We start from the raw sequence: 1,027,501 nt of genomic DNA, 5'->3' as shown, positions 1-1,027,501 counted from the left end.
CTGGCCACTTCAGTGGCGGACGAATGTGCTTAACTCCTTTCAGGAAGCGAGAAACATCTGGGTGCGTGGCAATGGTCTTGCCATCTCTCCTGGGACCGTAGCAAGACAGCGCAGCCACCTGAACCTTGATGGAGCTGAGGGAGAGACCCTTCTGAAGTCCATCCTGCAGGAAATCCAAAACAATAGGGATTGTGGTCACATGCGGATTGGTGCCGTGAGTGTCGCACCAGTCTTCAAATACTCTCCAGATCCTGACATTGGTGAGGGAGGTGGAAAACTTACGAGCTCGGAGGAGTGTATCTATCACTGGCTCAGAGTAACCTCTTTTCTTCAGTCTAGCCCTCTCAATGGCCAGACCATAAGAGAGAATTGAGCCGGATCCTCGTGAAGGATGGGACCTTGACGTAGCAGGTCCCGGAGTGGAGGCAGGGGAAGTGGCTCCCCTGCCAGTAGTCTTCTCATGTCCGCATACCAGGGTCTTCTTGGCCAGTCTGGTGCCACTAGAAGAACCAGGCCCCAGTACTTCCGAATCTTGTGGATAAGGGTGCCCAGCAAGGGCCACGGAGGAAAGGCGTATAGCAGGGCCCCTGGGGGCCATGGCTGAACCAGGGCGTCGATCCCTTGAGAGAACGGATCTCGCTTGCGGCTGAAGTATCTGGGTACTTGAGCATTGGACCTGTCCGCTAGTAGGTCCATGTCCGGAATCCCCCAGTGATCCACAATCATCTGGAAGGCTGTGGGAGACAGCTGCCATTCCCCCGGATTTAAACTTTCTCTGCTGAGGAAGTCTGCCGTGGTGTTGTCCCTTCCGGCAATGTGGACGGCGGAGATGTCCTGAAGATTCGCCTCTGCCCAAGCCATCAGCGGGGCTATCTCAAGGGACACCTGTTGGCTTCTGGTTCCGCCCTGTCGGTTGATGTATGCCACCGTGGTGGTGTTGTCTGACATCACTCTGACAGCTCTGTTCCTCAGTCTGTGAGCAAAGCGCAGGCAGGCTAACCGGACTGCCCGTGCCTCTAGTCGGTTGATGTTCCACCCTGGTGGAGGACATCTTTGACCCCCTGCTCGTGTGGTTGGACTGCAACCACCACCGTAGCTGAGTCCGCACTCTGGCCGGTAGAGGTAGATGCATGGAGTAATGCCGGAAGCGGGGGCTCCATCGAGGGAGCAGGGAGCGTTGTAGAGGTCTCATATGGGCCCTTGCCCAGGGTACCACTTCCAGGGTGGATGCCATGAGACCGAGAACCTGCAGGTAATCCCAAGCTGTGGGCCGACTGGCTCCCATCAAGGACCGAAGACGCGTCTGAAGTTTTAATCTTCTCTTGGTGGTGAGACTGACTGTGTCTGCCTGGGTGTCGAACTGGACTCCCAGATATTCCAGAGATTGGGAAGGCTGTATGCAACTCTTGTTTAGGTTGACTACCCATCCCAGGCTTTCCAGAAGGGCGATCACTCTGTTGGTTGCCTGATGGCTCTCCTCTCGCGATTTCGCCCTGATTAGCCAATCGTCTAGGTAGGGATGGACAAGGATTCCTTCCCGTCTGAGCGCCGTTGCTACCACTACGATCACCTTGGTGAAGGTCCGCGGCGATGTGGCGAGCCCAAAGGGCAAAGCCCGGAACTGGAAGTGGCGTCCCAGCACCTTGAAGCGTAGGTAGCGCTGATGATCCTGATGAATCGGGATATGCAGGTAGGCTTCTGATAAATCTAAGGCCGTGAGGAATTCTCCTGGCTGTACTGCGTTCTTGACTGAGCGCAGCGTTTCCATGCGAAACCTCGGGACCCGTAAGTATCGATTGACTGACTTGAGGTCCAATACGGGCCGGAAAGTGCCCTCTTTCTTGGGTACCATGAAATAAATGGAATAATGCCCAGAATTCATTTCCCGTGCAGGTACTGGGATTATGGCTTTCAAGGACAGGAGCCTCGCCAAGGTAGCTTCCAATGCTGCCTTCTTGTGGATCGGACACGAAGATTCCACAAACCTGTCCGGAGGTAGATGATGGAAGTCCAGAAAATAACCCTCTCGGATGATGGCGAGGACCCACTGGTCCGACGTAATCTCGACCCATCTGGGGTAGAAGAGGGTTAACCTGCCCCCTATGGCCCCGTCCCCCAGATGGATCAGCTGAATCTCATTGGGAGGCGCGGCCGGGGCCTGAACCCGAGCCGGCTCCCCTCTTCTGCTGCTTGGGCCGAAAGGACTGGTTCCTGGCCTGAGGTCGGGGTGCCTGATAGCGACCCCTATAGGGAATGAAGCGTTGGGAGCTTCTGCCTCTGGAAGGCCTTGGAAAGGCGCGCTGGTTCCTTTTGAACATGTCTTCCGGCAGTCGAGGTATAGGAGAGGCACCCCATGTGCCGACCAGTTTATCAAGGTCGCTGCCGAAGAGGAAAGAACCCCTAAAGGGCATTCTGGTGAGGCGTGTCTTCGAAGGAGCATCCGGGGACCAATTCCGTATCCAGAGCTGCCTCCTGGCAGCCACAGAAGATGAGATCCCCTTGGCTGTTGTACGGACGAGGTCGGATGCAGCATCCGTGAGGAACGAGAGAGCGGACTCCATGTCTGCCGCCGGAGCGTTGTTCCTGACCTGTGACAAACAGGAACGTGTCACCACTGTGCAGCAGGTTGCGATTCGCAAAGACAGAGCTGCCACCTCAAATGTCTGTTTCAGGATGGCGTCCAGTCGCCGGTTGTGAGGTTCCTTGAGGGCCGGCCACACCCCCCCCCCTCAACTGGAATGGTAGTGCGCTTGACCACCGCGCTAACCAAGGCGTCCACCTGAGGGCACGCCAGCATCTCCTTGATTGCCGGATCCAGGGGGTACATGCCTATCAGGCCCCGACCCCCTTTGAATGAGGCCGCTGGTGCAGCCCATTCCAGATCTATCAGTTGCTGTGCGGCTTGCAAGAAGGGAAAATGGCGGGCTGTAGGGCGAAGACCTTCCAGCAGAGGGTTCTATGTAGATGGCACCGTAGTGCTGGGGCCTGTAATAGCCAACTCCGCCAGGCACTGAGATATTAGGTCAGAGAGATCTTCCTTGGGAAAGAACCGCCTCATGGTTCGATATGGCTCCATCCCCGAGGGAAGTTCCCCCTCCTCGGAGGGTTCTGATTCAGTCTCCGAGATATCAGGGACCGCCTGAACCGGACTGCCCGGAGGCGGGTGTGCTTGCCCACGATAAGGGCGCGAAGGTCCAGGGGCAGGATCCGCTGGAGCAGCAACAGGAGCAGCAGCCACAGCAACAGCAGGGCCTGGACGGGAAGCTGATTGCATCTGTACAAAGGCATGGATCCCCTTAAAGAGATCCACCCAGGAAATGGAAGCGGTCTCTAGTCGTCGGGGTACCAGGTCCCCCGGGATCCCAGGTTGTTCGAGACTGCCTGCGAGATCCGGGGTGGCCCCTGGGGAACTGTCAACAAACCTTGGTTGAGACTGGTCCTGGCCCGAGGCTCCCACTGCCTCCTCACATTGGGCACAAAGGGAGTCTGGTTCCTCGCTGTGCGTGGCTCTGAGCTGGCATGCTGAGCAGAGGCCGAGAGCTTTCACGCCGGAATCAGGAGGCACCGCCACCGGGGACACCGGGGCATTCGACTGTTCCATAGCGCGCTGAAGAATATGCGCTGAATAATATGTGGCAGCAATATGCGCTTAATACAATAAGCGCTTAATATAATATGCGCTCAACAATATGCGCTCAATAATAAGCGACAGCTATATACGCTGAATACAATATGCGCTCAATAGTAAGCGACAGCTATATACGCTTAATACAATATGCGCTCAATAGTAAGAGACAGCTATATACGCTTAACATAATATGCGCTCAATAATATGCGGTCAGCAATATACGCTTAATACAATATGCGCTCAATAATATGCGGTCAGCAATATACGCTAAATACAATATGCGCTCAATAATATGCGGTCAGCAATATACGCTCAATACAATATATGCTCAGCAACATGCAATGTACGCTGAATACGATACAGGCGCCTATCATGGGCGCTCAGTACCTGAATAGGGCCAACAAAATGGCGACCTCCACGGCGTGCCGCATACAGGCAATGCCGCCGATCCTCGAACTTCGGAGACCAAAAGTAAAAGTTGTGCGCCTTACCTGATCCTCGGCGCTTCCCGGCTGAAACCCGGGCGGTTTCCGGCTGCGGGGGGAGAGGGGAAATACTGTCACCGCCGCGCTTGAGGAATGCACCCGCTGCCTCCCAAGTCCACGCCGGGACCGAGGCGCCTCTTAGCCCGCCCAAGCCTCGCTCAGGGGCTGGGTCCCTGCCGCGATTCGGCCACCGGACCGAGGCCTAAACCTCCGAGGGACCACGGAAATCACCTCGGGAAACTCAACTGGGGGAGGGACCGAATGGTATCACCGCAGGAGTGCGGGGCTCGATGTTCCTGTAGAAATTTAGTAAGTAGAAAGTAGAAAATAGAAAGTAGATTGGAAACACGCTCAGCAAGCGTGCAGGCTCTCCAAACTGCTTTGGAGACGGAAATTACTGAAGAGCTTCACTTCCTGTGGGGGTATATGTACCCGTGCTGACGTCAGATCCGTCTCCAACTGCTAGCACGAGCACACTATAACCACTTGTTCTGAGTCCATCTGGCTACACGACAGGAAAACAAAGTTATTGTGTTATTCAATTTACCTCTTTAATGAGATGTATGAGCTTGATGGGATGAACACAGCTTTTGAATATTTGGTGTAAAAAGTCCAAAGGGTCTTCTGCGTAATTTTAAAAAGCTGGCCAGTTTCACACTATAAAATTATTTGATAGCCTCATTCAACTAATTCTATATGGCTATGAGAGTGAAGTCTGGAATATATATAGGAAGGGACAGAATGTCAATATAAATCCTGCACCTCCAGTTCTGTAACTCTGTGCATCCACTGAAATTCCCCCATACAATGGAGCTTGGATGTTTCCCTTACAGCTCATCATATTAAAAGATATTTTCAAATTCTGGTGTCACCTCACAGTAACAGCAGCACAAACACCTTCCACTGCCAAGCACATTGTGAACTAACCCAAAACCCCGCAAAAAAGACACTCAAAATCTATACTGCAATCCCATCGTAACATAACAGTAATAACACCAAGGACTCAAACAACAATAACCCTACTTGTGAAAAAGCAAGGGTAAATATTACACTGAGTCCTAAAATACCAATACACCACCTACTGAGGAAACAAACCCGATTGCTATAGATCCCTATGCTAGCAGAATCTCTCATCATGGTCACACACTCAGAGCAGAGACAGACCTTCACCAAACACAGATTACAAAATAAAGGAGCACAAATTAGACAAAAACTGAAATGGAAACCCCAAGAAGCCAGACTCTGTGTATTTACTGTATTAACAATGGAAAAACAGAACCACCATTCCTCATAAAACAAAATCAAGAAACATAAAGCATCAGTTATAATAGTAAAACCATACTAATAAAAGAATATTTTAAAACTATTGATAAATAGAATTTTTATTAATTAAAATCATATACATTTTTTACAATTTCCCAAACACCAATAAAATATTTCGAAACAGCACATATATCAAATAACACCCAATAATTAAAACTAATAAGGATCTTTAAAAGCCCCTGTTATCCATACTTAGGAGCTCTTGATTTCCAGTCACCCTGATATTGTCAAGGATTATTTATTTATTTATTTGCAATTTTTTTTTTTTTGTATACCGACATTCGTTAGGAAAACATCACATCGGTTTCCATGTAACATAAAGTGGCCAACTGGGCTTTACAATGAAAAGGAAGTTATCCTCTCTCTCTCTCACACATACTCACATGTCCATTCTCTCTCACACATACACTGTCACATACATACACATTCATGCTCTTATACCCACCATAACCTCTCGCTCTCACAGACACTGACACACTCTCAGGCTCTAAGACACTCTCTCCCCCTCCACACACACCCACACACACACAAACTCTTACTCCCCTGGAGTTTCTCATACACACTCATGCTCTCACTCTCTCTGGCTCCCTCACATACACACAAACACACACACCCAGGCAAACTCCCAGTCATTCTCACACACTGAAACTAACCCCCAGCCAGGCTCCCATTCATTTTCACACCACTCCCTCACCATCCCCCAGGCATGCACACATTCATTCTCACACACACAAACCCCCAGGCAGGCACCAATTCATTCTCATACACACACATACACCACACACAGGCAGGCACCTATTCTCACACATACACCCCCAGTAAGACACACATTCATTCTCATACACAGACACACCCTCAGGCAGGCACCCATGCATCACATGGGCAGACTCCCATTCATACACATGCACACACTAAAGGCAGACCCCCCTTCTCTTTCTTTTGCCAGCAACCTCGGAGCCTCTCTCATTCCTTTGCTGCCACTGTCACTGATGCCGTATGGCTATTGGGGAGGTGCTGATTGCTGCTACTGGCACTGAAGCCCATTCTGCTGCCTCCTCTGTGCAGGCCTCGTGGGTTTCCACTTCCTCCATGCTGATCTCGTACATTGTGAGATCCACATAGAGAAAGTGCTACTCTTGCACATTACTAAAAATTACATGTGCAATTACATGTGCAAATTACATGTGCAATCGGTAAAAAGTAATTTTTTTTCCCTTTGCTGTCTGATCTTAGTTTTCTAATCAGTTGGTCACAGGCTTTTTTGTTCCACCTTCCCTTTCTTATTTTTTTGCCAATTCCTTTTATATTGTCTTTTTTTCTATTTCTTTTCTCTCCATCTATCTTCTTCCCTCAAACACACAGTCAGGTTCTCATTCTCACGTGCTTTCTCTCATACAATCATTCATACACAGAGTCTCTCACTGGCACATGCTGTCTGACTCACACACACAGGCTCTCTCTCTCATTCCCACATGCTGTCTTGCTCAAGCACAGGCTCAACTGTCACATGCTGTCTCTCTCACACACACAGAGGCTCTCACATGCTGTCTCTGCAAACATTCAGATCCTCACTCCCACACAGTCTCTCAACTCATCTCATACACACACACAATCTCTCAACTCATACATACACACACACAATTTCTCAACTCATCTCATACATACACACACACTCTACAGGCCCTCAGCCTCTCTCTCACCTCTGGACCTCCTCTTCACGGGTCGCCACAGGATGGGCTCTGCAGCGGCCCTGATCTTCTTGGGCCTCCTCCTCTTCTCAGGCTGCTGAGACGAGATTCGCGGCGGCCTGTAAGCGCTGCTCCTCTGCACGTGGCTGATGCTCCTTCTCCTTCCTGCCCGCACAGCTCCGGCAGCGTTTTCTTCCAGGGCCGCGCGGGCAGGAAGGAGGAGGAGCACCTGCATTGGACGCAACCTTTTTCTTCGGGTTGCCGATCTTCCTGCTGTGTGTGTCCAGCACACAGTACAGCACAGCGGTAGCTCAGCTGCCAGTGGGATGAGGTCCACAGGCGGCCACATTGGCCCCCCCTGACCTCCCCTCAGTATAACACTTGCTCCACCCCCTCACTTGCACCGGGCTTGCGCAACACACTGGCACACTGCAGGCGACACACACTTTGGAAAGCTCTGCTCTAGAGGATGGGAAATTTGCCCTGGGTTGAAGCCATATAAGAACAATGTTGCATTTCTTTCATAGAGATGAGTTGCCAGCTCAGCTTGCCCAGGCACTGAAGATGCTGGGGGTGTCGGGTGCTGAAGCCAAACAAGAATTCCATTTAGATTCCTTAAGTAAAGCATTATGGATGCTATTCGAGAACTGATTGATCTTGAATGGGGTTGCCCGGAAGCTAATTTTAAAGGGGGACGAGCCTTGGTAACACTGTACCACTTGGATCCTGCATAGAGAGAGCAGTTACGCTTTCTGAAAGTGGATGTGCTGGTGTGTGCTGTCACCAAGCGGACGACTATCCCTGTGGAAGGGGGAGTGGCTTGAAGAAGGTGCAGGATAGGAGGCTATCCTGAAGCAGGTCTTGAGGCGTTGGCAATGAATTGCAGATGGCTTCTTGCTGCTCCCTGGTGGATTGCTCTTGCTTGCTCTCTCAGAAAATCAATGAGTCTGATTTGAATTTCAGGGCAGTGCCCAGAGGCCTCACCATCCTGGATGCTCCTTATCTCGTCTGATCTCAGAAACCAAGCAGGGTTCAGCATCAGCTATGGCTGATGAATTGGCACTGAAACAATTGCAAAGTCTAATCTTACAAAATGGCCTTTTAAAGAATCACTCTGGTTTGGGAGAGAGATTAAAAAAATAAATGGCCAATAAGTGCGGTAAGTCTCAGGTTCCTCAGTTACCAGATGATTAAAAGCAGGCGCCATGCTCGTTCAGCACAATATAGAGGAGTTTCTTCTCTTAGGGCTCGACCTTTGGGTAGGTCTCAATCCTTCATCCCAGGCAACCCCGACATGGTGTAGGGCTTGAGTGGAGGTGCCCCCCCTGACCCCCTCAATGAGGGTGTGCCAACCCATTCCTGAGAACAGGAGATAGGGGGTCACCTGTCTAGCCCTTTTATCGGAGGTGGATTGAAATCACATCGAACCAGTGGGTTCTAGAGGTGATAAGAGATGGCTACGCTCTGGAGTTTCTCACCATTCCTCAGGATATTTTTTAGGTATCTTCCTGCAGCTCTCTGCAGAAGAGACAGACAGTAAATTGTACGTTGTCAAGACTCCTTAGCCTGTGGGCTGTGATCTCAGTGCCCATGTCACAAGATAATACGGGCCAATATTCCAGTTATTTCATTGTACCCAAGAAGGGGGGTTCCTTTCGCCCCATTCTGGATCTCAAGAGAGTCAACCCGCTTTTGCAAGTGATTTGTTCTCACGTGGAAACCTTACGCCCGCTGATAATAGCAGTATAGTTGTGGGAGTTTTCTTAAGTCTCTGGATTGTCAGAGGTATATCTGCTAAGAACCTCCCTTATTTTACTTTTGTTTTACTATGTTGCGTCTTCTCCCTGTTAATCTTATTCATAGTTACTGTATGAGTTTTTTGTTCAGAATTAATTTTATGTGATTTTATTTTATTTTATCTTTTCCTTTAACAGCTAATTTAATTTCGCATTCTCATTTGTAGTGTTAGCTGTTACCACATTATAAAATATTGTATTTCTATATATGTTTTTTAACTTTGTAAACCATTGTGAAGGTACGTCTGATGTAACGGTATATAAATGACAATAAACTAAACTAAACATATTCCCACCCGGCTGGAGCATCAACAGTTTTCAGCATTTCACTGTTTTGGGGTGACACTATCAGTTTTTGAGCGCTACATTTCGGTTTGGACACCACACTCAGAACTTTCTCTAAGCTCGTGGTGGTGGTAGCAGCAGTGTTGAGAAAGGATGGCATTCTGATCCACCCCTACTTTGACAATTGGCTAGTTCGGGTCAAGAGCCGTGACAGAGTTTTCAGGCCTCACAGAAGGTGATCTCCTTGCTGCAGTAACTAGGTTGGGTGGTAAACTTGGCCAAGAGCAATCTGCAGTCATCCCAGACACTGGAATATCTCTGTGTTCATCTTTGACACGAAGCAAGACAGGGGGTCTTGCATTCAGAACTGATGGCGCAGGTGTGACTATTGACAGAAACAATATGCCCAGCAGCGTGGTCTTATCTACAGGTGCTCGGGTTGATGCAGCCACCCAAGAGATGGTTCTGTGGGCAAGGGTACATATGCATCCTCTTCAGTGCACACTGCTTGCACATTGGAGTCCACAGTCTCAGGACTACTTGAAATGACTTCAATTACCGGTGGAGATCAGCATCCAACTGCAATGGTGTTTGCAAACTGATTATCTAATGAAGGGCATTCCCCTACGAACACCAGACTGGCTACTACGCATGATGGATGCGAGGCTCCAGGGTTGGGGGGCTCACCATCAGGAGTTGATAGAGCAGGGGTGCTGGAGTATAGAGGAGTACCTGTGGAACATCAATTGGCTGAAAGCCCCTGCTGTTCGGTTGGCATGCTTGTGATTTGTCGACCGCTTGCAGGGTCGAGCGGTCCAAATGATGTTGGACAATGTGGTGATGGTGGCTTACATCAATTGTTAGGGAGGAGCCAAGAGCCAGCAAGTGTTGCAGGAAATAGCCCAACTCATGGAATGGGCAGAAGCACATCTTCGGGAGATCTCAATCTCACACATTGTAGGAATAGAAAATGTAAGAGCTGACTTTCTCAGCAGACAGTCTAGATCCAGGAGAAAGGGAATTGTACAATAAAGCATTCAATCCAGCTCATGGCGGGCCACTGGGACCTCCCATTTCTAGGCTTTCTGGCAACATCACACAATGCAAAGATTCCTCAGTTCTTCAGTTTCATGAGATATTTATTTATTTATTTAGCCATTTTATATACCGTCATTCCAAATGAAGATCACATTGATGCCCTCCTGCAGGAGTGGCTGGAAAGCAAGCTTCTATACGCCTTTTTCCTGCAGCCCATGTTGGGCAGAATGATTCAGAGGTTTGAGAGACACACAGGGGTTGGTACTTCTGGTGGTGCCAGATTAAGCCAGGAAGCTGTGATATGCAGATCTGCGGAGGCTTCTGCTGGACTCTCCTCTCAGATTACCGGTCCACAGGGATCTGTTATGTCAGGGGCCTTCTAGTAGATCGGTTTTGATTTTTGTCTTATAGTTTGGTCCTTGAGAGGGCTTGGTTGCTGAAGCGTGGGTGGTCTAATGCTGTGATTTCCACCTTGCTTCAGGAGCGAAAGTTATTCACTTCCTTAGCCTATTTTCACGGTTGGCGAGTGTTTTGAGGCTTGGTGTGAGGAATGAGGGGTTCATCCTCATTCAGTTAAAATCCCGCTCAGTTTCAATTTTTGCAGAATGGGTTGTTTAAGGACTTGGCCCTTAATTCCTTGAAGATACAGGTGGCGACTCTTGCCTGATTCCGAGGTCACATGAATGGTAAACCCTTGTCGGCCCATTCGGTTATGGCCCAGTTCTTGAAAGGGGTGAAGCATTTTTGTCCCCCCCTTGCGGTTGCCGGTGCCCTTATGGAGTCTTATTCTGGATCTGGATTTCTGGCGGATCCCATCTTTCGACCACTGCATAACTTCTTCTTGAAGTTACTTATTAGAGGATGATATTCTACATGTAGAGTTTCTGAACTGCAGGCTCTGTCTTGATGGAAATTGTTTCAGCGAGTGACTCCTGGGGCGGTCCAGATGCAAACTGTTCTATCTTTTTGGCCAAATGTGGGCTCGGATTTTCACTTGAATCAATCAACTACCTGCCAACTCTGGGTAGGGAGAGAAATGTGGATGAATATCACCTGTTACGGACCTTGGGTATCAAGCAGCATATCATGAGGTATTGGAGGTTTCTAAACCTCTCAGGAAGAAGAACCGGCTGTTTATACTCCATGGTAAGAGTAAATAGGTTGAGCTGGCATTGCGGGCTATGATAGCCCCGCTGGATTAAGAAGTTTATCATGGCCACGAATGTAACTGCTGAGCAGCCATTGCCTAGTCAGATTAGCGTTCATTCCATTAGGGCTCAAGCAGTGCCATGGGTAGAGATTCGATGGTTGCCTCCCGTCGAGATTTACCTTGCTGCGACGTGGTCTTTCTTACACAACTTCCAGGCATTATCACCTGGATGTGCAAGCCTGGGAGGATGCAGCCTTTGTGCATGCGGTATTGATCAGCTTCCCACACTGTTCGGGAGTAGCTTTGATACATCCTACTGGTGTGGATTAACCTGTCTGAATGCTAAGAAAGGAGAAATTACTACTTATCTGATCATTTCCTTTTCGTTAGTGAAGACAGGTGAATACACCTTCCCACCCTTGGCTGCCAATGGTGGTGCTATTGTCCTCCTGAGTGACTACGTTTCTGGGAATTACTGGTAAGTGTCAGATCCAATCCCTAGATTAGTAATATTATACTCCCTGTATGACCTCAATGTTTTTTCTGTTAACTAACTGTTTGAATGGTTGTCTTTAATGGTTATGATCATGTATTGTTTAGTTGTCCACAGTTGGCTTTTGCTGGCCGGCTGATATTGGTGCAGGGGTATATATACCATGACGTCAGCTTTGCTCCTTCTCCATCTTCTGGTAGAGGTGCATAATCTACTGCTGTGGATTAAACTATCTTCACTAAAGAAAAGGAAATTATCAGGTAAGTAGTACTTTCTCCATTTGTCTCCTGTCCCTGGTCCAATAAGGGGACTTATGGATAGCCATATCTATTGACTAGATGAAATGCCAGTGAGTGACTTCCATGGCAACTCCACAGTATTGGGGTTCTCCTTGAGTCCTGGCAATAACCAGCTTCCACCTCAACACAGGTTTGCCATTACTGAGAAATCAGTGGCATGCCTGTGTTCGATCTAGCTCCCCTTTGGTAGTACGAGGGAGTTTGCCTCATTGATGAGAGTGTAGGGGTTTGCCTCCTTTAGCAGCAGCATTGGAACCTCTTATAATTCCCTCCAAGACCACTATGGTTCCTTTTCCATCAGTTATTTCCCCTCCATTTGAAGAAAGTGGGGATAACCAAGAACCTACAAATGTGATTCTTGCAAATATTTGGAGGATGATAGCTAAGTTGGACAAAAATTTGACTCTATTTTACAATTGTGCAATTTCATATCAGAAACTAGATCTATGTTTGACGCTCAAGAGAAATGTTTAAATGAGCTTGAAAGTTTTGTCTCCACCTTGAATCCTCAAAGTCCGTCCATAATAATCTTGAATCACTAGAAAATCGTTTGAGACCTAGAAACTTGTGTTTTTATAAATTTTCCCTATACTAGATTAATGTTATTAAAGAAATGTTTAAAATGTATCTTAGAGAGATCTTAAATAGAGAAGAAGAGAAAATGCATGCTTTGTCTAAAATATATTATTTACCAAAACAGAAAGGTGTGACTCCTGTAGAGAATGGGTTAAAAGTCTTTATTAATGATAGTCTGAGTGTAACTGCCTTTCTTGAGTCCTCAATAGATATCTTAGCAAGAGCTACTCTGTTTGTATCCTTTTATGCTGAACAAGACAGAGACCTGTTTTTTTTTTCTGAAATATTAAAAATAGAGCTTGCTTTCTGTAGGTAAAGGATTCAAGTTTTTCCAGATGTTTCCCAGGCCCATAGGAAGCAATTCCTGAAGCTGAAAAATAAGGTGTTGGCTCTTGGAGCCACATCTTTTTTTTTTTTTTTTAATTTCCCTGTAAATATTTAATTACTTTTCAAAATAATAAGTTTGTGTCTTCATCCTTTCCATTTAGAGACTTTTTTATTTTGAAGAAAAGTGAGGGAGTTAATTTGAGCTGTAAAATTTGAGTGGAATAAATGGTTTAAAGATAGGATTTTTCTCTGATAATATTATTTTGCTTTATTTCTTTGGTTTATATTCCTCCCTTATTAAATGTGGGCTGTATAGTGAGCTGTGTTTATTAATGGATACAAATTTGTTTTCTTCTTATTTTTTTTGTTTGTTCATCTGTGGCAAGTCACTTATTCTTGGTTTTTTCATTGTATATACATGAAAAATTTAATAAAGAAATAATTATTTTAAAAAAGCCAATTAAAAATCATAAATAGTTTTCCCTCAGTCAAAACCATGCAAAACAAATAAATAGCATTAAAACCAATTAAAACTTATAAACACACAGCTGTTTATTTCTCTTTGGTTTTTTCTTAGTTTTTACCCTGGAATATCCAGTGCTTGCATTACACTTTCAGATAAGTCTTTTAATTAATACACTTCTATGCGACTCTGACCCCAAACTTCCTTGCCTGTGCTTTGTGGCCATATGGCCTTCAGCCATTGTCTTGCCTTATGGCCATCCACCCTTCAGCCACTGTCTTGCCTTGTGGCCACCCACCCTTCAGCCCCTGTCTTGCTTTGTGGCCTCTGGGCCTTCTAGCATTTTTCTTGCTTGCAGCCTACCTAGGCCATCCCTGACCTCTGGTCTACCCGGGCTTTGCCTAGCCCTAAGGCTTTTCTAGGCCACTCCCTAATTCTAGGCCTTTCTCTGTCTTGCCCTTCAGGGCCTTTCTGCATTGTTGCCTCTGGGCTTTACGTTCCATGTTCCGTGTTGTCCTTGTCCTTAGTCTGACTGTGCTCTAGCCTCTGTTCCAGTTGTTCCAGTTCACTCTTACCTCCCCACAACTCCAGTCTGTTCCTGGTAATCCAGTTCACTCTTACCTCCATGCTGCTACAGTCTGTTTCCTAGCGTGTAGACAGATGGACTCAGGACCAGTGCGTTATGCTCCCCTGCCAGCAAAAGAAGAAGGAGCAAATCCACGTCACAGTATATATACTCCTGCAGTGACCCCAGCCTGCCAGTATTTTCCGTCTCCAGCAGGGGATTGCTTCAGATTTTGGAAGGAAAATTTTAAATTGAATAAGAAAAGCCCCACTTTCCTGCGGTGATACCAAGTGGCCCCTCCCACACAGCTCCAGTCTGTTCCAGGAGTACCAGTTCATTTTTACCTGCACCCAGCTACAGTCTATTCTTGAGTTCCAGCCTTGCCTGCACATTGTTCCTGGGTTCCAGCATTGGCTGCCTTGCTGCAGCCTCATCAGACCACCCAAGTCTAACCCTGGTCCATCTTACCATCCTGCACTACTCTGGAGGTGGTGTCCACCACCCTTCCCCAGCACCAACCCGCAACAAGATGCCGAAGCCAAACATCGCTTCCAGTTGCGGGGGCAGGGCCCTGAGCCATCCTGGTGAGTCTACCTTTAATTCTGTCAAGAACAACATTTCTGCTTTTAAGGAGTATTTTGCCTGCAAAATCTGTCAGACTTTAAATCCTCCACATTATCTAGAATGCATAGCATGTCAATTTTCTCACCACAATTCTTGGGAATGCAGTAGATGTGGGGAGAAAAATGCTTTTGTTTTCCAGGTCTGCTTGAAGTGCCAAACCACTAACCTAAGCTGGTGGAACTGTCCATGTATTCCTAGTCTTTTGCCCCCAGACAAAGCATGTCCCCTCTGCAATGCCACTAAACCAGTTGTTCTTCAGAAATCTGCCATTTGCTGCAGCAAAGACCAATACAGCACAGAACACTAAATTAAACTCTGCTTCTGTAAAAACAATTTTAGTCATCGCAGTGGAAATGAAAAATGCTACTTGCCAAAGCAGTTTAAAAAGCATAGGGGTAGATCTTTAAAAAATATGCGATCGTGTACTTTTGTTCGCGCACCAGGCGCGAACAAAAGTACGCTGGATTTTATAAGATACGCGCATAACCGCGCGTATCTTATAAAATCCGGGGTTGGCGCACTCAAGGGGGTGCACATTTGTGCAACCTGCGCGCGCCGAGCCCAGCGCGCGCTGCCTGTTCCCTCCCCCCACCTTCCCCTCCCTTCCCCTACCTAACCCACCCCCCCCCCCCCCCCGGCCCTATCTAAACCCGCCCCCTACCTTTGTCGGCAAAGTTACGCCTGCTAAAGTCGTTTCGGGAACGCCCCCAGACACGCCCCTCCTGCCCCTTTTCGAAAGCCCTGGGACTTACGCGCATCCTGGGGCTTTACGCGCGCCTGCGCGCGAGGGCCCTGCACGCGTAAATCCTTCCGGATTTACGCGCACAGGCCTTTTAAAATCCGCCCCATAGTTTCTATGAGAACTCATGGGAAGTCTAAATTCTTACCTGGAACTGAGAAACTTGCTTCTATGAAAGCAAGAAATGACGACTACTGTGGAGTCCTTGTCTCAGACCACAGAGGTGTTGCCACACCCGAGGGGAAGAAAGTTTGCCTGTTTGCAGGGTACTAAGGAAAACCCTAGCACAGAAGTTTTAAGAAACACAGATTCCCTAAAACATCTGCTTACCAGCCTAAGTTAAATCACACAATTAATGCTGAACTATTTCTGCAAATAAATTAGAACCTTTACCTGGAAAGACTGAATTTCCTTCTGATTCCACTTCAGGTGATCAGGGCCAAAAAACTGCATTGAATAATTCTGCTTTGGCTCCGCCTGCACAGGATTTAGTTTAGAGAGAGTTAATTAAATCCATCCATGAATCTCACCTCCCACCAGGTGCTCGGGAACAAGCAGATAATTCTAGCCAGTTTACAGCCACAATCTACTCAAAACTGTGTAACCCATCATTGAGAAAACCTGCCCAGGTGTGTAGGAAGATCACTTGTCCCCTTTTCCAAATCTGCTTGCTTTGGATCCTGTCTAAATCACCCAGGTTTTGAGGCCAACTTCAGCCCAGCTGCACTAAATCCAGATCAGATTACCACTGCCTCTCCATCCCTGGGCTTGTCTCCTGTTGAATCCAGACTTCTGATGCAGCCCAAATGCAAGGAAAAGGATTCTGTGATTCCTACTGAACCATTCTTAACGATATAGTCCTGTCCAGATGTCTCATTGCAGGAGGTTCCCTGTTCAGCTGTTCCAGGCAGTCCGTGCCTGAGAGTCTTCAGTTCTCGAACTCAGCACCTACAGCAGGAGGGGGTGGTGAGCCCAGCCACTCAGCACCCAGAGGAAGGCGCTTCTCTCCAGCCTAACCATTCAGCAGTCCTGTTGCAACCAGTCAAGCCTTGCTGCCCCAGGAGAGGTCCAGTCCAGTACTGCTGCCTCAGGAGGGAGCCAGTCCAACCCTGCTGCCCCAAGAGGGGTCCAGCCCAGCCATGCTGCCCCAGGAGGGGCCAGCCCAACTACATTGTCCTAGGAGGGGTCCAGTCGAGTTATGTTACTCTAGAAGGAGCCCCAGTTGGCCATGCACCTCCAGGAGGAGCCCCAGTTGGCCATGCATCCCCAGAAGGAGTAACAGTATAGATTAGACGCCAAAAGATAGTCCAAGTATGAGCTTTATTTGAATGGAGACTTAAATTTTGTATATATGCCCGACTCAGGCCGAGTTTCACCCCACATGGGGCTGCCTCAGGGGATAAAACAACAAATAAACAAAATGAACAATACAGGACATACAAATGAAAGTCAAAAATCAATCATTTAAAATAAAAATTATTTTGAACAAGGTAACACGTAGAAAGAGAAAGTGATCAATAACACTTATACTGGAATCAAAACAACAAGACAGAGTAAAATAGGGGATAAGAGATACAGTAACATATCATGGTTTTACCTGTATGTAGATGGTCTCAATATATATGAGTAAACACTCTTAAAATTAGTGCACAAAATATCTGGTAGTCTGGTGGTCTGCAAGTAATGCATAGAGTGAGAAACAAAGGATAAAAAAATAAAAAAAAAAGTGATTGAACACAAGCCTACTTAAAATGATTATAGATTAAAAGGCAACATAAAATAATAAAAAGTCATCAACTAATAAAAAAAATTAAAAATGGAAATAGAGCAGTCTCCAGGCTGGAGAGTATATCAGTTAGGTTATACCCAGTGCCTCAAGAAGAATAGAAATAGTCTCCTCCTAATGGAGGGCAGCACGGCCCTGAAGGGTCAGCAGGTCAGATAATCAATTCTTAAATGAGTATTTACTATGGATGCTGTGGCTTTGCAAGTTTTAATATGCCCAAATGGCTTGGCACTGGGTTCAAAAGCTCTTAGGAAGCTCAGAAATGGCCCTCCTGGAATCGCCCATGGCTTTATTAGCAGATAATATGTATGATCTGGGGAAGACGTCCTCATGATCCTAGTCACAGGCGTAATAGCCAGAAGGCTCCTATGTCTGCCTACTTGGGCAGCAGCCTCAGCATCAAAGGCATACCTTTGTTAAGATGCCCCTTAAGGGTAATCAGGTTCCGGAGAAGACCTGGAGAGGCAAGGTATAGGTCAACAAGGAGTTTTCTCTCCAGGTAGATGAAGTAAAAGCCATCCCTTTTGGGAAACCAGAGGGACAAAGACAAAGCCCCGGGTGGCAGCAAAGGCCAGTCATTGAGCTCATTGAGATATAGCAAGTTCCTCCATTGGTACTGCTAGTGGGGGACCCCCTACTGAGGTACTACAAGAAGTAGACTCAAATTATGTTGGGCCAATGAGTCTTGGACATTGTTCAGCGAGGACAAGATGACAAGTACGATTGGATTTTGTTGCATGTGCCGGCCACAGCAGGCCCATGGCCAGAACCTCTTACCCTCTCTGCTGCCTAATCCAGCATCTGGCTCCACTTCCCTCGGGGCTGTAGGCTGCTGGCTCCGTCCCCGGTGCCCCTGGTTCTACGACGGACTCCTGTGCTCCGCGGCGGGCCTCTCCGCGTGGTTCGCAGAGAGATGCCACCATCCAGCGCCTCGCCTCTCCCTAGGCACGCGCATCCCTGCTTCCTTTAAAGGCGGGAACTTGGCCGCAGCCCCGGATGATGACATCACTGAGGCTCCGATATATAAAGCCAGGCTCAGCTCCTGTTAGTCGCCTTTGCAACAGGTCTCCACGCTGGTCAGGTACTTCTTTCCTTCCTGGTGATTCCTTCGTGTTCCAGGTTTATGGTCCCTTCGAGTTCCTGTTCCTGGTTTGTCTTCTTCGTTCCTGTGTTCGTGCTACCCAGCTTTCCTTACGGACTGATCTCCTGGACCCGACCACTACGTTGCCTGACTATGCTTCTGATCTTCCCCTGGACGCTGGACCCGACCACTGCTTTGTCTGACTACGCTACTGATCTTCTCCTGGACCCAACCACTGCTTTGCCTGACCACACTACGGATCATCTCCTAGTCCAGACCTCTGCTTCGCCTGACCACGCTACTGATCACCTCCTACTCCAGACCTCTGCTTTGCTTAACCACGCTACTGATCATCTCCTGGACTTGACCTCAGCCTTGCCTTGCCACTACTCCTTGATAGCCGCCTGCCCCGACTTCAGCTTGTTCTATGATGCCTCTTCTGTCTTCATCCTGGATGTGGACTTTCAGGCTTCGATCTGTTCTTGCTCAGGTGCCACCTGTCAGACTTTGGTTCCTTATTGGTGCCAGAGTCTCCGGGACTCTACCTCGTCCAGTACAGACTTTTCAGTGTCGCTGTTGCTGCCTCTGGGCTGACCTCTCCATCTTCTATTTGATGACTACACACGGAGGCCCACCTAACTCCAGCCAGCCCGGTACCCAAAGGCCCAACCCGTGGAGAACGAGGGCTGGTATTGGCGAAGCTCCAGCCGGTCTCCATCAGTCAGCCCACTCCGCCTGCAGACAGTGGGGACCCGTAGGATCCCTCCTACTGGTAGCGTCAACCCCACCTCGGCCCAAGGGTCCACCTCCTGCGCAACAGATTTAGAAAACGTTTTGGGACTGCAAGGGCTGTGGTATGTACATTTTTTTGTGGTTCTCATATGTAACCATCTTTCCTGTTCAGTTACTTGAATGGAACATAACATGCCATACTGGGTCAGACCAAAGGTCCATCAAGCCCAGTATACTGTTTCCAGCAGTGGCCAATCCAGGCCATAAGAATCTGGCAAGTACCCAAAAACTAAGTCTATTCCATGTTTCTGTTGCTAATAATAGCAGTGGTTATTTTCTAAGTCAACTTAATTAATAGCAGGTAATGGACTCCTCCAAGAACTTATTCAATCCTTTTTTAAACACAGCTACACTAACTGCACTAACCACATCCTCTGACAACAAATTCCAGAGTTTAATTGTGCATTGAATGAAAAAGAACTTTCTCCGATTAGTTTTAAATGTGCCACATGCTAACTTCATGGAGTGCCCCCTAGTCTTTCTATTATCTGAAAGAGTAAATAACCGATTCACATCTACCTGTTCTAGACCTCTCATGATTTTAATCAGCTCTATCATATCCCCCCTCAGCCGTCTCTTCTCCAAGCTGAAAAGTCCTAACCTCTTTAGTCTTTCCTCATAGGGGAGCTGTTCCCTCCCCTTTATCATTTTAGTCGCCCTTCTCTGTACCTTCTCCATCGCAACAATATCTTTTTTGAGATGCGGCGACCAGAATTGTACACAGCATTCAAGGTGAGGCCTCACCATGGAGCGAGACAGAAGCATTATGACATTTTCCATTTTATTCACCATTCCCTTTCTAATAACTCTTTTTAATAATTCTAATAATTCTTTTTTCTCATTATGTATGTGGGCCACTGTGACGACATATACTGCAAGTATGTTTTTTCTTGTTGATAATGTTGTTCAGATAAGAAGACATGAAGGAATGTTTTATATACCTAATGTATGGTGTCTGAAGTTTGTTTAATAAAATGTTTCAAAAAAAAAAAATCTTCAAGAACACATCTGGATCTTCCCCACCTTCATCTTAAATAGAACAGGAGGTGGAGGCTGTGCTTGCATCATTGTGGTTTGCATTTGTTGTGCCATCTGGGTCAATACTGTTGGCTGGTCGCTCACCAATGCCAGCTGCTGGGCCACTTGTTCAGACAGGGTGTGGACCACCCACTACGTTTTCTGCTGCCCCTCGGCGAGGGCCTACATGGCTTACTCCGTGCCAGCTCACTGGTTCTGGTCCCACAAAAGTTTGCTGAAGGGCTCTTCCCTATTCTGGAACTCACAAATACAACTCCCTTTCTCCTTATAGAGAAAAAAATGAAACAAAACCTGCCTGTTCGGCACTGTAATGGAATTTACTTAGACTAGTTTGAAGGCCACAGACCAAACTCTCTGTGAACTTATATTTACTGTTTTCCACACTGAAATGTAAAAAAAATACTTACGAACAGGCAAGAATCTGTGAACTGTAGTTATGTCCTTAGTTCTAAGGTGAGAAAATAAACAATTAACTGATACCAAAGTCTGAGAGAGGGAGGATTAACAGAACACTCACACAGCAGTGCTTAAAATTGATAAGAACTAAATGAAGGAGGAGCATTGCTCCTCTCCCAAACATTTGCCAATTTTTTAGTATATAAAGAGTGAGAATAGCTAGAGGGGAGAGAGGTCACTTTCCAGATGTGATAGAGCAGACTGATCCTTTGCAAATGGAAGCTTTGCTGTATATATATATGTACATATTTAGAAATTCCCTTTAGTATTATCTGATTTTGTTTATTCTCTATTCTAACGTCTTATTGCTTAAATAAACTACTTTCTTAAAAGCCTGGAACCATGATGTATTGAGTCAGAGTGTGCATTTGAGGTTTTGTGTGGGTAATCAGTTCTGGGTTTAAGCCCCCAAGATTCATCCCAGAAATTATGTGTATGTTTACATTGGATAAGCCCCTGAGAAAGTCCTGTGTGCTTGCGGATGATAAGCCCCTCAGGTAACTCCCAGTGTCACACCAGTGAGATTAGCTCCCAGGTTAGAGTTCCCAGTAAAGGAGAGGATTTCCTAAACCTCCTAGCTAACTTGCCTCCCTTTTACCTTATTAGCCCCGAGCCTTAAAACCCTAACTAGCCGAGGTTTTTTTGTTACATGACTTGCATGCCGTTCATAGTAGAAGTAAAATTATGCAGTGGGGACCCCAGTGCGCACTTGTGTGCATAAACACTTACACGCAGATGTAATAGTGCAGTTCTGGTCAGGCCATGCCCCTTTTGTGAAAAACATTTTTATGCGCATATCCGCACAGGTTTGAAAATCTACATGGTGCACGCTGGTCTGAGACATGTGCATATCTCCTGATTTTGGTGTACATAAGGCTTTTAAAATTGACTAGTTAGGTAGTTCAGGATTGTGGTTGTTTTTTGGGAATGGATGTTAACTCAGATAGCTTTTTCAAATGTTTTGCTAGATTTATATCTTTAACTTCAAATGTGCAATTGCGAGAGACCCAGTTTAAATTCCTTACTCGATTTTACATCTGCCAAAAGAGAGTACATTTGTTGAAAATACCACAATCCAGGCTGTGCATTAAAAGATGAATTATAAAAGCCCGGCACACACATGAATTAGAGGATACATGCACACATTGGGCTTGCGAGTACCCACCATATTCTAAAAGCTGCCCAATTATGGGGCGGATTTTAAAAGACCTACGTGCATGGCCGGGCCTTGTGCATGCCAAGCGAATTTTTAAAGGGGCCCGGCCACGCGTGTAAACCCTGGAATGCGCACAAGTGCCGGGCCTCTTCAAAGGAGCGGGCCAGGGGTGAGGTCTGAGTGGGGTGGGACGGAAGACGGCCGGGACAGCAGCCATTAGCTGCTGTCCTGGGGAAGCGTGCGCCGGCACCCAGACGGCGCACGTAAATTACTTCTGCCCCCAAGGATCAGCAAGTAATAAAATAAAAAAAAATCAGGCAAGGTAGGTTAGTTTTAGGGAGAGGGGAGGATAGGGGAAGGGGAAGGAAGGTTAGGCAGTGGGTTAGGGAAGTTCCCACCCAGTCTGGTCCTCAATTGGAGCCGACTGAGAAGAACATAAGAAATTGCCTTGCTGGGTCAGACCAAGGGTATATCAAGCCCAGCATCCTGTTTCCTGCAGAGGCCAAACCAAGCCACAGGAACCTGGCAAGTACCTAAACCAGTGGCGTAGCCAGAATTGATTTTTTGGGTGGGCATAAGGTTAACATGGGTGGGCTATAGGCATGCATGTATGAGACCTACTAGTTGTATTCTTATTGATAAAGAATGCCATATTGGCATTCTTTATCAATAAGAATACACAATGGATTTCTAAGTAGTTTGCAACAGCCTTATTTATCAATAAGAATACACAATGGCTTTCTAAGTAGTTTGCAACAGCCATTATGCATCATGCAAGAAACTTTAAAATATTTTACCTCAATTATTTCCAGCACTTACCAGCATTAAAAATTCCTTATTAATCTGTATTAATTAATTTTATATTTTTTGCAGTTTATAAATGCACAAGTATATCATGTAAAAAGCAAAGAAAACAAAAAACAGATCCAATCATGTAATAAATCAAAAATGAATGCATTGTTTCATGAATCCTCTTTGCAGAAAGCCAGAAATCATCATAACTACAATAAAACAGCATTTAACATCAGAACAGGTGCAGAGCAGAGCTAGGACAATTCACATGGAACAGCTCCCCTGTGAGGAAAGACTAAAGAGGTTAGGCCTGTTCAGCTTGGAGAGGAGATGGCTGAGGGGGGATATGATAGAGGTGTTTAAAATCATGAGAGGTCTAGAACGGGTAAAAGTGAATTGGTTATTTACTCTTTCAGATAGTAGAAAGACTAGGGGGCACTCCATGAAGTTAGCATGTGGCAGATATAAAACTAATCGGAGAAAGTTCTTTTTCACTCAATGCACAATTAAACTCTGGAATTTGTTGCCAGGGGATGTGGTTAGTGCAGTTAGTGTAGCTGGGCTTAAAAAAGAATTGGAGAAGTTCTTGGAGAAGTCCATTACCTGCTATTAAGTTGACTTAGAAAATACCCACTGCTATTACTAGCAGCAGTAACATGGGATAGACTTAGTTTTTGGGTACTTGCCAGGTTCTTATGGACTGGATTGGCCACTGTTGGAGACCGGATGCTGAGCTTGATGGACCCTTGGTCTAACCCAGTATGGCATGTTCTTATGTTAACATGTAAAAAAGAATATTCAAATTTTGGTGTCACCTCAGCAAAATAATCCCTCCACTGCTATTTTGTGAAGTAATACAAACTCCTGCAAAGAGACATCTAGAACCTTGACATACCATACAGTCACAGCACTGACTCTCAGAATTCAAATAACAGCAACCTTATGAAAAAGTAGCAATGCAAATACTAAACCAGACCCTAGAACATTAATATATCACTTATCAGAGTTACAGAACAAGCTGGACTACTACAGAGAAACTACACGCTAGCAGAAATACTGCACTTCAGTCACAAACACAGGCCAAACAGAGACCAACCCTTACATAATATAGAAATAAGAGACTATAAATTAGAAACAGAAACACGCAGACAAAACCAAAATAGAAAGCCCGAGAAAATAGACTCTGAACAGTGGAATACTGAAGAAAGAGCCAAATTAAAAATTATAAGAAATGCACATTCCCAAAGATGACATAGTCCAATTGCTAAAATCCCAAAATATATATATTTTTTTTACTTTTGTTGTCTGATGTTTGTACTTTTCTAATCAGTCGGTCCTGGTCTCTTTTTCCCATTTTTACCTTGTCACATTTCCTAATCCTTTTCAGTGTCTCTCTTCTCCTACTGCCTTCTTCCTTTCCTCCCTCAAACACACACACACACACACACACGCTTTCTCTCACAGACTCCCTAACACACAAGCTCTCACTCTCTCACCCCCCTGCCCAGGCTCCCGTTCTTATGCACACAGAGACGCGCACCCAGGCTCCCATTCTCACCCACACCCACACAGGGCTTTTTCATTAGGCACAGCCAAAGTCCTACTTCTGCCACCGTGGGGATGGAATCCTACGGCGACCTGTCTGGCCCCTGCCTGTCCACATTGACTCATTAATGCAGTGGTTCTCAACCTTTTTCCCCATCGTGACACACCTGACAGACCATGCTCACATGTGTGACACACTGCTCATTACATTTCTCGGCGGAAATAAAAAATAAAGGTCCAGTATTCTTTTTATTGTTAAGAATGACACAAGGAAAGATTCATATTCTGTCTGAACAGAAATTGCATAAATAGTAAACATCCCACACCAAAACAGCACCAATTTCCAGCACTTAAACAGTAACCACCTTACCTAAGAAAAGGCAACACTGAAAATATCACACCAGGCCTTAAGACACCAATACATCTCCTATTAGGAAACGGACCAAGTCAGGCTGCTATAGAGCCCTACCCAGAAACTACACACCAGCAGAAAACCTCACCTGAATTACATGTGCTGACCCTCACCTAACAAAGAATAAAGAGACCAAAACGCACAACTAGAAGCATGCAAACAAAACTGAATTGGAAACCGCAACAAGCCAGAGTCTCTGTATGCAGTGTAACAAAGGAAAAAAAGAAACATCACCAGTCCTTATAAAACAAATCAAGAAATATAAAATCAGTAGCAGTAAAACCATATTAACAAAAAGAACAGATTATTTCAAAACAACTGATGAATGGAATATCCAATAATTAAAAAATCATATAAAAAATGTCTAGATACCAATAAAATATTTCAAAATAGCAGACACAAAAACCCAGTAATGAAAAATAATAAGGATACAAAAATTGTTTGCTCTGTATACTTGAGAATGTTTGATATCCAGGTGCCCTGAAATTGTTTTGAATTAGCAGGTGGAGGGATGGTTTGCTTGCAACTTTCTCCTTTCTCTCTCTCACACACTGGATCTCAGTCACTCACATATATTCATGCTTTTTCTCTCTCTCACTTATATAGGCTCTTAATTACACATTTACACACATGCTGTCTATCTTTTCACGCTTACACACACACACACAGGCTTTCAATCACATACATAAATGCTGTCTTTTTCTCTCACACAAAGGCTCTCATTCACATGCTTACAAACATGCTCTCTCTCTTTCTCTCATTTGAACACAGGCTCTCAATCACATACTCACATGCTCCCTCACCTAAACCAGCTTTCAACCACACACAGACACACATGCTCTCTCTTTCTCTTATTTACACACAGGCTGTCAATCACATACTCACATGCTCTCTCACTTAAACCAGCTCTCAATCACACACAGACACATGCTCTCTCACCTAAACCAGCTCTCAAACCATCACACAAAGACACAAATGCTCTCTTTCTCTCATTCAGATACATGCTATCTCACACACACACAGGATCTCAACACACATGCTGCCTCATTCACTCACTCCCCCCCCCCCCCCGAACTAGCGGCAGCAACAGCCTCCTCCACATCCATCCCTAAAGGCAGCAGCAAGCTACTTCACTTTCAGCCCTCGCGGAGGAGGAGTCCCATCGGCAGCGGGGGTTGACGATCTTCTTCATTTTCCTCTGAGCCGTGCTGCACATTCTTCAGGCCGCGCATCTCTTCTGTTCTTCGGGCCGATGCTGACCATACTAGCATGGTCTCTTCTTCCCGCGCACGCACTCACTGCTCACCGCTTCCGGGCCGCAGCAGGGGGGGGGGCGGGAAGAAGAGACCATGCCGGTGCCGCTGACTCCAGCTGTCCTGCCCGGGCTGACAGCATTTTAAGCCCGGGCGGAGGAGGACCGGGGAGCAGCTGGGTCAGCGGGGACCGGATCCTACGACGGCATTGCTCCGAAAGGCCTCTTCTGGTTGGGTGGGCCTGGGTCCAAATTGGGTGGGCAACTGCCCACCCAGGCCCACCCGTGGCTACGCCACTGACCCAAACACCAAGAAGATCCCATTCTACTGATGAAATTAATAGCAGTGACTATTCTCTAAGTAAACTTGATTAATAGCAGTTAATGGACTTCTCCTCCAAGAACTTATCTAAACCTTTTTTGAACCCAGCTACACAACTGCACTAACCACATCCTCTGGCAACAAATTCCAGAGCTTAATTGTGTGTTCAGTGAAAAATAATATTTCTCCGATTAGTCTTAAATGTGCTACTTGCTAACTTCATGGAATGCCCCCCCTAGTCCTTCTATTATCCAAAAGTGTAAATAACCGCTTCACATCTACTCATTCAAGACCTCTCATGATCTTAAAGACCTCTATCATATCCCCCCTCAGCCGTCTCTTTTCCAAGCTAAACAGCCCTAACCTCTTCAGCCTTTCCTCATAGGGGAGCTGTTCCAGCCCCTTTATCATTTTGGTTGCCCTTCTCTGTACCTTCTCCATAACAACTATATCTTTTTTGAGATGCGGTGACCAGAATTGTACACAGTATTCAAGGTGCGGTCTCAACATGGAGCGATACAGAGGCATTATGACATTTTACATTTTACTAACCATTCCCTTCCTAATAATTCCTAACATTCTGTTTGCCTTTTTGACTGCTGCAGCACACTGAGCTGATGATTTCAAAGTATAATCCACTATGATGCCTAGATCTTTTTCCTGGGTGATAGCTCCTAATATGGAACGTAACATCATGTAACTACAACAAGGGTTATTTTTCCCTATATGCAACACCTTGCACTTGTCCACATTAAATTTCATCTGCCATTTGGATGCCCATCTTCCAGTCTTGCAAGGTCCTCCTGTAATGTATCACAATCCGCTTTTATTTATTTCTTTAACAGCTTTTCTATACCGACATTAAAGTACACATCATATCGGTTTACATAGTAACAAAAGGTGGAGAGGACAATTAACAGGGATGGGGGAGGACAACTGAAAGAAGGTTCCATAACAGTGAACCTGACAAACTAAAAGAAAAGAGAGAAACAAGATAGATGTAACATGATTAAGTATGGGAATATACAGATTATATAAGATTACTTGAAGTATAAATTTACAAATGGAACTGATACGATTACTTGGACTACAGGGTTATTTTACACTGATTACATAGAATTTAACAGGGCACAAGATTACTAGACTAAGTTGGGTAGAGATGGGGGGGGGGGGGGGAGAGGACGGTGGTGTCAAAGGAGCTAATCTGGAAAGGCCTGGTGAAAAAGCCCGGTTTTTAAAGATTTCCGGAATTTAAATGGGCATGGCTCCAGACAGAGGTTGGGAGGAAGAGAATTCCATTGAGTGGGGCCCGCACTCTATTTAACTACTCTGAATAATTTTGAATCATCTGCAAATTTGATAACCTCACTCGTCGTATTCCTTTCCAGATCATTTATAAATATATTGAAAAGTACAGGTCCAAGTACAGATCCCTGAGGCACTCCACTGTTTACCATTTTCCACTGAGAAAATTGACCATTTAATCCTACTCTCTATTTCCTGTCTTTTAACCAGTTTGTAATCCACAAAAGGACATCACCTCCTATCCCATGACTTTTTAGTTTTCTTCGAAGCCTCTCATGAGGGACTTTGTCAAACGCCTTCTGAAAATCCAAATACACTACATCTACCAGTTCATCTTTATCCACATGTTTATTAACCCCTTCAAACAAATGAAGATTTGTTAGGCAAGACTTCCCATGAGTAAATTCATGTTGACTGTGTTCCATTAAACCATGTCTTTCTATATGCTCTACAATTTTGATCTTGAGAATAGTTTCCACTATTTTTCCCGGCACTGAAGTCAGGCTCACTGGTCTATAGTTTCCCGGATCGCCCCTGGTGCCCTTTTTAAATATTGGGGTTACATTGGCCACTCTTCAGTCTTCAGATACATTGGATGATTTTAATGATAGGTTACAAATTTTAACTAATAGATCAGAAATTTCATTTTTTTAGTTCCTTCTGTACCCTAGGATGCATACCATCTGGTCCAGGTGATTTGCTACTCTTTAGTTTGTCAATCTGGCCTACTACATCTTCCAGGTTCACAGTGATTTTGTTCAGTTCGTCTGACTCATCACCCTTGAAAACCATCTCCGGAACTGGTATCTCCCCTACAACCTCATTTGTAAACATGGAAGCAAAGAATTCATTTAGTCTTTCTGCAATGGCCTTATCTTCTGTAAGAGCCCCTTTAACCCCTCGGTCAGCTAATGGTCCAAAAGACTCCCTCACAGGTTTCTTGCTTCAGATATATTTAAGAAAGTTTTTATTATGAGTTTTTGCCTCTACTGCCAACTTCATTTCAAATTCTTTCTTCACCTGTCTTATCAATGTTTTACACTTAACTTGACAGTGCTTATGCTTTATCCTATTTTCTTCAGATGGATCCTTCTTCCAATTTTTTAAGGATGATTTTTGTCTAAAATAGCCTCTTTCACCTCACCTTTTAACCATGCTGGTAATCGTTTTGCCTTCCTTCCACCTTTCATAATGTGTGGAATACATCTGGACTGCGTGTCTTGGATTGTATTTTTAAACAATGTCCATGCCTGTTGAACACATTTAACTTTTGCAGCTGCACCTTTAAGTTTTTTCTAACTATTTTCCTCATTTTATCAAAGTTTCCCTTTTGAAAATTTTGTGTCAGAGCTGTAGATTTATTTATTGTCCCCCTTCCAGTTATTAGTTTAAATTTAATCATGTTATGATCACTGTTGCCAAGAAGCCCCCACCACCGTTACCTCTCTCACCAAATCCTGTGTTCCAATAAGAATTAAATCAAAAATAGCTCCCTCTCTTGTTGGTTCCTGAACCAATTACTCCATGAAGCAGTCAGGAAGCAGTTATTTATTTCATCTAGGAGTCAATATTGGGGTAATTGAAATCTAAAAGTCAGCAGAAGCAAACCTTGCACATAAGCAAGTACTCAGATAAACAGGTGCAGGAAAGAAAATAAGGTCCCATTCAAAATTCAAACGTGTATTTATTATATGTCCAAACAATCATAGTTCATTCAATAAGGCAACTCCTTCAAGTGAACAAAGGGTATTGTTTGTAAATGTCCCCCGACACGGTCCGTGTTTCGTGTTAACTGCATCAGGAGGGACCACAGCATATTATAATCTACAATAAAACAACATTTATCAGGAATGGACCAAATAAGGCTGCAAACAGACAAGTGTAGCATGACAAGTACATACCTTTGTAGTTAATCACAGGAGCGCAAGCGCCCTATAGCAGTGACAGCCATTTAAAAGGCAAAAAGGCGCGAAAGGGGGAGACTCTCGCGAGATGCTGAAAATAACAGGAACACACAGCAACACACATGTGGAATTAATGGCCAATTAATAAAATAGGTACCATTCTATCTCCTTGTTGAGGCCATTGGGGAATACCGTATCCAAGGTGAAAATCCAGCGTTGCTCTTTTCGACCTAGTATCCCGGCGAAGTCTCCCCCCCGCCGGGGACATGAGACCACCTCCAGGACCAGGAAGGAAAGAGCACTGATGGGGTGGCCAGCCTGGAGCCAATGCGATACTAGGGGCTCATCGATTCTAGAAGATCTAATGTTACAGCAGTGCTCAATGATCCTTGTCTTAATCATACGCGAAGTTTTGCCCACGTATAACAAAGGGCAAGGACATTTAACCACATAGACCACTCCTCTGGTGGTACAGTCAGTTTTAGAAAAAAGTTTGAACACTCGTCCAGTCTTGGGGTGTGTGAATTCTGTAAACGGTTCCGTATGCCGGCACATGGAACAGTGACCGCAGGGGGAATGCTGACCTCTCATATCCGATCGTGAGTCACTGGAACGGCTCGCTGTGTGAACCAGCCGGTCCCGTAAATTTGTCCCTCTTTTAAAAGTAAACCGGAGTGATCCGTGCATGAGTGTATTAAGGGAAAGGGCTGCCCAATGTCTTTTAATCATATTGGCTATAGTCCTACCAACAACAGAGAACGGAAGAATACAATTAAGGGACGTGTCCTCAGTAATCGTGGGTGATATAAAAAGCCATTCCCGGTGCGCGTATAATGCTCTCTTAAACGCCTTTTTAATAACCCTGGGTGGATAGCCCCTTTCTGCGAACCGAGCGGATAGAATTTGAGCCTGTGAGAGAAAATCAGCCCGATCGGAGCAAAGACGACGGAGTCTTAGAAATTGCCCCGTCGGGATATTGTCTCGAAGAGCCCGGGGATGACAGCTATTGTAGGTAAGTAACGTATTCCGGTCAGTGTCTTTACGATACAATGAAGTCTCAAAATGGTCCCCCATCCAAGAAATGGAAACATCCAAAAAAGAAACGTGTGTGGGATGGATGTTAAAATTAAATTGAATGTGGGGGTTGAGGGAGTTCACCCAGTCAAAAAATACATAAAACTGCATATTAGTGCCCGTCCATATTATAAAGACATCATCTATATAGCGTAGCCATATATGGATGAATGAAGACCATTCCGAGGGGTAAATCTGGGATGTTTCATAATCATCCATATATAGGCACGCGAGACTCGGTGCCATCGTCGCCCCCATCGCAGTCCCCTTGTTTTGTTGATAGATTTGATCCTGAAATTGAAAAAAATTCCTCGTCAATGCTATCTCCGCGAGTTGCACCAAAAAGGCGGTAGTGACCCGATAAGGAGCAGGACGGGTGTTCAAAGCCTTCTCAATAACTGCAAGAGCCTCAGATTGTGGTATGTTGGAATAAAGTGAAACTACATCAAGGGTAATCAGAAATATGGTGGACTGGGTAATCTCTAGCGACACGGTCCGTGTTTCGTGTTAACTGCATCAGGAGGGACTGATGCATCAGGAGGGACTGCATCAGGAGGGACCACAGCATATTATAATCTTTGCGCTCCTGTGATTAACTACAAAGGTATGTACTTGTCATGCTACACTTGTCTGTTTGCAGCCTTATTTGGTCCATTCCTGATAAATGTTGTTTTATTGTAGATTATAATATGCTGTGGTCCCTCCTGATGCAGTTAACACGAAACACGGACCGTGTCGGGGGACATTTACAAACAATACCCTTTGTTCACTTGAAGGAGTTGCCTTATTGAATGAACTATGATTGTTTGGACATATAATAAATACACGTTTGAATTTTGAATGGGACCTTATTTTCTTTCCTGCACCTGTTTATCTGGGTAATTGAAATCTCCCATTATTATTGCACTGCCAAATTGGTTAGCTTCCCTGATTTCTCTTAGCATTTCATCATCTGTCTGACCATTTTGTCCAGGTGGACGGTAGTATACTCCTATCACTATACTCTTACCCAGGACACGTGGGATTTCTACCCATATAGATTCTACTGAGCATTTAATCTCTTGTATGATCTTTATCCTGTTGGATTCTACACCCTCCTGGACATAAAGTGTCACACCCCCACCAAGTTGATCCTTCTTATCATTACGATATAATTTGTACCCTGATAGAGCACTGTCCCATTGGTTATCCTCCTTCTACCAGGTCTCTGTGATGCCAATTATGTCAATCTCATCATTTACTGCTATATATAACTCTCCCAATCTTATTTCTTAGACTTCTGGCATTGGCATACAGACATTTCAAAGTGGTTTTTTTTTGTTTGTATTAACAACCTGCTTTTCAGTTCTTAGGGATAATTTGGAAATCTTTAGCTCAGGTGATTTTTTACATATAGGCACATGGACTAAGTTTGCTTTTATTGGAACCTATCTGTTGGGATACCCTAACTCTCCTGTTTCATTAGTATCCTTCAAGGATACATTTATCCGAACCAAGCACTGCTGAGTGACTGTCAGCTTTTCCCCTTGTTCTAGTTTAAAAGCTGCTCTATCTCCTTTTTAAAAGTTAGTGCCAGCAGCTTGGTTCCACTCTGGTTAAGGTGGAGCCCATCCTTTCGGAAAAGTCTCCCCCTTCCCCAAAAGTTTCCCTAGTTCCTTACAAAATGGTATCCCTCTTCCCTGCACCATTGTCTCACATCCACGCATTGAAACTCTGGAGCTCTGCCTGCTTCTGGGGACCTGCACGTGGAACAGGAAGCATTTCAGAGAATGCCACCCTGGAGGTTCTGGATTTCAGCTTTCTACTTAAAGCCTAAATTTGGCTTCCAGAACCTCTCTCCCACATTTTCTTATGTCGTTGGTGTCCACATGTACCACGACAACTGGCTCCTCCCCAGGACTGTCTATAAATCTATCTAGGTGACGCCTGAGGTCTGCCACCTTCGCACCAGGCAGGCAAGTCACCAGGCGGTCCTCACATCCATCAGCCACTCTGCTATCTACATTTCTAATAATTGAATCACCAACTGTGATGGCCGGCCTAACTCTTCCCTCCTGGGCAGTAGCCCTGGGAGACTTGTCCTCAGTGTGAGAGGACAATACATCACCTGGAGAGCAGGTCCTTGCTACAGGATCACTTCCTGCTACACCAGGGTGATGTTCTCCTATTGGGAGACCTTTCTGATCCAAGGCAGCACTGGGGCTGCCAGACTGGATTTGGGACTTGGCTACTATGTCCCTGAAGGTCTCATCAATGTACCTCTCTGTCTGCCTCAGCTCCTCCAAGTCTGCTACTGTAGCCTCCAGAGATCGGACTCATTCCCTGAGAGCCAGGAGCTCTTTGCATCGAGGGCACACATACAATCTCTCACCGGCGGGTAAAAAATCATACATGTGACACTCAATGCAAAAGAATGGAAAGCCCCCTCCTGCTGCTGGACTGTTGCCTTCATCTTAATTTTATTGAGTTCCTAGTTAAGTTTAGGATACTAAGGGAGTTGGGATTAGAGTACTTTAAATTTAAAGGTGAATTTACTAATTAATTAGCTAGTGTCTTACAATGGGATGATTAAACTTTCAATAAGGGCTGGTACAATTGTATGATTTAGATAAGAGCCTGATTGATTTTTAATAAGAAAGTGTTTCTTGCCTAAAAATCAAAGGTTGAGTGGGTAGGAAAGACAGTCACTAGAATTAACTATCTCTGACTTGCTTAATACCTCAGACACACAAACAAAGAATATATCCCACTATTTCACCTTTCTCCAAACTTTTATAAGTCCAAAGATTTTGCAAAGCTATACTTACCAAATCTTCTTTAACCACCATTAAATTGATCCTCATTCAAATAATTGAAGGGCTTGAAACTCGCACGCTGTTAGGCAAGCACTTCCTGTCCTCTTCTACTGCAAAGGGTGCGGGGTCTCTGGAAGCTGGGGCTGTGGAATTCAGTCCCTGGAATGGTTGCAGTGACCTCTGGATTCCTCTCCCGAGGGATTCTGGAAGCAGTATGCAGATGAGCCTTCCGGTCCTGTTCTCTGGAAGCAGGGGTTGTGGAATTCAATCCCTGGAACGCTTATGGTGAAGCCCGGAGTGCATCGTTGCACGGAAATCGCAAAAGGTCACCCCCCCATGCACGCACGGATTATGAAATCCAGTGCAAATGTGCGCGCAGTCACCCAGTTTTATAACATACGTGCACCGGCACCCACATGTTATAAAATCGGCACATGGATGTGCGCGCGTGCACTTGTTATAAAATCTATCCCTATATGCATATCTCCTATTGCATGCACACCTCACTCAGATTCAAAAAGGGGCATGGACTGGGTGGGGCAAGGTCATTCTGGACCAGGCCCGAGAGATATGCGCGCCAATACTTACGTGCACACGCCCAGCTCTAGTGCCTTGTAACCTTACTTCTGCTATGGAGGAGGTATACATTTAAAAAAAACAAAAAACTAGCCATATCTCAGGGGTTTTAAGGGTCTGGGCTAACTGGGGGAGAGTAAGGCTATTAAATTAGGGGGGTTTGCAGGACCTAACTCTTAACTGGAAAAACTGATGAAACTGGGAATGGTGATGCACGCCCCTTTTAAAATCCCCCCCCCCCCCCGACTTAAACGGGAAAAGCGGGATTTGCAAGCCTACTTAAAATTAGGTGCGCATGGCCAGGCTATTTTTTTTTTAACACCCGTGTATATACATGCACAAGTTATAAAACGGCCACATCCCTGAGCACATGCCGATGCGCATGTGCTAAAGTTACCCGCATGCCGGTTTGAAAGTTATCATCTAATCTAAGTGTAACATTGCGGAGGGTACTTTGGGGCATCAATTTTGGCTTTGCCCTATTGTCCAGCAATTCTGAGTGGAGGTAGATAAATATATTGTTGCAGTCACAGGGGTGCAAAAACCACTGGCCCCTTGCACTTTTCTGTTTGATTTGTAGGACTATTCATTTATAAATAAGTATACTAGACTGTGGAGCAGGAAAGTTCTACTGTTGGCTAAGAAGACTATTCTGCAGAAGTGGTTAACACTGGATGGTCCTAACATGCCATAATTGAAAAAGGCAATCTATCATGTGTACAATGGAGAAATACATTGAAAATACTGACGTGACCAAAAGTGATTTTATGAAAATTTGGGACATGTATATCCGATCAGTACTCCATAAAACTTAAAGCAATTATGAATGATATCTCATCTACATGAGCTAATGGTACTATATTGCAATGGTGAAGGCAGACACCTGTCTCTGCCACCTCCAAATGCTGATGTTATTACTTCAACTCCTAGGTTTGGGGGGGATGGGGGTGGGATTTGGGGTTATATATTTATAAAATTTAATTGTTTATATGTATTTGATTACTTTTTCAGACAACGTATACAAGCAATTCATGGCCTGATATATGTTGGCACTTTGTTATATCTTGGATAATGTGGGTACTCAATAAAAAGATTTAACTAAAACAGCGAAAAATCAAACTTCAGTGAAGTTAATTTAATAAGCACTTCATTTCACATTTATATTCATGGTCCAATAAAATAAAACGGAAGGCAGTCAAATGTAGCGACAGGCAAACAAAAATGGAACAAGACCATTTGCCTTGGAAAGGAAATTCTTTATTAATTACAATTAAGTCCAAATTAAAAGGAAAAATGCCCGAATCTGGCCAAGTTTCTCCTGATCGGCTGCATCAGGGGCTTGGTTGTCCTGATAAAGTATTAAAGGGTGTAAAGTTCACATGTATATCAAGATGGCAGTATTGACTACAAGTGGCATACAAGAATATTGTCTCATTGAGCACTTTTCTCTTTTAACAGTTTCTTTAGAATACCGCAGTTCCTTATCCTTTCATTCAAAGGCGTGAGGATATACTGTCCCTGATGCAGCCGATCAGGCGAAACTTGGCCAGAGTCAGGCATTTTTCCTTTTAAATTGGACTTAGATGTAATTAATAAAGAATTTCCTTTCCAAGGCGAACGGTCTTGTTCCACATTTATATTCACCACATTGCACAATCTCAACCACAGAAGTTGATATCAGAGCAACCGCCCTCAGCCAAGTCTTTAATTAAAAAAATGCTGGAGTATGCATGGTTTAAAGAGAGTGTCTGAGATCAAGCATGATTCTCAAATACAACTGTCAGTCTTAATTATATATATAAATAGGATCAATTTATTCAAAAGGTTTGCTTCAAAGACCCAATTTAATCATTTTAATAAAGTATACTAAATTATTGGAGGATACAATAGTATTATGTGGATGACTCAAGAGAGGCTTTTTAATCAGAAAAAGACATTCTATTCAATGGCAAAATTTAAAACCTGACAGCTCCACTGTATTTATTTGGTAAATCCATCTTTGTTCCAGTTGAATTAAGAGTTTGTCCTGATCTCCACCTCTGATATCCCTTTTGACCAAGTCAATAGCAAAACATTTCAACATTTTTTTGAGATAACAAAGGTGCCTCTGTTCTTTTAGTTTTTAAACAGCTCTTATGCTCCAGGACACACCTCTTTAATTCTCTCTTCATTTTCCTAACTTAAAAAAGTAGGTATGGACGGGAAATAATGTATATTACATATTCTGATGCACATGAAGTGAAATGTAAATAATATTTTCGCTGATCTGCTGAATTAATAAAATCTTTAGTTTCATAAGTATACACATAAAGGGCCTGATTTTTGAAAAGCATTTACTTGAGTAAAACTGGGTATTACTCAAGTAAATGAACTTTACTCAAGTAAGTGGGTTTTTGAAAGTTGGTATAATATAGGCCATTGAATTGTCCATAGGATTTACTTGCGTAAGGGCACTTTATACGAGTAAATGACTTTTGAAAATTGCTTCTATAGTAGTTACATTTATGCACATAACTCCTTTTGAAAATTACCCCCAATAGAATAAGTCTTGCACCTATTATAACCCCGAAGCTGCTCAATATTGAGAGTCTGTATCCTGGATGAAGTTGCAGGAGGTAATAATGCAGGACAAATATGTTCTTCCAGATTTCTTGATCTAGTGTATGCAAACCAGATCTATTTATTCTTAAAGTAAAAATGTAATTGTAAAATTGATACATGTCTTCTTACTGATCTTATTGATCTAGGGCATCAAAGGAGAATAATGATCAACAAAGGTAGGAACATCCTCACAAGAGACATTCTGCTGATGAGACAATAATAAATCTCTGTTGGAAACAGTGGCGTAGCCACGGGTGGGCCTGGGTGGGCAGCTGCCCACCCAATTTAGACCCAGGCCCACCCAACTGACACCGGAATTGCAAGGCTGTCGCGGGATCCCATCCCCGCGACAGTGAAGAGGAGAACCCACGCTTCGCGCGCCATCACGGCACACGTGGGGAAGCGGTCCTACAACCATATGGCCGACCGATCTTCCTGTTTGGGGGGGGGGGAGAAGAGCGGAAGCGCCGCGCACAGCTTCCGCTTCCCCCCCCAGCAGGAAGATCGGTCGGCCGTATGGCTCGAAGATAGCAGGAGGCCAGTGGCTGCAGGAGAGGCCAGCTGATCTTCCTGCTCTGGGGGGAGGAAGCGGAAACTGTGCGCGGCGCTTCCGCTCTTCTTCCCCCCCCCCCCCCAACAGGAAGATCGGTCGGCCATACGGCCCGAAGATAGCAGGAGGCAGTGGCTGCAGGAGAGGCAGCTGATCTTCCTGCTCTGGGGGAGGAAGCGGAAGCTGTGCGGGGCGCTTCCGCTCTCCTCCCCCCCCCCCCAAACAGGAAGATCGGTCGGCCATACGGCCCGAAGATAGCAGGAGGCCAGCTGATCTTCCTGCTCTGGGGGGAGGAAGCGGAAACTGTGCACAGGCTTGAATGTGTATGTGAGGATGAGAATGGGAGCCTTGTGTGTGTGTGGGTGAAAATCGGACCCTGGGTGTGTATGGGAGTGAGAATGGAGTCTTGAATGTGTGTGGGGTGATAATGGAAGCTTGAATATGTGGGTGAGGATGGAAGCTTGAATATGTGGGTGAGGTTGGAAGCTTGAATGTGTGTATATATGGGTGAGGATGGAAGCTTGAATGTGTGTATATATGGGTGAGAATGGGAGCCTGGGTTGTGTGTGTGTGTGGGTTGAGAATGGAAGCTTGAATATGTGGGTGAGAATGGAAGCTTGAATATGTGGGTGAGGATGGAAGCTTGAATGTGTATATATATGGGTGAGAATGGGAGCCTGGGTTTGTGTGTGTGGGTGAGAATGGAAGCTTGAATATGTGGGTAAGAATGGGTGCTTGAAAGTGTGTATGTGTGGGTGAGAATGGGACCTTAAATGTGTGTATGTGTGGGTGAGAATGGGAGAATGGGTTTGTGTGTGTGGATGAGAATGGGTGCCTGGATGTGCGTCTGTGTGTGCATAAGAATATAAGCCTGGGGAGGGGTGAGAAAGTGAGAGCTTGTATGTGTGTCTGCAGAGAATGTGAGCTGTGGGGGGGGGGGGGGAGAGCATATGAGAGTTAGAGCCTGAGTGTGTGAGGGAGTCTGTGAGAGAAAGCATTTATGTATATATGTGTGTGTGTGTGTGTGGAAGGGAAGAAGACAGTAGTAGAAAAGACACTGAAGAGGAATTAGGAAATGAGCGACAAGGGAAAAAATGGGAAAGAGAGACCAGGACCAACTGATTAGAAAAATACAAAGATCAGACAACAAAGGTAAAAAAAAAAATATGTATATATATATATAGAGAGAGAGAGAGAGATGTTAGCAATTTAAATATGTCATCTTTGGGAATGTGCATTCTTATATTTTTGTATTTTGCTCTTTCTTAAGTATTCCACTGTTCAGACATTTTAGTTTCTCAGGCTTTCTATTTTGGCTTTATCTACATGTTTCTGTTTCTAAATTATAGTCTCTTATTTCTATATTAGGTAAGGGTCGGTCTCAGTTTTGCCTGTTTGTGACAGAAATGAGTATTTCTAGCATATAGTTTCTCTGTAGTAGTAGTCCAGCCTGTTCTGTTATTCCTGTAGGTGATGTATTAATGTTCTAGGGCCTGGTGTAGTATTTGCATTGCTGCTTTTTCATAAGGTTGCTGTTTGAATCCTGAGAGTCAGTGCTGTGATTGTTGGCAAGGTTCCAGATGCCTCTTTCTTTGCAAGAGTTTGTTACTTCACAAAATAGCAGTGGAGGGTTATTTTTTGCTGAGATTACACCAGAATTTGAATTTTTTTTTTCATGTTACTTGTAATGTGAATTGCCGCAGCTTTGCGCTGCACCTGTTCTGATGATTAATTATATTTTATTGTATTATGAAGATTTCTGGGTTTCGCAAAGATGGTTCATGAAAGAATACATTAATTTTTGTTTTATTATATGATTGGATTGATTGTTTTCTATACTTGAAATAATTGAAGTAAATTATTTTAAAGTTTCATACATGACACATAATGGCTGGTTGCAAACTACTTAGAAAGCCATTCTAGGGTGCAGTATATGGCATTATTTATCAGTAAGAAAACAACTAGTAGACCTGCATGCCTTGTGCCCACCTATGTTAACCTTGTGCCCACCCAAAAAATCAATTCTGGCTACGCCACTGGTTGGAAAACAAGGCACTTGTATGCTTTTCTTACACAGGCAGAGGGATATCCTCTTTGAAACAATTTGGCAGGTAATACACATGATTGCACTTTGAATTCTCTGATAGTTTCTTCTTACTCTTAAAAACTGTGAAAATGGTAAACTGGATTTCAAATGTAAAGGATGGAAGCTGGAAAAATGCAGAACAAAATTATATTCCTTTCACAGTTGGTTGAATACATCTGACCGACATACGGTATACAGTTTACCACGAACTTCAATCATTTTTCTATTACCTTTTCAGATCTTTTGATACAGAAAACTATAGAGGACAGATTAAAATCACTTAGTTTTCAAAACCAACAGATCAGAATACTTTTCTGCATTTTTCCAACTTCTATCCTCCTCATTTGAAATCAAGTTTACCATTTTCAGAATTTTTAAGAGCAAAAAGAAACTGTTCTGATGAGCAGCCTATGCAAAACACTGGCCAATGTTTGCGGGCCTCTGTAACAGCAATCCTTATTGTATACAGTGATTAGCTATCAAGGCTTTTCACATTTAACCAACAAAACAGGCCAGCTATATTGCCCTACCATGCTCACTCACATAGTTTATCTTCACTCTTCCTATATCATAATCTCAGGCTAGCTATTGTCAAGGGCTGCCTATTCCATTTGTATTCACATATTTATATGTTTATTAAAATTCTTAATCACTTAGTGTGCAAGGCTCTAGGAGAAGTTCGAACTTCACAAATAATCATATCAGCGATCTTACAGACGCTACCTTCTCCTGGAGTCCAGGGGCCTGCCTTGCTCTTACTGGGCCTGTACTCTTATTACCCAGTATGGTATTCTCCCTGGGACCATAATTCTTTGCTACACTCAGCTTTTAAGGTGGACTGGGCCAGATACCTGGAACCAGGCCTTAAAGGTGCTCTGAGGATCTTGGATATATTCTCTGTCATAGGCTATCAATGTCTGGCATATTCCTTTCAAAGAAATATTTCCAAATCAGATATTCATAATCTGCTGGATTTTCTAGTCAACATCCTTTGTTAAGTGATGTCAGTTGTTGCGAGCGCGGAGGTGCAGTTGCTTGCTCTAGAGGGATTGTGAACCCTTGGGCCATGGTGCGGCTCAGGGAGGAGCCCCAAGATACACCACTGTGGGAGGTGAGAGTGTTCAGGCACGGGCTGGAGCAGGAACAAGGCTGGACCAGGGTCAAGACATGGAACATCAGGAACTGGAACAAGGCAGGCTCAGACCTCCACTGGACCTACACGCATAGGTGAGACCCAGCAATGCAATGCTGGTCTCAATAGTAGCCCTCTGGCCACTTGGTAGCCCATCTGGATCCGCCGCTTGGGAACGACGAGTGCGTGAGGCCAAATGGAGGCTGAGGGCAGGAACAAGATGAGACATGGAATTCGGGAACTTGGAAGACTCGGACCGAGGTTTCATGGAACTTGGAAGACTCAGGCGAGGCTTCGTGGAACTTGGAAAACTCAGGCAAGGATTCAGGATTCAGGCACTAGTGCAGGATGAGTACTGCATTGCAGTGCGCCCTACACAGCCGCCCATGGCTGGTCGCAGACCATGCCGAAAGCGAAACAGGCTCCAGGCGAAAAACATGTCGTAGATTCAGGAGAGGCCTGTGCCGAAGCGCGCCCTACACAGCTGCCGCCCGTGGCTGGGTGCTGATCACGCTGAGGCGGCGCAGGTTCTGGCTTGAGTCTTGGGCATGGACGGAAGCAGGAACAAGGTACTCCAAAGACTGGGAACAGGATTCAAGACTTCGGAACTCGGATTCAGGAACAGACCTCGGCATTAAAAGCAAGGGCCTTCTGGAGACTTGCGCTGCAGACAGGCCTTGTGCCACGAAACACCCTACACAGCCCTGCATGAGCTGGTCATGGACCTCGATGGTGGCATGCAAGGAAAGGTGGACAGCAGGAAACCTAGAAGCAGGACAGAGAGCCAGAGATGGGAACATCAGGACCAGGACTGGAACATGGAACATCAGGAACAGGGAACATCAGAACATGAAACATCAGGAACATCAGGAGCATGGAACAAGCGACAGAAGAGGTCCAACAAAGAACAAGACTAGGAACATCAGACGAAAGAGAACAGGAACATCTGGAACATCTAACATCAAACGAAGAGCCATCTAGACATGAGGAGACCATGGAGGACCTTGATCGGAGAAGAGAAAAATGGATGACAATGGAGATCCGATGCGAAGGCCTCGAGGAGAACAAGCTGAACCCTTTTATAGGGCTGGACAAGGCACAGGAAGATGAGGTCATCTGCTTGGGCAGTGGGGCTTTCCCCGCCACTGGCCCTTTAAATGTTGCACTGAAGCCCAGGGACAGGCTGGAGCAGGCAGCGGCATTGGCGGCGTCCCTGCCGCGTGGAGAGGCAATGGCGGTGGCACCAGGGCCGCATGAAGAGGCATCCTGGTGGTGGCTTCCATACCGCGGAGATGCAAGGTCGGTGGCGTCTTCCATGCCGCAAAGAAGAGGAGCCTGCAGTGGGGAGGGCCCACTGGGAAACACGGCAGCGGCGCGGCACTCTGAGCCACATGGGAAGCAAGGTCCTGCAGCAGCTCCTCAGTCACAGAGGTGGAGAAACAGCAGCATCAGGCCGGGGAATTGTCGGGTGCCAGCCGGCACAGAGGTGAGAGGCTGCTCGTGGGATGGGCTCTGCAAGCAGCATCGTAACAGCTCCCCCTCCTCAATGCCTCCCTCTTCAGCCTGTTCTCTACAGTTGAAGACAAGAAGGCATATCTTTATACCAGCTGGGGAACTTGGGGCTCCAAACACAAGATCTCCAAAATGCTTGGAAGGAGCTGAAGCGATGAGGTGAAGAACATACTGAAGACTGTACACAGACACAATAAAACTCAGAAGAAGGCATGACCCAGATTGAACTGAAGGCATGGATGTAGTAGCATCTTAAGGTATTAGTCCAGTTCTTGGTTCTTATTTAAAATTGAAACAAAAGTGAGGAACACATTAGCATCATCTTCCTGCTGATAGCAATGGCAAAGGTAGTAGATTAGGGCATCATTACTGGATTCCTAGATGTGAGGGTGGTATACCAGTATAGTGTGTAGGCAAACTTGCAGATTACTTCTTGCTCTTAGGGGGCATTTGTACTGGAAGCAAATGGTAGAATAGAGACCATGATGGGTAGTACTCAGGTGATGACAAGCTGATCTAGGAGAAGGGTCGTTGTTCCCCTTGATAGTAGATGATGTATGAACTCATGGTTGACAGGTAGAAAGAAATTCAGAGTTACCAACCCCAGACTTTTGCAGAACCAGTGATAGGTGAGAATAGTCCCTTTTATAAAGTCAAGGAGGGAATTGCACTTTAGGTATAATCCACATGTTAACACAGGCTCCCATATAACAGTGAATTTGTTCTTTCAAGGAGGTTGGTAGGCAGTAGATGTAATTGCTCAACTTTACACAGGATATTGTTTCCTTGTAAGGGATCTCCCAGAATGGTTTGGTAGGTGAAAAGTCCCTCAGGCTCAAATCAGATGAGCCGCTTGAAGGTTGGTGGTAAGGCTCAGGGAGGCAAAGCTTAAGAACAGCGAAAGATTCCAGCTGATGTTATTGATGCTCTTCCACTTTCATGGACAAATTATAAGTGCAACTGATAGCAGAGCATTTTATAAATGGTAAAAACAACGAGAGACTGGCAAGTTCTTGTTTTTTCTTGAAGAGCAGTCTTCTTCTCCAGAAATGGATCTCCGGGATTTAAGATTGGTGGTCAGCTCTAGGGGTGTGCATTCGTATTGACCGCATATGTAAAACGCTACTCATATTTTTTTTTTAACTTAAAAAAGTGATGCGACATAAACGATCGGATTTCCCACATATCCAACATACTTTTGGCCAGCTTGGGGGGGTCAGGAGGCCCCCCCAAGCTGGCCAAAAGTTCTTTTTGGGCCGAACGAGCCTTCCGGCGCGACCCCGCCGGGAATCACGTGACGCCGCGTCACTCGACGTGGCGCCGACGTCATGTGCTTCTCGCTAAGGATTGCAGAAATGGCGTCCTCACTCCTCGCTCGATCACCAGGGAGTTGTGGTAAGTCTGGGGGGGGGGGGGATTAAGGAGGGTGAGGGGGTTTACATTTTTATTTGCACATATGGACATATACCCAACTCATTTAATTTTTTTTATGTCCATATTGACCGCAAATGGGACCCCCTTTGGACATATGGACATATGGACATAAACTTTTGCTCTGCACATCCCTAGTCAGCTCCCAGAAGTACAGAGGATATGTAACTCAAGGAGTTCTTATGTTCTTATAGAAGATGGCAGCAACAGCTCTCAAGGATCCATGGTTCGCGGTGTAGAATCCCATGTGTGGTTCCAAAGGGAAGGCATAGGTTCCTCGGATGGACAATAATGGGTCCTTCTAGGAGGATTTACAGCAGAAGAGCTATGTAGGCTTATCAGGTGAGACAGAAGGTGGTAATTATAAGCCTTTGCCTGGTAGCAAAAACAGCGCTGGGGAGCAGATGAAATGGACAAATCAGGATATCCCTATCCTGATTCTACCAGCTCAGAAAAGCAGCGAGAAAAACACTGGAGGTTGATGGCCTGCGAGCTGTAGATTCAGGACAACTCAACATGTCGGTATTATGGAGAAGAAATAAGATGACATCTCAGGAAACCTGGAATGGAATCAATGGTTGGAATCACCACTTGCACAGAGCAGAATCAGGATCTTGGCTGTAGATGGTCCCATGGCAAGAACCAGAGCTGTGTAAGGCAGGAACTGGATTGCATCTGGTTGAATCCAGACAATTGGTTCTCTGTAACTTGGAGTTTGAGTCCCTTCTTTTGAGTTGTGTTTGATTTGGGGTTTGAGGCCCCTCTGGATTAAGTTTGATGCACCTGTTAATTGTAGCGCCATCCCCAGCCAGCATAGGGTGATTTGAGTCTACCCTGGGGAAAGGGGGGGCTTGCAGATTGGTGTCCAACAAGCTTGGAGTCCTGTTGTTTGGAGTTAAAGTTCCCCAGGCTCAGGGTCTCATGGTATTTTCAACACTGGGCATAGCATCTTAGGGTCTGCTTCTTTGTAGTCTTAAGTTTTTAATAGTATTTTCATTGTGGATATGGAAAAGGGGAGCGCAGAATGAGGGGGTTCTCTGGATAACCATTACCATTTGGCATTTTAGCAGGGTGCTGAATGTCTGATTTTTTGGCAAGTTTATGAAACAGAAGGGTGTGACAGTTGCAGTACATTTTTACCAAGGGGAATGGTACATAAGAACATAAGAAATTGCCATGCTGGGTCAGACCAAGAGTCCATCAAGCCCAGCATCCTGTTTCCAACAGAGGCCAAACCAGGCCAAAAGAACCTGGCAATTATCCAAACTCTAAGAAGATCCCATGCTACTGATGCAATTAATAGCAGTGGCTATTCCCTAAGTAAACTTGATTAATAGCCATTAATGGAATACTTCTCCAAGAACTTATCCAAACCTTTTTTGAACCCAGCTACACTAACTGCACTAACCACATCCTCTGGCAACAAATTCCAGAGCTTTATTGTGTGTTGAGTGAAAAAGAATTTTCTCCGATTAGTCTTAAATGTGCTACTTGCTAACTTCATGGAATGCCCCCTAGTCCTTCTATTATTCGAAAGAGTAAATAACCGAGTCACATCTACTCATTCAAGACCTCTCATGATCTTAAAGACCTCTATCATATCCCCCCTCAGCCATCTCTTCTCCAAGCTGAACAGCCCTAACCTCTTCAACCTTTCCTCATAAGGGAGCTGTTCCATCCCCTTTATCATTTTGGTTGCCCTTCTCTGTACCTTCTCCATCGCAACTATATCTTTTTTGAGATGGAGAAGGTACAGAGAAGGGCTACCAAAATGATAAGGGGAATGGAACAGCTCCCCTATGAGGAAAGACTAAAGAGGTTAGGACTTTTCAGCTTGGAGAAGAGACGACTGAGGGGGGATATGATAGAGGTGTTTAAAATCATGAGAGGTCTAGAACAGGTAGATGTGAATCGGTTATTTACTCTTTCGGATAGTAGAAAGACTAGGGGGCACTCCATGAAGTTAGCATGGGGCACATTTAAAACTAATCAGAGAAAGTTCTTTTTTACTCAACGCACAATTAAACTCTGGAGTTTGTTACCAGAAGATGTGGTCAGTGCAGTTAGTATAGCTGTGTTTAAAAAAGGATTGGATAAGTTCTTGGAGGAGAAGTCCATTACCTGCTATTAAGTTCACTTAGAGATTAGCCACTGCCATTAGCAATGGTAACATGGAATAGACTTAGTTTTTGGGTACTTGCCAGGTTCTAATGGTCTGGATTGGCCACTGTTGGAAACAGGATGCTGGGCTTGATGGACCCTTGGTCTGACCCAGTATGGCATTTTCTTATGTTCTTATGTTCTTCTTATGAGATGCGGCGACCAGAACTGTACACAGTATTCCAGGTGTGGTCTCACCATGGAGCGATATAGAGGCATTATGACATTTTCCGTTTTATTAATCATTCCCTTCCTAATAATTCCTAACATTCTGTTTGCTTTTTTGACTGCTGCAGCACACTGGGCCGATGATTTTAAAGTATTAACCACTATGATGCCTAGATCTTTTCCTGGGTGGTAGCTCCTAATATGGAACCTAATATGGAACCTAATATGGCTCCTGACCCAGCATGGCAATTTCTTATACTTCTTATACTCTTATACTTATACTAACATAGTGTAACTACAGCAAGGGTTATTTTCCCTATAGGCAACACCTTGCACTTGCCACATTAAATTTCATCTGCCATTTGGATGCCCAATCTTCCAGTCTTGCAAGGTCCTCCTGTAATGTATCACAGTCCGCTTGTGATTTAACTACTCTGAATAATTTTGCATCATCCGCAAATTTGATAACCTCACTCGTCGTATTCCTTTCCAGATCATTTATGTTACAATCAGGAGGGACGTGAACCCTTGGACCGACGGGAAGGTGGTACTACCTTGGGAGATGGCTCCTCAGGTTCCCCCGTCGGGTGGCGAGGCAGAACAGAAGTTGGGACTGGCTGGATCCTCGCTGCTGGAGACTCAGATGGCTGCTGAGAGGACGCCGAGGCGTGAAGTCGGAGCAAGGGCCAATTGGATCTTCGCCACTGGAGACCCGCCGTCCCCCCGGGAGGAGCCCGTAGGGACCCGGGCTGCTGGGACTTAGGTGTGCCCTTGAAGGAGGATGGTCCGAGAGAAGTCCGAGGTCGAGTACCAGAGGATCGCCGCTTACCAGTCCAAAGTCACACACCGAGGAATCACTGAGGAAAAGCAGGAACCAGGAACCGAAGCACCTGGAGACTCACCGGAGTGAGCAGACTTGTAGCAAACAAGTTGCCAAGTCGAGGAATGACTGTGGGCAGTTTCCTTAAATAGGATTCAGAGCCTGGCCCATTAGGAGCAGGTGTTAGTAATTAAGGGGACGAGGCCCCTTTAAATTTTGCTGGGAGGCGCAGCCTCGCGCCTAAGGGGAGAGCAGGAAAGCTCGTGCCTGGAAGGGCTTTTGTAGATTGGCCAGACACCGCGGTAGAAGGCCCGGGGAGCGTTTCCCCGACTGGGAGCCCCACGGAACCTTGTGCTCAGGGGTAGCAGGGAGGAGCACGCCGGAGGCCGACCCCAGCACGTTTCTCGGACGCGGCTGTGGCGGCAGCCCCGGTGTTGGGGAACCAGGTAGGGGTTCCGGTCTTGGGCGGCCGCGACCAGGAATACCAACAGTACCCCCACCTTTAGGGTGCCTCCCCGGGGGTCTGGGTTTGGTCGGATGTTCAGCGTGAAACTGAGCAAGAAGGGTTCCTATCTAGGATTTTGGCTAGCGGTTCCCACGTATTTTCGTCTTCTCGGGACCGAACCCCTCCCAGGCTAGTAGGTATTCCATCTCTTCCTGTGTTTCCGAACATCCAGCACCTCTCAGACCTGGTAGGTGGTGTCGTCTTCAGAAGCGATGGGTTGGGGTGCTGGAGGCGTGCTAGAAGGCCAGGACAGCACCAAGGGCTTCAAAAGTGAGGCATGGAAGGTGTTGTGGATTTTAAGGGATGGTGGTAATTGAAGTTGATAGGACACCGCACCAACTCGACGGAGGATGGGAAATGGTCCAATGAACCGAGGGGCCAGCTGCGCTGAAGGTAATTTTAGTTGGATGAATTGTGTACTCAGCTATACCTTCTGACCGGGTCTCAGTGGAGGATACGGTCTTCATCGACGGTCAGCATATTTTTTTGCCATCTGACTGGCTTTGAGCAAGGCGTGCCGGGTAGAGACCCAGAGGCGATGGAGTTTGTCTGCAGAGAGTTGGGCCACCGGAGACGTGACGGTAATGGGAACAGGCAGCGGCGGACAGGGTTGCTTCCCATAAACCAACTGGAAGGGAGAAGATCCTGTGGCAGTGGATGGATGCGAATTGAGGGCGAACTTGGCCCATGGAAGTAGACTTGCCCAGTCGTCTTGTTTCTCGTTCACATAGATGCGAAGGAACTGTTTGAGGGTTTGATTCGTCCTCTCCGCTAGACCATTGGTTTGTGGGTGATATGCAGAGGTATAGTCCAAGGTGACGTCAAATTTCTGGCAGAGAGCCCTCCAGAATCTTGCGGTAAATTGGGGTCCTCTGTCTGAGAGGATACTTTTGGGTAATCCATGCAGCTTGAAAATGTGCTGGACAAACAGCTGGGCCAACTGTGGTGCGGAAGGCAACCCTGGGAGTGGTACGAAGTGTGCCATTTTGCTGAATCAGTCGATGACCACCCAGATGATGGTGTTGCCACCAGACGAGGGTAGATTGACCACGAAGTCAGTCGAAATATGGGTTCAGGGTTCGGTAGACCCTAGCAGGGGTTGGAGTAAGCCTGGAGATGAACCTGGAATCCTCTTAAGATACGTCACTGTTGACCTTGGGCCACCAATAGTAGCGGCAAAGGGCCTGCAGGGTCCAATGTTGTCCCAGATGACCTGAACAGCGGGAGTCATGGGACCAAGCCAGAACTTGTTTTCTCAGGTGTGGTGGTACAAAGGTCTTCCTGGGAGGAATAGTCGTGGTGGCGGACAGCAGGACTTGTGATGGCTCAATGATGAATTGAGGGGCGTCTGGAGAATCTGTGGTCTCGAAGACTCAAGACAAGGCATCGGCCTTAAGATTCTTGACGGCTCGTCTATACCGCAGGACGAAATTGAATCGAGTAAAGAATAATGCCTATTGTGCTTGCCGGGGATTGAGGCATTGAGGGAGAGAGGAGGAATAGCCTAGTGGTTAGAGCAGTGGACTATGAACCAGGAGACCAAGGTTCAAGTCCCACTGTCACTCCTTGTGACCTTGGGCAAGTCACTTTACCCTACATTGCCTTAGGTACAAAAACTTAGAATGTAAGCCCTCTGGGGATAGAGAAATACCTACAGTACCTGAATGTAAACCGGTGTGATATCTCAATTGAGATGAATGTTGGTATATAAAAATAATAAATAAATAAATAAATTGTGCCCGATGCAGGTAGTCTAAATTTTTATTTTTTTATTTATTTAGGATTTTTCTATACCGACATTCTTGAACCAAATATCAAATCATATCGGTTTACATATAACTGAACAGTCGCGGCTAAGGCGTTACATAGAACATCTGGGCAATGAACATAGAACAAGTCAACAGTAACAATAACAGTGAACATAGAACAATCAGCAATAACAAGCAACAGTAAAATAATTCTTCAGTGAATAACATAATAAATAGAGCCACATAATAATATAATTTATAGAGCGACAGCAACTGGGGCGGCTGTGGGCATAACATACTAATAATACTTTTTTTATGGAATATCATTGTGGGACTGCTTCATGGGTAGGGCGTGGCGGGGGGTTAAGGCATAGCGTGACAAAGAGGAATTTGGCTGGAGAAAGGAAGGAAGGGGGGGAAGGGAGGGAGAAGGAGATGGGGCATAGAGTCATGATCAGAGGAATCTGTTAAGGAAGTAATGGGTGGTCCATTACTTCCTTAACAGAGGTGGTTTTTTGTGGTCCATGTAGACCGTGAACGGGTGTTGCGCCATTCCTCCAATGGACACCTTTCCTCCAATGCCATTTTAATGGCCAGAAAGTTCTTTATCGCCAATGGCGATATCCTTGGCCTGGAGACGATATAACCCCAAGAATGGAAGAGCCTCTCGCTCGAAGAGGCATTCTCGAGTATGGTGTAGAGTTGATTTGCTCTTAGCCGTTGAAGTACCTGGATGACATGCTGACGGTGATCTTCAAGGGAATAGGAGAAGATTAAGATATCGTCGAGGTACATGACCACACAGCGGTATAACAGATCTCAGAAAATTTCATTCATGGTGTTTTGAAACACCACTGGGGCATTGCAGAGACTGAATGGCATTACCAGGTACTCATAATGGCCGTCTTGGGTATTTGAAGACCGTTTTCCATTCGTCCCCCTCCTTGATATGGATCAGATTATATGCTCCCCCGGAGGTCCAATATGGTAAAGATTTTCGCGCCTTGGAGGCGGTCAAAGAGCTCAGAGATTAGGGGCAAGGAATACTGGTCCTTGACGGTTATGGCATTCAAACCCCGGTAGTCGATGCAGGGGTGAAGGGTTCCATCTTTTTTTCACGACGAAGAAGAAACCAGCCCCCGCCGGGATGTTTACTTGCGGATGAAGCCCCTCTCCGATTCTCCTTGATGTATGGGACATAGCTTGAGTCTCCAATGGTGAAAGGGCATAGGTGGCGTCCCCGAGGAGGTTCTGTGCCGGTAAGAAGGTTGATGGCGCAGTCAAATGGTCGGGTGAGGCGGGAGCGCCTCGCCTTCACTTGGAAAGATGTCAGAGTAAGCGGCATAGGAGGCCGGCAGGCCTGGAGGCTGGCAGAGCAGTCGAGCATGGCACAGGGACTACAGGCGTGGAGGCAATTATCGTGACAAGTCGGCCCCCATTGGGTTAATTGTAAAGTTCTCCAGTCGAACTGGGGACAATATTTTTGCAGCCAGGGAAGCCCCAGGACGACGGGGTGTATGGAGTGTTCCAGGATGTGGAAGGAAATCCGCTAGAGGTGAAGAAGCCCAACCCGCAGTTGGACGGATTCTGTGAGGTGTGTCACACGCCCCGGAAGGGGCTTGCCTTGGATAGACGAGATGACCAATGGGGCCTGGGTGTGAAACTGTGGGATTCTTAAGTGCTCCACCAGACTCTTCAATAAAGTTACCCCTGGCTCCTGAGTCTACCAGGGCTAAGGTATGGAATTCGCCGTCCCGAGATGTCAGTGCAACTGGTAGGGTTAGTGGAGGTGCAGGTGATGTTAGGCCCAGGAAAAGACCTCCTTTAGGTCTTAGGCCCGGGGATTTGCTGACCGCACTGGGCAGGTGGCTACTTGGTGACCTGCCACACCGCAGTAGAGGCAGAAGCTGTCTCTGATTCGCTTTTGGCGCTCCCGCATGGAGAGCTTCCCTTGGCCCAATTGCATAGGCTCATCGGTCGGTGTTCAGGGTCCTCCTGATTCACCTTTAGGAGAGGGTGAGCATAGCGGGTGTCTAGGAGGTATTGAGGTTTTCGTGGCCATCTGGGCCTCTTGACGATGTTCTTGATGGCGCCTATCAATACGCCCTGGTAAATCAATGAGGGGGTTCAAGGACCTAGGTAGTTCCCGGCCTGCGAGCTTGTCCTTGATTCAAGGACTGAGTCCCTGTAGAAAGATGGTTCGTAAGCAGTCTGGGCCCCAACTGAGCTCCGAAGAGAGGGTCCGGAATTCGATGGCAAACTCGGCCAATGTTCTCGAACCCTGACGCAGTTGGAGAAGCTTGGGCCCAGCGGAAACCTCCTGAGTGGGATCACTGAAACTCATTCGGAAAAGCTCCCAGAACTCTCTCAAGTTACTCAAGACGGGGTCATCCCGTTCCCACAGGGGAGAAGCCACTTCCAGGGTGTTTTTTCTCAAATGAACGACTCTGACCAAGTCCTTAAATCACACAATAGTATATTTATTATACTGGGTATAGCAAAGATATACACAGGAAGCAAAGGTATACTCACATAATGTACATAGCACATCTAGGTCTGGAACGTTTGCTTAAATTTTTCTTTTTACAGGCTCTCTTTATATACATTTTTCCTGTAAGTTATTGATGACTTCTATATTTGTTCTAAACCACCAAGATTTCAGTTATCTTGCTGCTAATGCAGCTGCTCTTTGATCCTGTTTATCTTATCTTACTTCAATGCACAAACTTTCTTCACAGATCCCTTATCTGTTATCTTCACAGATCTGTTATCTTCACAGATACCCTTATCTGTTATCTCGTTATCTCATGCTCATCCTGTGGCTTACTTGTTTACGTTTCGACTGGATTCTGCTGATGTGTGTGTTGCTTGCAAAACTAGGTCATGCTAGTTTTCTTATCTTCTTCTTCAAAGCCTGGTTCATTTTTGAGGTCTCTGGTATTTTTGTCATCAGCACATTCTACAATCCTCCCTTGAGCCAGGTATACTCCTGGCTCACTTTAGGTGTCTTCATTCTTCACACAGGGGACTAGCACAGAGATGAGGGCTTTTCTTTTGTATCTGTGGAAACTTACCCTGAGACCTCCCTTTTTAACTATTCTCACTTTCCAACTCCCAGCTATCATCTGTACTGGTTGTGGTTTGGAGCATTCTAGCAGTCCTCAAGTTTATATTGCTATACGCTATCATATTGGTTACTGGTTTTGGTGTTGGCATCTTTGGTCGACAATACTGCAATACTGAACAAATACATGGAATACAAAAACATAATATTATGCCTAAAACTAGTAATCCAAACAAAACTCCTACCATCCCCTTCAAGTGACTAGATAAATTAGAAAACCAGGAAGTTATGGAATCCCACCAAGTTACTGAGATTCCTCCCTCAAAATCACCAACTTGAAGTCTAGCTAGTTCTTGTATCTTTTGCATTGCGTTGTAAACTATATGAGAACGATTGACCACTACTGTACAACATTCAGAGCTATTAAGTACTGTACACAATCCGCCTTGGGCAGCCAATATATAGTCCAGACCGTGTCGATTATATGTAGAAACCATAGTTAATTCGTATACTGTGTCTTGAAGGGCTTTGAGGGCGATCTCTAATTCATGCGTGACTACATGGAGGACAGATTGTAGTCGCCGAATAGCCATTCCCAATTCAGCTGCAACTGCAGGTTGGGCAAATGGTAACCATGAGGTATAGCTTAATGCATCTAATCTAGTTTTAGTTAAAGGGTAGGTGGAGTTAATATAAGCCAACGAGAGTTGGATTGCTTGATCTTCAGGGACAGCTGAGGGAACACTCCTTCGGGAGCGGGTATGCATAGGGTGATTTAATGGAATAATTCGAGAAAAATAGTTAAATGTAACTAACACACAAAATTCATAGTATGTAGGGAGTTTGAGGAAGACTATTCCATCACACAACCAATAATGTCCAACATAAAGATTCGCAAAGTTTTGTATTACAGTATCATTGCTATTGTCATAAGGACCATAAACAAAAGGAGATTTATATTTTCCTAATACACTACAAGGAACCAAAGATAAGTCATTTTCAGATGAACAGTTATTGTCTGCTATGTTGAAGAGGTCACACAGACGTGGACAGACAGTGTATGTGGAATTAAAAATGCGTATGTATTGGGTGTCGGTGGCTACATGTACAATCTTGGACAGATTTGCTATACATGGGAGGCAACCTGGTGGAGGAGATGCAGTAATATGTGAAAATGTGCAATTACATCTTATTACAATGTCAGTGAAAGGAGTGCTAGGTAAGATGGTTCCCTTACGAATAATCCATGTTGTATTGTATGTGGAGTAAGTATAGTTGCAAGGAATAGGGTTCGGGGAAGTAACATTACTAAGGCAAAGAAAACCAATTTTTGGTAGATCGGCTGTAAGTGGAGGAGGTTTGGCATTACCCAAATATTGTGTCCATGTTTGTCCTGCTAATGGATCTATGATCATATTATGTTTTCCATTGTCTTTCAATCCTAAAATATGGTGTAATGGAACTGGAAAGGAAATGGCTGGGACATGTGAGTGGGCTTTTTGATGTGGAGTGCAGATGATACAATCCGTAATATTTGCTGGAAGAGTCTTTACTAATTCATGTATTGTCTGTACCCACAAATTTGTTAATCCTGAGAAAGGGGCCTGTTGGAGAGGGAAAGGTGTAACAAGTGGCCATGTATACATTAATACATATAAACAGGTTAGTAAACATAACATTTTCATTTCTGCATTCGTCAGTTCACTTAAAAAAAAAATAATGCAACAGTCCAATTATAGTATCGGATTAAATGTCCGTATGTCCGACAAATGTACCCAAGTGGAATGTCCCGTTAGCTTAACAGCCGTGTGACTGAGTTCTTGGATAGTAAACTGTCCAATATAGATCGGATCCTTCCAAGTCTTGTGTGTGTAATTCTTTCGGAGTACTTGATCACCGTTTTCCTTTAATTGCTTCAATCATATCAGTGTAATCAATGTGCCATTCCAAACCTGGTCCTTGGGGAATGGGTAAGCTGCCAGGACTCACAGCTGGACCTCGACGAGCTATATGAGTAGAACAGACTAAACAGTTATGAATTATCTGTACAGCTAAAGCATAGAGATTCTGGTTCCAATGATTACTTTGTATGCCTGCTAATAGCGCGGTAGCAGGCAGATGCATGGTTGCGTGCCATGCAAAGAAATATCGCAACACTTCTGATGTGGTCAAACATTTTTTTTCCATTCGGGTGGAGCCATTCTTTCCCTTTTTGATAACTTAGCATAATATACTCTAAAACATTATTAAAACATTTTGTCAATAAAACTTTAGCAGTGACTGCTTTACTTAAATGACGTCAGAAGCTATTGTGTATTCAGTGCACTTTTCTAGTCAGTATTCAGTGCACTTTTCTAGTCAGTAAACTCTGTCTTCATCTACACACAATGACACACAAACAAAACACATAATGACAGAGAACCACAGACAGAAAACAATTATCGAACATTAAAGTTCAAAAAGTAGGCCTTTTAAAAGTAAAAACAAAAATCTTTGGATCCAAAATTAAGCAAAAATCAGGATTTTAAAACAGATCTGTTCAGAAAAAGAAAACCAAAATCTAGGAGAAAGAAAAACCCTCAGCTTCCTGTACGGCAGCTTTTATTCTTGTAAATCTGTAAAAGAACAATCTCACATACAAAGAGAGGTTAATTGTAATCTTTTAAATCACATTACAAAGTTTTAAACGGCTAGCTATAAGTAACTGAGCAGCACCGTTAAGGTTAAAAATCACTAGATGGGAGAGAAAAACAAGTTTAGTCTCTCCCTGCTTCTGTTTTAGCTAAATCTATAGTTGCACAATTAAAATATTACAAGCTTTTCATTAGGTTATCAGCTTAGGTTATCAGCTGAGGCCACATAGGGGCCTGCCAGGAAGGGAAGGTAAATACTGAAAGTAAAATCCAGGGGTTTATGACAATTTTTTCCTGTATGTCCTTTTCTCAATAACAAATGCCACAAAACTTCTAACTAAATATAAGCCTCCCTTCAACATCCTGTTACAGATGTATGCAATGGCGGATTTTCACTCCCCCCTCTTCTGGATCATTTGCTCCTCTGTTCGCAGTGGTGTTTATATTAATCAGAGGAGGATTTGGTTTTATGTTGTTCCCAAAGGATTTCTAAGTCTCACTTAAATCAGTCTTACACTGCTCATAGCGTTATATATCTTTTGCCAAATGGGCAGGGAAAAAAGAATATTTTTTTTTTCAGTTTTTAGCCAATCTTAACAATAGTCATATCAAAGCTGTGCTCATTTTTGAGCATTGTGGCATGGATATACTTAAAAATCTTATTTTCTATATCACCAAAAGATTTTGTCTGCTAAGGCGTTAGAATGCCATGGATTCTTTCCACATACTGCTGCTCTAAAAAGTGCTTTTTCTTAGTTGCTGCTTTTAATTCTAGTTTAGTGTCCTTGTGATTCCTAACAAACAACACCTTCTGTTGTCACATAATGCTCAAGTTAAATACACACAGAATGGGATACATAATCATGACACATTTGTGTAAGAGCGGTAGAGCAAAAAAGTGTTCTACTACTGCAAAGAAAGGAATGATAGGGGCAATAAAATGTAACGGAGTGTTGCCAGGCACTCCCCTTTTCCCAAACCTGGTATTGTGTGTTACTGGGGTATTGTGTGCCACTGGGGCATCTACCCTATCTGCTGTTGTCTCATGACAATTTTCATTCTGTCCCTCAATTGTTCTTAAACACTTGTCTAAAGGTTTTAAAGAGGCTGGGTCATTATGCTGATAGCCACAGGCTCCAAATGTTTCATTAATCTGTTCTCGGGCTGGGGAATCTAATTCTATATGGACTCTGTTCGTGATATCAATCCTAGCGGAGTTCCCTGTAGGCTGATATCCAGCTGCCTTTAAAGGCTGGTCACTAACTTTCTGTGTCTGTACAGCGGGAAATTCATGCTCCATTCTATCTTGCTGTGTGAAATCTTCTAACACTTGGGTAGCCTCCTGTTCTACCGCTTGCCGAACAATAGGGCATGCTTGTTCGACAGTATTTATTTTTGACGGGGATTCTACTTCTGCCTCCTCTGCACTGTCTGTATCTGTGGAATCCCAAATATTCCCGTCCCATGTTTCGGGATTCCATTCATTTTTCATTTTATTCACTTGTCTATGCTTTCGATATTTATGCTGTGCCAGCCGCACAGCCGCTCGTTCTGCCACTGATTGATAATGGTCTGCTTTCTGGGAAACTGTTTCTAAGTGGCATCGCAACATAATGTTGTCTTTTTGCAGACCATCCATTTCTTTTTCTAGTGCAGCTAATTTCAATTGCAAACTGTGCTTTTCTTCGTGACAGTTTCTGTATCCTGTCAATAAAAGCCAGCCACGTCTTCCTACTGCCTCCAATTCCTTCCCTTTTTTTACTGGGACATCTTGTAATTTGTCTACAATATTTACAGGCTCGCTACCTACATCCCATGCTTCTGCCAATCCCATATTCATTGCCCATTCCTGTGCCAGCACAGAATAGGGAGTTTTTTCCCATCCTGGGATTTTAACATCCACAGGAGTAACAGGTTCGGATGGCTGCTTTGCTTTCTTTCTAAATAAAGCCTTTTTAAATAAAGCCATCCCTACCCTCGTCGCCAAATGTTAGGAGTGAGGTAGGCGAGAATAAGGTAAGAGTAAAATAATATGTTTATTGATATACAATCTTAATAATCCTAGGTATTAAAGGTATACAATCACTACCAATCACTACCAATCACTACCAATCACTACCAATCACTACAATGTTCTAATTCTTATTAAACTTGTTTATCTTTCCTTTAACTCTAATCCCAGTTAGAATAACCCCTGTTTATTGTAACTTTCTCTTCCGTGCACTTGTTTTATACTACTGTAATGTATACTCTTATGTTTTAGTTATGTATGTTATAATGTATTGATCACCCCTTGTTTTATGTAAACCGACATGATACGTACTCCCGTGAATGCCGGTATAGAAAAACACAAATAAATAAAAATAAATAAAAATACAGTTCTAAGTACTAAAATATATAATTCTAAGCATATACAGTTCTAAGCACTAAAGTATACAGTTCTAAGTATTAAAAGGTACAGTTCTTACAGTTCTTAAGCATCAAAAACAATTCTAAGCATATTCATCTGTATCCGTGTTCCGTCTACTTATTCTACGCACCAGTAACTGAATATGATAACCAATGCAAAATAGGAACAAAAAATATATACACGCTAGTATCAAACCACACAATAAGTACAAGAAAAATATCACTTCAATCTTTTCTGCAGTATTTTAACCCTGGGTACCCGTTTTTTCCAAGATTCACACAGGACTTGGTTTTCCTTTTACACCAAGTGTTACGCTTGGGCTCCGGTCAGGAGTCGTGAACACCACCCAGCAGGGTGGCTCCAGGTGGAGAGAGACAGGAAGCTAGAAACAGTGTCTGGTTCCAGGCTGGGTCAGGGCAGGCAGCAATAAGCAGTGTCTAGTTCAGGCTGGGTCAGAGCAGGCGGCAAGGAGCAGAGTCTAAGTTCAGGCTGGGTCAGGGCAGGCGGCAATGAGCAGAGTCTAAGTTCAGGCTGGGTCGGGGCAGGCGGCAATGAGCAGAGTCTAAGTTCAGGCTGGGTCAGGGCAGGCGGCAATGAGCAGAGTCTAAGTTCAGGCTGGGTCAGGGCACAGTAAGCAGGGCAAGGCAGGTCAGAAGGCCCGTAGGCCACACACACACAGAAGGCCCGTAGGCCACACACCATAAGCGGGGCAAGGCAGGTCAGAAGGCCCGTAGGCTCCACACACACAGACAGAAGGCCCGTAGGCCACACACCATAAGCAGAGCAGGGCAGGTCAGAAGGCCCGTAGGCCACACACACACAGAAGGCCCGTAGGCCACACACCATAAGCAGAGCAGGGCAGGTCAGAAGGCCCGTAGGCCACACACACACAGAAGGCCCGTATGCCACACACCATAAGCAGAGCAGGCAGGTCAGAAGGCCCGTAGGCCACACATACACAGAAGGCCCGTAGGCCACACACCGTAGTCAGGGCAAGCAGGTCAGAAGGCCCATGGGCCACCCATACACAGAAGGCCCGTAGGCCACACACCGTAAGCAGAGCAGGCAGGTCAGAAGGCCCGTAGGCCACACATACACAGAAGGCCCGTAGGCCACACACTGTAGTCAGGGCAAGCAGGTCGGAAGGCCCATAGGCCACACATACACAGAAGGCCCGTAGGCCACACACCGTAAGCAGAGCAGGCAGGTCAGAAGGCCCGTAGGCCAGGTGAGAACAGCGAGGAAGGAGGCCCGAAGGCCGCGCAAGGCAAGGAAAGGCCCGAAGGCCGCGCAAGGCTAGAGCAGGGAGCCCAGGTGAGCTCGATGCCGAAGCCCCGAGGCAACTGTCAGGCAGGGTTATAAGGACACACCCAGAGCACAGAGTGGACAGATAAGATGGACTGGGCCTGTCCGGAAAGCCAGCACTAGAGGGACCCCTGGTGGTGAGGCTGTTGCACTGCAGCCAAAACTGTAACACCAAGAACGTGAATCTAAACCCTTTGCGCGCTTATCATCAAGATTCACACAGGATTTGGCTTTAAAACTGACTACTCCTTGACCACGGTTAATCACTTCCGAGTCAAGGAATCACCAAGAACGTGGAATCTTCTACTTTCACATTCTGACACTGTAAATGCATAACACTGACAATTTAAATGACCAGAGTTGTTCATCAAAAAATTTTAAAGACAAAACGCGGTCCTGCCGCGGTCGCCAGATGTTTTTTTCTCAAATGAACGACTCTGACCAAGTCTTAAATCACACAATAGTATATTTATTATACTGGGTATAAGCAAAGATATACACAGGAAGCAAAGGTATACTCACATAATGTACATAGCACATCTAGGTCTGGAACGTTTGCCTTAAATTTTTCTTTTTACAGGCTCTCTTTATATACATTTTTTTCCTGTAAGTTATTGATGACTTCTATATTTGTTCTAAACCACAAGATTTCAGTTATCTTGCTGCTAATGCAGCTGCTCTTTGATCCTGTTTATCTTATCTTACTTCATATGCACAAACTTTCTTCACAGATACCCTTATCTGTTATCTCATGCTCATCCTGTGGCTTACTTGTTTACGTTTCGACTGGATTCTGCTGATGTGTGTGTTGCTTGCAAAACTAGGTCATGCTAGTTTTCTTATCTTCTTCTTCAAAGCCTGGTTCATTTTTGAGGTCTCTGGTATTTTTGTCATCAGCACATTCTACAAGGGCCTTCCCTTCGAGGAGAGAGAGAATGAAGGTGTCTTGGTAGCATCGTCGGGGAAGAGGTTCGGCTGTAGACGGAAGTGCATATTGCACTGGTTAATGAAACCTCTACAGGACCGGGGTGCTCCGGAAAAGCGTGGTGGTATAGGCAGATGAATTACCAAGCGGGCCCCAGGGGCCATGGACAGAGATGGCAAAGTGGAGTTCGTGGGCCCTATTACCTCGAAGTGTTGATTCAGGCTCTCCACTGCGGAGACGAGGGCATCAAGGGTTTTTCTGCTGGTCCATCTATCGTTGGGCCATTCCGGGGGTTTGGCCTGACGGGCAGACGCCTCTGCCGGGTTCATGGACTTGGCAATCTGTTATGACCAGGAGGGACGTGAACCCTTGGACCGACGGGGAGGTGGTACTACCTTGGGAGATGGCTCCTCAGGTTCCCCCATTGGGTGGCGAGGTGGAACAGAAGTTGGGACTGGCTGGATCCTTGCTGCTGGAGACTCAGATGGCCACTGAGAGGGCACCAAGGCATGAAGTCAGAGCAAGGGCCAGTTGGATCTTTGCCACTGGAGACCCGCGGTCCCCCCAGGAGGAGCCCTTAGGGACCCGGGCCGCTGGGACATAGGTGGGCCCTTGAAGGAGGATGGTCCGAGAGAAGTCCGAGTTCGAATACCAGAGGATCGCCACTTACCAGTCCGAAGTCACACCGAGGAATCACCGAGGAAAAGTAGGAACCAGGAACCAAAGCACCAGGAGACTCACTGGAGTGAGCAGACTTGTAGCAAACAAGTTGCCAAGTCGAGGAATGACTGTGGGCAGTTTCCTTAAATAGGATTCAGAGCCTGGCCCATTAAGAGCAGGTGTTAGTAATTAAGGGGACAAGGCCCCTTTAAATCTTGCTGGGAGGCGCGGCCTCGCGCCTAAGGGGAGAACCAGCAAGCTGTGCCCAGAAGTGCTTTGTAGAACGGCCAGACGTGGCGGGAGAAGGCCCAGGGAGCGTTTCCCCGACCAGGAGCCCCGCGGAACCTTGCGCTTGGGGATAGCATTGAGGAGCACGCCGGAGGCCGACCCCAGCGCGTTTCTCGGCCGCAGCTGGGGCGGTGGCCCCGACCAGGAATCACAACAATTTATACATATGTTGAAAAGCACCGGTCCAAGTACAGATCCCTGAGGCACTCCACTGTTTACCGTTTTCCACTGAGAAAATTGACCATTTAATCCTACTCTCCGTTTCCTGCCTTTTAACCAGTTTGTAATCCACGAAAGGACATCGCCTCCTATCCCATGACTTTTTAGTTTTCGTAGAAGCCTCTCATGAGGGGCTTTGTCAAATGCCTTCTGAAAATCCAAATACACTACATCTACGGGTTCATCTTTATCCACATGTTTATTAACCCCTTCAAAAAAATGAAGCAGATTTGTTAGGCAAGACTTCCCTTGGGTAAATCAAGGTTGACTGTGTTCCATTAAACCATGTCTTTCTATATGCTCTACGATTTTGATCATGAGAATAGTTTCCACTATTTTGCCCAAGCTTCCGCCAAACACTGGTATATTTTTTATGGCAGCACTATGGCCATTCAAATATCAAATACCTGAAGAAATTTAATTTCTATATTACAGAGTAGTTAAATCACAAGCGGACTGTGATACATTACAGGAGGACCTTGCAAGACTGGAAAATTGGGCATCCAAATGGCAGATGACATTTAATGTGGACAAGTGCAAGGTGTTGCATATAGGTAAAAATAACCCTTGCTGTAGTTACACGATGTTAGGTTCCATATTAGGAGCTACCACCCAGGAAAAAGATCTAAGCATCATAGTGGATAATACTTTCAAATAATCGGCCCAGTGTGCTGCAGCAGTCAAAAAAGCAAACAGAATGTTAGGAATTATTTGGAGGGGAATGGTTACTAAAACGGAAAATGTCATAATGCCTCTATATCGCTCCATGGTGAGACCTTGAATACTGTGTACAATTCTGGTTGTCGCATCTCAAAAAAGATATAGTTGCCATGGAGGAGGTACAGAGAAGGGCAACCAAAATGATAAAGGGGATGGAACAGCTCCCCTATGAGGAAAGGCTGAAGAGGTTAGGGCTGTTCAGCTTGGAGAAGAGACGGCTGAGGGGGGATATGATAGAGGTCTTTAAGATCATGAGAGGTCTTTAATGAGTAGATGTGAATCGGTTATTTACACTTTCGAATAATAGAAGGACTAGGGGGCATTCCATGATGTTAGCAAGTAGCACATTTAAGACTAATCGGAGAAAATTCTTTTTCACTCAACGCACAATAAAGCTCTGGAATTTGTTGCCAGAGGATGTGGTTAGTGCAGTTAGTGTAGCTGGGTTCAAAAAAGGTTTGGATAAGTTCTTGGAGGAGAAGTCCATTAACAACTATTAATCAAGTTTACTTAGGGAATAGCCACTGCAATTAATTGCATCAATAACATGGGATCTTCTTAGTGTTTGGGTAATTGCCAGGTTCTTATGGCCTGGTTTGGCCTCTGTTGGAAACAGGATGCTGGGCTTGATGGACCCTTGCTCTGACCCAGCATGGCAATTTCTTATGTTCTTAAAAGATTAAAAGACTCCAATGGAGACTAAAAACAGAAAGTAAATGGACTGTATATGCTCACATTTAAGTTTCAAGCAAAACTGGGTGTGATCCTAATCCTGTTATACACGGTAGATGGCAAAGAACCCTCCAGATCCAAATCCTCTTTCAGAAGAGCGTCTAGATGATCCTATTTATCAAAGGGCCTAACTTGTGAAACCACTGAGGGACAGCCCTTGCTGTTTTCTCAGAGTTCAAGTAATGACCCATTTATGTTTTTCCCAGATCCCATTACGAATTGCATCCTTTGGTATCAAAATCAAGAGAATGCCCTTGGTGCCACCCTCCATTATGGTCAAGCGGGGGTTTCCCGTAAGACACAGTAAGTCTTAGATGTGGGGGCACTGCAACCTGACAAAATTGTCTCAGAACCACCAGAGATGGTCCCCGCTGAGACATTCCAAACCTAAGACAGAGGAGTGGCTCAGGTGTTATATGGCATACCCAGGCTGTAAGCTTGACAAGCTTGTATTGCCCCGGAATGTACATACCTATCTAAATGACAAAGACAAGTAGCTTGATCCTCCATCAAATTTAAACTCCACTACAGTCTATGAGAAAGATTTGTTTAAAGCAGTTTTAGAAAAGATCTAAAGACCTAGCTCTTTGAGCAAGCCTATATGGACGATCTAAAAAAAGGTCATTAACATCAATAAGCCCAAATATTTTACTTTGTTTTATGAGGTATAATTCTGGTTGCTGCATCTCAAAAAAGATATAATTGCGATGGAGAAGGTAACAGAGAAGGGCTACCAAAATGATAAGGGGAACTGGAACAGCTCCCCTATGAGGAAAGACTAAAGAGGTTAGGACTTTCAGCTTTGAGAAGAGACGGCTGAGGGGGATATGATAGAGGTGTTTAAAAATCATGAGAGGTCTAGATGGGTAGATGTGAATCGGTTACTCTTTCGGATAATAGAAAAGACTAGGGGGCACTCATGAAGTTAGCATGTGGGCACATTTAAAACTAATAGGAGAAAGTTCTTTTCACTCAACACACAATAAAGCTCTGGAATTTGTTGCCAGAGAAATGTGGTTAGTGAGTAAGTATAGCTGTGTTTAAAAAGGATTGGGATAAGTTCTTGGAGGAGAAGTTCATTACCTGCTATTAAGTTCACTTAGAAAATAGCCACTGCTATTACTAGCAACGGTAACAAGGAATAGACTTAGTTTTTGGGTACTTGCCAGGTTCTTATGGCCTGGATTGGCCATTGTTGGAAACAGGATGCTGGGCTTGATGGACCCTTGGTCTGACCCAGTATGGCATGTTTTTATGTTCTTATGAGGTACACTGCCTTTTAAGTTATTGTTTTCTGTCTCCCTCCAGAATAATAATGTACTTTTATACAATGATGTATTTTTCCTGAATGTTTTTTGGTTTTCTTCTAAACTGTTGTGATATTAACACGACGTGGTATATAAACATTTTTAAATAAATAAATTATGGGGCATATATTTTCAAAGGGGGTACACGCGTAAAATATGCACGTAATCCCCGAAAAGCTGCCCCTTCCACCCCCTGCGCGCTCCGCGCCTATATTGCATAGGCTCGGTGGCGCGCACAAGCCCCGGGACACGTGTAAGTCCCAGGGCTTTCCTGGGGGTCTGTGTTGGGGGTGTGGCCAGCGTTCCGGGGGGCATGGCCGCAGCCTCCATACCAGAACAATGCACATCGGCAGCCGGCCTGCATGCGCAATTTACGCCTGCCTCAGGCAGGTGTTACTTTTGAAATAAAGGTAGGGGGGAATTAGTTAGGGCCGGGGAGTGGGTTAATTAGGGGAAGGAAAGGGAAGGTGGGGGCGCCGGAAAGAAAGTTCCCTCCGTGGCCGCTCTGATTTCGGAGCGGCCTCGGAGGGAACGAGGCAGGCTGCGTGGCTCGGCGCGCACAGGCTGCCGATTTTTGCGCAGCCTTGCGCGTGCCGACCCCGGATTTTAAAAAGATACATGCGGCTAAGCAGGGATTGTATCACCTTGTGGTAACAGAGGTCTATATTTGTCATTGGAAGCAGGGCTTTCAGAAACTGTATGCAAATATGATGACTCACTTAACCATGGGATACATGGTACCTCATTTCTCCATCCACCATCAGAATACCCGGTTGAAGTCTCATTACCATCATGATATTCATCTTCATTACTAAATTAAGAAGGGCTTTCATATTCCCCTAAAACAAGATTGGAATAAAGTTGTCTGTGCCTTTCTCTCGAGCCTGGGGGTCATCAAACTTGAGAAATTTGTCCTTAACCTTTCTCTTACCATTGAAAGTATCGCCAACCAAATTGAAAATGCCATCATTGCCTTGCAACAGGAGGTTTCTTCTCTATTTAGTATGGTTCTGAACAATCATATGGCCCTGTACATGTTACTAGCCAAAGAAGGAGGTGTCTGCCAGATCATCAGTACCTCCTGTTGTCTACATTGACAAACAAGGGGCTATTCAAAAATCAGTCTTTACCCTATGGGGTAGATTTTCAAAGGGATACGCGCGTAACCCCTGAAAACCTACCCCTGCGTGCGCCGAACCGCGGTCCGGGGGCCTGGCGCACCATGCAAGTTACACCTGCCAGAGGCAGGCGTAACTCTACGAAACAAGGTAGGGGAGGATTTAGGTAGGGCTGGGGGGTGGGTTAGATAGGGGAAGGGAGGGAAAGGTGGGGGGGGACCAAAAAAAAGTTCCCTCCAAGGCCGCTCCGATTTCGGAGCGGCCTTGGAGGGAACGGGGAAAGCCATTGGGCCCTCTCTAGGCCCAATGGCTTTCCCTGTTCCCTCCAAGGCCGCTCAAGGCCGCTTGTGCGCGCAAGGTGCACAAGCGTGCACCCCCTTGCGCGCACCGACCCCACGCGCATATTATAAAATCGGGTGTACATTTGTGCGCGCCGGGTAGCGCACACAAATGTACCCCACGTGTGCAAAATTTAAAATCGGCCCCTATGTTTTTTGGCCAACTAAGCCCATGGCTTAAGTGATGAGGGAATGAAAGTTGATGATGATTGGAATATTTTGGGTATTGGATTTTTTTTTTGGGGGGGGGGGGATTTGGGAAGAAAATTGCTTACTTCATACTCATTATTGCTGTAGGTTTAGTCCTTATATCATCTGCTTGTTTTATTGTACATATTATTACATCTTTCTGCAGGAAGAATCTTGGCTCTGTGTCCCTATCATCCTTGTGGCAATGTATACCTTCAGATGCCGAAATTCTTACAAGTAGGGAACAGAAATGGATTTTTCGATTGAATTGTTTAACCCCCAATGGGTTGAATAATGAAATCGAATGGTTCCGCTTTCTCTGACTATATTTCTGTGTCAGCAATTTTTGATTGGTTGAAGTCATTCATGGTGCTGCTTTCTGATTGGTTGCCTTTTTGGCGCCATTTTACAGTTCTTTAAATGAGAGTTTCTGTAAGCCTTGCCTGCTTTCCTTTGATTCTAAATCGGACCTGATTGAAGGTATGTGTTCCGGCTACAACAGTATGTTTTGCCCTTGTATAGTCCTTTAGTTTACTATTGTAATTTATTATTCTGTTTGTTTGTAGTGTTTGAAATAATACACTGTACTCAGTCCCTCCCGACGCAGCTCTAAGCGAAACACGGTCCGTGTCAGGGGACCTGGTGGAAAACTTCTGTATTTCACTTGAGCTCTTGGAGTAGCCGCTTTGAAGTTATGGACAAATAATAATTAAACAAGGAACTTTGTTTACCAATCTATGAAGTATCAGTCTGTCTCAATCCTTTGCTCTTTACTACTTTTTGTGTGTTGATAACAATTGGAAAGCAGATTCCCTCCTACTTTTGTGTTGGAATTCATAAACCACCACTATGTTTATTTGTTCTTGGTTGACAAAATACAACATAATCTAAGAAACAAATATAATTATAAATAGAACAGAATCTGTGTTAAACAACCAGGTTTTCTGTGAGAAAAACAATCATCTTTTTAAATATCTATCTAAAGTGGAGAATATAACAAAATCCTCACCTTCATTTACTTCATGCCTGGATCGGAAAGGACTAGCCAGCATGTAGGCGAAGTTCTTAAGTAGTTGCATTAGGAAATGAAATATCAATAGGTAAACTGTTTGTTGGTGGATGTCCAGAATGCTGCCCATACACTCTGTTTTTTCTCTAGGGCAAGAAAATAATTTCCTAAAAGGGAATCTGAGAATTATCAATTATCCCAGGTATACATGTGATTCAGTTGTCTCCCTCTGAGATTGTATGAATAACCTTTCACGATAGACAATTTCTTTCCCTCAAACTCATTTTGATGGGGACACAACAGTTAAATGCCTTCCAGGATCCTCAGCTAACAGAAATGCAAACCAGGTGGGGCACGCAATTATAAAACAAAGTAAAAACTCTTATCCTCCATCTAGGGACCAATGACCTTGCTAGAAACGGTATCAAAGTACAGAAAGATTTCCAAAATCTAGGGAAAAAAATTAAACACGTGGCAAAGACTTGCCTTTTAGAAGTATTACCTGTTTATGGAAAGGAAAAGGTTATGCCATATACAGAATTTCAATATCTGGCTCAAAACCTGGTGTAAAGAATGTGGGTTTGGATACTTTGAAAGCTGGGACCATGTAAGGAGCAATAAAAGATTATATGGTAAGGATGGCCTATATTTGTCAATACACCTATGCTCAAAATCCACCACAACTAGATCATACCATGTAACTATAAACTGAAGTACCGAAATACTCCAATCACCATTAAACAAATAAAGCTAAATAAAGCTTAAACAGACTTATTAAACATTTTTTTGTTATTTAAATATTCAACACTTCTACCACAACACGATTGATAAGAGTGAGATTGGTAGAACACAAATCTTGGTTCAATACAGTTAAATTAACTGCACCGATGGTACAACATCTAATAGATGCAGAACATAATTTCACTGATATGAAATGGACTATCATTGAACAGATTCACAGTTCATCTCATGAGGGTAACATGGAGTCTCGATTGAATTATCGAGAAGCCTTCTGGATTTATACATTAAATTATTCAGCACCGAGAAGTCTGAATGAGGAATTAAATTTAACATCATTGTTATAATTTGTGGACATTCAATTTCTGTTAATATTGCAATATACTGAAAATTTGGTGATTCGAGGTTTTAAACCCTTCAGTGTTTCTTTGGTTAGTTCCTCATTGGTTAGTTCTAGGGTTTCTAGTGACATATATATAAGGGTGATGTCACTAGCAGAGCGATGTTGAATGGTGCTGGATTAAACATCCAATGCACAAATGAAAGAACGGCACAAACAATTTCTATTATGAAAACGATCTTTAGAATTCAAAACATTTGGACATCCCCTGAGGAATGACTTTCTGTCTGAAACGCAGCCACATTGGGAGGGCAGAAAGCTGTTTTTTGTTCTCAATTATTTTGTTGCATGCCAGATACAGACAAAGTTACATTTATAGCCATTCACTAAAACCTTAAAGTTGTTTTCAGACATTGTGCACTTCAGTTTTATTAACACACAGTGGAAGGAGGTTAATGATTATAAGACTAATCTTTAGGCATTACCGTGGGTTAATGGCAGATATATGAAACCAACAACCCCTTTCCCATAATATTATTGAAAGTGCCAGAAAGGTTCTTATTTTAAAAAATGATAGAAGTGTTTGTTAGAAACCCTGCCCGCGGAGCTAACCCTGCGAGCAGGCCCTGCTCACCTTGCTTGTTTCTGTTGCCCGACGTGACTGGTGCCGCCGGAGTCGGGACTTCAGTGCGGCCAGAGCCGCGGACTTGCCATTTTCTGCGGCCCAGAGACCGCCCATCAAGTCTCCTCTTCACCGCGGCTGGAGCCGTGGACTTCTCCACTATCCATCTCGGCATTGAGCCGCTGGCGACGTCGCCATCATCTTCGCAGCAGGAGGCTGCATCCCCGGGCTCGATTGGCAGCTGGAGCTGCCCCCGGGGCTTCCTGCAGCAGCTGAAGCCGCTGCCGCCTTCGGGGCCTGCGTTCAGGCCCAGTCCTGCTGCCTGTGACGCTGACGTCGGTGCAGTCCGCTGTCCGTGGTCCTGCACAAGCTCCTGCTGCTTCCTCTAGGTGCGCGGCCGCGCCTCTTTTCAATATTTAAAGTGCCAGCCACAGGAAGTGTTGCTGGTCCCAACTATGGACTGATTTCGTGTTTGAACCCTATAAAAGGGCTGGTCTCGTCATTGTTCCGGGCCTTGCATCGGAGTTACTTTGTCTCTGGAAGCTCCTGCTGTCCAGCGCTCCGACAGGCCCTTTTCTTCATGGAGCTCCTCGTCTCATCTGTGTCTAGAACCATGTCTTCATTGCCTGAGGTCCCCGTCCAGGTGTCTGATCTTCCTGATGTCTGTTCCTGCAATGTTCCAGCTCTCCTAGTCCTCCAGGTGACCTCCATGAGGGTAAATCCATTCTGTCTGGTTCCTGTTCCGGTCACTGGAGCCTCTGCCAGCTGGATTCCTCTCCTGCACTCGTCCCGCTCTCCGCATGGTCCGTGACCAGTCTCCTTAGGCTGTGTAGTGCACGCAGAGGGACAGGGTAGTCCGCAACCAGCCCATTGAGTCCGCCCATGAAGGTGGGCTGTGTAGGGCACCCTGAGAGACAGTGCCAATGTCTTCTTTCCCAGCTTCTCGTCTCGTTTGGACTTCGTCAAGTTCCTCATCTCTGATGCCGTTGCAACTGCCCTGGTGTCATATCTTTGCCTCAACCCTCGTCTGTGATGCCGTCGCATCAACCTTGGTGTCATGTCTTCGTGTCAAGGCCTCCATCTGCCCTCATCCTCAGGCCGGCCTGCTGCTCCATGCCGACTCAAGCGGCAGGTTCGAAAGGGCTCGGAACAGTCGGAGGACCGTTTCCCTACCAATATCATCTCTTGTTGGCTCTGGGAGCTTGCAGGCCTGGCAGAGGGTAAGACCGTGTTCTGCCATGCTGGGACACGTCGCCAACCCTCGGTTCAGTCCTGGATCCAACTGGGGTCGGGCTGACGCCCAAGGGCACACTAAAACACCCCCCTTTCTAACAGAATGCAAGGCCATGTGCCCGATGATTCGTGTTCTGGCGATGGATCCGCCTTGTTCCTGAGTTTTGTCTGTATTCCTGGACTGGTTTTGGGACCGAAAGATTTTTTCAGGACTTTGTTTTACGACCTGCTGAAGGCGCCAGCTTTGCCACTGCTATGACCTGCTGGAGGCGCCAGCTGTCTGGATTTTTTACGACCCGCAGGGGGCGCCTGCATCCAGACTTTTTGCAATCTTTGCCAGTCTGGGGGTTTTTTCGACCTGCAGGAGGCGCCTGCACCCCTACTGGTTTGCTGGTTTTGTTTGCCCGCCCTGGGTTCCCTCCCCCAGTCCAGTCCAGGAATACAGACCTGAACGCAGGTGTTTCTTGTGGGTCTTGTCTTGTTTATGCTTTTGTTCTTTGTTTGTTGCTCGTTTGTCTTGTTCTAAGAACATAAGAAAATGCCATACTGGGTCAGACCAAGGGTCCATCAAGCCCAGCATCCTGTTTCCAACAGTGGCCAATCCAGGCCATAAGAACCTGGCAAGTACCCAAAAACTAAGTCTATGCCATGTTACCACTGCTAATGGCAGTGGCTATTGTCTAAGTGAACTTAATAGCAGGTAATGGACTTCTCCTCCAAGAACTTATCCAATCCTTTTTTAAATACAGCTATACTAACTGCACTAACCACATCCTCTGGCAACAAATTCCAGAGTTTAATTGTGCGTTGAGTAAAAAAGAACTTTCTCCGATTAGTTTTAAATGTGCCCCATGCTAACTTCATGGAGTGCCCCCTAGTCTTTCTACTATCCGAAAGAGTAAATAACCGATTCACATCTACCCGTTCTAGACCTCTCATGATTTTAAACACCTCTATCATATCCCCCCTCAGTAGTCTCTTCTCCAAGCTGAAAAGTCCTAACCTCTTTAGTCTTTCCTCATAGGGGAGCTGTTCCATTCCCCTTATCATTTTGGTAGCCCTTCTCTGTACCTTCTCCATCGCAATTATATATTTTTTGAGATGCAGCGACCAGAATTGTACACAGTATTCAAGGTGTGGTCTCACCATGGAGCGATACAGAGGCATTATGACATTTTCCATTTTATTCACCATTCCCTTTCTAATAATTCCCAACATTCTGTTTGCTTTTTTGACTGCCGCAGCACACTGAACCGACGATTTCAATGTGTTATCCACTATGACACCTAGATCTCTTTCTTGGGTTGTAGCACCTAATATGGAACCCAACATTGTGTAATTATAGCATGGGTTATTTTTCCCTATATGCATCACCTTGCACTTATCCACATTAAATTTCATCTGCCATTTGGATGCCCAATTTTCCAGTCTCACAAGGTCTTCCTGCAATTTATCACAATCTGCTTGTGATTTAACTACTCTGAACAATTTTGTGTCATCTGCAAATTTGATTATCTCACTCGTCGTATTTCTTTACAGATCATTTATAAATATATTGAAAAGTAAGGGTCCCAATACAGATCCCTGAGGCACTCCACTGTCCACTCCCTTCTGAGAAAATTGTCCATTTAATCCTACTCTCTGTTTCCTGTCTTTTAGCCAGTTTGCAATCCACGAAAGGACATCGCCACCTATCCCATGACTTTTTACTTTTCCTAGAAGCCTCTCATGAGGAACTTTGTCAAACACCTTCTGAAAATCCAAGTATACTATATCTACCGGTTCACCTTTATCCACATGTTTATTAACTCCTTCAAAAAAGTGAAGCAGATTTGTGAGGCAAGACTTGCGTTTTTTGGACCCTCGAATACCTCCATCCGGTATGGACTGATACCTTTTTCCTCTGCCTGTTGACAGGAGGTTTGAAGAGGGGGTCTTTGAGGAGGGGGTACTGTTAGAAACCCTGCCCACGGAGCTAACCCTGCAAGCAGGCCCTGCTCACCTTGCTTGTTTCTGTTTCCCAACGCGGCTGGTGCCGCCAGAGTCGGGCCTTCAGCGCGGCTGGAGCCGCGGACTTGCCTTTTCCTGTGGCCCAGAGGCCGCCCATCAAGCCTCCTCTTCACTGCGGCCGGAGCCGCGGACTTCTCCGCTGTCCATCGCGGCATTGAGCCGCCGTTGCCATCGTCTTTGTCTTCGCGGCAGGAGGCCGCATCCCCGGGCTCGATTGGCGGCTGGAGCCGCCCCCGTGGCTTCCTGCAGCGGCTGGAGCCGCTGCCCTCTTCGGAGCCTGCGTTCAGTCCCAACTCTGCTGCCTGTGGCGCTGACATCGGTGCAGGCCGCTGTCCGTGGTCCTGCACAAGCTCCTGCTGCTTCCTCTAGGTGCGCGGCTGCGCCTCTTTTCAATATTTAAAGGGCCAACCACAGGAAGTGTTGCTGGTCCCACCTATGGACTGATTTCCTGTTTGAGCCCTGTAAAAGGGCTGGTCTCATCATTGTTCCGGGCCTTGCATCGGAGTTACTTTGTCTCTGGAAGATCCTGCTGTCCAGCGCTCCGACAGGCCCTTGTCTTCTTCGTGGAGCTCCTCGTCTCGTCTGTGTCTAGAACCATGTCTTCATTGCCTGAGGTCCCCCCGTCCAGGTGTCCTGGTGTCTGATCTTCCTGATGTCTGTTCCTGCAATGTTTCAGCTCTCCTAGTCCTCCAGGTGACCTCCATGAGGGTAAATCCATTCTGTCTGGTTCCTGTTCTGGTCACTGGAGCCTCTGCCAGCTGGATTCCTTTCCTGCGCTCGTCCCGCTCTCCGCGTGGGCCGTGACCAGTCTCCTTAGGCTGTGTAGGGCAAGCAGTGGGGTCCGCGAGCAGCCCATTGGGTCCGCCCGTGAAGGTGGGCTGTGTAGGGCACCCTGAGAGACAGTGCCAATGTCTTCCTTCCCAGCTTCTCGTCTCATTTGGACTTCATCAAGTTCCTCATCTCTGATGCCATTGCAACCACCCTGGTGTCATGTGTTTTTCTCAACCCTCGTCTGTGATGCCATCGCATCAACCTTGGTGTCATGTCTTTGTGTCAAGGCCACCGTCTGCCCTCATTCTCAGGCCGGCCTGCTGCTCCATGCCGACTCAAGCGGCAGGTCCGAAAGGGCTCGGAACGGTCTTCCGACTGTCATCTGTTGTTGGCTCTGGGAGCTTGCAGGCCTGGCATCTGTTATTGGCTCTGGGAGCTTGCAGGACTGTCATCTGTGGTTGACTCTGGGAGCTTGCAGGCCTGGCAGAGGTAAGACCGTGTTCTGCCATGCTGGGACACACTCGCCAACCCTCGGTTCGGTCCTGGATCTATCTGGGTCGGGCTGAGGCCCAAGGGCACACTAAAACACCCCCCCTTTCTAACGTGTTAAATATTAAATAAACAAAAAAAAGTGTATAAGTCTGTTTAAGCTTTATTTAGCGTTATGGTTTGTAGGTGATTGGAGTAAATCGGTATTTTTCGTTTATAGCTACATTGTCAATGCAGGAAAGAGGATGCTAAGCAAAAAATTCAGATCATATATTATCAGGCATTTAACTAGGAAGTGGGGGTGGCAGGAGGTGGCCCGGGATTTTGGCATGTCACCCCCAAGCAAAACAGGAAGCGGGAAGAGAGGAAATAAAATGAAATTAGTTAAAAAAAAGCAGAGAAAGACGAATATGAAGAGCAGCTGGAATGCTATGACTACAAATGGCCATAGTCTGGGTACACAATCCCAGACCTGCAGACCCTAATCGTTGAGGCGGACTTGGACATTGTAGCTGTTTACGGAGATCTGTTCACTGATTCTCATGATTGGGATACAGCCATTCCAGGCTATAACTTGCTAAGAAAAGACAAAAGGGGAGGAGTAGCTCTTTATGTCAACAATATACAAGCAACTGAACTGCAAGAGACGTGGGGTAGAGAAGCATTGTGGACTGTCCTAAAAAAAGAAGATGGTGCTTCCATTTTTTTACTGATGTTATACAGGTCACCAACTCAAACAGAAGAACTGGGCAATGAACTCATTGCAGATATCCAAAAACTGGGAAGAAGAGCGAAGTGTTGCTCATTGGAGATTTTAATCTGCTAGATGTGGATTGGAGTATCCCTTCTGCAGAATCTGCGAGAGGTAGAGAGATAGTGGATACCCTTTCAAGGGGCTCTGCTCAAACAAATGGTAAAGGAGCCCATGAGAGTGTAATATTCGATCTGGTGCTCACTAATAGTGGTAATATCTCTAATGTTCGGGTAGGGGCTCATCTGAGCACGAGTGATCATTAGACAGTGTGGTTCAATTTTGTGAATAGGACACAGAGAAGTCACATGAAGACCCAAGCTTTGAATTTCAAAAATATGGACTTTGTCAAAATGGGGACATACCTGGAGGAAGAACTGGAAGACTGGAAGAAAATGGGTGAGGTGGGACAACAGTGGGCCAAGTTAAAAGGAGTTATTGCAAAGGCAACAAATCTTTATGTTAGAAAAATAAACAGAGGAAGAGGAAAAAGAAACCAATTTGGTTCTCTAAGGAGGTGGTTGAAAAAAATAAAGGCAAAAAGAATAATGTTCAAGAAGTATAATGGATCCCAAAAAAAAGAACACAGGGAAGAATATGTGTTAAACTGAGGGAAACGAAGAAAGAAATAAGGAAAGAAAAAGGTCAAGCGGAAGAAAGGATGGCCAAAAAGGTAAAGTGAGGAGACAAAACATTTTTCAGATATAACCGTGAAAGAAAGGAGGTCAGAAGTGGTATAGTGAAATTGAAAGGTAACAAGGAGCATGTGTAGAGAGTGACAAAGAAATGACAGAAATATTAAACAAGTATTCACTAAAGACGACCCTGGAGAATGACCGTTGCTGGTTAATAGACCGTAGATGGCATGGAGTAGAAGAAACTCCATTTACAGAAGAGAACATATGTGAGGAGTTAGGGCCACACTGAAAGTGAACAAGGTCAAGGGGCCAGATGAGATATATCCTAGGATACTGAGAGAACTCAGAAATGTGCTGGCGGGTCTGCTGAAAGAACCTATTAAATAGATCCCTGGAAACAGGGAGTGATGCCACAGGATTGGAGAAGAGTGGTGGTGGACTCACTTCACAAGTGTGGGTAGCAGGGAGGAGGCCAGAAACTACAGGCTCAACTCGGTGGTGGGAAAAATTAATGGACACTCTGCTGAAGGAAAGGATAGTGAACTATCTACAATCTGGGGGGTGGGGGAGGTGCTGACTAGAGAATTGGATCAAGAAAAGGGCTCGATGTGATCTGTTTTGGATTTCAGCAAAGCTTTTGATACTGTCCTACACAGGAAGCTTGTGAATAAAATGAGAAGCTTGGGAATGAGTGCCAAGGTGGTGGTGTGGATTACAAACTGATTGACTGATAGGAGACAAAGTGTAATGGTAAATGGAACCTACTCTGAAGAGAAAATCACATTATGTGGAGTGCCACAGGGTTTGGGACCAGTTCTGTTCAATATCTTTGTGAGCGATATTGCAGAAGGGATAGAAGGTAAAATTTCTCTATTTGCAGATGATACTAAGATCTGCAATACAGTGGACATGCCTGAAGAAGTAGAAAGAATGAAAGAGATTTAAGAAAACTGGAAGAGTGGTTGAAGATTTGGCAACTGGGATTCAATGCCAAAGAAGTGTAATCATGCATTTGGGGTGCAGTAATCCAAAAAAGCTGTATGTGATGGGGGGTGAAAAATTGATATGCACGGACCAAGAGAGGTATCTTGGGGTAATAGTGTCTGGAGATCTGAAGATGGTGAAGTAATGTGACAAGGCGATAGCTAAAACCAGAAGAATGCTGGATTGCATAGAAGAGGATAACCAATAAGAAAAAGGAGGTGGATAATGCCTTGTAACAGATCTTTGGTAAGGTCTCACTTTGACTACTGAGTTCAATTCTGGAGTCCATATCTTAAGAAGGACAAAGAAAGGATGGAGGCGGTCCAGAGAAGAGTGACCAAAATGATGTGGGATCTGCATGAGAAGACCTATGAGGAGAAGCTGAAGGATATGAATATGTATACCCTGGAAGAGAGGAGGTGCAGGGGAGATATGATACAGACCTTCAGATACCTGAAAAGTTTTATTGATGCACATTCAAGAAACCTTTTCTGTTGGAAATAAACCAGTAGAACTTGGGGTCTCGAAATGAAACTCCAGGGAGGACAACTCAAAACCAACATCAGGAAATATTTCTTCACGGAGAGGGTGGTGGATGCCTGGAATGCCCCTTCCAGAGGAGGTGGGTGAAGATGCAAACTGTGAAAGGAATTCAAAGGAGCATGGGATAAACATTGTGGATCCCTAAAGGCTAGAGGATGCAAATGAAAAAAAGAATGCATGGGGGTAACTTGCTAGTGCGGCGGTTACTACCTTTAACCAATAAGCCTTTTTACTCTTGATGCAACTCCAACATGGCTCTCTGCTTCAATGGCAGGGGGAAAAGGGGAATTGGATTCAAACAGTAACCATGGGCCCTGACTTTTATGGTCTGGGCAACTGGGAAGCATGGGGGTAACCTACATGGTGCAGCAGATACTACCATAAGCTTGCTTGGCAGACTGGATGGACTATTTGGTCCTTTTCTGCTGTCATTTTTATGATTTTTTGATCAATCCTCTAAAAATGAAGCAAAATGTTTAATTTTCCCACTCTGCTTTTCATTGTAAATTAGTCTAACTCCTACTTTGTCAAGAATATATTGTTTAAAGTCACATTCACTCTGTAGAATTTTAGAAAGTTGGCCTTTTGGCCCATTTTTGCTTTTTCCAAGGCTCGATGCTTAGATCTCATAGAATTTGCTTACAGTCAGCAGTAAAACATTCAGAGAAACAAAGACTGTACATAGGCAAAAATTATTATTCATAAGATACAGAAATATCTAGATATAGAGAGAAGAAATAGATGTTCTACTGGTTAAATTTTACTTTGTTCATGTTGTAAGATCCACCAAAAGTGCAAAGCTCCAATTAACAACTGTATATTAACTTATGAGCTACTGCTTAATGTTAGGCAACAAAAATGATATATTTGTCTGTATTTTCCGATTTTTTAGATTAGCTTATGGATGTTATGCTATCTCCTTATATGTAAGTAAATTAAAAAATATTACTGGAGTCACTAGTTATGTTAAATTTCTACTGTTTTACTTTACTAGAACAGTAATGGAATTCAGAAGGGCATGGGACAAACACAGAGAATGGAAATGAACAAATGTAGAGATTACTTACCTGATAATCTCATTTTCCTTAGTGTATGCAGATGGACTCAAAACAAGTGGGTATAGTGTGCTCATGCTAGCAGTTGGAGACAGATCTGACGTCAGCACGGGTACATATACCCCCGCAGGAAGTGCAGCAATTCAGTAATCTTCCTTGCAAAAGCTTTATGGATATATGTGTAACTGACCATTCGATTAAATGAACAGGATTACCCTGACCGATTGATAGTAGCTGGAGACCGCCAGTGTTCTTAACCGGAAGGCGTCGACACCCGGCAGGGTGGATGCCCTATCATAAGAAAACATGGCTTACCGTGAGTCGGTGAATCCCCATGTATGCCGGCAGCCGGGCGGGATGCTGAGTCCATCTGCAAACACTAAGGAAAACAAGATTATCAGGTAAGTAATCTCTACATTTCCTAGCATGTAGCAGATGGACTCAAAATAAGTGGGTATGTAAAAAGCTACTCCCGGACTGGGTGGGAGGCTGCCCAAGGTCCGTTTAGGATTGCCCTCGCAAATGCTGTGTCCTCCTGACATCCAGACTGGACCATCAGACGGTAGAATCTGAGAAGGTATGGAGGGAGGACCACGTCGCCGCTTTACATATTTCTGCAGGGCGACAGCATCCTAATTTCTGCCCAAGAGGCCGCTTGCGCCCTGGTAGAGTGAGCCTTGACCCATAGAGGTGGTGGTTTTCCCGCTCTTACGTAGGCCGCCTTGATAACTTTTTTGATCCAGCGGGCGATGGTTGCCCGTGAGGCCGCTTCCCCTTGCTTCTTCCCGTCTGTGAAGGACGAACAGGTCTTTGTACTGCTTTCTGACATTTCCAGGTATCTGGACAGCAGCCTGCCGATGTCGAGGTATTCGGCCTTCTTCTGACTTCCTCAAACCTTCCGTGGTAGGCAAGGACATGGTTTGGTTGAGGTGGAAGTGTGAGACTACTTTGGGTAAGAAGGAAGGAACCGTGCGAAGATGGATAGCCTCTGGAGTGATTCTGAGAAATGGATCACGGCAGGACAGCGCTTGTAGCTCTGAGATGCGGCGTGCTGAGTATACGGCCAGCAGGAACACCATCTTCAAGGTTAACAAATGGAGGGACAGAGGCCTCGAAGCGGTCTGAAGGCGGTCCCGCTAGAAATTCCAAAACTAGGTTGAGGTTCCACGGGGGGCACCGGCCACTTCAGTGGCGGGCGAATGTGTTTGACTCCTTTCAGGAAACGTGAAACATCTGGGTGTGTGGCGATGCTGTTGCCGTCACTCCGGGGACCGTAGCAGGATAGCACTGCCACTTGGACCTTGATGGAATTGAGGGACAGACCCTTCTGAAGTCCATCTTGCAGGAAATCCAAAATGATAGGGATCTTAGCAGCATGTGGATTGTGCCGTGAGTTTCGCACCAGGCTTCAAAAGACTCTCCAGATCCTTATATATGTCAGGTGATGTGGAGAACTTGCGTGCTCGGAGGAGTGTATCTATTACCCGGCCCCGAGTATCCTCTTTTCCTCTGTCTAGCCCTCTCAATAGCCAGACCGTAAGAGAGAATTGAGCTGGATCCTCGTGGAGGATGGGACCATTGCCAGCAGCAGGTCCCTGTGTGGAGGCTAGGGGAAATGGATTCCCTGGCCAGTAGTCTTCTCATGTCTGCGTACCAGGGTCTTCTTGGCCAGTCCGGGGCCACTAGAAGAACTAGGCCTCTGTGTTGCTGAATCTTGTATATATGGCGCCCAGCAGGGCCATGGAGGAAAGGCATATAGCAGGATCCCCTGAGGCCATGGCTGTACCAGGGCATCGATCCCCTGGGATAGAGGATCCCGCCTGCGGCTGAAATTCTGGGTACTTGAGCGTTGGACCTGTCCGCTAGTAGGTCCATGCCCGGCATCCCCCACTGATCCACAATCATCTGGAAAGCTGTGGCGACAGCTGCCATTCCCCCGGATTTAGGCTTTCTCTCCTGAGGAAGTCTGCCGTGGTGTTGTCCTTCCCGGCGATGTGGACGGCGGAGATGTCCTATAGATTTGCCTTCCTCCGCCCAGACATCAGGGGGGGCTATTCTAGGGATACTGTCGGCTGATGTATGCACTGTGGTGGCGTTGTCCAACATCACTCTGACCGCTCTGTTTTGAAGTCTGTGGGCAAATCGCAGGCATGCTATCCTGACTCGCCATGCCTCTGGTCGGTTGATGTTCCACCCCGACTCTTCTCTGTTCCACCGCCATTGGGCGGTGAGTTCTTCGCAGGGTGCTCCCCATCCATTCAGGCTGGCATCTGTAGTGAGCAGGGTCTAGGTTGGGGAGGACATTCTTGACCCCCGGCTCATGTGGCCGGGCTGCAACCACCACCGTATCTGAATCCGCACTCTGGCTGGTAGAGGTAGGTGTACGGTGTAGTTCTGTGATCGTGGGTTCCACAGAGATAGGAGGGCGCGTTGTAATGGTCTCATATGCGCCCACGCCCATGGTATCACCTCCAGAGTGGATGCCATAAGGCCGAGGACCTGTAGGTAATCCCAAGCTGTGGGTCGGGTGGCGCTCAGCAGGGCCTGCAGACGATTCCGGAGCTTTGACCTCCTCTTGGATGTCAGACTGACCTTGTCTTCCTGGGTGTCGAATCGGACTCCTAGGTATTCCAGTGACTGAGAAGGCTGTAGGGAACTCTTGTTCAAGTTTACTACCCATCCTAGGCTTTCCAGAAGCGCTATAACTCTGTTGGTTGACTGGTGGCTCTCCTCTGGCGATTTTGCCCTGATCAGCCAATCGTCCAGGTAGGGATGAACGAGGATTCCTTCCTTCCGGAGGGACGCCGCCACTACTACTATGACCTTGGTAAAGGTCCGCGGCACGGTGCCTAACCCGAAGGGTAAAGCTCGGAACTGGAAGTGTTGGTTCAGGACTTTGAAGCATAAGTAGCGCTGGTGATCCGGATGGATTGGGATATGCAAGTAGGCTTCCGACAGATCTAGGGATGTGAGAAACTCCCCTGGCTGTACTGAATTTTTGACAGACCGCAGAGTTTCCATGTGAAAGCTGGGGACCCGTAGGTGTCGGTTGACTGACTTGAGGTCCAGGACGGGCCTGGAAGTGCCCTCCTTCTTGGGCACTATGAAATAAATGGAATAATGCCCAGAATTTATCTCCTCTGCAGGCACTGGGATTATGGCTTTTAGGGACAGGAGCCTCCGCAAGGTAACTTCTAGTGCCGTCCTCTTCAGGGGTGAAAAAGGAGATTCCACAAACTTGTCCGGCGGGAGCCGAAGAAAGTCCAGATAATACCCTTCTCGGATGATGGCGAGCACCCACTGGTCCGAGGTGATCTCGACCCACCTGCGGTAGAAGAGGGTTAGCCTGCCCCCTATGGCTGCTACCCCCGGATGGGTCGGCTGATTGTCATTGCGGGGTACGGCCGGGACCCGACCCCGGGCCGGTTCCCCTCTTGTTGTGCTTAGTCCGAAAGGACTGGTTCCTGGCCTGCGGACGAGGTGCTTGGTAGCGAGTCCTGTAAGGGTTGAAGCGCTGAGAGTTTCTACCTCTGGATTGTCTAGGAAAAGGGCGCTGGCTCCTCCTTGACCTGTCTTCTGGTAGACGGGGCAATGGAGAGGCACCCCATTTATTGGCCAGTTTCTCGAGGTCGCTGCCGAACAGGAGGGATCCCTTAAAGGGCATTCTCGTGAGACGTGTCTGGGAGGAGGAGTCGGCCGACCAATTACGTAGCCAGAGCTGTCTCCTGGCTGCCACTGAGGATGACACTCCCTTGGCTGCCGTACGGACTAGGTCGGAGGGTGCGTCAGTGAGGAACGAGAGAGCTGATTCCATCTCTTCTCCTGGGGTGTTGTTCCTAGCCTGTGATAAACAGGAACGCGTCACCATGGTGCAGCAGGTCGCAATTCGTAGGGACATGGCTGCCACCTCAAAGGCTTGTTTCAGAATGGCGTCCATGCGCCAGTCATGTGTATCCTTGAGGGCCGTCCCCCCTTCCACCGGAATGGTGGTGCGCTTCACAATTGCACTAACTATGGCGTCTACCTGGGGGCACGCCAGCAGCTCCTTGGTTGCCGGGTCTAAGGGGTATATGCCAGCCAAGGCCCAACCCCCTTTGAACGAGGCCTCTGGCGCATTCCATTCCAGATCGATTAGCTGTTGTGCTGCTTGTAGGAGGGGAAAATGGTGAGTCGTTTGGCACAGGCCCTCTAACAGGGGGTTCATTCTAGGTTCCCCTGGGGCGTCATGGCCCGGGAGAGCCAGTTCCGACAGGCATTGAGCGATCAGGCCTAGGAGATCCTCTTTCAGAAACAAGCGCCTCATGGTCCGATATGGTTCAATCCCCAAGGGAAGTTCTCCCTCCTCGGGGGGTTCGTCGTCTTCCTCAGGGCAATCTGAATCCCCATAAGTGGGGGTTCCGGGCGGCGAGTGGCCGTGCCTAGGTCTTGAGGGTCCAGGTGCCGGGTCATCCGGTACGAATGGACCCGTTCGGGGAGCAGCCTGCATTGTGACAAAGGCATGAATCCCCTTGAATAATTCCACCCAGGAGAATGAAGCAGGATCTGGCCTTAGGGGCACCAGGTCTCTTGGGTTCCCTGGCTGCTCACTGCTGCCTGCTAAGTCCGGGGTGTTCCCTGAAGAACCGGCAAGTACGCTGGGCTGCGACCGGCCCTGGCCTGGAACTCCCAGGGCCTCTTCACATTGGGCATATAGGGAGTCTGCTTCCTCGCTCTGTGTGGCTCTGAGGTTGCATGCAGAGCAGAGGCTTATGCCTGATTCTGGAGGTGCCGGCTCCGCTGACGCATGGGCTCTCGTACGCTCCATCTCGTCTGTTAACTCAGCTGGAGTTTGCGCTTTGTAATATGCGCAAAAGAAATGCGCCTACCAATATGCGCTTATCCACATGTGCGTATCAACGTGCACCTATCCACTGGCGCCTATGAACGTGCGCCTATCAACGTGCGCCTATCAGCGGGCGCCTATCAGCGGGCGCCTAAGGACGTGCGCCTATCAGCGGGCGCTTATCAACGTGCGCTTAGCAACAGGCGCCTATTAATGTGCGCTTAGCAACGGGCGCCTACTGCGCGGTGACGAACCAGGGCAGAAGGCGACGGCGAGCAGGCAGGCAAAATGGCGACCTCCTTGGCGGGTTGCCACGTAAGCAGACTCTACTATTCCTCGCTTCCTCGGAGACCACAAGTAAAGATGTACGCCTTACCTTGTCTTCGGCGCTTCCCGGCTGCGACCCGGGCGGTCTCTGACTGCGGGGGGAGAGGGTGATTACCATCACTGCCGCGCTCGAGGAGGTGCACCCGCTGCCTCTAGGCTGCACCCGAACTCGTCTCGCTCGGGGGCCAAGTCCACGCCAGGACCGAGGCTGCCTCTATGCCGCGCCCGTGCCCTTCTCACTCGGGGGCTAGGTCCCTGCTGCGAGTCGGCCACCGGACCGAGGCTCTTACCTCCAAGGGACCACGAAAATCGGCTCGGGAAACTCAACTGGGGGAGGGACCGAATAGTATCATCGCAGGATTGCGGGGCTCGTCTTCAGGTAGGTTTCTTCTATGAATTTAGTCATTAGAATTTGGAAAAACGTTCAGCGAGCGTGAGGTAGCTCCAAACTGCTTTGGAGACGGAAATTACTGAATTGCTGCACTTCCTGCGGGGGTATATGTACCCGTGCTGACGTCAGATCCGTCTCCAACTGCTAGCACGAGCACACTATACCCACTTGTTTTGAGTCCATCTGCTACACGCTAGGAAATGGAGTGATTTTACTAAGTACACCTAAAGTTTACATTTCTGCTTGAGAGTAGCCTGCATGTAGGGGCACTTGCTATTACCCTTAACAAAAAGCTTGGTGGTAGCCTGCATGGAGTCACAGTTTCTACTATCCTTAAATAAAAAGGTAAATAACTTGCTGGGCAGACTAGATGGACCATTTTGATCTTTATATGCTGTCATTCACTATGTTACTATTTTACTATATAAACCTAACCTGGGTGGGGGGTCTGATAGGGCTCCAATTTAGATCTCTCATGCAGTGAATGTATGAGAGTACATCAAGTCATGTTTGTCATCAGCTAGGGAACCCTCATAAAATATGGTGATGATTGCACAAGAGCAAAATCTTTGCCAGTTTACTTTTTTCAAAAAGGAAAGTATTATACTCTTTCCAGCATTCCGTTGTTGCCTTTTTACAAGAAATAATCCTTTAGGCTCCAAAAGACAGCTTTGCCTTCTAGCAAGATATGTTAAGCAAGACAACACTCCCAGCATGAGAACACTGCTCTACAATTGGCAGATTGTTCTGAAGAGACTAGATAGATAGATATAGTAAGTTAATTTTTTATTGTCAGAAGAATGGAGGATATTATCAGTTGACAGTGATACCAGATACTTAGAAATGCAGCGCTATCACCCAAGTCAGTAACTGTTGGAACACCCCTGATGCAGAAATATCTATTTCAAACGCTGAGTCAGTGTCAGGACTTGTCACATCTACAGTTTACTGCAATGTTTCTATATTGAGCAAACATTCATTTTGGGATCTTTGTATTCAAACCTTGTTGACGACTTGTTTCTCCTCTACGTAAGTGATTTTTATTTGCATTCATAAAAAAATTACACATAAATTATACTATTGCAGTTGTATGACCTATGATTATAACTAATGCCAAGGTTCTGACTTAAAATATGGAAGATATGTGCAGTCAGTGGCAACAGATTTGATGGTCATATTGATGAACATTCATTAATATTTATTGTTCTCAACAGAAGTATTTATATGCTTAAATCCTTAGAGTGGTTTGCTTTGGTCAGATTCTATTTTATTTCACTCAACTTGCCTTTGAATTCAGTACTATGTTTCTGTGATTCAGAGGAAGGAGGCAGCAGCAGACAGATGCTAGATGCTGCGGAGGGGGAAGGAGATGGGGGAGCAAATGCTGGGGCAGGGGAAAAAAAGGCAGAGAGCAAATGCTGTGAAAGCAGGAAGAACAGGCAGGGAGAAGGGGTAGATGGAGGAGAAATGGTTTAGGAGACAGGACGGCAGATGCTTTGGAGGAGGTGCAGGATGCTGGCAAGGGCAGAGAAGGCAGGAGGGCAGATGCTAGAAAAGAGAGAGATGAATGGTTGTGGCAGGAAGTAAGAATGGAAAAGGAGGCATGACATGGATAAGGGATTTGAGGAAATGAAGGAATAGAGGAAGGAGGTAAAAAGCATGGGAGAGAAAAAGGAAATGTAAGGGCAGGAGAGGAAAATGGAGTGGAAAAGTAAGCGAGAGCTGAAAGATGTGAGAAAAGCTAGGAAGGAGTGAGGATAGATGGTAATGAAGAGAAGAGATGGAAGCTGAGTAAAGAAAGATGGAGTGGGGAGAGACCATAGGAGGCAATTGTGCATAGTTACCTAGATCTGCTTCCTGCAAAATCCATCTGGGATTCTTGCTTGTGATGAGTCCTGGCCTGGTGTCTAATGTCATCTTTCAGTATTTGACTTACCTATTTAATGTGGTGACCTGTAGCCTGCTGTTGGAGAAATCATAGAAGGCAAGAGATTATTGTTCCCTGTCTTCATTCTGCAAATTCCATTGGGTTTCTTGCCTCCTGGCCTGGTGTCTGATGTCATCTTTTGGGGCCCTGATTGGTTGGGGAACTCCCATGGGGACAGTTCAGGGCTACAGGGCAAGACATAACTAAGCTAGGGAATCTTCGGCCTATGCCAGCTACTTTCCCCGCAGGTCGAGCCCTTGGGCTCTGGTGGCTGGCAGGACTTGGACAGGAGCTTGGACTGAGGCTAGTGGTGGACTGGAGACTGAAGCTGAGGTAGGCTGGAACCAAAGGCAGGTGGGGAACTGGAGTCTGGAAACGGATGCAGGGAGGTGTGGCCCACTGAAACAGGCTGGGACCTGGAACACTGGAGCAGGACAGGGTGGACAAAACAAATACTAGATCAGACCAGTAATACAAAAGGCCTAGGGAGGCCACTGAGCAAGGGAAAGCAGGAGGCCTAGAGAGGTCACTGAGCAAGGCAAAAGCAAAAGGCCTAAGGAAAGCCACAGAGCCAAAGCTGGAACAGAAGGTTTAGGAGAGCCACAGAGCAAAATTTGGAACAAGGCAGCTTAGGAAAGCCACAGAGCATTCAGAGACTTGGGGACAAGCAGGGAGCCAAGAAGACTCTATGACAAGGCCCTGAGCATAACCAGAGACAGGGTTAAAAAGTCTGGACCCTGCTGAGTGATGGGACCACAGAGATTATGAATGGAGAGAGGATAAGAGCAGTTCCCCGAGGGTCTTTGGTGGTTGGGAGTCTGCATAACAGGCAGAATCTCAACAGAACCCCCCCCCCCCCTTAAGCACCCCTCCCCCGGGTCCCACTGGGAAGGAGAAGTGTAGTCTTTGAGAGAATTGGCTTGGCTGCACCCCTCCTGGGGTACTTGGACAGAGATGGACCCCTCTTGAGGTAGCAGGGTACTGGACCGCTTCAGTGTTTGCAAGGATCTGGATGCCACCTGGGTAATGGGACTTGACTGAACCCCTCCTTGGGTAACATGATCTGACCAGCTGTAGAGGCATTCACTTCCTGGACTGGATTACTCAAGGCGGGATCTGGGACAAAAGAAGAAACTGGAATTTGGTTAGAGTTTTTTTTCAGAGAGTAAATGTAAACTTTGGGTGCTGAATACCAGATTCTTTTCAGGCAAAGGGGTTTTTGCAGAAGAGTGAACCACAAGATCTGGGCATACCTGGGAACTTTTGATTTCCAGTCACCCTGAGATTACCGTGAGAGTGTGTGTGTGTGTGTGTGTGTGTGTGGGGGGGGGGGGGGGCAGAAGCGAGGGACCGGATGTGCACAAACTTACTTTCATACACACACACATTAACACTCATATGTTCACGATCACTTTTCACATACACATGCTCGTTCTTACATGCTCTCATTCCTCATTCTGACATATTCTCACATGCTCACAGCTTTACTCCTCTCATTTTCCCACATACACACCCCTCTCACACACGTTCGCTCACTCACTTCTCTCCTTCTTCCACACGCGCACAAGCCCACTCACCTTCAAACCCATGCTTATTCACACTTTAATTTCTCTTCTTCCTACACAAACACACACACTCTCACAGACATGCTCTTTTGCTTCCCCTTGATATACTCCCTCCCTCATGCACACACCCATTCACATACATACACACACACACATATGCCCCCTCACATCTATGTGCAAACATACGTGCATAAATACCCTCACAATGGATACCTCTCCCCACCCTAAACTCACCAGTAGTGGCAACCTCTTCCTGGGGTTGATTACACTAACTCCCTGTTCTTCTCTTTCCTTTCTTGTCCTTACAAATTTCTAGAAGAAGGGGTTTAGAATCACACTGATTGCCTTAATACATCTAGGCACCTTGCTTATCGGCAGGCTGAAAATGTGTATTTTTTCGTGTATGATCCACTAGATGTGGACTACATGCTTTTTTTGAACTGTTTTTCTGGCCAGAGGCACCCTGCACTGGTGCCTACTCCGATAAAATAGTAGGAAGACTCCTTCTTCCAGCCAATAGCAGCAGCATCCTGACAGAGGATGGCTCTATCAGCACTCTGAATGTCAACGGCCTCCGTAGGAGCTGGATACTCTCCTATCTTCGGAGAGGAGGGTACTTTGTAAGTCTCCTGCAGGAAACCCATTCCACTCCAGAGGGTGAGGCTGATTGGCTCCTGGAGTGGCGCGGCAGGGCGTTCTGGTGTCTCTTATGAGTCCTACACCCCTTCCCTTTCTCCTATTCGGTGACTCGGATCAGCGATGATGTGCTAAAGGACACTGGCTGTGCCAGTGATTCCCTTCTGCCTTCGGGCAGTGTGTTTCGCTGAGTAGACAGACTGATTACACTGACTCCTTGCCTCTCCTTCTCTTTCTCACCCCTCTCTGATCTAGGAGGGAATGTTGTGAGCCTGTAGATTGCCTGCCTCCAATGATCGAGGCATTCTGTTTGTTGCAAGGTTTGAACTCTGAATTTTTTCCCCGTACACAACCCATGGGATGTGGGCTGTACGGTTTTGGATGTTTTTTCTTGACCAGAGCCGTCGGTGCCCTGCACTGGTGCCTTACGATAAAATAGGGCCAGCATTGGTCTACAGGGCAACTGCTGATGGAGCTCTGCAGGAGTTTGCTTGCCTCCGTGACCGACCAGAGCTCCAACCTCCTTCCCCACTCTTCCTGGGTGGTGCTCCGAGGGAGTGCTCTTGTACTCCTTAGCCTTACCAGAGTCAACTCACTTCCCCTCTTTTTTCCCTGCCCCAACGTGCAGAGGAGAGTTTTACTGAACTTCTCTCCTGCACGGCAGCCTAGCCTCCCCTCCCTCTATTGCCCTTCCCAACCCTCCCTGCTTCTGCTGCAGCTCTCTCCGGGTCCCTTTTTTTTCTGCCTGCAAGTTTCCTACCGTCCCAGCTCCAACGAAAGCTAAGGGTATCCATTTACCTTTTTCCCCCGCACTTTCTTGGAACAGTGCGGGCTGCGGGTGGGGCTTAGCCCAGAGAGAGTAGCAGCACAAGTCAGGTGTGTTTGTTGGTTTTGTCTGTCTTGCTTTTTTTTTTTTGGTCTTGGTTTTGTGTTTCCCTCCCCCGATGGGTTTCCAGTTCTGCTGCCCGCCCTCTTTCTTTTCCTGCGTCCATTTTTTCCCTGATTGTAATGCAGTGTGCGTGGGAGTGCCCCTCCCCTAATTAGACTGCAGTAAGCCGTTTTCAGTTTTTCTTTTTCAACTTCCTCCATTCCCCTCCCCAGAACAGCTTGCAAGGGTTTAGCAAGCACGCTAGGGAAGCCAGTTAATCTTGTGTGATTTAAACACAGTTCCAAAGTCCTCGCTTCTCCAACCCCCCCCCCCCCCTTATTCCCCTACATCCCAATTGGCTGATTTCTAAGCCGTAGTTTATTTTCTCCTCCCTCGTTTGCTTTCCCTAGCACATGCCCTCTCCAGTGCCCCCTTTTTTTCTTCCCTTCGTAATTTTTCTTTTTTTCCTTGTATCTCCACATTAGCAGGCAATATGCCAAGGAGCAGGGCCGGTGCAAGGGGATTTGGCGCCCTGGGCGAGCCTTCTCCCTTGCGCCCCCCGTTGCGCCGCCACCCTCCGGTCTCGGCCCCGATTCCTACCTCATTCTCGATCACGCCCGTTGACTGTGTGGTTTTCTGGGTCGCGAGCAGGTTGGGCACTGCTTGCGGCCCGCCAAATCTCCACTCCTCTTTGCCATCGCTTGCGGCCCCATATGACTCGCACCCAGTGGCGCACCAAGGGTCTCCGGCACCCAGGGGCCAATGCATTTGTGAGCCTCTCCAGCATCCCCACCCCCCCCCCCCCCCCCGTAATCCTTCTTGTACTAATGCTTAAGGTCACAGAAAATCAGTGGTGTCGCTAGACAGAAGAATTTGGGGGGGGGGGGGGGAAGCCAAAATGACATTTCTTCATCACACCCACCTCTATAGCATGTTTCGTGCTTTCAAATTGGTTATTAAAAAAAAAGTGTTAATAAAAAAGTCCAAAGGCTCTTCTGGGTTCCCTGGCTGCTTACCATGGCCTGCTAAGTCCGGAGTATTCCCTGAGGAACCGCTGGGCTGGGACCGGTCCTGTCCTGGAACTCCCATGGCCTCCTCACATTGGGCACATAGTGAGTCTGCTTCCTTGCTCTGTGTGGCTCTGAGGTTGCATGCTGAGCAGAGGCTTAGAGCTTTCATGCCTGATTCTGGAGGTGCCGGCTCTGCGGGCGCCTGGGCTCTCTTATGCTCCATTTGCCTGAAAATCGGTATCGCCCAATGATGTGCGCCTAACAAGTGCGCTTAACAGCATGCGCCTATATGGGCGTGTGAAAATGTGCGCCTATAACGGGCATCTTAGAATGTGCGCCTATAACAGCGTCTTATAATGTGCGCCTATAACGTGTGTCTTATAAATGTGCGCCTATGAACGGGCGTCTTATAAATGTGCGCGTATTCTAGTAGCGTGCGCTTAGTCAACGTGTGCCTATTGCGTGCGCTAACAACGTGCGCCTATCCCCTGCGCTAACAACATGCGCCTATCGCGTGCGCTAACAACGTGCGCCTATTGCGTGCGCTTAGCAACGTGCGCCTAGCTGGCGAAGGCGAGTAGGCAGGCAAAATGGCGACCTCCTTGGCGGGCTGCCCCGTAGGCAGGCCCAATCAGTCCGCACTTCCTCGGAGACCAAGTAAAGATGGACGCCTTACCTTGTCTTCAGCGCTTCCCGGCTGCGACCCGGGCGGTCTCCGGCTGCGGGGGGAGAGGGTGAGTACCTTCACTGCCGCTCTTAAGGAAGTGCACCCGCTGCATCTAGGCCGCACCCGAACTTGTCTCGCTCGGGGGCCAAGCCGCGCCCGAGCCCTTCTCACTCGGGGGCCAAGTCCACGCCGGGACCGAGGCTGCCTCTAGGCCGCGCCCGAACTCGTCTCGCTCGGGGGCCAAGCCGTGCCTGGTGCCCCTACGGCCAGATCCGGCTTCGCTTTCCTGGGTGGAATTATTCAAGGGGATTCACGCCTTTGTCCAGATGCAATCTGCTCCTCGAATGGGTCTTTCCGTACCGGTTGATCCGGCCCCTGGACCCTCGAGACCTAGGCGCGGCTACTCGCCACCCGTCAGCCCCAATTATGGGGATTCAGATTTATCTAAGGAAAATGAGGAGCCCCCCGAGGAGGGAGACCTTCCCTTGGAGATAGAACCATATCGGACCATGAGACGCTTCTTTCGGAAGGAGGATTTTCCAGGCCTGGTTTCACACTGCCTATCCGAACTGGCCATTCCGGGCCAGGACACCCCAGAGGACCCCAAAATGAATCCCCTGTTAGCCTGCGCCAAACGGCTCACCATTGTCCCCTCCTACAGGCTGCACAGCAGCTAATCGATCTGGAATGGAAGGCACCGGAGGCCTCATTCAAAGGGGGTCGGGCCTTGGCAGGCATGTACCCTCTGGATCCGGCGTCCAAGGAGCTGCTGGCATGCCCCAAGGTGGACGCCATGGTTAACGCAATCGTGAAGCACACGACCATTCCAGTTGAAGGGGGAGCGGCCCTCAAGGATACCCATGACCGACACATGGACACCATCCTGAAACAAGCCTTTGAGGTAGCAGCCATGTCCCTACGAATCGCAACTTGCTGCACCGTGGTGATGCGTTCCTGTTTATCACAGGCAAGAAACAACACCCCGGGAGAAGATATGGAATCAGCTCTCGCATTTCTCACTGACGCAGCCTCCGACCTCGTCCGTACAGCAGCCAAGAGAGTGTCCTCCTCAGTGGCAGCCAGAAGACAGCTGTGGCTACGCAACTGGGCGGCCGACTCGTCCTCCAAGACACGACTCACAAGAATGCCCTTTAAGGGTTCCCTACTGTTCGGCAGCGATCTCGAGAACTGGGCTACTGAATGGGGGTGCCTCCCCCATTACCCCGTCTACCAGAAGACAGGTCGAGGAGGAGCCAGCGTTCTTTTTCTAGACCATCCAGAGGTAGAAGCTCTCAGCGCTTCAACCCTTACAGGACTTGCTATCAAGCACCTCGTTCTCAGGCCAGGAACCAGCCCTTTCGGGCTAAGCGCAACAAGAAGAGATCCGGCTTGAGTTCTGGCCCCGGCCGCAACCCACAATGACAATCAGCCGACCCATCCGAGGGTAGCAGCCATAGGGGGCAGGCTAACCCTCTTCTACCGCAGGTGGGTCGAGATCACTTCGGACCAGTGGGTCCTCGCCATCATCCGAGAAGGATATTACCTGGATTTTCTTCGGCTTCCGGACAAGTTTGTGGAATCTCCTTGTTCACCACTCAAGAAAGCAGCACTAGAAGTGACCTTACAGAGGCTCCTGGCCCTAAAAGCCATAATCCCAGTACCTGCAGGAGAGATAAATTCTGGGCATTATTCCATCTATTTCATAGTACCCAAGAAAGAGGGCACTTTCAGGCCCGTCCTGGACCTCAAAAGTCAGTCAATTGACACCTACGGGTCCCCGGCTTTCGCATGGAAACTCTGCAGTCTGTCAAGAATTCAGTACAGCCAGGGGAGTTTCTCACCTCCCTAGATCTGTCGGAAGCCTACTTGCATATCCCAATCCATCGGGATCACCAGCGCTATTTACGCTTCAAAGTCCTGAATCAGCACTTCCAGTTCCGAGCTTTACCCTTCGGGTTAGCCACCGCGTCGCAGATCTTCACCAAGGTCATAGTAGTAGTGGCGACGGCACTCAGGAAGGAAGGAATTCTCGTTCATCCCTACCTGGACGATTGGCTGATCAGGGCAAAGTCACCGGAGGAGAGTCACCGGGCAACCAACAGAGTTATAGCTCTTCTGGAAAGCCTAGGATGGGTAGTCAACATAAAGAAGGGTTCCCTACAGCTGTCCCAGTCGCTGGAATACCTAGGGGTCCAATTCGACACCAAAGAAGACAAGGTCAGCCTGACCTCCAAGAGAAAGTCAAAACTCCGGAACCATCTGCAAGTCCTGCTGAGCGCCAGCCGGCCCACAGCTCGGGATTACCTACAGGTCCTCGGCCTCATGGCATCCACTCTGGAGGTGGTGCCATGGGCGCGGGCTCATATGAGACCATTGCAACGCTCCCTTCTATCTCGATGGAGCCCACGATCACAGAACTACACCATACACCTACCTCTGCCGACCAGAGTGCGGAATCAGCTACGGTGGTGGTTACAGCCCGGCCATATGAACCGGAGGTCCAGAATGTCCTCCCCAACCTGGATTCTGCTCACCACAGATGCCAGCCTGAACGGATGGGGAGCACACTGCGAGGAACTCACCGCCCAAGGACGGTGGACCAGAGAAGAGTCAAGGTGGAACATCAACCGACTAGAGGCACGGGCAGTCTGGCTAGCGTGCCTGCGATTTGCCCACAGACTTCGCGTCAGAGCAGTCAGAGTGATGTCAGATAACACCACCACGGTAGCATACATCAATCGACAGGGCGGAACCAGAAGCCAACAAGTGTCCCTGGAAATAACGCCCCTGAGGATTTGGGCAGAAGCAAATCTTCAGGACATCTCCGCCGTCCACATTGCCGGGAAGGACAACACAACGGCAGACTTCCTCAGCAGAGAAAGCCTAAACCCGGGGGAGTGGCAGCTGTCGCCCACAGCTTTCCAGATGATTGTGGATCAGTGGGGGATGCCGGGCATGGACCTATTAGCAGACAGGTCCAACGCTCAAGTACCCAGATATTTCAGCCGCAGGCGGGATCCTCTATCCAGGGGATCGATGCCCTGGGTACAGCCGTGGCCTCAGCGAATCCTGCTATATGCCTTTCCTCCAAGAGAGGTGCTACAACCCAAGAAAGAGATCTAGGTGTCATAGTGGATAACACATTGAAATCGTCGGTACAGTGTGCAGCGGCAGTCAAAAAAGCAAACAGAATGTTGGGAATTATTAGCAAGGGAATGGTGAATAAAATGGAAAATGTTTATAATGCCTCTGTATCGCTCCATGGTGAAGACCGTACCTTGAATACTGTGTACAATTCTGGTCGCCACATCTCAAAAAAGATATAATTGCGATGGAGAAGGTACAGAGAAGGGCTACCAAAATGATAAGGGGAATGGAACAACTCCCCTATGAGGAAAGACTAAAGAGGTTAGGACTTTTCAGCTTGGAGAAGAGACGACTGAGGGGGGATATGATAGTGGTGTTTTAAAATCATGAGAGGTCTAGAACGGGTAGATGTGAATCGGTTATTTTACTCTTTCGGATAGTAGAAAGACTAGGGGGCACTCCATGAAGTTATCATGGGGCACATTTAAAACTAATCGGAGAAAGTTCTTTTTTACTCAACGCACAATTAAACTCTGGAATTTGTTGCCAGAGGATGTGGTTAGTGCAGTTAATATAGCTGTGTTTAAAAAAGGATTGGATAAGTTCTTGGAGGAGAAGTCCATTACCTGCTATTAAGTTCACTTAGAGAATAGCCACTGCCATTAGCAATGGTTACATGGAATAGACTTGCCAGGTTCTTATGGCCTGGATTGGCCACTGTTGGAAACAGGATGCTGGCTTGATGGACCTTGGTCTGACCCAGTATGGCATTTTCTTATGTTCCTCCATGGCCCCTGCTGGGCGCCATTATACACAAGATTCGGCGGCACAGAGGCCTAGTTCTGCTAGTGGCCCCGGATTGGCCAAGAAGACCCTGGTACGCAGACATGAGAAGACTACTGGCAGGGAATCCTCTACCTCTGCCTCCATACAGGGACCTGCTACGGAAAGGCCCCATTCTCCACGAGGATCCAGCTCAATTCTCCCTTACGGTCTGGCCATTGAGAGGGCTAGACTGAAGAAAAGAGGATACTCTGTGCCGGTAATAGATACTCTCCTCTGAGCACGCAAGTTCTCCACATCACTAACATATATCAGGATCTGGAGAGTTTTTGAAGCCTGGTGCGATTCTCACAGCACCAATTCACATGCTGTGAAGATTCCTATCATTTTGGACTTCCTACAAGATGGACTTCAGAAGGGTCTGTCCCTCAGCTCCATCAAGGTTCAGGTAGCAGCGCTGTCTTGCTACAGTCCCAGGAGTGACGGCAACACCATTGCCAAACACCCAGACGTTTCACGTTTCCTGAAAGGTGTCAAACACATTCGCCCGCCACTGAAGTGGCCAGTGCCCTTGTGGAACCTCAACCTAGTATTGGACTTTCTAGCGGGATCAGCCTTCAGGCCCCTTCGAGGCCTGTCTCTCCGTTTGTTAACCTTGAAGATGGTGTTCTTGCTGGCTGTATGTTCAGCACGCCGCATCTCAGAGCTACGAGCACTATCCTGCCGTGATCCATTCTCAGAATCACTCCAGAAGCTATCCATCTTCGCACAGTTCCATCCTTTTACCCAAAGTGGTCTCCCACTTTCACCTCAACCAAACCATATCCTTGCCTACCACGGAAGGTTTGAAGAAGTCGGAAGAAGGTCGAATGCTACGCCATCTCGACATCGGCAGACTGCTGTCCAGATACCTGGAAATATCTGAAGCAGTACGAAAGACGGACCACCTGTTCGTCCTGCACAGCGGGCAGAAGCAAGGGGAAGCAGCCTCCCAGCCAACCATCACCCGCTGAATTAAAGAAGTTATCAAGGCAGCCTACGTAGAGGCAGGAAATCCACCTCCTCTACAGGTCAAGGCTCATTCTACCAGAGCGCAATCAGCCTCTTGGGCAGAAACTAAGATGCTGTCGCCTGCAGAGATATGTAAAGCGGCAACGTGGTCCTCCCTCCATACCTTCTCCAGATTCTACCGTCTGGACGTCCAGGCCAGGGAGGATACAGCATTTGCGAGGGCAATCCTACATGGTCCTCGGGCAGCCTCCCGCCCAGTCCGGGAGTAGCTTTTGTACATCCCATTTGTTTTGAGTCCATCTGCTACACGCTAGAAAATGTTGAGATTACTTACCTGATGATCTCCTTTCCTTAGTGTATGCAGATGGACTCAGCATCCCACCCGGCTGCCGGTATACATGGGGATTCGCCGACTCACTGTAAGCCATGTTTCCTTATATAGGGCTTCCACCCTGCCGGGTGTCGACGCCTTCTGGCTGAGTACACTGGGGGTCTCCAGCTACCATCAATTGGTCAGGGTAATCCTGTTCATTTAATCGATCGATCAGTCACACATATATCCATAAAAGCTTTGCAAGGAAGATTACTGATTTGCTACACTTCCTGTGGGGGTATATGTACCCGTGCTGACGTCAGATCCGTCTCCAACTGCTAGCACGAGCACACTATACCCATTTGTTTTGAGTCCATCTGCATACACTAAGGAAAAGGATATTATCAGGTAAGTAATCTCAACATTAGGTGCTACAACCCAAGAAAGAGTGCTGCGGCAGTCAAAAAAGCAAACAGAATGTTGGGAATTATTAGAAAGGGAATGGTGAATAAAACGGAAAATGTCATAATGCCTCTGTATTGCTCCATGGTGAGACTGCACCTTGAATACTGTGTACAATTCTGGTCGCTGCATCTCAAAAAAGATATAATTGCCATGGAGAAGGTACAGAGAAGGGCGACCAAAATGATAAGGAGAATGGAACAGCTCCCCTATGAGGAAAGACTAAAGAGGTTAGGACTTTTCAGCTTGGAGAAGAGAAGGCTGAGGGGGGATATGATAGAGGTGTTTAAAATCATGAGTGGTCTAGAATGGGTAGATGTGAATCGGTTATTTACTCTTTCGGATAATAGAAAGACTAGGGGGCACTCTTTGAAGTTAGCATGTGGCACATTTAAAACTAATCGGAGAAAGTTCTTTTTTAATCAACGCACAATTAAACTCTGGAATTTGTTGCCAGAGGATGTGGTTAGTGCAGTTAGTATAGCTGTGTTTAAAAAAGGATTGGATAAGTTCTTGGAGGAGAAGTCCATTACCTGCTATTAATTAAGTTGACTTAGAAAATAGCCACTGCTATTACTAGCAACGGTAACATGGAATAGACTTAGTTTTTGGGTACTTGCCAGGTTCTTATGGCCTGGATTGGCCATTGTTGGAAACAGGATGCTGGGCTTGATTGACCCTTGGTCTGACCCAGTATGGCATATTCTTATGTTATTACTTTCCACCTTTTGGAGTCCCTAGACGGTGTCGGGACGAAGGTGATCCTGTCCAACGTCCTGCCATTTCTTCCTGACGAAAGGCTGGCGGCGCATCTCAGCACGCTCGGGGAGATGAAGTCCCAAGTGTCCACCATCCCAATGGGACACACTGACCGTGCCCTCAAGCACGTTGAGTCCTACAGGACAGCGGCTGTGCTTAAGCTGAGGGAAGGGCAAGAGGAGGCCGAGGGGGTGGGTTTGCGTATCGAATCTACTACGAGGCAGGGAAGGTGAGGTGCTTCTCGTGCAAGGGAGTGGGGCACACCCGCAAGGCGTGCCCCTTGACCAAACCTCCCAGCAGGGCCGCTCCCTCTGTGGCTGCAGCGCCATGCACCTCAGCCACAGTGGCCCGCCGGCCCCTCTGCTAAATGCCCCGGACCCCTCTGGGAACGGTCAGATTGCCAGCATTTTATCGGTGCTGAAGGATCCCAGCTCTCCCATCATGACCGCTTCACCAGCCCCAACTGTTCCACCTACGAGCGCCCAAGCCCCCGCAGGAAACAAACGGGGCCCCCAGACACTGTTGTCGCCGACGCTGAGGTCTGACAGACACTTGCCCTCTCCTGACGGCTCCCTCGCAGTAAGACCCGAAACCCCGGACCAGTGACTTGGAGGTATGGGACTCGGAGGCTGGAACATCTCAGGGAGGACCTCCCCGGTGATGACCCGACAACTGTCTTTCCAAAGACTGGCACTCAGCCCGAGGAAGGGCACCAGCCCCATCCTGACCACAACATACAGCCCATCGAGCACACTCTTGATGGGGAAGTCGACCCCATGATCCCTCCCCCACCCAACCTAGGGAATCCGGCCGCGGGAATGGCTTTGACCCCTGAGGAACTCCCACTCGTCCCGGAGGGGACAGAGGAACGTGGGGAACGGAAAGATGGGGCTAGAGGCCAATCGCTTCTTTCCATACCGGCGACAAAACATAGGCTGGATTTAGTGGCAACAAATGCTGGATCGCAGGACGGTGTCAGCTCAGCGCCTTTTCTCGGCGGCGCCTCTGACTTCCCGCCATCGGGCCTTGGCAAGAGACACAGGGATCCCCTGGTTGGGCCTGTGGCCCGGGTTGCAAAGACCAGTAGGGATGATCACCAGGCCAAGGCCCGGATGAAGGCCGAGAGGAGGGCGCTGAGACCCACTCCGGGCGAACCCCTAACCACCGACTTCTGGGAGCCCGATTCGCCTCCCCAGATGTCTCTGGAGGAGAACGCTCTACCTCTTCCAGACCTGAGTTTTCACTCTGTCCTAGATCCGGCAATGGAGGATGCATGCATCCCCTTCCTTTTTGGTCCCTGTCCCGACCTCCCGAGGGATCCCCGTCCCCTCTCATCACCACCTGATGCAAGGCACCACCTTAGTGCGGCATCTGGAGAGGAGAGGGGGACCCCCTCGGGAGAGGAGCCTGGTAAAGGCGGGGAGCCAGGCTTTACCCCGGGGCTTATCCCCGGGGCTCCCAGCCAAGGATGGGGGGAGGGGGGATCTGACCCGTCCCATCGACGAGAGAGGCGGCGACGCTGAGGCGAGCATAACCATCGCCGACCCAGAATTGATTACTCGGGCGTCCTCTCGAGGTACACCAGGGGACCCGACGACACTGATGGGGTTGCCGCCGCCAGGAATGTGACCAGACCCGGGGGGACAGTACTCTGCCAGCGACAGCTGTGCGATGATGGTACATCATTTAGGGAAGTGGGAGTCTAGGGGATTCCTCTATGCTCTTCCACCCTGGGAAGGGAGAAGCCCTGTCAGACCACTCCTTATGGGGATCAGTCACGGAGCTCGACAGGCTTCTGCGGGTAAACAGGAGTTGGAAATATAGGATGGAAAAGGCTCTCGAGAGGTGGCCCAATTTTGAGCAACTCCGCAGGGTAGTGGGAGGTCTCGTAAGTTACCTCGAGGGGAGCAAACCTTCAGGGTCCAAGGACATTAAAAGGGCCCACAGGTTCTGTGCCGAACTGACACCCTAAGGGGAATCAGGTTTGGTGACGTTTATCCTGACAGAGGATGGCTCTGACTATCAGCACTCTGAATGTCAACGGCTGCAGGGACGGCCTCTGCAGGAGCTGGGTACTCTCCTATCTTCAGAGAGGAGGGTACTCCGTAAGTCTCCTGCAGGAGACCCATTCCACTCCAGAGGGCGAGGCTGACTGGCTCCTGGAGTGGCGCAGCAGGGCGTTCTTTAGCCACTCCGGACGTGCCAGGGGAGTGGCCGTCCTGCTCACGGAGTCCCTGCAGGCAGAGGTGCTAGAGGTCCGATCCGTCGTGCCAGGCCGGATGCTATACTTGCGGATCTGCGTCAAGGGCTGCAAGATCAACTTGATCAATGTGTATGCCCCAACCTCCATATCCGCCAGGTTGGCGTTCTTTCACCAGTTGTCGACACTCTTGCAGACCTTGGATGCGGGGGAGGTGGTGGTGCTCGGGGTGAGTTTAATTGCACCCTCAAGAGGCTCGACCGTTTCGGTCTAGAGAGGGACCCCGCCTCCGCCGCATACTTGGGGAGATGATTCATCGCTTCTCCCTGGTCGATGTCTGGCAGCTGTGTCACCTGGTTGGTACCCCCTCCTTCACCTGTGTCCGGGTGCGGGAGGGTCGAATCAGCCGCTCTCGGATTGACCGGCTCTACGTCACGGGCTTCTTAAAGTCACGGACTCTTTCGACTGCCATTGAGGTGGCAGCCTTCACAGACCACCAACTGGTGTAGTGAAGGTGAGGCTCGACTTGGCCGGGCCTCGGGCCACCCACTGGCATTTCAACAACTCCTTATTGGAGGAGGAGGGCCTCGTGGTGGCAGTCCGGGAGTTCTGGGTGGAATGGCACATCTCTGAGGTGGTGCCTGTGGTGGGATGTGGGGAAAATCCACCTCAAACGGTTCTGTCAGGACTACGCCAGGGGCGTTAACAGAGGGTGACGTGAAGAGATCTGGCGCCTACAAGGAGAGTTGTTGGATCTCGAAGCAGACCTCTCTGATGTTGCGGACCAAGCTCTGTGAGACGAATACATGGAGAAGAAGTGCACCCTCCGTCACCTCGAGGAGCGGCGGGGCCAGGGGGCATTCGTAAGATCGCGGATCCGTTTCCTTTGGGAGATGGATTGCAGTTTGCGCTTCTTCTTTGGGTTGGAGAAGAAAAGGGGCACCCAGAAGCAGATCACAGCCCTGGTGGCTGCCAACGGTGCCCCCTTCAGCGATCCGGAGAGGATTCGGGCGGAGGTCTGGGACTTTTACTCAACCTTCTTCTCTCCGGAACCTGTTGACCCGAACGCCTGCAGGGTCTTGTGGGAGGGGCTTCCCACCGTCAGGCAGAGCAGCAGAAACAAGCTAGACATGCCCTTGAGTCTAGCGAATCTTTCTGAGGCTCTGAACCAGATACCCGACAACAAAACGCCGGGCATCGACGGTCTGAGAGTAGAATTTTTTCTCCACTTTTTTGACCTGCTGGGACCTGATCTCCTGCGGGTCCTGGCAGAAGCCCTACAGACCAGGGAGTTGCCACTGTTGTGTCGCCTCGCAGTACTTACGCTGTTCCCCAAGAAAGGGGATGCTCGCGACTTCCGGAACTGGTGCCCCGAGTCCTTATTGTGCACGGACTACAAAATCCTTGCCAAAGTGCTTTTGCTGTGGCTAGGACCCGTGCTAGCTCAGGTGATCCATCCGGACCAGTCCTACACAGTCCTGGGCTGCTCAATTTTTGATAACATCTTTTTAGTCCGGGATCTTATCCATTACTGTCGTAGGAAGGACCTGTTGGTGGCATTTCTGTCTTTAGATCAGGAGAAAGCCTTCGACAGGGTGGATCACCGCTATCTCATGCAGACCCTGCAGGAATTCGGCTTCAGCCCCTATTTCTTGGGTCTTCTCCGCCTCCTGTATGCATCCACAGAGTGCCTAGTTAAGGTAAATTGGTCCTTAACAGCGCCTCTGGCGTTTAGAAGAGGGGTACGTAAGGCCTGTCCCTTGTCCGGGCAACTGTATGTGCTGGCCATTCAACCCTTCCTGTGCTTACTGCGCAGGAAGCTCACTGATTTAGTGCTGCAGGACCCCGAACCTCATCTTACCCTATTTGCTTAAGCTAATGACGTGCTCCTCATGATCTCAGACCTGCTTGATATGGCAAAGATGAGCGCCTGCCAGCAGGTGTTTTCATCCGCATCCTCCGCCAAGATCAACTGGGCCAAATGCTCGGGGCTTGTGACAGGACTATGGCAGAGGGATGCGCTCCCGAGCGAGTTTGATCATTTTTCCTGGAACCGAGAGACCCTGAAATATCTGGGTGTTCACCTCTCCACGGCGGAAACCATCAACTGCCAGGAGCTAGACGAGAAAGTTGATGCTCGCCTGAGGTCATGGGTGTGGTTGCTGCGACTGGTGTCATACCGCGGGAGGGTTTTGGTGAAAAATCAGCTTGTGTCTAGCATGCTGTGGCACAGGCTGACCGCCCTGACTCCCCCCTCGGAGTTTCTTATCCGGACCCAGAGAAAGTTGCTGGGTTTCTTCTGGGCCGGCAAGAAGCACTGGGTCTCCGTGGGTACCCTGTCTCTTCCATTGGAGGAGGGTGGACAGGGTCTTGTGTGTCTTAAGAGCCAGACACATGCCTTCCGCTTACAGGCCCTGCGGAGATTTCTGTATGCGGACCCATCACCCCCATGGGTGGCAGCTTTTTTCTTTCACCAGGTGGGCAGGTTGCAGTACGATTGTCAGCTGTTTGTAATCAGGGCGAGAGGGTACGCACACGGCCCCTCATCGCTGCCGTATTTCTATCGTGAACTTTTTAAGTCCTGGAGCATGGTTTCCGTGATGAGGCGACCGGCGGTTCCCATGGAGGACTTCCTGGAAGAACTCCTTCTCCACAACCCTGCCCTGGGTGTGGTGATTTTGGAGTCCTCTAGGGTATGCCGTCGGCTCGCCTCGGCCAGAACCACCGAGGTCGGCCACCTCTTCTTGGACTACCGATCCGCATGGGTGCACCCATTCACTCTACAGTGGCGGGGGCAAGATGGTTGATGCCCATCCGCTGTGCCAGTCTTAGGGACCATCCAGGCTAAGGCACCCATGTGTCTTTCCACTCACTCAAGGGGGGGGGGTGGTCTGCAGGCCGGAGGTCCCCGTCGTGTTTCCAACCCCCCTCCTCTGGACTTGAGTATAGGCCCCATTCGTAGAGCCCCCCCCCCTTTCTGTTCGCCTCCTTCTCGCCAGATCCCTCAGTAGGCTGCACCTTTTTTCTGCGGCCCTTTTTGAGGAGTTCGGCCGGAAGGCAATGTACAGGTTGTTTGTTCATACTGTTCATTTTCTGGCATTGGCTGCCCATTCTGACACTGTGTGGAGGACCGTGATAAGGGGAGCCAGTGGACCACAATGAAACACTTATTACACCTTTCCCACCCCTAGAAAGAGCGTGAACCTACCGTGGAGGATAGCACATGGGGTGATTTTCACCAGAGGCGTGATGGAAGCCATCACCGGCTCCACAGCTTGTCCCTTCTACCAAATGCATGAGTCGGTCTCCCAAATTTATTGGTTTTGTCCTCGTATTTTTGAAGTTTTGGTTGTCCTTTTCCCCCCCATCTCCTCATTTATGGTCATACCGCACCGAAGCACCTGGAGGAGTGTAGCCAAGCCCGCCTCATGAACTATCTTTTGGCTGGGGCCGGCGAGCAGTTAACTCCGTGTGAGGCTTATTTTAAGTCCCTAGTGCGGAACCGATTGTGAGCGGAGCACACAGTGGCAGTCCAGAGGAACACCATTCCTCAATTTACTGCTACCTGGACTGTCGGCTGCGTCCTCTGCCTGACTCCACGTCCCCGCACCTATGTTTTGCACCTCTTCATGTAGGACAGGGCGGGCTGCAGGTAAGACTTAGCCTGGGGAGGGAAGCAACACGAGTCAGGAGAGTACCTTGGGTTGGAGTTTTTTTTCTTTGAGTTATCCCATCTGCCTTCCCTTGCATTTGTTTGTGCTCCCCCTCCCCCGTTGGAGTTCTGGCTTTACTGCCTGCCCTGACTCTCTCCAGAATCCTTGTTCTTTTTTTCCCCTTACTGCAGTACAGCCCTCTGTGAGCATGTGTGTGTGTGTGTGTAGGATTGCCAAGGAGTGTGTGTGTGTGTGTAGGATTGCCAAGGAGAGCCCCAAAGTACTCAGCAGAGGAAGGAGACTCTTCCACCTTCCCCCCCATACTTGAGGTGCTTGCAATGACCGGGCACATGCCATGAACAGAGCCCATTGACACTGCAGGGGTAGAGACTCCCACTCTCCATTTCGTCCCTCTGCTCCCCAAACCCCCTGCTTGCGAGAGTGCAGGGGAAAGGACAACCACCCCTGTTTCTCCCGTACTAGCAGTGTTATCCAAGGGCCTGCAGACATCTGGCCATTTTTCCGCCATACTTACCACCGCAGCAGACCTGGTAACCAAGGTGCCATCCTCCCGGCTTCTTGCTCCCTGCTCCGTGCCAGGTCCTATCGTTTCCGCCACACCACGCAAGGCGGAGCTTACTATAGTGCCGCACAGCAATGTAGACAGCATCATCCCTTAGTGCTACTTTTCCCCGCTGGGAGGAGGGCCCATGGAGGGATAGCAGAGGGAATGTCAAGTGCCCAGACACCGGCGGTTACTCCTCCTGCAGTGACTCACACTGAGGGAGTAGGAGACAGCGGCTTGGGGGGGCGAACTCGCTGACCCGACCCGTTCCAGGAGGGTGCCCCAACCCATTTGTATCTGCTGTTCCTACCCCTAATGATTCCATGCCGAAGGCAGACGCCGCTGCCCCCACCATCGCTACCCCGCCTGTCCCAGCAGAAGGTGAGACCATCTCAGCGGCCAGAGTTCCCGCCATCGAGGGAGGACCCCAAAAAGCCGGGGGCAAGAGAAAGAACAAAACCAGAACATATATTGAGCACAGCTCCGAGAAGGACGTCGCGTCAGTGACGTTTCTCGCTCCACCCGCCAAACCCTCTTACGCAGCGGTAACAGCAGGGAGCGCACAGAATTTGGCTTCCACCACCCCCCCCCCACGAGACACTCCCTGCTGACGAGGGCTGCCCTGCCACCTAGAGCCGGCATCGGGCTTGGGCACGGAGTCAGGTGTCCAATCCTGCCAGGTGAAGAACCCCAGGATTACGCATCAGTGATGGCCAAGTTGGTGGGCCCCTGCGGCAAATTGTACGGCAAGGTGGTCCTTTTTTTTAGCCAACCTTGCCGCTACCCACAAAGCGCTAGTTGAGGGGCTGGTGGTGAAGGGGATTTTTCACCTTTTGGAGCCCCTGGATGGTGTCAGGACGAAGGTGTTCCTCTTCAATGTCCCACCATTCCTTCCAGATGAAACGCTGGCAGTGCACCTTAGCGCACTCGGGGAGCTCAAATCCCAGGTGTCCACCATCCCAATGAGACACTCTGTCCGTGCCCTAAAGCACGTGGAGTCATACCGGAGAGAGGCCGTGCTGAAGTTGAGGGAAAGGCAAGAGGAGGCTGAGGGGGGTGTTCATCATCGCCTTTAATGGCTATGCATATAGAATCTAATAGTGGCAGGGGAGGTGAGGTGCTATTCGTGTAAGGGGGTGGGACACACCCGCAAGGCGTGCCCCTTGGCCAGACCTTCCAACAAGGCCGCTCCCTTGAGCGAATAGCCACTGCTATTAATTGCATCAGTAGCATGGGATCTTCTTAGTGTTTGGGTAATTGCCAGGTTCTTGTGGCCTGGTTTGGCCTCTGTTGGAAACAGGATGCTGGGCTTGATGGACACTTGGTCTGACCCAGCATGGCAAGTTCTTATGTTCTCCCTCTGCAGCTGCAGAGCCGTGCACCCCAGCCACGGTGGCCCGCCCGGCCCCTCAGCAGAAAGCCCCGGACCCCTCTGGGCGTGGTCAGATAGCCAGGGTTTCGGCAGCGCGGAAGGATCCCAGCTCTACCACTGTCACCTCCCTACCAGCCCCGCCTGTATCACCCGCAAGCGCTCCATCCTGCAGGAAACGGACGGGACCCCCGGACCCTGCTGTCACCGATGCCGAAGTCTGAAAGGACCCTGCCCCTCCCCTGCAAGCACCCTCACGGGGGAACCTGAAACCCTGTGCAAGAGAATCTGAGGTGCGAGACTCGAGGGCTGGACTATCTCAGGGAGACACACCCCCCCACCCCCAAATGAAGTAACGACTGATGTCGCTCTGAGGACTAGCACTCAGCCAGAGAAAGGGCACCAGCCTCGTCTCGATCATACTACAATGCCTATTGAAAAAGTTACTGTTGGGGAGACTGACCCCCACGGCCCCTCCCCCACCAGACATTGGGAATCCAGCCGCAGAGATGGCTTCAGCCCTTGGGGAACTCCCATTCGCCCCGGGTGGGTAAGAGGAACATGAGGAACAGACTGTAGTGACTGCTGATTTAACGCCTCCTACCATACCATAGAAACATAGAAATGACGGCAGAAGACGACCAATCGGTCCATCCAGTCTGCCCAGCAAGCTTCACACTTCTTTTTTCTCATACTTATCTGTTTCTCTTGGCTCTTAGTAACCTTAGGTTCTATTTCCCTTTCAACCCCACTATTAATGTAGAGAGCAGTGATGGAGCTGCTTCCAAGTGAAATGTTAAGTTTGATTAGTTGGGTAAGCGGCAGCATAGTTCTCTGCCGTTGAAGCAGAGATATGCGTGAAGTATTTGTTTTTCTTCTCCCCTGCCGTTGAAGCAGGGAGCTATGCTGGATATGCATTGAAAGTGAAGTATGCTTTGAAAGTCACATTAACTATCATCAAATATTGAAAAGCCTAATAATTGGTAATACCTATAGCCCATGAACCCATCCCCGTTTTGTTTTTTTTTTGTTTGTTTTTTTTTCTTTTTTTAATTGGGAGATGGCAGCCCTCCATCCTTCCGCTCCATGAAGGTGGAACACCAACCACTGGCCACTGGCATCCCGCTCCGTGAATGCCTTTGTGGCTACTGCCGCTCCGTGCAGTGTTTTGCTGCCTGCTCTTTATACGAGTCCTCTAGACCTGATGGATCCACAGTGTTTATCCCACGCCCCTTTGAAGTGCTTCACAGTTTTGGACTTCACCACTTCCTCCGGAAGGGCATTCCAGGCATCCACCACTCTCTCCGTGAAGAAATACTTCCTGACATTGGTTCTTAGTCTTCCTCCTTGGAGCCTCAGCTCGTGACCTCTGGTTCTTCTGATTTTTTTCTGACGGAAAAGGTTTGTCATTGTGTTTGGATCGTTAAAGTTTTTCAAGCATCTGAAAGTCTGAATCATATCACCCCTGCTCCTCCTTTCCTCCAGGGTGTACATATTTAGATTCTTCAATCTCTCCTCGTATGACATCCGATGAAGACCCTCCACCTTTCTGGTCACCCTTCTCTGTACCGCTTCAATCTTGTCTCTGTCTCTCTGTAGATACGGTCTCCAGAACTGAACACAGTACTCCAGGTGAGGCCTCACCAAGGACCTGTACAAAGGGATAATCACTTCCCTTTTCTTACTCGATATTCCTCTCTCTATGCAGCCCAGCATTCTTCTGGCTTTTGCTATCGCCTTGTTGCATTGTTTCGCAGACTTCATATCATTAGACACTATAACCCCAAGGTCTCTCTCCTGCTCCGTGCACATCAGCCTTCCCCCCCCATCGAATACAGTTCATTCGGATTTCCACTCCCCATATGCATGACTTTGCATTTCTTGGCATTGAATCTCAGCCACCATATCTTCGACCACTCTTCCAGTTTCCTTAAATCCCATCTCATTCTCTCCACTCCTTCCGGCGTGTCCACTCTGTTGCAGATCTTAGTGTTGTCCGCAAAAAGACAAATCTTAACTTCTATCCCGTCCGCAATCTCGCTCACAAAGATATTGAACAGGATCGGTCCCAACACCGATCCTTGCGGTACACCACTTAAAACCGCTCTCTCTTCAGAGAAAGTTCCATTTACCATCACACATTGTCTTCTGTCCGTCAACCAGTTTGCAATCCAGGTCACCAACTCGGCACTCTCTCCTAAGCTTCTCGTTTTATTCACCAGTCTCCTATGCGGAACCGTATCAAAAGCTTTGCTGAAATCTAAGTAGATGACATCGAGCGCTCTTCCTCGATCCAATTCCTTGGTTACCCAGTCAAAAAAGTCAATCAGATTTGTCTGACAGGATCTTCCCCTGGTTCATCCATGCTGCCTCAGGTCCACTAATTCTTCAGACTGTAGATAGTTCACTATTCTCACTTTCAACAGTGACTCCATTACTTTTCCCACCACCAAAGTGAGGCTAACCGGTCTGTAGTTACCAGCCTCCTCTCTGTTCCCACTCTTGTGAAGTGGGACCACCACCGCTCTTCTCCAATCACTTGGCACCACTCCCATTTCTAGGGATCTATTGAACAGGTCACACATCATACCAGAAAAGAAATGCAAGCTAGATCCAGTAGTGACGATAGCAGGATCTCAGGACGGAGTTGACTCGACACCTGTTAAGAACATAAGAAAATGCCATACTGGGTCAGACCAAGGGTCCATCAAGCCCAGCATCCCGTTTCCAACAGTGGCCAATCCAGGCCATAAGAACCTGGCAAGTACCCAAAAGCTAAGTCTATTCCATGTTACCATTGCTAATGGCAGTGGCTATTCTCTAAGTGAACTTAATAGCAGGTAGTGGACTTCTCCTCCAAGAACTTATCCAATCCTTTTTTAAACACAGCTATACTAACTGCACTAACCACATCCTCTGGCAACAAATTCCAGAGTTTAATTGTGCGTTGAGTAAAAAAGAACTTTCTCCGATTAGTTTTAAATGTGCCCCATGCTAACTTCATGGAGTGCCCCCTAGTCTTTCTACTATCCGAAAGAGTAAATAGCCGATTCACATCTACCCATTCTAGACCTCTCATGATTTTAAACACCTCTATCATATCCCCCCTCAGCCTTCTCTTCTCCAAGCTGAAAAGTCCTAACCTCTTTAGTCTTTCCTCATAGGGGAGTTGTTCCATTCCCCTTATTTTGGTAGCCCTTCTCTGTACCTTCTCCATCGCAATTATATCTTTTTTGAGATGCAGCGACCAGAATTGTACACAGTATTCAAGGTGCGGTCTCACCATGGAGCGATACAGAGGCATTATGACATTTTCCGTTTTATTCATCATTCCCTTTCTAATAATTCCCAACATTCTGTTTGCTTTTTTGACTGCCGCAGCACACTGTACTGACGATTTCAATGTGTTATCCACTATGACACGTAGATCTCTTTCTTGGGTTGTAGCACCTAATATGGAACCCAACATTGTGTAATTATAGCATGGGTTATTTTTCCCTATATGCATCACCTTGCACTTATCCACATTAAATTTCATCTGCCATTTGGATGCCCAATTTTCCAGTCTCACAAGGTCTTCCTGCAATTTATCACAATCCGCTTGTGATTTAACTACTCTGAACAATTTTGTGTCATCTGCAAATTTGATTATCTCACTCATCGTATTTCTTTCCAGATCATTTATAAATATATTGAAAAGTAAGGGTCCCAATACAGATCCCTGAGGCACTCCACTGTCCACTCCCTTCCATTGAGAAAATTGCCCATTTAATCCTACTCTCTGTTTCCTGGTCTTTTAGCCAGTTTGCAATCCACGAAAGGACATTGCCACCTATCCCATGACTTTTTACTTTTCCTAGAAGCCTCTCATGAGGAACTTTGTCAAACGCCTTCTGAAAATCCAAGTATACTATATCTACCGGTTCACCTTTATCCACATGTTTATTAACTCCTTCAAAAAAGTGAAGCAGATTTGTGAGGCAAGATTTGCCCTGGGTAAAGCCATGCTGACTTTGTTCCATTAAACCATGTCTTTCTATATGTTCTGTGATTTTGATGTTAAGAACACTTTCCACTATTTTTCCTGGCACTGAAGTCAGGCTAACTGGTCTGTAGTTTCCCAGATCACACCTGGAGCCCTTTTTAAATATTGGGGTTACATTTGCTATCCTCCAGTCTTCAGGTACAATGGATGATTTTAATGATAAATTACAAATTTTTACTAATAGGTCTGAAATTTCATTTTTTAGTTCCTTCAGAACTCTGGGGTGTATACCATCCGGTCCAGGTGATTTACTACTCTTCAGTTTGTCAATCAGGCCTACCACATCTTCTAGGTTCACCGTGATTTGATTCAGTCCATCTGAGTCATTACCCATGAAAACCTTCTCCATTACGGGTACCTCCCCAACATCCTCTTTAGTAAACACCGAAGCAAAGAAATCATTTAATCTTTCCGCGATGGCCTTATCTTCTCTAAGTGCCCCTTTAACCCCTCGATCATCTAACGGTCCAACTGACTCCCTCACAGGCTTTCTGCTTCGGATATATTTAAAAAAGTTTTTACTGTGAGTTTTTGCCTCTACAGGCAACTTCTTTTCAAATTCTCTCTTAGCCTGTCTTATCAATGTCTTACATTTAACTTGCCAACGTTTATGCTTTATCCTATTTTCTTCTGTTGGATCCTTCTTCCAATTTTTGAATGAAGATCTTTTGGATAAAATAGCTTCTTTCACCTCCCCTTTTAACCATGCCGGTAATCGTTTTGCCTTCTTTCCACCTTTCTTAATGTGTGGAATACATCTAGACTGTGCTTCTAGAATGGTATTTTTTAACAATGACCACGCCTCTTGGACATCTTTTACTTTTGTAGCTGCTCCTTTCAGTTTTTTTCTAACAATTTTTCTCATTTTATCAGTTTCCCTTTTGAAAGTTTAGCACGAGAGCCTTGGATTTGCACACTGTTCCTCTTCCAGTCATTAAATCAAATTTGATCATATTATGATCACTATTGCCAAGCGGCCCCACCACTGTTACCTCTCTCACCAAGTCCTGTGCTCCACTGAGAATTAGATCTAAAATTGCTCCCTCTCTCGTCGGTTCCTGAACCAATTGCTCCATAAAGCTATCATTTATTCCATCCAGGAACGTTACCTCTCTAGCGTGTCCCGATGATACATTTACCCAGTCAATATTGGGGTAATGGAAGTCTCCCATTATTACTGCACTACCAATTTGGTTAGCTTCCCTAATTTCTCTTAGCATTTCACTGTCCGTCTTACCCTCTTCCCCGACACACAAGGGATTTCTACCTATAAGGATTCAATTTTGTATTTAGTCTCATGCAGGATGTTTATCCTGTTGGACTCTATGCCATCCCGGACATAAAGCGCCACACCTCCTCCCGGGTGCTCCTCTCTGTCATTGCGATATAATTTGTACCCCGGTATAGCACTGTCCCATTGGTTATCCTCTTTCCACCATGTCTCTGAGATGCCAATTAAGTCTATGTCATCATTCACTGCTATAAATTCTAATTCTCCCATTTTACTTCTTAGACTTCTGGCATTAGCATACAAACATTTCAAAGTTTGTTTTTTGTTTGTATTTTCATTCTGCTTTTTAAGTGATAGGGATAAGTTAGAATTTTTTTAGCTCAGGTGAGTTTTTAGTTACAGGCACTTGGACTATTTTTCTAATTATTGGACCCTCACTGTCGGGATGCCCTAATTCTAATGCATCATTAGTATCCTTTGAAGATACCTCTCTCCGAACCATGCGCTGCTGAGCGACTGTCGGCTTTCCCCTTTGTTCTAGTTTAAAAGCTGCTCTATCTCCTTTTTAAAGGTTAGCGCCAACAGTCTGGTTCCACCCTGGTTAAGGTGGAGCCCATCCCTTCTGAAGAGACTCCCCCTTCCCCAAAAGGTTCCCCAGTTCCTAACAAAACTGAATCCCTCTTCCTTGCACCATCGTCTCATCCACGCATTGAGACTCCGGAGCTCTGCTTGCCTCTGGTGACCTGCGCGTGGAACAGGGAGCATTTCATAGAATGCTACCCTGGAGGTTCTGGATTTAAGCTTTCTACCTAAGAGCCTAAATTTGGCTTCCAGAACCTCCCTCCCACATTTTCCTATGTCTTTGGTGCCCACATGTACCACGACAGCCGGCTCCTCCCCAGCACTGTCTAAAATCCTATCTAGGTGACTCGTGAGGTCCACCACCTTCATACCAGGTAGGCATGTTACCAGTCGATCCTCACGCCCACCAGCCACCCAGCTATCTACATTCCTAATAATTGAATCACCAACTATGACGGCTGACCTAACCCTTCCCTCCTGGGCAGTAGGCCTTGGGGAGATATCCTCAGTGCGAAAGGATAATGCATCACCTGGAGAGCAGGTCCTTGCTACAGGATCCTTTCCTGCTGCACTTGGTTGGTGCTCTCCCATTATGAGACCTTCTTCCTCCAAGGCAGCACCAGGGCTGCCAGTCTGACTACTATGTCCCTGAAGGTCTCATCTATATACCTCTCTGTCTGCCTCAGCTCCTCCAAGTCTGCCACTCTAGCCTCCAGAGATCGGACTCGTTCTCTGAGAGCCAGGAGCTCTTTGCATCGCATGCACAACTTCTCACCGGTGGGTAAAAAATCATTCATGTGACACTCTATGCAAAAGACTGGGAAGCCCCCCTCTTGCTGCTGGATTGCTGCCTTCATCTCAATTTTGATCAGTTCCTAGTTAAGTTTTAGGTTGCTTTGGGAGTAGGAATGTGTTTAACGTCCTTTAAATGTATTAGTGAATTCACTGTGTGTCTGGTTGTGGCCTACCGGGGGTCTGATCGAATTCTCAATAAAGTTTTTTTTTGTTTTTTTTTTTTGTGAAAGTGGCACCTGCCTATAATTTAAGGGATGAGCTAGGGGTGGGAGGGTTGGGAAATACAAACAGTCTAACTTCAGTTAGTCAGCCAGAGTGACTCACTGCTCTCTTGATTAACAAAATGTTGGTCCCTATTCAAACCCAATCATACTACCTCAACACCTTTCCAAGGTGAGTAACTGAGCTGAACTATTCAACTTTTTTACTTAGGTATACACTCCTCCTAGCTTATTTCTAGCTTCTGGCTACTTTTTGGGTTTTTTTTTTCAATACAAACACTCAGTTTGTATTAAATACAAACACTCAGTTCTTTAAAAGTCTGCAGAACACTCAGTTCTGCAGACTTTTAAATATAAACACACTACCTACTGCTTACTAGCTACCTTATTGACTATTTAAAAATACAAACAGTCTAACTTGTTTATTCACTGCCTGACTATTAAAGGCACAAACACACTAAATAATATTCCCAGATAGTTAACTTTGCCCCAATACGTTTAAAAAAGACAATGTCCCAAGCAAAAACTTACTGATTCCTTTCAGCCACCAGCAAGGTGATCCTCTCCTCTCAGTGTTCCCACTGGAATGTGGGTTACTGAGCTCTTCCCTTCTAATTTATACTTAAATAGTACTGCTGAATCTTTCATTAGTGGATTTAGGTTTGAGATGAATTAGCTGGATAAAAGTGTAATTCATTATGTTAAGTTCATGTAAACACATAACTTGAGATTTGTTCCAGATACTTCAGTGCTATAATAAATCAGTAAAAAAAAAAAAAAATTCTTCTAGGTGACTCTGGAGCTTTGAATACTTTTCAAGAATGATGCTCAATAGTAACTTGGGATTCTCATTTATTTTCTTAATCAGTAAATCCACATTTCTTATCATTAAATCAGAGTCCAAGCATGATATTATTTTAAATAATTTTATTAATTTATATTCCCAGATAGTCAGATAGTCAGAACAACTTTAATTAGACCTATATCAACATTCTAATAGATTATTAGTTTACATTGTTCAATATGTTAACTTTATATACACAAATTTATAGACCGTTATCAGTAGCAAACTGAATATATCAATCCCCAATGGAAAGTGAAAAAACTAAGACTCAAATTTCCCTTGTGCCCTTCCAACCACAAAAATAAAATCACACAGAAAAGTGACCATTACAGATGAATTCAATACTACACAAATCTCTGTAAAATGCACGTAATCTCTCATTTAAACATCACTTATATACGACTGTACTGTAAATATACATTCAACTTAATATAAAGATATCTGTCATTCACAATGCCTCTAAATCCTTTATGAATCACATTTATCAAAAGAAAATAATCAAAAAATACATTCTTCTTAAAATAATTTAATCCATTTCTAGGAGTGTTATGTTAGAACCACCAATAAAACAAAAGTTTGGCAACAATTTTCTCCAAACATTGACCACACATATTTAAGGCTCAAGCAGTTCTCCATTTCTATTTGACAAGCCACATTATCTGCTGTATTCATCAGAAGGTTAAAGAAACCATGGCATAGGGAAGGAATGTTAATAAGGTCATTGTTTATATATTATTATTTACTTCTGTTTGGCTGTGGGAAGAAGTTAAAAGTCATCTATCCCACAATATGTAATTGACTGCTTAGGTTTATATTCATCTCTTACTGGAAGTCTCCATCCCTGTGCATGACCACAGTAAAATCGGTGCCAACATACTCCCTTTGAGCTAAGATTAACAATCAGGGCTACCACCCCAATTTTAACACAAATTTTCATAGATTACAGGTGTATAAAATTATGGATCTGGGATGGCATGGGAAATCTTGACACCAAAGAGAAATAAAACATTCAGACTCCAGGTACTGCGGGGTGAATAAAGAGTATGAGCATATTTGGGAGAATATCGACCATATATATATGTCAAGACACAAATAATTTGCAATCTTGCTAAGGTATTAGTTACAACTACAATGCTAAAAACAGTAATATTTTGAGCTTAGAGTAAACATAAATAGTAAATTTGGAAGCACTATCACTGATCTACTGGAAGTTAATTGCAGATCTCACTCATAATCTAAAAGGTGCATTTTTAGCATAATCCAACTGTTAACAGTAGAGTGAGGCAAAGAGATCCTGGCAGGACAATTCTCACAGAGTAATTAAATCTAGTTACAAAGTTGGGTGCGTACTGATGTTTTGAAAATGCACTCATCTTCTGCACTATCTTCTTATATTCTAAAATAACTGAAAATTGCTAAATATAATTTAGTACAGTGATTCATTGCTCTTACAAATGTACAGCATGGAACTGAACACAAATAATTTTCACATAATTTTAAACTAAGTTTATTAATTCTAACAGCACCAGCACTGATCACTACAGCATTAAGAATGGGAGAGTCCATATTCAGCGTTCAAGTTCCTTGGTGGGCTGAGAAATATGGTTAACTGTGCTAAAACATATTACTATACTGAATATATAAGGGTTTGTCTTACCATCAGTTTAGTAAGTATAAAATGTCCTTTTGTTTAAGCCTTACACATGTGGACATCAAGAGTAAAAATGGTTTGTTTCAATCCTTTAGCAAAATACACTATTTTAAACTTTCATTTTTAAGATACTTATTGATAATGAAGAAAATGAGCCTAGCTATGCAAACAATCAATGCACTTAAGTCTCAAACCTTACAGGTTGCTTTATCTGGAAAGAATTATATGCACTGAGGTTGACTGACAAAGTGATAGAAAGCTAAACCATAACAGATATTAGTTAGGGCAATGAGCAATTTATACAGATGATCTTCAGGTCCCACGTACCATAAAATTCAGGGGACTTTTTAATGTATTTATATAGGATAACATTATCAGACATTTAAATGCACCTTTTATTGCCATTTCAACCATTACTGACTGCCAATACTCAACTGACATTTCTCCTTTGAAATTCAATAACTGATAACTTTATAACACATTTTCAAGAAGGTAGGAGTATTTTATTTACTATACATAAATATTATGTGCTAAATTTCAAAATGTATTTAATTAGAAACACCTTCAGAAAACCAAAATAATTCTTGGGAGTGTTATATACTTCTTAATGCATGAAGAAGGGATGAAGTAACTTAACTGGGAAGGGGAAAGAACCCTCAATTACATGCACAATAATGTTTAGAAGTTTTCTATGGTCTATATACAGGGGAGGCCGCTACAACCATGTAAGATCAACTATAAACAAAACAAATGTAGAGCTGGAAGTTACAGTAATAAAATAACCTCTGCAATACATATTCTGCTGCTTACGTAAAATTGTTTCTAAACATTGAGACAGACAGTTGTCTTAAAGCTATATAGTTGATAGATACAGCAAAGTGTGTCCCTGTAAACAGTATCACTTCACAAAGTGTCTATTAGATATGCATCAGAAAAATAAGTTTTACATTTGAATCAAGAATAGATTCTTCAACTAATAGCTAAAAAAGCAACACATTTAGAGGGCTATGTACTAAAGTGCAGAAAACTCTGCAAATGTGGCTCCACGTTCAAAATCTCAAAATAGTGCACATAATTTGGACTTTGTGTGTGAAGCTCTGTTTCCAAACTTTTTCGTTTTCACAAGTAGTAAAATTTTGCACATTTTCTATGCACAAAATATTGTTCAAATTTACAGTTAATGAACTGCAATGCAAATTCATGCAAAACAGCTTATTAACTATGTTCATGGTGCAAACCTGGACCTGAAAATGCCTTCACATGCTGTTTTTCGCAAAATAATTCTGTGAAAGTTTTCATTCCAAACTTTTGGCCATAATTTTTCCACCTAGTTTCTTTGCATAGGCAGAACAATTCCATTAAAAAGTTATTGATACTGTGTGTTAAATCCTACTGTTTAATACATAGCCCTCTTAGTTATTAACAATAAAAACTACACAAAAAGATATGTGATGAAAAGTGTGCCCATTTGGTGTTCATTTTATCATTGTCTATAAATTAAGTAGATTACATACTTTTTTATTCAAAGTTACAAAAACTCAAAATTATTCACTCAACAGGGAGAAAGGCCAAACTATTTTGTCTATTAAACTATGATCGATTATTAATGAGCCATACTCTCTTGAAATAGAAATGTCTTCTTGATATGTTAAAAGAGAACAACTGTTCTATAGAGGAGCTTTTGAGAAAGTAGCCATCAATTCATGACAGACAGGCAGGTTTAAAAAGAAAATAGTTAAATTATTTTAGATTGATTACAGAGTAGAAGTTACTCCTTTAACAGTTTTTAAAACAAGACATGCTTAAGCCCATTTTAACAGTCTCTATGGTCACATTACAATTAAAAAGTACTCAAACATTACCTGACACACATTTTACATTACCAACATGTTTTTCTTTTGAATTTTTCACAGTAGATCAATGGTTTGCAAAATGTGACAAACTCCTGTGACCTGCCAAATGCTATCAAACATCTGCTTTAAAATACATTACAGACATCTTTTAGAAGTTCTGAATGCCTGCATTTTGAATGACTTTGGATAATTTTGGATATTCTACATCTTACGAATATATACTTTTCTGGATGGCAGTTATAAATTAGGTACAATGGAACAATCCGAATGTATATTAACTAATTTTCAAACCTTAGAAACACAAACTAAACAAGCTAACAAAACGGATTCAGTTATTCTGTGAATGCTTTTTGAATGAATATTTAAAAAAGATCACATTTTAAAAAAGGAATTTCGATCCCTGGTTTTCAAACTCTGACCATGCATCATTCAATTCAATGAAGATCATCCTGGCATATTGTTCATAGGGTTCTCCAGTTGCCTGCAAACAGACAAATTAATAATATCTGCATTAGCAACAAACTAAGGCAAATGCACTGTCTCCCCCCCCCCAATAAGTGCTCATAAATAATTCATCACAAATGCTAACACAATTCTATTTGTACATTATATATTTATATATAAATTAATTTCTGTGGGCTCTCTAAACAGAAATCAGTCTTCTAACGTCTATCTGAATAAAAATCTCATTTAGCGCCAGTAATATATCCATTTCTGGAAAATGGCATAAATATACACTTATTTTTAATTCCCAATTTCAATTATTATTCCAGTAAGTTATGATTTTGCATGAAAAGGAGAAACTCTTAGTGGCTGATGATCTTTTTTAAATCAGATGCTTAGGGGCAGATTTTCAAAGGGATACGCGCATAACCCCCGAAAAGCTACCCCTTCTACCCCTTGCGTGTGCCGAGCCTATCTTATATAGGCTCGGTGGCGCGTGCAAGCCCCGGGATGCGCGTAAGTCCCGGGGCTTTCCTGGGGGGGCGTGTCTCGACCGGCGCACCATCCGGGGACGTTCTGGGGGCAGGGCTGTAGGTGTGGTTCCAGGGGCATGGCCGCGGCCTCAGGACCAGCCCCCGGACCGGAACATGGTGCGCCGGCAGCCGGCCAAACTTGTAAAATAAAGGTGGGGGGGGATTAGTTAGAGCTGGGGGAGTGGGTTAGGTAGGGAAAGGGAGGGGAAGGTGGTGGGGGAGGGGAAGGTGGTGGTGGTGGGGGGCGCGGAAGGAAAGTTCCCTCCGAGGCCGCACCGATTTCGGAGCGGCCTCTGAGGGAACGGAGGATGGCTGCGTGGCTCGGCGAGCGCAGGCTGCCGATTTTGCACAGCATTGCGCGCGCCGACCCTGTATTTTATAACATGCGTGCAGCAGCGCATGCATGTTATAAAATCGGGAGTAGATTTGTTCACGCCAGGTTGCGCAAACAAATCTACTCCTGCGCGCACCTTTTAAAATCTACCCCTTAGTGACCAACATATGCTGCTGTTATGCTAAGTCACTCAATTCTCCAGACAGTAGCTGGCATACTATGCCCCTAAGACATCATTAAGTAACATGTGGGCTTCCTGTTTGGTACTTAATTATGTACTTTGATGTAGTTACAGCGTACAGCAGTGGCGTAGCCAGAAATGAATTTTTTGGAGGGCTTATGGTTAACATGGGTGGGCAGTAGACATTAAGGTCTAGGACCTACTATTTGTACTCTTATTGATAAATGCCTTAGCATGCACCCTATAATGTATTTCTAAATAGTCTGCAAAAGCAGCATGCATCATACAGACATTTTAAAATATTTTAATTCTATTATTTCAATCACTTACCAACATTAAAAATGCCTTATTAATCTGGATTAAAATTTATATTTATTGCAATTTATAAATATACATCATGCAAAAAGTAAACAAAGAACATTTAACAGTAACATCAAATCCAATCATGTAATAAAATAAAGTATTCTTTTATGAATTTTCATTCCAAAAATTCAGAGAATATCGTAACTACCAAAACCTGGAATAATCATAATAATCATAAGAATGTAAGATTTGCAATGGGTATAGAAAAGAATTAAAACATGCAAAAATATATATATTCAAATTCAGGTGTCATCTTAGTAACAGAAAAGCCTATTTCCTCTACTGCCAAACACTTTAAGTAACACAAACCTCTACAAAAAAAAAACAAACAAAAAGACACCTAGAACTTTGCTATACCATACCATATTATAACAGCAATAACTCTCAGGACTCAAATAGCAGCAACCTTATCTATGAATAGGCCGCAAGGCAATCATTACACCATGCCCTAGAACACTAATACACCACCTTCTGGGCAAACAGAACAAGCTGGATTGCTACAAATCCCTACAAAGAAACTACATCAGAGAACGAGTCCGATCTCTGGAGGCTAGAGTGGCAGACCTGGAGGAGCTGAGGGAGACATAGTAGTCCAGTCCCAACTTCAGACTGGCAGCCCTGGTGCTGCCTTGGAGGAAGAAGGTCTCATAATGGGAGAGCACCAACCAGATGTAGCAGGAAAGGATCCTGTAGCAAGGACCTGCTCTCTAGGTGATGCATTGTCCTTTCGCACTGAGGATATCTCCCCAAGGCCTACTGCCCAGGAGGGAAGGGTTAGGTCGGCCGTCATAGTTGGTGATTCGATTATTAGGAATGTAGATAGCTGGGTGGCGGGTGGGCGTGAGGATCGCCTGGTAACATGCCTACCTGGTGCGAAGGTGGCGAACCTCACGCGTCACCTAGATAGGATTTTAGACAGTGCTGGGGAGGAGCCGGCTGTCGTGGTACACGTGGGCACCAACGACATAGGAAAATGTGGGAGGGAGGTTCTGGAAGCCAAATTTAGGCTCTTAGGTAGAAAGATTAAATCCAGAACCTCCAGGGTAGCATTCTCTGAAATGCTCCCTGTTCCACGCGCAGGTCACCAGAGGCAGGCAGAGCTCCGGAGTCTCAATGCGTGGATGAGACGATTGGTGCAAGGAAGAGGGATTCAGTTTTGTTAGGAACTGGGAACCTTTTGGGGAAGGGGGAGTCTCTTCCGAAGGGATGGGCTCCACCTTAACCAGGGTGGAGCCAGACTGCTGGCGCTAACCTTTAAAAGGAGATAGAGCAGCTTTTAAACTAGAACAAAGGGGAAAGCCGACAGTCGCTCAGCAGCGCATGGTTCGGAGAGATGTATCTTTAAAGGATACTAATGATGCATTAGAATTAGGGCATCCCAACAGTGAGGTTCCAATAATTAGAAAAGTAGTCCAAGTGCCTGTAACTAAAAACTCACCTGAGCTAAAAAATTCTAACTTATCCCTATCAATTAAAAAGCAGAATAAAAATACAATCAAAAACCAAACTTTGAAATGTTTGTATGCTAATGCCAGAAGTCTAAGAAGTAAGATGGGAGAATTAGAATGTATAGCAGTAAATGATGACATAGACTTAATTGGCATCTCAGAGACATGGTGGAAAGAGGATAACCAATGGGACAGTGCTATACCGGGGTACAAATTATATCGCAATGACAGAGAGGAGCAGTCGGGAGGAGGTGTGGCGCTTTATGTCCGGGATGGCATAGAGTCCAACAGGATAAACATCCTGCATGAGACTAAATACAAAATTGAATCTTTATGGGTAGAAATCCCTTGTGTATCAGGGAAGACTACAGTGATAGGGGTATACTACCGTCCACCTGGTCAAGATGGTGAGATGGACAGTGAAATGCTAAGAGAAATTAGGGAAGCTAACCAAATTGGTAGTGCAGTAATAATGGGAGACTTCAATTACCCCAATATAGACTGGGTAAATGTATCATCGGGTCACGCTAGAGAGATAACGTTCCTGGATGGAATAAATGATAGCTTTATGGAGCAATTGGTTCAGGAACCGACGAGAGAGGGAGCAATTTTAGATCTAATTCTCAGTGGAGCACAGGACTTGGTGAGAGAGGTAACGGTGGTGGGGCCGCTTGGCAATAGTGATCATAATATGATCAAATTTGATTTAATGACTGGAAAAGGAACAGTGTGCAAATCCAAGGCTCTCGTGCTAAACTTTCAAAAGGGAAACTTTGATAAAATGCGAAAAATTGTTAGAAAAAAACTGAAAGGAGCAGCTACAAAAGTAAAAAATGTCCAAGAGGCGTGGTCATTGTTAAAAAATACCATTCTAGAAGCACAGTCCAGATGTATTCCACACATTCAGAAAGGTGGAAAGAAGGCAAAACGATTACCGGCATGGTTAAAAGGGGAGGTGAAAGAAGCTATTTTAGCCAAAAGATCTTCATTCAAAAATTGGAAGAAGGATCCAACAGAAGAAAATAGGATAAAGCATAAACATTGGCAAGTTAAATGTAAGACATTGATAAGACAGGCTAAGAGAGAATTTGAAAAGAAGTTGGCTGTAGAGGCAAAAACTCACAGTAAAAACTTTTTTAAATATATCCGAAGCAGAAAGCCTGTGAGGGAGTCAGTTGGACCGTTAGATGATCGAGGGGTTAAAGGGGCACTTAGAGAAGATAAGGCCATCGCGGAAAAGATTAAATGATTTCTTTGCTTCGGTGTTTACTGAAGAGGATGTTGGGGAGGTACCCGTAATGGAGAAGGTTTTCATGGGTAATGATTCAGATGGACTGAATCAAATCACGGTGAACCTAGAAGATGTGGTAGGCCTGATTGACAAACTGAAGAGTAGTAAATCACCTGGACCGGATGGTATACACCCCAGAGTTCTGAAGGAACTAAAAAATGAAATTTCAGACCTATTAGTAAAAATTTGTAACTTATCATTAAAATCATCCATTGTACCTGAAGACTGGAGGATAGCAAATGTAACCCCAATATTTAAAAAGGGCTCCAGGGGCGATCCGGGAAACTACAGACCGGTTAGCCTGACTTCAGTGCCAGGAAAAATAGTGGAAAGTGTTCTAAACATCAAAATCACAGAACATATAGAAAGACATGGTTTAATGGAACATAGTCAGCATGGCTTTACCCAGGGCAAGTCTTGCCTCACAAATCTGCTTCACTTTTTTGAAGGAGTTAATAAACATGTGGATAAAGGTGAACCGGTAGATATAGTATACTTGGATTTTCAGAAGGCGTTTGACAAAGTTCCTCATGAGAGGCTTCTAGGAAAAGTAAAAAGTCATGGGATAGGTGGCGATGTCCTTTCGTGGATTGCAAACTGGCTAAAAGACAGGAAACAGAGAGTAGGATTAAATGGGGCAATTTTCTCAGTGGAAGGGAGTGGACAGTGGAGTGCCTCAGGGATCTGTATTGGGACCCTTACTGTTCAATATATTTATAAATGATCTGGAAAGAAATACGACGAGTGAGATAATCAAATTTGCAGATGACACAAAATTGTGCAGAGTAGTTAAATCACAAGCAGATTGTGATAAATTGCAGGAAGACCTTGTGAGACTGGAAAATTGGGCATCCAAATGGCAGATGAAATTTAATGTGGATAAGTGCAAGGTGATGCATATAGGGAAAAATAACCCATGCTATAATTACACAATGTTGGGTTCCATATTAGGTGCTACAACCCAAGAAAGAGATCTAGGTGTCATAGTGGATAACACATTGAAATCGTCGGTTCAGTGTGCTGCGGCAGTCAAAAAAGCAAACAGAATGTTGGGAATTATTAGAAAAGGAATGATGAATAAAACGGAAAATGTCATAATGCCTCTGTATCGCTCCATGGTGAGACCGCACCTTGAATACTGTGTACAATTCTGGTCGCCGCATCTCAAAAAAGATATAATTGCGATGGAGAAGGTACAGAGAAGGGCTACCAAAATGATAAGGGGAATGAACAACTCCCCTATGAGGAAAGACTAAAGAGGTTAGGACTTTTCAGCTTGGAGAAGAGACGACTGAGGGGGGATATGATAGAGGTGTTTAAAATCATGAGAGGTCTAGAACGGGTAGATGTGAATCGGTTATTTACTCTTTCGGATAGTAGAAGGACTAGGGGACACTCCATGAAGTTAGCATGGGGCACATTTAAAACTAATCGGAGAAAGTTCTTTTTTACTCAACGCACAATTAAACTCTGGAATTGTTGCCAGAGAATGTGGTTCGTGCAGTTAGTATAGCTGTGTTTAAAAAAGGATTGGATAAGTTCTTGGAGGAGAAGTCCATTACCTGCTATTAAGTTCACTTAGAGAATAGCCACTGCCATTAGCAATGGTTACATGGAATAGACTTAGTTTTTTGGGTACTTGCCATGTTCTTATGGCCTGGATTGGCCACTGTTGGAAACAGGATGCTGGGCTTGATGGACCCTTGGTCTGACCCAGTATGGCATTTTCTTATGTTCTTATGTTCTTACACACTAGTCAAAATACTGCACCTCTGTCTCAACTTGTCTAATCAGTTGGTCCCAGTCTCATTTTTCCCATTGTCTGTCTTTTCCTTATTCCTTTTTCAGGGTCTCATTCTTTGTTTCTTCTCTCTCCTCCTGTGTTTTTCCTTCCTGTTTCATATACTCACACAGGCTCTCTCTCAGATGAGTTCTCTCACACACAGGATCCCAGTCTTGCATGCTCTCTCTCACATACTCACAGGCTTCCACTCTCATATGCTTTCTCTCACATGCTGTTTACACGCACACACTCATTCTACTCCACAGACACATATAGGATCTCACTCTCACATGCTGTTTCACATTCAGACTGCAATTCTCTAACATACACACACAAGCTCATTCTCTCCCATGCAGGCTCCCATCCCAACAGAGACATACACAGGTTCTCACTTTTACATGCTCTCCCACATAGCTTCATATTTCCACACAACACACAGGCTCTTACACTCACATGTTCTCCCTCTCTCACACACACACACATACATACCAAGGCAGCTTTCATTCACATCCCCCTGCCTCAAGCAGACTCCCCTTCACACAACCCCACCAGGCAGGCTCCCATTCACATATACACACACACTCACACTGAGGCAGGCTCCATTCACAAACACACCCACATACTCACATCCAGGCAGGCTCCCATTCACTCACATACCACACACAACACAGGCAGGCTCCCCATCAGAAGCAGAAAGGAGAGTCTGTTCTATTGCTGCTTCTTATGTGCCTGCCTCACGGTATTCAAAATTTGCAGGGCTAGCACTTCCTCTATGTTGATTTTATGATGCATGATATCAGCATAGAGCACCTACTAGCCACACGAATTTTGAATGCCACAGGGCCGGCAAACTTTGAGTATGAGAATGGGTTCCTTTTTGGTGAAGTTATTTTTTTTCTTTGACCGATGGTGGGATGGGGTCCATTTGTGGCCTTGCGGGTCACCTCCTCTTCTGTCTCTGCTCCCCTGGATGTGCATGCCTGGCATGTCCATTGCAGTGCTGTGACAGGGCCTTTCTTCTTGGGCCTCCAGGCAACCGTTATTGGGTGGCTCTGAGTACAAAGTGAGTGGGCGTATGCACGGGTATATAGTGCATGCAAACGTGTCATATAGAACACATAGATGGGATGAGAAACTCTAAAGTATTTTTGCAAATTTCTTTGTGTACTGCAGGAATTCCAGATGCATCTGCTGTGAGTTACTACATAAAGCTTACCTTGTCTGGATGAACAATAAGTACTGCCTTTCGATAGTATTTCTTTACTTGATCAGGGGTAACTAGGTCTGCCATACCAATTGGTTTCCACTTTGTTTCACCTTCCCACAGGACTGTGTGAAGTGTGGATATCAGTGCTCTTATATTTCTTTCTTTTCCTTCAATCCACTCTAGAATCTAAAAAAGACACAGTATTCATTAACAATTCAATGAAACTAGTCAAAGCTCATGAACCAATGCAATTAAAATACTGAAATTTCAAAGTTTTATAAAAACTGTTGAAAACAAGCAATTTCATATAATAGGGTCCATGAACCTATCTCTAACTGTTAAGAGAATTGGGGGTGATCTGCATATGAATTTAGGAGAAAGAACTGCAAGGCAAGGTGGAATGTCTCCCATTTCTTCCTAGTTAGATTACAAACTTTCTAGGGCAGGCAGCCAACTAGCTTGATTGATTTATTATATATTTCAAGTTCTTTTTTTTTAAATCGAAAGTTTATTAAGACAATAGTCAAAGCTATAACATCATTCATGAAACCAAATAATGATGCACAAATTGTATCACTTACAATACATAAAGGATGTTTCCCAGTCAGAGAACCCCAGCCCCCTGAACCCATCCCTAAGCTTTGACAGCAAGGACTCTGTAAGAACAACAAACATATGGAAATACATAATACCTAAAACTGGGTATTTGTATTTAAGAATTATCACCTAAGAATATACATTAGGAAACCTCTGTCATGGATTGTTTCCATCTGTCATACGGTGAGCATAATCGATCAATTGTGAATAGACATTTATGCTTAACAGCAGTAATTCTATATAAAGTATAAACCCACTCAACTGTGTCTTGTGTTTCACTGATACAGGGAACCCTAGTCTCCTTCCACAGCATGGCAACATCACATTTAGCTACTACACAAATAAGTCTTACTAACAGTTGTTCATATTTCCCACCTTGTGCAATAGGGACATTTAGTAATGCATTTTTAGCATGAAGTATGATTTAAAACAGAAGTATACACTCTATCCACTTAGTCACCTCCCCCCAATGTGTTCTTATACAAGGACATTCCCATCATAGATGAAAATAGAAACTCGTACTATTGCAGCCCTTCCAGCATACATCAGCATGAGAAGGATTCATCTTATGAAAGTGATCTGGATTCATGTACCAATGGTATAACACTTTATAACCATTTTCAATGATCTGTGCAGAAATCAATCTCTTACCTATAGCTTGAAAAATGGCCAATCATTGATCATTTGTGGAACCCCCTACCCCCCAATCACTCTCCCATCCTTTAATAAAGGTTGGTTTAGACTGCAAGTCACCATTTAAAAATGCATATCTTTTTGAAAGAATCCCCCTTTTGGCCTGCAAACTTACAGAGTGATTCAAAATATGAAACTCCTTGTGACAAATGATCTTGAAGCTTAGATTGCATTGCAAAATGACACAATTGTAAATAGGGAAAGACAGCCCAGTTTGGGAGGGCAAATTTTGCTTGTAAAGATGAAAAACTGAGAATCCCGAAACGATCACATACATGCGCCCAACGTAAAATCCCACAAATACGCCAAAATCTAAATGCCGAATCAGTCATCCCCGGCAGAAATTGAGCATTATGATATAAAGAGGTACTATAGTGGTACTCCCTAGGTCCTACTAAAGAAATATGCCATTTATCTCATAGTGAAAGAGCAAGTAATAATGAAGGAGTTAAAGAACAAGGTTGCTGCCAGGCCCGTTTTGGTTGCCAAATTAATAATGAGAGAGGTAATCTATCAACAATGGCCTGTACCAAGTCTACCCATGGTTTAACATTCTCTGTGCGATGCCAGTTTACAATAACTCTTAAATTCGACGCTGCCAGATACCAGGCAAGTTAGGCACTCCTAAACCTCCACGAGATTTAGATAGGAACAAGACTTGCATGCAACTCTGGGATGTTTATTACCCCATATAAAACTCATTAATTTGAGCTGCCACTCTTTCAAATTTACAGCGGTAATGTCTGGAAAAGTGGCAGCACATTCATCTTAATGGTAGCGATTCTTCCTAACCAGGAAATATGATAATTCCATTCCTTCAGCTCCTTGTAAATTTTTGCCATTAAGGGTGTATAGTTGATTGTGAATAGATCCTCTCTACTACTAATATATAATCCTAAGTATTTAATCTTAGAGTGAGCCCATTTAAAATGGCAAGATCCCAGGGAGCTTCCTTTCCCCTTTCACTGGGCACTATAATATTTAAAATTTCAGATTTATCCCAATTAAACTGAAACCCTGCGACCGAGCTGAAATTTTTCAATTCTTTCACAGTGGCTGGTAGTTATTCTAGAGGGTCAGTTAGTGTAAATAGGACATCATCTGCAAATAACGATAGTTTTGAAGAAAAGGCTCCAAGCGTGATACCCTTAATTGCTCCATTTGCTCGAATTCTAGAAGCAAATGATTCAAATAAATGAGCAAACAAGAGTGAGTGTTTATGTTCATATTCCTGATGGCTTATCTTAAGCAGGAGCTGCTCATGCTCCTCCAACCTTTCATTCTTAACATAAACGGCCCTAGAAATAAGGTGTCCCTGTACCACAGCCTTCAGACAGTCCCAAAGCCCTAGTGGTGAAATGTCAGCAGACTCGTTAAGCTCCAAGTATTTTGCAGAACACCCTCAAGCTTATGAACAAACTCAGAGTCATCTAAAAGAGAGTCATTTAGCTGCCAATATCGGTGACCCTGATCATAATTTATCAAGGACATGGTAATCCATACCAGAGAATGATTAGATCATGTCATTAGCTCTATACCTGCTTGTAAAATCCTGTTAACACATTTATCAATCAAAAAACAATCTAAACGAGAATATGACTGGTGGGTATTTGAAAAAAATGTAAAATTCCGAGATACCTAGACTTACAAACATCAACCAAATTCCCTTAGGAAATTTAAATTCTTAAAGCATCTCTAGCCAAACAAGGGACTTGGCTACAGTGGGAAGAATTATCTAAAACTGGATTTAATGTAATATTGAAATATCCCCCAATGATCATTACCCCCTGCTTTCTCCAGTAAAACCTCGCCAAAAGTGTTTAAAAAAAAAAAAAAAAAAAAAAGATTCTTGATGTGAATTTGGAGCACTTATAAAAGAGTATAAATCAGCAGAACCAGGGGTCACGATTTGAAGCTCCAGGGAGGAAGATTCAGAACCAATGTCAGGAAGTATTTCTTCACGGAGAGGGTGGTGGATGCCTGGAATGCCCTTCCGAAGGAAGTGGTGAAGACCAGAACTGTGAAGGACTTCAAAGGGGCGTGGGATAAACACTGTGGACCCATAAAATCAAGAGGCCGTCAATAAAGAGTGGGTGGCTCGCCAGAATGACGGCTACTGCCTGGAGATAATACCCTTATTCAATAAACATACACATGGTTACTGTGACTCCAACATCGCTCTAAGCTACAACAGCAAGAGGAAATGTGGAAAAAAGGATTCGCACTCACAAAGTGGGGAGTAGCTGGCTTGTTACGGCGGTTACTACTCCAAACCAAATAAGCCTGATACTTCACTTTCAATGCATATCCAGCATAGCTTTCTGCTTCAACGGCAGGGGAGAAGAAAAACTGATACTTCACGCATCTCCAGCATAGCTCTCTGCTTCAACGGCAGGGGAGAAGAAAAACTGATACTTCACGCATATCCAGCATAGCTCTCTGCTTCAACAGCAGGGGAGAAGAAAAAAGGATTCGCACTCACAAAGTGGGGAGTAGCTGGCTTGTTACAGCGGTTACTACCCCAAACCAAATAAGCCTGATACTTCACTTTCAATGCATATCCAGCATAGCTTTCTGCTTCAACGGCAGGGGAGAAGAAAAACTGATACTTCACGCATATCCAGCATAGCTCTCTGCTTCAACGGCAGGGGAGAAGAAAAACTGATACTTCACGCATATCCAGCATAGCTCTCTGCTTCAACGGCAGGGGAGAAGAAAAACTGATACTTCACGCATATCCAGCATAGCTCTCTGCTTCAACGGCAGGGGAGAAGAAAAACTGATACTTCACGCATATCCAGCATAGCTCTCTGCTTCAACGGCAGGGGAGAAGAAAAACTGATACTACACGCATATCCAGCATAGCTCCCTGCTTCAACGGCAGGGGAGAAGAAAAACAACCAATAAGGGCTGAATAACACAGTCTGGGTAAAACAAATAAGCATGGGTGTAGCTTGCTTATTGCGGCGGTTACTTTCCCTACTACCCATAACTAATCAAGCTTGATATTTCACTTGGTTGCAGCTCCATCACTGCTCTCTACATTAATGGTGGGGGTGGAAGGGAAATAGAACCAAAGAGCTAAGAGAAACAGATAAGTATGAGAAAAAAAAATGTGAAGCTTGCTGGGCAGACTGGATGGGCTGTTTGGTCTTCTTCTGCCGTCATTTCTATGTTTCTATAATGAGACTAATTTTAAGGAAGCCATATTGTACCTACTACCTCTGAATATCTCCATATTCCCCCACTAGCATGGAGACCTCCCCTGGAAACAAACCCATCCAAATAACATTCCCAGGTATACCACATGCCATTAAGCCATCTATCATGCCTCACCATGAAGTATAAACAATAACCCAACCTCCCCACCCCCTTCCCAATATAGTGCGGCTCCTACACCACACTGTGGGGCGGATTTTCAGAGCCCTGCTCGCGTAAATCCGCCCGAAACTGGGCGGATTTACGCGAGCAGGGCCCTGCGCGCCGGGAAGCCTATTTTACATAGGCCTCCCGGCGCGCGCAGAGCCCCGGGACTCGCGTAAGTCCAGGGGTTCTCCGAGGGGGGCGTGTCGGGGGCGGGCCCGGTCGTCGCGGCGTTTCGGGGGCGTGTCGGCAGCGTTTTGGGGCGGGTACGGGGGCGTGGCTACGACCCGGGGCGGCCCGGGGGCGTGGCCGCGCCCTCCGTACCCGCCCCCAGGTCGTGGCCCGGCGCGCAGGAGGCCCGCTGGCGCGCGGGGATTTACGCCTCCCTCTGGGAGGCGTAAATCCCCCGACAAAGGTAAGGGGGGGGTTTAGACAGGGCCGGGCGGGTGGGTTAGGTAGGGGAAGGTGAGGGGAGGGCAAAGGAAAGTTCCCTCCGAGGCCGCTCCGATTTCGGAGCGGCCTTGGAGGGAACGGGGGTAGGCTGCGCGGCTCGGCGCGCGCCGGCTATACAAAATCCATAGCCTTGCGCGCGCCGATCCAGGTTTTTAGCAGATACGCGCGGCTCCGCGCGTATCTACTAAAATCCAGCGTACTTTTGTTTGCGCCTGGAGCGCAAACAAAAGTAGGCTATTCGCGCGCCTTTTAAAATCCGCCCCTGTGAGTGCAACTGAAGAGGAATAAAGATGAGCAAAGGCCACTGGATTCCCCACTAAGCAATCAATCATTATAACAATCAAACAATGTTATGAAAACTACATTCCCAGGAAAATAAAACCCACATATAAAAAAACTCTAATGACAAACTGTAATAGCGCTCAAACACTGTCAGTTATAAATCAGCTCAATCGTCGGTGAGAAAATAGCAAAACAACATCGCCACTGGGTAAGGCCGTTCATGTGGCATCTTTAGATAAAGAAGATCCTTTTGTGTTCCGTCGCAATATTCTACCTCCCTTCGCAACTTGTTGCCACCGGGGAGGATCCTCTTGGCTCTGCCATACTGGAAGTATGGAAGGTTGCACCACTGGAACGGTAAAGCCCAAATCCTTCAGGATCACTTCTGGTGTTTTTACCCAGTGTGATGCTCTGTTTATAGTGAACGATAATCCAAATGGGTGCATCCACGGTTAGCGAATATTCTCTTGTAAATATCTCCTGTAGCTCCTGTCTCTTTCATAGCGTGGTGGGTGAGATATCTGCAAAAACAGAGAGCTTGTGGCCCTAGCAATTCCACATGCTTTGTTTGTGAGAAATGGTAAAAATCTGCTCTTTGATGGCATATGAGTGGAAGCACGCTATGATATTGCCTGGTTTATTAGTAATTTTAGGGCCTAATGAGCGATGCGCCCTATCAATCAAAATTTGAGGAGAGTGGTTTCCATCGGAGCCATTTTGAGAAAAGAATAACGCTTGACATAATTTTATCACATCAGTGCAGTTTATAAATTCTGGAGACTCAGGTATGCCGCGAAATCGCAAGTTTCACCTACGCAAGCAGTTTTCAAGGTCTTCCAGTTTTTCAGCAAACCGCTCGCACTCTGCTTTTGCAGCCTCCTGCTTTTTATGAAAATGCCACAGTTCCTCCGAATGTGTATCAATGTGAACGTCCAATTCATCAATTCTATGGCCCAGGTCCGCAATCTCCTCTTTTAATTTGGAAATCAATGCGCTAACTTCCTGTTTGTATGTTTTGATATCTTGTCGTAGGTCCCGGAACCATCCGCGAAACTCTTCCCGACTAGGTAAATTGGAGCTGGTCAAGACTTGTACTGCCTCAGGGCCTGCTTCTTCCTCAGGGCCATCCCCGGTCACCATTACCGCTGCTGTGGCCTTGTGGTCTTCAGAGGATTTAGTATAAGAACATTTGTGTATGTCTATAGATTTTTTCTCACCAACATCGCTGTTATCCGCAACGATTTATTAATCAAAACAGCCATTAATTACTCACAGATATCCAATTCGTTCAGCGGAGGAGCCCAGCCTTTCACCCCGAAGATGTCACATCCTCTATATATTTCAAGTTCTGCTTTTTTCTAAAATTTAAAACAAAATCATTTCCTCTGTGCAGAATGCACAAGCAGCAATATTTACTTGACGTCTGAAGAGGATCCTAAGTTATATATACCAGTTTTGCATTCTTCCTAGGTTATTTCAATAAAAAGTACTACAACCTACACAGGATTATATATCCATTACATACTTATTAACTAATTATTTTTGAAATATTTGTAAGTATTCCCTCAATGCTGTTTGAAAGTGCCATAATTAATCTTCAAGGAATGAGACTAGATTGCTATGAGATGGTTTTTGTGGCATTGCAGTCAGCATGATCCAAATAAATAAATTGTGTATCATATAATGTGCGACTTTCTTGCTAACATGGTTGCTCCCAAGGAGGCCAGATTAAATAACTTAAAACATGACAATTTAGCAGAACTGACAGGAGTTATGATGCAAATGCTTCACTATGGCCTCTGGAACTAAAGTGCGACCACTAACTCAATGCTACCTTTTAAAGTCCAAACTGACCTGACCAAAAAGTAAAATAAGAAATGATGGCAGATAAAAACCAAAATAGTCTACTTGGTCTGTCTATTTGATAGATGTGCATATAACTTCCCATATGCAACCTAACAAACTACAGCCATTCCTTTGCCTTTAATCTCTTTTCATCCTTTCCTACCACTGCCCTCTATATTGGACCCAAGTATGCCCAAAACCTGTTACAGTAATGGCTTCCATCAACTCTGCTAGTAGGCCATTTTAGGTCTTGCCATCTTCAACTTTGCTTCTTATAAGACAATATTTAAGACAAACACCCAGACCTCTTCCTATGTTTTATTACCAATTTTTGTAAATCTCCATAGGCAGCAAGTGTTGTGAGACTTGTAAAAAAACAAAAATATACAAAAAAAAAATTACAGCCTCTCTATGCTCACTAAAATCTGGGTTTCAAATAAAGTGCCTCTATGAAAGTTATCCTAACCTTCTTGGAAGTTCATTGCTCTTGTACCACCGCTGTTTAGGGTTGTAACCACTGATCTAGGCAGGTTAATACAATGCTTTCTTGGAGGCCAGAGCTGGATTTGAACTAGTAAAGGCTCTGTAGTGCTGTGATAATTCCAAGTCATCATCCAATCCCTATAAGCAGGAATGGATTTAAATGTTACCAATGTAGTCTGAAGAACTTCACTTTGACCAGTATGTTCTTCCAACTGCCAGATAGGCTAGCTTGCTTACCAATCTTCAATATGTAATAGTATCAAAGGCTTTTCTGAAATCCAGATATGTCACATTTACTACATCCATCCCCCCCCTCAAGATATACCACTCTTGTTAAATTAACCAATCAACTATGTTTAGCAAGAACGTCTTGTGAAGCCATGTTGCCTACATTCCTATTACTAATTAAACCATACTAATTACTAGAATCCTAGCTTTCACAAACATTCAGAAAAGGCAAAACTAGGGTAGAAGACAAAGATGTGATGGGGATGACTGATCCAAGGGTGTGGCAGCCATTTTTGTCAGGAGTGGCATACTCTCAAGTAAGATTAAAGTTCAGAACAGAAATTCCAAGAGCGAATACCATAAATTTAGTAATAGTGGTAATACTATCATCCTTTGAATCAGATGGTGGAAATAGATAAGGAAATACATTTGGAGATCCAACAGGTCAGCAAAGTAGAGGACACAATAATAATGGGGACTTTAACTGACATGCAACTGATTGATTAAATATCTCCTCAGATCACGCAATGGAAGTGAGATTTCTAGATTTCTGCTTCATGAAGCAGTTGATCCAACAGCCTATGACACAAGATGCTACCTTAGACCTGGTTCTCAGTAGAATGTAGGACCTTGTGCTGATGGCATCAGTGTTGGAACCACTGGGCAACAGCAACTGCATGAGGCTGCAAAATTTGCAGATGATACCAAACTATGTAGAGTAGTTACAAAACAAGCCTACAAAAGGATCTTGAAAGACTGAAAACTAGGCATTCAAGTGGCAAATGAAATTTAATTAAGGCAAGCATAAAGAGATGCATGTTCAGAGAATAAAATCCAGTAAACATTACTGAGATCCACTCTGGAAAACTGCTATCAAGAGAGGGACCTGGGAACTACTGTGTACCATAGGCTGAAAGTAATAATATCAGAACATAAGATATGCCATACTGGGTCACAACAAAGGTCCAACAGGGGTCAAAGCCTGGCTTTGTGATAAGTACCTGGCAGAATCCCAAAGGGTAATAGATTCCATGTTGCTTATCCCAGATATAAGCAGTGGATTTCAGCAATTCCACTTTAATGTTTTATGGATTTTTGCTCCAGGAATTTGTCCAAACCTTTTTTAAACTCAGCTACACTAAGTTTTCAAAACATCCTCTGGCAACGAATTCCATAACTTAATTAATTGTTGAGTAAAAAAACATTTTCTCTTAATAGTTTAAATGTATCACCTAGTAACTTCATTGTGTGTCCCCTAGTCTTTGTAATATTTGAAAAAGTAATACTACTTGTTCCATTCCATTCAATATTTTATAGATCTCTATCATATCTCTCTTCAGCCATCTCTTCTCCAAGCTGAAAAGTCCTAACTGTTGCGCTGGAGGTGGACCCTTGGCCTGGTGCAGGATTGGTATGGCCCTCCGGTTGGACCTGGAGAGCGCCTGCCACCACGAAACGGAGCACAGGAGGAGACAGAGACTAGCTAGAGCTTCACCAATAGCAACCCAGTGTTCCCTCAGGTCGAGCCCTTGGTTACCCGGGCCGCCTGGTCTTAGGTGTGCCTCGCAGGATCTCCTAGAGAGGAAGTGCAGAGGAGCGCCCACCACAAACAAGGGTGCACAGTCGATGTCCAAACCAGAATGTCCAGAGGTCACAGGAGGCCAGAACAGAGAGTCTGAATGGATAGCGAGGATCAAGGCCAGAGCAATAGTTCAGAATGGTCAGCCGAAACAGGGGTCAGTACCTGTAGTCAACCCGGAAGTAGTCAGGTCAGGCAGAGGTCACGTTCCAGGCAGCGGTCAAGAGTAGTCAGGAGCAAGCAATGATCAGTACCGTGAGATCAGTCTGAAGGGTACTAACCAGGGATGGAGAGATGCTGGAACAGGAGGAACAAGAGACGCTGGAACAAGACACGCTGGAAGGCAAACTAGACATACCGGAGAGTATGACCCGATTGCTAAGGCACCGTTCAGGGGAACAGGCCTTGCTTTATATAGTGGGCCAGTGTGAGGTCATCAGGGAGCACCGGGTTTGGGTTTCCCCACGCTTGGCCCTTTAAATAGGGCAACGTCAGCTGCACAAGTGCCTAGGGGCGGGGCCGAGGAGCAGGAAGACGCAGAGCCCCTACGGGAGCTCTGCTGTGAGGCCAACATTGGAGACAGTGAGCGGGGGAGCTGGGGATGTTGCGAACTTGCTGCGGCAGCAGAGGTGGTGAGCCCGGAGCTAGTAGATGGACGGGAGAGGTGAGCAGGGCCGGCTGCGGAGTGGACGCGGCCGGGAAGCGCAACACTAACCTCTTTAGTTTTTCCTAATAGGAGATTCGTTCCATACCTTTATCATTTTGGTCACCCTTCTCTGTACCTTTTCTAATTTTTCAATATCTTTTGTGAAAAGTAGTAACCAGAACTGCACACAATACTCAAGATGAGGTCGCACCATGGAGCAATACAGAGGAATTATGATATTCTCTGTTTTATTCTTCACTCTTTTCTTAATAATTCCTAGCATTCTATTTGCTTTTTTGGCTGCTGGTGCACACTCAGACAAAGATTTCAACGTATTATTAACTGACGCTTAGATCCTTTTCCTGAATGGTGACTCCTAATGTGAAACCTTGCACGGTGTAGCTATAAATTTAGACAACTCTTCCTTAACTGCATTTCTTTGCACTTGCCCACATTAAATTCCATTTGCATGCCCAGTCTCCCAGTTTTGCAAAGGCCTCTTGCAATTTTTCAAAATCCTCTTGTGATTTAACAACGTTGAATACTTTTGCGTCATCAGCAAATTTGTCACTTTACTTGTTCCCATTTTCAGGTAATTTATACATATAATAAAAAATAATGGTCCTAGAACTGATCCCTGGGTCTCTCCACTATTCACCTTTCTTCATTGGGGAAAATATATACCATTTAGCCCTACTCTCTGTTTTCTTTTAACCAGTTCCCAATCCACAATAGGATACTGCTCCCTATCCCATGACTATTTAATTTCCTAAGAAGTTGCTCATGAGGGACTTTGTCACATGCTTTCTGGAAATCTAGATACACTATATCAACTGGCTTACCTTAATCCACATGTTTATTTACATCCTCAAAAAAATATAGCAGACTGGTGAGGCAAGACTTTCCTTGGCTAAATCCATGTTGGCTTTATCCCTTTAAACTATTCCTATCTACATGTTCAGCAATTTTCTTTTTTTTAAGATAGAAGCTATAATTTTCCTTGGCTTAGACGACATACTCACAGGTCTGTAGTTTCCTGGATCACCCCCTTGATCCCTTTTAAAAAATTGGCGTACCATTGGCAACCCTCCAGTCTTTAGATACCCTCCAGTCTTTAGGTACCATAGATGATTTTAATAATTTCATTTTTCAGTTATTTCAGCATTCTGGGATGTATACCATCTAGTCCAGGTGATTTCCTATTCTTTAGTTTGTCAGTTTGCCCTATTACATCTTCTAGGTACACAGATTTGTTTCAGTTCTGCTGGATCATCACCTTAGAACATTATTTCTGGTAGAGCTATCTCTCTTACATCTTCCTCAGTGAAGACAGAAAAAGAATTAATTTAGCTTCTGTGCTATGGTTTTGTCATTACTAAGTGCCCGTTTATCCTTTGATCATCTAATGGTCCAATTTACTCCCTTGCAGGCTTTTTAGTTCAAATGTTCCTGCAAAAGGTTTTATTATGAATTTTTGCTTCCTTGGCAAGCTTTTCAAATTCTCTCTTTGCCTTCCTTATCAATGCTTTGTATCTAACTTGCCAGTGCTTATGCTGCTTCCTATTTTCTTCATTTGGATCCCTTTTCCATTTCTTGAAAAATGTTTTTTTTTAGCTATTATAGCCTCTCTCATTTCACCTTTTAACCATGCTAGTAGTCATTTAGCCTTCTTTCCACCTTTTCTAATGCATGGAATACATCTGGTCTGGGCTTACAAGATGGTATTTTTAAACAAGATCCATGCCTGATATAAACTCAACCTTTACAGCTGATCCTTTCAGTTTTTCCTAACCATTTTCCTCATTTTATCATAGTCACCTTTTTGAAAGTTAAATGCTGTTGCAGTATATATAGTGTTCTCCCTCCAGTTATTAAGTACAATTTGATCATGTTGTGATCACCATTGTCAAGTGGCTCCAACACTGTTACCTCTCACACCAAATCCTGGGGCCAATGTCCTGAAGATTCGCCTTTGCCCAAGTCATCAGTGGGGCGATCTCCAGAGATACTTGTCGGCTTCTGGTTCCGCCCTGACGGTTGATGTATGCCACCGTGGTGGCATTGTCGGACATCACTCTGACTGCTCCGTTCTTCAGTCTGTGAGCAAATCGAAGGCATGCCAATCGGACTGCCCGAGCCTCTAGACGGTTGATGTTCCACGCTGACTCTACTCTGTTCCACCGCCCTTGTGCGGTAAGTCCTTCGCAGTGTGCACCCCAGCCGCTCAGGCTGGCATCTGTGGTGAGCAGAGTCCACGTGGGGGAGGACATCTTCGACCCCCTGCTCATGTGGTTGGACTGCAACCACCACCGTAACTGGGTCCTTACTCTGGCAGGCAGAGGTAGGTGCGTGGAATAGTTCCGTAGACGGAGGCTCCAGCGAGAGAGCAGGGAGTGTTGTAGAGGTCTCATATGGGCCCTTGACCAAGGTACCACTTCCAGGGTGGATGCCATGAGACCGAGAACCTGCAGATAATCCCAAGCTATGGGCAGACTGGTTCCCATCAAGTACTGGATATGTGTCTGGAGTTTTAACCTTCTTTTGGTAGTGAGACTGACTGTGTCTGCCTGGGTGTCGAACTGTACTCCCAGGTATTCCAGTGACTGGGAAGGCTGAAGGCAACTCTTGCTGAGGTTGATCACCCAGCCCAAGCTTTCCAGAAGGGAGATCACTCTGTCGGTCGTCCGATGGCTCTCCTCTCGTGATTTCGCCCTGATCAGCCAATCGTCTAGGTAGGGATGGACCAGAATTCCTTCCCGCCTGAGGGCCGCTGCTACCACGACAACCAGCTTGGTGAAGGTCCGCGGTGACGTGGCCAATCCGAAGGGCAGAGCCCGGAATTGGAAGTGGCGACCCAGAACCTTGAAGCGTAGGTAGCGCTGATGATCCGGATGGATTGGGATATGCAGGTAGGCTTCCGACAAGTCTAATGCCGTGAGGAATTCTCCTGGCTTTACTGCGGTCTTGACGGAGCGCAGAGTTTCCATGCGAAACCTCGGGACCCGTAAGTATCGATTGACTAACTTGAGGTCCAGTACGGGCCGAAAGGTGCCTCCTTTCTTGGGTACCATGAAATAAATGGAATAATGTCCAGAATTCACTTCCCAGGCAGGTACTGGGATGATAGCGTTCAAGGACAGGAGCCTCGCCAGGGTAGCTTCCAATGCTGCCTTCTTGTGTATGGGACATGAGGATTCCACAAACTTGTCCGGAGGGAGATGATGAAAGTCCAGATAAGATCCCTCTCGGATGATGGCGAGGACCCACTGGTCCGACGTGATCTCGACCCATCTGGGGTAGAAGAGGGTTAACATGCCCCCTATGGCTCCGTCCCCCAGATGAATCGGCGGATTCTCATTGGGAGGCGCGGCTGGGACCTGAGCCTGGGCCTGTTCCCCTCTTGCGCTGCTTGGTCCGAAAGGTCTGATTCCTGGCCTGAGGACACGGCGCCTGGTAGCGACTCCTGTAAGGAATGAAGCGCTGTGAACTCCTGCCCCTGGAGGGCCTTGGAAAGGCGCGCTGGCTCCTTCTGAACCGATCTTCCGGCAGTCTAGGCACTGGAGAGGTGCCCCATGTACTGGCCAGTTTATCAAGGTCGCTGCCAAATAGGAAAGAGCCCTTAAAGGGCAATCTGGTGAGGCGTGTCTTTGAAGGCGCATCAGCTGACCATTTCCGGATCCAGAGCTGCCTCCTGGCGGCTACGGAGGATGAGATCCCCTTGGCTGTTGTCCGGACTAGGTCTGATGCAGCATCCGTGAGGAATGAGAGAGCTGACTCCATGTCAGCTGCTGGAGCGTTGTTCCTGACCTGTGACAAACAGGCACACGTCACCACTGTGCAGCAGGTCGCGATCCGCAAAGATAGAGCTGCCACCTCAAAGGTCTGTTTCAGAATGGCGTCCAGTCGCCGGTCATGAGGCTCCTTGAGGGCCGTCCCCCCTTCAACTGGAATGGTAGTGCGCTTGACCACAGTGCTAATCAAGGCGTCCACCTGAGGGCATGCCAGCAGATCCTGGATAGCTGGTGCCAATGGGTACATGCCCGTCAGGGCCCGGCCCCCTTTGAAGGAAGCCGCTGGTGCCGCCCATTCTAAATCTATCAGTTGTTGTGCCGCTTGCAAGAATGGAAAATGGCGGGCTGTAGGACGAAGATCTTCCAGCAGGGGGTTCTGCGCAGAGGGTACCGTAGCGCTGGGACCTGTAATATCCAACTCCGCCAGACACTGAGACACCAGGTCGGAGAAATCCTCCTTAGGGAAGAACCGCCTCATGGTTCTATATGGCTCAATCACTGGGGGAAGTTCCCCCTCGTCCGGGAGTTCGGACTCGTCCGGTGAAACCTCCTGGTCTGATTGATCTGGACTGTCCAGCGGCGGGAGGTCCCGCTCACGATAAGGGCGTGAGGGTCCAGGAACGGGTTCCGCAGGAGCCACCACCGCAGCGGCCGCCGCAGCCACCGCAGGAACCGCAGAAACAGCAGGAACAACAGGGCCTGGACGGGAAGCCGTTTGCATCTGTACAAAGGCATGAATCCCCTTAAAGAGATCCACCCAGGAAATTGAAGCAGCCTCTAATCGCCGGGGTACAAGATCCCCCGGGATTCCCGATTGGTCGAGACTGCCCGCTAAATCCGGGGTAGCCCCTGAGGAACTGTCAGCAAATCGTGGCTGAGACTGTTCCTGGCCCGAGGGTCCCACGGCCTCCTCACATTGGGCACATAGGGAGTCTGGCTCTTCACTGTGCATGGCTCGAAGCTGGCATGCGGAGCAGAGGCCGAGGGCCTTAATACCGGAGGCAGGCGGCGCCCCCGCTGAAGATGCTGAGGCGTTCTGTTCCATTGAAAAGTATGCGCTGAATGAAAAGCGGCCACAATATACGCTGAAGAGAACAGGCGCACAATAATAATATGCGGCAGCAATATGCGCGCAATACAACAGGCGCTCAATAATAACAACAATATGCGGCAGCTATATACGCTTAATAGAACAGGCGCTTAAGAATAATATGCGGCAGCAACATAGCCAACAAGCGCGCAGCCCTATGCGGCTAACAATATACGCTCAATGATATGCAATAGGTTCTCAGCAATAGGCGGTCAGGGATACACGCTCAATTGTATGCAATAGGCTCTCAGCAATAAGCGGTTAGCAATACACGCTCAATGGCATTCAATAGGCTCTCAGCAATAAGCGGTTAGCAATACACGCTCAATGGCATTCAATAGGCTCTCAGCAATATGCGGCTAGCAATACACGCTCAATGGCTTTCAATAGGCTCTTAGCAATAAGCGGTTAGCAATACACGCTCAATGGCATTCAATAGGCTCTCAGCAATAAGCGGTTAGCAATACACGCTCAATGGCATTCAATAGGCTCTCAGCAATATGCGGCTAGCAATACACGCTCAATGGCTTTCAATAGGCTCTTAGCAATAAGCGGTTAGCAATACACGCTCAATGGCATTCAATATGATCTCAGCAATAGGCGGTTAGCAATACACGCTCAGTGGTATGCAATATGCTCTCAGTAATAAGGCAATATACGCACAATGAAGAATATAATATGCGCTTAGTCATAGAGCTGCGCCTATTACGGGCGCTCAATACCTGAACAAGGCCCACAAAATGGCGCCCTCCACGGCGTGCCACGCCGCCGATCCTCTGTTCCTCGGAGACCAGAAATAAGAGATGTACGCCTTACCTGAACCTTGGTGCTTCCCGGCTGGAACCCGGGCGGTCTCCGGCTGCGGGGGGAGAGGGCAAATACCTTCACCGCCGCGTTTGAGGATATGCACCCGCTGCCTCGTCCACGCCGGGACCGAGGCGCCTCGTATGCCTCACCCGAACCTCGCCTGGGGGCTACGTCCCTGCCGCGATTCGGCCACCGGACCGAGGACTTAAACCTCTGGGGGATCACGGAAATCACCCCGGGAAACTCTACTGGGGGAGGGACCTTAGGGTATCACCGCAGGAGTGCGGGGCTCGATGTTGTAGACGTTGTAGTTGAAAGAAAGTAGAATGTAGAAAATAGAAAGTAGATTTGGAAAACACGCTCAGCGAGCGTGCAGGCTCTCCAAACTGCTTTGGAGACGGAAATTACTAAGTTGCTACGCTTCCTGTGGGGGGTATATATACACCCGTGCTGACGTCAGATCCATCTCCAACTGGTAGCACGCGGATACTATACCCATTCGTTCTGAGTCCATCTGGCTACACGCCAGGAAATCAATGATTACCCCAGAACTGCAAGGACACACAACCCCACTAATGCCAGTAATGGAGTAAACTGGCTTCCAGACATGCACTTTAATTGAACTCATAGTAACATTGTAATGATGGCATATAAAGACTAAATGGTTCATCCAGTCTGCCCAACAATTCCTGCCCTGATCCAGGCACTAAAACCCTCTCCCCACTAACTGATGAGCAGCTCCCTACATAGCCGCAACTCTTAATTGTAGTTCTTGGTCTCATATTCCCAATCGTTAATTTACAGCATGCTACACCAATACCGTTGAAGTCAGATGTAACCTCAGCTTTGAAGTCTACAAACCTTGAAGATGTAACCGTTAGTTCTTGTAGATTTAAACCTTATTCTGAAGATATAAACTTAGATTTTGAAGACTGTAATCTGTAAGCATTTGTATTTATTGTAAGAATTTATATTTGTATTTATTGTACGAATTTATATTTATTATTTAGCTATTTACATGGATCTGTTACCTCTTGGTTCTGTTCTCTCCTTTACCTCTAGTTCAAAGTTCTTACAAAGTTAGCCTTGTTATTTATACCCACTTGTTTGATTTATTTGTATTTATTGTATTTGTTTGATGTAATTTTCCAACATTGGTTCTGTGTAAACCGAAGTGGTATGTACTAGTACATGAACTCCGGTATATAAAAGCCTTTAAATAAATAAATAGTTAATTGCCTCATTTGCTTACACTCGCGCAAAACCAGCCGTGGGTTTCTAAGCGAGTTTATGCATGCCTTTTTCCCATGCTGAAGATATTAAAACATACACAAATAAGACTAGTGTTGTGGTTCTCTGAAAATAAGAATGTTTAAAGCCACTAGCTGTAGAGAAAAGTTGTTTTATTAAATGCTATAAAGAAATATAAATTTAGACATTAAATAATAAAATACCTTATGGAGAGGCAGAGTTCCATGCAAGATACTAGCATAAACTCCCTCTCAAATGATTTTACTGATAACAAAGGATTATACAGAATTTCAGTTGTATATTTCCAACCCCTAAACTAGGTTTCATAATTGTCAAAATTTCCATGATTGGCTTTCTATTATAAACAAATAATCTGAATGGCTGTATTGAAATATGCTTTCATTCTTCAAGTTAATTAATCCTAGTCTCATATGTAAATGTTTTCTTGGAATTTGCCACCATTAGCAACCTTGTGCTTTTTCTAAGAATATTTTCCATAATCTTAGATGGAATGTCAATTGGCCTTGTACTTGTTCTAGTTCTAGATATGCTTCTATAATCTTAGAATGTAAACTGACCTATTCTCTGTTCTTAGATGGAATGTAAACTAACTTCATATCAGTTCAAAATGTTCTACAGCCTTTTAGCTTAGCATCATCATCAAGGTTATAGCATCAGGCTGTCATGTTGCAATGTTATACTTCTAAGCAATTCTAAAGCCTGTTTATGAAAAATCAAAACAGGAGAATAGGAGAAATGACTTCTTGTGTGACATGTCAAAAATGTTTCACGGATACTAAGTGCCTATGAGCACCCATATCACTAGCGTGGGAAAAAGGAATGCAGACATATGTGCAAATATGCACAAAAACCCACAGCAGCTTTAGTGCAGCTTATTACATCAGTTCCACTCAAGACTAGGTCTAAAATAGTTTCCTCTCTTGTTGCTTCTTGCACCAGCTGCTCCATGAAGCAATCATTTCATCTAGGAACTTTATCTCTCTAGCATGTCCTGATGTGAAATTCACCCAGTTATACTGGGGTAATTGAAATCACTCATTATTACTGTGCTGCTGATTTTGTTAGCTTCCATTTTATCATTTCATTTGTTTGTTCATTCTGGTCAAGTGGATGTTAGTATACTACTGCTATTTTATTCCTCTTTTCACCTGAAATTCCTACCCATAAAGATTCGCATTGCATGTTGTTTCCTGCATAAATTTTATCCTGTTCTCCTTCTCTTTCTCATTTTCAGTGCCCGCTCGAGTTCCTGCTTTTTTTCTCCCTTTCTCTCTTCACAGGCGCTGCTGCTCGAGACCCCGGAAGTGCGACCCGCACCCCTCCCCCTTGGTCGATGCTGACGTCATCGACGTCGGCAAAAACGCACCAAGAGGAGGGGATTTAAATGGAGCCGGACCCGGAGGCGCCGTGCGACGCCGGTGCACACCGAAGGGGGTGCAACAAAGGGGCACGCCCCTTCGTTCACCCCTGAGAAAACCCACAGCGGACAACACCAATTATGGACAACGAAAGAACTGTACCAAGAATACAAAACATCAAAACCTGCCTAAACAAAGGTAAATATGAAAATGCTTTCTCACATAAAAACAAAAGAAAATTATTCCTTACCTGCTAATTTTCGTTCCTGTAGTACCATGGATCATGTTCCCTGTCCAGCAGATGGAGTTAGAACCAAAAATTCCCAGGGGAGGACCTATATAGGCACGCCTCCCTCGCCTCAATCCTCAGTAACTGGACTAGCAAAGCCAAGACGAGAAGAGAGAGAACCAGAGGGATCAATTAATCTCAAAAATATAGAGAAAAAAACAGCTGTAAGTGACAGCAAGTAACTTGTACTCAAAAAACTGTAACTGAGAACTTGCAAACAGCACTGTGTTCAAAGACAAAGCTTGCAATAACTAGAGATACAGAGTGAAAATATTGTGAAGACAGGAAAGCAGGGATGGCCCACAAAGAACCCCCAAAACCAGGGAGGGGTCTGGAATGATCCATGGTACTACACGAACGAAAATTAGCAGGTAAGGAATAATTTTCTTTTCCCTGTACGTACCAGGATCATTCCAGACGGTGGGATGTACCAAAGCTTCCCCATCATGGGTGGGTCGCGGACAGCCCTGCCCGTATGACCCTGTCTCCAAGCTGACCGTGAGATGGCGCGCAAATGTCTAGCCGATAATGTCTTGCGAAAGTGTGGAGAGACTTCCATGTGGCCGCCCTACAGATTTCTTGAGAAGAAACTGCAGAACTTTCCGTCCACGACGTCGCTTGAGCGCATAGAGAATGCGCCTTAACAGCTAAAGGTGGAGACTTACCCACTCCGATGTATGCGGCTATAATCGCTCCTTTCAGCCAGCGAGCGATTGATTGTTTGGACGCCATGCAACCCTTCCTGGGTCCCGACCAAAAGACAAACAAATGATCGGAGAGTCGAAATTCATTAGTGACCTCCAAATAATGTATCAAAGAACGTCGGACATCCAACCGACGCAGGTCAGAAGAATCAGAGGATAAAAATGACGGAAGCTCTATTGATTGGTTGAGATGGAAAGTCGAGACCACCTTCGGCAGAAAAGAAGGAACTGTCCGCAGGGATACTCCCCCTGGCGTGAAACGAAGGTATGGCTCCCGACATGATAGAGCTTGTAGTTCAGAGATCCGACGTGCTGAGCTGATCGCCACCAGGAAGATGGTCTTAAGGATGACATCCTTGAGTGTGGCCGAACTCAGAGGCTCAAAAGGCGGTGCACATAGAGCCCGGAGTACCAAATTGAGATTCCATGAAGGACAAGGCGGTCTAATGGGAGGCTTCAAGTGTTTTACCCCCTTTAGAAAACGTAGAATATCCGGATGTGAGGCCAGGAGCTCCCTGTCATTACTCCATAGGAAAGCTCCCAAAGCTGCCACCTGAACACGAAGAGAATTATAGGCCAGGCCCAAATCCAGACCCGCCTGTAAGGAAAGCACATGCGCTACTGAGGCCTGTGTTGGCAGAATCGTCTTTGACTCACACCATTCCTCAAAAATCTTCCATACTCTGACATAGGTAATGGACATGGAAGTCTTCCTAGCTTTCAGGAGCGTCGAAATGACAGACTCTGGATATCCGCGCCTTCTTAATTGGCGCCTCTCAAAAGCCAGGCCGCAAGACAGAAGTGATCTGCCTCCTTGAAAAATATTGGCCCTTGGAGAAGGAGATGTGGTAGGTGACTGAGCCGAAGCGGGCCTTCCACTGCCAGATTGAGAAGATCTGCAAACCATGGACGTCGAGGCCACTCTGGCGCAACTAGGATCACCGGACCTTGATGCGTCTCTATCCGTCGGATGACCTTGCCCACTAGAGGCCACGGAGGAAAGACATATAGAAGACACTGTCGAGGCCAGGGAGGAACTAGTGCGTCGACTCCTTCCGCGCCGTGCTCTCGCCTGCGGCTGAAGAAACGGGCGGCCTTTGCATTTGTCGCGGTTGCCATTAGATCCACATGGGGTATCCCCCAACGCTGTATTATCCTCCGCATTGCGTCTTCTGAGAGTTCCCACTCTCCTGGATCCAGGTGTTGCCGGCTGAGAAAATCTGCCTGCACGTTGTCCACGCCCGCTATGTGCGAAGCCGTCGGTCTCCAAGGAGACTAGATGGCTTCTGGTGCCCCCTTGGCGATTGATATACGCCACGGTGGTCGCATTGTCCGAGAGAATCCGAACCGCTCGACTGTGTACCAGTGGGTAGAACCCCTGCAGCGCTAGACGGACTGCCCTGGTCTCCAGCCGATTGATGGGCCAAGTGGACTGATCTACCGTCCATCGGCCTTGGAGAGACCTGTCTTGACAAACCGTCCCCCAGCCGGTGAGGCTGGCATCCGTGGTAACGACCACACAATCCGGGTTCTGCAGAGACACTCCCTGAGCTAATCGTTGAGGGTCCAGCCACCACTGTAGACTGCTCAAGACAACACTCGGAATGGGCAGCACTGCCTGAAAATCTCTCGACACCGGGTTCCATCGCGAAAGCAGGGACCTCTGGAGAGGTCGGAGATGAGCGAAGGCCCACGGTACCAAATCGATGGTTGAAGCCATGGTTCCCAGTACCTGAAGATAGTCCCATGCCGTGGGAGTGACGAGAGCCATAAAACCGGTTACTTGAGCGTGTAGAGCCCGAGCTCTGTCCGGGTGCAGAAACACCTTGGCCTGGTTGGTGTCGAAGTGTGCTCCCAGAAAATCCAGCGATTGGGACTGTATCAGTTTGCTCTTTGAGAAATTGACGATCCATCCCAGAGATTGAAGAAGCTGTACCACTCTGTCGACAGCACGGTAGCCCTGCGCCCTCGACTTCGCTCGAATGAGCCAGTCGTCTAGATAGGGATGTACTAGGAATCCCTCCCTGCGGAGCGCCGCCGCTACCACCACCATGATCTTGGTGAAGACTCGCGGAGCCGTCGCCAGGTCAAAGGGGAGAGCACGAAACTGAAAATGTTGTCCCAAAATTTTGAAGCGTAAGAAGCGCTGGTGATGGTGATGGATCGGGATGTGAAGGTATGCTTCTGTAAGGTCCAACGAGGCCAAGAATTCTCCCGGATGCACAGCTGCTAACACTGACCGGAGCGTTTCCATACGAAAACGAGGAACTCTGAGACACTTGTTGACCGACTTGAGATCCAGGATAGGTCGAAAAGTGCCCTCCTTTTTAGGAACCACAAAGTAGACCGAATAATGTCCTCTTCCCAGTTCGGAGGCCGCTACCGGGACTATCGCCCCCAGCTGTAACAGACGATCGAGAGTCTGTCGAACTGCTAATTGTTTGAGGCGGGAACCGCAAGGAGAAAACAGAAAACAGTCTCGGGGTTCGTGTACAAAATCTAATACGTAGCCTTGACTTAAGATGTCCAGCACCCATTGATCAGACGTAATTTGGACCCACTCTTTGTAGAAGAGAGTAAGGCGATCCCCCCCAGGTGGGGGATCCCCTCGTGGGTCCCTCTGGCATCATTGTGAAGCTTTTGAGGAGACACCTGCCCCTTGAGTATCCTTACCGTGGCGGCGTCCACGAAAGGACCGGTTCCAGGTGTGTGATCGTGTAGAAGGCGCCCGAGGTGTCTGCTGTCTGCTTGTGCACCGCATTCTCATTAAGAGATTTGATGATCTGATCCAAATCTTCCCCAAACAGGCATCTGCCCTTGAAAGGAAGGGAACTCAGGCGCGTCTTGGACGAAGCATCTGCCGCCCAGTTGCGAAGCCACAAAAGACGGCGAGCGGACACCGCCGCCACCATGGATCTAACTCCATCTGCTGGACAGGGAACATAACCCACCGTCTGGAATGATCCTGGTACGTACAGGGAAAAATAGATACAAAACAAATAAAACCAAGAAAACCCAATCCACTAACCTCATGCAAATAAGAAGGACCAAAATAACAAACAGCACCATCACAAACAAACTACTAATTATAACCTTCCTACTGGGAAATGCACAATCTATCACAAAGAAATTCCCTATAATCACGGACATGTTATATGACAAAAAAACAAGCTTCATAGCAGTTACCGAATCATGGTTAAAAAAAAATCAGACACTGTTTTAAAGAACCAAATCGCACATAAAAACTATGATGTCTTCTCAATCCCCAGAACAAATAAGAGAGGAGGGGGACTACTCCTAATAATTAAAAAAGTCTAAAGTGTAAACTAATACCGACAACACCTCCAAAAACCCTGAAATCGCTCTTTTTGAAACTAACAACTTACAAATTTGCCTTATATACTGCCCCCCTCACCCTACTAGAACTAAACATCTCCCCAATAATTGAATTCCTAACACACTTAAACACCTCCAAACCCACAATTGTACTAGGTGACTTCAACCCACATGTCAAACACTAATAGATATCATGACGGCACTAGGTTTCATTCTAACTACTGACAAACCCACCCACAAAGCAGGACACTCTCTTGATTTAACATTTATCAACCACAACCACCTAGAACAAATCAAATTGGAATATACACAGATACCCTGGTCAGACCACTTCCTAATAGAATCCTCTATCAAATTTATTGAAAAACAAACGATACAAAACAAAGAACCCACTGAATTCAAATACCGCCCTCCATACAACATAGACACCCTGAAAGACAAACTAGAAGAAAAACTAGCTGAAATAGACTGCACCGACTGCGACTCCGCCACTACAGCGTGGATGCAAACAACCAAAAACTTAGCCAACGAGATAAACCCAATAAAACGTATCAGCATCAAAGAACCCAAAGAAACAAACCCCTGGCATAACGAAAAGATAAAGGTAGTCAAAAGAAACCTAAGGAAAAAAGAGAAGGAATGGAAAAATAATAAAACAGAAAACCTGACTAAATACAGGAAACAGCTAGCCTACTATAAACAAGTAATTCTCAACACAAAGAAACAATATTACAGCACTAAAATAGAGAAATTCGCAAATAACCCAAGAGCCCTGTTTACACCATAGTAAAAAATCTCGCAACTGACAAAAATGACGCTTCACAGAGCCTACCAGTAAATATATGTAATGAAATAGCTACTTTCTTTAATGACAAAATCACGAATCTAAAAACAAAGATTCCAAAGATAACTAAACAAAAAATCAATATGCAAAAAAGAGATGTTAAACAATGGGAAACATTTGACGAAATATCTGAAATAGAAGTTGAATCGATGCTAAAAAAACTAAACCCCGCCCCACATGCACAAGACACAATTCCAACCATAGACTTAAAAAAAAGTAGCCAACATAGTCTCACCAACTTTAACAAAAAATCATTAACCTATCACTAAAGGAAGGAAACATGCCAGACTCACTAAAAGGAGCAATAATAAAACCAATTCTAAAGAAAAAAACAAACAAAACAGCAACCCTCTAATCCTGAGCAATTATAGACCAGTATCAAACCTACCCTTAATTGCAAAATTAATAGAAAAACCATACAAAAACAATTAGCAGAACACTTAGACAGCAATAATATTCTGTACCCATCACAACATGGCTTTTGCAAAAACTTCAGCACTGAAACACTACTGCTTGCACTAACAGACAACATCATGAGAGGGTTCGACAGCGGTAAACAGTACATTTTAGTAATGCTAGACCTATCAGCGGCATTCGATACAGTAAACCATGACATCCTACTAAATAGATTAGAAGAAATAGGATTAAGCAACAAAACAATCAAATGGTTTAAATCATACCTAAATAACAGATAGTTCCAAGTACAAATCAAAGACGTAATGTCAAAGAAAATAAACCTTCAAACAGGAGTTCCGCAGGGATCTGCCTTATCTGCCACTCTATTCAACATATACATGCTGCCTTTATGTCACCTGCTAGTTGGTTTAGGAATTCCACACTATATTTACGCCGACGATATTCAATTAATACTCCCAAACTGATTACAATTGAGAAAACATTAAACATAGCCAACATGTACCTAGATATAATAAAACAACTTCTAAACCAAATGGAACTAGTTATTAATATAGAGAAAACTGAATTCTTACATCTAGAACGAAAAAACATAACGATCATTCAGAACCCAATTACACTCAATAACAACCAAAAAATACAACTAGCTGAGAAAGTACGAAACCTTGGAGTGATAATCGATTCAGAACTAAGCTTGAAAGTAAGAGAAGGATATGCCAACCTTATGACTCTTAGAAGACTAAAACCACTACTAACACCTACCAACTTCTGATCAGTATTATAAGCCTTAATTTTTTCCAGTACTGACTACTGTAATGCCCTCCTACTGGGACTACCATACACCACAATAAGACCACAACAGATATTACAAAACACAGCTACAATAATTTTAACTGGTAAAAGTAAGAGAGAACATATCACCGAAACTTTAATTGAACTGCATTGGTTACCCATTGAACAAAGAATACAATACAAGACTTTAAGTACCATACATAAATTAACACATGACGAAAAAGCAGAGTGGCTGAACACAGCCCACCGTGTACATACCCCTCACAGAAACCTGAGATCAGCAAACAAAGCACTGCTAACTATTCCCTCAGTTAAGATGGCCAGACTAACTTAAGTAAGGGATAGGGCCCAATCCCTAGCTGGACACTCAATATGGAACAATATGCCTTTAGAAATCAGATTGCAAAGAAACATCAAAACCTTCAGAAAAAGTTTAAAAACATGGCTATTCAAGCAAGCATACCACAAAGAGAATTGAGAGCAGATCCCAGGGAAATGTAGGTTGCGGTCAGTCAAACTCCCACACACACACACACACACACACACACCTTTTTACTTAATGCGTGTGTTTCTCATTTTTTATATTCTTATTCTTTCTTTTTATTTTTAACAAAGAACTAGAGTTAAGTAGTACTTTATCTTATAGCTAAGACAGAAGAAAACTGGACATGACATATACACCCACCAAGTAATATTTATTATGAAACTATATTACAGTATTTTGATGGCACCTGTTTAGTTGTTAGAATTCTAGACATTTTATACAACATATAGTTATGTGCCCTATTGTGAACCGTTGTGATCGCACCTGCTTAATGACGGTATAGAAAAGATTTTAAATAAAGCAAAATTGCTTACCTTGTAATAGGTGTTATCCCAGGACAGCAGGATGTAGTCCTCACATATGGGTGACATCAGTAATGGAGCCCTATGTACGGAAAACTTCTTTAAAGGTTTATATGAAACTTTTGACTGGCACCAGAGTGCCTACTGAGTATGCCAGGCATGCCATGATATTCCCTGCCACAGGGGTCTCCCTTCAGTCTTGTTTTGTAGCAAGTAGTGTTAGCCAAAAATAAAATAATAAAACGTATCGGACCCAACTCCGCGGGGTGGCGGGTGGGTTTCGTGAGGACTACATCCTGCTGTCCTGGGATAACACCTATTACAAGGTAAGCAATTTTGCTTTATCCCAGGACAAGCAGGATGCTAGTCCTCACATATGGGTGATTAGCAAGCTAGAGGCTGAGTCATTTGGGATTGAGGCAACAGTGAAGTATTGTTGTTGAAATGAATCAGCCGAAGATCACAGCAGGTTGGATGTAGAAGGAGTTGGGGTTACACCGGAAATAAGTTCTTTAAGACAGATTGTCCATAGGCTGAATCCTATCTTCCTTCTTTGTCTAAACAGTAGTGAGCTGCAAAAGTGTGAAGAGAACTCCATGTTGCTGCTTTACAAATGTCCAGAACAGGTACAGAGCGAAGGTGCGCTACTGAGGTTGACATCGCTCTGACTGAGTGTGCTTTTACTCGCCCTTGAAGAGTAAGGCCTGCTTTCTCATAACAAAATTGTATGCAATCTGCTAGCCAATTTGACAAAGTATGTTTACCCACTGGTTTTCCTGGTTTGTTTGGATCATAGGATACAAATAGTTGACTGGATTTCCTTTCGACTGTAGTGCGGTTTAAGTAGAAGGATAGTGCACGTTTACAGTCCAAGGTATGTAAGGCTCTTTCTCCCTGGTGAGAGTGAGGCCTTGGAAAGAATGTTGGTAAAACTATAGATTGATTGAGGTGGAATTCCGTGACTACTTTTGGAAGGAATTTAGGATGAATACGGAGGACCACCCTGTCATGTAGGAACTTTGTAAAAGGTTCGTATGTGACTAGAGCTTGTAGTTCGCTGACCCTTCTAGCTGATGTAATGGCTATGAGGAATACCATTTTTCAAGTAAGATATTTAATATCACAGGTATCTATGGGTTCAAATGGAGAACGCATAAGCCTGGTTAAGACTACGTTCAGGTCCCATTGTATGCTTGGGGAATGAACAGGAGGTTTAATGTGAGTTAGGCCTCTCATGAATTTACTGACGAGAGGCTGTGTAGAGATAGGTGTGTCTCCCAGCTTGTTATGATAAGCTGAGATTGCACTCAAGTGTACTCTTACAGATGAAGTCTTAAGACCAGAGTCTGAGAGATGGTATAGGTAATCTAGTAGTGAGGTAATGGGGCAAGTGAAAGGATCTAGCGCTTTCTGAGTGCACCACAAAGTAAACCGTTTCCATTTGTAGGAATAATTCTTTCTAGTGGAAGGTTTACGTGATGCTATCAGCACTTGAGATATAGTGATTGTAAGATCAAGCTTTCAACATCCATGCTGACAGGGACAGGGATTGAAGGTTGGGGTGGCGCAACTGACCCTGTTCCTGAATTATGAGATTGGGAGCTACTCCCAGACGAATTGGATCCCTGACTGAGAGATCTAGAAGTGTGGGGAACCATACTTGTCGAGGCCAATATGGGGCTATGAGTATCATGGTCCCCTTGTCCTGTTGTAGCTTCACTAGAGTTTTGGTTATGAGTGGTATCGGTAGATACGCATATAACAGGCCTGAATTCCAATGGCGAGCAAAGGCGTCCCTTGGTAGGCTGTTCTGCTGCCAGAGGAGAGAGCAGTAATTGTTCACTTTGTAGTTCAGATGGGATGCAAAGAGATCTATTGTTGGTTGACCCCAGCGTTGAAAGATCTTGGTTGCTATCGCTGGATCTAGGGACCACTCGTGTGGTTGGAACTGATGGCTGAGGCGATCTGCTACTGTGTTGTGGATGCCCGCTAGGTAGGTGGCCCGTAGAAGAATTGAGTGTGCTAGGGCCCAGTCCCAAATCTGAGCTGCTTCTTGACAAAGGAGGTAGGAACCTGTTCCTCCTTGTTTGTTGATGTACCACATGGCTACTGTGTTGTCCGTCTGAATCAGAACAGACTTGTGTGAAAGGCAGTCCTTGAACGCATGTAGTGCATAGTGTATAGCTCGAAGCTCCAGGAAGTTTATTTGAAAGGAGGCTTCGTGTTTTGTCCACGTGCCTTGTGTCTTTAGATGACCAATGTGCGCTCCCCAACCTAAGGTGGATGCTTCTGTAGTTAAAGTCACTTGTGGAACTGGTTGCTGGAAAGGTAGGCCTTTGAGCAAGTTGATCGTTGATGTCCACCAGAGAAGGGAAGAACTCAGTTCTTGTGGTATCTGAATGGGAGTGGACAATGGTTGAATGGCTTGAATCCACTGATTTTTTGAGTGTCCATTGCATTAGTCGCATGGTCAGTCTGGCCATGGGAGTGACGTGAACTGTTGAGGCCATGTGTCCGAGTAGGGTGAGGCACTGATGAGCTGTAACTCGAAACTGATTGCGAATAGAGTGCGCCAGGAAAACGAGTGTTTGAGCACGGTCTCTTGGAAGAAAAGCTTTTGCTATGATGGTGTTGAGATCTGCACCTATGAACTGCAACTGGTGAGATGGTGTAAGATGGGATTTTTCGTAATTGATGAGAAATCCCAAGGAGTGAAGCAAATTTATTGTGAGTTGGAGGGAATTGAGAGCTCCGCTTTGCGTTTGACTCCTGATGAGCCAGTCATCCAAATAAGGGAATACATGTACTCTTTGTTTGTGAAGATGTGCCACCGCTACTGCAAGACACTTTGTGAACACTCGAGGTGCTGAGGCTAGGCAGAATGGTAGCACTCGGTATTGCAAGTGTTGTCCTTCGACCAGAAATCGCAGGTACTGTCGATGAGGAGGAAAGATGGGAATGTGAGCGTAGGCGTCTTGAAGATCCAGAGAGCAGAGCCAATCTCCTTTCTGAAGAAGAGGTAGCATGGTGCCTAACGATACCATCCTGAACTTTTCTTTTTTTCTAGAAATTTGTTGAGATTTCTGAGGTCCAGGATAGGACGTAGGCCCCCGGTTTTCTTTGGAATGAGGAAATATCGGGAGTAGAATCCTCTGCCCCACTGAGGCCTGGGAACTGGTTCTATGGCCCTGGCTCTCAGAAGGGTGGATAATTCTGCTTGCAGGATTGTGGAGTGATGATTCACTGTCCAAGATGAAAGAGGAGGATTTTCGTTTGGTACAGTGAGGAAATCCAATCGGTACCCTTGAGCTGTAATTGAGAGTACCCATTGGTCTGTTGTGATGGAGGTCCAAGTATGATGGTAATAAGCTATTCGACCTCCGACTGGTAAGTGTGGAAGAGGATTTTGAGAAGGGCTTCTGCTCTCTGGCTGGTTTTCAAAAACCTGATGTGGATGTAGTTGGAGCAGGCTGCTGGGGCCTAGTAGGCCTCTGTCGAACCTGAGAACGCTGAGTGGGGCGTGATTGTCTCGCTCTGGTAGCAGAAGGGTAGAGGACGATAGCAGAAGGTAGCAGAAGGGTAGAGGACGATAATATGGTTTCCTTACTTCTCTTCTAGGAGGCCTCCTAGAAGTTTGATGTGTCTCCTGAGGAAGTTGAGACAATTGTTTTAGGGTTTCTATGTGGTCTTTTATGGTCGCCACTGCCTCTTTGACCTTGTCTCCAAAAAGGTTTTCACCTAGACAAGGTAGGTCTGCTAACCTTTCTTGCACTTCTGGCCTTATTTCAGAGGATTTTAACCAGGCCCATCTCCGAGCCGTGATACCGGAGGCTGATAAACGGGAGGCCGTCTCGAAGCAATCATACGTGGCTCTCACCTCGTGCTTGCCTGCTTCTAGGCCTTTATGCACGAGACGGAAGAAACCCTCTTGAAATTGGTCTGGAAGTTCCTGAGCAAGAACTTCTACCTGTTTCCACAGGTCACGCTGATACTGGTTCATGAATAATTGATAGGAGTTTATTCGTGAGACCAGCATTGCTCCTTGAAAAATCTTTCTTCCTAAACTGTCTAGGAAACGACTGTCTTTGCCTGGAGGTGTGGAAGCATGTTGTTTCAGTCTCTTAGCTTTTTTTTTTTTTTTTTTTATAGTTTTAAGCATATTAACAGACAATGTAATCACAGCATCTATGTACAACTTTTGTAACAAGAAACTGTGCCAATAAACATGTGATATATTAACAACCAGATGTACAATAAAATGCTTGAGTTTTCATTTTTTCTTCAGAAGATCCCCCGTCCCCCCTCCCCCCCCATTAAGGCTGGTACTGGTTAACACAGGGCAAGACAGTAGTATTTGGCAGATGGGCATGGAAACATGCAACGTAGGAGCACTCTATTTCAACAAATCTACCACATATATAAGCCATATGAGTAAAGGATACACCTATATTAGTGAACGATTTAAGAGAACCAAAAGAACTATCTAATCATGGTCCCCCAGAGGTTTGCGGTGTCGACCCCCTCTGTGCCTGTTGCCAGGATGCGAAAGACGACCATTGGACTTGATGTTTCTTTAGTGATTTCTGACGAATAGCTGTGAGTTGATTAAGATACCATACTTTAGATAAACGTTGGAGAACCCGGGCTCGAGACGGTACCTCCCTCCGTCTCCACAGTACTGCGATCTCAGCCCTACCCGCCTGGATCACCTGTTGTATCAAGTAGATGTTCTGATCTCCTAGCTCAACTGGGAATATATTCAGGAGATAGATCTTGGGCTCTAAGGGAACTGATACCTTCAATATCTCATATATGAGACCACGAATCATGGCCCAATAACCCTGTATGGGAGCACATTCCCACCACATATGCAGAAAAGAGCCCCGACCCCCACAGGCCCTCCAACACTAATCAGACACCACTGGATAAAACTTATGTAATTTTTCTGGAGTAAAATACCAGCGATAAAGCATTTTATAGTTCTGTTGTATAATGGAAGCTGATACTGACCCTTTCCTAGCCGCACCATAACATAGCGACCATTCGTTTTTGGCGTTTGATATTTTTAAATCTGTTTCCCACTGGACAATATGAGACGGTGGGGTGACTAAATCTTTATTGAGCAAAATATAGATCCTGGAAAGGGCTTTTTTAAGTTTATCCGCGTAGTCACAGTATCCCTCAAAAAGGGATTTGCCCTTTAGTAGATCAAGCTTGATCGCCTTCTGAGTCATATAGTGCCTCAATTGGAGATAAAAGTATTGATCTGATCTGGGAATATGAAACTCTGCAGACAACTCTGTGAAGTCCTTAATTCTCCCTCTTCCCCAAACTTGTTCCAAAGTTGCACAGCCCAAGGATTCCCATCTCGAGGCAATAGACTTAGAAATGCCTGGCAGAAATGCTTTATTGTAAAAAATTGGGGATTTAAGATATATAGCCCTATCCCCCACGAGCTCTTTCCTCCACATGTCCCACATATATATAGTATGGGCAATAGATGGTGCTATATTGGGTGGTATAATCCGTGCCTGAATGGGTAGCCATACTAATTTATGGGGGGGAATACCGCCTAGGAGATCTCGCTCAAGTTGCACCCATCTCTTAAAATTCCCCACCACATGCCAATCAATAACATATTGTAACTGAGCTGCTACATAATAGAATTGCAAGGAGGGAACCCCTACTCCACCATTATCCCTATGTAGCTGCAACACCCGCCTGCTCACCCGAGGGGGCCTTCTCTTCCACAAAAACCGTAGCAATTGCCTCTGCCATTGTCGAAGATCTATTGCTGGTATAGGTATGGGTAAGGATTGGAACAGATAAGTAAGCCTGGGCAGCACATTCATTTTGATGGTCGACAACCTGCCCCACCATGACAGTTCCAACCTGTCCCATTTCTGAAGGTCATCTTTAATAGTTTGCCATGTGGGTGTATAATTTAAATCAAAAAGATCTTCCAACTTTGCTCCTATCCTAACCCCCAAGAATTTAAGAGATTTCTTAACTAGTTTGAAAGGAAAAAGCTGCTGAATCTTTTTGACTCCGGAAGGGTTGAGTGATACATTGAGGATCTCTGATTTATCCATGTTTAATTTATAGCCCGAGACCCCACTAAATTGTTGAAGGACACTAACCAAATGTGGTAGCGAATCTGAAGGGTTTACTACTGTAAATAGGACATCATCAGCAAACAAGGAAAGTTTGTATTCCTGTTCACCCACCTTAAGCCCCTGAATCTCCTCCATACGTCTAATGGTCTCTGCCAGTGGCTCCAGATAGAGAGCAAACAGAAGCGGGGAGAGCGGACATCCCTGTCTAGTCCCTCTTTCAATCGGAAAAGACTTCGAATATCCTCCGTTGACCTTTATACTAGCATTGGGATTAGCATATAATTTCCTTATCCAGGTGAGAAAGTTACCTCCCATACCCATCTTTTGCATGACCGAGAATAGATATTCCCAATGTACTAAATCAAACGCTTTTTCCGCGTCAATCGTCAGTAGTACCAAAGGGAGTTGCTGATTCCAACCCAACCAAATCAAATCTGTGACCCTCCTTACATTATCTCCCGCCAGTCTACCTGGTACAAACCCCGTTTGAACTGGGTGTATTATGGAAGGAGCAATGTATCCCAGCCGCGTAGCTAAGATCTTTGCTAACAACTTCAAATCCAGGTTAATTAATGAGATAGGTCTGTACGACCCGCACAGAGTAGTATCTCTCCCAGGTTTAGCTAGAATTGTAATCCCCGCTCTGTTAGCATCAGTGGCGATTTCCCCAGACCCTAACAAATTGTTGAACACCGCTGTCAGGAGTGGAGTGACAACAGCATTCAAGGATTTATAGAAGTTAGCGGTAAAGCCATCTATTCCCGGTGATTTCCCAGATTTTAAATCGGCTATTGCCTTAGATACCTCCTCTTCCGAAATGGGCTTATCTAAGAACCTTTGTTGGGACTGATCAACCGTCTGTAAAGCTATGCTATCCAGATATAGATCTATAGCCTGCTGGGAGATCTCCTTCTGCCTGGAGTATAACTGTTGATAGAATTGTATAAATCGCTGTCGGATTTGGTCCGTATCGGACAGCATCTCCCCTGACTCAGACTTGATTTTTAAAATTTGATTCTGGGTGGCTCTTACTTTCAACCTGCGAGCGAGCGAGCAATCTACCGGCTTTGTTGCCACCCTCAAAAAATTCATGTTTCACTCTATCCATCTGAAAAGCAATTTCTCCCAGAGACAGAGCTTTCAATTCATCTCGTAACATTTCTAACTGTTTAGCCAAATCTTTACCCCCCTCCCTTTTATGCCGGAGTTCTAGTTTGCCAAGCTGTGTCATGATCTCCACACGCCTCCGATTTCTTTTTTTCAGGACATAAGATGCCCTAGCTATTAATTTGCCTCTGGCTACCGCCTTAAAGCAATCCCATAACGTATTAATAGTGGTTTCCCCATTATCATTTTCCTTGATGTAGGTCTCCATATCCCTGGTCAGTTGCGCACAGTACTCAGTATCTGTAAGGAGACTATCATTCAAGCACCAGAATCGATCACCCGATTGGACATCCAACCTGTGGAGAGAGAGAGTAATGGCCGCATGATCTGACCAGGTGATAGGAAGAATATCTGTACTTTTGGTCTTGTTCGTCAAATCCCTGTCTACTAGGAAGAAATCAATGCGGGAATAGGATTTGTGCGTATTAGAATAGAAGGTATAATTATGCTCAGTAGGATGATATAGCCTCCACACATCTAAAATCCCACTCGCACATGAGCGTTTTCAACCCTTTCCGTTGTCTGCGTGAATGACTGCCTCCCCCTCCACTAGAGTCTAAAAAAGGGTATCTAGTTAGGTTGAAATCCCCACCAATAATCAGGGAACCCTCAACCCACTGACGTAATATCTGAGACAACTTTTCAAAAAAGGGCCCCTGACCTGTGTTGGGGGCATAGACATTTACTACTGTAAACATCTTTTTTCCTAGTTTGAATTTGACCAAGATATATCAACCTTCGGTATCACGCACTATAGATCCTATATCTACGGCTAAATCTTTAGAAAAGAGTATCCCTACTCCCCCGTATTTGTGGCCCACAGTTGCTGCTGCATAAAATTGGGACGGGAATTGCTGTGTAGTCATTAACTTTTCATATTTCTTGCGAAGATGCGTCTCCTGGCATAAAAGAATATGAACTTTCTCCCTAGTAGCATCCTGTAGCAATTGTTTCCTTTTGTAAAATGAATTTAGCCCCTTAACGTTCCATGACATTACCCGAATATCTCCCATTTTAGGTAAGGTTGTTTCTCTTTAGCAGCCCCTGATTGGTTTGCATCCCCCACCTGCCCGGACCCATTTGTAAATAGTGGACCCTTCATACCTTCTCCTGACCTCTGCTGAGAACTGACTCCCACCCCTCCATATGTCTCAAGAATCCCCCCTCCCGTCCCCTCCCTCCCTCCCCTTCCCCTCCCACCAGTACTCCTCTCCCCCTTCTGGAGGACTAACGCCACTCATAAACTGGCTGGCCTCCAAGATGACTCCCAGCCCCTCCCCTTGCTTAGTCAATATAGCAAACATTTGAACTGTCATGTAAAAGAACCATTACTAAAACTTAACCCTTTAGAGAGTAAAGACCTCAAAAAGGACCCAAACTTGTGGAACATCAAGTTAAACACATTCAGTCACTTTCCAGGTTGACTCTCTGCATATCCAAGACTCCCCGACTTGTCTGGATTTAAGAGATCTCCATTAGACCTCAAAAGTCTCACGGGATATTTTCTCTGCCCTCCCTGCGGTTGCCGGACTGTCTGCGAAGTTGCTTGCCTCCATGTTGGACCCTCTGCCATTTCTGCTGAACTCCCGCCGCCAGGGTCTCCTCACGTGCAGTGCCAAATTCTGTTTGTGGTTGCATGATGCCTGCAGCCTGTAACAGTTTGGATGCTTCTTCCACTGTTTTTACTCTAGAAGAGACTCCCTGTACTGTAAATTGCAGACCAAAAGGGAATAGCCACTTGTAGCGCAGATTACTAGCTCTCAAAATCTGTAGGACTTCACGAAATTCACGCCTTTTTTTGATGGTTATAGGTGAGAGATCCTGGAAAATCTCAATCTTCGACCCATGCCACTGGAAGTCTTCCAGGTTCCTAGAGTGCTGCAAAATCTTTTCCTTCAGAGCGTAATTGTGGAAGCAGACCACAATATCTCTTGGGACGTTACCCCGTGGTTTAGTGAGGGCCCTATGTGCTCTGTCCAATTTTATTTCTGGATGGGGTTCATCCTCTTTCGGGGGTGGAAGAATTTGTACACAGATATCTTTGATTACCTTATTACAGTCCATGAAGCTGTCCCCTTCTGGTATCCCTCTGAACCTCAGGTTCCCCCTCCTAGATCGGTTCTCCAAGTCCTCAAGCCAGCAAGCTTGATCTTTTACCCCCTGAGTGAGGTGAGCCATTTCTTTTTGCATTGCTGTTATAGCCGTGCTCTGCTCCTCTGTCTGATTCTCTAGCGTGTCCACTCTCTCTCCCAGACCAGCGAAATCGCGATGGAGCTCAGCAGCTATTTGTTGTATTTCAGTTTTTAAGCTTCCCATACCTTCGTTCACTTCACCGAACCAGCGAAGGAAATCAGCTCGCGTTATTTCTGCTGCCCCCGTGACCTGGAGTACGTCTTCTCCGTCCTCGGGTGCGGGTGAGTCGGCGCCACCCCCGATCTCCACGTGGTCGGCCATTTTGTCGGGGAGAAGCTCTGCCACGGCAGTGAAGGAAAACTGCTTTAAATCTGCGATTTGCTTTCGCGCCGCCATTGGAGGAAGTCTCAATGGGTCCAGTGCTCTTTAGATGCGGTTCGCTGCAAAAACTGTTAGCTTTGACGGTAGATGTTTATAGATATCTCATCGGTGGGGAGCGGAGCTCGAGCTCTAAGCAGCCATCCTGTTCAGTGACGTCACTTCCTCCCTCAGTCTCTTAGCTTTTTTCTGGGCTGATTCAACCACTACAGACTGGTGTGGCAGTTGAGATTTTTGAAAACCGGGTATGGGTTGGATGAGATATGTGCCATCTGCTCGTTTGTTAACTGCTGCCACTGAGCCAGGGTGCTCCCACATCCGGTACATCAGCTCTTGTAGGACTTCGTGTACTGGAATAGCTAATATCTCTTTAGGAGGATCCACGAACTGAAGTACCTCCAAGGTCTTCTGCCTAGTGTCTAGTTCAGAAAGAAGTGAGAATGGAATAGTGTCAGACATCTCTTTAATGAAGTTAGAGAAGGAAAGATCTTCCGGGGGTGATTTCCTTCTGTCTTCTGGTGGTGAAGGTTGAGATAAAATATCTTCCTCAGATGAGATATCGTCCCCCGAGTCAGTACCAGTATCCACTGGGTGACCTGATGGTCTAAGAGGTTTGAAAGGAACCTCAGATTGTGGTGTATGTGGTCTCATAGGGGGGATAACACCAGATGGACCAGGTACCGGTTCTGGAATTTTATCTGGTTCCAAACCATGAGGTGAAGTAGAAAAAACCTGGATTAAGGTGTCTAATTTATCCATTAATGGTTGAAAAATGGAAGATTCTTGACCTGGCATCGATGGTTTTATCGGTGTCGGTAACCGGATGGGTATCGACAGCATCGGCGGTCCATGCGTAGGAATCGGCGGCATCGGCATCATCGATGGTTGTGGTGATGGTATGGCTGGAATCGGCATCGAGGGTACCGGTGCTGGAACGGGCGATGTCATCGGAATCGATGGCATCGCTGGCGTAGAAGGCTGAGGTCGCGGCATCGCCTCAATTAATGTGTCTCTGACCGCTTGACGTATATATACATCAAGTTCCGCCCGCATGGATGGTGAAAACAGAGCACCCATGGGGGGAGGCGGTAATGGCGATGCCGGTACCTCCTCAGGGCCCTGAGGAGGCACGGTTCCCTGCGCCGGAATCGGCGGGGATCGCCCTGTCGACGGCTCCGAAGCCTGATCCTGAAGCCGAGGTTTCTTAGCTGTTACACCGCTTTCCGTCAATGGCTCGCCGGGAATAGAGACAGTAGATGCCGTATGCGGCCTACGATGGCGATGCTTCTGCTTTTCGCAGGCTTTTTCACTACCCGATGTCGATGCCCTGGACGATGGAGAGGGGGAGGAAAAAGGAGCATCTCCCGACTCACCTGGTAGACGCTTTTTCAACACGACTTTCCGAATTGACCCAGCCGGAGACGATTGTGTTGAAGTAGATGGAGCTGACAAAAGCTGTATTTTAAACAATTGCTCCATTTTCTCCAGTCGGAGACGACGGCCCTTCGATGTCATGGTTGCACATAAGGGACAAGCCCTAACATCATGGGATTCACCAAGACAGAGGACACAATCCTGGTGAGGGTCCGTATTGGACATGTTCCTGGTGCACTTGGGGCACTTTTTGAAACCTGAAGCCATTTTGGGCCGGACAGCCGTCGACGACCAATGACCAGGAACAACAAAGTTGTCAAAACGGAACGGAACCGCGAGAGAAAATCAAAAACTTACCGCGACGGTGTACTAAGGGGAGACCCTTTGCGGCTGAAGTTTTCAAAACTTTTTGTTAAAGTTAAAGTTGTGGAGATTTTCCACAGGACTCCTAGAGACCACGAGGCTAACTGCTTCGCGGAAAAAAGAAGACTGAAGGGAGACCCCTGTGGCAGGGAATATCATGGCATGCTGGTGCAAGTCAAAAGTTGGCACTCTGGTGCCAGTCAAAAGTTTCATAGAAACTTTTAAAGAAGTTTTCCGTACATAGGGCATGGAGCCCTATGTACGGAAAACTTCTTTAAAAGTTTCTATGACACGCTAGAGAATCAGACATATGGGTGACATATGGGTGACATCAGTAATGGATACTGATGTCACCCATATGTGAGGACTAGCATCCTGCTTGTCCTGGGATAAATAAATAAATAAAATATAGACATGGAGATGATTGAAGCAGTGCAGACAAGGACTACAAAAATGATACAAAGCGAGCAACTCCAACCCTATAGAAAGGCTTAAGATGCTCAAAATGTACTATAGAGAAAAGAAGGGATTTAAAAAAAAATGTAATATTTGACAAGTTAAAAAAATTAGAGACAATTAAAATTTTTCTACAGAAAAGAAATTTCAAGGGATCATGATATGAAGCTGGAGGGAGGAAGGTTCAGAGTAAAAATGAGAAAACATTTTACTGAGCGGGTGGCAGATGTCTAGAATAATCTATTGGTAGATATAGCAGTAAGCAAAATCATAAAGTGGGTTTACTTACCATAAACAGGGTTCTCTGTAGACAGCAGGATGAATTAGTCATAAAATGTGGGTGACATCATCCAATGGACCCAAATGGATGTTTCTCTTTGAGCTCAGTAGAGTTTTTACCCTATTGAGCATGTGTGGATCCCACATAAGCATTGCCTTATGACTGCAGAGCTTAACCTTATTGAGACAGTCAAGTCTCCAAGGAGACGGATGGATATTCGCAAGGCTAATTCATCCTTTTATCTACAGCTAACCCAATTTACAGAAATAAAATGGAGAAATTACTTACCTGATAATTTTGTTTTCCTTAGTGTAGACAGATGGACTTCTGATAGCAGTTGGGAGACGGAGTCAGATTTCAAACTGACGACAGCCTACATATACCCGTGCAGGAAGCTTCAGTATTCTCCTCGAAAAGCAACTGTGGATATATGTGTGTTTTAATAACTCGATTAACTAGGACTGATTCAACTGATTTCCAAATTGGAGACCACCAGTGCACTCAACCGAACAACGCCGACACCCGGCAACTATGAGTGTCTTGAAGTAGGGGTAATACCTGGCTTACCCGTGCTTGTCTTGTTCTCGGGGATTGTCACCCGAGGTTTCCGGATTTTGGGGTAGCTGTGGGTGGGATACTGAGTCCATCTGTCTACACTAAGGAAAACGAAATCATCAGGTAACTAATTTCTTCATTTCCTAGCGTGTAGCAGATGGACTCAGGCCCAATGGGATGTACAAAAGCTACTCCCGAACCGGGTGGGAGGCTGCCCGTGGCCCACTTAGTACTGCCCTTCCAAATGATGTGTCCTCCCAAGCCAGGACATCCAGGCGGTAGAACCTTGAGAAGGTATGTATGGAGGACCATGTCGCCGCCCGACAGATCTTGGCGGGTGACAGCATCTTGGTTTCTGCCCAGGACACTGCCTGGGCCCTTGTAGAATGGGCCTTGACTTGAAGAGGTGGAGGCTTCCCTGCCTCTACGTTGGCTGCCTTGATTACTTCTTTGATCCAGCGGGCTATGGTTGCCCGTGAGGCCGCTTCCCCTTGTTTCTTCCCACTGTGAAGGACGAATAGGTGGTCTGTCTTTCGTATGGATTCCGATCTTTCCAGGTATTGGACTAACAGTCTTCTGACGTTTAGGTGGCGAAGACGGCGTAAGCTTTCCGAGTACTTATGTTCGTCTGGAGATGGTAGCGATATGGTTTGGTTTAGATGAAATTGAGAAACCACCTTCGGAAGAAAAGAGGGGTCCGTGCGTAGTTGTATGGATCCTGGTGTGAACCTGAGGAATGGTTCTCGACAGGATAGGGCTTGAAGCTCACAGATGCGATGGGCTGAACATATTGCCACTAGGAATGCAGTCTTCAAGGTCAGTAGCCGTAGTGACAGACCGCGAGTAGGTCTGAAGGAAGCTCCTGCTAGGAAATCTAGAACTAGATTGAGATTCCATAGGGGCACCGGCCACTTTAATGGTGGTCGGATTTGTTTGACCCCTCTCAGGAAGTGAGAAACATCTGGATTGGTTGATAGACTGATACCGTCCACTTTGACTCTGAAGCAGGCCAGAGCGGCCACCTGAACCTTGAGGAAGTTGAGAGACAACTCCTTCTTCAAGCCTTCCTGCAGAAATTCCAGGATCATGGGGATTTTGACTGTCCGCGGAAGGTTCTCACGGTCCTCACACCATTCTTCGAATATTCTCCATATTTGTATGTAAGCTAGAGAAGTGGAGAACTTGCGTGCTCAGAGCAAGGTGTCAATCACTGCCTTAGAGTATCCGCTCTTCTTCAGGCGAGTAATCTCAATGGCCAGACTGTAAGAGAATTGAGTTGGGTCTTCGTGGAGGATCGGTCCTTGCCGGAGAAGGTCCCTGTGTGGAAGTAGGCACAGAGGGTTCCCCGCAAGAAGTCTTTGCATGTCTGTGTACCATGGCCTTCTTGGCCAGTCCGGGGCCACTAGAAGTACTAGCCCCCTGTGTTGTTCTATCTTGCGGATGATCCCGCCCAGTAGTGGCCATGGGGGAAAAGCGTATAGCAGGTCTTCCTGTGGCCAGGTCTGGATGAGAGCATCGATTCCCTGAGAATGCGGTTCTCGTCTGCGGCTGAAGAACTTGGGCGTTGGACCGGGTTGCCAGGAGATCCATGGCTGGGATTCCCCAGCAGTTTACTATCAACTGGAAGGCTGTGGTAGACAGCATCCATTCCCCTGGGTCTAGACTCTCTCTGCTGAGGTAGTCTGCAGTGACGTTGTCTTTTCCCGCGATGTGGGCGGCTGAGATCCCTTTCAGGTTTGCTTCCACCCACGCCTATTTCCAGGGGTCAATTTCCAGGGACACCTGTTGGCTTCTGGTTCCTCCCTGGCGGTTGATGTAGGCAACTCGTGGCGTTGTCCGACATGACTGACAGATTCGCCCCGGAGTCTGTGACTGAATCGTAGGCAGGCTAGTCTGACTGCTCGGGCTTCCAGTCTGTTTATGTTCCATCCCGACTCTTCCTTGTCCCACTGCCCCTGGGCAGTCAGTTCCTGGCAGTGGGCTCCCCACCCTCGCAGGCTCGCATCCGTGGTGAGCAAGATCCAGATCGGTGGGGATAGTCTTACTCCCTTGCTCAGATGGTCTTCTTGCAGCCACCATTGGAGCTGGGTCCGAACCTCTGCCAGTAGCTGGAGGCGAATGGAGAGGCTCTGGGACATCGAGTTCCATTGTGACAGTAGGGAACGTTGTAGTGGGTACATGTGGGCCCCTTGCCCATGGGACCACTTCTAAGGTTGATGTCATGAGACCGAGAACTTGGAGGTAGTCCCATACCTTGGGGCGAGCATAGTTCAACAGTTTTTGCAATTGGTCCATCAGTTTCCTTCTCCTTGTAGGGGGAAGAACAACCTTGTCTTGTTTGGTGTCGAACCGGACTCCCAGGTACTCTAGCGATTGGGAAGGCTGCAGGCAGCTCTTGGCTGTGTTGATGACCCACCCGAGATTCTGCAGTAGACTCTGGTGGTCGCCTGGTAACTTTCCTCTGGAGATTTTGCCCTGATCAGCCAATTGTCCAGATACGGATGTACGAGGATTCCTTCTTTCCTCAGTGTCGCCGCCATTACCAACATGTTTTTGGTGAACGTCCGAGGAGCAGTAGCTAGTCCGAAGGGAAGCTCCCGGAACTGGTAATGATGGTCCAGTATCACAAAGTGTAGGAAGTGCTGATGGTCGTGGTGGACCGGGATGTGGAGATAGGCTTCGGATAGATCCAGTGAAGTCAGGAATTCTCCCGGTTATACTGCCCTTATGACCGAGCGTAGGGTTTCCATGCGGAAGTGCGGTACCCTCAGGAAGCGATTGATGGTCTTGAGGTCCAGGATGGGCCGGAACGTTCCCTCCTCCTTGGGGATGATAAAATAGATGGAATAGTGACCAGCATTTTGTTGGTGCATGGGCACCGAAGTTATCGCCTTTAGGCTGAGTAGTTTTGCCAGTGTGGTTTCCACTGTCGTCCTCTTGGAGAAGGCGTGGCACGGTGATCTCACAAATTTGGCTGTGGAAGTCCAGACAGTATCTCTCTCGAATGATGGTTAGGACCCACTTGTACGACATTATCTCGACCCATCTTTGGTAGAAAAGGGAAAGTCTGCCCCCTATGGCTTCTTCCTGTGGATGAGTCTGTTGATTCTCATTGTGGGGTGCGGCCAGGGCCTGTAACTGAGCCAGCTCCCCTCTTGTTGTGTCTATTCCGAAAGGACTGGCCCCATGGTTTTTCGGGGACAGAAGCGCTGGTTTCTTTTGTTCCTCTCCTCAGGTAACCGGGGTACTGGGGATTTGCCCCATTTGTTGGCTAACTTTTCCAGTTCGCTTCTGAACAGGAGGGATCCTTTAAAATGCATTATCTTGAGTTTCGTCTTGGAGGTTGCGTCAGCTGACCAATTTCGGAGCCATAGTTGCCTTCTGGCTGCCACTATGGATGAGACGCCCCTGGCTGAGGTGCGCACCAGGTATGAGTTAGCATCCGTGAGGAAAGATATCGCTGGTTCTAATGTTTCAGCGGAAGTGGTTGTGTCTCTGGAGAGAAGCAAGCAGGCACGTGTCACAACGGCGCAGCAGGAAGCGATCTGCAGGGTCATTGCTGCGACATCCAATGACTGTTTAAGGATCGATTCCTGACATCTGTCCTGGGCATCATTGAGGGCAGCTCCTCAGACTAGGATGGTAGTGCGCTTTGAGATAGCGCAGACCATGGAGTCCACTTTTGGGAACCCTAGGAGTTCTTTGGCCGTGGGTTCCAGTGGGTATAGGGCTTCTAGGGCTCGTCCTCCATTGAAGCTGGCTTCCGGGGCATTCCATTCCAGGTCAATCAGTTGTACGGCCTGCAGCATTGGGAAATAGTATGAGACCTGACGGAGACCGACCAAAACTGGGTTCATCTTTGGCTCCGCTGTGGTACTTGTGCCAGGAATGGCCAGCGTCTTCAGGCTCAGAGACACGAGATCTGATAACTCGTCTTTGGAGAAGAATCGCATCATGGTTTGGTATGGTTTCATCCCTGGAGGGATTTCCCATTCTTCCAGGGAGTCAGGTTCTTCCCCATGAGGTGTCTGTGTCCCCTAAGGGGAGGCTTTTGCCGGGGTGGGGCACGTCTTGGGGGGTCCGAGAGGGGCTTGGAAAGTCTTGCTCTTCTTGTGGAGACTGTGGTTGTGTCGCAGGCGGTACCGATTGCACCTGGACAAAGGTTTGCAGCCCCTTTGAAGAATTCCATCCAGGAAAAGGTCCCTGGGTCCATATTGAATCCAATGGAGTTCCCCGAGGTGCCCATCTGAGGAGGGGTCGAGTCTGAAATACAGAGATCCGGGGTACTATCATTGGTGGATCCGGATTCCTCTACTGGCTGAGGGGGGCCTTGCTTCGGTTCCCCCGAGACTCTTCGCACTGCAGGCATAGGGCAGAGGCCACTTTGGGTTGCGCAGTTCTCAGGTGGCAGGCTTGTCTGTTGGCTTTCTTGGCTGGCGGTGCCATGATTTGTGCGCGTGGAGTGGTTAAAAACTCGTCAGTGCGCGTAGGTGCGTGTGCTGGGAGACTTAGTTGTACGCCGGCGATGTGCATGCAGGCCACTAATTGTGCACTTAGCGGGGATGCATGCGCCGCTGTGCGCACAGGCCTATCTGTACGCCCGGCAACGTTGTGCTATGCGTCTGTGCGCACGGAACAGATGCGCGCACCACTGTGTGCACAAGTGTTTGTGCGCCCGGCTCGCCGCTGTGCGCACAGCTTAGTTGTGCGGAGAATACGGCGATCAATGGGGGAGAAATGGCACAGACGACCACGTGGGCAAGATGGCGACCCCTCCAGAGAGTCTCCACATGTGAGGACCCTCGCACCGGATCAGGGTCTAGCCCGAACGGGGCTGCTCAACCAGATTTAACAGACGCCAGAAGGACGATCTGTGCGGCTAACCAAGCCTCGGAGATCAGAGACTTTAAGAAAGTTTTCTACCTTACCTTGACTTGCTGCTTCCCGGTCTCGTGACGGGCGGTCTCCGGCTGCGGGGGGAGAGGGAAAATACCTTCATTGCCACACTCAGTATTGTACCCACTGCCTCTCAGCCACTCTGGGGGCTAAGTCCACGCCGGGAACCGGCTACTGGACCGAGGCTTGCCTCTGAGGGATCTCAGAAATCACCTCAGGAATTCTCGACTGGGGGAGGGACCCTTAGGTATCACCGCAGGAGAGTGGGGCTCGTCTTGTAGAGGTAAGATTTCTTTCTTCTTTGGTTTGGATTTTCTAACACTGTGCAAGTGTGTGTAGTGTCCCTAACTGCTTAGGAGACGGAGAACTACTGAAGAGCTAAGCTTCCTGCACGGGTATATGTAGGCTGATGTCAGTTTGAAATCTGACTCCATCTCCCAACTGCTATCAGGAGTACACTATACCCATTGGTCCTGAGTCCATCTGCTACACGCTAAGAAATTCAATTTCTACAAGCAGGCTGAAATAGCCATATGTAGGGATTCACAAGATGAGGGTTGCATTGTGGAGCACTTACTGAATAAGCAACCCGGCTCCCCCATGGAGAGAGGACTACTGGATAAATAGGCTGTGTAAAAATGCTTTCCTAAAGTTTCCGTGATTCCTTAAGAGATTGTCCAGACAGTAATGGGACTTGAAGTTGTGCACAGATGACCAAGTGGCAATTGTGCAGATGTCTTCAACAGAAATAGATCTTAGATGAGCAGCTGAAGTAGACATGACTCTGAATTTAAAGTCCCTAACAGAATTTGTAATCTGTAGGCCAGCTAGCATAAAACAATGTGCAATACAATCTGCTAGCCAGTTGGAAATAGTATGTTTGGCAACTGCTATTCCCATTCAACTGGGATCATAGGAGACAAACAGTTGTAATGCCTGACGGTACAATTGTGTTCTTTGCAAGTAATAAGCTAAGGCTCTTTTATAGTCCAGTGACTAAAGGGACTTTTCACTCCTATATGAATGCGGCCTAGGAAAAATGTGGGCAAGATGATAGCTTGATTAACATGGAACGAAGAGACAACTTTAGATAGAAACTTTGGGTGAGTACTTAGTACTACCCTGTTGTGAAAAAACTGCAGAGAGGGCAAGTAGGAGACTATGGATTATAATTCGCTAATCTTTCTCGCTAAAGTGCTTGCTATTAAGAACACCACCTTTCAAGTGAGGACTTTCAGAGGAAGAGATTCCAATGATTCAAAGGGGATTTCATCAACTGCGCAAGGATAATGCTGAAATCCCAATAGCAGATTATGAGACTGAGAGTTTTGTATGCCATAACCCCCTTCATGAATTTGTAACTAAAAGTTAAATGGATATTGGTTTTCTGAGGAATTGCAAAGACCTGACGAACATGGGTAGAAAAGGTATTGAAGAAGATCCTTATGGTGGCAAGCAGCTGGATCCAGAGATGCTGATCTATCCTAGTTTTTTGGGTTTTTTTTGGAAAACTTTCTTTATTGAGTTTTATATAGACAACATAAAAGATATAAACTACAATTTCAATCATAGTAACAAAGAAACGTGGCAGCAAAATCCCAAACATCTGCTCATTTCCCCCCTCCCCTCTATAATCCTTCCCACCCTTCAGACTTCATATATCATTTACCTTATATTCTGACCTATTATAACAACATCCTGGTAACTTTAAACCTACATATCATCTCATATAATACCAGGTCCATACTTTTAACTAATATCAGACGTGCAGTTACACTCTGGCTACCAGAAGGTTCGCCTAACCAAGCTTCAAGAGCGTATAAAATTATATATATATATATATATATATATATATATATATGTATCTATCTGGAATTCTTGGTTTCTGGGGATAAAGTATGAATAAAGTCCTGCCAGATCTCTATTCACAAGTCTTGTCTTTTACTTGATTGGATTTTTCACTGTCAAATATTCAAAAGTAAATAATTTAAGTATTTTAGACTCCCACATCTTGATATGAGTGCAAGCCTAGTCTAGCCAAAAGGACAAAATTGTCTTTTCTGCTACTAGACTAACTTTGTCCAAAAATGCACATTGTGTCTATTTTAGTTCAGGACATAATTACCAAAAAGACAAATTCTAGGACATAGTGGCAATGTTATTTGGTCTTGACTAATCCTTATGATATAGTTAAGGAGCTCTTCCCAAAAACTGTATTTTGTCGCAGCTCCAGAAAGTATGCATAAAATTTCCTTTGGTTTTCTAACATTTTATGTATATATACATGTAGAGCAGAGCCCTGCTCTAAAGGCCTGTGATTGGAAAATATACATTTGGTGAAGAAATTTAAACTGTTTCCTTGAGTACCACATTCTCTGTACTTGTATTAATTTTAATAAAACAATCCCATTTCCTGCAAATTGAGTTGAAATATCAATGATAGATTCCATTTTTCTACACACTTCATAAAAGGATCCTCTTTTTAAGGTTTTGTAATGCTTTGTTAAAGGCTGTACATAAATTCTAACATCCTGCTGTCCTGTGAGAACACCTGTTACAGGTAAGCAACATTTGCTTTCTCACAGGACAAGCAGGATGGTAGTCCTCACATATGGGTGAGTACTGAGCTGAGGATGTCCGAGAAATGCATCAAATGTATCTAGGTGTGCAAGGCACTAGGATAAAATTTGGCCGAGGGCATCCTGAACCCTAACAGGTAGGTGGAAGGGTGTTGGTACGTTACGTTGTAAACAGGTTACGAAGGACAGACTGGCCGAAGATGGAATCTTATCTTCCGGCTTTGTCCAAGCAATAGTGGGCTGCAAAGGTGTGGAGAGAACTCCAGGTGGCAGCCCTGCAAATGTTAGAAAGCGGCACCGATCGTAGGTGTGCTACTGAAGTCGCCATGGCCCTCACAGAGTGTGCTTTAACACGGTCTTGAAATGGAATGCCCGCTTGCTGATAGCTAAAGCATCTTAGCTTCACTAAACATACAATTTAAAATTTATGCTGACGACATACAGTTTATGGTACCATACAACACCTCCTGGACTCATACATTATCTTTAGTATCCCTATACCTCACAACTATAGACGCTTGGCTTTCTCACAATCGATTGAAACTAAATCCAAAAAAACCAGAAATAGTCCACCTCTCATCAATTACTGATTCATCCATAGGTCCCGTCCCCCCCAACTTGTATTTAATGGAACTACTATCCCTATTTCCAAATCAGCAAAAAACTTAGGTATAACCATCAATTCAGACCTCTCATTAAAGCAGCATATATCCACAATTACCAGAAATTCATTTTACAAACTCCAACTCCTGAAACGACTTCGCCCTCTACTTTTCTTTCATGATTTTCGGACTATTCTTCAATCACTTATCTTTTCGGGGCTTGATTACTGCAATTCTCTTTACATAGGTCTCCCAGATAATAGACTTCACTCACTCCAATTGATCCAAAATGCAGCAGCACGTATTCTAACAAATTCTTCAATAAAAAATCATATTACCCGATACTTCAATCCTTACACTGGCTACCAGTTAAATATAGAATACAATTCAAGATTCTGTCCATTATACACTCCCTCATTTATACTCCTAATTCTGTTACATTATGCTCTAGTCTTTGAATATACAAACCTCTAGGCATTTAAGATCACTGGACAAAAACCTTTTAGATATCCCATCACCACGACAGGCACGTCTTGACATCACCAGAAAAAGAGCATTTTCAGTCATTGGTCCTATCTTATGGAACACACTACCGGACTGTTTTAAGATCCATATGCAACTCTAAACATTTCAAAAAATCTTTAAAAACACATCTGTTTCAATCTGCATTTCATATATCACTTACTAAATAACATATCCTCTCTTCTCCCATGCTTGCTAATAAAATGGCGCAACATTATTATATATTGATTTGCCTTATGTAAACTAATTATTATTTTAGATACTTTTTTTTATTTTCTATTGACCATTTTTTGTAACTTTATGCTTTTTATAATTTTACATTTTTTAATTTTTAATTTACGTTTGTTTCATTTAGTTATGTAAACCGTTTTGATTAAACTTTGTTTGTAAAGATGGTATACAAATACTTTTAAATAAAAAATAAAAATAAAGGATATGCAGTCCACTAACCAGGAGGAGAGAGTATGCTTACCCACAGGCTGCCCTAATTTGTTAGGATGGAAAGAGACGAACAATTGAGTGCTTTTCCTGTGGGCAGCTGTACGGTCTAGGTAGAACGCTAGAGCCCATTTACAGTCAAGGGTATGCAGAGCCTGCTCTCCTGGGTTGGAATGGGTCCTGGGAAAAAATGTAGGTAGTATGATGGATTGATTTAGATGAAAATCCGAAACTACCTTGGGTAAGAATTTAGGGTGAGTGCTGAGTACTGCCCGGTCCTGCAGAAGTTTAGTGTAAGGCGGATAGGTAACTAGGGCCTGTAATTCACTAACTCTGCGAGCTGAAGTGATTGCCAAAAGGAAAATCACTTTCCATGTGAGATATCGAAGTTCACAGGAGTGAAGAGGCTCGAATGGTGGTTTCATGAGCTGACCCAAAACCAGGTTGAGGTCCCAAGAAAGGGCAGGAGGAAGCAGTGGAGGCTTGAGGTGAAGCAAGCCTTTCAGAAAACGTGTTACAAGGGGTTGTACTGATATAGGAACATCCCCGATACCTTTATGGAAGGCGGCTACCGCACTGACATGCATTCTGATGGAAGAAGTTTTTAGACCTGACTGATAAATGCCAGAGATAGTCCAAAACCTTCGTGATTGGACAGGTAAAGGGGTCAAGGGACTGAGAAGAGCACCATGACATGAACCTGTTCCATTTGTAAGAGTAAGCTTTTCTCGTGGAAGGCTTCCGTGAAGCAATCAAGACACAGGAAACTGGTTCAGAAAGGTTAAGTGGCTGAAGGATTAACCTTTCAACATCCATGTTGTCAGGGACAAGGCGTGAAGATTGGGATGGCGAAGGCACCCATCGTTTTGAATAATCAGAAGCAGGTCCTTTCCCAAGGGAATGTGCCTGCGAATGGAGAGACCCTGCAGTATTGGAAACCACACTTGACGTGGCCAGTGAGGTGCTATCAGGTTCATGGTTCCCTTGTCCTGACGTAACATCATGAGAGTCTTCGAGAGAAGAGGAAGTGGAGGGAATGCGTAGAGTAGACCGGTTGCCCATGAGACGAAGAATGCGTCTTTGGGCTGAGAGTGTGTGCTGCGAATGAGAGAGCAGAAGTTCTCTACTTTGCGATTTGAGGAGATGCAAAGAGGTCTATCTGAGGATATCCCCATTGTTGGAAGATGGAGTTCGCTACCGAGGGGTTGAGAGACCACTTGTGCGGTTGAAAGATGCGACTCAGCTTGTCTGCCAACACATTGTCCACTCCCAGCAAGTAGGTGGCCCTGAGGTACATTGAATGGGAGAGAGCTTCCGCCCATATCTGTGCAGCTTCCTGACACAGAAGGAAGGAGCCCGTGCCTCCCTGTTTGTTGATGTACCACATGGCCACCTGGTTGTCCGTCTGGATCAGGATAACTTGATTTGAGAGGCAATCCTGAAATGCCCTGAGAGCATATCTGATTGCTCGAAGCTCCAGGAAATGTATTTGGTGTTTGGCTTCCTCTGGAGACCAAGAGCCTTGTGTCTGCAGATTGGCTACATGGGCTCCCCATCCGAGTTTGGAAGCATCGGTGGTGAGAATTAATTGAGGGTCTGGAGCCTGAAAGGGCAAGCCATGGCGGAGACTGTCGGAGTGAGTCGGTTACATGAACAATTATCGACAGGGGCTGAATGCTTTGAGTCCATTGAGACCGTAGAGTCCACTGCATGACTCTCATGGCCAAACAGGCCATTGGTGTGACCTGAACTGAGGATGCCATGTGTCCCAGGAGGATGAGAAAGCGGCGTGCAGTCGCGAAGTGCTGAAACTGCAGTTGGTGTGCAAGAGACACGAGAGTGAGGGCTCGCTCTCGAGGCAGGAAAGCCTTTGCCTGCAAGGTGTCCAAGTCTGCCCCAATGAACAACAAGGTTTGAGATGGGAAAAAGTAGGATTTGTCGTAGTTGACGAGAAATCCTAATGAAATTAGAGTGTGTAAGGTTAGATTGAGGGACGACAGAGCAGCTTGCGGACAGGAGCCCTGATTAACCAGTCATCTAGATAGGGGTAGACGTGAACACCTTGGGTCCTGAGGAAGGCTGCAACTACTACGAGGCATTTTGTGAAGACTCGTGGCGCAGATGCTAGGCCGAATGGAAGCACTCGGTATTGATAGTGCTTGGGGCCTACTAGAAACCTCAGGTATTTGCGATGAGATGGAGTTATCGCAATATGAGTGTATGCATCCTGGAGGTCCAGAGAGCAGAGCCAGTCTCTTCTTTGTAGAAGAGGAAGAAGCGAGCCTAAGGTTACCATCTTGAACTTCTCTCGGTGGATGTACTTGTTGTGGGTCCAGAATAGGACGAATGCCTCCCGATTTTTTGGGGGATTAGAAATTACCGGGAATAGAATCCTAGGCCATGCTGAGAGTAGGGTACAGGTTCTATTGCCTTGGACTGGAGAAGGAGGGAGACCTCTTGATCCAGATGGATGGAGTGATCGGATGTTCTCCACGTTGGTAGAGGTGGGGAGTCCGGTGGCACGGAGAGAAAGTTCAGATGGTAACCCTGAGCAATTATCGCCAGTACCCATTGGTCTGAGGTGATTGAGTGCCATATGTTGTGGAACTGGCACAATCGACCTCCCACTGGTATATGAGGCAATGGAAGCTGGCTGCTGCTCTCTAGGTGGAAGTCAAAAACCTGAAGCAGGCCCTGGTTGAGGAGCTGCTTGCGGTTTTTGTTTACGTGTTTGACGAGAGTGTGCTTTTTGAAAAGGTCTCGTGGCATTGGATCTGGTTGGTGGCGGGTAGGACTTCTTCGGGTGGAAGAATGACTTTTTAGAGTCCTTTCTGAAGGGCTGTTTAGAAGAAAAGTCAGAAGGCATCAGAGAGAGCTGTCTTAGGGTCTCATGATGGTCCTGAAGTTCCGCCACCGTCCATTGAATCTGTTCGCCAAACAGATTATCTCCTACACAGGGCAGGTCGGAGAACCTGTCTTGTACACCTCAGGGTGAAGGTCAGAAGACTTAAGCCAGGCCCACCTTCTTGCTGAAATAGCAGCTGCAGATACCCTTGTAGCAGTATCAAAGATATCATAAGATGATCTGATCTCATGCTTGCCTGCCTCAAAACCCTTGTTTACTAGGGTTTGGAGCTGATCTTGAAATTGCTGAGGCAGGGAGTCTGTCAAGTCTTGTATCTGCTTAAAAATGACCCTGTTATATTGGGTCATATAGAGCTGATAAGCGGCAATTTGGGAGATGAGCATTGATCCTTGGAAGACTCGGTGGCCAAAGGCATCTAGAAACTTCTGTTCCTTGCCAGGGGGAAAAGAAGTGTGAGGCTTTGACCTCTTTGCTCCCTTCTGTGCCGATTCTACCACTACAGATTGGTGATCCAATTGTGGTTTCTGAAAGCCCGGAGTTGACTGCACCAAATAGGTAGTGTCAGCTTTTCTGTCAACTGGAGCAATGGAGCCAGGATGTTCCCAATTCTTCTTTAGGAGATCCAGAAGAACCTGGTGGATAGGGATGGAGGTTATTACTTTGGGGGCATCCAGGAATTGGAGCAACTCCATCATCTGATGCCTATTATCCTGCTCAGTCTGTAATTGGAAGGGAACCAATTCAGACATTTCCTTCACAAAATTTATAAAGGAAAGGTCCTCTGGAGGAGAACGCTTTCTACTTTCAGTGGGTGAAGGTGGTGAAGGCAAATCATTGGTGTCTGGTGAGGAATCATCAGTCCAGGTATCATAGGGATCAGTCCCTGCCCCTCTAGGATGTAGAGGGGGACGGGATGGTGGGATACCTGAAGGTCCTGGTCTAGGCTCCGAAGGAATCGAAGGAATAATTGGAGGCACCGATGAAGGCATCGAAGGCACCGGTGCAGGCATCGAGGGATGGCTCGGTGGTGCCGACGGGCGTATCGGCACAGATGGTTGGATCGGTGGCGATGGACGTATCGGCATCGATGGCCGAGGCAGAACTCCCAAAGGAGGAATGCAAAACGGTGTTTCTCCTCCTGATGACAGAGGAGCGGGGAGGGCACTGGCGCCATCGGTGACCCAGGGTCCATCGGTGGAGAAGCGGCAATGAACGCTTACATCCTGGAGAGCAGCGGTGCCAACGCTGCTGGAATCGGGTCGGTGATTGGTTCGGCAATCGGTACCGGTGTTGGCTGAACCTGAAGTCGTTGCATCACCTTGTCGATGGCCTCCTGAACCATCCAGTCCAGTTCTTCTCGGAGACCTGGAGCAAGCAGCCCCGGCTCCGGAACAGAAGAAGGAGGCAGAGGCATAGCCGGAGAGACCACCGTTAAAGGCGGCGTCGCGGCTCCTGATGCCCTTTCGGGGGAGGGTTGCCTTGGTGACCCGGTTGTGCCTTTTCTGGACGGGGTTTCATCGACGGTGACTCGGATGATGGTGAGGTCGATGATTTCGCTCCCTCGATGGTCCAAGACTTTCTATGCCCGTGGCGATGTTTATCTCTATGATCCCCTTGGTCCTGAAGGGGAATAGAGGGTGTCGAAGGCCGAGATGTCGTCGATGCCAGACGGTCACCGGCCGGTGGTCAGCGCTGGCACGAAGTTGACGGTGCCGGTTCTGATGACGTCTATGCAATGGACAGAGTCGGGGTTTGAGCATGGAAGAGAAGTTCCATCTTCTCCATTCTGGCCTTGCGACCTTTTGGTGTCATAAGGGCACATTTGGTGCAGGTCAAGACATCGTGCTCTTGTCCAAGACACATTACACAGACTTTATGGGGGTCTGTGATGGACATGGTGCGATTACAGTCCGGGCACCGACGGAACCCCGACGCCATGACCATGGAAAAAAATTGAGCCACGGTATGGTCGACGGCCAGTAGGCTGCAAGGGCCAAACTCGATGGTAATCGACGGAAACACGGGTAAAAACTTACCGGAGTACCGCGGCTTGAAAAAGTTAGAGGAGGGACCCCTGTGGGGCAAATTAACTTTTAGTAATTCCGTGAGGAAAATTCCTGTCAGGAATCTCTGCAGAGCTCCTTAACTGCGAGGCTACTGCTGCGTGGAAAAAAGACTGAAGGGGGACCCCTGCTGGCTGCAGGGTTAGTGCCATGCTGGGCATGCCCAGTAGGGGCCAGTCAAAGTTCTGGAAACTTTGACAGAAGTTTTCCGTGATTGGGCTCCATCCTGTGATGTCACCCATATGTGAGGACTACCATCCTGCTTGTCCTGTGAAAAAACCCCAAGCTTTTCTTCCTGAAGTTAATAATAATGTCCCTTAAGACTTAATGGTACTTCCTTCTCATCCACATTAAGTAATGCATTCCAAGAAAAAGTAGAAGCCCAGGCTGACAAAAACCCCAATGGTGTGAATTTGGCAGTATCTAACAGAAAATCTGTAATATGACAAAGCATACAAGCCAAATTGTATAATTAGGACAATTTAGTCTTCCTTCTGGAGTAGGATATACTAATGTAGTTAGGGACAGTCTTGTCTTTTTACCATGCCATATAAAATCCTTTAAAGCTACCATTAAAACATCGAGCATCATTTTTGGTGAGCCAAATTGGGAGCATTGTACAACTACAGAGGTATTTCCATCATTTTCACTTACTGAACATGTTCCAAGTTCTTAAATTTTCCCCCATCTTTTTCAGCATGGCAACACATTTGTTTTATAAAGATCTCAGCCAGTTGCTGGAATTCTAATACCTAAATACTTTAATTCTGATGTTACCCATTTTAAAGAGAAGGTTGTTTCCCACTCATTCTTTAGCTCACCTATCACATCCAATACTTCGGATTTATCTTGATTAATTTTTAGGCCTGCAAATGCCCCAAAGCATTTCTGTATATATAAAACTTTGTCTAGAAGTACCTTAGGGTTTGTCAAAAAGACCAGAATGTCCTCTGCAAAAACTGCAATTTTAAACGACTGATCTCGTAACTGAGGTCCTAAGATATTAGCGTCTTTATTTATTTTCCTTATCGACAAAATATTTAATTTTGGAGAGAGAGGGCATCCCTGCCTGACTCTTCTGTTAATATGAACATCTTTAGCTTTGCATCCATTTGCCACCATATTATATGCAGGTGAGTTATATAAGAGAGAGATGTACTTCAATATATTTCCCTCAAACCCGATCCTCAGCAAGACAGAGAACATATATGGCCAGGATACTCTATCAAAGGCTTTCTCCGAATCAAATCCAATGGCCATGGCAGGCATTTCCCCCCCCCCCCCCCCCCCCTACAGACCTTCATTACTGTAATCAATTTTATGACATGCGACCCGACTACTCGTCCCTTAACAAAGCCCACTTGGTTATCCAATATAATAGCTGGGATGAACCTATTCAATCTATCCGCAAGTATTTTAGCTAAAATTTTCAAATCAAAATTTAACAGGGAAATAGTCTATAGGAAGCTGGTTGTAAAGGATTTTTCCCTGCCTTAGCCAATACAGTAATATAAGCTTTATTAAACCTACTCAGAAAAGAACCTCTTTGAAAAACATCTTCAAATAATTTTTCAGCGTCATAATTACCTTAGGACCTAGTAACTGAGACTTAATCCAACTGGGCCATTTCCCTTCCAGAATTACTTGTGCTATCTCCTGTTTAAGGAATTTATATACTTCAACTGTTCTCGACTTAGCCATGTTAGATTTAAATAATTAAAAAATAGCTCTTCTTCCAATGCTCCCCCCCTTTCCTATCCTCTGAATAAAGGGATTCATAAAAATCTCTGAAGATTTCACATATTTCTTTACTCTTTCCCGTGATACTACCATGTTCTGTTTACCATTTCTCAATATATGCTTTCCCTTTCCAAATTTTAATTACCCTGGCTAATAGTTTCCCAGATTTGCTGCTGAAGTGGAAGAAATTATGCACTGCATGTTGCATCTTTTTTTTTTTTGGCCTTATATGAAGAAGAGAATTAAGACTCAAGTAATGTCTTATATTCTGATAATGTTCTGTTATGCTGTCTGATCAATTTCTGTTTAAGATTTCTCATCCTCTCCTCTAATTTTATTTATTTAATGAGTTTTATATACCGTCATTCGGTATTGTCAAAATAACGCCATCATAACGGTTTACAAACTTAGGTTATAGGGATAATGGGGGTTAACAAGGGGTGTAATTGCGTATGTAATTGCATATGGACTGGCATATGGACTGGCACTTTTTGAGCACATTTAGCACATTAAGCACATTATGCTTTAACCTGTTTTCTCTTTGTATTATATTTATATTAATACCTGCGTTAACCTCCTTCCAGATGTTTAAGCTTCCAAGTTCTTACTCCTTGTTGAATGTAACTTTGCCCTTCCACTTCTATTGTTTAATTTACTTTAGTTGCCGATTCAGTTTTTGACCCTTGTTCGATGTAAACCGATCCAATATGGTTATTACTATGAAGGTCGGTATAGAAAAGTGTTAAATAAATAAATAAATATGAAATGTCACCCCTAAGAACCACTTTGCTAGCTTCCCAGTATAATATTGGAGAATTCCTATGTTGGCTATTAACGTCATCATAATTTTCCCATTTATTCCGCACATACTCTTGAAATTCTACGTCTTCTGCTAAATAACTAGGAAATCTCCACATATGATCTTTCTTCCCATCTGTATTGATATTAAAATCCACCCATATCAAAGCATGATCAGATAATGTATATATGTATATAGTTTTATATATGTTTATATTTACAGTTTTCAATATTTATTGATCTATTAATTTGCATCGCCTAATCCCCCTGTTATTCTGTACTATTTCGGTTTTATGTAAGGGCGCCGCCCAAAAGTTTTTTTCTTTGTGAACCGATACGATGTGCGATCGGATATCGGTATATAAGAGACCTTAAATAAATAAAAAATAAATAAAAAATAATATGGAGGGCCCAATTATAGCAGATACTACTTTTGAGAAATCAGTCTGAGATAATAAAATATAATTGATTCTGGACATAGATCCATAAGCCTGGGAAAGGTGAGTAAAGTCCTTAACAGATGGGTTAAGGACGCTCTTATACATCACTAATTGTAGCATTCTGCACAAATATGCCACTCCCTTAATCTTACCTTTGCCCTCTAACTGATTTATCAAAGAGGGGATCATGCACACAGTTAAAGCCTCCTATTGTAAGTGTTCCTTTAACCACTTCCAATTTGCCTACCAGACTTGTAAAAAAATAAATAAAAATAAAATAAAATATAGTTATATTCATTTGGGGCATATAAATTGCAGAGTGTTCTCTTTCCCATTTAATTTTCCCATAAGAATTATATACCTGCCTTTCAAGTCTGTAATCTCATTCTTTATTTGAAAACTGATGTTTTATTGAAAACTGATATTTTTACTAACTAGAACAGCTACTCTCCCTTTTTCCCCCCATTTGCAGGCAAAAAATAACACTCAATTACCCATTCCTTTCTAAATTTTGTGCTTTTTACTTTCAATAAGTGGGTTTTTTTGAATACAAGATACTGCTCCCTTATGTCTGTGTGGAGCTTGGAGGATTTTATTGCACTTTATAGGGGAGCCCATGCCATCAACGTTCCATGATACTATCCTGATCTTTTCCCCTCATAAGCTTGCATCCTATAAAGCAGTAGTTAACCTTTTTTCTGTCTGGACACACCTGACAGATGATTCTCAAATGCGTGACACTGAACACATGATCATCATGGGGCTAAATGTAAACATATACTCTGTATTTACAGGATCCACTCTGACCCCCCAAAAATGGCTACAGAACAGATCCAAGACATTCCCTGTTCAATTTATCATACAAAAAAAGATATTTCTGGTGTCATCTCAGTAACAACATAAACACTCTCCTACCAGGTGCAATAGCCCTCCTTATGAAAAAACAGTAATTTTCTATTGAGAAAACACAACAAATAATATTGATACAAATGCCTACATGCTAGTAAAATACTTCACCTCGGTCACACACATAGAATCGACCTTCACCAAGAACAGAAAGACCACAAAGTACAAATATGGCAACAGAAACTGGATCGGAAACCCAAAAAAGCCACTCTGCATTCTGTGCAAAACAGAAATATAGCACCTAATAGACCTCCAGGATCTGCAATAATGTACACAAACTAATGCGCACAAAGTTACACCTGCATTATGGAATTCAAACAGTTACAACCCTACCTATGAAAAGGCAGCACTGCAAAAATTACACCAGGCCCTAAACACCAGTACACCTATTAGGAAAACAGAACAAGCCAAGCTGCTATAGATCCCTACCAAGAAACTATAAGCTCGCAGATCACCCTTAGCTGGGTCACACACGCAGAACACACAGACCTTCACTAAATACAAAATAAAATGACCATAAAGATAATGTTTTTGGTTTTACGTTGTTGCACTGCATACAGAGTTTGGCTTCTTGCTGTTTCCAGTTCAGTTTTTGTCTCCACATTTCTATTTATACATTCTTCGAGAAATATAAAATAATTCTAAAACTAGAATATAATAAATGTTTCAAAACAACTGATAAATGGAATAACATCCAATCATTAAAAATTTTCAAAATTATTAAAAATTCTCCAAACACCAATAAAATATTTCTAACAGCAGACACATCAGATAATACCCAATAATTAAAATGGCAGTCAATCAAGAAAGATAAACTTAAAAAGCCACCTTTACTTACACTCTCCAGTAACTCTCCTACTCCTTTCCTTTGTAGGTCAATAGCACATACCAGAAGCAGCAAGGGCTGCTGACGCTCTGTCCCCATGCTCTTCTTCCTTACGGCCCATGACTAGTCTATCTCACACACACCAGTCATCTCCCTGACCAATCTCTCTCTTTCTCACACACACACACACACACACACCAGTCACATCCCTGACCAATCTCTTTCTCTCACACACACCAGTGACTTTCCTGAGCAGTCTCTTGCTCTCACACGTTCTCTCACGCACTTACACACATGCTGGCTCACTCTCTCTGTCTCACTCACTCACACCACACATGGCAGCTACAGCACAAGGTAGCCGGTATGCTACTATTAAAAGCCCCTGCCCCACAGCGGCAAGAAGGCAGCACTCAGCTGTTTGCTTGTGCTGCTATCATGGCACAGAGCAGTCAGCCTAGAATGTAATTCTATACTTTTGCTTCTCCCTACCCCAGCCTTTTATTTATTTATTTTTGTTTGATTATTTTTAATTTTCTTGCTGGTGTCGAGCTGACGAGGGAAGGGGAGGTTGGAGCCAGGGGAAAGGCGGGGGGCCAGCAGCACTGTACTCCTGCAGCCCCTGGCAAAATGGCCAGCCAGCATCGATCTTCAGCTCCGGGTCCAGGCAGCTGATGAATGGCTTTGCCCAACAGCCTCGTGGCAGGAAATCCCGGCGGCAGCATTCTCAGCAGACTGCTCAGTGCCACGATGATCATAGCACAGGCAAACTGCTGAGTGTAGGGGGGCCGGGGAGAGCCTTGGGATGCAATTTCTGCATCAACATGCTTGCATGGCCTTTTCTTCTTCCTGCGTGCCCAGTAAACACCAATTCCTCTTCCGGGCCACTGGGACGGGAAGAAGAAAAGGTTATGTTCCTGTTGCCGGCTTCCACAAACACTGCTGCTGTTCCCCTTGGGGTTTGAATGTGCTGATAGCCTGGGCAGGAACAGCAGCAGTGTTAGCCTCACTGAGGTGAGAGGGAGGGAAGAGCAGTGGGTGCACGACACACCTGTCTGTGCCTCGCGACACACTAGTGTGCCGCAACACACCGGTTGAGAACCGCTGCTGTAAAGCATGCAAGATAACTACTGTTCTAGGGTGGGAGGTCCCCATCCATACCTCCTCCTTCTCTAAAAGCTCCATCTCCAGTTCCTTCTACAGCACTGTATCTTTTGTCCCACATGTTTTATCTTGCGTCCTAGGCTCAGTGAGTTAGTTCTACACCTCTGAATGTTAGTATATCTCCCTCTCATTTCCCCTTCCATCCCACCCAACCATTCCTTCCCATTTCCCTCTGTTGCTCCCAAAATTTAATGGTATCCATTCTCTAAATGAGAACATGAAGTATGTGAATTATGCATATGGCTAACCCCCCCCCCCCCCCTTCTCCTGTGATTATCCGTTTACTTAATTAAAGCACAATAATGCTTTTGAACCTTCTACTGCTAGGAAAGCACTTTCTAAAGTAATATCTTTGCTGTGGGCTTTAATTTTAAAAGAGAGCAATAAGAATTTAATTAACATCTTAACAATGAACTCCAAATCTTATAGTTATCTGTATCATCCTCAGCAGAATCAAGAGTGCATACTAGATGGTGATAATTTTCAGCCCCATAACTCCGGTGACTTCTGCACAGACTTTTGAAAATATAGCCTCTGCATGCCTTGCAACCTGCAGTCAAATCGCCCGAATATAGGCTCCAGGGAGGAAGACTAAGAACCAATGTCAGGAAGTATTTCTTCACGGAGAGAGTGGTGGATGCCTGGAATGCCCTTCCGGAGGAAGTGGTGAAGTCCAAAACTGTGAAGCACTTCAAAGGGGCGTGGGATAAACACTGTGGATCCATCAGGTCTAGAGGACGCGTATAAAGAGCAGGCAGCAAAACACTGCACGAAGCGGAAGTAGCCACAGAGGCATTCACGGAGCGGGATGCCAGTGGCAAGTGGTTGGTGTTCCACCTTCACGGAGCGGAAGGATGGAGGGCTGCCATCTCCCAATTAAAAAAAGAAAAAAACAAAAAAAAAACCCAGGGATGGGTTCATGGGCTATAGGTATTACCAATTATTAGGCTTATTCAATTACCAATTATTAGGCTTTTCAATATTTCATGATAGTTAATGTGACTTTCAAGGTATACTTCACTTTCAATGCATATCCAGCATAGCTCCCTGCTTCAACGGCAGGGGAGAAGAAAAATTAATACTTCACGCATATCCAGCATTGCTCTCTGCTTCAACAGCAGAGAGCTATGCTGCCGCTTACCCAACTAATCAAACTTAATATTTCACTTGGAAGCAGCTCCATCACTGCTCTCTACATTAATAGTGGGGGTGAAAGGGAAATAGAACCTAAGGTTACTAAGAGCCAAGAGAAACAGATAAGTATGAGAAAAAAAAAAGTGCGAAGCTTGCTGGGCAGACTGGATGGACCGATTGGTCTTCTTCTGCTGTCATTTCTATGTTTCTATGTTTTTGACAAGGCCGATTCCGGCTCGACCTTTACTACCGCAGTGACTACACTTCTTCATTCATTCTGGATGGGCCATTCAACGATGTCTTCTCAAAATCCATTTCCAGAACCTAATTCGATCTTACCTTCACAGAAGATCATCTCTGGTATGATCTTTATGCAGTCCGCAACATCCATAATTAAAAAAAAAAACAACCCAAAAACCCTACCATCACTTTGAACTCCACACATTATCTTTTGTTCCAGTGAATGTCCCCCACCTCTCCTTTCACTCTCCCGCTATCTTCTCCACAGGCCTGCTAAATTAGATCTGTCTTCTTTACCATCAGATAGCAGGCCTATTCTCATTAACAAAGTAAAAAATCCCAATTTTGGGGTGTCACCACAGCTCTCTTAATTTGAAAGCAAAATCTTATTTCCGGAACATTATTTGTAACAAAATGCCATTTTGAATTCAACTTTATTGTAATCAGAATTGTAGAACTTCAAACAATGGAAATCACTCACATTCATAAAATGTTGCCAGGCTTATATATCACCTTATAGCTTGCTTACAAATTGGCGAGCTTTCTCCTCATCATCAAACATTTGAATTTTCCATCATACCAAATTCAAAGTCATGCAGGATACTGTAATGCAAATTTAATTTTACGCTGCGCAAGCAGGGCACATAAGGATTAAATGCCCGCCTCTTCATTGATACGGTGGGGGAGTAATCTTGAAACAGCCGAATATTAATGTCTTGATATTTCACTTCACTAACCTTGTGAAATTTCTGCATCATTGCCTGTTTGTGGGCGAAATTTACAATGTTTGCCAGTATAATCTTTGGCCTAGTTTCTCCCTCATGTTTGGTGCTCAGACGATGCACCCGTTCAACAGGCATAGCACCCTGCAACTCTGGCATATTTAAGGCCTCTGGGAGCCATTTCTTCAGAACATTTACTAGATTGGATTATTTATTTATTTATTTATATTCTTTTTTATACCGAAGTATAGCTGAGTGCCTTCACCCCGGTTTACAAAAGTAACAACATCATACAATGAACAAGTTATAATTTATAACACAGAACAGGAAAAGAAAAATAAAACATCTCGGCAGAAAGCAGAGTATAACATGTTAGCAGGAGACAATTTAAGGCTTGGTTTAGACGAATTACTTATTAGAGGAGCATTAGGGTTCAAGATTAAGATTGATAAGTCATATCAGTCTGTGTATGATTGTCTAAACAACCATGTTTTTAGTTCTTTTTTGAAGGTTTTGGAATCTCTGATAGAGCTTAGGTATCCAGGGATGGAGTTCCATTCTATCGGACCAGCTATCGAGAAGGCTCTGTGTCTTGTAGCGGATAGTTTCGCAGAAGATAGTGGGGGAATGATTAGTTGTAATTTGTTAGAAGATCTTGAAGAGCAGGGTGATTTGTGAATTACAATCATGTTATCCAGAGAGGAATTGTTGTCTTTGTAAATTTCGTTATGTAGAATGGTTAAGGACTTGTATATAATTCTTTGTGAAATTGGTAGCCAATGAAGGTTTTTTAGGGTTGGAGAGATGTGATCAAACTTCTTTTTGCCCGTGAGCATTCATGCAGCAGCATTCTGCAGTAATTGCAGTGGTTTTAGTGTAGATTTAGGTAGTCCTAAGAAAATTGAGTTGCAATAATCTAGGCTTGAGAAAATGAGGGTTTGAAGAATTGTTCTGAAGTCGTTCGGGTACAGTAGAGGTTTGAGATGTTTGAGGATCTGGAGTTTATGAAAGCCTTCTCTCATTTTTATAGCAATGCAATTCTTAAAGCTCAGATCATAATCTATCCAGATGCCAAAATCCTTTATTGGATTTTTCATTTGAATGTTGGTGTTATCAATTTGGATGTAGGGTATTTGGGAAGATTGAGATGAGATGTTTCTTTTTATTAGGATCCATTCAGTTTTGTTCATGTTTAAGCATAGTTTTAGTTGGTTGAGAAAAATTTTGATTGATTTGAGGTAATTTACTGTGAGGCATATAGCTTCTTCGATGGTAGATGTTATAGGAATTAGTAGTTGAATATCGTCGGCATAGAGAAAGAAGGTGATGCCTAGATTAGAGATGAAGTGGCAGAGTGGAAGAAGATAAATATTAAATAGGATGGCGGATAGGGCAGATCCCTGCGGCACTCCTGTATCAAGGGGGTAGGGATCAGATGAGATGTTATTAAGCAATTTCCTCCGGGAAGCCAATTATCCTTAAATTGTTTCTGTGGGAACGATTTTTCAAATAGTCAATCTTTCCTTCCTATAAGCTTAGCTGTTTCTCAAATTTACTTATTCTACCTTCATATGCTAGCGTCTCATCCTCAACAACTGCAATCCTCCCCTCCACATTATCTATTCTTGAGCCATACTCTGTGATGGTTGACTTTAGGTCTGCTATTTATTCTGAAATAGCGAATAGCTTATCATTTAAAGCGGACATAACCGCATTTATTAATTCAGTTATTTCGCTTGGAAGATTCAAATTGAAACACTTCCCAGTGCCGCAGCCATTTTTCCTCCACCCTCACCAGATTTTGTCTCTTTGCCCCTTTGATGGGTATAATTCCAGGCAATTTTTGCATAAATCTGTCTATTGATATATATATATACTCTCACCTAGGATGATTTAATAGCAGTTCCTGATCCTTATGAGGTGAGATAGCAGCCAATATGAAGGGGTGGTACTTGGAGCTCTGAGAAGTCTGTCTTCCCAGGCTCACCACATCAAGTGACCCCCCCTGATCTATCCTAGTTTAAGAATAGTTTCCATTTAAAAACCTAAGACTTCCCAGAGGATAGTTTTCTTGCAGAAATCATATCTTATCTTCCATTTCCTTAGGTAGTGTACAAGAGGAGACGAATGAACGCTTAGTCTCCATGCCATCCGGTTGAGATGAGGTAGATTGGGATGATACAGATAGCTTCCCTCCTGGGTGAGAAGTGAAGGCAAGGTTCTCAGCTGAAATGCAGCATACACTGGGAATTGGAAGAGGTAGGTGTACCACACCTGTTTGGACCATACTGGTGCAATGAGAATCATTTCCACTTAATTCTGCATACAGTACACTGGCATCACAATTGAGCAGAAAAGTATCCACTGCAAATCTGAAATCACTTGGAAGAATGTAGAAAAACTCCTCGATCTTCCAATTGCTTTCCAAAATAAACAAGTCTATTGACGTTTGATGCTACAGGGAGAACAGGCCATTTGACACTTCCTGATCCAACACCCATTCATAAGGTTATAGGATCTTTAATGATTTTTGTATGAATGTCATACCCTTTGGTATTTTTTCTACACAAGAATATGTTTGTTATATATTTCATTGTAATAAAATATTGAAACATCTCTTTTGAGGTGTATTATAAATGCTGTTGATATGTAGTATTAAATAGCTGATTATATTGATAGACTTACCTCTTGCTTTATACTATATGCTTATTTTTGGGGTGGTGGTGGTGATTATTGCCAAATTGGTTTTGTCCTATTGAATCTGATATCTGTGCCAGGTAAAATGGTAGAAGCTATCATAAAGATTAAAATTACTGAATATATAAGATAGGCATAGTTTAATGAAACAAAGCCAACATTAATTTAACCAAGGGAAGTCATGTGTCACACCAATCTGCTACATTTTTTTGAGGGTGTAAAAAGCAAGTTTGCTTACCGTAAATGGTGTTTCCGTAGATAGCAGGATGAATTAGCCATGCTGTCATGGGAACTGTCAATCAGGGCCCGGGAGGCGGAGCCTCCTAAGGAGGAAACAGAGTTTTGCTCTGTGCGGCTGCGCATGAGTTCCCACGCAGGAAACAGTAATCTCCTCAGTCTGTGATTAAGCAGTATAGGTACAGCAGTAGAATGTGTCAATTATCCAGGGAGGCGGGTGGGTCAGCATGGCTAATTCATCCTGCTATCTACGGAAACACCGTTTACAGTAAGCAAACTTGCTTTTTCCCGTCGATAGCAGGGCTGAATTAGCCATGCTGTCATGGGAAACCAAAGCTCCTGATCACGCCTTTATGTATCTGGGTCAGTTGTTTGCGTAATCCAATTTATCCTGGAGAGTCGACTAAGAGATCACTCAGATATGGAATGCAGAATTGCACTGCCCAGTTTCACATCATTAGATGATTGTTGATCCAGGCAGTAGTGCGATGTAAATGTGTGAGGAAATGACTAGGTGGCTGCTTTGCAAATGTCACTCGGTTGTACGTTTTTCAGATGAGCTAATGATGTCGCTACTGGTCGTACCTGATGAGCTGTTGGTGCTGAAGGAAGAGATAAATCATGTTTATCGTAACAGAATTGAATGTACTGTATTATCCAGCTGGAGGTGGTCCTTTTTGTCACCGGAGTTCCCGTCTTCTCAGGATGGAAGGAGACAAATAACTGTGATACCCGTGTTGGAGAATGCGTTCTCTGCTTATAGTAAGCGAGAGCATGCTTGCAGTCCAAGGTATGTAAAGAACGTTCTCTATCCTTGTTATGAGGTTTCGGGAAAAACACTGGTAGTTCAATTGACTGATTCAAGTGAAATTGAGAGACCACTTTCGGAAGAAACGTTGGGTGAGTTCTCATTACCACTTTATGATGATAGAATTGACGATATGGGCTATAGTGAACTAAGGCCTGCAGTTCACTGACTTGACGTGCAGAAGTCACTGCTACTAAGAACACCACTTTCCATGTGAGGTATTTTATATGAGCCGAGTCGAGCGGTTCAAATGGAAAAAGCATTAGTTGTTCCAGGATAAGGTTTAGATTCCATGGTATTGGAGGCTTAGTAATCAGTGGCCGGAGGCACAGCAAGCCTCTTAGGAACCGGGAGATCAATGGGTGAAGCGAAATTGAATGTCCCTGGTGTGGTCTATGTTAGGCGGCAATAGCACTGAGATGAACTCTAACTGATGCCGTTGCCAATCCTGCTTGATATAGACTGTGAAGGTAGTCCAGAAGGGCTTCTGGCGAACAGTTCAATGGTTCTATGCCTCTTGATGTGCACCAAGAGGAATACCTTTTCCACTTGAACCCATAAGCCTGTGTAGTGGAAGGCTTTCTTGAGTTCAACAGGTTTGCTTGCGCTTGTAATGAAATGCCCTGTTCCGTCAGGAGGATCCGCTCAGCCTCCATGCTGTCATGTGGAGGGATGCGTGCATCGGGTGTTGAAGAGTGCCCTCTCTTCCTGCGTTAGGAGATCTGGAAGATCTGGTAATCGAATTGGTTCTGCTATGGAGAGGTCCAGGAGATAGGTGTACCATGGTTGCCGGGGCCAAGCCAGGGCTATTAAGATGAGTTGTGATGCATCCTGGATACATTTTTGAATAGTCCTGGATATCAGCGGAATTGGAGGAAATGCGTACATCAATTCCTCCGTCCAAGGGAGTAGGAATGCATCCTGTGCTACTCTGTGTTGAGTGGGCCAAACAGAGCAGAATCGAGGAACCTTCGCAGTGGCCTCTGTGGCGAAGAGATCTATGGATGGGATTCTCCATTGAGCAAAGATATCGAGAGTCACTTGGTGATTGAGCGTCCATTCGTGAGGATAGAATATTCTGCTGAGCTTGTCTGCTCGTGTATTTACAGCTCCCGGTAGGGAAGTCGCCTGCAGATGAATGGAATGGTGATGCGCATAGTCAAAGATGATCAGTGTCTCCTTGCAAAGGGTCCATGAACCTGACCCTCCTTGCTTGTTTATGTAGAACACTGCTACCTGGTTGTCTGTGTATACCATTACCTGATGACCCCTGAGCTGTGGAAGAAAGGCTCCTATGGCATTGCGAATCACTCTGAGTTCTAACAGATTGATTTGTAAGTTCTGTTCGTAGTGGGACCATAGTCCCTGTGTCTCTAAGTGATCTAAGTGCGCGCTCCATCCTTTGCCAGAGGCATCAGTGATTAGTACGATGTTGTGCGGGGGAGTGCTGAATAAGGCACCCTTGGTGAGCGTAGTCTTGCTGAGCCACCAAGTTATGTCGGTTGCCATTGCTGTGGTGAGATTTACCCTGTGAGTTAAAGTTGGAGAGTGCTGTTTCCACTGACGATTCAACCCCCATTGCAGATGTCTCAAGTGTAAGCACGTACTGGAAACTGTAAAGATGGCTGCCGCCATGTGTCCCAGTATCGTTAGTATCTGGCATGCAGAGGGTCACTGCGTTAATCGTAGAGCATGCAGTAGTCGTATTTCCAATCATCTGTCCTCTGGCAGAAAGGCTCAGTTGCGAGTGGTATCCAGTCGTGCTCCTATGAGCGGTAGGACTTGAGTTGGGGTCAAGGACGATTTGTCGTAGTTTATGACCAGCCCCAGCTCGTCCAGACATTGAACTAACTGTTGTTGGTGATGCAGTAGGATGGACGGGCTCGATGCCACTAGAAGCCAATCATCGAGGTATAGAAACAATTTCATACCTTTCTGCCGGAGGAAGGCCACCACCACTGCCATTCATTTGGTGAATACTCTGGGGGCTGCCGAGAGGCCGAATGGAAGAACAACATAATATTAATGGATGCCCTTGAACTGAAAGGATAGGTAATGCCACGAAGATGGGTGTATCGGGATGTGGGTATAAGCATCCTTCAGGTCTATGGAAAACATCCAATCGTTGGGTTGCAGCAGAGGCAATATAGTCTTTAAGGATACCATCTTGAACTTCTCCTTCACCAAGTATTTGCTCAAATCTCGGAGGTCTAGGATTGGGCAAAGACCCCCTGATTTCTTGGGAATGATGAAGTATGGTGAATAAAAACCCTTGTCGTGGGCTGATAAGGGTATGGATCGGATGGCTCCCTGTCGTTGTAGCGATTGTATTTCCATCGCTAATTGGGACTGATGGTTTCTGCAAGCTGTTATGAGATGTGGGAGCAGGGGTAGTTGTGCAAATGGTAGCTGGTACCCATGTTCCACTATCTCTAGTACCCAACTGTCTGACGTTATCGCAGCCCATGCTTCTATCCTTGATGTAATTCTGCCTGGCAGTGTTACAGATTGCGATTTATTTATTTTAGTGCTTTTTTTATACAGACATTCATGATACAGATCATATCATATCGGTTTACAAGGAACAGGGGGTTATAACATTAACATTAACATAGAGGAATAAGGCAAAAGTTACAATAAAACAAGGGTACTGGAACTAGGGAGAAGAGAAGAAGCCAATAGCAGAAGGTAACTTGGTAACTATAACAAATCATTTACAATGTCTGACATGGAGTGCATTGAACGGAAGGCATTAGTATATGAACTGTGGCATAGCTGAGAAGGGCCTGTGTTAAGGGAAGGCTTGTGATGGTGGCCTCTGAATCTTTAAAAAGATTGTGACTGTTTGGCTGGGGCAGATGGTTGTTATCCTGTGCCACATTGAGACGTTCCCCTTTGCTGTTGTGGATGCTGCTGCCTAGGTTGCTGTTGGTAGGGTGTAGGCCTGTAGGATGAGTAGGACCCGTAGGCCGTCTAGTGAAAAACTGTCTACGTGCTGATGGAAAATATCTTCTCTGCGCCTGAAGGGATGATGGGGCCGCTAGAGACTGGACAGCCACTGCCTGCAACTTGAGATTCGCTACAGTCTCTTGGAATATCACCAAAGAGGTTTCTCCCTACTATGAGGATTTGATAGTGGAAAACACCACATTATGATACTATTAGATTTGTCAGCAGCTTTCAACACAGTTAATCATACCATACTACTCAAAAGACTAGAAGAGATAGGACTACAAAACAAAACAATTGAATGGTTCAGGTCTTACCTAAATAATAGATTTTTTCAAGTACAGATAAAAAAATACAATATTAGACAAAATTAAACTAAAAACAGGTGTACCCCAGGGATCAGCCCTCTCAGCGACACTTAACATCTACATGCTACCCCTATGCCACCTTCTGGCAGGACTAGGTATCACACATTATATATACGCTGATGACATTCAACTAATCTTGCCCGTAGATGAAACAATTGAAAAAACTTTAAATCTAGCAATGATGTACCTAGATATAATTAAACTACTAAACCAGATGGAATTAGTGATTAACATAGAAAAAACAGAATTTAAACACCTTGAACGAAAAAACATTGAGTTGATTCAAAACCCCATCAAACTTAAAAATGATCAGAAAGTAGAGCTAGCCGAGAAAGCTCGAAACCTAGAAGTAATAATTGACACGGAACTCAGCCTTAGGCAACACATATCACTAAAAGTTAAAGAAGGCTAAGCCAAACTTATGATCCTTCGAAGGCTAAAACCCTTGCTAATACAAGCACAGTTTAGAACAGTCCTACAGGCACTCATATTCGCTAGCACAGATTACTGTAACACACTTTTTCTGGGATTACCATATTCAACAATTAGACCACTACAAATCCTACAAAACTCTGCTTCCAAAATACTTACTGGTAAAATCAAAAGAGATCACATCACTCAAACACTTGCCGAATTACACTGGCTACCAACAGAACAAAGAGTTCAATATAAAACACTCTGCACGATACACAAACTAATCAATGAAGAAAAAGCAGACTGGTAAACACAGCACTATGCTTACATGTTTATTTATTTATTTTATTTATTTATTGTTTTTGTTATACCGAGTTTCATGACAGGCATCACATCAACCCGGTTTACAATTAACAAAGTGTGAAAAGCATAACGTAGCGTAGTAAACAATATTCTCAATAAAAACCTTGAACTTTAAATACAGGGAATCAGAAAAAGGATGTGAGAAAGTTACAATAAAACAGGGAAAAATTAACTTGGAACTGGAAGGGGGGAGAGAAAAGAACAGAGCGATATTTACATTTCAGCCAATTAATGTAAAAAATTAGCAAGATGAGTAAATAAGACTATGCGAATAAATGTGGCGGTACATCACTGTGAGATGGAACATACGTAACCAGAAGGCTAAGTATGACACAGAATATGAATAAATATGACACAGAATTTGGATCCAATTGTGCTGTTGCGTGAAGTTTTATTCAGGGCTTGGAAATGCTTTTTTGAAAAGCCAAGTTTTTAGTCTTTTCCTAAATGTTAGAGAGCATGGCTCCTGTCTCAAATCTGGTGGGATAGAGTTCCAGAGAGCTGGACCTGCTGAAGAGAAGGCTCTGAGACTCAAAGATTTATGTTGGAAGGTTTTGGCCTTTGGAATTTGGAGTGACTCTTTGTAGTATTCCCTGATGGGTCTGACGGAAGTGTATTTTTTAAGTGGTATTTGTAGGTCGATTTGCGTGTGTTGGTTGATAGTTTTGTATATGATGTTGATGGTTTTGTACATGATTCTATAATGGATTGGTAGCCAATGGAGGTTTTTGAGGATAGGGGAAATGTGGTCGATTTTCCTGGAATTTGTGAGGACTCTGGCTGCAGAGTTCTGAACCATTTGTAGAGGTTTAGTATAAGAAGCTGGGAGGCCTAGTAGTAACGAGTTGCAATAATCTAGTTTGGAAAAGATTATTGCTTGCAAGATTGTTCTAAAGTCCTGAGCGTGGAAGAGTGGTTTAATTCTTTTCAGAATATGCAATTTGTAGAAGCAATCCTTTGTGGTTTGATTAATGAATGGTTTGAGGTTGAGACGATTGTCTAGTATGGCTCCTAGGTCTCTTACATGGGCTGTTTGAAGGAGTGTGGGTGGTTTTGGAAGTATGTTATTGTTTTCCGGTGATATGAGCAGGAATTCTGTTTTTGAAGCATTGAGCACAAGATTTAGACTGTTGAGGAGAAGTTTAATTTCTAATAAGCAAGTGTCCCAGTATTCCATTGTTTTTGAGATTGATTCTTTTATGGGGATCACGATCTGTACGTCGTCTGCGAAAAGGAAGTGTTTAAGGCTTAATTTTGTAAGTAATTGACATAGTGGTAGCAGGTAGACATTGAAGAGTGTGGGTGAAAGTGATGAACCTTGCGGCACCCCTCTATTAGATGGGTGGTATTGGGATTCTTTATTGTGAATTTTGACTCTATATCCTCTGTTTCCTAGAAATGTTTTGAACCAGTTTAATGTGGCACCTGTTAAACCAATGTTTGCCAGTTGTTTTAGAAGGAGGGAGTGGTTGACGGTGTCGAAGGCCGCCGAGAAGTCGAGGAGGATTAGTAAATATGCTTGGCCTTTATCAATACCAGAGAGGAGGAAGTCCGTGAGTGAAAGTAGTAGCGTTTCTGTGCTTGCGGCTTTGCGAAAACCATATTGGTTTGGGGACAGAATACTGTGGTCTTCTAAGTAGTTGGATAGTTGGGTGTTTACCAATTTTTCCATGATTTTGGCTATGAAAGGGAGGTTGGAAATAGGGCGGAAGTTGTTGGGATCACATGCATTTAGATTTGGTTTTTTTAGTAGTGGCTTGATTGAGGCAGTTTTTAGGTCATCTGGGTAGATACCATGTGCTAGAGAGCAGTTTATGATATCTGCTAGGGTTTTTGCTATTGTGTCAGGGATGAGAAGAAGCATTTTAGAAGGGATTTGATCAAATGGGTGAGATGACGGTTTCATTCTCCTTAACGTCGTTTGTATCTCTGTGATTGTTATGGGTTCGAAAGCATTTAGCTGGATGTCTTTGTTTTGGGGGAAAAATGTGTTATCTGGAGAAGTAGAGTTTGGAATTTGTTGATTGAGGAGATCCGATATTTTTTTGTTGAAATGAAGGGCCAGTTCGTCTGCTTTAGTCTGGGCTTGTTCGGGTGGGATATCTGGAGTGATGGGTTTGGTTAGGCTTGAAACAAAGGCGAATAGGGCTTTTGAGTCAAAGATGAGATGATGAACCTTCCGGGCACAATAGTCTCTTTTGGTTTTCAACGTGGTACTTTTGTATAGATGGAGTGATCGTTTGTAATCAGAGAGAGAGGCCGGTGAAGGGGCTTTGCGCCATTTTCTTTCTTTTTGCCGAAGTAGTTGTTTGAGCTTTCGTAGTTCATCATTAAACCAGGGTTGTTGTTTAGATGTATTAGAAGACCTTACTTTGGTTGTCAGTGGGCAGTAAGTGTTTGCTATAGATTTTGTTATTTTGGACCAGGATTGGAGGGCAGAGTTGGGTGTAGAGACATCAATGAGTGGTAGCTCAGAGGTTAGAAGTTTGCTGAGTTGTTCCGAGGTGCAAGGTTTTCTGTATAGGAAAGCGGGTCTTGAGTTGAGGTTAGAGTCTGATCGAGGTAAAGAAAAGCTGGTGGAGATTAGAGAGTGGTTTGACCATGGGACTTTTTTGCAATTTGGTTGTTTTGTAAGAGAAATACCAGAGTTTGTAAATAGGAGATCGAGCGTGTGGCCTGCTTTATGAGTGGGTTTGTTGATTTGTTGGCTGAAACCCATCGCTGACAGTGCGGTGAGGAGAGCTTCACAGTTTGTTGAAAGGGGGACTTTGTCAACATGTAAGTTAAAGTCGCCCAGGATTATAGCAGGGGAGTCCAGATTGAGATGCAAAGTTATAGTTTCGATAATAGGTGAGGAGTCTGACTCTAGTAAGCCTGGAGGGGCATAGACTAGCAGGATTTGGAGATGTTCTGATTTGAACAATCCTAGTTCTAGTTTAGTAGCTGTACTGATTGGGTGGTATGTGAACCTTAAGGATTTTTTAGCAGCTAGGAAGATACCCCCTCATCTTTTTTTTTGTCTTGGGATGGAGAAGAAATCGTAAGTCTGTGTTGGTAGTTGGTTAATGAGTGCGATGTCTGTGGATTTGAGCCATGTTTCTGTTATGGCGCAAAAGTCTGGGGTTGTGTCCTGTAGTATGTCATTGAGTATCAGAGATTTGTTGGTGAGCGATTGGGCGTTGAATAGGATTAAGGTGAATAGGGATAGACCTAGGAACTGTGTAGTGGGGGAAATCATGATTGGGATGAGTGATTTGTAGGTGCGTGGGCGGTATTGCATTATTGTTAAAGGTTGGATCGGTGCTGGATGAGAGCTGTTGAACTGGAAGTGCTGCTAGAGATTGGATGAGTGCTGATGGAGATTGAATGAGTGTCGTTGGAGATTGGATGAATGCTGCTGAAGACTGAATGAATGCCTCTGGAGACAGGACTGAATGAGTGCCTCTGGAGATAGGACTGAATGAATGTCTCTGGAGATAGGACTGAATGAGTGCCTCTTGAGACTGGATGAGAGCTTCTGGAGGCTGGGTGAGTGCTGCTGGAGACTGAGTGAGTGCTGCTGGAGACTGAGTGAGTGCTGCTGGAGACTGGATGCGTGCTGCTGGAGATTGGATGCGTGCTGCTGGAGACTGGGTGAGTGCTGCTGGAGACTGGGTGAGTGCTGCTGGAGACTGGATGAGTCTGTTGGGTCTGTTAAGTCTGAATGAGTCTGTTGACTGAATGAGACTGAATGAGTGCTGCTGGAGACTGGATGCGTGCTGCTGGAGACAGGATGCGTGCTGCTGGAGACTGGATGCGTGCTGCTGGAGACTGGATGAGTCTGTTGGGTCTGTTAAGTCTGAATGAGTCTGTTGACTGAAAGAGACTGAATGAGTGCTGCTGGAGACTGGATGAGTGCTGCTGGAGCTGGATGCGTGCTGCTGGAGCTGGATGCGTGCTGCTGGAGACTGGATGAGTGCAGCTGGAGACTGGATGAGTCTGTTGGGTCTGTTAAGTCTGAATGAGTGCTGCTGGAAACTGAATGAGTGCTGCTGGAGACTGGATGCGTGCTGCTGGAGACTGGATGAGTCTGTTGGGTCTGTTAAGTCTGAATGAGTGCTGCTGGAGACTGGATGCGTGCTGCTGGAGACTGGATGAGTCTGTTGGGTCTGTTAAGTCTGAATGAGTGCTGCTGGAGACTGGATGCGTGCTGCTGGAGACTGGATGTGTGCTGCTGGAGACTGGATGAGTGCTGCTGGAGACTGGATGAGTGCTGCTGGAGACTGGATGCGTGCTGCTGGAGACTGGATGCGTGCTGCTGGAGACTGGATGAGTGCTGCTGGAGACTGGATGAGTCTGTTGGGTCTGTTAAGTCTGAATGAGTGCTGCTGGAGACTGGATGCGTGCTGCTGGAGACTGGATGCGTGCTGTTAGGGACTGGATGGGTGGACGGGTGGTCGCTGTATAAATGGATAGGGGTGAGTAACGGCTCTGGCTCTGGGACGCTCCAAGGGGCGCGCTAAGGGGCAGGCCCCTTAGGTCGCGCTCCTTCGGGCGCGCGACGCCGCCGGTATGCGCCGGGGTTTAAAGGGAGCAGTAGCCGCCCTCTGATTGGCCTGATGCCTGCTTAGGGGCGCGGCTCACTCACCACTTGTGTCCTGCGGGCTTGGTTCTCGGCTCGGGAGCGGCAAAAGTTTTAGTTTCGCTTTCGTTTTAGTTTATCCTTTGCCTCTGGTCTCTCCTGCACGGCTCACCTCGTGGAGACTGGTGAGCAGGCTCTTGCCCTGGATGGGCCGCGCCGATCGCGCAAGCCTCAGCAGGGGGGAGGAGGCGGTTGGGTGCGGGTGGTCGCCGAGCTGTGGGCCGCCGAAAAGGATGCCGCCGGGATGCGCCGGGGTTTAAAGGGAGCAGTAGCCGCCCTCTGATTGGCCTGATGCCTGCTTAGGGGCGCGGCTCACTCACCACTTGTGTCCTGCGGGCTTGGTTCTCGGCTCGGGAGCGGCAAAAGTTTTAGTTTCGCTTTCGTTTTAGTTTATCCTTTGCCTCTGGTCTCTCCTGCACGGCTCACCTCGTGGAGACTGGTGAGCAGGCTCTTGCCCCGGATGGGCCGCGCTGATCGCACAAGCCTCGGCAGGGGGGAGGAGGCGGTTGGGTGCGGGTGGTCGCCGAGCTGTGGGCCGCCGAAAAGGATGCCGCCGGGATGCGCCGGGGTTTAAAGGGAGCAGTAGCCGCCCTCTGATTGGCCTGATGCCTGCTTAGGGGCGCGGCTCACTCACCACTTGTGTCCTGCGGGCTTGGTTCTCGGCTCGGGAGCAGCAAAAGTTTTAGTTTCGCTTTCGTTTTAGTTTATCCTTTGCCTCTGGTCTCTCCTGCACGGCTCACCTCGTGGAGACTGGTGAGCAGGCTCTTGCCCCGGATGGGCCGCGCCGATCGCGCAAGCCTCGGCAGGGGGAGGAGGCGGTTGGGTGCGGGTGGTCGCCGAGCTGTGGGCCGCCGATCAGCCAATGTGTCCCCCAGATCAGCCAATGTGTCCCCCAGATCAGCCAATGTGTCCCCCAGATCAGCCAATAAAGCCCTTTTAACCATCCCTTCAGTCAAGACAGCTAGATTGACCCAAGTAAGAGAAAGAGCACTATCCTTAGCCGGTCCAATACTATGGAACACAATGCCACTCGAAACAAGATTACAGAGAGATTTAAAACTCTTCAAAAAGTTTAAAAACTTGGCTTTTCAAAAAAGCATTTTACAGTGAGAACAGAAAATAAGAAATATAAACAAACAGGCAAATGAACTTCAACACACAGCACAAAGTCACCAGATGCATTTTTGCATATTTTATTATTTTCTCCTACTTAACTACTAAGAATATAGATAATCAGTATAAAGAATAATAATTGTATGGTTATGGTGGTAACCATACAATTTATCATGTCACTTATTTAATTTCATTAGTAAAACATGTAACCGAAATGTTATTGGCACTTTGTTAGAGATTTTTACCCAATCATGAATGTATGTGCCTCCCTGTAAACCGTTGTGATAGTACATGACTAAACGACGGTATAGAGAAGTTTTTAAATAAAATAAATAAATTAACACGTGAGGTTAACTCATTTGCTATGTAAATCTTCCCTAATAGCACTGGCACGTAGCCACGCTGTTCAGCGAGCTGCAATCGATCTCGAGGAGGTTTCAAATGCCTTGTAAAACGTCCGAAGTAAATGATGGATGCCCTCTTCAATATCGATAACGAGCTGTTTGGATTGCGTGGATATGTCGGAGGTGAAAAGCAAGCCCTTAACTGCCTGAACACACTCATACAGATATTGGAGTATATAAAATTGATGCTGACAGATTATTGCTGATAGCATGGAGGATTGAAAAATCTTTCGCGCAAATTCATCAAGACAGCGATTCTCCCTACCTGGTGGAGTTGACGCATGCAATTTTGACTTTTTAGCCTTTTGCATGGCTGACTCAACCACTATAGAATTGTGAGGAAGTTGTGGTTGTGTGTAATAAGGGGACTGCTGCATGCGGAATTTTAAATCCACTTTGCGAGACACTGGCGCCATGATAAGCGGTGTCTCCCACATCTTCTCCAAGACCATGTCCAGAACTGTGTGTGAAGGTTGTGATGTCGGCTCTGCCAGCAAATCAAAGATCTTAAGTAGACCTAAGGTCTCTGATCTAGGATCTGGTACCTTCTTGTACATTTAATTGGAGGATGGAGCCCACTTTATCCAAAAGTTTTGACCTCAGCATAAATGACAAGAGGCGGGTCACACTTAATAGCCTGACCAATTCATTGTCTTATAAGATGCCACCCGCCTCTCTTGTCATTTTTGATACACCACAGCTATCATTCCTAGTCCCTCTCCCAGTGCATGCACATTAGTCTTTCACACCCCCACCCCCCCTCACATACAGCTCTTTTGGATTACCGCAACCCAGATGCATGACTATGCACTTCTTGGCACTGAGTCCAGCTGCCAGTAGCATGTTACTTCATATATCTGTACTATTCAGCATCATCTATAGATTATCTGCAGTTATGACAGCATTGGGCTGCACAATTGTGATGTGATGTTTGATTTAGCATCTGGATATCCAAAGGTTAACTAAATATGAACCAAGAGAAATGGTACATCAGACAGTGCACCATATGAGACTAAGTAACCATCCCTTAAAATTATTACTCTTTAATTTATGACAGTATCTCCCCATATCATGATCAAACAACCAAGATAGTGTTTAAACAATTAAGATAACAAACCTTTAATTTCTGTGGATCCATATCCTTGGACATTTCTTGCTTTCTCATCTCTGCTATTGTTCTTGGCCCTTTTTTGTCTATTTTAGCTGAAAATCCTTGTTTAGACAACAGATCCACAAAATCATTCTCTGAAACTTTTGGCTTTGGTCCTATAAAAATAAATACATAAATAAAAAATTAATGCAATCAATTCCCCCTGTCTGAAAAACGTGCAGTATTTCTTGGGAATAGGATAGTTCAATCTGCTCAGCTAGTTACTGTACTTATACACAATCTCCCCAACATAAAATACAAATCAGGGCACAGAGATAAGTTCAACTATACAAAGTAAAAACCTAAAAAATTATTGCAATTACATATTTATGATTTTTATCTATTCACAATTTCCTTATACATGAACATAACATAAAAAGGTTGCCAATCTGGGTCAGACCGAGGGTTTATCAAGCCCAGCATCCTATTTCCAACAAATCCAGGTTACAAATACCTTGCAAATATCCAAACTTTAAATAGAACCCTTGCTACTGGTGCCAGTAATAAGCAATTGTCTCTATTGACTTCTACCTTTGCTCAGTATGCCTAGTTTTTAATATGCATAAATATAGCTACAATGTGAAACACAGCTATATTTAGTCAGTATTGGAAGGAATTTTCAGACAGGGCTATGTATGCAGATAAACACAAACCCCTTTGAAATTTGTCCTCTTAAAACTGGCTTAGAAAGTTTCCTCCACTTTGCTGCTATGGAACTTTAGCATTTATTCATTATTCAGTTGGGTAGTCTTCTATTTAATATACTAATCTGGAGATCTTTTCTCTTTTGAACTAGAAAGTGATAAATTAAAGAAATATCTTATTGGGGTATTTTTATTTAATAAAACATTCTCAAATGCCATTCTATCAGTATAGTCTCTTTGCTAATCAATTTTTATTAAGGAAATGTTTTATTTACAAATATGCAGAACAAAGGGAAAAGCTGACAGTCGCTCAGCAGTGCATGGTTTGGAGGGAGGTATCTTCAAAAGATACTAATGAAGCATTAGAGTTAGGGCATCTCAAGACAGAGATTCCACTAATAATAAAAGAAGTCCAAGTGCTTATAATTAAAAACTCACCTGAGCTAAAAAAAACAAACCAAAAACAAAAAAACCCAACCCCAAAAAACACAATTTATCCCTGTCAACTGAAAAGCAGAATATAAATGCAAACAAAGAACACACTTTGAAATGTTTGTATGCTAATGCCAGAAGTCTAAGAAGTAAGATGGGAGAATTGGAGCGTATAGCAGTGAATTATGACAGACTTAATTGGCATCTCAGAGACCTGGTGGAAAGAGGATAACCAATGGGATAGTAGCTATACAAGGGTATAAATTTTATGTCCAGGTTGGCATAGAGCCCAACTAGATAAAGATCCTGCATGAGACTAAATGTGCAATTGAATTGTTATGGGTAGAAATCCCTTGTGTATTGGGGACGAGAATAGTGATAGGAGTATACAACCATCCAGCTGGCCAAAATGGTGAGATGGACAGTGAAATGCTAAAAGAAATTAGGGAAGCTAACCAAACTGGTAGTGCAGTAATAATGGGAGTTTCCAATTACCCCAGTATTGACTGGGTAAGTGAACAAACAGGGCATGCTTGAGAGATAAAGTTCCTGGATGCAATAAAAGACAGTATTATGGAGCAATTGGTTCAGGAACCAACAAGAAAGGGAGCAATTTTAGATCTAATTCTCAGTGGAGCGCAGGTTTTTGTAAGAGAAATAACGGTGGAGGGGCTGCTTGGCAATAGTGATCAAAATATGATCAAATTTGAATTACTGAATGGAAAGAGGACAGTATGTAAATCCATGGCTCTAGCTCTAAACTTTCAAAAGAGAAACTTTGATAAAATGAGAAAAATAGCTAGAAAAAAACTGAAAGGTGTAGCTACAAAGGTAAAAAGTGCGCAACAGGCATGGACATTGTTAAAAAATACCATCCTAGAAGCTCAGACCTGATGTATTCCATGCATTAAGAAAGGTGGAAGGAAGGCAAAATGATTACCAGCATGAATAAAAGGTGAGGTGAAAGAGGCTATTTTAGCCAAAATATCTTCATTCAAAAATTGGAAGAAGGATCCATTAGAAGAAAATAGGATGAAGCATAAGCGTTGGCAAGTTAAATGTAAGATATTGATAAGACAGGCTAAGAGAAAATTTGAAAAGAAGTTGGCTATAGAGGCAAAAACTCACAATAAAACCTTTTTTAAATATATCCGAAGCAGAAAGCCTGCACGGGAGTCGGTTGGACAGTTGGATGATCAAAGGGGTTAAAAGGGCACTTAGAGAACATAAGGCCATCGCGGAAAGATGAAATGATTTCTTTGCTTCAGTGTTTACTGAAGAGGATGTTGGCTGTGTCCCATCAAACCATGTCTATTTAAATGTTTTGTGATTTTATTCTTTATAACAGTTTCCACGATTTTTCCCAGCACTGAAGTCAGGCTCACCGGTCTATAGGCTCACTCCTGGATCCCTTTTTATCTTCCAGTCTTCAGATACATTGGATGATTTTAATGATAGGTTACAAATTTTTACTAATAGTTCTGAAATTTCATGTATTAGTTCTTTCAAAACCCTGGGGTGTATACCATCCAGTCCAGGTGATTTACTACTCTTCAGTTTGTCAATCAGGCCTACCACTTTTTCCAGGTTCACCGGTTTATCCGGAGATGATTTTCATGGATGATGGATTTCAGATCAACTGAATCAAATCACAGTGAACCTGGAAGAAGTGGTAGGCCTTATTGACAAACTGAAGAGTAGTAAATCACCTGGACTGGATGGTATACGCCTCAGAGATCTGTACTTGGACTGGTGCTTTTTAATATATTTATAAATGATCTGGAAAGGGGTACGATGAGTGAGGTGGTCAAATTTGTGGATGACACAAAATTATGCAGAGTAGTTAAATCTCAAGTGGACTGTGATACATTGCAGGAGGACCTTGTGAGATTGAAAGATTGGGCTTCCAAATGCCAAATGAAGTGAAATGTGGACAAGTGCAAAGTGATGCATATATGGAAAAATAACCCTTGCTGTAGTTACACAATGTTAGGTTCTATCTTAGGATTTACCACCCAGGAAAGAGATCTAGGCATCATGGTAGATAATACATTGAAATTTTTGGCCCAGTGTGCTGTGGCAAGCTAAAAAGCAAACAATGTTAGGAATTATTAGGAAGGGAATGGAAAATAAAACAGAGGATGTTATAATGCCTCTATCGCTTCATGGTGAGACCGCAACTTGAATACTGTGTGCAATTCTGGTCACCACATCTCAAAAAGAGTATAGCTAAACTGGAGAAAGTACAGAGAAGAGTGACCAAAATGATATGGGGCAAGGAAGGGCTGCCCCCCTATGAGGAAAGGCTAAAGATGTTAGGGCTGTTCAGTTTGGAGAAGAGATGACTGAGCGGGGATATGACAGAAGTCTACAAAATCATGAAAGGACTTGAACAAGTTAATGTAAATCAGTTATTTACTCTCTCAGACCAGGGGGCACTCCATGAAGTTAGCAAGTAGCTCATTTAAATGACAAAAGAAAAGTTTGTTACTCAGCGTATAGTTAAACTCTGGAATTCATTGCCAAGGGATGCAGTTTCAGCAGTTAGTGTTACTGGGTTTAAAAAATATTTGGATAAGCTCCTAGAGGTTAAATCCATAAACTATCATGGTAATTAGTAAGCAATAATAGCTTGTTACCAGCATTAGTAGCCTGAGATTTATTTAATGTTTGGGTACTTGCCAGGTTCATGTGACTTGGATTGGCCACTGTTAGAAACAGTATACTGGGCTTGATGTACCCTTGGTCTGACCCAGTATGGCATTTCTTATGAACCTCCTCAGGTAGTCATGCCTTTTTTTATTTACCCTTTCTTTTCACATTTTGCTCCTAGGCTTGGAGCCTTCCAAGTCCTAAAGTGCTAAATTGATTGTTCTAAAGAAACAATATCCTCGATTCCCTCACCATGCCAGCAGCCATCCACTCTCTGGGATCAGGGCTGCCTTGAACTTGTTCCAGTCTAAGCAGAGCTGGCAGGAAAGGAAAGAGATGCCCTGATACAGTCCCTGAATATCCTCTCCCTGTTTGTGGGTGACAAAAAACAGAGAGGTAGGATTAATATAGTTCATCAGAGTAGATCCTACCAAGCTACTCTCATGAGTACAACAGAATTCCCTCTGCTCAGAAGTAGAGGAGGGAACTGAACTCATTATTCACTTACTTCTTGCATAGGGGACTTTAATTCTACCCTGCAGTGTCTGTAATACCCCTATCTGGCCTACGTGAACATAAAATATGCCATACTGGGTCAACCTAGTATCCTGTTTCCAACAGTGGCCAATCCAAGTCACAAGTACCTGGCTAGTACCCAAACATTAAACAGATCCCAAGCTACTAATGCTGGTAACAAGGATTCCTTATTGATTAACAGTTTATGGACTTCTTCTCCAGGAACATATCTAAACCTTTTTTAAACCCAGCTACACTAACTACCTTAACCACATCCTCTGGCAATGAATTCCAGAGCTTAATTATGCATTGAGAGAAAACATTTTTCTCCATTTTGTTTTAAATGTGCTACTTGCTAACTTCATGGCCTATGCTTAAGACCAATGGCAAGAAGCCCCTCAATTAAAATCTATACAAAATTAATGAATATGTAATTCCTTGCTTCCCTATTGTTCCTAATCCAGCCATGGTTTTGTCCACTATTCTACCCACTACAGTGGTTTACTCAGTTATAGATCTCGCTGACATCTTTGTTATGATGTGACTACACCCCCACCCCCACTCCTACTACTTATTCACTTTTATGTTTAGGGGGTTACAGAATACCTGGACCTATCTAACTCAGGGCTACCCCAAAAGCCCCTCCATTTTTAATCAGCTTCTACATCAAGACATAGCTGATGTGACCTTATAGGGTGGATTAGTAGGGTATGTAGACTATTTTCTGCTTTGCTCCTCAGACAAGCAGAGGCATTTAGAAGATTTGGCCACATTACTAACTGTCCTAGCCCATAAGGGCAACAAATTGCAACTTGCCCAAGAAACAATATGATACCTTGGACATCTTCTGTCTTCTGGTACTCATGCTGTTGCCCTTGATTGAATTGCTGTTATATTACAGATCTCACCCACAAAAACTGTTAGGCAGCTCAGGACCATTTTAGGTCTTACTGTCAATGCTGACAATGGAACTCATGGTAGCGCTCTTGGAGACCCTACTTCAGGGGTCTCCAATGTCATATGATGTCACTGAGTGGCAAGAGCAGCTTTGGAAAGCTTTTGATACTTTGAAAACTACCCTGGCTCAGACACCTGCTTTAGGTTTACCAATTTATAGCAAACCTTAGTGGTAAATTTCAGGAATTCCAGCTTTGAATTCCTTTATTATTTATATAGAAGTTGTCATATGGTTTGAGACAGCACTGTTTAGCTAGGCAATATAGCAGAAGCTGCTCAAGAACATAAGTAGTTGCCATACTAGGTCAGATCGAGGGTCCATCAAGCCCAGCATCCCGTTTCCAACTGAGGCTAATAAAGTTACAAGTACATGGCAAATACCCAAACATCAAAAATATCCCATGCTACTAATCCCAGTATTAGCAGTGGCTATTCCCTAAGTCAACTTGATTAATAGCAGTTTATGGATTTTTTTTCTCCAGGAACTTATCCAAACCTTTTTCTAAACCCAGTTACACTAACTGCCCTACCACATCCCCCGGCAATGAATTCCAGAGCTTAATTGTTCACCGAGTGAAAAAGAATGTTCTTCAATTTGTTTTAAATGTGCTACCTGATAACTTTATAAAGTGCCCCTAATTCACATTTACCTGTTCTAGTCCTCATGATTTAATAGACCTCTATCATATCCCTCCCTCAGCCATCTCTTCTCCAAACTGAACAGCCCTAACCTTTTTAGCCTTTCCTCATAGGAGAGCCATTCCATGCCCTTTATCATTTTGGTCGCACTTTTCTGTACCTTCGCCAGTGCAACTGTATCTTTTTTTAGATGGGGCGAACAGAACTGCACACAGTACTTTAGGTACAGTCACACCATGGAGTGATACAGAAGCATTATGACAGTCTCAGTTTTATTCACCATTCCCTTCCTAATAATTCCTAACATTCTGTTTGCATTTTTGACCACCACAGCACATTGAGCCAGCAATTTATATGTATTATCCACTATGATGCCTGGATATTTTTCCTGAGTGGTAACTCCTAATATAGAACCTAATGTCATGTAATCACATTTAGTTTTTTGTTTATGTTTTATTTAGGCATTTTATATACCGTCAATCCAAAAGAAGATCACAACAGTTTACAAAAGCAACATTCATATTATAGGTCAACACATGGTTACTTTTCACTATATGCATCACCTTGCATTTGTCCACATTAAATTTCATCTACCTTTTGGATGCCCAATCTTCCAGTCTCGCAAGGTCTTCCTGCAATTTATCACAAGCCACATGTGATTTAACTACTCAGAATAATTTTGTCATCTGCAAATTTGATCTCATTCGTCATATCACTTTCTAGATTATTTATAAATATATTAAAAAGCACCGATCCAAGTACAGATCCTTGAGGCACTTTCCTGTTTACTTTTTCCCCACTGAGAAAACAGATCATTTAATCCTACTCTCTTGTTTCCTGTCTTTTAACCAGTTTATAATCCACAAAAGGACAGCGCCTCCTATCCCATGACTTTTTAGTTTTCTTAGAAGCCTCTCATGAGGGACTTTGTCAAATGCCTTCTGAAAATCCAAATACACCATATCTACCAGTTTACCTTTATCCATGTTTATTACCCCCTCCAAAAAAATGTAGCAGTTTTGTGAATCAAGGCTGCCTTTGGGTAAATGCATGCAGGCTTTGTTCCATTAAACTATGTCTTTCTATATATGTTCTGTGACTTTATTTTTTAGAATGGTTTCCATTATTTTTCCCGGCACTGAAGTCAGGCTCACTGTTCTATAGCTTCCCGAATCACCCCGAAGCTCTTTTTAAATATCTGTGTTAAATTAGCCACCCTCCAGTTTTCAGGTACAATGGACGATTTTAATGATAGATTACAAATTTGTATTAATAGATCTGAAATTTCATTTTTTCAGTTCTTTCATAACTCTGGGGTGTATACCATCTAGTCCAGGTGATTTCAGTTTGTCAATCTAGCCTACTATATCTTCCAGGTTCACTGTGATTTAGTTCAGTTCATCTGAATCATCACCCTTGAAAACCATCTCTGGAACCAGTATTTCCCCAACATCCTCATTAGTACACAAGGAAGCAAAGAATTAATTTAGTCTTTCCACAATGTCCTTATGTTCCCTAAGTGCCCTTTAACTCCTTAATTACCTAACTGTCGAACAGACTCCCTTGCAGGTTCCAGTTTCGGATATTTTATAAACATTTTTATTATGAGTTTTTACCTCTACAGCCAACTTCATTTCAAATTCTCTCTTAGCCTGTCTATCAGTTCTTATCAATGTTTTACATTTAACTTGACAATGCTTATGCTTTTTCCTATTTTCTTCAGATGAATCCTTCTTTCAATTTTTGAAGGAAGTTTTTTTTGGCCAACATAGTCTCTTTCACCTTGCCTTTTAACCATGCAGTAATCGTTTGGCCTTTCTTTCCTTTTCTTGAGACTGGACATGTGACAAAATAGGCTAAAGAGCAAGCAAACATATACCAGTAACTTAGCGGGGTTTTCTGATTAGAATCCCACCTGTGTTACTGCATTCTGGCTGATAAGGCCCTGTATACAGTTAGAAAATTAAACTCATTTATTCACATAAGGCAAGTGAACCAAAGATGATGTAAAGTTAGATGCTAGGAAATAAATATATAATCATTAGGAACTAAAGTATTACCTTATATAGAAATAAAGTAAGTTATTTGATGGAATTTGATGAATATTAAAAATGGTATTAAATATTGCCAGGTGATTTGTTGATTGCTTATTATTATGATTTATACAGCATATATAGCAATTAAAACTGCGCCACTTTGGCAGAACAGGCTCTTGATTTTGATGTTAACCTGTTTCATCAGAGGATTGCAACATGTTTTGGTCCTTGTGTTTGAAATTATTTTTGTATAAATTCAGACAGTATAATACGGAGCTAAGAGTTTGGGCCTGATAAGGAAATTCATAAGGGAGATTTGCTCCAGTTTTTAAGGAAATTCCTCAGTTGGTGCCATGACGGTGGTGGGGTATAGAAATTGAATTTTTGTTTTTCCTACCTAGAACTAGACAAGGGTTGTGCTTTGTTGGCATACAAGCTCTGGATTGGCTGTAGTGCCAGCTCTTTTGTGGAGTCTGGTTATATCCAGACAGAGCTAGTTCTCTTTAATTTATGGTTACAGTCCCCTTTGGTTTGTTTGGAATTAAATTGTGGTTGGAGGCCAATTTTGGATTAAGTTAGGTGCACTGGTGATTGGAAGCTCCTTTCTCTAGCTTGCACAGGGAGGTTGGAATCCTCCCTGGGAAAGGGGCGGCGGTCCCCCAAGCTTGGAATCCCACTACCGGGAGTCAGGGACTAATAGAAACTGGGCATGGTGTTGGGTTTGTTTCTATGTAGTCTTAAGTCTTTAATAGCATTTACTTTGTGGATAGGGAAAAGTAGAACCATGGAGTTGTCCTTTGGTTCACCATGTCAACTGGCATTTTAGTGGGGTGCTGAATGTCTGTTTTTTGGCAAATCTGTGAAACAGTAGGGAGTGAATGTTTCAGTAGGTTTTTACTACAGGGGATGCTGGGAACTTTGATCCCAGGGCACCTGCCAAACACTAGTATATTTTTTATGGTAGCGGCATAGCCACCCAAATGTCAAATACCTTAAGAAATTAAATTTATATATTAGAAAAATTGAAAGACTCCAACAGAGGCTAAAAACAGAATTGAATGAACTACTCATGCTGATATTTAAATCTCAGGCAAATCCGGGTATGGTCCTGACCTGGATAGCTTTTCCACTGTCCTACCTGAGTATTCTACTACTTTGTTATACTTAGTATAATTATTAGAGAAAGTGCAGAACCTTCCTGATCCAGATCCTCTTTCAGAGGATCAACATTGAGAGAACTCTGAAAATTTGTATGTCAGCATGCCAAGCTTCCTATATACCTCCTTTCCTACTGCACATACTACCTCTGACACACAAAATGTGTATCTTCCCATGCCATTAAGAACTCTTTGCTACATGTTGAAATGTCAGATTTCCCTATAAACCATAAGAAAGTGTTTGTTTAAAGCAGCTTTAGAGAAAAAAGCTCAGAAAAAATTTACAAATTTCTTCTGTTTAGGATTTCTGATTAAAATCTGTTTCAGCTCATACAGGAAAGAGTGAAGGGAGGGGCAGAGGAAAGAGGGGGATTATTCTTGCTGCCAAATTTAGCTCAGTATAACTTAGTTCCTTATGGCCATTAACAAAAAATTATGAGTACCTTTGTCGCAAATAAACTTCAGCAATATAAGCCCTCATAGAAAGAAGGAAAAAAAGCAGAAACTTTTTCAATATTAAATTTTTATTTGGAGAAAGTACAAATACTACAGCTTGAATCTCTAATGTTTCCATGGTACATTCTTACATTCTGGTTAATTACATGGATAATTTTGCATTATTCACAATGCTTTCAGATTGTGGGCATAATTGCTGAATTAATATAGATCTCCCATTCTTTCTCCTCCTCTCCTCTCCAGTTCTTAAGCTGTGGCATCCTTTGTAAATTCAGCTGTGTTATAAAACATAGAAAATGACAGCAAAAGAGGTCCAAACGGTCCATCCAGTCTGCCCAGCAAGCTTACGGTAGCATCTGCTGCATCATACAGGTCAACCCCATACTTAGTATCCCAAACTGTCAAAATCAGGGTCCTTGCTGGTTGCTGTTACCTCTTGCCGTTGAAGCAGAGAGCAATGCTGGATTTGCATCAAAAGTATCAGGCTTATTGGTTAAGCATAGTAACAGCTGCATCAGCAAGTTACCCCCATGCTTGTTTTCCCAGATCGTAAAATTCAATGTCCTTATTAGTTGCTGTTTGAATATAATTCCCCTTTTCCCCCTGCCATTAAAACAGAGAGTAATAATGGAATAGCATCAACAATATGAAGGCTTACTGGTTAAGGATAATAACTGCCACACCAGCAAGTTACCCCATGCACTCTTTTCTTCATTTCCATCCTCTAACCTTTAGGGATCCACAGTGTTTATCTCATGCCCCTTTGACATTTTTCACTGTCTTTGCCTTCACCACCTCCTCCGGAAGGGCATTCTAGGCATCCATCACCCTGTCCATGAAGATATATTTTCTGATGGTTCTGAGACATCATCCCTGGAGTTTAATTTTGTGACTCCTAGTTCTGCTAATTTCCTTCCAACTGAAAACGTTTGACATTTGTACATCATTAAAACCTTCCAGGTATCTGAAGGTCTGTATCATATCTTCCAGGGTATATATATTCATACCCTTCAGTTTCTCCTCATAGGTTTTCTGATACTGACTCCACACCATTTTGGTAGCCCTTCTCTGGACTGTATCCATTTTGTCTCTGTCTCTTTTGAGATACGGTCTCCAGAACTGAACACAATATTCCAGTGAGGCATCAACAAGGACCTCCTTTTTCTTATTGGTTATTCCTCTCTCTATGCAGTCCAGCATTCTTCTGGCTTTAGCTATCGCCTTGGAACACTGCTTCACCGTCTTCAGTTCATCAGACACAATCACTCAAGTTCTCTCTCTTGCTCTGTGCACAACAGCCTTTCACCCTCCATCACATACAGCTCTTCTGGATTACCAAAACCCATATGCATGATTCTGCACTTCTTGCCATTAAATCCCAGTTGCCATATCTTCGACCTCTGTTCAAGCTTCTCTAAATCACGTCTCATTCTCTCTACTCCTTCTGGCATTTCCACTCTGTTGCAGATCTTAATGTCATCTGCAAACAGACAAACTATACCTTCTATCCCCTTCTGCAATGCTGCTCACAAAGATATTTAACAGGACCGGTCCCAACACCGATTCTTGTGGCAGTCCGCTTAACACCGTTCTCTCTTCAGAGTAGGTTCCATTTACTATCACATTTGTCTTCTATCAGTCAACCAAGTTTGTAATCCATGCCACCACCTTGACACTTACTCCCAAGCTTCTCATTTTATTCATAAGCCTCCTACGCACAACCAAGCAGATCACATCGAGCGCTCTTCCTCAATCTAATTCTTTAGTCATCCAATAAAAAAAGTCAATCAGATTTGTCTGACAGGACCTTTTCCTGGTGAATACATGCTGCCTCGGGTCCAACAATTCTTCTGACTGTAGATAGTTCACTAACCTTTAGCAGAGTCTCCATTAATTTTCCCAATACTGAGGTGAGGCACTGGCCTGTAGTTTTCAGCCTCCTCTCTGCTCCCACTCTTGTGAAGCGGGACCACTATTGCTCTTATCCAATCACTCGGCACCTCTCCCATTTCCAGGGATCTATTAAACAGGTCACTCAGCAGACCCATCAAAACAGTAAATAAAAATTTCACATTTACCTGTTCTAGTCCTTTTATGATTTTCTAGATCTCGATCATATCCCCCCCTCAGCCGTCTCTTCTCCATGTTGAACAGCCCTAACATCTTTATCTTTTCCTCATAGGGGAGCTGTTCCATGACCTTTATCATTTTGGTCGCCCTTCTCTGTACTCTCTCCAGGTTAACTATACATTTTTTGAGATGTGGCGACCAGAATTTCACATAGTATGCAAGGTATGGTCTAACCATTGAGCGATACAAAAGCATTATGACATCCTCTGCTTTATTTGCCATTTTTTTCCTAATAATTCCTAACATTGTTTTGCTTTTTTGACTGCTGCAGCACACTGAGCCAATGATTCCAAAGTATTATCCATTATGACTCCCAGATCTTCTTGATTGGATGGCAGTTCCTAAAATGGAACTTAACATTATGCAACTACAGCATGGGTTACTTTTTCCTCTCTATGCATCACCTTGCACTTGTCCACATTAAATTTCATCTGCCATTTGAATGCCCAATCTTCCAGTCTCGCAAGGTCCTCCTGCAATGTATCACAATCTGTTTGTGATTTAACTACTCTGAATAAAGCAGAGTTGCTTACCCAGGTGTTCTCCGAGGACAGCAGGATGTTAGCCCTCACACATGGGTGACATCATCGGATGGAGCCTGGCACAGAACTTTGATCTCAAAGAATCTAGAACTTTCAAATATGCCTTACTGAGCATGTGCAGCTGTAGTCATCACCCTACCCCCTAGCCAGATTCTCTCAGTCCATAATATAGCTAATACATGGAGAAAAAAAACAACTTCTAGGGGAAGCAGGTGGGTTTTGTGAGAACGAACATCCTGCTTTCTCTGAGGACAAGAGGATGGTAGCCCTCATACATGGGTGAATCCCAAGTTATAGGCTATCCGAGCAGGACAGAACGGGAAACCGCACAGTGCTGAAAGTACCACCTCTCTCCCTTTTGCCTGTGTGGCAGCCAACCCACAAAGGGGGTCTAGGCGGGAAAAGAGTTGGGTTCTACAAAGAGAAAACCACAAAAAAGACAGACACAAAACCTCGATAGGTAGCAGAGGCACCTAAGGCAGGGGAATGATGCGAGTACCAGCAAGAAGCATACTCCCCGCATCACAGAAAAAATTACAAGCAGGGTTTCAGATCAGTACATCCTGGATACAGGAAAAAGTCTAGAGATATAAACAAGAGGAGGACTCTTATGAAGACCACATAGTTTTCTTCGGTGTTACAAGACAACCGAAAAACCAACTGGGACTCGAGAACTCCTCAGAAGGAAACTGTGGTCCACGGACATTTGAAGGATAGAATGTCTCTGCAGAAGTGTGCCCATGTTTGGCTAATAGGCATAATGGGCAAAAATCCCAAGCAATGCTTGGAAGAATAATCAGCAACAACGGCAGGGTCTGTGACAGAACCTACATGCCAAAGCACCAGACATAGCTGACCAGCAGGACAACATAAGGATTTTCAGGATAGGAAAGGCTTGCCCAAACCCCTGAGCAGGGAGATATGTTAGGCGTGAAGCTCATCCACACTGCACCCCGTCAAGTTCAAAGCTATTCAATTCTGTCTACAGGATAGTTCAGATGAGCAGAAAGACACTTTGGGCAACCTAGTAAAGAGAAAAAAGCTAAAGGCAGTACGGGCTAGAGCTTGGCGAAAATATAGGGAAAAAGTGGTGTATTTTCCCCATGAATGCCTCAGTTTCCCCCCCTGCTTCCCCCGAAATTCCAACTAGAAGTCAGAAGGAGCAAAGAACACAAGGAGGCAGACCGCTGGACTTCCGGGGTAAGCACAAGTTGCTAGGTTGTATAATTCAACCCTAAGCGAATAACTCACTGCCAATTCCAGTAAGGAGTTACCCACCGAGATAGAGCCTTCAGCCTACTTGGAACAGGTGAAATAGAGCAAATTCCACAGGGAAGAAATCCAGAAACATTCTACTAAGAGAGAGTAAGCCGGGGTGCTGCAAGTGCAAACCCCTGTAGAACAGGATTTCTTCACTGGCCTGGAACTCTAAGGATACAAGGGCAGGGCAAGGGCAATCGCAGAAAGATTGCCCCAAACTTGGCTTAGGTATTAATACCTTGGCCCTGATATCATATACTTCCCCCCAGGAAGCACGTGATCCAGTAAATGGAATTGTTGCATGAACCAGGACGCCACTGTCCAATTACAGGTTATCTCTAAAATGGGGAAGTATATCTTGCATCCACTGCAACCAAAGAGCAGCACCTCTGTTGCGGGGTCCCTCGTCTCCCAACTCCCTCAGTCATGGATATGGTGGTAGGTTGAAAGGCATATTCGCCAATTAGATTGATTAGAAACCTCGTCACTGAGGTAGGGTCCCGCAGGTGAGAATGACTGACAATAGTGGTCCCTTATCAAAAAATGCTCATTGAACTCAGTAGATATCAAAGGTGACTCCTGGATGGGAGAAATCCCTAATCTTTTATTCTGTTCTATGTAAACCGCTATTTGTAGCGATAGTTACTGTTCTTTGTGAACCGGGGTGATATGTATATTATACAGGAACCTCCGGTATATAAATTATTTAAATAAATAAATAAATAAATCTTCATCAGCGAGCTAATCTGGAAAGGAAATAGACCTGCTGTGCCTTAGTACGACCTAAGGAGAGTGCTACCACTCGAATGGCTCTTGGATCCCACAGGGAACTGAGAGCGACTGCCAGTCAGAAGTAGTGACATGCCTTCGCCGGGAAACGGAGAATGAGGGACACCCTTTGCAGGGGTGGACAACCAGGAGTCCAGAGGAGAACCCATAAGAGTTGCCCTGGAACTCATTCGAATCCCCCTTCTTGAAGGGATAGGAAAGCAACGGGAATTGGGCCCTCCTGATCCCGAAAAACCTGTCAGTTCTCCAGTTGAGAGCTGAGACACAATCACTGATCTCTGAGGTTTAGAAGCGACCAATCTGCCACTGGCAGCCACCCTCGGATAGGGAAGGCCACTATAGTAAATCAACAAAGGGGCCCCAGCAAGAACAGTCAGATGACCACTGCTGCAGTCCCCTGGCCCTGGCCTACAAGGAGATGCACCAATTCAAAGAACTGAGGCTCCAGTTCAGCGATAAACCTGCCAGGAATGGAGCCCCAGGGGCTTCCCTACAAAGGGGATTTGTGACATGGAAGGGGTTGAAAGACATATTTCTCTTCAAAGGAAGGAGAAGACTCCTGATACTACCCTCTTGGTGTCTACTCCCCTTAAGGTTCAACCAGGAACGCAATCCTAGGTCAGTCTTGTGGCAGCGGCGCACAACCTGTTGTGCTCGCCACGAGCGAAACACACAAACACCCCCCATACATTAGAGGGCAACTGGAGAATACAGCCCTCTGCTGTAAAAGCATGCTGACCAGTTCTCATACAGTATTCCATCCTAGGGATGGCAGCACACCTAGGACCCCACTCGCCGTGCTTGTGGATAGAATCCCAAAGCACAGCAAGGACTGACGCCTTCCTTGCCAGTGTTCCCCAGCACTTTGTGGTGCAGAACTGACAAGGAGGCTGAGACCTTGATGCGATGATGGCAGAACCCTGGCATGGCTGAGAACTGCACAGACAGGGAGAATGCCGCCTGCCATCGTCCAAGAAGCTTGGCGTAGATGCCTTGCTGTACCTGACAGCGCATGCTGCGCTCCATTGTCACATTAACTCCCAGTGGAGTGTATAGGAATAGTGTGACAACAGCGTCCCCAGTATCACTGGGGCTCTGGGTATGGCATTGTGGTGGGTGGGTTTCTATGGCGTCACCCCCTCCAGTACCTGACAACGCTCTAAGAGGCTGAATACAGCCCTTGAAACTGCATCAGGAATGGCTCACATAGAAACATAGAAATGATGGCAGAAGACGACCAAATGGCCCATCCAGTCTGGCCAGCAAGCTTTCACCCTTTTTATTTTATTTCTCTCTCATATACTTATCTGTTACTCTTGGCCTTTAGTAACCTTTTGGTTCTATTTCCCTTCCACCCCTGCCATTAATTTCCCTTCCACCCCCACCATTAATGTAGAGAGCAGTGTTGGAACTGCTTCTAAGTGAAGTATCTAGCTTAATTGGTTAGGGGTAGTAACCGCGGCAATAAGCAAGCTACTCCCACACTTATTTGTTTACCCAGCCTGTGCAATTCAGTCCTTGTTGGTTGTTGTCTGAATATAAAAATCATCTTTTCTTCATTCCCCCCTGCCGTTGAGAGCTACTCTGGATATGCATTGAAAGTGAAGTATCAGGCTTGTTTGGTTTGGGGTAGTAACCGCCGTAACAAGCAAGCTACTCCCCGCTTTTTTTGTGAATGCAAATCCTTTTTTCCACATTTTCTCTTGCCGTTGAAGCATAAAGCACTGTCGGAGTCACATTAACCGTGTGTATGTCTATTAAACAAGGGTATTATCTCCAGGTATTAGCTGTCTTTCCCACAAGCCACCCTCTCTTCATTCACATCCTCTAGACCAGGGGTCCCCAACCACCGGTCCGCGGACCAGGACCGGGCCTGTTGGGGGTTTTTTGCCGGTCCGCGGCGCCGCCAAGCACCGGCAGGTGTGTCGCGTGCTCCCGGTCTCTCCCGCTGCTCTTCCTTCCCTGCTGCCGTTGCCGCCGGGCTATCAGCACGTTCAAGCCCAGCGGGAATGGCAGCGGCGCTAGAAGAAGATCTGGCACTCGCAGCTGGCCTTCCCACGCCTGCCCCCCCCCGACCCGGAACAGGAAGTGATACGCGGTGCGCAGGAAGGAGAAAGCCGTGCCACGTGGAAAAATAGCAGTGGCGGCAGCAGCATCGGCCCCCGAGCAATCAAAGCAGACGGTAATCGGGAAAGGAGACAGCAGCATGAGCCTCCCTCGGCCGATGGGATTCTTCTTTCTTGGCCTGCGGGGGCTGGAGGAGGAGGCTGCTGCAGCTACCATTTGTGCTTGGGGGGGGGGGAGGGGGAGGAAGTGAGTGAGAGAAAGAGAGAGAAGCAGCCTGCTAGCCAGCCTGCCTGTGTGTGTGTGATTGAGAGAAACTGGTCAGAGAGCTGATGTGTGTGTATATGTGAGCGACAATGAAAGTGATTGTTCAGGGAGATAACTGATGTGTATGTGAGTGTGTGAGGCATTAGTCAGGGAGGTGACTGATATGTGTGTGTGAGAGAGAGAAAAAGCATGGAAGTGAGAAATCTGGGTATGTGAGAAAGCATGGGTATAAGAAGCCTGGTGTTGGTGGTGTGTGTGTGTAAGAAAGCATGGGAGTGAGAAGCCTGTGTGTGTGTGTGTGTGTGTGCATGCATGAGAGAGAGAGACTGGTTGGTAAGGTGACGGGGTGTGTGAGAGAAAGACTGGTGTGTGTGTGAATGTGAGAGAAAGAATGTGATTCAGGGAATGAGAAGCCTGTGCACATGGAGAGTGAGCATGGAAATGAGAGAGACTGGTGTGTGTGTAACAGAGCGAAAGTGATTATGGTAATGAGAAGCCTGTGCATGTGAAGAGAGTGAGCATGGGAGTGAGAAGCCTGGGTGTGTGTGAGACACAGCATGAGAGGGAGAAGCCTGTATATCTGAAAGAGAACATGGGAGTGGGAAGCCTGTGTGTGTATGCATGAGAGAGGTCAGGTGACTGGTGTGTGTTTGTGCATGTGTATGAGAGAAAGAAAGTAATTATGGGAATGAGAAACCTGTGCATGTGGAGAGAACAAGCATGGGAGTGAGAGACTGGTGAGTGTGTGTGTGTGTGTGTGTGTGTGAGAGAAAGTGATTATGAGAGTGAGAAGCCCATATATGTAAGTAGAACACGGGAGTGGGAAGCCTGTGTGTGTGTATGGCATGAGAGAAACTGTTCAGGAAGGTGACTGGTGTGTGTGTGCCAAAGACTGTTTGGGAGATGACTGCTGTGTGAGAGACAAACTGGTCATGGGGGCATGACTGGTATGGTATGTGTGAGAGACATGGGCACTAAGGAAGAGGACCATAAGTATAGAGCTTAGCTTCTACTGCTGCTTCTGGTGAGTGCCACGGCCTGCAGGGAAGGGGAGTAGGAGAGCTGCTGGAGGGGGTAAGTAAAGGTGGCTTTTTAAGTTTATTTTTCTTGATTGACTGCCATTTTAATTATGTGATGTCTGCTTTTTTGAAATATTTTATTGGTGTTTGGAGAATGTTTAATAGTTTTTAATTGTTGGATGCTATTCTGTTCATAGCTGTTTTGAAATATTTATTCTGCTTATTAGTATAGTTTTACAATTATTTCTGTGTGGGGATCTATAGCTGCTTGCTAGTTCTGTTTTCCTAATAAGAGGTGTATTGGTTTTTAGGGCCTGATTTAATATTTGTAGTGTTGCCTTTTCATAGATAGGGTTGCTCCTGTTTGAGTGTATTCCATAATACAAGTGTAACTGTGTGCGGATTAGTTTATGTGCATTACTACAGATCCTGGGAGTATGTTAGGTAGGTTCTGTGTCAGTTACCGAGATGAGATATTTTACTAGCATGTAAGCGTTTGTATCAGTCTTATTTGTTGTGTTTTCTCAAGAGGACATGCATTGGTGGTAAACTGCTGTCTTTTATAAGTAGGGCTATTGAGCCTGGAAGTAAAAGGAGTTTGAGTTGCTGTTACTGAGATGACACCAGAACCAGAATATCTTTTTTGTAGGGTGAGTTGTATGGGGAATGTCATAATTCTGCTTTACATCAATTATTGTGGGTCAGGGGGGTTCCCGTGGATGCAAACTGTACTTTTACATCAAACCCCGTGACGATCATGGGTCAGTGTGTCATGCATGTGAGAACCTATGGTGAGTTGAGTCACATTCACATTATAGATGTAATAATTAAATGATAAGTATGCACTAAAATCCAACCCCCTCCATAACCCCGCCCCATATGACCAAAGCCCCGCCCCTGCGGGACCCCCATCCCGCCCTGCCATGGAAAAATAGTCTTGCTTGAAGCCGGTCCCTGGTGCAAAAATGGTTGGGGACCACTGCTCTAGACTTTATGGATCCACAGTGTTTATCCCACGCCCCTCAGGAGGCAACCGGTGCTACACTGATATCTCACTGCCGTTTCCCTCATGGAATGACAGCAGTGAAGTCCATGGAGACCAATGGTGCCCATGGTGCTTTGCGGTCATGTCCTGTGGCATCAAATGGCATCCACCGATGCCCACATTGGTGACAGCACTGTAGGACCCATAGTGCTTTCTTGCTCACCAATGATGGATACATCAAGGGCACCAAACAAGGCTGCACCCAAGGCTTCTACAGCGCTATACTGAATCTTGATCAGTTTGACGGTATATAGTGTCATCCCCGATGCCACAGACCTCAACAGCCCGGTGGCACCAATAGAGACTCTGGTGTCTGAAGGCATCAATGAACCGGCGGTACCAAGTATGCCAGGGGCATCTGCAGGCAGAGGCTCTGCAGCTGCGACACGCCTCATCGATGTCCAGAGGAACCAATGACCGCCAGCACCATAGACTGTTTCCCTTGCTCACTTATCTGTGCGAGGATGATGATGATGTTAGCTCAATGGCATCCCTCGCCAACAGCTATGGCTGACAATAGTCTCGCCAGTGCTCATTAACATTGATGGTGCACAAATCCAGGCAGGGCCTCTGATGCCTCCTGATCCCAACGGCTCAGGGCCCTCAAGATCATCGGCTTCCATGATGCCCGATAGCCGTAGGCCAGTGATGGGACATCACAATGCCCATCAGTGCACCATCGGGACACCGCCAAGGAGCCTCGAGGGCACCACACCACTGTGCCTGGATGCCTCTGTGTACCAGGTTGCCTTGAGTAAATGGCGACCCCGGCACTCAATCTGTTCAAGGCCGAAATACCTGTCGCTCGAGGGCTTTGATGGCAGTTGAGGGCTCTCATAAGCCATCTCATAAGTCAAAGGCTCTGGGGATGACCAGGGCGCTCAATGGCAATCCCAGTGCCTCGTTGGTGGTGCTTGACATTGTCTAGAGTGGCAACGAATTGCACTGGTGTCCAACATGCCTGATGGCCTCAAGGGTGTGATGGTATCGTGGCAGTTCTGTCCCACGATCGCAGAGGCCACACACTGCGATGGCACCGGCAGCAGCCACGGCAGCGAGGGTGGCTGTGGCATCGAGGCCTCTCACCTTGGTGGCAGAAGGCTGCTGCAGCAAAGAGGCCTTGCACCTCGATGGCATCGAGGGTGGCCACTTACGCACCTCAATGGGATCAAGGGCATCAATGGCACGATGCATCGACATTGAGGGCGGCTCTGATGGCATCGAGAGTGGACCATGGCGATTGATGGCAGACCTGGTCTCTGACACTAGAGGTCGATGCATCTACTCCGCCACATTGAGGTCCAAGGCGCTCAATGACTGGTGCATCAAGATTCCACGTCTATAGATGCCTATGGCACAGAAGGCCCTTGAGGGCGGTCACATACCCAGATGGCATTGAGGGTGCCCTGGCACCTTGACGGTGTCAAGGGTGACCATGGTGTTCAATGGCAGTCCTGGTCCCAGACACAGTCCTGACATCAATGCATCAGATCAACAGTGCGCTGGTCACAGATGTGCACAGGCAACCGTTACTGGACATGGCACCGAAGGTGCAGCATAAAGCAGCTTGCCCAGGCTCCTACTCACCCTCTCTCACAAGGAGACTGCACTGCCATCTCTGGCAAGCAGGAGGGGAGATTATATCATCTAGGGATCATGCCCATGGGACTAATTCCTTTGAATGTGGGGAGTATGAGCTCTCCCACCACAAAGGAACAGTGCGGTCCTTGAACTCTGACCTGTATGAACCTTTATCGATGCCAATCGATTGATGAAATGACATGGAACTCCTGCCTGGGTAGAACTCAGCTGAGTCCCGAGGCTCAGTGGCCTATGCGGCTCACCCACAGACTACATTTCAGTCAGTCCTGCCAGCACTGACAAAGACACAAAACAGACAGAGCAAGGAGAGGACACAGATACTAAACTGTAGATGCAGTATTTTTTTTTTTTTTTTAAAGGGACAGAAATAGACTCTGCAAGACTACACAGCGACTAAGGCTTGCCATGTGGCTGGCAGACAGAGGAAAGAAGAAGAAAAAGGAAAAGAAATAAAACTACCGTATGTTAATAGAATAAAACAGCTGCAGCTCTAGAAAAACTCACTTACAACTGTAAGGAGACAGCAAAGGTGAATACCGTGAGACACGGCTCCACGGGGAAAAAAAAAAAAAAAAAAAAAGAGTGAGGTACTCTGCCTAGGGGGCAGAGTGATGACTACAATTGCACATGCTCAGTAGGGCATGTTTGAAAGTTTTAGATTCTTTGAGATCAAAGTTCTGTGCCGGGCTCCATCCAATGATGTTACCCATGTGTGAGGACTACCATCATGCTTGTCCTCATAGAATTTTGTATCATCTGGAAATTTGATCATCTCTCTCATTGTACCTCTTTCCAGATTATTTATAAATACATTAAAAAGCACAGGTCCAAGTACAGATCCCTGAGGCACTCCACTGTTTAGACTATTTTATCCTACTCTCCATTTCCTGTCCTTTTGCAATCCACAAAAGGACAAGTCCTACTATCCCATGACTTTTTAGTTTTCTTAGAAGCCTCTCATGAGGGATCTGTCAAATGCCTTCTGAAAATACAAATACACTATATCTACCAGTTCACCTTTATCCAGATGTTAATTAACCCCTTCAGAAAACGTAGCAAATGTGAGGCAAGACTACACTTGGTTAAATCCATGCTGGCTGTTTTCTATTAAATCATGTCTATCTATATGTTCTGTGATTTTGTTCTTTAAAATAGTTTCCACGATTTTTGTTGGCACTGAAATCAGGCTCACTAGGTCTATAGCTTCCTGGATCACCTCTGGAGTCCTTTTTATATATTAGGGTTACATTGGCCACCTTCTAATCTTCAGGCACAACAGATGATTTTAATGATGTTACAAATTACTTGTAATAGGTCAAATTTTGTTTTCCAATTTTCAGAACCCTGAGATGTATACCATCCAGTTCAGGTGATTTGCTACTTTACAGTTTGACAATCTGGCCTACTCAGTCTCCCAGGTTCAGAATGATTTGGGCCAGTTTATCTGAATCATCACCCTTGAAACCATCTCTGGAACGAGTATCTCCCCAACAACCTCCTCTGTAAACACTGAAGCTAAGAATTTAATTTTCGCGATGGCCTTGTCTTCCCTAAGTGCCCTTTTAATCTGTCGATCATCTAACAGTCCAACTGACTCCCTCACAGGTTTCCTGCTTTGGATATATTTTAAACAGTTTTTATTATGAGTTTTTGCCTCTACTGCCAACTTCTTTTCAAATTCTCTTTTAGCCTGTGTTATCAATGTATTTCATAATTTACTGCTTTACACTAACTCTCCCATCTTACTTTTTAGACTTCTGGCATTAGCTTACAGACATTTCAAAATGAGTTTTTTGTTTGTATTAACAGCCTGCTTTTCAGTTGACAGGGATAGTTTGGAATCTTTTAGCTCAGGTGATTCTTTACTTATAAGCACATTTTGCTTTTATTGGAACCTTTCTGTTGGGATGCCCTAACTCTCCTGCTTCATTAGTATCCTTCAACGATACCTTGTTCCAAACCATGCGCGACTGAACAACTGTCTGCTTTCTCCTTTTTTTCTAGTTTAAAAGTTGCTCTCTCTCCTTTTTAAAGGTTAGCGCCAGCAGCTTGGTTCCATCCTGGTTAAGGTGGAGCTTGCCCCTTCAGAAAAGACTCCCCCTTCCCCAAAAGGTTCTCCAGTTCCTTACAAAACTGAATCCCTCTTCCTTGCACAATTGTCTCATCCATGCATTGAGACTCCAGAGCTCTGCCTGCTTCTGGGGACCTGCACGTGGAACAGGTAACGTTTCAGAGAATGTTATCCTGGAGGTTCTGGATTTCAGCTTTCTACCTAAGAGCCTAAATATGGCTTTGCAAATCTTCCTCCCACATTTTCCTATGTCATTGGTGCCCACATGTACCACGACGACAACCGGCTCCTTTCCAGCACTGTTTAAAATCTTATCTAGGTGATGCATGAGGTCTGTCACCTTCGCAACAGGCAGGCATGTTACCAGGTGATCATTGCACCCACCAGCCACCCAGCTATCATTATTCCTAATAAACAAATCATCAACTTTGACGGTCGACCGAACCCTTCCCCCTCCTGGGCAGTAGGCTTGGGAGACTCATTCTTGGAATGAGGACAATGCATCACCTGGAGAGCAGGTCCTTGTTACAGGATCACTTCCTGCTGTACCAGGTTGATGCTCTCTGACCATGAGACCTTCCTTCTCCCATGCAGCACCAAGGCTGCCAGACTGAAGTTTTGACTTGGTCACTATGTCACATCTATAAACCTTCCTTTGACCTGGGTAAAAAGTGCGTCATTATTATTTACTTCCAGTCTGCAAACACAGAAAATAGCATTACATTAATAGTTTCCTTTTTCTATAATTCTTTTTGAAGTAGAAAGAGTTTTTAAAACTGTTAATCTGAAATAAATCCTATAAATATCAAAAAGAGAAAAAGTTGAAGGACTTTTAACTGTTGTAAAAGCTTAATTTGTAGACAAAAGGAAGTGGAACTGTGTGTGTTTGGGGAGAGAGGGAGAAAGGTGGCATAGAAGGGAGTGAGACTGGGGCCAGGTATGAACTGGGGAAGGGGCTGGGTGTGAGCTCTCTCCTACATACACACACAACTCTCTCACGTATGTATGTATGTATATATGTGTATATTCCCCCCCTGCGCAGAATTGCCAAATTCTGCGCAGAAAATAGCAGAGGAGACCCCGGCATGCTGCGAATGGAGTGCCTCCCGCGGACCATGCTCTGTTTGTGGTGAAGATGAAGGCCTGGCATGCCGTATGCAGCGAAAAGGGAAGGCCCCCGTGTGCTGCGTGATGCTCTCCGTTCGCGGTGAAGATGAAGGCCCAGCGCACCGTTCGCGGCACACAGGGGCCTTCCCTTTTCGCTGCGATCGGTGTGCCGGGCCTTCATCTTCGCCACAGAGCGTGTCTTGCAGCATGCCGGTGAGAGAGAATGTGTGTCAGAGCGGGAAGGGGAGGGTGAGAGAGAGCAGGAGGGTGTGAGACAGCTTGGTTGGTAAGAGGGGGAGTGGGGGGATGCTTGAGTGTGGGTTTCAGAGAGGGAGCCTATATGAGGGGAGGGTGACAGAGAGCAGGAGGGTGTGAGAGAGAGCATGGGAGGTAAGAGAGGGGCGCAGAGGGGATGCTTGAGTGTGGGTGCCAGAGAGAGGGAGCCTATATGAAGAGATTGTGAAGGAGTGTGTATGTGTGTGAGGGATTGGGAGCTCGTGTGTATGAAAAAGGGATTGTGTGTAAGTGAGAGTGCTAGCCTGTGTGAAGAGATTGTGTATGTGAGACAGAGCCTGGGTGAAGGGCTGCGTGAGAGAGAGATAGGTAGCCTGTGTGAGGATGTATGTGTGAAAGAGAAAGAGAGCTTGTGTAGGGTGTGTATGCATGAAAGAGGGCCATGTATGAGGGGATATGTGTGTGCGAGAGAGTGAGGGAGCCTGTATGAAGGTGTGTGTATGTGGAAGGGACACACAGTGAATTTCTAGGGAAATTCTGCTCAAAATATTTTAAATTCTGCAACTTTAAGTAATAACTTTTTTATGTCATGTAAATTGTGTTATTTTGACCAATATAAAGTTTGCAGAATTTTCAGTTTTTGTGTGCAGAATTCCACCAGGAGTGAGTGTGTGTGTGTGTGATGTGGCTAATCTGGTCTTTGGTTACGTTCTGCCAGAAATGATCCTACCACCACTGGCTCTGCTCTAATTCTGTTGGGAAGCAAGAACAGATTTTCTGCTGGAAAAAAGGTGAGAGAATAGCATTCTTGGTTGTTCTGCCAGAAATTAAGCCCTGAGTAACACACAAAAAGGGGATGAATAAGCACAAGTTTGAAACTTGTGAGCTATATATATATCTTGTCAAGGCCAGGGTTGTACCCTTCATTACTGGCATTATTGCTTGTAAGTTTCAAACTTGTGTTAATTCATCCCCCTTTTTGTCTGTATTTTTCTTCTGCAGCATCTGCTTCAGTATCACTTCTTTTCCTCCTGTTCCTTGTAGAAAGGGAACAACAGAAGGGAAGGTGCTACGTTAGAGTAGGCTGATTGTTCTCTCCTCTTTCTACTCTAGGCTCACCCTCTCTTCTCTTCTTCCTTGCAGGCTGACAGAAGGAAAGGAGCTGGAGCAGGGCACCCTTGCTACTCTGCCTCTTAAGTCTGAAAAGAAGAGAGGCTTCTAAGAAAACTAAAAAGTCATGGGATAGGAGGCGATGTCCTTTCGTGGAATACAAACTGGTTAAAAGACAGGAATCAGAGAGTAGGATTAAATGGTCAATTCTCAGTAGAAAAGGGTAAACAGTGGAGTGCCTCAGGGATCTGTACTTGGACTGGTGCTTTTCAATATATTTATAAATGATCTGGAAAGGAATACAATGAGTGAGGTTATCAAATTTGCGGATGATACAAAATTATTCAGAGTAGTTAAATCACAAGCGAATTGTGATACATTACAGGAGGACCTTGCAAGACTCGAAGATTGGGCATCCAAAAGGCAGATGAAATTTAATATGGACAAGTGCAAGGTGTTGCATATAGGGAGAAATAACCGTTGCTGTAGTTACACGATGTTAGGTTCCATATTAGGAGCTACCACCCAGGAAAAAGATCTAGGCATCATAGCGGATAATACTTTAAAATCGTCGGCTCAGTGTGCTGCAGCAGTCAAAAAAGCAAACAGAATGTTAGGAATTATTAGGAAGGGAATGGTTAATAAAACTGAAAATGTCATAATACCTCTGTATCGCTTCATGGTGAGACCGCACCTTGAATACTGTGTACAATTCTGGTTGCCGCATCTCAAAAAAGATATAGTTGCGATGGAGAAGGTACAGAGAAGGGCAACCAAAATGATAAAGAGAATGGAACAGCTCCCCTATGAGGAAAGGCTGAAGAGGTTAGGGCTGTTCAGCTTGGAGAAGAGACGGCTGAGGGGGGATATGATAGAAGTCTTTAAAGATCATGAGAGGTCTTGAACGAGTAGATGTGAATTGGTTATTTACACTTTCGAATAATAGAAGGACTAGGGGGCACTCTATGAAGCTAGCAAGTAGCACATTTAAGACTAATCAGAGAAAATTCTTTTTCACTCAATGCACAATAAAGCTCTGGAATTTGTTGCCAGAGGATGTGGTTAGTGTGGTTAGTGTAGCTGGGTTCAAAAAAGGTTTGGATACTTTCTTGGAGGAGAAGTCCATTAACGGCGATTAATCAAGTTTACTTAGCTAATAGCCACTGCTATTAATTGCATTAGTAGCATGGGATCTTCTTAGTGTTTGGGTAATTGTCAGGTTCTTGTGGCCTGGTTTGGCTTCTTTTGGAAACAGGATGCTGGGCTTGATGGACCCTTGGTCTGACCCAGCATGGCAATTTCTTATGTTCTTAACTGCATTCCAGGCTATTCCCCCACAAATTAAGCTCAGACTATTGTGAAATAAAATTCAGAAGACCATATGCATATATGTAGATTAATCAGAACTGCATTTTTATTCAGAAGCTATTAACAAAACCACATAATTAATTACACTAGGCATTTACAAAGACCACCAGGATTTTACCTTTCAATTTTGTAGTTCTCTGAAAAATCCAAAGTTGTTTTATTCCATTTTTCAACTTCTGCTTTTGCATGGCTGACCAACACCCCTCCCCTTTCTTTTAAATTCAACTGGCCAGAATACTTTTTTTAAAAAGCATCTCTTCTTGTTATTAACAGACTCTGAGAATGCTCAATTTTTCTTTTTGTTGTCATGAGAGAAATGGAGTGGCATCAGTGAGTCTTACTCGAGCCTCTTTTTGCTGCTTCACTGGGGCCCCAGACAGTTTTTAGAATACTATATAATTTTCTCACAATTATTATAATCTTTGCTTTTCCTTCAGAGACTGTTGTGCTGAGATATTCTTAAAAAATGTCTGTAGATACCTTTGAAGCTCAAAGGAGTACTCTTGCAGATGCATGTGGCCCTCTCTAACATGCAGATGTTTTCTCTCTCCAATGTTACTAGGTTTCTTCTAGAAGTGCTGGACCAGATTTTTGTCTCTGATTTTTTTTTTTGCAGAATGAAAATACCGAAGATGTTTCAAGCAGGACCTCAATGGACTTCCAGTGGTCCCTTTCACCATTCTGCCTTATCTTGCTTGCCTGGCTCCTATAAATTTCCATGCATGTAAAGAGAGAGCAGAGCCAATCTCCCTGGTGAAGCAGCAGGAGTAAGGTGCCCAATGAGACCATTTTGAATTGTTCCCGCCGGAGGAACCTGGGTTAGGCTGCTGGCTCTCTCTCTCAAAAACCAGCAGCGGGGCAGAGCTGAGGTGCTCCCAGCCCGAGGTGCCCGCTGTTGGCAGGGATGGCCTTTCGGGGCAGTCCGAGCTGGTTGAACGCGTGAGGCTGGAGGATAGTATCTTCGCTGCCTGTAAAAAGATTTCCTAGAGTCCCTATGTGCAAGGAGGGATCGGAGGTGGTGGCAGACAACTGACTCAGGGTTTCAACTGGGCCACCACGTCTCGGACTTTTTAAAAAAAAATTTTTATTTATAACTTTTACCAATACATACAAAGTATTTTTATCATCAAGAAACATGTATAAGCCAATGTGAAACACCACTATTCAACAAATAGAAGAAATACAATTATTAGCTTATTACTAAATCTTAATACAACCTAGCACCGGGGGGGGGGGGGGGGGCAGTATATATGAGGAGTACAAGGTAATTAAAGGCTCTCAGCTGCTCAGGGGCAAAGAAAATATAACAATCGCTATCTTTTTTAACAATGCATTTAAAAGGGTATCTTAATAGGAAAGTAGCTCCTAAGGAAATGGTTTCTTGTCTCATTATTAGAAAGCCCTTTCGCCTCTCTTGGGAAATTTTAGAAATATCGCCCCATCTCAAACCTTCCCTTCATCGCAAAAATTATGGAAAAGGTAGTAAATAATCAACTCATGGACCTCGAAGACAATAACATCCTACACCCATCTCAATTTGGCTTTCGCAAAAATTGGAGCACAGAAACACTCTTACTCTCACTCACTGATGCCCTCCTTATTGGCCTAGATCGGGGTCATAGCTACATTATCGCCTTCCTTATCTCTGCAGCCTTTGATACGATAAGCCACAATGTTGAGATTACTTACGTGATAATCTCCTTTTCCTTAGTGTATGCAGATGGACTCAAAACAAGTGGGTATAGTGTGCTCGTGCTAGCAGTTGGAGACGGATCTGATGTCAGCACGGGTACATATACCCCCACAGGAAGTGTAGCAAATCAGTAATCTTCCTTGCAAAAGCTTTTATGGCTATATGTGTACTGTCCGATTGATTAAATGAACAGGATTACCCTGACCAAGTGATGGTAGCTGGAGACCGCCAGTGTTCTCAACCGGAAGGCGTCGACACCCGGCAGGGTGGATGCCCTATATAAGAAAACATGGCTTACCGTGAGTCGGCGAATCCCCATGTATACCGGCAGCCGGGCGGGATGCTGAGTCCATCTGCATACACTAAGGAAAAGGAGATTATCAGGTAAGTAATCTCAACATTTCCTAGCGTGTAGCAGATGGACTCAAAACAAGTGGGATGTACAAAAGCTACTCCCGGACTGGGCGGGAGGCTGCCCGAGGACCGTGTAGGATAGCCCTCGCAAATGCGGTGCCCTCCCTGGCCTGGACGTCCAGACGATAGAATCTGGAGAAGGTATGGAGGGAGGACCACGTCGCCGTTTTACATATCTCTGCCTGCGACAGCATCTTAGTTTCTGCCCAAGAGGCCGATTGCGCTCTGGTAGAATGAGCCTTGACCTGTAGAGGTGGTGGTTTTCCTGCCTCTACGTAGGCTGCCTTGATAACTTCTTTAATCCAGCGGGCGATGGTGGGCCGTGAGGCCGCTTCCCCTTGCTTCTTCCTGCTGTGCAGGACGAACAGATGGTCCGTCTTTCGTATCGCTTTAGACATTTCCAGGTATCTGGACAGCAGTCTACCGATGTCGAGACGGCGAAGCATTCGACCTTCATCTGCCTTCTTCAAACCGTCCGTGGTAGGCAAGGATATGGTTTGGTTGAAGTGAAAGTGGGAGACCACTTTGGGTAAAAAGGATGGAACTGTGCGAAGATGGATAGCTTCTGGAGTGATTCTGATAAATGGATCACGGCAGGACAGTGCTTGTAGCTCTGAGATGTGGCGTGCTGAACACAAAGCCAGCAAGAACTCCATCTTCAAGGTTAACAAGGCCTCGAAGGGGCCTGAAGGTTAATCCCGCTAGAAATTCCAATACTAGGTTGAGGTTCCACAAGGGCACTGGCCACTTCAGTGGCGGGTGAATGTGTTTGACTCCTTTCAGGAAACGTGAAATGTCTGGGTGTTTGGCAATGGTGTTGCCGATACTCCTGGGACCATAACAAGACAGCGCTGCTACCTGAACCTTGATGGAGCTGAGGGACAGACCCTTCTGAAGTCCATCTTGTAGGCAGTCCAAAATGATAGGAATCTTAGTGGCATGTGAATTGGTGCTGTGAGCGTCGCACCAGGCTTCAAAAATTCTCCAGAACCTGATATATGTTAGTGATGTGGAGAACTTACGTGCTTGGAGCAGTGTATCTATTACCGGCTCAGAGTATCCTCTTTTCTTCAGTCTAGCCCTCTCAATGGCCAGACCGTAAGAGAGAATTGAGCTGGATCCTCGTGGAGGATGGGGCCTTGCCGTAGCAGGTCCCTGTATGGAGGCAGAGGTAGAGGATTCCCTGCCAGTAGTCTTCTCATGTCTGCGTACCAGGGTCTTTTTGGCCAGTCCGGGGCCACTAGAAGAACTAGGCCTCTGTGTCACTGAATCTTGTGGACAATGGCTCCCAGCAGGGGCCATGGAGGAAAGGCGTATAGCAGGATCCCCTGAGGCCACGGCTGTACTAGGGCATCAATCCCCTGAGCTCGAGGATCCCACCTGCGGCTGAAATATCTGGGAACTTGAGCGTTGGACCTGTCTGCTAATAGGTCCATGGCTGGCGTCCCCCAGTGATCCACAATTATCTGAAAGGCTGTGGGAGACAGCTGCCATTCTTCCGGGTTTAGGCTTTCTCTGCTGAGGAAGTCTGCCGTGGTGTTGTCCTTCCAGGCGATGTGGACGGCGGAGATGTCCTGAAGATTTGCTTCTGCCCAAATCATCAGGGGAGCTATTTCTAGGGACACTTGTTGGCTCCTGGTTCCGCCCTGTCAGTTGATGTATGCCACCGTGGTGGCGTTGTCTGACATCACTCTGACCGCTCTGTTGCGAAGTCTGTGGGCAAATCGCAGGCACGTTAGCCTGACTGCCCGTGCCTCTAGTCGGTTGTTATTCCACCTTGACTCTTCTCTGGTCCACCGCCCTTGGGCGGTGAGTTCCTCACAGTGTGCTCCCCATCCGTTCAGGCTGGCATCTGTGGTGAGCAGAATCCAGGTTGGGGAGGACATTCTTGACCCCCGGCTCATGTGGCCGGGCTGTAACCACCAGCGTAGTTGATTCTGCACTCTGGCTGGTAGAGGTAGGTGTATGGTGTAGTTCTGTGATCGTGGGCTCCATCGAGATAGAAGGGCGCGTTGCAATGGTCTCATATGAGCCCGCGCCCATGGCACCACCTCCAGAGTGGATGCCATGAGGCCGAGGACTTGTATATAATCCCGAGCTGTGGGCCGGCTGGTGCTCAGCAGGACCTGCAGATGATTCCGAAGTTTTGACTTTCTCTTGGAGGTCAGGCTGACCTTGTCTTCTAGGGTGTCGAATTGGACTCCTAGGTATTCCAGCGACTGGGACGGCTGTAGGGAGCTCTTGTTTATGTTGACTACCCATCCTAGGCTTTCCAGAAGAGCTATAACTCTGTTGGTTGCCCGGTGGCTCTCCTCCGGTGACTTTGCCCTGATCAGCCAATCGTCCAGGTAGGGATGGACGAGGATTCCTTCCTTCCTGAGTGCCGCCGCCACTACTACTATGACCTTGGTAAAGATCCGCGGCGCAGTGGCTAACCCGAAGGGTAAAGCACGGAACTGGAAGTGCTGATTCAGGACTTTGAAGCGTAAATAGCGCTGGTGATCCCGATGAATTGGGATATGCAGATAAGCTTCCGACAGATCTAGGGAGGTGAGAAATTCCCCTGGCTGTACTGAATTCTTGACAGACCGCAGAGTTTCCATTCGAAAGCTGGGGACCTGTAGGTGTCGATTGACTGACTTGAGGTCCAGGACGGGCCTGAAAGTGCCCTCCTTCTTGGGTACTATGAAATAAATGGAATAATGCCCAGAATTTCTCTCTCCTGCAGGTACTGGGATTATGGCTTTTAGGGCCAGGAACCTCTGTAAGGTCACTTCTAGTGCCGCTTTCTTGAGAGGTGAACAAGGAGATTCCACAAACTTGTCCGGCGGAAGCCAAAGAAAATCCAGGTAATATCCTTCTCGGATGATGGCGAGGACCCACTGGTCCAAAGTGATCTCGACCCACCTGCGGTAGAAGAGGGTTATAGCCTGCCCCTATGGCTGCTACCCCCGGATGGGTCGGCTGATTGTCATTGTGGGTTGCGGCCGGGGCCAGAACCTGAGCCGGTTCTCTTCTTCTTGTGCTTAGCCTGAAAGTGCTGGTTCCTGGCCTGAGAACGAGGTGCTTGATAGCGAGTCCTGTAAGGGTTGAAGCACTGAGAGTTTCTACCTCTAGATGATCTAGAAAAAGAACGCTGACTCCTCCTCGACATGTCTTCTGGTAGACGGGGTAATGGAGAGGCACCCCATTTAGTCGCCAAGTTCTCGAGATTGCTGCCGAATAGTAGGGAACCCTTAAAAGGCATTCTTGTGAGGCGTGTCTTGGAAGAAGAGTCGGCCGCCCAATTGCCTAGCCAAAGCTGTCTTCTGGCTGCCGTACGGACGAGGTCGGAGGCTGCGTCAGTGAGAAATGCAAGAGCTGATTCCATGTCTTCTCCCGGGGTGTTGTTTCTCGCGTGTGATAAACAGGAACGCGTCACCACGGTGCAGCAAGTTGCGATTCGTAGGGACATGGCTGCTACCTCAAAGGCTTGTTTCAGGACGGTGTCTATCCTTCCGTCATACGTATCCTTGAGGGCCGCTCCCCCCTTCACCGGAATGGTCGTGTGCTTCACGATTGCGTTAACTATGGCGTCTACCTTGGGGCATGCCAGCAGTTCCTTGGACGCCGGATCCAGAGGGTACATGCCTGACAAGGCCCGACCCCCTTTGAATGAGGCCTCCGGTGCCTTCCATTCCAAATAGATTAGCTGCTGTGCAGCTTGTAGGAGGGGAAAATGGTGAGCCGTTTGGCGCAGACCCTCTAACAGGGGGTTCATCTTGGGGTCCCCTGGCGTGTCCTGGCCCGGAATGGCCAGTTCTGATAGGCATTGTGAGACCAGGCCTGGAAGATCCTCTTTCCGAAAGAAGTGTCTCATGGTCCGATATGGTTCTATCTCCGAGGGAAGTTCACCCTCCTCGGGGGGGGGGGGGGGGGGGCTCCCTCATGTTCCTCGGAATAATCCGAATCCCCATAACCGGGGCTGTCGGGAGGCGAATAGCCGTGCCTAGGTCTCGAGGGTCCAGGGGCCGGGTCAACCGGGCCCATTCGAGGAGCAGACTGCATCTGGACAAAGGCGTGAATCCCCTTGAATAATTCCACCCAGGAAAGCGAAGCCGGATCTGGCCGTAGGGGCACCAGGTCTCTCGGGGTCCCTGGCTGCTCGCTGCGGCCCGCTAAGTCCGGAGTGTGCCCTGAGGAACCGCTGGGCTGGGACCGGTCCTGTCCAGGAACTCCTATGGCCTCCTCACATTGGGCACATAGTGAGTCTGCCTCCTCGCTCTGTGTGGCTCTGAGGTTGCATGCTGAGCAGAGGCTTAGAGCTTTCATGCCTGATTCTGGAGGTGCCGGCTCTGCAGACGCCTGGACTCTCTTGTGCTCCATTCGCCTGAAAATCGGTATCGCCCAATGATGTGCACCTAACAAATGCGCTTAAAAGCATGCGCTGAACAGCATGCGCCTATAATGGGCGTGTTATAATGTGTGCCTATAACGGGCGTCTTATAGATGTGCGCCTATAACGGGCGTCTTAGAAATGTGCGCGTATATTAATAGCGTGCGCTTAGGCAACGTGCGCGTATATTAATAGCGTGCGCTTAGGCAACGTGCGCCTATCGCGTGCGCTTAGCAACGTGCGCCTAGCTGGCGAAGGCGAGTAGGCAGGCAAAATGGCGACCTCCTTGGCGGGCTGCCTCGTAGGCAGGCCCAATCAGTCTGCACTTTCTCGGAGACCAAGTAAAGATGTACGCCTTACCTTGTCTTCGGCGCTTCCCGGTTGCGACCCGGGCGGTCTCCGGCTGCGGGGGGAGAGGGTGAGTACCTTCACCGCCGCTCTTAAGGAAGTGCACCTGCTGCCTCTATCCCGCACCCGAACTCGTCTCGCTCGGGGGCCAAGCCGCGCCCGAGCCCTTCTCACTCGGGGGCTAGGTCCCTGCCGCGAACTGGCCACCGGACCGAGGCTCTTACCTCCGAGGGACCACGGAAGTCAGCTCGGGAAACTCAACTGGGTGAGTGACCACCTGGTATTTATTTATTTTATTTATTTATTGTTTTTGTTATACCGAGTTTCATGATAGGCATCACATCAACCCGGTTTACAAATAACAAGGAGTGTAAAGCATAACGTAACGTAAAAAACAATATTTTCAATAAGAACCTTGAACTTTAAATACAGTGAATCAGAAAAAGGGAGAGGGAAAGTTACAAAAAACAAGGAAAATAAACTTGGGATGGAAGGGGAGAAATTGAACAGCACAATATTTACATTTCAGCCTATTGATACATTAGAATAGCAAGTGAAAAAAATAAGACTATGAAACGGTACATAGGTAATCAAATGAATAAATATGACACAGTTGTGAATGGTAATAGTATGATAAATATTCAGCAGGAATTAGTGAGAGAGGGTTTGAGGTTGTGGTATCACCACAGGAGTGCGGGGCTCGTCTTCAGGTAGGTTTCTTCTATGAATTTAGTCGTTAGAATTTGGAAAAACGTTCAGCGAGTGTGAGGTAGCTCCAAACTGCTTTGGAGACGTAAATTACTGAATTGCTGCACTTCCTGCGTATATGTACCCGTGCTGACGTCAGATCCGTCTCCAACTGCTAGCACGAGCACACTATACCCACTTGTTTTGAGTCCATCTGCTACACGCTAGGAAATCTCCTTTCACGCCTAATTGACATTGGAATATCTGGCACCGCCCTTCTATGGTTGAAATCATACCTTGAGAATAGAAAATTCTCTGTTAAAATAGGAAACTCAGAATCCACACACCTCCCCCTCACCCAAGGAGTCCCCCCAAGGCTCCTCCCTCTCCTCCACCCTATTTAACATATACCTCCTGCCCCTATGCCAACTACTCTCTCAACTCAGTCTCAAATTCTACATCTATGCGGATGATGTACAAATCATCATTCCCATACAAGAATCCATCGCTGCTAAGCTAAAACACTGGGAGAAATGCCTCTCCCTCCATCAACTCCTTACTCACTAACCTCCACCTCGCCCTCAACTCCTCCTCATACATAACCACCAAACACATAAAGCTCTCACCAACTAATGACCCTGCCTACAGTTCCTTTGCCTCACAGCCTCCAGTAAGAAACTTGTGTGTCCTAATTGATCAACACCTAAACCTAAAAAAACATATCAACTCTGTCCTAAAAAGAAGGATTCTACAAGCTCAATATTATAAAAAAACTAAAACCCCTACTTCACACCCACGATCTCAGAACGGTCATCCAAGCCACCCTCTCATCCAAACTAGACTATTTCAACTCATTGTATTTAGGCCTCCCCAACTCCACTATCAAACCCTTACAAATGCTCCAGAATGCCACCGTTAGAACCATCATGAACGCACGTAAATCCAACCATATTACCCCCCTACTAAAAGACCTCCACTGGCTCCCCATCCCATCCCGCATCCTATTCAAGACCCTCACTATCATTCACAAATCCATATATAAAAACAATTCATCCTGGCTCAACGAACCCCTTTGTCTCACACACTCCTCCCGCCCAACCAGAGCAAACCTCAAAGGCACTTTGCACATCCCACCTCTCAAAAGCGCCCACCTCACCTCAACTAGGGACCGCGCACTATCAATTGCTGGTCCCAATCACTGGAATGCCCTACCCACTAATCTCCTCCTAGAACCCTGCCCCTTCAAATTCAAGAAAATGCTCAAGACCTGGCTCTTCCACCAGGCTTACCCTGACTAGACTCACGCAATTCACCATGTCGCCATTTTGCCTCACCATCTTACCGCCAATTGCTGCCCACTAAGTTATCTGTGATCATGTTATGTTAATCTGTTAACATGTTACCTATCTAGTTGATTCTTTCAGGCTCTCGTATATAGCCTACGCTTAAGTTCCACTTGTTGTCCCTCTTCACCCGCTCCCTGTTCTTTGTATTTTTCCATCTGAAGTTTTAATGTAAACCGACATGATGTACCTACTAATGTCGGTATAGAAAAACTTAAATAAATAAATAAAATATCAGGAAACATTTGCACATTAGAGCCATGAAAGAGGGAATTTAAATGTCAAAAATAACATGACATTAATTTACTAATATCCTGTTCAGCTATAAAACAAGTAAAGTAGGAAGATCAATGATCTCAATACCATAGGATTCCAAAAAAGTAGTTAGGTTTTGCATATCGAAAGGAAGTCCTCCAGGGTCAGTAGTTGTATATTTCTCAGCAGAAGCAATGGGTATAAACTATGCTTTATTAATCGGTAGAATCTCAGACTCTGATATAAAGAGTACCTCCCGAAGATACCTCTTGAAGGTAATTACTGGTAGTTCTCCCATAACCCTGGGGAAATTAATCAGTCTAAGATTCAAGTGACGGTTCCAATTTTCCAGCATTTCCAACCTCCGAGATAAGGCTGCTCTATCCTTAACTAAAGCCATGTTAAAATTTTGAATTTGTTGAATCTCAAGTTTCAACTTTGGTTACAGAAGCCTTCACACTATGAAGTGAATTCTCCTGGGCTTGAATTTTAGAGTTCAAGGAGGCAGTTAATTGATCTTACTACTGCAAGTTTTCACTGCTGCAGACTTAATAGGGTGTGCAAAATGCTCACCCAAAGTAGGGGGGGACACAGTCAGAGGATGACCAAGTAGACAGACCTCATAAGGTAAACAATATGCATGTCCTCCAAAACATCAGGGAACCCTACTACAAATAATCGGAAGTAAATCAATAAATACCATATAACTAATACTCAATGAAATCCAATCCTTTATTTTGTAATTATAATGGACCTATGTAATCTATAAACATAAGTACATTAAAAATAAACGCACCTAAATCTCATTTCATCACACCCATACCACAACACATCATGCTTTACCCCTCCTCCATTAAGAGCTGGAAGGGAATGGTCTCTACCATCGCTCGAATGAAGCTGGCAAAAGATAAGTCCTCCGCAGGTGAGTGGCACCTCTTGTCTGGAGGCGAGGGCTCCGACGGAAGGTGACCTGAGGCATCCGAGGAATACTCGGAGGCGGCATAACCCTGGGGTCATAAGGGGCCTCCTCCTCACCATCAAACTGCCAGGGTTGAAAAGGGAGGCCAAACCCTGGGTCACAGGGCACAGGCATCGATGGTCTGCGAGGGTGCACTGACAATGGCTGCACTGGCATTGAGGGTAATGGGACCTTCGATGGAAGCCGAGGCACTGGGAGACCCGAGGGCGGGATCCTGTATCGATGGCACTGCCCGTGGCGGCAAGCGTGGAGCTGCATCCTCCTTCTCTGAGGAACCTGGAATCGGGATCATGTCGGAGAGAGGAACCGGTGGCGGACGAGGCACCAGAGGATCTCCGGGCACTGGCTGCATTGGCAAGGCACCGAGCAGCAAGTCCAACCTTTCCAGCAAAGGTGAGAGCCGGCGTCTGTGCCTACTGGAGGCCCTGGAGGGCACTAAGCACTGCCTGTTGGACCACGTGATCCAGCTCCTCCCGAAATGCAGGCGTGATGAGCACCAACACGGGAGGAGAAGGCAGGCTGGGCTCACCGTAGCCTCCACAGGGTCTGCGGAGGCTTGGTGCCCAACACTGAAATCTGTGTGGTAACGCCCTGGGCTCCTGGCTTTTGAAGAGTACAGGGCCTCTTCATCTTGGGCAGCTTTGGAGGAGGTTCGGCTAGAGCCAGCACCAGACAATGACCATTGGTGCCAATGTCTGTGCTTTCCACGGTGCTCGGCCCGGTCCTTCTCTGGTGTCGAGGAAGGTGACCCGCAGGCCTTGGAGTGACCCGATGCTGGTGAGGAGCGATCTTCCGTACCTTTTTCATCATGGCGGGGTGCCGAAGGAGGTCCTGAGTAAGACTGATCCCCACAACTCGACGCATCCAGTACTGAAGTCGAAGAAGCCGACTGTCTGGAACCAAACAAGTGCTCCATCTTGTCCAGGCAGGCGCGCCAGCCTTTGGGGGTCATCTGAGCACAGCTGGGACACCAACTGACATCGTAGGAAGGCCCCAGGCAGAGGATGCAAATGTCATGTGGGTTCGTGATGGACATAGTTCGCGGATACTCGGGGCACTTCTGAAAACCGGTTGCCATTGAAAAAAGATGCTGCGCGGATGGTGGCCACCAGGAGGTAGACACTTGGGAACCGATCGCAACAATGCAAAAAAAGTATCTACCGAATGCCAGAGGAACCGACTCGCGAGTGGAAACCCCGAAGTGGGAAAAACAGATGAAAAAACGTTGAATTCTTCTGTGAGGAAAAAAACAATGAAGAGTTCCACAAACTGCAAGGCAACCAACACCGTGGAAAAAAAAAAAGAGACTGAAGGGGGACCCCACGTGGCTGCGAGGTTAGTGGCATGCTGGGCATGCTCAGTATGCAGGTCAAAGTTTCTAGAAACTTTGACAAAAGTATTCCGTGCCGGGCTCCATCTGATGATGTCACCCATCTGTAAGGACTACCATCCTGCTTGTCCTGGGAGAAAAGATTTTTCTCTTCTAGCTATTGGTATTAAGCATTTCTTTCAGACACAACAGGTGACCAGAGAACTGGATCAACATTTTTGTAAGCAATATTGCAGGTGGTTTATCTTTTTTGGGAAGACAGCAAAATCTACAACAGGAAGGTGTGGAAAACATGAGGAGGGATCCAGCAATTTGAATTGAATAGTTTTCCATTCTTCTGGCTTTATAAGTGACACGTTTCGACCACAAATTAGATGTTCAGCGATGAATGTCCAGTTTTACTTTGATATTTGGAGGCTGTGCTGCTGGACTGGACGAGTATATGAACAACTGATTCAAAAGCTTTTTTTGTCTTTTCACAGTTGTACTTGCAGATCTCTGAAGCAGTTTTTGTTGAAACATTGATGGGTGTGTATTGGGTATATCTGTGGAAGTTTGTAAGTGTTTATAAGTGAAGTGATACTACGAATGTGTTTAAGTGTTTCAACCTTGAAGACACTGTTGCAAGTTAAGTATAGTACAAATGTGTCCTGTGTGGTATAATTAAAAAATACATTTGAAGACACTTCTTTAATATTTCGGATGGTGAAATAGTTTGAATTAGTAGAAGTCGATTCCCTTTGTTTTTGATTAAAAAAAAGACATTGAAGAGTTTTAGTTGCAAATAAAAAAAAAAAGACTATAAAAGACTAAAAGACTAAATAAAAAATTGATGGTAAATAATTATAATAATGCTTTGAGTCATATGGGGATGTGTCATGTTTGACAGTATAGCACATTATATGATAACATAATTAATGTATTTATTTAATTCATCTTGATAATATTTCTCAGCATGTTTTGTAAAGTGTATCATTTGCCTCTCATATTTTTTGTTTGAGGTAAACAATCCTGCCATCAGGGCAGAGTTTACAAATAAATATTTTTAAAACAACCCTTGGGTGTTCCTAACCTCTCAATTCAAAAAAGGGATTTCCATGCTAAAGAGAAAAAACTGATCCTAGAGGGAAGAAACATCTTTACAGCTATTTTAAAAGAACAGTTATGTTGTGTTCAGTCTAAAGGCTTTTGTACTGGATGATTGGGATTATGAACAAAACATCAACATCATACAAGATTTCATTTAACTTCAGATCAAAACATTTCATTATATGATTGAAGCAAAATTGAATAAACCAGTTAGTGGTTTGTATTATGTCTTACAACAATTATGGAGTGTGTGAATAAGACCTGATCTCTACAGAAGCACAACTTACCAAAGCCTGGCGCTCTGATTCCTCTTTCTTCTCGTCCGCCAATAACACTGAAATTCACATTATACTTGGGTTTAGCCTGTGTTTCAGATTTAACTTGCTGTGGTTTAGTCTGGGGCTGCCAGGATGGGCTGGCACTCTGTGGTTTGGTAGTCTGCCATGTCCCAGCACCTTTTTGTGATTGGGATAACTTCTGACTGAGCCTAGCAGTTGGAAATCGAACTGAAGAGCCTAGAAAATAACAAATACTTAGTTTTTAAATTGATAAAACCCACTAACAAATATGGATTATGAAAATTTAACCATTAACTTCTGTCTGCTTTAGTTTTACCACTATATAATATAAAAAATAAGTTACAGTTTAAGGAATAATACAGAAATTTATCAAACCCTCTTTCATATAAACAAAATGTCAGAGATAAATGACAATTTTGCTTACCATTAATTCTTGTTCTTTTAACTCACAAAAAAGTTAGGACCTGTGGCTACTACTGTTCAGGGAGTATAACAGGGTAGCAGCTTCAAATTGGAATGTATATGATAGTATTTCTTGCTATTTCTTAAATTATAATTTCAGTTTCAACTTTATATACAAAATCAGCTTGACAAGAAAAACATCATGTAACCAAATATTAAAATTTCAAAAACCCGTCTTTGGACCAAATGGAAAAGAGAAAAAGATACAGGAAAATCAAAACAGGATAAATTAATATATTCAAACGGAGTATATTAGTCCCCAATCTAAGGGGAAGACTAAAAGCAAATATGCTTACCAGTAAACATGGTTCTTTGTAGACAGCAGGATGAATTAGCCATTGTGTGTGGGTGACCCCATTCGACAACAATGACTCAGCCCAACTCTCAGAGCTCAGTAGACTACTGCATATTTGTGTCATAAGCCTCCAAATTTCTTCCAGAGGTTAAACTTCAGTGAGGTAATAGATTATCTAGGGACACAGGCAGGTATTATTTATGGCTAATTCATCATGCTGTCTTTGGGAACTCTGTATACAGGTAAAAAAACTTGATGTCTCCAACAAGAGACATAAATTAGATATTAAACATGGGGAGTATCATGCTGCACAGGGGAAGTACTTACTTAAAGACAATCTAGCCTCACCAAGAAGAGTGTACTACTGGGAGAATGGGCTGTGCAGAACTGCTTGTCCAAAATTACTGTTAACTTGGGACATGCTGTCTAGACAGTAATGGGACAAGAAGGTATGAACAGATGGCAAGTAGGCGGCCAACATTCAGTAGGCCTTTTAGTAGACAAGTTATCTGGTTAAAGTTGGCTGGATAACTTGTCCTAGATATTCTGTGGGATAAAAATCCCACTAAATATTCCCGATTAAAGTTGTCCAGCTACTCCGCCTCTCTTCCACCCACTCCAAAGGCTTTGCAGGGCTGAACCTACTCCCCCACCCCCACCCCCCCAACCAGGTGAGAAATTTCAAGTCTTCCAATTTGAGAGATTAAGAAGGAAGTTTATTGAGTAGAGCTAGGATTACGTTGAGGTCCCAAGGCACTGAAGGTTTACTGACCAGAGGCTTGGAAGGCCAAGTCCTTTCATGAATCTTGATACTGGGGTTGGAGAGCGATCAGAGCACCTTCTACCTGCTGGTGATATGCTGCAATGGCATGAAGATGGACTGTGACTGAAGAGATACTAAGGCCTGAGGACAAGAAAAAGAATAAATACTTAAGCATGCCCCTCCGGCCACATGAGGAGAACAGCTGCCTGGCTCTACACCAATCCAAAAACCTCTAACGTTTGAAACCACATGATCTTCTGATTGAAGGTTTCCTGGTAAAATTCAAAACATCTTCCACTTCTTTTGAAAGGCTCCTGTAGAAGATTACTGCACATTCATACTCTGAGAGCCAGCACTGGCAGGTTTGGATAGCAGAGCCAGCCTTCCTTCCTGTGTGATCAGAGTTGGACACATTCCCAACCGATTCAAGAAACCTGTGAGGGAGTCGGTTGGACCATTAGATGACAAAGGGGTTAAAGGGGCTCTTAGGGAAGATAAGGCCATTGCAGAAAGACTAAATTAATTCTTTGCTTCCGTGTTTACTAATGAGGATGTTGGGGAGATACCAGATCCGGAGATGGTTTTCAGGAGTGAGGAGTCAGACGAAATGAACGAAATCACTGTGATCCTGGAAGATGTAGTAGGCCAGATTGACAAAATAAAGAGTAGTAAATCACCTGGACCGGATGGTATGCATCCTAGGGTACTGAAGGAACTCAAAAAATTTGTAACCGATCATTAAAATGGAGAGATTATTTACCTGATAATCTTGTTTTCCTTAGTGTAGGCAGATGGACTCATTACAAATGGGTATAGTGTGCTCGTGCTAGCAGTTGGAGACGGATCTGACGTCAGCACATGGTACATATACCCCTGCAGGAAGTGCAGGCGCTCAGTAATCTTCCTTGCAAAAGCTTTATGGATATATGTGTGTGTGACGCTTTCACCGGTCTGTATACTGCCGCTTGCGTCTGTTCCAGGGATCCAATCCCTGCATGAGCTTCCCTGGTCCCTTGGAAACTCAAAATAGCAATTTAGCCGTATTTATCTTACAAGACCCCAGGTGGGATTTGAACCCTCACCACCTGGCTAGAAGGCAGATGCCTTCCCCACTGAGCCAGCAACTCACTTTCCAACCACTGGCTTTAGAAGTCCCTCTCAAAGTCCATAGTTCAAAAGTCCGGACCCACTGGGCCTAACTGCCACCTCCCTCCGTACCTCTGGGACCTCAACCCTTCCCCAGAGGTACAGCCACCCACCCGCAGTCCTCCAGGCAAAGTATCCTTATTGTACGTCCAAACAACAGAAGTCCCCGCGCTCACCTTCCTTGTGATAGTTGCTGCAGTCCTTCACACGGTCGGGGAATGTCCAGCCTCGAAGTCTCCCAGAGCCGCCAGGAAATCCGATCCTTCCTCCTCGATCCCCCGCAGGAGACAGACTGCTCTACTAGGGAGTCCTTTTAATCCTGTGGAAACTCCTCCTCCTCTGCCAAGTGATTGGCTCTGGGGAGGTCCCACCCTTAATCCCCCACACCTGTGGTTCCTCTGTCCTTGTAACATCCGGGGGAAGGAATCAAGGGACGTCTCTAGCCTGGTGTTGCTGTATTTTCCTTCCCCCCTTTTCCTTGAATCTTTGGTTCCTAGCTTTCTTCTTCCTATCTTAGTCTAGCATAGTGACCCCGTCAAAGTGAGACTGACCGATCAATTAACTGAACATGATTAACCTGACCGATTGACAGTAGCTGGAGACTGCCAGTGTTCTCAACCGGAAGGCGTCGACACCCGGCAGGGTGGATGCCCAATGTCAGAAAACATGGCTTACCTTGAAACGGTGAATTCCCATGTATATCGGCAGCCGGGCGGATGCTGAGTCCATCTGCCTACACTAAGGAAAACGAGATTATCAGGTAAGTAATCTCTCCATTTCCTAGCGTGTAGCAGATGGACTCATTACAAATGGGATGTACAAAAGCTATTCCCGGACTGGGTGGGAGGCTGCCCGAGGTACGTTTAAGATTGCCCTTGCAAATGCTGTGTCCTCCCTGGCCTGGACGTCCAGACGGTAAAATCTGGAGAATGTATGGAGGGAGGACCACGTTGCCGCCCTGCATATCTCTGCAGGCGACAGCATCCTATTTTCTGCCCAGGAGGCCGCTTGTGCTCTGGTAGAGTGAGCCTTGACCCGTAGAGGTGGTGGTTTTCCCGCCAAAAACCAGGCCACAAGAACCTGGCAATTACCCAAACACTAAGAAGAACCCATGCTACTGATGCAATTAATAGCAGTGGCTATTCCCTAAGTAAAATTGATTAATAGCCATTAATGGACTTCTCCTCCAAGAACTTATCCAAACCTTTTTTGAACCCAGCTACAATAACTGCACTAACTACCTTCTCTGGCAACAAATTCCAGAGCTTTATTGTGCGTTGAGTGAAAAAGAATTTTCTCCGATTAGTCTTAAATGTGTTACTTGCTAACTTCATGGAATGCCCCCTAGTCCTTCTATTATTCGAAAGTGTAAATAACCGAGTCACATCTACTCGTTCTAGACCTCTCATGATTTTAAACACCTCTATCATATCCCCCCTCAGCCATCTCTTCTCCAAGCTGAACAGCCCTAACCTCTTCAGCCTTTCCTCATAGGGGAGCTGTTCCATCCCCTGTATCATTTTGGTTGCCCTTCTCTGTACCTTCTCCATCGCAACTATATCTTTTTTGAGATGCGGCGACCAGAATTGTACACAGTATTCAAGGTGTGGTCTCACCATGGAGCGATACAGAGGCATTATGACATTTTCCGTTCTATTAACCATTCCCTTCCTAATAATTCCTAACATTCTATTTGCTTTTTTGACTGCTGCAGCACACTGAGCCAACGATTTTAAAGTATTATCCACTATGATGCCTAGATCTTTTTCCTGGGTGGTAGCTCCTGGGTGGTAGCTCCTAATATGGAACCTAACATCGTGTAACTACAGCAAGGGTTATTTTTCCCTATGTGCAACACCTTGCACTTGTCCACATTAAATTTCATCTGCCATTTGGATGCCCAATCTTCCAGTCTTGCAAGGTCCTCCTGTAATGTATCACAGTCTGCCTGTGATTTAACTACTCTGAATAATTTTGTATCATCCGCAAATTTGATAACCTCACTTGTCGTATTCCTTTCCAGATCATTTATATATATATTGAAAAGCACCGGTCCCAATACAGATCCCTGAGGTACTCCACTGTTTACCCTTTTCCACTGAGAATATTGATCATTTAATCCTACTCTCTGTTTCCTATCAGAGGCTTTAGCTTTTGCATGTTTTCGTGCATATACTGCAACATTTATTTATTTTATTTATTTAAGGTTTTTATATACCGGCATTCGAGATCGCAGTCCCATCATGCTGGTTCACATAAAACACGGGTGCATCGTGAAACATAAACTAGAACAGTGGTGCGGAAAATGCAGTTACATATAACAGGGTAATTAAAAACTTGGCGGGGAGGAAGAGAAAGGACAGATTAAAATTCAAACAAGTAAAAACGATAGTGGAGATAATTGATTATAGAGTGGGCGGAGATAAGGAGGCGTGGATGAGATAAATCAATTGGAGTCCGGGAATGCTTGTATGAATATCCATGTCTTTAGTCTTTTTTTGAAGGTTGCGATGCATGTTTCCAGTCTGAGGTTTGTAGGGATGGAGTTCCATATTGGTGGAATGGCTGTGGAGAAAGCCCGATTTCTTAGCGTGTTGTGTCTGGTAGATTTAGGCGGTGGTACCTGTAGCGATCCTTTGTATGCCTCTCTTGTTGGTCTTGACGAATTATGTAGTTGGAGAGGGATTTGTAGGTCGATGGGAGCCAGTAGGTGGATATTTTTGTATGTAGTAAGAATGGCCTTGTATATTATTCTAAAGTGTATGGGTAGCCAATGGAGGCTTTTTAGGATGGGGGTTATGTGATCATGTAGAGCTAGTGAGCTGCGATCAGTTGTTTAATCTTTCAAAAAGTACAAAGTCTAGAGGACACACAATGAAGATACTATATAATACATTTAAAACTAATAAGTGAAAATATTTTTTTACTCAATGCATAATTAAGCTCTGGAATTTATTGCCAGAGCTATTAGTGTAGCTACGTTTAAAAATGATTTGGACAAGTTCCCGAAGGAAAAGTCCATAAACCATTATTAAGGTGGAGTTGCAGATACCCTTGGAATTCGGCCAGGTTTTTGTGACCTGGATTGGTCACTGTTGGAAATAGGATACTAGGCTTAAAGGACTCTTGGTCTGAGACCCAGTATGGCACTGGAGAAATTACTTACCTGATAATTTCGTTTTCCTTAGTGTAGACAGATGGTCTCAGGACCAATGGGTAAAGTGTACTCCTGATGGCAGTTGAAGACAGATCAGATTTCAATCTGACATCAGCCCTAGTACATATACCCCTGCAGGAAGTGCAACTCTTCAGTATTCTCCTCGAAAAGCATTGTGGATATATGTGTGACTGACTAATTTTGGATAACTTGAATAACTTCATAACTTGAATAACTAGATTAACTTTATAACTTGATAAACTTGAATTACTTGAATTGGTTGAATTGGCTATAGCTGGAGACCGCCAGAGCCCTCAACCGGGAAACATCGATACCCGGTAGGGTGAGTGTCCTAGACTGAAGGAAAGCATAGCTTACCCTTGATTCCCTCGCTCTCGGAGCTGTCCCCCAAGAATTCCCAGAGTAACGGCAGCCATGGGTGGGATGCTGAATCTATTTGTCTACATTAAGGAAAACGAAACTATCAGGTAAGTAATTTCTCTATTTTCTAGCATGTAGCAGATGGACTCAGGACCAATGGGATGTACAAAAGCTATTCCCGAACCGGGTGGGAGGCTGCCCGTGATCCACTTAGTAATGCCCTTGCGAATGCTGTGTCCTCCCGGGCCTGAACATCCATACGGTAAAACCTGGAAAAGGTGTGGATGGAGGACCACGTCGCTGCCCTGCAGATCTCGGTGGGTGACAGCATCTTGGTTTCTGCCCAGGACACTGCCTGGACCTTAGTAGAATGGGCCTTGATTTGTAGAGGCGGTGGCTTGCCTGCTTCTACATAGGCCGCTTCTCCTTGCTTCTTCCTGCTGTGAAGGACGAACAGGTGGTCCGTCTTTCGTACGGATTCCGACATTCACAGGTATCTGGCCAGGAGTCTGCCGATGTTGAGGTGGCGTAGACATTTGGCCTCTTCCGAATTCTTATGTTCATCTGGTGATGGTAGCGAGATGGTTTGGTTAAGGTGGAAGTGAGACACCACTTTCGGGAGGAACGAGGGAACCGTGCGTAACTGGATGGTTCCAGGGGTGAGCCTGAGAAACGGCTCACAACAGGACAGTGCTTGCAGCTCGGATATGCAACGGGCTGAACAGACTGCCAGCAGGAAGGCTGTTTTCAATGTTAATAGTCGGAGAGACAGGCCACGTAGAGGTCTGAACGAGGCTCCTGCTAAAAAATCCAGGACCAGGTTGAGGTTCCAAAGAGGTACTGGCCACTTTAGGGGTGGTCGGATGTGCTTAACTCCTTTCAGGAAGCGGGAGACATCGGGGTGAGAGGCTATGCTGCCGCACTCGTTCTTGGTGCTGTAGCATGACATGAGGGACAATCCCTTCTGTAGGCCGTTCTGTAGGAATTCCAAGATCGCAGGAATTTTGACTGAGCGAGGTATGATGTCGTGGTCCTCGCACCAGGCTTTGAATACTCTCCAAACCCTTATGTATGTTAGAGATGTGGAGAACTTGCGTGCTCGGAGTAGGGTGTCAATTACAGCCCCCCCGAGTATCTGCTCTTTCTCAGGCGAGCCCTCTCAATGGCCAGACCATAAGAGAGAATCAAGCTGAGTGCTCATGGAGGATCGGTCCCTGTTGGAGCAGGTCTCTGTGTGGAGGTAGTGGCAGGGGGTTCCCTGTCAGTAATCTTCGCATGTCTGTGAACCATGGTCTTCTTGGCCAGTCCGGGGCCACAAGAAGTACTGGTCCCCTGTGTAGACTTATCTTGTGAATGATCACACCTAGTAGGGGCCACAGTGGGAAGGCGTATAGCAGAGTCTCCTGTGGCCATGTCTGTACCAGGGTATCGATGCCCTGGGACTGAGGTTCCCGCCTGTGGCTGAAGTAACTGGGTACTTGGGCGTTGGACCGGTTTGCCAGCCGGTCCATGGTTGGTGTTCCCCAATGGTTCACTATCAGTTGGAACGCTGTGGTCGACAGCTTCCATTCTCCTGGTTCAGACTTTCTCTGCTGAGGTAATCCGCCGTGATGTTGTCTTTCCCGGCAATGTGGACGGCCAAGATCTCCTGGAGATTCCCTTCCGCCCACGACATTAGGGGGTCTATTTCCAGAGACACCTGTTGGCTTCTGGTTCCTCACTGATGGTTGATGTAGGCCACTGTTGTGGCGTTGTCCGACATTACCCTGACCGCTTTGTCTCAGAGTCTGTGACCGAACCGTAGGCAGGCTAGTCTGACTGTCCGGGCTTCTAGGCGATTGATGTTCCACCCCAACTCTTCTACATTCCACTGCCCATGGGCGGTTAGCTCTTCGCAGTGTGCTCCCCATCCTCGTAGGCTGGCGTCCATGGTGAGCAGGATCCAGGTTGGTGAGGATAGTCTCTTTCCCTGGCTCAGGTGGCCGTCTTGTAGCCACCAGAGTAGTTGGGTTCAAACTTTGCCCGGTAGCGGTAGACGTACGGTGTAGTTCTGAGACAGTGGGCTCCATCGCGATAGGAGTGAGCGCTGTAAGGGCCTCATATGAGCTCGTGCTCATGGTACTACTTCCAGTGTGGATGCCATGAGACTGAGGACTTGTAGGTAATCCCATGCTGTGGGGCGAGGTTTGCTCAGCAGGGTTCGCAACTGGTTCGTCAGTTTTAATCTCCTCGTCGGTGTCAGGATGACCTTGTCTTCCTTGGTGTCGAATCGGACTCCTAAGTATTCTAGAGTCTGTGAGGGCTGCAGACAGCTCCTGTTTGTGTTGACCACCCATCCAAGGCTCTCCAGTAGAGTCTTGACTCTGCTGGTTGCCTGGCAACTTTCCTCTGGGGATTTCACCCTGATCAACCAATCGTCTAGGTAAGGGTGTACGAGGATTCCTTCCTGCCTCAGTGTTGCCACCACCACCACTATAATCTTGGTGAACGTCCGGGGTGCTGTGGCTAACCCGAAGGGTAATGCCCGGAACTGGTAGTGACTGTCCAGGATTTTGAAGCTAAGGAAGCGCTGATGTTCTTGATGGATCGGAATGTGTAGGTAGGCTTCCGACAGATCTAGGGATGTAAGGAACTCTCCCAGTTGTATCGCCCTTATTACAGAGCATAGGGTTTCCATGCGGAAGCGGGGATCCTCAGGTGGCGGTTGACCGACTTGAGGTCCAGGATGGGCCTGAACGTTCCCTCTTTCTTGGGGGACAATAAAATAAATGGAATAATGCCCAGTATTTATTTGTTGTGGAGGCACTGGGGTTATGGCCTCGAGAGTCAGTAATCTGGTCAGCGTAGCCTCCACTGCCACCCTCTTGGAGGGGTCGTGGCAGGGTGATTCCACGAACTTGTCCTGAGGGGTTCGGAGGAAGTCCAGGTAGTATCCCTCTCGAATGATGGTTAGGACCCACTTGTCCGAAGTTATCTCGACCCATCTTTGGTAGAATAGGGCAAGTCTGCCCCCTATGGCTTCTTCCTTTGGACGGGTCGGCCAAATCTCATTGTGGGGTGCGGTTGGGGCCGGGGCTCGGCTGGTTCCCCTTTTGTTGTGCTTGTTCCGAAAGGACTGATTCCTGCCTGTAGGACGAGGCGCTTGATAAGTGTTTCTGTATGGATTGAAGTGCTGTGAACTTCTGCCCCTGGAAGATCGGGGGAAGGGTCGCTGGTTTTTCTTATTCCTGTCCTCTGGTAGTCGCGGTAATGGGGACTCGCCCCATTTGTTAGCCAGCTTCTAACAGGAACGCTGCCGAACAGGAGGGATCCTTTGAAGGGCATCCTTGTGAGTCTCATTTTGGAAGATGCGTCGGCCGACCAGCTTCGGAGCCAGAGTTGCCTCCTGGCTGCCACAGCTTACGACAAACTCTGGCCGCTGTGCGCAACAGATTGGAAGCAGCATCCGCAAGGAATGATACTGCTGGTTCCATGGCTTCCCCAGGGGTGTTGGTCCTGGTCTGTGATAGGCAGGCACGTGTCACCACGGTGCAGCGGGCTATTTGTAGGGATATAGCGGCAACGTCAAAAGACTGTTTAAGGAAGGATTCCAGACATCGGTCGTGAGCAACTTTGAGTGCTGCACCTCCCTCCACTGGGATAGTGCGCTTCGAGATTGCGCAGACCATGGCATCCATCTTTTGGGCATGTCAGGTTTTTGGCTGCCGGGTCCAGAGGGTACATGGCTGCCATAGACCGTCCCCCTTTAAATGTAGACTCTGGAGCACTCCATTCCAGGTCAATTAGCTGCTGGATGGCTTGTAATAGAGAGAATGGCGGGAGGTCTGCCGGAATCCCTCTAGCAGTGGATTCATCTTAGGCTCCCCCGAAGCACTTGTGCCTGGGATAGCAAGCTCCTTCAGGCTGTGGGTGACCAGGTCTGGGAGCTCGTCCTTGGTGAAGAAGCGTCTCATGGTCCGGTGAGACTCTGTCCCCAGGGGGAGTTCCCCCTCTTCCAAAGGTTCTGATTCCTCCTCAGAGTTGTCCGTGTCCCCATAGGTGGGACTTCTGGGCAGTGGATTCATTTGTCTGGGCCTAGAGGGGCCTGGGGCATTAAGGTCTTCTGGTGAGGCTGTGGCTGTTTTGCCAGAGGCTCCGTCTGCATGTGAACAAAGGTGTGTAGGCCTTTGAAGAATTCTACCCATGAGATAGACGCTGGGTCCAAGCTAGGGGGCGCTGTGTCCCTAGGGGTCCCTGTTTGAGGGGGTGTCCCGCTGAAATTTGCTAGGTCCGGGGTACTCATTGAGGAGCTAATACTCGGCCCTGGGTGGGACTGGCCCTGGGCTGGATCTCCCAGGGTCTCCTCGCACTGGACGCACAGGGCGTTGGCCTTTTCGTGTTGTGCAGCTCTGATGTGGCATGCTGGGCAGAGGCCTTGAGCTCCGTTTCCGGTGGTGCTAAGGATATAGGCGCGTAAATCTTTATGCGCTCCAGTGCATCGAAATGTGAATGCGGGTTGTGTGCGCGCGCAGGTGTGCGCACAAGTCGCAGCTATGCACCCGGCCCAGTAAGCACGTGATATGCGTGTATCTTGTGCACATGGTACTTGTGCGTGTAACTTTATGCGCACATATATTTTGTGCGCCTTGCTAGCCTTGTGCGCCTGGATCGAGACGGCGAACAGAGAGGCAAATAGGGCAAAAATGGCGACAGCGACCACGCGGGCAATATGGCGACCACCTCGGAGGGTCTCCACGTGGGAGAACCCTTGGATCTAACCGGGGCCTGGCCCTGCTAGGGCAGATGAACCCGGTGGCACTGGTCCCGGCCGGCGACCTGTATGACTCCTTGAACCTCGGAGACTGGAGTCTTTAAAGAAGATTTCTACCTTACCTTGTCTTCGACGCTTCCCGGTTTCGTTCCGGGCGGTCTCCGGCTGTGGGGGGAGAGGGTAAATACACTCACTGCCGTGCTCGAGGATGCACCCGCTGCCTCTCAGCCACGCCCGAATTCAGGGGCTAGGTCCCTGCTGAGGATCGGCCGCTTGACCGAGGCTTACCTCCGAGGGACCATGGAAATCACCTTGGGAATTCTCAACTGGGGGTGGGACCAGAGGGTGTCACCACAGGAGAGCAGGGCTCGTCTGTAGACGTAAGTTTTCTTCTACCTGCTATGGAGACGGAAAATACTGAAGAGCTGCACTTCCTGCAGGGGTATATGTACTAGGGCTGAGGTCAGATTGAAATCTGATCTGTCTCCAACTGCTATCAGGAGTACACTATACCCATTGGTCCTGAGTCCATCTGCTACGCGCTAGGAAATGTGGAGATTACTTACCTGATAATCTCGTTTTCCTTAGTGTATGCAGATGGACTCAAAACAAGTGGGTATAGCGTGCTCGTGCTAGCAGTTGGAGACGGATCTGACGTCAGCACGGGTACATATACCCCCACAGGAAGTGCAGCAACTCAGTAATCTTCCTTGCAAAAGCTTTATGGATATACGTGTGACTGACCGATCAATGAAATGAACAGGATTACCCTGACCGATTTGACAGTAGCTGGAGACCGCCAGTGTTCTCAACCAGAAGGCATCGACACTCGGCAGGGTGGATGCCCTATATAAGAAAAACATGGCTTACCGTGAATCGGTGAAACCCCTGTATACCAACAGCCGGGCGGGATGCTGAGTCCATCTGCATGCACTAAGGAAAACTAGATTATCAGGTAAGTAATCTCCACATTTCCTTTCGTGTAGCAGATGGACTCAAAACAAGTGGGATGTACAAAAGCTACTCCCGGACTGGGCGGGAGGCTGCCCGAGGACCGTTTAGGATTGCCCTCGCAAATGCTGTGTCCTCCCTGGCCTGGACGTCCAGATGGTAGAATCTGGAGAAGGTACGGAGGGAGGACCAGGTCGCCGCTATACATATCTCTGCAGGCGACAGCATCCTAGTTTCTGCCCAAGAGGCCGCTTGCGCTCTGGTAGAATGAGCCTTGACCCGTAGAGGCGGTGGTTTTCCTGCCTCTACGTAGGCCGCCTTGATAACTTCTTTGATCCAGCGGGCGATGGTTGCCCGTGAGGCTGCTTCCCCTTGCTTCTTCCCGCTGTGAAGGACGAACAGGTGGTCCGTCTTTCGTCTGCTTCTGACAATTCTAGGTATCTGGACAGCAGTCTGCCGATGTCGAGATGGCGTAGCATTCGGCCTTCTTCTGACTTCTTCAAACCTTCCGTGGTTGGCAAGGATATGGTTTGGTTGAGGTGGAAGTGTGAGACCACCTTGGGTAAAAAGGATGGAACTGTGTGAAAATGGTTAGCCTCTGGAGTGATTCTGAGAAATGGATCACGGCAGGACAGGGCTTGTAGCTCTGAGATGCGGCGTGCTGAACATACGGCCAGCAAGAACACCATCTTCAAGGTTAACAAACGGAGAGACGGGCCTCGAAGGGGCCTGAAGGCAGATCCCGCTAGAAATTCCAATACTAGGTTGAGGTTCCACAAGGGCACTGGCCACTTCAGTGGCGGGCGAATGTGTTTGACTCCTTTCAGGAAACGTGAAACGTCTGGGTGTTTGGCAATGGAGTTGCCGTCACTCCTGGGACCGTAGCAAGACAGCGCTGCTACCTGTACCTTGATGGAGCTGAGGGACAGACCCTTCTGAAGTCCATCTTGTAGGAAGTCCAAGATGAGAGGAATCTGAGCGGCATGCGAATTGGTGCTGTGAGAGTCGCACCACGCTTCAAAATCTCTCCAGATCCTGATATATGTCAGTGATGTGGAGAATTTGCGTGCTCGGAGGAGTGTATCTATTACCGGCTCAGAGTATCCTCTCTTCTTCAATCTAGCCCTCTCAATGGCCAGACCATAAGAGAGAATTGAGTTGGATTCTCGTGGAGGATGGGACCTTGCTGCAGCAGGTCCCTGTGTGGAGGCAGGCGTAGAGGATTCCCTGCCAGTAGTCTTCTCATGTCTGCGTACCAGGGTCTTCTCGGCCAGTCCGGGGCCACTAGAAGAACTAGGCCTCTGTGTCGCTGAATCCTGTGTACAATGACGCCCAGCAGGGGCCACGGAGGAAAGGCATATAGCAGGATCCCCTGAGGCCATGGCTGTCCTGGGAGAACACCTTTTACAGGTAAGCAACTCTGTTTTCTCCCAGGACAAGCAGGATAGTAGTCCTCACAGATGGGTGAATAGTGAGCTGATGGGTGAATAGTGAGCTACAGGCTGCATGAGATCGTAGGAAACCAATCAGCAACCAAAAATATGCAATAGGCACAACAGGGGTATTATTGGTGATGAAGGGCAGCCTGAAAATTCACAGTGGGCCGTAAGTAGGAAGAGTTGGGTTTTAAACTGGTAACAAATTACGCAGTACAGACTGGCCAAAGACCCTGTCCTGCCTGCCAGTTTTGTCCAGACAGTAATGAGCTGCGAAGGTATGGAGAGAGGTCCAAGTTGCAGCTCTACAGATGTTGGCAATGGGTACTGAATGGAAGTGTGCTACTGACGTTGCCATGGCCATGACTGAATGCGCTTTTACACGTCCCTCGAGCAGAAGGCCTGCTTGCTGGTAGCAGAATGAAATACAGTCAGTCAACCAGCTGGACAGGGTCTGCTTGCCCACCGCAACTCTGAGTCTACTCTTGTCAAAGGAGACAAAGGATTGGGTGGACTGCCTATGGGCTGCAGTGTGGTCTAAATAAAATGCGAGCGCACGTTTACAGTCCAAGGAGTGCAGAGCCCGCTCACCTGGGGGTGCGTGCGGCTTTGGAAAAAAGGTGGGCAGTATTATGGATTGATTCAAGTGGAAATCAGTCACTACACTTTGGTAAGAATTTAGGGTGAGTGCGGCGCACTACCCGGTCATGGAGAAATCTTGTATAAGGCGGGTACGTTACCAGTGCCTATAGCTCATTGACCCTGCGAGCGGATATTATTGCCACTAGAAAAATAACTTTCCAAGTGAGATGTCATAGTTCGCAGGAATGTAGGGGCTCGAATGGAGACCATATGAGCTGTGCTAGCACAACATTGAGGTCCCAGGCCGCAATTGGGGAATGCAGTCGAGGCTTCAGCTGTAGTAAGCTTCTCATAAAGTGCCCTAGAAGGGGTTGCACCGAAATTGTGGAATCCCCCATACCTTTTTGGTAAGCAGCTATGGCACTTAGATGTACCCGGATGGAGGAAATCTGTAGGCCAGACTCCAAGATGTGCCCAGAGGTAGTCCAGGAGCCTTGTCGTGGGGCAGGAGAAGGGATCTAGACCTTTTGGCATGCACCACAAGGATTGGTACTTTGATCGGTAAGATTTCCGAGTAGAAGGCTTTCGTGAAGCTTCGAGGACCTGGGAGACATCAGTGAAAAGGTCAAGGGATTGTAAAATCAACCTTTCAACATCCAGGCTGTCAGAGACAGAGACTGGAGGTTCAGATGACGTAACGCGCCTTGGTTCTGTGTTATGAGAGTTGGCACCATGCCCAGGTGAAGAGGCTGCTGGACAGAGAGGTCGCGAAGAATGGGAAACCAAACTTGCCGCAATGATGATCATTGTGCCCCTGTCCTGATGTTACTTCACGAGAGTCTTGCTGATGAGTGGAAGAAGAAGGTATGCGTATAGCAGACCCGTGCTCCATGAGTGGGCGAAGGCACTTGTGGTTGCGGTGCAGAGAGCAGAATCTGTCCACTTTACAGTTGTGAAAGGACTCAAAGAGGTCGATGTCTGGCTGACCCCACTGATGGAAAATTTTGTTCACTACAGTGGGATCTAGGGACCATTCGTGGGGATGAAAGATCCAGCTAAGATGGTCTGCCATCACATTCTTTATGCCCACCAGGTAGGTAGCTCTCAGTAGCATGGAGTGCGATAGAGCCCAGGCCCAGATCTGTGCGGTCTCTTGGCAGAGTAGGTAAGAGCCTGTGCCCCTTTGTTTGTTGAGATACCATATCGCTACCTGGTTGTCTGTTTGAATCAGGATTACCTTGTTGGATAGGCAATCCTGGAATGCAAATAGGGCATACCGTATCGCCCGGAGATCCAGAAAATTGATTTGGTGGTCCGCTTCCACTCTGGTCCAGAGCCCTTGTGTTTGCAGTCCACTAACGTGGGCTCCCCAACCTAGGTTGGAGGCATCCGTGGTCAACATCACATGTGGGTCCACCAAGCCAGGAATTGATGAAGCTGGCTGGTTACCTGGATGACCCGTGAAAGGTGTTGAGTGGCTTGGGACCACTGTGATTTTAGGGTCCATTGCATCATCCTCATGGCAAGAAGAGCCATTGGGGTGACATGACCGTGGATGCCTTGTGTCCCAGCAAGATTAGGGGCAGACGAGCTGATCCTGTCTGACGAACCGCGTGGTCTTCAGGGAGGGCCGCTCTGGCCATGGTGGTGTTTAGGTCTGCTCCGATGAAAGAGAGCTGGCGTGATGGAGTCAAATGGAATTTGGGATAATTTCTCAGAAATCCCAACAACTAGGGCAGCTGTATGGTAAGATGGAGGGAGTGAAGGCTCCTTCCCTGGATGGACTTCTGAGGAGCCAATCGTCTAGATATGGATAGATGTGGCTCTATCAATATCTAGACGAACGGTAGTACTCTTTACTCAAAGTGTTTGTGTCCCACTACGAATCGCAGGTATTTGAGATGAGAAGGGAATATTGCAATATGGGTGTAAGCATCCTGAAGATCTAGAGAGCAGAGCCAATCTCCTTGCTGTAGAAGTGGGGGAGATACCTGTTCCGGAGAAGATTTTCATGGGTAATGATTCAGATGGACTGAACCAAATCACGGTGAACCTAGAAGATGTGGTACGCCTGATTGATAAACTGAAGAGTAGTAAATCACCTGGCCCAGATGGTATACACCCCAGGGTTCTAAAGGAACTAAAAAATTAAATTCTGATCTATTAGTTAAAATTTGTAACCTATCATTAAAATCATCCATTGTACCTGAAGACTGGAGGATAGCTAATGTAACCCCAATATTTAAAAAGGGCTCCAGGGGCGATCTGGAAAACTACAGACCAGTTAGCTTGACTTCAGTGCCAGGAAAAATAGTGGAAAGTGTTCTAAGCATCAAAATCACAGAACATATAGAAAGACATGGTTTAATGGAACACAGTCAGCATGGCTTTACCCAAGGCAAGTCTTGCCTCACAAATCTGCTTCACTTTTTTGAAGAAGTTAATAAACATGTGGATAAAGGTGAACCGGTAGATGTAGTGTACTTGGATTTTCAGAAGGCGTTTGATAAAGTCCCTAATGGGGAAAAGTAAAAAGTCACGGAATAGGTGGCGATGTCCTTTCTTGGATTACAAACTGGCTAAAAGACAGGAAACAAAGAGTAGGATTAAATGGACAATTTTCTCAGTGGAAGGATTGGGCAGTGGAGTGCCTCGGGGATCTGTATTGGGACCCTTACGTTTCAATATATTTATAAATGAACTGGAAAGAAATATCACGAGTGAGGTAATCAAATTTGCAGATGATACAAAATTGTTCAGAGTAGTTAAATCACAAGCAGATTGTGATAAATTGCAGGAAGACCTTGTGAGACTGGAAAATTGGGCATCGAAATGGCAGATGAAATTTAATGTGGATAAGTGCAAGGTGATGCATATAGGGAAAAATAACCCATGCTATAGTTACACAATGTTAGGTTCCATATTAGGTGCTACCACCCAAGAAAGATTTAGGCGTCATAGTGGATAATACATTGAAATCGTCGGTTCAGTGTGCTGCGGCAGTCAAAAAAGCAAACAATGTTAGGAATTATTAGGAAGGGAATGGTTAATTAAACGGAAAATATCATAATGCCTCTATATCGCTCCATGGTGAGACCGTACCTGGAATACTGTGTACAATTCTGGTCGCCACATCTCAAAAAAGATATAATTGCGATGGAGAAGGTACAGAGAAGGGCGACCAAAATGATCAAGGGAATGGAACAGCTCCCCTATGAGGAAAGACTAAAGAGGTTAGGACTTTTCAGCTTGGAGAAGAGACGGCTGAGGGGGGATATGATAGAGGTGTTTAAAATCATGAGAGGTCTAGAACGGGTAGATGTGAATCGGTTATTTACTCTTTCAGATAACAGAAAGACTAGGGGGCACTCCATGAAGTTAGCATGTGGCACATTTAAAACTAATCGGAAAAAGTTCTTCTTCACTCAACGCACAATTAAACTCTGGAATTTGTTGCCAGAGGACGTAGTTAGTTCAGTTAGTATAGCTGTGTTTAAAAAAGGATTGGATAAGTTCTTGGAGGAGAAGTCCATTACCTGCTATTAAGTTGACTTAGAAAATTGCCACTGCTATTACTAGTAACGGTAACATGAAATAGACTTAGTTTTTGGGTACTTGCCAGGTTGTTATGGCCTGGATTGGCCACTGTTGTTAACAGGATGCTGGTCTTGATGGACCCTTGATCTGACCCAGTATGGCATGTTCTTATGTTCGTAAGGAAACCATCCTGAACCACTCCTTGCGAAGGTATTTGTTTAGGGCGCGGAGGTCCATGATAGGATGTATACCTCCGGTTTTTTTCGGGATTAGAAAGTATCGAGAGAAGAACCCCCTTCCTCGCTGTGTCCGAGGCACCGGTTCTACAGCTCTCTGGACTGCAGTAGGATAGAGAGTTCTGCCTCGAGGAGCACTGTGTGATCGCTCAGTCTCCATGCCAGGATGGGTGGCGAGTCCGGGGGCACAGTAAGAAAATTGAGATGGTAATCGTGGGTTACTATAGACAGCACCCATCGTTCGGTGGTGACTGAGTGCCATTTGGTGGCAAAGTGGCACAGGCGGCCTCCTACTGGTAAATTGGTTGAGGGGTGCAAGGGAGGGTGACTTCTGCTCTCTAGAAAGGAGTCAAAACCCTGCTGCAGGACCAGTCTGAGGGGCTGGCTGTGTTCTAGGTGTTCTGTGCTGATGAGGTTTGCCTCTATGAGAGGGCCGGGCTGTCCGAGCACGGGATGGAGGAGGGCAGTACCTGCATGGCCTATAGGTTAGTTTCCTGATATCCTTTCTCATGCCTCTTCGGGTTGTAGCAGGGGTATCTGAAGTGACAGTGGACAGTTGGCGCAGGGTTTCGTGATGATCCTTGAGCTGCGATACTGCCTCCTGAATTTTGTCACCAAACAAATTGTCCCCTGTGCAGGGAAGGTCAGCCAATTTATCTTGCACCTCTGGGCAGAGGTCAGAGGCTTTGAGCCAAGCCCAGCGCCTGGCACTAATTCTGGCTGCTGAGATTCTGGATGCAGTTTCAAAAACATCATAGGCTGCTCTGACCTCATACTTCCCAGCCTCTAGTCCTTTTTGCAGGATGGAGGTCAAGCCCTCTTGAAATTGTTCAGGCAGGGTCTCCAAGAAATCCTGGACTTGCTTCCAGAGATTTCTAGTATACTGGGTCATAAAAAGCTGGTAGGCTGCTATACGAGCTGTTAGCATTGACCCTTGGAAACTCTGCGGCTTAAGGCATCTAATGCCTTTTGCTCTTTCCCAGGTGGGGCAGAAGAGTGAGGGTGGGACCTTTTGGCTTTCTTTTGATCTGACTCTACCACTACAGATTAGTGGGGTAATTGGCTCTTTTGAAATCCTGGGGCTTGTTGTATCAGGTACGTGGCATCAGTCTTTTTGTTGACTGGAGGCACAGTTCCTGGGTGCTCCCAGAGGTGGTGCAAGAGGTCTAAAAGAACCTTGTGGACAGGAATCACCATTATCTCTTTTGGAGAATCTACAAATTTTAGTATCTCCAACATTTTATGCCTGGAGTCCGCCTCCATTTGTAGTTTAAATGGAATAGTCTCGGACATCTTCTTCACAAAGCTGGCAAAGAAGAGGTCTTCCGGAGGGGAGCGGTGCCTTTCCTCCAGGTGTGAAGGCTCTGAAACTAACTCCTCAGAAGCTTGTGAGGAGTGTTCAGAGGAAGCATCATCCCACGGGTCCATAGGGAGACTCCCCTTCACCCACCGGGCCTTCAGATGGAAGAACAAACCTAAATCCCAGAGCGAACACCGATGGACGGCGAGGTGGCACCGAGATAAGAGGTATTGGCAGAGGCCATCGATAGGCGATAGGGCACCGGTAGGCCTGATGGTCCTGGAACTGGCTCTGGCATCGGTGGTTCCCGTACAGGGGATGAGACATGGGCATCTTCTTCCTCCAAAGAACCAGAAATCGGTATTGAGACCAGAGGAGGAATCAGTGGTTGTCTTGGTGCCGAACCTGATGGAACGGGCATCGATGGCAGGACACCGATAAGTGTGTCTAAACGCTTGAAGAGTGAAGCCAACATTGAGTGCGCCGGTTCTGGCAGCGTGATGGGAGCCGGCGCCGGTGACGACTGGAAACCTCTAAGGGCATTCAGCACTGCCTCTTGGATCATGTGGTACAATTCCTCCCGAAAGGTTGGCGAGGCTAACATGGCACCTGGGGTAGGAGCAGGCTAGGCGTTACCGGAGAGTCCACGAGGGTCTGTGGAGGCTCGGTGTCTGGCACCGATATCGATGGGGAACGTCTCGGGTTCCAGTTCCAGAGGAGAATGGGGGCTCCTCTATCCGGGCCCTTTTTGAGGGTGGCTCAACCGAGGTCGATGCTGCTCCAGTGTCGGTGCCGGCACTGAACGGGGATGTACGTCGGTGCCGGTGGTGATGTTTCTCACGGTGCTCGGCCCGGTCCTTCTCCGGCACTAAGGACTATGACACAGAAGTCTGGAACGGGACAATGTTGGTGATGGATGGTCATCCGCTCCTTGGTCCTTTTGGTGGGGTATTGATGGAGAAGGGACGGAAGTAGATGGGCCCCCTCGACTCGGAGACGAGCGCTTGGAGGCAAATAAGTACTCCATCTTCTCCAGTCAGGCGCAGCGGTCTTTGGGGGTCATTTGTGCACAACTTGTACACCGATGTACATCGTGGGAAGGCCCAAGGACTTATATGCAGACATCATGCGGGTCCATTATGGACATTGTCCTCTGACACTACGGGCACTTTTGAAAACTGGTTGCCATGCTGAAAAAGGGGTGGCAAGCAGTCGGTGGCCGTTGGGCACCGAGAAGTACACTGCTGGGAACAGACTGCAAAATGCGGTAAAAACTTACCGAAGCGTCTGAGGAGGTTGGTGCATGATGGGGGACCCCGGGACAGGGAAAAATGGAGAAAAGACTTCAAAAAATTCCGTAAGGAAAAGTGTGAGAGAGATTCTCACAGAGCTCCTAAAAACTGCGAAGCAACTGCTGGGTGGGGAAAAAAGAGACTGAAGGGGGACCCTGTGTGGCCACAGGGTTAGTAGCATGCTGGGCATGCTCAGTGTGCCAGTCAAAGTTCCAGAAACTTTGACAAAAGTGTTCCGTGACAGGCCTCCATCTGATGATGTCACCCGACTGCGAGGACTACCATTCTGCTTGTCCTGGGAGAACAAATATTGTTCTCAGGAAAAATCCTCTTGGTAACAATTCAAAAGACTTCAGTACAAAATCTCTTGGATATATCCCTGGCTGGGACCATCATAGATGATGGAAAATTGAAAAATTTAAAGTTTAGGTGTATGGTGTAATTCTCAAAATTCTCCAACTTTCTATAAGCTTTCTTGTATTTATTTATTTAAAAGTTTTTATATACCGCACCAAGGGGTAGTAATCTATCCGTCTAGGCGGTTTACAAAATAAAACATACACATTGTCATTCACTTACATCATTTAAAATATATATACAATTATAATGACTTAGTAACAGTTATTTAGTAACAGGTGGGTTTGACAGTTTATTGCGATATGTTGTAAGCACAGGTAAATAAGTTTTCAATGCTTTTTTGAATTCGTTACGATTTACTGTTAGACGGATAAGTTCCAGAATCAAGTTCCATAATATGGGACCTGCTATTGAGAAAGCTCGTTTTCTTGTTAGTGCCAGGCTTACAGATTTTATTGATGGAATTTCTAAAATGCATTTATTCATAGATCGTAACTGTCTGTTGGGTTTATAAATTTTCAATAGAGAACATAACCAGATTGAATTAGGATTGTGTAGTAAGTTGTGAATCATTGATAAAATTTTATATGATATGCGGAACGGTATTGGGAGCCAATGCAAATGGTACAGAATTGGTGTGATGTGATCTCTTCTTGATACATTATATAACATTCGTGCAGTTGCATTTTGCACAAGCTGCAGAGGTTGAAGTATAGAAGATGGTAAGCCAAGATATAGAGAGTTACAGTAATCTAACGGAGTAAGAATCAGTGCTTGAGTTACAAGACGAAAGTCGTTTGGAAGTAATAGCGGTTTAAGTTTCTTCAACATGTGAATTTTTAAAAATGATTTTTTTTTACTATTCCTGAGATGTTCTTGGTTAAAGATAATCTTGAGTCTATGATAATTCCTAAGTTTTTTGCGTGGAATTTAATGGGAATATGTTGTTTTTCGAATAAGGAGGATTGAGGAGGTTGATGAATGACTCTGGAACTGTAGATAGATATACTAGTTCTGTTTTAGATGTATTTAGTTTTAATCTATTATGCGACAACCAAGTTTTTATTGAGGATAAGGAAAGTTGTAATAGAGAAAATGTTTTAGACCAGGTATCAGTAAATGGAACTGTAAATTGTATGTCATCTGCGTATATTTTGAAATTTAAACCAGCAGGAAGACGGCATAGTGGTAAGAGATATATATTGAACAGCAGAGCGGAAAGGGCTGAGCCTTGTGGAACTCCTGTTTTTGTTGTATACCAGTTGGATTTAAACTTGCCCATTGTAATTCTTTGGGGGCGCTTTGAGATGAAAGCAAGTTTGCTTACTGTAAACGAAGTTTCCGTAGATAGCAGGATGAATTAGCCATGCTGTCATGGGGATCTGTCAATCAGGCCCGGGAGGCGGAGCTTGTCAAAGCAGAGAACAGAGCTTTGCTCTCTGCGGCTGCGTGAGTGTTCCCGCGCAGGAAAGAAACGGAATCTCCTCAGTCTATGATTAAGCATCAATGTAGTCGAAGACTTGGTGACTGCCAGGGAGGAGGGTGGGTCAGCATGGCTAATTCATCCTACTATCTACGGAAACATCGTTTACGGTAAGCAAACTTGCTTTTTCCCGTCGATAGCAGGGCTGAATTAGCCATGCTGTCATGGGAGTCCCAAGCTCCTGATCACGTTATTTATGATATATGTGTTTGTACGTGATCTTTGACAGTGTGGCAGTCACCGTGTAGTGGAGGACAGAGATTGCAGTACTGCTTGTCCTATTGTCGCATCAGTGGCTGCTTGTTGGTCAAGGCAGTAGTGAGATGTGAAGGTATGCAGTGATGACCAGGTAGCTGCCTTGCAAATGTCTATGGGTTGCACATTTTTCAAGTGTGCCAAGGAGGTTGCTACTGCTCTAACTTGGTGAGCTTTAGGAGTAGAATGTAATTGTAAATTCTGTTTATCATAGCAGAATTTGATGCACTGCGCTATCCAACTGGAGATGGTGCGTTTAGCCACTGGTAGTCCAGGTGCCTTCGGGTCGAAGGAAACAAAGAGTTGAGAAACACAGGAGTCCGAGTTTGTTCTTTCTTTGTAGTGTGTTAAAGCTCTTTTACAATCTAGTGGTGCAGTAGTTTTTCCCTATTGTTTGCGTGCGGTTTAGGGAAAAAAGTTGGTAATTCCAATGTTTGATTGAGATGGAATGGGGTAACTACCTTCGGTAGGAAAGATGGGTGAGTTCGGAGAACTACCTTCTGGTGATGGAATTGCAAGTATGGAGGATAATGGACCAAAGCCTGTAACTCACTAACTCTTCGTGCTGATGTTACTGCAACCAGGAATACCACTTTCCATGTGAGGTATTTAACGTGTGCTGAGTCCATGGGTTCAAATGGGGAAAGCATGAGCTGTTCCAGAACTATGCTGAGGTTCCATGAAACTGGAGGTTTGGATACGGGAGGACGAATGTGCGTTAATCCCTTCATGAAACGAGTCAGTAATGGGTGATTGGATATAGGCATCTCATTGATTGGTCTATGATAGGCACCTATGGCGCTGAGGTGAACTCTGATGGATGATGTTGCTAGACCAGCTACATATAGTGTGTGAAGATAACCAATAAGTAATTGCAGTGAGCAGTCCAATGGTGGTACACCTTTGGAAGTGCACCAGGCAGAGTAACGTTTCCATTTGTAGCTATAATTTTTCCTGGTTGAGAGTTTCCTTGATTCTAACAAAATGAATTGTGTTGAAGTGGAAACTCCTTGTTCTGTTAGAAGGAGCCTCTCAATCTCCAAGCTGTCAAGTGTAGAGATGAGTGTAGCGGGTGTAGAAGTGTCCCTTGATCTTGACAGAGAAGATCTTGTCCATCCGGTAATGGAATTGGATCCTGGATGGATAGCCGAAGCAGGAAACTGTACCATGGCTGCCTCGGCCAGGCCGGGGCTATGAATATCAGTTGAGCTTTGTCTGCTATACATTTCTGAATTGTTCTTGTTATGAGAGGTATGGGAGGAAAGGCATACAAAAGGCTTGTTGTCCACGGAATGAGGAAGGCACCTTGAGCGATCCTGAATTGGCTTGGTCTTATCGAGCAGAATCTGGGAACCTAAGCATTGATCTCTGTTGCAAAGAGATCTATCGAAGGTGTTCCCCACTGCAGAAATATGTCTTGGGCTATTTCTGTGTTGAATGTCCATTCGTGAGGATGAAAGATGCGGCTTAGTCTGTCCGCTCTTGTGTTTGCAACTCCTGGCAGGTAAGTTGCTTGGAGATGTATGGAATTCCGGTGAGCGTGTTGGAAAATCATCAGGGTCTCCTTGCAAAGGGACCATGAACCGGACCCTCCTTGTTTGTTGATGTAAAACATCGCTACTTGGTTGTCCGTGTAGACCATGACCCTGCGTCCCTTCAGGTGGTCTTGGAATACTCGTAATGCATTGCGAATCGCTCTGAGTTCCAATAAATGTATTTGCAGATTCTGCTCCAAGATTGTCCATAACCCTTGTGTTTCGTAAATCTCGAGGTGTGCACCCCAGCCCTTGTGAGACGCATCCATGGATAGAAGTGCATTGTGAGGAGGGGGGCTGAACAACGCTCCCTTGGACAGGGTGGAGTCCAGGAACCACCATGTTATATCTTTTCTCTTTTCGGCCGTTAGCGATACCTTCTGCATCAATGGTTGTGAATGTTGTTTCCATTGGCGTTTTAGTCCCCATTGTAGGCGCCTCATGTGTAGCCTGGTGTTGGGAACAGTGAAATTCGCTGCTGCCATGTGGCCCAGGACTACCAAGACCTGTCTCGCCGACGGTCTCTGAGTATGATTCAAGGTATAGAGAAGGTGACGGAAATGTGAAATCCTGTCGGTTGGGAGGTACGCTCTGTTGCACGTAGTGTCCAGGTATGCGCCTATGAACTGCAACTGTTGTGTTTGTTGTAGGTGTGATTTTTGAAAATTGATCCCAATCCTAGTTCTTGTACACAGTGTATCACCCGATGGAGGTGATCCAGTAAAATGCTTGGAGTTGGTCCGAGTATGAGCCACTCGTCCAGATATGGAAAGATGGTTATACCTTGTTTCCTGAGATGAGCCACCACCATCATGCATTTGGTGAATACCCTGGGTGCAGCCGAAAGGCCAAAGGGAAGAACTTTGTACTGGTAGTGTTGATGTCCGTAGCGAAAACATAGGTAATGCCACGAGGGTGGATGGATTGGAATGTGTGTGTAAGCATCCTTCAGGTCGATGGAGCACATCCAATCGTTGGTTTGAATGCGAGGAAGAATTGACTTCAACGATACCATTTTGAATTTCTCCTTGGTGAGAAATTTGTTCAATTCCCTTAGGTCTAGTATGGGGCGAAGGCCTCCCGACTTCTTGAGGATGAGGAAGTACGGGGAATAAAATGCTGCTGAATTGGAGTGTGGGTGAATTTGTTGAATTGCTTGTTGTTTGAGAAGCAAAGCAATTTCCTCCCTCAGTTGTGGATGGGAATTGTAAATCTTGAGTGTGGAAAGATGAGGCAATATGGGTTTTGTGAAAAATTGGAGTTGGTAACTGTGACGTACTATCTCCAAAACCCATTGATCTGATGTTATTCTTTCCCAGGTTGCGAGGCAAGAACGAATTCTGCCTGGAGGAGCTTGATGTTGTGGTGGCGGCTGAGTTATTAAAAAGATGAAGTCGCTTTTGCCGTAGTGGTCGGCTGTTGTGCCTGCTGTCTCTGGTTACGTGGTTTACCTCTCCATTGATTTGATGTAATTTGTTGTGGAGCAGGACGTTGGTAAGAAGGGTATGGTTGGGTTCGAAAAGATTGATAAGACCTATAGGGTCTTCTGGCATATGATTGCCTACGAGTGGATCCCATATAACGACGTGCAGTCGAATAAATAGGGTGGGATGTTAATGATTGTACTGCTAGAGCTTCCTCTTTCAATTTACTTACTGCGTCCTGGAATTTGTCTCCGAACAGGTTATCTCCTGTACATGGGAGATTTGTTAGTTTCTCGTGCAAGTCTTCACGTATCGAACTTGAACGTAACCATGCCAGTCTGCGGGCTGCAATGGCTGTTGCTGATGCCCTGGATGATGTTTCATGTGCTTCGTAGATTGACCTCAAAAGGTGTCGAGAACACTCTTCCGTGTCATGAAGAGGCTGAGCTATCTGATCTGCCATTGAGAAATGTATACCCTTCATAGCTTGCATGCACTCATAGAGGTACTGTACCATGTAGAATTGATGTTGCATAATTCGTGCAGTCAACATCGAGTTATGGTATATTTTCCTGCCAAACTCATCTAGATATTTGTTGTCTTTCCCTGGTGGGTAAGAGGAATGCGACTTTGTTTTCTTGAATCTTTGCATCGCAGACTCTACCACAATTGAAGCGTGAGGTAATTGTGGTAGAGTGTATGGAGGTGCTATCCTCATACGAAATTTTGTGTCTGTTTTCCTGGAAACGGCTGGAATTGAATAAGGCGTATCCCAGGACTTTTGTAAGACTGACTGCAGGATCTCTTGTGGTGGAAGAGATGTTGGTTCCCCTGGAGTATCAAAAGTTTTTAGAAGATCTAGGATTTCAGCTCTAGGGTCTGTTTCTTTTTGTACCTCTAGATGCAGTATTGTACCCAACATTTCTAGGAATTTTGGGTATGTAAGGTCTTCCGGAGGGGAGTACGGTTCTTGCGGTTGTTCCTGTAGATCAGACAAATATCCCATAGATGATGATGGGGATGTTTGTATTGAAGGAGAATCAAAAGATGTTTCCTGTGTATGAGTTGGCGAGGTTGGTTGATTTATGATTGGAGACGTCGGCGGTTCAACCGACGGTTCTCTATTAAGCTGTGTTTTGTGTTCCGGTGAACTGTCATTAGCAGTGTTAGTCATTTTGAATGATGACTGAAGGGTTTCATAAAAACCTGCTAAAGACTGAGACAATTGAAAAAATGCCTCTCTTGTATGAGGGGGCATTGTCATACGATCATCTTGTTCTCGTGAGACACCTGTTTTAGGGTGGCTTGAGTTATTTTGTGGTGAAGTGTTAGGTACCTGTCTGTCATCTTGTATTTTATTGAAAGATATGTTCCTCGAATCTTCTGAATCTGTAGAAGTGGAAGAAGAAACAACCTGTATTACCTCTCTTTTTGAGAAGGTATTGGAAGGTAGTGTATGAGATTATTTAGAAGTCGAAGGACTTACTTCCCATGTAGCACTTCTCTTTGCCAATTTTTTATGGTAAGAGCATCGTGAGTGCTTATGGTAATCAGTAGACGGCAAGTTTGCATGACTTTTACTTGATGACAGTTCTGTGGTATCAGGTCCAGAAGAAGGACTTTGTGAATGCAGATGTCGTTGTTTCAACTCGTTCCTTAGTGCCTGAGTTGAGTAGTTATGCCTGTTGTGCGCAGTTTTAGATTTATGTGCAGATTTAGATTTATGCGCAGATGTAGATTTATGCGCTGATGAAGATTTATGCGCGGCTGTATCTTTGTGCGCAGCTGTAGATTTGTGCGTGGATGTAGATTTATGCGCACATCTTTCAGATCCTGCGCGCGCAAGGGTTACTGGCGCCGATGTCTTCGGCGCTGTGCGCATAGACTTTAATGGAGTCGGCGCCGTACGTGCAGATTTCAACTACGCCGTGCGCGTATGTGATCTGCGCAGTGATGATTTCTGCGCCGATCCCTCTTCCTGCGCAGATACTTTTTTAAGCGCAGATGGCGCCGTAGGTGCAGAGGGTGTCTGTGTCGAAATTCCTGGCGCCGATATGGGACGTTGCGGCTCTACAGGCACTGCGGATTTCTGAGAATCCATTGGCCTTCTTCGTTTTGGATTGTCCTTACCTCCAAGAGTGGAGGATTGAGGATCCGACGATAACGGTCTCTTTTTTGATGGAGCCGATGAAGTTAATGGGCCAGGCGATGAATGAGCCTCCGATGAGTCCCTTGAGGCAAAAAGTTCCTGAAGCCTATAGGCCCTTTGTTTTAGTGCTCTAGGTGACATCTTAGAGCAAAAGTCGCAATCATCAGGATTGTGATCTGGTCCTAGACATCTGTAACATCGGTCGTGTCCGGTGGCCGACATTACTTTGCCGCAATGACAGGGTTTAAACCCCGATTTTGACATTGGTAATTTTTTGTTTTTTTTTCCTGAGGAGAGAATAGCTCCGCGTGCGATCCCGCTCGTGGAAAAAAACAGACTGAGGAGATTCCGTTACTTTCCTGCGCGGGAACACACGCGCAGCAGCAGAGAGCAAAGCTCTGTTCTCTGCTTTGACAAGCTCCGCCTCCCGGGCCTGATTGACAGATCCCCATGACAGCATGGCTAATTCAGCCCTGCTATCGACGGGAAAAAGAAGATAACCATTGATGAACTGATCCATTAATGCCAATTTGATGTAAAGTAGAAAGAAGAATGTTATGATTGAGGGTATCAAACGCCGCGGATATATCAAGTAAAACTAAAATATAGTTTGTATTAGTAAAAGATTAGTGGGCTGCAAAGTTTCAACCTTGTTCTCCAAGGCAGAAAGTTTCCCAAAGTGTTCCAAGATCTGCTGCTCATGCTTACAATTCTGTAACTGCCAGGCAATTATTACTTTAAAATAATTGTGTGATAAGTTAAATAATGACATTTCAAGAACAATAAGGACTGCCCATTATAGAGTCCAATGTAATTATGGCTGGTCTTACTAGTGTGCTCTTCCAGTCTTGAATCAAAAGGAAGACAATCTATGACTGTGATATTCACGCTCCTCTGATTGAATCTACTTTTGCTCTATTCCTGGAAAGGTATCGGTACGGTGATTATTACAAGGCTCAGGTACTCCAGAATCAGATGACACTGCTACAATGGGTATGGTAGAATGCAGCTCAGGGGGAGCCTTCCTTGATTAAGCTTTAACCCTTGCAAGAATTACCAGTGTCTATTTAGTTTCTATCACAGATGCAAGCTCCAGTATTGGCTGTCCAACTGGCCTCCCTAGTGGTAGGGGTCATTCAATTACATTGGGATTCAGCAAAATATTGGTATTCAACCAGGTCGCTACTGTATTGCCAAAGCTGGTAGTGGATCCTCCCAGTGTTCCAACACCATGAAGGGACACATAAGCAATCCATCAGACCTTTAGTCAAGGTAACTAGTGTAGAGGACTCCTAGGAGTTAAGTCCTCACCTTAGCCACCTTCTTTCCCATATAAGAGGAAAAAATGACAAAGACACAAAAGAAAACAAGCTTGAGAGCTCAGTATCCCTGCTGTATGCTGGTCAGCACCATCTTAGGTCCCTCTTAGCACTTCCTAAGAACATAAGAACATAAGAAAATGCCATACTGGGTCAGACCAAGGGTCCATCAAGCCCAGCATCCTGTTTCCAACAGTGGCCAATCCAGCCCATAAGAACCTGGCAAGTACCCAAAAACTAAGTCTATTCCATGTTACCATTGCTAATGGCAGTGGCTATTCTCTAAGTGAACTTAATAGCAGGTAATGGACTTCTCCTCCAAGAACTTATCCAATCCTTTTTTAAACACAGCTATACTAACTGCACTAACTACATCCTCTGGCAACAAATTCCAGAGTTTAATTGTGCGTTGAGTAAAAAAGAACTTTCTCCAATTAGTTTTAAATGTGCCCCATGCTAACTTCATGGAGTGCCCCCTAGTCTTTCTACTATCTGAAAGAGTAAATAACCGATTCACATCTACCCATTCTAGACCTCTCATGATTTTAAACACCTCTATTATATCCCCCCTCAGTCGTCTCTTCTCCAAGCTGAAAAGTCCTAACCTCTTTAGTCTTTCCTCATAGGGGAGTTGTTCCATTCCCCTTATCATTTTGGTAGCCCTTCTCTGTACCTTCTCCATCGCAATTATATCTTTTTTGAGATGCGGCGACCAGAATTGTACACAGTATTCAAGGTGCGGTCTCACCATGGAGCGATACAGAGGCATTATGACATTTTCCGTTTTATTCACCATACCCTTTCTAATAATTCCCAACATTCTGTTTGCTTTTTTGACTGCCGCAGCACACTGTACCGACGAATTCAATGTGTTATCTACTATGACACCTAGATCTCTTTCTTGGGTTGTAGCACCTAATATGGAACCCAACATTGTGTAATTATAGCATGGGTTATTTTTCCCTATATGCATCACCTTGCACTTATCCACATTAAATTTCATCTGCCATTTGGATGCCCAATTTTCCAATCTCACAAGGTCTTCCTGCAATTTATCACAATCTGCTTGTGATTTAACTACTCTGAACAATTTTGTGTCATCTGCAAATTTGATTATCTCACTCGTCGTATTTCTTTCCAGTTCATTTATAAATATATTGAAAAGTAAGGGTCCCAATACAGATCCCTGAGGCACTCGACTGTCCACTCCCTTCCACTGAGAAAATTGCCCATTTAATCCTACTCTCTATTTCCTGTCTTTTAGCCAGTTTGTAATCCATGAAAGGACATCGCCACCTATCCCATGACTTTTTACTTTTCCTAGAAGCCTCTCATGAGGAACTTTGTCAAACGCCTTCTGAAAATCCAAGTATACTATATCTACCGGTTCACCTTTATCCACATGTTTATTAACTCCTTCAAAAAAGTGAAGCAGATTTGTGAGGCAAGACTTGCCCTGGGTAAAGCCATGCTGACTTTGTTCCATTAAACCATGTCTTTCTATATGTTCTGTGATTTTGATGTTTAGAACACTTTCCACTATTTTTCCTGGCACTGAAGTCAGGCTAACCGGTCTGAAGTTTCCCGGATCGCCCCTGGAGCCCTTCTTAAATATTGGGGTTACATTTGCTATCCTCCAGTCTTCAGGTACAATGGATGATTTGCCTCCTCATCCAAGGAATCCTCCCACCCAGACTGTGTACCCCTTCAATAATTCTTTAGTACTTTATATTAGTTTATATTGAATACAGACAAACAGATCCACATTAGTCAAAGAATTTACCTCTAACATTCAAGGGAGAAGCAGTTCCAACTGCTATAGGAATTAAAAACATGAACTGATAAGAAAAATGCCTATTTATTACATTCCCAATCAGTTATGACAAATGGGATTTATTTAAATAATTTTTATATACCGTGTTTTTTGTTTTTTTTTTTTACTAGAAAGGCAAACATAAAAAATTTAAAAAATACAATTTACAGACAAAATACATAATTAAAAGGGAAGAAAGTAAGAAGTTAATATAAGTTACATGAATAAGTAAAAAGGAGAAATTCAAACAGCAGGGAGTGGTAGCTAAATTCCTGCAGATGTGTCTGAAAGCGGGACTCTGTTAGACATCGCAAGAACAGAAAGGAAGGTCTCCGGCCAGGGGAAGTGGTCAAGAAAAGTGGTTGGAACTGAGGGTTAAATGTTTCTGGGAAATGCTTTTAAAAGAGATAAGTTTTCAAGTTCTTTTTAAATTCTTTCTTACTGGAGGAGTTTCTAAGAGTGTCTGGGATCGAGTTCCAGAGTAAAGGTTCCGCTACAGAAAAAGCTCGCTTTCTGGTTAATTCTAATCATGCAGTCTTAGTGGTTAGGAATTCTAGAAGGCATTTTGGGCGGAGCGGAGGCTTCTAGACGAAGCTACGAGTGGAGCCATGAGGCGGTGTCGTCATTCAGTAGGTTATAGATCACAGTAATAACAATATTTTATTCTAGAGTCTATTGGTAACCAGTGTAGGGTGTAGAGAATCGGGGAGCTAGGTTCTCTACGAGAGGTTCCTGTGAGAATGTGGGCTGCAGTGTTCTGGATCAGTTGTTGCGGGTAAAGGGCATTTTGTTGGAGACCGATAAGTAATGCGTTACAGTAATCCAGCCCGTTGAATATTAAGGATTGAAGAATTGTTCTGACGTCACTGAAATGTAGGAGTGGATGCAGTCTTTTTAACATGTATAGTATGAAAAGAGATTTTTTTTACCAAATTGGATATGTGATTGTTCATGGAAAGGCAGGAGTCGATTAAGACACCAAGATTTCATGCTCTTTTGATGATTGGAAGGGAAGTGCCATTTAGATCAAAAGTGGGAGGAGGACCTTAGCTAGGGTTTTATGGTTGACAGATGGATAATTTCAGTTTTGGAGGTATTGAGTTTTAGGTGTTTACATGAAAGTCAAACTTTTATTGCATTTATGTATAGGGAAACTAATGAAAGAGTGTAGGACCATGAGGTTAAGTATGGGATACAGAACTGTATATCATCCGTGTATATTTTAAATTGAATGTTTAAGCTATCCAGTAAGTAGCATAGTGGTAGAAGGTAGATGTTGAAAAGAATTGGGTAAAGTGAAGAACCTTGTGGGATACCAGAGGGAATGGAATAAAGTGAGGAAGAGGAAGTTCCTAGCTGAAACTGGCATTGTCTGTTAGTAAGAAAGGAATTGAACCAGTTATGAACTATGTCGGAAATACCAATTGATTGTCATCTGGACAGTAGAATGGTGTGATCCAGAGTGTCAAAGGCCGCTGAGATGTCTAGAAGAACTAGACTGTAGTCTTGGTTGGAATCAAAGCCTCTTAGAGTAGTATTGAAGGAGGAAAGGAGCAAAGTTTCAGAGCTGTGATTTTTCCTAAACTACAGAGGCTCTCTCGTGCGAGCCTAGCCTAGCCATAATGCCCTCATAGTAGGTAGGTATTTATAGGTATTTATACCCCTATATGAGGCTCACCTAGTTACTCGAGGTGAGGTGTAAGTATTAGTATAGGAGTTAGGGGCCACTTTGACATGCAGAGTGTGACGTACAAACAGAACATTGCACTCTTGTGAAGATTTGATGACCTTCGGAGTGAGGAAACTCACCCAAAGATCAGATTTGTGCAATGTTCTCTCAACCTAGCTTGATGTTACCCAGGTAACATCAAGATATTGTAAAGGAACTGGTGGAGGAGGTAAAATTGTTGTTTCTGGTAGGCTAGGCACATTTTATAACTTTTTGATGAGTACACTAGGAAATTATTGGCGTTTCTGGTAATTACAGACATTATACAACCATCTTTTTTTATTATAGAAATGGTTAGGTAAGGAGTGCTTTTGGGAGGTTTGGAATGCATTATGGGTATTTCCATTATTTCCTATGGAAAACATAGTCTTGACTTACAACCAGCTTAAGTTACAACCAGCCCTCTGGAACCAATTGAGTTCGTAAGTCAAGGGACCACTGTATACATATTTTCTATCCCTAGTCGTACCCTGGTATGTAAGGCTTCACTAAAGTCCAAATCCTGTAAAACTTGGGAATTGTGTCTCTTCTTATTGCTGTCAGTATTTCCATAATGTATATATATATTGTAATTTGGTGAGCAATTGAGAACAATTCAGTATGTGGCTAGACTTCCACTGGGCAGCCACCAGCAATCTGGCTGCTGTTACCACATACGTAAACAATGCCTGTTGCTCATCCGGGAGCGCCTCATACTGGAGCCCCAGAAGCCAAATTTCTACCAAGAACAGAACCCGAACTCCCAAAATGCTATCCATCGGCTTCTGCCAGTCCCGCCAACATATTTGTATTTCCGGGCAATGCCACCACATGTAAATAAAGGAGCCAACTTGGGAGCATTGCCGCCAGCACAAGGGAGAGCTCCCCAGAAACCACTGTGCTATTCTAACCGGGGAATAATGCCAACGATACAAGAGTTTATACCTATTCTCCATCATGGCCGCAGGCATTGAGGTCTTTCCCCTAAGTTACGAAAACATTCCTCCCATTTACCCCGGTCCCAAGTGGTACCCAGATCTGTCTCCCATGCTGCCAAATGAGCTGCTGTTTGAAAATCCCCTCCAACCAATAACTGATAGACCTTGGAGATGATTTTCTTCATTTTGCCTGCTAGAATGCAATATCCCTCAAATATAGAGAGCCCCTGGTGCAAGTCGGATTTAACACCACTCGTGGAGATAAAATGTCATAACTGGGCATAAGCTAAGAAGTCTGTATTGGGCAGGCCATATGTATGTTGCAATTGCTCAAATGGTAGCATCCCATTGTCCCAGGCAAGTGAGGCCTCTCTCTTCCCAGCGTCGAAAAACCTTATTAGTTTGTCCGGTTAAAAAATCTCTCAAATACCGGATAGGTGAGAGGGCCAAATATAACTTACTACCCCCACAAGGTTTGGCCTCCAGCATTTCCAAATAGTATAGGTACTTTGCAGTGCCGGAGGGAAGGCCAGAATATCTTGGGGTGTAAGCCCACCCAACCAAAACAGTAGATATATTGGGGGTCCTCCCACCATAGCCTGCACCATCTCCACTCACTGTTTGGTGGAGCCTAGGTCATGACAATCAATCACATGTTTAAGTTGGGACGCGACATAATAGTGTATTAAAGAAGGCAGTCGCACTCCACCTTCCCTCCTGGTCTTGCAAAGCACCACCCTGGAAACCCTAGGTAGTCTCCGGCACCAAATAAAAAAACATTTTCCGCTGGAACGGTTTCAATTCATGGGTTGGAAGCAGGCACGGTAGTGCCTGAAAAAGATATCCCAGTCTTGGCAAGATATTCATTTTGATGGCATTGATCCTCCCAAACCAAGAGAGCTGTAAACGCTTCCACTTTTCCAATTCTCCGATCAAACAACGCACCAGGGGCTGATAATTCTGCTGTACTAAACAATTTAGATTCAGGCCTAAATTAATTCCCAAATACCTAATGATACCTAATGGGGCCCTTCGTCCAAAGAAAAGGAAACTTCCGTTTCCCTTCTTGCTCTAGGTCCATGGAGTGATTTACCGGTAGTATCTCTGACTTGTCTGGGTTTATCCGAACCCTGAAAGGTGCCCATATTTTTCCAGCTGATGCCATACCGCTGTCAAAGTCATCAGTGGGTGGGTTAAAGAAAAGATAATATCGTTGGCATAAAGTGATATTTTATATTGTTTTAAGCCAACGGGGATACCCTGCACCTCCGGGGCATGTCGAATAGCTGCTGCCAGGGGTTCCAAGCTAAGAGTAAATAAAAGCGGGGACAGAGGACAGCCCTGCCGGGTCCCTCGCTTTATCGGGAAGTTTTTTGTGTAACTGTTAATTTTTAAGTATGCTAGAGGATCTCTGTATAATTCCCTAACCTATGTAGAAAATGAACCCCCCAAGCCTACCTTTTCCATAACTGCGAACAGAAATGGCCAATAAACCCGATCAAAAGCCTTTTCAGCATCTATAGTAAAAAAAAAAATCGCTGGGTTACCCGCTACTTTGGAACTGTGGATCAGGTTTATCAATTTCCTGATATTGTCTGCTGTCGTCCAGCCCGGCATAAATCCTGCTTGATCTGTATGAATGAGCCCTTCTATCCTCCCTCGCAATCGAAAAGCCAATATTTTGGTCAAAATTTTCAAATCAATATTGATTAATGAGATAGGCCTATATGAGGCACAGTTCGTGGACTCTTTCCCCGGCTTAGGAATGATTATAATGCCTGCCACGTTCCCAAAGGGTAACAGGTTGCCGCCCTCCCGAATTTGATTAAACATTTGTGCCAGAGGACCTTGTAAAATTGTCCTATATTTTTTTTTATAGAAAAGGGGAATGAAAGTCTAGTCCCGGGGATTTACCTGTTTTTAAATCTTTGATTACCTAATCTACCTCTATCTACCTCTATCTCCAAGATTGGTTTCCCCATTAAAGTCTGATCCGGGTCAGACAATTTAGGTAGATCTATCCCCACCAAATAGAAGGAAATATCCTCCGCAGCTACCCTAGCCTCCGGGGTATATAATTCCTCATAGAAATTTTGAAAACATGTTCGGATGGCTTCTGGGTCCAGTAGCATATGTCCCGAACCTGCTTTTATACGATATATCAATTCCTGAAGCCTCTTGGCTTGCAGCCTTCGCACCAGAAGTCTGCTATTCTTATCTCCAAATTCATAGTATTGTCGTTTTAGGATATTTAACAAAACTGTTCCATGTAAACCGATATGATGTGCAAATGGTTATTGGTATATAAAAACCTTTAAATAAATAAATATCCAGTCTGTGAGCTATCGCCGCAGTATCTAAAGCAGCTATTTCCTCTCTTTTCCAATTCAAGATCCCAACCTGTATAGACCCTGGATTTTGTTTATGATGGTGTTCCAATCCATCCAATTCTATTAATAAGGTTGCCTTTTTTTCTTTTCATTTGCTTTTTATGATATGTACCCAGGCCTATCAATTGACCACGAAGAACTGCTTTCACACCTTCCCATATTGAAAAAGGTGATACCTCATATCCCACATTCAGCCTAAAATAATCCTCAATCACTTCACCCATACTTCTTGATAAGATTTGATTTTCAAGAGATAATCATTTAATCTCCAAAACTTGCGGCCCGTATCTCCAGAGGACCAGAATATCGTCCACAGTATTGGAGCATGATCAGACCAGGTTATACACTCAATATCAATTGCACCTGTTCTAGCAATTAGATCCTTGGAAATTAAGAAATAATCTATTCGTGTATATGAATTGTGGGGATGCGAGTAGAAAGTATAATTACTGCTGTGTGGATATTTGAGGTGCTATATATCCACTAGTTGTCTAGCCTTCATCATTTGTTTTAAAGCTTTCCTAGGTTTCCCTTTCCCACCAAGGGACTACGCCGAAGTGCCCAGCCTAGGATTAGGGGCTACATTGAAATTCCCAGCAATAACCACACTGGCACAAAGATAGGCCTCTATCCGTTGACTCACTTCTCTTATTGTCTCTGCCTGCAGTGATGGAGAGCAATAAACACTGACTAGTACCAGCTGAGAATTTTGCAAGGCTACTATTAGTATCAAAAATCTGCCATTAGGATCCCTATATTGGTCTTGTACTTGCACAGCGAGGTGCTGAGAAAAGAGGATCCCTACCCCTTGATACCTATTGCGGGGAGTGGAGGATGCAAAATACTGTAGATTATTTTTTTTGAATAGAGTAATCTTTCATCTCGACACCTCAGGTGCGTCTCCTGGACAAATGCTATTGATGCTTGTAGTCTATTAAGCTCTTTAAAGAGCATTTGTCTCTTGTACAGTGAGTTTAAGCCTTTAACATTCAAAGAAATACATTTAAGCTCATTCATTTGTCCAAGACATCCTCCCCCCAGTCCCTCTCATATCCTCCTTCTGGTTATCAGACCCGTTTAGATATACCTCACCCACCAGCCATACATACCCCGATCACCTCCGCACATCATCCCAAAGGACCCATTTCCCACACTTCCTACCTCGTACTGCCACCCCACCTCCCCCCCACCCCCTTTATGCCCTTCACCCACCCTCCTGTTACCCTTCCCTCCTCCGTCTCCGTCGCACAATACCCCAGCCCACCATAAAGGTAGACCCCTACCTAGAGGAAGATAGCCCGTCTGTCCCTACACCACAATCCACCATTCTCCAGAAATCCATTTCATTATGCGGTTAACCCGCCCCCCCCTCCGTGTTTTGTCCCCAACCTTATGCTTAATGAATATTAATAACAATAAAACTGTATAGCAGAAACTCAGTCTCGTCCTTATTGCTAGCTAGGGTTAACCACCTGCAACTGACTAGGTCCATCCGATCTACAGGCCCACCGCCAACTCTCTGTTGCTCCTAGGTAGGACTGTATGCTGCTCAACTGCAGCCCTTTTGTAGCTTTCTGGGTCAAAAAACCCCCTCCTCTTCCTCGCCAGGAGTGGGGAAGTGGAGTCCTGCTAGTCATGATGGCTTGTCCAAGGCGGGGTTTCCATTGCCCCCTGGGATCCTGGTGAGGTGGCATCCTCCTTTCCTGACTCTCTGTCATTTCGGTTGGGCCTGCATACTAGGTTGGGTCAGTGGTTTCTCCCCTTGTGGCATCGCAATACCTGCTGCCTGTAGTATAGGAATCGCATCGTCAACGTTTTTAACCTGAGAAGTGGCACCATGGATAGTGAAAGCCAGGCCCCATGGATATATCCACTGATACCGGATATTCTCCCTCTGTAACACCATTGTTAGGGGTTGCAGCTCTCTTCGTCTGCGCACGGTGACTGGCGCCAAATCATTGTATATCTGTAAGTCATGGCCTTCCCAGCTAATTGGACTCAGCCGCCTGGTGCAACGCATAAGGTCCTTGATTAGAAAACTGTACAGGCAAGCTATAATATCCTTCGGGGTGTTTCGCAGGGCGTTCCCTAAAACCCATTGAGCCTTCTCAATTACAATGTATGGTCTATGCTGCTCCTCTAAGCACGGTCCCGGATCAGAGTGCTGCACATATCTTTCTCACCGCCTCCTTCGTATCTGCAAATTCTGGGATCTTGGGGAAGCCACGATGCGTATGTTGGACCTCTGAGATCGGTTTTCAAGGTCTTCCATTTTTAAAGTCGCTTCCTTCCTGCTGTTTATGGAGCTCTGCTATTTTATCAGTTAGCACGGTTAGTTGTATGCCATGCGCCTCCATGACACCTTCAGTCTCCTCTACCCGTCTGCCAAGATCGCGCAGGTCCATCTGGAGGCTTTCTATATTTGCATTCACATTGTCTCTTAGGGAGTGTATATCTCGCCGGATTTCATCAAACCAATTATTAAAGTTCCTTTTCGTTAGTGTCGCCATGGTCGTGTCCAGGTTGGGGGGTTCCCCATTGCTCACCTCTGGTGGAGGCGCATGGCCCGAGGCTGCTGGTTCAGCCGACAAGGCCGCAAATCTGGATTCCCCGGCATTGTAGGAGAACTGGGTCAAATCAACCGATTAGTAAGAAAAAGGCATGTTAATCACACTTTTACTCGCCAGTTTCCACTATTCGGATGCGGATGTCTTGGAGGTGATAGACTAGAAAATCTCCGAGTGATCGTGGAGGAGACGTCCATATTAGGTCGAGATGTCACTTCTTCCCCCCCCAGCACAAACATTTTAAAGCATTACTTTTTCTTTGTCCAAAGAAGAATGTGCCAAGGCATTCCTAGAGGACATTGTACCAATACTGTTTTGAGGAGAGGAACTCCGTAGTATGTTTCCTAATGTTGTCACCTTGACAGGACTCATGTTCATCAGCACATCAATGTGCCTGCTGGGAGACACTTGAGCGCCCTTAAATTAAAACAAGTGTTGTAAGTTGGATAATGAGTATCAATCTAGAAACATAACTCTGAATCATTGTAACTCAAAATACCATAGGGCATCGACTTCCTCTATACTAATTTTTTAAACTTTTCTCAGATTTCCAAAAGGTCCAAAATAATGTGCAATCCATATTAAGCATATTCAGTTGTAGCATTTCAGTACAAAATAATTCACATTACCTGGAAGAGTAGAACTGAGATTACCAAGGTCAGCAAAAGGGTCAAAGTTACTTGATTTTGTTGGATTAAAAGATGAGTCTGAGGACAATGAGACTGATGACTGACTTGCTGTTGTAGATTCAGAGGCTGCATATTTAAATAAAATATATAGTTATATAGTCTAAAAGGATAAAATTTCAGTTCATTATATTTTTAAATAAAGCACAATACTATTGTGTATCATAAAACTGCAAAACAATATAATTATAGGAACACATTTTTAAAGAAAAAAATATTCTATTCATGAGAAAATTAGAATTCTCTCATCTGACAGGTAGTTTGCTGAGTATTTTATGGGAAAACACATCTTTGTTGGTTGTCCATACTAATTACCCTATGTGGCTTTGGAGAGTACTGTCCAGTTATTTCAACTAAAAATTAATTCAATACAACTGTTTGAGAAAAAGCAGAAAGGCTCTGAGATTTGCGGAGCAGCAGCTGTCACACCAGTCAGTGAAGGTCATATCTATTCTCAAGAAAGTCAAGAGGTCTAGAACCCATTCCTTAACACCCTGGGCAAGGATTCTCATACTCTGGACTTACTTGAGAAAAATATTTTTCAGGGAACTGTGGCTCAGTGCCCACATTGCATATCATCAGTTCTTCATAAACCTGTATATGTGGGACATTCTGAAGAGCATGAAGGAGTTGGCAGAAGCAGCATTATGACTTGGAGTCATTGGTGGACAAGGGCATGGAATATGGAAAGTACATGTCCCAAATGACTTGATATTTTTGAGAAATTATTAAGAGTCTCTGCAGTGGATATTGGTGTCTGCAGGCTCACTTAGCTGCAGGCCTCATACCTTCAGCCGAATGTCTAGAAAAGACTAACTGATGTGTCTTGCAATGGGCAGAATCTCTTCAGAGATAAGGTCAATGACATGGTTGCTCAGATTAAGGATCACTGTGAGAGTGGTCCATAATGTGCCAATGAAGCCTCTCTCTCAGTTGAGATGTTTCCCTCTATCCCCTCGAACCCATCAACAGCAGGGACCTCGTGCTCAACCTTAGTAGCAGAGGGCCCAATAGCCACAGCCAGCTCCCAGTCAAAATCTGGATTAGGGTTTTGACTGGATCATAGAGAGCATACCTGAAATTCTAGTATCCATTCCAGAGGAACTTACTGTTGGAAACAGGCTAAGGTTCTACATAGATCAATGGTCCAAAATAACTAGATACTTAGGTCCTCAGCATAATCCAAAAAGGATGAAGGACTACACCTACTGGATCACATCTCCAAATCCCCCAAAGAAACCCATTTGATTGATGCCTAGGTATCTATCAGGAACTGCTAGAAGAGGAGCTTTCCTCCCTCGAGACCAATGCAGTAGAGCCTGTTCCTCTAGGGGAAAGAGGGCAGGGAGTTTATTGCAAGTATTTGCTAATCGCAAAATCCATTCTATTCTAAACTTAAGGGATTTGCACAAGCTCCTGAAAAGGGAAAAGTTCAAAATAGTTTTCCTGGGCACCTTGATTCCCTTGCTTGAAAAAGGGATCAAAAGGATGCTTACATGACAATAGATATTTCCAAATTGCAGAAAATAGATTCATAATAGGAATCACCACCTTCAATATTGCATACTGCCCCTGGCTTGTATCAGCACCATTCATATTCACAAAATGTTCGATAATGGTGGCAGCATATCTGCACAAATTGGGGTGCCTGCATTTTCCTACCCGGATGATTGGCTGCTCAAGAGCACATTTCCAGGTAGTCCTAAAGAATTATCCCAAATCCCATTTCAGCCCGCCATCACAATGTAGAGATTACTTACCTGATAATCTCCTTTTCCTTAGTGTATGCAGATGGACTCAGAACAAGTGGGTATAGTGTGCTCGTGCTAGCAGTTTGAGATGGATCTGACGTCAGCACGGGTACATATACCCCCACAGGAAGTGAAGCAACTTAGTAATCTTCCTTGCAAAAGCTGTTATGGATATATGTGTACTGACCGATCAATTAATTAATGAAACAGGATTCCCCTGACCGATTGATAGTAGCTGGAGACCGCCAGCGTTTCCAACCGGAAGGCGTCGACACCTGGTAGAGTGGACGCTCTCGTGTAAGAAATGACATGCCTTACCTTGAATTGGTGAAACCCATGTATACTGGCAGCCGGGCGGGATGGTGAGTCCATCTGCATACACTAAGGAAAAGGAGATTATCAGGTAAGTAATCTCTACATTTCCTAGCGTGTAGCAGATGGACTCAGAACAAGTGGGATGTACAAAAGCTACTCCCGGACTGGGTGGGAGGCTGCCTGAGGACCGCATAGGACTGCCCTCGCAAATGCTGTGTCCTCCCTGGCCTGGACGTCCAGACGGTAAAATCTGGAGAAGGTATGGAGGGAGGACCACGTCGCCACCTTACATATCTCGTCAAGCTCGTCTGTTTAGTACCAGAGAGACCTCTTTTTCAATTGCGGCACACTCTCAATGGAATTCAATCCCTATAGAATTGAGATCTATGGAAGATGTTAAGAAATTTAAATCATCCTATAAAGAATTTCTCCTTGCCCGTGCGTTTAAGTTGTAACGCATCGTATTGATTCTCATTTTGCTTCTGTGTTGATGAGTATTGTATTGAAGTGAAAATATTTATTTTATATTTAGATGTGATATTTTTGTATTTTTATTATTTTATATAATTTATAACGCTTGTTTGTTTTAGTTTTTGTCAAATTTTTGTGCTTTTATTATGCATGTTTATTTTGTATATCGCTTAGGCCTTTTGTGTTAAGCGATTAATAAATCTTTTTAAATGAAAAAAAATGAAATGAAATCCTAGATTCTGCCCAAGAGGCCGCCTGCGCTCTGGTGGAATGAGCCTTGACCTGCAGAGGCGGTGACTTCCCGGACTCTACGTAGGCCGCTCTGATAACTTCTTTGATCCAGCGGGCGATGGTGGGCCGTGAGGCCGCTTCCCCTTGTTTCTTCCCTCTGTGAAGGACGAACAGATGGTCCGTCTTTCGTACTGCTTCTGTCATTTCCAGGTATCTGGGCAGCAATCTGCCGATGTCGAGATGGCGTAGCAAACGCCCTTCTTCCGACTTCTTCAAACCCGCCGTGGTTGGCAAGGATATGGTTTGGTTGAGGTGAAATTGTGAGACTACTTTAGGTAAGAAGGAGGGAACCGTGCAAAGATGGATAGCCTCTGGAGTGAGCCTGAGAAAGGGATCATGGCAGGACAGCGCTTGTAGCTCTGAGATGCGGCGTGCTGAACACACTGCCAGCAAGAACACCATCTTCAAAGTTAGTGAACGGAAAGACAGGCCCCGGAGGGGTCTGAAGGTGGATCCCGCGAGGAAATCCAAAACTATGTTGAGGTTCCACAGGGGCACTGGCCACTTCAGTGGCGGACGAATGTGCTTGACTCCTTTCAGGAAGCGAGAAACATCTGGGTGCGTGGCAATGGTCTTGCCATCCCTCCTGGGACCGTAGCAAGACAGCGCAGCCACCTGAACCTTGATGGAGCTTAGGGAGAGACCCTTCTGAAGCCCATCCTGCAGGAAATCCTGAACAATAGGGATTGTGGTCGCATGTGGATTGGTGCCTTGAGTGTCACACCAGGCTTCAAATACTCTCCAGATCCTTATGTAGGTGAGGGATGTGGAAAACTTGCGAGCTCGGAGGAGTGTATCTGTCACCGGCTCAGAGTAACCTCTTTTCTTCAGTCTAGCCCTCTCAATGGCCAGACCGTAAGAGAGAATTGAGCCGGATCCTCCTCTCAGGGACCTTGACTTAGCAGGTCCCTGAGAGGAGGCAGGGGAAGGGGCTCCCCTGTCAGTAGTCTTATCATGTCCGCGTACCAGGGTCTTCTTGGCCAGTCTGGTGCCACTAAAAGAACTAGGCCTCTGTGCCTCTGAATCTTGTGTATAAGGGCAACCAGCAGGGGCCACGGCGGAAAGGCGTATAGCAGGGTCTCTGGAGGCCATGGCTGAACCAGGGCGTCGATCCCGTGAGAGAACGGATCTCGCTTGCGGCTGAAGTATCTGGGTACTTGAGCATTGGACCTGTCCGCTAATAGGTCCATATCCGGAGTCCCCCACTGATCCACAATCATCTGGAAGGCTGTGGGGGACAGCTGCCATTCTCCCGGATTTAGGCTTTCCCTGCTGAGGAAGTCTGCCGTGGTGTTGTCCCTTCCGGCAATGTGGATGGCGGAGATGTCCTGGAGATTCGCCTCTGCCCAAGCCATCCGCAGGGCTCTCTCTAGGGACACCTGTTGGCTTCTGGTTCCACCCTGTCGGTTGATGTATGCCACCATGGTGACATTGTCGGACATCACTCTGACTGCTCTGTTCTGCAGTCTGTGAGCAAATCGCAGGCAGGCTAACCGGACTGCCCGTGCCTCTAGGCGGTTGATGTTCCACCCCGATTCTTCTCTGTTCCACCGCCCTTGGGCGGTGAGCTCTTCGCAGTGTGCTCCCCATCCGCTCAGGCTGGCATCTGTGGTGAGCAGGGTCCACGTGGGGGAGGACATCTTCGACCCCCTGCTCGTGTGGTCGGACCACAACCACCACCGTAGCTGGGTCCGCACTCTGGGGGGTAGAGGTAGATGCACGGAGTAATTCCGGAAGCGTGGGCTCCATCGAGAGAGGAGGGAGCGTTGCAGTGATCTCATATGGGCCCGCGCCCATGGTACCACTTCCAGGGTGGATGCCATGAGACCGAGAACCTGTAGGTAATCCCAAGCTATGGGCCGGCTGGCTCCCATCAAGGAACGTAGACACATCTGGAGCTTTAACCTTCTCTTGGTGGTTAGGCTGACTTTGTCTGCCTGGGTGTCGAACCGGACTCCCAGGTATTCCAGTGATTGGGAAGGCTGTAGGCAACTCTTGCTTAGGTTGACTACCCATCCCAGGCTTTCCAGAAGGTAGATCACTCTGTTGGTTGCCCGATGGCTCTCCTCTCGTGATTTCGCCCTGATCAGCCAATCGTCTAGGTAGGGATGGACAAGGATTCCTTCCCTTCTGAGCGCCGCTGCTACCACTACGATCACCTTGGTGAAGGTCCGCGGCGCAGTGGCTAACCCGAAGGGCAAAGCCCGGAATTGGAAGTGTCGTCCCAGAACCTTGAAGCGTAGGTAGCGCTGATGATCCCGATGGATCGGGATATGCAGGTAGGCTTCCGACAAGTCTAAGGCCGTGAGGAATTCCCCTGGCTGTACTGCGGTCTTGACTGAGCGCAGAGTTTCCATGCGAAACCTCGGGACCTTTAAGTATTGGTTGACTGACTTGAGGTCCAAGACGGGTCGGAAAGTGCCCTCTTTCTTGGGTACCATGAAATAAATGGAATAGTGCCCAGAATCCATTTCCCAGGCAGGTACTGGGATTATGGCTTTCAAGGACATGAGCCTCGCCAGGGTAGTTTCCAATGCCGCCTTTTTGTGGATTGGACACGGAGATTCCACAAACCTGTGCGGAGGGATGTGATAAAAGTCCAGATAATACCCCTCTCGGATGATGGCGAGGACCCACTGGTCCGACGTAATCTCGACCCATCTGGGGTAGAAGAGGGTTAACCTGCCCCCTATGGCTTCGTCCCCCGGATGGATCGGCTGATTCTCATTGTGAGGTGCGGCCGGGACCGGAACCCGAGCCAGCTCCCCTCTTGTGCTGCTTGGTCCGAAAGGACTGGTTCCTGGCCTGAGGACGAGGCGCCTGGTAGCGACTCCTATAGGGAGTGAAGCGTTGGGAGCTTCTACCTCTGGATGGCCTCGGAAAGGTGCGCTGGCTCCTCTTTGACCTGTCTTCCGGCAGTCGGGGTACTGGAGAGGCGCCCCATGTGCTGGCCAGTTTGACTAGGTTGCTGCCGAACAGAAGAGAACCCTTGAACAGCATTCTGGTGAGGCATGTCTTAGAAGGAGCATCGGCTGACCAATTCCGTATCCAGAGCTGCCTCCTGGCTGCTACTGAGGATGATACCCCCTTGGCTGTCGTAGGACTAGGTCAGAGGCGGCATCCGTGAGGAATGAGAGATCTGACTCCATGTCCACTGCCGGGGAATTGTTCCTGACCTGTGACAAACAGGAACACGTCACCACTGTGCAGCAGGTTGCGATCCGCAGAGACAGAGCTGCCACCTCAAAGGTTTGTTTCAGGATGGCGTCCAGTCGTCGGTCATGAGCCTCCTTGAGGGCCACCCCCCCTCCACTGGAATGGTAGTGCACTTGACCACAGCGCTAACTATGGCATCCACCTTGGGGCACGCCAGCATATCCTTGATTGCCGGGTCCAGGGGGTACATGCCAGACAGGGCCCGACCCCCTTTGAATGAGGCCTCCGGCGCATTCCACTCCAAATCGATCAGCTGTTGTGCCGCTTGCAGGAAGGGGAAATGGCGGGCCGTCGGACGAAGACCCTCCAGCAGGGGGTTCTGATTGGATGCCTCCATGGTACTGGGGCCTGGAATAGCCAACTCCGCCAGGCACTGAGAAACCAGGTCAGAGAGATCGTCCTTGGGGAAGAACCGCCTCATAGTTCGATATGGCTCTATCCCCGAGGGAAGTTCCCCCTCCTCGGGGAGTCCGGACTCGTCCTCCGAGACATCAGGATCCGCATGAGCCGGACTGCCCGGAGGCGAGTGCCCGCGGTAAAGGCGAGAGGGTCCGGGGGCAGGGTCAGCCGGAGCAGCAGGGCCTGGACGGGAAGCCGACTGCATCTGTACAAAGGCGTGGATCCCCTTAAATAAGTCCACCTAGGAAATGGAAGTGGTCTCTAGCCGTTGGGGTACCAGGTCCCCCGGGATTCCTGGCTGTTCGAGACGGCCCGCTAGATCCGGGGTGGCGCCTGGGGAACTGTCTGTAAACCTCGGTTGAGACTGGTCCTGGCCCGAGGCTCCCACGGCCTCCTCACATTGGGCACAAAGGGAGTCTGGCTCCTCGCTCTGTGTGGCTCTAAGATGGCATGCTGAGCACAGGCCAAGAGCTTTCACGCCGGAATCAGGAGGTGCCGCCTCTGGAGACACCGGGGAGTTTAAGTGTTCCATCGCGTGTTGCGACTGCAGGGCGCCGGCGCTTATGCAATATGCTGCCAATAATATGCGCTCAGCAATATGCTCTCAATAATATGCGCTCAATAATATGCGATATGCTCTCAATAATATGCGCTCAATAATATGCGATATGCGCTCAATAACATGCGCTTAGCAATCTATATGCTGCGTTGTGCGCCTATCAACAGGCGCCTATCCGTGTGCGCCTATCCGTGGGCGCTCAATACCTGAATAAGGCAGACAAAATGGCGACCTCCACGGCGTGCCGCCTGCCGGCAACGCCGCCAATCCTCGTACCTCGGAGACCAAAAGTAAGAGATGTACGCCTTACCTGATCTTCGGCGCTTCCCGGCTGTAACCCGGGCGGTCTCCAGCTGCGGTGGGAGTGGGGAAATACCTTCACCGCCGCACTCGAGGAAGTGCACCCGCTGCCTCTAAGCCACCGAACTCGTCTCGCTCGGGGCTAAGTCTTCGCCGGGACCGAGGTGCCTCTCAGCCACGCCCGAGCCCTTCTCGCTCGGGGGCTGGATCCCTGCCGCGGTTCGGCCACCGGACCGAGGCGTAGACCTCCGAGGGATCGCGGAAATCACCTCGGGAAACTCAACTGGGGGAGGGACCCGAGGGTATCACCGCAGGAGTGCGGGGCTTATCTTCTGGTACCTTCTTAGAAATTTAGAAAGTAGAAAGTAGTATTGGAAAACACGCTCAGCGAGCGTGCAGGTGCTCCAAACTGCTTTGGAGACGGAAATTACTAAATTGCTTCACTTCCTGTGGGGGTATATGTACCCGTGCTGACGTCAGATCGTCTCCAACTGTTAGCACGAGCACACTATACCCACTTGTTCTGAGTCCATCTGCTACACGCTAGGAAATTGGAATTTATAGGAGTGCTGCCAGAGATGACTCAAGCATAGTAACAGTGAATGATGGTAGATAAAGACCAAAAGGTCCATCCAGTCTGCCCAGCAAGTTTATTTTCATTAGGGTAATAGCAGTTGCCACTCTGTGTAGGCTATTCCCAAGCATTCTGTTAAGGGTAATAGCAGCTGCCGCTCCATGAGGGTACCCATCAAGCAGCAATGTAAACTTTAGGTGTAATATAAAAGTTAACCCATTTCTTCATTTCCATTCTGTAGCCAGTAGGGATTCTCTGGATTTGTCCCTTGCCCTTTTGAAATCCATTGCCGTTCTTGTCTTCACCAGCTCTTCCAGGAGGGCATGCCATACATCCACCACCCTTCCATGAAGAAATATTTTCTGATTTTTCCCCTTAGGAGATGATTATCAAAGTGATATCCACAAAGAAAGGATAAGAATGAGCCAGCAGGCATCTGCAATGGACATGTTGAGGTTGTTGAGCCTCACTGCATTAATGGTCATTGTTACACCCTTGAGTAGAGCCCATTAAACCCTCAGATCGCAACTGATTTAGAACACTAAAGATCTTTGGGACAGAATCTGCAATATCCAGCCTCTGAAGGACTCCCCTTATCCTAGTGGCTGATTCACTGCAATCTGGCCAGGGAAATACCTTTCCAAATTCTGCCAGTGCAAATCATCCTAGCCACAGATGTGTCCAACCTAGGCTGGGGAACCCACGTAAAAAGATTCCACACCCAGTGCTTTTAGTCTGCTCAAGAAAAGCTTCCCAGAATTAAGGGAAAGAAGGTGCACTGTGAAGGCTTCCAGAGAACGCTTGGCCAACAAAGTTATGTTCGCCCAGATGAACAATCAAGAGGTGATGTTCTACATCAGCAAACAGGGAGGACGGGGACTGTACCTCTTGTGTCAGGAAACTGTCTAGATGTGGGACTGGGCCATCTTTCAGGGAATGGTCCTCTAAGACATATCTGGTAGGCGAGGAGAATGTCCTGGAAAGGCAGGCTGAATTGGACATGAGTGTGGCACATCTGTGGTAGATCCTCCAAATTGCATAATCTGGCAGGCTAAGATAATGTCCTGGAGGACAGGCTGAGTTGGACATGAATCGGGCACATCCATCGTAGATATGTTTGCATCCCCTCTAATAGTCCCTCTCGTCTGCTCCGGCAAGGAGACTCGGGGCCTTTGCCCTGAAATGGGGGTCAGGGTTTACTGTATATCTATCCTACAATTTCTCTAGTGGCAAAGACCTTGTTGAAACTCAGACCAAGGAACTATGATTCTCATAGCACCTTACTGGTCAAGATAACTTTGGTTTTCAGTCCTTTTGGAAATGTCTATCAGGAATCCAGTCAGGCTGTGGAATTCCCCAGCTCTCATCACTCAAGATTAAGAGATGTTGAGCCAACCCAAAATCGAGTCCCTAGCCCTCAAGGCCTGGATGTTTAGAGTTTAGCTCTGCAATACCTGGATCTTCCTGAGGATATGTCTTGTGGTGCTTAGGCTTCCAGGAAGAACTCTACAAGGAAGTCTCATGAGCTGGTTTGCCTTTTAGTGTGAGGGAATGGTTCTAGATCTCTCATGATCCACACAAAAATCTGATTAAGACCTGACCCTGAAAGATGTAGAAGGTAAAGCAAACTCAGTTAGGGTTCACCTTAGTGCAAATGGTGCTTACTATTACCATATGGAAGGTATGCCAATCTCTGTAGTCTTTAGTTTCTGATTTATGTGGGGTTTGCTTCACCAATTATGCCTCCCGTGGTGTCTTAGAACCTCAATGTGATATTGACCCAGTTAATAAAAGTTCCCTTTGTTTAGTTTATTATTAAAATGTGATTTATCACTTTTCTTTAAATAAAACCAAAACAATTTGAGTCTATAGACTCTTGTGAGCTGAAGTACCTAACCTCGACGAACATATTGTTGGTAGCGCTCATTTTGGCTCACAGAGTCAGTGAACTCCATGCCCTAGTGGTTTATTAATTTACTTCCAAACATACTGGGATTCAATGCCAAGAAGTGTGGTAATCCAAAAGAGCTGTATGTGATTGGGAAGGAAGGTTGATCTGCACAGATGAAGAGTGGGATCTTAGAGTGATAGTCTCTGGTGATCTGAAGATGGCGAAGCAATGTGACAAGGTGATAGCTAAAGCCAGAAGAATGCTGGGCTGCACAGAGAGAGGAATAACTAGTAAAAAAAAAAAAAAAAAAAAAAAAAAGGAGGTGCTGATGCCCTTGTACAGGTCCTTGGTGAGGCCTTACCTGGAGTACTGTGTTCAGTTCTGGAGCACTTACCTCAAAAGGGACAGAGACAGGATGAAGGTGGTCCAGAGAAGGGCTACCAAAATGGTGTGGAGTCAGTATCAGAAAACTTATGAGGAGAGACCGAAGGATATGAATATGTATATCCTGGTAGAGAGGAGGAGAGGGTGATATGATAGACCTTCAGATACTTGAAAGGTTTTAATGATGTACAAAAGTCAAACCTTTTCCGTTGGAAGGAAATTAGCAGAACTAGGGGTCACAAAATTAAACTCCAGGGAGGACGTCTCAGAACCATCAGAAAATATATCTTCACAGAGATGGAATGACCTTCCGGAGGAGATGGTGAAAACCAAAATAGTGAAAGAATTCAAAGGGGCATGGGATAAACACTATGGGCCAGATTTTAATACCCACGCGTGGGCGTAGTTGTGTGAGCAACCTGGCGTGCAGAAATCTACGCCCGATTTTATAACATAGCTGCGCGCATGTTATAAAATCCGGGGTTGGCGCGCGCAAGGGGGTGCACACTTGTGCACGCCGAGCCCTAGGGGAGCCCCGATGGCTTTTCCTGTTCTCTCCGAGGCCGCTCCGAAATCGGAGCGGACTCGGAGGGAACTTTCCTTCCACCCCCTCCACCTGCCCCCCAGTCCTACCTAAACCCCCCCCCCCCCAACCTTTATTATGTAAGTTCCACCTGCCTCTGGGCAGGCGTAGGTTGCACATGCTGGCCAAGTGCCGGCGCACAATCTGCCAGCACGGTCGCTGTGCCGGAGGCCTTGGTCCCACCCCCGCCCCTTTCACAAAGCCCCTGGACATGTGCGCATAGGGCTTTTAAAATCTGCCCCTATGAATATCTAAAGGATAAGGGATGGAAATGAAGAAAACAATTCATGGAGAAACCAATGCGGGCCCCGACTTTTATGGTCTGGGGATACAAATATGGGGGTAACTTGCTGATGTGGCAGTTACTACCCTTAACCAATAAGACTGATACTTTGATGCAACTCCATCATTGCTCTCTGCTTCAACGGCAAGGCAGAATGGGGAATTGGATTCAAACAGCAACCAACGAGAGCCCTGACTTTTAGGGTGTGGGAAACTGATAAACATGGGGTAACCTACATGGTGCAGTAGATACTACCATAAGCTTACTGGGTAGACCAGATGGACCATTTGGTTCTTTCCTGCCGTCATTTCTATGTTTCTATGACATCTTTGGGGCTCCCATGATTAAGGTTGTACCTCTAAGGTTGCTCCCTTTTAGAGGGAGCTTAACTGGCAAGTACAAAAGTTATGCTGAGAAGTGGGGATAGTTATGTCTATATTAGACTGCTTTTTTTTTTTAAGACTAATTCAATTTGTTGTGGAATTGGACCCTTAGGCTGAGCCGGGTTGGTGCAACCTGTAGGGAGAAGCCCTGCAGATCTCCACCACCAGCAGGTGGAGCTGGCCACAGCAGAGGCCCAACTGGAGCTTCATCAATACCAGCCCATGTAACCTTTAGGCTGAGCCCTCAGATGCCGGCTAGACTTAGGCGCTGGCCGCTGTGGAGGAGAAGATCTGAAGCTTGGTAGATGAGGCAGGCCAGCACAGCGGGGAAAGTAGTTAGGTCAGGCTGCAATCTGGACAGGCGAAGGCAGGCAAAGTAAAAACTTTAAAAAATATATCCGAAGCAGAAAGCCTGTGAGGGAGTAAGTTGGACTGTTAGATGATCGAGGGGTTAAAGGGGCACTTAGAGAAGATAAGGCCATCGCGGAAAGATTAAATTATTTCTTTGCTTCGATGTTTACTGAAGAGGATGTTGGGGAGGTACCCGTACTGGAGAAGGTTTTCATGGGTTCTGAACCAAATCACAGTGAAACTAGAAGATGTGGTAGACCTGATTGACAAACTGAAGAGTAGTAAATCACCTGGACCAGATGGTATACACCACAGAGTTCTGAAGGAACTAAAAAATGAAATTTCAGACCTATTAGTAAAAATTTGTAACCTATCATTAAAAACATCCATTGTACCTGAAGACTGGATGATAACTAATGTAACCCCAATATTTAAAAAGGGCTCCAGAGGCGATCCGGGAAACTACAGACCGGTTAGCCTGACTTCAGTGCCAGGAAAAATAGTGGAAAGTGTTCTAAACATCAAAATCACAGAACATATAGAAAGACATGGTTTAAAGGAACAAAGTCAGCACGGCTTTACCCAAGGCAAGTCTTACCTCACGAATCTGCTTCACTTTTTTGAAGGAGTTAATAAACATGTGGATAAAGGTGAACCGGTAGATGTAGTGTACTTGGATTTTCAGAAGGCGCTTGACAAAGTTCCTAATGAGAGGCTTCTAGGAAAAGTAAAAAGTCATGGGATAGGTGGCGATGTCCTTTCATGGATTACAAACCGGCTAAAAGACAGGAAACAGAGAGTAGGATTAAGTGGACAATTTTCTCAGTGGAAGGGAGTGGGCAGTGGAGTGCCTCAGGGATCTGTATTGGGACTCTTTTCAATATATTTATAAATGATCTGGAAAGAAATACGACGAGTGAGAATCAAATTTGCAGATGACACAAAATTGTTCAGAGTAGTTAAATCACAAGCAGATTGTGATAAATTGCAGGAAGACCTTGTTAGACTGGAAAATTGGGCATCCAAATGGCAGATGAAATTTAATGTGGATAAGTGCAAGGTGATGCATATAGGGAAAAGTAATCCATGCTATAGTTACACAATGTTAGGTTTCATATTAGAAGCTACCACCCAAGAAAGATTTAGGCGTCATAGTGGATAATACATTGAAATCGTTTGTTCAGTGTGCTGTGGCAGTCAAAAAAGCAAACAGAATGTTGGGAATTATTAGAAAGGGAATGGTGAATAAAACGGAAAACGTCATAATGCCTCCGTATCGCTCCATGGTGAGACTGCACCTTGAATACTGTGCACAATTCTGGTCGCCGCATCTCAAAAAAGATATAATTGCGATGGGGAAGGTACAGAGAAGGGCTACCAATATGATAAGGGGAATGGAACTCCCCTAAGAGGAAAGACTAAAGAGGTTAGGACTTTTCAGCTTGGAGAAGAGAGGGGGATATGACAGAGGTGTTTAAAATCATGAGAGGTCTAGAACGTGTAGATGTGAATCGGTTATTTACTGTTTCGGATAATAGAAAGACTAGGGGGCACTCCATGAAGTTAGCATGTGGCACATTTAAAACTAATCGGAGAAAGTTCTTTTTCACTCAATGCACAGTTAAACTCTGGAATTTGTTGCCAGAGGATGTGGTTAGTGCAGTTAGTATAGCTGTGTTTAAAAAAAGATTGGATAAATACTTGGAGGAGAAGTCCATTACCTGCTATTAAGTTGACTTGGAAATAGCCACTGCTATTACTAGCAACGGTAACATGGAATAGACTTAATTTTTGGGTACTTGCCAGGTTCTTATGGCCTGGATTGGCCACTGTTGGAAACAGGATGCTGGGCTTGATGGACTCTTGGTCTGACCCAGTATGGCATGTTCTTATGTTCTTAAGTTCAGTCAAAGACGAGGTACAGGCTGTGGTCAATGGCAGGCGGAGCTCAAGCAGCATTGGGGTCCAGTCGAATGACAAAGCCAGAAGATCAATCCGAGGAGGATGACAAAGTCAAGGGACCACAGGAACAGGAGGAGACACTGAAGACAGATGGAAGGAAAGCTGGCCACAGATACAGAAACAAACCAGATGGCAGGAACCAAGAGCAGAAGACATGGACTCAGGAACATCACAGCGGAGACAGGAAACAGGATCAGGAATGTTGTCAAAGCCCTTCTCAGAGAATCTTCTCTACCTCTTGGTGAACAATGGTTCTGAAGTCTGACAGAGTAGTGTTGTCAGGGGAGAGTTTGGATGATCTGTGTAAAGAACAAGGGTTGGTTGTGTCAATAAGCATGGGGTGAATAGCATCAAAGGTGGAGAAAATTATCTGGATTTTATCCATGAAGAATTTTGCAAAGTCTTCTGCTGTGTGGTCTCCTGTGGTGGTAATGGCAGTATGAAAGTCTGGTTTGCAGAGCTTCTGTACTAGTTCAAAAAACTTTACTTGGATGGTTCATCAATAATTCTAGTTGTTTGGAGATGTAGTCTTTTATAGCTATTGAATAGCTGCTTTATATATATAGTGTTTATTGTTTCTTGTAGCTATGGAGGTTGGCATCTGTTTTGTGGTTTTGCCATACTTGTTCCAGTTGATGGGATTGCTGTTTGAGAAGATGTTGCTTGTAGAACCTGGGGAGTTGCTACAGAGTCTCATGGGTTTGGAATACAATGTTTGTTCCATTAGGACTAGTACTTTTGGTGGGAATGTGGTAGCTAGGATTATCAGATATGTTGAGAAGAGTTTTTATATTTTCCCCTGTAATGGGTTTCTAGTGGGAAGTTTCAGTGGGGGAGCAAAACAAGTTTGGTTTGGGATTAGGATAGTGACTTAAAGTAGGTAGTGGTCAGACCAGAAGATTGAATCCACTGCTATTGTGTTAGGGATTAGATAAATATTGGAAAGTGAAAGATTAGGTGGACGGAGTGGCCATATTTGAAAGTGGGAACCTGGATTAGTTGAGAGAAGCCAAGACCATCCATGCTGTGCCAGAAGGTAGCTGTGTTGCTGCTGGGACTGGTCTTCACATGGTAGTTGTAGTCTCCTAGGTCTATGAGTTTATGGGACTTAGTAGCCATATCGCAAAAAAATTCTGAGAGTTTAAGAAAGGAATCAGGATGATTGTAGCTACTAAAAACAGTTTTTGACTATTGACACTGTTTAAAAATTTCCCTTTATTCACTTGGGGCAATCTGTAGCTAGTGAGTTCCTATGTACGAGGACTGCCATCCTACTTGTCTTCGGAGAAAGCAGAACTGCTTATCTCTAACAGGTGTTCTCACAAAACCTACCTGCCTCCACTTAACATTGGTCCTTCCAAATCTAAGCCAAATTATAGACTGACAGGGACTCTTCCATTAATATGTGGTAGTATAGAATGCTACCCATGCCCAGTAGATTATGCTCAAAGTTTCTAGAAACTCTGAAATCAGATTTCCATGCCAGACTCCATCTGATGATGTCAACCATGCATGAAGACCTGACATCCAACTGTCCTTGGAGAACTGGGACTGCTGCTCTGCCCTCACTGATATTCTCTCTCTCCAAGGACCATAAATGCATCTTTAGCTTATCTATTCTTTGCCACTCTGATGAGTAAGTCACAGCCATAGGCCGTGGTCAAAAACATTATTTACATGTATTTTTCCATGCTTAAAATATACATGTATTTATTAAATATGGACTCTGCTACTATAAAAATAAACAAAAACAGACTTCAGATGATACCTTCAAATGCTGACTTACGAGGCTGAGGAGTGGCTATACTTGTAGCGTTAGGAGAAGTTGCCCAGGAATCCCATCCACTCAAAAGATCTGGTTGACTTGTAGAGGAAACAATTTTTGGTGTCTCAGATGCTAAATAGCCTAAGGAAAAATGTGCATATATAACTATGAGATGTAAAGAGAAAGGACGTTTATTTAAAAGATTTTTAAAAAAGGTTACTAAAAAGTAGCCAAGTAGAGGAAAGATTCTGTTTTTCTAACCATTGCTATGGAGTTAATCAGCACAATAAATGTATCCAAAAGCAAGTCGAATTCTGAAATGCTGATAACCACATACTTCAGCAGTGAGAACTGGATAACATAGGGGAGATTTTTGAAAGCAAAACAAATTGCTATAGTCATCCAAATGTAATATTTCAAAAATGCATAACGCAAGAAGACATGATGTAAGAATTATGCACAAGAAATCCATAAGCTTTGTCTTGACTATAAGCAAACAAACTGAAGCTGTGTGCAAGCTAAATATCTGCACAATCCTATCTACCATTTCCTTTCCTACTCTGGCTTTAGTTTGAGATTTCTAATCATCAGAAACAACTAACATCAATCCTTATATGGCTAGTATCCATCTTTTGCATTTGAGTCCAGAGTTTACATAGCATCCAAAGAATCTTACTTTCATTCTTTAAGCGCGTGTTTCATTAACAGATCATTCTACCACCAGAACATTTTAGTTACATACAGTCTTTCTTGTCTGAATTTAAAGAGTGGAAATATCTGCATTAGCATAATGACCAATACAAGCAAGATGTCTGACACAGAATCTACCAATTCATTTGGATGTTCACTGAGGAAGATGATATTGGTATTTTTAATTAATGGCAAGGGGAATTCTTAAATTTTCATGGTAATTTTCGTTATAATTGTGGGGTTTCATTGGATTTTATTGTGTGAGGAATTAATGCTTTGCCTTTTTCCCCCAGATACACCTTAGGAAGATTTTATGGGAAAAATTTATAAGCAAACCAGAAACACATTCCTCAAAAAAACAAAACTCTTCCTTAGTAAAGGGGTTAATTGGAATTAATCAACTTTCCTAAATTTCTGAAAATTAATTTAATGAATGCTCACTCAGATTTAAGCTGGACATAGTGCATAATGGTGTAGATAATCAAAGATAACCATTTAAGGCAATCATTTACTAAGCATTTTCCTCATTGACAGAGATTGGAAGAAAAGTTTTAGTAAATTGGGCCCCCAAGTTATCTAAACATAGAAACATAGAAATGACAGCAGAAGAAGACCAAACGGCCCATCCAGTCTGTCCAGCAAGCTTTCACACTTATTTTTTTCTCATACTTATCTGTAACTCTTGGCCCTTATTAGTAACTTTTTGGTTCTAGTTACCTTCCACCCCGGCCATTGATGTAGAGAGCAGTGTTAGAGATGCATCTAAGTGACGTATCTAGCTTAATAGATTAGGGGTAGTAACTGCCACAATAAGCAAGCTACTCCCTCGCTTATTTGTTTACCCAGACTATGTAATTCAGTCCTTGTTTGTTTGTTGTCTGAATATAAATCCTCTTTTCTTAATTCCCCCCTGCCGTTAAAGCAGAGAGCTATGCTGGATATGCATTGAAAGTGAAGTATCAGGCTTATTTGGTTTGGGGTAGTAACTGCCACAACAAGTAAGCTACTCCCCCGCTTTTTTGTGAATGCAAATCCTTTTTTCTACATTTCCTCTTGCCGTTGAAGCATAGAGCAATGTTGGAGTCGCATTAACCGTGTGTATGTTTATTGAATAAGGGTATTAATCTCCAGGTAGTAGCTGTTATTCCCACAAGCCACCCCCATGCCTCTTCTCTTCATTCACATCCTCTAGACTTTATGGATCCACAGTATTTATCCCACGCCCCTTTGAAATCCTTCACAGTTTTGGTCTTCACCACTTCCTCTGGAAGGGCATTCCAGGCATCCACCACCCTCTCCGTGAAGAAATACTTTCTGACATTGGTTCTGAATCTTCCTCCCTGGAGCTTCAAATCGTGACCCCTGGTTCTGCTGATTTTTTTTCCGACAGAAAAGGTTTGTCGTTGTCTTTGGATCATTAAAACCTTTCAAGTATCTGAAAGTCTGTATCATATCACCTCTTCTCCTCCTTTCCTCCAGGTTGTACATATTTAGATTCTTCAATCTCTTCTCATAAGTCATTCAATGAAGACCATCCACCTTTTTGGTCGCCCTTCTCTGGACTGCCTCCAACCTGTCTCTGTCCCTTCGGAGATATAGTCTCCAGAACTGAGCACAGTACTCCAGGTGAGGCCTCACCAAGGACCTGTACAAGGGGATAATCACTTCCCTTTTCTTACTCGATATTCCTCTCTCTATGCAGCCCAGCATTCTTCTGGCTTTAGCTATTACCATGTCATTGTTTCGCCGACTTCAGATCGTTAGACACTATCACCCCAAGGTCTCTCTCCTGCTAAGTGCACATCATCCCTTCACCCCCCATAGAATACAGTTCTTTTGGATTTCCACACCCCATATGCATGACTCTGCACTTCTTGGCAATGAATCTCAGCTGCAATATTTTCGACCACTCTTCCAGCTTCCTTAAATCCTGTCTCAGTCTCTCTCCACTCCTTCCTGCGTGTTCACTCTGTTGCAAATCTTAGTGCCATCCACAAAAAGACAAACCTTACCTTCTATCCCGTCCGCAATGTCATTCACAAAGACACTGAACAGGACCGGTCCCAACACAGATCCTTGCGGCACTCCGCTTAACACCGCTCTCTTCAGAGTAAGTTCCGTTTACCATCACACAGTGTCTTCTGTCCGTCAACCAGTTTGCAAGCCAGGCCACCACCTCGGCACTCACTCCTAAGCTTCTCATTTTATTCACCAGCCTCCTGTGCGGGCTGATATCAAAAGCTTTGCTGAAATCCAAGTAGATGACATTGAGCGCTCTTCCTCGATCCAATTCCCTAGTCACCCAGTCAAAAAAGTCAATCAGATTTGTCTGACAGGATCTTCCCCTGGTGAATCCATGCTTCCTCTGGTCCAGCAATTCTTCCGACTGTAGATAGTTCACTATTCTTTCTTTCAGCAGCGACTCCATTACTTTTCCCACCACCGAGATGAGGCTAACCGGTCTGTAGTTACCAGCCTCCTCTCTGCTCCCGCTCTTGTGAAGCGGTACCACCACCGCCCTTCTCCAATCACTCGGCACCACTCCCGTTTCTAGCGATCTATTGAACAGGTCACACAGTGGACCTGCCAGCACATCTCTGAGCTCCCTCAATATCCTGAGATGAACCTCATCAGGCCCCATGGCTTTGTCCACTTTCAGTTTCCCCAGCTCTTCCCATACATTCTCTACTGTAAATGGAGTTTCATCTACTCCACTCCCCTCCAGTTTCTTGTCCTCCAGGGTCCTCCTTTAGTGAACATCGAACTGAAGTATTCGTTTAATATTTCTGCCATTTCTTTGTCTCTCCACACACTGATCCTTTTCACCTTTCAATTTCACTATACCACTTTGAACTTTTCTCCTTTCTCTGATGTATCTGAAAAATGTTTTGTCACTTCTCTTTACCTCTTTGGCAATCCTTTCTTCTGCTTGACTTTTTGCTTTCTTGATTACTTTCTTTGTCTCCCTCAGTTCTACCAGATATTCTTCTTTGTGCGCCTCCCTTTGGGATCCTTTATATTTCTTGAACGCTGTTCTTTTAACCTTTATTTTGTCAGCCACCTCCCTCTGAGAATCAGTTAGGTTTCATTTTTCTTTTGCTTTTCTTTACTTTTCTAACATATAGATTAGTTGCCTTGGTAATTGCTCCTTTTAGTTTGGTCCACTGTGGTTCCACATCTCTTATTCTCCCAGCCTTCTAGTTCTTCCTCCAGGTACTTCCCCATTTCATCAAAGTCTGTGTTTTTGAACTGCAAAACTCAGGTCTTCATGCTTCTTCTCCATATCCTTTTTGTGATATGAAACCATACCATTTGATGATCACTGGTGCTGAGGTGGGCACCCACCTGGACATCAGAGACATTATCTCCATTAGTGTGCACTAAATCAAGTATAGCTCCCTCTCTCGTGGGTTCCATTACCATTTGGTTTGAACAGAGCCCCTTGCGGGGCATCCACTATTTCTCTACTATTGTTAGATTCTGCAGAAGGGATTCTCCAGTCTACATCCAGCAGATTATATTCTCCAACGATCACCACTTCCCCCTTCTTTCCCACCTTTTGGATGTTTTCAACCAGATCTCTGTCAAGCTCTTCCTTTCGATTTGGAAGCCTGTAAACCACTCCAATAAAAATGGATGCCCCATCGTCTTTTTTTAGGTTGGCCCATAGTGCTTCTTCATTGCCCCATCTTCCTTGCAGCTCAGATGCTTGGATATTGTTTCTGACAAGGAGCCACTCCTCCCCCTTTCCTGTCCCCTCTATCCTTCCTTAACAAGTTATAGCCTGGTATTGCCATATCCCAATCATGAGATTTCGTGAACCACGTCTCCATGACAGCAACAACGGCCAAGTCAGCCTCCACCATTAGGACTTGCAGATCTGGGATTTTATTGCCCAAACTACAAGCATTTGTGCTCATAGCTTTCCAGCTTTTCTTGTTCAGGTTACTGCTTTTCCTGGACGCCTTTTGTGACTTATTTAGTTGAGTTTTGTTATCCACTTCACCCTTTCCTTTTGCATTTGTGCAAAGTAAAAGATTAGTGCCTCTGATGACAGAGTCACCCAGCACAATGAGCTTTTTCCTTTGCTTACTGATCATTTTATGGAATTTCTGTATGCCTTGGGTTTCTTCTTTCTTTTCAGATAACACTTCAATCTCTTTCTCAAGAACTTCTTCAGTATTTAATAGAGAGAAGGTTTTTTGTAGTGTCTCCGCATCACAGGTCTAATTCTACCAGAGACCACTGTAATCCTGTTTTTGAGTTCCTTAAGGCCCTGTGTGAGTGTGTGTGTGTGTGTGGGGGGGGGGGGGGGGGTGGTTAGACTTGTGGGCTGCACAGCTGTCATAAATGAGTGTCTGTGGGTCGCAGGTCTTATCTTACCTGAGCCCACTGTAAATCTGTTTTTTCCTTGACTTTTGGTTTTTCTGTGGTAATGGGTAATTTCTGAATAATGTAAAGTGGGTGAGACTTTACATTATTTTAGGTATTCGAGTGGTATGAGTTATTTTGTTGATCACGGGATGGAGAATTCTTCTTGGTGTTGGGTTGCGTGGGTATCTGGTAGTGTGGTTGATTGAGTGAGTCTGAGTAGGCTCTGGTGAATAGCCAGGTTTTCAGCTCTTTTTTGAAGGTTTTAATGTTTGGTTGAATTCTTATTTCGATTGGTATTGAGTTCCATAGTGTGGGGCTGGCAAGGGATATGGCTCTCTCACGGGTTGTGTTCAGTTGTATGGTTTCGGCATGAGGGATTTTGAGGAGGCCTTTATTCACTGAGCATAGGTTCTGTTTAGGAGCGTGGAATTCGATGGATTTGTTGATGTTGTTGGTGGAGTTTATTAGGTTTTTATTTTATCGGTGAAGTATTCCGCAAATTCATTGCTTTTGTTTGTGCTGGAAGGTATTCTTAGTTCATTTAGTGGTTTGGTGGGGTTTTGTACAATGGTGAATAGCATTCTGGGGTTATGCTGGTATTTATTTATTTTGCTCGAGTAGAAGTCTTTTTTTGCATTATGGATACGTTTTTTATAGTTTGCTAGATGGGTTTGGTAAGCATTGAGTAGTGGGTCAGTTTTGTTCTTGAGCCAGGATATCACTTTTTTTCTGAGTTCGAGTTTGGCTGATCATATGCTATCGTTGTACCATTGATTTTGATGTTTTGGGTTTTTTATTGACTTTATGATGGTAGGGTTTATTCTATCTGCTAAGGCTTTGGTAATGTTGAGCCATGAGTTTCTGGCTGTTTCTGAGTTTGTAAGGTCAATGTTCTTGAGTTCTTCTTGGAGGTTTTGTTGCAGTGTTTCAATATCAAAGGGAGGGCGGTATGCGATGGTTTTTGTGTTTTCATTTTTGGTGGGTTTCGTGTTGTGGGTAAGGGTGGCTTGGATGAGGGAGTGGTCTGTCCAGGGGATTTCAGTTATTTTTGTTTGGTGTATATCCCAGGTGTCCATATTGATAAAAACTAGATCAAGGGTGTGTCCTGCTTTGTGAGTTGGTCCCTTGACGATTTGTTCTACTCCCATTGTTACTGGTGCATCTGTGATTGCTCTGCATGTAGCTGGGAGGGGGCGGGTGTCCATATACAAGTTGAAATCACCCAGGATGATGGATTGGCTTATCAAGTGTTAAGTTGGCGATGATGAATTCTATAACTGGAGAGCAGTTTCGTTCTAATAAGCCTGGGGGACAGTATAGTAGACAGATTTGTAATTTTGAAGTGTAGTTTGTAATTTTGAAGTGAAATTTGTAGTGCGATTTTGAAGGGGGAACATATCTTAGAGGTGATTAGTTTCATCTGCAGGCTTTTAATGATGATTAACATGAGACCTCCGCCTTTTTTTTTGGTCTACGGATTGAGAACATTTTATATGTTGGGTCTTCTATTTGATTAATTAAAATGTCAGTTTTTTATCCAGGTTTCTGTTATTACTATGAAGTCTGGTTTGGCATCAGTGAGTAAGTCTTTGAGAATGGGCATTTTTTTTTTTACTATGGATTGTGCGTTAAATAGTATGAATGACAGAGCGTGCATTTGGTGTAAGATTCTTGTATGTAATGTTTGAGCGATTGTACTCACTTTTTTTCTTAGGTTTTCAGCATTCTTCATGAGATGTGTTTTCTAGTCTAGGAATAGTGGTATCTATTTTGCTTCGTCCATTGGTTGGTATGTGGTGGGTTGGTATGCTTGTTGGTGTACCGCTGGTGATCCGGAATGGATGCCGCGTATTATGGATCGCACAGAGGCACACATACCATGTAGTTAGCCTTCTTCAATGCCAGCGTTTCCAGGCCTCCTGAGAGACTGCCTCCTGGAGGATCAGGATGCCACAGTCTGAGAGCAAGACTTTCAGCCATGGGATCCAGATCAGTCACTCAGTTTCAGCATGTGAGAGAAAGCAGTGGCGCAGTGGGTAGTAATACAATATAGGTTGCGGTCAAAGGTGAGGACATCTGTAACAGCGAGCACTGAGAGACAGAGGGCTAGCTGTATTTGGTATCAGAAACTATCCAAAGGCGGATGTATGATTCAGAAAGTCATGGGGGTTAGAGGTGAGCAGGATTGGAGTTAACAAGGGCTAGGGGAAGGGAGAGCTAGGAGAGTGTTCAGAAAGCAGCACGAAGCGGACACATGAAGGGGCGCACTAAGGGGCATGCCCCTTTGGTCGCGCACCTTTGGCGCGCGAAGTCTGTGGTCGGGGCCTTCTTTTAAGGTCAGTGGTAGGCCGGAACGGACGTCAGCGTGGGGGGGGGGGCGGTCCTCTCATGAAGAGAGGGCAGGCCTTGCCTGCGGAGGATCCGGGCAGTCGCGATGCTGCGAAAGGCTTGCTCCTGCTCCCGATGGGTCTGTGCCGGTCGCATAAAGCTGCGGTGGTCAGCGTTGCTCAAGGGGTCCTGCAAAAGCGGGATGTCTGCGGTCAGGGCCTTCTTTTAAGGTCAGTGGTAGTCTGGAACGGACGTCAGCATGGGGGGCGGTCCTCTTGCGGAGAGGGGGCTGACCTTGCCTGCGGAGGATCCAGGCGGTTGCGATGCTGCGAAAGGCCTGCTCCTGACCCCGATGGGTCTGTGCCGGTCGCACGGATAGATTCTATCTAATTAAAAGCTAGATTGGTTTTTTGGGGTTTTTTTTTTTTCTTGAATCTTAAAGAAACCCAACAGCAAATTAATATACTATATTAATAACTAGATAAAGATTATAATAAAAGGAAATACAGCAATATATTATACACAGAAGCCTTCTACAATAATTATAAATTAATAAAAACAGTTATTTCTTAGCTGCACACTGGAAACAGTCTGGTTCCTCACTGTGCACAGCCCACAATCTAGCTGGATAAGACTTAGCCAGCTAATTTACAGGGATATCCAGCAGCATGGCTAAGCTGCTGAATATCCCCGTAAAAATTGCTAGTTAGCCACAAAGATCTTATTTGGCTAACATTAGATCTGCTAAATGGCACTGACTATTGGCCTTGTTATAGTTTGAGATAATGCTTTGGATGTTCCGTGTGTTACAGAGACGTCAGAACCATATCCAGACAATTTGGCACCTATGGCCAAGTGAAAATGTGCCTTCTCAGTGGAAGGGAGTGGACAGTGGAGTGCCTCAGGGATCTGTATTGGGACCCTTACTGTTCAATATATTTATAAATGATCTGGAAAGAAATACGACGAGTGAGATAATCAAATTTGCAGATGACACAAAATTGTTCAGAGTAGTTAAATCACAAGCAGACTGTGATAAATTGCAGGAAGACCTTGTGAGACTGGAAAATTGGGCATCCAAATGGCAGATAAAATTTAATGTGGATAAGTGCAAGGTGATGCATATAGGGAAAAATAACCCATGCTATAATTACACAATGTTGGGTTCCATATTAGGTGCTACAACCCAAGAAAGAGATCTAGGTGTCATAGTGGATAACACATTGAAATCGTCGGTGCAGTGTGCTGCGGCAGTCAAAAAAGCAAACAGAATGTTGGGAATTATTAGAAAAGGAATGATGAATAAAACGGAAAATGTCATAATGTCTCTGTATAGCTCCATGGTGAGACCGCACCTTGAATACTGTGTACAATTCTGGTCGCCACATCTCAAAAAAGATATAATTGCGATGGAGAAGGTACAGAGAAGGGCTACCAAAATGATAAGGGAATGGAACAACTCCCCTATGAGGAAAGACTAAAGAGGTTAGGACTTTTCAGCTTGGAGAAGAGACGACTGAGGGGGGATATGATAGAGGTGTTTAAAATCATGAGAGGTCTAGAACGGGTAGGTGTGAATCGGTTTACTCTTTCGGATAGTAGAAAGACTAGGGGACCTCCATGAAGTTAGCATGGGGCACATTTAAAACTAATCGGAGAAAGTTCTTTTTTACTCAACGCACAATTAAACTCTGGAATTTGTTGCCAGAGAATGTGGTTCGTGCAGTTAGTATAGCTGTGTTTAAAAAAGGATTGAATAAGTTCTTGGAGGAGAAGTCCATTACCTGCTATTAAGTTCACTTAGAGAATAGCCACTGCCATTAGCAATGGTTACATGGAATAGACTTAGTTTTTGGGTACTTGCCAGGTTCTTATGGCCTGGATTGGCCACTGTTGGAAACAGGATGCTGGGCTTGATGGACCCTTGGTCTGACCCAGTATGGCATTTTCTTATGTTCTTATGATCCTGTAGCTAGGACCTGCTCTCCAGGTGATGCATTATCCTCTTGCATAGAGGATGAGTCTTCCAAGGGCATGTGCAAAGTATTGAAGGTTTAGGTCGGCTTTCATGGTTGGTGATTTGATTATTAGGAATGTAGTTAGTTCGGTCACTGTCTATATTCCTAACAATCAAACTATGCAAGGATCGCTCTATAACTAGCTTGCCTAGTGCAAAGGTGGCGGACCTCACAAGTCACCTAGATACGATTTTTTTTTGTTTTTAAACGTTCATTTTATTGAAAAACAGAACACAAACCAAGAACACACAAACACAAGCAAATACAAATAACAACAAGTAATACATGAGGTGGCCAATCATCTAAAGAAAGACAAAAGTCATATAGTGCAGCATCATAGGAATAATATATTCAAGGACAGCATTACAAAGCCAAAAAATCCACCAACAGGTTTCCAAACAGCATAGAGTTTAGCCCTATGGTTAAGTCTGTCAATAGCCACGATTTCAAATCTATAAATCTTACACACAATATTCTACCTAACAAAAAGTTCAATAAACTATGATCTTTCCAATTACTTAAAACAGCTTGCAAGGTTAGAATAAGAAGAATATCAAACAATTTACAAGAGTCAGATGAAATAAGACACTTGAAACACTTAAGATCTTAGGACAACAATTTGAAAAGAAACAAACTCGTAAGGGGAGAATTTTACAAATAAATTCCCACACTTGAACCCAAAATGGGTGGATTTTAATGCAATCAAAAAGCATATGTTCCAAAGTCTCCTCCTGACTTTCAGAATGCCAACACAGCCCAGAAAGTCTTAAGTCTGCCTTGTATAATTTCATAGATATCCAGGTAGTGCGATGCATGAAAAAATACAGAGATTGGGTGAGACTAGCTAGCAAGGAAATCTTCTTCATACTTAACCAATAGCTTTTCCAATTAAATATGTCTGAATCAATGCAGAGGTCCTTTTCTCAGATACTTTCCAAGCCCATATAGCTAGAGGAGAAAGATACACAGAGCTCCCTGTAGATTAAAGAAGCCTCATGATCAAAAGAATGAAATGTAATACATGTAGATAGAAACTCTGGAGTTTCCTTCAAATATCCCAACCAAATATCACTATGATCTAAACAATCTTTCAACTGAAGCAATTAGTAGTGCTAAGAGGAAGGTAAATGATATTTGTGGGCCAAGACATCAAGGAAAAGCAGTTGACCTGCTTCCAAAATATGACCCAACATCAAAATCCCTTTTGACTGCTATTGTAGTTTATTGATCACTGCTTTATTAAACAATAAAGAAGTATGCCACAATGGAGCTCACAGGCTAAAACTCCAACTGCCCTTCAAATTATTACTGAAAGTTTATAGAGCTGTATAAGTAGCAGCTACTGTAGGGATCAAACAAAGATTCCAGGAGTTGCACACCAGGTAACAAGTCCAACAGAAAAGAAGAAACTAGATCCGGTCAAAAAGTAGCCACCTAGGAGTGAAGCTTAACATATTGGCAAGAACCCATTGGATAACAAAGTGAATAAGAAATGCTTTAGTCTAAGCAGAAGGTAATAAGAGTGGATGAGCATTTTGGTAGCATACTCAGAAACAAAGGGAGAGATATTAGCGTTTGTAGAGGAAGAATTGACACACTTTAGCAGCATTTTTTTTAAATTATTTATGCATTTTCCAATAAATTCAAGAAATACAATTTTGAAAAAGAAAAGGAAAAAGGAGAAGAAATACATATCAAAACAAACAAAACAAAAGGAAATACATATTTTCCTAGGTTTCCATAAGTCCACTATAAGGGATCAAATTACAAACATTAAGGAAAATTTGTTAAAGAGCAATATGAATACAGCGGGTACAATAATCCAATAAATAAGGGTACTCAACCATCTAAAGGAGAAACAGACTGAGGTAAATCGGAACCTCCAGACTGTAAGACTGGTTTATCTCAAAGTAAAGAAGATAACTGAGAAGGAGTAAAGAAAACATAAGACAGACACTTATATTTAATGTAGAGATTACTTACCTGATAATTTCCTTTTCCTTAGTGTATGCAGATGGACTCAAAACAAATGGATATAGTGTGCTCGTGCTAGCAGTTGGAGACGGATCTGACGTCAGCACGGGTACATATACCCCCACAGGAAGTGTAGCAATTCAGTAATCTTCCTTGCAAAAGCTGTATGGATATATGTGTAACTGACCGATCGATTAAATAAACAGGATTACCCTGACCTATTGATAGTAGCTAGAGACCGCCAGCGTTCCCAACCGGAAGGTGTCGACACCCGGCAGGGTGGATGCCCTATCATAAGAAAACATGGCTTACCGTGAGTCGGTGAATCCCCCATGTATGCCGGCAGCCGGGCGGGATGCTGAGTCCATCTGCATACACTAAGGAAAAGGAGATTATCAGGTAAGTAATCTCTACATTTCCTAGCGTGTAGCAGATGAACTCAAAACAAGTGGGATGTACAAAAGCTACTCCCGGACTGGGTGGGAGGCTGCCTGAGGACCGTTTAGGATTGCCCTCGCAAATGCTGTGTCCTCCCTGGCCTGGACTTCCAGACGGTAGAATCTGGAGAAGGTATGGAGGGAGGACCACGTCGCCGCTTTACATATCTCTGCAGGAGACAGCATCCTAGTTTCTGCCCAAGAGGCCGCTTGCGCTCTGGTAGAATGAGCCTTGACCTGTAGAGGCGGTGGTTTTCCTGCCTCTACGTAGGCCGCCTTGATAACTTCTTTGATCCAGCGGGCGACGGTTGGCCGTGAGGCCGCTTCCCCTTGCTTCTTCCAGCTGTGAAGGACGAACAGGTGGTCCGTCTTTCGTACTGCTTCTGACATTTCCAGGTATCTGGACAGCAATCTGCCAATGTCGAGATGGCGTAGCATTCGACCTTCTTCAGACTTCTTCAAACCTTCCGTGGTTGGCATGGATATGGTTTGGTTGAGGTGAAATTGTGAGACTACTTTGGGTAAGGAAGGAAGGAACCGTGCGAAGATGGATAGCCTCTGGAGTGATTCTGAGAAACGGATCACGGCAGGACAGCGCTTGTAGCTCTGAGAGGCGGCGTGCTGAACACACAGCCAGCAAGAACACCATCTTCAAGGTCAATAGACGGAGAGACAGGCCTCGAAGGGGCCTGTCTGGCAGGTCCCGCTAGAAATTCCAACACTAGGTTGAGGTTCCACAGGGGCACTGGCCACTTCAGTGGCGGGCGAATGTGTTTGACTCCTTTCAGGAAACGTGAAACATCTGGGTGTGTGGCAATGGTGTTGCCATCCCTCCTGGGACCATAGCAAGACAGCGCTGCCACCTGAACCTTGATGGAGTTGAGGGATAGACCCTTCTGAATTCCATCTTGCAGGAAATCCAAAACGATAGGGATTTTTGTAGCATGTGTATTGGTGCTGTGAGTGTCGCACCAGGCTTCAAATACTCTCCAGATCCTTATATAGGTTAGAGATGTGGAGAACTTGTGTGCTCGGAGGAGTGTATCTATTACCGGCTCCGAGTATCCTCTTTTCTTCAGTCTAGCCCTCTCAATGGCCAGACCGTAAGAGAGAATTGAGCGGGATCCTCGTGGAGGATGGGACCTTGCCGCAGCAGGTCCCTGTGTGGAGGCAGGGGTAATGGATTCCCTGCCAATAGTCTTCTCATGTCTGCGTACCAGGGTCTTCTTGGCCAGTCCGGGGCCACTAGAAGAACTAGGCCTCTGTGCCGCTGAATCTTGTGTATAATAGCGCCCAGCAGGGGCCATGGAGAAAAGGCATATAGCAGGATCCCCTGAGGCCATGGCTGTACCAGGGCATCGATCCCCTGGGATAGAGGATCCCGCCTGCGGCTGAAATATCTGGGTACTTGAGAGTTGTCCGCTAGTAGGTCCATGCCCGGCGTCCCCCACTGGTCCACAATCATCTGGAAAGCTGTGGGCGACAGCTGCCATTCCCCCGGATATAGGCTTTCTCTGCTGAGGAAGTCTGCCGTGGTGTTGTCCTTCCCGGCGATGTGGACAGCGGAGATGTCCTGGAGATTTGCTTCTGCCCAAGTCATCAGGGGGGCTATTTCTAGAGATACCTGTCGGCTTCTGGTTCCGCCTTGACGGTTGATGTATGCCACTGTGGTGGCGTTGTCCGACATCACTCTGACCGCTCTGTTTCGGAATCTGTGGGCAAATCGCAGGCAAGCTAGCCTGACTGCCCGTGCCTCTAGTCGGCTGATTTTCCACCCCGACTCTTCTCTGTTCCACCGCCCTTGGGCGGTGAGTTCCTCGCAGTGTGCTCCCCATCCGTTCAGGATGGCATCTGTAGTGAGCAGGGTCCAGGTTGGGGAGGACATTCTCGACCCCCGGCTCATGTGGCCGGGCTGCAACCACCACCGCATCTGATTCCGCACTCTGGCTGGTAGAGGTAGGTGTACGGTGTAGTTCTGTGATCGTGGGCTCCACCGAGTTAGGAGGGCGCGTTGTAATGGTCTCATATGAGCCCGCGCCCATGGTATCACCTCCAGAGTGGATGCCATAAGGCCGAGGACCTGTAGGTAATCCCAAGCTGTGGGCCGGGTGGCGCTCAGCAGGGCCTGCAGACGATTCTGGAGCTTTGCTCTCCTTTTGGATGTCAGACTGAACTTGTTCAAGTTTACTACCCATCCTAGGCTTTCCAGAAGAGCTATAACTCTGTTGGTTGCCTGGTGGCTCTCCTCCGGCGACCTTGCCCTGATCAGCCAATCGTACAGGTAGGGATGGACGAGAATTCCTTCCTTCCTCAGTGCCGCCGCCACTACTACGACCTTGGTAAAGATCCGCGGCGCAGTGGCTAACCCGAAGGGTAAAGCTCGGAACTGGAAGTGTTGGCTCAGGACTTTGAAGCGTAAATAGCGCTGGTGATCCCGATGGATTGGGATATGCAAGTAGGCTTCTGACAGATCTAGGGATGTGAGAAACTCCCCTGGCTGTACTGCATTCTTGACAGACCGCAGAGTTTCCATGCGAAATCTGGGGACCTGTAGGTGTCTGTTGACTGACTTGAGGTCCAGGACGGGCCTGAAAGTGCCCTCCTTCTTGGGTACTATGAAATAAATGGAATAATGCCCAGAATTTATCTCCCCTGCAGGCACTGGGATTATGGCTGTTAGGGACAGGAGCCTCCGCAAGGTAACTTCTAGTGCCGCCTTCTTGAGGGGTGAACAAGGAGATTCCACAAACTTGTCCGGCGGGAGCCGAAGAAAGTCCAGGTAATACCCTTCTCGGATGATGGCGAGGACCCACTGGGTTAGCCTGCCCCCTATGGCTGCTACCCCCGGATGGGTCGGCTGATTGTCATTGTGGGGAACAGCTGGGACCAGAACCCGAGCCGGTTCTCCTCTTGTGCTTAGCCCGAAAGGGCTGGTTCCTGGCCTGAGAACGAGGTGCTTGGTAGCGAGCCCTGTAAGGGTTGAAGCGCTGAGAGTTTCTACCTCTGGATGGCCTAGGAAAAGAACGCCGGTTCCTCCTCGACCTGTCTTCTGGCAGATGGGGTAATGGAGAGGCGCCCCATCTATTAGCCAGTTTCTCGAGATCGCTGCCGAACAGTAGGGATCCCTTAAAGGGCAGTCTTGTGAGGCGTGTCTTGGAGGAAGAGTCGGCCGCCCAATTACATAGCCAGAGCTGTCTCCTGGCTGCCACTGAGGATGACACTCCCTTGGCTGCCGTACGGACTAGGTTGGAGGCTGCGTCGGTGAGGAACGAGAGAGCTGATTCCATTTCTTCTCCCGGGGTGTTGTTCCTAGCTTGTGATAAACAGGAACGCGTCACCACGGTGCAGCAGGTCGCAATTTGTAGGGACATGGCTGCCACCTCAAAGGCTTGTTTCAGAATGGCGTCCATGCGCCGGTCATGTGTATCCTTGAGGGCCGCTCCCCCCTCCACCGGAATGGTGGTGCGCTTCACAATTGCGCTAACTATGGCGTCTACCTTGGGGCACGCCAGCAGCTCCTTGGTCGCCGGGTCCAGAGGGTACATGCCCAACCCTCTTTGAACGAAGCCTCCGGCGCATTCCATTCCAGATCGATTAGCTGCTGTGCTGCTTGTAGGAGGGGAAAATGGTGAGCCGTTTGGCGCAGGCCCTCTAGCAGGGAGTTCATTCTAGGTTCCCCTGGGGTGTCCTGGCCCGGAATGGCCAGTTCTGACAGACATTGAGAGACCAGGTCTGGGAGATCCTCCTTCTGAAAGAAGCGTCTCATGGTCCGATATGGTTCTATCTCCGAGGGGAGTTCTCCCTCCTCGGGGGGCTCCTCGTCTTCCTCGGAGCAATCCGAATCCCCATAAGTGGGGCTTCCGGGTGGCGAGTGACCGTGCCTAGGTCTTGAGGGTCCAGGGGCCGGATCATCCGGTACGGAAGGACCCAGTCGAGGAGCAGACTGCATCTGGACAAAGGCGTGAATCCCCTTGAATAATTCCACCCATGAAAGCGAAGCCGGATCTGGCCTTAGGGGCACCAGGTCTCTCGGGTTTCCTGGCTGCTCACTGCGGCCTAAGTCCGGGGTTTTCCCTGAGGAACTGGCAAGTACGCTGGGCCCGGTCCTGGCCTGGAATGCCCAGGGCTTCCTCACACTGGGTGCATAGGGAGTCTGCATCCTCGCTCAGTGTGGCTCTGAGGTTGCATGTTGAGCAGAGGCTTAGAGCTCTTATGCTTGATTCTGGAGGTGCCGGCTCTGCGGACGCATGGGCTCTCTTACTCTCCATTTCGTCTATTATCTCTTTCAGCCGGAGTATGCACCTTGTAATATGTGCCGCCTACTAATGTGTGCTTATCCCCAGGCGCTTCTCAACATGCGCTTAGCAACCTGCGCCTAGGAACCGTCTAGGAACGTTCATAGGCGCCTGCTGATAGGCGCCTATGAACGTGCGCCTATCAGCAGGCGTCTATGGACGTGCGCCTATCAGCAGGCGTCTATGGACGTGCGCCTAAGAACGGGTGTCTTATAAACGTGCGCCTATGAACGTGCGCCTAACAACAGGTTTCTATGGACGTGCGCCTATGAACAGGCGCCTATCTATCGGTGTGCGCTGATCAACGTGCGCCTATCAGCGTGCTCCTAGCAGCGCGCGCCTAGCAGCGTGCGCCCAGGTGGCGAAGGCGGGCAAGCAGGCAAAATGGCGACCTCCTTGGCGGGCTGCCACGTAGGCAGACCCCGCTAATCCTCATTTCCTCGGAGACCACAGTAAAGATGTACGCCTTACCTTGTCTTCGGCGCTTCCCGGCTGCAACCCGGGCGGTCTCCGGCTGCGGGGGGAGAGGGTGAGTACCTTCACCGCTGCGCTCGAGGAAGTGCACCCGCTGCCTCTAGGCCGCGCCCGAACTCGTCTCGCTCGGGGGCCAAGTCCTCACCGGGACCGAGGCTGCCTCTATGCCGTGCTCCGAGCCCTTCTCACTCGGGGGCTAGGTCCCTGCCGCGAGTCGGCCACCGGACCGAGGCTCTTACCTCAGAGGGATCACGGAAATCAGCTCGGGAAACTCAACGGGGGGAGGGACCGAATGGTATCACCGCAGGAGTGCGGGGCTCGTCTTCAGGTAGGTTTCTTCTATGAATTTAGTCGTTAGAATTTGGAAACACGCTCAGCGAGCGTGAGGTAGCTCCAAACTGCTTTGGAGACGGAAATTACTGAATTGCTACACTTCCTGTGGGGGTATATGCACCCGTGCTGACGTCAGATCCGTCTCCAACTGCTAGCACGAGCACACTATACCCACTTGTTTTGAGTCCATCTGCTACACGCTAGGAAATAAGGCATTTACATGAAAATTTCAAAACAAACATAGCCCAGATCTGCAGAACCCTAGGTCTCATCAAAAGAAACTGACGCCTCCTCTTCTGCGTTTGCCTGGAGACATCAGAATACACCCTGATAATAATATGGAGAAAGGGCTTATGACGATGCTTCAAAAAGAGTCTCAAAACCCAGTCACAGTCTAATTCAAAAGCAAAGGTGACCACCATAGTGGCTGCCTGTGTTAGGGCAGTATCTGAGGTCTCCAATAATACAGATATATCCAAGTTGGGAGCTATAAGGTCTGTGCCTTGTGCACCTTTTTGATTCTCTTTCTTCTTAAATGGGGGCAAGTAATATGATTTAGAAAGAGATACAGCCGCCTCAAGAACCTTGAGATGTTCCAAAAGATAACTGTTAAACATGACTTTTGCAGAAATATGAGGAAGTTTAGGAAAATGTATGCAACAAAGATGTCTTCCATGAACTACATTTTCCAAATTCTCAATTTTGTACTGGATCAATTGGTTTTCTGTTATCAGTTGATCTTGGGTGGATTTCAAACTGAGTACTCTGTTTAACTTCTTCAATTTCTTTTTGAGAGGAAACATTTGATTTTTCCAAAGGAGTAAGTCTATTTTCAATAATATTTATTCTATCAACAACAGGATTCAACTGAATAGTTATACAGGTTCCAAGGTTTACTATAGCTTTCCACATAGAATCAAGGGTAATCACGTGTGGTTTTACCAGGGCCAAAACAGAAAATTTCTTAAAGGGACTCAAGACTAGAGTAGATTCAAGCTCATCCGAGATTGAAAAACCTCCATCTGTTGGTGAGCTGGCTAAACCCACACTGGGGCCCTCTCCAGCATCTTCTCCAGGGCTCATAGGGCGTCTTGACCCTGTGCTGGGTCGCAGGGCATTGGCTTCACCGGCACGAGCCCCTCCTGACATGGCACCCTGAAGGCAGCCAGGTTCGCCGGATGAACCCTAACGATCGAGGATAGAGATGTCAACAGGTCCGGGGGGAAGTCGGCAACTCCAATCCTGCCTCCACCCCTAAGTACGAAGCTGCCGATCGATACCCCCCACTGGACGTGAGCATCCATAGGACCCAAAATGGGAGAATCCAGAAGGACCGCGGGGTAATTCCTTTCTTTTGCCCAACATTCTCAGGCTGAATGTGGTATCACAAAGGCAAAAGTAGCTCCAGGACAAGAAGGAAAAAGAAGCTTTGCTCATGTGATATGCTTGACAGTGGCTATCTTGGATCCACAATGTTCTGATGTTGATTGAGAGAGGCATAATAGATGATTCTAAGGTTATGGGCCGAGAGAACCAGGATGATGATCGTGCCATCCACAGTGACGAATAAATGAAAGAATAGGGGAAGTGAAAAATCCTAGGTAGGATTTTACACAGTGCTGGGGAGTAGCTAGCTGTCATGGTACATGTTTGCACCAACAACATAGGAAGGTGCGAAAGAGGTTCTAGAAGACAAATTTAGTGTTTTAGGCAAAAAGTTGAAATCCACTGGGATGGGGAGAAATACATCATAATCATATTAAGTTTAAAGTGGCTGAGGGACACTGAGGTGGCTGCGTCAGTAAAGCAGGCTGAAATTTGGAACTGGGTTTTTGCTGAATTATCTGGTATATAGAGGGAGATCTCGAAGTCATAAGCATAAAAGTGGTTCCGAAAATGAAAGAACAGAGCATTAAGGGAAGAGGTATAGATAGAAAAGTGAAGATCCAGGAGAGAGCCTTAAGGCACAGAGACTGATAGTGGAGGAAGAACCAGTAGAGAATGTAGTAAAAATACAATAGGAAAAATAAGAAGAAAACCAGGATAGAGCCAGTGTATTAAATCCAACTGAGTATAGCGTATCAAGGAGCAGATGGTGATTAACAGTGTCAAAAGCAGCAGATAGGTAAAGGAAGATAAGGACTGGGTTAAGGCCCTTAGCCTTAGACACAAAGAGGTCACTACAGATTATGGTGAGAGCAGTTTTTGCAAAATGTAGAGGGCAAAAGCCAGACTGAAGTAGACTCAGAATGGCTTGCATAAAAAGAAAGTCAAGACAGCAGAGGGGAATGGCACCAAGCAGTATGGTTGTAAAAGGGAGGAACTGTTTCTTGAGCCCCTCAGTCTCATTTTGTCTGAGCTACTACACAGATATATTGCTCTCTCTCATTTGTAATACATTTTGATTGCGTACTAAATTTTTCCCTGCCTCTTTGCAGTCTTTTTTTTTTCTTGCAGCCTTTCAACACCACTTTTCAGTGTTTGGAAAAAAAAAGGATATCCAGAAAAAGGCCAAAGTCTAAAAGTTGCTATCAAAGTCTGAATTTGTGGGTGCTGTATGTCTATCTCAGAATTGTTACACTTGTGGGTGCATATCTTCCAGTCTCGAGCATGGAAAATATAGGACCTCAGAAAAGTGTTTTAAGATGAGCAGCATTGTTCTGGATATCAAAGCCATTCCTCCTCCTGGCACAGAACGTCATTCATTGGGCTCTCGATGTGTGGAACTAGGTCAAGGCTCTTTGTCCTCCTTTCCTCGCTTTGTAGAGAAGAATCCACCTCTTGTGTAACCAGCTCACGTCAGGATATTGAGCAAAGTGCAGACAAAGGCACCTAAGCAGGGCCCATCGCCAGGGTAAACCCCAACAAAGCCAATGAAGCAGAGGCTGATGCATGGGCAAGGCCAGGTGACTGTGGGGCTCTCATGTGGCCAACATTGGGTTAAGTTCCCATCCTCCTTCAAGATGCAAAAGGTTCCATGGCACCAATTCACCTGTTCTATCCAGACCCTAATCTTATCAGAGCCCCATCTTTAGCATTGGCATGGAGCCTCCACTCCAAGATGCCACAGGCATATTCAATGTGGAAACCCACTATAGAAGTGCTGACTCCTATTCCTTCAATATAGTGGAACATGGTGCCATCCAAAAAGGTGCCAGACTAGATGCCATTAGCATTGAAGATTATTCAGAATCTACATTGGAGATGGCAGCCACTCTCTCACTGAAGCCAAGTATGTCTGCACTGTTACAAAAGAGTAAGACAAATCCATACTGATCTCTCAAAAGGATGTGTCTCCTGCAGCCCTGGCCCAAAGGGCACCTCAGCCCATGGATCAGCTAACAGAGTTGTTGAAGAATTTATTTGCCTCACTGATTCCCGAGGACTCCTGATTGCAGCCTTTTCTATCCAAAATGGAAAAAGTGTTCTCACATAGCAGAGTTACATTAAGTTCAACTTCAGTGCATACCTTGCTGCAAGAGTTGCTGGCTATAGGCTTCAGCCTCCAACCTAGCAAGATTTCACTTCCTCCAGGAAAGTTCCATCACAAGTCCAAGAATGAGGAATGAGCTTTGGCCCAATCAGGCTCCTTCCTGGGCATGTTGCTTCTGGGTTAACAGACATTTCTGCTGCGATCATTACCTTAAACAATCTGAGTCATGGTTGGGAGAACAGGAATTCTGTCAGATCCCTTGACTGTCCCCTCTCTTCTAAAGTATCTTGCTACTCTAAGTTCCTGGATAAGTTAGCAAAAATTGTTGATACCCGTGTTCACAAAGAAACAGACTTTGGAACAGTTGTCTTCATACTCCTACAGTTCCTGAAATCGCCACAAGTTGGTTCAAGACCTTCAAACAATGATGTGGCAAATTTCTATCTTGTCCCTTCCGGTTGTGTGTAAGTTAGATTTGAAGTATGGGGTGCAGGATCCCCTGGGATTGGAATAATACAACTTTCTCACCATTCTGTGGTTTGTGGAGTCAGCACTTAAGTGAGATAAATGAACATGGGAGTATTACAACAACAAGGGGAAAAAAACCCGAAGCTCTTGGATACTTTTGGGAAGAAAGTTTTACAGTTCTATATTAAGTGCCCAGATTGTGGCAATCCAGCTGTATATGGTTCAATACCTGCACGAATGCATCAAAACATTTAAGCCCTTGACGGACTCATCAGACCTGGAATAGGCTAACATTTGTCCAGCAGTGGAAGACGCAGAAGAGTATGAGCAACATCTGATCCACTCTGTCTTTGAAGCATTTGATAATGGGGCATGAAGATTAGCTTGGCTGAGAACTAGCTTTATCTTGTAGATGCCCCCTGTACCGGAGACAATCTGTTTGGAGATAAAGTCAAGGAGACAATGGTTTAATTTAAGGAGCATCAGGCCACATTACAGGAGGTCATTGGCCTATTCCAACAAGGTGGGAGTTCATCTCTTAAGTGACCATTCTTTCAGAGATGCTTCTTCCGCTCTTTTTAACATCACTGTGCTCCACCCTCCTCTGCAGCTAAAGCAACTTCCTTCTAGAGGGCGTCAGAGGGAAAGAACGTCAACTAAAGGCTCTGCAGCAGGTGTAACCAAAGCCAGAGCTCAGTTTTTGATGGATCTGAGGCCTGCTTTCTTGCCCCCATTGGTAGGGGAAAGAGTCCAGACCTTCCTTCTGGAATGGTGAAAGACAACCAATCACTAAGGGTTATGCAGTGTGGTTACTGTTTGCATTTTTCTTGCCTTCCTCCAAACCAGCGGTGTGTGGCTTTCTATATAGGCCTCTCTCTGCTGGTTCAGTTGTAGGTGAAAATGGAATCCTTACTTCACCAGAAAGTGATTAAGCTTGTTTTTTTCACAGGAGTGTGGCCAACATTTGTTTTCCTATTTCCTTATACCAAAGAAAACAGGAAGATTTGGATTGATTCTGGATTTAAGAGGTCTGAACAAACTGATGGTAAGGGAGAAGCTCAAGATGAATTCCCTTCACATGATTCTGCCCTTTATTCAGACAGGAGATTGAATGTATGCCTTGGATAAGAACATAAGAAGCCATACTAGGTTAGATCAAGGGTCCATCAAGCCCAGCATCCTGTTTCCAACTGTGGCCAATCCAGGTTACAAGTACTTGGCAAGTACCCAAAACATTAAGTAGATCCCATGTGTCTAATGCCAGTAATAGCAGTGGCTATTCTCAAAGTCAACTTGATTAGTAGAAGTTAATGGATTTCTCCTCCAAGAACTTATCCAAACCTTTTTTAAACCCAGATACACTATCTGCCATAACGACATCCTCTGGCAACAAATTCCAGAACTTATTTGTGCGTTGAGTGAAAAAGAATTTTCTCCAATTAGTTTTAAATGTGCTACTTACGAATTTCATGGAGTGCCCCACAGCCCTTCTATTATCCAAAACAGTAAACAACCGATTTACATTTACCCGTTCTAGACTTCTCATTATTTTATAGACCTCTATCATATCTCCCTTCAGCAGCCTCTTCTCCAAGCTGAACAGCCCTAACATCTTTAGCCTTTCTTCATAGGGGAGCCATTCCATCCCTTTTGTCATTTTGGTCGCCCTTCTCTGTACCTTCTCCAGTGCAACACTATCTTTTTTGAGATGCGGTGACCAGAAATATACACAGTATTCAAGGTGCAGTCTCATCATGGAACAATACAGAGACATTAACACATTTTCCATTTTATTCACCATTCCCTTCCTAATAATTCCTAAAATTGTTTGCTTTTTTGACTGCCACAGTACACTGAGCCATCAATTTCAATGATGCCTAGATCTTTTTCCTGAGTGGTAGCTCCTAATATGGAACCTAACATCTTAACAATACATATATACCTATCCCCGCACATTAACCCTGCACACAGGAAGTTCCCCAGATTTGTGGTGAAGAAAGTGCATTATTAGTACACAGCACTCCCTTTTGGTCTGTTGGCAGCCCTGAGATTATCTGTGAAACGTCTAGCAGTGGTGGCAGCACATCTTCATTGTCAGGATGTCAGTATCTTTCCTTATTACTACTCAACATTTCTATAGAACTACTCAATGTAAGCTGTGCTATACAAAAAAAACACATGAGACAATCCCTTGTCAACAGAGTTTACAATCTAATCAAGACAAACATACAGGGCAAGAGAGACTTGGGGAGTTTCATATATTAAGACAATGGGAAAATTAGACAATGGAAACTTTATTTATTTATTTTATATCTCGCAAATACTGAAGCCTTTGGGGGCTTGTATTAAAACATACATAAAAATGAGTTAGGTAATGATGCTGAAAGCAGACAATCAGGCTTAAGACTTAAAATCAGCCTCAGAAAAGAGCTAAATGATTGGCTAGTGTCAGGAGTTCTGGAGAGAGACTAAAGTAGGGGTTCTCAACCCAATCCTCAGGACCCACCTAGCCAATCAGGTTTTCAGGATATCCACAATGATTTATGATCGAGATTTGTATGCACAACCTCCACTGTATAAAACTCTACCTCATGGCTGGCTAGGTGGGTCCTGAGGACTGTTTTGGGAATCACTGGACTAGAGTAAGCCATTTGGCTTCTCTAATCTCAATTTGTTTTTCTTTTAAATTCTTTATCAATTTTACATTACAAAAATTTAACATTTTTGCAAATTAGAAAAAAGATGGATTAACAATCTATAAATTCAACTAAGAAAAATGCATCGCGCATTATCTTAAAACTAAATATTTTCCATTTAACCATAAATCAATAATCTGGAGACTCCCAGAAATTTAGAGAGAGAATTACATGAATTTAAACATAGATATAAGGAGAATGGCTTAAACACGCTACACAACAAACACAATTCATGTAATTGTGGGAGTAGATGTGGCTGGTTTCCTTAAATCTATAAAAATCTTTAATTGTTCTGGGGCAAAAAATATGTAAATTTCTCCCCTCTCTGAAAACTTGAGCATAAAAGAAAAACCTAAACCAATAATCTCTTGATGTAGGGCTAAAAAGCCCCTTTGTCTAATTTGTGTAGATGCGGCCAGATCAGGGAAGATTTTAACATTTGCATTCATAAATTTAACAGGAAAATTTCTAAAGTATTTTCTCATTACTAATTGTAAATCTGTTAAGGAAATAAAGGAGACCAGGAGCGTAGCTCTAATACTTCAATGGCTGAATTTTCTATTATTTCGGTGAGATTCCCCTGCCAATTCTGTCCGCCAGTTGTTATTCCGGACTTTGGCAAAAAGTAACATTTATTTATTGATGGAAGTTCTTCCTGGGTAAAACCCAGTATTTCCCCCATACATTTTTTCAAGGTAGTATGTGGAGTCTCTCCAATGACTCTGGGGAAATTCAATATCCGCAGATTTAGTTGCCTAGATTTATTTTCTAATGTTTCTATCCTTTTCGCCAGGATTTCTCTATCTCTGACAGTGGCCGCTTTGAAGTCTAAAGTCCCAGAATCCTTCTCTTCTAAGACAGCAACTTTTGCAGATAAAGAATGAATTTGTGTTTGCATCTGTACTGAAGTTGTTGTACTTTGTTGTATTGAATGCTCCAATCTTGTATTGAAACTATTAATGGTAGAAACAATTCCAGCCATGATATCCCACAAGGCGACAAGGATAATGACTTGAGGGCGTTCAGGTATTACCAAGGGCACAAATTCGGGTATTTCTCCACAAGGAGCTGGCAGAACTCCCCCCGTGGGTTCCAACCCTACTGCTCCTGGTCCCAGCCTGGTACCTGACGTTCCACCATTGTTCGAGGTCCCCGGATTCTCCGCAATAGTTTGTCTCTCTTCCAACGAAAGCACGGTTATCACTCTCCCCTCTGCCTCCATTCCGGAAGGAAGTTCCACGAAAAACAGTCCGAGCTGCAACACCTCCTCTGTCCCCTGTGTCGGCGCTTGCTCAGGTCAGGACTCAAGGATAGCTCCTCTGCCAGCTCAAGCAGAGTTCTTGCTCCGCTTAGCACATCGGGATCCTCGCTCCTCGGATTTTTTGTTGTCGGGGTTAGGAAATTGTTGATCTCCTGTTGTGCCGCTGATTAAGGTAAAGATATTGACGGGAAAACCTGTATCTTTCCCTTTCTTTTTGCTGGCATATTCTCAGAGGAAAATTGAATAATCTTAATGGAGCTTCAGGAGCCACTGCTTTCCCAACCTCTCAGCGTGCCGCCAACTTGGGAGTTGTCTTTTTGTGCCTCTAATCTCTGAATTTTTGATCAACTTTGCCAAACAAGTTCTATTAATAGGGACATGGATAGACACTCTGCACAAGAAAGTGTTTTTCCCAGAAGAAAGGATCATAGTGCTAAGTGAGGATCCTCCTTCAACAGTTGGACTCCAGCAAGATGAATCTTACTCCTGCTTGGTTATATAACAGCTGTGGTTCATGCATAATCATGCAGTGGGTGGATGGTGGCATCTCTGCAATGCACGTCGATGCTGCCCCCCCTCCCCTTTTTTTTCTCTAGAGGTTCCTGTCACATCTTGACCAATGCTGTCTTTGCCATGTCAGCATTTTCTTCTTTTCAGGTGCTCTTTCTTTGCCCTTGTGTGGGGGGTCACAGCTCCTATCCAATGAACTATCCTTGGACATGCTTCTCCTCTCCTTTAGGCTGCTGGTAGGATGAATTCTGTGGATGGCCCTTTACTTTTATTTGGGCCATCAGATGCAGCTGCCATCTTCCTCTTTTGGCCGTGCAAAAGGGATCCAGCTGTTGCTTCTGCTCCTTTCTTGGGATGGGTTGGCCGGCTGGTGCCAACACTGCTCTCTTGAAGCCTCCAAGGCCTACCACTTTTTTCTGGCCCACATGGCCCAAAACTCCTGCTCCAACAGCAACTGGCCTGCTTTCTTCCTGGCTTATGGAACCACACCATGGGAAGGACAAGGCCCAATCGCTGCAATCGTATCACTATGCTTCTACCAGCCCTATGGGCCCAATCTGATCCACTGGGGTGGCAAAGGAATGGCAAGCCATTATTTTTTTTTTGGAGTGACTCTTGCTACCCCTTGTTGCTTCATAGCAGCCTATGCCTGCACTCCTCTCCTAGTACAGGACATCTTCGTGCACCACACCCTTTTTATGAGCAGCTGCACTTTCCATGAACTGCCTGTTATGGCCTGGCAGACCCTTGGCAGTGTTTCCCGATCTGCAGATTACAGATTAGGAAACACTGCTCTATGCCATCCGTAACAAAGTGCCACACCCCCACCTATTTGATCCACCCTGTCTGTACCCTAATATAGTACTTTCCTATTGGTCAGCGGTTCTCAACCAGTGTGTTGCCAAGCACACGGCAGGTATCTCGCCACACTTCCTGGTCTCCCGCTGGCACAGCTGCTCCCACTGCCCCAGCGAAATAGGAACTCATCCTCCAGGATTAGAATGCTGATAGCCCGGGCAGAATGTGGCAAGAGAGCTTAAGTCAGCAACACCAGCATGGTCTCTTCTTCCTGCCCCGGCCTGGAAGAGGAAGTACTACGTAGCGGCTGCGTGCGCAGAAAGAAGAGACCATGCTAGTGCGGGCAGCACTGGCCCGAAGAAGAGAGACGTGGCCCAAAGAAGAGCAGTGCGGCTCAGCACAAAAGAGGAGCAACGTCAGCCCTTGGGGTCGATGAACTTCCCTTCTCGAGGCCGTGAGGGTTGGAAGTGGAGGAGGCTACTGCTGCTGCCAGCTCGTTAGGGGGAGAGAAAGAGTGAGTGAGAATATATTTGTGTTTGAGATTGTGTGTGAGAGAGACAGCATGTATGTGTAAGGGTATGATTGAAAACCTGTTTGTGTGAAAGAGCATGTGTGTATGATTGAGATAGCAAGAATGTAAGTGTATGACTAAGAACCTGTATGTGTGAGAGAGATCAAGTGTATGTATGATTAAGAGCCTGTGTGTATAAGAGAGAGATCATGTATGTTTTTGTGTGTGACCGAGAGCCGTTTTAGGTGAGAGAGCATGAGTATGTGATTGAGAGCCTGTGTGTAAGTGAAAGAGAGCATGCGTGTGTAAGTGTTTGACTGAAAGCCTGTGTAAATGTGTGATTAAGAGCCTATATAAATGAGAGAGAGAGCATGTGTATGTGTGTGTGACAGAGACAATGTGAGAGAGAGCTTGTGTGTGACTGAAAGGAGAAAGTTGCAAACACCACCCCCTCCTCCTGATAATTCAAAACAATTTCAGGGCATCTGGATATCGAATGTACACAGGTACGCAGAGCAAAGCATTTTTTTATCCTTATTTTTCATTATTGGGTCTTTGTACCTGCTATTTTGAAATATTTTATTGGTATCTAGAAATTTTTGATATGAGTTTTTAATTATTGGATATTCCATTCATCAGCTGTTTTGAAATAACCTGTTCTTTTTGTTAGTATGGTTTTACTGCTATTGATTTTATATTTCTTGATTTGTTTTATGAGGACTGGTGATGTTTCTCTTTTTCTTTTGTTATACTGCATACAGTCTCTCTGGCTTGTTGCGGTTTCCAGTTCAGTTTTTGTTTGCATGTTTCTAGTTAGGCTTTATGGTCTCTTTATTCTTTGTTAGGTGAGGGTCTGCACATGTGACTGAAGTGAGATATTCTGCTGGCGTGTAGTTTCTGTGTAGGGCATTATAGCAGTTTGGCTTGTTCCGTTTTCCTAAAAGGAGTTGTATTGGTGTCTTAAGGCCTGGTGTAATATTTTCAGTGCTGCATTTTCTTAGGTAAGGTGGTTACTGTTTGAGTGCTGGAAATTGGTGCTGTTTTGGTATGGGATGTTTACTATTTATGCAATTTCTGTTCAGAGTACTTATCTTTCCCTTGGTTCATTCTTAACAATAAAAATAATACTGGGCTTTTATTATTTTTATTTCCACCGTGAATTGTAATGAGCAGTGTGTCACACATGTAAGCATGGTCTGCAGGTGTGTCATGATGGTAAAAAGGATGAGAACCACTGCTATTGGTTATCCTCCTCCTTTCAGGTCTCTGAAATGCCAATTTTGGCAATCTCTTTAGTCGGTGCTATACATTCTAACTCTCCCAATCTTAGTTTTTAGACATCTGGCATTAGCATAGACATTTCAACATACATTTTTTATTTGTATAAACTTTCTTAGCAGTTAACAGATATAATTTGAAATCTTTTTACTTATAGGCACATGGGTTACTTTTGCTTTTATTGGAACCTCTCTATCAGGATGCTCTAATTCCCCTGTTTCTTTAGTATCCTTCGACGATACCTTCCCTCCAAACCATATGCTGCTGAGTGACTCTCAGCTTTCTCCCTTGTTCTACTTTAAAACTGCTCTACTTTTTAAAGGTTAGCACCAGCAAGAGCTCATCCTTTTGGAACAGACTCCTCCTACCCCAAAATATTGCTCAGGTCCCAACAAAACTAAAGCCCTCTTCCCTATACCATCGTTTCAGCCACACATTAAGACTCCGGTGCTCTGCCTTCCTCTGGGGTCCTGTGCATAGAACAGGGAGCATGTTAGACAATGCCTACCCTGGAGGTCCTGGATTTAAATTTTTTTTCCTAAAAGACTAAATTTGGCTTCTAGAACCTCTCTTTCACACCTTCCTACGTTGTTGGTGCAAACATGTACCAAGACAGCCAGCTACTCCCCAGCACTGTGTAAAACCCTACATAGGATTTTTTCTTCCCCTATTCTTTCATTTTTTCATCACTGTGGATGGCACGATCATCATCCTGGCTCTCTCGGCCCATAACTTTAGGATCATCTATTATGCCTCTTCTCAATCCATATCCAAAACACTGCTAAAGTGTGTCAGTTCTTCCTCTACATCTGTCCCTTCCCTTCTGAGTATGCTACCAAAATGCTCCTCCACTCACTTATCATATTCTGCTTAGACTATTTCAACTTGCTCTTTACTACCCCCAGGTTAACAAACTTTCTCCACTGCAATCTATTCAAAATTCAGCTGCACTCGTATCTTTCTTCATTATGACTACATAACCCCTCTTACAGTTCATCTTTATCACAGATTTATTAATTGCCTACTGCATTAGTGCTAGGATATATACAGTACAAACATACATAAATTTGAAGTATAAATAATAACCTAAAATATCTAAAATCAGCAGCATAAAATATTAAAGAAATAACAAATAAATTGCTCAAGAAGGAGCTCTCCATAAAAATGCCATCACTCAGCCTCCTGTCAAAACATGGAAATACAGCCTGCCAAAAACATTGAAAAAAGTAATACTGCTGAATGTTTGGTTACCTGCATTTTATATAAGTAATTTTAAATGTTTGCTACTTCTTTTATAGTTTATGGCTAAATGCAATGTGGGTTTTTTCTTTATTTTGTATTTCAATTGAAAATCAATAAATATAAAGTTAAAAAAAAGTAATACAATCAATTCCTGTCTAAACAGGAATGTTTTTAACAAGGTTTAAAATGTTTCTAAACATTCTATCAGCCGCATAACATATTCCAGAGTTCTGGAGCAGAGACTGAAAAAGACCGCTCGTGACTCTGCAAGATTATGCCTGTTTAGTAGAGGGGACATCTAAAACTTTTTTGAGAAGACCCAAGGCACGAGTAAGGTTACATATCTGTCATAAGGCATTAACCCATGGAAAAGAATCACATCTTAAGGGAATATGGACAAGTATTGCAGCTTTATACTGGATGCGAAACTGAACTACTAACTAATCTAAATCGTACATTACTGGTCTAATGTGATCTCTTATGGATCTACCTGAGATAAGATGAGCAGCTGAGTTCTATAATAACTGAATTGCTTTCAACAAAGAAGCAGAAAGGCTGATATAGATAGCATTACAGTAGCCAATTAGAGGAAAAACTAATGCCTGTACTACGGATAAAAAATCAACATGATTAAGAAGTGTTTTTAATCCATGAAGGACTCGTAGCTTAAAAAACCCGGATTTTACAATTTGATACACTGGCTTCTTATACGCGCACGCGCGTCTAGGGAGCAGGGCCAGCCGCACCAGATCGTCGGCGTCTCTCCCAAGCAGGGAGAGACGCGCTGGAGGGCCTACACCCGTGGAGGCCTCGGAACAGCCCGGACCATCCCCGAGGTAGGTGGGGGTACCGGGGTATGGCCCGGGACCGCAACATCACCCAACTTACCTAGTGCTTTTATGTCTGCTAAGTGACTTACACAACTGAAACTGCACTTGCAATTTTGGGTGGGAGGTTTGGCTGAACTGGTGGGAGGGGGGGTCAGGGTGAAAGTGAACAAGTGAAGTTATCAGCGAACTGGCGATTCCAAGTACACACACAACTGAGTATTTTCAGAGCAGTATCTGTGTTCCTGCATTACAAATATACGTGTGTACTGAAACATATACACATACATTCAGGGCAAAAATGTGCTGTATTTTATAAACTGTGTGACTCCTGCCACCCAGTTTCTACAATACTAGAATAAATCTCCATGCCTACTTATGAGCACAAAAGGTGTATCCCAGACAATTTCGAAAGTTGGGCTATCTGCCTACAGAAGCATCTGCTCTGCAAAATCCTGGGCCATGGGCACAAATATCTGAAAGCTGCTGTAAGGGAGTGTTAGGAATCATGCCGAGAGTCAGACTTCACTTGATAGCGCACTCTGCTCAAACACTAGTCTGTGAAAACCAAATAACCACAGATATTATTTTCGAGTTGCCTATGCTCTATCTTCTTCTTCCCCCAGTTTTTTCACCCCTGTTTTATTGTAACTTTTTTACTTCTTTACTATGTTAATGTTTTAAGGTTATTGTACCCCAGTTTTCTGTAAACCGACATGATATGTCACTGTCATGAATGCCGGTATAAAAAAAGCATCAAATAAATAAATAAATAAATACAGGACATAATTGGAACTGTCACATTATCAATGCTCAAGCTTCTCTTACTTGGATATAAATGCATTCCCTCTGCAGCTACTCAATACCTATATTATCTTCACTTTCCTTACACTCTCTCTTGTTAAATGCCATTCAACGGGCAAGTTGCTTGTGTGTGCTCTTCTCCACCACCAATCGGATCCCATTCTCTGTTGCTGTCCTCCCCCCTCCCCCACTGAAATTTTGCATTGCCTTTCCTTCCTTTCTATCGTCTGTATTTGTTTCATATTGTACCCCACTCTGAATGTAGAAAGGGCAGGTAATAAATGCTTTTTAAACAAATAAATACATAAATTCCCAGTTCTGTGCTTTCTACCTTGCTGGGCGGTATGCCTGGAACAGACTTTCTGACTTGGTGTGACATGTTTTGATTTTAGCTGTATTCAAAACTAGTTTAAAAATTCACCATTTTGAATCTGCTTTTAAATCCCAAGTGCTTCTCTATAATATACTTCTTACAGATTCTAGTTTGTAATGTATGTTTGGTTTGACTAGATTGTAAACTTCATGGACCAGGAGCTGTCTTGTGTGTGTCTGTATAGCACTGCACATGTCTAGCAGTATTTTAAAAATGAAAAATAGTAGTAACTCCTATGCATGCTCAGTAAAGTTTTACTGACTTATAAAAGATGAATTCATTTGGTGCTGTCAAATGACATCACTCATGAGTCATGGCTACACAAGTCTTAAGAAGTGCCATGCTGGGTCAGACCAAGGTCCACCAAGCCAAGGATCCTCTCTCTGACAGTGGCCAGTTCGGGTCACAAGAACCCCATCAGATCCCCAATAGTTGATCTCACTCCTGGAGTGAAGTGTTGGCTTTCCCAAATCTGACTAATAACTGTTCATGGACTTTTTCTTCAGGATTTTATCCAATCTTCTTTTGAATCCTAATATGTTAGTTGCCTTGACCACGTCCCATGGCAACAGATTCCAAAGCTTGATTGTGTGCTGAATGAAAAAAATACTTCCTATAATTTGTTTTAAATCTGCCAGTTGCTAGTTTTATGGAGTATCCCCTAGTCCTAGTGCTGTGTGAAAGGGGTAAATAACCATTACTTATTTACCAGTTCTACCCAATGCATAATTACATAAATAAATAAAATCATATCCTATCTATCTTGTCTCTTTTCTACATAAGGAGTCCTAACCTGTTTAGACTTTTTCTATAAGGGAGTTTGTCCATTCAATTTTGTCTGCTGTCGCACATTGAGCTGCAGATTTCAAGGTATTGTCCACAAGGACTTCAAGGTCCTTTTTCTGGGTAGTGACTCCTAAAACAGAACACAGCACTGTGTACTTATAGTTTGGATTATTTTTCCCTACATGCATTATTTTGCACTTGCCCATATTAAATTGCATCTGTCATTTAGATGCTCAGTCTCCTACTCTCACAAGGTCCTTCATAGTTCCTCACAATCCACTGCTGTTTTAATGACTCAAAACAATGTTGTGTCATCTGCAAATCTGGTCACCTCACTCCTTGTTCCTGGGAATGTGCAGTCCCAGTACAGTCATGGCTAATTCGGCCCTGCCTGTCAATTGAGAAATATGTAGCTGGCAAAAAAAACCCTTGTTTCACAAGTGAGCTCCAGAATAAAAATAAAAGAAGAAAGGGAAATGGAAAGAGTGTAGAATAATTATTGTTGGAAAACAATATAGAGCTCATATCAAGGAATATAATTTATATACCAAAGAAACTAAAAAAACACAAATCTATTTTTCCCTGTTGATTTCTCAGTCAATAAAAATCACCACAGGGCTTTATTGAATTTGGTGAAGAGCATACAAAAATTTCCATGTGATAGTTTAAGTAGTTACAAGGAGACATTGTTATGTCGTGATGATTTTGCTGCACATTTTAAAGAGAAAATTTATAGGATTCGAGAGGAGTTAGTTTCTAATTTGGTTATCTATGAAGAAGTTACTAGTTCTCTAATAAGAAGGGTTAAAGTTAGTGCTTTTTCATTTTTACCTAAACTTGAAATACTACAAAATACAGAGGATTCACAAAGTATTCAGACCCCCTTCACTTTTTCCACGTTTTGTTACATTACAGCCTTGTTCTAAAATTAATATACATTTTTCCCTCCTCAATCTATACACAATATGCCAAATTGACAACGCAAAATCAGGTTCTGCCTAAAATGCAGTGATACCCTACATAAATGCATGCTGAGTCCTTGGGTTTTGAGGGCCAGTAGGACTTGGGTACGGCAGCTGAACATCATGGTTTAAAGTTGAGCCAGTCTTCTACCTAGCCAACCCTCTTCCCCACTGAATGAGCCCTTGGGTTCTGGGGCCAGTAGCGCTTAACTGGACAGGCTGGATAAGCTGGTTAAAGCAGGGCAGACACAGGCTGAAAGTTGTGGGCAGAAACAGATTGGAAGCAATAAGTTGAGGACTGGATACTGGAACAGGCAAGGAGCTGTGGACTGGGTACTGGACTGGGAAGAGCATGACAAAACTATACAAGGCAGACTAGGGCAAGACTTACACATGGCAGATAAAGGTAGGAGCAGATAAGGACAACACAGAACAGAGAACACAGAAGCCTGAAGGCAGTAAGGCTGGAGGCCCGAAGGCCACTAAGCAAGGTAAGGTCTGAATAGGTCACAGAGCAAGGTCTAGGTTAATAGCAGGCCCAGATGCCACAAGGCAAGGTAAGGTCTAGATAGGCTGCAAGGCAAGACACAGGAAGGCCTGGAGGCCACAAGGCATAGAGCAAGGTAAGAAAGGCCAGGTCAGAGAATCAAGGGTGACTATGAAATGGCGTTTAGGTTCTGGCAAGGGAGGGTTAAATGGGGCTGGAGAGAAGGCTGCACCATAGGCTCAGTCAGGTGACTAGTGAGTAGATGGCTCGGGTAGCTCAGAAAAGAGCTTACTGAAGGCCTCTGCTGGCAGGGAGGTGTCACAGCAGGCTGGATCAGGGCATGGTGAGGCTGCACGGCAGGAAAAACCATTGACAGAGATGTTTCTCCAACTTGAATGGAGTCTAATTTGTGGTAAATTCAATTGACTGAACATGATTTAGAAAGGCACACAGTTGTCTATATAAGGTCCCAAAGCTGACAGTGCATGTCAGAGAAAAATCAAAGACATGAAGTCAAAGGAATTGTCTGTAGACCTCCAGGACAGGACTGTGCCCCTGCATGGATCTAGTGAAGATTACAAAATAATTGCTGCAGCATTGAAGATCCTGAAGAGCACAGTGGCATCTATTATTCTTAAATGGAAGAAGTTCAGAACAACCAGGACTTTTCCCAAGAGCTGGCCGCCCAAACTGAGCATTTGGAGAAGGGCCTTTCGGGCCGATACAGTAAAATCGCGGGAGAGCGGGCAAGTGCCCGCTCTCCTGTGCGCACGATAGAGTAAATTAATTTATTTAAATTAGGGTCCGTGGCAAAAAGAGGCGCTAGGGACACTAGCGCGTCCCTAGCGCCTCTTTTTGGACAGGAGCTGCGGCTGTCAGCGAGTTTGACAGCAGACGCTCAATTTTGCCAGCGTCGGTTCTCGAGTCCGCTGACAGCCACGGATTTGGAAACCGGATGCCGGCAAAATTGAGCGTCCGGTTTACAACCCACGAGCCCATTTTAAATTTTTTATTTTTCTATTTTTTACTTTATTTATTTATTTTTTTTAAAACTTTTGGGGCCTCCGACAATATCTCCATGATATTAAGTCGGAGGGTGCACAGAAATGTTGAGATTACTTACCTGGTAATCTCTTTTTCCTTAGTGTATGCAGATGGACTCAAAACAAATGGATATAGTGTGCTCGTGCTAGCAGTTGGAGAAGGATCTGATGTCAGCACGGGTACATATACCCCCACAGGAAGTGAATCAATTCAGTAATCTTCCTTGCAAAGCTGTTATAGCTATATGTGTACTGACCGATCGATTAATCAACAGGATTGCCCTGACCAATTGATGGTAGCTGGAGACCGCCAGTGTTCTCAACCGGAAGGCGTCGACACCCGGCAGGGTGGAAGCCCTATTATAAGCAAAACATGGCTTACCGTGAATCAGCGAATCCCCATGTTTACCGGCAGCCGGGCGGGATGCTGAGTCCATCTGCATACACTAAGGCAGTGGTTCTCATCCCTGTCCTGGGGACCCCACCAGCCAGTCGGGTTTTCAGGATATCCACAATGAATATGCATGACAGAAAATTTGCATACACTGCCTCCATAACATGCAAATTTTCTCTCATGCATATTCATTGTGGATATCCTGAAAACTCGACTGGCTGGGGGGGTCCCCAGGACAGGGTTGAGAACCACTGCACTAAGGAAAAGGAGATTACCAGGTAAGTAATCTCAACATTTCCTAGCGTGTAGCAGATGGACTCAAAACAAATGGGATATACAAAAGCTACTCCCGGACTGGGCGGGAGGCTGCCCGAGGACCGTGTAGGATCGCCCTCGCAAATGCTGTGTCCTCCATGGCCTGAACGTCCAGACGGTAGAATCTGGAGAAGGTATGGAGGGAGGACCACGTCGCCGCTTTGCATATCTCTGCAGGCGACAGCAGCTTAGCTTCTGCCCAAGAGGCTGATTGTGCTCTGGTAGAATGAGCCTTGACCTGTAGAGGTGGTGGTTTTCCTGCCTCTACGTAGGCTGCCTTGATAATTTCTTTAATCTAGCGGGCGATGGTCGGCCGTGAGGCCGCTTCCCCTTGCTTCTTCCCGCTGTGCAGGACGAACAGGTGGTCCGTCTTTCGTACTGCTTCTGACATTTCCAGGTATCTGGACAGCAGTCTGCCGATGTCGAGATGACGTAGTATTCGAGCTTCCTCCGATTTCTTCAAACCTTCAGTGGTAGGCAAGGATATGGTTTGGTTGAGGTGAAAGTGTGAGACCACTTTGGGTAAAAAGGAAGGAACTGTACGAAGATGGATGGCCTCTGGAGTGATTCTGAGAAATGGATCACGACAGGATAGTGCTTGTAGCTCTGAGATGCGGCGTGCTGAACACACAGCCAGCAAGAACACCATCTTCAAGGTCAATAGACGGAGACAGAGGCCTTGAAGGGGCCTGAAGGCTGATCCCGCTAGAAATTCCAACACTAGGTTGAGGTTCCACAAGGGCACTGGCCACTTCAGTGGCGGGTGAATGTGTTTGACTCCTTTCAGGAAACGTGAAACATCTGGGTGCTGGGCAATGGATTTGCCGTCACACCTGGGAACGTAGCAAGACAGCGCTGCTACCTGTACCTTGATGGAGCTGAGGGACAGACCCTTCTGAAGTCCATCTTGTAGGAAGTCCAAGATGAGAGGAGTCTTAGCGGCACGTGAATTGGTGCCGTGAGAGTCGCACAAGGCTTAAAAAACTCTACAGATCTTGATATATGTTAGTGATGTGGAGAACTTGCGTGCTCGGAGGAACGTATCTATTACCGGCTCCGAGTATCCTCTTTTCTTCAGTCTAGCCCTCTCAATGGCTAGACCGTAAGAGAGAATTGAGCTGGATCCTTGTGGAGAATGGGGCCTTGCCATAGCAGGTCCCGGTATGGAGGCAGAGGTAGAGGATTCCCTGCCAGTAGTCTTCGCATGTCTGCGTATCAGGGTCTTCTTGGCCAGTCCGGGGCCACTAGAAGAACTAGACCTCTGTGTCGCTGAATCCTGTGAACAATGGCACCCAACAGGGGCCATGGAGGAAATGCGTATATAGCAGGATCCCCTGAGGCCTCGGCTGTACTAGAGCATCGATCCCCTGAGCTCGAGGATCCCGCCTGCGGCTGAAATATCTGGGAACTTGAGCGTTGGACCTGTCTGCTAATAGGTCCATGGCCGGCGTCCCCCAGTGATCCACAATTATCTGAAAGGCTGTGGGTAACAGCTGCCATTCTCCCGGGTTTAGGCTTTCTCTGCTGAGGAAGTCTGCCGCAGTGTTGTCCTTCCCGGCGATGTGTACGGCGGAGATGTCCTGAAGATTGGCTTCTGCCCAAATCAGGGGAGTTATTTATAGGGATACTTGTTGGCTTCTGGTTCCGCCCTGTCGGTTGATGTCTGCCACCGTGGTGGCGTTGTCTGACATCACTCTGACCGCTCTGTTGCGAAGTCTGTGGGCAAATCGCAGGCACGCAAGCTTGACTGCCCGTGCCTCTAGTCGGTTGATATTCCACCTTGACTCTTTTCTGGTCCACCGCCCTTGGGCAGTGAGCTCCTCGCAGTGTGCTCCCCATCCGTTCAGGCTGGCCTCTGTGGTGAGCAGAATCCAGGTTGGGGAGGACATTCGTAACCCCCGGCTCATGTGGCCGGGCTGTAACCACCAGCTTAGTTGATTCCGCACTCTGGCTGGTAGAGGCAGGTGTATGGTGTAGTCCTGTGATCGTGGACTCCATCGAGATATAAGGGCGCGTTGCAACGGTCTCATATGAGCCCACGCCCATGGCACCACCTCCAGAGTGGATGCCATGAGGCCGAGGACTTGTAGATGATCCCGAGCTGTGGGCCGGCTGGCGCTCAGCAGGACCTGCAGATGATTCCGGAGTTTTGACTGTCTCTTGGAGGTCAGGCTGACCTTGTCGTCTTGGGTGTCGAATTGGACCCCTAGGTATTCCAGCAACTGGGATGGCTGTAGGGAACTCTTCTTTATGTTGACTACCCATCCTAGGCTTTCCAGAAGAGCTATAACTCTGTTGGTTGCCCGGTGACTCTCCTCCGGTGACTTTGCCCTGATCAGCCAATCGTCCAGGTAGGGATGGACGAGGATTCCTTCCTTCCCGAATGCCGCTGCCACTACTACTATTACCTTGGGTAAAGATCCGCGGCGCGGTGGCTAACCCGAAGGGTAAAGCCCGGAACTGGAAGTGCTGATTCAGGACTTGGAAGCGTAAATAGCGCTGGTAATCCCGATGGATTGGGATATGCAGGTAGGCTTCTGACAGATCTAGGGAGGTGAGAAACTCCCCTGGCTGTACTGAATTCTTGACAGACAGTAGAGTTTCCACGCGAAAGCTGGGGACCCGTAGGTGTCGATTGATTGACTTGAGGTCCAGGACGGGCCTGAAGGTGCCCTCCTTCTTGGGTACTATGAAATAAATGGAATAATGCCCAGAAGTTACCTCTTCCGCAGGTACTGGGATTATGGCTTTTAGGGCCAGGAGCCTCTGTAAGGTCACTTCTAGTGCCACTGTCTTGAGTGGCGAACAAGGAGATTCCACAAACTTGGTTGGCGGAAGCCGAAAGAAATCCAGGTAATATCCTTCCCGGATGATGGCGAGGACCCACTGGTCCGAAGTGATCTCGACCCACCTGCGGTAGAAGAGGGTTAGCCTGCCCCCTATGGCTGCTACCCTCGAATGCGTCGGCTGATTGTCTTGTCGGTTACAGCCAGGGCCAGAACCTGGGCCAGTTCTCTTCTTGGTGTGCTTAGCCCGAAAAGGCTGATTCCTGGCCTGAGAACGAGGTGCTTGATAGCGAGACCTGTAAGGGTTGAAGTGCTGCGAGTTTCTACCTCTGGATGGTCTAGAAACAGAACGCTGGCTCCTCCTTGACCTGTCTTCTGGTAGACGGGGTAACGGAGAGGCACCCCATTTAGTAGCCCAATTCTCAAGGTCGCTGCCGAACAGTAGGGAACCCTTAAAGGGCATTCTTGTGAGTCGAATCTTGGAGGACGAGTCGGCCGCCCAATTGTGTAGCCAAAGCTGTCTTCTGGCTGCCACTGAGGAGGACCCTCCCTTGGCTGCCGTACAGACAAGGTCGGAGGCGGCGTCTGTGAGAAATGCGAGAGCCGATTCCATATCTTCTCAAGGGGTGGTGTTTCTTGCCTGTGATAAACAGGAACGCGTCACCACGGTGCAGCAAGTCGCGATTCGAAGGGACATGGCTGCTACCTCAAAGGCTTGTTTCAGAATGGTGTCCATGCGTCGGTCATGCGTATCCTTGAGGGCCGCTCCCCCCTCCACCGGAATGGTGGTGCGTTTCACAAGGCACGCCAGCAGTTCCTTGGATGTCGGATCTAGAGGGTACATGCCAGACAAGGCCCGACCCCCTTTGAATGAGGCCTCTGGTGCCTTCTATTCCAGCTCGATTAGCTGCTGTGCTGCTTGTAGGAGGGGAAAGTGGTGAGCCGTTTGGCGCAGGCCCTCTAGCAGAGGGTTCTGTACAGGGACCCCTGGGGGGTCCTGGCCCGGAATGGCCAGCTCCGATAAGCATTGTGAGACCAGGCCCGGCAGATCTTCTCTCCGAAAGAAGCGTCTCATGGTCTGATATGGTTCTATCTCAGAGGGAAGTTCATTCTCCTCGGGGGGCTCCTCACTTACCTGGGAGTAATCTGAATCCCCATGATTGGGGCTGTCGGGTGGTGAGTGGCTGCGCCTAGGTCTCAAGGGTCCAGGGGCCGGATCAACCGGGATGGAAAGACCCATCCGAGGAGCAGACTGCATCTGGACAAAGGCGTGAATCCCCTTAAATAATTCCACCCAGGAAAGCGAAGCCAGATCTGGCCGCAGGGGTACCAGGTCTCTCGGATTCCCTGGCTGCTCGCCGCGGCCTGCTAAGTCCGGTGTGGTCCCCGAGGAACCGCTGAGCTGGGACTGGTCTGGTCCTGGAACTGCCATGGCTTCCTCACATTGGGCACATAGGGAGTCTGCTTCCTCGCTCTGTGTGGCTCTAAGGTTGCATGCTGAGCAGAGGCTTAGAGCGTTCATGCCTGATTCTGGGGGCACAGAGGCATTCTTATGCTCCATTTGCCTTAAATGCGCCTAACACGGGCGCTTAACAGCCTGCGCCTAGAACGAGCGTCTTATCAACGTGCGCCTATGAACGGGCGTCTTATAAATGTGCGCCTATAAACGGGCGTCTTATAAACGTGCGCCTATAGCGGGCGTCTTATAAACGTGCGCCTATAACGGGCGTCTTAGCATATGTGTGCATATCCTAGTAGCGTGCGCGAACAACGTGCGCCTATCGCGTGCGCGAACGTGCGCCTATCGAGTGCGCGAACAACGTGCGCCTATCGCGTGCGCGAACGTGCGTTTAGCAAGCAAAAGCGCTTAATTAGAAAGGAGAAGTAGGCAGGCAAAAAATGGCGACCTCCTAGGCGGGCGGCCTCGTAGGCAGGCCCAGTCAGTCCACACTTCCTCGGAGACTAAGTAAAGATGTACGCCTTACCTTGTCTTCGGCGCTTCCCGGCTGCGACCCGGGCGGTCTCCGGCTGCGGGGGGAGAGGGGAATACCTTCACCGCCGCGCTTAAGGAAGTGCACCCGCTGCCTCTAGGCCGCGCCCGAACCACTCGGGGGCCAAGTCCACGCCGGGACAGAGGCTGCCTCTAGGCCGTGCCCGAACCGCTCGGGGGCCAAGCCGCGCCCGAGCCCTTCTCACTCGGGGGCTGGGTCCCTGCCGCGAACCGGCCACCGGACCGAGGCTCCTACCTCCGAGGGACCATGGAAGTCAGCTCGGGAAACTCAATTGGCTGAGTGACCGCCTGGTATCACCACAGGAGTGCGGGGCTAGTCTTCAGTAGGTTTCTTCTATGAAGTTAGTCGTTAGAATTTGGAAACACGCTCAGCAAGCGTGGGGTAGCTCCAAACTGCTTTGGAGACGGAAATTACTGAATTGCTTCACTTCCTGTGGGGGTATATGTACCCGTGCTGACGTCAGATCCGTCTCCAACTGCTAGGACGAGCACACCATACCTATTTGTTTTGAGTCCATCTGCTACAAGCTAGGAAAAGCAGTTTTTACTGCTTTTCTGTGCACTTCCCTGGCACCGGCAGAAATTAACGCCTACCTTTGGGTAGGCGCTAATTTCTTTTACTTCCTGTATCACGCGGGAATACCTAATAGGGCCATCAACATGCATTTCCAAGTTGCGGGCGCTATTAGGTTCGGGGGGCTTGGACGTGCGATTTCGACGCGCTATTACCCCTTACTGAATAAGGGGTAAAGCTAACGTGTCGAAAACGCGCGTCCAATCGCGGGTTAACAGTGCCAGAGCGCACTGTACTGTATCGGCCTGTTTGTGAGGGAGGTAAGCAAGAGCTAGATGGTCACTCTGATACAGCTACAGAGTTCCACTGTAGATATGGAAGAACCTTCCAGAAGGACAACCATCTCTGCAGCACTCTACCAATCAGGCCTTTGAGGCAGAGTGGCCAGATGGAAGCCACTCCTCCGTAAAAGGCAAATGACAGCCAAAAGACACTTAAAAGACTCAAGTCTTTTAAGAGAAACAAGATTCTCTGGGCTGATGAAACCAAGATTGAACTCTTTGGCCTGAATGCCAAGCGTCATGTCTGTTGGAAACCAGACTCCTAGCAAATACCATCCCTATGGTGAAGCATGGTGGTACAGAATCAATGTTGTGGGGATGTTTTTCAGCTGCAAGAAGTGGGAGACTAGTGGGGATCGAGGAAAAGATGAATGGAATAAAGTACAGAGTGATCCTTAATGAAAACCTGCTCTAGAGCACTCTGAACCTCAGAATGGGGCGACAATTCACCTTCTAATGGGACAATGACCTTAAGCACATAGCCAAGACAAAGCCGGAGTGGCTTCAGCACAAGTCTGTGAATGTTCATGAGTGGTCCAGCCACAGCCAGACTTGAACCCAATCGAACATCTCTGGAGAAACCTAAAAATAGCTGTGAACTGACGCTCCCCAACCAACTTGACAGAGCTTGAGAGGATCTGCAGAGAAGAGTGGAAGAAAATCTCTAAATCCAGGTGTGCCAAGATTGTAGCATCATACCCAAGACAATTTGAGGCTGTAAATGGTGCAAATGTTGCCTCAACAAAGTACTGAGTAAAGGGATCTGAATACTCACTTAAATGTGATATTTCAGTTTTGTTGTTTTAAATTAATTTGCACAAATTTCTACATACCTGACTTTGCTTTGTCATTATGGAGTATTGTGTGTAGATTGAGGAGGGAAAAATGTATATTATTCATTCTATGTATTTATTTAATAATTTTTATATACCGATGTTTCATGAGTACATATCAAATTGGTTTACATTAGTTAACAAATATTCATTTAAAAATATTTGCATTTCCAAAAGGAAAAGGAAGTAAATACATAGTTTCATAATATAAATACAAATAAAATAGTAAACTAAATAATCATAAATTTAGACAGACAGTTAGAGAAGTAGTATAGTAAGAGTATTTGTCCCAATGTTTTTAAATGCAATGTAACAAAATGTGGAAAAAGTGAAGGGGTCTGAATACTTTCTAAATGCACTATACAAAATAAGTAATACTATTGAATATAACTCCCAAAAGAAGCCCAAAGGAAAAGGAAAAGGTACTACCTGATTTTTCGGGAAGTATCTAGAGTAGAATCCCTTGTTTCTCGCTGTTGAGGGGACTAGATCTATTGTATGAGAAAATAGGAATGATGTTATCTCCTGTTTTATCATGTGTAATTGATCTTTCAGATTGTGATAGGATAACTGACAAATTTTGGGTGCTAATTTTTCAAAACCTGGAACAGAATGAGCCAGTGTAGAATCAAATTGATTTGAATCATGAATATTTACTGGAGAACTGTTGCTAGTCTGAGATGATTAAGGTTTTTCTTCCACGACTCTAGGCATTTGGAGTAGATGAATCTGTGATAGAAGTATTCTCAGAATGGTTAGAATTTCAAGCACCAGAGAGAATTCTTGTAATGGTAAAGACATTTCTTTCATATAATGCTGTATGAAGTCATGCCACATTCTCTGGATGAATGCTTGACTATTCTTGTCTGGTGTGAAGGATAATGAATCTTATTCTGGCACTAGATTTGAAGACAACCCCCTTTTTTGTGCCATATACAATAGTTTGAATAATGTCTGCATGGATATGGGTGGCTCCTTTTCCTTCTGCACCAATTATAGCGGCTTTGATCCTTTTCAGCACTGATAAAGACTGCGCAGAATACTGCAGCGATTTTGGTGCCGATGAGTTATATGCTGTGGAGCTGGATGGTGCCAAGGAGGCAACTGATGTAAAACTCCTTGGCGCTGAAGATGATTTGTCCCAATGTTTTGAAGATTTGTGCACAAATTCTCTCATAGAAACATAGAAATGACGGCAGAAGACGACCAAACGGCCCATCCAGTCTGCCCAGCAAGCTTTTGCACTTTGTCTTTTTTTCTCTCACATACTTATCTGTTTCTCTTGGCTCTTAGTAACCTTTTTTTATTCTATTTCCCTTCCACCCCCGCCATTAATGTAGAGAGCAGTGTTGGAAACTGCATCTAAGAAATCTCCCCGAAGGAGATTTCTTTCCTTCCCTATGGGAGTGGGAGGAAGGAGATGATTCCTTGCTTCAGTGCTTATGAAACTCGGGCCTCTTACGTGCAGAATTCTAATCTCAGTGAATTCAAGGCTAGTTTATTTTCTAGTAGAGTAGGGAACTTTTGTACATGCTCAGAAAGAGTTTACTTTCTGAGCTCTGATTGTGCACATCAGGACCAGTGCTGTTGGATGATATCACCCACTTGTGTGGCTGCATTTTGTGCTACTTGTCCATGGAGAATGCTTTTATTTTTTCAGCAAGTTAGTGTAATAATTTGGGCATCCTTTATGCAATTGTGCATAATTTGGAATTTGTGCTCTTATTAATAAAGCAAAATTGCTTACCTTGTAATAGGTGTTATCCCAGGACAGCAGGATGTAGTCCTCACATATGGGTGACATCATTGATGGAGCCCTGGAACGGAAAACTTTCTGTCAAAGTTTCTAGAAACTTTTGACTGGCCCTGTGAGGCCACTGAGCATGCCCAGCATGCCATGATATTCTCTGCCACAGGTGTCTCTCTTCAGTCTCGTATGTAGCAATAAGCTTTAGCAAAAAATAACCCACCCGCCACCCAACTCCGCGGGGTGGCGGGTGGGTTTCGTGATGACTACATCCTGCTGTCAGGGATAACACCCATTACAAGGTAAGCAATTTTGCTTTATCCCAGGACAAGCAGGATGCTAGTCCTCACATATGGGTGATTAGCAAGCTAGAGGCTGAGTCATTTTGTAGTGAAGCAACTGTGAAGTATTGTTATTGAAAATGAAGCAGCCGAAAATCACAGCAGATTGGATGTAGAAGGAGTTGGGATTAAACTGCAAACAAGTTATTTAAGACAGATTGTCCATATGCAGAATCTTGTCGTCCTTGTTTGTCCAAACAGTAATGAGCTGCAAAGGTGTGAAGAGAACTCCATGTTGCTGCTTTACATATGTCAAGAATTGGCACTGAACAATAGTGTGCTACTGAGGTTGACATCGCTCTTACTGAATATGCCTTTACTCGCCCTTGGAGAGGAAGGCCTGCTTTTTCATAGCAAAACTGTATGCAATCTGCTAACCAGTTGGATAGAGTATGTTTACCCACTGCTTTACCCGGTTTGTTTGGATCATAAGATACAAAGAGTTGAGTGGATTTCCTGTGGACTGCCGTGCGGTCTAAGTAAAAGGCTAGCGCACGCTTACAGTCCAAGGTATGTAAGGTTCGTTCTCCTTGGTGAGAATGAGGTCTTGGAAAGAATGTGGATAAAACTATGGATTGGTTCAAGTGGAATTCCGTAACTACCTTGGGGAGGAATTTTGGATGTGTACGGAGAACCACTCTGTCATGTAGGAATTTGGTATATGGTGAGTACGTGACAAGTGCTTGTAACTCACTAACCCTTCTAGCCGATGTAATGGCTATGAGGAACATAGTCTTCCATGTGAGAAATTTAAGATCACAGGAATTCATGGGTTCAAAGGGAGAATGCATGAGTCTCGTTAAGACAAGATTCAGGTCCTATTCTGTGACTGGTGGCCGAATTGGTGGCTTAAGTTGAGTTAAACCTCTCAAACCTGCTGACAAGAGGTTGTATGGATATTGGTGCATCTCCCATCTTGTTATGGTAAGCTGAGATTGCACTTAAATGGACTCTTACAGATGAGGTCTGGAGACCAGAGTCTGAAAGATGGCATAAGTAGTCTAGTAGAGAAGTTGTGGGGCAGGTGAAAGGATTTATACTCTTTTGGCTGCACCACAAAGAAAACCTTTTCTATTTCAAAGAATAGTTCTTTCGTGTTGAAGGTTTACGTGAAGTTATAAGCCCTTGAGATACATTGGTTGAAAGATTGAGTGGTTGTAAGATCAAGCTTTCAAAATCCATGCTGTCAGGGATATGGATTGAGGGTTGGGATGGCGCAACCGACCCTGATCCTGAGTTATGAGAGTGGGAGCTACATCCAGGCGAATGGGATCCCTGATTGAGAGGTCTAGAAGTCTGGGAAACCATACTTGTCGAGGCCAATACGGGGCTATGAGTATCGTGGATCCCTTGTCCTGTTGTAGCTTCACTAGAGTTTTGCTTTTGAGCGGTATTGGAGGATACGCGTATAGAAGGCCTGAGTTCCAAGGGCTAGCAATGGCGTCCTTGGCTGGCTGGTTTTCTGTTTGTGTAGAAAACAGAATTTGTCCACTTTGTGATTCAGATGTGACGCAAAGAGGTCTATTGTTGTTTGTCCCCAATGTTGAAATATCCTGGTCGCTATGAAGGGATCCAGGGACCACTCGTGTGGTTGGAACTGACGACTGAGTCGATCTGCCACTACATTATGAATGCCTGCCAGATAAGTGGCCCGGAGAAACATTGAGTGTGTCAGGGCCCAGTGCCAAATCTGAGCAGCTTCTTGACAAAGGAGATACGAGCCCGTACCTCCCTGTTTGTTGATGTACCACATGGCTACTGTGTTGTCCGTTTGGATGAGTACAGTCTTGTGGGAAAGGCAGTCCTTGAACGCATGCAGTACATAACATATAGCTCGAAGTTCCAGGAAATTGATTTGAAATGTAGCTTCGAGTTTTGTCCAAGTACCCTGGGTTTGGAGATTGTGTATGTGAGCTCCCCAACCCAAGGTGGACGCATCTGTAGTTAAAGTGATCTGTGGGACTGGTTGTTGGAAGGGTAGGCCCTTGCGCAAATTGTCCATGTTCGCCCACCAAAGTAGAGATGAATGTAGCTGGTGGGTTACTTGAATTGGAGAATATAGTGGTTGAATGGCTTGGATCCATTGTGATCTTAAAGTCCATTGGGTTACTCTCATGGCGAGCCTTGCCATAGTAGTGACATGAACCGTGGAGGCCATGTGGCCTAGTAAAATTAGAAACTGATGAGCTGTTGCTTGTTTCGTTGAGTAAATGGAGTTTGCCAAGAGAGAAAGTGTCTGTGCCCGATCTCTGGGTAGAAAGGCCTTTGAGAGGATGGTGTTCAATTCTGCTCCTATGAATTGAAGCAGGTGAGATGGAGTGAGATGGGAATTTTGATAATTGATGAGAAAGCCCATGGAGTGAAGTAGAGTAATTGTTTGTCTGAGAGATGCCAGAGCTCCTTGTTGAGACTGACTTCTGATGAGCCAGTCGTCCAGATATGGGAATACATGGACACTTTCCCTTGTGCAAGTGTACTGCTATTACTGCCAGACATTTGGTGAATACTCTAGGAGCAGAGGCAAGTCCGAATGGCAGTACTCTGTACTGGAAATGCTGTTGACCTACCATGAGAACATAAGAACATAAGAAAATGCCATACTGGGTCAGACCAAGGGTCCATCAAGCCCAGCATCCTGAAGCACAGATACTTGCGATGAGGAGGAAATATTGGTATGTGAGCGTAAGCGTCTTGAAGATCCAGGGAACAAAGCCAATCTCCTGTTTGAAGAAGTGGAAGCATGGTGCCTAGAGACACCATCCTGAATTTTTCTTTCTTTAGAAATTTGTTGAGATTTCTGAGTCTAGGATGGGATGTATGTCCCCGGTTTTCTTTGGAATGAGGAAATAACGGGAATAGAATCCTCTGCCCTGCTGAGTCCGGGGCACCGGCTCTACAGCCCTGGCTCTCAGAAGGGTGGATAATTCTACTTGCAATTGGATTATGTGATTTTCTCTGAGAAAACGAGGTCTCGAAGGAGAATCTGTTGGAATTGGGAGGAAATTGAGTTGGTATCCTTGAGATATTATTGCAAGTACCCATTGGTCTGTTATTTGAACCCAATGGGTGTAAAAGGAGGATACTCAACCTCCTACCAGAAGCTCTGGATGAGAATTGGAGAGATGGCTGTGTTCCCTGGAAACGGCCTCAAAAGCCAGCAGCCGGACCAGACTGTGGTGAAGGTTGAGGCCTAGTCGGTCTAGGCTGTCTGGGCTGAGCCCTTTGTTGTGGCCGAGAAGACCTGCACCTAGATGTAGGGGGTAATACCGCCTCTGTCTGTAGAAGGGTCTTCTAGAATCCTTCCTTTGAGGCCTACAAATTGGTTGCATAGGTGGATCCTGTGGTATCGATGAAAGCTGTCTCAGGGTCTCTGTATGCTCTTTTAACTGAGCAACCGCATCCTGTACTTTAGATCCGAAAAGATTATCACTAAGACATGGGAGATCTACTAACTTGTCCTAGACTTCAGGCCTGAGATCCGAGGCTTTAAGCCATGCCCAACGTCTGGCGCTTATACCCGATGCAGCCACTCTGGAATCTGTCTCGAAACCATCATAGGCCGCACGGACCTCATGTTTGCCTGCTTCTAGCCCTTTGTAAATGATCACTTGGGCTGCTTCCTGATGTTGTGCTGGAAGTGATGGAATAAAGTCCTGCATTTGCTTCCACAAATTTCTTTTGCACTGGGTCATGTATAATTGATATGAAGATATCCTATTATTCAACATGGCCCCTTGATAGACTTTCCGTCCCAGGGAATCTAAAAATCTGTGATCTTTTCCTGGGGGATTAGAAGAATGTGGTCTAATTCTCTTGGACTACTTCTGCACAGACTCTACCACTACTGACTGGTGAGGAAGCTGTGATGTTTGGTAGCCAGGAGCAGACTGCACCAAATATGTAGTGTCAATTCTTTTGTTAACAGCTGGCACTGAGCATGGATGTTCCCAAATCCGATGTTGTAATTGCAGGACATCATGGACTGGTATAGCTACCACTTGTTTTGGAGAGTCTACAAATTGAAGAACCTCCAATGTTTGCTGCCTTACGTCCTGCTCTGTGACCAAGGTGAAGGGGATGGTGTCAGCCATTTCCTGGATGAAGTTTGGGAATGAGAAATCTTTCGGTGGAGATTTTTTCCTTGGATCCGGTGGTGAAGGATCTGACATGAAAGCTTCAGATGAGGTATCTGAGTGTGTATCACTCCAAGTATCTTATGGATCCTGTCCAGGTAGAGAAATTGTGGAAGTTCTAGGTGGTCTGGGAATCCCTGAAGGACCAGGTTGTGGATCTTCCAAGGGTGAGTCCTCCAGGTGTTCTTTCCTAGCTTTGGGAGGGAGAGCACCGACCACCTCATCGAATCTCTTCATTAGTACCGTGTTTCCCCGAAAATAAGACATCCCCCAAAAATAAGACCTAGTACAGATTTTGCCGAATTCCTAAATTTAAGACCTCCCCCGAAAGTAAGCCATCCCTTGTAAACAGGGGCGGATTGACCTATCAGGGGATCGGGCTTCCCCCGGAGGGCCGGTCAATCCTGTGACGTCATTTTTTTTTTTTTAAATAAAGTTTCCAAGGTATTAGGGCAGACGCGAACAGTGGTATCCCGAGGGGAGCCAATGCCCCCGGGTGCAAGGAGGCTCATGCGGCCGCTGAGCCTCCTTGCCCGAAGAAAAAGATCGCGTTCAAACGCGCTGATGCTCTTCCTCCTTCCTGCCTGTGCGCCCCGGAAGTAAACGTTGCCGGAGCCGCGTGGGCAGGAAGGAGGAAGAGCATCAGCGCATGCAGAAGAGGAGCCGCGGCGGGCTGCTGCGAATCCCAAGTCGCAGCGGCCCAAGAAGAGGAAGAGGCCCGGTAGCAGGGCCAAGGAAGAGGAAGAGGCCCGGTAGCAGGGCTGCCACGGCCCGAGAAGTTCAGGGCCGCTGCAGAGCCCATCCTGCGGCGACCCGCGAAGAGGAGGCCCAGAGGTGAGAGAAAGGCTGAGGGTCTGTAGAGGGTGTGTGCGTGCGTGTATGAGATGAGTTGAGAGATTGTGTGTGGGAGTGAGGATCTGAATGTTTGCAGAGGCAGCATGTGAGAGCCTCTGTGTGTGTGAGAGAGACAGCATGTGATGGTGAGAGCCTATGCTTGAGCAAGACAGCATGTGGGAGTGAGAGAGAGCCTGGGTGTGTGAGAGTCAGACAGCATGTGCCAGTGAGAGACTGTGTGTATGAATGATTGTATGAGAGACAGCATGTGACATTGAGAGCCTGTGTGTGTGTGTGAGAGAGAAATGCATGTGAGAATGAGAACCTGACTGTGTTTGAGGGAAGAAGATGGAGAGAAAAGAAATACGGAAGAAAAAAGGACAATATAAAAGGAATTGGCAAAAAAATAAGAAAGAGAAGGTGGAAAAAAAAAAGCCTGTGACCAACCGATTAGAAAACTAACATCAGCCAGCAAAGGTAAAAAAAAAAAAAAAATAATTACTTTTTAGTGTTTGGCACATGTAATCTTTGGGAATGTGCCAGAATAGCACTTTCTCTATGCGGATCTCACAATGTACGAGATCAGCATGGAGAAAGTGGAAGCCCACGGGGCCTGCACAGAGGCGGCAGCAGAATGGGCTTCAGTGTCAGTAGCAGCAATCGGCGCCTCCCCAATAGCCATGTGGCAGCAGTGACAGTGGCAGCAAGATTACTGACATCTGTGGATGGTGGCAGTACCAGTCGGGGGACTCCTTCCAAGCAGTGTGCAGAGGTTCAAAAGCAGCAGAGTCAGCCCAAGCTGACTACCATGAATACTGCACACTCTTACCTCTCTCTGACAGCACACTGGTGGGACATGGCTGATGCAGGGGCAGCCAGCAGCTCTATTAGACATCCCCTGAAAATAAGGCCTAGTGCATCTTTGGTAGCAAAAATTAATATAAGACACTATCTTATTTTCGGGGAAACAGGGTAGTTGGTAGAGTGCCAGTTCTGGATGTCCCGGGTCCCCGGGTGAGATTGGCATCAATGGTGACGGCACCAGAATAGACGATGGCGTCGGTATCTTCGGTGGTCGTGCCGGCGTCACCTTAACTGGAATCGTTACAGGTAACTGCATCAACGGAATCGTCAGCATCGGTATAAGTACCGGCATCGACAGGGTCGTCGGCATCAGTACTGTTTACCAGCTTCGATGCAATCACCGGCATCGGTAAAGGTACCAGCATCGATTCGATAACCGGCATCGGTGATGGCACCGGCATCAGCGAAGTCGTCTGAGTAGGTGTGTGTTCCTTAAGGGCCTGGAGCACCGCTTGTCTGATAAAATCCGACAATTCCTGCGATACAGCCGGTGTAGTCAGAGCAGCTGTACACGGTGGCGGTGTAGGCATCGATATCACGTTCCGCAGATCCCTGTGGAGGTTCGATCGATGAAGGTATAGGCCCCGGCGCAGAGGGTAGCGGAGTTTCCTGAGGTTTTCGCCGTTTAACAGTCGGTTCCTCCGGGGAGAGGGGAGTCGCTGGAGTAGATGTGTGTCTATGTCGGTGGCGATGTTTTGGTTGATGTTCAACTACCGACCTTATCGATGCCGTCGACATCTATGGCGATGGATGATCTCCCGATCCCTCCAGACGATGTTTTTTCAATAAAATTCGCTTTGTAACCCCCACTGGGGACGACTTTGTTGATGTTGAGGGAGAAGGAAGGAGCTGAAGGTGAAAGAGACGTTCCATCTTCTCCTGTTGAAGTTTTCTTCCTTTGGGAGTCATCTCTGCACATTGAGGGCAGGATGAAACATTGTGTTTATCTCCCAAACAGAGAACACACTCTAGGTGTGGATCTGTAATGGACATTGTCCTATTACAAACCGGACATTTTTTAAATCCAGATGCCATTTTCTATTGACAGCTGTCGATGAAAAGGGGAAAAAGAAAATGAGAGAAAATTTTTACTAAAAGTAAAAACGAGACTGTGTTTACTCACCGGCCGAAGGAAAACAGAGAGATCCCCTATGGGAGAAAATATTTGAGAATTTGACAACTTTTCAGTCAAATATATTGTGAGGAAAACTCACAAGGCTCCTTGCTCAGCGATGCTTACAGCAGTGCGGAAAAACGAAGACTGAAGAGACCCCTGTGGCAGAGAATATCATGGCATGCTGGGCATGCTCAGTGGCCTCACAGGGCCAGTCAAAAGTTTCTAGAAACTTTGACAGAAAGTTTTCTGTACCAGGGCTCCATCAATGTCGTCACCCATATGTGAGGACTAGCATCCTGCTTGTCCTGGGATAAAGGATGATCTTGCAACTGTAATTCATTCCTCAGTCATGACTTGTCTTGATTACTATAATTCACTATGTAGGGTTGAAGAATCAGATCCAGAAGATGCAATTACTTCAGAATATGGCAGTCCTGTTGTTGTCATCATTACTTCTAAGAGATAACTTTTCCATCTTTATGTAGCTTGCACTAAATTCCAGTGGCTTCCAAAGTTAAGTTCAATATATTTGGTTTTTGTCTATTAAAATGGGTGGCCCTTTGTAACTAAGCAATGGTTGCAAGTGCATGTTCTTAACAGAGTGCTTCGCTCTGCACAGGATATGTTACTCATGACCCTTTTGACATTGTACATTAGGCTTACTGAAATAAGGAAGAAAGATTTTCTGTTTTGGGTCTAACCTTCTGGAATGTCATGCCAAAGGAATTACTGGAAAAATAACTTCATTTTAGAAAGCAGTGTAAGACACGGCTGTTTTCTTTAGCCCTATTCAGTTTTAATGATTTGGTCAATTTAAATTAGATTCAGTACTGATTAATATAGTGAGCCTTGGTTAGTTTATATGTACAATATATGGAACAGTTTTAATTGTTTGGCATTTGTATGGTTTCTGACTTTTAAATCGTAATTTGATGCCTGGAGCTGCTTTGAACAGACAGGATATAAATGTGAGTGAATGAACAAACAAAGGAAAGGTGGCCCAAAACATGTGTTGTCCCCCCCCTTGCTTACTAGAAAGGGAGTTCTTCACCAATGTGGGATAGATATATTTTAGGACCCTACTAGTTTTGGTTATCAGGCATGGGATGCTGAGGAACAAACAGTGTACACCACACACATCAAGTGTGTGTTCCAAAGAAAGAAAATTTTACTTTAAATAAACTTCATTCTAAGAGTGACAATCTAAAATAAATGTACATTTAACAGATGAGTTGGCTCACTTCATCCATGAGACTCAAAACATTTAATGCAACTCCTGAACATGAATCCCTTCCAAGGAGTAAGCATAATATACTTCTGGGGGAATTCTGCGCACAAAAACTGAAAAATCTGCAAACTTTATATTGGTCAAAATAACACAATTTACATGACAGTCTAAGTAATTACATTTTAAATTATTACAGAAAAAAGTTATTAAAGTTGCAGAATTTTACATATTTTGAGCAGAATTTCCCTAGAAATTCACTGTAAGAGTGTCCCTTCCACATACACACACCCTCACTCTCTCGCACACACACACACATCCCCTCATACAGGGCCCTTTCTCTTGCATACACACATAAGCTCCCTTTCTCTTTCACACATACATCCTCACACAGGCTACCCATGTCTCTCTCTCACGCAGCCCTTCACACAGGCTCTGTTCTCACACATACACAATCCCTTCACATAGGCTAGCACCCTCACATACAATCACTTTTTCATACATACGAGCTCCCAATTTCTCTAAACATCAAAATCATAGAACATATAGAAAGACATGGTTTAATGGAACAAAGTCAGCATGGCTTTACCCAGGGCAAGTCTTGCCTCACAAATCTGCTTCACTTTTTTGAAGGAGTTAATAAACATGTGGATAAAGTTGAACCGGTAGATATAGTATACTTGGATTTTCAGAAGGCGTTTGACAAAGTTCCTCATGAGAGGCTTCTAGGAAAAGTAAAAAGTCATGGGATAGGTGGCGATGTCCTTTCGTGGATTGCAAACTGGCTAAAAGACAGGAAAGAGTAGGATTAAATGGACAATTTTCTCAGTGGAAGGGAGTGGACAGTGGAGTGCCTCAGGGATCTGTATTGGGACCCTTACTTTTCAATATATTTATAAATGATCTGGAAAGAAATACGATGAGTGAGATAATCAAATTTGCAGATGACACAAAATTGTTCAGAGTAGTTAAATCACAAGCAGATTGTGATAAATTGCAGGAAGACCTTGTGAGACTGGAAAATTGGGCATCCAAATGGAGATGAAATTCCATGCTATAATTACACAATGTTGGGTTCCATATTAGGTGCTACAACCCAAGAAAGAGATCTAGGTGTCATAGTGGATAACACATTGACATCGTCGGTTCAGTGTGCTGCGGCAGTCAAAAAAGCAAACAGAATGTTGGGAATTATTAGAAAGGGAATGGTGAATAAAACGGAAAATGTCATAATGCCTCTGTATCGCTCCATGGTGAGACCGCACTTTGAATACTGTGTACAATTCTGGTCGCCGCATCTCAAAAAAGATATAATTGAGATGGAGAAGGTACAGAGAAGGGCTACCAAAATGATAAGGGGAATGGAACAACTTCCCTACGAGGAAAGACTAAAGAGGTTAGGACTTTTCAGCTTGGAGAAGAGACGACTGAGGGGGGATATGATAGAGGTGTTTAAAATCATGAGAGGTCTAGAATGGGTAGATGTGAATCGGTTATTTACTCTTTTGGATAGTAGAAAAACTAGGGGGCACTCCATGAAGTTAGCATGGGGCACATTTAAAACTAATCGGAGAAAGTTCTTTTTTACTCAACGCACAATTAAACTCTGGAATTTGTTACCAGAGAATGTGGTCAGTGCAGTTAGTATAGCTGTGTTTAAAAAAGGATTGGATAAGTTCTTGGAGGAGAAGTCCATTACCTGCTATTAAGTTCACTTAGAGAATAGCCACTGACATTAGCAATGGTAACATGGAATAGACTTAGTTTTTGGGTACTTGCCAGGTTCTTATGGCCTGGATTGGCCACTGTTGGAAACAGGATGCTGGGCTTGATGGACCCTTGGTCTGACCCAGTATGGCATTTTCTTATGTTCTTAGACATACACACTCCTTCACAATCTCCTCATATAGGCTCCCTCTCTCTGAAATCCACACTCAAGCATCCTCCCCACTCTTACCAACCAAGCTGTCTCTCACCCTCCCCCATACCCCCTTCTCCTCTCTCACAAACACATTCTATCTCACAGACATCCCCCTCCCCTCACATACGCTCACTCTTTCAAAACCCACACTCAAGCATCCCCCCCACCCACCCTCTCTTACCTCCCATGCTCTCTCTCACCCTCCCCTCCCCAACACACATTCTCTCTCACTGGCATGCCGTGGGGCTCGCTCCATTCGCGGTGAAGATGAAGGCCCAGTGCGCCATTGGCTGCGAAAAGGGAAGGCCCCCGTGTGCCGGGGGATGCGCTCTGTTCGCAGTGAAGATGAAGGCCTGGGTGCGCCATTCGCGGCACATGGGGGCCTTCTATTTCCGCCTTGAGCGGAGCACAGTCCGTTTGCGGCACACGGGGGTCTTTCCTTTCGCCGTGAACAGCGCGCCGGGCCTTCAACTTTGCCGCGAACGGAGCGTGTCCCGTGTGCAGCAGGACGTGCTCTGTTCGTGGCATGCTATTTTCTGTGCATGCTATTTTCTGCGCTGAATTTGGCAATTCTGTGCAGAAAATGGGAATTCTGCGCAAATTCTGCGCTCCGCAGTAGTGCACAATTCCCCCAGAAGTAATAATACTGAATTCTCCTATGAAAGTTTCCATTCACGAGTACTTTAATTTCAGTGTTTGGAGATTTCTACCAAGACTTATAGTGAACCTTGCTGCTCCCAAAAAATGATCATTCTGTGGGTGGGAATGAATCTCTTGACAAACTGATTTCCCACTACTTCTGCCACCAGACAGATTAATGGATCAACACTAGTTCTCAAGCTGAGGGCAAGACTCCCCTCTTTTTCACTATTTGCACCAAATGAGTATACTTGGAAACATGACACAGGTTACTCATGCTCTTTTTCTTTGGAACATAATGGGTTGCTGCATGGGATAAAATGAAGGCCAGGCACTACAAATCTTACAGAACTCCACAGCCAGAATACTAACTGGAAAAAGCAGAAGGGACCACATCACTCAAATACTCGCCGAATTACAATGGCTGCCAATCGAACAAAGAGTACAATTTAAAACACTATGCACAATCCACAAGCTAATCAATGAAGAAAATACTGATTGATTAAACACTGCATTACGACTACATGTCCCCCAGAGAAATCTCAGATCAGTAAATAAAGCTCTACTAACCATACCCTCTGTAAAGACAGCTAAACTGACCCAGATGAGGGAGAGAGTACAATCATTAGCCGGTCCAATATTATGGAACTCAATGCCACTCGAAATAAGATTAATGAGAGATTTAAAACTTCAAAAAAAGTTTAAAAACATGGCTTTTCAAAAAAGCTTTTCAAAGTGAGAATGGGGAATAGGTAGTACTAATAAACAAGAAAAGGATTCCTACACACAAACAGAAAAAAGTCACCAGATAAAAATAAAAGAAAGGATTAATTTAAGGAAGTACAGTATCTCTCATGTATGGAAATTCCAAAATTGGAATTACAATCCACATCACATATAGCGTATATTATTTGAATCATGTAACTGAAAAATTTTTGGCACCTACTAGATAAATTATAATCCAAACCTGACCTTATTTACGTGCCTATCTGTAAACCGTTGTGATGGTATATCACTAAACGACGGTATAGAAACATTTTAAAATAAATAAATAAAACTTCTGTAAATCTCTTAGTAGACCCACCACTATCTCTAGGGTTCTACCCTTCTTCCACCCTTGAAAACAAGGGGTGTTTTCTTTTAAGGAGGAAACCTCCAGCTCTATCTCTTCCTTGCATCTCAGCTGAAAACTAACTAGAAATACACTAGAGGTTGCTACATCAACTTTTAATGACATCCTAATTTCATTTTAAATACAGGGGTGGCTTTAAAACTGGAAAAAATTATTATAGTCTCTGTAATAGCGATACCAATTCAGGGGGGAACCCAAGGGGGTCCCTACATATATCGTATTTAAGTAATCTTTTAATTGCTGAATATGTGAATTTGTTATATTGTAGAAATGTAGGTATTACTGTATGTCTGTTTGTATTTATTTCTGATTGCACATATGGAATTTGCCCAGCACAATTTGTTTTATGAGCAGGCTAGAAATATTTCAAATAAATAAATAGAGAAATTACTACTTACCTGATAATTTCCTTTTCCTTTGTACAGACAGGTGAATTCAAAAGGAGTGGGTTATGCACCTTTATCAACAGATGGAGACAGAGCAAAGCTGACATCACAGCAAAAAAATAAATAAATAAATAAAATATATATATTCTCTGCAAAAGCCAACTTTGGATGAACCAACAAAACTTGATCATTAACAAATAACCATCCCAGCACTCAGCAAACAGAAAAACAGTGAGCTCAGAGAGGGGGTGTGTAAGAACATTAATCTAGGTGGACTGGATTGACACTTATCAGTGCTCCCTGGAACACACAGCCATGGAGGACCATAGCACACCATTCGGCTGCCAAGGGTGGGAAGTTGGATTCACCTGTCTATACTAAGGAAAGGGAAATGATCAGGTAAGCAGTAATTTCTTCTTTCAAAGCATATAGACAGGTGAATCCAAAACCAGTGGGATGTACCAAAGCTACTCCTGATAAGAGTGGGAGGCTGCCCGCAGTCCAGTCAAAACCAAACGTGCAAAGGTTGCGTCCTCCTGGGCCTGCACGTCCAGGTGATAATGCCTGGAAAAGGTGTGTAAGGAAGACCACATCGCAGCTTGGCAACTGTCAACGGGAGACAATTTAGCTTCTGCCCATGACACTACCTGAGCCCTAGTGGAATGAGTCCTAAAGTGACTAGGCAACTGCTGCTCAGAATCCAGATATGTGACCGTGACTACCTCCTTAATCTAGCGGGCTATTGTAGCTCGTGACGCTGGCTCATCTTGTTTACTTCCACCATGGAGAATAAACAGCCGGTCTGTCTTTCTAAGAGGCTGAGAAACTTCTAAATACCTCAAGGTATGCCTTTTGACATCCAAAGGCCGTAACAGGCGAAATTCCTCTACATCTTTTGTCCAGAGACAGCAGGGAAATAGACTGATTCAAGTGAAAATCCGAGATCACTTTTGGCAAAAAGGAAGGAACAGTATGCAGCTGTATCGCCCCTGGAGTCACTCGTAGAAACGGCTCCCAGCAAGACAAGACTTGCAGTTTGGCTACTCGATGCGCATAACAAATTTCCACAAGAAACACCATTTTCAAGGTCAGTAACCTCAGGGACAGAGTATTCATCAGTCGAAAAGTAGGCCCCCTAAAAAAAATCCAAAACTAGATAAAAGACTCCACATGGGCACCAGTAAATGCAAGGGAGGATGAAAATGCTTCACTTCTTTCAAGAATTGGGCCAAATCTGGATGAGCCAACAAAGGCCCACCATTCACCAGACCTCGGAAACAGGCAAGAGCCACTAACTAAACCTTTAAGGAATTAAGGGCCAACCCTTTACTCATTCCATCCTGCAAAAATTCCAAATGAAGAATAACCCCGCAATCATCACACCAAGAGCTAAACACTCGCCAAACCCGCACAAAGGTTAAGTAAATGGAGAACTTTCTTGCTCGTAGAAAGGTGGCAATCACCGCAGCAAAATATCCACGCTTCAGCAACTGAGTTCACTCATGGGCCATACTGTAAGACAAAATCGATTTGGATCTTCGTAAAGAACAGGCCCCTGCCATAGCACATTCCTGTGCGACGAAAACCGGAGGGGAGAGTCCACTAAAAGCCTTCGCAGATCTGCATACCAGGGTCTCCTGGGCCAATCTGATGCCACCAGAAGCACCATCCCCCTGTGATCCTCAACCCTCCGAACCATACTGCCCAACATGGGCCACAGGAGAAAAGCATCCAGCAGCTTGCCCTCTAGCCACTCCTGCATGAGAGCATCAATGTCTGAAGAATCGAGAAACTTTCACATTACAAGAGGTCACCAGTCGATCCAGAAACAGAAGGCCCCAGCGATCCACTATTAGCTGAAATGCCTCGTTTCACAATTCCCATTCTCCTGGATACAGATTCTGACTGCTGAGGAAATCTGCTCTTACATTGTCTTTTCCTGCAATGTGTGAGGCTGAGATCAACTGAAGATGCACTTCCACCCATTCCATAAATTTCTTGTGACACTTGCTGGATCTTGGTTCCTCCCTGCCGAATGATGTAAACCACTGTCATTACATTGTCAGACATTATCCAAACCACTTGACCCTGCAATCTGTTACTGAACCATGAGCATGCCAACTGGACTGCACGGGCTTCCAGCCGATTGATGTTCCAGAGATACTCTTCTACATTCCAGCGCACCTGTGCTGTCAGATCCTGAAAGGGAGCACCCCAACCCTGGAGGCTTGCATCTATCATGAGAACTAGCCAGTCCGGTGAACTTAGGGAAATCCCCTTTCTAAGATCATCCGCTTTTAATCACCACTGTAGTTGAGAGCAGACCTCCATTGGTAGGTGGAGCCGAATCGAGTAGTCTTGAGACTGTGGGCTTCAACGCGACAACAGAGAGCGGTGAAGTGGACGTGTATGCGCCTTTGCCCATGGCACTACCTCCAGGATTGCTGCCATCAATCTAAGCACTTGAAGATGGGACCATAATGTTGGATGTATCGTGTTCATCAACAGAAGCACCTGCGCCATCAGCTTCTGAATATGGCCCTCTGGCAGGAACACTCTGCCATGTTTCGTGTCGAACTGAACACAGAGATACTCTAGTGACTGTGATGGCTGAAGATTGATCTTGGCTAGGTTCACGACCCAACCTAACACCTGCAATAAGGAGATCACCTTTAGCGAGACCCGGAGGCTCTCTTCCAGACTCTTGTCCCAAATTAGCTAGTCATCCAAATACAGCTGTACTAGGATCCTATCTTTTCTCAACTCCATTGCTACCACCCCCATAACCTTGAAAAAAGTTCTGGGCACAGTGGCAAACCAAAAGGCAGAGCTCAAAACTGATAATGATGTCCCAAAACCGTGAAACACAGAAATCGCTGATGCTCTAGTCGGATAGGAATATGCAGTTATGCCTCGAAGAGATCCAGAGATATCAGTAACTCCCCCAACTGCACCGACATTATCACTGAGCATAAGGTTTCCATGTGAAAATGAGTCACCCGCAAATGACAGTTGACTCCTTTGATATCCAGGATGGGACGTAAAGAACCCTCCCTTCTTGGGCACCACAAAATAAATGGAATATCGGCCCTTATTAATTTGAGACATGGGCACTGGAACCACAGTCTGCAGGCTGAGGAATCTTGACAACTTTACCTCCATGGCCTGACTCTTCTGAGAGTTGCAGGAAGACACCATGAACATGTCCCGAGGAACACAAACTCCAGCACAAAGCCATCCCTTATCTCCTCCAGGACCCATTGATCTGTCGTGATCTTGACCCACCTCCGATAAAAAAGAGAGAGGCAACCTCCTATCTCCTGCTCCTGTAGGTGGGTCGGCACACCTTCGTTGGAAGGCCTGAGGTGCTCCACTACCTGAGCTTGCATTGCGTCTGGGCTGCTTGGGATGAAAGGAGTCCTCTGAAAAGTCACAAACACCTGAACCTTCTAGTACGACCTCAATTATTGGCCAGTTTCTCCAGCTCACTCCCAAACAAGGGCAACTTCGTAAATTTAGACTTCGACGTATCAGCTGACCAGTTTCTCAGCCACAGCTGACGCCTAGCTGCTATTACTGAAGCCACCCCTCTGGCCGAAATGCGGACCAAACTGCAACCTGCATCTGCCAAAAAGGCAACTGCTGGTTCCATTACTACCCTGAAATTCACACAAGATTCATCAACCTCCTGAGAGAGCAGTAAAAAAGAGCGAGCCACCAGGGAACAACAGGAAGCCATCTGCAAATTCATTGCCATTGCTTCAAAGGCCCACTTAAGGATAGCCTGAATTCTCCTATTCTGTGCATCCTTCAAGGCCAGCCCCCTTCTACGGCAGTAGTTGTCCGCTTGTTAACAGCACACAATAGTACATCCACCTTCAGAAAACGTAATAGCTCTCTCACAGCTTGATCTAGGGGGGGGGTACAGTCCTTCCAAGGGGCTTCAGGGGCACCCATTCTTGAATGGCCTCCATAATAATGAAGAAGCATGAGGCTTTACGCAAAGAAATCAAAGAGGATTCTTCTTTGGCTCAGACATGGATTCAGCCCAGCATCTTCAATTTCTGGGAAATCAGAGCCAATATCTCATCTCTATGAAAGAACCTCAACATAGTTCTTTACGACTCCAATCCTGGAGGAAGTTTCCCATCCTCAAGGGATTAAGGATCGGTCTCATCATCCTTGTCATCTGGGTTCCTATCAGAAAGGCCAGTTCCTGGCATATCCCGGTGCTTACCTGTAGCACCAGGCATGCGGGATTTCATCGCTTGCGATCCTGAGTTGTTAAGATTGGCTGGGGCTGGGAACTGTGCTTGAAGGAAAGAATGCAGTCCTAGAATGCAGAAACGAACACATATCGCCGGTTCTCAAGGACTTACACTGGCTCCCCATCGAATACCGCATCCAATACAAAACTCTCTCCATCATCCACAAAGCCCTCCACAACCCCGACTGGTTCAAAGAATCATTAACATCCTACACCTCCACAAGACCGACCAGAAATCAATACTTAGCCACCCTAGGCACACCCTTGCCCAAACTCTACAACCTTGCTTCAACAAAAGCTCGATTGCTTTCTTTAGCCGGTTCCGCCCTATGCAACTCTATGCCAGTTAACTTACGCCAGGAATTCTGCCCAAAGAAATTCAAGCAGAAACTTAAGACCTGGCTGTTTAGACAGGCATATACTGGCACTGGCTAAATACCTCCCTGAACGCCTCTCTAGCTCTCAACCCCCCTACTCTCCCCCCTGTACCCCCCCCCCCTTTTTCAACCTGATCTTAGCTTCATCTCCCTACCCCTTACAAGTCGTTCTTTTTATAAATCCTCTGTAAATACTGTAATTCAAGCTCATGTTAATTGCTTTAAGCTAAGTTTCTGTGTTTGTATTTATTCTTTTGCAAGTTACCTGTTTATATGACTAGTTCCCTGTAAAGCGCTACTATGCCAAGTTCATGTTTTAAGTAAACCGATGTGATACTCAGAATGTATGTCGGTATATAAAAATCTTTAAATAAAAAATAAAATAAATAGAAATAATTCTACCCAAGAAAAGGCAGAAGGATCCATGCCAAAACCAGGAAGCAACTGTCCTGTGCCCACTAAACTACCTTCCACGGCTGATGAACCAGTTAGGGGAGCTCCAAAATCAGGCGACCTTCAGGCAGCTTTTTATCCATTCCCGAGAAGGCTGGAAAGAACCAGGTTTAGCAAAATCAGGAGGAGGTAATTCTCCTTGAGCATCCAAAGACCGCTGACACAAATCTGAGGGAACACCAGGTTGAGCTGCCCAAATATAACAACCAACACACAGGACAAGGAGCTTAGGTTTCTTCCCTATGGGCACCATAGTTGGCCAATACGTCTAACAGGCACCTGACAACACTGTGCCTATATAAGTTCCCAACCTGAGCTCCTTCAGGACGCTCAGATAATGTGCGCAAAAATTGCGTGCATGCAACAAATGGGTGCCCTGGTAGGTGCTCCTATGTGCTTAACTAGGCGCTCAACCAAATGGAAAATGGGCTGCACAGTCGGGTGCACCAGCACGATCCGATGGAAGTTAAGGCGGCAGTATGCAGCACACAAAAAAAGCACATGAAAACTCCACTGCGGCCTACCACGCGGCAAACCAGCAGAGCATTGGAGCAGGGCCTAGCCGCAAGGGCTGCTTAACCCGCCAGGCTGCCCCATTCCCAGAACGCCACCGGAAGTGAGAACGACCATCAAATCGTGAGGAATCCTTACTCAACTCCCCTTCTCTGCGTCTTCTCTTCTTTTTTTTTTTCTTTTTACAATAACTTTTTTCTTGAGCTCAGCCCATCTGGCTGGGGGGGGGGGGGGGGGGGGGAGGGCATAGACCTTCACCGCCTAGCTCAGCTTCCTGCACCCGCTTGCCTTTCAACTGTGGTTTTTTGTTTTGTTTTTTTTTACAGCTAATATGCCAGCTGAAAAACCAGCTACTGGACCAAGGCACACTCATCTGAGGGATCATGGAAATCACCTCAAGAATTCTCAACTGAGGGAGGGACCATATGCCATCACCACAGGAGAGCGGGACGTATTTATTTTCCTGTTCTTTTCTCCTTCAAAGCTTTAAAGCAATCCCCAGTAAAGAGATGCACGTCAACCATCTGCTGGAGACGGAGAATACTGGCGGGCTGATGTCACTGCTGGAGTATATATAATGTGATGTCAGCTTTGTTCAGTCTCCATCTGTTGGTAGAGGTGCAAAACCCACTGGTTTTGGATTCACCTGTCTGTACACTAATAAATAAATTAATATCTAAACATATTCACAAACCAATTTTATTCATATAGAACAGAAACAGTTTTTTTTAAGGAAAGAATTATTGCTGCCAGGAAACCACAAAATAATCACACTGCAAAATCTAAACTTACCCAAATTTAAGAAATCAGAACTGGAGGAAGGTGGTGGTGCACTCTGTGTAGAAGGAAATACATTGGGTGTAGATGCTGAATTGGGATTCAATAAGTTTCCAAAAAGATCAGGACCAGAATAAATTTGATTTTCAGAGCCTGATGACATAGCAAAGGGATCAAATGGATCAGCTGAAGGAGAAGATAGTACAGAAAAATAATTACAATGCTATCAGCATAAAGAAAAGCATACTTTAAATACTCCATATTCTGCCAACTGCTTCCTCTTGGACAGAATCTAAAACTTGAGCAGATCAAGAACAATGTACCATAGCAACATTAGAACAAAGATTTCAGCATTTGCTATAATCCAAGAGCTGAGACAAAAATAAGAGTACATCTTTAGAGCTTCACAGTTATGGAAAGGAATAGTTAAGAGGCTAAGTGTAATATAGAGCTTCAAAACCTTTTACTTTTTTTTCTTGCCCTCTGCAGGCCTACAACTTGCTATGAAACTCCAAATTGGTCACTGTGCATTTCTTTATCCCAGTGATGGCTAGCCTATGACACGCGTGTCAGAGGTGACACGCCGAGACTTTTTGCTGACACGCGCAGCGTTTCATGGACTATCGGGAATTTTTTTTTTTAATCGGCTGCGCCTAGCCTTTATTTATTTTTTTTTTTATTGGCTGCGCCGACCCTTTAAAACTAGTTTTTTAGTATCCCCCCCAATGCCCCCAGGCGCAGCGACAGGCAGGGCTGCGGCCCGAAGAAAAAGATCACGTTTAAACGCGCTGATGCTCCTCCTCCTTCCTGCCTGTGCGGCCCCAGAAGTAAACGTTGCTGGAGCCACGTGGGCTGGAAGGCGGTGAAGCACCGGCGCGTGCAGAAGAGGAGCAGCGCTTGCGTTTACGGGCAGCCGCGAATCCCAAGATGCAGCGGCCCGAGAAGAGGAAGAGGCCTGGTAGCAGGGCTGCTGCAGAGCCCATCCTGTGACGACCCGCGAAGAAGAGGCCCAGAGGTGAGAGAGAGGCTGAGGGTCTGTAGAGGGTGGTGTGTGTGTGTGCGTGTATGAGATGAGTTGAGAGATTGTGTGTGAGAGTGAGGACCTGAATGTTTGCAGAGACGGCATGTGCTTGGCCAAGACAGCATGTGGGAGTGAGAGCCTGTGCTTGAGCAAGACAGCATGTGGGAGTGAGAGAGAGCCAGACAGCATGTGCCAGTGGGAGACTGTGTGTATGAATGATTGTATGAGAGAGAGCATGTGACAGTGAGAGCCTGTGTGTGTGAGAGAGAGAAATGCATGTGAGAATGAGAACCTGTGTGTTTGAGGGAAGAAGATGGAGAGAAAAGAAACAGAAAAAAAGACAATATAAAAGGAATTGGCAAAACAAATAAGAAAGGGAAGGTGGGAAAAAAAAGCCTGTGACCAACCAATTAGAAAATGAAGATCAGACAGCAAAGGTAAAAAACAAATAAATTACTTTTTAGTGATTGGCACATGTAATCTTTGGGAATGTGCAAGAATAGCACTTTCTCTATGCGGATCTCACAATGTACGAGATCAGCATGGAGAAAATGGAAACCCACGGGGCCTGCACAGAGGAGGTAGAATGGGCTTCAGTGTCAGTGGCAGCAATCGGCATCTCCCCAATAGCCATGCGGCAGCAATGACAGTGGCAGCAGAGGAATGAGAGTGGTTCTGAGGTTGCTGGCAAAAGAGAGTGGGGTCTGCCTTTAGTGTGTGCATGTGAATGAATGGGACTCTGCATGGGGGTGTATGTGTGTGAATGCATGGGTGCCTGCGTGAGAATGAATTGGTGCCTGCCTGGAGGATGGAGCGGGAGTGGTGTGAAAATGAATGGGAGCCTGCCTGGGGTTCAGTGTGTGTGTGTGTATATATGTGAGGGAGCCAGTGAGTGTGAGAGCATGAGTGTGTATGAGAAAATCCAGGGGAGTAAGAGTTTGTGGGGGGGGGGGGGGGGAGGTGGAGGGGGAGAGAGTGTTTTAATTGAAGATTTAGCCAATGAAATTTAGCAACAAAAAAGTCACCAAGCAGGTAAGGTAAAGAATTATTTGTTTTTGCTTTATTAATAAATACTGAACATATATTAAAATTATAATTTTGTTATTAATATTAGAGCTACAAATATCACAAAATTATGGATTTTTCTAGAAGTGACACACCACCCGAGTTATGCTCGGTTTTTTTTTAATGAATTTTGACACACTGAGCGCAAAAGGTTGGCCATCACTGCTTTATCCAAAACTGTTATGCTTCTCAACCTCATAAGAATTATGAAGGCCCCACATTGATACATGCACAACATAAATATAGCATGGAAAATAAATAATGGACTTCTGGAATGTGGCCAAATAAAAATGGTCTCCATTTATTTAAGATATGTGCAGAATATAAGAAATAAAAATAACTGGGACAAATTAAGACAAGCTAGGAATAAAACCAAATAAGAAATGAAGAAAGGCAAGAAATAGACAAGGCAATATTTGTATAGTACTACTGCTTTCAATAAACATGTAATCATTCTAGAATCAGGCTGTGGTACTTTTTACTGGATCAGCATAATTATTTGAATATTTTCTAAATAAGCTTTCAAAACCAAAAAACTCCCATTTTTAAATGGGATACCAAAACCCACTCTGCATCATGCCCTCATAAAATACACATAAAGCTACCAAAACTGAAAAAGTGGAATACACTGTCTTGGAAGCTCATGTCAGCTTAATTCTTATTTTAGTCCAATACATAGTATCACAACCTGTAAAGAACCCAGTTTTTTCAAGACCAATTTGACTAAGAAAATTCTTAACCATTCTACAAAGTTATAGTAAATATGCTTGCTTACACACTCCCTCTAAAGAACACTGAGGTCCATACCAAAAAGCCATTTGGACTGATAACTCAAAAGTTATCCATCTAAATGGTACAACTATCAGACTAAATTATAGCCGGATAACTTATTAAGCGGCTATTATTTAGCAGGATAAAAAGGGGGTATTATTGGGGCATTCCAGGGAGGAGTTGTTTTATCTGGCTAATGTAGCAGAACATCACATATATCCGGCTACATTAGCTGGATAACTTTAGACCTGCTCTGAAACAGGTCTAAAGCTACCCTGCCATGTGTGGCTGGATAACTTGCTACTTACTCGGATGTCTTCAAAAGATATCCGAGTAAGTAACGTTTTTGCCTGCCCAAAAAAAACCCAAACAAGAATTAAAGGGAATTATGATGCTCTCCTTAATACATAATACCCACCCCTTCTCATCCCATGTAACAAACCACCCATATTACTGATACAGATACACCATATGCTACATGATCTATGTAACATATTACCCATGTTACTGCTACAGATACACCCTATACCAAATGCTAGTTTATGTTTTTTACTATTACTAATATTGTTTTTAATCAAGTTACTGTTATAATTTCATGTTACTGTTTCCTTTTTTTTTTCCAAAATATTTTTTATTAACAGGGGGGCAGGAACAACCATCAATCAAACCGTAAAAAAAACTTGCCAGACATGGTACTCAAACACATAGTTATAACAGTGTAAACAGTGCATAACCAGAACTCGCCATACTGCCCACCCCAATTTCCATTTTCCTCCCCAGTTCCCCCCCTCCCCAACCTCAAACCCAGTGCCCCAAACCCCCTCTCCATCATTCACACCTTACTTCCCTCCCTCCCTTTCCCCCTCTCTTTAGAGGACCATTGTAGAGTATAACCATTGCGGTACAGTTCTTCCTGCAGTGGCTTAGGAAAAGTAGCGAAACAAATGTCCCAGCAAGTACAGTACAGGTGGTCTGGCCACCGCTTGCCGGCCAGGTAGTCCAGTCGTTCCATTTGTACCAGAGAGGCCATTCTCCCGAACCAGGCGGCAAGTGTGGGTACAATCAAGGGCTCCGTCCAACCAGCAAAGATAGTGCGACATGCCATCAAAACAGCCACCCGCTCAAATCGGGCCTTAGCACAGCTTCCAGGTAGATGTCTCGGAGACGAACACGAAAGTAACATCCAGCCAGTAAGCCGAAGAGGCACGTCTATACACTTTCCCACCACTTCCAGCACCTCGCGCCAAAAGGGCTGGAGTAATGGACAAGTTATCAGCCGGTGCAGCAATGTACCATCAGCAATTCCACATTTAATGCAGGTAGGTGATGTAGCCAGCTTCATCCTGAACCGCTGAACATCATTGTAATAAAGATAATGAAGAAGCTTCCATCCCAGATCACCATCGAGACATCTGTCTCTCGGTGATCTGGGAGTCCAAAACTGCAGACCACCGAGCGGCCATGCGGCGGAGAAGAGCATCCCCACCAAGTTTCTGTCCTAATTTCTTCCAACTGGTGATGTTGTTCCGGAGATACGCAATATCAAAAATGGTATTGGCGAACTTTATCTCAGCCTCTAACTCCAGACGCGACCAAGCTAAAGCAGTCAGGTAATGGCGGGCCTGGAGAAAGGCAAAGAAGTGCTTAGCAGGCAATTGAAAGGTTCGCGCCAGCGTAGCAAAGTCCAACAGGGTACCTGAAACAGGATCATACATATGAAAAGCAAACATCACCCCCTGCTCCGCCCATTTACGAAACACCGGACTGCATTCACGCCCAGGGAGAAATTCCACATTGTTCAAAAAGGGGAGCAGTAGAGACCGCCCTCCCGACAAGTTATGCTTTTTCCGCATCCATCTCCACGCTTTTATACAGGGAGTTAATAAAACTTTAGGATAAAATGCAATCCGACGCAGTCCCACTTGCATTTGAATGAGGTTCAGCGGAGACCCCGGGGTAGAAATGCGTCCCAGCATCCCCTCATCACAATAACGATAGGTCCCCGTTAACCATTCCCCTACGAACCTCATTTGACAGGCCACATTATATAGCCGGAAATCCGGCAAATTTCCCCTGAGATCGGAAAAGCCTCAGTGGGCAGGCCATTTATTAAGATAGCGGCGCTAGGGTGTTGGTAAAGTATCTGAAGCCATTTTAGATAAGCCCCGGAGAAACCATACTTTTGCAACACCCAGGACATGTACTCCCAGGAAAGCGAATCAAACGCTTTTTCCGCGTCCAAGCTCAATATCAGTGCTTCAGCCTCAGCCTGAAAACTTAAAGCTGCTAATAAGCGCCGAACATTCCTCACCCCTTGGCGTCCCTGGATAAACCCAGTTTGATCCTCATGGATAAGACACGGCAAGATAGGAGACACCCTGGCTGCTAAAATAGAAGCCAATATTTTTACATCCACGTTTAGTTTAAATGATTTTTATTAGTATTATACCAACATTGTCAGAATATACAGCCAAAATAGGGGTCTGGAGAAGTTGTACACTGACTTCCGCGCAGACCTAGTAATAATAACATCATCAGAACACAGTAACCACCACCCATCCCTCCCCCCCCCCTCCTTCCCCTAAGAATGACAAAACAAATGTCCAAGGGCAGAATCCATGCACGTATGTCCTCCTTCGGAATGTCCAATCAGCAAACTATGTCCTCAATAGGTAGACGCTACGATGACCTCAGCAATCATTGATGACCAAGCTGCGGGATTGATGCGGTAAAGATTGCAAGTACGGGTCCCAAATCAACAAGAATCTTCTGCGAGAGCGAGGGTCTGCGCGTGAACTCAGTTCCTCCAGGCGTAACAAGTGGTGTAGATGATTGCGCCAAGTCCAAAAAGAGGGAGTAGCAGAGTCCCGCCAATGCAATAATATAACTTTTTTTCCCACTAAACAAGCTTTGTGAATGAAAGTACGTGGCCCGTGCTTTAAGGAAATACGTGGGAAATGACCAAAAAGAAAAAGCAGTGGCGTTATCGGCAATCGAACTCCCAGCAGGTCCATTAAATAAGAGGCGACACGTCCCCAGAATCGACGGACATTAGGACAGGCCCAAAAGGAGTGAGATAAATGCCCAATCACTCCTTGACATTTACCACAGAAGGCGCTCGGGATCAACCCTGAACGATGGGCCACTTGTGGGGAAACAAAAGCCCTTCTCAGAAATTTATATTGCATCTCTCTGTAGTACATATTTACTGTGATATGATTAATTCGCCCAAAGCTTGCTTTTAATATAGAAACTGTGAGAGCAAAAATCCCATCTTTATTCCAGCGTTCAAGTAATAGGGCATAGGGTTCAAGTTTCTTGACGCATTGTAAACGTTTATAATACTGGGACAACGTGGGAACTGTCTGATCGTTAAATCGCAGTACCTTATCCAAAGAGGTAAGAACCTCCACCGGCCCAGGTTCTACCGGCAGAGACTGAAAGTAATGTTTGTTGGAGGTAAGGAAAGACATGGGAATTGTCCAACTTATACTGAGAGCTTAATTCAGGAAAAGGTAACAGCTGACCATCATCGTTAATTACTTGGCCCAAGCGAGTAATATCTAGCGCCTTCCATTTGTGAAACCCTTTAGTCTGGGAGCCAGGGAGAAAGGCACATTCCCCTGTATAGGCAACAGCGGCACACATAGCCTAGGCAATTTTAACAACTTGGTAACCAGTCGCCAAGTGTCCCTTATTGGTTTAACGGATGGAGAATGAAGGAGCACTGAAGGGAGTTCTGGGGAGGGAGCCTGAACAACATAAGAAAGGGCATAGGGTACCACCAATGCCGACTCCGCATAGGGATGTACATAGAAAGATTTATCTAACATCCAATCCCTGATTATATGGAGGTTGCATGCCAGATTGTAAAGCTGTAAGTCTGGGACTCCTATCCCTCCCTCACCCCAGCGCTCCTTAAGCTCAACCAACGATATGCGCGCCTTTCCTCCCTTCCATAAAAAAACGCGAAGGGCTTTGTCAATGGATCTAAGATCCTGACGACTAAGTAAAAAAGGTAGATTTTGCAAAAGAAACAACCATTTTGGCAGGAGCACCATTTTGAATAAATTAAGACGGCCACAAAGAGAGAGTGGTAAATTATGCCAAGTGTGGAGCTTATCCAAGGTCACTTGAAGTAACGGCTTAACATTGGCCTTATAAAGACTAGCGGGGGAGGACGGGAGGATCACCCCCAAGTATCGAAGGGATCCGTCAGCCCACTTTAATGGAAAGTCACCGGGCCAGCTGTCTTTAAGGTTAGCCGGATAGGCCAATACCTCAGACTTAGTAGGATTAAGCCGAAGGCTGGCAAAGCTGCCAGTCAACAAAGAGCTGCATTAGTGGAGGTAAGGAACGCTGGGGCCTAGACAAAAAAAGCATCACATCGTCAGCGAAAGCCACATATTTAAGAATTTCATTTTGCATTCGAATACCCCGTATTGCCGCCGCATTGATAATTGACAGTAATAGAGGTTCCAGCTGTAAGAGAAATAGCAGTGGGGACAGGGGGCATATCCCTGTCTGGTACCACGTGTAATAGAAAACACCTCAGATTGAGCATTATTGGCAACAATAACAGCAGTGGGTTCATGATACAATAAATGAATTGCATCCAGGAACCAGCCAGCAAACCCCAACTCCCGCAAAATGAAAAAGAGATAACCCCACTCTACACGATCAAAGGCCTTTTCTGCATCAAAATTGATCAGAAGATATGGCTCCTCCATCATCTGACTCATTTCCATTGCCGCCAGGATCTTCCGAATATTAGTTAAAGCATAGCGTTGCCGCACAAAGCCCACCTGATTTTCCCCAATCAGTGTAGGAAGTACAGCCGCCAGGCGATCCGCTAGGATTTTTGCCAATATCTTCTGATCAGCATTGAGGAGTGAGATTGGCCTATATGAAGCCAGGGAGGTAACATCCTTGCCCGGTTTAGCGATAAGTGTGATATGAGCCTGATTAACATGGTGTGGGTAATGTCCCTGAGCGATTAACGTAGTAAAGGTCTGAGCTAGTACCGGACTAACTAAATCCACCAGACTTCTATAAAACTCGGCAGTGAACCCATCGGGCCCTGGCGCTTTAAAACGCTTGGACTGCAGAATCACCCTATGAATTTCTTCCGGTTCCAAGGGGCTGTTCAACTTTTCCCTTTGTTCCGCCGTGAGAGCTGGCAAATCCAACCTCTCGCAGAACTGAGCACAAATGTCCGGATTCCAGCCCTCCGTAGTATATAGGCGTGAAAAAAATGTCTGAAACTGTGCAAGAATTGCTTTAGTATCAGTATGCAGCTGCCCAGTGTCCGCACGGATTACCGGGATGTGCCTAGAGGCGCGAGATGCCTTCACCAAGTTATGTAGCAACCGGCCCGACTTATTACTATATTTATGCATTTGATACTGGTAATAGAGTAGACTCTTTTTCCCCCTCTGATGGAGTATCGTATTAATTTTCCCTTGTACTACCCGATGGGCCTCCCTGTCTCCCGGGAGATTAGTATGAGCCAAGCGCCGTTTAAGAGTGCGCAATTGCGTACTTAAGGTAAGGAGACTCTTATCCAATATTTTTTTACGCCTTGCCACGTAGGAGATGATATCTCCACGAAGCACCGCCTTGGCGGTGTACCAGAAAAGTACTGGGTTGGCTCTGTGTTCTTCATTAAAAGTCACATAATCTGTCCAACGTGACCGTAAATATTCTTGGAAGGGAATATCCTCAGCCAAAAAGTAGGGGGTACCGCCATAGCCGATTAACGGGTATAGACGGGGAGAGCTGCACATCCAGCCAGATGGGAGCATGATCGGAGATAAGAATATCACCAATACAAGCATCATTAACCTTTGTAAAGTGTTTATCACTGATAAAAAAATAATCCAGGCGTGACCAAGTCGCATGGGCTCGAGATAAATGAGTGAAATCCCTCTCATTAGGATGTAAGATCCTCCATGCATCAATCAGATGAACCGACTGTTCAAGCTGCAGCAACCTAGTGCTAACATCCCGATCTCTAGGGCTAAAAGAGGATTTATCTAAATGTAAATCTCTGACCGCATTAAAATCTCCCCCCATGATAATAAAATCATCAATATAGGGGAGCATCAACCCCTGTAAGGCACGCAGAAAATCCACCGTATCATTATTTGGAGCATAAGCATTACAAAGTATGATTGAGACATTTGAAATTTTTACCACTAAGACCAGATAGCGCCCCCGCGGATCTTTCAGCTCCTGGAGAATAGTGAACGGTACATGTTTACCAATTAATATGGCTACCCCAGCCGACTTAGAGGAGGCTGAGGCAAAATACACATCCCCCACCCAACCCCTGCGAAGTTTGGCATGTTCTACATCGGTTAGGTGCGTCTCTTGAAGAAAGGCGACATCCACCTGTTTTTTCTTAAGATGGTGCAATATTTTTGACCTCTTAATGGGCGAGTTTATACCACAGACATTCCAGGACATGAATCGAAGTCCACTAACTGGCATGATCTAGAAGAGTGACATACATAGTGAACAACAAACATAAAGCAGGAGCAGGAAGGTTCTCCCAGCTAAAACCCTCCTGTGAGATCAGTGCCTTGACATAATAGAAAGAGATCACCAAATCTACGTGCATGGACCCCATAGCTTGCCCTACATGAAATATCCCATTCCCTCCGCCCTGTCCTCCATCCCCCCCCCTCCCCCGTTCCCCTTTCCCCCTCACTCTTACTCTAAGAGAAGCCACCACCATGCATACAAACACCCACCCCCCCCCCTTCCCTATGCATTCCAGCCACATCCACTCGATAGAAATAAGATCTGGGACCTTAAAGGTCCATACAGAGGCACACTGAAGGATTAACACAAAATGATAATAACAATAAGCATAAATAAAAAAGAAAAACTGAGCCACTGTTAGGGTAGTCCATCAACAGGAACCGCTGGAACAGAGTCCCGGGCAAAAAAAAACCAGTAACCATCATCAGGCAGGCCCGTCACCTAGTCCTGCAATACAAGAAAGGAAAAAAAAAACCCCCAAGCAAAGGGGTGCAGGCCAGAACGCAGCCATGCAGTCATCAAACAAAGGTTGAACAACTCCGGTGTCTTCAATCTGGGTCCACACTGGTGCTGGGAGAACTCTGATTGCTCCTTTTAGAAGATATTCGCGCAAACTCCTGTGCCGCTGCCAGCTCGGTGAACCACTTAACACCCTCACGGGTGATCACTCGCAGTCGAGCCGGGTAGATCAAGGTGGCACGATATCCCAAATTGATGAGTTGGGTGCAGACCGGGGCTAAGACACGGCGCTTTGCAGACAGGGCAGCCGAAAAATCTTGAAACACCATTATCTTCTGGTTTTCGTACATCAGTACTTTACCTGCCCTGGTAGCCTGTAAAATCTCCCCTTTATGCACAAAATTGAAAATTTTTGCAATGATGATTCTAGGCCGCGGGTCAGAGGGCTTCTTCTGGCCTAATCGGTGTGCCCGTTCTATGCGCAGGGGTCCATGCGCAGGTGTAAGGCCCAGTTCCTTATTCAGCCAGCCTTCTAAAAGTCACTAATTCCCGGTCAGGGATAGATTCCGGGAGGCCCAGGAAACGCAGATTCGACCGGCGGGACCGGTTTTCTAAATCTTCAATACGGTCTGCCTGCTTCTCGACCACCAGTTTAATTGCTGCCACCTCCGCCTCCACGGTGTGCGCCCCGTCTTGTAAATCGGATACTCGCTGTTCAAGGGTAGAAAAACGCGCCTCACACCCCGCGAATGCCGAAGCCAGCTCAGTGAGTTTAGTCGAGATAGTTTGCAACTCCGGACCCAACATTTCCGAAATCGCCGCCTTTGTCGGCGGGGGAGGGGTAGCTGGCGCCATATTGTTGAGTGCCTCCGAGCCGCGCGGCTTGTCTTTTTCCTTGTCCTTTTGTTTGAGACGAGCTGCCATATCGCTCACCAAGCCCTAGCTTCGTTCAGGACAGATTCCCCAATGGCCTCGTAGTGTGCCTGAGTCAAAATAGCAGTGGATGGGGCTGGATGCAGGAGGGTCGGCGCTGCGAGGGAAAAATCACGGCTTTCCCCTGCACTGCATCACGTGACCTCCCTACATCCACGTTTAACAGCGAGATGGGTTGGTAAGAACCCACCTCCGCAGGGTCTTTCCCGGGCTTAGGGAGAACTACTATAACTGACTGATTGGAGGCAGGCGCTATTTTACCGGTATGTAGTAAATCAGCGTAATAAGCTTGTAAAGGCTCAAGCACCCCAAAATTAAGAATTTTATAATACTCAGACCCCAGCCCATCGAGGCCTGCTGCTTTACCCAGTTGGAGCTTTCGTATAACAGCATAGAGTCCCTGAGTAGTAATCGGGCGATTCAGCAGCTCCAGATGGTCTAGAGTTACCTGCGGCCAGGGTAGATCCGCAAATATCTGATCTGCGATTCCCTTATCCATTGGCTTCGATGCATATAGGGTTGTGTAATATTCTAAAAACCGGTTCGCTATTCCAGTAGGAGTCGTCTGGTGCACCCCCTGCCTATCCTTAATGCCTACGATCGAGGCACGCTGACCGCGGGGTCTAACCAGGTGCGACATAAGTCGACTTGCTCGATTACCGTACTTATACAGTTGGTATCGATAAAACCTAAGGGATTTGGAAGCCCGCTGGTGTAACAGGCTATTTAAAGCTTCCCGCGCCCGATCTAATTGGGCTTTAGTATCCTCGGACAAAACCCCCATATGGACATTTTGGGCCGTTTTAAGAACTCCCGTAAGTCTTAAAATTTCAGCGTTACAGCGCCGATTTTTCTTAGCTACATAAGCAATAATGGCCCCTCGCATGACCACTTTCCCCGCCTCCCACACAGTCGACGGGGTAACCTCCGGGGTTATTGGCCACATAATCCTTCCAGCAGGCCTGCAGGTACCCATGAAATTCTTTATCTAAATATAGATCTGGCCTCATGCGCCAAGAGTGCGGGGGCCGGGTCGTTAACCCCCAATGAAGAACCATTGTCACTGGGGCATGGTCAGATAAGGAGATAATCCCTATATTAGCTTCCTGTATTTTAGCGAAGCACTGATCTGATACAAGCAAATAATTCAGCCTGGAATATATCTTGTGCGGGTGAGAAAAGTGAGTAAAATCTCGCTCTTGCGGATGCAATATTCGCCAAATATCCAACAATTGGAGCTCGTGACACAGTAAATTGACACCTTCCATACCCTCCCCTCTAGAAGCAAGCTTGGGGGGTGCATGATCGAGCTGGCGGTTCGCCACAATATTAAAATCACCACCCAATACTAGGCTGTAATCCGAAAAATCAGTCAGGAGATTAATCAAGGATACAAAGAACCCATGGGAGTATGCGTTAGGAGCGTACACAGCACAGAAAACAATACGTTGTTGATACAAAGTGCCCGCTGCTAGAACATATCGGCCCTCCGCATCCCAGCAGATACGTTCCAGCTGAAACAGCAAATTTTTGTGAATAAGAATGGCAACTCCCCTTTGGCGCCTGTTGTAGGACGAGTAATAAACTTGTCCCACCCAATCTCTTTTTAATTTTGCGTGTTCCCCATCCTCCAAATGCGTCTCTTGTAAGAACGCCACTTGTGTTTTCATACGTTTAAACAATGCAAATAATTTGGTCCGCTTAATTAGGGAATGGATACCGTCTACATTCATAGTGACAATTTTAACAGGCCCCATCACGTTATAACAGTAGTGCAATTAAAAGAAAAAAAGGGAGGGGGTAGCCGAGGCCACCCGATCCCCTTGCTGTGTTTTGTGAAATCCCTCACGGCCTCCCAGCCTAAGCCCTGAGGGGAAGTTGCAATCCATACTTGTGCCACCCATGTAACTTTTGAAGACCAGAACCCCTGAATCCCCTTCTCTTCCCACCCCAGTCCCTTAACACTCATACTCACATACATACAACACAGCCATACCTTCAACAGAAAATCCCCCCTTCGTTCCGCGGGGCTCAAACTACTGAGCTCCATCGGAACACCCCTATACTCTCCTACTCCCATCTCCGCCCCTCTCCCCACCTTCCACCGTCTCTAACCATATCTAACAGAGCCCCCTAAAAAAAACCCCAAAAATCCCCCTCCTCCGAGCAGCAGATGCATGTGTGGGGTCCATCATTTGGGAGATAGATAATTTTCCACAAAACTGATCACGATAGTTCGGTCTCAAAGTCAATTAAGCAACTAGCCAAGGTTCCACAAAGGTAAATAACTCGGTTAGATAGTTATCCTTCTGCAACAACTGTCCAAAGGCCTCTCAGAACATAAGGCACTGGGCCCCATCACTGAATCCTCAATAGTGGGGCCTCTTAAACGTAGACATCGATAATCCATCAGCAGAGTTCCATGAGAGAGGAAAAACAGAAAAACTGAAGCTGTTGTAAGAAATAGGTACTGGATCAGCAAAATGGTGATTAAGTCTTCAAAGGTTAGGCACCTCACTCTCCAGCTGCTGGAGGAAGGCTCGCCACAAATCCTTCAGCCTCCTCTTTAGAGTTGAAATAGAAGGTTTTATTTTCATGCTGAACCCGCAGTTTTGCCGGATATAGCAGGGCAAACCGAATACCATGCTGGTGCAGTGCCGTGCAGGCCGGAGCCATAGCTTTCCTCTGCGCTGCCGTGGCAGCTGAGAAGTCATTGAATAACAACAATCTGTGGCCATTATAGTCCACCTCCTTCTTCTGGCGATAAGACCTTAAAAGCCGGGTCTTGTGGTCCCAGTTAAGGATCCTGGCCATTACCGGGTCTCGGGCGCCCAAGGCCGTCCCGCATGGGGCCCACCCGGTGTACCCGCTCACACTGGATCCGTTCCCCGTTAAGGAGGCCTACCTGCTGTGGGAGCCACTGTTCAACAATTTCCTTTAGGTCCCCTTCCTTCACCTCCTCCAGGAGACCTATGATTTTTAGATTGTTCCGGCGCCCTCTGTCCTCTTGCTCCTCCATCTTGGCCAGGAGCTCTTGCTGCCTTCCCTGCAAATCCGCCAGACGCTGCTCCGACGTAGCCAAGCGGTCTCCCAGATCCGAAATAGTGCCCTCCGCGGTGTCTAGCCGCTTAGCATGGCCTTCCACTGCCGACTTAATATCTTCCATCGCTGCCTGTAACTTGTAGCGCTTCAGTTACATGCTGCGATATTTTTTGCAGGGCTTCCTCTGTAACCGAAGCAATCAGGGGCTCCCCAGAATGGGCTGCCGCGGCCATCTTGGCTACACGCGGTCGGCGCTCAGTTTTGCCGCGGGTGCTCGACCTGCGCATCACCTGCGGGTCCACACGGTCTCAGCTGTGCAGTAGCACCTCCAGCAGCCTGTCCACCAGTTAGGGCGGCGAAACAGTAAGTTTGTAAAGATTTATTTGCCGATACAGGGGAGCGGAGCTTCGGAGCTTTCCCCTTTCACTTCCGCCTCCTGCACGTCATCGCCAGAAGCTGCCTCATGTTACTGTTTCCAATCGTTCCCTGTACCAAACAAAAGGAAATGCTTGACTTTCTGCACCATTAAGTTGTATGTAAACCAGGGGCGATCCAGGTAACTATAGACCAGTGAGCCTGACTTCAGTACCGGGAAAAATAGTGGAAACTATTCTCAAAATCAAAATCATAGAGCATATAGAAAGACATGATTTAATGGAACACAGTCAACATGGATTTACCCAAGGGAAGTCTTGCCTAACGAATATGCTTCTTTTTTTGAAGGGGTTAATAAACATGTGGATAAAGGTGAACTGGTAGATGTAGTGTATTTGGATTTTATGAAGGTGTTTGACAAAGTCCCTCATGAGAGGCTTCCAAGAAAAACTAAAAAGTCATGGGATAAGAGGCGATGTCCTTTTGTGGATTACAAACTGGTTAAAAGACAGGAAACAGAGAGTAGGATTAAATGGTCAATTTTCTCAGTGGAAAAGGGTAAACAGTGGAGTGCCTCAGGGATCTGTACTTGGACAGGTGCTTTTCAAAATATATATAGATATATATATATAGATATATATATATATATATATATATAGAAATGATCTGGAAAGGAAAACGACGAGTGAGGTTATCAAATTTGCAGATGATACAAAATTATTCAGAGTAGTTAAATCATAAGCAGACTGTGATACATTACAGGACTGGAAGATTGGGCTGTGATACACTGTGATACATTACAGGACTGGAAGATTGGACTGTGATACATTGCAAGACTGGAAGATTGGGCATCCAAATGGCAGATGAAATTTAATGTGGACAAGTGCAAGGTGTTGCCTATAGGGAAAAATAACCCTTGCTGTAGTTACACGATGTTAGGTTCCATATTAGGAGCTACCACCCAGGAAAAAGATCTAGGCATCATAGTGGATAATACTTTAAAATCATTGGCTCAGTGTGCTGCAGCAGTCAAAAAAGCAAACAATGTTAGGACTTATCAGGAAGGGAATGGTTAATAAAACGGAAAATGTCATAATGCCTCTATATCGCTCCATGGTGAGACAGCACCTGGAATACTGTGTACAATTCTGGCCGCCGCATCTCAAAAAAGATATAGTTGCGATGGAGAAGGTACAGAGAAGGGCAACCAAAATGATAAAGGGGATGGAACAGCTCCCCTATGAGGAAAGGCTGAAGAGGTTAGGGCTGTTTAGCTTGGAGAAGAGATGACTGAGGGGGGGATATGATAGAGGTCTTTAAGATCATGATAGGTCTTGAACGAGAAGATGTGACTCAGTTATTTACACTTTTGAATAATAGAAGGACTACGGGGCATTCCATGAAGTTAGCAAGTAGCACATTTAAGACTAATCGGAGAAAATTCTTTTTCACTCAACGCACAATAAAGCGCTGGAATTTGTTGCCAGAGGATGGGGTTAGTGCAGTTAGTGTAGCTGGGTTCAAAAAAGGTTTGGATAAGTTCTTGGAGGAGAAGGTCCATTAACGGCTATTAATCAAGTTTACTTAGGGAATAGCAACTGCTATTAATTGCATCAGTAGCATGGGATCTTCTTAATGTTTGGCCTCTGTTGTAAACAGGATTCTGGGCTTGATGGACCCTTGGTCTGACCCAGCATGACAATTTCTTATGTAAACCAATGTGATATGTAAATCGAACACCGGTATATAAAAAAAAAAAAAAAAAAAAAAAATTATGGCCAGATTTTTTTTTGTCTTCCCCATCTACTATAAAAGCTCCCCTATCGGGCCTTGCATCCCTCACCCTACATTTCTAAATGTAATGGAACTGTCACACCCCCTCCCCCTCAGACAAACCCTTTCTTCCGATAGCAACCTGTGAGGCCAGGCCCTTTCCCCCTAGCAATCTAACTTACCACCCTGCCGCACCTCAACCCTTCAACCCTATGAAAGCTGCAGCTGTGCTGGACCTTGACGGGAGCAGGTAAGTGCTGACCCCACTCCCAGCAAAGATTTTTTGGCTTTGGAAAGTTGGAGGGTCAGGGGGGCTAGGGTTCAGCAGGGTGGCATGTTAGATTGCTTTGGGGGGGGGGGGGGGTGGAGAAGGGCCTGAGCTCACCAGTTGCTTTCGTAAGAAGGGGTTTGTCTGGGGGAGGGGAGGTGCGATGGTTCTATTATATTGAGAGATGTAGGGTGGGAGATGCAAGGCAAGGCCCAAAAGGGCAACTTTTACATTAGCTGGGGAAGACCAAAAAAAATTAAAAAAAAACAAAACAAAGAACGAGCCATAGGCCTTTTTAATTCTTTTTTTTTTTTTTTTTTAGGCAAAAGCGCTACTTATGCAGATATTTTTGGAAGATATCCAGGTAAGTAGCAAGTCATCTGGCCACATAAGCTAACACTGGTGAACTATATTTGTTCCAGTACCTTATTATGGGAGACTGCAAGGCCATGAGCAGCATTTTATCTACAGAACATCACGTCCATGCAGTTTGAAACCATAATAAACTAAATTTTTAAAAAATGCACGGGGGGGGGGGAGATCACGTGATGCTGTGAGGAAGGAAGATGTGACTCTCCTTTCTCGGCGCTGGGCCTACTCTATCGGACCTCACCTGCGCCGCTAATGTCAGCTGTCCGCTTAATTTATCATCGCGCAATAGCCCTGTCCATCACGCTTTTGCCTAACCCAGTATGCCCTCTCGTGCTGTCAAGGACAAGGATAAAGAGAAAGCCTGTTCACAGATCGCGACTCCTTTGGAAATGGCAGCCAATCCTCCGCTCGAGCCATCTCCTGTGGCAGCACTCGCGGATATCAAAGCCGCAGTGCTTGAAGCCCTCGGCCCAGATATAAAGGCTATTGCCTCCCATGTGGCTGACATATCTGCAAATTTAACTAAGATCGAGGCTCGTTTTACCGAACTGGAAAGCCGCGTGTCTGAGAACCAAGATGGTCTCCAGACAGCTAGAGTCAACATCGCGGCATTGCAGGCCTCGGTGGCAAACCACAAGGCGAAACTTGAAGATTTGGAAAACCGGTCTCGCCAATCAAATCTTTGCTTGGTGAGATTACTCAAAACCGTCAAAGATAGAAAGCTTCCTGCCTTCTTAGAATCCTGGCTGGCAGAAGAGCTGAATCTCTCTTGCGCGCACAGCAAGTTGCGTATCGAGAGAGCCCACCGACTAAGGCCCTGGAAGCAAGACGCAGCCCGACCGCAAGTAGTGCTGGCTAAGCTCTTCAATTTTGCCCACAAGAATGAGATATTACAAGTAGTCAGGGCAGGGTAAACTTTGCACTATGAAAATGCAAAAATGCTCATGTTCCAGGATTTCTCGGCGGTGGTCGCCGTGCAGCGGAAGGCCATGGCTCCTATCTGTACCCAACTGATAGCACGGGAGATTCGGGCCACTTTACTCTATCCAGCCAGCCTGCGTGTTGCCTCTGAGAACAGGGTTTCTTGGTTTACTTCAGCAGAGGCGGCGCATGTTTTCTTACAAAAATCTCGTGCTGTGGAGGGGATTTGACCGAGCTCCAGGCAATTGGAGGCTGGCTGGCTGCGGACGGTCCTTCTAATCCTGTCACTCGTGTTTTTTTTTCTCTCCTCATTGGCCTAGACGAAGGGGCATGGTGCTTATTCCTATCCTGCAGATTCAACTGCAGGACTTGGCGGACTCTTGTCACTTCTTTGAACTGTACCGGGATTATAATTGTGTATATTGCCCGACCTCAAGTACTTCGCTTGCTGGGGCAATTGTTATGCTTTTTTCAGTGACTATGGTCTGGTCTGGTAATAACTTGGCTCTCGGATCTACCATTTTGAGCCATTTTCTTGCCCTCGATCTGATGCTGGAATGCGTGCTACACTATTTTCAAGTTTTTTTTTCTTTCACTTCTTTTTCTCTCTAGACTTGGACTCAGTGGTTATCCTGCTATGCAACGGCTAGTCATTGCGGTCTCATGTTCCCTATCTGTACTTTGCTATGTGGGGGACGTTACTGGCTTTTTCAATTTTGGTAGTCCTGGCTTTTGTTTTCGGGCCGTTAATTGCCAGTGGCCTTATGCAGTAGCTGGTCTTGGTTTTGGTCAGGTTGGGTATGGCTGATATGGAGCTTTACTTGGCGTGCCGCGACCGGGTGCGGGGTTGGGTTGGTTTTTTTTCCCTGCACCCGGCGCTGGTTCGGCACTTGGCGCTTCTCGGCCTTTTGGTTTCAGCCATCCTAGTTTTTTTTATGGATGCATTGGCTGAGGGCCCCACAGTTATGCCAACGCTGGGTTTACTTTTTATGGCTGGCTCTGCTACTGGGTTCCCAGCCCGGAGTAGTGTAAGTGTTAACTTGCTCTGGTGGGTTAGAGTCCCCCGCAGCTGGTATCCCCTGTTCAAGTTGTCTCTCAGCATTGGTTGGGCTACTGACAGATGGGTTTTGCCTGTTTTTTTTTTTATCTAACTAGGCCTCCGTTGAGGTATGGGTTTTTCGGAGGGCTTGGGGGTGGTAACCTGGTTTATTTTCCCTGGTTTTTTTTTTCTGAGCCTACTGTCTTCCTTTATCTAGGCAGGTACTGGCTTGTTACTTGTTGGTAGTCCTGGTTTTTGTTTTATGGCCGCTTATAGCTGCTGGCCCTGCGCCGTGACCAGTCATGGTTTTTGTTAAATGGCTGGCTACAGCTGCGGGTCCTCCAGTTTAGCCAGTCACGTTTTTCTGTCTGGCTGCTTCTAGCTGCTGGTCCTACGGCCTGGGGCTTTATGATTGTTCATATAGCCCTGGCTACTGAGCATTCTGTCCTCTCTTATTGCATATTTACATTGTTGCCTGGTAAGGGCTGGGACGCTGAATGTGGATGGAATTATGTTTGTGCTGCTTTACTCTTGAGTTCTGTTTTTTTGGTAGGGTGTTACTCTGGTGCAGATGGGGCCTTGATGGGGGAGGGGGGGAGCGACCAGCATGGTAGAGGTCTCATTTGGTATGAGAAGGGTTGGGAACGGAGGGGTAGTGGGGGGAGGGAAGGCCAAGGTTTGTGAGTGTTCTGTGTTCCATTTTATGCTATGCTGTTTGGGTATGATCATTCCATGGGGCCTGTGGATATGCGTGAGAGCCCTCCCAGCCCAGGGTGGGAGCCTGGGCTGGGAGGGCTCTCACTGCTGTCTCAATTTGGTATCTCTGTCATTATTGTTTGTTCTGGTTTCTCTGGCGTTATGGGGTTAGTCGCTTGGAATGTCTGTGGGATTAATTCGCCTATAAAGCGTTTCAAGATCATGTCGTTTTTGAAACGGAAAAGAGCTAGTTTAGCCTTTCTCCAAGAAACTCATCTTAATGATGGTGAACATGAAAAACTGTGCCGTTACTGGGGAGGGGATGTTTATTATGTCTTGGCTACTACTCAGTGGGTGTTGCCATATTGGTTGCCAAGACCCTCCTGCTCAAAGTTCATGCTGAAATTAAGGATCCCATGGGATGGTATATTATTTTAGTAGTGGATCTCCATTAGGTCAAGCTCATACTGTGTAATTTGTATGCTCCCAATACTCCTAATCCCGAGTTTTTTTTAGGGGAATATATCAACATTTTATAACCCATTTGGGGGATAATATAATTGGTGGTGACTTTAATACCATCAGGGATCCCCAATTAGATGAATCTTCTCCCCTCCGCCATGATGGGGGGTATGGTCAGGGCCCTTCCTTCTTGGAGCATTCTTCACATCTCATTGATGTTTGGCGCATGCTGCAACCTGGAGAGAAAGATTTTACTCAACTCTCTCGGGCTCATGGTACCCTTTCCAGGTTGGATTATTTCTTAATTAGTGCTCGGACTTTCTCAAAGGTAGCCGCAGCGAGCATCGATGAGATCCTCATTTCGGATCATGCCCCGGCGTGGTTGGAGTTGGAGTTCGGGATCACTAGCCAGGCCATGAATTCCTGGCGCTATCCACACTATCTAACTAAGGACCCTAAATTTCAAGATTACTTGAGGGATAAATGGGCAAAATATGCGGAGTCGAATGTTCAACATATTACCTCTCCTGTTTTGTTCTGGTATATAGCTAAGGCTGTCTTACAGGGGGATATTATTTCCTATATGGCCCACAGGCGAAAGATCCTGGACAGTCATCTTCTGTCCCTGACTGCTCAGTTAAACCAAGTGCGAGCCGCTTTGAATAGGACTTATACGGCTTCGGCTTGGGCACAGTTTTTAACTGTCCAAGGTGAACTTAATACCCTGATACATCAGAGAGCTTGTAAGAGTTTTCTGTACTATCAATATCAGCTTTACCAACACAGTAATAAGGCTGGAAAACTGCTAGCTAATTTAGTGTGCGCTGCACGGGGGCCTCGCCATATACCCACTCAGCATCGGGCCCTCTACTTACCGAGCCTGGGGTTATTCTGAAGCGGTTCAGGGAGTTTTATACTAATTTGTACTCTTCGGTGGGATGGGACGAGGACGTGTGTGAGTGATTTTGTTCTTCCTTAAGTCTCCCTGCCCATACTAGGGGAGACTTAAGGACCGGCCTGAATCATACTAGGGGAGACTTAAGATCGGCCTGAATCAATCAATTACCGTGGAGGAGGTTTTGTATGTAATTCGGCATGCCAAGCTCTGTAAAGCCCCGGGCCCTGATGGGTACAATGCTGAGTTTTCTAAGTCCATGGCGGATTTAGTGGGTGTCCCCTTGGTGCGGGTGTATTCTGAACTCCTAGAGCAGGGTTCCTTTCCTTCCCATGTGAATAGGGTCCATGCTGCCTTTATCCCGAAGCCTGGGAAAGATCCACTCCTGCCCAGGTCGTATCACCCAATATTTTTGTTGACTTTTGATCACAAGATTCTAGCTAAAATCATGGCTGATAGGCTGGCGGATATCCTCCTCTCCTTTGTTTGGGAGAATCAGGTGGGTTTTTGTTAAGAAGCGGTACGCCCTCACCAATGTTCGTCAGGTGTTCGCCGCCATGACCATGTGTCAACAAATGAGGGCTCCTTTCTTGGCCATTAGTTTTGATGCTGAAAAGGCATTTGACCAGGTGGAGTGGGAGTATCTTTTCTATATCCTGCGCACGATGGGCTTTTATGGGCAGTTCTATAATGCGGTCCGTCTATTATACTGTGCACCAGAGGCGACTATACTTTCTAATGGCTTAGAATCTCAATTGTTCCCTTTGGCTCGGGGTACTAGACAGGGGTGTCCCTTATCTCCCTTACTTTTTATTTTACAGCTTGAACCTGTGCTCTGCTCCATTCAAGGAGCGAGAGATGTTAAATGTATGAGGTTTCACTCCATTACCTTTAAATACACCGTGTTTGCGGATGACATGTTAGTTTATCTTACTGACCCCCAAAAATGTCCTTGTCCCCTCTCCTTAGTTTAATTTGGGCTTTTGGCATTTTTTTCGGGGTTAAAATTAAACATGAATAAGTCCACTGCCTTGGCTTATCCAGAGGAATTACAAACCACGTGGGGGGAAGATTTTCCACTCCAGTGGGCAGGGGACTCCTTTTCCTACCTGGGCATTACTATACCAAGCACTTTGGCACGGCTGTATAACGCCAATGTCCAGCCCTTGCTTAAATTTACGACAGATAAATTGCTCGCTTGGCAGCAGCTCCCCCTGTCATTGGGTGGTCGAGTCAACCTCTTTAAAATGCTTATTTTGCCTAAGTGGCTCTATTTATTCCAAACGGTGCCCATCTGTTTGTGGTGGGTGAAGTTAGTTCATCTAGACAGGGCGTAACAGGGTTTTTTTTGGCGGGGACGGAAAGCCAGAATCCCTTTAAATTCGTTGCGGCAGAGATGGGGATGGGGAGGCCTAGGGATCCCAGATCTGGCATTATATAACTTAGCTAGTAATCTTCGGGTGATCCGTGATTGGCTTTTCAGGTCCTCTGTGTATGCGGATATGCGCCTCCTTGGATCTTAAGTTTGTTCTACAGGCGGAGGCCACTAAACTCCCCACGTTTTTAGTGCAAAATATCCTTGTCAAACCCTTGCACTGGTCTTGGCGTAGACTAACCTGTATCTTAAAAATTGATAGGCTGTGTTCCTACCTCCTCCCTATTCAAGGGAATCCGGATTTTGCCCTGGGGACTCAAACTGCGGCCTTCCGCTGCTGGGCCACTAAGGGGGTCACACATTTGGGCCATGTGCTCTCGCCAGAGGGTCGGATATTGGGTTTCTCTCAGCTTCATAAGCGTTATATGGGTTCGCGGTGGGGGAGGTGTTTCTGTACCTGCAACTTCAGCACCATATTGGGTCCTTACCACTTGCGGTCAAGCAGGCTTCTATTTTCACGTCCCTCGAGGCTATTTTCTCCCTGGACCACTCTACTGGGCCTTCTTTGTCCGTCTATCAAAAAAGTCTTCACCGCTTAGTGGCTGTGGATACTTGCTCTCTTCTTGTTGAGCAGTGGAACAGGGACAGTGTCTTTACCCTTACAGTGGCCATCCTACAAGTGTTTTCAACAGGTTTCTCAGGTTTCGGGGACCATGTATTACCGGGAAATGCAATTTTAATTTTTCTGTAAAGGTTATGTTTCTGCCCAAGGTGCGTTTCACTGTAAACACCAAGCATCCGACAAATGTGGGAAATGTCATACTGCCCGCGGTACATTATCCCACGCGTTTTGGGAATGCCCACTTATTAAGCAGTTTTGGAGTAAGGTGGTGGGGTACTTGGCAAACTTGCTTGAGGTGAACCTTCCCCTATCCCCCCTATGAATGTTGTTTGGTTGCATTTTCCTGTTACACATCAGGGAGGTGGATTCCAGATTGTTTATTCGTAAAGCATGTTATGTGGCCAAGAAGGTCATTTTAATGCAGTGGTGGGAGGATTCCCCTCCTTCCTCTTGGACTTGGCGCAATGTTCTCCATCGAATGATGCATATGGAGGCAATCTTTTTGAGACCGTCACCGAGATACAGGAAACAGTTTCTAAAGGTCTGGGACTTTTATCTACAAACTCTAGCCCACTGCTCTCGCAGTCTGGTCTTGAACACCGGCCCATAGTTTAGGCGCAGACCTTGTGGAACAGTGCATTGTGGATGAAGTTTGGAATGGTCGAAGGAACACACTATGGACCTATTGTCCTTCCATACAGGGCAGGGGTGTGTGTGTGTGTGGGGGGGGGGGGGGGGGGGGGGGCGCGCTAGGGAGGGAATCTGTTGTTGGGATCTTATAATATTCGTTTCCATGATATGCTGGTGGAGTGCGCATCAGAACCCCCGCACTCTCTGTATTGTTTATATGCTGTTGGAAACAAAAATTGTTTTACCATTAAAAAATGCACTGCAAATGTTTCTTTTTGAATCCCACTGAGGTAATGACCAGTATCCCTTATTTATTTATTTGTTGAGTTTTATGTACCGTCATTCGGTAGAGCCATCATAACGGTTTACAAAATATACATTTTCTTAACAATTGTGCAACAGGTATAACAAAGTGTTACAGATAGTTTAAGGAGTTTAAATTCTCCATCAGTAAGATTAAATCAGCCATAACCAGTGGATGACATCATGTAACGGAGCTGACATGGACTTAGCTTTCAGGAATAACTGGAAGGGGGACAATCTACAGCTCTAATACTAAATTTTCAAAAGGGAAACTTTGATAAAATGAGTAAAATAGAAAAAAACTGAAAGGTGCAGTTGCAAAGGTTAAAAGTGTTCAACAGGTATGAACACTGTTTAAAAATACAATCCTATACGCACAGTCCAGGTGTATTCTACTCATTAAGAAAGGTGGAAGGAAGGCGAAACGATTATCGGCATGGTGAAAAGGTGAGGTGAAAGAGGCTATTTTAGCCAAAATACATCCTTCAAAAATTGGAAGAAGGATCCATCTGAAGAAAATAGGATAAAGCATAAGCATTGTCAAGTTAAGTGTCAAACATTGATAAGACAGACGAAGAGAGAATTTGAAATGAAATTGGCCGAAAAGGCAAAAACTCATAATAAAAACTTTTAAAATATATCCAAAGCAAGAAAACTGTGAGGGAGTCGGTTGGACCGTTAGTTGATGGAGGGGTTAAAGGGGCTCTTAGGGAAGATAAGGCCATTGCAGAAAGACTAAATGAATTATTTGCTTCTGTGTTTACTAATGAGGATGTTGGGGAGATACCAGTTCCGGAGATGGTTTTCAAGGGTGATGAGTCAGACGAACTGAACCAAATCACTGTGAACCGGGAAGATTGTAGTAGGCCAGATTAACAACTAAAGAGTAGCAAATCACCTGGAATGGATGGAATGCATCCTATGGTACTAAAGGAACTAAAAAATGAAATTTATGATCTATTAGTTAAAATTTGTAACCTATCATTAAAATCATCCATTATACCTGAAGACTGGAGAGTGGCCAATGTAACCCCAATATTTAAAAAGGGCTCCAGGGGCGATCCAGGAAACTATAGATCAGTGAGCCTGACTTCAGTGCCGGGAAAAATAGTGGAAACTATTCTAAAGATCAAAATCGTAGAGCATATAGAAAGACATGGTTTGGGGGAGCGTGAGAAGGAGAAGGGAGGAGGCCACTGCTTTCCCAATCTGCACCTGAACCGGCTACCCGAGACAACATCCCGGTGAGAGAACTGAGTCGCTGGCTAGTGACGTCAGTAGAGACGCCTCCCAACTGACTATAAAATCAGCGGAAGGGCGGCGATATCGTGAGGAGCGTGAGGAGAAGGGAGGAGGCCACTGCTTTCCCAATCTGCACCTGAACTGGCTACCCGAGACAACATCCCGGTGAGAGAACTGAGTCGCTGGCTAGTGACGTCAGTAGAGACGCCTCCCAACTGACTATAAAATCAGCGGAAGGGCGGCGCCCTGCAGCCACCGGTGCGTCGCCGAAGGGGCGCGCGGCTTTGGTCGGCTTAGACCGGAAGAGGCCAGAAGAGGCCGGAGAGACTTTTTGTTTTGACTTTTAAATATATGTTTCTTAATGGGTAGAAAGAGAAAGCAAAAATCTCCACTTCTTCTCCTCTGCATCAACAACTTAAAGGCCCAATGGACCATCATGTTGTGAAACTGATGGGAACGCCCCGAGAGGACAGCTTGGGAGAATCGTCACTGATCTCCCTGAGTCCTGGCGACGGTCCAAAGTCTCCAATTCAACCAACAGGAGCGATCGCAACTGGAAGTCTCGTAGGAGCGGCCCAAGGGGACTTAGACCTGAATTCACAGGTCAATGTTCATAGGACTGCGAATACCGTTGCATCAGTTTTAGCTGATTCTAAAGAAATGATATTAACTAGTCCTGTTAAATTACCTGAAAATGTTACTATGTCAGATCTTGGAAATATGATTCTAAAACTGGATAGCAATGTGAATAAGATGAATGAGTCCCTATTAACTTTAATAAGAACTAATAGTAGTTTGATTGAAGAACAGGGAAAGAAATTTGATAAATGTGAGGAAGAAATTTTGGCGATTACAACTAAAGTTCAATTGATCCAAAATTCTGAAAATGCTTTTATTCGGATAGTTTAGCTATTCGAAAGGAAGTTGAATATATTGAGAATCTACATAGAGCAAAAAATTTAAGGATTATTAATTTTCCTATAACTAGGCTCCTCTCCCCATGGGAGATGTTTAAAAAATATTTGAAGGAGAATTTACTATATGAGGAAGAGGAAATCCCTAAAGTATCAAAGATTTACTATTTGCTTAAAAAGTCACCTAGAAGTCCTGGCGGACAAAATGTAGCAGAATCAATATCTTCTCCAGGTGTATCGACTTTTCTTGAAGAGTCAGTGGACCTGATTAATAACCGTGCAACTCTTTTTGTTTCATGTTTAGCTGAGCTAGACAAAGAAAATCTATTTAGGAGGTTCTTCAGACACAAGGATGTATTGTTTTGTGGACATAGAGTCCAAATATTTCCAGATGTGGCAAGAGCCACTCAAGTAAGAAGAAGGTATTTTCTATCTTTAAGAGATCGTGTGTTGGCATTAGGAGCTACCTTCTTCTTAAAGTTTCCTTGCTTGTGTCTGATTAACTACCAAGGGAAGAAATTCGGTTTCGTTGATCCCACACATTTAGAAACATTTATTGTAGATAAAAATCAGGTTGCGAACTTGAGACTATGGCCCAGTAAAATGATATAATCTCCTGGATCCTTCTGAGATGTTACTTTTACAACAAATATGATAGTAAGGTTATATGAGTTTCCTCCTTCTCCCCCAAATTATGGGATAGCAAATGTTGCTTACCTGATGTAACAGGTGTTCTCACAGGACAGCAGGATGTTAGTCCTCACAAATGGGTGACATCGAGGATGGAGCCCACCATGGAAAACTTCTGTCAAAGTTTAAACAGAACTTTGACTGGCCCCTACTGGGCATGCCCAGCAAGGCACTGACCCTGCAGCCAGCAGGGGTCTCCCTTCAGTCTGATTTTCAAAGCTACAGGCAGTGCCTAAAAGTAAAAACAAAACAAACCCAACCCCGCGGGGTGGCGGGCGGGTTTCGTGAGGACTAACATCCTGCTGTCCTGTGAGAACACCTGTTACATCAGGTAAGCAACATTTGCTTTCTCACAGGACAAGCAGGATGGTTGTCCTCACAAATGGGTGAGTACCGAGCTGAGGATGTCCTGACTTGCACCAAATGCACCCAATGACGTGCAACAGGCACAACAACTGGGTTGGAATTTGGGAAAGGGCATCCGCACCCTACCGGGAGGTGGAAGGGTGTTGGTACATCACGTTGGGAAAAGGTTACGCAAGACAGATTGGCCGAAGATGGAGTCCTGTCTTCCAGCCTTGTCCAAACAATAGTGGGCTGCAAAGGTATGGAGAGAACTCCAGGTTGCAGCTTTGCAGATGTCAGGAAGCGGCACCGATCGAAGGTGTGCCACTGACGTCGCCATGGCCCTCACAGAGTGTGCTTTAACACGGTCTTGAAAAGGAATGCCAGCCTGCTCATAGCAGAAAGAAATGCAGTCCGCCAACCAGGAGGAAAGAGCCTGCTTACCCACAGGTTGTCCTAATTTGTTAGGATGGAAAGAGACAAACAACTGAGTGCTCTTCCTGTGAGAAACTGTACGGTCCAGGTAAAAAGCTAGAGCCCGTTTACAGTCTAGGGTATGCAGAGTCTGTTCTCCAGAGTTGGAGTGGGGCCTGGGAAAAAAGATAGGTAGTACGATAGATTGATTGATATGAAACTCCGAAACTACCTTAGGCAAAAATTTAGGGTGAGTGCGGAGTACCGCCCGGTCCTGCAGGAGCTTAGTGTAAGGCGGATAGGTAACTAGGGCCTGTAATTCACTAACCCTGCGAGCTGAAGTAACAGCCAAAAGGAATAACACTTTCCAAGTGAGATATTTCAAGTCACAGGAGTGCAGAGGTTCGAAAGGTGGTTTCATTAGACGACCAAGAACCAGGTTAAGGTCCCAGGATGGGGCCGGAGGACGCAAGGGAGGCTTTAGATGGAGCAATCCCTTAAGAAAGCATGTTACGAGGGGTTGTACTGAAATAGGATTACCCCCAATACCCTTATGGAAGGCGGCTACCGCACTGATATGCATTCGTATAGAAGAGGTTTTAAGACCTGATTCAGAGAGATGCCATAAATAGTCCAAGAATTTTGAGATTGGACAGGAAAGGGGATCAAGGGACTGAGAAGTGCACCATGATGTGTACCTTTTCCATTTGTATGAGTAAGACCTTCTTGTGGAAGGCTTTCGTGAAGCTATCAGGACCCGAGAAACGGAATCCGAAAGGTTAAATGGTTGAAGGACTAACCTTTCAACATCCATGCCGTCAGGGACAAGGCTTGGAGGTTGGGATGGAGGAGGCATCCGTCGTTTTGAGTGAGCAGATGCGGGTCCTTTCCCAGAGGAATGTGCCTGCGGATGGAGAGATCCTGGATTATTGGAAACCATACTTGGCGTGGCCAGTAAGGTGCTATCAGGATCATGGTTCCTCCGTCCTGACGTAGCTTCACGAGAGTCTTTGACACAAGAGGAAGTGGAGGGAATGCATAGAGCAGACCGGTTGTCCACCTGAGGGAGAATGCATCTCTCGGTCGAGAGTGCTGGCTCCGAATGAGAGAGCAGTAATTGTCCACTTTGTGGTTCTGAGGGGACGCAAAGAGGTCTATGCGGGGAAAACCCCACTTCCGAAACAGTGAGGACGCTACGAGAGGGTTGAGTGACCACTCGTGTGGTTGGAAGACACGGCTTAGCTGGTCCGCCAATACATTGTCTACTCCCGGCAGGTAAGTGGCCCTGAGGTACATGGAGTGGGAGAGGGCTTCCGCCCAAATCTGCGCAGCTTCCTGACACAGAAGGAAGGATCCTGTGCCTCCCTGCTTGTTTATGTACCACATGGTCACTTGGTTGTCCGTCTGGATTAAGATTATCTGATGAATTAGACGATCTTTGAAAGTTCGGAGCGCATAGCGGATTGCACGAAGTTCCAGGAAATTTATCTGGTGTTCGGCTTCCTCCTTGGACCATAACCCTTGGGTTTGGAAGTCGTCCACATGGGCTCCCCAACCGATGTGAGAAGCGTCGGTGGTTAGGATTACTTGCGGATCCGGTGGGAGAAAAGGTAAGCCCTGAAGGAGGTTGACCTGAATCGTCCACCAGGTTAAGGACAGGCGCAGCGCTTGTGTAACTGTGACTATGGAGGACAGAGGCTGAAAAGCTTGAATCCATTGGTGTCGTAGAGTCCATTGTGTTACTCTCATGGCTAGTCGGGTCATGGGAGTGACTTGAACCGAGGATGCCATGTGTCCTAGGAGAATGAGGAATTGGCGAGCCGTGGCAGTGTTTTGAGACTGAAGCTGGCGAGCTAGGGACATGAGAGTTTGGACTCGTTGAAGCGGAAGGTAGGCTTTTGCTTGCAAGGTGTCCAAGTCTGCTCCAATGAAGGATAAGGTTTGAGATGGGACTAAGCAAGATTTCTCGTAATTGACAAGAAACCCTAAAGAATGTAGGGTTTGTATTGTCAATTTTAGGGAGGATTGAGTTATCTGTTGGGTGGAGGCCCTGATTAGCCAATCGTCCAGGTAGGGGTAGACGTGGACACCTTCCCTCCTTAGGAATGCTGCTACCACTACGAGACATTTGGTAAAGACTCGTGGAGCAGACGCCAGACCGAAAGGTAGTACCCGGTATTGATAATGGTCGCGGCCTACCAGAAACCGCAGATATTTGCGATGGGATTGTGTGATCGCAATGTGGGTATAAGCGTCCTTGAGGTCGAGAGAGCACAGCCAATCCCCTCTTTGTAGCAGAGGGAGCAGCGCGCCCAGGGTTACCATCTTGAACTTTTCTTTTTAAAGGTATTTGTTGAGGGCTCGAAGGTCCAAAATGGGACGTAGTCCCCCTGATTTCTTTGGAATTAGGAAGTATCTGGAATAGAATCCCTTGCCTCGTTGAGAGGGAGGGACAGGTTCTATAGCATTCGATTGCAGAAGAAGAGATACTTCCTGTTGTAATTGAGCCAAATGGGTGGTTAGACTCCACGCTTGAAGAGGCGGGGAGTCTGCTGGAAGAGTTATGAAGTTGAGGTGGTAACCTTGTGCGATAATTGTTAGCACCCACTGATCTGAGGTGATCTGCAACCAAGCCTGTAGAAAATGGTACAGTCGACCTCCTACAGGGATGTCTGGAAGAGGGGTTTGGCATGTGTTCCCTACAGGGGAGTCAAAGGCCAGTCGCAGGCCCAGGAGGAGGGGCTACAGTAGGCCTTTGTTTCCTAGGCTGACGTGGCTGGGGCCTGGTAGAGGATCGAGCTGGACGAGGCCTGGCCGATGGAGGGTAGTAACGGCGTGGCCGAAAGAACGACTTTTTAGAGTCCTTCTTAGGTGGTTGTTTGGAGGAAACCTCAGACGGAACAGAAGAAAGTTGTTTCAACGTCTCGTGGTGATCTTTTAATTCAGCTACAATTTGCTGAATTTGTTCCCCAAACAAATTGTCCCCTAAGCAGGGTAAATCCGCCAAACGATCCTGGACCTCTGGGCGAAGGTTGGATGACTTTAACCAAGCCCAACGTCTGGCCGAGATGGCAGTAGCTGAAACTTTTGTGGAAGCATCGAAGATGTCGTAAGCCGTTCTGATCTCGTGCTTCCCCCTTCAAACCCTTTGTTAAGAAGAGCTTGAAGCTGTGGCTGGTATTGGTCCGGTAATGTGTCAGCGAAATCTTGCATCTGTTTAAGGATGGCTCTGTTATATTGCGTCATGTAGAGTTGATATGAGGCTATGCGGGAAATCAGCATAGCTCCATGGTACACTTTCCGTCCCACACTGTCTAGGAATTTATTGTCCTTGACAGGTGGAGTGGAAGAGTGTGGCTTTAGACGCTTGGCCTTTCTTTGCGCGGACTCAAGTACAACAGAGCGATGATCCAGTTGAGGCTTTTGAAAGCCTGGTGTAGACTGGACGAGGTATGTGGAGTCAGCCTTCTTGTTAACTGGTGATACAGATGAAGGAGATTCCCAGTTTTTCTTTAAGAGATCGAGAAACACCTGGTGAATGGGGATGGAAGCGATGATTTTTGGAGCATCCAAAAATTGAAGCAGTTCCATCATCTGGTGTCTGTCATCGGTCTCAGATTGCAGCTGAAAAGGTACAATTTCGGACATCTCCTTTACAAAATTAATAAAGGAGAGATCCTCTGGAGGAGATCTTTTTCTACTCTCTGTAGGAGAAGGCGGTGATGGTAAATCTGTGTCAGAAGATGTATCATCACCCGAGGTATCATAGGGATCACTTGGGGGTTGAAGCCCCGATGGACCTGGTTGAGGATCCGAAGGCATCGAAGGAAACCTTGGAGGAACCGGTGGTACAATCGGTACTGGGAACGGCATCGAGGGCTTCGGTGCTGCCGATGGAGTCGGTGCCGGTCTTGGAACCGATGGAGCCGAAGGATAAAACAGTGGAGATATACGAGAAGGCACCGATGGGACCACCCCGGAAGGGGGAATCAGGAACGGTGTTTCTCCCGCCGATGAAAATCCAGTCGGAGACGATGGCGCTGTCGGTGCTACTGGAATCATCGATGGAAAGGCATGTAAAAGTGCCTCCATGCGTTGTAGTAGCGGTGCGAGCACTTCCACCAAAGGTTCGGTGGTCGGTTCCTTCCTCGGTGGCGGTGTCGGTGTCGATGCCGGAGGCGGTGCCGGAATCGGTGCCGGAGACGGTGCCGATGGAGGATGGAATCTTTGCATCGCTTTCTCGATGGCCTCCTGGACCAGCCGGTCCAGTTCTGCCCGGAGACCAGGGGTAACAATACCCGGCTCGACGGGAGAGGGAGGCTGAGGCAGAGCCGGAGGGACCACCGTAACCGGTGGGATCACGGCTCCCACACCCGGAGAGGGTGAGGGTTTCCTCGATGCCTGCGAACGAGACGTGGACGGTGCCAAGTCTGATCGAGGCCTCTTAGTCGGTGGCTCGGCCTGCTCAGAGGTCGATGGCTGTGGATCCTCGACAGGCCGAGACTTGTGCCGTCGATGGCGATGCTTGTCTTTCCGGTCTCCTCGCCCATCCGGGGAGGGGACAGGAGTCGACGGCCGAGAAGTCATCGATGGTGGACGGTCACCGGAGGGTTGACGATGGTGGTGCAACTTCGACGGTGCCGGTTCCGATGACGTCGATGCTATCGATGGCGTTGGGGTGGGTGCATGGAAGAGGAGCCCCATCTTCTCCATCCTGGCCTTGCGACCCTTAGGTGTCATTAAGGCACATTTGGTGCAAGTCAGGACATCATGCTCACTACCCAAACACAAAACACAAACCCTATGGGGGTCTGTGATTGACATAGTCCGGGTACAATCCGGACATCGACGGAACCCCGTCGCCATGGCTTAAGGCCAAATTTAGGCGCGGGCTCGGTAAGTGCCAACAGGCCTCGAGGGCCAAAATCGACGGCAGTCGATGAAAAATGGGAAAAAAACTTACCGGTTTCCGCAAAGGTGACAAAAATTTGTCGAAGGGAGACCCCTGAGGGGCAAATTTTCTTCGGAAAGAAAAAAACCGAATTCCTGTCAGGAACGTGGTAAGAGAGCTCCTTTCACCGCGTGGCAACTGCTGCGCGGAAAAAAGAAGACTGAAGGGAGACCCCTGCTGGCTGCAGGGTCAGTGCCTTGCTGGGCATGCCCAGTAGGGGCCAGTCAAAGTTCTGTTTAAACTTTGACAGAAGTTTTCCGTGGTGGGCTCCATCCTCGATGTCACCCATTTGTGAGGACAACCATCCTGCTTGTCCTGTGAGAAAATGTGATACAATTTGTTTTCTTGGGATTATGAGTTATATGTTTTTTCTTGAGTATACAGTCATTTTTTTGAAGGGGTTAATAAACATGTTGATAAAGGTGAACCGGTAGATGTAGTGAATTTGGATTTTCAGAAGGCGTTTGACAAAGTTCCTCAAGAGAGGCTTCTAAGAAAACTAAAAAGTCATGGGATAGGAGGCGATGTCCTTTAGTGGATTACAAACTGGTTGAAAGACAGTAAACAGAGAGTAGGATTAAATGGTCAATTTTCTCAGTGAAAAAGTGTAAACAGTGGAGTGCCTCAGGGATCTGTTCTTGGACCGGTGCTTTTCAATATATTTATAAATGATCTGGAAAGGAATACGACGAGCGAGGATATGAAATTTGTGGATGATACTAAATTATTCAGAGTAGTTAAATCAAAAGCAGCTTGTGATACATTACAGGAGGACCTTGCAAGACTGGAAGATTGGGCATCCAAATGGCAGATTAAATTTAATGTGGACATGTGCAAGGTGTTGCATATAGGGAAAAATAACCCTTGCTGTAGTTACACAATGTTAGGTTCCATATTAGGAGCTACCACCCAGGAAAAAGATCTAGGCATCATAGCGGATAATACTTTGAAATCATCGGCTCAGTGTGCTGCAGCAGTTAAAAAAGCAAACAATGTTAGGAATTATTAGGAAGGGAATGGTTAATAAAATGGAAAATGTCATAATGCCTCTGTATTGTTCCATAGTGAGACAGCACCTTGAATACTGTGTACAATTCTGGTTGCCGCATCTCAAAAAAGATAAGGTTGCGATGGAGAAGGTACAGAGAAAGGCAATGAAAATGATAAAGGAAATGGAACAGCTCCCCTATGAGGCAAGGCTGTTCAGCTTGGAGAAGAGACGGCTGAAGGGGGATATGATAGAGATCATGAGAAGTCTTGAACGAGAAAATGTGAATCGATTATTTACACTTTCGGATAATAGAAGGACTAGGGGGCAATCCATGAAGTTAGCAAGTAGCACATTTAAGACTAATCAAAGAAAATTCTTTTTCACTCAACAAACAATTAAACCCTGGAATTTGTTGCTAGAGGATGTGGTTAGTGCAGTTAGTGTAGCTGGGTTCAAAAAAGGTTTGGATAAGTTCTTGAAGGAGAAGTCCATTAACTGCTATTAATCAAGTTTACTTAGGTAATAGCCACTGCTATTAATTGCATCAGTAGCATGGAATCTTCTTGGTGTTTGGGTACTTGCCAGGTTCTTGTGGCTTGGTTTGGCCTCTGTTGGACCCAGCATGGCAATTTCTTATATTCTTATGCTGTACTAGGTAGGTGGCATCCGCCTTCTTATTCACTGGAGAAATGGATATGGGGTGCTCCCACATCCGAAGGAGAAGATCCTTAAAGATGTCATGAATGGGAACAGCCACTGTCTCCTTAGGAGCATCGACAAATTGGAGGACCTCCAACAATTTATGTCGTGCATCCTCCTCCATGAGAAGCTGGAAGGGGATAGCATTGGCCATGTCTCTGACAAAACCCACAAAGGAGAGGTCCTCCGGAGGAGACCGAAGCCTTTCCTCTGATGGCAAAGGGGGTCATCAGAGATCTCAGAAGATGACTCTGAAGAATCATTCCCCCATGGATCGTAAGGACTTTCTTCCTCGCTGAGGCCATCGTGGGTCCTGTGCAGGTGAGGCCTGTGTAAATCCTTTGTCGTGGGCTCAGAGGGTCTCAAAGGCACAGAGGGCATAGAGGGAATTGATGGTCCCGGCAGCAACGGTGGTACCGGAAGCCACGGGAGGCTGGAGGGTCTGGGCAAAGGCTCAGGAACAGAGGCTTCAGAACCACAGCGCAGTACGTCTTCCTCCTCGGAAGACCCAATTATGGGGATTGCTCCCGAGGGTGGCATCGGTGGCTGCAGGGGAACAGAGGGTCCCTTAGGCACTGGCTGCGACAGTAGGGCATCAAGTAGTACATCCAGACGCTCGAGCGGGGCACCAAGATAGATGGCGCGGGCTCTGGTTCCCGTATGGGGGCCGGTGATTGGAGCGGCTCAGTGCTCCGTAGAGCTCGGAGCACCACAGTCTGCACCCTGTGGTCCAACTCCTCCTGAAAGTTCAGTGAGGACAGGACTGAGGGAGGGGGTCACTGGTGCGTCCTCAGGTCTCCAAGGGGGCACAGTGCCCAACACAGATATCGGTGGGGAATGCATGGAACTCTCCTGGGTCTATTGGAGGATGGGGCCTCCATACCACGGGGTTGTTTTAGTGACGATACAGCAGCCGCCGGTAGCGCACCAGAACCGGAGCCGTGTGCCGATGGCGACCGGTCTTGATGCTTGCGAGATCTCCTATGTGCTTGGCCCGGCTTTTCCCCGGCACTGAGGAGGCGGAGGATCCAGACGTCCCGGAAAGCGGCGAGACCATGGAGGACTGGTCACCATTCCCTCGGTCTTTGGAAGGTATCACTGGGGGTGTGGAGTGGAGGAGCCTATCAAGCGGTTCCCCCTGGCCCCCAGGTGTGGATGAAGCAGATTTTTTGGAACCAAAAAGTTTCTCCATTTTATTGAGCCGAGCACAATGGCTCTTGGAGGTAATCTGATCAAACAACTGACACCCTCGGACATCATGCAGTGCCTCCAGGAGGATGCAAACTTCATGTGGACCCGTGATGGACATGGTCCGCGGGCACTGGGGGGCACCAACAGAAGCCACCGAGAAGTGGGATGCAGGGAATCAACCACAAAGAAGGGTGGAAAATTTTTACCTAGCGTGCCAAGGAGAAACACTGACTGGTGAAGGGGGACCCGACGATGGAATGGGAGAAAATTGCTAATGTAGAGCACAAAAAAAGGAAGATTAAGCAGAGATTCAAAAAATCGTGAGGCAACTGCACCACGGAAAAAGAGAGACTGAAGGGGGATCTTGCGCGGATAGTGCCATGCTGAGCATGCCAGGCAAAGCTTCCAGAAACTTTGGCCAAAGTTTTCCGTGCTGGGGTCTATTTGATGATGTCACCCACCTATGAGGACTACCATCCTGCTTGTCCTAGGAGAAAGAGTTATTACCAGAGAAAGTACCCCAGGCATTCTTACCCGCTTAGGCAGCCATATCATAACTTCTGGAGGTATACCATTCAGCATCACCTTTTCCATTAAAGTCCATCTCTTACTGTCTTCTCCTTTATGCCATTCTAATACCACTTTTAGATGGGCTGCTACGAATATCATGGTAAACAAGGGACCCCCAACCCTCCTTCTGTCCTTAGGTAGATACATCACATGCTTCACCACTCTGGGCATCCTCCTCTTCCAAAGAAAATGAAAAATGTTACATTGCCTTCAGATATAAAACCGATAAGGTCTGAAATAGGTAAAAGATCCTAGGTAAAATATTAATTTTTATAATAGCAATTCTGCCTAGCCAAGAAAAGTCGCCCCTCTCCCACCTTAGCAAGTCCGCATCTCTCCTTCTATAAATTCCCTTAATTTAATCCAAACAGATCTTCCAATTTGGAGCTAATTTACACACCCACATATTTTACTCCTTGTTTAACTATTTTAAATGGGAGGTTAGATTTCATACGAGACTCCTGTTCCTCAGAAAGAGAAATATTCAATAGTTCCGATTTATCTGCATTCAGTTTATACCCTGAAACCCTTCTAAACTGTTTCAACTCAGCCAGCAGCAAAAGCAAGGACTGTTCGGGGTCTAATAGAGTGAACAAAATATCTGCAAACATGGAAATTTCATAATCCTCATTCCCCACCCTGATCCCCTGTATTGCAGTAGCTTTCCTTATTCTTGGTGCTAAATGTTCTAAATAAAGCGCAAATAATGGTGAAAGAGGACACCCCTGCCTACCGTAGTACCTTGCTCTATCTGAAAAGTTGGTGAACATCCTCCATGTATGTTAATACAAACACTCGGTTTGGTATACAATTTTTAATCCATTTTACAAAGCTATCTCTCAGACCCGGTTTTTCCAAGACTTTGAATAAATAATCCCAACGTATTGTATCAAAGGCTTTTTCAACATTGATGGTCAACAAAATTGCAGGACACTGTTATTGCTGTGCCCACTAAACCAAATTGATCACCCTCTTCACATAATTTGACACTAGCCTCCACGGGACAAATCCCATCTGGTCTGAATAAATCAACCCAGGAGCAATGGATCCCAGCCTCTGCACCAGGATTTTGACCAAAATCTTCAAATCTAGATTAATTAAAGAAATAAGTCTATAAGACCTGTATAGCGTCACATCTCCCTGGCTTGGACAATATCGTAATCCCCACCTGATTGGTGTCACCCACTATATCTTTATCCAAAAACAAAAAATAAAACATTGCGGCCAGTGGAGTTGGAACAGATGACACTGACCTATATAAACCTGCAGAAAAGCCATCTAATCCTGGAGACTTCCATTTTTTCAGTTCCTTAATCACTTGCTATACCTCGAACTTATTTCCTTGTTTAATCTCTTCTGCTGTCCCCTCACTGACCTGGGGGAGTGAAACAATTTCCAAATATCCATCTACGTCCTCCAGTTTGATATCCATCTGTTTTGCATACAGCTCTTGGTAGAATTGAGAAAACCAACCACTAATACCCTCATTATCCAATACCCTGTTTTATTGTAACTGTCACTTTCCTTACAATGCTCTTGTTACAGTTGTTTGAGTTATCTCTTTTCTTGCACACTTTGTTAAATGTAAACCGGTTTGATGGATCCATGTCATGAAAAAAATAGTAAAAATATTAAATAAATAAAAAATCTTCCCTGTCCTGTCCTTAATTTTCAAGATCTGACTCTGGGTCCTTCAAACCTTCAACTTGCTAGCTTAATCAATGGCTCACCTTATTATCCCCTTCAAAGTACTACTGTTGTACTTAATCTAAATGAAATAAGACATCCTCCACATCCAAATTTTTCAACTCAGATTGTAAGGAGTTCAATTTAGGGCCTAAATTAGAGGATGCTCTCTGTTTATGTAATAATTCCAACTTGCTTATTTCCAATAACAGCTTTATCCTGATCTGCTCCTTTTGTTTTTTCTTCTGGGAAGTCCTTGCAATAAACTTTCCCCTAGCCACAGCCTTTAAGCAATCCCTTAACACCACCTCTGATACTTCCCCTTTATCATTCTTCCTCAAATACTCTAACTCCAATTGTAATTGTTCACAATACTCCTGGTCCTCCAGCAGACTTTCATTAAGCCTACCTTTTCCCATATGCCCCCCCCTCCCCAAAAATCCTGATAGTCATTTAAATTAGGGCATGGTCTGACCAAGTTGTTACTCCTATATCAGTATCCACCAGTTTAAAAAAAATGTATCAACCAGAAAATCTATTTTAGAATAAACCTTGTGTGCCTTGGAGTAAAAGGTATAAAATTACGCTCTGTGGAGTGCAATCACCAAACATCAGTTAGCCCTCAGTCCCCCATCAAAGCTTTCAAACACTTTCTATGCGAACTAAATGGAACCTGGCTCCCCCCGCTATTATCCAAATACATGTACCTGGTTAAGTTGAAATCTCCCCCAATAATAATAAATCCCTCTGCCCATTGTGGTAATACCTTAGACAAACCATCGAAAAACAACCTTGTGAAACATTGGGTGTGTACAAATTCACCAAGGTATTTATCTCCTTATGCAATCTAAATTTGACTATATTATCTTCCCTCCACATCTTTAATAGAAGATAATGCATCCACCACAATATCCTTAGAAAATATGCCCATTCCACAATATTTATTTTTTTACTACATAAGACACAAAAAGCTGCAGCAGAAAGTGTTGCATTGTCATTAATCTCTCATGCTTTTTCTTTACATAGAAACAGAAATGACAGCAGAAGGCGGCCAAACAGCCCATCCAGTCTGCCCAACAAGCTTTCCCAGTTATTTTTCTTATACTTATCTGTTACTTTGACCGCTGAGGTCAAGGCCCTTATTGGTAACTTTTTTGGTTCTAATTTCCTTCCACCCCTGCCACTGATGTAGAAAGCAATGCTGGAGCTGCATAAAAGTGAAGTATCAAGCCTAATTGGTTAGGGGTAGTAACCGCTGCAATAAGCAAGCTACTCCCATGCTTATTTGTTTACCCAGACTATGCAATTCAGTCCTCGTTGGTAGTTGTTTGAATGTACATCCTCTTATCTTCATTCCCCCCTGCCATTGAAGCAGTGAGCTGCGCTATATGGGGCAGATTTTCAAAGGGTTACGCGCGAAAGATACACACGTAACCCCCGAAAAGCTGCCCCTGCGCACGCCAAGCCTATCTTGCATAAGCTTGGCAGCACACGCGCAAGCGGGATGCGTGTACGTCCCGGGGCTTGCAAAAAGGGGCGGGGTATGGCCTGAGCCTCCAGGCACAGCGGCCATTTGCTGCTGTGCCCGGGATCGCGGGCCGGCCGTCGGCTGGCACGCGTAACTTCTTCAATAAAGGTATGGGGGGGGGGGGTTTAGATAGGGCTGGGGGGGCGGAGGGAATGGAGGCAGGCTGCGTGGTTCAGCTCGCGCAAGTTGCACAATTGTGCACCCCCTTGCGTGCGCCGACCCTGGATTTTATAACATGTGCGCAGCTGCGCACGCATGTTATAAAATCGGGCGTAGATTTGTTTGCGCCGGGTTGCGCGAACAATTATAGGCAACTATAATCAGTAATCCGTCATGTAAGTATATGTCCTTTTTCAATAACTCCAAAACAATTCTTCAGGCTCCCCCCTGCTCCAAAGACCACCCATTGGCTGTGAGCATGAAGACTCCCATCACTGTCCTTATTCAGGTTGCTGCTTCTCTTAAGGACACGGAACTACCAGATTGCCTGCATAGATTTCTTCCTCCCAACTTCACCCTTTGCCATCTAATGGCTGACTCCTTAGCAAAAGATGGTGGCGTGTTGCCCAAAGTTGGCTCGCTTGATTCAGTAATTTCACAGTCTGTAGAATCTTGGCTGCTTCTTCCACATGTTTAACCTGGAATATCACATTGTTGAGTGAGAATTGTAATACAAATGGGAACAGCCATGTGTACCTATAGTTCCTCTCTCTCAATATTTGAAGAATATCTTTGAATTCCCTTCTCTTTTGGATCATTACCAGTAAAAGGTCTTGATAAATTTCCACCATATGACCGCACCACTGAAAGTCTCAATTCTTTTGCTTGAGCCAAAACTTTTTCTTTAATCTCATTAATGTAAACACACCACTATCTCTCTCATCATGTTCCCCTGTGGTTTGGCTAGGGCTCGATGCATTCGATAAAAATCATTAACAGGGATCCCCTCTGCTTCATCTTGCCCCAAGATCGCCATATAGATAGTTTGCCACATGTGCACAGTCCAAAACCTTCGGCCCCTCTGGTACACCTCGTAAGCACAGGTTACTCCTTCCATTCTTTCAGCTCTCCACTCTCCTCTTTTAAAACCTTTAGCTCTTTCTCAGACTGTTCCCAGGTTGCTTCCTGCTCTTGCAATCCGTATTCTGTGTCATCTACACACGCCCCTAAATCTGCAAAATCTTTGCGCAAGTCGCTAACAAGTGTTAGCTCCTTTTTCAGCAAGCCCATATCTTGTTGGAGCTCATTAAACCAACTTAGGAAGTCTGCCATGGTAATCGTTTTTGAGCTGGACCATGGCCCAGAACAGACAGATGTGATGTCAACGACACAGTATCCTCAATTGGCACCATCTTCTCTGATCTCCTCCTCTATCTCTCCATCCCACTGCACACCGGTCTCATAGCAGAAATGTTTTAAATCAACTAATTTCTTCGTCACCAACATTGCTCGTCTCCGTAGCTCTCAGTGAAATTTTGATGGGTTTTTATTGATGGATTGCAAAGAATATTGAGGATTCACAAAATCAGCATCAGGAGCAGGCCCTTCAAGCAGCCATCACTCTGCGTGACATTACTTTCTCCTCTTTTCCCTCCTTTCTGATATAAACCTCCATTACAATCTTATGCAGAAAGTCTTCCAGAAAACATCATCATAAAACAGGTAGAAATAAAAACACAAACAACTCATTAGGGAGAACACTGTCAAAGAATATGTTAGCTGATATTTTGATGGAAATCTCCTGTATTGTTATTGAAACTTAACATCTAGGCACGAATGCAGTGCTGCTGCACTCTTCTAATTGTTGATGTGCTCTACTAGGATTGGGTTATTTGAAAACATTTTCAACATTTTTCACTAAATGGTGAATTTGCTTTAGCATTTGATGGTGCAAACATAACACTATTTCAATGTGGTAGTTAATAGACAAGTACAAAAATGTATATAAATCACTTACCAGCAGAAGATATGGCTGCAGATGAAGAGGTAACTGAGGCATTAACTGAAGATTGTGGTTGGCTGCTGAAAAAGAGATCTTGTCCTCCTATCAGATCCTCAGTAGAATTCTGTGATGTACTACTGATAAACAAATTGTTCAGTAAATCTGCATTGCTAGAAGAGCTCTTCATTTCAGAGGTAGGAACATTCTGCTCTGGTTTACACTCAGAGTCCAAACCAAGTAAATCAACATGGTCTTCCACTTTTATTGCATGTGATTCAACAGTGGACAATTCAAAATGTACTTCAGAAATGAATTCTTCAGTTTTAACATCTTCTCCCTGAGCAGATTTTCTCTTTTCTTCAATGCTCACTGTCCTGGGCTCACTGGAGAAAGCAGCAAATCCTTCATCTGATGGCTCACTCTCCTCCCCTCCTTCCATATCTTCCCTGGAAATATGGCCCTTCCCTTCAACTTCTATATCTTTTCCATCTGTTTGATGGGGAAAAAAAAATTAGTAACAATATTTTGACCATTTTACCATTCTAGCTTTATTCTCTACACAGAAAATATTCATATTTGTACCAGACTTTAAGAACTGTCAATATAAATAATTTCCATTAAGCATATAAAATTTAATTTTAGTCCAGCAGCAAACATTCTACTCCTCCTCCTGTTTTCATATATAGAAACATAGAAATGACGGCAGAAGAAGACCAAACGGCCCATCCAGTCTGCCCAGCAAGCTACGCAGTTTATCCATTTTTTTTTTATCTCCCCCCCCCCCCCCCCCCCCGTCACTATTGGCTTCCCGCACCCTCCGGCCCCAATTCCCTTCCACCCCTCCACCAATGCAGAGAGCAGCGCCTTATCCGCATCCCAGTGAACATCCAGCTCAATCAGGGGTAGCAACCACCGCAACAAGCGGCCACACCCCTGCCCCATACTCTTACCCACCTCTGTTTTGATTGTTTGTTTTTTGTTGGTTTTTTTTTTTTTTTTGGAGATGGCAGCCCTCCATCCTTCCGCTCCGTGAAGGTGGCACACAAACCACTGGCCACTGGCATCCCGCTCCGTGAATGCCTCTGTGGCTACTGCCACTCCGTGCAGTGTTTTGCTGCCTGAAGGTGGAACACCAACTACTGGCCACTGGCATCCCGCTCCGTGAATGCATCTGTGGCTACTGCCGCTCCGTGCAGTGTTTTACCGCCTCCTCTATATTTACGCCCACTAGACTTGATGGATCCACAGTGTTTATCCCACGCCCCTTTGAAGTCTTTCACAGTTTTAGACTTCACCACTTCCTCCAGAAGGGCATTCCAGGCATCCACCACCCTTTCCGTGAAGAAATACTTCCTGACATTGGTTCTTAGTCTTCCTCCCTGGAGCCTCAGCTCGTGACCTCTGGTTCTGCTGATTTTTTTCCGACGGAAAAGGTTTGTCGTTGTCTTTGGATCATTAAAGTTTTTCAAGTATCTGAAAGTCTGAATCATATCACCCCTGCTCCTCCTTTCCTCCAGGGTGTACATATTTAGATTCTTCAATCTCTCCTCGTATGTCATCCGATGAAGATCCTCCACCTTCTTGGTCGCCCTTCTCTGTACCGCTTCCATCTTGTCTTTGTCTCTTTGTAGATACGGTCTCCAGAACTGAACACAGTACTCCAGGTGAGGCCTCACCAAGGACCTGTACAAGGGAATAATCACTTCCCTTTTCTTACTCGATATTCCTCTCTCTATGCAGCCCAGCATTCTTCTGGCTTTTGCTATCGCCTTGTCGCATTGTTTCGCAGACTTCATATCAATAGACACTATCACCCCAAGGTCCCTCTCCTGCTCCGTGCACATCAGCCTTTCCCCCCCCATCGAATACAGTTCATTCGGATTTCCACTCCCCATATGCATGACTTTGCACTTCTTGGCACTGAATCTCAGCTGCCATATCTTTGACCACTCTTCCAGTTTCCTTAAATCCCGTCTCATTCTCTCCACTCCTTCCGGCGTGTCCACTCTGTTGCAGATCTTAGTGTCATCCGCAAAAAGACAAACCTTACCTTCTATCCCGTCCGCAATGTCGCTCACAAAGATATTGAACAGGACCGGTCCCAAAACTGATCCTTGCGGTACACCACTTAAAACCGCTCTCTCTTCAGAGAAAGTTCCGTTTACCATCACACATTGTCTTCTGTCCGTCAACCAATTTACAATCCAGGTCACCACCTCGGCACTCACTCCTAAGCTTCTCGTTTTATTCACCAGTCTCCTGTGCGGAACCGTATCAAAAGCTTTGCTGAAATCCAAGTAGATGACATCGAGCGCTCTTCCTCGATCCAATTCCTTAGTTACCCAGTCAAAAAAGTCAATCAGATTTGTCTGACAGGATCTTCCCCTGGTGAATCCATGTTGCCTCTGGTCCATCAATTCTCCTGACTGTAGATAGTTCACTATTCTCTCTTTCAGCAGTGACTCCATTACATTTCCCACCACCGAAGTGAGGCTAACTGGTCTGTAGTTGCCAGCCTCCTCCCTGTTCCCACTCTTGTGAAGCGGGACCACCACCGCTCTTCTCCAATCTCTTGGTACCACTCCTGTTTCTAGGAATCTATTGAACAGGTCACACAGCGGACCCCCAGAAGATCTCTGAGCTACCTCAGTATCCTTGGATGAATCCCATCAGGCCCCATGGCTTTGTCCACTTTCAGATTCTTTAGCTCTTCCCATACATTTTCTACTGTAAAAGGATTTTCATCTATTCCACTTCCCTCCAGTTTCTTGTTGTGTAGAGATGGTCCTTCTCCAGGGTCTTCTTTAGTGAACACAGAGCTGAAGTATTCGTTTAATATTTCTGCCATTTCTTCATCTCTCTCCACACATTGATCATTACCACCTTTCAATTTCACTATACCACTTTGCACCTTTCTCTTTTCGCTGATGTATCTGAAAAATGTTGTCACCATTTATCATCTCCTTGGCAATCCTCTCTTCCGCTTGACTTTTTGCCAACTTGATTAATTTCTTCGTCTCCCTCAGTTGAAACAAATATTCTTCTTTGTGCTCCTCCCTTTGGGATCTTTTATATTTCTTGAATGCTGTTCTTTTAGCTTTAATTTTGTCAGCCACCTCCTTTGAGAACCAGAAAGGTTTCAATTTTCTTTTGCTTTTCTTTACATTTCTAACATATAGAGCAGTTGCCTTGGTGATTGCTCCTTTTAGATTGGTCCACTGCTGATCCACATCTCTCTCTTTCTCCCATCCTTTTAGTTCTTCCTCCAGGTACTTCCCCATTTCCTCAAAGTCTGTGTTTTTGAACTGTAAAACTCGGGTCTTTGTGGTTCTTTTCCATATTCTTTTAGTGATATAGCAAATGTTGCTTACCTGATGTAACAGGTGTTCTCACAGGACAGCAGGATGTTAGTCCTCACAAATGGGTGACATCGAGGATGGAGCCCTGTACGGAAAACTTTTCTGTCAAAGTTTCAACAAGCTTTGACTGACACTAGCACACTGGGTGCACTGAGCATGCCCAGCCTGCAATTATCCCTGTGAGCCACAGGTGTCTCCCTCAGTCTCGTCTTATAGCTAAAAAGCGCAAGCGAAACTAAAATAAAAGTATACAGACCCAACTCTGCGGGGTGGCGGGCGGGTTTCGTGAGGACTAACATCCTGCTGTCCTGTGAGAACACCTGTTACATCAGGTAAGCAACATTTGCTTTCTCACAGGACAAGCAGGATGGTAGTCCTCACAAATGGGTGAGTACCGAGCTGAGGATGCCCGGGAATGCACCAGATACACCGCAGATGCGCAAAGGCGTAACGACTGAGGTGGAAATGGGAACGGAGGGCATCCGCAACACCATAATGGGTTCGTGGAAGGATGTTGGGTAGTGAATTGAAAAAAGTAAGAGTAGGCGGACTGGCCAAACATGGAGCATGCCGGCTAGTCAAATGTAAGCAATAATAGGCTGCGAAGGTATGGAGAGGACTCCAGGCTGCAACCTGATAAAAAAGTACAAGCAGCAGTAACCAAAGGGAAGCTGTTAAGGCTAAGACGGACACAACAGTATGTGGATACCCACAGTGTTGTAGTGAAATGTCTGCTTGTTGGTAGGAAAGGAAATATAGACCACTTAATCAGAAGGATTAGGTCTGTGTGGCCACTGGAAGTAGCAGCTTGACCCTTGCATGAAGGAAAGAGTCAAGTGGAATTCACATGGAATGCAGTGCAATATAGATAGAATGTAAGCGCAGCATTACTGTCCAGGAATGTGGAAAACCCAGTCTCTCCCTAGGGCGAGAGAGAGAGGTTAGGAAAAATTAATAGAGTATTTCCTGAGGAAAGGAGATACAACATCTACCTGAAAAGGATAGAAAGTTGAATGCGTAGAACTACTCAGTGGCAGAGGAACGGAGTCAGGTGAGTATGGAAAGAGTGCATAACTCACGGACCCTGCTGGCAGGAATGACATTAAGAGGGAAAGAAGTTCCCTTGCCAAACTGTGGAAGAGAGGAATGGAAAGGCTCAAACGTAGAATGTATGAGACTTATAAGGAGAATATATATGTTCATTCCGTGATTAGAGAAATAGAGGCGGCTTGATCAGTGGATAATCCATGGTAAGCCGACTCAGAGAGGATTACAGAAAACGGGAACCCAACTCCCAAAACGATACACCTCCTAAGAGAAAGGTGTATCTATGTGGAGGATGTCTGGAGAACAGAATCCGAGGGAGTAAGAAAAAATGGTGGAAAAGTAAAAGGGGTAATACCTCTTTTTTTTTTTTTTAGCGTCAGGAGGTAAAGCCTGCCATATTAAACGGCAAGATTTAGGTTTAGAAGGTTTTGTGACGCTACCAGAACCTAAGAACATCAGTAAGTCTATGATTTGGGACTGACTGGTGAGAGAATAAAAGGTTACTGATATGATGGATTGAGAAGTATGGGAAAGCATACTGATCTCAGTCAGGGAGTGGGGAAAAGAATACTGAACCCCATCCCAGTTCAACATTAGAAGAATGCTGGCTACGAGAGGCAGCAGAAGAGATATATTGAAGAGGCCTTTGATGGAAGAAAAGGCTTCTAAGGGAATGCATAGGAAACATGTGCAGGGAGCAGAACCTGTGCATCGTATGGAATGATGCAGACGCCGAGGAAAGTTTAGTTAAACTCAGCGTTAAAAGATTTGCCCTGTACACATGTAATTGAGACCATTCGAGAGGATAGAACATACGTGGAGAAGGTCTGATAGAGCGTTCATTAAATCTCTTAGATATGTGGCCCAAGGACGCATGAAGTGAACAAGGGCCAAGGGTAGAGCTGCGCAGCTGTCTAGCAGAGCAGCTAAGAGGTAATGCGTGCTTATGAGTTGGAAAGCACATTGTCCCTATGCTGTCTGTCTGTATGCACAAAGAATTGTTGCAAAAGCAGTATTGGAAGGCATAAGGGCATAACTCATGGGTGCAACGTCCAGGAAGTTTATGAGAAACTATGCTGGAGTGCAATAGATGCATAATGGGTTGACAGCTTTCAGGAGAAACTTTATAACCCTAAGGAATTGCGAGCATGAGTCGAAGGAGACTAGGTCCTAGTTCGAACTGGGATAAGAATCAGGGACGAAAGCAATGAAACCACTTAGGTCCATTGAGTATAGAATGTCACTGAATATAACCCATAGCAGTTTTGAATTATGAGAAAAATGCATAGTGGGAAGAAACCCCATAGCCCAACCATGAAAAGTTGAAAGGCTGAGGTTATGGAAAATATGCGCAGGGACATATAACAATGTATCAGAATGTCTGTGCGCATGCTGGACAAGAGGGTCTTAAGACTGTGGTGTCCAGAAGTGTTACAGAAGGGATTTATGGCAGTGACAGTAATCCCAGGTAGTAAATGTATAGTGAGTCCTGAAAAAAGTGAGAGCTCCTTGCATGTACTGAAAGTGGTTAGCAGTAGTCTATGCAAGGAAAGTGAATGATGTTACACTCCGCAGAGAAAACAGCATTCACCAACAGTGATGCAAGAGACAGTTCACTTACCGAAGCTGGTGCCAGTGGCAGAGCTTGGGGTTGTAATGTTGACTCACCATAAAGCACATAGAAACATTAAAATAATGTACTTACTGCAGTATGGAGTGATGGTAACCAAAGATACCATTGTACCTGTGACGTCTAAAGAAAGTTGGATTTTCTTAGGTCCAGGATGTGCGGAGAGTAACTATTTTCTGTTAAAAGAAAGAATAGTGCAATTAAAACTCCCCAACCCCCCTCCCTTCTCCCCTCTGCACTTCGTAGCGCCTGGGGGAGTGTACCGGGACTTTGGTACAAGGTGGGGTGGCCGCTCTGATATCTGACCAGATGGGAGACCAGGAGGTGTCCCAATGGAGGATATCATGTAGGCTCCTGCAGGTGTGTGAGCGGTAAGTGGTACCCCGCATTTCTGTATGCTGTACAAGGAGACACTGAGACCTGTGGCCAGGCCTCAAGGTGGACTTGTACATGGGGCAATGGTTGCTGAATCTCATGTTTAGCAGATCAGCCAATGCAGCTGGACCTTGGTTGGGAGGGAACCAAGAGTCAGAGCATTGGTCGGCACAGGGACTTGTTACTGACAAGAGAAGAAGCCCTGCTGCAATCCCAAGAAGATAGAGGGGTTCTCCTGATATTGTGGCTAACATAGCTAACATAGCGATATGTGACACTAATACAGTTCTAAAAGGCACATGACCCAGAACTTTTCGAACCACGGTCCGAATGGGAGAACACAACTCTATGGGAATGCCGCCGAAGCGGGTACTTACCATCCTGACGTGGATCGCCGCAAGACGAGCCGGTGAAGATTGTTGACTCCGACGGTCTCCGGAGTCCTCGAGGGTAAGGCCGGGGAAGTAAACGTCCATCTCGCTCTGAAACCCGGTATGGTGGCACAGGTACAGAGGAGACAGGCCAGGCGTGAGTGGCGTTTAGACTGCTAAGTGTAACAGATGGCCATAGTCCCACACCACTTGACGGTGGGGCACGCCAGGAACAGAGGAGCCCTAACGGAACTCATGTTCCCTTCCCTCGTCCCAGCGGCTCGATGTGTTGTGACGCCAATGCAGAAGCTGTCGGACCTGGATCCGGAAGTTCTGGATCACCAAGGACTGCCAAAACTGTAGGAACAGTGCTGATGGCAGTGGTGATGTCGCTCTGCCCGAGCGTTGTCCAGCCTGGAGAAGGATGGCACCGATGTGCTGGATGGCGTCAGCGGCGGACGATCACGATGTCGGCGATGATGGGTGCCACGGTGCTCGGCCCGGTCTTTCCCCAGCGCCGAGATGGAAGCCCTCGTCGTCCTGGAAGGCGATCGATGACGAACTGTCAGCACGCCTGCTCTGCTCCTGACACAATGGAGTGTCTTAAGCTAATACGGGGCTTAAAAAAGAACCCAAAGCGTGGAGCAATGTGAGGAGGCGAGGGTATTATGTGGCGGTGCTATGTCGGTATTGACGATATTGAAGGCAACCTAAGGGGCTTCGAGGATATCATCAAAATGGGTATGAAAAATCGTCGATGACTGGCCAGGAGAATGATGACAGTGACGGGCACTGACAGCAGTGGCATAGGTATCTTTGAAACGATGTGGAATCGAATAATCGAAAAACATTGCCGTTATTGAAAAAGATACCGGCATCGATTGAGTCGAAGTCGAATCAATAGGGCGTCAAGGACACCGAAGGAAAACGGAGGTGTCGAGGGCATCGATGCATGGAGGCGGGCATTTATGCCGTTTGTGGCATGGCCACGGGCATCAACTATAGGGCCACAGACGTTGACGGTATCGATTTGGACAGACTCAGATTTCCAAGTGTACATGGCATCGGTGCCCCAGACACGTGTGTCGGTGGCATCGATATGGACACGTATGGAATCGATGGCATGGATCTCCCAGTCGATGAATTCCATCCCGGCATCAACGCCAGTCCTGGAATCGGCATGGGCATCGATGCCAGCCATAAGGCTGGCATTGGCATCAACGCCCATCCACGGAATCGAGCCGGCATGGATACCCACCGATGGGACCCACCTGGGCATCGAATTTCACCGATGGGAGCAGCCTGGCATCGACTGCCCTCGATGGATGCATTCTAACATAGATGCCCATGGATGAAACACCTGGGCATCGGTGTCCATCGATGCAAAAGGACCTGGCACCGATGCCATCGACGGACGGCCATCCGGCACCAATGCCATCGACGGACAAGCCATCCGGCACCGATGTCCATCGATGGGGACCATCCGGCACCGATGTCCACCGATGGGGACCATCCGGCATCGATGCCCACCGACGAATCGATGTGGCACCGATGCCCACCGATGGAAAAGGGCTGGACATCGGTGGGGAGGATGGGGCATCGATGGCATCCCCAAAAGGGGGGGTGGCATCGATGAAGTGACCCTGGGATCGTTAAAAAGTGTCTCGGGCAGCGGTGGCGGCGACCCAAGTATGCATGGCAGTGACTAACAGCGTGTGCGTCAATGGCATGCATCCGGGTAGGGACGGCACCGAGGAAGCCCAAGGAAAAAAACAGTGCGTAGGAGGAAAAAGCCTGGTAGCACTGAAAAGCAAAAAACATGGATAAAGGCATCAGGGCACCGTGGGGGGAGGGGCACTGATGACATATAAAAGCCCAGGGCGGTTTAGAAGGATCCCGGTGTAGCGATAGGGTATCGACTGCGTGAGGGTACCAGGGAACGAAGGACTTGAAGCTACAGAGGTCCTAAAGTTAAGGAAAAAATCCCTACCCCACTAGCATAAGCAAGCAGAGTGTCACAGAGATACTCGCAAGCTGTTTAAAGCTAACTGAAAAAATGGGGGAAGGGAAGGCTTCAGTCAGTTAACAGCCTTAAGATAGTGACAGAAACCGACCGAAAAATAAGAATTAGTACTCACCGAGCGTCGTAAAAACGTACGCGGAGGGAGACCTGTGCAGGGAAAAGTGTTTTTTGAAGTGAAAAGTTAAGTGTTTCCATGAGGTAATTAGTTAAAAAATCCTCACAGAGCTCCAACCGCTATGCTGACTGCAGAGCGGAAAAAAGAAGACTGAGGGAGACACCTGTGGCTCACAGGGATAATTGCAGGCTGGGCATGCTCAGTGCACCCAGTGTGCTAGTGTCAGTCAAAGCTTGTTGAAACTTTGACAGAAAAGTTTTCCGTACAGGGCTCCATCCTCGATGTCACCCATTTGTGAGGACTACCATCCTGCTTGTCCTGTGAGAATAAACCATACCGTTTGATGATCACTGGTGCTGAGGTGGGCACCCACCTGGACATCAGAGACATTATCTGCATTAGTGAGCACTAAGTCGAGTATAGTTCCTTCTCTCGTGGGTTCCAATACCATTTGTTTGAACAAAGATACTTGCATGGCATCCACTATCGCTCTACTATTTTTAGTTTCTGCAGATGGGATTCTCCAGTCTACATCTGGCATATTAAAGTCACCAACGATCACCACTTCTCCCTTCTTACCTATCTTATGGATGTCTTCAATCAGATCTCTGTCCAGCTCTTCCTTTTGGTTTGGAGGCCTGTAAACCACTCCAATATAAATGGACGCTCCGTCATCTTTTTTTAGGTCGACCCATAGAGCTTCTTCCTTACCCCAACTTCCTTGCAGCTCAGATGCTTGGATGTTGTTTCTGACATAAAGAGCCACACCGCCCCCTTTTCTATCCTCTCTGTCCTTCCTTAACAAGTTATAGCCTGGTATTGTTGTATCCCATTCATGAGATTCTGTGAACCATGTTTCTGTGATAGCAACAATGTCCAATTCTGCCTCAGTCATTAGGGCCTGCAGATCTGGGATTTTATTTCCCAAACTATGAGCATTTGTGGTCATAGCCTTCCAGGTACTCTCTTTAATGTTATTGCTTTTCCTGGACTCCTTATGAGACCTTAGTTGAGATTTGTTATTCACTTCACTCTTGCCTTTTGCAGTTGTGCCACTGTTTTCAATTTCTTTTGCTTTTCACATTGTGCCACTGTTTTCAATTTCTTTTGCTTTCACATTGCTGCTAGCAATGTTGGATAATTATTCCTTGAAAAGGTTTTATTACTACATCCCCCAATATTCTCCCCTGTATCTTCCAGCAGAGCAGCGGACCTTTCACTAGGTAAGAACAGACTGTCTCTCTAAAATATTAGGGTCCTTTTTTTCTGAGAACTTCAAGAGACTAACTAAGGTAACTTTGTGAGGAACAGTATAAATTATATAAAACTATTTTGCTGTGGACTGCAAAGGAAGCGTTTTCCAACCAGAATGCATGGCATACTGGTAAGCCTTCAAACCTGATCAGGTATGCCAAGGAAAAGTTATCACTGCTTGATGTTCAGATTCAGATAAACAGCTGGGCTCTGCTCTCAGCACCTCACAGCAACAAGAGACACTAGCGGTGGCTCAAACATGAAGGAGCTCCCTTTCTGAGAACATGAGTGATCACGCATGCTTTTTCTTTCTAGCTTTAGTATGAGCCAGGGAGTATAGTAATTAATGGGCGGCATGCAGGGAATGGATAGCTGGGACCCACTTTGCACAGCACACATACTGCACGCAGCAATGCCTCATCTTTTCTATCTTTGAGTCCTTATAGATTCTGTCTTATCCCCAAACTGAGTGGGATGGGGAAAGCATGCATTGAGAACTGGATGTGACTCAGTGTTGAAAGCAGCAACAGTGAAGAAGCTCTGCCAACAGCATGGGCAGGCAATGTAAATACACTGGCTGCCAGCCTGCCTGCACCACACTAATCACTCCTTTCTCTTGCACTTGTACAGTATATATAGAGAGCTGATCAATTGTGACAAGTTTGTGTGTTTTTGTATCTCTCTCCCTTTATTTTAAAACTGGAGGAAAGACAGGTGGGGCTTTCAATGTTTTTGTGATTCTTCATTTGGTTTACGAGTTGTCTCCATGACTGTACTGCCTGCTTTGTGGAGGTTGGTGTGCCATATACTGTTTTTAATGTAGGCGTGCCTTGAGTATGAAAAGGTTGGGAAACACTATTCTAGGGACTAGCAAAAGACACTTTGTGGGGAATTGAATAAACTATATAAAAATATTTTGCTGGGAACTGTTGGTGATTTTAAAGCTATTCTGCTGAGGGGAAAGCAGGGTACCACTTAATTCCTTCATTGTTAAAAGATAAGTATTGCAATTTTTATGTTCTTGTCAGAATGAAGGTCCATCAAGCCCAGTATCCTGTTTCCAATAGTATTCAATCCAGGTCACCAGTACCTGGAAGGATTCCAAACAGACAGATCCCATGATGCTAATGCTCAGGAATAAGTACTTGCTTTTTCCAATTCTATCTGGGTAACAGTTTATAAATTTCACCAAGAACTTATTCAAAACCAGCCATACCAGCTGCCTTTACCATATCCTCCAGCAATGAATAAGAAAATTATTCCTTACCTGCTAATTTTCGTTCCTGTAGTGCCATGGATCAGTCCAGACAGTGAGTTATATCCCCCGTCCAGCAGATGGAGTCAGAACAGAGTTTGAGGGCGTCAGCATATAGAGTAGTGCACCCTCTGCTGGAGCTCAGTATTATGCATAGCAAAGCCCAAAAGAACACACAACATTTTGGAACCAGATCCGTAACCAAAAGAAACAAAGATATAAGTAAACAAACGGTCAACGGGACCACAAACAGTCAACTTGTGAGGAGCTGTGAACAGCAATAATAATCAGAGAAAAGCAGAATGAAAGCTACCTGTAAGAATCCGAGCAGGAACCAAACGAAACCCCTAGTGGCGGGCGTCTGGACTGACCCATGGTACTACAGGAACGAAAATTAGCAGGTAAGGAATAATTTTCTTTTCCCTGTACGTACCTGGATCAGTCCAGACAGTGGGATGTACCCAAGCTTCCCTAATTCGGGTGGGGTCCTGAGAGACCTGCTCGGAGAACCTGATCGCCAAAAGAACCCGTGGACTGAGGCGCCAGGTGTAGCCTGTAATGTCTGGAAAAAGTGTGCAACGACTTCCACATCGCCGCACGGCAGATTTCCTGGGAGGAAACGGAACGAGATTCCGCCCAGGACGCCGCTTGGGAGCGCGTGGAGTGAGCCGAAACGCTGCGAGGTGGCACCCGCCCCGCCGCAATGTAAGCCGAGGAGATGGCGTCCTTTATCCAGTGCGCAATGGTCGTCTTGGAGGCCTGAGATCCTCTCTTTGGTCCTGACCAGAGGACAAACAAATGGTCGGATACCCGGAAGTCATTGGTAACCTCCAGGTAACGGAGCAGAACATGCTTGACGTCCAGGAGCCGGAGGGACCGTGGTTCCTCTGGAGCGAACGCTGGGAGCTCCGCCGTTTGATTTAAGTGGAAGGCCGATACCACATTTGGTAGAAAGGATGGCACCGTACGAAGGGAAACCCCGGAGTCAGAAAAAACGCAGATACGGGTCCCGGCAGGACAACGCTTGAAGCTCTGAGATACGGCGAGCAGAAGAGATGGCTACCAGGAAGACCGTCTTGAGGGTCAGGTCCTTGATGGAGGACCCCCGCAGGGGTTCAAAAGGAGGACCCGACAGCGTCCGCAGAGCCAAGTTGAGGCTCCAAGAAGGGAAAGGATCCCTGACCGGTGGCCATAGGCGTTTGGCACCCTTCAGAAAATGTGCGATATCCGGCTGAAGAGGTAGAGAGCAGTCCTTCTGTACCAAGACATTCAAGGCTGCCACCTGGACCCGGGGCGAATTATAGGCGAGACCTTTATCCAGACCATCCTGTAGGAAATGAAGGATCAGCAGGACAGTCGCCTCCATGGTTTGGACCCAGACTCGGACATAAGCGACGGAGGTCGAAGTCTTACGGGAACGCAGCATCGTTGAGATCACTGCCTCCGGGTAGCCTCTGTGGCGGAGGCGGCGCTGTTCAAAAGCCAAGCCGCAAGACAGAAGAGTTCCGCCTGCTCGAAAAATACCGGCCCCTGACGCAGAAGATGAGGAAGATGGGACAGGCGAAGTGGGCCATCCACCGTCATCTGAAGTAGGTCTGCGAACCATGGCCGACGGGGCCACTCCGGGGCAACGGGAATTACGGTCCCTCGATGATGTTCCAACCTGCGGAGAACCTTGCCGACCAGGGGCCAAGGAGGAAACACATAGAGCAGTTGATCCGACGGCCACGGAAGGGCGAGGGCATCCACCCCCTCCGCGCCGTGCTCTCTCCTGCGGCTGAAGAAGCGTGGAGCCTTGGCGTTGAGAAAGGTCGCCATTGGGTCGAGGCGTGGAGTCCCCCAACGACGGACGATGAGATGCATTGCCTCGTCGGAAAGAGCCCACTCCCCGGGGTCTAGCTGTTGACGACTCAGGAAGTCTGCCTGAACGTTGTCCACCCCGGCGATGTGAGAGGCCGCTATCCGGACGAGATTGCTCTCCGCCCACTCCATCAGGGGAGTTGACTCAAGGGAGACATGCTTACTTCTTGTCCCCCCTTGACGATTGATGTAGGCCATGGTGGTGGCGTTGTCCGAGAGAATCCTCACCTCTCTGTCGCACCAGGGGAAGAAAACGCTGGAGAGCGAAACACACGGCTCTCGTTTCCAGGCGATTGATCGGCCACTTTGCCTCCTCTGGCGTCCAAGTCCCCTGCGTGGCGCTTCTTTCGCAGACGGCGCCCCATCCCACGAGGCTGGCATCGGTGGTCACCACCACCCAATTGGGCACCTCGAGCGAGACTCCCCGAGCCAGATGCGAGGGGACAAGCCACCAATCCAGGCTTTTCCTGGCTAAAGGCGGAAGCGGCAGTATCACCTGATACTCCTGGGAGACTGGTTTCCAATGGGATAGCAGGGACGCCTGTAATGGCCTCAGGTGTGCAAACGCCCAGGGTACCATGTCGATGGTGGAGGCCATTACTCCCAGGAGCTGCAGATAATTCCAGGCGGTTGGTTCTACCAAAGCCGAAAACCGAGACACGTGCTCCCTCAGGGCTTGCGCCTTGTCCGGGCGCAGGAACACCATACCCAGCCGGGTATCAAAGCTCGCTCCTAAGAAATCCAGGTGTTGCGAGGGCACAAGGGAACTCTTTGGGAGGTTCACCACCCAGCCCAGAGAACGTAGGACTTGTACTACTCTGGCCACTGAGTTCTGACCATGTGGGAAGGACTTCGCACGAATCAGCCAGTCGTCTAGATATGGATGTACTAGGATACCCTCCCTGCGGAGGGCCGCCGCCACCACCACCATGATCTTTGTGAAGGTCCGAGGTGCGGTCGCTAAACCGAAAGGAAGCGCCTTGAACTGAAAGTGTTGACCGAGAATCTTGAAGCGGAGATACCGTCGGTGAGCCGGCAGGATGGGAATGTGCAAGTATGCTTCCGAGAGATCCAGTGAAGCGAGGAATTCTCCATTGTGCACTGCGGCAATCACTGATCAAAGAGTCTCCATGCGGAACCGGCTGACCCTCAGGGCTTTGTTTACCTCCTTCAAATCCAGGATGGGCCGAAAGGAACCGTCCTTTTTGGGAACGACGAAGTAAATGGAATAATGGCCCAAGCCCACCTCGCCGAAGGGGACGGGAACTATGGCCCCTATTTCCTGCAGCCGGTCTAGCGTTTGTTGAACCGCCATCCTCTTGAGATCCGAACCGCAGGGGGAGAAAATGAACCTGTCCCTCGGGGGGCGGACAAACTCCAAGGCGTAACTGTCCCTTATGGTGTCCAGCACCCACTGGCCCGTGGAAATAACTGCCCACTCCTCGTAAAAGTCCATGAGGCGGCCTCCGATCCGGGGAGGTGAGAAGTGGGCTCCTTTGGCATCATTGGGATGACTTTGTGGGCAGATTTCCCTGCCCTGAACCCTCTCGCGCGGGCCTCCGCCCACGAAAGGAACGAGACCAGGGCTGGGATCTGGCCTGCTGTGTCCGGGGACCGGACTGCCGGTAAGACCTGTAGCGTCGCTGTGCCCTGGCCCTGGTTCTACCGGAAGGAAAGGACCTGAAGGAACACTGTCTATCTTCCGGCAGCCGATGCACTGAATTTTCTCCCAGTGACTTGATGATCTGATCCAGGTCCTCTCCAAATAAAAACTTCCCCCGAAAGGGGAGGGAGCCAAGGCTCGACTTGGAAGAAGCATCCGCCGCCCAGTTTCGAAGCCACAAGAGCCGTCGGGCTGCTACAAACCGAAACCATGGACTGCGCCATTACACGGAAGAGATCATACAAGGCATCCGCCCCGTAAGCTATGGCAGATTCCAGGCGGTCCGCCTGGGCGGCCTCTTCGGGAAGCAACTCCTGAGAGGTGAGAAGCTGCTGTACCCAGAGCAAACTGGCCCTTTGCGCAAGCGAACTGCACATCACGGCCCGCATCCCTAGGGCGGAGACTTCGAAAACCCTTTTGAGGAAGGTTTCCAGTTTACGATCCTGCGTATCCCGCAGGGCAGTTCCACCCGTGACCAGGATGGTCGTCCTCTTGGTCACTGCCGACACCGCTGAATCCACCTTGGGCACCTTGATAAGATCCAAGAAATCCTCAGGGAGCGGGTATAGCTTTTCCATGGCACGTGTGACTTTCAAGGACGCCTCGGGCGTGTCCCACTCCCCGGTGAGAAGCTGGAGGAAGGACTTGTGGATAGGGAAGGCCCTTGCCCTAGGACGGAGGGCGGCAAGCACTGGATCCCCTTTCCGAGAGGACGTGGCGACGGCCGGAGCCACAGGGATCGGAGGGTCTGGAGGAGGGTCGAGGTCTAGCTCCTGAATAATATGGTGGATGAGTTCATCTAGCTCTTCTTTTTGAAAAATCCGTAGGGCTCGAGGGTCGTCCCCCTCCATTTGTCCATCCGGATGCGCCTCCGGGGAGTCGTCTCTCACTGGCGAAGCCACCCACGTGGTACGCCGGGGTGGCACAGGGGAGGGACCCGGCAGGGACCCAGGCATAACGGGCGAGGTGGTGGGACCACCAGCAAGTTTAGGAACCTTGGGGGGAGGGGCCCCCAGGGGATCCCCCCCCTTCGCTCCCATACCCTGCAAATAAACCCTGTGCATTGCCAGAATAAAATCAGGTGAGAAAAACGGAGAGCTGCTTGGAATCCCTGGGGGGGACCTTCCTGGGAGCCCCGGTCGGGCAAACCCCCCGCTGAGGGCAAAGCCTGTTGAGGGCCAGTGCAACAAATCCTTTCTGCATCTGGGAGTGTGTCCGTCTCACGCTGCCCACCTAAAATGGCCGCCGTTCCCGCCAATGGCGGCGTCGTGGCCGGCCCGCGCCGCCCGGGCTGAGGGGGAGGCAGGTCCGAAATCGCACCGGAGGACTGCAGGGTGCCTTCCCCGTCGGGGAGGCACCGCTCACAAAGCCCCTCCCTCAGAAATTAATTCCCCGGCTCGCCGCAGGCCTCACACCTCGAGGACCGCGGCATGTCAGCACCGGGAAGGAAAGCCTCGGGGGGGGGGGGGGGGGGGGGGGGGCCCCAAAAACGAGCTAGTGCCGCGGGGGGGCCCAGAATGGCCCTCACAACCCGCCGAAGGGGTCCAGGAACTCTGGGGAAAACCCCCGAATCAGTCGAGCACACACCCGCGGGTGGAGCCTGCGAACCGCGGGACCCACCAACGACGTGTGGAGCGGCCGGAACCACCGGCATCCACGGGGCACTACCACAAAAAAGCTAACCTGTGGAGAAAGAAACCCAAAAAACTTCCACTTACCCCAACGGAAGAGGAAAGGAGCACAGTATAGAGAAGGCAGAGCCACAGACACACGCCTCCTCAAAAATTGAAAACTTTTTTTTTTTTTTAAACTTTAAGGATCCAAAATGAAATGAAAAAGAAGACAGGGACATACTGTAGAGAAGAAGAAAGAAATAGCCAACAAAAGAAGCAGCCCTGTCAATCTGGGGGAGCTAGTGGATCCCCCCACTCACATCTGCTGGAGTCAGAAGAATACTGAGCTCCAGCAGAGGGTGCACTACTCTATATGCTGACGCCCTCAAACTCTGTTCTGACTCCATCTGCTGGACGGGGGATATAACCCACTGTCAGGACTGATCCAGGTACGTACAGGGAAACCAGAGTTTAATTGTGTGTTGAGGGAAAAGGAATATTCTCTAATTTGTTTTAAATGTGCTACTTACTTATTTCACGTAGTGTCCCTAATTTATGTATTATTTGAAATAGTAAAATATCGATTCATATTCTATTCCACTCATGACTGTATAGATCTCTATCATATTTCTGCCCCCTAGCTGTCTCTTCTGCAAGCTGAATAGTCCTAAACTCTTTATCTTTTCCTCATAGGGAAGTCACTCCATCCCCTTTATCATTTTGGTTGGTGTTCTCTGTTCCTTTTCTAGTTCAGCTATATTTCTTTTGAGATGTGGCAACCAGAACTGCACACAGTTCTCTAAGTGCGGTCTCACCATACAGAGGTATTATGACATTCTCCATTCCTTTCCTAATAATGCCTAACATTCTGTTTTGCTTTTTTGGCTGCTGCTGCTGCACACTCAGTCGAAGATTTTAAGGTAGTGTCCACTAAGACGCCCAGATACTTTTCCTGGGTTTTAAGTTCTAATATGGAACCTAACATGTGTAACTACAGCGTGAATTATTTTTCCCTAAGAACATAAGAAATTGCCATATTGGGTCAGACCAATGGTCCTACTCTGTTTCCTATCTTTAAACCAGTTTGCAATTCATAATAGAACATTGCCTCCTAACCCATGACTTTTTATTTTCTTAAGTCTCTCATGGAGGACTTTGTCAAATGTCTTCTGAAAATCCAAATATGTTATATTCATTGGATTACCATTATCCATGTTTATTAACCTCTTCAGAAAATTTGGCAGATTTGTGAGGCATGACTTCACTTGTGTAAATCCATGCTAGCTGTGTCAATTAAACCATGTCTTTCTAAATGTTGTGTGATTTTAATTTTTAGAATAGTTTCTACAATTTTTCCCAGAACTGAAGTCAGGCTCACTGGTCTAGTTTCCTGGATCACTTTTTTAACGATCGATATCATGTTGGCCACCCTCCAATCTTCAGGTACAAGATACAATTTTAATAATAGGTTACAAATTATTAGTAACAAATTTATAATTTTATTTTTGAGTTCTTTCAGGACTCTGGGGTATAAACCATTTGGTCCAGACAATTTGTCAATCTGCCCCATTACATCATCCAGGTTCACTGTGATTTGCTTCAGTTCCTCCGAATCACCACCATTAAATACCATTTCTGGCACATGTATCTCACCAACATTCTCTCTAGTAAACAATGAAACAAAATTTTGTTTAGTCTTTCCGCTATGGCCTTGTCTTCCCCTAAGTGCTCCTTTAACCCCTCGATCATTTAACGGTCCAACCAACTCTCTCACAGGCTTCCTACTGCAGATATATTTTAAAAAGTTTTTATTATGAATTTTTGCCTTTACAGCTTGCTTCTTTCTTTTCAAATTCTCTTTCTGCCTGCCTCATCAATGTTTTCCATCTAACTTGCCAAAGCTTCTGCTTTTTCCTATTTTCTTCAGATGGACCCTTTTTCTAATTTTCAGAAGAAGTTCTTTTGGCTAAAATAGCCTCTTTCACCTCACTTTTTAACAATATCAACAGTCATTTGGTGTTCCTTTCTTTTTTTTTTTAAATACGTGCCACACACCTGGGTCTGGGCTTCCAAAATTGGTAACTTACCTCCCTAGCATATCCTGATGTGACATTTACCCAGTCAATATTGGGATAAATAAAATAGCAAATGTTGCTTACCTGTAACAGGTGTTCTCACAGGACAGCAGGATGTTAGTCCTCACATATGGGTGACGTCAGTGGACGGAGCCCTGTTACGGAAAACTTTTCTGTCAAAGTTTCTATAAAGCTTTGACTGACACTGGCACACTGAGCATGCTCAGCCTGTAATTATCCCTGTGACCACAGGTGTCTCCCCTCAGTCTCGTCTTATAGCTAAAAGAGCACGCGAAACTAAAATAATAAAACGTATGTAGACCCAAATCCGTGGGGTGGCGGGTGGGTTTGAGGACTAACATCCTGCTGTCCTGTGAGAACACCTGTTACAGGTAAGCAACATTTGCTTTCTCAGAAGACAAGCAGGATGTTAGTCCTCACATATGGGTGAGTACCAAGCTGAGGATGCCCGAGAGTGCAACAAATGCACCCAAAGACGTGCAAAAGGCGCAACGACAAGGGTGGAATTTGGTAAGGGTGGAATTTGCCTGCATGTTGGTAGGAAAAAGAGATACAGACCTTCAATTAGGAGGAAAAGGTCTGTTTGCCCACTGGAACTCGCAGCTTGGCTTTTGCCACAGAAGGAAAGAGTTAGGTGTAATTCCTATGGAGTGTAGTGCGGTCTAGATAGAATGCAAGTGCACTTTTACAGTCCAAGGAGTGGAAAACCCTCTTGCCCTGGTGAGAGAGGTGTTGGGAAAATGTGGGCAGAGTATGTTCTGAGTAAGGTGAGAAGCTGCGTTTACCTTAAGAAGGATATGAAGTTGAAGTTGAATACATAAGACCACTCTGTCACAGAGGAACGCAGGGTCAGGTGAGTATGTAACAAGGTGTGGTACTCACTGACCCTGTTGGCAGAAGTGATGACTATGAGGGAAAGAATTTCCCATGCTAGACTGTTAAGTGAGAGGAATGGAAAGGCTCGAACGGAGAACGTATGAGCCTTGTAAGCACTAAATATAGGCCCCATTCCGTAACCAGTAAAACTAGAGACCTCTTAATCAGTGGATAACCCATGTTAAGCTGACTCAGAAGGGGTTGAACCGTTAATCGGGTATCCCCACTCCCAAGTGGTATGCCAAATGGAACCGAGGTGTAACCATGTGGAGGATGTCTGGGAAGCAGAATCCGAGGGAGTAAGAGAAAAGAGTGGTGTAGAAAAAAAAAAAAGGGGGGGGGGAATACCCTTTTGTATGTGCCATGTGGTAAATCATGCCATTTTGAATGGTAAGATTTATGTGTGGAAGGTTTTTGTGACGGTACCAGTACCTGAGAACATCAGTGAGTCCATGATATGAGACTGACCTGTGAGAAGGCGAATTGGTTACTGGTGTGATAGATTGAGAAGTATGGGAAAGCATACTGGTCTCGGCCAGGACGTGGGTCTGAGAAACAGTGAACCCCGTCCCAGTGCAGCATAATAAGAGTGCTGGCTATGGGAGGCATCGAAAGAGACACATATAAGAGGCATCAATGGGAACACATTTGAGATGTGTAGAAAGTAGAATCTGTCCACCGTATGGTTCGATTCAGACGCAGAGGGCAAGGTCGGTTGACTTCAGCGCTAGAAGATTTTTCTCGCTACACATGTAGTCTGAGACCATCCGAGAGGATGGAAACCTATATGGAGAAGGTCTCTTAGTTAAGTGGCCCGGGGATGCATGGAGTGAGCAAGGACCAAGGTTAGAGCTGCGCAGCTAAGAGTTTGTGCGTGCTTGTGTGCTGGAAAAGCAAAATTGCTCATCTTGTAATAGGTGTTATCCCAGGACAGCAGGATGTAGTCCTCACATATGGGTGACATCATTGATGGAGCCCTGGTACAGAAAACTTTCTGTCAAAGTTTCTATAAACTTTTGACTGGCCCTGTGAGGCCACTGAGCATGCCATGATATTCTCTGCCACAGGTGTCTCTCTTCAGTCTCGTATGTAGCAATAAGCTTTAGCAAAAATAAAATAATAAAACGTATCGGACCCAACTCCGCAGGGTGGCGGGTGGGTTTTGTGAGGACTACATCCTGCTGTCCTGGGATAACACCTATTACAAGGTAAGCAATGTTGAGATTACTTACCTGATAATCTCCTTTTCCTTAGTGAGTATCCGCGTGCTAGCAATTGGAGACGGATCTGACGTCAGCACGGGCGTATATATACCCCCACAGGAAGCGCAGCAACTTAGTAATCTTCCTTGCAAAAGCTGTTATGGATGTGTGTACTGACGCTCAGTGAAAAGTGAAACAGGATTCCCCTGACCGATTGATAGTAGCTGGAGACCGCCAGCATTCCCAACCGGAAGGCGTTGACACCTGGTAGAGTGTACGCTCTTATGTAAACAAATGACATGGCTTACCTTGAATCGGTGAAACCCATGTACACAGGCAGCTGGGCGGGATGCTGAGTCCATCTGTCTACACTAAGGAAAAGGAGATTATCAGGTAAGTAATCTCAACATTTCCTGGCGTGTAGCCAGATGGACTCAGAACGAATGGTATGTACAAAAGCTTTACTCCCAGCCTGGACGGGAGGCTGCCTGAGGACCATGTAGGACCGCCCTCGCAAATGCTGAGTCCTCCCTAGCCTGGACATCCAGACGGTAGAACCTGGAGAAGGTATGGAGGGAGGACCATGTCACCGCTTTACATATTTCTGCAGGCGACAGCATCCTGGATTCCGCCCAGGATGCCGCTTGTGCTCTGGTAGAATGAGCCTTGACTTGTAGAGGCGGAGACTTCCCAGCCTCCACGTAAGCTGCTCTGACAACTTCTTTAATCCAGCGGGCGATGGTGGGCCGCGAGGCCGCTTAAGAACATAAGAACATAAGAAAATGCCATACTGGGTCAGACCAAGGGTCCATCAAGCCCAGCATCCTGTTTCCAACAGTGGCCAATCCAGGCCATAAGAACCTGGCAAGTACCCAAAAACTAAGTCTATTCCATGTAACCATTGCTAATGGCAGTGGCTATTCTCTAAGTGAACCTAATAGCAGGTAATGGACTTCTCCTCCAAGAACTTATCCAATCCTTTTTTAAACACAGCTATACTACCTGCACGAACCACATTCTCTGGCAACAAATTCCAGAGTTTAATTGTGCGTTGAGTAAAAAAGAACTTTCTCCGATTAGTTTTAAATGTGCCCCATGCTAACTTCATGGAGTGTCCCCTAGTCCTTCTACTATCTGAAAGAGTAAATAACCGATTCACATCTACCCGTTCTAGACCTCTCATGATTTTAAACACCTCTATCATATCCCCCCTCAGTCGTCTCTTCTCCAAGCTGAAAAGTCCTAATCTCTTTAGTCTTTCCTCATAGGGGAGTTGTTCCATTCCCCTTATCATTTTGGTAGCCCTTCTCTGTACCTTCTCCATCACAATTATATCTTTTTTGAGATGCGGCGACCAGAATTGTACACAGTATTCAAGGTGCGGTCTCACCATGGAGCGATACAGAGGCATTATGACATTTTCCGTTTTATTCATCATTCCTTTTCTAATAATTCCCAACATTCTGTTTGCTTTTTTGACTGCCGCAGCACACTGAACCGACGATTTCAATGTGTTATCCACTATGACACCTAGATCTCTTTCTTGGGTTGTAGCACCTAATATGGAACCCAACATCGTGTAATTATAGCATGGGTTATTTTTCCCTATATGCATCACCTTGCACTTTTCCACATTAAATTTCATCTGCCATTTGGATGCCCAATTTTCCAGTCTCACAAGGTCTTCCTGCAATTTATCACAATCTGCTTGTGATTTAACTACTCTGCACAATTTTGTGTCATCTGCAAATTTGATTATCTCACTCGTCGTATTTCTTTCCAGATCATTTATAAATATATTGAACAGTAAGGGTCCCAATACAGATCCCTGAGGCACTCCACTGTCCACTCCCTTCCACTGAGAAAATTGCCCATTTAATCCTACTCTCTGTTTCCTGTCTTTTAGCCAGTTTGCAATCCACGAAAGGACATCGCCACCTATCCCATGACTTTTTACTTTTCCTAGAAGCCTCTCATGAGGAACTTTGTCAAACGCCTTCTGAAAATCCAAGTATACTATATCTACCGGTTCACCTTTATCCACATGTTTATTAACTCCTTCAAAAAAGTGAAGCAGATTTGTGAGGCAAGACTTGCCCTGGGTAAAGCCATGCTGACTTTGTTCCATTAAACCATGTCTTTCTATATGTTCTGTGATTTTGATGTTTAGAACACTTTCCACTATTTTTCCTGGCACTGAAGTCAGGCTAACCGGTCTGTAGTTTCCCGGATCGCCCCTGGAGCCCTTTTTAAATATTGGGGTTACATTTGCTATCCTCCAGTCTTCAGGTACAATGGATGATTTTAATGATAAGTTACAAATTTTTACTAATAGGTCTGAAATTTCATTTTTTAGTTCCTTCAGAACTCTGGGGTGTATACCATCCGGTCCAGGTGATTTACTACTCTTCAGTTTGTCAATCAGGCCTACCACATCTTCTAGGTTCACCGTGATTTGATTCAATCCATCTGAATCATTACCCATGAAAACCTTCTCCATTACGGGTACCTCCCCAACATCCTCTTCAGTAAACACCGAAGCAAAGAAATCATTTAATCTTTCCGCGATGGCCTTATCTTCTCTAAGTGCCCCTTTAACCCCTCGATCATCTAATGGTCCAACTGACTCCCTCACAGGCTTTCTGCTTCGGATATATTTAAAAAAGTTTTTACTGTGAGTTTTTGCCTCTACAGCCAACTTCTTTTCAAATTCTCTCTTAGCCTGTCTTATCAATGTCTTACATTTAACTTGCCAATGTTTATGCTTTATCCTATTTTCTTCTGTTGGATCCTTCTTCCAATTTTTGAATGAAGATCTTTTGGCTAAAATAGCTTCTTTCACCTCCCCTTTTAACCATGCCGGTAATCGTTTTGCCTTCTTTCCACCTTTCTTAATGTGTGGAATACATCTGGACTGTGCTTCTAGAATGGTATTTTTTAACAATGACCACGCCTCTTGGACATTTTTTACTTTTGTAGCTGCTCCTTTCAGTTTTTTTCTAACAATTTTTCTCATTTTATCAAAGTTTCCCTTTTGAAAGTTTAGCACGAGAGCTTTGGATTTGCACACTGTTCCTTTTCCAGTCATTAAATCAAATCTGATCATATTATGATCACTATTGCCAAGCGGCCCCACCACCGTTACCTCTCTCACCAAGTCCTGTGCTCCACTGAGAATTAGATCTAAAATTGCTCCCTCTCTCGTCGGTTCCTGAACCATTTGCTCCATAAAGCTATCATTTATTCCATCCAGGAACGTTATCTCTCTAGCGTGACCCGATGATACATTTACCCAGTCTATATTGGGGTAATTGAAGTCTCCCATTATTACTGCACTACCAATTTGGTTGGCTTCCCTAATTTCTCTTAGCATTTCACTGTCCATCTCACCATCTTGACCAGGTGGACGGTAGTATACCCCTATCACTGTAGTCTTCCCTGATACACAAGGGATTTCTACCCATAAAGATTCAATTTTGTATTTAGTCTCATGCAGGATGTTTATCCTGTTGGACTCTATGCCATCCCGGACATAAAGCGCCACACCTCCTCCCGACTGCTCCTCTCTGTCATTGCGATATAATTTGTACCCCGGTATAGCACTGTCCCATTGGTTATCCTCTTTCCACCATGTCTCTGAGATGCCAATTAAGTCTATGTCATCATTTACTGCTATACATTCTAATTCTCCCATCTTACTTCTTAGACTTCTGGCATTAGCATACAAACATTTCAAAGTTTGTTTTTTGATTGTATTTTTATTCTGCTTTTTAATTGATAGGGATAAGTTAGAATTTTTTAGCTCAGGTGAGTTTTTAGTTACAGGCATTTGGACTACTTTTCTAATTATTGGAACCTCACTGTCGGGATGCCCTAATTCTAGTGCATTATTAGTATCCTTTAAAGATACATCTCTCCGAACCATGCGCTGCTGAGCGACTGTCGGCTTTCCCCTTTGTTCTAGTTTAAAAGCTGCTCTATCTCCTTTTTAAGGGTTAGCGCCAGCAGTCTGGTTCCATCCTGGTTAAGGTGGAGCCCATCCCTTCGGAAGAGACTCCCCCTTCCCCAAAAGGTTCCCCAGTTCCTAACAAAACTGAATCCCTCTTCCTTGCACCATCGTCTCATCCACGCATTGAGACTCCGGAGCTCTGCCTGCCTCTGGTGACCTGCGCGTGGAACAGGGAGCATTTCAGAGAATGCTACCCTGGAGGTTCTGGATTTAATCTTTCTACCTAAGAGCCTAAATTTGGCTTCCAGAACCTCCCTCCCACATTTTCCTATGTCGTTGCTTCTTCCCGCTGTCCCGCTGTCCCGCTGTCCCGCTGTCCCGCTGTCCCGCTGTCCCGCTGTCCCGCTGTCCCGCTGTGCAAGACGAACAGATGGTCCGTCTTTCGTAGTTCTTGTGTCACTTCCAGATATCTGGGCAGCAATCTGCCAATGTCGAGATGGCATAATAAACGCCCTTCTTCAGATTTCTTCAAAACCTGCAGTGGTAGGCAAGGATATGGTTTGGTTAAGATGAAACTGTGAAACCACTTTAGGTAGAAAGGAGGGAACAGTGCAAAGATGGATAGCCTCCGGAGTGATTCTGAGAAATGGATCCCGGCAGGACAGTGCTTGTAGCTCTGAGATGCGGCGTGCTGAACATACAGCCAGCAAGAACACCATCTTCAAGGTTAGAGAACGGAGAGACAGGCCCCGAAAGGGTCTGAAGGTGGATCCAGCGAGGAAATCCAAAACAAGGTTGAGGTTCCATAAGGGCACTGGCCACTTCAGTGGCGGACGAATATGCTTGACTCTTTGCAGGAAGCGAGAAACATCTGGGTGCTTGGCGATGGTCTTGCCATCCCTCCTGGGGCCGTAGCAAGACAGCGCAGCCACCTGAACCTTGATGGAGCTGAGGGAGAGACCCTTCTGAAGTCCATTTTGCAGGAAATCCAACACAATACGGATCGAGGTGACATGTTACTTTTATTTTTAACCTTCACTCTATTCCTTGTTCTTTGTAAAGCTTGTTGCTATTTTTAAGTTATCTGTGAACCGAGATGATGTTCCCAACGTATCCCGGTATACAAAAACACCCAAATAAACAAACAAATAAATAAATGTGGATTGGTGCCGTGAGTGTCGCACCATGCTTCAAATACTCTCCAGATCCTTACATAGGTGAGGGATGTGGAAAACTTGCGAGCTCGGAGGAGTGTATCTATCATGGGCTCCGAGTAACCTCTTTTCTTCAGTCTAGCCCTCTCAATAGACAGACCGTAAGAGAATTGAACTGGATCCTCGTGGAGGATGGGACCTTGACGTAGAAGGTCCCGGAGAGGAGGGAGGGGAAGAGGCTCCCCTGCCAGAAGTCTTCTCATGTCCGCCAACAGGGTCTTCTTGGCCAGTCTGGTGCCACCAGAAGAACTAAGCCCCGGTGTTTTTGAATCTTGTGTATGATGGCGCCCAGCAGAGGCCACTGAGGAAAGGCGTATAGCAGAGTCCCTGGAGGCCACGGCTGAACCAGGGCATCGATTCCGTGTGAGAACGGGTCGCGCTTGCGGCTGAAGTATCTGGGTACTTGAGCATTGGACTTGTCCGCCAGTAAATCCATGTCCGGAATCCCCCAGTGATCCACAATCATCTGGAAGGCTGTGGGTGACAGCTGCCACTCTCCCGGATTTAGACTTTCTCTGCTGAGGAAGTCTACCGTGGTGTTGTCCTTCCCGGCAATGTGGACAGCGGAGATGTCCTGAAGATTCGCCTCTGCCCAAACCATCAGTGGGGCGATCTCCAGAGATACTTGTCGGCTTCTGGTTCCGCCCTGACGGTTGATGTATGCCAGCGTAGTGGCGTTGTCGGACATCACTCTGACTGCTCTGTTCTTCAGTTTGTGAGCAAATTGAAGGCATGCCAATCGGACTGCCCGAGCCTCTAGACTGTTGATGTTCCACGCCGACTCTTCTCCGCGCCACCGCCCTTGTGCTGTGAGTCCTTCGCAGTGTGCTCCCCAGCCGCTCAGGCTGGCATCTGTGGTGAGCAGGGTCCACATGGGGGAGGACATCCTCGACCCCTTGCTCATGTGGTCGGACTGCAGCCACCACCATAACTGTGTCCGGACTCTGGCAGGCAGAGGTAGGTGTGTGGAATAGTTCCGTAGACGAGGGCTCCAGCGAGAGAGCAGGGAGTGTTGTACAGGTCTCATATGGGCCCTTGCCCAAGGTACCACTTCCAGGGTGGATGCCATGAGACCAAGAACCTGCAGATAATCCCACGCTATGGGCCAACTGGCTCCCATCAAGTACTGTCTGGATACGCGTCTGAAGTTTCAACCTTCTCTTGGTAGTGAGACTGACGGTGTCTGCCTGCGTGTCGAACTGTACTCCCAGGTATTCCAGTGACTGGGAAGGCTGTAGGCAACTCTTGCTGAGGTTGATTACCCAGCCCAAGCTTTCCGGAAGGGCGATCACTCTGTCGGTTGTCCGATGACTCTCCTCTCGTGATTTCGCCCTGATCAGCCAATCGTCCAAGTAGGGATGGACCAGAATTCCTTCCCGCCTGAGGGCCGCTGCTACCACGACAACCACCTTGGTGAAGGTCCGCTGTGACGTGGCCAATCCGAAGGGCAGAGCCCGGAATTGAAAGTGGAGTCCTAGAACCTGGAAGCGTAGGTAGCGCTGATGATCCGGTTGGATCGGGATATGCAGGTAGGCTTCCGACAAGTCTAATGCCGTGAGGAATTCTCCTGGCTGTACTGCAGTCTTGATGGAGCGCAGAGTTTCCATGCGAAACCTCGGGACCCGTAAGTATCGATTGACGGACTTGAGGTCCAGTACAGGCCGAATGGTGCCCCCTTTCTTGGGTACCATGAAATAAATGGAATAGTGTCCAGAATTCACTTCCCAGGCAGGTACTGGGATGATAGCGTTCAAGGACAGGAGCCTTGCCAAGGTAGCTTCCAATGCTGCCTTCTTGTGTATGGGACATGACGATTCCACAAACTTAAGAACATAAGAACATAAGAAAATGCCATACTGGGTCAGACCAAGGGTCCATCAAGCCCAGCATCCTGTTTCCAACAGTGGCCAATCCAGGCCATAAGAACCTGGCAAGTACCCAAAAACTAAGTCTATTCCATGTAACCATTGCTAATGGCAGTGGCTATTCTCTAAGTGAACTTAATAGCAGGTAATGGACTTCTCCTCCAAGAACCTATCCAATCCTTTTTTAAACACAGCTATACTAACTGCACGAACCACATTCTCTGGCAACAAATTCCAGAGTTTAATTGTGCGTTGAGTAAAAAAGAACTTTCTCCGATTAGTTTTAAATGTGCCCCATGCTAACTTCATGGAGTGCCCCCTAGTCTTTCTACTATTCGAAAGAGTAAATAACCGATTCACATCTACCCGTTCTAGACCTCTCATGATTTTAAACACCTCTATCATATCCCCCCTCAGTTGTCTCTTCTCCAAGCTGAAAAGTCCTAACCTCTTTAGTCTTTCCTCATAGGGGAGTTGTTCCATTCCCCTTATTTTGGTAGCCCTTCTCTGTACCTTCTCCATCGCAATTATATCTTTTTTGAGATGCGGCGACCAGAATTGTACACAGTATTCAAGGTGCGGTCTCACCATGGAGCGATACAGAGGCATTATGACATTTTCCGTTTTATTCATAATTCCTTTTCTAATAATTCCCAACATTCTGTTTGCTTTTTTGAGTGCCGCAGCACACTGCACCGACAATTTCAATGTGTTATCCACTATGACACCTAGATCTCTTTCTTGGGTTGTAGCACCTAATATGGAACCCAACATTGTATAATTATAGCACGGGTTATTTTTCCCTATATGCATCACCTTGCACTTATCCACATTAAATTTCATCTGCCATTTGGATGCCCAATTTTCCAGTCTCACAAGGTCTTCCTGCAATTTATCACAATCTGCTTGTGATTTAACTACTCTGAACAATTTTGTGTCATCTGCAAATTTGATTATCTCACTCGTCGTATTTCTTTCCAGATCATTTATAAATATATTGAACAGTAAGGGTCCCAATACAGATCCCTGAGGCACTCCACTTTCCACTCCCTTCCACTGAGAAAATTGCCCATTCAATCCTACTCTCTGTTTCCTGTCTTTTAGCCAGTTTGCAATCTACGAAAGGACATCGCCACCTATCCCATGACTTTTTACTTTTCCTAGAAGCCTCTCATGAGGAACTTTGTCAAACGCCTTCTGAAAATCCAAGTATACTATATCTACCGGTTCACCTTTATCCACATGTTTATTAACTCCTTCAAAAAAGTGGAGCAGATTTGTGAGGCAAGACTTGCCCTGGGTAAAGCCATGCTGACTTTGTTCCATTAAACCATGTCTTTCTATATGTTCTGTGATTTTGATGTTTAGAACACTTTCCACTATTTTTCCTGGCACTGAAGTCAGGCTAACCGGACTGTAGTTTCCCGGATCGCCCCTGGAGCCCTTTTTAAATATTGGGGTTACATTTGCTATCCTCCAGTCTTCAGGTACAATGGATGATTTTAATGATAAGTTACAAATTTTTACTAATAGGTCTGAAATTTCATTTTTTAGTTCCTTCAGAACTCTTGGGTGTATACCATCCGGTCCAGGTGATTTACTACCCTTCAGTTTGTCAATCAGGCCTACCACATCTTCCAGGTTCACCGTGATTTGATTCAGTCCATCTAGAGAGGCACCCCATGTATTGGCCAGTTTATCAAGGTCGCTGCCAAATAGGAAAGAGCCCTTAAAGGGCAATCTGGTGAGGCGTGTCTTTGAAGGCGCATCAGCTGACCATCTCCGGATCCAGAGCTGCCTGCTAGCGGCTACGGAGGATGAGATCCCCTTAGCTATTGTCCGGACTAGGTCTGATGCAGCATCCGTGAGGAATGAAAGAGCTGACTCCATGTCAGCTGCTGGAGCGTTGTTCCTAACCTGTGACAAACAGGCACGCGTCACCACTGTGCAGCAGGTCGCGATCCGAAAAGATAGAGCTGCCACCTCAAAGGTCTGTTTCAGAATGGCGTCCAGTCGCCGGTCATGAGGCTCCTTGAGGGCCGTCCCCCCTTCAACTGGAATGGTAGTGCGCTTGACTACAGCGCTAATCAAGGCGTCCACCTGACGACACGCCAGCAGGTCCTGGATAGCCGGTGCCAATGGGTACATGCCCGTCAGGGCCCGGCCCCCTTTGAAGGAAGCCGCTGGTGCCGCCCATTCTAAATCAATCAGTTGTTGTGCTGCTTGCAAGAATGGTAAATGGCGGGCTGTAGGATGAAGACCTTCCAGCAGGGGGTTCTGCGCAGAGGGTACCGTAGCGCTGGGATCTGTAATATCCAACTCCGCCAGACACTGAGACACCAGGTCGGAGAGATCCTTCTTGGGGAAGAACCGCCTCATGGTTCTATATGGCTCAATCCCTGGGGGAAGCTCCCCCTCGTCCGGGAGTTCGGACTTGTCCGGTGAAATCTCCTGGTCCGACTGATCTGGACTGTCCAGCGGTGGAAGGTCCCGCTCACGATAAGGGCGTGAGGGTCCAGGAACAGGATCCGCGGGAGCCGCCACCGCAGCGGGCGCCGCAGCAGCCGCCTCAGTCGCAGCCACCGCAGCAACAACAGGAACAGCAGGAACCACAGGGCCCGGACGGGAAGCCGTTTGCATCTGTACAAAGGCATGATTCCCCTTAAAGAAATCCACCAGGAAATGGAAGCAGCCTCTAATCGCCGGGGTACAAGATCCCCCGGGATTCCCGATTGGTCGAGACTGCCCGCTAAATCCGGGGTAGCCCCTGGGGAACTGTCAGCAAATCGTGGCTGAGACTGGTCCTGGCCCGAGGGTCCCACGGCCTCCTCACATTGGGCACATAGGGAGTCTGGCTCTTCACTGTGCTTGGCTCTAAGCTGGCATGCAGAGCAGAGACAAAGGGCTTTAATACCTGAGGCAAGCGGCGCCGCCGCTGAAGACGCTGAGGCGTTCTGTTCCATTGAAAAGTATGCGCTGAATGAGAAGCGACAATTATATATTCTTAATACAACAGGCGCACAATAATAATAATATGTGGCAGCAATATGCGCTTAATACAACAGGCGCACAATAATAATATGTGGCAATAATATATGCTTAATACAACAGGCGCACAATAATAATATGCAATATGTTCTCAGCAATATGCAGTTAGCAATACACGCTCTATGGCTTTCAATAGGCTCTCAGCAATAAGCGGTTAGTAATACATGCTCTATGGCATTCAATAGGCTCTCAGCAATAAGCAGTTAGCAATACACGCTCAATGGCAGTCAATAGGCTCTCAGCAATAAGCGGTTAGCAATACACGCTCTATGGCTTTCAATAGGCTCTCAGCAATAAGCGGTTTGTAATACACGCTCTATGGCTTTCAATAGGCTGTCAGCAACAAGCGGTTAGCAATACACGCTCAATGGCATTCAACAGGCTGTCAGCAATATGCGGTTAGCAATACACGCTCAATGGCATTCAATATGCTCTCAGCAATATGCGGTTAGCACTACACGCTCTATGGTAATCAATATGCTGACAGCAGTGAGGCAATATACGCACAAGGAGGAATAGAGCCGCGCCTATTACGGGCGCTCAATACCTGAACAAGGCCCACAAAATGGTGCCCTCCACGGCGTGCCATGCCGCCGATCCTCTGTTCCTCGGAGACCAGAAATAAGAGATGTACGCCTTACCTGATCCTCGGCGCTTCCCGGCTGGAACCCGGGCGGTCTCTGGCTGCGGGGGGAGAGGGCAAGTACCTTCACCGCCGCGTTTGAGGATATGCACCCGCTGCCTCGTCCACGCCGGGACCTAGGCGCCTCGTATGCCTCACCCGAACCTCGCCCGGGGGCTATGTCCCTGCCACGATTTGGCCACCGGACCGAGGACTTAGACCTCCGGGGGATCACGGAAATCACCCCGGGAAACTCTACTGGGGGAGGGACCTTAGGGTATCACCGCAGGAGTGCGGGGCTCGATGGTGTAAGAAAGTAGAAAGTAGAAAATAGAAAGTAGATTTGGAAAAAACGCTCAGCGAGCGTGCAGGCTCTCCAAACTGCTTTGGAGACGGAAATTACTAAGTTGCTACGCTTCCTGTGGGGGTATATATACGCCCGTGCTGATGTCAGATCCGTCTCCAACTGCTAGCACGCGGATACTATACCCATTCGTTCTGAGTCTATCTGGCTACACGCCAGGAAATTTTGCTTTATCCCAGGACAAGCAGGATGCTAGTCCTCACATATGGGTGATTAGCAAGCTAGAGGCTGAGTCATTTTGTAGTGAAGCAACAGTGAATTAATTCTACCAATCGATGACTCAATAGAAAAAACATTAAACCTAGCTAACATGTACCTAGACATCATAAAACAACTACTAAACTGAAAGGAACTAGTGATCAATATTGAAAAAACAGAATTTCTACACTTAGAAAGAAAAAATATCGAAATCATTCAAACCCCATTTATACTCAAAAATAACCAGAAAATAGAACTAGCGAAAAAAGTAAGGAACCTAGGAATAATAATGGACCCCGAAGTTAATCTAAAACATTACATATCGCTAAAAGTAAAAGAAGGCTATGCTAAACTCATGATCCGCAGAAAACTTAAACCATTATTTATTTATTTATTTAACGTTTCTTTTATACCGATGACCGTTCGCACATCGCATCGGTTTACAGTGAACAAAAAACCATTGGGCAGAGCCCTTACAAATAACAGATAACATAGTAAACTAGGCAACATATAAATAATCTTGCAGATTTCAGAACAGTGAAATGAAATCTTGCAGATTTCAGAACAGTGCTTCAGGCACTAGTTTTCGCCAGTAACGATTACTGTAATGCACTTTTTCTAGGACTTCCAAATACAACAATAAGACCATTTCAAATTCTACAAAACACAGCAGCGAGAATACTAACTGGAAAAAGAAGAAGAGAACATATAACTGAAACACTGGCCGAACTTCACTGGCTACCCATAGAACAAAGAATAAAATGCAAAGCACTATGCACCACTATGAAAAAGCAGACTGGCTGAACACCGCACTACGGGTACACGTACCTCACAGGAACCTTCGTTCAGCAAACAAAGCTCTCTTAACTATTCCCTCAGTCAAGACAGCGAGACTAACACAGGTAAGAGAGAGGGCATTGTCTTTAGCAGGACCCACACTCTGGAACACAATGCCTTTGGAGATCAGATTACAGAGAGACCCCAAAACATTCAAGAGAAGTCTAAAGATATGGCTTTTTAAACAAGCCTTTTATGAGACCGGAGAATAGAAAATACACTGGAATAAACAGAAGAGCACCGGCACACAGACTATTCTCATAAATGTGGATTACAATATTTTAATATATTGAGTACACAATGAATGTAATAAGATAACACAGTAAATGTGAATTTTTTTTTTTTTTACACCTGTAAAAGTACCTTCTAGGTACACCTGGCCAGAACCTACATCACTAAACATTTGCACGTATTTTTATGATTTAATGTAACCGAAAGTTAATGGCACCGGTTAGAATGTACTACAGTACGCTTACTCCAAACTTACTTATGTGCCTACATGTAAACCATTGCAATGTATATAACTTAACGACGGTATAGAAAAGACTTTAAATAAATAAATAAATAAATAAAATTGTTGTTGAAAATGAGGCAGCCGAATATCACAGCAGATTGGATGTAGGAGGAGTTGGGATTAAACTGGAAACAAGTTCTTTAAGACAGATTGTCCATAGGCTGAATCTTGTCGACCTTGTTTGTCCAAACAGTAATGAGCTGCAAAGGTGTGAAGAGAACTCCATATAGATGCTTTACATATGTCAAGAATTGGCACTGAACGATAGTGTGCGACTGAGGTTGACATTGCTCTCACTGAATGCGCCTTTACTCGCCCTTGGAGAGGAAGGCCGGCTTTTTCATAGCAAAACTGTATGCAATCTGCTAGCCAATTGGATAGAGTATGTTCACCCACTGCTTTTCCCGGTTTGGATCATAAGATTCAAAGAGTTGAGTGGATTTCCTGTGGACTGCAGTGCGGTCTAAGTAAAATGCTAGCGCACGCTTACAGTCCAAGATATGTAAGGCCCGTTCTCCTTGGTGATAATGAGGCCTTGGAAAGAATGTGGGCAAAACTATAGATTGGTTCAAGTGAAATTCCGTAACTACTTTGGGAAGGAATTTTGGATGTGTACGGAGAACCACTCTGTCATGTAGGAATTTTGTATAGGGTGAGTACATGACAAGTGCTTGTAACTCACTAAGTCTTCTAGCCGATGTAATGGCTATAAGGAAGATAGTCTTCCATGTGAGAAATTAAGATCACAGGAATTCAATGGTTCAAAAGGAGAACACATGAGTCTTGTTAAGACCAAATTCAGGTCCCATTCTGTGACAGGTGGCGGAATTGGTCGTTGAAGGTGAATTAAACCTCTCATAAATCTACTGACAAGAGAATGTATAGATATTGGTGCATCTCCCACCTTGTTATGGTAAGCTGAGATTGCACTTAAATGTACTCTTACAGATGTCTGGAGACTAGAATCTGAAAGATGGCATAAGTAGTCTAGTAGAGAAGTTGTGGGGCAGGAGAAAGGGTCAATACTCTTTTGCATGCACCATATGGCAAACCTTTTCCATTTGGAAGAATAATTCTTTCGTGTTGAAGGTTTACGTGAAGCTATAAGCACTCGAGATATTGGTTGAAAGATTGAGTGGCTGTAAAATCAAACTTTCAACATCCATGCTGTCAGGGATAGGGATTGAAGGTTGGTATGGCGCAACCAACCCTGATCCTGAGTTATGACAGTGGGAGCTACTCCCAGGTGAATTGGTTCTCTGAGCGAGAGGTCTAGAAGTGTGGGAAGCCATACTTGTCGAGGCCAATACGGGGCTATGAGTATCATGGACCCCTTGCCCTGTTGCAGCTTCACTAGAGGATACGCGTATGGAAGGCCTGAGTTTCAAGGGCGAGCAAAGGCGTCCTTGACTAGTTGGTGATTCTGTCTGTGCCGAGTGCAGAATTTGTCCACTAAGAACATAAGAAAATGCCATACTGGGTCAGACCAAGGGTCCATCAAGCCCAGCATCCTGTTTCCAACAGTAGCCAATCCAGGCCATAAGAACCTGGCAAGTACCCAAAAACTAAGTCTATTCCATGGTACCATTGCTAATGGCAGTGGCTATTCTCTAAGTGAACTTAATAGCAGGTAATGAACTTCTCCTCCAAGAACTTATCCAATCCTTTTTTAAACCCAGCTATACTAACTGCACTAACCACATCCTCTGGCAACAAATTCCAGAGTTTAATTGTGCGTTGAGTAAAAAAGAACTTTGTGATTCAGGCGTGATGCAAAGAGGTCTAGTGTCGGTTGTCCCCGACAATAGACCTGGTCGCTACTAAGGGATCCAGGGACCATTCATGTGGTTGGAACTGGCGACTGAGTCGATCCGCCACTACGTTGTGAATGCCTGCCAGATAAATGGCCCGGAGAAACACTGAGTGTGTCAGGGTCCAGTGCCAAATCTGAGCAGCTTCTTGACAAAGGAGATACGAGCCCATACCTCCCTGTTTGTTGATGTACCACAAGGCTACTGTTTTGTACGTTTGGATCAGAACAGTCTTGTGTGAAAGGCAGTCCTTGAATGCATTCAGAGCATAACATATAGCTCGAAGTTCCAGGAAATTGATTTGAAATGTTGCTTCGAGTTTTGTCCAAGTACCCTGGGTTTGGAGACTGTTTATGTGAGCTCCCCACCCCAAGGTGGATTTATCTGTAGTTAAAGTTATCTGTGGGACTGGTTGCTGGAAGAGAAGGCCCTTGCGCAAATCGTCCTTGTTCACCCACCAAAGTAGAGATGAACGTAGCTGGTGGGTTACTTGAATTGGAGAGTACAGTGGTTGAATGGCTTGGATCCATTGTGATCTTAAAGTCCATTGAGTTACCCTCATGGTTAACCTTGCCATAGGAGTGACATGAACTGTGGATGCCATGAGGCCTAGCAAGGTTAGAAACTGATGAGCTGTTGCTTGTTTCTTTGAGTGAATCGAGTTTGCCATTAGGGAAAGTGTGTCTGCCCGATCCTCAGGCAGAAAAGCTTTTGAAAGTATGGTGTTCAATTCTGCTCCTATGAATTGAAGCTGGTGAGACGGAATGAGATGGGACTTTTGATAATTGATGAGAAAACCCATGGAATGAAGTAGAGTAATTGTTCGACTGAGAGAAGCCAGAGCTTCTTGTTGAGATTGACTTCTGATGAGCCAGTCATCTAAGTAGGGAAAGACATGGACACTTTCTTTGTGTAAGTGTGCTGTTATTACTGACAGACATTTGGTGAATACTCTGGGAGTAGAGGCAAGTCCGAATGGTAGTACTCTTTACTGGAAATGTTGATGGCCTACCATGAAGCGCAGATACTTGCGATGAGGGGGATTGGAATGTGAGCATAAGCGTCTTGAACATCCAGAGAACAAAGCCAAACTCCTGTTTGAAGAAGTAGAAGCATAGTGCCTAGAGAAACTATCCTGAACTTTCCTTTCTTCAGAAATTTGTTGAGAATTCTGAGGTCTAGGATGGGACTTAGGCCTCCGGTTTTCTTTGGAATGAGGAAATAATGGGAATAGAATCCTCTGCCCTGCTGAGTCCGGGGCACCGGCTCTACAGCTCTGGCTCTCAGAAGGGTGGATAATTCTACTTGTAATTGGATTATGTGATTTTCGGTTTGAGAAAGAGGTCTCGGAGGAGAATTTCTTGGAATTGAGAGGAAATTGAGTTGGTAACCTCGAGATATTATTGCAAGTACCCATTGGTCTGTTGTTATTTGTAACCAATGGTTGTAAAAGGAGGATACTCTATCTCCTACCGGAAGCTCTGGAGGAGGACTGGAGAGATGGCTTCGGTCTCTGGGAAAGGCCTCAAAAGCCAGCAGCCGTTCCAGTCTGTGGCGGAGGTTGAGGCCTAGCCGCCCTAGGATGTCTGGGCTGAGCTCTTTTTTGCGGCCTAGAAGATCTGCCCCTTGATGTAATAACGCCTCTGTCGATAGAAGGGCCTTCTAGGTTCTTTTCTTTGAGGCCTACGAGTTGACTGTGTAGCTGGATCCTGCGGAATCAATGAAAGCTGTTGCAGGGTTTCTGTGTGCTCTTTCAATTGAGCAACGCATCTTGTACCTTGGAACTAACAAGGTTATCGCCAAGACATGGGAGGTCAACTAATTTTTCTTGGACTTCAGGCCTGAGGTCCGAGGCTTTAAGCCATGCCCAACATCTTGCACTTATTCCAGATGCAGCCACTCTGGATGCTGTTTCAAAGACATCATAGGCAGCATGGACTTCGTGCTTGCCCGCCTCTAGTCCTTTGTGGATAATTGCCTAGGCTGCTTCTTGATGTTGCTTTGGCAATGATGGTATAAACTCTTGCATCTGTTTCCACAGATTTCTTTGGTATTGAGTCATGTATAATTGGTAAGAAGATATTTTAGAATTTAACATGGCTCCTTGATAAACCTTCCTTCCCAGGGAATCCAAGAATCTGTGATCTTTTCCTGGAGGAGCTGAGGAATGTGGTCTTATCCTTTTCAACTTCTTTTGTGCATATTCTACCACCACAGATTGGGGTGGAAACTCTGACTTTTGGTAGCCAGGAGCAGACTGCACCAAATAAGTTGTGTCCATTTTTTTTTTTTTTTATTTCCAGCAGGCACTGAGCATGGATGCTCCCAAAGCAGATGTTGTAGGTCCAGAAGGACGTCATGGACAGGTATGGCTACTACTTGCTTTGGAGGGTCCACAAATTGGAGAACCTCCAACGTTTGTTGCCTTGAATCTTCCTCTGTCACCAAGGTGAAGGGTATGGTGTCCGCCATATCCTGGATGAAATTTGTGAATGATAAATCCTCCGATGGAGATTTCTTCCTTGAGTCTGGAGGTGAAGGATCTGACATGAAATCTTCAGATGAAGTCTCTGTGTGTCCTTCATCCCAAGTATTGTATGGATCTTCTCGAGGAGGAGGTATTGGAGAAGATCTAGGCGGACGAGGAAGCCCTGAAGAACCTGGTTGCGGGTCATCGAGGAGTATCCCTTCAAGCTGTTCTTTCCGAGGCTTGGGAGGAAGAGCACCGACTACCTCATCAAATCTCTTCATTATGAGTTGATAGAGTGCTAGTTCTGGATGTCCTGGGTCCCCAGGAGTGATTGGCATCTATGGTATCAGGGCCGGTTTTGAAGATGGTGTCTGTTTCATCGATGGTCGTGACGGTATCACTTTAAGCTGTGGTGCCGGCATCGGTGTAGTCACCGGCTTCGGTGGAATCACTGGCATCGGCGGAGGCACCGGAATGGGCATCTGCTCCTTAAGGGCCTGGAGCACCGCTTGCCGGATAAAATCCAACAATTCCTGCGGAACAGCTGGTGCAGGCAGAGCAGCTGAACACGTGGCGGTGGAGGCATCGATACTCCTTCCACAGAGCCCTGTGGAGGTTTGACTACTGGTGTTTCTTCGCGAGGTGAAGGCCCCGGCATCGAGGGTAGCGGTGTTTCCTGAAGTTTTAGCCGCTTAGCGGTCAGTTCCTCCGGGGAGAGAAGCGCGGCTGGAGTCGGTGTGTGTCGATGCCTATGACGGTGTTTCGATCGGTGTTCAATCACTGACCTTGTTGATACTATCGATGTCTTTGGCGATGGATGGTCTCCGGACCCCTCCGGACGTTTTTTCAATATTATTCGTTTTCAGATTCCGGCCGGAGACTATTTTGTTTATGTTGAGGGAGAAGACAAAAGCTGTAGATGGAAAAGATGTTCCATCTTCTCTTGGCGAAGTTTTCTTCCCTTCGGAGTCATCTCTGCACATTTAGGGCAGGTTGTGACATCATGTTTGTCCCCTAAACAAAGGACACTCGAGGTGTGGATCTGTAATGGACATTGTCCGATTACAGATAGGACATTTTTTAAATCCGGTAGACATTTTGAATCGACAGCCGTCGATGAAATGAGGGAAAATTTATGAGAAAAAAAACTTTTGTACTCAAGGAGTAAAAACGAGACTATGATTACTCACCAGCCGGTGGAAATCTGAGAGATCCCTTGTGGGAGTAAATGAATGAGAATTAAATGAATTTTAAGTCAGCAAACACTGTGAGAAAAACTCACAAGGCTCCTTGCTCCGCGATTCCTACAGCAGTGCGGAAAAACGAAGACTGAAGAGAGACCCCTGTGGCAGAGAATATCATGGCATGCTGGGCATGCTCAGTGGCCTCACAGGGCCAGTCAAAAGTTTCTAGAAACTTTGACAGAAAGTTTTCCGTACCAGGCCTCCATCAATGATGTCACCCATATGTGAGGACTAGCATCCTGCTTGTCCTGGGATAATACCACATTGTCACTATGCTGTCTGTCTGTATGCACAAAGGTTTGTTGCAGAGGCAGTATTGTAAGGCATAACTCATGGCTTGAAGCTCCAGGAAGTTGATGTGAAACTCTACATGGAGCAGAATAGACACATATTGTGTTGAGAAGATGTTAGTTCGAACTCTGCAACCCTGAGTAAATGCGAGTATGAGCAGGACCAGCCTAGGTTTTGGTTCTAGATCTGCAATATGGTTCAGGGACGAAAGCGGTTTAACAGCTTAGATCCACTGATAACTGAAATTTCACTGAATCTTACTCATAGCAAATCTGGACCTATGAGTAAAATGCATGGTGAAAAAATCCCGTGGCCTAGCAATGAAAGAATTGAAAGGCTGAGGTTATTTTGTATGCGCGCAGAGACATATAGGAATTTGTCAGAATGTCTGCGCGGTTATTGGATAGGAAGTTCGTCGTGACTGTGGTGTCCAGAAGCGTTCTATATAGGATTTATGGCAGTTAACAGCAATCCCAGGTAGTAGATTTATAGTGAGTCGTGAAGAAGATAGAGCTTCTTGCTTGGATTGACTGTTCATATGTAGCTGTCCATGCAAGGAAAAGCGTGAATGATGTTTTACTTCGTAAAGAAACAGCAGTCACTGCTAGTGATTTAATGAAATACCCAAGTTGCCGAAGCTGGAGCAACCGGCAGAGCTTGGGATTGTAATATTGCTGACTCACCATGAAGCACATAGAAACATTAGAGGAGAGATCAGACCTTCAGGGACATAGTAGCCAAGTCCCAACTTCAGACTGGCAGCCCTGGTGCTGCCTTGGAGGAAGAAGGTTTCATGATTGGAGAGCATCAACCTGGTCCAGCAGGAAAGGATCCTGTAGCAAGGACCTGCTCTCCAGGTGATGCATTGTCCTTTCGCACTGAGGATATCTCCTCAAGGCCTACTGCCCAGGAGGGAAGGGTTAGGTCGGCCGTCGTAGTTGGTGATTCGATTATTAGGAATGTAGATAGCTGGGTGGCTGGTGGGCGTGAGGATTGCCTGGTAACATGCCTAAGTGGTGCGAAGGTGGTGGACCTCACATGTCAACTAGATAGGATTTTAGACAGTGCTGGGGAGGAGCCGGCTGTCGTGGTACATGTGAGCCCCAACAACAGGAAAATGTGGGAGGGAGGTTCTGGAAGCCAAATTTAGGCTCTTAGGTAGAAAGCTTAAAACCAGAACCTCCAGGGTAGCATTCTCTGAAATGCTCCCTGCTCCACGCGCAGGTCACCAGAGGCAGGCAGAGCTCCGGAGTCTCAATGCGTGGATGAGACGATGGTGCAAGGAAGAGGGATTCAGTTTTGTTAGGAACTGGGGAACCTTTTGGGGAAGGGGGGGGGTGTCTCTTCCAAAGGGATGGGCTCCACCTTAACCAGGGTGGAACCAGATTGCTGGCGCTAACCTTTGAAAAGGAGATAGAGCAGCTTTTAAACTAGAACAAAGGGGAAAGCCGAAAGTCGCACAGCAGCGCATGGTTCGGAGAGACGTATCTTCAAAGAATACTAATGATGCATTATGGTAGAGGTGTTTAAAATCATGAGAGGTCTAGAATGGGTAGATGTGAATCGGTTATTTACTCTTTCGGATAATAGAAATACTAGGGGGCACTCCATGTAGTTAGCATGTGGCACATTTAAAACTAATCGGAGAAAGTTCTTTTTTACTCAATGCACAATTAAACTCTGGAATTTGTTGCCAGAAGATGTGGTTAGTGCAGTTAGTATAGCTGTGTTTAAAAAAGGATTGGATAAGTTCTTGGAGGAAAAGTCCATTACCTGCTATTAAGTTGACTTAGAAAATAGCCACTGCTAGTACTAGCAACGGTAACATGGAATAGACTTAGTTTTTGGGTACTTGCCAGGTTCTTATGGCCTGGATTGGCCACTGTTGGAAACAGGATGCTGGGCTTGATGGACCCTTGGTCTGACCCAGTATGGCATGTTCTTATGTTCTTACTTACTGTGATATGGAAGTATGGTGACGAGAGACACCATTTTACCTGTCCCTTCTGAAGAAAGTTGATATTTCTGAGGTCCAGGATGGGCGGAGAGTAACTACTTTCTGTTGAAAGAAATAGTGAGATTAAAACTCCCCCCCCCCTGCGCTTTGTAGCATTTGGGGGACTGTACCCTGAACCTTGGTACCAAGTGGGGTGGCTGCTCTGATATCCGGCAAGTTGAGAGACCAGGTGTCGTCCAACTGGCGGGGCTGATGTAATCTGGATATCATGTAATCTGCCACGGGAGCGTTAGCGGTATAAGTCTTACCCGTATTTCTTTGTGCTGTACAAGAAAACGTCAAGACCTGTCGCCAGGCCTCGAGGTGGATTTGCAATTGAGGCAGTGTTTGCTGGATCTTGTGTTTAGCAGATCAGCGAATGCATCTGGTATTTTGGTCCTTAATTAGGAACCAGGAGCCAGAGTATTAATCAGTACAGAGTCCCGTTGCTGACAATGAGAGGATGTCCTGATGCAATCCCAAATGATTGGTAGAGAAGTTCCTCTTGGTATTGTGTCCGACATAGCTGGCAATAGTGATATGTGACACTAATACGGTTCTTGGAAGATAAGACGACATAGAACCTTTCGGACCATATGGCCCGATTTAGAGAACAGGTCTCAAAGGGATTGTCGCTGAAGCGGGGATTAGATTACTTACCATCCATCGTGGATCGCAGAAGGACAAGCCGGTGAAGATCGATGGCTCCGTGGATTTCAGGAGGCATCGAGGGACAGCCTGAAGGAAGTAAACGTCTGACTCAACTCTGTAACCTGGTATGGTAGCGCAGGTACAGAGGAGACAGGCTGAGCGTGTCTGGTGCTACCACAGTAATTTGTGGAGGGTCAGAACCCTGCACCAGTGTCTGTGGGGAATGCCTCGGGTACAGAGGAGCCATTATGACTCATGAACCCGGCCCTCTTTGCAGCGGCTCGATGTATCGTGATGCCAGTGCAGAATTCCTCGGAACTCGGTCCAGTCATTCTGGAGCACTGAGGACTGCCAGCACTGTGCGGAATAGTGGCGGTGGCAGTAGCGATGTTGCTCGGCCCGGGCATTCTCCAGTACTGAGTAGGATAGCACCGATGTCTTGGATGGCGTCGGTGGCAGACGGGCACCGTGCCGGTGAAAATGAGTGCCACGGTGCTCGGCCCGGTCTTTCCCCAGCACGGAGGTGGATGCCCTCGCTATCTTGGATGGCGAATGATGATGGACTGTCAGCATGCCTGCACTGCTCCCCTCGCACTATGTAGTGTCGTAGGCTGAGGGGCTTTAGTTAAGAACGCAAAGCATGGAGCTCTGTGTTTAGGCGAGGGCATTGCGTGTAGGTGCTAGTCAGTATCGATGGCGGCATAAAAGCGGCCTCGAGGGTATAGTCAAAAATATAGATGAAAAAAAGGTGGTGGCCCGGGCAGAGCAACGATAACAGTGACTGAGGCACCGACGGCATTGGCATAGGTATCGATGGAAATGATGTGGCATCGAAGAATCAAATAGACATCGATAGCATCGGGAAATTGATACCAGCATTGACGGAATCGATGACCGCATTGATAGGAACGACGAGGACACTGATGGAAACGATGTGGGCGTCGACGGCATCGATGGATGAGTCGGGTGTCGATGGCATCGGTGGCACGGCCACGGACGTCAATGGCACCGACCCGGGCAGATGGCACAAATGGAATCGACCCGGCATTGATGGAACTGACATGGGCATCGATGGCACCGACACCAAGATGTGAATCAATGGCATCCACCTGGCCATCGATGACATTGATGGAAATATCAGCGCCATGGATGAAAACATTGATGCCACTGAAAGAATCGATGCAAGGATCGATGGCATCGATGGACCACGGGGGGAGATGTGTCGATGGCATCGAAAAAGGCAGGACGGCCTAGATGGGGTACCGCCGGTAGCGATGGGGGCATCGACTGCACAAAAGTACCGAGGTATGACTTCGACAGAGGCTCTGGCGGCAACGGTAACCGTGGAAGTCCCAATCCCACTAGCGCTAATAACCAGGCAGAGGGTCACAGGTGGACACTCGCAGGCTATGTGGGGCTAACTGTGAAAACAAAGGGAGAGGGAAGGCCGCAATTCGGTTGGTAGGCCAGGGAACCGTAGTGAGGTGACAGGAACCAATCGAAAAATAGGGTATAGTGCTCACCGAGCGTCGATTAAATGTACGCGAAGTGAGACCCGTGCAGGGAAAAAGCGTTTGTGAAGTAAAAGTTTAAGTGTTTCCGTTAGAAAAATTGTGAGAATTTCTCACAGAACTCCTAACCGCTATGCTTACTGCAGAGCGGAAAAAAGAAGACTGAGGGGAGACACCTGTGGTCACAGGGATAATTGCAGGCTGAGCATGCTCAGTGCACTCAGTGTGCCAGTGTCAGTCAAAGCTTTATAGAAACTTTGACAGAAAAGTTTTCCGTAACAGGGTTCCGCCCACTGACATCACCCATATGTGAGGACTACCATCCTGCTTGTCCTGTAAGAACTCCTATTACTGCGCTGCCAAATTTGTTAGGTTCCCTAACTTCTGCTACCATTGTTTCATCCATCTGTTCATTTTGACCAAGTGGATGATAGTATACTCCCATGCTATAATCTTCCCCATCATACATGGAATTTCCACCCATATTCTACTGTGCATTTAGTCTCCTGCAGGATCTTTATCCTGTTGGACTCTATATCATCCCTAACAAAGTGCCGCCCCTCCATCACCACCTTATCATTGTGATCTAATTCATACCCTGGTTATAGCACAATCGGTTATCCTCCTTCTACCAGATCTCTGAAATGCCAATTAAGTCTACTTCTTCATTCAGCACTATAAATTCTAACTCTCCCATTTTCCTTTTTAGACTTCTGGCTTTAGCACACAGTCATTTCAAGGTACATTTTATATTTGTATGTACAACTTTCTTAGTAGTTGACATGGATAATTTGGAATCTTTTAACTCAATCTGTTCTTTACTTATAGGCACATGGGCTACATGTACTCTCTCTTGGGATGCTCTGTTATTTTAGTATCCTTTGAAGATACTTTACTCTGAACCATGCAATGCTGAGCGATTATCTATTCTCCTCCATGCTCTAGATTAAAAGCTTCTCTACCTCCTTTCTATAGAAGGTTAGTGCCAGCAGCCTGGCTCTACTCTAGTCAAGGTGAGGCACATCCTTTCAGAACAGGCCCCCCCCTTCCCCAAAGTGTTGCTCAGTTCCTAACAAAACTAAAGCCCTCTTCCCTGTACCATCATCTCATCCATGTGTTGGAGACTTTGGAGTTCTGCCAGCCTCTGGGATTCTGTGTGTGGAAAATGAAGCATGTCAGATAATGCTACCCTAGATGTTCTGATTTCAACTTGCTACCTAAAAGCCTAAATTTGGCTTCTGTAACCTCCCTCACACACTTTCCTTTGTCTTTGTTGCCCACATGTATCACCAACAGCCAGCTCCTCCCCAGGACTATCTAGAATCCTATCTATGTGACATTTGATGTCTGTCATCTTCACACAAGGCAGGCAAATTACCAAGCTATCTTCATGCCCACAAACTACTTAGCTATCTACACTCCTAATGATCAAGTCACCAACTGTGATGGCTGACTTAACCTTTCACTCCTGGGCACAAGCCCTTGGAGACCCATCCTCGGTGCATTACCTGGCAAGCAGGTCAAAGCCACAGGATCACTTCCTAGTACTCCAAGTTACTTTTCATCCAAGTGACTTCGCTCCCACAAGGCAGCACCTTGGCCTGCCAGACTGGAGTTAGGACTTGGCTAAAATGTCCTTAAAGGTCTCCTCTACATACCTCTTTATCTGCTATCGCTCCTCCAGGTTTCCCACTCTAGCCTCCAGAGATCAGACTCATTCTCTGAGAATCAGGTGCTCTTTGCACCAGGTGCACACATACACCTCACCAACTGGTAAATAAATTATACATGTGCAAAAGACCAGAAGGCCCCCGTGTCTGGAAGGTGGTGCATTGTTGTAAATGTTAACCTGGATTGACTACTAAAACACTTCATTAATGGAAGTCTTTGATGCTTGCTGTCTTCATTTCTTTATTTATAAGTACTTTGGGGCAGATTTTCAAGGATTTTCGCACGCTGGGCCTATTTTCAAAGGCCCAGCAGCGCGCATAAAGCCCCGAGACGCACGTATGTCCCGGGGCTTTTCTGAATAGGTGGGCAGGGGGTGGGACAGGTCACGGGTGGTCTGGGAGGCGTGGCTGAGGACTCCGGCCCAGGGGGATCGCGCGCCGGCAGTTGGCAGGCGTAACTTGTGAGATAAAGGTACGGTTTTTTATTTTTTTGGGCTGGGGTGTGGGACAGGTAGGGGAAGGTGGGGGAACAGGGAACAGGGAAAGCCAGCTGGTCTCCCCGAGGGCTTGACGAGTGCAAGGTGCACTAGTGTCCACCCCCTTGCGCGCACCGACCCCTGATTTTATAACGTGCACGCGGCTGCGTGCACGTTATAAAATCGGGCATACATTTGTGCATGCCGGGTAGCATGCACAAATGTACGCCACACGCGTACCTTTTAAAATCTGCCCCAATGTTCTTAGGGGACCTATCAACACAGTAGTGAAGCCTTTTACTGGGTAAAAGCTAAGAGCTCCTCTAAAATTTAGGTTTTTTTGGGGGTGGGGGGGGGAAACTTCTAGGTACTAGCTAAGTTAACTTTGTGGGAAATTACATACACTCTATAAAAGTATTTTGCTGGTGATTCTAAAGGTATTCTGATGAGAGGAAGGTAGTGCATCACTTAATTCCTTGATCGCTAAAAAGTAAAGTAGAAGTGCATTGTGTAAAGGTAGCTGATAGTAGTGAAGATCGCATGAACACCTGTCTATTTCATGAGAGGGTGATGGATCTATGATGACACAGACAGAACTTTAAGAAGTGTTGGGGAGGAGTATGCCATCATGATGCATGTTGATACCAATGACATAGGAAAGAACAGCAAAGAGGTTCTGGAAAAACAAATATAGGATCTTAAGAAGGAAACAAATCCAGAACCTCAAGAGCAGCATTCTCTGAAATTCTAACCTGTTCCATGTGCAGGCTCAAAGAGACAGGCAGAGGTCCATAAACTCAATGCATGGATGAAACACTGATTGCAGCAGAAAGGAGGGATTCAGATTCATAAGAAACTAGGCAATGGTCTGGGGAAGGGAAGCCTATTCCATAATTATGGCCTTCACTTAACCAGAATGGAACCAGACTGCTGGCACTAAAAATAAAAATTAAACAAGGCAGTTTTTAAAATAAATTGTGGGGGAAAGATATCAGTTACTTGGTAGAATGTGGTTTAAAGTCCTGTGCCTATATATATTATGGAATCCACAAAAATAACAGGTTTCCCTGAATCAGAGGCTGAGAGGGATTTAAATAAAGTACTAGCTTCTAGGAACAATTCTAGGTTGCCTGAAGAAAAAATTACAAAGGACAGACAAGGTAAGATCACAAGAAAAAGGGACATGTTTAAGTATTTTTTTTACCAATACAAGAAGCATGAACAATAGTGGGCAGTTGGCGTGCAAGGTGATGAGTGAGAATATAGACATCACAGAAACCTGGTGGAAAGATGACAACCAGTGAGATACAGCAATACCAAGGTACAAGACATATAGATGTGATAGGAGGGATTGATCTGGGGGCTAGACAGCTATCAACATCAGGAGTGGCATATAGTTAAGAAGGTTAATCTTTGAAAAGACACAGGCTAAAGTCTTGAATCCCTATAGATAGAATAGAAAAATTTTAGTAGTGGGGTATATTACCATCCTCTGAACCAGATGGTGGAAATAGATAGGTAATGCATGCTGAGATTAAGCAAGCCTGCAAAGCAAGGGAGGGGGGGGGGGGGACACCACGACACGGACACACAATAATAAGAGAGACTTTAATTCCCCAACATCAATTAGGTAAATGTCTCCCTCTGGTCACACAAAGACAGGAGAAATTTCTAGATACGTGACTACTTCTTGGAGCAGTGGTCTAAGAGCCCAAAGACAAGGTGCTACCCTAGACCTGGTCCTCAGTGGAATGTAGAACCTTGTGCAAGGAGTAACAGAGGTAGAACCACCATTGGGCATCAGAGACCACAATATGATTGAAGTTCAATATTTATATTGGAATAAAAGTCTAGGATAAAAATACAGCGGATTGCAATTTCAACATGGTGGTGTGGCATCCCTACTGGGTTTGGCCACCAGATGTCACTATCCCTGAGGTATAATTCCTCTATTAAGGAGCCTTCAATACCCCTCAGTCCCTCCCACCTGGAGGTTCTGGATGGATGCCTCAGTACTATTTAGCCCAGCTTATTTTATGACACTGTGGGGTTCAGTTTTGAGAAAGCAGTCAGAGGGTAAAATGTATTTTTTCACACTTTCTGGTTGGGCTTCCTAACTTCACCCAAAGGAGTGTATTTTAGAAGTAACACTTCTTAGTGCACTCCCTGTCTGAGGGTCCTTCTTATAATTTACAGAAAGATAGATTTGTAAGCCTGATACCCTGGGCTTACGAAAAAAAGGAAAACAAGAGGCTGCAGAGGTCATGGTAGCTTGGCAGGTCCCATGTGTGAACAGTAAAGACTTCTAGTGTTTTCAAGAAAGCTATGAAAGTTTGTTCCACTCTGTGCCATGTGCGGTCACAAGACCCATGTGCGCAATTGGTGAACTTAACAGTATGGGAAATGGGCTGATATATTTAAAGTTCAAACTAACTTGTATGCTTTCACTTGTAAAGTGCTGAGCTGCAGCATAAGGAAACAGGAATTTTCCCAATAGTGTTCAATGAGACACCCTATAGAAGTAGACTGTACAACTCCTGCCAGGTCTAAAAACAGAACACACACACACAAATAGAATGGCATTATAAACTTTAAAGCTCCTAACATATAGTTACATAGTAATGATGGCAGAAAAAAAGACCAAAATGGTCCATCCAGTCTGCCCAGCAAGCTTCCCATGGTACTAAATGCCACTCTGGGCATGCATAAATTTATAAAGAATTCCAGCTTCATATCAAATGATTAGGATACTATAATACTTATGAAAGCTCATCAAATTATAAACTTGTTCCTTTATGATAAAATAATTTCTATTACTACACTTTAATTGGCATATTGAATTAGTTGCAATGGAGGCAGATATTCAGAAACATTTAGCTGGATAACTCAGATGTTATCCGGCTAAACTAATATTTGGGCACTTATCTAGCTAAATTCTAGCCAGATAACATTTTATCTGGCTAAATTTGGCCAGATAAGTCAGGGGTGTTTCGGGGCCATATCTGGGAGAAGCTGAGTTAGCTGGATAAGTTATTCAGACAAGTACGGTCATGCATTAGTCCTGTATTAAAGTTAGCTGGATAAATTTAGCCAGCTAATTTTAAAATAACCAGATATATTCAGTGGTGTGGCTAAGTTAGCCACACCACTGAATATGGACTGAATATGGACTTGAAAAAGGTTTTATAAGAACAGTCTATTATAAAACACAAACAAAAAAACAAATGAATAACTGAAGTTGCCTTTCCAATCCAGCGTGGTTGAAGAAGTTATTTGCATCAGCATTGCTTTTTTCTGGGAGGGATCTGAATCGGTGGAATTCGCTTTCAAGAGAGTGTTCTGACTTGTCCATTTCTTCTTCATATTGGGCCGTAGATCCTGGCTGTCTAGGCAGTTCAGGTTTACTACATCAAACAGAATTGAAACAAAAATCACTGAATAAAACATACCCTAAATACAATTGACTGTTATTTAACCTCATGTTTTTACCACATATAGAGATAATAGCATCAAATAATAAATAGTGCCTCTATCAAATCACTCCCCTATGAGGAAAGACTAAAGAGGTTAGGACTTTTCAGCTTGGAGAAGAGATGGCTGAGGGGGATATGATAGAGGTGTTTAAAATCATGAGAGGTCTATAACGCTTATTTAAGCTTTCAGATAATAGAAAGACTAGGGGGGGGGGGGCACTCCATGAAGTTAGCATGTGGCACATTTAAAACTAATCTGAGAAAGTTCTTTTTCACTCAACGCACAATTAAACTCTGGAATTTGTTGCCAGAGGACGTGGTTAGTTCAGTTAGTATAGCTGTGTTTAAAAAAGGATTGGATAAGTTCTTGGAGGGAAGTCCATACCTGCTATTAAGTTGACTTAGAAATTAGCCACTGCTATTACTAGCAAACGGTAACATTGAAATAGACTTAGTTTTTGGGTACTTGCCAGGTTCTTATGGCCTGGATTGGCCACTGTTGGAAACAGGATGCTGGGCTTGATGGACCCTTGGTCTGACCCAGTATGGCATGTTCTTATGTTCTTAATCCATCAATTGCTATTCATAGATGACCATCATAATATGCAATCCCAGCTAACCAAAATCATCATTTTTTAATGAAAAATATAATAAATTACTGAAATCATAGAAGATGCGATTGGAAATATACTTTTATGATTAAAACTATGATTTGATATTTCCTTTTGCAGTGGCTAAGTTAAAGATGTGATCAAGATTTTTTTTCTGCTATGAAATTAAGTCAGAGGCTCCTATTTAATAACAAATAGATGGCTTCATATAGCTTTACAAAGGTCTTGGTTCTCCTGATGCAGATTCTATTTCGAAACATGGCCCCGTATCAGGTATTGAATTGGAAGCGGTAAAATTGATTTAAAGATGTCAAAGCATCGAAGAAAAGTAATTTATTTGCATAAAAAATAAACATTGTTTTCAAAAGACAAGTCAATATTGAAGCATAGTAGATACAGATCTATGATTACTGAAAGGGCAATTGAGGACTTTGTTTAGCCGTAAGTGCCAATTATGCTGATTTCACTGAAAAGAAAATTGGTTCTTAACCTGCTAATTTTTGTTCCTGTAGTACCAAGGATCAGTCCAGAGAAGTGGGTTGTGTATCCCTACCAGCAGATGGCATCAGAGAACAAAGCTTTGGGCACTGTCATATATACAAGAGTGCCACCTGCAGTCCCTCAGTATTGTCCTATACCCAAGCCCAGGCTAACAGAACTAAAGAGCGAGGGGTAGCAATCAACAAAACCCTGACTACTCCTACGCCTAAGTAAAAAATAAACTAAACCAACCGTGCATAACTGCTCCATCAATCCATTCTGCAAAAAGGAGCTTCATGAAATGCTTCAGGCCACATTATCCGCCAACGGTAGCCAACACAGTCTTTTGGATCTGAAATAAGGGGTGGGCTCTGGACTGATCCTTGGTACTACAGGAATTGAAAATTAGCAGGTAAGAAACCAATTTTCTTTTCCCAGTACGTACCAGGATAAGCCAGAGAAGTGGGATTGTACCCAAGCCACCTTACACTGGGCAGGCCCCGAAAGACCCGCACGCAGAACACTCACCGAAGGATGACTCATCAGACGCCTTGACCGTCCAATCGATAATGAAAGTGAAAGTGTGAATAAGAAGAGCCCTACAGATCTCCTGCGACGACAAGAGCTGACACTCTGCCCAGGAAGTAGACTGGGCTCTAGTAGAGTGAGCCCTGCGACTCACTGGAGCTTGCCATCCAAGGGCAATGTACGCCGAGCAAATGTCTTCTTTAATTCCACCGCGAAAGGGTCACTTTAAATGCTTTTTCTCCTTTCTTTGGTCCCCCAAAAAGGACAACAAATGGTCAGAACGTCTGAAGTCATTGGTAACCACCAGATACCGCATCAAGACACTGTGCACATCCAAGAGATGAAGGGTCTCTGTCCTGAGAAGAGTCCCGAGATCAATGTGGAAAACCCAGGCAGCTCTGATTTACATGAAATGAGGAAACCACCTTAGGGACGAAGGATGGGACCGTCCGCAAAGACACCCGATCCGCCGAGATACGCAGAAATGGGTCCGACACGACAGCACCTGTAGCTCTGAAATCCAATGATCCAAGCAAATGGCCACCAGAAACACCATCTTCAAGTCAGATCCCTTCAGAGAAGAGCCTTTGAGAGGTTTGAAAGGGGCACCACAAATACCCAGAGAACTAAATTCAGGCTCCAATCCAGGCATACTGGGGGGGATGGGAGGCCCCAAATATTTGACCCCTCTAAGAAAACGAGAAATGTCCGGGTGCGCTGCCAAGGAACAGCCATTGAACCGTCCCTGCAGGGCACCCAGGGCTGCAACCTGTACCCGAAGGGAATTGAACACTAGTCCCTTAGTAAGCCCCTGCTGAAGAAAGTCAAGATTCGAGGAACTTCGACAGATAGTGAGTCGCAGGCCTGTTGCTACACGCCTCAAAAAGCTTCCAGGGAGGAAGTGACGGCATCCTACGGCTATGGCAGCTTAAGAGCCTAGCTCGCTATAGCTGGGAAGGAAAAAGCATGTAAATATGGTCCAGAGGCACCCCGCAGGATACAAAGAGCAGGGCACGCGGGGGAAAGGACAGGCTGTGAAACGGCACGATCGCAGGCAGAAAGCAGCAGCCGGCAGTGAGTACGGGGAGGAGGAGAGGAGAGAACCCCGCGGGAGAATCTAAACGCCTTCCATGGAGTCGGACACGTGGGGGGGTCCGGATCGCGGCGGCTTACCTCCCCAGTGCCCCCAAAAAAGGATAGATTTCGCAGGATAACAGCACCACCGAAGCCCAAGCGGGCAGGGGCAACTCTTTCCCGCAGGACCTGGGCAGCCGCAGTGACCGAGAAGGGCCTGGAGCAGTGAGCTCCGCGGGCAAGCAAGAACGCCAAAATGGCGCCGGACCACACGTGGTGGGGGTCCTGGGAACGCGGGCGCTTTACCTCCCCAGTGCCCCCACAAAGAGATAGAAATTGCAGATCTCACACCACCCCCCCCGAAAGTCCATCTAGCAGTGCCGGGGCAATTTTTTCTGTAAGAACCTGGGCAGGCCCGGCAGGGACTGACAGAGCTGGTGGAGAGAAGCCCCGGCGGGACGAGAAGGAAGACAAACATGGAGTCGGACCACGTGGCAGGGGGCCCGAGCAGCCGCGGAAGCAATAACCCCAGAAAGTGGAAACATAACTCCAAGCTACAAGACGCCTACGAGTGCAGAGGTACTGGGGGGGGGGGGGGGGGAACTGTGGGACAGAAGAGTATGGACTTGGGGGACTGCTTTAAATAGCCGGATCTGATCTGGATGGAGAGGGTGGGACTGGAATCCTTTAATGATCCCCCCGGGGGGGGGGGTGCCGGCTCGGGTGGTGGCAGTCGGAGTGACCCTTGAAGCAGGATTTTGGGACGGAGGACTGTGGAGTAAAGGGGACCTGCGGCTGGGTCAGCTTCAGGTGGCAAAGGGGAAGTGAATGGCAACCCGTAGGAAACCATTGACTTATCAGCGTTTGCCTACAGTGCAATGATGGAAGGAGAGAAAGGAGCCCCGAGGGGGGACGAAGTGGATACCGAGGCAGCTGTTCCCGGGGGATCTCCTGTGGTAACGAATACGGAAAATAGCCCTACTAAGCAGGAACTGCAGACATGGTTGCAAGATATGAAACAGGAAATTATTCAAACCCTGAAACTGGAAATAAGGAAAACATGGGGGCGCTTAGAGTGGAGGTAGAAGAGCTTGGAGAAAGGGTACATGTGGTGGAGCAGAATCTGGATGAGCAGGCCACTACCCTTGTGCAACACAATAAAGACCTACAAAACTTGCAGCAGGTGACGGAGGACTTACTCACTAAAATAGAAGATTTGGAAAACCGGCAGCGCCGCTGCAATATTAGGATCCGTGGTATCCCGGAGGGCGAAGAAGCAATGGACTATGGGCTGGTGGTGCAAAAACATTTGCAGATCCATATTGAGCTCAGACGCGGAGAAGAGAAGTAACCATATGGGCACCAAATTCTTATTGATAGAGCTCACCGTGCGCTGGGAAAGCCCATTAATAACAAGCCGCGGGACATTGTGGCCTGCCTGCATAACTTTAACACCAAAGAACTGATCATGAACAAAGCACGAGGACTCGGGCGCATAGTGTGGAAAGGAGCAGAGATACAAATCTTCAATGATGTGTCTGCGGTTACTCTGCAAAAAAGAAGGGCGATGAAAACTATTACTGAGACCCTGAAAGCAGAGAATGTGAGATATCAGTGGCTGTACCCGTTTGGAATTATGTTTACCATCAGCGGCAACTCCTGTGTCGCAAGGAGCCCAGAGAGAGCAGAAAAATTCCTAAGGCAGCAGGGCATTGAAGTTATATCACAGACGGCGGGGCAGCCGCCATCGAGAGGAGTTCCCACCCCCCGATGGCAAAGAATGGGAAAGGGAGGCAAGCGGCTGAAACGCCAGGAGCTTGCCAAGGAAGGGGGGGGGACCCAGCGAGGGTTGAGGAGAATAATATGCTGTATTAGCTTATATATATTCATCGCATGGAGGGAAACCCAGGTCATGGTGTTCTGAATAGGGGGTAGTGGGGCTTATAAGCTGGAGGTGGGGTGGAATACCCACAGTCTATAGTAGAAAGACCCAGCAATTCTGGTTAAACCTGTTACGTACTGGGGGTGGCATTTGTTAGTGGGTGCGTTGGGGGCAATTTATGATGTTTAAATGTATAATACATGCAAATGATTAGATTCTGTTATGTTGCTAGGTGGGATGGGGTCATTCCTCATATGGTTTGGGTGAGGATGGGGTCCTCACGGTTGGTGGAGGGGTTGGGGGGGGGGGGAGGGGGAGGGAGGGGGTTGGAGGAGGGGTGGGTGGGGGGGTACATTCTTCTGGTGCATAGGAATGACGGGGGTTGGGAGTATTCTCAATTTATAAGTAGAGGTCAACTGTGGGGCAGTCAGAATGGCTAATGTGACTATCGTGGCTTTGAATGTGAAAGGGCTGAATCACCCAAGGAAGCGGCAACTGTTATTTAAGGATGCCAAAGCGCATAAGGCGCAGATATATTTCATACAAGAAACTCATCTGCTGAAGCGGGATGAGCGGCTATTGAGAGATGCTGCATATCCACTGTTTTCTGGCATTCGAACTGTGAGACGAGAAAGACATGTGGCGTGGGCATCTGCTGGGTAAAGAACTGAGGGTCGAGATATTGGGATATTAGAAAGGACCGACAGGGTAGGTATATAGCTCTAGTGTTAAAAATTGACAATGTTCTGATGACTCTCATTAATGTATATGCCCCTAATCAAAACCAGGGGATTGTTTTTTATACAGCTGGAGCAATCACTAGTGATTTTATCCAGGGCCCAGTGCTAGTTGGTGGGGATTTTAACACCACTATGTGCCCTACCTTGGACCACAGTTGCTGGGAGGGGTGGAGGTAAAGGGCACCGAGAAAGGCTAAAAACTCTGATGGAGCATTGGGGGCTCATGGATATTTGGAGAAAGGGACATCCCAAGGATAGGGATTATACCTGTTTTCTAGAGCGCATGGGGTATATTCCCGCATAGATATGTGGCTGGGCAAGTAAGAAATGGATGGTGGATGTGTAGAGACACAGATTGGCCAGATTGTCTGGTCAGATCATGCCCCAATATATGGAACCTTTCGATTGCTGCAGGAAGAACGGGGTATGAAATATTGGCGGCTTAATGACAAGCTCCTGGCGGATGCGAAAACTTGTGAGACTCTGCGCCTAGATATTGCAGACTATTTTGAGAGAAATAATACAGGGGAAGTTCCTTCCCGGACGGTGTGGGACTGCTTAAAGCTGTAATGCGGGGGGCGTTTGATAGCCAGGGCAGCAGCGAAGCTGCGAGAAGAGAGGGCAATATAGCAGGCGTTGACCGAGGTTATTGGGCAGTTGGAAAGGGAACATAAGAGAGCAGGGGGAGGGAGGGTCCTCCGAAAGTTAGATCAAAAACGTAAATGAATTACGTACATTGTTGGATGGGGAGATCTTGGATAAGTTGGATAATAGAAGGGGGATCCACTTCTTGGAGGGCAACAAACCGGGCAAATGGTTAGCCGGGCAATTAAAACGACAAATAGCACAAAGCACCATTATCAAAGTAAAGGCCCAAAATGGTAGCGTTCTTAGGGAAAATAAGGGGATAAGGAATAGGTTTGCCCAATTCTATCAGCAGCTATATACGGAAGAACTCCCTGTGACTACCGAACAAATTGATGATTATCTGGGGCAGATCGCACTACCCAGATTAGAGGACAACCAAGTCCGAATTTTGGATATGCCAATTACCAGGGGGGAGATTTCTGATGCTATTACTAGTCTGAAAATTCACAAGGCTCCCGGGCTGGACGGATTTACAGGGCTGTTTTATAAAAAATATAAGGATCTGCTGGTCCTGCAGTTGCAAGAGGTCTATAATGATATGCTTGAGACTGCGACCTTACCGGAAACCATGAGCCTGGCGGGGTATCACGGTTGCTGCCCAAGCCGGGCAAGGATATAAACGCTGTGTGGTTCTTATAGACCGATTTCATTGCTTAATATAGACTTAAAGATTTTGGCTAAAGTGCTGGCTAGGCGATTAAATATGGTTTTAACCCACCCTTATACAGCCTGATCAATCTGGGTTTATACAGGGCCGGCAAGCGGGGGATAACGTTCGAAAAGTAGTGAATTTGATGTGGGCCGCAAAAACGCAGGGGGTCCCCCTGGTCTTAATGGCAGTGGATGCCGAAAAGGCCTTCGATCGGGTGCACTGGGGGTTTCTATTTGGGGTCCTGCGAAAGGTGGGATGGGAACAATTTTCAACAATGGCTCAGAGCTATGAATGCCAACCCTAAAGCGTGTGTCAAAGTGAATGGTTATATACTCGGAGGCGTTTGCGTTGGGGAGGGTACTAGACAGGGATGCCCCTTATCCCTCTTTTATTTGCTCTATTCATGGAACCATTGGCTGCTATTATTCGCCAAAATAGGGATATAAGTGGATTGGATATAAGGGGAGTGAGCTCTAAAATTACGCTTTTGCAGACGACCTCCTGTTTACTGTGGCTCACCCTCAGCGTACCCTATCGATTCTAGTTAAAGAAATGGACAGATTTAGTGGGATGTCTGGGTTCAAAGTCAACTTAACCAAAACCGAGATTTTTGAACGTAACACTGCCGGAGGAGCAGATTCCGGCGTACAGGCTGCATTTCCCTTCAAGTGGGCCACGCAGGGGATAAAATATCTAGGGATTACACTGTCAGCACAATGGCAGCAGTTGTTTAATCTCAAATATGTTCCCCTGATGAAGCAAATGATTAGAGACCTGGATATATGGTATCCTTATAAGTTGTCATGGTTGGGGAGAGTGGCAGTGATCAAAATGAACATCTTACCAAGATGGTTGTATTTATTCCAATCGCTGCCGATAGAGGTACCATCGAAATTCTTGCGATCCCTGCAGACCAAGGTGTTTCATTTTATATGGAGGAGAAGGCCACCACGCATAGCGAGGGAGGGTGTTTGTATCGTCCTAGAGAGGAAGGAGGGCTAGCGGTTCCCAATTTTTATTAAGTATTACCAAGCGGCGCAGCTCCGGGTCATACCGGAATGGTCTGCAGGGCGCCGTTTAAAACTGTGGGCTCGATTGGAGCAAAGCTTGGGGGGGGGGGGCATGACTCTACATACGAGGGTGTGGGGGCTCCCACTGAAAGGCCACCCTCAAGAGGTAGACAACCCCTTTTACGCGCACCACGCTAAAAGTTTTGGAGTCAATGCCGGGGGAGGCTGACGGGGAAGGAAGTGGTGACTCCACTATTGCCTATTGGGCTTTATCAGCAACGATATGGGTATTTGAAGGGGGGGTCAGTCTGGATAGGTGGAGTAACTGGGGGATTTTGCGATATGGACAATTGTTTCAGGACTCTCGCATCAAATCCTTCGCGGAATTACAATGCCAATACGACCTTCCCAGTGGGGAGTATTACCGGTACCTCCAGATACGACATTGTCTGCAGGACCCTTATATTAAAGTGAATGCCAGTAGGCAATGCGTGGCGTTTGGAAAGCTTGTGTAGTTCACGAGAAGACTTAAAGGGGACCATTTCCAATATCTATGTTTGGTTATCTGAACAAGAACTGACCCGTCATGGATTCCAGAAGGCCTGGGAAAAGGACTTAAATTTAAATTGGACTGAGTCGCACTGGAATACTTGCTTCCTACAAGCATACCGTGGGGACTATTTCGGCCCATACCATGGAGACTAATTACAAAGTATTGGCGATGGTGGTATTTGACGCCGGCCAAGTTGCATAAAATGTATCCATCACAAGCTGAAACGTGCTGGAGGAACTGTTCGCAAAAGGGGACATACCTGCATATTTGGTGGGGGATGCACCAACTAACACCGTTTTGGCAATGGATCCGGCAGGCGATAACACAGATGCTACGTCTCCCGGTGGCCTATGAACCGGCTTTCTTTTTGCTATCCGACTTTCCTGAGGTGTGGCCGAGGAGGGTGAGACAGATGGTGCACCACGTGCTAAGTGCGGCACGTCAAGAACTGGCAGCACACTGGAAGCAGGAAGGGCCGCCAGCTGAGGAGTCAGTCATACAGCGGCTATGGACTATGCATTCGTGGTACTACATAAGAGCCCAACAACAAGATACAGTGGCAAAGCATGTCTTAATTTGGGAGCCTTTTTTACACTGGTATAATGCGATATGACAAGGGGGAGAGCATGGGGGAAGTGTAAGATCCCAAGGGGAAGGAGGCCCAGAGTGACTGGCTTATAGGGATAGGGTGACATTGACGGGCCCATACGGGAGGAGATGGCAGCAGCCAATACCACTACTCCCATAATAGGCGCAAGTATCACTTAGGGAGAATGTCATTGGGGGGGGGGGGGGGGGGGAGGGAGGAGGGGGGAAAAGAAAAAAGCATGGCAAGTCATTGGTTGTAACAGTTTTATTGTACGATTTAACGCTTTGTAATTGCAAAGAATTTGGCTATGTTATAGTTTCAATTGCCAATAAAAATTTAACTAAAAAAAAAAAAAAAAAAAAAAAAAAAGCTTCCAGATGCGCACATAAGCCATAGAGGTGGCCGGGCAGCGCGTTTGCAGAAGGGTGGAAACGACCTGCTCGGAATAGCCCTTCAAGCGTAAACGTCGCCTCTCAAAAGCCAAGCTGCGAGAGAGGAAGTAATCCTCTGATCCGAAAATATGGGCCCCTGGCGGAGCAGATGCGGTAGATGAGCCGATATTCAACATCAGTCATCATATCAGTTCACATATAATAAAACAAAATGAAAGAGAAACCCAATGTGAACTGGCCCGGGTGAAGTTCTATGCGGCGGAGAAGCCGACCTATGAGCGGCCAGGGAGGAAAGGCATACAGGAGAATTCCCGTGAGCAGGGGCACACGAGGGCGTCAATGCCCACAGAGCCCTGCTCTTTTCGCCGACTGAAGAAACGTTCCGTCTTCGCATTCGCTCGCGTTGCCATTAGGTCCAACTGAGGCACGCCCCATCTGGCGCAAATGCGGTTCCACGCGTTGGCGGACAGTTCCCATTCCCCTGGATCAAATTGCTGTCTACTGAGAAAATCCGCTTCAACATTCTCTACCCTGGCAACATGCAAAGCGGCAATGCCCCCCGAGATGGTGTTCCGCCCAGGCGAACAGAAGTCGTGCCTCTAGTGCCACAGCGGGACTTCATGTCCCACCGTGGTTGATGTACGCCACCATCGTCGCATTGTTGGAGAAGACTCGCACCATTCTGCCCTGAATCCAAGGTAGAAAGGCTTGTAAGGCTAGACGCACTGCTCTCATCTCGAGGCAATTGATGGACCACGATCCTTCCGTCGCTGACCACAGACCTTGAGCGGACCTTTTCGCACAGACCGCTCCCCAACTGGAAAGACTGGCTTTGGTGGAGATTACCAGCCAATTCAGAGGGTCCAAATTCATGCCCCGTTCCAGATTGCCACGTGACACTCACAGGACAGTCTGACCCGGGACTACCGAAGAAGTGGCATTGGGAGTTGGAACTGTTCCAACATCGGGCTCCACCGAGACAGAAGAGCCCATTGTAATGGACGTAAGTGAGCGAACACCCATGGAACCAAGTCCAGTGTGGAAGCCATGGAGCCCAGGACTTGAAGATGATGTCATACTGTGGGAGTGCGCCTCCAAAGAAGCGAGTGGACCTGGTCTTTCAACTTCATTATCCGATCTGCCGATAGAAACACCCTTCCTAGTATGGTATCGAATTGGGCTCCTAGATAAACCAACACCTGGGTGGGTTCCCAAGTGACTCTTCTGGACATTGATCACCCAGCCCAGTGACTACAACGTGACCATCACCCTGTGCGATCTCTAGCAGTCCTCCCGAGATTTTGAGTGATTCAACCAGTCGCACAGGTACCGGTGGACCAATATCCCCTCCTTGCGAAGGAATGCCGCCACCACCACCATTACTTTTGTTTACGTTCGAGGAGCCGTTGCAAGGCCAAAAGGAAGGGCTCGAAATTGGAAGTGTTGCCCAATACCTTGAAACGCAGAAACTTCTGATGACTTAACCTGATAGAGATATGAAGATACGCTTTGGTGAGATCCAAGGAGGCTAGAAATTCCACTGTCCGAACCGCCATCACCGTCCACAATGTTTCAATCCGAAAACGAGGAATCTGGAGGCAACAATTCACTTTCTGCAGATCGAGAATGGGATTAAACGTGCCCTCCTTTTTGGGCACCACAAAGTAAATCGAGTTAACAGCCTCTTCCTCGCTGCGTCTCTGGGACTGGCACAATAGCCTTGAGGTCAAGAAGTCATTGCAGGGTCCCTTGGACCACCTCGTACTTGCTGTGTGAGGCCACTCGAGATTCCACAAACACCTTTCGTACCAGTTGTGAGAATTCCAAGGTGTATCAGTCTCTGATTACCTCTAAGACCCAACGGTCTGAGGTAATTCTTGCCCATTCCGTGTAAAAGTTGGATCTGCCTCCTACAGCTTCGACGACGGAATGGGTGCTCGTGGCTTCATTGGGAGGCTTTGGTGCTGCCTGCACCCAGATGTCCCTAGTCCCTACCCGGTCAGCGACACCCGCGAAAAGACTGCTGGCGCCCTGTAGCCGGTTTTAGAAGCAGCTGGTGTGGTGTATCTGCTAGCCTATAGTAACGTGTGTCCAGGAAACGAGCTCAAGGGGGGGAAGGCCTTCTTGGACAATCTCCTGTCTTCTGGCAACCGATTGCCCTTGGATTCAGCCAGCACTTTACCAGCTTGTCCCGTTCCTCCCCAAACATTAGTTTGCCCTTAAAGGCCAGGTTGCACAGCTGGGATTTAAAGGACAAATCCGCCGCCCAATTCCTCAGCTAGAGAAACGCTGTGATGACACCATGGAGCCCATACCTCACCAGATCATACAGGGCATCTGCCACATAGGCGACACTCGCCTCCAACCGGGGGGACTGTAACGCCCCTCCGCTGCCTGCTCCGGCACTGGCAGATGCCTCCTGAACCCAACACAGACATGCTCTCTGCATCAGGCTGGCGCAGATTGCAGCTCGAAGACTCAGCGCTGCGACCTCAAACGCTCGCTTCAACTGGATTTTCTAGCTTCCGGTGCTGCATGTTTTTCAGGGCAGCCGCCCCAGCGACCAGGATAGTGGTCTTCTTAGTGACCGCCGAGACCGCAGCATCCAGCTTAGGGATCTTCAACAGATCTAAGATACCCGACAGGGGATATAGTTTTGCCATCGCTCTGCCCACTTTCAGACAAGCATCAGGAGCCTCCCACTCCCGGGTCACCAATTTGCGTACTTTCTTCGGTAGAGGAAAAGAAGTAGTGGGACTCTTAACGCTGAAGACGGGATTAACCCCCTCATTGTCCGACTCCTCCTGAGATACTTTAAGGCCAAGACCTCCAGGACTTAAGAATATAAGAACATGCCATACTGGGTCAGACCAAGGGTCCATCAAGCCCAGCATCCTGTTTCCAACAGTGGCCAATCCAGGCCATATGAACCTGGCAAGTACCCAAAAACTAAGTCTATTCCATGTTACCGTTGCTAGTAATAGCAGTGGCTACTTTCTAAGTCAACTTAATTAATAGCAGGTAATGGACTTCTCCTTCAAGAACTTATCCAATCCTTTTTTAAACACAGCTATACTAACTGCACTAACCACATCCTCTGGCAACAAATTCCAGAGTTTAATTGTGCGTTGAGTGAAAAAGAACTTTCTCTGATTAGTTTTAAATGTGCCACACGCTAACTTCATGGAGTGCCCCCTAGTCTTTCTATTATCCGAAAGAGTAAAAAACCGATTCACATCTACATTCTAGACCTCTCATGATTTTAAACACCTCTATCATATCCCCCCCTCAGCCATCTCTTCTCCAAGCTGAAAAGTCCTAACCTCTTTAGTCTTTCCTCATAGAGGAGATGTTCCATTCCCCTTATTTTGGTAGCCCTTCTCTGTACCTTCTCCATCGCAATTATATCTTTTTTGAGATGCAGCGACCAGAATTGTACACAGTATTCAAGGTACGGTCTCACCATGGAGAGATACAGAGGCATTAGGACATTTTCCGTTTTATTCACCATTCCCTTTCCAATAATTCCCAACATTCTGTTTGCTTTTTTGAAAGCCGCAGCACACTGAACCAATGATTTCAATGTGTTATCCACTATGGCGCCTAGATCTCTTTCTTGGGTAGTAGCACCTAATATGGAACCTAATATTGTGTAACTATGGCATGGGTTATTTTTCCCTATATGCATCACCTTGCACTTATACACATTCAATTTCATCTGCCATTTTAATGCCCAGTTTTCCAGTCTCACAAGGTCTTCCTGCAATTTATCACAATCTGCTTGTGATTTAACTACTCTGAACAATTTTGTATCATCTGCAAATCTGATTATCTCACTCGTCGTATTTCTTTCCAGATCATTTATAAATATATTGAAAAGTAAGGGTCCTCCAATACAGATCCCTGAGGCACTCCACTGCCCATTCCCCTTCCATGAAAGGACATCACCCACCTATCCCATGACTTTTTACTTTCCGAGAAGCCTCTCATGAGGAACTTTGTCAAACGTCTTCTGAAAATCCAAGTACACTACATCTACCGGTTCACCTTTATCCACATGTTTATTAACTCCTTCAAAAAAGTGAAGCAGATTTGTGAGGCAAGACTTGCCTTATTTTATTTATTTATTTATTTGTGTTTTTCTATACCGGCATTCACAGAAGTTCGTATCATGTCGGTTTACATAAAACAAGGGTGAGCAATACATTATAACGTATATAGCTATAAACGTAAGAGTATACATTACAAAAGTATAACAAGTGCATAGAAGAAAAAGTTACAATAAAACAGGGGTTATTCTAACTGGGATTAGAGTTAGAGGAGAGACAAAAAGTTTAACAAGAAGTAAAACCTTGTAGTGATTGGTTGGTATTGTCTGTTTCAGTTTAATAGAAGATGCTCAGTGTTGCTGCATTTGATGGAAGTGAATCATTAAGGGTCCGGAAATGCTTTCATGAACAGCCATGTTTTAAGTCTCTTCCTGAAGGTTGGAAGACATGGTTCCTGTCGTAATTCTAAGGGGATTGAGTTCCATAGTGGGGGACCTGCTGTGGAGAAGGCCCGATCTCTCAATGTTATATGCTGGGTAGTATTGTTGTGAGGTACTTGTAGATATTCTCTATATGCTTCTCTGATGGGTCTGTTGGAGGAGTGCCTTGGGTCTGTTGGAGTCTGTTGGAGGAGTGCCTTGGGTAAAGCCATGCTGAATTTGTTCCATTAAACCATGTCTTTCTATATGTTCTGTGATTTTGATGTTTAGAACACTTTCCACTAATTTTCCTGGACTGAAGTCAGGCTAACTGGTCTGTAGTTTCCCGGATCGCCCCTGGACCCTTTTTAAATATTGGGGTTATATTAGCTATCCTCCAGTCTTCAGGTACAATGGATGATTTTAATGATAGGTTACAAATTTTAACTAATAGGTCTGAAATTTCATTTTTTAGTTCCTTCAGAACTCTGGGGTGGATACCATCCAGTCCAGGTGATTTACTACTCTTCAGTTTGTCAATCAGGTCTACCTCATCTTCTAGGTTCACCATGATTAGGTTCAGTCCATCTGAATCATTACCCATGAAAACCTTCTCCAGTACGGGTACCTCCCCAACATCCTCTTCAGTAAACACCGAAGCAAAAAAATCATTTAATCTTTCTGCGATGGCCTTTTCTTCTCTACGTGCCCCTTTAACCCCTCGATCATCTAACGGTCCAACTGACTCCCTCACAGGCTTTCTGCTTCGGATATATTTTAAAAACTGTGTTTTTGCCTCTACGGCCAACTTCTTTTCAAATTCTCTCTTAGTCTGTCTTATCAATGTCTTACATTAACTTGCCAACGTTTATGCTTTATCCTATCTTCTTCTGTTGGATCCTTCTTCCAGTTCTTGAATGATGATCTTTTGGCTAAAATAGCTTCTTTCACCTCCCCTTTTAACCATGCAGGCAATCGTTTTGCCTTCTTTCCACATTTAATGTATGGAATACATCTGGACTGTGCTACTAGAATGGGTTTTTTTTTTTTTTTTTTTTAACAATGACACGCCTCTTGCACACTTTCTTTTGTAGCTGCTCCTTTCAGTTTTTTTCTAACAATTGTTCTCATTTTATCAGTTTCCCTTTTGAAAGTTTAGCACGAGAGCAGTGGATTTGCTTACTGTCCCCCTTCCAGTCATTAATTCAAATTTGATCATATTATGATCACTATTGCCAAGCGGCCCCACCACCGTTGCTTCTCTCACCAAGTCCTGTGCTCCACTGAGAATTAGATCTAAAATTGCTCCCTCTCTCGTCTGTTCCTGAACCAATTGCTCCATAAAGCTATCATTTATTTCATCCAGGAACTGTATCTCTCTAGCGTGTCCCGATGATACATTTATCCAGTCAATATTGGGGTAATTGAAGTCTCTCATTATTACCGCACTACCAATTTGGTTAGCTTCCCTAATTTCTCTTAGCATTTCACTGTCAGTCTCACCGTCTTGACCAGGTGGACAGTAGTATACTCCTATCACTATAGTCTTTCCCGACACACAAGGGATTTCTACCCATAAAGATTCAATTGTGCATTTAGTCTCGTGCAGGACTCTATGCCATCCCGGACATAAAGGACCACACCGCCTCCCAGGTGCTCCTCTCTGTCATTGTGATATAATTTGTCCCCTGGTATAGGACTGTCCCATTGGTGTCCTTCTTCCACCATGTCTCTGAGATGCCAATTAAGTTTATGTCATCATTCACTGCTATACATTCTAATTCTCCCATCTTACTTCTTAGACTTCTGGCATTAGCATACAAATATTTCAAAGTTTGTTTTTTGTTTGTATTTTCATTCTGATTTTTAATTGATAGGGATAAGTTAGAATTCTTGAGCTCAGGTGAGTTTTTAGTTACAGGCACTTGGACTACATTTCTCATTATTGGAACCTCACTGTCGGGATGCCCTAATTCTAATGCATCATTAGTATCCTTTGAAGATACCTCTGTCCGAACCATGCGCTGCTGAGCGACTGTCGGCTTTCCCTTTTGTTCTAGTTTAAAAGCTGCTTTATCTCCTTTTTGAGGTTAGTGCCAGCAGTCTGGTTCCACCCTGGTTAAGGTGGCGTCCATCCCTTCAGAAGAGACTCCCCCTTCCCCAAAAGGTTCCCCAGTTCCTAGTAAAATTGAATCCTTCTTCCTTGCACCGTCGTCTCATCCACGCATTGAGACTCTGGAGCTCTGCCTGCCTCTGGTGACCTGCGCGTGGAACAGGGAGCATTTCAGAGAATGCTACCCTGGAGGTTCTGGATTTAAGCTTTCTATCTAAGAGCCTAAATTTGGCTTCTAGAACCTCCCTCCCACATTTTCCTATGTCGTTGGTGCCCACATGTACCACAAATAAGGGGATGCAGTTCATCCCGTTTAAATAATCGGACCACACTGGGATCGTCATCCTCCGCAGGCAGCATATCGGGGTCATCTGTATCGTCCGAATCAACATCCGCCTTATCCAGGTCCGTCCCTACCCCTGCTCCCACGGGCGGGCCCGACCCTGAACCTGGTAGTAAACCCCTGAAGTCCCTGAGCGTCCTCCTTTCGTGGGTGCACCTGATCCACAGGGCACTTCTCAGGATCTGCGGCCCTATTTAATTTCTCAGGAGGGTGACCAATGTCCCCCTGGAATCCGGGTCTCTACTGTCGTGCGTTTGCTAGCTAAAAAGGATTCGTGCATGAGGAGGACAAACTCCGGGGAAAACCCCTCTGGAGCCCCCTCCCCTACCGGGGAAATCACTGGAGGTGTAGTGCCCACTCCCCCCGAGGGGTCCTCCCTGACAGCAGCTAAGACCGGGGGGGGGGGGGATCCTCCTCCCTTGAGGCTAGGCTCGGGGCACCTGGGTTGTCCCTGAGGGGAGGGGGGGGGCCTTCCGGCCCCAATAACTCTACCGCCTGAGCGCACTTGGGGGCACAAAAAAGCCGCATCTAGAGCCTGATTTCGAGTGCCACACATACAGCAGGCTGGCGATTTTGAGCGCGGCCCCATCAATGGAGTTGCGCAACCTCGTGAAGCAAGAAGGAAAAAGGCTGCAATTGCTGTACTACTGCTCGCAGCCGCGACGCGGGAAAAATTCAGACAGTGAGGTGAAAGGAAATCGGTCCAAAAAACAGAGGAAAAAACCCGCACACCGACGGGCTGCAGGAAGAAAGCCTGTCTTTGATCAAAAACGCCGCCGTGGATAATAAAAAACAGCTGAGCTAACCAGAAAACTTACCCCATCCTTTTCCCGGCAACCCGGAGCCCCAGGAGCTGAGAGCCTCCCCACATAGCCTCTGAGGGTCCGATCCCACCACACAGACTCCTTACCTCAGAGTCGACTGCATCCAGCCAGGTGTACAAAACGAGACAATTTGCTAAAAATCTTTTTTTTTTTTTTTTGTATTACAACTTTACTGACTCCAAAACTGGGGATGCCCTAGCAGGGATTAAGGGAGCAGCTGCAGCACTGTCTGTGGCGATTAACCAGGATCCCCTGGCCTTCACACACGGACCCGGAGCGGGTGAGACCCTCACGGGGATATCCAATCCCCCCGACATCCACTAAGGGATGGCCCACAAAGATGCCTAACACCTCAGGAAGCAACCGCAAGTAAAAGAAAAAATTCTAACTAAATACTAAAAAATCAAGTAAGAAAACTGCACGTGTGCATCTCTGCCATCTGCTGCAGTCAGAGAAATACTGAGGGACTGCAGCTGGCACTCTTGTATATATGGCAGTGCCCAAAGCTTTGTTCTCTGACTCCATCTGCTGGTAGGGATACACAACCCACTTCTCTGGACTGATCCTGGTACATACTGGGAATAGCGATCGATACACTGAGTGATTTGGTGGTGGCACTAATTATTTGATACAGTTGGACTGTTTACATTCATTTGGTTTACAACATCTATAAGGCATCCTGCATGATATGGATTAGATTCAGAGCATATGCCAAATTACAAGTCTGGCAGCAGCTTGAGTCAAGTTTGACACGTCAGCCTAACTTCATTCGAAGTATTTATCTGTTAAGAAACAACAACAAAAATAAAAAAAAAAGATTCCTATCTCTAGAGATTGTATATTTAATAGAGTTACACTACAGTTTTACTGCATTTGATGTCTGTGTGAAGAGCACAAATATTTTTAATGCTAACATTACATGTTAAACATACTGTCCTTTTTTAAACTTTATATGATTTAGAAGAAGAACTCCAATAATTTACATTAATAACAGCCTTCAAAACTTTAGACTGCATCACTGTACCAATGTTTACCTATTCCAAAACACAGCTGAAGGCACTTCAGAATAGGTAACAATAGTTATCAAGGTACAGCCTGCTGCTAGGCATGACTGATTTTAGAAAATGGAATTTGAAAAAATGGTGAAACTACTTCATAACTGATAATTTCCTTTCCTCGAAGTAAGGCAAGACAATCCACACCAGTGGGTTGTGCACGCCAACCAGCAGATGCAGTCGGAGAACAAGATTCACTGACATCACCCTCATATAGTTCTGCTCAGGCATCAGGCAGCCAGTACATCTCCAAAATCAAACTATGGCCACGAACCACTAAACATTAACAATATCATCGCATCCTACAAACACTATTCAACTTAACCTTGTGGATTCTTTTCTTTTAATTTTTTTTTTTTAACGGAAACACTAGATTCAGCTCTGTTAACATTAAGACAATCAGAGTATCTCAGAAGAACAGAACTCACCTACAGGCCGATTCAGTAAAGTCTGCGGGAGAGCGGACGAATGCCCACTCTCCCAGAGCACGCACCGGCTAATATTCAAATTAGGTGGTGCGGTGGAAACGGAGAAAAGGAGGCGCTAGGGACACTAGCGCGTCCCTAGCGCCTCCTTTTGACCCGAAGCGACGGCTGTCAGCGGGTTTGACAGCCGACGCTCAATTTTGCTGGCATCGTTTCTCGAGCCCGCTGACAGCCACGGGCTCGGAAACCGGATGCCGGCAAAATTGAGCGTCCAGTTTTCGGCCTGACAGCCGCCAGCCCAATTTAAATTTTTTTTTTTTTTTTTTTTTTTTTTTTTACAACCTTCGGGACCTCCGACTTAATATCGCCATGATATTAAGTCGGAGGGTGCACAGAAAAGCAGTTTTTACTGCTTTTCTGTGCACTTTCCCTGTGCTGGAAGAAATTAGCGCCTACCTTTGGGTTGGTGCTAATTTCTAAAAGTAAAATTTATTTTATTTATTTAGAGTTTTTCTATACCGGCATTCGAGATTAAAAATCACATCATGCTGGTTTACAGATAACAGGGAGAGTGAGTCAAATAACAGAACATTAACAAGTGCTAAGGTCGTAAAGTTACATAAAACAGGGTAAAGTTTAACTGTGGGGAAGGATTAGAGCAAGATGACTGATCAGTTAAGGAATAAATATTTAAATGATATTGTGAAGTCTCTTAGAGGATGTTGTTGTCATTCAAAACGGAATCTGGGAAGGCTTGCTTAAACAGCCAAGTCTTGAGCCTTTTTCTGAAAGTGGGCAGGCATGGTTCTTGTCTCAGATCCGGGGGAATAGAATTCCATATTGATGGTCCAGCTGTGGAGAAGGCTTGGTGTCTAAACGTTAAATGGTGAGTAGCTTTGGTTTGAGGGATGAGAAGTAATCCTCTGTAAGCTTCTCTGATGGGTCTAGTGGAGGTGTGTCGTCTGAGTGGGATTTGTAGATCAAGCATAGCATGGTGTTGGATAGCTTTGTAGATGATGGTGATGGATTTGTGGATAATTCTGAAGTGTATTGGCAGCCAATGTAAGTTCTTCAGAATGGGAGATATGTGATCTCTTCTCCTCGTGTTAGAATTCTCGCAGCCGAGTTCTGGAGCATCTGAAGGGGTTTAATGGATGCGGAAGGGAGTCCGAGTAAGATAGAATTACAATAGTCTATCTTAGAAAAAATTACTGCTTGAAGTACCGTTCTGAAGTCTCGCAGGTGAAGGAGAGGTTTGATTCTCTTCAGAACCTGTAGTTTGTAGAAGCCGTCTTTTGTTGTTTGCTTGATGAAGGATTTTAAGTTGAGATGGTTGTCAATAATTACTCCTAAGTCCCTTGTTTGTGTGGTAAGAAGGTTGGTTGGAAGACACAGAGAGAGGTTACTATTTTCTGGGGAGATTAAAAGAAGTTCCGTCTTGGCTGTATTTAATATCAGATTTAGACTAGTGAGAAGGAGATTGATCTCTCAAAGGCAAATGTCTAAAAATTCAAGTGTTTTAGAGATGGTTTCTTTAATGGGAATCAAGATTTGCACATCGTCGGCGTATAGGAAATGTGTAAGTTTCAATCGGGTTAGCAGTTGGCAGAGTGGGAGAAGGTAAATGTTAAAGAGCGTTGGGGAAAGGGAGGAACCTTGCGGAACTCCTAGAGACGATGTATAGCGGGATGATTCTTTATTATGGATTTTGACCTTATAGCCTCTATTGCTGAGGAATGTTTTGAACCAGGATAGTACAGATCCTGTTATTCCTATGTTTGACAGTTGATTGAGGAGGATGGAGTGGTCAACTGTGTCAAAAGCAGCCGACAGATCTAGGAGAATAAGATTGGCCTTTGTCGAGGCCCATGATGATGTGGTCTGTCAGGGATATGAGTAGAGTTCCCGTGCTTAAAGCTTTACGGAATCCACAAGAGCACCACGTTAAAAACAAAAAGGGACTACTATGCTCACAAGATACACCACCTCATCTTCGATTCAAAAGCCCTCTTCACTTACGTCAACTCCTTCGACATTCCTCTCAACCAAGCGCACAAAAAAGCTGAGGAGCTAGCCATCTACTTCAGTAACAAAATCTCCAACCTGCAATCTCTACTAAAACCGAATACCCTAGCTCCATTCAACACATACCACCATCACTGCAAAGACACTGCTATACAAGCCTTCGAACCCATTGCAACATCTGAGACCATGCTAATATTGAAGAAAATGAAACCCTCATCTCACCCATTTGACCATATCCCTTCCAAACTTCTGCTGCTAATACCTGATACCATTGCCAAAACCTTGACTGACATCATCAATTGTTCCTTAGCCCAAGGAGTTTATCCAGATGACCTGAAAATTGCCTCTATCAAACCTCTACTAAAAAAAACCTAATCTAAATCCTAAAGAGCCCTCCAACTTCCGCCCAATCTCCAACCTCCCTTTTATAGCTAAGGTTACGGAAAAATTAGTCAACACCAGATTATCTGAATACCTCGATGATCACAAGATTTTATTCCCCACTCAATACGGCTTCCGGAAATCCTTAAGTACAGAATCACTTCTCATATCTCTGACAGATTACCTCATCATGGGCCTCGACAAAGGTCACGCCTACCTGCTGATACTCCTTGACCTATCGGCAGCCTTTGATACCGTGAATCACTCCCTTCTCATAAATCAACTAGCGAACATCGGAATAACAGGCTCTGCACTAGACTGGTTCAAATCATTCCTGGGAAACAGAGGATATAAAGTCAAAATACATAACAAAGAATCACAGTTCTATCCTTCCACTCTGGGAGTTCCTCAGGGCTCCTCTCTTTCCCCCACGCTCTTCAATATTTACCTCTTACCCCTATGTCAACTATTAACCAATCTGAACCTCAAATACTTTCTATACGCAGATGACGTCCAGATTGTCATCCCTATCAAAGAATCCCTTATTAAAACTATTAAAATCTGGGAAAATTGCCTTCAAAATATTGACAACCATCCTCTCCAGTCTAAATCTAATCTTAAATTCTGCAAAAACTGAACTCATCATAATTTCCCCCGAAAACAGTTACCTCACCGCAAATCCTCCATCCGGCTTTCAAACATCACACGTAAGAGACCTAGGAGCCATCATTGATAATCGGCTAAATCTTAAATCTTTTATTAATCAAACCACTAAAGACTGCTTTCATAAACTGCACGTCTTAAAAAGAATTAAACCACTTTTCCATTTCCACGACTACAGAACAGTTTTGCAATCAATAATCTTCTCTAAGTTAGATTATTGTAATTCCATTCTATTAGGTCTCCCATCTTCTCATACTAAACCTCTCCAGATGGTTCAGAACACGGCAGCCAGAATTTTGACAAACACAAGAAGAAGAGAACACATATCTCCGATTCTCAAAGACCTACATTGGCTGCCAGTGCACTATAGAATCTTATACAAGTCCATCACCATCATCTACAAAGCATTCCATCAACTCTCTCCGCTTAACCTCCAAATACCATTTAAAAAACATACCTCTACCAGACCTATCAGAGAGTCATACAGAGATTCACTACAGGTTCCACCTGCCAAAACCTTTCACCATACAACGCTCAGAGACAGGGCTTTCTCTGCAGCAGGACCTACCTTGTGGAACTCCATCCCACCAGAACTGAGACAGGAACCCTGCCTTCCTACATTCAGAAAAAGACTCAAAACCTGGTTATTTATGAAAGCCTTTCCAGACACAAATTGAACTTTCTCTCAACCAAATCAACTAAGACCTCCCCTCAGGGTAAACATAAACTCTAACAACTCCATAATGTTATTTCTCATTAAATGAGCAGGTTTTTTTATGTTGCTTTTATTATATACGGTATATATATACGGTATATTATATATACGGTATGTTATATATTATATATTATATTTTATTATATTATATAAATTTATTATATACGGTATATTACCTTGTTACTCTTTTTATCACATTGTTAATTTTCTATCGCTTTCCTTACTTTCCAAGTTACTTTATGTCCCTGTTTTATTGTAACTGCTATTTCTTCTTATATCACATGTTAATGTTCTAAGTTTTTCTCCTCTTGTCACACCCTGTTAATTGTAAACCGACATGATGCGACTCCCATCGCGAATGCCGGTATATAAAAAATTAAAAATAAATAAATATTGGGAGGGATACAGTATTTTGTGATCTTCAATGTAGTTGGAGAGTTGTGTGTTGACAAGCTTTTCCATGATCTTGGCAATGAACGGAAGATTGGGCGGTAGTTATTGGGGTCCTTGGGGCCTAGATTCGGTTTCTTTAGAAGCGGTTTAAGAGAAGCTAGTTTAAGGTCTTCAGGAAACAGTCCTCGGGATAAAGAGCAGTTGATTATGTCCGCCAGTGTTTTGGAGATAGTGTCCGGTATTAATAGGAGGAGCTTGGTTGGTATTTGGTTGAAGGGGTGGGAGGAAGGTTTCAGTTTCTTAAGTAACAAATGGATCTCAGAGGCCGTGATGGGTTCGAATGAGTCAAAGGAGATTCCTTTGTTTAGTGGCTGAGGTGCATTAGTGAGAGGGGTGTTTGCTAGGGGTCAACCGCTTTAGAAGGTTGGATATTTTGTCTTGGAAGAAAATAGCCAATTCTTCAGCTTTGGATTGAGCTAGGTCTTTGGGAATATCTGGAGTGTTGATTTGTGTCAGGTTCGAAATGTAAGCAAAAAGAGCTTTCGCGTCGAATACAAGGTCATGGATCTTGTGAGCGTAGTAATCCCTTTTAGAACTTAGGGTGGATTTCCTGTAGTGATGAAGAGCTAGTTTGTAGGCGGCTAGAGTGCTGGGGCAGGGGGCCTTACGCCATTTGTTTTCTTTCTGCCTTAGGCTTTGTTTGAGTTTGTGAAGGTTGTTTGTGAACCACGGTTGTCTTTTTGCTGAGTTTGGGTTTAGTTTTTTTGATGAAAGAGGACACAGTTTATTTGCTACTGCCTCAGTGATGTTACTCCAGGAAAGGATAGCTGAATTGGGGTCAGAGAGGTCGATGTGTGGAAGCTCTGAAGCGAGCTGGTTGCTGAGGTTGTCGGAAGAGCAAGTTCTTCTGTAGAGAAATGAGGATTTTGAAGGGGGAGTTTTCCTGGTTTCTGTCAGAGTGAATGTGGCGGTGATTAGAGAGTGATCTGACCACGGGACCATAGAACAAGTGGGGGGGGGGGGAGTGTAATTAATCCCAGTGTTTACAAAGATGAGGTCCAGGGTGGGGCCAGCTTTGTGGGTGGGCTTATTGATGATCTGCTTGAAGCCCATAGCTGAGAGAGCGGTGAGAAAAGCCTCGCAGTTGATTGTGAGCGAAGGGTTGTCGACATGTAAATTAAAATCTCCTAAAATTATAGCCGGGGATTCCAGATTCAGGTGTGTTGCAATTATTTCTACTATGGGGGAGGCATCTGATTCAAGAAGGCCCGGTGGGGCGTAGACGAGTAGGACTTGGATTTGGGCTGATTTGAAAAGTCCTATTTTTAGTTTAGAGTCTGATTTTGCTGGGAGTTGGGAAAATCTCAGATTTTTTTTGGCTGCCAGAAGAATGCCCCTCCCCTTTTTTTGAGTCGAGGGAGGGAGAAGAAATCATAGAGGTGGGTGGGGAGTTGATTTATTATTGCGATATCTGTTGGTTTGAGCCAAGTTTCTGTTATGGCACAAATGTCTGGATTGGAGTCTACGAGATAGTCATTGAGAATCAGAGATTTTTTTGTGAGGGATTGTGCATTAAATAGCGTTAGGGAAAATAGTGTTAGTCCTAGTAATTGGGTAATAGGTGATATCATAATTGGGATGAGGGATTTGTAGTTGCGAGAACAGTGAAGCATAGAGGCTTTTCCTATGGTGAGAGGGTTGTGTTGAAGAATAGGTATCAGAAATCTCTGTTTCATTCTGAACTGCTGTGTTGGGTAGGAAGTAGTTGAGAGGTTGACTGAAATTGGATTCGTGCGTGGGGAGGTTTGGAGAATGCTGGGAAGGCTGACTGCTGGAACACACTGGATGAATGCTGGAACTGGTAGAGAGAATGCTGGCGGGATGAGAGCTGAGAAGGCTGACTGCTGGATCACACTGGATGAATGCTGGAACACACTGGATGAATACTGGCGGGATAGGGATGAATGCTGGATCACACTGAATGAGCTGGGAAGGATGAATGCTGGATCACACTGGATGAATGCTGGCGAAATAAGGATGAATGCTGGAACACACTGGATGAATACTGGCGGGATAGAGATGAATGCTGGATCACACTGGATGAATACTGGCGGGATAGGGATGAATGCTGGATCACACTGGATGAATACTGGTGGGATAGGGATGAATGCTGGATCACACTGAATGAGCTGGGAAGGATGAATGCTGGATCACACTGGATGAATGCTGGCGAGATAAGGATGAATGCTGGAACACACTGGATGAATACTGGCGGGATAGGGATGAATGCTGGATCACACTGGATGAATACTGGCGGGTTAGGGATGAATGCTGGATCACACTGGATGAATGCTGGCGGGATAAGGATGAGTGCTGGATTACACTGGATGAGTGCTGGCGGGATAAGGATGAGTGCTGGCGGGATAAGGATGAGTGCTGCATTACACTGGATGAGTGCTGGCGGGATAAGGATGAGTGCTGGATTACACTGGATGAATGCTGGCGGGATAAGGATGAGTGCTGGATTACACTGGATGAGTGCTGGAACAGGCTCAGGAGTGCTGAGATGTGATGACTGGCGGGATTATCTGGGTGATTGTAAGGAGGGGTTTGATGACTGTTGATAAGTTGATAAAATGTGCGGCTTGGCTGCAAATTTTACTTTCTGTATCCCGCACGCATACCTAATAGGGCCATCAACATGCATTTGCATGTTTGGGGCGCTATTAGGTGCCGCGGGTTGGATGCGCGCTTTCCTCCCCTTACTGAATAAGGGTAAGGGAAAACGCACGTCCAAGAGCAGGCTAACCATGCGCTCCGTCGGAGCGCACTGTACTGTATCGGCCTGCTAATTTGTGGGAGTCCAGCTGCATGAATGATCCTAGAACCTCATTCATTTCTGGACAAGGATCTAGCAACACAGAAGAAAGTCGGCCACCGCAAGGCAGCCCAGGGCGGGAAGGTGGACTGGCTTGCCTTGCCTTACTTCGAGGAAAGGAAATTATCAGGTAAGAAGTAATTTCACCTTCCTCTTCATCCAGGCAAGCCAGTCCACACCAGTGGGATGTATCAAAGCTATTCCCCAAAAGGACAGGAGGCTGCCTGAGGCCCAAGTAGCACTGCCCTAGCAGAAGCAGAATCCTCCCACGCCACCACATCCAATCGATAATACCTGGCAAATGTATGCCAAGACGACCACATCATTTGCTTTCTCTGGCAGAGATCTACAGATCTCTGCCAGAGAAAGCAAATGCAATTCTGCCCAGGAAACTGCTTGAGCCCAGGTCGAATGTGCTGACTTGTCTCAGAAGAGGCTTCCCGGAATCCACATAGGCTGCTGATTTTACTTGCTTAATCCAATGAGCCACCGTGCCCCAAGAAGCTGCCTCCACCTTCTTCATCCACCAGTGAAGAACAGAAAGCCTATCCAATTTCTGAAACTCATTCGTAACCTGCAGATAATGCAATATGTGCCACCATACGTCCAATGGCCGCAATTTCCTGTATTCCTGACCATCCATATCCTTCTCCAAGGATGGTAACACAACAGACTAGTTTAAATGAAACTCCTTCAGTAGAAAGAAAGGTACCATCCAAATCTTCACATTATTCGGAGTGATAATCAAAAAAGGATTGCTGCATGAACAGGCTTGCAATTTCAAAATCCGCCTTGCAGAACAAATAGCAACTAAAAACACAGTCTTCAGAGTCTGTAACCACAAGGAAATACTCTGGAGAGGACAAATGGTTGAATTTGCCAGAAAGGAGAGAACCAGATTCAAATCCCACAGAGTACCGGGAAATGCAAGGGAGGTCTTTAGTTTCCCGGATCGCCCCTGGAGCCCTTTTTAAATATTGGAGTTACATTAGCCACCCTCCAGTCTTCAGGTACAATGGATGATTTTAATGATAGGTTAAAAATTTTTACTAATGGATCTGAAATTTCATTTTTTAGTTCCTTCAGAACCCTGGGGTGTATACCATCTGGTCCAGGTGATTTACTACTCTTCAGTTTGTCAATCAAATCTACCACATTCTTCTAAGGTTCACCGTGATTTGGTTCAGTCCATCTGAATCAGTAAACACTGAAGCAAAAAATTAATTTAATCTTTCTGCAATGACCTTATCTTCTCTAATTGCCCCTTTAACCCCTCGATCTAATGGTCCAACTGACTCCCGCTCAGGCTTTCTGCTTCGGATATATTTTAAAAAGTTTTTACTGTGAGGTTTTGCCTTTCCGGCCAACTTCTTTTTAAATTCTCTCTTAGCCTGTCTTATCAATGTCTTACATTTAACTTGCCAACGTTTATGCATTACCCTATTTTCTTCTGTTGGATCCTTCTTCCAATGTTTGAATGAAGATCTTTTGGCTAAAATAGCTTCTTTCACCTCCCCTTTTAATCATGCCGGTGATCGTTTTGACTTCTTTCCACCTTTCTTAATGTGTGGAATACATCTGGACCAATTTCATAGCCATATTTGTCTTCTCGCTGCCACTACCGAGGCAATGCCCCTGGCTGAGGTACACATCAGGTCTGAGCTTGCGTCTGTCAGGAAGGCTGCTGCAGGTTCCATCGTCTCAGCAGTATATGTTCCGGAGTTATTTGCCTCTCTCGAGAGAAGCAAGCAGGAATGTGCCACCAGTGCACAGCAGGAAGCAATCTGCAGTGTCATTGCTGTTGCATCGAAGGCCTGCTTGAGGATGGATTCCAATTGTCTATCCTGAGTATCCTTCAATGTAGCCCCTCCCTCAACAGGAATCGTTGTTCTCTTTGAGACGGCACAGACCGTAGCGTCCACTTTCGGGAAACGCAGGCGTTCCCTAGTCGCTAGCTCTAGAGGGTGTAGGGCTTCCAAGGCCCAAACTCCTTTGAAGCTGGCCTCCATGGTATCCCACTCCAGGTCAATCAGTTCCTGGTGGCTTCCATCATTGGAAAGTAGCATGAGGCCTTACGAAAGGACCCCAAGATGGGGTTCTTCTTTGGTTCCGCAATAGGGTCTGTGCCGGGAATACTCAGTGTCTGGGAAACAAGGGCTGGTATTTCGTCCTTGTGGAAGAAGCGAAGCATGGTTCGGTATGGTTCCATTCCTGGAGGGATTTCTCCTTCTTCCAGGGAGTCAGCCTCAAAATCTGAGGTGTCTGGGTCCCTGTCAGAGAAGTTCTTGGTTAGGCGAGGCATGTCTCGAGGCATCCGAGCAGGGCCGAGAGGATCTTATTCTTCTGGCAGGGGTTGAGCCCGGGGTGCAGCCGGGGCTGATTGTGCCTGAACGAAGGCTTGCAGGCCTTGGAAAAATTCCAACCAGGAGAAGGTCCCTGGATCCATGTTAATCCCAGGGGGAGTCGGAATAGGGGCCCCAGAGGTGCCCTTCTGTGGAGAAGCCATCTCGGAGATGCATAGGTCCGGGGAACTATCGTCTGTAGTAGTTCCGGAGCCATCCCCCGACAGTAAGGGACCAGGCTTAGGTTCACCCTCGGCTTCTTCGAATTGTTGACCTAGGCAGGACTCCAATTCAGGCTGCGTGGCTCTTATGTGGCAGGCTGTGCAAAGAGAGTGCCTTCTGGCCTACTTGGGCGCCGGTGCCATTGTGTTTGTGCGCATGTAGTTATGCGCACGAGTGCACTCAGTTGTGCATACGTCCGTATTGGACACACGCAAGTTAGGCGCATCGGCCGCCTGGTCTGCCCTGCGCGTACCGTTGGTCGAGAAGGGAAAATGGTGCCGATGACCCCCACGCGTAAGATGGCCCCCCCCCCCCCCCCGAGGTTCTCAAAGTGTGTGGACCCTTGCACCGGATCAGGGCCTAGCCCAACCAAGGCTGCTCACCCGATCGGTGTTCCTTTTTAACCTCGCTGGAAAAAGAATTTGGTACGGGAAGCCGAGCTCTGGAGACCTGAATTTAAAGATTTTTTCTTACCTGGTCTCGGCGCTTACCAATCGTGTGCCGGACGGTCTCCAGCTGCGGGGGTAGAGGGAATTACCTTCACCGCCACGCTTGGTTCTGTACCCTTTGCCTTTCAGCCACATTGGGGGCTACGTCCATGCCGGGAACTGGCTACAGGATCAAAGCACACCTCTGAGGGATATCTGAGATCACCTCAGGAATTCTCAACTGGGGGAGGGACCCTTAGGTATCACCGCAGGAGAGCAGGGCTCAATCTTCTTTATGGTAAATTTTGTTTCTTCTTTGCAGTAATTCTTAACACTATTCTAGTGTGTGGGATAGTGTCCGCATCTGATAGGAGACAGAGAGATACTGAAGAGTTGAGGTAACTGTAGGGATATATCTAGAGTGACGTCAGCTTTGAAATCTGACTCCATCTCCCATCTGCTAGCAGAAGAGCACAATACCCACTGGTCCTGAGTCCATCTGGCTACACACTAGGAAATAGGGCATTCATTCATGCAGTTGGCACACAAGAGCGCTAAGGCTTACTTGGGGTTTTGCAGGTCAACAGAGGGGGTAGGGCAAGAGCAGCGCTCAGTGGGACATCGCACTTCTTATGGTATGGGTTCGAGCTTGTGGTATAAACCCCCCCCCCCCCTTTCAAAAGAATGGATTCTATGGCTGGGTTAGAATCTTCAACAGCTTGTTAGAATAATTGGCTGGGCCGCTGGTCACCAGGGCAAATTTTATGTAATTTTCAAGATATACAAGTTCAGGTTTAAGGAATGCCTTAGCATTAGGTTTCACTCCTGGTTGGTTATGTTATTGTTTAAGTACTATGTTGCAGCCATTATCTGTCCATAAAAAGCTTTCAAATTACAGCTGCCTGTAGCATCTTCTTTCAAAGGGAATGCAGACTGGGTACGGAATGAGGTGGGGGTTTTGGGTGGGAGAAGCAAGAAGGGCGAAGGGCAAAGGCCCATGAGGTATGGTAGTTTTTAGATAAAACATACAAAATTGTTTCCTAAAGTTTAGGTGACGTGGCCAAACCGAAGGGCAGAGCCCGGAATTGGAAGTGGCGTCCTAGAACCTTGAAGCGTAGGTAACGCTGATGATCCGGATGGATCGGGATATGCAGGTAGGCTTCCGATAAGTCTAAGACCGTGAGGAATTCTCCTGGCTGTACTGCGGTCTTGACTGAGCGCAGAGTTTCCATGCGAAACCTCGGGACCCTTAAGTATCGATTGACTGACTTGAGGTCCAGTACGGGCCGAAAGGTGCCTCCTTTCTTGGGTACCATGAAATAAGTGGAATAGTGTCCAGAATTCACTTCCCATGCAGGTATTGGGATGATGGCTTTCAAGGACAGGAGCCTCGCCAAGGTAGCTTCCAATGCTGCCTTCTTGTGTGTGGGACAGGAAGACTCCACAAACTTGTCCGGAGGGAGGTGATGAAAGTCCAGATAATACCCCTCTCGGATGATGGCGAGGACCCACTGGTCCGACGTAATCTCGACCCATCTGGGGTAGAAGAGGGTTAAACCTGCCCCCTATGGCTCCGACCCCCAGATGGATTGGCGGATTCTCATTGTGAGGTACGGCCAGGACCTGAGCCCGGGCCTGCTCCCCTCTTGCGCTGCTTGGTCCGAAAGGCCTGATTTCAGGCCTGAGGACGAGGTGCCTGGTAGCGACTCCTGTAGGGAACGAAGCGCTGGGAGCTTCTACCCCTGGAGGGCCTTGGAAAGGCGCGCTGGTTCCTTCTGAACCGATCTTCCAGCAGTCGAGGTACTGGAGAAGCACCCCATGTGCTGGCCAGTTTATCAAGGTCGCTGCCAAACAGGAGAGAGCCCTTAAAGGGCAATCTGGTGAAGCGTGTCTCTGAAGGCGCATCGGCTGACCATTTCCGGATCCAGAGCTGCCTCCTGGCAGCTACGGAGGATGAGATCCCCTTGGCTGTTGTTTGGACTTGGTCTGATGCAGCATCCGTGAGGAACGAGAGAGCTGACTCCATGTCTGCTGCTGGAGCGTTGTTCCTGACCTGTGACAAACAGGCACGCGTCACCACTGTGCAGCAGGTTGCGATCCGCAAAGATAGAGCTGCCACCTCAAAAGTCTGTTTCAGAATGGCGTCCAGTCACCGGTCATGAGGCTCCTTGAGGGCCGCCCCCCCTCCCTTCAACTGGAATGGTAGTGCGCTTGAACACAGCACTAATCAAGGCGTCCACCTGAGGGCACGCCAGCAGCTCCTGGATAGCCGGTGCCAGTGGGTACATGCCTGTCAGGGCCCGGCCCCCTTTGAATGAAGCCACTGGTGCAGCCCATTCTAAATCTATCAGTTATTGTGCTGCTTGCAAGAATGGAAAATGGCGGGTTGTAGGACGAAGACCTTCCAGCAGGGGGTTCTGCGCAGAGGGTACCGTAGCACTGGGACCTGTAATATCCAACTCCGCCAGGCACTGAGACACCAGGTCAGAGAGATGCTCCTTAGGGAAGAACCGCCTCATGGTTCTATATGGCTCAATCCCTGGGGGAAGTTCTCCCTCGTCTGGGAGTTCGGATTCGTCCGGTGAAACCTCCTGGTCGGACTGATCTGGACTGTCCAGCGGCGGGAGGTCCCGCTCACGATAAGGGCGTGAGGGTCCAGGAACAGGATCCGCTGGAGCCTGCCACCGCAGCGGCAGCCACTGCCGCAGCCACCGCAAGAAACACAGGAACAACAGGAACAACTGGAACCGCAGGGCCTGGACGGGAAGCCGTTTGCATCTGTACAAAGGCATGAATCCCCTTAAAGAGATCCACCCAGGAAATTGAAGTAGCCTCTAATCGCCGGGGTACAAGATCCCCTGGGATTCCCGACTGGTCGAGACTGACCGCTAAATCCGGGGTAGCCCCTGGAGAACTGTCAGCAAATCGTGGCTGAGACTGGTCCTGGCCCGAGGGTCCCACGGCCTCCTCACATTGGGCACATAGGGCGTCTGGCTCTTCACTGTGCGTGGCTCTAAGCTGGCATGCGGAGCAGAGGCCGAGGGCTTTAATGCCGGAGGCAGGCGGCGCCCCCGCTGAAGACGCTGAGGCGTTCTGTTCCATTGAAAAGTATGCGCTGAATGAGAAGCGGCAACAATATACGGTTAATAGAACAGGCGCACAATAATAATATGCGGCAGCAATATGCGCTTAGCACAACAGGCACTTAATAATAATATGCAGCAGCAATATGCGCTTAATACAACAAGCGCACAATAATAATATGCGGCAGCTATATACGCTTAATACAACAGGCGCTTAATAATATGCGGCAGCTATATACGCTTAATACAACAGGCGCTTAATAATAATATGCGGCAGCTATATACGCTTAAGACAGCAAGTGCTCAGCCATATGCGGCTAACAAAATACGCTCAATGATATGCAATATGCTCTCAGCAATAAGCGGTTAGCAATACACGCTCAATGTTATTCAATATGCTCTCAGCAATAAGCGGTCATGAATACACGCTCAATGGTATTCAATATGCTCTCAGCAATAAGCGGTTAGCAATACACGCTCAATGTTATTCAATATGCTCTCAGCAATAAGCGGTTAGCAATACACGCTCAATTGTATGCAATATGCTCTCAGCAATAAGCGGTTAGCAATACACGCTCAATTGCATGCAATATGCTCTTAGCAATATGCGGTTAGCAATACCCGCTCAATGTTATTCAATATGCTCTCAGCAATAAGCGGTTAGCAATACTCGCTCAATGGTATTCAATATGCTCTCAGCAATAAGCGGTTAGCAATACTCGCTCAATGGTATTCAATATGCTCTCAGCAATAAGCGGTTAGCAATACATGCTCAATGGTATTCAATATGCTCTCAGCAATAAGCGGTTAGCAATACATGCTCAATGGTATTCAATATGCTCTCAGCAATAAGCGGTTAGCAATACACTCTCAATGGTATGCAATATGCTCTCAGCAATAATGCAATATACGCACAATGAGGAATATAATATGCGCTTAGTCATAGACCTGCGCCTATTACGGGCGCTCAATACCTGAACAAGGCCACAAAATGGCGCCCTCCACGGCGTGCCACGCCGCCGATCCTCGGTTCCTCGGAGACCAAAAATAAAAGACGTACGCCTTACCTGATCCTCGGCACTTCCCGGCTGGAACCCGGGCGGTCTCCGGCTGCGGGGGGAGAGGGCAAGTACCTTCACCGCCGCTTTTGAGGATATGCACCCGCTGCCTCGTCCACGCTGGGACCGAGGCTCCTCGTATGCCTCACCCGAACCTCGCCCGGGGGGTACGTCCCTGCCGCGATTCGGCCACCGGACCGAGGACTTAAACCTCTGGGGGATCACGGAAATCACCCCGGGAAACTCTACTGGGGGAGGGACCTTAGGGTATCACCGCAGGAGTGCGGGGCTCGATGCTGTAGAAGTTTTAGTGAAAAGAAAGTAGAAAGTAGAAAATAGAAAGTAGATTTGGAAAACACGCTCAGCGAGCGTGCAGGCTCTCCAAACTGCTTTGGAGACGGAAATTACTGAGTTTCTAAGCTTCCTGTGGGGGTATATATACCCGTGCTGACGTCAGATCCGTCTCCAACTGCTAGCACGAGCATACTATACCCCATTCGTTCTGAGTCCATCTGGCTACACGCCAGGAAAAGCAGTTTTTACTGCTTTTCTGTGCACTTTCCCGGTGCCGGAAGAAAGTAAAATGTGCGGCTTGGCTGCACATTTTTCTTTCTGAATCACGCGCGCATACCTAATAGGGCCATCAATATGTATTTGCATGTTGAGGGCGCTATTAGGTGCCGCGGGTTGGACGTGCATTTTCCTCCCCTTACTAAATAAGGGGTAAGGGAAAACACGCGTCCAAGAGCAGGCTAACAGTGCGCTCCGGAACGCACTGTACTGTATCGGCCTGAAAGATAGATTCTTTTGAATATTGCTCTTCCTAAAGTGGGTAATGCAAACTCACCTAAACTTTAGATAATTTTAGATGTTTTATTTAAAAGCTATCACTCTTCATGGGCTTAATGTTATGGTTAAGCAGTGTTTGGGTAGATTCTTGGGTACTAAGGCAGATGACCACGCCCACGGGGAGGAGCCCCGTGGGGAGCCACAGTACTGGGCTAAACTCATGACTCACAAACACAGAATTAGCTCTTTTATTGTACAGCTTGATGAATACCACCAGAGGTGGCAGTAGTGAGGTAGTCTGGATGTAGCAGTCTCAGGACCCTCAGCAGAGGTGACTCTTCTCACCCCGTTGGTGTAGAGGAATTCCGGTGTAGGTTTCCCAGAAAGGCAATGCTGTGGATGGTAGCTGTTGGTATGCGATTCCACCAGGCTGAAGTAGATGGTACTGGCACCGAGGCAGGGAGAGCAGGCCCTCGAGGAGCGAGTACCTGATCCCTGTAAGGCACCTGAAATAAAGCAGAGGGCCCCTGAGGAGCGGGTACCCAGGTTAGTCAGTACCCCGAAGGGCAGAGAGAGAGCTTCCAGTGGCAGCAAGGAAGCGGCAGAGAAGCATTGACTGGCAGAGACCATTCATTGCTAACTCAACTAGCTAGCAAGTAAGGGCAGGCTAAATACCTGGATGGCTTGACGTCACTTGAGGGGAACGTACGAGGTTCACGCCAATGTTGGAATAAAGATGAGGGTAGCATGCGTGCAACCTAGTAGGCCCGCGGGAGGCAGCACCATAGCTGTTCCAGGGACGCCGGATAGGCGGCTTGCAGACGCAGCGGTAGCCATTTTCCCAAGGTAAGCGGGTGGAGCCGTGAACAAGGTGAGGCAAACGGGGCGAAGCCGTCTAGGACCGACGGACACAATAGACCCCCCCCCCCCTCCTTCAAAGGGCGCCCCTCCAGGCTTCCTATCTTGGTTTCTGAGGATGCATTCTGTGGAATGTTGAAGCATCTCTTTATCCATATTAGCCAAAGGTTCCCAAGAGTTTTCTTCAGGTCCATAACCCTCCCATGACAGGAGGTATTCCCATACTCTGCCTCTCTTTCTAACATCAAGGATAGCGTCTACCTTGTATTCGATGTCTTCTTCTGCATCTGTTGGTGTAGGTTCAGGCGTCTTGGTAGAGAACTCACTAAGGATCAATGGTTTCAATAGTGAGATGTGGAACACATTATGAATCTTCAACGCTGGTGGTAGCTTCAGTCTATAAGTGAGATTGCCTAATCATCGGAGAATGGGAAAGGGTCCAACGAAGCGAGGAGCAAAGCAAGCTGAAGGCAGTTTGTCTTAAGTTCTTTGTGGATAGCCAGACTTTGTCGCCAGACTGGAAATCTGGAGCCTTGCAGTGATCAGCATCAGATCCTTTCTTTGCTCATTGTCCTGCTTTAAGAAGCATCTCTTTGGTCTGAGTCCATTTTTGTTGAATATTTTTGGCAGTAGATTGAGCTGCCGGGGACGACACTGACAGTGGAAGTGGTAGTGGTGGTGGTGGTAATGGTAGCAATCCATAGACCACTTCGAATGGTGTTGATTTAGTAGATGTTGCTGGATGAGAGTTGAAGGCGAATTCAGCTCAGGGCAACAGTTCAGCCCAATCATTCTGGCGGGTGCCCACATAGGCACGAATGAACTGCTTGAGTGTCCTATTCATCCTCTCTGTTTGCCCGTTAGACTGTGGATGGTATGCTGAAGTGAAGTCGAGAGAGATATCGAACTTGTTGCACAACGCCTTCCAGAACTTAGCTGTGAATTGGGCTCCTCGATCAGAGACTATGTGCTTAGGCATGCCGTGTAGACGGAAGATGTGCGTGATGAAGAGCTTAGCAAGCTCCATGGCTGTGGGTAAACGAGTGGGAGCCACAAAGTGAGCCACCTTTGAGAACCGATCTAGTGTTACCCAAATCGTGTTTCCTCCTGAGAGTGGTAAGTCTACCACAAAGTCTGTAGCAATGTGTGTCCATGGCTCGTCTGGTACTGGCAAGGGTTGAAGTAGGCCCCATGGTTGACCAGATGGCGTTTTCTGTCTGGCACAATTAGTGCAGGAAGCAATGTTGGAGAATGTGTCTTCCTTCATGGTGGGCCACCAGTAAAACATTTGCAGTTTAGACAGAGTTCTGCATTGACCAGGGTGTCCAGCCAGTTTGTAGTCGTGAGCCCACGCTAGCAGCTTTTTTGTTATGTTCTTGGGTACAATGGTTTTACCCGCAGGTACAGAGTGAGTAGCTGCCAGGATAACTCTTTTCAGGTCCATGATGTGTTGCAGTTCATCTGGAATGTCCTCAGTGAGGAAGGAATGAGATAGGGCATCTGCTCTCATGTTCTTCTCTCCAGGACGGTATTTCAGCACAAAGTCAAATCTGTTAAAAAACAGAGACCATCTCGCTTGCCTATTGTTCAGGCGCTGAGAGTGGCAGAGGTACTCCAGATTTTTATGGTCTGTAAAGACTGTGATCTGATGTTGTGTTCCTTCGAGCCAAGGGCGCTACTCCTCAAATGCCATCTTTATTGCCAGGAGCTTTTTATCTCCTATTCCGAAGTTCTTCTCTGCTGGTGAGAAGCGATGGGAGAAAAATGAGCATGGGTGTAAGGCCTTGTAGTCACTGGCCTGTCTTAGCATGGCCCCTATGCCGACGTCAGAGGCATCGACCTCAATGATGATGGGCTTAACTGGATCTGGGTGTCGAAGACACAGCTTGCTCGAGAAGGCGTCTTTAGTTTCTGGAATGTTGTTACTGCCCACGAAGACCAATTGGTAACATTGTCACTTTTCTTCGTCATGGCTGTGAGCGGAACAGTGAGTGAGGAGTAGTTCTTGATGAATGTTCGGTAATAGTTGGTGAAACCTAAGAAACGTCTGAGAGCCTTTAGACCAGTGGGTTGTGTCCATTTCTTAATGCTCTCCAGCTTCTGCGGGTCCATCTGGAAACCTTGGTTGGAAACAATGTACCCCAAGAAAGGCACTGATTCCTTGTGAAACTTGCACTTAGACAGCTCGGCGTATAGATCAGTGGTCCCCAACCCTATCCTAGGGGCCCACCAGCCATTCGGGTTTTCAAGATATCCACAATGAATATGCATGAGAGAAAATTTGCATGCACTGCCTCCATAACATGCAAATTTTCTCTCATGCATATTCATTGTGGATATCCTGAAAACCCGACTGGCTGGTGGGCCCCCAGGACAGGGTTGGGGACCACTGGTATAGATGATTCTCGTGGAGTCTTTGCAGTACTCTTTTGACATCCTCCAGATGAGTGGTCATGTGTTAGATGACATCTTGATATTCTCCCAAGTATAGGACACATTTGTAGAGGAGGTCCTACAAAATGTCATTCATTAAATTTTGAAAGACAGCTGGGGCACTGCACAGACCAAAGGGCATCACTAGATTTTCAAAGTGACCGTCCCGGGTGCTGAAGGCTGTCTTCCATTCATCGCCAGAGCGGATGCGAACCAGGTTATAGGCTCCTTTAAGATCAAGCTTGGAGAATATCTTGGCTCCCTGTGGTCTGTCAAATAGCTCTGAGATGAGTGGTAAGGGGTAACTATCTTTCACAGTTATCTCATTGAGACCCCTGTAATCTATATGTGGACGCAATGTACCATCCTTCTTCCCCACAAAGAAGAAGCCTGCACCAGCAGGAGTCTTGGAGGGTCTTATGAAGCCTTTTTGGAGGTTCTCCTGAATATATTCGGACATGGCTTTATCCTCTGCCACAGAGAGAAGGTAAACCCGTCCTTTGGGTGGTTCAGTGTTAGGTTTCAGATTGATGGCGCAGTCATAGGGTCTGTGTGGCGGTAGTATGTCTGGAGCTTCTTTAGAAAAGACATCTTGAAACGATGCATACTGAGGCGGCAACCCCGGCATCAATGGGGTAGTTGGCATGCAGGGTAAAGGAGCGACCTCTATAAGCATTTACCATGGCAATTTGGACCCCAACATGAAAGCTCCAGAGTAGCCCAATTGAATTGAGGCAAATGCTGCTGCAGCCACAGTAGCCCCAGTACTATAGGGGGCATGGCCTTCTCAAACAAAGAAGGAGATGGTTTCAGAATGAAGAGCGCCGGTCCATAGACATACTGGTTCGGTGAGCTGGGTTACTTCGCCCAGTAAGGGCCTCTCCATGAATTGAAGATAAGAGTAGTGGAGATGTCATGGTGGTAGTGGGAATCCGCAAGTGCTCCACTAATCGTTGTAAAATGAAATTACCTCCTGCCCCTGAGTGCACAGATCAAGGATACAGGAAGAGAGAGAGGAGGAGAGGGTGCAGTAAGACCTAAGAAGAGTCCTCCTGCAGGACTTAGGTCTGCCAGTTTCCTGAACATATAGGGCATGTTTGAACAGCATGGCCAGCTTGTCCACAATACATGCACAGCTCCAATTTCTTCCATGTTCTTCTCTCCTTTGACGTCAGATGGCTGCGGCCTAATTGGATTGGTTCTTCTTTGCCAGCAACTGGACCCGAGGGAACAGGCCTGGGTGTGGACTTAACTCGAGCTTCACCCTGGAAGGGTCTTCTGGGAGTCTTGGTCTCTTGAACTTTGTCAGGAAGTCTGCGATCAATCCTTGTTTCCAACTTCACAACTTCAGCCAAGTTCTCAGGCATCTCACGAGCAACAAGCTCGTCTTTCAAATGAGAGTTCAGTCCTTCAAAGAAGAGGGTGCTCAGGCATTTAGGGTCCCAACTTAATTCAGACACCAGTGTCTTGAATTCGATAGCGAAGTCAGCTAAAAGTTTAGTCCCTTGCTTCAGGTGAATCAGTGAAGATCCTGCAGTGGTAAACTGGGCAGGGTCATCAAAAACTGATTTGAACAACTCGAGGAATCCATCAAGATCATGTAGAATAGGATACTCACACTCCCACAGCAAAAAAGGCCCAAGTCAACGCTCTTCCATCCAGATAAGACAAGATATAGGTGGTCTTGGCGTAAGCTGTAGGAAAATGGCTAGGTTGCAGGGAAAAGTGCATACAACACTGGTTAATAAAACCTCTACATCTCCAAACTTCCCCCGAGAAGCGTGTGGGAGCAGATAGAGGTACAATAGTCTTGACCATCACTTCTGGTGGTGTACCTTCTTTACCTGAGGTGGTAGGTAAGTTAATCTGTGCATGCAGCTGGTTGAATGCAGCAGTCAAGTTCTCCAGCTAATTCTGCTGTTCGGAGATTCGCTGGGCCAGGCATGGAATGGCCTGCAATGCGGTGAACTGAGCCAAATCCATGGAGTTAGCAATCTGTTATGGTTAAGCAGTGTTTGGGTGAATTCTTGGGTACTGTGGCAGATGACCATGCCCACGGGGAGGAGCCCCATGGGGAGCCACAGTACTGGGCTAGACTCAGGACGCACAAACACAGAATTAGCTCTTTTATTGTACAGCTTGATGAATACCACCAGAGGTGGCAGTAGTGAGGTAGTCTGGATGTAGCAGTTTCAGGACCCTCGGCAGAGGGGACCCTTCTCACCCCGTTGGTGTAGAGGAATTCCGATGTAGGTTTCCCAGCAAGGCAATGCTGTGGATGAGACAGACTGATAGATTACTCACTAGATGGTAGCTGTAGGTATGTGATTCCACCAGGCTGAAGTAGATGTACTGGCACCGAGGCAGGGAGAGCAGGCCCTCGAGGAGCAAGTACCTGATTCCTGTAAGGCACCTGAAATAAAGCAGAGGGCCCCCGAGGAGCGGGTTACCCAGGTTAGTCAGTACCCTGAAGGGCATAAGGAGAGCTTCCAGCGGCAGAGTAGCAGTGACCGGCCAAGACCAATCGTTGCTAACTCAAGTAAGGGCAGGCTAAGTAAGGGCTAGCAAGTAAGGGCAGGCTAAATACCCGGATGGCGTGACATCACTTGAGGGGGAACACCCCCAAGGTTCACGCCAATGTTGGAATAAAGATGAAGGTAGCGCGCACACCCTAGTAGGCAGGCCCTTGAGAGGAGCATGGCGGGAGGCAGCACCATAGCTGTTTCGGGGACGCCGGATAGGGCGGCTTGCAGACGCGGCAGTAGCCATTTTCCCAAGGTATGCGGGAGGAACCGTGAACAAGGTGAGGCAAACGGGGCGAAGCCGTCCAGGACCAACGGACGCAACACAATCTCGATTTTGAATAGTATTCCATCATTTAAATCTATTTCTAATGCATTTAAGCAATTAGGGAAACATGTTGGACATCAGCATGCGCCTATTAAAAAACACAATATAACTGGATTAATTTCTGGTGAATATTCGGTGCCAAAATAAGTGAAGACGCCATCTCTAACATGGTGAAGTTGCAGTTATTTGATAAGCTTTATCAAGTTCTCTTTAGCTTGTTTTGTATTTATATATTTGTATATTTATGCAATTGAAGGTTTATGAGTCAAGAAGCTTTTTGATACTACCTGGAGCAAAAAGTTCTTTATTTATTCAATTATTCTATCATGCAAGTTGGATATGCTGTTACCAAGAAATTGACAATCCCCTGATGAGATCCTCTTTTCAACACACAAACCCATGTTGGGGTACATTAAAATATACTTAAGAGTGTGTGCACCATGATTAACAAATAGGGAAGTTAAAAGGCATATTTATTTCATAGAGATAGAACTGGTTGTTTTGGCTCAAGGAGGCAAACATTATCCAAATATCAGATTTTTCTGAATAGCTACTATTGTAAAAGAATATATTTGGCTGTTATTCAAGATATTTGAAATTATCTAAAAGATATTTGGAAGGGTCTGAAAAATATATTTGCCTACGCAAGAGATGGAACTTGCCTATATTCACAATTATTGTGCCAAATCCACCTCCACTCTCATCCACAATTATTAATTCACTCTCCTAAAGAACTTATATTTAGCTCTTAAAGGAATACACCCCAAATAGATATTCTCATGTATTTAACCGGCGTGTATTTAATGGTATTTACTCCAGTTTAGGGCAGGCATTAGAACACCAGTATTCCATTTCCCCAAATAGTTATCAATATATTGTAGGGGTATGCAGAGCAAAAAATGTTTAGTTTTGTCTGTCATTTTGTTTTGCCTTTTTTTAAAGTGTCATTTCCTACTCATTTCATTTTTGGGGGAATTTTCCCCTAAGAATCATTTCATTTTAATGACCTTAGGCAAGTTACTTAACCCAATGTTCTACATCTACCTTCCGAAAGAACCTCAAAACCTGGCTCTTCCGGAAAGCTTTCACACTAGACAAATAATTCCACCTCAGCTCCCCCCCTGTTTCCTACCCTGCCATTGTACAAAATTAAATTAAACTCTTAATATATGCTGTATTAACTTATGCTATCAAGCATGTTAAGGTAATACTATCTTGTAAAACAGTTATTTGTATGTAGCCAGTTACTCAGTTATGCTGTTATAATGTACCATGTCATTATAAGGTTCGCCTTAAGACATCTTGTTATATGTTATATGCTGGTCTCAAATTGCAGTGACTGGGGCTGGTGTAGGTGAAGCCCTAGACTCAGTCCTCATGAAAGCATGTCCACTAGCTGTCGGCGTGGGCTTAGCAGGTTTGCCTACTAGGCAGCGTCAACCACGCCACATGTTGGTGGGGCGCGGCCTACTAGGCAGCGTCAACCACTTCATGTTGGTGGGGCGTGGCCTCCTCACCAGTGGTTTTTCTTTGGAGCTGGTCCTGCCATTTCTTCTCAAAGTGGAAAGGCCTGGCCTCCCTGTCCCGCTAGTGGTTTTCTTCAGCAGCGCTAGCCTTTTAACAATGAGGAGGGTCTGGGCAAACCCATAGTTTTTCTGCTCCCATCATGCATTAAAAAAAAAAATCTGTGGGCCAGATGAGGCTATGCCAAAAAAAAAAAAAAGCATGGTGGGCCAGATCCAGCCAGTGAGCCATAGTTTAGGGATCCCTGTTCCATTCTGTTCCCTCTGGTCTCATCCCTCTCCTCCCCCCTGCAGGCTACCTGGGAGGGGAGAGGAGGGGAGGGGTGAGGATGCAGTAGAATGGAGAGGGCTCTTCCCTGCTGTTTGACATTCAACACAGCTAGGAGAGTTCCCAAAATGAAAACCAATCTACATACAACACATTGGGGAATTCTTAAAATTAAATTCGTGGCCAGGAATTTTATGATAGCTTGCTCTGAATGCAGACATATCAGTAAAGGCTCAATGCACCATGTATGCAATGTATCAAATCTACTCCCCTCAAACCATGCCTACCCCCTTGTCTCCATTGATTGGGAACAATTACGTGTGAGTGAAATTGAGGAGATAAAATTTCTTGTACTGTGGGATGTCTTCTCTTAGCTGGACAGAAATAGCCTGGCTGAAGAATGGAATAACAGCCTCCATACTATATCATGTGAAGGGATGGATAGCATCCTATAAGTTACCATACATGATTGTTTTGGACATTAGTCCATTAGTTAAATGTCAAGTGGATTGTGAAACTGCAGGAGGATCTTGTGAGACTGGAAGACTGGGCTTCCAAATGGCAGATGAAATTTAATGTGGACGAGTGCAAGGTGATGCATATAGGGAAAAATAATCCTTGCTTTAGTTACATGATTTTAGGTTCTACCTTAGGAGTTATCACCCAGGAAAGAGATCTAGGTGTCATAGTGGATAATACATTTGTGCTGTGGCAGTCAAAAAAGCAAACAATGTTGGGAATTATTAGAAAGGGAATGCCTCTGTATTGCTCCATGGTGCTCCATGGAATGCCTCTGTATTGCTCCATGGTGAGACCATACCTTGAATACTGTGTGCAATTCTGGTCATCTCATCTCAAAAAATATATAGTTGCACTGGAGAAAGTACAGAGAAAGTTAACCAAAATGATAAGGGGCATGGAATGGCTCTCCTTTGAGAAAAGGCTAAATAGGTTAGGACTGTTCAGCTTAGAGAAGCAATGGCTGAGGGGGGATATGATAGAGGTCTACAAAATCATGAAAGGACTTGAACAGGTAAATGTAAATCAGTTATTTACACTTTCAGATAATAGAAGGACTAGGGAATACTCCAGAAAGTTAGCAAGTAGCTAATTTAAAACAAATCTGATAACATTATTTTTCAATCAATGCATAGTTAAGCTCTGGAGTTCATTGCCAGAGGATTTGGTTACAGCAGTTAGTATAACTGGATTTAAAAAAGGTTTGGATAAGTTCCTACAGGAAAAATCCATAAACTGCTAGTAATCAATAAGGAATAGTAGCTTGGTTTCTATTTACTGTTTGGGTACTTGCTAGGTACTTGTGACTTGGCTTGGCCACTGCTGGACACTGGATGCTGGGCTTGATGCCAGTATAGCATATCTAATGTTCTTACTTTTTTCTGAAGACTAGAAAGCAGGGTTTGCTGGAAACTGGATGTATTATACTATGAATAGATATGTCTGTAAAATTACTGGCTTCAAGTTTGTTTGAACTGCTGATATAGTAGTTTAGAAGTAAACACCAATGAGATGCTGTTATTAGTGAATACCAACTACAGATATGCAATTTCACTTTCTGTAATAATGATCAGCCTTAATGGATTCACATTGATTAGGACTCACAATGCTAAGGATGTCTCCAAGATTGAATGGATTAGACATTGGCAATTAGAAGACACTCGGTAGGGAAGGAATTGTGTACTCACTGAATAGAGTAGAAGGCATCAAAAAATGCAACCCGCCCAAAATGTGTAGATGTTTTGGTACAGTAATTGAAGTATATAAAAACATTCTCAAAGGAGAAGAAAAATGTAACAGTTTTTAAAGCACAAGCACCCAATAGGCTGAGAAGAAATTGCTGTCCTTTTTCAAAAAAAAAAAAAAGGACAAAAAAACCCCTCATGGCATAGGGCAAGCTGACCTTGCTTCAGTTAACAACCCACACCAAATTCTCAAATTAGACAATGAGTGAGGGATTTACCTGCCTGAAAGACAAGGACTGAAGCCATGACACATACAGTGGGCAAACAAGGCTACAATGGACTTTTAATATGCATTGTGTGACAAATGTATCCTGGCCAACAATTAGCACCATGTGACATAGGAGCACTAAAGCAGTTTCAAAGAGTATGATAACTGTAACATGGCTCCAAAGAGATTGTCACCATGATACTACAAGTGATTTGGTCTTCTAGCATGATTACTAAGATGCAGTTTAATATATTTGGTACACTGGAGAATCCCAGACTTCAAAAGATGAGAGTGAAGGCTAGGGAGAAAAGCCCTCCAGAGGGCATAAATGTGAACATTTATCATTGATCCAGATGAGTGAGAACATGTGCACTCAGAGGCATTTGGCCCAAAAGGCCAGCCTGTGAAGGTACAAGTGCTGGCCTTAATTGTGGGCCCGAGGAATAGCAAGAGTGCTGGCCTCTAGCACTGGGGTCCTGAGGCAAAGGTAGGACTTTAACATGGACCCTGGATGGGTGGTAGGCTTTGAATACAGACCCCTGGGGAAGGGGCAAGAGCTCTCCATGCATGGGAGGAGGGAGGCAACAGCACAGATTCTGAATGTAGACCCAATAGTTAAAGCAAGGCACTCAGGGGAAGAGACTCGGAGAAGGGACTGCCGTTTTCCTGAGGGAATTGTATTCTTCAGGTTAGCATGACCCTGGAGTGGCAGGGTTCCCCCATTTGGGGAAATGCCTTACTACTGCATATGAACAGTTTGCTCAACAAAGGAGCTCCCCAGATGGACGTCAGCTGTAATCAGTAGGGCAAACCAAGAGAAGAATACTGTACCTCCAAAAAAGGAAAATACAGCTTTGATCAGCAGTGAGTAGTGTGTCGTTTTGTTTTTTTTATCGGCAACTAGCTCAAAGGAATGAGGTTTCCAAACTGACAGATTGGGAAATTACTTTGCTCTGCACTGTGAAATGATGTCATCCATCAGTGTGAATCCACTGAGGCTGCTTATCATTAAAGAAAAAGAGGTACAAACCTTTGTGGGTACTGTTTCCTTGAGCAAATTTAAAGGGAAAGTAAGCTTGCACTTTCCTTTTGAGAACTAGTGCAGAGCCAAACACAATCCTGGGAAGTGGAGAGGCAAGAGCATAGGTCTTGAGCATGGGGTTCCAGGAGGGGGCAAGAGAGCAGGACTTGAGCATAGGCACTTTGGGGGGAGTAGGCGGGGGGGGGGGGGGGGGGAGTGTATGTATCTTAAGTGCCAGCTCCAAGGACCCCCAGACCAAGTATGAGCTGCAGGGACCTGTGGGCAAGAACCAAGAGCTTAAGTCTTTTTCCTTCCCATAGACTTGAAATTGCCCCTATTTTCTGCAGAGGAAGATAACGTGTTTCTTTTCAATAAATTATATAGGAGAAAGCAAATGGTCAAAAAAATTGCATCGTCTCCTTTTTTACCCTATATAGTTACAGATTTTACATTTCTTTCATAATAGGTATATGTTTTAAGTGACAAGACCAACAGTGAGCCAACTTTGCCTCAGAGTAGGTATCTGAAAACTGAAGATATTTTCCAAATTTTTCTTTTACCAAATTTAGATAAAATTTCTTGCTGTTCCTCACGACTGGAAAAAAGGATCTTGGGGTTCAGTCCTTTCATATTCATGTTTTCCCATGGTGGACTGTCATGATTGGGTTTGTCTTGTGGTTCCACTTCCACTTCCAGATTCACTTGAAACAAGTCAGGATACTTTTCTTGAATATCACAGGCATCCAAATCATACCTAAAAACATGTTTGTTATAAGAAGTAAAAAGTACAATTCAAAATGGTCAAGCTACATTCTACTTCTCATTAAAAATGTATTGAGTTTAGCTGACTAAAGGCCTGATTCACTAAGCATTTTTGTCATCGATACAGAATGAAAGAAAAGCCTTAGTGAATCAGGCCTTAAGGAAGAGAAAAACCAAATGAGATGTTTTAATCAAAACAACTGGATCCATCTAAACCCATGCAACAGTCTTCCACAATACTCTATCTTGTAATCCCTCTTCCATCAGCAGTTTCCCTGTCATCCCATGTCCCCAGAACACAGCTACTAGGCTTGCATCCCACTCAGCTCCACTGACTCCCACTTAGAACTCTACCTGAATAAGAAATATAGCTCTAGTTTTCATGTCCATCTACCTTAGTGTTCTGGATACCTCCCCCTTTCCCCTCAAGTACCTTCTGTTTCCAACAAGAAATGGTATTTGTTTCTCCTTGCACTGCAATTTGAGAATGCTTCTTTTTCATTATATGAGGCTTATGTTTCCCACTTATATAGTTATTTTCCATTTAATAAATGTGTCAAGCACTTATTTTACCCCATTCAGATTTCCTCTTCCTTATTTTGCCTGACATTTATGGATTAAGATATTTTATAATTATTCATTATATTGTACTTTCACTTTGTAAAGTAGCTTGGACAACCTGTACCACAAATATAAAAATATATGAGTGATGGAGTAATTTCAAGCATTCGAGCCATAGAAAATCACTATCACTCTGTTAGTCTAAAGTAAAATATTATGAGGATGACATTGTGATCAATGAAATCATCAAAACACCGAAGTCTTGATTAAATTCCCAAATGCAGCATATGCAGGATTGGAAGACTGACCTTTTCAGTGAAAGTTTTATAGAACTCTACTACTGAAAGAAATCTGGAGGCCAATATCCTTCCAAGTAAGACTACAGATGTGATTGTTTGGGAGGATGCAGTGGTTTAGGGGTATTTTATGTTATTTTAAGCAGTTGAGGTAGTTTGCATTTTGTTATGTAATGTAGGTTTTCATTTGAGGTACAGTTGGTAGGATAACGTATAAGGCCTATATAAAGACCTTCATGCTCACGCCAGTTGCACAGAATGTCAAAATGAAATACTCTATGAAGCCCTTATGAATGCAAAAATATCTTTTTAAGTGTAAATCAAATTCGAACTCCTAGGCATCAATAGCACTGATGGCATATTATGAATATCTTTTGAAAACCAGTTACCTTTTTACACTAAAATGCCACAGTGGCATACTGCAATTGTATAGAACACTATATACCCACAGGAATTAAAAATATATTTTAAAAAACCCCTAAAGTCAGATATATGAAACTAAAAGTAATTTACAAGAAGTTACATATACTTTGTGTGTTTTGAGCCTCATTATCATTGGAAATTTCTACTAACTAATCAACAGTAAGACCAAAAACCATTATCTGATAGCTGATGCCTATTTGAATTTGTAGAGAAAGCAAATGTTGCTTACCTGTAACAGGTGTTCTCAAAGGACAGCAGGATGTTAGTCCTCACATATGGGTGCCATCACAGGATGGAGCCCAATCACGGAACACTTTTGTCAAAGTTTCTAGAACTTTGACTGGCCCCTACTGGGCATGCCCAGCATGGCACTAACCCTGCAGCCAGCAGGGGTCCCCCTTCAGTCTTGTTTAAAAAGCTACAGGAAGTGCCAAAAAATAAAATAAGAAATGTAACGAACCCAACACTGCGGGGTGGCGGGCGGGTTTCATGAGGACTAACATCCTGCTGTCCTGTGAGAACACCTGTTACAGGTAAGCAACATTTGCTTTCTCACAGGACAAGCAGGATGGTAGTCCTCACATATGGGTGAGTACCGAGCTGAGGATGTCCGAGTATGCACCAAATGTACCCAAAGACGTGAAACAGGCACAACAACTGGGGTAGAATTTGGTAGAGGGCATCCTGAACCCTAACGGGCAGGAGGGTGGGTGTTGGTACGTCAAGTTGTGAATAGGTTACGCAGGACACTTGTGAATTCAAGTTGTGAATAGGTTACGCAGAACACTGCTCCGTAGCAATCTTTACACATCTTGAATCTCCAACAAACTGATTCTCTATCGGCGACAGACTCTTTCCCAGCACGCTAACCAACAGACTCACACAGCTTCTTACAAACGGATTCACCCTCAGCGACGGACCCTCACTCAATATTCTATCAGACGGATCCTCATGCAGCTCCACTTCCCAGCTCTCCAGCAGGCGGATTTTCACTCAACACTTAATACGCAACTCAGCTACTCTAATCCACAACAAAAGAAACATCACTCAAGGCTACCCAATCCCCATCCTACACCACAGTCTCATCAACACTGGAAAATCACCTATGCATTACCGGACACGCTCCCACAGAACCCTCATCCCAATCATGATCTCTCCCGTTACCCAATTCCTAGGGCTTACAGTATTTTCATTGACACTCTTCAATGCACAATCTCTCACAAAGAAATCTCACATTCTCAATGATCTGCTCCTCGACTCAAAGCCAGACATCTGTGCTATAACTGAAACCTGGCTCAAACCTACAGATATAGTCCTGATAAAACAGCTACCTACTCATCTGTATGATTTCTTCTCACTTCCCAGACAAAACAAAACAAAAAAAAAAAAAAAAAAAAAAAAAAAAAGAGGTGGAGGCCTTCTCTTAGCTGCCAAAAAAGAGCTGAGGCTAACCCTACAAATAACCAAGGCTACCTCTAAAATAGAAGTAGGCCTCTTCAAATCTAACTCGCTGCAAATCCTCCTCATATACGCTCCCCCAGGTCTTCTTGACTCAGACGCCTCCCTTATGGTAGAAACCATAGCGAAGCATTTAAACTTGGATTCCCCTGCGATCATCTTAGGGGATTTCAACCTGCACATTGATTCAACCCCACGCTCAACCAACTGCGAAGCATTTCTCACCTCCCTCACGGCCATGGGCTTCAAGCAAATTATTAACAAGCCCACTCATAAAGCTGGCCACACACTAGACTTTATCTTCATTAACTCTGGTTTCACACAATCCACACCTCCCACATGCATCCCAGTCCCATGCTCCGACCATTCACTGATCTCCACCACCCTCAAGGTGAAAGAAAGTCGGTCATCTCAACCTCTTCAATCTACAATTCACTACAGAAGAACATGCACTTCAGATGTCCTCAGCGAACACCTAGCCAAAGAACTTCCTAACCTAGATATCTCAAACCCAAACACGGCACTAACCTCATGGCACAGCATCACCAAAGCGGTAGCTAACAAACTATGCCCACTGACAACCAAAAAAATCAATCCGGCTTTAAAAAATAAACAACCCTAGTTCTCCAATGATCTCCGAAAACTTAAGCAAGATCTTAGACATAAAGAAAACAAATGGCGCAAGACCCCTTGCCCAGTACACTAACTGCCTACAAATCCACCCTCCACTTATACAGGAACACAACTCTCTAACATAAAGAGACTTTTACACTATCAGAATTCACGATCTCGTATTAGACACTAAGGCCCTGTTCTCCTAGGTTTCTGATCTCACAAAAACCACCACCTCGTCCATCCCAGACGACCAAGCTCAATCTAAAGCCAATGATCTTGCATCCTTCTTCCAGAGCAAAATCTCCAACCTTCTAACTAGCCTTCCCCCTAGCTCTACACCTCCTCCTATCTCCCTCTCTTCCTTCACAAATACGGGAGCATCTCTCGAATCATTTGAACCCACTTCCACCATGGAGATAGAAACCATACTAAAGAGAATGAAACCCTCCACCCATCCTTCCGACCACATCACAACTAAACTACTTCTATTGGTGCCAGACACCATCTCCAAATTTCTGGCCGACATCATAAATTGCTCTCTTTCACAAGGAATTTTCCCTGATGCTCTAAAACTCGCCACCCTCAAATCCCTGCTTAAGAAACCGAACCTAGATCCTAGGAACCCGAACAATTTCCGCCCTATCTCCAATCTGCCTTTTGTCGCTAAAATCATGGAAAAATTAGTCAATGCTCAAATTTCGGAGTATCTTGAAGACCATAAAATACTCCAGCCTTCCCAATACGGATTCCGCAAATCGCTAAGCACTGAAACACTCATCTCCCTCACAGACCACCTCATCATGGGCCTAGACAAAGGGCACTCCTTCCTGCTAGTGCTCCTCGACATCTCAGCAGCTTTCGACACGGTGAACCACGGCATCCTCCTAAACCAACTATCCAACATAGAGATAACAGGAACAGCCCTTAGATGTTTCGACTCCTCTCTCAGTAGTAGAGGATTTAAAGTCAAAGTCAATAACAGAGTCTCCTCGCATTAGTTCCTCACTAGGAGTACCTCAGGGCTCTTCGCTATCTCCCACACTCTTCAACATCTACCTCCTTCCCCTCTGCCAATTGTTAACAAACCTAAAGCTGAAACACTATCTATACGCCGACGACGTGCAAATTCTGATCCCTATAACTGAATCCCTTACTAAAACACTTAAGTTTTGGGACAACTGCCTCCAGTCCATCAACCTCCTCCTCACCAGCCTCAATTTGATACTTAACTCTGCCAAGACGGAACTCCTCCTCATATCACCGGAAAGCAGCAATATCCTTCAGCTGACCCAACCCAACACCCTAATCACTCAAGCAAGAGACCTGGGAGTAATAACTGACAACCATCTGAACTTAAAGAAGTTCAATCAATCACACTACCAAGGACTGCTTCTATAAACTTCAGGTGCTAAAAAGACTTAAACACCTCTTACACTTCCAAGACTTCAGATCAGTTCTCCAGGCCATTCTGTTCTCCAAAGTAGACTATTGCAACTCCATTCTGCTTGGTCTTCCTGCCTCCGCTACCAAACCCCTTCAGATGCTCCAAAACGCAGCCACTAGAATCCTGACAAACACCAATAGAAGAAAACATATCACGCCCATCCTCAGAGACCTATATTGGCTTCCAATAAGCTTCAGAATCATTCACAAATTCCTTACCATCATTCATAAAACCATTCACCACCAGGTCCCCATCGATCTGCAACTCCCACTCAGACGCCACACTTCAAGACCCATCAGGGAAGCTTACAAAGGATCTCTGCACGCCCCTTCCACCAAATCCACACATTTGACAACCACCAGAGAACGGACCTTCTCGACAGCGGGACCAGCCATCTGGAATGCCATCCCTCCTGATCTCAGACAGGAACCTTGTCTGTTGACTTTCAGGAAAAAAACTGAAAACCTGGCTGTTTCAACAAGCCTTTCCCCCAACCTAGGCCTGCATCAACTATGCCACAGATCACATACTAAGTCCATCTGTTCAGTGCACGCTATCTCAGATAATGCATTTACTTTGTTATAGTTACCGAGTTACCTTTCCACTTCTGGTTTCTTCTCCTCCCTAGTTCCATTACCCCTGCTCATTGTAACTTTTGCATCTTTGCATCTTTGTTATTCTTATACCCCTGTTCCATGTAAACCGATATGATATTATTGTATCATGAATGTTGGTATAAATAAATAAATAAATAGGACAGATTGGACGAAGATGGAATCTTGTCTTCCGGCCTTGTCCAAGCAATAGTGGGCTGTAAAGGTATGGCGAGAACTCCAGGTGGCAGCCCTGCAAATGTCAGAATGCGGCACTGATCATAGGTGTGCGACTGAAGTCGCCATGGCCCTCACAGAGTGTGCTTTAACACGGTCTTGAAGTGGAATGCCTGCTTGTTGATAGCAAAAGGATATGCAGTCCGATAACCAGGAGGAGAGAGTCTGTTTACCCACAGGCTGCCCCAATTTGATGGAATGGAAAGAGACAAACAACTGAGTACTTTTCCTGTGGGCAGCTTTACGGTCTAGGTAGAACGCTAGAGCCCATTTACAGTCAAGGGTATGCAGAGCCTGCTCTCCTGGGTTGGAATGGGGCCTGGGAAAAAAGGTAGGTAGTATAATGGATTGATTGAGATGAAACTCCAAAACTACCTTAGGTAAGAATTTAGGGTGAGTGCGTAGTACTGCCCGGTCCTGCAGATGTTTAGTGTAAGGCGGATAGGTAACTAGAGCCTGTAATTCATTAACTCTGCGAGCGGAAGTGATTGCCAAAAGGAAAATCACTTTCCATGTGAGATATCAAAGGTCACAGGATTGAAGAGGCTCAAATGGTGGTTTCATGAGCCTAACCAAAACTAGGTTGAGGTCCCAAGAAGGGGCCGGAGGACGCAGAGGAGGCTTGAGGTGAAGCAAGCCTTTCAAAAAACGTGTTACAGGGGGTTGTACAGATGTGGGAACATCCCTGACACCTTTATGGAAGGCGGCTACCGCACTGACATGCATCCTGATGGAGGACGTTTTTAGACCCGATTCTGACAAGTGCCAGAGATAGTCCAGAAACTTCGTGATTGGACAGGTAAAGGGGACAAGGGATTGAGAAGAGTACCATGACGTGAGCCTGGTCAATCTGTAAGAATACGATGTCCTCGTGGAAGACTTCCATGAAGCAATCAGGACACGGGAAACTGGTTCAGAAAGGTTAAGTGGCTGAAGGGATTAACCTTTCAACATCCATGCCGTCAGGGACAAGGCTTGAAGATTGGGGTGCCATAGGCACCCGTCATTTTGAGTGATTAGAAGCGGGTCCTTTCCCAAGGGAATGTGCCTGCGAATGGAGAGATCCTAAAGTATTGGAAATACTGGAAGTATTGGAAATACTTCCACTTCTCTTCTTCGAGAGAAGTGGAAGTGGAGGGAACGCATATAGGAGACCGGTTGCCCATGATAGGGAGAACGCGTCTCTTGACTGATAGTGTTGGCTGCGAGTGAGAGAGCAGAAGTTGTCTACTTTGCGATTTTGAGGTGACATAAAGAGGTCTATTTGAGGATAACCCCATTGTTGGAAGATCGAGTTCGCTTCTGAGGGGTTGAGAGAACACTCATGCGGTTGAAAGGTGTGACTCAGCTTGTCTGCCAACACATTTTCCACTCCTGGCAAGTAGGTGGCCCTGAGGTACATCGAGTGGGAGAGGGCCTCTGCCCATATCTGTGCAGCTTCCTGACACAGAAGTTAGGAACCCATCCCTCCCTGTTTGTTGATGTACCACATGACCACCTGGTTTTCCGTCTGGATCAGGATGACTTGATTGGAGAGGCGAGCCTGAAATACCCTGAGAGCATATCTGATTGCTTGCAGCTCCAGGAAATTTATTTGGTGTTTGGCTTCCTCTGGAGACCAAGAGCCTTGTGCCTGCAGATCGGCCACGTGGGCTCCCCAGCCGAGGTTGGAAACATTGGTGGTGAGAGTTATTTGAGAGTCTGAAGGGCAAGCCTTGAAGGAGATTGACCTGATTTCTCCACCAGGCGAGAGACTGACGGAGTGAGTCTGTTACGTGGACAATGATCGACAGGGGCTGAATGGATTAAGTCCATTGTGACCTTGGAGTCCACTGCATGACTCTCATGGCCAAGCGGGCCATTGGGGTGACCTGAACTGAGGACACCATGTGTCCCAGGAGGATGAGAAAGTAGTGTGCAGTCGTGGAGCGCTGAGACTGCAGCTGGTGTGCAAGAGACACGAGAGTGAGAGCTTGCTGTCGAGGCAGAAAAGCCTTTGCCTGCAAGGTGTCCAAGTCTGCCCCGATGAATGATAAGGTTTGAGATGAGACTAAGTAGGATTTTTCGTAGTTGACGAGAAATCAGAGTGAAATTAGAGAGTGTGTAAAGTAAGATGTACGGACGACAGAGCAGCTTGCTGAGTGGGAGCCCTGATTAACCAATCATCTAGATAGGGGTAGACATGAACACCTTGAGTCCTGAGGAAGGCTGCAACTACAACGAGACATTTTGTGAAGACTCATGGTGCAGACGCGAGGCCGAATGGAAGCACTCGGTACTGATAGTGCTTGGGGCCTACTAGAAACCTCAGGTATTTGCGATGAGATGGAATTATCGCAATATGAGTGTATGCATCCTGGAGGTCTGGAGAGCAGAGCCAGTCTCCTCTATGTAGAAGAGGAAGAAGAGAGCCCAAGGTTACCATTTTGAACTTCTCTAGCTGGAGGTACTTGTTGAGGGCACGTAGATCTAGAATTGGACGAACGCCTCCCGATTTCTTGGTGTTTAGAAAGTACTGGGAATAGAACCCTGGGCCGTGCTGAGAGTAGGGTACTGGTTCTATTGCATTGGACTGGAGGAGGAGGGAGACAACCTGTTCCAGAAGGATGGAGTGATCGGATGTTCTCCACGTTGGTAGAGGTGGGGAGTCCGGTGGAATGGAGAGAAAGTTCAGATGATAACCTTAAGCAATTAACGCTAGGACCCACTGGTCCGAGGTGATTGAGTGCCACCTGTTGTTGAAATGGCACAATCGACCTCCCACTGGTATGTGGGGCAATGGAAACTGGCTGCTGCTCTCTATGCAGGAGTCAAAAACCAGAAGCAGGGCCTGGTTGAGAAGCTGCTTGCGGTTTTTGTTTTCATGTCTGACAAGACTGGGCTTTCTGAAATGGTCTCATAGAACAGGTTCTAGTTGGTGGCGGGTAGGACTTCTTCGGGTGGAAGAATGACTTTATAGAGTTCTTCTGGAAGGGCTGTTTTGAAGAATACTCAGAAGGCATCAGAGAGAGCTGTCTTAGGGTCTCATGATGATCCTTGAGTTCCGCCACTGTTTGTTGAATCTGCTCGCCAAACAGATTATCTCCTACACAAGGCAGGTCGGATAATCTGTCTTGCACTTCAGGGCGAAGGTCAGAAGACTTGAGCCAGGCCCATCGCCTTGTCGAGATAGCAGCTGCAGATACCCTGGTAGCAGTGTCAAAGATATCGTAAGATGATCTGATCTCATGCTTGCCTGCCTTAAAACCCTTGTTTATTAGTGTTTGGAGTTGCCCTTGAAATTGCTGAGGCAGGGAGTCTTAAGTCTTGTATCTGCTTAAATAAGACCCTATTATATTGGCTGATACGAGGCAATTTTGGAGATGAGCATTGATCCCTGGAAGATACGGCGACCAATGGCATCTAGAAATTTCTGTTCCTTGCCTGGGGGAAAGGAAGTGTGAGGTTTTGATCTCCTTGATCTTTTCTGGGCAGATTTGACAGCCATAGATTGGTGATCCAATTGAGGTTTGTGAAAGCTTGGAGCTGACTGAACAAGATAGGTGGTGTCAGCTTTCCTGTGGACTGGAGCAACAGAGCCAGGATGTTCCCAGTTCTTTTTGAGGAGATCCAGAAGAACCCGGTGGCTAGGAATGGAGGTTATTTCCTTGGGAGCATCCAGGAATTGTAACAGCTCCATCATTTGATGCCTGTCATCTTGTTCAGTCTGCAATTGGAAGGGAACCAATTCAGACATTTCCTTCACAAAATTTATAAAAGAAAGGTCCTCTGGAGGAGAACGCTTTTTGCTTTCAGTAGGTGAAGGTGGTGAAGGCAAATCATCGGTGTCTGGTGAAGAATCATCAGTCCAGGTGTCGTAGGGATCAGCACCTGATCCTCTAGGGACTAGAGGACGTGGCGGTGGGATCCCTGAAGGTCCTGGTCGAGGCTCCAAAGGACGCGAAGGAATAACTGGAGGCACCAATGAGGGCATCAAAGGCACCTGCGCAGGCATCGATGGCATCTATGGATGGCTCGGTGGCACCAGACGTATCAGCATCGATGGCTAAGGCATCGGCAGAACTCCCGATGGAGGGATGCAGAACGGTGTTTTTCCTCCCAATGACAAAGCAAGCAGGGAGGGCACCAGAGCCATCGGTGACCCGGGGTCCATCGGTGGAAAAGCTGCCATAAACACTTCCATCCTCGAGAGCAACGGTGCCAACGCTGCTGGAATTGGGTCAGTAGACTGTTCCGCAATTGGTACCGGTGTCAGAGGAACCTGGAGTCGATGCATCGCCTTGTCGATGGCCTCCTGAACCATCCAGTTCAGTTCTTCACTGACACCTGGAGCAAGCAGCCCCAGCTCCGGAACAGAAGAAGGAGGCAGAGGCATAGCCGGAGGGACCACCGTTGAAGGCAGAGTTGCTGCTCCCGATACCCGATCGGGTGATGGTTGCCTCTGTGACCCGGTCGCCGAAAAGGTCTGTGCCTTTTCTGGACGGGGTTTCTTCGACAGTGGCTTGGACGATGGCGAGGTCAATGATTTCGCTCCCTCGATGGTCCGAGATGTCTAATGCCAATGGCGATGTTTATCTCTACAATCCCCTCGGTCCTGAGGGGGAGTAGAGGGTGTCAAAGGCCAAGAAGTCATCGATGCTGGCATGAAGTTGACTGTGCCGTTTCTGACGACGTCTATGCAATAGATGGCATCGGGGTTTGAGCACGGAAGAGAAGTTCCATCTTCTCCATTCTAGCCTTGCGACCTTTTGGTGTCATGAGGGCACATTTGGTGCAGGTTAGGACATCGTGCTCACATCCGAGACACATTATACAGACTTTGTGAGGGTCTGTGATGGACATGGTGCGACTACGGTCCGGGCACTGGCGGAACCCCGACGCCATGGCCATGAAAAAATTGAGCCACGGTACAGTTGACGGCCAGTAGGCCGTGAGGGCCAAACTCAATGGTAATCGACGGAAAACGGGTAAAAAAAAAAAACTCACCAGAGTACCGCGGGGCTTGAAAAAGTTGAAGGAGGGACCCCTGTGGGGTAAATTAAATTTTAGTAATTCCGTGAGGAAAATTTCTGTCAGGAATCTCTGCAGAGCTCCTTAAATGCGTGGCTACTGCTGCGTGGAAAAAAGAAGACTGAAGGGGGACCCCTGCTGGCTGCAGGGTTAGTGCCATGCTGGGCATGCCCAGTAGGGGCCAGGCAAAGTTCTAGAAACTTTGACAAAAGTGTTCCTTAATTGGCTCCATCCTGTGATGTCACCCATATGTGAGGACTACCATCCTGCTTGTCCTGTGAGAAACTGGCAACAAATTGAAATTTTGTTTTTGCATTTAAATTTCATAAATAGTACTCCTCGAAGCAGGTTACAAAGTGAGAGCTATTTAAATCTTCTATTAAAGGAAGTTTGTGAGCAGTGATGAGGATTGGACTATCACTTAGACCTATACTCGAGACCCTCACAGCCAGATGGATTTTCAGGATATCCACAATAAATGTGCATGAATCATATCTGTAAACAATGAAAGCACTGCATGCAAATATGCCTCATGCATATTCATTTTGAATATCCTAAAAACTCATCTGCTTGGTGATCACCGAAGAAACCAGTGATTTAAATAATAACACTATATACCCATGACACTGTTTTTAATAGGCCATGTTGAAATACTGCAATAAAGAAAAAGTCCATATACTGAAGATTCAAAGATATACCAACATACGTTGCAAATTTCACAGTGGTAGCATTTCGGGGCACAAATCCTGTGTGGAACTGAAGCTGAAACATCTTCATTGAAGCCATCTAGAAATAAAATATCACCAATATGTTACCAAGTAAACGAAGTATCAAGTGAAATAACCTATTTCATTCAACTACACTAAAAAATAAAAAAATAAAAAAAAAGACTACCGTATTTTTCACTCCATAAGACGCACTTTTTTTCCCCCAAAAGTGGGGGAAAAATGTATGTGCGTCTTATGGAGCGAATATTAAAAAAAAAAAATCTAACAAACCCCCCCCCCCCCAAAGACCTGCCGACTTAATTTACTACAACCCCCCACCCTCCTGACCCCCCCAAGACCTGCCAAACGTCCCTGGTGGTCCAGCGGGGGTCCGGGAACGATCTCCTGGGCTTCGGCCGTCGGCTGCCAGTAAACAAAATGGCGCCGACGGCCCTTTGCCCTCACTATATCACTGGGACCGACCGCTGCTATTGGTCGGTCCCAGTGATATAGTGAGGGCAAAGGGCCGTCGGCGCCATTTTGTTTACTGGCAGCCTATGGTCGGTCCCAGTGATATAGTGAGGGCAAAGGGCCGTCGGCGCCATTTTGTTTACTGGCAGCCGACGGCCGAAGCCCAGGAGATCGTTCCCGGACCACCAGGGACGTTTGGCAGGTCTTGGGGGGGTCAGGAGGGTGGGGGGTTGCAGTAAATTAAGTCGGCAGGTCTTGGGGGGGGTTGTAGTAAATTAAGTCGGCAGGTCTTGGGGGGGTCAGGAGGGTGGGGGTTGTAGTAAATTAAGTCGGCAGGTCTTGGGGGGGTCAGGAGGGTGGGGGGGTTGCAGTAAATTAAGTCAGCAGGTCTTGGGGGGGTCAGGAGGGTGGGGGTTGTTAATTTAAAGGGTTGGGATGGGGTTTTTTTTGGGGGGGGGGGAGGGGTTCCCAGAGAAAGAAAAGTTTTCTGATCTGGGGAGTGGACCGAAATGGCCCTCCCCAGTCCCGAAAACAAAATGGGGAGGAAAAAAAAAAAAGCTATGCACTCCCCTAATTTGCTCCATAAGACGCCCAGACGCAGAGCCAGTTTAGCACAAATTTTTTTTTTTTTTTTTTTATTTTCCCCCTCTGAATCCTAGGTGCGTCTTATAGTCAGGTGCGTCTTATGGAGCGAAAAATACGGTATATTGTTCCCTTAAACTTCTAAAAGAAAATGTATTTATGTTATTCCTTGACTTGAAAAATGTTTAAGTAATCCAATACTATATAAAAATTCCTTTTCAGGTAATAGTCAGTTAAAATCTTTAAAATTCCTATTTTTCTGGACTGAAGACCCTAACTGTAAATCCTGATTGGACACGTAGTCAGTAGAGATGTGGTTCGTTTATCGCACGAATTAGGAAATTACACGAAATTTCCTAATTCGTTGTGGTTTTGGAGTCCCCGAAACCCGAAAACAATTTTCCCCGAATTTCGGGGAAATTTCGTTTTTCGGGTTTGCATGGGGAGAGGGGCACTTTTTTTTTTTTTTTAAATTAAAAAACACCCCAAACATTTAAATTAACTATAATACAACACCCCCCGATCCCTCCCCAAGACTTACGAACATCCCTGGTGGTCCAGCGGGGTCCCGGGTGCCATTTGATCCTTCGTGCCCATGTTGTGCGCTATTGCCAGGCTTGTTCAAAATGGTGCCGAATAGCCTGAACTACCATGTCACAGGGGCTACCGGCGCCATTGGTCAGCCCCTGTCACATGGCCATCGGCGCCATCTTGTGCTCCTGTCATGTGACTGGAGCTGACCAATGGCGCCGAAAGCCTCTGTGACATAGTATGGGCAAAGGCTATCGGCGCCATTTTGATTACTGGCAGCCGACAACGAAATCGCTCCCGGACCCCCGCTGGACCCCCAGGGATTATTGGCAAGCCTTGGGGGGGTCAGGAGGGGGCCGAATTTTCAAAAGCCTACGCGTGTAAATCCCGTGTATTTACATGCATATGAGGCCTTACGTGAGCCGGGCCTATTTTAAAAGGCCTGGCCATGCGTGTAAGTTCCGGGGCTTCGAGAAAGGGGCAGGAAGAGGAAGGGTGGGGCTAGACTGCCGGCGCGCGCAACCTGCGCCTGCTTCAAGCAGGTGCAAAAAGTAAGAATTTTTTGGGGAGGGGTTAGGATAAGGATAGGGGTGGGAAGGTTAGGGGAAGGGGTAGGAAGGATAGATTAGAGGGTAGGGAAGTTCTCTCCCAGGCCGATCTTAAATTGGAGTGGCCTGGGAGGGAATGGGGGGGGGGGGGGGGGAAGGCCGCTGGCCTCAGAGCACGCACATTGCACTAATGTGCACCCCCTTGTGCGCACCGCCCCCTGATTTTATAACATGTGCGCACCTGGTCTTAAAATCTACCCTAAAGGTTCTTATTGTAGGACTGCCCTGTTCACATATTCTCGTGCAACACAAGTAAAACAAATATGCACAGACAAAATCTGCAACTCTTAAACAAGACTTCTCCTTAATGAAACCTGAGACCTGCTTTATTGCATTCAAAACAAAATTGTGGGTAGATACAGCAGGGAAAAGATATTTATTTACTGACAAAGAATGTTAAACTAGCTTAGTAAACATTTGGGGGATGTGCTAGAAGACTCTTCAGGCAATTATCTTCCGATATCCCTCCATTACAAATTACAGAATGACTATCATTTATGGCTACTAGTATTACTAATTCAATGTTATCACTTAAAACTATTCTATGGAATTTTTACTGCAGATTTTGAAGTAGGGCATTTTTTTCCAAATTATATATTTTTTGTATGTCTTTGGTTTAATTTAATTTCATTCATTCAGACTTGATATACTGCTTTTCACTGAAGGCAACAAAACTATTTACAAAAAAGAATGTCTGCAATACAGAAATCATACAACCACAACATTATATAAAGATAAACAAAAAGTGGTTGAAAAGAAGAAACCAACATTATACGATTTTCCTTGGAGGCCAGGTGGATTTAGTAGTATAACAATTATCTTCTTCAACCCACCTTAAAATATAAATTAATAGAATGGACCCCACAATTAACAGTTCCTATAGATCAAAAAACAATATTGCTAGGTAGCTACTTCCTTTTCCTCACATACCTAGCTAAATAGCCAACATAAGAACATAAGAAATTGCCATGCTGGGTCAGACCAAGGGTCCATCAAGCCCAGCATCCTGTTTCCAACAGAGGCCAATCCAGGCCACAAGAACCTGGCAATTACCCAAACACTAAGAAGATCCCATGCTACTGATGCAATTAATATCAGTGGCTATTCCCTAAGTAAAATTGATTAATAGCCATTAATGGACTTCTCCTCCAGGAACTTATCCAAACCTTTTTTGAACCCAGCTACACTAACCACATCCTCTGGCAACAAATTCCAGAGCTTTATTGTGTGTTGAGTGAAAAAGAATTTTCTCCGATTAGTCTTAAATGTGTTACTTGCTAACTTCATTGAATGCCCCCTAGTCCTTCTATTATTCGAAAGTGTAAATAACCGAGTCACATCTACTCATTCAAGACCTCTCATGATCTTAAAGACCTCTATCAAGGACCAAGATGGCCGCCCTATAAGACGCTGAGAAAGAGCTCTCTCGTTAAACTTTGTTCCTTATAGTGATTTCCAGCTGTTTTTTTCAGCGATTTCAAATTCTGAGGGATGCCGCACACAAAGCGCAAAGTGAAGCTCAGAAATACTTTACCAGAAAAAGAAGACAGCACCCAACAGATGAAAATAGAGAGCTTTTTCGCTTCGACTCCCAAACCACCGGAAGAGAGGGCTGCTGAGGGTGAGACCTTGGAGCTCGAGTCAATCCCGTTGGCCGAGACGATATCGCTGAGCTCGGGGCCCCCGATGACACCATCCCCGCCGCGAGGACAGAGAGAGATTGAAGGAAAAAAATCAGCAGAGTCCCGTAAGGGAGGGAAGTGGAAAGATGGCATTCTCCGATTCGGGATGTGAAAATGGGGAGAGGACGTCTGAAATGGGTGAGAGAACTCCAGCTGGAGATTTGATTCTCTCCCCTAAGACCCCCAACTAAGGCTCCACCGGAACCAGACATCAAGGATACACAAACAGAAGAGGTAAACATTATTTTTGGATCTGTTTTTGCCTTAAAAAAAACCTACTGTTGTGACTCTTGAAACTGTATGGAACGCTTTAACATCTATTGAAATTGCAATAACATCCCTAACTAATAGGTCAATCCAGTAAAGAGCGGTAGGAAGAGCTGCGTTAGTGCCCGGCGCACCCGCAGTTGCTGCACGCACAGTGCAGCTCACCTACCGCTCGATCCTATATGTAAATAGCTTGCTAATGCAAGCTGCGTCTAAAAAGCGTCCGTGAAGCGTTAGGCCCGCGCAACCCGTTTTACTGTATAGAGCACTATACAGCGCCTATACAGTAACCTGGGTGTGCGGGCCTAACGCTTCACGGACACGCTGGTATCTGTCATTTCAAATGTCATTTGAAATGACAGGTACCAGGAAGTGGACAGTTCTCCAACGCTCGGGATTGTCAGCCCTCTCTACCCTCCTCCCGAAGCAACAAAAGCGAAAAAAAAAGTTGCACAAGAGAGAGGGGAGAGAGGACGGGCAATCCTACGCTCGGAATGGCCAGTCCCTCTCCCCTCCTCCCGAGGCAAGGCGCAAAAAGCAGCCTTGCTCTGGGAGGAGGAGAGAGAGGACTGGCAGTGTGAAGCGACCAAGCGACTTACTTTTTTTTGCAGCCCTCCGGAGACTGCCATCAGCAGAAACGGATCGCTGCTCCCGGCGAAGATGGACGCCTGCACAGGGGAAAGCGGCCCCTGTGCGTGCAATTGGCCACTCAAGACGTGACGTCACGACGTTTGGCTTCACGGCATGTGACGTCACGTCTTGAGTGGCCAATTGCACGCGTCCATCTTCGCCGGGAGGCAGGGGAGGGGAGCCACGATCCGTTTCTGCTGATGGCCGCTCAAGACGTGAAGTCCATCTTCCTGAGCAGCTGGAGGCAGGAGAGGCGAGCCGTGGTCGTCTTCGCCGATGTCCGGATGGGGGGGCTGCAAAAAGTAAGTCGCTTTATACTGCCAGTCCCCTCCCCCCTCCTCCAGGAGCAAGGCTGCTTTTCGCGTCCTGCTTCGGAAGGAGGGGAGGGGGGACTGGCAATCCCGTCTCGCCGATGTCCGGAGGGGGGGGCTGCAAAAAGTAAGTCGCTTCACACTGCCAGTCCTCTCTCCCCTCCTCCCGGAGCAAGGCTGCTTTTCGCGCCTGCCTCGGGAGGAGGGGAGGGAGGACTGGCAATCCCGAGCATAGGATTGCCCGTCCTCTCCCCTCTCTCTCTTGCAATTTTTTTTTCGCTTTTGTTTTTGCTTCGGGAGGAGGGGAGAGGACTGGGGCTGCCCCGGAGACCGGCACCCATGGATGCGGACAGGGCAGGAGATCTGGGGCTGGGGGAAAGTTTGCCGCCTACCCTTACCCCTGCCTCTAACGCAGGGGTAGGGGTAGGCGGTAAGTTAGCAGGTTAAACACGCGGCAAAACGGCAGGGTAAAAAAGGGATAGTCGGGGCGCGCGTTACTGGATGGTAGGGAATAGCTAATTCGCTCGTTTACATGCAATATACATGCCGCGTGCGGAAGGGGTTGCCCGGGGATTTTAGGACGCGGTAGGAGAAGGTTAAAGGGGATTGGGGATCGCAGGAAGGGCTAACGCGGCCGGAAAGTGAGTAGAACGCGGGTTAGGAGCGAGGTAAACACGGCCGCACTTTACTGGATAGACCTGTAAGGCATTCCTAGAACTGAGTAAAAAAGAAATGAATATTGAGAAGATAACCCATCAACAGCAGGGAAGGATTGAGAAAGTAGAAGCCAAAGTGACAACTATGGAAAAAATACAAACTAATTTAATTAAATCTGAGAATTTGATGGAAAAAAAGTTTGAGTCTATTGAAAATTCCCTAAGATTCATGAATTTAAGGGTGGTAAACTTTCCTGATTTGGAAAAAATTTCACCTGTTGAATCATTTAAAGCTTACTTATCGGAAGTTCTTAAAATTCCAAAGGAAATGACACCAGTAATTACAAAAGCTTTCTTTATTTCTCGAAAGTCCTCAAATGTTGGAGATTTGAGCGGAGGGGAACAACTACCTTTGAATATAACTGCATGACAGGAATATGGCTTTGAAATTCTTCTTCAGGAACAGAGAGACTAAGTATTATGGACAGAACATTTGGATCTACCCTGATATTGTAAGACCTACTCAAGAATGCAGGAAAGCTTTTTTGCAAATGAGAATGGAAGTGATCAATCAGGGTGCAATTATGATATTGAAATATCCCTGCAGATGGGTTTTGAAATATCAGAAGGAGACATACATATTTCAAGAGCCGGGACAATTAAGGTGCTTTTTAGATGGGAAATCTGGAAGTGTGTAAAAGAATGGGATGTCTGGTCTTACAGGGAAGCTATTGCCTAAGTTGATTGTAATAATTTTGAGCTCCTATTTTCCTTTTCTTGGTCTCCACATATTTCCTTAATATAATGAGAGATTATGTTATGATAATTCAAGATATGTTTACTCCTTGAAAATAAGTTGTAATAATCTCTTTATTCATGTATAATGGATATGTATCATATTTAAAGACCTCTATCATATCCCCCCCCCTCAGCCGTCTCTTCTCCAAGCTGAACAGCCCTAACCTCTTCAGCCTTTCCTCATAGGGGAGCTGTTCCATCCCCTTTATCATTTTGGTTGCCCTTCTCTGTTCCTTCTCCATCGCAACTATATCTTTTTTGAAATGCGGTGACCAGAATTGTACACAGTATTCAAGGTGCGGTCTCAATATGGAGCGATATAGAGGCATTATGACATTTTCTGTTCTATTAACCATTCCCTTCCTAATAATTCTTAACATTCTATTTGCTTTTTTGACTGCTGCAGCACACTGAGCCGACGATTTTAAAGTATTATCCACTATGATGCCTAGATCTTTTTCCTGGGTGGTAGTTCCTAATATGGAACCTAACATCGTGTAACTACAGCAAGGGTTATTTTTCCCTATATGCAACACCTTGCACTTGTCCACATTAAATTTCATCTGCCATTTGGATGCCCAATCTTCCAGTCTTGCAAGGTCCCCCTGTAATGTATCACAGTGTGCTTGTGATTTAACTACTCTGAATAATTTTGTATCATCCGCAAATTTGATAACCTCACTCGTCGTATTCCTTTCCAGATCATTTATTTATATATTGAAAAGCACCGGTCCAAGTACAGATCCCTGAGGTACTCCACTGTTTACCCTTTTCCACTGAGAAAATTGACCATTTAATCCTACTCTCTGTTTCCTGTCTTTTAACCAGTTTGTAATCCACGAAAGGACATCGCCTCCTATCCCATGACTTTTTAGTTTTTGTAGAAGCCTCTCATGAGGGACTTTGTCAAACGCCTTCTGAAAATCCAAATACACTACATCTACCGGTTCACCTTTATCCACAGGTTTATTAACCCCTTCAAAAAAATGAAGCAGATTTGTTAGGCAAGACTTCCCTTGGGTAAATCCATGTTGACTGTGTCCCATTAAATCATGTCTTTCAATATGCTCTACAATTTTGATCTTGAGAATAGTTTCCACTATTTTTCCTGGCACTGAAATCAGGCTCACTGGTCTATAGTTATCCGGATCGCCCCTGGATCCTTTTTTAAATATTGGGGTTACATTGGCTATCCTCCAGTCTTCAGGTACAATGGATGATTTTAATGATAGGTTACAAATTTTAATTAACAGATCAGAAATTTCATTTTTGAGTTCCTTCAGAACCCTAGGATGCATACCATCTGGTCCAGGTGATTTGCTACTCTTTAGTTTGTCAATCTGGCCTACTACATCTTCCAGGTTGACAGTGATTTTGTTCAGTTCGTCTGACTCATCACCCCTGAAAACCATCTCCGGAACTGGTATCTCCCCAACATCCTCATTAGTAAACACGGAGGCAAAGAATTCATTTAGTCTTTCTGCAATGGCCTTATCTTCCCTAAGAGCCCCTTTAACCCCTCTGTCATTTAATGGTCCGACTCCCTCACAAGATTTGTGTTCTTTTCTAAACTGTAAGTAGTTTAACTCAGCCCATGTTTTCCTATTGAGTTCCAAATAAACAGATCTTCCAGATTATGAATGGGATAGCAAGTCTGTTTGCCTGTAAAAGAGAGTTCTCCATAAACAGCAGGATGAATCAGCTATAACATGTGAGTGACATCCAACCGCGCTGATGTGGACCCAATTCTTAGAGTTACTGAGCATGTGCAGTAGTTCCTGCACACTGCTTTTATGAGCCCCTTGGTCTCTTCCAGATCTTAGACTTTAGTAATGTAGTTGCCTTTCCAGGGAAGTGGATTCTTAAGTATGGCTGATTCATCCTGTCATCTACGAAGAACTCTATTTACAGATAAGCAAACTTACTTTCTCAGGTGACAAACAGGCAAGAACCAGCCATAACGAGATGGTTTAGTAGTTGCTCCGCAAAACAAACAACCTAGCTCTACCAGGTGGAGAATGTAGTACAGCACTGCTTGCCCAAAGTTACTGTCTTTTCAGGTCATGTCATCAAGACAGAAGTGGGACGTAAAGATGCAAACTGACAACTAAGTAGAAGCGGTGCATGTGTCTTCAATAGAAGTGTTCCTGAGTTGAGCAACCAAAATTGTTATGGCTCTAACAAAGCCTGTAATCTGTAAGCCAGCCAGTGCATAACAGTGCACTATACAGTCTGCCAACCGGGGGGGCGATAACAAGCTTCCAGGGGGCTGTGAATGCTGTACCGTGGGGTAAGGTGCATGTGCGGCTGCCAGTGGACCCAATCCTACCAGTGACTGAAAACAGAGAGAGAAGCCATGCAGCCACCAGTGGACCTCATCCCACCAGCAGATGAGCAAAGGATACCCTGATTGTGCAGGCCCATGATATTAGAACTCACAAGAATAGCACTTTCTCTATGCTGATCTCGTGATGCTCAAGACAAGCATGGAGGAAGTGCTAGTCCCACCAATATTTAATATTGTGTGGCCTACACAGAGGAGGGAAGAGTAGAATGGGCTTCAGTGCCAGGAGCAATGAACGATATTCTCCTCCCCAACAGCCACGCAGCAACAGTGGTGACAGCGGCAGCAGGAATGAGAGGGGCTCTAAGGCTACCGGCAAAACAAAGAAAGGGGCCCTACCTTCAGTTGTGTGTATGTGTATGAATGAATGCGTGCGTGCGTGTGTGAATGAATGCGTGTGTGTGAGAATGAATGTGTGCGTGTGTGTGTATGTGAATGAGTGCCTGCCTGGGGGTCTGTATGTGTGAGAGAGAGAATGAGAATGGATGCCTGCCTGGGGGTGGGGAAGTCGGTCTGAGTGTGTGTGTGTGTGAGAATGAATGGCATGCCTCCCTGGGGGTCCTGTGTGGGTGAGAGCCTGTATGTATTTTTTCCCGGCCGGCCAGCCCCGCGCGATTGGCGCTGACCCATTGGGGTCAGGGGCGGAGGAACCCATTGAGGCCTCTCCCGAGGCCTGCGGCCTGCGCCCCGAACCAGCCCAAAGCACCCCACGGAACGGCAGTAAGCCCACCCACCACCTGATGTCAGCGAAGGCGCGACCCGAGCCCTTTAAAGGGCGCACGACGGCGCCAGGCGTCACGCGCCTAAGGAGCGCAACAAAGGGGCCTGCCCCTTTGTGCGAACCGGTGCAGTCAGCAGCCTCCTGGTGAAACCACTCTTCAAATTCCTACCTAGTAGTTTTTCCAGCCAGAGCTATTCTCATCTGTACCACAGCCTCCTCCTACCTACCTCCCATATCCCAGACTACTACGGAAGTAGGAAATCTAGAACCTAGCAAGATAAGCATAGTTACAAGTCATCGTCTGAGTTTAAGTTTCTTGCCATCACCTGTGATTGGGCCTTCCATGTCTGATTTTCTATTTTCTATGCCCTGGATCTCTACCTTATCCAGATCAGCCTCACCGCTTCTCTCTCCCCCACAGCTATCTAAGCTGCCCACATCCGCAGCCCCCACGACGGAGCTTCAAAACCACCCTACCCTCCACACACAGGCTACACAACACGAGAAGCATGATGCAAGCCTACCCAATCCCCATCCTATATCACCTTCACCTCTTTCCTAAGAAACCACTCTTGCAATCCCCTATCCACTCAACTAGAACCCTCATTCCCATCATGACCTCCCCCCTTACTCAACTCCTGGGACTCATGCTATTTTCACTAACCCTCTTCAACGCACAGTCACTCAAAGAAAACTCACATCCTCAATGATCATCTTCTAGACTCAAAGCCAAACATCTGTGCTATCACGGAAACCTGGCTCAAAAACTCGGACATAACCCTGATAAATCAACTACCAATACACCTATACGATATTTTCTCACTTTCTAGACAAAAAAAATAACCAGAAGGCGGCCTTCTTTTAGCAGCCAAAAAAGAGCTTAGGCTCTCCCTACAGCCTGTCAAGACGTCCGCTAAACTTGAATTAGGCCTCTTCAAATCCAATCAGCTACAAATCCTGCTCATATATGCCCTTCCAGGGCTACTAGACACAGATGCCTCCGCTCTCATAGAAGCCATAGTAAAATACATAAACACGGACTCCCCAACTATGATCTTGGGGGATTTCAACCTCCACGTCGACTCAACGTCACCCTCCTCCAACTGCGAAGCCTTCCTCACCTCCCTCACGTCCATGGGCTTTAACAAATCATTAACAAGCCCACCCACAAAGCAGGCCATACTCTAGACCTCATCTTCATAAACTCCAGCCTATCGCATTCTATCTTTCCTGACTGCATCCCAGCCCCTTGGTCAGACCACTTGTTGATATCCACCACCCTCACGGTGAAAGAAAATCCGACCTCTCCCCTCCCTCAATTTACCATCCACTTCAGGAAACCATGCGCCTCAGATGTTCTCAGCGACACCTATCCAAAGAACTTCCTAACCTGGATGTTTCAACCCCTAACTCAGTCCTATTCTCCTGGCACAATATCACAGAATCAATAGCCAACAAATTATGCCCCCCGTCAGTCAAAAAAATCAACCCGACCCTGAAAAGAAAACAACCTTGGTTCTCCCCTGAACTTCAGAAGCTGAAGCAAGACCTCAGACACAAGGAATGCAAATGGCGCAAGACCCCTTGCAATACTACATTGTCCGCTTACAAATGCTTCCTCCACTGCTACAGGAGCTCCATCTTACATCCAAAAAGAGACTTCTACGCCCGTAAAATTCACGACCTCCGATTTGATGCCAGGGCCCTGTTCTCTTATGTTTCCGAACTCATGAAACTCACCACCCCGGCCATCCCAGACGACCAAGCACAAACTAAGGCCAACGAACTCGCAACCTTCTTTCAGAAAAAAATCTCCAACCTTCTAACACTCCTCCCCACCAACACAACTTCTCCTCCCATCCGTTTCGCCACCTCATCTTATGCTGGAGCTAACCTAGACTCCTTCGAACCTACGACCTCCTTGGAGATTGAGTCCTTACTAAAGAAATTGAAACCTTCTTCCCACCCATCCGACCACATCCCGACAAAACTACTCTTACTGATCCCGGACACTATCTCCAAACCTTTGGCAGATATTATAAACTGCTCCTTATCGCAAGGTATCTACCCGGACACACTAAAACTCTCCACCCTCAAACCCCTGCTGAAGAAACCGAACCTAGACCCAAGAGAACTCACCAACTTCCGTCCTATCTCTAATCTCCCTTTTGTTGCCAAACTCATGGAGAAACTGGTCAATACTCAACTTTCAGACTATCTAGAAGACCATAAAATTCTGTATCCTACTCAATACGGCTTCCACAAATCACTAAGCACGGAAACCCTCCTTATCTCCCTCACAGACCATATCATCATGGGCCTAGACAAAGGACACTCATTCCCTGCTAGTACTTCGACATCTCGGCTGCGTTTGATACTGTGAATCACTCCATTCTTCTAAATCGCCTATCAGACATTGGTATATCAGGAACGGTCTTCAGATGGTTCGAGTCCTTCCTCAGTAATAGAGGCTACAAAGTTAAAATTAACAAAGAAACCCCGAGCATCAAATCATCACTAGGAGTACCCCAAGGCTCATGACTGTCTCCCACCCTCTTCAATATCTACCTCCTACCCCTATGCCAGCAGCTAACAAACCTAAAATTAAAACATTATCTCTACGCTGACGACGTACAGATTTTGATCCCCATAACAGAATCCTTAACGAAAACACTCAAGTTCTGGGAAAACTGCCTCCAATCTCTCAACCCTCCTCCTCACCAGTCTAAACCTTGTCCTCAACTCAGCCAAGACGGAACTCCTCCACATCTCCTTAGACCACATCAATCCGCCTCTGCAGACCCCTCCCAATACCATGCTCACTCAAGTAAGAGACCTCGGAGCGATACTCGACAACCGTCTGAACTTAAAGAAATTCATCAATCACACAACCAAGGACTGCTTCTACAAATTACAAGTTCTAAAAAGACTCAAACTCCTCCTCATTTCCATGATTTTAGGACAGTCCTCCAAGCCATGCTTTTTGCCAAGATAGACTACTGCAACGTCCTCCTACTGGGTTCTCCCCGCCTCCACCACCAAACCACTTCAGATGCTCCAGAATGCGGCTGCCAGAATCTTGACAAACACCAACCGTGGAGATCACATCACACCCATCCTCAGGAACCTGCATTGGCTCCCAATAAATTACAGAATCCTATACAAGTCCCTCACCATCATCCACAAAATCATTCACAATCAGCTCCCTCTCGACCTTCAGATCCCGTTTAGACTCCACACCGCTACAAGACCCATCAGAGAAGCTTACAAAGGAACCCTACACACCTCCACAACCAAATCCACCCTTCGTACAGCCTCCAGAGAACGGGCCTTCTCGACAGCGGGACCAGCCATCTGGAATGCCATTCTTCCAGCTCTCAGAATGGAACCCTGCCGGTTGACATTCAGGAAAAAACTCAAGACCTGGCTGTTTCAACAAGCCTTCCCTTAACCCAGCCCACCCCTCCCTCCACTCCTCTATCCCAGCAAGCCTCCCCGTCCCTCCCGCCTATCCCCCCTTTTTCGACTCTGCGCCCTTTTCATTGCTTGTTTCGGTTCATTTATAAGTGCCACTTAGACAGAACTCTCCATATATGACTCAAGGCACTTCCAATATACCCTTGTTAAGTTTAATAAGTTTACTTCGTTTAACCTCAGCCTCTACTTCAGCTCCCAAGTTCCCACGACCCTGTTTTATTGTAACTTTGCTTCTTCTTCAATGTCAATGTTAATGTTATAACCCCCTTGTTCCTTGTAAACTGATGTGATCGGGGTCATGAATGTCTGTATAGAAAAGAGTTAAATAAATAAAATAAATACATATATTAGGAAATTTAGGGGAGTGTGCATGGGGGGGGGAGGGACTTATGGGTATGTGAGAGCATGTATGTATGTGTATGTGTGAGAGAGAATGGGCATGCGAGTATGTGTGTGTGTGCGTGCAGGAGGGGATAAAGTTTGGGCATCCTTCTAGCCCCCTAATTCTTGATAATTTCAGGGTGACTGGAAATCAAGTTCCTCAGTTTTAATTATTGGGTGTTATTTGATATGTGTGCAGTTTTGAAATATGTTATTGGTACTTGGGAATTTTTTTAAAAAGTATGACATATGTTCTTCAATTTGTCAGTAGTTTTGAAATATTTATTCTTCTATTAGTATGATTCTATTATTATAATTGATGCTTTAAGTTTCTTAATTTTGTTTTATGAGGAATGGTGGTTCTGTCATTGTTATACTGCAGACAAGAGTCTGGTTTTTGGAGTTTCCATTTCAGTTTTTGTCTGCATATTACTGGTTCTAATTTGTGATCCTTTATTCTGTATTTGATGAGGATCTGTCTCTTCTCTGTGCATATGACCAAGGGGAGAGTTTTTGCTAGCATGCAGTGTCTATAGAATTCAGTTTGTTTCATTTCCCCAGTAGGTGCTGTAGGTACTGGGACCCTGTAATATTTACAGTATTGCTTTTCACAGGTAAGTTTCTTGTTTGAGTTCTTGCTGTTACTACTGTTACGTTTTGATAAGGTTGCAGTATAGATTTTTAGTGTCTTTTTTACAAATGTGACTGGCAGTGGAAGGAGTTTGTGCTGCTGTTACTGTGAGGTGCTTTCTGGATGTGGTATGGTAAATATGCCTCTCTTTGTATCAGTGATATCTGCTTGCTCCTATCAGCTAATTGAAGAGAGAGAATCAAAACTTATTTTGAGCTTCTGGCGGGCAGTGTGATGGCCTATTTGCAAACAGTTCAACAGCAGATTGGTTGGTGAGAAACTTTGACATGTAGAAATTCGGACTTGAAGAACCCCATTGCTTCTGTGATGACTTTTTGTAAAGAAACTTGATTTAACTCCATACATATTGTCGGGCTGATACAGAAAAATCTGTGGGAGAGCTGGCGAGCACCCACTCTCCTGGGCGTGCGATTCAGTATCAGCCCATATGCAAATGAGAGCCCGCGGTAAAAGGAGGCGCTAGGGACGCTCCTTTTTGACAGAAACGGCGGCTGTCAGCGGGTTTGACAGCCGACACTCAATTTTACCGGCGTCGGTTCTCGAACCCGCTGACAGCCACAGGTTCAGAAAACGGACGCCGGCTAAATTGAGCATCCGTCTTCCAACTCACGGGCAGATTGAACATTTTTTTTTATTGTTGGGGCCTCCGACTTAATATCGCTATGATATTAAGTCGGAGGGTGTACAGAAAAGCAGTTTTTTCTGTGCACTTTCCCGGGGCCGCCCGAAATTAAAATGTGTGGCTTTGCTGCACATTTTATTTTCTGTATCGCGCAGGAATGACTAATAGGCCCATCAACACACATTTGCATGTCGGGGGGGGGGGGGGGGGGTGTTGGCTGCGCATTTTCCACGCGCTATTACCTCTTACTGTATAAGGGGTAAAAATAGCGCTTCGAAAACGCGTGGCCAAACAGGGGCTAACAGTGCGCTCAGCCTGAGTGCACTTTACTGCATCAGCCCGTGCGTTAGTTGAGCCACCAAATAATATACATATTCTTGTTATCACGGTGCTACAGTATGAGTGGTATGTGCGTGCATATTTTATGGAATGTTTGTGAATATTAAAAAAAGTCTGATTGTATGTATTTAGTTTTACATGTACATTTTACTACATATTTTTGTAATAAAGATAAAGATTTGTTTCTCATAATTGCTTTTATAAGTATTTTTGTAGTGCTGATTTCCTTTGGGAATTGATATATATCTATATATAAATATATACACACACACACACACACACATATAAATATATTTTATATACATGATGTAACTCAACTTTAGTGGGTGGGGGGGCCAACAAATTGTATGCATGGGGGGGTGTTTAAGCTCAAAACGTTTGCTCATCCCTGTGCTATCCAATTAGACAGTTTGTTTGGCAATTGCTCTTCTCAATTGATAAACAGTTGAGAATCTTGACAGTGAGGTTTAGTCCTCCTTAGCTACCACAAAAGGCTCTCTTGCAGCCAAAAGAGCAAAGATTCCATTCTCCTTTATGCACATGTGGTCTTGGAAATAAAGTAGGCAGCACAATAGCTTGGTTAACATGGAAAGCAGACATCAACTTCGGAAGGAATTAGGGGCGAGTATGCAGAACCAACCTTTTGTAGAAAAACTGCAGGTATAGTGAATATGAAATCAGAGATTGTAATTCATAAAAATGCGATGGTTTAAAAAAAGGATCAAATGACCCATTCAAGTCTGTCCATCAGGCTGTGTCTCTGTGGCAAAGTGACAGTCAAGAGAAACAAAACTTTTTAGGTAAGAAACATCAAGTCAATTGATTCGAGAGGTTCAAACGGAGGTTTCATGTTGAGGTCCCAAAGCATCAAAGTTGCCAGACAGCTAGAGAGAGATCAGAGTCCCTTCCACCTGCTGGAGTTATGCTGCTAAGATGAATCTTAACTGAACAGGTGGTGAGGCTCGAGGACAAGAGTAATATCCAAGCATGAGAAAAGGTTACATGAGAAAAGGTCCTACACTATGTTGAGAATCTCTTCCAATTGAAACTGCAAGACCATCAAATTTTCTATCTCCTTAGGAAGGTGCAAGGAGGAGACTATGGCATGCTGATCATCCATGCTGTGAGGGCCAGCGATGGCCTCCTGTGTGATTAGATTAAGACATATCCCCAAGAAAACTAGAGAATGACTGAACAGATGGATGGACCTATTCAAAATCTTTTGTTAGATTTTTAATTTTAGCTTGCCTTAGTTTTACAGGTAATTTAAGAGATTTTCAAAGAAACTCAAACCTAGAGAGTTTTTAAAAATTTCCCTCTCTCCTTTTAGCGTCTACGTCTTCTTAAATAGTTATTCTAGTGCCATAGGTCAAATTCAACAACCTGTAAATTAATCACAATAAAACAAGTGATCCTCAGACACATTAGCATGACGACTTTTATTCAGTACCATAACTGTGGTACTTTACTACTAAGGCACAATATCTGGAGGCTCAAATCCTGTCCCATTTGCCTTCAACTATCTGAACTAAAAAAAGATGCTGACTCATCTGAAAGAGGAATTATCTATGATTAAAAAATCCTCACCAATTATGTAGCATCCAGAATATCTACCCAATTCCTACAGAAGGTTCAGAAGCCCAGGAATAAATAGATTACAGTGGGCTCTGCCGGGATTACATTTTGGACCGTACACACTCTCCCCAATAATGCAGCATCCAGAATATCTGCCCCCACTCTCACAGAGGATTCAGAAACCCAGAAATAAATGGATTACAGTGGGCTCTGAAAGGGTAAGACCTCACACACCAAGATGTCCCCCTCTTCCAAATGATATCCATACAAAATGCCTTTTCTGCACTGGAAAATGAAGATGCTCTGGAAATGGAAACTGAGGTGGTTTCTGAAAAGAAAGATACTCAATGCACAAAAACTCCAAAATACTTTTAAACGTAACAGGAAGCTCCTTCAGCAGAGAGACAATAGCAGTGGCTCAAAGAAACCCCAAATACCTCCAAACAACCTAACAGGATGTACTTTCTGCTGGAAGACTATGATTAGCGTCACTAACTTAGGGATACAAAATAGTTAAATGCCTTCCAGGAACCTCAGCTGGCATAAATGTAAACCACATTGTAAATTCAATTAAAGAAAGCAAGGGCTGTTATAATTCATCCAAGAATCTTGCTAGAAACAGCATGCAAGCAGTACACAGATTTCCACACTCTGGGGAAGCAGCTTGGGCACATGGCAAAGCCCATCGCCTTTTTAGAAGTGTTACCTGTCTACGCAAAGGGAAAGGCTAAAACTTGTAGACAATTTCAATGTATGGCTCAAAACCTGGTGTAAAGGAGAAGGACTGGGATATACTGGGGACTGAAGCTGTGTATGGAATAATAAAAGACTATACTGTAATGACAGCATATTTACTTGTGTAAACGAAGGCAAGAGCTACTTAACAGTAATTCAACAACCCACCAGCACAATCATATGATTTTTTAGTATGGGCGTCATCAAAACGCATGAGACCTTAAAAAGGTCACCACTGATCTTCTCAATCATTCACCCAAAAGTATCCTGTTTGTCTATTTTTAAATTTTTTTATTACAAATAAAATATCTTTCATAATAACTAAACTGCAAGCTAGAGCTGCAAATCCACCAGACATCAGCTGTTTTGTTAGCAAAGAAACTGCTTCAGGGACTAAATGTGATTGAAAAAACACTTAGCTGAGCAGTGTTCCAAAGGGACCACTAAAGTATTCTGGATTTCTGGAATGCAGATTGACTGGAGAGTCCTAGCTTGTTTACACAGAAACAATCTGTTGCATTTGCTGGTCTGTGGGCTTCTCCTGCAAACCGCTGCACTTACTCGTTGGGCCAGGCCTCACCCACTGTCCTGCCACCTGACTGCTCAGCTCTCCAGCATGGTGGGATATTGCACCTCGACGTGGCAGGACGCCTCCGAGGTATTTTGCGGCAGGACGCCAATGATGCTCATCCAGGCTCCCTCTAAAGTGCATGTATTCGATAGCCCGTCTTTTAAAGGGCCCTTGGCGGGAAAATGCCAGTGGCGCCCTTTGATGACCTCACTCCGCTAGGCCCATAAAAGGCCCCCCCCCCCGCAGCTTTTCCATGCCTCGATCTTCCTACTTGCGAGAAGCATGTGTTATCAGCGTTCCCTGCCTTCGGTCCCAGCGTTCCAGTGTCCTCCTCTTCAGTTCCAGTGGTCCTCGTCTTTGTTCATCAGTCCCTATGGTCAGTTCTTCTGCTCTTCAGTGAGCCATGCTTTCTGTGCTATTCTTTGCTTTCCTCCCCTGCCTATCCATCCTGCCTTCCCTCGGTTGGTTACCCAGCATTAACCTTGGCCTGACTTCTGGATTCTCCTTATCGCTGCCTGCCACTGACCAGTGCCTGCCTCCTGGTCATTCTGGAAGGCTGGCTGCCACTAACCTCTGCCTGACTCAGGACTCTCACCTGACCTATCTTCTTTCCGATCCGGTGACCCCGACAGATCTCACTACCATCATCACAGGCCTCCTTTTAAGACCTGCCAGCCCCTGTACCCAAAGGCTCAAACCAAGGGGAATGTAGGCTGGTAAAGGTGAAGCACAATTGAACTCACAAACCTTGATCTCTCCAACCCCAACACAGCCATGCTCTCCTGGCATAAGATCACGGAAGCGGTAGCAAACAATCTCTGCCCATCAATCTCGAAATTAATTAACCCAACAAAAAAAGGAAATCAACCCTGGTTCTCCAGCGAACTCAAACGGATAAAACAAGAACTACGTCACAAAGAAAGCAAATGGCGCAAAGCCCCTTCCCCATCTACTCTATCATCATACAGAGGAACCTTACATCTTTACAGGACATCAATTCTAAAATCAAAGAGAGATTACTACGCCAATAAAATCCATGATCTCCAATATGATGCAAAGGCTCTCTTTTCATATGTTTCTCAAATCACAAAGTCACTACCTCCATCAATACCTGACGAACAGGCTCAATCCAAGGCAAACGAACTAGCCTTATTCTTTCAGCAGAAGATTTCAAACACTCTCGCACTCCTTCCTACTAAGATCAACCCCCCCCCCCCCTCGCTTCATTCACTAACACCCACACGCTTAAAGGAACCAAATTCGACAACTTCGAATTAACCTCCACTAAAGAGATCGAATCCATTCTTAAGAGGCAGAAACCTTCCAGCCACCCAACAGATAACATACCTTCCAAGCTTCTGCTACCCATCCCAAACACTATCTCTGGACCTCTGACCAACATCATAAACTGCTGCTTATCCCAAGGATTGTACCCAGACAGTCTAAAAATCGCTTCCCTTAAACCCCTCCTCAAGAAACATAATTTAGACCCTAGCAATCTAGCTAATTTCCACCCCATCTCAAATCTACCATTCTTAGCCAAACTTACAGAGAAATTGGTTAATACCCAGCTTTCAGATTATTTAGAAGATCACAATATACTTTACCCTTCCCAATATGGTTTCCGCAAATCACGCAACACAGAAACCATGCTCATCTCACTAACAGACCATATCATTATGGGACTAGACAAAGGTCACTCCTTTCTTCTAATCCTCCTGGACATTTCGGCGGCTTTCGACACGGTCAACCACTCCATCCTCCTGAATCGCCTAGCAGACATAGGCATTTCCGGGTCAGTCCACAACTGGTTCAAGTCTTTCCTTAATAATAGAAGCTTTAAGGTAAAGATCAACAATAAAGAATCGCCGTCAACAAACCCTTCTCTTGGCATACCCCAAGGATCCTCCCTATCTCCCACCCTCTTCAATATCTACTTCCTTCCCCTTTGCCAACTGTTAACAACTCTCAACCTTATTCACTACATTTACGCAGACGATGTTCAGATTTTGATTCCCATAACAGAATCCATCACCAAAGCCCTCTCGCTCTGGAATAACTGCCTACAATCTATCACTAGTCTCCTCAACAGTCTAAATTTGGTCCTCAATGCCGCTAAGACCGAACTTCTCTTCATTTCCTCCAACCAAGACAACCTCCTGCCACAGACCCACCACAACCACCTTCTCACCCATACTCAGGTTAGAGATCTTGGGGTAATACTGGACAACCGCCTTAATCTAAAGAATATGATCAACATCACAACCAAAGACTGCTTCTACAGACTACAGGTATTAAAAAGACTCAAACCTCTCCTATATTTCCACGACTTTAGGACAGTTCTTCAATCCTTAATATTTGCCAAAATAGACTACTGCAGCGCTCTACTCACAGGCCTACCCAGCTCAACCACCAAGCCACTACAGATGATACAGAACGCCGTGGCCAGAAATTTGACCGGCACCAACCGGAGAGATCATATTACTCCACCCTCCGAAACCTACACTGGTTACCAATCAACCACAGAGTCCTACACAAATCACTAACAGTAATACACAAAGCCATCCATAATCACCTTCATCTCGACCTTGAAATCCCCTTCAAACTCCATACCTCCAACAGACCAATGAGAGAAATCTACAAAGGAGCGCTACAAGCACCTCCATCCAAAGCCACATGCCTCATCTCAACCAGGGACCGGGCCTTTTCAACAGCAGGCCCAGCCATCTGGAACAACCTACCCGCAGAACTTAGGCTGGAACCTTGCCTACTTACATTTAAAAAAACACTCAAAACCTGGCTGTTCCACCAAACCTTACCGGATCCCTCGGACACTCATTAAATGATTAATCCGCTCACGAGCAATGGAACCCCGCTCCTCCTCTAAATACTTCATTTGCAGTAGCACTCCCCCTAATAATTGGACTAACACTACACCGGATTCCGTTATGACTCTTGTATTTAGTTTATTTTAATACCCTCTTTGGGCCTTTTTCTTCCAGCTGCCTAAGCTTCCAAGTTTACGGTCCTTGTTAAATGTAACTTTTGTTTCTTTTGTCTCTTTGATTATAAAAAAAAGTTGTTCCTTCCGTTTCAGTTATCTACCCCTGTTCGATGTAAACCGAACTGATATGGTATTTAACCATGAAGGTCGGTATATAAAAATGCTAAATAAATAAATAAAATCTGGATCCGCCTGCTGATGGTGGGGATCTGCAGGTTGTGCCAACTCTACCTTGGCTTAAGAGACATCTTCAACAGTGTCCACCTAGTTGTCAATTTGGATCAAGATTCTCTTGTTCGAGAGCAGATGGGAGAAAGCTTACAGTTCCAGAAAGTTGATAAGCAGGTAAGACTTTTGGGTACCATATGCCTCAGGTCTAAACACTTGAATGTGCTCCTTACTCTCTAGTAGAGACATAGGTAGACAGAGGGACATATGCATCTTGGCCAATGGCTGGAAGAATTTTTCATACTGACTTCAGAAAGTCTACTGCAGACCTCATGTGTAGACAACTCAGAGGAACCATGTGTACCACTGCAACCATGTGACCTAGCAGACCAAGTACCGATTTTTCTGGAATACTGCTCCCATCACCAGGAAGAAATGCCTTTTATTGAATGGAGTCTATCCAGGCTCCTATAAACAGGATCAAGTTGAATTTTGAGAAATTGACCAGGGACAGGAGAAGCTGAATGGATGTGCTGAGGAACTTGAGCCCTCCCACCATAAATGGGCCTTTTTGACAGAAGCAGTGGCTGACAGCGGGTTTGACAGCAGACGCTCAATTTTACTGGCGGCGGTCCTCAAACCCACTGACAGCCACGGGTTCAGAAAACGGACGCCAGCAAAATTGAGCATCCATCTTCCAACCCGGGGGCAGATTTTTAATTTTTATTTTTTTATTTTTGGGGCCTCCGACTTAATATTGTTATGATATTAAGTCGGAGGGTGTACAGAAAAGCATTTTTTTTTCTTTTCTGTACACTTTACCGGTGCTGGCCGAAATTAAAATGTGTGGCTTCGCTGCACATTTTACTTTCTGTATCGCGCAGGAATGACTAATAGGCCCATCAACATGCATTTGCATGTTGCGGGCGCTATTAGTTTCGGGGGGGGGGGGGGGGGGGGGGGGGGGAATGGCTGCACATTTTCCACACACTATTACCCCTTACTGTATAAGGGGTAAAAATAGCGCGAAGACCCGTGGCCAAATGGGGGCTAACACACGCTCAGCCTGAGCGCACTTTACTGCATCGGCCCAATTGTGAGCCCTCTGGGGACAGGGAAATACCTGCAGTATTTGAATATAATCTGCTTTGAAGTAGCTGAAAGTTGGAATATAAATCATAAATAAGAAAAGAGGTAGCCCCTGAAGCAGGCATATTGCCAAAACACTGCGGTATCGGGCCTTATTTAACATCACTTGCTAATGGGGGATTATAAATCATAGTATTTGTGTGGAAACTACTTTAATATTTGAAGAACCTTGAAATTTTCTTCCATGCATTGGAGCATATTTACATCTCCACAGTATCTTCAGAGAAAGAATATGTTAAGGAGATGGACCAGTTCTCACCATTCTTTTTTGTGCACATGTAGACTTTTTGGGTGAACAATGAGGTAGCCTATTTTGGAGTCCCAAGCAAGATTACAGTTGGCACAGAACACTGTTGCAAAGACGCTATTTGACTTTATAAAGTGTAACCATGCAATCTCTTGCTTGAAAGCACAACACTGTTTGCCAGTAATCTGCAGAATAAGATTTAAAATAGTGTGTTTGATTTTTAAAGCACTTTATACATGACTACAAAAATATTTGATCATCTAATCCCATATAGATCTTTAAGATCACTCTGATCTTTCCAACAGGATCTGCTATGATTCTGGGTCCTAATTAAATTAGATTAGAATACCTAAGACAGTCTCCAATTATCAAGGGCCCCTACTGTGGAACTCCTTACCTCTTAGGTTGCATAAGAGGCATAATTACATTAAGTTTAGGAAAGCAATAAAAACCCTGGTTATTTGAACAAGCATTTAACATATCCTAGATAAATTTCTCAAGCAGTGGTGTAGTCACAGGTGGGCCATGGCTTACCCACTTTTTATTCAGGCCCACCCAATTTTTTTCAGGGCCAAAAGGAACCTGCCTATCGCATCAGCAGAAGGGCATCATCCAGCAGAAAATTAAGGAATCTGTGGAGGCAGCAAAATAAGCAGGAGGAACCTTACCAAGCTGGTGGGAATCAATGGCTGATGGGACGCTTTTAGCGCAGCTGCCCGCCAGGTACAAGTTAGCAGCAGGGGCGGAGATCAGATGATCAGTGGCAGGCTGGGAGCCCCAAGCCTCCCCCTTCAAGCTCATTGCTTCCCCTCCCTCTTGTGCTGCTCAAGAGTCATCTGGGTAGAAGTGCATTCAGTAGTAGCAAATGGGTAGGTCCTGATCTAGAAAAGTCAAAGCATATGGTCTGGCGTGGTGTGGGACAGGACTGAAATACACTGTAGTGTGTACCTACCAACTGTTCAGTACGACAGGACCAGTAAGGCTCAAAGATCAGTGTTGAGCAGCTCAGCAGTCATCGCTTCCAGTGGCGTCCAGTGGCATGGGGGCAATCATGTGGTTCATATTTTGGTCCCAGCAGGCCCATGCCTGCGGAGCCACTCCGACCAACACAATGCTCTGTAGCAGCATTTTTCTCGCACAGTGACGGCAATAGCTGCTTCTCCTGCTCCACTCAGACTTGCCTCTGCTTTGGAATGCTGAAGGGAGTCAGCACAGAGACTTTATATGCCCCTGCCCAGGGCCGGCGGAACCACTAGGCGAGCTAGGCCTGTGCCTAGGGCGCAGAGACATAGGGGGCGACGCGGCAGGCAGCAGAATTTTTAAAGGGCAAAAAGTGCCCTTTCAAAATTCTGCCAGCCTTCGACTCGCCTAGATGGAGACCAAGCGCCGAGATTTAGGGGGCGCCGCGGCAGGCAGCCAGCTCCCGACTCGCCCTGCCTCCCCCCGAGTGTCACCCTCCCGACACCCCCCTAGGGGTCCAGCGGAGGTCCCGGAAGCGATCTCACGCTCCCGGGGCCTCAGCTGCCACTAAGCAAAATGGCGCCGGTTACCTTCAGTCCCTACCATGTGACAGGGGTCAACCAATGGCACCGTTAGCCCCTGTCACATGGTAGGGGCTGAAGGCCACCGGCGCCATTTTGCTTAGTGGCAGCGGAGGCCCCGGGAGCAGCAGATCGCTCCCGTGACCTCCGCTGGACCAGTAGCGGGGTGTCGGGAGGGTGGCACTTGGGGGTGGGGGGGGAGGCAGGGCAAGTTGGGAGCTGGCTGCCTGCCACGGCACCCCTTAAGTCTTGGCGAGTATCTTCTTTGTGTGTGTGTGTTTCCTGTGTGGGTGTATGTGTGTGTATGTGAGAAAGGAATCTGTCAGTTTAAAAAAATGAAATGTGATAATACATATACCTGAACTTTTGAAAAGTTGGATGAAAGATGAAATTACTGAATTTTAAGCATCCCTCTTCTGGAAAATAAAATTTAACTTAAAGTGGGTAGAGACAAATACTAAAGCAAAAACAATTAAAGTATTTAAAATGTTCATCTCAGCAAAATCACAAATGTTGAGATTACTTACCTGATAACCTCCTTTTCCTTAGTGTAGACAGATGGACTCAGAACGAATAGGTATAGTATGCTCGTGCTAGCAGTTGGAGACGGATCTGACAGCACGGGTATATATACCCCCACAGGAAGCGTAGCAACTTAGTAATCTTCCTTGCAAAAGCTGTTATGGATGTGTGTACTGACGCTCAGTGAAATAGTGAAACAGGATTCCCCTGACCAATTGATAGTAGCTGGAGACCACCAGCATTCCCAACCGGAAGGCGTCGACACCTGGCAAAAGGGGACGCTCTTATGTAAACAAATGACATGGCTTACCTTGGATCCGTGAAACCCATGTACACAGGCAGCTGGGCGGGATGCTGAGTCCATCTGTCTACACTAAGGAAAAGGAGATTATAAGGTAAGTAATCTCAACATTTCCTGGCGTGTAGCCAGATGGACTCAGAACGAATGGGATGTACAAAAGCTTTACTCCCAGCCTGGGCGGGAGGCTGCCTGAGGACCATGTAGTACCGCCCTCGCAATGCTGTGTCCTTCCAGGCCTGGACATCCAGATGGTAGAACCTGGAGAAGGTATGGAGGGAGGACCATGTCGCCGCTTTACATATTTCTGCAGGCGACAGCATCCTGGATTCCGCCCAGGATGCCGCTTGTGCTCTGGTAGAATGAGCCTTGACCTGTAGAGGCGGAGACTTCCCAGCCTCCACGTAAGCTGCTCGGACAACTTCTTTAATCCAGCGGGCGATGGTGGGCCGCAAGGCCGCTTCACCTTGTTTCTTCCCGCTGTGCAGGACGAACAGAAGGTCCGTCTTTCGTACTTCTTGTGTCACTTCCAGATATCTGGGCAGCAATCTGCCAATGTTTAGATCGCGTAATAAACGCCCTTCTTCAGATTTCTTCAAACCCACCGTGGTAGGCAAGGATATGGTTTGGTTAAGATGAAACTGTGAAACCACTTTAGGTAGAAAGGAGGGAACCGTCCGAAGATGGATAGCCTCAGGAGTGATTCTGAGAAATGGATCCCGGCAGGACAGCGCTTGTAGCTCTGAGATGCGGCGTGCTGAACATACAGCCAGCAAGAACACCATCTTCAAGGTTAGAGAACGGAGAGACAGGCCCCGAAGGGGTCTGAAGGTGGATCCCGCGAGGAAATCCAAAACAAGGTTGAGGTTCTATAAGGGCACAGGCCACTTCAGTGGCGGACGAAAATGCTTGACTCCTTTCAGGAAGCGAGAAACATCTGCGTGCTTGGCAATGGTCTTGCCATCCCTCCTGGGGCCGTAGCAAGACAGAGCAGCCACCTGAACCTTGATGGAGCTGAGGGAGAGACCCTTCTGAAGTCCATCTTGCAGGAAATCCAACACAATAGGGATTGTGGTCGCATGTGGATTGGTGCCATGAGTGTCGCACCATGCTTCAAATACTCTCCAGATCCTCACGTAGGTGAGGGATGTGGAAAATTTGCGAGCTCGGAGGAGTGTATCTATCTCGGGCTCCGAGTAACCTCTTTTCTTCAGTCTAGCCCTCTCAAGGGCCAGACCGTAAGAGAGAATTGAGCTGGATCCTCGTGGAGGATGGGACCTTGACGCAGAAGGTCCCGGAGAGGAGGCAGAGGAAGAGGCTCCCCCGCCAGTAGTCTTCTCATGTCCGCGTACCAGGGTCTTCTTGGCCAGTCTGGTGCCACTAGAAGAACTAGGCCCCGGTGTTTCTGAATCTTGTGGATGATGGCGCCCAGCAGAGGCCACGGAGGAAAGGCGTATAGCAGAGTCCCTGAAGGCCATGGCTGAACCAGGGCATCGATTCCGTGTGAGAACGGGTCGCGCTTGCGGCTGAAGTATCTGGGTACTTGAGCATTGGACTTGTCCGCCAGTAAATCCATGTCCGGAATCCCCCAGTGATCCACAATCATCTGGAAGGCTGTGGGTGACAGCTGCCACTCTCCCGGATTTAGGCTCTCTCTGCTGAGGAAGTCTGCCGTGGTGTGTTGTCCTTCCCAGCAATGTGGACGGCGGAGATGTCCTGAAGATTCGCCTCTGCCCAAGCCATCAGTGGGGCGATCTCCAGAGATACTTGTCGGCTTCTGGTTCCGCCCTGACAGTTGATGTATGCCACCCGTGGTGGCGTTGTCGGACATCACTCTGACTGCTCTGTTCTTCAGTCTGTGAGCAAATCCCGAGCCTCTAGACGGTTGATGTTCCAAGCTGACTCTTCTCTGTTCCACCGCCCTTGTGCGGTAAGTCCTTCGCAGTGTGCTCCCCAGCCGCTCAGGCTGGCATCTGTGGTGAGCAGAGTCCACGTGGGGGAGGACATCTTCAACCCCCTGCTCATGTGGTTGGGACTGCAACCACCACCGTAACTGGGTCCGTACTCTGGCAGGCAGAGGTAAGTGCGTGGAATAGTTCTGTAGACGGGGGCTCCAGCGAGAGAGCAGGGAGTGTTGTAGAGGTCTCATATGGGCCCTTGCCCAAGGTACCACTTCCAGGGGGGATGCCATGAGACCAAGAACCTGCAGATAATCCCAAGCTGTGGGCCGACTGGCTCCCATCAAGTACTGGATATGCGTCTGGAGTTTTAACCTTCTCTTGGTAGTGAGACTGATTGTGTCTGCCTGGGTGTCGAACTGTACTCCCAGGTATTCCAGCGACTGGGAAGCCTGTAGGCAACTCTTGCTGAGATTGATTACCCAGTCCAAGCTTTCCAGAAGGGCGATCACTCTGTCGGTTGTCCGATGGCTCTCCTCTCGTGATTTCGCCCTGATCAGCCAATCGTCTAGGTAGGGATGGACCAGAATTCCCTCCCGTCTGATTGCCGCTGCCACCACTACGACCACCTTAGTGAAGGTCCGCAGTGACGTAGCCAACCGGAAGGGCAGAGCCCGGAATTGGAAGTGGCGTCCTAGAACCTTGAAGCGTAGGTAGCGCTGATGATCCGGATGGATCGGGATAAGCAGGTAGGCTTCCGACAAGTCTAATGCCATGAGGAATTCTCCTGGCTGAACTGCGGTCTTGACGGAGCGCAGAGTTTCCATGCGAAACCTCGGGACCCTTAAGTATCGATTGACTGACTTGAGGTCCAGTACGGGCCGAAAGGTGCCCCCTTTCTTGGGTACCATGAAATAAATGGAATAGTGCCCAGAATTCACTTCCCAGGCAGGTACTGGGATGATGGCTTTCAAGGACAGGAGCCTCGCCAGGGTAGCTTCCAATGCTGCCTTCTTGTGTGTGGGACAGGAAGATTCCACAAACTTGTCCGGAGGAAGGTGATGAAAGTCCAGATAATACCCCTCTCGGATGATGGCGAGGACCCACTGGTCCGACGTAATCTCGACCCATCTGGGGTAGAAGAGGGTTAACCTGCCCCCTATGGCTCCATCCCCCAGATGAATCGGCTAATTCTCATTGTGAGGCGCGGCCAGGACCTGAGCCTGGGCCTGCTCCCCTCTTGCGCTGCTTGGTCCAAAAGGACTGATTCCGGGACTGAGGACGTGGTGCCTGGTAGCGACTCCTGTAGGGAATGAAGCGCTGGGAGCTTCTACCCCTGTAGGGCCTTGGAAAGGCTCACTGGTTCCTTCTGAACCGATCTTCCGGCAGTCGAGGTACTGGAGAGGTGCCCCATGTGCTGGCCAATTTATCAAGGTCGCTGCCAAACAGGAAAGAGCCCTTAAAGGGCAATCTGGCGAGGCGTGTCTTTGAAGGCGCATCGGCTGACCATTTCCGGATCCAGAGCTGCTTCCTGGCCACTACGGAGGATGAGATCCCCTTGGCTGTTGTCCGGACTAGGTCTGATGCGGCATCCGTGAGGAACGAGAGAGCTGACTCCATGTCTGCTGCTGGAGCGTTGTTCCTGACCTGTGACAAACAGGAACACGTCACCACTGTGCAGCAGGTTGCGATCCGCAAAGATAGCGCTGCCACCTCAAAAGTCTGTTTCAGAATGGCGTCCAGTCGCCGGTCATGAGGTTCCTTGAAGGCTGCCCCCACCTCAACTGGAATGGTAGTGCGCTTGACCACAGCGCTAATCAAGGCGTCCACCTGAGGGCAAACCAGCAGCTCCTGGATAGCCGGTGCCAGTGGGTACATGCCCGTCAGGGCCCGACCCCCTTTGAATGCGGCCGCTGGTGCCGCCCATTCTAAATCTATCAGTTGTTGTGCTGCTTGCAAGAATGGAAAATGGCGGGCTGTGGGACGAAGACCTTCCAGCAGGGGGTTCTGCGCAGAGGGTACCGTAGCGCTGGGACCCGTAATATCCAACTCCGCCAGACACTGAGACACCAGGTCCAAGAGATCCTCCTTGGGGAAGAACCGCCTCATGGTTCTATATGGCTCAATCCCTGAGGGAAGTTCCCCTTCGTCCTGGAGTTCGGACTCGTCCGGTGAAACCTCCTGGTCCGACTGATCCGGACTGTCCAGCGGCGGGAGGACCCGCTCACGATTAGGGCGTGAAGGTCCAGGAACAGGATCCGCTGGAGCTGCAACCGCAGCAGCCGCCGCAGTCGCAGCCACAGCAGGAACAGCAGGAACAGCAGGGCCTGGACGGGAAGCCGTTTGCATCTGTACAAAGGCATGAATCCCCTTAAAGAGATCCACCCAGGAAATTGAATCTGTCTCTAATCGCCGGGGTACAAGATCCCCCGGGATTCCAGATTGGTCGAGACTGCCCGCTAAATCCGGGGTAGCCCCTGGGGAACTGTCAGCAAATCGTGGCTGAGACTGGTCCTGGCCCGAGGGTCCCACGGCCTCCTCACATTGGGCACATAGGGAGTCTGGCTCTTCACTGTGTGTGGCTCTAAGCTGGCATGCGGAGCAGAGGCAGAGGGCTTTAATGCCGGAGGCAGGAGGCGCCCCCGCTGAAGACGCTGAGGCGTTCTGTTCCATTGAAAAGTATGCGCTTAATGATATGCGGCAGCAATATACGCTTAATACAACAGGCGCACAATAAGTGGCAGCAATATATGCTTAATATAACAGGCGCACAATAATATGCGGCAGCAATATACACTCAATGATATTAAATATGCTCTCAGCAATATGCGGTTAGCAATACACACTCAATGGTATTCAGTATGCTCTCAGCAATAAGCGGTCAGCAATACACACTCAATAATATTAAATATGCTCTCAGCAATATGCGGTTAGCAATACACGCTCAATGGTATTCAATATGCTCTCAGCAATAAGCGGTTAGCAAGACACGCTCAATGGTATTCAATATGCTCTCAGCAATATGCGGTTAGCAATACACGCTCAATGGTAGGAAATATGCTCTCAGCAATAAGCGGTCAGCAATATACGCACAATGATGTATATAATATGCGCTTAGTCATAGACATGCGCCTATCACGGGCGCTCAATACCTGAACAAAGCCCACAAAATGACGCCCTCCACGGCGTGCCACGCCGCCGATCCTCAGTTCCTCGGAGACCAAAACTAAGAGATGTACGCCTTACCTGATCCTCGGCGCTTCCCCGCTGGAACCCGGGCGGTCTCCGGCTGCGGGGGGAGGGCAAGTACCTTCACCCGCCGCATTTGAGGATATGCACCCGCTGCCTCGTCCACGCCGGGACCAAGGCGCCTCGCTCGCCACGCCCGAGCCTCGCCCGGGGGCTACGTCCCTGCAGCGATTCGGCCACCGGACCGAGGTCTTAAACCTCCGGGGGATCACGGGAGGGACCCCAAGGGTATCACTGCAGGAGTGCGGGGCTCGATGTTGCACTAGAAATTTAGTAAGAAGAAAGTAGATTGGAAACACGCTCAGCGAGCGTGCAGGCTCTCCAAACTGCTTTGGAGACGGAAATTACTAAGTTGCTACGCTTCCTGTGGGGGTATATATACCCGTGCTGACGTCAGATCCGTCTCCAACTGCTAGCACGAGCATACTATACCCATTCGTTCTGAGTCCATCTGGCTACACGCCAGGAAATTTTAAGATACTGATGCCAGGTGGGGTGGTTTTTTTTTTTTTGAAGCATAATTTAAGCATGAAGACTAGAATAGGACCTCAAATGGTTTTGCTTTTTTTTTTTTTAAGCCTTTAGAAATGTATATTTTTAAATGGCTTAGACTGGAATCTTCCCATTTAAAAGGGAAGCTAAGTATGTCTTTCTGTTCCATATCACCCACATGAATAATCATACGACTGATAGTTTGAAAAAAGACACTTGCTTTATTGCCTGGAAGCGTAAAACAAGAGAAGCTGTACTGTGTGGGTGGCTGTCCCTTGGGAGGACAGAACCTGAAGGAAGGGTGTCATTTCGTCTTTTGATAGGAATGTGGTTTTCTTATTTAATGGTTGGGAGCTTAACTTTCACTTTTAATAAAAGTGAAAAATGCTGCAAGTCGGAAAGCAAGGTGCTTCCGTGAGAGTGTAATATGTATGTGAGCCAGGGAGGGTGCTTCTGTATGTGTGTGGTGTATATATGAGCCAGGGAGGGTGCTTCTGTATGTGTGTGGTGTATATGTGAGTCAGGGAGGGTGCTTCTATGCGTTAATGTGTGTGCACGAGAGAGATGGAGCATGTTTTTGGCTGGCTTGTGGCTGTGATATAGAACATGTGTGTGATTGAGCCTATTTGTAAGTGAGATAGAACATGTGTGTGATTGAGAGCTTGTGTGTGAGATAGAACATGTGTGTGATTGAGAGCTTGTGTGCAAGTGAGATAGAACATGTGTGTGATTGAGAGCTTGTGTGTGAGATAGAACATGTGTGATTGAGAGCTTGTGTGTAAGTGAGAGAGCGAGAGCATGTATGATTGAGAGAGACTGCTTCTGGTATGGCCTGCAAGGGAAAGGAGTAGGAGAACTGCTGGAGAGGGTAAGTAAAGGTGGCTTTTAAAGTTCATTTTTCTTGATTGACTATCATTTTAATTACTGGGTAGTATGTGATGTGTCTGCTGTTTGCAATATTTTATTGGTGTTTGGTAAAGCTTTCAAAATTTGCATGAGTCTAATTATTGGATATTATATTTATCAGCTGTTTTGAAATTATTTTATTTGTATGATTTTATAATTATGATTAATGATTTATATATCTTTATTTTATTGATTTGTTTCACGAGGAATGGTGAAATTTTTGTTTTTCCATTGGTACACTGTCTGGCGTGATGCATTTTACAGTTCAGTTTTTGTCTACACATTTCTGTTTATACTTTATGTGGCTTTATTCTGTATTTGGTGAGGGTTTGTGTTCTGCAAGCAAAGACTGAGATGAAGCATTCTTTTAACATGTGGTTTCTCTGTAGGGATTTGTAGTAGCTTAGCCTGTTCTGTTTTCCTGATAGGAGGTGTATTGATATTTTAGATTCTGGTATAATATTTTTGGTATTCTTTTTCATACGTAGGGTTGTTATTCTTTGAGTGTTGGCAGATAGTATTGTGTTGATACGGGAGGACCATGCCGAAATATATCACAATAGGTATGAGGCCATATGAATTCCAAGATGCAACGTTTTCTTGTTGGCATCACAACAGTGCATGAAATTATCACAACAACTTGTATATTAATTTTACCTTAGAATTTCATTTTTCATGTAAAATATGTTATAAATGCATAATTTAAAATTGTGTATGGGGAGGGGGTGCCAGACTGTAAGGTTTGCCTAGGGTGCCTAATACCCTTGCACCGGCCCTGCCCCTGCCTCATTACTGCTGTCAGCTCCCCTCATGCTGGGCCCATGGCAAAACATAATAATTAAAAAAAAAAACCACCATTGAGGCCTTCCAGTCCCTTCCCACACCAAGGTACATCATCTTTGGATCAGAAGCAGAAGAAGACCCGGATCCAATTATTTTGGGGCCATTATGTTTGTTGAATCTTCCCTCTCTGATCACCAATGTAAGTAAAAATATTTTTGTGTTTTATGGAAGGGAGAAGCGTGAGAGAAAGCATGTGTGTGAGTTAGGCAGCTGGTGTGGGAATATGTGAGGAAGGGAGGGAGTGTCAGAGCATGTATGTCTGTGTGGGCACACATGTCAGGGAGCATGTGAATCAGGGTGCATGTCTGAACATCTGAGTATGTGCATGTGTAAGGGTACATGCGTATGAGTTGGAGCCTCTGAGAGTGTGTGTGTGTGTGTGTGTGTGTGTGTGTGTGTGTGTGTGTGTGCGCGGGAGCATGTCTATGCGCATCTGACAGAGTGCGAGTGTGTAAGAACATAAGAACCTGCCATACTGGGTCAGACCAAGGGTCCATCAAACCCAGCATCCTGTCTCCAACAGTGGCCAATCCAGGCCATAAGAACCTGGCAATTACCCGAAAACTAAGTCTATTCCATGTTACTGTTGCTAGTAATAGTGGTGGCTATTTTCTAAGTCAACTTAATTAAAAGCAAGAACTTATCCAATCCTTTTTTTAAACACAGCTATACTAACTGCACTAACCACATCCTCTGGCAACAAATTCCAGAGTTTAATTGTGCACTGAGTGAAGAAGAATTTTCTCCGATTAGTTTTAAATGTGCCACATGCTAACTTCATGGATTGCCCCCTAGTCTATTATCTGAAAGATTAAATAACTGATTCACATCTACCCGTTCTAGACCTCTCATGATTTTAAACACCTCTATCATATCCCCCTTCAGCCGTCTTTTCTCCAAGCTGAAAAGTCCTAACCTCTTTAGTCTTTCCTCATAGGGGAGCTGTTCCATAACCCTTATTTTGTTTACCCTTCTCTGTAACTTCTCATCGCAATTATATCTTTTTTGAGATGCGGCGATCAGAATTGTACACAGTATTCAAGGTGGCGGGAAAAATAGTGCCGGGAAAAATAGTGGAAACTATTCTTAAGAACAAAATTGTAAAGCATATAGAAAGACATGATTTAATGGAACATAGTCAACATGGATTTACCCAAGGGAAGTCTTGCCTAACAAATCTGCTTCATTTTTTTTTGAAGGGGACATGTGGATAAAGGTGAACCGGTAGATGTAGTGTATTTGCATTTTCAGAAGGCGTTTGACAAAGTCCCTCATGAGAGGCTTCTACGAAAAGTCATGGGATAGGAGGCGATGTCCTTTCGTGGATTACAAGCTGGTTAAAAGACAGGAAACAGAGAGTAGGATTAAATGGGCAATTTTCTCAGTGGAAAAGGGTAAACAGTGGAGTGCTTCAGGGATCTGTACTTGGACCGGTGCTTTTCAAGGTATATATAAATGATCTGGAAAGGAATACGATGAGTGAGGTTATCAAATTTGCAGATGATACAAAATTATTCAGAGTAGTTAAATCACAAGCGGATTGTGATACATTAAAGGAGGACCTTGCAAGACTGGAAGATTGGGCATCCAAATGGCAGATGAAATTTAATGTAGACAAGTGCAAGGTGTTGCATATAGGGAAAAATAACCCTTGCTGTAGTTACACGATGTTGGGTTCCATATTAGGAGCTACCACCCAGGAAAAAGATCTAGGCATCATAGTGGATAATACTTTAAAATCGTCAGCTCAGTGTGCTGCAGTAGTCAAAAAAGCAAATAGAATGTTAGGAATTATTAGGAAGGGAATAGTTAATAGAACGGAAAATGTCTTAATGCCTCTATATCGCTCCATGGTGAGACCACACCTTGAATACTGTGTACAATTCTGGTCGCCGCATCTCAAAAAAGATATAGTTGCGATGGAGAAGGTACAGAGAATATGAAAAGAAGTTGGCTGTAGAGGCAAAAACTCACAGTAAAAACTTTTTTAAATATATCCGAAGCAGAAAGCCTGTGAGGGAGTCAGTTGGACCGTTAGATGGGGTTAAAGGGGCACTTAGAGAAGATAAGGCCATCGCGGAAAGATTAAATGATTTCTTTGCTTCGGTGTTTACTGAAGAGAATGTTGGGGAGGTACCCGTAATGGAGAAGGTTTTCATGGGTAATGATTCAGATGGACTGAATCAAATCACGGTGAACCTAGAAGATGTGGTAGGCCTGATTGACAAACTGAAGAGTAGTAAATCACCTGGACCTTATGGTATACACCCCAGAGTTCTGAAGGAACTAAAAAATGAAATTTCAGACCTATTAGTAAAAATTTGTAACTTATCATTAAAATCATCCATTGTACCTGAAGACTGGAGGATAGCAAATGTAACCCCAATATTTAAAAAGAGCTCCAGGGGCGATCCGGGAAACTACAGACCGGTTAGCCTGACTTCAGTGCCAGGAAAAATAGTGGAAAGTGTTCTAAACATCAGAATCACAGAACATATAGAAAGACATGGTTTAATGGAACAAAGTCAGCATGGCTTTACCCAGGGCAAGTCTTGCCTCACAAATCTGCTTCACTTTTTTGAAGGAGTTAATAAACATGTGGATAAAGGTGAACCGGTAGATATAGTATACTTGGATTTTCAGGAAGGCGTTTGACAAAGTTCCCTCATGAGAGGCTTCTAGGAAAAGTAAAAAGTCATGGGATAGGTGGCGATGTCCTTTCGTGGCTTGCAAACTGGCTAAAAGACAGGAAACAGAGAGTAGGATTAAATGGGCAATTTTCTCAATGGAAGGGAGTGGACAGTGGAGTGCCTCAGGGATCTGTATTGGGACCCTTACTTTTCAATATATTTATAAATGATCTGGAAAGAAATACAACGAGTGAGGTAATCAAATTTGCAGATGACACAAAATTGTTCAGAGTAGTTAAATCACAAGCAGATTGTGATAAATTGCAGGAAGACCTTGTGAGACTGGAAAATTGGGCATCCAAATGGCAGATGAAATTTAATGTGGATAAGTACAAGGTGATGCATATAGGGAAAAATAACCCATGCTGTAATTACACAATGTTAGGTTCCATATTAGGTGCTACCACCCAAGAAAGAGAACTAGGCGTCATAGTGGATAACATTGAAATTGTCGGTTCAGTGTGCTGCGGCAGTCAAAAAAAGCAAACAGAATGTTGGGAATTATTAGAAAGGGAATGGTGAATAAAACGGAAAATGTCATAATGCCTCTGTATCGCTCCATGGTGAGACCGCACCTTCAATACTGTGTACAATTCTGGTCGCCGCATCTCAAAAAAGATATAATTGCGATGGAGAAGGTCCAGAGAAGGGCTACCAAAATGATAAGGGGAATGGAACAACTCTCCTATGAGGAAAGACTAAAGAGGTTAGGACTTTTCAGCTTGGAGAAGAGACGACTGAGGGGGGATATGATAGAGGTGTTTAAAATCATGAGAGGTCTAGAACGGGTAGATGTGAATCTGTTATTTACTCTTTCGGATAGTAGAAAGACTAGGGGGCACTCCATGAAGTTAGCATGGGGCACATTTAAGACTAATCGGAGAAAGTTCTTTTTCACTCTGGAATTTGTTGCCAGAGGATGTGGTTAGTGCAGTTAGTATAGCTGTGTTTAAAAAAGGATTGGATAAGTTCTTGGAGAAGTCCATTACCTGCTATTAAGTTCACTTAGAGAATAGCCACTGCCATTAGCAATGGTTACATGGAATAGACTTAGTTTTTGGGTACTTGCCAGGTTCTTATGGCCTGGATTGGCCACTGTTGGAAACAGGATGCTGGGCTTGATGGACCCTTGGTCTGACCCAGTATGGCATTTTCTTATGTTCTTATGAGAAGGGCAACCAAAATGATAAAGGGGATGGAACAGCTTCCCTATGAGGAAAGGCTGAAGAGGTTAGGGCTGTTCAGCTTGGAGAAGAGACGGCTGAGGGGGGATATGATAGAGGTCTTTAAGATCATGAGATGTCTTGAACGAGTAGATGTGACTCGGTTATTTTCACTTTCGAATAATAGCACATTTAAGACTAAACGGAGAAAATTCTTTTTCACTCAACGCACAATAAAGCTCTGGAATTTGTTGCCAGAGGATGTGGTTAGTGCAGTTAGTGTAGCTGGGTTCAAAAAAGGTTTGGATAAGTTCTTGGAGGAGAAGTCCATTAATGGCAATTAATCAATTTTACATAGGGAATAGCCACTGCTATTAATTGCATCAGTAACATGGGATCCTCTTAGTGTTTGGGTAATTGCCAGGTTCTTGTGGCCTGGTTTTGGCCTTTGTTGGAAACAGGATGCTGGGCTTGATGGACCCTTGGTCTGACCCAGCATGGCAATTTCTTATGTTCTTATGGGGTCTCACCATGGATCGATACAGAGGCATTATGACATTTTCCGTTTTATTCACCATTCCCTTTCTAATAATTCCCAACATTCTGTTTGCTTTTTTGACTGCCGCAGCACACTGAACCGACAATTTCAATATGTTATCCACTATGACGCCTAGTTCTCTTTCTTGGGTGGTAGCACCTAATATGGAACCTAACATTGTGTAACTATAGCATGGGTTATTTTTCCCTATATGCATCACCTTGCACTTATCCACATTAAATTTTATCTGCCATTCCGATACCCAGTTTTCCAGTCTTACAAGGTCTTCCTGCAATTTATCACAATCTGCTAGTGATTTAACTACTCTGAACAATTTTGTATCATCGGCAAATTTTATTACCTCACTTGTCGTATTTCTTTCCAGATCATTTATAAATATATTGAAAAGTAAGGGTCCCAATACATATCCCGGAGGCACTTCACTGCCCACTCCCTTCCACTGAGAAAATTTTCCATTTAATCCTACTCTCTGTTTCCCGTCTTTTAGCCAGTTTGTAATCCACAAAAGGACATCACCACCTATCCCATGACTTTTTACTTTTCCTAGAAATCTCTCATGAGGAACTTTATCAAACGCCTTCTGAAAATCCAAGTACACTACATCTACAGGTTCACCTTTATCCACATTTATTAACTCCTTCAAAAAAGTGAAGCAGATTTGTGAGGCAAGACTTGCTTTGGGTAAAGCCATACTGACTTTGTTCCATTAAACCATGTCTTTCTATATGTTCTGTGGTTTTGATGCTTTGAACACTTTCCACTGTTTTTCCTGGCACTGAAGTCAGGCTAACTGGTCTGTAGTTTCCCGGATCACCCCTGCAGCCCTTCTTAAATATTGGGGTTACATTAGCTATCCTCCAGTCTTCAAGTACAATGGATGATTTTAATGATAGGTTACAAATTTTTACTAATAGGTCTGAAATTTCATTTTTTAGTTCCTTCAGAACCCTGGGGTCCAGGCGATTTACTCTTCAGTAAATCAATCAGGCCTACCACATCTTCTACGTTCACCGTGATTTCATTCAGTCCATCTGAATCATTACCCATGGAAACCTTCTCCGGAACGGGTACCTCCCCAACATTCTCTTCAGTAAACACCGAAGCAAAGAAATCATTTAATCTTCCCGCGATGGCCTTATCTTCTCTAAGTGCCCTTTTAACCCCTCGATCATCTAAAGGTCCAACTGACTCCCTCACAGGCTTTCTGCTTCGGATATATTTTAAAAAGCTTTTACTGTGAGTTATTGCCTCTACGGCCAACTTCTTTTTAAATTCACTCAGCCTGTCTTATCAATGTCTTACATTTAACTTGCCAACGCTTATGCATTATCCTATTTCTTCTGTTGGATCCTTCTTCCAATTTTTGAATGAAGATCTTTTGGCTAAAATAGCTTCTTTCACCTCCCTTTTTAACCATGTCGGTAATCGTTTTGCCTTCTTTCCACCTTTTTTAATGTGTGGAATACATCTGGACTGTGCTTCTAGGATGGTATTTATTTTTTTTTTAAACAATGACCATGCCTCTTGCACACTTTTTACCTTTGTAGCTGCTCCCTTCAGTTTTTTTCTAACAATTTTTCTTATTTTATCAAAGTTTCCCTTTTGAAAGTTTAGCACAAGAGCCGTGGATTTGCTTACTGTCCCCCTTCCAATCATTAATTCAAGTTTGATCATATTATGATCACTATTGCCAAGCGGCCCCACCACTGTTACCTCTCTCACCAAATCCTGTGCTCCACTGAGAATTAGATCTAATATTGCTCCCTCTCTTCGGTTCTTAAACCAATTGCTCCATAAAAATGTCATTTATTCCATCCAGGAACTTTATATCTCTAGCATGTACCGATGATACATTTACCTAGTCAATTTTGGGGTAACTGAAGTCTCCCATTATTACCGCACTACCAATTTGGTTAGCTTCCCTAATTTCTCTTAGCATTTCACTATCAGTCTCACCATCTTGAACAGGTGGACGGTAGTATACTCCTATCACTATAGTCTTCCCCGACACACAAGGGATTTCTACCCATAAAGATTCAATTGCGCATTTAGTTTCATGCAGGATGTTTATCCTGTTGGACTCTATGCCATCCCGGACATAAAACACCACACCGCTTCCCGGGTGCTCCTCTGTCATTGCGATATAATTTGTACCCCGGTATAGCATTGTCCCATTGGTTGTCCTCCTTCCACCATGTCTCTGAGATGCCAATTAAGTCTATGTCATCATTCACTGCTATACATTCTAATTCTCCCATCTGACTTCTTAGAGTTCTGGCATTAGCATATAAACATTTCAAAGTTTGTTTTTTGTTTGTATTTTCATTTTGCTTTTTAATTGATAGGCATAAGTTAGAATTTTTTTTAGCTCAACTCAGTTTTTAGTTACAGGCACTTGGACTAATTTTCTTATAATTGGAACCTCACTGTCGGGATGCCCTAATACTAATGCATCATTAGTATCCTTTGAAGATACCTCTCTCCGAACCATGCGCTGCTGAGCAACTGTCAGCTTTCCCCTTTGTTCTAGTTTAAAAGCTGCTCTATCTCCTTTTTGAAAGTTAGCGCCAGCAGTCTGGTTCTGCCCTGGTTAAGGTGGAGCCCATCCCTTCAGAAGAGACTCCCCCTTCCCCAAAAGGTTCCCAAGTTCCTAACAAAACTGAATCCCTCTTCCTTGCACCATAGTCTCACCCACGCATTGAGACTCCGGAGCTCTGCCTGCCTCTGGTGACTTGCGCGTGGAACAGGGAGCATTTCAGAGAATGCTACCCTGGAGGTTCTGGATTTAAGTTTTCTACCTAAGAGCATAAATTTGGCTTCCAGAACCTCTCTCTCACATTTTCCTATGTCATTGGTGCCCACATGTACCACGACAGACGGCTACTCCCCAGCACTGTCTAAAATACTATCTAGGTGACACGTGAGGTCCGCCACCTTCGCACCAGGTAGGCATTTTACCAGGCGATCCTCACGCCCACCAGCCACCCAGCTGTCTACATTCCTAATAATCAAATCAACAACTATGATGGCCGACCTAACCCTTCCCTCCTAGGCAGTAGGCTTTGGGGAGATATCCTCGGTGCGAAAGGACAATGCATCACCTGGAGAGCAGGTCCTTACTACAGGATCCCTTCCTGCTGCATCAGGTTGATGCTCTCCAATCATGAGACTTTCTTCCTCCAAGGCAGCACCAGGGCTGCCAGTCTGAAGTTGGGAGTTGGCTACTATGTCCCTGAAATTCTCATCTATATACCTCTGTCTGCCTCAGCTCCTCCAGGTCTGCCACTCTAGCCTCCAGAGATCGGACTCGTTCTCTGAAAGCCAGGAGCTCTTTGCATCATATGCATATGTACAATTTCTCACTGGCGGGTAAAAATCATGTGACACTCAATGCAAAAGACTGGGAAGCCCCCCCTTGCTGCTGGACTGCTGCCTTCATCTCAAATTTATTCAGTTCCTAGTTATGTTTTAGGTTGCTATGGGAGTAGGAATGTGTCTAATGTCCTTTAAATGTATTAGTGAATTCACTGTATATGGCCTACATGGGAATGATCAAACTCAACAAGGTGGTGTTTTTTTAAAGTGGCACTTGCCTATAAATTAAAGGAAGAGCTAGGGGTAGGTGGGCGAGGGGTGGGAGGGTAAGAAAATTATTCCTTACCTGCTAATTTTCGTTCCTGTAGTACCATGGATCAGTCCAGACAGTGGGTTATATCCCCCGTCCAGCAGATGGAGTCAGAACAGAGTTTGAGGGCGTCGGCATATAGAGTAGGGCACCCTCTGCTGGAGCTCAGTATTACGCATAGCAAACCCAAAAGAACACACAACATTTTGGATCCAGATCCGTAACCAAAAGAAACAGACAAAGATATAAGTAAACAAACTGTCAACGGGACCACAAACAGTCAACTTGTGAGGAGCTGTGAACAGCAATAATAATCAGAGAAAAGCAGAATGAAAGCTACCTGTAAGAATCCGAGCAGGAACCAAACGAAATCCCTAGTGGCGGGCGTCTGGACTGATCCATGGTACTACAGGAACGAAAATTAGCAGGTAAGGAGTAATTTTCTTTTCCCTGTACGTACCTGGATCAGTCCAGACAGTGGGATGTACCCAAGCTTCCCTAATTCGGGTGGGATCCTGAGAGACCTGCTCGGAGAACCTGCTCGCCAAAAGAACCCGTGGACTGAGGCGCCAGGTGTAGCCTGTAATGTCTGGAAAAAAGTGTGCAACAACTTCCACATCGCCGCACGGCAGATTTCCTGGGAGGAAACTAAACGAGATTCCGCCCAGGACGCCGCTTGGGAGTGCGTGGTCTGTCGGGATAGCTCAATCCAGGGTCGATGGACGGAGGAACAGTCGAAGTGGCCCAACAACGGCTTGGAGACCAGGGCAGTCCGTCTGGCATTACAGGGTTTCACCCCGGAGTCGGAAAAAACGCAGATACGGGTCCCAGCAGGATAACACTTGAAGCTCTGAGATACGGCGAGCAGAAGAGATGGCTACCAAGAAGACCGTCTTGAGGGTCAGGTCCTTGATGGAGGACCCCCGCAGGGGTTCAAAAGGAGGACCCGACAGCATCCGCAGAACCAAGTTGAGGCTCCAAGAAGGGAAAGGATCCCTGACCGGTGGCCGTAGGTGTTTGGCACCCTTCAGAAAATGTGCGATATCCGGCTGAAGAGGTAGAAAGCCGTCCTTCTGTACCAAGACATTCAAGGCTGCCACCTGGACCCGGAGCGAATTATAGGTGAGACCCTTATCCAGACCATCCTGTAGGAAATGAAGGATCAGCGGGACAGTCGCCTCCATGGTTTGGACCCCGCAGTCAGAACACCAGGCTTCGAAGACCTTCCAGACTCAGACATAAGCGACGGAGGTCGAAGTCTTAAGGGAACGCAGCATCGTTGAGATCACTGTCTCCGGGTAGCCTCTGTGGCGGAGGCGGCGCCTTTCAAAAGCCAAGCCGCAAGACAGAAGAGTTCCGCCTGCTCGAAAAATACCGGCCCCTGACGCAGAAGATGAGGAAGATGGGACAGGCGAAGTGGGCCGTCCACCGTCATCTGAAGTAGGTCTGCGAACCATGGCCGACGGGGCCACTCCTGGGCAACGAGAATTACGGTCCCTCGATGATGTTCCAACCTGCGGAGAACCTTGCAGATGAGGGGGCAAGGAGGAAACACAGAGCAGTTGATCCGACGGCCACGGAAGGGAGAGGGCATCCACCCCCTCCGCGCCGCGCTCTCTACTGCGGCTGAAGAAGCGTGAAGCCTTGGCGTTGAGAAAGGTCGCCATCAGGTCGAGGCGTGGAGTCCCCCAACGACGGACGATGAGATGCATTGCCTCGTCAGAAAGAGCCCACTCCCCGGGGTCTAGCTGTTGACGACTCAGGAAGTCCGCCTGAACGTTGTCCACCCCGGCGATGTGAGAGGCCGCTATCCGGACGAGATTGCTCTCCGCCCACTCCATCAGGGGAGTTGACTCAAGGGAGACGTGCTTACGTCTTGTCCCCCCTTGACGATTGATGTAGGCCATAGTGGTGGCGTTGTCCGAGAGAATCCTCACCTCTCTGTGTCGCACCAGGGGAAGAAAACGCTGGAGAGCGAAACGCACGGCTCTCGTTTCCAGGTGATTGATCGGCCACTTTGCCTCCTCTGGCATCCAAGTCCCCTGCGTGGCGCTTCTTTCGCAGATGGCGCCCCATCCCACGAGGCTGGCATCAGTGGTCACCACCACCCAATTGGGCACCTAGAGCGAGACTCCCCGAGCCAGATGCGAGGGGACAAGCCACCAATCCAGGCTTTTCCTGGATAAAGGCGGAAGTGGCAGGATCACCTGATACTCCTGGGAGACTGGTTTCCAATGGGATAGCAGGGACGCCTGTAATGGCCTCAGGTGTGCAAACGCCCAGGGTACCATGTCGATGGTGGAGGCCATTACTCCCAGGAGCTGCAGATAATTCCAGGCGGTTGGTTCTACCAAAGCCGAAAACCGAGACACGTGCTCCCTCAGGGCTTGCGCCTTGTCCGGGCGCAGGAACACCATACCCAGCCGGGTATCAAAACTCGCTCCTAAGAAATCCAGGTGTTGCGAGGGCACAAGGGAACTCTTTGGGAGGTTCACCACCCAGCCCAGAGAACGTAGGACTTGTACTACTCTGGCCACTGAGTTCTGACCATGTGGGAAGGACTTCGCACGAATCAGCCAGTCGTCTAGATATGGATGTACTAGGATACCCTCCCTGCGGAGGGCCGCCGCCACCACCACCATGATCTTTGTGAAGGTCCGAGGTGTGGTCGCCAAACCGAAAGGAAGCGCCTTGAACTGAAAGTGTTGACCGAGAATCTTGAAGCGGAGATACCGTCTGTGAGCCGGCAGGATGGGAATGTGCAAGTATGCTTCCGAGAGATCCAGTGAAGCGAGGAATTCTCCATTGTGCACTGCGGCAATCACTGATCGAAGAGTCTCCATGCGGAACCGGCTGACCCTCAGGGCTTTGTTTACCTCCTTCAAATCCCGGATGGGCCGAAAGGAACCGTCCTTTTTGGGAACGACGAAGTAAATGGAATAATGGCCCAAGCCCACCTCGCCGAAGGGGACGGGAACTATGGCCCCTATTTCCTGCAGCCGGTCTAGCGTTTGTTGAACCGCCATCCTCTTGAGATCCGAACCGCAGGGGGAGAAAATGAACCTGTCCCTCGGGGGGCGGACAAACTCCAAGGCGTAACCGTCCTTTATGGTGTCCAGCACCCACTGGTCCGTGGAAATAACTGCCCACTCCTCATAAAAGTCCATGAGGCGGCCTCCGATCCGGGGAGGTGAGAAGTGGGCTCCTTTGGCATCATTGGGATGACTTTGTGGGCGGATTTCCCTGCCCTGAACCCTCTCGCACGGGCCTCCGCCCACGAAAGGAACGAGACCAGGGCTGGGATCTGGCCTGCTATATCCGGGGACCGGACTGCCGGTAAGACCTGTAGCGTCGCTGTGCCCTGGCCCTGGTTCTACCGGAAGGAAAGGACCTGAAGGAACGCTGTCTATCTTCCGGCAGCCGATGCACTGAATTTTCTCCCAGTGACTTGATGATCTGATCCAGGTCCTCTCCAAATAAAAACTTCCCCTGAAAGGGAAGGGAGCCAAGGCTCGACTTGGAAGAAGCATCCGCCGCCCAGTTTCGAAGCCACAAGAGCCGTCGGTCTGCTATGACTGAAACCATGGACCGCGCCATTACACGGAAGAGATCATACAAAGCGTCCGCCCCGTAAGCTATGGCAGATTCCAGGCGGTCCGCCTGGGCGGCCTCTTCGGGAAGCAACTCCTGAGAGGTGAGAAGCTGCTGTACCCAGAGCAAACTGGCCCTTTGCGCAAGCGAACTGCACATCACGGCCCGCATCCCTAGGGCGGAGACTTCGAAAACTTTTTTGAGGAAGGTTTCCAGTTTACGATCCTGCGTATCCCGCAGGGCCGTTCCACCCGTGACCGGGATGGTCGTCCTCTTGGTCACTGCCGACACCGCTGAATCCACCTTGGGCACCTTGATAAGATCCAAGAAATCCTCAGGGAGCGGGTATAGCTTTTCCATGGCACTTGTAACTTTCAAGGACGCCTCGGGCGTGTCCCACTCCCTGGTGAGAAGCTGGAGGAAGGACTTGTGGATAGGGAAGGCCCTTGCCCTAGGACGGAGGGCGGCAAGCACTGGATCCCCTTTCCGAGAGGACGTGGAGACGGCCGGAGCCACAGGGATCGGAGGGTCAAGGTCTAGCTCCTGAATAACATAGAAACATAGAAATGACGGCAGAAGAAGACCAAATGGCCCATCCAGTCTGCCCAGCAAGCTTCACACATTTTTTCTCATACTTATCTGTTTCTCTTAGCTCTTGGTTCTATTTCCCTTCCACCCCCAGCTTTAATGTAGAGAGCAGTGATGGAGCTGCATCCAAGTGAAATATCTAGCTTGATTAGTTAGGGGTAGTAGCCGCCACAATAAGCAAGCTACACCCATGCTTATTTGTTTTACCCAGCCTATGTTATACAGCCCTTATTGGTTGTTTTTCTTCTCCCCTGCCATTGAAGCAGAGAGCCATGCTGGATGTGCATCGAAAGTGAAATATCAGGCACATTTGGTTTGGGGTAGTAACCGCCGTAACAAGCCAGCTACTCCCCGCTTTATGAGTGCGAACCCTCTTCTTCTCCCCTGCCGTTGAAGCAGAGAGCTCTGCTGGATGTGTGAAGTATCAGTTTTTCTTCTCCCCTGCCGTTGAATCAGAGAACTATGCTGTATATGCATTGAAAGTGAAGTATCAGACTTATTTGATTTGGGGTAGTAACCGCCGTAACAAGCCAGCTACTCCCCTCTTTGTGAGTGTGAATCCTTTTTTCCACATTTCCTCTTGCTGTTGAAGCTTAGAGCGATGTTGGAGTCACAGTAAGCATGTGTATGTTTATTTAATAAGGGTATTGACTCCAGGCAGTAGCCCTCATTCTGGCGAGTCACCACTCTTCATTGGCGGCCTCTTGACTTTATGGATCCACAGTGTTTATCCCACGCCCCTTTGAAGTCCTTCACAGTTCTGGTCTTCACCACATCCTCCGGAAGGGCATTCCAGGCATCCACCACCCTCTCCGTGAAGAAATACTTCCTGACATTGGTTCTGAATCTTCCTCCCTGGAGCTTCAAATCGTGACCCCTGGTTTCTGCTGATTTTTTTCCTACGGAAAAGGTTTGTCGTTGTCTTTTGATCATTAACACCTTTCAAGTATCTGAAAGTCTGTATCATATCACCTCTGCTCCTCCTTTCCTCCAGGGTGTACATATTTAGATTCTTCAATCTCTCCTCGTATGTCATCCGAGGAAGATCCTCCACCTTCCTGGTCGCCCTTCTCTGTACCGCCTCCATCTTGTCTTTGTCTTTTTGAAGATACGGTCTCCAGAACTGAACACAGTACTCCAGGTGAGGCCTCACCAAGGACCTGTACAAGGGAATAATCACTTCCCTTTTCTTACTCGATATTCCTCTCTCTATGCAGCCCAGCATTCTTCTGGCTTTAGCTATCGCCTTGTCGCATTGTTTCGCCGATTTCAGATCATTAGACACCATCACCTCAAGGTCCCTCTCCTGCTCCGTGCACATCAGCCTTTCCCCGCCCATCGAATACAGTTCATTCGGATTTCCACTCCCCATATGCATGACTTTGCACTTCTTGGCATTGAATCTCAGCTGCCATATCTTCGACCACTCTTCCAGTTTCCTTAGATCTCGTCTCATTCTCTCCACTCCTTCCGACGTGTCCACTCTGTTGCAGATCTTAGTGTCATCCGCAAAAAGACAAACCTTACCTTCTATCCCGTCCGCAATGTCGCTCACAAAGATATTGAACAGGACCGGTCCCAACACCGATCCTAATAATATGGTGGATGAGTTCATCCAGCTCTTCTTTTTGAAAAATCCGTAGGGCTCGAGGGTCGTCCCCCTCAGTTTGTCCATCCGGATGCGCCTCCGGGGGTTCCGGGGAGTCGTCTCTCACTGGCGAAGCCGCCCCCGTGGTACGCCGGGGTGGCACAGGAGTGGGACCCGGCAGGGACCCAGGCGTAACGGGCGAGGTGGTGAGACCACCAGCAAGTTTAGGAACCTTGGGGGGAGGGGCCCCCAGGGGATCCCCCCCCTTTGCTCCCATACCCTGCAAATAAGCCCTGTGCATTGCCAGAATAAAATCAGGTGAGAAAAACGGAGAGCTGCTTGGAATCCCTGGGGGGGGGACCTTCCTGGGAGCCCCAGTCGGGCAAACCCCCCGCCGAGCATGTCCGTCTCACGCTGCCCACCTAAAATGGCTGCCAATGGCGGCGGCATGGCCGGCCCGCGCCGCCCGGGCTGAGGGGGAGGCAGGTCCGAAATCGCACCGGAGGACTGCCCGTCGGGGAGGCACCGCTCACAAAGCCCCTCCCTCAGAAATTGATTACCCAGCTCGCCGCAGGCCTCACACCTCGAGGACCGCGGCATGTCAGCACCGGGAAGGAAAGCCTCGGGGGGGGGGGGGGAGCCCAAAAACGAGCTAGTGCCGCGGGGGGGGGGGGGCCGGAATGGCCCTCACAACCCGCCGAAGGGGTTCAGGAACTCCGGGGAAAACCCCCGAATCAGTCGAGCACACACCTGCGGGCGGAGCCTGCGAACCGCAGGACCCACCAACGACACGTGGAGCGGCCGGAAAGGAAAATTAGGTTCTTACCTTTGCTAATTTTCGCTCCCGTAGTACCATGGATCAGTCCAGAATATTCTCTGACTCCATCTGCTGGAGGGGAGGCATAACCCAGCTGTCTGGACTGATCCTGGTACATACAGGGAACCACCGGCATCCACAGGGCACTACCACAAAAAAGCAAACCTGTGGAGAAAGAAACCCAAAAAACTTCCACTTACCCCAACAGAAGAGGAAAGGAGCACAGTATAGAAAAGGCAGAGCCACAGACACACGCCACCTCAAAAATTGAAAACTTTTTTTTTTTTTTTTTTAAACTTTAAGGATCCAAAATGAAATGAAAAAGAAGACAGGGACATACTGTAGAGAAGAAGCAAAATAGCCAACAAAAGAAGAAGCCCTGTCAATCTGGGGGAGCTAGTGGATCCCCCCCCACTCACATCTACTGGAGTCAGAAGAATACTGAGCTCCAGCAGAGAGTGCACTACTCTATATGCTGACGCCCTCAAACTCTGTTCTGACTCCATCTGCTGGACGGGGGATATAACCCACTGTCTGGACTGATCCAGGTACGTACAGGGAATGGGAGAGTGACTCACTGCTCTATTGATTAACAAATGTTGATACCTAATCAAACTACCTCAGCACCTTTCCAAGGTGAGTAACTGAACTGAACTTTTCAACCTTTTTACTTAGGTATACACTGCTCCTAGCTTATTTCTAGCTTCTGTATATGTATATATATATATATATATATATATATATATATATATATATATATATATATATATATATATATATATATCTCTATAATATATGTATATACACACATACACACTAACTACTGCTTACTGGCTGCCTTACTGACTGGCTGCCTTACTGACTGGTTATTTACAGGGTTTCTTCCCCATAGTACGCCATCAAGCAGTCAGGGTGCTATCGGACAATGCGCCACTAGACGTACATCCCTGGCGATTGATGTACGTCTAGTGGCGTACATCAATCGCCAGGGAGGCACGAGAAGTCGGTGGGTCTCTCTGGAAACCGACAAATTGATGAAGTGGGCAGAGCTTCACCTCCAACGACTAGCGGCCTCGCATATAGCGGGAGTGGACAACGTACAGGCGGACTTTCTCAGCCGACAAAACTTGGATACCGGAGAGTGGGAGCTCTCGCAGCAGACGACGTGGATAATAGTACGGCTATGGGGGACACCGCACGTAGACCTAATGGCAACCGCCGGAAATGCAAAGGCCACCCGCTTTTTCAGCCGCAGGCGGGAGCGCGGCACCGAGGGCGTGGCCGCGCTGGTCCTGCCCTGGCCGTGCCACTGTCTCCTATATGTTTTCCCACCGTGGCCCCTCGTGGGCAAGGTCATCCGCAGGATAGAGACCCACCAAGGGCCGGTGATCCTTGTGGCACCAGAGTGGCCCCGAGGACCGTGGTTCGCGGATCTGTGCAATTTGATGGTGGAGGGTCCCCTTCGTCTCGGTCAGCTGCCACGTCTTCTACGCCAGGGACCAATATTTTTCAAGGAGGCAGATCGCTTCTGTCTTGTGGCCTGGCTTTTGAGAGGCGTCAGTTGAGGAGGTGCGGTTATCCGGAGCCGGTTATTTCAACGCTACTGAAAGCACGTAAGATGTCCACCTCCGTTACCTATGTTAGAGTCTGGAAGGTCTTTGAGGATTGGTGTGGAGCGAATGACATTCTTCCCATGCAGGCCTCAGTGCCACAAGTCCTTTCCTTCTTGCAGGCAGGTTTGGATTTGGGTCTTCCTTACAATTCTCTTCGGGTTCAGGTGGCGGCCTTGGGGTCTTTTCTTCGCAGTGGAAATACGGAGTTTCTGTCCTTGCATCCGGACGTCTCCCGTTTCCTTAAAGGAGTGAAACACTTGAAGCCTCTGATTCGCCCACCTTGTCCATCGTGGAATCTGGTGCTCAGAGTCCTCTGTGGTTCGCCGTTTGAACCTCTAAGCTCGGCTACCATCAAGGACGTCACTCTCAAGACCATTTTTCTCGTGGCAATCAGTTCAGCAAGACGTATTTCCGAGCTGCAGACCCTATCCTGTCGTGAACCATACCTTAGTTTCACGCCTGAAGGGGTTTCGCTGAGGACAGTTCCTTCTTTTCTCCCTAAACTGGTTTCGGCAATCCACCTCAACCAATCTGTGGAATTACCATCTTTTGCCTCTTCTGAATCTGGAGACCTGCGTAGACTGGATGCTATCTGGAGGTGACTAATGATTTTCGGCTCTCCGATCATCTGTTTATCCTCTGGTCCGGACCCCGGAAGGCTTGCATGGCCTCCAAACAATCTATAGCGCGGTGGTTGAAGGGAGCGATCATAGCGGTGTACCTTGGCGTAGGTAAGTCCCTTCCGCTGGTTGTCAAGGCTCATTCTCTTCGAGCCCAGGCGACATCTTGGGCGGAGAGCTCCTCCGTCTCCACTCAGGAGATTTGTAAGGCGGCCACCTGGAAGTCGATCCATACTTTTGCGAGACATTATCGCCTGGACGTCGGTGCTCCGTTGGGCGGTCAGCTTGGAGACAAGCTAATACGAGCAGGGCTGTCTGTGGCCCACCTGTGATGGGAAAGCTTTGGTGCATCCCACTGTCTGGAATGATCCTGGTATGTACAGGGAAAATAAAATTATTCCTTACCTGCTAATTTTCGTTCCTGTAATACCATGGATCATTCCAGACACCCTCCCTTGGTTTGGGGGTTTGCTTGTGGGACATCCCTGCCTACCTGTCTTAACAATCTTTTACTCTGTATTTCGAATACTGCGCGTCTTTGTTCACGCACTGCTGTTTCGCAAGTTCACTGTTCAGAATTTAGTTGCTGTTTATTTAGACAGCGGTTATTTCAATTCCTTCTTTGATTACTTGATCCCTCTGTTTTTAGTCTCTCTCTTTTGGGCTTTGTTAGTCTAGTTACTGAGAGCTGTTACAGGGGAGGCATGGTTATATGGTTCCTCCCCTGGGAATTTTGTGTTCTGACTCCATCTGCTGGACATGGAACATAACCTACCGTCTGGAATGATCCATGGTATTACAGGAACTAAAATTAGCAGGTAAGGAATAATTTTCTTATGCTGCTGCAGGTCAGCACACTATTGCCACCCATGGGCTATGCAAGGAGGGGGGGAATGTTTTGCCAAGCCAGAATGCAATTGGCAGGAAACAGTAGAGCATTTTTACTAGGTCACTTTTCTGACTGTGAAGAAAGTGGTTCCTTTTTTTAAAACGCTCTTTATACAGCAGAACTAACTAGTCTGTTTTCTGTCTATATTGCTTATTTTTTATCTCATTTCCAGGTCTCCTTTTTATCATAAAATATTGTTTTCCTTACATGTTCACACATTTTATTTTGTCCATGCCTTTGTTTTTAAATCTCTTTTCCTGAAATCCACTCTCCAGCTGTCCATGCTATATTTGTTTCACATGCATTAGTGTATTGACTGGGGGTCTGACAAGAATCAGGGTAGTATGACTGAGTTTTACTTAGCTACATAATGGCAAGAATGGACGAGTAGAAAGAGAAGCTTTTAAAATCTAATACTTCCTCAAAAATATTCGTTTTCATTGAGAAATATATTTTTTTACCTATTTATTAAAATGTAATTTTAGAAGTATCTTGATGTTCACAAAGAGAAAAATTAGAAGAAAAAATCCTTTAAAAAATAGCCAAACCTCACACTTTATCTAGAGGTTGTTCTATGGCAACAAGCAGGCAAATATTGGCCATAATACATGAGTGACATCATTTCATGGTATCAACACAGACATAGCTCTCAGAGATCAGTAAAGGTCTTACTGAGCATGCCGGAGTTCCTGCAATTGCACATTATTCAGTTTACTGCATAGATGTATTCCCAGTCTCTCTTGAAATTTTCCTTTTTGGCCTTATGTTTTTCTGCTCAAGTTGAATTTTTTATTTCGATTTTTTTTCTCCAACACTGCCTCATCAACTCCTCAATGGAACTTTTCAGTTGTTAAAAAGAAATGGAGAAATCCAAGGCCAAGAAGTCTGCGGTTAGTGGGTTTAAGGCCTGCATTTGAGGGTGCTGTATGTCCATCACAGATGTCCATTCTGTCTGTTACCTCTGCCTGGACCCAGATTATGATGCTTCCAACTGTTTAGTTTAATATATTTTATACTACCTTTTAGATAAAGGCAATCAGAGTGGTTTACCATTTAAAATACATACATACATACATACATATTTCATCAAGTAAATGCAATACAAAATATAAAATCTCAGCCTTGTAAACCCAAGGAACCAATTCTAAAAGACTTGAGAACAGTGGCATATCCAGAACTGAATTTTTGGCTGGGCCCAAGGTTAACATGGGTGGGCACCAAGTATACACATCTGAGCCATTGTAGTTTTACTGTTATTGATAAAAACTTTAGCATGCACCCAGCAGAAATTACCATTACTCATAGAACATCAAACAACAAAATCAAGAAATGCAAATCATGAATCATAATAGTAAGACCATACTAATAATAAATATTTCAAAACATCTGATAATTAAAAAATGTTATAATAAATTTCCCAAAATGCCAATAAAATATTTCAAAACAGCAGAAAACATCAAACACTACTCAATAATTAAAACAATTAAGGATTTAAAAAAATCTTCTGCCCTCCATACCTGGGCTTTTTTGATTTCCAGTCACCCTGAGATTGTTGTGGTCTGGGGGAGGTGTGGCTGCATATATTTTATCTTTTCTCTCTCATGCACACATACCTACACATTCATTCTCTCACATACTCTCTCTCATACCCATGCAACAACCCTACATATGAAAAGGCAGCACTATAAATATTACACCAGGCACTGAATGCCAATACACCTCTTATTAGGAAAACAGAACAAGCCAGGCTGCTGTAGATTTCTACACAAAAAATATATGCTTAGTAGAATGCCTCATTTCAGTTATACATGCAGAACATAGACAGGACCTCACCAAATACAGAATAAACACCATAAAGTATAAATAGAAACATGCAGACAAAAACTGAAGTGTAACCCCCAACAAGCCAGATGATGTATACAGTGCATTAATGGAAAAACAGAATAGCTACCATTCCTTATAATGGAATAGAATCAAGAAATATAAAACATCAATCATAATATTTAAAACCGTTGATATAAAGATGATCTGAAAATTAAAAACTCATATAAAAATGTTTAAAATTGTCCCAAATATAATAAAATGTTTCAGAACAGCAGGCATATCAAGTAAAACCCAATAATTAAAACTAGTAACGGAAAAAATATTCTGCTATCCATACCTGGGAACTTTTGATTCCAGTCATCCTGAGACTATTGTGGAATAGTAGGAGGTGAGGGGTGTGCACAAAATTTCTCCTCTCTTTGTAAGCACTGAGAGGAAAGGATCACCTTGCTGGTGGCTGAAAGGAATCATTAAGTTTTTGCTTGGGACATTGTCTTTTTTTAAAAGTATTGGGGCAAAATTAACTATTTGTTAATATTATTTAGTGTGTTTGTGCTTTTAATAGTCTGTAAGGCAGCAAATAAACAGAAGTTAGACTTTGTATTTTACGGTGCCATCCTTTCTACCAAAGGTGGTATCGGCCTTCTACTTAAATCAAAAGGTGTAACTCCCAGCGTTCGCTCCAGAGGAACCACGGTCCCTCCGGCTCCTGGACGTCAAGCGTGTTCTGCTCCGTTACCTGGAGGTTACCAATGACTTCCGGGTATCCGACCATTTGTTTGTCCTCTGGTCAGGACCGAAGAGAGGATCTCAGGCCTCCAAGACGACCATTGCGCGCTGGATAAAGGACGCCATCTCCTCGGCTTACATTGCGGCGGGGTGGGTGCCGCCTCACAGCGTTTCGGCTCACTCCACGCGTCTGGCATAATCCGGGTCCTCCAGCGACACACCCTGAGCTAGGTGCCGCGGTTCCAGCAACCAATGGAGACTGATGACGGTTCCTCTCGGAATCGGAAGGATTGCCTGAAAATCTCTCAACACCGGCTGCCACCGGGAGAGTAGGGATCTCTGCAGAGGCCTCAGATGCGCAAATGATCAAGAAACCAGGTCGATGGTCGAGGCCATGGTCCCCAGTACCTGCAGGTAGTCCCAGGCAGAGGGCGTCTTGAGCGCCATAAATCCTTGAATCTGCTGACGCAGAGAATGAGCTCTGTCCGGATGCAGAAAAACCCTGGCATTCTTGATGTCGAAGTGAGCTCCAAGAAAATCCAACGACTGGGACGAGACCAGGCTGCTCTTGGTGAAGTTGACAATCCATCCCAGAGATTGGAGAAGTTGTACCACTCTGTAGACTGCGAGGATACACTGCGCTCGTGACTTTGCACGGATGAGCCAATCGTCTAGGTAAGGATGCACAAGGATGCCTTCCTTGCGCAAGGTTGCCGCCACTACCACCATGATCTTCGTGAAAACCCGTGGAGCTGTGGCCAGGCCAAAGGGAAGAGCACGAAATTGGAAGAGTTGACCCAAAATTTTGAAGCGTAGGTAACGCTAATGAGCTTGACAAATTGTTATGTGGAGATATGCCTCCGTGAGATCCAACGCAGCCAAGAATTCTCCCGGATGAACTGCCTCTAACACTGAACGGATTGTCTCCATGCGGAAACGAGGAACTCTGAGGGACCGGTTGACCTGCTTGAGGTCCAAGATAGGACGAAAAGTACCTTCCTTCTTGGGAACCACAAAGTAGATTGAATAATGCCCCTGGCCCAGTTCGGCGGCTGGCACCAGCACTATCGCCCCCAATTGAAGGAGATGATCGAGGGTCTGCCGCACGGCTCCCTGTTTGATTAAGGACCAGCAAGGGGAAAACAGGAACCGGTCCCGAGGAGCGCAAACAAAATCCAAAGCGTAACCGCGTCTTAAAATACCCAGAACCCATTGATCCGACGTGATTTGGACCCACTCTTCGCAAAAGAGAGCAAGGCGACCCCCCAGTCGAGGGACCACCTCGCGGGTCAGTCTGGCATCATTGAGTAGATTTAGCGGATGTACCAGCACTCTGCGCTTCCTTACCCTGGCGGCGCCCACGAAAGGGCCGGTTCCAGGAGTGCGAACGAGAAGAGGGAGCCTGAGGTGGCTGTTGCCTCTGAGGACGCGCTCTCCGCTGGTTACGATAACGGTTTCTGGAGTAATTATATGATCTTGACGAACGGGGTCGATCTTCGGGCAACTTGTGCACCGCGTTCTCATTAAGGGACTTGATGATCTGATCCAAGTCTTCACCAAAAAGATACCTACCCTTAAAAGGAAGGGACCCCAAACGTGTCTTGGAAGAGGCATCAGCCGACCAAATGCGAAGCCAAAGGAGCCGACACGCTGAGACTGCCGCCACCATGGTTCGGGCTAGGATCCTTAAAAGATCATATAAAGCATCTGCTCCATAGGCAACCACGCCTTCCAGTCTGGCCGCCTGGTGAGCCTCAGCATCTGGGAAGGACTGGGAGGTGAGAAGTTGCTGCACCCACCGAAGACCCACTCGCTGTGCGAGGGAACTGCAGATAGCCGCCCGCATCCCTAAGGCCGAGACCTCAAAGATACACTTGAGGTAAACCTCCAGCTTCCGACCCTGCATATCCTTCAACGCCGTCCCTCCAGTGACAGGAATAGTGGTATGCTTTGTGACCGCTGATACCGCAGAATCTACGGAGGGAACCTTGAGAATTTCCAAAAAATTGGCCGGCAGAGGATACAATTTTTCCATGGCTCAACAGACCCTAAGGTTGGCCTCCGGGGAATCCCATTCCCGAGTGATCAACTGCAAGATCTTGTGATGAGTGGGAAAAGACTTGGCTAGAGGCCGCAGTCCTGCTAGGCAGGGATCCCCCTTCTTGAGAGCCGGGTCAGGCCCCACCGGTTCCGGAGGTGGATCAATATCCATTTTCCTGAAGGATGTAGGGAATTAGGTCATCTAACTCCACCGCTTGGAAGATGCGGAGGACCCTAGGGTCGTCGCCCTCCACCTGGGCCGTCCACGTCAGGGTCTTGGGATTGTCCTTACCCCGAAGTCTCCCGAAGGTCATGTCTCTGCTCTGAAGAAAAGCCCTGTGCATCAGGACTATGAATTCAGGGGAAAAGGCCTGGCATCCTGAGGGGTCACCCCCCCGGGGGATCCCCCCTCTGCCTACCAGGATTAGACTCGGAGTAAGGGTCTAAAACGGGCCTAGAAGTGAGGAACGGATTATCCGTGTCCTCCTCAGAAAGCGAGGCATCAGAATCTTGCAACAAAATGGCTGCCGTTTCTGCGTTGAGAGAGAACGGGGCCTGGCGCTTCCTTCCCACGTGGTCTGCAGCTCGAACGTCCTTGTTAGTAGCTGGCACACATTCCCCCTCAGGGAAACAGCCTGAGCACAGACCCTCTTCAGAAAATAATACGGCCCTGTCGGAGCCCTCACAAGGCGCCGCGGACTGCATCGCCGCAGGGAGAGAGAGAGGGCGGGGAGGCTCTACAGGTGGCTCTCGCCTAAAATGAGCGCCGACCCGGCAACCGACACTTGCCGCGGTCCCCCACCGACCTGAAGAAGAACTGACGGGGAATTAACCTCCCGACAACAGGCGGCCCCGGGGAATGGTGCTTCGCGGGGCCGCAGGTCGGGACGTCGGTCGCTCCCCAAAAGGGAGGGGGGAAAACCTGGGTCAGGAGGGAGAGGCCGGCGCTATCGACTTTCACCTCAGAGAGCCGAACGGAGCCCAAAAAATTGCAGTCTTCTGCTGAAAAAGAAGATGAAACAAAATATACATTTACCCCAACTGAGCCCTCAGTGAGGAAAATGAGAAAAGAAAGAAAGAAAACAGGCAACAGCCTGTCAGCAAGTCACCAGGGTAGAGAGCGATGAGCCAGCAACAGCGGAGAGCTCTCCCCCTGCTGTAAGAGGAGCCTTAGCAAAGTGACCTAAACTGTAAATTTAAAACTTTTTTTTTTTTTTTTTTTTTAAACTTGATCCCCCTGAGGAGGTAGCCCTAAGCTAACAAGCTGGGGACCACAAGTCCCCTGCTCACATCTGCTGGAGTCAGAACATTACAGAGAGCAGTTATAGGGGAGGCGTGGTTATATGGTTCCTCCCCTGGGAATTTTGTGTTCTGACTCCATCTGCTGGACATGGAACATAACCCACCGTCTGGAATGATCCTGGTATGTACAGGGAACATCATTTCTGCCAGACCATGGGAGAAGAAGTGACATCCATGAGCCAGTGGAACTCATGGCACCACTGCTGGCTTGGTTGGGATGCAAGTTCACTTCATGCTGCTCCAAGAAGGCCGTCCCAAAACTCAATGCGGCCTTCAGGCCAAAAATTTTGCCAACCCTTCGTTTGAATCATTTGTAATAGTCTCAGGATTTAGAATATTGCTAAACTCCAGCACTAACAAATTACAGTATCCTCTTTGGCTCTACAGTATTTGCTTCAATGGTTTTACAACATGTATTGCAAGAAGAGAGGGAACCAGTCTGTCCAAAGTAACATCATTAGTTATACACAACCAAAATTGGAGTAGGAAACTTGAAGGCATACAATTTACCATACTTACAGGCAAAGGAGAAAAATCCATTTAAGAGCATAACAAGAATGCCACAGTTTTAGCTCATAAACTAACAAAATTTGTCCTATGAAAGAATAATCCCACTGACAAAACAAACATGAAATTAAGGCAGACCAAGGACAAATACTTCATTGTATATCTGTATTACAACTAAAACATTTCTTAATAAGAAAAAGCACCAAATATAAATTTTCAAATTTCTTTTGAAGGACTCTGATGGACTTTAAAAGCATTTCATATTTTGGCTGTATTTTTCAGTTCTGATGCAAAAAATTGACATAGATTGGAAAGTGCTTTATATGAAGTTAGTCTGGACTGTTGAAGATACCTAACTTTTGGCAACACACATCAATGACATAAAAAAATATAATACGCAAAGCTAGACAATGAAGCAGTTATAATTACCTTAGCTTGTAAACGTCCACCCAGTGTTGATCGTGCATGATAAATTACGACAAGGACATCGCCTTGAACAGTTATATTCAATGGGATTTCTGCTTTGCCATCTTCAATTTTAAAGTCCCTATAAAAATATAAAATGTGTATATTTCTAAATTACTTTCAAAACTATATCTAGTTTTCAATATGCTAATTCAGGTACCATGGAAATAACTTGGCAACATCATTTTAACTTTGTTGAATAATTTAGAAAAATATGGCAATATGGAAATGTGCATGAATACAAAAATAGATAAACAATTTTAGAAAAGCATTGAAAGGCAGTTGAAATTATAAATAAAAAGATTGGGTTATACTAATAAAAATATAATGTGATGAGGAGCCAATGAAGTTTCAGAACTCTATGGTCAAGATATCTAACTGCAAACTTAAAATGGAGAATACTAGTAAATGGTCGAATTCAATGGAAAAGAAAAATTAAGAAATTAAAGTGTCCAAAAGACTGATGAAAAATCTTTTTTTTTTTTGCATAACAAGATTAAGAGATTGGAAAATGTAACTAGACACCACATACCGACGTTTATCAAGTTTCCTAAGTTGGCTATGACAAATCCAGTAGAACTCATTAAAAAATATATGTCTTGAGTTTTTGAAAATACTTGAGTTGTCCCTTTCTTCTGTTTCTAGAGTGTATTATCTTCTCTCGCTTTGCTAAGAGAAGGGAAGAACAGGCTAAATGTTCTCAAATTTTCTTTGACATTTTACATTTAATACAGGAATTTAAAGGAGATGAATAAAAGCCTATTCCAATTATATTAACTTCATCTTAGACCCAGAGGGGGGACTGGGTTCTTTGTTTTTTTTAATCCTGGAAATCCAGTGCCTAAATTGTAAGATCAGAGTATTATCAGATGTAGCTAACGTCACAGAGAAGAAAGCCAATTTTTACTTTTAAAACCTAGAGTACTTCAGACTGGGGGTCTATTCTGGCTTAATTTTCCAGTAAAAGCCATTAAATTTAGTCTGTGAAACATATATATTTTACAAACTATCCCAACTTGTGGCGCTTCTGAACAATAATGCCTCAGAAATCTTTGGCCATAATGTGCTGATAAAAGTTAAGATGTCTCAGCAAAGTTTTCCTCAAGTTTTGAATTTTTCCTGGGATTGTGGAGTGGTATTATTGATAATGTTAATTTTTTCATTTTTAAAAAAGAGTTTTGCATACATTTCATTTCTCTTCTAGAAGCAATTGCATACAAGATGTTTAAAATTAATAAATATAAAGTATAAAAAAAAAATATAAGCAGACAAAACAAATCTTTTAAGGGAAGACCTAATGGTTTAGGAGGAATCTTTTATACTTATTTTATTTATTTATTTTATTTAAGTTCTTTTAATATACCGATGCTCATGACTGTTGAGTTTACTTACCTGATAATCTCCTTTTCCTTAGTGTAGACAGATGGACTCAGAACGAATGGGTATAGAATGCTCGTGCTAGCAGTTGGAGACGGATCTGACGTCAGCACGGGTATATATACCCCCACAGGAAGCGTAGCAACTCAGTAATCTTCCTTGCAAAAGCTGTTATGGATGTGTGTACTGACGCTCAGTGAAATAGTGAAACAGGATTCCCCTGACCGATTGATAGTAGCTGGAGACCACCAGCATTCCCAACCGGAAGGCGTCGACACCTGGCAAAAGGGAACGCTCTTATGTAAACAAATGACATGGCTTACCTTGGATCCGTGAAACCCATGTACACAGGCAGCTGGGCGGGATGCTGAGTCCATCTGTCTACACTAAGGAAAAGGAGATTATCAGGTAAGTAATCTCAACATTTCCTGGCGTTTAGCCAGATGGACTCAGAACGAATGAGATGTACAAAAGCTTTACTCCCAGCCAGGGTGGGAGGCTGCCTGAGGACCATGTAGTACCACCCTCGCAAATGCTGTGTCCTCCCTGGCCTGGACATCCAGACGGTAGAACCTGGAGAAGGTATGGAGGGAGGACCATGCGCCGCTTTACATATTTCTGCAGGCGACAGCATCCTGGATTCCACCCAGGATGCCGCTTGTGCTCTGGTAGAATGAGCCTTGACCTGCAGAGGAGGAGACTTCCCAGCCTCCACGTAAGCTGCTCGGACTACTTCTTTAATCCAGCGGGCGATGGTGGGCCGCGAGGCCGCTTCACCTTGTTTCTTCCCGCTGTGCAGGACGAACAGATGGTCCGTCTTTCGTACTTCTTGTGTCACTTCCAGATATCTGGGCAGCAATCTGCCAATGTCGAGATAGCGTAATAAACGCCCTTCTTCAGATTTCTTCAAACCCGCCGTGGTAGGCAAGGATATGGTTTGGTTAAGATGAAACTATGAAACCACTTTAGGTAGAAAAGAGGGAACCGTCCGAAGATGGATAGCCTCAGGAGTGATTCTGAGAAATGGATCCCGGCAGGACAGTGCTTGTAGCTCTGAGATGCGGCGTGCTGAACATACAGCCAGCAAGAACACCATCTTCAAGGTTAGAGAACAGAGAGACAGGCTCCGAAGGGGTCTGAAGGTGGATCCCGCGAGGAAATCCAAAACAAGGTTGAGGTTCCATAAGGGCACAGGCCACTTCAGTGGCGGACGAATATGCTTGACTCCTTGCAGGAAGCGAGAAACATCTGGGTGCTTGGCAATGGTCTTGCCATCCCTCCTTGGGGCCGTAGCAAGACAGCGCAGCCACCTGAACCTTGATGGAGCTGAGGGAGAGACCCTTCTGAAGTCCATCTTGCAGGAAATCCAACACAATAGGGATTGTGGTCGCATGTGGATTGGTGCCATGAGTGTCGCACCATGCTTCAAATACTCTCCAGATCCTTTCGTAGGTGAGGGATGTGGAAAACTTGCGAGCTCGGAGGAGTGTATCTATCACGGGCTCTGAGTAACCTCTTTTCTTCAGTCTAGCCCTCTCAATGGCCAGACCGTAAGAGAGAATTGAGCCGGATCCTCGTGGAGGATGGGACTTTGACGTAGAAGGTCCCGGAGAGGAGGCAGGGGAAGAGGCTCCCCTGCCAGTAGTCTTCTCATGTCCGCGTACCAGGGTCTTCTTGGCCAGTCTGGTGCCACTAGAAGAACTAGGCCCGGTGTTTCTGAATCTTGTGGATGATGGTGCCCAGCAGAGGCCACGGAGGAAAGGCGTATAGCAGAGTCCCTGAAGGCCACTGCTGAACCAGGGCATCGATTCCGTGTGAGAACGGGTCGCGCTTGCGGCTGAAGTATCTGGGTACTTGAGCATTGGACTTGTCCGCCAGTAAATCCATGTCCGGAATCCCCCAGTGATCCACAATCATCTGGAAGGCTGTGGGTGACACCTGCCACTCTCCCGGATTTAGGCTTTCTCTGCTGAGGAAGTCTGCCGTGGTGTTGTCCTTCCCGGCAATGTGGACGGCGGAGATGTCCTGAAGATTCGCCTCTGCCCAAGCCATCAGTGGGGCGATCTCCAGAGATACTTGTCGGCTTCTGGTTCCGCCCTGACGGTTGATGTATGCCAGCGTAGTGGCGTTGTCGGACATCACTCTGAATTCTCTGTTCTTCAGTCTGTGAGCAAAGCGAAGGCATGCCAATCGGACTGCCCGAGCCTCTAGACGGTTGATGTTCCAAGCTGACTCTTCTCTGTTCCACCGCCCTTGTGCGGTAAGTCCTTCGCAGTGTGCTCCCCAGCCGCTCAGGCTGGCATCTGTGGTGAGCAGAGTCCACGTGGGGGAGGACATCTTCGACCCCCTGCTCATGTGGTTGGACTGCAACCACCACCGTAACTGGGTCCGTACTCTGGCAGGCAGAGGTAAATGTGTGGAATAGTTCCGTAGACGGGGGCGACAGCGGGAGAGCAGGGAGTGTTGTAGAGATCTCATATGGGCCCTTGCCCAAGGTACCACTTCCAGGGTAGATGCCATGAGACCAAGAACCTGCGGATAATCCCAAGCTATGGGCCGACTGGCTCCCATCAAGTACTGGATATGCGTCTGGAGTTTTAACCTTCTCTTGGTAGTGAGACTGACTGTGTCTGCCTGGGTGTCGAACTGTACTCCCAGGTATTCCAGCGACTGGGAAGGCTGTAGGCAACTCTTGCTGAGATTGATTACCCAGCCCAAGCTTTCCAGAAGGGCGATCACTCTGTCGGTTGTCCGATGGCTCTCCTCTCGTGATTTTGCCCTGATCAGCCAATCGTCTAGGTAGGGATGGACCAGAATTCCCTCCCGTCTGAGTGCCGCTGCCACCACTAAGACCACCTTGGTGAAGGTCCACGGTGACGTGGCCAACCCGAAGGGCAGAGCCCGGAATTGGAAGTGGCGTCCTAGAACCTTGAAGCGTAGGTAGCGCTGATGGTCCGGATGGATCGGGATATGCAGGTAGGCTTCTGACAAGTCTAATGCCGTGAAGAATTCTCCTGGCTGAACTGCGGTCTTGACGGAGTGCAGAGTTTCCATGCGAAACCTCGGGACCCTTAAGTATCGATTGACTGACTTGAGGTCCAGTACGGGCCGAAAGGTGCCCCCTTTCTTGGGTACCATGAAATAAATGGAATAATGCCCAGAATTCACTTCCCAGGCAGGTACTGGGATGATGGCTTTCAAGAACAGGAGCCTCGCCAGGGTAGCTTCCAATGCTGCCTTCCTGTGTGTGGGACAGGAAGATTCCACAAACTTGTCCGGAGGGAGGTGATCAAAGTCCAGATAATACCCCTCTCGGATGATGGCGAGGACCCACTGGTCCGACGTAATCTCGACCCATCTGGGGTAGAAGAGGGTTAACCTGCCCCCTATGGCTCCGTCCCCCAGATGAATCGGCGGATTCTCATTGTGAGGCGCGGCCAGGACCTGAGCCCGGGCCGGCTCCCCTCTTGCGCTGCTTGGTCCGAAAGGACTGATTCCGGGCCTGAGGACGCGGTGCCTGGTAGCGACTCCTGTAGGGAATGAAGCGCTGGGAGCTTCTACTCCTGGAGGGCCTAGGAAAGGCGCGCTGGTTCCTTCTGAACCGATCTTCCGGCAGTCGAGGTACTGGAGAGGCGCCCCATGTGCTGGCCAATTTATCAAGGTCGCTGCCAAACAGGAAAGAGCCCTTAAAGGGCAATCTGGTGAGGCGTGTCTTTGAAGGCGCATCGGCTGACCATTTCCGGATCCAGAGCTGCCTCCTGGCCGCTACGGAGGATGAGATCCCCTTGGCTGTTGTCCGGACTAGGTCTGATGCGGCATCCGTGAGGAACGAGAGAGCTGACTCCATGTCTGCTGCTGGAGCGTTGTTCCTGACCTGTGACAAACAGGAACGCGTCACCACTGTGCAGCAGGTTGCGATCCGCAAAGATAGCGCTGCCACCTCAAAAGTCTGTTTCAGAATGGCGTCCAGTCGCCGGTCATGAGGTTCCTTGAGGGCTGCTTGACCACAGCGCTAATCAAGGCGTCCACCTGAGGGCACGCCAGCAGCTCCTGGATAGCCGGTGCCAGTGGGTACATGCCTGTCAGGGCCCGACCCCCTTTGAATGCGGCCGCTGGTGCAGCCCATTCCAAATCTATCAGTTGTTGTGCTGCTTGCAAGAATGGAAAATGGCGGGCTGTGGGACGAAGACCTTCCAGCAGGGGGTTCTGCGCAGAGGGTACCGTAGCGCTGGGACCTGTAATATCCAACTCCGCCAGGCACTGAGACACCAGGTCCAAGAGATCCTCCTTGGGGAAGAACCGTCTCATGGTTCTATATGGCTCAATCCCTGAGGGAAGTTCCCCTTCGTCCGGTGAAACCTCCTGGTCCGACTGTTCCGGACTGTCCAGCGGCGGGAGGACCCGTTCACGATAAGGGCGTGAGGGTCCAGGAACAGGATCCGCAACCGCAGCAGCAGCCGCCGCAGTCGCAGCAGGAACTGCAGGGCCTGGACGGGAAGCCGTTTGCATCTGTACAAAGGCATGAATCCCCTTAAAGAGATCCACCCAGGAAATTGAAGCGGTCTCTAATCACCGGGGTACAAGATCCCCCGGGATTCCAGATTGGTCGAGACTGCCTGCTAAATCTGGGGTAGCCCCTGGGGAACTGTCAGCAAATCGTGGCTGAGACTGGTCCTGGCCCGAGGGTCCCACGGCCTCCTCACATTGGGCACATAGGGAGTCTGGCTCTTCACTGTGCATGGCTCTAAGCTGGCACGCAGAGCAGAGGCCGAGGGCTTTAATGCCGGAGGCAGGAGGCGCCCCCGCTGAAGACGCTGAGGCGTTCTGTTCCATTGAAAAGTATACGCTTAATGCTATGCGGCAGCAATATACGCTTAATACAACCGGCGCACAATAATATGCGGCAGCAATATACACTTAGTAGAACAGGCGTACAATAATAAGCGGCAGCAATATACGCTTAATACAACAGGCGCACAATAATAAGCGGCAGCAATATACGCTTAATACAACAGGCGCACAATAATATGCGGCAGCAATATACACTCAATGATATTCAATATGCTCTCAGCAATAAGTGGTCAGCAATACACGCTCAATAGTATTAAATATGCTCTCAGCAATATGCGGTTAGCAATACACGCTCAATAGTATACAATATGCTCTCAGCAAGAAGCGGTTAGCAATACACACTCAATGGTATTCAATATGCTCTCAGCAATAAGCGGTCAGCAATATACGCACAATGATGTATATAATATGCGCTTAGTCATAGACATGCACCTATCACGGGTGCTCAATACCTGAACAAGGCCCACAAAATGGTGCCCTCCACGGCGTGCCACGCCGCCGATCCTCGGTTCCTTGGAGACCAAAAGTAAGAGATGTACGCCTTACCTGATCCTCGGCGCTTCCCGGCTGGAACCCGGGCGGTCTCCGGCTGCGGGGGGAGAGGGCAAGTACCTTCACCGCCGCGTTTGAGGATATGCACCCGCTGCCTCGTCCACGCTGGGACCGAGGCGCCTCACTCGCCACGCCCGAGCCTCGCCCGGGGGCTACGTCCCTGCCGCGATTCAGCCACCGGACCAAGGTCTTAAACCTCCGGGGGACAACGGAAATCACCCCGGGAAACTCTACTGGGGGAGGGACCCCAAGGGTATCACCGCAGGAGTGCGGGGCTCGATGTTGCAGTAGAAATTTAGTAAGAAGAAAGTAGAAAGTAGATTGGAAACACGCTCAGCGAGCGTGCAGGCTCTCCAAACTGCTTTGGAGACGGAAATTACTGAGTTGCTACGCTTCCTGTGGGGGTATATATACCCGTGCTGACGTCAGATCCGTCTCCAACTGCTAGCACGAGCAAACTATACCCATTCGTTCTGAGTCCATCTGGCTACACGCCAGGAAATAGGTCTTATCGTACCGGTTTACAATAAACAAGGGGGAAACCAGTTAACATGGGAAGTGAAAAGTTACGTTAAAACAGGTAAATCGAACATGGCTGTATGAAGAAAAAGGATAGATTAACAATTTCTACTCTAAACGTATAGAAGAGTTGATAATACAACCATCAGCTCCTTGCTTATGGTAATCCACATTAATCAGTAGGGCTGAGATTTGGCATTATTAGCCTTCATTCACAACTACCTCGGGTATTTTACCCCTCTTTTTATATTCCTGTCCTTCACTTTATGCTAGTTATCACAATGGTCTTCATCAAGGTTACAATGCAAGCATGCTCCATTTGTAATGAGCTATTATGGGCTCAGAGTCTGGATGCTAGGTGAGAAGATATTAGTTTTAAAGATACTGTATTATTTTTAACCTTCCTCCTATTTAATTCAATTGAATTAAGAATGATGACAGTGGTTAAATGCTTCTGTAGTGATTCTTAATTTCACGCTGGCATCAAAGCGCCATGTGTAAAACAGATATACAGCATGAGTAACTGAAGCAAAGACCAAAAGAAGAGGATGCTTCAAGTGAGAAATTACTACTTACCTGATAATTTCCTTTTCTTTAGAACAGCACGTCTACCAACAAATGGAGACGGAACAAACTGACGTCACAGTATATATACCCCTGCAGTGACATCAGCCTGCCAGAATTCTCTTCAAAAGCAACTGTGGACAAACTAACAAAAACTTGATTAAACAGGCAACACTGAGCTCAGACAATAATGTATTAACACTAGTCTAGGGACTGGACAAACACTTACCAGTAATCCCTGTAACATGTAGTCATGGAGGAGGACCATAATACAACCATTTGGCAGCCAAGGGAGGGAAGCTGGATTCATCTGACTGTCCTAAAGAAAAGGAAATTATCAGGTAAGTAGTAATTTCTCATTTCTTAGCATCCAGTTGGATGGATCCAGAAAAAGTGGGATGTACCCAAGCTACTCCTGAATAGGGTGGGAGGCTGCCCCATGTCTAGTCAAAACCGCAAGTGCAAAGGCTGTGTCCTCCCAGGCCTGCACATCCAGACGATAATACTTGGAAAAAGTGTGTAATGAGGACCATCTTGCAGCTCGGCAAATGTCGACAGGAGACAAAAATTTCACTTCCACCCATGACATTGCCTGAGTCCTAGTGGAAAGAACCCTGTCCTGACTAGGTAACTGCTTCCCAGCATCAACCTATGCAGCCATGACTACCTCCTTAATCCCGCAAGGCTGGCTCTCCCTGCCTAGTACCACCGTGAAGGACAAAGACAATCTGTCTTCTAGTAAGGCTTGGTAAGCTCAAGATACCGGACAATATGTCTCTTGACAACCAAAAGTCCCAAAAGACTATACTCCTCTACATTTTTCTCTGTTCAGAGATGGCAGGGAGATGGACTGATTCAAGTGAAAGTCAGTGACTACCTTCGGTAAAAAGGAAGGAACAGTATGCAGCTGTATTACCCCCCAGAGTCACCCGGAGGAATGGCTCCTGACAAGACAAGGTCTGCAGTTTTGAAACACTATACACAGAACAGATTGCAACAAGAAACAACATTTTCAATGTCAGTAACCGCAAGGACATGTTACACATTGGTCTAAACGTAGGACCCGCTAAGAAATCCAAAACCAAATTAAGACTCCATAAGGGCACCGGAAACTGCAAAGGTGCACGAAGATGTTTCACTCTTCAAGAAATGGGCCACATCAGGTTAAGCTGACAAGGATCCGCCATTCACCTGACCTCTGAAACAGGCAAGAGCCGTTACTTGTATCTTTCAGGAATTAAGTGTCAAGCCTTTATTCAAGACATCATGTAAAAATTTCAAAATGAGCGGGATCTTGACCGAACAAGGAAGAGAACCTTGATCCTCACACCAGACCTTCAAACACTCACCAAACCCACACAAAGGCCATAGAAGTGGAAAACTTTTTAGTTCCAGGCAAGGTGGAAATCACTGCCACAGAGTATCCACATTTCAGCAAGCGAGCCCTTTTCAAGGGCCATACAGGAAGACAAAAATTGATTTGGATCTTTGTGCCATAATAGATTCCTGTGCGCCAGAAGCTGAAGGGGCGATTCTACAAGGAGCCACCACAGATCTGCATATCATGTCTCCTGGGCCAATCTGAAGCAACCAAGAGCACCATCCCTCAGACTAATCTGCCCAACATGGGCTATGGAGGAAAAGCATTCAGCAACTTGTCTTCCGGCCACTCCGGCACCAAGGCATCAATCCCCAATGACTTTGAATCTCTCCTGTGACTGAAGAATCTTGGAAATTTTGCATTGCGAGTAGTTGCCAGCAGGTCTAGAAATGGGAGACCACAGTGATCTAGAATCAGCTGAAATGCCTTGGTTGATAGCGCCGATTCTCCTGGGTCCAGACTTTCATGGCTGAGAAAGACTGCTCTTTCATAATCTTTTCCTGCTATATGCGAGGCTGAGATCATCTGGAGATATAGTTCGACCATTCCCATAAGCTGATCTATCTCACTTGTTGGCTTTTGGTTCCACCCTGCATTGTCCAACAATATCCAGACTGCTCGACCCTACAGCCTGTGCTGAACTGCAAACATGCAAGCCAGATTGCTCTGGCTTCCGAACAATTGATGTTCCAGAGAGACTCTTCTGCATTCCAGCGCCCTTGCGCTGTCAGCTCCTTACAGTGAGCTCCCCAACCATGGAAGATTCCTTCTGTCATCATTACTAGCCAAGTCCAGTGGTGCTAGGGAAACTCCCTTCCTTAGGTGATCAGGCTGTAGCCACCACTGCAGCTGGGAGGAGACCTCCATCGACAGTTGGCGCAAAACTGATTAGTCCAGAGACTGCGGGTTCCACCAAGACAACAGGGAGTGCTCAAGAGGACGCATATGCGCTCTTGCCCACGGTACCACTTCTAGGGTTACTGCCATTAAACCAAGTACCTTCAGGTGGGACCATATGATCAGCCAGAGTGTCCATCAACACACGTAGCTGTGCCATCAACTTCTGAATACGAGCTTTCTGCAGGAAAACCTTGCCCTGCTTCATGTCAAACCGAACCCAAGATAGTCCAACAACTGAACAAGCTGAAGACTGCTCTTGGTCAGGTTCACCACCCAGCTGAGCTCCTGCAATAGGGAGATCACCTTGCGGGCACCATGCAGCTCTCTTCCAGCAACTTGGCTCGAATCAGCCAGTTGTCCAGATTTGGGTGTACTAAGATCCCATCCTCTCTCTATTCTGCCACAACTACCACTATTACCTTGAAAAAGGTCCTAGGAGTGGTGGCCAGACCAAAAGGCAGTGCCCAAAACTGATAATGGCATCCCAGAACTGTGAGCCGCAGAAAGCATTGATACTCTAGTCGAATGGGAATGTGATGATATGGTACAGACAGGTCCAAAGAGTTCAGAAATTCCCCCAACATATGGCCATTATTACTGAGCGTAAGGCCTCCATGTGAAAATGCATCACCCGCAGATGACAGTTGACACCTTTGAGATCCAATATGGGATGAAAGGATCCCTCTTTCTTGGGCACAATGAAATAAACTGAATATCGCCCCATATTTTCTTGAAATGTGGGCACCGGAATCACAACCCTCAGACTGAGGAGCCTCGCCAACATATTCTCCACTGCCCACTTGTTTTGCAGGGAGTGGCAAGGAGAGACTACGAACACGTCCCGAGGCATACTGCAAAACTCCAGCACATATCCTACTCACATTACCTCCAGGACCCATTGATCCAATATGACCTTGACCCACCTCTGATAGAAGAGAGGGAGAAGTCCCCCATCTCCTGTTCTCGGGGGGTGGGGGGGTTGGCAAACCTTCATTGGAAGGATCCACTTCCTGAGCCCACGCCCCCTTCAGGGCTGTCTAGGAAGAAAGGACTGAGACCTACAAAAGGCAGAGTCTTCTGAAAGATTGTTCCTCTATAGGGTTGAAAACGCTTGGATCTCTTATGACCTCTCATGCTAATGGAGCGTGGTGTCTGCTTCTTATTCTCCGGTAACCGAGGAAACGGTGATTCATCCCACTTACTGGCCAGTTTCTCCAAATCGCTCCCAAACAAGAGCGAGCCTTTAAAGGGCAATTTTGTGAGGTTAGCCTTGGAGGTCACATAATTGATGTCTGGTCGCTATTACCGAAACTACCCCTCTGGCTGAGGTGCAGACTAAATCACAGCCTCTATCTGCCAAGAAAGTGGCCGCTAGCTCCATAACTGCCCTGGAATTCACCCAAGAGTCATCAACCTTTTGAGAGAGATATAAACAAGAGTGAGCCACCAGGAACAAGAAGCTATATGCAAAGTCATTGTTTCAAATGCCTGCTTAAGGACAGTTTCAATCCTTCAAGGCTGCTCCTCCCTCTATGGGGATAGTCATCCACTTGGAGACTGCACATATAAGTGCATCCACTTTTGGAAAACGTAAACGCTCTCTCACCACCAGATCCAGAGGGTACAGGGCTTCCAAAACCCAACCTCCTTTGAAATTAGCCTCTGTGGTGCCCCACTCAAGATCAATCAATTCTCGAATGGCCTCCATCACAGGGGAAAAAACAAGAAGCTTTATGCAGGGAAATCAAAATGGGATTTTTCTTTGGCTCAGACATGGAATCTGCCCCAGATACTCCCAGCATTATTGAGGTCTGGGAAATCATGGCCAGCAGTTCAACTCTATGGAAGAACCATAGCATAGTCCTATATGGGTCTAATCCTGGAAGATTTTCACCATGCTGCAGAGAGACAGGATCAGCGTCGTCATCCATACCACTCGGATCTCTATCGGACAGTCTCGCTGTCACTCTAGGAGTACTCCGGCGCTTAACAGTAGGTCCCGGCAAGGTCTGCACCTGCTTCTCTGCCCTGGTAGCATTGGACGGGGCTGAGGACTGCGCCTGAAGAAAGGATTGCAATCCCTGGAAAAATTCTACCCATGAAAAGAAAGGATCACATAACAGGAACACTCGCCGAACTATTTTGGCTCCCAATCGAACAAAGAATACAATACAAGGTTCTATGTATAATTCATAAGCTAATACCGTGTTTCCCTGATAGTAAGACGTAGTGGGAATTTTAGGGGGGGTCGGCTACTGTAACATCCCCCGAAAGTAAGACGTACCTGTCATTTAAAAAAAAAATTATTTTTAAATACCTGTCGGAGGGCCGCGTGGGTCCAGGCGGCTGGCGGCGGGAGCCGGGTGGTCGCGTGTTAAATCTAGGCCGCGGGCGGGTGGGCGCTTGTTCCAGGCGGCGGCGGCGGCGGGGGGGGGGGGGGGGGGGGGGGGCGGGTGGACGCGTGTTAGTTCGAGACGGCCGGCGGGCGGCCGCGTGTTAAATCTAGGCCGGGTCGCACAGGCGCGCATTCATTCACTGCCGGTGGGGGCTGCCGCGGCAGCCCCCACCGGCAGTGAATGAATGCGCGCACAGGCCCACAGCGCCTGTGCGACCTCTGCGATTCGGCGCTGGGGGCTGCCGGTGGGGGCTGCGGCAGTGAATGAATTCATTCATCCAGGCGGAGGAGCCGGCTGCTTTCGCCACTGCCGGCTGCTTTCGGCTGCCGCTGCCGGCTGCTTTCGGCGCTCAAGGCAGTCACATGCTGTGACGTCACGGCATGTGACTGCCTTGAGCGCCGAAAGCCGTGACGTCACAGCATGTGACTGCCTTGAGCGCCGAAAGCAGCCGGCAGCGGCAGCCGAAAGCAGCCGGCAGCGGTGAAAGCAGCCGGCTCCTCCGCCTGGATGAATGAATTCATTCACTGCCGCAGCCCCCACCGGCAGCCCCCAGCGGCAGCCCCCAGCGCCGAATCGCAGGGGTCGCACAGGCGCTGTGGGCCTGTGCGCGTATTCATTCACTGCCGGTGGGGGCTGCCGAGGCAGCCCCCACCGGCAGTGAATGAATGCGCGCCTGTGCGACCCGGCCTAGATTTAACACGCGACCACCCGCCGCCCGCCAGCCGTCTCGAACTAACGCGCGTCCACCCGCCCCCCCGCCGCCGCCGCCTGGAACAAGCGCCCACCCGCCCGCGGCCTAGATTTAACACGCGACCACCCGGCTCCCGCCGCCAGCCGCCTGGACCCACGCGGCCCTCCGACAGGTATTTAAAAATAATTTTTTTTTGAACACTCAGGTTTTTTTTCCAATATAAGACATTTTTATTTATTTATTTATAGGTTTTTATATACCGATAGCCGTTTGCACATCGTATCGGTTTACAGATAACTAAAACTTTTTGACAGTGTCATTATACAGAACTTTTGGCACTGCCATTACATAGAACATACCCTGAAAGTAAGACATAGTGGGACTTTTGGGGGTAAAAAGAAAGTAAGACGCTGTCTTATATTCGGGGAAACACGGTACATGAGGAAAAAGCTGACTGGCTTAACACAGCACTGCGCGTACATGTCCCACACAGAAACCTAAGATCTGTGAATAAGGCTCTACTAACTGTCCCCTCTGTCAAATCAGCTCGACTCACTCAAGTAAGGGAAAGAGCACTATCACTGGCTGGCCCAGTTCTATGGAACACCATGCCTCTCTAATTAAGGCTCCAGAGAAATTTGAAAATCTTTAAATCTAACCTGAAAACCTGGCTCTATAAACAAGCTTTCGATAAAGACAAAGAGAAGGAGAAAAACAATTGATTAACATGGACGCACCAAACAAACACACGTTAATGTTAATTTTGTACCGCTGATAAAATGTCATACCAAACTGATTAGCTTAACTTAAACAAATAGCTTATTGTACTTTACTGTTACCGTACTATGATGGCACATGTTTAATTTGTAATCTATACCACTCATAATTTTTAGCGTGCCTATATGTAAACCGTTGTGATGGTTTTCCAACTTAACGACGGTATAGAAGAGTTTTTAAATAAATAAAAAATAAATAAAATTTAAATATCCAGACCAGGAGGCATCTGAGGTGTACTACTGAGCTGCCTTCTCCTGCTGAAGAACCATTTAGGGGAGTTCTAAAATCTTGTGCCCTACCTGAAATGTCTTTACCCAGACCTACATTTGGCTGGGAAGAACCAGGCTTAGTGAAATCAAAAGGTAATTCTCCATGAGCCTCCAAACAGCGCTGGCACAAGTCAGTAGGCACTCCTGGTTGCGATGCCTGAATATGACAGGCAGTGCCAAGAGAAAGGCGCTTAGGTTTCTCATATACAGGGGCCATTAGACCAGAAGCGTGCTGAGCGGTGGCCAGATGTGTGCGTCTAGCTGCCTTTTTTTTTTTTAGGACATCCAAAATGTAGACATCCAACACCTAGGCATCCAAGACTTAGGCGTCCCTCATGATAGGCGCCATAAAAAAAAAACTTAAGTGCACAGCAATGCTCAACTTGTGCACAGAGGTAAGCGGATGGTCATTTAAGGTGCTGCTTAACTTGGATGCACAGACTACTAGGCAAGCCTAAGCATCCAAAAACTGGATGCACAACTTGGACGCATAGCTAGACGCACACACCGAACTGACAATGTAGAGGACAGCCTAAAGAAAGCGAACGAAACACCATTGAGGTCCACCACGCGGGGTGCAGCAAAAAGCCTCAGAGCAGGGTCTAGCTGACACAGACTGGTCAACCTGCCAGGCTGCTTATGTCCCTCAACCTCCCACAGAGCGGGACAAATGTCGGAACGGTGCGCCAAGCATGGAGACCGGGGAAAGGAGGAAGCCCTACATCAAAATCTCTCCCCTTCTCTGACTCTGTATTTATTTATTTTTTTCCAAAACTTACCTGAGCTCAGCCTTACCTGGCTAAGTACAGAGATGATCTCCGGCTGAAGGGGGAGAAGGCATTTGCTCTCACTGCTGTGCTCTGCTTCCTGGACCCACTGCATTTCAGATGCTTAACAGCTAAGTCCACACTGGCTGAAAAACCAGCTACCAGACCAAGACACTCATCTGAGGGACCACAGAAATCACCTCAGGAATTCTCAACTGGAGGAGGGAAAGTCTGGTCTTACCACAGGAGAGCAGGGCAAATTTATTTTCCTTATTTCTCCTTTTTCAAATTAAAGCAATCTCCAGTAGGGAAATGCACATCCATTTGCAGGAGACAGAGAATACTAACAGGCTGATGACATTGCAGGGGTATATATACTGTGACGTCAGTGTGTTCTGTCTCCATCTGCTGGTAGAGGTGCATAACCCACTTGCTCTGGATTAATCTGACTGGATTCTAAGAAAATATGGAATGCGATCAGAATAAAAAGGTACATCATATGTTCCAAGCTACTTAAACATTATGACGAAAGAGAAAGGAGGAGTATGACCAGGAGGAAAAGCAAGTAAATATTCTGAGGAACCTGGCTAATCTTGCTTCCTTAATATCACAAATATGTAATCTAACAGGATACCGAACACAAAGTTTGATGTGACAGACAAGCAAGTTTACAACAATGCCTAAAGCAGAACTAAACAATATACCTATTTATCATCAATCAGTATGAAACTTTTTATTCTAATCTTTGCTTTTTATGTCCTTTTTTTTTTTTTTGTACTTGTCCCCTTACTAGTCTCTACCATAAAATCTCTTCCCATATATCTGTCTAGATTGCATACATGATCTTGCCTCCCAAAAGCTGGAGGGTCTCATCTTCTGAGGCATACCCTCAGCACCACTATAGTCAGCACATAGGGATGCCACCGTAGCAGCAGATGTTTTGTCACTCACCCTAGATCTGTGTGCGCTACATCTGTGGTGAAATTCATTCTGATTTTTAATTCATATTGTGAACATTTTAGCTAGTATTGCCATGTTAACATTAAAATTTAAGTTCAATGGGCTAACCTCATGGCTCAGATTATAGTTTAGATCCCCCCATTCATCTGAGTCAGTCAAGCCTGGATGCACTGTGAAAATTGTGTGCTTAGGCCTGGGAAGGGAGAGAAGCTGGTTACTCCTACTGTGACAACCCCTGCAAATTGAGTGGCATGGAAGTTGTGTCAGGTAGGAGACATTCTTCCAGCTCTCAAGTTGACAAGGATCCCCATATCCTCCAGGGTATGTCTGGATTGAGGAATGGGATAAAGATACAGAATAAAGAAAAAAAAAGGAAGAAAATTTACCAAAAAGAACACAAAATGTAGGACACCATTGTGTACATACTTCATCTTATCGTATTCCTGTGATGTAGTTATGACTCTTTCTTCCCCAACAAAAACCTCACAGAATGGTCTGCAACCACTGCGTTGTTTGTTAAAGAGAGGAACTGGTGTCATAATAATTGATTTCACAAAAATAGGCTTGCTATGAGGAATAATAGGTTCTTCTGCCATCATGTCGCACATATATTCAATGTATCTGCAGCAAAAAGAAAAATAAGTCAGGTCAAGTTTTATTGTAATTCATAAAAATGAAATAAATATAAGACTATCACTAGATCTGGATGAAGATTTTCCATTGCTAAAACTCTTAATTATTCCAGTAATTATATCCAATGGCTAGATCTTGGTGTTTGCAATCTGGATGTCTTTCCCTCTCTACTGTTAACTTAAAAGCCTCTTGGTGTGCTCCATCTTTCAGACAACTTGTGGATATGATAAATACAATAGATACTTCAGACAGAGAAAGCAATATTTCCAGCATGAACCCTCCTTTTCAGTACCAATTAACGAAGCAGGGTTATTTCTCCTCTTTCTACATTGAATGATTTTAAAGTGCACCTGATGAGATAGATTAGGGATTCCCAGACTGTGAGCTGTGATCCTCAAATGGGGTTAAAAAAAAAACCTTCAGCTGTGGTCACAAGTGCTTATGGCAGGGCTCTTCAGGTACATGTAGCAACATTGCTAGTGAAAATCAGAGTGGAGACTTTAAGCCAGTATACACTTTCAGGGCCTGCCCTTGCATGAATTTTTATGGTAATTACTAACATTGCTGTTGCAAGTGGATCAAAGTCAGTTTCTTTGATGTGTTGAAATTGGCACAGATGTGGCAGCGGAGAGGGACTGAAGCATGGAATGAGAGTCCTTTACAATACTCATCACAACCTTGATTCTATCTACAAAGAGACTGCACCTGCTACATGGCAAGTTAGTAAGCCTTTCCTACATATTTTCATGAAGAATGCAGCCATAAGAGTAAGTATCCATAGCCACTACAGAAGCTCTTGATGCCGTCACAAAAGCATCAAAGGTTGCCTGAAATAGATGTTTTTCACTTTCTTTGCTTTCCAACATAAGGGATAACATTCATTTTACCTCTTGAGAAACACAGTCAACATGTTTTGCAGAATCTTTCAATATGGTTAGACTCTAACCTTGGGTTGGATTTCCCTAGTACAGTAGTCAGGAAGAAACTGTCTCAGCTTGCTGGGCCTACATTGCTAACTCAAAATTTGGCATGACCTGTGCTTAGACCAGGTTCTCAAACCAGTCAATTATTTATTTATTTTATGTTTTGCTTTTCAGGCACTATAGGGAGAAATTATGTCTTATATGTTAATTTCCTTTCCTTCTACACCAGTCCGGAACCTATAGGTTATCCTTTCATCCAGCACACATGGAGGCAGACTTCTATTTTTTTTTTTAATGACATCACCTTCTTATATATCATATTTAGAACTAAATCAGACCATTTACTACAGTCAAAGCTACAAAAAACGATAAAAAAAACCAAAACTAACAATGAAACAAGTATCAGTTAAAAAAAAAAGTCAAACTAAAAAGTTTTTGCAAATCCTATCTTGCATGGTCACAGCCTAACCCAGCTATGCTTACTTTAACATTTTATTTTATTTTATTTTTTAAGGAAAGTCAATCTCTTTTTGCAAAAACACAGCAAATATGAATATATATATATATATATATATATATATATATATATATATATATATATATATATATATATAATGAGAGGGGATCTGGACTGGTGTAGCAGAAGTTAAGTAAAGGAAATTGACAGATAAGACAATTTCTCCTTCCTCTTCCTTCTGCTCCACTAGTCCCAAACCTATGAGAAAAACCAAAGCCCATCTAAGAGTGGGTGGATGGCAATCCCGCTTTTAAGACTGAAGAACCAAAAATGGTATCTTGTCTAGAGAGAAGATCCAATCTGTAGTGCCTTGCAAAAGGCTCCAAAGAGGTCCATGTGCCTGCTTTACAAATCTCCACTGGACTTACTGCTAATCTTTCGGCCCTTCTTGAGTTGAATGAGCCTTAATCTTTTTAGGTACATTTTTACAATCAAGATCATAGAAAACTGAGTATAATATACCATCTACTCTACCTCATTTCCCTATGCCTGTAATCACAGGCCAGGGACGCTATAGTGGAGGAGCTACGAGACGGCAGTTCCATAACCTGCAACCTAAAACTTTCACTAACGTTGAACTAAACAACATGCCCTTTTCTTTGTTCTCATTAATGTACAACCCATTACAAAAACAAACAAACCCCGCAGTCATCTATGACCTCATTGCCTCCAGAACTTATGACTGTTTATGTGTTACTGAAACCTGGTTGAAAGACTATGATATTCCAATCCTCAACCACTTTTGCCCACCTAACATCTCATACTTTCATAAACCAAGACTAGGACGAAGAGGAGGAGGCTTATTTATTTATTTATGGAACTTTTAATATACCGACATTCATAGGACATATCATGCCGGTTTACAAAAAACTGAAGCAGGCAGAAAATACAAAAAACAGGGGGGGGGGGGGGGGAAGGGGGAGAAGGCAAGAAGAGGGTGAGAGAGGGGCAGGGCAAGAGCAGAGAGAAAGGATAGGCTTGGCTGTGTTCTTCAAATTCCTCCTGAAATTTACTGTGCTAGATGTTTCTACCCCTGCTCCTTATGAGATATTATGTATGAAATCCCAACACAATCTTTGCTTAACCTACTTTCCTCCTGGGCTACTTGCCAAGAATATGTTCCCCCTATGTGAGGCAAAACTTAATCTCAACTTTAATCCCTCTACAACTGTAATTCTCGGCGACTTTAACCTTCACCCTCATCACTAGTATTTCTCACCGATATCCTGTTTGATACCCTTCCCTCTTGTGGTTGGAAGCAAATCATCTCCTCCTCCACCCATAAGAAAGACAACTGCCTTGACATGGTATTTGCTAATCCCTCTGGCTTACACATAAATGAAATGAATGTAGCCATAACAAATTCCCTGGAGCAACCACTTCCTCATCTACTTCACTCTTAGATCCACACACTGAACAACCCCTGAGAATTATATGCCTCCATAAAGAAAGTAATTAATCCCAGCTCAGCCCCCTCTACTCTCCCACCCACACTCCCGGGGATGAACATCACGGAGACTTTCACCTCCTACTTCACCAACAGGACAGCAACTGATGGAACTGAAGAGGGCAGCCTAATGCACAGGAAAATATGCGCGAAACCCCGCTGCAGCCTACCACACAGCAAAGAAAAGCCTGAAAGAAGGGCCTAGCCAAAAGGCTGCTCAACCTGCCAGGCTGCCCATGATTCCCTAAGCTCCCTCAGAGGCAGGAACAAATGTTGGATCGGTGTGCTGAGCATGGAGACTGGAGGGAGGAGGAATCTCCACAAAACTCCCCTCCCCTCCAGCTCAGCCTGTCTTGGCCAAGTACAGAGTCAGTCTCCGGCTGCGGGGGGAGAGGGCATATACCTTCACCACCGTGCTCGGCTTCCTGCACCCGCTTCTCTATCAGCTGTTTTTTTTGTTTTGGTTTTTTTTTTACAGCTAAGTCCGTGCCAGCTGAAAACCAGCTACCAGACCAAGACTCTCCTCTGAGGGAGGGATCCAAAGATATCACCTCAGGAATTCTCGACAGAGAGGAACCCATAAGGTATCACACCCACAGGAGAGCGGGCAAATAAATTTCCTTTTCTCTTTTAAAAATTTTAAGCAATCCCTAGTAGGGAGATGCACGTCCATCTGTTGGAGATGGAGAATACTGGCAGGCTGTCAGTGCAGGGGTATATATACCATGATTTATTTTTTATTTATTTATTTTTAATTTTTATTTACCGAGGTTCTTGTATGAAATACAAATCACTCCGGTTTACATAAAACAGTGAAACGCCCAAAAAAGGGGGGGAGGGGCTTTACATAGAACAAAGTACAAATTGAACGTAGTATAGTTACAGGGAACATTCGAACTCAGTATAATGGTACAGTTACAGAGAACATTTTGACTCAGTAAGCCCAAGGAAGGAAGGGGGGCTTTACATTGAACAATATAACAAAATACAAAATTGAACATAGCATAGTTATAGGGAACATTTGAGCTCTGTGTAATAGTAAAGATTGCAAAGAGCATATGAACTCAGGATAATGGTACAGATTACAAAAAACAATATTTGAACTCTGTGTAATAGTAAAAATTGCAAAGAGCATATGAACTCAGGATAATGGTACAGATTACAAAAAACAATTGAGCAAAGTAGCTTAAAAAGGGGAGCATGGGAAAAGACAATGTGACAGATTATGGACTATATGGAGTGCGGGTACACGAGCTTGCATAAATCGCTCTGTGCTGAAATTTGTTATAGGCATTAGACCCGGGAAATGCCTAAAGTAGTATTCAAGTTATAAAAGGAGGGGAGGTGTATTGCGTAGAAAGAGGGCGGGGAGAGACCCTTTTGAAAGGGGGGGGCCCTAAGGCAGAGGATGAGCATAGTGATGTAACGTAGTCTTGTGACCTGAAAGAGAATAAATAGATGAATTAAGTGGAAGACTGACCAATAGCAGCGAACGATCGAGAGAGACCGAATAAGATAACTCAATGAGGAAGTTCATGATTGAGTTTATCAAGACATCTGGGCGGTATTAAGTGTCTGGGAAGGCTTGGCGGAAAAGCCAGGTTTTTAGCTTTTTTTTGAAATCCTGATGACTTTGTTCCAGTCGTAGATCTGGAGGGAGCGCGTTCCATTGGTGGGGGCCTGCTGAGGATAGTGCTCGTTTCCTTAGTGATGTTTTTGCAGGCGGGGCATACAGTGTGCCTTTGTATGCGCTTCTTATGGGTCTGGAGGATGTATGAGGTTGAAGTTGTGTGCTTAACATGATGGGGGCGAGGTTGTGTGTCACTTTGTGGATGATTGTAAGAACTTTAAAGAGGATCCTGTGTTTGATAGGAAGCCAGTGAAGGTTATGGAGGATTGGAGTGATATGTTCTCTTTTGTTGGGGTTTGTGAGGATTCTGGCGGCGGTGTTCTGAACCATTTGTAAGGGTTTGATAGATTTAGAGGGGAGTCCGAGTAGAAGAGAGTTGCAATAATCGATCTTAGATAGTATGATGGATTGAAGTACTAGCCGGAAGTCATTGAAGTGAAGGAGGGGTTTTAGCTTTCTGAGGACTTGCAATTTGTAAAAGCAGTCCAGGCTCCTAGATTCCTGACGTCAGGTGAGAAAGTGGTGTTTGAGCTTGTTGGTTGAGAAGAGCTTGATGAGATGGTGATGGAGTCATGGGAGATACTGAGCATTTCCGTTTTATTGGCGTTCAAAACTAAGTTAAGGCTAGAGAGTAGGTCTTTAATTGGCTGAAGGCAGTCATTCCAATATGAGATCGTTTTTTGAAGGGAATCTGTAATCGGGATAAGGATTTGTATGTCATCCGCATAGAGATAATGGGTAAGCTTGAGGTTTGCAAGTAGGTGGCAGAGGGGGAGGAGGTAGATATTGAAGAGGGTGGGTGAAAGTGAAGATCCTTGAGGGACACCTTGGTCTGTGAGTATGGGATGAAATTCCTTGTTGTTTATCCTGACTTTGTAGAAAGAAGGATTGAAACCAACTGAGAGCTGAGCCTTTGATGCCAATGTTGGCTAGTTGTTCTATAAGTATTGTGTGTTTTACCGTGTCAAAAGCTGCAGACAAATCTAAAAGAACGAGCAGGTAGGATTGTTTTTTCTCCATGTTTACGAGGATGGTGTCTGTGAGTGATAGTAGGAGAGAATCAGTGTTTAAGGATTTGCGAAAGCCATACTGAGCCAGAGACAGAATGTTATGGTCTTCCAGGTATTCTGAAAGTTGCTTGTTGACAACTTTTTCCATCAATTTGGCAATGAGAGGTAAGTTTGCGATTGGCCGGAAGTTGGCTGGATCTGATGGAGAAGCGTTTGGGTTTTTTTTTAGCAGCAGTTTGAGGATTGCTAATTTTAACTGGTTGGGTACTAAGCCTTGAGATAGAGATGTGTTAATTTCAGAAATAGGTTTTGAGATGGTGTTCGGGATGGCGGTGAGCAAGTTTGTCGGTAATAGGTCTGATGGGTGGGAGCATGGTTTGAGTTTCTTGAGGGTATTTTCTATCTCTAGCAAAGAGGTGGGCTCAAATGACTCGAGACAAGAGTTTTGATGAGGCAGGGTTATGAGATGGTGAATTGTGGGAAGGTTGTTGGTTGAGAGAGAATAGGTAAGGTTGGAGATTTTAGCCTTGAAATAATCGGCGAGTTCGTTGGCTTTGTTGAGTGCTTGGTGGTCGGGAATGGTGGGAGGAGAAGGTTTGGTAAGTGAAGAGACATAGGAGAAAAGTGCCTTTGAGTCAAAAATGAAGTTGTGGATTTTTTTTGCGTAGAAATCTTTCTTGGTTCTAAGGATGGCGTTCCTGTATGTGTTTAGAAGGGATTTGTAGATGGTATGTGATGCAGTGGTCGGGTTTTTTCTCCAGCTTTGTTCTTTGTTTCTTAGCGTTTGTTTGAGGGATTTGAGTTCAGGGGTAAACCAAGGTTTTCCGTTGTCTAGTGCGGGTTTGTATGGTTTTGGTTGATGTTGGGCAGATTTGTTCTGCAATTTTATTGGTGAGATTATCCATGAAGAGGTTGCTGTGGTTGCATCTGTGAGGTCTAGTTGGTTTAGTGCTTTGGATAACTTTTCGCTGAGTAGGTCTAGTGAACATGGTTTCCTGAAGTGGATAGTAGATTTGGTGGGGACTTGAGGTGGTTGATTTTTGATCTCAAGGGTTGAGTAGATGACCCAGTGGTCTGACCAAGGAACAGGAGAGCAGGTGAGGTTGGAGTGGATAGTAAAGCTATCGTTAATTGAAAATGAGGTCCAATGTGTTGGCCTGCTTGTGGGTGGGGCTGTTGACAATTTGCGTGAAACCCAGGTGACTGAGTGAGGAGAGAACTGCTGCGGCCGTTGATGGATTGTGGAGAGGCGTCCACATGTAGGTTTAAAGTCTCCTAGGATTATTGCGGGTTTATCGGCTTTTAATGTGGTTTGGCTATATAGCTCAATCAAAGGAGAGGGGTCTAAATCTAAGTTCCTGGTGGGGCGTAGATGAGGGCTAATTGAAGCTGTTCCGATTTTAAAGAGGGAGAATTCTAGTTTGGTTGAAGGTGTTTGATGTTGTTGTAAAGTTATGCCTAGTGCTTTTTTTTGCTGCCAGGAGGAGCCCTCCACCTCTTTTTTTGGGTCTGGGGACTGAGAAGAGGTCATAAGATTGCGTGGGAAGCTAGTTTGTTAGTACAATGTCTATTTTTTAACCAGGTTTCTGTGATTGCACAGATGTCAGGGTTGACTTCTATAAGATAATCATTGAGGATGTGCGTTTTTTTGGAGAGCGACTGAGCGTTGAATAGAGTTAGAGTAAACAGAGAGAGACCTAAGAGTTGAGTGATTGGCGAAATCATTATTGGTATTAGCCTTTGTTGTCGTGCAACATGATGATATGCAGGTTGTGAGTGCAATCTGCGTTTGTTCCAGATTGTAGGTATGGTGCAGAGGTGCATCTTTGTAGCAAGGTTGATGGAGATGTCAGCTTTGCTTCATCTCCATCTGCTGGTAGAGGTTCTAGATCCACATGTTTGAATGCTAAGAAATAACATTGTTTAATTTATTATAATTTTATTCATTTATTAGCATACCTGTTGTAATTGGCTTTGAGCATAGTAAATGGAAAGGCAAAAGAGAAATGTATGATTTATTGACTGACTGGAGAACTAGGCAAATGAAATTCAACATAGGCAAATGCTATGTAATTATACATAGGGAAACAGAACCTAACTAAATGATCGGTTCCACATTAGGATATACAATTCAAGAAAAGGATCTTGTCAATACATGGGTCATATACTTTGGACAATTTATTGAAAATCTCAGCTCAATGCACAGTAACCATCAAAAAAGCAAATATATTAAGAATTATTCAGAAAGAATATCATAATACCTCTGGTATGGATCAATGGAACAATGCCCGATCACCTTCAAAAGAGACTCAAAACTTGGCTGTTCGAGCAAGCGTTCAATTTATGCCAATAACCTACCACCACTCACTTCCTTCATTAGCTATTATGTCATCTTCAGAATACACCAATATCGTCTTTCCAATTAGCATTAGCAGCTTATCTTCTTGCAGATTGTCTAGTTCCGATCACTATCTGATTTTGTTTAGATGATTCTAGGCCATTATGTCTAGCCTGTTACACAAAATATCACTCGTTTTATTGTTCATGTTATATGGTGATAACAGTTTCCCAGTTTATTTGTTCCAAGTTATATACTCCTTGTTCTATGTAATAGCATTCTTACATGCATGTTAATGTTAAAATGTAAACCGAATTGATTTGTAACTCTGCTACATGAATTTCGGTATATAAAAATGCTAAACAAATAAATAAATAAATAAATAGTGCAACCACACCTTGAGAAATATGCATGCTGTGGTCAACTCATCTAAAAAAAATAATAGAAGAACAGAAAAGGAACAGAGAAGGGCAACAAAAATGATAAATGGTATGAAATAGCTCTCAAAGAAAGAGCTCTTCAGTTTGAAGAAGGGATGACAGAGGGGATATGATAGAGATTTATAAAATCACGAGAAGGAACATCGAGAGCTGCATGTTCCAGGAGATCCCTTTCCAATGTGGGTTTTGAATATTTTAAGTGAGATCAAGAAGTACTGAGGAGAACTGTGCGTAAAACTAAAATTGAGTTACATCTGAGGATCCCCATTTGGATTATTCACGCTTGGAAAGAGATAATTGGGAATACTGTGCAGAGACTGCATAGTAGATTTTTGGCCAGCTGGAAGAGGGTTTTCTGTCCCAATAAGGATATCCCTACCCACTTGGGAGCATCATTAATTCAAGCCATGGATGATGAGTTTTCCTTGCTCCTGGAGCAAGACAAAGACACCCTTGCACAGACAGAGAACATAGAAAGAACTGCAACAGCCACTTGTGGAAATCAAAGGAATTAAGTTGAACTGTGCCATTATTTCATCTGATTACACATCAATAATGTGGAGATTACTTAACTGATCTCGTTTTCCTTAGTGTATGCAGATGGACTCAAAACAAGTGGGTATAGCGTGCTCGTGCTAGCAGTTGGAGACGGATCTGACGTCAGCACAGGTACATATACCCCACAGGAAATGCAGCAACTCAGTAATCTTCCTTGCAAAAGCTTTATGGATATATGTGTGACTGCCCGATCGATTAAATGAACAGGATTACCCTGACCAATTGATAGTGGCTGGAGACAGCCAGTGTTCTCAACCGGAAGGCGTCGACACCCGGCAGGGTGGATGCCCTATATAAGAAAGCATGGCTTACCGTGAATCGGTGAATCCTCATGTATACCGGCAGCCGGGCGGGATGCTGAGTCCATCTGCATACACTAAGGAATTAGTGGAAATGTGGAGATTATCAGGTAAGTAATCTCCACATTTCCTTGCGTGTAGCAGATGGACTCAAAACAAGTGGGATGTACACAAAGCTCTCCCGGACTGGGCGGGAGGCTGCACCAAAGTCCGTTCAGGACTGCCCTAGCAAATGCCGTGTCCTCCCTGGCCTGGACGTCCAGACGGTAGAATCTGGAGAAGGTATGGAGGGAGGACCACATCGCCGCTTTACATATCTCTGCCAGCGACAACATCCTGCGCTCTGGTAGAGTGAGCCTTGACCCGTAGAGGTGGTGGTTTTCCCGCTTCTACGTAGGCTGCCTTGATAACTTCTTTGATCCAGCAGGCGATGGTTGACCGTGAGGCCAGCTTCCCCTTGCTGCCTTCTTCCCGCTATGAGGACGAACAGGTGGTCGTCTTTCGTAGCACTTTTGACACTTCCAGTATCTGTTACAGCCTGCCGATGTCAGATGGCGCAGTATTCGACCCTCTTCCGATTTCTTCAAACCTCCGTGGTTGGCAAGGAAATGTTTGGTTTAGGTGGAAGTGTGAGGACTACCTTGGGTAATAAGGAAGGAACCGTGCAAAAATGGATAGCCTCTGGAGTGATCCTGAGGAACGGATCACGGCAGGACAGTGCTTGTAGCTCTGAGATGCGGCGTGCTGAGCATCTGGCCATCAGAACACCATCTTCAAGGTTCACAAAACGGAGGGACAGGCCTCGAAGGGGTCTGAAGGCGGGTCCCGCTAAAAAATTCCAAAACGAGGTTGAGGTTCCACAGGGGGCACTGGCCACTTCAGTGGCGGGCGAATGTGTTTGACTCCTTTCAGGAAACGTGAACGTCTGGGTGGTGTGGCAATGCTGCGGCCTTCACTCTTGGGACAGTAGCAGGGATAGCGCTTCCACCTGAACCTTGATGGAATTGAGGGACAGACCCTTCTGAAGTCCCTCTTGCAGGAAATCCCAAAATGATAGGGATCTTAGCAGCATGTGGATTGGTGCTGTTGAGTGTCGCACCAAGCTTCAAATACTCTCCAGATCCTGATATAAGTTAGTGATGTGGAGAACTTGCGTGCTCGGAGGAGTGTATCTATTACCGGCCCCGAGTATCCTCTTTTCTTCAGTCTAGCCCTCTCAATGGCCAGACCATAAGAGAGAATTGAGCTGGATCCTCACGGAGGATGGGACCTTGCTGCAGCAGGTACCTGTGTGGAGGCAGGGGTAATGGATTCCCTGCCAGTAGTCTTCTCATGTCTGCGTACAAGGGTCTTCTTGGCCAGTCCTGGGCCACTAGAAGAACTAGGCCTCTGTGCCGCTGAATCTTGTGTATAATGGCGCCCAGCAGGGGCCATGGAGTAAAGGCATATAGCAGGATCACCTGAGGCCATGGCTGTACCAGGGCATTGATCCCCTGGGAGAGAGGATCCCGCCTGCGGCTGAAATATCTGGGAACTTGAGCGTTGGACCTGTCCGCTAGTAGGTCCGTGCCCGGGGTCCCCCACTGATCCACAATCATCTGAAAAGCTGTGAGCGACAGCTGCCATTCCCCCGGGTTTAGACTTTCTCTGCTGAGGAAGTCCGCCATGGTGTTGTCCTTCCCGGCAATGTGGACGGCGGAGATGTCCTGGAGATTTGCTTCCGCCCAAGACATCAGGGGGGCTATTTCTAGGGATACCTGACGGCTTCTGGTTCCGCCTTGTCGGTTGATGTATGCCACTGTGGTGGCGTTGTCCGACATCACTCTGACCGCTCTGTTTCGGAGTCTGTGGGCAAACTGCAGGCATGCTAACCCGACTACCCGTGCCTCTAGTCGGTTGATGTTCCACCCCGACTCTTCTCTGTTCCACCGCCCTTGGGCGGTGAGTTCCTCGCAGTGTGCTCCCCATCCGTTCAGGCTGGCATCTGTAGTGAGCAGGGTCCAGGTTGGGGAGGACATTCTCGACCCCCGGCTCATGTGGCCGGGCTGCAACCACCACCGTATCTGAGCCCGCAGTCTGGCTGGTAGAGGTAGGTGTACGGTGTAGTTATGTGATCGTGGGCTCCACCGAGATAGGAGGGCGCGTTGTAATGGTCTCATATGAGTCCGCGCCCATGGTATCATCTCCAGAGTGGATGCCATAAGGCCGAGGACCTGCAGGTAATCCCACGCTGTGGGCCGGGTGGCACTCAGCAGGGCCTGCAGACGATTCCGGAGCTTTGCTCTCCCATTGGCGGGCAGACTGACCCTGTCTTCCTGGGTGTCGAATCGGACTCCTAGGTATTCCAGCAACTGAGAAGGCTGTAGAGAACTCTTGTTCATGTTTACTACCCATCCTAGGCTTTCCAGAAGAGCTATAACTCTGTTGGTTGCCTGGTGGCTCTCCTCCGGTGACTTTGCCCTGATCAGCCAATCGTCCAGGTAGGGATGGACGAGGATTCCTTCCTTCCTGAGGGACGCCGCCACTACTACTACGACCTTGGTGAAGGTCCGCGGCGCGGTGGCTAACCCAAAGGGTAACGCTCTGAACTGGAAGTGTTGGTTCAGGACTTTGAAGCGTAAATAACGCTGGTGATCCCGATGGATTGGGATATGTAGATAGGCTTCTGACAGATCTAGGGATGTGAGGAACTCCCCTGGCTGTACTGCATTTTTGACAGACCGCAAAGTTTCCATGCGAAAACTGGGGACCCGTAGATGTCGGTTGACTGACTTGAGGTCCAGGACGGGCCTGAAAGTGCCCTCCTTCTTGGGCACTATGAAATAAATAGAATAATGCCCAGAACTGATCTCCCCTGCAGGCACTGGGATTATGGCTTTTAGGGACAGGAGTCTCCGCAAGGTAACCTCTAGTGCCGTCCTCTTGAGGGGTGAACAAGGAGATTCCACAAACTTTTCCGGCGGGAGCCGAAGAAAGTCCAGGTAATACCCTTCTCGGATGATGGCGAGGACTCACTGATCCGAAGTAATCTCGACCCACCTGCGGTAGAAGAGGGTCAGCCTGCCCCCTATGGCTGCTACCCCCGGATGGGTCGGCTGATTGTCATTGTGGGATGCGGCCGGGACTGGAACCCGAGCCGGTTCTCTTCTTGTTGGTTCTGGTCCGAAAGGACTGGTTCCTGGTCTGAAAACGAGGTGCCTGATAGCGAGTCCTGTAGGGGTTGAAGCGTTGCAAGCCTCCACCTCTGGATGGCCTAGGCAGAGGGCGCTGGGTCCTTCTTGGCCTGTCCTCTTGCAGAAGGGGCAATGGAGAGGCACCCCACTTGGTAGCCCAGTTCTCAAGGTCGCTGCCGAACAGAAGAGACCCCTTAAAAGGCATTCTGGTAAGGCGTGCCTTAGAAGAGGAGTCAGCCGACCAATTCCGTAGCCAGAGCTGCCTCCTGGCTGCCACTGATGAGGACACTCCCTTGGCTGCCGTACGAACTAAGTCGGAGGCAGCATCAGTGAGGAATGAGCTGATTCCATTTCTTACCCCGGGGTGTTGTTCCTGGCTTGTGACAAACAGGAACACGTCACTACGGTGCACCAGGTCACGATTCGTAGGGACATAGCTGCCACCTCAAAAGCTTGCCTCAGGATGGCGTCCAGGCGCCGGTCGTGCGCATCCTTGAGGGCCGCCCCTCCCTCAACTGGAATGGCCGTGCGCTTCACCATTGCGCAGACTATGGCATCTACCTTGGGGCACGCCAGCAGCTCCTTAATTGCTGGGTCCAGGGGGTACATGCCTGATAAGGCCCGCCCCCCTTTGAATGAGGCCTCTGGCGCATTCCACTCCAGATTGATCAACTGCTGTGCTGCTTGGAGGAGAGGAAAATGATGGGTCGTCTGACAAAGGCCCTCTAGCAGGGGGCTCATTCTAGGTTCCGCTGGGGTGCCCTGGCCCGGGATAGCCAACTCCGACAGGCATTGAGAGATCAGGTCCGAGAGATCCTCCTTAACGAAGAAGCGTCTCATGGTTCGATACGGCTCGGTTTCCGAGGGAGGTTCACCGTGCTCGGGAAGCTCACCTTCTTCCTCAGAGCAATCTGAATCCCTATAAATGGGGATCCCGTGTGGCGAGTGGCCGCGTCTAGGCCTCGAAGGTCCAAGGGCAAGGTCATCAGGTACATATGGGGCCGGTCGAGGAGCAGCCTGCATTTGGACAAAGGCATGAATTCCCTTGAATAAGTCCACCCAGGAGAGGGAAGCAGGGTCTGGTCTCAGGGGCACCAGGTCCCTAGGATTCCCCGGCTGCTCACTTCGGCCTGCGAGGTCCGGGTTGTTTCCTGAGGAGCTGGCACTTAAGGTCTGGGATCGTCCCTGCCGTGGAACTCCCAAGGCCTCCTCACATTGGGCACATAGGGAGTCGGCTTCCTCGCTCTGTGTGGCTCTGAGATGGCATGCTGAGCAGAGGCCTAGAGCTCTATTGCCAGATTCTGGAGGTACCAACTCCGTGGACGCCTGGGCTCTCAATACGCTCCATTACGTATCGTATCGCTATGCGCAAAAGCTGTGCGCCTATGAATCTGCGCCTGTCAGCGAGCGCCTATCCTAGCGGCATGCGCGTAGTAACGCTAGTAACGTGCGCCCAACTTTGTGCGTATAGCAACGTGCGCGTAACAGCGTGCGCGTAACTATGTGCGCTCTACGGCCTGCGCCTAACCAAACGTCGTGCGTAACAATTTGCGCGCAACAGCTTGCGCGTAACTATGTGCGTGTAACACGGAAGTGAACAGGCAGGCAAAATGGCGGGCCGCCACGGAGGCCAACCCCGCTAATCCGCATGCTCCGGAGACCAAACCAAGATGAACGCCTTACCTGATCTTCGGCGCTTCCCGGTTGTGACCCGAGCGGTCTCCGGCCGCGGGGGGAGAGGATAAGTACCTTCACCGCCGCGCTCGAGGAAGTGCACCCGCTGCATCTAAGCCGCGCCCGAGCCCTTCTCACTCGGGGGCTAAGTCCTCACCGCGCACGGGTCGGGACCGAGGCCGCCTCTACGCCGCGCCAGAGCCCTTCTCACTCGGGGCTAGGTCCCTGCCGCAATTCGGCCACCGGACCGAGGCTCTCACCTCCGAGGGACCACGGAAATCACCTCGGGAAACTCAACTAGGGGAGGGACCATAGGGTATCACCGCAGGAGTGCGGGGCTCGATCTTCAAGTAGAAGTCTTCAAGAATTTAGTCGAGTAGAATTTGGATGAACGCTCAGCGCGCGTTAGGAAGCTCCAAACTGCTTTGGAGACGGAAATTACTGAGTTGCTGCACTTCCTGTGGGGGTATATGTACTCGTGCTGACGTCAGATCCGTCTCCAACTGCTAGCACGAGCACGCTATACCCACTTGTTTTGAGTCCATCTGCTACACGCAAGGAAAAAGAGGTTTGCTTACCGTAAATGGTGTTTCCGTAGATAGCAGGATGAATTAGCCATACTGTCATGGGATCTGTCAATCAGGTCCAGGAGGCGGAGCTTTACAAAGCAGAGATTTAGATTTTAGCTCTCTGCAGCTGAGTGTGTGTTCCCACGCAGGAAAGTAACAGATTCTCCTCAGTCCGGGATTAAGCTGTAGGTTGTAAAGACGGTGACTGCCAGGGAGGAAGGTGGGTCAGCATGGCTAATTCATCCTGCTATCTACGGAAACATAGTTTACAGTAAGCAAACTTGCTTTTTCCCGTCAATAGCAGGGCTGAATTAGCCATGCTGTCATGGAAGTCCCAAGCACCCGATCACATTGTTTATGGTATATATATATATATGTTTGTACGTGATCATGAACAGTGTGGCATTCACCGTGTACAAGAGGATAGAGATTGCGTGCCCTATCTTTGCATCAGTGGCTGCTTGTTGATCAAGGCAGTAGTGCGATGTGAAGGTATGGAGCGATGACCGTGTAGCTGCCTTACAAATGTCAATGGGTTGTACATGTTTAAGGTGTGCCAAGAAGGCCGCCATTGCTTTAAATTGATGAGCTTTGGGGACAGAATGTAGCTGTAGGTTCTGTTTGTCGTAGCAGAACTTGATGCAATGTGCTATCCAGCTGGAGATGGTGCGTTTAGCCACCGGTAGTCCAGGTGCTTTCGGGTTGAAAGAGACAGAGTTGAGAAACACGGGAGTCCGAGTTTGTTCTTTCTTTGTAGTATGCTAAAGCTCTTTTTCAGTCTAGTGTATGCAGTAATTTTTCCCTGCCATTTGCATGAGGTTTAGGGAAAAAGATAGGTAGTTCTATGGTCTGATTGAGATGGAATTGAGACACCACTTTTGGTAGGAAGGATGGGTGAGTTTGGAGAACCACCTTTTGGTGATGAAACTGTAAATACGGAGAATGGACCAAGGCCTGTAATTCACTGACTCGTCATGCTGATGTTACTGCCACGAGGAGTACCACCTTCCATGTGAGGTATTTAATGTGCGCCGAGTCGATGGGTTCAAACGGGAAAAACATGAGCTGTTCAAGAACTATGTTGAGGTTCTATGGAACTGGAGGCTTGGAGATCGGAGGGTGAAGGTGAGTTAACCCCTTGATGAAACGAGATAGTAAGGGGTGATTGGAAATCGGAATATTGTTAAGTGGTCTGTGATATGCCGCTATGGCACTGAGATGGTCCCTGATGGATGAGATTGCCAGACCAGCTGTGTACAGTGTATGTAGATAATCCATGAGTAACTCAGGTTAACAGTCTAAAGGTGGTACACTGTTAGAAGTGCACCAGGTAGAGTAGCGTTTCCATTTATAACTATAGTTTTTCCTCGAGAGTTTCCTGGATTCTAACAAAATGGATTGTGCCGAAGAGGAAACTCCCTGTTCTATTAAAAGGAGCCTCTCAATCTCCATGCTGTTAAATGGAGATATGAGTGTAGCGGGTGTGGAAGCGTACCTTGATCTTGGAAGAGAAGATCTGGGCGATTCAGTAATTGAATGGGGTCCGTGATGGACAGTCTGAGAATGAAACTGTACCACGGTTGCCTTGGCCAGGCTGGAGCTATGAGTATCAGTTGAGCCTTGTCTGCTATGCACTTCTGAAGTGTCCTTGTTATGAGTGGTATGGGAGGAAAGGCATACAGGAGGCCTGTCGCCCACGGAATGAGGAAGGCATCTTGGGCGATCCTGAACTGACTTGGTCTTATCGAGCAGAATTTGGGAACCTGAGCATTGATCTCTGTTGCAAAGAGATCCATCGCAGGTGTCCCCCATTGCATGAAAATGTCTTGGGCTACCTCCGAATTGAGTGTCCATTCATGAGGATGAAAGATGCGGCTTAGCCTGTCCGCTCTTGTATTTGCTACTCCTGGTAGGTAAGTTGCTTGCAGATGTATGCAATGTTGGTGAGCATGTTTGAAGATTGTCAGGGTCTCCTTACAAAGGGGCCATGAACCGGACCCTCCTTGCTTGTTGATATAAAACATTGCCACTTGATTGTCTGTGTAGATCATGACTCTGCGGCCCTTTAAGTGATCTTGAAACACTTGTAGCGCATTTCAAATTGCTCTGAGCTCTAATAGATTTATCTGCAGGGACTGCTAGTAGATTGTCCATAACCCTTGGGTTTCGTAAATCTCGAGATGTGCTCCCCATCCCTTGTGAGATACATCTGTGGTTAAGACTGCGTTGTGAGGAGGACGACTGGACAGGGTGGATTGTAGGAGCCACCATGTTTTGTCCTGTTTCATCTTGGAGATCATGAATAACTTCTGTGTCAACGGTTGTGAGTGTTGTTACCATTGACGTTTTAGTCCCCATTGCAGGCGTCTCATGTGTAGCCTGGTGTTGGGAACCATGAAAATAGCCGCCGCCAAGTGGCTGAGGACTACCAAAATTTGTCTCGCCGACGGCCTTTGAGTGTTGTTCGAGTAGAGAAGTTGACGTATTTGTATTATTCTGTTGGGAGATATGCCCGATTGCGAACAGTGTCCAGGCGTGCTCCTATGAAATGTAGTCATTGTGTTGGTTGGAGATGTGATTTCTGAAAACTGATCACTAGTCCCAATTCCTGTAAGCACTGTATTACCTGTCGGAGGTGATCAAGTAAGATCTCTGGGGTCAGGCTATTAGCCAAACGTCCAGATATGGAAAGATGGTCATACCCTGTTGGCTGAGATGAGCCACCACCACAACCATGCATTTGGTGAAAACCCTGGGTGCAGCCGATAGTCCAAAGGGAAGAACCTTGTACTGGTAGCGTTGATGGCCGTAGCGAAAGCATAGGTAACGCCAAGAGGATGGGTGGATTGGAATATGTGTGTACGCATCCTTCAGATCGATGGAACACATCCAGTCGTTGGGTTGAATCAGAGGTAAAGCAAAATTGCTTACCTTGTAATAGGTGTATCCCAGGACAGCAGGATGCCATGATATTCTCTGCCACAGGGGTCTCTCTTCAGTCTTCGTTTTTCCACGCTGCTGTAAGCATCGCGGAGCAAGGAGCCTTGTGATTTTTTCTCAGTCGGGCCGATACAAGCCGCACATTTTACTTTAAGAAATTAGCGCCTAGCCAAAGATAGTCGCTAATTTCTTCGGGCACCGGGAAAGTGCACAGAAAATCAGTAAAAACTGAGCCGCCGTCAACGAGGGACCCAGTGAAGAATGAGCCTCCGATGGCTCGGAAGACGTGAAAAGTTCAAACATTTTGTAGGCCCGTTGTTTTTGGGCTCTTGGGGACATTCAAGCACAAAAATCACAATTTTGTAAATTATGCTCTGGTCCCAGGCATCTGTAACATCGGTCATGGCCATCCGTGCCCGACATTACCTTGCCACAGGTACAGGGTTTAAACCCCGGCTTTGACATTTCAATAAAAATAAGAAATGCTGAAGAGAAGTCAGCCCCGCGTGCGATCCTACTCGCGGAAAAAACAGACTGAGGAGAATCTGTTACTTTCCTGCGCGGGAAACACGTGCAGCGGCAGATAGCTAAAATCTAAATCTCTTTGTAAAGCTCCGCCTCCCGGACCTGATTGACAGATCCCATGACAGCATGGCTAATTCAGCTCTGCTATCGACAGGAAAAAGCTTTCATTTTGTACACTCAATCCAAAGTCTCCTGTGTATTCTTTCTAGAACCTACAGCATCAACAGTGTGGGAAAAAGTGCATCTCTCCCAGGGCACACAAATAAGAGTCACCCCTGTCACACTGGACCCTGAAAGTAAAACTTTCCCCCCCACCTACAAAGGATCCAACCCTGGGGGAAAAAGGGACAGTAAGAGAATTAACCGGTGAGTGGTTCCAGCCCTGAAGAGACTTAAAAACTCGTACTGCCCCATCGGTGGGCAATTTGCACCCAGGAATGGGGTTACAATAACAACCCTTAATGAAGAGCTGAATGTTAACTAGGGAACTATGAGGAAAAAATATAATAAAATTCTTGGCTGTCACTGAATAAACTGTGGGGCATGCTGAAAACTAAGTGGACAAAGGTAAGAAAGGAAACAAGAGCCGGATCACAGCAGAAATTCCTATACATGAAGAGTAAAGATTATTCTGCATGAGAAAGATCTGTAAAGTTTGTTCCACTTGGTGGTGTGTGTGGTTACTTGATCTACTTGGTGACTGGTGAAGCTGCTTGCCTTCATAGAAAATATTGCTCCTCAGGGAATTACTTTCATACAAATATTAAAACAATACAAATAATCTCACTCTACAAGTTTCATATGTAATTCAAATAAGCATTCGTTGAGCTTTACACTGTGCATCTCTTCATCTATGCTAATTCTTCCCTTTCTCAAATGATAGAATCGACATATACTTACTATGCAGCTTCTACAAACTTCACATTTAATGCTCTTTTTATGAAACATACTTTTGGGCTAACAATCTACCAAACTGATTAACTTTTACAGATAAGTCACATGACAAAACCTCATGAGCAGGATAGCATCTGTTTTCATACTGCTATACGAGTCCTACTTCCTAACAGTTAAATCACTTAGATCTTTATCTGCTTTCTCCTATGCTAAATAGATATAGCTCAGTGATGTATTGTAAAACAGCAAAATTCTACCTTTTATGAGATGGCCAAATGCCTGGTGGACAACGCTTCATGCTAAACATGTAAACTGCAGCCTCAGCAGTAGTAAAGAGATGACAGAAACACAAAAAGGAGCACACTACCACTGCAGATGCAGCTCTTCCATCCTTTAAGAGTAAAAAAAAAAAAAAAAAGACAGTGCTTATAATTAACTGTAAGTTGCATAGTTTAAAACAAAATAAAGCACATTCATTTTATAAAAAGGCTGGTGCCCAAAAGACTGACAGACATACTTATGACATTTACTATTTCTCAATTTGTAAATCATTTTTAACTTATGGTGAGATCCTTATTTCATAATGAGATGTTGCATTTCTCTCCTAATGTTTAGGAGTTTTGCATTGACTGAGAGCATAGGACAGCCCGATGGCTACCTAGCAGTTCTGTAAACTGCCATATGGCAGATAAGGTTTGGACTTTCAAGTCCTGCTTCTGCAGAACTGGGCTTGCTGGAGCTACCCAATGGTAACACCTAGTAGTCAGAATCAAGATGCATATGTAGCAGGATCAGGAACGAGCTACCATCTGTGGTCACTAGCCGACGACAATCCATGCAATAGTTGAGGCAAAGGGAGAGGGCTAAATAATGTAAAACAAAAGGATGCATGAATATTTCATGATGCCTAATTTCGTTCTTTGGTACAGAAATGTGCACATGGTTATTGTAATGTAGTTATGTAATGACCTAATCATAAAAACAGAGTGACATCTGTAAAATTTTCACTTCTGTGAGCTTTTTTTTTCAGCTTTTTAATGGTCACATGAATTTTCTATTTAAACACAATTTCAAGTTTTAAGTAAACCTCTGAAGTAATTTCTACTTACAAGGCAGTGCACAATACAAATGTTTTTCTGGTCTTGCTTAAGCCACAAATGCATATTTTTACAGATGCTATAAAGACTCTGAAGATTTGGTGCACGTCTTGCTGGCCAACCACACTCAGATACCTGTTAAAGAAAAGTATAGAATTGTTATTTTTTTTTTCATTCTTTATCAACTTTTCAATTTTACAAATCAAACAAAACGTTTGTAGCAGAAATATCAGGTCTTACATGAGAACTTTCGATATTTAAACATGAAATATAATCTTAATATATTCTTTATCTAAAGATACATAATAGTGAACTTAAATCCAATAGACATTTATTTATTTATTTATAATTTTTATATACCGACATTCTTGATAAAAATATCAAATCAAATCAGGGGAAGATTGGCTATTGGTTGGAAGTTAGCGGGGTCAGATGTTGGAAGGTTGGGTTTTTTTAGTAAAGGTTTTAGGATGGCTAGTTTTAATTGGTCAGGAACCTTGCCTTGGGTTAAGGAGCAGTTTATGATGTCTGCTAACGATTTAGAAATGGTGTTAGGAATGGATAGAAGAAGATTAGAGGGTATTGCGTCCAACGGGTGAGAAGAGGGTTTTAGCTTTTTTAGAATGCCTTCGATCTCCATTGAGGAAGGGGTCTCAAAAGATGTAAGGTTATAATCCCTGGTGGGAAATGGAGAGCTGGATGGAAGGGTTGATGGTTGAACTGTGGAGATAGGCTTGAGGAGGTTGGTTATCTTCTTGTCAAAGTAAATAGCGAATTCTGTAGCTTTGTTGGATGCTTGCTCGTCAGGGATGGAAGGGGGCGAGGGTTTAGTTAGAGATGAAACGACGGAGAATAAGGCTTTGGAATCGAATGAGAAGTTGTGAATTTTTTTTGCAAAGAAGTCTTTTTTGGCTTTGAGGATAGCAATCCTGTATGTATTAAGGTGAGCTTTGTAGGAAGCAAGAGTGTCAGAGGAAGGGGTCTTGCGCCATTTGAGCTCTTTACTGCGAAGATTTTGTTTGATGTTTTTAAGGTTCGCGGTGTACCACGGATTCCTGTTAGCTTGGGGTGGTTTTAAGGTTTTCGTAATGGTTGGGCAGGATTGATCTGCAATCTCGCTTATCATCTTGATCCATGAGTTAACAGCCGAGGGTGCGTCGGTGAGATCAAGGCAAACCAACTCTTTTGAAAGAAGTTTGCTAAGATGATCTGTAAAGCAGGGTGACTACAGGCAGCTGGGCGGGATGCTGAGTCCATCTGTCTACACTAAGGAAAACGAGATTATCAGGTAAGTAATCTCCACATTTCCTGTCGTGTAGCCAGATGGACTCAGAACAAGTGGGATTTACAAAAGCTTTACTCCCGGACTGGGTAGGAGGCTGCCTGAGGACCGTGTAAGACCGCCCTCACAAATGCTGTATCCTCCCTGGCCTGGACATCCAGACGGTAACTGGAGAAGGTATGGAGGGAGGACCATGTCGCCGCTTTACATATTTCTGCAGGCGACAGCATCCTAGATTCCACCCAAGATGCTGCTTGGGCTCTGGTAGAATGAGCCTTGACTTGAAGAGGCGGTGACTTCCCGGCCTCTACGTAGGCCGCTCTGATAACTTCTTTAACCCAGCGGGCGATGGTGGGCCGAGAGGCCGCTTCACCTTGCTTCTTCCCGCTATGAAGGATGAACAGATGGTCAGTCTTTCATACTGTTTCTGATATTTCCAGATATCTGGGCAGCAATCTGCCAATGTCGAGATGGCGTAGCAAACACCCTTCTTCTGATTTCTTCAGGCCTGCCGTAGTTGGCAAGGATATGGTCTGGTTGAGGTAAAATTGTGAGACTACCTTAGGCAAGAAGGATGGAACCGTGTGAAGATGGATAGCCTCAGGAGTGATTCTGAGAAAGGGATCACGGCAAGACAGTGCTTGTAGTTCTGAGATGCGGCGTGCTGAACATAGAGCCAGCAAGAACCCCATCTTCAAAGTGAGAGAACGGAGAGACAGGCCCCGAAGGGGTCTGAAGGTGGATCCCGCGAGGAAATCCAAATCTATATTGAGGTTCCACAAAGGCACTGGCCACTTCAGTGGCGGACGAATGTGCTTGACTCCTTTCAGGAAGCGAGAAACATCTGGATGCGTGGCAATGGTCTTGCCATCCCTCCTGGGACCATAGCAACACAGCGCAGCCACCTGAACCTTGATGGAGCTGAGGAAGAGACCCTTCTGAAGTCCATCCTGCAGGAAATCTAAAACAATAGGGATAGTAGTCGCATGTGGATTGGTGCCATGAGTGTCGCACCAGGCTTCAAACACTCTCCAGATCTTTACGTAGGTGAGGGATGTGGAAAACCTGCGAGCTCGGAGGAGTGTATCTATCACTGGCTCCGAGTAACCTCTTTTCTTCAGCCTAGCCCTCTCAATGGCCAGACCGTAAGCGACAATTGAGCTGGATCCTCGTGGAGGATGGGACCTTGACGTAGCAGGTCCCTGAGAGGAGGCAGGGGAAGGGGCTCCCCTGTCAGTAGTCTTCTCATGTCCGCGTACCAGGGTCTTCTTGGCCAGTCTGGTGCCACTAGAAGAACTAGGCCCCAGTGCTTCTGAATCTTGTGAATAAGGGTGCCCAGCAGGGGCCACAAAGGAAAAGCGTATAGCAGGGTCCCTGGAGGCCATGGCTGAACCAGGGCGTCGATCCCGTGAGAGAACGGATCTCGCTTGCGGCTGAAGTATCTGGGTACTTGAGCATTGGACCTGTCCGCTAGTAAGTCCATGTCCGGAATCCCCCAGTGATCCACAATCATCTGGAAGGCTGTGGGCGACAGCTGCCATTCCCCCGGATTTAGGCTTTCTCTGCTGAGGAAGTCTGCCGTGGTGTTGTCCCTCCCGGCAATGTGGACGGCGGAGATGTCCTGAAGATTCGCCTCTGCCCAAGCCATCAGCGGGGCTATCTCTAGGGACACCTGTCGGCTTCTGGTTCCACCCTGACGGTTGATGTATGCCACCGTGGTGGAGTTGTCGGACATCACTCTGACTGCCCGGTTCCGCAGTCTGTGAGCAAATTGCAGGCAGGCTAACCGGACTGCCCGTGCCTCTAGACGGTTGATGTTCCACCCTGTCTCTTCTCTGTTCCACCGCCCTTGTGTGGTGAGTTCTTCGCAGTGTGCTCCCCATCTGCTCAGGCTGGCATTTGTGGTGACCAGAATCCACGTGGGGGAGGACATCTTCGACCCCCTGCTCGTGTGGTTGGACTGCAACCACCACCGTAACTGGGTCCGCACTCTGGCTGGCAGAGGTAGATGCACGGAGTAATTCCTGAAGCGGGGGCTCCAGCGAGAGAGCAGGGAGCGTTGTAGAGGTCTCATATGGGCCCTTGCCCAGGGTACCACTTCCAGGGTGGATACCATGAGGCCGAGAACCTGCAGATAATCCCAAGCTATGGGCCGGCTGGCTCCCATCAAGGACCGAGACGCGTCTGAAGTTTTAACCTTCTCTTGGTCGTGAGACTGTCTGCCTGGGTGTCAAACTGGACTCCCAGGTATTCCAGTGATTGGGAAGGCTGTAGGCAACTCTAGTTGAGGTTGACTACCCATCCCAGACTTTCCAGAAGGGCGATCACTCTGTTGGTTGCCCGATGGCTCTCCTCTCGTGATTTCGCCCTGATCAGCCAATCGTCTAGATAGGGATGGACAAGGATTCCTTCCCGTCTGAGCGCCGCTGCTACCACTACGATCACCTTGGTGAAGGTCTGCAGCCCCGTGGCTAACCCGAAGGGCAAAGCCCGGAATTGGAAGTGGCGTCCCAGAACCTTGAAGCGTAGGTAGCGCTGATGATCCGGATGGATGGGATATGCAGTTAGGCTTCTGACAAGTCTAAGGTCGTGAGGAATTCTCCTGGCTGTACCGCGGTCTTGACTGAGTGCAGAGTTTCCATGCGAAACATCGGTACCCTTAAGTATCGATTGACTGACTTGAGGTCCAGTACGGGCCGGAAAGTGCCCTCTTTCTTGGGTACCATGAAATAAACGGAATAATGCCCAGAATCCATTTCCCATGCAGGTACTGGGATTATGGCTTTCAAGGACAGGAGCCTCGCCAAGGTAGCTTCCAATGCTGCCTTCTTGTGGATTGGACACGAAGATTCCACAAACCTGTCCAGAGGGAGGTGATGGAAGTCCAGATAATACCCATCTTGGATGATGGCGAGGACCCACTGATCCGACAATCTCGACCCATCTGGGGTAGAAGAGGGTTAACCTGCCCCCTATGTGTCCGTCCCCCGGATGGATCGGCTGATTCTCATTGGGAGGAGCGGCTGGGCCCTGAACCCGAGCCGGCTCCCCTCTTATGCTGCTTAGTCTGAAAGGACTGGTTCCTGACCTGAGGACGAGGTGTCTGGTAGCGACTCCTATAGGGAGTGAAGCATTGGGAGCTTCTACCTCTGGAGGGCCTCGGAAAGGCGCGCTGGTTCCTTTTGAACCTATCTTCCGGCAGTCGAGGTACTGGAGAGGCGCCCCATGTGCTGGCCAGTCTATCAAGGTCGCTGCCGAACAGGAGAGAACCCCTAAAGGGCATTCTGGTGAGGCGTGTCTTCGAAGGAGCATCAGCTGACCAATTCCGTATCCAGAGCTGCCTCCTGGCAGCTACAGAGGATGAGACCCCCTTGGCTGTCGTACGGACTAGGTCGGAGGCGGCATCCGTGAGGAACGAGAGAGCTGACTCCATGTCCGCTGCCGGAGCATTGTTCCTGACATGTGACAAACAGGAACGGGTCACCACTGTGCAGCAGGTTGCGATTCGCAAAGATAGAGCTGCCACCTCAAAGGTTTGTTTCAGGATGGCGTCCAGTCGCCGGTCATGAGGCTCCTTGAGGGCTGCCCCCCCCCCCAACTGGAATGGTAGTGCGCTTGACCACAGCGCTAACCAAGGCATCCACCTGAGTGCATGCCAGCATCTCCTTAATTGCCGGGTCCAGGGGGTACATGCCCATCAGGGCCCGACTCCCTTTGAATAAGGCCGCTGGTGCAGCCCATTCCAAATCTATCAGTTGCTGTGCTGCTTGCAAGAAGGGAAAATGGCGGGTTGTAGGACTAAGACCTTCCAGCAGAGGGTTCTGCGTAGATGGCACCGTAGTGCTGGGGCCCGTAATAGCCAACTCCGCCAGGCACTGAGATACCAGGTCGGAGAGATCTTCCTTGGGGAAGAACCGCCACATGGTTCGATATGGCTCAATCCCCGAGGGAAGTTCCCCCTCCTCTGGGGGTTCGGACTCGTCCTCCGAGACATCAGGGTCCGCCTGAACCGGACTGCCCTGAGGCGGGTGCCCACGATAAGGGCGCGAAGGTCCAGGGGCAGGGTCAGCTGGAGCAGCAGCAGGGCCTGGACGGGAAGCTGATTGCATCTGTACAAAGGCATGGATCCCCTTAAAGAGATCCACCCAGGAAATGGAAGCGGTCTCTAGTCGTCGGGGTACCAGGTCCCTCGGGATCCCAGGTTGTTCGAGACTGCCCGCTAGATCCGGGGTGGCCCCTGGGGAACTGTCAGCAAACCTCGGTTGAGACTGGTCCTGGCCCGAGGCTCCCACTGCCTCCTCACATTGGGCACAAAGGGAGTCTGGCTCCTCGCTGTGCGTGGCTCTAAGCTGGCATGCTGAGCAGAGGCCAAGAGCTTTCACGCCGGAATCAGGAGGCGCCGCCGCAGGAGACGCCAGGGCATTCGAATGTTCCATTGCGGCTAGCGAATGCAGCGCTGAAGAATATGCACTTAATACTATGCGGCAGCAATATACGCTCAATACAATATGCGCTCAATAATATGCGGTCAGCAATATACGCTCAATGATATACAATATGCGCTCAATAATATGCGGTCAGCAATATACGCTCACTAATATACAGGCGCCTATCATGGGCGCTCAATACCTAAACAAGGCCGACAAAATGGCGACCTCCACGGCGTGCCACATACAGGCAACGCCGCCGATCCTCGTACCTCGGAGACCAAACGTAAGTGATGTACGCCTCACCTGATCCTCGGCGCTTCCCGGCTGGAACCCGGGCGGTCTCCGGCTGCGGAGGGGAGAGGGGAAATACTTTCACCGCCGCGCTTGAGGAAATGCACCCGCTGCCTCTAGGTCTACGCCGGGACCGAGGCGCCTCTCAGCCAGGCCCGAGCCCTTCTCGCTCGGGGGCTAGATACCTGCCGCGATTCGGCCACCGGACCGAGGCCTAAAACCTCCGAGGGACCACGGAAATCACCTCGGGAAACTTGACTGGGGGAGGGATCAGAGGGTATCACCGCAGGAGTGCGGGGCTCGATGTTCCTGTAGAATTTTAGTAAGTAGAATATATAAAGTAGAAAATAGAAAGTAGTATTGGAAAACACGCTCAGGGAGCGTGCAGGCTCTCCAAACTGCTTTGGAGACTGAAATTACTGAGTTGCTTCACTTCCTGTGGGGGTATATGTACCCGTGCTGACGTCAGATCCGTCTCCAATTGCTAGCACGAGCACACTATACCCACTTGTTCTGAGTCCATCTGGCTACACGCTAGGAAATGTGCGCTTAATTGGAGAAGATGAGTAGGCAGGCAAAATGGCGACCTCCTAGGCGGGCGGCCTCGTAGGCAGGCCCAGTTAGTCCACACTTCCTCGGAGACCAAGTAAAGATGTATGCCTTACCTTGTCTTCGGCGCTTCCCGGCTGCAACCCGGGCAGTCTCTGGCTGCGGGGGGAGAGGGGAATACCTTCACCGCCGCGCTTAAGGAAGTGCACCCGCTGCCTCTAGGCCGCGCTCGGGGGCCAAGTCCACGCCGGGACCGAGGCTGCCTCTAGGCCGCGCCCGAACTAGTCTCGCTCGGGGGCCAAGCCGCGCCCGAGCCCTTCTCACTCGGGGGCTGGGTCCCTGCCGCGAACCGGCCACCGGACCGAGGCTCTTACCTCCGAGGGACCACAGAAGTCAGCTCGGGAAACTCAACTGGGTGAGTGACCGCCTGGTATCACCACAGGAGTGCGGGGCTCGTCTTCAGTAGGTTTCTTCTATGAATTTAGTTGTTAGAATTTGGCAACACGCTCAGCGAGCGTGGGGTAGCTCCAAACTGCTTTGGAGATGGAAATTACTGATTTGCTACACTTCCTGTGGGGGTATATGTAACCGTGCTGACATCAGATCTGTCTTCAACTGCTAGCACGAGCACACAATACCCATTTGTTTTGAGTCAATCTGCTACACGCTAGGAAAATGAAAGTTTTTAATGTTGCATAAAATTCTAACCTTTTCTGTTGGGAAGGAAATTGTACAATTAGGGGTCACAATATGAAACGTCAGAAGGGACAACTCAGGAAATATTTCTTCACCGAGAGGGTAGTGGATACCTGAATTGCCCTTTCAGAAGTGGTGGTGAGGACAAAAACAGTAAACAAATTCAAAAGGGCATGAGATAGACATTGCAGATCCCTAAAGGCTAGAGACTGGAAATAAAGAAGAGGGTACATGCATGGAGGTAACCTATGGATTCATAAAATCTAGAGGTTGGAAATGAAGAAAAGTGTGCACAGAGGTGTGGTTAGTACCCTTAACCAATTAGCCTTGATGCAACTGCAAAATCAATCTCTGCTTCGATGGGGGAAGGGGGAAGAATTGGATTCAGACAACAGCCAACACTGGGCACCGACCTTTACGGTCCAGGGTACCGATACGCAAATATTAAGGAAAACGCACAGGACTGCTTCTATGGCCAAATCCAAACACAAAGCGTGTTCAAGCAGCATTGTCTGAATTAGCAAGAAGGCCGCTCACCCTGTAAAAATGATGCTAGCAGTATTTTTGTTATGGGTTTAACAGTTGCTTGGTTTTGATTGTAAATATTACCTCCTTTAACATAAGGCTCGGTGATAACCTGCATGGAGCAGCTGTTACTACCCTTAACAGAAACAAGGAGGTAATCTGTATAGAGCGGCAGTTACTACCATAAAATGCTTGCAGGGCAGACTGGATGGATGATTTTGGTTTTTTTCTGCCATCATTACTATATATTTATTTATTTATTTGTTTGTTTATCATGACAATCAAATGATTTCTTCCATTTTCTATCTAACTTTTTCCCTTCAGCCTCATTTTCAACTCATTTGTAAATCAGCTTATCAAAGTTTTACTTAAAAAAAGCTTCTTTATATAGGCATCTGAATCAATAGCTCTAGCTATCTCCAAATGCCACAATTCATCCATGCAGCTGCAGGTTTATCTTGAAGAGCTTGCAAAAAGGAACTGAGGGCGCGTCAAAAAAATATAGAAAGTGGGTTGAAAAATTAACAAAAATCTGCTTAATAGTGCAGAAAAGGTATCCAGGAAGCTGAGGAAAAAAAGCTGCAAAGTTATGAGCACAAATGCTCATAGTCTGGGCAATAAAATTCCAGGTTTGCAAGCCCTAATGGTAAAGGCAGACTTGGATATTGTTGCTATTACTGAAACATGTTTCTATGAGTCTTATGAATGGGATACAGCCATTCCAGACTACACCCTATTCAGAAGGATTGAGAAGACAGAAATGGAGGAGGAGCTCTTGATGTAAAAAACAATATGCAAGCAACTGAAATGCAAGGGGTGTGGGGAAAGGAACAAGCACTGTGGGCTGCCTTAAAGAGATGATAGCACTTTCATTTGCACTGGTGTGGTCTACATATGTGTCAGAAAAACTGGATAGAGACCTAGCTGAAGACATTCAAAAGGTGGGAAGGAATTGAGAAGTGTTGCTCCTTGGAGATTTTAATGTAATGCAATGTGATGTGATACAATGGATGCTTTAACACAAACAGTAAGAGGTACTGTACAATAACAATAATCAAGTTTTTAAGATTACACCAAGTGTAGAGAGTCGATGAGTAACCAGTAACAGAGCATAAGAAGATAATATCACAACGTATCTTGTTATCCCAGCACAAATCAAGATAAAACCATCGACAACCTAAATGGCTTCCTGAGACTGGCTGTGCTGAAACAGACTAAGCCTGAATCCCTAGAAGTCAAATGCTATGGATCGGTAAAAAAAAAAAAAAAAAAAAATCCCACTCAGCTACAACCAAACGTGACCTTTGGTAATAGATATCTAACTCTGAACTCCCAAGTCTAGAGCATAGGCTATATACTAGATGCACAATTCACCAAAGCCCATGTCCAAGCTATGGTCTCTTTCACTTATATCAACTCGGCTGCCTCTGTCCCCTACTTAAGGACACTAACTTCGAAGCTGATAAATTGAGTTTGTTTAATCGTTCAACTGGACAACTGCAACTTGCTCTATGTCAGACTCCCCAACAACTTAATTCATCAGCTATAGCTAATACAGAACATTGAGGCCTGCGTGATTAAGAATGAAAATAGAAGAGATCAAGTAATACTAATCCTGAAATCTCTACACTGGCTCCCAACACTCCACCACATTAAATTTAAAACCCTGATCCTTAACTACAAACCCCTCTACGGCCTGGTTCCAGCATATCTCAATAGATATCTTACCCCTGTATCTCAGGCTCACCTAGTGATTCTATCCTCTACAAATAATACAACAGTACAAGGAAAGAGGATCTTCACAGTATCTGTCTCAACTCGGTGGAATATCCTATCACCTTCCATCAGACTTGCTTCAGATTTCTAATCTTTCAGAACATTTGTTAAAACCTGGGTCTTCAAAGCAGCTTTTGGCCCAGTCTAGTAAAATGAGTCCTACATAAACTCTGTACTTATCTTCTACAGCTTTTTGCCCTGTAATTAACATTAAAGTCCTTCCACTCTGAAGTGTGCTTGTATTGTATTTAATTGCTATATTTAAACAGTCCCTCATGAGAGGCTTCTAAGAAAACTAAAAAGTCATGGGATAGGAGGTGATGCCCTTTTGTGCATTGCAAACTGGTTAAAAGACAGGAAACAGAGAGAAGGGTTAAATGGTCAGTGTTCCCAGTGGGAAAAGGTAAACAGTGGAGTGCCTCAGGGACCTGTACTAGGACCGATGCTTTCTAATATATTTCTAAATGATCTGAAAAAGGGCACGATGAGTGAGGTGCTTACATTTGCTGATGACACAAAATTTTGCAGAATAGTTAAATCTCAAGTGGATTATGATAAATTGCAGGACCACCTTGTGAGACTGGAAGACTGGGCGTCCAAATAGCAGATGAAATTTAATGTGGACAAGTGCAAGGTGATGCATACAGGGAAAGACAACCCTTGCTGTGATTACAAGATGTTAGGTTCCACATTAGGAGTTACCACCCAGAAAAGAGATCTAGGCATCATAGTAGATAAATTGAAATCATCGGCTCAGTATGCTGTGGCGGTCAAAAAAAGCAAACAATGTTAGGAATTATTAGGAAGGGAATGGCAAATAAAATGGTGGATGTCATAATGCCTCTGTTTTGTTCCATATGAGACCCCAACCTTGAATACTGTGTGCAGTTCTGGTTGCCACATCTCAAAAAAAGACATAGTTGCACTGGAGAAAAGTACAAAGAAGGGTGACCCAAATGATAAAGGGGGTGGAACAGCTCCCCTATGAGGAAAAGCTAAAGAGGGCTGTTCAGCTTACAAAAGAAATGATTGAGGGGGGATATGATAGAGGTGTACAAAATCATGAAAGGACTTAAATAGGTAAATGTGAATAGGTTATTTACTTTTTCAGATAATACAAGGACTAGGGGGCACTCCATAAAGTTAGCAAACAGCTCATTTAAAACAAATCAGAGAAAATTCTTTTTCACTCAATGTATAATTAAGTTCTGGAATTCATTGCCAAATGATTTGGTTATGGCAGTTAGTGTAGCTGGGTTTAAAAAAGGTTTGGATAAGTTCCTAGAACAGAAGTCCATAAACTGCTATTAATCAATAAGGATTAGTAGCCTGGGAACTATTAATTTAATGTTTGGGTACTTGCCAAACATTGGCTAGCCACTGCTGGACACAGGATACTGGGCTTAATGGACCCTTGGTCTGACCTAGCATGGCATAATCTTATGTTCTTATATTGTATGTGAAATATCTGCATTATTTTCTGTAACATGCTTTGAACTCTCTTGCCATGAAAAGCATGCCATAAATGACAATGTGTCTTTATATTCACAAATGGGGTTTCCTATGCTCAACCCTAATGCTACATTTATTACAAATTCTGCTTTGACTGTAAACTGTTCTGATGCCTTTATTTAAATTTATTGTCAACTGCCTTGAGACCAACTTTAAGGAAAAAATAGAATATCAAATGTTCAAAATAAAATAATGTAATGAACCTTGAATAAAAAAAATGCCAGTTCTTACAGAGTCTTCATATATTGCCCAGACCTCTGAGTATAAATGTTTGCAGTTTTCCTGATGGATTTCCCCAGAAAATTTAAGTTTGATTTTGAAATTAAAATTGTATAACTTTTTATTGCTATCTTCTACCATTATAATCCTAGCATTTGAACTCTGAAACAAATGTTTCCAATTCAAAAATAATACTCAATTTTTGTAAGGAGTATCCTAGATTTGATACAGGGGCTCAGCACTTTAAGCCTCACAAAGTTAAACAGGTGCAAAAAGGTATTGTTATAATAGTTTGCTTGACAGGAAAAAAAAACACTTTTTAAATTACTTACTATTGACATATTGATAATTTAGAAGTATATTGTTCTCCAATACTGAAGTATTTAAACCTGGTACTTACTGCTTCTAAAACAGAATTCCTGCTCATATCACCGGAAAACAAAAATACACACCCAAAACCACCCACACTCCTTCAAACAGCCCACGTAAGAGATTTAGGAGCCATCCTGGACAATCGACTCAACCTCAAACCTTTCATTAACCAAACCACCAAGGACTGCTTCTACAAATTACATATCCTGAAAAGAATTAAACCACTTTTTCACGCCCAAGACTTTAGAACAATTTTGCAAGCAATAATCTTTTCCAAATTAGATTATTGCAACTCATTACTACTAGGCCTCCCAGCTTCCTATACCAAACCTCTACAAATGGTCCAGAACTCTGCAGCCAGAGTCCTCACAAACTCCAGGAAAATGGACCACATTTCACCTATCCTCAAAAACCTCCATTGGCTACCGATCCACTATAGAATCATGTATAAAACCATTAACATCATATACAAAACTATCAACCAAAACACGCACCTCGACCTACAAATACCTCTTAAAAAATACACTTCCGCCAGACCCATCAGGGAATGCTACAAAGAGTCACTCCAAATACCAAAGGCCAAAACCTACCAACATAAATCATTGAGTCTCAGAGCCTTCTCTTCAGCAGGTCCAACTCTCTGGAACTCTATCCCACCAGATTTGAGACAGGAGCCATGCTCTCTAACATTTAGGAAAAGACTAAAAACTTGGCTTTTCAAAAAAGCATTTCCAAGCCTTGAATAATTCCTCCATTAAATAGCACAAACTCTTATCCAATAACTGGACCAAATACAATTCAATCAACCTTAAATTGACAATCATCAATACCTGCTGAACTTTTATCATAACACTGTCGTATTTATGCATTTGGTTATTTATGTTCCGTTCCATAGTGAGGTATTGCCACAGTTTCTCACATATTCTTATTTACTCACTATGCTACTCTATTACATTAATAGACTGAAATGTTAATATTGCTCTGTGCAATCTCTCCCCTTTTCCAGCTCCAAGTTGATTTCCCTGATTTATTGTAACTTTCTCAATTCCTATATCTGATTCACGATATTTAAAGTTCAAGGTTCTTTTTGAGAACATTGTTTTACGTTATGTTATGTTTTACACACTTTGTTAATTGTAAACCGGGTTGATGTGATGCCTGTCATGAAACTCGGTATAACAAAAACAATAAATAAATAAATAAAATAAATTTAAAAAATTAAGATCCCAAAATGATATAATGAAAAATGGAGAAATTACAAACCCTGTTATGAAACCTTGCAGGTCTGTAGGTTCTTGGAGATAGATTGTAAACTGCATAGTGCCCAGGATGTTTGGAGTCCAGAAATAATCGCACATCCTCTATATTATTTTTTATGGCAGATTCTACCCCTTCTGCTGGAAATGACATCACTGAAAAAGACCATCAGCAGATATGTTACAGATGTTTCAGATATATGTAAATAAGCAACCATGTAATTCCAAAAGTCATACCAGCAATTCTAGACGTGATATAAGATAGATCCAACTCTCCTTTTGCATAACTGAAATAAAAAGAGAGAAGCATGTGAGATATAACTGGCCACAGTCTCGACTTAATATTTGCAAATAAAAACAAATGCCAAATTTCATTATCTCATAAAATAATACCATGGTCAGACCACCAACTGATTAAAGCTATTACTCTACAAACCTCACAACAATTATTAACAAATTACATAACCCTCAAATACCGAAAAAAAAATAGACTCTGAAATTATTGAAGAACACATCTGAACTAGATATAGACAAATCTTCTTCCCCACTAGACCTTTGGCAAAAAATCACAAATGAAATAGCCGAAGATCTTTGCCCTGAACAAATAAAAAAAACATAATTCAAAAACAAATAAACCTTGGTATAATGAAGAGCTACGACGAAATAAACAATTACTTAGAAAATATGAGAAACAATGGAGAAAAAATCCTTCAACAGAATACTTAATCTACAAAATTCAATTAAATAAATACCATGAGCTAATTAAAGCAAAAAAACCCCAAATTTTATGCAAACCAAATACACAATGTTATCTTCATTTCCAAACTACTCTTCGAAACAGTACGAAAGCTAATTAAAGACCCATCTTTAACTTCATCTAACTACTATGACTTTACAAAAGAATCTTGTAATGAATATGCAGACTTATTACAAAAAACAAACACAAATCTAAATTCCAAACAATCAAGTTAACAAACTTGAAAATAAAATTACTCAACCAATATGGACATCTTTCAACACTGTATCCAAACCAACTAATCAACAAGATGAAACCTGCATCCCACCCTCTTGATCAGATTCCTGCAAATACCCTCAAAAAGGTTAACTTAACACCAACAACAACAAAAATTGTAAACCAATCTCTATCACAAGAAGAAGTTCCCAAGCTAAGCAAGCTATTGTTAAACCTACCTTAAAAAATAAAGCTGGTAGAGCTGATGACTAGGACAATTACAGACCAATCTCAAACTTACCTTTCATCGCTAAAATTCTAGAAAAGGCTACATTAAATCAATTAGAAAACTTCCTTGATGAAAAATAAATCCTACACCCAAACCAATTTGGTTTCAGAAAAAACTGTTCAACAGAAACTATTAATTTCTTTAACTGATAACATCCTAAAAGGCTTTGATAGTAATGAATCTTATCTTCTAATTCTCCTTGACCTAAAAGCTGCATTTGACACAGTCAACCACTCTCTTCTCTGCAAACAAATAAAGAAAATTGGAATTATTGGAAATGTATACAACTGTTTTTTTTCCCTCTAGAAAATAGATCCTTCCAAGTCAAATTGGCCAATCAAATCTCGGACCTCTTTAATTCTAACACAGGAGTTCCTCAGGGCTCAGCACTGTCAGCAACTTTAACATCTATCTCCTTCCAATCTGCACTCTGTTAGCAAATCTAAACATTAAATATATGCATATGATATACAAATCTATATTCCTTCTGAAAAAACCTTTGAAAGAATGACAGCAACTAACAAAATACATGAAATCTATACAAAAAGAACTCTACTGAAATTGATTATCAGCGCCAACAAAACTGAAATAATTTGGCTAAGAAAACAAAACACTTCTCCTAAACCACCTATTCTAAACATAGAAATAGTCAAAATACATCTTCAGATGAAGTTCGTGATCTAGGAATCCAAATTGATGAAAATATCAACAAGAAAAAACACAACGAAGATAATCAAATCTGGTTACACTAAACTCAGAATGCTACATAGCCTAAAACCATTGCTTAACTTCCAAGACTTCCGTACAATTCTATAAATTCTGATTTTTTTCCAACCTAGACTACTGCAACTCCCTATTGCTAGGCCTCAATGCAAAAATAATTAAACCTCTGCAATTCCTCCAAAATGCTTCTGCCAGACTTCTTACCTGAACAAGAAAATTTGATCATATAACTCCCACTCTGATAGACTTTCACTGGCTTCCAGAATCCTTCAGAATCCAATACAAAGTATTATCACTTATTTTCAATATCAATATCGATCCATCTCCTCCTGAGATCCAACTCTCCAAGCCACTAAGAGAACTAAGATCTCAAAACAAAAGCATTCTCTGAATTCCTCTTAATAACATTACACACCTAACACAAATTAGAGAATGTATGTTTACTATGGCTGGTCCTAAACTTTGGAACTTTTTACCTATTCCACTAAGACTTTCAACCGAAAAAAAAGAAATTCAAACAAGATCTTAAAATATGGCTCTTCAAAAAAGCCTATCAACTAACTTGAAATTACTCTGATAAAATTTCTTCAAACTGGTATAGTTAAGAGACAGATCATACCCTTTCTTATTTTATTATAAAGTTTTACAACTCCTATTTGAATCAATCCTTGGATTACTAATACTTTCTTGAAGTATTTACTAATTTTCTTATAACTTATTTACACAATTATAGTAATGCAGTTAAAAATTACTATTACCTTATTTACAATGTAATTCTATGCTATATATGTAAACCGTTGTGATCTACCTCTGGAACGATGGTATATAAGAAGCATAAATAAATAAAACTAATTTACTTTTTTTTCTTAAAAGGAAAAACAGATTATTTGTTAGTTTGGTAATTTAAAGCTACACTAGTTAATTGTAAATTACAAATGTTTTCAAGATAATCATTTAAGTAACAAGGAGATTAATATTCAACTTTTGGAGTTAGACAAAACCGGATATTTGAATATTCCCCCACCCAGATAAATTTCAAAATTTACAAAGGTAAAAAAAGGTGGCACTGGGGGTATTCAAGGCATGGTTTCCCTTTGTCTGAATATCAGTGCTGCCCCAATAAAATTAGCTGGGTAAGTCTGGTCTCCCCGAAAATAATTTGTATAACTTTATCTAGATAAAATTGCCCTGTTATATCATCCAAGTAAAGATAAGCAAAATTGCTTACCTTGTAATAGGTGTTATCCCAGGACAGCAGGATGTAGTCCTCACATATGGGTGACAACGGTAATGGAGCCCTATACGGAAAAACTTCTGTCAAGGTTTCTATGAAACTTTTGACTGGCAACCAGAGTGCCTACTGAGCATGCCCAGCATGCCATGATATTCTCTGCCCAGGGGTCTCCCTTTAGTCTGTTTTGTAGCAATTAGCGTTAGCCAAAAAATAAAAATAATAAAACGTATCGGACCCAACTCCGCGGGGTGGCGGGTAGGTTTCGTGAGGACTACATCCTGCTGTCCTGGGATAACACCTATTACTAGGTAAGCAATTCTGCTTTATCCCAGGACAAGCAGGATGCTAGTCCTCACATATGGGTGATTAGCAAGCTAGACGCTGAATCATCTTGTAGTGAAAAACAACTGTGTAGATTTGTTGTTGGAAATGAATCAGCCGAAAATCACAGCAGGTTGGATGTAGTAGGAGTTGGGATTAAGTTGGAAATAAGTTCTTTAAGATAGATTGTCCATAGGCTGAATCCTATCTTCCTTCTTTGTCTAAACAGTAGTGAGCTGTAAAGAGAACTCCATGTTGCTGCTTTACAAACGTCCAGAATAGGTACAGAGCGAAGGTGTGCTACCAAGGTTGACATTGCTCTGACTGAATGTACTTTTACTCGCCCTTGAAAAGTAAGGCCTCTATGCAATCTGCTAGCCAGTTTGACAAAGTATGTTTACCCACTGCCCTACCTGGTTTGTTTGGATCATAAGATACAAATAATTGATTGGATTTTCTTTGGACTGTAGTGCACGCTTACAGTCCAAAGTAAGGCAGGCTCTTTTTCCTTGGTGAGTGAGGCCTTGGAAAGAATGTTGGTAAAACTATAGATTGGTTCAAGTGGAATTCTGTAACTACTTTGGGAAGGAATTTAGGATGAGTACGGAGAACCACCCTGTCATGGAGGAACTTGGTAAAAGGTTCGTATGTGACAAGTGCTTGTAGTTCACTGACTCTTCTAGCTGATGTAATGGCTATGAGGAAGAAAGTTTTCCATGTAAGAAATTTAAGGTCACAGGTATCTATGGGTTCGAATGGGGAATGCATGAGCCTGGTTAATACTACGTTTAGGTCCCATTGTATGCTTGGGGGATGAAATGGAGGTTTAAGGTGAGTTAAACCTTTCATAAATCTAATAACGAGAGGCTGTGTAGACATAGGTGCCTCTCCTAGCTTGTTGTGGTAAGCTGAGATTGCACTAAAATGTACTCTTACAGATGAAGTCTGGAGACCAGAGTCTGAAAGATGGTATAGGTAATCTAGTAGTGAGTTAGTGGGGCAAGTGAAAGGATCAATAGATTTCTAAGTGCACCACAAGGTAAACCGTTTCCATTTGTAGGAATAATTATTTCTAGTGGAAGGTTTTCGTGATGCTATAAGCACTTGAGATATAGTGGTTGGAAGGTTGAGTGGTTGTAAAATCAAGCTTTCAACATCCATGCCGTCAGGGATAGGGATTGAAGGTTGGGATGGCGCAACCGACCCTGATCCTGAGTTATGAGATTGGGAGCTACTCCCAGGCGAATGTGATTCCTGACTGAGAGGTCTAGCAGAGGAGGAAACCATACTTGTCGAGGCCAGTATGGGGCTATGAGTATCATGGTCCCTTTGTCCTGTTGCAACTTCACTAGAGTTTTGGTTATGAGCGGTATCAGTGGATACGCGTATAACAGGCCTGAGTTCCAATGGCGAGCAAAGGCGTCCTTTGGTAGGCTGTTCTCCTGCTGCAGCAGGGAGCAGTAATTGTTCACTTTGTAGTTCAGATGGGACGCAAAGAGATCTATTGTTGGTTGACCCCAGCGTTGAAAGATCTTGGTTGCTATCGCTGGATCCAAGGACCATTCGTGTGGTTGGAACTGACAACTGAGGCGATCGGCTATTAATTTGTAGATGCCTGCTAGGTAAGTGGCCCGTAGAAGAATTGAATGTGCTAGGGCCCAATCCCAAATCTGTGCTGCTTCTTGGCAAAGGAGGTAGGAACCTGTTCCCCCTTGCTTGTTGATGTACCACATGGCTACTGTGTTGTCTGTCTGGATCAGAACAGTCTTGTGTGAAAGGCAGTCCTTGAACGCATGTAGCACATAACGTATAGCTCGAAGCTCTAGGAAGTTTATCTGAAAAGAGGCTTCGGTTTTTGTCCACATCCCCTGGGTCTTCAGATGACCAATGTGCGCTCCCCAACCTAATGTGGATGCATCTGTAGTTAATGTCACTTGTGGAACTGGTTGCTGGAAAGGTAGGCCTTTGAGCAAATTGTTCATTGATGTCCACCACCAAAGGAGGGAAGAACACAGTTCCTGAGTTATCTGAATTTGACAGGACAATGGTTGAATGGCTTGAATCCATTGTGTTTTTAGTGTCCATTGCATTAGTCGCATGGTCAATCTGGCCATGGGAGTGACGTGAACTGTGGAGGCCATGTGTCCGAGTAGGGTGAGGCACTGATGAGCTGCGACTTGAAATTGATTTCGGAGAGAGTGTGCCAGGAGAATGAGTGTTTGGGCATGGTCTCTTGGAAGAAATGCTCTTGCTATGATGGTGTTTAAATCTGCACCGATGAATTGTAGAAGGTGAGATGGTATGAAATGGGATTTCTGATAATTTATGAGAAATCCCAAGGAGTGAAGTAAGTTGACTGTGAGCTTGAGAGAATTGAGAGCTCCTTCTTGTGTTTGACTTCGGAGGAGCCAATCGTCCAGATAAGGGAATACAATAATACATGTACCTTCTGTTTGTGGAGATGTGCCACCGCCTCCGCCAGACACTTTGTGAATACTCGAGGTGCTGAGGCTAGGCCGAATGGGAGCACTCGATATTGAAAATGTTGTCCTTGGACCAGAAATCGCAAGTACTGGCGATGAGGAGGAAAGATGGGAATGTGAGTGTATGCGTCTTGAAGATCCAGAGAGCAGAGCCAATCCCCTCTTTGAAGGAGAGGTAGCATGGTGCCTAATGATACCATCCTGAGTTTTTCTCTTCTGAGAAATTTGTTGTGATTTCTGAGGTCTAGGATAGGACGTAGGCTTCCTGTTTTCTTTGGAATGAGGAAATATCGGGAGTAGAATCCTCTGCCCTGCTGAGGCCCGGGAACTGGTTCTATGGCCCTGGCTCTCAGAAGGGTGGATAATTCTGTTTTTAGAAGTTTGGAGTGATGGTTCACTGTCCAAGAGGAGATTGGTGGAGTGTCTTTTGGGTACAGTGAGGAAATCCAATCGGTACCCGTGAGCTACAATGGAAAGCACCCATTGGTCTGTAGTTATAGAGGTCCAGGCATGATGAAAAAATGCTATGCGACCTCCTACTGGTAGGTGTGGGAGTGGATTGGCGGTTCTGCTCTCTGAGTACTTTTCAAAACCCCGATGTTGATGCAGTCTGAGGAGGGGGTTGAGGCCTGGAAGGTCTTTGCCTAGACTGAGGTCGCTGAGTTGGGCGAGATGGTCTTGCACGGCTGGTTGGAGGATAGTAGCGTCGTTGGCGGTAATATGGACTCCTGATATCCCGTCTGGGAAGTCTCCTAGAAGGGGTTGAGACTCCTGAGGCATTAAAGAGAGCTGCTTTAGAGTTTCAGTATGCTCTTTTAACGTGGTGACTGCTTCTTTCACCTTGTCCCCAAAAAGATTGTCTCCAAGACAAGGGAGGTCGGCCAGTCTCTCATGTACCTCTGGCCTCAAGTCTGATGCTTTGAGCCAGGCCCATCGACGAGCTGTAATACCAGAAGCTGACAGACGAGATGCAGTTTCGAAACTGTCATAAGTCGCCCTAACCTCATGCTTGCCCGCTTCTAGGCCTTTATAAACCAGTTGGGAGAAGGTTTCCTGATACTGATCAGGAAGTGTCTGTGTGAGCTCCTGGACCTGCTTCCAGAGATTACGTTGGCACTGGTTCATGAAGAGTTGATAAGCTGCAATCCGAGATACCAACATAGATCCCTGAAATAGCAGCAGTAACATCAACTCCAACCTATGGCCCAATGGACTCACATGTAACAAGAGCTAATTCAACACTGTGGGAACAGAGTATGGAATTAGCTGGGATTTCATTATCCCCAGAAACACGTTCTCCACCACCCATGCCACAAAGCAGCTACAGGTGTTTCCATATCTGATTTCAATATTTCTCAAAATGTCTCTCATGATCGGAGAAGTATTGATATGTTGGAACTTGAACAAGGGCCGCTCCACGTATCTACTAATGGTGATTTATTAGTTGGAGAACAAGAGAACTTGGACGATTTGCTTTCATTAGCATAAACTATCCATCCTATTCCAGAGCCTGTGGTATTTAATCCAGGAAAGGAAGAATTGTTATTGAAAACACAAGAAGAACCAGCGGAGGTATCACTTAAAGATATCTGGAGAATAATTACTAGAACTGACAGTGCTTTAACAAATTCTGTAAAACAGTTGTCTTCGTAAACAGAAAAAGCATCTCAAATTTTCATATTTGGAAAGTAGATCTTCAAAATTGGAAACCGAGGTTACATAAGAACATAAGAAAATGCCATACCGGGTCAGACCAAGGGTCCATCAAGCCCAGCATCTTGTTTCCAACAGTGGCCAATCCAGGCCATAAGAACCTGGCAAGTACCCAAAAATTAAGTCTATTCCATGTTACCATTGCTAATGGCAGTGGCTATTCTCTAAGTGAAATTAATAGCAGGTAATGGACTTCTCCTCCAAGAACTTATCCAATCCTATTTTAAACACAGCTATACTAACTGCACTAACCACATCCTCTGGCAACAAATTCCAGAGTTTAATTATGCGTTGAGTAAAAAAGAACTTTCTCCGATTAGTTTTAAATGTGCCCCATGCTAACTTCATGGAGTGCCCCCTAGTCTTTCTACTATCCGAAAGAGTAAATAACAGATTCACAACTACAGTCTGGTGTTATATCCAGCCTGCAGCAAACTTCTGTTTCTGCTATTAAAAATAAATTAATTATGCATCAAAATATGAAGCTCTGGAAAATCGTTTACGGTCAAAAAATGTACGTCTTTTTGAATTTTCCAGTAACTTGCTTCCTTTCAGGAATAGAGTTATTAAAAAAAATATGCAATTGAGAATTTGCAATTTACAAATGAAAAAAGTTCCTGATTTCTAATTCTTACTATTTACCTAATTAAAAAAAAAGGGTGATAGAGAGGAGGGGTCTTTTGATACCTATTGATAGGCCAAATATTTCTTCTTTTTTGGAAGCTGAAGAAATATGAACTAGGGCCACTTTTGTGGTCACATTCATATTAGAATCAGATAAAGATTTATTTTTCCACCAATTCTTTAAATTTAAAGAGTCAGATTTTTGTGGTCAGAAGATCCAGATATTGCCAGATGTTCTGAGGGAAACCCAACTGAGAAGAAAACAGTTCCTCTTATTGACCCTGCAGATCTCGAGAGGTTTCTTAATAAGAGGAACCCAGTTTGAAGAATGTGGCATGGATGTCCTGGCATAGTAATTTTCTAAATTTTTAGTTAGTTGTTTCCTTTGTTTTTCCCCTAGATGTGGGCTATTGTATGATTATTATTACTTTTTCTGATTTCTTTTGTTATTTTGCTTGATAATGATACTTTGTCAATCACTGGTATATGTAATGATTTGAAATGTTTAATAACGTGTAAATAAAGGAAAAAAAAAAAAAGAATGTGTTACCTCAATTTATCATTCACTCTTCATTCAATCTCTCCCTCCAACATGGTGACATTCATTCATCTCACTGAATCAGGTGTGAACTAAACCCTCTCAGTGAGCGAAACTCTGGTGTACATAGATTTATTAAGATTTTATTTCCAAATATAGGAGTTTATGATTTAGAAAATGCAATTCTAAATGTTTAGCCGTTTTCAAAAATTAGTAAATGAACCCATAATAGGAATAAATAACCTACCTACGTGCACAGCTCTTGGTAGAAGGGCTTGGACAGAAATTATTGCTTATATTAGGGATCATAGCAATACTACTAGTATTATGTATTAGGGATGTGAATCGTTTTTTGACGATTTAAAATATCGTCCGATATATTTTAAATCGTCAAAAATCGTTAGGGCCACAATACAATACCAATTCCCCCGATTTATCGTCAAAAAATCGTAAATCGGGGGAAGGGGGAGGGCAGGAAAACCGGCACACTACAACCCCCTAAAACCCACCCCCAACCCTTTAAATTAAATCCCCCACCCTCCCGAACCCCCCCCCCCCCAAATGCCTTAAATTACCTGGGGGTCCAGGGGCGGTCCGGAACGGCCTCCTGCAATTGAATCGTGTTGTCTTCAGCCGGCGCCATTCTGCGCCGCCATTTTGCAAAATGGCGGCGCAAAATGGCGGCGGCCATATGTCAGGAAGATGTCAGGAAGCGGCACCGATCGAAGGTGTGCTACTGAAGTCGCCATGGCCCTCACAGAGTGTGCTTTAACACGGTCTTGAAAAGGAATGCCAGCTTGCTGATAGCAGAAGGAGATGCAATCCGCCAACCAGGAGGAAAGAGCCTGCTTACCCACAGGTTGCCCTAACTTGTTAGGATGGAAAGAGACGAATACTTGAGTGTTCTTCCTGTGGGCAACTGTACGGTCTAGATAAAAAGCTAGAGCCCGTTTGCAGTCCAGGGTATGCAGAGTCTGTTCCCCGGAGTTGGAGTGAGGCCTGGGAAAGAAGATAGGTAATATGATGGATTGATTAATATGAAACTCCGAAACTACCTTAGGTAAAAATTTAGGGTGAGTGCGGAGTACCGCCCGGTCCTACAGGAGTTTAGTGTAAGGCGGATAGGTAACTAGGGCCTGTAATTCACTAACCCTGCGAGCTGAAGTGATAGCCAAAAGGAATAACACTTTCCATGTGAGATATTTTAAGTCACAGGAGTAAAGAGGTTCGAAAGGTGGTTTCATAAGGCGACCAAGAACCAGGTTAAGGTCCCAAGATGGGGCCGGAGGACGTAAAGGTGGCTTCAAATGGAGCAATCCTTTAAGAAAACGTGTTACAAGGGGTTGTACTGAAATAGGGACACCCCCGATACCTTTATGGAAGGCGGCTACCGCACTGACATGCATTCTAATGGAAGAGGTCTTTAGTCCAAGAATTTAGAAATTGGACAGGAAAGGGGATCAAGGGACTGAGAAGTACACCATGATGTATACCTTTTCCATTTCTAGGAATAAGATTTCCTTGTGGAAGGCTTTCGTGAAGCGATCAGGACACGAGAAACTGAATCTGAAAGGTTAAATGGCTGAAGGACTAACCTTTCAACATCCATGCCGTCAGGGACAAGGCTTGGAGGTTGGGATGGAGGAGGCATCCGTCGTTTTGAGTGAGCAGATGCGGGTCCCTCCCCAGAGGAATGTGCCTGCGGATGGATAGATCCTGGAGTATGGGAAACCATACTTGGCGTGGCCAGTGCGGTGCTATTAGGATCATAGTTCCCCTGTCCTGACGCAGCTTCACGAGAGTCTTCGACAGAAGAGGAAGTGGAGGGAATGCATAGAGCAGACCGGTTGTCCACGTGAGGGAGAATGCATCCCTCGGCCGAGAGTGCTGACTCCGAATGAGAGAGCAATAATTGTCCACTTTGTGGTTCTGAGGGGATGCAAAGAGGTCTAATATGGGGATAACCCCATTTGTGAAACAGAGAGGTCGCTACCAAGGAGACGAGTGACCACTCGTGTGGTTGGAAGACGCGGCTCAGCTGGTCTGCCAATACATTGTCTGCTCCCGGCAGGTAGGTGGCCCTGAGGTACATGGAGTGGGAGAGGGCTTCTGCCCAAATCTGCGCAGCTTCCTGACACAGAAGAAAGGAGCCTGTGCCTCCCTGCTTGTTTATGTACCACATGGCCACCTGGTTGTCCGTCTGAATTAAGATTGCGTGGTTCGATAGGCAATCCTGAAAAATTTATCTGGTGTTTGGCTTCCTCTAGTAACCAGAATCCTTGAGTTTGTAGATTTTTTACATGGGCTCCCCAACCGATGTTGGAAGCGTCGGTGGTGAGGATTACCTGAGGGTCTGGTGGAAGAAAAGGTAAGCCCTTTAGGAGGTTGAATTGATTTGTCCACCAGGCAAGAGACAGACGGAGTGCATCGGTGATGCGAACAATGGAGGACAGAGGCTGAAGAGCTTGGGTCCATTGCACTCTCAGAGTCCATTGCGTGACTCTCATGGGCAGACGGGCCATGGGAGTCACATAAACTGAGGAGGCCATGTGTCCCAGTAGAACGAGGAATTGGCGAGCTGTTGCTGTGTGTTGAGACTGTAGCTGGCGAGCTAGGGACACAAGGGTTTGAACCCATTGATGAGGAAGGAAGGCTTTAGCCTGTAAGGTGTCCAAGTCTACCCCAATGAAGGATAAGGTCTGAGATGGGACTAAGTAGGATTTGTCGTAATTGACAAGAAACCCTAGAGAAAGCAAAGTTTGAGTTGTTAGGGTCAGGGAGGACCGAGCAATCTGCTGGGTTGGGGCCCTGATTAACCAATCGTCCAGATAGGGGTAGACGTGGACACCTGCCCTCCTCAAAAAAGCTGCAACTACCACGAAGCATTTGGTGAAAACTCGTGGTGCGGATGAGAGGCCGAAAGGTAGCACTCTGTATTGGTAGTGATTTCGGCCTACTAGAAAACGCAGGTATTTGCGATGAGATTGCGTGATCGCAATGTGGGTATATGCGTCTTTCAGGTCTAGAGAGCATAGCCAATCCCCTCTTTGCAGCAGAGGGAGAAGCGAGCCCAGGGTTACCATCTTGAACTTCTCCTTGTGAAGGTACTTGTTGAGGGCCCGTAGGTCCAGGATTGGACGAAGTCCCCCTGACTTTTTTGGGATCAGGAAGTACCTGGAGTAGAACCCTAGTCCTTGTTGTAAGGGAGGAACGGGTTCTATAGCGTTTGACTGTAGGAGAAGAGAAACTTCCTGCTCTAAAGGAACAGAGTGATCGGAGAGTCTCCATGCCTGCAGGGGTGGGGAGTCGGAAGGGAGAGTCAGGAAGTTGAGATGGTAACCCTGTGCAATTATCGCTATCACCCACTGATCTGTGGTGATATGATGCCACCTTTCTAGAAATTGGCACAGCCGACCTCCTACTGGTATGGCTGGAAGAGGGGTTTGGCAAGTGCTCTCTAAGAGAGAGTCAAAAACCCGCCGCAGGGCCAGGTGGTGGAGCTGCTGCGGGCTTTTGTTTACGAGACTGGCGAGGTTGAGTTTTATGGTAAGACCTCACAGGCCTAGCCTTGGCTAGTGGGGGATAATACTTCTGTGGCCGGAAGAAAGACTTTTTAGAGTCCTTCCTAAACAGCTGTTTAGAAGGCAAGTCAGGAGGAATGGATGAGAGCTGTTTAAGTGTCTCATGATGATCCTTTAGTTCAGCAACAATTTGCTGAATCTGCTCACCAAACAAATTATCCCCTAGACAGGGCAAGTCAGAGAGCCTGTCCTGAACTTCTGGACGAAGGTCAGATGACTTGAGCCAAGCCCAGCGTCTGATAGAGATGGCCGTAGCAGAAAGTCTAGTGGAAGCATCAAAGATGTCATAAGCCGTTCTTATTTCATGCTTCCCAGCTTCAAATCCTTTATTTAGTAGGGATTGAAGCTGTGGTTGAAACTGTTCTGGTAAGGCATCTGAGTACTCCTGCAAGTGTTTTAGGATGACTATTATATATGAGTCATATACAGCTGATAAGAAGCTATTCTAGAGATCAGCATGGCTCCTTGGTACACGTTTCTACCTATACTATCTAGGAATTTATTTTCCTTAGTAGGAGGTATGGAAGAATGTGGCTTTAGTCTTTTAGCTTTCTTTTGAGCTGACTCTACCACAACAGAATGATGGTCCAATTATGGTTTCTGAAAGCCAGGCGCTGACTGTATGAGATAGGTAGAGTCAGCTTTCTTGTTTACCGGAGCAATAGATCCAGGAGATTCCCAATTCTTTTTGAGAAGGTCTAGAAAAACCTGATGAATTGGAATAGAGTTGATGACCTTAGGGGCATCCAGGAATTGGAGCAATTCCATCATCTGGTGCCTGTCATCTTGTTCAGATTGAAGTTGGAAAGGGACTAACTCCGACATTTCCTTCACAAAATTTATGAAAGAGAGGTCCTCAGGGGGAGAACGCTTTCTACTCCCCGCAGGAGAGGATGGTGAAGGCAAATCATCGGGGTCAGTAGAGGTATCATCACCCCAGGTGTCATAAGGATCAGGATGCTGACCTCTAGGACCATGAGGGGGCTGAATACCTGAAGGCCCCGGTTGAGGCTCCGAGAAATTGGAAGGAATCACCGGGGGTATCGAGAATGTCCTCGATGGAATCGGTGCCGGCATCGGTGCCGGCATCGGAATCCTCGGTGGAGCTGATGTGCGTATCGCCCCCGAGGAATGTATCGGTGGCGAGGGACGACAAGGCACCGATGGAACTACCCCCGAAGGGGGAATTCGGTACGGTGTTTCTCCACCTGATGAGAAGGCTGTCGGTGATCCGGGCATTGCCGGTGGAAGGGCATTCATAAGCGCTTCCATCCGGGCAAGCAGCGGTGCCAGTGCTGCTAGAATCGGATCGGTGACCGGTTCCACTCTCGGTGCCGGAGTCGGAGCCGGAGGAGTCTGGAACCGTAGTATCGCCTTGTCGATGGCCTCCTGGACCAGCCGGTCCAGTTCTGCCCGGAGACCTGGGGTAACAAGACCCGGCTCGACGGGAGAGGGAGGCTGAGGCTGAGCTGGAGGGACCACAGTCACCGGTGGAATCGCGGCTCCCAAACCCCGGAGGGGTGAGGGTTGCCTCGGTGTCTGCGAGACAGGAGTGGACGGTGCCACTTCTGGTCGAGACTTCTTTGGCTGAGGCTCGGACAGTGCGGAGGCCGATGACATCGGTTCCTCGATGGGCCGAGACTTATGACGTCAATGGCGATGTTTCTCCTATCCGATCCCCTCGATGATCAGGGGAAGGGACAGGAGTCGATGGCCGTGAAGTCGATGGCGGACGGTCACCGGAGGGCTGTCGATAATGATGAGACTTCGACGGTGCCGGTTCCGATGACGTCGATGCAATTGATGGCGTTGGGGTACGAGCATGGAAAAGGAGTCCCATCTTCTCCATTCTGGCTTTGCAACCTTTTGGTGTCATTAGGGCACATTTGGTGCAAGTCAGGACATCATGCTCGCTTCCTAAGCACAAAACACAGACTCTATGTGGGTCTGTGATTGACATAGTTCGGGTACAATCCGGACACCGACGGAACCCAGACGCCATGGGCATAGGCCAAAAATTTAGCCGCGGGACTGTCAACGGGCCTCGAGGGCCAAACTCGACAGTAGTCGACCAAACGACGGCAAAAACTTACCGAAGTTCCGCGGAGTGAAAAATTTGAAGAAGGGAGACCCCTGAGGGGCAAATTTTCTTCAGAAATGTAATTTTAGAATTCCTGTCAGGAACGTGGTTAAGAGCTCTTTGACCGCGTGGCTACTGCTGCACGGAAAAAAGAAGACTGAAGGGAGACCCCTGCTGGCTGCAGGGTTAGTGCCTTGCTGGGCATGCCCAGTAGGGGCCAGTCAAAGTTCCTGAAACTTTGACAGACGTTTCCGTGGTTGGGCTCCATCCTCGATGTCACCCCATTTGTGAGGACTACCATCCTGCTTGTCCTGTGAGAATACATGCAATACAAACTTATTGAAAAAATAAGGAAATGTTTGTGTTATACTATAAATGACTGATGATTAAACTTCCAGCACAAAGAGGGCTTTTAAGTAGTCCTTTAGTACCAAGAGGATTCACCAAGCAGTCCCTTGTGTGCTTGTACCAGTGCTGAAAATGTTTTAATATATAAGATTACTATTACACATCTGCAATTTCTAAAGCGAGATCTTTTTTGTGGTATTTTGTATTATTCTTACATTTTGGGGGGGTTTTGTATTTTATAAAATAGAGAAAGCGTACTTTCTTTCACTGGAAATATCTGCGTGCATTGAAACATACATATTTTCAGAAGAGAAATAAGTGGTATTTTATAAACTGTGTAGCTTCTGCATACTTAGTCATGCAAATACTGTACCACAGATAGGTTTGATAGTTAGGCTACCTGTATTTATAAATCTATGGGGTGAATAGTTTACTGTTCTTTGTGGACACTTTTTGCTTGGGGTATAAATAACGAATTCACCAAACTATGTCCCAGCAGTAAACTCGCTGAAATCCTTCCAACTAAACTAAAAAATCTGGATCTGAGCTACACAAACATTGCAACAAACTCTTGGACAATGATCAACACAGAAGTAGCAAAACTCAAAAGCCAGACGATCAAGAAACTAATCAAGACAGTCAACAAACACAAAACACCTTGGTACACACAACAACTAAGAAACATCAAACACCTCCTAAGACAAGCCGAAAGAAAATGGAGAAAATATCCAACACCTCAACTGAAAGACAGATATAAAACCATACTGTACATTTACAAAACTGACATTAACAAAGCCAAAAGAGACTACTACGCCAAAAAGATAACATGACCACCATTTCAACCCCAGAACCTTATTTGCATATGTCTCAGAAATAATACATCCCCCCACCAACACACCCCAACAAGAAGAACCCACCAAAATCTGTGAAGATTTCGCCAACTACTTCAACGACAAGATCACCAAGATAATTGCAGCAAACGCTCACAACTTCCAGCCCCAACCCACCTCAACTCCCCCCACCAAACCATCCTGGACCCAATTCGAAACAGTTGCCTCAACCGAAGTTGAAGCCATAATTCGCAAACTCAACCCAGCAGCACACCCCCTCGACACCATCCCTGTAAAACTACTCAAGCTAATCCCAAACGTCATTGCAAGACCAATAGCGGACATAGTCAATACCTCACTAGAACAAGGCTCGTTCCCTGACTCCCTCAAATGTGCCAGCATCAAACCCATCCTCAAAAAACCACAACTCAAAGACGACCCTACAAACTAGAAACCCATCTCCAACCTTCCCTTCATCGCTATGATTCTTGAAAAAATCGTCAAACAGCAACTCTCAACATCTGGAAAACAACATACTATCCCCCTCCCAACATGGATTCAGAAAGCACTTCAACACTGAAATGCTCCTCCTCTCCCTCACCGACCACACCCTCAGAGGCCTGGATCAGGGCCAAACCTACCTCCTCATCCTACTCGACATCTCTGCGGCTTTCGATACAATCAACCACGAAACCCTACTAAACAGTCTGAATGACATCGGCCTGGGCAACACCACATTCAACTGGTTCAAATCCTACCTAAATAACCGCTCATACATAGAAACAAAGAAATGACGGCAGAAGAAGACCAAACGGCCCATCCAGTCTGCCCAGCAAGCTTTCGCACTTTGGTTTTTTTTTCTCTCACATACTTATCTGTTCCTCTTGGCTCTTAGTAACCTTTTTTTATTTTATTTCCCTTCCACCACCACCATTACGTAGAGAGCAGTGTTGGAACTGCATCTAAGTGAAATAGCTTAATTTAGTTAGGGGTATTAACCACCGCAATAAGCAAGCTACACCCATGCTTATCTGTTTATTCAGACTATGTAATTCAGTCCTTGTTGATTGTTGCCTGAATATAGATCCACTTTTCTTCATTCCCCCCTGCCGCTGAAGCAGAGAGCCATGCTGGCTATGCAACTGAAAGTGAAGTATCAGTCTTGCTCCCCTACGTTGAAGCAGAGGGCTATGCTGGATATGCGTTGAAAGTGAAGTATCAGGTATTTTTGGTTTGGGGTAGTAACCGCTGTAACAAGCAAGCTACTCCCCCTGCTTTTATGTGGTTGCAAATCCTTTTTTCCACATTTCCTCTTGCCGTTGAAGCATAGAGCAATGTTGGAGTCACATTATTGAATAAGGATATTCATCTCTAGGTAGTAGCCATCATTCCCTCAAGCCACCCCCATGCCTCTTCTCTTCATTCACATCCTCTAGACTTTATGGATCCACAGTATTTATCCCACGCCCCTTTGAAATCCTTCACAGTTTTGGTCTTCACCACTTCCTCCAGAAGGGCGTTCCAGGAATCCACCACCCTCTACGTGAAGAAATACTTCCTGACATTGGTTCTGAGTCTTCCTCCCTGGAGTTTTAAATCATGACCCCTGGTTCTGCTGATTTTTTTGCAACAGAAAAGGTTTGTCGTTGTCTTTGGATCATTAAAACCTTTCAAGTATCTGAAAGTCTGTATCATATCACGCCTACTCCTCCTTTCCTCCAGGGTGTACATATTTAGATTCTTCAATCTCTCCTCATAAGTCATTTGATGAAGACCCTCCACCTTTTTGGACGCCCTTCTCTGGACCGCCTCCATCCTGTCTCTGTCCCTTCGGAGATACGGTCTCCAGAACTGAACACAGTACTCCAGGTGAGGCCTCACCAAGGACTTGTACAAGGGGATAATCACTTTCCTTTTCTTACTCGATATTCCTCTCTATGCAGCCCAGCATTCTTCTGGCTTTAGCTATCGCCTTGTCGCATTGTTTCGCCAACTTCAGATCATTAGACACTATCACCCCAAGGTCTCTCTCCTGCCCCATGCACATCAGCCCTTCTCCCCCCATCGAATACAGTTCTTCCGGATTTCCACACCCCATATGCATGACTCTGCGCTTCTTGGCATTGAATCTCAGCTGCCATATCTTCGACCACTCCAGTTTCTTCCTTAAATCCAGTCTCATTCTCTCCACTCCTTCCGGCGTGTCCACGCTGTTGCAGATCTTAGTGTCATCCGCAAAAAGACAAACCTTACCTTCTATCCTGTCCGCAATGTCGCTCACAAAGATATTGAACAGGACCGGTCCCAACACCGACCCTTGAAGCACGCCGCTCAACACCACTCTCTCTTCAGAGTAAGTTCCATTTACCATCACACATTGTCTTCTGTCCGTCAACCAGTTTGCAATCCAGGTCACTACCTTGGCACTCACTCCTAAGCTTCTCATTTTATTCACCAGTCTCCTGTACGGAACCGTATCAAAAGCTTTGCTGAAGTCCAAGTAGATGACATCGAGCGCTCTTCCTTGATCCAATTCCTTGGTTACCCAGTCAAAACATTCTATCAGATTTGTCTGACAGGATCTTCCCCTGGTGAATCCATGCTGCCTCTGGTCCAGCAATTCTTCTGACTGTAGATAGCTCACTATTCCTTCTTTTAACAGCGACTCCATTACTTTTCCCACCACCGAGGTGAGGCTAACCGGTCTGTAATTACCAGCCTCTTCTGTTTCCACTCTTGTGAAGCAGGAACACCACTGCTCTTCTCCAGTCACTCGGCACCACTCCCGTTTCCAGGGATCTATTGAACAGGTCACACAGCGGACCCGCCAGCACATCTCTGAGCTCCCTCAGTATCCTGGGATGAACCTTATCATCTACTCCATTCCCCTCTAGTTTGTTAACTAGCGACGGCCCTTCTCCAGGGTCTTCTTTAGTGAACACAGAACTGAAGTATTTGTTTAATATTTCTGCCATTTCTTCATCTCTCTCCACACATTGATCCTTTTCACCTTTCAATTTCACTATACCACTTTGAACCTTTCTCTTTTCTCTGATGTATCTGAAAAATGTTTTGTCACCTCTCAATCTCTTTGGCAATCCTCCACTTGACTTTTTGCCATCTTGATTACTTAGTCTCCCTCAGTGCTACCAGATATTTTTCTTTGTGCTCCTCCTTTTGGGATCCTTTATATTTCTTGAACACTGTTCGTTTAGCCTTTATTTTGTCAGCCACCTCCTTGGAGAACCAGATAGGTTTCATTTTTCTTTTGCTTTTCTTTACTTTTCTAACATATAGATTAGTTGCCTTGGTAATTGCTCCTTTTAGTTTGGTCCACTGTTGTTCTACATCTCTCTCGTTCTCCCAGCCTACTAGTTCTTCCTCCAAGTACTTCCCCATTTCATCAAAGACTGTGTTTTTGAACTGCAAAAGTCGGGTTCGTGTGCTTCTTTTCCATATCCTTTTTGTGATATTAAACCATACCATTTGATGATCACTGGGGTGCTGAGATGGGTGCCCACCTGCACATCAGAGACATTATCTGCATTAGTGAGCACTAAATTGAGTGTAGCTCCCTCTTGTGGGTTCCATTACCATTTGTTTGAACAAAGCTCCTTGCAGAGCATCCACTATTTCTCTACTATTGTTAGATTCTGCAGATGGGATTCTCCAGTCTACATCCGGCAAATTAAAGTCTCCAACAATCACCACTTTTCCCTTCTTTCGGATATCTTCAACCAAATCTCTGTCCAGCTCTTCCTTTTGGTTTGGAGGCCTGTAAACCACTCCAATAAAAATGGATGTCCCATCTTTTTTTAGGTTGGCCCATAGTGCTTCTTCATTGCCCCATCTTCCTTGCAGCTCAAATGCTTGGATATTGTTTCTGAAATAAAGAGTCACGCCTCCCCCTTTCCTATCCGCTCTGTCCTTCCTTAACAAGTTATAGCCTGGTATTGCCGTATCCCAATCGTGAGATTCCGTGAACCACGTCTCCGTGACAGCAACAATGTCCAAGTCCGCCTCCACCATTAGGGCTTGCAGATTTGGGATTTTATTGCCCAAACTACAAGCATTTGTGCTCATAGCGTTCCACGTTCAGGTTACTGCTGTTCCTGGACTCCTTTTGTGACTTTACTTGAGTTTTGTTATCCACGTTTCCCTTTCCCTTTGCATTTGTGCAAAGGGAAAGGGAAACGTGGATAACAAAACTTTTTCCTTTGGTCACTGATCTGGAATTCCTGTATGCATTGGATTTATTCTCTCTTTTCAGATAACACTTCAATCTTTTTCTCAAGAGCTTCTTCAGTATTTAATACAGAGAAGACTTTTTTGTACTTGTTGCACTTGATACAGTGTGTCTCTGCATCAGAGGTTCAATTCTACCAGAGCCCTCTGTAATCTTGTTGTTTATTGAGTTCTGTAATGCCCTGTGTGAATAGGGGGTTAGACTAATGGGTTGCACAGCTGTTATGAATGGGTGCCTGTGGGTCACAGGTCTTATCCTGCCTGAGCCCACTGTAAATCTCTTTATCCTTGATTTTTGGTTTTTCTGTGGTAATGGGGAATTACTTCCCGAATACTGTAAGGAGGATGAGCTTGTCTTCATTGAAGCTAATTGAGCTTTAACTTCAGCCAGCTCCTTTTTCAAGGAAGCGAGCTGTGAACAAATGGGGCAAGCCCTAAGTTTCCAGATTATCTCCCTCTGAATAAAGGCTCCACAATAGTTGCATTGGATAGTTCTCATTTTGGTAATTTGATGGTTAACACCTAAGGAATATCAATTTACTAATTTATCCTATTGTCAATTATGTATTTAGGTAGACTATATCAGAAAAGCAAACCTAGGGGTGGGTGGGCAGAGGGGTAGGGTGGAAGGGAGTTAAACAGTTAACCTTTCGTCACGGATGTTCTCAGGACTCTGTATCTGCAATGGATTTTAATAAGACCCTCCTCCTGATTGGCTCAGTAAGTTTAACTAAGTTAAACCTTTACTTAGCTGGACACAAGAATATTTAGTGCTCCCTGGCTCCACACTGTGTGCTGGCCACAATGGTTCTCCTGCTTCTCTAAGTTTACCTCCCCCAAGTTCTGAGACAGCCACACCCAATCCAGATAGGACAAACAAACTTCTAGAAGTAACCTGCTCTTTTTTGTAAATTTTTTAAAACAGTCTTTATGCCCCAATTTTAATATTTAAACAGATTATTAGTGCAGGCTAACTGCAAATGAGAAATAGATTTTATCAGATTAAAAGCTGGAGTGTCTTTTTTTGTTTTAAATCTTAACTCTATAGCAGAGCAACCAAACAGCAAATTAATTTACTAGAATAATATCTGACTATAAAGAAATGAAAACACAGACAGGAATTATTCACAGAAGCCTTCTACAATACTTATAAGTAATAAGCAGGAATACTTAGCCAAAGTCAGACTCAACTCCACAGAATCAAAACAAATCCCCCTCACACACGGAGTACCTCAAGGCTCATCCCTCCCCTCCACACTCTTTAATATATCATGCTCCCCCTATGCATACTCCTCTCAAGCCTCAACCTAACCTTCTTCCTATATGCATATGATGTTCAGATTCTACTCCCCATACAAGAAGCCACCGCAAACACACTCAAAACCTGGAACAACCACCTCCTGAAGATCACTCACCTACTATCTCAAATGTCCCTCAACCTCAACAAAACAGAAATTCTTCACCTTAACAGGACAATATCACCACTGAAAGACAGCATCTCAATTCCTTCAACAGACAAAAAAATGTCTACATCAGAGCCAGAGACCTCTGAGTGATCATAGACAATGAACTCAACATGAAAAAGCACATAAACTCAATAATAAAGACTGGATTCTTCAAACTACAAATCCTAAAAAAAAAGTCAAGTCACTTTTCTACGACCAAGACTACAGAACAGTACTACAAGCACTGCTGTTCTCCAAAATTGCCTACTGCAACACCCTACTCCTGGGCCTCCCATCCAACACGCTCCAACTACTGCAAATACTCCAAAATGCCACAGCAAGATCACTCTCCAACACCAAAAAATCCGAACACATCATACCAGTCCTCAAAAAGCTACACTGGCTACCTATAACACAAAGAATCCAGTACAAAACACTAACACTCATCCATAAAGCACTATACACCGAAAAATTCGACTGGCAAAGCCCAGCCCTACACTTTCAATCCTTCCAGAGATCTCTACGATCCACCAATCCTGGTCTTATCCCCACACCCTTACCAAAAATGGGCCCACCTTACCTCAACAAGGGCAAGAGTCTTGACAGTTGCAGACCCAACACTATGGAACAACCTACCCCCACAACTCAGGCTAAATCCCACAACCCAATCATACAAAAAGGACCTCAAAACATGGCTATTCCAAAAGCATACCACAATGACTCAACACAGATTGTATATTAAATGTTTTAAATGCTTTATTCAAATGTTTCAATGTCACAATATAAATGTCACAATATTACTATGTTAATGTCAATGAAAATGTCAAATGTAAAACAGAAAATCCATGCTGCACTGTAATCCGTTGTGATACCTCTGGTGAACATCGGTATAGAAAAGCAAATAAATAAATAAATAAATGCCGTAAAGATCTAATATGATGCTACAAATCAAGCTCCCTCAGAAATATATTTAAATCTATTTGAGAATGACAAAACTTTAACCTAAATCACTTGCTCTCTCCCTCTTTCCTGATACAAAGAGTACTTTTTTCCAAAGAATAACTAGTAATTTATCCTAATCTATGATTTAATCTGTTTACCTATGATCTCTAATAGAGTTAATTTTGCACTTATTTGTGTATGGCCACTAACATACTATTATACAAAATTATCCCAAGCCTCCCTTTTAGTTTATAAAATGAACAGTTTTATTGAAATGCAATCTGTCTCAATCAGTTTTGTACTTTTGTGAGACCACTGCCTGCCAATCAAAAAATGTTTCCAAACAGTTCAGTACTGTTTGTTCCCATACACTGATGAAGTATATATGTTTATGTAAATTTATGTATGGTTTCACCTTGTAAATCACTGTGATCCTTGAATGTTGAGATTACTTACCTGATAATCTCGTTTTCCTTAGTGTAGACAATTGGACTCAGAACAAGTGGGTATAGTGTGCTCGTGCTAGCAGTTGGAGACGGATCTGACGTCAGCACGGGTACATATACCCCCCAGGAAGTGAGACAATTCAGTAATCTTCCTTGCAAAAGCTGTTATGGATATATGTGTACTGACGATCAATGAAATAGTGAAAACAGGATTCCCCTGACCGATTGATAGTAGCTGGAGACCGCCAGCATTCCCAACCGAAAGGCGTCGACACCTGGCAGAGTGGACGCACTCATGTAAGAAGTGAGAAGGCTTACCTTGAATCGGTGAAACCAATGTATACTGGCAGCTGGGCGGGATGCTGAGTCAATCGTGTCTACACTAAGGAAAACGAGATTATCAGGTAAGTAATCTCAACATTTCCTAGCGTGTAGCCAGATGGACTCAGAACAAGTGGGATGTACAAAAGCTTTACTCCCGGACTGGGCGGGAGGCTGCCTGAGGACCGTGTAAGACTGCCCTCGCAAATGCTGAGTCTTCCCTGGCCTGGACATCCAGACGGTAAAACCTGGAGAAGGTATGGAGGGAAGACCACGTCGCCGATTTACATATTTCTGCAGGCGACAGCATCCTAGATTCCGCCCAAGATGCTGCTTGGGCTCTGGTAGAATGAGCCTTGACTTGTAGAGGCGGTGACTTCCCGGCCTCTACGTTGGCCGCTCTGATGACTTCTTTAATCCAGCGGGCGATGGTGGGCCGAGAGGCCGCTTCACCTTGTTTCTTCCCGCTGTGCAGGACGAACAGATGGTCCGTCGTTTATGTCATTTCCAGATATCTGGGCAGCAATCTGCCGATGTCGAGATGGCGTAACAAACGCCCTTCTTCTGATTTCTTCAAACCCGCCGTGGTTGGAAAGGATATGGTCTGGTTGAGGTGAAATTGTGAGACTACCTTAGGCAAGAAGGATGGAACCGTGCAAAGATGGATAGCCTCAGGAGTGATTCTGAGAAAAGGATCACGACAGGACAGTGCTTGTAGCTCTGAGATGCGGTGTGCTGAACACAGTGCCAGCAAAAGCACCATCTTCAAAGTTAGAGAACGGAGAGACAGGCCCCGAAGGGGTCTGAAGGTGGATCCCGCGAGGAAATCCAAAACTATGTTGAGGTTCCACAAAGGCACTGGCCACTTCAGTGGCGGAGGAATGTGCTTGACTCCTTTCAGGAATTGAGAAACATCTGGGTGCGTGGCAATGGCCTTGCCATCCCTCCTGGGACCATAGCAAGACAGCGCAGCCACCTGAACCTTGATGGAGCTTAGGAAGAGACCCTTCTGAAGCCCATCCTGCAGGAAATCCAGAACAATAGGGATTGTGGTCGCATGTGGATTGGTGCCGTGAGTGTCGCACCAGGCTTCAAAATACTCCCCAGATCCTTACGTAGGTGAGGGATGTGGAAAACTTGCGAGCTCGGAGGAGTGTATCTATCACTGGCTCCGAGTAACCTCTTTTCTTCAGCCTAGCCCTCTCAATGGCCAGACCGTAAGCGAGAATTGAGCCGGATCCTTGTGGAGGATGGGACCCTGACGTAGCAGGTCCCTGAGAGGAGGCAGGGGAAGGGGCTCCCCTGCCAGTAGTCTTCTCATCTTCGCGTACCAGGGTCTTCTTGGCCAGTCTGGTGCCACCAGAAGAACTAGGCCCCGGTGCTTCTGAATCCTGTGGATGAGGGGGCCCAGCAGGGGCCACGGAGGAAAAGCGTATAGCAGGGTCCCTGGAGGCCATGGCTGAACCAGGGCGTTGATCCCGTGAGAGAACGGATCTCGCTTGCGGCTGAAGTATCTGGGTACTTGAGCATTGGACATGTCCATTGGACCGAGCATTTTCGACAGCAGGCCCAGCCATCTGGAACAACCTCCCTGCAGAACTTAGGCTGGAACCCTGCCTGCTAACTTTTAAGAAAAAACTCAAAACGTGGCTGTTCCGCCAAGCCTTCCCAGAACCCTGGAATACACATTAGGCGTTATCTACCCATGATTAATGGATCCTCCCCTCCTCTGAATACCTTGACAGCATGGATACCGACTCTAACATGTGGACTATCTCTAGTCTGGACTACCTCTAGTCCGGAATTTGTTTCTCTCCCTTTAACTTAACTTTATATTTCTCTTCTAGCTTCCTAAGCTTCCAAGTTCACAGTCCTCGTTGTAATGTAACTTTGTTTTTCTTCCTTTATCTAGTTATTTTACCCCTGTTCGATGTAAACCGTCCTGATATGGTATTTTAACCATGAAGGTCGGTATAGAAAAAATGTTAAATAAATTAAATAAATGTCCGCTAGTAAGTCCATGTCTGGGATTCCCCCAGTGATCCACAATCATCTGGAGGGCTGTGTGCAACAGCTGCCATTCCCCCGGATTTAGGCTTTCTCTGCTGAGGAAGTCTGCCGTGGTGTTGTCCCTCCCGGCAATGTGGACGGCGGAGATGTCCTGAAGATTCGCCTCTGCCCAAGCCATCAGCGGGGCTATCTCTAGGGACACCTGTCGGCTTCTGGTTCCGCTCTGACGGTTGATGTATGCCACCGTGGTGGCGTTGTCAGACATCACTCTGAGTGCCCGGTTCTGCAGTCTGCTAGCAAAGTGCAGGCAGGCTAACCGGACTGCCCGTGCCTCTAGGCGGTTGATTTTCCACCCTGACTCTTCTCTGTTCCACCGTCCTTGTGCGGTGAGTTCTTCGCAGTGTGCTCCCCATCTGCTCAGGCTGGCATCTGCTATCTGTTATCAAGAATTCAAAAAAAGACTGAAAACTTTTCTCTTCCAACAAGCTTTCCCAGACGCTTAATCTTACTATGACTGACAGACTTCCATCCCTTAACTATGGACACTGTATAAAGTACTACTTTTAAGAATCTGCAACTGGACAATTATCTGTGAGCTCAAAAATTCACTTTAAAAAAAAAAATTCACTTTATTTCATATATATATTAGGCATTGCTTATATTTATATTTATTGCTACGTTAAATAGTTATACTTCTTATATAAAATATTATATTTCTTTATTTATTACCAGTTAAAATATTATCACTTTATTTAGCACTATGTTAAATTGTCAACCAGTTATACTGTTCCATATGTTATACGGTTCCATGTAAAGCTCCGCTATCTGTTGAGCAGTTCTTCGTTTTATGTAAACCGGAGTGATTTGTAGTCCCTACTAGAACTTCGGTATATAAAAATTAAAAATAAATAAATAAATAAATAAATCTGTAGTGAGCAGAGTCAACGTGGGGGAGGACATCTTCGACCCCCTGCTCATGTGGTTGGACTGCAACCACCACCGTAACTGGGTCCTCACTCTGGCTGGCAGAGGTAGATGCACGGAGTAATTCCAGAAGCGAGGGCTTCATCGAGAGAGCAGGGAGCATTGTAGAGGTGTCATATGGGCCCTTGCCCAGGGTACCACTCCAGGGTGGATGCCATGAGGCCGAGAACCTGCAGATAATCCCAAGCTATGGGCCGGCTGGCTCCCATCAAGGACCAAAGACACGTCTGAAGTTTTAATCTTCTCTTGGTGGTGAGACTGACCTTGTCTGCCTGGGTGTCTAACTGGACTCCCAGGTATTCCAGAGATTGGGAAGGCTGTATACAACTCTTGTTTAGGTTGACTACCCATCCCAGGCTTTCCAGAAGGGCTATCACTCTGTTGGTTGCCCGATGGCTCTCCTCTCGTGATTTCGCCCTGATCAGCCAATCGTCTAGGTAGGGATGGACCAGGATTCCTTCCCTTCTGAGCACCGCTGATACCACTACGATCACCTTGGTGAAGGTCCGTGGTGCCGTGGCTAGCCCGAAGGGCAAAGCCCGGAATTGGAAGTGGCGTCCCAGAACCTTGAAGCGTAGGTAGCGCTGATGATCCTGATGGATCGGGATATGCAGGTAGGCTTCTGACAAGTCTAAGGCCGAGAGGAATTCTCCTGGCTGTACTGCGGTCTTGACTGAGCGCAGAGTTTCCATGCGAAACCTCGGGACCCTTAAGTATCGGTTGACTGACTTGAGGTCCAGTACGGGCCGGAAAGTGCCCTCTTTCTTGGGTACCATGAAATAAATGGAATAGTGCCCAGAATCCATTTCCCATGCAGGTACTGGGATTATGGCTTTTAAGGACAGGAACCTCGCCAGGGTAACTTCTAATGCCGCCTTCTTGTGGCTTGGACACGGAGACTCCACAAACCGGTCCGGAGGGGTGTGATGGAAGTCCAGATAATAGCCTCTCGGATGATGGCGAGGACCCACTGGTCCGACGTAATTTCAACCCATCTGGGGTAGAAGAGAGTTAACCTGCCCCCTATGGCTCCGTCCCCCGGATGGATCGGCTGATTCTCATTGGGAGGCGTGGCCGGGCCCTGAACCCGAGCCGGCTCCCCTCTTCTGCTGCTTGGTCCAAAAGGACTGGTTCCTGGCTTAAGGACGAGGTGCCTGGTAGCGACTCCTATAGGGAATGAAGCGTTGGGAGCTTCTACCTCTGGAAGGCCTCGGAAAGGCGCGCTAGTTCCTTTTGAACCTATCTTCCGGCAGTCGAGGTACTGGAGAGGCGCCCCATGTGCTGGCCAGTTTATCAAGGTCGCTGCCGAACAGGAGAGAACCCCTAAAGGGCATTCTGGTGAGGCGTGTCTTTGAAGGAGCATCGGCTGACCAATTCCATATCCGGAGCTGCCTCCTGGCAGCTACAGAGGATGAGACCCCTTTGGCTGTCGTACGGACAAGGTCGGATGCGGCTTCCGTGAGGAACGAGAGCTGACTCCAGGTCCGCTGCCGGAGCATTGTTCCTGACCTGTGACAAACAGGAACGCGTCACCACTGTGCAGCAGGTTGCGATCCGCAAGGATAGAGCTGCCACCTCAAAGGTCTGTTTCAAGATGGCGTCCAGTCGCCGATCGTGAGCCTCCTTGAGGGCTGCCCCCCCCCCCCCCCAACTGGAATAGTAGTGCGCTTGACCACAGCGCTAATCAAGGCGACCACCTGAGGGCACGCCAGCATGTCCTTGATTGCCGGGTCCAGGGGGTACATGCCCGTCAGGGCCCGACCCCCTTTGAATGAGGCCACTGGTGCAGCCCATTCCAAATCTATCAGCTGCCGTGCTGCTTGCAAGAAGGAAAAATGGCGGGTTGTAGGACGAAGACCTTCCAGTAGAGGGTTCTGCGTAGATGGCACCGTAGTGCTAGGGCCTGTAATAGCCAACTCCGCCAGGCACTGAGATACCAAGTCGGAGAGATCTTCCTTGGGAAAGAACCGCCTCATGGTTCGATATGGCTCAATCCCCGAGGGAAGTTCCCCCTCCTCGGGGGGGTTCAGGCTCGTCCTCCGAGACATCAGGGTCCGCCTGAACCGGACTGCCCGTAGGCGGGTGCCCATGATAAGGGCGCAAAGGTCCAGGGGCAGGATCAGCTGGAGCAGCAGCAGGGCCTGGACGGGAAGCTGATTACATCTGTACAAAGGCATGGATCCCCTTAAAGAGATCCACCCAGGAAATGGAAGTGGTCTCTAGTCGTCTGGGTACCAAGTCCCCCGGGCTCCCAGGTTGTTCGAGACTGCCTGCTAGATCCGGGGTAGCCCCTGGGGAACTGTCAGCAAACCTTGGTTGAGACTGGTCCTGGCCAGAGGCTCCCACTGCCTCCTCACATTGGGCACAAAGGGAGTCTGGCTCCTTGCTGTGCGTGGCTCTAAGCTGGCATGCTGAGCAGAGGCCAAGAGCTTTCACGCCGGAATCAGGCGGCGCCGCCGCGGGAGACGCCGGGGCGTTTAAATGTTCTATCGCGGCTGGTGAATGCAGGACGCCGGCGCTTAATATGCGCTCAGTAATATACGGTCAGCAATATGCGCTCAGTAATATACGGTCAGCAATATGCGCTCAATAATATGCGGTCAGCAATATACGCTCAATAATATACAATATGCGCTCAATAATATGTGGTCAGCAATATACGCTCAATAATACACAATATGCTCTCAATAATATGCGGTCAGCAATATACGCTCACTAATATACAATATGCGCTCAATAATATGCGGTCAGCAATATACGCGCAATAGTATACAATATGCGGTCAGCAATATACGCTCAATAATAGACAATATGCGCTTAATAATATGCGATCAGCAATATACGCTCAATAATATGCGCTTAATACTATGTATAACAGAATCCCTGTATACAATATGCGCTTATCAACAGGCGCCTATCATGGGCGCTCAATACCTGAACAAGGCCAACAAAATGGCGACCTCCACGGCGTGCCGCATGCAGGCAACGCCACCGATCCTTGTACCTCGGAGACCAAAAAGTAAGAGATATATGCCTTACCTGATCCTCGGCGCTTCCCGGCTGGAACCCGGGTGGTCTCCGGCTGCGGGGGAGAGGGGAAATACCTTCACCACCGCGCTTAAGGAAATGCACCCGCTGCCTCTAAGTCCACGCCGGGACCGAGGCGCCTCTCCGCCACACCCGAGCCCTTCTCGCTCGGGGGCTAGATCCCTGCCGCGATTCGGCCACCGGACCGAGGCGTAGACCTCCAAGGGATTACGGAAATCACCCCCGGGAAACTCAACTGGGGGAGGGACCCGAGGGTATCACCGCAGGAGTGCGGGGCTCATTGTCTGTAGAAGTTTAGTAAGTAGAATATAGAAGTAGAAAGTAGAAAGTAGTATTGGAAAACACGCTCAGCGAGCGTGCAGGCACTCCAAACTGCTTTGGAGACGGAAATTACTGAATTGTCTCACTTCCTGGGGGGTATATGTACCCGTGCTGATGTCAGATCCGTCTCCAACTGCTAGCACGAGCACACTATACCCACTTGTTCTGAGTCCATCTGGCTACACGCTAGGAAAGCTGCAATTAATAAATTTTTAAATAAATATGCAGTTGTGTTTCTAACAAGATTTCAGCCTAGAGTGGGAAAATTTTCAAACAAACAGCTCTCAGAATTACCTTTCTAACTTAACACACAGATCCCACAGCAGCAAGATTTAGAAAAATTCAGTCAGTTCCCACAATAAATAAGAATTACCTTTCTAACTTGAGACACAGAGCTGGCAATCAACAAGGTTTAAAGAAATCCAAATTGGTTCATCATAACAGCAGTCTGTATAGCCGTGCATCATGGCAGCACCTCTGTCATGGCATTGGCTGGCTCTGAGGCACTCTGCACAGCTTACATCAATTCCTGCCGAATGGAGCTTGCTTTATATCCTAATGCAACCTTGTCTCAATAGCCCTGCTGTTGGATTTACATGTCAAAGCACTCTGCTCTGACACACTATCACCACCTTGGCTGCTGTGCTGAGTAGAATAATTGTGCCTTAGAGCACAAGTTCCATTCTGAGGACATGGGAATCTTCCACATTATTAACAATTAAGAAATTTGATCCTTGAAGTTATCTCTCATCTCAGTGTAGAGGAGGGCTCACTTCACAAAAACCATAAGATTATGGCATCAACATTTCCTTTGGCACCAAAGGGGATAGCCCCAAAGAGCGTTCTTCATGCTGTTTGGGTGCTCTACTCGGTACCTCATCCACCGCTGCAAGCTTCCATGCCATGCTCACACTCTGACTTGAAGCACATACAGAACTGGCCACAATGGTGAAAGGAGCCTTCCTTTGCTTACAGGATCAAGATGGAAGGGATTCTTGCCTCATCTTCCTGCGCTGTCTTGCTCCTAAACTGAGGTTTAGGGTTGTGATCTGTAAGTGTCTTCCTTAGGGCTTCCATCTTCTAGGTGTAGTGGTGCTGCACCCTAAGGGACATCAAACCCTAGGTCTAACAATTGAGCAGTCATGGTCCAGACCCAGGTAGCAACATACACACAATTTTGCTTCTAAAGGTGATCTAACTTGTCTATTTCTAGCAACTTTGTTTGGCCTTTACAAAATTATCCCCTTTACAGTGTGATATACTGATGCATTTATTTAGAACATCTATATTCCACTTTTGTCAATTATTTTGTACAAAGTAGATTACATGATAAAACAAAAAAAAAAAATCTTATTCTGTATTGTTGAAGCTTGTGAATAAAGTCAATTTATTGGATGTGTGCCTGATGCCTGCACTGAACATTATTTTAAGAAAAATAAACCATATAATTTATAAATAAAAACATTAGATACATAAATCAAACATAAAAACAAGCACAAATAAAAGACATTAACAATGCTTTCAGATTTAATAAGATATTTTACTGTTTTCTGGTTTTATAGTTAAGGTGAGCCCCATGGCTTAGTAAATTGATGTCTATCCTAGGCTGGAATGGCAGAGTTTCATACACCACAGAGCTCATGTGCTTGGATCCTAGAGGCAAGGCTGATTAGTACATCCTGCAGGAGCAAGGTCTGCTAATAGAGGGCACTGATGACTTTAAGAGGCTTCTCTGAGCTCTCTGCTAACAGAATCTCAAATCATACTGTCCCCTCATTAGCAAAGAGCTACACCAAGCACAAAAAAACAAAAAACCCTGGTATACCCCCCGATCTGAAAAAAATGAAAATTGACCTCAGACAAAGAGAGAAGCTGGCGCAAAGACCCCACCCCGCAATAAGCCTCCATATACAAATCTGACCTCCACAATTACAGACACTCCACATGCAAGATGAAACGCGAGTACAATGCAACTAAAATACACGGATACAAATTCAATGCTAAAGCGCTATTTTCTTACATCGCAGAACTCACTAAATCTGCCCCCCACCCTATCTCTGACAAAGAAGCCAAAAGTAAAAGTGAAGAATTCGCCTACTTCTTTCACGACAAAATAGCAAATTTCCTCCTCTGTTTCCCCACCACTCCATCTGTGAACCCACTCCCAAAAATTGCCAACACCATCCTTGATTCCCTCGATCTCACCTCATCTAAGGAAATCAAATACATACTTAAAAAAAATCAAACCATCAACTCACCCCTCTGATACCATCCCCACCAAAGCACTGTTAATTATTCCAAATATCATCGCAAAACCCTTAGCCAATATAATTAACTGCTCCCTCTCCCTTGGCAAAGTCCCTAACACACTAAAACAAGCTGTGGTCAAACCCGTCCTCAAAAAACCCATCCTTGACCCTAACGATCCTTCCAACTACCATCCTATCTCTAATCTTCCCTTTATAGCTAAAATTATGGAAAATGTGGTTAACTCCCAACTCTCGGATTACCTTGACACCCATAATATACTTCACCCGTCCCAATTTGGTTTCCGTAAGCATTTGAACACGGAAATTCTCTTATTCACCCTTATAGACACCCTCCTCAAAGTCCCAGATCAAGGTCAATGTTATATCCTAGGCCTCCTTGACATCTCCTCAGCGTTCAACGCTATAAGCCACAACCTCCTCCTTTCTCGTCTATCTGACATAGGCATTTCAGGTTCAGCCCACCTCTGGTTTAAATCTTACCTGACCAATAGACAATACACTGTAAAAATAAGGAACTTCTGAATCCTCACATATACCTCTCACCAAGGTGTCCCACAAGGCTCTTCACGTTCCTCCACTCTTTTCAATATATATCTCTTACCCCTTTGCCATCTCCTCTGATCTCGGCCTCAAATTTTTCATATACGCTGATGATGTCCAAGTCCTCATACCCGTACAAGAATCCATCACCAACTCTCTAAAATTTTGGGAGAACTGTCTCTCCTCCATAAATACCCTCCTCACTAATCTCCACCTAGCACTTAACACTACAAAAACAGAACTGCTCTTCATATCTAATCACCAGAACCCCAAGCTTCCCTCTCAAGCGACCCCTCATTCAGTTTGATCTCTACACAGCCCTTTGTTCGTGATTTCGGTGTCATGATTGACCAGCATCTAAATTTCAAAAAACATTAACAGTCCTAAAAGAAGGTTTCTACAAGCTCCATGTTATGAAAAAACTCAAACCACTACTCCATTCACATGAATTCCGCATAGTCATACAAGCGACCATCTGCCCAAAAATGGATTACTGTAACTCCCTACTTCTAAGCCTCACATATGCCACCATCAAACCGCTTCACATGTTGCAGAATGCGATAGCTAGAATCCTCACAAACTCACGCAAATCCGACCACATAACCCCTGTCCTCAAAGATCTTCATTGGCTCCCCATACCCTCACGCATCCTTATCCACAAAACCATATACAACCACAATTCCAATTGGCTTGAAGAGCCACTTCGTTGCATCCACTACAACCACCCCACTAGAACTCTCAAAGGTACCCTTCACACCCCCTCCCTCAAGAATGCATCTCTCACCTCCACGAGGGAGTGAGCCCTTTCTGTTGCAGGTCCCACCCGTTGGAACACTCTACCCACTGAACTCCACATTGAGCCCTGCTCATTCAAATTCAGGAAAAAGCTAAAGATCTGGCTCTTTCAGCAGGCATATCCAGCATAGGTCGCTCCGCTTTTCCTCCTAGTCATTTGACATTGTGATATTATGTTATTTATTATATTACATTGTTTATTATGTTATTTCACCTGTTTGGAACTAATTAATCATTTGAACTTTATGCCTTTCACCTTGTTGATTACTCCTTCCGTGCTCTTTCATTTTACTCTCCCCCTGGTTCGTTGTATTTCTCATAGTTCTATGTAAACCGATATGATGTACCCACTAATATCGGTAAAAAAAAAGCTGTTAAATAAATAAATCTGTAGTTCTGCACTTTTTCATAGCAGGGAAGCCATTACAACACATTTCACTTACTTGGCTACAGACTGGATAACTTTAGAAGAAGTATCCTTAATGTTGCTTAAAAATCTCTCTGTTCCTCCTTTAAGAATGTCAAAAAATCCTCCATATGACTGCTCACCATCCAGGGCTGTCAAACCTACAATTACAAATTAAAGAGAACAAAATGTAACTTGAAGATAGCAAAATTGCTTACCTTGTAATAGGTGTTATCCTATGACAGCAGGATGTAGTCCTCACATATGGGTGACATCGGTAATGGAGCCCTATACGGAAAAACTTCTATCAAAGTTTCTATGAAACTTTTGACTGGCACCAGAGTGCCTACTGAGCATGCCCAGCATGCCATGATATTCCCTGCCACAGGGGTCTCCCTTCAGTCTGTTTTCTAGCAATTAGCATTAGCCAAAAATAAAATAATAAAACGATCGGACCCAACTCCGCGGGGTGGCGGGTGGGTTTCGTGAGGACTACATCCTGCTGTCCTGGGATAACACCTATTACAAGGTAAGCAATTTTGCTTTATCCCAGGACAAGCAGGATGCTAGTCCTCACATATGGGTGATTAGCAAGCTAGAGGCTGAGTCATTTGGGATTGAGGCAACAGTGAAGTATTGTTGTTGAAATGAATCAGCCGAAGATCACAGCATGTTGGATGTAGAAGGAGTTGGGATTACACTGGAAACAAGTTCTTTAAGACAGATTGTCCATAGGCTGAATCTTGTCTTCCTTCTTTGTCTAAACAATAGTGAGCTGTAAAGGTGTGAAGAGAACTCCATGTTGCTGCTTTACAAATGTCCAGAATAGGTACAGAGCGAAGGTGTGCTACTGAGGTTGACATTGCTCTGACTGAATGTGCTTTTGCTCGCCCTTGAAGAGTAAGGCCTGCTTTTTCATAACAAAACTGTATGCAACCTGCTATCCAGTTTGACAAAGTATGTTTGCCCACTGCTTTACCTGGTTTGTTTGGATCATAAGATACAAATAGTTGACTGGACTTTCTTTGGACTGCAGTGCGGTTTAAGTAGAAGGATAGCGCACGTTTACAATCCAAGGTATGTAAGGCTCTTTCTCCCTGGTGAGAGTGAGGCCTTGGAAAGAATACTGGTAAAACTATAGATTGGTTCAAGTGGAATTCCGAGACTACTTTTGGAAGGAATTTGGCATGAGTACGGAGGACCACCCTGTCATGTAGGAACTTTGCAAAAGTTTCGTATGTGACAAGTGCTTGTAGTTCACTGACTCTTCTAGCTGATGTAATGGCTATGAGGAAGACAGTTTTCCATGTAAGAAATTTAATATCACAGGTGTCTATGGGTTCGAATAGGGAACGCATGAGCCTGGTTAACACTACGTTTAGGTCCCATCGTATGCATGGGGGATGAAATGGAGGTTTAAGGTGTGTTAAACCTTTCATAAATCTACTAACGAGAGGTTGTGTAGAGATAGGTGCGTCTCCCAGCTTGTTATGGTAAGCTGAGATTGCACTCAAATGTACTCTTACAGATGAAGTCTGAAGACCAGAGTCTGAAAGATGGTATAGGTAATCTAGTAGTGAGTTAGTGGGGCAAGTGAAAGGATCAATAGATTTCTGAGTGCACCACAAAGTAAACCGTTTCCATTTGTAGGAATAATTCATTCTAGTGGAAGGTTTACGTGAAGCTATCAGCACTTGAGTGGTTGTAAGATCAAGCTTTCAACATCCATGCTGTCAGGGATAGGAATTGAAGTTTGGGATGTCGCAACCGACCCTGTTCCTGAGTTATGAGTCAGGGAGCTACTCGCAGGCGAATGGGATCCCTGACTGAGAGGTCTACCAGTGTGGGAAACCATACCTGCCGAGGCCAGTATGGGGCTATGAGTATCATGGTCCCTTTGTCATGTTGCAGCTTCACTAGAGTTTTGGTTATGAGTGGTATCGGTGGATATGCGTATAATAGGCCTGAGTTCCAATGGCGAGCAAAGGCGTCCTTCGGCAGGCTGTCCTCCTGTCGTAGGAGGGAGCAATAATTGTTCACCTTGAAATTCAAATGGGATGCAAAGAGATCTATTGTAGGTTGACCTCAACGTTGAAAGATCTTGGTTGCTATTGCTGGATCCAAGGACCACTCATGTGGTTGGAACTGACGACTGAGGCGATCGGCTATTATGTTGTGGATGCCTGCTAGGTAAGTGGCCTGTAGAAGAACTGAATGTGCTAGTGCCCAGTCCCAAATCTGTGCTGCTTCTTGGCAAAGGAGGTAGGAACCTGTTCCCCCTTGCTTGTTGATGTACCACATGGCTACTGTGTTGTCTGTCTGGATCAGAACACTCTTGTGTGAAAGGCAGTCCTTGAACGCATGTAGCACATAACGTATAGCTCGAAGCTCTAGGAAGTTTATCTGAAAAGAGGATTCTGTTTTTGTCCACGTCCCTTGGGTCTTCAGATGACCAATGTATGCTCCCCAACCTAAAGTGGACGCATCTGTAGTTAATGTCACTTGTGGAACTGGATGCTGGAAAGGTAGACCTTTGAGCAAATTGTTCATTGATGTCCACCGGAGGAGGGAAGAACGCAGTTCCTGTGTTATCTGAACGTGAGTTGACAATGGTTGAATGGCTTGAATCCACTGTGTTCTGAGTGTCCATTGCATTAGTCGCATGGTCAATCTGGCCATGGGAGTGATGTGAACTGTGGAGGCCATGTGACCGAGTAAGGAGAGGCACTGATTTATTTATTTATAACTTTTTTTATACCGAAGTTCAAGTAACAGGGTTACTTATCATTCCGGTTTACATTACAACAAGTAGCAAATAATGATAAATATGTCTTACAATGAACAAGGATATGAACAACTTGGAGAACATAACTAGGAAAAAAGAACAATGTGTGCAGTTACAACGAATTGGATTTAAGGGATATCAAGCTAAATAGGAGGGAAATTAACTAATGGAGGGGGGAAGAAGTTACTGTGGCTGAGTAAACAAACTTAGGTCATGGGTAGCGATAGTCTGTGGAAGCTATGGATGACTCAATAAATTATGGGAATGCTTGACCTAACAGCCATGTCTTGAGTCTTTTCTTGAACGTGGTAGGACAATGAATCAGCCTGAGCTCAGGAGGAAGCAAATTCCACTGTGTGGGGCCTGCAGTGGATAGAGCTCTTTTCCTTAAAGATGTTTTAATGGGACGAGCGTGTCCCATTAAAACATCTTTTTGTGCTAATCTTAGCGGGCGGGATGAAGTGTGAAGTTGAAGAGGAATTCTGAGGTTCAGTGGAGAGTTGTTGAAAATGGCTTTGTGTGTGATTGATAAAAGTTTGTAGAGGATTATAAATTTGACTGGGAGCCAGTGGAGCTTCTTTAGAATCGGAGTTATATGGTCCCTTTCGTTGGATTTTGTGAGACACCTTGCTGTTGCATTTTGTAAAAGTTGAAGAGGCTTTAAGGTGTTGACAGGAAGGCCGTGTAGCAGTGAATTACAATAATCGATTTTCGAGAAAATGATTGATTGTAACACTGATCTGAAATCATGGAAATGGAGGAAGGGTCGAAGCCTTTTTAGAACTTGGAGTACTGAAGAGTAGTAAATCACCTGGACCGGATGGTATACACCCCAGAGTTCTGAAGTAACTAAAAAATGAAATTTCAGACCTAGTTGTAAAAATTTGTAACTTATCATTAAAATCATCCATTGTACCTGAAGACTGGAGGATAGCAAATGTAACCCCAATATTTAAAAAGGGCTCCAGGGGCGATCCGGGAAACTACAGACCGGTTAGCCTGACTTCAGTGCCAGGAAAAATAGTGGAAAGTGTTCTAAACATCAAAATCACAGAACTTATAGAAAGACATGGTTTAATGGAACAAAGTCAGCATGGCTTTACCCAGGGCAAGTCTTGTCTCACAAATCTGCTTCACTTTTTTGAAAGAGTTAATAAACATGTGGATAAAGGTGAACCGGTAGATGTAGTGTACTTGCATTTTCAGAAGGCGTTTGACAAAGTTCCTCATGAGAGGCTTCTAGGAAAAGTAAAACGCCATGGGATAGGTAACGATGTCCTTTCGTGGATTACAAACTGGCTAAAAGACAGGAAACAGAGAGTAGGATTAAATGGACAATTTTCTCAGTGGAAGGGAGTGGGCAATGGAGTGCCTCAGGGATCTGTATTGGGACCCTTACTTTTCAATATATTTATAAATGATCTGGAAAGAAATACGAGTGAGATAATCAAATTTGCAGATGACACAAAATTGTTCAGAGTAGTTAAATCACAAGCAGATTGTGATAAATTGCAGGAAGACCTTGTGAGACTGGAAAATTGGGCATCCAAATGGAGATGAAATTCAATGTGGATAAGTGCAAGGTGATGCATATAGGGAAAAATAACCCATGCTATAATTACACAATGTTGGGTTCCATATTAGGTGCTACAACCCAAGAAAGAGATCTAGGTGTCATAGTGGATAACACATTGAAATTGTCGGTACAGTGTGCTGCAGCAGTCAAAAAAAGCAAACAGAATGTTGGGAATTATTAGAAAGGGAATGGTGAATAAAACGGAAAATGTCATAATGCCTCTGTATCGCTCCATGGTGAGACCGCACCTTGAATACAATTCTGGTCGCCGCATCTCAAAAAAGATATAATTGCGATGGAGAAGGTACAGAGAAGGGCTACCAAAATGATAAGGGGAATGGAACAACTCCCCTATGAGGAAAGACTAAAGAGGTTAGGACTTTTCAGCCTGGAGAAGAGATAACTGAGAGGGGATATGATAGAGGTGTTTAAAATCATGAGAGGTCTAGAACGGGTAGATGTGAATCAGTTATTTACTCTTTCGGATAGTAGAAAGACTAGGGGGCACTCCATGAAGTTAGCATGAGGCACATTTAAAACTAATCGGAGAACGTTCTTTTTTACTCAATGCACAATTAGACTCTGGAATTTGTTGCCGGAGGATGTGGTTACTGCAGTTAGTATAGCTGTGTTTAAAAAAGGATTGGATAAGTTCTTGGAGGAGAAGTCCATTACCTGCTATTAAGTTCACTTAGAGAATAGCCACTGCCATTAGCAATGGTAACATGGAATAGACTTAGTTTTTGGGTACTTGCCAGGTTCTTATGGCCTGGATTGGCCACTATTGGAAACAGGATGCTGGGCTTGACGGACCCTTGGTCTGACCCAGTATGGCATTTTCTTATGTTTTCTCACTCTTTTACCGTGGTGTCGATGAAACCAGAGTAATTTAGTTGATTATCCATGACGACCCCAAGGTTTCTGACTCGAGGGGAGAAAACTGGGAGCTGTGAAAGGTGAGAGCTGTTTAGTGTAAGGTTGCCGTCTTGAGTGATCAGGAGGAACTCTGTCTTGTCGGCGTTGAGTATTAAGTTAAGGTTTGTCAGGAGGTTGTTAATGGAGAGAAGGCAGGAGTTCCAAAAAAGTATGGTCTTGTGCAGTGACTCTTTGATCAGAATAAGGATTTGGAAGTTGTCTGCATATAAGTAATGGATTAACATTAGTTCAGAAAGGAGATGACAAAGCGGGAGGAGATAGATGTTGAATAAAGTGGGGGATAGCGATGAACCTTGAGGGACCCCTAGTGTGGAACTGAACGGTGGTGATTCCTTGCTGTTGATCTTGACTTTATAGTTTCTGTTCTGGAGGAAAGATCTGAACCAGTTTAGAGCTTTGTTTTTGATGCCGATCTCGGATAGTCTTTCAATGAGACAGTCATGGTTGACCGTGTCAAAAGCGGCCGAAAGGTCGAGGAGGATGAGCAAGCAGGGCTGTTTGTTTTCAAGATTCATGAGAATGTTGTCTGACAGAAATAGAAGAGGAGTTTCGGTACTACGGGATTTGCGAAAACCAAGTTGTGCCGGGGAGAGGATATTGTTATTGTCAAGGAATTCCGAGAGTTGTTTCTTGACTATTCTTTCCAGGATTTTAGCAATGATCGGAAGATTAGCAATCGGGCAAAAGTTGGCTGGGTTATCTGTAGAGAGATTAGGTTTTTTCAATAAGGGTTTTAAGATGGCAAGTTTGAGGGGGTCCGGGCCCCCTCAAACTTGCCATCTTAAACTTGCCATCTTAAACTTGCCAGGCCCTGAGATAGAGAGGCGTTGATGATCTGGGTGATAGGCTTGGCGACGTCTTTGGCGCTTGCTATAAGAAGGTTAGCTGGGATCGCATCAAGCGGGTGTGAGGATGGCTTGAGTTTCCTTAGAAGGTTTTCTATCTCTAAAGGGGATGTAAGATCGAAATCCTCTAAGCATGCCGTTAGTCGCGAGAAGGCTGAGGGAAGTTGGGGATTGCTAGAGCTGAATAGCAGAGCAGAAGAGCATGGATGGTGCTAGGTAGGAACATTATTATCTGTACGGGAGGCGAGTAAATTGATTATTTTGTTCTTGAAGTATGTGGCAAGTTGGGTGGCTTTAGTCGCAGCTTTGTCATCTGGATGAGCTGTAACTTGAGATTGATTTCGGAGAGAGTGTGCCAGGAGAGCGAGTGTTTGTGCACGGTCTCTTGGAAGAAAAGATTTTGCTATGATGGTGTTTAAATCTGCACTGATGAATTGTAGTAGGTGAGATGGTGTGAAATGGGATTTCTGGTAATTGATGAGAAACCCCAAGGAGTGAAGCAAGTTGACTGTGAGCTTGAGGGAATTGAGAGCTCCTTCTTGTGTCTGACTCCTGATTAGCCAATCGTCTAGATAAGGGAATACATGCACCTTTTGTTTGTGGAGGTGTGCCACCGCCACTGCCAGACACTTTGTGAACACTCAAGGTGCTGAGGCTAGGCCGAATGGGAGCACTCGGTATTGAAAATGTTGTCCTTCGACCAGAAATCGCAGGTACTGGCGATGAGGAGGAAAAATGGGAATGTGAGCGTAGGCGTCTTGAAGATCCAGACAGCAGAGCCAATCCCCTTTTTGAAGAAGAGGTAGCATGGTGCCTAACGATACCATCCTGAATTTTTCTTTTTTGAGAAATTTGTTGAGATTTCTGAGGTCTAGGATAGGATGTAGGCCTCCGGTTTTCTTTGGAATGAGGAAATAGCGGTAGTAGAATCCTCTGCCCTGCTGAGGCCTGGGGACTGGTTCTATGGCCCTGGCTCTCAGAAGGGTGGATAATTCTGCTTTTAGAATTTTGGAATGGTGGTTCACTGTCCAAGAGGAGATTGGTGGAGTTTCTTTTGGTACAGTGAGAAAATCCAATCGGTACCCTTGAGCTGTAATGGAAAGTACCCATTGGTCTGTGGTTATGGAGGTCCAGGTGTGATGGAAAAAGGCTATACGACCTCCTACTGGCAGGTGTGGGAGTGGATTGTTGGATGGGCTGCTGCTCTCTGATTGTCTTTCAAAACCCCGACGTTGATGCAGTCTGAGGAGGAGGTTGAGGCCTGGCAGGCCTTTGCCTAGACTGGGGAAGCTGAGCTGGGCGCGATGGTCTTGCCCAGCTGGTTGGGGGATAGTAGCGTCGTTGGCGGTAGTAAGGACGCCTTGTATCCCTTCTGGGAAGTCTCCTGGCAGGGGGTTGTGACTCTTGAGGTAGTAATGAGAGTTGTTTGAGAGTCTCAGTGAGGTCTTTTATCGTGGCAACTGCTTCCTTAACCTTGTCTCCAAACAGGTTATCTCCCAAACAAGGAAGGTCGGCCAGTCTCTCCTGTACCTCTGGTCGTAGATCGGACGCTTTAAGCCAGGCCCATCTACGAGCAGTTATTCCTGAAGCCGAGAGACGAGATGCAGTTTCAAAACTGTCGTAGGTCGCCCTAACCTCATGCTTGCCTGCCTCTAGGCCTTTATATGTACCACTTGATGAAAGGGTTCCTGATATTGATCAGGAAGTGTGTGAACGAGCTAGTGGACTTGTTTCCAAACATTTCGTTGGTACTGGTTCATAAAAAGTTGATAAGCTGCAATCCGAGATACCAACATAGATCCCTGGAAAGCTTTACGTCCTAAATTATCCAGGAATCTGTTGTCCTTTCCTGGCGGTGTTGAGGAGTGAGTTTTTAACCTTTTTGCCTTTTTCTGGGCCGACTCCGCTACCACAGATTGGTGAGGTAGTAGTTGGGTCTTTTGGAATCCAGGAATTGGTTGGACGTAAGTAGGTTGCATCTGACCTTTTGTTTACCGATGCAAGTGATACAAGATGTTCCCATATTCGGTACATGAGTTCTTGTAGTACCTCATGCACTGGCACCGCCAAAATCTCTTTTGGAGGATCTACAAATTGTAGAACTTCCAGTGTTTTTTGCCTGGAATCCATCTCTGACTGCAACTGGAAAGGAATAGTTTCCGCCATTTCCTTACAAAGTTGGAAAAGGATAAGTCTTCTGGAGGAGATTTCCTACGGTCCTCAGGAGGTGATGGTTCAGACAGCATGTCCTCTTCTGAAGAGAAATCGGTATCGGTATCTGTGCCTGTATCTCTTGGGGACCTCACTGGTTGTGGCCTAGTAGGTATCAACTGTGTCACCTTTGGCATTGGTGGAAGTAAAGGAGACCGTGGCTGATGAGGCCTAGGAACTCCTGAGGGTCCTGGAATAGGTTCTTCATCGATGTCATATGGTTTTTTCGATATGGCATCGAGTAACGTGTCCAATTTATTCATCAGAGGTTGAAAAATAGAAAACTCTGAGGGTGGCAACCGATGGAGTTATCCGTGGGAATCGATGCCGGAATCTGACGCGGTACCGATGGCATCGGTGGCGGAATTGATGGAGGTATCAGCATCCATGGTGATGGATCCGATGGCATCAGAGCTGGTGTCGATGGCGACATCAGTGTCGATGGCTGGACTGGCACCGTATCAAGGAGCGCTTGTCAAACCGCTTCACAGATATATCCATCAAGTTCCACCCGCATAGCTGATGATATCAGAGCAGCTATGGGGGGAGGCGGTGATGGCGATATCGATACCTCCTCAGGGCCCTGAGGAGGTATGGTGCCCTGCACCGGTTCGGTGGGGATCGCCCTGGTAACCGTAGGCCTCGGAGACTCCGCGCTCATCCGAGCTTTCCTTAGCGGAGGAGGCTGACACCGTCGATGGCTCAGCAGGCAACCGGTTCGATGGCGTGCTGGTGTCAATGCCGATGCTTTTCCTTTTGCTTCTCACTGCCCGAGGTGGACGCCTTCGACGATGGCGAGGGAGAAGGAGTAGAAGCATCTCCGGCCTCACCTGGAAGTCGTCTTTTCAGAAATACTTGCCGTATTGATCCAGAAGGCGATGACTGGGCTGACGTGCGATGCTATTGGAAGCAGTTGAATTTTAAACGAGATGCTCCATTTTCTCCATCCGGAGCAGACGTCCTTTTCGATGCATCTCGGTGCATAAATTACAGGACCTGACGTCGTGTTTTTTCGCCGAGGCAAAGCACACATTCCTGGTGCGGGTCCGTTACGGACATATTTCTCGCACAATTCGGGCATTTTTTAAAACCCGAGGCCATTTTAAGCCGGACAGCCGTCGAAGACTATGGCTCGAAAAACCGGTGTGGAATAGACGAAAATAAAGGGAGAAAACTTACCGCGATGGTATGGAAGGGAGACCCTTGCGGTGGAAAGTTTTTCCTACCTTTTTTCTAAAGTTTTGCGTGTAGTGAAAATCACCACGGGACTCCAGATTAACCGCGAGGCTAACGGCTCCGCGGAAAAAAGAAGACTGAAGGGAGACCCCTGTGGCAGGGAATATCATGGCATGCTGGGCATGCTCATAAGGCACTCTGGTGCCAGTCAAAAGTTTCATAGAAACTTTGAAAGAAGTTTTTCCGTATAGGGCTCCATTACCGGTCACCCATATGTGAGGACTAGCATCCTGCTTGTCCTGGGATAAGGCAAAGTAGCACAAGTGAAACTCATAGTTCACAATATCTTATTTCTGAACCAATCTTGTACAATGGTCACCTTATTTTCACTCAGTAATAACACAGGCTTCTCTTCTGTGAAATTTGGAAGTGTAGTTTCTTTCTCTACCAGAAAGAAAATGAAGTTACTTACATGCAGTGTTGGCTCTCTGATGGACAACAGGATGTCAGTCCTCACACAAGAATGAGGATCATCAGATGGAACCCAGCATAGAACTCTGACTTCAACGCTTAGAGAAGCTTTGAGAGTGCTCCACTGGATATCTTCAGCTCAGTGGGGCAATCCCATGCAGGGCTCCTCAATGCCTGGTAAAGCTAAGACTTCGAGAAACCAACTCCGAGGGGAGGCAGGAGAGTTCTGTGAAGACTGACATCCTGCTGTCCATCAGAAAACTAACAAGTAAATTTCACTTTCTCCCAGGACAAGTAGTATGACAATCCTCATACATGGGGATGCCCAACCTATAGGCTGTCTTAAATAAAAAGAAAAAGGAAAAAACAAACAATGGCAACAAGTAATACTGTTTTGGGTTGTGACAAGCCAACCTAATATTTTCTGGTTTTCTTTTTTTTTTTTTCCCCAATGGCAATCTGAACCATTTAACAAGCTCAGGAGGAATGGAGTTACGTTCAATACCCCAAAGAGACGCCACAGAACAGATATCCAAAAACTTTCTGTTGCGTCTGTAACTCTTTTCAAAGCAGTAGTGAAATGTCAATATGTGAAGAAAAACTAACATTGCAGCTTTTCCACCAATGTCCTCCTGGCTCCAGCACTGTGAGCCTTGACTTGCCCCATTAGACCTAGGCCTTACTGGGATTAACAAAAGAGGAGCAATTCACTAGCCACAAGCAATAGAGCTCTTCTACAAGAATTCAAGGTTTATTGATATCAATGAAACAAAAAATGGACAGCCTATTTTTAGACTACAGCCTGTTACAGACAGAAGGCTACTCATTACCTGTATATCAAATTGCAACATCAGTTCATATTTGTGGACCAAGAACAACCATAGGCAAAAACTTAGTACAAGGTGGAAAAGTCACTGGGGCCTTAAGCTCATTGACTGCCACCAAAATATGATATTCTAGGTCAGGTACTTCAGCTCACAAGAGTCCAGAGGCTCAAAAGGAGATTTTAATAACTGGATGACTGCCTCACAGATTCCCTGACATAGCAGGAGGCAAGATGGGGAGTTTGAAGTGAATCCAGTCCTGCAGAAAAATGACAATGTACAATACAAAGATATCCCAAGATAAGATCTACCTGCTAACATGGCGGAAAAAACAATATTTTCACCAAAGTGAACCTTAATTGTATCAGTTATCAAAAAGTAGAAAGCAACCAAGACTTTTCCCAAACCCAAAGTTGGGATGGTAAAGCAGTCCCCAATCCTATTCATCTTGATCAGCATTAGGGAATTTCACAACCTGATAAAATTCTGATGGACCAAAACTGTTTCGGCCCATAAGGAGCTATGAGGATCATGGTTCCCTGCTTTTTTCTAAGTTTGCATAAGCCTTGAACAAAAAAACTGAAAGATAGGTACACAGAAGTCCTGATTCCAGTCTACGCCAAGGGTATCCATTCTAGTTGCTACGCTCCCCTTTGCTGTAACTGAAGTTTGGAAACCTTCCAGTTAAAGGAGATGAAATAAAAGCTACCATGAATGTGCTGCACCCACAGGATATCCAGTCTTCAGTAACCCTGCCCAGGATCCATTTAAGAGGTCCAGGTCCCAAAACAATCTGACCATCAGGACCCTTTCTTATCCACCATGAATAAGACTCCAGGGCCTTACTCATAGAAGGCACAAGGTCATACTCACAATGTTTGTTGTCTCACACCCCTCAGGATAAGATGAGAAATTTCTGCAGAACCGCTATGATCAATGCAAAATTACAATGCTTCTTTGGTGTGGAACAGTGACTTTGATGATGGTAAATAGCTGTGATATTTTTATTACAATCTTGTTTCTATCAGTCCATACATATGGTTCAAGCTATAGTGACTCACTGCGACATTAAGTGAAAGCACTTGGCTCTTGTGCTTACTTCACTGTCATTTCTGTATTCAGTTTGTGCTTCTTCGCTGCATTTTCATGTGCATATTTACTGTCTGCGTTGCATTTGAGCTATAGCTCCGGAAGCTACATTTGTACTATCAGTGTGTGAATTGAAAGCACAAATTTTCCTTTTTTTTGGACCAAGTTTTTATATTATGCCTGGGCTTACTAATTCATCTAGATTGAACTTAATGCATATGACATTTTTATCCTTTTGCATCAATGTAATCTATGGATTTCACAATGCTGTGCTCTGGTTTCATTTGGATAATAGTACATTATTGGGGTAGTTTTTTTCTCATTGATGTTCACTCTTGCAGCTACATATTTTCTTCTTTTTGATCTCTCTGATGAAATTAATGTTCTTGGATCCTTGAGCCTGGGCGCTTGTTCATCATCTGGATCCTGCAGGGTGCATCAGCCAAATCGTAAGAAGAAAGGACTTAATTAGATGCAGTCCCTTGGAGTATTTTGTTATTTTTGTTTTGCTGTCTTGTGGCATTTTAATGTTAAGTGTGAGTTTGGGATGAATGATGACTTGCATTTCATGATATGATATTCAATGCTTGAATCTTCTCAATGTGCACTTTATTCTTTATAGTTGTGGCACCTGAGCTGGGGTGTCACATGGCCTAATTTGGTGGCTTGCTTTATATATAGGGCAACATAGTATTTTCTTCATTTCTTCACTTGGTCTCACTTATGAATGATTTTAATACTGCATCCCTGAATGCTAATGGTATTCATTCACCTATTAAGAGAACAAAGATTCTAGCACTGTTTAAGAAAACTAAAATTCAAGCAGTATTTTTAACAGAGATGCATGTCAATGATCTTGAACAGAAAAAATGTAAACAAGATCATATTCTAGCAGAAAGGAATAATTAATATTATGCATAAACATCTTCCTTTTTCGCAGAAGAAAATTATTCCATAGGGCTATAGTTAGTGGACCTCTTTATCAATAGAAATACGTGTTTTGTAATGTTTATGCTCCTAATAGGTATTCCCATATCCTTTTTCCATCTGGTTGTTGAGTCAATTTCTGGATAGTAATTTGAGGGGGGGGACTTTTAAGTGATTGCTAACACTAGCAAAGATGCCAAACCAACAAAATAAGTTCATAAAACAGCTGTATATTCTGGACTAAGGAGCTGCAGCTATTAGATGTATGGCAAGTATTATACCTTAATGATGTGGATTTCAATTTTTTCTCAACTACGTAAGTTACATACATATTGATTATCTTCTGCTTTTAATAAAGTGAAAAATAAGGAGAGATACCTCTCTACTCTCAGATCTGGCCAAAGTTTCACTTAAAATGCACTTAGGAGTGACTCAGAACAGGGAGTTTAAATGACACCTTAGCCCTTCTTTATTTTATGATCAGCAATTTACATAAGATTTGCCATTCTGGATCACTGAGGATCCATCAAGCCCAATATCCTGTTTCCAACAGTGGCTAATCCATGTCACAAGTACATGGCAAGATCCTAAATGGCTCCCATGCTATCACTTACTGATAACTACTGGCTATCTCTACTTGGTAACAGTTTATGGACTTATCTTCCAGGAAAAATTCTAACTTATCCCTATCAATTAAAAAACAGAATAAAAATACAAACAAAAAACAAACTTTGAAATGTTTGTATGCTAATGCCAGAAGTCTAAGAAGTAAGATGGGAGAATTAGAATGTATAGCAGTAAATGATGACATAGACTTAATTGGCATCTCAGAGACATGGTGGAAAGAGGATAACCAATGGGACAGTGCTATACCGGTGTACAAATTATATCGCAATGACAGAGAGGAGCAGTCGGGAGGAGGTGTGGCGCTTTATGTCCGGGATGGCATAGAGTCCAACAGGATAAACATCCTGCATGAGACTAAATACAAAATTGAATCTTTATGGGTAGAAATCCCTTGTGTATCAGGGAAGACTACAGTGATAGGGGTATACTACCGTCCACCTGGTCAAGATGGTGAGATGGACAGTGAAATGCTAAGAGAAATTAGGGAAGCTAACCAAATTGGTAGTGCAGTAATAATGGGAGACTTCAATTACCCCAATATAGACTGGGTAAATGTATCATCGGGTCACACTAGAGAGATAACGTTCCTGGATGGAATAAATGATAGCTTTATGGAACAATTGGTTCAGGAACCGACGAGAAAGGGAACAATTTTAGATCTAATTCTCAGTGGAGCACAGGACTTGGTGAGAGAGGTAACGGTGGTGGGGCCGCTTGGCAATAGTGATCATAATATGATCAAATTTGATTTAATGACTGGAAAAGGAACAGTGTGCAAATCCAAGGCTCTCGTGCTAAACTTTCAAAAGGGAAACTTTGATAAAATGAGAAAAATTGTTAGAAAAAAACTGAAAGGAGCAGCTACAAAAGTAAAAAATGTCCAAGAGGCGTGGTCATTGTTAAAAAATACCATTCTAGAAGCACAGTCCAGATGTATTCCACACATTAAGAAAGTGGAAAGAAGGCAAAACAATTACCAGCATGGTTAAAAGGGGAGGTGAAAGAAGCTATTTTAGCCAAAAGATCTTCATTCAAAAATTGGAAGAAGGATCCAACAGAAGAAAATAGGATAAAGCATAAACATTGGCAAGTTAAATGTAAGACATTGATAAGACAGGCTAAGAGAGAATTTGAAAAGAAGTTGGCTGTAGAGGCAAAAACTCACAGTAAAAACTTTTTAAATATATCCGAAGCAGAAAGCCTGTGAGGGAGTCAGTTGGACCGTTAGATGATCGAGGGGTTAAAGGGGCACTTAGAGAAGATAAGGCCATCGCGGAAAGATTAAATGATTTCTTTGCTTCGGTGTTTACTGAAGAGGATGTTGGGGAGGTACCCGTAATGGAGAAGGTTTTCATGGGTAATGATTCAGATGGACTGAATCAAATCACGGTGAACCTAGAAGATGTGGTAGGCCTGATTGAAAAACTGAAGAGTAGTAAATCACCTGGACCGGATGGTATACACCCCAGAGTTCTGAAGGAACTAAAAAATGAAATTTCAGACCTATTAGTAAAAATATGTAACTTATCATTAAAATCATCCATTGTACCTGAAGACTGGAGGATAGCAAATGTAACCCCAATATTTAAAAAGGGCTCCAGGGGCGATCCGGGAAACTACAGACCGGTTAGCCTGACTTCAGTGCCAGGAAAAATAGTGGAAAGTGTTCTAAACATCAAAATCACAGAACATATAGAAAGACATGGTTTAATGGAACAAAGTCAGCATGGCTTTACCCAGGGCAAGTCTTGCCTCACAAAATCTGCTTCACTTTTTGAAGGAGTTAATAAAACATGTGGATAAAGGTGAACCGGTAGATATAGTATACTTGGATTTTCAGAAGGCGTTTGACAAGTTCCTCATGAGAGGCTTCTAGGAAAAGTAAAAAGTCATGGGATAGGTGGCGATGTCCTTTCGTGGATTGCAAACTGGCTAAAAGACAGGAAACAGAGAGTAGGATTAAATGGGGCAATTTTCTCAGTGGAAGGGAGTGGACAGTGGAGTGCCTCAGGGATCTGTATTGGGACCCTTACTGTTCAACATATTTATAAATGATCTGGAAAGAAATACGACGAGTGAGATAATCAAATTTGCAGATGACACAAAATTGTCAGAGTAGTTAAATCACAAGCAGATTGTGATAAATTGCAGGAAGACCTTGTGAGACTGGAAAATTGGGCATCCAAATGGCAGATGAAATTTAATGTGGATAAGTGCAAGGTGATGCATATAGGGAAAAATAACCCATGCTATAAATTACACGATGTTGGGTTCCATATTAGGTGCTACAACCCAAGAAAGAGATCTAGGTGTCATAGTGGATAACACATTGAAATCGTCTGTTCAGTGTGCTGCGGCAGTCAAAAAAGCAAACAGAATGTTGGGAATTATTAGAAAAGGAATGAATGAATAAAACGGAAAATGTGATAATGCCTCTGTATCGCTCCATGGTGAGACCGCACCTTGAATACTGTGTACAATTCTGGTCGCCGCATCTCAAAAAATATATAATTGCGATGGAGAAGGTACAGAGAAGGGCTACCAAAATGATAAGGGGAATGGAACAATTCCCCTATGAGGAAAGACTAAAGAGGTTAGGACTTTTCAGCTTGGAGAAGAGACGACTGAGGGGGGATATGATAGAGGTGTTTAAAATCATGAGAGGTCTAGATCGGGGTAGATGTGAATCGGTTATTTACTCTTTCGGATAGTAGAAAGACTAGGGGACACTCCATGAAGTTAGCATGGGGCACATTTAAAACTAATCGGAGAAAGTTCTTTTTTACTCAATGCATAATTAAACTCTGGAATTTGTTGCCAGATAATGTGGTTCGTGCAGTTAGTATAGCTGTGTTTAAAAAAGGATTGGATAAGTTCTTGGAGGAGAAGTCCATTACCTGCTATTAAGTTCACTTAGAGAATAGCCACTGCCATTAGCAATGGTTACATGGAATAGACTTAGTTTTTGGTACTTGCCAGGTTCTTATGGCCTGGATTGGCCACTGTTGGAAACAGGATGCTGGGCTTGATGGACCCTTGGTCTGACCCAGTATGGCATTTTCTTAACTTGTCCAAACCTTTTTTTAAACCCAGCTACACTATATCCCTTAACCATATTTTACGGCAATGAATCCCAGAGCTTAATTGTGCGTTGACTGAAAGATTTTCACCAATATGTTCTGAATGTGCTACTTAACTTCATGGAATGTCCCCCTACTCTTTTTATTTTTTACATATAAACATAGAAATGATGGCAGAAAAGGACTAAATGGTCCATCCAGTCTGCCCAGCAAGCTTCCCATGGTAATACTTGTTGCGCCATGCAGGTTACTCCAGTCAATCAGTTAGTGCTCCATGACGAGCTTTGCTTATGGGCAACCGTAGAAGCAGTTCTGTGTTCTTCCCTGTCTGCATATCAGTACCTCAGACTAGAAAAAAGTCATGGCTCGTGTTGGTCATCTCTGAATCCAAATTCCTCTTTCCTTCCACACCCACCCCCCTCTGTTAAAGCAGAGAACTATGTTGCAATTACATCAAAAGCATAGAGACTTATTGGTTAAGTGTAGTTATCCCATGCCTTCAGTTAAAGGTAGTAATTGCTGCTCTATGCAGGTTACCCCCCATGCTTCTCAGTTCCACAGACCATAAAAGTCGGGGCCCTCATTGGTTGCTGTCTGAATACAATTCCCCTTTTCTTCCTGCCATTGAAATAGAAAGCAATATTGGAGTTGCATCAAAAGTATCAAGGTTTATTGGTTAAGGGTAGTAACCGCTGCACCAGCAAGTTACTCCTATGACCTCTTTGCTTCATTTCCATTCTCTGGCATTTACCCATGTCCCTTTGGATTCTTTCATTGTTTTTATCTTCACTACCTCCTCTGGAAGATCATCCCAGCCATCTATCACCTTCTCCCTGAAGAAATATTTCTTGACATTGGTTCTGAGTCATCCTCTCCCTGGTGTTTCATTTCATGAGCCCTAGTTCTACTGATTTCTTTCCAACAGAAAAGATTTGACTCTTGTACATCATTAAAACCATTCAGGTATCTGAAGGTCTATATCATATCTCCTGCACCTCCTCTTTTCCAAGGTATACATATTCAGATCCTTCAGTCTCTCCTGACAAGTCTTTCAACACTGACTCCATTACAATTTTGGTCACCCTTCTCTGGAGTGCCTCCATCCTGTGTCTATCCTTTTTGAGATAAGGACTCCAGAACTGAACACAGTTCTCCAGGTGAGGCCTCACCAAGGACCTGTACAAGGGAAAGCAGAGTTGCTTACCTGTAACAGGTGTTTTCACAGGACAGCAGGATGTTAGTCTTCACATATGGGTGACATCATCAGGATGGAGCCCAATCACAGAACACTTTTGTCAAAGTTACTAGAACTTTGACTGGCACCTACTGGGCATGCCCAGCAATGCACTGATCCTGCATCCAGCAAGGGTCCCTCTTCAGTCTCGTCTTATAGTAAAAAGTACGTGCAAAAAATAAAATAAGAAAACGTAAACGAACCCAAGACCACGGGGTGGCGGGTGGGTTTCGTGAGGACTAACATCCTGCTGTCCTGTAAGAACACCTGTTACAGGTAAGCAACTCTGCTTTCTCACAGGACTAACAGGATGGTAGTCCTCACATTTGGGTGAGTACCGAGCTGAGGATGCCCGAGCAATGCACCAAATGCACCCAAGACGTGCAACAGGCACAACAACAGGGGTGGCATCTTGATTAGGAGGGCATCCTGACAACTGAATGGGTCGGTGGAAGGATGTTGGGTAATTAAACTGAAAAAAAGTTGCGTAGAACGGACTGGCCAAAGATGGAATCCTGTCTGCCAGCCTTATCTAAGCAATAATGGGCTGCGAATGTATGGAGAGAACTCCAGGTAGCAGCCTTACAAATATCAGCAAGCGGCACCGGTCGGAGATGCGCTACTGATGTCGCCATGGCCCTGACCAAGTGTGCTTTTACACGGTCTTGTAGCGGAATGCATGCTTGCTGGTAGCAAAAAGAAATGCATTCCGCCAACCAGGAGAGGGTCTGCTTTCCCACAGGATTTCCCAATTTGATGGTATACAAAGAAAAACAATTGAGTGGATTTCCCGTGGGCCGACGTGCAGTCCAGATAGAAAGCTAGAGCACATTTGCAGTCCAAGGAATGCACAGCCTGTTCTCCTGGGTTCGAATGGGGCCTAGGAAAAAAGGTAGGTAGGATAATAGATTAGTTAATATGAAATTCCAACACTACCTTTCGCAAAAATTTAGGGTGAGTGCGGAGCACTACCCTGTCATGCAGATTTTTAGTGTAAGGCGGGTAGGTAACTAATGTCTGTAATTCACTAACTCTGCGAGTGGACGTGATCGCAAGAAGAAAAACTACCTTCCAGGTGAGATAGCAGAAATCACAGGAGTGGAGAGGCTCAAACGGAGGTTTCATGAGCAGTCCCAAAATCACATTAAGGTCTCAAGCAGGGGCAGGAGGGTGCAGAGGAGGTTTTAAATGGAACAAGCCTCTCATGAAACGTGATACTAAGGGTTGTGTTGAAATGGAGACATCTCCTATACCCTTATGGTATGCAGACCCTGTACTAACATGCACTCTGATAGAGGAAGATTTTAGGCCTAACTCTGACAGGTGCTAGAGATAGTCTAGGAATCTCGCAGTGGAACAAGTTAAGGGGTCTATGGACATGGAAGTGCACCAGACTGTAAAGTCCTGCCATTTAGAGCGATAAGACCTTCTCGTTTAACGCTTTCGTGAAGTCACCAGGACTCGGGATATCGATTCTGAAAGGTTAAAAGGTTGGAGTATTAACCTTTCAACATCCAGGCCATCAGAGACAGAGCTTGGAGGTTGGGGAGATGCAGGTACCCTTCGTTCTGAATTATTAGAAGGGGATCCTTCCCCAGAGGGATGTGCTGGCGTACTGATAGGTCCTGGAGGATTGGAAACCACACCTGGTGAGGCCAGTGGGGAGCTATCAGAATCATTAATCCTTTGTCCTGCTGGAGCTTCACGAGAGTCTTTGAAATGAGAGGAAGTGGAGGGTACGCATAAAGGAGACCGCTGGCCCAGGAAAGGGCGAAGGCATCTCTTGGTTGCAAATGGTGACTGCGAATGAGAGAGCAGAAGTTGTCTACTTTGTAGTTGTGGACCGATGCAAAGAGGTCTATGCGAGGGTAACCGTGGGGGTTGAGAGACCACTTGTGCGGATGGAAAGTGCGACTCAGTTTGTCCGCCAACATATTGTCCACTCCCGGCAAGTAGGTTGCTTTGAGGGACATAGAGCAGGAAAGGGCCCATGCCCATATCTGTGCAGCTTCCTGACACAGAAGGTAGGAGCCCGTTCCCCCTTGTTTGTTGATGTACCACATTGCAACCTGATTGTCTGTTTGAATCATGATAGCTTTGTTTGATAGGCAATCCTGAAAGGCTTTGAGGGCATAACTGATCGCCTGTAGCTCCAGAAATTTATCTGGTGTTTGGCTTCCTCTGGAGACCAAGTTACCTGAGTCTGCAGGTTGCCTACATGTGCACCCCACCCGAGGTTGGACGCATCTGTTAAGGTAATTTGAGGATCTGGAGTCTGAAAGGGAAGGCCTTGAATGAGATTGGAGTGGTGCATCCACCAGACTAGTGATAGACGGAGCTGTTTGGTAACCTCGATAATGCTGGACATTGGCTGACAAGCTTGAATCCACTGGCATTTTAAGGTCCACTGCATTACTCTCATGGCGAGGCGAGCTATTGGAGTGACCCAGCAGAATGAGGAAGTGACGAGCACTTGAAGATACTCGAGTCTGAGGATGATGTGCCAGAGATGTTATGGTGAAAGTGCGATTCTGGGGGAGGAAGACTTTCACCTGTATAGTGTTTAGGTCAGTCCCTATAGGGTTTGGGATGGAACTATTATGGATTTGGGATAGTTTATTAGAAACCCTAAGGAAATCAAGGTGTTGAGAGTGAGTCGCAGGGAGGTTAGTACGCTCTGCTGAGTCTGAGCCCTTATCAACCAATACTTGCGATAAGGGTAGACATGCACACTCTGATTCCTGAGGAAGGCTGCAACCACCACCAGGCACTTGGCGAATACTCGTGGAGCGGACGCGAGGCCGAATGGTAATACACGGTACTGGAAATGACAGAGGCTAACCAGGAATTGCAGGTACTCGTGATGAGATGGAGTAATTGAGATGTGTGTGTAAGCGTCTTGGAGATCTAGACAGCATAGCCAATCTCCTCTTTGTAGAAGAGGAAGAAGAGAGCCCAAGTTTACCATTTTGAATTTTTTTCTCTGCAAAAATTTGTTTAGGGCACGGAGGTCCAGTTTCGGGCATACACCACTTGACCTTTTTGGTATTAGAAAATACCGGGAATAAAACCCTTGCCCCCACTGGGAGAGGGGCACTGGTTCTATTGCTCAGGATTTGAGGAGGGATGAGACCTCCTGTTCGAGCGAGGGAGAGTGGTCGGATGGCCCCCACGTCAGCCGAGGCAGAGAGTCTGCTGGAACAGTCAGGAAATTTAGGTGGTAAGCCTGAGTGACTACTGCCAGTACCCACTGGTCTGCGGTGACTGTATGCCGAACGCTTTTGAAGTGGCAGAGCCGACCGGTATGGATGGAAGAGGAGGTTGGCTTACACTCTCTAGGAAGGAGTCAAAACCCTGACGCTGGTCCAGGCTGAGAAGCTGGCTGAGACTTTTGAGGCCAAGTCTGCCTGGATTGACCTTTTTGGTAGGTCTGGAAGGGCATCCTTTAGAAGCCGGAGGATAAAACTTCCTTGGCTTGAAGGCCGGCCGCTTTGAGTCACGTCTGAAAGTTCTCTTAGGGGCAGACAGGAACTCAGACGGCACAGAAGAAAGCTGGCGCAGTGTTCATGGTGATCCTTCAACTGCGCCATAGTCTCTCGGATCTTTTCCCTGAAGAGATTATCGCCCACACAGGGTAGATCTGCTAACCTGTCTTGGACTTCTGGTCTTAAGTCAGATGATTTGAGCCAGGCCCATCTTCTGGCACTAATTCCCACTGCAGACAGTCTAGAGGCTGTGTCAAAGATATCATATGCAGCTCGGACCTCGTGCTTTCCCGCATCTAGACCTTTCAGAGTCAGAGTATGAAGTAGAATCTGGAGTTGCTCTGATAAAGAATCTGATAAAGAATCAGAGAAGTCCTGGATCCTTTTAAAAAGGTCTCTTATACTGTGTCATGTATAACTGGTAAGAGGCAATGCGAGATATGAGCATGGAGCCATGGAAGACATGCCTGCCAAAAGCATCCAGGGATTTTTGTTCCTTCCCTGGAGGTATGGAGGAATGAGGTATTTAATGTTGTGCCTTCTTCTGGGCTGATTCAACAACCACAGAGTGATGATCCAACTGTGATTTTTGGAACCCAGCAGCTGACTGCACTAGATAGATGGCATCTGTCTTGCGGTTGACTGGTGGGACCGAACATGGGTGTTCCCAGTTTCTCTTCAGGAGATCAAGCAGGATTTCATGAATGGGTATAGACATGATTTCCTTAGGAGCATCTAGAAATTGGAGTACTTCCAGCATCTTGTGCCTAGAGTCCTCTTCCGTCTGAAGCTGAAAAGGAATGGTTTCAGACATTTCCTTGATGAAATTAATAAAAGACAGATCTTCTAGTGGACAGCATCGTCTTTCATCTGGGGGAGAGGGCTCTGATGGTAGATCATCCGTATCCTGGGACGCATCATCGGTCCAATGATTATAGGGCTGATCTCCAGCACCTATTGGGTCTCCAGCAGGGAGAAATGGTGCTAATCCTGAAGGACCAGGCCTAGGCATAGACGGCAGCGATGGAGGCACCGAAGGGATCGGTGACATTGATGGACGAGTCGGTGGTAAAATTCCAGACGGTGGAATGGGTAACTGTGATTCCTCATCATCCGATGATAATAGAATCTGTGTGGCAAGTACTGGACTCATCGGTGCTCTTGGTTCCATCAGAGGCAGGGCACCGATCAACGCATCCAGTCTACCCAGTAGCGGTGCGAGCGCTATGGGATCAGTGAACGGCTTGGGAACCGGTACCGGCGTCGATGGAGGTTGGAAGCCCTGAAGTGCTTTACCAATGGCCTCTTGGATCATCCGATCCAATTCCTCACGGAAGCCTGGGGCATGGAACCCTGGCACCGGTGTAGGAGGCAGCACTGGTGAAGGTGAAATCGCGGATCTCGGCACAACTGAAGGTGAGGAACGCCTTGGTGACCTGGTCACAGAAGAGGATGGGGCCTTTTCTGAATGGGGCTTCTTTGTGGGTGGCTCTGTCGACGTCGATGCCGAGGACGTGCATAGATCGATGGACTGAGCCTTCCGATGCAGGTGTCGACGTTTTTCACGATCTTCTCCTCTGTCCTTTTCTTGAGGAGGCAATCGACACCTTTGGAATCATCGACGCCGGTCGAACAGCAGCTGTGACCTGGTACTGGCGAGACGTCGATGGCACCGGCTTGGACGATGTCGAAACTATCGATGGAGACAGGGTTTTTAACTGAAAGAGAAAGTCCATCTTCTCTAAGCGAGCCTTACGGCCCTTCCGTGTCATTTGTGCACATTTGGTGCAAGTAAGGACATCGTGGCCAGACCCCAAACACATAACACAGACCACATGCAGGTCAGTTATGGACATTGTTCGAGTAAAGTCTGGGCACCAACAAAAACCCGACGCCATGACTCCGTCAGAAATTTAGCTGCGGTGCAGTCGCTGGCCGGTAGGCCCCGAAGGGATAACTCGACGGGAAATGACCGCAACAAGGGTAAAACCTTACCTTTCGACCGCGGTGTATGGATATCGATAGGGGGACACCTGTCGGGTAGAATTTTTTGAAAATTTTTGAATGAAGTTCCGTGAGGAAAATTCCTGTCAGGAATCTTCAGAGAGCTCCTTAACCCGTGTGGCTACTGCTGCACGGAAAAAAGAAGACTGAAGGGGTCCCCTGCTGGATGCAGGGTCAGTGCATTGCTTGGCATGCCCAGTAGGTGCCAGTCAAAATTCTAGAAACTTTGACAAAAGTGTTCCATGATTCGGCTCCATCCTGATGATGTCACCCATATGTGAGGACTACCATCCTGCTTGTCCTGTGAGAATTATCACTTTCTTTTGCTCACTGGTTATTTCTCTCTCTATGCAGCCCATGGAGAGGTGGCAATTAAGGTAATATATTGCTGAGACTGGAACAGAAATATATATATGAATTTAACACTATTGTGCCACATGGCTTAAACCAGATATGGACCTTTCGATCTTTCTGTAGCCCCTCTGCCAAGACCTATATACAGGAGAATGCATACAATAAGAACATAAGAAATTGCCATGCTGGGTCAGACCAAGGGTTCATCAAGCCCAGCATCCTATTTCCAACAGAGGCCAAACCAGGCCACAAGAACCTGGCAATTACCCAAACACTAAGAAGATCCCATGCCCACTGATGCAATTAATAGCAGTGGCTATTCCCTACATAAATTTGATTAACATCGGTTAATGGACGTCTCCTCCAAGAACTTATCCAAACCTTTTTTGAACCTAGCTACACTAACTGCACTAACTACATCCTCTGGCAACAAATTCCAGAGCTTTATTGTGTGTTGAGTGAAAAAGAATTTTCTCCGATTAGTCTTAAATGTGCTACTTGCTAACTTCATGGAATGCCCCCTAGTCCTATTATTCGAAAGTGTAAATAACCGATTCACATCTACTTGTTCAAGACCTCTCATGATCTTAAAGACCTCTATCATATCCTCCCTTAGCTGTCTCTTCTCCAAGCTGAACAGCCCTAACCTCTTCAGTCTTTCCTCATAGGGGAGCTGTTCCATCCCCTTTATCATTTTCGTTGCCCTTCTCTGTACCTTCTCCATCACAACTATATCTTTTTTGAGATGCGGCGACCAGAATTGTACACAGTATTCCAGGTGCGGTCTCACCATGGAGCGATATAGAGGCATTATGACATTTCCTAGAGACAAAGTAATCATTCCTTTTTACAAAGTAACTATTCAATAAATATATGCATTGCACACTAAGAGTGATACTATGTTTAACAGCTTGCAACTTTTTCTGCAACTATGTTTAGTTTTTTTTACTGTGTTTTTATGAGCAGTACCTCAGCCCTTCTCTATGTGGTCTTTTTATACAATATTCTTTAGTACATAGTTTTTCAATTTTACTATTTTTAATTTTTTACCTTCATGTGTACACAGAGGAGCAAGAGAATTTTAAAATTCAGTGTTATTTAAAAAAAAATGTTTTAAATACCCACAGAGTATAAATTCAGCATTGTTTTTGGTGGGAATTTTACATTATTCAGAGTTCCAGTGCACCTAAAAAGCAGCTAGTGTACTGCTGCTAGATTCCTTATTGTAAGTACCATAGTTTAAAATTAAACTATCTGCTGGTTTTGAAAGATATACATTTATATAAAGGCGGCAATTTGATATAAATATGAGAGAGAGGAGGGGGCGCTCTAGCGCTGAGACAAGATGGCTGCCTGACTTCCCCGCTCCGACCAGCCTCCTCAATTTTTGCTATACAGAGGTTTTTTTTTGGATCCCTAACCTTGGACTAATTAGCGCTTCTGCTTTCTAGAGATGGCTGCAGCAAAACCGGGCAAAATTGAAGCGGCGTTTGCGGCCGGTTCTGGGACTAAAAGGGCTAAACAAGATCCGCCTTCGCCTGACAAGACCTCCACCACGAAGGCAATGGCGTCTGCTGAAATAGTTCTAGCAGAACTTAAACAGCTGAAGGACATGATTCAACTAAATATTGACGCCACGGCGGCAATCCGATCGGATTTACAAGCGGTCACTACTCAATTGGGATCCTTTCAGGTGAAATTACAAGACCTGGAGTCTCAGACAACTACCTTGCTTGTTACCACGGCGCCATTGCCGCGCATCTTAAAGGACGTGGAAAAATTACAGCAAGACCTCGAGGACTTGGCTAACCGAAATCGACGCAGCAATGTACGTATTCTGGGGATTCCGGAGGGCTCAGAGGGCACAGATATGATCGCTTTCCTCCAAACCTGTATCCCAACATTGCTGCATCTCACGTTTGAGCACCCTTTTGAAATTGAACGTGCGCATCGAGTTCCCTCTCGATCCCCACGAAATTCTAGATTTCCTAGGCCAATCATCTTCAAAACGCTGCGATTTCCACACGCATTGGCTATTCTCACTACTGCCCGAGCCAAAGCACCTCTCACTTATCAAGGTAACTCTGTACTTTTTGTGCCTGATCTCGCCAAGACGACGGCGGAACGGCGCAAAGCCTTTTTGTCCATGAGGCCTAGACTACAGGCGTTGGGAGCCAAATATGGGATCCTCTATCCGGCACAGCTCAAGGTCACCTTCAACAATCAAACGAAACTCTTTCATACGACAGCGGGTGCCGAACAGTTTCTCACCCAGCAGGAGGAATCATCTGGAATGATCACTTGAAGGGATCTCAGCCCTGGTATTGATCACTAACTCTCTGCCTCGCTTGGAATCCTAGGCCCTACTCTGGGTCCTACGTATTTTTTCAAGGTGATGTTTTTTCCCTTTATTCTGGTTTCCAACGATCTAATCAGGTGAAGGATGGTGTTATTCTGCTTTTTTATTTTTTTTATTTTCTTTTTTCGCACCCTATTTCACCAATGAAAGGAATTGGCGAAGGGTTTCACATGTTTTAGACTTGGCAGTCGCACGTCTTTCTATTATGGCAGATACTAGTTTTATTTAGATTTTTATTATGTCGGTGATAAAATACCCGTTCCATTTTAAGACTGCCTTTTCAGGAAGGACTTTATCTCTTTTTTCTTTCTGGCCTTTGAATACCTAATCTATGCTCTGTATATAGCAAGCGAGATCATCAGCGCAGATTCTGAGAGCGGTGGAGGCCACGGCGCCATCTGTCCACCTAGAGGCTCATCATTTCCAGCGATGCCCTCGGTGATTACTGTTGGGCGCATCACTACTCTCTTTTTCACTGTACTCTACGTTATGCAACTACATTTTCTTGGAATGTCTAGAGGCTCTACTCCTCTATGGGTTGTGTTATTTTTACTTCTTTCTCCTTTCTCCTTTTTCTTCGGAATGCCTTCTGTTTTGTCTACTGGCATTAGAAGAGACAGGCAGCTGCCTTGGATTTTTTTCCCAAGATACATCCTCATGGCGTCTAAAATATCCAGCTTTACTATAGCGTCGCTAAACGTCAATGGTTTCACGAACCAGGTCAAAAGGAAAAAAATCCTCACTTATTTCCAATCTCTTCATACGGACATTGCCCTCATTCAAGAGACTCATTTGTGTGCTATGGAATCAGCTAAACTACAGCAGCAATGGGTCGGTCACGTTCTTTTTAGTCCAGCTATTAAAAAAAAAAAGAGGTACGGCCATCTTGTTGCATAAAAACCTGGGAGCTCAAATTCTTCATCAAGCGGCGGATGCTGACGGGCGATGGAATTTAGTACAGATACTGTTACAGAATGAGAAGTATACGATCCTTAACATATACGCCCCAAATCAAGATGACCCGGCATTTTTTCATACAACGTTTGCACATCTTTTACTCTTAGATCCTGCACCTTATCTTGTTGGTGGAGACTTCAACCAACCAATGGATGCTATCCTGGATAGACGTACTAAGGCCAAGCCCCTCATTACAAGATCTACTCAAACTCTGCAACATTTACTGCATACTTATGGACTCTCTGACCCGTGGCGTCTAATCAATCCCTCGACTCTAGATTACACGTTTTATTCTAGTCCCCATGCATCCTACTCCAGGATCGACTTCTTTTTGACTTCACATGCTCTGATTCCCAAAATTCGTGCAGCGGAAATCCATCCCATCTTAATATCGGACCATGCCGCAGTTACTCTCACTTGTGATTTCCAGACGCCGATTCAAACGGATCGTCAATGGCGGTTCAACTCGTCTCTGCTGTCAGATACTACTTTTCTAGCTACACTCACTACTAAAATTGAAGAATTCTTTCTCCTAAATCTCTTCTGACATTCCGATGCCCACAGTTTGGGCGGCCTTTAAAGCCACTATCAGGGGTGAAGTCATCAGTTATTCTATACATAAAAACAGGCTCTGCAAAGCTCAACTCTCTCAATTACAGCAGGAGGTGGGTAGACTAGAGCGCGAACATATCCAGAATCCGTCTCCATCGACGTTGACTCCGCTGCTGAAGGCTAGATTTCTTTATAATCAAGCCTTGAGTGACCGAGTGGAGCTTCACTTATTTCATAATAAGGCGCGATACTACACTGAGAACAACAAGAGTGGTCGACTCCTATCTTCTTTGCTGAAGAAGCGAGCGGACAAAAAGAAAATTGTTAAAATCCAATCTCCAACTAAGCGGATCCTGACCTCGGATGCGGATATTTTACAAACTTTCCGTGACTTTTACGCCCATCTTTATCAAAGCGAGGCCTCTCCATCAACCACGCAAATACAGGACTTTTTGTCTTCTCTGCCTCACCCTGTGCTGACGGAGGATCAGAAAACTTTCCTGGACACCCCTATTTCGTCGGCGGAAATTTCGGCGGCTATATCATCTTTACAGTCTGGGAAAGCCCCGGGACCGGATGGCTTCACCTCAGACTTTTTTCGGGCTTTTCAAGGCTCCTTATGCAAGCATTTACAATCGTATTTTACCTCCCTCTTGGCAAATCCATTATCTTCCTCTGAATTTACTGAAGCTTGTGTTGTGGTACTTCCTAAGCCAGGTAGAGATGACTCGCTTCCCTCTAATTATCGACCAATCTCGCTCCTCAACACAGATTACAAAATTTTTGCTAAAGTTTTAGCTATTCGGCTATCCAATATTATGCCGATACTTATCCACCCTGACCAATCTGGCTTCATTAAAGGACGTCTAATTACTAATAACTCACGCCTGTTCTTACACTTAAGCAACCTTCAATTTCATGCTTCTGAGCCGTCGGTTGCCATATCATTGGACGCAGAGAAGGCCTTCGACCGTGTCGAATGGCCTTTTCTGTTTCATGTCCTCAGATGGTATGGAATCGGGCCAGTCTTTCTTTCCTGGATCCAACATATCTATCATTCCCCTTTTGCTTATTTATACATTAATAATCAAAAATCCTCCAGATTCCCATTATATAGAGGTACCAGGCAGGGGAGTCCCCTCTCGCCTCTGCTTTTCAACCTGGCTTTGGAACCCCTTTTAACTGCTATTCGAGTTAATTCTGATGTTCTAGGAGTGACTGTTGGTGAGGATACCTATAAACTGTCCGCCTACGCAGACGATGTTCTGTTATTTCTAACTAAGCCTTCCTCTTCACTGGATGCTCTTTTTTCTGTTATCTCTCAGTACTCTCTCTTATCAGGGTATAAAATCAACTGGCACAAGACGGAACTCCTCCCTCTCAACTACAGTGGCTCCCTTTTGGATCTCTCTCACTGTCAAATACAAAAGATGAGAAAGGGTCTTAAATATTTGGGAATTTATTTTCATACCGACCCCAGCGATACTGTAACTAGCTGTGAAGCGACGATCTTGCAACAACTTAGAGACATTACTCTTAAATGGTCCCCTCTTCACCTGACTTGGTGGGGACGATTGGAGACTATTAAAATGGTACTAGCTCCAAAGATTACCTATATATTGGCTATGGTTCCCATATTCTTTTCGGCTGATTTTTACTCGTATGTGGACAGATTGTTATCTACTTTCCTTTGGAATCATAAAACCCCCCGAATAGCACTACATAAATTGAAAGCGGTAAAAGCGGATGGTGGGGTAAATTTTCCTGACTTCTACAGGTATCACCAAGCCTTTATACTACAATCGGGTTTTTATTATTTTTCTCAACATCTATCTATTACCCACTTCCCAAGATGGCTAGGGATAGAAACCGCTCTCCTTTACCCGTTACCCTTACATCTCTATCCAGGGATCATAGCATACCCCCGGTTGGCCTCCAATCCCATTTTACGCTCTTTACATAGAGCCTTTGGGGAATTGGAGTCTATTCGCCCTCCCTTCACGTATATGTGTAAAGCCTCGAAAATTGGGCCACTGGGACGGAATACTCTGCTTCGTATAGGTGGTCACCCCATTGCGTGGCCGTGTTGGGACGCAGCGAATCTTTGGTCCCTTTCTGATGTTTTTGATGGCACCCAACTCTGTCCCTTTTCCCTGTTGCAAGATCGTAGCTCTCTTCCTAGGACACAATTTTATTCTTGGTTGCAACTTTGTAATGTGCTGCTGGAGGTTTGTGGGAAGACAGTTTATCCAGAGAAGACCCCTTTTTTGCTCGAGGTGTATCAGGAATATGGCCCTAGAGGCCATTTGGCCTCCCACTTGTATAAGTTGATTTCCCGTTTATCCCCCACCTCTACTTCTTCTCAGTTATCTAAAATATGGGCTGAGGACCTATCCATTCAGATTTCCTCTGAGTGTTGGTCGCATGTGTGGAAAGTTATGTTGCGCATCACCTTATCCTCTAGTCTCACTCAATCTATGTTCTTTATAATGCATAGAGCGTTATGGACTCCTCGGAAGCTCCACAGGGCTGGAGTCCTTACTTCTCATACATGTTGGTCATGTGCTGGTAATAACGCCACCCTTCAGCATATGTTATACACATGCCCACATACGTTCCATTTTTGGACTCGAGTGTGGCAGATCATAACTGAGATTTTCCAGTTCACAGTGCCATTATCCTATTCCCTTACTATTTTGAAAGGAGCACATCCGGATCTAGCCCTCTCTGACCCTCACTGTAAGTTACTGGATTTTCTCCTAACTATTGCACACCATAACATTCTTTCTAATTGGAAGAGAAGTGATCTCTTATCCGAGCATCTTTGGTGGAATTCAGTATGTTTATATGTGAAATATGAAAAGGCAATGGCAGTAAGGTTTCGGAGACTTGCTGCTTGGGCACAAGTATGGAAACCGTTAGACGTTTACCTCCAGCTTCACTCTTAATCTAATCGTACTGCTTTGGGATATAGCAGCTTGTCTCTCATATGTCTTTTATATTGACCAGGCATTCTTTCTCTCCTTTTCACTATTTCTCTTCCTCTTCTCTTCTTTCTTCTCTTCTCTCTCTATTCTTTCTTTCGGGTTCAATACTACCTATCCCTGTTCTAGTCCTTGTCTCCCTCTTTCTTATCTTCTATATCTCTTCTTTCTCTTTTTCTTCTGTTTTTTCTTTTCTTTTCTGTTTACCAGGCCTCATGATATCTTTTTTATTGTTCTATGCTCTATTGGCATACTTGTCAAATAGGTAATACTTTGATACTTTACTATATTGTCACAGCGCAAAGTTTTTCAGTGGATGTTTTGCAATGCCGATTACATATACTTCAATAGTTTTTTTTTTTCGTATGAGAACATTGTACTGTTTCTTGCTGTATTTCTCTTTGTTTTTGTATTTGCTTTCTTATAAACCACAATAAAAAAGATTTCAACACAAAATAAATATGAGAGAGAGAGAGAGAGAGAGATAGATATTTTTTTTTTAAATAAAAAGTGAGACAGTCCCCGATATTTTACAGGAACACAGACTACAATGGTATAAATCTACTCTGCCGTTGCCGATTTAAGTTACAATAGTGAATTAATTTAAAGAGTAGCACAACATTTTACCCCATATTCTTATCGCTAGCATTTGTATAAAACAAATAAAATTAAAAAATACACTGTTTAAAGGGCCGTGAGAGCTTTTAATAATAGAGACTTTTTGGCAGGAACTCCACTCAAGCAAACACCCGACTGAATTTATTGTGGCTTGTTGCACTAGGGCTCTAAATAAATTAAAAAAAAAAAAAAAAATTTAACTAAGATAAGAAAAATGAAGGCTCTTTAATCCAATGCTCAATATATAATATTTTGAATTTGTTCTTAGTGAATGCTTTCCCTGACCAGTGTCTTGACTGTATAATGGTGCCGGTATATGTTTAAACCTCTATTTGGAGCACAGCTAACTACTGAAAGTGTCGCTTAGGTAATAGATACAAGTTTTCTTAATAAGTTTTTAAATAACATTTTTGGTAATAATATTTTTATATGACCATTTAACTTCAAAAAAAAATTTTTTCTTATGGTCTTATGCCAGCAATAAATTCTCTGCCACCACTGTTTGTTTTTTTTTTTTGGTTCGTTCTCACTTTGGCTCCTTCTAGTTTAAATGGATTGTGTGGGTATCTTACATCTAACTAAGGGCTGGATTCACTAATGCCGCAAGGCATAGTGAATCCCGCAATAACAGGGGGCAGTCCTGCACTAGCTGGCAGTGATCGCACCTCCGCGGTGCGATCACTGCTGGCGTTGCGCCGAATAACTACACCATAAGAGGTGTAGTTATTTGGCGCGAGACTGACAGCGATAAAAGTGCTTACCTTTCGCTGTCGGCACAGTCTTCGCGGAGTCCGCCCCCCGGTGCCGCCCCACCTCCTCCTCTTCCGGGGCTGACGCCACCCTGACTCTGCCCCCCATCCTGGTATCACACGTGATCCGCTTAGTAAATGACCCCCTAAGATACATTTTTCTCTAGACCACAATAGAAAAGAGTTTGAGTTTTGCACCATTCTCCTGATAAAGGATCACTGGCTACATTCATTCTACAGACAAATTTTGGATAAATATAGGTATATTCCACATTCTATCTGTACTTATTTTTTAAAAAGGACATTGCTTGTATAACATAAGCTGTGTCCATTTCATATCTGCTTTAAATATAATATGTATGTGTATCTTTTAAATGTGTTTTGATTTATATATGGTTCTATGTTTTCTAATAAGTTTTTCATATTTATACAATTGTTTTTTTTATATGTATTAATGTAATTTTATATATCTTTTTATACTAATATAGCCCCTGAAGAGCATCCCTGTTTATGGGCGAAACTTGGCCCGAGTCGGGTAATCTATCATGATCAATAAAATCTACTTAATCTGACATCCTTCCTACCTCTGTTTTTTTGGCTTTTCTACTACACTGGATCAACTTCAGTGTTGCTTTTTGGATCCTTGAGTTGGGCCACTGCATCTCGGATTTCGTCCCCAAACAGGTTTTCTCCTGTACAGGGGAGGTCAGCCAGTTTTTCTTGGAACTCCGGATGAAGGTCGGAGGCTTTTAGCTAGACCCAGCATCTGCCACTAATGCCTGCCCCTGAGACCCTTGACGCTGTTTCAAACACGTCATAGGCCGCTTTCACTTCGTGTTTTCCACGCTCCAGTCCTTTTTGGAGAATGGATTCTAGGCCTTCCTGAAACTGCTGTGGCAGGGTCTCCATGAACTCCTGGACCTGTTTCCAGAAGATCCTGTTATATTGGTTCATGTATAACTAGTATGCCGCTATGCGAGCGATAAGCATGGAACCCTGGAAAACCCTTCGACCTAGGGCGTCTAAGGCTCTCTGGTCTTTTCCTGGAGTGGCGGAGGAGTGAGGGCGGATCCTCTTGGCATTTTTCTGGGCTGATTCAACTACCACCAACTGGTGTGGCAACTGGCTCTTCTGAAAACCTAGGGCCTGTTGTACTAAGTAGGTTGTTCAATGCGGCCTACAGCGAAGATGAGAAATAAACATGTATTTAATTGTACATTCACAGGTGGCTCTATTTTTAACCTTTAAAAAATGCTGGAAGTATATTTTTATGCTTTTAGTATTTTATTGGTTTAATATTTATGGTTTCATATGCTTTTCTTTTAATAATCAATATATTTTTGTAATCTCTTAATTTTTACCTTTTTTATTCTTATAATTGATTGTAATTTCTCTTATTGTATATTTAATGTAATGTTAACCATTGTGACGGCTATGCTGAGACAACGGTATATAAATGACAATAAACCTTAAACCTTAGGTGGCATCAGTCTTCCTATTGATCGGAGGCACAGTATCTGGATGCTCCCAGAGACAGTGAAGGAGGTCCAGAAGAATCTCATGCACCGGGTCAGCCATCACCTCCTTAGGAGCGTCCACAAACTGTAGGACCTCCAACATCTTGTGGCGGGCATCCTCTTCCATTGAAAGTTGGAAGGGAATGGTTTCCGCCATTTCCCTGACAAAACCTGCAAAGGAGAGATCCTCTAGAAGGGAGCACAGTCTCTCTTCTGGGGGGAAGGCTCTGACAGAAGGTCCTCGCATGCCTCCGAGGAATGCTCAGAGGCGGCATCCCCCCATGGGTCATAGGGGGTCTCCTCCTCACCAGCAAAGTGTACGGATCGAGGAGGGAGGCTAAAACCCAGAGAACCGGGCACGGGCACCAATGGTCAGTGAAGTGTAACTGACAGCGGTGGTGCCGGCACAGAGGGCATCAGGACCTGCGAGGGACGTCTGGGCACCAGGAAGCTGAATAGGCCATGGATGGGATCCGGCATCTGTGGTTCCACCCGAAGAGATGGGTAAGGTGCTGCATCTTCCTCCTCCGAGGAGTCTGGAATTGGGATTGAGACAGGAGGAGGCATCGGTGGTTGGCAGGGCACAGAGGGCCCGCTGGTATGGGCTGTGTCAGCAAGGCATCGAGCACCACATCCAGCCTATACAGAAGAGGTGCCAACTTGGGAGGGTGCCAGTTCCCAAGCCAATATGGGGGCCGGTGTCAGTGGCGGCTGGACACCCCAAAGAGCATTAAGCACTGCCTGTTGGACCACACGGTCCAACTCCTCTCGGAACAAGGGTGCAGAGAACACAGACCCTGGAGTAGGAGGCAGGCTGGGCATAACCGGAGCGTCCACAGGGGTGAGCGGAGGCTCAGTGCTCAGCACAGATATCAGTGGGGAACGCCCTGGACTTCCAGGTCCAGAGGAGGATGGGGCCTCCTCTCCCAAGAGCCTCTTCGGAGGGGGCTCGAGCGAAGCCGATGCCCCTATGGTGTTGGTGCCAGTACCAGATAGTGACAACCGTCGGTGCCGGTGTCTATGCTTCCCACAGTGCTCGGCCCAGTCCTTCTCCAGCACAGAGGACAATGATGCCGAAGTCTTTGACTTGACTCGATGCTGGTGAGGGGTTATCTCCCGCTCCTCGGTCTTCTTGGCAGGGCTTCGATGGGGAAGGTCCCGAGTCAGTTTGATCCCCACAACTCGATGCACCTGCCCCTGGAGTCGATGGAGCAGATTGCTTGGAACCAAACATGTGCTCCATCTTGTCTAGGCAGGTGCACCGGCCTTTGGGGGTCCATCTGAGCACTGACGGACGTCATGGGAAGGCCCGAGACACAGGACATAGATGTCGTGTGGGTCCATTATGGACATAGTCCGTGGACACTCCGCGCACTTCCGAAAACCGGTCGCTATGATAAAAATAGGCGGCGTGCCGTCAGTGGCCATCGGCCACCGGGAGGTAGACAGCCGGGAACCGACCGCGAAAGCACGAAACGGACTTACCAGACACCGGAGGAATCGATGCCCAATGGGGGGCTCCGGAGCGGAGAAAAACTTGAAGAAAACTTGGAATTATTCCATAAGGAATAGTGTGAGGAAAAAATTCTCACAGAGCTCCACTAACCGTGAGGCAACCGCTGCGTGGAAAGAAAGAGACTGAAGGGGGGACCCCGTGTAGCCATGGGGTTGGTGGCATGCTGGGCATGCTCAATGTGCCAGTCAAAGTTCTAGAAACTTTGACAAAAGTGTTCCTTGATAGGGCTCCATCTGATAATGCCACCCATCTGGGAGGACTACCATCCTGCTTGACCTGGGAGAAATATACTTCCAGGATATTTTATCCAACATTTTATCAGCATCTAGGGATAGAACAATATACTATAAGTAATATGTTAAAAAAAAAGATGTCTAGTACTGTTAACCAAGATATGGTCTTTGATAAAGCCTGCATGATTTATGTGAATCAAAACCCCAATAAGGTTTTGCATTCACTGTTGGAGGATCTTAGCTAGAATTTTTACACCTGAATTATTTTTATTTATTTTATTTTTATATTCCAACATTGGATCTGAGATATCACATTGGTTTACATTTAAGTATTGTAGGTATTTCCCTATCCCCAGAGGGCTTACAATCTAAGTTTTGTACCTGAGGAAATGGAGGATAAAGTGACTTGCCCAAGGTCACAAGGAGCGACTTCAGCAGCCCCGCCAGCTAAAGTGAATACGTGCACGCCTGCACGTCCAATATGGGCGCTCAGGCAGCGAAGGCGCATGTGCACACGCCGTGACCTCCAACGTCCAGCCGGTCACGGCGTGTGCGCATGCGCCTTCACTGCCTTGAGCGCCCATATTGGACCTATAGGAGTGCACATATTCACCTTCGCTGGCGGGGCTGCTGAAGCCGCTCTCTCTCGCCGCCCTTCTACTTCTACTGCTGCTGCTGGGGGCTTGCGTGGCTGCGGCCAGGTCAGGTGAGCAGGGGCTGGGGGAAAGCTTGGGACTGAAATTTCGTCTCTCTCTGCTTGGGCTTGGATTGGATTGGTTTGGGACTGGGCGGCTAAGTGCGAGAAGCATTTTTTTTTCTGTGGATTGGGTTGGCTTGGGACTGGGCGGCTAAGTGCGAGAAGCATTTTTTTTCTGTGGATTGGGTTGGTTTGGGACTGGGCGGCTAAGTGCGAGAAGCATTTTTTTTTTCTGTGGATTGGGTTGGCTTGGGACTGGGCGGCTAAGTGCGAGAAGCTTTTTTTTCTGTGGATTGGGTTGGCTTGGGACTGGGCGGCTAAGTGCGAGAAGCATTTTTTTTTTGTGGATTGGGTTGCTTTGGGACTGGGCAGCTAAGTTCGCCACACTAACACAAGGGTCAGGGTAGGCGGTAAATTAGTAGGTTAAAGATGCGGCAAGATAGCAGGTTAAAAAGGCGATAGTCAGGGCGCACTTTACTGTATGGGAGGGAATAGCTAATCGGATCGTTTACATACATATACATGCCGCGGGCGGAAAGGGATACGCGTCGAGTTAAAGAAGCGGTAAGGATCAGTAAAAACAGATAGTGAATCGCGGATTAGACTTACGTGGCGAAATTGTGAGTACACAGCGGGTTAGAAACGGGGTAACTGCGGCCGCGCTTTACTGTATCGTCCTGATAGAGACTGAAACTGTGTCTGAAGCAGGTCAACTATTTCAGCAGGAACATATTTCCGGACCCCATTAGAGTCCTGAATGTTACCAACTGTTACAGGGCCTGTCTGCTGCTTGATCAGTCTAGCTAGAAGTGGCATATGTTTATTTCCCCATTCATAAAAACGTCTAGTTTTCTATATCTGGTCCACCTGCAATGTTCTAAGTTCATCCCTAGCCAACGTAAGTGATCTGTAATCTCTGGAAGAAATGCTTTGCTAATATCTTACTTCTAGCTCCCTAATTCTTTTTATAAAAAGTTGCTCTTGATGTAATTTTGTCCTCCTTAAATAACTTTTGTAGGAAATTATTGTACCCCTTGGTACCAGTTTAATTGTTGCCAATCGCAGCAAGGGACTAATCTGAATTACGGTGATAAAAGCAGAAGTCACCAAAGGTGTCCATGATCAATTTCTGAAATGTGAGGGCCTTTAGTATGGATGAATTAAGGCACCATCTAGTACCACACCTGACCCCTATCCAGAAATGAAATAAGAGAAATAGGATGATGACTGGACAAGTAACTAGCCATAATGTTAAAATCTTTAATTTGTAGGAGTACCCGGGAGATACACAAGAAATAATCAATCCTGCTAAAAATGCTATGCCTGGGGGAGTAGAAAGTGTAATCTTTGCTGGAGGGAAATTGCTAATGCCAGATGTCTTTAAGGCCAAAAAATGGATCCCAGTAATCAAATTACCTGGAGCTCTATCGTACGCTGAAGCACTATGAAAAGTTTAGCACAACATTCTAATCCCCCCCCCAATAATATTTTAGTAGCAGTGAAAGAGGCCAGAATCCAGAAAAAAGAAGAAAACAATTCTTCGCCATTTCCATGTGGGCCATAAACGTTTGATAAAGCAAATGTTGCTTACCTGATGTAACAGGTGTTCTCACAGGACAGAAGGATGTTAGTCCTCACAAATGGGTGACATCGAGGATGGAGCCCCAACCACGGAAAACTTCTGTCAAAGTTTCAGGAACTTTGACTGGCCCCTACTGGGCATGCCCAGCATGGCACCAACCCTGCAGCCAGCAGGGGTCTCCCTTCAGTCTTCTTTTCAAAGCTACAGGCAGTGCCGAAAAGATAAAATAAAAACGAACCCAACTCCGCGGGGTGGCGGGCGGGTTTCGTGAGGACTAACATCCTGCTGTCCTGTGAGAACACGTGTTACATCAGGTAAGCAACATTTGCTTTCTCACAGGACAAGCAGGATGGTTGTCCTCACAAATGGGTGAGTACCGAGCTGAGGATGTCCTGACTTGCACCAAATGTACCCAACGGCGTGCAACAGGCACAACAACTGGGGGAGGAATTTGGTAAGGACATCCGCACCCTACCGGGAGGTGGAAGGGTGTTGGTACATCAAGTTGGAAAAAGGTTACGCAAGACAGATTGGCCGAAGATGGAATCTTGTCTTCCAGCTTTATCCAAACAATAGTGAGCTGAAAATGTATGGAGGGGACTCCAGGTTGCAGCTTTGCAGATGTCAGGAAGCGGCACCGATCGAAGGTGTGCTACTGAAGTCGCCATGGCCCTCACAGAGTGTGCCTTAACACGGTCTTGGAAAGGAATGCCAGCTTGCTGATAGCAGAAGGAGATGCAATCCGCCAACCAGGAGGAAAGAGCCTGCTTACCCACAGGTTGTCCTAACTTGTTAGGATGGAAAGAGACGAATAATTGAGTGCTCTTCCTGTGAGAAACTGTACGGTCTAGATAAAAAGCTAGAGCTCGTTTACAGTCTAGGGTATGCAGAGTCTGTTCCCCTGAGTTGGAGTGGGGCCTGGGAAAGAAGATAGGTAGTATGATGGATTGATTGATATGAAACTCCGAAACTACCTTAGGTAAAAATTTAGGGTGAGTGCGGAGTACCGCCCGGTCCTGCAAGAGTTTAGTGTAAGGCGGATAGGTAACTAGGGCCTGTAATTCACTAACCCTGCGAGCTGAAGTGACAGCCAAAAGGAATAACACTTTCCATGTGAGATACTTTAGGTCACAGGAGTGCAGAGGTTCGAAAGGTGGTTTCATAAGGCGACCAAGAACCAGATTAAGGTCCCAAGATGGGGCCGGAGGACGTAAAGGTGGCTTCAAATGGAGCAAGCCTTTAAGAAAGCGTGTTACCAGGGGCTGTACTGAGATAGGGACACCCCCGATACCTTTATGGAAGGCGGCTACCGCACTAACATGCATTCTAATGGAAGAGGTTTTAGACCTGATTCTGATAGATGCCATAAATAGTCCAAGAATTTAGAGATTGGACAGGAAAGGGGATCAAGGGACTGAGAAGTGCACCATGATGTGTACCGTTTCCATTTCTATGAGTAAGATTTTCTTGTGGAAGGCTTTCGTGAAGCGATCAGGACACGAGAAACTGAATCCGAAAGGTTAAATGGTTGAAGGTCTAACCTTTCAACATCCATGCCGTCAGTGACAAGGCTTGGAGGTTGGGATGGAGGAGGCATCCGTCGTTTTGAGTGAGCAGATGCGGATCCGTTCCCAGAGGAATGTGTCTGCGGATGGAGAGATCCTGTAGTATGGGAAACCACTCTTGGCGTGGCCAGTGCGGTGCTATCAGGATCATAGTTCCCCTGTACTGGCGCAGCTTCACGAGAGTCTTCGACAGAAGAGGAAGTGGAGGGAATACATAGAGCAGACCGGTTGTCCACGTGAGGGAGAACGCATCCCTCGGCCGAGAGTGTTGGCTCCGAATGAGAGAGCAGAAATTGTCCACTTTGTGGTTCTGAGGGGACGCAAAGAGGTCTATGTGGGGATAACCCCACTTGTGAAATAGAGAGGTCGCTACCAAGGGATTGAGTGACCACTCGTGTGGTTGGAAGACATGGCTCAGCTGGTCTGCCAATATATTGTCCACTCCCGGGAGGTAGGTGGCTCTGAGGTACATGGAGCGGGAGAGGGCTTCCGCCCAAATCTGCGCAGCTTCCTGACACAGAAGGAAGGAGCCTGTGCCTCCCTGCTTGTTTATGTACCACATGGCCACCTGGTTGTCTGTTTGAATTAAGATTGCATGGTTCGATAGGCAATCTTGAAAGGTCCTGAGAGCATAGCGGATTGCTCGCAGCTCCAGGAAATTTATCTGGTGTTTGGCTTCCTCTAGTGACCAATATCCTTGAGTTTGCAGATTGTGTAGATGGGCTCCCCACCCGATGTTGGAAGCTTCGGTGGTGAGGATTATCTGGGGATCTGGTGGAAGAAAGGACAAGCCCTGTAGGAGGTTGCATTGATTTGTCTACCAGGCAAGAGACAGACGGAGTGCGTCGGTGATTGTAACAATGGAGGACAGAGGCTGAAGAGCTTGAGTCCATTGTAGTCTTAGAGTCCATTGTGTGACTCTCATGGCCAGACGGGCCATGGGAGTTACTTGAACTGAGGAGGCCATATGTCCTAGTAGAATGAGGAATTGGCGAGCCGTGGCTGTGTGTTGAGACCGCAGCTGGCGAGCGAGGGACACCAGAGTCTTGGCCTGTTGATGAGGGAGGAAGGCTTTTGTTTGTAAGGTGTCCAAGTCTGCCCCAATGAAAGATAAGGTCTGAGATGGGATCAAGTAGGATTTCTTGTAATTGACAAGAAATCCTAGAGAGAGCAGAGTATGAATTGTTAAGGTCAGGGAGGACCGAGCTATTTGCTGGGTTGGGGCCCTGATTAACCAATCGTCCAGGTAGGGGTAGACATGGACACTTTCCTTCCTGAGGAATGCTGCTACCACCACAAGGCATTTGGTAAAGACTCGTGGTGCAGATGCCAGCCCGAAAGGTAGTACTCGGTATTGGTAGTGGTTTCGGCCTACTAGAAAACGCAGGTATTTGCGATGAGATTGCGTGATCGCAATGTGGGTATATGCGTCTTTCAGGTCTAGAGAGCATAGCCAATCCCCTCTTTGCAGCAGAGGGAGAAGCGAGCCCAGGGTTGCCATCTTGAACTTCTCCTTGTGAAGGTACTTGTTGAGGGCCCATAGGTCCAGGATTGGACGAAGTCCCCCTGACTTTTTTGGGATCAGGAAGTACCTGGAGTAGAACCCTAGTCCTTGTTGTAAGGGAGGAACAGGTTCTATAGCGTTTGACTGTAGGAGAAGAGAAACTTCCTGCTCTAAAAGAACAGAGAGATCGGCGAGTCTCCACGCCTGCAAAGGTGGGGAGTCGGCAGGAAGGGATAGGAAGTTGAGGTGGTAACCCTGTGCAATGATTGCTATCACCCATTGATCTGTGGTGATTTGATGCCACTTGTCTAGGAAGTGGCACAGCCGTCCTCCTACCGGTATAGCTGGAAGAGGGGTTTGGCAACTGCTCTCTAAGTGAAAGTCAAAAACCCGCCGCAGGGCCCAGTTGTGGAGCTGCTGCAGGCTTTTGTTTACGAGTCTGGCGAGGCTGAGTCTTATGGTAAGACCGTGCAGGCCTAGGCTTGGTTGATGGGGGATAATACTTTCGTGGCCTAAAGAAAGACTTCTTGGAGTCCTTTCTGAAGGGCTGTTTAGAAGGCAAGTCAGGAGGAATGGATGAGAGCTGTTTAAGTGTCTCATGATGATCCTTCAATTCAGCAACAATTTGTTGAATTTGCTCACCAAACAAATTATCCCCTAAGCAGGGTAAATCAGAAAGCCTGTCCTGAACTTCTGGACGAAGGTCAGATGATTTAAGCCAAGCCCAACGTCTGGCAGAGATGGCCGTGGCAGAAATTCTAGTGGAAGCATCAAAGATGTCATAGGCTGTTCGTATTTCATGCTTCCCAGCTTCAAACCCTTTATTTAGAAGGGATTGAAGCTGTGGCTGGAACTGTTCAGGCAAGGCATCAGTGTATTCCTGCATCTGTTTCAGGATGACCCTATTATATTGAGTCATATAAAGTTGATAAGAAGCTATTCTGGAAATCAGCAAAGCTCCATGATATACCTTCCTACCTATACTATCTAGGAATTTGTTTTCCTTAGTAGGAGGTATGGAAGAGTGTGGCTTTAGTCGCTTAGCTTTCTTTTGAGCTGATTCTACGACTACAGAATGATGGTCTAACTGAGGTTTTTGAAAACCAGGTGCTGACTGTACAAGATATGTGGAGTCAGCTTTTTTGTTGACCGGGGAAACAGATCCAGGAGATTCCCAATTCTTTTTAAGAAGGTCTAGAAAAACCTGATGAATGGGAATAGAAGTGATGACTTTCGGGGCATCCAAAAATTGGAGCAATTCCATCATCTGGTGCCTGTCATCTTGTTCAGATTGAAGTTGGAATGGGACCAACTCTGACATTTCCTTCACAAAATTTATGAAAGAGAGGTCCTCAGGGGGAGAATGCTTTCTACTCTCCGCAGGAGAGGGCGGTGAAGGCAAATCATCGGTGTCAGTAGAGGTATCATCACCCCAAGTATCATAGGGATCTGGATGATGACCTGCAGGACCTCGAGGGGGCTGAACACCTGAAGGCCCAGGTTGAGGTTCCAAAATATCGGGAATCACCGGGGGCATCGAGAAAATCCTCGATGGAATCGGTGCCGGTATCGGTGCCGGTGTAGGCATCGAGGGAACCGGTGTCGGTCTCGATGGAATCGGTGTCTGCATCGGAAATCTCGGTGGAGCAGAGGTACGTATAGCCCCCGAAGATGAAATCGGTGGCGAGGGACGACCTGGCATCGATTGAACAATTCCCGAAGGGGGAATTCGATACGGTGTTTCTCTACTTGATGATAAACCTGTCGATGACAGCGGTCTTACCGGTGTCAGTGACGCAGGTATCACCGGTGGAAGGGCTGTCATGAGCGCCTCCATCCGGTGTAGCAGCAGTGCCAGTGCTGCTGCAATCGGTTCGGTGACCGGTTCTACTCTCGATGCCGGAGGAGTCTGGAACCGTAGCATCGCCTTGTCGATGGCCTCCTGGACCAGCTGGTCCAGTTCTGCCCGGAGACCAGGGGTAACAAGACCCGGCTCGACGGGAGAGGGAGGCTGAGGCTGAGCCGGAGGGACCACCGTCACCGGTGGGGTCGCGGCTCCCAAACCCCGAGGGGGTGAGGGTTGCCTCGGTGCCTGCGAAACAGTAGTGGACGGTGCCACTTCTGATCGAGACTTTTTTGGCGGTGGCTCGGTCGGTACTGAGGTCGATGACGTCGATTCCTCGACAGGCCGAGACTTATGACGTCGATGGCGATGTTTTTCTTTCCGATCCCCTCGATCATCAGGGGAAGGAACGGGAGTCGATGGCCGCGAAGTCATCGATGGCGGACGGTCACCGAAGGGTTGTCGATGATGATGAGACCTCGACGGTGCCGGTTCCGATGACGTCAATGCAATCGATGGCGTTGGGGTACGAGCTTGGAAGAGGAGCCCCATCTTCTCCATTCTGGCTTTGCGACCCTTTGGTGTCATTAGGGCACATTTGGTGCAAGTCAGAACATCATGCTCACTCCCTAAACACAAAACACAGACTCTATGAGGGTCTGTGATTGACATAGTTCGGGTACAGTCCGGACACCGACGGAACCCCGACGCCATAGCGAAAGGCCAAAAATTTAGCCGCGGGACTGTCGAATGCCAACGGGCCTCAAGGGCCACACTCGACTGAAGTCGACCAAACGACGGCAAAAACTTACCGAAGTTCCGCGGACCGAAAAATTTGTCGAAGGGAGACCCCTGAGGGGCAAATTTTTCTTCAGAATTAATTATTCGAAATTCCTGTCAGGAACATGGTTAAGAGCTCTTCTACCGTGTGGCTACTGCTGCGTGGAAAAAAGAAGACTGAAGGGAGACCCTTGCTGGCTGCAGGGTTGGTGCCGTGCTGGGCATGCCCAGTAGGGGCCAGTCAAAGTTCCTGAAACTTTGACAGAAGTTTTCCGTGGTTGGGGCTCCATCCTCGATGTCACCCATTTGTGAGGACAACCATCCTGCTTGTCCTGTGAGAATGTTAATGTCATCCCATAAATTTTCTCCTCTAGGACTACAAAATATCCCTGAAGACCCAGAAAGAACTTGGTAACTGCAAAAGGAAGAGATTTGTGTAACAATATGCAGACCCCCCTGCTTTTGGAAGAAGGCGGCACAGCATAAACTTGTCCAATCAGTCCCGTCTCATTTTTTCATGCTTTGATTATAGCATGTGTGCTTCTTGTAATAAAATAATTTGAGCATTCAATCTTTTACAAAACTGCAAAATTCTAATTCTTTTTATAGAAGTGGACAGTCCCCTAAGAATTTGAGAGAGAAACTTCACTGTGGAACCCATGGCGATTTTAGTATGAAAAAATCTGCAACGAGGCCCAGATCATAACGTCAATGACTGAAAAAAGTATATTCTACATAAGGTGGAAAAAGACTGAAAGAACACTTATCACATGTCATGTGTGTGCCATAATATAGCGTAAATATAACTTTTTTTTTAATGACCCATAACAGAAATAATCCTGACAGGAAGTAACCAGAAAAGTCTATTTCCTGTATCAGCAGAATACCAAAACTTGGCATGTTGATTGTACCAGAGCTAGTAAAAGAATGTCATGACGACTCTACTTGACTCTACTAACTGATCAGGAAAATGGTTCTTCTCAACATAGAACTTCTTTGTACCAAGAGAGGAAAAACAACCTCGCCCAATATCTGATCCCTCCAACCACCCAAAAACCCAACCATACCTATTCCACCCTTCCCGCAATAAAAAGAACCAAATGTAGAAATCAATTAAGAATATGTGTGTGCACTGCAGGACCACCAAAACCCAGTTTACTGTTCTCCCAACTGAAGCCAACACCCAGCCTGGAAAGATTACAGGTTAACAAATAGTATATAATAGATAGTGATGTTTGAAGTGAAAAAAAAAAGTAAACAGTCACAAAAAACATAAAAAATATTTGACACTGAGGAGGGGATATTGATGACAGACAAAAAAAAAAAAAAAGAAAGAAACAGCCGCGTATGCCATCTGAAGGATAAGATTTAATAGGAGCCATAAATGCCCAGTAACTATTCCTCTCCTCTCACTGTGAAATACAGTAACTATCTCCGCTCCGGAATCAGCTTCCAGAAAGAAACAGTGGAAAAACACAGCTTGTAAAATTTGTAAGGTGCATAGAAAATCTGATCTCCTTAAAGACCATGCCTCGAAAGGAGAGGTTTGCATGTTGTCCAAATATGAAAGTACATATGCACTCAACTGCTGCAGTCGAAAAAAAAAACAAAACGCACAAAAAACCAGCAAGTAAAAAAAAAGAAAAGTAGCAGGTACAAAATCAAGGTCATAGGGACGATGCTAAGCCATTGTCCCACCCAGACAATACATTCTATTGATGCTAGACCTCTCAGCAGCTTTCGATACTCTTAATCACAACATACTTTTAAATAGACTAGAAGAAATAGGACTAGGCAACAAAACACTCAGATGGTTTAGATCATACCTAAGCAACAGATATTTTCAAAGTTCAAATCAAAGATTCTATGTCAGAAAAAATAGACCTTCAAACAGGTGTACCACAGGGATCCGCCCTCTCTGCTACACTTTTCAACATATACCTGCTCCCATTATGCCACCTACTAGCCGGCCTGGGTATCACTCACTACATATACGCAGATGATATCCAATTTATATTACCCATTGATGATACAATGGAGAAAACATTAAACATAGCGAACATGTATCTAGACATTATCAAACAACTATTAAATCAAATGGAGCTAGTAATTAACATAGAGAAGACAGAATTCCTTCATTTAGAAAGGAAAAAAAACATGGAGATCTCACACAACCCAATCACTCATTAACAAGAAACAAATAATACTTGCAGAGAAAGTACGAAATCTAGGAGTAATAATCGACACAGAACTAAGCTTAAAACAACATATATCCATAAAAGTAAAGGAAGGATACGCCAAACTCATGGTCCTCAGAAAGCTCAAACCACTTCTAACAACCGCCAGCTTTCAATCAGTACTGCAAGCGCTAATATTTGCAAGCACTGATTATTGCAATACCCTTCTACTAGGTTTACCATACACCTCCATAAGACCACTACAAATATTACAGAACACGGCCGCAAGAGTATTAACTGGAAAAAGGAAAAGAGACCACATTACAGAAACACTGGCCTAGTTACACTGGCTTCCCATTGAACAAAGAATACAGTACAAAACACTATGCACCATACACAAATTAATACACAACGAAAATGCAGACTGGCTCAACATGGCCCTTCGTGTACACATCCCCAACAGAAATCTAAGATCAGCCAACAAGGCACTTCTAACTATTCCATCAGTCAAAACAGCAAGACTAACCCAGGTAAGAGAGAGAGCGTTATCATTAGCGGGACCCATACTATGGAACTCCATGCCCTTGGAATTAAGACTACAACGAGAAAACAAAACATTCAGAAAAAATCTAAAAACTTGGCTATTTAAACAAGCCTTTCAAAAAGAGAAGGGAGAATAGATTCCAAGGACTTGCAAGGTTCAAACCAGGGAAGTGCAAGGGACAAAACACCCACGCAAACAGGAATCAATAAAGGTGTTCGTTTTTAATAGAATTCATCACTAAAGGATAAGTTACATTTTTAGAATGAGTCCTGAACTCAAACTGCTATAGAATTGACCTGGACAGAATAGTGATCACACTCATTTAACATCTAGCTTTGATTAAAAAACTATGTTACCGAACCTAATGGCACCTGTGTAAACTGATAAATTTTAATAACATTATTTTTTGTGCCTTACTGTAAACCGTTGACGGTAACCACCTTAATGACGGTATAGAAAAGATTTAAATAAAAAATAAATAAATAATGCACTACTCAATCAGCGATTCAAATAATTTCAGAGTTATTTATAGTGCTGCTTGCAGTAAGGTATTTGCCAACTTCAGCTGGGGTATTAAACATCTGCACTTTCCCATCTGATACTATATTGAGCTTAGCTGGAAAAACCATAGAATACTGGATCCCTCGCTGCTATAGCTGCTTCTTCACATCTTGGTGGCCAAGCCATTGTTTTTGAACTATGGCAGAAAAATCTTGAAATATGAAGATATCGCATACCTTGAAACCATAAATCAGCTTTCAGTCGGGCTGCAGACATCACTATCTGCATGTCAGTGAAATAATGTAAGTGAATGATAAAGGCCCTGTGCTTGCCGTTGGCGTTTGACATTAGCGCTAATGCGATATGAGCCTGATAAATTTGGAGTCTTCCCTCTCCAGTTTCCAGTTCTAAAAGGTCTGGCAGCCATTCTGACTCAAGCGTGATGGCATCTCTCCTCTCAACACATTCTGTGAGGCAGATTACATGGCTGTTATGACTGATTTTGTAGGTCATCCTGCTTCTCCTCAAGGATTTTCATTTTTCATTCCAGCAGATCAAGCTTGCTACCATGAGAGGTAAGCACATTCTCCAAGTTTCCAGCGAGGCAAGCTATTCTTCATGTTCTTTCACCAACGCAACAAGCTAGGTAACCTTTCTCCACAATCGCCAGCTTGAAAATAATATTATTTATCACCCTCCTAGAAAAATTGTTCAGGTAATTTTTCAGGAAAGCCGCAAATTCTGGTTGTGTCATGGAGGAAGCTAAATCCTAATCCACAGAGGAAGAAGCCTCACTAGGCCAAAAAGCCTGTTTTCCATTTGAGCTTTTATCAGTAGTGGAGGAGTAGCCTAGTGGTTAGAGCAGTGGGCTATGAACCAGGAGACCAGGGTTTAAGTCCTGCTACAGCTTTTTATGACCTTGGGCAAGTCACTTTACCCTCCATTGCCTCAGGTAGAAACTTAGGCCTGGATTTATCAAAATGCACTAAATATCGCATGTGATAGGAAAAGGGTCGTGTTTTATGGTAATAGGAAGTTTATCGCAAAATGCGCTTCGCATAGGTATTAGCGCAAACTGTGATTTTTTCACACTTTGCGATAAGTGCCAGAATTGTTGTATTTCCTACATACAACCACTGGGGGGACCATTTTAAGCTGCTGGAGATCCAGCCTATCTATCAGGGTCCTTCTACAACCACTGGGTGTGTGTGTGGGGGTGGGGTGGAGGGAGACTAGCCATAATGACCTCATACTAGGTAGGTATTTATACCTCTATATGAGGTCTACCTAGTCACTCGAGGTGAGGTTTAGGTATTAGTTTAGGGGTTAGGGGCCACTTTGGCATTCAAAGTGAGACGTACGAACAGAACAGTGATCTCTTGTGAAGATTTGATGACCTTCTGAGTGAGGAAACTCACCCAAAGATGAGATTTGTGCAATGTTCTCTCAACATAGTTTGATGGACTGGTTGAGAGAACATTGCACAAAACTATGTTGAGAGAACATTGCACAAAACTATGTTGAGAGAACATTGCACAAATCTCATCTTTGGGTGAGTTTCCTCACTCCGAAGGGCATAAAGTTTCACTAACCACCCCCCCCCCCCCCCGGTGACATCATCATCAAGCGCGGGGGGCCTATTTAAGACACTGATAAGGTTGGTGGCTTTATGCCCAAAGGAATGAAGCTTACTTGGCTCGCTTTTACCTCCTGAGGCTTGGAAGAACGCAAATTTGCCTGCGGCCCATCTGCCTGCTTCTTCGACGCCTCCCAGAGACCTGATCCCTCCCGCCGCAGGACGCCTCCCCACCTCTGTGATGTCCATCAAGCACGGGGGCCTATTTAAGACACTGATAAGGTCGGTGGCTTTATGCCCAAGGGAGTGAAACTTACTTGCCTCGCTGTTACCTCCTGAGGCTTGGAAGAATGAGAATTTGCCTGCTTCCCATCTGCCTGCTTCATTGATGCCTGCCAGAGACCTGATCCCTCCTCCCCCCCCCCCCCCCCCGGTGACATAATCATCAAGCGCGGGGGCCTATTTAAGATGCTGATAAGGTCAGCAGCGCGCGCTGAAGGGGTGCGCATCCCTTTGTGCCTCCACCTAGTGCCTCAGTTACTACGGCAATTAAATCCTTGACCGGCATTCGCAACTGTAAGTACATGATGGCCTTCATGGGAGAACAGGCAATCCAAAGTAGGATTACCTCTCATAGAAACTACACGGTAAGAAGTTCTAAAAAGATTTCGTACAAAGAACGGTGCCTTATTCCAGTTCCTAATCTTCCTCATGCAAAACATATGACTAACGGTTTTGTCCTTATTATTTAATGTCCAATCGCTTGTGGTTCTTGATCATCTTAAGATCTCTAAACCTGACATTTGTGGTATTACGGAGACCTGGTTAAAACCAACTGATACTGTATTAATTAATCAGCTCCCCCTGGATATATATGATGTTTTCTCTGTGCCTAGACTAGACAAAAGAGGAGGAGGTATTATGTTGATAGCTAATAAAAAATTTCATTTAATACAACAAAAGGTTAACATATCTCGCTATGAGGTAGCGTTTTTTAAATCGAATTATCTCCAATTAGGACTAGTTTATACCCCTCCAGGTTTATTGGATCACAACTGTTCACCTTTGGTTGAATTATTTTCCACTATTATTGATCCTAATAGCCCTGTGGTCATTCTCGGTGATTTAATTTACATATGGATGTGCTTCCCCTGTCAGCTAGTTGTGACACCTTCATAACCACTCTTGAAGCCTTAGGCCTTACTCAAATTGTCAGTGCCCCCACTCATAGGGCAGGTCATATGCTTGACCTGCTGTTTATCAACAAGGCTTTTGAAATTAAAAATCCGCCTAGTAGTATACCAGTTTACTGGTCTGATCACCATATGGTAACATCGTTACTCTCATTTAAAACACCTATTGTCAAATCCCCTTCCACCCAGGAAAACTGAAATTGAGTTTAAAAAACCTTGTAATATTGATGATCTTACTGTTAGCTTATCCACAGCCCTCACCAATTTAGACATCACTACTACATCTCTTGCAGTAAATTCATAGGAAAAGTCAACACAGGAATTAGCAAAAACCCTGTGTCCTACTACTAAGAAATGGATTTTTCCCAACATGAAACAAAGCCCCTTGGTTTTCCTCACAACTTAAAACTTTAAAGCAACATTTACGTCGCCTAGAAAGAACTTGGTGCAAACATCCTGTTTCCCTGGCCCATTACAGAGCAACGCTCCATAAATATCGAACGTCAATCAATTCTGCAAAAAGAGTTTTATGCAGAAAAGATTCATAAATTTCAGTTTAAACCCAAAATTCTTTTTGCATACGTTTCAGAACTTACCAATTCCAAAACGGGTACTCTATCTTCTGTAAATCTCGAAAACAAATCTAATGAGTTTGCCACTTTCTTCATTGAGAAAATTAAAAAATATTAAGTAGTCTTGGACACTCAGTCCAAACAATCTCTCTACCAACTAATCCTTCCGTCAAATGGTCGTCATTTGATATGGTATCTTCAACAGAAATTCTCAGTATATTAAAGAAGATGAATCCTGCTAGTCATCCACATGATGCCATCTCTATAAAATTGCTCCAATCTGTACCAGATATCGTAGCACGATCTCTGGCTGATATTATTAATATATCTCTGGAAGAAGGAATATTCCCTGACTCCTTAAAATGCGCCGTGATCAAGCCCATTGTAAAAAAAAGCACAACTAGATCCGGATAATCTGACAAATTATCGTTCTATTTCCATACTTCCATTTCTTGCCAAACCTTTAGAGAAATGTTGAGATTACTTACCTGATAATCTCGTTTTCCTTAGTGTAGACAGATGGACTCAGAACAAGTGGGTATAGTGTGCTCGTGCTAGCAGTTGGAGACGGATCTGACGTCAGCACGGGTACATATACCCCCACAGGAAGTGAGGCAATTCAGTAATCTTCCTTGCAAAAGCTGTTATGGATATATGTGTACTGACGATCAATGAAATAGTGAAACAGGATTCCCCTGACCGATTGATAGTAGCTGGAGACCTCCAGCATTTCCAACCGGAAGGCATCGACACCTGGCAAAGAGAACGCTCTTATGTAAGAACATGACATGGCTTACCTTGAATCGGTGAAACCCATGTATACTGGCAGCCGGGCGGGATGCTGAGTCCATCTGTCTACACTAAGGAAAACGAGATTATCAGGTAAGTAATCTCAACATTTCCTAGCGTGTAGCCAGATGGACTCAGAACAAGTGGGATGTACAAAAGCTTTACTCCCGGACTGGGCGGGAGGCTGCCTGAGGACCACGTAAGACTGCCCTCGCAAATGCTGTGTCCTCCCTGGCCTGGACATCCAGACGGTAGAACCTGGAGAAGGTATGGAGGGAGGACCATGTCGCCGCTTTACATATTTCTGCAGGCGACAGCATCCTAGATTCAGCCCAAGATGCTGCTTGGGCTCTGGTAGAATGAGCCTTGACTTGTAGAGGCGGTGACTTCCCAGCCTCTATGTAGGCCGCTCTGATGACTTCTTTAATCCAGCGGGCGATGGTGGGCCGAGAGGCCGCTTCTCCTTGTTTCTTTCCGCTATGCAGGACGAACAGATGGTCCGTCTTTCGTACTGTTTCTGTCATTTCCAGATATCTGGGCAGCAATCTGCCGATGTCGAGATGGCGTAGCAAACGTCCTTCTTCAGATTTCTACAAACCCGCCATGGTTGGCAAGGATATGGTTTGGTTGAGGTGAAACTGTGAGACTGCCTTAGGCAAGAAGGATGGAACCGTGCGAAGATGGTTAGCCTCTGGAGTGATTCTAAGAAAGGGATCACGGCAGGACAGCGCTTGTAGTTCCGAGATGCGGCATGCTGAACACACTGCCAGCAAAAACACCATCTTCAAAGTTAGAACACGGAGAGACAGGCCCCGAAGGGGTATGAAGGTGGATCCCGCGAGGAAATCCAAAACTATGTTGAGGTTCCACAGGGGCACTGGCCACTTCAGTGGCGGACGAATTTGCTTGACTCCTTTCAGGAAGCGGGAAACATCTGGGTGCGTGGCAATAGTCTTGCCATCCCTCCGGGGACCGTAGCAAGACGCGCAGCCACCTGGACCTTGATGCAGCTGAGGGAGAGACCCTTCTGAAGCCCATCCTGCAGGAAATCCAAAACAATAGGGATTGTGGTCGCATGTGGACTGGTGCCATGAGTGTCGCACCAGGCTTCAAACACTCTCCAAATCCTTACATAAGAACATAAGAAAATGCCATACTGGGTCAGACCAAGGGTCCATCAAGCCCAGCATCCTGTTTCCAACAGTGGCCAATCCAGGCCATAAGAACCTGGCAAGTACCCAAAAACTAAGTCTATTCCATGTTACCGTTGCTAATGGCAGTGGCTATTCCACATCCCTCATAGGTGAGGGATGTGGAAAACTTGCGAGCTCGGAGAAGGGTATCTATCACCGGCTCCGAGTAACCTCTCTTCTTCAGTCTAGCCCTCTCAATGGCCAGACCGTAAGAGAGAATTGAGCCGGATCCTCGTGGAGGATGGGACCCTGACGTAGCAGGTCCCTGAGAGGAGGCAGGGGAAGGGGCTCCCCTGCCAGTAGTCTTCTCATATCCGCGTACCAGGGTCGTCTTGGCCAATCTGGTGCTACTAGAAGAACTAGGCCCCGGTGCTTCTGAATCTTGTGGATAAGGGTGCCCAGCAGGGGCCACGGAGGAAAGGCGTGTAGCAGAGCCCCTGGAGGCTATGGCTGAACCAGGGCGTCGATCCCGTGAGAGAACGGATCTCGCTTGCGGCTGAAGTATCTGGGTACTTGAGCATTGGACCTGTCCGCTAATAAGTCTCCATGTCCGGAATCCCCCAGTGATCTACAATCATCTGGAAGGCTGTGGGCGACAGCTGCCATTCCCCCGGATTTAGGCTTTCTCTGCTGAGGAAGTCTGCCGTGGTGTTGTCCCTTCCAGCAATGTGGACGGCGGAGATGTCCTGAAGATTCGCCTCTGCCCAAGCCATCAGCGGGGCTCTCTCTAGGGACACCTGTCGGCTTCTGGTTCCGCCCTGACGGTTGATGTATACCACCGTGGTGGCGTTGTCGGACATCACTCTGACTGCCTGGTTCCGTAGTCTGTGAGCAAATTGCAGGCAGGCTAACCGGACTGCCCGTGCCTCTAGGCGGTTGATTTTCCACCCTGACTCTTCTCTGTTCCACCGCCCTTGTGCGGTGAGTTCTTCGCAGTGTGCGCCCCATCCGCTCAGGCTGGCATCTGTGGTGAGCAGAATCCACGTGGGGGAGGACATCTTCGACCCCCTGCTTGTGTGGTTGGACTGTAACCACCACCATAACTGGGTCCGCACTCTGGCTGGCAGAGGTAGATGCATGGAGTAATTCCGGAAGCGGGGGCTCCATCAAGAGAGCAGGGAGCGTTGTAGAGGTCTCATATGGGCCCTTGCCCAGGGTACCACTTCCAGGGTGGATGCCATCAGGCCGAGAACCTGCAGGTAATCCCAAGCTATGGGCCGGCTGGCACCCATCAAGGACCGGAGACGCATCTGAAGTTTTAACCTTCTCTTGGTGGTGAGACTGACTGTCTGCCTGGGTGTCGAACTGGACTCCCAGGCATTCCAGTGATTGGGAAGGCTGTAGGGAACTCTTGTTTAGGTTGACTACCCATCCCAGGCTTTCCAGAAGGGCGATCACTCTGTTGGTTGCCCGATGGCTCTCCTCTCGTGATTTCGCCCTGATCAGCCAATCGTCTAGGTAGGGATGGACCAGTATTCCTTCCCGTCTGAGCGCCGCTGCTACCACTACGATCACCTTGGGGAAGGTCCGCGGCGCCGTGGCTAGCCCGAAGGGCAAAGCCCGGAATTGGAAGTGGCGTCCCAGAACCTTGAAGCGTAGATAGCGCTGATGATCTGGATGGATCGGGATATGCAGGTAGGCTTCCGACAAGTCTAAGGCCGTGAGGAATTCTCCTGGCCGTACTGCGGTCTTGACTGAGCGCAGAGTGCCATGGGAAACCTCGGGACCCGTATGTATCGGTTGACTGACTTGATGTCCAGGACGGGCCGGAAGGTGCCCTCTTTCTTGGGTACCATGAAATAAATGGAATAATGTCCAGAATCCATTTCCCATGCAGGTACTGGGATTATGGCTTTCAAGGACAGGAGCCTCACCAGGGTAGCTTCCAATGCTGCCTTCTTATGGATTGGACACGGAGATTCCACAAACCTGTCCGGAGGGAGATGATGGAAGTCCAGATAATACCCCTCTCGGATGATGGCGAGGACCCACTGATCCGACGTAATCTCGACCCATCTGGGGTAGAAGAGGGTTAACCTGCCCCCTATAGCTCCGTCCCCCGGATGGATTGGCTGATTATCATTGGGAGGCGCGGCCGGGCCCTGAACCCGAGCCGGCTCCCCTCTTGTGCTGCTTGGTCCGAAAGGACTGGTTCCTGGCCTGAGGACGGGGTGCCTGGTAGCGACTCCTATAGGGAATGAAGCGTTGGGAGCTTCTGCCTCTGGAAGGCCTCGGAAAGGCGCGCTGGTTCCTCTTGAACCTATCTTCCGGCAGGCGAGGTATTGGAGAGGCACCCCATGTGCTGGCCAGTTTATCAAAGTCGCTGCTGAACAGGAGAGAGCCCCATTGGCTGTTGTATGGACTAGGTCGGATGCGGCATCCGTGAGGAACGAGAGAGCGGACTCCATGTCCGCTGCCGGAGGATTGTTCCTAACCTGTGACAAACAGGAACGCGTCACCACTGTGCAACAGGTTGCGATCCGCAAAGCTAGAGCAGCCACCTCAAAAGTCTGTTTCAGGATGGCGTCCAGTCGCCGGTCGTGAGGCTCCTTGAGGGCCGCCCCCCCCCCTCAACTGGAATGGTAGTGCGCTTAACCACAGCGCTAACCAAGGCGTCCACCTGAGGGCACGCCAGCATCTCCTTGATTGCCGGATCCAGGGGGTACATGCCCGTCAGGGCCCGACCCCCTTTGAATGAGGCCGCTGGTGCAGCCCATTCCAAATCAATCAGTTGCTGTGCTGCTTGCAAGAAGGGAAAATGGCGAGCTGTAGGACGAAGACCTTCCAGCAAAGGGTTCTGCGTAGCGGGCACTGTAGCACTGGGGCCTGTAATAGCCAACTCCGCCAGGCACTGAGATACCAGGTCGGAGAGATGTTCCTTGGGAAAGAACCGCCTCATGGTACGATATGGCTCCATCCCCGAGGGAAGTTCCCCCTCCTCGGGGGGTTCGGACTCTTCCTCCGAGACATCAGGTTCCATCTGAGCCGGACTGCCCGGAGGTGGGTGCCCACGATAAGGGCGCGAAGGTCCAGGGGCAGGATCAGCTGGAGCAGCAGCAGGGCCTGGACGGGAAGCTGACTGCATCTGTACAAAGGCATGGATCCCTTTAAAGAGATCCACCCAGGAAATGGAAGCGGTCTCTAGCCGTCGGGGTACCAGGTCCCCCGGGATCCCAGGTTGTTCGAGACTGCCCGCTAGATCCGGGGTGGCCCCTGGGGAACTGTCAGCAAACCTCGGTTGAGACTGGTCCTGGCCCGAGGCTCCCACTGCCGCCTCACATTGGGCACAAAGGGAGTCTGGCTCCTCGCTGTGCGTGGCACTAAGCTGGCATGCTAAGCAGAGGCCGAGAGCTTTCACGCCAGACTCAGAAGGCGCCGCCGCAGGAGACGCCGGGGCGTTCGAATGTTCCATCGCGGCTTGCGACTAATATACGCTTAATATAATATGCGCTCAGTAATATGCGGCAGCAATATACACTGAATACAATATGCGCTCAATAATATGCGCTCAATAATATGCGGCAGCAATATACGCTGAATACAATATGCGCTCAATAATAAGCGGCAGCAATATACGCTTAATACAATATGCGCTCAATAATATGCGCTCAATAATATGCGCTCAATAATATGCGGCAGCAATATACGCTTAATACAATATGCGTTCAATAATAAGCGGCAGCAATATACGCTTAATACAATATGCGCTCAATAATATGTGGCAGCAATATACGCTCAATAGTATACAGGCGCCTATCATGGGCGCTCAATACCTGAACAAGGCCGACAAAATGGCGACCTCCACGGCGTGCCGCATAGGGCAACGCCGCCGATCCTCGGAGACCAAATAGAAGAGATGTACACCTTACCTGATCCTCGGCGCTTCCCGGCTGGAACCCGGGCGGTCTCCGGCTGCGGGGGGAGAGGGGAAATACCTTCACCGCCTCTGCTGAGGAAATGCACCCGCTGCCTCTAGGTCCACGCCGGGACCAAAGCGCCTCTTAGCCCGACCCAAGCCCTTCATGCTCGGGGGCTAGATCCCTGCCGCGATTCGGCCACCGGACCGAGGCCTAGACCTCCGAGGGATCATGGAAATCACCCCGGGAAACTCAATTGGGGGAGGGACCCGAGGGTATCACCGCAGGAGTGCGGGGCTCGATGTTCCTGTAGAAATTTAGTAAGTAGACTATAGAAAGTAGAAAATAGAAAAAGTAGTATTGGAAAACACGCTCAATGAGCGTACAGGCTCTCCAAACTGCTTTGGAGACGGAAATTACTGAATTGCCTCACTTCCTGTGGGGGTATATGTACTAGGGATGTGAATCGTTTTTTGACGATTTAAAATATTGTCCGATATATTTTAAATCGTCAAAAATCGTTAGGGCCACCATACAATACCAATTCCCCCGATTTATCGCCAAAAAATCGTAAATCAGGGGAAGGGGGAGGGCAGGAAAACCGGCACACTAAAACCCCCTAAAACCCACCCCCGACCCTTTAAATTAAATCCCCCACCCTCCCGAACCCCCCACCCCCAAATGCCTTAAATTACCTGGGGGTCCAGCGGCACACTAAAACACCCTAAAACCCACCCCCGGCACACTAAAACCCCCAAAATGGCGCCGGCAGGAGATCGACTGCAGGAGGTCGTTCAGCGAACCCTCGCTGAACGACCTCCTGCAGCCGATCTCCTTCCGTACGGAAACGATTCGCGGCAGGAGATCGCTCCAGGGCCCCCGCTGGACCCCCAGGGACTTTTGGCCAGCTTGGGGGGGCCTCCTGACCCCCACAAGACTTGCCAAAAGTCCAGCGGGGGTCCGGAACGACCTCCTGCGTCGAATCGTATTGGTCTATGGCCGCCGCCATTTTGCGGCGGCCATTTTGCAAAATGGCGCCGGCTGAAGACACCACGATTTAGTGTGCCGGATTTCCTGCTCTCCCCCTTCCCCCGATTTAGCTACGGACCCGGGGGTAATTTAAGCTACGGACCGCCGCTACGGACCCCCAGGTAATTTAAGGCATTTGGGGTGGGGGATTTAATTTAAAGGGTCAGGGTGGGTTTTAGTGTGCCGGGGGTGGGTTTTAGGGGGTTTTAGTGTGCCGCTGGACCCCCAGATAATTTAAGGCATTTGGGGAGGGTGGGGGATTTAATTTAAAGGGTCGGGGGTGGGTTTTAGGGGGTTTTAGTGTGCCGGTTCACGATTTTAACGATACTCTAAACACCCAAACGGCGACGATACGATTCCCTCCCCCTCCCAGCCGAAATCGATCGGTAAGACAATCGAGGACACGATTCACATCTCTAATATGTACCCGTGCTGACGTCAGATCCGTCTCCAACTGCTAGCACGAGCACACTATACCCACTTGTTCTGAGTCCATCTGGCTACACACTAGGAAAGTAGTAAATAGTCAACTTATGGATCATTTGGAAAACAATCAGTTACTTTATCCGTCACAATTCGGTTTTTGAAAATCACATAATACTGAAACTTTAATGATATCGCTCTCGGATATCATATTAAGAGGCTTGGATCAAAGTAACTCATACTTATTAATCCGATTGGATATATCAGCGGCATTTGACACCATAAATCATGAATCATTGCTTTTAAGACTACAAGAAATTGGGTTAACTGACTCAACCCTGTCATGGTTTAAATTCTATCTTACCAACCGATCTTTTAAAGTGAAATTAGGAATGACGGAATCTGACATAGTTAACTTGCCCACCGGGGTTCCCTAGGGTTCCTCCCTGTCGCCAATGCTTTTTAACACATATATGGCCCCTCTCTGTAAATCATCATCGGGTTTAGGACTGGTCCATTTTTTATACACTGACGACATGCATATTCTGCTGCCAATCAAAGACTCACTACAATCTACCCTGAAACTATGGGAAATTTATCTTTCAGTTATAAAACAACTGCTTATGCACATGTCACTTTCATTAAATGATTCTAAAACAGAAATCCTATTTATTTGTAACAAAATCACGGAAAAAATTGTAACATATCAATTTTAGTCCGTCCTATAATATAAAACATGAGGTTAGAGATCTTGGCTGCATCTTGGATACTGAACTGAACATGAAAGCTTTTATTAAGACTAAAACCAAGGAAGGTTTTTATAAATTACAAATTTTGAAAAAACTAAAACCACTTTTACATTATAATGATTTCCGCACTGTCCTGCAGGCTCTTCTTTTAACTAAACTTGGTTACTGTAATGCTCTCCTGTTGGGACTTCCCCGCTTCAACGATCCGTCCATAGCAGCTGCTGCAAAATGCAGCGGCGCAACTATTGACCAATAAAAGAAAATATGATCACGTCACCCCAATATTGAAATAGCTTCAATGGTTTCCTGTGCAATTTTGCATTCAATACAAATGTCTGTCTTTAATTCATAAATCGGTCTATGGTAACAATTCAGAATGGTTAAATGCATCTTTGCATATACACACTCCACAACGAAACCTCAGGTCCTTGGGAAAAGCCTTATTATCCATTCCATCACCTAAATTAGCCCACTCAACCTCAGTTAGAGAAAGAGCACTATCACTAGCAGGCCCAGCACATTGGAATTCTCTCCCACTCGGTATCAGGCTCGAGACAAATGCAAACACATTTTTAAAATCCCTGAAGACGTGGCTGTTTGAGCAGGCATACATGCAAACAAGTTAAGTCCAGAGTATAATTTCCTCCCTGCTTATGTTTATGTTTATTTATGTTCTTTTAACCATGGAATTAGTCTATGGTAATGTTTTATTTCATTTTATATTGGAATTGTTTTAGTTTATCTAATACTATTGTAACTTGTAATAGAATGGGAGTTATTTTATTTTGAGATTATATTTTGGGCAATGTATATTAGGCTTTTAATTTTGTTTTAGTAATTTTTTATTTCTTGAAGAATGATTTTGGATTTATTTATGTATTGTCTTTTTAAAAATTCTGTAAACCGGTTTGAAGCTATTTGCGAAAGTCTCGGTATATATAATGGTTAAATAAATAAAATAAATAAATCAGTATAAGGAAAGCCAGGGCGAGAACTAGGGTAGAGCACTTCAGCACTGAAGGATGTATAGAGAGCTGCTTACCATCCACCTGAACATGGTAAGCCTCAATGACATTGAGATATACTTTGACAGATGATGTACTGAGGAAGAGGAGAAGGAGAGTAAGTAAGAACATGCCATACTGGGTCATCAAGCCCAGCATCCCGTTTCCAACAGTGACCAATCCAGGCCATAAGAACCTGGCAAGTACCCAAAAATTAAGTCTATTCCATGCTACTGTAGCTAGTAAGTACTGCAGCAACTCATTCGGCTTGCAGGCAGACGAGTTTGAGGAGCTTGTATGACACCAAGATGAAAATCTTTTCCATTTAAAACTGTAAGTTCTTGTAAATGAAGGCTTCCTGATGGAGATTACAACATCCTCAGCTTCCTTGGACAATGACAGCAATGAGATCAACAAATACTCAACATATATGCCACCAAGTTGAGAGAGGAAAGGGTTGGAGGACATAGATCACCTTCCTCCTGACTGTCACCCAGACAAGGTACAAGAACCACGCATGTACCTGATCTTAAGCACCTGATTGGAAAAAAGTGAGCAGAATCTTTCGCCTTTCCTGTTGTCCTCTGATTGATTGAGACTTTCCCAGAGATCAAATAACCTGTCTGTCACTGATGCAGAAACCACTTGTAAGGACCAAACATTCTGCCGAGGTGATCCACCAACGTGCTGGAGATCCCGAGTAGATAGGTTGCTTGTAGTAAGGCTCAGTGGCTGTATACCCAAATTTTCTGGAATTCCAGGCTAACGGTGCACGAGTGCAAAGGCCCCATGGAGAATCTGTATGTTGAAGTGAGTCATGGGGACTATGTGTACTGCTGCCACCATGTGACCAAGGACAACTAACAACTTCCTAGATAGGAGCTGCTCCCGCTGTAGTAGGCTTTGATTTATGGTACAAAGGCAGAACACTCCATGCTCCGAATAACTTGATTCTTTGGGCAGAAACATGGTTCAAATTGGACAAGTTGACAATGAAGTCCAATGACTGAAAAAGTTGTATAATCTACTACAAGGAGTCCAACACCCTTGCCTGATAAGACCCCCATCACTAGTCAGTCATCCACGTAGGGAAAGACCCAAATCTGCTGACAATGAAAGTGTGCCACTACTACAACAGGCATTTCATTAAGACTCTTTTGGCCACTGAAAGCCCAAAAGAAAGAACCCTGTATTGGTAGTGAGAGGAATCCACTACAAAATGGAGATATTGTCAATGGGAATGATGAGTGTACGAATCCCTTCAGAATCAGGGCACATATCCAGTACCCCACTTGCATAAAGGGTAGGATGATGTGGAGGGAATTTATTTTGAACTTCTCCCACAAGAGAATGAGGCTTATCATGTTCTTTGTAAATCCAGAATGGGCGTCATTCACTCAGATATTTTGGAAATAACAAAATACCGGGAGTAGAAGCCCTTGCTACAGTGACAAGGGAGGGATAGATTTTATCACCTACTGGCTGAGAAGTGAGTCCAAGGAGGAGCTAGGTAGCGTGAGATGGATCCAAACTGAACAATACTGCAGCACTGGAGGTTGGGAGAAGCACAAAAGGTAACCAGATTCCACAATTCTGAGGATCCAATGGTCCTAAGTGATCATCCATCACTCCTCCAGATGTACATCCTCTTCCATATTGAAATGGTCGAGGCTAGTGTGTCAAGACTGGTCAAAAAGTATACCAGCACTTGAACTGGGCTTGCTATAGTATCTGTGGCTGACATCTCTCATACTGTCTGTGAACCGGAAGCTACTGCTGCATGACACTGATGAAATTGGTGGAAGAGTAGTCTTTGGAAGTAGGGGCGTTTAAAAGCAAAGTAAGGATGTCTAGACAGATGATTGTTCAGAGCCCATCAAGAGAGACTGGACTGCAAGATCCTGCTCCTTAATTTGGACAACTAGTTCTCTTAGCTGCCTATGAAGAGATTATCTCCAGAACAGGACACATTGGCCAACTTGTCATGGACATTCTCTCACAGATTGCTGGCCCTCATCCAAGCTAACTAGCATACTCCAATGGCTGCAACTTTAGATTTGACTACAGTATCAAATGATTTGTATATGGAGCATAGAAAATAATGTTCACACGCATCTGCACCCAGAACTGCTAACCAAGAGTCAGCCTGTTCATCTGACTCCAACAAAGGTTTCAGCTTCTCTGCACATGCGTTTAAGTATCGCACCATATAGAATTCATAGACTGTGATGCAAGTGCTGAGAATTTTGCTCTAAAAAACTTAATTTTTTAAAATTATCCAATAGTCCAGGGTCATTACTTGGTGGGATGTTGGAGAAAATCCTAGCCTTCTTTGCCTGTTTCAGCACTGACTCCAATACCACTCACTGGTGCAATACTTGAACTAACCCAAACCCTGGGGCTTTTCTGAACTCTACATTTAATGTCCAGTTTCCTAGACATTTGGGGGGGGGGCCTGGAATCTCCTACATTATTGTTTGTAAATCCCATAGGATCACGTGTCCTGGGATTGTTGCAGGCTTGGACATATTTTCAAAAATCCAGAGAAAAACAAAGACCTCTAAGCAGGGGTCTTTGTCCTTGCAGATGTTGACTCCCAAAGCCTTGCCCAACTTGTCCAAGAATTTGAAGTATGAGAAGTCTTTTGGTGGCGACAAGTGCTCTAGCAGATCAAGTAGGGGAGTTTAAGGAATCACTGTAGACCCTTCCTCAGACCTAAGAAGCAAGGGAACACTAACTCAAATAATGTTGGAGACAATTAGGGAAGGGACCTTGGTCACCTTGGAGGGTAGTCGTCATGGGGTATGCTCCAGATGGGAGCACCTTGAGCTCCTTCCTCAGTCTGGCTAGACTCCTCATTGAGAGAGGGTCAAGAACTAGATCCCATCCCTGTTTCTTCTGAGACAGCTCCTGAGGCATGGAGACAAGAGGAACTCCCCCTTGAGGAAACAAATCCAACACCCTAGACAAGAGAGACTGAAGAGAGCCCTCCCTGTCACCAGCTCCCAGCAAAGCAAAGAAAGTCTTCACTGATTCCAGTATCTGGTCTATGTGCTGCTGTGTCATCTAATCATAAGTTGAAGAAGAGCCATCATCATCTGAGGCCAGAACATCTTCATCTTGAGAAGCTTCCAATGGACTCTAGGGTGGAGCTTCTCCTTGGGTCAGTTGAACTGGTGGAAGCATGGAAACCAGGGCACCAAAGAGCATACAGGATGGGGCAAAGTCCTTGCTCAAGGAGTCTAGTTGTACTAGCAGTGGGTGATGACAACAGAGGATAGTGCAAAGGCAGCAGGGGGTCAGATAGGGGCTTAATGTTGTGGTTGCATCGACCACACTGTGCTGCGGGAATGATGATAGGTGCCTTGGAAACTATGCATCAGAGACTGTAAAAGAGGGGATGGGCAGTGGTTAGGGGAGTGTGAGAAGACTGATTGGCTGGAGGCAATGTTAGGGATTCCCATGGGGGACACAAGAGTAAGAGGGGGGAGAGTTGAAGGGGATCCGGTTGAGGCAGAAGGAATAAAGTGTGTGCGTGTTTGTGTGTGTGTGTAAATAAGTCATCAGAAAAGGACCAAATGATACACCCAGTCTGCCCAGTAAGCTTATGCCAGTATTTGCTGCAATATGCAGGTTAACCCCATGCTTATCAGTTTACCATATCATAAAAAGTCAGTGCCCTCGGATGCTGTTTGAATCCAATTTCCCTTAACTGTTGCCATGAAAACAGAGAGTAATGTTGGACTTGCATCAAAAGTATCAGGCTTAGTGATTAAGGGTAGTAAGCTCCACATCAGCTAGTTACCCCCATGTTTATTTGTTCCTCAAACCGTAAAAGTTGGGACCCTTGTTGGTTGCTGTCTGAATCCAATTCCCCTTTTCTCACTGCTGCTGAAGCAGAGAGCAATGATGGAGATGCTTTACCAGTTATCAAGGCTTAATTAAGGGTAGCAACTGCCAAACCAGCAAGTTATTCCAGGTTACCCCCATGCACTCTTTTCTTTATTTCCACTCTCTAGTCTTTAGGGATCCACAGTGTTTATCCCATGCCCTTTGAATTCCTTGACTGTTTTCATCTTCACCATCTCTTCCGGAAGAGCGTTCCAGGCATTCACTACCCACTCTGTGAAGAAATATTTCCTGACACTGTTTCTGAGTTGTCGTTCTTGTAGTTTCATTTCATGATCCCTAGTTCTACTGATTTCTTTCCAACAGAAAAAGTTTGAAAATTATGCATCATTAAAATCTTTCAGATATCTGAAGGTTTATCATATTCCCCCCTGCACCTCCTTTCTTCCAGAGTGTACATATTCAGATCCTTCAGCCTCTCCTCATAGGTCTTCCAATACTGACTCCTCACCATTTTGGTAACTCTTCTTTGGACTGCTTCTATCCTGTCTTTATCCTTTTTGAGATATAGGCACCAGTACTGAACGCAGTACTCCAGGTGAGGCCTCACCAAGGACCTGTACAAGGGCATTTCACCTCTTTTTACTTACTGGTTATCCCTCTTTCTATGCAGCCCAGCAGTCCTCTCACTTTAGCTATCGCCTTGTCACATTGCTTCACCATCTTCAGATCATCAGACACTATCACACCAAGGTTCTTCTCCCAGTCTGTGCGCATTAGTCTTTCACCACCTACCACATAAAACATTTTTGGATTGCCGCACCCCAGATGCATGACTCTGCACTTCTTGGCATTGAATCCCAGCTGCCAAATCTATGACTGCTCCAAGTTTTTTTATATCACACTTCATTCTCTCTACACCTTCAGTCATGTCCACTCTGTTACAGATCTTAGTATCATCCACAAACAGAACAAACTTTACCTTCTATACCTTCCACCATGTTGTTCACAAAGATATTGAACAGAATCAGTCCCAAAACCGATCCCTGTGGCACTCCACTTAATACAGTTCCATTTATCATTACACGCTGTCGGCTGTTAGTCAACCAGTTTGCAATCCATGTTACTACCTCGGCACCCACTCCCAAGCTTCTCATTTTCTTCATGAGTCTCCTAGGTGGACTGTATCAAAAGCTTTAATAAAATCTAAGTAAATCATAAGAACATAAATTCCATACTTGGTCAGACCAAGGGTCAATATCAAGCCCAGTATCCTGTTTCCAACAGTGGCCAATCCAAGTCACACATACCTGGCAAATAACCAAACATTTGATAGATCATAAGCTACTGTTGCTTATTAATTACCATAATAGCAGTTTATAGATTTATCTTCTAGGAATTTATCCGAACCTTTTTTAAACCCAGTTACACTAACTGCTGTAAACACATCCTCTGGCAATTAATTCCAGAGCTTAACTATGCGCTGAGTGAAAAAGAATTTATTTGTTTTAAATGAGCTACTTTCTAACTAAATGGAGGTGCCAGGTTAAAGCATATGCTTTAACCTGGCACCTCCAGGTTAAAGCATATGCTCTAACCCGTTAATTTATTCGTATCACGTTATATTTCTACCTGCCTTTATCTTCCTTCCAGCTTGTCTTTAAGCCTCCAAGTTTTTCCATTCCTTGTTGATTGTAACTTTGACTTATTCCTTTTCCTTTGTTATCTATTATTAACCAGAATTGTTACCTTAGTTTTCCCTTGTTAAAATGTAAACCGATCCGATATGGTTATCTACTATGAAGGTCGGTATAAAAAAAACTGTTAAATAAATAAATAAATAAATAAATAAATAAATAAATGGAGTGTGCCCTGGTCCTTCTATTGTAACAGAGAGTAAATAACTGATTTACAATAACTTGTTCAAGTCCTTTCATGATTTTGTAGACTTCTATAATATCCCCCCTCAGCCATCTCTTCTCCAAACTAAACAGCCCTAACTTCTTTAGCCTTTCCTTATTGAGCAGCCGTTCCATGCCCCTTATTTTGATCGCCCTTCTCTGTACTTTCTCCAGTGCAGCTATATAATTTTTTTTAATGACGTGACCAGAATTGCACACAGTATTCAAGGTGCGGTCTTACCATAGAGCAATACAGAGGCATTATGACATCCTCCGTTTTATTTTCCATTCGCTTCCTAATAATTCCTAACATTGTTTGCTTTTTTGATCACCACAGCACACTTAGCCGATGATTTCAATGTATTATCCACTATGACGCCTAGATCTATTTTCTGGGCAGTAACTCCTAAGATAGAACCTAACGTTGTGTAACTACAGCAAGGGTTATTTTTCCCTATATGCATCACTTCGCACTTGTCCATGTTACATTTCATCTGCATTTGGAAGCTCAAGCTTCCAGTCTCGCAAGGTCCTCCTGCAATTCATCACAATCCGAATGAGATTTAACTACTCTGCATAATTTTGTGTCATCCGCATATTTGATCACCTCACTCATCGTACCCCTTTCCAGATCATTTATAAATATATTAAAAAGCACCGGTCTAAGTACAGATCCCGGAAGCACTCCCTTTTTCTACTGTGAAAACTGACCATTTAATCCTACTCTGTTTCCTGTTTTTTAACCAACTTGCAATCCAAAATAGGACATCGCCTCCTATCCCATGACTTTTAAGAAGCCTCTCATGCGGGACTTTGTCAAATGTCTTCTGAAAATCCAACTACACCACATCTACCGGTTCAGCTTTGTCCACATGTTTATTCACCCCTTAAAAAAAAAAGTGTAGGAGATTTGTGAGGCAAGAATTTCCTTGGTGAAATCCATGTTGGCTATTTCTCAAACAATGTCTATCTGAGGGGGGCTTTTTCAAACACTTATCACGTGCGATAAGCTGCTATTGCATGTGAAAAGTCCCTTTTCGCTTGCGATAGCATGCTGGGGGCAGAGTCGGGACGGCGAGGAGGCGGACTCCGCGGTGTCTTCGCTGGCGGCGAAAAGGTAAGCTATGTTATCGTCGCCAGTAGCGCGCCCAATAGCAGCACCTTTCACGGTGACGCTATTGGGTGCAAAAGCTGGCAGAGAAAACATCGCGGTGGTGCGAAGGCTGCCGGCTTTCACAGACCCGCCCCCCGTTTTCACTGCATTCATCTTCTGCGATAGAATGGTGAATCCAGGCCTAAATGTTGTGATATTCTTTATAACTGTTTCCACGATTTTTTCCAGCACTGAAGTCAGGCTCACTGGTCTATGGTTTCCCGGATCAACCCTGGATCCCTTTTTAAATACAGGGGTTACACATTGGCCATCTTCCAATCTTCAGGTACATCAGATAATTTTAATGAAAGGTTACAAATTTTTACTGATAGTTCTGAAATTTCAGTTTTTAGTTCTTTCAGAACCCTGATATGTATACCATTCGGTTCAGGTGATTTACTACTCTTCAGTTTGTCAATCAGGCCTACCACATCTTCCAGGTTCACTGTGGTTTTGTTCAGTTGATCTGAAACATCGAGGGCTCTTCCCTGATCCAATTCTCTAGTCACCCAATCAAAATACATCAATCAGATTTGTCTGACAGGACCCTCCCCTAGTGAATCCATGTAGCCTCAGGTGAGCAACCCACCAGATTGCAGATAGTTCACTATCCTTTCCTTCAGCAGAGTCTGCATTAATTTTCCCACCACTGAAGTGAGGCTAACTGGCCTGTAGTTTCCCATCTCCTCTCTGCTCCCACTCTTATGAAGCGGGACCATCACCACTCTTTTCTAATTTTGTGGCACCACTCCCGTTTCCAGGGATCTATTGAACAGGTTCTTCAGGGGACCCGCCAGCACATCTCTGATCTCCCTCAATATCCTGGGATGTACCTCATCCGGTCTCATGGCCTTGTCCACTTTCAGTTTTCCTAGCTCTTCCCATACACTCTCTTCTGTAAACTGAGTTTTGTCTACTCCACCACCATCCAGAGTCTTAACTAGCGATGGTCTTTACTCAGGTTCTTCTCTAGTGAACACCAAACTGAAGTATTTGTTTAATATTTCACACATTTCTTTGTCTTTCCACTCATTTATCTTTGTCACCTTTCAATTTCACTATAGCACTTTGGACATTTCTTCTTTCTCTGATATATCTGAAAAATGATTTGTCACCTTGCTTTACCTCTTTGGCAATCCTTTCTTCCACCTGACTTTTTGCTTTCTTGATTTCTTTCTTTGTCTCCCTCAGTTGCACCAGATATTCTTCCCTGTGTTCCTCTTTTTGGGATCCTTTATATTTCTTGAACGCTGTTCTTTTTGCTTTTATCAGCCACCTCCTTTGAGAACCAGATCAGTTTCTTATTTCTCTTATTTTTGTTTATTTTTCTAACATATAGATTTGTTGCCTTTGTAATTGATCCTTTGTGTTTGGCCCATTGATCCACCTCTCTCATTTTCTTCCAGTCTTCTAATTCTACCTCCAGGTATGTTTCCATTTCGACAAAGTCCGTATTTTTGAAATTCAAAACTCAGGTCTTCGTGTGATTTCTCTGTACCCTATTTACAATATCAAACCATACTCTTTGATGATCAATGGTGCCAAGGTGAGCACCCACCTGGACATTAGAGACATTATCCTTGTTAGTGAGCACTAGGTTTAGTATAATTCCCTCCCTCGTGGATTCCATTACAATTTGTTTGAACAGAACCCCTTGCAGGACATCCACTGTCTATTTCTGGTAGATTCTACAGAACAGATTCTCCTAAGATTAAAATCTCCAACAATCAACACTTCTCCCTTCTTTCCCACCTTTTGGATGCCTTTGACCAGATCTCTGCCTAGTTCTTCCATTTGAGTTGGAGGCCTATAAGCCACTCCAGTAAAACTGGATGCACCACCATCTTCTTTTTTAGGATGGCCCATAATGCTTCTTCTCTACTTCTACCCTACATTCCTTGCAGTTCAGTCGCTTGGATATTGTTATTGACATAAAGAGCTATTCCTCCCCCTTTTCTGTCCTCTGTCCTTCCTTAACAAGTTATAGCCAGGTATGGCTGTATCCCAGTCATGAGAACGCATGAACCATGTCTCCATAACAGCCACAATGTCCAAGTCCGCCTCCACCATTAGGGCCTGCAGGTTTGGGATTTTATTGCCCAAACTATGAACATTTGTATTCATAGCTTTCCAATTTTTGTCCCTTGATTTGTTGCACTTCCTAGACACCTGTTCTGCTTTTTTGAGCTGATAGATTTTGATATTTTTTCCTCCCATATTTTTGTTTTTATTGCTTAGGGATGACATGTCACTTTCACTGGCCATTTCTTGCCACCCATAATTCTTTAGTTTAAATGTCTGGTAATTTCTCACTTAGCATCCTCCTTGCTGCTACAAACAAACGTAGGCCATCCTTCCCATATAGCCTTTTACTGCTCCACACACAATCCCAGCCTCCAATGTATCCAAAACCACTTTCTGTACACCATTTTGAGCCAGGAATTGAAATTATCTATATGGCATAGCTTCTCATTTCCCATTTCATTAACAGGTAATACTTCCAAAAAGGCAATAGTCCTTGCAGTGTGTTATCTTTCTTAGGTTTTGGAAATCTTTTTGTACTTAATGAATTCCATTTCTATTTAGGTCATTGGTCTTCAGATGGATGCTAACACTGAAATCAAAGTTCCTACTTTCTTCTTCAATGACTTGAACTATCTGGTTTCCATTTCTACTAGCTGAGGATCCTGGAAGGCATTTAACTGTTGTGTTACCATCAAACTGTGCTTCCAAATTGGTTCCTCTGATTGAGTCTCCCAGCAGAAGCAGCTTTCTTTTATGACATTTGATTCTGTTGAAGGACTTCTGGGTGCATTGAGTGACTTCACTTTTAGAAATCACTTCAAAATCTATTGCTGAGGTTTCTTCATTCTCCAATTCATAAAAAGAATTATGTAGGGGTAACAGAGGGGAGAGTGGGTATCTTCATCATAGACCTTATTCTGCCAGAGTCAACTGTTATCCAATTGTTCCTGGGTTTTTGAATCCTGGATGTCTGACATCTCTGTGGGCGTAAGGCTTGATGCACAGGATGCTGTAAAGTTGGGGAAGGTGGGTGTCTGTCACGTGTCTTGTTCTACCAGAGCCCACTGTAAACCATTTTTTCTTAGGTTTCTGCAATCTCTGTGAGAGATGGGAGAGAGACACTTGATGGTTCAAGGAATGGGAGGGTTAACTGAATCAGCTCCATTTTAATTGCAAACAGCTGAAGGCAAAAGGGACAACCTTTGATTCTCCAAATGATAGGCCTTGGGACAAGCACCACAATTTGTTGCACTGAATAAAACACATTGTTAAATTATCACTAATTTATTAAAATCGAATAGATAAGAAGGTAAAATTTAGGCTCTAGCAAAAATTTTTAATAGATATTTGAAATAAAAACAAAGTATTAGTATTAGCAAGTAAAGATTAATAGGTAGAATATGAAAACCAATTTTAACAAGCAATATAACAGTTTAAGTTACTATTACCTGAGCGGTAAGGAACTACTATATAATGAGATGAAGTAATTGAAGCTAATTATCTAGGAGTCCAGGGAAGACACTATAAGAAAAGTAAACCGCAGGGGTGGATGGGTAGAGGGGTAGGAAAGGACAGAACTAAACAGTTGAGATTACTTGCAGGAAAAATGTTTGTTTTCAGATATCTTGCCTCTCACAGGAAGAACTGAAAACAATAATGTCTGCTCTCCAATGTGGTCTCTAGGCCAATGAAATCAACCAAGAGCCCCTCCCCCTAGACACGACTCAAACTTATGAAACTTTTTTTTCCCTCTTTTTTAGCCCCAGTACGCAATTTAGGGCTTTTTATTCACAAGTAAATTAACACCCCCCCCCCCCCAGGTCAAAGGCACAAAATATTACAAAAATCAGACAAGAAATATACTTAGCCCAGATATAAATATGCAAATAATTTCATATACCTTGTAAGCTGCCTCTCACAAGAAGAAATACAATGGAAAGGGAATTGACACCAGGGGTGGATATGTACTTGAGATGGTACCAAAGATGGGAGGGGGATGACAGAAGAGGGCTGGGAGTAGGGAGGAGATGTAGATGTGAGAGGGACTGGTTCAAGAGCCAGGAAGTGACACCTCCCTTCCCCTACTGACCCCTAGTCCTCTCTACTGTTTTGATTTTGTTTAAGTCTTCAGTGAAAGAATAACTAGAAATCCTGTATTTACAAAAGTATTGTTGAATAAAGATATTAATTTTACCACAAATATTTTGTGGGTTTCAGCTCTCATGTACATAGTTTTGTATGCTAGTGATGTCAAATATGTACATACCTGCATTGTACATATTATTGAACTGCCCTGCAGATTTGGGTCCCTGTGGCAAAGTGCTTGCAGGCGTTCTTGGTTGAGCATTATTTCCATAGCCACCATTTTGTTCCAGGAGCTGTAGAGATTAATATCCATCATGAATCATCGTTTTTCAAACTAAATTACCTTAACACTCATAACGTAACGAAGACAATAATGAACCCACCAGTTTTGTGTACTGTAAGCTTGCAATATATCTTTCTAACAAGTGACGTTTTCAGACATCCTACTTTATTATATCACAGTCATGGGATAAAGTGATATCAACCGTCTTTAATCTAGTTTTTAGGCCCAGATCTCTGCTTAGTTCTTGGAATTGCCTCTGGTCATTTATACTAATAAAAACTCATTATGCTAGCCACGAAGCTAATCTAAAAAAAGATTAGTTTACCATTTTCATAAGAGAAACAATAATGTACTGTACTTCAAATACATAAGCACATTTTTAAAAGCAGGAAATAAACATTTCAGATGGATCTTTTATATTTAGAGTATTCAATTCCCTTCATAGTACAGTCACTTCTCCTTCCATGCACTTAAGTGGTTCTATCTTCAACAGATCTCCACACCCTTTTTTCCTTCAAGATTAAAGGGAAGAGAGTCCATCTGAGTTGCTAAAGGAATTGTTATGAATTATTAGTTTTTGATCAGAATCTCGTCCTGCTCTTCTGGGCAACCAGCTCAACAGGAACCATCTTTTGTTATGCCAACTGTACATTATTGTCATGTGCAACTACTCTCTCTTCTCAATTATCTTTCTTCCCCCTTTCTTTTTAGCCCAGCAGTTATAATCACAATGCTCTGTCAGGGTCCAGAGACTGCAATTCCTTCCAAAGCCTGGAATGAGCGTATCTCGAGTCTAGCCAGCAGGTGTCACTGTTGACAGAAACTTCCTCCCTGGGGTCTTTGAATGCTGCCTCATCAACATCCCCAGCTGACCTGAGGAGCAGAACTGGATTTGTGGTCAGAATCCAGATCTCCTGGATGGCACTGAGCCATCAGTGACCCTCATTTATTATAAATAAAACTGTATTTACTTTAACTTCCCTAAAGCCAGTTGTCCTATTCAGCAGATTTGTATACATTTTTTTTTTAAACAGGCTTGCTCTAAGATACACCAATGGCAAATACACAACTTTTATGACATTAAGATCATGTTGGCAGATAGTAAACAAATCTTCTGGCAGAATCACAGCCAGCACAAACAGGGTTCTAAAAATAAAAATTAGATTAAAAACAAAAACCAAACAAAACAAGCCCACCCCCAAATCATCCTTTGCTATTCTTTTACTAAAGGAGATACTTTAAAATGCTTAATAGAAACTGTTCCAATCAGAAATTACATTAAAAAAATATGTTTATTAAATGTAATATATCACTAGTCCTCAAAAACAGTTTCCATTAAAAATATATTACATAAATAGCAAAGAATAAAATTACAAATACTGTGCACAACAATCTTCACCTCTGTAATGGGTGATTTTGGATTCACATTCCGGGCTGCTGCAATATCCTGTAGCTGATTCACAAGCTCTGTAATAGACAGCCTCTCCACTGGGTTGACCTTCAGCGTGGACCCTAAAGAAGCATGATTACATTCAAACATTAAGACAGAGCTTGGGTTTATTTCTGCTCTTCTGAAAATGGTTTAGCATCTAAGCAGTGCTCCCAATTAAGAGAGATATCCTAGTTACAGTTAGAGAGGTTCAAGAACACTTCATGTGAAATTGAGAATTTCTATAACATTTAACAGAGAATCACTGGGACCTACTGAATTTTATTTATTTAAAGCTATTTCTGTCTATTTAAAGCTATCTCAAAAATACAAAATAGAACATTCATAAAATAGACATATCATAACAAAAGCTCCACAAAACAAATCAGCTCTAATTGTTATCATAGAATAAGGGACAGACAAAGATACGCTTGCAAAAACAGAATAGAAAATGGAAGGCATTTATTTATTTATTTATTTTTAATTTTTATATACCGAAGTTCTTGTAGGGACTACAAATCACTCCGGTTTACATAAAACGTAGAACTGCTCAACAGAGAGCGGAGCTTTTTTTTTTTTCTGCATTTGAGTGCAGAGATCATTTACCACGGTGTGCATCTAACTGTAAGAGGAAACTTGTAGAGTGAAGAATTTTCACAAAATAAACAAGTTGAAGGCCTGGAGATAAGTAACCAAGACTTTAAAATTACAGTCCATGATCAGTTTTTGCAGAGAAGATTAGACAATTTGCCCAATGCTGGGCAGCATGAAGGACCCAAATTGCGGAATAAAAATCAGAAAAGAGAAAGAAAGATCAGGTTCCAGTGGTTTGCTAATATGTTAATTAATCTCTGTGGTTTTGCTTAATTCTAAAATAGGTAAAATATTGACTGCCCAACTGTATTATCCTGATAGGAATTAACATCAAAACAACAGCGAGAAGTAAATGTATGTACTGAACTTCATGTAGTAACTTTACTTATTTCCTCAACAGAAACAAAAGCTGAGATTAAAACTAATGGTATGAGACCTTACATGACCAAATAATAAAAGTCCTGCTTTATTATAACAAATTGACATACATTCTGATATAAAATTCACAATTGCATACTGGATAAGTGCTTGCCCAGACCAATTAGAGTCATAATAGATGAGGTACATAGAAACATAGAAATGGCTGCAGAAAAGGTCCAGTGGTCCATCCAATCTGCCCAGCAAGCTTATGGTAGTTTCTGCACTTACGGTAGTTTCCCAGACCTTCAAAGTCAGGGCCCTTGTTGGTTTCTGTTTGAGTCCAATACCTTGTTACCTTCCTGCCATTGAAGCAGAGATCAATGTTGGAATTGTATCATTGGTTAAGGGTAGTAACAGCTGTATCAGCAAGTTACCCCTATACTTAATTGTTTTCCCTCACTTTAAAATTCAATGTCCTTGTTGTTTGCTGTCTGAACCTAATTCCCCTTTTTCTCTTTCCCCCCGCCATTGAAGTAGAACACACTGATGGAATAGCAATAACAATATTATTTTCAGTATTCCTTGGTTCTACCTATGTAAAAGGAAAAGTGTTATTTTATAAACCAAGGTATGAAGCGCCACTTCCACTTTATAAGCATGTTGTTTGGGAAAAAGTTGGATTAATTATGGGAGGAGTTAAATGGAAGATGGAAAAGGAAAACTGGTACTTACCTGCTAATTTTCGTTCCTGTAATACCACAGATCAGTCCAGACAAATGGGTTTTATTCATCCCTACCAGCAGATGGAGGTAGAGAACAAAACTTTGGGCACTGCCACATATACGAGTACCACTTGCAGTCCCTCAGTATTACTATACCCAAGCCAAGATAAGTAAAACCTAATTTAAAAGGCGAACGAGGGTCCAACTGGATACCCCTGTCCAAATGGTAAACAACATAACAGCAAAAAAAAACCACTGACCAAACCAATGGAAACTCTGCTTTGCAGTCAATATTTATTTATTTATTTATTTAGCATTTTTATATACCGATGTTCGATACAAATATCAAATCAGGTCGGTTTACATAAAACAAAACAATCGCGGTGAGGCGTTACAATAAATGAAGTTTCAGAACATGAGAATAAATATTAAATAAATATACAAGTATTAAATATTAAATAAATAAATTAAATTAATAAATTAAAAAATTAAATTAAATAAATTAAATTAAAATTAAATTAAAAATTAAAAATTTAAATTTAAAATTAAATTAAATAAATTAAATTAAATAAATATACAAGTATTAAATATTAAATAAATATACAAGTCTTTCGGCATAGATCCTCAGGGCGGGCCTCTGGACTGATCTGTGGTGTTACAGGAACGAAAATTAGCAGGTAAGTACCAATTTTCCTTTCCTGAACATACCTAGATCAGTCCAGACAAATGGGATGTACCAAAGCTTCCTTACAGTGGGTGGGAACCCGAAAGACCCACGCGAAGTACTCTCTCCCCAAACGGGATCGGCTCCAAAGCCCGCACATCCAAACGGTAATGCTTGGTGAAAGTATGCAATGAAGACCACACCGCGGCTCTACAGATCTCATGGGGCGACACTGACACTCAGCCCACGACATCGCCAGCGCGCGAGTCGAATGCACTCTAAGACCCACTGGAACTGCTTTTCCTTTGGATACATAAGCCGCAGAGATAGTTTGTTTTAACCATCGAGACAAAGATGATTTGGACGCCTTCGCCCCTTTTTTAGTCCCCCAAAAAGAACAAACAAATGATCAGAGCGATGGAAAGCGCTAGTAACCTTCAAGTATCGCAACACCACCCGTCTCACATCTAAAAGATGAAGCTCACGTCCCATCGAGGGATCCCAAGTCCAATCCGGAAACCTGGGCAACTCCACTGTTTGGTTTACATGAAAACTCGATACCACCTTGGGGAGAAAGGAAGGCACCGTTTGCAAAGACACCTTTTTGTCTGACGCAATCTGGAGAAACGGATCCTGGCAAGAAAGAGCTTGCAACTCTGAAATCCTCCTAGCTGAACATACTGCGATCAAGAAGACCGTCTTCAGCGTAGGGTCTTCAAAGACATGTGGCTCAGAGGCTCGAAAGGATCCTCACAAAGAGCCTTCAACACGAGACAGATTCCATTTCGGACAAACGCTACGCAGGGCTCCTCATAGAAACCGAACCACATCCGGATGGGAAGCCAAAGCCTTCCCTGCACCTTACCTCTGAGACAACCTAAGGCCGAAACCTGGATACGAAGAGAACTGTGGGCCAACCCTTTGGATAAGCCCAGCTGTAAAAAAGACAAAATGTGAGAAACAGAAGCCTGAAGAGGCTCCAAGCCCTGTTGCCCACACCAGGTCTCAAAGACTTTCCATACCCTGGAATAGGCCAAAGAGGTAGAAGGACGCCGCGCTTGCAGAAGTGTAGCAATGACGGACTCAGAATACCCTTTCATACGCAATCTCTGCCTCTCAAAAGCCAGGCTGCGAGACAGAAGCGATCCTCCCGATCCTAAAATATGGGCCCCTGTTGCAGAAGATTCTGCAAATGGTTCAGACGCAACGGACTGTCTACCGCCAGACGAAGCAGATCCGCGAACCACAGACGAGGCCACTCCAGCGCAACCACAACGGAGCCCAGATGAGCTTCTATCCGTCTGAGTACGCTTGCAATCAGTTGCCAAGGAGGGAAGAGATACAGCAGAATGCTGGTCAGCCATGGACATACCAGGGCGTCTAGCCCCACCGCTCCGGACTCCCTCCGACAGCTGCAGAATCTGTGTCTTAGCATTGAGGCCTGTGGCCATGAGATCGAGCTGAGGAGTTCCCTACCGATTGCAAAGAACATTCCATGCTTCCAAAGAGAGCTCCCACTTCCCCGGATCCAACTGTTGCCGGCTGAGATAGTCCATCTGGACGTTGTCAACTCCTGCCACATGTGAAGCGGCGATCCCCTCGAGATGGAGCTCTGCCCATTCGAACAACAGTTGAGCCTCCTGCACCACCGCAGGACTCTTGGTTCCCCCCTGGCAGTTGATGTAAACCATCATGGTCGAGTTGTCCGAGAACACTAGCACCATCCGATGATGGTCCAAGGGGAGAAACTCCACCAGAGCCCTGCGCACAGCTCTCGTTTCCAGTCGATTGATGGACCACCCCTGCTCCTCCGTCGACCATAGGCCCTGTGCAGACCTGCCTAGACAAACCGCCCCGAAGACTGACATCAGTGGTCACCACCACCTAATCCGGGACCTCGAGAGGCATTCCCTTCTCCAGGTTGCTGCACGTCATCCACCAGGCTAGACTGTCCCTTGCCGACTCAGTCAGCGACAGGGACAGAAAATACTGCTGCGACCACAGACTCCAACGGGACAGCAACGCTCTCTGCAGGGGCCTCAAATGAGCAAAGTCCCATGGTACCAGCTCCAACGTGGACGCCATCGAGCCTAGGACCTGTAAGTAATCCCAGACCTTTGGCATCAGCAGACGCAGAAGATGAGCAACTTGCTCCTGAATCTTGTTCATCCTTTCACCTGTGAGAAACACTCTGCCCTGCTGAGTGTCGAATCAGGCTCCCAAGTACTCGAGGGATCGAGAGGGCATCAAAAGACTGTTCTGGACATTGATGATCCAACCCAGCGATTCCAGGAGGGACAGCACTCGGGCTACCAATTGTACACATTCTTCTAGAGACTTCGCCCGGATCAGCCAGTCGTCCAAGTAAGGGTGTACCAACAATCCCTCCCTGTTGCAAAGCCGCAGCCGCCACCACCACCATCACCTTCGTGAAGATGCGCGGAGCGGTGGCCAGACCGAAAGGAAGCGCCTGAAACTGATAGTGCTGTCCCAGCACCATGAACCTGAGGAACCTCTGATGTTCCCGCCGGAAGGGGATATGGAGATAAGCCTCGGTGAGATCCAGAGACGCCAAAAACTCTCCTCTCCTTACTGCTGCAATTACTGTTCGCAATGTCTCCATCCGGAAGCGCGGTACCTTCAAATTCTGGTTCACCTTTTTTAAATCCAGGATAGGCTGGAAAGTGCCCTCCTTCTTTGGCACCACAAAATAGATGGAATACCGACCTGCTCGGACGCCGGCACCACTACCTCCAGACTCAGTAGCCGAAGAAGCATTTCCTGGACAGCTGCCCGTTTGCTTCGGGAAAGACAACACGATTCCAGAAAGGCAGGCCTCAGGGGACGAGAGAACTCTAAGGCGTAACCTTCGCTCACCACACTCACACCCAGCGGCCTGACGTAATCTTGGTCCATGCCTCGTAAAAACGGGTTAGCCGGCCCCTGATTACCAGAGTCGAAGAGTGGACCTGCCGGATCTCATTGTGAGGACTTATTGCCACCTGTCCCCTGGGCGGCCCCGCCTCTTAAAGACCTGCCAGTCCCCCGAAAGAACTGCTGTCTATGCGAAGCCTGACGTGGCGCGGAGCCTCCTGTGGATCTCACCGGACAAAAACGCCTGGCCTCCGGAAAACAAGGCCGAGAGGAAAAAGGCTCATGACCTGACTTCCGTTCTTCCGGAAGTCGATTGCCTTTCGTCTCACCCAGTGATTTCATCAAGTGGTCCAGGTCTTCACCTAACAGCTTCCCCTGAAAAGGTAAATTACAGAGTTGCGACTTCGACGAAAGATCAGTCGACCAATTACGCAGCCACAAGTGACGTCTAGCAGCCACCACAGACACCATACCACGGGCCATGGCACGCACCAGGTCATACAAGGCGTCAGCTCCATAGGCAAACCCCGCCTCCAGGCGAGCCGCCTGGATCGGGTTCAGAGCACCAGAGGCCGACTGCTGCTGCAGCTTCTGAATCCAACAAAAGCAGGTCCGCTGCTTGGGGATTGCACAGACCGCCACACACAGGCCCAGACTCAGAACCTCAAAGGCACGCTTGAGGTGCACTTTCAACTTCCAATCCTGAACATCCTTCAGAGCTGAAGCTCCAGCCACTGGAATGGTAGTCTTCTTGGTAACTGCTGAAACAGCTGCACCCACTTTCGGGACCTTGAGAGCATCCAAATGCTCCTGCAGCAATGGATACAACTTGGACATTGCCTTGCCGACTCGCAGCCCCGAGTCGGGGGGGGGGTCCCACTCCCTGGTAATCAGTTTCTGGATCTTCTTAGGAATTGGAAACACACTGGGAGCCCTCCGAAGGCCATCCAGCACCGGATTAACTCCCTCCGCATCCGAATCCTCCAGAGTAAGCTTGACTCCCAATTCCTACAAACACTTGAGGAATGAGTGGGCGTAGCTCCTCTCTCAAACAGGCGGATCACGCCTCTGGAATTTCCGCCACCCCCTGATCCACTCTAGAATCTAGGGCAGTGGTTCTCAACCCTGTCCTGGGGACCCCCCCAGCCAGTCGGGTTTTCAGGATACACACAATGAATATGCATGAGAGAAAATTTGCATACACTGCCTCCATAACATGCAAAATTTCTCTCATGCATATTCATTGTGGGTATCCTGAAAACCCGACTGGCTGGGAGGGTCCCCAGGACAGGGTTGAGAATCACTGATCTAGGGGGTCTAGAGGAGGGTCCCCTACCGGATAATGCATCCAGATTGGCTCCCAAGCAAAGAACATCCGCTTCCTGGGAGTCCTCCAAATCAGACTCCTCTTGCGCTGGGCAGTCCACCCGAGACAGGAGACGTGAACCCCCCCAGTACGCTAGGGATCCCCTGCTTTCACTTTGCCGAGTCCACATGGCCAGCAGTCCGCCTGTACGTGCCTGCCTAGCTAGGAAGGCATCATGGAGAAGGAGCACAAATTCGGGTGAAAACACCCCCGGGGTTCCTGAGGGACGCTTGGGGCTGCTCGGACCCAAGACACCCTGGATCCGCAGGGTCTGGCCGTGTTGTAGAAACACCCGGAGGGGTGGGTCCCCCTGCATCAAGGGGTCCGCTAGCTGGTGCCGCCTCGGAAGCCATTGCTACTCCCTCCTGAGCCCCCAGATCCCCTGGTGCAGACCTGGCATGTCGCCGCGGCTTTAACTTCTGCTCCGATGCCTCCTCCCCCACCCCCCACCCTCCTGCACAATCCGTGCAGAGGAGGAAGTCACTAAGAAGGGCCACCCGAGCCCCACATGACTGGCAGGCTTCCCCTTGCTGCAAATCTGCCATCACTTTAACTTTTTTTTTCTTTTTTTTTTAAATATCAACACAGCAGTGCCTGGAAAAACGCTGAAGCAAGCTAGACGTGACCGAGCCGCGAGGGGGAGAGGCACACCACGCAGCCGAGAAAACAAAAACAAAGGAGGGCTCACTATGCCCTGCAACTCCTGCCAGCGCGAAAACCTGGCCTCTGTGCCGGCAGAAAAAAAAACCGCATGTTAAAAACAGCTGTGGAGCTCGGCCTACAGACGCAGCAAAAACCGGCACTCAGACACACACACCCCCACCCGGGGAGAATTGCTGCTGCCAGCTGTCCTCGTTCCTCCGCTTACCTCCGGGCCCGCCCGTGACAATCGCCGAGGCTCTGTACTACGAGGCAGCTCAGCTAAACTCGAGCCGCAAAGCAGGACCTGTTTTTTGGGTTTTTTAAACTAAAAAATTAAAGGCACAGGCACCCAACAAGTTCCCATAGAAAAATAAAAATTAGGGTACTTCCCTGAAAGGTGCTCTGGCCGGCAGAGGGGGGCTTCAGATGCCACTGAGGGAACCAGACCACTGGCTATCCAGGTCCGGGAGATGCGGGCTGAACTAGGCAGGAACCTGGATCCTCAGGGAGCTAATCTTCCTCAACACACTTCAATCAGTCAGGACTGCAGGTTTAGCACCCCTACCATCTGCTTGGGGATACCCACAAACCTCAGGTTATTCCTCCTCGATCTATTCTCCAAGTCTTCTACTTTATCTTCGAGGGTTGCAACCTTTTTAATCAGCTTTTCTTGTTTTTGGAGCAAGTGCTGTGTCTCTGTTTCTACATCTGCGATTCTTTGCTGAGTGTCTGTGACCTGGATTTTTATTTCCTGCAGCATTTCATTGCCAGCATTTATTTTTTGGGCTAAGTCCAAAACTCTCGGTTCTAACGACTTCACAACTGCTTGTGTGACGTCCCCAACTAAATCTTGCTTTTCTGCCGGCACGCTGGGGCTCTGAGGTCAGGTGGCCATTTTGTTGTCGGCTTGCAGACCCGATATTTTTTCTTTTCTTTGCGACTCAGCCGCCATCCCTGAGTCGCTGCTGGAAAAGAAAAAAAATCAATTTTCTTTTGGAGTGGACCCGGTTTGGTTTGGGCAGCCACGTTGTGCGATTTGTGCACAAAAACCACGTCTCGGCGGGGGAGCTGGGAGCACGGTCTGCCTGCTGCCTACCTGCTATTCAGGTCATGTGGTCTCATGATATTTTTAAGGAATTACTCCTCAATTTGGGAGTACTGTGTCTAGGTGCCTCTGGTGAACTGTAAGACAGACAAGTCTACTGGGTTCAACCGGCATTGGGATTTGAGAGGTGTCAACTCCCGCACCAGTCGGTGGTGGAGTCTGCCCTCAAGAAGGCCACATGATCCCATACACATGCGTCTGTACCTCCAGGATGGGAGCATTGGACAGCATATGTCCTAGGTAGGACGGTGTACCAGGGCGCGATGTTGATTGCCCCGATTGCAGCCTACCAGCTGTATATGATCCAATACAATCAAACCTCTGGAAGCAGGCTCAAGACTTGACAGAACACCTCCCCTAGCAACAGCAGGAAGCCTTCCTGGCAGTTGCCCAGCAAGACTTGGAGTGTGGCAAACATGAGGTGCGTTCCACCTATGATGTGTTTGAGACCGTGGCTAGGATGGCTGCAGTGGGCACTGGGGCTTGTAGAATGGTGTGGCTCCGAGCGTCGAACCTCCAGCCAGAAGTCCAGGATAAGCTTGCAGACCTGCCCTGTACTGGAGAGAACCTGTTTGGGGACAAGCTGCGAGATGCTGTAGCTCAATTGAAAGATCATCATGAGACCCTCCACCATTTCTCTGTCAGTACTTCGGACCCTTCGCCCTCCGTCAGGAAGTCCTCACGCCAAAGAGGCAGGAGGAGGTCCTTTTATCACCAGAGGAAATACTATCTTCCAGCCTCACGTGCTCGTATGCCGCAAGTGGGTTCTAGGAGTCGCTCTAGACAGCAGCAGACTACCAGGACTCAGCCGGCTCCCCAAAGCCCCACTACGGGGTTTTAGCTGGTCCAGAGGGAGCATAAGCCTAGTGACCGTACCCTCTGCTACTGTCCCTTTCAGGACCAATGGCCACAGACCACCTCAGACCAGTGGGTCCTGTCCATAATCCGTTAAGTGTATCAGTTAAACTTTCAGTGCGTTCCCGTGGACTCCCCCTGCTCGTCATGGGGTCAGAGCTCTCCGCCCTTGTAATGGCGGAAGTGGTGGAACCTGTCCCATTACATCAGCAAGGAGTTGTATTCTACTCAAATATTTCCTGATTCTGAAGAAAACAGGGGGGGGCTGCGCCCCATCTTAGATCTGAGGGCCTTGAACAAATATCTGTGAAGAGAAAAGTTTAAGATGGTCTCACTGAGCATCCTGATTCCCCTCCTGCAAAGAGGGGACTGGCTTTGCTCACTCAACCTAAAAGACAAGTATGCCCACATAGGAATTTTTCCTGGTCACAGGAAGTATCTATGGTTCCTTGTGGGTGACAGTCAGTTCTAATCAGGGTGTTGCCGTTCGGCCTTGCTTCAGCCCCACGAGTCTTCACCAAGTGCCTCGTAGTGGTGGGTGAACACCTCTGCTCCCTGAGGGTGCACATCTTCTCCTACTTGGACAACTGGTTGATAAAGAGCGCCATGCGCGAAGGAATGCTTCGCTCCCTGCGCCTAATCATTCAGGTGCTGGAATCCCTCGGGTTTATCAACTACCCGAAATACCATCTTACTCCGTCGAATCAGTTGGACTTCTCATAGGGGCATGCCTGTATATGACCCAGGCTCAGGTCTTTCTTCCTCGCGACCAAGCGCTTGTCTCTGGTGAGTGCGGTCCACTGCAGCCAAAGGGTTTTGGCCTGACTGCTGCTTCGGTTACTTGGCCACATGGCCGCATCTGTCCATGTTATCCCCTTTTCCTACTTATATATGCGGAATGCTCAGTGCACCCTGTGGTAGCAGTGGCGGCAGGCCTCCCAGGATCTCATTGTGCAGGTAAGACTCAGTGTCTCGCCAGATCTTTTCTTGGTGGGAGAGTCTGCCCAACCTAAACTGGGGGGTTCTTTTTCAGGGCCCCTCCCCCCCGAATCAAACTGTACTCACTAAGGACTCTTCCGCTGGGGGGCGCAAGTGAACAGCCTCCGCATGCAGGGTCGCTGGTCTGCTCAAGAGGCTCCATACCAGATCAACTTCCTGGAGCTTCAAGTCATCAGGTATGCGCTCTGGGCACCAACCAGGTGTAGCAGGAAGGGATCCTGTAGCAAGGACCTGCTCTCTAGGTGATGCATTATCCTTTCGCACTGAGGATATCTCCCCAAGGCCTACTGCCCAGGAGGGAAGGGTTAGGTCGGCCGTCATAGTTGGTGATTCAATTATTAGGAATGTAGGTAGCTGGGTGGCTGGTGGGCGTGAGGATCGCCTGGTAACATGCCTACCTGGTGCGAAGGTGGTGGACCTCACGCGTCACCTAGATAGGATTTTAGACAGCACTGGGGAGGAGCCGGCTGTCGTGGTACACGTGGGCACCAACGACATAGGAAAATGTGGGAGGGAGGTTCTGGAAGCCAAATTTAGGCTCTTAGGTAGAAAGATTAAATCCAGAACCTCCAGGGTAGCATTCTCTGAAATGCAACTTGTTCCACGTGCAGGTCACCAGAGGCAGGCAGAGCTCCGGAGTCTCAATGCGTGGATGAGACGATGGTGCAAGGAAGAGGGATTTAGTTTTGTTAGGAACTGGGGACCTTTTGGGGAAGGGGGGAGTCTCTTCCGAAGGGATGGGCTCCACCTTAACCAGGGTGGAACCAGACTGCTGGCGCTAACCTTTAAAAAGGAGATAGAGCAGCTTTTAAACTAGAACAAAGGGGAAAGCAAACAGTCGCTCAGCAGCGCATGGTTCGGAGAGAGTTATCTTTAAAGGATACTAATGATGCATTAGAATTAGGGCATCCCGACAGTGAGGTTCCAATAATTAGAAAAGTAGTCCAAGTGCCTGTATCTAAAAACTCACCTGAGCTAAAAAATTCTAACTTATCCCTATCAATTAAAAAGCAGAATGAAAATACAAACAAAAAACAAATTTTGAAATGTTTGTATGCTAATGCCAGAAGTCTAAGAAGTAAGATGGGAGAATTAGAATGTATAGCAGTAAATGATGACAGACTTAATTGGCATCTCAGACATGGTGGAAAGAGGATAACCAAAGGGACAGTGCTATACCGGGGTACAAATTATATTGCGATGACAGAGAGGAGCACTCGGGAGGAGGTGTGGCACTTTATGTCCGGGATGGCATAGAGTCCAACAGGATAAACATCCTGCATGAGACTAAATACAAAATTGAAACTTTATGGGTAGAAATCCCTTGTGTGTCGGGGAAGACTATAGTGATAGGGGTATTCTACCGTCCACCTGGTCAAGATGGTGAGATGGACAGTGAAATGCTAAGAGAAATTAGGGAAGCTAATCAAATTGGTAGTGCAGTAATAATGGGAGACTTCAATTACCCCAATATAGACTGGGTAAATGTATCATCGGGTCACGCTAGAGAGATAACGTTCCTGGATGGAATAAATGATAGCTTTATGGAGCAATTGGTTCAGGAACTGATGAGAGAGGGAGCAATTTTAGATCTAATTCTTAGTGGAGCACAGGACTTAGTGAGAGAGGTAACGGTGGTGGGGCCGCTTGGCAATAGTGATCATAATATGATCAAATTTGATTTAATGACTGGAAAAGGAACAGTGTGCAAATCCAAGGCTCTCGTGCTAAACTTTCAAAAGGGAAACTTTGATAAAATGAGAAAAATTGTTAGAAAAAAACTGAAAGGAGCAGCTACAAAAGTAAAAAAATGTCCAAGAGGCGTGGTCATTGTTAAAAAATACCATTCTAGAAGCACAGTCCAGATGTATTCCACACATTAAGAAAGGTGGAAAGAAGGCAAAACAATTACCAGCATGGTTAAAAGGGGAGGTGAAAGAAGCTATTTTAGTCAAAAGATCTTCATTCAAAAATTGGAAGAAGGATCCAACAGAAGAAAATAGGGTAAAGCATAAACATTGGCAAGTTAAATGTAAGACATTGATAAGACAGGCTAAGAGAGAATTTGAAAAGAAGTTGGCTGTAGAGGCAAAAACTCACAATAAAAACTTTTTAAAATATATCCGAAGCAGAAAGCCTGTGAGGGAGTCAGTTGGACCGTTCGATGATCGAGGGGTTAAAGGGGCACTTAGAGAAGATAAGGCCATCGCGGAAAGATTAAATGATATCTTTGCTTCGGTGTTTACTGAAGAGGATGCCGGGCAGGTACCTGTACTGGAGAAGGTTTTCATGGGCAATGATTCAGATGGACTGAATCAAATCACGGCGAACCTAGAAGATGTGGTAGACCTGATTGACAAACTGAAGAGTAGTAAATCACCTGGACCAGATGGTATACACCCCAGAGTTCTGAAGGAACTAAAAAATGAAATTTCAGATCTATTAGTAAAAATTTGTAACCTATCATTAAAATCATCCATTGTACCTGAAGACTGGAGGATAGCTTATGTAACTCCAATATTTAAAAAGGGCTCCAGGGGCGATCCGGGAAACTACAGACCGGTTAGCCTGACTTCAGTGCCAGGAAAAATAGTGGAAAGTGTTCTAAACATCAAAATCACAGAACATATAGAAAGACATGATTTAATGGAACAAAGTCAGCATTGCTTTACCCAGGGCAAGTCTTGCCTCACAAATCTGCTTCACTTTTTTGAAGGAGTTAATAAACATGTGGATAAAGGTGAACCGGTAGATATAGTATACTTGGATTTTCAGAAGGCGTTTGACAAAGTTCCTCATGAGAGGCTTCTAGGAAAAGTAAAAAGTCATGGGATAGGTGGCCATGTCCTTTCGTGGATTGCAAACTGGCTAAAAGACAGGAAACAGAGAGTAGGATTAATGGGCAATTTTCTCAGTGGAAGGGAGTGGACAGTGGAGTGCCTCAGGGATCTGTATTGGGACCCTTACTTTTCAACATATTTATAAATGATCTGGAAAGAAATACGACGAGTGAGATAATCAAATTTGCAGATGACACAAAATTGTTCAGAGTAGTTAAATCACAAGCAGATTGCGATAAATTGCAGGAAGACCTTGTGAGACTGGAAAATTGGGCATCCAAATGGCAGATGAAATTTAATGTGGATAAGTGCAAGGTGATGCATATAGGGAAAAATAACCCATGCTATAATTACACAATGTTGGGTTCCATATTAGGTGCTACAACCCAAGAAAGAGATCTAGGTGTCATAGTGGATAACACATTGAAATCGTCGGTACAGTGTGCTGCGGCAGTCAAAAAAGCAAACAGAATGTTGGGAATTATTAGAAAGGGAATGGTGAATAAAACGGAAAATGTCATAATGCCTCTGTATCACTCCATGGTGAGACCGCACCTTGAATACTGTGTACAATTCTGGTCGCCGCATCTCAAAAAAGATATAATTGCGATGGAGAAGGTACAAAGAAGGGCTACCAAAATGATAAGGGGAATGGAACAACTCTCCTATGAGGAAAGACTAAAGAGGTTAGGACTTTTCAGCTTGGAGAAGAGACGACTGAGGGGGGATATGATAGAGGTGTTTAAAATCATGAGAGGTCTAGAACGGGTAGATGTGAATCTGTTATTTACTCTTTCGGATAGTAGAAAGACTAGGGGGCACTCCATGAAGTTAGCATGGGGCACATTTAAAACTAATCGGAGAAAGTTCTTTTTTACTCAACGCACAATTAGACTCTGGAATTTGTTGCCGGAGGATGTGGTTCGTGCAGTTAGTATAGCTGTGTTTAAAAAAGGATTGGATAAGTTCTTGGAGGAGAAGTCCATTACCTGCTATTAAGTTCACTTAGAGAATAGCCACTGCCATTAGCAATGGTTACATGGAATAGACTTAGTTTTTGGGTACTTGCCAGGTTCTTATGGCCTGGATTGGCCACTGTTGGAAACAGGATGCTGGGCTTGATGGACCCTTGGTCTGACCCAGTATGGCATTTTCTTATGTTCTTATGGGCATTTCAGGATTGCCTAACCAAACAAACAGTCCTGATCCAGACCGACAAACAGGTCGCGATGCGCTACATCAACAAACAGGGAAGTACCGGATCGCTCCTCCTCTGTCAGGTGGGTGTCCAGATTTGGACCTGGGCTCAGACCACCTGTCCGAATTGGAGAATGTAGTAGTGGATCAGCTGAATCTAGCATTCCACCCTCATGAGTAGTCCCTGGATCAGACAGTGGCAGATCGCATTTTCTGCCTCTGGGGGATTCCGGAGGTGGACCATTTCACATCCCCTTGCAACAACAAGGTGAATACCTTTTGCTCCCTGTACAAAGAGTCTGGGAGGCCAGTCTCAGATGCTTTTGCCCACCATTGGAGCAAGGGCCTTTTGTATGTGTATCCTCCACTTCCACTGGTGTTGAAGTCTCTCCTGAAGCTCTGCTAGGAGAGGACCATGATTCTCATTGCCCCTTGGTGGCCGAGACAGATTTGGTTCCTGATCCTTCAGGATCTCTTGGTCAGGGAACCAATTGGTCTGGGGACCTCTCCCGACCTGATCACACAGGACTGGGGTAGGCTGTGCCTACCCAACCTCTGGGCACTGACGGCTTGGATGTTGAAAGGCTAGTTCTGAGGCTCCTTGACCTCTCTGATGAAGTGTCTCGGGTTCTGATAGCTTCTCGAAAACCTTCCACCAGAAAGTCATACACCCTGAAGTGGAGGAGGTTTTCTCTGTGGTGTGCGAGTCATGGCTTGGATCCATTCTCCTGTCCCACTCTGAAAGTGTTGAAGTATTTGTTATATCTTTCTGATGCTGGACTGAAGTTCAACTCAGAGTACCCCTTAGTGCTGTCAAGGCCTATCACCACTTAGCTGATGGTTCACCGGTTTCCATGTAACCTGTGGTGAGCCGGTTCATGCGGGGTCTGCCTCAGCTGAATCCTCCCCTGTGGTCTCCTGTTGTGTCCTGAGATCTCAATGTGGTACTGGCTCGTCTCATGCGAGATCCTTTCGAGCCACTGTGCTCCTGCGATCTGAAGTACCTGACATGGAAGGTTATCTTCTTGGTTGCAGTTACTTTGGCGTGCAGAGTTAGTGAGCTTCAGATATTGCTAATGTATCCACCTTACACAAAATTCTTTCATGACTGGGTGGTTCTGCGTACTCACCCTAAGTTTCTGCCTAAGGTGGTGACTGATTTCAGTCTCAATCAGTCCATCTCCTGCCCACCTTTTTTCCCAGGCCGCATTCTCACCAAGGCGAATGGGCTCTGCACAGCTTGGACTGCAAAAAGGCCTTGGCTTTCTACCCTGAGCGGATAGCAGATCACAGACAGTCCACACAACTCTTCATTTCATTTGATAAGAATAGATTGAGAGTTGGGGTCACCAAGCACGTTGTCCAACTAGCTGACTGATTTGTATTTCCTTCTGCTATGCGCAGGTGGGCCCTCAGCTTGGAGGCCATATCAAGGCTTATTCCATCAGGGCCATGGTGGCATTGGTAGCCCACTTGCAAGCGGACCCCATGGCCGAAATCTGCAGGGCTGCGATTGGAGTTCTCTTCACATCTTTGCTGCCCATTACTGTTTGGATAGAGATGGCCGTGTAGTGGCAGCAGCTTGTCAGGCTCTGGAACCTCTGAGTGAAAACACCCAACTCCTTCCTGCCTAGGGCCCCTTTTTCAGGTCAGGCTGTCTCCCCTCTGTTTTCCACAGCACTGCAGTTGTTGTGCCTGTTTGCACCAGGTTCAGTGTCTGCAAGTTTGCTAGAGTTCTGGAGCAGCCTGTAGCTTGCTATTTACCCATGTGTGACAACTACCATCCTGCTTGTCCTAGGAGAAAGAGTTGCTTACCTTTAACAGGTGTTCTCCTAGGACAGCAGGATGTTAGTCCTCAGGAAACCCACCTGCCACCCTATGGAGTTGGGTTTCTCCTTTGTTTGTTTTTATTTTTTCATAATGCTATGTTACGAGACTGAAGGGAGACCCTGCGTGGATAGTGGCATGCTTGGTGTGCCAGTCAAAGTTCTAGAAACTTTGACAAAAGTTTTCTATGCTGGGTTCTATCTGATGATGTCACCCATGTGTGAAGACTAACATCTTGCTGTCCTAGGAGAACACCTGTTACAGGTAAGCAACTCTGCTATCAGCTGGCAGTACTTAATGCTCTATTTTAATATTCACTAACTAACCTGTACGATGGGGACCTTCCGCCACAAGCGCCCATAGCGGAAAGCCGTTTTTTTTAGTAATCTTACTAACTGCTGAACAGTTCCAGCCTTTGAATGCACCCATCACGACACAGGAAATCTGGGAGGGTATTGGGTCCAGTCAGTTTCATAAAGTACCAGGTCCAGATGGTCTCAATACTGATTTCTACAAACCTTTGAAGGCAGAAGTGGGGGACCCTTCAAGGACCTACTTTTTAGCAGTTTCTCAAGGGGGGTTCAATAAGGAAGTCACTACGGTATATATTACTGTTCTTCCAAAAAGTGGCAAAGACTTGCTGAGTCCAGCCTCATATAGACCAATCTCCTTACTGAATTATGACGTTAAATTATTTGCTTGGATACTGGCCACAAGGATTAGCTGGGTATTACCGAACTTGATCTCAGACAGCCAAGTCGGATTTGTGAAAGGTAGGAAGGCCAGCCAACATCTCCTTAGTCTGTGAGTAGCGATGTTGCATTGTAAATCCCACAACATCCCGGCATTAGCTGTCAGATTCGATGCGGAAAAAGCATTTGACTGTGTGGCTTGGGATTATCTGTTTTCAGTGTTGCAGAAATATGGATTTCAAGGGAGTGTGCTACATAACATTTCATTACTTTATCGGCAACTACAGTCCATAAGCAGCCAATGGGCTGATATCTGCTCCATTTGAGCTCCGTAGAGGAGTGAGACAGGTGTGCCCCTTAGCTCCGTTGCTCTACATTTTATCATTGGATTCCCTGTTAAGGGCAATTAACGCAGACTCTGGAATAGAAGGTTTGAGGGTGGGCAAGACATTTCAAAGTTGCGGCATTTGCTGATGTGTTGGTTTTTGTGGTGAACCCAATTATTTCATTAAGCAAGGTATTAAAATTACAAGCACAATTTGGACAATTCTCTGGTTTAAAAATCAACAGAGACAAATCAGAGGCTATAGATGTAACTGGCTTGGTCCACGCAAGCTGGCCAGGGGGTGTTTCCATTAAAATGGGTTACCTCAGAAATGGAGAAATTACTTACCTGATAATTTCGTTTTCCTTAGTGTAGACAGATATACTCAGAACCAATGGGTATAGTGTACTCATGCTAGCAGTTGGAGACAGATCAGATTTCAATCTGACGTCAGCCCCTAGTACATATACCCCTGCAGGAAGTGCAGATCCTCAGTATTCTTCCTTGAAAAGCATTGTGGATATATGTTTGACTGACCGATTGGTTAATTTGATTAACTTGTATAACTTCGTAACTATATAAACGTTATAACTTGATTAACTGGATTAATTCACAACAGCATCATATTTGATCATTTTTGCTACTCATCTATATTTTTATACTATACATATTTATTAATTGATACAGTTGGATAAAATGTTAATATTCTTCCTTCAATTTCCTCCCCTTTCAGATCCTAGTTATTTTTCCCTGTTTTTTGTAACTTTCTCACATCCTAAATATTGTTATTATACCTGTTAAGTTTCATTCTATATGTGACGTTGAATTGGGAAATGTTTTACTATGTTACTCTCTGCCTTTACTCACATTGTTAATTGTAAACCGGGTTGATGTGATTCCATCATGAAACTCGGTATAATAAAAATAATAAATAAATAAATAAATAAATAAATTTTAACTGGTCGATTGAGTATAACTGGAGACCGCCAGGGAGCTCAACCGGAAAGCGTCAACACCCAGCCGGGTGGAGACCTAGGTAAACGAAAGGAGGCTTACCCTTGAATCATTTGCAATTCCATGCGTGACGGCAGCCAAGGGCGGGCTGCTGAGTCCATCTGTCTACACTAAGGAAAACGAAATTATCAGGTAAGTAATTTCTCCATTTCCTAGCGTGTAGCAGATGGACTCAGAATCAATGGGATGTATAAAAGCTACTTCCGAACCGGGTGGGAGGATGCCTGTGACCCACTCAGTATTGCCCTTGCAAATGTCGTGTCCTCCCAGGCCTGAACATCCAGACAGTAGAATCTGGAGAAGGTATGGATGGAGGACCGTGTCGCCGCCCTGCAAATCTCGGCGGGTGACATCATTCTTGTTTCTGCCCAGGATGCTGCCTGGGCTCTGGTCGAATGGGCCTTGATCTGTAGAGGCGGAGGTTTCCCTGCTTCTACGTAGGCCGCCTTGATGACTTCCTTGATCCATCGGGCTACGGTTGCCCACGCGGCTGCTTCCCCTAGTCTTTTCCCGCTGTGAAGGACGAAAAGGTGGCCCGTCTTCCGTACGGGTTCTGACATTTCCAGGTATCTGGAAAGGATTCTGCCAACGTTGAGGTGACGCAGACTACGGGCTTCTTCCGAATTCTTCAGGGCTCCCGCCGACGGGAGCGAGATGGTCTGGTTCAGATGGAAGTGGGAGACCACTTTGGGAAGGAATGACGGTACCGTGCGCAGCTGGATGGATTCCGGAGTGAACCTAAGAAATGGTTCACAGCAAGACAGTGCTTGTAGTTCAGAGATGCGTCGCACTGAACAAACTGCCAGTAGGAAGACAATCTTCAGGGTCAGCTGATGGAGTGATAGCCCTCGAAGAGGTCTGAAGGTGGTTCCAGACAGGAAGTCCAAGACTAGGTTGAGATTCCACAGAGGTACCGGCCACTTCAGAGGTGAACGAATGTGTTTGACTCCTTTCAGGAAACGTGACACATCCGGGTGAGAGGCTAGGCTATCGCTCTCGCCCCTGGTGCCGAAGCATGCCAGTGCTGCCACCTGTACCTTGATGGAGTTGAGGGACAGTCCTTTCTGGAGTCCGCTCTGTAGGAACTCCAGCATCACGGGAACTTTAAGTGAACGTGTCTTGATGTCGTGATCTTCGCACCAGGCCTCAAATATTCTCCAGATCCTTATGTATGTTAGCGATGTGGAGAACTTGCGTGCTTTGAGGAGGGTGTCTATTACCGCTCCCGAGTATCCGCTCTTCTCCAGGAGAGCCCTCTCAATGGCCAGACCGTAAGAGAGAATTGAGCTGGATCCTCGTGGAAGATCGGACCCTGTTGTAGCAGGTCCCTGAGAGGGGGCAGGGGTAGAGGGTTCCCTGCCAGCAGTCTTCTCATGTCTGCGTACCACGGTCTTCTTGGCCAATCCGGGGCCACCAGTAGAACTAGTCCCTTGTGTAGCTGTATCTTGTGAATGATTGCGCCCAAGAGGGGCCACGGCGGGAAGGCATATAGTAGGGTCCCCTGTGGCCAGACCTGCACCAGGGCATCGATCCCTTGACATTGTAGATCCCGCTTGCGGCTGAAATATCTGGGTACTTGGGCGTTGGTTCTGTTTGCCAGAAGGTCCATTTCCGGTGTTCCCCACCGGTTTACTATCATCCGGAAGGCTGCGGGAGACAGCTTCCATTCTCCTGGGTCTAGACTTTCTCTGCTGAGGAAGTCCGCCGTGATGTTGTCCTTCCCAGCGATGTGGGCGGCGGAGATCTCCTGTAGATTTGCTTCCGCCCATGCCATCAGTGGGTTTATCTCCAGTGACACCTGTTGGCTTCTGGTTCCCCCTTGCCTGTTGATGTAGGCAACCGTTGAGGCGTTGTCGGACATCACCCTGACCGCCTTGCCTTGGAGCCTTTGGGCGAACCGCAGGCAGGTGAGTCTGACTGCCCGCGCTTCTAGGCGATTGATGTTCCATCCTGCCTCTTTCTGTGTTCCACTGCCCTTGGGCGGTTAATTCCTCGCAGTGTGCTCCCCATCCCCGTAGGCTGGCATCTGTTGTTAGCAGAGTCCAGGTTGGGGATGATAGTCTTGAGCCTCTGTTCATGTGGCTGGGCTGCAGCCACCATTGTAGTTTGGTCCGGACTGTGCCCGGGAGGGCTAAGCGTACGGTGTAGTTGAGCGACCGTGGTTCCAACGGGACAGCAGTGAGTGTTGTAGAGGCCTCATGTGGGCCCTCGCCCAGGGGACCACTTCCAGTGTGGATGCCATCAGCCCTAGGGCCTGCCGGTAATCCCATGCCGTGGAGCGAGGGTCGCTCATCAAGGATTGCAACCGGTTCCACAGTTTTGACCTCCTTGTGAGAGTCAGGCTGACTTTGTCTTCCTTGGTGTCAAAGTGGACCCCCAGGTACTCCAACTATTGTGAGGGCTGCAGGGAACTCTTGTTCGTGTTGACCACCCATCCGAGACTCTCCAGTAGAGACTTGACTCTGTTGGTTGATTGGATGCTTTCCTCTGGTGACTTTGCCCTGATCAGCCAGTCGTCCAAGTAAGGATGTACGAGGACTCCTTCCTTCCGCAGTATTGCCGCCACTACCACTATCACCTTGGTGAACGTCCGTGGTGCTGTTGGTAGCCCGAAGGGTAGGGCCCGGAACTGGTAGTGATGGCCCAGGATCTTGAAACGTAGGTAACGCTGGTGTTCCTGATGAATTGGGATGTGCAGGTACGCCTCTGACAGGTCCAGGGAGGTGAGGAACTCTCCTGGCTGTATTGCCTTTATTACGGATCTCAGGATTTCCATGCGGAAGCGGGGGACCTTCAGATATCTGTTTACGGATTTGAGGTCCAGGATTGGTCGGAACGTTCCCTCTTTCTTGGGAACGAGAAAATATATGGAATAATGACCAGAGTTTATCTCCTGAGGAGGTACCGGAGTTATGGCCTCGAGGTTCAGTAGCCTGGCCAGTGTAACTTCCACTGCCGCCTTTTTGGTGGGGTCGTGGCAGGGGGACTCCACAAACTTTCCGGGGGGTGCGTATGAAGTCCAGGTAGTACCCTTCCCAGATGATGGCTAGGACCCACTTGTCCGACCCATCTTTGGTAGAATAGGGCCAGTCTGCCCCCTATGGCTTCCCTTGGATGGGTCGGCTGATTCTCATTGCAAAGCGTGGCCGGGCCCTGTGCCCGAGCTGTTTCCCCTCTTGTTGTGCTTGTTCCGAAAGGACTGGTTCCTGCCCGGAGAGCGGGGCGCCTGGTAGCTGCTCCTGTATGGGTTGAAGCGCTGCGAGCTTCTGCCCCTGGAGGCCCTGGAAGGCTGTCGCTGGGCTCTCCTTGACTTGTCTTCCGGAAGGCGCAGTACTGGGGATTCGCCCCATTTGCCCGCCATCTTTTCTAAATCGCTGCCGAACAGAAGCGTTCCTTTGAAGGGCATCCTTGTGAGACGTGTTTTGGAAGATGGGTCGGCCGACCAGCGTCTGAGCCAGAGCTGTCTCCTGGCCGCCACCACCGATGATATTCCTCTGGCCGCTGTGCGTACGAGGTCTGAGGCCGCGTCCATTAGAAAGGATAGCGCTGGGTCCAGGATATCTCCTGGGGTGCCGTTCCTGGCCTGGGATAAGCAGGCACGTGTCACCATGGTGCGGCAGGCCATAATCTGAAAAGACATAGCGGCCACGTCAAATGACTGTTTAAGCATGGCTTCTAGCCACCGGTCATGCGTGCCCTTGAGTGCTGCTCCTCCCTCTACCGGAATGGTGGTTCGCTTGGAGACTGCGCAGACCATGGCATCCACTTTAGGGCAAGCGAGCATGTCTTTGGTTGCTGGATCCAGGGAGTACAGGCTGGCCAAGGCCCGCCCCCCCCTTTGAAGGCAGACTCTGGGGTGTTCCATTCCAGGTCAATCAGCTGTTGAGCGGCTCGCAAGAGCGGGAAATGACGGGAGGTCTGTCGAAGGCCTTCCAGAAATGTGTTCTCCTCAGGATCCCCCCTGGGTTTCTGAATCCGGAATCGCCAGTTCCGCCAGGCATTGGGAGACCAGATCCGGGAGCTCCTCCCTTGTGAAGAACCGTCTCATGGTTCGGTGGGGTTCTGTCCCCAGGGGGAGTTCTCCTTCTAGGGGTTCGACTTCTTCTTCTGAGATGTCCGTACCCCCGAAGGTGGGACTACTTGGCGGTAAAGGCCTATGCCTAGGTCTTGAGGGGCCTGGAGCATAGGGGTCCTCCTGCGACGTATGTGGTTGATCCGCCCGGGAATCTGTTTGCATTCGGACAAAGGCGTGAATCCCCTTTGAAGAGTTCCACCCAAGAAATAACCGAGGGGTCCACATTGAGTGGCGCTGCTTCCCTGGGAGCCTCCGGCTGAGAGGGAGTCCCCGCTGGGGGTTGCTAGCTCCAGGGAGCCCCCTGAAGAGCTTGTCCCCGGCCCTGGGCGAGCCTGAGCCTGTGGTGGATCTCCCAGGGCCTCCTCTCATTGGGTGCATAAGGCATCGGCTTCCTGGCTCTGGGCGGCCCTGAGGTGGCATGCTGAGCAGAGGCCTAGGGATCTTACTTCCATTATTGGAGGTGTCGAGGTAGCCTGCGCGTACATGTTTCGTTCCGGAGTGCCTGGCCGCATGCGTGCGTATCTGTGCGCTTAGCCGGGGTCTGTGCGCGTATCTGAGCGCTTAACCCGGGATGTGCGCGGGGGTAGTCGAGTGCGCGCAGTCCATGCGACCGGGACTTGCGCGAGCCGCTTATGCGTCTAAGGGTTCTTGTGCATATAACTTATGCGTAGAAGTAGGTTTGTGTGCCCAGGTAAATTTTGTGCGCTCAGCCGGGCAGAGATGTGAACGGCGAGATTAAGGCCAAGATGGCGACGGCGACCATGCGGGCAAGATGGCGACTACCTCGGAGGGTCTCCACGTGGGAGGGCCCTTGGAAATGCCAGGGTCTGGCCCTGCTAGGGCGAATCAACCCGGTGGCGCTGGCTTTGGCCGATGGCCTGCGCTCGTCCTCAATCCTCAGAGACCAGTACAAGTAAAGATTTCTACCTTACCTTATCTTCGGCGCTTCCCGGTCTCGACCCGGGCGGTCTCCGGCTGCGGGGGAGAGGGCAACTACCTTCACCGCCGCTTTTTGAGGGTGCACCCGCTGCCTCTCAGCCGCGCCCGAACTCCTCTCGCTCGGGGGCTGTAAGTCCTCGCCGCGATTCGGCCGCCGGACCGAGGCTGCCTCTATGCCGCACCCGATCCTTCGGGGGCTAGGTCCCGCCGCGATTCGGCCGCCGGACCGAAGCTCACCTCAGAGGGATCACGGAAATCACCTCGGGAATCTCGACTGGGGGAGGGACCCGAGGATATCACCGCAGGAGAGTGGGGATCGTCTTCAGTAGAATTTTCTTCTTTAAATTTGGTTCCAACGCTCTGATCAGAGCGTGCAGATAGCTCCTAACTGCTATGGAGACGGAAAATACTGAGGATCTGCACTTCCTGTAGGGGTATATGTACTAGGGGCTGACGTCAGATTGAAATCTGATCCGTCTCCAACTGCTAGCACGAGTACACTATACCCATTGGTTCTGAGTCCATCTGCTACACGCTAGGAAATGAAATATTTGGGCATTCGCATACCGATAGATATTGGAAATCTTTATGATGTTAATGTTAAACCGTTACTTACTAAGAAGAAACAGAAAGAATCGATGAATTTGCCGTTATCCTCATCAGGGAGGATACAATTATTCCAAATGATTGCACTACCAAAATGGCTTTATGTTATCCATATCCTACTCATCTGGATCTGCAGACCACAGATTACAGAGCTACACGCAGCACTTAGGGGTTTTCTTTGGCGTAATAAAAAAGCAAGAATTGGACTGGCAACGCTAATGAGACTGTTCTCAGGAGGACGACTAACATGCCCCAATATTCACTTAGATAATGTAGTCAATCTTATGTGTCATCTCAGGGACTGGATATGGGAAACCATCACTTTTATACAGAGGGACTTATTATGGGACTGGTGTAAACCGCTCGATATTGGCAACCTCTTGGTGGCACAGAGGTCAGCGTTACCTCTGCAAGTACACGATTTTCCATACATCGTGGCTTGTCACACAGCGTGGAAGCAACTATATTCGCAGCTGCACATCTCGTGGAGGACGCTGACCTTTGCAACCATTGAGAGGCTTCCATCCTTCTCTCCTGGCTGGGAAAATTCGGTGTTTACTCACTGGAAGAAAGCGGGCCTTACTCATATACAGCAACTACTAGACTCCACTGTGGGTCAAACTCTATTCCTTCACAGAGTTGCAAACTAAATAAGGGATATCGCATAGAAGTTTTTTTGCATACCTTCAAATATGCCATTTCATTCAAACATGGGTAGGAAATATCCCCACTTCCCACAACCAAGATCAACTATAAATTGTTATTCATATCACAATCGTAGCATGTAACATGCTCCTCTATGCTGAAAAGGTTACTTCCCCCTGGAAGCCTCAGACTGGATAACTCAGCTGGTAGACAATTGGAATCGGGATTTGAGCTGCCAGATATCCCCATCACAGTTGGCAGGCTGCTTCAAAGCAATAGGCTTTACGGAAAATGTGCAATTAAGAGAAACACATTATAAACTTTTGCACAGAATATACATTGCTCCAACTCAGGCCTATAAATGGCGGTTAACAACATCGGCGTCCTGCTTGAAATGTGGAGCAGATACTGCAACAATGTGACAATTTCTGGGATTCTGAAGCAATTAGACAGTTCTGGACTAAATTACTGGGATACCTTGCACACCTTCTAGCACAGGACCTACCAATGGACCCGAAGCCGTCTACTGCATCTTATCCAGGAAACAGTGCCAGGGGTCCTTCTTCAGGCACAGCACTTTTTCTTGTGCAAAGCTCTTCTGCTGGCAAAACAATCAATTCTAACTCAATGGCTGATCAAAGATTCCCCGTCGCTTAACTCAATGGAGATTGAAACGTCACAAATTGGTAATCTATGAGCAGTTATCGGCTAAGACTTCTCCTTCCGCCAAGAAATATGAACTATTTCTAGACATCTGGAACCAGTATTTAATGTCCCTTAATAAATGGGCTAGAATCAAAATTCTGGACCTAGCTGCATAAGGATTCGGGACTCTTCGCACCTTATGGAATGGAGATCCAGAATGCACTTAGGAAGTGTGTCATTTGCTGAGGTTAAACTAAGTATGGATTATGTCAATTATGTAATACCGAAACTCTTCGACCTTGTAATAAGCACAGGTACTGCGGGACACAAACTTGCAACTTCTCGTTGACATTCATGTACCACACACCTCTGTCTCCATCATAAATTCCCGCACTTCACGTTTGGTATGGTTGCATGCAAAATTCTTCGCCATGGAAGACTCTACATCATGGATAATAAGGGACAGCGCATGGGGGGGTGGGAGTTGGGAAGGGAAGTGGGAAGGAGGGAAAGATAGTTATTTGGACCTCATCAGAATCCAATATATGATGAGTGACCTCCTGGGGGCTATGTATACAGTATTAGTACCTTGTATTGGTATTAAGCTGGTTTATGTGTTTTGAAAAGTTAATAAATATTAAAAAAATATATATCATGGATGGGGATAGCCAAGACCTCCTTTGGGGCATTAATGAACTGAGAACTTCCAGCATCTTATGGCGGGCATCCTCCTCCATAAGGAGCTGGAAAGGGATGGACTCGGCCATTGCCTGCACAAAGGCAGCAAAGGTCAGATCCTCCGGCAGGGAACTCTCATCTGAAGGAGATGGATCTGATGGAAAGTCTCCGGAGACCTTTGAAGAGGACGCTGAAGTTTCATCCCCCCAGGGATCATAGGGGGTGTCCTCCTCACTGAAATCCCTTAGGGCCCCTCAAGGACCGTCCCAGTGCCGAAGGCACTGATGGAACCAGGGGCACCAATGGCCTTGAGGGCATTGACGGACTTGAGGGCACCGAGGTCCCTGAAGGATGTTCCCAGAACATCTCCTGCTTCACACTCCGACAAGACCCACAAGAACACATCACCTAGCCAAACTCCAAATACCCTCTCCTAAGTGCTTGAAACATATCACCTTTAGAGAGCGATCCTTTATCATATCAGGAACCTCCCACTGGAATAAAATGCCTTCCCAACTACGCCAGGAACCTTGCCACAAAACATTTAAGCACAATCTTAAAACATGGCTTTTCAAACTAGCGTATCCTGACTAATAAACTGACTCCCCACATAGATTCGACATGACCGTCCATTTGACCACCAACCGACCGCTCATTTGACCCTCTCACCTTCTTTTTTCTCTCCCTACCCCATCTGACCCTCTCCCCACCCTTCTGACCCTCGCCCATTCTACACCCCCCACCCTCTCCTTCCCCCCCTTCTTTACCCTAGGTTCCCTCCTCTTCTTCCCCCCCAATCATCCTTATTGCTTATTTAACCTACTTGTTAATATCAACTTGTACATTTGTATATATTTCTCGTATTATTCTCCTCTGCCCTTGTTAATTCCTACCTGTTAATGTTATTATTGTAAAGCCTGTTGCTAATTTATGTTACATTGTGAACCGAGGTGATGTTTTGCAAACGTGCCTCGGTATATAAGAAACCTCTAAATAAATAAATAAAAAAATAGAACGAACCGGGCAAAACTGGGCATGGTATCAGAGTCCCCAACGGTGCCCTTGGTCGGGAAACATTGTCCTCCGATGAGGAACCCATAATGGGGATGACTCTGGAGGGAGGACTTGGCAGCCGTTGGGGCATCGATGGACCCCCGGACACCGGAAGCAGCTGCATGGGCAGGATGCCCAAGAGGATGTTGAGGCGCTCCAGCAGCAGTGCTAGCATTGCAGGGGCAGGCTCAGACGCCAGGGGAGGCACCGGTGGAGCCAGAGGTTCAATACTCTGAAGGGCTCAGAGCAATGCCTGTTGCACCCTGAGGTCCAGTTCCTCCTGGAAGTCCACCAAAGTGAGGACTGAAGGAGGAGGAGGAGGCATCACCGGAGCCCCACGGGAAGCTCTGTGCCCAGCACTAATATCAGTGGGGAATGCCTAGGACTCCCGGGTATGATGAAGGTCGATGCCTGCATTCTGCGGGGTCTCTTTGGAGGCACCACGGTGGACACTGGTGCCACCCTGAGTCTGGTGCCGTGTGACAAAAGTGATGCTTCCGAGGCTTCTCATGGTGCTCTGCCTGGTCTTTCCCCAGCACCGACAATGGAGATGAACCTGAGGTCCTGAAGTGCAATGATGCCGAAGAGGGCCTATCCCCAGCCCCTCTTTCCAGCTAGGGCCCCAAAGGGAAAGTAGACAGCGTTGAAGGATCAGATTTTCTGGATCCAAAGCTTCTCCATTTTGTCAAATCAAGCCCAACAACCTTTGGGGTCATTTGATCACAAAGATAGCACTCCCGGTCACTGGGCCAGAGAGACCAGAAATTAGGCCTGTGCCAGCTAAGAAAAGTAGGCCCCTATGTAAGGTTCTGATGTGATACTTAAGAGAAATCGTTTTCTAAATTTCCCAAAAAATTTTTATTTAAGAAGGCTTTACGAGCTTTTTTGTTCGCAAATTCATCAATTACAATTCAAATTTTTATTTATACATGTTAGAAATAGATATATTTCGGTTTTTTAAAATTTTGCCCAAATGTAGGCCCCTTGAACATTGTAGGCCCTAGCCAAATGGCCATGCTGGCACCCCCTCTCTCCTGGTGTGTCCGGACAATGTGCAATGCTCCCAGGCAGAGAATACAGACCTCATGTGGATCCATAATGGACGTGGTCCATGGGCACTGGTGGCATTGGCAAACCCGACGCCATGAAAAAAAAGCTGGCAAGTGGTCAATGACCGGCGGTCACCGAGGATCGGCACTGCCGGGAATCGACCACAAAGAAGGAAAAAATTTACCATGCGCCCTATTGAAGCGTCGATGTGGGAAGAGGGACCCGGCACAGAACACACTGAGAAATATACGGTAACTCAAAAGAGCAGAGCTCCACAACCTTGAGGCAGTCACTCTGTGGAAAAGAAGAGACTGAAGAGAGACTCCTCATGGATGTGTGGATAGTTGCATGCTGGGCATGCTCAGTGTGCCAGTCAAAGCTCTAGAAACTCTGACCAAAGTTTTCCGTGCCAGGCTCCATCTGATGATGTCACCCATGGTGAGAACTACCATCCTGCTTGTCCTAGGAGAATTGTTGATTGCTTATTATCATGATCTGTACAGCATATATAAGAATTAGAACTGCGACACTGCCTTAGAACAGATTCCTGATTTTGATGGTAACTTTATAAGAAATAAAGGAAATAGGATTGCAACCTGTTTCTGGTTCTTGTTTTTAAAAGTATTTTTGGAAAAATTAAGAGTGTAATATAGAGCTAATTTGGGCCTGATAAAGAATTTCATAATGGACAGTTTTTATATGTAAATTCCTCAATAGCAATTTTTCTTTATTACAACATAATGAGAAACAATAATATAAGACATTATACCAGCCTTCAAAGTGCCTTCTTCAAGCAGCTTAGTAACAATGCCTAATCACATATAAAAATGGAGAGGAAAATGGCAAAATTCCAAAGGAAAATGGATAATTTTCTTTTCATTGCTGGTTAATAGTTTGAACTATAACACAGAAATTATATCTTTAAGTAAATATCCTAAAATTGCCATATTGAAAATAAGAAGAAAATATTTAATAAATGGGGTTTTTCCCTACTTTTCCAACAATTTATTAGTCTAAGGTATCTGGGAATCAAAACCCAACTGTGCAGGGTCAACACACAAAAAAGCAAATGGCAAAACAACTTTAACTATACCTGATGACATCACAATATGCTCTGTTAATGAAATTTCACTTAGTTTAAAATTATTTTAAAGTATTTATAAAAAATGACAGCTTCCAGTTGCACATTAAAGAAATCTGACATGTTACATGTACTTAAGATACTCCGCTTCACAATCATGAGTACAAGAACCAAGCACAACACAAACCTAGTAAAGCTGAATTCTTTATATTAGTGAGATAAGCTTCAACTTACGAATAAGGTCATGAAAGACTGTATACTGCATGTCATTCTGTGGAATGGAGTATTTTCCATTGACTATTCGAAGTTTTGCTCCATCTTCAAAAGGGTGCTGTCTGAAGCATAGCAAGTATAGAATACATCCTAGAGCCTACAATGAAAACAAAGAAAAAACTTTGCATTCAAAAGAAAATATATTTATACAAACCATCTGTGGTTTTGTAGAATATCAGAGCTTTTTGTATCCAAGTTGTGTTTCCTTGTGTAGATAATTTAGAACATACATTTCCCATTAAATCAAGTCCAAAATAAAATCTGACTAGTTATATATGCAACAAGTTTACAAAATGTGGAATGGAGGAACAGCCTAGTGTTTAGAGCAGCAGGCTACAAACCATGGAGGCCAAATCCCACTGTTGTACCTTGGGACCTTTGGCAAGTCACTTCACCCTCCATTACTTCAAATAAAAACAGATTGAAAGCCCTCTGGTTACAGTGAATTATCTATAGAACCTGAATATAATCCGCTTGGAAGTAGCTGAAAGGCGAATTGGAAATGCAAAACAAATGTCACCAATTTTTGGGTTGAAAACATTTTAAAAACTGTAATGGCGACAGCAATTTGGTTTTACTAGTGATGTCAATGATTTGTACTCTAACACTGTTCTATTAAACAACCAATTCTCTATATTGCTTCTACTGATTGTCTCATCTATCCTCCTTCCTTGAGAATTCAATGGAAGAAGGTATTACATCTTCTACTTTGTCACCTTTGTTTTGGACTCCAATCGGGACTTTATATTGAAAATGTTCTTCCATAAGAGAGATATATTGTTCCTAGGATTAAAGATTCGTATGTTTCCTGATGAATCCAAAGTAACACAGTCTAAAAGAAAACGTTTTTTGTTAATGCGTCCTGCTGTAGTTAGTTTGGGTGTTTCCTTTTGGTTGTATTTTCCTTGTAAATGTGCCATTAAATATTGTGGGGCCAAATATGTGTTTTTTGACCCCTCCCATCTTAATATTTTTTTAAATGGTAAAATTAGACAAGATTCAGCCACTCATATCCAGCTCATAATTATTGTGACCCAATGAAAATTTTGATAGCTCTAGACTCCTGTGGTTGGGCCTTTTTTCTTCCTTTCTGTAACTAAAACTTTTTCTTCTCATATTTACCAGTGTAATTCCCCCTACTTGAGATCTTGTATTTCTTCTTATGTTATTTTCCTATATTTGTTTGGTCTCTATATACCATTTCTTGTCAAGTTGTTTCAAACTTGTTAACTGATTTAAAATGATAAAGTGTTAAAAAACAAACAGCCAATTCTATAATTTTACTGTACATATTTGTCACATTTATAAGATAAAGCAAGACACATAAGCAAGAATAAAATGTGAAATGCTACTTCATGGAGATGTTATGGAGATAAGAATACATGTCACCAAACTGGCTTTCTTCATGCTAACTGTATTGTGCAGTAAGAGACAACATAGTATCCTGAAAATGTAAAACAAATCCATTATTTATTTTATTTATTTATTAAGGCTTTTATATACCGACTTTCTTGATACAAATCAAATCAATTCGGTTTACAATGAACTAAGCAGAATATACAATTAACCAATCAACAAGAGATACGGAGCATACATTATAACAAGGAAGCCTTAACTTGGAGTAGGAAAATAAAGAAGGGGTGAACGGAGCAATAAATATATAAATAAAATGAAATAAAATAGAATAAATACTATATACAGAAGAGGGGGCAAGGGGCCAACCTCTCTTTAATGGATATTATGCATGAAAAATTTGGAGAGTTTTGTTTACAGAGATGTGTGGTGTACAATTCTAGATCAGGCAATGGAGTTTGTAGAGGGGAAGGCTTGGCTGAACAGCCATGTCTTTAGTTTCTTTTTAAAAGTTGTTAGACAAGTCTCCAGTCTGAGGTCCGGAGGCATGGCGTTCCACATGGAAGGGCCTGCGGTAGAAAAAGACCGGTCTCTGAGGTTTGCGTGGGGCACTAATTTGATTGTAGGAACGTGTAAAGATCCCTTGTAAGCATCCCTTAAAGGCCTGGCTGTCGAGTGCAGTCTGAGAGGATGAGACAGGTCAAGCGGGGTTTGATGGTGGATATTTTTATGAATGATTGTGAGAGATTTATGGAGGATCCGGAAATTTACTGGGAGCCAGTGGAGATCTTTTAGAATGGGAGAAATATGCTCTCTCCGATTGGTATTTGTCAAAATCCTTGCCGCTGCATTTTGTAGCAGCTGGAGCGGTTTAATGGTAGAGGCTGGAAGACCATGCAGAATGGAGTTACAATAGTCGATCTTGGAGAACAGAATGGCTTGGAGGACGGATCTGAAATCGTAGTGGAATAGGAGCGGTTTGAGTTTCTTGAGTACTTGTAACTTGTAAAAGCACTCCTTAGTAGTGTGTTTTATAAAATGCTTTAGGTTCAGGTGACTGTCTATTAAGACTCCAAGATCTCTGGCGTGTGATATATGTGGAATATTTTGTGATTAGAGAAGTATGGGACTACCTTCTGGAGTAATTAGCAAGAGTTCGGTTTTAGAAGTGTTGAGCACAAGGTTGAGACTGGATAAGTAGTGGTTTATAGTTTGTAGATGAGAGTTCTATAACCTGAGTGTTGAGTCCAATGATATGGATATAGGGATTAAAATTTGAAGGTCATCTGCGTAAATATAAAATTTGAGTTTGAGGTTTGAAAGTAGGTGGCAGAGGGGGAGAATGTAGATATTAAACAGGGTAGGTGATAGGGAGGAGCCCTGGGGGACGCCAAAAGGAGCATTAGTATGAGGTGATTCCATGTTTTTAATTTTTACCTTATAGCCTCTATTACTGAGGAAAGATTCGAACCATCTGAGGGCTGAACCTGTAATTCCTATGTCTGAGAGTCGGTTTAGGAGGATGTTGTGATTTACCGTATCAAAGGCCGCAGAGATGTCGAGGAGAGCTAAGAGAAATGACTGTCCTTTATCAAAACCAATATATAGTTGATCCAGGAGGGAGGTGAGGAGGGTTTCTGTATTGTGTTCTTTTCGGAAACCATATTGTGACGTGTGAAGTATATTGTGGTCTTCTAGGTAATTTGAAAGTTGCTTATTTACAATTTTCTCCATGATCTTAGATACAAATGGGAGATTTGATATGGGACGGTAATTGTTGAGGTCTTCCGGGTCCAGGTTGGATTTTTTGAGTATGGGTTTGAGCATGGCCAATTTGAGCGCGTCCGGGAATGTTCCTTGTGTAAGGGAACAATTGATGATATCAGCTAGATATTTGGATATGTATTCTGGAATGAGAATCAGTAACTTGGAGGGTATTTGGTCCAGCGGGTGGGTCGAAGGTTTCATTCTTTTTATCAGCGATTCTACCTCTAAAGTGTGGGTCGAATCAAAGGAGTACAATCTTATGTCTAAGTTTGGTAGGAGAACTGTGTCCGGAAGAGTAGGATTTGTGTTGACAGATAATCTAGCCAGGGTATTGGTGATTTTATTTTGAAAGAATAAGGCCAGGTCATTGGCCTTTGATTGAGCTGTATCATCAGGGATATTAGGAAGAGCCGTTTTGGTAAGTTCCGAAACATAGGAGAAGAGGGCCCTCGCATCATATAGCATATCGTGGATGCGGTGAGCATAGAAATCTCTTTTTGTTCGGAGTGTTGCTGATCTGTATTGGTGGAGAGTAGTTTTATATATGGAAAGAGTGAGGGGATTAGAATTCTTCCTCCATTCTTTTTTTTCTTTCCGTCTTAGATTTTGCTTCTGAGTGCGGAGTTCATTTGAGAACCATGGTTGCTTATTTTTATGGGAGGGGTTTATAATTTTTTTTGACAGTGGGCATAATTCGTTGGCTATCATTTCAGTGACGTTTTGCCATGAGGTGATAGCTGAATTGGGATTTGAAAGATCCAAGTTTGGGAGTTTTCTGATCAGGGATTTGCCAAGATCTTCTGAAGAACAAGTTTTCCTGTAGTACAGAGTTGTAGGCTGATGAGGTGTGGTCAATCCTGTCAATGACCTGAAGGTGGAGTTGATCATAAAATGATCAAAATTAGGGCAAACAAACAGGCAAGGAACTTAGGGATCCTTTTAGATGGCTTTTCTTGCTATTTTATTACATTGATCTTCAGGGCAAACTATAATCCCAGTCTTTCCAGAACCTTCTGCTATACTACACAATCAGCTTGTGTTTACTCTACCTAGGGCCAAATTCGCTATGCTTTTTTCCCATAGACATAATGCAAGAAAAGTCTTAGTGAATCATGCACTTACAGGCTGATGCAGTACAGTGTGTTCGGACGCACGTTTGACGCGCTAGCTTTACCCCTTATTCATTCAGTAAGGGGTAATAGTGCGTCGAAAACGCGCATCCAACCCACCCGAAACTAATAGCGCCCGCAACATGCAAATGCATGTTGATGGGCCTATTAGTTATTCCCGCACATTTTACTTTCAGAAATTAGTGCCTACCCAAAGATAGGCGTTAATTTCTGCCGGCACCGGGAAAGTGTACAGAAAAGCAGTAAAAACTGCTTTTCTGTACACCCTTCGACTTAATATCATGGCAATATTAAGTCAGAGGTCCCAAAGTAAAAAATTAAAAATACAAAAAAATTAAAAAATTTTTTTTTAAAAAATCGGCCCGCGGCTTGAAAACCGGACGCTCAATTTTGCCGGCGTCCGGTTTCCGAATCCATGGCTGTCAGCGGGTTTGAGAACAGACGCCAGCAAAATTGAGCGTCGGCCATCAAACTCACTGACAGCCGCTGTTCCTGTCAAAGAAGAGGCACTAGAGATGCGCTAGTGTCCCTAGTGCCTCATTTTACCTCGGGCCCTCATTTAAATATTGAATCGCACGCACAGTGGAGTGGCCTGTGTGCGCTCGCCCGCTCTCCCGCGAATTTTACTGTATCGGCCTGATAGTTTGGAATCATCTGCAAATTGTGCAACCTCTTTTCCTCCATCCTTTAGATCATTTATAGACAAAGAGCTGGTAAGTTGGAGGGTTGGTCAAGATTTGGCATTATGTAGCGAAGATGGACAAGACCTTAACTAACTCCATCCAACAGTTCTCTAGTTTTATGGGAGGGGTAAATCTAAAGTTGAGGATCATGACACCCATTTATCTCTGCTTGAGTCTACAGTGTCTTCTCTAACTCAAGACTCCTTTTTACAAGCTGCTGGGACTTCATTTATTAAGGATAACTATTCCTTACATAACCAGTTTGAGGCACTGAAAATGGTTTGAGAGCAAGAAAACTTACTTTTTTTTTTTTTTAAACTTTCCAATGACCAGATGGTTGTCACTTTTAGAACTTTTAAATATATATATTCATAAGGTTCTGAATTTTCCTGGACATACGGAGATGGCAATATCAAAAATGTATTATTTGCCTAAGTTTAAGAAAGCAATTGATGAACATGGATGGGGGGGAAATACTAGTTACTTATGGATAGCCCTAATATATCTACTTTTTTTGGAGGCATCTATTGATGGCATTACAGTTAGGGCAACAATATTATTGACGATTTGTGCTGAGATAAAGAATGTGATAAGGAATGGGTCCCTTCAGAAGTATTATACTTGTAAATATTTTTCCTTTTGTGGCCAAAAAATTCAGGTGCTTCCTGATGTTTCATAAAGTACTCAGACTAGGAGGAAGCATTTTCTCTAACTGAGGCAATAAGTTTTGGATTTGGGAGCATTATTTCATCTTAAGTTCCCTTGTAAATGTGTGGTCATTTTAAAAAAAAATGTTTTTTTCTGAATTCCTTACACTTGGAGGCTTCTGGTAAAGGCGGGTTTGTAGCTGCTGTTAGTTGAGTTATTGGTCATTTTTTGCTCTGAGTACATGACGACGACTCCATAAGAATTACTTTTTCACTTTTATTTTCTTGGGAAGGGGGCTATTTTGTCTTTCACTCCCCATCTTTTATCCTAGGGGACTATGACTGGAATTTTCATATTAAATGATTTGTAGATTTTTTTGTTACATAAATAACAAATTCAATAAAAATAAAATTATTTTAAAAAATGTATTATGTTTGGTGTATAATGTGTTTTTTTATGAGTAATTTCATTAATCATATATGTATATTTTGTTGTATACCACGTTGATCAATCTTTTTTTTTCTTTTTATACCTGGAAGGCAGTATAGATCTATTTTAAATAAAGAAATAGTCTGGGCCTCCACCATGTACTCCTCCTTCAGTTTGAGAATAGGCCATTTACTCCTATTCTTCGTCTCTTCCCCTTTTACTGATGCATGAATGTATACTACCTTACTACCCCATCAGTTTCCTGAGCAATTTCTTGTGCGCTACTTTGTCAGATATATTTTTAAAGTTCAAATGCACTATATCTACCAGCTTGCCATCAACCTTATGCCTAGTTATAATTTCAAATATTTTTAACAAATTTGTGATAAGTGACTAGCTTTTCTAAAATCCATGCTGGCTATTCCAAATTCTGAAATTTCTCTCTATGTGTTTAATGATTTTATTCTTGATAAATGTCTCTACCACCTTACGTTGTATTTGCATCAGGTTTACAGGTTTAAAACTTTTCTGGTTCCCAATTCCATTCTTTCTGGAGTCCTTCTTAAAAACTGGAGTCACAATGGCAGTTACTGACAAATTGTAAATCAGTTAAAATATGCCTGCAATTTCCAGTTTAAATTCTTTTAGAATTCTAGGGTGGATTCCATGCAGCCCTGGGACTTGTTACTATTTAACCAATCTGTAATTCTCATCACTTCTTCCGGCTTCACAGTAATTTCTTGAAACACATAAGAACATGCCATACTGGGTCAGACCAAGGTTCCATCAAGCCCAGCATCCTGTTTCCAACAGTGGCCAATCCAGGCCATAAGAACCTGGCAAGTACCCAAAATCAGTCTATTCCTTGTTACCATTGCTAGTAATAGCGGTGGTTATTATCTAAGTCAACATAATTAATAGCAGGTAATGGACTTCTCCTCCAAGAACTTATCCAAGCCTTTTTTAAACACAGCTTACTAACTGCACTAACCACATCCTCTGGCAACAAATTCCAGAGTTTAATTGTGCATTGAGTAAAAAAGAAATTTCTCCGATTAGTTTTAAATGTGCCCTATGCTAACTTCATGAAGTGCCCCCTTGTCTTTCTATTATCCGAAAGAGTAAATAACTGATTCACATCTACCCATTCTAGACCTCTCATGATTTTACATACTTCTATCATATCCCCCCCCCTCAGCCGTCTCTTCTCCAAGCTGAAATGTCCTAACCTCTTTAGTCTTTCCTCATAGGGGAGCTGTTCCATTCCCCTTATTTTGGTAGCCCTTCTCTGTACCTTCTCCATCGCAATTATATCTTTTTTGAGATGCGGCAACCAGACTTTTTCACAGTATTCAAGGTGCGGTCTCACCATGGAGCGATACAGAGGCATTATGACATTTTCCGTTTTATTCACCATTCCCTTTCTAATAATTCCCAACGTTCTGTTTGCTTTTTTGACTGCCACAGCACACTGAACCGACGATTTCAATGTGTTCTCCACTATGACGCCTAGTTCTCTTTCGTGGGTTGTAGCAGCTAATATGGAGCCTAACATTGTGTAACTATAGCGTGGGTTATTTTTCCCTATATGCATCAACTTGCACTTATCCACATTAAATTTCGTCTGCCATTTTGATGCCCAATTTTCCAGGTTTACAAGGTCTTCCTGCAATTTATCACAATCTGCTTGTGATTTAACTACTCTGAACAATTTTGTGTCATCTGCAAATTTGATTATCTCACTCGTCGTATTTCTTTCCAGATCATTTATAAATATATTGAAAAGTAAGGGTCCCAATACAGATCCCAGAGGCACTCCACTGCCCACTCCCTTCCACTGAGAAAATTGTCCATTTAATCCTACTCTGTTTACTGTCTTTTAGCCAGTTTGCAATCCACGAAAGGACATCACCACCTATCCCATGACATTTTACTTTTCCTAGAAGCCTCTCATGAGGAACATTGTCAAACGCTTTCTGAAAATCCAAGTATACTACATCTACTGGTTCACCTTTATCCACATGTTTATTACCTCCTTCAAAGAAGTGAAGCAGATTTGTGAGGCAAGACTTGCCTTGGGTAAAGCCATGCTGACTTTGTTCCATTAAAGCACGTCTTTCTATATGTTCTGTGATTTTGAAATTTAGAACACTTTCCACTATTTTTCCTGGCACTGAAGGCAGGCTAACCGGTCTGTAGTTTCCCAGATCGCCCCTGGATCCCTTTTGACATATTGGGGTTACATTAGCTATCCTCCAGTCTTCAGGTACAATGGATGATTTTAATGATAGGTTACAAATTTTTACTAATTGGTCTGAAATTTCATTTTTTAGTTTCTTCAGAACTTTGGGGTGTATACCATCCGGTCCAGGTGATTTACTACTCTTCAGTTTGTCAATCAGGTCTACCACATTTTCTAGGTTCATCATGATTTGATTCAGTCCATCTGAATCATTACCCGTGAAAACCTTCTCCATTACGGGTACCTCCCCAACATCCTCTTCAGTAAACTCAGAGGGAAAGAAATCATTTAATCTTTCCGCGATGGCCCTATCTTCTCTAAGTGCCCCTTTAACCCCCTCGATCATCTAACGGTCCAACTGACTCCCTCACAGGCTTTCACACCTCAGAAGTCACCCAGAAGGAAGGCCTCTGGGTTTGGGGATCACCCAAACATCCTCCCTGGTGAAAACAGATGCAAAGAAATCATTCAGCTTATCATGAGCCCCTTAAACCACTTGTTTGCCCAATGGGACGATTGCCCTCCTCAATTGTCTCTTATTTTTGATATAATATGTGGACTTTGATTTCCTAGTGAAGACATTTACATCAACATGATGCACCAGAAGCCAAAAAGATCTAGAGTGCCTCCATTTGGTCTTCTTCTGCCGTCATTTCTATGTTTCTATATGTTTCTATGATTTTTCAGTTGAAAATTAGATACTATGTTTGATCATTGTGTAATAAAATTTCATATTGAAAATTGTTAGAAAGAAATTTCAAAAATACTTCATAAAATCTAAAAGTGATGTTCTTGATTTATTTATTGCATAATTAAATGCACAATCTTTTCCAATAAGTTTTATATTATACGTCTAAATTATTTTCTTTGCAGCTGATCATCACAAAGTTTTTCTGTTTCCTGGATCCCTTTGCAATTAATGTGTAAGGATCTGAGGAGAGGAGGCGGCTTTGGAGAGATATTCCTCCTAGGGCAGAGCTTTCCAAAGTGTGCGTCACGACACTTTAGTGTGTCGCCTGCACTGTGCCGGTGTGTCGCACAAGCCCAGTGCATGTGACGGGGCGGAGCAAGAGGTATACCGAGGAGAGGTCAGAGAGAGCCAATGCGGCACCGGTGGACCTCATCCCACTGGCGGCTGAATAGTGAAATATTGCTATGCTGTGCCGAAGACGCACAGCAGGAAGATCGGTAGGGCTGTGGTGGAGCTCACGTCACCACGGCCCGAAGATCAAGGTGACATCTAAACATGCAGGTGCTCCTCCTGCTTCCTGCCTGCACGGCCCCGGAAGAAAAATGTTGCCAGAGCCACGTGGGCAGGAAGGAGGAGAAGCATCAGCCACGTGCAGAAGAGAAGCAGCGTTGTTGCAGCGGGCTGAGAAGAGGAGGCGGCCCGGTAGCAGGGCCGCCACTTCGGATCGCACGAGAAGATAAGGGCTGCTGCAGAGCCATCCTGCAGTGACCCGTGAAGAGGAGGCCCAGAGGTAAGAGAGAGGCTGATGGCCCGTAGCGTGTGTGTATGAGATGAGTTGAGAGACTGTGTGTGTGTGTGAGAGTGAGTTGAGAGACTGTGTGTGGGAGTGAGGACCTGAATGTTTGCAGAGACAGCATGTGAGAGCCTGTGGGTGTGTGAGAGACAGCATGTGACAGTGAGAGCCTGCGTGTATGAATGATTGTATGAGAGAGAGCATGTGACAGTGAGAGCCTGTGCTTGAGCAAGACAGCATGTGGGAGTGAGAGAGCCTGGGTGTGTGAGAGAGACAGCATGTGCAAGAGAGAGACTGTGTATGAATGATTGTATGAGAGAGAGAATGTGAGAATGAGAACCTGTGTGTTTGAGGGAAGAAGATAGATGGAGAGAAAAGAAATAGAAAAAAAGACTATGAAAGGAATTGGCAAAAAAATAAGAAAGGGAAGGTGGAACAAAAATCCTGTGACCAACCGATTAGTAAACTAAGATCAGACAGCAAAGGTAAAAAAAAAAAAATTACTTCTTACTGATTGGCACATGTAATCTTTGGTAATGTGCAAGAGTAGCACTCTCTCTATGCGGATCTCACAATGTACGAGATCAACATGGAGGAAGTGGAAACCCACGGGGCCTGCATAGAGGCGGCAGCAGAATGGGCTTCAGTGCCAATAGCAGCGATCAGCGCCTCCCCAATAGCCATGCAGCATCAGTGACAGTGGCAGCAGAGGCATGAGAGAGGCTCCGAGGTTCCTGGCAAAAGAAAGAGAGGGGGTCTGCCTTTAGTGTGTGCATGTGTATGAATGGGAGTCTGCCTGGGGGTATATGTATGTGAATGCATGGGTGCGTCTGTGTATGAGAATGAATGGGTGTCTTCCTGGGGTTTGTATGTGTGAGACTAGGTGTCTGTGTGTGGTGTATGTGTGTGTGAGAATGAATGTGTGCATGCCTGGGGGATGGTGAGGGAGTGGTTTGAAAATGAATGGGAGCCTGCCTGGGGGTCAGTTTCAGTGTGTGAGAATGATTGGGAGCTTGCCTGGGGGTGTGTGTTTGTGTGTATGTGAGGGAGCCAGAGAGAGAGCATGAGCGTGTATGAGAAAATCCAGAGGAGTAAGAGTTTGTGTGTGTGTGGGGGGGGGGGGGGGGGGGGGGAGGGGAAGAGCGTATCTTAGAGCCTGAGAGTGTGTCAGTGTCTCAGAGCGAGAGGTTATGGTGGGTATAAGAGCATGAATGTGTATGTATGTGACAGTGTATGTGTGAGAGAGAACGGACATGTGAGTATGTGTGAGAGAGGATAACCTCATAATCCTTGACAATATCAGGGTGACTGGAAATCAAGAGCTCCCACGTATGGACAGCAGGGGCTTTTTAAAATCCTTAGTTTTAATTATTGCGTGTTATTTGATATATGTGCTGTTTTGAAATATTTTATTGGTTTTTGGGAAATTGTAAAAAATGTATGTGATTTTAATTAATAGAAATTCTATTTATCATTAGTTTTAAAATATGATTTTATTAGTATGGTTTTACTATTATAACTCATGCTTTATGTTTCTTGATTTTATTTGTTTTATGAGGAATGGTGGTTCTGTTTTTCCATTTTTAATACACAGAGTCTGGCTTTTTGGGGTTTCCATTTCAGTTTTTGTTTAATTTGTGCTCCTTTATTTTGTATTCTGTATTTGGTGAGGGTCTGTCTCTGCTCTGTGTGTGTGACCACGATGAGAGATTCTGCTAGCATAGGGATCTATAGCAATCTGGTTTGTTTTGTTTCCTCAGTAGGTGGTGTATTGGTATTCTAGGACCCAGTGTAATATTGGAGAGATTACTTACCTGATAATCTCGTTTTCCTTAGTGTATGCAGATGGACTCAGAACAAATGGGTATAGTGTGCTCGTGCTAACAGTTGGAGACGGATCTGACGTCAGCACGGGGTACATATACCCCCGCAGGAAGTGCAGCAACTCAGTAATCTTCCTTGCAAAAGCTTTATGGATATGTGTGTGACTGACCCATCGATTAAATGAACATGATTAACCTGACCGATTGATAGTAGCTGGAGACCGCCAGTGTTCTCAACCGGAAAGCGTCGACACCCAGCAGGGTGAATGCCCTATATAAGGAAACATGGCTTACCGTGAGTCGGTGAATCCCCATGTATACCGGCAGCCAGGCGGGATGCTGAGTCCATCTGCATACACTAAGGAAAACGAGATTATCAGGTAAGTAATCTCTCCATTTCCTAGCATGTAGCAGATGGACTCAAAACAAGTGGGATGTACAAAAGCTATTCCCGGACTGGGTGGGAGGCTGTCCGAGGTCAGTTTAGGATTGCCCTCGCAAATGCTGTGTCTTCCCTGGTCTGGACGTCCAGACAGTAGAATCTGGAGAAGGTATGGAGGGAGGACCACGTTGCCGCTTTACATATCTCTGCCGGCGACAGCATCCTAGTTTCTGCCCAGGAGGCCGCTTGCGCTCTGGTAGAATGAGCCTTGACCCGTAGAGGTGGTGGTTTCCCGCCTCTACGTAGGCCGCCTTGATAACTTCTTTGATCCAGCGGGCAATGGTTGCCCATGAGGCCGCTTCCCCTTGCTTCTTCCCGCTATGAAGGACGAACAGGTGGTCCGTCTTTCGTACTGCTTCCGACATTTCCAGGTATCTGGACAACAGCCTGCCGATGTCGAGATGGCGCAGTATTCGACCTTCTTCTGACTTCTTCAAACCTTCAGTGGTTGGCAAGGATATGGTTTGGTTGAGGTGGAAGCGTGAGACTACTTTGGGTAAGAAGGAAGGAACTGTGCGAAGATGGATAGCCCCAGGGTTGATTCTGAGAAACGGATCGCGACAGGACAGTGCTTGTAGCTCTGAGATGTGGCGTGCTGAGCATACGACCAGCAAGAACACCATGTTCAAGGTTAATAAAAGGAGGGAGAAGCCTCGGAGGGGTCAGAAAGCGGGTCCCGCTAGGAATTCCAAAACTAGGTTGATGTTCCACAGGGGCACTGGTCACTTCAGTGGCGGGCGAATGTGTTTGACCCCTTTCAGGAAACGTGAAACGTCTGGGTGTGTGGCGATGCTGTTGCCGTCACTCCTGGGGCCGTAGCAGGATAGCGCCGCCACGTGAACCTTGATTGAATTGAGGGAGAGACCCTTCTGAAGCCCATCCTGCAGGAAATCCAAAATGATGGGGATTTTGGCGGCAAGCGGATTGGTGCTACGAGTCTCGCACCAGGCTTCAAATACTCTCCAGATCCTTATATAAGTTAGTGATGTGGAGAACTTGCGTGCTTGGAGGAGTGTATCTATCACCGACGCCGAGAATCCCCTTTTCTTCAGTCGAGCACTCTCAATGGCCAGACCTCAAGAGAGAATTGAGCTGGATCCTCGTGGAGGATGGGACCTTGCCACAGCAGGTCCCTGTGAGGAGGCAGGGGTAGAGCATCCCCTGCCAGTAGTCTTCTCATGTCTGCGTACCAGGATCTTCTTGGCCAGTCCGAGGCCACTAGAAGAACTAGGCCTCTGTGCCGCTGAATCCTATGTACAATGGCGCCCAGCAGGGGCCATGGAAGAAAGGCATATAGCAGGATCCCCTGAGGCTGTACCAGGGCGTCGATCCCGTGGGAGAGAGGATCTCGCCTGCGACTGACGTATCTGGGTACTTGAGCGTTGGACCTGTCCGCTAGTAGGTCCATGCCTGGAGTCCTCCACTGATCCACAATCATCTGGAAAGCTGTGGGCGACAGCTGCCATTCCCCCGGGTTTAGGCTTTCTCTGCTGAGGAAGTCTGCCATGGTGTTGTCCTTCCCGGCGATGTGGACGGCGGAGAAGTCCTGGAGATTTGCCTCCGCCCACGCCATCAGGGGGGCTATTTCTAAGGATACCTGTCAGCTTCTGGTTCCGCCCTGTCGGTTGATGTATGCCACCGTGGTGGCATTGTCCGACATCACTCTGACTGCTCTGTTTCGAAGTCTGTGGGCAAATTGTAGGCAGGCTAGCCTGACTGCCCTTGCCTCTAGCCGGTTAATGTTCCACCCCAACTCTTCTTTGTTCCACCGCCCTTGGGCGGTTAGTTCTTCGCAGTGTGCTCCCCATCCATTCAGGCTGGCATCTGTAGTGAGCAGGGTCCAGGTTGGGGAGGACATTCTTGACCCCCGGCTCATGTGGCCGGGCTGCAACCACCACCGTATCTGATTCTGCACTCTGGCTGGTAGAGGTAGGTGTATTGAGTAGTTCTGTGATCGTGGGCTCCACAGAGATAGGAGGGCGCGTTGTAATGGTGTCATATGAGCCCGCGCCCATGGTACCACCTATAGAGTGGATGCCATGAGGCCAAGGACCTGTAGGTAATCCCAAGCTGTGGGCCGGGTGGCGCTCAGCAGGGTCCGCAGACGATTCCGGAGTTTTAATCTCCTCTTGGAGGTCAGGCTGACCTTGTCTCCCTGGGTGTCGAATCGAACCCCTAGGTATTCCAGCGACTGAGCGGGCTGGAGGGAACTCTTGTTTGTGTTGACCACCCATCCTAGGCTTTCTAGAAGAGATACAACTCTGTTGGTTGCCTGGTGGCTCTCCTCCGGTGACTTTGCCCTGATCAGCCAATCGTCTAGGTAGGGATGGACGAGAATTCCTTCCTTCCTGAGTGACGCCGCCACTACTACTATGACCTTGGTAAAGGTCCGCGGCGCGGTGGCTACCCGAAGGGTAAAGCTCGGAACTGGAAGTGTTGGCTCAGGACTTTGAAGCGTAAATAGCGCTGGTGATCCCGATGGATTGGGATATGCAAGTAGGCCTCTGACAGATCCAGGGATGTGAGAAACTCCCCTGGCTGTATTGCACTTTTGACTGACCGCAGAGTTTCCATGCGACAGCTGGGGGGCCCGTAGGTGCCAGTTGACTGACTTGAGGTCCAGGACGGGCCTGAAAGTGCCCTCTTCCTTGGGTACTATGAAATAAATGGAATAATGGCCAGAATTTATCTCCCATGCAGGCACTGGGATTATTTATTTATTTAAAAATGTTTATATACCGCCTTTACAACTCAAAAGAATTAATCAAAACGGTTTACAACCAGACATACATAATGAATAAACTTAAAAATAAAAACAAATTAAAACTAACATTAAAAAAATAATAGCACCATAAACATTCATGCCCTACAACTTTAAACAGCAAAATTGGATTGAATGTTAGTATTATTTTCTTTAAATATTGTCTGTTTGAAGAGAGATAATAACAATGGGGCCCCGGATTATGGCATTTATGGCGTTTAGGGACAGGAGCCTCCGCAAGGTAGTTTCCAGTGCCGCCCTCTTGAGGGGTGGACAAGGAGATTCCACAAACTTGTCCGGAGGGAGCAGAAGAAAGTCCAGGTAATACCCTTCTCGGATGATGGCGAGGACCCACTGGTCCGAGGTAATCTCGACCCACCTGCGGTAGAATAGGGTTAGCCTGCCCCCTATGGCTTCTTCCCCCAGATGGGTCGGCTGATTCTCATTGAGGGGTGCGGCCGGGACCCGAACCAGAGCCAGTTCTCCTCTTGTTGTGCTTGGTCTGAAAGGACTGGTTCCTGGTCTGAGAACGAGGTGCTTGGTAGCGAGCCCTGTAAGGGTTGAAGCGCTGAGAGCTTCTACCCCTAGAAGGCCTAGAAAAATGGCGCTGGCTTCTCCTTGACCTGTCTTCTGGTAGACGGGGTAATGGAGAGGCGCCCCATTTATTAGCCAGTTTCTCGAGGTCGCTGCCGAACAGGAGGGATCCCTTAAAGGGCATTCTTGTGAGGCGTGTCTTAGAGGAGGAGTCAGCTGAACAATTTCATAGCCAGAGCTGTCTCCTGGCTGCTACTGAGGTTGACACTCCCTTGGCTGCCATACGAACTAGGTCGGAGGCTGCGTCAGTGAGGAACGAGAGAGCGGATTCCATTTCTTCTCCCGGGGTGTTGTTCCTAGCTTGAGATAAACAGGAACGCGTCACCACGGTGCAGCAAGTCGCAATTCGTAGGGACGTGGCTGCCACCTCAAAGGATTGTTTCAGAATGGCGTCCATGCGCCGGTCATGTGCATCCTTGGGGGCCGACCCCCCCCCCTCTACCGGAATGGTGGTGCGCTTCACAATTGCGCAACTATGGCATCTACCATTGGGCACGCCAGCAGCTCCTTGGTTGCCGGGTCCAGGGGGTACATTTTATTTATTTATTTAGGGTTTTTATATACCGACATTCTCGATATACATATCAAATCAAGTCGGTTTCCATATAACAAAACTGTCGCCGGTAAGGCGTTACATTAAACATGGTAAAGGTAAAGGGAGTACATTAAACAATAGACAAAGTATTGAACAGAGAACGTGCAGCATAACATTAAACAATCAACAAATTATTGAACAAAAGAACGTAGATCAATAAATCTAAAATATTAAACGTAAAAAAGATATATAAAATAAAATAACTATGGGAAGAGCATGAGCTAGAAAGCTGATGCTTCAAGAGATGGTTTTTCATAGCAGGTGGGTGGACTGTCCAGAAAAGGTCCTGAAGGTCCTAAGTGTATAAAGTCGGTAGTAGACTTTATATTGTGCTATTTTGCTCTTTGACCTGTGTCGAATTGTTTCTGCGATTCCGAATAGGCTTGTCGGAAGAGCCACGTTTTGAGGTTTTTCTTGAAGGTAAGATGGCAGGTTTCAAGACGAAGATCTGGCGGTAATGAGTTCCATAGGGAGGGCCCAGCAGTGGAGAGTGCTCGTTTTGCTAGCGAAGTTTTAATCGGGGGAGCATATAAAGAACCTTTATAATTATATCTGATGGGTCTTTTTGATGTGTGAAGGCGGAGTTGCGAGGTAAGATTTAGGTGAGCGCTTCCCATAATATCCTTGTGGATCATTGATAATGTCTTGAAGGTGATTCTAGCTTTTATGGGAAGCCAGTGGAGGTAGAGCAGAATTGGAGTGATGTGGGCTCTTTTGTTGGTGTTGGTGAGTAGCCTCGCTGCAGCGTTTTGTACCATCTGTAAGGGTTTTATGGACGAAAACGGAAGACCTAGCAGAAGAGAATTGCAGTAGTCTAACTTGGACAGAATTATGGACTGGACTACTAAGCGGAAGTCGTTGAAGTGAAGGAGTGGTTTCAAATTTTTTAACACTTGGAGTTTGAAGTAACATTCTTTGGTTGTGTTGTGAATGAAAGATTTAAGGTTGAATTGATCGTCGATGCGCACCCCTAAGTCTCTGACTGAAGGTGAGTGGTTTAAGGGTGGTATTGTGGATTGTGTTGAGCTTTGGATGTTGAAGAGTGTGTGGTTTTCGTCAGGAGAGATGATGAGGATTTCTGTTTTATTTTTGTTGAGTATAAGGTTGAGGCTGGATAGCAGGGAATTGATGGATAGTAAGCAGTTGTTCCAATGAGCCCAGGTTTTTTGGAGTGATTCTGTGATGGGAAGAATTATCTGAATGTCATCAGCGAAAATATAGTGCTTAGCTTGAGACTGGAGAGTAGGTGGCAGAGTGGAAGCAGGTAAATGTTAAATAGGGTAGGGGAGAGCGATGAACCTTGAGGTACTCCTCTGCTTGATTTGATAGGAGGTGATTCTATGTTATTTATCTTGACTTTGTAGGATCTATTTTCTAGGAATGATTGAAACCAACTATGAGCTTCTCCTTGGATTCCTATATCTGATAGCCGCTCGAGGAGGATGTCATGATTTACCGTGTCGAATGCGGCGGATAAGTCGAGAAGAGCGAGGAGGTACGATTGTTTTTTTTCTAGGTTCAGGAGGATGGTGTCAGATAGTGATGTTAGTAGAGCTTCTGTGTTTTGTGATTTCCTGAATCCAAACTGAAAGGGGGAGAGTATATAGTTCTCCTCCAGGTAATCGGCCAGTTGCTTATTGACGAATCTCTCCATTACTCTTGAGATTAGGGGTAGGTTGGCTATTGGGCGGAAGTTGGCAGGGTCTATAGTAGGCAAGTTGGGTTTTTTTTAGTAATGGTTTCAGAATGGCTATTTTCAGTTGTTCTGGGACCTTTCCTTGAGTTAAAGGAAAGGTCCCAGATACATGCCAGATAAGGCCCGACCCCCTTTGAATGAGGCCTCCGGCGCATTCCATTCCAGATCGATTAGCTGCTGTGCTGCTTGTAGGAGGGGAAAAAGGTGAGCCGTTTGGCGCAGGCCCTCTAGCAGAGGGTTCCATTCTAGGTTCCCCTGGGGTGCCTTGGCCCGGGATAGCCAGCTCCGACAGGCATTGAGAGACCAGGTCTGGGAGATCCTCTTTAATAAAGAAGCATCTCATGGTTCGATACGGTTCTATCCCCGAGGGAAGCTCTCCCTCCTCTGGAGGCTCGCCCTCTTCCTCAGAACAATCTGAATCCCCATAAGTCGGGCTTCCGGGAGGCGAGTGGCCGTGCCTAGGACTTGAGGGTCCAGGGGCGGGGTCCTCCGGTTCGTATGGATCCGTTCGGGGATCAGACTGCATCTTGACAAAGGCATGAATCCCCTTGAATAAATCCACCCAGGAGAGCGAAGCAGGTTCTAGCATTAGGGGCACCAGGTCTCTCGGGTTCCCTGGCTGCTCACCGCTGCCTGCTAGGTCCGGGGTGTTCCCTGAGGAACTGGCAAGTACGCTGGGCTGGGACCGGCCCTGGCCTGGAACTCCCAGGGCCTCCTCACATTGGGCACATAGGGAGTCTGCTTCCTCGCTCTGTGTGGCTCTGAGGTGGCATACTGAGCAGAGGCCTAGAGCTCTTATGCCTGATTCTGGAGGTGCCGGCTCTGCGGATGCATGGGCTCTTCTACGCTCCATCTCGACTGATATAACTATGCGGTGCGCTCCCAGCCGGAGTATGCGCCTTGTAATATGCGCGAAAGATGTGCGGCTACTAAGGTGCGCCCATCCACGGGCGCCCAGCAACATGCGGCTATCAACATATGCGCCCGTCGCCTGAGCGCTAGAGCGAAGCGACGAACCAAGGGCAGATGGCGACGGCGAGCAGACAGGTAAAAATGGCGACCTCCTTGGCGGGCTGCCTCGTAGGCAGACCCCGCTAATCCTCGCTTCCTCGGAGACCCACCAGTAAAGATGTACCCCTTACCTTGTCTTCGGCGCTTCCCGGCTGCGACCCAGGCGGTGCCCGGCTGCGGGGGGAGAAGGTGATTACCATCACCGCCGCGCTCGAGGAAGTGCACCCGCGGCCTCTAGGCCGCGCCCGGAACTTGTCTTGCTCGGGGGCCAAGTCCTCACCGGGACCGAGGCTGCCTCTATGCCATGCCGAGCCCTTCTCACTCGGGAGCTAGGTCCCTGCCGCGGAGTCGGCCACCGGACCGAGGCTCTTACCTCCGAGGGACCACGGAAATCACCTCGGGAACTCAACTGGGGGAGGCACCCGAGGATATCACTGCAGGAATGCGGGGCTCGTCTTCAGGTAGGATTCTTCTATGAATTTAGTGGTTAGAATTTGGAAAAGAAAACGCTCAGCGAGCGTGAGGTAGCTCCAAACTGCTTTGGAGACGGAAATTACTGAGTTGCTGCACTTCCTGCGGGGGTATATGTACCCCGTGCTCACGTCAGATCCGTCTCCAACTGCTAGCACGAGGCACACTATTCCCATTTGTTCTGAGTCCATCTGCTACACGCTAGGAAATTACCCTTGCTTTTTCACAGGTAGGGTTATTGTTGTTTGAGTCCTTGGTGTTATTACTGTTATGTTACAATGGGATTGCAGTATAGATTTTGAGTGTCTTTTGCGGGGTTTTGGGTTAGTTCACAATGTGCCTGGCAGTGGAAGGTGTTTGCGCTGCTGTTACTGTGAGGTGACACCAGAATTTGAAAATATTTTTTAGTATGATGAGGGAAACATCCAAGCTCCATTGTTTGGGGGAATTTCAGTGGATGCACAGAATTACAGAACTGGAGGTGCAGGATTTATATTGGCATTCTGTCCCTTCCTATAAATTCCAGACTTCACTCTCATAGCCATATAGAATTAGTTGATTGAGGCTATCAAATAATTTTATAGTGTGAAACTGGCCAGCTTTTTAAAATTGCACAGAAGACCCTTTGGACATTTTTATTAGCACCAAATATTCAAAAGCTGCGATCATCCCATCAAGCTCATATATCTCATTAAAGAGGTAAATTGAATAACACAATAACTTTGTTTTATTATTGTTACTCATAAATTATAATAATAACATTAATCTTGGAATATATATCAACCTAATAAACGAAGGTTGACCGACATGCCGCAAATGCACAGTAGAGGGCAGCTCTACTGCGCATGTGCAGGCAAGCACGTCTGTCTCAGCGAGCGTCAGCTGAATTTACCAACATGGCGGCGGGGTGGTGGAGTGGTACGTCGAGCGGCGGCGGCGACAAGGAGGTGCGGCAGCGGCGACGAGTAGCGGCGGCGGCGATGGCCAGTAGCGAGGGAGAAGATAGTGAGAGGGAGGGAGGAAAGAGAAAGGGAGGGACTGAGTGAGAGGGAGGGAGGAGAGAGAGAGAGACTGAGTAGGAGGGGGCGTGAGAGGGGGCGTGAGAGGGAGGGGTGAGGGAGTGAGAGGGAGGGGTGAGGGAGTGAGAGGGAGGGGTGAGGGAGTGAGAGGGAGGGGTGAGGGAGTGAGAGGGGAGAGGGAGTGAGTGAGGGAGGGGGACTGAGAAGGAGGGGGAGGGAGTGAGAGGGACTGAGAGGGAGGAGGGAGGGAGAGGGAGGAGTGAGTGTGTGGGAGGGAGTGAGTGTGTGGGAGGGAGGGAGGGAGGAGTGTGTGGGGAAGAGTGAGGGGAGAGAGAATGAAGGGGAGGTGAGAGAGAGGGATGTGAGTAAGTGGAAGGGTAAGAAGTTGTGGAGCAGAGAAAAAGGGAGTGGAGGAGGGCTGAGGGAGAGGGGATGGGATTGAGAGAGGGTGGGGAGTGACCTGAGGGAAGGGGAGGGAGGGGTGAGAGTGAGGGAAGGAGGCAGTGGGAGACAGAGGGTGAGTAAGACTGAGTGGAGGGAAGGGGGTGAGTGAACGAGGGGAAGGGAGAGTGAGGGAGAAAAAGTGTAGAAGGGTGCTGTGTTCGAAAATGGACTGAAAAAAAAATTTAATGTAGCCTTAACGGCTTGTTTTTAATATAAATGAATGGTTTTCACAAGATAGGTTGTGTTGTGAAACATTTTATTATGTATATATTTAAGGAAACATACATAAATTGTCGAAATACATTTCGTTCATTTAACCTTTAACCTCTGGTTTGCTAGTAGACTGAATTACTGTGTCACGAAAGTATGTTTGTCTAAAAAGTGTGTCACCAACATGAAAAGTTTGGAAAGCTCTGTCCTAGGGTATATAAGGTGGAACAAAAGGTAGAGAGAGAATGGTCATTTTTTAATTGGCTCTTGAAAGAGTAAGGGGTTGTTTTTTTTATTTCACCCTGCTGAGTTTGGGCCCACAACCTAATTTGGTATTTTTCTTGCATTCAGAGCAGATTCCTCATCAGTACATTCCCTGTCTCAGAGTCTACCTCATTTTTGGGAGAGAGAAATTTTGGTCAAGTTTTGGATAACTGTCTCTCATTCTGGGGAACACCCTGTGCTTTGGGAAGGGACAAGCCCAGTCCTGAAGACAGGTGCTGGAGACCTGTGAGCTACCTCTCTACTCCCTAGAGCAGGGGTCGGGAACCCATGGCTCGCGAGCCAGATATGGCTCTTTTGAGGGCTGCATCTGGCTCGCAGACAAGTTTCGCCACACTTTTCCCGCTGACCCAGCTGCTGCCCGGTCCTCCTCCGCCCGGGCTTTAAAATGCTGTCAGCCCGGGCGGAACGCGGCAGGACAGCTGGAGTCAGCAGCAGCGGCGTGCTCTCTTCTTCCCGCCCCCCCCCCCCCCCCCGCGGCCCGGAAGAGGAAGTGGAGAGTATCGGGTGCCTGCGCGGCAAGAAGAGGCCACGCTAGTGCGCTCGGCATCGGCCCGAAGAAAAGAAGACTGTGCAGCGCGGCTCGGAGGAAACTGAAGAGGTTCAACCGCGGCCGATGGGACTCCGCCTCCGCGTCCGCTGAAAATGAAGGAGGTTAGCGTTGGGAGGAGGCTGCTGCTGCTGTCGCGAGTTCCCTGGGTGGGGGTGAGAGAGAGTGAATGAGCGAGCAAACACACATGCTTGCTCGCTCATTCATTCACTCTCTCTCACCCCGGGAACTCGCGGCAGCAGCCTCCTCCCAACGCTAACCTCTTCATTTTCAGCCCTCGCGGAGGCGGAGTCCCATCGGCCGCGGTTGAACCTCTTCAGTTTCCTCCGAGCCGCGCTGCACAGTCTTCTTTTCTTCGGGCCGATGCCGAGCGCACTAGCGTGGCCTCTTCTTGCCGCGCAGGCACCCGATACTCTCCACTTCCTCTTCCGGGCCGCGGGGGGCGTGTGTGTGTGTATGCATGTATGTGAATGATTGAGAGCCTGTACATGTGAAAGAGAGTATGTCTCTGATTGAGAGCCTGCCTGTGACAGAGAGAGAGCATGAATGTAAGTTTACCATTGGGAACCTGTATGTGTAAGTTTGTGATTGAAAACCTGTTTGTGTGAAAGAGTATGTGTGTATGATTGAGATCGTTTGTGTGTGAGAGAAATCATGTGTATGTATGATTAAGAGCCTGTGTGTATAAGTAAGAGAGAGATCATGTGTGTCTGTGTGTGATTGAGAGCTGGTTTAGGTGATGGAGCATATGAGTATGTGATTGAGAGCCTGTGTGTAAATGAGAGAAAGAGAGGACATGTTTGTAAGCATGTGAATAAGAGTCTGTGTGTGAGAGAAAAAGACAGCATGTATTTATGTGATTGAAAGCCTGTGTGTGTGTGTGTGTAAGCGTGAAAAGATAGACAGCATGTGTGTAAATGTGTAATTAAGAGCCTATATAAGTGAGGGAGAAAAAACATGTGTATATGTGAGTACTGAGAGCATGTGTGTATAGGTGTGTCATTGAGAGCCAGTGTGAGAGAGAGCGCTGGTATGTGACTGAGAGAGGAGAAAGTTCCAAGCAAACCACCCCACCTCCTGCTAATTCAGAACAATCTCAGGACACCTGGATATCAAACGTTCCCAGGTATGCAGAGCAAAAAAATTTTTGTATCCTTATTATTTTTCATTACTGGGTCTGCTATTTTGAAATATTTTGTTGGTATCTGGAAATGTTTTATATGAGTTTTTAATTATTGGATATTCCACTCATCAGCTGTTTTGAAATATGTTCTTTTTGTTAGTACAGTTTTACTGCTGATGATTTTATATTTCTTGATTTGTTTTATAAGGATGGGTGATGCTTCTTTTTTCCTTTGTTACACTGCATACAGAGACTCTGGCTTGTTGCAGTTTCCAATTCAGTTTTTTCTGCATGCTTCTTTTTATGCGTTTTGGTCTCTTTATTCTATGTTAGGTGAGGGACAGCACGTGATTCAGGTGAGGTTTTCTGCTGGCGTGTAGTTTCTGTGTAGGACTCTATAGCAGCCTGACTTGGTCCGTTTTCCTAATAGGAGATGTATTGGTGTCTTAAGGCCTGGTGTAATATTTTCAGAGACCTATTGTACTTTAAAAGTGTGATCTTACATAAAATGCACACATTTACTTGTATTTAGTTTTAAACATATTGTATGGCTCTCATGGAATTACATTTTAAAATATGTGGCATTTATGGCTCTCTCAGCCAAAAAGGTTCCTGACCCCTGCCCTAGAGGAAGCAAGACCAGTGACAGCAGTACCTAAGCATGGGATACTTTTAGACTTAGAGCATTTTTAATTTTTCCCCATTTTTGTAAGTGTGGAGGCTTCTTTTTCCTACCCATTTTCACATCTTGGAGTAAGGACTCAGAGAAATGAGTTCAAGACTGGAAACATCAGACTTTTCTCCCCAGAGAAGTCATATAGAGTGGAAAGTGAGAATGGGATTCAAACATCAAGATCTGGAAACTCCCAACTGGATCTCCATCCTAAAGGGCTCAGGACACAGGCTGTGGGCAAAAGACAGAACACTGGATACTCAGGTAGGATCTTTACATGGCTTGGGTTTCCCCCCAGGATTCCCCGTTCTGATTGGTTTGTTGGTACCCTGATGAGGAAAGAGTGGCAAGCTCCCCCTCAGGAGCTGGACACACCCAGATGGACACAAGCACCCCAGCAGAGAGACCATGTAAATAGTTCAGATGTACAGTTTCATTTGTGGAAAGTGTGTGGCACAGTGATTGATGTTTTGGAAATAATCAGTAAACTTTATCTGAACACCCAGTCTGTATCCAGCATGTCTGTCCCTGAAAATACTGCATCACTAAGATGCACACATGTCCGGAGAAAAACTTAGTCACCTGGGCCACAAAGAATTTCCTTCCAACCTGCCATCTCTACAGCAAGAGCTTATTCCCTGGGCGTTACAGAAAGAAGAGCAAAAATGGAAGAAGTAGCCCCTACTAAAAATACTTTTATGGCCTTAGGGGAAACAGCAAACCTGCTGACAAAACATTGCAACTAGAAAAAATTATTGTTGTTTCTCATCTCCCGGTAGAGCTTCTTCTCGAGATCCTTTTTGGTATATCTTATTTTATATCTACTCAAGACTGTTTGATTTCTGTTATTTTCCTTGCTTGGATCCCTTTTCCATTTTTTGAGGGAATCTTTCTTGGTTCTAATATGTAATTTGCAGGTAATGTAAATTTTTTACTTTGAACACAATTTGAACCACAAGGAAAGACAGACCCAAAAATAAATAAGATAAGCCAAAAAATATTATGGGAAATGATGATTTCACCTTTAGCAGCCCACACATTCTCCCTATACTCCTATCAAGCAGCCCTCTCCATTCAACAGCCGAAGCCAGCATGCCACATGTCAAGTCCAGAAAGACAATGAAGGTTTGAATTTGGTGTTATAAATGGAAGGTATAAAAGTATTCATGCAAAGACATATAGATGTACATTCACTATAAAATATTGAAACAGAAAAATGTGATGGCAGAAAAATACCATAAGGCTAGTAATAACCCACTCCTTAGAGTTAACCATTTACCACTATCCTTTGTCACCTCCCAAAATTTCTAACCCATTCAGTCACTTCACGGCCCATACCAAGTGTGATCAATTTATTTATAAGTCACCTATGTGGAATCATGTCAAAGGCCTTACTGAAATCTAAGTACATCTAGCTCGATCCCTGACCTAACCCTCTGGTCACCCAGTCAAAGAAAATGATCATAAGAACATAAGAGTATAAGAAATTGCCATGCTGGGTCAGACCAAGGGTTCATCAAGACCAGCATCCTGTTTCCAACAGAGGCCAAACCAGGCCACAAGAACCTGGCAATTACCCAAACACTAAGAAGAACCCATGCTACTGATGCAATTAATAGCAGTGGCTATTCCCTAAGTAAACTTGATTAATAGCAGTTAATGGTCTTCTCCTTCAAGAACTTATCCAAACCTTTTTTGAACCCAGCTACACTAACTGCACTAACCACATCCTCTGGCAACAAATTCCAGAGCTTTATTGTGCTTTGAGTGAAAAAGAATTTTCTCCGATTAGTCTTAAATGTGCTACTTGCTAACTTCATGGAATGCCCCCTAGTCCTTCTATTATTTGAATGTGTAAATAACTGATTCATATCTACTCGTTCAAGACCTCTCATGATCTTAAAGATCTCTATCATATCCCCCGTCAGCCGTCTCTTCTCCAAGCTAAACAGCCCTAACCTCTTCAGCCTTTCCTCTTAGGGGAGCTGTTCCATCCCCTTTATCATTTTGGATGCCCTTCTCTGTACTTTTTCCATCACAACTATATCTTTTTTGAGATGCGGTGACCAGAATTGTACACAATATTCAAGGTGCGGTCTCACCATGGAGCGATATAGAGGCATTATGACATTTTCCTTTTTATTAACCATTCCCTTCCTAATAATTCCTAACATTCTGTTTGCTTTTTTGACTGCTGCAGCACACTGAGCCGACGATTTTAAAGTATTATCCACTATGATGCCTAGATCTTTTTCCTGGGTGGTAGCTCCTAATATGGAACCTAACATTGTGTAACTACAGCAAGGGTTATTTTTCCCTATATGCAACACCTTGCACTTGTCCACATTAAATTTCATCTGCCATTTGGATGCCCAATCTTCCAGTTTTGCAAGGTCCTCCTGTAATGTATCACAATCCGCTTGTGATTTAACTACTCTGAATAATTTTGTATCATCCGCAAATTTGAAAACCTCACTCGTCGTATTCCTTTCCAGATTATTTATATATATATATATATATATATATATATATATATATATATATATATATATATATATATATATATATATATATATATTGAAAAGCACCAGTCCAAGTACAGATCCCTGAGGCACTCCACTGTTTACCCTTTTCCACTGAAAAAATTGACCATTTAATCCTACTCTGTTTCCTTTTAACCAGTTTGTAATCCACGAAAGGATATCGCTTCCTATCCCATGACTTTTTAGTTTTCTTAGAAGCCTCTCATGAGGGACTTTGTCAAACGCCTTCTGAAAATCCAAATACACTACATCTACCGGTTCACCTTTATCCACATGTTTATTAACCCCTTCAAAAAAAATGAAGCAGATTTGTTAGGCAAGACTTCGCTTGGGTAAATCCATGTTGACTTGTGTTCCATTAAACCACATCTTTCTATATTGCTCTACAATTTTGAGCTTGAGAATAGTTTCCACTATTTTTCCCGGCACTGAAGTCAGGCTCACTGGTCTATAAAAATGAGGTCCAAAGTGTGACCCCCTTTGTGAGTTGGGCTGTTGACAATTTGACTGATTCCCAAATGGCTGAGTGCTGAGAGAAGAGGTTCGCAGAGAGTGGCGAGGTGTCCACATGCAAGTTAAAGTCTCCCATCAAAATAGCTGGTTTATCCGCATTGAAGTGTTTGGCAGTGAATTCAATAACTGGAGAAGGGTCAGCTTCTCATTTTCCCGGTGGAGCGTAAATTAAGCCGATTTGAAGGAAGTTTGATTTGAAAAAGTCTAATTCGAGATTGGTTGTAGCAATTGAGAGATGGAGGGTTAGGCCTAGCCCTTTTTTTTTGCCACTAGGAGCAGCCGCCCTCCTCTTTTTTTAGGTCTGGGAATTGAGAGAAGGTCGTAGAGTTGGGTGGGGAGCTGATTTATTAACGCTGTATCCGTGGGTTTCAACCAGGTTTCTTGATAACACAGATGCCTGGTTTAGATTCTAACAGGTAGTCGTTAAGGATGTGAGTTTTTTTTGTGATGGATTGGGCGTTAAACAAGGTTAATGAGGAGGCGAGGAGGGTGTTTTTCCTGCCAAGCGGCTGTGTTTTCCTGTACTGCTTTACCTGCGGCGCCCTACCTATTTGATTGCTTCGTTGGAACAAGGAATTGGACTTCCGGGGGTTGACGTGCTTCAGCCTCAACGGCATTAACAGCCAATCAGCTGCCTTAACGTCACTAGGAGGGGCCGAGTAAGGAGCTATAAACGCCAAACCTCTAGCGGAGCTACTAGAGGCGAGGAGGGTGTTTTTCCTGCCAAGCGGCTGTGTTTTCCTGTACTGCTTTACCTGCGGCGCCCTACCTATTTGATTGCTTTGTTGGAACAAGGAATTGGACTTCCGGGGGTTGACATGCTTCAGCCTCGACGGCATTAACAACAGCCAATCAGCTGCCTTAACGTCACTAAGAGGGACCGGTAAGGAGCTATAAGCATACAAGCATATCGGCGCGCAACTGCCGACGGCACGCGGCTCTGACCAGCTCCGACCGGATCTGCACGGAGACGCAAGGATAATTCTTGGTGCGGTAAATTTCGAACAACGTAAAGGTAAAGACAAAGACAATTTTATACGTTATTTCTGTATCTGTTAAGTAAGGTAAAATTTAAAAAAAAAAAAAAAAAAAACCCTCAGCCTCCATAAGAGAAATTTTATCTAAAATTGTAAGTTTTGCCTCTGCTTCTCCTGACCTAAAGCTACAAGTGGAATTTGTTACATGCCTCATACAAAGAGAAAAGCCAAGATAAGGCCAATCTCTAGTACTCCAAACATGGAGCTAGGTCAAAGGACTGTCGCAGATTGGCTAAGTTCTCCACAAACCACCCCTGTTGAGGGGGCCGCTATGGGGTTGGATTTAGGGCAAATTCCACCCTCATTGGCCGAGGACATCTCACTAAGTCCAGGGGCGCCAGAAGTACCTACACCACCCGGCAAAGAGGGGTTATTATCCCCTAGTTTGCCGGATACCTCGCAAGGAGAGCCTGGGAGTGTGGAAGAGATTGGTGAAAATACAGAGGAAAAACAAGGGAAACTGTGTAAAAATTGACCTGCCAAAAAAAGTAGATCAGAAGCCAATTCAAGATGAAAAGAATATCCATGAAGTGGTAATGAGACCTCCTAATATAACATTAGAAACTTTATGGACATTTATGACCAAGTTGGATTCTTCAATCAAAAATTTGACTAAAGTTACGAATGAGATTAATTTAGCTGTTAAAAGTAATGCTGAGATGATGCTTAACCAACAAAATCAAGTTAAAGAAATTTTAAATAGATTACCACAAGTAGAAAAAATTCAAGTGAATCAGATAAAAAGAGAAAATGAGTTTAAAAGGAAAATAGAGAATATTGAAAATTATTCACAAATTTTGAACTTGCGAATAATTAATTTCCCAATTATTAGTAAAATGAATCCAATTGATTTGTTTAGAACTTATGTAACACAAGTATTACTGATTCCAGATCAATACATGCCTACAATAGTAAAGGCCTTTTATATTAATACCTTAAATGAAAGGAAAGAGCATGTACAAGATGAAAAACAAGTTGGAAAATTGGGAGTCCAAGATAAGATTGATACTTCACTAGATTTATCTGATCTACTTGAAAAGTCTCAAAGTGAATTAGTAGTTGAAAAAAGAGGAAATCTATTAGTTACATTAGCATTCATCTCAGACAAAGATAACATACTTAAGTTCTTTTTTCGAAACAGATTGAAGACTTTCTATGGTTACAAGATCTGGATCTATCCAGATCTTGTAAAAACTACCCAACTTAGGAGGAAGAAGTTCTTGACTTTAAGACAATTGGTAATTGAAAAGGGTGGTCAGTTTTTGCTACGTTATCCCTGTAAATGTCTCATAACATTGAAAGATCAGAAGTATTATTTCACTGATCCCGAACACCTCAGTGTACTATTGGGGGTAGAGGCAGAAAAATAGATAGATGGAGAAACTAAACTTACTTTCAGTAATATAAAATTACAATGAAGTTGCTCTATATTTGATATAATTTCTCTTTTTTCTTACAAAAGACTACAGAAAATGAAATAAGGAGTAATTGTTTTTCTTGTTGTAATTATATAGATTCCTTTTTTCTGTAATTACAATATTGCAAGTTAATACTTGTATTGTATTTGAAAATCAATAAATAAAGAATTAAAAAAAAAAAAAAAAAACAAGGTTAATGAGAATAGAGAGAGTCCGAAAATTTGAGCGACCGGTGAGATCATGATGGGGATAAGCCTCTGTTGATGGTGGTAAGAAGAGTAAGGGATTTTGGACGACTGGAAAAGTGCTTGTAGATTATAGGGATCGCAAAGGATTGCATCTTGAGGGAAAATGAGGGAGTTGGTAGTGATGGTTGAGCAAGAAAAGCTGCTGCGGAGTGGGGAGGGGCAGTCGAAAGCCAGAGAACGGCCTGAAGTAGTACCAAGTTGCGCTTGAATGGCCTACCTCAAATAGAAGTGAATTGATCATAGTTGAACTGCAGGGCTGCACAAAGGGGCCGCACAAAGGGGCCGCACAAAGGGGCCGCACAAAGGGGCCGCACAAAGGGGCCGCACAAAGGGGCCGCACAAAGGGGCCGCACAAAGGGGCCGCACAAAGGGGCCGCACAAAGGGGCCGCACAAAGGGGCCGCACAAAGGGGCCGCACAAAGGGGCCGCACAAAGGGGCCGCACAAAGGGGCCGCACAAAGGGGCCGCACAAAGGGGCGCGCTCCTTTGTCGCGCGACACCTGGAGAGCGAGCTGGGATTTAAATCCCCCCTTTGTCGCGGTCAGACTGACGTCAACGGTGCAGCTCGGCTCTCTGGAGGCTGTCTCGTGGAGGTGGATGCTGTCGGAGGGTAAGTGAGCGAGGCCTCGTGGCCGGCGGTGGGCCCTCTGTGGTAGGGCGAGAAATTAAGGGGCTTTGTGGGTTTATACTGGTGGGTTTTGTAAATAGTGGATTTTTGTATGTCAGCCTATACTGGAAGGGAGTATATTGATGGTATTCTAGATTGTAAGATCAGCAGGTTTCCTCAGTGAGAATGAGTTGACATTTTCTAATGGGCCAGACATCTTATCAATATTGTTCTATATTTTTTATGTATTAATGATTTATTTTTAATGTATTAAGTTGCATTATTATATTTATATTTAAGTATTTTTCACTGATCTAAACCACAGTGGGAGGATCTCTGGTGGACCACATAGGTGGTATATAAAAACCCCAGATAAGATTTTGTTAAATCAAGTTGAGTGGACCAGATGCTTGCTACATTCTTCTCCTTGTTTCACTGAGCAAACATTACTATAATTTTTCAAGAAGAAGAATAATCATCTCAATGTCTTTTACAGAGTGTAGTGCAAATATTCAACAATGTAGAGTGGTGAAAATCTACACAAGAGCTAAACACTGCATTCTGCAATAGCTTCTAAACGAAAAGATTCAAGATCTTGGTACCATGACTGGTAGGTGCCAAAGAATGTTTCTTCAACTTCTTGGCCCCTCTCAGAATGGATTCAACAACCACGGATTGGTGTGGAAAGAGGGTCTTGCTAATTTAGGAGCCACTGGGACATACTTCATGTCTGTCTTTTTGGAAACAGGAAGCACAATGAATACAATCTCTCATATATGCATTTTCACTTCCCTAAGGAGCTAAGAGACAGGTAATGTCATCAGCTCCTGAGGGTTATCAAATACTTGAGGAGAACAAACAGTGCTAGGATAGCTTTAGCCATTTCCTGGATGAAAGTGGAGTAGTTAAGATCCTCTGGCAGGGACCCACTCCTGACCTGTGATGATGCTAGATCCGATGGAATGTCTGGAAAATCCTCCTATTGAGAGTCAAAACCCTTAGATACATAAAACTGATCCCAGAACTTCTTAGACTCAAATATAACTAGATAATCTGAAGTCTGGGGAAGCATTGTCCTAGGAGTTTCATCCCTAAGGAGCTGCTCCTGAGAATCGTATGATTTTGAAGCTCAGCATTGATGAACTGGAAAGGCTTCCAACTCTACCACCAAACAACAAACTCAGCATGGACAGAACCGCAACTGAAATCTAATTATCTAGAGCTAAGGCATGGAACTCAAAGATTGGCTCTACTGATGCCACTGGTACTCAGTTTCATCCCACCTTAGTTGTGATGCCAAGAGAGATCTTTAGAAAGTTTCTGATCCAGCTTCTGTTCCAAAGCTGCTGACACCAAACCCTAGAGAGACAATAGGAGAGGAGGCATATTTCTGTGTGACCAAAAGGGAGGAACCAATAATTATGGCATGGACTGCTAGAACAGTTGCAGATTTGAAAATGAAGTGGAGGCTGAGCTCACCTGTCATCAATGCTTTGGAGTATGCATGGATGCTGAGCCAATCTCAAGTACCCAACGGGAAACATGAGGCAGAAAGAGCATGTGGCCTATCTCGTCTGCCCAACCTAACCAGCTATTCATCTTTACAATCCCTACCACAACCCCTCAGAGATCCCATGTTCAACCTATGCTTTCTTGAATTCAGATATTATCCATGTCTCTATCACCTCCTCTGGAAGGCTGCTCCATGTAACCCTCTGTGTTACGAAATATTTCCTTAGATTACTCAAGTCTACCCTCTTTCACTCGTCTTATGATCCCTTGTCTTAGAGCCTCAATTCCATTGAATTAAAATCTTAAAGGAATTTAAATATCTCTATCATACCTCTCCATTTCATCTTTTCCTCTAAAGTATGCAAATTTAGATCTTTACATGTCTCCTTATGCTTTAGAACAAAGGACATTAATCATTTTAGTAGCCACCCTCTGGACCAATTCCATCTGGTTAATATCCTTCTGGTGTCTCCAGAATTGTAAACAGTATTCCAATTACTGTGTAGAATTCTGGACAGCGCACCTCCAAAAGGTTATAAACCAGAATGGTGCCTTAGCTTTGTCTCCACACAATGCTTTGCTCCTTACTCTTCCAGGCCAACCTGGGCACAAAGGAATCTTTCTCAGTCAACAAATGGGAACACAGGAAGAACTCCCTCCTCCTAGATGTTGTGATGAGTAGTGTGGGAGTGAGCCCTTTATGCTGTGGTGTAGTCGACACAGCCTCATAGAAGAACCTAAGAGGCCTACACAGACAGTTGGCAAATGCGCCCTGAAGTAGGACAGACTGGAGCTTCACCTATATCAGCCGCCTTCCCCACGCGTTTAGCCCTTGGGTTCTCACAGCTGGCAGGACATTAAGCGGGTCCCCTAAGACTGTGAGAGCAAGAGTCCAAGGGCACGCTGGGGTCATAAGAACATAAGAAGCTGCCATACTGGATCAGTCCAAGGGTCCATCAAGCCCAGCTTCCTATTTCCATCAGTGGCCAATCCAGGTTGCAAGTACCTGGCAAGTATCAAATATTAAAAAGATCCTCTGCTATTAATGCCCGTAATAGCAGTGGCTATTCCCCAAGTCAACTTCATTAATAGCAGTTTATGGACTTCTCCTACAAGCACTTATCCAAACTTTTTTTAAACCCAGCTACACCAACTGCCCTAATCAAATCTTTCAGCAATGAATTCCAGAGCTTAATTATGCATTGAGTGAAAAATAATTTTCTACAATTTGTTTTAAATGTACTACTTGCTAACTTCATGGAGTGCCCCCTAGTGCTTCTATTATCTGAAAGAGTAAATAACGGATTCACATTTACCTGTTGTAGTCCTCTCATGATTTCAAAGACCTTTATCATATTCCCCCCTCAGCTGACTTGTCTACAAGCTGCCTTTACTCATAGGGAGGCCATTCTGTCCCCTTTATCATTTTGGTCACCCTTTTCTTTTCCAGTACAACTATTATCTTATTTGAGATGCATTGACCAGAACTGCACACAGTATTCAAGGTGCGTTATCACCATGGAGAGATACAGAGCAATATATTGTGACATTCTCCATTTTATTCATCATTCCATTACTAACATTCTGCTTGCTTTTTTGACTGCTGCAGCACACATACGATGATTTCAATGTATTATCCACTATGATGCCTAGATCTTTTTCCTGGGTGATAACTCCTAATATGGAACTTAATATCATGTAACTACAACATGGGTTATTTTTCTCTATATGCATCACTTTGCACTTGTCCACAAATTTCATCTGCCATTTGGTCAATCTTATCTCACAAGGTCCTCTTGCAATTTATCTCAATCTACATGTGATTAACTACTCTCAATTTTGTCATCTGCAAATCTGATCACCTCACTCATTATATCCCTTTCCAGATCATTTATAAATATATTGAAAAGTATTGGTCCTAGTACAGATCCTTGCGTCTTATCTTTGGGAGATAATACTTAGGTAAATCCATGCTACCCATGTCCCATTAAACCATGTCTATCTATACGTTATGCAAATTTCTTTCCTTTATTTTTCCAAGCAATGAAGTCAGGCTCACCGGTCAGCAAGCTGGAGGCACCGGCACAGGCCAAGGGTTAAGGCAGGGGGCAAACAAGCATAGTCAGGTGAAAGGTAAGATGTCAGATCCTGGCGGTAGGCAGACATGGTCAGGTCCAGGTAGCAGGACAGAACAAGACTAGATGAGAAGGCTAGGTATGCCAAGACTGAACGAAGCATCTGGATGAGGCAAGTGTGCTGTTATTACTGCTAGACATTTTGTAAATACTCTGGGAGCAGAGGCAAGTCCGAATGGTAGTACTCTGTACTGGAAATGTCGATGACCTAGCATGAAGCACAGATACTTGCGATGAGGAGGGAATATTGGAATGTGAGCGTAAGCGTCTTGAAGATCCAGAGAACAAAGCCAATCTCCTGTTTGAAGAAGTGGCAGCATGGTGCCTGAAGACACCATCCTGAACTTTTCTTTTTTCAGAAACTTGAGATTTCTGGAGGTCTAGGATGGGAAGTAGGCCTCCAGTTTTCTTTGGAATGAGGAAATAACGGGAATAGAATCCTCTGCCCTACTGTGTCCAGGGCACTGGCTCTACAGCCCTGGCTTTCAGAAGGGTGGATAATTCTACTTGCAATTGGAGTACGTGATTTTCATTGCGAGAAAGAGATCTCGGAGGAGAATCTGTTGGAATTGAGAGGAAATTGAGTTGATAACCTCATAATATAATCGCAAGTACCCATTGGTCTGTTGTTATGTGAACCCAATGGGTGTAAAAGGAGGATACTCGACCTCCTACCGGAAGCTCTGGATGAGGATTGGAGAGATGGCTGTGTTCCCTGGAAATGGCCTCAAAAACCAGCAGCTGGACCAGTCTGCGGTGCCAGTTGAGGTCTGGAAGGTCTAGGCTGTCTGGGCTGAGCTGAGCCCTTTGTTGTAGTCTAGCAGACCTGCTTCTAGATGTAGGGGGTAGTACCGCCTCTGTCTATAAAAAGGTCTTCTAGAATCCTTCCTTTGAGGCCTACGTAGTGGCTGCGAAGGTGGATCTTGCGGGATCAATGATAGTTGTATCAAGGTTTCTGTATGCTCTTTTAATTGAGCAACTGCATCCTGTACCTTAGATCCGAAAAGATTGTCACCAAGACATGGGAGATCTACTAACCTGTCTTGGACTTCAGGCCTGAGGTCCGAGGCTTTAAGCCATGCCCAACGTCTGGCACTGATACCCGATGCAGCCACTCTAGAAGCTGTTTCGAAACCATCATAGGCCACACGGACCTCATGTTTGCCTGCTTCTAAATGAATGATCATTTGGGCTGCTTCCTGATGTTGTGATGGAATTGATGGAATAAATTCCTGCATTTGCTTCCACAAATCCCTCTGGTACTGGGTCATTTACAATTGATATGAAGATATCCTGGAATTTAACATGGCCCTTGATAGACTTTCCTCAACATGGAATCCAGAAATCTGTGGCCTTTTCCTGGGGGGTTTGAGGAATGTTGTCTAACCCTCTTGGAACTTCTTTTGCGCAGACTCTACCACTACCAACTGGTGAGAGGAAGCTGTGATTTTTGGTAGCCAGGAGCGGGCTGCACCAAATATGTAGTGTCCCTTCTTTTGTTAGTGGCTGGCACAGAGCATGGATGCTCCCAAATCCGTTGCTGTGTAATTGCAAAAGTACCCTTATGATTGGTATAGCTACCACTTGCTTTTGAGGATCCATGATTTGGAGAACCTCAAAGTTGTGTCTTACATCCCTGCTCCGTTACTAAGTTGAAATGGAATGGTATCATCCATTTCCTAGATAAAGGTGTTGAAAGAGAAATCTCTCTGGTGGAGATTCTTCTTGGATCAGGTGGGGAAGGATCAGACATGAAACCTTCTGAAGAAGTATCTGAGTGTGTATCACTCAAGTATCATATGGATCTTTCCAGGTGGAGAGACTGTGGAAGTTCTAGGCGGTCTAGGAATTCTGAAGGACCTGGTTGTGGATCTTCCAAGGGTGAGTCCTCCAGGTGTTCTTTCCCAGGTTTGGCAGGGGAGAGCACCGACCACCTCATCTAGTCTCTTCAAGTAGAAGTTGCTAGTAGTGCCAGTTCTGGATGTCCCGGGTCCCTGGGAGTAAGTGGCATCGATGGTGACTGCTGTGGAATAGACGATGGCTTCGGTAACTTCGGTGGTCTTGCCGGAATCACCTTAACTGGCACGTTGGAGGTGACGGCAACAATGGAATCGTCTGTATCGGCAACAGTACTGGCAGACAGGGTCGTCGGCATCACTGGAATCACCGGCATCGGTAAAGGTACCGGCCTTGGTTCAATAACCTGCATCAGTCTGAAGCCACCGGAATAGGTGTATGTTCTTTTCAGGGCCTGGAGCACCGCTTGTCTGATAAATCGGACAATTCCTGCTATACAGTCTGGTGTAGTCAGAGCGACTGTACGCGGTGGCGGTGAAGGCTTCGATATGACGTCTGCGAGCCCTGTGGGGTTCAATCGATGCAGGTATAGCCCCGGCGCCGACGGTTAGCGGAGTTTTCCTGAGATTTTTGCCGTTTAGCAGTCGGTTCCCCCGGGGAGAGGGGCGGGTCGCTGGAGTCCATGCATGTCGATGCCGGTGGCGATGTTTCGGTCGATGATGACTACTGACCTTATCGATGCCGTCGACGAGAATGGATGATCGCCCCCGATCTTCCAGACGGCGTTTTTTCAATAAAACTCACTTTGTAACACCCCACCGGAGCGACTTCGTGATGTTGAAGGAGAAGGAAGGAGCTGGAGGTTGAAGATGTTCCATCTCTCCTGTCGAAGTTTCCTTCCCTTAGGAGCCATCTCTGCACATTGAGGGCAGGATGAAACATCGTGTTTGTCTCCTAAACAGATAACACACTCTAGGTGTGGATCTGTTATAGACATCGTTCTATGCAAACCGGACATTTTTTAAATCGGGAAGCCATTTTTTGTCAACAGCAGTCGATGAAATGGAAAAAGGGAGATGAGAAAAGTTTTACTAAAAAGTAAAAATGAGACTTAGTTACTCACCGGCAGGTGGAAAACAGAGAGATCCCCCTATGGAGAAAAGTTTTTGAGAATTCGGTGAGTTTTCAGTCAAATATTGTGAGGAAAGCTCACAAGGCTCCTTGATCCGTGATGCTTACAGCAGCGAGGAAAACGAAGCCTAGAGAGAGACCCCTGTGGCAGAGAATATCATAGCATGCTGGGATGCTCAGTGGCCTCACAGGGCCAGTCAAGTTTCTAGAAAACTTTGACAAAGTTTTCCCGTAATAGGGCTCAGTCAGTGACGTCACACATATGTGAGGACTAGCATCCGGCTTGTCCTGGGATAAAAGAAAATACAACTTAAGATCCTAAGCATTGACCCCCACCTTTTGGAAAGAAGAGCTGCACTGAAACAATGCTGACACTGACACAGTTTAGGATGACCTACATGACAGTTTCTTCTCAAAAAAACTAAGGGGGGGGTGGAAGGGACCTGCCAAAGTGGCCAGTACCCTCTGAAGTACAGAAAGGACCTGTAATGTGGCAAGAGACTCTCCACCCACTACCGAGGGTATGCATGAGCTCAGATATTTATCAGCTGGGAAGTATAATATTGGGGGACAAGGAGGCTGAGGGGGTTCGAGTTCTGTTTCCAAAAGAAGTGTGTTTTCCAAACAAGAGAGACTTTCCAACAGAAGATCTGCTTCCAAATGAAAACAAGGTTCTTATCCAGAAAGAGGAAGAGGCTCAGTTCCAGGAACGAAAAAAGTTTTGGTTCCAGAAAAGAAAGAGGCCTGAAAGAAGAACCACTCCTGGCAGACGCCAACCCAGAAGTTAAAAAGGAAGCAGTGAGGCCTGGCATGGACCCCCCAAAGGAAGGGAGGTCTCAAACCCTGACGCCAAATGGGGAGAAAATCCTGAGGTGACCCTAGAAGCGAAAGGAGGGTCTGAAGCCAGCCAGATCTCCCTGCTATCCCGAAGGGTGAGAACCAGCTGTCAGCTCTGCCAGCCAGCCCAGAAAGTGAGCCTCTCCCCTGTCCACGCTCTCCAGTCCTCCAGCTAGAACCTGCATCTGAGGTGACATAGGAGGAATCGCCCTGAACATTGGAATCAGAGATACGTAAGGTAGCCATAATTATTTATATCAAAGCAAGCTAGGTTTATGGCATGTTTTGTTAGGGAAACTGGTGCTTAGTTGGCCAGAATGTAAAGATAAGAATTATTTTTCTAAATGCTGCTAACAAATCTGTTAAATAAAAGTCTGTTTCAGAGGTCTGTTTTGCTGGACTTGGGATCACAAGGAAGGTGGGAGGGCAGCTAGCAGTGTCTTTTAGCAGACAGATCCCTGCACCCCCCCCCCCCCCCCACCCTCCCTCAGATTAAGGGGAGGTTCCACCGAGAAGGGATAGACAAAGTACAGCTTCCCAGAAATAGGACAGAATGCCCATCCGCAGATGAGCGACAGATCGGGGGGAGACAGATACCTTTCCTCAGGCAAGGAAGGCTCAGAGAGGGTCATCTGAGTAGTTGGAGGAAAACTCCGTAGAATCATCCCCCCATGGGTCATAAGGCCCTTCCTTCTCAATAGGGCCAGCACGATGCCAGCGAGGCCAATGGGGGATATCAGACCTGGGCTTTGAAGGCCTCGAGGGCACCGCAGGAAATGACGGTTCCCCTGGCATCGAGGGGACTAGGGGCTACGGGAGGCCAGAAGGACTCTGTAAAGGCTTAGGGAACCGAGGTTTCGGGAATGCGGCCCCCAGGCAAAGGATATAACCCTCAAGTGGATCCGTGATGGACATGGTCTGCGGGAACTGACGAAAACCAGACACCACCATAAAAGTTACCCAGCGTGCGGTCGATTACCAGTAGTCACTGAGACTTTATTGGTTGCCCGACTCTAGGCCTGAGTTTCGCCCAACAGAGGGCTGTTTCAGGGGCTACATAAAAAATAATAAATAATTAAGAATATAATCAGTTACTTATAAGATTATAAAAACAAAACAATGGTGTAAATAATTAAAATATTAATTAAAAAATTAATATTAATTAAGAACAGAAGCAAAAGTACATCTACTAAAACATTCAGGTTGCGTAATCATAAAAAATTCAGTGTACATAATGATAAAACAATTTATATGGAACAAAACAGAGGAAGTCAAAAGATAAAAATAAAATTACAGCAACAGAAGCCTCAATACTATCAACCTGGAAAGTAAATTAGCTGACATGTACTATAAAACCCTTCATACGGTGGTGCAACTTATAAAACAATCATACCTGAATAAAATCTAAATCGGTGTATTCATAGGTGTGCTCAATACATTGGGCTCCACCAAAGACTTAACTGGAAAATATCATTAATATAAAAATGTTGTTGGTAATAAAAAGAGGAGGGGGGTTATAATTAAAATTGTTAAAAATAAACAAAATTAAGAAAAGGAATGATGAATAAAACAGAAAATGTCATAATGCCTCTGTATCGCTCCATGGTGAGACCGCACCTTGAATACTGTGTACAATTCTGGTCGCCGCATCTCAAAAAAGATATAATTACGATGGAGAAGGTACAGAGAAGGGCTACCAAAATGATAAGGGGAATGGAACAACTCTCCTATGAGGAAAGACTAAAGAGGTTAGGACTTTTCAGCTTGGAGAAGAGACGGCTGAGGGGGGATATGATAGAGCTGTTTAAAATCATGAGAGGTCTAGAACGGGTAGATGTGAATCCGTTATTTACTCTTTCGGATAGTAGAAAGACTAGTGGGCACTCCATGAAGTTAGCATGGGGCACATTTAAAACTAATCGGAGAATGTTCTTTTTTACTCAACGCACAATTAAACTCTGGAATTTGTTGCCAGAGAATGTGGTTCGTGCAGTTAGTATAGCTGTGTTTAAAAAAGGATTGGATAAGTTCTTGGAGGAGAAGTCCATTACCTGCCATTAAGTTTACTTAGAGAATAGCCACTGCCATTAGCAATGGTTACAAGGAATAGACTTAGTTTTTGGGTACTTGCCAGGTTCTTATGGCCTGGATTGGCCACTGTTGGAAACAGGATGCTGGGCTTGATGGACCCTTGGTCTGACCCAGTATGGCATTTACTTATGTTCTTATGTAGTTACCTCACATAGATGCCATCATTGGGCATACAGGTGTCGCTGTTCGTTGGACTGCGTAGGTATTGTATATTCATCCAACAGTAGGAAAATTCTCAATTGTAATTAAAGCAGCTTCAAAGTATAACTAAAGAGATTTCATGTGTGTAGAAATAAGGGACCAACGTTGTTAATAAAAAGCCTGCATACTAAGTGTTATGACTACATTAAAAAAGATAATCTTTTACAACAGTATCTTTTACTTATTTAAACAGAATAGAAGAATCCAGGCACACAGCTTAATGTTAGACGTAAATGTTGAGATTACTAACCTGATAATCTCCTTTTCCTTAGTGTAGACAGATGGACTCAGAACAAATGGGTATAGTATGCTCGTGCTAGCAGTTGGAGACGGATCTGACGTCAGCACGGGTATATATACCCCCACAGGAAGCGTAGCAACTTAGTAATCTTCCTTGCAAAAGCTGTTATGGATGTCTGTACTGACGCTCAGTGAAATAGTGGAAATAGGATTCCCCTGTCCGATTGATAGTAGCTGGAGACCGCCAGCATTCACAACCGGAAGGCGTTGACACCCGGTAGAGTGTACGCTCTTATATAAACAAATGACATGGCTTACCTTGAATCGGTGAAACCCATGTACACAGGCAGCTGGGCGGGATGCTGAGTCCATCTGTCTACACTAAGGAAAAGATTATCAGGTAAGTAATCTCAACATTTCCTGGCGTGTAGCCAGATGGACTCAGAACAAATGGGATGTACAAAACTTTACTCCCAGCCTGGGCGGGAGGCTGCCTGAGGACCATGTAGTACCGCCCTCGCAAATGCTGTGTCCTCCCTGGTCTGGACATCCAGACGGTAGAACCTGGAGAAGGTATGGAGGGAGGACCACGTCGCCGCTTTACATATTTCTGCAGGCGACAGCATCCTGGATTCTGCCCAAGATGCCACTTGTGCTCTGGTAGAATGAGCCTTAACTTGCAGAGGCGGAGAATTCCAGGCCTCCACGTAAGCTGCTCTGATAACTTCTTTAATCCAGCGGGCGATGTTGGGCCGAGAGGCCGCTTCCCCTTTTCTTTTCCCGCTGTGCAGGACGAACAGATGGTCCGTCTTTCGTACTTCTTGTGTCACTTCCAGATATCTGGGCAGCAATCTGCCAATGTCGAGATGGCGTAGTAAACGCCCTTCTTCAGATTTCTTCAAACCCGCCGTGGTAGGCAAGGATATGGTTTGGTTAAGATGAAACTGTGAAACCACTTTAGGTAGAAAGGAGGGAACCGTCCGAAGATGGATAGCCTCAGGAGTGATTCTGAGAAAGGGATCACGGCAGGACAGTGCTTGTATCTCTGAGATGCAGCATGCTGAACATACAGCCAGCAAGAACACCATCTTCAAAGTTAGAGAACGGAGAGACAGGCCCCGAAGGGGTCTGAAGGTGGATCCCGCGAGGAAATCCAAAACAAGGTTGAGGTTCCATAAGGGCACAGGCCACTTCAGTGGCGGACGAATATGCTTGACTCCTTGCAGGAAGCGAGAGACATCTGGGTGCTTGGCAATGGTCTTGCTATCCCTCCTGGGACCGTAGCAAGACAGCGCAGCCACCTGAACCTTGATGGAGCTGAGGGAGAGACCCTTCTGAAGTCCATCTTGCAGGAAATCCAACACAATAGGGATTGTGGTCGCATGTGGATTGGTGCCATGAGTGTCGCACCATGCTTCAAATACTCTCCAGATCCTTACGTAGGTGAGAGATGTGGAAAACCTGCGAGCTCGGAGGAGTGTATCTATCACGGGTTCCGAGTAACCTCTTTTCTTCAGTCTAGCCCTCTCAATGGCCAGACCGTAAGAGAGAATTGAGCCGGATCCTCGTGAAGGATGGGACCTTGACGTAGAAGGTCCCTGAGAGGAGGCAGGGGGAGAGGCTCCCCTGCCAGTAGTCTTCTCATGTCCGCATACCAGGGTCTTCTTGGCCAGTCTGGTGCCACTAGAAGAACTAGGCCCCGGTGTTTCTGAATCTTGTGGATGATGGCACCCAGCAGAGGCCACAGAGGAAAGGCGTATAGCCGAGTCCCCGGAGGCCATGGCTGAACCAGGGCATCGATTCCGTGTGAGAACGGGTCACGCTTGCGGCTGAAGTATCTGGGTACTTGAGCATTGGACTTGTCCGCCAGTAAATCCATGTCCGGAATCCCCCAGTGATCCACAAACATCTGGAAGGCTGTGGGTGACAGCTGCCACTCTCTCGGATTTAGGCTCTCTCTGCTGAGGAAGTCTGCTGTGGTGTTGTCCTTCCCGGCAATGTGGACGGCGGAGATGTCCTGAAGATTCGCCTCTGCCCAAGCCATCAGTGGGGCGATCTCCAGAGATACTTGTCGGCTTCTGGTTCCGCCCTGACGGTTGATGTATGCCACTGTGGTGGCGTTGTCGGACATCACTCTGACTGCTCTGTTCTTCAGTCTGTGAGCAAATCGAAGGCATGCCAATCGGACTGCCCGAGCCTCTAGATGGTTGATGTTCCAAGCTGACTCTTCTCTGTTCCACCGCCCTTGTGCGGTAAGTCCTTCGCAGTGTGCTCCCCAGCCGCTCAGGCTGGCATCTGTGGTGAGCAGAGTCCACGTGGGGGAGGACATCTTCTACCCCCTGCTCATGTGGTTGGACTGCAACCACCACCGTAACTGGGTCCGTACTCTGGCTGGCAGAGGTAGGTGCGTGGAATAGTTCCGGAGACGGGGGCTCCAGCGAGAGAGCAGGGAGTGTTGTAGAGGTCTCATATGGGCCCTTGCCCAAGGTACCACTTCCAGGGTGGATGCCATGAGACCGAGAACCTGCAGATAATCCCAAGCTATGGGCCGACTGGCTCCCATCAAGTACTGGATACGCGTCTGAAGTTTCAACCTTCTCTTGGTAGTGAGACTGACTGTGTCTGCCTGGGTGTCGAACTGTACTCCCAGGTATTCCAGTGACTGGGAAGGCTGTAGGCAACTCTTGCTGAGGTTGATTACCCAGCCCAAGCTTTCCAGAAGGGCGATCACTCTGTCGGTTGTCCGATGGCTCTCCTCTCGTGATTTCGCCCTGATCAGCCAGTCGTCTAAGTAGGGATGGACCAGAATTCCTTTCCGTCCGAGTGCCGCTGCTACCACTACGACCACCTTGGTGAAGGTCCACGGTGACATGGCCAACCCGAAGGGCAGAGCCCGGAATTGGAAGTGGCGTCCTAGAACCTTGAAGCGTAGGTAGCGCTGATGATCCTGATGGATCAGGATATGCAGGTAGGCTTCCGACAAGTCTAAGGCCGTGAGGAATTCTCCTGGCTGTACTGCGGTCTTGACGGAGCGCAGAGTTTCCATGCAAAACCTCGGGACCCTTAAGTATCGACTGACTGACTTGAGGTCCAGTATGGGCCGAAAGGTGCCCCCTTTCTGGGGTTACCATGAAATACATGGAATAGTGTCCAGAATTCACTTCCCAGGCAGGTACTGGGATGATGGCTTTCAAGGACAGGAGCCTCGCCAGGGTAGCTTCCCAATGCTGCCTTCTTGTGTGTGGGACAGGAAGATTCCACAAACTTGTCCGGAGGGAGGTGATGAAAGTCCAGATAATAGCCCTCTCGGATAATGCGAGGACCCACTGGTCCGACGTAATCTCGACCCATCTGGGGTAGAAGAGGGGTTAACCTGCCCCCTATGGCTCCGTCCCCCAGATGAATCGGCGGATTCTCATTGTGAGGCGCGGCCAGGACCTGAGCCCGGGCCTGCTCCCCTCTTGCGCTGCTTGGTCCGAATGGACTGATTCCGGGCCTGAGAACGTGGGTGCCTGGTAGCGACTCCTGTAGGGAATGAAGCGCTGAGAGCTTCTACCCATGGAGGGCCTTGGAAAGGCGCGCTGGTTCCTTCTGAACCGATATTCCGGCAGTCGAGGGACTGGAGAGGTGCCCCATGTGCTGGCCAGTTTATCAAGGTCGCTGCCCAAACAGGAAAGAGCCCCTTAAAGGGGCAATCTGGGGAGGCGTGTCTTTGAAGGCGCATCGGCAGACCATTTCCGGATCCAGAGCTGCCTCCTGGCGGCTATGGAGGATGAGATCCCCTTGGCTGTTGTCCGGACTAGGTCTGATGCGGCATCCGTGAGGAACGAGAGAGATGACTCCATGTCTGCTGCTGGAGCATTGTTCCTGACCTGTGACAAACAGGAACGCGTCACCAGTGTGCAGCAGATTGCGAGCCGCAAAGATAGAGCTGCCACCTCAAAAGTCTGTTTCAGAATGGCGTCCAGTCACCGGTCATGAGGCTCCTTGAGGGCCGCCCCCCCTTCAACTGGAATGGTAGTGCGCTTGACCACAGCGCTAATCAAGGTGTCCACCTGAGGGCACGCCAGCAGCTCCTGGATAGCCGGTGCCAGGGGGTACATGCCTGTCAGGGCCCGACCCCCTTTGAATGAGGCCGCTGGTGCAGCCCATTCTAAATCTATCAGTTGTTGTGCTGCTTGCAGGAATGGAAAATGGCGGGCTGTAGGACGAAGGCCTTCCAGCAGAGGGTACCGTAGCGCTGGGACCTGTAATATCCAACTCCGCCAGGCACTGAGACACCAGGTCGGAAAGATCCTCTTTAGGGAAGAACCGCCTCATGGTTCTATATGGCTCAATCCCTGAGGGAAGTTCCACCTCGTCCGGGAGTTCGGACTCGTCCGGTGAAACCTCCTGGTCCGACTGATCCGGACTGTCTAGCGGCGGGAGGTCCCGCTCACGATAAGGGTGTGAAGGTCCAGGAACAGGATCCGCTGGAGCCGCAACCGCAGCAGCAGCCACAGCAGCCGCCGCAGTCGCAGCCACAGCAGGAACAGCAGAGCCTGGACTGGAAGCCGTTTGCATCTGTACAAAGGCATGAATCCCCTTAAAGAGATCCACCCAGGAAATTGAAGCGGTCTCTAATCGCCGGGGTACAAGATCCCCCGGGATTCCAGATTGGTCGACACTGCCCGCTAAATCCGGGGTAGCCCCTGGGGCACTGTCAGCGAATCGTGGCTGAGACTGGTCCTGGCCCGAGGGTCCCACGGCCTCCTCACATTGGGCACACAGGAAGTCTGGCTCTTCACTGTGCGTGGCTCGAAGCTGGCATGCGGAGCAGAGGCCAAGGGCTTTAATGCCGGAGGCAGGAGGCGCTCCCGCTGAAGACGCTGAGGCGTTCTGTTCCATTGAAAAGTATGCGCTTAATGATATGCGGCAGCTATATACGCTTAACACAACAGGCGCTCATAATAGCGGCAGCAATATACGCCCAATGATATCCAATATGCTCACAGCAATGGGCGGCTAGCAATATACACTCAACAATATGCAATATGCTCTTAGCAAGATGCGGCTTAGCAATGTACGCTGAACAATAAGCAATGTGCTCTCAGCAATAGGCGGCTTAGCAATGTACGCTGAACAATAAGCAATGTGCTCTCAGCAATAGGTGGCTTAGCAATGTACGCTGAACAATAAGCAATGTGCTCTCAGCAATAGGTGGCTTAGCAATGTACGCTGAACAAGAAGCAATGTGCTCTCAGCAATATGCGGCTTAGCAATATACGCTCAATGATATGCAATATGCTCTCAGCAATGTGCGGCTTAGCAATATACGCTCAATGATATGCAATATGCTCTCAGCACTATGCGGCTTAGCGATATATGCTCAATGATATGCAATATGCTCTCAACAATATGCGGCTTAGTCATAGACATGCGCCTATCACGGGCGCTCAATACCTGAACAAGGCCACAAAATGGCGCCCTCCACGGCGTGCCACGCCGCCGATCCTCGGTTCCTCGGAGACCAAAAGTAAGAGATGTACGCCTTACCTAATCCTCGGCGCTTCCCGGCTGGAACTCGGGCGGTCTCCGGCTGCGGGGGTAGAGGGCAAGTACCTTCACCGCCGCGTTTGAGGATATGCACCCGCTGCCTCATCCACGCCGGGACCGAGGCGCCTCGCTCGCCACGCCCGAGCCTCGCCCAGGGGCTACGTCCCTGCCGCGATTCGGCCACCGGACAGAGGTCTTAAACCTCCAGAGGATCACGGAAATCACCCCGGGAAACTCAACTGGGGGAGGGACCTTAGGGTATCACCGCAGGAGTGCGGGGCTCGTGCTGTAGAAATGTAGTAAAAAGTAGAAAGTAGATTTGGAAACACGCTCAACGAGCGTGCAGGCTCTCCAAACTGCTTTGGAGACGGAAATTACTAAGTTGCTACGCTTCCTGTGGGGGTATATATACCCGTGCTGACGTCAGATCCGTCTCCAACTGCTAGCACAAGCATACTATACCCATTCGTTCTGAGTCCATCTGGCTACACGCCAGGAAATGGTGTATTGGTTTTTTGTTTTTTTTAAAACAACGATACCGCTATTTATTAGAGTTAAATAAAAAAATTAGGAAAAACTACAGATGGCACCGATTTAGATTTTATTCAGGTATGATTGTTTTATAAGTTGCACCACCGTATGAAGGGTTTTATAGTACATGTCAGCTAATTTACTTTCCAGGTTGATAGTATTGAGGCTTCTGTTGCTGTAATTTTATTTTTATCTTTTGTCTTCCTCTGTTTTGTTCCATATAAATTGTTTTATCATTATGCACACTGAATTTTTTATAATTACGCAACCTGAATGTTTTAGTAGATGTACTTTTGCGTCTCTTCTTAATTAATATTTTTAATTATTTACACCATAGTTTTGTTTTTATAATCTTATAAGTAACTGATTATATTCTTAATTATTTATTGTTTATTATTTATTATTTTTTATGTAGCCCCTGAAGCAGCCCTCTGTTGGGCGAAACTCAAGCCTAGAGTCGGGCAACCAATAAAGACTTTCTGAAGGACTTTCTGCTATCCCCTTCTTTTATTCCTCACGGCTTTGTTAGACCGTCTTCCTTTTTGCTTTTTGGGACCAGTAGTCACCGAGAGGCATCGAGAACCTACCGCAAAGAAGTAAAAAAGCAGCAACTTTAACCTACCATGCCGAGAAGGCACTGACTGCGAAGGGGGACCAGATCATAGAAATGGGGGAAAAAAATGGCTTTTTAGCAAAAAAAAACAAAAACAAGAAAAGAGTGGTGCTCCACAAACCGCGAGGCAACTGCACAGCTGAAAAGAAGAGACTGAAGGGGGACCTCACGTGAACGCATGGATAGTGGCATGCTGAGCATGCTCAGTGTGCTAGTCAAAGCTTCTAGAAACTTTGACAAAAGTTTTCCTGCCGGGCTCCATCGGATGATGTCACCCACATGTGAGGACTACCATCCTGCTTGTCCTCTTGAGAAATATTTTTCTTTTTTGTCTTAAGTGAATTACCTAGTAACTTCATTGTGTGTCCCCTAGTTTTTGTACATTTGAAATGAGTAAATAACCAATTCACATTTACCCATTCTACTCATCATTTTATAGGCCTCTATCATATTTCCACTTCGCCATCTATTCTCCAGGCTGAAAACCCATAACCTCTCTTAAGGCTTTCCTCATAGAGGAATTGTTCCATCCCCTTTATCATTTTCCTTGCCCTTCTCTGTATCTCTTCTAGTTCCATTATATCTTTTTTGAAATGCGATGACCAAAACTGCACACAGTAATCAAGGTGCAGTCTCACCATGGAGCGATAGAGAGCCATTATGATATTCTATCTTTTATTCTCCTTTTCTTTCATAATAATTTCTAGCATTCTTTCTTGGCTGCCGCCACACACTTAACACAGCACTTCAACATATTATCCACAATGATGACGATCATTTTCCTGGGTGGTGACACCCAACATGGTACCTTGCATTGTATAGCTATAATTTGGGTTGCCTTTTCCCTACACATCATTTTGCACTTGTCTACATTAATTGTTATCTGCCATTTGGATACTCAGTCTATCAATCTTGCAAGTTGTTCCTGCAATTTCTTGCAGTCCTCGTGTGATTTAACAACTTTGAATAATTTTGTATCAGCAGATTTGTTCCCTTCTCTAGGTCATTTATAAATGTTAAAAAGCAGCAATCTTAACACGGATCCTTGGGGCTCTCCACTATTCACCATTCTCAACTAAGAAAATTGTTTTCTATATTTAATCAGTTTTCAATCCAAAATAGACATTGCCTCATATCCATGCCTTTTTAATTTTTGTAGGAGTTTCACATAAGGGACTTTGTCAAACACTTTCTGAAAATCTAGATACACTATATCAGCTGGATCATCTTTATTCACACCTTCAAAAAAATGTAGCTGATTGGTTAGGCAAGACTTCCTTTGCCTAAACCCATGATGACTTTCATCTCATTAAACTATGATTATCTATATGTTCAGTAATTTTGTTCTTTACAATTGTTTCAACCATTTTTCCGGGCACTGACAGCCTCACCAGCTGTAGTTTCCTGGGTCACCCCTGGATCCCTTTGGAAAAACTAATGTTATGTTTGGCCACCCTCCAATCTTCATTCCAATCTTGATTTTAATAGTAGTTTACAGATTACCAACAGATTACAATCATGCACCAGTTAGAATTTAAGAGGCAGTATCCTCTTTTCCAGCAATGGATTGTAATAAATAAATACATTTGTCTCTATCAGTGTCACTCCATGTCCTTTAGCAACCATGGCTTTATCTGGGTTGGACACACATGCCTCCTACCCATGTGCACCAGACAATATAGCAGATAGCATTAGAGTTCACAGAGCAGAAACAAAAAAAAAGTACTTACCCATATATCTTGTTTTTCATCAATTGGGAAGTTAGAATACAAATCTATTATTTCTGGAGTCCTATATATCGGAGTAGTGTTCCTTGTCATCTATGAAGAAAAATATATCAAAAGCTATAAATGTGCTGTCAGACATCAAATGCGAGAAAAGATCATGGTGGAAAAATCCTAGACACCAGCTACCTAAAATTTGATTTACGGCACAGTGTAATACATACAATTGGGCAGTATAAGGAGAGTTGGTTGCCATTCTTCCCATTCTCAGGTAGCAACTGCAGGAAAAATGACTATAGATTGGCAAAACAGGGAAATAATGAGTGCGTGCTGTCCCAGACAATGAGTGCTTCTCCTCCCCATTGGCAAGATTCATTTCCACATCAAAAATGTGCAGAGGTAGGAAGGAGACCAGGAACATGCACTCTTATTGGATGTCTATGTTGCCAGTATATGACTACTGTTCCTATGGATACAGCTCAAGGATACCAATATAGAGATAGTGGTGAGAAAGATGAAGAGATAAAAGCATGGAATAAAAAGATGATGGTTTATAAGAACATAAGAAATTGCCATGCTGGGTCAGACCAAGGGTCCATCAAGCCCAGCATCCTGTTTCCATCAGAGGCCAAAACCAGGACACAAGAACCTGGCAATTACCCAAACACTAAGAAGATCCCATGCTACTGATGCAATTAATAGCAGTGGCTATTCCCTAAGTAAAATTGATTAATAGCCATTAATGGACTTCTCCTCCAAGAACTTATCCAAATCTTTTTTGAACCCAGCTACATTAACTGCACTAACCACCTCCTCTGGCAACAAATTCCAGAGCTTTATTGTGCATTGAGTGAAAAAGAATTTTCTCCGATTAGTCTTAAATGTGTTACTTGCTAACTTCATGGAATGCCCCCTAGTCCTATTATTCGAAAGTGTAAATAACAGAGTCACATCTACTCGTTCAAGACCTCTCATGATCTTAAAGACCTCTATCATATCCCCCCTCAGCCGTCTCTTCTCCAAGCTGAACAGCCCTAACCTTTTCAGCCTTTCCTCATAGGGGAGCTGTTCCATCCCCTTTATCATTTTGGTTGCCCTTCTCTGTACCTTCTCCATCGCAACTATATCTTTTTTGAGATGCGGCGACCAGAATTGTACACAGTATTCAAGGTGTGGTCTCACCATGGAGCGATACAGAGGCATTATGACATTTTCCGTTCTATTAACCATTCCCTTTTTAATAATTCCTAACATTCTATTTGCTTTTTTGACTGCTGCAGCACACTGAGCAGACGATTTTAAAGTATTATCCACTATGATGCCTAGATCTTTTTCCTGGTGGTAGCTCCTAATATGGAACCTAACATCGTGTAACTACAGCAAGGGTTATTTTTCCCTATATGCAACACCTTGCACTTGTCCACATTAAATTTCATCTGCCATTTGGATGCCCAATCTTCCAGTCTTGCAAGGTCCTCCTGTAATGTACCAGTCTGCTTGTGATTTAACTACTCTGAATAATTTTGTGTCATCCGCAGATTTGATAACCTCACTCGTCGTATTCCTTTCCAGATCATTTATATATATATATTGAAAAGCACCGGTCCAAGTACAGATCCCTGAGGCACTCCACTGTTTACCCTTTTCCACTGAGAAAATTGACCATTTAATCCTACTCTCTGTTTCCTGTCTTTTAACCTGTTTGTAATCCACGAAAGGACATCGCCTCCTATCCCATGACTTTTTAGTTTTCGTAGAAGCCTCTCATGAGGGACTTTGTCAAACGCCTTCTGAAAATCCAAATACACTACATCTACCGGTTCACCTTTATCCACATGTTTATTAACCCCTTCAAAAAAATGAAGCAGATTTGTTAGGCAAGACTTCCCTTGGGTAAATCCATGTTGACTGTGTTCCATTAAACCATGTCTTTCTATATGCTCTACGATTTTGATCTTGAGAATAGTTTCCACTCTTTTTCCCGGCACTGAAGTCAGGCTCACTGGTCTATAGTTACCCGATCGCCCCTGGAGCCTTTTTTAAATATTGGGGTTAAATTGGCCACCCTCCAGTCTTCAGGTACAATGGATGATTTTAATGATAGGTTACAAATTTTAACTAATAGATCAGAAATTTCATTTTTGAGTTCCTTCAGAACCCTAGGATGCATACCATCCGGTTCAGGTGATTTGCTACTCTTTAGTTTGTCAATCTGGCCTACTACATCTTCCAGGTTCACAGTGATTTCGTTCAGTTTGTCTGAGTCATCACCCCTGAAAACCATCTCTGGAACTGGTATCTCCCCAACAATCCTCATTAGTAAACACGGAGGGCAAAGAATCATTTAGGTCTTTCTGCAATGGCCTTATTCTTCCCTAAGAGCCCCTTTAACCCCTCTGTCATCTTTATGAGGGGAGTACAAAAACACAGGAAAACTGGGAGAAAGAAACAGGAAGGGAAAATGGATAATAGGCAAAGATGGAGGGGGTGAGGCACAAACAGGAGAAGAAAACTGAGCATGTAATAAGGAAAAATAAGATAACTGGAGATAATTGAGCACAGAGGACGAAAGAGAAGAATGGAAGGGTAATAGGGAAAGGACAGCAGGGGAGTTTTGGAGGGACCCAATAAGAGAGAATGGGAAAAACAGGGAAAAACAACAAAATCTAAAGCAAAAAAAAAACCCCCAAAAAAACAAGAAAGGTTTAAGAAGTGTATTTGTGTACATTATATAAGCTGACAAATTTCTTCAAGGATGATATTCAGTGCTACAGATATGTTTTACTTGTTCAGAGTATCTACAATTAAAGAATGTTTCAGACCGAGATCTTTCCTGAACATCTAACAGCCCAACTGACTATCACAGGCTCTTTGTTCTGAATGTACTTGAAAAAGATATTATTAGTTTTCACCTCATCGGCAAGCTTTTTCTCAAAGTCTTTCTTGGTCTGTCTAACAACTGTTTTATGTCTACCTTGCCAATGCTTATGTTCTTGCCTATTTTATTTACAAATTCTATCAACTGCATCCCCAACTCCAAAAGGTCGCTCAATGTGATTTATAGAACATACATACTAAAATATGTAAAACACATACAAAAAACAATCCATATACAAATAAATATTAAAAAAACCAATTCTTAGCTCCATCTTTAGCTAGCATGATGTTAACCTAAACCCATCAGACATCGGCCCTCATCCTCTCCATTTAAAAACTAAAGCCCTTAATCATCAACCTTCAGCATATTATCAACCATAACTGGAAAAAAACAAGTCAGCCTATTTCTAGAAAGCTACCTAGGTCTCTCCAGTCTAATCTCTAATGGCAAAAGTTCCACAATGTGGGGGCCACTACTGAACATGCTCTTGCTCGCAACCGGATTCTCCTCATGGCTTACAATGGAGGTTACTACCAATTGTCCTTGACTAGACCTTATTTGCTTTATACCGGGGCTTTCCATTTTTTGAACAATGCCCTTTTCAGCTTTAACTGCCTCCTAAATTAAAATTGTGGAGGATGGAAGAACTGGACCAGCTAGAAGGTTGGTACGGTGGAATTCACTACTTCAAAAGCAGAAGAGATAAATGGAGAGCAATATCTTCTAAGCAGGATTTCCCAACCATCTCCTGGAGGCACACTTATTCATTCTTCAGGATATCCATAATGAATATGATGAGATCGATTTACATATAATTGGACACTCATCTGAGTTCATGGATATTCATTGTGGATTAGCAGCCTAATAGTCAAGAAATGGGCTGTGCACCATGGAAACCAAAATTCAAATCACACTGCCATCCCTGGTGACCTTGGGCAAGTCACTTCATCCTTCAGTGCCTCAGGTAAAAACTTAGATTGTGAGCCCTCTGGGACAAGGAAATACCTACAATAACTGAACGCAATCTGCTTTTGAAGTGCCTGAAAAATAGAAATAAAATAAATAAATAAATATAAGGTGGAATCTCTCAATTTAGTGATAATGTTGTACTGATAATATTTGGCTACCCATGAAAGAGAGTTACTTCCTGAGATCAGGATGAATGAGAATTTTTTTGTGTACGCATCTTTAAGTTTCAGGTGATTGACCAAAAGTTTATTTCCTAATGACACAGGATAGTAGTGTGTTCATTTTGAACTTTTTCTTTTTAAAAATTTAAGTACTTCAAGTCTAAGATAAGGCAACAGATCTCCTGATTTTTTCCAAATCAAAGTACCACAAATAAAATCCTTGCCTCTTTCCTGACCACTAGGACCAGTTCTACTGCATGTGACGAAAGGAGCAAGGTTAGCTTGTCCTTTAGGATTTGTAGTTGCTCCAGTGAGACCTGATGTGAACAATGAGATGTAAGAGCTTGGAAATTTGGGGCAATACCCATTGAGAATTATGTTCAGAACCAACAGTCTGATAGCGACCACCTATGAAATTATTGAAGTGGTTTCTCCGATTTGCTACTCTGGATTGTCATTACCCAATTTCAGGCCCTGCCATTCAGACTAGCCACGGTACCCAGGACATTTTCCAAGGTTATGGTGGGTGGTAGCAATGGCCCTTCGCAAGGAGGGCGTTCTAGTTTACCCCTATTCTTGACGACTATTTAATTTGAGCAAAGACAGTGAAGAGAGTCTTCGCACTTCCCGCAGGGTGGTTTCCTTGCTACAGGAACTAGGCTGGGTGGTGAATTTGGCCAAGAGCAATTTGCAGCCATCTCAGACCCTTGAGTATCTTGGGGTTTGATTCAATATAAGGCAAGGCAGAGTATTTTTGCCGGAGTCTCAGATCCAAACACTGATGCTGCGAGTTCAACCCCTGCGGAACTCTGCTATTACGACTGTGTGGTCTTATCTACAGGTCTGAGATTGATGGCTGCTACATTAGAAGTGGTTACCTGGGCAAGGGCACATATGCAACCTTTTCAGCACGCCTTGCTCTCCTGATGGCATCCGCAGTTGTAGAACTATGTGGTGAGGTTGCTCCTTCATTTAGAGGTGAGATCCTAGTTGGACTGGTGGTTACACATGGATTATCTCAGGATGGGAACTTCCCTGACAATGCTGGATTGGTTTGTACTCATGACAGGTGCAAGCCTCCAGGGTTGGTCTCACTGTTAGGTGTTGGTGGTGCAAGGGCGCTAGATACAGCAGACTGGCAGTGGAATATGAAACAGACTGGAGGCACGAGCAGTTCAGTTGGTGTGCCTGCAGTTCATAGAGCAGCTAGAGGCTTGGACAGTCTGGATAATGTCTGACAATGCGACCATGGTGGCTTACATCAATCATCAGAGTAGAACCAAGAGTCAACATGTGTTGGATGCGCTTATGGTATGGGCGCAGCAGCAACTCCTAAGCATCTCTGCCTCTCACATTGCCAGAAAGGACAACAGCAGAGCCGATTTCCTCAGCAGGAAAACTTGGACCCAGGAGAATGGGAGCTAGCAAGCAAGGCCTTTCAGTTCCTGATGAACCACTGGGGCCTACTGGATCTAGACCTGTTGGCAACCTTCAATGCCACAAAGGTTCCCTTCTTTTTCAGTCACAGGCGGAATCAAAAGCAATGGACAGGAGTGGCCTTGTGGCACCCTTCTGTATGCGTTTCCACCCTGGCCTCTGATAGGCAGGCTGATCCTGAAGAATGCATGTCAAACCAACACCACCCTTTTAGTGACCCTGGATTGGGCTCGAAGGCCATGGTACGCCTATCTCCAGAGACTTCTAGTGGGCAGTCCCCTCAAGCTACCGTCTCAAACGGATCTGTTACGTCAGTGGCCATTCTGCATGAGGATCTGGGTTGATTCTGGGTCGCCCAACTCAGCGGAAAAGACCCACAAGCACTGCGGGAAAGTTGCATCCAGCGGCAGGACCTCCGACTTAGTGAGATTGAGACAGAGGCCCGCGAAGGAGCCAAAATGGTCAATGACCTGCAAGATTTCCCCCAGAGTCTCTCCCGGGTTGCGAACAAATAGCATCATATCATCCGCATAGAGGCCCAATTTCACCTGTTTGCGGCCAATTTGAATGCCCTGAAACCTAGGTAAACATGCAAAGTTTAATCACCAGGGGCTCCAGAAACAACACAAAAAGTAGTAGGGATAAAGGGCAACCCTGACGTGTTCCCCTCCCAAAGCAAATGGCTGCGAAAGGACCCCATTAATCAAAATTTGGGCCTGGGGAGCAGCATATAATAACCGCACCCAAGAGGTGAAATCCCCCCCCCCCAGCCCAAATTGCCCCAAAATCCATTGTAGATATGGCCACTCCACGAAGTCAAAGGCCTTGGCCGCATCCAGACTAATAAGTACCCCGTCCGGATTCTAGCCCAAAGGAACTGCAATGCCAATATTGCAAAGACAGAGAGGAGCACCCGGGAGGCGGTGTGGCGCTTTATGTCCGGGATGGCATAGAGTCCAGCAGGATAAAACATCCTGCATGAGACTAAATGCACATTGAATCTTTATGGGTAGAATCCCCCTTGTATGTCGGGGGAAGACACTAGTGATAGGGAGTATACTACCGTCTCAACCTGGTCAAGATGGTGAGACTGACAGTGAAATCCTAAGAGAAATTAGGGAAGCTAACCAAATTGGTAGTGCGCTAATAATGGGAGACTTCAATTACCCCAATATTGACTGGGTAAATGTATCATCGGGACACACTAGAGAGATAAAGTTCCTGGATGGAATAAATGATAGCTTTATGGAGCAATTGGTCCAGGAACCGATGAGAGAGGGAGCAATTTTAGATCTAATTCTCAGTGGAGCACAGGATTTGGTGAGAGAGGTAACGGTGGTGGGGCCGCTTGGCAATAGTGATCATAATATGATCAAATTTGAATTAATGACTGGAAGGAGGAGAGTAAGCAAATCCACGGCTCTCTTGCTAAACTTTCAAAAGGGAAACGTTGAGAAAATGAGAAAAATTGTTAGAAAAAAACTGAAAGGAGCAGCTACAAAAGTAAAAAGTCTGCAAGAGGCGTGGTCATTATTAAAAAATACCATCCTAGAAGCACAGTCCAGATGTATTCCACACATTAAGAAAGGTGGAAAGAAGGCAAAACAATTACACCAGCATGGTTAAAAGGGGAGATGAAAGAAGCTATCTTAGCCAAAAGATCTTCATTCAAAAATTGGAAGAAGGATCCAACAGAAAGAAAATAAGATAATGCATAAAGTTGCAGTTAAATGTAAGTAATTGATAAGACAGGCTAAGAGAGAATTTGAAAAGAAGTTGGCCGTAAAGGCAAAAACTCAGTAAAAACTTTTAAAAATATATCCGAAGCAGAAAGCCTGTGAGGGAGTCAGTTGGAACGTTAGATGATCGAGGAGTTAAAGGGGCACTTAGAGAAGATAAGGCCATCGCAGAAAGATTAAATGATTTCTTTGCTTCGGCGTTTACTAAAGAGGATGTTGGGGAGGTACCCGTACCGGGGAAGATTTTCATGGTTAATGATTCAGATGGACTGAACCAAATCACGGTGAACCTAGAAGATGTGGTAGACTTGATTGACAAACTGAAGAGTAGTAAATCACCTGGACCGGATGGTATACATCCCAGAGTTCTGAAGCAAATAAAAAATGAAATTTCAGACCTATTAGTAATAATTTGTAACCTATCATTAAAATCATCCATTGTACCCGAAGACTGGAGGATAGCTAATGGAATCCCAATATTTAAAAAGGGCTCCGGGGCAATCCGGGAAACTACAGACCGGTTTAGCCTGACTTCAGTGCCAGGAAAAATAGTGGAAAGTGTTCTAAACATCAAAATCACAGAACATATAGAAAGACATGGTTTAATGGAACAAAGTCAGCATGGCTTCACCCAAAGCAAGTCTTGCCTCACAAATCTGCTTCACTTTTTTTGAAGGAGTTAATAAACATGTGGATAAAGGTGAACCGGTAGATGTAGTGTACTTGGATTTTTCACAAGGCGTTGACAAAGTTTCCTCATGAGAGGCTTCTAGGAAAAGTAAAAAGTCATGGGAAGAGATCATGTGATGCACTGAGGGAGGAGGATGTGATTCCTTCCCTCTCGGCATCCAGCCTCCGAAATCGACCCCCATCTGCATCGCAATTATCAGCTAATTGGCTTTAAATTAACAAGGGCAAAGCCCTCTTTAGTGCTGCTTTCTTTTGTTGGGCATGCCGGCTCGCCCTGTTAAACCAACCAGGGAAAAAGGGAAAGAAGCTCTGCCTTCTTCTACGGAGCCTGTCATGGCCGCTGCAGCCGGCCTCGCCGAAATTAAGTCGGCAGTCATTGAGGCGTTGGGACCCGAGCTAAAATCAATATCGACGGCAGTCGCAGAAATCTCGGCGAATTTGAGCAAGTTTGAGGACTGATGTGCTGAGCTCAAAAACCGCGTGTCAGAGGCTCAAGATTGCCTCCAGACAGTGCAAAGTGACTTAGCTGCATTGCGGGCCGAGGTAGCAAAAAACTCAGCAAAAATTGAAGACATGGAGAACCGCTCCAGGAAATCCAATTTGCAGTTCATTGGGTTACCCAAGTCCCTTGATGATCACGCCCTCCCAGCCCTGCTTGAGTCGTGGCTTACCAAGGAACTTTCTCTCTCCTCAGCGCACAGTCACCTGCAAATTGAGCGAGCTCACCGGCTGGGTATCCGGAGGCCCGATGCCCCGGAGCCGCGAGTAGTAGTGGCAAAAATCTTCAATTTCGCACATGAACAGGAAATTCTGACTGACATGCGGAAGGGCTGGGCACTCCACTATGAAAGTCATAGGGTGCTTATTTTTCAGGATTTCTCTGCTGTTGTGGCGTCTCAGAGACTAGCCATGGCTCCTATTTGCTCCCAGTTGCTGGCGCAGGGGATTCGGGCCTCCCTGTTATACCCGGCCCTTTAAAGGGTGGTGACTGACGCCGGGGTAACCTGGTATACTTCACCCCATCTCGCAGATGAGCCACTGCACCAGTGGAGTGTTGCGGAACTCACCTGGATTTGAAACCTGGCTGTCTCATTTTTCTGGACATCGTTCTTTACAGTTCTGGCTTTGTGTTTTACTGGACTGGACTATGCACTATTACATAAGTGGTTTATTTGTTTTTTTTTCCTCTCTCCAGTCTTGCTAGATGGAGCCCAACATGGCAGGGGGATTTCTCCCCTTGTCTGGCTTTCTTCTGTTTTAAGCTACATCCACGTGTTTCTCCTGAGGAACTATTTGGCCTGTTTCTTGATTTTCCTTTTTGTGGATCCAGCAAGATGCCTTTTCACAGACTGGCTATTAGCCATTGCAGGGCTCTTTGGACAGTGATTATCTCCTTTATTTGAAACTCCTTTGGTGTTGTATTTCCGTCTCTTTCTACACTGTGGGGACCGTTTACAAGCCTATTTTTTTGCTTACTGTCTATTCTGTTCGCTGGGTCTTTAGCTTGTACATTGTTCTTTCAACATTGTGTGGCGTTATTTTATGTGCACCATCCAGGAGGATATGTGGGTTTATAATGGTTTATATCCCTCATAGGTCATGCACTTATGATTGTTCATATGCCTCCAATGAGCCATGGTCTATTGTTCTCTTCTCATGGCTGCTGCTTGGCTAATCTGACTACATTTGTTTATAAATTGTCTAATTTGTTGACAGATTTTCATAATTAATCTGCTGTTTGTTGAATGCCGATACAGATGGGGGTGGGGTGGGGGATGGGATATGCTAGCATGGCAGTGTTCTCCAGGTTAGGTCAGGGAGAAGTCATCGCAGATGGGTTTGCGAGGCTATGGGGGGGCTGTTATGGGATAGTTGGGGTTTGGGGGATGTAGGGTTTGGGTCCACTTGGTAACTTATTCTGTAGTGGAGGTCCCGGCTGGGAGGACCTCCACTACAGAAGAGGTTGCTTGGTTCTTTCTTGGAAGAACTACATTTGATGTCTCTCTAGTAATGTTACTGGTCTAGTTAGTTGGAATGTCTGTTGGATAAACTCACCTATTAAAAGGTCCAAGATTCATTCCCTTCTTAAACGCAAGCGCACGAATATCACGTTCTTACAAGAAACTCATCTTACAGATGGTGAGCATGATAAATTAAGTAGACTATGGGGTGGGGAGGTATATTATGCCTCTGGTTCCACTAAATCTGCAGGAGTAGTTATATGGATTAATAAGCATGCCCCCCTCCGGGTTTCACTCCACCATTAAAAACCCCCTGGGGCGCTACCTTATATTGGTGGCTGAGCTACATCAAACGAGGGTGATTTTGTGTAATATATATGCTCCCAATAACTATAGCCCCAACTTTTATCAGGAGGTTTGTAAGTTACTTTTACCATATGAGGAGGACTGTTTACTGTTAGGAGGGGATTTTAATACCATTCGAGACAGCCAATTGGACAGGTCTTCCCCCTCGGGCTCAAGGGCGGGATTTGGCAAAGGTCCCTCCTTTTTAGAACAATCTCTCCACTTGGTGGATGTCTGGCGCATCCTGCACCCGGGCGAAAAGGATTTCACCCATATCTCTCGTGCTCACGGCACCTTATCTCACATTGATTATTTCCTCATTAGTGCACACAGCCCATCTCAGGTGGGGGCAGTAACCATTGGAGAAATTATAATTTCCGATCATGCCCCGGTGTGTCTGGAGTTGCAGATTGGGAATCGTCACACTACCACCTTTCGGTGGCATTTTCCATTTTATCTTGCTAATGATGTCAAATTTCAGGAGTACTTGCGAGCCCGCTGGTTGGATTATACCACCTTAAATGCCCAACATGTGGAGACCCCGATATTGTTTTGGTACACTGCCAAGACTGTGTTAAGGGGCGACATTATTTCCTATATGGCTCACCGGAAAAAAAGGCTATTGACCACAGAATTTTGACCTTAACAGCTAAATTGAACAGGGCCAAGGACTTATTGAACCGTGATAATACTCATGGTGCTCGGGTACGATATTCGTCGATCCAGGGGGAGCTTAATACTCTGGTGCATCAGCGGGCTCGGAAGAGTTTTCTGTACTATCAGTACAAGCTTTCCCAGCATAGCAATAAAGTGGGTAAAATGCTTGCTAATCTGGTTCGCATGGCTCGCGGGTCCAGATATATCCCAGCTCTACGCTCCCCGACTGGTCGGATTCTCACTGCCACAGATGATATTTTACACCAATTTCGAAATTTTTACAGCGCCCTTTATACCTCTGAGCATTGGGACCCTGCGGCATGTGCCCAATTCTGTGAGCAGTTGCGCCTTCCCCACCTGACCCAGGATCAGCAGACCTTCCTGAATCACCCGGTTACGTTAACTGAGGTGACATCGGTTATTCAGGGTGCTAAAGCTTTTAAGACTCCTGGGCCGGATGGATATGGCGCAGAATTTTATAAGTATCTCGGACCTAGTGGGGCCCCCCTTGGTTCAGGTCATTGCTGCCCTAGCTACTAGTGGGTCCTTCCCAGCCCTTATTAACACAGCTAACATTACTCTTATCCATAAGCAGGGGAAGGATCCCTTAGCGCCTGAATCCTACCGACCTATTTCCCTATTGAATTTTGATCAAAAGATATTGACTAAAGTTATGGCAGATCGCCTGTCTGCCTTACTTCCTTCTCTGGTGGATCCAGGCCAGGTGGGCTTTATACAGAAGAGATACGCCCTGACTAATATACGTAAAGTCCTGGCGGCTATGACAATGTGCCAGCAAATGAAGACCCCCTTCCTCGCTGTTAGCTTTGACGCTGAAAAGGCATTTGACAGGGTGGAATGGGGCTATCTTTTTGGGGTCTTACGACAAATGGGGTTTGAGGGATTGTTTTTAAATGTGGTACGCCTTCTTTACGAGGCTCTAGAAGCTACTGTCATAGCGAACGGCTCCTCCTCTGAGGTCTTTTCAATTACTAGGGGAACCCGGGCAGGGCTGCCCTCTTTCTCCCCTTTTGTTTGTCCTTCAGCTTGAGCCTTGCTACAAAAAATACAATTGCCAAAAACAATCAAGGGGCTGCGTCTCCAGTCGTCCACTTTTAAGTATGCCGCCTTCGCAGACGACATATTAGTATTTCTCACGGATAGCCAGAAGTCTCTCCCTTCTCTTCTCCAGATTTTTTGGGCTTATGGGATTTTTTCAAGCTTTCGATTAAATTTAGACAAATCGGCGGCCTTGGCATTCCCTGACTCTTTGGTAACTGACTGGGGAGATGAGTTCCCCCTTAAATGGGCGGGGGCCTCATTTACTTGTCTTGGAATTGTCATGCCCCATGAGCTTTCCCATTTATACAAACTTAATGTGACCCCCCTGCTAATGTACACTCAGGATAAATTGATCACTTGGGCTCGTTAAACCCTATCACTGGGTGGCAGAGTCCACCTTTTCAAAATGACCATTTTACACAAGTGGTTATACCTCTTTCAGAATTTGCCCCTGCACCTACGCATGGTGGAGCTAAGACAGCTGGACAGGGCACAGTGTCGCTTCTACTGGAGGGGGGGGAAGTTTCGTGTCCCGCTAGCGTGGATGCGCGAGCGTTGGGGTAGGGGGGGGCTTGGGAATTCCTGATTTAGTTCTTTATAATTTAGCTAGCAATCTTCGCCTGATGAAAGATTGGTTGTTAGACTGATAACAGTGGATTTATCCATCAGCAGATGTAGAATTGGCTACCATCTTTTCTCTTAAATTTGTTTTGCAGGCCCCTGCTGCAGCACTGCCCACGTTTTTGGTGCAGAATGCTCTTACCAGACCCATTCGGATCTCCTGGGTTCGACTCACATGTTTGTTGGAGATCCTACGCATCTGCGCCTATTTTTTGCCCGTCCAGGGAAACCCTGATTTTACCCCAGGCTCCCAAACTGTAGCATATCAGAGATGGCGTGCTAAGGGTATCCATCTGTTGGGTCATGTCCTGACTCAGGGAGGTACAATCGTGTCTTTGTGCAACCTTCGGGAGCACTATGGCATATCTATTACAGAGGTATTTCCTTATTTGCAACTGCAGCATTATGTGGGCTCTCTCCCCTCCTCCGTTCGGCAGGCCTCTCATTTCCATGCCCTAGATACTATTTTTTAATTTGAAAAGGAGCAGGTGCCTTCGCTATCACAATATTATAAGCGCCTTAAACAGCTGACGGTCGTGGACACTTGTTCTATTCTGGTTGACAGATAGAATGGAGATGGGGTCTTTACGATTAATGGGTATATAATTAAAGCGTGTTTCAAGCGGATTTCCCAAATCTCGGTGAATTCTTATTTTAGAGAAATGCAATACAAATTTTTGCGTAGGAGCTACATTTCGGCACAGGGGGCCTTTCATCTTAGAATCTCCCAGTCTCCAGCCTTTGTGCGTTGTGGGAACGCACAGGGCACACTGTCCCATGCTTTTTGGGAATGCCCTACTATTCATAATCTTTGGATTAAACTGGTTCTGTACCTGGAGGCTTTATTGGGGGTCTCTATTCCTGTGTCCCCCCTGTGGCTTCTCTTTGGTTCATTTTTCCATTACGCATTCGTGGTATGGGAACCCGCTTGCTAATTCGTAAGGCATGTTTGGTGGGGAAGAAAGTTATTTTATTGCACTGCCGAGACTCGTCTCCTCCTTCGTACTAGAACTGGCGCAACTGTTTTCATCGAATGATGCTCCTGGATGCGGCAGCAATGAGACTTTCTCCAGGCCACAGAAAGCGTTTTCTAGTTGTATGGGATGCCTTTTTACATTCTCTTCCACAGCGTGTCCGTAGTTCTGTTCTAAATGAGTAACTGCTTCTTGACTTTCCTGGACTGAGTTTCTTTATCTTTTCTGCTTGACGAATGCCTATGCCTCCATAAGTGGACCCTGGACTCTGCAAGGTTGTTTGGGTAACTAGGGAGGGAGGGTGGTCTCGGGAGGGGGAACATGGAATCTTTGTATTCTTTGTCAATCATGTATCGGAGAGTGGCTCAGAACCACACTACTTTCCTTCTGTTATATTTTTTTTATAAAATAATAAAAATCGTTTTGCATAAAAAAAAGTCATGGGATAGGTGGTGATGTCCTTTCGCGGATTACAAACTGGCTAAAAGACAGGGTACAGAGTAGGATTAAATGGACAATTTTCTCAGTGGAAGAGAGTGGGCAGTGGAGTGCCTCAGGGATCTGTATTGGGACCCTTACTTTTCAATATATTTATAAATGATCTGGAAAGAAATACGTCGAGTGAGAATCAAATTTGCAGATGATACAAAATTGTTTGAGTAGTTAAATCACAAGCAAATTGTGATAAATTGCAGGAAGACCTTGTGAGACTGGAAAATTGGGCATCCAAATGGCAGATGAAATTTAATGTGGACAAGTGCAAGGTGATGCATATAGGGAAAAATAACCCATGCTATAGTTACACAATGTTAGGTTCCATATTAGGTGCTACAACCCAAGAAAGAGATCTAGGCGTCATAGTGGATAACACATTGAAATCGTCGGTTCAGTGTGCTGCGGCAGTCAAAAAAGCAAACAGAATGTTGGGAATTATTAGAAAGGGAATGGTGAATAAAACGGAAAATGTCATAATGCCTCTGTATCGCTCCATGGTGAGCCCGCACCTCGAATACTGTGTACAATTCTGGTCGCCGCATCTCAAAAAAGATATAATTGCGATGGAGAGGGTTCAGAGAAGGGCTACCAAAATGATAAGGGGAATGGAACAACTCCCCTATGAGGAAAGACTAAAGAGGTTAGGACTTTTCAGCTTGGAGAAGAAACAGCTGAGGGGGGATATGATAGAAGTGTATAAAATCATGAGAGGTCTAGAACGGGTACATGTGAATCGGTTATTTACTCTTTCGGATAATAGAAAGACTAGAGGGCAACTCCAGGAAGTTAGCTTGTGGCACATTTAAAACTAATCGGGGAAAGTTCTTTTTTACTCAACGCACAATTAAACTCTGGAATTTGATGCCAGAGGATGTGGTTAGTGCAGTTAGTATAGTTGTGTTTAAAAAAGAATTGGATAAGTTCTTGGAGGAGAAGTCCATTACCAGATATTAATTGAGTTGACTTAGAAAATAGCCACTGCGATTACTAGCAACGGTAACATAGAATAGACTTAGTTTTTGGGCACTTGCCAGGTTCTTATGGCCTGGATTGGCCACTGTTGGAAACAGAATACTGGGCTTGATGGGCCCTTGGCCTGACCCAGTATGGCATGTTCTTAGAGGTAGGATGACGCCCCTTAACAAAACCTGTCTGGTCCCTATGCACAAGGTCAGGAAGCACCACATTTAAGCTAGCCGCCAATTAGCCGCCAAGACTGTGGCCAAAATTTTGGTATCCTGATTAAGGAGGGAAATAGGTAGATACCCCTCAGGATTGTCCAGGGCCTTACCAGGTTTAGGAAGCAACACCATAGTAGCCATATTTTGTTCCGCATCCAATTGCCCCCTACTACGCACTGCCTGGTACATGGCCACCATAAAGGGAGCCACATGTGGCCCCAGGATACAGTAAAATTCAGGGCCTAGTCCGTCCAGTCCCGGTATTTTGGCAAGAGACAACTGCTTAATAGCCCAGGTAACTTCCGCCGGTTTGAGTGACGAATCCAACTTTTGTTTTGCAGCGTCAGAGATCTGAGGGAGTGCCAAATCACAAAAAAAAGTCTCCCTATGCCTCAAAGCCAAAGGCTGAGCCATGTAGATCTGACAATAATGAGTGAAGGCCTGCAGTATGTCTGCAGTCTTAGTAGCCAGGCCAGATTCGCCCCTCAAACATTTAATGACTCCCTGTGGACCCCAATTACCTTTAAGCAATTTAACCAGTAATTTCCCCGGTTTATTTTCCCACTGATACAACCGAAATTTATAATATAGCAAATTGCGTTGGGCCTTAAGGGTAAAAAGTGCATCACTTCCTTACAGGCAAGCATCAACTCCTGTTTTGTGCTGTCATTCAGAGTTTGAGTATGTACAGATTTCAAAGTGATCACCTTTTTGGTAAGTTTCAATATTTTGGAGGTAAGTTTTCGCCTTTGGCTGACCTGATACGCCAATATATGGCCCCGCAGAACCGCTTTAGCTGCATTCCAGAAAACTATATTATCTACTTCCCCCCCACCATTAAGATCACAATAATCCTTCCATTGAGCTTTCAAATAGGGCACAAATTTAGGATCTTTATACAACCAGGGAGGCATCCTCAAATCCTGGACATGCCATCCCCCAATGACAAATTAAGATGACAAATCACTACATCATGGTCTGAGAAGGGGAATGGTTCTATAGAGTTCCTTTCCACCTCAGCAAACAGTGACTCTGTCAGTAACACGTAGTCCAGGTGCATATATAGATTATGTGGATGGGAAAAATGCGTAAATTCCGTGTCATCTAAATGCATAGCCCTCCAGATGTCTATGAGTTGCACGTCCTTACATTAAAAACTGATCCCTATATCCCCCTGGTTCTTCCGCGGCATTTTCGCAGGTTTCCAATCAATTTGTGGATTATCTGTGATATTAAAATCGCCCTCCCACTCCAACAGCTTTGAGACCAGACAGGTGAAAAGTCGATGGGAATAACAGTTTGGGGCATAGACATTTAACAGCAAAACTTTGTCCCTGCAGCACTCCCCGTACAATCAGATACCTGCCCTCCGGATCCACCATAGAGCCCTCCTCCTGGAAAGTCAGGGTTTTGGCAATTAATACTGCCACCCCACACTGACTAGTGGAGAACGAGGAGTGAAAGACTTGGCCCACCCATTCTCTTCTCAAATTTTGATGTTCGGCATCGGTCAAATGCGTCTCCTGTAAAAACGCAACAGTGACCCCTCTGCGTTTTAATTCTTGGAGCATTTTCTTTCGCTTTATAGGTGAATGTAAACCTGTAATATTTAAGGTACCCAGAACAATACTAGCCACTCAGAAAAATCCATTCCCTACAAGTGCTGCATAGGCCATTCCATACAGCAGGAAGGGCTCCCAGTAGAGGCCCCCCCTTTGCACCGCAAGCTGTGCAACAGAAACAAGAACCCCATAAAAAATGGGCCTGTTTTCAGCCAATGCTCCAAAAACCCGTCAACGTTCCCCCATGTATGGCACACCAACAGACACACACATTCACACCTCACCATGCAAATCCCCCGTCCCATTCTCAATGTTACCCTCGATACCCAAAGCCCCAGGTCACCCCTACTTATCCAGTTTCTGCCACCCGTGTGCTGACGGGTACTGGGGTGAACCGAGAGCTCTGGGGCCCCAGAGAGTCTGCGACAGTTCAAAAGAGTCCAGAGTCCCCAAGAAGAAGTAGTGCGTTACATGAATCCGCCTGGAGGTTGCCCACACATATACAACAGGCCCTATAGCCACCAAAGATAAAGTCCATAACAGACTGCATCATTCACAGGCCTTCGACAAAGCCACGTGCATCCTCCTTGTTAGTGAAGGTCCGGGTTGCTCTTTGATGAAAAACCCACAACTTGGCGGGGAATTGAAAAGAGAAGTGAATTCCTTTCAGAAACAATTGCGTAGCACCATTTCCCTACGCGCTGCGAGAACTCTAGCTGAAAAGTCCGGGAAGAGCAAAATCTTATGTCCTTCATAGAGGAGCTCCTTTTTTTTTTTTTTTCCCGGTAAGCTTAAAATATTCTAGTTTTATCCATAAAGTTCAGATATCTGGCTATCGCCTGGTGGGGTCTCCGATTCAACTCTGCTTACGGGCCCAACCGGTGGGCCCTTTCCACCACGATAGGCCCACCTGCCCCCTCCACCTCCACCTCAAGCGTGGTGGGCAACCATCTCTCAAACCAATGGTGTAATGTATCCGACTGAAGTGTCTCCGGAAGACCCACCACCTGAATGTTATGCCTCCATACTCTGTTTTCAAGTTCATCCACCTTATCCTTCCAGATCTTGAGTCTTAGCGCGCAAAGCTGCCATGGCCTGGGTAGCCTCCTCCAGTCTCTCATCTTGTTGATTTGCGCGGGCTTCCACAGCCACCAATCGCGTCTGATCATTTGCCCACTTATCATGGAGTTCGTCTAGGGAAGACTTTAGTTTCTGTAACTGATCATTCAGTGCGGCGGAGACCACTCGGGTGATTTCCCGGATTAGCGTTTCCAAAACCCCCTCCGGGGAAAGCATGGCCTCCAACATCTTGTCCTCCACCCCTGCGCTTTTATCAGACTGGTGTTTTCGGAGCCGGCTCGCCATCCCGGGAGACTAGCTTCCCACTGCTTACTATCAAAATGATCAGCCAGGATTCCCCTTTCAATTCGTCCAGGAGGAAATTTGCATCCAAGTCAGGGACTAAAGTTATATCAGGAATTTCGTCACCGACCCTCACGGAGCCCAGAGTTGGACCTCTGCTCAGTCTGACGTCACCGGAAGTCGAAAACAGTTTTTCTGATAGCGATCTGTTCGGTACATCAGGTCTCTGAGCAGCAGGCTCTTTTCCTTCCGTGAGCCTTTTCTCCTTATGTCTCTGGGTGCGGTTCAACTTCAGACTGGGCCCTCCTTTGCCCAAAGTTGTTTCAGAGTTTTATTTGAATCAGTCCATTTCTCTGCCTGCCTTGGACAGGGACAGAGATAAAGCTAAGTAACATCTTTTGCGTTCCTTGGACGTCAAGTGTCATTTACTGCAGTACTTGGCTGTTTGGAAGGCTGTTTGAAAGTCTGATCGCCTGTTGTGCTCCATGGTGGAGGTAAGCATGGAGCACCGGCAATAAGGGTAAATACTGCCTGTGGGTTAAGGAAGTCCTTACAGCAGCTTATGTGGCTGCTGAGGTTGCCTTACTGAAACAGATTAGACCACATTCCATGAGGGCTCAAGCGGTATTCGTGGGCGGAACTTCTCTTGTCTCCTTCTGAAATTCACCAAGCAGCAACATAATCATCTTTGCACACCTTCTCCAAGCATTACTGCTTGGATGTTAGGGCTAGGAAGGGCGCTACATTTGCGCAGGCGGTATTGACTGGACCACTGTTAGCCTCCCGCTCTTTTCGAGATTAGCTTTGGTATATCCCACTCATGGGGATTGACCAACCCGAACGCTGAAGAAGGAGAATTACTACTTTTCTGATAATTTCCTTTCTTCTATTAAGGGCAGGTCAATCCCCAACCCACCCTCAGCTGCCGATATTTTAATTTCTCGTTAGCCTTTCTTTGGGCAAGCTTTGCAGACTATGATTCTTGCTCTTCATTTGCTAGATATGTTCCTTCTGCTGGTTGAGCTCAGTGTTTGTTGTTTGAGAATGAATGGTTGGCTATTGATAATAATGTTCAAATATTAACAGTTTTGCCCACAGTTTGGCTTTTCCAGAGAATATAGGTGGACTGATGTCGGGGTGGGACTATATAGCTGTGATGTTAGCTTTTGCTCCGTCTCCATCTGCTGGCAAGGTGCATAACACACTCATGGGGATTGACCAGCCAATACTAGAGGCAAGGAGATTATCAGATAAGTAGTAATTTCTCCATATTTTAGCTAGATAATATGCAGCTAAATTGATAAGTGGGGGAACTATTGAAAAATCGGCATTTAGCTTAATAATTTAAGTTAACTGAATGCTGCTGAATATTGACAATATCTAAGTGCTAAGCTTCAAAAGATGTATATTGCTAGAAAAGAAATCTCAGTAGTCCCAAAGGTTTGCATCTTAAAATTTTTAGCCTCTTTAAACAAACTTAAATTTTTGATGAACTAAAGTTTGTTGGGTTTTTTTTACTTTCTGATGCATAGCAGAAATACAATAAATCTTTAACACCTATTAACAAAACAAACCGTACCATGCTCAAATACACATGTAAGAGAAAACAAATTGTACAGCTTCAAATCAGAAAGCACTTTCTAGTTTAGAAAGGATATTTCAGAGCACTAATTAATGATCTTATCAGCAAAGAAATTAAAACAAATTTAAATGTCTCACCTCATCCTCAACGATTGCTCTCTTTTGTGCAGACCAGCTATAGTCAGGATAATGTGCTATAGTGGTAGCACTGCCAAAATCACAGAGCTTTATAGTTCCTTGGTTGCTGATAAGCAAATTTTCAACCTGCACAAAAGAAGAAACACAAGTTTTATTTATAAACAGTACTATGATGAAACAAAATAGTCTCACTGAATAACTGTGAAATAAATGCAAATTTAAGCTCAAAACTGCTATTCACAACACAAATTCACCAGGAATATACATCATTAATTAAGGTTTAATTAGTACAACATTAATATCACATTCATCCTTTCACTCACAGACAACTCACAAGGTAATGGTGATGGAAGACAATCGTGACCAAGACTTTCTAGTTCACAGTAGCATTAGAGTCTGCAGCAATAACTGTAAAATTATTCTGTACAGTTTTGAAAATTATTTGGCAGTTCGGAGGCATATGTGCATAAATTAGCTTTTTCTTATTTTTACATTAATTGAGAAGCATATGTGAAGGCTACTACTTCCATTAGGCAAACTAGGCGGTTGCCTAGAGTGCAAAAATTTGGGGGGGGGGGGGGGGGGGGGGGGGGGGGGGGGGGGGGGGGGGGGGGGGGGGGGATTGCAGCAAAATCCAACCAGCACAAAGCACAGAGGAGTGTTGTGCCAGAGACAGTACGCCAAAGCAAGGAGCACAGTGCTGGATCCACTGCCACTGGTAGGAGGGTACGCTGTGTTGGAGCTGCCACCAAAAGGTAAATTGGGGGGGGAGGGGGGGGCATGCATGAACAAATGTTTGCCTAGGGCTCCAAATACTCTTGCACTAGCCCTGTATACAGCCATTTTTAATTTTTTTAAATGGAGTGCAATAGAGGAAGAGGACAGATGGGTAGGTGTGTGGTGACGGGGAGGCATTGACAGCTCTACAACTGCATAGGCCAGACATGGCAAGTGGAAGGCAGAGACAGAGATAGCAATGGCCCTGAATGGGCTATTACAAGTACAATGGAGAAATTACTTACCTGATAATTTCGTATTCTTTAGTGTAGACAGATGGACTCAGGACCAATGGGTATCGTATGCTCCTGATAGCAGTTGGAGAGGGATCAGATTTTAATCCGACATCAGCCCTAGTACATATACCCCTGCAGGAAGCTCTGCTCTTCAGTATTCTCTTCGCAAAAGCAATATATGTGTGACTGAACAACTTGATTAACTTGGTTAACGTGATTAACTTTAACTGGTTGATGTGCTTATGGGTGTTCTAATTAGAGGGAAGCTTGGCTTACCCTTGTTTGTCTTGCTCTCGGGGATTGTCCCCCAAGGTTTCTGTGCTTGCCGGCAGCCGTGGACGGGATGCTGAGTCCATCTGTCTACACTAAGGCAAACGAAATTATCAGGTAAGTAATGCCTCCATTTCCTAGCTTGTAGCAGATGGACTCAGGACCAATGGGATGTACAAAAGCTACTCCCGAACCGGGTGGGAGAGGCTGCCCGTGGCCCACTTAGTACTGCCCTTGCGAATGCTGTGTCCTCCCAAGCCTGAAATCCAGGCGATAGAACCTAGAGAAGGAGTGAATGAAGGACCATGTCGCCGCCCGACAGATCTCGGCGGATGCCAGCATCTTTGTTTCCGCCCAGGACACTGCCTGGGCTCTAGTGGAACGGGCCTTGACTTGTAGAGATGGAGGCTTGCCTGCCTCTACGTAAGCTGCCTTGATAACTTCTTTGATCCAGCAGGCTATGGTTGCCCGTGAGGCCGCTTCCCCTTGTTTCTTCCCGCTGTGAAGGACGAATAGGTGATCCATCTTTCGTACGGATTTCAACCTTTACAAGTATCGGACAAGGAGTCTGCAGACGTTAAGATGGCGAAGGCGACGAGATTCTTCCAAGTCCTTATGCTCGTCTAAAGATAGCAGCAAGATGGTTTCGTTAAGATGGAAGTGAGAAACCACTTTTGGGAGGAAGGAGGGGACTGTGCGAGGCTGTATGGATCCCGGTGTGAACCTGAGGAACGGTTCATGACAGGACAGTGTTTGAAGCTCAAAGATGCGACGTGCCAAACAGTCTGCCACTAGAAATGCAGTCTTTAATGTTAGTAGTTGGAGGGACAGACCGCGGGTGGGTCTGAAGGAGGCTCCTGCTAGGAAGTCTAAGACTAGATTGAGATTACATAAAGGTACCGGCCACTTTAGGGGTGGTTGGATCTGTTTGACCCCTTTCAGGAAGCGGGAGACATCCGGGTTAGAGGCTAGGTTGCTCCATAGCAGGCCAACGCAGCCACTTGCACCTTGATGGAGTTGAGAGACAACCCCTTCTGTAAGCCGTTCTGCAGGAATTCTAGAATCGTGGGGATTTTGACTGTCCGCGGGAGGATGTCACGGTCTTCGCACCAGGCTTCGAATATTCTCCATATTCGTATGTAGGTTAAAGATGTGGAAAACTTGCGAGCTCGGAGCAGAGTGTCAATCACTACCCCCGAGTATCCGCTCTTCATCAGGCGTGTCCTCTCAATGGCCAGACCGTAAGAGAGAATAGAGTTGGGTCTTCGTGGAGGATTGGGCCTTGTTGGAGCAGATCCCTGTGTGGAGGTAGAGGAAGAGGGCTCCCTGTCAGTAGTCTTCGCATGTCTGCGTACCACGGCCTTCTTGGCCAGTCCGGGGCCACTAGAAGTACTGGTCCCCTGTGGTGTTCTATCTTGCGGATGATCCCGCCCAGTAGCGGCCATGGTGGGAAGGCGTATAGCAGGATTTCCTATGGTCAGGCCTGGACGAGGGCAACGATCCCTTGGGATTGTGGTTCCCGTCTGCGACTGAAGAAGGGAACCTGGGCATTGGACTGGGTTGCCAGGAGGTCCATGGTTGGTGTTCCCCAGCGGTTTACTATCAACTGGAAGGCTGTGGCCGACAGCCTCCATTCCCATGGGTCTAGACTTTCTCTGCTCAGCTAATCCACAGTGACATTGTCTTTTCCCGCGATGTGGGCGGCTGAGATCCCTTGTAGTTTTGCTTCTGCCCACGCCATTAGGGGATCTATTTCCAGAGACACCTGTTGGCTTCTGGTTCCTCCCTGGTGGTTGATGTAGATATCTGTTGTGGCGTTATGCAACATGACTCTGACCAATTCAGCACGGAGTCTGTGACTAAACCATAGGCAGGCTAGCCTGACTGCCCGGGCATCCAGTCGGTTGATGTTCCTTCCAGACTCTTCCTCATCCCATTGTCCCTGGGCGGTCAGGATGGTTCCCTTAAAAGGCATTCTCATGAGTCTAGTCTTGGACGTCACGTCAGCTGACCAGATTCTGAGCCAGAGTTGTCTTCTGGCTGCCACAACGGACAAAACTCCTCTGGTTGCGGTGCGCACCAGGTCGGAGGTCACATCCATGAAGAATGATACTGCTGGTTCTAGTGCTTCAACGTGTGTGGTGATGTTCCTGGTCTTTGATAAGCAGGTACGTGTCACCACGGTACAGCAGGCCACGATCTGTAGTGACATAGCTGAAACGTCTAATAACTGTTTAAGGATGGATTCCAGACGTCTGTCCTGGGCATCCTTAAATGCCAGTCCCCAGCCAATATTGGAGGCATCTGTTGTAAGGGTTATTTGAGGATCTGGAGCTTGAAAAGAAAGGCCTTGAAGGAAATTGGCCTGATTCTTCCACCAAGCTAGAGATAGACGAAGTGGGTAGGTTATGTGGACAACAGCTGATAGTGGTTGAGATGATTGAATCCACTGTAACCTTAAGAGTCCACTGTAGGATCCGCATGGCGAGACGAGCCATGGGAGTGACATGTACTGAGGACGCCATGTGTCCTAGCAGGACTAGAAAGTGATGTGTGGTGGAGCGTTGTCGAGACTGCAGTTGATGGGCGAGAGAGAGGAGATGATGAGAGCTTGTTCGAGGAAGAAATGCCTTCGCTTTGAATGTGTCCAAGTCTGCTCCTATGAACGACAGGGTTTGCGATGGGACCAAGCTGGACTTTGGATAACTGATGAGAAACCCCAGAGAGATCAGGGTGTGCAAGGTGAGACGTAAGGACGTCAGAACAGCTTGCTGTGTGGGAGCCCTGATCAACCAATTGTCGAGGTAGGGTTAGACGTGGACACCTTGAGTTCTGAGGAACGCTGCTACTACTAGGAGGCACTTGATGAAGACTCGTGGGGCAGAGGCTAGGCCGAATGGTAGCACTCGATATTGGTAGTGCTTTGGGCCTACGAGGAATCGCAGAAATTTGCAATGAAACGGAGTTATTTCGATGTGAGTGTATGCGTTCTGGAGGTCTAGAGAGCAGAAGGGGAAGGAGGGAACCCAAGGTCACCATCTTGAACTTTTCTCTTTGTAGGAACTTGTTTAAGGCCCGAAGATCTAGTATCGGGCGAACGCCACCTGACTTTTTTGGGATTAGAAAATACCGAGAGTAGAATCTGAGGCCCTGTTGGGAGTAGGGCACCGGTTCTATTGTTCTGGACTGGAGGAGGAGAGAAATCTCCTGTTCCAGGAGCGGTGAATGGTCTGATGTTCCCCACGTCAGCCGAGGTGGGGAGTCCAGTGGAATGGCAAGAAAGCTGAGATGATAACCTTGAGTTATTATGGCGAGAACCCACTGGTCTGTGGTGACTGAGTGCCAGATGTGACTGAAGTGGCACAAACGGCCTCCCACTGGTACATGCCTTAGTGGAGTCTGAATGCTGCTCTCTAGAAAAAGTCAAAAACCAGATGCTGGACCTGGTTGAGGAGTTGTTTGCAGCTTTTGCCTGCGAGGTTGCCTGGACTTTCTGGTCAGGCTTAGTAGAGCGACCTTTGGATGGAGGAGGATAAGATTTCCTTTGGCGGTAAAAGGATTTCTTGGCCTCTTTTCTTAATGTTTGCTTTGCAGGATAGTCAGAAGGTATCAAGGAGAGTTGGCGAAGAGTCATGGTGATCCTTGAGTTGTGCCACTGCCTTTTGTATTTGCTCACCAAAAAGATTATCTCAGTGCAAGGCAAATCAGATAATCTATCCTGGACTTCAGGCCGCAGGTCCGACGACTTTAGCCAGGCCCACCGCCTTGCAGAAATGGCTGTTGCCGAAACCCTGGAAGCGGTGGTCAAAAATGTCATAGGCAGATCGTATTTCATGCTTGCCCGCTTCTAAACCCTTTTGAGCCAGGGCATATAATTGGTCTTGAGACTGTTGAGGTAGGGACTCAGCAAAATCCTGTATTTGTTTAAAGAGGACCCTGTTGTACTGGGTCATATAAAGCTGGTAAGAGGTGATGCGGGATATAAGCATTGCCCCTTGAAAGATACGGCGACCTATAGCATCCAGGAATTTTTGTTCCTTTCCTGGAGGATAGGAAAGAATGAGGCTTGGATCTTCGGGCTTTTGGAAACCAGGAGTTGACTGGACTAGGTATGTGGTGTCTGCTTTCCGAATGACTGGTGCCACAGAACCAGATGTTCCCAATTTCTTTTCAGAAGATCCAGGAGGACATCATGGATGGGAATAGATGCTAGTTCTTTAGGAGCATCTAAGAACTGAAGAAGCTCCATCATCTGATGTTTATCATAGAAGCATAGAAATGAAACAGAAATGACAGCAGAAGAAGACCAAAACGGCCCATCCAGTCTGCCCAGCAAGTTTTGCACTTTTTTTTCTCATACTTATCTGTTAGTCTTGGCTCTTAGTGACCTTTTGGTTCTATTTCCCTTCCACCCCCACCATTAATGTAGAGAGCAGTGTTGGAGACTGCATCTAAGTGAAATATCTAGCTTAATTAATTAGGGGGTAGTAACCACCACAATAAGCAAGCTACACCCATGCTTATTTGTGTAACCCAGACTATGTAAGTCAGTCCTTGTTGTTGTTGTCTGTATATAGATCCACTTTTCTTCATTCCCCCGCCACTGAAGCAGAGAGTTATGCTGGATATGCATTGAAAGTGCATATCCAGGAGGCCATCAGCCATTGGCAGAGCGATGCAAAGCTTCACGGTTCTGTCTGAAGTTGAAAAGGAACCACTTCAGACTTTCCTCAGAAAATTAATTAAGGACAAGTCCTATGGCGGAGAACACTTCCTGCTTTCAGCAGGAGAGAGTGGCGATGGCAAGTCATCGGTAAATCCTGGGATGAATCATCACTCCAGGTATCGTAGGGATCATCTCCAGCACCCCCAGTATCCTGGAGGGATGAAAAGCTGGTATAACCTGAAGGTCCCGGGCTAGGCCCGAAGGTGTCACCGATGGAAACAAAGAATGCAATCGGTGAAACCGATGATCTAGGCATCAGAAGGACTCCCGATGGCAAAAGGAACAGTGTTTCTCCTTCTTCAGTTGATGAAAGAGGAATCGCAGAGGAAGGCATCGGGTCCATCGGAGTCGTCTGATCCATCGGAGGAAAAGCAGCGATCAGTGCTTCCATTCTCGTAACGGTGCTAGTGCTGCAGGAATGGGATCGGTTACTGGTTCAGCATCGGTATCGATGGAACCGTGAAGCCTTGCATCGCTCTGCCGGTGGCCTCCTGAATCATCTGATCCAGTTCCTCCCGGAAACCTGGAGCATGGAGCCCCGATGCCGGAGGAGGTGGAAGCATAGCCGGAGGGACCACTGTTGGAGATGGAATCGCGGCTCCTATCACCGGTCCCGGTGAAGGTTGCCTCGGTGAACCTGAACCAGATAGGGACGGTGCGTTTTCTGGATGGGCTTTCTCCGATGGCGGTTCAGACGATGACGACGTCAAGGCCTTGCCTGCGTCTATGGTCTGAGACCTGTGATGTCAATGCTGATGCTTTTCGACGCTCTCCTCTGTCCTTTTCCTGAGGGGGAACAGAGGGCGTCGATGACCGTGGAGTCGACGATGCTGGTCAGACACTGAAGGGGCCCGATGATGGTGCGACACAGACAGTGTCGGCTCAGACGATGATGATGCTATAGACGGTGTCGGGGTTTTTTGATCTAAAAAGAAGTTCCATTTTCTCCATTCTAGCCTTGCGACCTTTAGGTGTCATAAGGGCACATTTGGTGCAAGTAAGGAAATCATGCTCGCTTCTCAGACACATTACACATACCTGGTGAGGGTCAGTAATGGACATTGTGCGGGTGCAGTCCAGGCATCGATGGAACCCAGACAGCATGGCCTATGAAAAAATGTAGCCGCGGTGCGGTCAACGGCCAATAGGCCGTGAGGGCAAAACTCGACAGGAATCGACTGGAATCGGGTAAATAACTTACCGGACCACTGTGGGCATAAAAATGAAAGAGGGGGACCCCTGTGGGGTAGAAAGCTGAATAGTAATTCCATGAGGAAATTTCCTGTCAGGAATCTCTGTGGAGCTCCTTAACCCGCGTGGCTACTACTGCGCAGAAAAAAAAGACTGAAGGGGGTCCTCTGCTGGCTGCAGGGTTAGCGCCATCCTGGGCACGCCCAGTGGGTGCCAGTCAAAGTTCTAGAAACTTTGACAAAAGTGTTCCGAGATTGGGCGCCATCCTGTGACGTCACCCATATGTGAGGACTACCATCCTGCTTGACCTGTGAGAATACTAGAATAGGATTACACGGTAGGAACACAGACAAGAAGCGCTTCTGCGAGACAGTCAAGAAGATTGTTGAACTAGCCCTGTGCCTTTTGGGTATGCCTTATATAATGGTGTCTTTGGGGAACTCATTATTGGTCCAATCAGGATGCTGTAGAGACATGTGGATCTTCCAGGAAAACAAGAATAAAAATGCTAGAACTTCCTGGACAGCCCACAGCCTCTGCAGTTCTGTGGCAAGTCCATGGCCTGGAATCCCCAGGGCTACTGGTTCAAACCTCGTTGACCCTGACAGAATACCTCCCCCACCCCAATGGGTGGCCTAAGATACCTCTCAAAGACCTCCAGTGTCCCAGACCCTACCCAGAGAGATACAGTCTCAAGTAGACATGAGTCCAGATCCTGTAAGGCTGGGGATTAGGCCTCATCTGGGGTCTAGAGCAGATTTCAACAGTGCACAGACAGTAGTTTGGGTTGATGAGGCAGATGGCACTAACTCCACCAGCACAAAGGCAGGCACTAGAGGTGTAGGGACATCTGATGCTGACTTCACCTGTGCCTGGACAGGAATTCAGGTTGACGAGGAAAACCTCACCAGTGCATGGACAGGGGGACTGCTAGAACAGCCTGGCATGAATTTCTTGGAGCCGAGCCATCCTGGGAGCCGGAGTGGCCTGGAAAGCTGGTGCCCTACTTGCTGGAGTGGGAGAGGCCTGGGCAGCCAGTATTGGACTGGCTGAAACCGGAGTGACCGGGATAGCCAGGGCTTGACTTGCTGGAGCCAGAATGGCCTTGTAGACAATGCTGGACTTGCTGGAGCCAGAGTGGCCTGGAGCGGAGGCCTAGAAACTGCAGCAGAAACAGCGTGAAGTGGAACCACAGAATCCGGTTGCTGTGGGTCAAGAGACAATGCTGTAAATTTAATCAGCAGAATGGAACCACGTATGACCATAGCCAAGTATTCCTTGTCTCTCCATAGATGAGAGTTTTACCCTAGAGACCTAGTCAAGCAGTCAGTTCGTTGCTGGTTCTGCATGGGTCTTACTCTCGTTCAGGGCCACAGACAGCGAAAAGAAACCTACAATACATCTTTCTTGTATGGCTCATCTTAAACAGTATATCTGATTCTCACAAATATCTAAAAAAAAAAAAAAAAAGATCAACTAGATAGGAGCACCTTTCAGTGAAAGGTGGTAAACGGGGCCAGGAATTCTTTGAATGCTTTTCAAGTCCTGGTACCTCAGGACTACTCGAGTCTTGCCTCTGATTTGGGCTGATCTAAACTGACAGGCAATCAAGGCTGTCAAAGAGGGAAGGCACGCGTCTGGAAAGGCAACACAGACACATTGGTGGAGCTCAAGGACTGGAGAAGAGCCAGGGAAGATATATGGAGCAAGAGCACTGGAACTAGACAAAAAGCAAGACACCAGAAATGTAACTGTAAGGCAGGAAAGTTTATAAGATAGGAATACTGGAGCACAACTACAAGCAGGAATACTAGAACAGAATTCCATGGTAGGAACACAAACAGGAAATCAGAAGTCAGATAGGCAGCTTTTCAGCAGGGCAGATGCCTAGAAGGTTGTTGGGACTAGCACTGTGTATCTTCTGGTTATGTCTTATACAATGCTGTCAATTTGAGACACACTTATTGCTGGTTCAGTTGGGATGCTGCAGAAGTATAGCTAACTCTCCCAGAAAAATAAGATAAAAACACTAGGGCAGGGCTTGTGGATGAGCCAGCAGCCTCCAAAGCAGTTCCACAGCCTAGGGTTCAAACCCCATCAATTCTGACACTAATAGCTAAAATGGCTTTTGAAACGTGCCCTCACAATATTTATAAACTATTACACTGCAATCAAGATACAAAAGATGGATTAGTCCAGTCTCATAAGAAAGTAACATTTCTGCTGCAGATGGAGCCTACCACAGCAAGGGAGGGCTGATCACAACCTAAAGAACTCAATCAGAAAACCATCAATGCCCACTTGTCAATATGATAATGCTTACTGAAGGTATGCACTAACTTCCATCTAGCACCTTGAAGATGCACTAACTTCCATCTAGCACCTTGAAGATATCCAACAGATATCCAACAGATATCCAACAGTGAGGGTAAACAGTGGAGTGCCTCAGGGATCTGTACTTGGACCGGTGCTTTTCAATATATATATCAATGATCTGGAAAGGAATACGATGAGTGATGTTATCAAATTTGCAGATGATACAAAATTATTCAGAGTAGTTAAATCACAAGCAGACTGTGATACATTACAGGAGGACCTTGCAAGACTGGAAGATTGGGCATCCAAATGGCAGATGAAATTTAATGTGGACAAGTGCAAGGTGTTGCATATAGGGAAAAATAACCCTAGCTGTAGTTACACGATGTTAGGTTCCATATTAGGAGCTACCACCCAAGAAAGAGATCTAGGCGTCATAGTAGATAATACATTGAAATCGTCAGCTCAGTGTGCTGCAGCAGTCAAAAAAGCAAATAAAATGTTAGGAATTATTAGGAAGGGAATGGTTAATAAAACGGAAAATGTCATAATGCCTCTATATCGCTCCATGGTGAGACCACACCTTGAATACTGTGTACAATTCTGGTCGCCGTATCTCAAAAAAGATATAGTTGCAATGGAGAAGGTACAGAGAAGGGCAACCAAAATGATAAAGGGGATGGAACAGCTCCCCTATGAGGAAAGGCTGAAGAGGTTAGGGCTGTTCAGCTTGGAGAAGAGACGGCTGAGGGGGGATATCATAGAGGTCTTTAAGATCATGAGAGGTCTTGAACGAGTAGATGTGACTCGGTTATTTACACTTTCGAATAATAGAAGGACTAGGGGGCATTCCATGAAGTTAGCAAGTAGCACATTTAAGACTAATCGGAGAAAATTCTTTTTCACTCAACGCACAATAAATCTCTGGAATTTGTTGCCAGAGGATGTGGTTAGTGCAGTTAGTGTAGCTGGGTTCAAAAAAGGTTTGGATAAGTTCTTGGAAGAGAAGTCCATTAACTGCTATTAATCAAGTTTACTTAGGGAATAGTCACTGCTATTAATTGCATCAGTAGCATGGGATCTTCTAGGTGTTTGGGTAGTTGCCAGGTTCTTGTGGCCTGGTTTGGCCTCTGTTGGAAACAGGATGCTGGGCTTGATGGACCCTTGGTCTGACCCAGCATGGCAATTTCTTATGTTCTTATGACTCTGTCAAGCAGCTGTTACCAACTCATAATTTTCAAAGATACAAGTCTTTATATGGCAACAGAAACTTAAGAGCCATTTTCCCCTTATAACTGACCTACAAAGTCCAAAAATGTTCAGTGTTACAGAATAGAGAGGTTCTACATACATAGAATTTTAGACATTTCTTGACATTAAAAGAACAAACTCTTTTCTAACTCTGCCTGTGGGCATCTACACATATATTACTATATAACAGTAAATTGTTTAGCTGGAGCAACGAAGGACTGATCATATTAATCTTTTGTCTGTACATTTTAGGTGGATTATTAAACTATGGTTGTTTTATGTACCCCATCATGAACTGTAAAGTGAGCAGGTAATATATTTTCTTAAGAATAAAAATGAATAGTTAATCTTCATAAAACATTAGGAACACAAATGTTGAGATTACTTACCTGATAATCTCGTTTTCCTTAGTGTAGCCAGATGGACTCAGAACAAGTGGGTATAATGTGCTCGTGCTAGCAGTTTGAGACTGATCTGACGTCAGCACGGGTACATATACCCCCACAGGAAGGTGAGGCAATTCAGTAATCTTCCTTGCAAAAGCTGTTATGGATATATGTGTACTGACGATCAATGAAATAGTGAAACAGGATTCCCCTGACCGATTGATAGGAGCTGGAGACCGCCAGCATTCCCAACCGGAAGGCGTCGACACCTAGCAATGGGGACACTCTTATGTAAGAGAATGACATGGCTTACCTTGAATCGGTGAAACCCATGTATACAGGCAGCCGGGCAGGATGCTGAGTCCATCTGTCTACACTAAGGAAAACGAGATTATCAGGTAAGTAATCTCAACATTTCCTAGCGTGTAGCCAGATGGACTCAGAACAAGTGGGATGTACAAAAGCTTTACTCCCAGACTGGGTGGGAGGCTGCCTGAGGACTGCGTAGGACTGCCCTTGCAAATGCTGTGTCCTCCCTGGCCTGGACATCCAGACGGTAGAACCTGGAGAAGGTATGGAGGGAGGACCATGTCGCCGCTTTACATATTTCTGCAGGCGACAGCATCCTGGATTCTGCCCAGGATGCCGCTTGTGCTCTGGTAGTATGAGCCTTGACCTGTAGAGGCGGAGACTTCCCAGCCTCCACGTAAGCTGCTTGGATAACTTCTTTAATCCAGTGGGCGATGGTGGGCCGCGAGGCCGCTTCACCTTGTTTCTTTCCGCTGTGTAGGATGAACAGATGGTCTGTCTTTCGTATTTCTTGTGTCACTTCCAGATATCTGGGCAGCAATCTGCCGGTCGAGATGGCGTAATAAACGCCCTTCTTCTGATTTCTGCAAACCCGCCGTGGTAGGCAAGGATATGGTTTGGTTAAGAAGAAACTGTGAAACCACTTTAGGTAGAAAGGAGGGAACCGTCCGAAGATGGATAGCCTCAGGAGTGATTCTGAGAAATGGATCCCGGCAGGACAGTGCTTGTAGCTCTGAGATGCTGCGTGCTGAACCTACAGCCAGCAAGAACACCATCTTCAAGGTTAGAGAACGGAGAGACAGGCCCCGAAGGGATCTGAAGGTGGATCCCGCGAGGAAATCCAAAACAAGGTTGAGGTTCCATAAGGGCACAGGCCACTTCAGTGGCGGACGAATATGCTTGACTCCTTTCAGGAAGCGAGAAACATCTGGGTGCTTGGCAATGGTCTTGCCATCCCTCCTGGGACCGTAGCAAGACAGCGCAGCCACCTGAACCTTGATGGAGCTGAGGGAGAGACCCTTCTGAAGTCCATCTTGCAGGAAATCCAACCCAATAGGGATTGTGGTTGCATGTGGACTGGTGCCCTGAGTGTCGCGCCATGCTTCAAATACTCTCCAGGTCCTTACGTAGGTGAGGGATGTGGAAAACTTGCGAGCTCGGAGGGGTGTATCTATCACGGGCTCCGAGTAACCTCTTTTCTGCAGTCTAGCCCTCTCAATGGCCAGACCATAAGAGAGAATTGAGCTGGATCCTCGTGGAGGATTGGACCTTGACGTAGAAGGTCCCGGAGAGGAGGCAGGAGAAGAGGCTCCCCTGCCAGCAGTCTTCTCATGTCTGCGTACCAGGGTCTTCTTGGCCAGTCTGGTGCCACCAGAAGAACTAGGCCCCGGTGCGTCTGAATCTTGTGAATGATGGCTCCCAGCAGGGGCCACGGAGGAAAAGCGTATAGCAGGGTCCCTGGAGGCCATGGCTGAACCAGGGCGTTGATCCCGTGAGAACGGATCTCGCTTGCGGCTGAAGTATCTGGGTAATTGAGCATTGGACTTGTCCGCCAGTAAATCCATGTCCGGAATCCCCCAGTGATCCACAATCATCTGGAAGGCTGTGGGTGACAGCTGCCACTCTCCTGGATTTAGGCTTTCTCTGCTGAGGAAGTCTGCCGAGGTGTTGTCCTTCCCGGCAATGTGGACGGCGGAGATGTCCTGAAGATTCAACTCTGCCCAAGCCATTTATTTTATTTTATTTTACTTATTTAACGTCTCTTATATACCGCTGTCCGTTCGCACATCGCATCGGTTCACAGTAAACATGAACTTTTTGGGCGAAGCCCTTACAAAGAACAGATAAATACAGTTAACTTTATCTCTAGGGACAACTGTCGGCTTCTGGTTCCGCCCTGACGGTTGATGTATACCACCGTGGTGGCGTTGTCGGACATCACTCCGACTGCCCGGTTCCGCAGTCTGAGAGCAAATTGCAGGCAGGCTAACCGGACTGCCCGTGCCTCTAGACGGCTGATGTTCCACCTCTTTTCCACCGCCCTTGTGCGGTGAGTTCTTCGCAGTGTGCTCCCCATCCGCTCAGGCTGGCATCTGTGGTGAGCAGAGTCCACGTGGGGGAGGACATCTTCCACCCCCTGCTCGTGTGGTTGGACTGCAACCACCACCGTAACTGGGTCCGCACTCTGGCTGGCAGAGGTAGATGCACGGAGTAATTCCAGAAGCAAGGGCTCCAGCGAGAGAGCAGGGAAGCGTTGCAGAAGTCTCATATGGGCCCCATCGCCCAGGGTACCACTTCCAGAGTGGATGCCATGAGGCCGAGAACCTGCAGATAATCCCCAAGCTATGGGCCGGCTGGCTCCCATCAAGGACCGGAGACGCGTCTTAAGTTTTAACCTTCTCTTGGTGGTAAGAGTGACTTGTCCTGCCTGGGTGTCGAACTGGACTCCCAGGTATTCCAGTGATTGGGAAGGCTGTAGACAACTCTTGTTAGTTGACTACCCATCCCAGGCTTTCCAGAAGGGCGATCACTCTGTCGGTTGCCCAAAGGCTCCCTCTCGTGATTTCACCCTGATCAGCCAATCGTCTAGGTAGGGATGGACAAGGATTCCTTCCCGTCTGAGCGCCGCTGCTACCACTATGATCACCTTGGTGAAGGTCCGCAGCGCCGAGGCTAGCCCAAAGGGCAAAGCCCGGAATTGGAAGTGACGTCCCAGAACCTTGAAGCGTAGGTAGCGCTGATGATCCCTGATGGATCGGGATATGCAGGTAGGCTTCTGACAAGTCTAAGGCCGTGAGGAACTCCCCTTGCTGTACTGCGGTCTTGACTGAGCACAGAGTTTCCATGCGAAACCTCGGGACCCTTAAGTATCGGTTGACTGACTTGCGGTCTAATACGGGCCGGAAAGTGCCCTCTTTCTTGGGTACCATGAAATAAATGGAATAGTGCCTAGAATCCATTTCCCATGCAGGTACTTGGATTATGGCTTTCAAGGACAGGAGCCTCGCCAGGGTAACTTCTAATGCCGCCTTCTTGTGGCTTGGACACAGAGACTCCACAAACCTGTCCGAGGGGCGTGATGGAAGTCCCAGATTAATAGCTCTCTCGGATGATTGCGAGGACCCACTGCTCCGCCGTAATCTCGACCCATCTGGGGTAGAAGAGGGTTAACCTGCCCCCTTTGGCTCCGTCCCCCGGATGGATCGGCTGATTCTCATTGGGAGGTGCAGCTGGGACCATGAACCCGAGCCAGCTCCCCTCTTGTGCTGCTTGGTCCGAAAGGACTGGTTCCTGGCCTGAGAACGAGGTGCCTGGTAGCGAGTCCTATAGGGAATGAAGGGTTGGGAGATTCTGCCTCTGGATGGCCTTGGAAAGGCGCGCTGGTTCCTTTGAACCTGTCTTCCGGCAGTCGAGGTACTGGAGAGGCGCCCCATGTGCTGGCCAGTTTATTCAAGGTCGCTGCCAGAACAGGAGAGAGCCCTTAAAGGGCATTCTGGTGAGGCGTGTCCTTAGAAGGAGCATCGGCTGACCAGTTCCGTATCCAGAGCTGCCTCCTGGCTGCTACTAAGGATGAGACCCCCCTTGGCTGTTGTACGGACTAGGTCGGATGCAGCATCCGTGAGGAACGAGAGAGCGGACTCCCATGTCCGCTGCCAGCGCATTGTTCCTGACCTGTGACAAACAGGAATGTGTCACCACTGTGCAGCAGGTTGCGATCCTCAAAGATAGAGCTGCCACCTCAAAGGTCTGTTTTCCAGGATGGCGTCCAGTCGCCGGTCGTGAGCCTTCCTTGAGGGCCGCCCCCCCCTCAACTGGAATGGTAGTGCGCTTGACCACAGCGCTAACCAAGGCGTCCACCTGAGGGCATGCCAGCATATCCTTGATTGCCGGATCCAGGGGATACATGCCGTCAGGGACCGACCCCCTTTGAAGGAGGCCGCTGGCGCAGCCCACTCCAAATCTATCAGTTGCTGTGCTGCTTGCAGGAAGGGAAAATGGCGGGCTGTAGGACGAAGACCTTCCAGCACGGGATTCTGTGTAGCTGCCTCCATAGTGCTGGGGCCTGGAATAGGCAACTCCGTCAGGCACTGAGATACCAGGTCAGAGAGATCTTCCGAGGGAAAGAACCGCCTCATAGTTCGATATGGCTCAATCCCTGAGGGAAGTTCCCCCTCCTCGGGGGGTTCGGGACTCGTCCTCCGAGACATCAGGGTCCGCATGAGCCGGGCTGCCCGGAGGCGGGTGCCCGCGATAAGGGCGAGAAAGCCCAGGGGCAGGGTCAGCCGGAGCAGCAGCAGGGCCTGGCCGGGAAGCTGACTGCATTTGTACGAAGGCATGGATCCCTTTAAACAAATCCACCCAGAAAATGGAAGCGGTCTCTAGTCGTCTGGGTACCAGGTCCCCCGGGATCCCTGGTTGTTCGAGACTGCCTGCTAAGTCCGGGGTGGCCCCTGGGGAACTGTCAACAAACCTCGGTTGAGACTGGTCCTGGCCCGAGGCTCCCACTGGGCACAAAGGGAGTCTGGCTCCTCGCTCTGCGTGGCTCTAAGCTGGCATGATGAGCAGAGGCCAAGAGCTTTCATGCCGGAATCAGGAGGCGCCGCCGCGGGAGACGCCGGGGCGTTTAAATGTTCCATCGCGGTGCCCAAGGACCAGGTCTATCATTGATCCTAATGAGATGTGTCCTCTGCCTGGGGGCATCGCATGACGTGTGGGATTGCCGCTTCTGCACCCAAATGACCCTAAAGGTACTTCTGTTGTCATGAACTGACCCCACTTCTTCTGCTTCTGAACAGTGAAGGGACCCCCCCCCCCCTGGAGTAGCAAACCTTCTACTTTGGCAGGGGGAGGGAGTGCTTTCTCCTTCTGCTAGAAGCCCCTGGAGCAATACATGAACCTCTGGGGAAATTTGAAAAGCCCCATTATGTGGAAACATTTCCTCTATCTGGAGCAGGACATGTTCCAACCTTCCAAACTCCCTCTCCGATCTTCAGGACATAAGACAAAGAAATTCTTCACTAGCTTTGACAACTGGGCTCCCACAAGCTGAGGTACCCTTCATGCTACAGTTGGAGAAGAGATATTAAGAAATCCAACTGGTTCATCCTCAAAGTTTTCTGACACTGGAGGTACCAACAGGCACTCAAATCTACAGTTAAAGCTGTAGAAAGGATTGGCTCAAAGGTACTAAACATCAGTTACATCAACACCTCTTGCCAGCCAGCACCAGATCTGATCAGTTGCGCCAATGAACTCTTCCTGCACCACAACACTACCTTCCATGACAGTGGAACTCTTGTGTTTATGTGCAGATGCTCTCTGCTTTAACAAGGAAGAAACTTTAATAGGTCATGCCAATGAAATGGACAAGCCCTGGTCTGCATTTGGTCCAGATAGAATAGATGGCTCAGTACCATGAAAGATGGCACCTGTGCTCAGGAGGCAACCTCCCGCTTCAGGGTCGAGAATGGTGAAGGTCTAGTGGTGCTCCGTACCCATGGCAGCTACTTCTCCTCCAGAGCCAAGAGAGACGATGCCATGTGCCTCTTAAGTGTCCCTTTCTGCACCACCCTCAAAGTCCTGACTTGTGATGGGTTCCAGGAACTGGCACAAGATGGGGAACCTGTGGAAAAAAGGGCAGAAGAATAGCAAATGTTGCTTACCTGATGTAACAGGTGTTCTCACAGGACAGCAGGATGTTAGTCCTCACAAATGGGTGACATCGAGGATGGAGCCCAACCACGGAAAACTTCTGTCAAAGTTTCAGGAACTTTGAATGGCCCCTACTGGGCATGCCCAGCACGGCACTAACCCTGCAGCCAGCAGGGGTCTCCCTTCAGTCTTGTTTCAAAGCTACAGGCATTGCCGAAAAGATAAATAAAAACGAACCCAACACCGCGGGGTGGCGGGCGGGTTTCGTGAGGATTAACATCCTGCTGTCCTGTGAGAACACCTGTTACATCAGGGTAAGCAACATTTGCTTTCTCAAAGGACAAGCAGGATGGTTGTCCTCACAAATGGGTGAGTACCGAGCTGAGGATGTCCTGACTTGCACCAAATGTACCCAACGGCGTGCAACAGGCACAACAACTGGGGAGGAATTTGGAAGGATGTCCGCACCCTACCGGGAGGTGGAAGGGTGTTGGTACATCAAGTTGGAAAAAGGTTACGCAAGACAGATTGGCCAAAGATGGAATCTTGTCTTCCAGCTTTATCTAAACAATAGTGGGCTGCAAAGGTATGGAGAGAACTCCAGGTTGCAGCTTTGCAGATGTCAGGAAGCGGCACCGATCGAAGGTGTGCTACTGAAGTCGCCATGGCCCTCACAGAGTGTGCCTTAACACGGTCTTGGAAAGGAATGCCAGCTTGCTGATAGCAGAAGGAGATGCAATCCGCCAACCAGGAGGAAAGAGCCTGCTTACCCACAGGTTGTCCTAACTTGTTAGGATGGAAAGAGACGAATAATTGAGTGCTCTTCCTGTGAGAAACTGTACGGTCTAGATAAAAAGCTAGAGCTTGTTTACAGTCTAGGGTATGCAGAGTCTGTTCCCCTGAGTTAGAGTGGGGCCTGGGAAAGAAGATAGGTAGTATGATGGATAAATAAAATAAATAAATAAATGAAACTCCGAAACTACCTTATGTAAAAATTTAGGGTGAGTGCGGAGTACCGCCCGGTCCTGCAGGAGTTTAGTATAAGGCGGATAGGTAACTAGGGCCTGTAATTCACTAACCCTGCGAGCTGAAGTGATAGCCAAAAGGAATAACACTTTCCATGTGAGATATTTTAGGTCCCAGGAGTGAAGAGGTTCGAAAGGTGGTTTCATAAGGCGACCAAGAACCAGATTAAGGTCCCAAGATGGGGCCGGAGGGCGTAAAGGTGGCTTCAAATGGAGCAAGCCTTTAAGAAAAACGGGTTACCAGGGGTTGTACTGAGATAGGGACACCCCCGATACCTTTATGGAAGGCGGCTACCGCACTAACATGCATTCTAATGGAAGAGGTTTTAGACCTGATTCTGATAGATGCCATAAATAGTCCAAGAATTTAGAGATTGGACAGGAAAGGGGATCAAGGGACTGAGAAGTACACCATGATGTGTACCGTTTCCATTTGTATGAGTAAGATTTTCTTGTGGAAGGCTTTCGTGAAGCGATCAGGACACGAGAAACTGAATCCGAAAGGTTAAATGGCTGAAGGATTAACCTTTCAACATCCATGCCGTCAGCGACAAGGCTTGGAGGTTGGGATGGAGGAGGCATCCGTCGTTTTGAGTGAGCAGATGCGGGTCTGTTCCCAGAGGAATGTGTCTGCAGATGGAGAGATCCTGTAGTATGGGAAACCACACTTGGCGTGGCCAGTGCGGTGCTATCAGGATCATAGTTCCTCCGTCCTGTCACAGCTTCACGAGAGTCTTCGACAGAAGAGGAAGTGGAGGGAATACATAGAGCACACCGGTTGTCCACGTGAGAGAGAACGCATCCCTCGGCCGAGAGTGCTGGCTCCGAATGAGAGAGCAGTAATTGTCCACTTTGTGGTTCTGAGGGGACGCAAAGAGGTCTATGTGGGGATAACCCCACTTGTGAAATAGAGAGGTCGCTACCAAGGGATTGAGTGACCACTCGTGTGGTTGGAAGACACGGCTCAGCTGGTCTGCCAATACATTGTCTGCTCCCGGTAAGTAAGTGGCCCTGAGGTACATGGAGCGGGAGAGGGCTTCCGCCCAAATCTGCGCAGCTTCCTGACACAGAAGGAAGGAGCCTGTGCCTCCCTGCTTGTTTATGTACCACATGGCCACCTGGTTGTCTGTTTGAATTAAGATTGCGTGGTTCGATAGGCAATCTTGAAAGGTCCTGAGAGCATAGCGGATTGCTCGCAGCTCCAGGAAATTTATCTGGTGTTTGGCTTCCTCTAGTGACCAGAATCCTTGAGTTTGCAGATTGTGTAGATGGGCTCCCCACCCAATGTTGGAAGCGTCGGTGGTGAGGATTATCTGGGGATCTGGTGGAAGAAAGGACAAGCCCTGTAGGAGGTTGCATTGATTTGTCCACCAGGCAAGAGACAGACTGAGTGCGTCGGTGATTGTAACAATGGAGGACAGAGGCTGAAGAGCTTGAGTCCATTGTAGTCGTAGAGTCCATTGTGTGACTCTCATGGCCAGACGGGCCATGGGAGTTACTTGAACTGAGGAGGCCATGTGTCCTAGTAGAATGAGGAATTGGCGAGCCGTGGCTGTGTGTTGAGACCGCAGCTGGCGAGCTAGGGACACTAGAGTCTTGGCCCGTTGATGAGGGAGGAAGGCTTTTGTTTGTAAGGTGTCCAAGTCTGCCCCAATGAAAGATAAGGTCTGAGATGGGACCAAGTAGGATTTCTCGTAATTGACAAGAAATCCTAGAGAGAGCAAAGTATGAATTGTTAGGGTCAGGGAGGACCGAGCTATTTGCTGGGTTGAGGCCCTGATTAACCCAATCGTCCAGGTAGGGGTAGACGTGGACACCTTCCTTCCTGAGGAATGCTGCTACTACCACGAGGCATTTGGTAAAGACTCGTGGTGCGGACGCCAGGCCGAAAGGTAGTACACGGTATTGGTAGTGGTTTCGGCCTACTAGAAAACGCAGGTATTTGCGATGAGATTCTGTGATCGCACTGTGGGTATATGCGTCTTTCAGGTCTAGAGAGCATAGCCAATCTCCTCTTTGCAATAGAGGGAGCAGCGAGCCCAGGGTTACCATCTTGAACTTCTCCTTGGAAAGGTACTTGTTGAGGGCCCATAGGTCCAGGATTGGACGAAGTCCTCCTGACTTTTTTGGTATCAGGAAGTACCTGGAACAGAACCCGAGTCCTTGTTGTAAGGGAGGAACGGGTTCTATAGCGTTTGACTGTAGGAGAAGAGAAACTTCCTGCTCTAAAAGAATAGAGTGATCGGTGAGTCTCCACGCCTGCAAAGGTGGGGAGTCGGCAGGAAGGGATAGGAAGTTGAGGCGGTAACCCTGTGCAATGATTGCTATCACCCATTGATCTGTGGTGATTTGATGCCACTTTTCTAGGAAGTGGCACAGCCGTCCTCCTACCGGTATAGCTGGAAGAGGGGTTTGGCAAATGCTCTCTAAATGGAAGTCAAAAACCCACCGCAGGGCCCGGTTGTGGAGCTGTTGCAGGCTTTTGTTTACGAGTCTGGCGAGGCCGAGTCTTATGGTAAGACCGTGCAGGCCTAGGCTTGGTTGATGGGGGATAATACTTTCGTGGCCTAAAGAAAGACTTCTTGGAGTCCTTTCTAAAGGGCTGTTTAGAAGGCAAGTCAGGAGGAATGGATGAGAGCTGTTTAAGTGTCTCATGATGATCCTTCAATTCAGCAACAATTTGTTGAATTTGCTCACCAAACAAATTATCCCCTAGGCAGGGTAAATCAGAGAGCCTGTCCTGAACTTCTGGACGAAGGTCAGATGATTTAAGCCAAGCCCAACGTCTGGCAGAGATGGCCGTGGCAGAAATTCTAGTGGAAGCATCAAAGATGTCATAGGCTGTTCGTATTTCATGCTTCCCAGCTTCAAACCCTTTATTTAGAAGGGATTGAAGCCGTGGCTGGAACTGTTCAGGCAAGGCATCAGTGTATTCCTGCATCTGTTTCAGGATGACCCTATTATATTGAGTCATATAAAGTTAAGAAGCTATTCTAGAAATCAGTATAGCTCCATGATATACCTTCCTACCTATACTATCTAGGAATTTGTTTTCCTTAGTAGGAGGTATGGAAGAGTGTGGCTTTAGTCGCTTAGCTTTCTTTTGAGCTGATTCTACGACTACAGAATGATGGTCTAACTGAAGTTTTTGAAAACCAGGTGCTGACTGTACAAGATATGTAGAGTCAGCTTTTTTGTTGACCGGGGAAACAGATCCGGGAGATTCCCAATTCTTTTAAGAAGGTCTAGAAAAACCTGATGAATGGGAATAGAAGTGATGACTTTCGGGGCATCCAAAAATTGGAGCAATTCCATCATCTGGTGCCTGTCATCTTGTTCAGATTGAAGTTGGAATGGGACCAACTCTGACATTTCCTTCACAAAATTTATGAAAGAGAGGTCCTCAGGGGGAGAACACTTTCTACTCTCCGTAGGAGAGGGCGGTGAAGGCAAATCATCCGTGTCAGTAGAGGTATCATCACCCCAAGTATCATAGGGATCTGGATGATGACCTGCGGGACCTCGAGGGGGCTGAACACCTGAAGGCCCAGGTTGAGGTTCCGAAATATCAGTTGGAATCACTGGGGGCATCGAGAAAATCCTCGATGGAATCTGTGCCGGTATCGGTGCCGGTGTAGGCATCGAGGGAACCGGTGTCGGTCTCGATGGAATCGGTGTCGGCATCGGAAACCTCGGTGGAGCAGAGGTGCATATCGCCCCCGAAGAAGAAATCGGTGGCGAGGGACAACCTGGCATCGATTGAACAATTCCCGAAGGGGGAATTCGATACGGTGTTTCTCCACTTGATGATAAACCTGTCTGTGACAGCGGTCTTACCGGTGTCGGTGACTCAGGTATCACCGGTGGAAGGGCTGTCATGAGCGCCTCCATCCGGTGTAGCAGCGGTGCCAGTGCTGCTGCAATCGGCTCGGTGACCGGTTCCACTCTCGGTGCCGGAGGAGTCTGGAACCGTAGCATCGCCTTGTCGATGGCCTCCTGGACCAGCCGGTCCAGTTCTGCCCGGAGACCAGGGGTAACAAGACCCGGCTCGACGGGAGAGGGAGGCTGAGGCTGAGCCGGAGGGACCACCGTCACCGGTGGGATCGCGGCTCCCAAACCCCGAGGGGGTGAGGGTTGCCTCGGTGCCTGCGAAACAGTAGTGGACGGTGCCACTTCTGATCGAGACTTTTTTGGCGGTGGCTCGGTCGGTGCTGAGGTCGATGACATCGATTCCTCGACAGGCCGAGACTTATGACGTCGATGGCGATGTTTTTCTTTCCGATCCCCTCGATAATCAGGGGAAGGAACGGGAGTCGATGGCCGCGAAGTCATCGATGGCGGACGGTCACCGAAGGGTTGTCGATGATGATGAGACCTCGACGGTGCCAGTTCCGATGACGTCGATGCAATTGATGGCGTTGGGGTATGAGCTTGGAAGAGGAGCCCCATCTTCTCCATTCTGGCTTTGCGACCCTTTGGTGTCATTAGGGCACATTTGGTGCAAGTCAGAACATCATGCTCACTCCCTAAACACAAAACACAGACTCTATGAGGGTCTGTGATTGACATAGTTCGGGTACAGTCCGGACACCGACGGAACCCCGACGCCATGGCGAAAGGCCAAAAATTTAGCCGCGGGACTGTCGAATGCCAACGGGCCTCGAGGGCCAAACTCGACGGAAGTCAACCAAACGACAGCAAAAACTTACCGAAGTTCCGCGGACCGAAAAATTCGTCGAAGGGAGACCCCTGAGGGGCAAATTTTTCTCAGAATTAATTATTCGAAATTCCTGTCAGGAACGTGGTTAAGAGCTCTTCTACCGCGTGGCTACTGCTGCGCGGAAAAAGGGAGACCCTGCTGGCTGCAGGGTTAGTGCCGTGCTGGGCATGCCCAGTAGGGGCCAGTCAAATTTCCTGAAACTTTGACAGAAGTTTTCCGTGGTCGGGCTCCATCCTCGATGTCACCCATTTGTGAGGACAACCATCCTGCTTGTCCTGTGAGAACCCACCTCAACCTTTTTTGCCTTGAGTCTACCAATGCCGCTCTCTAAGAAGAGGAGCAACTACAGTGCCCTTCCAATGCACCATGGTTTTGGGTTCTTACCCAGTGACCTCCAACCTCTAAGCACGGTACTGTTATAACCTTTGGACATAGTACCACAACTGTAACAACTGGAGGAATCATATTTGGGCACTGACAATGTACATCTGTAATGGACATCAGACGCCCATAAATACAGGTCTTAAAACAGCTGGCTGCAATCTTCTTGGCCTTTTCCATTTTTCTTTTACTGAATCATCATAAAACAAACTTTCTGTTGAGGGGCTGCTGAGGCAGCAGCAAAAATAAGAAGGATGCAATGACACAAAATTAGACCAAGATTCAGCCCAAACCAAAATTTTTGGAAAGAGACTGGAACATGTCTAAGTGATTGCTCAGATGAAGACAGACTGAAAGACCCACGAGGCAGCATTCATGCAAGGGAACTCCCACACATGGTCAAAAAAGACTTATTGAGCTCTAAGCACTGGGTCCATGTGGGCATCATCAGATGAGCTCACCCATATATTAAGGCTGATTTATGCCTGCCTGTTAATGGAGAACTATTGTACTTGAATTGTAACTCACCTTGAGATCAGGCTTGGAAAGACTAATAATTAAACCCAAAATCCACAATAGAAAGAATAAATGTGGGTGAAACGACATATAGCAATAACTTAAAAAAAAGAATATCAACATTTTATGATGGAGAATGTCCAAAATATTAAAATTTCACACAATCATTTGTCAAGCTAGAAGTGGCGAACTAAAAGCCTAAATTTTGGCACTCATGCTTACAGCTATTTGTATACATGGATCCAAAAAAAAATATATATATATATATATATATATATATATATATATATATATATATAACCACCTTTCTGGAATCCTTTGAGAACCCCAGCATATCCCTACAATCTTGTGTAGACAGGACACCAAAAACAAAAATTATTAGCAATGAGGGGAAGGGAAGAATTACAAGCCTTTATTCCTTTGGAAAATAGGCTAAAGTGCAATTTCTCACAGTCTGCAACACCCCATTCAAAATATGAACTTTTAGTAACCAAACCAACAGAGAAAAACTGTAAACACAGCAAACCAAAACAGCATAAACGAGACCTTTTCAACATACAGAAATTTCAGCCCGTGTTAGAGAACAAACTAAACAAAATTCTGTTAACAGTCAACATGTAATAAATTTAAAAAAAAAAAACCTGTTTTATATGATGGTTACCACATTTTAGGGTACTGTAGCTGTTAAATGGATATTGCAAAGTTCAAACATTACTTTTGTCTAATTTTTTTTATATGTATCCATATACCATGGGTAATATTCAGGGCCATGTGCATAATTTCTAATGGTTTCTAGAGGCATTTATACAACTATATTCATTTCAAATACATACAGTACCTTGAGATCCCTGTGAATAATGGGTGGTTTCTGTTTATGCATGTGCTGTACTGCTCTGCAGCTCTGGTAGAATATCTTCAATACTGTATCACATGAGAGGGAACCTTTAGATTCAACCTTGCTTAAGAATTCCACCAGCTGCCCTAATAGGAGAGGACAATTAAATTAACCAGTGTTCCACAGAAAACTGAGAAATTACTTACCTGATAATTTTGTTTTCCTTAGTGTAGACAGATGGACTCAGGACCAGTAGGTATATGCTCCCATTCCAGCAGATGGAGACTGAGCAAGCTGCTGTCACAGTATATATAACCCTGCAGTGACCCCAGCCTGCCAGTATTCTCTTCAAAAGCAACTGTGGACAAACTAGCAAAAAACTTGATTAAAAACATGATTAAAAAAGATAACCAGAACTGTACTCAACCAACCATAAACTCTGAACTCACATAAGATTCTAGGTACCCCAATCTAGAGACTGGATGAACACTTATCAGTAATCACTTGGGACCCAGAACCCCACAGGAGGACTATTGACACACTCATGCGCCAGTCAAGGGCAGGAAGCTGAGTCCATCTGTCTACACTAAGTTAAACGAAATTATACTATAAGTAATCTCTCCATTTCCTAGCGTGTAGACAGCTGGCCTCAGGACCAATAGGATGTACCAAAATTACTCCCCAACAGGGTGGGAGGCTGCCGTGGTCAGTGCAAAGGCTGCGTCCTCCCAGGCTTGCATGTCCAGACGATAAAACCTGGAAAAAGTGTGTAAGAAGGACCACTCCAAAGCTCGGCAGATATCGATGGGAGACAACAGACTAACCTCCGCCCATGACACTGCCTGAACCCTAGTGGAATGAGTCCTAACCTGAGTAAGCAATGGCTTTCCAGCATCCACATACACAGCTGTGACCACCAACCTTAATACAACGAGCTATGGTAGCCTGCAAAGCCAGAGCATCCTGCTTACTACTGCCATGGAGAACAAACAGGCAATCCATCTTTCGAAAAGACTCAGAGACCTCCAGATACTGCATGACAAGACGCTTAACATCCAAGGAGCGCAAAAGGCAAAACTCCTCCACATCCCTGACCTTATCCAGGGATGGCAAGGAGATGGACTGATTCAAAGGAAAGTCCAAGACTAACTTGGACAAGGATGGAACAGTACGCAGCTGTAATACTCCCGGAGTCACCCGAACAGCTCCCGGCAAGGCCTGCAGCTCAGAAATCCAACACGCAAAATATATAGTCATTAGGAACATAGTCTTCAAAGTCAACAACCGTAAGGAAAGACAACACAGTGGTCAGAACTTACGGCCCGCCAAAATGTCCAGCACCAAATTAAGACTCCACAATGGAACCGGTAACCTCAAGGAAGGCCTAAGGTGCTTCACTCCCTTCAAAAAAATGGGCCACATCAGTATTAGATGACAAGCAAACACCATTCACCAAGCCTCTGAACAGGCAACCTGCAAGTTCAAGGAATTAAGGGCCAATCCTTTAATTCAATCCATCCTACAAAAAATCCAGAATGAGAGGGATCTTAACTGAACAAGGAAGAACACCCCATTCCTCACACCAGGACTCAAAAACTCTCCAAATCCGCACATAAGCAAAGGAAGCGGAGAACGTGTGAGTGCAGAGTAAATTGGCAATCACTGCAGAGGAATAACCACACCTTAACAGGATAGCCCTCTCAAGGGCCAAACTGTAAGACAGAATAGAGTCAGATCCTTGTGAAGAACTGGTCCCTGCTGAAGCAGATTCATGTGCAGTGGAAGACGAAGGGGGGCCTCCACCAGGAGTTGTCACAAATCCACGTATCACGGATATCTGGGCCAGTCCGGCGCCCACCAGGAGTACTAACTCCCTGTGGCCTTCGATCTTGCAAATTAACCTGCCCAACAAGGGCCACAGAGAAAATGCATAAAGCAATCTGTCTTCCGGCAAGACATGTACAAGAGCGTCTATTCACAGGGACCACGAATCTCTCCTGTGACTGTAGAAGCGAGGAGCCTTTGCATTTCAAGAAGTTGCCAGCAGGTCTAGGAATGCAGGCCCCAGCAATCCTCAATCAGCTGAAACGGCTCAGCTGACAGAATCTCCTTGCTGAGAAAGTCCGTTGTTACATTGTCTTTTCTTGCAATGTGAGAAGCTGAGATCATCTATAGATGACCTTCCGACTAATCCAACAACTGGTCTATTTCCTGCAACACTTGCTGGCTCTTGGTTCCTCCCTGGTGATTGATATAGGCCACCGTTGTTTGTCCAACATCATGCGAACCGCTTGATTCTGCAGTCTGTGGCTGAACTGCAAGCATACCAGCCGTACTGCCCTGGGCCTCCAGACAATTAATGTTCCAGCAGGACTCTTCGGTATTCCAGTGCCCCTGGGCCATTAATTCCAGATAGTGAGACCCCAACCTTGGAGACTCATATCTGTTGTGAGTACCAACCAGGCCAGAGAGAACAAAGGAACTCCCTTTCTCAGATAATCCTCCTGCAACCACCACTGGAGGCGGGAGCAGATTTCCATCAGCAAGTGGAGCCAAACTGCATAATCCTGAGATTGCGGGTTCCAACGAAATAGAGCGCGCTGAAGAGGATGCACATGCGCCCTTGCCCACAGCACCACTTCCAAGGTAGCTGGCCATCAAGCCGAATACTTGTAGGTAGGACCACACCATCAGGTATATGGTGTTCAACTGACGCACTTGAGACAACCTCTAGATCCAAACTTCCAGTAGGAAAAATCTGTCCTGTCCCATGTTGAACCAGACCCCCCCAGATACTCCAATGACTGGGATGGTTGAAGATTGTTCTTGGTCAGGTTCACTACCCAACCAAGCTCCTGCAATAAAAGATCACCTTGTGTGTCACCAGGCGGCTCTCTTCCTAAGACTTGGCTCTAATAAACCAGTCGGCAAATACGGGGGCACCAGGATTCCTTCTTTTCGCATGACCGCCATAATCTTGGAAAATGTTCTGAGAGCGGTTGCTAGACCAAAAGGCAGCACCCGAAACTGATAATGGAGCCCCAACACCGCAAAGAGTAGAAAGTGATGGTGTTCCAATGAGATGCGTATATGAAGGTAAGACTGACAATCAGAGGTGGTCAGAAATTCACCTGACTGCACCACCATTATTACAGAGCATAAGGTTTCCATTCGAAAATGATGGTTGACCCTCTTCAGATCCAAGACAGACGAAAGGAGCCCTCCTTCTTGGGCACAACAAAATAAATGGAATATCGCCTCATACCTTCTTGAGACATGGGTACCGGAACTACAGCCCTCAGTCTAAGGAGCCTTTGAAGCGTGAACTCCACCGCCTGCTTCTTCTGCATGGAGTGGCAAGGGGACACCATGAACACGTCCTGAGGAATACTGCGAAATTTCAGTGCATACCCATCATGTATCACCTACAGGACTCACTGGTCTGATGTGATCTAAACCCACCTCTGATAAAAGAGAGAAAAACATCCCCCCTATTTCCTGTTCCAGAAGGTGGGTCGGCAAACTTCATTAGGAAGCTCGGGAAGGTCTACCACCCAAACCCGCTTCTCTCTTGGGCCGCCAGGGACAAAAGGACTGAGACCTACCAAAAGGTAGAGGCCACTGAAAGGTTGTCCCTCTATAGGGACGAAAACGCCTGGAACCCCAGAAACAACCCTTCATACCAAAGGGGCACTGTAACTGTTTCTTATCCTCTGGCAACCGAGGCACTGGAGACTTGCCCCACTTACTTGCCAGTTTCTCCAACTTGCTCCCAAACAAGAGCGAGCCTTTAAAGGACAACTTGGTAAGACTGGTTTTGGAAGCTGTGTCAGCTGACACATTTCACAACCAGAGTTGACACCTGGCCGCTATCACTGAAGCCACTTCTGGCTGAGGTCCGGATCAAATCACAGCTTGCGCCTGCTAAAAATGTGGCAGCAGGATCCATAACCACTCTGGAATTCCCTCCAAACTCATCAACCTCCTGAGAGAGAAGTAGACAAGATCTCGCCACTAGGGCACAACAGGAGGCAATCTGTAAATTCATCGCCACTGCCTCAAAGGCTTGCTTAAGAAAAGCCTTAATCCTTCTATCATGTACATCCTCTTCAAGGCCACTTCTCCCTCTACAGGGATAGTCATCTGCTTAGACATGGCACAGGGAATCAGGATCAAGCTCATCATTAGTGCTATCCGGATTCCTGTTGGGAACACCTGCAGAGAGCAAAGGCAAGCCCCAGCACTTAAAACAGAGGACTGGAAGAGGGAAAAGCCACCGGGTGAGGGTCCAATTGGTCAGAAATGGGGGAAGTGGAAGACTGCACCTGAAGAAAGGCTTGTAAGCCTTGAAAAAATTCCACCAAAGAAAAAGCAGCCAGGTCTAGACCAAGCCCAGAAGGAACTGGAGCTGGTCCCATAGAACTGCCCTCACCAACGGAGGAGCCAGTCAAGGGAGAACCAAGATCTGGCGTCCCCCCAGTCAAGATTGTGACTAACCCATCATCAGAATAGGAAGAGCCAGGCTTAGCAAAATCTGAGCAAGTCGACTCTCCCTGAGCGTTTGAGCAGCGATAACACAGGTTAGAAGACAGGTCAGTCTGAGAAGCCTAATAAGACAGGCAACATAAATAGAAAGACACTCAGGCTTCTTGCTTACTGGCACCATCGCTGTGGTAAACGTGTGTCGGAAGGGCTCGTGCTCAAAAATGAAATGCACACAAAAAATAAGCGCTTAGAAGAAAGCACAGCAAGGCGCACACGCAACCTGTGTGCCAAGTAAAGCACGTAAAAAAGTTTGTGCATGTAAAAAGCGCGCCCAAAAACTGAGTGCACTGCCCACAACAACAGTCTATAGAAGGCAGCAGAGCATGCACAAAAGCATGCGAAAACGGCCGCCGCGGCCTACCATACGGCATGAAAGAAAAAAGTCTAAGTGTGGGGCCTAGCTCACCACGGATTGCTCAACCCATCAGGCTGCCCAGTTCCCCAACACAACAAGGGAAGGAATGAATGTTGGCACGGCGAGCCGAGAATGGAAACAGGAGGAAGTCCTGAAACCCCTGTCTCTGATTCAGGTAAAACTTTCTTCTCTTTTTCTTTTAAACTTACCTGAGCTCAGCGCTTACCAGCTGATTACAGAGACTGTCTCTGGCTGCAGGGGGAGGGCATCTGCCGTCACTGCTGCACTCGACCTCCTGCACCCGCTGCCTGTCAGCTGAACTAGCAGCTAAGTCCACGCCGGGAAAACCAGCTACCAGACCAAGGAACACCTCTGAGGGACCACAGAAATCACCTAAGGAATTCTCAACTGGGGGAGGGACCTTTAGGTATCACCACAGGAGAGCGGGGTTTTCTTTTCCTGAATTTTCAATTTCAAATTTCTCCTTTCAGAAAGTTCAAAGCAATCCCCATAGGAAGATGCTCGTCCACCATCTGCTGGAGACTGAATACTGGGAGGCTGGGGTCACTGTAGGGTTATATACACTGTGACCTCAGTTTCTCCATCTGCTGGCAGGGGCATATAAACCCACTGGTCCTGAGTACATCTGTCTACACGCTAGGAAATGAATATTCTATCAGAAATTCTTGCATCTGTGGGCTTGTGCTTATATAAAAACTTGGTAAGATGTATTTATAATCTTTACAAGAAAAGTGGAGCTTGTTTCAAACAGTCTACATCTGCAATGTTCAAAAATGATAACTGACCAGATTTTCCCTCCTTTTTTCGCCTTCACTTCTCTTCCTAAGGAAACCTAACTACAGCTTCTGGTACATTTCCTTGCACAGTTTGGTGACTGCAGATGCCAGTTTATACTCTCCTCCAATAATGTTTGGTGTTCAGATGCACAGGTAACAAATGGCCCTATATTTCTGGCTTAAGAGTTAGTATAAAAAAAAAAAAAAACACAAAACTATTTCCCTCTTTTAAATTTTATTTTCTATTTATATTATGCCTTTTGTGACTGGTCAGCCAATTCAGTGAATTATGTTAAGGTGCAGTAGATATTTTCCTGTCACCAGAGGATTTCTAAGGGTCTGCTTTACCATGTTGTTTACCATAGTTGTAGACCATCCAGCCCCATTGCCTTATCTACTTTACTTCCCTCCTCACTATTCCAAAAAACTCATTCTATCTTCAGAACAGTCTATTCGTGAGACGCTAATTAAACTTAAAGGGTCCGATATTCAAAGCGTGTTCAGCGTTAACCAGATAAGTGGGACTTAAGCAGCTAAGAAGCAGCCGCTGAATATACGGCTAAGGGCTCAGTTATACGCATACATTTAGTGGCGTTCCATGCCCTGAATATACATTGTATCTTAGCCCGATAAGTTCTAACCGGCTAAGTTACTTAACCAGCCAATTTTAAATACTGAACCTTATTGCAAATAAGGTGATCGAGTTGGATGTGATATATCTGAGGGTACTAACACATGCCCGGGGAGCTCCTCTGGCTGACCTCTTCAATGCTTCTTTAGAATCTGGAGTAGTTCAGGAGGACAGGAGATGAGCAGATGTGGTACTTATTCATAAAAGTGAAAGTAAGGAGTAGACAGGGAACTTCACCTGTTAGTTTGTCCTCTGTGGTAAGCAAATTAATGGAATGCTGCTAAAACAGAATAGTGCAGTTTGGGAATCCAATCAATAGCAAGATATAAGGTAACAGTTTTACTAGAGGTAAATCTTGTCAGATGAATCTCCAGTTTTTTTTATTGGGTGACCAGAGAGTTGCAACAATGGAGAGCACTAGATCTAGTGTACCTGGATTTCATTAAGGCCACTGAAAGAGTTCCGCACAGGAGACAAAGCAGAGTTGCTTACCTGTAACAGGTGTTCTGAGGACAGCAGGATGTTAATCCTTACACATGGGTGATGATATCCAATGGAGCCCAGCACGGAACGTTTGATCTCAAAGAATCTAGAACTTTCAAACATGCCCTACTGTACAGCTGTAGTCATCATCTTGTCCCCTAGGCAGGGTCCCTCAATCCATAATATAGCTAATACATGGAGAAACCAATTCCCAGGGAAAGCAGGTAGGTTTCGTGAGGACTAACATCCAGCTGTCCTCGAAGAATGCCTGTTACAGGTAAGCAACTCTACTTTCTCAGAGAACAAGCAAGACAATAGTGCTCACACATGGGTGAATCCCAAGCTATAGGCTGTCCAAGCAGGCAAAGCAGGAAACCGCACCACCTTTCTCTTTTGCCTGTGACGCAGCCACAAAGGGTCTAGGTGGGAAAAGAGATTGTTCTACAAAGAGAAAACCATAGAAAGGTCTGAGGCACAAAACACTGATGCATAGCATAGTGATGCGAGTGTCAACAATAAACATACTCCGCATCACTGAAATTACAAGCAGGATCTTGGATCAGTAAAACCTGACAACAGTAGGTCTAGAACCTCCTGGATACAGGGAAAAGTCTAGAAATGTACACAAGAGAAGGACTCTTAGATGAAGACCACACAGTTTTCTTCAGTGTTACAAGACAACAGAAAAACCAACAGGGGCTGAAGAACTCCCCAGAAAAACTGCGGTCCACGGACATCCAAAGGACAGCATATCTCTGCAGAAAATGTGCCCATGTTTGGCTAATGGGCAGAAAACCCAAATGAATCTTGGAAAAATAATCAGCAACAACTGCAGAGTCTGTGACAGGCCCTACGTACCAAAGCACCAGACATAGCTGACCAGCAGGAAAACATCAAGAGTTTCAGGGGATGAAAGGCAATCCCTGAATGGGATCACTAGCCCAAACTCCCAAGCAAGGAGATACATTAGGCCTGAATCTCACCCACACTGCACCTTGTCAAGGGCAGGGCTATCCTTCCTGTCTACAGGATAGTTTAGGTGAGCAGGAAGTCACTTTGGGTTACCTTGTGAAGTGAAAAAAAGCTAGAGGTAGTATTGGCCAGAGCTTGATGAAAATATAGGGAAAAAGTAGAGTTATCTTTAACTGCAGGTATACACTAAGATATACCACAAATGCCTTAGCTTTCCCCCCCACCTTCCTCCCTGAAATTCCAACTGGAAGTCAGAAGGAGCAAAGAATACAAGGAGACAGACTGCTGGAACCGCTGGGGTAAGCACAAGCTGCTAGGTGGTATAATTCAACACTAAGTGAATAACTCAATGCCAATTCCAGTAAGGAGTTACCCACTGAGATAGAGCCTTCAGCCTACTTGGAACAGGTGAAATAGAGCAAATTCCACAGGGAAGAAATCCAGAAACACTCCACTAAGAGTCAGGAAGCCGGTGTGCTGCAAGTGCAAACCCTTGTAGAACAGGATTTCTTCACTGGCCTGGAAACTCTAAGGGTACCAGGGCAGAGCAAGGGTGATCTCGGAATAGATTGCCCTGAACCTGGCTTAGGTGTGAATACCTCAGCCATGATAAAATATACCTCCCTCAAGGAAGCATGCGGACCAGTAAATGGAACAATCATTGCATGAACCAGGTCTCCCCTGTATGTAGACAGGATTATCCCTAAAATGGGTAAGAATAGCTTGCAAGCCACTGCAACCAAATAGCAGCACCTGTGTTGTGGGGTCCCTCATCCCCCAACTCCCTCGGCCATGTATATGGCAATACGTTTAAAGGCTTACTCGCCAATTAGATGGATTAGAACCTCCTCACTGGGGTATAGTCCCGCAGGCGAGAGTGATTGGCAATAGCGGTCCTTATCAAAAAACGCCCATTGAGCTCAGTAGGTATCAAAGGTGACTCCCGGACAGAGGAAATCCCTAATTTTCTGAGCTTCTCTGGAAAGGCTCCCTCGTGAAAAAAAGTTTCTGTGCCTTAGGACGACCTAAGGAGAGCGCTACAGCTCGACCAGCTCTCGGATCCCACAAGGAACAGAAAGCGACCGCCAGTCAAAAGCAGTGACATGCCTTCTCTAGGAAACAAAAACGAGGGTCACCCATTGCAGGGGTAGATGACCAGGCATCCAGAGGGGAACCCATAAGAGTAGCCCTAAAACCCAGTCAAATCCCTCCTTCCTGAAGGGACAGGAAAGCAACAGGAATCAGGGTCTCCCAATCCCGAAAAACCTGTCAACTCTTGAGCTGAGACACAATCATTCATTGCTGAGGTTCAGAAGCAACTAATCTGCCACTGGCAGCCATCCTTGGATAGGGAAGACCACCATGGTAATCAACGAAGGGGCTCCAGCAAAAACGGTCAGATGACCGCCGCTGCCGTCCTCTGGCTCTGGCCTACAAGGAGATGCACCGATTCAAAGAATCGAGGCTCCAGTTCAATGATAAATCTGCAAAGGATGAAGCCCCACGGGCTTCCACAATAAGGGAATTTATGATATGGGTCGAAAGACATTCCTCTTCTGATGAAGGAGAAGACTCCCGACACTACCCACCTGGTATCTACTCTCCTCAGGGTTCGACCAGGAACGCAGTCCGAACGCAGTCCTAGGTCAGTCCTGTGGCTGCGACGCTCAACCTGTTGTGCTTGCCAGGAGCGAAACACACACCCAATACAGTAGAGGGCAACTGGAGAATAGAGCCCTCCGCTGAAAAAGCACACTGATCAGTACGCATACAGTGGTATCCCATCCAATGGATGGCGGCACACCAATGATCCCACTCACCGTGCTTGGGGGTAGAATCCCACGGCACAGCAAGGACAGAGCACCATTTGCTAGATTTGGTGGCTGCGCACTGCCAAAAGCCAAATCACAGAATGCGTGATGACACCTTCCTCGCCAGTGCTCCCCAGTATTTTGTGGTGCGGAACTGACAAGGAGACAGATTTTGATGGCAGAACCCTGGCATGGCTGAGAATTGATTGACAGGGAGAATGCTGCCTGCTATCACCTGAAGCGCTTGGAGTAGATACCTTGCCTTACTAGACCACTCATGCTGCACTCCATTGTCACAGTAACTCCCAGTGGGCTGCATAGTAACAATGCAACAGCAGCATCCCCAGTACCACTGGGGCTCTGGGTATGGCAAGTGGGTGGCATTCTATGGCACTGCCCACACCAGTACTTGATAACGCTCCAAGAGGCTGGTCACAGCCCTTGAAACTGCGGCGGGAATGACTCACCACCGTTTCCTTCATTAAATAACAGCAGTGAAGTCCATGGCGACCGATGCTCTGCGGGGTCATGTCCTAGGGCGCCCGTAGAGTGGTGCCCACAGTTGTGACTGTGCCCATAGCTCACCAACGATAGATCAGATGAAGGGCACCAAATGACACTTAACCAAATCTTTATCAGTTTAATGATATATAACACCATCCCCAGAGCCACAGGTGCCTGTGGACCTCAACTGCCCAGTGGCACCGACAGAAACCCTGGTGCCCGAAGGCATCGATGGACTGGCAGTACCAAGGATGCCAGGGGTGCCTGAAGGCAGAGGGACTGCAGCCCCAACACGGCTCCAACACGCCACATCAGTGCCCAGAGGAACTGAAGACTAGCAGCACATCAACTGTTCCCCTCGGCTAACCTATCCATCCGAGGAAGTCTATGCTGCAAGCTCGATGGCGTCCCTTGCCAGAGTCTATGGCTGACAATAGCTCATTAGTAATCATTAACAGTGCACGAATCCAGCCAGGGCCTCAAATGCCCCCTGATCCCAATAGTTCAGGGCCCCTGAGATCATCCGTATCCATGGTGCCGATAGCCGTAGGGCACCTTCGGGACATCACCAAGATGCCTCGAGAGCACCAGACCACTGTGCCGGGATGCCTCAGTGTACCAAGATGCCTTGAGTAAACAGCGACCCCGGTGCTCAATCCATTCAAGGACAAAATCCCTGTCACTCAAGAGCTTCAGTGGCACTCGAGGACTCACCAGCGGTCAACAGCCTCAGGGACAACCAGGGAGCTGAACGACGATCCTAGTTGCCTTGTTGGTGCTGCTCGACTTTGTCGAGCAGCAGCAACAAAACACACTGATGTACAACTCACTTGATGGCCTCCATGGTGGCCATGCACCTCAATGGCATCTAGGGCAGCTCCACGCTGAGATGGCCACAAAAGCAGCCATGGCATCAAGTCCATGCATCTCAATGGCATTGAGGGGGCCGTGGCATCAAGGCCATGAACCTCGACAGCATGAAGGCTACTGACCTCAACAGCATCGAGGGTGACTACTCATGCATCTAAGATACCAAGGGCATCAAAGACACAGAGGCATCAAGGGCATCGACTCCATGGCTCGACGGAAAAAGAAAGACTGAGGGACTCTGCTTGGGGGGGCAGGGTGATGACTACAGCTGCACATACTGAGATCAAAGTTCTGTGCCAGGCTCCATCTGATAATGTCACCTATGTTTGAGGACTACTATCCTGCTTGTCCTCGGAGAAATAAATTGAATGCCCCTGAAATGGGACCAAGAGTGACTGACTAGGTTAGAAACTGGCTGAGTGGGAGGCAACAAAGGGTAGTGGTAATTGGAGTTTTCTCTGAGAAGGGGGGTGTTACTAGCACTGGTCCTTGGATTAAAGATATGGAAAACATGAGGAGAGATCTAGTGAAGCTTGAGGAATGATCTAGGGTCTGGCAGCTAAGATTTAATGCTAAAAAATACAAAGTATTGCATTTAGGATACAAAAATCCAAGGGAGAGTTAAATTCTTCCAAGCATGAAGGAAGAGCGAGTGTGATTGAATCTGATCTTAAGGAGATCAAACAGGTAGAAAACCAATGGCAAAAGCCAGAAAGATGCTTGGCTCCACAGGGAAAATAATGTTCAGCAGAAAAAGGGAGGCTATATTGCCCCTTTATATGACCCTAGCGAGACCTCGTTTGGAATACTGTGTACAATTCTGGAGACCATACCTTCAAAAAGGATACAAACAGGATGGAGTCTGTCCAGAAGGTGGCCACTAAAATGGTCAGTGGTCTTCGTTCTAAAGCATATGGGGATAGACAAAGATCTAAACATGTATACCCTAGAGCAGCGGTTCTCAACCGGTGCGTCGCGACACACCAGTGTGTCGCCAAGCACCGGCAGGTGTGTCGCGTGGCTCCCGGTCCCTCCCGCTGCTCGTTCTTCCCTGCTGCCGTTGCCGCCGGGCTATCAGCACGTTCAAGCCCAGCGGGAACGGCAGCGGTGCAAAAAAAAAAAAAAAAGCTGTGGCATCCGCGGCTGCCCTTTTCTTCTTCCTGCGCCTGCATCCCCCCCCCGGACCCGGAACAGGAAGTGATGCGCGGGAAGAAGAAAGGCCGTGCCGCGTGATAAACTAGCAGGCACGGCCTTTCTCACGCGGCACGGCCTTTCTTCTTCCCGCGCACCACTTCCTGGTCCGGGGGGGGGGGGGGGGAAATGCAGGCGCGGGAAGAAGAAAAGGCCAGCCGCGGATGCCACAGATTTTTTTTTTTTTGCACCGCTGCCGTTGCCGCCGGGCTATCAGCACGTTCAAGCCCAGCGGCAACGGCAGCGGTGCAAAAAAAAAAAAAATCTGTGGCATCCGCGGCTGGCCTTTTCTTCTTCCCGCGCCTGCATTCCCCCCCCCGGACCAGGAAGTGATACGCGGTGCGCGGGAAGAAGAAAGGCCGTGCCGCGTGATGAAGTAGCAGCGGCCGCTGCAGCATCGGCCCCAAGCTATTGCAGCAGACGGTAATCGGGAGAGGAGAGAGCAGCAGGAGCCTCCCGCGATCGATGGAATTCTTCCTTATTGGCCTGCGGGGGCTGGAGGAGGAGGAGCAGCTACCGTTGGGGGGGGGGGGAGGGAGAGAGAGAGGAAGTGAGTGACAGAAAGAGAGAGAAGCAGCCAGCTAGCCTGTGTGTGATTGAGAGCCTGTGTGTAAGTGAGAGAATGTATTTGATCGAGAGTATGTGTGTGATTGAGAGAAACTGGTCAGAGAGCTGATGTATGTGTATATGTGAGAGACAATGAAAGTGACTGCTCAAGGAGATGACTGATGTGTATGTGAGACAGTCAGGGATGTGTGTTTGTGTGTGTGTGAGAGAGAGAGAGAGAGAGAAAAAGCATGGAAGTGAGAAATCTGGGTATGTGAGAAAGCATGGGAGTGGGAAGCCTGTGTGTGTGCATGTATATGAGAGAGACTGGTTGGTAAGGTGACGGTGTGACTGGTGTGTATGTGAATGTGAGAGAGAGAATGTGATTCAGGGAATGAGAAGCCTGTGCACGTGGAGAGCGAGCATGGAAATGAGAGAGAGAGACTGGTGTGTGTGTATGTGTGTGTAACAGAGAAAGTGATTATGGGAATGAGAAGCCTGTGCATGTGAAGAGAGTGAGCATGGGAGTGAGAACCTGGGTGTGTGTGAGACACAGCATGGGAGGGAGAAGCCTGTGTATGTAAGACAGAACATGGAAGTGGGAAGCCTGTGTATGTGTGTGTATGCATGCATGAGAGAGATCAGGTGACGGGTGTGTGTGTATGTGTATGTGGGAATAAGAAGCCTGTGCATGTGAAGAGTGAGCATGGGAGTGTGTGAGATACAGCACGGGAGTGAGAAGCCTGTATATCTGAAAGAGAACATGGGAGTGGGAAGCCTGTGTGTGTGTATGCATGAGAGAGATCAGGTGACTGGTGTGTGTGTATGTGTGAGAGAAAGAAAGTGATTATGGGAATGAGAAGCCTGTGCATGTGGAGAGAACAAGCATGGGAGTGAGAGACTGGTGAGTGTATGTGAGAAAGAGAAAGTGATTATGAGAGTGAGAAGCCCATATATGTAAGTGGAACACGGGAGTGGGAAGCCTGTGTGTGTGTGTATGGCATGAGAGAAACTGTTCAGGAAGGTGACTGGTGTGTTTGTCAAAGACTGGGAGATGATTGGTGTGTGAGAGACAGAAACTGGTCATGGGGGCATGACTGGTATGGTGTGTGTGTGTGAGAGACATGGGCCCTAAGGAAGAGGACCATGAGTATAGAGCTTAGCCACTACTGCTGCTTCTGGTGTGTGCTACAGCCTGCATGGAAGAGGAGTAGGACAGCTGCTGGAGGGGGTAAGTAAAGGTGGCTTTTTAAGTTTATTTTTCTTGATTGACTGCCATTTTAATTATTTAATATTATGTGATGTGTCTGCTTTTTTTGAAATATTTTATTGGTGTTTGGAGAATTTTTAATAGTTTTTATGAGTTTTTAATTGTTGGATGTTATTCTGTTCATAGTTGTTGTGAAACATTTATTCTGCTTATTAGTATAGTTTTACAATTATTTCTGTGTGGGGATCTATAGCTGCTTGTTAGTTCTGTTTTCCTAATAAGAGGTGTATTGGTTTTTAGGGCCTGATTTTAATATTTATAGTGTTGCCTTTTCATAGATAGGGTTGCTCCTGTTTGAGTGTATTCCATAATACAGGTGTAACTGTGTGTGGATTAGTTTATGTGCATTACTACAGATCCTGGGAGTATGTTAGGTCGGTTCTGTGTCTGTTACAGAGATATTTTACTAGCATGTAAGTGTTTTATCAGTCTTATTTGTTGCGTTTTCTCAAGAGGACATGCATTGGTGGTAAACTGCTGTCTTTTCATAAGTAGGGCTATTGAGCCTGAAAGTAGAAGGAGTTTGAGTTGCTGTTACTGAGATGACACCAGAACCAGAATATCTTTTTTGTAGATGAGTTGATTGGGGAATGTCATAATTCTGCTTTACATCCATTATTGTGGATCAGGGGGGTTCCCGTGGATGCAAACTGTACATTTACATCTAGCCCTGTGACGATCATGGGTCAGTGTGTCACGCATGTGAGAACCATCTGTCAGGTGTGTCCCGACAGAAAAAAGGTTGAGAACCACTGCCCTAGAGGAAAGGCAGAACAGATGAGATAGGATATAGAGACATTTAAATATCTTCATGCATGGGTCTTTCAATGGAAAGGAGTATCTAAACCAAGAGATCAATGGATGAGGGTGAAAGGGGGTAAACTCAGCAGTAATCTTATGAAATATTCCTTTACAGAGAGAGAGTGTGGGATAAATACAAGAGATCTCTAAGGAAGCGATGGGAATTATGAAGCTAAATTGATTGGGAAGATGAGAAGATTAGATGGGCTATAACAAGTCTTTTCCTGACCTACTGTTTTTAGACACAAAATGTGTGTGGGGGAGAGGGAACATTAGTAAATGAAGGAAGTTTGTACCTAAGGCAAGGGAGGGTGAAGTGACTTGCCCAAGGTCACAAGGAGTGTCAGTACGATTTGAACCCTGGCTTCCCTGGTTGCAGCCTGTTGCTCCAACTAGACTACTCCTCCATTCCTGCTTCTTCAATCCTCCCTTGCCAGAGCACATGCTTGGTTGACATTAGGTAACTCTTTCTGATCCAAGAAGCTGAACGTAATCTTCCCTTTCCCTGGGTCTGAGAATGTCAAATTTATGGTGTGGTGAACACCTTACTCCAATTTTGATGCTATGCATTACAGTGCATAGCACTAAGGCCTCAGCCACAGGGCTGGCATTACTTTGATGAAAATGTAAAGAACATAATACAAACAGCACACAGACAGAAAAAACAAATTAGAAGTCATTTTTTCAGTCTTTTTTTCTTTTAACATGACCAATAGCAAATCACTAGGTGACAAAAGTCATTTCTTTATCAGTAATGCACTGTTCTCAGGAATGCTTAACTTATTAGAACAGTGCATTCCTTTACAAGTCATTGCCTTCTCTTGTTCCCTAAATCTCTTTGGTTTTAAAGTACACACTTCAACACAGTATCATGATACCTTTGCAAAGTTCAGTCAGTAGAAGGAATTCTGCTTGACCTGTGTCAGATTCTTCTTTTCCAATGGATGCAGCAGAGCAGAACTGCACAATGTTAGGATGACCTGAAAGCTTTTTCTGAACAGAATGTTAAGTTGAAAAATGCACAATGTTCTTGAAACATTCAATTAAAGTAACACCATTAACACAAAAACTATTAACAATAGTAGGTCATTCATAATTATTGGACAAAACACTGCCTGGTACCCTATAGTTAAAGATGTACAGTGCCTTGCAAAAATCCCTTGCACATTTTTCACATTCTGCTGCCTAAGAAAAAAATTGCATTAAAGGAAGAGTTTGTTTATTTCACTGATTTATATAGAATATTCTATAATTTCATTGTGAAAACACACTGAAAGAATATTCCAAACGTAATTAAGAACAAAATAGCAAAAGTCTTGATTGCATAAGTTTTCATACCCATATCCTAGCAAACCCAAATTAGCTTGGTTCAAAAAATTACCTTAACAAAACCCATAGCAAGTTATATAAATCCCACCTATTCCAACCTCCTAAATCAACATGTTTGTTGTAATCAGAATAAAGGTCAAAATATGTCAAACAAGGATCTGCAAAAGAGAGAGAATTTGAAATGAAGTTGGCCATAGAGGCAAAAACTCATAATAAAAACGTTTTTAAATATATCCAAAGCAAGAAACCTGTGAGGGAGTCGGTTGGACCATTAGATGACAGAGGGGTTAAAGGGGCTCTTAGGGAAGATAAGGCCATTGCAGAAAGACTAAATTAATTCTTTGCCTCCGTGTTTACTAATGAGGATGTTGGAGTGATGAGTCAGACGAACTGAACAAAATCACTGTGAACCTGGAAGATGTAGTAGGCCAGTTTGACAAACTAAAGAGTAGCAAATCACCTGGACCGGATGGTATGCATCCTAGGGTTCTGAAGGAACTCAAAAATGAAATTTCTGATCTATTAGTTAAAATTTATAACCTGTCATTAAAATCATCCATTGCACCTGAAGACTGGTGGGTGGCCAATGTAACCCCAATATTTAAAAAAGGCTCCAGGGGCGATACGGGTAACTACAGACCAGTGAGCCTGAATTCAGTGCCGGGAAAAATAGTGGAAAATATTCTCAAGATCAAAATCATAGAGCATATAGAAAGACATGATTTAATGGGACACAGTCAACATGGATTTACCCACGGGAAGTCTTGCCTCACAAATCTGCTTCACTTTTTTGAAGGAGTTAATAAACATGTGGATAAAGGTGAACCGGTAGATGTAGTGCATTTGGATTTTCAGAAGGCGTTTGACAAAGTCCCTCATGAGAGGCTTCTACGAAAACTAAAAAGTCATGGGATAGGAGGTGATGTCCTTTCGTGGATTACAAACTGATTAAAAGACAGGAAACAGAGTAGGATTAAATGGTCAATTTTCTCAGTGGAAAAGGGTAAACAGTGGAGTGCCACAGGGATCTGTACTTGGACCGGTGCTTTTCAATATATATATAAATGATCTGGAAAGGAATATGACGAGTGAGGTTATCAAATTTGCGGATGATACAAAATTATTCAGAGTAGTTAAATCACAAGCAGACTGTGATACATTACAGGAGGACCTTGCAAGACGGGAAGATTGGGCATCCAAATGGCAGATGAAATTTAATGTGGACAAGTGCAAGGTGTTGCATATAGGGAAAAATAACCCTTGCTGTAGTTACACGATGTTGGGTTCCATATTAGGAGCTACCACCCAGGAAAAAGATCTAGGCATCATAGCGGATAATACTTTAAAATCGTCGGCTCAGTGTGCTGCAGCAGTCAAAAAAGCAAATAGAATGTTAAGAATTATTAGGAAGGGAATGGTTAATAGAACGGAAAATGTCATAATGCCTCTGTATCGCTCCATGGTGGGACTGCACCTTGAATACTGTGTACAATTCTGGTCACTGCATCTCAAAAAAGATATAGTTGCAATGGAGAAGGTACAGAGAAGGGCAACCAAAATGATAAAGGGGATGGAACAGCTCCCCTATGAGGAAAGGCTGAAGAGGTTAGGGCTGTTCAGCTTGGAGAAGAGACGGCTGAGGGGGGATATGATAGAGGTCTTTAAGATCATGAGAGATCTTGAACAAGTAGATGTGACTCGGTTATTTACACTTTCGAATAATAGAAGGACTAGGGGGCATTCCATGAAGTTAGCAAGTAGCACATTTAAGAATAATCGGAGAAAATCTATGCTGAGTGCATTCCATTAAACCATGACTTTCTATATGCTCTGTGATTTTGATCTTTAGAAAAGTTTCCACTTTTCTTCTTGGCACGGAAGTCAGGCTTACTGGTCTATAGTTTCCCAAATCACCCCGGAACCCTTTTTAAATATTGGGGCTACATTAGCCACCCTCCACTCTTCAGGTACAATGGATGATTTTAATGTTAGATTACAAATTTTAACTAATAAATATGAAATTTCATTTTTGAATTCCTTGAGAACCCTGGGGTGCATACCATCCAGTCCAGGTGATTTGCTACTCTCTAGTTTAAGCTGGCCTACATGATCCTCCAGGTTCACAGTGATTTGGTTCAGTTCATCTGACTCATCACCCTTGAAAACCATCTCCCCAACATCCTCATTAGTAAACATAGAAGCAAAGAATTCAGTTAGTTTGTCTGCAATGGCCTTATCTTCCCCTAAGAGCTCCTTTAATCCCTCGGTCATCTAAGGGCCCAACCAACTCCATCGCAGGTTTCTTGATTCAGATATATTTAAAAGTTTTATTATAAGTTTTTGCCTCTTCAGATGTCTTCATTTCAAATTCTTGTCTTATCAATGTTTTACACTTAGCTTGACAATGCTTATGCTTTTTTCTATTTTCTTCAGATGAATCCTTCCAAATTTTGAAGGATTTTTTTTTGGCTAAAACAGCCTTTCACTTCATCCTTTAACCATGCTGGTAATCGTTTTGCCTTCCTTCCACCTTTCTTAATGCATGAAATACATCTGGCTTGTGCTTCTAAGATTGTTTAAAAATACAATGGACATGCCTGTTGTATACTTTTAACCTTTGCAGCTGCACCTTCCAATTTTTTTCTATTTTCTCATTTTATTGAAGTTTCCCTTTTGAAAATTTAGTGTTAAAGCTGTAGATTTACATATTGTCACCCTTCCAGTCATTAGTTCAAATTTGATCATGTTATGATCACTATTGCTAAGTGGCCCCGCCACCGTTACCTCTCTCACCAAATCCTGCGTTCCACTAAGAATTGGATCTAAAATAGCTCCCTTTCATTGGCTCCTGAACCAATTGCTCCATGAAGCAGTTGTTTTCATGTAGATACGCAGCTGAATTAGCCATGCTCCCTGGGTATGTCTTCCATGCCACTAGGTGGCGGAGCTCTCTAAAATTAGCACAGTCTTTCAAGCTAGGTGCTCCCTCTTGTATCTTCCCGCGTTTGCCTGAGGCTCCTCAGTCCATTTTTTCCAAGCGACTGATCGCACGCAGAGCTCTTTTCTCCTCCGAGATTTACTTGTGAGGTAAAAAAAAAAAAATCACTTTTAACATAGATGCCTCGACCAGGATTCAAATTCTGTGCCTGCGTAAAGATTGTGTCTGTCACTGATGGCCACAAATCTGGCTCTCTCAGCCTTGGTCCTGACCATGACCAGGTAAACTGCGGGAACTGCGGCCGTATGTCCCCAAGAGCGCAGCGCCAGCGCGCTGCCAGGATTCAGCAACTAAAGGAAGTTCCATCTGGCTCTTATGCCCCCTCTGAGGCCTCAACTCGATCATCCCCAGCCCCAAAACAAAAGTCCCCCTCTCATTGACGGGTTTCTTCTGTAGATCCCCCTGGGGTAAGAGACCCACCGCCAATGCCTCATCGAAAATAGAAGCACAGCGCGGGGGATGTGTCTGTGAAACCGCAGCCGCTTGCTGCGTCGACATCGACTCACCGACGACCACAGCTCCAGATCTCGCACGAAACATCAACGCACCTCCAGAGCAATAACGTACTGACGCATCAGCGCACAGGAAAAAATAGCATCACATCTACATTGGACTGACACACTGCCGACGCCATCAATGCGCGTTGGCACAGTTTCTCACAGCCCCACGCAGCCGACTCCACAGACGCAGCCAAAGCCAAAAAAGTACATAACGGGTCATAAAAGACCCAGGGAACAGTCACCTCTTCTGGTAGTAGACTCTGACCAAGATGTCTCCCTGCCAAGGAAGACATCTTGGTACTTTCGGAACCATCTGCAGCGTCTCGACCCCGTACAGATACTGGACTTCATTCTCATAAAGTCGTATCACCTCCACCAATCGTGCCGCATCCCAGGAGCCCAAGTGCTACTTCACTACTGGCTCCCCTACTGCCTTTGGAAGCCTTGCTGCCCACGCCTTCTACTTCAGGGTTAGCTTCACAGGCTATATCCCAAACAACAACAATACTGTCCCAATTCCTACTTTCGGTAGAACAAACAAATCAGCTACCACCGCCTATTCCAAAAGGAAGGCCACGTGTTCGAGGACCCCTCTATTCCCAAGCCATCACCTAAAGACCAAACACAGAGGTCAGCATCCCCTATAGAAGACATCTCAGACACATCTTCATCAGCAGGCTCATCCACAGGCTATCAATCAGACCAGCCGAGGTTCCACCTGAACCCGCTTCTCCTCCAGAAGACCTTACCTATTCCCGATTCTTGAAAAAGGTAGGTTTACTATTAAACATAGAAACGAGGAAGATTTGTGGGACTTTTTTATCTGCCATAAAATTGCTCTATAAAGACCCACGGGCTTTTATATGTATGAATGGAGAGACCTCTCCGATTTTCACCTTGGGGCGAGGTAAACGGCAGGGATGCCCCCTGTCTCCCCTTCTTTATATTTTATCCCTAGAGCCCTTGGTCCATAAAATCTCCACCCACATCCCTGGTATCACCACAGGGGGTAATGAGCAGAAAAGCAAAATTGCTTACCTTGTAAATAGGTGTTATCCCAGGACAGCAGGATGTAGTCCTCACATATGGGTGACGTCATCCACGGAGCCCTTAAGCGGGAAAAACTTCTGGCAAGTTTCTAGAAGCTTTTAACTGGCTGCCTGAGGCTACTGAGCATGCCCGGCATGCCATGATATTCCTTGCCACAGGGGTCTCACTCCAGTCTTGTATGTAGCAATAAGCGTTAGCTAAAAATGATATAATAAAGTCTGATGCCCAACTCCGCGGGGTGGCGGGTGGGTTTCGTGAGGACTACATCCTGCTGTCCTGGGATAACACCTATTACAAGGTAAGCAATTTTGCTTTATCCCAGGACAAGCAGGTTGCTAGTCCTCACATATGGGTGATTAGCAAGCTAGAGGCTGAGTCATTGTGTAGTGCAATGTTTCTGTTGAATGAGTCAGCCGAGGATCACAGCAGGTTGGATGTAGAAGGAGTTGGGATTAAACTGGAAACAAGTTCTTTAAGACAGATTGTCCATAGGCTGAATCCTGTCGCCCTTCCTTGTCCAAACAGTAATGAGCTGCAAAGGTGTGGAGAGAACTCCATGTTGCTGCTTTACAAATGTCAATGAGTGGCACTGAACGAAAATGTGCTACTGAGGTTGACATTGCTCTTACTGAATGTGCTTTTACTCGCCCTTGGAGAGGAAGGCCTGCTTTTGTATAGCAAAATTGTATGCAGTCTGCTAGCCAATTTGATAGAGTATGCTTTCCCACTGCTTTACCTGGCTTATTAGGGTCATAAGAGACAAAAAGCTGATTGGATTTTCTGAGGGACGTAGTGCGATTTAAGTAATAGGACAACGCACGTTTACAGTCCAAAGTGTGTAAAGCTCTTTCGCCTTGATGAGAGTGAGGCTTTGGGAAGAATGTGGGTAGAACTATAGTTTGATTTAAGTGGAATTCCGTAACTACCTTAGGAAGGAATTTTGGATGTGTTCGGAGAACCACTCTGTCATGGAGAAACTTTGTATAAGGTTCATATGTGACAAGTGCTTGTAATTCACTAACCCTCCTAGCTGATGTAATGGCTATGAGGAAAATAGTTTTCCATGTGAGAAATTTAAGTTCACAGGTATCTATAGGTTCAAAGGGAGAACGCATTAAACCTGTTAAGACCAGATTTAGGTCCCATTGTGGAGCTGGGGCCCGAATTGGTGGTTTAAGTTGAGTTAGACCTCTCATGAATCTACTGACGAGAGGTTGTGTGGAGATAGGAGCGTCTCCTATCTTGTTATGATAAGCTGAGATTGCACTCAAATGTACTCTGATTGATGATGTCTGAAGACCAGAGTCTGAGAGATAGTACAGATAATCTAGAAGAGTAGTTGTGGGGCAAGTGAAAGGATCTGTATTGTTTTGCTTGCACCAGGAAGTAAATAGTTTCCATTTGAAAGAATAATTCTTTCTTGTGGACGGTTTGCGGGAAGCTATAAGCACTTGAGAAACATTAGATGAGAGATTAAGTGATTGCAAGATCAAGCTTTCAACATCCATGCTGTCAAGGATAGGGATTGAAGGTTGGGATGGCGCAACCGGCCCTGATCCTGAGTGATGAGAGTGGGAGCCACTCCCAGGCGTATTGGATCCTTGATTGACAGGTCTAGCAGTGTGGGAAACCATACTTGTCGAGGCCAATAGGGGGCTATGAGAATCATGGACCCCTTGTCCTGCTGTAGTTTCACCAGCGTCTTGGTGATAAGCGGTATTGGAGGATATGCGTATAGTAGGCCTGAATTCCAAGGGCGAGCAAAGGCGTCCTTGGCTGGCTGGTTCTTCTGTTTGTGCAGAGAACAGAAGTTGTCCACTTTGTGGTTCAGCTGCGACGCAAAGAGGTCTGTTGTTGGTTGTCCCCAACGTTGGAATATCTTTGTCGCTATCGAGGGATTCAGAGACCACTCGTGAGGTTGGAACTGGCGACTGAGTCGGTCTGCTAGTACATTGTGAATCCCTGCTAGATAAGTGGCCTGTAGGAACATTGAGTGGTTTAAGGCCCAGTCCCAAATTTGTGCCGCTTCCTGACAAAGGAGATACGAGCCCGTACCTCCCTGTTTGTTGATGTACCACATGGCTACAGTATTGTCTGTCTGGATTAGCACAGTCTTGTGTGAAAGGCAGTCCTTGAACGCATGCAGCGCATAACGTATAGCTCGAAGTTCCAAAAAATTGATTTGATAAGTGGCTTCGAGTTTTGTCCAAGTTCCTTGTGTTTGGAAAGAGTTCACATGAGCTCCCCAGCCCAAGGTGGATGCATCTGTAGTTAATGTTATCTGAGGGACCGGTTTTTGGAAGGGTAGGCCCTTGCGCAAATTGTCCTTGAGTATCCACCATTGTAGTGATGAGCGTAGTTGGTGGGTTACTTGGATGCGAGAGTGAAGTGGTTGAATTGCTTGGATCCATTGTGATCGAAGAGTCCATTGGGTTAGTCGCATGGCAAGTCTTGCCATAGGAGTGACGTGAACCGTTGACGCCATGTGGCCTAGTAAGATGAGAAACTGATGAGCTGTCACTTGTGGTTGTATGGACATGGAGTACGCCAACCGGGACAGTGTTTGAGCACGATCTTCTGGAAGAAAAGCCTGTGCTAGGTTTGTGTCTAATTCTGCTCCTATGTATTGTAGCAGATGAGACGGTTGAAGATGGGATTTTTGATAGTTTATGAGAAACCCCAGCTTGTGAAGTAACTGTATTGTGTAACGTAGAGAAGTTAGTGCTCCTTGGTGCGAATGGCTTTTTATTAGCCAATCGTCTAGGTAAGGGAAGACATGAACCCCTTGTTTGTGCAAATGTCCTGCTATTACTGCTAGGCATTTGGTGAATACTCTGGGAGCTGAGGCGAGGCCGAATGGTAGAACTCTGTATTGAAAATGCTGGTGTCCCACCTTGAATCTTAGGTACTTGCGATGAGGTGGGAAAATAGGTATGTGAGTATAAGCATCTTGGAGATCCAGAGAACAAAGCCAATCCCCCCTTTGTATGAGAGGAAGCATGGTGCCTAATGATACCATTCTGAATTTTTCTTTCTTTAGAAATTTGTTGAGATTTCTGAGATCTAGAATGGGACGAAGTCCTCCTGTTTTCTTTGGAATGAGGAAATACCGGGAATAGAATCCTCTTCCCTTCTGGGAGTGTGGTACGTGTTCCACAGCGTTTGCTTTCAGAAGAGTAGATAATTCCATCTGTAATTGAGGAATGTGTTCGAGATAGGAGTTTTGTGGAGGGAACTCCTGCGGGGAAGCTGTGAAGTCCAAGTGGTAACCTTGTTGAACTATGGATAATACCCATTGATCTGTGGTGATACTTTCCCATTCGTTGTAAAACTGGGAAATCCTTCCCCCTACTGGTAACTCTGGAAAGGGGTTTGGTCTTTGTTCTCCGGGACTGCTTTCAAAAGCCAGAGGTGGAAGCTGTTTGGGGCGGAGGCTGCGGCCTTGCAGCTCTCTGCTGTCTCTGTTGAGGCCGTTGTTGAGGCCTTGTAGGGCGTGGTCTAGAGGTTTGAGGGTAATATCTCCTCGGCCGGTAGAAAGGTCGTCTGGTGTCTCTACGCGGCGGCCTGCGAGCAGGGTGAGTTGAAGGGTCATGGGACAGAGTGGAGAGCTGTTTTAATGTTTCAGAGTGCTCTCTAAGTTGCGTTACAGCATCCTGCACCTTTGTTCCGAACAAGTTGTCACCTTGGCAAGGCAAGTCCACCAGTTTATCTTGAATTTCTGGACGTAAGTCCGAAGCCTTCAACCAGGCCCATCTACGGGCACTGATGCCAGATGCTGCCGTTCTGGAGGAAGTCTCAAACGCATCATATGCCGCTCGCACCTCATGTTTTCCCGAATCCAGACCTTTCTGCACAATCTGTTGAGCTGCCTCCTGTTGTTGTTGAGGTAGAGATGGGAGGAACTCCTCAATCTGCTTCCACAGATTTCTTTGATGCTGTGTCATATACAGCTGGTAAGCTGCTATTTTAGAATTCAGCATCGCTCCCTGATAAATCTTCCGTCCCATAAGGTCTAGAAATCTGTTATCTTTCCCTGGAGGGATAGAGGCGTGCGTTCTAGACCTACGTGACTTCTTTTGTGCAGATTCCACTACTAACGAGGTGTGTGGTAGTTGTGGTTTCTCGAACCCTGGGGCTGCTTGGACTAAATAAGTGGAGTCCACTCTACGATTTACTGCAGGAGTTGTACACGGGTGCTCCCAAATCCTTTGTTGAAGTTGTAGTAGCACTTCATGCACTGGGATAGCTAGGTTATGTTTTGGGGGATCTACGAACTGTAGTATCTCTAATGTCTGCTGCCTTTCATCCTTCTCCGCTTGGAGCTGAAAAGGGATGGATTCTGACATCTCTTGAATGAAAGAAGCAAAGGATAAATCCTCAGGAGGGGATTGTTTCTTGGCCTGAGGTGGAGTACCTTCTGATAAAAAATCCTCTGAAGAATGCTCCGATTGTGTATCCGACCAAGTATCAGTAGGTGGCTGGTATGCATGATGGTCCAGCCCTTGCGATGGTGATATCCCAGATGGCCCTTGTAAGGGATCTTGGGTGTCTTGTTCATTCTCACTGGCATCACTTTCCTCCTCAGGTTGTGAAGGCAAAGAAGCTAAAAGATCTTGATATCTTTTTGTTAGCATTGCATGTAGTCTTCTCTCAGAAGAAACTTCTGGAGCCTGCAAAGATGTGTGCTTAGACTTTCTTGATGCCTTCTTTCCCTGTCCTGGAGCTCTGGATGGAGCTAGGGTGTAATGTGGTGTTGTTTGTGCAGCAGTAGGAAGTGCTGTGGTTAGAAAAGAGAACATTGAAATGGGAATCAATGAGGAGATAGGCCTGGAAGCCATCGTGGAGATCGAGGTTTGTAAAATAGTCGATTCCATCGATGGCTGTGACAGCTGTATCGTTGGATCAGTCGGTATCACTGAAGAACAGCAGGCCGCCTCCATCGGCATAGAGAGCGTTGTTGGCGGAGACGCTGCAGTCGTCCTCGCCATCGAGATGGACGATGGCACCGGCATCGGTATCGATGGTGGCACCGACATCGATATCGGCATGGAGATCGACGGTGGCACCGGCATCGATATCGAGGAGGGCATCAACTCGATAGTCGGCATCGATGGAATTATCGGCATCGGCCCGATGGCCGGCATCGACTGAGAAGTCGGCATCGGCAGTGTTGCCGGAATGCTTTCCTTTAGGGCATCAGTGACAATTTTCTTAATCAATGCTGTTAAGTCTGTCACCGAAGTCGTTGGTATCGGTTCCTCTGTAGGTGTAACGGAGGTCGATGACAATTTCCGCTGTTTGGATACCGGTGGCAATGGAGGAATCGAGTGATGTCTACGGTGCTTATGCTTTGTGCGAAGTTCAGTTACGGACTTTGACGATGCCACGGATGGTGTTGGCGATGAAGCGTCTCCCGAACCTTCTGGGGTTCTTGTTTTGAGAAGTATTTTCTTCGATAAGCCTACCGGTGAAGATTTAGTCGATGACGAAGGCGACGGTGATGCTCGGATTTGAAAAATCTGAGCCATCTTTTCATGGCGAAGTTTCCTACCTTTCGCCGTCATTTCTTGACACTGGGCACAAGAGGCGATGTCATGGTCTCCACCCAAACAGCGTACGCACTCGACGTGCGGGTCTGTGATCGACATAGTCCGGTTGCAGGCCGGACATTTTTTGAATCCGGAAGTTTTCTCCGTCGACATCCGTCGATGAATTCGGATTCCTTTTTTCGAAAAAAGAGTATGGTGTTTGTCACCAGCCGGTGACAAACCGAGCGAGACCCGTAAAGGGTAAAAAGTTGAGAATTTAAGTTAATCGTTGTGAGGTAACTCACGGGGCTCCTGGAAACCGCGATGCAGCTAGCAGCGCGGAAAAAAGAAGACTGGAGTGAGACCCCTGTGGCAAGGAATATCATGGCATGCCGGGCATGCTCAGTAGCCTCAGGCAGCCAGTTAAAAGCTTCTAGAAACTTGCCAGAAGTTTTTCCCGCTTAAGGGCTCCGTGGATGACGTCACCCATATGTGAGGACTAGCATCCTGCTTGTCCTGGGATAAATGATGCTCTTTGCAGATGATATGCTGATGATTATATCAGATGCCCGCAATTCTTTACCAGTCTTATTAGACCTTATTCAGAAGTTTGGGACCTTTTAAGGTTTGAAATTAAACAAAATCCGAGGTGATGGATATCACTGGGACGTTACGGTCCAATTGGCCTAAATTTCCCTTACTCTGGGCGACTGACACCATTAAATACCTGGGTATCAAAATTCACCGAGACATGCAGAAATGGTACCATTATAATATTAAACTCATAATTAAATCTTACCAGTTGAAAGTGAATAGCTGGAATGCATTTCCCCATCTATCGCAGGGAGAAAAGCCTTGGTACATATGATTTATTCCCAAAATTACTGTGTGTGTTACAAATGACATCTTTGTATTTGCGGGCTAGAGACATCCATACCTTGCAACGGATACTTAATAAATTTTACTGGCAATCAAAAAAAGCTAGATTAAAGTATACTAAGTTAGTAGTACCCATAGCGGAAGGAGGGATGGGGGTAGCTCATTTCCGTTTTTACAATGTGGCATGTCTTCTGCCCACAATGTGGAATTGGTTGGACTATGGCTGCAGTTCAGCAGTACTACAATTGGAACGTGTTCTGTTGGGCCCCAGGAACTTAGCTTCTATCCTAGATGCACCAAGTGAGTTGCTCCCACTGTCTATATCTGGCAACATTTTAGTTCATTCTATGAGAAGTTGCTGGCGATTTCTTCGGAAACATTTGAATTTACCGTGGCAAAAGTAATACTGTCTACCACTGCTTGGAAACCCTGAGTTCCCTGCTGGACAAACCAATAAAACTTTGCTCAACATTCGGGGGATGGGTATCTTTAATTTGGTTCCTTTTGTAGACCTTCAATCTCAGAAGATGCACTCATTCTCCTATTGTACTTATCTTAATTTTTCACAAAATGATTACCTTGTTTATATGCAACTTCACAGCTACATACACAGTATTCTTTCCTCTACTACTGGAGAACTAACCAATGGCTCTTTTCAAAGATTTTTACATATGGCCTCCAGAAAGTTAGTAACAATCTCCATGTACTATAAATTTTTGCATCAACAAAAGGAAATGTTATATTTAATAAATTTCTTATTGCAATGCCACTTCCCCAAAATAATTTTTTTATATTTTAAATATTTGGCCGCATCATCAAGCCTGACAGCGTGACCTCTGTATATTCAAAGGAGACCCGCCCGGACCTCTAATCATCTGCGGCAGGCAGTTTTTGTATTTTTTCTTTTTGTTTTCAATTTAAGATTTTTAACTGATAATTTATAGTAATCTTTTTTTAAAAATTGATGTAGAGAAAGCTCAACCTACGGCCGAAGTTTCGCAGCAACCGCTGCTTCATCAGGAGCTCAATATTCAATCTCATTCTTCATTTACATGTTCTCTGTTAAGTATATTCCTATGTTTAAAGAAAAAGTATTTATTAAACTTGTATGTATCTATGTATATAAAACAATACTTATCTGGGATTGGCAAACCAGCGAACCTCATAGCAGGACGGAAGCCGTCTCAAAATGTCTTTAATCCAGAGGAACAGAGACCATCTTTGAAAAAGACGCGGGCTTTTATCTAGAATGTGTCCAATCAGGACTTCAAACGTCATCACTCAGTATGACGTAGGTATCAAGTTTGCTGTTGCAGAAAAACTTTTTGCTGTCACAAAGAGACATTCAATTCCGCTTCTGCATTCAATCCTTTAGGGTGGATAGTATCAAGAAAGCGTATCCATCTCTGCTCGGATCGCAAAAGTTTCTGATTTAAATCACCCCCACGCCAGTGGGGCAATATCTGTTCAAGTACACAGACTTGTAATTCATCAAAACTATGTCCCTTGTCGAGACAATGAGATACAATTGGTGCATTCAGACACTGTGTGGTTAAACTGGATCTATGCTCGATAATCCTGGTTCGAAGTTGTCGCATCGTCTTGCCCACATCGTCTTGCCCACCTAGATAAAAACATAATAGAGCCACGAAGACTCACCTTTGATACTAACAGTGATAATTCTTCTGGAGATGAAATCCTGCCACAATATCAATCTAGATGAAGATATGACAATTCTTCAGGAGACGAATCAGAATCGAGAAATGATTCAACACCGCAAAATCAAGATCAGCGTTTTTTACCATCTCGAGGGCGGTCAGGATGCCGCCCATTTCAAGGCAGAGGAAGAGCCGAAGCCACATCCAACCCCAGACAAACTCGATCACAGAGCAACAGGAATGTCTAGTGCTAAATCTTTCAAAACACATTTTGTTCACAGCACAAATGAATGTTCTAAATAAAGGTCTCACGTTTGTGCCGACCCCTAAACCCAGACTTTTTGATTTAGAAATTGCTTTACACAAATTTGTTAGAAAATTATATATTAAACATTTTTTTGTTGATTTACCTGAAACTATCGATATTTCTATTCTAAAAAATCCCTCTGTTTGGAGTCCATCAGGTCCACCGGATCCCATAATATTCTCTTTTCATCAACTTGTGTTAAAACAATTACGACAGCAGTATACTGACAGTAATCAGTTCTGCAATTTAACATCAGAAGAATTCCAAGCTATCCAGGAGCTGAGAGAGAATACAGAATTAATTATAAAACCAGCTGACAAGGGAGGGAAAATTGTTCTACTGGATAGAATTCAATATTCAAATGAAGCAGAACGTCAATTATCCAACAGGACGTTTTATCTTCCTTTACAAGAAGACCCCACGACAACATTATTGAAAGAAATTGAAACACTTGTTCAGAAAGGTGACGAAGCCGGTTTTTTAACATCAAAAGAAAAACATTTTTTGATTAATAAACATCCGATGGTCCCTATTTTCTACCTTTTACCAAAGATACACAAAGATATTAACAACCCACCGGGAAGGCCCATAGTGTCCAGCAGAAATTCTTTATTGGAACCACTATCAAGATTTGTTGATGCATTTTTAGCTCCTTTCGTTTCTGAATTACCCTCTTTTATTAGAGACTCCCAACAAATGATAGTTTTTTTGGAAAATAACCATTGTGACACCAGTGATTTACATTTGGTGACTTTAGATGTCGAGTCCCTGTACACATCGATTCCTCAGAATGAAATGATGGAGATTGCTTTATTCTATTTTGAATCCAGAATTCGTCCACAACGGATACCATCAGATTTTCTGGAAGCCTTATTACATATTGCACTCACAAAAAATTATTTTGCTTATGAAAAAAAATTTTTTCAACAAATCTGCGGCACCGCAATGGGTGCCACCATGGCCCCTGATCTTGCCAATTTGTACATGGGTATCTTTGAGGAGAAGTGGATAAATGACAAACAACCTTTTTTTTCAGAACATCTTTACATGGAAAAGATATATACATGACATTCTGATTTTATGGCTAGGGACCCAAGAAACATTTCAAGATTTTTTGATTTGGTTGAATTTATGCAACACCAGTCTTCATTTTACAGCTTCCTTCAATACAGAGGTTATTACTTTTCTGGATATTACATAGAAACATAGAAACATAGAAACATAGAAACATAGAAACATAGAAATGACGGCAGAAGAAGACCAAATGGCCCATCCAGTCTGCCCAGCAAGCTTCCCTCATTTCTTCTCTCATACTTATCTGTTTCTCTTAGCTCTTGGTTCTAATTCCCTTCCACCCCCACCATTAATGTAGAGAGCGGTGATGGAGCTGCATCCAAGTGAAATATCTAGCTTGAGTAGTTAGAGGTAGTAGGGGTAGTAACCGCCGCAATAAGCAAGCTACACCCATGCTTATTTGTTTTTACCCAGATTATGTTATACAGCCCTTATTGGTTGTTTATCTTCTCCCCTGCCGTTGAAGCAGGGAGCTATGCTGGATATGCGTGAGGTATCAGTTTTTTTCTTCTCCCCTGCCGTTGAAGCAGAGAGCTATGCTGGATATGCATTGAAAGTGAAGTATCAGGCACATTTGGTTTGGGGTAGTAACCGCCGTAACAAGCCAGCTACTCCCCGCTTTGTGAGTGTGAATCCTTTTTTCTTCTCCCCTGCTGTTTAAGCAGAGAGCTCTGCTGGATGTGTGAAGTAACAGTTTTTCTTTTCCCCTGCTGTTGAAGCAGAGAACTATGCTGGATATGCATTGAAGTGAAGTATAAGAATGGAGTGATCAAGCTAGTTGAAAGGCATCAGGAATAGAGGAAGGTGGAGGTAGTAATTTGGATATTTGGTTTGGGGTAGTAACCGCCGTAACAAGCCAGCTACTCCCGTCTTTGTGAGTGCAAATCCTTTTTTCCACATTTCCTCTTGCTGTTGAAGCTTAGAGTGATGTTGGAGTCACAGTAACCATGTGTATGTTTATTGAATAAGGGTATTGTCTCCAGGCAGTAGCCATCATTCTGGCGAGTCACCCACTCTTCATTGGCGGCCTCTTGACTTTATGGATCCACAGTGTTTATCCCACGCCCCTTTGAAGTCCTTCACAGTTCTGGTCTTCACCACTTCCTCCGGAAGGGCATTCCAGGCATCCACCACCCTCTCCGTGAAGAAATACTTCCTGACATTGGTTCTGAATCTTCCTCCCTGGAGCTTCAAATCGTGACCCCTGGTTCTGCTGATTTTTTTCTTATGGTAAAGGTTTGTCGTTGCCTTTGGATCATTAAAACCTTTCAAGTATCTGAAAGTCTGTATCATATCACCTCTGCTCCTCCTTTCCTCCAGGGTGTACATATTTAGATTCTTCAATCTCTCCTCGTACGTCATGCGATGAAGATCCTCCACCTTCCTGGTCGCCCTTCTCTGTACCGCTTCCATCTTGTCTTTGTCTTTTTGTAGATACGGTCTCCAGAACTGAACACAGTACTCCAGGTGAGGCCTCACCAAGGACCTGTACAAGGGAATAATCACTTCCCTTTTCTTACTCGATATTCCTCTCTCTATGCAGCCCAGCATTCTTCTGGCTTTTGCTATCGCCTTGTCGCATTGTTTCGCAGACTTCATATCATTAGACACTATCACCCCAAGGTCCCTCTCCTGCTCCGTGCACGTCAGCCTTTCCCCCCCCATCGAATACAGTTCATTCGGATTTCCGCTCCCCATATGCATGACTTTGCACTTCTTGGCATTGAATCTCAGCTGCCATATCTTTGACCACTCTTCCAGTTTCCTTAGATCCCGTCTCATTCTCTCCACTCCTTCCGGCGTGTCCACTCTGTTGCAGATCTTAGTGTCATCCGCAAAAAGACAAACCTTACCTTCTATCCCGTCCGCAATGTCGCTCACAAAGATATTGAACAGGACCGGTCCCAACACCGATCCTTGCGGTACACCACTTAAAACCGCTCTCTCTTCAGAGAAGGTTCCGTTTACCGTCACACATTGTCTTCTGTCCGTCAACCAATTTGCAATCCAGGTCACCACCTTGTCACTCACTCCCAAGCTTCTCGTTTTATTCACCAGTCTCCTGTGCGGAACCGTATCAAAAGCTTTGCTGAAATCCAAGTATATGACATCGAGCGCTCTTCCTTGGTCCAATTCCTTGGTTACCCAGTCAAAAAAGTCAATCAGATTTGTCTGACAGGATCTTCCCCTGGTGAATCCATGTTGCCTCTGGTCCATCAATTCTCCGGACTGTAGATAGTTCACTATTCTCTCTTTCAGCAGAGACTCCATTACTTTTCCCACCACCGAAGTGAGGCTAACCGGCCTGTAGTTGCCAGCCTCCTCCCTGTTCCCACTCTTGTGAAGCGGGACCACCACCGCTCTTCTCCAGTCTCTCGGCACCACCAGTCTCTCGGCACCACCGCTCGACCACCACCGCTCTTCTCCAGTCTCTCGGCACCACTCCCGTTTCTAGGGATCTATTGAACAGGTCACACAGCGGACCCGCCAGAACATCTCTGAGCTCCCTCAATATCCTTGGATGAATCCCATCAGGCCCCATGGCTTTGTCCACTTTCAGGTTCTTTAGCTCTTCCCACACATTTTCTACTGTAAAAGGATTTTCATCTATTCCACTTCCCTCCAGTTTCTTGTTGTGTAGAGATGGTCCTTCTCCAGGGTCTTCTTTAGTGAACACAGAGCTGAAGTATTCGTTTAATATTTCTGCCATTTCTTCGTCTGTCTCCACACATTGATCATTACCACCTTTCAATTTCACTATACCACTTTGGACCTTTCTCTTTTCGCTGATGTATCTGAAAAATGTTTTGTCACCATTTTTTATCTCCTTGGCAATCCTCTCTTCTGCTTGATTTTTTGCCAACTTGATTGTTTTCTTCGTCTCCCTCAGTTGATACAAATATTCTTCTTTGTGCTCCTCCCTTTGGGATCCTTTATATTTCTTGAATGCTGTTCTTTTAGCTTTAATTTTGTCAGCCACCTCCTTTGAGAACCAGATAGGTTTCAATTTTCTTTTGCTTTTCTTTATGTTTCTAACATATAGAGCAGTTGCCTTGGTGATTGGTGATTTGCTCCTTTTAGATTGGTCCACTGCTATCACAAAGACCCCAAGGGGTTTTACAACTTCAGTTTATCGAAAACCGATAAGTAGTAACACTTTCCTACATTTTAGTAGTGCACATCCGCGAAATTTGAAAGAAAATTTACCTACTGGACAATTTTTTAGAATCCGCCGTCTCTGCTCCTCTCTAAATGATTTTAAAGCTCAAGCTAAGATTTTGAACAATCGGTTTGTGAAGAGAGGATACCCTAGAAAGTGTTTAAGACAAGCTTTCCTGCGAGCTAAATATACCAATAGAGACTGGCTATTTCTACTAAGAGAACAAACAATTGAAGATCTGGTTACATGTGTGGTCCCTTTCTCTTCAATGGCATCAGTATTCAAACGATTGGTACATCAGCATTGGCATTTATTACAAGTACATAAAGAATTTGAAATAAGACCACGGTTTACATACACACGAGGTTCAAATTTAAGAGATCAACTTGTTCACTCCGATTCAACAATAGCTACATTTAATCAAGGGCTAGGTTCACAAAAATCATGCAAAACCTGTTCTGTATGCATGAATATGTTAGAGACAACTTGTATTCAATTTGAAAATCTTTCTATTACAGTTCGTTTAAAACAACACACTACATGTAAATCTGCAGGTGTCATATATTTTATTCAATGTCCGTGCAAGCTGATCTATGTGGGCAAGACGATGCGACAACTTCGAACCAGGATTATCGAGCATAGATCCAGTTTAACCACACAACGTCTGAATGCACCAATTGTATCTCATTGTCTCGACAAGGGACATAGTTTTGATGAATTACAAGTCTGTGTACTTGAACAGATATTGCCCCACTGGCGTGGGGGTGATTTAAATCAGAAACTTTTGCGATCCGAGCAGAGATGGATACGCTTTCTTGATACTATCCACCCTAAAGGATTGAATGCAGAAACGGAATTGAATGTCTTTTTGTGACAGCAAAAAGTTTTTTCTGCAACAGCAAACTTGATACCTACGTCATACTGAGTGATGACGTTTGAAGTCCTGATTGGACACATTCTAGTTAAAAGCCCGCGTCTTTTTCAAAGATGGTCTCTGTTCCTCTGGATTAAAGACATTTTGAGACGGCTTCCGTCCTGCTATGAGGTTCGCTGGTTTGCCAATCCCAGATAAGTATTGTTTTATATACATAGATACATACAAGTTTAATAAATACTTTTTCTTTAAACATAGGAATATACTTAACAGAGAACATGTAAATGAAGAATGAGATTGAATATTGAGCTCCTGATGAAGCAGCGGTTGCTGCGAAACTTCGGCTGTAGGTTGAGCTTTCTCTACATCAATTTTTAAAAAAAAGATTACTATAAATTATCAGTTAAAAATCGTAAAAAATTGAAAACAAAAAGAAAAAATACAAAAACTGCCTGCCGCAGATGATTAGAGGTCCGGGCGGGTCTCCTTTGAATATACAGAGATCACGCTGTCAGGCTTGATGATGCGGCCAAATATTTAAAATATAAAAAAATTATTTTGGGGAAGTGGCATTGCAATAAGAAATTTATTAAATATAACATTTCCTTTTGTTGATACATTTTTGGACTTTTTGGAAATTGTTCCAGTTCTTTTTTAGTGTGTCTATAAATTTTTGCGCCATACTTCACAGTATGGTATATTCAAAGCCCCAGCGGTTACATGGTCCGCTGATTTGGGACGGAGTGTTACGATCACTCAGATTCGTGCTAGCATCCAGATCACAAAACAGGAAGCTCTTAGTATGTTGAGGGAGATGCATTTCAGGATCCTTCATAAGATTATTTTCTGGCCTCAGAAAGCGTTGCTTGCTGGTATTGCTTCCTCACACGCCTGCTTAAAATGTGACCAACCGAATGCTTCTCTAAGCCATTGTTTGTGGGAATGTTCCCGGATCCAACATTTTTGATCCCAGATTTTTAGGTATATTAATAGATGGGTCTCAGGCAATGTTTTGTTTACTGGGTGTTTTAGGAAAAAAGTCTCAGATATCCTCTGATTAGGTATCATTTATGCATAAAGGACGCTTAATTGCACCTCGTCTGATTCTGAGACATTGGATAGCTGCGCATCCACCTACTCTGAAGGAATGGATGTACACTATTGTTGGACTTATATTTGCTGGAACAGAAATCTATTCCACCTAACTCCAAAAAGAAGCCGCTGCGATTTCGGAACATCTGGAGTAAATTTGTGCACTCATTATCATGTGACCTTGAAACCACATCCATTGGACACCTCAGCGGATGTGTTACCCAATAGGTTAATGTTTACTAGATTTATTTTATTTAAATTATTTTACTATACCGATGCTCAAGACGAAGGTCTTATCGTACCGGTTTACAGCGTAACCAGGGGTAACCAATTAAATAGAAGAAAGTTACCACTCTAGATACCAACTAGAGTGAAAGGGGGGGAGGGCGGGCTTGAGGGCACTTACTACTACTTGTTAGTTGATATTTGGAAATCTGGATGTTTCTAATCTTGATGTATTGTTTTGTCTGAAATCTCTGCATTCCGGAGGGTTGAGTTCTGGTAATGGTTTTGATGTTTATCATGTTGTTTATTCCAAAACCAATAAAAATGATTACAAACAAAAAAAAACAAACAAACATAGAAACGAGGAAACTGCCTGACACCCGCCAAGAGATGTTGGGGATCCTAAAGATTGACAATCCCATTGAACCCATAGCTCTTCCACAACATTAGGTGCTAAATGGGGTAATGGAGAACACATTGGGACACCCCACTCTCTACTCTAATGACGTCAAGGAAAACAGACCTCAAATATCGTATGAGGGACTCCCCCTATTCACTCCACAGTTCAGCTACCGCATAACTCTATAGTAGTTGAATCTGTGATGCAAAAGGCAAGAAAATCTAGACTGCACTCGAACACTCCAACTCGAGATGTAAAATCTCTTGATGATTTCGTGAAGAAAGCATATCAATCCAGCATGCTTAATCCGAAAATTCAGAATCAGTTTTTCATTGCGCAATACCTCTGAGAACCTGCAAGCTCTGAAGCCTCATATACTACAGGGATCCTCAGATTCCAGCCTACCCATAGAATATCATAACATGGAAGAGGGTCTCAGACACCTCCTGCACTCCATCTATGAGGGATTCGAGATTTCCTCCAAGACCTCGGCAAATTCGATAGCAACAAGGAGACTGGCATGGCTCAGATCCAGGGCCATCGGGGACGACGTGCATGACAAGCTAGCCAATTTACCATGCCGCCCTGATATTCTATTTGGGGACAAGTTCACCGAGACAGTAACCAAGCTAAAAGAGCAAAAGACAGCAGTGCTGTCACTGATGTCTCATCAGCCTTTGTCATCTAGGCGGCAATACTCGGCTTACCAGAAGCCCAGCTATCCCAGGACCTATAAGCCATACTCATTTTATAGACCACCATATCAACCTGCCAGACAGCAGCCTTACCAACCACAAGGTCCACGACAGCAAGCCAGAGCCCCTCAACAGGCCCATCCACAAACAGATTCTCAACCCTCAAAGACCCAGCAGGGCTTTTAGAATTAATTTCACCAATGACTCAGACATCTGTGGTAGGAGGCAGATTATCCAGGTTCCTCCCAGCCTGGAACAATATCATGTCCGATGAATGGGTCCTGACTATAATAAAGGAGGGTTACTATCTCCACTTCACATCCGTCCTGACCCTCCCACACTTAGTTCTTCAAAAAGATCCAACAGCACATCGGGGCCCTCTCCTTCGGGAAATCAAGATGCTCCTCCAACAAAAGTGCATTCGGGAACTACCTTCTCCGCAACCTCATCTCTGTTTCTATTCACAATATTTCCTTATTCCTAAGAAGTCAGGAGGGCTACATCCAATATTGGACCTATGTGCGCTCAACAAATACCTCCACAAGGAGAAATTCAAGATGACTTCTGTCAAGTCCGTTCTTCCCTTCCTTCAACCCAACGATTGGATGTGTTCATTGGACTTGAAGGATGCATATGCTCACATACCAATGCATCCCAATTCCTGGTGTTACCTCTGCTTCCAGATGGACAACAAATATTTCCAGTACAAGGTACTTCCATTCGGCCTTTCCTCTGCCCCCAGAGTCTTCACCAAATTTCTAGCAGTAGCGGTGGCACATCTCCATCGACAACAATCTGATTCACACCATTTCTTGCCTCGACAATCTGAGTCTACTGATCAACTACGAGAAGTCAAACCTACAGCCACACAAATCTTACAGTTCATCAGGGCCTATATAGACACCATTCAAGACAAAGCATTCCTGCCACACCTGTGAGCACTAGCTCTCCGCACGCTGTCTTCAGTCCTACTACACAGCACGATAGTTCCTGCTCACCAAATCCTTACCATTCTAGGACAAATGGCAGCATCTATGTAGTCCCTCACAAGACTCCACATGTGCCCTTTACAATGGGGTCTGAAACATCAATGGACCGAGTTCCTTCATCCACTGTCGACCCCCATCAAACTAACGGTCAGCATGAAAAAAGACCTATAAGGGTGGCTAATCCCATCAACACTAACAACGGGATCACCTCTCCGACCTCCTTGACATCAAATAATACTCACCATAGATGCCTCTCCAAAGGGGAATGCAATCAACACATTAACCTTCTGGAGCTTCGAGCTGTACGGAACGCCCTTCGAGCCTTCGAAGAATCCCTACAAGGGAAAACTGTGATAATTCACACAGACAACCAGGTCACAATGTTTTACATAAACAAGGAAGGAGGGTCAGGTTCTTGGAACCTCTGCAGAGAAGCAGTCCAGATCCTAGAATGGGCTCACGACAGGTCTATCTCCCTACAAGCAACTTACTTGCCCGGAGTCAGCAACTCCAGAGTGGATAAACTGAGCAGAATATTTCACCCCCACGAATGGGAACATCAGGAGATAGCGCACCACACTGTCTCCACTTGGGGTCTTCCCTGCATAGACCTTTTCATGACAGAACGCAACAGAAATGTAAAGAATTTTTTCTCAGTGTATCCAAGCCCACACCAACTAGCTCAAGACGTGTTCCTCATAAACTGGTCTTGGATTCTTCTGTACGCATTCCCTCCAATACCACTCATCTCTCGCACGGTCCAAAGATGCAAGGACCAGGCAGATTTGATTCTCATCGCCCTAGCGTGGCCATGACAACCATGGTACAGTTACCTGATACTATACAGCTGTCAATGCACAATCCAATTCCCCTAGGCAACAGCCCTCAGCTACTTACCCAGGAGAACGGATCATTAGTTCATCCAATTCATTCCTCACTGCACCTCATGGCATGGAGATTGAAAGACTCGTTTTCCAAAACTTGAACATCGCTCCTCCTCTTCAGGGCATACTAGTCTCCTCCAGGAAACCATTGACTAGACTCAGCTACCAACAAAAGTGGTCACGTTACGCATCTTGGTGCCCACCAGAACGTCTTCTGGCTTACCTCCATCTACTCTAGAGCGAAGGCCTAGCCACCGCCTCACTCCGAATACATTTAAGTGCCATAGCAGCTTACCATACACCCCTAAACGGGGAACCTATATCATGTCATTCTCTCATCTACAGATTCAAGAAAGGAGTCTTACACTTACGTCCACCGACAAAGAAACCGCCAGTGCCATGGGATATCAACAAAGTCCTCGAGCAACTCATGCTACCCCCTTTCAAACCATTGGACACTTGTCATCTAAGATACCTTTCTGCATACAAAAAAGTACTCTTCTTAACTGCCCTCAAGTCAGCACAGCGAGTCAGTGAACTACAGGCCTTAAGAACATAAGAACATAAGAAAATGCCATACTGGGTCAAACCAAGGGTCCATCAAGCCCAGCATCCTGTTTCCAACAGTGGCCAATCCAGGCCATAAGAACCTGGCAAGTACCCAAAAACTAAGTCTATTCCATATTACCATTGCTAATGTCAGTGGCTATTCTCTAAGTGAACTTAATAGCAGGTAATGGACTTCTCCTCCAAGAACTTATCCAATCCTTTTTTAAACACAGCTATACTAACTGCACTGACCACATCCTCTGGTAACAAATTCCTTGGTTTCTCCTTATCTACAATTTTACCATGACAAAGTTACACTACGCACACACCCCAATTTTCTGCCAAAAGTAGTTTCTGTTTTTCACGTTAACCAAACCATCACTCTACACACTTTCCATCCAAAACCTCACACCAATGACAATGAACGAAAACTTCATACCCTGGATTGTAAGCAGCACTTGCCTATTACAAAAAGTGCACCCATTCTCCTAACAGAGCCTCACAACTCTTCCTCTCCTTCAACCCAAACGCACCAGGATGTCCAGTATCAAAAAGAACTTTGTCCTCCTGGATAACCAACTGCATACAATTCTACTATCCAAAAGCATTCAGAACAGCTATCTGCATAACCTAAAGTGCATCAAGTCTGTGCAATAGCTGCTTCAGTTGCCCACCTCCATGAGGTGCCCCTCTTAGACATCATGCGGATGATGCATGCATGGGGCGGACTACATTACAGAAAGGCACATCTTCAAGATATAAAACACCATCGTAAGATCTGTCCGCCTCTATTTCTCCATATTGAGCATGAACAGACAATTATAATCATAATTATTAGCTTCATGAAAAATGGACTCGGGCACTTCCAGGTTAAAGCACCTTTAAGCTTTTAACCAGTATTCACTATTGTATCACTTTATAATTATTACCGCCTTTACCTTCTTTCCAGCTTTTGTGTTAAGCTTCCAAGTTCTCTATTCCTTGTTGATTGTAACTTTGACTTATTCTTATCTTTTGTTATTTATAGTTTACCTAAATTGTTACTTCAGTTATACCCTTGTTAAATGTAAACCGATCTGATATGGTTATTTACTATGAAGGTCGGTATAAAAAACTGTTAAATAAATAAATAAATAAATAACCATATGCTCAATGCGACAGCTGGGGACTCCAGACAGCATGGCTAATTCAGCTGCTTATCTACGTGAAAAACGCAAGTTTGCTTACCCTAAATGGTATTTTCCGTAGATAGCAGATGAATTAGCCATGCTGACCCGCCCGCCTCCCCGGACAGTTCCCTCAGGGTATACTTCTTGCTTTGATACCGACTGAGGAGCTTCGGGCAAATGCGGGAAGATAGAAGAGGGAGCACCTAGCTGAAAGACTTTGCTAATCTTAGAGAGCTCAGTCACCTAGTGGCACGGAAGACGTACCCAGACAGCATGGCTAATTCATCTGCTATCTACGGAAAACACAGTTTACGGTAAGCAAACTTGCTTTTTATTCCATCCAGCAATTTTTACATCTCTAGCATGCCCTGGTGTTACATTCATCCAGTCAATATTAGGGTAGCTGAAATCTCCATTATTACTACACTGCCAAATTGGTTAGCTTCCCTGATTTCCCTTAGCATTTCATCATCTGTCTGATCATTTTGGCCAGGTGGACAGTAGTATACTCCTAACACTATACTCTTACCCAACACACATGGGACTTCTACCCATATAGATTCTACTGAACATTTAGTCTCTTGTATGGACTTTATCCTGTTGGACTCTATGCCCTCCCAGACAAAGTGCCACACCCCCAACAAGATGATCCTCCCTATCATTGCGATATAATTTGTACCCTGATATTGAACTGTCCCCATTGGTTATCCTTCTTCACCAGGCCTCTGAGATACCAATTACATATATCTCATTTTCACTACTGTACACTAACTCCCATCTTACTTCTTAGACTTCTGACATTGGCATACAGACATTTCAAAGTGTGTTTTTTGTTTGTATTAACAACCTGCATTTCAGTTGATAGAGATCATTTGGAATCCTTTAGCTCACGTGATTCTTTACTTATAGGCACATGAACTACTTTTGCTTTTCTTGGAACCTCTCTCTTGGGATGTCCTAACTCTCCTGTTTCATTAGTATCCTTTGAAGATACCTTCCTCCGAGCCATGCACTGCTGAGTGACTTTCTGCATCCCCCCCCCTTGTTCTAGATTAAAGCTGCTCTATCTCCTTTGTAAAAGCGCCAGCAGCCTGGTTCCACAATGGAAAAGGTGAAGCCCAACCTTTCAGAAAAATCACCCCCCTTCCCCAACAGGTTGTCCAATTCCTTACAAAACTGAATCCCTCTTCCCTGCATCGTCTCATCCACACATTGAGACTCCAGAGCGCTGCCTGCCTCTGGAGACCTGCATGTGGAACAGGGAGCATTTCAGAGAATGTTACCCTGGAGATTCTGGATTTCAGCTTCCTACCTAAAATCCTAAATTTGGCTTCCAGAACCTCTGTCCCACATGTTCCTATGTCGTTGGTGCCCACATGTATCACGACAGCGGCTCCTCCACAGCACTGTCTATAATCCTATCTAGGTGATGTGTGAGGTCTGCCACCTTCACACCAAACAGACAAGTTACCAGGTGGTCCTCACGTCCACCAGCCACCCTGGTATCTATATTTCTAAGAATCAAATCACCAGCTATAACAGCCGGCCTAACCCTTCCCTCCTGGGCAGTAGCCCTGGGAGACTTGTCCTCAGTACGAAAGGATAATGCATCACCTGGAGAGTAGGTCCTGCTACAGGATCACTTCTTGCTACACCAGGGTGATGCTCTCCAACTGGGAGACCTTTCTGATCCAAGGCAGCACTGTGGCTGCCAGACTAGATTTGCAAATTGGCTACGATGTCCCTCAAGATCTCAATGTACCTCTCTGTTAGCCTCAGCTCCTCCAGGTCTGCCACTCTAGCCTCCAGAGATCAGACTCGTTCTCTGAGAATCAGGCGCTCTTTGCACTGCTGCAGGTGGTCATTGTGAGGACTAAGATTACTTTAAAATAACTAGAGGTCTATTTGCTTTTATATCTGTAATCTTTCTGAACACACTGTATGTATAAGGTACAGTACATGTATTGCTTTTTTTGAAAAAATAATAAAACAGATTTGACATAACTAGAGATCTCTGGCTGAGAATGGGGAAAATAATGACTGTTCAATAATGAGAAATTAAGGGAAGGTGACAAAAAGGAAACCACTACTGAAGAAATCCATATGACATGCCGCATAGCATTTGCTAAGAAACACTTAGGGGATACTATATGCATATGGGAAAAGGTTTTATGGTCTGATGAGACCAAAAGCAGAAGTTTATGGTCTCAATGCTAAACATTTCTGGCATAAAACAAATAAAGCAGATCATCCTGCTAATATTATACCTATAGCAAAGTATGGTGCTGGCAGCATTATGTTGCGGGGATACTTTGCAGTAGCAGGGACAAGGTGGTTTGGGAAGACTGAAGGAAAGATGGATGGTGCAGAATACAGGTAGATCCTGAAGGAAAATCTATTCCAAAGACCTGGAACTGGGGAGAAGAATCTTCTTTCAGCAGGACAATGATTCTAAGCACAAAGCAAAAGCAACAATGTGCGCAGCAAGAAGAAAATTAATGTCCTATAGTGACCCAGTCAAAGCCCAAACCTGAATTCAATAGAAAATCCATAGCAAGAGAGACTGCAAGCTTCAGACAATCCCAGCCAACTTGAAATATCTTGCACTAATCTGCCAAGAAGAATGGACCAAACAGTACCATCCTATGGTGCAAAGTTGGAGACACATCTCCTAAACAACTCATGGCTGTTATTGCTGCTTCCATTAAGTATTAAGTCAAGGGGTATGAAAACATATGCAATCAAGACTTTTTGGCTGTTAAATTTTAATTACTTTTGGAATATTTCTATAATGGAAGCATACATTAAAATATTTAAAAAGGGTATTAAAACATGGCTATTCAAACAAACCTTCCAAGATTTATTATCCTAATGATTTTAACCTACTGATTAAATACCACTGTAAATATATAGCTGATTGTATTATCTCTGCATTTACTAAACTGCTTCTCTGTCTAAATTTATTATTTTTAGTTTACTAATTTATTTTTATTTATATTATGAAACTATGTATTTACTACCTTTTCCTTTTGGAAATGCAAATATTTTTAAATGAATATTTGTTAACTAAAGTAAACAGATTTGATATGTTCTCATGATACATTGGTATATAAAAATTATTAAATAAAATAAATTGTTTTATTGATCTACACAGCATACTCTACAATTTAAGAAAGAAAGAAACTCATACTTCAATGCATTTTGATTTTAATTTTTTATACAGTAGGATGTGAAAAATGTATAAGGGTTTGAAGACTTCTGCAGGGAACTAAATATTAACTGTTTGAAACCTAAGCAAACTTGAAAAGGCAAAGCTGATTTACAACTAAATAGGTTTTCTGTAAAGACAGTTCACAAGTCGGGCACCAAGTGGAATTAATTTTCCAGAGCTTCCTGGTAAAGACATTGGAATACATTTTCAACTGTGCATGCAAAAGTAGCAAATGTTGTAGAAATTTTCAAAAGCCCATTAAATGCATAAAGCAAGCTTGCTAGCCATAAACTGTGATTTCTTAAGACAGCAGAATGAATTAGCCATGATATGGGTGATGTCGTCCAGGGGCACCAACAGACTCGTCTCTCCTAGCTAGAAGAGCTGTTAGCCCTACTGAGCATATGAGGAAACTCCTACATGGAGAGTTTCTTCAAACTAGGTAGAAGATTCTCCAGGGAGATAGGTGGGTATTTTGTATCCCAGAACCCACAGTGAAGAGTAGACTATTTGGAGAACAGATTATGCAAAACTGCTTGTCTGAATTTACTATCAGTCCTTGAGAGATTGTCAGGACATAACGGGACATAAAAGCATAAACTGATGACCAAGTTGCAGCTTTGCAGCAATCTTCATTGATAAGCAATGGAAGAGGCCATAGATCTACCCTGATGAACTTTGAAAGAGTCTGGAGTCTGTAATCTCTAGGCTTGTGACTGTGTAGCAGTGCTGAATGCAGTCTGCTATCCAGATGGACAATCCAACAGAAGAAAATAGGATAATGCTTAAGCGTTGGCAAATTAAATTTAAGACATTGATAAGAAAGGCTAAGAGAGAATTTGAAAAGAAGTTGGCAGTAGAGGCTAAAACTCACAGCAAAAACCTTTTTTAAATATATCCGAAGCAGAAAGCCTGTAAGGGAGTCAGTTGGACCATTAAGATGATAGATGGGTTAAAGGGGCACTTAGAGAAGATAAGGCCATCGTGAAAAGATTACATGATTTTTTTGCTTCGGTGTTTACTGAAGAGGATGTTGGGGAGGTACCCGTACCGGAGAAGGTTTTCATGGGTAATAATTCAGATGGACTGAACCAAATCACGGTGAACCTAGAAGATGTGGTAGGCCTGATTGACAAACTGAAGAGTAGTAAATCACCTGGACCAGATGGTATACACCCCAGAGTTCTGAAGGAACTAAAAAATGAAATTTCAGACCTATTAGTAAAAATTTGTAACCTATCACTAAAATCATCCATTGTACCTGAAGACTGGAGGATAGCTAATATAACACCAATATTTTAAAAGGGCTCCAGGGGCGATCCAGGAAACTACAGACCGGTTATCCTGACTTCAGTGCCAGGAAAAATAGTGGAAAGTGTTCTAGACATCAAAATTACAGAACATATAGAAAGACATGGTTTAATGGAACAAAGTCAGCATGGCTTTACCCAAGGCAAGTCTTGACTCACAAATCAGCTTCACTATTTTGAAGGAGTTAATGAACATGTGGATAAAGGTGAACCAGTAGATGTAGATTTTCAGAAGGTGATTGACAAAGTTCCTCATGAGAGGCTTCTAGGAAAAGTAAAAAGTCATGGGATAGGTGGCGATGTCCTTTCGTGGATTGCAAACTGGCTAAAAGACAGGGAACAGAGAGTAGGATTAAATGGACAATTTTCTCAGTGGAAGGGAGTGGGCAGTGGAGTGCCTCAGGGATCTGTATTGGGACCCTTACTTTTCAATATATTTATAAATGATCTGGAAAGAAATACGAGTGAGGTAATCACATTTGCAGATGATACAAAATTGTTCAGAGTAGTTAAATCACAAGCAGATTGTGATAAATTGCAGGAAGACCTTGTGAGACTGGAAAATTGGGCATCAAAATGGCAGATGAAATTTAATGTGGGTAAGTGCAAGGTGATGCATATAGGGAAAAATAACCCATGCTATAGTTACACAATGTTAGGTTCCATATTAAGTGCTTCCACCCAAGAAAGAGATCTAGGCGTCATAGTGGATAACATTGAAATAGTCTGTTCAGTGTGCTGCGGCAGTCAAAAAAGAAAAAACAGAATGTTGGGAATTATTAGAAAGAGAATGGTGAATAAAACGGAAAATGTCAAACGAATCATAATCGAATGAGAGTTATTTTATTTTGAGATTATATTTATTTTGGGCAATGTATATTAGGCTTTTAATTTTGTTTTAGTAATTTTTTTTTATTTCTTGAAGAATGATTTTGGATTATTTATGTATTGTCTTTTTTTAAATTCTGTAAACTGGCTTGAAGCTATTTGCGAAAGTTTCAGTATATAAAATGGTTAAATAAATAATGCCTCTGTATCGCTTCATGGTGAGACCAAACCTTGAATACTGTGTACAATTCTGGTCGCCGCATCTCAAAAAAGATATAGTTGCGATGGAGAAGGTACAGAGAAGGGCAACCAAAATGATAAGGGGAATGGAACAGCTCCCCTATGAGGAAAGACTAAAGAGGTTAGGACTTTTCAGCTGGAGAAGAGAAGGCTAAGGGGGGATATGGTAGAGGTGTTTAAAATCATAAGGTCTAGAACAGGTAGAGGTGAATCGGTTATTTACTCTTTCAGATAATAGAAAAACTAGGGGGCACTCCATGAAGTTATCGTGTGGCACATTTAAAATTAATTGGAGAAAGTTCTTTTTCATTCAATGCACAATTAAACTCTGGAATTTGTTGCCAGAGGACGTGGTTAGTTCAGTTAGTGAAGCTGTGTTTAAAAAAGGATTGGATAAGTTCTTGAAGGAGAAGTCCATTACCTGCTATTAAGTCTACTTAGAAAATAGCCACTGCTATTACTAGCAACAGTAACATGGAATAGACAGTTTTTGGGTACTTGCCAGGCTCTTATGGCCTGGATTGGCTACTCTACCCTGCATCATAAGAACATGCCATACCCAGTATGGCATGTTCTTATGATGCAACTCATTACTGCACTGCTTTAACAGCAGAGTGAAAAGAGGAAAAAGGGAATTAGCTTTAGACAGCAACCAAGAAGGACATTGTTTTCTCGGACCATAAAATTCAAATAAGCATGGAGGTAACTTGCTGATAGGACTGTTACTACCCTTAACCAATTAGCCTTAAACTTGTGATTTAACTCAAACATTGCTCTCTGCTTCAATGGCAAGGGATAAAAAGAACGGGAAATTGGACTCAGACAGTGACAACAAGGGTCCTGACTTTAACAGTTTGGGAAACTAAGTATGGGGTTAACTTGTATGCCATGGCAGATGACACCTCCTGATGCTACCATTATAAGGGAGACCTGTATGGCACAGCTGATGCTACCAAAAGCTTGCTGTGCAGACTAGATGAACCATTTGGTCCTTTCCTGCAATCATTTCTATGTTTCTATGTTATGTTTCTATAAATTGAATGGATGTCTGCTGTAAATTTCTACGAGATATGCATATCAAATTTGTCTGGGCCACACTGGAGTTATGAGCCTCAGCCAAAATCCATCATGTAGCACTTTTAGCAATGTTTGGCCCATCAGCTGTATCAGCTTATAGGAAAGTTTGATTCTTGTTCTCCCATTCCCAAATCGTTAGCCCTTCCTGGCAGATAGTCCATGACCCTGTGCCTCCTTGCTTGTTGACATAGTACATGGCGACTTGGTTATCAGAGCTACTTCAGCCTGCTTATTGACAGGAAAAAAAATGTTTTATGCATGTAAATCATTTAAAATATTACCCATTGAGTCTTTACAGTGCATGGGCATGACTTCTCATAATGCAGGTGTCACACAGCTATCCTCACTCCTTTCAACCATATTTATAGAAAGGAGAGAAAAAAAATGAAAAAAAGAGGTGACTAGTGAACTGTTCTAAATACTGCCTATTTCTCTTAAGAGAGAAACTTAAGCAATTTCTGAGACACTTCCAGGATTATGCACAAGTATGGTATCATATAGATTTAGTACTATAATTAAGACTCAAAACTAAGCTGGAAAAAGAGAAACAAATCACAATATGGAGATTCAGCTGTGTAAAGAACTCTATAAAAGTGTATAATGCAACCGTCATAAAATGGCCACAGAATGCTTGTTGGCTTATATTATGAAGCCCGTGAAGCACTGGGCTTATCTAATCATAGGTTGCTGAAACACTTAATATGCACCATCCAGGGCTAAATCTTGAGTGCAGACACTGTATAAAGTGAAATGACTAGTGAGTGCACTTATCTTGATCCACATGACAACAGATAACGTGAACAGTCCTGAAGTGTATTCTCCGACACCAGTGTGTTTCGGAGTCTATTACTCCTTCTTCAGGGAACTCCAGCTGATGACAAGTCGTCTGTGCAATTTTGATGATTATGTTTGGTCAGTCCATTAAGCTAGAAACAGCATCTGCTTTATGCGGTGCACTATCAATTCGCAGCCTGCCAGCATTCCGTTCCACAACTGACAGATTTGACAGGATGTTATGTGGGACTGTTGATCATGTTTCTTCCCAAAGAGGTCCAGAATCTGACATCATTCAGGAGGCACTAAGGTGTGGATGTTAGACATTTGGCTCTTTAAATGATGTATTTGATTACAACACTTTGGTTTAGTAACTGAGGATTCAGCTGCCTAGGCAGGATCTCTCATGTCCACCTTACCAACTGACAGTACAAGCCCAGATTTTAAAAGGGCTACACGCGTAAATTTTGGGGTTTACACACGTGGCCAGGCCTGTTGTAAAACACGTGTGGTCATGCCTTGCGCACGCATTTTACAACAGGCCCAGCCACGCACGTAAACCCCAGTACGCGCAGGGAAAAGGGGCAGGCCGAGGGTGTGCTGGAGCAGGCCAGAACAGCGCCATTAGCCACTGTCCTGGGGAAGCATGCACCAGCAGCTGGCTGGCACGCAGAGACTACCTCTGCTTCGAAGGAGCAGTAAGGTAAAAAATTTTTAAAAATTTAATAGGTAGGGGTCAGGGAGGAGAGGAGACAAGGTAGGAAGGTTAAATAGGGGTATAGGGAACTGGAAAAGCCCTACTCATGTCAGCGCTCGTTGCTTCATAAAATCCCCACTACCCCCTGCGTGCAAGTCGCGGGCCACCCGCACATGCGTGCACAGATGTTAAACTCCGGGCACATGTGCACGTGAATATCATATTTTATAACATGCATGTGCCCCGAGAACCGCATGCACATGGATACGCGCGCAAAGGTTTTAAAATCAACCCCACAGTGTATATGGGGCTGCTCATAGCCTCTTCCATATAATCTGATAGAGAAGGAAGATAAGTATGATCACCATCTCTAAAGAGCCATCCAGGTATTTGAGGAGCCTGACAAGAGGTGCCATGATCCCACATTCAACATATAACTTCTTAGCCATCCTTTGGATCAGAATCTGGGAAGGAAAGATCTTCATGTGGAAATCTATTCCTGGCCCAGATAGAATGTCAGATTAGTATCCAGGGTCCCAAAACTCCAAAAAAACATAGATTGAACTGAAGCCTGACCCCGATATTCTTCTCTTGGATGAAAGAACCTCCAATTTTCTGCACATGTGTAATCTTCAGAGGGTTCTCCTTGCACTAGCTGCTCACCAAGCAAGAGTAAACTATGCATGATCTTCAGAACATTTAAACATCCTCTTTAAAGTAAATACAATAGTTTTACTAAAAATATCCCCAAAGGATACCATAAAACAAACTTCTTGAATGATGGCTTTGTTCTTCTCTTCTTCATTGGAAAGCAGCCTCTAAAGGGAAACATGACATGAACATGAGTAGGTACAGTGCTAAAGAGGAAATCAGCAAATGTTGCTTACCTGATGTAACAGGTGTTCTCACAGGACAGCAGGATGTTAGTCCTCACAAATGGGTGACATCGAGGATGGAGCCCAACCACGGAAAACTTCTGTCAAAGTTTCTAGAACTTTGACTGGCCCCTACTGGGCATACCCAGCACAGCACTAACCCTGCAGCCAGCAGGGGTCCCCCTTCAGTCTTGTTTCAAAGCTACAGGCAGTGCCTAAAAATAAAATAATAAAAACGAACCCAACACCGCAGGGCGGCGGGTGGGTTTCGTGAGGACTAACATCCTGCTGTCCTGTGAGAACACCTGTTACATCAGGTAAGCAACATTTGCTTTCTCACAGGACAAGCAGGATTGTTGTCCTCACAAATGGGTGAGTACCGAGCTGAGGATGTCCGAACATGCACCAAAAGTACCCAACGGCATGCAAGAGGCACAACACCTGGGGTGGAATTTGGTAGAGGACATCTGCACCCCACCGGGTAGGCGGTAGGGTGTTGGTACGTCATGTTGGGAAAAGGTTACGCAAGACAGATTGGCCGAAGATGGAATCCTGTCTTCCAGCTTTGTCCAAACAGTAGTGGGCTGCAAAAGTATGGAGAGAACTCCAGGTAGCAGCCCTGCAGATGTCAGGAAGCGGCACCGATCAAAGGTGTGCTACTGAAGTCGCCATGGCCCTCACAGAGTGTGCCTTAACACGGTCTTGAAAGGGAATGCCAGCTTGCTGATAGCAGAAAGAGATGCAGTCCGCCAACCAGGAGGAAAGAGCCTGCTTACCCACAGGCTGCCCTAACTTGTTAGGATGGAAAGAGACGAATAATTGAGTGCTTTTCCTATGGGCAACTGTACGGTCTAGATAGAAAGCTAGAACACGTTTACAGTCGAGGGTATGCAGAGTCTGTTCCCCGGAGTTGGAGTGGGGCCTGGGAAAGAAAATAGGTAGTATGATGGATTGATTAATGTGAAACTCCGAAACTACCTTAGGTAAGAATTTAGGGTGAGTGCGGAGTACCGCCCGGTCCTGCAGGAGTTTAGTGTAAGGCGGATAGGTAACTAGGGCCTGTAACTCACTAACCCTGCGAGCTGAAGTGATAGCTAGAAGAAATATCACCTTCCATGTGAGATATTTAAGGTCACAGGAGTGAAGAGGTTCGAAGGATGGTTTCATAAGGCGACCAAGAACCAGGTTAAGGTCCCAAGATGGGGCCGGAGGACGTAAAGGTGGCTTCAAATGAAGCAATCCTTTAAGAAAGCGTGTTACAAGGGGTTGTACTGAAATAGGGACACCCCCGATACCTTTATGGAAGGCGGCTACCGCACTGACATGCATTCTAATGGAAGAGGTCTTTAGACCTGATTCCGACAGATGCCAAAGATAGTCCAAAAATTTAGGAATTGGACAGGAAAGGGGATCAAGGGACTGTGAAGTGCACCATGATGTATACCTTTTCCACTTGTAGGAGTAAGACTTTGTGGAAGGCTTTCGTGAAGCGATGAGGACACGAGAAACTGAATCCGATAGGTTGAGTGGTTGAAGGACTACCTTTCAACATCCATGCAGTCAGGGACAATGCTTGGAGATTGGGATGGAGGAGGCATCCGTCATTTTGAGTGATCAGATGCGGGTCCGTTCCCAGGGGAATGTGTCTGCGGATGGAGAGATCCTGGAGTATGGGAAACCACACTTGGCGTGGCCAGTGCGGTGCTATCAGGATCATGGTTCCCTTGTCCTGACGTAGCTTCACAAGAGTCTTCGACAGAAGAGGAAGTGGAGGGAATGCTTAAAGCAGACCGGTGGACCACGGGAGGGAGAATGCATCCCTGGGCCGAGAGTGCTGAGTCCGAATGAGAGAGCAGTAATTGGCCACTTTGTGGTTCTGAGGGGACGCAAAGAGGTCTATGTGGAGATAACCCCATTTGTTGAAAAGAGAGGTCGCTACCAAGGGATTGAGTGACCACTCGTGTGGTTGGAAGACACGGCTCAGCCGATCTGCCAACGGATTGTCTACTCCCGGCAAGTAGGTGGCCCTGAGGTACATGGAACGGGAGAGGGCTTCTGCCCAAATCTGCGCAGTTTCCTGACAGAGAAGGAAGGAGCCTGTGCCTCCCTGCTTGTTGATGTACCACATGGCCACCTGGTTGTCCGTCTGGATCAAGATTATGTGATTTGATAGGCAATCTTGAAAGGCCCTGAGAGCGTATCGGATCGCTCGAAGCTCCAGGAAATTTATCTGGTGTTTGGCTTCCTCTAGAGACCAGAATCCTTGAGTTTGTAGACCGTTTACATGGGCTCCCCAGCCGAGGTTGGAAGCATCGGTGGTGAGAATTATTTGAGGGTCTGGTGGGTGAAAGGGCAAGCCCTGTAGGAGGTTGGATTGATTTTTCCACCAGGCAAGAGACAGACGGAGCGCATCGGTGATGCGAACAATGGTCGACAGAGGCTAAATTGCTTGGATCCATTGTGATTTTAGAGTCCATTGCATGACTCTCTTGGCCAAACGGGCCATTGGAGTCACAAACTGAGGAGGCTATGTGTCCCAGCAGAATGAGAAATTGGTGAGCTGTTGCTGTGGGTTGAGACTGCAACTGGCAAGCTAGGGACACAAGGGTTTGGACTCGTTGAAGAGGAAGGAAGGCCTTTGCCTGTAAGGTGTCCAAGTCTGCACCAATGAAGGATAAGGTTTGAGATGGGAGTAAGTAGGATTTCTCGTAGTTGACAAGAAATCCTAGAGAAATTAGAGTTTGGATTGTCAGGGTCAGGGAAGACAGAGCGGTTTGCTGGGTTGTGGCCCTGATCAACCAGTCGTCCAAGTAGGGGTAGACATGGACGCCTGCCTTCCTGAGAAACGCTGCAACCACTACGAGACATTTGGTGAAAATTCGTGGTGCGGATGCTAGGCCAAAAGGGAGCACTCAGTATTGATAGTGGTTTTGGCCTACTAGAAATCGGAGGTATTTGCGATGAGCCTGAGTTATCGCAATGTGGGTATAGGCGTCTTTTAGGTCTAGAGAGCAGAGCCAGTCCTCTCTTTGCAGCAGAGGGAGAAGCGAGCCCAAGGTTACCATCTTGAACTTCTCTCTGTGAAGGTACTGTTGAGGGCCCATAGGTCCAGGATTGGTCGACGTTCTCCTGACTTTTTTGGGATCAGAAAGTACCTGGAATAGAACCCTAGTCCTTGTTGTAAGAGAGGAACGGGTTCTATAGTGTTTGACTGGAGGAGAAGGGAAACTTCCTGCTCTAGAAGAACAGAGTGGTCGGTAAGTCTCCAAGCTTGCAGAGGTGGAGAGTCCGAAGGAAGAGTTAGGAAGTTTAGATGGTAACCTTGTGCAATTATCGCTAGCACCCATTGATCTATGGTGATGCGATGCCATTTTTCTGCAAAGTGGCTTAGTCGACCTCCTACTGGTATGTTTGGTAGAGGGACTAGGCATCTGCTCTCTAACTGAAAGTCAAAACCCCGACGCAGGGCCTGGTTGTGGAGCTGTTGTGGGCTTTTGCTTTCTATGTTGACGAGGCGGAGACTTTTGATATGGCCTCGATCTAGACTTGGTGTGTGGGGGATAATACTTCCGCGGACGGAAGAATGACTTTGAGCTCCCTCTTAAAAGGTTGTTTAGAAGGGAGGTCAGAAGGAATGGATGAAAGCTGCTTAAGGGTCTCGTGATGATCCTTTAATTCAGCAACTATTTAGTGAATTTTTTTCACCAAACAAATTATCCCCTAAACAGGGCAGGTCAGAGAGCCTGTCCTGCACTTCCGGGCGAAGGTCAGAAGACTTAAGCCAAGCCCAGCGTCTTGCTGAGATGGCTGTAGCAGATAGTCTAGTGGAAGCATCGAAGATGTCATAAGATTTTCTTGTATCATGCTTTCCAGCTTCAAATCCTTTAAGTACGAGGGTTTGAAGGTGTTGTTGGAATTGTTCTGGTAAGTTATCTGAAAATTCTTGTATCTGCTTAAAAATGACCCTGTTGTATTGGGTCATATATAGCTGATAAGAAGCTACCCTGGAAATGAGCATGCTTCCTTGGTATACTTTTCTGCCTATACTAAGAACTTACTCTCCTTGGTAGGAGGTATGGATGAGTATGGCTTCATTCTTTTAGCTTTCTTTTGAGCGGATTCTACCACCACTGAGTGGTGGTCTAGCTGTGGTTTTTGAAAACCAGGTGCTGACTGTACCAGGTAAGTAGAGTCAGCCTTTTTATTTACTGGAGCAACAGATCCAGGAGTTTCCCAATTCTTTTTAAGAAGGTCTAGAAAAACCTGATGAATTGGTATGGAAGTGATGACTTTTGGGGCATCCAAAAATTGGAGTAATTCCATCATTTGGTGCCTGTCATCTTGCTCCGATTGAAGCTGAAAAGGGACCAACTCCGACATGTCCTTCACAAAATTTGTGAAAGAGAGGTCCTCAGGGGGAGAACGCTTTCTGCTTTCAGCAGGAGAGGGTGGTGAAGGTAAATCATCGGTGTCTGTGGAAGTATCATCACCCCAAGTGTCATAAGGGTCAGTATGTTGACCTGGAGGACCACGAGGGGGTTGGATACCTGAAGGTCCCGGCTGAGGCTCTGAAAATCCCGAAGGAATCACCGGAGGCATCGAGAATACCTTTTGAGGTATCGGTGCGGGCATCGAAGGCATCGATGGAGCAGATGTGCGTATCGCCCCGGAGAAATGTATCGGTGGCGATGGACAACACGGCATATCTATGGGACTACTCCCGAAGGAGGAATTAGATACGGTGTTTCCGCACCCGATGAATTTGGCATCGGGGAGCGCACCGGTGCTGTCGGTGACCCAGGTATCAACGGTGGAAGGGCGGTCATTAGCGCTTCCATCCAGGCAAGCAGCGGTGCCAGCGCTGCTGGAATCGGGTCGGTGACTGGTTCCACTCTCAGTGGCGGAGTCGGAGCCTAAGGAGTCTGGAACTGTTGCATCGCTTTATCGATGGCCTCCTGGACCAGCCGGTCCAGTTCTTCCCGGAGACCTGGGGTAACAATACCCGGCTCCGCGGAAGAGGGAGGCTGAGCCGGAGGGACCACCGTCACCGGTGGAATCGCGGCTCCCAAACCCCGATGGGGAGAGGGTTGCCTCAGTGTCTCAGAAACAGAGGAGGACGGTGCCACTTCTGATCGAGATTTCTTCGGTGGCGGCTCGGACGGTACCGAGGTCGATGACTTCGATTCCTCGATGGTCCAAGACTTGCGATGTCGATGACGATGCTTTTCCCTCCGATCCCCACGATCCTCGGGGGAAGGGACGGGAGTCGATGGCCGTGGAGACGTCGATGGCAGCCGGTCACCGGGAGGTTGCCGCCGATGGAAGGACTTCGACGGTGCCGGTTCCGAAGACGTCGATGCGATGGACGGCGTCAGAGTGTGAGCATGGAACAGGAGTCCCATCTTCTCCATTCTGGCTTTGCGATCTTTTGGTGTCATAAGGGCACATTTGGTGCAAGTCAGGACATCATGCTCACTCCCTAAACATAATACACAGACTCTGTGTGGGTCTGTGATAGACATGGTGCGCGTACAGTCTGGGCACCGACGGAACCCCGACGCCATGGCCATTAGTCAAAAAATTTAGCCGCGGGACAGTCGACGGCCAGCAGGCCGCGAAGGCCAAACTCGACGGACGTCGGCGAAAACCGGCCAAAAAACTTACCGAAACACCGCGGACTAAATTAGATAGAGGGACCCCTGTGGGGCGATTTTTACTTCAAAGAAGTTCAAGAAGAATTTCCTGTCAGGAATGTAGTAAGAGCTCCTTAACCGCGTGGCTACTGCTGTGCGGAAAAAAGAAGACTGAAGGGGGAGCCCTGCTGGCTGCAGGGTTAGTGCCGTGCTGGGCATGCCCAGTAGGGGCCAGTCAAAGTTCTAGAAACTTTGACAGAAGTTTTCTGTGGTTGGGCTCCATCCTCAATGTCACCCATTTGTGAGGACAACCATCCTGCTTGTCCTGTGAGAATCAATGTATCTAACTAGAAGATAAGTGAACATCCTTCTAACAGAAGTAACCTGAAATGCTTTTCAACACCAATAATTTCACTGCATCTACCTGCATAAAAAACAGAACAAATTTGATGTTATTTAGCTTAGAACTGATTCCACTATCATTCCTATCTGATGGTACAGAAGATGACTTTGCTCCAAATCACAAGGGTAGAAAGCAGTGCTGGAACAGGCTCCAAAAACTAGTACTACTTAAAAGAGAATGGATTTGGATCTTAGATGTAATGATTTGCCATTCTAAAACCAAGCTCAATGCAAGTCACATATTCAGGTACTAACGGTAGGGCCCAACCTAAATTTGTACTTGAGACAATGGAGGGTGTAGTAACTTGTCCAAGCTCACAAGAATCATCAGTGGGGAAAAAAAAAGAACCATTTAAACCTCCCAACTCAAACAAAGTCATGTCCTAGATCTATGTTTTATAAATCCTGATTTGTTATCTAACTCCAATGTTCATACAAAAATCCAAAGCATACTATGGTCTGATCATTACCTGATTTCTTATAACTGTGCTCCGAAGGTACAAAAACAGTCATAAAACCACCTCTACAAATCAAATCAAGGTCATATACAGTCTCACAATTTTAAAACAACTTTAGTTTCCATGCTTACAGAATGCCCTTCCAATGATATTGAACAAACTGTCAACGAATGGAAAAATAGTACGGCCCTGAATCAGGTAGCTCCGAAATAGCAGAAAATGTAATGCGCCTTGGTAATACTCACAACTACAGGAAGTGAGACAGGTTGAGGAACTTTCATTTTTTATTTTATATTCTGCTTTTCGGCACTTAAAAGCGGATTACATTCAGGTACTGTCGGTATTTCCCTAACCCCAGAGGGCTTACAATCTAAGTGACTTGCCAAAGGTCACAAGGAGTGACAGTGGGACTTGAACCCTGGTCTCCCCAGTTGGAAGCCCAGCTGCTCTTTTTTTTTTTTTTTCTCTTTATTAGGTTTTTTAAATCAATAATATACAAAGCTTATCTTTGTTACAGATACATGGTGATTTACATCACAGGAAAATTTAACAAAATGAAATATTGTCCGAATTAAGTATCTCAGATTAAAAACACCTCATTAGACCACAAGCATGGGGGGGGTACTGCAAAATCAAGGGAGATAAGACAAAAAGAAAATAGCAAACTAACTTCAGGTATCTCTATCTGGACCATTTGAACTGCCACCCATCTGCTGTTCCAACTTTTTAGCATCGACAAAGCTCCTTAGTTGCTCGGGCTAAAAAAAAATTATAACTATCCCTCCCATACTTAAGAACACATTTGCATGGGAACCTGAGCATGAAAAAGGCACCAAGAGCTAATACTTCCTGTTTTAAAGCTAGAAATCTCTTTTTCTGTTGGGTTTCTTTTGTTAAATCTGGGAATATTCGAAGACAGGCTCCCATAAAAGATACATTAATTTTTTAAAGTATGCACGCATAATTATTCCCATATCACTTTCATTAAAGAAGGAAATCAATAATGCTGCTTTTTCAGCAATTTCATAAGTGGAGGATTCCAAAAACTCAGTCAAGTTTTCTAACACATTTGGATTGGTGGTTTATATTGATTTCTTTGTATAGGCAAGAAATCGTTTTTTGAGATATTAAGCACTAGTTTATTGTGATTAAGCCATGACTGAATGGTAGAGACAAGAAAAGAGAAAAGATTGTCTGTTCTGTTTCCTTTCCTTGAGGAACCTGTATCATTCTTCTGTTTCCTTTCCTTGAAGAACCTGTATCATTCAAACCTTTCAGGTATCTGAAGGTCTGCATAATATCCCCCTCCCCGCACATCCTCTCTTTAAAAAAAAAAAAAAAAAAAATATATATATATATATATATATATATATATATATATATATATATATATATATATATATATATATTCAGATACTTCAGCCTCTCTTCATAAGTCTTCTGATACAGACCCCACACCATTTTGGTTGCCCTTCTCTGGACCGCCTCTATCCTTTCTGAGATATGGTTGTAGGGATAGTGGACCTTAGCCTAAAAGGCAGACCTACCAGGCCCATACCAGCAACTGGTGAACGTGCCCTGGATTGGAACTAGACCGGAGTTTCAACTATAGTAACTCCATTGCCCGCAGATTGAGACTTTGGCTTCAAGGGGCCAGCAGGACTTAGTCAAGGGTCCCACAGGGCATATAGAGAAAGAGAGACTGGGACAAAGCCAGCATCTTGACAGGCTGCAGTGGGACAATTACTCGGAGATAGCCAGAGGTCGAGGCAGGCAGCAAACAGCATTGAAAGAGTTCATAGCTGAGGGCAGTGGCAGGCAAGAGGGAAATCCAGATCTAAGGCAGAGGTCAGTACCGAATAGACTAGAGAAAGACCGGGATGAAGTAAAGCCAAGGCTAAAGCAGGCTGAGCAAGGCAAGACAAGCAAAGCAGGCAGGAACCAAAGCAAGAGCAACATGCACTGCAACCAAGTAGGGAGACCTGCTGTTGAAGCAGTCCTATGGAGCGCAGCTGGGCCTTTCATACCCTTCCATGTGACATTGCTGTGTGCCGGTAGCCAGGTTTCCTGCCAGGGAGCAGCATTGCTGACAGCATCATGGTGCCATTCCTATCTCTTTGGAGGCTGTCGGCACCTAGGGTGAGTGCTGCCAGACGAAGACAACCCCGCAACAAACAAATATTGCAATTGTTAAAGTTTTATACTAATACTGTTTTAATCGTTATATGTAAAGTTTTTGTAAACTCACTTTCTGTTTCATTCCTGTTTCTTGTAAAGCCGTGGGCAGTTTGTAAACCCCGGCCAATTATCCGTTCTATGTAAACCGGATTGATTTGTATTTCATACAGGAATTTCGGTATATAAAAATTAAAAATAAATAAATAAATACACCTTCTCCAGGGGTGGAGTCTTCTCAGGGGAAATCTCCAAAACTTCATGAATATACCAATTCACGGTTATCCTAGGCAATTCTCCAACGACCCTGGGGAAATTGATGATCCTCAAACTTAAATGCCTTAATGTGTTCTCCATTTTCTCGATTTTTCTTTTAATCATTCCACAATCTTGTATCATTGATGTCTGTACTTCTTTAACCTGTTTCAGTCCTGTCTCCAAATCAGTAATTTTCTCAGATATTTCCAATTTATATCCATCAAAGTTATTATTCAAAGTATCTAGCTGACAGGAAACCGAATTGATTTTAGCCGAGCATTCTGCTATGGACTTCGCCATTGCAGATGACAAGTTCCACAGGCAATCCAACGTAACTACCTGTGGCTTTTCCAAAGTTACTTCTCCCACGGTGTGGGGAAGGGAGTCCTGCCCCAACATCTCACCTCCAGGATTCCGCTGTTCTTCTCTCCTTCCCAGATCACTCTCACCCAGGGAGGTCTTCTCCGTATTCCACAGAGGTCCGCGACTGCTCTCCCAACGACGCTGCCCCTTCAAGCTGCCTTTTGAGAGCTAAACTTTGGGGCTCTCAGGCAGCCGCGGCATTGAAGTCGCACGCGCAGCTGGTGGAAGTCAGTCGTCCAATGGGCTGAGGGAAACCTCCTCCGAGGTCGGGTCACTAGCTCCCCTCTGTGACCCGACAGCCGGACCACTCAGCACCATTGCCCCCGAGCCAGTGACACACTGCGGGATCGTTCTCTGTCCGGTTGGGATCGCCTAAGTAGAAGGGTAAGCTCTGGGTCTCCCCTTTCATTTTGCAGGCTTTTCATGAAATATTTCAGCAGGAAAAAATAGACGCTGGAGCAGGAGCACTGTGCATCTGCTTAGTCTGCCATCTAAGCGCCACCCCACCATTGGAAGCCCCCCTGCTCTAACCACTAGGCTACACCTGCACTCTTATAATGCTGTTGGCGCAAGAAACTCATACTAGAAAGAAAACTGCCTTCATAGAATATCTGAATAAACACAAGAGTCAGATCGATATTACAAAGAAATATTACTATTCAATTCAGATTTCAGCTGCTGGAAATAATTCTGCATAATTATTTCATATTGTGAAATCATTAACTACTCAAAGAAGCATTGACAATGCACTTGATACTTCTGAATATAGTAATCAAACAGCCACTTTAAAGAAAAAAAATCTAAAAAAAAAAGCCAAAATTGTTTCACATCTCCCAACTACCAAAGAAATACAAAAACACCAGTTCCGATACACAATGGGATTCCTTTACCACAGTATCAGCTGAGACTGTGCAATAGGTCATATCCAAAATGGATAGCTCATCTCCTCGGAACCCATGCCCGACTGCACTATTAAAAATAGTAAATCAGGTTCTTTCAACAAATTGTAAGAACTGTACATCTTTCACTCACAACTGGCACTTTACTGGACACACTAAAACAAGCTTCTGTGAGGCCAATACTAAGGATGTGCATTTGTTTAAAATTAATGGCTGATCCATGAGGAATGTACTATATTCGTTTGATTCTTTTACCCCCTAAAACATATAAGCAAGTCCCAAGAATATAACATGCCATTCATTTCATTCATTTGTTTTCCCATTGAAAAGCATTCGCTGCCTTGAAAAGATAGAGCCTAAGGGTGGGCAGGTCATGCGGGAGTTTCCATAGCAACCAGCCCTCATGCCTTTGACTCATCTGTGAGGTCTCAGAATAATCGGGATCTGATGCCAAGGAAATCAGACTGACAAAGCAAGGGAACATATCAGAGGGAAGCATCTTTCTAAATCAGAGAATCATTGATTTTTCTATCCTTCTTATAGTATTCCCAGACTGTTACAATTTGTATTTGGATCTCACTTGTTGAGGAGACATGGTGCTTTGCTGTTTGGGAATTCTGTATTTTACTGCAGTCTTCTGTAGCAACAGTGCTTTTGATCAAGATTAGAAACATTCTATCTTTTCTAATCGTTTTAGCTGCTATCATACTGTGTTAATTTGCACTGGTTTATTTAGTTTACATTTCATTGTCACAGCCACTGTTCTAGAGGAAGGTTAATCTTTTTCATCTCCTTCTGCCTTTGGGGAAGGCAGGCTACTGCCTGGCAGTAGCTGTGTTTAACAGTGATTTATTAAATTTTAAACCTGTTCCTGTGTTAACTAACCAGTGTAGTACCAGCGCTGTAGTTGTGCCACAGTATCCAATATAGAGAGGCTGTTTTAACTCTGTATCTGGGTCTGTGTAAATCAGTGCATCCACAAACAAACAGAGCAGTCTGTGCCACTCACATCTAGATCCAGCCACTTTGTGGATTAATTCATTTTGTTACTGCATTTAATACTTCTGCACTGCTGTTCTACTAGCACTACTCACACGTGTGGTGGGGGGAGTAGGTGTGCGTGGGTACTGTACTAGTCAGCAGAGCACCATACTACAATATTTCTTCTACTGTGCTGTATTCTCTCTGGGGCTGATGCAATATTGTGAGCAGCAGCTAGCGCACAGTTTAACGCACGTCCAAGTCACTACATAGATAATAGTGTTCAGCACATGTAAATTCCATGTAGATGAGCTAATCTCCACAATGCAAAAAATTTCCCATGCGGACAATGCGCCCAATGCAATGAGGCAAATTTTACGCATGCTCAAGGGCGCATTGTAAAAAAAAAAAAAAAAAAAGAAAGAAAAATCCTGAAAATCCTGCTCTCTGTGATTACTCCAAATAGTATTGTCACGATACTAAGGAGGAACTAAATAAAGCAGACTTAGTTTAAAAAAAAAATTCTGGACGCCAATATATACACACAAAATATATTGTGCAGGCCGTGTATCTTGTGTGTGTGTCTATGCCAGTAGCGGGAGAAAAAAGACACTCGTAGATTGAGCGCTAGGTATGCACAAATTTTCTTTAGCGCCTCCTTTTTAGCACGATCTTTAATTTAAATATTGCATCACACACCCAGGACAGGTGGCTGGGTGTGCATTAGGAAAATGGGCTTCAATAGTGAGCGCCCATTTTCTGTGCACAAATATTGCATCAACCCCTCTGTGTGTTGTTCAATGTTACACACAGAAGGATGACTGTAGTCACAATCGTGTCAGTGTGTCCCACATACATCCATCTCATTGTCTTGTTCGTTCCTTTCATTTGACTGTGTATGTTCATACACATAGGAAGGGCAGGTAAAGCAAATTGCGTACCTTGTAATAGGTGTTATCCCAGGACAGCAGGATGTAGTCCTCACATATGGGTGACGTCACTGACGGAGCCCTAAGGTGGGAAAGCTTTCTGTCAAAGTTTCTAGAAACTTTTGACTGGCCCTATGAGGGCACTGAGCATGCCCAGCATGCTATGATATTCTCTACCACAGGTGTCTCTTCAGTCTCGTATGTAGCAAAAAACGTTAGCAAAAATAAAGGTATGAGGCCCAACTCCATGGGGTGGCGGGTGGGTTCTGTAAGGACTACATCCTGCTGTCCTGGGATAACACCTATTACAAGGTAAGCAATTTTGCTTTATCCCAGGACAAGCAGGATGCTAGTCCTCACATATGGGTGATTAGCAAGCTAGAGGCTGAGTCATTTGTAGTGAAGCAAACTTGCTGTCTTGTTGATGGAAATGAGTCAGCCAAAAATCACAGCAGGATGGATGTGGTAGGAGTTGGGTTTAAACTGGAAACAAGTTCTTTAAGACAGATTGTCTATAGTTTGAATCCTGTCTTCCTTGCTTGTCCAAGCAGTAATGAGCTGCAAACGTGTGAAGAGAAGTCCATGTTGCTGCTTTACATATGTCAAGTATTGGCACTGAACGATAGTGCGCTACTGAAGTTGACATTGCTCTTACTGAGTGTGCTTTTACTCGCCCTTGGAGAGGCAGGCCTGCTTGTTCATAGCAAAATTGTATGCAATCTGCTAGCCAGTTGGATAGAGTATGTTTACCCACTGCTTTACCTGGTTTGTTTGGGTCATAGGAAAAAAAGAATCGATTGGATTGCCTGTGGACTGCAGTGCGGTTTAAGTAGAAAGATAGAGCACGCTTGCAATACAAGGTATGTAAGGCTCTTTCTCCTTGTTGAGAATGAGGCCTTGGAAAGAAGGTGGGTAGAACTATGGATTGGTTTAAGTGGAAATCCGGGACTATCTTGGGGAGGAATTTTGGATGAGTACTGAGAACCACTCTGTCATGTAAGAACTTAGTGTAAGGTTCATATGTGACAAGTGCTTGTAACTCACAAACCCTTCTAGCTGATGTGATGGCTATGAGGAAGATAGTCTTCCATGTAAGAAATTTTAGATCACTGGAGTCTATGGGTTCAAAAGGAGAACGCATGAGTCTTGATAAAACCAAATTTAGATCCCATTGTGTGGCTGGATGTCTAATTGGTGGTTTGAGGTGAGTTAAACCTCTCATAAATCTGCTGACAAGAGGTTGTGTAGAGATAGGTGCATCTGCTACCTGATTATGGTAAGCTGAAATTGCACTTAAATGCACTCTCACAGATGAAGTCTGTAGACCAGATTCTGAAAGATGGTACAAGTAGTCGAGTAAAGAATTTGTAGGGCAAGTGAAAGGATTGATGTTGTTTTGCTTGCACCACAAAGTGAACCTCTTCCATTTAGAAGCACAGTTCTTCCGTGTGGAAAGTTTACGTGAAGCTATAAGCACTTGGGATATATTGGATGAAAGATTGAGTGGTTTAAGATTAAGCTTTCAACATCCAAGCCGTCAGTGATAGGGATTGAAGGTTGGGATGGCGCAACCGACCCTGATCCTGAGTTATGAGAGTGGGAGCTACTCCTAGGCGAATGGGATCCCTGACTGAGAGATCTAGAAGTGTGGGAAACCATACTTGTTGAGGCCAATGTGGGGCTATGAGTATCATGGTTCCCTTGTCCTGTTGTAGCTTCACTAGAGTTTTGGTTATGAGCGGTATTGGAGGATACGCGTAGAGTAGGCCTGAGTTCCAGGGGCGAGCAAATGCGTCCTTGGCTGGCCTGTTGGTCAGGTTGTATAGGAAACAGTAGTTGTCCACCTTGTGATTCAGATGTGATGCAAAGAGGTCTACTGTTGGTTGTCCCCAACGTTGAATTATCCTGGTCACTACTGAGAGATCCAGTGACCATTCGTGTGGTTGGAATTGACGACTTGAGTCTGTCCGCCACTACATTGTGAATGCCCGCCAGATAAGCGGCCTTGAGAAACAGAGTTGTTCAAGGCCCAACCCCATATCTGAGCTGCTTCTTGACAAAGGAGGTACGAGCCTGTCCCTCCTTGTTTATGTACCACATGGCTACTGTGTTGTCTGTTTGGATCAGAACAGTCTTGTTCATAAGACAGTCCTTGAAGGCATGTAGAGCATAACGTATAGCTCGAAGTTCCAGGAAATTGATTTGAAATGTTGCTTCGAGCTTTGTCCAAGTTCTTTGTGTTTGGAGATTGTCTATGTGAGCTCCCCAACCCAAGGTGGATGCATCTGTAGTTACAGTTATTTGTGGAACTTGTGGTTGAAAGGGTAGGCCCTTGCGCAAATTGTCCTTGTTCACCCACCATAGTAGAGAAGAACGTAATTGGTGGGTTACTTGGATTTGAGTATGTAATGGCTGAATGGTTTGGATCCATTGTGATCTTAAAGCCCATTGTGTTATTCTCATGGCTAGACATGCCATGGGTGTGACGTGAACTGTAGAGGCCATGTGGCCCAGTAAAGTGAGAAACTGGTGAGCTTTTGCTTGTGTTTGTGATCTGAGCCACCTTGCTAGCAGTGAGATTGTTTCTGCCCGGTCTTCTGGTAGAAAAGCTCTTGCCAGGTTGGTGTTCAATTCTGCTCCTATGAATTGAAGTAGTTGTACTGGTGTGAGATTAGATTTGATAATTGATCAGGAATCCCACGGAATGCAATGTTGCAATTGTTTGATTTAGAGAATCGAGAGCTCCTTGTAGAGATTGACTTCTGATGAGCCAGTCGTCTAGGTATGGGAATACATGAGCACCTTGTTTGCGTAGATGTGCTGCTATAACTGCTAGACATTTTGTGAATACTCTGGGTGCAGAGGCGAGTCCGAAAGGAAGGACTCTGTATTGGAAGTGTTGATGACCCACTATGAAGCGCAGGTACTTGCGATGAGGAGGGTATATTGGGATGTAAGTATAAGCATCCTGAAGTTCCAGAGAACAAAGCCAATCTCCCTCTTGAAGAAGAGGAAGCATAGTACCTAGAGAAACCATCCTGAATTTTTCTCTCTTTAGAAATTTGTTAAGATTTCTTAGGTCTAGGATGGGGTGTAGGCCTCCTGTTTTCTTTGGAATGAGGAAGTAATGGGAGTAGAATCCTCTTCCTTCTGAGATTGGGGTACGAACTGTTTTGCCCTGATTTTCAGAAGGCTGGATAATTCTGCTTGTAGAGGAATTAGTTGAGATTCCTGTTGTGGGAAGGCTCTCGGTGGAAATTCTGGTGGAATTGACAGGAAATTGAGTTTGTAACCTTGTTTTACTATAGAGAGCACCCATTGGTCTGCTATTGTTTGCCATTGTGTGTAAAAATGGGATACTCTTCCACCCACTGGAAGTTGTGTGTAAGGGTTTGAAGGAGCGGCTTGTTCTCTGGGCAGTATCTCAAAACCCAGTCGCAGGGCCTGTCTGAGGTGGAGGTTAAGAACATAAGAACATAAGAAAATGCCATACTGGGTCAGACCAAGGGTCCATCAAGCCCAGCATCCTGTTTCCAACAGTGGCCAATCCAGGCCACAAGAACCTGGCAAGTGCCCTGGGTTGTCTAGTTTGGGCACGTTGCTGTTGAGGCCTAGTGGATCTACCCCTAGATGTGGCCTATAGTAAGGCCTCCTTGTTTCTCTGCGGGGAAGTCTGCGAGGAGGCTGTGTGGAACAATCCTGAGGCATTTGGGACAATTGACAAAGTCTCTGTATGATCCTTCAGTTGTTTTACAGCCTCTTGAACTTTTTCCCCAAATAGGTTGTCTCCCTTGCATGGAAGATCAACAAGTTTTTCTTGGACCTCAGGCCTGAGGTCAGAGGCCTTGAGCCATGCATACCTGCGTGCAGCAATGCCTACAGCTGCAGTCCTGGAGGCAGTGTCGAAACTGTCATACGCCGCTCTTACTTCATGTTTAACTGCTTCCAGGCCTTTATGCATAATGGCTTGTGCAGGTTCTTGAAGCTGTTCAGGTAAAGATTTTGTAATTTCCTCCATCTGCTTCCATAAATTTCTCTGATACTGTCATGTACAGCTGGTATGCAGAGATTCTGGAATTTAGCATTGAAGATTGATAGATCTTTCTTCCCAAAGAATCAAGGAAGCAATGATCCTTGCCAGGTGGGGTGGAGGAATGAGGGCGGATTCTTTTCGACTTTTTCTGGGCAGATTCAACTACCACAGATTGATGTGGTAGTTGTGCCTTTTGGTACCCTGGAGCTGATTGTACCAAGTAAGATGAATCCACCCTTTTGTTTACAGATGACACTGTGAATGGATGCTCCCAGATACGGTGTTCCAGGTCTAAGAGCACCTCGTGTATTGGGATGGCCAAAACATGTTTGGGTGGATCCACAAATTGCAGGACTTCTAAAGTGTGTTGTCGTGAGTCCTGTTCTGTTTCCAATTTAAAAGGAATGGTGTCTGCCATATCTTGGATGAAATTGGAGAAAGACAGGTCTTCAGGTGGGGACTTCTTTCTAGGTTCTGGAGGTGAGGGATCAGACATGAAATCCTCAGAAGAGGAGTCCGTATCTTGGCTATCCCAGGAATCCTCTTCTTCCTGTCTGTGAGTGTGTTTTGTTGTGGATCTCTGTGGAAAATGTAGTCCTGATGGGCCTGGTAATGGGTCAGCAATAGGAGCAGATGGAAAAAATATGCTCCTCAGGCTATTTAGGTAAAGTGTCTATGACATCTTGGTACCTTTGAAGCAGACGTTGGAAGGATGATAGGTCATGAACTTCAGTGTCTTCTATCGGTGTTGGCCTCGATGGAACTGAAGTTGGTCTCGACGTCGAGAGTGGCCTTTTCGTTGGCGGCAGCATAGGCATAGACACGAGAGTAGTCGATGGCAACTGTGCATATATCGACGTCGACGTGGTTATTTTTCTTGGTGTCGACGTCGATTCCTCTAGTGTTCTCGGCGTCACTGTGGACACCGGCATTGGTGGTCCCACCGGCATCGGCATCGACGAGCCCGTCGGAATTAGCTGTTCCCTCAAAGCCTGTGATATCGCTTGTCTGATGATATCAGACAATTCCAGCGTTACAACTGATGGTACCAGAGCAGTTGTAAGCGGTGGTGAAGGCTGAGGCGTTGGATCCGCTGCAGGGCCCTGCAGGGGATCAGGTGTTGAGATCGGAGGATGAGGCCCAGTCACCGAGGTTTCCTCCGACCGTCGACGGATCCTGGGACGTGGATTCAGTTGATGACCTTCGATGTCGATGCCTATGTTTCGACATTTGCGGGTCAACGGATGTCGATGCGGACGAGGACGATGAGTGATCCCCCGCCGGTCCCAGGGTGGAATTTTTAAGCAGCAAGCTCTTATCAAAACCTTCGACCTTATCAAAAACGGAGACGTTTTTGATAAGGTCGAAGGCGATGGTATTAACTGAAGATGGAACAAATGTTCCATTTTTTCCAGTCGAGATTTTGTTTATGGCGTCATCTCGGCACATTGCGGGCAATTTTTTACGTCGTGATTTTCTCCGAGACATATTACGCACTCGAGATGCGGATCGGTAAGCGACATCTTAAGGGCGCATACCGGGCATTTTTTTAAACCGGTAGCCATATTGCGATCGATGGCAGTCGAGGCAAAACGGGAATTTGTGAGGAAAAAGTTTTCTCCTAAGGAGAATGAAATTGAGACAGAGGTACTCACCAGCCGGTAAGAAAAGACCCCTTGAGAGAATATCTGAGAATATATGACTTAAGTCACAAAAGTATTGAGAAGTTCTCATTGGCTCCTACACCGCGATGCGAACTGCAGCGCGGAAAGACGAAGACTGAAGAGAGACACCTGTGACAGAGAATATCATAGCATGCTGGGCATGCTCAGTGCCCTCACAGCGCCAGTCAAAAGTTTCTAGAAACTTTGACAGAAAGCTTTCTCGCCTTAGGGCTCCGTCAGCGACATCACCCATATGTGAGGACTACCATCCTGCTTGTCCTGAGAAATGTTTTTAAATAAATACATTTTCAGAAAAAAAGGTTTTAATTTAGAATATTTATTTATTTCGGCGTTTTATATACCATCGTTCCAAAAGATCACAGTGGTTTACAATACCCACATTCATAGTCAATGATCACATACTGTGTGTGTGTCAACATTCATCTTCTAGTTCAACACCACAGTGTATACATGGTTCTAGTTCATAATCATAAATATTCTATATCAAACTACACTATCTACTATATATCTAGTTCATATTCATACTTTATTTTTTGGTCAACCTAACAGTGTATACAAATTCCATTTCTACTAACAATACACTTCAGATCATTTATTCCTTACTGCTCGGTCCACTAACATTATCTCTGGTACAGATGTGGTAGTTATCCGCATAATGGGTATTTTATGTTAAATTGTAAGCATTTCAGGTCACGCTTGAAACTCTTATCTGATGTATTGACACTGGAAGTGAGTCCCACAACTTAGGGCCTGCTCTGGAAAACATTTGGTCTCTTATATGCATTAGGTGTGTGTTCCAAGTGGAAGGTACCATTAGAAGTCCTTTGTTTTGTGATCTTAGGTCTCTCTTTGGTGTGTAGTTTATCTTTTGTCCAACACTACAGCAGAATAAATTCCATCATGTCAGGCAAAGATAATGGGGTACTAGAAGACTTAGGAAGCCCACAATTGTTGACAGGGGATTTGCTAGCCAGACAACAGTGAATCCCAACTAAAACAGTGCCAGCAGCATCATGTATTCAAAGTCCCGACGATGATTCACAAGGACATTCACAGCATCGCACAGCTCAAACTAAGCTCTCCACTCCGCCCACACACATCCGACAGACCAATCAGAAACGCCTATAAAGGATTACTATACGCACCACCGTTCAAAACCACTTTAAGAAAACGCGCAATTTCAACAGCAGGGCCCACCATTTGGAATTCGCTGCCTCCGGGGCTTCGACAAGAACCATGTCACCAAACATTCAAGAAACATCTTAAAACATGGCTCTTCAGACAAGCTTTTCCAGAGTCTCAAGAACATTCGGACACTGGTCAAAGGTCATAAAAGAACATTAGGGAGACTCATGATTGTCCCCTACCTTCTTCAGCATGTTCCCCTTAGCTTGACTTAATGCCACCCACTCCTTCCCTCTTCCTCCTCTTCCCTCCCTTGTTCTACAGCCCGCTCCTCCTTTCCCTCTCTCCTCACCGCCACCCACTATCCTTTAGGGCCCCTGCTCACGCCCTATCTTATTCTCAGGTTCATAGTGATACCCTCTCGACGCCCTATAACATACAACGCCCATCACCACTATTTTGCGATTCTATTTATCGTTATTTGTCGACTTGCGACCTTTTAGCTCCGCTTGCTGTTCTATTATACTTGTTACTTATATTTGTTTTATATTGTCATTCATATTTGTTATTTATATTTGCCGTTCTATTTCCAAGCATACCTTAGTCTTATTCCTATATTTTTTGTAGCTCTTTTGCTGGAATAATTCTTTTGTTTTTTGAGTGTGTATATATATATATATTCACTTAATTTTTCTATATTTTGTGCGCCGAAGTACTTAATTGGTCCCCTCCTTTTTCACATTAAGTTCACCTCTCCTTCATTTTCAATACTGGCGGTACATAAAAATCTTTTTGATTTTTGAATTTTTATAGTGTTTTTAGCTATTGCATTAGCATTTTATCACTAGACTTTTTGTTTCACAGAGCACTATTATAGGTATCGGTTAGGAGTTCTTTCATTCTCCTTTGACACATCAAGTTCACATCTTTCACAAAAAAAATTTTTTGAATTGCAAGTTCATTCTTCACTTTCATCTAACACACGCTAAATATTACATTTTATTTATGAGGCCGATTCCAAAATTGTTTCTTTATAAGTTCGTGGAAGATTAATTTCAATTGCTGTCTTAAGTAGCATCTAACTACTAGACTACTAATTTCAATTGCTGTTTTATGTAGCATCTGACCACTAGACCATTTATTTCATAGAACACTAGGTACAATCAGTAGTTTGGTCCCTTTTTAAATCCTTGCAATTGATTGTCCATTTTTTATATAACACAAGATAATAATTTTTTTCTTTATTAATGTTATTTACATTATTCTGTTTCACATCATATTCCATTTATGCAGATTTCATTCTAGGAAGTCCTTGTTTTTTAAAAAATAGGTTTCATTTCTATTTGTTCCTTTATAATTGATTTTTGTTTATTTTATTTTTTTGTATTGGTGATCTATACGTAGTTATTATTTATTGCAGAAGCATCTGACCACTAGACCATTTTATGCAATCATTTAAGAATACTATTGGTACTTACAATATTGTCCATCAACATATACAGGTAATAAGTACTGTGCTGTTTCATTTTCATTGTATTTTTGCCTGCATCGTTTGAAGTGTTCGTTTAAGTATTGATATCTGTATGTGTTACCCGTTTACACATTTTTATGTTTTTAATTTTTATTTGTATTTATTTTTTAATTATGTATGTCCTGTATTGTTCACACTTTTGTATTTATTCATTCTAGCCCCTGAGGCAGCCCCGGTGTGGGGCGAAACTCTGGCCTGAGTCAGGCACATATAGAAATCATTGGTCTCCATTTTTAATAAAGTTGTACTTGGACATTTCTTTGGCGTCATATTGATCTGGTGAAGACTGTGGTTGCTGCAGCATTTACAGTTCTTCCTGGGAAAGACTGTAGTCCCCCAGTGTTTATGACAGAAGTTTCTTCAGTTGGTCTATGACTCCTGGCTGGTGGGTCATCTGAGTATCACACGAACTCGAGTGTTAATCTTCAGACACTATTGTTGGTCACAGATGGACCTTAAGTGGTACTTAGAGCCCTGTCCCACATGTGCAATAAATAAGTGTGTGAGCTCAACCTTGGGGGTTATTAAAGCCGCTACTGTTCCCCAATGAACCCTGAACCCACTTGTCCACTAATTTTTATCATTGATCTTTCTCCCCTCTGGGGGTAACATCACCATGTAAGTGGTATGGATTGATTTTCTAAGATGGCACATTTCATGCTCTTCCCAGTGCTTCCTTTGGCACCTGAACTGGCTCAAATCTTCATCCAATATATCTTCTGTCTGTGCAGATCACAGTCTGCTTCTGGAAAAGTTTGTGCAAGAAGTTTGGAATTATCTTGAACTTCACCTTGGCCTACCATCCCTAGAGCAATGGGTAAACCGAGAGTGTAAACCAGAGTCTCAAGGCCTTCCTGCTTGTCTATGTGAAGCAAAGGCAGGATAATAGGTACCCTTTACTCCATGGGCCATATTCTGCCACAAAAACCACGTGAGCAGTTCCTCATGGTCATCGCCCTTCTATATAGTATATGGTTGCTACCCTTGTACACTTAAGCCTATTCTAGTCACTGCCTCTTGTTCTGCAGCCAACTTAATGGGGGTAAATTTCAGGACCTCTGGCAGAGGACTCGCCACCTCCTGGAACAAGTGGCTGAGTGTTTCAAGAAGCAGGCAGACAAAAAACACTGCCTGGCATCCCATCTGCTACCGAGTGACTCGGTATGGCTTGGTACAAGGAACCTAAGCTTAAGGATGCTCTCTTAAGTTTGCTCCTTGGTTCGTGGTCCTATTCCCTATCCAGCAGCAACTAGGACTGATGGCTTACAAACTGAAGTTACCTGCGTCTTTACGTGTCCAAGATGTTTTTCACGTCGTCTTGCTGAAACCCACAAAGACTGATGCCAGTCACGGGACCTGCCTGTAAAGGAAAATTATGTTTCTTACCTGATAATTTTCGTTCCTGTAGTACCAAGGATCAGTCCAGACTGCTGGGTTATGCCTCCCCTCCAGCAGATGGAGTCAGAGAGAAAACTGAAAGCACCCCCTAGATATACTGGTGTGCCACCTGCCATCCTTCAGTATAATGGATATCAAAGCAGAGAAAAAGAACTCCTCCGCCCACTTAGCCAATTAACCATGGCAACTGTCTAGATCAAGCAGTAAAGTTTGTGAAAAAACAGTAATCGCCTGCAGAAAGGCAATGCGCAAACAATTCAAACACTAAGAAAACGCAATGCGCAAACAAAGCAAACCACAAATACGAAGACACTACTTTCTAAAATGTAAAGACGGATTGCCCACTTACCTTGTTCAAGTGGAACAGCTCTATGAGGAAAAAGTGGCTCGAGCGGACTCCCCTGTGCACAAAATAGGGCGGGCGTCTGGACTGATCCTTGGTACTACAGGTAAGAAACATAATTTTCCTTTCCCTGTACGTACCAGGATCAGTCCAGACTGCTGGGATGTACCCAAGCCGCCTTAAATGGGATGGGACCCCGAGAGTCCCGCTCGAATCACACTGCTGCCAAAAGAATCAGCCGACGGCCCACGAACATCTACCCGATAATGTCGAGCAAAAGTATGCAACGACTTCCAAGTGGCAGCCCTGCAAATCTCCTGGCTAGAAACCAGATTACTCTCAGCCCAGGAAGACGCCTGAGAACGGAGAGAGTGGGCTTTAAGCCCGTCCGGAACGGACTTACCACACCCAATGTACGTGGACGCGATCGAGCTCTTCAGCCAGCGGGCAATAGTTGCTTTAGAGGCCTGTAATCCCTTTTTGGGCCCCTGCCACAACACAAACAGGTGATCCGACCATCGAAAGTCATTGGTGACCTCCAAATATTGCAAGAGCACTCGACGAACATCCAAACGCTTCAAGTCGGAACCGTGAGAAGACTTCAGCTCCGCCTCCGAGAAGGAAGGCAACTCTACAGACTGATTAACGTGAAAAGCTGATACAACCTTAGGCAAGAACGAAGGAACCGTACGTAACGACACCCCGGAGTCAGATATACGCAAGAACGGTTCCCTGCACGAGAGCGCCTGTAGCTCCGATACCCGACGGGCGGAAGCGATGGCCACTAAGAACAAGGTCTTGAGGGTGAGATCCTTTAAGGAGGCTCGCCTCAGCAGCTCAAAGGGCGCGACGGTGAGGCCCTTGGGTACCAAATTCAAGCTCCAGGAAGGACAAGAGGCTCTGAGGAGGACGACGTAAGTTCCAACACCGCGCAAGAATCTGGCTACGTCCGGATGACATGCGAGAGAGGATCCTTCAATCTTTCCTCTCAAACAACCCAGAGCCGCCACCTGGACTCTCAGAGAACTGTAAGCCAAACCCTTCTTCAGACCATCCTGTAGAAACGTAAGGATATCCGCTATCACAGCACGGCGAGGCTGAACTTGGGCGGTCGTGCACCAGGAGTCAAATACTTTCCACACTCTGGCATAAGCAAGTGTGGTAGAAGGTCTCCGCGCACGAAGCAAAGTAGAAATAACCGGTTCTGAATAGCCTTTCTTTCTCAACCACCTCCGTTCATAAGCCAAGCCGCCAGACAAAAGCGATCCGCCAGATCGAAAAATACTGGTCCTTGGCGAAGAAGGTTCGGAAGGTGGCCCAAACTTAAGGGCCCGTCCCTTGCGAGATTGACTAGGTCCGCGAACCATGGTCTTCTTGGCCACTCGGGAGCCACTAGAATCACTGGACCTTGATGGGATTCCAGACGTCTTAACACCTTGCCGACTAAGGGCCAGGGGGGAAACACATAGAGTAGGATGTGACAAGGCCATAGAATCGCTAGCGCATCTACCCCCTCCGATCCGTGTTCTCGCCTCCGGCTGAAGAAACGCGCTGCCTTGGCGTTGAGCCGAGTTGCCATCAGGTCTAGTCGCGGCACCCCCCATCGCCGGGTGATGAGACGCATTGCCTGGTCCGAGAGCTCCCACTCCCCGGGATCCAAGTACTGACGACTGAGATAATCCGCTTGTACGTTGTCTACGCCTGCGATGTGAGTGGCCGCGATGCGGGCTAGGTAGCGTTCCGCCCAGGTCATTAACAAGGACACTTCGACCGCCACCTGCTGACTTCTCGTGCCGCCCTGGCGATTTATATATGCTACCGTGGTTGCGTTGTCTGTCAGGACTCGAACTGCCCGACCTTGTACCATTGGCAGAAGATGACGCAAGGCTAGGCGTACTGCTCTGGTTTCCAGATGGTTGATGGACCAAGAAGCTTGTCGATGGGTCCACGACCCTTGTACCGCTCGTGATTGACAGACTGCTCCCCAGCCGGTCAGACTGGCATCCGTCGTCACTATGACCCAAGGGGGGGGCTCGAGGTCCACTCCCTGCAAAAGATTGTCCGGGACCAACCACCAAGCTAAGCTGGACCGCGCCGGCTCCAACAGTGGCAACTGCACTCCATAATCCTCGGATCTCTGGTCCCAGCGAGAAAGGAGAGCCCTTTGCAACGGCCGCATATGTGCAAAAGCCCACGGCACCATCTCCAGAGTAGACACCATATGTCCAATGACTTGCAAATAATCCCAGGCCGTGGGCAACGGGAGATCCAGTAGTCTCTGTACCTGAAACATCAGGTGCTCCATTCTCTGCCGAGTCAGGAATACCTTGCCTACCAAGGTATCGAAACGTGCTCCCAAAAATTCCAACTGCTGACTCGGCACCAGCTGGCTCTTTGCAAAGTTGACTACCCAGCCTAGCGATTGAAGTTGCTGTATCACTAACTGGACTGCCCGGTTGCACTCGCTCTCCGATTTCGCCTGGATGAGCCAATCGTCCAGGTAGGGATGCACTAATATTCCTTGACGTCGCAGGAAAGCCGCGACTACCACAAGAACCTTGGTAAACACTCTCGGAGCTGTAGCTAGACCGAATGGAAGGGCACAAAACTGGTAGTGTTCTCCCAGCACCATGAATCTCAGATATCTCTGATGACGTTTCCGGATTCCGATGTGAAGATATGCCTCAGCTAGATCCAAAGAAGCCAAAAATTCTCCCTTGTGGACGGCCGCAATAACAGACCTTAGAGTTTCCATGCGAAACCGGGGAACGCGCAAGGCCTTGTTTACTCGTTTCAAATCCAGAATAGGACGGAACGTACCTTCCTTCTTTGGGACCACGAAGTAAATGGAATAGCGGCCTGTTCTTGCCTTGTCCGAGGGAACGGGTAAAACTGCTCCGAGGGCCCGTAAGTGGTTTACCGTTTGGGCTATAACCAGTTGCTTTTCCCGAGGCCCGCAAGGAGACATCAATAAAAAGTCCCGGAGGGGCCAAGCAAAGTCCAACTCGTAACCGTAACGCACGTCGAGGACCCACTGATCTGACGTGATCTTGACCCACTCCTCCCAAAACAGGGACAACCGACCTCCGAGCGGGGGAAGGAGGAATGGGTCCGCGCACCTTCATTGCGAGGGTTTTCCGGTGGGTAAATGCTGGGAGGATCCCAATCGCTGCGGTCGCCTGCCTCGAAAGGAAGGAGACCATGGTTGAGACCTTGGGCCTTGCTGTTTCTGGGAAAAAGAGCCACCCCTTCCGTAGCGAAATCGGCGCTGTCCTCGGAACCGGGATCGCACATTCCCGAAAGACCGAAACTGACGGGGCTTGTCCTCCGGTAACATATACCTTATTATCCCCCAGGTCTTTGATGAGTTGATCCAATTCCTCACCAAACAATAACTTCCCCTTGAAGGGGAAAGCGGCTAGACCTGACTTAGATGAGGCATCTGCCGACCAACGGCGGAGCCAAAGTAACCTCCGAGCAGCGACCGCCGAAGACATAGTACGGGCAGAGGTTCTTAACAGATCATACAAGGCGTCCGCTGTGTAAGCGACCGCTGCTTCCATACAGTTGGCCTGCTCCGCCTCGGCAGGCGGGAGCTCCTGTGTGGTAAGCAATTGCTGAACCCAGCGGAGAGTGGCTCTCTGCACCATACTGCTACAAGCCGCTGCACGGACTCCCAGGGCCGTTATTTCGAAAATGCGCTTCAAAAGCACCTCTAACTTTCTGTCTTGAAGATCTTTTAAGGCTACTCCTCCCATGACCGGAATGGTAGTATGCTTAACCACAGCGGTGACCGCCGAATCTACGGAAGGAACCTTAAAAATCTCCAAAGACTGTGAAGGCAGGGGATATAACTTATTCATTGCCCTGCTAACACGCAGGGATGCCTCTGGGACCTCCCATTCTTTAGATACAAGTTGTACGACCTTGGGATGTAAGGGAAAAGTTTGAGGGGGGGCCCTCAGACCCGCCATTGCTACATCCCCTGTAGATGTATCCGTGTCTTGCTGCGGCGCAGGGATCTCTAATTCCTTCAACACATGCTGGATGAGAAAGTTCAGCTCATCCTTGCCAAACAGGCGCAAAACTTCGGGGTCATCTCCTTCGAGGGACCCCTGTGCGTCCGAGACCTCTGTCCCTGCGCCATCCGGAGATCCCTGGGTGAAATCTAGGCCTCCCGGATCACCCGTACCCCCTAAAGATATATTTCGGGCTCCTTCCGAAGCCCCCGCTTTTCCATGAACCCCAGCTTTGTCTGTGATAGGAGACACCCTAGAAACCTTCGCGGGAGGGGGTTCATCCGGCTCCCAGCCTGCCTCTGCCTCTAAAAATGCCTGGTGCATTAAAAGTACAAATTTGGATGAAAAGGGAACCCTCCTCTTAGTCGAGCCCTTAGGGGGAGGGGCTTGAGGACCATCTGGGTCAGCCCCACTGCGCGGGCTTAAGGCAGGCGGCGAGAGAGGAGAGGAACCCTCATCCTCTGATTCCAAATCCGCAGGCTGCCGCGTGGTCAAAATGGCCGCCGGCTCCCTCTCACAGGGAGGCGGGGCTGACGACCGCGCGGCAGCCAGTCTCCCCTGCCGTGCAGAAGAAGACGCTAAAGTGCCTCTGCGGGCAGCGCTCGGCCCCTGGGAGGGTCCCTCACCCCCGGGAATACAACGGGAGCAGAGGCCCTCCCTGGAGAGTCGCACCCCCGCTCTACCACAGGCCGTGCAGGCCGAAGATTGCAGCATTCGGAGACCTAGGAGAAAAAAAACACGCCAGAGGTAAGGGCTCCTGAGCTGCACGAAAAGCGCGCCAAACAGAAAATCGCCAAATCGCCGGGTGAACTACAATCCACCCCCTCCGGAGTCCCTGGTGTGCACGGCAGGCTAGGGCTTTCAAATAGAGCACTGCCTGCCACCAACAGGACTTACGTGTCCGCGAAGGTTGTTTGTTTTTTTTTTTTAAAGGAAGCCCTCTTCAGATACTATATCACTGGCACAAATACCCCTAAAGAGGGGGGGGGGGGGGGGGAGGGTGACCGGCCCACCGGTAAACTCTCCCCCAGGACCAAGGGACACCTAATCCGGGTAAAAGAGGGAGAGCCAAGCTCTCCACGCCTGCCTTAATTCGCGAAAGCCAAATAGAACTCCTACTGAAATTTAGTTACTTTTTTTTTTTTTTTTATAAAACTAGAGAGAACCAAGTCTCCCCTGCGTTGATCTAGACAGTTTAGTCAGAAAAATAGAAGAAAACACCTGATAGGAATTTAGTCAGGACAGGACCACAGGTTATGCTGGAGGATGGCAGGTGGCACACCAGTATATCTAGGGGGTGCTTTCAGTTTTCTCTCTGACTCCATCTGCTGGAGGGGAGGCATAACCCAGCAGTCTGGACTGATCCTGGTACGTACAGGGAACCAGTATTACTAACCCCCGGCACCACATTTGGGCCTCGCCAAAAGCAGCACTCCTGGCCAGAGCGCCATTATGATGCTGTCCCTAGATGTGTGCAGGCATGGGCGCATGCATTATAGACTGTGGTGGGAAAACTGAGCATTACCCATGATGTCAGCTGATTGGGCTATATAACAAGAGCCTTGCAGCAATATCTCACCTCATCAACTGGTCTCCTGCTTTTGCAGCGTTTGCTGTTTCGAGTTCCTTGTTCCTGTTTTTCCGACTTTTCCTCTCCAGCCTGGTCTCGTCCAATGTCTGTGTCCTCCCTTGGCCTTGACTCTGGATCTTGGCCTGCCCCCTGGACCGTACCTCTTGTCTGGATCTGACCACCCTTGTCTGCCACCTGCCCCGACCTTGACTGTCTTTGACTCAGTCTGTTTGCTCTGACCCCGGCATGCCATTGGACTCTTGCTCTAGCCACTGCTCTAGCACCTAAGACCTTTCGGCTGCCCGAACCCAAGGGCTCAACCTGGGTGTATGTGAAGCTCCAATCTGCTAAAGGGCGCGTTCGCCAGCTGCCAGCCTAGACCTTTTAGGTTCGCCTACGAGGCTGCATCAACTATGGCGCAGCACAAAGGGCTTACTTTAATGCCACTCTTTACATTGTATCTGAATGGTAAGCCACACCTATCCAGAGGTCTTAATAGATTATCCACCACAAACTGTCAGGGATTGGTGACGGAGTTAACATGCTAGCAACTTTTCCCACTACAGATGCATTCAATCTGTGAAAGAGGCTGTGGATAATCATTGTGACTTTTAAAGCTGAGTCCACAAGGGCCTCTCAGAGGAACACACTCTGCAGTTTAATGGTAATAGTGTACCTCTGTTTCATAGGCTGAAGTTTACACAAATTTTTATGCTTCATAATATTCAGAAGTTGCGGCAGTGATCTCACTCAGATGTTTCACTTAGGACTACTGCCATAGTCAGTTCATGTTTATCAGACTTGAGAGAATCCTCTCCTACCCTCTTTAACATATATCTCCTTCCCCTCTGCCAGCTCCTGGCGAATCTAAAATTAATCACACACAAATATGCCCAAATACTTTACTCCAGGGCCTCAAAAATTGTAAGATACACATCAAACTATATAAAGGACACTGGTTTATGGTTTATTCTCAATCACACTATCAAACCATATATTAAATATTAAGTCCTCTGTATATTTGTAGGACCTCCGGTATACTCATAATATACATTGTTTAATACAATTTTTGAAAGCTTGAAAAGCGGGGACGCTCGAAAGATGAGTACACTCGGATTATAGATTGTTTAGAGCATTTGAAAGAACAGAAGAGCGGTGTTTCCGCCTGGAAATTAACTTTTAAATTTGTGCGATGGTGATGCACAGAATGATTATTAACTGTGAGGGTCTTGGAATGTTTTGAAAAAATAAGAAGAAAAATTCAAAAAAAATATTTGTGATTAATAAAGCAATTTGGACCTGTACACTACTTTATGAGTATGTATACCTAACATACTCATGTAGACCGGAGGTCCTACAAATATACAGAGGACTTAATATTTAATATATGGTTTGATAGTGTGATTGAGAATAAACCATAAACCAGTGTCCTTTATATAGTTTGATGTGAATCTAAAATTAACACATTACATATACGCTGACGATGTACAGATATTGATCCCCATAACAGAATCCATCTCCAAACCCCTCAATTTCTGAAACTGTCTTCAATCAATCAACCTTCTTCTCTCTAGCCTCAGCCTAGTCCTCAACACTACAAAAACGGAACTCCTCCTCATCTCTAGCAATGACATTAACCCCTCCTTCAACAACCTCACTACAACACAAGTGAGAGATCTTGGAGCGATACTGGACAACCAACTGAACTTTAAAAAATTTATCAGCAACACAACGAAAGAAGACTTCTATAAGCTTCACATTCTAAAAAGGCTCAGACCTCTTCTGTACTTTCACGATTTCCGCACAGTTCTTCAAGCTACACTATTCTCAAAAACTGATTACTGTAACTCTCTTCTCCTTGGACTCCGAGCAACCTCCACAAAACTTTTGCAGATGCTCCAGATGCCGCCACTAGAATACTAACGCTAGTCGAAGAGAACACATCTCACCCATTTTCAAGAATCTACATTGGCTTACCATCAATTTCAGAATTCTCTACAAGTCCCTCAGTATCATACACAAATCCATCCATGATCAGTCCTCACTCCAGCTAAAAATACCGCTCCACCTTCACTCTTCCAAGAAACCTATCAGAACTGCCTATAAAGAGACTCTCCACGCTGCCCCCTGCAATAAGGAAATGCGCCTTCTCTACAGCCGGACCTACCCTGTGGAACTCTTTACCTCCAGAGTTACACCAAGAACAATGCCCGCTTACCTTCAGAAAGAAATTGAAGACCTGGTTATTCATACAAGCCTTGCCTTAATCTCCTGCGACACTATTACGGACTCCTGATGCACATTCTAAACCTGCTGTAATAACGCGTAACATCTTTCCTTCCCCCCCCCCCCCCCCCCATAGTGATATTACTCCTCTCCCCTGGAAAGACAGGCCAGGAACTTGAAGCAACACACATTGTAAAGGCAGGAGACCTGTTGCTGAGGTGAGACATTGCTGCAGGGCTCTTGCTTAAATAGCCCAATCAGCTGACATCACTCACCAACCAGGAATGCCATGCTGCCCCTCTTCTCACTTCACAACCCATTTAGGGGTGCCAAAACTTTTGTGAGCTAAAAATAAACATTTAACACCAACAGCTAAAAGAATAAGATCTTTCCTTAGTTGTACTCTCCTACAATATTCCAACAGCAAGGAAATTCAGGAAGTCTCACATGTTATTGATACAGTGGATTAAATACGTCACCACCTAATTTATATAGCAATGAGTTAATTTGTATGTATGCATAACATTTGCCTAATTGGTTGGCATTATAATTTTCTCATATATGTTAAGACTGAATTCTTGTAAGACATGTGATTTCTTTTAAACTGAGTCAGAAGGCCAAAACGAAATTCAGTGTTGTAACTTAACATACTTGTTGATCTTTTACATACATTCTAGCATTTCGGCATACAATCTGGTATTTCAGCAACCTTTGATAGTTATGCAAGTTTGATCCATTCAATTTCATAGTGCATTGATAACAGCTTCATAGGAAAACCTTTTCAAAGCACTCCTACAAACCACTTTCCTGGACTTCAATAAAACCAGCCCAAAAGTGACAAAGATATAGATATTAAAAAAAACAGCAACCCAATACATTCAAACATATTTATTTTATTTTTATATACAGACATTCGATCTGAGATATCACATCGGTTTACATTCAGGTACTGTAGTCTAAGTTTTGTACCTGAGGCAATGGAGGGTAAAGTGACTTGCCCAAGGTCACAAGGAGTGACACCAGGACTCGAACCCTAGTCTCCTGGTTCGTAGCCCACTACTCTAACCACTAGGTTATTCCTCCTCCCTACTAACTTCACAAAAAACAATCAATCACTGAAAACAAACCAGAGACTGGCACAAATCATACTTGTGAATAAATTCCAAGAGTCTCAACCAGACCCCCCCCAGTCCCAATCTTAACAGACCCTAAAAAGTACAAAAAGTAACTCTTCATTCTTCTCTGCTACTATAAACAATAACAAACCACAATTTTATTTTACATTTCTGAACTTCAAATTCAGTTGTCGTATCCAAACAACTCTGTCAATGATATTTTGGAAAGCAATTCTGATTATAGCAGATGAAGGAAATTAAACAAATTACGTAGAGCTTTGCAGTTTCAAGCAATTCAACCTCCTTTACCTTTAGAGCATATTCTTTGCCACTTTGAAGGTCCTCAGCGTCATACACAAAAGCAAATCCACCTGTTAAAGGGTAAAAAGACTGTTACTAAAAACTGTTTTGAAACTATATTACAGGTGAATATACAAATAATGCACACTTCAACAAGAAATTGCAAGTCAGATCATAAGAACATAAGAAATGTCATGCTCGGGCAGACTAAGGTCCAACAAGCCTAGCATCTTGTCTCTGAGAGGGGCCAGTCTGGGTTGCAATTACCCAACAGATCCCCTGAAGTAGAGCTATATCCTGTTACTCACTCCCTGGGATAGCAACAGCTTTATGGACTTTTCCTCCTGGAGCTTATCCAAACCTCTTAAGTCCTGCTATGCTAGTCACCTCTGGCAACAGGTTCCACATTTTGACTGCGTACTGAGTAAAAAAATTACTTTCTACGATTTGTTTTAAATCTGCTGGTTGTCATGGAGTATCCCCTTGTTTATTATTTGAAAGGGTAAGTAACTGTCCCTCCCATGATCTCAAACTTCTATCCTCTTTCAGCTACCTCTTTTCAAAGCTGAACAGACCTAACCTGCATAGCCTCTAATCTTAGGGGAGCCGTTCAATTCTCTATCATTTTTGCCATCTTTTTCTCCATCTTTGCTAGTTCCACTATGTCTTTAATGACATGAGGCGATCAGAACCTTACACAATACTCAAACCCAACTGTAATATCCATTAAATCAAATATAAAGTTATTTTGGCAGCCAGGAAGGATTATTTCTCCTTCCAACTTCCAGCCACAAGAATTCCCAGAAGGAACTTTTCTGCATAGTCAATGACTTCTTGAATGTCCTGCAACTGTCCTCCTACTCTGATGACCTATAAATGCAATCTTACTGCTTTCCTAATAAGATTTGAAAATTACAAGAAGAATTGCATAGCTGTAGTTAAATGTCTAGTTATGGTCAGATCTTTATTAGTTTTCAACAAGATACAAATGCCGGATCAGGTTAATAAGGACACTGATCTTTCAATACATTTTGATGTCTAAGATTATCAATTAAATTGCAGTTGACTAACTGCTGTCGAATTTCAAACCAGCAACCTGCAAATATGACATGTCTTGTGGCTTGTAAAATCTAGAGAAAGGGACATACAATTTTTAATGGGAAATATTGACTCCTTGGCGAAGCACAATTTCCCTAGCATAAGAACATGCCATACTGGGTCAGACCATCTTCACCCACATCATCCAGAAGGGCATTCCAGGCATCACCACCTTCTCTATGAAGAGATATTTCCTGATGTTAGTTTTGAGTCATCCTCCCTGGAATTTCATTTCATGACCCTAGTTCTACTGGATTCCCCCCCCCCCCCCCCCCCAAATCCAACGTAAAAGGTTTGACATATATCATTAAAATGTTTTAGGTATCTGAAGGTCTGTACCTCCCCCTGCACCCCCCCCTCTTCCAGAGTATACCTATTCAGATCCTTCAGCCTCTCCTCATAAGTCTTCCGAAACTGACTCACATCATTTTGTTTGCCCTTCTCTGGACCACTTCCATCCTGTCCATATAAAATCCCGGCGGGTTTATGGTGGAGGCCTTCCTGCGTAGGCGCCGAGTCAGAGATACAGAGGTCCGGGGTACTATCGTTAGTGGATCCAGATCCCTCTACTGGATGTGGTGGGCCTTGCCTAGGTTTCCCCCGAGACTCCTCGCCCTGCTGGCATAGGGCGGAGACCACTTCAGGTTGCGCAGCTCAGGTGGCAGGCTGGGCAGAGGGCTTGTCCCTTGGCCTTCTTGGCTGGCGGTGCAATAATTTGTGCACGTGGAGTGACTGGAAAACTCGTCTCCGCGCGATGGTATGCACGCCGGGATGCTTAGTTGTGCGCTCCGGGTTTGCCGACTATGTGCGTCCGGGATGCACATGCAGGCTACCACTTTTGAGCGCCTGGTCGAGATATGCGCGCCACTGTGCACACGGTGATATTTGTGCGGGCCACTATGCGCTTCGCTGTGCGCATGGCACAGTTGTGTGTACCGCTGTGAGCACAAGCCTGTTGTACGCACGATATGGTGATCAAGAGGGGGGAAATGGCACCAACAATCACGCGGGCAAGATGGCAACCCCCCCTCGAGGGTCTCCACTTATCTGGACCCTCACACTGGATCGGGGTCTAGCCCAGATGGGGCTGCTCAACCCGATTTTACAGATGCCGGAAGGGATGACCTGTGTGGCAATTCGAGCCTCGGAGACCAGAGACTTAGAAGACCTTACCTGGTCTCGGCATTTCCCTGACTCGTGGCCAGGCAGTCTCCTGCTGCGGGGGGGATAAGGAATTACCTTCACCGCCGCGCTCGATTCAACACCCACTGCCTCTAAGCCACCCTGGGGGCTAAGTCCACGCCGGGAGCCGGCTACCGGAGCAAAGCTTACCTCTGAGGGATCTCGGAAATCACCTCAGGAATTCTCCACTGGGGGAGGGACCCTTAGGTATCACCACAGGAGAGCAGGGCTCATCATCTTGAGGCAAATGTTCTCTCTTTATTTTAGAATTGCTAACACTATTCTAGTGTGTGGATGTGTCCCTATCTGCTTTAGGAGACTGAGAAATACTAAAGAGCAGAGCTTCCTGCATGGGTATATGTAGGCTGACGTCAGCTTTGAAATCTGACTCCGTCTCCCATCTGCTATCAGGAGTACACTATATCCATTGGTCCTGAGTCCATCTGGATACACAATAGGAAATGCATATTGTCAGTTCAGACTTTTGTCCAAAATGTGGAGAGACTGGGGCCACTTTTATACATTGCCTTTGGGAATGTACATTCATTCAGGGCTATTGGGAAGATATCCGTATATGATTGTCTGACATGTTTGGTATACAGTAATTGCTGGTCACCCTCCTTTTGTCTATTGAACAATGATGAGGGAGACACTAGTTTGATAATGTGAGTTTTTTTTCTAAAGCTTGTTTAATAGCCAAATAATTCTTAATGACCCACTGGATTGATCATGTACCTCAGACAAGTGAGATGTGGCACACCATGTTAATGGAAATGTACCAGCTAGAGTATGGATCCATGTTTAGACGCTTCTCTCTAAAAAAGAAGAGGGTTTTTAAAGACATATGGTATGATTACTATAAAACTCTCAGGCCTGTGAGGGATCTTGCCCCTCTGGACACGCTCTAAGTCCAATCAAAGATGTAGGCGGCTGCACCAGTACGCGATTGTCAAGATGAACACTTCTCTATCACCGTTAATGAGATGAATGCTAGATACCCTCGTATTGCAGGCACATGGGAAGGATAAATGTAAAAAAAATTCGAAGAACTATGTGTTGTTTGTGACAGAGTTAAGTGTTTTTACAATGTTTGTGTTGTACACTGCCGGTTTCTTAATAAAAATAAGTTTAAAAAAAAAAAAAAAAAAAAAAGGTGATGTGAGGTGAGGAGAAAGAGGCTATTTTAGCCAAAAAAACATCCTTCAAAAATTGGAAGAAGGATCCATCTGAAGAAAATAGGATAAAACATAAGTATTGTCAAGTTAAGTGTAAAACATTTATAAGACAGGTGAAGAGAGAATTTGAAATGAAGTTGGCCATAGAGGCAAAAACTCATAATAAAAACTGCTTGTTAATGGAGGAAAAGATATCCATACTACTTTTTTGTTAGTCATTTGCTATGTAGAAAATAAGGTTATCAACTATGTAGTTAACTGGCAATCTTGACCAAAGCCTTTATTTTCCACTAATATCTCAAACTGCTATCTTTCCCAAACAATTTTTAAAAAGGTCTTCCCAAAAATTTCTTGGGGACTCTACAGTGAATTGGGTTTCAGGATATCCACAATATGCATGTGATAAATTTGTATATACTGAAGACTCAGTATGTTTGCTTATGTATGTGTCATTTGATATTATGCCTTTTACTAAGAATGGCCCTCAAGGCAGATTACAAACCATTTAAATCAACAGCAGCAAATGAAAAAAAACTTACAGTAGCAATCAAATTTACACCTTATATTTACAGTATGTGAAAATGTACTGCATATATATCCATTGTGGATATCCTAAAAACCTGACAGGCTGTGGAGTTCCCAGAACAGGTTTGAAGAGCACTGCTTTCAATCCTCCAGTAAGTATCTGGTGAACAGGTTCAGCAGGTCTAGGTTTGTCATGTGCATGAATAATCAACTTAAAGTTTAGTGAGGAGAAATTACGACTTACCAGATAATTTCTTTTACTTTAGTGAAAGGTAGGTCAATCCCAACAAGTGGGTTATGCACTTCTGCCAGCAGATGGATAAGAGCAAAAGCTGACGTCACGGCTATATAGTCCCACCCCCAACATCAGCCCATCAGTATTCTCTGGAAAAGCCAAAGTGTGAACAAATCTGATTAAGCTTGAACATTATTAGCAACCAACAACCATTTGTGTTTCCCAACCAAAAGGAACATTGAGCTCAGCCAAAAGAAGGAACATATTTAGCAAACTAAGGGCTACAGAAGCCACTTACCAGTTATCAACAAAGAGCAGGAATCATACTATGCATCGCTCAACTTAAAGCGGCTAACCACAATATCCAAATATTTACTCATTTTACTTGAATTATCAGCCGCATTTGATACGAACCACACTATTCTATTACAGAGATTAACAGAAATTGGATTGACAAACACTTACATGGTTTAAATCATTTTTATCCAATAGATTTTATAAGGTTCAGATTAAACGATAAACTGTCAGAAAAAAATTGAGTTACAAACGTGGGTGCCACAGGGATCTGCATTGTCAGCAATACTTTTTACTATTTATATTTTACCGCTTTGTCATCTTTTATCAGGTCTTGGAATTTTATACTTTATTTATGCAGATGACATTCAATTAGTGTTACCAATTGACGACTATTGAAAAGACACAAAGTAGCAAACATATTTAAATAATTAAACAATTACTAATGCAGATAGAATTAATAATAAATAAAACCAAATTCATTCATCTTGAGAGGAAGCAATCTAAAACAGTACATACTCCAATCACAATGAAAAATAACCAAATAATTGAGCTAGCAGATACGGTACGAAACTTAGGGATGATAGTTGACAGGGAACTTAACTTTAAACAACACATCATCAAAAGTGAGAGAGGGTTACGCAAAACTAATGCTATTAAAAAATCTGACCACTGTTACCTTTTTCAGATTTTAGAACAATTTGCAAGCGCTAATATTCACGAGTATGGATTACTGCAACTCCCTCCTACTGGGATTACCAAATTCAGTTATAAGACCTATGCAGATATTACAGAACACTGCGGCCAGAATTTTAACAGACACTAAAAGAACAGATCACATCACGCCAATTAGTGCAGTTAGTATAGCTGTGTTTAAAAAAGGATTGGATACGTTCTTGGAGGAGAAGTCCATTACCTGCTATTAATTAAGTTCACTTAGAAAATAGCCACTGCTATTACTAGCAACGGTAACATGGAATAGACAAGTTTTTGGGTACTTGCCAGGTTCTTATGGCCTGGATTGGCCACTGTTGCAAACAGGATGCTGGGCTTGATGGACCCTTGCTCTGACCCAGTATGGCATGTTCTTATGTTCTTAATTTACATTGGTTCCCGATTGAACAGAGAATTGAGTATAAAATCCTTTGCACCATTCATAAAATATTATACGGTGAAAACGTAGATTGGTTTAATACAAAACTCCGACTACATGTTCCACAAAGAAACTTGCATTCTGCTAATAAATCACTTTTACCTATACCATTGCTAAAATCTGCACAGCTTACTCAAGTACGCGAGAGAGCAATATCGTTAGTGGGCCCAACATTGTGGAACTCGATGCCTCAGGAACTGAGAGTACGTATTGAGCATAAACAGTTTAAAACAGACCTTAAAACTTGGCTGTTTACACAGGCATTTGCTATAGAGACCAGATATGTATAAACTGGTTTGATTTTGTTTATTTTTTGAAATGGAAATCCTTTAAAAAAAAATTTTAGATATTTTACTTTATAGTTTACAGATGTAAGAGATATAAATACTTAAAGTTTTAGTGTATTATTAATTGTGATTTTATTATATAAGATTGTATTTTAAGATGTGGCACTTAATTCAATTTTTATTTTTTATACTGTTTATATTTTGTGCCTCCTGTGAACTGTTGTGAAGGAAATGCTCTAAACGACGGTATAGAAAAGTCACCAAATAAAATAAATAAATCCAAATCAGGCAGCCGAGGGTGGATCTGGGATTGACCTACCCTTTGCTAAAGGAAAGGAAATTATTAGTTAAGTAGTAATTTCTTCTTCCTTAAGGTTCGCAAGTGGAATGTATAAAAACTAAACCTGAAAAGGATGGGAGACTACCAGCGGTCAGGTCAAAACCGCCCATGCAAAAGCAGCATCCTCCCTAGCCCTAACATCCAATGCTTGGAGAAGGTGTGCAAAGATTACCATATTGCCACTCAGCAAATTTCAGCAGGCGACAACAAGCAAAGTTCCGCCCACGATACTGCCTGAGCCCTTGTGGAATACAATCTAATCTGCTTTGGTAAGGCAACCTCAGCAGCCTCATAGGCTGCTGTCATGGGCTCCTTAACCCAGAGGACAATCGTTGCCTGCATCACTGGTGCTCCCTACTTACTTCCACCATGGAGCACAAAACAGGCAATCAGACTTCCAAACAGTCTTAATCATTTCCAAGCAGCGTAATAAATGGACGCTTAACGTCCAAGGAACACAAAGGCAGTACTCAGCTTCATCTCTGTCCCTGTCCAAGGCAGACACAAAAATTAATTGATTCAAATGAAAGCCCAAAACCACTTTGGGCAAAAAGGAAGGCACAGTCTGAAACTGAACCACACCCGAAGTCATATGGAGAAAAGGCTCATGGCAGGAAAGAGCCTGCAATTCAGAGACCTGACGAACCAAACAGACTTACCAGAAAAACTATCTTCAAAGTAAGCAGCAGCAAGGAAAGAGTACGCAACAGTTGAAAAGTCTGACCTTCCAAGAACTCGAGGACCAAGTTAAGATTCCACAAAGGCACCGGAACCACAATTGGGGGGGGGGGGGGGGGGGTAAAGATGTTTAACGCCTTACAAGAAACGGAAAACATCCAGATGGGAAGACAAAGACCCTTTCTCCTGTAACAAGCCAGTGCCGCAACTTGAACCTTCAAGGTATTAAGGGCCAAACCCCCGCCCTGCAAAAATTCCAAAATCAAAGGAATATCCATCTTGAGCGATGAAGTATCTTGCTCAGAACACCAGGCCTCAAAGACCTCCTAACTCTAACATAGGCTAGAGAAGTAGAAAATTTCCAGGCCCGAAGAAGAGCAGAAATTACAGAAAACTAACCTTGCTTCAACAGCCGAGCCCTTTCAATTGTCAAACTGGAAGACAGAACAAACCTGGATCCTCATGCAGAATTGGCCCCTGACATAACAGATCCGTCCAAGACAGTAGCCGGAAAGGACTGCCCACCAGAAGTCTCTGGAGATCAACGTACCATGGCCTGTGAGCCCAATCTGGAGCCACTAAAAGGACAGTGTTGGACTGAATTGCAATCTTCTGTATCAGCCTGTCTTTCAAAGGCTACGGCAGGATCGCATACAGCAGGGTGCCATGTGGCCACGAGAGCATTTATGCCCATCGCTTTCGGGTCCCGCCTGCGACTGAAGAAGCTTGGAACTTTCTCACTGCTGAGGTTCGCCAACAGATCTAGATCCGTTAGGCCCCAACAGTCCACCAAGAACTGAAAGGCCTCGCCTGCCAGCTCCCATTCTCCTGGGTCCAGACTTCTCCTGCTAAGGAAATTGGCACTGATATTGTCCGTTCTGGCAACATGAGGGATGGATATGCTTAGATGCTGCTGCGCCCATACCATGAGCCCATCTATCTCCTCAACACCTTCAACTCTTGGTTTCACCCTGATGATTGATGTAAGTTACCGCTGTTGCACTGTCGTACATTATCCGGACCGGGCGAACCTCTAGCTACCCGGCAAACTACAGACATGCCAATCGAACTACTCGTGTCTCCAGTCTGTTGATGTTCCAATGCCACTCCACTACATTCCAGCGCCCTTACCCCACCAACTCCTGACAGTTTGCCCCCCAGCCCCAGAGACTCACACCTGTCATGAGTACCTACCAATCTGGTGTCAGAGAAATTCCCTTCCTCAGATAGTCGCGTGTGGGTGCCTTGGTGTGTTCTCTCACGAAATCTATCACCATCCTGGTAGAGGGAGGTGTAGCTCTGAATGATGGTCAGGATAGGAGGATTGAAACTATACTGAAGCAAGCCTTTGAGGCAGTGATTAATATTTGAATATCATCAGCACAGATGAAGTGGGCCAGATTTGAATTTGACAGGAAGTGGCATAATGGAAGCAGGTAGATGTTAAAGAGCGTCGCTGACAGAGCGGATCCTTGGGGAACTCCAGTGTTTAGACTGATTTTCTTTGAGAGTGAATCATTGAGTTGCACTTGGTAGGATCTTTGTGATAGGTAAGAGGAGAACCATTGTAGGGTTGTTGCCTTAGCTCCAATTTCGGATAGACTGTCAATCATGATGGAGTAGTTTACTGTATGAGCAACAGTACACAATAAGCAACCAAATGTCCGATCTTGTAGAGGTTTATTGTGTGCAAATATACGCAATAGAGCCCGACTCCAACCGAGTTTCGCCCTCTTTCAGTAGGGCTGCATCAAGGGCTAAAACATACAATAAATGACATTAAAAATATAAAAATGAATAAAACTAATAAAAACATATAATAAACAAACATGTAAAATGAACATATAAAATGGTAACATGGAATTATATGGAATGAGTCTGAAACAAGATGTAAGTGAAATAAATAAATCAATAAATAGTAAAACCAGCACCATAAAATGAGCACAGTAAAATCAGTAAACACCATCTAAACAGGTAAAACAGTACAAATCAAATGCATATTGCCTTTAACTATAAAAGGTTACCACGAGTGCCAAAAATTAGATAAATGTATGAAAAATAAAAGAGCTCGCCACGTGTATATGATATGTATAAAAAGAGAAAAAAGAAAAAAAGAAAAAAGGAAGAAAGAGAAAAGTAAAAAGAAAGTGTAGTAAAACTAATGACAAACATGTAAGCGCTTACTCTTAGCAAGTATCGATGCTATGTCTCCTTCAGAGTGTAGTACTTTGTATGGGCTATAGATAATGCCTATAAAATCAGTCAAAAATAGAATAATAAATTTAAAAAAATATAGTTTACATCATGTCTACAATTAAAATTGTTATGGCAGGAAAAGGTACAGTGTGCGACTTGAATATTAATGATTTCAAAAATCTGACTGACCAAAATAAGTACATGGTGCAGATTAATGAAATTCAGACTAACATTCCTTTATGGGGATAGTGTCAGTCATATTTTACTATAAGAAAATGATATAAAATAATTAATATGATTTAGAAATGAAAAAGCTACGCCATCTAATGTGGCTGCCTTTATAATTGTGAGCCACATCTTACATGACTTATATGTTTAGCACCGTGGCTCATCATTGACTCAAAAACAGCAAATGTATACCAATTGACTTAGTCTTTAATGTTATGTATCACATACTTAGCTATGCCTTTAAAATAACCAGTTTCCACAATTTTCACTATTAAAATACTGTAAAACAACTTAAAGGAACTGACAGCATGCCGATTGACTGAGTGTTTACTATCAAATACTGTGTATCAACTTGAAGAGATTAACAACCTGCCGATAACCTGAGTCACCAATGCAAATGAATACTTTCATGTTTACAAACTTTCATAAGCTGAAGCTGTGCTGATCTGAAACACTTTTATAAAAGCAAAATGTCTAAAGATATAAAGTGCAAAACGTTCTGAACATGCAGAGTGAAACTAATATCAAAGAGACATCAGTGCTGGCAGACTCACAATCTGAAAGATCGTTACTCACAAAACTTCTCCAGTCTTTGCAACACAAAAGCACATCAATTTCGCCGAAAGTGGACTCCGGATCTCAACAGTGTAGAAGTCACCGTGATCACTTTCAGAGCAGACTAAAACGCCGGCGTATTCTACTTAAATCAGGCAAAAACGCGCCAAATCTAGCTGTCAGTCACAGGGAGAGGGAGTGGCTACGTGCTGATTCTGAAAGTGTAAAGTACAGGAGGAAACAAAAAACAAAACTAGCGCTGAACAATGAACTACTTAGCAAATGTATGGAAAACCTTATGTTAATGAAAATTCTTAAATCAGCCTGAGATCATAATGGATTAGTGTGTGAAACAAAAGTGAAATAAAAAGGGGATACAGTGAAGTAACTCCAATGTGGGTTGGCAAAAAATATATAAATTAAATATTGGAAAAATTTAAAGAAACCAAATGTGTGTGAATGTGTAAATAATTATAAAAATGTGTAAGTAATCAGAAACCAAAAAAGTGGATGACCAAACAAAAGGAGAGAACCATTAAGAAAGAAAATTGCAAAGAGGAGTGAAAAAATAAAAATAAAAAATGATATCTTAGTTAATTCATGATTGAATAAAATCAATAAGATAAGCATCAACATAGATAAATCATGGGAGCGTGTATTGGTAAAGGCAATAAAAGCACTCTGGTGTAAAAAATGATAAAAAGCAATATCCAAGTGTGTGCATATATACAAAAAAATCTATATCAAGATCATTGAACTAATTGGCAATTGTGTGAGAAAGCTAGTGTTAATGAAAATTCTTAAATCAACCTAAAAACATAATAGATGAGAGTAGGAACAAACAAAAGTAAAGTATAAAAAGATACATTGAAATGACTCCAATATGGGTTAGCAGAAAAAATAAAAGTAGTAAAACCAAATGTGTATGATTGTGTAAAAGAATGAAATCAGAAAAAGTAATGAATGAGCAGACAATTGACAATTAATAAAAAAGAAAAAATACAAAGAGGAGTGAAAAAATGAAACAAAAAGTAATATCTTAATTAATTCATAAATGAGTAAAATCAATAAAATAAGACTCAATATAGAGAATAAATCGTGGGAGCATATATTGATAAAAGCAATAAAAGCACTCTGGTGTAAAAAATGATAAAAAGCAATATCCAAGTGTGTACATATATTCAAAGAAACACAGAAAAATCTATCTCAAGATTTAAACCGTTGGGTGCCATGGCTTTAAAATCAAATATGTACTTTTGTTCCGTTTGTAATAGACAGTGATCAATATCACCACCTCTCCAATTCGCATTAAACTGTTGCAATACACAGAATTTGTACTCTTCAAATTTGCGATTGTTTTCTATGGTGTGTATCACCAAAGGGCTGGTTACAATCTTTCTTTTAATGCTACTTCTGTGCTCAATAATCCGTTTATTGAATTGTCTGGTTGTTTTACCTATATATACTTTGTTGCACGGGCAAAAGGCAATATACACAACTGCTATACTTTTGCAATTGGTGAATCTTGAGTTTGAAAACTTTTTCACGTCCAGGAATATACAATACATCAGTTTTCATGTTCACATTACACACTGAACAATTCCCGCACGGACGGTGTCCAGGTGGTCTGATATCTTTTGAGTGAATGATGGGTAGAGCAGAAGGAGAAATAATTTCTTTAATATATTTTTCTCTTTTATTTGCAATCATTAATTGGTTATTCTTGAAACAAGGCAAGATTTGCAAGACTGACCAATGTTTTTTTAAAATATTGGTAATCTTAAACTACATATGTGTATATGTAATGGGACAGACTATACGCTCGTTCTCTTTTCTTTGGATTATAGCAATGTATGTCTATCACAATTGGAAGCTTTAACAAAACCTGCTGTGATGTGTCTTCTCGGGTAACATTTCTCACTAAACCTAACAGACATTTCTTCGGATCTTTTATGAAAAGTTTCTTCGTTGCCACATATTCTTTTTAATCTTAAAAATTGTGAAAAAGGTAAGTTCTTTTGCAAGGACTTGTTGTGGCAACTTTCATAATGTAAAAGTTTGTTGGTATCCGTTGGTTTCCTAAAAATGTCAGTAAAAAAAGCACCATTTTTAAAAGAAACTAAAATGTCTAAAAAAGAAATCTGATCACAACTAAAATCCAGAGTAAAATGCAGGTTAAAATCCAAATTATTGAGCCAACTGTGAAAAAGCATAAGTAAATCTGACGTTCCTTTCCAAATCATAAAAATGTCATCGATATAACGTTTCCAAAATAAAACATTCGCCATAAAATCATGATCAGTTAAAAACAGTTCCTCAAATCTTGCTACATAAAGATTGGCAATGGAAGGAGCCATTGGCGATCCCATTGCCACACCTTTAATTTGCTTAAAATATTTCTGATTGAAAGCAAAGAAATTGAATTTTAAAGGAAATTCTGCTAAATCTATTAAAAATTGGTTTGGAAACCTTGCATTCACATTGTGTTCTAAAAATTCTTTTGAAATGATATCCAAAGTGGCGTCCTGCGGAATATTTGTGTACAATGACTCTATATCCATGGTTACCATTAAAATATCACTCAAATCACTAAAATCATGTAAAAAATTAATAAAATGCATGGAATCTGATTTAAGACAGGATCTTTACAACCTGTGGCTTTAAAAATGTATCTAAAAAAATGGCAAGAGGTTCAAGCAATGAGCCATTGGCAGAGATTATGGGCCTACCTGGTGGATCAATAATTGATTTATGGATTTTGGGTAAAACGTATATAATTGGTGTCACCGGATGTTCAACTGTTAAAAACTTAAATTCTTTATTAGTGAGTACGCCACCTTCTTTAGCAAAAACCAATAAATTGTCAATATCCTTCTTCAAACTTGGAGTAGGGTCTGCATCTAATTTTTGATAGAAATTACTATCAGACAACTGACGATCTATTTCTTTCACATAGTTAGCTCTATCCATTAGAACTATGCATCCTCCTTTATCTGCAGATTTGATCACTAATTCTGTGTCTTTGCCTAATGAAGTCAAAGCTTTGCTTTCATCCATGGTCAAATTGAAATATCTTTTTTTGGATGAGCAATCACTTTCAGCTCTTTCTAAATCATGCATGATTAGTTTCTCGTAAGTCTGAATCACCGGATTATTAGTATTGGGAGGAATCCATTTACTGGATTTTTTTTTTACTATGGAAGTGTCCTGAGTACTGATAGGTTTGTCTGTAAAAACATCCAAAATGTTCAATTTTCTAATGAATTTAAATAGTTCGACCCTAGTATTGAAGGCAGTGTATGTAGGTGTGGGAACAAAGGATAAACCTTTTTGGAGTACTTTCTCCTCATCCGGTGTCAAAATACGGGAAGAGAGATTAACAATAGTACTATTCTGATTAACCTTCAGTATATCTTCACTAACTATACCTAGTACTGGTGGTTGTATTGGTTGTGTTGTTGATATGGATAGTATCTCCCTCTTCCTCTCTCTCTCCAGGTACCTCTTCCTCTTAAAAAAGGACTCTCCCAATTGAATTGTGGTTGATTTTCTTTTGGAGAGTCTCTTCTCCACAATTTGCCTACCTCATATGCTCTATTCTCTAATCTATCGTTGTTAATCTGTGGGGCCTGACTTGGTAAATCAGTGAAAAGGGGAGCCGATGGATCAATATCTTGATCAGTGTTACTTCTTATTCTTTTGGGATTTCTGTCTTGACTAGGACTATTATGAATGCGTTTATCTGTGCGTTCATCAATTCTTTTATTTTGAAAAGATTTTGGTTGTTCTTGCCCTTGGTCATGTCTAAAAGGTTTTTTTTATTGTTAGAGAGATGCCAACTATAGATTTTATTATTCTTGTAGTCTATTTCATCGCGTTTAAACTTTTCATATTTGCTATTTTTTAATTCATTTGTAAAGCTATCTAAATTCTTCTTATAGTCAGCATGAATAATATCAAAACAGATCATTTTGTCTTAAATATTCTAGTTGATCATCCAATGATTGTTTAAGTTTCTCTTCTCTCTTCTTCGATGTTTTAATGACCAAGGTCATCAAGTCCAATGAGCATTTGTTGAGGATCGCTTCCCATAATGTCATAAAATCAGAATCCTCTCTGTACATACTTGGTGGTTTATTGATCCTCAGTCCTCTAGGTATACGTTTATACTGTACCTTTTCCTGCCATAACAATTGTAATTGTAGACACGATGTAAACTATATTTTTTAAAATGTATTATTCTATTTTTGACATTGATTTTATAGGCATTATCTATAGCCCATACAAAGTACTACACTCTGAAGGAGACATAGCATCGATACTTGCTAAGAGTAAGCGCTTACATGTTTGTCATTAGGTTTACTACACTTTTTTTACTTTTCTCTTTCTTCTTTTTCTCTTTATCTTTTTATACATATCATATACATGTGGCGAGCTCTTATTTTTCATACATTTATCTAATTTTTGGCACTCATGGTAACTTTTTATAGTTAAAGCCAATATGCATTTGATTTGTACTGTTTTACCTGTTTAGCTGGTGTTTACTGATTTTACTGTGCTCATTTTATGGTGCTGGTTTTACTATTTGATTTATTTATTTCACTTACATCTTGTTTCAGACTCATTCCATATAATTCCATGTTACCATTTTATATGTTCATTTTACATGTTCATTTTAAATGTTTATTATATGTTTTTATTAGTTTTATTCATTTTTATATTTTTAATGTCATTTATTGTATGTTTTAGCCCTTGATGCAGCCCTACTGAAAGAGGGCGAAACTCGGTTGGAGTCGGGCTCTATTGCGTATATTTGCACACAATAAACCTCTACAAGATCGGACATTTGGTTGCTTATTGTGTACTGTTGCTCTCACGGCTTTATTAAGCAACCTTCCTTGCTGTTTTTTTAGTGGTTTACTGTATCAAAGGCTGCAGATAGGTCAAGGAGGATTAGAAGGTAGCTGTGGCCTTTTCCAAAACCTTTGAGTACGAAGTCGTTCATTGCTAGTAACAGCGTCTCAGTGTTCAGTTGTTTTCTGAAGCCAAATTGAGAAGGTAGCAGGATGTTGTTTTCTTCTAGGTGGTCAGTGAGCCGTGTATGGACAACTTTCTCAATGATTTTGGCAATGAATGGGAGGTTTGATATGGGTCGGTAGTTCAGTGGGTTTTCTGGATCAAGATTATTCTTTCAGAATGGGTTAGATGATTGCCGATCTTAGGCATTCTGGGTAGTTTCCTTCCGTGAGGGAGAGGTTTACGATTTCAGTTATCGTCTTAGTTATTGGTGGTTCGAGATTTATCATCATTGTAATGGGTATAGCGTCAAGTTTGGCTAGGTTCATTTTTTTTTTTTTTAATGATCATTTGGACTTCCAAAGAAGATGCTGTCTCAAAGTTGGGCCAGCTTTTTGTTTGAATGTTTGGTATTTTCTGGTCTTCTGAGTCATTTTTTAAGTTGTTCTTTATGAGGATTTTGATTTTTTCATTAAAGAAGTCTTTGAAATCGTTACTAGTTATCTTCGGTGTTGATTGTGGCTGATCATCATAAGATGATTTGGTTAGGCTTTTTACTATGTTGAAGAGCATCTTAGGGTTTTGTTGGTATTTATTTTGTTAGTGTAGAAGTCTTTGTTTTATGGATGAGTCTTTTGTATTCTGCTAGTTGTGCTCTGTATGCGTTTAGTAGTGTGGATGTTTTGATGTTCTCTTTTTTTCTGAGTTTCCGTTTGGCTGCTCTGATGTTTTCATTGTACCAAAGGTTCTGATTTTTTGATTCTTTTATAGTTTTCTTTATCATGGAATTTATCTTATCTACTACAGTTGTAGTTATGGTAATCCAGGATGATGTTGCGTTTTCAATGTTTGACAGGTCTATGTTAGTTCAGTTTGTAGATTTGCTTGAAGAGTTTCAATGCAAAAAGGTGGACAGTATGTGAAGGATTTAGTTGTGTTTTTTCTTGTTGTGAGTTTACAACTTGAATATAAGTTTGCGTGGATGATAGAGTGGTTTGACCACGGTATTTTAGTTATCTTAGTTTGGTGGTTTGACCAAATGTTAGTGTTGATGAAGACTAGGTCTAGTGCATGACCTGCTTTGTGCATTGGGCCATTGATAATTTGACAGAGTCCCAGTGATGATAGTGCGTCAATGATTGAGGTGCAGGCAGGAGAGTAGGAGGTAGTGTCTATGTGTAGGTTGAAGTCACCAAGAATAATTATGGGTTTGACGACTGATATTTTGGTCAGGAAAATTTCAATAAGTGATGAGCAGTTTTGATCTAGAGTATTAGGGGGGCAGTATACCAGACAAATTTATAGATGTGGAGAATTAAATAGTGCAATTTCCAGTGGAGAGTAACTTGCTTGTTGGGATTAATTTCATCTGTCGGTTTTTTTTTTTATGATTACATAAGGCCTCCGCCTTTCTTTTTAGGTCTGGGTATTGAAAAGGTTTTGTAGTTAGAGTTATTGATTTGGTTAATTAGTACTGTATCAGTGTTTTTTTCCCAGGTTTCTGTGATGGACCTTGCAAGACTTGAAGATTGGGCATCCAAATGGCAGATGAAATTTAATGTGGACAAGTGCAAGGTGTTGCATATAGGGAAAAATAACAGTTGCTGTAGTTACACGATGTTAGGTTCCATATTAGGAGCTACCACCCAGGAAAAAGATCTAGGCATCATAGTGGATAATACTTTAAAATGTTAGGAATTATTAAGAAGGGAATGGTTAATAGAACGGAAAATGTCATAATGCCTCTACACCGCTCCATGGTGAGACCACACCTTGAACACCACGCCATCGACATCAGTGGGACTGTTGGAGCTGACGGTGGATAGGGATGCCTGAGACTGACACAGTCTATCTCCAGGGCGAGGACATCAGTTTACTCGCATCAGGGAAGGACTGGACTGAGCAATGAGGAAAACTGAAAAAGCATCAGCACTGGTCCCTGTTAATGCATGGCTCATGCCGTGATGCCCCTGAAGTGACCCCATGGTGAGGAGCGCCAGTCCTTCATCAATGCTGGGGTCAGTTATGGTCTCCACCAGTCCTGATGCCAATCATCGATCTGCCTTGTAGGTCTGAAGATGTGGCCACCCCTCCTTCCTCCTAGTTGGTGTTGGCATTGACAGCGTTTGAAGAGGAGCTGGAGCAGCTATTTCAGCTGGCAGTTGAACGAACACTGCAGGGCAATGGTGCTGTGGCACTGGCACTGGAGCTGGTACCGTCCATCCTAGAACCGCTGCTGGAGAAGCTCAATGCGCTCATCGGTGCATTACTAACCCAGCTGGCGTCTGTTGCAAAGACAGCTTCTGTGCCCGGCAAGGTATGGAGGCCTCCCTCTACTGATACAGTGGTTGTTAACGGTTCTTCTTCCGAGGAAGCTCCACTTAGGCCTGCTGAGATGTTGAGACCTGTATCCCCCCCCGACCAGTGTGCCGATGCCTACACCTCTGGACAAAGGCCGAGCGCCTAGAGTCCCATCCTCTGACTTACAGCGAGGATGAGGGTTCCATGACCCCGAGGGGGATGATACCTCTGAGTCCGCATCTGAGGGCTCTGAGGGTCTCCTCTCAGACCCTTCTCCTCTAGAGGAGTGAAGGAAGTCTTTGCCTGAAGACTTAACCTTTGCAGGATTTGTGATGGTGAAGCTGGAAGCCATCCTATTTCAGTTGCTGACAGACGATGCCAGGCACAGAATTCTTCCAGTTTGTGGTGGTCCCAGTACACGAAATCCTTAAGGAGCTGCTGCTGAGGATATGGGAACACCCCCTCACAGTACCTCCTATTAATAAGGCTGACGGGGGGCTACCTTGTCCAGAATACTGCCGGATTCGATAATCATCAGCTTCCTCACCAAATCTGTGATGGTCATATCCACTTTTAAGAGGGCAAAGCGTTCTCTGACCCATTCTTCGGCACCCCTGGGAAAGGACCACAGATCGATGGATGCTCTAGGAGTAAGGTGTTTCAAGGGGCCATGCTTAGTGCCCGCATTGCTTCCTACCAGCTCTACGTGAGGCAGAACATCTGGAAACATGTGCAGGAGGTGGCTAAGCAGCTGCCTCAACAGCAGCAGGACACCTCATGTTGCTGGTGCTTAAGGACCTGGAGTGCGGGAAACATGAGGTCTGAATGACCTACGATGTTTTTGAGATGGCATCGGGGTTCACTGCAGTGGGAATTAGCGCCCACAGAATGGCATAGCTGTGGGTTTTGGATCTCCAACTGGAGGTACAGGAACGACTTGCTGATATGCTGTGTACTGGGGAGAATCTCTTCAGAGATAGGGTGGGGGAAGTGGTGGCCCAGCTCTGTGACCAGCATGAAACCCTCCAGTAACTCACCATCAGCACTCTGGACCCATCCTCCTCTTGTAGGAGGCCAGCGAGAACAGGACAGAGGAAGTACATTCTTATTTAAGATATTTTTATACCAGCCTTCTGTGTTCAATATACCGATTTACAATAAAACAGCTATAAACACAAAATAAACATACATAAATACATTAATGAAATCATTCTTTTGTTTTTAATTTTTTATTTCTCAATATTACATATTACAAAAGCAGTAATATGTCTTTGCACAGAAACATGGGAATTACATATAAGAAATACCCAAAGACAGTAAGATCAACAGAAATGACCCAAACGCTTACAGAGGAATGAAAACAAAAATAAAACTCAAATATCAACACTCAACCATTATGCACAACAACAAAAAATCTCAAAGCAGCTACTTAACACTTTCTTTCCTACCCTTTAATGCTCAATCTATAATTTAAAAAAATACCAATCGTCAACGACCTTCTCCATGATGAAAAAACAGATTTCATAGCTAAGAACATAAGAAATTGCCATGCTGGGTGAGACCAAGGGTCCATCAAGCCCAACATCCTGTTTCCAACAGAGGCCAAAACCAGGCCACAAGAACCTGGCAATTACCCAAACACTAAGAAGATCCCATGCTACTGATGCAATTAATACATCAACCAACCTCTTCCCTTGCAATAGTAATTCCCCAACATTCACCGATATAAGGGAATACTTGTGCTGTGGTGTTTCTTCTGTTTGGTGGCTCTGTTCAAGGACAACCAATTTTAAGCTGTCCTTTTCATTCGCCCCGTCTATTGCTCTTTATTAACAATATTTTGTGATTTTTTTTTAATGTATTTTGAATTTTTCTAGTTAGTGTTTCATAAAATCCCATCTCCTTGTTCGCTGAGGCGGCCCGTTTAGTATGTTCTTGTACATCAATACTTATCAAGGCTGCCGTCTGTTCCTTCTCACGGGGTCGCATCAGCCTGCCCGACATGGTCCATGTTTCGGCACTAGGTGCCTGCTTCAGGGGCTGCGGGAGAAGAAACTACTGTGTCCACCGCGGGTACACAGTGTCGAAGTCTCTTCAACTATATAAAATCAAATAGAGTCAACTCATACCTAATCGCTATTTGAACTAAACCTATTAGTAACTTACCACATTCAAGTTAATATCACTTACGTTTGTTGTTACTCATCTGTGCGTGGACGACGCCTTACCTTCATGTCTAAGGCGTGTATACCTATTCTATGTTTTATACTTACCGCGGGTTCCCGCCCACTGTCTTCTCGAAACCAAGGCTAACTCGGTGCCCTTAAACTAATTAATGCCTCATGAATACTACTGTAAAATGTATATGTGCACAGTAGTATGAAGTCTCTATACCCAAACCGCTTATGTTTTTGATGTGAATATTCACTGTTTAGCATAGTTGCGGCAGTCCCTACACCTAATTTTATTAATTGATAGCTAATTCCCTGTTGCGTTGTGGCGCGGACCTGGTGGGGGACTGTGTGCTCCCATGTCCGCTTGCAGTCTTGAAAACGATTGAGCATGGTTGTATCAGCTGTGTGGGGGAGGGACCCAACCCTCTTTCTACTCAGATTATTCAGAAACTTATTGTCCGGGACCTATACGCCCTCACCACATATGCATCGATCTTGTTATTCACTATTTTATCTCATCACGGCAGTCTCTGCGATAGATTATATTCATCACTAACTATTTCTCTATTGCGTTATGATGCGGACCTGATGGGAGACTGAACACTCCCACGTCCGTTGACAGTCTTAAGGCGTGACTTGCTAGATCAACCCATCTGCTACTTAATTGTCCATGATCTTCCAATCCCAAATTGAAATGGCAAGGAAATGGAGCCGCCATAAACACACCACTATCTCAGTTGTACATAATAATAAAATACTTTTGGAGAGGATGGAGCCGACAGATGGCTCGGAGAAAAATACACATTGGGATTGGAAGATCATGGACAATTAAGTAGCAGATGGGTTGATCTAGCAAGTCACGCCTTAAGACTGTCAACGGACGTGGGAGTGTTCAGTCTCCCATCAGGTCCGCATCATAACGCAATAGAGAAATAGTTAGTGATGAATATAATCTATCGCAGAGACTGCCGTGATGAGATAAAATAGTGAATAACAAGATCGATGCATATGTGGTGAGGGCGTATAGGTCCCGGACAATAAGTTTCTGAATAATCTGAGTAGAAAGAGGGTTGGGTCCCTCCCCCACACAGCTGATACAACCATGCTCAATCGTTTTCAAGACTGCAAGCGGACATGGGAGCACACAGTCCCCCACCAGGTCCGCGCCACAACGCAACAGGGAATTAGCTATCAATTAATAAAATTAGGTGTAGGGACTGCCGCAACTATGCTAAACAGTGAATATTCACATCAAAAACATAAGCGGTTTGGGTATAGAGACTTCATACTACTGTGCACATATACATTTTACAGTAGTATTCATGAGGCATTAATTAGTTTAAGGGCACCGAGTTAGCCTTGGTTTCGAGAAGACAGTGGGCGGGAACCCGCGGTAAGTATAAAACATAGAATAGGTATACACGCCTTAGACATGAAGGTAAGGCGTCGTCCACGCACAGATGAGTAACAACAAACGTAAGTGATATTAACTTGAATGTGGTAAGTTACTAATAGGTTTAGTTCAAATAGCGATTAGGTATGAGTTGACTCTATTTGATTTTATATAGTTGAAGAGACTTCGACACTGTGTACCCGCGGTGGACACAGTAGTTTCTTCTCCCGCAGCCCCTGAAGCAGGCACCTAGTGCCGAAACATGGACCATGTCGGGCAGGCTGATGCGACCCCGTGAGAAGGAACAGACGGCAGCCTTGATAAGTATTGATGTACAAGAACATACTAAACGGGCCGCCTCAGCGAACAAGGAGATGGGATTTTATGAAACACTAACTAGAAAAATTCAAAATACATTAAAAAAAAAATCACAAAATATTGTTAATAAAGAGCAATAGACGGGGCGAATGAAAAGGACAGCTTAAAATTGGTTGTCCTTGAACAGAGCCACCAAACAGAAGAAACACCACAGCACAAGTATTCCCTTATATCGGTGAATGTTGGGGAATTACTATTGCAAGGGAAGAGGTTGGTTGATGTATTAATTGCATCAGTAGCATGGGATCTTCTTAGTGTTTGGGTAATTGCCAGGTTCTTGTGGCCTGGTTTTGGCCTCTGTTGGAAACAGGATGTTGGGCTTGATGGACCCTTGGTCTCACCCAGCATGGCAATTTCTTATGTTCTTAGCTATGAAATCTGTTTTTTTCATCATGGAGAAGGTCGTTGACGATTGGTATTTTTTTAAATTATAGATTGAGCATTAAAGGGTAGGAAAGAAAGTGTTAAGTAGCTGCTTTGAGATTTTTTGTTGTTGTGCATAATGGTTGAGTGTTGATATATGAGTTTTATTTTTGTTTTCATTCCTCTGTAAGCGTTTGGGTCATTTCTGTTGATCTTACTGTCTTTGGGTATTTCTTATATGTAATTCCCATGTTTCTGTGCAAAGACATATTACTGCTTTTGTAATATGTAATATTGAGAAATAAAAAATTAAAAACAAAAGAATGATTTCATTAATGTATTTATGTATGTTTATTTTGTGTTTATAGCTGTTTTATTGTAAATCGGTATATTGAACACAGAAGGCTGGTATAAAAATATCTTAAATAAGAATGTACTTCCTCTGGTGAAAAGTACTTCCTCTGTCCTGTTCTCGCTGGCCTCCTACAAGAGGAGGATGGGTCCAGAGTGCTGATGGTGAGTTACTGAAGGGTTTCATGCTGGTCACAGAGCTGGGCCACCACTTCCCCCACCCTATCTCTGAAGAGATTCTCCCCAGTACACAGCATATCAGCAAGTCGTTCCTGTACCTCCAGTTGGAGATCCAAAACCCACAGCTATGCCATTCTGTGGGCGCTAATTCCCGCTGCAGTGAACCCCGATGCCATCTCAAAAACATCGTAGGTCATTCAGACCTCATGTTTCCCGCACTCCAGGTCCTTAAGCACCAGCAACATGAGGTGTCCTGCTGCTGTTGAGGCAGCTGCTTAGCCACCTCCTGCACTTGTTTCCAGATGTTCTGCCTCACGTAGAGCTGGTAGGAAGCAATGCGGGCACTAAGCATGGCCCCTTGAAACACCTTACTCCTAGAGCATCCATCGATCTGTGGTCCTTTCCCAGGGGTGCCGAAGAATGGGTCAGAGAACGCTTTGCCCTCTTAAAAGTGGATATGACCATCACAGATTTGGTGAGGAAGCTGATGATTATCGAATCCGGCAGTATTCTGGACAAGGTAGCCCCCCGTCAGCCTTATTAATAGGAGGTACTGTGAGGGGGTGTTCCCATATCCTCAGCAGCAGCTCCTTAAGGATTTCGTGTACTGGGACCACCACAAACTGGAAGAATTCTGTGCCTGGCATCGTCTGTCAGCAACTGAAATAGGATGGCTTCCAGCTTCACCATCACAAATCCTGCAAAGGTTAAGTCTTCAGGCAAAGACTTCCTTCACTCCTCTAGAGGAGAAGGGTCTGAGAGGAGACCCTCAGATGCGGACTCAGAGGTATCATCCCCCTCGGGGTCATGGAACCCTCATCCTCGCTGTAAGTCAGAGGATGGGACTCTAGGCGCTCGGCCTTTGTCCAGAGGTGTAGGCATCGGCACACTGGTCGGGGGGATACAGGTCTCAACATCTCAGCAGGCCTAAGTGGAGCTTCCTCGGAAGAAGAACCGTTAACAACCACTGTATCAGTAGAGGGAGGCCTCTATGCCTTGCCGGGCACAGAAGCTGTCTTTGCAACAGACGCCAGCTGGGTTAGTAATGCACCGATGAGCGCATTGAGCTTCTCCAGCAGCGGTTCTAGGATGGACGGTACCAGCTCCAGTGCCAGAGCACCATTGCCCTGCAGTGTTCGTTCAACTGCCAGCTGAAAAAGCTGCTCCAGCTCCTCTTCAAACGCTGTCAATGCCAACACCAACTAGGAGGAAGGAGGGGTGGCCACATCTTCAGACCTACAAGGCAGATCAATGACTGGCATCAGGACTGGCGGAGACCATAACTGACCCCAGCACTGATGAAGGACTGGCGCTCCTCACCACGGGGTCACTTCAGGGGCATCACGGCATGAGCCATGCATTAACAGGGACCAGTGCTGATGCTTTTTCAGTTTTCCTCATTGCTCAGTCCAGTCCTTCCCTGATGCGAGTAAACTGATGTCCTCGCCCTGGAGATAGACTGTGTCAGTCTCAGGCATCCGTATCCACAGTCAGCTCCAACAGTCCCACTGATGTCGATGGCGTGGTGTCCATCGGCACGGCTCTGAGGTCCATCGATGCCAGTGCCAGTCTTTTGGCCCAAAGAGCTGCTCCATCTTGTTGAACCGAAACTACATCCTTTCAGAGTCATTTGTGCACATAAGTGGCAAACCCAGACATCATGCAATGTTCCCAAGCAGAGGACAAATATCTCATGGGGGTCCTTAACAGACATGGTCCTTGGGTGATGAAAATCAGACATAGCCACGTCGAAATGAAATAAAAAGCACTGCAAAATCAAAAATCGATGGTGGCAGACGCCAATGGCCAGTGGGCACTGAAGCACTGCCACCACAGGGGAATTGACCACCAAAAATGTCTAGGAACTCTGAGAAGCACCAAGGGGGACCCAGCAAATACCGCAAAGAAAAACCAGCAAAAAGCAAGAAATATTCAGAAAAAATATTTTCCAAAAAGCCACAGTGAGCTTACTCAATTACGATTCTTACAATTCAGCGAAAAGAGAGACTGGAGAGGGACCCCGCGTGAATGCGTAGTACAGGGCATGCTCAGTATGTGTGCCAAGTCAAAGTTCTAGAAACTTTGACTTAAGTTTTCTGTGTCAGGCTCCATCTGATGATGCCACCCATGGGTGAGGACTACCATCCTGCTTGTCCTTTGAGAAGTAATGAACTACTTGTGCCTCACTGCCAGTCTGATGGAGTAAGGGTTTCCATACAAAAGGGAGGCATTCCAAGATATCTGAGGGAACACCAGAGGTGACCAGCCTATTTCTTTCAGAACTCTAAATAGGAGTACCAAACTAAACCATGGGCCTTTAGTGGTACTGAAACACAGCTATAAAAACTCTGAAGCTTCCCCAGAACAGCCTTTACAACCCACTCTTGGAAGATGATGTACAGGAAAACATTATCAAAGAGTTGGAACAAAGAAGTGGCAACCTCTAGAGACTACCCATCCCATACCATGGCTGGAACCTCTGGATTGATGGGGGTGACAAATCATTACAGTAGGGCCACTGTAACCAGCTGCCTACCAGAATTGCTTTGGGGGGAGGGAGACCTGCCAACCTTCCATAGGCCAAATTAGTATCTGGAGAAATCCTTATATCGACAATTCTCTTCAAATGGGCTGATCAATATCTGGACAGAATATCACCGGGATGACTCTTCTGACATCCCTAAGACCATCGTGGCTTCAAACAGTTCTGAGATAGGTGGACATTACCCTATGGCAGTGTGTGAATCACTAGGAACTCAGCCCTCCCAGACCTTGTCCAAACAATAACCCTAAAAGGGAATACTTGCAAAGACAGACCTTAAATTTTGAATCTCCTGCCTTAGCTTATAGTCCACGGCCAATACCATGGATTCAATCCAAAGAACAAACCCCTCTTTTTTGAATAACCCGAGAATAAAGAAACCCCTTACACAGAGGCAAACTCTCCTTATTTCTAGTTTTCCAAGGGACTATCCTCCACCATAATGAGCTCCCCTGCTGACCACAAGCAAATATGGTAGGAGGAGGCCTCCTAAGAGCCCGAGATTCATAAGCCAGCCTATGGCAAAAGGGCATTACACCCCTACATGGAAGAAGATCCCTATAGAGAGGGAAGAAGAATCCCTCTTACACTCCTGAGCGCCAATACTCAGAACCCAGTTTTGTTTTGGTTTTTTTGACCACACAAAATGTTTTAAGAGCTAGGACTAAAAGACCAGAAGGAGCAAACACTGCTTTTTACTTGGAGCTGAGGAACTTTCTCAAAGGCACCACCAGGAATGCAAGAGTAAAACAGATCCTCCATGCATGGCTTAAACTACATGCCTATAACAAGATGCCCTCTGAAAATGAGCCCTGTGCTGAACATGCAGTTTCACTAGGCTCACATCACCTGCAAACATGCAAACAGAAAGAGCTTCTCTGCCTGTGGTCATCCACTTGGCCCCAAGCACCTCTAAATGGTATCAGTACAAGTGGCAAAAATGTGGTCACATGGGACACCTCAAACAGTGTGGACTGCCAAGGTAGCAGAGCAATCTGCTTCCCTCTATCATGTGAAACAAAGCAACTGAAAGTTTTGGCTCTCTTTAAATAAACGCAGAGCCTGCCACCAAAATACTCCCATACAGGCTGCACAGATTCCTCCCTTAAGAGCTGGTTGTTTCCACAACAGCACCAGCTCCCAATCCAAACACACCAGTGGAAGAGGTAAAAGCCAGAGGTGTTTGACTTTATAAGGGGAAGCCGTTCCCCAATGGTTGTGGGACAGCCACAACAGTGAATACTTACATCTGCTCAGAGGGTGTCCAGAAAACAGAAGGCCCTTTCCTGCTCGCAGCTGCTGAAGGACAGCAACTAAATATGGTTTTTTTTCTTTTTGATAAAAGCAACAGTTTGAGTGTTGCTTTCCCTGGTGGAGGAAAATCTTGACTCCTAGAGAAACAAGTGTTGTGATTGTTCCCCTAGAGCAGAGCTTTCCAAAGTGTGTGTCGCGACACTTTACTGTGTCGCCTGAGGTGTGCCGGTGTGTCGCGCAAGCCCGGTGCACGTGACACACCGGCAAGTGGGAACCAATGCAGCCGTCGGTGGACCTCATCCCACTGGCAGCTGAGCAGTGAAGTTTCGCTGGGCTGTGTGCCGGAGACACACAGCATAAAGATCGGTGAGTCGTGGTGGAACTTACCGTATTTTTCGCTCCATAAGACGCATTTTTTCCCCCAAAAGTGGGGGGAAAATGTATGTGCGTCTTATGGAGCGAATATAAAAAAAAAACAAAAATCTAACAAACCCCCCCCCTGCTGACTCCCCCAAGATCTGCCAAACGTCCCTGGTGGTCCAGCGGGGGTCCGGGAACGATTTCCTGGGCTTCGGCCGTCGGCTGCCAGTAAACAAAATGGCGCCGACGGCCCTTTGCCCTCACTATGTCACTGAGACCGACCAATAGCAGCGGTCGGTCCCAGTGACATAGTGAGGGCAAAGGGCCGTCGGCGCCATTTTGATTACTGGCAGCCGACGGCCCACGCCCAGGAGATCGTTCCCGGACCGCTCCTGGACCCCCGCTGGACCACCAGGGACGTTTGGCAGGTCTTGGGGGGTCAGGAGGGTGGGGGGTTCCCAGAGAAAGAAAAGTTTTCTGATCTGGGGAGTGGACCGAAATGGCCCTCCCCAGACCCGAAAACAAAATGGGGAGAAAAAAAAAAAGCTATACACTCCCTTAATTTGCTCCACAAGACGCCCAGACGCAGAGCCGGTTTAGCACAAATTTTTTTTTTTTTTTTTTTTATTTTCCCCCTCTGAATCCTAGGTGCGTCTTATGGTCAGGTGCGTCTTATGTTTGGGGGAATTTCTGTGGATGCACAGAGTTACAGAACTGGAGGTGCAGGATTTATATTGACATTCTGTCCCTTCCTATAAATTCCAGTCTTGAAACTGGCCAGCTTTTTAAAATTACGCAGAAGACCCTTTGGACTTTCTTATTAACACCAAATATTCAAAATCTGTGTTCATCCCATCAAGCTCATATATCTCATTAAAGAGGTAAATTGTATAACACAATAACTTTGTTTTATTATTGTTATTCATAAATTAGAACAATAACATTAAGCTTGGAATATTATATATTTTTAATATAAATGAGAGGTTTTCACAAGATAGGTTGTGTCGTGAAACATTTTATTATGTATATATTTAAGGAAACATACATAAATTGTCGAAATACATTTAGTTCGTTTAACCTTTAACCTCTGGTTTGCTAGTAAACTGAATTACTGTGTCCCGAAATTATGTTTGTCTAAAAAGTGTGTCACCAACATGAAAAGTTTGGAAAGCTCTGCCCTAAAAGAACAGGCCCTGGCTCAGGACTCCCAGGTTTCCTTCAGAGTCGTCACTCTACTCAGTCTGGTGCTCTGCACTGTAAGGAAACATGTGTGTGCATGCTTCCCTTCCCACAGAAGTCTCTGACCCTGTGTAGTTGCACAGTAAAAAATAAAAATTGCAGCCACGCTACTAAATACAGTTGGTTAGTTGAGCACCAAATAAATTTATGTATAGACCTTTGATACTCAAGTACATCAAGTTTAGGTAATTATTGTAGAAACATAACTTTAGATATAACTAAGGACCATTGTGCTTATGCCACAGTCACCACTGAGAGGCTGCTTCATGCATTCATCATTTTTGTCAAGGTCTACAGTAAAAGCTCCAATGATGTACATAAGCTTTCAAGATCCTATAGGTTCCTTCCTCATGTCTCCAAGTTCAATATAGCTACTTAAATTCTGCATTACAAATGTTACCGCTATTCACTGGAATACTAAGATTTAAAGTATGAATTGCAAATGATAAAGATAAATGGCCTAATTCAATAAATATGTTTTCCATAGCTAAAGGGTGGTAAATGCCCTAAATGAATAAGGATCTATTTCTTCTATTTCGCTCCCAGGGTTAAGCGCTGGTTTTCCCAAGTCTACCTGGCTATTAACTGTTTATGGACATTTGTTTCAAGAACCCACATGCTCAGGCAACAGACTCCATAGCTTTATTGTGTGCTGTGTGAAAAAAATATATCCTACAATTTGTTTTAAAACTTCCAGTTGCTAATTTCATGGGACTATCCCCTAACTCTAGTGTAGCCACAAGTGCATTTTACAAATTTAGGCTCTCGAGACCTCTGAAACCATTTTTGACCACGAGCTATTTTAGAACTGCAATTCAGTCCCTGGTTATATCAAAACTTAATTTTTGTAATGCTTTATACATAGGTCTCCCAGAATATATGTTCAAATGTTTACAAGCATTTTAAAACACGGCAGCGAAACTTATCGAGGCACACACATTTCTGATCACATAACACTGGTTATATACACATTACACTGGTTCCCCATAAGAATGCAACCCTAGTACATCAAGAACTCAGTCATGAGACCTTGTGTGTGTCAATTCAATGCTGAAAATATACAAATCTCAAAAAACACCCAGATCAGCAGGTTGTAACTATTAAACGGGCAGGCGTGACATCACGGCGTACGTTCATAAGCTTTCGCTAACTTGAGCGCCCGTCAATTTGGGCGAATGAACGGGCATGCGTGACGTCACAAGCTGCAAGATGGCGCTGGGGAGGCAGTGAGCGGCGGAACAGAGGGAGGCAGGCAGGCAGGCAGGCAAGCCTCCCCCCCCCCACCCCGGCAGTTGCCTGCCAGTGCAATTTTTTTGGCATGATGAGCTTGCACCACGTCCCATTTGGGCGCTGAAGGCAGTGAAGGTGCCTTGAGCGCCCAAATTGGAAGTACAGGCGTGCGTTCTTCACCAGCAGGGGCTGCTGGAAGCTGCCTCGCGGAGAGCGCCCGATCCGCCCCTGGCTGCTGAAGCGGGAGAAGGAATGCTGAAAGAGAAAATGAGACCGGCACCCATGGACGCGGCCAGGGCAGGTAAGCGGGGGCTGGGGGAAAGTTTGCCGCCTACCTTTACCCCTGCCTCTATCGCAGGGGTAAGGGTAGGCGGTTATTTAGCAGGTTAAAGACACGGCTAAACTGCAGGTTAAAAAGGCGATAGTCGGGGCACACGTTACTGAATGAGAGGGAATAGCTTATCGGAGCGTTTACATATCATTTACATGCTGCGGGCAGAAAGGGTTACCCGTTGATTTAAAGAAGCGGTAAGGATGAGTTAAAAAGGATAGTGAATCGCGGGTTGGACTTAAGCGGCCAAATTGCGGGTACAAAGCGGGTTAGAAAAGGGGTAATCGTGGCCGCGCTTTACTGTATCAGCCTGTAAGTTTGTACCAGATATGAAAGGAACAACTAAATTAAAAGAAGGAAGAACAAGAATCAGGAGATCCCATCTATTTCCTCTCAAGGAAACAGGACAAGCTAGTTGTCCAAAGAGAAAATGTCCAAAAGTAGGATTTTTTCAGTAAACCTGGGCATTCCTCCACTAGGATTACAATACAGCCACTAAGAGAGTTTGCTCAGTTAAAGGCGCCATGGGCTCTCTACTTAAGAGGTCTGAATTAAGGAGACCTACCTATACAGGAAAAAACCTCAATGTACCATCAATCAGATGTAAAATTCACACTTCTGGATAATGGACTTTAATTTATTATTACCAATCAGTAAACCTATATTTTAACACTCAGATCTGGTCCTGTCTGCTTATTACAGTCTCTCAACTCATGGGAAGCACCACAAGCCGTACAGACACATTGACGACCCTTTTTTTTTTTTTTTTTTATTGTTACCCGAGTGAGAGTTAGCGTGGAATGTAACCTGCTAGCCGGAGCAGCCCCAGAAGATATAAACTAGTTGTGTGACCTTAAGGAAGTTACTACTCCTAAAGAATGGGTTACAAAATGTTTAGCTAACACAATGACGCCCCTGGGAATCTTTACAAACAAAACACAAACGCCCGATGTCGCCGAATGAACCCCAACTCTGAGGCAAGCAAACTGCCACCCACCATCTTCACACCCTCTCACTGGAAACTATCAGCTCTCCCGGTCAGCAGGTAGCACGGCCCTCCCCACCTTTCTCTTCTCATCAATGTAACACAAGAAGGACAGCGAAGAGTCCCGCTGCCACCAGAAACACCGCCACATCGACTATTCGGATCTTCATCCAGGCTCTTTTCAACTTACCTTCGGCGATGACGCGCCTGACACGCAGCCGCAGGGCCCCGAGCTCTACCGTCTGTCCCACGAAGTCGTTCTGGTCGCGGCCGGAGACGGCTCCAAGGGAGCCGGGACCCGCCAGGAATTCCAGCGCCGACTGCAACAGCGACATCCTCCCTCCGGTAATGGGCACGTGACTTCCCACAGTGGGCACCCACGCTGTATCCGGGGAGAAGAACTGAACCGGTTTCAGCGCCTTCCTCCTTAGCAACGCCACCCGACTACTACCTGCTTCCGTCCTACGCTTCCGGCAAACTTTACGTCAGAGGTGACGCCTGCGCCGTTCGCCTTACCCTCTGACCCGCTCGAAGGCGCGCTCCGTCCACCAGGGGACTGAAGAGCGCCACGGCGCCCTCTGGAGGCCGGCGGCTAAAGCGACAGCAACCGAAGGACATCAGTCTAAATTCAGATGGCTGGGTAATGATCCATCAAGGAGGGTTTAAGCGTAAGATTAGGAATGGTAAGAGAGCTACAGCTCTTTGGTCTACAATGCTGATTATTTTTTAAAAAGTGGTATTACAGAAGAAGAAATGTTATTAAGACGGTTTTTAAATTAGGTAGTTAAGATCTATGTTGGGAGAAGATTATGAGCAGCCCTTTGTTAAATGAAGACATTCCTGTTAAGCTTGTTTTTTGAAGAAAAGTATCAAGTTTGTTACATAAGAACATAAGAAAATGCCATACTGGGTCAGACCAAGGGTCCATCAAGCCCAGCATCCTGTTTCCAACAGTGGCCAATCCAGGCCATAAGAACCTGGCAAGTACCCAAAAGCTAAGTCTATTCCATGTTACCATTGCTAATGGCAGTGGCTATTTTCTAAGTGAACTTAATAGCAGGTAATGGTCTTCTCCTCCAAGAACTTATCCAATCCTTTTTTAAACACAGCTACACTAACTGCACTAACCACATCCTCTGGCAACAAATTCCAGAGTTTAATTGTGCGTTGAGTAAAAAAGAACTTTCTCCGATTAGTTTTAAATGGTTGGAAGATTGACTCAGAGTGGGATGGTTGAGGTTAACGATTATCTAAACCCCGCAGATCTGGAGAATATAGGTACATTTGGGAAATCTGAGTTAGTGTCTTTTTTTAAATTTAAAATATTGGTGAAAAGAGTGGAGAAGTCTAAATTTTTGTTGGACCAGGAGCATAGTACACAGTGGTACACAAGCACCAGAAGTTTGCCATACACCACTGACTTTTCACTAGCCAGATGGAAACTGAAATTGTCAGGATTTTAACCCTCTGGTCCAGCATCTATGTTGACACTCGCATCTCCTAACTAGCCTGAAGAAATTGTGGTTTCACTCCACAGCCTATGGTGATGCTACACTACCACTGAGAAATTGCCTGGTGCTCTATCTTTATTTGTTGCAGCAACAGCCCATGCCCTAAATCTCCTTCTTCAGCTGCTAGCACCTCGCCTCTGCCCATGGTATACAATTAATGGACAAGTACGGCCTCCGGCACCACACCTCCTACATAAGAACATAAGAAATTGCCATGCTGGGTCAGACCAAGGGTCGATCAAGCCCAGCATTCTGTTTCCAACAGAGGCCAAACCAGGCCACAAGAACCTGGCAATTACCCAAACACTAAGAAGATCCCATGCTACTGATGCAATTAATAGCAGTGGCTATTCCCTAAGTAAACTTGATTAATAGCCGTTAATGGACTTCTCCTCCAAGAACTTATCCAAACCTTTTTTGAACCCAGCTACACTAACTGAACTAACAACATCCTCTGGCAACAAATTCCAGAGCTTAATTGTGTGTTGAGTGAAAAAGAATTTTCTCCCATTAGTCTTAAATGTGCTACTTGCTAACTTCATGGAATGCCCCCTAGTCCTTCTATTATTCGAAAGTGTAAATAACCGAGTCACATCTACTCATTCAAGACCTCTTGTTGTGGAGCGCTAGGAGAACGATCCCACTGCTGGGAGATGTGTGTCCTTGGGCCACGGCTTGACCCCAGAGGAACTCTGAAGAGGTGCCGCGGGAGGCATGGCATGCCCGAGCATGGGCTGGACGGGAGCAAGGCTGGAGTGATGACTGGAAGACAGGCCCTCCTCCGGACCTGCACGCTTCGGAAGACCCAACAACGCAATGTTGGTCTTGTGAACAGTCCTCCGACCATTCCCAGCCCTTTCGGACCTGCCGCAGGGTACAGCACGAAGCAGCAGGCCGGATGGAGGCCAGGGCAGCGAAGACTGGAACATGGATTCAGACGAGACTCAGGAACGACGTAAACTCAGGCATAGACGTGGACTCTCACGGTTGATGGACGTCTGGCTGCCGCGGCGTCTGCCTGCCGTCCTCTCCGGTGTCCCCAGTCCGGCTTGGGCACTGCATCCCGCCATGTTGTTCAGCTACCATAGGGCGCACGCGCCGCGCAGCCCTGCTTCTTATTCCTTCTTTGGTGCGAACCTAAAGCCAACTCTGTTTGCTAGCTAATCGAATTAGCAAGGGTCTCCTTCCGGATGGGATTCGCTCTCCGTACCTAGCTACTCTGCCTCTCCTTAATTGGACTTACTCTATCGGGGTACCCGCTCCTCGGGGGCCTCTCTCTTTTCTTTCAGGTCGCTGTCTGGAACCGGTACTCGCTGTTCGAGGGCCCATGTTCCCTGACTCGCTGCCTGAGCTCACTTCTGCTCACTTCTGCTTGGAAGAAACCGCTGCCTACACCATCAGTGAGTTACCATCTATATTCTCTCAGAGCTGTTCCCTGGAACCAGGTACTCGCTCCTCGAGGGCCTTCCTCTATTCCAGCTTCTGTGTTACCTTCCGGGAGAAACCGCTGTCACAGCTATCGAGGGATTGCTGTTCCAGTGTCCTGAGGGACTACAAGCCCAGCCGGGCTTCATCTCTACTCACTACTGCCACCTCTGGTGGCTTCTCAACTCTGTTTAATAAAAGATAATTCTGTGTTGTGTGTCCTAAAGCTGAGCCTGACCTGTGGCCCCTCACGGGACGTCCCCCCCATGGGCGTGGTCATCTGCCACAGTGTCCAAGGGTCCACCCAAAACCTTAAACAATAACAATAGTACACAAGAAAAGGCCTATTGGGTCTGTTTGTTTCTCCCCTACTGCCCACGGCACAACAAATAAAGGCCCAGTGGGGCTGTCTACACCTTCACTTCTTCTGCAGTGATAAAGAAAGCCCCAGTAGAGCCATCGAGACCTAACCTCCTGATACTAGTGGTGAACAAGAAAAGACCCAGTGGGGTGTCAATATGCTGAAGATGAGGCCCAAGTTTGACAGTGCCTGTGAGTGAGTGAGGTCTTGTGGATTGATTTATTTATTTACATACCTGGGAACTTTTGACATCCAGTCACTCTGAGATTACTATGGAATAGCGGGGGGAGAGGGCAACTGCACAGTAGAACCGGATACTCACAAATTTGCTCTCATAAACACTCTTGCATGTTCACACTTTCTTTCACTGCTCATTCTCTCACATTCTCACATATCCATTTACACCTTTACATCTGCCATTCTCCCACCAACACACTCACTCACTTCTCTCCCTCTTGCATACACACATGCCCACTCACTTTCACACCCATGCTCACTTGCACGCAGCTCTCTCCTACTCACCTACATACAGTCTCAGATCTTCCTACACAAATACACACTCACTCTCACAGACATGCTCATTCATTCTCTCTCCCCCCCTTTCAAAACACACTAGCAACAGCAGACTCTAACTTGGGCTCCTGGAGCAGCAGCAACCTCTTCCTTCTCCTCCTGTGCTGCGGAAGTGGACGCTGCCTGTTTCTTACTCCTCGTTTGATGCACGGGCAGGAAATCACAATGTCAATTGGCGAAGGCAAACAGGATGGGACGGGCAAGTGGCTGGATACAGGAAACAGGCTGTGCAGGAGGTGTCACGAGGAAGTGAAGTTAAGAGTTAAAAAGGTCCGGAGATGGTAGAAATCACTGTCAAGTTCCTCCTTTTTCAGCCACTCAAGACCAATGACGTTCCTTTCTTCTTTCCAGGTCCAAGCAGATTGGTTTTACTGCAGCACCCGGAGATTTCCATTATTGGCCCGGAGACCCGGTAATTCTTTTAGAATTCCGGAGTCTTGGAGAGAAAACAAGATGGCGCCCCGAGAGGGTGTATCTCCGTTTGCTCCGGATCTAAGATTTTGTTTAAAAGCTTTTCAGCGATATTTCTTACCCAAAATGCCTCATAAGAGAAAAGGCAAAGTCCGGGTCTTTCCACCCGACTAAGATATTGTTTCCGGACAGTGATTGATATCTGAGTTCGCCCTCCACCCACCGCAAATGAGGGTGTCTATCCCCGCTGGAGAGCAGGTGAGAGGAGAGCCTTACTCTCCTGGGGAACTTTCACTGAGCCCTCCGGACCCCAGAACGCCGGTGAGATCTTTGCCCCTAACAGCTGACGGAGGAGTGGAGAAGCATACCAATGACATCATCGGGCGGAATCTACTGGGTGGCCCAGATGCCGACCGAGCGGTTGGAGAGGCAGGAGGTACTCTGAAACCCCGGGCGTCTGAAGTGCCGAGAGAAGGAGGAAAGACGGCAGCAGACAACCCCAGAACAATGGGAGAGTTTGGTGAAGTCGCCGGTCTCAGGATAAGAACCCTCTCCCAGCAATTTACTAAACCGGCGATTATAACTCTCGACAATATCTGGGAACTCATGGTGAGGATGTCTTCAAAGTTAGATAACCAAACCCTAAAGCTGGATGATATTGCTGCTAAAGTCGGGGTATTGGAACAGGACACATATCAAAGGTTTGATGAACAGGATAATTCTTTAAAGAAAATCAATGACGACATAAAAAGCCTCCAAAATGCGAATGCCATAATGATTTTAGAAAGAATTTCATCGTTAAGAAGACTAGAATCAATTGAAAATTATATGAGGCATTTAAATCTAAGACTTCTGAATTTTCCCATTGTATTTGGGGAAATACCTTTGTTATCCTTTAAGAAGTATGCAATGGAGGTTTTAAAGATTCCTCAGGAAGAGATACCAGCTATTAAGAAACTTTTTTTTCTGCCTATAAGAAGCAGCACTCCTTCAGTATTTCCAGCTCAATGTTCAGATTTTCAAAATCTGACTGATTACTTAGAAAATTCTAATGTAGAAATTATGGATCGTGCAGTGCATTTTGTTCCTTTTTTGACGAAACAGCTGTCTCTTTGATTATGAAGAATTATTTAAAAAATATAAACGAGTTATACTGTGGAGGTCTTGTTCGAGTATTCCCAGACCTAGCTAAGTCTACGCAGCAGCGTAGAAAAGAATTCTTACAGATGAGACCTGAGACCGTAGCATTAGGGGGTAGCTTTAAAGTACGCTACTCCTGTAAATGCATTATCCAACTGGCCAGAAATACTTATGTTTTCTTCTTACCAGATCAGTTAAGGATTTTCTTAGCTGGCAGGAGACCTCCAGATGAGAATCAAGGGGTTGATATTAATTAAGGGGGTGATAAGGGCACCTGCATATGTAAAGGTTTCTAGTAATATACTCCTCTTTTCTCTCCTGATTTCCTATGTAATAAGAGAATTTTTGAAATAGGAATATATGGATTTGTGTGTTAAATTGGGCTTAAGATTGTTTGCCTTAAATTGGGCTTAAGATTGTTTGCCTTAAGAATGTTTGCCTTAAGATTTTTTGCCTTAAGATTTTTGATTCCTGTATCTCTGCAATTTCCAATACAAATGTTTATTTGTATATTGTTTAAAAAGACGATAAATAAAAAAATAAAAAAATAAAAGAATTCCGGAGCCTCCGGGCCAAATCTGGAGACTTCCCAGGTATGTTTATTTATTATTCGCCTATAGCAAAAGTAGTGCTGGGCAAAGTACAATAAAAAAATCGAAATATCTTAAACTTAAAATAACAAACTAATATAAACAAATCTAATAAAACATTAACATTTCATACCTAACAAAACAACTCTGATAATAATTAAATAAACGCTTCCTGAAATAATAAAGTTTTAAGATGTTTTTGGAACATTTTTATGTCATCTGTTTCTCTCATTTAACTTTGGCAAGGTGTTCCAAAACATTGGCCCCAAAATGAAAAAAGCACGCCTCGTGCAAGTGAGATGAGCAATTCTCACCGACGGAACTAATTCACTTAAACACAGAGCTCTTCCTGAGGAATAATGGGTCAACTAAGACTTTAAATATTCAGACCCATGAAGCTTTAATAATTTAAATAGAAATAACAATTTTAAATTTGACTTGCTCTAAGGGCAACCAGTGAAGTTCTCTCCACGTTGGGGTGATATGCTCATTCTGCCAAATACCTGTAGTTAGGGGAACAGTGGAATTCTGTAAAATCTGTAACACTTTTAAACTTATCTTTGGCAGACCAAAATAAAGCAAATTATAGTAGACTACATGAGTTAAAATATAAGCATGCACATTAGTGCAAAAATCCACCTGTTAAGAATATACTTAACATTGCTAAGTGAACATAATTTATAATATCCTGTGTGAAGAAGTTGCTGAAATTGAGGTTTAAAAGGCATTGAAGAATCAAATATAATACCAAGATTTGAATACAATCACTGTGCCCAAGAGTGTAATACTGAATATATTATGGGCTACTAAAAAGTTTTAGACCTGGAAAAACAGAACTTCTATCTTACCATGATTGAGTTTCATCTGATTATTGCACATCCAATGATTTATTATTTCTGAAACTTCTTGAGCTTGTGTCAGCACACCTAATAAGTTCTTTTTAAATGGAAAAAATAGCTGAATATTGTCCACATACATTTATTTTATTTATTTATTATTAAAGGCTTTTATATACCGACTTTCTTGATACAAATCAAATCAACTCGGTTTACATCGAACTAAGCAGTAACTATAACTAACCAATTAACAAGAGACAATTTAAAGGAGCATAAAGTTACATTATAACAAGGATGCCTTAACTGGGAGTAGGAAATAAAGAAAGGGAGAACGAAGATAAAGTACTATATGCATGGGAGGGAGGCAAGGAGCCGACCTCATGATAGCTTGTAAGCGTGATTTAGCATTTGTTTATTTACATAAGTGATGGAACAATTCTAAGTCAGGCTGTGGGGCTTGTAGTGGAGAAGGCTCGGCAGAACATCCATGTCTTTAGTTTCTTTTTAAAAGTTAGTAGACAAGTTTCCTGCCTAAGGTCCGGAGGCATGGCGTTCCAGATGGAGGGGCCTGCGATAGAGAATGTCCGGTCTCTGATGTTTGAGTGGTGTACAACTTTGATTGGAGGAACATGTAAGGATCCCTTGTAGGCATCCCTTAAGGGTCTGGCCGTCGAGTGCAATTTGAGAGGGTGTAGCAGATCAAGAGGGGTCTGATGGTGAATATTTTTATGGATAATTGTGAGTGATTTATGGAGAATCCTGAAGTTTACTGGGAGCCAGTGAAGATCTTTTAGAATGGGAGAGATATGCTCTCTCCGATTGGTATTCGTCAAAATTCTCGCCGCTGCATTTTGGAGCAACTGGAGAGGTTTTATAGTAGAAGCCGGGAGACCTTGCAAGATGGAATTGCAGTAGTCGATCTTGGAGAACAGAATGGCTTGGAGGACGGATCTGAAATCGTAATGGAATAGGAGCGGTTTGAGTTTTTTGAGTACTTGTAACTTGTAGAAGCACTCCTTTGTAGTGTGTTTTATAAAATGCTTTAGGTTCAAGTGACTGTCAATTATGACTCCAAGATCTCTGGCGTGGGATATTTGTAAGTTAGCTTGCGATTGGTGATGGAAGGGACTGCCTTCTGGAGTGATTAGCAAAAGTTCTGTCTTGGAAGTGTTGAGCACCAGGTTGAGGCTTGAAAGGTGATAGTTGATCGTTTGCAGGTGAGAGTTCCATAACCTGAGTGTTGAGTCCAGTGAATTGGATATGGGGATTAAAATTTGAACATCGTCTGCATATATATAGAATTTAAGTTTTAGGTTTGAGAGTAGGTGGCAGACAGGGAGAATGTAAATGTTAAACAGGGTGGGCGATAAGGAGGAGCCCTGGGGGACTCCGAATGGTGCGTTAGTGTGAGAGGATTCCTTGTTATTGATATTAACCTTATAGCCTCTATTGCTGAGGAAGGAGTCGAACCATCTAAGAGTTGAACCTGCAATTCCTATGTCTGAAAGCCGGTTTAGAAGGGTATTATGATTTACAGTATCGAAAGCTGCAGAGATGTCGAGAAGAGCTGAGGAACGACTGTCCTTTGTCAAAGCCAATGTATACTTGATCAAGGAGTGAGGTTCTTTTCGGAAACCATATTGTGACGGGTGTAGAATATTGTGGTCTTCCAGGTAATTTGAAAGTTGCTTATTTACGATTTTCTCCATGATCTTAGCTACAAACGGGAGATTTGATATGGGGCAGTAGTTGTTAAGGTCGTCCGGGTCCAGGTTCGATTTTTTGAGTATGGGTTTGAGGGTGGCCAATTTGAGAGTATCCGGGGATGTTCCTTGTGAGAGAGAACAATTGATAATATCAGCTAGATATTTGGAGATGTATTCTGGTATGAGAATCAGATATTTGGAAGGTATTTGGTCCAGAGGGTGGGTCAAAGGTTTCATTCTTTTTATCAGGGTTTCCACCTCTATAGTGTGAGTAGGATCAAAGGATTCCAATCTTATGTCTGTGTTCGGTAGGTGGATGGTATCCGGAAGCAGTGAATTTGGGCTGGTAGGTAATCTGGCCAGGGTGTTGGAGATTTTGTTCTGAAAGAATAAGGCCAGATCGTTGGCCTTCGATTGGGCTGTATCGTCTGGGATTGTAGGGGGAGCAGTTTTGGTGAGCTCCGATACGTACGAGAAAAGAGCATCATATCGTGAATACGGTGGGCATAGAAATCTCTTTTTGTTCGAAGCGTTGCCGTTCTGTAATGGTGGAGAGCAGCTTTGTATATGGTTAGAGAAAGGGGATTGGGAGTCTTCCTCCCTGGAGTTTTAAATCGTGACCCCTGGTTCTGCTGATTTTTTGCAACGGAAAAGGTTTGTCGTTGTCTTTGGATCATTAAAACCTTTCAAGTATCTGAAAGTTTGAATCATATCACCCCTGCTCCTCCTTTCCTCCAGGGTGTACATATTTAGATTCTTCAATCTCTCCTCATAAGTCATTCGATGAAAACCCTCCACCTTTTTGGTCGCCCTTCCTACTCACTGTCTACAGTTTCTCAACAGCTCAGCTATCCAGGGATCGCTGTTACAGTATCTGAGGGACTTCAGCCCTGCCGGGCACTTCAGCTCACTACTGCCACCTCTGGTGGTTTCAAGACCTGTTTAATAAAAGAACTAGAGTGTGTCTGTCTCCATACTCTAAGCCTAGTCGGTGGTCCCTCTCGGGATCTTCCCCTGGGGGCATGGTCATCTGCCACCGGCCCAAGGATCCACTTACTACTATCTCCAGCAGTCTTTAACAACAGATTGCTAAGTCTGCCTATGGAATACATCAGATTGACACCCCTATCTGATTGCTCCTACCACAAGCATAGCGGATCATGACAGATAGCTAACTCCTCACGGAGAATCATGACAATGGGTAATGGTGGTTGTGGTTGTTTCCCATAGACAATTGAAAATGGGGATGTTCCAGTAGCTGTAGAGATGTGAGAGTTATGAGAAAACTCTGCTCAGGATGAGAGGTCTGACCAGTTATCTTGTCAGTCATTGATGTAAGTGCGCAGGAAAGCCTTCAAAGAGCGGTTCATCCGTTCGTCTTGCCCGTTGGCCTGGGGATGATAGGTGGTCGTAAGGCTGACGTTAATACCGAATTTTCAGCAGAGAGCTTGCCAATACCTGGCGAAGAATTGAGGCCCTCGATCTGAAACGATATCCGTGGGTAAACCATGCAATCTGAAAATATGATGGAAGAATAATCGTGCTAGCTCTGGAGCGGATGGTAGGCCCAGAAGAGGTACGAAATGTCCATTTTAGAAAAGTGGTCTGTGGTGACCCATATTACGGTGTGACCCTTAGAAGGTAGCAGATCCACAATGAAATCCGTAGACAGGTGAGTCCACAGTTCTTCAGGTGCTGGAAGCGGTTGTAGAAGACCCCAAGGTCGCCCGACCGGGGGTTTCTGCTGTGGACAAACATTACAGGATTCGACATATGCTTTTGCGTCGGAGACCAAGGTAGGCCACCAGAAGAACCGCTGGAGCAGTGCCACGGTTCGTGCTCGTCCTGGGTGATCGGCAAATTTGAAATCATGTGCCCAGCGAAGAACTGTTTCTCAGAGTCGTCGGGGCACTACTGTTTTTCCAATAGGAACTGGATGGGTGGCAGACAAAGAGATACAAGCTGGGTTGATTATATGGGTTGGCTCTTCTGGAATGTCTTCAGGCTCAAAGCCCGTGATAGGGCAGCTGCCCAGAGATTCTTGTCGGCTGGGCGATAGCGGAGTTCAAAATCAAATCTAGAGAAAAACAAGGCCCATCGACTTTGTGCTTGACTCAAATGTTCCAGATTCTTATGATCAGTGAACATCGTAAATTTATGTTGTGAGCCCTCTAGCCATGGGCGCCACTCTTCGAAAGCCAACTTTATAGTGAGCAATTCACTGTCCCCGATGCTATAATTTTGCTCTGCCGATGAGAATTTACGGGAGTAAAAGGAACAAGGACAGCCACAGCCCCTATAGCGGAGGCGTCAACTTCGACTAGAAATGGACAAATCGGATCTGGGTGGTGCAGACAGGACCCCTTCTGGAAGGCTTCTTTCAAACGATGGAAGGCAGCAATGGCCTCAGGCGGCCAGTTTCATGTGTTTTGGCCTTTTTGGGTCAGGGCTGTCAGAGGAACAGCCAGTGTCGAATAATGTGGGATGAAGAGGCGATAGAGTTGAGAAATCCCAAAAAGCGCTGGAGCGCTTTGAGTCTCACTGGCTGCAGCCAATCCCGGATTCCCTTTAATTTAGCTGGGTCCATGGAGAAGCCTTGCTGAGAGACTATATAACAAAGGAAAGGCAAACTGGACTTTTCGAACAGGCATTTGTCCAATTTCGCAAACAGATGGTATCACTTTCTGGAGACAGGACTGATGGCAAGCGGAGCCCCACTCTACCAATTGCAATGAGGCCCAGTTGAATTGGAGGGAATGTTTCTGTAGCCAGGGGAGCCCAAGTACTATAAGATGGATAGACTTATCCAATACTAGTGATTCAAGTTCCTCGATATGTATTATGCCCGTCGGTCGTAGATGGCTGCGACCACTCATGCTCACCTTCTTTTTCTCAACCTTGACACCGTTGGGGAAAGTGGCAGCCTCCACCAGCTATCGCTAACCTCCCTGGCATTCCTGGGACGGCGTGGGCGCTGCCAACTGCCATCTTGCTCCTGAGATCACTTAGGTGCGTGTGCGCACAGGTCAGTATTAAGCACTTCATGGCGGGAACCTCGGAGGCGTCCCTTCCGGATGACGTCTACACTCTGCTGTACTTAAGCTGACTGGCCCTGCCCATTGACGAGTTAGCATTCTCATTGCTGAATCCGCTTCTCTCGTACGGACTTCCTGTTCCAGTTCCTGCACTTCAGCATGAGACGCTCTGGGTACCCGCTCCACAGGGGTCCTTCCTCGTCTCTGGCTATCCACTCCTCGGAGGGCCTTCTGCCTTGGACTGTACTTTGTGCCCGCTTCCCGGGACCTCTCCTGGAACCGTCTCTGTGAGTAACCTGACTACATGGATCTACTGTACCAGCTTCGTGGGTTCCTCTCCGGTAAACCCTGCGCTGCAGGTCATTGCCACATCATTGCTACAACTTCCTGTACAGTGTACTCTGGATCTTGGGTCACTACTGTGCCAGCTCTACTAAAGAATCTCCTTGGTGTACCCTGCGCTGTAGGTCATTGCCACGTCATAACTACAGGTTCCTTGCCAGTTACCCATATCCTGGATTACTACGAGTACCATCTCTGGATGAAGTATCCTGCAGTGTACCCTGCACTACAGACCACTACCACTTCCTCACTTCAGACAGACTGCTGCGGTGTACCCCGCTCCAAGAACCATCACTGGATAATCACGTCTGAGTTACTTTCTTGGGGTCTTCCCCTTCTTAGACCTATCTCTCTCTCTCTCCTGCAATCCCGCTCCGCGGGCTGTGCTCTTTCTACCTATAATAAAGACTCTATTCCACAGCTGTGTCTGACATCGCTGAGACCACTCCTACCGACGGTGATGCTCACTGGGCTCCTCACTGTGGGTGGTACCACCTCTCACCGCGGCCCAGGGCCCACATACCTACAAACCATAACAAATTGCTAACTCCATGGACCCGGCACAGGTCTCAGCAATTCAGGCCATCCCTGGCCTGGCCCAACGAATCTCGGAACAGCAAAATGTATTAGATACATTGGCAAACGCCATCAATCAACTAAGTACACGGCTGGATTCTGCCTCGATGCCTGCTAAGCTGAGCTCTGCTTCACCTGCACCGCCATTCCAGCCTCCGGTGCCCTTACCAGCATCCCCTTGTTTTGCAGGTGACCCTTTCTTATGCAGGGGCTTTTTAAACTAGTGCAGCATGCACTTTTCCTTGCAGCCCTCATATTTTCTTGACATGGTGTCCAAAACTACGTATATCTTATCTCTTCTGGATGGGAAAGCCCTGGCCTGGGCATCACCCTTTTGGAAACATATGGATCCAATCCTCAACAACCTACCAGGCTTTCTTCCCCTGGGTTTTTTTTTTGTTTTTTTTTTTTATTTATTTATGAAATTTATACATTTTTGACAAATTAAACATCTTGTCATTGAAAAGGTACATATATGGGTTATATAAATCCTTAAACAATTTTTGCAAACAAAACAAACCTATTAAAGAAAAAGAACACTACATTTCCCATATACGTATACCTAGTTATAAGGAAAAAGAAGGCCCAAATTTCTTGTATTCGGAGCAAATTACAGGTAATATTTATATATAAAAAAATAGGTGTATCTTAGGTGTTTCATTCTTCCCCTGTTTTGCTCTGTATTTGATGACCCCGCTCGCAGAACTGTTGCTAGATCTGCACTCCTGCATCTACAACAAGGAGCCCAGTCACTGACTGAATATGTCATTGAATTTAGAATTCTATCCTCCAAATTACATTGGGACCTGGGCTATCTGCGCGCCATATTTCTGGAGGGACTAAGTTCATGCATCAAAGACAAATTAGCAGCACGTGAACTACTGGAGGCATTGGATTCCCTAATTGACCTGGCTGGTCGCATAGATCGTCATCTGCATGAGCGAACACATGAGGCTAGAGGATCCAGGAAGATTTCATCTAGTACTCCACGTATTCGCCCTATGCCTCCCATTCCGACAGCTCTTTTCCCAATGCTGAAGAAGAGGAACCCAAGCAAATGGGCTGCAGTCATCTCTCCACGAAAGAAAAGCGTCATTGGCAGAGATCAGGCCTTTGCATGTACTGTGATCAGCCTGGACATATGGTGCCTACCTGTCCTCTCTATCCGGGAAACTTCCAGGCCTAGGAACCGCCAGAGGACTCCTAGGCCTGACCGCACCGACTCCTTCACTCACATTACCTGTCTCTATTAACTCAGACACCTTAGTTTCATACCCTAGCTCTGGTCGACTCCGGGGCCAGTGGGAACTTTATACTCAGACAACTCATGGATCACCTACAAATTCCCACTGTTCGGACGCCTACGCTCCTATCTTCGATTCACGGTGAGCCGTTACCCGGCAAAGTTACCCTCTTCACTACACCAATTCAACTTCGAACCGGCTCACTACACACAGAGACTATTTTTATTTGGTCTTAGACAAAGCCATACATCCTGTGGTATTAGGACTGCCATGGTTACAAACACACACACCACAGTTTAACTGGACCACCCTGCAATTGTCTCAATGGGGCAAATCTTGCCATGAGAGATGTTTAGAGAGTGTCACCCCTATGCCTTGTCTGATGACTGCTACATCTCTTCCGGGTCTTCCCCAGCAGTATTCCTCTTTCAGCGATGTATTCTCCAAGAAGGCGGCAGACACTCTACCACCCCATTGCTCGTTTGATTGCGCCATAAACCTACTACCCAACACTGAACCTCCCAAAGGAAGAGTGTACCCACTTTCTCTGATGGAGACCAAAGCAATGTCAGAGTACATACAAGAGTATTTGGCGAAGGGCTTCATCCGACCTTCTAAATCTCCTGCCAGAGCTGGGTTCTTTTTTGTAGGGAAGAAGGATGGTTCCCTTCAACCATGCATAGATTACCGCGGCCTCCACTGAGGAGAGGCAGCAGGAGAGGTCGTCACGGGATTCCTGCCCATCCAGGTGAGGGTCCCCAGCCATGGTCTCCTACAGGCGGGAACCCTAACACTCTGCTCTGGAGTTATTACGACAGCGTGATTTGCGAGGTCAAAAGTCATTGTTATTTTTACGAGGATATTTTGGCTTTTGGGAAAAAGGCTTCCACTTTGCTCTAATTTAGGGTACTGTATTCATGCTTTATGAAATTGTCACAGATGAAAATTTTTCTCAGTATTTGTTATGCAATGGTGTAATTATGAAAATGGGTGCGTGTATAAGTGTTATGGCTTGAATCGGGGGTAATAAAGAGGAAATAATTGTGAGGCATGCTCTATTTTTTGTCTACTCATGTTCAAAGGCATACTTTTTTTTTTGATTTGTCATAGTGTTTAATATTTCAGGATTTGGCTATGTCTTGCTCAATAAACATATTTAAAAAAATAGTTATTAAATGTGGGGTAGATTTTCAGAGCCCTGCTCGCCTAAATCCGCCCAAAACCGGGCGGATTTAGGCGAGCAGGGCCCTGCGCGCCGGGAAGCCTATTTTACATAGGCCTCCCGGCGCGCGCAGAGCCCCGGGACTCGCGTAAGTCCCGGGGTTCTCGGAGGGGGGCGTGTCGGGGGGCGGGCCCGGTCGTCGCGGCGTTCCGGGGGCGTGTCGGCAGCGTTTTGGGGGCGGGTACGGGGGCGTGGCTACGGCCCGGGGGCGTGGCCGCGCCCTCCGTACCCGCCCCCAGGTCGCGGCCCGGCGCGCAGCAGGCCCGCTGGCGCGCGGGGATTTACGTCTCCCTCCGGGAGGCGTAAATCCCCCGACAAAGGTAAGGGGGGGGTGTAGACAGGGCCGGGTGGGTGGGTTAGGTAGGGGAAGGGAGGGGAAGGTGAGGGGAGGGCAAAGGAAAGTTCCCTCCGAGGCCGCTCCGATTTCGGAGCGGCCTCGGAGGGAACGGGGGGAGGCAGCGCGGCTCGGCGCGCGCAGGCTATACAAAATCGATAGCCTTGCGCGCGCCGATCCAGGATTTTAGTAGATACGCGGAGCCGCGCGTATCTACTAAAATCCAGCGTACTTTTGCTTGAGTCTGATGCGCAAGCAAAAGTAGGCTGATCGCGCTTCTTTTAAAATCTACCCCTGTGTGTATTAGACAAGTATCTGCACTGCTATTCTTACTTCTAAGCATGGATGGTGTTCAGCTTAACACTTTTTTTGTATGTTTGCCAATATTTTAGGAGGCCCTGCCTCTCGAGGCAAGGGCCGCATAACTGGGCAGATGTGCTGCAGCCAAGCTGGGGGGGGGGGGGGAGGTAGGATACAGCCTATGGGCACTGGGACTAGGTGGGGGACGGGCGGCCAATGGGATTAGTGGGGCCAGTTCAAAACTCGAGCAGGAGCCAATGAGACAAAGAAGGCGGCGTCTCAGAGCTCGGGTACATTAGAGGTAGGTCAGGGTGGGGGAGCACAGTTGTAGCCTGGAATCGAGAGCAAATCGACAGCAATCGGGAACACTGACCTTCACCTCAGAAGAAGCAGTCCTCCACGTGTTGATTTCATCCAGCGGTTCCAGCTCGAGTGCAGCAATCAATAACGAGACCATCCAGTCCTTCCAGCAAGGGGAAGCAGCCATAGAAGAAGCAAGCTGTTCCGAATAAACACCTTTAAGCAGCAGCCCTGGCCATTCCCCTCCCGAGGGACAACATTCCTATCTAACTGTGCTACCAGGTAAGTTTCCCCTGCGCCGCAGCTGATCTGCCCTGCTTCTCCTTCCCCCTCTCCTTTTGCCCCCCCCTCGGCGTTCCCGCACCACATAAGGACCCCGCCAGCATGCCTGCCCACCCCCAATCCCCAGCGCGCTCCTTCCGGCCGGCCGGCCCCATGCCCCCGTTGAAATCAGCCCCCCCGTTCCCCGGGCAGCCCCCCGATACCGTCGCGTGACCCCCCCCCCCCCGCTTGCCCGCCACGTGGCCGGCCCTGCGCCCCTGACTCGGTCCTGCCCATGTAATACCCCACCCCCAGCGATCCCCAGTGCACCCACCCGCTAATTAAACCCCCCCGGCCCCTGCCAGGAAATAATGCCTCCCCCCCCGGCATGCGCAGCCCCCCACCCCCGGCGTCCCCCGCCCTCACTCCAGGCCCCTGCCGAACCATGTCTCCGCCATCATGCCCTGAGCGCCTCCCGGCCGGCATGCAGCCCGTCACATCCCAGCCCCCCCCCCCCTTCTAGACCCGGGCTTGCCTCCCCCTCTACCTCAGTGTGCCCGCTCCATTGGCAATAAGTTTCCCCGGGCGGCCCCTGCTCGCTAGGAGCCCCGCCCGGCGGCATTATTTCACCACATGGTTTCTGCCCACGTGGCCTGAGGCCCGCACCCCCCATGAGATTTCATGCCGATGGCCCCGCCCTCGCCGGGATCCAGCGCGTTTCCCCATTGTTCGCCCTGCCCCCCCCCTCGTCGCTTCTCGCGCTCCTGCCCACAAAGATATAATTTTAAAAAAAAGAGGGTTTTAATATGTGTGCCCCTGCAGCCCGCCCTCCCACTCAACAATTTTCCGTCCCGCGGACCAGGCCCGCCCACGAGCGCCGAGAGCCTTCTGCGCCATCCCTCCATCGGCAATGGCCCCCCCCCCCTTTTTAGGGAGCTAAATTTTAGGAGCTGAAATTTTATATGAATTTTCATCTGAAAGCTTATGCTCTTAACTTAGGAGCTTAACTTAGGTCCCTAAATTTAGGAGCTCAGCTTTTTCAAACATCGGCCTTTAGATATATGGTATATAGGCAAAGCAAACACATGAAAATATATAGATAGTGAAAAACAGGGTAAATCACAGACACAAAGTAAAAATGATAGCATTTAAATAAACTTTGTATCAAACTAAGAATATATCACACTCTCCTCTTGAGTCCGCGCGCCCCGCCCGCAACATCAGCCCCCCCCCCCCTCATGCAGCCACCCCGGTTCCCCCCTCTTCTCCCATCCAATTCTGCCCAGCCCGCCCTGCCCCAGCCCCCTGCGTTCTTTCTCACCCGGCCCGCCCTCGCGCAACCTCCCGCCCCATCCCGGCCACACATGCCCACTTCCCCCCCACCATCTTCCCCCGGCCACCCCCCACACACACACGGTCCGCCCTCCCCCTCCTCCAGCCCAGCCCACACTAGCCCACATCCACCACATTGCAAAATTAGGAATCATTGGGCGGAACAAGAGCGTCTACGCCCCACAAAAGTCTGAGTGCCCGGCGGGCCATCACGGCAGCCTCACTATCGTTCCCCCTTTCCAAACTAGTGGATCCGCAAGCCATTTAAGATGGGCGGAAGGATCCTGGATCCTGCTTTTCATACCAACCACCGGCAAACCACTGCCACGCTACACCTCCCCCAGCACCCGCCCCTACTCAATCCTTATTAAGTGACATCAGTGACTTAGGGCTAACTACTTTATGCCCCCCCCCAAAACCCCTCCCCATTTACCATACGATGGGTTACCAAGTCAACTGCCCCCCCCTCCCCCCAGTTTGGGATCTAACCATGTTAATGTTATATATACATACCATGCTAATAACTGCCTAGGATAAACCTATGTTTATGTATCTTATAGTTTTTGTTGATTTATATATTTATCTCTCTCTAATCGTTTCTTAGTTTAAACTCTGTACTGTCTTCCATTGCCCAGGTTTTACGCTCCCTGTTTAATGTAACTTTACTTTCTACCTTGATGTTAATTGGTTTCCCCTCAGTTACATTGTAAACCGGTACGATAAGACCTAATCTTGAGCATCGGTATAGTAAAAGAAACTAAATAAATAAATAAATATGTCTACACAGCATGTCAGCCATTCAGTTTTCCATGGCCACCGGCTCGGCCGCACCTATGCCGGACCAGGCTCAGGCTCCAGCAGCCAAGCGAGCACGGAGGAAGCCCAGCAAACTGCAAGAAAACTTCGCGGCAACACCAGATGACAACAAGCGCAAGGCCAAGATACAGAAGAACAAGAAAAAGAAAACAGCGACCAGACAACAACCACATAGCATCAGCCATTTGGGCTGCTATGTCCCGGAGCAACACCCGCCACAGGGCATGACCCCCTACAGCGCCGCCACAACAGGTCTACAACGCAGGAACTGAAAGAGATCTACGTCAGCTCATGGACCAAGCATTGGCAGCGGCTGCTATCCATGGCACCGACAGGGTGAAGTCACTGCTGGCTGGGTTAACTCAAGCCGGTAGCCCATCCCCCCAGCAATGCGGTGAAGCAATGTGGTGAAGTATCTGTCGGTCCACACCAAAGTTCATCTGGCAGCACCCAAAATTCATCCGGCAGCACCCAGCTACCAACACATCACGCGACCATTCACAAGCTAAACCGGCACCCGCAAGAAGGACAGAACTGTGAGTACCTGCTGTAAACGCGGGCCAGGCTAATGCGCAGGTTCCCCAAAAACAGCCCAGTTACCCACCGCTAATGAATGGCAGCGAGGTGTGGCTCGGGTCACAAGGTGCTCCAAGTGATATTTTCTCTGCTATGAAAGCATTTTTTAATAATTTTCCTGGACAGGGTATTTTTAACACAGGACCACTGAAAAACGTCGATACACAAGAACCGGGGCAGTCAGGACAACACATGAGGGAGGCCTTACCAGCGACACAAACACAGGCTACAGCAAGTGGAACAACGGAGGGTCGGGTGGGGACAACAGGACACGATCACACAGTTAGCACAACCGCGAAAGTGACTAACGCTACACAATACACTTACGGGGCTACGGCTTGGCTAGAGTACGATGAGCAGTTCAGAAGAAATATGGCGGTGAACCCTTGTTTAGACTGGGATCGCAAAGATATTGATCTCTGGCTCTCAAAAATCACCCCGTACAGACCGGTCCAGGATGTCATCCCTGGCTTCGCAGGTAATGCATACCAGCCGAGTACATGGTCAGCACCTCGCCAACACACTTTTACTGGAAGGTTCCCGTTTCGTCAAGGTCAGCCATTTCGTCAAGGGCATAGGTTCGGGCAACCCACTAGATTCAGGGGTGGGGGGGCTCCCATCTGTCGGCTGTTCAACGCCTGTTTTTGCAGATATGCGGCAGCCTGCAAATTCAGACACTCCTGCATGGTATGCAGGGCAGGCCACCCTCAGACAAAATACGTAAGGGGCGGTAACATCACACACACAGAGCACCACTAGATTCAGTAGAGTGCCGACGCCCATTAACATACACAGTTTACACAACAGTTTAAAGGGTTATCAGCCCGAGGAGGCAAGATGGCTGTATGAAGGATTTTCCCAAGGTTTCTGCATACCGTTCATGGGTCCAGAAACCGCCACAGAGGCTAAGAATCTTTTATCAGCAAGGAGTAAAGAAGAGGTCATAGCACAAAAAATTAAAAAAGAATGCGACATGGGTAGGGTGGAAGGCCCATTCAATGACAAACCACTACCCCATTTTAGGATTTCCCCTCTAGGGGTTATACCCAAAAAAGAGCCAGGGATATTCCGAATGATTCATCATTTATCCTTCCCAGAGGGTGGTTCAGTTAATGATTACCTGGACTTCGACGCATGCTCAGTAGCCTACGCATCATTCGACCAGGCATTAGACATGGTGAGGCAGTGGGGACAAGGTGCATGGTTGGCCAAAGCGGACATCGAATCAGCCTTCCGCTTGCTACCAATACATCCAAGCTGCTTTCATCTGTTGGGGTTTCATTTCCAAGGAAAATATTACTTTGATAAATGCCTCCCAATGGGCTGCTCTATATCTTGTGCCTACTTTGAGAGGTTCAGCACATTTGTACAATGGGCGGTGGAACAGGACATCGGGAAGGGAAAAATCATACACTATTTGGACGATTTTTTGTTTACCGGCCATAGGGACACACAGGCCTACGCGCAAGCCCTTGAAGCATTCACCCGGAAAGCGGACGATTTAGGTATTCTGCTAGCCAAGCAAAAAACAGAAGGACCGGCACAAAAATTGTCCTTTCTCGGAATCGAAATTGATACCCTACAAATGGTCACACGCCTCCCGCCCGCAAAGCTTGAAGCATTACGCGCCACCATCTCGATTACTGAACACTCACGCAAAATCACTCTAAAACAGATGCAGTCGCTCATTGGTCATCTTAATTTCGCTTGCAAAATCATGCCCATGGGTCGCCTATTCATTAGAATGGCCCAATCCACAGCAGGTATCCGAAAGAGCCATCATTTCATTAGAATCACCCAGGAACTCAGGGAGGACCTCAGAGTATGGCAGACATTCTTGGGGGAATATAATGGGAGAACGGTTTGGAGGGACCCGCTAATGACCAATAGGGAGTTACAGCTCTACACCGACGCAGCGGGTAGCGTTGGATTTGGGACCTATCTGGCTGGGAAATGGTGTGCGGAACGATGGCCGGTACAGTGGGAAGCCAAGGGTGTGCTCAGAGACATCACTTTTCTCGAATTATTCCCCATTGTTGCAGTGATACACATGTGGAAGGCATGTTTCCAGAATAGGAGAGTGGTCTTCTGGTCTGACAATATGGCAGTCGTACAGGCCATAAACTCTCTCACTGCGCACTCCCCCAGGGTAGTTAGGCTATTGCGTGATTTAGTATTGCTCTGCCTGCGCATTAACCTGGTCTTTAAGGCTAAGCATGTACCGGGGGAGGTTAACAGCATCGCTGATGCACTGTCTCGTTGTCAGTAGTCTCGTTTCAGATTCCTGGCCCCGGAAGCGGAACATCAACCATATCGCATTCCACCTTGGATTTGGGAATTGGGGTGCCCGGGATCAACTCCATGCTGAGATCGGCTCTGGCAGAGAGTACTTGGAGAGCCTATTCACGCGGATGGAACTTATTCCAAAATTTTTGCCAAACACAAAACACACAATTTCCGGGGCAAATGACAGAGAGAACTGTAACCGAGTTCTTAGTCTACCTCAACAACTCGGGCGTATCCAGAGCGCAGGCAAGGCAGCACTTAGCGGCTATTGGATTCGTCACCAAATTATGGGGTATCGGCGGCATTAGCAACTCCTTTCTCATAAAAAAGATTTTGGAGGGTTGGCGGAGACAAGAACCAGGTAGCATGGACGCCAGAAGGCCTATCACACCGATGCTGCTTCAAGCACTGGTAAAGAAGCTCCCTAGCTTAGTTTGGGACAATTATGAGGTAAAGCTCATAATTGTTGAGCTTTACCTCATAATTATGAGCTTTTTTTACCTCATAATTATGAGGTAAATTATGAGGTAAAGCTCCATAACACATTATACAAAAACAACTCCCCCTGGCTTGAGGATATGCCACATTTCCGTCAAACTAATCGCCCCACCAGAAACACCCTCGCTGGCACCCTTCAAACCCCCTCACTCAAAATTGGGCACCTTACCACTACCCAGGACAGAGCCTTCTCCATTGCGGGTCCTACCCTCTGGAACTCCCTTCCTGCTAAACTCCGCCTAGAACCGTCCCTGAGCCATTTCAAAAAAGGAATCAAGACATGGCTCTTTAAACAGGCATACCCCAACTCCTCCCAATCCTAGTCATTGTCATGTCTCGAATTTACTCAGCTCCCGCTCAGCCTACACACCCCCTCCTCAACCTCCCCTTCGCCATCCCAAAATAAATAAAATTCCCAGCTCCCCCCTCTCCCTTACCATTCTAGCTCCCTCATCTTCCCAGCTCCCTCCCTGCTCCCTCCCCCCCTGCTCCCTCCCCCCACCCTTCCCCAGCACCCTGCTGCCTCTCCCCTACCACTCCCCTCTCTTCCTACAAACAGCCTTTCCTTGAAAGTGCCATTGCCTTAACGTTCTCCTATACCCCTACCCCCTCCTCTCCTTTCCCCTCCTCGCTACCCCCCTCCCCTTCTCCCTGCCCCTACATTTAATATTAATATTGTAAATAAGTTCATATGTTAAGTTCTTAAGTGTACATGCATCCTTAACATCCTGATGCATACCTATTCTTAACATGGATAATCATCATCCAGTTCGTTTTACAAAGTTGTATCCTTGCTCGTTGACTCTCTCTATCCTTGTTCCTAGTTCATTGTAATATCGTTGACTCTCTCTATCCTCGTTCATTGTAATTTCCTTTCTCAGTTAAATGTGAACCGACATGATGTGTCCTACGAATGCCGGTATATAAAAATTGTTAAATAAATAAATAAATAAATAAATAAAGCTGTGGACCCTGGCCTTTTCACTAATGTTCTTTGGTGCATTTAGGAGCAGCGAGCTGATCCCAAAGGCAAAGGTGACCACCAGGCCCTCTGATGGGGGTCTCCCGATAGAGAACATAAGGATGGTTAAGGAGGCAGTACAGATTTTTATTAGGTGAGCAAAAACTGATCAACGGGCAATAGGTCACTGGATTACTTTATACCCTGCTCATATGGAGGCTATATGCCCAGTAAGGGCCTCGAGAGAATACCTAACGGTACGCCCACAGGGGGGGGGCCCGTTACTAAAACACCAGGATGGCAATGCGTTATCGCGTTACCAGTTTATCAGTATACTGCGTAAAGGATTAGAAAAGATAGGGGAAGATGCGGGAGATTATCACACTCATTCATTCAGAATAGGCGCAGCATCCTTCGCCAGCATCAGTGGTTTAAGCGAGGATCAAATAAAAGCAGTAGGGCGATGGAAATCCGGTAAATTCAGATCATACATACGGCCCACTAAACAGGTTCACTAGGAAAGCTTAACAGGGCACATATTTACATATCCTGTTCCCCATAACCGTTCATATTTTTATCTATCATAGACTCATCAGCTGGGAGCGCGAAGGTGTTATGGATCATGGGGCACTCGTACATTTATTGGGCTCACATTAGAGCCAGGAAAAAGACCTCCAGCGATCAGATGGGCATACCTCGTAGCAAGGCCAGCATATTCTGGCTAGGCAACCGAGGGATGAGGTGGGTCCAACTAATGCCTTACATCCTACAATACACCACGCAATTACCACGGCCTGATATTATCATCTGTCATTTAGGAGGTAATGATTTGGTCGCAGTCAAAAACATTGACCTAATAATCGCTATCAAGAAGGACTTGACTGCAGTTAAGGCTCTGTGGCCATCCGTGGTATTGGTGTGGAGGGACGCAAGGTCACATAAAGCCATTGAAAAATACAGGCGCAAATTAAATAAAAAAGTGGGGACCTGGGTGAGGGCAATAGGGGGTCACGTCATCAGACATGATGATATTTCTCCCACATGTCCAGGCATGTATAGACCAGACGGGGTTCACCTATCAGATGTGGGTGTAGATATCTTCATTCTCGCCCTGCAAACGGCCACAGCAGCGTTAGTTGATTAGTGGGGGTAGGAAACAAATAAGGTGTTACTGTTTCCTACTTTGGCAGGGTCCTCACCGGTGCATAAGGAGATGTGTCGCTGCATAGGGGGGAAGTTTTTGGTGTTGGGGGAGGGGGAAGGGGAGGAGCGGAGCACCAAGGACTTTGCATAGGGGGAAAGCGTGGGCATGGATATAACTAAGCAATGCGCAGACCGAGATAATGGCCGGTCTGGGGGGTGGCCCAATGAAGGCATGGCATAAGCAATAACCGCGGCCTGCAAGGCCAGGGGTGGGAGGAGGCGGCAGAATACTGCACGGAGCGGCAGTAGCCACAGAGGCGTTCACGGAGCGGGATGCCAGTGGCGGGTGTTCCACCTTCATGGAGCGGAAGGCGGGAATGGCATTCACGGAGCGGGGTGCCAATGGTATACCACCTTCACGGAGCGGAAGGATGGAGGGCTGCCGTCTCCAAAAAACAGAGGGGTGGGTAAGAGCAAATAAGTGTACCGGTGAGGGCGTTGGCTATAGGTAATGCCAATTGTGTTTAAGCTACTTCAATATTGGTGGATCTTTAAGGTTTTAAGTAATGTTATAATTTTATTTTGGCTGTGGCCGTTTCTTCCACTCAATAAAGGATATCATGGTTTACCTTACTCTGTTGTCATGTGGGCAAGGGTGGGAGGGGCGGGCGTCCAGAAGCTACAGCGTGCACAAGTTAAGGAGGAGGGAGGTGCCATGAACACTGTAACTTTTGCTCTTTTTTAAAACTGACCTCACCCCTCCCAGATATATTCCTCAAGTCTTCAGTCTCAGCTTGCACTGTCTGGATACAAGGTGTGGCAGGACACAAAGAGAGAATCTATCTCAGACAAAAAGACTCTCCCTTTTTTCAGCCAAGAAGAAATCAGAAATTGAAACTGAAACTGAAGTCATGGCTGCAGCGAACACTGCTAAGAGTCTGCAAGATGAAGCTTCTTGTTCCATCTGTTTGGATTATTTTACAGACCCCGTGATCACAGACTGTGGACACAGTTTCTGCCGCTCCTGTATCACTCTGTCTTGGAAGGGTTTAGATAAAAACTTTCCCTGTCCTCATTGCAGGGCAATATCTCAGCAGAGGAAATTAAAATCTAACAGGCAGCTGGCAAATATGACAGAAATAGCAAAAAAGCTCTCACGGTATTCTGAGAAATGGCCAGAAGAGATTCTGTGTGAAGAGCATGAAGAGAAACTGAAGCTATTCTGTGAAGAGGATCAGAAGCTAATCTGCATGGTGTGTGACAAATCACGAAATCACAAATCACACACAGTGATCCCCATAGAGGAGGCCGTGCAGGAGTACAAGGTACGTGTAATTATTTAATTTTAGTCTTGGGGGAATTCTGCGCTACTGCGACAATACAGCAGTATCATCATCTTCTACTGCTGCTTCTGCTATTGGCCTCCTTCCTTCTTCCTGTTCACAAACCGATTGTGGATCTGAGGCCTCTTCCCTTCCTTCCCTGCTCCTGCCGTGCTGAGGACCTGTGGGAGAGAGTTTGCTGGACTCTCTTCCCTGCAAGGCAGCCTAATTTCCCCTCCACCACAAATTCCCCTCCCTGCTTCTGCTGCTGCTCTCTTTCTCACCTGCAAGGTTCCTGCCCTTCCAACTGAATTTAAGGGTTTGCATTTACCTTTCTTTTTTCCCCTACCTTCTGGAACAGGGCAGGCTTCTGGTGGGGCTCAACCTGGGGAGAGAACTGGCAGAAGTTAGGAGCCTGCTTTAAAACCCCTGCCCAGTATTTATTTATTCATTCTTATTAACTGCTCAATCAGGAACACCCTGGTTGGTGCAGTATACAACAGTTTAAAACAACACATAATACAATATAAAAATAATTAATCAACCACATCAATAAAATAAATTTACAAATTAAATACAGCAATTTAAAATTAGAAATAAAATAAAAACTGAAAAACAGATGCCCACAAATAACTGCTGATACCTATAACCTAACAGGTACGAACTTAGATTGTATGCCCTCTGGGGATAGGGAAATACTACAATACCTGAATGTAATCCACTTTGAAGTGCTGAAAAAGTGCGAAAAGTGGAATATAAAAATCTAAAATAAAAAATATAGCCAAGGTTTTACCTTTTTCTGGAAGGCCAGGAAGTGACTCCATCCCTAACTCTCTCAGTGCTAAGTTCAGGACCTGAGAAAATCCTTTTCCTAATTGAGCTCTTGGTTACTGTCTTAACTGATGGAACAAGAAATTGAATCTCTGTTGCTGAATGAAGATATCTCTTCTGCTTGTAGATCTTCACCAGTTGTTGCAAGTATCTTGCCCCCTGCTCTTTAACCACTTTATACATTAAGGGGAAGTTTTTGGTATGTGTGCATGCGCACGTCCATGTGCGTGCACTTCCTGGCGCGCGCACATGGACGTGCCGATTTTATAGTATGCATGTGCTGGCGCGCGCATGTTATAAAATCTTTGGGTTGTGCGCACATGTGTGCTGGATTTTGTAATTCATGCGCGCATGTAAATGCAGAGCGCACAAGGGGGGTAGATTTGTGCAAGTTTCACGTGGCGACGCATCGCAGCCTTCCCCAGTTCCCTCCCAGTCCGCTCCAATTAAGGAGCGGACTGGGAGGGAACTTCCCTACCCTCTACTCTAACCCCCCTTCCCATTCACCTCTCCCCGCCACCCCTAAACACTATCTCCTTCCTTTTTTTTTCTTATTTCATTGCTTACTGCTCCAACGGATTGACCGAATAGCCCCCTCCCCTAGTTCAACATTCACTCTAAAATGAAGCATCCCCCCCAGATACTTAGCTCCTTCCCCGGTTTCTACGCTGATTCCTAAACATAACATATCTCCCCACCTACCCACCCTCCCACCGGTGAAACCCCCCTCTCCACACACACACACACACTCTCCCCACATTAATGGTATCTTCTGATTAAACTCCAGTAGGGGACTAACAGGATATCTACATGAGGAAGGGTTTGGGTATTTTTTCTGCTTTTTCAGGAGACTAAAGGTTACTTACAGTCTTAAGGAATGATAAGCTCAAGTATAGGCTGATATTGGGGCCTGAAAAATAATTTTGGAATTCTTAAAATGCATGTTTAATTGTGTACAGGAAAAATTTACAGATTGCCTGAAACCTCTGAGAAAGAAGCTGGAAGCAATTCTAACATTTAAATCAAGTGAAGAGAAGAAAGCTCAAGAGTTGATGGTAGGTGCCTGTAATTTTTCCAATCGCTGTCTTTATAAGCTGAATAAGAGCAATAGAATAATGGCACTGACTATGCTTCGTTAAACAGGGCATGGACTGTAAAGACTGATAGCAGGCATTTCATTGAACAATACATTTCTACCCACTTTCCTTAAGACAAGTGATACTTGCACTCTGATGCATCATAAGAAAGTGAATTAAGACATGAAAGTGTCTTTTCAAAATGAGATCTCAAAGGCAATGTTATCTGTAACTGTGGTCCAGTAAATAGTTATTTCTGATTGACTCTAGTGAGGCCCCACAGTATACAGTTTCTGATTTTGAAGTTTCTCCTGACATAAACCCCAGGGGTAGCAGAAAACCTTTTTGTTTGGGGGAGGGAAAGCCAAGCTTCTCCGGCTCCTTTACTCCACCCCTCTCACTGCCTTCAGCTCTATCCCTGCACCCACTGCCAGTTTCTTACTTTATGTTTATAGTTAATGTTATTCCTTTTTTTACTTACATTTTTCATATAGTGAGCTATATATCTATATCTATAAATAAGTAAATGATAAATTGTAATTTATTCAGTCCCAGAACAACCATCAAAATGCTTGATAATAGAAAACAAGAAACAGATAAAAGCAGCATTACTAATAGAAATGTCAGTACTAAGCGACTCTTCTGTACTTTTATGGAGAGACAGAAGATCATCAAGTAATCAGAGACCGTACAAACATGGCCTAAAGAAAAAGAAACAGTCCTATTTGTTTGGGCACCACTCACCTCATTAAAACACTTCCAAGCTCACCTCCTTGATATGTCGCTTGTATATATTGCACTGTACAAGGATCAGAAAGAAGCTGTTTGGCACATTGCAAGTATTATGAAGAACACTAGCAGTAAATTTGAGAGTCTGAGATCATAGCTAATGTATTTTACCCTGGTTTAAGAACGAGGTTGATTCTTGTCATTGTGTGTGCAAGCAAACCCAATGTAAATCCTGTACCTCTAGTTCTTTAAATATATACTCTGTATTATCCATAGGAACCCACCGCCCCTCCACATATACACACACACACACACACTTCTAACAATGGTGGAAAAGCAGGATATTTCCCCCTACACTTCACAGTACAAAACAATTCTGCTGTCATCTAAGTAAGGGTTTCTCAACCTTTTTTTTTATGTCACGGCACACTTTCAAGTTTGCTCAAGTCTTGTGGCAAGCAGACCAAATTTTTCCTAATTCTCACTCCGTGCCCCCTCATCAACAAGAGGAGGGTAGCACTTTTTATTTATGTGTGCCTCATTCTGCCAGCTTCGATCTGACATCTGAACATGCAGAATCAGCCAAGCCTTTGAGATTACAGGGCCTCACACATTCAAACATCAGATTGAAGCTGACAGAGGAGGTGCATATAGGTAAGAAGCACTGCTCTTCTTCTTCCAGTAAGAAGGAGGGGGGAGGGTAAGGTTACTAGAGTTCTGCTGGGTGAATCTGGGACACTTGTTCCCTGTAGTGCAAATAGTGAAGAAGCAGTTCGTTTTGGTGGGAGGGAGTAAGTCTAGTGGACTGTCCCCATGCAAAATTGTAGTAATTTACTCTCAAAATATACCTCAAAGCACATTCTTCAAGTTTTGTAAACACAACATATTTTTGGGCTCAATACAAAAACTTCCGTGCTGGTGGGTATGACCTGCATACAAGAGGTTTAATTATAATTATACTGCAGAAAGTCAAAAAATAGCCAACAAAATTCAACTCTTCCAATCATGTAAATTTTATGTGGGGAACATGTCCAGGTTAGAGACTTTGATCAGTGTCACAGTATATTTATACTGATATTAATATTCTTTATCAGGCAATAAACTTTCCAACCTTTGATATCTCTGGCTTGGTTTTCTGGCTGTTTGTATCTCTTTCTTTTTTCTCATTCTCAGGTCTTCTCTGTTCCTTTATTGTTTTTGCTATCTCTTTCTCCCTCTCTTTCTCTCTCTTTCTCTCTGGTGCCCTCTTTCTTTCTTTCTCTTTTCGAGTAGATAATTTAATACTTTCTCTGCCCTTGATGCTCCCCTCTTTCTCCTACTTTCTCTCCTCTGTTCATCATTCTTTGTCTTTTCCATTGTCTCCCAGAATTCCCCATCCTCAAACATCTCCCTATTCATGAGTCATTTCTCCATCTCTATCTTCCCAGTACCTGTCCTCTTTCTCTTTCTCTATCCTGGCTTCTCTTTTCTTCTCCATCACTCTGCTCCTTATCCAGGATTCTTTCTCCCTTCTTCCTCTCCCTCAGTCCCTGGTCTTCTCTCTCTCTCCCTTCTCTTGCCCCATCCTGATTCCAGCCCCCTTCATAGCTGATTCTCTTGCTACCTCTCTTCTTCCCCTTTTCCCTCCTTCTCCCCTCCCCTGGTATGGCCCGGCCTATCTTTTCAATCCTATCCCTGTCCCCCTCCCTCACCACCAGCAGGATCAGCAGTACATAATACTTGGTCAGCATCATGTGCCTCTCCTCGAGCATTCACCCACTTTTCCCCTTGTTCCCTTTCAGCATTCACCCTCCCCCTTCCTTTCCCACAAATCATTCTCACCTGGCTGCATCTCTGAGTGACTTCCTATTCTGCTGTCATCTCAGTCCCAAATCTCTGCAGCACAGACATCTATGGCATGGAGCAGTGACTCTCCAACTAAACAGAGCACAGCAGAGAAGAGCCCTGTACTCCAGGAAGCAGATGGGGGTGGGGAGGGGCTAGAACAGAGGAAGAGGCTCTTCCCTGCCATTCCCTGCTGCTGTGAGGGCTCCCTGCTCCTGCCCCTCCCCTCTGGTCTATCTCAATGTTGGTTGCCATGGGGGACATGCAGGTGGGGCTGAAGCAGCGAGCAAGAGATTAGAGGGTTGGCCAACCTTTCACGCACCAAGAACCAAGAAATCAGGATGCACAGTACCAAAAAGCCTCACATTTCCAAAAGATGAGAAGTTGGGGGGTGGGGGAGGGGTTGGGGGAGAGCCATCCTTCCAACAGTATCTTTCCCTCTCTCAATCCATCCACCCTTTCCCCAAGGTCTTGTGGAATTTAGAGTAGAAAGACCCTTATTTTGTGGGTCTTGAGGTCTCCATCTTCATAGGTCAACAATACAGAACAGAGTAAATCAGTGGAACATACATACATATATTTTGTAGAACTTAGAAAGACTGCTGTTTACTAAATTACTGTAATGTTATGAAATTATGTTGAAATCTTAGAAATAGGTTTATTGTTAGATCTGCACCTAGACCCATAGTCATAATACAGTGCTAGCAGTTTTTTTAATAATGAAAAACATTACAAAGTATTGCATTAGTATTGCATCAGACACCTCAGCATGGTATGACTGATGAAATCTAGAATAGAGGAAAAGAGGTGTTGCTTCAGTATTCGAACATAGGTATATGGGGTAGTACCTGGGTACAGACTTTTGATTAGGTCTGTGATTGGACCAGTTGTATGATAACAAAAAATAAGGATGTGAAGAAAGAATAATGTATTAAATGATTATATAATCTTTTAATGAAAAATTAGAAAAAGATTAGCCCCAGTCTTATGTTTTCAGAGAGAGAGAGAGAGCAACTTGCCATTGCCTAGTAGCTTGTTTTATTTTTTTCTTTGAATAAAATCTATTAAGATGAAGTATTGTTTTCTTTTAAGTACAGTTACTTTTATTGCTAAATAAGTTAGCCAGAACCAGTTGCTCGATGGAGATAAGGAATAAATCCAGGGTCTTCTGACAGCTGCTATTAAACTGCTAGGGTCTTTTTAAACCGTAAATCCCATAGTCTCTCTCCTTCAATTACATCCTGTTCCAGGCAGTCTCTTTCTCAATCCACAACCCTGCCCTCACCAGTCAGTCTCATTCTATTCCCATTAGCCTCTCTCTCAGTTCTTTATCCTGACCTCACTAGTCTCTCAATTCTCCCACCAGTCTCTCTCTTAATCCCCCCACTCTCTTCCCCCCATTCTCTCTCAGTTCTCTCACCTTGTCCCTCCAGTAACTCTTTCAATGCTCTTACCTTATCCACACTGTTTCCGACCAGCATTTTCTTTCTCCCCCCTTTGCTCTGCCTAATGTCTGTTTTTTCTCTCTTGTCCATATCACTCTCTCAATCACCCCAGCATAATATTCCCCAAACCCCACAAGAACAATAACAGGGGCTTAGCAGCTCCAGCATTAACCCTATCCCAAGTGCTACTCTGTCCACCTTTCCTCACCCTGTGTCTGCCACCAATATCTCCCCTGCTCCCACCACCTTTTACTCTCTCTCTCCCTCTGATCTCTCCCCTCCAGTGCTCTTTCTCATACATCCTCTACAGCAAAGCTTTCCAAACTGTGTGTCGTGACATGTTAGTGTGTCGCCTGCAGTGTGCAGGTGTGTCGCGCGCCGTGCCGTCAACTCCAACATGAGTTTGGGCTTTTTTTTTCTAGCGATTCACTTTTTTTTTTTTCAAGTTCGCGGGTTGCTTATTATTGGGCGATTTTTGCTGTCAATCGCATTTTTTTGGGGCTTGGTGGGTAGGACTTGAGCCCAGCTGCCCTGTCATTGGCTGCTGCTGCCGATGAGGCCTGGCCACAAGGAGTACTGACTGCAAGCAACAGTGTCTGGTGATCATGGAAGGTGTTATGCAGCACGGCAGGCTTGAACTGTGAAGGGAGTGGAAGAGGTACATGCACAATTGAATCTTTATGGGTAGAAATCCCTTGTGTGTCGGGGAAGACTATAGTGATAGGAGTATACTACCGTCCGCCTGGTCAAGATGGTGAGACTGACAGTGAAATGCTAAGAGAAATTAGGGAAGCTAACCAAATTGGTAGTGCGGTAATAATGGGAGACTTCAATTACCCCAATATTGACTGGGTAAATGTATCATCGGGACACGCTAGAGAGATAAAGTTCCTGGATGGAATAAATGATAGCTTTATGGAGCAATTGGTTCAGGAACCGAAGAGAGAGGGAGCAATTTTAGATCTAATTCTCAGTGGAGAACAGGATTTGATGAGAGAGGTAACGGTGGTGGGGCCGCTTGGCAATAGTGATCATAATATGATCAAATTTGATTTAATGACTGGAAGGGGGACAGTAAGCAAATCCACGATTCTCGTGCTAAACTTTCAAAAGGGAAACTTTGATAAAATAAGAAAAATAGTTAGAAAAAAACTGAAAGGAGCAGCTACAAAAGTAAAAAGTGTGCAAGAGGGGTGGTCATTGTTAAAAAAAATACCATCCTAGAAGCACAATCCAGATGTATTCCACACATTAAGAAAGATGGAAAGAAGGCAAAATGATTCCCGGCATGGTTAAAAGGGGAGGTGAAAGAAGCTATTTTAACCAAAAGATCTTCATTCAAAAATTGGAAGAAAGATCCAACAGAAGAAAATAGGATAATGCATAAACGTTGGCAAGTTAAATGTAAGACATTGATAAGACAGGCTAAGAGAGAATTTGAAAAGAAGTTGGCCGTAGAGGCAAAAACTCACAGTTAAATCTTTTTAAAATATATCCGGAGCAGAAAGCCTGTGAGGGAGTCAGTTGGACCTTTAGATGATCGAGGGGTTAAAGGGGCACTTAGAGAAGATAATTGTTACATTCTGGTGGTTTAGTGTGCCATTGGGCCTCAGCCTGGACCCAGACCTTCAGAGCCAAGCTGAGGGTTGACAGTGGCTCCACATGGCTAACGGACTGACCCTCTGCCAGGCCTGCAAGCTCCCAAGGCCAACATCCAAGGATGTTGGAAGTTGAATGGTCCTCCAACCATTCCAAGCCCTTTCGGACCTGCTGCGAACAGCATGAAGCAGCAGGCCTGGCCTGAGGTTGAGGGCAGATGGCGGCCTTGACACGAAGACAGGACTATGGTCGATGCGACGGCATCGCTGACAAAACACTTAGTTGATGCGACGGCATCCTTAATGAAGACACTTGGCTGATGCGACAGCATCCTTGACGAAGACACTTGGCTGATGCGACGGCATCACGGGCATGACGAGGAACTTGACATCCATACAGGGCAAGACACAAGGCATGGACATTGGCACTGTCTCTCAGGGCGCCCTACTCAGCCCACCCACGGGACTGAGTCGCGGACCACCCTGTCCCACTGTGCGCCTTACACAGCCCTAGAAGGCTGGTCACGGACCACGAGGAGAGCGGAACAGTGCAGGGAAGAACCAGGCAAGTAGGAACTCCAATGACAAAGCCAGTGTCATCTGAAGCTTCCCCCCAGGCTGGCAGGAACAGAGGCTCAGGAGCACAGGGACCCTTCCCACCTGCAAGCCACCTCATTCTCGGGAATACACCATCCGAGAGCACCGGCTTACAGGAACAAAAGGCTCAGGAGCACCGGACGAAGACACAGAGAAGAACATCCTGGAAGGTGGGCACATCAGGAGGTAGACGATCATGACGAGATATCAAACATGGACCGGGACCTCAGGCGGAACACCAAGACATGAAGACATGGTAGAAGGCAGACGAGACGAGGAGCTCCACGAAGAACAGAAGACCTTACAAGCTCTGGTAGGCAGGAACTTCCAGAGGGAAGTCACGATGATGCAAGACCAGGAACAGACTGATGAAGCAGCCCTTTATAGGGCTGAGGCAGGAAGTCCCATCAAAGGTGGGGCCAGCACATTTCCTGTGCCTGGCCCTTTAAATTCAGTGGAGAGGCGCGGCCGCTCGCCTAGAGGCAAGCAGGAAGCTGTGCAGGACCGCGGACAGCAGCCTACACCGACATACAGCGCGTAGAAGAGGCAGGACTGGCCTGAGACGCAGGCCCGACGTAGGCAGCGGCTCCAGCCGCTGCGGGAGACCCCGGGGGCTGCTCCAGCCGCCACTCGAGCACGGGGATGCGGCCTTAGCGCCACGAAGAAGCTGGCAACGTCGGGGGCGGTCCAAGCCCCACAGGAAGGCCACGGCTCCGACCGCGGAGCAGGAGAGGATCCAGGGTGGCCTCCGGGCCACGTGGCAGGACAGACCGCGGCTCCAACCATGCCGAAGGCCCGACGGCGGCATCCTGCCACGTCAGGTGAAGAAAGCAGCGAGAGAAAGGTGAGTCTGCTCGTGGGGAAACCTGATTGACAAACTTAAGAATAGTAAATTACCTGGACCGGATGGTATACACCCCAGAGTTCTAAGGGAACTAAAAAATGAAATTTCAGACCTATTAGTAAAAATTTGTAACCTGTCATTAAAATCATCCATTGTACCTGAAGACTGGAGGATAGCTAATGTAACCCCCATATTTAAAAAGGGCTCCAGGGGCGATCCGGGAAACTACAGACCGGTTAGCCTGACTTCAGTGCTAGGAAAAATAGTGGAAAGTATTCTAAACATCAAAATCACAGAACATATAGAAAGACATGGTTTAATGGAACAAGTCAGCATGGCTTTACCCACGGCAAGTCTTGCCTCACAAATCTGCTTCACTTTTTTGAAGGAGTTAATAAACATGTGGATAAAGGTGAACCTGTAGATGTAGTGTACTTGGATTTTCAGAAGGCATTTGACAAAGTTCCTCATGAAAGGCTTCTAGGAAAAATAAAAAGTCATGGGATAGGTGGTGATGTCCTTTCGTGGATTACAAACTGGCTAAATGTTCTGACTTGGGAGGCCAATCACGAAGATCGCTTGGGTTAATTGAAGAAGATCTGGATGTAGGCGCCTCCTGCAGGTCGTTTAGTCCAGATAGCTGGCGTCTCCAGCAGGTCAAGAGAACAGAAGCTGGCACCTCCAGCAGATCGTGGAAAACAAAGAGGTAACAGAAGTCAGTCCAGAGATCAAGAGCCAACACACTCCGCAGCCAGTCCAAGGATCAAGAGCCAGAATACCCCTCAGCCAGTCCTGGGGTCGAGAGCCAGAAGAATCCGCAGCCAGTCCAGGGGTCGAGAGCCAGAAGAATCCGCAGCCAGTCCAAGGGTCGAGAATCAGAAGAATCTGCAGCCAGTCCAGGGGTCGAGAATCAGAGAGAGTCTGCAGCCAATCCAGGAGTCAGGAGCCAAACAGGAACGACAGCCAGTCCAAGGATCCAAACGGAGAGGCAAACCAGGAACCAAAAGCAAAACACCACCAGAGCCACGAAGCCAAGGCAAGGTCTGGAGGCTCAGACCTTGCCTTAAATAGTTGATAGAAGATGGAGTCAAGCAGGAAGGAACCCCCTACTTCCTGTAGGGGTTCCTTTAAGGCCAGAAACAATCCGCCCGCGCGGCCCTAGTAGAATTCAGGGGGCGAGGCTAATCGTGCCGGAGAGACGCCACGGCCATCTTGTGGCAGCAGCACTGCCGCTGAGGCGGCTGCCGATGCCGGCCCCAACGTCGGAGCCTGGACCTGCCGCGCGGGTGAGTGACCCCCCCAGTCGCGGACTGCCGCGGCTGGCGGTCATAACAGTACCCCCTCCTTTAGGCCTCCCCCTAGAAGGCTTGGGCTTTCCAGGATGACTGATGTGGAAATTTTTTAGGAGATCCTTGTCCAAGATGTTCGAAGTAGGCTCCCATGAATTCTCTTCTGGACCGAATCCCTCCCAGGCCAGAAGATACTCCCACTTACGACCACGCTTGCGAATATCAAGAACCTCTCGAACTTGATAGGTGTCGTCTTCCGCCCTTACTGAAGAAGAAACAGGAACCTTCCGAGAGGACCAATTGAGGATCAATGGCTTCAAAAGAGAAACGTGAAATGAGTTGTGAATGCGTAGAGTAGATGGGAGGCGTAATCGATAAGTCACTGGCCCCAATTGCTTGATTACCGGGAAGGGACCGATGTACCGAGGAGCTAGACGCATCGAGGGAACCCGTAGATGAATATATCTGGTACTGAGCCAGACCTTATCTCCAGGGTGAAAACATGATGCAGGTCTCCGATGTCGGTCAGCGAATTTCTTAGCGGTCCGAGCCACTTTCAGTAACATTTGTTGCGTACGTGTCCAAAGTTTTTGAAAATGGATGGCGGTGAGCTGGGCTGCTGGAGAGGAGACAGGCAGAGGTAGCAGTACTGGTGGGGCCGGTTGATGCCCGAAGACAATTTGAAATGGAGAGGATCCAGTGGATGTACAGGAATGGAAATTGTGGGAAAATTCTGCCCAAGGCAGCAAAGCCGCCCAGTCGTCCTGTCGGGAGTTGACGTAAGAGCGCAGGAATTGTTTCAGAGCTCGATTCGTTCTCTCTGCCTGCCCATTGGCCTGTGGGTGGAAGGCCGTGGTGAAGTCCAGTGCAATCTGAAACTTGGTACAGAGACCTCGCCAATAGCGAGCCGTAAATTGAGACCCACGGTCGGACGTGATGTGCTGGGGAATTCCATGGAGACGAAAAATATATGCCATGAAGAGCTGTGCCAATTGGGGAGCGGAGGGAAGGGCGGGCAATGGTGTAAAGTGAGCCATTTTAGAGAATCTATCAACTACCACCCATATTACCGTATGTCCTTCAGAAGCTGGGAGGTCTACAATAAAATCAGTGGAGATGTGTGTCCATGGTCTTGTGGGTGTAGGAAGTGGTTGCAACTGCCCCCAGGGTTTCCCAGTAGGATTCTTGTGTTGCGCACAAACAGGGCAGGAGTCAACATACGCTTGAATGTCCTTGCGCATCCCTGGCCACCAATAGTGTTGTTGAAGCAGGTCCTGAGTACGTCTGCGTCCCGGATGCCCCGCCAACTTAGAGTCATGTCCCCACTTAAGAACTTTATTACGGAGTCTCTTGGGTACCACGGTCTTACCAACGGGAACCGTGAAGGTTGCTGAAAGCCTGACACGGGCAGGGTCAATGATGTACTGTAAAGGTTCTTCTATGTCTTCAGAGATAAATAATCGTGATAATGCGTCGGCCTTAATATTCTTACTGGCTGGTCGGTATCTTAATTCAAAGTTGAAACGTGTAAAAAATAACGCCCAGCGAGCTTGTCGCGGATTCAGGCGATGGGCTTGTTGTAAATATGTCAGATTTTTATGGTCCGTAAAGACTGTTATCCGATGTTGAGCTCCCTCTAGCCACTGCCGCCATTCTTCAAATGCAAGTTTGATGGCTAACAGTTCTTTATCGCCGATGGAATAATTGCGTTCCGCAGGTGAAAATTTCTTTGAAAAATAGGAACAAGGATGGAATTGTCCACCAGCATTGTTCTGACTCAAGACTGCTCCAACTCCCTCCGTTGAAGCGTCTACCTCTACCGTGAACGGACGTCTTGGATCTGGATGGCGGAGACAGGGTTGTCGCAGAAAAGCGTCCTTGAGAGTTTGGAATGCTTCAATCGCTTCTACCGGCCAGGTTTTGATGTTGACCCCCCTTATGTGTAAGTGCAGATAACGGTGCAGTCAGTTTAGAAAAATTCTTGATGACATGATGATAATGATTAGCGAAACCCAAAAAACATTGGAGAGCTCGTAGCCCATTGGGTTGGGGCCATTCTTTAATACACTTCACTTTGGTGGGATCCATTTCGAACCCTTGCTTTGAAACAATAGATCCTAGAAAGGGTAAGGATTCTGCTTCAAAGATGCATTTCTCCAGTTTGGCATATAATTGATGTTCCCTTAAACGTTGTAGAACTTGCGTCACATCTTGGCGATGCGACTGTAGGTCCCTGGAAAAAATCAAAATATCATCGAGATAAGCAATCACACAGATATATAATAAATCTCGAAAAATCTCATTAATGAAATGTTGAAAAACAGCAGGGGCATTAGTTAAACCAAAGGGCATAACTAGATATTCATAGTGTCCATCACTGGTGTTGAATGCTGTTTTCCACTCGTCTCCCTCCCGGATCCGAACTAGATTGTACCGCCCCCGCAGGTCCAATTTGGAGAATATTTGAGCTCCTTGCAGATGATCGAACAGTTCAGCAATAAGAGGCAGGGGATCACGATCCTTAATGGTGATAGCGTTAAGACCACGAAAGTCAATACAAAGACGTAAAGTCCCATCTTTCTTTTCAACAAAAAAGAAACCAGCCCCCGCAGGAGAGTTGGATTGACGGATAAATCCCTTCTGTAGGTTGTCCTGGATGTATTCAGTCATCACCCATGTCTCCATGGCAGATAAAGGATAAACTCTACCCCGCGGAGGAGTGGAACCTAGAACCAATCGAATAGCGCAGTCGAATTCTCGATGCGGGGGTAAAATATCCGCGGCCTCTTTGGAAAAAACGTCTGTGAATTGTGCATATTGCGGGGGTAGTTTCTGTAGTACCGAAGCGCAGATGAGGCTAGAATCAGGAGTAGATCTCCGTAAACAAGTCCCATGGCATCTGGGTCCCCATTGAATAAGTTTCAAAGATGTCCAGTCGAATTGTGGATTGTGGTGTTGAAGCCAGGGAATCCCGAGCACCACTGGGTGGATGACTTTGCTGAGGACGCAGAAGGTGATTTGTTCGGTATGGTCGGGTGCAATGTGGTAGTTTATAGGTACAGTGTGATGTGTGATTTTCCCAGGTAAAGGTTCCCCATGGATGGAAGAGATGATCAACGGTGTGGAGCAGAGTTGAGTGGGGATGCGGAGTTGATACACTAGTTCCTGTAATATGAATTCTTCCCCCGCACCAGAGTCTATTAAAGCCAAAGTGTTGAATACATGTCCACTGATGTCCAGAGAGACTTGTACGCTGAGTGGGGGAGATGGTGAGGCAAGACCTAGAGTGACTCCCCCTGAGCACCCTAGGCTTTGGAGTTTCCCGGCCGAATAGGGCATGTGGCAATATGATGGCCAGCTCACCCACAGTAAAGACAAAGGCCCGCCTTGCGACGTCTCAGACGTTCTTCAGGTGTTAGCGGTCGCGGCCCAATTGCATGGGTTCGGCCACCGGTCCCTCAGGAACGGAGGATTCTCTCGATGTAGTAGAGGAGAAAGGCGGAACGTAAAGGGTAGCCGGGCGTCTCCGTGATCCTAGAGTCTCCCGGGCCCTTTCTTGTAGCCGTCGGTCGATCCTGGTAGCTATTTCAATTACTGTGTTTAAGGAGGGTGGAAGTTCACGAGCGGCTAGCTCGTCCTTGATCCTGGCAGATAGTCCCTCTAGATCAGACCTGGGCAAGGGGCGGCCCGCGGGCTGAATCCGGCCCGCCTACGGTCTGAATCCGGCCCGCCCACTGCTGAGAGCAGACGGGGAATGAGGCACTGCTGCCTTCCCTTGCAGAGGGAAGGCAGCAGTGCCTCATTCCCCGTCTGAATGAACTGCTGCCTTCCCTTGCAGAGGGAAGGCAGCAGTTCATTCTCCGCTCCCTCGCTCCCCGATTGGCCGGCCAATCGGGGAGCGGAGAATGAACTGGTTTTTTTTTTACAGCGTCCGGGGGGGGGGGAGGAGGGAGTGACTCGAGCGAAGGCACGCTGTCCGATTGGCCGGTGCTGGGCAAGCCTTGCCCAGCACCGGCCAATCGGGCAGTGTGCCTTCGCTCGAGTTTCTTTCCTACATATGTCACGGAGATTTTTGCCGGTCCGCAGCACGCGCTCCCGGTCTCTCCCGCTGCCGTTGCCGCTGGGCTGTCTCACGTTCAAGCCCAGTGGAAACGGCAGCGGTGTTGGAAGAAGCTATGGCACCCGCGGCTGGCCTTTTCTTCTTCCCGCGCCTGCCCCTCCCGTGACCCGAAACAGGAAGTGATACAGGGAGCGGTGCGCGGGAAGGAGAAAGAGCCGTGCCGCGTCGGCTGCAGCATCGGCCCCCGAGCAATTGAACCAGCCGGCAATCGAGAAGAGAGTCAGCAGCATGAGCCTCCCGCGGCCGAAGGGATTCTTCTTTCTTGGCCTGCGGGGGCTCATGCTGCTGACTCTCTTCTCGATTGCCGGCTGGTTCAATTGCTCGGGGGCCGATGCTGCAGCCGACGCGGCACGGCTCTTTCTCCTTCCCGCGCACCGCTCCCTGTATCACTTCCTGTTTCGGGTCACGGGAGGGGCAGGCGCGGGAAGAAGAAAAGGCCAGCCGCGGGTGCCATAGCTTCTTCCAACACCGCTGCCGTTCCCACTGGGCTTGAACGTGCTGACAGCCCAGCGGCAACGGCAGCGGGAGAGACCGGGAGTGCGCGCCGCGGACCGGCAAAAAACTCCGTGACATATGTAGGGGGAAGAGGAAGTGAGTAAGAGAGAGTGAGAAGCAGCCAGCCAGCCTGTGTGTGATTGAGTGGTCAGAGAGCTGATGTGTGTGTGTATGTGAGAGGCAATGAAAGTGATTGCTCAGGGAGATGACTGATGTGTATGTGAGAGTGTGAGGCATTAGTCAGGGAGGTGACTGATGTGTGTGTGTGTGTGTGTGTGTGTGTGTGTGTGTGTGTGTGTGAGAAAAAGCATGGAAGTGAGAAGTCTGGGTATGTGGGAAAGCATGAGCATAAGAAGCCTGGAGTTGTGGGAGTGAGAAACCTGGGTGAGTGTGCATGCATGAGAGAGAGAGACTGCTTGGTAAGGTGACTGTGTGTGTGAGAGAAAAAGACTGGTGTGTGTGAATGTGAGAGAATGTGATTCAGGGAATGAGAAGCCTGTGCACGTGGAGAGTGAGCATGGAAATGAGAGAGACTGGTGTGTGTGTAACAGAGAGAAAGTGATTATGGGAATGAGAAGCCTGTGCATGTGAAGAGAGTGAGCATGAGAGTGAGAAACCTGGGTGTGTGTGAGACACAGCATGGGAGGGAGAAGCCTGTATATCTGAAAGAGAACTTGGGAGTGGGAAGCCTGTGTGTGTGTGTATGCATGAGTGAGATCAGGTGACTGGTGTGTGTGTGTGTGTGTGAGAGAGAGAGAGAGAAAAAGTGATTATGGGAATGAGAAGCCTGTGCATGTGAAGAGTGAGCATGGGAGTGAGAAACCTGGGTGTGTGTGAGACACATCATGGGAGGGAGAAGCCGGTATATCTGAAAGAGAACATGGGAGTGAGAGACTGGTGTGTGTGTGTGTGTGTGTGAGAGAGAAAGAAAGTGATTTTGGGAATGAGAAGCCTGTGCATGTGGAGAGAACAAGCATGGGAGTGAGAGACTGGTGAGTGAGTGTGTGTGTGAGAGAGAGAGACAGAGAAAGTGATTATGAGAGTGAGAAGACCATATATGCAAGTAGAACACGGGAGTGGGAAGCCTGTGTGTGTGTGTGTGTGTGTGTGTATGGCATGAGAGAAACTGTTCAGGAAGGTGACTGGTGTGTGTGTGCCAAAGACTGTTTGGGAGATGATTGGTGTGTGAGAGACAGAAACTGGTCATGGGGGCATGATTGGTATGGTGTGTGTGTGAGAGACATGGGCACTAAGGAAGAGGACCATAAGTATAGAGCTTAGCTTCTACTGCTGCTTCTGGTGTGTGCCATGGCCTGCAGGGAAGGGGAGTAGGAGAGCTGCTGGAGGGGGTAAGTAAAGGTGGCTTTAAGTTTATTTTTCTTGACTGCCATTTTAATTGTATGATGTCTGCTTTTTTGAAATATTTTATTGGTGTTTGGAGAATGTTTAATAGTTTTTATGAGTTTTTAATTGTTGGATGTTATTCTGTTCATAGCTATTTAGAAACATTTATTCTGCTTATTAGTATAGTTTTACAATTATTTCTGTTTGGGGATCTATAGCTGCTTGTTAGTTCTGTTTTCCTAATAAGAGGTGTATTGGTGTTTAGGGTCTGATGTAATATTTGTAGTGTTGCCTTTTCATAGATAGGGTTGCTCCTGTTTGAGTGTATTCCATAATACAAGTGTAACTGTGTGCAGATTAGTTTATGTGCATTACTACAGATCCTGGGAGTATGTTAGGTCGGTTCTGTGTCTGTTACCGAGATGAGATATTTTGCTAGCATGTAAGCGTTTGTATCTGTCTTATTTGTTGTGTTTTCTCAGAGGACATACATTGGTGGTAAACTGCTGTCTTTTCATAAGGAGGGCTATTGAGAACTGAGTTAATTATATTAGTCCGGCCCTCTAAAACCATCCCAATTTCTCATGTGGCCCCATGGGAAAATTAATTGCCCACCCCTGCTCTAGATAAATGGATCGTAGAACAGATTCTTCCCAATGAAGTTCCATCGCCAGCATCCGAAATTCGATGTTGTAATCTGAAATAGATCGTCCTTCTTGTCGAAGATGCAACAGATCCGTACTGGCAGCAGCTTGCTTCCCTGGTTCCTCAAATGCAATTCGGAACAGTTCAGGAAATCGTAGTAGATCCTGTAATACTGGATCCGAGCGTTGCCAGAGCGGAGAGGCCCAGGTCAGAGCTTTACCTTCAAGTAATGAAAGAATATAGGTGGTTTTCGTTATATCATCCGGAACAGAGTTCGTTGAAGGCGAAAATGCATGATGCACTGATCCAGGAATCCCAAGCATAAACGAGGATCCCCGCCATATCGGGGTGGCGTGGGTAGAGGAAGAACAGGCGGATGGTAGTTTTGAGTAACAGGCGAAGCTGGTACTGGCGGAGGAATGGGAGCCGGAGGACTAGAATGTGTTACGACTACGGCGTCAAGCCGAGCGTTGAGTCGTTCTATTGAGGCAGCCATGGATTCTAGCATATTCTGTTGCTCCATGATCCTCTGAGCCAACCCAGGAACTGCTCTTAGGGCGGAAACCTCGGCCGGGTCCATGGCCTTGGCTTACTGTTCTGACTTGGGAGGTGGACCCTTGGTCCGGCGAGGGATGAAGTCCTCTCGTCGGTAGGCGAGGCCAATCACGAAGGTCGCTAGAGGTAATTGAAGAAGATCTGGATGCAGACGCCTCCTGCAGGTCGTTTAGTCCAGATAGCTGGCGCCTCCAGCAAGTCGAGAGAACAGAAGCTGGCGCCTCCAGCAGGTCGTGGAAACCGAAGAGGTAACAGAAGTCAGTCCAGAGGTCAAGAGCCAACACACTCCGCAGCCAGTCCAAGGATCAAGAGCCAGAATACCCCTCAGCCAGTCCAGGGGTCGAGAGTCAGAAGAATCCGCAGCCAGTCCAGGGGTCGAGAATCAGAGAGAGTCCGCAGCCAATCCAGGAGTCAGGAGCCAAACAGGAACGACAGCCAGTCCAGGGATCCAAACGGAGAGGCAAACCAGGAACCAAAAGCAAAACACCACCAGAGCCACAAAGCCAAGGCAAGGTCTGGAGGCTCAGACCTTGCCTTAAATAGTTGATAGAAGATGGAGTCAAGCAGGAAGGAACCCCCTACTTCCTGTAGGGGTTCCTTTAAGGCCAGAAACAATCCGCCCCCGCGGCCCTAGTAGAATTCAGGGGGCGTGGCTAATCGTGCCGGGGAGACGCCGCGGCCATCTTGTGGCAGCAGCACTGCCGTTGAGGCGGCTGCCGATGCCGGCCCCAACATCGGAGTCTGGACCTGCCGCGCGGGTGAGTGACCTCCCCCCCAGTCGCGGACTGCCGCGGCCGGCAGTCATAACACTAAAAGACAGGAAACAGAGAGTAGGATTAAATGGACAATTTTCTCAGTGGAAGGGTGTGGGCAGTGGAGTGCCTCAGGGATCTGTATTGGGACCCTTACTTTTCAATATATTTATAAATGATCTGGAAAGAAATACGACAAGTGAGGTAATCAAATTTGCAGATGATACAAAATTGTTCAGAGTAGTTAAATCACAAGCAGATTGTGATAAATTGCAGGAAGACCTTGTGAGGCTGGAAAATTGGGCATCAAAATGGCACATGAAATTTAATGTGGACAAGTGCAAAGTGATGCATATAGAGAAAAATAACCCATGCTATAGTTACACAATGTTAGGTTCCATATTAGGTGCTACTACCCAAGAAAGAGATCTAGGCGTCATAGTGGATAACATATTGAAATCGTCGGTTCAGTGTGCTGCAGCAGTCAAAAAAGCAAACAGAATGTTGGGAATTATTAAAAAGGGAGGTGTTAAAATCATGCGAGATCTAGAACGGGTAGATGTGAATCGGTTTTTTACTCTTTCGGATAATAGAAAGACTAGGGGGCACTCCATGAAGTTAGCATGTGGCACATTTACAACTAATCGGAGAAAGTTCTTTTTCACTCAACGCACAATTAAACTCTGGAATTTGTTGCCTGAAGATGGGGTTAGTGCAGTTAGTATAGATGTGTTTAAAAAAGGATTGGATAAGTTCTACTGTGTGGTGTTCTCTTTGCACAGAAAGTAGAATAGAGATCTCGTCCAATTACTTCTAAATGCTTATCATTTTGGCATACTCATTCTGTATTGTGATCAATATCAGACAATATGGTGTCAGTAGTGTCTAGGAACGCGCTTGTTACTGTGTTTGTCTCTTAACTGTTTCCTCATAACTTATAGACATTTGCGTTTGGTTGAAATTTAATTATATGGTTAACTGTTTTTGAGTTGCACTGCTTTTACACACCCGCAAGATAAGAGAGTATCTGGTGTCAGTACCCCATGTTCTTTCATGTATTTGCAAATAATATGAACAGTGCAAATACTATGAGACTAAAATATTTCTGCATTACACCGATCTCTTTTGTTCTTCGTCGCTACACAGCTATATTGGATCGGCTTCCGTTTTGTTTTTTGGGACCATCTGTGATTCCTTGTCAAGCCTTGACCTCCATCTGCCATGTTCCTTTCTCAAGCCTTGTGTCCATCTTAAGCCATATTCCTTTTTCAAGCCATGCTTCAATCTTCAATTCATGCTTCAGCCTCCGTCACGTCCAAGTCTTCAGTGTTATGTCCATTCTCCAATGTCTTGTCCACAGCTCCAGAGTCACCTTCAAGAGTCCTCTGCCTCTGTCTGTTCTCACTCATATCAGCTTATTTGGGCAGTGACTTGCGAAATGCCCAGATGTAGCACAGTACAAGCACAGGTTAAGGTTACAGCACCTCTGCTTCTCGTCTGCTGACAGCTTGAAGTGATTCACCTGCATGGCTTCTACTGATGCTGGTCCCAGCTCTGGGGGAGAGCGGGAGTTTATTGGACACTGGAAATTCAGGTTGAGGTAGATAGGGCAGAGAGCTGAGCCTCTCTCTTTGGTCCGTTCCCGAAACCTCAGGTCTAGCCATACGGCTAGGCTAATCAGGTCTTCCAATGTATCCGGCAGGTCCTGGGCAGCCAGCTCAACTTTAATGTACTCCGAGAGTCCTTGTCTGAAAATAAAAATCAGGCTGACACTGCCCTACTGAAGTTTAGAGGCTAGGGTGTGGAAGTGCACTGCGTAAGAACATAAGAATATGCCATACTAGGTCAGACCAAGGGTCCATCATGCCCAGCATCCTGTTTCCAACAGTGGCCAATCCAGGCCATAAGAACCTGGCAAGTACCCAAAAACTAAGTCTATTCCATGTTACCGTTGCTAATAATAGCTGTGGTTATTATATGTCAACTTAATTAATAGCAGGTAATGGACTTCTTGTCCAAGAACTTATCCAATCCTTTTTTAAACACAGCTATACTAACTGCACTAACCACATCTTCTGGCAACAAATTCCAGAGTTTAATTGTGCGTTGAGTGAAAAAGAACTTTCTCCGATTAGTTGTAAATGTGCCACATGCTAACTTCATGGAGTGCCCCCTAGTCTTTCTATTATCTGAAAAAGTAAAAAACCGATTCACATCTACCAGTTCTAGACCTCGCATGATTTTAAACACCTCTATCATATCTCCCCTCAGCTGTCTCTTCTCCAAGCTGAAAAGTCCTAACCTCTTTAGTCTTTCCTCATAGGGGAGCTGTTCCATTCCCTTTATCATTTTGGTAGCCCTTCTCTGTACCTTCTCCATCGCAATTATATCTTTTTTGAGATGCGGCGACCAGAATTGTACACAATATTCAAGGTGCGGTCTCACCATGGAGTGATACAGAGGCATTATAACATTTTCCGTTTTATTCACCATTCCCTTTCTAATAGTTCCCAACATTCTGTTTGCTTTTTTGACTGCTGCAGCACACTGAACCGACAATTTCAATGTGTTATCCACTATGATGCCTAGATCTCTTTCTTGGGTAGTAGCACCTAATATGGAACCTAACATTGTGTAACTATAGCATGAGTTATTTTTCCCTATATGCATCACCTTGCACTTGTCCACATTAAATTTCATCTGCTATTTGGATGCCCAATTTTCCAGCCTCACAAGGTCTTCCTTCAATTTATCACAATCTGCTTGTGATTTAACTACTCTGAACAATTTTGTATCATTTACAAATTTGATTACCTCACTCGTATTTCTTTCCAGATCATTTATAAATATATCGAAAAGTAAGGGTCCTAGTACAGATCCCTGAGGCACTCCACTGTACTCTTCAAAAGACTGGGAGCCTTGCCTAATCTGTAGGAGTTCAGATGTCTTGGAAGACATGTGACCGGGCTTATCGAAAATTTGTCAGAATTCTTGCAGGAAGCACATCAGGTTCCCCAATAGCGGATCACCTTGACTTGTTCTGCTGGAAACAAGGGTGCCTGCAATTTGACTTGCATACGACATTGGTTGAAGAAGCCTCTACATTTCAGTGGATCTCCATCGTACCTCAGGGATGGAGGCAGGTGGAACATAAGAGTAGCAGGCCATACTGCGGATGCTGGGGTGGAAGCCAGAGCAGGCCAGGCTGCGATGCCCTGAAGATATTTGGCCATGGTGTCAGCTGATCTTGCTGCTGTTGGAGTTGGTGTGCAAAGCCAGCAATAGTGGAGGCCAGATGCGATTCCACAAAGCTCAAGGCCTCAGCAAACTGTGAAGGGGTGGGAAAGAAGGAAAGGAAAGGAAAAGAGGGGGAGGGGGAAGCAGAGGGCCTCAAACACAGGTGGACGAGAGGGAAGGAGCAACGTTGGAAAAGTGGAAGAGAAAGATGGGAGTGAAGGCTAGGAGGTGGAACAGTGGAAGGGCAGGAAGAATGATGGGAGAGGGAGGATGGGAGATATAGAAAGGGAGAATCTTAAGGTCAGAGAGAATAGGGAGAAAAGAGGGAACGTTAGAGGGAGAGAAGTGGGAGGAGTTGATAAAACCTTTAGCTCCATGTTGAGTTAAGTTTTGTGCTTTAATAGTCTCCCCTTTGTTATGTTAGTTGTAGTTCAGTTCCAGAAGCTTCAGGTCCTTCAGTCTCCAGATATCCAGAGATATGGTCAGAAGAGATGCTCACTGCCTACTGCCATCCCTTGAAATAATAGTGCCCCTTGACAGCTTTGTCTTTTATGTCATCTCCTGTCATCTTGACATCTTAAGAGGATGGGAGAGATCATCTGAAGTTGATGGAGATGGGAGATGAGGGGAAAAGTAACAAAGGAGGAGCAACAAAATTCAGTTCAGTAGACATTAACTAAAAAAATCTAACCATAGGTAGCAGGAATGTGAGCCCTTTGTACTGTGACATAGTTGAAGCAGTCTCATAGGCAAACAGATGAGGTCTACGCCAGCAGCTGGTGAACAGGCCTTGTAATGGAACTTTACCTATAGCAACTGCCTCCCCCGCAGGTTGAACCTTGGGTTCTGGCGGCTGGCAGGACGTAGGTGGGTCCCTAGGGCGATGAAGAAAGTTAGAGTCCAAAGGCACACTGCGGTCAGAGCAGGCAGCAGACTAAGTGAGTCAGAGACAGGCCAAGGTTGGGGCAGGCGGCTAACAAAAATAGTTAGGTCCAAGCAAGGGGTTAGGTCCAGGGAGCAGGCAATTGTGGTCAGATCCAAGAAAGAGGTGAAGATCTAGAGAAATGCCAAGAGTGGATGTAGACACTGGACAAGATGGACAGGACAAAGTAAGGCTGGACGAGAATCAGGAACTGGGAACTTCCTGTTGGCTGATTTTGTTCATCAGCCCATAGGAAGTGATGTCAGCACAAACTGAGAGTTGCAACAGGAACAGTAGCTGGGTTCCTGTTGCTTTTCTCCAGGTTTGGGGCATGCTCAACATCACACAAGGTCTCTGGGATGGGAACTGCAAATAGTTGGTTGGACAAAGGCCTGGGTGGCCCACACCATTCTGACACCCATACATAAACCTCTCAGTAAGATGGTCCAGTCTGGTGGCTCAGTGGCATGCCCTGCCTGCTGCTTTTTGGAGGACCTGGGGATCACACTGAATAGTTGAACATAGGGCTGGGCTAGTTGGATGGGAGGGCGATATAAGCTAGGAGAAAAGCCATTCATAGCAGTGAATAGAAGCTCATAGCATCATTTCCCAATGAAGGATGGTTCTGATTCAACTGAAAGCCCAATGCAGCATAAGAAAATGTCTTGGCATAGAATAAGAAACAACGTAAGTTCCTGGTGTAGTTTAAAGTTTTATGTATGACATTTTATTGCGGCAACTCCTGAATTCAAAACAAAGACTTTAAATACGATACCCCCAACACGGTCCCGTGTTTCGCCACCCGGCTGCTTCGGGGGGGAGTTAATTTTAACAATGATCTAGAAAGAGCACAGAAATACATTAAAACCAGGAACAAGAACAGTACCGTCCAGACTAAATGCCAAGTAATTGCGCTATTACTAGTGTCTATAAAAATACATCTCTATTAACAAACATACCTATATCAATCTGACAAAGTGTTTGACAGGAGCGCAACTGCGGCGGTTTGACTGAAGTTTATAAACGCTGTCTTTTGGTGCGAAAATCATAACAGATTGGGCTGCTCTGGTGCGTAAAGGACGTCAGGACTACGTGCCGACGTCATTAACCTTATATGGGGACTGCAGGGATTTTCCCACTGACGTCGAGGACTGTCTAAAACTCACTATATGAGCTAGCACTGTTAGTAAGTTTTAAATAGTAAATGATTCAATCTGTTTGGGCTATGATAATTATCTAAAAGCAGAGGTAAACCTCTGACATCGGAGCTACATGATTATGCTCGGGATGGTGTATTATGTTAGTGAACCCGCAACTCTGCACTGTATAAAATATGGGATAAAGGAGCCTATGATACTGGTGCCAAACCTAAGATGGTAGATATAAAAGTTACAGAAAGTGATGCCATTCCAGCTCACTATTAAGGCCATGGGGTGCTAATGTGTTAAGCCGGTAAATCCATCGCTGCTCTTGTTGTAGTAAGATGCGGGGAAAGTCCCCCCCTCTCACCGGTGGAGAGACTAGATCTAGTACAAAAAAGTATAAGTCAGCCGTCGAATGGGATTTATCTAGTGTGAAGGCTCACCGCCCGTGCTGCCCTGGGTGCCGCTCCGCTGCCTCCGGTTCAGGCCCCTCGCGAGTCCTGGATATCCCTGGAGTCTCTCAGTCTCACAGGACTCCCTGGGTTCAGGTCTCCGCCGGCCCTGGTTTTGCTGGGCCTCTGGGTTCTCTTTGTATGGCGTGGGGTTGAAGCAGTCCCCCAACCCCCAAAGATAACACAGAGAGAGAGAGATGTTCCTCAAAGCATTTTTATAAAGCAGAGTAGCTGAATCTGTTACATTGGCTCCGTCCCCTCAGGAGCTGAACAAATGACCCTGCCCCCGCTCTCCAGCAGTCTAACCCCTTAACACAGGTGCTGGAGCAAAGGCACTGTTTGAGCCCCCCGGCTCTCCAGTTCACCAGCAAACCCCCTTAACACATGTGCTGGATTAAAGGTACTGTTTGAGCCCCCCTGGCTCTCCAGTCCACCCGCAAACACACCTGCCCTAACTTCCCTTAGGGTACAGGTTCTCTGTTTCCCTTTTCAGGCTAGGCTGTGCCCCTGAGACAGCTGGAGGATTCCTCTCCCCCGGAACCTACCTCCATTTCCTTCTCCCCTGTTGCTTCCTGGCACTGGCTTTTTCTGGCCACTGCCGCTACCTAGGCACGCCCCCTTCCTCTAGCTCCCTAGGCTCACCTGTGTGACTCATTAGTGTCAGAGTCTGCCACCTGCTCTCCTCCAGGCTCTCCCTACAGGTCAGGTGGTGGTTCTAGGAACCTGGGATTTGTAGTTTCCGCCTTCACCTGCTCCCCCTGCTGGCTGGCCCTCCCCCTCGTCTTTCTCCCTAGCCTCTGCGCGGGGAGTGTACCTCTTTGGTCAGCTGCGTCACATCTTTGTGATTTTGTTCAGGCCTTTCTTCTGTGTTCCCTGCGGGATGCAGGGCGCAGTTCTTTGACTATTTCGGTGAGAGAGTGGGCTGGTGCCCCTCTCCCGGGCATTTTTCTGTACGGTCTGAAATAGGCCCCTGCTGGCTGGCCCTCCCCCTCGTCTTTCTCCCTAGCCTCTGCGCGGGGAGTGTACCTCTTTGGTCAGCTGCGTCACATCTTTGTGATTTTGTTCAGGCCTTTCTTCTGTGTTCCCTGCGGGATGCAGGGCGCAGTTCTTTGACTGTTTCGGTGGGAGAGTGGGCTGGTGCCCCTCTCCCGGGCATTTTTTCTGTACGGTCTGAAATAGGCCCCTGCTGGCTGGCTCTAGTATTACTAGCTGCCTTATGGTATCTTATCCATTCCTGCCCCCGGCAGCGCTGCACTCCATCACACTAGCCAGTGAGAGACTAATGGTGCATTTTCCTTTTTAGTGTGTAAGCTCGATCTGTGTTCTATTATCCGTGTTTTAATGCTCCGTTGTGTTTTCCCCACATACAATAACTTGCATGGGCAAGTGATGACGTACACTACTCCACTAGAGTTACAATCTGAGGTACCCTTCAAGAAATAAATTTTGTTTGTGTGTGGATGAGTGAATTGTGTAATATCAGAAGTATGTGCACAAACGGAACAATGTCCACATGGTCTATGCCGACCCTCATATGCTGTTTTTCTATTAAAATTACTTACAGAGGTCACGTGGGGTGATGTGCTAGGGAAGTCGCGCTCTCCCGTAGCTCCGGGTGCCACGGCCGGAAAATTGCCGCCACTGTCTCCTAAAATCGGCGAAATCAAGAGCGGACCCCAGGCAAGAGGTAGTCGAATGTCGATAGTCAATTTCATGCACAAATCCCCACAACCCATGGCGTCTAGAAGTGGAAAACGGGAAAAGGAAAAGGAGAAGAGTAAACCCGCGGACTCCAAGATGGCGTCCGGCACGGGAGAAACAGGCCCGTCTACAACTACTCCATTAACTGTGGAAGTTTTGCAAGCTACTTTAGAGACAACGTTGGATGCTAAGCTGGCGGGGATTCAACAACAGCTAGCGGAGGTAAAGACTACGATTTCGGACTTTGGCCCACGGATGGATGTGCTTGAAGGCAGAATCGTGGGGGTGGAGGATGGGATGACCGAGCAGGGCGCGAAAGTCACCGCCACGGCGAAAGCGCTGCAGGACTGCCAGCAAAAATTGGACGACCTTGAAAACCGTCTTAGGAGAGATAACTTACGTTTTCTTGGTCTCCCTGAACAAGTGGATGAACAAGGCCTCGTGGCGTTTTTGGAGGGCTGGCTTCCGGATGCGGTAGGCCTTGCGGAACTCCGGGGCGAAATTAAAGTTGAAAGGGCGCCCAGATTGGGGACAAGGCGCCCGACGGATCCTAGACCTCGCGTTGCGATTGCTAAGATTCTAAATTCTGCTATTAAACAGAGAGTTTGGTTGGCCTACAGGAAAAACCAGGAGATCACCTACAAGGGTCATAGAATCCGAATTACACAGGATTATTCGGCACAGGTCTCCCAACAAAGGAAGCAGTTCTCTCCTGTGTGCTCCAAACTGTTTGAGCAAAAGATTCGTTTTACACTACAATTCCCTGCAATACTTAGAATCTGGCAGGATAATACCACCTACATGTTTCGAGATCCAGCTGAAGCCTTGAAATTTCTTCAGCCCCGTCTGAATAGCTCTACTTCACCTTCTCCGTGATTTTTGAATACGGACATTTTGTCCATGGAGCTTGCTTATTAATGCAGTTACACCGCTGGCCTAACCGGAGTGGGCTACAGCTTGCGAGGGACGTGAACATTGGCTATGACTTTCTTCTTGGCAGCCAGTGGAGATTTGCCAACGAACTTTATGGTATAGGAGACACCATGACTATGTTATTTTAGTTTCCTGCGTTAAATTTTGCATGAAGACTTGGTTCGGACTGTTTCGAGAGTTCTTCTGGCCGTGGCACCCGGCCACCCTCTACGGATCCCCTGATCTGGAGCCGCATCTGACGATGTGGGACAGATCATACTTTTCTTCTAAGGACACTGGGGGCTTTTGGGGAAGGAGGGAGGGGGGGGAGGGGGAGGGGGTGGGAGTGGGAGGTATGGGGTTCGGGGAAGTTGCAATTGGTTTAGAACACTATGGTGGGTTGGGGTTTGGGTGGGGGGTGTTAATGTTGCTGGGTTGAATGGTGGGGTGTGTGGATGGATGCTTGGTACAGGTTGCGGTGGGAGTACCTTCCACTTTCCACGGCATGAGCGAGGTGGTTGGTGTGGGGTTGGGGCAGCTGGGACCCCTACCCTTGGACACATGCTTAGAATCATACCCTCTCGAATTACTATTTGGGTAATCTCATGGTGCGATTGATTACATGGAACGTGCATGGTCTTGGCTCCCCCACAAAGAGGAAAAAAGTTTTATCCCACCTCAAAAAATTAAAAGGCGACATAGTGTATATTCAGGAGACTCATCTCACTACTAAGGAATCTCTGAAGCTTCAGAGGGATTGGGTGAAGACGTGCTACTTTGCTGCAGCACAACATAAAAAGGCGGGCGTAGCGATACTTATAAATAAATCCACAGATTTTGTATCGACACACTCTCTTTCAGACCCTGAGGGTAGATACGTGCTAGTGTTTGGTAAATGGCAGGGACAGCCAGTTACAATCTGTTGTATCTATGCCCCTACGAAACATCCACAGAGTTTCCTTAAACTTTTGAATGGTCAGCTTTTATCACACAGGGAAGGCTTATTGTTGGTAGCCGGTGACTTTAATTGTGTGATGGATGGAACTCTAGATAGATCCCAGATTCGTGGACAACAGCCTTCCAAACGGGGTGAAGGAGTAGATATGGTTTGTTCGCAATTGGGAGTTATAGATGTTTGGCGGACACTACATCCCTTGGATAGGGATTACACCTTTTTCTCCAACCCTCACGGCTCCTTTTCTCGTATCGATTACGTGTTGATAGATGGGGTGGCGTTCCCGAAAGTGGTCAGGGCAGACATTGAGTTACCGGTTATCTCCGATCACTCACCTGTCTCATTGACATTGAACATTGGTCCCAGGTGCACTGGTCAGAAGCATTGGAGGTTTCCCGGGATGCTTAGACATGACAAAGACTTCCAAACCTTCCTACACGATAAGTGGCTTGATTATGCCAAGAATAATGCCCAACATGTACAAACACCTCATTTATACTGGGAAGCGGGTAAGGCTGTCTTGCGGGGTGACATTTTGGGTTATACGAGTGCTCGGTAGGCTCAATGCTGATATATTAAGGCTTGAATCCCTCACTCGAAAGGCCCGGAAAGCCTGGCTGTTAGACTCCTCCGAGACTCGGCGAAAGGCCTATTTTAGTGTTCTCAACCAGTTAAACACGGTACTCCACATAAGGGCCAGTATGTCCCTACAGGTTGCTCAACACAATTATTTTCGTTATGGGAACAAATCGGGTAGGCCCTTAGCAAACTTAGTACGGGCTGCTCGCCCTAAATCTTTAATTTATACTATGAAAGATACACAGGGACGGCTAGTGTCGGCGGCCAAAGATGTAGGAGAGGTGTTCCGGGTTTTTTATTCTACCTTATACAGAGCGGGTACACCCCCACCAGCTGATGCTGAGCAGGATTTCTTCTCCGATGTCCAAATACCCCAGGTTACTGCTCAGCAGAGGGAGTTTTTGAATCGCCCTCTCCAGTCCTATGAGGTGATGCGGGTTATAACATCCATGGCCTCTGGGAAATCACCGGGTCCAGACGGGTTTTCGTATGATTTTTACAAATTACTTAAACCGCAGATTGCGGTCCCTTTAACAGAATTTTACAGAGCCGGTTTGGTCCAGGGTAGTTTTCCCCGGGAATTTAATCAGGCACACATCATAGTCCTCCCCAAACCCGGAAAAGACCCTCAAAAACCGGAGTCGTATAGACCGATTTCCTTACTTAACAGTGATCTTAAGATCCTAGCCAAGGTCTTGGCTGATAGACTAGCTTTGATTATCCCCACATTGATTACGGAACAACAGGTGGGATTTGTCCAAGGGCGATCGGCTACCAGTCATATTATCAAGCTTCTCTCGGCATTGCAATTTTGTCAGCAGACGGCTACTCCTGCGTTGGTGATAGGTTTCGACTCCGAGAAGGCGTTCGATCGGGTGTCCTGGTCATATATGTTTTCAGTATTACACAGATATGGGCTGGAAGGGAATTTTGAACAATACATTCGATTGTTATATGCCTCGCCATTATCCCGGATTATTGTGAACGGAGTTGGCTCGGACTCGGTAGAGATCCAAAGGGGAGTACGTCAGGGGTGCCCTTTGTCCCCCCTTTTATATATACTGACTATAGACCCACTTTTACGTAAAGTTGAGGCCCACCCGCAGATACTGGGTTTTGAGAGGGCTGGGGGGCGGTTCAAGGTAGCAGCGTTTGCTGATGATGTCCTGGTATTTTTGTTGAGCCCTGCTACATCCCTGTCCCAGCTGCTTAGTCTACAAGAACAATTCGGCGCTTTTGCTGGCCTTAAAATAAACAGGGATAAGTCGGAGGCTATGGATGTTACGGGCGACCTGCAAGACACATGGGTAGGAGTCTTTCCGCTGCGATGGGCCTGGGGTGCTTACCTATTTGGGAGTGAAGATACCAGGAGATTTGGGTGCTATTTACAAGTTAAATGTTCAACCCCTTCTGAAATATACCCACACTACCTTTGCGCGTTGGCAGGCATTGCCCTTATCTCTGAAGGGGAGAGTTCATCTGTATCAAATGGTCATCCTCCCCAAATGGCTGTACATTTTACAGATGATGCCCCTTCTGCTCTCGACACAAGACACCCATTCACTTTGTCGTGACCTAAGAAATTATTTGTGGGGAGGAAAGAAGGCGCGTATCTCCTTGTCCAGCTTACAACGGCAGACTTGGATGGGGGGTTTGGGATGCCCAGATTTAGTGCAATATAACCTGGCCTGCATGTTGAGGCTGGTCCAAGATTGGCTGTGGGGCACGTCACACTATACCCCGAACTCCTTATTGTGCGATTGGTATGGGGTTCCCACTCTTAACTCGTTGCTACACATGAAAGATACCGCTGTCCCACAGCAGCTTAAAGAGCATCTATTGGTGGTCAGCTGTCGGACGGCATGGGTGCAGCTTTGTAAAAGACTTGGACAGCCTAGAGGGATTTCCCCTTTGCTTACCCTGGCCCACAACCCGTACTTTATACCAGGCACACAGGGGATAGCATTTCAAAGATGGCGCGATCTGGGACTCATTTATGTTTATCAATTGATCCACCCTCTCACGGGTCAGTTGTATAGCTTCTCGGAACTTCAGCATCAATTCCGACTTCCAACCGGGGGCCCATTTTGCCTATTTACAAATCAGACACTTTATGCAATTTTGTAATAATAACTGGAGGAGGCTTCCCACCACCGAACGCTTGAGAAATCTTTTCTCAACCGGGACCTCTAAAAGGCCTAAAATTTCCCAATTTTACAAGGGACTGGGTGAGGGCCTCTCAGATGAACCTCTGAAGCGACTCTATGCTAGATGGACAAAGTGGCCTTTGTTCGCTTTGTCCTTTGAACTTTTTAGTAAATGTTTTGCCCAGATCGCCTCCATAACGATCACAGAAGACCTGAGAGAGACCCAATACAAATTTTTGTGGCAGGGCTTCATCACTCTGGTAAGGGCATTTCAGGCCCACCTTTGTGCATCTCCTGTGTGCCAGAAATGTGGGTTAGACCCGGGGACTTATTTTCATGTATTTTGGGATTGTCCTGCCATACACACCTTTTGGACTGAGGTACAGACTTTTTGTGCGACCCTCTGGCACTGTGATATTCCCTTGGACCCCTTGTTGTGGCTCTTTGGGGTACCGCCCGACACCATGGTGAAAGGTCCACAGCCTATCGGGTTGTTGAGCTTCCTGGCCAAGGCTGCAATTCTGGGGAAGAAGGGGATTTTAGCTTGCTGGATGGACGTCCAGGGCCCAAGGTGGGATCTCTGGTTTAAACTTATGCTGCGGCTTTGCTCCCATGAATTATATTTATATAAGCAACAATCCTCCATGAAGGTGGATGTGGCGCAAGTGTGGGATCCCTTTTTAAAGCATTTACAACCCAGTCCGACTACATTATAATGGATCCCCGCACGTTCTCAGATGACATCGGCCGCTGGGGTGGGCGAGCTGCAGCCACAGTAATATATGGAGCCTTCCTTTTAGTGGCTGGTTATTAGGGATGTGAATCGTTTTAGGACGATTAAAATTATCGTCCGATAATTTTAATATCGTCTTAAACCGTTATGGAACACAATACAATACAGATTCTAACGATTTATCGTTATAAATCGTTAGAATCGTGAGCCGGCACACTAAAACCCCCTAAAACCCACCCCCGACCCTTTAAATTAAATCCCCCACCCTCCCGAACCCCCCCCCAAATAACTTAAATAACCTGCGGGTCCAGCGGCGGTCCGGAACGGCAGCGGTCCGGAACGGGCTCCTGCTCCTGCATCTTGTCGTCTTCGGCCGGCGCCATTTTCCAAAATGGCGCCGAAAAATGGCGGCGGCCATAGACGAAAAAGATTGGACGGCAGGAGGTCCTTCCGGACCCCCGCTGGACTTTTGGCAAGTCTCGTGGGGGTCAGGAGGCCCCCCACAAGCTGGCCAAAAGTTCCTGGAGGTCCAGCGGGGGTCAGGGAGCGATTTCCCGCCGCGAATCGTTTTCGTACGGAAAATGGGCGCCGGCCATACGCGTATGGCCGGCGCCATTTTCCGTACGGAAAATGGCGCCGGCAGGAGATCGACTGCAGGAGGTCGTTCAGCGAGGGTTCCGGTGCCTCGCTGAACGACCTCCTGCAGTCGATCTCCTGCCGGCGCCATTTTCCGTACGGAAAATGGCGCCGGCCATACGCGTATGGCCGGCGCCATTTTCCGTACGAAAACGATTCGCGGCGGGAAAATCGCTCCCTGACCCCCGCTGGACCTCCAGGAACTTTTGGCCAGCTTGTGGGGGGCCTCCTGACCCCCACGAGACTTGCCAAAAGTCCAGCGGGGGTCCGGAAGGACCTCCTGCCGTCCAATCTTTTTCGTCTATGGCCGCCGCCATTTTTCGGCGCCATTTTGGAAAATGGCGCCGGCCGAAGACGACAAGATGCAGGAGCAGGAGCCCGTTCCGGACCGCTGCCGTTCCGGACCGCCGCTGGACCCGCAGGTTATTTAAGTTATTTGGGGGGGGGTTCGGGAGGGTGGGGGATTTAATTTAAAGGGTCGGGGGTGGGTTTTAGGGGGTTTTAATGTGCCGGTTTTTCGATTTTTCGATTTTTCGATTTTTTAACGATTTTTAACGATTTTTCACGATATTTTACCCCCCCAAACGGCAACAATACGATTCCCTCCCCCTCCCAGCCGAAATCGATCGTTAAGACGATCGAGGACACGATTCACATCCCTACTGGTTATCCTGACTTAGGATAGTGTCCATCGGATCCTGAGTGTCTCTTTTTTCCCTCCGACATCAGACCCTGTAGAGTGTTTCTTTTTTTACATCTTTTTTACATCTTTCTTTTATACATTCTTCCCTTATCCGACCTTCAGCTTACCGCCTGGTTCTTAACCACCCAATGTAATCATTATACCATATCTCGGGGTGGGGGGGGGGAGGGGGGAAGGTAGGGGAATGAAGCTAGGGCAAGGGGAGAAAATATGAAACTTTAATTGTATTTGGGCATATATGGTTACGAATGTTCTCACATCTAACTATTATGACGTGGTTATATGTACGATTACTGCATTTCGGTTTCTATCTGTTTCTGTTTCTATTCCACTTTTGAGTTGTATTGCTGATCTTGCACTGTTATATGTTCATTCTGTTTTATGAACGGTTTTGGATTATACTTGTGTCTGAATACAATAAAATATATTTCAAAAAAAAAAAAAAAATTACTTACAGAATGTACTAACATGTCCTTCAAATTTCTGCCTCTCCGAAAGGTGAATCTCAACTCTGCTTTAAAAAACTTTTCTAAAGCTAACCCCTTCCAGTGTTTCCTTATCAGGTCCGAGATAAATTTACTTTGTGTAGAAAAGGGTAAGATACAATTTATTGTAGGTTCTTGATGTTGGGATTGTGGAAAAAATAATAGATCTCTATTAACGTACAGAGCGCGGTTGAAAGCTCTCTTCAAAATCTTATGGGGATATCCTCTTGCCTGAAAACGAGATATCATATGATGTGCTTGAACGATGTAGTCTGATGTAGAAGAGCACAGTCGCCTAAGTCTGAGAAATTGACCTGTGGGTATATTATTTTTTAAATGGTGTGGATGGAAACTATCAAATGCTAAAAGCGTGTTTCTGTCTGTGGGTTTTCGAAATAAGGTGGTAATGAAGTTCCCTTCCTGATACATGAGAGAAATATCCAAAAAATCAACCTGTTTATGATGTATGTAGAAATTGAATTGTAAATGGGGATTACATTGATTAAGCCAATCAATAAAACAATAGAACTGTATATCTGTGCCTAACCATATGAGCAGAACATCATCAATATAGCGAAACCATTTGAAAATGAAAGGAAACCATTCAGAATCATATATGTGTTGTTCTTCAAAAGCTGAAACGTAAAGGCAGGCTAGGCTAGGGGCCATAGTGGCCCCCATAGCTGTCCCTTTAATTTGCTGGAAGAATTGAGATTGGAACTGAAAATAATTGCGCGTTAATGCTAATCTTGCCAACTGGACCAACAATGATGTTGGTACTCGTATCGGTGGATTACGGGTGTTCAGAGCTTGTTCAATAACAGTTAACGCTTCCTCCTGCGGTATATTGGTATATAGTGAAACTATGTCAAGTGTAACCAAGTAAAGAGAGCCAGTGGGTGGCTCGCAATCTTTTAAAAGTACAATTAAGTGAGATGAGTCCTGTACATATGATCTACTTAATGGAACTAAAGGTCTAAGAAATGCGTCTACGAATTTCGATAATGGCTCTAACACAGAGCCTATCCCTGCAACTATAGGACGTCCTGGAGGATTTTTTAATGTTTTATGGATTTTTGGTACAGTGTAAAAAATTGGGATAATTGGATGTGGGGTAACCAAAAACTGTGACTCACAGGGGGTGATGTACCGGGCATCCAATGCCCCTTGGACTATTTGGGCAACTAATTCTTTAAGCTCCTCAGTAGGATCTTGTGCTAATGGCCTATAAAATTGTATGTCATTAAGTTGACGCCAACATTCGGTAGTGTAGTCTTGATTACTCATCACTACTATTCCTCCCCCTTTATCTGCCGGTTTTATAGTAATGCTACTATCTTGTGAAAGATTTTTTAGAGCTATGTTCTCATTTTTACTTAAGTTGAAATACGTATACTGTCTTCTGTTGTTATGAAGTGTTGAAATATCCGATCTCACTACATTTTCAAATACCACCAGACTCGGGTCAAAGGGGCCCGGTGGGATCCATTTTGATTTCAGATATACAACTGAACGATCTTGAAAGGGAGGGGAATCCTTGAAAAAGGCTTTAATCTTTAAAGCCCTAAAAAAACGGCATAGGTGTACTTGTATATCAAATGCATCTGGCAACACTGTTGGTACATAGGATAAACCTTTACTCAGTATCTTAAGTTCTATAGAGGTCAATGTTCTAGATGATAAATTGAATACTATAGTATTATCAGTCATTGCCACGGGTCCTGTAATGGTCGGGTTGATCGTGTGGTCCTCTGTGGTTGTTGAAAGGTCTGTTGGCCTCTCGGTCTGGGATTTCTCATATTGCGCTGTATGGGGACCGGATCTAAAAAAGATAATCCAGATGAGGAAGATGTTGCAGAGGTTGCAGATGAGGTTCCACCCCCTCTTGCCTCGTGTTGTACTTGGACAGTATTTCTCGATGGAACCTGTTCCTCGCCCGAACTGTCGTCCGACGACAATTGGGCAAACGCCACTTGTCTTTTGTTGATCCGCTTGGTAGATTGCCATATATAAACGTAACCCTGTTTATAATCGTATTCGTCCCTTAAGAACTTTTTGTGTTTAAGATTTTTCAAATCGCTAGTAAATTTGTGTAAATTGTCTTTGAACTCTACCAGCTGTTGATCAAACTTCTCAATAGGTACACTGGTCTTGATTATCTCCAACTGTCCAGTAAGTTCTTCCTTTAAAGGAGTAACTAAGGCTTTAGACGTTTCAATTATAAGTCTGGACGGTACTGTTCTTGTTCCTGGTTTTAATGTATTTCTGTGCTCTTTCTAGATCATTGTTAAAATTAACTCCCCCCCGAAGCAGCCGGGTGGCGAAACACGGGACCGTGTTGGGGGTATCGTATTTAAAGTCTTTGTTTTGAATTCAGGAGTTGCCGCAATAAAATGTCATACATAAAACTTTAAACTACACCAGGAACTTACGTTGTTTCTTGCACTTGTGTGGATGTCAATATATTAAAGTGCAAGCATTACTCCAGTGCTTTGTTGGCATAGAATAAATCAGTAGGACTCTGGAAACAGAAGAGATTCCAGTGTTCATTTCAGAACCTGTATCTTTATATATTTGCAGGAAAACCACTACAATGTTAATAATTTTTTTTCTCTATTTAATCTAGAGTGAGACAGAGAACAAGAGGCAGAAAATTGTGTCTGAGTTTGAGGATTTGCACCAATTTCTGAGTGAGCAGAAGCAAATCCTTCTTGTACAACTGAAAGAGGAAGAGCAGAAGATTCTTCAGAGAATTGGAGAAAATGTGACCCAACTGGAAAAGCAAAGCTCCTCCCTTATGCAACTGATCTCAGAGATAGAGGGGAAATGTCAGCAGCCAGCCACTGAGTTACTGAAGGTGAGAATGAATTATAAATTCAAGGAAGCATTATACATCACTAATGGAATTGAGATCAGTGCTAACAGAACTCCCGACATGATCTTGGAGTTTGAAAGAAGTATGAGAAATCAGATATTGAAAGTCACTCTGAATTGCAATTATCCTTTGTAACCCCTGGGCAGGACAGATCCCAGGATACCCTGTGGGGGAAGGCTTAACTTCAAGGCCCTTTTGCATTAGCCCCAGTACAAGCCCTTTTTTCCTTATCGGTTAACAGGATGGTTGTCTTTTGTTCTTTTGATCATCCTTTTTTCCTGTTTCGGTGTTGCAGGGTTATCAAAACTTTATTTGTGTAGCATTGTTGATGGCCTTTTCTTGTATACTGAAATTTTGGAAATAACCAGAGTCTCCTCCTGTTTTCCTCTGGATTCAGAGTTGGACAAATTGGATGCACATAGAGAGATTGGATATTATTTTTGTTGCAGTTGGACACTGCTGGAGAGATAGTGGACCCTTGGGCCGGCCTACCTAGGGAGACAGGGTAGGCCGGGGGGCGGAGCCACAAGCAGGAGATGTTCACCCAGGAACCAGGGACCCCCCGGGAGGAGCCCATAGGGCACCGGGTCCGCGGGACTCGGAATAGAGACAGAAAGTCCAGGGGCTGAGATAGGCTTGACCGGGACCAGAGCAAGCAAGAAGGATAGGAAGTCCAAGGTACCCGGAAGGCAGGGGACCGGCTGTACAGGTCCGGGGGCCGGCTGAAGGCAGGGCAGCGGGCGGCTGCAGAGTCTGTAGCTAACCGGAGGCTGAAGCAGGCTGTAGGCTGTAGCGGAATCGGTAGCAAACCGGATGCTGAAGCAGGCTGTAGGCTGTAGCGGAGTCGGTAGCAAACCAGATGCTGAAGCAGGCTGCAGGCTGAAGCGGAGTCAAAGGCAAACCGGAGTCGGGGGCAGGCAGCAGGCAGAAGCGGAGTCAGAGGCAAACCGGAGTCGGAGGCAGGCAGCAGGCAGAAGCGGAGTCAGAGGCAAACCGGAGTCGGAGGCAGGCAGCAGGCAGAAGCGGAGTCAAAGGCAAACCGGAGTCGGAGGCAGGCAGCAGGCAGAAGCGGAGTCAGAGGCAAACCGAAGTCGGAAGCAGGTAACGAGGAGACCACCAGGAACGCAACTAAGAACAACTATGGAGTTGTGAACCTCATTGCAAGGCGATGAGAGAGAGTTTGAGCGCCGGTTATATTGGGACTTGGGCATGACGTCAGCAGCACGGGCGGGGCCAGGCTTCCGGGAGCTGAGCATTCAAGACGGACGACCTCACGCGCACGAGACTGAAGGGAAGCAGGCACGTAATGGCGGCCGCCACGTGGAGTGAGAGAAGCCCCCGGGGTCCGGAGCGGGCGGAATGCGGTGATCCCTGAAGCGGAGGTAGGCGGGCTTGGGTCCTAATCGGAGGAAAGCTGTAGAGACCGCAACAATTTTTATGCAGCGGTGAGTTTCTCAAGATTATATAAAAGCCTGGATGACATTTTCTACATTTCTACCCGTTAGCATGTGAGATCATTTGAAGTTATTGGCCACTGTTGGAAACAGGATGCTGGGCTTGATGGACCCTGTTGGAAACAGGATGCTGGGCTTGATGGACCCTTGGTCTGACCCAGTATGGCATTTTCTTATGTTCTTATGTTCTTATTGGATTTCACAACTAATTGAACTTAATTTTATACATTTTTGAGAATGAATGTGGTGTGCATAGATATCTTGAATTTGTGTTTAAGAATGCTTGACATTCTTGAATTACTTATTTAAAATACTGAGAGATTGTAACTTGAACTTTTTTCCTGTTTTTGATTATTATATTCTTTTAATTCTGTTTGGTTTATGATTATTGTGTTTCTTTTCAACCTGTAAGGGAGGCCACTACAGGACCAGTGAATACATGCCTGCTCACAGGCTCCATACTAATTTATTTCCATTGCTACTGTGGGACAGGCCAGAAGAAAGGAGGGGAGAAGCATTGTGCCATCTTCAACCCTCTAGGCCAGTACCAGAGATCAGCATACCTGGGAATGTATGAGTTGTGTTCAAATGTGTATATTAACCTAGTTGCGTTCCAGGTGATCTCCACGTTTCCTGCTTCTGACTCTGGTTTGCTTCCAACTCCGCTTCAGCCAGCTGCCTGCCTCTGACCCCGGTTTGCTTCCGACTCCGCTTCAGCCTGCTGCCAGCCTCTGACCCCGGCCTGCTTCCGCTTCAGCCTACAGCCTGCTTCAGCTCCGGTTTGCTACAGACTCCGCTTCAGCCTACAGCTTGCTTCAGCTCCGGTTTGCTACAGACTCTGCTTCAGCCTACAGCCTGCTTCAGCTCCAGTTTGCTACAGACTCCGCTTCAGCTTACAGCCTGCTTCAGCCTCCGGTTTTGCTACAGATTCCGCTGCCGCCCGCTGCCCTGTCTTCAGCTGGCCCTCGGCCCTGTACAGCCGGTTCCCTGCTTCCCGGGTACCTTGGGCTTCCTATCCTTCCTGTTTACTCTGGTCCCGGCCTAAGCCCATCTCTGCCTCTGGACCCTCTGCCTCTACTCCAAGTCCCGAGGTCCCAGTGCCCTACGGGCTCCTCCCGGGGGGTTCCTGGTTCCCGGGTGAACACCTCCTGCCTGTGGCTCCGCCTCCCGGCCTACCCCGTCACCCTAGGTAGGCCGGCCCAAGGGTCCACTACTTCGCCAGCAGTGTCCGACTGCAACATCTACCTACTCTCACTTCAGCGTTGATCCGGATCCTGCTTCCGTGGTGTGAGGCTATTGGGTACCTGCTCCTCGGGGGCCCTTCCTCGTCTCTTAGCTATCCGCTCCTCGGAGGGCCTTTCACCTGGACTCCTGCCTGCCTCGCTTCCCGAGGCTTTCTACGGAACTACTACTTGTCTTCAGTCACTGTGAGTAACCACGCTGTGGTCCCCCTGTTGTGATTTCTAAGTGAGAATCCTCTCCGGTGTACCCCGCTCTGCGGACCATTGCCGTGACATCATTAGAGGAGCCACCTCCGGGTCTACCCTGCTCTGCGGACCCGTGCCGGATATCGCTAGAGGAACCCTCGCCGGTGAACCCCGCTCTGCGGACCACTACCTTGATCTCCCACCGAGGAACCCTCTTGTGTACCATCTCTACGGACCCAGTGTAACTTCAGTGACTTTAACTATCACCTGGCACCTCCACTCCTCGGGTAGTGCCACATCTATTGCCTGAATCCACTCATCCGAGCGGAGTCTGACGTCAGCATTTGCGCTGTCGCTCTGCAGCCTGCCTCCTGGGGTCACCCTCTCCTTCTCCTTCTTCTCTATATCTGCTGTATGCCATCCCGCAGCCGAGACTCCACCTCCCGACGGTGAGGCTCAGCGGGGTTCCTCACCTGGGTGGTACCATCTCTCACCTCGGCCAAAGGGCCCATATACTTACAAATCCTAACATCTTTCATCTGAGATAAATGACGAGACATCCATGAAGCAGGCTATTTCTTCATCTCCTTTCCCCATGATCTTCTCAGGGTCTCTTCAGAAGAGAAGATAGACTTGAAGCCTAGAAGATTAGTATCTTCACTCCTTCCATGGAAAAATATTAATCCACTGGCTTTAGCATCAATAGAAAACAGCAAAACAAAAGAGCTGTGTCCAACAAAGGCAAGGCAAAGAGAGCATGCACTCCTGCAAGTCTCATCCTTTATACTAAAGGTGGCCAACTCTGATCCTTGAGAGTCACAAACCGGCCAGATTTTCAGGATATCCACAATGAATATGCATGAGGTAGGTTTGCATTCACTGCCTCCATTGTATGCAAATCTATCTAATGCATATTTGTTGTGAATATCCTGTCCTATTTGTGGCTCTTGAAGACTGGAGTTGTCCAACCCCTGTTTTATACCTCCTGAATGTCATATAGAAACATAGAAACATAGAAATGACGGCAGAAGAAGACCAAACGGCCCATCCAGTCTGCCCAGCAAGCTTTCACACTTTTTTTAGCAAAAAGTCAAGCGGAAGAGAGGATTGCCAAAGAGGTAAAGAGTGGTAACAAAACATTTTTCAGATACATCAGTGAAAAGAGAAAAGAGAAAAGTGGTATAGTGAAATTGAAAGGTGGAAAGGATCAATGTGTGGAGAGAGACGAAGAAATGGCAGAAATATTAAATGAATACTTCAGTTCTGTGTTCACTAAAGAGGACCCTGGAGAAGGACCGACACTAGTTAACAAGAAACTGGAGGGGAATGGAGTAGATGTAACTCCATTTACAGTAGAAAATGTATGGGAAGAGCTGGTGAAACTGAAAGTGGACAAAGCCATGGGGCCTGATGAAGTTCATCCCAGAATACTGAGGGAGCTCAGAGATGTGCTGGCAGGTCCGCTGTGTGACCTATTCAATAGATCCCTAGAAACGGGAGTGGTGCCGAATGATTGGAGGAGAGCGGTAGTGGTCCCGCTTCACAAGAGTGGGAACAGAGAAGAGGCTGGTAACTACAGACCGGTTAGCCTCACTTCGGTGGTGGGAAAAGTAATGGAGTCACTGTTGAAAGAGAGAATAGTGAACTATCTACAGTCGGGAGAATTGCTGGACCAGAGGCAGCATGGATTCACCATTGGAAGATCCTGTCAGACAAATCTGATTGACTTTTTTGACTGGGTAACCAAGGAATTGGATCGAGGAAGAGCACTCGATGTCATCTACTTGGATTTCAGCAAAGCTTTTGACACTGTCCCGCACAGGAGACTGGTGAATAAAATGAGAAGCTTAGGAGTGAGTGCCGAGGTGGTGGCCTGGATTGCAAACTGGTTTGACGGACAGAAGACAATGTGTGATGGTAAATGGAACTCTCTCTGAAGAGAGAGCGGTTTTAAGCGGTGGTACCACAGGGATCGGTGTTGGGACCGGTCCTTTTCAATATCTTTGTGAGCGACATTGCGGAAGGGATAGAAGGTAAGGTATGTCTTTTTGCGGATGACACTAAGATCTGCAACAGAGTGGACACGCCGGAAGGAGTGGAGAGAATGAGACGGGATTTAAGGAAGATGGAAGAGTGGTCGAAGACATGGCAGCTGACATTCAATGCCAAGAAGTGCAAAGTCATGCATATGGGGAGTGGAAATCCGAATGAACTGTATTCGATGGGGGGAGAAAGGCTGATGTGCACGGAGCAGGAGAGAGACCTTGGGGTGATGGTGTCTAATGATCTGAAGTCGGCAAAACAATGTGACAAGGCGATAGCTAAAGCCAGAAGAATGCTGGGCTGCATAGAGAGAGGAATATCGAGTAAGAAAAGGGAAGTGATTATCCCCTTGTACAGGTCCTTGGTGAGACCTCACCTGGAGTATTGTGTTCAGTTCTGGAGACCATATCTCCGAAGAGACAGAGACAAGATGGAGGCGGTCCAGAGAAGGGTGACCAAAAAGGTGGAAGGTCTTCATCAAATGACTTATGAGGAGAGATTGAAGAATCTAAATATGTACACCATGGAGGAAAGGAGGAGCAGAGGTGATATGATACAGACTTTCAGATACTTGAAAGGTTTTAATGATCCAAAGACAACGACAAACCTTTTCCATAGGAAAAAAATCAGCAGAACCAGGGGTCACGATTTGAAGCTCCAGGGAGGAAGATTCAGAACCAATGTCAGGAAGTATTTCTTCACGGAGAGGGTGGTGGATGCCTGGAATGCCCTTCCGAAGGAAGTGGTGAAGACCAGAACTGTGAAGGACTTCAAAGGGGCGTGGGATAAACACTGTGGATCCATAAAATCAAGAGGCCGTCAATAAAGAGTGGGTGGCTAGCCAGAATGACGGCTACTGCCTGGAGACAATACCCTTATTCAATAAACATACACATGGTTACTGTGACTCCAACATCGCTCTAAGCTACAACAGCAAGAGGAAATGTGGAAAAAGGATTCACACTCACAAGTGGGGAGTAGCTGGCTTGTTACGGCGGTTACTACCCCAAACCAAATAAGCCTGATACTTCACTTTCAATGCATATCCAGCATAGCTCTCTGCTTCAACGGCAGGGGAGAGAAAAACTGATACTTCACGCATATCCAGCATAGCTCTCTGCTTCAACGGCAGGGGAGAAGAAAAACTGATACTTCACGCATATCAAGCATAGCTCTCTGCTTCAACGGCAGGGGAGAAGAAAAACCGATACTTCACGCATATCCAGCATAGCTCTCTGCTTCAACAGCAGGGGAGAAGAAAAAAGGATTCGCACTCACAAAGCGGGGAGTAGCTGGCTTGTTACGGCGGTTACTACCCCAAACCAAATAAGCCTGATACTTCACTTTCAATGCATATCCTGCTTCAACGGCAGGGGAGAAGAAAAACTGATACTTCACGCATATCCAGCATAGCTCTCTGCTTCAAACGGCAGGGGAGAAGAAAAACTGATACTACAAGCATATCCAGCATAGCTCCCTGCTTCAACGGCAGGGGAGAAAAAAAACAACCAATAAGGGCTGAATAACACAGTCTGGGTAAAACAATAAGCATGGGTGTAGCTTGCTTATTGCGGCGGTTACTTCCCCTACTACCCATAACTAATCAAAGCTTGATATTTCACTTTGGTTGCAGCTCCATCACTGCTCTCTACATTAATGGTGGGGGTGGAAGGGAAATAGAACCAAAGAGCTAAGAGAACAGATAAGTATGAGAAAAAAATGTGAAGCTTGCTGGGCAGACTGGATGGGCCGTTTGGTCTTCTTCTGCCGTCATTTCTATGTTTCTATGGAGATTTTGGAAATTATAGGATGAATATCCTTTTTTATAATAGTAGATATTCAGTTGCTATTAGAGGCCTCAGCTTCTTAGAATGATCTACTTTACTGCCTCTCATTTGGTAAATTTTGTCTAAATAAAAAGGCTTTAATGTGATTCCACAGAGCTGTGCATGAGATGTTGAATAGTATATAATAGCTGCTGTCTAATGTGTGCAATATAACTTGAAATTATCATTTTCTTATTTCCCCTCTAGGATGTGAAGGACACCCTAAGCAGGTATGGCTCTGTTTTGATCTCTCCTTACTTTGTATGAAATATTGACCCTGGAATATCACTGTGGGGCATGCATCTCTATAGTGACTGAGAGGATATATTATACCTCAGAATTAGAGCACACACTAACTCTTCTTTTTGCTACCGTATGAGTCTCACATTTAGGGCTTTCAAGAGGCAGGTGAAAAGAGGGAATACCTATGGACCTTATCAGGAGGTGAGGCACTTGTGCTTCATCCTGCTACTGTCACTACAGTGGCTGTAGGAGCAAGATCTCTTACATGCTATATCATCAAAGGGAACACTGGAATTCAGGTCATTCAAGCGGGACTTCCAACTCTCCTCATGGCCATCCAGAACTTTGAAGGACAATCTATCCCCACCTTCCAGCAGCCAGAAGGGAATTCCCCTCCGACTGCTTAGGATATGGGTTCCACCTGTTCTCACTCCTTCCTCATTATTCATATGCTAAAGGTCATCCCTATTCATAATATTAGAAATATTAAAATGTGTGAAGTGGCTATAAAATAATATAAATTACTAGAAATGAAAAATGCATCATATAAGAACATCATTTGTTTTCCATTTGTATAGATAAATGTAATTTGTAGGCCTGTCAGCTAATGGCAGTATATCTCATTCCTACATTTCCTACAGTAAGACAGTCCCTGTCCTATCTCTGGAGACTCAGAGAGTTGGGAGTGAACATTGCCCAGAATAATCCTAGTGAATCTCTTACTCTTAGGTGTCAAAAAGGGGAATTTCCAAAACCAGAGGCTGTTTCTATTGAAATGAAAAAGTATTTCCAGCTGAGCTACCCTCGGCAATATATTATTTTGAAGAAATTGATAACAAAATTTGGAGGTAAATAAGAATAATTAACTTTCAATTTTAATTGCATTAATTTGTCAGACAGAACATGAAGTTTGTTAGACTCAGATATACAAACTGTCTTTGCACAGATGACAGAGTATTTCAGTTTTCTTACAATTTCTCTTGTTATGCTCCTGACTTTATTTCTCTTCCTTGTTCACATTCTCTCTTATTCTTTACTTCCGGGACATGCTCCACTCTAGTGTTATTATGTTCCTGGATGACATACTAATGTACTCCAGAGATCTGTCATCCCATCACCGAGAAGTCAAGCGCATACTTCAGCGACTACGGGACCATAAGTTGTTTACCAAGCTGGAAAAGTGCTTGTTCAAGCAGGAGTCTCAACCTTTCTTGGGCTTCATCGTCTCAACCACAGGATTCCACATGGGCCCTGAAAAGGTCTCAAGCATCCAGGACTGGCCACAACCATCCGGGCTTCGGGCCCTACAATGGTTTTTAGGGTTTTCCAATTTCTACAGGCACTTTATTCCTCAATACTCCCGCCTGGTGGCACCCCTTACTCCACTCACCAAGAAGGGGACAAACCCTCAAACAATGGCCGTCAGAAGCAACTACAGCCTCAGCGACTTGAAGAACGTCTTCCTACAGGATACATGTCTTCGACAATCCCGAACCCTCTCACATCCCTTTGTGGTAGAAGTGGACGCCTCCAACATGGCCATGGGGGGCTGTTGCTGAACCAGTTACTCAGAGAAGGGTACCCTACTGCATGCTCATATTTCTCACGACGGTTTTCATCCGCCAAAAAAATTACAGATTGGAGACAAGGAACTGCTTGCCATTAAGATTGGTATTTGGGAATGGCGGCAATGGCGTGAAGGGGCACAACATCCCATCACTGTCTTCACGGACCACAAAAACATGCCCAATGATTAACCCCCCCATCAGGCTCTGTTGATTGCTATTCTTTAGCTGGTTCACAATTTCACCCTGCATTTACAGGCCGGCCTCCAATACGCATGCTGTGTGACCTGTTCAGGGCCTTGAGACAGAGGATACTCCCGTGGCTCCCCACTATATTATCAGCCCCATAAAGGTTCTCCTGGCTGCCACTCAGGCTGTTCCACCAGGGAAGATTGTGGTTCACCTCAGGTGGAAGGTTCTAGCTTGGGCTTCACAATTCCCCTCACGCCGGACACCCGGGAAGGGCATGTGCACTGGATTTACTGCAGCGGTATTACTGGTGGCCATGAATGGAGCAGGATGTTAGGGCCTACATCGATTCCTGTCCGACTTGTGCCCGACTGAAGTCTTTTAACCGGACGTTCTCTGGGGTCTCCTGCAGCCACTACCCATTCCTAAGGAACCATGGACCTATCTCTCCCACAGACTTTTGTGGTTGACCTGCCCCCGTCGAGAGGCCACCATGTCATCTGGGTAGTCGTCGATAGGTTCTCGAAGATGGCCCACTTCACCACCCCTCCCTAAACTTCTTCGGCTCCTGAACTGGCCCAGCTTTTTACCCCAACACATTTTTTGTCTCCATGGCCTCTCGCAGCACATAGCTTCCGATCACGGGGGTCCAGTTTACAGCAAATTTCTTGGCGATCACTATGTAAGAAGTTTGGTATCCAACTTGACTTCACAACTGCATACCACCCACAGGGCAACTGTCAGGCTGAACTCATCAACTGAACCTTAAAGACCTTTCTCCGCTCCTTCGTAAACAGCAGACAAGATGACTGGGCCTCCCTGCTTCCTTGGGCAGATTTTTCACACAACTCTCACACCCACTCTGCAACCAGTTCTTCACCTTTCCTAGTAGTCTATGGCAGACAACCGGCTCCACCGCTTCCCACACCTCTCTCGGTGCCCTTTCCCGCGGCTCAGCTCACTGCATAGCAACTGCTCTCATTCTGAACCAGCACACAGAAACAATCTCCGGTGAGCAGCTGAAGAGGTAAAGAAGGTGGCCAATAAACATCGGCGCCCCGCACCCCTCTTTAATCCTGAGGACCGTGTATGTCTTAGTACCTGCCACACTCACCTATGGGTGCCTTCAATGAGGCTGGCTCCTTGATACATTGGTCCCTTCTCCATCATTGAACAAATTGGACCTGTCACATACCATTTGAGACTGTCTTCTTCCCTGACGATACCAAATATGTTTCATGTGTCTCTCTTGAAACTTTAGTCTTATCCTGGCCGCAGCGAAAAACACCTGTTTGACGCCTTGAGAGATCCGCACCTAGTCCTGGGAGAATTCTGCTCTACTGCAGAGCACAGAATTTTGCAGAATTCCCCTTCCTGCGCAGAAAAATGGCAGAGGAGAACCGGCATGCGCGAACGAAAGTGCACAAAGATGGACTGCCCCTGGCGCGCCATTCGCGGCAAAGATGAAGGCCCCCGTGTGCTGCGGGACGTACTCCGCTTGCGGCAAAGTTGAAGGCCCCTGTGAGACTGAATGTGTGTGTGTGTGAGAGGAGAGGGAGAAAGGTGTGAGAGAGGAGAGGGCAGGGGTGTGGGGAGGGGCTGTGAGAGAGGAGAGAGGGTGAGAGAGCAGGGAGGGGAGGGGCTGTGAGAGAGGAGAGAGGGGAGGGGGTGTGGGGAAGGGAAAGGTGAGAGAGGGGAGGGGAAGGGGGTGTGGGGAGGGGAGGGGAGGTCTGTGAGAGAAGAGAGGAAGGATGAGAGAGCAGGGAGAGAGGTGTGAGGGAGGGGAGGAGTGTGGGAGAAGGGGAGGGGAGGGGGATGTGGGAAAAGGGAGGGTGGGACGAGGGGAGGAGAGAGGGGTGTCGGGGAGGAGAGGGTGAGAGAGAGAGCAGAGGGATGAGAGAGCAGGGGGGGAGCAGGAGGGTGTGAGAGAGCATGGGAGGTGAGAGAGCGGGGGAGGGGGTAATACTTGAGTGTGGGTGCCAGAGAGAGGGAGCCTATATGAGGAGATTGTGAAGGAGTGTGTGTGTGTGTGTGTGAAAAATTGGGAGCATGTGTGTATGAAAAAGGTATCGTGTGTATATGAGGGTGCTAGCCTGTGTGAAGGGATTATGTATGTATGAGACAGAGCCTGTTTGAAGGGGTGCATGAGAGAGAGACATAGGTAGCCTGTGTAAGGATGTATGTATGAGAGAGAAAGTGAGCTTGTGTGGGTATGTATGCAAGAGAGAGGGACCCTGTATGAGGGGATGTGTGTTACTGAGGGAGCCTGTATCAGGTGTGTGTATGTGTACTAGAGAGAGGGAGTATGTGTGTGAAAGAGGGAGGGACAGAGGGAGCCTGTGTGAGGTGTAGTACTGAGAATGGGGTCAAACTCTGGGACTGGTGATAGAGTGGAAGGGGTTGAGCCTAGAGGTGGAGGGGAGAGATACTGGCAGGTGGAGGAGTTGGGGCCTGAGAGGGCAAAGTGACCAGGGGAGTAGGGAGAACGAGAGGAAGGTACACTCTTACAGTGAATTTCTAGGGAAATTCTGCTCAAAATATTTAAAATACTGCATCTCTAAGTAATAACTTTTTTCTGTATTCATTTAAAATGTAATTACTTAAAGACTGTCATGTAAATTGTGTTATTTTGACCAATATAAAGTTCGCTCAACCTGTGGGGATCGAGGGCTGGTATAGGTGAAGTCCTGTTGGGTCATCTTCTCCTGAACTGCCTCCCGATGAAGAGGACCAATAGGGGTCCTATTATGGTTAGAGGTGTTTGAGTGGATTCTCGGGGTACTGTGGAGATGACCACGCCCACAGGGAGGAGCCCTGTGAGGAGCCACAGTACCAGACTAGACTCAGAACGCACAAACACAGAGATTTGTCTTTTATTGAACAGCTGATGAGTTCCACCAGAGGTGGCAGTAGTGAGGCAATCCAGAGATCGCAGTCCAGGGATCTTCGGCAGAGGAGACCCGTTTCACAGAGGTGGTTAGGGAAGTCCGGTTGCAGGTTCCCAGTGCAGCAGAGCTGTAGATGAGACAGACTGAAAAGTTAGCTTACTCACTAAGATGGTAGCTGTGTGGTAGCAATTCCAGTAGGCAGAAGTAGAGGGAAGACAGGCCCTCGAGGAGCAAGTACCTGATCCCAGTAAGGCACCTGAAAGAAAGCAAAGGGCCCCCGAGGAGCGGGTACCCCAGGTTAGAAGAATACCCTGAAGGGCAGAAGAGAGCTCCAGCGGCAGCATGGAAGCGGCCAGAGTAGCTTAGGACCGGTACCAAGTCCAATCCTTGCTCACTCAATGAGCTAGCAAACAAGCACAGGCTAAATACCCGGATGGCGTGACGTCACTCGAGGGGGACACCCCCGAGGTTCCTGCCATGACGTGGATAAAGACATAGGTGGCGTGTGCGTGAGCACCTTAGGAGACCCTTAGGAGAAACATGGCGTAAGGCTTTGCCATAGCCGGTCCGGGGACGCCTGAGAGCGCAGCTTGCAGACACGGCGGTAGCCATCTTCCCAAGGCTAGCGGAGAGAGCAGAGAGAGAGGTTCGGCACAAAGGTTGAAGCCGTCTGAGACCGACGGACGCAACAGGCCCTTTCCTGGTGGTAATGACAACCTCGTCTCAGCTCATTGGTCCACCTTTCCAACACCTCTCTTCCGTTGCCACGCTGCTCAGTTGAGGGTGCCCCAGGCGACTGCCCGACTCACCCACCCCAAATACTTGCTCTGACTGGAACTGGACTGAAACCACCATTTTTCATGTGTAACCCACCCCGAACATTGGAGGGTGTGGGTAATAAATTCTTTTAAATAAATTAAATTAATAAAATTTTATTTTGATAACTACTAAATATTTAAAAGTAATCAAAGAATATAATACTATCTGAAAAGCCCATTGAAATAAGTGTGAGACTAACATTAAGACCTTTGGCTAAATTGGAATTGACCACTATCAGGGCTGGTGCTAGCATTTTTGCTGCCCTGTACAAACAATTACTGTGCTGCTCCCCCCCCCCCTTTTTTTTTTTAACACAGAATACCCCACCTCAGTTAAACATGCAGAACTCAGACTCACCCTCACCAAATTCAGAGACTATAAACTATAAATTCAGAGACTATAAACTATAAACAGAAACTGAACTGGAAACTGCAACAAGCCAGCAAAGGAGAAACAGAAACATCATCAGTCCTCATAAATCATTCATCCAACAATAAAATCAAGGAATGTAAATCAATCATATTAGTAAAACCATACTTATAAAACGAATATTTCCAGTGATCTAAAGAACAGAATAACATCAAATAATTAAGAGCTCATACAAAATTTTAAAAATTTCCCAAACAACAATAAATTATTTCAAAATGGCAGACACAGACATCCCATAAGTAAAACTAATAAGGATGGAAAGTTCACCACTCTCCTTACCTGAAAACTTTCTATTTCCAGTCATCCTGAATAAGGCATGGATAAGTGAGGCAGCACAAATTTTCTTCACACATTCATACACACACACATCCAGGTAGGCTCCCATTCACAAACAACCTCAGTTTCCCATTCACACTTGCACACACACAATTACACACCCCAGATAGGTTCCCATTCCCACACACACACAAGACAGGTTCCCATTCATTCACATACACCTCAGATAGGTTCCCAATCACATCCCCCCCCCCCCCAGACAGGTTCCTACCCCCCCATCCCAGTCAGGTTCCATGCACACAGAAATACACACACGCCAGACAGGTTACTATTCACACACACACAACCCTCCAGTCAGGCTCCTATTCACATACCCCTCCTCCCCAGTCAGGCTCCTATTCATATTACCCCCCCAAGTCAGGCTCCTATTCACACACACCAGACCCCCAGGTCAGGCTCTCATTCATTCATTCATTCATTTACACACACACAAACACATACCAGCAGGAGCCATTCTGCTACTCCTCCTCATGTGCCTGCCCGTGTGCTAATCAAACCATGTGAGCCTAGCACTTCTTCTGTGCTAGCTGCACATGTTTTGAACAGCGTATGCCAGCACCAAGAAGGAGCTTCTTCTTCTTTCTTCAGCTGCCGGTGAGATGGGGTCTACCGGCAGCCTCAGAGGCCTCATCTTCTTCTGGGCCACCGGTGGGATAGAGTCCACTGGCGGCCTTGTGGGCCTCCTCTTCTTCTGGGCAACCAATGGGATGGGTTCCACTGGCGGCCTCATGGGCCTCTTCCTCTTTGGGGACACCAATGGGATAGAGTCCACCAGTGACCTCACGAGCCTTCTGTACTTCCAGGTTGCTGGTGGGATGTGATCTACCAGCGGTTTCCATGGGCCTCTTCCTCTTCTCGGTCCATCAGCGGCTTCGCGGGCTGCTTCTTCCACCACCTCTCCGGGTGTGCCGCCCTCTGCAATTGCACGATATGAACACCCAGTAGCACCGGGCCTGACTGCTCTATGTTATTTATTAATATTCAGGTACTCATCAGCAAGGTAATAAGGAAAAAAACAAGGGCAAGATAAAGAAAGCATGAGTAAGCAACACCAGAGATCATTGGGATAGATAGACTGGTACTAGCAGAACCAGGTCACATACCAGCAGGTTGATGCTGGTCATGGGAACCTAAACAGCTGGAAATTCAGGCACAAACCACACAGGTTTGTCTGGCTGCTTGGACAGTTGCAGGGCTTGGTGATAAGAGGAAAGTGGAGGTGATAGGTGTTGGATTAAGTATAGGAGCATGAATTCATCTATACAGGTTGGTAAAGAACCAAAGAGGAAGACAGAAAAAGTAAAAGCAATATCCTAGAAGCAGTCACACTTCTACAGCTGGCAATTGGCATATATCCTTAGCATTGTGCATTTGAACAACAAAATGGAATGGATTGGTTAGTTGGTCTTTTTCAGCCATCATCTTTTATGTGTAATGGAGCCCTGAGCCCATGGATTTTGCCACCGTTGTGTAGCCGCGTATAATGACCCTTTCTGGGATGTGTAATCCTGGGCTCTAATTTGGTCTGTGGTTGTTGTTGATGACTGATCGTTGAACCTTCACTTTGCTCAGAGGCTGTGACCTCTCCCTCCGTAGCATCTCAAGCTGCAGTCAGCCTGGGGAGCACTATCTGCCCCAGGAATCACACCCATTTATCTCCAACAGTGAAACACTGGGCCAGTCCTACAAAAATATATTTTATTTGACATTTTTTGGTAGAGTGAGAGGAAGGACACGTTCTTTCAATTCTTTCAGCATAAGGTCACCTTGCCATGGGTAAAATTAGAATTTTTTTTTAATGGTTTTCAAATTCCATAGCTACAGCTGATGCTGTTGAGGATGAGTATGATTGTTTGAAATCAGATAAAACTATCAGAGCATTTCACTGAAAAGAAAGACAGAATTATTATTATCATAACCATCATCAAATAACATCTTTGATAAGAAGGTTGGCAACTTTGCACTGGTTATCTCCATATTCATCTTTCCTCTTTCTTTGTCAAATTTTAACTGTACCAGGAATGAAACTGGGAGATTAGATCAAAGTTATGGTCCTTATCTGCCATCATATTCTATGTTCGTATGCTGTCTCATGCATGTTTCCAGATTTTAATCATTTTCAATGTCATTACCTCAGACTTCACTACTTTCCTCTCTTTTGTTCTCTAGCATGCCCTCCATGAGCAAATTAGCAATTTGATTTAATTTATCCTTTTATATTCTGCCTTTCTGATATAATCCTTAAGGGAAGTTACAATAAAAACAGTTTAAAAAGCATAAAATGTAATTAGAGAATAGGCATAAGACACAGTACAGTATACAACACTAAATTAAGTATATAGTACACAAAATAGCATCATTATTAAAATGTATCATCAGATCCTCAGAGTACATGGCTAGAAAATTAAAATTTCTCTTAGTATAGGTTTTACATCAAAGGTCCTCCAATTTCTGACATCTCAAGCATTCTTTTTATTTTGGATCATGTCCTTCTAGCAGACCTTCAGATGTATTATGCGACACCATATTTCAATGCCTGTATTTTCTTCTTGATCGCTTTACTTAGGGGGGAGGGGCAGCGAAGGTTTTATGGGGATTATGGTGTGTTTACCCATGTAAAATGGCATTTTGAAAATTAAGGACCCTCAAAGCAAGTTAAAAGTGTGCTAAGCTGTATTTGGGGGAAGGCAATCGTGGAGGTGGGGGAGAGATTTGAAATAAAAATACCTGTAACTTGTAGTTTGAAATGTATGCACATTATTTTCCATAGATGTTCTACGCACGCAGACAGTTTGAAAACCTTCTATATGTCATGCGACTAAGATGCGTGCTCTCAGAAGCTGTTGCTTTAGACTGAAATGTGAGCACCTCCGAAGATAACTTCTTACAATCCCAAAAGTCATTGTTTGCATTCCCAGTTCTTTCTATTTCATCTTAGAAATTTGTTTTTTAACTTGTTCAACGATTGTTCAATCAGCAAATATTTCTATATCATTGCTGTACTTTTGAATGACTCTGGATTTGCATTTAATTACTCACCTTTCCAAATCTGAATTACATTTCTGGGAACAGTAGGTATTTCCCTGCCCCCAAAGGGGGCAGGGAAATACCTACTAAGGCTTTTCTTCCATTCTGGGTCCATGGGAATACAGTTTAATAAATCAGGTCCTAAGTTTGTACCTGAGGCAATGGTAGGGTTGCCAACTAGCTCCAGATTTTCAGGACAGATTGAACCAGTGGTTTTACTCCCCTGCATGCAGGTACTTGTAGACTTGATTTTCTTAGGGAATGCAGTAGGTAAATCAGATTAAGTCCCAGCATGCAATGGGGTAACACCAGGACTGGATCAACCTGTCCTGAAAATCCGAAGCTGGTTTTGCAACCTCAGGCAATGGAAGGTGAAGTAATTTAACCAAGGAGCATCAGTGGGAGAAGCAGGTTTTGAAATTTGGCTTCCCTGGCTCTCAGCCTGCTCCGCTAACCACAAGGCTCAGCAAGATTTAGTTTGACTTTTCTTATAAGATGTGTGTTTTTTTATATAAGTGGAAACTGGAAACCATTCTTATTGTACATGTACTGGTTATGCAGTATAAATTAAGAAATAGAAATAAGAAATAGATTACTCCTCCACTCCATTAACAGAGTTTTCATCTTCTTTGTATTCAAAATCATTTCTTAGACCTAGCAATTTACACATAATCCATATATCATCCTTTGTAAATTTTCTTCTTAGATTCCAATCATACTGTATATTCAGTATAGCAAAATATTGTCAAGTGTATGTAGAAACCGAGCATTAGATTTTCTAAAACATACAGAGTGGGTAAGGTAACAGGCTAACTTTACCCAATTATCTTTAATCAGATTTTCAACCTTAGCTAACTGGCTAGTTTTTGAGCTGAATATCCAGTTAATCCAGATGGGCAACATTTGTCTATCTAGATATGTCTTCTATGAAACATGGGATGGTCAGATTTAGCAGGTTAGCACTAAAATCTTTGCTAACCAATTAAGTTTAAAACAAGCACCTGGAATGTCTCTGGAGCTGCTCTTTCTAACCAGACATAAGCAATATCATAGCTGTAAAGTCTGAATGAACATTGTAAATGCAGACTTTTACTATGGATTTTCAAAGCCAAGTTTCCTTTAAAAATCTTACAAATGTTGACCCAATATGCATACAAATAAGCTTGCAAAAAGTTACAACTCCTCTTCAGAGAATATAACTTAATGCAGTAACATAGTAATGACAGCAGAAAAGGACTAAATGGTCCATCCAGTCTTCCTAGCAAGCTTCTTATGGTAGTATCTGCTGTGCCGTGCAGGTTACCCCATGTTTCTCTTAATGGAAGCAACTGCCACTGTGCAGTTATTCCCAAGCCTTATGGTAACCCATAAAAAATTTACTGTTAGCTGTTATGGAGTCTCAGTTTAGTGGACCCTTGGGCCGACCTGCAGGAGACTGGGAAAGGGGTTCAATGTCTCTGGTACACCGCAGGCCAGGAGGCAGATGTTCAGGCAGGATGTAGTGGTGCTCTTCACCCTGGAAGCTGGTGCTCCCCCGGGAGGAGCCCGTAGGAGCCCAGCCGCTGGGACTTAGGTGAGGCTTCACACTTGGAAGCCGAAGCCCCCCCAGGAGGAGCCCGTAGGAGCCCGGCCGCTGGGACTTAGGCGAGCTGATGAACTTGAGACTGGAACAAGCAGGCTGATGAACAGGACTGGGAACTGGAACCAGACTAGAACAGTAGACAGGAACTGTAGCAAGACTCGGATACTGGAACCAGACTAGAACAGTAGATAGGAACTGTAGCAAGACTCGGGTACTGGAACCAGACTAGGACAGTAGACAGGAACTGTAGCAAGACTCGGATACTGGAACCGGGCAGGAACTGTGGCAGGTAAGCAGGAGCCAAGCAGGTTATGTAGCAGGCAGGCAGGAACCAAGCAGGTACTGTAGCAGGCAAGCAGGAACGGAGCGAGTTCCAAGGCAGCTCACTCCGGGGCACGGAACAACAGGGGACCAGTAGGTAAGCCTGTTGCAAGGCAAAGACTGAGTGTCCGCGGCCAGCTTATCAAGGCCGCAGCATCTGACGTCAGGAACTGGGCGGAGTCACCACTGGCGGGAAATGGCCTAGAAAAGCGCCCAAGAGGCGCGCGCGTGCGCCTAGAGGCAGGGCGTCCATGGGAGGCTTCCCGGTGGCGTGGGCCCTGCGGGGACGCCGCTGAACAGGCCACGAACTAGGCCACCCGAAGCGGGAACAGGTCCAGGAGCACGGAGGTAAGGGTCTGGTTGCGGCGCTTGCGGCCAGAACCGTAACAGTACCTCCCCTCTTACGCCACCTCTTAGCCGGTCCAGGTTTACTTGGGTGATCCAGATGGAACTGCCGTAATAAGTCCTTGTCGAGGATGTTACGGGCAGGTTCCCACGAATTATCCTCGGGACCGCAACCCTCCCAGGCAAGCAAGTACTCCCAACATCGTTGATGGAACCGAACATCCAGGATCTCATGTACTTGATACGTAGTATCATCCGGTACTGAAGGATACGATGGTTCAGGAGCCCAGGAGTGGTATCTAGACAAAACAAGAGGCTTCAGCAATGACACATGGAACACGTCATGTCTGCGCATGGAGGAGGGTAGGCGTAGTTGGTACGAGACTGCTCCCACTCGTTCGGCAACTCGGAAAGGCCCACAGAATCTCGGGGCTAGTCTTCGAGACGGGATTCATAGCTGTAGATTTTTAGTACTAAGCCAGACGCGGTCTCCTGGAAGGAAGACGGGCGCTGGCTGACGATGCCTATCCGCCCATTTCTTGGCGGACTGGACGGCCTTACGGAGCTTTCCCTGGATAGAAGTCCATAAGTAAAGAAGCTGGCGGGCTGAAAGTTGCACTGCCGGGAGTGCACTAGGTTCAGGCGAAGGCAAGGGTGGTCGAAGTTGCTTCCCATAGACAACGAGGAAAGGTGAACTTCCAGTAGTGGCATGCGTATGATTATTATATGAAAACTCCGCCCACGGGAGTAACTTGGCCCAATTATCTTGACGTTCATTCACGAACGAATGGAGAAAGGTCTTTAAGGTTCGGTTAGTCCGTTCCGTTTGCCCATTACTCTGGGGATGGAACGCAGATGAAAGACTAAGTTGCACACTGAAGTGTTTACAAAGTGCTTTCCAATATCGAGCAGTAAACCGTGGTCCTCGATCTGAGACTATATCCTGTGGAAGACCGTGAAGTCTGAAGATATTTGAGCGAAGAGATTGGCTAAGTCAGGTGCAGAAGGCAACTTTGGCAAGGGGACAAAGTGTGCCATCTTGGAGAATCGGTCTACGGTCACCCAATTGACCGAATTACCTCCTGAGACGGGGAAGTCCACGACAAAGTCGGTGGAGATGTGTGTCCAGGGCTCCACCGGGATGGGTAATGGTTGTAACAGGCCCCTGGGCATCCCAATGAGCGGCTTCTGTACAGCGCAGGTAGGGCAAGAGCCCACAAAGGCTTGGACGTCCTGTCTCACTGTCGGCCACCAATAGAATCGATTCAGCAGGTCCAAGGTCCCTTTACAGCCTGAATGGCCCCCAGTGAGGGAGTCATGGGCCCACGTGAGGACCACTCTTTGAGAGCGACTTGGAATGACGGTCTTTCTTTGGGAGGACACCAAGGTTGCTGCGAGGCTCACTTTCATGGGATCCAAGATGTACTGGGGAGTATCAGAAGTCTCTTCAACCTCAGAGGAGCGCGAGAGCGCGTCTGTTCGAACATTCTTAGAGCCGGGTCGGTAGCATAGAATAAAGTTAAACCGATCAAAAAATAGCGACCACTGGGCTTGCCTCTGATTTAGGCGTTGGGCTTGCTTCAAAAATGCTAAGTTTTGTGGTCGGTGTAGATCGTCACCGGATGGTTAAGAACATAAGAACATAAGAAAATGTCATACTGGGTCAGACCAAGGGTCCATCAAGCCCAGCATCCTATTTCCAACAGTGGCCAATCCAGGCCATAAGAACCTGGCAAGTACCCAAAAACTAAGTCTATTCCATGTTACCATTGCTAATGGCAGTGGCTATTCTCTAAGTGAACTTAATAGCAGGTAATGGACTTCTCCTCCAAGAACTTATCCAATCCTTTTTTAAACCCAGCTACACTAAGTGCACTAACCACCTCCTCTGGCAACAAATTCCAGAGCTTTATTGTGTGTTGAGTGAAAAAGAATTTTCTCCGATTAGTCTTAAATGCGTTACTTGCTAACTTCATGGAATGCCCCCTAGTCCTTCTATTATTCGAAAGTGTAAATAACCGAGTCACATCTACTCGTTCAAGACCTCTCATGATCTTAAAGACCTCTATCATATCCCCCCTCAGCCGTCTCTTCTCCAAGCTGAACAGCCCTAACCTCTTCAGCCTTTCCTCATAGGGGAGCTGTTCCATCCCCTTTATCATTTTGGTTGCCCTTCTCTGTACCTTCTCCATCGCAACTATATCTTTTTTGAGATGCGGCAACCAGAATTGTACACAGTATTCAAGGTGCGGTCTCACCATGGAGCGATACAGAGGAATTATGACATTTTCCGTTCTATTAACCATTCCCTTCCTAATAATTCCTAACATTCTATTTGCTTTTTTGACTGCTGCAGCACACTGAGCCGACGATTTTAAAGTATTATCCACTATGATGCCTAGATCCTTTTCCTGGGTGGTAGCTCCTAATATGGAACCTAACATCGTGTAACTACAGCAAGGGTTATTTTTCCCTATATGCAACACCTTGCACTTGTCCACATTAAATTTCATCTGCCATTTAGATGCCTGACACTTGTACCTCCTTTTTTTATGGATAATTTTACCAACTAAAACAATGTGCATATTTTTGAGGATATACAAACATGCATAGTGTTGCAATCCCAGTACTAACTCCACCCTCCAGGAACACTTGCACTGCAGTGCAATTTCCACAGGTAAAGACTGTTTTCCATGTGGAAATTGCTTTGAATATTGCCCTCCCTATTGTCCAGTTCTTCTCAAATTATTTATTTATGAATTAAGCAATATTTATGGACTGCTTCTTCAGTTAAGAAATTGCCCAAAGTAGTGTACAAAATGTGCATCGAAGTGCACAGCAACGTCATACTAAAAAAAGATAAAAATCAAACTCATTTTGAAAAAAGAACCAAGCTGCAAAGTCAAACTACATAATCTATTTTCAACAAGCCAAGGCAATAAAAATGCATGTTGAACTTAAAATTGAGAGGATTATGTTTTTTAAATATTCAATAATTAAGGATATATTTTTGCTCATAGAAGGACTAAATTAAATGTTCACTTTGTACCTGAGGCAATGTCACAAGATTACTGATGGACTTTTTTATACACTGGAAAGTCTAACATTTGATTTTTTTTTATTTTTTACTTTCCATGACCTTCTAAGAGCTACACTTTCCAGAACTTGGTGAGTTTTATTCACAATTAATAAATATTTTTTTTCATACCATTGTATTTTTTCTATCTGCTAATTGTTTGTTTTTGCTTTCATTCAGAATGGTGGATGAGATTTGGCAAAAATACAGGTAATAACATTTGTTATATAACCTATTGTATAAAATGATAAAAATTACCAATTCGATCTGCTTGTCCTTCCTTTTACAATTCTGATGTTAAGAACCTTACAGAAAGCAACTGTTCTCCCTGATTTATCAACTGAGGAGATGCCACTCACTTCCTCTCTCAAGCTGTAACAAGATGAAAAGACCAATATACTAAATGAAGTCCTGTTTCAGATTCTTGATGCATTTTCTCTTTCATTATGTCTGAACAAGTTCACTCTAACACCAGCTGTACTTTCTGTTCCACCCTTCTTCCTCTTGAAGTACTATTACTTCATTTTTTTCTACTTCCATTTCTCCTCTGGTGTTTTCTTTACAGTTCTATCTACATCTCTGGCCTGCCTACTCTTCCATCTCTCTGAATTGTTTCTGGCTGTGTGAATGACTCATGGAGCTATATGACTCCCAGGATGTTTGAGCTGAGTGGCACTCGTACTCCCCCACTGATTTCACAATAATCACTAAGAGGCATGGGATAAGGTACAACTTAGCTCAAAGTCACTAAAAACTATACAAGCAAAATGTGTTGGCTACACAAGGTGGGAGGAGAAAGAAACATTGAATCAGGGAAGGACGTGAAGAAGGGGATGAGGACAACTGAGAAAGAGGAAAGGAAGAGTGAGCAAGAGGAAAAGAAAGATCACAGACAAGGGAGGGAGATAGTAAGGAAGGTGGAAAGAGAGTGAATCATGGTAGAAAGGGAATGATCCAGGGAGACATAAGAGAGGAGGGAGAAAGTGAGGAAAGGGAGACTGAGGAAGAACTAAGAAGCGCGGAAATGAGCACGGGGGAATGTTGAGACTAAGGGCTCAGTATTCAGTGCCACTAGCCAGATATGTTCAGACTTATCTGGCTAAGTGATGGTGTTTAAATATTTGTCTGCCTTCAGCAGCTGCTAACTAGCTGGATAACTATTTATTTCAGCTAAACAGTTAGGCATCTAAATGGTGAGCAGGTGGGGCATTCTGGGACTTAGCTACTCATTTGGCTAACTCAAACTTTTCTGGGTATATTCAGCAATGTACATGCTGAATATTCCAGCTAAGGGGTCCATTTTCAAACCCTGGCGCACGTAAAAGCCCAGGGTTTATGCGCATGGCCGGGCCATACGTGCGCCAGGCCAATTTTCAAATGGCCTGGCTACATGTGTAAGTCCCGGGATTTGAAAAAGAGGCAGTCTGGGGGGCGGGGCAGGGCAGTCCGGGGGCAGGGTGGGGCTAGAGGCGCCCAGCACAGTGGTCATTTGCCAAGGCAGGAGCGGACTAGGAGGGAACTGGGGAAGGCCCCAATGCATCGCCGCGTGTAATTGCTTATCTCTACCCCCCCTTGCGCATGCTGATCTGGCATTTTATAACATGCGCGCATCCATGTGTGCGCGCCGGGTAGTGCTTGCAAGTTCTGAAAATCTACCCCTAATTTTGCAGAATATGTTTATCTAGCTAACATTTTAAGCCAGATATTCCCTGAATGTGAACCTCTAAGTGTTTTTCTTGCACTGGGTCTGAATGGAAAATAACTGACAACCACTGGAATGAAAGATCTGATGATTAATGATGTCTGTGTTCTATTCTCACTGTATAGTAAATGAAATAATATGGGTTTAAAAATATCAACCTAGCAGATGCAGCTTAAGGAGTCCCTATGATAAAATGACTAATACAGGTATTCATCTATTGCTATTATATGATAAAAGTTTCAGCTGAAAATGAAATAGAAAAGTCAACAAGTTCACCTCATTGCCAGAAATGTTTTTTTTTTTTGCCATATAGTGAGTCAAACATTTCTCTTCATAGCTGCTTAAGCCAAAACCAAAAATTTAGTAGGAAACAAAGGAGATCAATAGGGTTGTGTGTAACAAGCGAGAACCTCTCTTTCTTTTATTCATTCAAAAATATTGATGTGAAAACCAATAGTGTTGGCTGCAAAAAATATCTGATGGCTAATAGAATGGTTACTATCTCAGAAACTGTCAGGGAATGATAGCAATAGCATAGCTCCCCTCATTAAGGAAATGAGTGACTAGAGAACTAACCAAAAATGATTTGAGGTGGGATTGTAAAGAGCAAATGAAAGTTGTCTGCTCATGTTTGTCATTAATTTGTCTCTTACATGCAGTGGATGTGACTCTGGATCCTGAAACTGCCCATCCTGAGCTTGTCTTGTCCGAGGATCGGAAAAGTGTCAGACATGGAGACAGACAGAAAAATCAGAAGCTGTTGGACAATCCCCAAAGATTTGATACTGGTGTCTGTGTCCTTGGGTGTGAGAGTTTCACCTTGGGGAGACATTACTGGGAGGTGGAGGTGGGAGACAAGACTCGCTGGGATTTGGGGGTTTGTAAAGATTCTGTGAGCAAAAAGGGGACAATCACAATAACACCTGGGGATGGGTACTGGGCAGTGAGGCTGCGAGATGGAGATTACTGGGCCCTTACTTCTCCAAGCACAGAGCTCCCCCTTACTGAGAGCCCCCGAGCAGTGGGGATTCTTCTGGACTGTAAGGCAGGAAAGGTCTCATTTTACAATGCAGATGAGAAATCTCATCTCTTCACATTCACCGACACCTTAAGGGAGAAACTCCGGCCGTATTTCTGTCCTGGTGTCAACAGAGCAGGTAAAAATGCTGGAATTCTGAAAATCCGACCAGTCTCAGACTGGGAATGAAGAAATCATGCCAAGGGGTGTTATCTTGTATGATATTATATATTTTTTTTTTTTTAAAGTTTTTATTCATGCAGCACATATGAAATACAGCACATAGTACAAGGTTACAAAGGTTTCTTCCACAACAATAAACATGATTATATCTCGAGTAAACATAGGAAAAAAATCTAAGAATGCCCCTGGGCAGCAGCTTTCAACATGAAGTTTTAATATGTAATCCCTTTCTCCCCCACCCACCCCCCTTCCCTGTCAGGGAAATTCGATCTAATATTCGCCTTCACATTATGCAAGAGAGTCACAAAAAGAATTTGCATATCCAGTAGAAAGAGTTTACATAACCAACCAGACTAGTCATGGTATAATGCTTAGCCCCAAGGAAATATTCATGAAATGAAATCCCCCATTTTGTAAAACAGAAAATGAGCTCCCAAAGTAGAACATGATTAACACGTAGACCCTAGCTTGCTTAGATTTTGCCACAGCCAATAATTCTGCCATGATTCCTCAAATCTACATAGCTTATCCTTTTTAATGGCAGTCAATTTTTCCATATAATAAATCCAATG

The 1,027,501-nt window shown here is 45.7% G+C and overlaps 2 protein-coding genes across 2 annotated transcripts; one reads left to right on the top strand and one right to left on the bottom strand.

Moving 5' to 3' along the window:
* Nucleotides 1–109,770: 109,770 nt before the first annotated feature.
* Nucleotides 109,771–942,236, bottom strand: GAK (cyclin G associated kinase). The gene is given in 29 exon segments (XM_029601806.1): nucleotides 109,771–113,687; nucleotides 120,800–120,976; nucleotides 196,349–196,497; nucleotides 235,279–235,506; nucleotides 274,146–274,271; nucleotides 289,684–289,821; nucleotides 352,018–352,188; nucleotides 392,749–393,222; nucleotides 441,446–441,565; nucleotides 441,567–441,608; nucleotides 486,525–486,718; nucleotides 498,070–498,149; nucleotides 554,915–555,032; nucleotides 571,381–571,575; nucleotides 590,782–590,915; nucleotides 591,634–591,756; nucleotides 604,537–604,685; nucleotides 604,767–604,816; nucleotides 638,056–638,179; nucleotides 707,900–708,011; nucleotides 709,401–709,513; nucleotides 738,513–738,648; nucleotides 786,701–786,790; nucleotides 806,508–806,633; nucleotides 831,102–831,244; nucleotides 846,753–846,867; nucleotides 880,130–880,189; nucleotides 911,699–911,760; nucleotides 941,923–942,236. Coding segments are annotated over 29 exon segments (3,996 nt in total). The 5' UTR covers nucleotides 942,068–942,236; the 3' UTR covers nucleotides 109,771–113,585.
* A 23,986-nt stretch (nucleotides 942,237–966,222) lies between these two features.
* LOC115091627 (E3 ubiquitin-protein ligase TRIM39-like) lies at nucleotides 966,223–1,027,220 on the top strand. Its single transcript, XM_029601797.1, has 8 exons — nucleotides 966,223–966,836; nucleotides 968,624–968,719; nucleotides 1,002,208–1,002,438; nucleotides 1,009,414–1,009,436; nucleotides 1,010,179–1,010,297; nucleotides 1,024,098–1,024,118; nucleotides 1,024,207–1,024,236; nucleotides 1,026,388–1,027,220. Exons 1-8 carry the CDS (start codon nucleotides 966,423–966,425, stop codon nucleotides 1,026,933–1,026,935), a joined length of 1,482 nt encoding a protein of 493 aa, XP_029457657.1. The 5' UTR covers nucleotides 966,223–966,422; the 3' UTR covers nucleotides 1,026,936–1,027,220.
* The last annotated feature ends 281 nt before the right edge of the window (nucleotides 1,027,221–1,027,501 follow it).

Source organism: Rhinatrema bivittatum, chromosome 1, assembly GCF_901001135.1.
Source record: "Rhinatrema bivittatum chromosome 1, aRhiBiv1.1, whole genome shotgun sequence".
Taxonomy (NCBI): Eukaryota; Metazoa; Chordata; class Amphibia; order Gymnophiona; family Rhinatrematidae; genus Rhinatrema; species Rhinatrema bivittatum.
Note: the sequence above shows the minus strand (reverse complement) of the source record. Positions and strands in the feature narration are given on the sequence as shown.

Excerpts from the sequence above, each read along its gene's own strand:
- LOC115091627 (XM_029601797.1), top strand. The coding sequence starts at position 966,423 with ATGGCTGCAGCGAACACTGCTAAGAGTCTGCAAGATGAAGCTTCTTGT. Across the intron at positions 966,837-968,623 it reads AGGCCGTGCAGGAGTACAAG|GAAAAATTTACAGATTGCCT; the intron begins GTACGTGTAATT and ends AATTGTGTACAG. Across the intron at positions 1,009,437-1,010,178 it reads GTGAAGGACACCCTAAGCAG|GTGTCAAAAAGGGGAATTTC; the intron begins GTATGGCTCTGT and ends TCTTACTCTTAG.